At 48.8% G+C, this 820,698-nt stretch overlaps 1 protein-coding gene and 1 long non-coding RNA gene across 5 annotated transcripts; one reads left to right on the top strand and one right to left on the bottom strand.

Annotated features, from left to right (window-relative positions):
* Positions 1-175,479: 175,479 nt before the first annotated feature.
* On the bottom strand, positions 175,480-177,147 carry LOC146808617 (uncharacterized). The gene is made up of 5 exons (XR_014967580.1): positions 177,066-177,147; positions 176,746-176,883; positions 176,413-176,535; positions 176,165-176,268; positions 175,480-175,747 (listed from the first exon to the last, which is right to left on the bottom strand). It is a non-coding gene; the product is annotated as an uncharacterized LOC146808617 (long non-coding RNA).
* Positions 177,148-274,171: 97,024 nt separating this feature from the next.
* Positions 274,172-767,657, top strand: LOC146808616 (NACHT, LRR and PYD domains-containing protein 12-like). 4 transcript variants are annotated; one of them, XM_085623628.1, is made up of 15 exons: positions 274,172-274,685; positions 308,971-309,284; positions 332,099-332,140; positions 379,951-380,049; positions 390,902-390,970; positions 424,671-426,393; positions 457,919-458,089; positions 468,590-468,760; positions 477,535-477,708; positions 522,763-522,933; positions 643,427-643,597; positions 691,732-691,905; positions 714,635-714,805; positions 716,022-716,161; positions 763,832-767,657. In XM_085623628.1, the coding sequence occupies exons 2-14, from the start codon at positions 308,993-308,995 to the stop codon at positions 716,119-716,121; spliced, it is 3,528 nt and encodes a 1,175-aa protein (XP_085479754.1). In that variant the 5' UTR covers positions 274,172-274,685; positions 308,971-308,992; the 3' UTR covers positions 716,122-716,161; positions 763,832-767,657. The 4 variants fall into 4 exon arrangements, with proteins under 4 accessions (XP_085479754.1, XP_085479756.1, XP_085479757.1 ...); XM_085623630.1 differs by lacking the exon at positions 643,427-643,597; XM_085623629.1 differs by lacking the exon at positions 332,099-332,140 and having other exon boundaries at positions 274,319-274,685.
* Positions 767,658-820,698: the final 53,041 nt, after the last annotated feature.

Here is an 820,698-nt window from a genome sequence, read left to right as displayed (position 1 = left end):
TCGTGTCTTGGTGGCATGAAGTCTCGTGCCTTGGTGACATGAAGTCTCGTGCCTTGGTGGCATGAAGTCTTGTGCCTTGGTGACATGAAGTCTCGTGCCTTGGTGACATGAAGTCTCGTGTCTTGGTGACATGAAGTCTCGTGTCTTGGTGACATGAAGTCTCGTGTCTTGGTGACATGAAGTCTCGTGTCTTGGTGACATGAAGTCTCGTGTCTTGGTGACATGAAGTCTCGTGTTTGGTGACATGAAGTCTCGTGCCTTGGTGGCATGGAGTCTCGTGCCTTGGTGACATGGAGTCTCGCGTCTTGGTGGCATGGAGTCTCGTGCCTTGGTGACATGAAGTCTCGTGTCTTGGTGACATGAAGTCTCGTGTCTTGGTGACATGAAGTCTCGTGTCTTGGTGACATGGAGTCTCGTGTCTTGGTGAGATGAAGTCTCGTGTCTTGGTGACATGAAGTCTCGTGCCTTGGTGACATGAAGTCTCGTGTCTTGGTGACAGGAAGTCTCGTGTCTTGGTGACATGGAGTCTCGTGTCTTGGTGACATGGAGTCTCGTGTCTTGGTGACATGAAGTCTCGTGTCTTGGTGACATGAAGTCTCGTGCCTTGGTGACATGAAGTCTCGTGCCTTGGTGACATGGAGTCTCATGCCTTGGTGACATGGAGTCTCGTGTCTTGGTGGCATGGAGTCTCGTGCCTTGGTGACATGAAGTCTCGTGTCTTGGTGACATGAAGTCTCGTGTCTTGGTGACATGAAGTCTCGTGTCTTGGTGACATGAAGTCACGTGTCTTGGTGACATGAAGTCTCGTGTCTTGGTGACATGAAGTCTCGTGCCTTGGTGACATGGAGTCTCGTGCCTTGGTGACATGGAGTCTCGTGTCTTGGTGGCATGGAGTCTCGTGTCTTGGTGACATGAAGTCTCGTGTCTTGGTGGCATGGTGTCTCGTGTCTTGGTGACATAGAGTCTCGTGTCTTGGTGACATGGAGTCTCGTGTCTTGGTGAGATGAAGTCTCGTGTCTTGGTGGCATGGAGTCTCGTGTCTTGGTGGCATGGAGTCTCGTGTCTTGGTGACATGAAGTCTCGTGTCTTGGTGACATGAAGTCTCGTGTCTTGGTGGCATGGAGTCTCGTGTCTTGGTGGCATGGAGTCTCGTGTCTTGGTGACATGGAGTCTCGTGTCTTGGTGACACGAAGTCTCGTGTCTTGGTGACATGAAGTCTCGTGTCTTGGTGACATGAAGTCTCGTGTCTTGGTGACATGGAGTCTCGTGTCTTGGTGACATGGAGTCTCGTGTCTTGGTGACATGAAGTCTCGTGTCTTGGTGACATGAAGTCTCGTGCCTTGGTGACATTAAGTCTCGTGTCTTGGTGACATGGAGTCTCGTGCCTTGGTGACATGGAGTCTCGTGTCTTGGTGACATGAAGTCTCGTGTCTTGGTGGCATGGAGTCTCGTGTCTTGGTGACATGGAGTCTTGTGTCTTGGTGACATGAAGTCTCGTGCCTTGGTGACATGGAGTCTCGTGTCTTGGTGGCATGGAGTCTCGTGCCTTGGTGACATGGAGTCTCGTGTCTTGGTGGCATGGAGTCTCGTGCCTTGGTGACATGAAGTCTCGTGTCTTGGTGACATGAAGTCTCGTGTCTTGGTGACATGAAGTCAGGTGTCTTGGTGACATGAAGTCTCGTGTCTTGGTGACATGAAGTCTCGTGTCTTGGTGACATGGAGTCTCGTGCCTTGGTGACATGGAGTCTCGTGTCTTGGTGGCATGGAGTCTCGTGTCTTGGTGACATGAAGTCTCGTGTCTTGGTGGCATGGAGTCTCGTGTCTTGGTGACATGGAGTCTTGTGTCTTGGTGACATGAAGTCTCGTGTCTTGGTGACATGAAGTCTCATGTCTTGGTGACATGAAGTCTCGGGTCTTGCTGACATGAAGTCTCGGGTCTTGGTGACATGAAGTCTCGTGTCTTGGTGACATGGAGTCTCGTGTCTTGGTAACATGAAGTCTCGTGTCTTGGTGACATGAAGTCTCGTGCCTTGGTGACATGAAGTCTCGTGTCTTGGTGACATGAAGTCTCAGGTCTTGGTGACATGAAGTCTCGTGTCTTGGTGACATGAAGTCTCGTGTCTTGGTGACATGAAGTCTCGGGTCTTGGTGACATGAAGTCTCGTGTCTTGGTGACATGGAGTCTCGTGTCTTGGTGACATGGAGTCTCGTGTCTTGGTAACATGAAGTCTTGTGTCTTGGTGACATGAAGTCTCGTGCCTTGGTGACATGAAGTCTCGTGTCTTGGTGACATGAAGTCTCGGGTCTTGGTGATATGAAGTCTCGTGTCTTGGTGACATGAAGTCTCGTGTCTTGGTGACATGAAGTCTCGGGTCTTGGTGACATGAAGTCTCGTGTCTTGGTGACTTGGAGTCTCGTGCCTTGGTGACATGGAGTCTCGTGTCTTGGTGACTTGGAGTCTCGTGCCTTGGTGACATGGAGTCTCGTGTCTTGGTGGCATGGAGTCTCGTGCCTTGGTGACATGAAGTCTCGTGTCTTGGTGACATGAAGTCTTGTGTCTTGGTGACATGGAGTCTCGTGTCTTGGTGGCATGGAGTCTCGTGCCTTGGTGACATGAAGTCTCGTGTCTTGGTGGCATGGAGTCTCGTGCCTTGGTGACATGAAGTCTCGTGTCTTGGTGACATGAAGTCTCGTGTCTTGGTGACATGAAGTCTCGTGTCTTGGTGACATGAAGTCTCGTGTCTTGGTGACTTGAAGTCTCGTGTCTTGGTGACATGAAGTCTCGTGTCTTGGTGACATGAAGTCACGTGTCTTGGTGACATGAAGTCTCGTGTCTTGGTGACATGGAGTCTCGTGCCTTGGTGACATGGAGTCTCGTGTCTTGGTGGCATGGAGTCTCGTGTCTTGGTGACATGAAGTCTCGTGTCTTGGTGCCATGGAGTCTCGTGTCTTGGTGACATAGAGTCTCGTGTCTTGGTGACATGGAGTCTCGTGTCTTGGTGACATGAAGTCTCGTGTCTTGGTGGCATGGAGTCTCGTGTCTTGGTGGCATGGAATCTCGTGTCTTGGTGACATGAAGTCTCGTGTCTTGGTGACATGAAGTCTCGTGTCTTGGTGGCATGGAGTCTCGTGTCTTGGTGGCATGGAGTCTCGTGTCTTGGTGACATGGAGTCTCGTGTCTTGGTGACATGAAGTCTCGTGTCTTGGTGACATGAAGTCTCGTGTCTTGGTGACATGAAGTCTCGTTTCTTGGTGACATGAAGTCTCGTGTCTTGGTGACATGGAGTCTCGTGTCTTGGTGACATGGAGTCTCGTGTCTTGGTGACATGAAGTCTCGTGTCTTGGTGACTTAAAGTCTCGTGCCTTGGTGACATGAAGTCTCGTGTCTTGGTGACATGGAGTCTCGTGCCTTGGTGACATGGAGTCTCGTGTCTTGGTGGCATGAAGTCTCGTGCCTTGGTGACATGAAGTCTCGTGCCTTGGTGGCATGAAGTCTTGTGCCTTGGTGACATGAAGTCTCGTGTCTTGGTGACATGAAGTCTCGTGTCTTGGTGACATGAAGTCTCGTGTCTTGGTGACATGAAGTCTCGTGCCTTGGTGACATGAAGTCTCGTGTCTTGGTGGCATGAAGTCTCGTGCCTTGGTGACATGAAGTCTCGTGTCTTGGTGACATGAAGTCTCGTGTCTTGGTGACATGAAGTCTCGTGCCTTGGTGGCATGGAGTCTCGTGCCTTGGTGGCATGGAGTCTCGTGTCTTGGTGGCATGGAGTCTCGTGCCTTGGTGACATGAAGTCTCGTGCCTTGGTGACATGAAGTCTCGTGTCTTGGTGACATGAAGTCTCGTGTCTTGGTGACATGGAGTCTCGTGTCTCGTGTCTTGGTGACATGAAGTCTCGTGTCTTGGTGACATGAAGTCTCGTGTCTTGGTGACATGGAGTCTCGTGTCTTGGTAACATGGAGTCTCGTGTCTTGGTGACATGAAGTCTCGTGTCTTGGTGACATGAAGTCTCGTGCCTTGGTGACATGAAGTCTCGTGCCTTGGTGACATGGAGTCTCGTGCCTTGGTGACATGGAGTCTCGTGTCTTGGTGGCATGGAGTCTCGTGCCTTGGTGACATGAAGTCTCGTGTCTTGGTGACATGAAGTCTCGTGTCTTGGTGACATGAAGTCTCGTGTCTTGGTGACATGAAGTCTCGTGTCTTGGTGACATGAAGTCTCGTGTCTTGGTGACATGAAGTCTCGTGTCTTGGTGACATGAAGTCTCGTGTCTTGGTGACATGGAGTCTCATGCCTTGGTGACATGGAGTCTCGTGTCTTGGTGGCATGGAGTCTCGTGTCTTGGTGACATGAAGTCTCGTGTCTTGGTGGCATGGAGTCTCGTGTCTTGGTGACATGGAGTCTCGTGTCTTGGTGACATGGAGTCCCGTGTCTTGGTGACATGGAGTCTCGTGTCTTGGTAACATGAAGTCTCCTGCCTTGGTGACATGAAGTCTCGTGTCTTGGTGACATGAAGTCTCGGGTCTTGGTGACATGAAGTCTCGTGTCTTGGTGACATGAAGTCTCGTGTCTTGGTGACATGAAGTCTCGGGTCTTGGTGACATGAAGTCTCGGGTCTTGGTGACATGAAGTCTCGTGTCTTGGTGACATGGAGTCTCGTGCCTTGGTGACATGGAGTCTCGTGTCTTGGTGGAATGGAGTCTCGTGCCTTGGTGACATGAAGTCTCGTGTCTTGGTGGCATGGAGTCTCGTGCCTTGGTGACATGAAGTCTCGTGTCTTGGTGACATGAAGTCTCGTGTCTTGGTGACATGAAGTCTCGTGTCTTGGTGACATGAAGTCTCGTGTCTTGGTGACATGAAGTCTCGTGCCTTGGTGACATGAAGTCTCGTGCCTTGGTGGCATGGAGTCTCGTGCCTTGGTGACATGGAGTCTCGTGTCTTGGTGGCATGGAGTCTCGTGCCTTGGTGACATGAAGTCTCGTGTCTTGGTGACATGAAGTCTCGTGTCTTGGTGACATGAAGTCTCGTGTCTTGGTGACATGAAGTCTCGTGTCTTGGTGACATGGAGTCTCGTGTCTTGGTGACATGGAGTCTCGTGTCTTGGTGACATGAAGTCTCGTGTCTTGGTGACATGAAGTCTCGTGCCTTGGTGACATGAAGTCTCGTGCCTTGGTGACATGGAGTCTCGTGCCTTGGTGACATGGAGTCTCGTGTCTTGGTGGCATGGAGTCTCGTGCCTTGGTGACATGAAGTCTCGTGTCTTGGTGACATGAAGTCTCGTGTCTTGGTGACATGAAGTCTCGCGTCTTGGTGACATGAAGTCAGGTGTCTTTGTGACATGAAGTCTCGTGTCTTGGTGACATGAAGTCTCGTGTCTTGGTGACATGGAGTCTCGTGCCTTGGTGACATGAAGTCTCGTGTCTTGGTGGCATGAAGTCTCGGGTCTTGGTGACATGAAGTCTCGTGTCTTGGTGGCATGGAGTCTCGTGTCTTGGTGACATGGAGTCTTGTGTCTTGGTGACATGAAGTCTCGTGTCTTGGTGACATGAAGTCTCATGTCTTGGTGACATGAAGTCTCGGGTCTTGGTGACATGAAGTCTCGTGTCTTGGTGACATGGAGTCTCGTGTCTTGGTGACATGGAGTCTCGTGTCTTGGTAACATGAAGTCTCGGGTCTTGGTGACATGAAGTCTCGTGTCTTGGTGACATGAAGTCTCGTTTCTTGGTGACATGAAGTCTCGTGTCTTGGTGACATGGAGTCTCGTGTCTTGGTGACATGGAGTCTCGTGTCTTGGTGGCATGGAGTCTCGTGTCTTGGTGACATGAAGTCTCGTGTCTTGGTGACATGAAGTCTCGTGTCTTGGTGACATGAAGTCTCGTGCCTTGGTGGCATGGAGTCTCGTGCCTTGGTGACATGGAGTCTCGTGTCTTGGTGGCATGGACTCTCGTGCCTTGGTGACATGAAGTCTCGTGTCTTGGTGACATGAAGTCTCGTGTCTTGGTGACTTGAAGTCTCGTGTCTTGGTGACATGAAGTCTCGTGTCTTGGTGACATGGAGTCTCGTGTCTTGTTGACATGGAGTCTCGTGTCTTGGTGACATGAAGTCTCGTGTCTTGGTGACATGAAGTCTCGTGCCTTGGTGACATGAAGTCTCGTGCCTTGGTGACATGGAGTCTCGTGCCTTGGTGACATGGAGTCTCGTGTCTTGGTGGCATGGAGTCTCGTGCCTTGGTGACATGAAGTCTCGTGTCTTGGTGACATGAAGTCTCGTGTCTTGGTGACATGAAGTCTCGTGTCTTGGTGACATGGCGTCTCGTGCCTTGGTGACATGGCGTCTTGTGTCTTGGTGGCATGGAGTCTCGTGTCTTGGTGACATGAAGTCTCGTGTCTTGGTGGCATGGAGTCTCGTGTCTTGGTGACATGGAGTCTCGTGCCTTGGTGACATGGAGTCTCGTGTCTTGGTGGCATGAAGTCTCGTGCCTTGGTGACATGAAGTCTCGTGCCTTGGTGGCATGAAGTCTTGTGCCTTGGTGACATGAAGTCTCGTGCCTTGGTGACATGAAGTCTCGTGTCTTGGTGACATGAAGTCTCGTGTCTTGGTGACATGAAGTCTCGTGTCTTGGTGACATGAAGTCTCGTGTCTTGGTGACATGAAGTCTCGTGTTTGGTGACATGAAGTCTCGTGCCTTGGTGGCATGGAGTCTCGTGCCTTGGTGACATGGAGTCTCGCGTCTTGGTGGCATGGAGTCTCGTGCCTTGGTGACATGAAGTCTCGTGTCTTGGTGACATGAAGTCTCGTGTCTTGGTGACATGGAGTCTCGTGTCTTGGTGAGATGAAGTCTCGTGTCTTGGTGACATGAAGTCTCGTGCCTTGGTGACATGAAGTCTCGTGTCTTGGTGACAGGAAGTCTCGTGTCTTGGTGACATGGAGTCTCGTGTCTTGGTGACATGGAGTCTCGTGTCTTGGTGACATGAAGTCTCATGTCTTGGTGACATGAAGTCTCGTGCCTTGGTGACATGAAGTCTCGTGCCTTGGTGACATGGAGTCTCGTGTCTTGGTGGCATGGAGTCTCGTGCCTTGGTGACATGAAGTCTCGTGTCTTGGTGACATGAAGTCTCGTGTCTTGGTGACATGAAGTCTCGTGTCTTGGTGACATGAAGTCACGTGTCTTGGTGACATGAAGTCTCGTGTCTTGGTGACATGAAGTCTCGTGTCTTGGTGACATGGAGTCTCGTGCCTTGGTGACATGGAGTCTCGTGTCTTGGTGGCATGGAGTCTCGTGTCTTGGTGACATGAAGTCTCGTGTCTTGGTGGCATGGAGTCTCGTGTCTTGGTGACATAGAGTCTCGTGTCTTGGTGACATGGAGTCTCGTGTCTTGGTGAGATGAAGTCTCGTGTCTTGGTGGCATGGAGTCTCGTGTCTTGGTGGCATGGAGTCTCGTGTCTTGGTGACATGAAGTCTCGTGTCTTGGTGACATGAAGTCTCGTGTCTTGGTGGCATGGAGTCTCGTGTCTTGGTGGCATGGAGTCTCGTGTCTTGGTGACATGGAGTCTCGTGTCTTGGTGACACGAAGTCTCGTGTCTTGGTGACATGAAGTCTCGTGTCTTGGTGACATGAAGTCTCGTGTCTTGGTGGCATGGAGTCTCGTGTCTTGGTGGCATGGAGTCACGTGTCTTGGTGACATGAAGTCTCGTGTCTTGGTGACATGAAGTCTCGTGTCTTGGTGGCATGGGGTCTCGTGTCTTGGTGGCATGGAGTCTCGTGTCTTGGTGACATGGAGTCTCGTGTCTTGGTGACATGAAGTCTCGTGTCTTGGTGACATGAAGTCTCGTGTCTTGGTGGCATGGAGTCTCGTGTCTTGGTGGCATGGAGTCTCGTGTCTTGGTGACATGGAGTCTCGTGTCTTGGTGACACGAAGTCTCGTGTCTTGGTGACATGAAGTCTCGTGTCTTGGTGACATGAAGTCTCGTGTCTTGGTGGCATGGAGTCTCGTGTCTTGGTGGCATGGAGTCTCGTGTCTTGGTGACATGAAGTCTCGTGTCTTGGTGGCATGGGGTCTCGTGTCTTGGTGGCATGGAGTCTCGTGTCTTGGTGACATGGAGTCTCGTGTCTTGGTGACATGAAGTCTCGTGTCTTGGTGACATGAAGTCTCGTGTCTTGGTGACATGAAGTCTCGTTTCTTGGTGACATGAAGTCTCGTGTCTTGGTGACATGGAGTCTCGTGTCTTGGTGACATGAAGTCTCGTGTCTTGGTGATATGAAGTCTCGTGTCTTGGTGACATGAAGTCTCGTGTCTTGGTGACATGAAGTCTCGTGTCTTGGTGACATGGAGTCTCGTGTCTTGGTGACATGAAGTCTCGTGTCTTGGTGACATGAAGTCTCGTGTCTTGGTGACATGAAGTCTCGTTTCTTGGTGACATGAAGTCTCGTGTCTTGGTGACATGGAGTCTCGTGTCTTGGTGACATGAAGTCTCGTGTCTTGGTGACTTAAAGTCTCGTGCCTTGGTGACATGAAGTCTCGTGTCTTGGTGACATGGAGTCTCGTGCCTTGGTGACATGGAGTCTCGTGTCTTGGTGGCATGAAGTCTCGTGCCTTGGTGACATGAAGTCTCGTGCCTTGGTGGCATGAAGTCTTGTGCCTTGGTGACATGAAGTCTCGTGTCTTGGTGACATGAAGTCTCGTGTCTTGGTGACATGAAGTCTCGTGTCTTGGTGACATGAAGTCTCGTGTCTTGGTGACATGAAGTCTCGTGCCTTGGTGACATGAAGTCTCGTGTCTTGGTGGCATGAAGTCTCGTGCCTTGGTGACATGAAGTCTCGTGTCTTGGTGACATGAAGTCTCGTGTCTTGGTGACATGAAGTCTCGTGCCTTGGTGGCATGGAGTCTCGTGCCTTGGTGGCATGGAGTCTCGTGTCTTGGTGGCATGGAGTCTCGTGCCTTGGTGATATGAAGTCTCGTGCCTTGGTGACATGAAGTCTCGTGTCTTGGTGACATGAAGTCTCGTGTCTTGGTGACATGGAGTCTCGTGTCTCGTGTCTTGGTGACATGAAGTCTCGTGTCTTGGTGACATGAAGTCTCGTGTCTTGGTGACATGGAGTCTCGTGTCTTGGTAACATGGAGTCTCGTGTCTTGGTGACATGAAGTCTCGTGTCTTGGTGACATGAAGTCTCGTGCCTTGGTGACATGAAGTCTCGTGCCTTGGTGACATGGAGTCTCGTGCCTTGGTGACATGGAGTCTCGTGTCTTGGTGGCATGGAGTCTCGTGCCTTGGTGACATGAAGTCTCGTGTCTTGGTGACATGAAGTCTCGTGTCTTGGTGACATGAAGTCTCGTGTCTTGGTGACATGAAGTCTCGTGTCTTGGTGACATGAAGTCTCGTGTCTTGGTGACATGAAGTCTCGTGTCTTGGTGACATGGAGTCTCGTGCCTTGGTGACATGGAGTCTCGTGTCTTGGTGGCATGGAGTCTCGTGTCTTGGTGACATGAAGTCTCGTGTCTTGGTGGCATGGAGTCTCGTGTCTTGGTGACATGGAGTCTCGTGTCTTGGTGACATGGAGTCCCGTGTCTTGGTGACATGGAGTCTCGTGTCTTGGTAACATGAAGTCTCCTGCCTTGGTGACATGAAGTCTCGTGTCTTGGTGACATGAAGTCTCGTGTCTTGGTGACATGAAGTCTCGTGTCTTGGTGACATGAAGTCTCGTGTCTTAGTGACATGAAGTCTCGGGTCTTTGTGACATGAAGTCTCGGGTCTTGGTGACATGAAGTCTCGTGTCTTGGTGACATGGAGTCTCGTGCCTTGGTGACATGGAGTCTCGTGTCTTGGTGGCATGGAGTCTCGTGCCTTGGTGACATGAAGTCTCGTGTCTTGGTGGCATGGAGTCTCGTGCCTTGGTGACATGAAGTCTCGTGTCTTGGTGACATGAAGTCTCGTGTCTTGGTGACATGAAGTCTCGTGTCTTGGTGACATGAAGTCTCGTGTCTTGGTGACATGAAGTCTCGTGCCTTGGTGACATGAAGTCTCGTGCCTTGGTGGCATGGAGTCTCGTGCCTTGGTGACATGGAGTCTCGTGTCTTGGTGGCATGGAGTCTCGTGCCTTGGTGACATGAAGTCTCGTGTCTTGGTGACATGAAGTCTCGTGTCTTGGTGACATGAAGTCTCGTATCTTGGTGACATGAAGTCTCGTGTCTTGGTGACATGGAGTCTCGTGTCTTGGTGACATGGAGTCTCGTGTCTTGGTGACATGAAGTCTCGTGTCTTGGTGACATGAAGTCTCGTGCCTTGGTGACATGAAGTCTCGTGCCTTGGTGACATGGAGTCTCGTGCCTTGGTGACATGGAGTCTCGTGTCTTGGTGGCATGGAGTCTCGTGCCTTGGTGACATGAAGTCTCGTGTCTTGGTGACATGAAGTCTCGTGTCTTGGTGACATGAAGTCTCGTGTCTTGGTGACATGAAGTCAGGTGTCTTTGTGACATGAAGTCTCGTGTCTTGGTGACATGAAGTCTCGTGTCTTGGTGACATGGAGTCTCGTGCCTTGGTGACATGAAGTCTCGTGTCTTGGTGGCATGAAGTCTCGGGTCTTGGTGACATGAAGTCTCGTGTCTTGGTGGCATGGAGTCTCGTGTCTTGGTGACATGGAGTCTTGTGTCTTGGTGACATGAAGTCTCGTGTCTTGGTGACATGGAGTCTCGTGTCTTGGTGACATGGAGTCTCGTGTCTTGGTAACATGAAGTCTCGGGTCTTGGTGACATGAAGTCTCGTGTCTTGGTGACATGAAGTCTCGTTTCTTGGTGACATGAAGTCTCGTGTCTTGGTGACATGGAGTCTCGTGTCTTGGTGACATGGAGTCTCGTGTCTTGGTGGCATGGAGTCTCGTGTCTTGGTGACATGAAGTCTCGTGTCTTGGTGACATGAAGTCTCGTGTCTTGGTGACATGAAGTCTCGTGCCTTGGTGGCATGGAGTCTCGTGCCTTGGTGACATGGAGTCTCGTGTCTTGGTGGCATGGAGTCTCGTGCCTTGGTGACATGAAGTCTCGTGTCTTGGTGACATGAAGTCTCGTGTCTTGGTGACTTGAAGTCTCGTGTCTTGGTGACATGAAGTCTCGTGTCTTGGTGACATGGAGTCTCGTGTCTTGTTGACATGGAGTCTCGTGTCTTGGTGACATGAAGTCTCGTGTCTTGGTGACATGAAGTCTCGTGCCTTGGTGACATGAAGTCTCGTGCCTTGGTGACATGGAGTCTCGTGCCTTGGTGACATGGAGTCTCGTGTCTTGGTGGCATGGAGTCTCGTGCCTTGGTGACATGAAGTCTCGTGTCTTGGTGACATGAAGTCTCATGTCTTGGTGACATGAAGTCTCGTGTCTTGGTGACATGGCATCTCGTGCCTTGGTGACATGGCGTCTTGTGTCTTGGTGGCATGGAGTCTCGTGTCTTGGTGACATGAAGACTCGTGTCTTGGTGGCATGGAGTCTCGTGTCTTGGTGACATGGAGTCTCGTGCCTTGGTGACATGGAGTCTCGTGTCTTGGTGGCATGAAGTCTCGTGCCTTGGTGACATGAAGTCTCGTGCCTTGGTGGCATGAAGTCTTGTGCCTTGGTGACATGAAGTCTCGTGCCTTGGTGACATGAAGTCTCGTGTCTTGGTGACATGAAGTCTCGTGTCTTGGTGACATGAAGTCTCGTGTCTTGGTGACATGAAGTCTCGTGTCTTGGTGACATGAAGTCTTGTGTTTGGTGACATGAAGTCTCGTGCCTTGGTGGCATGGAGTCTCGTGCCTTGGTGACATGGAGTCTCGCGTCTTGGTGGCATGGAGTCTCGTGCCTTGGTGACATGAAGTCTCGTGTCTTGGTGACATGAAGTCTCGTGTCTTGGTGACATGAAGTCTCGTGTCTTGGTGACATGGAGTCTCGTGTCTTGGTGAGATGAAGTCTCGTGTCTTGGTGACATGAAGTCTCGTGCCTTGGTGACATGAAGTCTCGTGTCTTGGTGACAGGAAGTCTCGTGTCTTGGTGACATGGAGTCTCGTGTCTTGGTGACATGGAGTCTCGTGTCTTGGTGACATGAAGTCTCGTGTCTTGGTGACATGAAGTCTCGTGCCTTGGTGACATGAAGTCTCGTGCCTTGGTGACATGGAGTCTCGTGCCTTGGTGACATGGAGTCTCGTGTCTTGGTGGCATGGAGTCTCGTGCCTTGGTGACATGAAGTCTCGTGTCTTGGTGACATGAAGTCTCGTGTCTTGGTGACATGAAGTCTTGTGTCTTGGTGACATGAAGTCACGTGTCTTGGTGACATGAAGTCTCGTGTCTTGGTGACATGAAGTCTCGTGTCTTGGTGACATGGAGTCTCGTGCCTTGGTGACATGGAGTCTCGTGTCTTGGTGGCATGGAGTCTCGTGTCTTGGTGACATGAAGTCTCGTGTCTTGGTGGCATGGAGTCTTGTGTCTTGGTGACATAGAGTCTCGTGTCTTGGTGACATGGAGTCTCGTGTCTTGGTGAGATGAAGTCTCGTGTCTTGGTGGCATGGAGTCTCGTGTCTTGGTGGCATGGAGTCTCGTGTCTTGGTGACATGAAGTCTCGTGTCTTGGTGACATGAAGTCTCGTGTCTTGGTGGCATGGAGTCTCGTGTCTTGGTGGCATGGAGTCTCGTGTCTTGGTGACATGGAGTCTCGTGTCTTGGTGACACGAAGTCTCGTGTCTTGGTGACATGAAGTCTCGTGTCTTGGTGACATGAAGTCTCGTTTCTTGGTGACATGAAGTCTCGTGTCTTGGTGACATGGAGTCTCGTGTCTTGGTGACATGGAGTCTCGTGTCTTGGTGACATGAAGTCTCGTGTCTTGGTGACATGAAGTCTCGTGCCTTGGTGACATGAAGTCTCGTGTCTTGGTGACATGGAGTCTCGTGCCTTGGTGACATGGAGTCTCGTGTCTTGGTGACATGAAGTCTCGTGTCTTGGTGGCATGGAGTCTCGTGTCTTGGTGACATGGAGTCTTGTGTCTTGGTGACATGAAGTCTCGTGCCTTGGTGACATGGAGTCTCGTGTCTTGGTGGCATGGAGTCTCGTGCCTTGGTGACATGGAGTCTCGTGTCTTGGTGGCATGGAGTCTCGTGCCTTGGTGACATGAAGTCTCGTGTCTTGGTGACATGAAGTCTCGTGTCTTGGTGACATGAAGTCAGGTGTCTTGGTGACATGAAGTCTCGTGTCTTGGTGACATGAAGTCTCGTGTCTTGGTGACATGGAGTCTCGTGCCTTGGTGACATGGAGTCTCGTGTCTTGGTGGCATGGAGTCTCGTGTCTTGGTGACATGAAGTCTCGTGTCTTGGTGGCATGGAGTCTCGTGTCTTGGTGACATGGAGTCTTGTGTCTTGGTGACATGAAGTCTCGTGTCTTGGTGACATGAAGTCTCATGTCTTGGTGACATGAAGTCTCGGGTCTTGGTGACATGAAGTCTCGGGTCTTGGTGACATGAAGTCTCGTGTCTTGGTGACATGGAGTCTCGTGTCTTGGTAACATGAAGTCTCGTGTCTTGGTGACATGAAGTCTCGTGCCTTGGTGACATGAAGTCTCGTGTCTTGGTGACATGAAGTCTCAGGTCTTGGTGACATGAAGTCTCGTGTCTTGGTGACATGAAGTCTCGTGTCTTGGTGACATGAAGTCTCGGGTCTTGGTGACATGAAGTCTCGTGTCTTGGTGACATGGAGTCTCGTGTCTTGGTGACATGGAGTCTCGTGTCTTGGTAACATGAAGTCTTGTGTCTTGGTGACATGAAGTCTCGTGCCTTGGTGACATGAAGTCTCGTGTCTTGGTGACATGAAGTCTCGGGTCTTGGTGATATGAAGTCTCGTGTCTTGGTGACATGAAGTCTCGTGTCTTGGTGACATGAAGTCTCGGGTCTTGGTGACATGAAGTCTCGTGTCTTGGTGACTTGGAGTCTCGTGCCTTGGTGACATGGAGTCTCGTGTCTTGGTGACTTGGAGTCTCGTGCCTTGGTGACATGGAGTCTCGTGTCTTGGTGGCATGGAGTCTCGTGCCTTGGTGACATGAAGTCTCGTGTCTTGGTGACATGAAGTCTCGTGTCTTGGTGACATGGAGTCTCGTGTCTTGGTGGCATGGAGTCTCGTGCCTTGGTGACATGAAGTCTCGTGTCTTGGTGGCATGGAGTCTCGTGCCTTGGTGACATGAAGTCTCGTGTCTTGGTGACATGAAGTCTCGTGTCTTGGTGACATGAAGTCTCGTGTCTTGGTGACATGAAGTCTCGTGTCTTGGTGACATGAAGTCTCGTGTCTTGGTGACATGAAGTCTCGTGTCTTGGTGACATGAAGTCACGTGTCTTGGTGACATGAAGTCTCGTGTCTTGGTGACATGGAGTCTCGTGCCTTGGTGACATGGAGTCTCGTGTCTTGGTGGCATGGAGTCTCGTGTCTTGGTGACATGAAGTCTCGTGTCTTGGTGCCATGGAGTCTCGTGTCTTGGTGACATAGAGTCTCGTGTCTTGGTGACATGGAGTCTCGTGTCTTGGTGACATGAAGTCTCGTGTCTTGGTGGCATGGAGTCTCGTGTCTTGGTGGCATGGAATCTCGTGTCTTGGTGACATGAAGTCTCGTGTCTTGGTGACATGAAGTCTCGTGTCTTGGTGGCATGGAGTCTCGTGTCTTGGTGGCATGGAGTCTCGTGTCTTGGTGACATGGAGTCTCGTGTCTTGGTGACATGAAGTCTCGTGTCTTGGTGACATGAAGTCTCGTGTCTTGGTGACATGAAGTCTCTGTGAGAAGTTGGCCTGGTATATGATGCTCACTAGTTAAAGTGATCACCTTGTACCATGCCAAGCAACCCTTATGGTGTGGTTGTAAGTCAACCTTTTCGGACTAGCTGCCCTAGTGGTAGCGTAGGCTAAGCAGTCTTTGAGGCTAAACTCGTGAAGCGTGTTAAGCCAGCTGTTTTACCAAATGCAACCCCCTTTTATACCAATGAAAGGACACCACACAGATATATATTCAAAATATATATGTATTTATTTCTCAAAGTAACCCCTAGTCTCTTTATGAGCACAGGAGCACAAATCGTCAAACAAGATTATCACAGAATACACAGAAGTTGCACTTTATATGGATAGGCCCTGGTGGCCACTCGAACCATATACTAAAATAGTGGTATAAGTACCACGAACAGAAAAGGGAAAAGGCCTAGGGCCTCTAGAATCGCTGGGCCTACAAGGAGCTAACGTCAGTTAGTGACCAGGAGGTCCACGGGTGGCGTGTGCAGAGCAAATAGTCACACGCGTGCTCCCATAGGTTTCAATGGGTGCGTAAAAAGTACAAAGTTACTGCAAAGGAGATCTTCCGGGTTGACTAGGAACTTAAGATTTGGAACACAGGCACTAGAGATGTATTACTACACATGGGCACCGGAGTACCAGCTTTACCTCACCCACAGGAAGCGGGTGCATAGGCCTCAAAGTGCGTCGGGTTTCTTCTATCTGTTCCGTTGAGCTTGAAGACAAAGATGCTGCAGGCGGTCGGTCCGGGAGAGATGCAGTGGATCCAAGAGTGGATCGGAGATGTTGAAGACCTGTAAGCAGAGGGGACAGTGTTCACAGTCACTAGCCAGTGACCAGCGTGGCACCAGGTGGGTACCAGGCGATGTCGGGTGCAAACAGGTGATGAGGGGTAGCTTGTCTCCGCAGCCACGTGGTCCCTGAAGGTCGACGACGTCCAGGAGTCGGTTCACGAGCTGTCCCACGCAGGCTCTCGCTGTCGGCGGTGTCGGCGACTTGATCGAAGCAAACAAGCCTTGGCAAAAGCAATTGTAGGAGGATTCGGAAATCAGCTGTTGGTTCTGACCAGCAAGGTCAGAGGGATCGCTCCTTTGGAGGGGAGCAAGGGCCAGTCTGGAGCAACCAGACCAGCGGTGTTTGTCGTAGATTTCGTCGCCAAGATGGCCACTAGCCAGCGGGCCAGCAACCGGTTAGGCGCGTCGAGTGGCAAAATGCAGAAGGGCCCCACGCAGATCGTGGAGATGCTGGAGGGCTCACCTTTGGTGCAGATGCTGCTCGAGGGTTGGGCTTCTCAGGACCCAAAGCACAACTTGGAGGGAGCCTCGGTTGTTGCACTGGTCAGCTTGTCGTAGTCGTTTCAAGATGGCTGGCTCCACGTGTCTCGGTGCCTCCACGGGTCTCCTCTTTGCAGGGACTGTGGATCGGGCGGTGAGAGGTCTGGAGGTCCAGGTCTTGTCAGTCTCTGGGCTCGGGCTCCGGCGGGAGGCGGCGGCAAAGCAGACGTTGATTCGCTGGATGGTGCTTGCGTTAGCAAGGTGGTCACTCCCTGACCACAGGGGAGATTGGCTTCAGTCCTCTGTGCGGCAGAGCGTCGAAGTTCCCGTCTTCTTCTTAGTTTCAAGTTGATTCCAGGATGTCTGGTTTCTTTCAAGCCCTACCTGACCAATACACAAAATCCTGTCTGGGGTGGTGCATGCACCTCCCCTGGCAGGAAACCCTTTGTCCACACCTCCCAAGCTGGAAGGACTCCCAGCAGCAGGAGGGCAGACTTGTGTCTGTGGTGGCAGCATCCATTTTGTGGAGCTGAGGCTATGTCTGATTTTACCCGGGTTTCAGGCACTGTACATGTCGTGTCCCTCTAGAAGGGTGGAATGCTAACCCCGTCGCCAGAATTGGCGAGGGGTTAGTATTCCAATTCGTATGACACCTTACTCGACATGTTTTGATAAAGCCAAACCAAAGATAGCATTTAACCGCGAGGTTCATAATGCACTTAAGAGTATATGGTATGACGATATCTGGAAACAGTAGAAGGAAGTTGTTCCGACCACTGCAGACAGGCTCAGCTCATGCCAGAGCACCATCTCACATGGAACCAAGCACTCTGCCTTCAGGATTGTTAAGGCCTGCCATAGGAGTGACTTATAGGTTACCAGGTGTCCCATTTAAGTTTAGGTATAGGTATACTACACCTAAGTAAGAGGTGATTACACCAACTTACCCCAGCTGAGTGATCAGCCAGTTGTGTCAGATTGTTAGGCCAAGCCTGGGGTGGCATAATACATGCTTCAGCCCCTGGCAGGCCTTGGATACACCAATGCCCTGGGTACCTAGTGTACACTGGTACAGGGGCTGACAGGGTGATCCAACCAATTGGGTATGTACCTAGGGTACATGGAGTCCATTTTACAGAGAGAGCAGATAGCCTGAGAGCCTGAATGGCAGGATCTCAGGCCAACTAAGTCGAAAAACCAGCTAGACACTAGGCAAAAATTTGGGGGTAACCATAGTCAGATATCCACCTTCCTACACAACCCCCCCCCAAACGAAGGGAGATAAGGCTGACCTTGACCAGGTAAGCCTATATTGCCCAAGTGGCCATATAAGGAGGAACCAGCACTGGCATGGTTACCCCCTGTCTCATGGTCCACTAAGCAATCCCTCACCCTAAGGGTATCAGAGGGTCTCCACCATAGGGAATCTCTACCTGTGGTGTGTCTTGGCAAAGTAAAAGGCTGGTGTTGAGATGGAGTACTGAAGTGAGTGTCCTCAAAGTGAGGCCTCAGCTTCCTCCAATCATCCTCCACCATGGATGCCTTTCTTTCTTTAACTGCGTTGCACTGTGCTCTCAGGGTCAGCCTCTGGCTACCTAAAGCTGGAGGCTGGGTCCCTTTTGTGGGCTTACTGGAGGGACAGGTCAGGTTTGGGGCCCTAAGGTCCCATGTTTGCCTGTGCCCAACAGAATCCCCCTGGGGGAGGTCCCTAACTACCTGTAAAGGAGATCCCTCAGGAATGTTTTTACCCATCACCTGACTAGGGCTACTAGCCAGGCAATCCTCATTCTTTTGATGGGGGGGTTCTTGTGGACAGGGGCCCTCTGGGGGTCCACTGGCCTCCCTGACCTCTGCAGCCCTGGGCTGACTGAGGCAGGGTAGAGAGAGGCAGGCTACCTGCACCAGACTGGATCCCACCTTGGAAGGGGCCACTGACATCAGAGGCTCTGCCAGGCCAGGCCTGGCTACCTCTGGGGCAGTTCCTTCACAAGGGGTGAGGTCAGATCCCTGAGGAGGCTGACCTTTTCCTAATGTCTGGGGAGAGGGAGACTTTTCTTCCTCCCCACTACTCTCAGTTTGTGTGGAGTGATCCATTGTTTCAGGCTTCACTACACCTATGTCAGTCTGAGTATAGGCTGAGACCATTACAGCCTTGCCAACCTTTTCAGGGGGGCACTCAGTTTGTGTTTGAGCTGTGACTGTCACAGCTCTGCCAGTCCCTACAGGGAAGTCTGTCTGTGCCTGGGCTGTGGCTACCACTGCCCTTCCAACCTTTTCAGGGAGGAAATCTATTTGGACAGGGGTTGTGAATGGCACAACCCCCCTACCCTTTTGTGAAAGGCCTACCATTTTAGAATGGGTGTCTTGTTCAACTCCAGCCCAAGCTGAGAGTTCTAAGTCATTCCCCAGTAAGCAGTCTACAGGCAAGGTTGGGGACACTGCTACCCTTTTAGGGCCAGTGACCCCTCCCCAGCTGAGACATACCTCTGCCATGGGATGACTGTTCTGTTTGCCATCAATGTTAGTCACCTGGTAGGAGAAACCGGGCAAAAGCTGCTCAGAGGGAACTAGCCAATGGGCCACCATTGTGATGCTAGCCCCAGTGTCTCTGTAGGCCTCAGCTTTTGTACCATTGATGTAGGGCTCCTGTCTGTACCTACCCAAAGTGTTGGGACAGGCAGTGAAGTTGGCAAACCCCATGCCACCATCACAGACAAGAGTGGTTGCTGTAGGGGAATTGGCTAAGCCAGGGTCCCCCTGTGTTCCCCAAGTAAACCCACCCAAATTTTTGGGGGCACTCCCACCACCTGGGGGATTACTGCTGACAGTAATAGGTGGTGTGACAGGAGTAATTGGAGGAACAGTTTTGTTTTTAGCCCTTGGGCAACCGCTGTCAGTTTTCCAATGCCCAGGAGTTTTACACTCATGGCAGTAGGGCTTTTTAGCTGTGGTAGAGGAGGGAGCTTGGGACCCACCACCCTGTGTGGAGTTTTGGGGCCCTGAGGAAGGTTTCTCTTTTTCTTTATCCCCACCCTTCTCTTGAGGCTTGGTGGTATCTTTCTTTTGGTCACCACCCTGGTTTTTAGGCCTGATCCTGGTCCTGACCCATTTATCTGCCCTCTTTCCCAATTCTTGGGGAGAGGTCAAATCTGAGTCTACCAGGTGTTGATGGAGAAGCTGGTTTTGACAATTACTTAAAATCTGCTCTCTCATCATCAAATTGTACAATCCTGTATAATCAGACACCTTACTTCCCAGCAACCAACCCTCCAAAGCCTTAGTGGCACATTCCACATATTCAGACCAGTCCTGAGTCTGTGTCTTCTGGGTGTCTCTGAACATTAACCTGTACTGTTCAGTGGTTAAGCCTAACCCATCAACTAGGACACTCTTCAGGACTCTGTAATTTCTGACATCCTCTTCTCTAACAGTGAGGAGTCTATCTCTGCCTCTCCCCTCAAAGGAGAGCCATAAGATTGCTGCCCACTGGTCTTCAGGAACCTGCTGCACTTTGCAGGCTCTCTCAAGAGCAGTCATCCATTTGTGGATGTCATCCCCACTTTTGTAGGGGGGCACAATCTTGGACAGGTTCCTATTGTCAAAGACCCTATCTTTGTCCCTAGGGACATTGCTGCCACCAGTGGGTATAGACCCACTCTCTCTATGCTGCCTAGCCTTGCTCAGTTTTTCTTCCATCAGGGCTACTTCTAGCTCCTGCTTCCTGATCCTCAGCTGGGCTTCCTGCATTCTGGCCTCATGTTCCCTCCTCTGAGGGGTGGTCAGTCTCCTTCTGGAGTGACCTTGAGAGCCTCTAGAGCCATGGGAAGCATTGGAGTCACCTGAGCGATTCCTTTGCCTTCCAAGCCCTGTGTTAAGTCCACTGGGGAGATCCAATGGGGTGAACCCACTGTCAGTCCCCAATAGCCTTAGTTTAGCTGGGCCAAGTATAACACTTGGCACTGGGCTAGTTCTCCCTTCATCCCCACTCACATCTGTATCCCCATCACTTTCTTCCTCTGTGGTAGGCATCCCATCTAAGGGGTGACTATTGGGAAGGGGTACTTCAGTGGCATCTTCAGAAGGGGGGCCTCCTGTTCCTGTCCCTAAGGGGGCTAACTGGGAAGCTTTCTTGAGTGCTCTCTGATTCTCATCATTCTGTAAGAGCTCTCTGAGCTCAGCAGAGTTTGGGTTCTTGGGCTGTTTAAGGCCTCTAAGAGTTGCCAAATGCCTGAGCTCATTCTGATTAAGGGTAGCAAAGCTGGTTGGTGCCCTCTGGGGGTCACTCTCGACAGAGATGGGTACAGTGGACCCCTCTGCCCCGGCCATTGCTCTTAAGTGTGGGTGGATGTGTTGCAATCTACCTACACTTGGGTTTACCTACTAAACCTATCTAGTAGTTGTAGTCAGGGTGTGCTACTCCCTTTGCTCTACAACAACTAAGTTCAGTAGAACTTATGCATATCTAATCTTGTTTTATATGTACCTACAGGTAACTATGTGATCTTTCAATTGGTAACCAAGAGATTACAATGGTAAAACACAGCAAGCTCAAATCCAACCGCTGTTCACCAATGTGAGAAGTTGGCCTGGTATATGATGCTCACTAGTTAAAGTGATCACCTTGTACCATGCCAAGCAACCCTTATGGTGTGGTTGTAAGTCAACCTTTTCGGACTAGCTGCCCTAGTGGTAGCGTAGGCTAAGCAGTCTTTGAGGCTAAACTCGTGAAGCGTGTTAAGCCAGCTGTTTTACCAAATGCAACCCCCTTTTATACCAATGAAAGGACACCACACAGATATATATTCAAAATATATATGTATTTATTTCTCAAAGTAACCCCTAGTCTCTTTATGAGCACAGGAGCACAAATCGTCAAACAAGATTATCACAGAATACACAGAAGTTGCACTTTATATGGATAGGCCCTGGTGGCCACTCGAACCATATACTAAAATAGTGGTATAAGTACCACGAACAGAAAAGGGAAAAGGCCTAGGGCCTCTAGAATCGCTGGGCCTACAAGGAGCTAACGTCAGTTAGTGACCAGGAGGTCCACGGGTGGCGTGTGCAGAGCAAATAGTCACACGCGTGCTCCCATAGGTTTCAATGGGTGCGTAAAAAGTACAAAGTTACTGCAAAGGAGATCTTCCGGGTTGACTAGGAACTTAAGATTTGGAACACAGGCACTAGAGATGTATTACTACACATGGGCACCGGAGTACCAGCTTTACCTCACCCACAGGAAGCGGGTGCATAGGCCTCAAAGTGCGTCGGGTTTCTTCTATCTGTTCCGTTGAGCTTGAAGACAAAGATGCTGCAGGCGGTCGGTCCGGGAGAGATGCAGTGGATCCAAGAGTGGATCGGAGATGTTGAAGACCTGTAAGCAGAGGGGACAGTGTTCACAGTCACTAGCCAGTGACCAGCGTGGCACCAGGTGGGTACCAGGCGATGTCGGGTGCAAACAGGTGATGAGGGGTAGCTTGTCTCCGCAGCCACGTGGTCCCTGAAGGTCGACGACGTCCAGGAGTCGGTTCACGAGCTGTCCCACGCAGGCTCTCGCTGTCGGCGGTGTCGGCGACTTGATCGAAGCAAACAAGCCTTGGCAAAAGCAATTGTAGGAGGATTCGGAAATCAGCTGTTGGTTCTGACCAGCAAGGTCAGAGGGATCGCTCCTTTGGAGGGGAGCAAGGGCCAGTCTGGAGCAACCAGACCAGCGGTGTTTGTCGTAGATTTCGTCGCCAAGATGGCCACTAGCCAGCGGGCCAGCAACCGGTTAGGCGCGTCGAGTGGCAAAATGCAGAAGGGCCCCACGCAGATCGTGGAGATGCTGGAGGGCTCACCTTTGGTGCAGATGCTGCTCGAGGGTTGGGCTTCTCAGGACCCAAAGCACAACTTGGAGGGAGCCTCGGTTGTTGCACTGGTCAGCTTGTCGTAGTCGTTTCAAGATGGCTGGCTCCACGTGTCTCGGTGCCTCCACGGGTCTCCTCTTTGCAGGGACTGTGGATCGGGCGGTGAGAGGTCTGGAGGTCCAGGTCTTGTCAGTCTCTGGGCTCGGGCTCCGGCGGGAGGCGGCGGCAAAGCAGACGTTGATTCGCTGGATGGTGCTTGCGTTAGCAAGGTGGTCACTCCCTGACCACAGGGGAGATTGGCTTCAGTCCTCTGTGCGGCAGAGCGTCGAAGTTCCCGTCTTCTTCTTAGTTTCAAGTTGATTCCAGGATGTCTGGTTTCTTTCAAGCCCTACCTGACCAATACACAAAATCCTGTCTGGGGTGGTGCATGCACCTCCCCTGGCAGGAAACCCTTTGTCCACACCTCCCAAGCTGGAAGGACTCCCAGCAGCAGGAGGGCAGACTTGTGTCTGTGGTGGCAGCATCCATTTTGTGGAGCTGAGGCTATGTCTGATTTTACCCGGGTTTCAGGCACTGTACATGTCGTGTCCCTCTAGAAGGGTGGAATGCTAACCCCGTCGCCAGAATTGGCGAGGGGTTAGTATTCCAATTCGTATGACACCTTACTCGACATGTTTTGATAAAGCCAAACCAAAGATAGCATTTAACCGCGAGGTTCATAATGCACTTAAGAGTATATGGTATGACGATATCTGGAAACAGTAGAAGGAAGTTGTTCCGACCACTGCAGACAGGCTCAGCTCATGCCAGAGCACCATCTCACATGGAACCAAGCACTCTGCCTTCAGGATTGTTAAGGCCTGCCATAGGAGTGACTTATAGGTTACCAGGTGTCCCATTTAAGTTTAGGTATAGGTATACTACACCTAAGTAAGAGGTGATTACACCAACTTACCCCAGCTGAGTGATCAGCCAGTTGTGTCAGATTGTTAGGCCAAGCCTGGGGTGGCATAATACATGCTTCAGCCCCTGGCAGGCCTTGGATACACCAATGCCCTGGGTACCTAGTGTACACTGGTACAGGGGCTGACAGGGTGATCCAACCAATTGGGTATGTACCTAGGGTACATGGAGTCCATTTTACAGAGAGAGCAGATAGCCTGAGAGCCTGAATGGCAGGATCTCAGGCCAACTAAGTCGAAAAACCAGCTAGACACTAGGCAAAAATTTGGGGGTAACCATAGTCAGATATCCACCTTCCTACAGTCTCGTTTCTTGGTGACATGAAGTCTCGTGTCTTGGTGACATGGAGTCTCGTGTCTTGGTGACATGGAGTCTCGTGTCTTGGTGACATGAAGTCTCGTGTCTTGGTGACTTAAAGTCTCGTGCCTTGGTGACATGAAGTCTCGTGTCTTGGTGACATGGAGTCTCGTGCCTTGGTGACATGGAGTCTCGTGTCTTGGTGGCATGAAGTCTCGTGCCTTGGTGACATGAAGTCTCGTGCCTTGGTGGCATGAAGTCTTGTGCCTTGGTGACATGAAGTCTCGTGTCTTGGTGACATGAAGTCTCGTGTCTTGGTGACATGAAGTCTCGTGTCTTGGTGACATGAAGTCTCGTGTCTTGGTGACATGAAGTCTCGTGCCTTGGTGACATGAAGTCTCGTGTCTTGGTGGCATGAAGTCTCGTGCCTTGGTGACATGAAGTCTCGTGTCTTGGTAACATGAAGTCTCGTGTCTTGGTGACATGAAGTCTCGTGCCTTGGTGGCATGGAGTCTCGTGCCTTGGTGGCATGGAGTCTCGTGTCTTGGTGGCATGGAGTCTCGTGCCTTGGTGACATGAAGTCTCGTGCCTTGGTGACATGAAGTCTCGTGTCTTGGTGACATGAAGTCTCGTGTCTTGGTGACATGGAGTCTCGTGTCTCGTGTCTTGGTGACATGAAGTCTCGTGTCTTGGTGACATGAAGTCTCGTGTCTTGGTGACATGGAGTCTCGTGTCTTGGTAACATGGAGTCTCGTGTCTTGGTGACATGAAGTCTCGTGTCTTGGTGACATGAAGTCTCGTGCCTTGGTGACATGAAGTCTCGTGCCTTGGTGACATGGAGTCTCGTGCCTTGGTGACATGGAGTCTCGTGTCTTGGTGGCATGGAGTCTCGTGCCTTGGTGACATGAAGTCTCGTGTCTTGGTGACATGAAGTCTCGTGTCTTGGTGACATGAAGTCTCGTGTCTTGGTGACATGAAGTCTCGTGTCTTGGTGACATGAAGTCTCGTGTCTTGGTGACATGAAGTCTCGTGTCTTGGTGACATGGAGTCTCGTGCCTTGGTGACATGGAGTCTCGTGTCTTGGTGGCATGGAGTCTCGTGTCTTGGTGACATGAAGTCTCGTGTCTTGGTGGCATGGAGTCTCGTGTCTTGGTGACATGGAGTCTCGTGTCTTGGTGACATGGAGTCCCGTGTCTTGGTGACATGGAGTCTCGTGTCTTGGTAACATGAAGTCTCCTGCCTTGGTGACATGAAGTCTCGTGTCTTGGTGACATGAAGTCTCGGGTCTTGGTGACATGAAGTCTCGTGTCTTGGTGACATGAAGTCTCGTGTCTTGGTGACATGAAGTCTCGGGTCTTGGTGACATGAAGTCTCGGGTCTTGGTGACATGAAGTCTCGTGTCTTGGTGACATGGAGTCTCGTGCCTTGGTGACATGGAGTCTCGTGTCTTGGTGGCATGGAGTCTCGTGCCTTGGTGACATGAAGTCTCGTGTCTTGGTGGCATGGAGTCTCGTGCCTTGGTGACATGAAGTCTCGTGTCTTGGTGACATGAAGTCTCGTGTCTTGGTGACATGAAGTCTCGTGTCTTGGTGACATGAAGTCTCGTGTCTTGGTGACATGAAGTCTCGTGCCTTGGTGACATGAAGTCTCGTGCCTTGGTGGCATGGAGTCTCGTGCCTTGGTGACATGGAGTCTCGTGTCTTGGTGGCATGGAGTCTCGTGCCTTGGTGACATGAAGTCTCGTGTCTTGGTGACATGAAGTCTCGTGTCTTGGTGACATGAAGTCTCGTGTCTTGGTGACATGAAGTCTCGTGTCTTGGTGACATGGAGTCTCGTGTCTTGGTGACATGGAGTCTCGTGTCTTGGTGACATGAAGTCTCGTGTCTTGGTGACATGAAGTCTCGTGCCTTGGTGACATGAAGTCTCGTGCCTTGGTGACATGGAGTCTCGTGCCTTGGTGACATGGAGTCTCGTGTCTTGGTGGCATGGAGTCTCGTGCCTTGGTGACATGAAGTCTCGTGTCTTGGTGACATGAAGTCTCGTGTCTTGGTGACATGAAGTCTCGCGTCTTGGTGACATGAAGTCAGGTGTCTTTGTGACATGAAGTCTCGTGTCTTGGTGACATGAAGTCTCGTGTCTTGGTGACATGGAGTCTCGTGCCTTGGTGACATGAAGTCTCGTGTCTTGGTGGCATGAAGTCTCGGGTCTTGGTGACATGAAGTCTCGTGTCTTGGTGGCATGGAGTCTCGTGTCTTGGTGACATGGAGTCTTGTGTCTTGGTGACATGAAGTCTCGTGTCTTGGTGACATGAAGTCTCATGTCTTGGTGACATGAAGTCTCGGGTCTTGGTGACATGAAGTCTCATGTCTTGGTGACATGGAGTCTCGTGTCTTGGTGACATGGAGTCTCGTGTCTTGGTAACATGAAGTCTCGGGTCTTGGTGACATGAAGTCTCGTGTCTTGGTGACATGAAGTCTCGTTTCTTGGTGACATGAAGTCTCGTGTCTTGGTGACATGGAGTCTCGTGTCTTGGTGACATGGAGTCTCGTGTCTTGGTGGCATGGAGTCTCGTGTCTTGGTGACATGAAGTCTCGTGTCTTGGTGACATGAAGTCTCGTGTCTTGGTAACATGAAGTCTCGTGCCTTGGTGGCATGGAGTCTCGTGCCTTGGTGACATGGAGTCTCGTGTCTTGGTGGCATGGACTCTCGTGCCTTGGTGACATGAAGTCTCGTGTCTTGGTGACATGAAGTCTCGTGTCTTGGTGACTTGAAGTCTCGTGTCTTGGTGACATGAAGTCTCGTGTCTTGGTGACATGGAGTCTCGTGTCTTGTTGACATGGAGTCTCGTGTCTTGGTGACATGAAGTCTCGTGTCTTGGTGACATGAAGTCTCGTGCCTTGGTGACATGAAGTCTCGTGCCTTGGTGACATGGAGTCTCGTGCCTTGGTGACATGGAGTCTCGTGTCTTGGTGGCATGGAGTCTCGTGCCTTGGTGACATGAAGTCTCGTGTCTTGGTGACATGAAGTCTCGTGTCTTGGTGACATGAAGTCTCGTGTCTTGGTGACATGGCGTCTCGTGCCTTGGTGACATGGCGTCTTGTGTCTTGGTGGCATGGAGTCTCGTGTCTTGGTGACATGAAGTCTCGTGTCTTGGTGGCATGGAGTCTCGTGTCTTGGTGACAAGGAGTCTCGTGCCTTGGTGACATGGAGTCTCGTGTCTTGGTGGCATGAAGTCTCGTGCCTTGGTGACATGAAGTCTCGTGCCTTGGTGGCATGAAGTCTTGTGCCTTGGTGACATGAAGTCTCGTGCCTTGGTGACATGAAGTCTCGTGCCTTGGTGACATGAAGTCTCGTGCCTTGGTGACATGAAGTCTCGTGTCTTGGTGACATGAAGTCTCGTGTCTTGGTGACATGAAGTCTCGTGTCTTGGTGACATGAAGTCTCGTGTCTTGGTGACATGGAGTCTCGTGTTTGGTGACATGAAGTCTCGTGCCTTGGTGGCATGGAGTCTCGTGCCTTGGTGACATGGAGTCTCGCGTCTTGGTGGCATGGAGTCTCGTGCCTTGGTGACATGAAGTCTCGTGTCTTGGTGACATGAAGTCTCGTGTCTTGGTGACATGGAGTCTCGTGTCTTGGTGAGATGAAGTCTCGTGTCTTGGTGACATGAAGTCTCGTGCCTTGGTGACATGAAGTCTCGTGTCTTGGTGACAGGAAGTCTCGTGTCTTGGTGACATGGAGTCTCGTGTCTTGGTGACATGGAGTCTCGTGTCTTGGTGACATGAAGTCTCGTGTCTTGGTGACATGAAGTCTCGTGCCTTGGTGACATGAAGTCTCGTGCCTTGGTGACATGGAGTCTCGTGCCTTGGTGACATGGAGTCTCGTGTCTTGGTGGCATGGAGTCTCGTGCCTTGGTGACATGAAGTCTCGTGTCTTGGTGACATGAAGTCTCGTGTCTTGGTAACATGAAGTCTCGTGTCTTGGTGACATGAAGTCACGTGTCTTGGTGACATGAAGTCTCGTGTCTTGGTGACATGAAGTCTCGTGTCTTGGTGACATGGAGTCTCGTGCCTTGGTGACATGGAGTCTCGTGTCTTGGTGGCATGGAGTCTCGTGTCTTGGTGACATGAAGTCTCGTGTCTTGGTGGCATGGAGTCTCGTGTCTTGGTGACATAGAGTCTCGTGTCTTGGTGACATGGAGTCTCGTGTCTTGGTGAGATGAAGTCTCGTGTCTTGGTGGCATGGAGTCTCGTGTCTTGGTGGCATGGAGTCTCGTGTCTTGGTGACATGAAGTCTCGTGTCTTGGTGACATGAAGTCTCGTGTCTTGGTGGCATGGAGTCTCGTGTCTTGGTGGCATGGAGTCTCGTGTCTTGGTGACATGGAGTCTCGTGTCTTGGTGACACGAAGTCTCGTGTCTTGGTGACATGAAGTCTCGTGTCTTGGTGACATGAAGTCTCGTGTCTTGGTGGCATGGAGTCTCGTGTCTTGGTGGCATGGAGTCTCGTGTCTTGGTGACATGAAGTCTCGTGTCTTGGTGACATGAAGTCTCGTGTCTTGGTGGCATGGGGTCTCGTGTCTTGGTGGCATGGAGTCTCGTGTCTTGGTGACATGGAGTCTCGTGTCTTGGTGACATGAAGTCTCGTGTCTTGGTGACATGAAGTCTCGTGTCTTGGTGGCATGGAGTCTCGTGTCTTGGTGGCATGGAGTCTCGTGTCTTGGTGACATGGAGTCTCATGTCTTGGTGACACGAAGTCTCGTGTCTTGGTGACATGAAGTCTCGTGTCTTGGTGGCATGGAGTCTCGTGTCTTGGTGGCATGGAGTCTCGTGTCTTGGTGACATGAAGTCTCGTGTCTTGGTGACATGAAGTCTCGTGTCTTGGTGGCATGGGGTCTCGTGTCTTGGTGGCATGGAGTCTCGTGTCTTGGTGACATGTAGTCTCGTGACTTGGTGACATGAAGTCTCGTGTCTTGGTGACATGAAGTCTCGTGTCTTGGTGACATGAAGTCTCGTTTCTTGGTGACATGAAGTCTCGTGTCTTGGTGACATGGAGTCTCGTGTCTTGGTGACATGAAGTCTCGTGTCTTGGTGATATGAAGTCTCGTGTCTTGGTGACATGAAGTCTCGTGTCTTGGTGACATGAAGTCTCGTGTCTTGGTGACATGGAGTCTCGTGTCTTGGTGACATGGAGTCTCGTGTCTTGGTGACATGAAGTCTCGTGTCTTGGTGACATGGAGTCTCGTGTCTTGGTGACATGGAGTCCCGTGTCTTGGTGACATGGAGTCTCGTGTCTTGGTAACATGAAGTCTCCTGCCTTGGTGACATGAAGTCTCGTGTCTTGGTGACATGAAGTCTCGGGTCTTGGTGACATGAAGTCTCGTGTCTTGGTGACATGAAGTCTCGTGTCTTGGTGACATGAAGTCTCGGGTCTTGGTGACATGAAGTCTCGGGTCTTGGTGACATGAAGTCTCGTGTCTTGGTGACATGGAGTCTCGTGCCTTGGTGACATGGAGTCTCGTGTCTTGGTGGCATGGAGTCTCGTGCCTTGGTGACATGAAGTCTCGTGTCTTGGTGGCATGGAGTCTCGTGCCTTGGTGACATGAAGTCTCGTGTCTTGGTGACATGAAGTCTCGTGTCTTGGTGACATGAAGTCTCGTGTCTTGGTGACATGAAGTCTCGTGTCTTGGTGACATGAAGTCTCGTGCCTTGGTGACATGAAGTCTCGTGCCTTGGTGGCATGGAGTCTCGTGCCTTGGTGACATGGAGTCTCGTGTCTTGGTGGCATGGAGTCTCGTGCCTTGGTGACATGAAGTCTCGTGTCTTGGTGACATGAAGTCTCGTGTCTTGGTGACATGAAGTCTCGTGTCTTGGTGACATGAAGTCTCGTGTCTTGGTGACATGGAGTCTCGTGTCTTGGTGACATGGAGTCTCGTGTCTTGGTGACATGAAGTCTCGTGTCTTGGTGACATGAAGTCTCGTGCCTTGGTGACATGAAGTCTCGTGCCTTGGTGACATGGAGTCTCGTGCCTTGGTGACATGGAGTCTCGTGTCTTGGTGGCATGGAGTCTCGTGCCTTGGTGACATGAAGTCTCGTGTCTTGGTGACATGAAGTCTCGTGTCTTGGTGACATGAAGTCTCGCGTCTTGGTGACATGAAGTCAGGTGTCTTTGTGACATGAAGTCTCGTGTCTTGGTGACATGAAGTCTCGTGTCTTGGTGACATGGAGTCTCGTGCCTTGGTGACATGAAGTCTCGTGTCTTGGTGGCATGAAGTCTCGGGTCTTGGTGACATGAAGTCTCGTGTCTTGGTGGCATGGAGTCTCGTGTCTTGGTGACATGGAGTCTTGTGTCTTGGTGACATGAAGTCTCGTGTCTTGGTGACATGAAGTCTCATGTCTTGGTGACATGAAGTCTCGGGTCTTGGTGACATGAAGTCTCATGTCTTGGTGACATGGAGTCTCGTGTCTTGGTGACATGGAGTCTCGTGTCTTGGTAACATGAAGTCTCGGGTCTTGGTGACATGAAGTCTCGTGTCTTGGTGACATGAAGTCTCGTTTCTTGGTGACATGAAGTCTCGTGTCTTGGTGACATGGAGTCTCGTGTCTTGGTGACATGGAGTCTCGTGTCTTGGTGGCATGGAGTCTCGTGTCTTGGTGACATGAAGTCTCGTGTCTTGGTGACATGAAGTCTCGTGTCTTGGTAACATGAAGTCTCGTGCCTTGGTGGCATGGAGTCTCGTGCCTTGGTGACATGGAGTCTCGTGTCTTGGTGGCATGGACTCTCGTGCCTTGGTGACATGAAGTCTCGTGTCTTGGTGACATGAAGTCTCGTGTCTTGGTGACTTGAAGTCTCGTGTCTTGGTGACATGAAGTCTCGTGTCTTGGTGACATGGAGTCTCGTGTCTTGTTGACATGGAGTCTCGTGTCTTGGTGACATGAAGTCTCGTGTCTTGGTGACATGAAGTCTCGTGCCTTGGTGACATGAAGTCTCGTGCCTTGGTGACATGGAGTCTCGTGCCTTGGTGACATGGAGTCTCGTGTCTTGGTGGCATGGAGTCTCGTGCCTTGGTGACATGAAGTCTCGTGTCTTGGTGACATGAAGTCTCGTGTCTTGGTGACATGAAGTCTCGTGTCTTGGTGACATGGCGTCTCGTGCCTTGGTGACATGGCGTCTTGTGTCTTGGTGGCATGGAGTCTCGTGTCTTGGTGACATGAAGTCTCGTGTCTTGGTGGCATGGAGTCTCGTGTCTTGGTGACAAGGAGTCTCGTGCCTTGGTGACATGGAGTCTCGTGTCTTGGTGGCATGAAGTCTCGTGCCTTGGTGACATGAAGTCTCGTGCCTTGGTGGCATGAAGTCTTGTGCCTTGGTGACATGAAGTCTCGTGCCTTGGTGACATGAAGTCTCGTGCCTTGGTGACATGAAGTCTCGTGCCTTGGTGACATGAAGTCTCGTGTCTTGGTGACATGAAGTCTCGTGTCTTGGTGACATGAAGTCTCGTGTCTTGGTGACATGAAGTCTCGTGTCTTGGTGACATGGAGTCTCGTGTTTGGTGACATGAAGTCTCGTGCCTTGGTGGCATGGAGTCTCGTGCCTTGGTGACATGGAGTCTCGCGTCTTGGTGGCATGGAGTCTCGTGCCTTGGTGACATGAAGTCTCGTGTCTTGGTGACATGAAGTCTCGTGTCTTGGTGACATGGAGTCTCGTGTCTTGGTGAGATGAAGTCTCGTGTCTTGGTGACATGAAGTCTCGTGCCTTGGTGACATGAAGTCTCGTGTCTTGGTGACAGGAAGTCTCGTGTCTTGGTGACATGGAGTCTCGTGTCTTGGTGACATGGAGTCTCGTGTCTTGGTGACATGAAGTCTCGTGTCTTGGTGACATGAAGTCTCGTGCCTTGGTGACATGAAGTCTCGTGCCTTGGTGACATGGAGTCTCGTGCCTTGGTGACATGGAGTCTCGTGTCTTGGTGGCATGGAGTCTCGTGCCTTGGTGACATGAAGTCTCGTGTCTTGGTGACATGAAGTCTCGTGTCTTGGTAACATGAAGTCTCGTGTCTTGGTGACATGAAGTCACGTGTCTTGGTGACATGAAGTCTCGTGTCTTGGTGACATGAAGTCTCGTGTCTTGGTGACATGGAGTCTCGTGCCTTGGTGACATGGAGTCTCGTGTCTTGGTGGCATGGAGTCTCGTGTCTTGGTGACATGAAGTCTCGTGTCTTGGTGGCATGGAGTCTCGTGTCTTGGTGACATAGAGTCTCGTGTCTTGGTGACATGGAGTCTCGTGTCTTGGTGAGATGAAGTCTCGTGTCTTGGTGGCATGGAGTCTCGTGTCTTGGTGGCATGGAGTCTCGTGTCTTGGTGACATGAAGTCTCGTGTCTTGGTGACATGAAGTCTCGTGTCTTGGTGGCATGGAGTCTCGTGTCTTGGTGGCATGGAGTCTCGTGTCTTGGTGACATGGAGTCTCGTGTCTTGGTGACACGAAGTCTCGTGTCTTGGTGACATGAAGTCTCGTGTCTTGGTGACATGAAGTCTCGTGTCTTGGTGGCATGGAGTCTCGTGTCTTGGTGGCATGGAGTCTCGTGTCTTGGTGACATGAAGTCTCGTGTCTTGGTGACATGAAGTCTCGTGTCTTGGTGGCATGGGGTCTCGTGTCTTGGTGGCATGGAGTCTCGTGTCTTGGTGACATGGAGTCTCGTGTCTTGGTGACATGAAGTCTCGTGTCTTGGTGACATGAAGTCTCGTGTCTTGGTGGCATGGAGTCTCGTGTCTTGGTGGCATGGAGTCTCGTGTCTTGGTGACATGGAGTCTCGTGTCTTGGTGACACGAAGTCTCGTGTCTTGGTGACATGAAGTCTCGTGTCTTGGTGGCATGGAGTCTCGTGTCTTGGTGGCATGGAGTCTCGTGTCTTGGTGACATGAAGTCTCGTGTCTTGGTGACATGAAGTCTCGTGTCTTGGTGGCATGGGGTCTCGTGTCTTGGTGGCATGGAGTCTCGTGTCTTGGTGACATGTAGTCTCGTGACTTGGTGACATGAAGTCTCGTGTCTTGGTGACATGAAGTCTCGTGTCTTGGTGACATGAAGTCTCGTTTCTTGGTGACATGAAGTCTCGTGTCTTGGTGACATGGAGTCTCGTGTCTTGGTGACATGAAGTCTCGTGTCTTGGTGATATGAAGTCTCGTGTCTTGGTGACATGAAGTCTCGTGTCTTGGTGACATGAAGTCTCGTGTCTTGGTGACATGGAGTCTCGTGTCTTGGTGACATGGAGTCTCGTGTCTTGGTGACATGAAGTCTCGTGTCTTGGTGACATGAAGTCTCGTGCCTTGGTGACATGAAGTCTCGTGCCTTGGTGACATGAAGTCTCGTGCCTTGGTGACAAGGAGTCTCATGCCTTGGTGACATGAAGTCTCGTGTCTTGGTGACATGAAGTCTCGTGTCTTGGTGACATGAAGTCTCGTGTCTTGGTGACATGAAGTCTCGTGTCTTGGTGACATGGCGTCTCGTGCCTTGGTGGCATGGAGTCTCGTGTCTTGGTGACATGAAGTCTCGTGTCTTGGTGGCATGGAGTCTCGTGTCTTGGTGACATGGAGTCTCGTGCCTTGGTGACATGGAGTCTCGTGCCTTGGTGACATGGAGTCTCGTGTCTTGGTGGCATGAAGTCTCGTGCCTTGGTGACATGAAGTCTCGTGCCTTGGTGGCATGAAGTCTTGTGCCTTGGTGACATGAAGTCTCGTGCCTTGGTGACATGAAGTCTCGTGTCTTGGTGACATGAAGTCTCGTGTCTTGGTGACATGAAGTCTCGTGTCTTGGTGACATGAAGTCTCGTGTCTTGGTGACATGAAGTCTCGTGTCTTGGTGACATGAAGTCTCGTGTTTGGTGACATGAAGTCTCGTGCCTTGGTGGCATGGAGTCTCGTGCCTTGGTGACATGGAGTCTCGCGTCTTGGTGGCATGGAGTCTCGTGCCTTGGTGACATGAAGTCTCGTGTCTTGGTGACATGAAGTCTCGTGTCTTGGTGACATGAAGTCTTGTGTCTTGGTGACATGGAGTCTCGTGTCTTGGTGAGATGAAGTCTCGTGTCTTGGTGACATGAAGTCTCGTGCCTTGGTGACATGAAGTCTCGTGTCTTGGTGACAGGAAGTCTCGTGTCTTGGTGACATGGAGTCTCGTGTCTTGGTGACATGGAGTCTCGTGTCTTGGTGACATGAAGTCTCGTGTCTTGGTGACATGAAGTCTCGTGCCTTGGTGACATGAAGTCTCGTGCCTTGGTGACATGGAGTCTCGTGCCTTGGTGACATGGAGTCTCGTGTCTTGGTGGCATGGAGTCTCGTGCCTTGGTGACATGAAGTCTCGTGTCTTGGTGACATGAAGTCTCGTGTCTTGGTGACATGAAGTCTCGTGTCTTGGTGACATGAAGTCACGTGTCTTGGTGACATGAAGTCTCGTGTCTTGGTGACATGAAGTCTCGTGTCTTGGTGACATGGAGTCTCGTGCCTTGGTGACATGGAGTCTCGTGTCTTGGTGGCATGGAGTCTCGTGTCTTGGTGACATGAAGTCTCATGTCTTGGTGGCATGGAGTCTCGTGTCTTGGTGACATAGAGTCTCGTGTCTTGGTGACATGGAGTCTCGTGTCTTGGTGAGATGAAGTCTCGTGTCTTGGTGGCATGGAGTCTCGTGTCTTGGTGGCATGGAGTCTCGTGTCTTGGTGACATGAAGTCTCGTGTCTTGGTGACATGAAGTCTCATGTCTTGGTGGCATGGAGTCTCGTGTCTTGGTGGCATGGAGTCTCGTGTCTTGGTGACATGGAGTCTCGTGTCTTGGTGACACGAAGTCTCGTGTCTTGGTGACATGAAGTCTCGTGTCTTGGTGACATGAAGTCTCGTTTCTTGGTGACATGAAGTCTCGTGTCTTGGTGACATGGAGTCTCGTGTCTTGGTGACATGGAGTCTCGTGTCTTGGTGACATGAAGTCTCGTGTCTTGGTGACATGAAGTCTCGTGCCTTGGTGACATGAAGTCTCGTGTCTTGGTGACATGGAGTCTCGTGCCTTGGTGACATGAAGTCTCGTGTCTTGGTGACATGAAGTCTCGTGTCTTGGTGGCATGGAGTCTCGTGTCTTGGTGACATGGAGTCTTGTGTCTTGGTGACATGAAGTCTCGTGCCTTGGTGACATGGAGTCTCGTGTCTTGGTGGCATGGAGTCTCGTGCCTTGGTGACATGGAGTCTCGTGTCTTGGTGGCATGGAGTCTCGTGCCTTGGTGACATGAAGTCTCGTGTCTTGGTGACATGAAGTCTCGTGTCTTGGTGACATGAAGTCCGGTGTCTTGGTGACATGAAGTCTCGTGTCTTGGTGACATGAAGTCTCGTGTCTTGGTGACATGGAGTCTCGTGCCTTGGTGACATGGAGTCTCGTGTCTTGGTGGCATGGAGTCTCGTGTCTTGGTGACATGAAGTCTCGTGTCTTGGTGGCATGGAGTCTCGTGTCTTGGTGACATGGAGTCTTGTGTCTTGGTGACATGAAGTCTCGTGTCTTGGTGACATGAAGTCTCATGTCTTGGTGACATGAAGTCTCGGGTCTTGGTGACATGAAGTCTCGGGTCTTGGTGACATGAAGTCTCGTGTCTTGGTGACATGGAGTCTCGTGTCTTGGTAACATGAAGTCTCGTGTCTTGGTGACATGAAGTCTCGTGCCTTGGTGACATGAAGTCTCGTGTCTTGGTGACATGAAGTCTCAGGTCTTGGTGACATGAAGTCTCGTGTCTTGGTGACATGAAGTCTCGTGTCTTGGTGACATGAAGTCTCGGGTCTTGGTGACATGAAGTCTCGTGTCTTGGTGACATGGAGTCTCGTGTCTTGGTGACATGAAGTCTCGTGTCTTGGTGACATGAAGTCTCGTGCCTTGGTGACATGAAGTCTCGTGCCTTGGTGACATGAAGTCTCGTGTCTTGGTGACATGAAGTCTCGTGTCTTGGTGACATGAAGTCTCGTGTCTTGGTAACATGAAGTCTCGTGTCTTGGTGACATGAAGTCTCGTGTCTTGGTGACATGGCGTCTCGTGCCTTGGTGACATGGAGTCTCGTGTCTTGGTGGCATGGAGTCTCGTGTCTTGGTGACATGAAGTCTCGTGTCTTGGTGGCATGGAGTCTCGTGTCTTGGTGGCATGGGGTCTCGTGTCTTGGTGGCATGGAGTCTCGTGTCTTGGTGACATGGAGTCTCGTGTCTTGGTGACATGAAGTCTCGTGCCTTGGTGGCATGAAGTCTAGTGCCTTGGTGACATGAAGTCTCGTGTCTTGGTGACATGAAGTCTCGTGTCTTGGTGACATGAAGTCTCGTGTCTTGGTAACATGAAGTCTCGTGTCTTGGTGACATGAAGTCTCGTGTCTTGGTGACATGAAGTCTCGTGCCTTGGTGACATGAAGTCTCGTGTCTTGGTGGCATGAAGTCTCGAGCCTTGGTGACATGAAGTCTCGTGTCTTGGTGACATGAAGTCTCGTGTCTTGGTGACATGAAGTCTCGTGCCTTGGTGACATGAAGTCTCGTGTCTTGGTGACATGAAGTCTCGTGTCTTGGTGACATGAAGTCTCGTGTCTTGGTGACATGAAGTCTCGTGCCTTGGTGACATGAAGTCTCGTGTCTTGGTGACATGAAGTCTCGTGTCTTGGTGACATGAAGTCTCGTGTCTTGGTGACATGAAGTCTCGTGTCTTGGTGACATGGAGTCTCGTGTCTTGGTGATATGGAGTCTCGTGTCTTGGTGACATGAAGTCTCGTGTCTTGGTGACATGAAGTCTCGTGCCTTGGTGACATGAAGTCTCGTGCCTTGGTGACATGGAGTCTCGTGCCTTGGTGACATGGAGTCTCGTGTCTTGGTGGCATGGAGTCTCGTGCCTTGGTGACATGAAGTCTCGTGTCTTGGTGACATGAAGTCTCGTGCCTTGGTGACATGAAGTCTCGTGTCTTGGTGACATGAAGTCTCGTGTCTTGGTGACATGAAGTCTCGCGTCTTGGTGACATGAAGTCTCGTGTCTTGGTGACATGAAGTCTCGTGTCTTGGTGGCATGGAGTCTCGTGTCTTGGTGACATGAAGTCTCGTGTCTTGGTGGCATGGAGTCTCGTGTCTTGGTGACATGGAGTCTCGTGTCTTGGTGACATGGAGTCTCGTGGTTTGGTGACATGAAGTCTCGTGCCTTGGTGACATGAAGTCTCGTGTCTTGGTGACATGAAGTCTCAGGTCTTGGTGACATGAAGTCTCGTGTCTTGGTGACATGAAGTCTCGTGTCTTGGTGGCATGAAGTCTCGGGTCTTGGTGACATGAAGTCTCGTGTCTTGGTGGCATGGAGTCTCGTGTCTTGGTGACATGGAGTCTTGTGTCTTGGTGACATGAAGTCTCGTGTCTTGGTGACATGGAGTCTCGTGTCTTGGTGACATGGAGTCTCGTGTCTTGGTAACATGAAGTCTCGGGTCTTGGTGACATGAAGTCTCGTGTCTTGGTGACATGAAGTCTCGTTTCTTGGTGACATGAAGTCTCGTGTCTTGGTGACATGGAGTCTCGTGTCTTGGTGACATGGAGTCTCGTGTCTTGGTGGCATGGAGTCTCGTGTCTTGGTGACATGAAGTCTCGTGTCTTGGTGACATGAAGTCTCGTGTCTTGGTGACATGAAGTCTCGTGCCTTGGTGGCATGGAGTCTCGTGCCTTGGTGACATGGAGTCTCGTGTCTTGGTGGCATGGAGTCTCGTGCCTTGGTGACATGAAGTCTCGTGTCTTGGTGACATGAAGTCTCGTGTCTTGGTGACTTGAAGTCTCGTGTCTTGGTGACATGAAGTCTCGTGTCTTGGTGACATGGAGTCTCGTGTCTTGTTGACATGGAGTCTCGTGTCTTGGTGACATGAAGTCTCGTGTCTTGGTGACATGAAGTCTCGTGCCTTGGTGACATGAAGTCTCGTGCCTTGGTGACATGGAGTCTCGTGCCTTGGTGACATGGAGTCTCGTGTCTTGGTGGCATGGAGTCTCGTGCCTTGGTGACATGAAGTCTCTTGTCTTGGTGACATGAAGTCTCGTGTCTTGGTGACATGAAGTCTCGTGTCTTGGTGACATGGCATCTCGTGCCTTGGTGACATGGCGTCTTGTGTCTTGGTGGCATGGAGTCTCGTGTCTTGGTGACATGAAGTCTCGTGTCTTGGTGGCATGGAGTCTCGTGTCTTGGTGACATGGAGTCTCGTGCCTTGGTGACATGGAGTCTCGTGTCTTGGTGGCATGAAGTCTCGTGCCTTGGTGACATGAAGTCTCGTGCCTTGGTGGCATGAAGTCTTGTGCCTTGGTGACATGAAGTCTCGTGCCTTGGTGACATGAAGTCTCGTGTCTTGGTGACATGAAGTCTCGTGTCTTGGTGACATGAAGTCTCGTGTCTGAAGTCTCGTGTCTTGGTGACATGAAGTCTCGTGTCTTGGTGACATGAAGTCTCGTGTTTGGTGACATGAAGTCTCGTGCCTTGGTGGCATGGAGTCTCGTGCCTTGGTGACATGGAGTCTCGCGTCTTGGTGGCATGGAGTCTCGTGCCTTGGTGACATGAAGTCTCGTGTCTTGGTGACATGAAGTCTCGTGTCTTGGTGACATGAAGTCTCGTGTCTTGGTGACATGGAGTCTCGTGTCTTGGTGAGATGAAGTCTCGTGTCTTGGTGACATGAAGTCTCGTGCCTTGGTGACATGAAGTCTCGTGTCTTGGTGACAGGAAGTCTCGTGTCTTGGTGACATGGAGTCTCGTGTCTTGGTGACATGGAGTCTCGTGTCTTGGTGACATGAAGTCTCGTGTCTTGGTGACATGAAGTCTCGTGCCTTGGTGACATGAAGTCTCGTGCCTTGGTGACATGGAGTCTCGTGCCTTGGTGACATGGAGTCTTGTGTCTTGGTGGCATGGAGTCTCGTGCCTTGGTGACATGAAGTCTCGTGTCTTGGTGACATGAAGTCTCGTGTCTTGGTGACATGAAGTCTCGTGTCTTGGTGACATGAAGTCACGTGTCTTGGTGACATGAAGTCTCGTGTCTTGGTGACATGAAGTCTCGTGTCTTGGTGACATGGAGTCTCGTGCCTTGGTGACATGGAGTCTCGTGTCTTGGTGGCATGGAGTCTCGTGTCTTGGTGACATGAAGTCTCGTTTCTTGGTGGCATGGAGTCTCGTGTCTTGGTGACATAGAGTCTCGTGTCTTGGTGACATGGAGTCTCGTGTCTTGGTGAGATGAAGTCTCGTGTCTTGGTGGCATGGAGTCTCGTGTCTTGGTGGCATGGAGTCTCGTGTCTTGGTGACATGAAGTCTCGTGTCTTGGTGACATGAAGTCTCGTGTCTTGGTGGCATGGAGTCTCGTGTCTTGGTGGCATGGAGTCTCGTGTCTTGGTGACATGGAGTCTCGTGTCTTGGTGACACGAAGTCTCGTGTCTTGGTGACATGAAGTCTCGTGTCTTGGTGACATGAAGTCTCGTTTCTTGGTGACATGAAGTCTCGTGTCTTGGTGACATGGAGTCTCGTGTCTTGGTGACATGGAGTCTCGTGTCTTGGTGACATGAAGTCTCGTGTCTTGGTGACATGAAGTCTCGTGCCTTGGTGACATGAAGTCTCGTGTCTTGGTGACATGGAGTCTCGTGCCTTGGTGACATGGAGTCTCGTGTCTTGGTGACATGAAGTCTCGTGTCTTGGTGTCATGGAGTCTCGTGTCTTGGTGACATGGAGTCTTGTGTCTTGGTGACATGAAGTCTCGTGCCTTGGTGACATGGAGTCTCGTGTCTTGGTGGCATGAAGTCTTGTGCCTTGGTGACATGAAGTCTCGTGCCTTGGTGACATGAAGTCTCGTGTCTTGGTGACATGAAGTCTCGTGTCTTGGTGACATGAAGTCTCGTGTCTTGGTGACATGAAGTCTCGTGTCTTGGTGACATGAAGTCTCGTGTCTTGGTGACATGAAGTCTCGTGTTTGGTGACATGAAGTCTCGTGCCTTGGTGGCATGGAGTCTCGTGCCTTGGTGACATGGAGTCTCGCGTCTTGGTGGCATGGAGTCTCGTGCCTTGGTGACATGAAGTCTCGTGTCTTGGTGACATGAAGTCTCGTGTCTTGGTGACATGAAGTCTCGTGTCTTGGTGACATGGAGTCTCGTGTCTTGGTGAGATGAAGTCTCGTGTCTTGGTGACATGAAGTCTCGTGCCTTGGTGACATGAAGTCTCGTGTCTTGGTGACAGGAAGTCTCGTGTCTTGGTGACATGGAGTCTCGTGTCTTGGTGACATGGAGTCTCGTGTCTTGGTGACATGAAGTCTCGTGTCTTGGTGACATGAAGTCTCGTGCCTTGGTGACATGAAGTCTCGTGCCTTGGTGACATGGAGTCTCGTGCCTTGGTGACATGGAGTCTTGTGTCTTGGTGGCATGGAGTCTCGTGCCTTGGTGACATGAAGTCTCGTGTCTTGGTGACATGAAGTCTCGTGTCTTGGTGACATGAAGTCTCGTGTCTTGGTGACATGAAGTCACGTGTCTTGGTGACATGAAGTCTCGTGTCTTGGTGACATGAAGTCTCGTGTCTTGGTGACATGGAGTCTCGTGCCTTGGTGACATGGAGTCTCGTGTCTTGGTGGCATGGAGTCTCGTGTCTTGGTGACATGAAGTCTCGTGTCTTGGTGGCATGGAGTCTCGTGTCTTGGTGACATAGAGTCTCGTGTCTTGGTGACATGGAGTCTCGTGTCTTGGTGAGATGAAGTCTCGTGTCTTGGTGGCATGGAGTCTCGTGTCTTGGTGGCATGGAGTCTCGTGTCTTGGTGACATGAAGTCTCGTGTCTTGGTGACATGAAGTCTCGTGTCTTGGTGGCATGGAGTTTTGTGTCTTGGTGGCATGGAGTCTCGTGTCTTGGTGACATGGAGTCTCGTGTCTTGGTGACACGAAGTCTCGTGTCTTGGTGACATGAAGTCTCGTGTCTTGGTGACATGAAGTCTCGTTTCTTGGTGACATGAAGTCTCGTGTCTTGGTGACATGGAGTCTCGTGTCTTGGTGACATGAAGTCTCGTGTCTTGGTGACATGAAGTCTCGTGTCTTGGTGACATGGAGTCTCGTGCCTTGGTGACATGGAGTCTCGTGTCTTGGTGACATGAAGTCTCGTGTCTTGGTGGCATGGAGTCTCGTGTCTTGGTGACATGGAGTCTCGTGTCTTGGTGACATGAAGTCTCGTGCCTTGGTGACATGGAGTCTCGTGTCTTGGTGGCATGGAGTCTCGTGCCTTGGTGACATGGAGTCTCGTGTCTTGGTGGCATGGAGTCTCGTGCCTTGGTGACATGAAGTCTCGTGTCTTGGTGACATGAAGTCTCGTGTCTTGGTGACATGAAGTCAGGTGTCTTGGTGACATGAAGTCTCGTGTCTTGGTGACATGAAGTCTCGTGTCTTGGTGACATGGAGTCTCGTGCCTTGGTGACATGGAGTCTCGTGTCTTGGTGGCATGGAGTCTCGTGTCTTGGTGACATGAAGTCTCGTGTCTTGGTGGCATGGAGTCTCGTGTCTTGGTGACATGGAGTCTTGTGTCTTGGTGACATGAAGTCTCGTGTCTTGGTGACATGAAGTCTCATGTCTTGGTGACATGAAGTCTCGGGTCTTGGTGACATGAAGTCTCGGGTCTTGGTGACATGAAGTCTCGTGTCTTGGTGACATGGAGTCTCGTGTCTTGGTAACATGAAGTCTCGTGTCTTGGTGACATGAAGTCTCGTGCCTTGGTGACATGAAGTCTCGTGTCTTGGTGACATGAAGTCTCAGGTCTTGGTGACATGAAGTCTCGTGTCTTGGTGACATGAAGTCTCGTGTCTTGGTGACATGAAGTCTCGGGTCTTGGTGACATGAAGTCTCGTGTCTTGGTGACATGGAGTCTCGTGTCTTGGTGACATGGAGTCTCGTGTCTTGGTAACATGAAGTCTTGTGTCTTGGTGACATGAAGTCTCGTGCCTTGGTGACATGAAGTCTCGTGTCTTGGTGACATGAAGTCTCGGGTCTTGGTGATATGAAGTCTCGTGTCTTGGTGACATGAAGTCTCGTGTCTTGGTGACATGAAGTCTCGGGTCTTGGTGACATGAAGTCTCGTGTCTTGGTGACTTGGAGTCTCGTGCCTTGGTGACATGGAGTCTCGTGTCTTGGTGACTTGGAGTCTCGTGCCTTGGTGACATGGAGTCTCGTGTCTTGGTGGCATGGAGTCTCGTGCCTTGGTGACATGAAGTCTCGTGTCTTGGTGACATGAAGTCTTGTGTCTTGGTGACATGGAGTCTCGTGTCTTGGTGGCATGGAGTCTCGTGCCTTGGTGACATGAAGTCTCGTGTCTTGGTGGCATGGAGTCTCGTGCCTTGGTGACATGAAGTATCGTGTCTTGGTGACATGAAGTCTCGTGTCTTGGTGACATGAAGTCTCGTGTCTTGGTGACATGAAGTCTCGTGTCTTGGTGACATGAAGTCTCGTGTCTTGGTGACATGAAGTCTCGTGTCTTGGTGACATGAAGTCTCGTGTCTTGGTAACATGAAGTCTCGTGTCTTGGTGACATGGAGTCTCGTGCCTTGGTGACATGGAGTCTCGTGTCTTGGTGGCATGGAGTCTCGTGTCTTGGTGACATGAAGTCTCGTGTCTTGGTGCCATGGAGTCTCGTGTCTTGGTGACATAGAGTCTCGTGTCTTGGTGACATGGAGTCTCGTGTCTTGGTGACATGAAGTCTCGTGTCTTGGTGGCATGGAGTCTCGTGTCTTGGTGGCATGGAATCTCGTGTCTTGGTGACATGAAGTCTCGTGTCTTGGTGACATGAAGTCTCGTGTCTTGGTGGCATGGAGTCTCGTGTCTTGGTGGCATGGAGTCTCGTGTCTTGGTGACATGGAGTCTCGTGTCTTGGTGACATGAAGTCTCGTGTCTTGGTGACATGAAGTCTCGTGTCTTGGTGACATGAAGTCTCGTTTCTTGGTGACATGAAGTCTCGTGTCTTGGTGACATGGAGTCTCGTGTCTTGGTGACATGGAGTCTCGTGTCTTGGTGACATGAAGTCTCGTGTCTTGGTGACTTAAAGTCTCGTGCCTTGGTGACATGAAGTCTCGTGTCTTGGTGACATGGAGTCTCGTGCCTTGGTGGCATGAAGTCTCGTGTCTTGGTGACATGGAGTCTCGTGTCTTGGTGACATGGAGTCTCGTGTCTTGGTGACATGAAGTCACGTGTCTTGGTGACATGAAGTCTCGTGTCTTGGTGACATGAAGTCTCGTGTCTTGGTGACATGGAGTCTCGTGCCTTGGTGACATGGAGTCTCGTGTCTTGGTGGCATGGAGTCTCGTGTCTTGGTGACATGAAGTCTCGTGTCTTGGTGGCATGGAGTCTCGTGTCTTGGTGACATAGAGTCTCGTGTCTTGGTGACATGGAGTCTCGTGTCTTGGTGAGATGAAGTCTCGTGTCTTGGTGGCATGGAGTCTCGTGTCTTGGTGGCATGGAGTCTCGTGTCTTGGTGACATGAAGTCTCGTGTCTTGGTGACATGAAGTCTCGTGTCTTGGTGGCATGGAGTCTCGTGTCTTGGTGGCATGGAGTCTCGTGTCTTGGTGACATGGAGTCTCGTGTCTTGGTGACACGAAGTCTCGTGTCTTGGTGACATGGTGTAGGAGAGTAGGGTCTGCTATCCTATGGTCACCCCAAATTTTTGCTTTTTGCTTCACTGGTTTTTGACATATTGAGGCTGTGGGCCTGCCAATCAGACCCCCAGCCTGCTGTTCTCTCTACTAAACTAAAACTATGCACCCTAGGTGCATAACCAATTGGAAGTGGATCACCCTGTCAGCCCCTGTACCAGTGTACACTAGGTACCCAGGGCATTGGTGTACCCAAGGCCTGCCAAGGGCTGCAGCATGTATTATGCCACCCCAGGCTTGGCCTAACGATTTGACACAACTGGCTGATCACTCAGCTGGGGTAAGTTGGTGTAATCACCTCTTACTTAGGTGTAGTATACCTATACCTAACCTTAAATGGGACACCTGGTAACCTATAAGTCACTCCTATAGCAGGCCTTAACAATCCTGAAGGCAGAGTGCTTGGTTCCATGTGAGATGGTGCTCTGGCATGAGCTGAGCCTGTCTACAGTGGTCGGAACAACTTCCTTCTACTGTTTCCAGATATCGTCATACCATATACTCTTAAGTGCATTATGAACCTCGCGGTTAAATGCTATCTTTGGTTTGGCTTTATCAAAACATGTCGAGTAAGGTGTCATACGAATTGGAATACTAACCCCTCGCCAATTCTGGCGACGGGGTTAGCATTCCACCCTTCTAGAGGGACACGACATGTACAGTACCTGAAACCCGGGTAAAATCAGACATAGCCTCAGCTCCACAAAATGGATGCTGCCACCACAGACACAAGTCTGCCCTCCTGCTGCTGGGAGTCCTTCCAGCTTGGGAGGTGTGGACAAAGGGTTTCCTGCCAGGGGAGGTGCGTGCACCACCCCAGACAGGATTTTGTGTATTGGTCAGGTAGGGCTTGAAAGAAACCAGACATGCCTGTGGCTCACAAGGAGCCTCGGTGCATATGCCAGTTCAAACCGGTCCTGGGGCACACCAGTCCCGGGCCTGGGGCGAGCTGGACAAAGGATTGGGGGTGTAACCACCCCCCTTCCTGGTCCCACCCTTAGGGAGGGACCTAGCAGGTAGTCCGGCCCCTAGAATCCGCTTAAAGGTAGGAGCTGTGTCCTAAGACTTCAGACATCCTGGAATCAACTTGAAACTAAGAAGAAGACGGGAACTTCGACATTCTGCTGCACAGAAGACTGAAGAAAATCTCCCCTGTGGTCAGGGAGTGACCACCTTGCTAACGCAAGCACCATCCAGCGAATCACCGTCTGCTTTGCCGCCGCCTCCCGCCGGAGCCCGAGCCCAGAGACTGACGAGACCTGGACCTCCAGACCTCTCACCGCCCGATCCACAGTCCCTGCAAAGAGGAGACCCGTGGAGGCACCGAGACACGTGGAGCCAGCCATCTTGGAACGACTACGACAAGCTGACCAGTGCAACAACCGAGGCTCCCTCCAAGTTGTGCTTTGGGTCCTGAGAAGCCCAACCCTCGAGCAGCATCTGCACCAAAGGTGAGCCCTCCAGCATCTCCACGATCTGCGTGGGGCCCTTCTGCATTTTGCCACTCGACGCGCCTAACCGGTTGCTGGCCCGCTGGCTAGTGGCCCTCTTGGCGACGAAATCTACGACAAACACCGCTGGTCTGGTTGCTCCAGACTGGCCCTTGCTCCCCTCCAAAGGAGCAATCCCTCTGACCTTGCTGGTCAGAACCAACAGCTGATTTCCGAATCCTCCTGCAATTGCTTTTGCCAAGGCTTGTTTGCTTCGATCAAGTCGCCGACACCGCCGACAGCGAGAGCCTGCGTGGGACAGCTCGTGAGCCGACTCCTGGACGTCGTCGACCTTCAGGGACCACGTGGCTGCGGAGACAAGCTACCCCTCATCACCTGTTTGCACCCGACATCGCCTGGTACCCACCTGGTGCCACGCTGGTCACTGGCTAGTGACTGTGAACACTGTCCCCTCTGCTTACAGGTCTTCAACATCTCCGATCCACTCTTGGATCCACTGCATCTCTTCCCGACCGACCGCCTGCAGCACTTTTGTCTACAGGCCCCACGGAACAGATAGAAGAAACCCGACGCACTTCGAGGCCTATGCACCCGCTTCCTGTGGGTGAGGTAAAGCTGGCACACCTGTGCCCAAGTGTAGTATTACATCTCTAGTGCCTGTGTTCCAAATCTTAAGTTCCTAGGTCATCCGGAAGATTCCTTTTGCAGTAACTTTGTACTTTTTACGCACCCATTGAAACCTATGGGAGCACGCGTGTGACTATTTGCTCTGCACACGCAACCCGTGGACCTCCTGGTCACTAACTGAAGTTAGCTCCGTGTAGGCCCAGCGATTCTAGAGGCCCTAGGCCTTTTCCCTTTTCTGTTCGTGGTACTTATACCACTATTTTAGTATATGGTTCGAGTGGCCACCAGGGCCTATCCATATAAAGTGCAACTTCTGTGTATTCTGTGATAATCTTGTTTGACGATTTGTGCTCCTGTGCTCATAAAGAGACTAGGGGTTACTTTGATAAATAAATACATATATATTTTGAATATATATCTGTGTGGTGTCCTTTCATTGGTATAAAAGGGGGTTGCATTTGGTAAAACAGCTGGCTTAACACGCATCACGAGTTTAGCCTCAAAGACTGCTTAGCCTACGCTACCACTAGGGCAGCTAGTCCGAAAAGGTTGACTTACAACCACACCATAAGGGTTGCTTGGCATGGTACAAGGTGGTCACTAGAACTAGTGAACAGCATATACCAGGCCAACTTCTCACATTGGTGAGCAGCGGTTGGATTTGAGCTTGCTGTGTTTTACCATTGTAATCTCTTGGTTACCAATTGAAAGATCACATAGGTACCTGTAGGTACATATAAAACAAGATTAGATATACATAAGTTCTACTGAACTTAGTTGTGGTAGAGCAAAGGGAGTAGCACACCCTGACTACAACTACTAGATAGGTTTAGTAGGTAAACCCAAGTGTAGGTAGATTGCAACACATCCACCCACACTTAAGAGCAATGGCTGGGGCAGAGGGGTCCACTGTACCCATCTCTGTTGAGAGTGACCCCCCGAGGGCACCATCCAGCTATGCTACCCTTAATCAGAATGAGCTCAGGCATTTGGCAACTCTTAGAGGCCTTAAACAGCCCAAGAACCCAAACTCTGCTGAGCTCAGAGAGCTCTTACAGAATGATGAGAATCAGAGAGCACTCAAGAAAGCTTCCCAGTTAGCCCCCTTAGGGACAGGAACAGGAGGCCCCCCTTCTAAAGATGCCACTGAAGTACCCCTTCCCAATAGTCACCCCTTAGATGGGATGCCTACCACAGAGGATGAGAGTGAAAAGGATACTGACAGTAGTGAGGATGAAGGGAGAACTAGCCCAGTGCCAAGTATTATACTTGGCCCAGCTAAACCAAGGCTATTGGGGACTGACAGTGGGTTCAACCCACTGGATCTCCCCAGTGGACTTAACACAGGGCTTGGAAGGCAAAGGAATCGCTCAGGTGACTCCAATGCTTCCCATGGCTCTAGAGGCTCTCAAGGTCACTCCAGGAGAAGGATGACCACCCCTCAGAGGAGGGAACATGAGGCCAAGATGCAAGAGGCCCAGCTGAGGATCAGGAAGCAGGAGCTAGAAGTAGCCCTGATGGAAGAGAAACTTAGCAAGGCTAGACAGCATAAAGAGAGTGGGTCTATACCCACTGGTGGCAGCATTGTCCCTAAGGACAAAGATAGGGTTTTCGACAATAGAAACCTGTCTAAGGTTGTGCCCCCCTACAAAAGTGGGGATGACATCCACAAGTGGATAACTGCTCTTGAGAGAGCCTGCAAAGTACAGCAGGTTCCTGAAGATCAGTGGGCAGCAATCCTCTGGCTCTCCTTTGAAGGAAGAGGCAGAGACAGACTCCTCACTGTTAGAGAAGAGGATGTCAGAAACTACAGAGTCCTGAAGAGTGTTCTAGTTGATGGGTTAGGCTTAACCACTGAGCAGTACAGGTTAATGTTCAGAGACACCCAAAAGACACAGACTCAGGACTGGTCTGAATACATTGAATGTGCCACTAAGGCTTTGGAGGGTTGGTTGCTGGGAAGTAAGGTATCTGATTTTACAGGATTGTATAATTTGATGATGAGAGAACAGATTTTAAATAACTGTCAAAACCAGCAACTGCATCAACACTTGGTTGACTCTGATCTGACCTCTCCCCAAGAATTGGGAAAGAAGGCAGACAAATGGGTCAGAACCAGGGTTAAGCAAAAGAACCAGAACCAGGGCCAAGGGGGTGATCAGAAGAAAACAGACCAAAAGGGTGGAGATCAGAAACCTAAAGACCAGAAGTCTTCAACAGGGCCCCAAACTACTGCTAAGGAGGGTGGGTCCCAACAGTCCAAGAAGAAGAAAGAAGGTCAGAAGAAACCCTGGTGCAATCATTGTAAAAATACAACTCACTGGACTAGTGATTGCAAAAAGGGTGGAGCCCCCAACACTGTTGCCCCTAAGGCACCTGCTCCCAGTACTACTGTTAGCAGTGTTGGTCCCCAGACAAAGGGTGTAGTGGGAATCACTATGGGAACTGAAGGAGATTCTGACTTAGACAGAACCCTGACACAGGCAGTCTTGATCTGTGATGGGGACATTGATTTGTCCCTGACTGTGAGCCCCAGTAACCTGGGCAAGTACAGACAGACTCCTTTAATTAATGACAAAGTGGCTCAAGCCTACAGGGACACATGTGCCAGTGTCACTATGGTGACACCAGGCTTTGTGGATCCTGGACAGTACATACCAGGTGAGAACTACCTGGTGACCAATGCCAGCAATGCCACTACTTCACATAGTGTGGCAGTTGTTAACTTCTCATGGGGAGGGGTAACTGGCCTCAAAAGGGTTGTGGTTAGTGCAGACCTCCCAGTAGAATGTTTGTTGGGCAATGACCTAGAGAGTTCTCTATGGTCAGAAGTGGAGTACAGGACTCATGCAGAGATGTTAGGTATATCATCACATGTCCTTGCTGTGACCAGGTCACAGGCCAAAAAGTGCCTCACTGAACCTCAGGTCTTGGATCCTGGAACAATGGACCAAGCACCTACCAAGAAGAAGAACAGGAGGGTCAAGGCTGTGCCTTCCCCCCTGCCTCAGAGTGATGATCAGCCTTCCCAGGAAGCTGATCTAGAGGACCCTGAAGGAACTGTCCCTGAAGAGCTTGAACCTGATCAGGTTGAGTTTCTGGGGACAGGGGGACCTTCAAGGGCTGACTTGAGGCAGGCTCAGTTATCCTGTCCCTCTCTTGAACCCCTCAGACAGCTGGCTGCTGCTGAGGCTGCTGGGAATGCTCAAGGTACCCATAAAGTGTATTGGGATGAAGGGCTCCTTTATTCAGAGGCTAGAGACCCCAAGCCTGGTGCAACCAGGAGGTTGGTTATACCTCTGCAATTTAGGGGCTTCCTTCTTACCTTGGCCCATGATATTCCTTTAGCAGGACACCTAGGCCAGAACAAGACCTGGGACAGACTTGTCCCTCACTTTCACTGGCCTCATATGAATGAAGATACAAAGGAGTTTTGTCGCTCCTGTGTTACCTGCCAAGCCAGTGGCAAATCAGGTGGCACAACAAAGGCCCCCCTGATACCACTACCTGTGGTGGGGGTTCCCTTTGAAAGAGTGGGAATAGACATAGTGGGTCCCATGGATCCTCCCACTGCATCTGGGCACAGATTTATACTGGTGGTAGTGGATCATGCCACCAGGTATCCAGAGGCAATTCCCCTTAGGACCACTACAGCACCTGTTGTGGCCAGGGCCCTGCTGGGAGTATTCTCCAGAGTGGGGTTTCCTAAGGAGGTAGTATCTGACAGAGGTACCAACTTTATGTCAGGATACTTGACAGCTATGTGGAAGGAATGTGGTGTCAACTACAAGTTCACCACCCCTTATCACCCACAATGCAATGGGCTTGTTGAGAGATTCAACAAGACCCTAAAGGGTATGATCAAAGGATTACCTGAAAAGCTCAGGCGAAGATGGGATATCCTTCTACCCTGCCTTCTGTTTGCTTACAGAGAGGTCCCACAAAAAGGAGTTGGCTACAGCCCCTTTGAATTGTTGTTTGGGCACCCTGTGAGAGGCCCACTGTGTTTGGTGAAGGAAGGCTGGGAGTTACCTCTCAAAAAGCCTAAGCTAGACATAGTGGACTATGTACTTGGTCTCCGCTCCAGGATGGCTGAGTATATGGAGAAGGCATCTAAAAACCTTGAGGCAAGCCAGGCCTTACAGAAAGCTTGGCATGACCAAAAGGCTGTCTTGGTTGAGTATCAGCCAGGACAGAAGGTATGGGTGTTGGAGCCAGTGGCCCCAGCAGCACTCCAAGACAAATGGTCTGGACCCCATACAATCCTGGAAAAGAAGGGAGAGGTCACCTACTTGGTGGACCTAGGAACTCCCAGGAGTCCCCACAGGGTACTCCATGTTAACAGGCTTAAAGCATATGTTGACAGGGCAGACATGGGCTTGCTCATGGCTACAGATGAGGGACAGGAGGAAGAGAGTGACCCTCTCCCAGACCTGTTGTCTCAGAACCCTGAAGATGGCTCAGTTGAAGGAGTGACCCTTGGAGGCAACCTCACTGCCCATCAGCAGACTGAATGTAGACAGGTTCTACAATCATTTTCACATATGTTTTCCTTGATACCTAGTCAAACTGACTGGTGTACCCATGTTGTGGACACTGGTGACAGTCTGCCTGTAAAGAACAAACTTTACAGACAACCTGACCACGTCAGGGACTGTATAAAGGCTGAGGTACATAAAATGCTGGAATTAGGTGTCATTGAACCCTCAGAGAGCCCCTGGGCTAGCCCAGTGGTTCTGGTCCCCAAACCTCACACCAAAGATGGCAAGAGAGAGATGAGGTTCTGTGTGGACTACAGAGGACTCAATGCTGTCACCAGGACAGATGCACACCCTATTCCAAGGGCAGATGAGCTCATAGACAAACTAGCTTCTGCAAAGTTTTTGAGCACATTTGACTTGACAGCTGGCTATTGGCAAATCAGATTAGCTGAGGAGTCTAAGGCCAAAACAGCATTCTCAACCCCAGGCGGGCATTATCAGTTTGTGGTGATGCCCTTTGGTCTGAAGAATGCACCTGCCACCTTCCAAAGGCTGGTGAACCAAGTCCTTACTGGGTTGGATGACTTTTGCGCAGCATATCTTGATGACATTGCTGTCTTTAGTTCCACCTGGGAGGATCACCTGATCCACCTGAAGAAGGCTCTTGAGGCTCTGCAAAGGGCAGGCCTCACTATCAAGGCTACTAAGTGCCAGATAGGGCAGAGTAAGGTTGTATATTTGGGCCACCTTGTAGGTGGAGGCCAAGTTCAACCACTGGAGAGTAAGATACAATCCATCAAGGACTGGTCCCCTCCAACCACCCAGACTCAAGTTCGAGCTTTCTTGGGCTTGACTGGGTATTACAGGAAGTTTGTTAAGAACTATGGGTCCATTGTGACTCCTCTTAATGATCTGACATCCAAGAAGATGCCCAAAAAGGTTCAGTGGACAGTAAGCTGTCAAAAGGCATTTGATGACCTGAAGGAGGCCATGTGCTCTGCACCTATCCTGAAAAGTCCTGACTACTCCAAAGAGTTTATTGTCCAAACAGATGCTTCTGAGTTGGGTGTGGGAGCTGTGCTGTCACAACTTAATGTAGATGGTCAAGACCAACCCATTGCTTTTATTAGCAGAAGGTTGACCCCCAGAGAGAAGAATTGGTCAGCTATTGAGAGGGAGGCCTTTGCTGTGGTGTGGGCCCTGAAGAAGCTGAGGCCATACTTGTTTGGCACTCACTTCAAGATTCAGACCGACCATAAGCCCCTCTTGTGGCTAAATCAGATGAAGGGTGAAAACCCCAAACTGCTTAGGTGGTCCATTTCCCTACAGGGGATGGACTTTACAGTGGAGCACCGGCCAGGTACTGACCATGGGAATGCAGATGGTCTCTCCAGGTACTTCCACTTAGGACATGAAGACGAGACTGGTCAAGGCTAGTTTAATGTCCCAGCGTTTGGGGGGGGGTTGTGTAGGAGAGTAGGGTCTGCTATCCTATGGTCACCCCAAATTTTTGCTTTTTGCTTCACTGGTTTTTGACATATTGAGGCTGTGGGCCTGCCAATCAGACCCCCAGCCTGCTGTTCTCTCTACTAAACTAAAACTATGCACCCTAGGTGCATAACCAATTGGAAGTGGATCACCCTGTCAGCCCCTGTACCAGTGTACACTAGGTACCCAGGGCATTGGTGTACCCAAGGCCTGCCAAGGGCTGCAGCATGTATTATGCCACCCCAGGCTTGGCCTAACGATTTGACACAACTGGCTGATCACTCAGCTGGGGTAAGTTGGTGTAATCACCTCTTACTTAGGTGTAGTATACCTATACCTAACCTTAAATGGGACACCTGGTAACCTATAAGTCACTCCTATAGCAGGCCTTAACAATCCTGAAGGCAGAGTGCTTGGTTCCATGTGAGATGGTGCTCTGGCATGAGCTGAGCCTGTCTACAGTGGTCGGAACAACTTCCTTCTACTGTTTCCAGATATCGTCATACCATATACTCTTAAGTGCATTATGAACCTCGCGGTTAAATGCTATCTTTGGTTTGGCTTTATCAAAACATGTCGAGTAAGGTGTCATACGAATTGGAATACTAACCCCTCGCCAATTCTGGCGACGGGGTTAGCATTCCACCCTTCTAGAGGGACACGACATGTACAGTACCTGAAACCCGGGTAAAATCAGACATAGCCTCAGCTCCACAAAATGGATGCTGCCACCACAGACACAAGTCTGCCCTCCTGCTGCTGGGAGTCCTTCCAGCTTGGGAGGTGTGGACAAAGGGTTTCCTGCCAGGGGAGGTGCGTGCACCACCCCAGACAGGATTTTGTGTATTGGTCAGGTAGGGCTTGAAAGAAACCAGACATGCCTGTGGCTCACAAGGAGCCTCGGTGCATATGCCAGTTCAAACCGGTCCTGGGGCACACCAGTCCCGGGCCTGGGGCGAGCTGGACAAAGGATTGGGGGTGTAACCACCCCCCTTCCTGGTCCCACCCTTAGGGAGGGACCTAGCAGGTAGTCCGGCCCCTAGAATCCGCTTAAAGGTAGGAGCTGTGTCCTAAGACTTCAGACATCCTGGAATCAACTTGAAACTAAGAAGAAGACGGGAACTTCGACATTCTGCTGCACAGAAGACTGAAGAAAATCTCCCCTGTGGTCAGGGAGTGACCACCTTGCTAACGCAAGCACCATCCAGCGAATCACCGTCTGCTTTGCCGCCGCCTCCCGCCGGAGCCCGAGCCCAGAGACTGACGAGACCTGGACCTCCAGACCTCTCACCGCCCGATCCACAGTCCCTGCAAAGAGGAGACCCGTGGAGGCACCGAGACACGTGGAGCCAGCCATCTTGGAACGACTACGACAAGCTGACCAGTGCAACAACCGAGGCTCCCTCCAAGTTGTGCTTTGGGTCCTGAGAAGCCCAACCCTCGAGCAGCATCTGCACCAAAGGTGAGCCCTCCAGCATCTCCACGATCTGCGTGGGGCCCTTCTGCATTTTGCCACTCGACGCGCCTAACCGGTTGCTGGCCCGCTGGCTAGTGGCCCTCTTGGCGACGAAATCTACGACAAACACCGCTGGTCTGGTTGCTCCAGACTGGCCCTTGCTCCCCTCCAAAGGAGCAATCCCTCTGACCTTGCTGGTCAGAACCAACAGCTGATTTCCGAATCCTCCTGCAATTGCTTTTGCCAAGGCTTGTTTGCTTCGATCAAGTCGCCGACACCGCCGACAGCGAGAGCCTGCGTGGGACAGCTCGTGAGCCGACTCCTGGACGTCGTCGACCTTCAGGGACCACGTGGCTGCGGAGACAAGCTACCCCTCATCACCTGTTTGCACCCGACATCGCCTGGTACCCACCTGGTGCCACGCTGGTCACTGGCTAGTGACTGTGAACACTGTCCCCTCTGCTTACAGGTCTTCAACATCTCCGATCCACTCTTGGATCCACTGCATCTCTTCCCGACCGACCGCCTGCAGCACTTTTGTCTACAGGCCCCACGGAACAGATAGAAGAAACCCGACGCACTTCGAGGCCTATGCACCCGCTTCCTGTGGGTGAGGTAAAGCTGGCACACCTGTGCCCAAGTGTAGTATTACATCTCTAGTGCCTGTGTTCCAAATCTTAAGTTCCTAGGTCATCCGGAAGATTCCTTTTGCAGTAACTTTGTACTTTTTACGCACCCATTGAAACCTATGGGAGCACGCGTGTGACTATTTGCTCTGCACACGCAACCCGTGGACCTCCTGGTCACTAACTGAAGTTAGCTCCGTGTAGGCCCAGCGATTCTAGAGGCCCTAGGCCTTTTCCCTTTTCTGTTCGTGGTACTTATACCACTATTTTAGTATATGGTTCGAGTGGCCACCAGGGCCTATCCATATAAAGTGCAACTTCTGTGTATTCTGTGATAATCTTGTTTGACGATTTGTGCTCCTGTGCTCATAAAGAGACTAGGGGTTACTTTGATAAATAAATACATATATATTTTGAATATATATCTGTGTGGTGTCCTTTCATTGGTATAAAAGGGGGTTGCATTTGGTAAAACAGCTGGCTTAACACGCATCACGAGTTTAGCCTCAAAGACTGCTTAGCCTACGCTACCACTAGGGCAGCTAGTCCGAAAAGGTTGACTTACAACCACACCATAAGGGTTGCTTGGCATGGTACAAGGTGGTCACTAGAACTAGTGAACAGCATATACCAGGCCAACTTCTCACACATGGAGTCTCGTGTCTTGGTGGCATGAAGTCTCGTGCCTTGGTGACATGAAGTCTCGGGTCTTGGTGACATGAAGTCTCGTGTCTTGGTGACATGAAGTCTCGTTTCTTGGTGACATGAAGTCTCGTGTCTTGGTGACATGGAGTCTCGTGTCTTGGTGACATGGAGTCTCGTGTCTTGGTGGCATGGAGTCTCGTGTCTTGGTGACATGAAGTCTCGTGTCTTGGTGACATGAAGTCTCGTGTCTTGGTAACATGAAGTCTCGTGCCTTGGTGGCATGGAGTCTCGTGCCTTGGTGACATGGAGTCTCGTGTCTTGGTGGCATGGACTCTCGTGCCTTGGTGACATGAAGTCTCGTGTCTTGGTGACATGAAGTCTCGTGTCTTGGTGACTTGAAGTCTCGTGTCTTGGTGACATGAAGTCTCGTGTCTTGGTGACATGGAGTCTCGTGTCTTGTTGACATGGAGTCTCGTGTCTTGGTGACATGAAGTCTCGTGTCTTGGTGACATGAAGTCTCGTGCCTTGGTGACATGAAGTCTCGTGCCTTGGTGACATGGAGTCTCGTGCCTTGGTGACATGGAGTCTCGTGTCTTGGTGGCATGGAGTCTCGTGCCTTGGTGACATGAAGTCTCGTGTCTTGGTGACATGAAGTCTCGTGTCTTGGTGACATGAAGTCTCGTGTCTTGGTGACATGGCGTCTCGTGCCTTGGTGACATGGCGTCTTGTGTCTTGGTGGCATGGAGTCTCGTGTCTTGGTGACATGAAGTCTCGTGTCTTGGTGGCATGGAGTCTCGTGTCTTGGTGACAAGGAGTCTCGTGCCTTGGTGACATGGAGTCTCGTGTCTTGGTGGCATGAAGTCTCGTGCCTTGGTGACATGAAGTCTCGTGCCTTGGTGGCATGAAGTCTTGTGCCTTGGTGACATGAAGTCTCGTGCCTTGGTGACATGAAGTCTCGTGCCTTGGTGACATGAAGTCTCGTGCCTTGGTGACATGAAGTCTCGTGTCTTGGTGACATGAAGTCTCGTGTCTTGGTGACATGAAGTCTCGTGTCTTGGTGACATGAAGTCTCGTGTCTTGGTGACATGGAGTCTCGTGTTTGGTGACATGAAGTCTCGTGCCTTGGTGGCATGGAGTCTCGTGCCTTGGTGACATGGAGTCTCGCGTCTTGGTGGCATGGAGTCTCGTGCCTTGGTGACATGAAGTCTCGTGTCTTGGTGACATGAAGTCTCGTGTCTTGGTGACATGGAGTCTCGTGTCTTGGTGAGATGAAGTCTCGTGTCTTGGTGACATGAAGTCTCGTGCCTTGGTGACATGAAGTCTCGTGTCTTGGTGACAGGAAGTCTCGTGTCTTGGTGACATGGAGTCTCGTGTCTTGGTGACATGGAGTCTCGTGTCTTGGTGACATGAAGTCTCGTGTCTTGGTGACATGAAGTCTCGTGCCTTGGTGACATGAAGTCTCGTGCCTTGGTGACATGGAGTCTCGTGCCTTGGTGACATGGAGTCTCGTGTCTTGGTGGCATGGAGTCTCGTGCCTTGGTGACATGAAGTCTCGTGTCTTGGTGACATGAAGTCTCGTGTCTTGGTAACATGAAGTCTCGTGTCTTGGTGACATGAAGTCACGTGTCTTGGTGACATGAAGTCTCGTGTCTTGGTGACATGAAGTCTCGTGTCTTGGTGACATGGAGTCTCGTGCCTTGGTGACATGGAGTCTCGTGTCTTGGTGGCATGGAGTCTCGTGTCTTGGTGACATGAAGTCTCGTGTCTTGGTGGCATGGAGTCTCGTGTCTTGGTGACATAGAGTCTCGTGTCTTGGTGACATGGAGTCTCGTGTCTTGGTGAGATGAAGTCTCGTGTCTTGGTGGCATGGAGTCTCGTGTCTTGGTGGCATGGAGTCTCGTGTCTTGGTGACATGAAGTCTCGTGTCTTGGTGACATGAAGTCTCGTGTCTTGGTGGCATGGAGTCTCGTGTCTTGGTGGCATGGAGTCTCGTGTCTTGGTGACATGGAGTCTCGTGTCTTGGTGACACGAAGTCTCGTGTCTTGGTGACATGAAGTCTCGTGTCTTGGTGACATGAAGTCTCGTGTCTTGGTGGCATGGAGTCTCGTGTCTTGGTGGCATGGAGTCTCGTGTCTTGGTGACATGAAGTCTCGTGTCTTGGTGACATGAAGTCTCGTGTCTTGGTGGCATGGGGTCTCGTGTCTTGGTGGCATGGAGTCTCGTGTCTTGGTGACATGGAGTCTCGTGTCTTGGTGACATGAAGTCTCGTGTCTTGGTGACATGAAGTCTCGTGTCTTGGTGGCATGGAGTCTCGTGTCTTGGTGGCATGGAGTCTCGTGTCTTGGTGACATGGAGTCTCGTGTCTTGGTGACACGAAGTCTCGTGTCTTGGTGACATGAAGTCTCGTGTCTTGGTGGCATGGAGTCTCGTGTCTTGGTGGCATGGAGTCTCGTGTCTTGGTGACATGAAGTCTCGTGTCTTGGTGACATGAAGTCTCGTGTCTTGGTGGCATGGGGTCTCGTGTCTTGGTGGCATGGAGTCTCGTGTCTTGGTGACATGTAGTCTCGTGACTTGGTGACATGAAGTCTCGTGTCTTGGTGACATGAAGTCTCGTGTCTTGGTGACATGAAGTCTCGTTTCTTGGTGACATGAAGTCTCGTGTCTTGGTGACATGGAGTCTCGTGTCTTGGTGACATGAAGTCTCGTGTCTTGGTGATATGAAGTCTCGTGTCTTGGTGACATGAAGTCTCGTGTCTTGGTGACATGAAGTCTCGTGTCTTGGTGACATGGAGTCTCGTGTCTTGGTGACATGGAGTCTCGTGTCTTGGTGACATGAAGTCTCGTGTCTTGGTGACATGAAGTCTCGTGCCTTGGTGACATGAAGTCTCGTGCCTTGGTGACATGAAGTCTCGTGCCTTGGTGACAAGGAGTCTCATGCCTTGGTGACATGAAGTCTCGTGTCTTGGTGACATGAAGTCTCGTGTCTTGGTGACATGAAGTCTCGTGTCTTGGTGACATGAAGTCTCGTGTCTTGGTGACATGGCGTCTCGTGCCTTGGTGGCATGGAGTCTCGTGTCTTGGTGACATGAAGTCTCGTGTCTTGGTGGCATGGAGTCTCGTGTCTTGGTGACATGGAGTCTCGTGCCTTGGTGACATGGAGTCTCGTGCCTTGGTGACATGGAGTCTCGTGTCTTGGTGGCATGAAGTCTCGTGCCTTGGTGACATGAAGTCTCGTGCCTTGGTGGCATGAAGTCTTGTGCCTTGGTGACATGAAGTCTCGTGCCTTGGTGACATGAAGTCTCGTGTCTTGGTGACATGAAGTCTCGTGTCTTGGTGACATGAAGTCTCGTGTCTTGGTGACATGAAGTCTCGTGTCTTGGTGACATGAAGTCTCGTGTCTTGGTGACATGAAGTCTCGTGTTTGGTGACATGAAGTCTCGTGCCTTGGTGGCATGGAGTCTCGTGCCTTGGTGACATGGAGTCTCGCGTCTTGGTGGCATGGAGTCTCGTGCCTTGGTGACATGAAGTCTCGTGTCTTGGTGACATGAAGTCTCGTGTCTTGGTGACATGAAGTCTTGTGTCTTGGTGACATGGAGTCTCGTGTCTTGGTGAGATGAAGTCTCGTGTCTTGGTGACATGAAGTCTCGTGCCTTGGTGACATGAAGTCTCGTGTCTTGGTGACAGGAAGTCTCGTGTCTTGGTGACATGGAGTCTCGTGTCTTGGTGACATGGAGTCTCGTGTCTTGGTGACATGAAGTCTCGTGTCTTGGTGACATGAAGTCTCGTGCCTTGGTGACATGAAGTCTCGTGCCTTGGTGACATGGAGTCTCGTGCCTTGGTGACATGGAGTCTCGTGTCTTGGTGGCATGGAGTCTCGTGCCTTGGTGACATGAAGTCTCGTGTCTTGGTGACATGAAGTCTCGTGTCTTGGTGACATGAAGTCTCGTGTCTTGGTGACATGAAGTCACGTGTCTTGGTGACATGAAGTCTCGTGTCTTGGTGACATGAAGTCTCGTGTCTTGGTGACATGGAGTCTCGTGCCTTGGTGACATGGAGTCTCGTGTCTTGGTGGCATGGAGTCTCGTGTCTTGGTGACATGAAGTCTCATGTCTTGGTGGCATGGAGTCTCGTGTCTTGGTGACATAGAGTCTCGTGTCTTGGTGACATGGAGTCTCGTGTCTTGGTGAGATGAAGTCTCGTGTCTTGGTGGCATGGAGTCTCGTGTCTTGGTGGCATGGAGTCTCGTGTCTTGGTGACATGAAGTCTCGTGTCTTGGTGACATGAAGTCTCATGTCTTGGTGGCATGGAGTCTCGTGTCTTGGTGGCATGGAGTCTCGTGTCTTGGTGACATGGAGTCTCGTGTCTTGGTGACACGAAGTCTCGTGTCTTGGTGACATGAAGTCTCGTGTCTTGGTGACATGAAGTCTCGTTTCTTGGTGACATGAAGTCTCGTGTCTTGGTGACATGGAGTCTCGTGTCTTGGTGACATGGAGTCTCGTGTCTTGGTGACATGAAGTCTCGTGTCTTGGTGACATGAAGTCTCGTGCCTTGGTGACATGAAGTCTCGTGTCTTGGTGACATGGAGTCTCGTGCCTTGGTGACATGAAGTCTCGTGTCTTGGTGACATGAAGTCTCGTGTCTTGGTGGCATGGAGTCTCGTGTCTTGGTGACATGGAGTCTTGTGTCTTGGTGACATGAAGTCTCGTGCCTTGGTGACATGGAGTCTCGTGTCTTGGTGGCATGGAGTCTCGTGCCTTGGTGACATGGAGTCTCGTGTCTTGGTGGCATGGAGTCTCGTGCCTTGGTGACATGAAGTCTCGTGTCTTGGTGACATGAAGTCTCGTGTCTTGGTGACATGAAGTCCGGTGTCTTGGTGACATGAAGTCTCGTGTCTTGGTGACATGAAGTCTCGTGTCTTGGTGACATGGAGTCTCGTGCCTTGGTGACATGGAGTCTCGTGTCTTGGTGGCATGGAGTCTCGTGTCTTGGTGACATGAAGTCTCGTGTCTTGGTGGCATGGAGTCTCGTGTCTTGGTGACATGGAGTCTTGTGTCTTGGTGACATGAAGTCTCGTGTCTTGGTGACATGAAGTCTCATGTCTTGGTGACATGAAGTCTCGGGTCTTGGTGACATGAAGTCTCGGGTCTTGGTGACATGAAGTCTCGTGTCTTGGTGACATGGAGTCTCGTGTCTTGGTAACATGAAGTCTCGTGTCTTGGTGACATGAAGTCTCGTGCCTTGGTGACATGAAGTCTCGTGTCTTGGTGACATGAAGTCTCAGGTCTTGGTGACATGAAGTCTCGTGTCTTGGTGACATGAAGTCTCGTGTCTTGGTGACATGAAGTCTCGGGTCTTGGTGACATGAAGTCTTGTGTCTTGGTGACATGGAGTCTCGTGTCTTGGTGACATGAAGTCTCGTGTCTTGGTGACATGAAGTCTCGTGCCTTGGTGACATGAAGTCTCGTGCCTTGGTGACATGAAGTCTCGTGTCTTGGTGACATGAAGTCTCGTGTCTTGGTGACATGAAGTCTCGTGTCTTGGTAACATGAAGTCTCGTGTCTTGGTGACATGAAGTCTCGTGTCTTGGTGACATGGCGTCTCGTGCCTTGGTGACATGGAGTCTCGTGTCTTGGTGGCATGGAGTCTCGTGTCTTGGTGACATGAAGTCTCGTGTCTTGGTGGCATGGAGTCTCGTGTCTTGGTGGCATGGGGTCTCGTGTCTTGGTGGCATGGAGTCTCGTGTCTTGGTGACATGGAGTCTCGTGTCTTGGTGACATGAAGTCTCGTGCCTTGGTGGCATGAAGTCTAGTGCCTTGGTGACATGAAGTCTCGTGTCTTGGTGACATGAAGTCTCGTGTCTTGGTGACATGAAGTCTCGTGTCTTGGTAACATGAAGTCTCGTGTCTTGGTGACATGAAGTCTCGTGTCTTGGTGACATGAAGTCTCGTGCCTTGGTGACATGAAGTCTCGTGTCTTGGTGGCATGAAGTCTCGAGCCTTGGTGACATGAAGTCTCGTGTCTTGGTGACATGAAGTCTCGTGTCTTGGTGACATGAAGTCTCGTGCCTTGGTGACATGAAGTCTCGTGTCTTGGTGACATGAAGTCTCGTGTCTTGGTGACATGAAGTCTCGTGTCTTGGTGACATGAAGTCTCGTGCCTTGGTGACATGAAGTCTCGTGTCTTGGTGACATGAAGTCTCGTGTCTTGGTGACATGAAGTCTCGTGTCTTGGTGACATGAAGTCTCGTGTCTTGGTGACATGGAGTCTCGTGTCTTGGTGATATGGAGTCTCGTGTCTTGGTGACATGAAGTCTCGTGTCTTGGTGACATGAAGTCTCGTGCCTTGGTGACATGAAGTCTCGTGCCTTGGTGACATGGAGTCTCGTGCCTTGGTGACATGGAGTCTCGTGTCTTGGTGGCATGGAGTCTCGTGCCTTGGTGACATGAAGTCTCGTGTCTTGGTGACATGAAGTCTCGTGCCTTGGTGACATGAAGTCTCGTGTCTTGGTGACATGAAGTCTCGTGTCTTGGTGACATGAAGTCTCGCGTCTTGGTGACATGAAGTCTCGTGTCTTGGTGACATGAAGTCTCGTGTCTTGGTGGCATGGAGTCTCGTGTCTTGGTGACATGAAGTCTCGTGTCTTGGTGGCATGGAGTCTCGTGTCTTGGTGACATGGAGTCTCGTGTCTTGGTGACATGGAGTCTCGTGGTTTGGTGACATGAAGTCTCGTGCCTTGGTGACATGAAGTCTCGTGTCTTGGTGACATGAAGTCTCAGGTCTTGGTGACATGAAGTCTCGTGTCTTGGTGACATGAAGTCTCGTGTCTTGGTGGCATGAAGTCTCGGGTCTTGGTGACATGAAGTCTCGTGTCTTGGTGGCATGGAGTCTCGTGTCTTGGTGACATGGAGTCTTGTGTCTTGGTGACATGAAGTCTCGTGTCTTGGTGACATGGAGTCTCGTGTCTTGGTGACATGGAGTCTCGTGTCTTGGTAACATGAAGTCTCGGGTCTTGGTGACATGAAGTCTCGTGTCTTGGTGACATGAAGTCTCGTTTCTTGGTGACATGAAGTCTCGTGTCTTGGTGACATGGAGTCTCGTGTCTTGGTGACATGGAGTCTCGTGTCTTGGTGGCATGGAGTCTCGTGTCTTGGTGACATGAAGTCTCGTGTCTTGGTGACATGAAGTCTCGTGTCTTGGTGACATGAAGTCTCGTGCCTTGGTGGCATGGAGTCTCGTGCCTTGGTGACATGGAGTCTCGTGTCTTGGTGGCATGGAGTCTCGTGCCTTGGTGACATGAAGTCTCGTGTCTTGGTGACATGAAGTCTCGTGTCTTGGTGACTTGAAGTCTCGTGTCTTGGTGACATGAAGTCTCGTGTCTTGGTGACATGGAGTCTCGTGTCTTGTTGACATGGAGTCTCGTGTCTTGGTGACATGAAGTCTCGTGTCTTGGTGACATGAAGTCTCGTGCCTTGGTGACATGAAGTCTCGTGCCTTGGTGACATGGAGTCTCGTGCCTTGGTGACATGGAGTCTCGTGTCTTGGTGGCATGGAGTCTCGTGCCTTGGTGACATGAAGTCTCTTGTCTTGGTGACATGAAGTCTCGTGTCTTGGTGACATGAAGTCTCGTGTCTTGGTGACATGGCATCTCGTGCCTTGGTGACATGGCGTCTTGTGTCTTGGTGGCATGGAGTCTCGTGTCTTGGTGACATGAAGTCTCGTGTCTTGGTGGCATGGAGTCTCGTGTCTTGGTGACATGGAGTCTCGTGCCTTGGTGACATGGAGTCTCGTGTCTTGGTGGCATGAAGTCTCGTGCCTTGGTGACATGAAGTCTCGTGCCTTGGTGGCATGAAGTCTTGTGCCTTGGTGACATGAAGTCTCGTGCCTTGGTGACATGAAGTCTCGTGTCTTGGTGACATGAAGTCTCGTGTCTTGGTGACATGAAGTCTCGTGTCTGAAGTCTCGTGTCTTGGTGACATGAAGTCTCGTGTCTTGGTGACATGAAGTCTCGTGTTTGGTGACATGAAGTCTCGTGCCTTGGTGGCATGGAGTCTCGTGCCTTGGTGACATGGAGTCTCGCGTCTTGGTGGCATGGAGTCTCGTGCCTTGGTGACATGAAGTCTCGTGTCTTGGTGACATGAAGTCTCGTGTCTTGGTGACATGAAGTCTCGTGTCTTGGTGACATGGAGTCTCGTGTCTTGGTGAGATGAAGTCTCGTGTCTTGGTGACATGAAGTCTCGTGCCTTGGTGACATGAAGTCTCGTGTCTTGGTGACAGGAAGTCTCGTGTCTTGGTGACATGGAGTCTCGTGTCTTGGTGACATGGAGTCTCGTGTCTTGGTGACATGAAGTCTCGTGTCTTGGTGACATGAAGTCTCGTGCCTTGGTGACATGAAGTCTCGTGCCTTGGTGACATGGAGTCTCGTGCCTTGGTGACATGGAGTCTTGTGTCTTGGTGGCATGGAGTCTCGTGCCTTGGTGACATGAAGTCTCGTGTCTTGGTGACATGAAGTCTCGTGTCTTGGTGACATGAAGTCTCGTGTCTTGGTGACATGAAGTCACGTGTCTTGGTGACATGAAGTCTCGTGTCTTGGTGACATGAAGTCTCGTGTCTTGGTGACATGGAGTCTCGTGCCTTGGTGACATGGAGTCTCGTGTCTTGGTGGCATGGAGTCTCGTGTCTTGGTGACATGAAGTCTCGTTTCTTGGTGGCATGGAGTCTCGTGTCTTGGTGACATAGAGTCTCGTGTCTTGGTGACATGGAGTCTCGTGTCTTGGTGAGATGAAGTCTCGTGTCTTGGTGGCATGGAGTCTCGTGTCTTGGTGGCATGGAGTCTCGTGTCTTGGTGACATGAAGTCTCGTGTCTTGGTGACATGAAGTCTCGTGTCTTGGTGGCATGGAGTCTCGTGTCTTGGTGGCATGGAGTCTCGTGTCTTGGTGACATGGAGTCTCGTGTCTTGGTGACACGAAGTCTCGTGTCTTGGTGACATGAAGTCTCGTGTCTTGGTGACATGAAGTCTCGTTTCTTGGTGACATGAAGTCTCGTGTCTTGGTGACATGGAGTCTCGTGTCTTGGTGACATGGAGTCTCGTGTCTTGGTGACATGAAGTCTCGTGTCTTGGTGACATGAAGTCTCGTGCCTTGGTGACATGAAGTCTCGTGTCTTGGTGACATGGAGTCTCGTGCCTTGGTGACATGGAGTCTCGTGTCTTGGTGACATGAAGTCTCGTGTCTTGGTGTCATGGAGTCTCGTGTCTTGGTGACATGGAGTCTTGTGTCTTGGTGACATGAAGTCTCGTGCCTTGGTGACATGGAGTCTCGTGTCTTGGTGGCATGAAGTCTTGTGCCTTGGTGACATGAAGTCTCGTGCCTTGGTGACATGAAGTCTCGTGTCTTGGTGACATGAAGTCTCGTGTCTTGGTGACATGAAGTCTCGTGTCTTGGTGACATGAAGTCTCGTGTCTTGGTGACATGAAGTCTCGTGTCTTGGTGACATGAAGTCTCGTGTTTGGTGACATGAAGTCTCGTGCCTTGGTGGCATGGAGTCTCGTGCCTTGGTGACATGGAGTCTCGCGTCTTGGTGGCATGGAGTCTCGTGCCTTGGTGACATGAAGTCTCGTGTCTTGGTGACATGAAGTCTCGTGTCTTGGTGACATGAAGTCTCGTGTCTTGGTGACATGGAGTCTCGTGTCTTGGTGAGATGAAGTCTCGTGTCTTGGTGACATGAAGTCTCGTGCCTTGGTGACATGAAGTCTCGTGTCTTGGTGACAGGAAGTCTCGTGTCTTGGTGACATGGAGTCTCGTGTCTTGGTGACATGGAGTCTCGTGTCTTGGTGACATGAAGTCTCGTGTCTTGGTGACATGAAGTCTCGTGCCTTGGTGACATGAAGTCTCGTGCCTTGGTGACATGGAGTCTCGTGCCTTGGTGACATGGAGTCTTGTGTCTTGGTGGCATGGAGTCTCGTGCCTTGGTGACATGAAGTCTCGTGTCTTGGTGACATGAAGTCTCGTGTCTTGGTGACATGAAGTCTCGTGTCTTGGTGACATGAAGTCACGTGTCTTGGTGACATGAAGTCTCGTGTCTTGGTGACATGAAGTCTCGTGTCTTGGTGACATGGAGTCTCGTGCCTTGGTGACATGGAGTCTCGTGTCTTGGTGGCATGGAGTCTCGTGTCTTGGTGACATGAAGTCTCGTGTCTTGGTGGCATGGAGTCTCGTGTCTTGGTGACATAGAGTCTCGTGTCTTGGTGACATGGAGTCTCGTGTCTTGGTGAGATGAAGTCTCGTGTCTTGGTGGCATGGAGTCTCGTGTCTTGGTGGCATGGAGTCTCGTGTCTTGGTGACATGAAGTCTCGTGTCTTGGTGACATGAAGTCTCGTGTCTTGGTGGCATGGAGTTTTGTGTCTTGGTGGCATGGAGTCTCGTGTCTTGGTGACATGGAGTCTCGTGTCTTGGTGACACGAAGTCTCGTGTCTTGGTGACATGAAGTCTCGTGTCTTGGTGACATGAAGTCTCGTTTCTTGGTGACATGAAGTCTCGTGTCTTGGTGACATGGAGTCTCGTGTCTTGGTGACATGAAGTCTCGTGTCTTGGTGACATGAAGTCTCGTGTCTTGGTGACATGGAGTCTCGTGCCTTGGTGACATGGAGTCTCGTGTCTTGGTGACATGAAGTCTCGTGTCTTGGTGGCATGGAGTCTCGTGTCTTGGTGACATGGAGTCTCGTGTCTTGGTGACATGAAGTCTCGTGCCTTGGTGACATGGAGTCTCGTGTCTTGGTGGCATGGAGTCTCGTGCCTTGGTGACATGGAGTCTCGTGTCTTGGTGGCATGGAGTCTCGTGCCTTGGTGACATGAAGTCTCGTGTCTTGGTGACATGAAGTCTCGTGTCTTGGTGACATGAAGTCAGGTGTCTTGGTGACATGAAGTCTCGTGTCTTGGTGACATGAAGTCTCGTGTCTTGGTGACATGGAGTCTCGTGCCTTGGTGACATGGAGTCTCGTGTCTTGGTGGCATGGAGTCTCGTGTCTTGGTGACATGAAGTCTCGTGTCTTGGTGGCATGGAGTCTCGTGTCTTGGTGACATGGAGTCTTGTGTCTTGGTGACATGAAGTCTCGTGTCTTGGTGACATGAAGTCTCATGTCTTGGTGACATGAAGTCTCGGGTCTTGGTGACATGAAGTCTCGGGTCTTGGTGACATGAAGTCTCGTGTCTTGGTGACATGGAGTCTCGTGTCTTGGTAACATGAAGTCTCGTGTCTTGGTGACATGAAGTCTCGTGCCTTGGTGACATGAAGTCTCGTGTCTTGGTGACATGAAGTCTCAGGTCTTGGTGACATGAAGTCTCGTGTCTTGGTGACATGAAGTCTCGTGTCTTGGTGACATGAAGTCTCGGGTCTTGGTGACATGAAGTCTCGTGTCTTGGTGACATGGAGTCTCGTGTCTTGGTGACATGGAGTCTCGTGTCTTGGTAACATGAAGTCTTGTGTCTTGGTGACATGAAGTCTCGTGCCTTGGTGACATGAAGTCTCGTGTCTTGGTGACATGAAGTCTCGGGTCTTGGTGATATGAAGTCTCGTGTCTTGGTGACATGAAGTCTCGTGTCTTGGTGACATGAAGTCTCGGGTCTTGGTGACATGAAGTCTCGTGTCTTGGTGACTTGGAGTCTCGTGCCTTGGTGACATGGAGTCTCGTGTCTTGGTGACTTGGAGTCTCGTGCCTTGGTGACATGGAGTCTCGTGTCTTGGTGGCATGGAGTCTCGTGCCTTGGTGACATGAAGTCTCGTGTCTTGGTGACATGAAGTCTTGTGTCTTGGTGACATGGAGTCTCGTGTCTTGGTGGCATGGAGTCTCGTGCCTTGGTGACATGAAGTCTCGTGTCTTGGTGGCATGGAGTCTCGTGCCTTGGTGACATGAAGTATCGTGTCTTGGTGACATGAAGTCTCGTGTCTTGGTGACATGAAGTCTCGTGTCTTGGTGACATGAAGTCTCGTGTCTTGGTGACATGAAGTCTCGTGTCTTGGTGACATGAAGTCTCGTGTCTTGGTGACATGAAGTCTCGTGTCTTGGTAACATGAAGTCTCGTGTCTTGGTGACATGGAGTCTCGTGCCTTGGTGACATGGAGTCTCGTGTCTTGGTGGCATGGAGTCTCGTGTCTTGGTGACATGAAGTCTCGTGTCTTGGTGCCATGGAGTCTCGTGTCTTGGTGACATAGAGTCTCGTGTCTTGGTGACATGGAGTCTCGTGTCTTGGTGACATGAAGTCTCGTGTCTTGGTGGCATGGAGTCTCGTGTCTTGGTGGCATGGAATCTCGTGTCTTGGTGACATGAAGTCTCGTGTCTTGGTGACATGAAGTCTCGTGTCTTGGTGGCATGGAGTCTCGTGTCTTGGTGGCATGGAGTCTCGTGTCTTGGTGACATGGAGTCTCGTGTCTTGGTGACATGAAGTCTCGTGTCTTGGTGACATGAAGTCTCGTGTCTTGGTGACATGAAGTCTCGTTTCTTGGTGACATGAAGTCTCGTGTCTTGGTGACATGGAGTCTCGTGTCTTGGTGACATGGAGTCTCGTGTCTTGGTGACATGAAGTCTCGTGTCTTGGTGACTTAAAGTCTCGTGCCTTGGTGACATGAAGTCTCGTGTCTTGGTGACATGGAGTCTCGTGCCTTGGTGGCATGAAGTCTCGTGTCTTGGTGACATGGAGTCTCGTGTCTTGGTGACATGGAGTCTCGTGTCTTGGTGACATGAAGTCACGTGTCTTGGTGACATGAAGTCTCGTGTCTTGGTGACATGAAGTCTCGTGTCTTGGTGACATGGAGTCTCGTGCCTTGGTGACATGGAGTCTCGTGTCTTGGTGGCATGGAGTCTCGTGTCTTGGTGACATGAAGTCTCGTGTCTTGGTGGCATGGAGTCTCGTGTCTTGGTGACATAGAGTCTCGTGTCTTGGTGACATGGAGTCTCGTGTCTTGGTGAGATGAAGTCTCGTGTCTTGGTGGCATGGAGTCTCGTGTCTTGGTGGCATGGAGTCTCGTGTCTTGGTGACATGAAGTCTCGTGTCTTGGTGACATGAAGTCTCGTGTCTTGGTGGCATGGAGTCTCGTGTCTTGGTGGCATGGAGTCTCGTGTCTTGGTGACATGGAGTCTCGTGTCTTGGTGACACGAAGTCTCGTGTCTTGGTGACATGGAGTCTCGTGTCTTGGTGGCATGAAGTCTCGTGCCTTGGTGACATGAAGTCTCGTGCCTTGGTGGCATGAAGTCTTGTGCCTTGGTGACATGAAGTCTCGTGCCTTGGTGACATGAAGTCTCGTGTCTTGGTGACATGAAGTCTCGTGTCTTGGTGACATGAAGTCTCGTGTCTTGGTGACATGAAGTCTCGTGTCTTGGTGACATGAAGTCTCGTGTCTTGGTGACATGAAGTCTCGTGTTTGGTGACATGAAGTCTCGTGCCTTGGTGGCATGGAGTCTCGTGCCTTGGTGACATGGAGTCTCGCGTCTTGGTGGCATGGAGTCTCGTGCCTTGGTGACATGAAGTCTCGTGTCTTGGTGACATGAAGTCTCGTGTCTTGGTGACATGAAGTCTCGTGTCTTGGTGACATGGAGTCTCGTGTCTTGGTGAGATTGTGAGAAGTTGGCCTGGTATATGCTGTTCACTAGTTCTAGTGACCACCTTGTACCATGCCAAGCAACCCTTATGGTGTGGTTGTAAGTCAACCTTTTTGGACTAGCTGCCCTAGTGGTAGCGTAGGCTAAGCAGTCTTTGAGGCTAAACTCGTGAAGCGTGTTAAGCAAGCTGTTTTACCAATAGTAACCCCCTTTTATACCAATGAAAGGACACCACACAGATATATATTCAAAATATATATGTATTTATTTCTCAAAGTAACCCCTAGTCTCTTTATGAGCACAGGAGCACAAATCGTCAAACAAGATTATCACAGAATACACAGAAGTTGCACTTTATATGGATAGGCCCTGGTGGCCACTCAAACCATATACTAAAATAGTGGTATAAGTACCACGAACAGAAAAGGGAAAAGGCCTAGGGCCTCTAGAATCGCTGGGCCTACAAGGAGCTAACGTCAGTTAGTGACCAGGAGGTCCACGGGTGGCGTGTGCAGAGCAAATAGTCACACGCGGGCTCCCATAGGTTTCAATGGGTGCGTAAAAAGTACAAAGTTACTGCAAAAGGAATCTTCCGGATGACCTAGGAACTTAAGATTTGGAACACAGGCACTAGAGATGTATTACTACACATGGGCACCGGAGTACCAGCTTTACCTCACCCACAGGAAGCGGGTGCATAGGCCTCAAAGTGCGTCGGGTTTCTTCTATCTGTTCCGTTGAGCCTGGGACAAAGATGCTGTAGGCGGTCGGTCGGGAAGAGATGCAGTGGATCCAAGAGTGGATCGGAGATGTTGAAGACCTGTAAGCAGAGGGGACAGTGTTCACAGTCACTAGCCAGTGACCAGCGTGGCACCAGGTGGGTACCAGGCGATGTCGGGTGCAAACAGGTGATGAGGGGTAGCTTGTCTCCGCAGCCACGTGGTCCCTGAAGGTCGACGACGTCCAGGAGTCGGCTCACGAGCTGTCCCACGCAGGCTCTCGCTGTCGGCGGTGTCGGCGACTTGATCGAAGCAAACAAGCCTTGGCAAAAGCAATTGCAGGAGGATTCGGAAATCAGCTGTTGGTTCTGACCAGCAAGGTCAGAGGGATTGCTCCTTTGGAGGGGAGCAAGGGCCAGTCTGGAGCAACCAGACCAGCGGTGTTTGTCGTAGATTTCGTCGCCAAGATGGCCACTAGCCAGCGGGCCAGCAACCGGTTAGGCGCGTCGAGTGGCAAAATGCAGAAGGGCCCCACGCAGATCGTGGAGATGCTGGAGGGCTCACCTTTGGTGCAGATGCTGCTCGAGGGTTGGGCTTCTCAGGACCCAAAGCACAACTTGGAGGGAGCCTCGGTTGTTGCACTGGTCAGCTTGTCGTAGTCGTTCCAAGATGGCTGGCTCCACGGGTCTCGGTGCCTCCACGGGTCTCTTCTTTGCAGGGACTGTGGATCGGGCGGTGAGAGGTCTGGAGGTCCAGGTCTTGTCAGTCTCTGGGCTCGGGCTCCGGCGGGAGGCGGCGGCAAAGCAGACGGTGATTCGCTGGATGGTGCTTGCGTTAGCAAGGTGGTCACTCCCTGACCACAGGGGAGATTTTCTTCAGTCTTCTGTGCAGCAGAATGTCGAAGTTCCCGTCTTCTTCTTAGTTTCAAGTTGATTCCAGGATGTCTGAAGTCTTAGGACACAGCTCCTACCTTTATTCGGATTCTAGGGGCCGGACTACCTGCTAGGTCCCTCCCTATGGGTGGGACCAGGAAGGGGGGTGGTTACACCCCCAATCCTTTGTCCAGCTCGCCCCAGGCCCGGGACTGGTGTGCCCCAGGACCGGTTTGAACTGGCATATGCACCGAGGCTCCTTGTGAGCCACAGGCATGTCTGGTTTCTTTCAAGCCCTACCTGACCAATACACAAAATCCTGTCTGGGGTGGTGCACGCACCTCCTCTGGCAGGAAACCCTTTGTCCACACCTCCCAAGCTGGAAGGACTCCCAGCAGCAGGAGGGCAGACTTGTGTCTGTGGTGGCAGCATCCATTTTGTGGAGCTGAGGCTATGTCTGATTTTACCCGGGTTTCAGGTACTGTACATGTCGTGTCCCTCTAGAAGGGTGGAATGCTAACCCCGTCGCCAGAATTGGCGAGGGGTTAGTATTCCAATTCGTATGACACCTTACTCGACATGTTTTGATAAAGCCAAACCAAAGATAGCATTTAACCGCGAGGTTCATAATGCACTTAAGAGTATATGGTATGACGATATCTGGAAACAGTAGAAGGAAGTTGTTCCGACCACTGCAGACAGGCTCAGCTCATGCCAGAGCACCATCTCACATGGAACCAAGCACTCTGCCTTCAGGATTGTTAAGGCCTGCCATAGGAGTGACTTATAGGTTACCAGGTGTCCCATTTAAGTTTAGGTATAGGTATACTACACCTAAGTAAGAGGTGATTACACCAACTTACCCCAGCTGAGTGATCAGCCAGTTGTGTCAGATTGTTAGGCCAAGCCTGGGGTGGCATAATACATGCTGCAGCCCTTGGCAGGCCTGGGGTACACCAATGCCCTGGGTACCTAGTGTACACTGGTACAGGGGCTGACAGGGTGATCCAACCAATTGGGTATGTACCTAGGGTACATGGAGTCCATTTTAAAGAGAGAGCAGATAGCCTGAGAGCCTGAATGGCAGGATCTCAGGCCAACTAAGTCGAAAAACCAGCTAGACACTAGGCAAAAATTTGGGGGTAACCATAGTCAGATATCCACCTTCCTACACAACCCCCCCCCAAACGAAGGGAGATAAGGCTGACCTTGACCAGGTAAGCCTATATTGCCCAAGTGGCCATATAAGGAGGAACCAGCACTGGCATGGTTACCCCCTGTCTCATGGTCCACTAAGCAATCCCTCACCCTAAGGGTATCAGAGGGTCTCCACCATAGGGAATCTCTACCTGTGGTGTGTCTTGGCAAAGTAAAAGGCTGGTGTTGAGATGGAGTACTGAAGTGAGTGTCCTCAAAGTGAGGCCTCAGCTTCCTCCAATCATCCTCCACCATGGATGCCTTTCTTTCTTTAACTGAGTTGCACTGTGCTCTCAGGGTCAGCCTCTGGCTACCTAAAGCTGGAGGCTGGGTCCCTTTTGTGGGCTTACTGGAGGGACGGGTCAGGTTTGGGGCCCTAAGGTCCCATGTTTGCCTGTGCCCAACAGAATCCCCCTGGGGGAGGTCCCTAACTACCTGTAAAGGAGATCCCTCAGGAATGTTTTTACCCATCACCTGACTAGGGCTACTAGCCAGGCAATCCTCATTCTTTTGATGGGGGGGTTCTTGTGGACAGGGGCCCTCTGGGGGTCCACTGGCCTCCCTGACCTCTGCAGCCCTGGGCTGACTGAGGCAGGGTAGAGAGAGGCAGGCTACCTGCACCAGACTGGATCCCACCTTGGAAGGGGCCACTGACATCAGAGGCTCTGCCAGGCCAGGCCTGGCTACCTCTGGGGCAGTTCCTTCACAAGGGGTGAGGTCAGATCCCTGAGGAGGCTGACCTTTTCCTAATGTCTGGGGAGAGGGAGACTTTTCTTCCTCCCCACTACTCTCAGTTTGTGTGGAGTGATCCATTGTTTCAGGCTTCACTACACCTATGTCAGTCTGAGTATAGGCTGAGACCATTACAGCCTTGCCAACCTTTTCAGGGGGGCACTCAGTTTGTGTTTGAGCTGTGACTGTCACAGCTCTGCCAGTCCCTACAGGGAAGTCTGTCTGTGCCTGGGCTGTGGCTACCACTGCCCTTCCAACCTTTTCAGGGAGGAAATCTATTTGGACAGGGGTTGTGAATGGCACAACCCCCCTACCCTTTTGTGAAAGGCCTACCATTTTAGAATGGGTGTCTTGTTCAACTCCAGCCCAAGCTGAGAGTTCTAAGTCATTCCCCAGTAAGCAGTCTACAGGCAAGGTTGGGGACACTGCTACCCTTTTAGGGCCAGTGACCCCTCCCCAGCTGAGACATACCTCTGCCATGGGATGACTGTTCTGTTTGCCATCAATGTTAGTCACCTGGTAGGAGAAACCGGGCAAAAGCTGCTCAGAGGGAACTAGCCAATGGGCCACCATTGTGATGCTAGCCCCAGTGTCTCTGTAGGCCTCAGCTTTTGTACCATTGATGTAGGGCTCCTGTCTGTACCTACCCAAAGTGTTGGGACAGGCAGTGAAGTTGGCAAACCCCATGCCACCATCACAGACAAGAGTGGTTGCTGTAGGGGAATTGGCTAAGCCAGGGTCCCCCTGTGTTCCCCAAGTAAACCCACCCAGATTTCTGGGGGCACTCCCACCACCTGGGGGATTACTGCTGACAGTAATAGGTGGTGTGACAGGAGTAATTGGAGGAACAGTTTTGTTTTTAGCCCTTGGGCAACCGCTGTCAGTTTTCCAATGCCCAGGAGTTTTACACTCATGGCAGTAGGGCTTTTTAGCTGTGGTAGAGGAGGGAGCTTGGGACCCACCACCCTGTGTGGAGTTTTGGGGCCCTGAGGAAGGTTTCTCTTTTTCTTTATCCCCACCCTTCTCTTGAGGCTTGGTGGTATCTTTCTTTTGGTCACCACCCTGGTTTTTAGGCCTGATCCTGGTCCTGACCCATTTATCTGCCCTCTTTCCCAATTCTTGGGGAGAGGTCAAATCTGAGTCTACCAGGTGTTGATGGAGAAGCTGGTTTTGACAATTACTTAAAATCTGCTCTCTCATCATCAAATTGTACAATCCTGTATAATCAGACACCTTACTTCCCAGCAACCAACCCTCCAAAGCCTTAGTGGCACATTCCACATATTCAGACCAGTCCTGAGTCTGTGTCTTCTGGGTGTCTCTGAACATTAACCTGTACTGTTCAGTGGTTAAGCCTAACCCATCAACTAGGACACTCTTCAGGACTCTGTAATTTCTGACATCCTCTTCTCTAACAGTGAGGAGTCTATCTCTGCCTCTCCCCTCAAAGGAGAGCCATAAGATTGCTGCCCACTGGTCTTCAGGAACCTGCTGCACTTTGCAGGCTCTCTCAAGAGCAGTCATCCATTTGTGGATGTCATCCCCACTTTTGTAGGGGGGCACAATCTTGGACAGGTTCCTATTGTCAAAGACCCTATCTTTGTCCCTAGGGACATTGCTGCCACCAGTGGGTATAGACCCACTCTCTCTATGCTGCCTAGCCTTGCTCAGTTTTTCTTCCATCAGGGCTACTTCTAGCTCCTGCTTCCTGATCCTCAGCTGGGCTTCCTGCATTCTGGCCTCATGTTCCCTCCTCTGAGGGGTGGTCATCCTTTTCCTGGAATGACCTTGAGAGCCTCTAGAGCCATGAGAAGCATTGGAGTCACCTGAGCGATTCCTTTGCCTCCCAAGCCCTGTGTTAAGTCCACTGGGGAGATCCAATGGGGGGAACCCATTGTCAGTCCCCAATAGCCTTAGTTTAGCTGGGCCAAGTATAATACTTGGCACTGGGCTAGTTCTCCCTTCATCATCACTACTTTCTGTATCCTCACCACTTTCCTCCCCTGTAGTATGGTTCTCATCTAAGGGATGGCTATTGGAACTGGGTACCTCTGTAGTATCTTCAGAAGGGGGGCCTCCTGTTCCTGACCCTAAGGGGGCTAACTGGGAAGCTTTCTTGAGTGCTCTCTGATTCTCATCATTCTGTAAGAGCTCTCTGAGCTCAGCAGAGTTTGGGTTCTTGGGCTGTTTAAGGCCTCTAAGAGTTGCCAAATGCCTGAGCTCATTCTGATTAAGGGTAGCAAAGCTGGATGGTGCCCTCTGGGGGTCACTCTCAACAGAGATGGGTACAGTGGACCCCTCTGCCCCGGCCATTGCTCTTAAGTGTGGGTGGATGTGTTGCAATCTACCTACACTTGGGTTTACCTACTAAACCTATCTAGTAGTTGTAGTCAGGGTGTGCTACTCCCTTTGCTCTACAACAACTAAGTTCAGTAGAACTTATGTATATCTAATCTTGTTTTATATGTACCTACAGGTACCTATGTGATCTTTCAATTGGTAACCAAGAGATTACAATGGTAAAACACAGCAAGCTCAAATCCAACCGCTGCTCACCAATGTGAGAAGTTGGCCTGGTATATGCTGTTCACTAGTTCTAGTGACCACCTTGTACCATGCCAAGCAACCCTTATGGTGTGGTTGTAAGTCAACCTTTTTGGACTAGCTGCCCTAGTGGTAGCGTAGGCTAAGCAGTCTTTGAGGCTAAACTCGTGAAGCGTGTTAAGCAAGCTGTTTTACCAATAGTAACCCCCTTTTATACCAATGAAAGGACACCACACAGATATATATTCAAAATATATATGTATTTATTTCTCAAAGTAACCCCTAGTCTCTTTATGAGCACAGGAGCACAAATCGTCAAACAAGATTATCACAGAATACACAGAAGTTGCACTTTATATGGATAGGCCCTGGTGGCCACTCAAACCATATACTAAAATAGTGGTATAAGTACCACGAACAGAAAAGGGAAAAGGCCTAGGGCCTCTAGAATCGCTGGGCCTACAAGGAGCTAACGTCAGTTAGTGACCAGGAGGTCCACGGGTGGCGTGTGCAGAGCAAATAGTCACACGCGGGCTCCCATAGGTTTCAATGGGTGCGTAAAAAGTACAAAGTTACTGCAAAAGGAATCTTCCGGATGACCTAGGAACTTAAGATTTGGAACACAGGCACTAGAGATGTATTACTACACATGGGCACCGGAGTACCAGCTTTACCTCACCCACAGGAAGCGGGTGCATAGGCCTCAAAGTGCGTCGGGTTTCTTCTATCTGTTCCGTTGAGCCTGGGACAAAGATGCTGTAGGCGGTCGGTCGGGAAGAGATGCAGTGGATCCAAGAGTGGATCGGAGATGTTGAAGACCTGTAAGCAGAGGGGACAGTGTTCACAGTCACTAGCCAGTGACCAGCGTGGCACCAGGTGGGTACCAGGCGATGTCGGGTGCAAACAGGTGATGAGGGGTAGCTTGTCTCCGCAGCCACGTGGTCCCTGAAGGTCGACGACGTCCAGGAGTCGGCTCACGAGCTGTCCCACGCAGGCTCTCGCTGTCGGCGGTGTCGGCGACTTGATCGAAGCAAACAAGCCTTGGCAAAAGCAATTGCAGGAGGATTCGGAAATCAGCTGTTGGTTCTGACCAGCAAGGTCAGAGGGATTGCTCCTTTGGAGGGGAGCAAGGGCCAGTCTGGAGCAACCAGACCAGCGGTGTTTGTCGTAGATTTCGTCGCCAAGATGGCCACTAGCCAGCGGGCCAGCAACCGGTTAGGCGCGTCGAGTGGCAAAATGCAGAAGGGCCCCACGCAGATCGTGGAGATGCTGGAGGGCTCACCTTTGGTGCAGATGCTGCTCGAGGGTTGGGCTTCTCAGGACCCAAAGCACAACTTGGAGGGAGCCTCGGTTGTTGCACTGGTCAGCTTGTCGTAGTCGTTCCAAGATGGCTGGCTCCACGGGTCTCGGTGCCTCCACGGGTCTCTTCTTTGCAGGGACTGTGGATCGGGCGGTGAGAGGTCTGGAGGTCCAGGTCTTGTCAGTCTCTGGGCTCGGGCTCCGGCGGGAGGCGGCGGCAAAGCAGACGGTGATTCGCTGGATGGTGCTTGCGTTAGCAAGGTGGTCACTCCCTGACCACAGGGGAGATTTTCTTCAGTCTTCTGTGCAGCAGAATGTCGAAGTTCCCGTCTTCTTCTTAGTTTCAAGTTGATTCCAGGATGTCTGAAGTCTTAGGACACAGCTCCTACCTTTATTCGGATTCTAGGGGCCGGACTACCTGCTAGGTCCCTCCCTATGGGTGGGACCAGGAAGGGGGGTGGTTACACCCCCAATCCTTTGTCCAGCTCGCCCCAGGCCCGGGACTGGTGTGCCCCAGGACCGGTTTGAACTGGCATATGCACCGAGGCTCCTTGTGAGCCACAGGCATGTCTGGTTTCTTTCAAGCCCTACCTGACCAATACACAAAATCCTGTCTGGGGTGGTGCACGCACCTCCTCTGGCAGGAAACCCTTTGTCCACACCTCCCAAGCTGGAAGGACTCCCAGCAGCAGGAGGGCAGACTTGTGTCTGTGGTGGCAGCATCCATTTTGTGGAGCTGAGGCTATGTCTGATTTTACCCGGGTTTCAGGTACTGTACATGTCGTGTCCCTCTAGAAGGGTGGAATGCTAACCCCGTCGCCAGAATTGGCGAGGGGTTAGTATTCCAATTCGTATGACACCTTACTCGACATGTTTTGATAAAGCCAAACCAAAGATAGCATTTAACCGCGAGGTTCATAATGCACTTAAGAGTATATGGTATGACGATATCTGGAAACAGTAGAAGGAAGTTGTTCCGACCACTGCAGACAGGCTCAGCTCATGCCAGAGCACCATCTCACATGGAACCAAGCACTCTGCCTTCAGGATTGTTAAGGCCTGCCATAGGAGTGACTTATAGGTTACCAGGTGTCCCATTTAAGTTTAGGTATAGGTATACTACACCTAAGTAAGAGGTGATTACACCAACTTACCCCAGCTGAGTGATCAGCCAGTTGTGTCAGATTGTTAGGCCAAGCCTGGGGTGGCATAATACATGCTGCAGCCCTTGGCAGGCCTGGGGTACACCAATGCCCTGGGTACCTAGTGTACACTGGTACAGGGGCTGACAGGGTGATCCAACCAATTGGGTATGTACCTAGGGTACATGGAGTCCATTTTAAAGAGAGAGCAGATAGCCTGAGAGCCTGAATGGCAGGATCTCAGGCCAACTAAGTCGAAAAACCAGCTAGACACTAGGCAAAAATTTGGGGGTAACCATAGTCAGATATCCACCTTCCTACAGAGATGAAGTCTCGTGTCTTGGTGACATGAAGTCTCGTGCCTTGGTGACATGAAGTCTCGTGTCTTGGTGACAGGAAGTCTCGTGTCTTGGTGACATGGAGTCTCGTGTCTTGGTGACATGGAGTCTCGTGTCTTGGTGACATGAAGTCTCGTGTCTTGGTGACATGAAGTCTCGTGCCTTGGTGACATGAAGTCTCGTGCCTTGGTGACATGGAGTCTCGTGCCTTGGTGACATGGAGTCTTGTGTCTTGGTGGCATGGAGTCTCGTGCCTTGGTGACATGAAGTCTCGTGTCTTGGTGACATGAAGTCTCGTGTCTTGGTGACATGAAGTCTCGTGTCTTGGTGACATGAAGTCACGTGTCTTGGTGACATGAAGTCTCGTGTCTTGGTGACATGAAGTCTCGTGTCTTGGTGACATGGAGTCTCGTGCCTTGGTGACATGGAGTCTCGTGTCTTGGTGGCATGGAGTCTCGTGTCTTGGTGACATGAAGTCTCGTTTCTTGGTGGCATGGAGTCTCGTGTCTTGGTGACATAGAGTCTCGTGTCTTGGTGACATGGAGTCTCGTGTCTTGGTGAGATGAAGTCTCGTGTCTTGGTGTCATGGAGTCTCGTGTCTTGGTGACATGGAGTCTTGTGTCTTGGTGACATGAAGTCTCGTGCCTTGGTGACATGGAGTCTCGTGTCTTGGTGGCATGAAGTCTTGTGCCTTGGTGACATGAAGTCTCGTGCCTTGGTGACATGAAGTCTCGTGTCTTGGTGACACGAAGTCTCGTGTCTTGGTGACATGAAGTCTCGTGTCTTGGTGACATGAAGTCTCGTGTCTTGGTGACATGAAGTCTCGTGTCTTGGTGACATGAAGTCTCGTGTCTTGGTGACATGAAGTCTCGTGTTTGGTGACATGAAGTCTCGTGCCTTGGTGGCATGGAGTCTCGTGCCTTGGTGACATGGAGTCTCGCGTCTTGGTGGCATGGAGTCTCGTGCCTTGGTGACATGAAGTCTCGTGTCTTGGTGACATGAAGTCTCGTGTCTTGGTGACATGAAGTCTCGTGTCTTGGTGACATGGAGTCTCGTGTCTTGGTGAGATGAAGTCTCGTGTCTTGGTGACATGAAGTCTCGTGCCTTGGTGACATGAAGTCTCGTGTCTTGGTGACAGGAAGTCTCGTGTCTTGGTGACATGGAGTCTCGTGTCTTGGTGACATGGAGTCTCGTGTCTTGGTGACATGAAGTCTCGTGTCTTGGTGACATGAAGTCTCGTGCCTTGGTGACATGAAGTCTCGTGCCTTGGTGACATGGAGTCTCGTGCCTTGGTGACATGGAGTCTTGTGTCTTGGTGGCATGGAGTCTCGTGCCTTGGTGACATGAAGTCTCGTGTCTTGGTGACATGAAGTCTCGTGTCTTGGTGACATGAAGTCTCGTGTCTTGGTGACATGAAGTCACGTGTCTTGGTGACATGAAGTCTCGTGTCTTGGTGACATGAAGTCTCGTGTCTTGGTGACATGGAGTCTCGTGCCTTGGTGACATGGAGTCTCGTGTCTTGGTGGCATGGAGTCTCGTGTCTTGGTGACATGAAGTCTCGTGTCTTGGTGGCATGGAGTCTCGTGTCTTGGTGACATAGAGTCTCGTGTCTTGGTGACATGGAGTCTCGTGTCTTGGTGAGATGAAGTCTCGTGTCTTGGTGGCATGGAGTCTCGTGTCTTGGTGGCATGGAGTCTCGTGTCTTGGTGACATGAAGTCTCGTGTCTTGGTGACATGAAGTCTCGTGTCTTGGTGGCATGGAGTTTTGTGTCTTGGTGGCATGGAGTCTCGTGTCTTGGTGACATGGAGTCTCGTGTCTTGGTGACACGAAGTCTCGTGTCTTGGTGACATGAAGTCTCGTGTCTTGGTGACATGAAGTCTCGTTTCTTGGTGACATGAAGTCTCGTGTCTTGGTGACATGGAGTCTCGTGTCTTGGTGACATGAAGTCTCGTGTCTTGGTGACATGAAGTCTCGTGTCTTGGTGACATGGAGTCTCGTGCCTTGGTGACATGGAGTCTCGTGTCTTGGTGACATGAAGTCTCGTGTCTTGGTGGCATGGAGTCTCGTGTCTTGGTGACATGGAGTCTCGTGTCTTGGTGACATGAAGTCTCGTGCCTTGGTGACATGGAGTCTCGTGTCTTGGTGGCATGGAGTCTCGTGCCTTGGTGACATGGAGTCTCGTGTCTTGGTGGCATGGAGTCTCGTGCCTTGGTGACATGAAGTCTCGTGTCTTGGTGACATGAAGTCTCGTGTCTTGGTGACATGAAGTCAGGTGTCTTGGTGACATGAAGTCTCGTGTCTTGGTGACATGAAGTCTCGTGTCTTGGTGACATGGAGTCTCGTGCCTTGGTGACATGGAGTCTCGTGTCTTGGTGGCATGGAGTCTCGTGTCTTGGTGACATGAAGTCTCGTGTCTTGGTGGCATGGAGTCTCGTGTCTTGGTGACATGGAGTCTTGTGTCTTGGTGACATGAAGTCTCGTGTCTTGGTGACATGAAGTCTCATGTCTTGGTGACATGAAGTCTCGGGTCTTGGTGACATGAAGTCTCGGGTCTTGGTGACATGAAGTCTCGTGTCTTGGTGACATGGAGTCTCGTGTCTTGGTAACATGAAGTCTCGTGTCTTGGTGACATGAAGTCTCGTGCCTTGGTGACATGAAGTCTCGTGTCTTGGTGACATGAAGTCTCAGGTCTTGGTGACATGAAGTCTCGTGTCTTGGTGACATGAAGTCTCGTGTCTTGGTGACATGAAGTCTCGGGTCTTGGTGACATGAAGTCTCGTGTCTTGGTGACATGGAGTCTCGTGTCTTGGTGACATGGAGTCTCGTGTCTTGGTAACATGAAGTCTTGTGTCTTGGTGACATGAAGTCTCGTGCCTTGGTGACATGAAGTCTCGTGTCTTGGTGACATGAAGTCTCGGGTCTTGGTGATATGAAGTCTCGTGTCTTGGTGACATGAAGTCTCGTGTCTTGGTGACATGAAGTCTCGGGTCTTGGTGACATGAAGTCTCGTGTCTTGGTGACTTGGAGTCTCGTGCCTTGGTGACATGGAGTCTCGTGTCTTGGTGACTTGGAGTCTCGTGCCTTGGTGACATGGAGTCTCGTGTCTTGGTGGCATGGAGTCTCGTGCCTTGGTGACATGAAGTCTCGTGTCTTGGTGACATGAAGTCTTGTGTCTTGGTGACATGGAGTCTCGTGTCTTGGTGGCATGGAGTCTCGTGCCTTGGTGACATGAAGTCTCGTGTCTTGGTGGCATGGAGTCTCGTGCCTTGGTGACATGAAGTATCGTGTCTTGGTGACATGAAGTCTCGTGTCTTGGTGACATGAAGTCTCGTGTCTTGGTGACATGAAGTCTCGTGTCTTGGTGACATGAAGTCTCGTGTCTTGGTGACATGAAGTCTCGTGTCTTGGTGACATGAAGTCTCGTGTCTTGGTAACATGAAGTCTCGTGTCTTGGTGACATGGAGTCTCGTGCCTTGGTGACATGGAGTCTCGTGTCTTGGTGGCATGGAGTCTCGTGTCTTGGTGACATGAAGTCTCGTGTCTTGGTGCCATGGAGTCTCGTGTCTTGGTGACATAGAGTCTCGTGTCTTGGTGACATGGAGTCTCGTGTCTTGGTGACATGAAGTCTCGTGTCTTGGTGGCATGGAGTCTCGTGTCTTGGTGGCATGGAATCTCGTGTCTTGGTGACATGAAGTCTCGTGTCTTGGTGACATGAAGTCTCGTGTCTTGGTGGCATGGAGTCTCGTGTCTTGGTGGCATGGAGTCTCGTGTCTTGGTGACATGGAGTCTCGTGTCTTGGTGACATGAAGTCTCGTGTCTTGGTGACATGAAGTCTCGTGTCTTGGTGACATGAAGTCTCGTTTCTTGGTGACATGAAGTCTCGTGTCTTGGTGACATGGAGTCTCGTGTCTTGGTGACATGGAGTCTCGTGTCTTGGTGACATGAAGTCTCGTGTCTTGGTGACTTAAAGTCTCGTGCCTTGGTGACATGAAGTCTCGTGTCTTGGTGACATGGAGTCTCGTGCCTTGGTGGCATGAAGTCTCGTGTCTTGGTGACATGGAGTCTCGTGTCTTGGTGACATGGAGTCTCGTGTCTTGGTGACATGAAGTCACGTGTCTTGGTGACATGAAGTCTCGTGTCTTGGTGACATGAAGTCTCGTGTCTTGGTGACATGGAGTCTCGTGCCTTGGTGACATGGAGTCTCGTGTCTTGGTGGCATGGAGTCTCGTGTCTTGGTGACATGAAGTCTCGTGTCTTGGTGGCATGGAGTCTCGTGTCTTGGTGACATAGAGTCTCGTGTCTTGGTGACATGGAGTCTCGTGTCTTGGTGAGATGAAGTCTCGTGTCTTGGTGGCATGGAGTCTCGTGTCTTGGTGGCATGGAGTCTCGTGTCTTGGTGACATGAAGTCTCGTGTCTTGGTGACATGAAGTCTCGTGTCTTGGTGGCATGGAGTCTCGTGTCTTGGTGGCATGGAGTCTCGTGTCTTGGTGACATGGAGTCTCGTGTCTTGGTGACACGAAGTCTCGTGTCTTGGTGACATGAAGTCTCGTGTCTTGGTGACATGAAGTCTCGTTTCTTGGTGACATGAAGTCTCGTGTCTTGGTGACATGGAGTCTCGTGTCTTGGTGACATGGAGTCTCGTGTCTTGGTGACATGAAGTCTCGTGTCTTGGTGACATGAAGTCTCGTGCCTTGGTGACATGAAGTCTCGTGTCTTGGTGACATGGAGTCTCGTGCCTTGGTGACATGGAGTCTCGTGTCTTGGTGACATGAAGTCTCGTGTCTTGGTGTCATGGAGTCTCGTGTCTTGGTGACATGGAGTCTTGTGTCTTGGTGACATGAAGTCTCGTGCCTTGGTGACATGGAGTCTCGTGTCTTGGTGGCATGAAGTCTTGTGCCTTGGTGACATGAAGTCTCGTGCCTTGGTGACATGAAGTCTCGTGTCTTGGTGACATGAAGTCTCGTGTCTTGGTGACATGAAGTCTCGTGTCTTGGTGACATGAAGTCTCGTGTCTTGGTGACATGAAGTCTCGTGTCTTGGTGACATGAAGTCTCGTGTTTGGTGACATGAAGTCTCGTGCCTTGGTGGCATGGAGTCTCGTGCCTTGGTGACATGGAGTCTCGCGTCTTGGTGGCATGGAGTCTCGTGCCTTGGTGACATGAAGTCTCGTGTCTTGGTGACATGAAGTCTCGTGTCTTGGTGACATGAAGTCTCGTGTCTTGGTGACATGGAGTCTCGTGTCTTGGTGAGATGAAGTCTCGTGTCTTGGTGACATGAAGTCTCGTGCCTTGGTGACATGAAGTCTCGTGTCTTGGTGACAGGAAGTCTCGTGTCTTGGTGACATGGAGTCTCGTGTCTTGGTGACATGGAGTCTCGTGTCTTGGTGACATGAAGTCTCGTGTCTTGGTGACATGAAGTCTCGTGCCTTGGTGACATGAAGTCTCGTGCCTTGGTGACATGGAGTCTCGTGCCTTGGTGACATGGAGTCTTGTGTCTTGGTGGCATGGAGTCTCGTGCCTTGGTGACATGAAGTCTCGTGTCTTGGTGACATGAAGTCTCGTGTCTTGGTGACATGAAGTCTCGTGTCTTGGTGACATGAAGTCACGTGTCTTGGTGACATGAAGTCTCGTGTCTTGGTGACATGAAGTCTCGTGTCTTGGTGACATGGAGTCTCGTGCCTTGGTGACATGGAGTCTCGTGTCTTGGTGGCATGGAGTCTCGTGTCTTGGTGACATGAAGTCTCGTGTCTTGGTGGCATGGAGTCTCGTGTCTTGGTGACATAGAGTCTCGTGTCTTGGTGACATGGAGTCTCGTGTCTTGGTGAGATGAAGTCTCGTGTCTTGGTGGCATGGAGTCTCGTGTCTTGGTGGCATGGAGTCTCGTGTCTTGGTGACATGAAGTCTCGTGTCTTGGTGACATGAAGTCTCGTGTCTTGGTGGCATGGAGTCTCGTGTCTTGGTGGCATGGAGTCTCGTGTCTTGGTGACATGGAGTCTCGTGTCTTGGTGACACGAAGTCTCGTGTCTTGGTGACATGAAGTCTCGTGTCTTGGTGACATGAAGTCTCGTTTCTTGGTGACATGAAGTCTCGTGTCTTGGTGACATGGAGTCTCGTGTCTTGGTGACATGGAGTCTCGTGTCTTGGTGACATGAAGTCTCGTGTCTTGGTGACATGAAGTCTCGTGTCTTGGTGACATGGAGTCTCGTGCCTTGGTGACATGGAGTCTCGTGTCTTGGTGACATGAAGTCTCGTGTCTTGGTGGCATGGAGTCTCGTGTCTTGGTGACATGGAGTCTTGTGTCTTGGTGACATGAAGTCTCGTGCCTTGGTGACATGGAGTCTCGTGTCTTGGTGGCATGGAGTCTCGTGCCTTGGTGACATGGAGTCTCGTGTCTTGGTGGCATGGAGTCTCGTGCCTTGGTGACATGAAGTCTCGTGTCTTGGTGACATGAAGTCTCGTGTCTTGGTGACATGAAGTCAGGTGTCTTGGTGACATGAAGTCTCGTGTCTTGGTGACATGAAGTCTCGTGTCTTGGTGACATGGAGTCTCGTGCCTTGGTGACATGGAGTCTCGTGTCTTGGTGGCATGGAGTCTCGTGTCTTGGTGACATGAAGTCTCGTGTCTTGGTGGCATGGAGTCTCGTGTCTTGGTGACATGGAGTCTTGTGTCTTGGTGACATGAAGTCTCGTGTCTTGGTGACATGAAGTCTCATGTCTTGGTGACATGAAGTCTCGGGTCTTGGTGACATGAAGTCTCGGGTCTTGGTGACATGAAGTCTCGTGTCTTGGTGACATGGAGTCTCGTGTCTTGGTAACATGAAGTCTCGTGTCTTGGTGACATGAAGTCTCGTGCCTTGGTGACATGAAGTCTCGTGTCTTGGTGACATGAAGTCTCAGGTCTTGGTGACATGAAGTCTCGTGTCTTGGTGACATGAAGTCTCGTGTCTTGGTGACATGAAGTCTCGGGTCTTGGTGACATGAAGTCTCGTGTCTTGGTGACATGGAGTCTCGTGTCTTGGTGACATGGAGTCTCGTGTCTTGGTAACATGAAGTCTTGTGTCTTGGTGACATGAAGTCTCGTGCCTTGGTGACATGAAGTCTCGTGTCTTGGTGACATGAAGTCTCGGGTCTTGGTGATATGAAGTCTCGTGTCTTGGTGACATGAAGTCTCGTGTCTTGGTGACATGAAGTCTCGGGTCTTGGTGACATGAAGTCTCGTGTCTTGGTGACTTGGAGTCTCGTGCCTTGGTGACATGGAGTCTCGTGTCTTGGTGACTTGGAGTCTCGTGCCTTGGTGAAATGGAGTCTCGTGTCTTGGTGGCATGGAGTCTCGTGCCTTGGTGACATGAAGTCTCGTGTCTTGGTGACATGAAGTCTTGTGTCTTGGTGACATGGAGTCTCGTGTCTTGGTGGCATGGAGTCTCGTGCCTTGGTGACATGAAGTCTCGTGTCTTGGTGGCATGGAGTCTCGTGCCTTGGTGACATGAAGTATCGTGTCTTGGTGACATGAAGTCTCGTGTCTTGGTGACATGAAGTCTCGTGTCTTGGTGACATGAAGTCTCGTGTCTTGGTGACATGAAGTCTCGTGTCTTGGTGACATGAAGTCTCGTGTCTTGGTGACATGAAGTCTCGTGTCTTGGTAACATGAAGTCTCGTGTCTTGGTGACATGGAGTCTCGTGCCTTGGTGACATGGAGTCTCGTGTCTTGGTGGCATGGAGTCTCGTGTCTTGGTGACATGAAGTCTCGTGTCTTGGTGCCATGGAGTCTCGTGTCTTGGTGACATAGAGTCTCGTGTCTTGGTGACATGGAGTCTCGTGTCTTGGTGACATGGAGTCTCGTGTCTTGGTGGCATGGAGTCTCGTGTCTTGGTGGCATGGAATCTCGTGTCTTGGTGACATGAAGTCTCGTGTCTTGGTGACATGAAGTCTCGTGTCTTGGTGGCATGGAGTCTCGTGTCTTGGTGGCATGGAGTCTCGTGTCTTGGTGACATGGAGTCTCGTGTCTTGGTGACATGAAGTCTCGTGTCTTGGTGACATGAAGTCTCGTGTCTTGGTGACATGAAGTCTCGTTTCTTGGTGACATGAAGTCTCGTGTCTTGGTGACATGGAGTCTCGTGTCTTGGTGACATGGAGTCTCGTGTCTTGGTGACATGAAGTCTCTTGTCTTGGTGACTTAAAGTCTCGTGCCTTGGTGACATGAAGTCTCGTGTCTTGGTGACATGGAGTCTCGTGCCTTGGTGACATGGAGTCTCGTGTCTTGGTGGCATGAAGTCTCGTGCCTTGGTGACATGAAGTCTCGTGCCTTGGTGGCATGAAGTCTTGTGCCTTGGTGACATGAAGTCTCGTGTCTTGGTGACATGAGGTCTCGTGTCTTGGTGACATGAAGTCTCGTGTCTTGGTGACATGAAGTCTCGTGTCTTGGTGACATGAAGTCTCGTGCCTTGGTGACATGAAGTCTCGTGTCTTGGTGGCATGAAGTCTCGTGCCTTGGTGACATGAAGTCTCGTGTCTTGGTGACATGAAGTCTCGTGTCTTGGTGACATGAAGTCTCGTGCCTTGGTGGCATGGAGTCTCGTGCCTTGGTGGCATGGAGTCTCGTGTCTTGGTGGCATGGAGTCTCGTGCCTTGGTGACATGAAGTCTCGTGCCTTGGTGACATGAAGTCTCGTGTCTTGGTGACATGAAGTCTCGTGTCTTGGTGACATGGAGTCTCGTGTCTCGTGTCTTGGTGACATGAAGTCTCGTGTCTTGGTGACATGAAGTCTCGTGTCTTGGTGACATGGAGTCTCGTGTCTTGGTAACATGGAGTCTCGTGTCTTGGTGACATGAAGTCTCGTGTCTTGGTGACATGAAGTCTCGTGCCTTGGTGACATGAAGTCTCGTGCCTTGGTGACATGGAGTCTCGTGCCTTGGTGACATGGAGTCTCGTGTCTTGGTGGCATGGAGTCTCGTGCCTTGGTGACATGAAGTCTCGTGTCTTGGTGACATGAAGTCTCGTGTCTTGGTGACATGAAGTCTCGTGTCTTGGTGACATGAAGTCTCGTGTCTTGGTGACATGAAGTCTCGTGTCTTGGTGACATGAAGTCTCGTGTCTTGGTGACATGGAGTCTCGTGCCTTGGTGACATGGAGTCTCGTGTCTTGGTGGCATGGAGTCTCGTGTCTTGGTGACATGAAGTCTCGTGTCTTGGTGGCATGGAGTCTCGTGTCTTGGTGACATGGAGTCTCGTGTCTTGGTGACATGGAGTCCCGTGTCTTGGTGACATGGAGTCTCGTGTCTTGGTAACATGAAGTCTCCTGCCTTGGTGACATGAAGTCTCGTGTCTTGGTGACATGAAGTCTCGGGTCTTGGTGACATGAAGTCTCGTGTCTTGGTGACATGAAGTCTCGTGTCTTGGTGACATGAAGTCTCGGGTCTTGGTGACATGAAGTCTCGGGTCTTGGTGACATGAAGTCTCGTGTCTTGGTGACATGGAGTCTCGTGCCTTGGTGACATGGAGTCTCGTGTCTTGGTGGCATGGAGTCTCGTGCCTTGGTGACATGAAGTCTCGTGTCTTGGTGGCATGGAGTCTCGTGCCTTGGTGACATGAAGTCTCGTGTCTTGGTGACATGAAGTCTCGTGTCTTGGTGACATGAAGTCTCGTGTCTTGGTGACATGAAGTCTCGTGTCTTGGTGACATGAAGTCTCGTGTCTTGGTGACATGAAGTCTCGTGCCTTGGTGGCATGGAGTCTCGTGCCTTGGTGACATGGAGTCTCGTGTCTTGGTGGCATGGAGTCTCGTGCCTTGGTGACATGAAGTCTCGTGTCTTGGTGACATGAAGTCTCGTGTCTTGGTGACATGAAGTCTCGTGTCTTGGTGACATGAAGTCTCGTGTCTTGGTGACATGGAGTCTCGTGTCTTGGTGACATGGAGTCTCGTGTCTTGGTGACATGAAGTCTCGTGTCTTGGTGACATGAAGTCTCGTGCCTTGGTGACATGAAGTCTCGTGCCTTGGTGACATGGAGTCTCGTTGTAGGAGAGTAGGGTCTGCTATCCTATGGTCACCCCAAATTTTTGCTTTTTGCTTCACTGGTTTTTGACATATTGAGGCTGTGGGCCTGCCAATCAGACCCCCAGCCTGCTGTTCTCTCTACTAAATTAAAACTATGCACCCTAGGTGCATAACCAATTGGAAGTGGATCACCCTGTCAGCCCCTGTACCAGTGTACACTAGGTACCCAGGGCATTGGTGTACCCAAGGCCTGCCAGGGGCTGCAGCATGTATTATGCCACCCCAGGCTTGGCCTAACAATCTGACACAACTGGCTGATCACTCAGCTGGGGTAAGTTGGTGTAATCACCTCTTACTTAGGTGTAGTATACCTATACCTAACCTTAAATGGGACACCTGGTAACCTATGAGTCACTCCTATGGCAGGCCTTAACAATCCTGAAGGCAGAGTGCTTGGTTCCATGTGAGATGGTGCTCTGGCATGAGCTGAGCCTGTCTGCAGTGGTCGGAACAACTTCCTTCTACTGTTTCCAGATATCGTCATACCATATACTCTTAAGTGCATTATGAACCTCGCGGTTAAATGCTATCTTTGGTTTGGCTTTATCAAAACATGTCGAGTAAGGTGTCATACGAATTGGAATACTAACCCCTCGCCAATTCTGGCGACGGGGTTAGCATTCCACCCTTCTAGAGGGACACGACATGTACAGTACCTGAAACCCGGGTAAAATCAGACATAGCCTCAGCTCCACAAAATGGATGCTGCCACCACAGACACAAGTCTGCCCTCCTGCTGCTGGGAGTCCTTCCAGCTTGGGAGGTGTGGACAAAGGGTTTCCTGCCAGGGGAGGTGCGTGCACCACCCCAGACAGGATTTTGTGTATTGGTCAGGTAGGGCTTGAAAGAAACCAGACATGCCTGTGGCTCACAAGGAGCCTCGGTGCATATGCCAGTTCAAACCGGTCCTGGGGCACACCAGTCCCGGGCCTGGGGCGAGCTGGACAAAGGATTGGGGGTGTAACCACCCCCCTTCCTGGTCCCACCCATAGGGAGGGACCTAGCAGGTAGTCCGGCCCCTAGAATCCGCTTAAAGGTAGGAGCTGTGTCCTAAGACTTCAGACATCCTGGAATCAACTTGAAACTACGAAGAAGACGGGAACTTCGACATTCTGCTGCACAGAAGACTGAAGAAAATCTCCCCTGTGGTCAGGGAGTGACCACCTTGCTAACGCAAGCACCATCCAGCAAATCAACGTCCGCTTTGCCGCCGCCTCCCGCCGGAGCCCGAGCCCAGAGACTGACAAGACCTGGACCTCCAGACCTCTCACCGCCCGATCCACAGTCCCTGCAAAGAGGAGACCCGTGGAGGCACCGAGACACGTGGAGCCAGCCATCTTGAAACGACTACGACAAGCTGACCAGTGCAACAACCGAGGCTCCCTCCAAGTTGTGCTTCGGGTCCTGAGAAGCCCAACCCTCGAGCAGCATCTGCACCAAAGGTGAGCCCTCCAGCATCTCCACGATCTGCGTGGGGCCCTTCTGCATTTTGCCACTCGACGCGCCTAACCGGTTGCTGGCCCGCTGGCTAGTGGCCATCTTGGCGACGAAATCTACGACAAACACCGCTGGTCTGGTTGCTCCAGACTGGCCCTTGCTCCCCTCCAAAGGAGCGATCCCTCTGACCTTGCTGGTCAGAACCAACAGCTGATTTCCGAATCCTCCTACAATTGCTTTTGCCAAGGCTTGTTTGCTTCGATCAAGTCGCCGACACCGCCGACAGCGAGAGCCTGCGTGGGACAGCTCGTGAACCGACTCCTGGACGTCGTCGACCTTCAGGGACCACGTGGCTGCGGAGACAAGCTACCCCTCATCACCTGTTTGCACCCGACATCGCCTGGTACCCACCTGGTGCCACGCTGGTCACTGGCTAGTGACTGTGAACACTGTCCCCTCTGCTTACAGGTCTTCAACATCTCCGATCCACTCTTGGATCCACTGCATCTCTCCCGGACCGACCGCCTGCAGCATCTTTGTCTTCAAGCTCAACGGAACAGATAGAAGAAACCCGACGCACTTTGAGGCCTATGCACCCGCTTCCTGTGGGTGAGGTAAAGCTGGTACTCTGGTGCCCATGTGTAGTAATACATCTCTAGTGCCTGTGTTCCAAATCTTAAGTTCCTAGTCAACCCGGAAGATCTCCTTTGCAGTAACTTTGTACTTTTTACGCACCCATTGAAACCTATGGGAGCACGCGTGTGACTATTTGCTCTGCACACGCCACCCGTGGACCTCCTGGTCACTAACTGACGTTAGCTCCTTGTAGGCCCAGCGGTTCTAGAGGCCCTAGGCCTTTTCCCTTTTCTGTTCGTGGTACTTATCCCACTATTTTAGTATATGGTTCGAGTGGCCACCAGGGCCTATCCATATAAAGTGCAACTTCTGTGTATTCTGTGATAATCTTGTTTGACGATTTGTGCTCCTGTGCTCATAAAGAGACTAGGGGTTACTTTGAGAAATAAATACATATATATTTTGAATATATATCTGTGTGGTGTCCTTTCATTGGTATAAAAGGGGGTTACTATTGGTAAAACAGCTTGCTTAACACGCATCACGAGTTTAGCCTCAAAGACTGCTTAGCCTACGCTACCACTAGGGCAGCTAGTCCGAAAAGGTTGACTTACAACCACACCATAAGGGTTGCTTGGCATGGTACAAGGTGATCACTTTAACTAGTGAGCATCATATACCAGGCCAACTTCTCACATTGGTGGCAGCGGTGGGATTTGAGCTTGCTGTGTTTTACCATTGTAATCTCTTGGTTACCAATTGAAAGATCACATAGGTACCTGTAGGTACATATAAAACAAGATTAGATATACATAAGTTCTACTGAACTTAGTTGTTGTAGAGCAAAGGGAGTAGCACACCCTGACTACAACTACTAGATAGGTTTAGTAGGTAAACCCAAGTGTAGGTAGATTGCAACACATCCACCCACACTTAAGAGCAATGGCCGGGGCAGAGGGGTCCACTGTACCCATCTCTGTTGAGAGTGACCCCCAGAGGGCACCATCCAGCTTTGCTACCCTTAATCAGAATGAGCTCAGGCATTTGGCAACTCTTAGAGGCCTTAAACAGCCCAAGAACCCAAACTCTGCTGAGCTCAGAGAGCTCTTACAGAATGATGAGAATCAGAGAGCACTCAAGAAAGCTTCCCAGTTAGCCCCCTTAGGGTCAGGAACAGGAGGCCCCCCTTCTAAAGATGCCACTGAAGTACCCCTTCCCAATAGTCACCCCTTAGATGGGATGCCTACCACAGAGGATGAGAGTGAAAAGGATACTGACAGTAGTGAGGATGAAGGGAGAACTAGCCCAGTGCCAAGTGTTATACTTGGCCCAGCTAAACCAAGGCTATTGGGGACTGACAGTGGGTTCAACCCACTGGATCTCCCCAGTGGACTTAACACAGGGCTGGGAAGGCAAAGGAATCGCTCAGGTGACTCCAATGCTTCCCATGGCTCTAGAGGCTCTCAAGGTCACTCCAGGAGAAGGATGACCACCCCTCAGAGGAGGGAACATGAGGCCAAGATGCAAGAGGCCCAGCTGAGGATCAGGAAGCAGGAGCTAGAAGTAGCCCTGATGGAAGAGAAACTTAGCAAGGCTAGACAGCATAAAGAGAGTGGGTCTATACCCACTGGTGGCAGCATTGTCCCTAAGGACAAAGATAGGGTTTTCGATAATAGAAACCTGTCTAAGGTTGTGCCCCCCTACAAAAGTGGGGATGACATCCACAAGTGGATAACTGCTCTTGAGAGAGCCTGCAAAGTACAGCAGGTTCCTGAAGACCAGTGGGCAGCAATCCTCTGGCTCTCCTTTGAAGGAAGAGGCAGAGACAGACTCCTCACTGTTAGAGAAGAGGATGTCAGAAACTACAGAGTCCTGAAGAGTGTTCTAGTTGATGGGTTAGGCTTAACCACTGAGCAGTACAGGTTAATGTTCAGAGACACCCAAAAGACACAGACTCAGGACTGGTCTGAATACATTGAATGTGCCACTAAGGCTTTGGAGGGTTGGTTGCTGGGAAGTAAGGTATCTGATTTTACAGGATTGTATAATTTGATGATGAGAGAACAGATTTTAAATAACTGTCAAAACCAGCAACTGCATCAACACTTGGTTGACTCTGATCTGACCTCTCCCCAAGAATTGGGAAAGAAGGCAGACAAATGGGTCAGAACCAGGGTTAAGCAAAAGAACCAGAACCAGGGCCAAGGGGGTGATCAGAAGAAAACAGACCAAAAGGGTGGAGATCAGAAACCTAAAGACCAGAAGTCTTCAACAGGGCCCCAAACTACTACTAAGGAGGGTGGGTCCCAACAGTCCAAAAAGAAGAAAGAAGGTCAAAAGAAACCCTGGTGCAATCATTGTAAAAATACAACTCACTGGACTAGTGATTGCAAAAAGGGTGGAGCCCCCAACACTGTTGCCCCTAAGGCACCTGCTCCCAGTACTACTGTTAGCAGTGTTGGTCCCCAGACAAAGGGTGTAGTGGGAATCACTATGGGAACTGAAGGAGATTCTGACTTAGACAGAACCCTTACACAGGCAGTCTTGATCTGTGATGGGGACATTGATTTGTCCCTGACTGTGAGCCCCAGTAACCTGGGCAAGTACAGACAGACTCCTTTAATTAATGACAAAGTGGCTCAAGCCTACAGGGACACATGTGCCAGTGTCACTATGGTGACACCAGGCTTTGTGGATCCTGGACAGTACATACCAGGTGAGAACTACCTGGTGACCAATGCCAGCAATGCCACTACTTCACATAGTGTGGCAGTTGTTAACTTCTCATGGGGAGGGGTAACTGGCCTCAAAAGGGTTGTGGTTAGTGCAGACCTCCCAGTAGAATGTTTGTTGGGCAATGACCTAGAGAGTTCTCTATGGTCAGAAGTGGAGTACAGGACTCATGCAGAGATGTTAGGTATATCATCACATGTCCTTGCTGTGACCAGGTCACAGGCCAAAAAGTGCCTCACTGAACCACAGGTCTTGGATCCTGGAACAATGGACCAAGCACCTACCAAGAAGAAGAACAGGAGGGTCAAGGCTGTGCCTTCCCCCCTGCCTCAGAGTGATGATCAGCCTTCCCAGGAAGCTGATCTAGAGGACCCTGAAGGAACTGTCCCTGAAGAGCTTGAACCTGACCAGGTTGAGTTTCTGGGGACAGGGGGACCTTCAAGGGCTGACTTGAGGCAGGCTCAGTTATCCTGTCCCTCTCTTGAACCCCTCAGACAGCTGGCTGCTGCTGAGGCTGCTGGGAATGCTCAAGGTACCCATAAAGTGTATTGGGATGAAGGGCTCCTTTATTCAGAGGCTAGAGACCCCAAGCCTGGTGCAACCAGGAGGTTGGTTATACCTCTGCAATTTAGGGGCTTCCTTCTTACCTTGGCCCATGATATTCCTTTAGCAGGACACTTAGGCCAGAACAAGACTTGGGACAGGCTTGTCCCTCACTTTCACTGGCCTCATATGAATGAAGATACAAAGGAGTTTTGTCGCTCCTGTGTTACCTGCCAAGCCAGTGGCAAATCAGGTGGCACAACAAAGGCCCCCCTGATACCACTACCTGTGGTGGGGGTTCCCTTTGAAAGAGTGGGAATAGACATAGTGGGTCCCATGGATCCTCCCACTGCATCTGGGCACAGATTTATACTGGTGGTAGTGGATCATGCCACCAGGTATCCAGAGGCAATTCCCCTTAGGACCACTACAGCTCCTGTTGTGGCCAGGGCCCTGCTGGGAGTATTCTCCAGAGTGGGGTTTCCTAAGGAGGTAGTATCTGACAGAGGTACCAACTTTATGTCAGGATACTTGACAGCTATGTGGAAGGAATGTGGTGTCAACTACAAGTTCACCACCCCTTATCACCCACAATGCAATGGGCTTGTTGAGAGATTCAACAAGACCCTAAAGGGTATGATCAAAGGATTACCTGAAAAGCTCAGGCGAAGATGGGATATCCTTCTACCCTGCCTTCTGTTTGCTTACAGAGAGGTCCCACAAAAAGGAGTTGGCTACAGCCCCTTTGAATTGTTGTTTGGGCACCCTGTGAGAGGCCCACTGTGTTTGGTGAAGGAAGGATGGGAGTTACCTCTCAAAAAGCCTAAGCTAGACATAGTGGACTATGTACTTGGTCTCCGCTCCAGGATGGCTGAGTATATGGAGAAGGCATCCAAAAACCTTGAGGCAAGCCAGGCCTTACAGAAAGCTTGGCATGACCAAAAGGCTGTCTTGGTTGAGTATCAGCCAGGACAGAAGGTATGGGTGTTGGAGCCAGTGGCCCCAGCAGCACTCCAAGACAAATGGTCTGGACCCCATACAATCCTGGAAAAGAAGGGAGAGGTCACCTACTTGGTGGACCTAGGAACTCCCAGGAGTCCCCACAGGGTACTCCATGTTAACAGGCTTAAAGCATATGTTGACAGGGCAGACATGGGCTTGCTCATGGCTACAGATGAGGGACAGGAGGAAGAGAGTGACCCTCTCCCAGACCTGTTGTCTCAGAACCCTGAAGATGGCTCAGTTGAAGGAGTGACCCTTGGAGGCAACCTCACTGCCCATCAGCAGACTGAATGTAGACAGGTTCTACAATCATTTTCACATATGTTTTCCTTGATACCTAGTCAAACTGACTGGTGTACCCATATTGTGGACACTGGTGACAGTCTGCCTGTAAAGAACAAACTTTACAGACAACCTGACCACGTCAGGGACTGTATAAAGGCTGAGGTACATAAAATGCTGGAATTAGGTGTCATTGAACCCTCAGAGAGCCCCTGGGCTAGCCCAGTGGTTCTGGTCCCCAAACCTCACACCAAAGATGGCAAGAGAGAGATGAGGTTCTGTGTGGATTACAGAGGACTCAATGCTGTCACCAGGACAGATGCACACCCTATTCCAAGGGCAGATGAGCTCATAGACAAACTAGCTTCTGCAAAGTTTTTGAGCACATTTGACTTAACAGCTGGCTATTGGCAAATCAGATTAGCTGAGGAGTCTAAGGCCAAAACAGCATTCTCAACCCCAGGTGGGCATTATCAGTTTGTGGTGATGCCCTTTGGTCTGAAGAATGCACCTGCCACCTTCCAAAGGCTGGTGAACCAAGTCCTTACTGGGTTGGATGACTTTTGCGCAGCATATCTTGATGACATTGCTGTCTTTAGTTCCACCTGGGAGGATCACCTGATCCACCTGAAGAAGGCTCTTGAGGCTCTGCAAAGGGCAGGCCTCACTATCAAGGCTACTAAGTGCCAGATAGGGCAGAGTAAGGTTGTGTATTTGGGCCACCTTGTAGGTGGGGGCCAAGTTCAACCACTGGAGAGTAAGATACAGTCCATCAAGGATTGGTCCCCTCCAACCACCCAGACTCAAGTTCGAGCTTTCTTGGGCTTGACTGGGTATTACAGGAAGTTTGTTAAGAACTATGGGTCCATTGTGACTCCTCTTAATGATCTGACATCCAAGAAGATGCCCAAAAAGGTTCAGTGGACAGTAAGCTGTCAAAAGGCATTTGATGACCTGAAGGAGGCCATGTGCTCTGCACCTATCCTGAAAAGTCCTGACTACTCCAAAGAGTTCATTGTCCAAACAGATGCTTCTGAGTTGGGTGTGGGAGCTGTGCTGTCACAACTTAATGTAGATGGTCAAGACCAACCCATTGCTTTTATTAGCAGAAGGTTGACCCCCAGAGAGAAGAATTGGTCAGCTATTGAGAGGGAGGCCTTTGCTGTGGTGTGGGCCCTGAAGAAGCTGAGGCCATACTTGTTTGGCACTCACTTCAAGATTCAGACCGACCATAAGCCCCTCTTGTGGCTAAATCAGATGAAGGGTGAAAACCCCAAACTGCTTAGGTGGTCCATTTCCCTACAGGGGATGGACTTTACAGTGGAGCACCGGCCAGGTACTGACCATGGGAATGCAGATGGTCTCTCCAGGTACTTCCACTTAGGACATGAAGACGAGACTGGTCAAGGCTAGTTTAATGTCCCAGCGTTTGGGGGGGGGTTGTGTAGGAGAGTAGGGTCTGCTATCCTATGGTCACCCCAAATTTTTGCTTTTTGCTTCACTGGTTTTTGACATATTGAGGCTGTGGGCCTGCCAATCAGACCCCCAGCCTGCTGTTCTCTCTACTAAATTAAAACTATGCACCCTAGGTGCATAACCAATTGGAAGTGGATCACCCTGTCAGCCCCTGTACCAGTGTACACTAGGTACCCAGGGCATTGGTGTACCCAAGGCCTGCCAGGGGCTGCAGCATGTATTATGCCACCCCAGGCTTGGCCTAACAATCTGACACAACTGGCTGATCACTCAGCTGGGGTAAGTTGGTGTAATCACCTCTTACTTAGGTGTAGTATACCTATACCTAACCTTAAATGGGACACCTGGTAACCTATGAGTCACTCCTATGGCAGGCCTTAACAATCCTGAAGGCAGAGTGCTTGGTTCCATGTGAGATGGTGCTCTGGCATGAGCTGAGCCTGTCTGCAGTGGTCGGAACAACTTCCTTCTACTGTTTCCAGATATCGTCATACCATATACTCTTAAGTGCATTATGAACCTCGCGGTTAAATGCTATCTTTGGTTTGGCTTTATCAAAACATGTCGAGTAAGGTGTCATACGAATTGGAATACTAACCCCTCGCCAATTCTGGCGACGGGGTTAGCATTCCACCCTTCTAGAGGGACACGACATGTACAGTACCTGAAACCCGGGTAAAATCAGACATAGCCTCAGCTCCACAAAATGGATGCTGCCACCACAGACACAAGTCTGCCCTCCTGCTGCTGGGAGTCCTTCCAGCTTGGGAGGTGTGGACAAAGGGTTTCCTGCCAGGGGAGGTGCATGCACCACCCCAGACAGGATTTTGTGTATTGGTCAGGTAGGGCTTGAAAGAAACCAGACATGCCTGTGGCTCACAAGGAGCCTCGGTGCATATGCCAGTTCAAACCGGTCCTGGGGCACACCAGTCCCGGGCCTGGGGCGAGCTGGACAAAGGATTGGGGGTGTAACCACCCCCCTTCCTGGTCCCACCCATAGGGAGGGACCTAGCAGGTAGTCCGGCCCCTAGAATCCGCTTAAAGGTAGGAGCTGTGTCCTAAGACTTCAGACATCCTGGAATCAACTTGAAACTACGAAGAAGACGGGAACTTCGACATTCTGCTGCACAGAAGACTGAAGAAAATCTCCCCTGTGGTCAGGGAGTGACCACCTTGCTAACGCAAGCACCATCCAGCAAATCAACGTCCGCTTTGCCGCCGCCTCCCGCCGGAGCCCGAGCCCAGAGACTGACAAGACCTGGACCTCCAGACCTCTCACCGCCCGATCCACAGTCCCTGCAAAGAGGAGACCCGTGGAGGCACCGAGACACGTGGAGCCAGCCATCTTGAAACGACTACGACAAGCTGACCAGTGCAACAACCGAGGCTCCCTCCAAGTTGTGCTTCGGGTCCTGAGAAGCCCAACCCTCGAGCAGCATCTGCACCAAAGGTGAGCCCTCCAGCATCTCCACGATCTGCGTGGGGCCCTTCTGCATTTTGCCACTCGACGCGCCTAACCGGTTGCTGGCCCGCTGGCTAGTGGCCATCTTGGCGACGAAATCTACGACAAACACCGCTGGTCTGGTTGCTCCAGACTGGCCCTTGCTCCCCTCCAAAGGAGCGATCCCTCTGACCTTGCTGGTCAGAACCAACAGCTGATTTCCGAATCCTCCTACAATTGCTTTTGCCAAGGCTTGTTTGCTTCGATCAAGTCGCCGACACCGCCGACAGCGAGAGCCTGCGTGGGACAGCTCGTGAACCGACTCCTGGACGTCGTCGACCTTCAGGGACCACGTGGCTGCGGAGACAAGCTACCCCTCATCACCTGTTTGCACCCGACATCGCCTGGTACCCACCTGGTGCCACGCTGGTCACTGGCTAGTGACTGTGAACACTGTCCCCTCTGCTTACAGGTCTTCAACATCTCCGATCCACTCTTGGATCCACTGCATCTCTCCCGGACCGACCGCCTGCAGCATCTTTGTCTTCAAGCTCAACGGAACAGATAGAAGAAACCCGACGCACTTTGAGGCCTATGCACCCGCTTCCTGTGGGTGAGGTAAAGCTGGTACTCTGGTGCCCATGTGTAGTAATACATCTCTAGTGCCTGTGTTCCAAATCTTAAGTTCCTAGTCAACCCGGAAGATCTCCTTTGCAGTAACTTTGTACTTTTTACGCACCCATTGAAACCTATGGGAGCACGCGTGTGACTATTTGCTCTGCACACGCCACCCGTGGACCTCCTGGTCACTAACTGACGTTAGCTCCTTGTAGGCCCAGCGGTTCTAGAGGCCCTAGGCCTTTTCCCTTTTCTGTTCGTGGTACTTATACCACTATTTTAGTATATGGTTCGAGTGGCCACCAGGGCCTATCCATATAAAGTGCAACTTCTGTGTATTCTGTGATAATCTTGTTTGACGATTTGTGCTCCTGTGCTCATAAAGAGACTAGGGGTTACTTTGAGAAATAAATACATATATATTTTGAATATATATCTGTGTGGTGTCCTTTCATTGGTATAAAAGGGGGTTACTATTGGTAAAACAGCTTGCTTAACACGCATCACGAGTTTAGCCTCAAAGACTGCTTAGCCTACGCTACCACTAGGGCAGCTAGTCCGAAAAGGTTGACTTACAACCACACCATAAGGGTTGCTTGGCATGGTACAAGGTGATCACTTTAACTAGTGAGCATCATATACCAGGCCAACTTCTCACACTCGTGCCTTGGTGACATGGAGTCTCGTGTCTTGGTGGCATGGAGTCTCGTGCCTTGGTGACATGAAGTCTCGTGTCTTGGTGACATGAAGTCTCGTGTCTTGGTGACATGAAGTCTCGCGTCTTGGTGACATGAAGTCAGGTGTCTTTGTGACATGAAGTCTCGTGTCTTGGTGACATGAAGTCTCGTGTCTTGGTGACATGGAGTCTCGTGCCTTGGTGACATGAAGTCTCGTGTCTTGGTGGCATGAAGTCTCGGGTCTTGGTGACATGAAGTCTCGTGTCTTGGTGGCATGGAGTCTCGTGTCTTGGTGACATGGAGTCTTGTGTCTTGGTGACATGAAGTCTCGTGTCTTGGTGACATGAAGTCTCATGTCTTGGTGACATGAAGTCTCGGGTCTTGGTGACATGAAGTCTCATGTCTTGGTGACATGGAGTCTCGTGTCTTGGTGACATGGAGTCTCGTGTCTTGGTAACATGAAGTCTCGGGTCTTGGTGACATGAAGTCTCGTGTCTTGGTGACATGAAGTCTCGTTTCTTGGTGACATGAAGTCTCGTGTCTTGGTGACATGGAGTCTCGTGTCTTGGTGACATGGAGTCTCGTGTCTTGGTGGCATGGAGTCTCGTGTCTTGGTGACATGAAGTCTCGTGTCTTGGTGACATGAAGTCTCGTGTCTTGGTGACATGAAGTCTCGTGCCTTGGTGGCATGGAGTCTCGTGCCTTGGTGACATGGAGTCTCGTGTCTTGGTGGCATGGACTCTCGTGCCTTGGTGACATGAAGTCTCGTGTCTTGGTGACATGAAGTCTCGTGTCTTGGTGACTTGAAGTCTCGTGTCTTGGTGACATGAAGTCTCGTGTCTTGGTGACATGGAGTCTCGTGTCTTGTTGACATGGAGTCTCGTGTCTTGGTGACATGAAGTCTCGTGTCTTGGTGACATGAAGTCTCGTGCCTTGGTGACATGAAGTCTCGTGCCTTGGTGACATGGAGTCTCGTGCCTTGGTGACATGGAGTCTCGTGTCTTGGTGGCATGGAGTCTCGTGCCTTGGTGACATGAAGTCTCGTGTCTTGGTGACATGAAGTCTCGTGTCTTGGTGACATGAAGTCTCGTGTCTTGGTGACATGGCGTCTCGTGCCTTGGTGACATGGCGTCTTGTGTCTTGGTGGCATGGAGTCTCGTGTCTTGGTGACATGAAGTCTCGTGTCTTGGTGGCATGGAGTCTCGTGTCTTGGTGACAAGGAGTCTCGTGCCTTGGTGACATGGAGTCTCGTGTCTTGGTGGCATGAAGTCTCGTGCCTTGGTGACATGAAGTCTCGTGCCTTGGTGGCATGAAGTCTTGTGCCTTGGTGACATGAAGTCTCGTGCCTTGGTGACATGAAGTCTCGTGTCTTGGTGACATGAAGTCTCGTGTCTTGGTGACATGAAGTCTCGTGTCTTGGTGACATGAAGTCTCGTGTCTTGGTGACATGAAGTCTCGTGTCTTGGTGACATGAAGTCTCGTGTTTGGTGACATGAAGTCTCGTGCCTTGGTGGCATGGAGTCTCGTGCCTTGGTGACATGGAGTCTCGCGTCTTGGTGGCATGGAGTCTCGTGCCTTGGTGACATGAAGTCTCGTGTCTTGGTGACATGAAGTCTCGTGTCTTGGTGACATGGAGTCTCGTGTCTTGGTGAGATGAAGTCTCGTGTCTTGGTGACATGAAGTCTCGTGCCTTGGTGACATGAAGTCTCGTGTCTTGGTGACAGGAAGTCTCGTGTCTTGGTGACATGGAGTCTCGTGTCTTGGTGACATGGAGTCTCGTGTCTTGGTGACATGAAGTCTCGTGTCTTGGTGACATGAAGTCTCGTGCCTTGGTGACATGAAGTCTCGTGCCTTGGTGACATGGAGTCTCGTGCCTTGGTGACATGGAGTCTCGTGTCTTGGTGGCATGGAGTCTCGTGCCTTGGTGACATGAAGTCTCGTGTCTTGGTGACATGAAGTCTCGTGTCTTGGTGACATGAAGTCTCGTGTCTTGGTGACATGAAGTCACGTGTCTTGGTGACATGAAGTCTCGTGTCTTGGTGACATGAAGTCTCGTGTCTTGCTGACATGGAGTCTCGTGCCTTGGTGACATGGAGTCTCGTGTCTTGGTGGCATGGAGTCTCGTGTCTTGGTGACATGGAGTCTCGTGTCTTGGTGGCATGGAGTCTCGTGTCTTGGTGACATAGAGTCTCGTGTCTTGGTGACATGGAGTCTCGTGTCTTGGTGAGATGAAGTCTCGTGTCTTGGTGGCATGGAGTCTCGTGTCTTGGTGGCATGGAGTCTCGTGTCTTGGTGACATGAAGTCTCGTGTCTTGGTGACATGAAGTCTCGTGTCTTGGTGGCATGGAGTCTCGTGTCTTGGTGGCATGGAGTCTCGTGTCTTGGTGACATGGAGTCTCGTGTCTTGGTGACACGAAGTCTCGTGTCTTGGTGACATGAAGTCTCGTGTCTTGGTGACATGAAGTCTCGTGTCTTGGTGGCATGGAGTCTCGTGTCTTGGTGGCATGGAGTCTCATGTCTTGGTGACATGAAGTCTCGTGTCTTGGTGACATGAAGTCTCGTGTCTTGGTGGCATGGGGTCTCGTGTCTTGGTGGCATGGAGTCTCGTGTCTTGGTGACATGGAGTCTCGTGTCTTGGTGACATGAAGTCTCGTGTCTTGGTGACATGAAGTCTCGTGTCTTGGTGGCATGGAGTCTCGTGTCTTGGTGGCATGGAGTCTCGTGTCTTGGTGACATGGAGTCTCGTGTCTTGGTGACACGAAGTCTCGTGTCTTGGTGACATGAAGTCTCGTGTCTTGGTGACATGAAGTCTCGTGTCTTGGTGGCATGGAGTCTCGTGTCTTGGTGGCATGGAGTCTCGTGTCTTGGTGACATGAAGTCTCGTGTCTTGGTGACATGAAGTCTCGTGTCTTGGTGGCATGGGGTCTCGTGTCTTGGTGGCATGGAGTCTCGTGTCTTGGTGACATGGAGTCTCGTGACTTGGTGACATGAAGTCTCGTGTCTTGGTGACATGAAGTCTCGTGTCTTGGTGACATGAAGTCTCGTTTCTTGGTGACATGAAGTCTCGTGTCTTGGTGACATGGAGTCTCGTGTCTTGGTGACATGAAGTCTCGTGTCTTGGTGATATGAAGTCTCGTGTCTTGGTGACATGAAGTCTCGTGTCTTGGTGACATGAAGTCTCGTGTCTTGGTGACATGGAGTCTCGTGTCTTGGTGACATGGAGTCTCGTGTCTTGGTGACATGAAGTCTCGTGTCTTGGTGACATGAAGTCTCGTGCCTTGGTGACATGAAGTCTCGTGCCTTGGTGACATGAAGTCTCGTGCCTTGGTGACATGGAGTCTCGTGTCTTGGTGGCATGGAGTCTCGTGCCTTGGTGACATGAAGTCTCGTGTCTTGGTGACATGAAGTCTCGTGTCTTGGTGACATGAAGTCTCGTGTCTTGGTGACATGGCGTCTCGTGCCTTGGTGACATGGCGTCTTGTGTCTTGGTGGCATGGAGTCTCGTGTCTTGGTGACATGAAGTCTCGTGTCTTGGTGGCATGGAGTCTCGTGTCTTGGTGACATGGAGTCTCGTGCCTTGGTGACATGGAGTCTCGTGTCTTGGTGGCATGAAGTCTCGTGCCTTGGTGACATGAAGTCTTGTGCCTTGGTGACATGAAGTCTCGTGCCTTGGTGACATGAAGTCTCGTGTCTTGGTGACATGAAGTCTCGTGTCTTGGTGACATGAAGTCTCGTGTCTTGGTGACATGAAGTCTCGTGTCTTGGTGACATGAAGTCTCGTGTCTTGGTGACATGAAGTCTCGTGTTTGGTGACATGAAGTCTCGTGCCTTGGTGGCATGGAGTCTCGTGCCTTGGTGACATGGAGTCTCGCGTCTTGGTGGCATGGAGTCTCGTGCCTTGGTGACATGAAGTCTCGTGTCTTGGTGACATGAAGTCTCGTGTCTTGGTGACATGAAGTCTCGTGTCTTGGTGACATGGAGTCTCGTGTCTTGGTGAGATGAAGTCTCGTGTCTTGGTGACATAAAGTCTCGTGCCTTGGTGACATGAAGTCTCGTGTCTTGGTGACAGGAAGTCTTGTGTCTTGGTGACATGGAGTCTCGTGTCTTGGTGACATGGAGTCTCGTGTCTTGGTGACATGAAGTCTCGTGTCTTGGTGACATGAAGTCTCGTGCCTTGGTGACATGAAGTCTCGTGCCTTGGTGACATGGAGTCTCGTGCCTTGGTGACAAGGAGTCTCGTGTCTTGGTGGCATGGAGTCTCGTGCCTTGGTGACATGAAGTCTCGTGTCTTGGTGACATGAAGTCTCGTGTCTTGGTGACATGAAGTCTCGTGTCTTGGTGACATGAAGTCACGTGTCTTGGTGACATGAAGTCTCGTGTCTTGGTGACATGAAGTCTCGTGTCTTGGTGACATGGAGTCTCGTGCCTTGGTGACATGGAGTCTCGTGTCTTGGTGGCATGGAGTCTCGTGTCTTGGTGACATGAAGTCTCGTGTCTTGGTGGCATGGAGTCTCGTGTCTTGGTGACATAGAGTCTCGTGTCTTGGTGACATGGAGTCTCGTGTCTTGGTGAGATGAAGTCTCGTGTCTTGGTGGCATGGAGTCTCGTGTCTTGGTGGCATGGAGTCTCGTGTCTTGGTGACATGAAGTCTCGTGTCTTGGTGACATGAAGTCTCGTGTCTTGGTGGCATGGAGTCTCGTGTCTTGGTGGCATGGAGTCTCGTGTCTTGGTGACATGGAGTCTCGTGTCTTGGTGACACGAAGTCTCGTGTCTTGGTGACATGAAGTCTCGTGTCTTGGTGACATGAAGTCTCGTTTCTTGGTGACATGAAGTCTCGTGTCTTGGTGACATGGAGTCTCGTGTCTTGGTGACATGGAGTCTCGTGTCTTGGTGACATGAAGTCTCGTGTCTTGGTGACATGAAGTCTCGTGCCTTGGTGACATGAAGTCTCGTGTCTTGGTGACATGGAGTCTCGTGCCTTGGTGACATGGAGTCTCGTGTCTTGGTGACATGAAGTCTCGTGTCTTGGTGGCATGGAGTCTCGTGTCTTGGTGACATGGAGTCTTGTGTCTTGGTGACATGAAGTCTCGTGCCTTGGTGACATGGAGTCTCGTGTCTTGGTGGCATGGAGTCTCGTGCCTTGGTGACATGGAGTCTCGTGTCTTGGTGGCATGGAGTCTCGTGCCTTGGTGACATGAAGTCTCGTGTCTTGGTGACATGAAGTCCGGTGTCTTGGTGACATGAAGTCCGGTGTCTTGGTGACATGAAGTCTCGTGTCTTGGTGACATGAAGTCTCGTGCCTTGGTGACATGGAGTCTCGTGTCTTGGTGGCATGGAGTCTCGTGTCTTGGTGACATGAAGTCTCGTGTCTTGGTGGCATGGAGTCTCGTGTCTTGGTGACATGGAGTCTTGTGTCTTGGTGACATGAAGTCTCGTGTCTTGGTGACATGAAGTCTCATGTCTTGGTGACATGAAGTCTCGGGTCTTGGTGACATGAAGTCTCGGGTCTTGGTGACATGAAGTCTCGTGTCTTGGTGACATGGAGTCTCGTGTCTTGGTAACATGAAGTCTCGTGTCTTGGTGACATGAAGTCTCGTGCCTTGGTGACATGAAGTCTCGTGTCTTGGTGACATGAAGTCTCAGGTCTTGGTGACATGAAGTCTCGTGTCTTGGTGACATGTAGTCTCGTGTCTTGGTGACATGAAGTCTCGGGTCTTGGTGACATGAAGTATCGTGTCTTGGTGACATGGAGTCTCGTGTCTTGGTGACATGAAGTCTCGTGTCTTGGTGACATGAAGTCTCGTGCCTTGGTGACATGAAGTCTCGTGCCTTGGTGACATGAAGTCTCGTGTCTTGGTGACATGAAGTCTCGTGTCTTGGTGACATGAAGTCTCGTGTCTTGGTAACATGAAGTCTCGTGTCTTGGTGACATGAAGTCTCGTGTCTTGGTGACATGGCGTCTCGTGCCTTGGTGACATGGAGTCTCGTGTCTTGGTGGCATGGAGTCTCGTGTCTTGGTGACATGAAGTCTCGTGTCTTGGTGGCATGGAGTCTCGTGTCTTGGTGGCATGGGGTCTCGTGTCTTGGTGGCATGGAGTCTCGTGTCTTGGTGACATGGAGTCTCGTGTCTTGGTGACATGAAGTCTCGTGCCTTGGTGGCATGAAGTCTAGTGCCTTGGTGACATGAAGTCTCGTGTCTTGGTGACATGAAGTCTCGTGTCTTGGTGACATGAAGTCTCGTGTCTTGGTGACATGAAGTCTCGTGTCTTGGTGACATGAAGTCTCGTGTCTTGGTGACATGAAGTCTCGTGCCTTGGTGACATGAAGTCTCGTGTCTTGGTGGCATGAAGTCTCGAGCCTTGGTGACATGAAGTCTCGTGTCTTGGTGACATGAAGTCTCGTGTCTTGGTGACATGAAGTCTCGTGCCTTGGTGACATGAAGTCTCGTGTCTTGGTGGCATGGAGTCTCGTGTCTTGGTGGCATGGAGTCTCGTGTCTTGGTGACATGAAGTCTCGTGTCTTGGTGACATGAAGTCTCGTGTCTTGGTGGCATGGGGTCTCGTGTCTTGGTGGCATGGAGTCTCGTGTCTTGGTGACATGGAGTCTCGTGTCTTGGTGACATGAAGTCTCGTGTCTTGGTGACATGAAGTCTCGTGTCTTGGTGGCATGGAGTCTCGTGTCTTGGTGGCATGGAGTCTCGTGTCTTGGTGACATGGAGTCTCGTGTCTTGGTGACACGAAGTCTCGTGTCTTGGTGACATGAAGTCTCGTGTCTTGGTGACATGAAGTCTCGTGTCTTGGTGGCATGGAGTCTCGTGTCTTGGTGGCATGGAGTCTCGTGTCTTGGTGACATGAAGTCTCGTGTCTTGGTGACATGAAGTCTCGTGTCTTGGTGGCATGGGGTCTCGTGTCTTGGTGGCATGGAGTCTCGTGTCTTGGTGACATGGAGTCTCGTGACTTGGTGACATGAAGTCTCGTGTCTTGGTGACATGAAGTCTCGTGTCTTGGTGACATGAAGTCTCGTTTCTTGGTGACATGAAGTCTCGTGTCTTGGTGACATGGAGTCTCGTGTCTTGGTGACATGAAGTCTCGTGTCTTGGTGATATGAAGTCTCGTGTCTTGGTGACATGAAGTCTCGTGTCTTGGTGACATGAAGTCTCGTGTCTTGGTGACATGGAGTCTCGTGTCTTGGTGACATGGAGTCTCGTGTCTTGGTGACATGAAGTCTCGTGTCTTGGTGACATGAAGTCTCGTGCCTTGGTGACATGAAGTCTCGTGCCTTGGTGACATGAAGTCTCGTGCCTTGGTGACATGGAGTCTCGTGTCTTGGTGGCATGGAGTCTCGTGCCTTGGTGACATGAAGTCTCGTGTCTTGGTGACATGAAGTCTCGTGTCTTGGTGACATGAAGTCTCGTGTCTTGGTGACATGGCGTCTCGTGCCTTGGTGACATGGCGTCTTGTGTCTTGGTGGCATGGAGTCTCGTGTCTTGGTGACATGAAGTCTCGTGTCTTGGTGGCATGGAGTCTCGTGTCTTGGTGACATGGAGTCTCGTGCCTTGGTGACATGGAGTCTCGTGTCTTGGTGGCATGAAGTCTCGTGCCTTGGTGACATGAAGTCTCGTGCCTTGGTGGCATGAAGTCTTGTGCCTTGGTGACATGAAGTCTCGTGCCTTGGTGACATGAAGTCTCGTGTCTTGGTGACATGAAGTCTCGTGTCTTGGTGACATGAAGTCTCGTGTCTTGGTGACATGAAGTCTCGTGTCTTGGTGACATGAAGTCTCGTGTCTTGGTGACATGAAGTCTCGTGTTTGGTGACATGAAGTCTCGTGCCTTGGTGGCATGGAGTCTCGTGCCTTGGTGACATGGAGTCTCGCGTCTTGGTGGCATGGAGTCTCGTGCCTTGGTGACATGAAGTCTCGTGTCTTGGTGACATGAAGTCTCGTGTCTTGGTGACATGAAGTCTCGTGTCTTGGTGACATGGAGTCTCGTGTCTTGGTGAGATGAAGTCTCGTGTCTTGGTGACATAAAGTCTCGTGCCTTGGTGACATGAAGTCTCGTGTCTTGGTGACAGGAAGTCTTGTGTCTTGGTGACATGGAGTCTCGTGTCTTGGTGACATGGAGTCTCGTGTCTTGGTGACATGAAGTCTCGTGTCTTGGTGACATGAAGTCTCGTGCCTTGGTGACATGAAGTCTCGTGCCTTGGTGACATGGAGTCTCGTGCCTTGGTGACATGGAGTCTCGTGTCTTGGTGGCATGGAGTCTCGTGCCTTGGTGACATGAAGTCTCGTGTCTTGGTGACATGAAGTCTCGTGTCTTGGTGACATGAAGTCTCGTGTCTTGGTGACATGAAGTCACGTGTCTTGGTGATATGAAGTCTCGTGTCTTGGTGACATGAAGTCTCGTGTCTTGGTGACATGGAGTCTCGTGCCTTGGTGACATGGAGTCTCGTGTCTTGGTGGCATGGAGTCTCGTGTCTTGGTGACATGAAGTCTCGTGTCTTGGTGGCATGGAGTCTCGTGTCTTGGTGACATAGAGTCTCGTGTCTTGGTGACATGGAGTCTCGTGTCTTGGTGAGATGAAGTCTCGTGTCTTGGTGGCATGGAGTCTCGTGTCTTGGTGGCATGGAGTCTCGTGTCTTGGTGACATGAAGTCTCGTGTCTTGGTGACATGAAGTCTCGTGTCTTGGTGGCATGGAGTCTCGTGTCTTGGTGGCATGGAGTCTCGTGTCTTGGTGACATGGAGTCTCGTGTCTTGGTGACACGAAGTCTCGTGTCTTGGTGACATGAAGTCTCGTGTCTTGGTGACATGAAGTCTCGTTTCTTGGTGACATGAAGTCTCGTGTCTTGGTGACATGGAGTCTCGTGTCTTGGTGACATGGAGTCTCGTGTCTTGGTGACATGAAGTCTCGTGTCTTGGTGACATGAAGTCTCGTGCCTTGGTGACATGAAGTCTCGTGTCTTGGTGACATGGAGTCTCGTGCCTTGGTGACATGGAGTCTCGTGTCTTGGTGACATGAAGTCTCGTGTCTTGGTGGCATGGAGTCTCGTGTCTTGGTGACATGGAGTCTTGTGTCTTGGTGACATGAAGTCTCGTGCCTTGGTGACATGGAGTCTCGTGTCTTGGTGGCATGGAGTCTCGTGCCTTGGTGACATGGAGTCTCGTGTCTTGGTGGCATGGAGTCTCGTGCCTTGGTGACATGAAGTCTCGTGTCTTGGTGACATGAAGTCTCGTGTCTTGGTGACATGAAGTCCGGTGTCTTGGTGACATGAAGTCCGGTGTCTTGGTGACATGAAGTCTCGTGTCTTGGTGACATGAAGTCTCGTGCCTTGGTGACATGGAGTCTCGTGCCTTGGTGACATGGAGTCTCGTGTCTTGGTGGCATGGAGTCTCGTGTCTTGGTGACATGAAGTCTCGTGTCTTGGTGGCATGGAGTCTCGTGTCTTGGTGACATGGAGTCTTGTGTCTTGGTGACATGAAGTCTCGTGTCTTGGTGACATGAAGTCTCATGTCTTGGTGACATGAAGTCTCGGGTCTTGGTGACATGAAGTCTCGGGTCTTGGTGACATGAAGTCTCGTGTCTTGGTGACATGGAGTCTCGTGTCTTGGTAACATGAAGTCTCGTGTCTTGGTGACATGAAGTCTCGTGCCTTGGTGACATGAAGTCTCGTGTCTTGGTGACATGAAGTCTCAGGTCTTGGTGACATGAAGTCTCGTGTCTTGGTGACATGAAGTCTCGTGTCTTGGTGACATGAAGTCTCGTGTCTTGGTGGCATGGAGTCTCGTGTCTTGGTGACATGGAGTCTTGTGTCTTGGTGACATGAAGTCTCGTGTCTTGGTGACATGAAGTCTCATGTCTTGGTGACATGAAGTCTCGGGTCTTGGTGACATGAAGTCTCGGGTCTTGGTGACATGAAGTCTCGTGTCTTGGTGACATGGAGTCTCGTGTCTTGGTAACATGAAGTCTCGTGTCTTGGTGACATGAAGTCTCGTGCCTTGGTGACATGAAGTCTCGTGTCTTGGTGACATGAAGTCTCAGGTCTTGGTGACATGAAGTCTCGTGTCTTGGTGACATGAAGTCTCGTGTCTTGGTGACATGAAGTCTCGGGTCTTGGTGACATGAAGTCTCGTGTCTTGGTGACATGGAGTCTCGTGTCTTGGTGACATGAAGTCTCGTGTCTTGGTGACATGAAGTCTCGTGCCTTGGTGACATGAAGTCTCGTGCCTTGGTGACATGAAGTCTCGTGTCTTGGTGACATGAAGTCTCGTGTCTTGGTGACATGAAGTCTCGTGTCTTGGTAACATGAAGTCTCGTGTCTTGGTGACATGAAGTCTCGTGTCTTGGTGACATGGCGTCTCGTGCCTTGGTGACATGGAGTCTCGTGTCTTGGTGGCATGGAGTCTCGTGTCTTGGTGACATGAAGTCTCGTGTCTTGGTGGCATGGAGTCTCGTGTCTTGGTGGCATGGGGTCTCGTGTCTTGGTGGCATGGAGTCTCGTGTCTTGGTGACATGGAGTCTCGTGTCTTGGTGACATGAAGTCTCGTGCCTTGGTGGCATGAAGTCTAGTGCCTTGGTGACATGAAGTCTCGTGTCTTGGTGACATGAAGTCTCGTGTCTTGGTGACATGAAGTCTCGTGTCTTGGTGACATGAAGTCTCGTGTCTTGGTGACATGAAGTCTCGTGTCTTGGTGACATGAAGTCTCGTGCCTTGGTGACATGAAGTCTCGTGTCTTGGTGGCATGAAGTCTCGAGCCTTGGTGACATGAAGTCTCGTGTCTTGGTGACATGAAGTCTCGTGTCTTGGTGACATGAAGTCTCGTGCCTTGGTGACATGAAGTCTCGTGTCTTGGTGACATGAAGTCTCGTGTCTTGGTGACATGAAGTCTCGTGTCTTGGTGACATGAAGTCTCGTGCCTTGGTGACATGAAGTCTCGTGTCTTGGTGACATGAAGTCTCGTGTCTTGGTGACATGGAGTCTCGTGTCTTGGTGACATGGAGTCTCGTGTCTTGGTGATATGGAGTCTCGTGTCTTGGTGACATGAAGTCTCGTGTCTTGGTGACATGAAGTCTCGTGCCTTGGTGACATGAAGTCTCGTGCCTTGGTGACATGGAGTCTCGTGTCTTGGTGGCATGGAGTCTCGTGCCTTGGTGACATGAAGTCTCGTGTCTTGGTGACATGAAGTCTCGTGCCTTGGTGACATGAAGTCTCGTGTCTTGGTGACATGAAGTCTCGTGTCTTGGTGACATGAAGTCTCGTGTCTTGGTGACATGAAGTCTCGTGTCTTGGTGACATGGAGTCTCGTGCCTTGGTGACATGGAGTCTCGTGTCTTGGTGGCATGGAGTCTCGTGTCTTGGTGACATGAAGTCTCGTGTCTTGGTGGCATGGAGTCTCGTGTCTTGGTGACATGGAGTCTCGTGTCTTGGTGACATGGAGTCTCGTGGTTTGGTGACATGAAGTCTCGTGCCTTGGTGACATGAAGTCTCGTGTCTTGGTGACATGAAGTCTCAGGTCTTGGTGACATGAAGTCTCGTGTCTTGGTGACATGAAGTCTCGTGTCTTGGTGACATGAAGTCTCGGGTCTTGGTGACATGAAGTCTCGTGTCTTGGTGACATGGAGTCTCGTGTCTTGGTGACATGAAGTCTCGTGTCTTGGTGACATGAAGTCTCGTGCCTTGGTGACATGAAGTCTCGTGCCTTGGTGACATGAAGTCTCGGGTCTTGGTGACATGAAGTCTCGTGTCTTGGTGACATGAAGTCTCGTGTCTTGGTGGCATGGAGTCTCGTGTCTTGGTGGCATGGAGTCTCGTGTCTTGGTGACATGAAGTCTCGTGTCTTGGTGACATGGAGTCTTGTGTCTTGGTGACATGAAGTCTCGTGTCTTGGTGACATGAAGTCTCATGTCTTGGTGACATGAAGTCTCGGGTCTTGGTGACATGAAGTCTCATGTCTTGGTGACATGGAGTCTCGTGTCTTGGTGACATGGAGTCTCGTGTCTTGGTAACATGAAGTCTCGGGTCTTGGTGACATGAAGTCTCGTGTCTTGGTGACATGAAGTCTCGTTTCTTGGTGACATGAAGTCTCGTGTCTTGGTGACATGGAGTCTCGTGTCTTGGTGACATGGAGTCTCGTGTCTTGGTGGCATGGAGTCTCGTGTCTTGGTGACATGAAGTCTCGTGTCTTGGTGACATGAAGTCTCGTGTCTTGGTGACATGAAGTCTCGTGCCTTGGTGGCATGGAGTCTCGTGCCTTGGTGACATGGAGTCTCGTGTCTTGGTGGCATGGACTCTCGTGCCTTGGTGACATGAAGTCTCGTGTCTTGGTGACATGAAGTCTCGTGTCTTGGTGACTTGAAGTCTCGTGTCTTGGTGACATGAAGTCTCGTGTCTTGGTGACATGGAGTCTCATGTCTTGTTGACATGGAGTCTCGTGTCTTGGTGACATGAAGTCTCGTGTCTTGGTGACATGAAGTCTCGTGCCTTGGTGACATGAAGTCTCGTGCCTTGGTGACATGGAGTCTCGTGCCTTGGTGACATGGAGTCTCGTGTCTTGGTGGCATGGAGTCTCGTGCCTTGGTGACATGAAGTCTCGTGTCTTGGTGACATGAAGTCTCGTGTCTTGGTGACATGAAGTCTCGTGTCTTGGTGACATGGCGTCTCGTGCCTTGGTGACATGGCGTCTTGTGTCTTGGTGGCATGGAGTCTCGTGTCTTGGTGACATGAAGTCTCGTGTCTTGGTGGCATGGAGTCTCGTGTCTTGGTGACAAGGAGTCTCGTGCCTTGGTGACATGGAGTCTCGTGTCTTGGTGGCATGAAGTCTCGTGCCTTGGTGACATGAAGTCTCGTGCCTTGGTGGCATGAAGTCTTGTGCCTTGGTGACATGAAGTCTCGTGCCTTGGTGACATGAAGTCTCGTGTCTTGGTGACATGAAGTCTCGTGTCTTGGTGACATGAAGTCTCGTGTCTTGGTGACATGAAGTCTCGTGTCTTGGTGACATGAAGTCTCGTGTCTTGGTGACATGAAGTCTCGTGTTTGGTGACATGAAGTCTCGTGCCTTGGTGGCATGGAGTCTCGTGCCTTGGTGACATGGAGTCTCGCGTCTTGGTGGCATGGAGTCTCGTGCCTTGGTGACATGAAGTCTCGTGTCTTGGTGACATGAAGTCTCGTGTCTTGGTGACATGGAGTCTCGTGTCTTGGTGAGATGAAGTCTCGTGTCTTGGTGACATGAAGTCTCATGCCTTGGTGACATGAAGTCTCGTGTCTTGGTGACAGGAAGTCTCGTGTCTTGGTGACATGGAGTCTCGTGTCTTGGTGACATGGAGTCTCGTGTCTTGGTGACATGAAGTCTCGTGTCTTGGTGACATGAAGTCTCGTGCCTTGGTGACATGAAGTCTCGTGCCTTGGTGACATGGAGTCTCGTGCCTTGGTGACATGGAGTCTCGTGTCTTGGTGGCATGGAGTCTCGTGCCTTGGTGACATGAAGTCTCGTGTCTTGGTGACATGAAGTCTCGTGTCTTGGTGACATGAAGTCTCGTGTCTTGGTGACATGAAGTCACGTGTCTTGGTGACATGAAGTCTCGTGTCTTGGTGACATGAAGTCTCGTGTCTTGGTGACATGGAGTCTCGTGCCTTGGTGGCATGGAGTCTCGTGTCTTGGTGACATGAAGTCTCGTGTCTTGGTGACATGAAGTCTCGTGTCTTGGTGGCATGGAGTCTCGTGTCTTGGTGACATAGAGTCTCGTGTCTTGGTGACATGGAGTCTCGTGTCTTGGTGAGATGAAGTCTCGTGTCTTGGTGGCATGGAGTCTCGTGTCTTGGTGGCATGGAGTCTCGTGTCTTGGTGACATGAAGTCTCGTGTCTTGGTGACATGAAGTCTCGTGTCTTGGTGGCATGGAGTCTCGTGTCTTGGTGGCATGGAGTCTCGTGTCTTGGTGACATGGAGTCTCGTGTCTTGGTGACACGAAGTCTCGTGTCTTGGTGACATGAAGTCTCGTGTCTTGGTGACATGAAGTCTCGTGTCTTGGTGGCATGGAGTCTCGTGTCTTGGTGGCATGGAGTCTCGTGTCTTGGTGACATGAAGTCTCGTGTCTTGGTGACATGAAGTCTCGTGTCTTGGTGGCATGGGGTCTCGTGTCTTGGTGGCATGGAGTCTCGTGTCTTGGTGACATGGAGTCTCGTGTCTTGGTGACATGAAGTCTCGTGTCTTGGTGACATGAAGTCTCGTGTCTTGGTGGCATGGAGTCTCGTGTCTTGGTGGCATGGAGTCTCGTGTCTTGGTGACATGGAGTCTCGTGTCTTGGTGACACGAAGTCTCGTGTCTTGGTGACATGAAGTCTCGTGTCTTGGTGACATGAAGTCTCGTGTCTTGGTGGCATGGAGTCTCGTGTCTTGGTGGCATGGAGTCTCGTGTCTTGGTGACATGAAGTCTCGTGTCTTGGTGACATGAAGTCTCGTGTCTTGGTGGCATGGGGTCTCGTGTCTTGGTGGCATGGAGTCTCGTGTCTTGGTGACATGGAGTCTCGTGACTTGGTGACATGAAGTCTCGTGTCTTGGTGACATGAAGTCTCGTGTCTTGGTGACATGAAGTCTCGTTTCTTGGTGACATGAAGTCTCGTGTCTTGGTGACATGGAGTCTCGTGTCTTGGTGACATGAAGTCTCGTGTCTTGGTGATATGAAGTCTCGTGTCTTGGTGACATGAAGTCTCGTGTCTTGGTGACATGAAGTCTCGTGTCTTGGTGACATGGAGTCTCGTGTCTTGGTGACATGGAGTCTCGTGTCTTGGTGACATGAAGTCTCGTGTCTTGGTGACATGAAGTCTCGTGCCTTGGTGACATGAAGTCTCGTGCCTTGGTGACATGAAGTCTCGTGCCTTGGTGACATGGAGTCTCGTGTCTTGGTGGCATGGAGTCTCGTGCCTTGGTGACATGAAGTCTCGTGTCTTGGTGACATGAAGTCTCGTGTCTTGGTGACATGAAGTCTCGTGTCTTGGTGACATGGCGTCTCGTGCCTTGGTGACATGGCGTCTTGTGTCTTGGTGGCATGGAGTCTCGTGTCTTGGTGACATGAAGTCTCGTGTCTTGGTGGCATGGAGTCTCGTGTCTTGGTGACATGGAGTCTCGTGCCTTGGTGACATGGAGTCTCGTGTCTTGGTGGCATGAAGTCTCGTGCCTTGGTGACATGAAGTCTCGTGCCTTGGTGGCATGAAGTCTTGTGCCTTGGTGACATGAAGTCTCGTGCCTTGGTGACATGAAGTCTCGTGTCTTGGTGACATGAAGTCTCGTGTCTTGGTGACATGAAGTCTCGTGTCTTGGTGACATGAAGTCTCGTGTCTTGGTGACATGAAGTCTCGTGTTTGGTGACATGAAGTCTCGTGCCTTGGTGGCATGGAGTCTCGTGCCTTGGTGACATGGAGTCTCGCGTCTTGGTGGCATGGAGTCTCGTGCCTTGGTGACATGAAGTCTCGTGTCTTGGTGACATGAAGTCTCGTGTCTTGGTGACATGAAGTCTCGTGTCTTGGTGACATGGAGTCTCGTGTCTTGGTGAGATGAAGTCTCGTGTCTTGGTGACATAAAGTCTCGTGCCTTGGTGACATGAAGTCTCGTGTCTTGGTGACAGGAAGTCTCGTGTCTTGGTGACATGGAGTCTCGTGTCTTGGTGACATGGAGTCTCGTGTCTTGGTGACATGAAGTCTCGTGTCTTGGTGACATGAAGTCTCGTGCCTTGGTGACATGAAGTCTCGTGCCTTGGTGACATGGAGTCTCGTGCCTTGGTGACATGGAGTCTCGTGTCTTGGTGGCATGGAGTCTCGTGCCTTGGTGACATGAAGTCTCGTGTCTTGGTGACATGAAGTCTCGTGCCTTGGTGGCATGGAGTCTCGTGCCTTGGTGACATGGAGTCTCGCGTCTTGGTGGCATGGAGTCTCGTGTCTTGGTGGCATGGAGTCTCGTGTCTTGGTGACATAGAGTCTCGTGTCTTGGTGACATGGAGTCTCGTGTCTTGGTGAGATGAAGTCTCGTGTCTTGGTGGCATGGAGTCTCGTGTCTTGGTGGCATGGAGTCTCGTGTCTTGGTGACATGAAGTCTCGTGTCTTGGTGACATGAAGTCTCGTGTCTTGGTGGCATGGAGTCTCGTGTCTTGGTGGCATGGAGTCTCGTGTCTTGGTGACATGGAGTCTCGTGTCTTGGTGACACGAAGTCTCGTGTCTTGGTGACATGAAGTCTCGTGTCTTGGTGACATGAAGTCTCGTTTCTTGGTGACATGAAGTCTCGTGTCTTGGTGACATGGAGTCTCGTGTCTTGGTGACATGGAGTCTCGTGTCTTGGTGACATGAAGTCTCGTGTCTTGGTGACATGAAGTCTCGTGCCTTGGTGACATGAAGTCTCGTGTCTTGGTGACATGGAGTCTCGTGCCTTGGTGACATGGAGTCTCGTGTCTTGGTGACATGAAGTCTCGTGTCTTGGTGGCATGGAGTCTCGTGTCTTGGTGACATGGAGTCTTGTGTCTTGGTGACATGAAGTCTCGTGCCTTGGTGACATGGAGTCTCGTGTCTTGGTGGCATGGAGTCTCGTGCCTTGGTGACATGGAGTCTCGTGTCTTGGTGGCATGGAGTCTCGTGCCTTGGTGACATGAAGTCTCGTGTCTTGGTGACATGAAGTCTCGTGTCTTGGTGACATGAAGTCCGGTGTCTTGGTGACATGAAGTCTCGTGTCTTGGTGACATGAAGTCTCGTGTCTTGGTGACATGGAGTCTCGTGCCTTGGTGACATGGAGTCTCGTGTCTTGGTGGCATGGAGTCTCGTGTCTTGGTGACATGAAGTCTCGTGTCTTGGTGGCATGGAGTCTCGTGTCTTGGTGACATGGAGTCTTGTGTCTTGGTGACATGAAGTCTCGTGTCTTGGTGACATGAAGTCTCATGTCTTGGTGACATGAAGTCTCGGGTCTTGGTGACATGAAGTCTCGGGTCTTGGTGACATGAAGTCTCGTGTCTTGGTGACATGGAGTCTCGTGTCTTGGTAACATGAAGTCTCGTGTCTTGGTGACATGAAGTCTCGTGCCTTGGTGACATGAAGTCTCGTGTCTTGGTGACATGAAGTCTCAGGTCTTGGTGACATGAAGTCTCGTGTCTTGGTGACATGAAGTCTCGTGTCTTGGTGACATGAAGTCTCGGGTCTTGGTGACATGAAGTCTCGTGTCTTGGTGACATGGAGTCTCGTGTCTTGGTGACATGAAGTCTCGTGTCTTGGTGACATGAAGTCTCGTGCCTTGGTGACATGAAGTCTCGTGCCTTGGTGACATGAAGTCTCGTGTCTTGGTGACATGAAGTCTCGTGTCTTGGTGACATGAAGTCTCGTGTCTTGGTAACATGAAGTCTCGTGTCTTGGTGACATGAAGTCTCGTGTCTTGGTGACATGGCGTCTCGTGCCTTGGTGACATGGAGTCTCGTGTCTTGGTGGCATGGAGTCTCGTGTCTTGGTGACATGAAGACTCGTGTCTTGGTGGCATGGAGTCTCGTGTCTTGGTGGCATGGGGTCTCGTGTCTTGGTGGCATGGAGTCTCGTGTCTTGGTGACATGGAGTCTCGTGTCTTGGTGACATGAAGTCTCGTGCCTTGGTGGCATGAAGTCTAGTGCCTTGGTGACATGAAGTCTCGTGTCTTGGTGACATGAAGTGTCGTGTCTTGGTGACATGAAGTCTCGTGTCTTGGTGACATGAAGTCTCGTGTCTTGGTGACATGAAGTCTCGTGTCTTGGTGACATGAAGTCTCGTGCCTTGGTGACATGAAGTCTCGTGTCTTGGTGGCATGAAGTCTCGAGCCTTGGTGACATGAAGTCTCGTGTCTTGGTGACATGAAGTCTCGTGTCTTGGTGACATGAAGTCTCGTGCCTTGGTGACATGAAGTCTCGTGTCTTGGTGACATGAAGTCTCGTGTCTTGGTGACATGAAGTCTCGTGTCTTGGTGACATGAAGTCTCGTGCCTTGGTGACATGAAGTCTCGTGTCTTGGTGACATGAAGTCTCGTGTCTTGGTGACATGGAGTCTCGTGTCTTGGTGACATGGAGTCTCGTGTCTTGGTGATATGGAGTCTCGTGTCTTGGTGACATGAAGTCTCGTGTCTTGGTGACATGAAGTCTCGTGCCTTGGTGACATGAAGTCTCGTGCCTTGGTGACATGGAGTCTCGTGTCTTGGTGGCATGGAGTCTCGTGCCTTGGTGACATGAAGTCTCGTGTCTTGGTGACATGAAGTCTCGTGCCTTGGTGACATGAAGTCTCGTGTCTTGGTGACATGAAGTCTCGTGCCTTGGTGGCATGGAGTCTCGTGCCTTGGTGACATGGAGTCTCGTGTCTTGGTGGCATGGAGTCTCGTGCCTTGGTGACATGAAGTCTCGTGTCTTGGTGACATGAAGTCTCGTGTCTTGGTGACATGAAGTCTTGTGTCTTGGTGACATGAAGTCTCGTGTCTTGGTGACATGGAGTCTCGTGCCTTGGTGATATGGAGTCTCGTGTCTTGGTGACATGAAGTCTCGTGTCTTGGTGACATGAAGTCTCGTGCCTTGGTGACATGAAGTCTCGTGCCTTGGTGACATGGAGTCTCGTGCCTTGGTGACATGGAGTCTCGTGTCTTGGTGGCATGGAGTCTCGTGCCTTGGTGACATGAAGTCTCGTGTCTTGGTGACATGAAGTCTCGTGTCTTGGTGACATGAAGTCTCGTGTCTTGGTGACATGAAGTCTCGTGTCTTGGTGACATGGCGTCTCGTGCCTTGGTGACATGGAGTCTCGTGTCTTGGTGGCATGGAGTCTCGTGTCTTGGTGACATGAAGTCTCGTGTCTTGGTGGCATGGAGTCTCGTGTCTTGGTGACATGGAGTCTCGTGCCTTGGTGACATGGAGTCTCGTGTCTTGGTGGCATGAAGTCTCGTGCCTTGGTGACATGAAGTCTCGTGCCTTGGTGGCATGAAGTCTAGTGCCTTGGTGACATGAAGTCTCGTGTCTTGGTGACATGAAGTCTCGTGTCTTGGTGACATGAAGTCTCGTGTCTTGGTAACATGAAGTCTCGTGTCTTGGTGACATGAAGTCTCGTGTCTTGGTGACATGAAGTCTCGTGCCTTGGTGACATGAAGTTTCGTGTCTTGGTGGCATGAAGTCTCGAGCCTTGGTGACATGAAGTCTCGTGTCTTGGTGACATGAAGTCTCGTGTCTTGGTGACATGAAGTCTCGTGCCTTGGTGACATGAAGTCTCGTGCCTTGGTGGCATGGAGTCTCGTGCCTTGGTGACATGGAGTCTCGTGTCTTGGTGGCATGGAGTCTCGTGCCTTGGTGACATGAAGTCTCGTGTCTTGGTGACATGAAGTCTCGTGTCTTGGTGACATGAAGTCTCGTGTCTTGGTGACATGAAGTCTCGTGTCTTGGTGACATGGAGTCTCGTGTCTTGGTGATATGGAGTCTCGTGTCTTGGTGACATGAAGTCTCGTGTCTTGGTGACATGAAGTCTCGTGCCTTGGTGACATGAAGTCTCGTGCCTTGGTGACATGGAGTCTCGTGCCTTGGTGACATGGAGTCTCGTGTCTTGGTGGCATGGAGTCTCGTGCCTTGGTGACATGAAGTCTCGTGTCTTGGTGACATGAAGTCTCGTGCCTTGGTGACATGAAGTCTCGTGTCTTGGTGACATGAAGTCTCGTGTCTTGGTGACATGAAGTCTCGTGTCTTGGTGACATGAAGTCTCGTGTCTTGGTGACATGGAGTCTCGTGCCTTGGTGACATGGAGTCTCGTGTCTTGGTGGCATGGAGTCTCGTGTCTTGGTGACATGAAGTCTCGTGTCTTGGTGGCATGGAGTCTCGTGTCTTGGTGACATGGAGTCTCGTGTCTTGGTGACATGGAGTCTCGTGGTTTGGTGACATGGAGTCTCGTGTCTTGGTAACATGAAGTCTCGTGTCTTGGTGACATGAAGTCTCGTGCCTTGGTGACATGAAGTCTCGTGTCTTGGTGACATGAAGTCTCGGGTCTTGGTGACATGAAGTCTCGTGTCTTGGTGACATGAAGTCTCGTGTCTTGGTGACATGAAGTCTCGGGTCTTGGTGACATGAAGACTCGTGTCTTGGTGACATGAAGTCTCGTGTCTTGGTGACGTGAAGTCTCGTGTCTTGGTGACATGAAGTCTCGTGTCTTGGTGACGTGAAGTCTCGTGTCTTGGTGACATGAAGTCTCGTGCCTTGGTGACATGAAGTCTCGTGCCTTGGTGGCATGGAGTCTCGTGCCTTGGTGACATGGAGTCTCGTGTCTTGGTGGCATGGAGTCTCGTGTCTTGGTGACATGAAGTCTCGTGTCTTGGTGACATGATGTCTCGTGTCTTGGTGACATGGAGTCTCGTGTCTTGGTGGCATGGAGTCTCGTGCCTTGGTGACATGGAGTCTCGTGCCTTGGTGACATGAAGTCTCGTGTCTTGGTGACATGAAGTCTCGTGTCTTGGTGACATGAAGTCAGGTGTCTTGGTGACATGAAGTCTCGTGTCTTGGTGACATGAAGTCTCGTGTCTTGGTGACATGGAGTCTCGTGCCTTGGTGACATGGAGTCTCGTGCCTTGGTGACATGAAGTCTCGTGTCTTGGTGACATGAAGTCTCGTGTCTTGGTGGCATGGAGTCTCGTGTCTTGGTGGCATGGAGTCTCGTGTCTTGGTGACATGGAGTCTCGTGTCTTGGTGACATGGAGTCTCGTGTCTTGGTGACATGAAGTCTCGTGTCTTGGTGACATGAAGTCTCATGTCTTGGTGACATGAAGTCTCGTGTCTTGGTGGCATGGAGTCTCGTGTCTTGGTGACATGGAGTCTCGTGCCTTGGTGACATGGAGTCTCGTGTCTTGGTGGCATGAAGTCTCGTGCCTTGGTGACATGAAGTCTCGTGCCTTGGTGGCATGAAGTCTAGTGCCTTGGTGACATGAAGTCTCGTGTCTTGGTGACATGAAGTCTCGTGTCTTGGTGACATGAAGTCTCGTGTCTTGGTAACATGAAGTCTCGTGTCTTGGTGACATGAAGTCTCGTGTCTTGGTGACATGAAGTCTCGTGCCTTGGTGACATGAAGTCTCGTGTCTTGGTGGCATGAAGTCTCGAGCCTTGGTGACATGAAGTCTCGTGTCTTGGTGACATGAAGTCTCGTGTCTTGGTGACATGAAGTCTCGTGCCTTGGTGACATGAAGTCTCGTGCCTTGGTGGCATGGAGTCTCGTGCCTTGGTGACATAGAGTCTTGTGTCTTGGTGATATGGAGTCTCGTGTCTTGGTGACATGAAGTCTCGTGTCTTGGTGACATGAAGTCTCGTGCCTTGGTGACATGAAGTCTCGTGCCTTGGTGACATGGAGTCTCGTGCCTTGGTGACATGGAGTCTCGTGTCTTGGTGGCATGGAGTCTCGTGCCTTGGTGACATGAAGTCTCGTGTCTTGGTGACATGAAGTCTCGTGTCTTGGTGACATGGAGTCTCGTGTCTTGGTGATATGGAGTCTCGTGTCTTGGTGACATGAAGTCTCGTGTCTTGGTGACATGAAGTCTCGTGCCTTGGTGACATGAAGTCTCGTGCCTTGGTGACATGGAGTCTCGTGCCTTGGTGACATGGAGTCTCGTGTCTTGGTGGCATGGAGTCTCGTGCCTTGGTGACATGAAGTCTCGTGTCTTGGTGACATGAAGTCTCGTGCCTTTTTGACATGAAGTCTCATGTCTTGGTGACATGAAGTCTCGTGTCTTGGTGACATGAAGTCTCGTGTCTTGGTGACATGAAGTCTCGTGTCTTGGTGACATGGAGTCTCGTGCCTTGGTGACATGGAGTCTCGTGTCTTGGTGGCATGGAGTCTCGTGTCTTGGTGACATGAAGTCTCGTGTCTTGGTGGCATGGAGTCTCGTGTCTTGGTGACATGGAGTCTCGTGTCTTGGTGACATGGAGTCTCGTGGTTTGGTGACATGGAGTCTCGTGTCTTGGTAACATGAAGTCTCGTGTCTTGGTGACATGAAGTCTCGTGCCTTGGTGACATGAAGTCTCGTGTCTTGGTGACATGAAGTCTCGGGTCTTGGTGACATGAAGTCTCGTGTCTTGGTGACATGAAGTCTCGTGTCTTGGTGACATGAAGTCTCGTGTCTTGGTGACGTGAAGTCTCGTGTCTTGGTGACATGAAGTCTCGTGCCTTGGTGACATGAAGTCTCGTGCCTTGGTGGCATGGAGTCTCGTGCCTTGGTGACATGGAGTCTCGTGTCTTGGTGGCATGGAGTCTCGTGTCTTGGTGACATGAAGTCTCGTGTCTTGGTGACATGATGTCTCGTGTCTTGGTGACATGGAGTCTCGTGTCTTGGTGGCATGGAGTCTCGTGCCTTGGTGACATGGAGTCTCGTGCCTTGGTGACATGAAGTCTTGTGTCTTGGTGACATGAAGTCTCGTGTCTTGGTGACATGAAGTCAGGTGTCTTGGTGACATGAAGTCTCGTGTCTTGGTGACATGAAGACTCGTGTCTTGGTGACATGGAGTCTCGTGCCTTGGTGACATGGAGTCTCGTGCCTTGGTGACATGAAGTCTCGTGTCTTGGTGGCATGGAGTCTCGTGTCTTGGTGGCATGGAGTCTCGTGTCTTGGTGACATGGAGTCTCGTGTCTTGGTGACATGGAGTCTCGTGTCTTGGTGACATGAAGTCTCGTGTCTTGGTGACATGAAGTCTCATGTCTTGGTGACATGAAGTCTCGGGTCTTGGTGACATGAAGTCTCGGGTCTTGGTGACATGAAGTCTCATGTCTTGGTGACATGAAGTCTCGGGTCTTGGTGACATGAAGTCTCGGGTCTTGGTGACATGAAGTCTCGTGTCTTGGTGACATGGAGTCTCGTGTCTTGGTGACATGAAGTCTCGTGTCTTGGTGACATGAAGTCTCGTGTCTTGGTGACATGAAGTCTCGGGTCTTGGTGACATGAAGTCTCGGGTCTTGGTGACATGAAGTCTCGTGTCTTGGTGACATGAAGTCTCGGGTCTTGGTGACATGAAGTCTCGTGTCTTGGTGACATGAAGTCTCGTGTCTTGGTGACATGGAGTCTCGTGTCTTGGTGACATGAAGTCTCGTGTCTTGGTGACATGAAGTCTCGTGCCTTGGTGACATGAAGTCTCGTGCCTTGGTGACATGAAGTCTCGGGTCTTGGTGACATGAAGTCTCGTGTCTTGGTGACATGAAGTCTCGTGTCTTGGTGACATGAAGTCTCGTGTCTTGGTGACATGGAGTCTCGTGTCTTGGTGACATGGAGTCTCGTGTCTTGGTGGCATGGAGTCTCGTGTCTTGGTGACATGAAGTCTCGTGTCTTGGTGACATGAAGTCTCGTGTCTTGGTGACATGAAGTCTCGTGTCTTGGTGACATGAAGTCTCGTGCCTTGGTGACATGGAGTCTCGTGTCTTGGTGACATGGAGTCTCGTGTCTTGGTGGCATGGAGTCTCGTGTCTTGGTGGCATGGAGTCTCGTGTCTTGGTGACATGAAGTCTCGTGTCTTGGTGACATGAAGTCTCGTGCCTTGGTGGCATGGAGTCTCGTGCCTTGGTGACATGGAGTCTCGTGCCTTGGTGGCATGGAGTCTCGTGCCTTGGTGACATGAAGTCTCGTGTCTTGGTGACATGAAGTCTCGTGTCTTGGTGACTTGAAGTCTCGTGTCTTGGTGACATGAAGTCTCGTGTCTTGGTGACATGGAGTCTCGTGTCTTGGTGACATGAAGTCTCGTGTCTTGGTGACATGAAGTCTCGTGCCTTGGTGACATGAAGTCTCGTGCCTTGGTGACATGGAGTCTCGTGCCTTGGTGAAATGGAGTCTCGTGCCTTGGTGACATGAAGTCTCGTGTCTTGGTGACATGAAGTCTCATGTCTTGGTGACATGGCGTCTCGTGCCTTGGTGACATGGAGTCTCGTGTCTTGGTGGCATGGAGTCTCGTGTCTTGGTGGCATGGAGTCTCGTGTCTTGGTGACATGAAGTCTCGTGTCTTGGTGGCATGGAGTCTCGTGTCTTGGTGACATGGAGTCTCGTGCCTTGGTGACATGGAGTCTCGTGTCTTGGTGGCATGAAGTCTCGTGCCTTGGTGACATGAAGTCTCGTGCCTTGGTGGCATGAAGTCTTGTGCCTTGGTGACATGAAGTCTCGTGTCTTGGTGACATGAAGTCTCGTGTCTTGGTGACATGAAGTCTCGTGTCTTGGTGACATGAAGTCTCGTGTCTTGGTGACATGAAGTCTCGTGTCTTGGTGACATGAAGTCTCGTGTCTTGGTGGCATGAAGTCTCGTGCCTTGGTGACATGAAGTCTCGTGCCTTGGTGACATGAAGTCTCGTGTCTTGGTGGCATGGAGTCTCATGTCTTGGTGGCATGGAGTCTCGTGTCTTGGTGGCATGGAGTCTCGTGCCTTGGTGACATGAAGTCTCGTGTCTTGGTGACATGAAGTCTCGTGTCTTGGTGACATGAAGTCTCGTGTCTTGGTGACATGAAGTCTCGTGTCTTGGTGACATGGAGTCTCGTGTCTTGGTGACATGAAGTCTCATGTCTTGGTGACATGAAGGCTCGTGCCTTGGTGACATGAAGTCTCGTGTCTTGGTGACAGGAAGTCTCGTGTCTTGGTGACATGGAGTCTCGTGTCTTGGTGACATGGAGTCTCGTGTCTTGGTGACATGAAGTCTCGTGTCTTGGTGACATGAAGTCTCGTGCCTTGGTGACATGAAGTCTCGTGCCTTGGTGACATGGAGTCTCGTGCCTTGGTGACATGGAGTCTCGTGTCTTGGTGGCATGGAGTCTCGTGCCTTGGTGACATGAAGTCTCGTGTCTTGGTGACATGAAGTCTCGTGTCTTGGTGACATGAAGTCTCATGTCTTGGTGACATGAAGTCACGTGTCTTGGTGACATGAAGTCTTGTGTCTTGGTGACATGAAGTCTCGTGTCTTGGTGACATGGAGTCTCGTGCCTTGGTGACATGGAGTCTCGTGTCTTGGTGGCATGGAGTCTCGTGTCTTGGTGACATGAAGTCTCGTGTCTTGGTGGCATGGAGTCTCGTGTCTTGGTGACATAGAGTCTCGTGTCTTGGTGACATGGAGTCTCGTGTCTTGGTGAGATGAAGTCTCGTGTCTTGGTGGCATGGAGTCTCGTGTCTTGGTGGCATGGAGTCTCGTGTCTTGGTGACATGAAGTCTCGTGTCTTGGTGACATGGAGTCTAGTGTCTTGGTGGCATGGAGTCTCGTGTCTTGGTGGCATGGAGTCTCGTGTCTTGGTGACATGGAGTCTCGTGTCTTGGTGACATGAAGTCTCGTGTCTTGGTGACATGAAGTCTCGTGTCTTGGTGACATGAAGTCTCGTTTCTTGGTGACATGAAGTCTCGTGTCTTGGTGACATGGAGTCTCGTGTCTTGGTGACATGGAGTCTCGTGTCTTGGTGACATGAAGTCTCGTGTCTTGGTGACATGAAGTCTCGTGCCTTGGTGACATGAAGTCTCGTGTCTTGGTGACATGGAGTCTCGTGCCTTGGTGACATGGAGTCTCGTGTCTTGGTGGCATGAAGTCTCGTGCCTTGGTGACATGAAGTCTCGTGCCTTGGTGGCATGAAGTCTTGTGCCTTGGTGACATGAAGTCTCGTGTCTTGGTGACATGAAGTCTCGTGTCTTGGTGACATGAAGTCTCGTGTCTTGGTGGCATGAAGTCTCGTGCCTTGGTGACATGAAGTCTCGTGTCTTGGTGACATGAAGTCTCGTGTCTTGGTGACATGAAGTCTCGTGCCTTGGTGGCATGGAGTCTCGTGCCTTGGTGGCATGGAGTCTCGTGTCTTGGTGGCATGGAGTCTCGTGCCTTGGTGACATGGAGTCTCGTGTCTTGGTGACATGAAGTCTCGTGTCTTGGTGACATGAACTCTCGTGACTTGGTGACATGAAGTCTCGTGTCTTGGTGACATGGAGTCTCGTGTCTTGGTAACATGGAGTCTCGTGTCTTGGTGACATGAAGTCTCGTGTCTTGGTGACATGAAGTCTCGTGCCTTGGTGACCTGAAGTCTCGTGCCTTGGTGACATGGAGTCTCGTGCCTTGGTGACATGGAGTCTCGTGTCTTGGTGGCATGGAGTCTCGTGCCTTGGTGACATGAAGTCTCGTGTCTTGGTGACATGAAGTCTCGTGTCTTGGTGACATGAAGTCTCGTGTCTTGGTGACATGAAGTCTCGTGTCTTGGTGACATGAAGTCTCGTGTCTTGGTGACATGGAGTCTCGTGCCTTGGTGACATGGAGTCTCGTGTCTTGGTGGCATGGAGTCTCGTGTCTTGGTGACATGAAGTCTCGTGTCTTGGTGGCATGGAGTCTCGTGTCTTGGTGACATGGAGTCTCGTGTCTTGGTGACATGGAGTCTCGTGTCTTGGTGACATGGAGTCTCGTGCCTTGGTGACATGGAGTCTCGTGTCTTGGTGGCATGGAGTCTCGTGCCTTGGTGACATGGAGTCTCGTGTCTTGGTGGCATGGAGTCTCGTGCCTTGGTGACTCGTGCCTTGGTGACATGGAGTCTCGTGTCTTGGTGGCATGGAGTCTCGTGCCTTGGTGACATGGAGTCTCGTGTCTTGGTGGCATGGAGTCTCGTGCCTTGGTGACATAGAGTCTCGTGTCTTGGTGACATGAAGTCTCGTGTCTTGGTGACATGAAGTCTCGTGTCTTGGTGACATGAAGTCTCGTGTCTTGGTGACATGAAGTCTCGTGCCTTGGTGACATGAAGTCTCGTGCCTTGGTGGCATGGAGTCTCGTGCCTTGGTGACATGGAGTCTCGTGTCTTGGTGGCATGGAGTCTCGTGCCTTGGTGACATGAAGTCTCGTGTCTTGGTGACATGAAGTCTCGTGTCTTGGTGACATGAAGTCTCGTGTCTTGGTGACATGAAGTTTCGTGTCTTGGTGACATGGAGTCTCGTGTCTTGGTGACATGGAGTCTCGTGTCTTGGTGACATGAAGTCTCGTGCCTTGGTGACATGAAGTCTCGTGCCTTGGTGACATGGAGTCTCGTGCCTTGGTGACATGGAGTCTCGTGTCTTGGTGGCATGGAGTCTCGTGCCTTGGTGACATGAAGTCTCGTGTCTTGGTGACATGAAGTCTCGGGTCTTGGTGACATGAAGTCTCGTGTCTTGGTGACATGAAGTCAGGTGTCTTGGTGACATGAAGTCTAGTGTCTTGGTGACATGAAGTCAGGTGTCTTGGTGACATGAAGTCTAGTGTCTTGGTGACATGAAGTCTCGTGTCTTGGTGACATGAAGTCTCGTGTCTTGGTGACATGGAGTCTCGTGCCTTGGTGACATGGAGTCTCGTGTCTTGGTGGCATGGAGTCTCGTGTCTTGGTGACATGAAGTCTCGTGTCTTGGTGGCATGGAGTCTCGTGTCTTGGTGACATGGAGTCTTGTGTCTTGGTGACATGAAGTCTCGTGTCTTGGTGACATGAAGTCTCATGTCTTGGTGACATGAAGTCTCGGGTCTTGGTGACATGAAGTCTCGGGTCTTGGTGACATGAAGTCTCGTGTCTTGGTGACATGGAGTCTCGTGTCTTGGTAACATGAAGTCTCGTGTCTTGGTGACATGAAGTCTCGTGCCTTGGTGACATGAAGTCTCGTGTCTTGGTGACATGAAGTCTCAGGTCTTGGTGACATGAAGTCTCGTGTCTTGGTGACATGAAGTCTCGTGTCTTGGTGACATGAAGTCTCGGGTCTTGGTGACATGAAGTCTCGTGTCTTGGTGACATGGAGTCTCGTGTCTTGGTGACATGAAGTCTCGTGTCTTGGTGACATGAAGTCTCGTGCCTTGGTGACATGAAGTCTCGTGCCTTGGTGACATGAAGTCTCGTGTCTTGGTGACATGAAGTCTCATGTCTTGGTGACATGAAGTCTCGTGTCTTGGTAACATGAAGTCTCGTGTCTTGGTGACATGAAGTCTCGTGTCTTGGTGACATGGCGTCTCGTGCCTTGGTGACATGGAGTCTCGTGTCTTGGTGGCATGGAGTCTCGTGTCTTGGTGACATGAAGTCTCGTGTCTTGGTGGCATGGAGTCTCGTGTCTTGGTGGCATGGGGTCTCGTGTCTTGGTGGCATGGAGTCTCGTGTCTTGGTGACATGGAGTCTCGTGTCTTGGTGACATGAAGTCTCGTGCCTTGGTGGCATGAAGTCTAGTGCCTTGGTGACATGAAGTCTCGTGTCTTGGTGACATGAAGTGTCGTGTCTTGGTGACATGAAGTCTCGTGTCTTGGTGACATGAAGTCTCGTGTCTTGGTGACATGAAGTCTCGTGTCTTGGTGACATGAAGTCTCGTGCCTTGGTGACATGAAGTCTCGTGTCTTGGTGGCATGAAGTCTCGAGCCTTGGTGACATGAAGTCTCGTGTCTTGGTGACATGAAGTCTCGTGTCTTGGTGACATGAAGTCTCGTGCCTTGGTGACATGAAGTCTCGTGTCTTGGTGACATGAAGTCTCGTGTCTTGGTGACATGAAGTCTCGTGTCTTGGTGACATGAAGTCTCGTGCCTTGGTGACATGAAGTCTCGTGTCTTGGTGACATGAAGTCTCGTGTCTTGGTGACATGGAGTCTCGTGTCTTGGTGACATGGAGTCTCGTGTCTTGGTGATATGGAGTCTCGTGTCTTGGTGACATGAAGTCTCGTGTCTTGGTGACATGAAGTCTCGTGCCTTGGTGACATGAAGTCTCGTGCCTTGGTGACATGGAGTCTCGTGTCTTGGTGGCATGGAGTCTCGTGCCTTGGTGACATGAAGTCTCGTGTCTTGGTGACATGAAGTCTCGTGCCTTGGTGACATGAAGTCTCGTGTCTTGGTGACATGAAGTCTCGTGCCTTGGTGGCATGGAGTCTCGTGCCTTGGTGACATGGAGTCTCGTGTCTTGGTGGCATGGAGTCTCGTGCCTTGGTGACATGAAGTCTCGTGTCTTGGTGACATGAAGTCTCGTGTCTTGGTGACATGAAGTCTTGTGTCTTGGTGACATGAAGTCTCGTGTCTTGGTGACATGGAGTCTCGTGCCTTGGTGACATGGAGTCTCGTGTCTTGGTGACATGAAGTCTCGTGTCTTGGTGACATGAAGTCTCGTGCCTTGGTGACATGAAGTCTCGTGCCTTGGTGACATGGAGTCTCGTGCCTTGGTGACATGGAGTCTCGTGTCTTGGTGGCATGGAGTCTCGTGCCTTGGTGACATGAAGTCTCGTGTCTTGGTGACATGAAGTCTCGTGTCTTGGTGACATGAAGTCTCGTGTCTTGGTGACATGAAGTCTCGTGTCTTGGTGACATGGCGTCTCGTGCCTTGGTGACATGGAGTCTCGTGTCTTGGTGGCATGGAGTCTCGTGTCTTGGTGACATGAAGTCTCGTGTCTTGGTGGCATGGAGTCTCGTGTCTTGGTGACATGGAGTCTCGTGCCTTGGTGACATGGAGTCTCGTGTCTTGGTGGCATGAAGTCTCGTGCCTTGGTGACATGAAGTCTCGTGCCTTGGTGGCATGAAGTCTAGTGCCTTGGTGACATGAAGTCTCGTGTCTTGGTGACATGAAGTCTCGTGTCTTGGTGACATGAAGTCTCGTGTCTTGGTAACATGAAGTCTCGTGTCTTGGTGACATGAAGTCTCGTGTCTTGGTGACATGAAGTCTCGTGCCTTGGTGACATGAAGTTTCGTGTCTTGGTGGCATGAAGTCTCGAGCCTTGGTGACATGAAGTCTCGTGTCTTGGTGACATGAAGTCTCGTGTCTTGGTGACATGAAGTCTCGTGCCTTGGTGACATGAAGTCTCGTGCCTTGGTGGCATGGAGTCTCGTGCCTTGGTGACATGGAGTCTCGTGTCTTGGTGGCATGGAGTCTCGTGCCTTGGTGACATGAAGTCTCGTGTCTTGGTGACATGAAGTCTCGTGTCTTGGTGACATGAAGTCTCGTGTCTTGGTGACATGAAGTCTCGTGTCTTGGTGACATGGAGTCTCGTGTCTTGGTGATATGGAGTCTCGTGTCTTGGTGACATGAAGTCTCGTGTCTTGGTGACATGAAGTCTCGTGCCTTGGTGACATGAAGTCTCGTGCCTTGGTGACATGGAGTCTCGTGCCTTGGTGACATGGAGTCTCGTGTCTTGGTGGCATGGAGTCTCGTGCCTTGGTGACATGAAGTCTCGTGTCTTGGTGACATGAAGTCTCGTGCCTTGGTGACATGAAGTCTCGTGTCTTGGTGACATGAAGTCTCGTGTCTTGGTGACATGAAGTCTCGTGTCTTGGTGACATGAAGTCTCGTGTCTTGGTGACATGGAGTCTCGTGCCTTGGTGACATGGAGTCTCGTGTCTTGGTGGCATGGAGTCTCGTGTCTTGGTGACATGAAGTCTCGTGTCTTGGTGGCATGGAGTCTCGTGTCTTGGTGACATGGAGTCTCGTGTCTTGGTGACATGGAGTCTCGTGGTTTGGTGACATGGAGTCTCGTGTCTTGGTAACATGAAGTCTCGTGTCTTGGTGACATGAAGTCTCGTGCCTTGGTGACATGAAGTCTCGTGTCTTGGTGACATGAAGTCTCGGGTCTTGGTGACATGAAGTCTCGTGTCTTGGTGACATGAAGTCTCGTGTCTTGGTGACATGAAGTCTCGGGTCTTGGTGACATGAAGACTCGTGTCTTGGTGACATGAAGTCTCGTGTCTTGGTGACGTGAAGTCTCGTGTCTTGGTGACATGAAGTCTCGTGTCTTGGTGACGTGAAGTCTCGTGTCTTGGTGACATGAAGTCTCGTGCCTTGGTGACATGAAGTCTCGTGCCTTGGTGGCATGGAGTCTCGTGCCTTGGTGACATGGAGTCTCGTGTCTTGGTGGCATGGAGTCTCGTGTCTTGGTGACATGAAGTCTCGTGTCTTGGTGACATGATGTCTCGTGTCTTGGTGACATGGAGTCTCGTGTCTTGGTGGCATGGAGTCTCGTGCCTTGGTGACATGGAGTCTCGTGCCTTGGTGACATGAAGTCTCGTGTCTTGGTGACATGAAGTCTCGTGTCTTGGTGACATGAAGTCAGGTGTCTTGGTGACATGAAGTCTCGTGTCTTGGTGACATGAAGTCTCGTGTCTTGGTGACATGGAGTCTCGTGCCTTGGTGACATGGAGTCTCGTGCCTTGGTGACATGAAGTCTCGTGTCTTGGTGACATGAAGTCTCGTGTCTTGGTGGCATGGAGTCTCGTGTCTTGGTGGCATGGAGTCTCGTGTCTTGGTGACATGGAGTCTCGTGTCTTGGTGACATGGAGTCTCGTGTCTTGGTGACATGAAGTCTCGTGTCTTGGTGACATGAAGTCTCATGTCTTGGTGACATGAAGTCTCGTGTCTTGGTGGCATGGAGTCTCGTGTCTTGGTGACATGGAGTCTCGTGCCTTGGTGACATGGAGTCTCGTGTCTTGGTGGCATGAAGTCTCGTGCCTTGGTGACATGAAGTCTCGTGCCTTGGTGGCATGAAGTCTAGTGCCTTGGTGACATGAAGTCTCGTGTCTTGGTGACATGAAGTCTCGTGTCTTGGTGACATGAAGTCTCGTGTCTTGGTAACATGAAGTCTCGTGTCTTGGTGACATGAAGTCTCGTGTCTTGGTGACATGAAGTCTCGTGCCTTGGTGACATGAAGTCTCGTGTCTTGGTGGCATGAAGTCTCGAGCCTTGGTGACATGAAGTCTCGTGTCTTGGTGACATGAAGTCTCGTGTCTTGGTGACATGAAGTCTCGTGCCTTGGTGACATGAAGTCTCGTGCCTTGGTGGCATGGAGTCTCGTGCCTTGGTGACATAGAGTCTTGTGTCTTGGTGGCATGGAGTCTCGTGCCTTGGTGACATGAAGTCTCGTGTCTTGGTGACATGAAGTCTCGTGTCTTGGTGACATGAAGTCTCGTGTCTTGGTGACATGAAGTCTCGTGTCTTGGTGACATGGAGTCTCGTGTCTTGGTGATATGGAGTCTCGTGTCTTGGTGACATGAAGTCTCGTGTCTTGGTGACATGAAGTCTCGTGCCTTGGTGACATGAAGTCTCGTGCCTTGGTGACATGGAGTCTCGTGCCTTGGTGACATGGAGTCTCGTGTCTTGGTGGCATGGAGTCTCGTGCCTTGGTGACATGAAGTCTCGTGTCTTGGTGACATGAAGTCTCGTGCCTTTTTGACATGAAGTCTCATGTCTTGGTGACATGAAGTCTCGTGTCTTGGTGACATGAAGTCTCGTGTCTTGGTGACATGAAGTCTCGTGTCTTGGTGACATGGAGTCTCGTGCCTTGGTGACATGGAGTCTCGTGTCTTGGTGGCATGGAGTCTCGTGTCTTGGTGACATGAAGTCTCGTGTCTTGGTGGCATGGAGTCTCGTGTCTTGGTGACATGGAGTCTCGTGTCTTGGTGACATGGAGTCTCGTGGTTTGGTGACATGGAGTCTCGTGTCTTGGTAACATGAAGTCTCGTGTCTTGGTGACATGAAGTCTCGTGCCTTGGTGACATGAAGTCTCGTGTCTTGGTGACATGAAGTCTCGGGTCTTGGTGACATGAAGTCTCGTGTCTTGGTGACATGAAGTCTCGTGTCTTGGTGACATGAAGTCTCGTGTCTTGGTGACGTGAAGTCTCGTGTCTTGGTGACATGAAGTCTCGTGCCTTGGTGACATGAAGTCTCGTGCCTTGGTGGCATGGAGTCTCGTGCCTTGGTGACATGGAGTCTCGTGTCTTGGTGGCATGGAGTCTCGTGTCTTGGTGACATGAAGTCTCGTGTCTTGGTGACATGATGTCTCGTGTCTTGGTGACATGGAGTCTCGTGTCTTGGTGGCATGGAGTCTCGTGCCTTGGTGACATGGAGTCTCGTGCCTTGGTGACATGAAGTCTTGTGTCTTGGTGACATGAAGTCTCGTGTCTTGGTGACATGAAGTCAGGTGTCTTGGTGACATGAAGTCTCGTGTCTTGGTGACATGAAGACTCGTGTCTTGGTGACATGGAGTCTCGTGCCTTGGTGACATGGAGTCTCGTGCCTTGGTGACATGAAGTCTCGTGTCTTGGTGGCATGGAGTCTCGTGTCTTGGTGGCATGGAGTCTCGTGTCTTGGTGACATGGAGTCTCGTGTCTTGGTGACATGGAGTCTCGTGTCTTGGTGACATGAAGTCTCGTGTCTTGGTGACATGAAGTCTCATGTCTTGGTGACATGAAGTCTCGGGTCTTGGTGACATGAAGTCTCGGGTCTTGGTGACATGAAGTCTCATGTCTTGGTGACATGAAGTCTCGGGTCTTGGTGACATGAAGTCTCGGGTCTTGGTGACATGAAGTCTCGTGTCTTGGTGACATGGAGTCTCGTGTCTTGGTGACATGAAGTCTCGTGTCTTGGTGACATGAAGTCTCGTGTCTTGGTGACATGAAGTCTCGGGTCTTGGTGACATGAAGTCTCGGGTCTTGGTGACATGAAGTCTCGTGTCTTGGTGACATGAAGTCTCGGGTCTTGGTGACATGAAGTCTCGTGTCTTGGTGACATGAAGTCTCGTGTCTTGGTGACATGGAGTCTCGTGTCTTGGTGACATGAAGTCTCGTGTCTTGGTGACATGAAGTCTCGTGCCTTGGTGACATGAAGTCTCGTGCCTTGGTGACATGAAGTCTCGGGTCTTGGTGACATGAAGTCTCGTGTCTTGGTGACATGAAGTCTCGTGTCTTGGTGACATGAAGTCTCGTGTCTTGGTGACATGGAGTCTCGTGTCTTGGTGACATGGAGTCTCGTGTCTTGGTGGCATGGAGTCTCGTGTCTTGGTGACATGAAGTCTCGTGTCTTGGTGACATGAAGTCTCGTGTCTTGGTGACATGAAGTCTCGTGTCTTGGTGACATGAAGTCTCGTGCCTTGGTGACATGGAGTCTCGTGTCTTGGTGACATGGAGTCTCGTGTCTTGGTGGCATGGAGTCTCGTGTCTTGGTGGCATGGAGTCTCGTGTCTTGGTGACATGAAGTCTCGTGTCTTGGTGACATGAAGTCTCGTGCCTTGGTGGCATGGAGTCTCGTGCCTTGGTGACATGGAGTCTCGTGCCTTGGTGGCATGGAGTCTCGTGCCTTGGTGACATGAAGTCTCGTGTCTTGGTGACATGAAGTCTCGTGTCTTGGTGACTTGAAGTCTCGTGTCTTGGTGACATGAAGTCTCGTGTCTTGGTGACATGGAGTCTCGTGTCTTGGTGACATGAAGTCTCGTGTCTTGGTGACATGAAGTCTCGTGCCTTGGTGACATGAAGTCTCGTGCCTTGGTGACATGGAGTCTCGTGCCTTGGTGAAATGGAGTCTCGTGCCTTGGTGACATGAAGTCTCGTGTCTTGGTGACATGAAGTCTCATGTCTTGGTGACATGGCGTCTCGTGCCTTGGTGACATGGAGTCTCGTGTCTTGGTGGCATGGAGTCTCGTGTCTTGGTGGCATGGAGTCTCGTGTCTTGGTGACATGAAGTCTCGTGTCTTGGTGGCATGGAGTCTCGTGTCTTGGTGACATGGAGTCTCGTGCCTTGGTGACATGGAGTCTCGTGTCTTGGTGGCATGAAGTCTCGTGCCTTGGTGACATGAAGTCTCGTGCCTTGGTGGCATGAAGTCTTGTGCCTTGGTGACATGAAGTCTCGTGTCTTGGTGACATGAAGTCTCGTGTCTTGGTGACATGAAGTCTCGTGTCTTGGTGACATGAAGTCTCGTGTCTTGGTGACATGAAGTCTCGTGTCTTGGTGACATGAAGTCTCGTGTCTTGGTGGCATGAAGTCTCGTGCCTTGGTGACATGAAGTCTCGTGCCTTGGTGACATGAAGTCTCGTGTCTTGGTGGCATGGAGTCTCATGTCTTGGTGGCATGGAGTCTCGTGTCTTGGTGGCATGGAGTCTCGTGCCTTGGTGACATGAAGTCTCGTGTCTTGGTGACATGAAGTCTCGTGTCTTGGTGACATGAAGTCTCGTGTCTTGGTGACATGAAGTCTCGTGTCTTGGTGACATGGAGTCTCGTGTCTTGGTGACATGAAGTCTCATGTCTTGGTGACATGAAGGCTCGTGCCTTGGTGACATGAAGTCTCGTGTCTTGGTGACAGGAAGTCTCGTGTCTTGGTGACATGGAGTCTCGTGTCTTGGTGACATGGAGTCTCGTGTCTTGGTGACATGAAGTCTCGTGTCTTGGTGACATGAAGTCTCGTGCCTTGGTGACATGAAGTCTCGTGCCTTGGTGACATGGAGTCTCGTGCCTTGGTGACATGGAGTCTCGTGTCTTGGTGGCATGGAGTCTCGTGCCTTGGTGACATGAAGTCTCGTGTCTTGGTGACATGAAGTCTCGTGTCTTGGTGACATGAAGTCTCGTGTCTTGGTGACATGAAGTCACGTGTCTTGGTGACATGAAGTCTTGTGTCTTGGTGACATGAAGTCTCGTGTCTTGGTGACATGGAGTCTCGTGCCTTGGTGACATGGAGTCTCGTGTCTTGGTGGCATGGAGTCTCGTGTCTTGGTGACATGAAGTCTCGTGTCTTGGTGGCATGGAGTCTCGTGTCTTGGTGACATAGAGTCTCGTGTCTTGGTGACATGGAGTCTCGTGTCTTGGTGAGATGAAGTCTCGTGTCTTGGTGGCATGGAGTCTCGTGTCTTGGTGGCATGGAGTCTCGTGTCTTGGTGACATGAAGTCTCGTGTCTTGGTGACATGGAGTCTAGTGTCTTGGTGGCATGGAGTCTCGTGTCTTGGTGGCATGGAGTCTCGTGTCTTGGTGACATGGAGTCTCGTGTCTTGGTGACATGAAGTCTCGTGTCTTGGTGACATGAAGTCTCGTGTCTTGGTGACATGAAGTCTCGTTTCTTGGTGACATGAAGTCTCGTGTCTTGGTGACATGGAGTCTCGTGTCTTGGTGACATGGAGTCTCGTGTCTTGGTGACATGAAGTCTCGTGTCTTGGTGACATGAAGTCTCGTGCCTTGGTGACATGAAGTCTCGTGTCTTGGTGACATGGAGTCTCGTGCCTTGGTGACATGGAGTCTCGTGTCTTGGTGGCATGAAGTCTCGTGCCTTGGTGACATGAAGTCTCGTGCCTTGGTGGCATGAAGTCTTGTGCCTTGGTGACATGAAGTCTCGTGTCTTGGTGACATGAAGTCTCGTGTCTTGGTGACATGAAGTCTCGTGTCTTGGTGGCATGAAGTCTCGTGCCTTGGTGACATGAAGTCTCGTGTCTTGGTGACATGAAGTCTCGTGTCTTGGTGACATGAAGTCTCGTGCCTTGGTGGCATGGAGTCTCGTGCCTTGGTGGCATGGAGTCTCGTGTCTTGGTGGCATGGAGTCTCGTGCCTTGGTGACATGGAGTCTCGTGTCTTGGTGACATGAAGTCTCGTGTCTTGGTGACATGAACTCTCGTGACTTGGTGACATGAAGTCTCGTGTCTTGGTGACATGGAGTCTCGTGTCTTGGTAACATGGAGTCTCGTGTCTTGGTGACATGAAGTCTCGTGTCTTGGTGACATGAAGTCTCGTGCCTTGGTGACCTGAAGTCTCGTGCCTTGGTGACATGGAGTCTCGTGCCTTGGTGACATGGAGTCTCGTGTCTTGGTGGCATGGAGTCTCGTGCCTTGGTGACATGAAGTCTCGTGTCTTGGTGACATGAAGTCTCGTGTCTTGGTGACATGAAGTCTCGTGTCTTGGTGACATGAAGTCTCGTGTCTTGGTGACATGAAGTCTCGTGTCTTGGTGACATGGAGTCTCGTGCCTTGGTGACATGGAGTCTCGTGTCTTGGTGGCATGGAGTCTCGTGTCTTGGTGACATGAAGTCTCGTGTCTTGGTGGCATGGAGTCTCGTGTCTTGGTGACATGGAGTCTCGTGTCTTGGTGACATGGAGTCTCGTGTCTTGGTGACATGGAGTCTCGTGCCTTGGTGACATGGAGTCTCGTGTCTTGGTGGCATGGAGTCTCGTGCCTTGGTGACATGGAGTCTCGTGTCTTGGTGGCATGGAGTCTCGTGCCTTGGTGACTCGTGCCTTGGTGACATGGAGTCTCGTGTCTTGGTGGCATGGAGTCTCGTGCCTTGGTGACATGGAGTCTCGTGTCTTGGTGGCATGGAGTCTCGTGCCTTGGTGACATAGAGTCTCGTGTCTTGGTGACATGAAGTCTCGTGTCTTGGTGACATGAAGTCTCGTGTCTTGGTGACATGAAGTCTCGTGTCTTGGTGACATGAAGTCTCGTGCCTTGGTGACATGAAGTCTCGTGCCTTGGTGGCATGGAGTCTCGTGCCTTGGTGACATGGAGTCTCGTGTCTTGGTGGCATGGAGTCTCGTGCCTTGGTGACATGAAGTCTCGTGTCTTGGTGACATGAAGTCTCGTGTCTTGGTGACATGAAGTCTCGTGTCTTGGTGACATGAAGTTTCGTGTCTTGGTGACATGGAGTCTCGTGTCTTGGTGACATGGAGTCTCGTGTCTTGGTGACATGAAGTCTCGTGCCTTGGTGACATGAAGTCTCGTGCCTTGGTGACATGGAGTCTCGTGCCTTGGTGACATGGAGTCTCGTGTCTTGGTGGCATGGAGTCTCGTGCCTTGGTGACATGAAGTCTCGTGTCTTGGTGACATGAAGTCTCGGGTCTTGGTGACATGAAGTCTCGTGTCTTGGTGACATGAAGTCAGGTGTCTTGGTGACATGAAGTCTAGTGTCTTGGTGACATGAAGTCTCGTGTCTTGGTGACATGGAGTCTCGTGCCTTGGTGACATGAAGTCTCGTGTCTTGGTGGCATGGAGTCTCGTGTCTTGGTGACATGAAGTCTCGTGTCTTGGTGGCATGGAGTCTCGTGTCTTGGTGACATGGAGTCTTGTGTCTTGGTGACATGAAGTCTCGTGTCTTGGTGACATGAAGTCTCATGTCTTGGTGACATGAAGTCTCGTGTCTTGGTGACATGAAGTCTCGTGTCTTGGTGACATGAAGTCTGGTGTCTTGGTGACAAGAAGTCTCGTGTCTTGGTGACATGGAGTCTCGTGTCTTGGTAACATGGAGTCTCGTGTCTTGGTGACATGAAGTCTCGTGTCTTGGTGACATGAAGTCTCGTGCCTTGGTGACATGAAGTCTCGTGCCTTGGTGACATGGAGTCTCGTGCCTTGGTGACATGGAGTCTCGTGCCTTGGTGACATGAAGTCTCGTGTCTTGGTGACATGAAGTCTCGTGTCTTGGTGACATGAAGTCTCGTGTCTTGGTGACATGAAGTCTCGTGTCTTGGTGACATGGAGTCTCGTGCCTTGGTGACATGGAGTCTCGTGTCTTGGTGGCATGGAGTCTCGTGTCTTGGTGACATGAAGTCTCGTGTCTTGGTGACATGAAGTCAGGTGTCTTGGTGACATGAAGTCTCGTGTCTTGGTGACATGAAGTCTCGTGTCTTGGTGACATGGAGTCTCGTGCCTTGGTGACATGAAGTCTCGTGTCTTGGTGGCATGGAGTCTCGTGTCTTGGTGACATGAAGTCTCGTGTCTTGGTGGCATGGAGTCTCGTGTCTTGGTGACATGGAGTCTCGTGTCTTGGTGACATGAAGTCTCGTGTCTTGGTGACATGAAGTCTCATGTCTTGGTGACATGAAGTCTCGGGTCTTGGTGACATGAAGTCTCGGGTCTTGGTGACATGAAGTCTCGTGTCTTGGTGACATGGAGTCTCGTGTCTTGGTAACATGAAGTCTCGTGTCTTGGTGACATGAAGTCTCGTGCCTTGGTGACATGAAGTCTCGTGTCTTGGTGACATGAAGACTCGGGTCTTGGTGACATGAAGTCTCGTGTCTTGGTGACATGAAGTCTCGGGTCTTGGTGACATGAAGTCTCGTGTCTTGGTGACATGGAGTCTCGTGTCTTGGTGACATGAAGTCTCGTGTCTTGGTGACATGAAGTCTCGTGCCTTGGTGACATGAAGTCTCGTGCCTTGGTGACATGAAGTCTCGTGTCTTGGGGACATGAAGTCTCGTGTCTTGGTGACATGAAGTCTCGTGTCTTGGTGACATGGAGTCTCGTGTCTTGGTGACATGGAGTCTCGTGTCTTGGTGGCATGGAGTCTCGTGTCTTGGTGACATGAAGTCTCGTGTCTTGGTGACATGAAGTCTCGTGTCTTGGTGACATGAAGTCTCGTGCCTTGGTGACATGAAGTCTCGTCTCTTGGTGACATGAAGTCTCGTGTCTTGGTGACATGAAGTCTCGTGTCTTGGTGACATGAAGTCTCGTGTCTTGGTGACATGGAGTCTCGTGTCTTGGTGACATGAAGTCTCATGTCTTGGTGACATGAAGTCTCGTGCCTTGGTGACATGAAGTCTCGTGCCTTGGTGACATGGAGTCTCGTGCCTTGGTGACATGGAGTCTCGTGTCTTGGTGGCATGGAGTCTCGTGCCTTGGTGACATGAAGTCTCGTGTCTTGGTGACATGAAGTCTCGTGTCTTGGTGACATGAAGTCTCGTGTCTTGGTGACATGAAGTCTCGTGTCTTGGTGACATGGTGTCTCATGCCTTGGTGACATGGAGTCTCATGTCTTGGTGGCATGGAGTCTCGTGTCTTGGTGACATGAAGTCTCGTGTCTTGGTGGCATGGAGTCTCGTGTCTTGGTGACATGGCGTCTCGTGCCTTGGTGACATGGAGTCTCGTGTCTTGGTGGCATGAAGTCTCGTGCCTTGGTGACATGAAGTCTCGTGCCTTTGTGGCATGAAGTCTTGTGCCTTGGTGACATGAAGTCTCGTGTCTTGGTGACATGAAGTCTCGTGTCTTGGTGACATGAAGTCTCGTGTCTTGGTGACATGAAGTCTCGTGTCTTGGTGACATGAAGTCTCGTGCCTTGGTGACATGAAGTCTCGTGTCTTGGTGGCATGAAGTCTCGTGCCTTGGTGACATGAAGTCTCGTGTCTTGGTGACATGAAGTCTCGTGTCTTGGTGACATGAAGTCTCGTGCCTTGGTGACATGAAGTCTCGTGCCTTGGTGGCATGGAGTCTCGTGCCTTGGTGACATGGAGTCTCGTGTCTTGGTGGCATGGAGTCTCGTGCCTTGGTGACATGAAGTCTCGTGTCTTGGTGACATGAAGTCTCGTGTCTTGGTGACATGAAGTCTCGTGTCTTGGTGACATGGAGTCTCGTGTCTTGGTGATATGGAGTCTCGTGTCTTGGTGACATGAAGTCTCGTGTCTTGGTGACATGAAGTCTCGTGTCTTGGTGACATGAAGTCTCGTGCCTTGGTGACATGAAGTCTCGTGCCTTGGTGACATGGAGTCTCGTGCCTTGGTGACATGGAGTCTCGTGTCTTGGTGGCATGGAGTCTCGTGCCTTGGTGACATGAAGTCTCGTGTCTTGGTGACATGAAGTCTCGTGTCTTGGTGACATGAAGTCTCGTGTCTTGGTGACATGGAGTCTCGTGCCTTGGTGACATGGAGTCTCGTGTCTTGGTGGCATGGAGTCTCGTGTCTTGGTGACATGAAGTCTCGTGTCTTGGTGGCATGGAGTCTCGTGTCTTGTTGACATGGAGTCTCGTGTCTTGGTGACATGGAGTCTCATGTCTTGGTGACATGGAGTCTCATGTCTTGGTGACATGAAGTCTCGTGTCTTGGTGACATGAAGTCTCGGGTCTTGGTGACATGAAGTCTCGTGTCTTGGTGACATGAAGTCTCGTGTCTTGGTGACATGAAGTCTCGTGTCTTGGTGACATGAAGTCTCGTGTCTTGGTGACATGAAGTCTCGTGTCTTGGTGACGTGAAGTCTCGTGTCTTGGTGACGTGAAGTCTCGTGCCTTGGTGACATGAAGTCTCGTGCCTTGGTGGCATGGAGTCTCGTGCCTTGGTGACATGGAGTCTCGTGTCTTGGTGGCATGGAGTCTCGTGTCTTGGTGACATGAAGTCTCGTGTCTTGGTGACATGAAGTCTCGTGTCTTGGTGACATGAAGTCTCGTGTCTTGGTGACATGGAGTCTCGTGTCTTGGTGACATGGAGTCTCGTGTCTTGGTGACATGAAGTCTCATGTCTTGGTGACATGAAGTCTCGTGCCTTGGTGACATGAAGTCTCGTGCCTTGGTGACATGGAGTCTCGTGCCTTGGTGACATGGAGTCTCGTGCCTTGGTGGCATGGAGTCTCGTGCCTTGGTGACATGAAGTCTCGTGTCTTGGTGACATGAAGTCTCGTGTCTTGGTGACATGAAGTCTCGTGTCTTGGTGACATGAAGTCTCGTGTCTTGGTGACATGGAGTCTCGTGCCTTGGTGACATGAAGTCTCGTGTCTTGGTGGCATGGAGTCTCGTGTCTTGGTGACATGAAGTCTCGTGTCTTGGTGGCATGGAGTCTCGTGTCTTGGTGACATGGAGTCTCGTGTCTTGGTGACATGAAGTGTCGTGTCTTGGTGACATGAAGTCTCATGTCTTGGTGACATGAAGTGTCGTGTCTTGGTGACATGAAGTCTCGGGTCTTGGTGACATGAAGTCTCGTGTCTTGGTGACATGGAGTCTCGTGTCTTGGTGACATGAAGTCTCGTGTCTTGGTGACATGAAGTCTCGTGCCTTGGTGACATGAAGTCTCGTGTCTTTGTGACATGAAGTCTCGGGTCTTGGTGACATGAAGTCTCGTGTCTTGGTGACATGAAGTCTCGGGTCTTGGTGACATGAAGTCTCGTGTCTTGGTGACATGGAGTCTCGTGTCTTGGTGACATGAAGTCTCGTGCCTTGGTGACATGAAGTCTCGTGCCTTGGTGACATGAAGTCTCGGGTCTTGGTGACATGAAGTCTCGTGTCTTGGTGACATGAAGTCTCGTGTCTTGGTGACATGAAGTCTCGTGTCTTGGTGACATGAAGTCTCGTGTCTTGGTGACATGGAGTCTCGTGTCTTGGTGACATGGAGTCTCGTGTCTTGGTGACATGAAGTCTCGTGCCTTGGTGACATGAAGTCTCGTGCCTTGGTGACATGGAGTCTCGTGTCTTGGTGACATGGAGTCTCGTGCCTTGGTGACATGGAGTCTCGTGCCTTGGTGACATGAAGTCTCGTGCCTTGGTGACATGAAGTCTCGTGTCTTGGTGACATGGAGTCTCGTGTCTTGGTGACATGAAGTCTCGTGTCTTGGTGGCATGAAGTCTCGTGTCTTGGTGGCATGGAGTCTCGTGTCTTGGTGGCATGGAGTCTCGTGTCTTGGTGACATGAAGTCTGGTGTCTTGGTGGCATGGAGTCTCGTGTCTTGGTGGCATGGAGTCTCGTGTCTTGGTGACATGGAGTCTTGTGTCTTGGTGACATGAAGTCTCGGGTCTTGGTGACATGGAGTCTCGTGTCTTGGTGACATGAAGTCTCGGGTCTTGGTGACATGAAGTCTCGTGTCTTGGTGACATAAAGTCTCGGGTCTTGGTGACATGAAGTCTCGTGTCTTGGTGACATAAAGTCTCGTGTCTTGGTGACATGAAGTCTCGTGTCTTGGTGACATGAAGTCTCGTGTCTTGGTGACATGGAGTCACGTGTCTTGGTGACATGAAGTCTCGTGTCTTAGTGACATGAAGTCTCGTGTCTTGGTGACATGAAGTCTCGTGTCTTGGTGACATGAAGTCTCGTGTCTTGGTGACATGAAGTCTCGTGTCTTGGTGACATGAAGTCTCGTGTCTTGGTGACATGAAGTCTCGTGCCTTGGTGACATGAAGTCTCGTGCCTTGGTGACATGGAGTCTCGTGCCTTGGTGACATGGAGTCTCGTGTCTTGGTGGCATGGAGTCTCGTGCCTTGGTGACATGAAGTCTCGTGTCTTGGTGACATGAAGTCTCGGGTCTTGGTGACATGAAGTCTCGTGTCTTGGTGACATGAAGTCAGATGTCTTGGTGACATGAAGTCTAGTGTCTTGGTGACATGAAGTCTCGTGTCTTGGTGACATGGAGTCTCGTGCCTTGGTGACATGAAGTCTCGTGTCTTGGTGGCATGGAGTCTCGTGTCTTGGTGACATGAAGTCTCGTGTCTTGGTGGCATGGAGTCTCGTGTCTTGGTGACATGGAGTCTTGTGTCTTGGTGACATGAAGTCTCGTGTCTTGGTGACATGAAGTCTCATGTCTTGGTGACATGAAGTCTCGTGTCTTGGTGACATGAAGTCTGGTGTCTTGGTGACAAGAAGTCTCGTGTCTTGGTGACATGGAGTCTCGTGTCTTGGTAACATGGAGTCTCGTGTCTTGGTGACATGAAGTCTCGTGTCTTGGTGACATGAAGTCTCGTGCCTTGGTGACATGAAGTCTCGTGCCTTGGTGACATGGAGTCTCGTGCCTTGGTGACATGGAGTCTCGTGCCTTGGTGGCATGGAGTCTCGTGCCTTGGTGACATGAAGTCTCGTGTCTTGGTGACATGAAGTCTCGTGTCTTGGTGACATGAAGTCTCGTGCCTTGGTGACATGGAGTCTCGTGCCTTGGTGACATGGAGTCTCGTGTCTTGGTGGCATGGAGTCTCGTGTCTTGGTGACATGAAGTCTCGTGTCTTGGTGACATGAAGTCAGGTGTCTTGGTGACATGAAGTCTCGTGTCTTGGTGACATGAAGTCTCGTGTCTTGGTGACATGGAGTCTCGTGTCTTGGTGACATGAAGTCTCGTGCCTTGGTGACATGAAGTCTCGTGTCTTGGTGACATGAAGACTCGGGTCTTGGTGACATGAAGTCTCGTGTCTTGGTGACATGAAGTCTCGGGTCTTGGTGACATGAAGTCTCGTGTCTTGGTGACATGGAGTCTCGTGTCTTGGTGACATGAAGTCTCGTGTCTTGGTGACATGAAGTCTCGTGCCTTGGTGACATGAAGTCTCGTGCCTTGGTGACATGAAGTCTCGTGTCTTGGGGACATGAAGTCTCGTGTCTTGGTGACATGAAGTCTCGTGTCTTGGTGACATGGAGTCTCGTGTCTTGGTGACATGGAGTCTCGTGTCTTGGTGGCATGGAGTCTCGTGTCTTGGTGACATGAAGTCTCGTGTCTTGGTGACATGAAGTCTCGTGTCTTGGTGACATGAAGTCTCGTGCCTTGGTGACATGAAGTCTCGTGTCTTGGTGACATGAAGTCTCGTGTCTTGGTGACATGAAGTCTCGTGTCTTGGTGACATGGAGTCTCGTGTCTTGGTGACATGAAGTCTCATGTCTTGGTGACATGAAGTCTCGTGCCTTGGTGACATGAAGTCTCGTGCCTTGGTGACATGGAGTCTCGTGCCTTGGTGACATGGAGTCTCGTGTCTTGGTGGCATGGAGTCTCGTGCCTTGGTGACATGAAGTCTCGTGTCTTGGTGACATGAAGTCTCGTGTCTTGGTGACATGAAGTCTCGTGTCTTGGTGACATGAAGTCTCGTGTCTTGGTGACATGGTGTCTCATGCCTTGGTGACATGGAGTCTCATGTCTTGGTGGCATGGAGTCTCGTGTCTTGGTGACATGAAGTCTCGTGTCTTGGTGGCATGGAGTCTCGTGTCTTGGTGACATGGCGTCTCGTGCCTTGGTGACATGGAGTCTCGTGTCTTGGTGGCATGAAGTCTCGTGCCTTGGTGACATGAAGTCTCGTGCCTTTGTGGCATGAAGTCTTGTGCCTTGGTGACATGAAGTCTCGTGTCTTGGTGACATGAAGTCTCGTGTCTTGGTGACATGAAGTCTCGTGTCTTGGTGACATGAAGTCTCGTGTCTTGGTGACATGAAGTCTCGTGCCTTGGTGACATGAAGTCTCGTGTCTTGGTGGCATGAAGTCTCGTGCCTTGGTGACATGAAGTCTCGTGTCTTGGTGACATGAAGTCTCGTGTCTTGGTGACATGAAGTCTCGTGCCTTGGTGACATGAAGTCTCGTGCCTTGGTGGCATGGAGTCTCGTGCCTTGGTGACATGAAGTCTCGTGTCTTGGTGGCATGGAGTCTCGTGCCTTGGTGACATGAAGTCTCGTGTCTTGGTGACATGAAGTCTCGTGTCTTGGTGACATGAAGTCTCGTGTCTTGGTGACATGGAGTCTCGTGTCTTGGTGATATGGAGTCTCGTGTCTTGGTGACATGAAGTCTCGTGTCTTGGTGACATGAAGTCTCGTGTCTTGGTGACATGAAGTCTCGTGCCTTGGTGACATGAAGTCTCGTGCCTTGGTGACATGGAGTCTCGTGCCCTGGTGACATGGAGTCTCGTGTCTTGGTGGCATGGAGTCTCGTGCCTTGGTGACATGAAGTCTCGTGTCTTGGTGACATGAAGTCTCGTGTCTTGGTGACATGAAGTCTCGTGTCTTGGTGACATGGAGTCTCGTGCCTTGGTGACATGGAGTCTCGTGTCTTGGTGGCATGGAGTCTCGTGTCTTGGTGACATGAAGTCTCGTGTCTTGGTGGCATGGAGTCTCGTGTCTTGTTGACATGGAGTCTTGTGTCTTGGTGACATGGAGTCTCATGTCTTGGTGACATGGAGTCTCGTGTCTTGGTGACATGAAGTCTCGTGTCTTGGTGACATGAAGTCTCGGGTCTTGGTGACATGAAGTCTCGTGTCTTGGTGACATGAAGTCTCGTGTCTTGGTGACATGAAGTCTCGTGTCTTGGTGACATGAAGTCTCGTGTCTTGGTGACATGAAGTCTCGTGTCTTGGTGACATGAAGTCTCGTGTCTTGGTGACGTGAAGTCTCGTGTCTTGGTGACGTGAAGTCTCGTGCCTTGGTGACATGAAGTCTCGTGCCTTGGTGGCATGGAGTCTCGTGCCTTGGTGACATGGAGTCTCGTGTCTTGGTGGCATGGAGTCTCGTGTCTTGGTGACATGAAGTCTCGTGTCTTGGTGACATGAAGTCTCGTGTCTTGGTGACATGAAGTCTCGTGTCTTGGTGACATGGAGTCTCGTGTCTTGGTGACATGGAGTCTCGTGTCTTGGTGACATGAAGTCTCATGTCTTGGTGACATGAAGTCTCGTGCCTTGGTGACATGAAGTCTCGTGCCTTGGTGACATGGAGTCTCGTGCCTTGGTGACATGGAGTCTCGTGCCTTGGTGGCATGGAGTCTCGTGCCTTGGTGACATGAAGTCTCGTGTCTTGGTGACATGAAGTCTCGTGTCTTGGTGACATGAAGTCTCGTGTCTTGGTGACATGAAGTCTCGTGTCTTGGTGACATGAAGTCTCGTGTCTTGGTGACATGGAGTCTCGTGCCTTGGTGACATGAAGTCTCGTGTCTTGGTGGCATGGAGTCTCGTGTCTTGGTGACATGAAGTCTCGTGTCTTGGTGGCATGGAGTCTCGTGTCTTGGTGACATGGAGTCTCGTGTCTTGGTGACATGAAGTCTCGTGTCTTGGTGACATGAAGTCTCATGTCTTGGTGACATGAAGTCTCGTGTCTTGGTGACATGAAGTCTCGTGCCTTGGTGACATGAAGTCTCGTGTCTTTGTGACATGAAGTCTCGGGTCTTGGTGACATGAAGTCTCGTGTCTTGGTGACATGAAGTCTCGGGTCTTGGTGACATGAAGTCTCGTGTCTTGGTGACATGGAGTCTCGTGTCTTGGTGACATGAAGTCTCGTGCCTTGGTGACATGAAGTCTCGTGCCTTGGTGACATGAAGTCTCGGGTCTTGGTGACATGAAGTCTCGTGTCTTGGTGACATGAAGTCTCGTGTCTTGGTGACATGAAGTCTCGTGTCTTGGTGACATGAAGTCTCGTGTCTTGGTGACATGGAGTCTCGTGTCTTGGTGACATGGAGTCTCGTGTCTTGGTGACATGAAGTCTCGTGCCTTGGTGACATGAAGTCTCGTGCCTTGGTGACATGTTGTCTCGTGTCTTGGTGACATGGAGTCTCGTGCCTTGGTGACATGGAGTCTCGTGCCTTGGTGACATGAAGTCTCGTGTCTTGGTGACATGGAGTCTCGTGTCTTGGTGACATGAAGTCTCGTGTCTTGGTGGCATGAAGTCTCGTGTCTTGGTGGCATGGAGTCTCGTGTCTTGGTGGCATGGAGTCTCGTGTCTTGGTGACATGAAGTCTGGTGTCTTGGTGGCATGGAGTCTCGTGTCTTGGTGGCATGGAGTCTCGTGTCTTGGTGACATGGAGTCTTGTGTCTTGGTGACATGAAGTCTCGGGTCTTGGTGACATGGAGTCTTGTGTCTTGGTGACATGAAGTCTCGGGTCTTGGTGACATGAAGTCTCGTGTCTTGGTGACATAAAGTCTCGGGTCTTGGTGACATGAAGTCTCGTGTCTTGGTGACATAAAGTCTCGTGTCTTGGTGACATGAAGTCTCGTGTCTTGGTGACATGGAGTCTCGTGTCTTGGTGACATGAAGTCTCGTGTCTTGGTGACATGGAGTCACGTGTCTTGGTGACATGAAGTCTCGTGTCTTGGTGACATGAAGTCTCGTGTCTTGGTGACATGAAGTCTCGTGTCTTGGTGACATGAAGTCTCGTGTCTTGGTGACATGAAGTCTCGTGTCTTGGTGACATGGAGTCTCGTGTCTTGGTGACATGGAGTCTCGTGTCTTGGTGACATGAAGTCTCGTGTCTTGGTGACATGGAGTCTCGGGTCTTGGTGACATGAAGTCTCGTGTCTTGGTGACATGAAGTCTCGTGTCTTGGTGACATGGAGTCTCGTGTCTTGGTGACATGAAGTCTCGTGTCTTGGTGACATGAAGTCTCGTGTCTTGGTGACATGAAGTCTCGTGTCTTGGTGACATGGAGTCTCGTGTCTTGGTGACATGAAGTCTCGTGTCTTGGTGACATGGAGTCTCGTGTCTTGGTGACATGAAGTCTCGTGTCTTGGTGACATGAAGTCTCGTGTCTTGATGACATGAAGTCTCGTGTCTTGGTGACATGAAGTCTCGTGTCTTGGTGACATGGAGTCTCGTGTCTTGGTGACATGGAGTCTCGTGTCTTGGTGACATGAAGTCTCGTGTCTTGGTGACATGAAGTCTCGTGTCTTGGTGACATGGAGTCTCGTGTCTTGGTGACATGAAGTCTCGTGTCTTGGTGACATGAAGTCTCGTGCCTTGGTGACATGAAGTCTCGTGTCTTGGTGACATGGAGTCTCGTGCCTTGGTGACATGAAGTCTTGTGTCTTGGTGGCATGGAGTCTCGTGTCTTGGTGACATGAAGTCTCGTGTCTTGGTGACATGAAGTCTCGTGTCTTGGTGACATGAAGTCTCGTGTGTTGGTGACATGAAGTCTCGTGTGTTGGTGACATGAAGTCTCGTGCCTTGGTGACATGGAGTCTCGTGTCTTGGTGACATGGAGTCTCGTGTCTTGGTGACATGGAGTCTCGTGTCTTGGTGACATGGAGTCTCGTGCCTTGGTGACATGGAGTCTCGTGTCTTGGTGGCATGGAGTCTCGTGCCTTGGTGACATGGAGTCTCGTGTCTTGGTGACATGAAGTCTCGTGTCTTGGTGACATGAAGTCTCGTGTCTTGGTGACATGGAGTCTCGGGTCTTGGTGACATGAAGTCTCGTGTCTTGGTGGCATGGAGTCTCGTGTCTTGGTGACATGGAGTCTCGTGTCTTGGTGACATGAAGTCTGGTGTCTTGGTGACATGGAGTCTCGTGTCTTGGTGACATGAAGTCTCGTGTCTTGGTGACATGGAGTCTCGTGTCTTGGTGACATGAAGTCTCGTGTCTTGGTGACATGGAGTCTCGTGCCTTGGTGACATGGAGTCTCATGTCTTGGTGGCATGGAGTCTCGTGCCTTGGTGACATGAAGTCTCGTGTCTTGGTGGCATGGAGTCTCGTGCCTTGGTGACATGAAGTCTCGTGTCTTGGTGACATGAAGTCTCGTGTCTTGGTGACATGAAGTCTCGTGTCTTGGTGACATGAAGTCTCGTGCCTTGGTGACATGAAGTCTCGTGTCTTGGTGGCATAAAGTCTCGTGCCTTGGTGACATGAAGTCTCGTGTCTTGGTGAAATGAAGTCTCGTGTCTTGGTGACATGAAGTCTCGTGCCTTGGTGACATGAAGTCTCGTGCCTTGGTGGCATGGAGTCTCGTGCCTTGGTGACATGGAGTCTCGTGTCTTGGTGGCATGGAGTCTCGTGCCTTGGTGACATGAAGTCTCGTGTCTTGGTGACATGAAGTCTCGTGTCTTGGTGACATGAAGTCTCGTGTCTTGGTGACATGAAGTCTCGTGTCTTGGTGACATGGAGTCTCGTGTCTTGGTGATATGGAGTCTCGTGTCTTGGTGACATGAAGTCTCGTGTCTTGGTGACATGAAGTCTCGTGTCTTGGTGACATGGAGTCTCGTGTCTTGGTGACATGAAGTCTCGTGTCTTGGTGACATGAAGTCTCGTGTCTTGGTGGCATGGAGTCTCGTGTCTTGGTGGCATGGAGTCTCGTGTCTTGGTGACATGGAGTCTCGTGTCTTGGTGACATGAAGTCTCGTGTCTTGGTGACATGAAGTCTCGTGTCTTGGTGACATGAAGTCTCGTGTCTTGGTGACATGGAGTCTCGTGTCTTGGTGACATGGAGTCTCGTGTCTTGGTGACATGAAGTCTCGTGTCTTGGTGACATGAAGTCTCGTGCCTTGGTGACATGAAGTCTCGTGTCTTGGTGACATGGAGTCTCGTGCCTTGGTGACATGGAGTCTCGTGTCTTGGTGGAATGAAGTCTCGTGCCTTGGTGACATGAAGTCTCGTGCCTTGGTGGCATGAAGTCTTGTGCCTTGGTGACATGAAGTCTCGTGTCTTGGTGACATGAAGTCTCGTGTCTTGGTGACATGAAGTCTCGTGTCTTGGTGACATGGAGTCTCGTGTCTTGGTGGCATGGAGTCTCGTGCCTTGGTGACATGAAGTCTCGTGTCTTGGTGACTTGAAGTCTCGTGTCTTGGTGACATGAAGTCTCGTGTCTTGGTGACATCAAGTCTCGTGTCTCGGTGACATGAAGTCTCGTGTCTTGGTGACATGAAGTCTCGTGTCTTGGTGACATGGAGTCTCGTGCCTTGGTGACATGAAGTCTCGTGTCTTGGTGGCATGAAGTCTCGTGTCTTGGTGGCATGGAGTCTCGTGTCTTGGTGGCATGGAGTCTCGTGTCTTGGTGACATGAAGTCTGGTGTCTTGGTGGCATGGAGTCTCGTGTCTTGGTGGCATGGAGTCTCGTGTCTTGGTGACATGGAGTCTTGTGTCTTGGTGACATGAAGTCTCGGGTCTTGGTGACATGGAGTCTCGTGTCTTGGTGACATGAAGTCTCGGGTCTTGGTGACATGAAGTCTCGTGTCTTGGTGACATAAAGTCTCGTGTCTTGGTGACATGAAGTCTCGTGTCTTGGTGACATGAAGTCTCGGGTCTTGGTGACATGAAGTCTCGTGTCTTGGTGACATGAAGTCTCGTGTCTTGGTGACATGAAGTCTCGTGTCTTGGTGACATGAAGTCTCGTGTCTTGGTGACATGAAGTCTCGTGTCTTGGTGACATGAAGTCTCGTGCCTTGGTGACATGAAGTCTCGTGCCTTGGTGGCATGGAGTCTCGAAGTCTCGTGTCTTGGTGACATGAAGTCTCGGGTCTTGGTGACATGAAGTCTCGGGTCTTGGTGACATGAAGTCTCGGGTCTTGGTGACATGAAGTCTCGTGTCTTGGTGACATGAAGTCTCGTGTCTTGGTGACATGAAGTCTCGTGTCTTGGTGACATGAAGTCTCGTGCCTTGGTGACATGAAGTCTCGTGCCTTGGTGGCATGGAGTCTCGTGCCTTGGTGACATGGAGTCTCGTGTCTTGGTGGCATGGAGTCTCGTGCCTTGGTGACATGAAGTCTCGTGTCTTGGTGACATGAAGTCTCGTGTCTTGGTGACATGAAGTCTCGTGTCTTGGTGACATGAAGTCTCGTGCCTTGGTGACATGGAGTCTCGTGTCTTGGTGACATGAAGTCTCGTGTCTTGGTGACATGGAGTCTCGTGTCTTGGTGACATGAAGTCTCGTGTCTTGGTGGCATGGAGTCTCGTGTCTTGGTGACATGGAGTCTCGTGTCTTGGTGACATGGAGTCTCGTGTCTTGGTGACATGAAGTCTCGTGGCTTGGTGACATGAAGTCTCGTGTCTTGTTGACATGAAGTCTCGTGTCTTGGTGACATGAAGTCTCGGGTCTTGGTGACATGAAGTCTCGTGTCTTGGTGACATGGAGTCTCGTGTCTTGGTAACATGAAGTCTCGTGTCTTGGTGACATGAAGTCTCGTGTCTTGGTGACATGAAGTCTCGTGCCTTGGTGACCTTACATAAATGCCAACTGAATGACACAGGTTCACATGCGCACCTGGTAACTCAGTCTTAAAATCCTCTGAGGCCCGGAGGACAGGTACCTTGTAACTGATTGACATTAAGGAAATATTGCCTACCCGTAGGGCGAGTTCTCCAGTGAGGGGTTCGACCCCCGCTTCATCAACTCTGAATCATTTTACAGCTGTTTGCCTGGATTCTGGAAGGTGATTTATTAAAATGATTTTGCGTTTTGTCACATATGTGTATGGAGAGAATATATCCTTACTGGAGAACTTCTGATACATGTAAACAACTTTTCCTCCTCGGACAGGGATCCCCCCCAGATTCATAAGCTTATAATAGACTAGTGAACTCTACCCAGAAAGAAGCGAGGCAGCAAGCCCATGTAAGGGGCGCACCCATCTTTTTAACCACTTCATCCCCGCCTGCGATCCAAGCCATGGTGCCTTGAAGACAGTCCTGAGGAGGCCTCTCGTCTACAGAGCTCTGCTAAAGACACATCCCCAGGAAGGAGGCCAGGGACACCTCACCCAGAGCAGAAGGAGCGCCAGGGACCTCTGACATGTATTATCTGGCGCCTTATAGCTCTGCCTCACTGCTGCCACCACGCGGCCTGGACCTGGAAACCCCTCCATGGAACTCATGGGACTCCAGTGACTCTCTGGACTCACTGCAATCCCTTGTCAAGTCCAGTTCTTGAATATCTTGCACGTGCTGAAGTGTTGTTTTGCAGAAGAAGATATTTTGTATGGAAAAAAAATACTTTTTGTTTGCTTCAGTGGAAAATAAAATGAGAATTTGCCTTCAGTAGAAATAAAGGATGCCCTCAGTACAACTGTGGACTGTGAGTAGCCGGGAGTGGTCCTACAGGTGAACAGGCCTGGACAGCTCTGTCAGGCGGACCATGGCCCACGGCTCAGAGGCGCTTCCCATACGGAAGACAGAACCGGCCAGAGATCCGCCAGGAATCCTCGAGTCAGGCCTCCCAGGAAACTTTGAAGAGTCCTGAACTTCTGAAAGAAAGAAAGGAAACTGCGAAGGATATTTCACTGAGAAGTAATCGCAGATGACGGAAGGAAGTGCTGTACCCTAATTTCACTTGGAATCGCTAGTGAGATGTTCCCGACTCCAGTATCTCCTGCAGCTTTGGATGTTACTCACTTTTGGTGAGTCGGTCATTTCACCTAAGGAGGAGTAGACTGGCTGAGCTCTTATGGTTTCCTTCAGGTAGGACCGCTATCGCTCATCTGGGAAGGAGGCAGTCCACCCAGACTAGGATAAACCCTATTCTCTTCCAGAACTTGAGGTTAAATGAGCCTCATTTGAACACAATGCCTCTGTAGTCTCCACCTCATTGTTTCCACGTATTGTTTGAATGTGTCGGACAGGTTAACGCAGAAAGGGGTCTCTGCTTGACTTGCTGTTACATTTGGGGTTATGGTTTCTACAAGCGGCTAGACCAGCAGATACACATGCATGCGGAAACGGAACCAGCCCCCATTGCACACTGTGCGCATGTGGCTAATTATCAGCAATGGTTGCAGACTCCCATTGCGGTGCCCTTCCACCGCATCCAAGTATATGATTGGCCAGAGAAGAGAAGCGGAGTGTTAAGTAATAGGTATGTAATCAGTGACATATTGAGCAAAACATTCCTTAGAAGCGATCTGCCAATAAGAGAACACATGCACATGTAAATGGCCTCAAACTAGGAGGCACAGTGGCCTTCACCCCTGCATTTCTCACGGTCTTCGATGGAGTTACTGGCGTGACCCTCATAGAGGTGCTTGTCGCTGTCACCAAGCACATAAACAGACACTCATGTAATATGTAATACTACTATGTAATACTACTAGAAGCAGGAATGTGGGTGCCTCATTAGGACACATAAATACAACATGAAAATGATTCATGACTTTATTGGAGCTAGGTTAAAAAACAAGCATTGGCAATGTAAATAGGTCTGGCTTATGAATAAACATGCCTTTTGTGCCACTGATGAATTCAGGCATTCAAGTCACCATTCATGCACTTTGAGTCATCTTTGCACTCAGGCATCAACTCACCCATCCACGACTCATTCTTGCATTCATCCTGTGACACAACCATGATCAAACCTGCACAAACTCAACAACATATGAAAGATAAATTAAAAGATTACAAGTTAAAAAAAGAACATGCTACAGTCTAAACATGGTGCAAATATGATTGTAATCACAAAACAATTATATTGTACATCATCTATAACTGTTTTAAAGTTTTAACTTGGTTGCTACATTTAGAACCAATGTGTTGGCCATCTTGGAATGGTAAAACAATGATACACTATGGACAGCAGCATTCCATAATGCTTTAGAGGAAGTGGCGACATGGAATGAAATGAGCTGCAAGTAAGCAGCCCATTAGTACTGTCTTGGTAATAACAGTATCCCCTTAAGAAAAATTAAATTATAAAGACAAGAAGCAAAGAAATGAAAGGGGAACTTTAAATGAGGAAAATAAAAACTGAAGGACTGGTCAACGGGCCCTGACACTGAAGTGTAGTCATTTTCAGTTGTATGTTCACATGTGAGCAACAAATGCCGGTACTCGCAGGGTAAGAAAGCAAATCACTGCTGTAAACTGAACCATTACCTCATGCAGTACTCGGATATGGATGCGAGGAGAGTGTAAGGGAGACAGATAGAAGCAGAGTGCAAATGACACTCAGATATAAGCAGAGTGTAAATGACTCTGAGATAGAAGCAGAGTGCAAATGACACTCAGATAGAAGCAGAGTCAAATGACACTCAGATAGAAGCAGAGTGTAAATGACACTCAGATAGAAGCAGAGTGTAAATGACACTCAGATAGAAGCAGAGTGCAAATGACACTCAGATAGAAGCAGAGTGTAAATGACACTCAGATAGAAGCAGAGTGTAAATGACACTGAGAAGGAAGCAGAGTGTAAATGACACTCAGATAGAAGCAGAGTGTAAATGACTCTGAGATAGCAGCAGAGTGTAAATGACACTCAGATAGAAGCAGAGTGTAAATGACACTCAGATAGAAGCAGAGTCAAATGACACTCAGATAGAAGCAGAGTGTAAATGACACTCAGATAGAAGCAGAGTGTAAATGACACTCAGATAGAAGCAGAGTGTAAATGACACTCAGATAGAAGCAGAGTGTAAATGACACTCAGATAGAAGCAGAGTGTAAATGACACTCAGATAGAAGCAGAGTGTAAATGACACTCAGATAGAAGCAGAGTGTAAATGACACTCAGATAGAAGCAGAGTGTAAATGACACTCAGATAGAAGCAGAGTGTAAATGACACTCAGATAGAAGCAGAGTGTAAATGACACTCAGATATAAGCAGAGTGTAAATGACTCTGAGATAGAAGCAGAGTGCAAATGACACTCAGATAGAAGCAGAGTCAAATGACACTCAGATAGAAGCAGAGTGTAAATGACACTCAGATAGAAGCAGAGTGTAAATGACACTCAGATAGAAGCAGAGTGTAAATGACACTCAGATAGAAGCAGAGTGTAAATGACACTCAGATAGAAGCAGAGTGTAAATGACACTCAGATAGAAGCAGAGTGTAAATGACACTCAGATAGAAGCAGAGTGTAAATGACACTCAGATAGAAGCAGAGTGTAAATGACACTCAGAAGGAAGCAGAGTGTAAATGACTCTGAGATAGAAGCAGAGTGTAAATGACACTCAGATAGAAGCAGAGTGTAAATGACACTCAGATAGAAGCAGAGTGTAAATGACACTGAGATAGAAGCAGAGTGTAAATGACACTCAGATAGAAGCAGAGTGTAAATGACACTCAGATAGAAGCAGAGTGTAAAGGACACTCAGATAGAAGCAGAGTGTAAATGACTCTGAGATAGAAGCAGAGTGTAAATGACACTCAGATAGAAGCAGAGTGTAAATGACACTCAGATAGAAGCAGAGTGTAAATGACTCTGAGATAGAAGCAGAGTGTAAATGACACTCAGATAGAAGCAGAGTGTAAATGACACTCAGATAGAAGCAGAGTGTAAATGACTCTGAGATAGAAGCAGAGTGTAAATGACTCTGAGATAGAAGCAGAGTGTAAATGACACTCAGATAGAAGCAGAGTGTAAATGACAATCAGATAGTCCAGTGGCAGAGAATGGCCGACTCAAAGGCCTCTCGGTTGGTATATGGATATATATTTAATATTTATGGAAGTATGTAATAGTTAATGTTTTTATTAAAAGAACCTGACAGACAGCTAAACCTGTCAGGCCTTCCGAGGAGATTCCATTGAGAATTATTACATCGCAAATCTTATATGCATAGGTTATGTCAAAGAGGGTAACCTTTAACGCAATACAATTAAAATCCTCCTTTAAAGGCCTATTGGCTTGAACATATGAATTACATATTAAATAAATCAGGCCTTTTCGCCTTTTTCATAAATTTTCATAACAAACAGACCAGACCTATGGCATCTGGCATTTCTTTTCCCAATACACCCATCAGGCTTATGTCTGTTACCGTTGGCTTTTCACCAACGCCAGACAACGATCAGACATACATTCATAACATTACAAATATATACAAAACTGCAGTTCACAAAGTAAAACACGATCTCTCGGTAGAAGGTGCAGCAATGACTCTCACACTCCAGATCTTCCACACTCGTGGTTTGTCAGAGGTGGTCACCAACATGAAAACCCCGGCCTTCTAGGGTGATCTATAAGATTATATGTAACAAAATACTTTTTCACAGGCTTTCATACACTTTAACAATACACACGTAAATGGATTGGTGCTAACATATGCTTTTCAAAATAAATATTTCAGGCCTAATACCTTTATCATGACCTTTCATAATTAACAGAAAAGGGCCACAGCCATCATCAGTGACTTGCCACCGTAACCAACTCAGAATACAGAAAACAGCAGCAGGGAAGGGTTTGGTGTTGTTGCCCCTGTGACAAATCAAGACTATAGAAGAGCTGCTCTGTGAGAATCCTTTTTCGGCCGTCCTAGGGGAGATATGATTTTGTAATTCTGTTTACCTTTGCAATTGAATGAGCGTGTGCTTAGTGGTTGCCCTGTGAGAAAGCTGACATTCATAACAGCAGACCTGAATTAGTTCTGGTTACCGGCCGGATTAGCCTACTGGGAAACGTTATGTCCAATGCTGCACGTCTGATCTGCTTATTAGGAACATTTATGACAAAGGCAGTAGGGCTAGTTTATTCATTGTAAAAACATATGTTAAAGTCAGTAGGCCTTTAATTGTGGGTTGTAATCACATTGTATTAGAGGCTATAGACAGGTATTTTCTTACATGTAAACTTACAGGTTACCATAGTAGCCAAGGGTTTTGATGTTGGTTGCCTACTCAGACAAACCCTGGGGGTTTTCACTCTGACGATTCTTGTTAGGCCATACTGAGAGGGACTGCATATTATATTTTCACTGCATTTATCTACATACTTGTAATTTTATGACAGTATGCATGATGGTTGCCAGTTTATGTCCACTTGAATATGTTTATCCAATGGTAAGGTCTATAGGCCTTTATGGTTCAATTGGAAAAAGTTATGCTAGATTCCATAGAAGTGATTTGTTTAATATGAAACGTTATAAGAAAGACAGTGGGCGTGGTGAATCCTGTCCTGAGCCTTGGTCGCCTGATCTGTCGCAGGGGACCCTTCCCAATTCCTTGACCAAGGGGTTGGTTTCCACACCATACTAAGGTAAATATAATTCTGTGTAGCATGTCAATGTACTGCTCTCTCTTTCCTCCCTACTCAGTTTCTGTCATCGAAACAATTTTGGTTAACGATTATTCTGACTGAATTATTTTCTCTTCATCTCCTTATCGAAGACGGTGTTCTAACTGTATTATGGTTCTTGACTCACATGAATTTACTAGATAAACGACACAGTAACGAGGCAAGATGGCGGCCCCGTAACCGAGGCCGACGCAGCAGTGTAGTGAGGGCAATGAGTTAAGCCCCTGAGGAGCGTCTGCCCGCAGTCACGGACTCATCAATACAATCGGAATAACGGATCACTGAAACCGAAATATGCCGTCAGCACTTACCGGGTGTCAGCAGCTGAAGCAGTGGAACCTGGCTCTCCGTCTCGCCTTGGCCGCGTTTGCAGCCGTTCTCTCTGCTTGCAGAACTCGCGAACTTCGCGGAAGTGAGGGGAGGCGGAGCCTCGTCTCGAGGCACCGGAGAGCGACGACGTGCTGCTCCCAGCTTGGAAACAGAGGCAATCGAGGAATTCAATCACTGGGGCTGAGAGTACAGAGAGCGGAGAGCAGAGTGCAGAGAGCACAGAGGGCTGTTATGGCTCCTAAGGTGGCTGCGGGGGGTAAACCAATACCGTACAGGAAAAAATCTCAAAAAGATGGGATAGAGCCAGAAGGAGTGGAGGTCTCACAAGGATCCCAAATTTTACCTGCACAATCTAAGAGGAAGCAGCAGGTGGCAGGTAGAACCCGGCTGGCGGCAGCATCAATTGCAGATATTTTCCCCAAGGCGGGGAGGGAAAAGGAAAAGGAAAAGGAGAAGGGCTCCGAGTTACTGGGGGTCGGCGCAAATTCCTTGGTGGATAGTATGTTTAGTAATCCCTGTACGATCTCGGAGGAATGCACTGCCCCCACCTCTTCAGTTTTTATAGCTGCCCTCGATGAGCCGACCCCTGTGGATATTATTGAAGCCTCCCTAGTTACTGGAAAGGAGAGCAGTAGTACATTGGAAAATAAGTCAGGGTCAGGAGCAGAGGCAAATACAGAATTACAGAAAACTGTCCTGTTGCTAACTGGCGTAAATGCTGATAAGGAAAAAGTGCCAAGTGAATATTACTTTTCAGTTTCCGATGGTGCGGAGTGGTCCGAAGAAGAAGAACATAGCTCCTACCTAGGCTCCGATTCAGAATCAGAGGAGGGTCTTACTTCAACTACTGTGCGGCCCCCGGTGGCTAAAAGTCAGACTTTGAAAATGGGTCACTCTTCCCGAGAATTGAGATGGGATCACACTCCCGACTTAGCATTGCAGGGAGGACCTGTAGCGGATAGTTCTGATCGTCCCCTCCTGGAAGCCATTCATCAGGAGATCCTGGCTCACAGAGAAGAAACGCGCCAGGATAATCGCAAAGTCCAGGCTGCCATGAGGAAGATGCAGGGAGTGGTTAGGAAACTCTCGAAAGCCTGCACTAATACGGCTGATAGAGTCTCAAATTTGGAGGAGAGGGTGGTGTCTACGGAGGCCGAGGTAGCCGAGGCTACTAGCAAAGTGAACGCCCATTGCTCTCAGGTTACAGACTTACACTGGAAAATGGAAGAGATGGAGAACAGGCTCCGGAGAAACAACCTGAGGGTCTTGGTGATCCCGGAGGGGATGGAAGGGCCGGACATAAAGGCATTTATAATCAAGCTTTTTAATCAAGCATTTCCTGAGCTTTCAAGCTGGAATTGGGCCAACGAGATTCAACGAGTTCATCGTACTCCCTTTAAGATCCGGTCCAACGCTAAGGAAGATGATAAACCCCGAGCAGTGCTAATATTTTTTGGAAACTTCATTTTGAGACAGTCTATCGCAGAAAAGGCTAGGCCAAATGCTAGGAGGAATGGTGACGGGTTTTCCTTTTTTGTCCGTCCGGACTACTGTCATACGACTGTGGAAAGGAGGTGGCGCTTGAGGGAAATGATCAAACCATTCCAGGAGAAGAGAATCCAGGCCTTTCTTGTTAACCCGGCTCAGTTAAAAGTGGTTAATGAAGGGAGGACCTTTTTTTTTTCGTCTGAAATAAAAGCAAAGGAGTACTTGGCTTCTCTGGAGAAGAAGGCCGACTAACCGGTAGACTGGACTTCGGGTGTCAATCTCTCTTTCATTGGGGTGATGGGGTTGTTGTTTGCTCTGCTGAGTAAAAATAGATGTAAGGAGATATTGTTAAATTAAGGGGCATTTAGGGGTCTCTTAACTATTTGGTTTTTTCTGGCATTGCCCTCACTCATGTACTGCGTTACCATCATATGCACAGACTTAGTCTGAGCGCCTCACTTAGGGGGGTCCTGGTGAGGGATAGCCTCAGGGGTGGGGACCTCACGGGTAGGGAGGGAGTTCAGGGTGGCGGGGGGGGAGGTGGAGGTTTGGGGTTCGATGGGGGAAAAATTGGGATAAAAAAAGCAGTTTGTTTCACCTTGTTTATCTTTTTCTTTTTCTTTTTTGTTTTCTGTCAGATACTAGCGTTAGTGCTTCAGAAGCAGTTTAAAAAGCAGGTTTATAGGGCCGTTGTTTTTTCATGTCAAGATGGTCTGCATTAGGGTTTGCTCTCTGAATATAGGTGGGTTGAATGATTGGAAGAAACGTTTAAGGTTGGGATATTTTACCAAGAATAACAGAATTGATATACTCTGCCTTCAGGAGACCCACCTTCCATGGTCTAAAAGGAAATTGTTGTTCCTTACTGGCTTTGAGTTGGTAGCATGTTCTACTCAATCCTCTGCAGCTAGGGGGGTTGCGATCTTAGTAAAAAAAACTCTGGGTGGGGTTAGAAGGACTAAATCAGATAGCAATGGTAGATGGGTTCTGGTCGAACTCGCAAGCGGCCAGACACTCTGTGTGGTGTATGGCGCAAATGAAGACGATCCGGAGCTATTTAATTTTCTAGAATTAGAACTTGCGTCCTGGCCAGCCCCCATCATTATGTGTGGCGATTTCAATATCTCTGCTGATTGGAGTAACTCCGTGTTGTATCTGGGTAGAAAACCAAGAGTGTTTAGGGCAATAAAGGCCCTCATTAATTCACATGGGCTTAAGGACGTCTGGGATGCAAAAGAGCCATTAAATCAGGGTTATACTTACTTCTCAAATCCTTATCAGAAATTCTCCAAATTGGACTATTTCTTCATCTCTACCAATGAATTAAATAAGGTTGGAATAACTAAACCCCCGAAGATACTGTCCGACCATAATCCGCTTATATTGTCCTATGAAATATCTGGTCCTGTTAGGGTCAGGTCTAGGTGGACATTTGAGAGGCAACTATTGGGAGATCCCAGATTTTCCGGGCATATTCTGAAATGGGCAGATGCGTTTTTTGCCGCCAATCGCTATAGTGCCTCCAGGATCATTGTTTGGGACTCTTTTAAGGCGGCTTTAAGGGGGGAATCTATAGGCTTCGGGGCTAGATTAAGAAAGGAGGACAAGAGGGAAGGTGAGAGGTTAGTAGGTATTCTGGCCACAGCTGAAGAACAGCATATGAGAGATATAATCAGGGGCAGGGACAGTAGGGGGAGTCAGAGTGATCTGTTAAAAATCAGAGCTGAACTTCAGAAGTCTTTGACTCATAAAGCCTCGGCAGAGTATCAGACATCCAGGGCTAAACGATACGAAACGGGGGAGCAGGCAGGTAGAGTATTGGCCCTGCAAATAAGACAGGGGAGAGCCAGGAATATTATTTCCTTGATCGAGGAAAATGGCAAGATATTTACACAGCCAAACGAGATTCTTCAGGCTTTTAAAGATTTCTATCAGCGCCTGTATGACGAAGAAGCTCAGGACGATGAACAAGGCCTCGATGTGGATGATAACGGCCCCCGTCTTAACACCTCGGAGAAGGCTGAACTGGATAGGGATATTAGTGAGGGGGAAATCTTAGAAGCTTTGCACAAACTAGCCTCTGGTAAGGCCGCCGGCCCGGACGGGATCCCCCTGGAAGTATATAAAAGTCTTGAACCGGTAGTCATTCCATTATTAGTGGATTTGTTCAACGGAATAATGTTCACGGGGGTGGTTCCAGCCTCCTGGCGAGAAACTAACATCGTGGTTTTTCATAAGAAGGGGAAACCCTCTGAGAAACTCGGCTCTTATCGCCCGATTTCGCTCATAAATGCTGACACGAAGTTATACTCTAAGGTATGGGCTAAGAGGTTGGGCAGGATCATTGGCGGTCTTGTCTCCCCCTGGTAACATGGTTTTATTCCGGGCCGCGGTACAACTGATCATGTTAGAAGAGCTATAGCACTGTTTGACGCCCAGGGGGCAGGGGGAGGGGAGATCGCCATGATTCTGCTCGACGCAGAAAAGGGCTTCGACAGGGTTGTCTGGGACTTCCTTTGGGGTGTATTGGTGGGCAGAGGATTTGGTGAAAAGGTTATCAGAGCTCTCAAAGCAATGTATGTAGATCCTGTTGCTAGGGTGGTGGTTATGGGTGAGAGCTCCGAGAAATTAGTTATTAAGAGGGGCACCCGTCAAGGCTGCCCATGCTCCCCAATCCTCTTTGCGCTTTATATAGACCCTCTTATTCAGAAAATCTTGGGGTCTTCTAGGATTAGTCCGGTGGTATGCAATGGCCATACTAGTAAAATCCTCGCCTATGCCGACGACCTGGCAATAATTACAGATAATCCCCAGCAGGCGCTTACGGCCTTGGTTGAAATAGCAGAGGAATTTGGTAAGAGGTCTGGTTGCCTTCTTAACGAGACCAAAACTCAAATAATTTGCTCTCCGAATATAGTTAAAAGCGACTCGAGGTATGTGGAGTCAGCAACCTATTTAGGGATTAAGATCAACGCCTCAGTCGGGGAAATAATTGCTGAGAACTATCCCCCAATCATAAAATCCATTGAAAAAGAGCTAAAGAGGATAGACGTGTTACATCTTTCTTTGATTGGGCGGGTAAACGTTTTAAAAATGTCTATCTTCCCTAGAGTTCTCTATTTGTTTAGGGCCATACCTTTATTTTTGGATGAGAAGATTATTAAAAGGCTGGAGTCTATCTTTATTAAATTTGTCTGGCAGTATGGCAGGATTAGGCGATCAACAAATTATATGTCCCTCCCCAGGGAAAGGGGTGGTCTGGCCTTACCAACTCTAAGATTGTATCATTGGTCATGCCTTTTGACACAAATGTCCATCCTGTTTCAACAGGAGGTTAACTCTGATGGTGTTAATTTGTTAACCTCGGATCTACCTTCTATCTTTGAGCTGTTAATCGGGGAACAGGCCGTTGGGTTGTTGTGGCGAGAGGTGGACCGTAGGTATTATAAGAGGCCTCGTTTGAAGATCTTGGAAGGGGTATGGGAGGTTTGGAGGTCTATCTCGAAGCTATGTGAAATCCCTAAGGTAAATCGTTACCTCCAGCTCTGTAACTCTAGTTTACTTCCCTTTGTCGGGTCTCATAGGAATTTACAGACTTGGAGAAATTTTGGTATCAGGTTTCTAGGCGATATTTGGGGGAACCATGCTCCGCTTGGTTTTGATACTATCCAACATTTGTATGGTATTCCGACCAATCAGTGGTTCCTCTATGGTCAAGTCGCCCGGGCATTAAAGGCAGTGAGACCAAAACCCCTGTCAATGGAGGTTGTCTCAGTTATTGAACTGTTAATGGCAGGGCCTAAAAAGATTAAATTGGTATATAAGCAGCTTATCTTGGAAATACCAGATGGAAAAAACTGAAGTATCTCTAGCCCGGAAATTAGATGACCCCGATGCTGACCTAGACCTGGCCATTTCCTTGAATAAAAAAGTTTTCAGATCCACCAACCTGAGGGCCCAGCATTACAAATCGGTATTTAATCTATATCATTCTCCAGACAAATTATATGCCTGGGGGGGTCAGGGGGGATGATAGATGTCCTAGATGTAATTCTGGGCAAGCAGATCTCCTGCATATGTTTTTCCATTGCAGCTCACTTGCTCCAGTTCAGAAGGAAGTCTGTAAGTTTTGGGAGGGGCTGCTAGGTCATAAGATCGATTTATCCCCTACCCTGATGCTGCTGGGTTGTGATAATAAGCAAAAACTATCTCAAGCTGAAGAAGCGTTGGTTTTTATGTCGGTTGCGGTATTGAGGATTTTAATCTCCTCAGGCTGGAAAGATACTACGGCCCCTTCTTTTCAAATGTGGCTTTCTAGGTTGTTGAGTATTCATAACATTGAGACCGGTTTGTATAAACAGAAGGGTAAAAAAATGCGTGATTTTGGCCAAAAATTTTGGGCGCCGGTCTCAATCTGGAGGGAGATGACCAGTAATCAGTCGAGCTAGACTTAAAATTTTTTAAAATCTGCCTTCATAAATTTTCTTACTGTATCTCATGTATCGCACTTTGCATTCTCCTGTTATGTATCTATGCTGATGTGTTTTCATTCTTTTTTTATGAGGTGTACTAACTGCAAATAAAAAAAAGGAAAAAAAAAAAAAGAATTTACTAGATAAACATTTTAAACTCTCCCGAGTCTGTGGTTATTTAATAAAGGTTTATTATATGTAATCTTTCACCTATTTAGTTAACTAAAAGGTCCATTGACCAGAGGAAAATACATTGGATCAAGAGGTTTGGTAAGATATAAACCTCGTTTGGCCTGAACAGAGAGTGCCAGTGGATACTGCAGTTGCCCCCTCATCTGTGTCCTACCCTAACAGGCCTGAAGCAGCGGGCCCAGAAGAGACTGGGAGCTGCGACTAGACACCGGGGTAGAGGACACGCCTCGATCTACACGCCTACAGACTCCAGGACTGCAAACAGGACGGGATGGCTGGGGCAAGGTCAAAGAAGGACCGATCCCTCAGAGAAATGTTTAGGAAGACAGCCATCTTAGGATCAGAGGGTATGCCCACATCTCAAAGAGTGGAATCCTGACTGGAGATCGACGAGGGGAAGGGCCTGATCACCAAAGCATACTTGGAATCACTGTTCTCCTCTCTCCGTATGGATCTGCAGGCGATGAAAACAGAAATTGCCTCCGACACCTGAGAAATTCCTCGAGATGTGGACGAGTGGGAGGGAGAGTGGCCGGGCTCGAAGACAGGGAGTCGAGTCAGGTGGAGGAAGTAGCTTGGCTCCAGCAAGAAGTGTTACGGCTAAAAGACCAACAACTAGACCTTGAAGCGCATAATGAGGATCTCGAGAACAGGTCTAGGAGGAACAATATCAGAATTAGAAGTGTGCCAGCCAAAGCAGAGGGCTCCAGTCTTTGTGAGTACGTTACAGACCTCCTTCGACATGTATCGGGCCTCCCCAAGACCTCTCGGCTACAACTGGACTGAGTACACAGGGTGGGTCCTGAAAGACCAGGAAAGGGTCCCCCAGCCGACATCCTGGTGTGTGTCCACGATTTTCAGATTAAAGAAAACATCCTCAAGGCAGCCAGAGACTCGCACCCAGTTCACTTCAAGGGTCACTCCCTGACCTTCTTCCAAGATGTCTCTAGGATTACCCCTCAGAAGCGCAGAGACATCCGCCCGTCACACAACATCTGCAGAAGGCCAAGATCACCGAAGCATGGAGGCAACCTTTCCGTATCATCTTTAGATACAAGGGGGTACTGCACCAGATTAGATCCCTCAAGAGGCTTGTGCTCTCCTGCATCTTGATGTCCAAGAGGATTCAGCAGACCAACCCTCGTCTCCTAAGCATCAATGGCCACCCTGGCAGAAGGTGACAAACAACCACAGCGGGCCTCGACCAGACTACGAAACCATTAACAAAGATCGGCAAGCAGTGTTGCAGACCCTCTCCTCTGATTCTACTACCCCAACAACTCCGTGATCTGGTAACGTTCCTGCCCCTGGCGGTAGGGATGGGTCTGTTGTGGTCACAATTGAGTTGGCGGAGAAGTGGAGAAACCTCTGATTGACTCGACGACCCGCCCTCCTCATGCCCGGCAGACCCACACAGGGTTTCTTTGGAAGTACTTCTCCGGAGCAGTTCCATCTTGGCCAAGCATGCCTCACCCTGATTCGTAGGATATGATGGACTATGACTTCCAGTTATCCTCTCCCCTTCTGTTTAAAGTTTCCTTAATGTTCATTATTGGATTCTTTCTGTCTTCTTTTTCTTCTCCTCCTCCACACCAATCTAGGCCCTTATGGGGTGACAAGTTATCTGAAATCCTCACATCAGAACACACTAGGCGGGTCGGCAATTGCGACAAGAGCTTAGCGTCCCTGGGACAAGAGCGTAAATTAAACCACAAGGAAGCGTGAAATTCATCTAGTGAGCCTCAATGTCCGGGGCCTCAATAGCCCAGTTAAGCGCAAAGCGATCCTATTCTACTTAGAGCACTCTGGGGGGGACATATTCTTACTACAAGAAACCCACTTGCTTGCTAGAGACACCCACCGCACGCATTCCCCAAAGTTCCCCAGGCAATGCTGGTTCTCAGACTCCTCTAAGAAGTGTGGGGTAGCCATATTAATTGCTCAGCGCTTCCAAGTAAAATTAATTGATGTCATCGCTGAACAAAAGAGCAGAGCACTAGGGCTTAGAATACAGTGGGGTAGGACACAGTTCACAGTAGCGTCCGTATACGTCCCGAACAAGCATCAGGAGCGTTTTCTACTTAACTGCCTCGCTCAGGTATTAGCCACTCCTGACCGGGAGGTGATGATTGGGGGAGACCTGAACCTAGTAATGGACTCAGACTTAGACTGCTCTGGACAACGTACAACACACACCGGGACACTCTCACAGACCGGACACCACTGGTTCACGACTTGCACGCTCAATGACGTATGAAGGGAGACACACACGGCTAACAGAGCCTACACGTACTACTCGGCAGCCCACAAGACTTATGCCCAAATTGGCCATTTCCTAATCACAGATGCCCTGGCTGGATGCATAGCTGAAGCAACGATAGAGCCGCGCTCTATTTCCGACCACGCCCTGATCACGCTATTGATGAACCTGTGGGCCACCCAGCCCCGCCAGCCTCGTTGCCGTCTTCGAGAAGACCTACTCCATTCAGTCCAGACGGAGGGGGCAGTCCTTAAGACACTTAGAGACTATCTCACCGATAACGACTATGAGGGGGTGCGCCCAGCTTCACTATGGGAAGCATTATAGCTAGTCATCCGGGGGGAACTAATAGTGATCCCTGCAGGGGACAATAAGCTAAGAAAGGAACATTGAAAGGAGATAGAGGCAACTGTAGGGGAATTAGAATCCATACACAAACGCACTGGTACCTATCGGGTGTGGAGGGAATTAGAGCGGAAAAGGCTTATTCTTCGCAGGCTGGACCTCGATAGAGCGGAATACGCCCTGTTACGTCTAAGACACAAATTCTTTCTTTGTGGCAACCGCTCAGGCCGTATGCTTGCCCATAAATTGCGCCAGAGAGAATACACAGGTTCGATCCCAGCAGTTAAAGCACCATCTGGAACAGTAGTCCATACGGATGCCGAGATCGCAGAGGCCTTCAGTGCCTTCTACTCCAAGCTCTATTCGGCGGAAGACACGCCCTGTGGAAATCCAGCTACCTACTTCCAAGGAGTGCAACTGACAACGTTACCGGTGGATGCTGCTTCATATATTGATCGCCCTATTCAGGTGGACGAGGTAATCGCAACGATTGTCCGTCTCAAAATAGCCAAGTCCCTGGGCCCAGACGGCTTCACATCATTATTCTATAAGACATATTACCAGGTTCTCGCTCCCATACTAACTCGGCTTTTTAATTCTTTTCTTGTTACTGGGGTATTACCCGACTCCTTCACAGAAGCTTCAATATCGGTAATCTTAAAACCCACGAAAGACCCCCTGGAATGCGCGTCCTACTGCCCGATCTCGCTGCTCAATGTGGATGCAAAACTTTTCACTTGTGTACTGGCAGCACGCATTAACCCATACATGGCGGGGCTCATCGACCCAGACCAAGCCGGGTTTATTCCGACTAGGCAATGTGGGGACAACACAAAGCACCTCATACATCTCACAGATCTCATTGCCTGTTCCAGATGAGAGTCCCTCCTGCTGTTTGTGGACGCAGAGAAGGCCTTCAATAGGGTCCATTGGCCATTCTTGATGGAGACGCTCCGTTGTTTTGGTTTTGGGGAGCGGTTTCTTGGTTAGATGGGATGCATATATAACACGTCTAGAGCATCGGTCAGGGTTAACGGATACTCCTCTGGGTTTTTTCCAGTGTGCAGGGGAACACGACAGGGGTGCTCGCTCTCCCCCCTGCTGTTTGCCCTGTACATGGAGCCGGTGGCCAAAAGGCTCAGACACAATCCAGAGATAACCGGGATCCGTCTTGGGGCAGACACACACACTATCAGCTTATACGCTGATGATGTAATCCTATCTCTGACGAATCCGGCGGCCTCCCTAGCGGCTCTATTCAGTGAGTTCTCCTGCTTTAGTGAGGTATCCGGATTTAAGGTGAATCTCCACAAATCCCAAATACTGAATCTATCCACATCCACCGGCCACTGAGGAAGCACTGGTCAGATAATTTCCATTCTCCTGGGCTAGCCATCATATACCGTATCTAGGGATTCGCCTGGCACGTACACCGGTCAAGACTGAAATCCAATTATGGTCGACTCGTGGAACAGACAAATGAAACTCTAGCAACGTGGGCGCAGTCAGGTCTCTCGTGGGAAGGCCGCATCACTGCAGTGAAGATGACGATTATGCCACGCATTCTCTACATCTTTCAAACTATTCCTCTTGCCGCACCTCCGACCCCTCTGCAGAGCCTTCAACGTGCCATAAATCACTTTATCTGGGGTGGGAGACAACCACGACTCGGTTTCTCCCAAATCGCAAGGACTAAACTAGAGGGAGGTGGTGTCACAGTATTTTCAAGCTTCCCAGCGACACTTCATTCTAGAGTGGAATCATCCTTTCTCAGAGAAACACTGGACATTCATTGATCAAACTATAGCAGGAATAAATCTCTGGCCTGAATTTTGGCTCCCACGTAAACATAGGGCCTGGGGACTGTACTCCTCTCCTGTTACGGCAATGACCCTAAGGGTTTGGGATACAACGGAGATCCGTCATGGGCTTACATCCATTCCCTCCCCTATGAGTCCACTGGTTGACAACCCGGACTTTCCGCCTGGTGTAAGTCAGAGCCTTTTCAGCTGTGGCACGAGAAGGGCTGTAAAAAGGTACACTCCCTCTTCGATCAGAAAGGGATTATTCCTTTCGACCAGCTTCAGGCAGACTAAGCAATCCCCGCTTAGGACTACTGCTCATATAATCAAGCATGTCACTGGGTCACCTCTCTTGAGGTAAGACTAGGGGCCTCACGATGGTTAACACAGTTCAAAAAGTGACTCATCACCAATGAGGACGACAAACGCCTCATATCAGAACTATATGCTTTCCTCTCTACAGACACCTCGCCTGCGAAGACCAAAGGACAGATCAGATGGGAGGAAGAAATAGGCAGGCATCTTACAAACAAAGAATGGCAGGACATTTTTTACAGAGCACACCACACAGTTCACGTCATTTCAGGCGCAGAAGCTGCTTACAATGTAGCTGCATACTGGTATCTAATCCGGCCCGACTCAATCTCTGGAACAAAGACCATCCGGCCTATTGCTGGCGGGGATGCAGACAGACTGGCTCACGAGTGCACCTGCTCTGGAATTGCCCCAAGTTAGAGAGATACTGGGACCTAATATTACAAGACATAAATGAAGCCTTCGACACGGACATCACACGCTTCCCTGCATGCACTCTACTTGGCCTCCCCAATCGCGTGACCTTTCCCTTGCGCTCCATGAGAGGGAGACAGATAGCAATAGTCCTGAATGCCGCGTGACTAGAGTTGCTGGCCCACTGGGTTTCCGAGAAAGTCCCAGACCACTCCGCTTGGCTAAGGCGGCTGTGGGTAGTGCTGGGAATGGAGCGACCATCTCTAGCAGCAGATGGCAAAGCAGATGTATATCTGGGACTTTGGGCCCCTTTTATAACTATCCTCAGTAAGGAGCTCAGAGAAGTGACTAGCCCCAAGCTATTGCAAGTCTTACGACTCACCGATGCAGACCAACACTGGAAACCATACTAGACTGGACGAGGAACGAGCAGGAGCCCCCACGGGAACTTCAACACAAGGATAATACGGGGTGAGGAGGAGACGGGAGGGGTTAGAGGGGGACTACTTACCAACGAGCTCTCTCTGTATCCTTTTCGCCCTACTTCTTTTTTCTTTATTTCACTACATCTCTGTTGGACCCGGCCTCGTGGCGTGGCCCATTCCGACCCATAGCAACATCACACCTGATCCCCCACCCCGTAGTAACACCACACCTGACCCCCCCACAGAACCCGGGTCTACCCCCGTCCTTCCCTCCATCTTCCCGACACCGGGCCCCCTCCCTACTCCATCGGCCTCGCGTCCTCCAGTGGCCAGGCCCCGCACCCCAGATGGCCGCCCCCGACCCCAGCACAACCCCGGCCTAGTCACGCCATGCCGGCTGGGGGGAGAAAGAGCTCCCGGTGAGCAGGAGAGGGAGGAGCAGTTTCACTCACACCTTTGGCCTCCTCTCAAGAGATGGTTTCGATCGCCCTCCGGCCATCCTGAGGGCTGGCTCCACGCCTGCTGCGTGTCTGGGATCCCTCCCGACACCGCCTTGAAAGGATCAAAGGACCGCGTGGCAGGAACCCCCCAACAAACGACCCCCAGGGCTAAGACCCCTGTCCGTGAGGACTCCGGACATCAAAGGGGAGTCGACCTATAACAAGGGGCGCTCTGGGACGATCGGCAGATGGAACCTGGAACGAAGAGAGCCCAGCTGACGTGGTTGCGGCTAAAGGAACATCATCACAAGATCCGACGGAACTCTTGGAACCTCGGTGAGCCCTGCAGACAGCGTCGCGGCTCCACCTGGCAGAGACGGACTTCTGCCTAAAAGTCAGCTGAGCCCTGCAGACAGCGTCGCGGCTCCCCCTGGCAGAGACGGACTTCTGCCTGAACCAACTGAGCCCTGCAGACAGCGTCGCGGCTCCTCCTGGCAGAGACGGACTTCTGCCTGAATCAACAGAGCCCTGCTGACGCCGTCGCGGCTCCCCTCGCAACCTTGAGAATTCGAGCCCGGCAGACTTGGTCGCCCTCAAGTACTATCCTGGTCCGGCTGGACCCCAAAGACCGTCCCGTATCCCCCGGCTCGAGGATTGAGAGCCGTGCACCGGATACACACCCGCATTGACCCTAATCCTAAGACTGTCCCGCTACCCCTACCCCCACCGAGACTCTATGAGCCCTGGCTCTACTTGTACATACGAATCTGCGGATCATAAAGGTCCCGATATTCTAGATAAAGAATACGTGTTTCAGAATCTATGGTGTGGTGTCTCTGTGTTGCATGATATTAAGTCAGCGTTACGATCCTAGATACGAGACCCAGCCCTGAGGGGGTCTCCTGCCAGTGCTCAACTACATCTCCCGGGGAGGGTGAGTCGCAGGGCGGTCAGGTACACACTCTGTCCTTTCCTGAGGCTGGCCCTTCTAACATTGGTGGCAGGCGACGGGATCCGAGCCCGCAATCTAGAGTTCGTACAGTGAACGGCTGACGCACTACTGAACAAAAACGGCAGAAGAAACCACCATGAGCACCACTGAAACCGATGCGCGTGCTACGTTTTGTGTAAAGCGGTTAGGTGAATACACACACAAGGAGCTGAAACAATTTTGCAGACAACGGAAGATCGCTACCACTGGTCTAAACACCAAGGACGACATGCAACAAGCCCTGGAAGCCTGGGTAGAGTCCGGAGTCCCCCTTCCCCGACTGGACGAAGTCGGTGAGGAGATAGAGCAGCCGGACGAGCTCAGGAACTTCCCGAGAACAAGCAATAAACCCCAGGCACAAAGCAACGCCGCGCACGGGGGGACGGTCCCCGGAAGACGTCACAGACAGGGAAAGGGACCGAAAGGACGGTGCAAGCCAAAGAGTTTCTACAATCCTTGTGAAAGCAAAGTAGTTGTTTTGGCTATTGATATTCGGGTTACGCTTATCATGTTTCAATCCGTACTACTCTTTTTAGGATGTGTAAGCTTCTATGGGTCTAGGTCTTTCTTCCTGGTCAGTGTGTGGGTTGGTCTCCTTTTTTTTTGCTCTATGGCATCCTATGAGCGATCTTTTTCTTCTTTATCATATGCATAAAAGTACATTACTGCATTTGCATTGTTGGTATGGTGTATTGGGATGTTTCGTATATTATTGTTGCAGCTGTCGCATTTTTTCGTACATAGGGTGGTGTATAGGTGTGGGGGGGACATCCGGGTGGTGGGAGCTCGTGTGATCTTGTGTTCAGAACTATAAAGGTAGGAAACCTAGGGTGTTTAAGGCTTTATATCACTTGTTGGCTGATCATGGCCTGATGGATGTTTGGGGCAGTGTCCATATGCAAGACCCGGGGTTTACGTTTTATTCTCACCGGCATAGTAAGTTAGTACGGCTTGATTATTTTTTTATATCCCCTTTATTGTTTACAGGAATTAAGACACAAGTCTGCCCAGGAATCCCTTCTGACCATGCGCCAGTAGTACCGGATATTCCTGCTCCAAGGGGCTTCACTTTTGATAGGAAACACCTTCTGGACAATGTTTTTATTGACCAGATTAAGGTTTGGATAAAGGACTTCCTTCAAATCAATCGGTACTCAATGTCACGTGGGGTTGTTTGGGATACCTTCAAAGCTTGTTTCAGAGGGGAAGCCCTGAGCTATGGACTACATAAACAAAAGCAAGCCAAATTGGCAGTTCAGGAGTTATATAATAAACTTAAAACAGCGGAAGAGAATCTGGCAGGGGGGATATCGGCTGGTAATAATATTACAGATCTCCAGATCAGTTTGGCTCGATGTAAAGCTGACATGAATCTGGTATGGAGTAAAGAAATTGCGCTAAAATATCAAATATACAAAAATAATTGCTATGAATATGGGTAGGCCACTAGGCGCTGCCTAGCTCAGAAGTTCCTCACAAAGGAGGCTGTGCAGAGAATTAATGGCATGAAGAATGCTTTGGGTAATATAGTACACAAACCACAAGAGATCCTTAAGGTATTTTACAACTTTTACACAGAACAAGCTATGGGGTGACATCCTAAGGATCTAGGGCTCCCAGGTTTACTATGGGAACTGTTGGATTGGGAGGAAGTCGAGATGCTGGACAGCCCCATTACTATTGATGAACTAGAGCAGGCTGTCAATAGTATGGCGATCGGAAAAGCCGCAAGCCCGGATAAGCTTCCTTTGGAGGTTTATAAGACCTTTTTTAAAGATCTCAAAACTGATATGCTTGCGGTTTTCCAAGCAGCACGAATGGGGGACGCACCGCGATCTTGGGATGAGGCTAATATCATTATATTAAAAAAGAAGGATAAACCATCTGATCTGCCGGGTGCCTATCATCCGATTTCTCTCGTCAACTGTGACAGGAAAATTTACGCTAAGATTCTTGCGAATCGGTAGGCAAAAGTCATTTCCCCCCTGGTTTCTTTAAGACAACATGGTTTTATACCCGGAAGGGGGACAGTGAACCATATTAGTAGAGTAGTGACTCTATTTGATATCGCACAGGTAGACTCCAGGGACCTAGAATTGATCTTGCTCGACGCCGAAAAGGCGTTCGATCGCGTTGCGTTGGACTTCCTTTTGGGGGTCCTACAGCAAATGGAGTTTGGCCAGGGTTATATTCAGGCTCTTTGGGCATTATATCGATCTCCTGTGGCCAAGATATGCTCAATGGGGTGTACTTCTGAGGCAATTTAGATTTCCAGAGGCACACAACAGGGGTCTCCCTGTTCCCCGCTCCTGTTAGCGTTGTACGTTAACCCTTTTTAGGTCTCGCCTAGGCAGCACGCATGCGCTGCTCTAGGAGGGCCTTTAGCCATCGGTCTGCTCATTTTCAAGCACACACTCGTACTTGTGGCGGCATCCACCTTGTGGGAGCGAGCAGCGGCGCACCACAAGCACGAGTGCAGTGCTAGAAAATGAGCAGACTGCTCTCCCAAGCGCATACGCGCAACTCGCGGGCTCACCTCCTGCTCCCCCTCTCTCTCACGCGCGGACCACTCGCGGGCTGTGTATTTCCACTGCACTCTTACTTAGCGCCAGGCATGTTCCTCGGAAATTGGCACAACCGACAAACCCAGCAACCGTTGCTTTAAACTTGCAACCGGCGCCATCCACTAACACACTGAACTTTCTTCTAACAGCAATCACGTTTTCCTAAGAAGCGGAGCTTTACCTAGCAATTGCCATGCAACTAGTATCCTCTGCTATCAGCCAGCAATGTAACCAAACGCTAGCTCCTCCCCTAGCAACAGAAGCTTTTCTCAGAAACCACCGCTTTCCATTTCAGATAATAACTTCCTGACAAAAACAGCACTTTTACTACCAAACACTTTAGCAACCAGGATGAACGCTGTAATCGTCTATAAATTATAATTCTGGATAAATATAGCACTGAGCAGCTACGAACACTGGTGGGTCTTGGGCATGCGCAAACGAAAAGTCCCCAACCCTCAATATTCTGGGAGGTTGCATCCTTCCCGCCTTTCACTCTCATAGCAGGAGCGCTCACCAGCAGCAGATTTCCACCTTGACAGCAGCGAGTCCCCAAACGTCAGGCCAGCTTCCCATAAGCAACTTGGAATCCTGAGCCAAACTGCAGGCGCTTCTGTTACTGCGCAGACAAAAGCCATCATTCAGCCGCACCTCCAAAACAGATGAATGCAAGTGGGAGGTTCTGCAGACTAAAAGAAGGACAAACAGTGCCTGAGTTGATGGAAGACTAAGGGCACATTTGGAAGCCATCTTGGAATACGAGACATTCCCTTAACGAAGGCAGGCATTTTTACACTAAAAATGCAAGGAATGTTGTGAAAAGTAATTTCTTCGTCAGCCTCTGGGAACTTAGTCTATTACAATGTATACATGGTCAACGATATATAGAAACTTAAACTAGATCATTTCTTTTGGTTTAGTGGTGCCTCCGCAAACGCACAGAACAGTTTTGAAATAAAATAATTTTGAAAAGGTATTTATGGTTTGACTGACTGACTGCCTCTGGATTGCCCTTTTAATCGTTTAAGAAAGTAACCCGGCATTACGATAATGTCGGTTACTGGATTAAATTGAGAAACAATGAAAACCACGCCCGTACGACAGCCAGTCTGTGTCAAGTTGACGTCTGTTCCCACTGGGCTGGCATAATATGAACAGTTGACTGTAAACCTTCCTGTACCTCGTTGTCCTGCTTGCTCTCGGCATTAGCATGCCCACAGCTGGGTGAGCGCCAGCTGTTCCTCCTGCTGTGCTCTGAAGCCTGTAGCGTTGCCCTTTCCTCCAGTACTGGTCGTGTCAGCCAGCGATGGCCACCGGCCCCGTGGTGCTGCCTCTCCTCCTCGGCCGCAGCATGCGTTGCACTTCTGCTTGGGGTTCTCCAGGGCCGGACTGGCCGTAGCGGGCACCGGGCAATCCCCCGGTGCACCGCACGGGTGGGGGCCGGTTTTGGGCCCCTAGGGGCCGTTTTTGTTACAGGGCCGTTTTTGCAGCATAGCCCTAGCAAAGAGCTCGGCGGTACCCCCAAGCACTGGGGGGGGGGGGGGCGGCCGAGCACTTTGCCAGGGCCGGTTTTGGTTCCCAGTCCGGCCCTGGGGTTCTCCCAATCTGTGGTCAGTGACTTCACCCTCACGCTTCCCCCGGGACACAAGGAGTGCTTTTATCACCCATGAGAATGCCATGGGCCTGCGGGTTGCTGCGTAGAGCTTGTTCCTCCCTTCAGAATCCCAGGTTAGCCTCTGGATTTCACAAGAAATCTCTTCTCCTCCAGTGCCCAGCTTAGAGCTCCTATATGTTTATATATTTTTTTCTCCCTTCTGGGTGGAAAAATGAGCTTCGGAATATATTTAGTTACAGAAATCCTACTTGTCAGACTCCACGAGAGTCCTCCCTCCCTCTGTTTCATCCTGGTCATAGAGTGGCCAGTCATTTGTAGTGGTAGCCGGGAAGGAGGGTTATCACCGGGCTTGAAGCAAGCACAATTCCAAGTAAAAATTATCCTTTCATTGTAATATCGTACAACTGATATCAGACAGAATATCTTTCATATCACATGTCGACTGTTTAGGTAAGAGTTACAGGAACATATTCTCAAGGAACTATCGCCGAGGTATCGGCACTTTTGTGCAGCCACATTCGTGATAAATTCATCACCCCATTCACAAGCTGGTGCTAACAGCCCATATCACTAGTTTACCTGCGATAGCAGTCGCAAAAAACATCGCCACAGAGGGAGAGAGAGGGAGATAGAAAGAGAGAGAAAGAGAGGGAGAGGGATAGAGAGTGCCGACACTGCGGGCCCAGGCCTCACTGCTCACCTGCTGCCACCGGTGTGTCTCCAACCACGTGCCGGTTTACACTGCAGTCCCCCAGGTCCCTTATCTGAAACAATTTCCAGAGACATGAATGGCAGAGTCCATACAGTTGCACACGCCATCATCACTTACCCGCCCCTGTGCACACAGGCTGCCGAACCCCAGCCCCTCCCGCTGCCCAGCAGTGATTGCCCGCCCCTGCTCAACCAGGCCTCACTGCTCACCTTCCGACACCACTGTGTCTCCAAGAGGGCACACCACGTGCCGGTAGGAGCACCAAGCCCGGGGCCTTCGACCATGGCACCCTCCACATCATGCAGCTCCGCACGGCGTGCCACCAGGTCACACACTTGATTCTGGGTCTTGATTACGCAATGGCAGAGACCATATCAGTGCACACGGCATAATTGCAGGCTGCACACCCCCAGCCCTATAGGTGCCACTAACTCTGTGAACCGCGAAGCAACGCCACGTGGCGGGAGGCCGGCACTGCCCACTGGCTCAGGCCTACACTGCGGTCCAGCAGGGCGCACACTAATCCTCACCAGTCCGGATCGCCCGGACGGCGCATCATCGCAGGCTACACACCCGCTCAGCAGTTCAGGTGCCCCTATCTCACTGCACTGCAAGACACTGTCCCGTGGCGGTGTGCCTGTGCCTGCCGCAGTGTATCCAGTGTCACCAAGTCTGTGCACTGCTAGCCATGGACCCTTAATGATTGAGTCCCGTGGTGTAGACGCCATCATGTCACCCCCGTCCATGGTCAATGTGAGGTAGCAGGGCCCTAGGCCCTCATGCATAAATGAGAACCACACGGAGACACCCAGTTAGAGAGTGGAAATGGCGTCCAGCACGTGTGCCCGGCCCTTTTTATTGGCAGGGTCACATGTCCTGTGACGGCTGTGCTAGATGGGTGTGGTGTGGGTGTAAACCAGCCATGAGGGAGTGGCTGTGGCATGTTGACAACTAGACCTTTGAGCAGCAGATCCCTACAGGGAGGACCTGGACATGTAGCGTTGTCGTCCCCCCCTGTGAGTGTAAGCGGAGTGGGCTGGCCTGGCGTATGCCAGTGCAGCATAAGGGTGTGAACAATGAACCTGGGGCTCTGGGCATGGTTCCGTCCTGGGCTGGACAAAAAAGTTACTAATGGATGTGCCACTGTTGTAGTGTCAGTGCCACCCGGACCGCAAACAGCAATGTGTCACCCTGTGACCCAAGTCACACAACATGGACGCAAGGGGGAATCACAGACCTGACATTCATCCATACTTCCACACTTGAAGGATCATGGACGGGGAACAACCTTTACAACGCAACTGTTACAACGCACTACACTTACAACTCATTTTTTACAACGCATAATCCATTACAACGCACTACACTTTTAACGCATGACACTACAACGCATTTTTAAAAACTACCTTTACAACGCATACCATTACAACGCCTACCATTACAACGCATAATATTACACTACACTATCCAACACTTACCCTACTGTTGCACCCCCTGGTGTTAGAATAGTAATTTTTACCCCTATACTATCCAACACTTACCCTACTGTTGCACCCCCTGGAGTTAGAATAGTAATTTTTACCCCTATACTATCCAACACTTACCCTACTGTTGCACCCCCTGGAGTTAGAATAGTAATTTTTACCCCTATACTATCCAACACTTACCCTACTGTTGCACCCCCTGGAGTTAGAATAGTAATTTTTACCCCTATACTATCCAACACTTACCCTACTGTTGCACCCCCTGGAGTTAGAATAGTAATTTTTACCCCTATACTATCCAACACTTACCCTACTGTTGCACCCCCTGGAGTTAGAATAGTAATTTTTACCCCTATACTATCCAACACTTACCCTACTGTTGCACCCCCTGGAGTTAGAATAGCAATTTTTACCCCTATACTATCCAACACTTACCCTACTGTTGCACCCCCTGGAGTTAGATTAGTAATTTTTACCCCTATACTATCCAACACTTACCCTACTGTTGCACCCCCTGGAGTTAGAATAGTAATTTTTACCCCTATACTATCCAACATTTACCCTACTGTTGCACCCCCTGGAGTTAGAAAAGTAATTTTTACCCCTATACTATCTAATACTTACCTTAAATGCAATGTAATATTATGCGTTGTAATGGTATGCGTTGTAAAGGTAGTTTTTAAAAATGCGTTGTAGTGTCATGCGTTGTAAGTGTAGTGCGTTGTAATGGATTATGCGTTGTAAAAAATGCGTTGTAAGTGCATGCGTTGTAAAAGTGTGCGTTGTAACGTCATACATCCATCATGGACATGACACATCTGTGTTAACATGAATGTTTATTGCACATTCAGTGGAGTGTTGCAGCTGGAGCAGTACAGGGCCATGCAAAGCCCACTTTACATTCTTGGCCCGTGGAGGGCCAGCCAGAGTCCTTCAGGGATTGACAAGTACATCAGAAGAGGAGGAGTTCAGCCTGCAGTCTGATTGCTGTGTCATTGGTGACCAAACAGAATATGGTAGTCCATGTTGAGGTCCAAGGTGAGTGTTGCAGAGTGCTTCGGGGGACAGTGGAAGGTGAGGATGCAGAAGGCAGAACCAAGCAGAAACAGGACATATGGCGGAGATGAATGCTACCACTTCCTTCTGACCATGAGGGCAGATTCATCCGCATCTTCGTCCTCTGCTGTTTCATGTGCCTCACATGTGGGTTATGGTGTTCTGTCTCCAGCACTGTGTGGCAGTGTCACTGCAGGGGCCGGAGGTGGAATGTCTGCCACACTGTGTGGCACTGACACATCAGGGGCCGGAGATGTAGATGGAGTGGTAGCAGCAGCATGCATCAGCGCCAGGCCTTGTGGCAGCAATGCCATGAGGAGGGTCTTTATAGCATTGAGTGACCCAGCTAACTCTCGCTAGTGTGCAGCCGTGGCAGCCACTGTTTCCGCCCACGTCCGCTCCATGTTCTCCATGAGCCTCCACATGAGTCCCAACTCCTGGGCGACATCTCTGGAGCCACTCTGACTAGACAGTCGTTCTTGTCTCAGAGTCAGGACTACAGCGTTGTTAGCCATGGTTCGTTGGAGAGCATGGAGCGGACTGTGGGTGTCTGTTAGGGACTGTGAGTGGTCCCTGATGGGACTTAATAAGAAATAAGCGACAACACCCACCCCTTTACGTATATACAGACGGGCCTAAGGCATAGGTCCCTATATCAAAACGCACTCAATTTGGGCTGAAGGCATTTACAAAAAGACACTAAGTGTAAGACAATACAATATGTCACATAATAGAGTGATGAACAAAAAATATATGTATATTTCTGGTTTATTTAATTCTTTTTTTACTTTTTTTCATAGAAGATGATACAAAATTTGAACAATTGAATACTTTTTGTATAATTTTTTTAAAATAAAATTGGATGCAGAAATCCAATAGATAAAAGACAAACAATACACAAGATTGATCAATTCAGAAAAGTGACATGTCCCACTCCACATTCAACACACACATACCAGCAATCATTCAGGACAAATCGATTAATATAAAACCATCACATTTGGCACAATTCCTTCACAAGGGTCATATGGAGGATTAACAAATATATCATCCAGGTTGGAAGACACACGGTTGGATGGGGTACAGGAGTGCCAGAAATATGGGCGCCAACGCACGTTTCGGAGTAAGACCCCAATCGGGGTCACACCTTCATCAGGGCGCAGGGTGGATAAATCGAGGGGGACATGGACGATACCTAAATTTAATCCAAAGGAAGACGTGTGAGATTTATAGATTTCTAGTGAATAACAAAAACATATTTGTGCAGATAATTACAGAGTTGAAGATCAAACATATAATTTTTCTTAGTTGCAATCAGCTCAAAACAGAGTGCATACATGGATATCAAGATACAAAATAGGGTCCAATCGGTACCCAGGGAGAACAATAGAAACGGGTGCATCTCAAGGATACACAAATAAGGTATACCAACAATATAACAAAATAGAGGTTCCTATATGAAAACAGATGATAGAAAAAAGAAAGGAATACATGAAAGAACACAGGATAAACAAAGTATAAAATATATATGCTCGTCAATAGATAATAAACAATGCATGAATAGGACTGCTTTTGGACACAGAGAAGGCACAAAGGTAGAGCAGAATCTTACGTGTATGGGTTGGGACATATGTCCTGATAGAGCGAATTAAAAATGGCGTCAATCAGGTGGATGAGTAACTTTAAGTTAGTATTTCATCTCCGGACTGGGGAGGTCTGTAAAGGTGAGAAAAATCATGGGGCATTAAGACTCATATCTAGTCAGGGATGTGGTAGCACCAGGGGAGGGGAAAGGGCGGTCGGGAGGGAAAGGAAAGGGGAAAGGGTGGGGGTTTTTTAAAGGGGAGGAGGGGAACCCACCAGGACTCAGGTGTCCGGAAACAAGGTCAAACAAACGTGGGACATGTGGTGGTAAATTATTGTCAGTTGAAGAAGCAGGCGTAAGTTTCAACCAGCAGCGGCTTGTAATGGGTATTGATAAGTCTGTAAAGAAAACATACAAAAAGGTATTTAAGTTAGAGCCTGGAGAAAGAGAGAGGGGGGAAGGGGGGGGGGGAAAGGACACGGGGGGGGTTTTGTTAAAGAGAAGGAGGGGGAATGGTAGGGGGGGAGAAAGAATGAGACAGGATGATCATGTTAAAAAAACGCAAGATAAACAATCACGTGTTTAAAGAGAGGTGGGTAACCACCCACCTGTTTAACCAATACAGCGGCAAATCATGATGATTGAAAATAAATTGGAGGCTTGCGTCATCAGGATATGTTTATCAAGCAACCGAGGGTACAAAGGACACTGTGTCAGCGCGAACGTTTCTGATGATAGATAGTTTCCTACAGGTAAGGGAACAGAGGATGTAAGGGTTAGCAGCCAGATGGAAATACTTGTAAGTACGATCTAATTCTATTTTAGAAACTTGTAAACTAGTAAGACTGCCTCGTTATAGGTGGCTGTTATATGGCTCATAGAGGGGGGCCTAGGTAAACGCGGCGGAAGAACAGGACAGAATACTCACAGTGCTACCCGAGCAACATCCTACGTTCGTCGGACTCCAAGCAGGCAGGCGTCTGCAATCAGTTTTGTCCGTGAAGAATTTTTCAGGTTTTAAACATTCAAGGGTGAATCTCCCGCCAATAGGGAGATACGTGACGTATGGTAGCAGAGTAATAGAAAGTGGACTGGGCCGATCTGCAATCAAGGTCGTCCGTAAAGGATTTTTCACGTTTTTTAAAAAAATCAAGTGTATATCTCCCGCCGATAGGGAGATGCATGACGTATGCTAGTAAAGTAATAGAAAGTAGACTGAGCCAGTCCAAATATCATGTCAAAGGATAGAGTATACCAAAGGCAAGCAGCGTAATAGAAAAGGGACTAAGCCACAAATGTGCAAGGTTCCAGTGAGTAAAACGTGGCCATATTGGAATTGAGTCAGATAAGGCGAAAGATAAATACAAAATAGTGAAGTGCCATCAAAGAAAGTATAGAGGATGATACGCGGAAGTATATAAACAATCATATTAGGTAGGTAAAATGAAGTACATCAGTTAGGAGAGACTGTTTACATTCATATATACAAGGGAGAGTTTCCAACGCATATAGAAGGACGCATGAAAAGCGAGCTAAGGGCATGATGCCAGATTAGGTGATAGCATTTTCCCATTGGATAATCTCGTTAAGGCCGTGGTTGACAGCGTCAAGATAAAAGATCCAAAAAGTCTCTCTTTTCTTTCTGACGCAGTTGGGATCTCTGCCAGGGGTGGAGCGAATTCTTTCAAGAATGGACCATTTAAGGTCCATGTCACAATGATTGGCCGACAGCCAATGTTTGACTAATGGGGCAGCTGATTTCTTCAATCTGATATTGGATTTATGCTCACACATCCTAGTCCTAATCTCACGAGATGTCTCCCCAATATATATGAGGCCACAAGGACATGTGATAATATATATCACATTGGATGTTGGACAATTGGTCATCTCGGGAAGTGTGATAATCCGATCGTTGATGGTGATAGTGTCTCCCACTAGGGCATTAGGGCATGCCTGGCAGTTGCCGCAGCGATGGTTCCCCTTGATGGGTTTTAGTCCAGTGATAGCAGTCTGGAGAACGTTCTTTTTCTCAATGATTTTCCCTCTAACAAGAAAGTTTTTAAGATTCTTGTTGCGACGGAACGCAAACAAGGGTTTGGGAATTTTGACTTCATCATTTCCCATATTTAGAAGAAACCATGATGAATTTATGGCTTGTCGAATACGATGATTGATATTGGAATGTTTGGTGACGCAGACAAGTTTGTCAAGGGAGTTGGTCATCTTAGGTTCGAACATTGATTCTCTGTTATAGTATCTTGCCCTTTTGAATGAATCCTTGATAAGCTTGTTAGGGTAGCCTCGATTGAGTAATTTTTCCTTGAGTATTTCTGCCTGGAAAAGAAAGTCCTGTATTTGAGAACAGTTTCTCCGAATCCGGAGAAACTGGCTAAAGGGAATGCTGTCCCTTTGACTTCTGGGATGGTAGCTATCGTATTCTAACAAGGTGTTCTTGGCAGTGGGTTTGACATATAGTGATACACAAATGGTGTTCTGGTTGTGTTGTACCCATACATCTAGAAATTCCACCTTTTGATTGCTACGATGTTCCGTGAATCTCAAATTGATGTTAGCGGCATTCAGCCAGGCAATGAATTCATCAAGGAGAATATTATCGCCGTCCCATATGAAAAAAATGTCGTCAATGAAACGTGACCATACTCGAACATTTTCATAGAAGGGTGCGAGCTCGTTGTAGATGTTAATTTGTTCGAAGTATCCCATGTATAGACTTGGGACTTAGACACCCACGGATGGCGACTAGTTTGTGTGCCATGCAGTCAAACCCCACCTGCACCTGTTCAGCCAGCTTCTCCTGGCACCCCAACACACGGCGTTGGAAGGCCATGTGTTCGTTGTGGGGGTCCTGGGAGGCAGCCGTGATGGTGGGTGCTGCGTGCTGTGTGGTCTGTGCACGGGGTGGGGTCTCCTCGTAGCAGCTGGGCGGCCCTGTTCCTGGAAGTGGGCTGCGGAGGCTCTCCACAAGCTGTTGGAGGGCATTGGAGTCGAAGGTGTGGTGGTCCTCTTCATCATCAGAGAAGAGAGGTTCGGTCTGCTCTGCAGGAGTTGTTGGTTTTCCACCTGCAATGTGAAGGGGAGATGCAGTTTAACATTGTGTTCACATGTACGTTGGAGCATTGTACATGTTTACATTCAGACTGCATGACCGTGTACATTGTGACTGTTTGGGAGGAGCTGCCTATATGATGCAGGACAGTGGACATTTCGACAACAGCACGGATGTGTGTTTGTACTTGTACAATGTGTACTCACAGTTACCTGCAATGCCAAATGTGATTGGCCAGTTTCTCCGCACACGCGGCACTAGTTGTGTCCTGTGTTCTGTTGTGGACGTGTTGCGGTTTGTACCACGACGTTCTCAATGTGGAAGTGCTCTGCGTGTAATGTGTGTGTGCCGCATTTTGGGGGAGTCACCCCTGCAGCTCTGATTTGGCTGTCCCTTGGCCCTTACATGAGGTGTACCTCTGGCGTCTGTGCTTCTGCACTTTTGGAATGTTGCATTATTGGATGCATTGGCTTCTTGGTGGGATTTGGGGGTCTGGGGCATGGTTTGTCCGCAGTTGTACTATGCTTAATTGTGCATGTGTGCCATTGTGGCCATCTCCCCTGTCCCCCCAGTCCCTGGTCGTTACTCACCCTGTTGCTGTTGTGTCCAGTCATGTTGAGCAGTGTCCAGTCCCCCAACTCCTGCCACCATCTCCCCACTAATGGCTGTGGACACCATTTCCTCCATCTCGTCCAGCTCCTACTGTGACGCTGGACTGCCACCTCCAGTCTGCATTGCTGCCTTGCGGTTGTTTGCGAGTTTCTGCTTGGTTTTGCGCTTGACATCATTCCAGCTCCTCTTGACCTCTTCCATTGTCCTCTTCAGCACTCCGACTGCATTCACCTTGTCCACGATGGTCTGCCATATTCCATTTTCTAGTTGCCAGTGACACAGTGGAGGTGACGAACAGTAGTTGATGGTTTCTATCACCTCCGTTATCAAGATCCCGTTTTCCTGTGGACTGAACATTTTCTTCCTACTCTTCTTGTCCTTGCCCTTCCCTGACCCCGAAGTCCCAGGCTGGTCCTCCGGGGGGCTTGTGGGGTTCTGGTTGTCCTCTGCACTTGCTCCGCCTACCTCCATTGTGCTTCGCATTTGTATGGCTTTTGTTTGTGTTTTTTTTTGTTTTACTTTTATGGTGCATTTTCCCGCATGATGCGTGGGATTTGCAGGCCTGTGGCTGGTTTTCACAGATTTTTGTATCGCGATTGGCGTAATCGCAACTATTTTCGAGTTCATGTTTCGTATTTTTGCGGCGTTGTGTTGATTTTAGCGTTGATTTTATTGCGTTCAGTTGACGCGTTGTCGTAGGTCTATCGCATGGTACCGCCATGTTGGGAATACCACGTTAACACGGAGTTATTATCCGCGATAGACTGCAATGTGAAGAGTTGCGTTAAGCTAAATTTAGGATGGTTGTCACATGTTCTTGAGAATATCCCTCACAGTATTTACTGGTCTTTTATACCCTTTCTCCACTTAATCTGCAAATTTTGTTTTCATCAAATGTTACACGTGGTGCCATATTGCACTTTATACAATAAAACATAAATTCTGCACCAAAGGGCTCATGGAAAAACATACAATGTCAGATCAGATGCTAGATGCGAGGCGCAAGTGGGAAACATATATTCTTCGCTCCACCTTCCTGTGTAGGAGATGTTGCGCGGGAGAACCACACACAGAAATTTGCCTCACAAGAGTTACATTCAGAAACCTCTATGTCTTAGACACTGCACATGTGGCTCGGCATTATTTGCAGGCTGTGGACAAGGCATAGGTCAAGAGGAAAGGTATTCAAAGCACGACAAAAACAATGGATTTCCTTGCAGTGGCACACACTATACATTAGGTTTAGGTTAATGTACTAAGCTAACATCGTCAAGTGTAACGCTGCTCTCACTCCACCGACACACTCCTTGCTGAAACTCCTATGTCTCCCTGCGTTATCCGTTTCGTCAGGAATAACCCCCATTTATGATGCAGCAATAACTGTTCCTCTAGTAGTCAGAAGAGTGTTTGCTTTCTCCTGGTCCATAGAAACACAGTGACTGTGAAGCAGAATGTGAACTCCCAAGCTTGGATTGCTATTCTGACCACTAGCTCTTTTCTGGGCTTGTTGTCCAGGTCTGAAAAGATACATATTTCTTCACTGCACAATGGAGCAGTGTTAGGCGCATAGAGAAGGAACAGGGTCTAGTGCTGGTAATTCCCAGTCTGTGCCACTTCCACACTGGTGCGAGCATCTTATAGATCTAAAATTATCTCTCTGCGGGAAGAGGGCCTTCAATTCTCACAGTCTGGGGAACAGATGTAACTTTATCAGAATTCGTGAGATTAGCCATGATATCTGGTTGATAACTTAGGTTAGACTATCAGGTTTGAGATACTGTTCACTGGAGAGGGGCATCTTCAGCTGTATCTGAAGTGTAGGAGGAGTCGGTGCAGATCTAATGTGGATAGCGAGGCTGCTCCAGATCATTTGGGGCTGAGAAAGGAAAAGACACACTGATGATGGACGGAATGCAGAACAAATCAAAACATTCTCCCCCACTCAAGAGATCTGGGTTAAATCCATCATTCTTTTGCTCACCATGCCATTCCAGTTTGAACCCATCCATATGCAAATCAGTCTTGACCCTGTGCCTCATGGGAACAGTCCAGCCCGAACTGCCAAGCCATGTCCTCCCTGGACTGGAAACAAGCATCCTAGGACCGGTTTCTGGCATTTCAGCCGTTTTCAGCTAGGCTTGCTTGAATCCAGTGGCAAAGTGAGCAAGGGACTCAACGTCTGAGCATACCCTGCCAACTTACGGCGAACAAAGCAGTACAAAAGGGGGTGGTGATGGACGGAGCATCAGAACCAATCAAACACTCACACCCAGTCAACAGATCTGGGTTTGATCCATCACCGTTCTTTAGCCCACTCTGCTACCCCAGTTCAGACATGGCCAAATGCAAATCAGTCTGACCCTGTGCCTCATGGGAACAGTCCAGCCCGAACTGCCAAGCCACGCCTTCCCTGGACCGGAAACAAGCATCCTAGGACCGGTTTCGGGCTTTCATCCCTCTTCAGCCAGGTACCCGGGGTACCGACGGATAGTGCGAGGCCACAATTTCCTGAGCCGTTGCCAGGTGAGGTGAGGTGCTTTCCCTAATAAACACGGATACCCACAGTATTCATTGCATAATTGGGGACTCGAATACCTACGATTCCAGATGGCATGGTTGAGTATGTTCCAACTATGTTTCAGACAGTGACTACATGCACTGTATAAAACAATAATTATCTTTTTCACTTTTTGCACTTGTTTTGGGCACTTTTTTACGCGGTCGTACTCCACACAGTGTTTTGGTCCTGAAGAAAGCCGTGGGCGTAGTTAGTCCTGTAGGCAGAAACATGTCGACCTATTAGACACAGGCAGTTATTTTGTTAAAACTGTCACTACTTTGTTTTTAACCTGACCCTCTAGGGATACCAAATAAAATAGTTTCTCCCACAGGGGTCATTTTATATTTACACTTTCACATTATTCACACACTGCGCCCCTCACTCCCTTTATAAATAGCTACATCTATTCCCCTCTAGTGGATCTGATTACTCCATAAAGCATCTGTGAGCTCCCCCTCATAGGTGAGGGGTTGTAGCCCTCGGCGTCACTAGCGTGGCGCTAGGAGGAGACCCAGATGATGAAGCATGTCACTTCGGTGGGTGATGGGAATCCGTCCTTCCAATAGGTATGCCCAGACTAGTATGCTGGCCACTCTATATCCTGTGTTGTGTGAATCAAAAAGCCTGATTATATTACAGACCCACGGATATTACTGCTGTTGAGATTATTGTACTTAGGGGAATGTATCCATGCCTGGTCTTTAAAAGCTCCCTTAGACCCTCCTTTCTTCCTGGTTTGTGTTTCTTGCCTGATGTTGTTGGAACGAGGCCATATTTATCAAGGTTTTGTGTTGCGCCATGCAAATTGGCACCAGGGCAATGCAAAACCTAAGTGTGATTTATCAAGCCATGCACGCCACCTTGAATATCCCTGCATGGCTTGATACATCTAGAGTAATGCGAGACGAGACAAATTGCTGCCTTGCATTACTTTGCCCCAGAGAAGTATTCCATGGGTGGAGCGTGGATGTGCCCACGCATTCACCCATGGATTTTGGTACAGTCCCAGATTTACCATTAGTGGTAGATCCGGGAATGCGTCAAAATGCTACGCCTCCACAAGTGAGGTGTAATGAGGAGAAATATCTTTACTTCTCCCCGTTTTTTCCTCTTTCTATCTGTGCTGCACATATAGGAAGTGGAAAATGCCTCTCAGGATTGTTTGTGTACAGGAGGCATCACTTTCTGCACAAACATAATGCTGCCTACAACACAGGCACCCTTGCAACATGATGCAAAGATACTTGCATTAGGGCTAGGCAGCCGACAACGCCAGCGCTAGGAAAGGACAGACATGTGTCATATAATGTCAAATAGGCCCCATTCCTGCCCTCTCTCGTGGCTTGCTGCGTTGCGTGAAAGATTGATAAATCTGCCCCTGAATCTTTATGGGCGTCAGCTTTAGGAAGTTAGTTGACATCTAAGATTACATGAGTTTGGGGCAAGAGCTAAATCTCTGTACATTACTAGGTAGGATATTTTTAGGTATAGTTGGGTCTTTCCTTGAACCCATTTGGTAATGGAAGAAGGAAGAGTAACATCTTCACAGTGTGCTGCTTTGAATGAATCCATGAACAACCCTAGATTTAAGGAGGTCCATTCTAGGGCGAGGCAATGGGGAGGGGGCTGGAAGTGACTGGGACATGTAAGGGGTAACTGTAACATCCTACTCAGCCCCTGGAGCATGCAAAGGAATGCGCCACACAGGGAGCTCTGGATTGTACATCTTTACTCCTCAGCATAGAATCAAACACTGAACTCTCACTGTTAATAACCACACCTTAACACCCCCCCAGCAAGATACGTATTTCATTGTTCAGTCCGCCCAGAACCACAATGGTTCTAGCACACATGCTCTCACGAGACTACACTTCCCCCCTTGGTAAATAAAAAGTACAAACAATATTTCACATCATATTCCTTCAATAAGGCGTCGAGGCGCTCAGACTAGTTGACCTGACAGAGAGGTATAAGATGGTTGAGGTGCACTCTGATTATGCACCAATGGCGCAGGCTCTGACGGTTGACCTGACAGAGAGGTATAAGATGGTTGAGGTGCACTCTGATTATGCACCAATGGCGCAGGCTCTGACGGTTGACCTGACAGAGAGGTATAAGATGGTTGAGGTGCACTCTGATTATGCACCAATGGCGCAGGCTCTGACGGTTGACCTGACAGAGAGGTATAAGATGGTTGAGGTGCACTCTGATTATGCACCAATGGCGCAGTCTCTGACGGTTCATCTGACAGAGAGGTATAAGATGGTTGAGGTGCACTCTGATTATGCACCAATGGCGCAGGCTCTGACGGTTCATCTGACAGAGAGGTATAAGATGGTTGAGGTGCACTCTGATTATGCACCAATGGCGCAGGCTCTGACGGTTCATCTGACAGAGAGGTATAAGATGGTTGAGGTGCACTCTGATTATGCACCAATGGCGCAGGCTCTGATGGTTCATCTGACAGAGAGGTATAAGATGGTCGAGGTGCACTCTGATTATGCACCAGTGGCGCAGGCTCTGACGGTTCATCTGACAGAGAGGTATAAGATGGTTGAGGTGCACTCTGATTATGCACCAATGGCGCAGGCTCTGACGGTTCATCTGACAGAGAGGTATAAGATGGTTGAGGTGCACTCTGATTATGCACCAGTGGCGCAGGCTCTGACGGTTGACCTGACAGAGAGGTATAAGATGGTTGAGGTGCACTCTGATTATGCACCAATGGCGCAGTCTCTGACGGTTCATCTGACAGAGAGGTATAAGATGGTTGAGGTGCACTCTGATTATGCACCAATGGCGCAGGCTCTGACGGTTGACCTGACAGAGAGGTATAAGATGGTCGAGGTGCACTCTGATTATGCACCAGTGGCGCAGGCTCTGAGGGTTCATCTGACAGAGAGGTATAAGATGGTCGAGGTGCACTCTGATTATGCACCAGTGGCGCAGGCTCTGACGGTTCATCTGACAGAGAGGTATAAGATGGTTGAGGTGCACTCTGATTATGCACCAATGGCGCAGGCTCTGACGGTTCATCTGACAGAGAGGTATAAGATGGTTGAGGTGCACTCTGATTATGCACCAATGGCGCAGGCTCTGACGGTTGACCTGACAGAGAGGTATAAGATGGTTGAGGTGCACTCTGATTATGCACCAATGGCGCAGGCTCTGATGGTTCATCTGACAGAGAGGTATAAGATGGTTGAGGTGCACTCTGATTATGCACCAATGGCACAGGCTCTGACGGTTCATCTGACAGAGAGGTGTAAGATGGTTGAGGTGCACTCTGATTATGCACCAGTGGCGCAGGCTCTGACGGTTGACCTGACAGAGAGGTATAAGATGGTCGAGGTGCACTCTGATTATGCACCAATGGCGCAGGCTCTGACGGTTGATCTGACAGAGAGGTATAAGATGGTTGAGGTGCACTCTGATTATGCACCAATGGCGCAGGCTCTGACGGTTGACCTGACAGAGAGGTATAAGATGGTCGAGGTGCACTCTGATTATGCACCAGTGGCGCAGGCTCTGACGGTTCATCTGACAGAGAGGTATAAGATGGTTGAGGTGCACTCTGATTATGCACCAATGGCGCAGGCTCTGACGGTTGACCTGACAGAGAGGTATAAGATGGTCGAGGTGCACGACCTATTGTCACACAGTCTTCAAGGTTAGAAGCCCGCCTTCGTACCTACTTCAGCCACAACGGAACTCATGGGGCATTTTTCTGATAATTTCTGAGAATGCGCCGTTAGAGGAATGGCTGAAACATGTTGATCAGCAAGGATATCGGAGCTACTAAAAACCTTCGATGATATCCGTCTCTCGTTTTTAACCACTGCCAAGGGCCCAGTCATTAAAATAACCTCTTTTGTGTCACTCGGTGAGTGAGGGTCTTCTAAAATCACAAATGTGTTTCCCCTGTACAAGCATACATTAGAAGCACCGATATTATAGCTAGTTCTCCTTGATTTACACATTTATATGCGGGGAAGTGAACTGGCTCCAGTACCTTTCCTCTCTCTCCCACTTGATACTTGAGGACACTACAATACCCATGAATAGTTCCACGACGCCATTAGCGCGGGGCCGCAGAGGTGCGCTCTTATGGTGCTTGACATTTAGTCTGACAAGCAATTTCCTGAACTTTTTGCTCTTGAACGGCAGACCATTGTCAGATTTGAGAATGGCGGGGATGCCTCACGATGCAAAGATGTCACCCAGCCGCTTAATAAACTTGTCTTGGGTAGTTGATGATGACTCCTCCACTAAAGGAAAACACGAATATTCATTAATAACTACAATGAGATGATGTCTGTTTTCTATGGGACCAAAGAAATCACCTGCAAATCTTCCCCACGCGTGTGCAAGAAGGTCTGACATTGTCAATGGGTGCTGCGTCACTTTGGGAGAAAGGCGTTTGGGAAGATGGCTCTCCCTTAGTTCCCTATCCACTCGCTCATCTCGGCTCTTAGGGCTCTTTTGGTGGCTACGATGCCGCAATGTCCTTCATGAGCTCATTCAATGACTTGCTGTTTTAGGATTCAGGTATGATAATTCGTGAACCTCTCAATACAACACCTTTCTTGGTAACGGACTGTTTATCCTGTATATTTTTCAATTTCTGAAATTCAACTTCGGCAGCAAAAGGTCAAGTACGCTTCTTCCACTATTGAGTTGAAATGATGTCTTTGAGGATAAGCATGTTCTGATCAGCATTAGTCGCAGCAGTTATCTGTTTAATGGATCGGGCTGCTGGACCTCACCATGAAGTTAATGTAATCCGCAGCTGTTTTGGATGTTAAACTGCGCCACCGTAATGGTACTTATGAAAAGTAATCAGCAGGGTTCGGATCTCTACCGCTCTTGTGTACAATTGCGTAGTCACACTCTGGCAATTGCAACCTCCCCTTTTCAATGCGAGGGGGCATCTTCGCTTTCGGGTTTCCAATAATAGTGAGCAGCGCTTGCTCGTCTGTAATGATGGTGAAACGTTTTCCGTATAGAAACACATGAAAATGTTTGCAGGCCCACACTACAGCCAGACTCTCCTTCTCCGGCTGAGAATAGGCATGTTCTATGTCAGACAGGCTTCGACTGGTATAGGCCACAATGTGTCTCTGAGCATTCGGATGACCATTATGCTGAGCAAGAATTGCTCCCAACCCCACTGGGTTGGCATTGACTGTGATCTCAGTATGTAACTTAGGAACAAAATAGGCCATCTCAGCTGCATTTTCAATCGCATGTTTTATTCTTTATTCTCAGGACATCGCCATTCCCTACAGATACAAGGATCGTACCGACCGACCGAGAGAAGGCATCGCCATCGTCCACAAGGACTCCCTCCACCTGACCATCCACTTGGACGACTCCACAGCAACCATGGAACATCTCCCCTTCCAGGTCCAGACCAACCCCAACATCACCCTCCTGCCCGCGCCTACGCCATAATCTACTTCATCGCACCCCAGGCTCTCTCATCCACCGAGTGCATCCTACTCGGCTATATCAACTTCCACATGGACAACTGCAATGACATGAATACCACATCCCTTCTGGGAACCCTCACCAACAATGGACTCAAGCAGCTAGTCATCTCTCCGACCCACGCAGCTGGACACATGCTCGACCCGGTCTTCTCCACCAGAGAAAATATCACCTGCAGCAACACCTCCTAACTCCTTTGGAATGACCACCACTGCATCCACTTCCCCTTCACCAAACCCTCCGCACATCAATGCACCCATCCCCGCGCTGCAACGGGATCACCGAAGAACATCTCACCGCCTCCCTCAGCACGACCATACCACTGACATCCAAAGATGCCAATACCTCAGCACGCAACCTCCACCGGCGGATCACTAACTGCTCTGACACTCTGGCGCCCCTCAAGATGGCACTGACAAGCAACAATCCAAGAAAGCCAGCTGGTTCACTCCGGCATGCCACGATTCCAGATGCACCTGTAGATGGTTCGAGAAGAGATGGAGGAACAACAAAACCCCAGAAATCCATGCAGCCTTCAAAGCCACAACCTCCGCACACCACACTCTCCTCAAAACCGCAAAGAAAACGGCCTTTCAAGTCAGAATCAACCCCAACGTACACAACAGCAAAGAACTCTTCGCCATCGTCAAGGAGTTCACCAAACCCACAGCGAGACCCCAGAAATCCCACCCTTCTAAGACCTCTGCAAAAAACTCAGCACCTACTTCCACCACAAGATCAACTAGCTTTGACCCCCAAGACCCACCCATCACTCCTGCCACTACCTCTCGAGACGATGACGCCCATCAACAGACTCTGCTCAACTGGACCCCGCTCACCACAGACAACACTCTCAAGACCCTGAAAAGCATTCACTCTGGAGCCCCCTTGGACCTCTGCTCACACCACATCTTCCACAGAGCCGCCACCACCATCGCCCCCAAACTATGCCACACCATCACCTGCTCCATCGAGACCGCCACCGTCCAAGATGACTGGAAACATACCAAGATCAACCCCTGCTGACCCAACAGACCTAAAGAACTTCAGACCAAACTCCCTGCTCCCCTTCCCAGCCAAGGTCATTGAGAAGGCCATCAATGCCAAACTCTCCGAGTTCATCGAAGCTAACCACGTCCTGGACTCCTCCCAATCCAGATTCCCAAGCAACCACAGCACCGAGACCACCCTCCTCTCTCCCACCGACAACATCCACTCCCTCCTCAACCGTAGAGAAACTGCAGCACTCATCTCTCGGCCGCCTTCAACGCCGTCTCTCACCGTATCCTAATCACGAGACTCCACGACGCCGGCAACCACGACAACGCTCTGGACTGAATCCATTCCTACCTCACTGGTAGAACACAGCGAGCCAGACTTCCCCCATTCCTCTCAGAACCCACAGAGATCAGTTGCAGAGTTCACAAGGCTCCTCCCTGAGCCCCACACTTTTCAACATCTGCATGGCCCCGCTCAGAGCCGTCATCAGGAGCCATGGACTCAACATCATCTTCTATGCCGATGACACCCAGCTGATTCTCTCCCTCCCCAGCAAGCCCACCACCACCAGAAGAAACTTTTGCAATGGGATAACGGCCATCACCACCTGGATGAGAGACAGCTGCCTCAAGCTCAACTCAGACAAAAACAAAGTCCTCATCCTTGGCCCCAACACCTCTACCTGGAATGACTCCTGGTGGCCCACTGAGCTATGAACCCCCCACACCCACTGACCACGCACAAAACCTCAGCATCATACTGGACTCATCACTCACCATGAACCACCAGATCACCTCATCATGCTTCCACACTCTTCGCATGCTTCGGAAAACCTTCAGATGGATCCCCACTGAGGCCAGGAAGATGGTCACCAACACACTCATAAGCAGCAGGCTCAAAATCGGCAATGCACTCTATGTAGGCATCACCCAGAAACTCCTCCGAAAACTCCAGAACATGCAGAAAGCCGCAGCCAGATTGGTCCACAATCTCCCCCTCCACAGCCACATCTTCGAACACCTATGAGAACTCCACTGACTCCCAGTCAACAAAAGAGTCACCTTCAAGGTCCTCACACACACCTACAAAGCCCTCCAAGAGATTGGACCAGCATAACTAAACCACCGCCTCTCATTTCACACATCCACCAGACACCTCCTCTCTGACCAACTGGCCCTTGCCACTGTCCCTCGGATCCGTAAGACCGGGACTGTAGGAAGATCCTTCTCCTACCTCGCTGCCCAAATCCTGTAACGCCATGCCTCTTCACCTCAGACTCTCCCCATCCCTGACACAATTCAGGAAGGATCTCAAGACCTGGCTCTTCGACTGAACCACAGCGCCCAGTCGGACCTGCTTCCACCCTCCTCCCAATGCCTTGAGACACTCATGGGTGAGTAGCCATGCTTAACAAGCACTGATGGATTCTTTTGAATCTTTGATCACATTCAGCAGACCACTGGGAAGGGACATCTCATTTTGTCAAGTCTCTAAATGGGACACTCACAGTACCAAAGTCACAAATGTACCTTGAGCAATAATTGGTCATGCCTAAGAATGATTGCAGGATGGTGACAGCTTGTGGGGAGCTGTTAACTGACAGTGCTTGCACTTTATCTGGGTCAGGAGTCATTCCCCCATCAGAGAATATGTGCCCAAAGAATTTGAGTTTGGCCTTGTGAAACTCATACTTTGCCACATTTAGAGTGAGACTTGCATTAGCAAGTAACTGGCACACTTGTGTAAGAGCTTTGTCATGCTCCTTTTTCGTAGCCCCAAATACCAGTATGTCATCACTGTAATTAAAAGCATGCGTGACCGGTTGAATTATTAGATGTATCACATCCTGAAATATTTCTGCAGCTGATGACACTCCAAAAGTCAACCTTTTGTATCTAAAGAAACCAACATGAGTCAAAAATGTAGTGATGTTCCTGCAGTTTTGTTCCAACTCGAGTTGATGGTATCCCTTGGCCAGGTCAAGTTCAGTTACATGATCGTGTTCATTTTATGTAGACCAGGATGTCTTTCTCGCTCTATTGCTTTTTTCGGCCTGGTGCATATCAACACAGATGCGCACTGCAGCTCCACTGTCATTTTTGACACCACCACTTTGGATGAAATCCATGGCGCAGGAATGGAGGCGTGCTCAATTATTTCATGCTTCAATTATTTTGTTCTTTCTCAACAGCTTCTTGCAAGTGAAAAGTGACTCTGCGATGCTGCTGGGCAACAGTGCCAATGTCCTCATTGATGTGAAGTCATACTCTCATTGTCTTGAGCCTGCCTAGGCCATGAAAGAACAACGGGAACTGACTCGCAACTTCAGATTGAGTGTGGAGGTTGCAATTGAGAGATATCAGTACCATGTCAGCAGTGATGGCAAAACGGAGTAGGCATGCACTGGACGAGGCTCCTTGAAGAACATGAATAGCCATTTGCACTGACGCTGTTTTTGTGTCCCATTGTCGCTGTGAATGATGCTTGACTCTGCAACGATTTAGAAGCAGCCCAAGTGTATACATTTGTGTATGCCGGATTGAGGCCAGGCACGGAGATAGGCTGTTGAATTTTCCGACAGGAATGATGTTAATCGATGCACCACTTTCTATGATAAAGGTTATAGGGCAGCCGTTCACCTTTATTGTAATCTTGGGGCAACGTCCAAATGAATTCCGTTGTTTTGTGTGCTGGTTTGTCTTCTTCTGTTCTTCTTTGCATGCAGCCAAACCTTCATGTGCCTGTTGCTCCTTGGTTGATACCATCATCGACATCTATCTTCTTCACTGGCGCTCGACAATGACGTTGACGAACCTTTGTAGGATGAACTTGACAATGATCGACTTTGTCTGGTTTCTCCTTGTCATAGCTGATGTTGCTTTTTGGCTTTATCGGCATGGTCAGAATGCTTCTGGAACCTTCTGCCATCCGCTTTCTCTTCTTGCTGTGGCATATTAGGTTCTCTTTCGCTTTGCAAACCATTATGAAGTGGTTTTCTTTACTGCAACCTTTGCATTGCCTGTCTGTCCCAAGGCTGGTTTTTTGCCTCAATGACGAAATGAAAACACAGATTGGAAACAGAACTTTTTCTTCTTTGTGGATGTCGATGTGCATGTATCTACCTTGTACTTGTGCTTGTTCTTTATGACCAACTCTGATCCATTGTTATCTGTTCCAGCTTCCACGTTGGCGGCTTGTCGATCTGATCTCTTCATGGCCCTTGTAGGCATTAGTACTTTCTCCAAACTGAGTGCTCTCTCAACATGCGTCTTCTGAAAGAGTCTGAAAGACAGCCATCGGTGACTCGAAGACGTATGGCTTTTTCATCATTAAATTCATTAAACTTGCAGTGTTTGATAAGCACATCAAGTCTTTTAACAAACTTATCCATTGTTTCACCAGGTTGCTGACTCACTTGATTGAAAATGTACCTTTCATAGTCAACATTCAGCATCAGATTGAACTTGGCTCCTAATGCTTCTTTGATCTGATAGTACGATAATGCGTCACCTTGTGATATTTTCTTTATCACTTTTTTCACTCCATCACCAGCGAGTTTCTTTAAATATTTAATGATTGTCTTATTATTTACTTCTTCTAGGGCAACTATGAAATCATTGAATGTCCCAATCCAGGCAGCCTCTGGCACCAATATTCTGCTTGTTGGCTGAGTCGAGTGGCGGCTGTGGTTTTAGCAATGCGGATACACCATCCTTTGCACTTCGTTCGGGAGCCATTGAAAACAATCACTATTCCGAAGGCCTTTCGGTGCACTGGATACCACTTGCCACTCTGCATGCATCAGTTGCTCAACCGGGCCTGGTTGTTACACCCGATTTGAGGTTGTGTGCCACTTTCCTCGCTCTTGCTGGTAAGTATGTTTGAACTTTCAGACCTGGATATCACTGTCTTCAGCGTCGTACCTGGTTGTGGCTGCCTTTAGCGTTTCGCTTTGCATTGATGATGGCTCTATGTTATGATATGGGTGCAGTATCTCTTCTTTTGGCCATATCAGGGGTTTTCTGACAGGCTTTTCAAATGCGCTCCTCCACAGGGCCTTCAACTTCTCCAAGGGCCTACATGGGCTGGAGCTGGGCTTCGATTCCACACACCCAATGACACGCTGCTTCTCATTGACTTGAGCACATGTGGTACACACAAGCACTTTGCTGTAGAGGTGTAAACTCTCAGGGGGAGCAGTGTCTTTTCTTTGGGATGCAGATCACCTACACGTGGCCAGTTGAATCATCACCCCTGCCCCGGGAGCAGGCAAAGGAATACACCACACACAAAGCTCTAAATTGTACGTCTTTATACATCATAACAGTTAATAACCACACTTTAACACCTCCCAACAAGTTGCGTAATTCCTTGTTGAATCCACCCGGATCCACAAGGGTCCTAGCGCACATAGTCTCGACACTATAGTAACAATGTTAGATATGATTTTGGTGAAGAGGCTGATGGTGTTGTAAGCACCTTTCCAGCGTGGAACCCATAAAAGTTTATCTTCCTCACTTTGATCAAGACCTACACTAATTTTTACACCAGTCTGTGATTTTGTTGAGGACCATTCCAATTCCTTTGAGTTGTCACACTTAAACTAGTACCATTCTGCAACACTATCACTGTACCTTTAATTATCATTATTTAAGCCTTGAAAAGGTTCCACGAAGATTGAAACATGTCAGCGGTGTGTTTTCCTTATCTCAAGCTACACCACAAGATTCAACTCCCATCTATCTCAAAGCATGAATCATAAAAATAGCCTCTTGCCTAAGGACTCATCATATTAGAACTGACTAAAACCTACTAGTCGACCAACTCAATATCCTTGTTCTCGACATTAGGACTGATCATCGTGAACAACTTACTTTTCAGTAAAGACTTATTTTGACAAGACATATGATTTAAAATGCAATTTGCTCAATGTTATGCTCCAAAATATACACAAATAGCATACAATTCCAGAACTTGGTTCAGACATATTTTACAGTTTGAATGGAATGCTACCTTACTTCCTATTTGTCACAGTTTCGAAGATGGCTTTGCTTTTATTAGTTGCCTCACTGACAGTGGTCATGTAGCAAGTGAGTTAGCTGTGATGATGAGTGATCATGCATTTAAGTAGTGATTTGAAAAGAGTGAGGTAATCCTGAATTATTTATCTTCTCCACTTCTCCTATTTTGTAGTGTGCAGTTACATTTATAAAGCTCTTGAGTGTACCAGTGTGTCAAGTCCTGCGGCTTGGAGGATCAGGTTTTCAGTGGAGCATAGCATTTGACAGGAGTTCTCATGGTGGTGCTGTAGATGTTGAAGCAGGTGTTAACACCTGTGAAAGGCTGAAGTGTCTTGGCAGGTGGTGTAGATCTTCTTAATTTCTTTCCAGATGGATCTCTTTGATGGAATGGAAGGTTATTTGTTCTCTTTTCTGATGCTGAGGTGTAGTGCATGTGATGGGGATGCTGCTTATGCTGATGTCTACAAACGTGCCACATCGTGTCAAATTCATAGTAAAACTTCAAAGTTGGGGTGCGCCCTCTGTAACAGGGTCCATTGCAGACCTTTCTAAAAATATGACATCTCTTGGTTCCAATAAATCTTTCTTACATCAGACTCCCTCTTATGATGTATCACCAGCTCAGCACAAGTGCTGAATTACTCACTAAAAATCCATGATTTTACACAGAACACCATTTTGAGTGTAGTGTATCTGTATTGCTTCACCCTCCCAAATAATAGAAAATACCGTCCTCCCACAAGGAGGCTCAAACACAGCCAAGCAATAAAAACAAACACCAAAGGGATTTCATTCTCATAAAATGAAACACATCAAAAGACTGTTCTCAGAATAAGGCATGGGATCAAATACATGAAATGAATTACAAGCAGATAATAATAATAATATGATGGACGTCCACTCCAAGAAATCAGAAAGATATATTCACTAAATACATCAGATGATTACAACCACTGAATACTTGAATGTGCACACAGACACTCACACATCACAATGATGATTATAGCCACTGGAGACTTGAATGTGCACAGACACACTCACACATCATAAAGTCAATAATCAAAAATGTAACACATTACCGGCTGTAAACTTCATCTTGGCCCACTCCAGAGGTCAAGAGACTCAGAAAACTGGGAACTGCTGTACTGAAGTAGGTGCATCTATCTCCATTCAGATTTCCAAATTTCCAGTTGCCAAGTCAACAAACCCAAGCTTTATAATCTCAAAGCACACTGGAAGTCCCGAGAGGCCCTATTCTGCGCTAAGGAAACTTACTGGAGTCGGCCGCTCTACATGCAAGCATTCCAACAGCAAGAGAGTTCTCACGTTCCTTCTGCACTTTCACATGTTCCAGCCCTTATCTAAAGGAAGCTTCTAAAAGTCTCCAGAAGTACATAAAGCAATCCCCAAAAACAAAGCAAACTTGAACATGAGTAACCTAAACAGCTTGAGTAATCTGGGGGCCTGCCTGTGCGCAAAAGCGCAAGCTAGACAGAATCAGAATTCAAGATGGCATGAGGGCATGTCAATGCCAATCGTAGGAAATTCATAATATTTCCAAATGTACAACATAATGCACATTTGAGCACCACTGCATATAACACTGCAGTCCAAGACCAAGAAGTACATTCCACACCTCTCTCTCTCTCTCTCTCTCTCTCTCTCTCATGCTTTCAAATGCACATCCCACACATTCTGTTCCTGGCAAGACTGTTCTACTCTGTGAAAGTGCTCCCACTCTAAAACTACAAAGAGACACAAAAGAAATCTTCAAGGAAAAAAAGCACATGCAGGAAACATGATGTCGTACATTCATGCTAGGATAAAGTAAAACACCAAATGTCAATTAAAATAATGGTAGTCAAAGGTCATCATGTGGTCCCAATATATGGGAGTGCCTCTGGCACTACAGATCGTTGGGGTCAGCGGTGACTCTCTTTAGGAGGGATCTGACATCTGCATGTTTCTATCTGTCCGGGAAGGTTGCTATGGAGATGGAGGTGTTGAGAATGCTGGTGAGTTGTGTGCTGATTGGGTTCTCTGTGAGGTTGTAGAGGTGGTGGGGGCAGTGGTTAGTGGACACCCCAGAGTGGATTTAAAACATGACGGCAGAAGTGGTCAGGGCAGTGAGCGGTGACCTGTTCTCAAGACACCCCCGCGCCGCACGGCCACCAGCTGTGTGAGTGCCCCTCGCCCCTGCTCGCAGCCTCGTTGTGCCTCGTTGTGCTGTTTTGCCGCCCTAGCTGCCTGCCTCGCTGCTACCTGCCCCTCCGCCGTGTGTTCGGAATTTATTGTAATTTATTGTGATTCTGCTGTTGTTCTCATTGCCTTCTGTTTTGTCTCTGCTGTTGTCCCCCTGTGCCTGTGTGCGTTTATATTGCCTTGTTTAAACTTTAGTGTCGTCCCCCTGTGCCTTGCCCACCCCGCTCCCCGCTTCCCGCCGCCGTTCACGCGGCCACGCCCCCTTTCGTTTTGTGTCCTCCCCGCTCCCGCCTCCCAGCTGCTCCTCCCTCCCACTTCTCCATAAATGGTGACCACGCGGCGCAGGTGAGTGTGACCTGTTCTCAGGACACCCCCGCGCCGCACGGCCACCAGCTGTGTGAGTGCCCCTCGCCCCTGCTCGCAGCCTCGTTGTGCCTCGTTGTGCTGTTTTGCCGCCCTAGCTGCCTGCCTCGCTGCTCCCTGCCCCTCCGCCGTGTGTTCGTAATTTATTGTAATTTATTGTGATTCTGCTGTTGTTCTCATTGCCTTCTGTTTTGTCTCTGCTGTTGTCCCCCTGTGCCTGTGTGCGTTTATATTGCCTTGTTTAAACTTTAGTGTCGTCCCCCTGTGCCTTGCCCAGCCCGCTCCCCGCTTCCCGCCGCCATTCACGCGGCCACGCCCCCTTTCGTTTTGTGTCCTCCCCGCTCCCGCCTCCCAGCTGCTCCTCCCTCCCACTTGTCCATAAATGGCGACCGCGCGGCGCAGGTGAGTGTGACCTGTTCTCAGGACACCCCCGCGCCGCACGGCCACCAGCTGTGTGAGTGCCCCTTGCCCCTGCTCGCAGCCTCGTTGTGCCTCGTTGTGCTGTTTTGCCGCCCTAGCTGCCTGCCTCGCTGCTCCCTGCCCCTCCGCCGTGTGTTCGTAATTTATTGTAATTTATTGTGATTCTGCTGTTGTTCTCATTGCCTTCTGTTTTGTCTCTGCTGTTGTCCTCCTGTGCCTGTGTGCGTTTATATTGCCTTGTTTAAACTTTAGTGTCGTCCCCCTGTGCCTTGCCCGCCGCCGTTCACGTGGCCACGCCCCCTTTCGTTTTGTGTCCTCCCCGCTCCCGCCTCCCAGCTGCTCCTCCCTCCCACTTAGCCATAAATGGCGACCGCGCGTACGCGCAGCGGTCAAGCGCAGAGGGCGCGCTGATTGTGCGCCGAAGGCGCGCCAAAGGCAAGCCCATCTGCGCCCGTCCGCGCCTGGCCCGCGCCCAGCGCCAGAACCCCTGGCCCCCGCCATTGCCAGCCCACCCGACGGACCTACGACGCCACGGCCCTCAACGCACTCAACGCCGGCCGGAACCCCACCTGCTGCCGGGCCGCCCCGAGACGCATTCACGGACCCTTCACCTGCACAACCTGCAAGTTCACCTGCCTCCGAACCTGCACCGCGCCCGCCAAGCCAAACTCCAGCAGCGACCTCAAGTGCATCCTGCTCAACAACCGCTCCGTCCACAGACATGCCGTGGAACTCTGGAACCTCCTCGACACAACATCACCAGACATCGCCTTCCTCACTGAAACATGGATGAACGCCTCGTCAGCCCCCGACATCGCCATCGCCATCCCGGATGGATACAAGATCATCAGGAGGGACCGCATCAACCAGACTGGAGGAGGCATCGCCATCGTCCACAAGAACACCATCCGCATCACGACCGACGCCGACGACACCTTCGCCACCGCCGAACACCTCCACTTCCAGATTCACACCGACCCAAACACGACCCTCAGAGGCACCCTCATATACAGACCCCCGGGACCACGCACGCAATTCAGCGAAGACATCACAGACTTCATCAGCCCACACGCCCTCCCCTCCGCTGACTACATCCTCCTGGGGGACCTCAACTTCTACCTGGAGAACAACAAAGACCGCAACACCGTCACCCTGCTGGACAACCTCGCCAACCTCGGACTCAAGCAACTGGTCAACACCCCCACCCACTACGCCGGCCACACGCTTGATCCCGTCTTCTCATCCAGCAAGCACATCACCTTCAGCCACTCCACCGGACTCCACTGGACCGACCACAGCTGGGTCCACTTCGGCTTCAGAAAAACCACAACCCACCACCACCCGCATCAGGTTCCTCACAGGAGCTGGAGCAAGATCACCGCCAACCAGCTCACCAACTCCCTCAGCCAGAACCCACCTGCCAGCACATCGGACCCCAACGAAGCAGCCCGCAACTTCACGCAGTGGCTGACCGCCTGCGCCGACGACCTCGCACCACTGAAGAACCCTCCCAGCAGACCCAGAAGCAAGAAAGCCCCCTGGTTCACCGACGAACTCAAGGACTCCAAGAAGACCTGCCGCACCCTCGAGAAAGCCTGGCTCCTCGACCAGACCACTGACAACATGACCGCCCTCAAACACGCCACCCGCAAGCACCACCAGCTCATCCGCACCACCAAGAAGAAATCACTGAAGGAGCGACTGGACAACAACGCCCACGACAGCAAGGAACTCTTCAGCATCGTCAAGGAGTTCTCCAACCCCAGCACCGGCAACAACGACATCACCCCGTCACAAGATCTCTGCGACTCCCTCGCCTCGTTCTTCCACCGCAAGATTGCCGACATCCACAACAGTTTTGGCGCACCATCCGCGCACCCAACCACCGAACCAACGCACCCCACCGCCACCCTCCGCACCTGGACCACGGTGACCACCGAAGACACAGCCCGCACGATGAACACCATCCACTCTGGTTCTCCAACCGACCCCTGCCCCCACCACGTCTTCAACAAGGCCGACTCCACCATCGCACCCCAACTCCGGGATGTCATCAACACCTCCTTCAACACTGCCACCTTCCCGGAGAGCTGGAAGCATGCCGAGCTCAGCGCCCTACTGAAGAAACCAACAGCGGACCCCACCGACCTCAAAAACTTCTGCCCCATCTCGCTCCTCCCTTTTCCTGCCAAAGTCATCGAGAAGATCGCCAACAGACAGCTTGCCGACTTCCTCGAGACGAACGGATCCCTCGACCCCTCGCAGTCCGGTTTCAGAGCCAACCACAGCACCGAGACCGCCCTCATCGCGGCCACCGATGACATCCGAGCCCTGCTCGACAACGGGGAAACAGCAGCACTCATCCTCCTGGACCTCTCCGCAGCATTCGACACTTTCTGCCACCGCACCCTAGTCCAACGCCTCAGCAACACCGGCATCCAAGAGAAGGCACTGAAGTGGATCACCTCGTTCCTCGCCGGAAGAACACAGAGAGTCCGCCTCCCCCCGTTTCGATCCGAGGCCACCGAAGTCATCTGCGGCGTCCCGCAAGGATCATCACTCAGTCCCACCCTCTTCAACGTCTACATGAGACCTCTTGCAGCCATCGCACGCCAGCACAACCTCAACATCATCTCCTACGCCGACGACACCCAACTGATCCTCTCCCTCACCAGAGACCCCGCCACCACCAGAACAAGCCTACACGAAGGGATTAAAGACGTCGCCGAGTGGATGAAGAACAGCCGCCTGAAACTGAACTCAGACAAGACGGAAGTCCTCATCCTGCGACCATCACCCTCCGCTGGGACGACTCCTGGTGGCCCCCAGCCCTGGGCACCGCCCCCAAGCCAACAGACCACGCACGCAACCTGGGCTTCATCCTGGACTCCTCCCTCTCGATGACCAGACAAGTCAACGCCGTCTCCTCATCATGCTTTCACACCCTTCGCATGCTTCGCAAGATCTTCCGATGGATCCCGACCGAAACCAGGAAGACGGTCACCCAGGCCCTCGTCACCAGCCGCCTGGACTACGGAAACACCCTCTACGCCGGAACCACAGCCAAGCTACAGAAAAGACTCCAACGCATCCAGAACGCCTCCGCCCGACTCATCCTGGACATCCCCCGACGCAACCACATCTCCGGCCACCTGAGGGACCTGCACTGGCTCCCCGTCAACAAGAGGATCACGTTCAGGCTCCTCACCCACGCACACAAGTCTCTCCACGACCTGGTCCCCAAGTACCTCAACGACCGCCTGACCTTCTACACGCCCACCCGCCAGCTACGGTCTACCAGCCTCGCCCTCGCCACCGTACCACGCATCCGAAGAGCCACCGCCGGAGGCAGATCCTTCTCCTACCTGGCGGCCAAGACATGGAACTCCCTCCCCATCCACCTCGCCTTCAGGAGACAACTCAAGACCTGGCTGTTCGAGCAGTAGCGGACCCCTTCCCCCAAGCGCCTTGAGACCCTTCCGGGTGAGTAGCGCGCTATACAAGTGTTATGATTGATTGATTGATTGATTGACCAGGTGGTGATCGTTTGGCTGGTGTTTGCTGGTTGGTTGAGGTCGTCGGGTCGAGGGGGACAGGTTGGATGTTGAAATTGTTTTAGATGTTGTTGATCTTGCTGCGGAAGTAGCCTGAGAGGGTATCGCAGAGTTCTTGGGAGTGGTGGATGGTGTTCTCTATGGCCGTCGGGTTGGAGAATTCCTTTCACTATTTTGAAGAGTTGCTTTGTGTAATTGGCTGTGGAGTCGATGCAGGTGGTGATGGCAGTTCCTTGGATTGTTTGATGTGCCGGTGATAGATGCTGAGGGCTGTTTTGTGAGGGGCTCTGTCGGTGGGGTTCCTGGTGGTGCACCATTATTTCTCCAGTTGGTGGCAGTTGCGCTTGGTGGTCCTGGGTTCTGAGGTGTACCAACTGGCATGTTTGGGGATCTTTTTTGGATTTTGTAGGTTTGAGTGAGACGACTCTGTCGGCGATCCAGGTGGCAAAGTTCTGGACAGCCTGGTTGGACTCTGTTGATGCCTCAGGTTGGGAGGTGGTGAGGGGCTTGAACACTGAGTTTCGGTGACCGTGCACCAGCTGCGGTGGGAGCAGATCTGATGCTTAGAGAAGTGTACAATGGTGTGGTCAGTCCAGGTGAGTTCTGTGGTGTTGCTGAATTTTATTCTGTTGCTGGAGGTGAAAATGAGGTTGAGTGTGTGTCTGGCTTTGTGCGTGGGTTTGGTGACTAGTTGAGTGAGGCCGATTTTGCTCGTGTTCTCCAGGAGGGGGAAGGAGTTGGCATTGTTAGGGTCATCGATGTGGAAGTTTAGGTCACCAAGTAGGATGTTGTGGTGAGAGTCGATTGCTAGGGGTGCGATGAGGTTGAGGATGGCTTAGCAGAATGTTGCTCGGGTCCCAGGGGTCCATAGACGAGGGTACCTCTTATGGTGGTCTTCCCGTCCGTTTGTAGTAAGAAGTTGAGTTGTTCCATGAGAGATGTGGGGGTCGTCGTCGGTGATGGTGTATCTGATGGTTTCCTTGAGGATGATGGCAATGCCTCCACCTTGTTTGTTGGAGCGGTTATGGTCTTTCATCCTGTACCCTTCGGGAGAGGCAGTGCTAACGTTTGGGTTCGAGGAGGGGTTGAGCCATGTCTGTGTAGAGGGTAGTGATGTTGTCCCAGATTTCTGTGGCATGTGAGTGAGAGGTCATTGAGCATGATACAATGGAGTAGCTGCAGGGTGTTCTTGATCTTGTGGGCAGAAGTGGGGTTTGGGCATCTGGGGTCCAGGTCCATGAGTTCGTTTGCGGTGTACTGTTGGGTGGCGGGAGGGCCTGGGGCCCTGCACTGGGCGTTGTCCAGCCGGCATTGCATTGGCAGCACGTCCGTTGTGCGCATCCGCTGCATGGTCGTGCGGTGGCCTCCGTTAGTGGTTCTCGTAGGTGTCCAAGTGCAGGTAGCGCAGGGACAGCAGGCAGCACAGGGGCAGGGACATCAGGCAGCGCAAGGGCAGGGACAGCACAGGTGCAACAGACAGCGCAGAGACAGCAGACGATGCAGGGACAGCAGGCAGTGCAAGGGCACAGAGAGCAGGTGGCGCAGGGGCAGCAGGCAGCACAGGGACAGCAAGCGGCGCAGAGACAGCAGGCAGTGCAGGGGCAGCAGGCAGTGCAGGGGCAGCGTTGGGACAGCAGGTGACGCAGGGGCAGCAGAAAGCACAGGGTCAGGGACAGAAGGCGGCGCTGGGGCAGGGACAGCAGGCGGTGTGGGACAAGCACAGGGAGGTACAGTACCTTCAGCTGGAGAACTGGCGAAAGAGGGGTGGCCCAGCCCAACCTCCTCCGGGCTCTGACGGGCCGCAGGCGACCTTTAACCTGCGCTGGGAGAGGTGGTTCAATATGGCAAAGCAGAAAGTTTTGAGTTAAAAAGGGAGGAAAATAGGGGATTACGAAAAAAAACTATTTCGATGGAATGGAATGTGATGCTAGAGGAATTTATAGCACAAGATGTGCAAGCCTCTCTTTGTAATGTGTTCTGCTCAATATAAGTAACAAAATATATTGGAAAAATGATCCGTATGTTGTATTGCTATAACATGTAAGAATTATTTAGTGGATCTGTATCTCAAATTATAATTGTACTATATATTGATCGGCTGACTGACAAAAGCACGTGCAAAGGGAGCTGAATCTAAAGGGAGGGTGTGGAGGGTAAGAATATAGTTGTGTTAGTTTTAACATAGAAGGGGGTGGATTGATTCGTTCTATATTGTAAATATAGCACGATTTAGGGGCAAGAACAATGAATGTGAATGGACAATGCAACACATCGGAAGATGTGTGTCAAATATTGAGACAATGTCACCGGTTATCACAGATAATTGCTACGATGTATGTTATATTATTTTTGTCTCCTTGCTTGGACAATTGATATGGTTTAATATACTGCCATGTACCGATTGTAGAACCTGTACTATCAATAAAATGTGTTTAAAAAAAACAAGCATTGGCATAGCCAATAGGTCTCGCTTTTGGGACCTTATAAGTGTTTAGTTATCCAGCACAATATCCTTGGTGCAACAACATCGACTGTTGCATGGCTGAACACTTATAAGGTGCCAAAGGCGAGACCTAATGGCTATGCCAATGCTTGTTGCAACTTGTTATAGCATTGTGTAGTGTGTACTGTATTTGTTACACTAAGGCCTGACAAAGGATGTTTATGCTGTTTAGTAAAGCTCATTTTGCAGTACGTCGGTGTTGTGTTACTTTTTTTTGTTTAATGTATTACCGACAGCTTGCACCATATTGTGGACAAACATTGATCACCCTTACAATAGTGTCTAAAAGACTATACATAAAAATAGTTGTCTGCCCATTAGGCGTTGTGTAAATAATCAAAGAGACACCGCTTGAACCAATAATTGTGTGCCATCATTGAGCTGAACCCATACAGCTCCGCTGCGCAGCTGTAAGAACATTTTGAAAACTAGTCTTTTTCCACTTCTGCAATCTGTGCATTATAATAAAAGGAGTGAAATGGAACCATGCATAATAATTATCATGCTTTTTGATTCTATGCTTTAGCAGAACATGCATCAGAGCCTCAGGAGGCAGATCCAGGAAAATAATTATTTACATTTAGCAAAACAGCATCCAAGTAAAGAGCACTCTCGCCGGAATTAGGTTGTGATTTTGTACCCACACTAGTCACAAGCAAAAATTCCCCTTCTTGGCACACTAAATTTCTGAGGACACACACGCACATTCTGTCACCAGAACAAGACACCCAAATTAGAACCTAATCCAATATTCATATACTGAAATACAATGTATTTTATTAAAAACAAATCATATAGCTTATTACAGTAACAAATTCATATATCACAAAGGTAAAAAATTTAAAAACATACTTCAATGTACGTAATTATTGGTACTCGACAAACAAAGACATGGGGAAAAATAGTAAGAAACAATCAGGCACATGCATCAAACCTTTTTGCGATCGCAAACGGTGCGAATCGCAAAAATAGGCCGTTTGCGATCGCAAAAGTCAGTGTTGAAATGCATCAACTGTATATTTGCGAAAATCCATTTTTTCGCAAATATAAGGAATCGCAAAACATTCTGCGAATCAAATAGCGAATCGGTATTAGCGTGTCCCAATTAGCGAATCGCAAACAACGATTCGCTAAATGTATGCATGACAAATCGCAAATAGCGATTTCCATGAAAATCGCAAATTAGCGATCGCTAAATAAGAAGGATCACAACCAGGTGGTAATCATGAGTGCAAATCACAGACAGGTGAAAACCAACTGAAACCCATTTAAACACAGCCAGAATGAGCCAGCACTGTTCACAATGGCAGGGATTTACCTGATGGCGAGGAGGATGAGGCTGCAGGCTGCCGCACAGAGACGGAGGCAAATGAATGAGCGCATCTTCAGAGTCCGCATAACTTTGCTAGGCCAGCAAGAGGATGAGATATACGACAAGTATAGGCTCAATGCAGCAATGATCCATGACCTAATCAATGAATTGGACCCCATAATGCAACGACAGACACGTAGGACCAATGCCATCCCAACGCATGTGCAGGTCCTATGTTGCCTACACCTTCTGGCGTCAGGCAGTTTTCAGGGGGTCATTGCTGTTGCGGGAGGTGTGTCACAAAGCGCACTTTCAAGAATATTGAAAGCATTCCTTGATGCCATGATGGCCGTGATCGGGTCTCATATCAAGTTCCCTACCACCGCGCTTGACCTTGCAAAAACCAAACAGGAGTTCTACCAGATAGCTCGTTTCCCACATGTTTTGGGTTGTATTGATTGCACCCACGTTGCAATATGTCCCCCTGCAACACAGGAATATATATATAGAAATAGGAAATGTTACCATTCCCTCAATATTCAGGTCGTTTGCAATGCCAAAAACATTATCACGGACATTGTTGCGCAATTTCCAGGGAGTGCACATGACTCTTATATCTTCAGGCAAAGTGGCATACACACCCGTCTTGTCAGGGGAGAATTTGGAGAGGGACATCTGCTTGGTAAATATGTGTTATAGTTTATCACTGTCATTGTACGTATGTCAATGTGAAGCTGCCACTGACTCTTTGCTCCATTACATGTAGGTGACAGCGCATACGCCTTGCGTAATTACCTAATGACGCCTTACCTCAATCCCACAACTGCCAATCAACAGAGGTACAATGCAGCACATATTTCGACAAGGAACATCATAGAGCGCACATTTGGGCTGTTGAAGAGCCGATTCAGATGTCTACATAAGACCGGTGGAGCACTGAAGTACAACCCTGAACAATGCTGCAAGATAGTAGCGGCATGTGCCATGCTGCACAACATAGCGACAAGGGGAGGAATGGACATCGAGGTGTCTGACAGCGATTCGGAGGATGGGAACCAGCAAGTGCCACAACACCATGCAGCACAAGGGGCAGGCGCAGCAGAAGGGCGTAGGAGAAGATTTGACATCACACAAAATTATTTCTGAGGTGAGTAATGATGACACAGAAACTGACTATTGCTATCAAAGTATTCTTTAATTAAATAAAATTGCCATGAGTGTTCAAGCACACTTGTAATCTGACCAGTGCAATGGACATAAGTGGTTTGCAAATGTCAATTCACTTGTCAGTCTGTGAAAAGTCAAATCCAAATAAATGGTTACGTCACCATAGTGGAATGCACTTGTACATGCCAGTCTAGCGCTTTTTCCCACGAACACCCAGACGCCTGTCAGACCCAGCATTGTCATCCGTTATGTTGGAAGCGGCGGGGGTACTGCTGCGTGTGTTGCGTCTTCCTGCAGTGCGGACTGGAACTGCCACACTACTTAGGCTTGAGCCACCCTCACTACCCTCTTCGGGCGTCGAATTGTTGGCCGCAATTGTGGAAGCATTTAGCAAATCAACTGCATTGGTGACCTGGTCCAGTGCTTTAGCCACATCGCCGCTCCAATGGCACATTTCAGTTTGCATGGTCACAGACCTACGTGCCAGCAGTGCAGTTGTCGTGGCCAATCTATTGTTTGATTTAGCAAACATTTTCAATTGCAGCATTAGTTGACGATGCTGTCTCTTCTGGGATACATTTCCCTCATGCATCACCTTGCTCAGTTGCTGCACACTTTCTGACAGTACTGCTATGTTGCTAGCCATCTTGCCAACTTGCAATTGTACTAATCGTGTGTTTTTTGTCTGCAGGCGCTGCATACGGAGCATCTGTCCCTCAAGACCACCCCAGACATCACTTGGTTGCTCCTCCTGCTGTGTCCTGAGTGCTCTTCCTCTCCTACGCCGGGCTCTGTGATTAGTTCTGGGGACCTGTGGTTGTGTTTGTGTGATGGGAGTTGTCTGGCCATGGCTGCCACCTGGTGTTGCATCAGCCTCATCATCTTCACACTCCATGGTGACTAGGGATGGAACAGTAGCCCTGCGTGACTTTGTTGGACGTGAGGGATTTATTTGCACCACAGGTGTGTCCATCTGTTCACCTGCGCTGGTGTCCTGCATGTCTGGGGAATCGCTATCCACATCTTCTACACGTTGCGCATCTGTGAGGTGAAACAGTGCAACACTGTATTATTTCATGTCTGTGATATTAATTGCACAGTAATAAATTTCTGCCTTTGTAAATGATTTTATACTCTATTAAGCTTTTTTGGGTTGTTACTCTGAGATTTGACATTTTAACTGCTTGACCTGACTACATCTCCCATAATGCCCCTCACCTACTGAATGCATTGTGTACTGGATGTTCAGGGTCTGCACTTGGGCTGTACTGTGGTCGAGTTCTACCTTTACATTTTGTAACACTAAGAAAACATACATTCATCTTACCTTCAGATGTGTTTGCTGCTCCGGACGTGTCCAGCTGGGTCACACCAACAACAGCTTCTGGCTGGATGGTGGATTCAACCAAGTCCTCCATGGGAGTGTTCCCAGTGTCTGTTGGTGTTCCCCCTCCTGTCTTCTTTGCCTCCTTGAGCCGGTCAGCTATGCGCACCTTAGCCCGACTGCGCAAGTCGTACCATCGTTTTTTGAGTTCTTCAATGGTGCAGTGTGTCACCCCAATGGCATTGACCCTGTTTTGGATCCGGAGCCAGATTTTCCTTTTCTCCTGCTCTGCCACTTTCAATGATGCCTTTCCAAACAGCTTGTCATGGCTGTGGACCACTCCCTCAATGAGGGTGTCAATTTCTTTTTCTGCAAATTTAATTTTGCGTTTCCTGCCTGTTTGGCTCTCCTCTGCTGTTTGTGAGGCTTCCATTTGATATCACAAGTTTCTCTTCTGTCTCTGTCACACTCCTGTTCTGCTCCCAGAGCCAGCTCCCTCCTCTCCCTGACACTGTGCACTGGAAATGAGGCTGGTGCTGCTCACTTCCTGGTTGTGATGTCATCAGGATGCATCAAAAAGCGACTTCGGTATTAGCGATTTCGCTAATTGCGAAATCGCTAATAGCGAGTTCGCAAATGCCGAAATCGCAATTTATTTAGCGATTTTTAGCGATTCGCAATATTCTCGCAATGTTTTTGTTGCATCGTGTTTTGCGAGTCTTTATTTGCGATTCCTTAAAATTCGCAAATAAGGACTCGCAAACTCTCTTTTTGATGCATGTGCCTGATAGTTTTCTTATCAGCAAAGCTGGAAGACATATGATCAAGATCAACTCCTTTCCTAGGTAGTAGCGCCACTTAATAGTTCGGAAAGCAGATGTCGATAAAATCTATAGTCTTCCTTCTATATTTGCGTCGACGCGTTTCGGTGGGACTCTACACATAAAAGACCACCTTCTTCAGGACAAATATAATATTCTCCCATGGAGTATACGTGCAATCTAAATCAAATAACAGAATATCCACATTACACATATGTCCAACAGTTTACACATTAACAAATATTAGATAAAACACTGTTCTTTTATACATGGGCATCTCTGTCCAATTACATTGATTAAATTCAAAGAAACAAAACTCTACTACATACTGACAAAAGTGTTGTTCCCCTGGTGACTCCATACAGCTCATTCAATTAGACCCAATAAGATCAAAAAACACTGCAAACACTGACATCCTATTTACATTCTATTGCAACATAACAGGTTAATAATAAATCCTGTATATATGTACCTTATAGTATTGGATAATACACTAGGGTATGGTGACTACTTAGGGGTCCTTGCCTCCTTGACTTGCACCACAAACGATATTAGAAGAAGTTGCACGGGTATTGACGTGTCAATCTAAAAGAATTGAGAGACTAGTGCTTTAAAATAGAGTCTCATTTCTTCCACAAGTAAAGACTATGGAGTACCCACCATAATCATCTATTTACCTGTCATCCTGTGCTCGTGTGGTCACCTGATTCAGATATTTAAAAGCCACAACCACACCTGCAAAAGAAGTCCAGGAGTGTATATTGTTCATTTTGGACAGCTCTGAGTTATTAAATGTTGTCAGGCATACCAAAGCGCTTTTGATTAGAAACATAAATTTACCTTAATTAATACGTGGAGACTGAATGTTCGTTATTTAAAAAGAGGACAAACTTCTGGGGAGGCCTTATTAAGTGCACTCACTCACTCTTGCTATCTCGATCACAGCTTGATTTCGAGGTTCCTTTATTTGGCTGAAAGGACAAGAGCACCGTGTTCAGTCGTTATTTATTCATGATCATGTTAATGGAACCTTTCCATCATTAGAATAATTCCCACGATTAACTATTTCTAGGGAAAGAGCCCATTGCTCCTGCGCACAACCACTAGTTGTGGAAACAAAGCCTTAACCTTCTCTACCAATGCAAAGTACTTATTCCACCCTCTTAAGTCAAAGTACAACTGAAACCTTATCGGTAAAGATAGTGCGATCTAATATCTCAATCACGAGTAAGGAACAGCTACTGGCATAGGGCTATAGGGAAGACTTCCTATATTAGATGGAAGTGCGACCTAATGTCTCATAGTGCAACCCTCGTTGTGCCTTAGAGGAGAACAACCTCCAGGTACAAACAATCCCTTCATGGGCGGTAAATTTAGAACAGATCCCTATTAGGACCTATAGCGAATCCACCTCCGTACCGCTATCATGGATTCACAATGCAATTCTCTCGGGCCAGAGAGTACACCCCCTCCAATCTACAAAATGCCGACCAAAAGTTTAGCCTTAACTCACCTCATTCGCCCGGCGTCGGAGCTTCGTAATGATATACGGGTCCACACGTCTCGACAAGTGCACCTCAAAACGGTCCCCTTTATACACCCCGTGCATTTTGTACCCACAACCAGCCTCGACTTGGAAAGACTGATATAAATAAAGTTTTAAAAAACAAAATCAATCTCACCAATGAACAGGAAATTAAACTATGTCCCTTAAGATTTTGAGCATCACAGAGAAGCACCACCTACAAAGTTAAACTCTAAACACTGCCATCTTTGTTTACATTTAGTGACCAACACAAATGCAACGCACTAGCAGGGCGGGCTGCACATGTATCGAATGATACCCTTGCAGAATAATTTGTATAACAAGGAAAACATCTTTCCTTCTCATGCAATCACCCCAGACAGTAGATAAAAGATCTTAACCATTCCATGACCGATTTAGAGGAAGTTCGGACGATATTTTAGGAAGAAATGTATACAAATCTTGACCGCCAGACAGCGTGGATCTCACCCTATATGCCTTTTTTAAATTTATTTTTAAATAAAACTTTTAATGTCATTAACAAATACAACGAATCGAGCAGTACATCATCATGATTGATGCGGTCATTTGCCGACACAACATACCAAGCGTTTTCACTGTACATTCAGAGTTATACATTTAAATACGGTCACGCCCAGATACCGCTTAATACAATTCCCAAACTCAGCCTTCCCCATTGTACGGACCCCAAGGGGTGACCACACTTTTAACGTATTAGTCGCTCAAGTCCGGCTCTGAGTCCTCAGGTGGAGGGGCACATATGTTTCCCCGAAACGTGTTCCAATTCCCCCAAACTCGTGTCAATTTTCGGGGACATCCTCTCTTAATAAAAACTGCCTTTTCTGCCACCGTGGTGCTATCGAGGTCGCGGTACCATTGCTGATGGGAGGGGACCGTTGGGGCTCCCCAGTGTTGTGCGATGTTTCATTTGGCTAGTGCGATGCTCATTGTTGCCCAGGCCTGTGCTGTATGGTCGAGATCCGTGGGCTCCCACACATTAAGTAGGCATCTCCATGGTTCAGGGGGGACATCAACCCTACAGAACTGGGTTATCGTGGCCATCACCGCCCTCCAATATTGTTGAACGAGGGGACATTCCCAGATAGTGTGGTAGAATGTACCTGTAAACCCACAGCCCCTAAGGCAAAGTGGCGTGTCTGCTTTCCCTATTTTGTGAAGTGTCGATTTTGTGAAGTATGTTCTATGCAGTATTTTAAGCTGCACAAGCTTTAGTCTGGAGGGAGTTGCCACCTCTCGTGTGGACGCTAGCGCCTCCTGCCAGTCCTGCTCGTCCATCTCTCCCACCTCCGCCTGCCAGCTCTCCTTAAGGGTCTGTGTAGGGTCTTTCTGATTATTAACCAACTTTCGGTATGTTAATGAGATTGCTTTTTTGGTTAGGGAGTCAGTCAGCAAACGATCCTCCAGAGGTGAGGACTCGGATAGATCGGTTCCCGGAGGTATGGCCTTCATAAGGGCGTGTTTTATTTGCATGCATCTGTATTGCTCTTTTCCTGCCATTTGATACGTTGCCTGGAGTTACACAAAAGGAACCACCTCGCCCTTTTTCCAAAGGTCGCCAACCCTGGAAATGCCTATGAGGTCCTATTGTGTAAAACCTTTGCTCTTACGCAGCTGGCCAAACCTGGGAGAGTCCCACAATGCTGTGTGTTGAGTTATCACCCCCTCCCAGCCCAGTGCCCACTGAGCCTTAAACCAGACCTGCACGGTGTGGGCCGTAGGGCTGCTCAGTGTGTTTTTCTTGGATTTATCATATAGGGCGCCCAGGATTCCATTCGTACCCAACATGTGCCTGTCCATGCCCAGAGCCGGTTTGTGCTGGGGGGCATGCAGCCATTGATTGATCACTATAAGCTGGGAGTCCCAATAATATAGGTTAATGTTTGGTAGAGCAATGCCGCCGTCTTACCAGCTCCGTATTAATTTACACGTAGCTATACGGTGAGGCTTCCCCTCCCATAGTAGGTGACCCACCTCCGCCTCAATGGCTTTAAAATACGAGCTGGGAACTGGCATGAGTGTATTTTGTAGCGCGTAAAGGAACCGGGTGAGAGTCATCATTTTAAACAACGCTGCCCTCCCCAACAGTGTCAGCGGGAGGGAGTGCCAACTTTTAACTTCACTCTTTAGCCTCTTCAAAGGTGGAAGTAAGTTACGTTCCGTGAATTGCGCATGATGAGGCGTGATGTGGATACCGAGATATTTAAAACCGTCAGATGCTATCTGTATTTTAGCCCCTCTGGGCAAGCGTGGGGGTGGGCCTTTGAGTATGTATAGCTCAGATTTGTTCCAGTTGATGGAATAGCCGGAGACTCTGCCATATGATGCGCAAATGTCTAACAGGCAATTAAGGGACCGCGCTGGGTGTGTCAAGTATAGTAAAATATCATCTGCGTACAGGGAGATACGGTCCTTCCAGTCCTCTGTCCATTTCAATCCTTTTACTACTGGGTCTTTCCGAATCCACGCAGCGAGCGGCTCCAATACTAGCGCGAACAGTAATGGGGAGAGGGGGCAGCCTTGTCTAGTCCCTCGCCCCAGCGGAAAGTCTTCCGACAATTGCCCATTAGCCACTACCTGCGCCAGTGGCTGTGAGTATAGTAACTTTATCCATGCACAGAATTTGGGTCCAACCCCAAAACGCTGCAGGACCGCAAAAAGAAATGGCCATTCCACTTGATCGAAGGCCATACTGGCATCTAGCGAGATGATGACCGTCTCCTCCTGTATATCGGGTTCCCTAGCTAGTATACTGTGCAGACGTCTAAGGTTCATCACTGTGTTTCTTCCCGGCATGAATCCGGATTGGTCCAGGTGTATGAGTGTCGCTAGATAGGGTTGCAGTCTGGCCGCCAGCCATCGGCCGGTAGGAGGAACACTCCTGAGGAGGTTTACAGGGCTTGAGTATCGCTATGAGTGTAGCCACCCTCTGATCTCGTGGGAGCGTCCCCTCTGCCAAACTGGCTCGGTACATTCTCAACGAGTGTGGTACCAGTGTGTCTGTTTCTCTGTTGTACAATTCCACTGGGATCCCGTTGGGTCCCAGTGCCTTCCCAGGCTGGAGTCCCTTAATGGCTGCAGCGATTTCCTCAGTAGTGAGGTCCGCTTCTAGTAGTTATACGTCTTGTGGTGTCAGTCTTGGGAGCTGTATGTCTCGTAAGAATTCTAAATTCTCCTCGATTGTTGCCGTTGCTATGGGAGTTTATACTGTTTCGTAATGATGTGCAAATGCCATTGCGATATCATTCGGGTCTGTTATCAACTCTCCGGTAGGTAACCTAAGTTGTGCCACCCAGCGACTGGCCTTCTCCTTTTTGTCTAGCCATGCCAGTAATTTGCCCGCCTTGTCCCCCACTTGTAGATCGTGTGTTGTGTTTTCATAATCCTTGCCCTGGCCACCTCCCATACATGGTCCCTGTAAGCCTGCTTAGCTAAGTTAAGGGCATGGGTGTTGGTGTCGCTGGGATCTGCTGCATGGTCACCCTCCATGAGGTCAACCGCTCGTTCCAACTCCAATACCTGTTGCTTAGTGCGTGTTTATGTGCAGTGATCGTTGAGATGGCTTGTCCGCGCATTACCGTCTTGTAGGCCTCCCAGAGAACAATTGGAGAGGCAACTGTATGCGTGTTTTCGTGAAAGTAGTGCTTCGAGGTCTTATACATGGCTTTCCTAATATGTGGAACCTTGAGGTATCCTGGGTGAATGGGGAAAATACGTCTCCGACCCAAGAGGCGTGATGTATATATTAATAGTAGTGGTGAATGATCAGAGATGCCTCTTGGGAGTTGTTTGATCTCCTGTATTTTGTCTCAACCCGTTTGGGCAGTGAAAAAATAGTCTATCCATGAGAGACTGTTATGCGCGTCTGAGTGATGCGTATATTGGTGTTCTGAAGGGTGACGCATGTGCCAAATATCCACCAAACCGAGTGCGTCGGTGAAGTCCTGCAGGGGTGATGAACCTGTCCCATGTGGCGTCCATTGTGGTATTGAAATCGCCCTTATCACGAGTTCCCCAGGGGCAGATCGAGCAGGAACTTACCCAGGGCCTGGAACGCCAGCGTGTGTAGTGCTGGGGGAATGTACACCGAGACAAAATTAAAAACTCGCCCCTCCCACTGACAGGAGGCCACTGCAAATCGCCCCTGATCATCAGTCCAGGTTGCGGTCAATACCAGAGGGCAGCACTTGCGGAGCAGGATACCGACCCCCCCTTGAGCCAGAGGTGAATTCAGAGTGGGTCACCCTTTTAAAGCCCCATCTGTCCAATGCTTTGATGGCTGTACCGACCAGTTGTGTTTCTTGTATCAGAGTGACTGATGGGGCATGTCAAGGGCGACCCCAGTGTATGCGCGTTATTTACCTGTGAGCTAGAGGCCATGTCTGCCATAATCTTGTGGGTCTGGTGACATAGGCATGAAGGCGGGTCTCAGCCAGTGGTGTACCAAGCATGTTTAGTGACATTTGTATGACTAACTCCATCAGATGTGTATGTGCTCATAGGTGTAATGTAAAATAAACAACTAGGAACAAGAATCAAACCCCCTCCATAAAAAGAAACAAACCCCCCCCACCTCCCTGCTCCCCTGCCAGACGGATTCCCAACTACCCGCCTCCCCAACAATGCAGAGTGCTTCGATCCCATTAAACAGTACTTGCGTGCGGGGGGAGGAAGTCCGAGATGCGCCTCAGGCGTCCCCCTGCTCAAAGATGATTATCCGGTTGTGAGTCTTAGCGTGCAAGTGCATCGTTAGAGTTTTGATGTGATGTGCCATTCCTCGTCTGGTTGTGCCGGGCCGGTCTCGCAATGCGATATCAGCTCAATGGTCACTTTGTGGTTTGCTGCCGATTTCAGGCTGGTCCATGTGGCAGGATATTGCTCAACTGTTTTAAGGACACTGGTCATCACTGCCCGGCCTCCGATTGTGGGGGGTCCTCCTCTCTGTTTTCAGTTGTGCGATCCCTTGACTCGTCCCCCTTTCGGAGTCGTTAGTGGTGTCTTCCTGCTCGTCGGGATCCTCCTACCCGTCGCCAGCTCTCTAGCCAGTCCTGGGCCTCCTCGGGTGTTTAAAAAAAAACAAGTTTTTCCATCTGCCATCACTCGTAGCTTGGCCGGGAACAGCATAGAGCATGCTAGCTCTCTGCTTCTGAGTTCTTTCTTTACCTCCAGGAAGCTTCTCCTTCGCTCTGTGACTGCCGCGGTGTAATCAGGGAAGAATGAGACCACTGAGTTCTGTATACGCAGTGGAGAAGCCACCCATGCTGTCTGTAATATGACGTCCCGGTTTCGAAAAATTGAAAATACGGGCCAGGATGGGTCTGGGGGGCCCCCGGCTTGGGCTTGCCCCCTGGGACTCTGTGCGCCCTTTCCACTGAAAAGAAGGTAGAGAGCCCCCTGGGCTGGAGCCGGGTTTTAATAAGGTCTTCTACGTAGAGATCCATTGCTTGGCCTCCTTCGCTCTCCGGGACTCCCGTGACTCTAACATTGTTGCGTCGAGAGCGCCCTTCCTGGTCGTCCAGCTTGGCCGCCATGATCTTATTGTCGGTTTCCAACTGACTGACCTTCCGTTGTAAGGCGTTGGTGTCGTTAGTGAGGGTTGTCGCCACCTTTTCCACCTCCGAGACTATGGTGGCTATTTTCTGAAAGTCCGCTCTCAGGAAGGAGACATCTGAGGAGATCTATTCCACTGTCGTTTGCACGTTGTTGAGGGCAGACATTATATCCTCAAGCGTTACCTTGGGAGACCCTTCAGGTGTGGGGGCCGTTTCCGCTGGGGCCGGTCGTTCAGGCAATGCTGGAGAGTCCTTGGAATATGCATATTTACCCAGCTTGAGCTGCAGAGTCGTGCGTAGCCCCCTGCCCCCCATCTACGGCTGGTGACTTGGGTCTCTATGTGCCTTTATCCAATCACTGGACGTAAGTCGCCGCCGCCTGCCGCGTGGCTACGTGTCACGCGCGGCCTGTCGGTTTTCCCGGGCACTCAGTAAGATAGGGGTTGGCAGGGCAGTAGACACCGCAGCCGATGCAGGCCGGGGCTCCTCTGTGTGTGTCGCAGCAGAGTGGGCCCATTGCAGCTCGAGATTGGAGATGGCACCTGAGGCCTATGCCTTCAAGTCTGTTGGTCTCTGCACCTTTTAGCGTGCAACACCGTATGTCTTCTGCCCCTGAGTTTGGTGTCTTTGGAGGAGCTGGATATCAGGTCCGAGTGGCCCTTGTGTCACCCCCCTCACTGCTGTAATATAAAAACAATGCATTTATTAACCTCACATGAGGGAGACTGCGTCATACGGTACCCTCAGGCCCCTGTAGGAGCCAGTCTAAGGAGTACAGAGAACAGGGGCCTTATATATGCATAGGTTACATAGTCAGCATAAAACCAAGGGGAGGTCCTGGCACATACAAGCATGCTTATTAACTAATATGGGTATACAAAATTTGCTTGCTCAACAAGGAGGGAGGGGAGACATTTCTCCTTACATCAGGAAGAATAGCCTGGCAGTTCTATACCAGGAGCAGGTGCATTCTAATAGCTAGGCCTTTCTGAGCATGTGCAGGGCTCTGGAAGAGGGAGAAAGCACATGGAGAGCACATGGCTAACTAAGATGGCTGCCAAGAATAAAATGGCTTTCAGCTCATGCTAACAGATCCCTGCAATCTTTAACAGATGGTCCTTTTAGCATGAGCTAAAGACATTCCTATGATCTAGTAGGAACATAGAAAATATTTTGCACATTTATTCTCATAAATTCATCAATATCCTAATCCATTGCTAGGTGGGCATTTTTCATTCTAAACATTTCGGAAAAGGCGTGGCTTGCTTGGCCAAGATGGTGGACGCACTTTAAGAGTGCTCCGGGACCCCTCCGCCATCCGCCCGTAATCCTTACCTGACTCGCCTTATCCGGTGCTGTGCTTTTCTGTGTAGGTTGCCGGCTAGCTCTGGCTGCAGCTCTGGGACCTTTGGAGCTTTGCGGAGTCGTCCTGCTGCTGAGCTCCGGAGTATCGCCCCTCGTCCGCAAAATGGCGGCCCCTCCCTGATGACTGCGGCGCTGGATACCCCCGAGGTGCCATTCCCGGATCCGTGTGAGCTGCCACGGGTGGGGGGAGTGCCTTGGCCGTGCGTTCTGGGAGGAGCGGCTGGCGGCCCGACGGCCTCTCCCCCTCGGTGCTGGAGAGGACGGACCTAAGTGTGCGGAGCTCCAGCGGCCCAGATGCGGCTCGCGGCTGGACGACCTCCCACCGACGCTGTGGCGGCCTCGGCTGCCACATCGGGCAGCGCGGGTGAAAGATAAGGGCTGCATTCATACGGCGACGGGGAGACCCACGGAGGGCTCAGAGGCCGCTGTTCCGGTGCCGGTGCAGCGGGTGAATCCTGGTGGGGTCCGGGACGGCTGTTGGGCCCCCCCCACGGTGTCTCTTCCCCCTGCCTCCTGGGCTCTTGGTCTTCGTTCCTCCCTCGCGCTGGCACAGGGCTGCGTGTGTGGCACCGGGCCGGCTGGGCCCTGCATCGTCCTTCTGCGATCCTTCAGGGTGGACGGCTCCGGTGTCGGCGGCCGGGTACGGCGCCGTCGGGGGTCACAACTGCACTATCGGCTGCTGACTCGGGCAGCGGGGGAGACCGTGGTGCTTTGACACCGGAAGGCCCGGGGACTGTGCCGGAGTCGCCGAGCAGGCGGGGGCGGTGAGAGTGAGTCCGGGCAGCAGCGGTGGGGATCTGGGCTGGTGGCTCCTCTCCTAGTGTCTCTACCCACCCTCAGAGCTGTCTTTTGGGAGAATTGGACCTCCGAAGGGGCGACAGATAAGTTGGAGCAAACATCCGCCCTACCTCTGCTGTGACCGTCCTGGGAGTGCCCCGATGACCGCCGAGTGTGGAGGAGCTGCTGCCCTGCCCCCGGTGTGACCTGTGGCGGATTTGAGGCAGCTGGGGACGAAGGCCGCGTGACTGCTAACGGCTGGCCACAGACCGGGGGCCCTTCGAAGCGGTGCTTGAGCTGTTACTGGACCTCTAGGTGAGCTGGGGGGGGGCGGCGGAGGGTGAGCACCCCCCGAAGGTGGCAAAGGACCGATTTGGCAGGCAGATCGGCCCGCGCTGAGCAGCTAGGTCCGGTTGCGCCGCTGCTGGGGCCTGCTGTCTCCTGGGGCTGGGTCGTCGCTGCCTGAGGGGGCCCCCGGCCCGGCTGTCCTGGTGGACTCCTGCGGCGGCGCCAAGCCTCTCCCTCCTTGCACTTCTACCCCCCGGCCGCGCCTTGACTGTCTTCCCCGGCGCTGTGCCTGGTGCTCGGGGCGGGTGTTGCTGTTGGGACCGAACCTGAGGTGGCTGGGGAGTTCCCTGGGACTTGGTTGAGCCAGTGAGTTGCGGCGATAGACGGGGCCTCGCCGGCCCGTCCACTGAGCATCGCCGGAGGACTACCGCGGGCGCCAACGGTACCGTGAGGCCCGCGACGTGGTGAGGGCGGCCAGACCCGGACCCGTCTGAGGGGGTGCGTGTTGACTACGCTCTGGACCCTTCATCACTGGGGATAGGACGCGCCCTCGCCTTTTGCCTTCTCATCGGGCCCCCCTCACTTTGGACCTTGGGCAGGGGGCTGCTCCGCTTGGCGGGTGGGGGCCGCCTGCTGGTCCACTGCGTCCACCCCTGGGCCCGGCACGTGCTCCCTGGATTCCTCATGGGCAAGGAGAGGGGCTCCAAGCAGCCGGCAGCGTCCCACCAGACGCGGATTGACCAATTAGCGAGTTCGGACCCCACGGGTGCGGGTGGAGGGGGGGCGCCGGCCCCGAACAAGGACTTGGCCGTCATCCTTCAGGCCATTGATGCCTCACGCACATCCTTGGAGGGGATGGTCGGGGAGGTGAAGGTTGACGTGGTGCTCCTGCGGCAGGACCTCCGCAACGCCACGGCTCGCATCACGGAAACGGAGTCCCGGATCTCCACTGCGGAGGATGACATTCGCCTGCTACAGGACCAGGTCCGGGAGCTCACAACCCACTCCAAGGAGCTCCACAGGCGGGCAGAAGATGCCGAAAATCGCGCCCGTCGCAACAACCTTCGCCTGGTGGGCTTTCCGGAGGGGGTCGAGTCTGGCCGAGCGGATGATTTCCCCTAAAAGTGGTTCAAGTCCTAGATGCCGGCGGCTGGTCTGTCGACCTGGTTCGTGGTGGAAAGGGCGCACCGGTCGCTGGCAGCCAAACCTCCGGTGGGAGCCCCCCGCGCCCCTTTATTCTTAGGATCCTCAACTTTCGGGACAGAGACGCTATCCTGCGGGAGGCGCGGGTGAGCGGCCCCTTGTCTTTCAATAACCACACCATTATGGTCTTCCCGGACTACACCCGGGAGGTTCAGGAGCAGCGCCGCTCCTACACGGAGGTCAAGCAAAAGCTGCGCTCCCTGGGCCTCCAATACCAGCTCCAATTCCCGGCCCGCCTTCGGGTCGTTTTCCAGAGTAAGACACTGTTCTTTGACACTCCCAGGGCGGCCTGGACCTGGCTTACTGAGGAGAGACCTTTGCGCCAATCCGGCGGGATGTCGTCCACTGCTGTGCCCCGGGGACACGGTGCTGCTGGATCCTCACGACCACGGCGCAGGAAGCGCACCCATTCGCGACAGCGCCACTGTGCGGTGACGGCGCGGCCCCGGTCTGCGAGTACTTCTGGGAGGCAGGTGCGGGACTCCTCGGTCTCCTCCGGCGCCTCCTCTCATGCGGCTGGGGGGTCCCGGCGCCGCCTGTCGCCTCGAACGGATGGGTCTCCAACCCCCCTCAACGTACAGATTGACCTATCAGACCTTTCCCGCAGTCCTGCTATATGACCCACGGCTGTTTCATGCATCCACAAGGGGAGGTGGCGATCCTGCCGGGTGGCGGGGACGGGGGGCTTTGCGACCTCACGCTTTCCCACAGCAACCTAGGACGAGACACTGAAATCCGTGCTTCAGGAGGGGTCCACCACGCTCTTTACACCCGGGCGCTTAGGCTTGGGGTTTTGTAGTTATTGGTTTTAGTTCGGGCGACAGATGCTTCCGTTTTCGAAGTGTAGGGTGGGGGGTGGGGGGTTGGGGTTGGAGGCTTGTTGGTTGTTCCTCCTCGGGGGACTGTTTTGTTTGGTTTGGGTATGCTTTTCTTTGAGTCTCTTTTGCAGCACCACACTTTGCGTATCGCCGCGCTTCTCCATGCAGCCATCCGCACGGGCTTTGCCGCCGATTGCTTTCCCGCGCTGCCCGCTGGCTTCCCCTAGCGGGGGACCCGTGGCCCTGCCTCCCCCTGGCCGCTCCGCTCCAAGCGCGCTTTGCTCCCATCACTGTTATGGCTGACCTACCCTCTAAGGCTCAGGTGCGCGTCCTGTCCTGGAACGTGAACGGCCTCCTAGATAGACTCAAGCGCACTGCCGTCCTTCGGTATGCCCAGCGCGCGGAGGCTGACGTGCTTCTGCTTCAAGAAACCCACCTGCTTGGCGAGAAATGCCCCTTTCTGGCGCGCTACGGGTATGACCGGGTATGGCACTCGGGGTTCTCACGCGCGTCGCGGGGCGTCGCTGTCCTATTGCGCCGCTCCCTTCCTTTTGTGTTTACCCGGGTGATTCATGACTCCCACGGGATGGGGATTGCCGTGTGCGGCACGCTTGAAGGGCGGCCGCTCAGTCTTCTGTCGCTCTACGCGCCGCCTACCGGGCTACCTCAGGCTTTATCTCACGCCGCATCTTTGTTGGCGACTCTCCCGCCGGGCACTATTGTCTTGGGGGGGGACTTCAATGCTGTCTCGGCACCACAGCTTGACTCCTCGGGTCCGGTTTCGGCACCCCGCGCTGCGCGAGCGAAGCGGCTGGCGAATTGGGCGGAGGCTCAGGGCCTATGCGATGCGTGGCGGACTTGGCACCCACGCGCACGGCAGTACACTCACACCTCGGCCGCCCATCACACTCATGCGCGTATTGATGCGATCTTTGTCCCCCCCGCTGACTGTGTCGGTATCCAGGACGTCCGCATCCTTCCTAGGGGGATATCCGACCATTCTCCGGTCCTCCTGGGACTGGGCCCCCCGCCTCAGGGGGCCCGCCAAGTGTGGCGCTTCAACGCCTGGTTTCTCCAGGACAAGAAGCTCCGTAGGGAGGTGGGGTCCGTGTTGACGCGGTACTTTGGCGATAACGACGGGTCGGTCTCCTCGGCGGGTACCCTTTGGGAGGCCTGCAAGGCCACCATCCGAGGGGCGGCCAAAACACAGGTGGTGCGGCATCGCCAGTCGCAACTCCAGCGGCTCACTGCATGTGAGGCCCGGGCACTACGCCTGGAGCTATCTCTCTCAGGGACCGATGATCCGGCCGGGACTCGGCAGCTGCGACTTCTGCGGGAGGAGATCCGTCAGCGGTCGCTGGATGCGGCTAAGCTCCTATGGCAATCCTCTGTGGCGAGGGTGTACGGGTGGGGCGACAAGAACGGTGCGCTTTTGCACCGGCTGGCTACTTACCCCAGGGCGTCGCGAATTATCCCGGCAGTGACTGACTCTGACGGCCGGCTCCAATCTTCCTCCGTGGCCATCGCGGAAGCCTTCGCTCAGTATTACTCGCAGTTATATCGGGCCCGGGAGTCGGACCTCTCCTTGGCCTCACTGCTTGCCGCCAGTAATCTACGGCTTCCCCGTCTTCGGTCCAGTGACTGGGAGAGTCTGGAGGACCCCATTTCTCATGAGGAGATTGGGGACGCGATAGGGCGCATGTCCGCGGGGAAAACCCCGGGTCCGGACGGCTTCCCCCAAGAGTTTTATGCCGCCTACAAGGACCATCTGATCCCCCGGTTGGGTGCCCTCTACGCCGAAGCGGTCAAGAAGGGCTCCTTCCCTCCGGAAGCCGACATAGCCACGATTGTGGTCTTGCCCAAGTCTACACCGCCTTCTTGCGACAGGTCGGCATACCGGCCGATCTCTCTTATAAATACGGATATCAAACTTTATACGGCGGTCTTGGCCCAGAGGCTCCGGCCCTTTTTACCAGGCTTGGTGCACCCAGACCAATGCGGCTTTATGCCGGACTGGGGCACTCGACACTGCCTTCGTCGCCTTCACGTGGCCCTGGCTCACCGCCATCGCATCTCTCCATATCTCACCCTCCTACTTGCCGATTTCGAGAAGGCCTTCGACTCGGTTGGGTGGCCCTACCTCTTTGAGGTCCTGTCCCACATGGGTTTCGGCCCCAAGTTTGTTGGAATGGTGCGGGTCCTCTACGCGCACCCCCGCGCCAGAGTGCTGGTTAACGGGGCACTGTCCAGACCACTACAGATCGGCCGGGGCACGCGGCAGGGGTGCCCGCTGTCGCCCCTCCTGTTTGCTCTTGCAATGGAGCCCCTTGCGGCCCTGATCAGAGCGGACCCTCTCCTTCGAGGCTGGGAGTGGCCGGGCTGTGAGTCGGACAGAATAGCCCTCTATGTGGACGACGTTCTGCTGTATCTTAGTGACCCGGCGCGCTCTGGTCCCCGCGCACTCCAAATCCTGCGCCGCTTTGGCCGTGCGTCTGGCCTCTATTTAAACCCGCACAAATCGGTTCTTGTGCCTCTACACCCCTCTCGGGAGTGTTTTGACTGGCAGGATAATATTCCCCTTCGTCGGTTGTCCTTCAAATATCTGGGCATCTGGGTCTCCCTTCTCCTGGAACTGAGTTGGGCTCTTAATGTGACCCCCTTGGTCAAGAAGGCTAAGGCGGACCTGCAACGCTGGCAGTCGCTCCCGCTCAACCCGCTGGGGAGGGTGGCACTCTACAAAATGATGATTCTCCCCCGGTTTCTTTATATACTGCAGAATACTCCCGTGTCCTTCCCGCGGCCCTGGTTTCGCGAGCTGGACGGGTTGGCGACTAGATTCCTCTGGGGTGGTGGGAGACCGAGGCTGGCCCTGTCGACATGTCGCCTGCCCACCTTTGACGGCGGGCTTGGTATGTCCAATCTTTACCTCTACTATTTAGCCACCCGCCTCCTGGTTATCCATGACTGGTTTGGAGGGGGATGGTCCGACCCGGCGTTCAGGGTGGAATTAACGGACCTGGGTTTCTCCTGCATCTTGGACCGCCTGTACGGCGCCCCCATCCCGGTCTCCTGCCCAGACATCACCAAAGCGATTTTCCTGGCCTGGCGAGCGGCGCTTCGCTATACCCAGTGGACCGGGAGGCTGACACGCGCCACTCCCCTCTGGCATGGGACGTGGCTGCGGGGCGTTGCGGACCTGGAGGGATTTAGGTCATGGGACCTGCTCGGCATCTCCCAACTGGGGGATGTCTGGCGGGGGGGGGGCGCATGTGTTCCTACTCGGAACTGCGTGGGCGCTTCTCCCTCCACTCATCTCAATTTTACAGGTACCTCCAGCTGCGACACGCCATACGCACCTACACCCCGTTGGACATTAGGCTACCGGACCACAGCCCCCCAGAGGCTCAGGTCCTGCTGGGCAACCTGGGGAGGGGGGGCATCTCCCGAATACATCGTTCTCTCATTAACAATACCCCCATGGCCAGGGAGGGCCTGAAGGAACGGTGGGAGGGGTGGGTGGGTCCCCTGGACGAGGCTGACTGGCGGGATGCCCTTATGGCCCCCAGACTGGTGACGGCCTCCGCCAAACTGAGGCTCATTCAAATTTACTATCTTCACGCTGCCTACCTCACACTAGCTCGTCTACATCGTGCGGGCCTCTCTGCCGGCGCGGCCTGCCCCCGCTGTGGTTTTGACCCGGCCGACTTTATCCATATGGTGTGGTCGTGCCCGGAACTGGGGGACTACTGGAGGGGCATAGAAGACGATCTTACGGAGGTCTTGGGCTGGGTGGTGCCACATGACCCTAGGCACACCCTTCTGAGCATCACTGACGGTCTAGATGGCACACGCGCTGAAAAGCTGTTCCTTATGACGCCATTAATGGTGGCAAAGAGAGACATTGCAGCGGCCTGGAAGCACCCACGGCCGCCTAGCTTGACCAAATGGAGTACTGGAGTGGACTGGTGTGCGGCACAGGAGCGGACTCTTTATCAGGCGAGGGGATGTCTTAAGAAATATCGTAGGATATGGGGGAAATGGTTGGGCAATGTGCTTTGAAGAGGTGGTGTGGGGGGGAGGGGGGGGCCTTGGGTGGGGGTGGGGGGGCGGGGCGATCTTGTGCTGTACGATTCTAAATTGGTGGCTCGAAAGGCTCATTGTTTCTTCCGTTGCATCACTAAAACAATAAAAATTTGTTTATCAAAAAAAAACATTTCATTAAGCGGGTATATATAAGGTATAGGCAGGAGTACAAAGGGAACAGAGCATTGGGTCATACAGATAGCAGGAGAGAGTAATGACTATTATCACAAACAGAATTATCAATATCTTTCCAACCCTAAGCAAAAAGCAAATCCTAGAACCATCTAGTCCAATTCTATGTCAAAAAAAAATTTTCAATAGACTTTTCCAGTGTTCTTTTTATGAGGGCTAGAGTATCAATCCTTATAGTCAAGGAAAGGGTAAAGTAACATTTGTCAGCTACTCAGAAGAACGTTTCTCTCGCAGAAAAAACATTATTCCTAATGCAAATATTAAAGCAGTCAGACATATTATTGCAAAAACAATACTGGCTCCAGGGGACCAGGAGGACCACACAGGGCCATGAGAATTAGGACGAGGAGCCACAATGGGCTGCTCCTCCTCAAAAATGGGACGACTGAAAGGGGTACATTACTAACAAAAAGAAGTCCTTGGGGAAATTGAAGCCGCTGTACAACCAGCCAGAGGGGAGTCTTCTCCCTGTGTCCGTTTGAGCCTCACAGGAAGGCTCTTGTTGTTCCCACGGTGGAGCTGCACAACTCGCAACTCAATCACGGCCCAGTTTGAGAAGAAAACGTCTTTCTTTCAGGATAGGGCAATCACCTTCCGTGGCAAATACCCTTAGCGATCCTGTCCAGTGTCTCAGACAGTGCACCAGTTTTCTTCACTTTCATCTAGCAGGCACCAAGGGCACAGCGCCTGTACCCTGAACTCAAGTCCTTCCCTAACTCCTGTATTGCTCCGCTGGCGCACTGCTCTTTTGTTGGGGCCACTAATTGTATCCAGTGTGCCCAGGCACCTCTTGATCAACAAACAAAGTTGCAAACTTTTCATTCACTTTGGGACCAGGATTCAGAGACCTTATGCTAGGATCTCTGAAGCAACCCTTGTCTCAAAAGGGGTCACCTCAAGAAAAAGTCTCCTTGCCGCTCGGGTCGGTCTGTGACTCTCAGCTGGGCATCAAAAACTTGATCCACGATTTCTCCTTTCTGATTTGTGACCCCGTCTTTCGCCCAAGACAGTGGCAGGGATACACACTTCACATCCCAGTGCTTCCGGCCTTCTACCTTCACTGAGTTCCTAGTTGCCAGCAACGCCTGTGCTGGTTACCTTCACTTTGACTTCAAGCTGGACTGGTGCTGACTCCCCAGGCTGGATCTGATGTTCGGGCCCCTCTGGCAATGGTTGTAAGGCAGCAAATATCTATTGGTGGACAGAACAAAAGGTCTTTAGACAAGGCACAGAAATAATCTATCAACAGAGAGGATAGTCTCAGAACACTTCCTAGTCTAGGGACGCCCCATATATTAGCAAGGCACCCAAGAACCACTTCATCTATGTGAGAGTAAAAAACCCTGGACCTATTACACTATTTGAAGCAGCTAAGGAAGTCTGTGTTCATTTACTAAATTCCGAGGAAAAGAGAGAAACAATACAGACATACTCTAAATCCTTACATTTGTGTATTCCTATACTATTCATCTGAAAACCCTCAAGAAAAAAGGAAATGTTCTACACTTTTACTCATAGACTTTGTATTACATGTACAGGACTGCAGACACTTCTAAAATGATTTTTCCTTCATAAAGACACCTACATTGTACGCTTAGGCCCATGCTCTCATGTTAAAGGCGCAGCAGGAAAATCTAAAACTGCTAATTTAACAGGGATTCTTATTACATAAAGAACTAAAAAAAACTTCAACATAGTGGGTACATAAATTTCTCCAGCAGAACATGTTGTGACAAACAAACTCCTATAAAACAATATTTCCTTTTCAAAAATGTTTGCTGAGTATCAAATGGGCGTCTTTCTTGCATTCTACTTTTCACAATCCAAACTATGCAACATCAGCTCTAATAAGGGCTGTCAGCTTATTTACATAGACTAGCTAATAAAAGACTAGCAATGTCCTTGCAAAACTGTATGGAGCATGAGAATAACATAAACAATAATGGTGTTATCACCTGAGAATTTTAGAACAAAAACTACCCACATCTAGTTCCCCTTATAGGTCAAATAAGGGAACAGCAACCTAGATTACTCACAATTTCATCAGACAGGATGGGCAGTAACATAGCATTTGTATTTATTCATTTTATTAATGCTAAACACTTTTTAAAACAATATTACTGAATAGCCAATTAAATGTCACATGACTGTTTCCCAGACAGCTTAGACAGGCTCAAAAGAGAGTGAGAAAAAGAGAGAGAAAACATAAATTTGGCTGCCATTAATTTGCAGAAGAGCTAACCTCCTTCCGCCATTTCGACGGTAGGAAACCTGAAACAGGTTTTACTTCTTTCGACACTATCAACCCCTATTTGTGGCAGTTGGGCACAAATAAATTTGTAGGAGGTAAATAGCACATTGAGCTAACTAGAAAAAATTAATAAGCAACCACCAATTCCTTCAGCAATTGTACTAGTTGTAACATTAGGGTGAATGAATGCAAACTAAATCCCATTGCCTCCTTATCTCAGCCCTTGCACAGTAATCTTTAAACTAAAACCATTATTTTTATATACATGGCAGAACTATGCTCTAATCAGGGCCCACATATACCTCTATATTTCCTTCTGTTCATAGAGAACATTTACTCCTGAGGCGGAAGCCGGGAGCGGTACTGTACTATATTGTTTTAACCTTTGAGTGTCACTTTACTTGTCTGATTTTAAATCCCACCTTACCTTGGGCACCTCCTAGGACTAGCACCCTACTCGACATCCCGCACAGCGGATCCCTTCGCTGATCGCGGTCTCTGTCCACAAAACTATTCCGACGGACGCCATTGACGGCGTGCACTGAGGCCACGCCCCTTCGAGGCCACGCCCCCCTACGTCGTTTAAAGGCGCTGAGACTCAGCGCGTCTTTAGAACATTTACTCCTGAGGCGGAAGCCGGGAGCGGTACTGTACTATATTGTTTTAACCTTTGAGTGTCACTTTACTTGTCTGATTTTAAATCCCACCTTACCTTGGGCACCTCCTAGGACTAGCACCCTACTCGACATCCCGCACAGCGGATCCCTTCGCTGATCGCGGTCTCTGTCCACAAAACTATTCCGACGGACGCCATTGACGGCGTGCACTGAGGCCACGCCCCTTCGAGGCCACGCCCCCCTACGTCGTTTAAAGGCGCTGAGACTCAGCGCGTCTTTAGAACATTTACTCCTGAGGCGGAAGCCGGGAGCGGTACTGTACTATATTGTTTTAACCTTTGAGTGTCACTTTACTTGTCTGATTTTAAATCCCACCTTACCATGGGCACCTCCTAGGACTAGCACCCTACTCGACATCCCGCTCAGCGGATCCCTTCGCTGATCGCGGTCTCTGTCCACAAAACTATTCCGACGGACGCCATTGACGGCGTGCACTGAGGCCACGCCCCTTCGAGGCCACATCCCCCCCAATAGTGCCCTCCCCCTACTGATAGATATGTGCCTTTGGCGGAAGCGCAGCGGACGAGCGCAGCGGGCGCGCCGTCAGCGCGCCGAAGGCGCGCCTAAGGTGAGCCCGTCTGCGCCCGTCCGCGCCAGAACGAGCCAAGGGCCAGGGACTTTAGACCCCACCACTCAGATGAGGTTGTCATATCCCAGAGACATCTTGCTCCAACTCTATCAAGCCCCACAGCCTGCCTGTACTAATGTTCTGAAAGGCGAAAACTTGTCTGCCCAATGCCCTCACTGTCAATTTAAATTTACTTCTGCACTGAAGAACCAAGCACCTCCGAAAACCATTACGATGGCTTTGCTAAATTGCCGTTCTCTGCCTAAACATGTGCATGAAATTCATATGCTACTAGAAGAGGAGCAATTTGAGATTCTGTTTCTCACTGAAACCTGGCTCACCCCAGACTCAGACTTCGACATTGCTCAGGCGTTTCCACAGGGCTACCTCCTACAACACAAGGACCGGGCGAAGGGAAAGGGAGGAGGGATTGCTATTATCTACAAAGACCAATTCACATGTAGATTTCTCGACTATCCCCTATTGGACTGAGAAAATGTCCATTTTAGCATTCAACTGTCCTCATGCAACTCCCTCGCAGGAGTCCTCATTTACCGCCCACCAGGGCCTCTTGGTCAATTTTGCAGCTCCCTTCTGGAATTCTCAACGGCCATGTCTAGCACTTCATCCAACATGTTAATTTTAGGGGATCTTAATATCCATTTTGACAACAACGAGGATAAAACTGCATCAGAAATACTTATAGATTTGGCTGCTCTTCATCTCCATCGTCAGAGCGACCAACCTACGCATTCGTTGGGTCATTTACTTGATCCAATCATATGCAATATTGATGATCTGAAAATTAACGCTCCGATCCCCCTGCCATGGTCGGACCATCGGCTTATTCCCTTTAGGTGGGAGATTCCTGACATCTCTCCTCCTAAGAATCCCCCCTGCAAACTGACGCGTCCTTGGGCCAAATTGGACACTGATAAATGGAAGCAGGCCTTGGAACTCTGTAAACCTAACCATGAAATAGATCCTACTATAGCAGATATGGAGTTTTCTTCTTGGATTGAAAACTCTCTTAACTCGATCCTTCCAAAAAAAAAAAAACTAGATTTCCCGTAAAAAAACCTCCTCCCCATGGTTCACCCAGGAAACTCGCCATTTGAAGAAACTCTGTAAAAGGGCTGAAAGAGTGTGGCGAAAAAACTACGATCCTAATAGCAAGAAGGACTACAGATTGTCCATTCTTAATTATAAAAAAGCCCTTAAAACTGCTCAAACCATTTTTTTCCAAGAGAAAATTAGTGCGGCATCTTGCTCATCTAGGGAGACTTTTACTATCGTAAAACAACTTCTAAAATCACCTGAACCCACAGGTCCAACTGATCCTTCGGACAACTACTGTGATAAGTTGGCCACGTTTTTTGATCAAAAGATACAAATTATTCTGCAGCAACTCCCGCCCCTCTCCCCAATGGACCCTTCACCGCAGAATGTAATGCAGGTTAACAACCTCAACACGAGATTTGACATATTCGCCCCCATTAGTCCGGACACCCTGTCTTCCATTCTTCTCGCACTCAAAAGTGGATCACCAGCGGACCCTGCCCCAGTTAAAATTTTAAAGCAGGTAGCACCTACCGTCCTTGCGCCAATGGTTAATATGATCAACGCCTCTCTGACTAACGGACTGGTACCCCTCAGCTGGAAAAAGGCAAAAGTTAGGGCCCTACTCAAAAAACCGAACCTAGATCCCCTTAACCTTTCCAACTTCAGGCCGATTTCCCTTCTCCCTTGCATCAGCAAGATAGCAGAAAAATTCATTAATTCCCAACTGCCCAAATACCTCGAAACTAACGAACTTCTTAAATCATCACAGACAGGTTTCCGCCCGGGCCAGGGCACCGAAACTGCCATGGTTACGGTGGTCGAGGAGGCCAGGAAGATCATGGATGCAGGAGGATCAGTGGCAGTGATCCTCCTGGACCTAAGTGCGGCCTTTGACACGGTCAACCATCAGATCCTAGTACAGCGACTTAACGATCTTGGAATCTCAGGTATAGCCCTATCCTGGCTGAAATCGTTCCTTCAGGATCGCTCATTCCAGGTGATTGAGGGCAATTATACATCTAAAGAGACCCCAATACGCTGCGGAGTGCCACAGGGCTCTTCTTTGAGCCCCACGCTCTTCAACGTATATATGTCCCCCTTGGAAAAGATAGTCACCCCTCATGGGATTAAACTCCTGACGTATGCAGATGACACGCAGCTGGTTGTCTCTCTTACTCAGCAGGAAAATCCCACCATCGATCTTCACTCCTGCCTGAGACACATAGCCAGCTGGATGGACAGATCTCACTTGAAGCTCAACGGCGACAAGACGGAGATTCTGGTGATGGGAAATCAGGCCCACTTTCATCCAGACTCTTTATGGCCCCCATGCATGGGCAAGCCTCCAACTCCCAAAACCGAAATTAAAAGCCTCGGTTTATGGCTAGACCAAAACCTTACCATGCATACCCAAGCCAGGAAAACGGCTGGAGTCTGCTTTGGCCTCCTGCGATCCATCAGGAAAATCCTACCACTGCTCCCTTTTCATTCAAGGAAACTTTTGGTCCAGGGCCTTATCTTGTCAAGGTTGGATTATGGAAACGCATTATATTTGGGTGCACCGCGGAAAGTTACAACTAAACTACAGGTAGTGCAGAATGCAGCAGCCAGGATTCTGACCAACACTAAGAGCCGCTCTTCGGCCAAACCGGCCATGAGAGCTCTACACTGGCTTCCCGTCGTGGAAAGGGTGCAGTTTAAAGCACTCTGTATATCGCACAAAATTCTCAACGGAAAAGCACCCCCCATCTTCAAAGACCTTGTGACTCCATACTCCACCTCCAGATCCCTTCGATCTTCTAATGCCCACCTTATGCGTCCGCCAAAAATCAAGAGAGCGCGCTCAGGAGGTCGACGATTTTCATTCCATGCTTCCAAGCTGTGGAACTCCCTCCCTTCCGACCTCCGTGCACAACCCAACCTTCTGACATTTCGGAAATCTCTAAAGACCTGGCTGTTCCCATAAGCTTCCTTGACTCCTCCTGTACTTGTTCAGCGCTGGGACGCTCACGGGCAGCTACGCGCTTTAGAAATCTGGTAACATAACATAACATAACATAACATAACATATAACTGCGTAAAAACTTGCTTTTGCCAAAAGTAGTAAGCAAAACTTCTCTCTCTCTCTCCCTGCGCTGTCATCTCGTCTTTCAAACATTTTCAGAGGTCAAAGTGACAAAGCAAACCTTGCCTTCAGCCGTCATCATCATTTGTTTGTTGTAACGCTTTTCGCCCTAAGTGGGATGGGTATTCCCAGACGTGGGACCCGTGCTCACTACGCCACTGGAGTCAAGCTATCCTGGCTGATGACGGCTGATAGCCAGAAACCGGTCCTAGGATGCTTGATTCCGGTCCAGGGAAGACATGGCTTGGCAGTTCGGGCTGGACTGTTCCCATGAGGCACAGGGTCAAGACTGATTTGCATATGGCCATGTCTAAACTGGGGTGGTGTAGTCGGCAAAAGAACGATGGATTTAACCCAGATCTCTTGGCTGGGGGAGAATACTTCACCAGCTTCATCTTCCACTTTCACCAATTCATAGTCCTCTCCCATCTCAGCGCCTTATTTCAGTGCGTGCCCACCAATCACCCAAATTGCTCACCATTATCCTGCTTTCCCAGACTCGTCTTTCATTCCTCTTTGTCCACCTCTAACACCATCTTCATCTTATTTAAATCAACACCCTCCTACGTTTCTCTAATCATCATCTTTTATAGTTCTCTTGCGCCTTCCACTCACTCTGTTACTCTTATTTTATCTACATCTTTCTTTACCATGTCTTATCCTTCTTTTTCTTTTCATTTACCATCCTCTTTTCTATCCTGACGCTCTCCTCAAATCACCCTCCCCCGTTTCTCATGTTTGCACTGCATCTCCATTTCCTCTTGCCAGGATTCTAAAGTCGTTGATCATGTTCACTACACTACAGAGTCACAGGTGTAAAAACTACTGCTGAAAGGACACCGCCCCAGCTGCTAGTTACTCAATAGCTAATAATAATAGTTATGTGTTCTGTCTTTCGAAATGCCCCCAAAGACCACATGTATCTGAACCTGTTACAGTGCTGTTTATCCAGATCTGTGACTGAGCAGCTCTGATTTTTTATATTGATGGTCGGACGTACAAGGTGTCCCACTCTTGAATCAGAAATGAGCGTTTGGCAAGGTTTGTACTTTCCAAGTCGAAGATTATAGGAATTGATTGGCGGCAAGTGCATTAGCTCACTGGATTATCTTATCCCTATAGGATCTGAGGGGCTACAACAGCACTATATTCCTTTTTAGGTCTCGCCTACGCAGCGCGCATGGTTTGCATAGGATAGGAGGAGACCTCTTGGAATTGATCCGCTTTTTAGGCCAAAAACGTGCACGCATTGCATTGCTTTCAATGGCAACGCGTGCACGTTTGGCGATTCCCTTGCGGGAGTGAGCTTTGGCGACATCTGTTTGTAATTAACTTGCAAACAGATGGTGCCCGTGCTCGCTCCCCCAAGGGAAACGCTGTGTGTGCTCTCGGCCGCACTCCCCCCACCCCTCCCACTTATTAACACAGTGTAATTTTGTCTGCTTTGTGCAGTTCATCCTGTTGGTATTAACATTGAGGAAAGTGTTTACAAGGCGCCATCGAGCAATAGTGAAAGTGTTTACAAGGCGCCATCGAGCAATAGTGAAAGTGTTTACAAGGTGCCATCGAGCAATAGTGAAAGTGTTTACAAGGCGCCATCGAGCAATAGTGAAAGTGTTCACAAGGCGCCATCGAGCAATAGTGAAAGTGTTTACAAGGCGCCATCGAGCAATAGTGAAAGTGTTTACAAGGCGCCATCGAGCAATAGTGAAAGTGTTTACAAGGCGCTATCGAGCAATAGTGAAAGTGTTTACAAGGCGCCATCGAGCAATAGTGAAAGTGTTTACAAGGTGCCATCGAGCAATAGTGAAAGTGTTCACAAGGCGCCATCGAGCAATAGTGAAAGTGTTCACAAGGCGCCATCGAGCAATAGTGAAAGTGTTTACAAGGTGCCATCGAGCAATAGTGAAAGTGTTTACAAGGCGCCATCGAGCAATAGTGAAAGTGTTCAGAAGGCGCCATCGAGCAATAGTGAAAGTGTTTACAAGGCGCCATCGAGCAATAGTGAAAGTGTTCAGAAGGCGCCATCGAGCAATAGTGAAAGTGTTTACAAGGCGCCATCGAGCAATAGTGAAAGTGTTCAGAAGGCGCCATCGAGCAATAGTGAAAGTGTTTACAAGGCGCCATCGAGCAATAGTGAAAGTGTTCAGAAGGCGCCATCGAGCAATAGTGAAAGTGTTTACAAGGCGCCATCGAGCAATAGTGAAAGTGTTCACAAGGCGCCATCGAGCAATAGTGAAAGTGTTTACAATGCAAGGGTCCGTCCCCGGGACACCAAATGCCGGCGTGAAATTGGATTTGGTCGCTTTCCTCTGTCTCACCCTCTAAAATTCGAAGACGGAACAGATTTCATTTACCAGCTCTTCCTCTGCTCCGAGTTAAGCTCATTCAGCAACACACTACTACTGTCTCTCTGAAGAGCTCACGCGGCTTTAGTAGACATCAATTACCTCCTACCTGGAGCTAATCTGGCGTGGAACAAAAAAAAGGGGGGAACATTAGCATCTGATTAGGCAATGGCCTTCAAGAAACAGAAAGCAAAAGGCCGAAGAGCTGGCGCAGGCAGCATTGGTCGGCAGCACAAAGGCTCATACGCTGCATTTGTTGCGGGCAGTCCGGTGTGCCTTGTAAATCCCGTCACGTAATCCCATATGCTACTTTATCTCATTTCTTTCCTGCTTGCTGTTCTACTTCATAAAACAATGGCTTCTTAAAACCAATCGGCAGTATTACGCGCTCACGGGGAGTTTCACCAACGGCCCCCCTCAGAGCCACCGATGACAGCCTGTAGACATACTGGCTGACAGGAGGGGGTGGTCAGTCCTTTTTTTTCAGCAAGCATCCAGTCTCAACAGTGAAAACAGCATGTGCTCACTGTTGCCATGCTGCTCTGCAGTTGTTTGGCGATGCTCGGAAACAAGTGAGGAACTGATCACTAACTAGTCTGTGGCCATAGTTCCGTTCCGACAGAAAACGTCTTTTTCCTGCTGAATGCCATTACAAGTTTTGTGTTTATCGTATATATTTTTATATCCAATTTATCTTTCCTTTTGAGATTACTGCGAGGCGCATCGTTACTATATTGGAATATATGTAGGGTGACCAGATCTGGAGAACCAACAAGCATTGGCATAGCCAATAGGTCTCGCCTTTGGGAGCTTACAAGTGCTGAGCCATGCAATGGTTGATGTTGTTGCACCAAGGATATTGTGCTGGATAACTAAACACTTATAAGGTCCCAAAGGCGAGACCTATTGGCTATGCCAATGCTTGTTAGTATTGCAATTGGTGTGGCGTTTCTGATTCCAAGGTCTGGCCAGACCTAGGTCAGTCTGTTTGGATGTTGCTGTCAGGGGACACACGGAGTACAACCCGCAGGGGTAGTGTCCCTCTACGGGTGGTAGAGCCCATAAGGTCGGTTGTTTGGAGATGGTTGGGTTTGGACGTGTGTGGACCAAGATGTCTTTAAAGTTCTGAGTGCGTTTAAACGCAAGAGAGGGGGTGGGCCAGGAGTAAGACTCTGTGTTTCGAGGATACTCGAGTGTTGTTCACAGCTTTTTGAATCCTGTTGGAGTTGGGAGTGAACGTTGTTACGCATGTTAGTGACGCTGTCTCTGACCTCTCCCTAACCTCCAAAAGGGCCTCCCTATGATTGTTTTTTGCCCTTTTATGTGCCGGCCGTATGATCTTCTTGGGTAAAGTCATTCTGACAAGTTGTTAGACAGGATTCTGGGCTGTTCTGCAGTTTGAGAAGACTGGCCCAGCGGGAGATTGTCCCTTAGTGCTGTCGGGTGGTGGCTCTCATCGGGATGTCTCCAGCCCCCTGCCGAAACACTCCCTCCCCTCCATACAACCTGTAGCCAGCCTGACCAAGCTTAGGTGGCTCAGGGGAGATGAGGGGAGGTGTGGAGATGTGTGCTCAGAGGCCAGTCACTGCTGTGATGTAGCCAGCTTCAAACTGGCCTGTGAAAAGGCTGCGGCTGCTGTTTCATTTTTTTTCTCCAGCAGTAGCAAGGGAGGGAAATTTCTATCCACCCAGAGGCTATTGGAGCAAGGTGAGGAGCCAGTAACCAGGGCTCTCTGGCCATGGCACACTATTACGTAGAGACAGCCACTCAAAAATCAGCATTTACCGGGCGCGGATGACTGCACCACCTATATTTGTAAGAGTCATTATTTAAATTAGTCTAGCTGTTCAGTTTGTGGTGTTAGGGAAGGAAAAGGCTTTTTTTAGAAGGTTGTGGGATCACTATCTTTTATTAAGAGGTTTGTATTGTGCTGCACATCAGCTAATTCACTTCAAAGTACTGGAACAGAAAGGTAACAAGCATTTGCAATGCAATAGGTTTTGCATTTGCGAGAGTTTGAGCTCTTGGCATTGTAAATGATAATGCCTTTTATTAATGTTTTGGTTTTTAAAACAGAAAAATAAAAGGCATTGTCACTTACAATGCCAATAGCTCAAACTCTCGCAAATGCGAGACCGATTGCATTGCAAATGCTTGTTCATTTATGGGGAGTGCTTAAGAGGACAACATGTTGCTTTCCTCGACATATGAAAATGCTCCCCCACTCCTCCCCTCCCTCCAGTGGGGGGGTCTGGATTTGAAACATGTTTATTGTGACGTGTGCTGGGGGGCAATGGCCCCTGTGGGGTCCTCAGAGGGAATGCACGCGGCTTCAATGACGCCGCAGTATTTATGTGTTGGCGCTGCACCTTCTTACAGATCTGTTTAATGCTATCCCTCAAACTTGCATATAGCGCCTCAAAACAGCACGAGCTATAATATTGTACTGCACAGTTCTTTGATGGTGCAATTTTAGCAGCATCTCCTGTGTTTTTGGAGAATGAAATGTATAAGGTGCACAACAGTAAACCCATTCCTTGACCCTGCTAGGCACTAACCATTTAAACAAGCATTTGCAATGCAATAGGTCTCGCATTTGAGAGTTTGAGCTATTGGCATTGTAAATGGCAATGCCTTTTATTCATGTTTTAAAAACCAAAACATAAGTAAAAGACATTGTAAATGCGAGACCTATTGCATTGCAAATGCTTGTTTCCTCTTCCTAAAAGCCCTCGTCTCACCTATCCGTTTGCCGTGAGAAAGCCTCATTTTGTGGGTGTTAATGGGGTGACGCCCGCGCATTGAAAGGTTTCCAAAATGTTCAGTTCTCTTACACACCGTAACTTACCCGGTTGTAGAGTGTCCTAATATGATGGGGCTCTCCTGCTACTACCTGCACAGGCTCTCTCTGTGCCCTCCTCTTCCTCCTCTGCCAGGGTCCGCCCATGGCTCCCCCCCACACACACTGGCCGAGTGTGCCAACGAGGCGTCGCGCTCCCTGAAGCCAGGCCTCACTCAGCGCCTTAAGACTCGAATATGTCTTTGTTGTTGCGTCATTGTGGTGCCAGGGCTCCGTTACCAGCTGCTGAGGGTCTGCTGGCAACAGGGCAAGGGGTACCAAGAGTCTGAATATAGGGGTACTAGCGGCTGAAGGTCGACTTATGTAGGGTGTCTTAATTCTTAATATGCCAGGGCTCTGCAGCATCCCAGCATGGGGTCCCCTTATGCCAGGGCTCGCCTGCTACACCCTTGCACAGACTCTCCTTATGTCTGGGCTCTGCTGATGCATCCCTTCACTGGCTCTCCTTATGCCAAGACCCTGCTGCTACCTCCTTGGATGGGCTCCCCTTATGCCATGGCTTTGATTCTACCTCTCTGGATGGGCACTCCTTGTGCCATGGCTCTGCTGCTACATCCCTGCATGACCTCTCCTAATGACAGGTCTTGGCTGCTACATCTCTTCATGTGCTCTCCATATGCCAAGCATCTATTGGCACATCCCAGCTTGGACTCTCCTTATGGCAGGGCAGGGCTCTATTGGTGCATTCCAGAATGGGTTATGCCAGGGCCCTGCTGCTACATCCCTGCACAGGCTCTCCTTATGCCAGGGCTCAGCTGTTACATTGCTGCATTGACTCTCCATATTCCAGAGCTTTGTTGCTACATCCATGCATAGGCTCTCCTTATGCCAGGGCTATAGTGCTACATCCCTTTATGTGCTCTCCTTATGGCAGCGCTCTATTGCTACATCCCTGCACAGACTCTCCTTATGCCAGAATTCCATTGCTACATCCTTGCTCGGGCCCTCCTTATGCCATGGCTTTGCTGCTACATCCCTGCATGGGCTCTCATTATGCCACGGCTCTCCTGCACACTGCACATGCTCTCTTTTTGCCAGAACTCTGTTGCTACATCAGTGCATGGGCTCTCCTTTTGCCAGGGTTCTGCTGCTACATTCCTCCATGGGGTCTCCTTATGCCAGGGCTCTGCTGCTACATCTCTGCATGGGCTCTCCTTATGCCAGGGCTCGCTGCTACATCTCTGCACCGGCTCTCCTTATGCCAGAGGTCTATTGCTACATCCTTGCTCGGGCTCTCCTTGTGCCAGGGCTCTGTTGCTACACCCCTGCACAGGCTCTCCTTATGCCAGGCCTCTGGTGCTACATCCCTGCATGGGCTCTCATTGTGCCAGGGTTCTCCTGCTATATCCCTGCACAGGATCTCTTTATGCCAGGACTGTGCTGTTACATCCTTGCTCGGGCTCTCTTTATGCCAGGACTCTGCTGTTACATCCTTGCATAGGCTCTCCTTTTGCCGGGGCTCTGCTGCTACATCTCTGCACAGGCTCTTCTTATGCCAGGGATCGGCTGTAACATCCCTGCACTGGCTCTCCTTATGCCAGAGCTCTATTGCTACATCCTGCAAGGCTCTCCTTCTGACAGGGCTCTGCTGCTACATCTGTGCATGGGCTCTCCTTATGCCACGGATCTGCTGCTATATCCTTTCACAGGCTCTCTTTATGCCAGGACTCTGTTGCTACATCCCTGCATGGGCTCTCCTTATGCCAGGGATCAGCTGCTACATCTCTGCATGGGTTCCCCTTATGCCAGGGCTCACCATTTATATAGCACTAAACTACTCCCGACGAGGCATTGAAGCACTTTTTTGGCGAGTAGCACGCTACTCCAGAACCCAAAAAGGATTAGAGTTGAATTAGTATAGTGAAAATGAAATACATTTGAGCGATGGATATGTTAGTTTGTTATCTGGATTGAGAAGGATAGTGGAGGGATAGAAGAGTAAAAGATTTGCATTTATATAGCGCTTGCTACCCCTGATGAGGTGTTGAAGCGCTTTTCGGTGAGTAACACGCCACTCTGGAACCAGAAAAGGATTGATGGTAAATTAGTTTAGAGAAATATGAAATTAATTTGAGCGGTGGATATGTTAGGGTGTCATTTGTGTTGAAAAGGCTAGTGGAGGGAAGGAAGAGGGAAGGGTTTGCATTTATATAGCGCTTGCTACTCCTGATGAGGTGTTGTAGCACTTTTCGGCAAGTAGCAAGCTACTCCGGAACCAGAAAAGAATTAGTGGTGAATTAGTGTTGGGGAATATGAAATTAATTTGATTTGAGCGGTGGACGTTAGTCTGTTATTTGGATTGTGAAAGGAATAGTGGAGGATAGAAGGAGGAAGGGTCTATAACGTTGTTTTTAGTTCATAGCAGTAGGAGGAGGTTTTGGATGAGTAAAGGGGAGGTGAACGGGGAAGAGTCAGGGCAAGGGTTTAAAAAGGCTTGTTTGAGGGATCTGAATAGTAAAAAAAGTACGAGATGACGCAAGGAGGGGTAGTAGAGAGAAGAGTCTAGAAAGGGTTATTTGGGGGATCATAGTAGAGGTATGGGGTTTGGGATGAATGAGAGAGTGGAGGTAGAGGATATATTGTGAGCAGTTAGGGTGAGAATAGGGTCGTGCATTGGATATGCTGAATTAGAAGAAGAAGAATAAATATAAAGATACATAAGTACATGGAAGGGATATATGTATAAGGAAGGTAATACATGTAGATTAAAGTTGCGTTTAATGAACTCACACTTTCACGTTTTGTAGTACTTTAAATTAATGTTTTGTGTATTTTTTTGTATCTCGATAGTGAAGCAATTGTAGATCAATAGTTATGATAAAACGTTTACTTATTTATGCAATCACTTATACCCATGTTAAACCTTGAATAATGTAACTATAAGTAATATGTACATTTGTTAAGCAGATCGAACTGATATCTAGAGCTTTAAAACACATTATGATTCATGTACAAAGCAATACCCATATATAGGTGCATATCTATACTACGAATAAATGCTTCTGTCCAGAGGGATCTGCTGTATATTTCTGTTTGCTTAGGGTGTTTAGGTGGCTGGAAGAGCCAACTTTTGAGTAGTTTTCTGAAGATACAGTGGTGTCCTTGGATCTTATGTTGGGGGGTACAGAGTTCCATAGTTTGGCTCCTTGAACAGAGAAGCATGTGCCACCCATGGTTTTTCCTCCCGTATGGTGGGGTTTTGAGGCGAGGTGCCCGTCTGGAGCGGAGGTTCCTTTGTTGAATGTTTTTGGGGATTTAATTCCTGATGAAGAGCGGTCCCGGTCCGTGCATCGCTCTTGTACTCTGCGTCCTCCCTGGTGCTCTGGTCTGGTCGTTGCTGCTCAGCCGGTGTGAATGTGCTGTGTGGGAGGATGGAGTGCGTGGTGATGGAATGGAATGCGAGGACGCCTGTGAGGTGGAGAGGGTCAGCTGGAGTCCTGGCTGAGCAGCAAGGAGGCTGCGCCAGGTGCGGCTGTCCTAAGATCCAAGCTAAGAACCTATAAATATGCAAACCTGCACCTAAGATCAATAATCATCTCACATAGCTTAAGGACTTCATTAGTGCAGAATCCTTTTCTGGGGTCACACACTGTGCATTTGAATATGCAGCAGTGTTCGGCTTCTTGGGCAGGATGGGTTGAAATGTGGATGAGTCGGCCAACAGGTTTTGTAGCGCCCTGGCCCACCCGTGCTTCCCCGTTTATCTGGATGTCCACACTGTCGTGTTTCGTGAAGGTGTGGGGGGATGATCAAGTCCTGGCCATGCAGATGCCGTCAATGGGCACATCTGATAGCACTTATGCCAGGGCTCTGCTGCTACATCCCTGCACGGGCTCTCCTTATGCCAGGGCTCTGCTGCTACATTCCTGCACGGGCTCTCCTTAAGCCAGATCTCTATTGCTACATCCCTGCTAGGGCTCGCCTTATGCCAGGGCTCTTTAAACACATCTCATCACGTGCTCTCCCTATGCCAGAGCTCAGTTGCTACATCCCTGCTTGGGCTCTCCTTATGCCAAGGCCACTACGGCTGCTACCGGACCCGGGGGTGGCGGAGAAGGGCTGAAAAAGCAAAACAAAACCCCACTTACCTGTGATGGCCGGCCGCCGCCTCTCCTCCGTCCTCTTCCTCCTGTCTCCAGTCTGGCAGCAGGAAGGAGCAGGAAGCACCCGGCTCCCAGGCATCGCTGAGGTCTCAGCTACTACATCCCTGCACAGGCTCTCCTTATGCCAGGGCTCTCCTGCTGCATCCCTGCACGGGCTCTCCTTATGCAAGTGCTCGGCTGCTACAGCCCTGCACAGGCTCTCCTTATGCCAGGGCTCTATTGCTACATCCCTGCACAGGCTCTCCTTATGCAAGTGCTCGGCTGCTACATCCCTGCACAGGCACTCCTTATGCCAGGGCTCTGCTACTACATCCCTGCACAGGCTCTCCTTACGCCAGGGCTCTGCTGCTACATCCCTGCACAGGCTCTCCTTACGCCAGGGCTCTGCTGCTACATCCCTGCACAGGCTCTCCTTATGCCAGGGCTCTGCTGCTACATCCCTGCACAGGCTCTCCTTACCCAGGGCTCTGCTGCTACATCCCTGCACAGGCTCTCCTTATGCCAGGGCTCTATTGCTACATCCCTGCACAGGCTCTCCTTATGCCAGGGCTCTGCTGCTACATCCCTACACAGGCTCTCCTTATGCCAGGGCTCTATTGTTACATCCCTGCACAGGCTCTCCTTATGCCAGGGCTCTATTGCTACATCCCTGCACAGGCTCTCCTTATGCCAGGACTCTGCTGCTACATCCTTGAACGGGCTCTCCTTACGCCAGGGCTCTGCTGCTACATCCCTGCACGGGCTCTCCTTATGCCAGGGCTCTGCTGCTACATCCCTGCACGGGCTCTCCTTATGCCAGGGCTCTGCTGCTACATCCCTGCACAGGCTCTCCTTATGCCAGGGCTCTATTGCTACATCCCTGCACATGCTCTACTTATGCCAGGGCTCTGCTGCTGCATCCCTGCACGGGCTCTCCTTATGCCAGGGCTCTGCTGCTTCATCCCTGCACAGGCTCTCCTTATGCCAGGGCTCTATTGCTAAATCCCTGCACAGGCTCTCCTTACGCCAGGGCTCTGATGCTACATCCCTGCACAGGCTCTCCTTATGCCAGGGCTCTGTTTCTACATCCTTGCACGGGCTCTCCTTATGCCAGGGCTCTGCTACTACTTCCCTGCATGTACTCTTCTTATACCAGAGCTGGAAATTGGCTGGAGGTTTGTATAGTCTGCCATAGAATGCAGGGTCCACGTTCCTTTATCCCACAGGCCCAGTTATCAGTGGTGCAGCCGGTGCAGTGGCACCGAGGCCTAGGCTGACCTCCACCCGCTTCAGTTTAATTTGATGTTCTTTGGCAGGTGCGCGATATAGGGCACCCCTAACCCATTATTGGTGGGTGTCACATGTCTGGATGTTGGTGTGGCTCGGGGTGGTCCTGGCGTCACTGGGGGAATGGTGACGTGCTGAGGGGCAGCGGGTGCCCAGGTCTGAGGTCAGATTGTGTCACTTTGGGTCCCACAAGCCCATGCAAAAGCAGCTGATGGCGGAGTCAAGCGCCAACTGGCCTACACCTTGGTACTTGGCGCTGGAAGCAGGGGTGCTGTAGGAACTTCAGCCACCCTCCTCCCCTCCCCCACCCCCAGATGAACTGGAGAGATTCAGCAGGTGAAAGGTCATCGTGCCTTTCATACTGCTTCCTGATGCAGGTTGGGGCGTGTTCAGAGGTCAAAGGTTGTCAGTAATTAAGCCAGAGGGACACACCGCTTTTAAAGAATTCTAATGCATCTTTTCATGCTCCCCAGCTTTAGATGCTTCTGGCTGCAGAGTGGAGACGTTTTATATCATGAATTTAAGATACTCTTGATTGTAGCCGGGACCTGGAGAATAAAACCCGCGACAAATGTTTCCTGACTTCACAGATTTATAAACTGCTTGCAGCGACCGCTGCTAAAACGTTCAAATATTTCAGAATATGTATGTTTATAAATCGAGTACAGAGCTGACAAACAGCCTTTTAAGACTGGAGTGAAATGGGAATATATGTTTTTTGAGGAGGATAAAATACAAATTTGACAAGTTAATTACACTACGTGTGAAGTACCCAGGAGTCCGACCTGATGGTGAGGACCCCCTGGGGGTGTGATGACGTAGACTACATTCATTTCTAGAGTGTCTTCTGCTCACAGAGGGGTATATTTACAAGAGCTGCAGCTCACTAGCGCTAGCGTTAGTTAGCAGCACTTTTCTTAACACGGCCTATCACCGAAAACTATCGCCCTGTTAGCGATACGGGCCATTGGGGCGTTGGGGCGTTGCCCCACATGTACGTCATGCTAAAATTGAATTTACCTGGCTGGTGGTATAACTAAGTTAACAAACACGTCAAGAGTCAAGACTCATTAATAAAGTAATCTCGCAGCCGCTGCTATCGGACGACGCTGGCTGAAGGGGTGGGGAAGCGGGGCTGCGGCAGCTTGAGGGAGTGCGGCAGCGCAGCAGCAGACAGTGCAGCAGCAGTGCGCATGTCAGTTTTTGGGCTGGTTATTTTTATGACCAGCCCGAACATGCGCACACGCCGCACAGTAATACCTTCCCGGAGCCTTCCCGTAGCGAGGACCCGAGGCCTTATGGGGCGAGGAGTAACCATGCTGCTTAGCCAATCCTGGTGCAGTGGCACTGCATTAAAAGCACCAGGATTGGCTGAGAGACCGCGCAGCCTGAGCCTGAGGCCGGGCAAGCAATGGCATATGCTTGCCGCGCGTGGGTGGTGGCACTGCCGCACTTTGACCAATCACTGTGGCTTACGTGAAGCCATGAAGTAGTGGTTGGCCATTTCCTACGCTGGCGGCGCAGTATCCATTTCCGGCACCGCGCCACGGAGTCACGAGTCGCACTCGCACCACCACACAGACGGACCTCGTGCCGGTCTCGTGTCTCATACTCTGTCTCTACGCTTAGCACAGTTACGGTAGTCTACTGCAGTGCTGTTCGCTCGTGGTCATGGGCTGCCAGGGCTGGCTAATTTGCTAATTATCAATATTCTTCTTCTGATTCATCTGTTCGTCGTGAAAATCGGTAAGAGTTGGGCGGGGGCCCCTGACTGTGACCCACTGCACTAATTGGCCTAGCGCTGCGATATCGCTCATTGCAGTAGCCTAGCTTCGCGATATTTTGTTGCATCGGCTTATGGCCGCTTACCGCTGACGTTAAGCCATTGTACTTGTATAGGGTGCGATATGTCATACTATTGACCTAACGCTGCGATATTTGTTTCATTGCACTGGCCTGCCGCTAAGTTATTGTACTACTGGCCTAGGCTGCGATATCATATTTCATTCTACTGAAGTGGCCTAGCTGTGCGATATTTCATTGCACTGGCCTGCCGCTAAGTCATTGTACTGCTAGGCAGCGATATTTACTGGTCTAGTGCTGAGATCTCTCATTCCACTGGCCTAGCACGGCAAATGCACTGGCCTGCCCCTAATTCATTGCACTGGCCTAGCGCTGCTTAAAGAGCTGCGATATCTAATAGTACTGGCCTAGCGCGCTGAGATAGCTTGTTCCAATGGCCTAGGCTAGCGCTCAGATATTTCACTGCACTGGCCTAGCTGAGATCTCTCATTCCACTGGGATAGCACTGCGTCTCTCATTCCACTGGACTAGTGCAGAGATATCTCATTGTACTGGCCTAGCGCTGCGATATCTCATTCCACTGGACTAGCACTGCGTCTCTCATTCCACTGGACTAGCGCTGAGATCTCTCATTCCACTGGGCTAGCACTGCACCTCTCATTCCACTGGACTAGCGCTGAGATCTCTCATTCCACTGGGATAGCACTGCGTCTCTCATTCCACTGGACTAGTGCTGATATCTCTCATTCCACTGGGCTAGCACTGCGTCTCTCATTCCACTGGACTAGCGCTGCGATATCTCATTCCACTGGGATAGCACTGCGTCTCTCATTCCACTGGACTAGTGCTGATATCTCTCATTCCACTGGGCTAGCACTGCACCTCTCATTCCACTGGGCTAGCACTGCGTCTCTCATTCCACTGGGCTAGCACTGCGTCTCTCATTCCACTGGACTAGCGCTGAGATCTCTCATTCCACTGGGATAGCACTGCGTCTCTCATTCCACTGGCCTAGCTGAGATCTCTCATTCCACTGGGATAGCACTGCACCTCTCATTCCACTGGGCTAGCGCTGAGATCTCTCATTCCACTGGGCTAGCACTGCACCTCTCATTCCACTGGCCTAGCTGAGATCTCTCATTCCACTGGGATAGCACTGCGTCTCTCATTCCACTGGACTAGTGCTGATATCTCTCATTCCACTGGGCTAGCACTGCGTCTCTCATTCCACTGGACTAGCGCTGAGATCTCTCATTCCACTGGGCTAGCACTGCACCTCTCATTCCACTGGGCTAGCGCTGCGATATCTCATTCCACTGGGATAGCACTGCGTCTCTCATTCCACTGGGCTAGCGCTGAGATCTCTCATTCCACTGGGCTAGCACTGCGTCTCTCATTCCACTGGACTAGCGCTGAGATCTCTCATTCCACTGGGATAGCACTGCGTCTCTCATTCCACTGGGCTAGCGCTGAGATCTCTCATTCCACTGGGATAGCACTGCGTCTCTCATTCCACTGGACTAGCGCTGAGATCTCTCATTCCACTGGGATAGCACTGCGTCTCTCATTCCACTGGGCTAGCGCTGAGATCTCTCATTCCACTGGGCTAGCACTGCGTCTCTCATTCCACTGGACTAGCGCTGAGATCTCTCATTCCACTGGGATAGCACTGCGTCTCTCATTCCACTGGGCTAGCGCTGAGATCTCTCATTCCACTGGGCTAGCACTGCGTCTCTCATTCCACTGGACTAGCGCTGAGATCTCTCATTCCACTGGGATAGCACTGCGTCTCTCATTCCACTGGACTAGTGCTGATATCTCTCATTCCACTGAACTAGCACTGCGTCTCTCATTCCACTGGACTAGCGCTGCGATATCTCATTCCACTGGGATAGCACTGCGTCTCTCATTCCACTGGGCTAGCGCTGAGATCTCTCATTCCACTGGGCTAGCACTGCGTCTCTCATTCCACTGGACTAGCGCTGAGATCTCTCATTCCACTGGGATAGCACTGCGTCTCTCATTCCACTGGGCTAGCGCTGAGATCTCTCATTCCACTGGGCTAGCACTGCGTCTCTCATTCCACTGGACTAGCGCTGAGATCTCTCATTCCACTGGGATAGCACTGCGTCTCTCATTCCACTGGACTAGCGCTGAGATCTCTCATTCCACTGGGATAGCACTGCGTCTCTCATTCCACTGGGCTAGCGCTGAGATCTCTCATTCCACTGGGCTAGCACTGCGTCTCTCATTGCACTGGACTAGCGCTGAGATCTCTCATTCCACTGGGATAGCACTGCGTCTCTCATTCCACTGGGCTAGCGCGGAGATCTGTCATTCCACTGGGCTAGCACTGCGTCTCTCATTCCACTGGACTAGCGCTGAGATCTCTCATTCCACTGGGATAGCACTGCGTCTCTCATTCCACTGGACTAGTGCTGATATCTCTCATTCCACTGAACTAGCACTGCGTCTCTCATTCCACTGGACTAGCGCTGCGATATCTCATTCCACTGGGATAGCACTGCGTCTCTCATTCCACTGGGCTAGCGCTGAGATCTCTCATTCCACTGGGCTAGCACTGCGTCTCTCATTCCACTGGACTAGCGCTGAGATCTCTCATTCCACTGGGATAGCACTGCGTCTCTCATTCCACTGGGCTAGCGCTGAGATCTCTCATTCCACTGGGCTAGCACTGCGTCTCTCATTCCACTGGACTAGCGCTGAGATCTCTCATTCCACTGGGATAGCACTGCGTCTCTCATTCCACTGGGCTAGCGCTGAGATCTCTCATTCCACTGGGCTAGCACTGTGTCTCTCATTCCACTGGGCTAGCGCTGAGATCTCTCATTCCACTGGGATAGCACTGCGTCTCTCATTCCACTGGACTAGCGCTGAGATCTCCCATTCCACTGGGATAGCACTGCGTCTCTCATTCCACTGGGCTAGCGCTGAGATCTCTCATTCCACTGGGCTAGCACTGCGTCTCTCATTCCACTGGACTAGCGCTGAGATCTCTCATTCCACTGGGATAGCACTGCGTCTCTCATTCCACTGGGCTAGCGCTGAGATCTCTCATTCCACTGGGCTAGCACTGCGTCTCTCATTCCACTGGACTAGCGCTGAGATCTCTCATTCCACTGGGATAGCACTGCGTCTCTCATTCCACTGGGCTAGCGCTGATATCTCTCATTCCACTGAACTAGCACTGCGTCTCTCATTCCACTGGACTAGCGCTGCGATATCTCATTCCACTGGGATAGCACTGCGTCTCTCATTCCACTGGGCTAGCGCTGAGATCTCTCATTCCACTGGGATAGCACTGCGTCTCTCATTCCACTGGACTAGCGCTGAGATCTCTCATTCCACTGGGATAGCACTGCGTCTCTCATTCCACTGGGCTAGCGCTGAGATCTCTCATTCCACTGGGCTAGCACTGCGTCTCTCATTCCACTGGACTAGCGCTGAGATCTCTCATTCCACTGGGATAGCACTGCGTCTCTCATTCCACTGGGCTAGCGCTGAGATCTCTCATTCCACTGGGCTAGCACTGCGTCTCTCATTCCACTGGACTAGCGCTGAGATCTCTCATTCCACTGGGATAGCACTGCGTCTCTCATTCCACTGGGCTAGCGCTGAGATCTCTCATTCCACTGGGCTAGCACTGCGTCTCTCATTCCACTGGACTAGCGCTGAGATCTCTCATTCCACTGGGATAGCACTGCGTCTCTCATTCCACTGGGCTAGCGCTGAGATCTCTCATTCCACTGGGCTAGCACTGCGTCTCTCATTCCACTGGACTAGCGCTGAGATCTCTCATTCCACTGGGATAGCACTGCGTCTCTCATTCCACTGGACTAGCGCTGAGATCTCTCATTCCACTGGGATAGCACTGCGTCTCTCATTCCACTGGGCTAGCGCTGAGATCTCTCATTCCACTGGGCTAGCACTGCGTCTCTCATTCCACTGGACTAGCGCTGAGATCTCTCATTCCACTGGGATAGCACTGCGTCTCTCATTCCACTGGGCTAGCCCTGAGATCTCTCATTCCACTGGGCTAGCACTGCGTCTCTTATTCCACCGGCCTAGTGCTGATATCTCTCATTCCACTGAACTAGCACTGCGTCTCTCATTCCACTGGACTAGCGCTGCGATATCTCATTCCACCGGCCTAGCGCTGCGATATTTCAGTGACGCCGTTGCTGCAGCTTAGGCCTGTTCCAGGGTCACTGTTCAATAAGGACGAGGTAGTGAGGGATGGGGCGTGCGAGGATGAGACCTTTCTTGTAGTGAATAAACTACATTCATCTTGACTCTGCTGACCGAGACTTTATCAATTAATTCACATTGAAACACTGGCGATGAGGATGGGATGGGCAGGAAAGGTCTCAACACCGTGAGATTTGATGGTATTTGTGCTCGCGCGGGGACTTTACCTAGGTTCATTTCAACATTATAGCCTGGTAGCGGTAGGAGTAACTCTGTTTTATGATACCTGGATGTGCTCAACTAATGCTGGTCGCAAAGTTGATTTGTATTATATGTATAGTTTTTTTTTTTTTAAAACAGCAGGCCACTGCGGTAAGCCACAGTTAACTGCCACGATACTGGTGGGGTAGAACGTTAAGTTTTTTTGTCAAGAGAATTAACTTTGAACAAGCTCTTTAAGTCCTGGAATTATTATTATTTTGTTTAGTAAAAGCTGCCGAGGGGGACTAGTTTCCCTGTCGCCATGGTGACACTAGCCCCCGTGTCCCTGAAGGCCACAGCTTTCTGACCATTGATCAGTGGCTCCAATCTGTACCTGCCCAATGCATTGGGGCCTCTGGTAAAAGTGGCAAATCCCATGCCACCATCAGAGTCACAGGAGTCAGGTGAGGAGGCCCTCCCTAAATTGTGGCCTACCTCTGTTCCACTTGCAAAAGCACCTAACTTTTTGGGCGCAATACTACCACCTGGGGGATTACTACTGGTAGTACCAGGAGGGGTGGTAGTGGTAGTTGGTGGAACATTTTCTTTAATGCCAGCCCAGGGGCAACTGGGATCTGTTTTCTAGTGTCCAGGCTTTTTACAGACATGGCACTAGGGTTTCTTTTCAGAAGAGGAAGGAGTTTGGGACCCACCCCCCGAAGAAGACTTTTGGGGCCCTGTAGTGGACTTATCCTTAGATGTATCCCTACCATTCTCTTGGGACTTGGTAAAATCTTTCTTCTGGTCACCCCCCTGATTCTTAGGCCTTACCCTGGTTCTGACCCATTTGTCTGCCTTTTTTCCCCAATTCCCATTGGGCTGTGCTACGGATTGGTGAAACTGCGTGGTCGGTGTGAGAAGGTGGCCTGATATATGCTGTCCACTAGTTATAGTGGCCACCTTGCACCAGTCCAAACGACCCTTATTGGTTATAGGTAAAAGACAACCTTTATTGAATGCTTTCCTAGTAGTAGCTATGGAGAGCAGCCTTCAGGCTAAGTCTTGAAGGAATGTAAAGCAGCTTGTTTTACCAGTCTATAATCTCTTGAATGGCTAAATGAAAGACAATTACACCAGGAATATATGTAAAATATATGTATTTATTTCTAAACACACCCTCCTAGTCTCTTTATGAGGCTAGAGGTCAAAACACATAAGTTACACTTCAAATATGACAGTAATAAGCACAAATACACGTCAGGTCCTAGGGGCGAGCCAAACCATATACTAAAATAGTGGTATAAGAACCACGACTTAACTAGACACAAGGCCTAGAGCCTGTAGAATCACTGGGACCCCAAGTAACCACCCAAGGTAGTGACACAGGGGACCCATGGGGGCCGTGTGCAGTGTGAAAACCCATCCGCGAGCTCCCGTTAGCTTCTATGGGGAAAGTCGCGGTTAGATTTTTAAAGATTAGGGACACTTAGAATTGAGTAAGGACAAAACCCTTTGGGACTTAGGAAGTTCTAGGGCCAACACCCACCGGAGTACTCGTGTTACCTCACCCAGGGAAGCCGGGTGCATAGGTGTCAAATGGTGTCGGGTCGCGTTGTCGATTTCAATGGGAGCTGGCAAAGAAGTGCTGCTGCCGGGAAGATGCAAAGTGTCCAAAGAGATCCAAGCCTGGATCGAAGATGAGATGAGCCTGGAAGCAGAGGGGACAGAGTTTGGGTCACTAGCCAGTGACCAGGAAGGCGATAGGCAGATGCCCACCGATGTCAGGTGATTTCAGGTGAAGAAGGTGAAGCTTGACTCTTCAGCCACGAGGATCAGGAGGCATCGAGGACAACCGGGAGCTGGATTCGAGCTGTCCCACAAAGGATGTAGAGTGCTGCAGCATCGGTGCCCGGATTGGACACAACAAGCCTTGGCAACAGCAACCCATGCAGAAACGAGAAAGGTGCTTCGGTGCAGACCAGCAAGGTCCGGGGATCTCACCACTTGGTGTGGAGTCAGGGCACATCTGGAGCAACCAGGGAAGCCCAAGGAAAAGCAAAGTTACCCCCTCAGGGACCCACCAGTCGACGGACCAGGGATCGCGAAGGGACCTCGAGAAAAAACATAAAATGGCGGCCCATGGGTCTCTTCAGCTGCAGAGTTTCGTCCTGGGATATCTAAAGTTCTGGTTACAGAGGTTCCTTACTTATACCTAAGGAAGGGGTTGGACTAGCTATAGGGACCCACCTATGGGAGGGTTTGGAAAGAGGGGTGGCTACACCCATTTCCTTTGTCCAGTTTCGTGCCAGAGCAGGGGCTGGAAGCTGGACTATGCACAGGGACACCAAATGCGCCCCCAGTGCAGGACTTCAAAGCACTCTGAGAGTGCTCCCACCTAGCCCCAATACACATCAGCCTGTCTGGGAAGTGGTTACACCTCTGACAGGAAACCTATGGTCCAGGCCTCCCCTGCCGAAGTTTCGGTCAGCAGCAGGAGGCCAGACTTGTGCCTGTGGCTACAGCATCCCTTTTGTGATGCCAGGGCTCTATTCGATTTCTACCGGGTATACCAGTGCTGCCATGTCTCTCCCTCTAGAAGGGTGGGATCATACTCCCACACCAGTTACTGGTGTGGGGGTATGATTCCAAGGTGTTTGACACCAAACACGACATGTTTCCGTGCAGCCAGTCCAAAGTTAGCATTTACCGTTTGGTTATAATGCACTTAAGAGAATATGGTCAGGCTGCACCACTGACAACCCAGGAGAAGAGATTCCGAAGGCTGCAGAGGGGCTCAGCTCATGCCTGGGCACCCTCTCACATATAACCAAGCACTCTGCCATCAGGATGGTTAAGGCCTGCCATAGGAGTGACTGGTAGGTTTGTATGTGCAGTGATAGGTGAGGTATAGTGAACCTATACCTCAGTAAGGGGTGAATGCACCAACCACCTTACCCAGGCTGCAGTAGCAGACCTGTGGTGTCATTTTGGGTGGCTTTCCAGGGGTGGCATAATACATGCTTCAGCCCCTGGTAGGCCTCTGGGGTACCTATGCCCTGGGTACATAGTATACCATATACTAGGGACTTACAAGGGTACCTCAAGATCCAATCTGTGGTGTACCTAAAGTACAGGGAATCTATTTATAAGAGAAAGCAGATAGGCTCGGGACCTGAATAGCAGAGTCCCAGCCAAACTAAGTAAAAAACCATCAAAACACCAGGAAAAAAGTGGGGGCAACCATGCAGTCAGATTACACCTTCCTACATAACCCCCCCCCCAAACGAAAGGAGATAAGGCTAACCTTGGCCAGTTGAGCCTTTATTGACTAAGTGGCCATATAAGAAAGCACCTGCACTAGCATGGTTACCCCTTGCATTATGGTCCACTAGGTTATCCCTCACCCTAAGGGTAAGAGAGGGTCTTCACCATTGGGAATCACTACCTGTGGTGTGTTTTTGTACAGGAAAAGGCTGGTGAGCTGTCTGAGTAGGGAAGTGAGGCCCTAATAAAGTTGGTCTCAGCTTCCTCAGATCACTGGTCACCATGTATGCCTCTCTTTCCATGACTGAGTTACACTTTGCTCTAAGGGTCAACCTTTGGCTGCCTACAGCTGAGGGTTGGGTCCCTTTGGGTGGAACACTGGAGGGACATGGCAGGTTTGGAACGTTTGGTCCCATGTTTGCCCTTGCCCAACAGAGTCCTGCTGGGGGAGGTAGCTACACAATGGTAATGGGGATCCCTCAGTGCGTTGAGGAATTGTCACCTGTCCAGGGCTACTAGACTGGGTGCCCCTAATCTGCTGATGGGGGTGTTTCTGGACAGGGGGGCCTGTGGGGTCCATTGACCTCCCTGACCTCTGCAGCCCTGGACTGACTGAGGCAGGGTAGAGAGGGGCAGGTTACCTGCTCCAGACTGGGTTCCACCTTGGAAGGTTCCCCTGCCATCAGAGATGTGGCCAGGACAGGCCTGACCACCTCTGGGACAGTTACTTCCAAGGGGCAGGATCAGTCCCCTTGGAAAGCTGACCTTACCTTTAGTTGCACAAACCGGCGGCTGTAATATTTTTTTAAATCAAGATACTTCTTCTTAAAGAATTGTGCGTGCAAGGTCTTGCAGGCTTGAGGAAAGCGTCGTGAAGTGTGCAAACCGGAAGCTGCGTGCGAGCATTTGTGCGCACGTGGAAGCAGTGTGCCCTGCGCTTCTACCCAAAGCTTATCGCTGAAAATGTTACCTGGTACGGTGCTTCTTCTGCAACAGCAACAGTTTTACTTTACTTTGGCATGGAAACGCCGAAACGGTCTTCCCAGGGTCTTGTCCGAGGCACTCCTTGTTGGGCATTGAGGGAACTTTGGCACTTTATTGAAGTGTAGAAACAGCATCATTTTTTTGAGGGGGGTTTACTGAAGAACCTTCTTTATTACAAATCTGCACCGACCAAGTTGGAACTACATGTTCACTTTATTTTATTCCAGTAGTTGGTTGGTTTACTTTATTTTGTTAGCCGAGTGTATAAGTAAAATGTTGAATGCTGCTACTTTGCGACCAGTTTAGTTGTTTGTTAAATAAAAAACATCTGTGAGTGAGGTTATACTAAATAAGCAGCTACCGATGTTATATGACATCTCTTTATTAATGTAATAACTGCACTTTCACAATTGCTTTATTAACCTTTCTGCTATCTCAAATTTGCTTGAAAATGTACAATTTTTCCTCTCTTTTTTCAAAAATGTTTGGGGGGAGAATCCCCCCGAACCCTCCTTAGGTTGTCCGGGCTCGCTCGCTACGGTGCAGTATGCAAATCATTTTACGCCCACCACTTTCAAATGTCACCAGCCGCCCCTGCTACATGGCGATAGTATCAGCTAGCCGCCATGAAAACCAATTTCAAAAATAGTCCCTTTTCCCTTTCAATGACTACCAGGAATACAAACGAACCGTAACCGGCCCCCGCGTCACTCGGAGCACCGTGGTGAGAGCCAGCACAAGTGAATCACTGTACAGAAACTGGTGAGAGATACGAACGAACCTCTGAGCAGATTTCCCTGCCGTCACCCAAGTCTCAAGTAAGATACTGTAACATTTACTTCTCTCCCCAGAAATGAGTCGGTATCCAGAGGCCCACCGGTAACTCCATGAAGCTTTTCAATTAAACGCTTTTAAGGTAAAGGCCGCCGTTAACTTGTATGTTTGTTGCGCGTTTCAACAGCGAGTAATTTCCCTGCCAACAATGTATTTTTGTCAATAACGCACAGAGTTCTCGATTCCGCATTCTCGTTCGGCATGAATCTTGCTAATTCTAGCCGCTCAGACTAATTGAGTCCGCCAGAGAAACCACCTCTCCCCTAAAGATTAGGGTCCATTTAGCTTATCATTTTGGTCTGTACGACCAGTTTTACAAGAGCTTCCTGTAATTAAGACACTTAGGGCCTCATGTAGGAAGCCAAACACCGGTCGGTAACGGCCGAAAATCAGTAAATATCCCGTTACCGACCGGTATTTAGGCATTTGCGATGTAGGGGGCTGATTTTCTGGATTCGGTATTTACCAAATCGGAAATTAAGAAATCAGTAAAATACCGATTCGGTAAATACCGAATCCAGAAATCATATGTAGGGAGCACTCTAAAGAGTGAAAATTAGTATTAAGAATTCGTTATTTACCACCAAATACAGGTTGGTGATAAATAACGAATACCTTGCAAAAAGTAATATTTTGCAGATTTAAGAGTGCCATGTGGCAGACATACATGCCCTTAGGGCATGTATGTGCGCCACATGGGCACACATGCAAGATTCAGGGGTGCAAAAGGGTGTCAATGTGACACCCTGCCACCCTTGAATATGCTCCCCCCATTACCGAATCGGTATTTCCCGAATCGGTAATGAGGCATACCTTCCCATTGATTCCTATGGGCCTCCAGGCCCATAGGAATCAATGGGAAGGTATGCCTCATTACCGAATCGGTAAATACCGATTCATAATTACCGAATTTTTCCGATTCGGTAAAATTTACCGAATTATTACCTACATCACATTTACCGATTCATAAATACCGAATTGGTAAAATTCGGTATTTATGAATCGGTAAATATGATGCTACCTACATATGGCCCTAAGAATCAACTAAAAACTCGCTAAACTGGGACAGCGTATTCACCAATTTAAAGTATGTAAACTGTATACTAATGCATGACATTTTGAATTCGGGCACAAGTACGCTGAATGGAACAGCATAATCCCCCCCCCTTTTTTGAGAATCTTTTGACCTTTACGATAACAAGAAATTCTCCTCACAATCCTCAGACGCTTATACCATCATAGCGCGATACGCACTTCTGCAACCTTGAATCTACCCGCTCTGTTTACCTACCTTTTTGTAATTAATTCCTTTTAGACGCACAATTGATGCGATACACTCACTCCCAATGTGGAATACTGAAACATACTGTTCCTGCAGTCTTCTTTTGAAACTATTAAATGTATTAGATTTCATGTACAACTGCACCATCTTTTTCCTTTTTCTTTGTAGGTACAGATACTATTGGTCTGACCTTATGAACCCAGAGTGGTGAGTACACCACTCCATGCAGAGCCAAAGGGGCTCCGCACACTTAACTTCGGTCCTGACGAAAGCCCCGAGAATACACAGAGGGCTGAAACATGTTGACCCTAAATAGTGCGTAAGATAAGTAACTCGTTCTAAGAAACGCACGACACCCCTTTTTAACCTCCCATTTCACTGCCTCCCCAATAAATTATTGAGGTTATAAGTGACATAGGGATTTTAATAATTTCACAATAGCACAAGCACATTTTCACCTTTATTTCTGACCACTACTGATAGAACCAGCGGGTCTTCCTCCAGGCGGAGGTCAGCACTTTACAAAGAAAGAAAACCCAATGATTACGCTGAAATAGTACACAAAAGGCGGAGAATGAAAATATACCGCCATCGACCTGTGTACATGTATGAGGGTTTTTTATGACAGACACTACCGAAAAGACCCTGGCAACACAGGACAAGTGGTCCATTCTCTCTCTCCCCCCTTGATTTATAATTACAAGCCATGCATACCAGAGTCTAGGCTGATGGGGTGAAGACCCCCCACGTCATTATCTACTAGGAACTGTTGGCGCTGATCACCCCCCTTCAGTATGTGCTGCTTTTACTGTCTTGTTTAACCCCTTCCCCGCTCATGACGGAACCACTCCGTCATGAGCCACGGTTGCACTGTGCTCGTGCGGAGCCTTGGACATGGGCAATGACCTCCCGCGATGACTCTCCTGGGGCGAGACTTCAACATGTTTTAAGTTGATTCCTTTCATGCGACCTTGGTGGATCTGTTTCTCGTCCAGGTATCTGCTCGGTGGACTGTTCTTGTGCTAGGTTCTAATGGACCCTCCCCCCGCTTCCCCACCCCCACGCAGACTGTTTCCCTGTCTTGAAGCCTAAACAGAATTCTGTTAACTGCACTGGCTATTTTTTGGGCGCAGCCTTACCCCTTTGGTGCGTTTGTTGGCCAACGGCCGTCGTGAGCAGTACCTCCAGCGCCGGTTTTTAATTTTTCAAAGCATGTCCTAAGACTGAGCGGACGTTCAAGCGCCTCAGTTTCACGAGTGAAGAACCCACAAGTGATGGTGGCGCGATGGTAGGCTGCGCCTGCTCCTTTGAAAGATGAGTCCCACTGACAGGCCGAGCACATGGGGCTCTACGCACCGCGGCACGTCACGATTATGAAGTACCTTTTAATGTGCCTTTCATTTCCACAAACCTCTAGGATGCTCATCGACCGTTCAAACAAACGGGAGGGGTGCGCACTAGCGCCACCTTTACTAACAGGTCACCCCCTGTAGTGCTACCTCACATGCCCCTCAGTGCCCCCTGCTGTGACTGGCATGACCAGTCTGGGTGTAAAGATCCCCCCCGCGGAGGGACAGTACTCGCAGCCCTGACATTGGGATTTCTTATTAATGCTGCTCGCCGGATTCTGAGAGCGTCCCATGATGTAGGCGCGTTGTGTCTCCATAACCCTAACAACTCTTGTCTTGGAATGGCCACACATACTCCTACTCGGTGACAATAGTGCCCCAAAAGAGACCGCGCTCGTCAGTGCCAGACCAATGAGAAACTCGGTCAAGCCATCACCTGCCACTCAAGGCAGAACTGGTCACACAATGTAGGAGCTGCTTTAATCGGGGGGTGTTCATTCAGGTAATGGGGGGCTAACATTTTGTTCCCTAAAGTTGACCACCTCCAATGATTGTTTCCCCAATATTTATTTATTTATTTATTTTTAAGTTTTATATAGCGCTAGCTTGACCCATAGGTATCGGGGCGCTTTACATACACACTGTAAAAACAGAAGGAATTTGCATTACATAATAGAAAGGCGGTAAGGAAGCAAAACAGAGATAAAAAACCTACAACATGAAAAATCAGTAAACAGGGCAGGGGAGGGAGAGAAAACAAACGAAGGTGGTTAACACGGTCCGGTCACCAACTACCCTTGAGTGTCAAGAGAGAGGAGTCAGTTCGGATAATGAAGTCTAGGTCAGCTGACGTCAGTCACCAAAGTATTTGCTAAGGAGATGGAGTTTCAGGTCCCTTTTGGAACAGGAGGAGGAGGGGCCGCCTCTGAGGACTCTCTGGAGAGCGTTCCTCCTCCTGGGAGCGTCGCCAGAGAACGACCGGTGCGGAGAGGCTTTCTTTTTCAGTTTCGGAGGAATAACTTGTGCCACAAGCAGATAAACATGCTCTTCATCTGCCCGCACCCCCCGCCCCACCCCCTGTGTTTGTTGTTTTCCAGTCTACTCGGCTCTGGTCCTCCCCCCCCCCCCTCCGGTCTGTGCCCCCCCCCCCCCATCTCTTTCTCTGCTTTGCTGTGTTACCAGTTATCGGTATTGCTTCCTGGCCGTCTCCATGGCGCCCTGTCTTCTCGTGTGTCTGCTGTGCTTACTGAGTCCATGTTGCACTCACTGTGTCCATGTTGCTCTCACTGAGTCCATGTTGCTCTCACTGTGTCCATGTTACTCTCACTGAGTCCATGTTGCTCTCACTGAGTCCATGTTGCTCTCACTGTGTCCATGTTGCTCTCACTGAGTCCATGTTGCTCTCACTGTGTCCATGTTGCGCTCACTGTGTCCATGTTGCTCTCACTGAGTCCATGTTGCTCTCACTGAGTCCATGTTGCTCTCACTGTGCCCATGTTGCTCTCACTGTGCCCATGTTGCTCTCACTGAGTCCATGTTGCTCTCACTGAGTCCATGTTGCTCTCACTGTGTCCATGTTGCTCTCACTGTGCCCATGTTGCTCTCACTGTGCCCATGTTGCTCTCACTGAGTCCATGTTGCTCTCACTGAGTCCATGTTGCTCTCACTTTGTCCATGTTGCTCTCACTGTGTCCATGTTGCTCTCGCTGAGTCCATGTTGCTCTCTCGCTGTGCTTCTCTGCCCTTTACATGTTTCCGTCCAGTGTTGATCATGTGGCCCCCATATGTCCCTGCTTTCCTTTTGCCCCCCTCCTGGGATTATTTTCCTTTTTAGTTACTGATCCATCTCTGAGCGGGAAGAAAGATAAGACATGCATGCCCACAGGTTTGGTGCTGTGAAGCATGACTAACACCACTGGGAATCGGTCCCTAAAGTGAGATCTATTGGCTTTGGCAATGCTTCCGAAAACTACTGTCCAGCAGTGACTGCTTCATTGCTGCCCGTTGCATACAGGATACAAGCTGTGCACCCCTCTGTATAACAAAAAGTGTTCGCCGCAAGGATGAATTAAAACCTTACTTAGTCAACAAAATCATTTTATTGGACAAGCTGCAATATTTGGCACATCTGATGTTCACTTACTGTGCACCCCGCCCGCCCCCCCAAAATGTGACCTGTCTACTACTGTTTTATTTTTTTTGTAATTCTCTCACCTGTGTCGCTTCTGTGCTTTGTTGTCTCTCGGGCATCTTTTACTCCCCGGTCCATCGCAGCAATCCCATGCTGTTTGTGTGGAGGGAGCTTTCTAACCAATCAACAGTACGGGGATAATTCCTACTTCCTGGGTAGGTCTTCCAGAGCGGCCATTGTGGCAGGGTGACGCTCTAGTGTTTCGCCCTCATTTGTCTATTTCTTGTGATCATGGCGCTGATGCGCAGCAGATGCGCGCAGCGGGTGCGCTGCGGGCACACCGAAGGCGTGCCTAAGGCAGGCCCATCTGCGCCCGTCCGCGGCCGGACGGCGGCCATGGCCAGAGATGCTGCCCGTTTCACCTTCTCCCGTAGCCTTATATATAGCCACTCAGATCTGATCTCTCTCAGGCCCCCGTTTTGACACCGGGAGAGCCCACGGTTGATTACCCTTGCATGCACTGAGGGTTTTCCCTAAACACGGCTAGTCCTACCAGTTGCACCACTAACCGTATTTTAAATCCACTCCATCTCCTTTGACAGTCAAATTAAAAGCTGGGCTGATAAATTGCCGATCATTGCCCAAACGTGCCTTAGATATTTTTCAGTCCATTGAAGGCAACAACTGGGATCTTTTGTTTTTGACTCAGACCTGGCTTCGTGAGGACACCAATCCCGCTTTGACCGTAGCTATCCCGGAAAACGATGGCATAGTTTCTGCAAACAGGCCGAAGGGTAAACTCGGAGGTGGAGTGGCTATCATTTATAATACGCGGTGGGAGATTGTAGCTTCCAGCTATGTGCAGGTGGCCTCCATCGAGGGTCTGTCCTTCTGCATCAGGCTCTCGGCGTCTTCCTCCTGCTCTGGTCTTCTGCTCTACAGGCCTCCGAATCTAGTTTTAACCACATTTCGACTCTTGCTGATTGCATCTCCCAAGCTAGCATACGCTACTCTAATTTTACTATGTTAGGTGATTTGAATCTCCATGTGGATGAGATCTCCTGCCCGCACAGTTCTTTATTTCCACATTAGCCGGCTACAACCTAACACAATACGTTACCCATCCGACTCACAAGGCAGGCCACACTCTGGACCTGATATGTTCCAACCTCCCCGATATTACAGTCCTTGCCCCACTCCCAGTGATGGTCAGATCACTTCTTGATCCCTTTTCAACTCCAGTTGACTAGCGCAGAGAAAGCCACTTCTATCCCTGAAGAGTTTAGTAGGAATTGGAGGAAAGTTACTGCAGAATCTCTTACGCAATATCTGAAAGAGTCCAAGCCCATCCCCTCCAACGAGCTTGAGGTCAGCATCTCCGATCAGAATAGATGGATAGGCGGCGTGCTTGATTCTCTGGCTCCATTGAAAGCAGTAAAGTCTCCTAGATCATCCCCTTCTGCATCCTGGTATTCGGAGGAGCTTAGACAAAAAAAATCAGATTGTAAAAAACTTGAATGTAGCTGGAGACTTACCTACTCTGTGGAAAGTAAGCTAGGCTATCGTTCGGCTCTCAAAGAATACCACAGACTCCTCATTAAAAATAAAAGAGATTTTCTTGCCAACAGAATTGATAATGCAAAAAACTCTTCTAGGGAGATTTTCAAACTTGTTAAGTCTTTCACCAACCCACTGGCACTTACTCACACCCACCCGCCCTCACAGATTCCATGCCATAAACTTTCTGAGTTCTTTGAGGACAAATTTGCATCGATCTATGCCTCCTTCCCTGAGCCTCTTGAAGTATCCCTGACCTCAGAGGACCACTATTCGAAGCTGCCTCCTAGCACTGTGCTCTCAGAGTTTGCAGAAATCTCAGAAGACGCCTCACTCCTCGAATTGCAGAAATATAAATCCGGTTCCCCAAGTGACCCATGGCCAGCCAAACAATATAACACCCTGGCTGATCCCCTCAATCCTCATTTAAATTCCATCTGGAATCTTTCGCTTAGACTGGGCCTTTACCCGACTACGTGGAAACACGCCTTTCTTTTGCCCATTCTAAAAAAAGCCACTGCAGAACGAGAATCCCCTCGCACTTATAGACCCATTTCTCTTTTACCCGCTCCTGCAAAGATCCTAGAGAAATTGGTCAATCAGCAACTGGCCGGTTTCATTGAGAATAACAGACTCCTCCATGATTCTCAATCCGGCTTTCGTCCCAGTTATAGGACGGAATCAGCCCTAATTGAAATGGCGGACTCAATACGCTGGGCGGTCGATGGAGGTTCTAAGGCTGTGTTAGTGCTGTTAGATTTGTCTGCAGCATTTGACACCGTCGCCCATCCCATCCTGTTAAATCGTCTTAAGACCATTGGCGTTCAGGGTACTCTGCTGAACTGGATATCATCTTTCCTAGCTGACCGCAAACAACAGGTCCGGACCCATCCGTTCACATCCGCAGCTAAACCACTTAAATGGGGTGTGCTGCCGGGCTCTGCCCTGAGCCCGCTTGTAGGAGAGTAGGGTCTGCTATCCTATGGTCACCCCAAATTTTTGCTTTTTGCTTCACTGGTTTTTGACATATTGAGGCTGTGGGCCTGCTAATCAAACCCCCAGCCTGCTGTTCTCTCTGATAAATTGACACTATGCACTCTAGGTGCATAACCCATTGGAACTGGATCACCCTGTGAGCCCCTGTACCAGTGTACACTAGGTACCCAGGGCATTGGTGTATCTAAGGCCTACCAGGGGCTGAAGCATGTATTGTGCCACCCCTGGCCTGGCCTAGCAATTTGACACAACTGGCTGATCACTCAGCTGAGGTAAGTTGGTGTATCCACCTCTTACTTAGGTGTAGTATACCTATACCTAACCTTAAATGGGACACAGGTTAACCTATAAGTCACTCCTATGGCAGGCCTTAACAATCCTGAAGGCAGAGTGCTTGGTTTCATGTGAGATGGTGCTCTGGCATGAGCTGAGCCTGTCTGCAGTAGTCGGAACAACTTCCTTCTACCGTTTTCAGATATCGCCATACCATATACTCTTAAGTGCATTATGAACCTTGCGGTTAAATGCTATCTTTGGTTTGGCTTTATCAAAACATGTCGAGTAAGGTGTCATACGAATTGGAATACTAACCCCTCGCCAATTCTGGCAACGGGGTTAGCATTCCACCCTCCTAGAGGGACACGACATGTACAGAACCTGAAACCCGGGTAAAATCAGACATAGCCTCAGCTCCACAAAATGGACGCTGCCACCACAGACACAAGTCTGCCCTCCTGCTGCTGGGAGTCCTTCCAGCTTGGGAGACGTGGACAAAGGGTTTCCTGCCAGGGGAGGTGCAAGCACCACCCCAGACAGGATTTTGTGTATTGGTCAGGTAGGGCTTGAAAAGAATCAGACATGCCTGAGGCTCACAAGGAGCCTCGGTGCATATGCCAGTTCAAACCGGTCCTGGGGCACACCAGCCCCGGACCTGGGGCGAGCTGGACAAAGGATTGGGGGTGTAACCACCCCCCTTCCTGGTCCCACCCTTAGGGAGGGACCTAGCAGGTAGTCCGGCCCCTAGAATCCGCTTAAAGGTAGGAGCTGTGTCCTAAGACTTTAGACATCCTGGAATCAAGTTGAAACTAAGAAGAAGACGGGAACTTCGACGCTCTGCCGCACAGAGGACTGAAGCCAATCTCCCCTATGGTCAGGGAGTGACCATCTTGCTAACGCAAGCACCAACCAGCGAATCTACATCTGCTTTGCCGCCGCCTCCCGCCGGAGCCCGAGCCCAGAGACCAACAAGAACTGGACCTCCAGACCTCGCACAGCCCGATCCACAGTCCCTGCAAAGAAGGAACCCGTGGAGGCACCGAGACACGTGGAGCCAGCCATCTTGGAAGACACTCGACAAGCTGCAAGCGCGACAACAGAGGCTCCCTCCGAGTTGTGCTTTGGGTCCTGAGAAGCCCAACATCCGAGCAGCATCTGCACCAAAGGTGAGCCCTCCTGCGTCTCCACGATCTGCGTGGGGCCCCTCTGCACTTTGCGACTCGATGCGCCTACCCGGTCCCTGGCCCGTTGGCTAGTGGCCATCTTGGCGAACCTTTTTGAAAACTACAATGCTGGTCTGGTTGCTCCAGACTGGCCCCTGCTTCCCTCCAAAGGAGCAGCCCCTCTGACCTTGCTGGTCAGAGTAATCAGCTTCCTTCGATTCCTGCGACTCCTGCTTTTGCCAAGGCTTGTTTGCTTCCTCTGAGTCGCCGACACCGCCGACAGCGAGAGCCTGCGTGGAACAGCTCTTGAACCTACTCCTGGACGTCGTCGACCTTCAAGGACCACGTGGCGGCAGAGACAAGCTACACCTCTTCACCTGTTTGCACCCGACATCGCCTGGTACCTACCTGGTGCCACGCCGGTCACTGGCTAGTGACTGTGAACACTGTCCCCTCTGCTTACAGGTCTTCTACACTTCCGATCCATCCTTGGATCCACCGCATCTCTTCTGGACCGACCGCCTGCAGCATCTTTGTCATCAGGCTCCATTGAACAGATAGACGAAACCCGACGCACTTCGAGACCTATGCACCCGCTTCCTGTGGGTGAGGTAAAGCTGGCACTCCGGTGCACAAGTGTAGAGTAACATCTCTAATATCTAGGTTTGAAGTCTTGAATTCGTAGTCCAACCAGAAGACCCTTCTAGCAGTAACATTTGAACATTTACGCACCCATTGAAAACCTATGGGAGCCCGCGTGTAACTTTCCTCACTGCACACGCGACCCGTGGACCTCCTGGTCACTAACTAAAGTTAGCTCCTTGTAGGCCCAGCGATTCTAGAGGCCCTAGGCCTTCTCCCTTTCCTGTTCGTGGTACTTATACCACTATTTTAGTATATGGTTTGAGCGGCCACCAGGGCCTATCCATATAAAGTGCAACTTTCGTATATTGTGATACTTTCTTGTTTAACGATTTGTGCTCCTGTGCTTATAAAGAGTGTAGGGGATACTTTGATTAATAAATACATATATATTTTGAATATATATCTGTGTGGTGTCCTTTCATTGGTATAAAGGGGGGTTACATATGGTAAAACAGCTTGCTTTACATGCCTAAACGATTTTAGCCTCAAAGACTGCTTAGCCTACGCTACCACTAGGGCAGCTGGTCCGAAAAGGTTGACTTACAACCACACCATAAGGGTTGCTTGGCATGGTACACGGTGGTCACTTTAACTAGTGAACATCATATACCAGGCCAACTTCTCACACCGCTGCTTTTCAATGTCTATTTAACCCCGTTGGCTGAATGGATCTCTACATCTGGGATCAAAATTATATCATACGCTGATGATACTCAGCTTAAGTTCACCTTTAAAGCTGTATCTGCCGCCACGTTTGATCCACTTAAAGAGTGTCTCAAGAATATTGCGGCCTGGATGGACCGCAATTTCTTGAAACTCAATGCAGATAAGACTGAGATCTTATTCTTCAACCCCTTGCTTCTAATCTGTGGTGGCCGGAGGATCTAGGCATCGCTCCGATACCCAAGGACTCGGTTAGGAATCTGGGCCTCAGATGGGACAAACATCTGTCCCTTGCCACGCAGGTTCAAACGGTGGCTGCCGCCTGCTTTGACAAAATTAAAATCATCAGGAAATTTATTAATTACCTGCCCAATGCAACCCGTAAAACTGTGGTCCACGCTCTGATAACTTCCCACCTAGATTACTCGAACGGTTTATACATGGGTCTTTCATTATGCTTGCTCCGCAGACTACAGACCGTACAAAACGCAGCGGCCCGTTTAGTCTGCGGTGTCCCATTACGACACCATATCTCCCGCATTTATGACTACTGCACTGGCTACCTATTGCTAAGCGAATAGAATTCAAGGCTCTGACATTCGCTTTTCGGGCAAGCAAAGAAAGAGGGCCGGTCTACCTTAGGAGGAGACTCCGTCCTTATTGTCCATCCAGATCTTTACGATCCAATAATAAACTTCTGCTTGTCACCCCTCGATTCTCAAAAGCCAGATCAGGAGGTAAAACCTTCGAGGTAGGAACCACTCAATGTTGGAACAAGCTACTCCTTCATTTATGCTTGATCCAGTCAGAACGTGAGTTCCGCAAATCCCTCAAAACCTGGCAATTTAGCTGACATGAGTAGCTGTTGTACAGGTATCTGCCCCGCTTTCTGTCTACTATAGCGCCAGGACACCCCGTTGGGGTAGCTGTGTGCTTAATAAATGCCTTAATATTATTATTATTAAGGTCTATAAAAGTCAAAAAGATGCCATACCCGTAAGGTTTAAGATCCATCAAGGTGAATTGTCCACCAACTCACTAAAATTAAGTTCATGGTTATTCACACTCTTTGGAAACATTTTCATAATACGCTGTAAACATTCACGCCATTAGTTGTGTAAGTACATCTTTAGTACATTTCACATGACTTGGTTACAGCACTAGTCTCTAAAAGGGCCGCGGCCAGTGTAATTAAGGGCATCACTTAAACGCGTACAGTACATTTCTTTCATCCCCACCCAACAAGTATATTGGGGCGTGCTACCAACTGGCCTAGCAAGGTAAAACCAGGCTCTTTTTTTTCAGAAGAAGTTAATTATTGAACAAAAGTTACCACAGTGACTGCCCCATCAGTTTTTTAGGTCTCGTGCCTAGCGTTGCAGTGCGCAGCCCTGCTCGCGCAGCGCGAGACCTCTTGAAAGGGGTTTAGAAAGCTACCCACACGCTCGTGCGTGTAGTTTTGCTTTCTCCGTCTGGCATTGGCTTGCGCGTGCTTTTTTTACAAAAAAAACGGCACGCGATTGGGCAAAGGCAGGACATTTTCCCGCCTTTGAAACGCCCATTCCCGACGTTGGCCAGCGCGCGCAGCAGCGCGCGTTCGCCTCGCTGCGGCGCTCCCTCCTCCGGCTCCTCTGTGGTGCGCACGCACAACTACTTTCGATTCCCGGCCCTGCTCCTCTGTGGTGCGCGCACACCACTGGTTTACGAATGTGGGTGCTAGTTTTCATCGTCTGCACAATTTTGCCAATATGTGATGTTTTCGTGTCTGCCTACGGTGCTTCGCATGGGGGTGAGGTGTTTGGGAAACCCCCAAAACGGTGCAAACACTGCAACATTCCACTACATCTACACAGCTCAATACCTTTGTGGAAAATGAGCAAAATACCTTTGCAACGGAAATTTCCCAAGCGGGCTTTATTTCACATTCCTGGGTCATGTTTTTCCCTTCACAAGTTCCATAGTTAAAGGTGCCTGTCCGCAGTAAGGCATTTCTTCAGTATTTTTCATCTGTGTGTGACCTACCAATGACGAGTCTGAATACTGCCAAGACCTACTCAGGAATCATCATTCAAAGGTCGATCAGTAGAGCACCTTTGGAATTGCTATTGCAGCTGTGTATGGCTTCGTATCCCTGGTCAGCTGATGGAGCATTTCGGTGTCTGGACAGCTACTGGGAGTGTGAAATCACAAGTATCAATGTGGACTTTGATTCCCTGCGCCAGCTGACACCACCTTTCTGCAGTGCTTTGAAACCGCGGCAATGAGGTCTGCATAAAGGGTGCCCAGCCTTGCCCTCCATAGGAAGGGGAGTGGCGAAGACCTACAAGATGGAGATCGGGCCAAGAGAACCGCTCAGCCGCGCACATCTTTTGCGATTTCAGGAGAGAGTGAGGATAGGGTACATGAAAGCTCATATATCCCAGTTGTCCCGTAGCGGGTTCGCCAGGTTTGAGCACCATCCACTTATCTGTGACATGTTGGGGAAGTCTACATGTCTGATGTGTGTGATCAGCAGTGTTGCGTCTTCCGTGGGTATCCTTACTGGTGTGTATGCAGTACCGAAGGGCTACCAGCTGCTCTGCATTCATGGGTTGACTCCGTATAGCATTTTGAGGGTGCAGCACGTCTTGTATTTCTATTGAGTCTGCGCTTAAAACAATGCACTGCAGCAGTTAACCTGAAGCAGCAGATTCGAGTGTCTACGTGGAAATAGGATAATCAGAAATCCCGTCACCAGCTCCCAGTGGCGCTGCGCGAAGCAGGTCCATGCCCGTCACTGTTCCGATCTTTACTGGCACGTTTGCACGACACTCTGCAAGGCAGGTAGCCAGTGGGGCACACTGGGGTCTTCAGGCTTTCTGCAAACTCCAGGATGGCATCGTAGAGTCACTGCAGGCTAGGATATATGTCGGATGAAGGCTCAGGGAGTCAGAGCTTCAAGCTGAAGCGTCCGCCATCTTAACCCATTGGCCACGCCCCCCAACTCCCATTCCGCTATACTGCAGAGTATTAGTAGAATCAATATCTCGACTAATGGCAACCAGATAAACAAAACATAAAGTAAATATGCTAGGAGCACAGCAATGTCACAATGCCCTCCATATTTCAGGGACTGTGCCTGTCAAAATGTGGCTTCATTGACGTCTGTCCCACTGTTCAATAAATGAGAACCAGGACACATGAATCTTTCTTCATACGACGTCTAATCTCCATAAACAAGGGTTGTGTGATACAGAAGTGTTCATCTAGAGTGTTCTCCCTACTTATGTTCTCTCAGATGTAATTGCAGAATGTTTATGTTTATGTTTATGTTTTTAAGATTTTTATTGCGCACGAATACCCTTGGGTGTCTCGGCGCATTTAGAACTTCCCAGAAACAAAGACATCACAGAAGATTACTGGTTAAATAACCAAGTCTTTAGGAGTTTGCGAAACATCAAAAGGGTGGGGGCGATTTTTATGGTCAATGGAAGGGAATTCCACAGCCTGGGAGTTGCCACCAGAAAGCGTCTATCACCCCATGTGGAGGTTCTGGTGCGTGGCACCGGGAGCACGTGCATGGATGCTGAACGTAGAGTTCTTTTGGGAACATAGATTCGGAAAGCGTCCTTCAGGAACTTAGGTCCTGAATCATGAATAGCTTTGTAGGCGATACATAAAGCCTTGAACTTTATCCGACTCTTTACTTTCAGCCAGTGCAGTTGGTGTATGGCCGCGGAGGTAGGATGACAGTGTAAACAATCATTCAATTTACTAGGACTCCTACTTAAGATCATTCACTGATATATGTGATACTCTGGCTGTTACTAGAATTTACTGTTTTCCCAAACCCTTGTGTGCTTCCTCCCCACTTCCCTCCGTGATGTGCTCACCCTTGTGTGCTTCCTCCCCACTTCCCTCCGTGATGTGCTCACCCTGTGTGCTTCTTACCCACTTCCCTCCGTGATGTGCTCACCCTTGTGCGCTTCCTCCCACTTCCCTCTGTGATGTGCTCACCCATGTGTGCTTCCTCCCCACTTCTCTCTGTGATGTGCTCACCCTTGTGTGCTTCCTATCCCCTTCCCTCCGTGATGTGCTCACCCTGTGTGCTTCCTACCCACTTCCCTCCGTGATGTGCTCACCCTGTGTGCTTCCTACCCACTTCCCTCCGTGATGTGCTCACCCTGTGTGCTTCCTACCCACTTCCCTCCGTGATGTGTTCACCCTTGTGTGCTTCCTTTTTTTTTGTTTAAAAAATTTTTTTTCAGGCAGTCAGGACAAAGATCGAGAGATATCGATAAATTAACACAAAAAAAAAAAAAAAAAAAACATCACTTGTAAGAAAACATGTCCCAAAAATACATACATGAGAATACTACATCACTTCATAGCCAATTAATAAGTGGAGACCAAAGTTTCAGACCATCTGCTCTCCTTTTCTTGCCCTTAGTTTTATAAACAGCCATTTCCAGGTGATACACAGAGAGCAGTCTTGCTTGCCAATTATTAAAGACAGGTGGTTCAATATCTAGCCATTGAATAGTAATACACCATCGAAAGATTGACATACATATAAATATAAATCTATCCTCCACATCTGTTCTTATACTATTACTGCTAGTTTGTACCCCCAGAATCACCAACTCAGCAGTAATTTGTGTTGAGACCCCTAGATAAATCGATAAGAAATTCTCGATATCTTTGATAAATTGACTGAGTTTTGGGCACAGAAAGAACATATGTATAGTATCTGCTGCTATTAAATCGTATCGATTACATTTATTCACTCTGACCTGTGCCCATCTAGCAATTTTAGCCGGTGTATAATATAAGTCGTAAATGGACATGAAATGTTGACTTATTAGTGAAGCATTATACAACGTTTTACTAGATATTTCAATGACTCTGTTCATGTCAATTCCGTCTACATCAAATTTCTTTTGCCATTTGTCGGCTACTATTAATAAGTCATCCTGATAATTGGCAAGCATTAATTGATAAATAGTACCAATTCTCGACCTTTTCCGAAGTACTTCGATAATTTTAATTTTTTGAAGCACAATTTGATTCTCAAGACGTTTTTTATCGAGAAAGCTACGAATCTGTAAAAACTTGTAAAATTCTACATGAGGAAGACCATATTGCTGTTGTAAAGACAAAAAAGAGGCCATCTGTTGGCCAACGAATAAATCCCCCAGTTGACTAATTCCGGACCGGTGCCATCTGTGCATGATTGGATCTTTGAATATATCCTGTAACAAAGGGCAATTAATTAGAGGTGTGTAATAATTTAAGTTAGAGCTGAAACCTAGTCTTTTCTTTATTTTTTTCCAAATCACAAACACAGTTGATATAATTTTAAATTTGGTTTTTTGATAGTAGCTCGGCTCGATAATACGAACTAGACATTGGCGTGCTTCCTGTCCTAAAACCATCTCATATATAGATGGCCTAACTGACTCATCCAAATATGTTTCATTGACCAATAGGACACCCATATTCTGTAGAAAAATAGACCAAAAGTATAATTGAAAATTAGGAATTGCCAGGCCTCCTCTCTCTCTTGATAGGGTAAGTTTTTTAAGGCTCTTCTAGACCTGTGATATCTCCATAGAAACCTGGACGACATTCTCTCAATTCGGTTAAAAATTGATATCGAAAAAAGCAGAGGTATAGTTCGAAATAAATACAAAAACTTAGGAAAAATGAGCATTTTTAAAACATTGCTGCGGCCATATAACGACAGGCGAAGATTATCAAGCCTCTCCAGAGTTTTATTGGCAGAAGCAATTACCGCATCAGTATTTAGACAAACAATTTTATCTAGGTCAGCAGATATTTTTATTCCCAAGTATGTAGCCTCTGCCTCAAAATGCATATCTTGTGGACGTCCAGCTTCAGAGTGGAGTAGTTGAGTCTTAGCGACATTAAGCTTATATCCAGAGTATTGACCAAATTTTCCCGCCGCTTCTATTATTTTGGGGAGGGCAGTCCTAATATCTGTTGTGACTATCGCAATGTCGTCTGCGTATGCAAACACCTTGTAAGCTATGTCATGTATCATAACCGGATTAATTCCAGCATTATTGTCCAAGCTATTTAAAAAGGGCTCAATATACAGAGCGAACAGCAGGGGCGATGTAGGGCAGCCCTGCCTTGTACCCCTCGTGATCATTATCTTACCAGAGAACCGACCTGCAATACGCAGGGTTGCTTTTGGATCTTTATAAAGAGCCTGAATAGCTATAATAAATTCAGCAGGAAAGCCTTTCCAGGTTAGAATTGACCATAAAAACTTCCAGCTGACCCGGTCAAACGCTTTTTCAGCGTCCAACAGAGCCACTGCAACCGGAGAGTTAGAGGCCTGTGCCCAATCCAATATGGAGATAATTCTTTTAACGTGGTCCGTTGTATCGCGCTGTAGGATAAATCCATGCTGTCGCTTAGATACCAACAACGGCATAAAATTATTTAACCTATTTGCTATAATTTTCGAATAGATTTTGCTATCTACGTTAAGAAGAGATATGGGTCTATAAGATCCCATATCTACTTCTGGTTTTCCTTTTTTTAGGAAAATTACTATGATGGCCTCCGACCATGAATCCGGGGGTCTACCCAAAAAGGAATGTTGGAACACCTCCAGTAATTCATTTTTCAACATATTTCTAAAGGTACGATAAAACTCCAAAGGAATCTGATCCGGACCCATTGCTTTACCCATAGCTAATGCTAAAATAGCTTCTTCAACTTCATCCCACGTTATAGGGGCCGATAGAAAAGTTTTCTGTAATTCAGAGAGTTCTGTTGTCGGGTCCCCCAACATATACCCCCCCCGTCATGACCATAAGTCTCGGTACCCGGGGCACTGTAGAGTGATTGATAAAAGTTCTGAAAAGCCTCCAAGACCCCCTCTCTTGTTTCTTGAATAACACCATTGACATCCATAATTTTAATAATATCATTATATGCCGCTTTTTGCCTTAATCTTTGAGCCAAAATTTTCCCAGTTTTTTCGCCAAATTCATACGCTTGCTCTTTATGTTGTTTATATTTTACGGCTATTTTATCCGCGATACTAGAATATACTCTTGCCCTATTAACGGTGAGTTCTCTTTGAGCCAATCCTGGGTCCCCACCAGACCTAATTACCTCGGCTAATTTATGTTCAGCTAACATAACCAGCTGAAAATCTTTTTTATATTTCATCAACATTCTTTTGTGACGAGATAATGAGAAGCTGAGGGTCTCCCCGCGAACTGTGGCTTTAAATGCATCCCACGTAGTTTGAATAGATGCTGTCCCTTTATTAAAAGAGAAGAACTCCTGTATAACTTTAAGCATAAATTCACGATATTCAGTTTCTAAGAGGAGGCTCCGCTCAAAAGACCATGATTGATTCCCTGCTTTTATTTGTGATTCAATTGAGAACTCGAGAACTAAAGGATTATGGTCAGATATGAGTTTTGGCAAAATCTCTAGTTCCACTTTTCCTAAATATTGTAAAGACATAAAAAAATAGTCTAATCTCACAAATTTCTTGTGCGGAGCAGAGTAAAAAGTATATCCTAGGTCATCCCCATGAATTGCGTTCCAGGTGTCAAATAGCCCATGATCTATAATCAGATTTCTTAATGCTGTATGTAAACGGGGTTTTCTACCCTTATATGAGATAGACATCCTAACGTCTAAATTAGCATCCAGATGAATGTTCAAATCGCCACATAAAACTAGGGGTTGTGGCCATTGAGCTAACTCAACATTGAGGAAATGAATGAGCTCTGTATCATCCAGATTAGGTCCATATACATTACAAACCGTGAATCTAAATAGTCCAATCTGAAATAAACTAATCGTCCATCGCCCCCATTTATCTACAGCTGACTTGATACATGCACCTAAGCCTCGTTTCATTAAAATTGCGACCCCTCTCTTCACCCCTGTCTGTTTGGAGCAGGCGACCAGTTCTAATCCAAGTTTCCTCAAGCAACCCCTTCTGGCCCAAGCAACATGAGTTTCTTGTAGGCAGAGTAGATCAACATTTATGATCTGTATAAACTTCGCAAAAACTTCCCTTTTTTTCACATCATTTAGCCCACAGATATTAAGCGTGCAGATTTTTAATTTCCTGGCCATAATATATAGCAGAAAAAGAAAACATAACGGACCACCATCTTGATAGAGACAACAAATATTATCGAAATGACATTTTGAGTACACATTAATATGGTTTTGTCATAAAATTCAATACTTTTCAAATCAGTACAATCAAATAACCTCTTAAGTCCAGACTGCCGATGTTTTTTATTCCCCCCCACACAACCCGACACCCCCCACACTCCCCTTACCCCACACCCAAAAACCCCCTGCAAACCACCCAAACCCACCCAAACCACCCAACCCACCCAAACCACCAAATGAGGCATAGGGACAAACAGGCCCTAATAGAGATGGTCAGCCGCGCTCCCCCCTTCCCCCAACTGCAGACACGGTTAAGCTATAAAGAAAGACATCCCCTATAATTCTAATCACATACTATAAGAATCTATAAGAGATCTTTAAGGAGTCTAGAAATCCTCTGGCTAGAATCTCAGAAGAAAAAAATCTAGTTTGACCTTTAAACATGACTTTGAGCTTGGCGGGATTCTGCAAATATACAACAGCACCTTTCTCTTGGAAACCAGATATTAATTGTCGTAAGTGCCATCTTCTAGAGACTGTTTCCTTACAAAAATCAGGTCTAACAAAAAAGTTACAACCTTTTGCAGCTCTCTTCTTATCGGATCGTGCCAAACCAAACACGGCTTCTCTAGCCAGAAAATTATTAAATCGAACCAAAATGGCACGAGGTTTCTCCTCTTCTCCCAATCTAGTTTTCCTAACATTAAAAGGAATCCTGTGGGCCCTTTGAATCTCAACAGACCAGTCCCATAAAGTCAGTTCCGGAAAAGCTTCAGCGAATAAATCACAAATAAATTTGCGAACATCAGTTCCTTCTACTTTTTCCGGAATATCAATGATACGAAGGTTCTTTCTCCTGGCCTGATTTTCCAATTCCGCCAATTTAGACACAACATCATCCCTATGTTCCCGAATAGAACTTATTTCCGTCTTTTGGGCTGCTACGGTATCTTCTAATGTAGAGATTCTAGACTCTGCTTCAGTCATTCTGATTGCCGTATCAGAACAGATTTTTATAACCCGACGCACAGAATTTTGAACTTTCCGACATGTAGCTTGCATACGAACATTTTCTAGTTTGATCTCGGCTCTGTGCTCCATCATAGTATTATAGATTGTGGATAATGTAATTTCATGATCTGATAATTGTATAGCAGGATCATTTACTGTGTCACACTGTTTTTCCGATATTGGCCCTGTCTTCAGAGGCCCTGTTGACGCGTCCCCATTAGCAAGACGTTCTTTTCCTTTTTTGGTCTTTTTCACTGTTGTCATCGGGGAAACCTTGCTTAAATCGGCTTCATTTTCAGTGTAATTTTCTGCTTCATTGTCGGACCAATCCTTGCTACTTTCGTCTGACGAGAAATCAGACAAGGAATAAAAATTATCTGTAGTTTCTTGAGACCCTGCACTTGCCTGTGGCAAAGCTCCTTTGTCGAGCCCCGGTACCTCGAGCCCCGGTACCTCTGTTTGTGAAATTACACCTTCAGACACAGGAGTTTCTTGTACTACATCTCCCAGAATTCCCTCTCCAGGCTTGGGAAGCAGCTGGTTTCTGTCTATTAGCTGTTCTTCTGTTATAATACTTTTTAGAGAATTGGATAAAGACAGATTAGCGCTTTCATCAAAGGTTAAAAGATTGCCAGCTACAATGTCACTGTTGCACGATAAAATTGAGCAGGGCTCCCCCTCCCTTTCGAGTTGCAACAGAGTATCTCTTTTTGTTACCTGCTTTCCAAACAACTCTGGGAGAGTTACCGCTCCGTGCTTTCCTGCGCGAAGTTTCTCCTTTCCACCTCGATCCCCTTTCTTTTGGAGCGCGCTGCTGGAGTGCTGGATGAGGCCGGTATTGGCGTTGGCGTTGGACGCTCCTTCTGATGATTCGTTGGTCGCAGCCGTAGCGTTCTCCAGAGGAGCTGCATGGGTCTTAGTGCTGCGCGTTACTGCTTTCGGCGGCATCATGCACTGAATGTTCCTGCGCTTGACCACCGCGTTCTGAAGGACACGCCGAACGCCGATAAGAGGTAAGCGAGTCTGAGCCGCCCCCCAGCTCCGGTTCTGGCTCCGACTCTGTCCGGTTACCGCCCTCCAGCCGTTAAGTATCCTGGCGATAAGTCGGGGAATGAGGACCCCACCAAACATTCAGGGTTCCAATTGCGGGTTATTTACCGATCGAAATCACCAAATAGCCATATCGGTCAGAACGTACACCAGCAGTCGGCGGAGGACTGGGAGTCGAGCTGTTACACAGCCTTCACCACGGCGGCCATCTTGTGTGCTTCCTACCCACTTCACTCCGTGATGTGCTCACCTTTGTGTGCTTCCTACCCACTTCTCTCTGTGATGTGCTCACTCTTATGTGCTTCCTCCCCACTTCTCTCCATGTGTGCTTCCTCCCCACTTCCCTCCGTGATGTGCTCACCCTGTGTGCTTCCTCCCCACTTCTCTCCGTCATGTGGTCCCCCTGTGTGCTTCCTCCTCACTTCCCTCCGTGATGTGCTCACCCATGTGTACTCCTCCCCACTTCCCTCCGTGATGTGCTCACCCTGTCTGCTTCCTCCCACTTTCCTCCGACATGTGCTCACCCATGTGTGCTTCCTCCCCACTTCCCTCCGTCATGTGCTCACCCTGTGTGCTTCCTCCCCACTTCCCTCCGTGATGTGCTCACCCTGTGTACTCCTCCCCACTTCTCTCCGTGATGTGCTCACCCATGTGTACTCCTCCCCTCTTCCCTCCGTGATGTGCTCACCTTACACAACTATTACCGTACACAATACGTATCACCTTCATATTCTTAAAAATATTTGCATACCTCTTACATTATTCAAATTCGCAAATAACTACATTTTATTCCATATATTTCTTATCATCTGCATAACCTGCTCTATCTCGAATTATTCAACTTTGAGCTATTGGTGTTGCATTATTTAGCAATGCCAATAGGCCAAACTTTAATAATGCGAGACCTATTGCATTGCAAAGGCTTGTTTTTTGCAGTTGTTAGGGCTGGGTTAGGGATTGCATGTCTTCACCACTCACCGGCCTGTGTTTATTAGGGTGCCATCCTTTAAGGTGACATCATATCTCCATCCAGACAAAAGGCAACAAATCTCACTCAAGCTGCATTACTCTGCACACGGCTGTCTACCATCCCGCTGCCGACATACATCCTTAATATATGTGCACATTCCTGAAATGATTGCACGCACACCCAGCCTGGTAAACATATTCATGCTAATGAATGCATGCAGACCTTTGCACATGACGGAGTGATGATACAACAAGCGTGGCATGCATTGCTATTCAAATATGTGCACATGTTCTGCTATGTGCAGTTGCCTAGCGCCTACTTCTCATGTATAAGGCCTCGAAGGGCATTTGGATTTTTAGCGCTCCTCGGCGTTCTGATAATCGTTATTGTGAAACAGAAGTAACAAGCATTGGCATAGCCAATAGGTCTCGCCTTTGGGACCTTATGAGCGTTGATCCATGCAACAGGTGATGTTATTGCACCAAGGATATTGTGCTGCATAACTAAATACTTATAAGGTCCCAAAAGCGAGACCTATTGGCTATGCCAATGCTTGTTTAGGACTTATGACCTGCACATACATACATATGAACACAGCAGTCCACCAAAGAAGTACGTCAAAGCCTGACTCCAGGATTCAAAGCGCTTTATTAGACAGCTCTTGGCAGCCGTCTCTAGCGCCAATGCCGATGCATTCCAGCTGCGCTTGGAGCCTTGATCGCGGGAGGAATGAAACGAGTGTGGAGTCAAGAAAGGTCGTGAACTGAAACCTTTTACAGTTAGAATTTATTTATGCGTTTTTATATAGCGCGGACTTTGGTCCGGACACAATTGTCCATTCACCACCTGCTTGAGGCTGTCTCGACCCTCCCTCCGCAGCAACAAGAGTGGGCACTTCGGAGACGTGGCTGTGGGCTCGGGAATGATGAAACACATCTGGCAGCACTGGTGGGACCGGAAGCTGAGGGGGGGGGAGCTGAGATCTGCGGCCTGGTTGCCCCCGCCCCTCCAGCAGGTCGTAACTTCTTGCCCCCCCCCCCCCCCCCCCCGGTTGCCCCCCGCACCCCCCGGTTCGTGCCTGGTCGCGCGCCTGCACTCCCCTGAACTCTGGAAAGAGCTCTTCAAAGTAACACTGACCGCAGTCGAATGTAAATGGCTCTCCCCTCCCCAGTGCCAGGGCTGTGGGTCCAGGGGGGCGCCTGCGCTCTCGGCCGGTCTAGCCCCACCCTCCGCCCCCGTCCTGCACTGCGGGGGCCGGGGGGGTCCGGGGCGGGGATCAGGAGCCGAGGGTGGGATACTAATTTTAGAGGCCTCGCTTTCAACGCAGGCCCTGGCGGGGATAAAGAAGAGATAAAGGACCCTCTGCGGCCTGAGCTGCGGCCTGAGCTCCGGGCCTGAGCTCCGGGCCTCCTCTGTACGCGCCGCGGACACTGCCTGTGAGCAGCGGCGCCGCTGGGACCCTCCTGGACTTGCAGTCTCGGTTAGTGCAGTGTATGTGTTTTGTGCCTCCCCCTCTGGCAGACCTGCCCTACCGCCACCTATATGTGGGGATTTACTCTCGAGTTTTAGCAGAGTTTAAAGTCGCCTCCTCATTCACCATGTTCTATCTGTGCTGAGAATCATCCGGTGCTCTTTTTAATGCACCCCTTTGCTCTCACTGGCTTTGCGCTCACTGGCTTTGCTCTCACTGGCTTTGCTCTCACTGGCTTTGCTCTCACTGGCTTTGCTCTCACTGGCTTTGCGCTCACTGGCTTTGCGCTCACCGGCTTTCCTCCCACTGGCTTTGCGCTCACTGGCTTTGCTCTCACTGGCTTTCCTCCCACTGGCTTTCCTCTCACCGGCTTTTCTCTCACCGGCTTTGCTCTCACTGGCTTTGCTCTCACTGGCTTTGCTCTCACTGGCTTTGCGCTCACTGGCTTTGCTCTCACTGGCTTTGCTCTTTGCGCTCACTGGCTTTGCTCTCTCTGGCTTTCCTCTCACTGGCTTTGCGCTCACTGGCTTTGCTCTCTCTGGCTTTCCTCTCACTGGCTTTGCGCTCACTGGCTTTGCGCTCACTGGCTTTGCGCTCACTGGCTTTGCTCTCTCTGGCTTTCCTCTCACTGGCTTTGCGCTCACTGGCTTTGCGCTCACTGGCTTTGCGCTCACTGGCTTTGCTCTCTCTGGCTTTCCTCTCACTGGCTTTGCGCTCACTGGCTTTGCGCTCACTGGCTTTGCTCTCTCTGGCTTTCCTCTCACTGGCTTTGCGCTCACTGGCTTTGCTCTCTCTGGCTTTCCTCTCACTGGCTTTGCGCTCACTGGCTTTGCGCTCACTGGCTTTGCGCTCACTGGCTTTGCTCTCTCTGGCTTTCCTCTCACTGGCTTTGCGCTCACTGGCTTTGCGCTCACTGGCTTTGCTCTCACTGGCTTTGCTCTCTCTGGCTTTCCTCTCACTGGCTTTGCGCTCACTGGCTTTGCGCTCACTGGCTTTGCGCTCACTGGCTTTGCGCTCACTGGCTTTGCTCTCACTGACTTTGCGCTCACCGGCTTTGCGCTCACTGGCTTTGCGCTCACTGGCTTTGCGCTCACTGGCTGTGCGCTCACTGGCTTTGCTCTCACCGGCTTTGCTCTCACTGGCTTTCCTCTCACTGGCTTTGCTCTCTCTGGCTTTCCTCTCACTGGCTTTCCTCTCACTGGCTTTGCTCTCTCTGGCTTTCCTCTCACTGGCTTTGCGCTCACTGGCTTTGCGCTCACTGGCTTTGCGCTCACTGGCTTTGCGCTCACCGGCTTTCCTCCCACTGGCTTTGCTCTCACCGGCTTTGCTCTCACCGGCTTTGCGCTCACCGGCTTTCCTCTCACTGGCTTTCCTCTCACTGGCTTTGCGCTCACTGGCTTTGCGCTCACTGGCTTTGCGCTCACTGGCTTTGCGCTCACCGGCTTTCCTCCCACTGGCTTTGCGCTCACCGGCTTTCCTCTCACTGGCTTTGCGCTCACTGGCTTTGCGCTCACTTGCTTTGCGCTCACCGGCTTTGCTCTCACTGGCTTTGCGCTCACCGGCTTTCCTCTCACTGGCTTTGCGCTCACCGGCTTTCCTCTCACTGGCTTTGCGCTCACTGGCTTTGCGCTCACCGGCTTTCCTCTCACTGGCTTTGCGCTCACCGGCTTTGCGCTCACCGGCTTTCCTCTCACTGGCTTTGCGCTCACCGGCTTTCCTCTCACTGGCTTTGCGCTCACCGGCTTTGCGCTCACCGGCTTTGCTCTCACTGGCTTTGCGCTCACCGGCTTTCCTCTCACTGGCTTTGCGCTCACCGGCTTTCCTCTCACTGGCTTTGCGCTCACTGGCTTTGCGCTCACCGGCTTTCCTCTCACTGGCTTTGCGCTCACCGGCTTTCCTCTCACTGGCTTTGCGCTCACCGGCTTTGCGCTCACCGGCTTTGCGCTCACCGGCTTTGCGCTCACTGGCTTTGCTCTCACCGGCTTTGCTCTCACTGGCTTCGCTCTCACTGGCTTTGCTCTTTGCGCTCACTGGCTTTGCTCTCACCGGCTTTGCGCTCACTGGCTTTGCTCTCGCCGGCTTTGCTCTCACTGGCTTTGCTCTCACTGGCTTTGCTCTCACTGGCTTTGCTCTTTGCGCTCACTGGCTTTGCTCTCACTGGCTTTGCTCTCGCCGGCTTTGCTCTCACTGGCTTTGCTCTCACCGGCTTTGCGCTCACTGGCTTTGCTCTCGCCGGCTTTGCTCTCGCCGGCTTTGCTCTCACTGGCTTTGCTCTCACTGGCTTTGCTCTCACTGGCTTTGCTCTTTGCGCTCACTGGCTTTGCTCTCACTGGCTTTGCTCTCGCCGGCTTTGCTCTCACTGGCTTTGCTCTCACTGGCTTTGCTCTCACTGGCTTTGCTCTTTGCGCTCACTGGCTTTGCTCTCACTGGCTTTGCTCTCACTGGCTTTGCTCTCACTGGCTTTGCTCTCACTGGCTTTGCTCTTTGCGCTCACTGGCTTTGCTCTCACTGGCTTTGCTCTCACTGGCTTTTCTCTCACCGGCTTTGCTCTCACAGGCCGCTGTCTGCGATAGTTCTTCATACTTCTCTCACTTCCTGTCCCTCCTCGCCAGGACTCTGATGTTTTCTTCTCATCTCACGCCCCTATTGGCAGTTGTATGCAAATGAACGTTCCTTTAGTTGCTGCTCGGAGCCCCCTGCTGTGTGTGCGTGAATCACGCACACACAGCCGGGGTACACAGGGAATGAGGCCAGAGGTTGCAAAGCCCTCGAGGCACTGCAGGCAATGCACCACCATGGTTGCTTTAGCATGTGTTCTGTACATTAGGCGCCGCCATGATTGCTTTAGCATGTGTTCTGTACATGAGGCGTGGCCATGATTGCTTTAGCATGTGTTCTGTACATGAGTCGCAACCATGATTGCTTTAGCATGTGTTCTGTACATGAGGCGCGGCCATGGTTGCTTTAGCATGTGTTCTGTACATGAGGCGCGGCCATGATTGCTTTAGGATGTGTTCTGTACATGAGGCGCGGCCATGATTGCTTTAGCATGTGTTCTGTACATGAGGCGCAGCCATGTTTTTTTTAGCATGTGTTGTGTACATTAGGTGCGGCCATGATTGCTTTAGCATGTGTTGTGTACATTAGGTGCGGCCATGATTGCTTTAGCATGTGTTGTGTACATTAGGCGCGGCCATGGTTGCTTTAGCATGTGTTGTGTACATGAGGCGCCGCCATGATTGCTTTAGCACGTGTTCTGTACATGAGGCGCGGCCATGATTGCTTTAGCATGTGTTCTGTCTATGAGGCGCAGCCATGTTTTTTTAGCATGTGTTGTGTACATTAGGTGCGGCCATGATTGCTTTAGCATGTGTTGTGTACATTAGGTGCGGCCATGATTGCTTTAGCATGTGTTCTGTACATGAGGCAGGGCCATGATTGCTTTAGCATGTGTTCTGTACATGAGGCGCGGCCATGATTGCTTTAGCATGTGTTCTGTACATGAGGCGCAGCCATGTTTTTTTTAGCATGTGTTGTGTACATTAGGCGCGGCCATGATTGCTTTAGCATGTGTTGTGTACATTAGGCGCGGCCATGGTTGCTTTAGCATGTGTTGTGTACATGAGGCGCCACCATGATTGCTTTAGCATGTGTTCTGTACATGAGGCGCGGCCATGATTGCTTTAGCATGTGTTCTGTACATGAGGCGCGGCCATGGTTGCTTTAGCATGTGTTGTGTACATGACACGTCGCCATGATTGCTTTAGCATGTGTTCTGTACATGAGGCGCGGCCATGGTTGCTTTAGCATGTGTTCTGTACTTGAGGCGCGTCCATGGTTGCTTTAGCATGTGTTCTGTACATGAGTCGCGGCCATGGTTGCTTTAGCATGTTGTGAGAAGTTGGCCTGGCATATGCTGGTCACTAGTTAAAGTGGCCACCTTGCACCAGTCCAATTCCACTCTTATGGTATTAGGTTTAAGACAACCTTTTAAAGAAAGCTATCCTAGTGGTAGCTGTGGAGAGCAGCCTTCAGGCTAAGTCTCTGAGGAATGTAAAGCAGCTTGTTTTACCTTATAATCTCTTGAATTACCAAATGAAAGGACACCACACAGCTATATATATAAAATATATATGTATTTATTTCTAACACACTCTACTAATCTCTTTATGAGATTAGAAGTCAGGAACATATGCGTAAATCAACATTTCACAATAAGTTAAGCACAAATATGGCTGGGGCCCTAGGGGCGTACCAGACCATATACTAAAAAAGACGTATAAAAAGAACGACTTGCAAGGGGACAAGGCCTAGGGCCTTCAGAAGTGCTGGGGACTCACTAATCCACCCAAGGCAGGTAAGTAAAGGACCCACGGGGGACACATGCAGTGTGAGAACACAGCTGCGGGTTCCCTATTGATTTCAATGAAGCAAGTTGCGGTTGGAATTTTAGAGTTTTACGATACTTCGGGAGAGTCTACAAGCAAGTCACTTACAGGGTAAGTAGTTCTAGAGCCAACACACACAGGAGCAAAGTAGTGCTGGAGTTACCTCACCCAGGGAAGCCGGGTGCATAGGTGTCTTTTGGTGTCGGGTCGCGGCGTCGTTTTCAATGGGAGCCAAAGAAGACTTGCTGCTTGTGAAGACAGGAGAAGTGTCCGGTGGAATCCAAGGCTGGATTCAGAAGAAAGAAGACCTGAAAGCAGAGGGGACAGTGTTCAAAGTCACTTGCCAGTGACCCGGGCCCAGGAAGATGGATGCCCACAGTCGTCGGGTGATTTCAGGTGAATCATGGGTGTCTTGACTCTTCAGCCACGAGGTCCAGGAGGCTTCGATGATGACCAGTAGCTGGATTCGGCGTGTCCCACGAAGTCTGCAGCTTACTGTGGTGTCGGCAACCGTATTGGAGCCAACAAGCCTTGGCAACAGCAAGTCTCGTGGAAAGTGAAGAAAGTCAGCGGTGCTGACCAGCAAGGTCTGAGGGACGCACCCAGCAAGGGTAAGTCAGGGCAGGCCTGGAGCAACCAGGGGAGCCCTTTGGTTTGGTAGAAAAGTCGCGTATAATCAAAGTGGGGGACGAAAGAGCTGGTTATTTAAAGAGGTCCTGTTCCTGTGCTCCCTAGAGTATACTTGGTTCATCAAAAAAGGAAACAGTTCCTAACTAGAGGCCGAGGTGATAAATATCACTAACTGCCTGTAATTTTGTTGTCTGGGGCGAGATCTGTATTACAGATCGTAGTGTCACTCTATCACGGAGCAAGAAAGACACGAAACATGTTGACCCCAATCAACTATAGGCTACTCTAATACCTTGACTCATTGCAGTAACCCCACTGTTTTTACTTAGTCCCAGCCCCGACACCCTAATAAAAGAATCACCAGGGCTAGGGCCTATTTTAATCACCTGCCTACATATACTAGGAGTCAGTGAATTCCCCTACTTACACACACCCTTCACATACGGCGTTCTCAGATCAGAAGATCTCCGCTAAAGATGCCACCAGGCCCGTAGTACATTGCAGCGCCGGTCCGACGAGGAGCGCCCAATGATGAAGCATGACACCCTTACAGGTGTGTGAGGGCATTACGATCTGAAATACAGATCTCCCCCCAGACAACAAAATTACAGGCAGTTAGTGATATTTATCACCTCGGCCTCTAGTTAGGAACTGTTTCCTTTTTTGATGAACTTGGTAGAAAAGTCTTCTGGGGACCCACAAGCCAACGGGCAAGGGATCGCGAAGACGCCTCTAGAGGATTCACTTCACAGGAGCCCACGGTCACTCGGGATGAGGTAGGCCTCTGATCTACGGTGGAAATCCTGCTGGAGGCTTGGACCACACGTGGTCCAATGCACAAGTTCGTAGAACGTCGTGAAGGGATTGCACTCAACAATAGTGCACGGTACGTGGGTATTACTGTTCCTCGTCACTCGTGGGGTCCACTTGCCTCAGCTCCGCTTCCAAAGGTAGTGGAACGTCGAAGGTCCAGGATTCTTCTTCAGAGCGTCGTCCAGGGATATCTAACGTGCAATGGCAAGGGTTCCCTAACTTATACTACAAGGAAGGGAGGGACTAGCTCTATGACCCCTCCTATGGGAGGGTCAGGGGAGTGGGTGGTTACACCCACTTCCATTTGTCCAGTTTCACGCCAGAGCAGGGGCAGATAGCCCCTGACCCAGTTTGAGCTGGCATATGCACAGAGGAGCCTACTGCTCCCCCAGTGCAGGACTTCAAAGCACTCTAGGAGGGCACCCACCCAGCCCCAATACACTAAATCCTGTCTGGAAGGTGGTGACACTACCTTTGGAAGACTGAAGAATCTCCCTTGGAGTCAAGGAGTGACTCTCCTGCTTGGCAGGCACCAAAACTTTGAATCAAGGGTTGCAAACTTTCCCGCTTCTGCCGGAGTCCGAAGTCACTGCAGCCCTGGAAGTGGATTTCCTGACTTCTCCAAAGCCATTGTGAGTCCCCAGTGAAGCTTAGGCAAGTTGACCCCACGAGTGACGAGGAACAGCAATACCCGGGTACCGTGCACTATTGTCGAGTGCAATCCCTTCACGACGTTCTACGAAATTGTGCATTGGACCACGTATGGTCCAAGCCTCCAGCAGGATTTCCACCGGAGATCAGAGGCCTACCTCATCCCGAGTGACCCTGGGCTCCTGGTGAGTGAATCCTCATGAGGCGTCTTCGCTATCCTTTGCCCATTGGCTTGTGGGTCCCCTGAAGACTTTTCTACTGAACCAAAGGGCTCCCCTGGTTGCTCCAGGCCTGACCTGACTTACCCTTGCTGGGTGAGTCACTCAGACCTTGCTGGTCTGCACCGCTGACTTTCTTCACTTTCCACAAAACATGCTGTTGCCAAGGCTTGTTATCTCCAATCCGGTTGCCGACATATCAGTAAGCTGCAGACTTCGTGGGACACGCCGAATCCAGCTCCTGGTCATCGTCAACGCCTCCTGGACCTCGTGGCTGAAGAGTCAAGACACCCGTGATCACCTAAAATCAACCGATGACTGTGGGCATCCATCTTCCTTGCCCCGGGTCACTGCCAAGTGACTTTGAACACTGTCCCTTCTGCTTTCAGGTCTTCTTTCTTCTGAATCCAGCCTTGGATTCCACTGGACACTTCTTCAGTCGCCGCAAGCAGCAAGTCTTCTTTGGCTCCCATTGAAAACGACGCCGCGACCCAACACCAAAAGACACCTATGCACCTGGCTTCCCTAGGTGAGGTAACTCGTCCACTCCAGTGCTCCTGTGTGTGTTGGCTCTAGACCTACTTACCCTGTAAGTGACTTGCTTGTAGACTGTCCCGAAGTATCCTAAAACTTTAAAATTCCAACCGCGACTTGCTCCATTAAAGTCTATTGGGATCCGCGGCTGTGTTCTCACACTGCATGCGTCTCCCGTGGGTCCTTTACTTACCTGCCTTGGGTGGATTAGTGAGGCCCCAGCACTTCTGAAGACCATAAGCCTTCTCCCTTCTCAAGTCGTTCTTTCTTATACCTCTTTTTTAGTATATGGTCTGGTACGCCCCTAGGGCCCCAGCCATATTTGTGCTTAATTTATTGTGAAACGTTGACATTTGAATGTGTTCCTGACTACTAATCTCATAAAGAGATTAGTAGAGTGTGTCTAGAAATAAATACATATATATTTTATTTATATACCTGTGTGGTGTCCTTTCATTTTGTAATTCAAGAAATTATAAGGTAAAACAAGCTGCTTTACATTCCTCAGAGACTTAGCCTGATGGCTGCTCTCCACAGCTACCACTAGGATAGCTTTCTTTAAAAGGTTGTCTTAAACCTATCTACCATAAGAGTCAAATTGGACTGGTGCAAGGTGGCCACTATAACTAGTGACCAGCATATGCCAGGCCAACTTCTCACAATCAGACTCTATCACTATAGCATCAGGGCTCTGTTACTGTATGATCCGACTCTGTCACTATAGCATCGGGGCTCTGTTACTCTATGATCAGACTCTGTAACTATAGCATCAGGGCTCTGTTACTGTATGATCAGACTCTGTCACTATAGCATCGGGGCTCTGTTACTGTACGATCAGACTCTGTCACTATAGCATCAGGGCTCTGTTACTCTATGATCAGACTCTGTCACTATAGCATCAGGGCTCTGTTACTGTATGATCAGACTCTGTCACTATAGCATCGGGGCTCTGTTACTGTACGATCAGACTCTGTCACTATAGCATCAGGGCTCTGTAACGTATGATCAAACTCTGTCTCTATGGCATCAGGGCTCTGTTACTGTATTATCAGACTGTCACTATAGCATCGGGGCTCTGTTACTGTATGATCAGACTCTGTCGCTATAGCATCAGGGCTCTGTTACTGTATGATCAGACTCTGTCGTTATAGCATCGGGGCTCTGTTACTCTATGATCAGACTCTGTCACTATAGCATCAGGGCTCTGTTACTGTATGATCAGACTCTGTCACTATAGCATCGGGGCTCTGTTACTGTACGATCAGACTCTGTCACTATAGCATCAGGGCTCTGTTACTCTATGATCAGACTCTGTCACTATAGCATCAGGGCTCTGTTACTGTATGATCAGACTCTGTCACTATAGCATCGGGGCTCTGTTACTGTACGATCAGACTCTGTCACTATAGCATCAGGGCTCTGTAACGTATGATCAAACTCTGTCTCTATGGCATCAGGGCTCTGTTAATGTATGATCAGACTCTGTCGCTATAGCATCGGGGCTCTGTTACTGTACGATCAGACTCTGTCTCTATAGCATCGGGGCTCTGTTACTGTATGATCAGACTCTGTCGCTATAGCATCAGGGCTCTGTTACTGTATGATCAGACTCTGTCGTTATAGCATCGGGGCTCTGTTACTCTATGATCAGACTCTGTCTCTATGGCATCAGGGCTCTGTTACTGTATTATCAGACTGTCACTATAGCATCGGGGCTCTGTTACTGTATGATCAGACTCTGTCGCTATAGCATCAGGGCTCTGTTACTGTACGATCAGACTCTGTCACTATAGCATCAGGGCTCTGTTACTCTATGATCAGACTCTGTCGCAATGGCAACAGGGCTCTGCTACTGTACGATCAGACTCTGTCACTATAGCATCTGGGCTCTGTTACTGTACGATCAGACTCTGTCCCTATGGCATCAGGGCTCTGTTACTGTATGATCAGACTCTGTCGTTATAGCATCGGGGCTCTGTTACTCTATGATCAGACTCTGTCACTATAGCATCAGGGCTCTGTTACTGTACGATCAGACTCTGTCTCTATGGCATCAGGGCTCTGTTACTGTATTATCAGACTGTCACTATAGCATCGGGGCTCTGTTACTGTCTGATCAGACTCTGTCACTATAGCATCAGGGCTCTGTTACTGTCTGATCAGACTCTGTCACTATAGCATCAGGGCTCTGTTACTGTATTATCAGACTGTCACTATAGCATCAGGGCTCCGTTACTGTACAATCAGACTCTGTCCCTATGGCATCAGGGCTCTGTTACTGTATGATCTGACTCTGTCACTATAGCATCAGGGCTCTGTTACTGTACGATCAGACTCTGTCTCTATGGCATCAGGGCTCTGTTACTGTATTATCAGACTGTCACTATAGCATCGGGGCTCTGTTACTGTATGATCAGACTCTGTCGCTATAGCATCAGGGCTCTGTTACTGTACGATCAGACTCTGTCACTATAGCATCAGGGCTCTGTTACTGTACGATCAGACTCTGTCACTATAGCATCAGGCTCTGTTACTGTATTATCAGACTCTGTCACTATAGCATCAGGGCTCTCTTACTGTACGAACAGGCTCTGTCGCTATAGCATCAGGGCTCTGTTACTGTCTGATCAGACTCTGTCACTATAGCATCAGAGCTCTGTTACTGTATGATCAGACTCTGTCGCTATAGCATCAGGGCTCTGTTACTGTATGATCTGACTCTGTCACTATGGCATCGGGGCTCTGTTACTGTACAATCAGACTCTGTCCCTATGGCATCAGGGCTCTGTTACTGTATGATCTGACTCTGTCACTATAGCATCAGGGCTCTGTTACTGTACGATCAGACTCTGTCTCTATGGCATCAGGGCTCTGTTACTGTATTATCAGACTGTCACTATAGCATCGGGGCTCTGTTACTGTATGATCAGACTCTGTCACTATAGCATCGGGGCTCTGTTACTGTACGATCAGACTCTGTCACTATAGCATCAGGGCTCTGTTACTGTACGATCTGACTCTGTCACTATAGCATCGGGGCTCTGTTACTGTATGATCAGACTCTGTCGCTATAGCATCAGGGCTCTGTTACTGTATGATCAGACTCTGTCCCTATAGCATCGGGGCTCTGTTACTGTATGATCAGACTCTGTCGCTATAGCATCAGGGCTCTGTTACTGTATGATCAGACTCTGTCCCTATAGCATCAGGGCTCTGTTACTGCATGATCTGACTCTGTCACTATAGCATCAGGGCTCTGTTACTGTACGATCAGACTCTGTCACTATAGCATCAGGGCTCTGTTACTGCATGATCTGACTCTGTCACTATAGCATCAGGGCTCTGTTACTGTACGATCAGAATCTGTCACTATAGCATCGGGGCTCTGTTACTGTACGATCAGACTCTGTCGCTATAGCATCAGGGCTCTGTTACTGTACGATCAGACTGTCACTATAGCATCAGGGCTCTGCTACTGTACGATCAGACTCTGTCACTATAGCATAAGGGCTCTGTTACTGTACGATCAGACTCTGTGACTATTGCATCAGGGCTCTGTTACTGTACGATCAGACTCTGTCTCTATGGCATCAGGGCTCTGTTACTGTATGATCTGACTCTGTCACTATAGCATCAGGGCTCTGTTACTGTATGGTGAGACTGACACTATAGCATCAGGGCTCTGTTACTGTATGATCCGACTCTGTCACTATAGCATCAGGGCTCTGTTACTGTATGATCTGACTCTGTCACTATAGCATCAGGGCTCTGTTACTGTATTATCAGACTCAGTCACTATAGCATCAGGGCTCTGTTACTGTACGATCAGACTCAGTCACTATAGCATCAGGGCTCTGTTACTGTACGATCCGACTCTGTCACTATAGCATCAGGGCTCTGTTACTGTATGATCTGACTCTGTCACTATAGCATCAGGGCTCTGTTACTGTACGATCTGACTCTGTCACTATAGCATCAGGGCTCTGTTACTGTACGATCTGACTCTGTCACTATAGCATCAGGGCTCTGTTACTGTACGATCTGACTCTGTCACTATAGCATCAGGGCTCTGTTACTGTATGATCAGACTCTGTCTCTATAGCATCAGGGCTCTGTTACTGTATGATCTGACTCTGTCACTATAGCATCAGGGCTCTGTTACTATATGATCCGACTCTGTCACTATAGCATCAGGGCTCTGTTACTGTATTATCAGACTGTCACTATAGCATCGGGGCTCTGTTACTGTATGATCAGACTCTGTCACTATAGCATCAGGGCTCTGTTACTGTACGATCAGACTCTGTCACTATAGCATCGGGGCTCTGTTACTGTACGATCAGACTCTGTCGCTATAGCATCAGGGCTCTGTTACTGTACGATCAGACTCTGTCACTATAGCATCAGGGCTCTGCTACTGTACGATCAGACTCTGTCACTATAGCATCAGGGCTCTGTTACTGTACGATCAGACTCTGTGACTATTGCATCAGGGCTCCGTTACTGTATGATCAGACTCTGTCACTATAGCATCGGGGCTCTGTTACTGTACGATCAGACTCTGTCACTATAGCATCAGGGCTCTGTTACTGCACGATCAGACTCTGTGACTATTGCATCAGGGCTCTGTTACTGTACGATCTGACTCTGTCACTATAGCATCAGGGCTCTGTTACTGTACGATCAGACTCTGTCACTATAGCATCGGGGCTCTGTTACTGTACGATCAGACTCTGTCGCTATAGCATCAGGGCTCTGTTACTGTACGATCAGACTCTGTCACTATAGCATCAGGGCTCTGCTACTGTACGATCAGACTCTGTCACTATAGCATCAGGGCTCTGTTACTGTACGATCAGACTCTGTGACTATTGCATCAGGGCTCTGTTACTGTACGATCAGACTCTGTCTCTATGGCATCAGGGCTCTGTTACTGTACGATCTGACTCTGTCACTATAGCATCAGGGCTCTGTTACTGTATGATCCGACTCTGTCACTATAGCATCAGGGCTCTGTTACTGTATGATCTGACTCTGTCACTATAGCATCAGGGCTCTGTTACTGTATGGTGAGACTCTGACACTATAGCATCAGGGCTCTGTTACTGTATTATCAGACTCTGTCACTATAGCATCAGGGCTCTGTTACTGTACGATCTGACTCTGTCACTATAGCATCAGGGCTCTGTTACTGTATTATCAGACTCAGTCACTATAGCATCAGGGCTCTGTTACTGTATGATCTGACTCTGTCACTATAGCATCAGGGCTCTGTTACTGTATGATCTGACTCTGTCACTATAGCATCAGGGCTCTGTTACTGTACGATCAGACTCTGTCACTATAGCATCAGGGCTCTGTTACTGTACGATCAGACTCTGTGACTATTGCATCAGGGCTCTGTTACTGTATGATCAGACTCTGTCTCTATGGCATCAGGGCTCTGTTACTGTATTATCAGACTGTCACTATAGCATCGGGGCTCTGTTACTGTATGATCAGACTCTGTCGCTATAGCATCAGGGCTCTGTTACTGTACGATCAGACTCTGTCACTATAGCATCAGGGCTCTGTTACTGTACGATCAGACTCTGTCACTATAGCATCAGGCTCTGTTACTGTATTATCAGACTCTGTCACTATAGCATCAGGGCTCTCTTACTGTACGAACAGGCTCTGTCGCTATAGCATCAGGGCTCTGTTACTGTCTGATCAGACTCTGTCACTATAGCATCAGAGCTCTGTTACTGTATGATCAGACTCTGTCGCTATAGCATCAGGGCTCTGTTACTGTATGATCTGACTCTGTCACTATGGCATCGGGGCTCTGTTACTGTACAATCAGACTCTGTCCCTATGGCATCAGGGCTCTGTTACTGTATGATCTGACTCTGTCACTATAGCATCAGGGCTCTGTTACTGTACGATCAGACTCTGTCTCTATGGCATCAGGGCTCTGTTACTGTATTATCAGACTGTCACTATAGCATCGGGGCTCTGTTACTGTATGATCAGACTCTGTCACTATAGCATCGGGGCTCTGTTACTGTACGATCAGACTCTGTCACTATAGCATCAGGGCTCTGTTACTGTACGATCTGACTCTGTCACTATAGCATCGGGGCTCTGTTACTGTATGATCAGACTCTGTCGCTATAGCATCAGGGCTCTGTTACTGTATGATCAGACTCTGTCCCTATAGCATCGGGGCTCTGTTACTGTATGATCAGACTCTGTCGCTATAGCATCAGGGCTCTGTTACTGTATGATCAGACTCTGTCCCTATAGCATCAGGGCTCTGTTACTGCATGATCTGACTCTGTCACTATAGCATCAGGGCTCTGTTACTGTACGATCAGACTCTGTCACTATAGCATCAGGGCTCTGTTACTGCATGATCTGACTCTGTCACTATAGCATCAGGGCTCTGTTACTGTACGATCAGAATCTGTCACTATAGCATCGGGGCTCTGTTACTGTACGATCAGACTCTGTCGCTATAGCATCAGGGCTCTGTTACTGTACGATCAGACTGTCACTATAGCATCAGGGCTCTGCTACTGTACGATCAGACTCTGTCACTATAGCATAAGGGTCTGTTACTGTACGATCAGACTCTGTGACTATTGCATCAGGGCTCTGTTACTGTACGATCAGACTCTGTCTCTATGGCATCAGGGCTCTGTTACTGTATGATCTGACTCTGTCACTATAGCATCAGGGCTCTGTTACTGTATGGTGAGACTGACACTATAGCATCAGGGCTCTGTTACTGTATGATCCGACTCTGTCACTATAGCATCAGGGCTCTGTTACTGTATGATCTGACTCTGTCACTATAGCATCAGGGCTCTGTTACTGTATTATCAGACTCAGTCACTATAGCATCAGGGCTCTGTTACTGTACGATCAGACTCAGTCACTATAGCATCAGGGCTCTGTTACTGTACGATCCGACTCTGTCACTATAGCATCAGGGCTCTGTTACTGTATGATCTGACTCTGTCACTATAGCATCAGGGCTCTGTTACTGTACGATCTGACTCTGTCACTATAGCATCAGGGCTCTGTTACTGTACGATCTGACTCTGTCACTATAGCATCAGGGCTCTGTTACTGTACGATCTGACTCTGTCACTATAGCATCAGGGCTCTGTTACTGTATGATCAGACTCTGTCTCTATAGCATCAGGGCTCTGTTACTGTATGATCTGACTCTGTCACTATAGCATCAGGGCTCTGTTACTATATGATCCGACTCTGTCACTATAGCATCAGGGCTCTGTTACTGTATTATCAGACTGTCACTATAGCATCGGGGCTCTGTTACTGTATGATCAGACTCTGTCACTATAGCATCAGGGCTCTGTTACTGTACGATCAGACTCTGTCACTATAGCATCGGGGCTCTGTTACTGTACGATCAGACTCTGTCGCTATAGCATCAGGGCTCTGTTACTGTACGATCAGACTCTGTCACTATAGCATCAGGGCTCTGCTACTGTACGATCAGACTCTGTCACTATAGCATCAGGGCTCTGTTACTGTACGATCAGACTCTGTGACTATTGCATCAGGGCTCCGTTACTGTATGATCAGACTCTGTCACTATAGCATCGGGGCTCTGTTACTGTACGATCAGACTCTGTCACTATAGCATCAGGGCTCTGTTACTGCACGATCAGACTCTGTGACTATTGCATCAGGGCTCTGTTACTGTACGATCTGACTCTGTCACTATAGCATCAGGGCTCTGTTACTGTACGATCAGACTCTGTCACTATAGCATCGGGGCTCTGTTACTGTACGATCAGACTCTGTCGCTATAGCATCAGGGCTCTGTTACTGTACGATCAGACTCTGTCACTATAGCATCAGGGCTCTGCTACTGTACGATCAGACTCTGTCACTATAGCATCAGGGCTCTGTTACTGTACGATCAGACTCTGTGACTATTGCATCAGGGCTCTGTTACTGTACGATCAGACTCTGTCTCTATGGCATCAGGGCTCTGTTACTGTACGATCTGACTCTGTCACTATAGCATCAGGGCTCTGTTACTGTATGATCCGACTCTGTCACTATAGCATCAGGGCTCTGTTACTGTATGATCTGACTCTGTCACTATAGCATCAGGGCTCTGTTACTGTATGGTGAGACTCTGACACTATAGCATCAGGGCTCTGTTACTGTATTATCAGACTCTGTCACTATAGCATCAGGGCTCTGTTACTGTACGATCTGACTCTGTCACTATAGCATCAGGGCTCTGTTACTGTATTATCAGACTCAGTCACTATAGCATCAGGGCTCTGTTACTGTATGATCCGACTCTGTCACTATAGCATCAGGGCTCTGTTACTGTATGATCTGACTCTGTCACTATAGCATCAGGGCTCTGTTACTGTATGGTGAGACTCTGACACTATAGCATCAGGGCTCTGTTACTGTATTATCAGACTCTGTCACTATAGCATCAGGGCTCTGTTACTGTACGATCTGACTCTGTCACTATAGCATCAGGGCTCTGTTACTGTATTATCAGACTCAGTCACTATAGCATCAGGGCTCTGTTACTGTATGATCCGACTCTGTCACTATAGCATCAGGGCTCTGTTACTGTATGATCTGACTCTGACACTATAGCATCAGGGCTCTGTTACTGTATTATCAGACTCTGTCTCTATGGCATCAGGGCTCTGTTACTGTATGATCCGACTCTGTCACTATAGCATCAGGGCTCTGTTACTGTATGATCAGACTCTGTCTCTATGGCATCGGGGCTCTGTTACTGTATGATCTGACTCTGTCACTATAGCATCAGGGCTCTGTTACTGTATGATCCGACTCTGTCACTATAGCATCAGGGCTCTGTTACTGTACGATCAGACTCTGTCACTATTGCATCAGGGCTCTGTTACTGTACGATCAGACTCTGTCTCTATGGCATCAGGGCTCTGTTACTGTACGATCTGACTCTGTCACTATAGCATCAGGGCTCTGTTACTGTACGATCTGACTCTGTCACTATAGCATCAGGGCTCTGTTACTGTACGATCTGACTCTGTCACTATAGCATCAGGGCTCTGTTACTCTATGATCTGACTCTGTCACTATAGCATCAGGGCAACGTTTCACAATAAGTTAAGCACAAATATGGCTGGGGCCCTAGGAGCGTACCAGACCATATACTAAAAAAAATGGGTTAGGAAAGTCGACTTGCAAAATGACAAGGCCTAGGGCCTGTAGAATCGCTTGGGCTTTAAGACTGCAGTGTTAGCAGGTAAGTAACAGGCCCACGGGAGACGCGTGCAGTGTGTGAACACAGATGCGGGTTCCCTATTAATTACAATGGGGCAAGTCGCGGTTTGATTTTTAAGGTTTTAGGGTACTTCGAGGAAGTCTACAAGCAAGCCACTTCACGGTAAGTAATTTGAGGGCCAACACACGTTAGGGCACTGGAGTGCACGAGTTACCTCACCCAGGGAAGCCGGGTGCATAGGTGTCTTTTGGTGTCGGGTCGCGTCGCTGTTTTCTATGGAGACCAAAGAAGACTTGCTGCTTACGTCGACTGAAGAAGTGTCCGGTGGAATCCAAGGGTGGATTCAAGATGCAGAAGACCTGAAAATTGAAGGGGCAGTATTCAAAGTCACTTGCCAGTGACCGGTGGCCAGGAAGATGGATGATCACAGATGTCGCGTGATTTCAGGTCGTCGATGGTGTTTTGACTCTTCGCTTACGAGGTCCAGGAAAGATCGACGATGACCAGCAGCTGGATTCGGAGTGTCCCACAACGTCTGCAGCTGGCTGCGGTGTCGGCAACCGGATTGGAGCCAACAAGCCTTGGCAACTGCAAGTCTCGTGTAGACTGAAGAAAGTCAATGGTGCAGACCAGCAAGGTCTGGGTGACTCACCCAGCGAGGGTAAGTGAGGGTAGGCCTGGAGCAACCAGGGGAGCCCTTTTAGTCGATAATAATGTCTTCGGGGACCCACTAGCCAACGGGACAATTATCGCGGAGACGCCTCTTCAGGAAATGCTTCACAGGAGCCCACGGTCACTCGGGATGGGGTAGGCCTCTGATTTCCGCTGCAAAACCTGCTGGAGGCTTGGGCCACAAATGGTCCAAAGCACAAGTTCGTAGAAAGTGAAGGGATTGCACTCGACAAAAGTGCACGGTCCCCGGGTATTGCTGTTCCTCGTCACTCGTGGGGTCCACTCGCCACAGCTTCGCAGGGAACTCACAATGGCCGTCGTGAAGTCAGGAAATCCACTTCCGGGGCAGCAGGGACTTCGAACTCCGGCGGTAGCGGGAAAGTTTGCAACCATTGATTAAGGTTTTTGTTGCCTGCCAAGCAGGGGAGTCACTCCTTGATTCCAAGGGAGATTTTTCTGTCTTCCAAAGGTAGTGGAACGTCGAAGGGCCAGGATTCTTCTTTGTAGAGCGTCGTCCAGGGTTATCTGCTTTGCAATGGCAATGCTTGCTATCTTACACTGTAGATAGGGGAGGGACTAGCTCTATGACCACTCCTCTAGAAGGGTCAGGGTAGGGGGTGGTTACACCCACTTCCCTTTGTCCAGTTTTGCGCCAGAGCAGGGACAGGTAGCCCCTGAACTGGTTTGAGCTGGCATATGCACAGACGATCCTACTGCTCCCCCAGTGCAGGACTTCAAAGCACTCTAGGAGTGCACCCACCCAGCTCCAATACACTAAATCCTGTATGGAAGGTGGTGACACCTCCCTGTGACAGGATGCCTATTGTTGGGCCTCCTCCACTGCGAGTTTCAGTCAGCAGCAGGAAGGCAGCCCAGTGTCTATGCTGGTGGCATCCATTTTGTGATGCCAGGGCTCTTTCAGATTTCTGTCATTTTAGTACAGTGAGTACATGTCGTCCCCTCTAGAAGGGTGGGATCATACTCCCACACCAGTTACTGGTGTGGGGGTATGATTCCAAGTTGTTTGACGCCAAACACAACATGTTTTGATCCAGTCATTCCAAAGTTAGCATTTACAATTGGGTTATAATGCACTTAAGAGTATATGGTTTAACCGCATCCACAAACAGCCACAGAGAATAGACTCTGCCAGCTGCAGAGGGGTCCTGCTCAGGCAGAGGCACCCCCTCACATAGTAAACCAAGCACCCTGCCCTCAGGATTGATAGGGCCTGCCTTAGGGGTGGCTGATAGGTTTATATGTGTGTGTATGTTGAGATATAGAACCTATACCTCAGTGAGGAGTGCTAACACTACCTCACACAGGCTGCAGTAGCAGGCCTGCGGTGTCAGATTGAGTCTGCTTCCCAGGGGTGGCATAATACATGCTTCAGCCCCTGGTAGGCATGTGAAGTGCCTATGCCCTAGGTGCCTAAGGTACCATATACTAGGGGCTCATAAGGTACCACAGTATCCAATCACTAGTGCATCTAATATGCACACCAAGGCGTTTAGAGAGAACAGAGAGGCTGGGGCCCTGATTAGCAGGGTCCCAGCCAGACTATAGCCAGAAACCAGTGTATACGTGTATACATCAGAAAAAAAGTGGGGGCAACCTAAGTGCAGATCCTACTCTCCTACAGTCACGGCTCAATCAATAAATGTAAGGCTCTCAATATGGCGGCCTCTGCTGCTATATGTACGGTTATCAGTACGTCATGGCTCAATCAATAAATGTAAGGCTCTGAAAATGTCAGGGCTCTGTTGCTTTACCTAAGGCTCTCAATATGGCGGACTCTGCTGCTATAAGTAAGGTTATCAGTACGTCATGGCTCAATCAATAAATGTAAGGCTCTCAATATGGCAGACTCTGCTGCGATATGTAAGGTAATCTGTACTTCATGGCTCAATCAATAAATGTAAGGCTCCAATATGGTGGACTCTGCTGCTATATGTAAGGTTATCAGTACGTCGTGGCTCAATCAATAAATGTAAGGCTCCAATATGGTGGACTCTGCTGCTATATGTAAGGTTATCAGTACGTCATGGCTCAATCAATAAATGTAAGGCTCCAATATGGTGGACTCTGCTGCTATATGTAAGGTTATTGGATTGGATTGGATGTGCATTTGTAGAGCGCGAATTGCTGCCCGGAGGCGTCCAAGCGCTGGGAATACCATGGATCCGCACAGTGGCCCAGGAGGGGAGAGAATGGAGGTTAATTAGACTGGATGAAATAAAAAGGCTTTCAGCTGTTTGCGGAAGGCCGTGAGATTGGGGTTGGCTCTGAGATGCAGCGGGAGGGCGTTCCAGGCCTTGGCAGCATTATAAGAAAATGTCCTACCTCCGGATCTGGATCTTTTAATTCTGGGAGCCATTGCAAGGAAAGTCTGACTAGAGCGTAGGCTTCAGTGCGTCACGGCTCAATCAATAAATGTAAGGCTCCAATATGGCGGACTCTGCTGCTATATGTAAGGTTATCAGTATCTATGATTCAATCAATAAATGTAAGGCTCTCAATATGGTGGACTCTGCTGCTATATGTAAGGTTATCAGTACGTCATGGCTCAATCAATAAATGTAAGGGTCCAATATGGCGGACTCTGCTGCTATATGTAAGGTTATCAGTACGTCACGGCTCAATCAATAAATGTAAGGCTCCAATATGGTGGACTCCGCTGCTATATGTAAGGTTATCAGTACGTCATGGCTCAATCAATAAATGTAAGGCTCCAATATGGCGGACTCTGCTGCTATATGTAAGGTTATCAGTATCTATGGCTTAATCACTAAATGTAAGGCTCCAATATAGCAGACTGCTGCGATATGTAAGGTTATCAGTACGTCATGGCTCAATCAATAAATGTAAGGCTCTGAAAATGTCAGGGCTCTGTCGCTTTACCTATGGCTCTCAATATGGCCGAATCTGCTGCTATATGTAAGGTTATCAGTACGTCACAGCTCAATCAATAAATGTAAGGCTCCAATATGGCGGACTCTGCTGCCATGTGTTAGGTTATCAGAACGTCAGGGACCAATCAAATGTAAGGCTCTCAATATGGCGGACTCTGCTGCTATGTGTAAGGTTATCAGTACGTCAGGGCTCAATCAATAAATGTAAGGCTTCAATATGGCGGAGTCTGCTGCTATATGTAAGTTTATCCGTACGTCAGGGCTCAATCAATAAATGTAAGGCTCCAATATGGTGGACTCTGCTGCTATATGTAAGGTTATCAGTACGTCATGGCTCAATCAATAAATGTAAGGCTATGAAAATGTCAGGGCTCTGTCGCTTTACCTAAGGCTCCAATATGGCGGACTCTGCTGCTATATGTAAGGTTATGTGTATCTAAGGGCTCAATCAATAAATGTAAGGCTCCAATATGGCGGACTCTGCTGCTATATGTAAGGTTATGTGTATCTAAGGGCTCAATCAATAAATGTAAGGCTCCAATATGGCGGACTCTGCTGCTATATGTGAGGTTATCACTACGTCAGGGCTCAATCAATAAATGTAAGGCTCCAATATGGCGGACTATGCTGCTATATGTAAGGTTATCAGTACGTCATGGCTCAAACAATAAATGTAAGGCTCCAATATGGCGGACTCTGCTGCTTTAAGTAAAGTTATCAGTACATCACGGCTCAATCAATAAATGTAAGGCTCTCAATATGGTGGACTCTGTTGCTATATGTAAGGTTATCAGTACGTCACTGTCCGAAGTTGGCCTGGCATATGCTGGTCACTAGTTATAGTGGCCACCTTGCACCAGTCCAATTCAACTCTTGGTAGATAGGTTTAAAGACAACCTTTTAAAGAAAGCTATCCTAGTGGTAGCTGTGGAGAGCAGCCTTCAGGCTAAGTCTCAGAGGAATGTAAAGCAGCTTGTTTTAGCTTATAATCTCTTGAATTACCAAATGAAAGGGCACCACACAGGTATATATATCAAATATATATGTATTTATTACTAGACACACTCTACTAATCTCTTTATGAGATTAGAAGTCAGGAACACATTCAAATGTCAACGTTTCACAAATGAAGCACAAATATGGAGCTCTAGGGGCGTACCAGATCATATACTAAAAAAATGGTATAAGAATGTCGACTTGCAAAATGACAAGGTCTAGGGCCTGGGGAATCGCTGTGGCTTCACTACTGCAGTGTTAGCAGGTAAGTAACAAGCCCACAGGAGACCCGTGCAGTGCGTGAACACAGCCGCGGGTTCCCTATTGATTACAATGGCGCAAGTCGTGGTTTGATTTTTAAAGTTTTAGGGTACTTCGAGGAAGTCTACAAGCAAGCCACTTACACGGTAAGTACTTCGAGGGCCAACACACACTAGGGCACCGGAGTGCACGAGTTACCTCACCCAGGGAAACCGGGTGCATAGGTGTCTTTTGGTGTCGGGTCGCGTCGCTGTTTTCTATGGAGACCAAAGAAGACTTGCTGCTCGCGTCGCTGTTTTCTATGGAGACCAAAGAAGACTTGCTGCTTACGTCGACTGAAGAAGTGTCCGGTGGAATCCAAGGGTGGATTCAAGATGCAGAAGACCTGAAAATTGAAGGGGCAGTATTCAAAGTCACTTGCCAGTGACCGGTGGCCAGGAAGATGGATGATCACAGATGTCGCGTGATTTCAGGTCGTCGATGGTGTTTTGACTCTTCGCTCACGAGGTCCAGGAAAGATCGACGATGACCAGCAGCTGGATTCGGAGTGTCCCACAACGTCTGCAGCTGGCTGCGGTGTCGGCAACCGGATTGGAGCCAACAAGCCTTGGCAACTGCAAGTCTCGTGTAGACTGAAGAAAGTCAATGGTGCAGACCAGCAAGGTCTGGGTGACTCACCCAGCGAGGGTAAGTGAGGGTAGGCCTGGAGCAACCAGGGGAGCCCTTTTAGTCGATAATAATGTCTTCGGGGACCCACTAGCCAACGGGACAATTATCGCGGAGACGCCTCTTCAGGAAATGCTTCACAGGAGCCCACGGTCACTCGGGATGGGGTAGGCCTCTGATTTCCGCTGCAAAACCTGCTGGAGGCTTGGGCCACAAATGGTCCAAAGCACAAGTTCGTAGAAAGTGAAGGGATTGCACTCGACAAAAGTGCACGGTCCCCGGGTATTGCTGTTCCTCGTCACTCGTGGGGTCCACTCGCCACAGCTTCGCAGGGAACTCACAATGGCCGTCGTGAAGTCAGGAAATCCACTTCCGGGGCAGCAGGGACTTCGAACTCCGGCGGTAGCGGGAAAGTTTGCAACCATTGATTAAGGTTTTTGTTGCCTGCCAAGCAGGGGAGTCACTCCTTGATTCCAAGGGAGATTTTTCTGTCTTCCAAAGGTAGTGGAACGTCGAAGGGCCAGGATTCTTCTTTGTAGAGCGTCGTCCAGGGTTATCTGCTTTGCAATGGCAATGCTTGCTATCTTACACTGTAGATAGGGGAGGGACTAGCTCTATGACCACTCCTCTAGAAGGGTCAGGGTAGGGGGTGGTTACACCCACTTCCCTTTGTCCAGTTTTGCGCCAGAGCAGGGACAGGTAGCCCCTGAACTGGTTTGAGCTGGCATATGCACAGACGATCCTACTGCTCCCCCAGTGCAGGACTTCAAAGCACTCTAGGAGTGCACCCACCCAGCTCCAATACACTAAATCCTGTATGGAAGGTGGTGACACCTCCCTGTGACAGGATGCCTATTGTTGGGCCTCCTCCACTGCGAGTTTCAGTCAGCAGCAGGAAGGCAGCCCAGTGTCTATGCTGGTGGCATCCATTTTGTGATGCCAGGGCTCTTTCAGATTTCTGTCATTTTAGTACAGTGAGTACATGTCGTCCCCTCTAGAAGGGTGGGATCATACTCCCACACCAGTTACTGGTGTGGGGGTATGATTCCAAGTTGTTTGACGCCAAACACAACATGTTTTGATCCAGTCATTCCAAAGTTAGCATTTACAATTGGGTTATAATGCACTTAAGAGTATATGGTTTAACCGCATCCACAAACAGCCACAGAGAATAGACTCTGCCAGCTGCAGAGGGGTCCTGCTCAGGCAGAGGCACCCCCTCACATAGTAAACCAAGCACCCTGCCCTCAGGATTGATAGGGCCTGCCTTAGGGGTGGCTGATAGGTTTATATGTGTGTGTATGTTGAGATATAGAACCTATACCTCAGTGAGGAGTGCTAACACTACCTCACACAGGCTGCAGTAGCAGGCCTGCGGTGTCAGATTGAGTCTGCTTCCCAGGGGTGGCATAATACATGCTTCAGCCCCTGGTAGGCATGTGAAGTGCCTATGCCCTAGGTGCCTAAGGTACCATATACTAGGGGCTCATAAGGTACCACAGTATCCAATCACTAGTGCATCTAATATGCACACCAAGGCGTTTAGAGAGAACAGAGAGGCTGGGGCCCTGATTAGCAGGGTCCCAGCCAGACTATAGCCAGAAACCAGTGTATACGTGTATACATCAGAAAAAAAGTGGGGGCAACCTAAGTGCAGATCCTACTCTCCTACAGTCACGGCTCAATCAATAAATGTAAGGCTCTCAATATGGCGGCCTCTGCTGCTATATGTACGGTTATCAGTACGTCATGGCTCAATCAATAAATGTAAGGCTCTGAAAATGTCAGGGCTCTGTTGCTTTACCTAAGGCTCTCAATATGGCGGACTCTGCTGCTATAAGTAAGGTTATCAGTACGTCATGGCTCAATCAATAAATGTAAGGCTCTCAATATGGCAGACTCTGCTGCGATATGTAAGGTAATCTGTACTTCATGGCTCAATCAATAAATGTAAGGCTCCAATATGGTGGACTCTGCTGCTATATGTAAGGTTATCAGTACGTCGTGGCTCAATCAATAAATGTAAGGCTCCAATATGGTGGACTCTGCTGCTATATGTAAGGTTATCAGTACGTCATGGCTCAATCAATAAATGTAAGGCTCCAATATGGTGGACTCTGCTGCTATATGTAAGGTTATTGGATTGGATTGGATGTGCATTTGTAGAGCGCGAATTGCTGCCCGGAGGCGTCCAAGCGCTGGGAATACCATGGATCCGCACAGTGGCCCAGGAGGGGAGAGAATGGAGGTTAATTAGACTGGATGAAATAAAAAGGCTTTCAGCTGTTTGCGGAAGGCCGTGAGATTGGGGTTGGCTCTGAGATGCAGCGGGAGGGCGTTCCAGGCCTTGGCAGCATTATAAGAAAATGTCCTACCTCCGGATCTGGATCTTTTAATTCTGGGAGCCATTGCAAGGAAAGTCTGACTAGAGCGTAGGCTTCAGTGCGTCACGGCTCAATCAATAAATGTAAGGCTCCAATATGGCGGACTCTGCTGCTATATGTAAGGTTATCAGTATCTATGATTCAATCAATAAATGTAAGGCTCTCAATATGGTGGACTCTGCTGCTATATGTAAGGTTATCAGTACGTCATGGCTCAATCAATAAATGTAAGGGTCCAATATGGCGGACTCTGCTGCTATATGTAAGGTTATCAGTACGTCACGGCTCAATCAATAAATGTAAGGCTCCAATATGGTGGACTCCGCTGCTATATGTAAGGTTATCAGTACGTCATGGCTCAATCAATAAATGTAAGGCTCCAATATGGCGGACTCTGCTGCTATATGTAAGGTTATCAGTATCTATGGCTTAATCACTAAATGTAAGGCTCTAAATATGGCGGACTCTGCTGCGATATGTAAGGTAATCTGTTCGTCATGACTCAATCAATAAATGTAAGGCTCCAATATGGTGGACTCTGCTGCTATATGTAAGGTTATCAGTACGTCATGGCTCAATCAATAAATGTAAGGCTCTCAATATGGCGGATTCTGCTGCTATATGTAAGGTTATCAGTACGTCATGGCTCAATCAATAAATGTAAGGCTCCAATATGGTGGACTCTGCTGCTATATGTAAGGTTATCAGTACGTCATGGCTCAATCAATAAATGTAAGGCTCCAATATGGCGGACTCTGCTGCTATATGTAAGGTTATCAGTATCTATGGCTTAATCACTAAATGTAAGGCTCTAAATATGGCGGACTCTGCTGCGATATGTAAGGTAATCTGTACGTCATGGCTCAATCAATAAATGTAAGGCTCTCAATATGGCGGATTCTGCTGCTATATGTAAGGTTATCAGTACGTCATGGCTCAATCAATAAATGTAAGGCTCTGAAAATGTCAGCGCTCTGTCGCTTTACCTAAGGCTCTCAATATGGCGGACTCTGCTGCTATATGTAAGGTATTCAGTACGTCATGGCTCAATCAATAAAGTAAGCTCCGATATGTCGGATTTCGCTGCTATATGTAAGGTTATCTGTACGTCATGGCTCAATCAATAAATGTAAGGCTCCAATATGGCGGACTCTCCTGCTATATGTAAGGTTATCAGTACGTCATGGCTCAATCAATAAATGTAAGGCTCCAATATGTCGGACTCCGCTGCTATATGTAAGGTAATCTGTACGTCATGACTCAATCAATAAATGTAAGGCTCCAATATGGTGGACTCTGCTGCTATGTGTAAGGTTATCAGTACGTCATGGCTCAATCAATAAATGTAAGGCTCTCAATATTGCGGATTCTGCTGCTATATGTAAGGTTATCAGTACCTCATGGCTCAATCAATAAATGTAAGGCTCCAATATGGTGGACTCTGCTGCTATATGTAAAGTTATCAGTACGTCATGGCTCAATCAATAAATGTAAGGATCTCAATATGGTGGACTCTGCTGCTATATGTAAGGTTATAAGTACGTCAGGGCTTAATCAATAAATGTAAGGCTCCAATATGGCGGACTCTGCTGCGATATGTAAGGTTATCAGTACGTCATGGCTCAATCAATAAATGTAAGGCTCTGAAAATGTCAGGGCTCTGTCGCTTTACCTAAGGCTCTCAATATGGCGGACTTTGCTGCTATATGTAAGGTAGTAAGTACTTCATGGCTCAATCAATAAATGTAAGGCTCTCAATATGGCGGATTCTGCTGCTATATGTAAGTGTTCGAGGCATATGAGCTGCAGATTAAACACTCTGCATAGATCGCCATCTGGTGTTGGGCCCGGATGTTTGCAGTTTGTTTTTCTTCTTGGACAGTCTTTGGAAGTCACGAGTTCGGTGACTCCTCCTTCGGTCCGTACTGCGCATGGGCTTCGGCTCCATCCTCAGATTGTTTTTTTCCGCCATCGGGCTCGGATGTAATACTTCGTGCTCCGGCTTCGAACCTTTCCAGTTCGACCTTCGACGAAAAATCCTCGTCCATCGAGATTCTTAGACGAAATCGACTTCTTCATCTCTCTCTTCGGCACTTCTTCGATTCCAGACATCGGCAGCGGCCTTCGGGCCTATCTCGACTCTGGTCTCGGCCGATGGAAAGGACTCCCTTCAAGAAGTGCCCAAAATGTGGGTCTAAATGTCCCCACACCGACCTCCATCAGGTGTGCAACCTCTGCCTCTCTCCCGAACACGAGGCCCGAGACTGCCCCGCCTGCAAGTCTTTTCGTTCGAAAAAGACTATTCGGGATCGACGAGCTCGACGCACCATGGCGCACTCATCGACTCGGCTCCACCTGACATCTTCGGAGAAGACACCGGAGCTTCGGGACAGCAGCACACTGAGCTGGAGGACGACGTCGTCAGCGCTTCCGAGGCCGACGACTCCGACGTGGAGGAGATCACACCGGCGCAGAGGGTCGTGAGTACTCTACCCCCTCCCACTCCCGCGCCCATGCCGAAAGAGACTCCGGTTACCCCTTTGCCTCCGGGCCGAGGGAAAACCAAGCATACTGCTACCATCACCCCACCTTCGGGCCCGGTGAAAAAGCATCACAAGTCTCCTGGCGGCTCGGGCCCGAGCCAGCCTACTAGCGGCGCCGAAAAACATTCTTCGGCACCGAAGAAAACAAGCTCCGTTCCGAAGCCATCGGTGTCGAAACCTGGCCTCTCGGTGCCGACCAAACACAAATCCCTCGGCGCCGACGCTTCCGTGTCGAAGCCTGCCTCGGCGCCGACGAAGCCTTCGGTTCCGAAAACATCGGCACCGATGGAGAAATCGGTGCCGGAGGAGCTTTTCACACCAGATCCTCTTCAAAAGACTTTAACAAAGGATCCAAGGACTGGACATTTAATTTTTTCTTCCAAGTAAAGACTTTTGGACAAGCCAACTCCTCCTCCACCACCAGAACGGAAGGACTCTGCCACATCCCCGTTCAGAGTACCCTCCCCACCACCTCCACCTCCTCCTCTTCCTCCTCCACCTCCTCCCCCTCCTCCACCCCCTCCATCTCCACCCCCACCTTCTCCACCCTTGCCTCATCGGTCTCCAACCCCGTCTCCAGACCCTGATGACCACGGAGATCCATTCTATGATCCCACAGATGCCCCGCAGGACCCCACTCCTCCGGGAACACCTGACCCATGGGAGGATTATCACAATCCCGATGTCCCAGATGTGCCTCAGGATGATCTCTATCCATCCAGGCCGTCTCCACCAGAGGACTCCCTGGGGTTCCACCACCTCTTACAACAGGCGGCACATTATCATGGGGTGGAGTTACACAGTGATCCAGTTGAGGAAGACTTCTACTTGACACATTTGACATAGCAGATAAATCCACCGCTATATTACCAATGCTAAAAGGGGTGACCAAGCATGCCACAGAGGTTTTCAAAGACCCCGTCAGAGCTAGGGTCTTAAACCCCAGAATAGAAAGGAGTACAAGGCAGCCCCCACGGATCCTGCCTATATTAAAGGACCTGCGCCCCTAGACTCATTAGTGGTTTCCACAGCTAGGAAGCGCTCCAACTCTCAGTCATCTGGTGAGGCTCCACCACCCGATAAGGAGTCCAAGCTCTTAGATGCGTCAGGCAAACGCACTGCCTCGCAAGCTGCCAATATGTGGCGCATCGCCAACACGCAGGCGCTGCTGGCGCGGTACGATAGAGCGCACTATGATGAGCTGGAGGCTCTCATGCAGCATCTCCCAGAGAAATATAAGAATAAGGCTCATGAACTGATACAAGAGGGAAAGATTATTACCAACACCTCTATTAAATGTGCACTTGACGCAGCAGACACGGCGTCCAGGGCTAAAAACACCAGTGTTCTGCTTCGCTGTCACGCCTGGCTCAGAATCTCAGGCTTTAAACCAGAGGTCCAAGCGTCGATATTAAATCACCCTTTTGACCAACAATACTTATTTGGCCCAAAAGTAGACGAAGCCCTGGAAAAAATGAAGAAGGATACAGATACGGCGAAGTCTATGGGAGCCCTGCAATCACAAACCCCTAGACGCTCCTTTCGCCGTTCCTCCTTTCGAGGCTCTGGCAGAGGTTACTCTTCCGACAACGCCTCCATGTCATACAAGTCCCCTCCTCAGAATACCTTCTCAAAGGGCTACCAAAGCGGTGGATATCGAGGAAACAATAATAAAGGCAGGGGCAAAACCAACACCGCCCGTTCTGCCACACCGCCCTCACAATGACTTTCCCCCGCTCCCCCCAGACCATTCCACTCCGGTCGGGGGGAGACTACAAGACTTCCTTCAAACCTGGGAGGCCATAACATCAGACAAATGGGTGACCCAAATTATTCGGTCAGGGTACTGTCTCGAACTAACTTCTACCCCCCCAAATATCCCACCCAGACACCGTGCGATGTCACAAGAACAACCCACACTTCTGAAACAAGAGCTACTCTCCCTCCTGCAAAAACACGCGATAGAGCAGGTACCCGTCGATCAGCAAGATCTAGGGGTCTACTCTCTGTACTTTCTAATACCGAAGAAAGACGAGACCCTACGGCCCATTCTAGACCTCCGGCCTCTAAATGCATACATCCATTCAGACCATTTTCATATGGTAACTCTTCAGCAAGTTCTCCCACTCCTCCGTCAGGGCGACTTTCTCACTACACTGGACCTGAAAGACGCATACTTTCATATTCCAATACACCCTGCTCACAGAAAGTACCTCCGATATGTGTGGGACGGCCAACATTATCAGTTCAAGGTTCTCCCCTTCGGGGTCACAACCGCACCACGGGTGTTTACCAAATGCCTGGCAGTAGTGGCAGCACACCTCAGAAGACAAAACATTCACGTCTTCCCCTACCTGGACGACTGGCTCATAAAAGCCGCGTTCTACCACCAGTGTGTGCAGAATACAAACACTACCATACACCTACTCCACCAGCTAGGCTTTACGGTGAATCACCAAAAGTCCCACTTAATACCGTCTCACACAAAGCAATATCTCGGTGCCACTATAGACACCTCAAAAGCTATAGCCTATCCCAACTTAGCCAGAATCGCAGGCATGCAAGCCCTGCGCCAAAAATTCCTTCTTCAGCACTCTCTCCCAGCAAGAGTGTTCATGAAACTAATAGGGATGATGGCGTCTTGCATTTTCATAGTGCCCCATGCAAGACTTCACATGCGTCCACTCCAAGAGTGCCTAGCACGCCAGTGGAACCAGGCCCAGGGACAGCTGACGGATCTGGTGTTGGTGGACGGCCGCACCCATCGATCTCTGCAGTGGTGGAACACCACAAACCTTTCCAAAGGGCGACCGTTCCTGGACCCGGTTCCTCAGGTGATTCTAACGACGGACGCATCACTCTCTGGCTGGGGAGCGCATCTATCACACCTCACAGTCCAAGGTCTATGGACGCCACAACAGAGGTTACTCCACATCAACCATCTGGAGTTATTGGCAATCTTTCAAGCCCTGAAATCGTTTCAGAAACAAATTTCAGCCAAGGCAGTCCTCATTCGCACAGACAATATGACTGCAATGTATTATATTCAAAAACATGGGGGGACACACTCTCCCCAGCTCTCCCGCTTAGCGCAGAGCATATGGAGATGGGTAATTCCACAAAAAATCTTTCTCCTGGCACAACACGTCCCAGGCATACAAAACACCATCGCAGATCTGCTCAGCAGACAAACGCAGCAAATGCACGAATGGGAACTGCATCCACAAGTTCTTCACCCATTCTTTCACAAGTGGGGGCATCCTCAAATAGACCTCTTCGCCACCCACGAAAACAAAAAATGCCCAAGCTTCGCCGCCAGATACCCACACCCATTGTCCAAAGGCAATGCGATATGGATGAACTGGTCAGGCAGATTTGCATACGCCTTTCCACCTTTCCCACTAATTCCGTTAGTGGTAAGGAAGCTACAGCAGCACTCCCTCACACTCATTCTGGTAGCCCCAACATGGGCCAGACAGCCGTGGTACACCACACTACTACAGCTATCGGTGGTACCACATCAAAAACTGCACCTGTCCCCATGCCTCCTAACCCAGAACCATGGAGAAATCAGACACCTGGACCCAGCTCAGCTCAACCTTGCGATCTGGCTCCTGAAATCTTAGAATTTGGATACCTTAATCTTCCACCTGATTGCATGAACATTATCAAGGAAGCCAGACGTCCTACCACTCAAGCATGCTATGCCGCAAAGTGGAAGAGATTTGTTGTTTACTGCCGTAATAATACAATCAACCCTTTAGATGTCTCCATACAGCACATCATATGCTATCTGCTCCATCTTCAAAGGTGTAACCTGGCGTACTCATCCATCCGTCTACACCTAGCAGCAATTGCTGCTTACCTACAAAATAGACAGCATTTATCACTGTTCAGAGTGCCTTCTATTAAAGCCTTTATGGAAGGCCTTAAAAGAGTAATTCCACCCAGGGCACCACCTTCACCTGTATGGAATCTAAACGTGGTTCTTACAAGGCTAATGGGTCCGCCTTTTGAACCAATGCATAAATGTGAGCTACAGTTCCTCACTTGGAAAACAGCTTTCCTCGTAGCTATCACTTCCCTTAGAAGGGTTAGCGAGATACAAGCGTTCACTATACAAGAACCCTTTTTACAAGTACATCACAGCAAGGTGATTCTTCGCACAAATCCAAAATTTCTGCCCAAGGTCATTTCCCCCTTCCATCTTAATCAATCGGTGGAGTTACCGGTTTTTTTCTCGCAACCTCAATCTGTTGCGGAAAGGGCTCTACATACACTTGATGTTAAAAGGGCCTTACTGTACTACATACAAAGAACGCAACCTTTCAGAAAGACTAAACAGTTGTTCGTCTCCTTCTCTCCACCGCATAAAGGCAACCCCATCTCAAAATCAGGGATCGCTAGGTGGATTGTAAAGTGTATACAAATTTGCTATCACAAAGCAAAACGAACATTATCTGTTCCACCTAAAGCCCACTCTACAAGAAAGATAGGGGCTTCTATGGCTTTTCTAGGGAACATTCCCTTAGATGACATCTGCAAGGCAGCCACATGGTCAACACCGCACACCTTCACAAAACATTACTGTGTAGATGTGCAAACCAAGCAATAAGCTAGTGTGGGCCAAGCTGTACTAAAGACACTGTTTCAAACTACTGCAACGGATACCGGTGGTCGCCGCTAGGGTTGGGTACTGCTATATAATCTATGCACAGTGTATAATCTGCAGCTCATATGCCTCAAACGGAATATGCTACTTACCAGTATGCATCTGTTCTTGGCATGTAGAGCTGCAGATCTATACATGCCCACCCTCCTCCCCGGCTACCTGTATCCGTTCCAGGCTATCTTATTTAGATACAACACACATGGGTTTCCTCACTATTATCACTACGCTCCATCTTTTCCCTGCTGGCGAAAAACAATCTGAGGATGGAGCCGAAGCCCATGCGCAGTACGGACCGAAGGAGGAGTCACCGAACTCGTGACTTCCAAAGACTGTCCAAGAAGAAAAACAAACTGCAAACATCCGGGCCCAACACCAGATTGTGATCTATGCAGAGTGTATAGATCTGCAGCTCTACATGCCAAGAACAGATGCATACTGGTAAGTAGCATATTCCTTATCAGTACGTCATGGCTCAATCAATAAATGTAAGGTTCTCAATATGGCGGACTCTGTTGCTATATGTAAGGTTATCAGTACGTCATGGATCAATCAATAAATGTAAGGCTCCAATATGGCGGACTCTCCTGCTATATGTAAGGTTATCAGTACGTCATGGCTCAATCAATAAATGTAAGGCTCTCAATATATCGGACTCTGCTGCTATATGTAAGGTTATCAGTACGTCATGGCTCAATCAATAAATGTAAGGCTCCAATATGGCAGACTCTGCTGCTTTAAGTAAGGTTATCAGTACGTCAGGGACCAATCAATAAATGTAAGGCTCTCAATATTTCGGATTCTGCTGCTATATGTAAGGTTATCAGTACGTCATGGCTCAATCAATAAATGTAAGGCTTCAATATGGCGGATTGTGCTGCTATATGTAAGTTTATCGGTACGTCAGGGCTCAATCAATAAATGTAAGGCTCCAATATGGCAGACTCTGCTGCGATATGTAAGGTTATCAGTACATCATGGCTCAATCAATAAATGTAAGGCTCTGAAAATGTCAGGGCTCTGTCGCTTTCCCTAAGGCTCTTAATATGGCAGACTTTGCTGCAATATGTAAGGTAGTCTGTACATCATGGCTCAATCAATAAATGTAAGGCTCCAATAAGGTGGACTCTGCTGCTTTAAGTAAAGTTATTAGTACGTCATGGCTCAATCAATAAATGTAAGGCTTCAATATGGCACACTCTGCTGCTATATGTAAGGATATCAGTACGTCAGATCTCAATCAATAAATGTAAGGCTCTCAATATGGCGGACTCTGCTGCTATATGTAAGGTTATCAGTACGTCACGGCTCAATCAATAAATGTAAGGCTCTAAATATGGCAGACTCTGCTGTTATATGTAAGGTTATCAGTACATCATGGCTCAATCAATAAATGTAAGGCTCTCAATATGGCGGCCTCTGCTGCTATATGTAAGGTTATCAGGACGTCATGGCTCAATCAATAAATGTAAGGCTCGCAATATGGCGGACTCTGCTGCTATATGTAAGGTTATCAGTACGTCATGGCTCAATCAATAAATGTAAGGCTCTCAATATTGCGGATTCTGCTGCTATATGTAAGGTTATCAGTACGTCATGGCTCAATCAATAAATGTAAGGCTCCAATATGGTGGACTCTGTTGCTATATGTAAGGTTATCAGTACGTCATGGCTCAATCAATAAATGTAAGGCTCCAATATGGTGGACTGTGCTGCTATATGTAAGGTTATCGGTACGTCAGGGCTCAATCAATAATTGTAAGGCTAAAATATGGCAGACTCTGCTGCTATGTGTAAGGTTATCAGTACGTCACGGCTCAATCAATAAATGTAAGGCTCTCAATATGGTGGACTCTTTTGCTATATGTAAGGTTATCAGTACGTCATGGATCAATCAATAAATGTAAGGCTCCAACATGGCGGTCTCTGCTGCTATATGTAAGGTTATCAGTACGTCATGGCTCAATCAATAAATGTAAGGCTCTCAATATGGCGGACTCTGTTGCTTTAAGTAAGGTTATCAGTATCTACGGCTCAATCAATAAATGTAAGGCTCTCAATATGTTGGACTCTGCTGCTATTTGTAAGGTTATCAGTACGTCATGGCTCAATCAATAAATGTAAGGCTCCAATATGTCGGACTCCGCTGCTATATGTAAGGCTCAATCAGTACGTCATGGCTCAATCAATAAATGTAAGGCTCCAATATGTCGGACTCCGCTGCTATATGTAAGGCTCAATCAGTACGTCATGGCTCAATCAATAAATGTAAGGCTCTCAATATGGCGGACTCTTTTGCTTTAAGTAAGGCTATCGGTATCTATGGCTCAATCAATAAATGTAAGGCTCCAATATAGCAGACTGCTGCGATATGTAAGGTTATCAGTACGTCATGGCTCAATCAATAAATGTAAGTCTCTGAAAATGTCAGGGCTCTGTTGCTTTACCTAAGGCTCTCAATATGGCGGACTCTGCTGCTATATGTAAGGTAGTCATTAAGTCATGGCTCAATCAATAAATGTAAGGCTCCAACATGGCGGACTCTGCTGCTATGTGTAAGGTTATCAGTACGTCACGGCTCAATCAATAAATGTAAGGCTCTCAATATGACTAGGCTCCGTCGTCCATAATATTGAGTATGTGTGAGAAATCTCACGTAAATTGTCCTGAAAGATGCATTCATTTTTCATTCCAGCCGCTGAGGTTGATGCTTTATAATGGCTCATAGAAGAAGTCCCGATACAGCCAGAGATGTGATCCATCATTTTTTAGAAGAACTAACTGGCAAAGAGTTCAAGGAATTCAAAATTCGTCTCGAAGACATCGCTGTCACACCTGGACAATCAAAGATCCCAAGATCACGACTTGAAAGCGCCGACGGGATGGATACCGCAGACGCTATGATTCAATGTTACTGTGATCGAAGGGCCCTCGAGATCACACAGGAATTACTGAAGAGAGCTCCCAGACTCGACCTATTGGACGAATTTGAAACTTCAGTGCAGAGATGTAAGTACTCTGGGACTTGTACTGTGAACTTGGAGCTGAGCAGTGCGTTCTTGTTGAACTTAGAATAAAAAAGTGTGACTTGGAATGGCAGGGATTGTTGGGTTCAGGGTGGCTTTGAGGCTGTGGTCTCATTAGAGCATCTTACTGGCAGTTCTTTTATGTGTGCTACATACAAACTACAGCTGCAGAAAGAAACAAAAAGGTCTTCTCTGGTGGAGCACAACTGTTGTGTATTATTAGGTTGTCTCGTGTTGTGTTTAGTGTGTTTGTAACTCCTCCCCTAAGCAGTGGTGACCCGGGGTAAAGTTCACTTCACAAGTGCACAACATTGCAAGGGGAGGAGAAGATGAAGGGGTCGTGGACACGGGGCGGCGATTTATCTGCTGCCGGGTAAGTAGTTTTCCTGTTCATTGGCCAACGGCCGGATCAATAGCAGAGAAATAATATTTACACTGAAGGTGGATAAAAAGCAGAGATTGGCTAAGACAGAGAATAAACACAACATTAAACCTATAGTATCTACACCAATGCCTGTGTGTCCCTCCATGCTGCCCTAGAATGGGACATGTATGTTACATGTGCCTGGTATTCATAAGTGTCTTAGTGCCAGGTATGTTTGATGTGACTGTACAGGTAAGGCCTCCCAGGTGACAAAATTAAATAAGCAAAACAAATAGATAAGCAAAGCCTTTATATATTCAAAACCAAAAACTGATGTAACAGCATTCAGTAAAACAGAAAGGATTTATTTGATATCAAATATAACAGTACTGTTAGTTTATCCCTCTTCAATCGAGGAGGCTTGAGCAGGTCGTTGTTTTCTTAACAGTCCATGAACTAATGTGGAAACCCTCAGCTTCTTGTTATTGCTGTTAGTAGATGTACTTTCCACAAGTGGAACCTTCTGGACTGCGCCCAGCCCACACGTGTTTCGCCCCTATATCCCTGTATGCCTGAGCCTTCCTCAGGGCTCTCAGAGTCATGAAGAGAGGAGGAGGTCCAGTCGTTACGTGAAGTGAACTGGGAACCAGAGCCCAATCTGTATGAGACGATGAGGGTCTAGAGTCTGGGGTAGGAGGACACACCTTTGTTACCCCCAGGAGCACAGGGAGTTGGACCCTGCGGAGGAGCAATTGTTTCTCAGGACAGCAGGGATAAGGTGAGCAGGCTGAACTGGAAGATTGGCACTAGTTGGAGAGGACGTAGCAGGGTGATAGGAGAGATGAGATGATTGGGAGGGGTTGGAATGTGTTAAAGTCTCTTGGTGAAGGTTGAATGGGGCAGACGCCCTCAGGGGGCAGGTATCTTGAAACTCTGGCAACTGGTCTCAAGGCAAGCAGAGTTACAGGAGTAGTCATATCAGCCCCTGCGGTAGATAAACCTGGCCATAATCCTTTGGAGATTCTTCCTGGTGTGAAGCCCATTACCCAGCTCCCGCGTGTAAAGGCACAATGCTTGCGTGGAACAGATTGGTACGGCGCCCGCCCGTACATTACAGCAGCCGCCATGAAGCGGGCAAACCTCAGTGCTGGTTAAGTCAGGGGAGAGGGGTTAGGATGGGACACCAGAGAACAGATCCTGTGGGGGCAGTAGAAGCCATCACTGTGCGTTCCTCCATTGGCGCATCTTAACTCATAGCTACATTCACATAAACCAAGTGAAAATGTCCCACCTGCAGGTTGCAGTGCGTTGACCCACGGCTGAGAACCTGCCTTCAGGATTCAATCAGCTTTTGGATTTGTGAGGAGGATAAATGCTACTGAGAAACAGAGAAAAGCATCTATTGGTGTTAAACTTATTTACTGATCACCACATCCATTCATTACTGCTCCACACATTTCTACTTGACTCACAATTAGTTTCTCTTAAATGCAGTCCCTTTTCCTTAGACAAAAATGTGATGCATTCAAATAGCAAAAAATGAAACTTTTTTTTGGGGGGGGAGGGGGGTAGTTTTATACAGAGCAAACTCGTCCCGAAGGTATCAGAGCGCTACGTGACAGACGGACGCATTCATTTTTGTTAGGCACTGGGAGCTCAAGTGATATGCCCCAAATCACAGGATGTTGGGCGCAGGGAAGCAAATGAGTATATACGCCTCCTCAATTAATGTTACATTTCTTTTAATCAAGAAATTGCGAAGTCCCAGTTAGTGTATATTATTTTTTTATTTCTTTATATTTTTTTTTCCTTTTGAGCTTCCTCCTCATTCTCCAGAGTGCTACAAAGATACATTTTTGGTGTTGCAGCAGGATATTGAGCATCCCTTCTGAGATTCGTACCCGGTTCCTCAGCTTCGAGGTCGACTGCTCTAGCTGTTAGGCCACATCCTCTCCCCTTCAAGTTTAATAAAAAAAACAGAAATTAAACTTTAAAAAAAATATTATTATTTTCATTCCCAAAGGAGAAGAGGTCCCTTGGGGACCCTTCCCCTTTGTAAATGGGTTACCAACAGTTTCAAACTGGTGGTAAAGTATTACTGTTTGCGACCAGAATTTAGTACATACCATACCGATTCGGTAATTGGAAGGGACACCCTAAACACGACACTTCCAAATACCAGACCGCTAATGCAAAATGCGATTCACATTTTGTACACTTGAAAAATCATTTTTCCAGTCGCAAACAGCCCGATTCTGCGAATCGAGAAATTAGTGACTAGAAAAATGCTTTGTACATCTTTCCCAAAGTCACAATTTCAAGCCAACCGCGATGGAGTGCAGACTGGCCACAGAGACCTCGGTAGGGCCGCTGAACAGAGTACCTTAAATCTTGGTCTGCTGAGCATTGGGTGGATCCGTGTCGACGATGCATTACGCAGTTGAAGCGATGCATCGATTCCGAGATGCGGTGAAGCTGCGGTGCGGGGTCCTGTTGCGTGGACATCGAGGATCCCATTGACAAGTGCTTGTGATGCAAAGTCTGGAGTCTGGGATGCGTTACACAGTCAAGGCGATTCATCAGTTCCGAGGAGCTGCAAGGCTGCGATGCGGAGTCCATAATTGACATTGAGGCTGCCATCGATGAGAGATTTGAGGGCCTGTGCCGAGGATCTGTTGTGTAGCTGCAGTTCTGTAGGCAGTGTGGGCTGCCATGTGAGTTTTGAAATAAGTCTAATCCATGCATCAATGGAGATTCATCTGTTCTGCTCTAGATTGCGCTGCGCAGCAGTGGAGATGCGTCGGTTCCGCTGGATCCACATAAGCCTGCAAGCACCTTAAGCCCACTTCCAGGGGTCCAGGACTGAGGTGGCACCTCTTGGCTGGGTGGGCTTACAGATGTCAGAGTGCAGGTGCAGATGCATGGTTGTTGGATGCCGGTTATGTTCCTGAGGCTTCAGATCAGGAGGCCAGCCTGCAAGCCCTGGGAGTAACTCTGGGTTCTGGGTTCAAGAGATGGAGGTCCACTCCTTCTCGCCCAGGCAAGAGTGCAGCAGGCAGCAGGTCAGCACAGCAAAGCAGGAGCCCAGCAGAGTGCAGTCCAGCAGAGTGACAATCCTTCAGCAGCACAGCAGTCCTTTTTCCTAGTAGTGAATCCACAGGTCCAGACGACCTACTGAAGTGGTGGTGTCCGAGCTCCCGTATTTACACCCAGTAGTGCCTTTGAAATGGGGGAGAGACTTCTAGAGGTTTCAAGTCCCTAGCCGTCCTGCCTTCGCTGCCCTGGCTCCAGTCTAACTACAGGGGTTATTCAACCCTTTCTGTGGAGGCAGGAGGCAACCTATTGAGGTGTGAATGGGTCTGTGCCTAGCTCCTCCCTCCCATCCTGACAGTGATGGCTCATCTGGGAACACAATAGCTCCCTATTTTGTGTGGCTGTTTAGGAGGAATACATAAAGCTCAACTGTCAGCTGCACTGGGTCATGTGGCCAGAGACAGGCTACAGGGAATAAATGGTTAAGACAAGAAAATGCCAACTTTCCAAAAGACTTTCCAGAATTCCAATTTAAAATCCGACATCATAATTTAGGATTTCAAATTGTTATTCCAGAGACCTCAAACATGGACTGGTCATCTCTTCCCATATTGAAATTACACTTATAAATTGTAATAAGACAACTCCAATGGTATCCTATGAGAGAGATAGGCCATGCAATAGTGAAAAACTAATTCGAGAGAATTTCACTCCCAGGACATGTAAAACTTAAAAGCACATTTCCTACCTTCTAAATACCTTGCATCCTGCGCTATCCAGGGCCTACCCTATAGGTGGCTTTTATCTATTAAAAAGGAAAGTGTGGGCATGAAAAAATGTTTAATTTGCCAAAAAAAGCACCAAGGAACAATTACCTTCTAGAAAAAGTGGTAGCATAACTGCTCACCCGTCTCAAGGCGCTGGGAGGTGGGGGGGGGGGGGGTCACGTAGCAGTTCCGATGAGTGCTGGGTTCTCCCCAAAGCCAGACCTTGAGGTCCTTCCTTAACTTGGGCAATCTGGGAGATTGCCGGAGGTGGAGGTTGTTCCAGGCTTTGGCTGCGAGGTAGCACAAGGACTTTCCTCCTGTTCCAGTCTTGCTGATACATGGGATAGTGGCCAGGGAGAGCTTGGCTGATCGGAGGTGTCTATTGCGTGCCTGGAAGGAGAGGCGGCTGTTCAGGTATGCAAGTCCGGTGTTGTGAAGGGCCTTGTATGCGTGGGTGAGGAGTTTGAGGGTTATTCTTCTTTCGATGGGGAGCCAGTGGAGATTGTGGAGGTGTTGGGTGATGTGACTGCGATGGGGGATGTCGAGGATCAGTCTGGCTGCGGCGTTCTGGACATTCTGGAGTTTGCAAAGGAGTTTCTTGTTGATTCCGGCATAGAGAGAGAGTTGCCATAGTCCAGTCTGCTGCTGATGAGCACGTGCATTACAGTTTTTCTGGATTTGGTTCGGATACATCTGAAGGTCTTTTGAAGCATGCGGAGGGTGTTGAAGCAGGTCAAGGAGACGACGTTGTTCTGGCGGTTCATGGTGAGCAATGAGTCTAGTATAATGCTGAGGTTTTGTGCATGGTCCGTCGGGGTGGGGGGATTTCCGAGGGCGGAGCGCCACCAGAAGTCGTTCCATGAGGAGGGGGAGGAGCCAAGGATGAGGACTTCCGTCTTTTCCGAGTTGAGTTTCAGGCAGCTGTTCTTAATTCAATTGGCGACAGCTTTCATCCCTTCTTGGTAGGTGTGTCTGGTGATGTTGGGTTTGTTAGTGAGGGAGAGGAGCAGCTGGCTATCATCGGCATATGAGACGATGTCGAACTCATGGTTCCTGATGATGGATGTGAGGGGTGACAAATGAAAAAACAACAATTGATGGACAGAATGCAGAACAATCTCATACATTCACCCCAGTACAGAGATCTGGGCCTAAATCCATTGTTTTTTTGCTCACCATGCCATTCCAGTTTGAACCCAGCCATATGCAAATCAGTCTTGACCCTGTGCCTCATGGGGACAGTCCAGCCCGAACTGCCAAGCCTGGTCCTCCCTGGACTGGACACAAACATCCTAGGACCGGTTTCGGGGTTTCACCCCTCTTCAGCCAGGATAGCTTGATTCCAGTGGCATGGAGAGCACGGGACTCACGTCTGAGCATACCCGTCCCACTCGGGGTGACAAATGAAAAAACAACAATTGATGGACAGAATGCAGAACAATGTCATACATTCACCCCAGTACAGAGATCGGGGCCTAAATCCATCGTTTTTTTGCTCACCATGCCATTCCAGTTTGAACCCAGCCATATGCAAATCAGTCTTGACCCTGTGCCTCATGGGAACAGTCCAGCCCGAACTGCCAAGCCTGGTCCTCCCTGGACTGGAAACAAGCATCCTAGGACCGGTTTCGGGGTTTCACCCCTCTTCAGCCAGGATAGCTTGATTCCAGTGGCATGGAGAACTGGGGTGGTGTGGTGAGCAAAATAACGCTGGATTAAACCCAGATCTGTGACTGGGGGTGAATGTTTTGCCATTGTGCAACATTCCGTCCATCATCTTGTGTGTTTTGCTGTTCACCCTATGTGGGAAGGGTATGCCCAGACGTGGGTCCCGTGCTCACTACGCCACTGGAGTCAAGCTATCCTGGCTGATGACGGCTGATAGCCAGAAACCGGCCCTAGGATGCTTGATTCCGGTCCAGGGAAGGCATGGCTTGGCAGTTCGGGCTGGACTGTTCCCATGAGGCACAGGATCAAGACTGATTTGCATATGGCCATGTCTGAACTGGGGTGGTGTGGTGAGCAAAATAACGATGGATTAAACCCAGATCTGTGACTGGGGGTGAATGTTTTGCCATTGTGCAACATTCCGTCCATCATCTTGTGTGTTTTGCTGTTCACCCTATGTGGGAAGGGTATGCCCAGACGTGGGTCCCGTGCTCACTACGCCACTGGAGTCAAGCTATCCTGGCTGATGACGGCTGATAGCCAGAAACCGGTCCTAGAATGCTTGATTCCGGTCCAGGGAAGACATGGCTTGGCAGTTCGGGCTGGACTGTTCCCATGAGGCACAGGATCAAGACTGATTTGCATATGGCCATGTCTGAACTGGGGTGGTGTGGTGAGCAAAATAACGATGGATTAAACCCAGATCTGTGACTGGGGGTGAATGTTTTGCCATTGTGCAACATTCCGTCCATCATCTTGTGTGTTTTGCTGTTCACCCTATGTGGGAAGGGTATGCCCAGACGTGGGTCCCGTGCTTACTACGCCACTGGAGTCAAGCTATCCTGGCTGATGACGGCTGATAGCCAGAAACTGGTCCTAAGATGCTTGATTCCGGTCCAGGGAAGACATGGCTTGGCAGTTCGTGCTGGACTGTTCCCATGAGGCACAGGATCAAGACTGATTTGCATATGGCCATGTCTGAACTGGTGTGGTGAGCAAAATAACGATGGATTAAACCCAGATCTGTGACTGGGGGTGAATGTTTTGCCATTGTGCAACATTCCGTCCATCATCTTGTGTGTTTTGCTGTTCACCCTATGTGGGAAGGGTATGCCCAGACGTGGGTCCCGTGCTCACTACGCCACTGGAGTCAAGCTATCCTAGCTGATGACGGCTGATAGCCAGAAACCGGTCCTAGGATGCTTGATTCCGGTCCAGGGAAGACATGGCTTGGCAGTTCGGGCTGGACTGTTCCCATGAGGCACAGGATCAAGACTGATTTGCATATGGCCATGTCTGAACTGGGGTGGTGTGGTGAGCAAAATAACGATGGATTAAACCCAGATCTGTGACTGGGGGTGAATGTTTTGCCATTGTGCAACATTCCGTCCATCATCTTGTGTGTTTTGCTGTTCACCCTATGTGGGAAGGGTATGCCCAGATGTGGGTCCCGTGCTCACTACGCCACTGGAGTCAAGCTATCCTGGCTGATGACGGCTGATAGCCAGAAACCGGTCCTAGGATGCTTGATTCCGGTCCAGGGAAGACATGGCTTGGCAGTTCGGGCTGGACTGTTCCCATGAGGCACAGGATCAAGACTGATTTGCCTATGGCCATGTCTGAACTGGGGTGGTGTGGTGAGTAAAATAACGATGGATTAAACCCAGATCTGTGACTGGGGGTGAATGTTTTGCCATTGTGCAACATTCCGTCCATCATCTTGTGTGTTTTGATGGATGTGAGGGGGCCCATGTAGACTTTGAAGAGGGTTGAGGGAGAAGCCCTGGGGCACTCCACAGCCAGTCTCTGTCGGTTCCGAGAGGTAGGGAGGAGTCTGACCTGCTGAGTTCTGCTGGTGAGTAAGGTGCGGATCCAGTTGAGGGCCTTGCCGCAGATGCTGACGTCGCAGAGCCTGGTGGCTAGGGTGCAGTGGGAAATGGTGTTGAATTCAATGGAGTGGTCCTGATGCAAGGCATGTAGGAGGAGGAAGATGTTCAAGGATGCTGCAGTTGTCGGCCCAGTGACAGGGGGCCCTCAAGAGGTCGATATCCCTCAAAGTCCTGAGGGAGCCAAGCTAATGGTCTCTGGTGGCAATTAAGCCAAAGGTTCCCTTCTTCTGGCAATAACTTTCCATTTGGGAGGCCAAATTGCTCTCCAACAGGCTCCCGGGTCCAGCAGACTCAGCTGTAACTTTTGAGCACTGCGGCTCAGTCTCCAAGGCTGCACTTCAGTGTTGAGCAATGATCCAGTGCTCCGGGCTACCAACTCCCCAAGAAAGGCTCCTCTATCGTTTGTGGCCTTGGTGCTGGAAGTCAGCTGTTAGACCTGTCAGCCTTTGGCTGGTCCCCCCCAAACATTTTACCCTCACCCCTCCTATCTCTGCTGAATTTGTTTTGTGGGCCTTAGGACTCTGCACTTTGACAAAATATTTTTGGACTCTCCATTAAACATGTTAAAATGGCTTATACCTGGTTGGCAAATTTAATTTACCCTTAAGCTCTAATAGAATGGTATAACATATACCCAGGGTGGGTACATTAAATGCTACTAGTGGGCCTGCAGTGCTGGTTGTGCCACCCACTTAAGTAACACCTTAGAACATTTTGCAGGCCTGCCATTGCAGCATGTTGGCAGCCTTTGGGCTGCCTTTTCAACTTGGAAATTGGCCCCCATTGCCAAGCCTTAAAATCACCTTTTATTAGATATAGGTCACGCCAAAGGCAGGCCCTATGGAAGCCCAGAGGGCAGGGTGCATTGTAATTAAGGATGGACATATACATTTAGGGGCATATTTAAAAAGAATTGGAGTAGGGCAGCGCTGCAAGTCATTTTGCTGCGCTGCCTTATGCCAATTCAAAAGGACCGAAATGCATCATATTTACAAGATACCCTGCATTCCTGTCCTTTCAGCCAGCATCGGCACAAATATTGCAGCCGTGGCCCCAAAGCAGGCTCCCTTTGCAACATGGGGAAAGGGTGTTCGTGTTGTTGGCATGGTTGTTTTTGTGAGGAAGGGGCACCTTCCTGCAAAAAACAATAACAAGAGGTGTTTTCCTTGCTCTATATGTGCTGCAGAATGCAGTGTATGTGGAAAGAGAAAAAATGAGGAGAAATGTAAACACTTCTCATTACACCTGCTCTGGGTATTGGTTCTCAATGGACATCTGGGTCCACCCCCTCCCGATCCCCACCCCCTCTCTGTGTTGGACCCCCACCGCCACCCACCCGTCACTCTTGGTTTCCTAACATACCAGTCGCGGGCTCGATTTCCATTAACGCGCGCGCACCTACCTGCATTCTTTATCGCTCAGTCTTTTATCGCCATCTCTTTCGCTCCGTCCCCCACTCTCATCTGTCCGTCCCTTCTCCCTCTCTCTTCTCCTGTCTCCATCTTTCTCCTGTCTCACGCTCTCTCTCTCTGGGTCTCTTGGTCTTTCTCGTTCACTTGCTCTCTTTCACTCTGTGCTCTTCCTGAGCTGTATCGAGACATCATCTTCCGCCACAGAACTGTCATTGAGACAGTCTGCCAAACCCCGACCAAGATGCAGGATTCACTGATAAAATTTTATAACACAAGTTACGCTGCTGCATCTCGCTAGCAACACTTTGTTGCACAACCAACTCAACCCTTCACTTTTAGAATACCAATCAAGAGCGAGCTGCAGCACACACACAGCAGTTATTCAGGCTGTGGAAGGAACCGGCCTTAATACAGGCTACCGTGACCACCGACTCCTGACAGCAACGTGTGATGTGTCTTTTGTTCGGCGATCATTCACCCCCAAGGTTTCCTTTCCACCAGTGCTGTAGAAAGCGACCAAACTCAAGACAACCAACGCATCAAAAATAATAGGCATAACATGATTCTAAATGTCATGTCAGAAGGGGCAAAAGAGATGACTGCCACAAAACAAAAACAAGCACTGGCATAGCCAATAGGTCTCGCTCTTGGGACCTTCTAAGTATTTAGGTATGCAGCACAATATTCTTGGTGCAACAACAACTGTTGCATGGCTAAACACTTAAAAGGTCTCAACGGCGAGACCTCTTGGATGAATGGGTGTACTTGTCAGTTGAACTTTGTTTGTTCCTGCCAGACAGCCACACACATTAGAGAGCTTAGATGTTATTGGATGGGTCATCAGCTTGCAGGATGGCGGTGGACCTGGGTTCAGCCCCACTTGTAACTGAATAGGCTCTGTCCTATCTTTACACAAAGGGCTGCATACCCCCTGCAGTTACTCAGGAACCAGAGCAATGGAGGCACATCAAAGGGAATCTCTAGAAACTCTCCACTTCAAACTAGATATAAAGATTGGACCCAGACACCAGCATTTCAGTAGACTTCTGGACCTGTGGAAACTCTGCAAGGAAGAAGAACTGCTGTGCTGCAGAGAGGACTGCTGCCCTGTTGGACTGCTTCCTTTCAGGATTGCTGCCCCACTGCCATTCTGCCCGAATCATAGGGATTTCGACCTGCATCTGATCAATACCTTTCACTCCTCCAGCTGAGTTTTGCCAACTCCATGTTAAGCTTGTAATGCGGAGTTACGGCAAAACTCCAACTGCCGTGTTTTTTCTCGCGTGCCGGTTCACCAGCGTTACGTTGGCATGCCTTAGTGTGATTTGCAGGTGCTAGGATGGCACCCGCCAAGATTTTCTCAATGTGAGTGGGCGCGGGCAGCTCCTAATGAGAAAGCTGCTGCTGGAGTAGAAAATCTGCCGAAGCCACAGCAAAGAAGCAGCGCCCTCTGGCGCTGAACACGCTCCTGGCGTAAGAAATCAGCGCCACGTGCCGATTTCGTCCATTCGTGGAACTTTGCAGAACTGCGCAGAGTTTTTATATAACTCCGCTGAATTCCACAGAGCGAAAACTACGCCTGTTCCACCCACCCCTACAAAGGACTCCCAGAGTCACTCCATGGGCCAGTCTGCTGGCCTCCTTTTCTGAGCCACAGGGACATAAGAGGCTCCCCAACCACCAGAACCTGCACCCATTTGCAGCTGGAGTGAGCACCTGACCCCCAGGTGGTGCCCCTCAGGTCCTAGACCCTTGATGTGGCCTCAGTGAAGCATAATTGAAGTTTCTGGGCTCTTCTTGACCGTGAGCAAGTCTATTGGTGCCAAAACCTTGCCGCACGCAAAGCCCGCCACCATGAATTCTGTCAAATCCCACCCTTCACACTACAGCATCAACTGGTCGAGGGGAGCACCATTGCGAAGCTCCGGCCCAGACCATCCACAATGACAACAGGATCTTCGTGCTATAGCAATGACTGTCTGTGATGCTCTCCCTGCTCCTTGCAGCGCCCTCCATGGTGAACGAGACTCTTTGCACTGGACTGAGAAGGTAACTTTTCATAGCGGGACTAACCTGGACCCTGTATCGGGCCAGCACTTATGACTTTCTCCCAGTCTAGGGAGACGAGATGGCCACTCTCTGCTTTTTTGCACTATTTTCAGTTAAATAATAAAAAATTCGTAACTCAGGTTTTCCTGATTGGATTTGTTGTCAATTTAGTATCAAATAATGTATGAGAATTATCTCTAATTTTCTAAATGGGTCTGGGTTTTTTGTGTTGTGTTTTTACTTTATTAATTTTGTATTGATCAAGGCCTAGAAGTAAATGTAGCTAAAACAAAACTCATGACATTTAATCCCCATTCCAGCTTTAGAGGGAACTTCCTCATGGATGGCCAAAAGGTAGAAATGGTTTCGGATTTTGTCTATCTGGGTATCCACATAGCCAAGGGCGCAAAGTGGGGGAAACACATAGAAATGGCAGCTCTTAAATTTCGCCAAAACACTGGTGCTATAGGTGCTGAACATAAAAGGTCTTTGACCAAACCTATTGCGCTAGCACTTCAAGTATATGAGGCCAAAGCCATTAGCTCGGCGCTCTATGGCTCAGAGCTTTGGGGCAATGGCAATTTAGCACCACTAACGCTCGCCGAGAACAAATTTCTTCGAAACCTCATCGGCCTCCCCAAAAGTACACCCATGAGGCCTCTGCATTGTGAGTTAGGCAGGAAAGCCATTTCAGATATGGCTAGACTAAGACCCATTTTTTACTGGCGCCGCATCTGGGTCACCCCTGAACTCGCTCACTACGCAAGGGGCTTCCTGGATTTAATTAACTGCGATAAGTTCCATGAGATAGGTTGGTTAGGGGATTTGCGTAGAATGCTGGGGATTCTAGGCATGAATGAGCTATGGGAGAATCCAGAGGAGGCCCAGTTCCCGACTAAAGCAACTATAAAAGCAAAGTATTGGGAAATGGTAGAACATCGGGACTGGAGCGAAGCCGATCCTTCTACCATGGAGGGACTATTTCTTGAAGTAAAAGCTTCCCCTTTCCTTGAGCCCTATTGGGACACTATAACCAAACCCCTGGACAGGAAGCTATATTTCCAGCTTAGAGTGGGGTCTCTCCCAATTAGATCACTAACTGGAAGATGGGCAGAGGGTAGTTCCCAAGCCTGCCCAGTCTGTAAAACAAGTACTGAGACCATTGCTCACTTACTCTTTGTGTGTGGGGCTTATTCAGTCCCCCGACGTGTCTGGCTGAGGGCTATGTGCAGACAGCTAGGCACGAGAGAGAGTGACATGGCTCTAAGGATTATCTGCACCAGTCCTTCAACATTCATTGCTGTGGCAGTTGCTAAATTTCTGGGTTGGGCTTGGGCCATTAGAAGGAAATCTCTTGCCCAATAGCAGGCTAGGTGAAAAGAATTTAGACCATTGCCCGCTCTCCCAGTCAATGAGAATTTAGTTTCTTCGTGTTTATACTGGCTAAACAACTCATGAACTTTAGTTTTTATTGATGAATTTTAATATCATTGATGTCATGATGTTTTATTATTTTAAAGATTTTTATAAGAGATTGTAAATATGTTATAAATGTTTCATGCTTTTATGAGTTTTTACCTCGAATAAAGCAATAAACGACGACTTTATTACTGTTTTTGTACTGCATAAATACTTTACACATAGCCTATAAGTTAATTCTGACTGCTTTTGTTCCAAGCTACCAGAGGGTTAAGCACAGGTTAATTTGGGGTTATTATGACTTAACCCTAACAGAGAATTGTGGTTGCTGCTTCAGTAGGGCTTCACCCTCCCTCAACCAGTAACCCAATTTCTTGCAGCCAACTGACTCTTGGAATTTCTTCTTCTGTGTGGGGCTCAGGGGCAACCTTTCTTCGAGCAGAGTATCACAGGCACAGTCCTCTCTCTGATAGCCCGGGGGCAGCTGGCGCAGTCCATCTCTGGTGTATGTGTAGTTGTACTGCTTGGATGTGGTATGCAAGGATGGTATGGTAGCTAGGTATGTCGTATGCATGAATGGTGCACGATGGGGGTTCTAAGTATCATCTGGTTGTTGTACATGTTGATGTAATGATATGACAAATATTGTAAACTCAAAGAATACGTGAGAGTAATAAATTTACTGATGACACAAAGTTGAACTAAAAAAGATGTTTAAGAAATGTTAAATAAAATTTTTCCCTACAATGTACGTATATTGCTTAGTGCTTTTCCAGGTCAGAGCACACAGTACTATTCAGACATAGTAGAAGAAATACAGGCCAAGTGGGAGTTATTGATTTTGCTTCACTGTGGGCAGGTGTGCCTTGTTTATGCCCAGAAAGTTCCTTCAGTGGGTGAGGTGGCCGCTAGCCAATGGGCACTCCTGCCTGATGACAACTTCCTGTGGAGTGTCACATCTAGCGAACCAATAATACCATGTTCTGCCCACTCACATAATCTGAGTATCATCTGCATACGACGCTTCCAAAAATGGTAAGGATCGAATGAGCTTGACTAATGGCGTGACATACACACTAAACAAGGTGGGGCTGAGAGAAGATCCCCGCGGGACACCACGCAGGAGAGAACACACTAAACAAGGTGGGGCTGAGGGAAGATCCCTGTGGGACACCACGCAGGAGAGAGAACATTAAACAAGGTGGGGCTGAGGGAAGATCCCTGTGGGACACCACGCAGGAGAGAACACACTAAACAAGGTGGGGCTGAGGGAAGATCCCTGCGGGACACAACGCAGGAGAGAACACACTAAACAAGGTGGGGCTGAGGGAAGATCCCTGTGGGACACCACGCAAGAGAGAACACACTAAAGGTGGGGCTGAGGGAAGATCCCTGTGGGACACCACGCAGGAGAGAACACACTAAACAAGGTGGGGCTGAGGGAAGATCCCCGCGGGACACCACGCAGGAGAGAACACACTAAACAAGGTGGGGCTGAGGGAAGATCCCTGCGGGACACCACACAGGAGAGAGCACACTAAACAAGGTGGGGCTGAGGGAAGATCCCTGTGGGACACCACGCAGGAGAGAGCACACTAAACAAGGTGGGGCTGAGGGAAGATCCCTGCGGGACACCACGCAGGAGAGAACACACTAAACAAGGTGGGGCTGAGGGAAGATCCCCGTGGGACACCACGCAGGAGAGAACACACTAAAGGTGGGGCTGAGGGAAGATCCCTGTGGGACACCACGCAGGAGAGAACACACTAAACAAGGTGGGGCTGAGGGAAGATCCCTGCGGGACACCACGCAGGAGAGAACACACTAAACAAGGTGGGGCTGAGGGAAGATCCCTGCGGGACACCACGCAGGAGAGAACACACTAAACAAGGTGGGGCTGAGGGAAGATCCCTGCGGGACACCACGCAGGAGAGAGCACACTAAACAAGATGGGGCTGAGGGAAGATCCCTGTGGGACACCACGCAGGAGAGAACACACTAAAGGTGGGGCTGAGGGAAGATCCCTGTGGGACACCACGCAGGAGAGAACACACTAAACAAGGTGGGGCTGAGGGAAGATCCCTGCGGGACACCACGCAGGAGAGAACACACTAAACAAGGTGGGGCTGAGGGAAGATCCCTGCGGGACACCACGCAGGAGAGAACACACTAAACAAGGTGGGGCTGAGGGAAGATCCCTGCGGGACACCACGCAGGAGAGAACACACTAAACAAGGTGGGGCTGAGGGAAGATCCCTGTGGGACACCACGCAGGAGAGAACACACTAAAGGTGGGGCTGAGGGAAGATCCCTGTGGGACACCACGCAGTAGAGAACACACTAAACAAGGTGGGGCTGAGGGAAGATCCCTGCGGGACACCACGCAGGAGAGAACACACTAAACAAGGTGGGGCTGAGGGAAGATCCCTGCGGGACACCACGCAGGAAAGAACACACTAAACAAGGTACGAGACACCACGCAGGAGAGAACACACTAAACAAGGTGGGGCTGAGGGAAGATCCCTGCGGGACACCACGCAGGAGAGAACACACTAAACAAGGTGGGGCTGAGGGAAGATCCCAGCGGGACACCATGCAGGAGAGAACCCACTAAAGGTGGGGCTGAGGGAAGATCCCTGCGGGACACCACGCAGGAGAGAACACACTAAACAAGGTGGGGCTGAGGGAAGATACCTGCGGGACACCACGCAGGAGAGAACACACTAAACAAGGTGGGGCTGAGGGAAGATCCCTGCGGGACACCACGCAGGAGAGAACACACTAAACAAGGTGCGGGACACCATGCAGGAGAGAACACACTAAACAAGGTGGGGCTGAGGGAAGATCCCTGCGGGACACCACGCAGGAGAGAACACACTAAACAAGGTGGGGCTGAGGGAAGATCCCTGCGGGACACCACGCAGGCGAGAACACACTAAACAAGGTGGGGCTGAGGGAAGATCCCTATGGGACACCACGCAGGAGAGAACACACTAAACAAGGTGGGGCTGAGGGAAGATCCCTGCGGGACACCACGCAGGAGAGAACACACTAAACAAGGTGGGGCTGAGGGAAGATCCCTGTGGGACACCACGCAGGAGAGAACACACTAAACAAGGTGGGGCTGAGGGAAGATCCCTGTGGGACACCACGCAGGAGAGAACACACTAAAGGTGGGGCTGAGGGAAGATCCCTGTGGGACACCACGCAGGAGAGAACACACTAAACAAGGTGGGGCTGAGGGAAGATCCCTGTGGGACACCACGCAGGAGAGAACACACTACACAAGGTGGGGCTGAGGGAAGATCCCTGTGGGACACCACGCAGGAAAGAACACACTAAACAAGGTATGAGACACCACGCAGGAGAGAACACACTAAACAAGGTGGGGCTGAGGGAAGATCCCTGCGGGACACCACGCAGGAGAGAACACACTAAACAAGGTGGGGCTGAGGGAAGATCCCAGCGGGACACCATGCAGGAGAGAACACACTAAAGGTGGGGCTGAGGGAAGATCCCTGCGGGACACCACGCAGGAGAGAACACACTAAACAAGGTGGGGCTGAGGGAAGATCCCTGCGGGACACCACGCAGGAGAGAACACACTAAACAAGGTGCGGGACACCACGCAGGAGAGAACACACTAAACAAGGTGGGGCTGAGGGAAGATCCCTGCGGGACACCACGCAGGAGAGAACACACTAAACAAGGTGGGGCTGAGGGAAGATCCCTGTGGGACACCACGCAGGAGAGAACACACTAAACAAGGTGGGGCTGAGGGGAGATCCCTGCGGGACACCACGCAGGAGAGAACACACTAAACAAGGTGGGGCTGAGGGAAGATCCCTGCGGGACACCACGCAGGAGAGAACACACTAAACAAGGTGGGGCTGAGGGAAGATCCCTGTGGGACACCACGCAGGAGAGAACACACTAAAGGTGGGGCTGAGGGAAGATCCCTGTGGGACACCACGCAGGAGAGAACACACTAAAGGTGGGGCTGAGGGAAGATCCCTGTGGGACACCACGCAGTAGAGAACACACTAAACAAGGTGGGGCTGAGGGAAGATCCCTGCAGGACACCACGCAGGAGAGAACACACTAAACAAGGTGGGGCTGAGGGAAGATCCCTGCGGGACACCACGCAGGAAAGAACACACTAAACAAGGTACGAGACACCATGCAGGAGAGAACACACTAAACAAGGTGGGGCTGAGGGAAGATCCCTGCGGGACACCACGCAGGAGAGAACACACTAAACAAGGTGGGGCTGAGGGAAGATCCCAGCGGGACACCATGCAGGAGAGAACCCACTAAAGGTGGGGCTGAGGGAAGATCCCTGCGGGACACCACGCAGGAGAGAACACACTAAACAAGGTGGGGCTGAGGGAAGATCCCTGCGGGACACCACGCAGGAGAGAACACACTAAACAAGGTGGGGCTGAGGGAAGATCCCTGCGGGACACCACGCAGGAGAGAACACACTAAACAAGGTGCGGGACACCATGCAGGAGAGAACACACTAAACAAGGTGGGGCTGAGGGAAGATCCCTGCGGGACACCACGCAGGAGAGAACACACTAAACAAGGTGGGGCTGAGGGAAGATCCCTGCGGGACACCACGCAGGCGAGAACACACTAAACAAGGTGGGGCTGAGGGAAGATCCCTATGGGACACCACGCAGGAGAGAACACACTAAACAAGGTGGGGCTGAGGGAAGATCCCTGCGGGACACCACGCAGGAGAGAACACACTAAACAAGGTGGGGCTGAGGGAAGATCCCTGTGGGACACCACGCAGGAGAGAACACACTAAACAAGGTGGGGCTGAGGGAAGATCCCTGCGGGACACCACGCAGGAGAGAACACACTAAACAAGGTGGGGCTGAGGGAAGATCCCTGTGGGACACCACGCAGGAGAGAACACACTAAAGGTGGGGCTGAGGGAAGATCCCTGTGGGACACCACGCAGGAGAGAACACACTAAACAAGGTGGGGCTGAGGGAAGATCCCTGTGGGACACCACGCAGGAGAGAACACACTACACAAGGTGGGGCTGAGGGAAGATCCCTGTGGGACACCACGCAGGAAAGAACACACTAAACAAGGTATGAGACACCACGCAGGAGAGAACACACTAAACAAGGTGGGGCTGAGGGAAGATCCCTGCGGGACACCACGCAGGAGAGAACACACTAAACAAGGTGGGGCTGAGGGAAGATCCCAGCGGGACACCATGCAGGAGAGAACACACTAAAGGTGGGGCTGAGGGAAGATCCCTGCGGGACACCACGCAGGAGAGAACACACTAAACAAGGTGGGGCTGAGGGAAGATCCCTGCGGGACACCACGCAGGAGAGAACACACTAAACAAGGTGGGGCTGAAGGAAGATCCCTGCGCGACACCACGCAGGAAAGAACACACTAAATAAGGTGCGGGACACCACGAAGGAGAGAACACACTAAACAAGGTGGGGCTGAGGGAAGATCCCTGCGGGACACCACGCAGGAGAGAACTAAACAAGGTGGGGCTGAGGGAAGATCCCTGCGGGGCACCACGCAGGAGAGAACACACTAAACAAGGTGGGGCTGAGGGAAGATCCCTGCGGGACACCACGCAGGAGAGAACACACTAAAGGTGGGGCTGAGGGAAGATCCCTGCGGGACACCACGCAGGAGAGAACACACTAAACAAGGTGGGGCTGAGGGAAGATCCCTGCGGGACACCAAGCAGGATAGAACACACTAAACAAGGTGGGGCTGAGGGAAGATCCCTGCGGGACACCACGCTGAAAAGAACACACTAAACAAGGTGCGGGACACCACGCAGGAGAGAACACACTAAACAAGGTGGGGCTGAGGGAAGATCCCTGCGGGACACCACTCAGGAAAGAACACACTAAACAAGGTGTGGGACACCAGGCATGAGAGAACACACTAAACAAGGCGGGCTGAGGGAAGATCCCTGCGGGACACCACGCAGGAGAGAACACACTAAACAAGGTGGGGCTGAGGGAAGATCCCTGCGGGACACCACGCAGGAGAGAACACACTAAAGGTGAGGCTGAGGGAAGATCCCTGTGGGACACCATGCAGAAGAGAACACACTAAACAAGGTGGGACTGAGGGAAGATCCCTGCGGGACACCACGCAGGAGAGAACACACTAAACAAGGTGGGGCTGAGGGAAGATCCCTGCGGGACACCACGCAGGAAAGAACACACTAAACAAGGTGGGGCTGAGGGAAGATCCCTGCGGGACACCACGCAGGAAAGAACACACTAAACAAGGTACAGGACACCACGCAGGAGAGAACACACTAAACAAGGTGGGGCTGAGGGAAGATCCCTGCGGGACACCACGCAGGAGAGAACACACTAAACAAGGTGCGGGACACCACGCAGGAGAGAACACACTAAACAAGGTGGGGCTGAGGGAAGATCCCTGCGGGACACCACGCAGGAAAGAACACACTAAACAAGGTGGGGCTGAGGGAAGATCCCTGCAGGACACCACGCAGGAGAGAACACACTAAACAAGGCGGGCTGAGGGAAGATCCCTGCGGGACACCACGCAGGAGAGAACACACTAAACAAGGTGGGGCTGAGGGAAGATCCCTGCGGGACACCACGCAGGAGAGAACACACTAAAGGTGGGGCTGAGGGAAGATTACTGCGGGACACCACGCAGGAGAGAACACACTAAACAAGGTGGGGCTGAGGGAAGATCCCTGCGGGACATCACGCAGGAGAGAACACACTAAACAAGGTGGGGCTGAGGGAAGATCCCTGCGGGACACCACGCAGGAGAGAACACACTAAAGGTGAGGCTGAGGGAAGATCCCTGTGGGACACCATGCAGAAGAGAACACACTAAACAAGGTGGGACTGAGGGAAGATCCCTGCGGGACACCACGCAGGAGAGAACACACTAAACAAGGTGGGGCTGAGGGAAGATCCCTGCGGGACACCACGCAGGAAAGAACACACTAAACAAGGTGGGGCTGAGGGAAGATCCCCGCGGGACACCACGCAGGAAAGAACACACTAAACAAGGTGGGGCTGAGGGAAGATCCCTGCGCGACACCACACAGGAAAGAACACACTAAACAAGGTGCGGGACACCACGCAGGAGAGAACACACTAAACAAGGTGGGGCTGAGGGAAGATCCCTGCGGGACACCACGCAGGAGAGAACACACTAAACAAGGTGCGGCTGAGGGAAGATCCCTGCGGGACACCACGCAGGAGAGAACTAAACAAGGTGGGGTTCAGGGAAGAACCCTGCGGGGCACCACGCAGGAGAGAACACACTAAACAAGGTGGGGCTGAGGGAAGATCCCTGCGGGACATCACGCAGGAGAGAACACACTAAACAAGGTGGGGCTGAGGGAAGATCCCTGCGGGACACCACGCAGGAGAGAACACACTAAAGGTGAGGCTGAGGGAAGATCCCTGTGGGACACCATGCAGAAGAGAACACACTAAACAAGGTGGGACTGAGGGAAGATCCCTGCGGGACACCACGCAGGAGAGAACACACTAAACAAGGTGGGGCTGAGGGAAGATCCCTGCGGGACACCACGCAGGAAAGAACACACTAAACAAGGTGGGGCTGAGGGAAGATCCCTGCGGGACACCACGCAGGAAAGAACACACTAAACAAGGTACAGGACACCACGCAGGAGAGAACACACTAAACAAGGTGGGGATGAGGGAAGATCCCTGCGGGACACCACGCAGGAGAGAACACACTAAACAAGGTGCGGGACACCACGCAGGAGAGAACACACTAAACAAGGTGGGGCTGAGGGAAGATCCCTGCGGGACACCACGCAGGAGAGAACACACTAAACAAGGTGGGGCTGAGGGAAGATCCCTGCAGGACACCACGCAGGAGAGAACACACTAAACAAGGCGGGCTGAGGGAAGATCCCTGCGGGACACCACGCAGGAGAGAACACACTAAACAAGGTGGGGCTGAGGGAAGATCCCTGCGGGACACCACGCAAGAGAGAACACACTAAAGGTGGGGCTGAGGGAAGATCCCTGTGGGACACCACGCAGGAGAGAACACACTAAACAAGGTGGGGCTGAGGGAAGATCCCTGCGGGACACCACGCAGGAGAGAACACACTAAACAAGGTGGGGCTGAGGGAAGATTCCTGCGGGACACCACGCAGGAGAGAAGAGGTGTTAGAAGTAAAATCATTCAAGGTGACGAAATGTTCTGTGTCTGAAAGAAAAGAGCTCAAAAAGGCCAGTGCTGTGGCTTTATCCCTAGTTTCTCGAGACGGCCAATCAGTGGTCTAACAAAGATAAGTGCTCTAATCTCATCAGTTGCACAGTGGTGCAACATAGACCCCCACGGCTCCCACAGTGTGGGGGGCACCGACCCCCAGGGGGTCCACTTGGCATTGTACCTTAGCCAGGCACTCCTGAGTGCGTCCAGAAGTCTCTCCTTTCATGGGGTTTGAAAGGGTTTGAAGGGGTCCCTGTTGTAGTGACATCCATCCAAAGAAAATGATGACAGCAGGAACATTCAGTTCTTAGCTTTAATGAAATACAGGAACCCCATGCAAGGGGCACAGCACCAACCGACCAGCTTCATCAACTGATCATAATCCCCAACCACGTCACCGTCCCCACATTCCACTCTAGACAAGACACAAGTGGCAAAGGGAGAAGAGAGACCCAAGACCCAGTATAACACATCCCCCTTCTTTCAAAGACACAACAAGGACCACACACAAGGAACCCCTGACACGACACCACCCACTCCCACAAACAGCAAAGAAACAGATATAATCAACGAGTAACAAAAGCATTGAGCCACCTCCTGCCTCTATCTGACCTCGCATGAGGCAACAGAACACATTTCTGAGCACATTTGTCAATCGCTGTGGAGTTCTTGCGTTTTACATCCCATAAAGGCAAGTCAGAAACAACCGGTCTTGGTGGAGGAGTGCCATCACCCTTTGAAAGAGAGCTCCCTTCTCATGGTCCAAACTTGCATATTGTCCAACTTCACCCAATTGAGACCCACCTGAATGACTTCGAAAGGACCTCGACATTTTGAAAGAGGAGCTCTGACACCTCCCGGTTTAACTTTACCTAAATCTCCTGCTCTACAAAACCATCTCTGGGAGGTAAACATTACCCTTTGATTCAACCAGATCCCCACTCTTCCACATCCAAGGAGGGCACAACTTAGAAGAGGGTTTCCTACCCCTCATCATTTCGAAGGGAGTCTTGTCAGTGGCCGCATTGGGTGTGGTGTGATATGCCCTCAACATGTCTTTAACAGCGCTTTGTACATTCTGTACAGCCCTCTTGGCTAATTCCATTGTGCCTTTCACTAACCTGTGTATCCTTTCGACTTGACCATTACTTTTTGAGTTGTACAAGGAGGTACAGACATGTTTCACCCCTACCTGAGTCAAAAAGGACTCAATTTCAGAAGAAGTAAGCTTTGTGCCATTGTCTGAGACCAGTTTAAGTGGAACACCCTCTCTTCTGAAAATGTCCTCTAACAAAGCAATGGTGATTTTAGTGCTAATGTTCTTAACAAAAACAACCTCAAACCAGCGTGACTTGGCATCCACCCAGAGGGCCGCAAAACGTTCATGCTCAGCCAGAAAAGTGAATGGACCAATGAAATCTGCAAGAAGAAGTTCCATTTCATTGGGATAAAGAACAAGAAGAATGAATTGAAACTGCGTAAGAAAAGCCTTTATGAATGCGCCTATCTTACGGCTTCCAGAGTGAGGCAAGAAGCGTCATCTTTTGCTATTGATCTATTCTGCCCTAAGAAGACCCCCCAACAGATGAGATTGATCCTGTGGCTACTGTTCCTGAACTCTGACATCACTGCAAGTTAACTACACCAGCTACTACAGGGAGCTGTGGGTGATAAAAGAATCTTTGTCGCTCTGGAGGTATTATCTTGAAAGAGTTCAGCGCAGAACATACAGTCGGTCAAATTACCCAATATTAGGCTACCTTAAGCTGATGCCATGTGTGATCCTCGACATGCCAGGTGCTCCTTCCTCTTTATCAGGTTTGACTTCGACATGAGCGACCGGCCAGGCGATAGAATGTTAGAATGTTACCAAGACTCACCTCAGACATATTGGTCACTTGTATGTTATCTGTTGTATACTAAGTTGATAACGGATTTTCACTTTTCTTTTTCAGTCTTCAATAATAAAGGTGAACTGCGTGAAACAAATGTGGAAGGTAAGGTATATCAATTATTTAAATTCCACCTTCTTGCATTCTTAAGGATGCCAGAAAAAGAATGTAGTATTTTTAATGATTGACTGATCTACACCATTCTGTTAGGTGCCTGGTCATTGTAAGTACCTGGTGGGGAAGATTCCACCTAAATGACCCTCCTTTCACACTATGTACTCATATACTCGTTTTTTATTCAACTGATTTTAAGAGATATGATTAGCCTACATCTGTAAAACATTTTTTTTAAACATAGTTTATTAGGTTTTGAAAGTACCACGTGGCGAGGGCCTGACATAATCCACAGGAAGACAAATTAATAAAAGGTTACCAGATGTGGAAATATCAATGGGTGCAATTTGTATACATAACAAAAGAAAAACAACTGAAAACTGAGCGCAGACTTTCCCTCCCCACCCACATTGGCAAGCAAATGTCAATACCGTCTTCTACCCAAAAAGATAAATCAATACATTGTAGATTGGGGTCTGCAAACCTCCCACAGGGCTACTGTTACGGGTATTGTGAAGGAAGAGGAGGAACATCAATGCCCCGGTATGCGGCCCATCGAGACCATATTCTTTTATGTTTTTGGGGGCACCCGCTCGCTTTAAAAACCGCCATCTCTGCACCCATGCTTTTGTCTAGCTCTCTTCGCCACTTTCCTATTGTCGGTGGAAAAGAACCCTTTCATAATTGAGAAATATCACATTTGGCGATTGTGAGGGCAAGAAAGAGTAGGTGCTGCTTATATCGGTTCCCACCTATGTCTTCTGTACTATGAAGTAAAAACAGCCAGGGATCGTGCAGGAGGACCCAGGACAGCAACTCTTTAAGGCAGGTTTATTCCCTTCGCCAGACGGGGCTGCAAAGCCGCACAGCTCCACACTGTGTGAAAAAATGACCCCTCCTCCTTGTCGCATCGTAAGCACTGGGGGGAAACCACCACTTCCATCTTCCAAAGACGAAGACTCGTGTATTACATGCGGTGCACATACTTAAACTGAATAAGACGGTATCTGGCAGCGCGAGTACGAGCTATCGCCTCCACCCAGTCATCATCCGTCAGGTCTGGACTGTCATCCTGCACGCCTTCCTTGTCTTGTGCAGGGTTGTTGTATTTTGTTTTAGATTTCGTATGAAGTTTCCTGATTCACGCCCTTATTTAGGTACATTTCACATTGCCCTTATTTGGACATAGAAATCCAGTCCTTATTTAGGCATAGCCCATGCTGCCCAAATACAGGCATGGCTACTTCCATCCGTTCATCTACGTCACAACGAGTTCTTGGAAAACCAGACTCTTAAGCAGTTAGGGACTTCCCCTTGCCTGGATATTGATTTCTCCAAGAACTCATTATTATGCATGAACAACTATTCCTTAGGAGTTCATTCATGACGTTCATATGCCCGACTTTACGTCAAAGCTGGCATTCCTAAACACCTTCAAGGTATAAATATACCTTCACTTGATATGGCTAAGCACGGTGTGGTTCGGTGCAGTTCGATTACCTACTTACACGACGCAGCTCGCTACAGCAAGTGCCGAAGGAAGCCGACTCTCCAGCTGACACACTGACTAGACGCTGTCATCCTCCTCTGCTGAGATTCCAGCTTCAGTGTTTCTGACTCCCCTTGCGGGGTGTTGGGAAATCGAGTCTGTGCAAGAGATACCAACCTCTCTCATTCTAAGGTATGGAGCTGATTAGAACCTAGAGAAACCTTTGGCAATTTCTTGGCAAAAACTAAACCTATGCTAAAGACAGCACCTACTTCTTCTCTTGTACTAGACCTAGGTTAGGTACACTGGGGTAGGCGTATTTTAGAAGCACCATTTGAGTATTTTAGCTTGTGTTATTTATGTATGTATTTTTATATGTCATAAGCACCAGAGCTATTACAGTATTATTTTATATTCCTGTTTACGCTGTACGCATTATACTTTGCAGTCTGTCTAATGATTATAGCAGTTCTCCTCTCTTGCATGAGAAAGAAGACTGTTCAATAAACCCCTTTTATTGAAACGCCCGTCTCTCTATTTCTCTGCAACTCTGTAGAAACGAAGCATGCACGATTGACTGAGTAAAATAGTTATCTATTGTTTCCACGACTCTGAAGATACGTTTTTATTCTTGGGGAAACAAAGTTGTCATGTTTATGCGGTTGTCAGAAACGAATCCCTTCTTGTGTATTCAAGAAAGTTTGTAGTGACCTCTGAGCTATCTGGCACACACAATTAAGTTTAATGTACTCGATAGAGACATACTGACCCCAGTCCTATGTCAAATAGTTTATATTATTCCAATGCGCAGAGCCTATTGGGAATATAGGAACTACACTACAGGGTCGTTCTGGAGTGCGTCGTCAGCATCTGGTATATCTGTCTTATTTTGTGTGCACCTGGATCACCCATATGAAGGTGGCCTTCTAGCGGATGGAATTCAGGGTGGTCGGTTATGTTTGCAAGCAAGGGAGTCAAGGCATGACGTAGTTGGAGGTACCTATGGAACTGGGTTTTATGGAGATGGAACTCCTCCTGCAGTCGCTGAAATGATTTGAGGACGGGGCCCTGCATAATGTCCCCCAAAGTGGAGATACCAATCAGGTCCCATTGGCGGAACCCTTTCAGTGCGACTACCTGACGTAAATGATTACCATACCATAAGGGCGTCGCCTGCGTCAGCCGCATGTGCCATGCCATTTGTCGAACCGTATACCGCCACAACCTGATCATTGTACGGCTGGCGTGTGGTAAAAAGTCGAGACCCTGCGCACTGTAGATTAACTGCAGGAGGGGAGTCCTATGTGGATTGCGTACAGGTCTGAAGTACCACTCGAATCGCCCCTCCCCCCTTATAAAAATATATTGCGTATGGCATTAATTTGCGCAAACCATGCCCGCGGTATATGGTAAGGTAAATTATGATGACGGTAAAGAATCCTAGGGAAAGAGACCATTTTACATATGGCAGACCTTCTGTATAACGAGAGAGGTAGGGAAAACCAGATAGCTGTCTCATCGCGGTGGTTGGTGAGCAGCAGATTTATATTGCGTGTCCATGAAGTCTGTGGACAGGGGTACACAAATGCTCCCAAATATTGAAACCCTCCCGTTCCCTGTTTTAACTGGGATGCCAAAGTGCTTCTGCCCTGTTGGCCACATCCTGGGAACAGCACTGATTTAGCAGGGTTGGTGTGGAGCCCAGAGTTCTGGCCGAAGAACCGGAGGATCTGCAGAATGTGTGGGCCCGAAATCCAAGGGTCGGTCATAAAAAACAGGACATCTTCTGCGTAAAGCGCAATATGGTCCGGCTGTTGGCGTGGCCAGTTAAAACCTCTGAGCACTGGATCCCCACGGACCCACGCTGCCAGGGGCTCCACCGCTAAGGCAAACAGGAGAGGGGATAGGAGGCAGCCCTGTGCCTCAACCAATAGCGAAGAAGGGAGAATGATGGCCAGCTATACGCACAGAGGCCATATGTTCCGTGTAGGGTAGGCACACGTAAGCTAGGAAACGATTAAAAAGGCTACAATGGTCTTCATAAGCTTTGTGGAAGAATTGTTGTAAAAAAGGGTCAACATGTTTTTCGCCTGTGTATGTCAGCCAGTGATCATGTGGCGACTCTTCAGGACCGCAATAAAGAACCTACTCTACAATTGACAAGTTCCGACTAAAAGCTTTTTTTTTGGGAAAGCCTGAACAAGAAACAACAGATTCCGGCCTACGAAATCCTTCTACATTCATTCCCAACTCCAATGAATTCTTAAAATTCGAACAAGCAGTTCTCAAGGAGGTTGACAAGAGTTGCAGAATCAGCACTTTTCATAATCTATCCAATAGAGAGTCAAAAGCCATTCAATCCCTATCAAAAGGCACGACCATCACAAGAAGGCAGGCAGACAAAGACTGCTGCCATTGTGATCATGTCATCCATCCACTATTAAAGAGAATGCCTTCGCCAGCTGTCAGATCGACGGTACTCTACACCTATGGCCGAAAACCCAACCAACCGCCTTCAGACTCGTATCACGAGAGTTTTGTAGCTCAGATGAAAGCCAGGGTGGCTGTTTAAGAATAAGGCTGAGTTCCTAGTGAACATAAAACCAAAAATCCCTCATTTTTAAACCCTTCCCAAAATTCATAATTGAGTTCTGCCCCCTCCTGGGAGCCCATCGTGTCTGGGAAAGGTTCTTTGTTAGAACCTCTAGCTAAGTTCTGTGACCACTTCCTAAAACCGCTGGTTCAAAAGACACCCTCCTTTGTCCAAGACACAAGGGTCAATCTGAACCTAATGGAATTGACTAAGACCTCACATCGCTCTTCAAGTCACTCTTGATGTGGAAGCATTTGATACAAGACTGTCCTAGAGGTGGCTGAAAATATCTTGCATTCTACAGACTGGACCTCGCCCACATCAATAAGCTTCATCATAGAGAGGGCGTCCCTGGCCCTCACAGAAAATGTATTTCAGTACGAGGACAAACTTGTCTTTCAAACTCAGGGGACTTCGATGGGCAGAACCTTTGCCCCAAGTCTGGCCTCTTTATACATGTCTGTGAGAAGTTGGCCTGGCATATGCTGGTCACTAGTTATAGTGGCCACCTTGCACCAGTACAATTCGACTCTTATGGTAAATAGGTTTAAGACAACCTTTAAAGAAAGCTATCCTAGTGGTAGCTGTGGAGAGCAGCCTTCAGGCTAAGTCTCTGAGGAATGTAAAGCAGCTTGTTTTACCTCATAATCTCCTGAATTACTAAATGAAAGGACACCACACAGGTATATACATGAAATATATTTGCATTTATTACTAACAACTCTCTGCTAATCTCTTTATGAGATTAGAAGTCAGGAACATATGCGTAAATCAACATTTCACAATAAGTTAAGCACAAATATGGCTGGGGCCCTAGGGGCGTACCTGACCATATACTAAAAAAGAGACTTAGAGATAATGACTTGCGAGGGGACAAGGCCTAGGGCCTTCAGAAGCGCTGGGGCCTCACGAAACCACCCAAGGCAGGTAAGTAAAGGACCCACGGGAGAAGCATGCAGCGTGAGAACACAGCCGCGGATCCCTATTGACTTCAATGGAGCAAGTCGCGTTTGGAAATTAAGATTTTAATGATACTTCGGGAGAGTCTACAAGCAAGTCACTTACAGGGTAAGTCGTTCTACAGCCAACACCCACAGTAGCACCGTAGTGCAGGAGTTACCTCACCCAGGGAAGCCGGGTGCATAGGTGTCTTTTGGTGTTGGGTCGCGGCGTTGTTTCAATGGGAGCCAAAGAAGACTTGCTGCTTGTGAAGACAGAAGAAGTGTCCGGTGGAATCCAAGGCTGTATTCAGAAGAAGGAAGACCTGAAAGCAGAGGGGACAGTGTTCAAAGTCACTTGGCAGTGACCTGGGGCAAGGAAGATGGATGCCCACAGTCGTCGGGTGATTTCAGGTGATCCACGGGTGTCTTGACTCTCCAGCCACGAGGTCCAGGAGGTGTCGATGATTACCAGGAGCTGGATTCGGCGTGTCCCACGAAGTCTGCAGCTTACTGCGTTGTCGGTGACCAGTTTGGAGCCAACAAGCCTTGGTAACAGCAAGTCTTGTGGAAAGGATAAAAAGTCAGCAGTGCAGAGCAGCAAGGTCTGAGGGACTCACCCAGCAAAGGTAAGTCAGGGCAGGCCTGGAGCAACCAGGGGAGCCCTTTGGAACTGTAGAAAAGTCTTCTGGGGACCCACAAGCCAACTGGCAGGGGATCACGAAGACGCCTCTGGAAGATTCACTCAACAGGGGCCCACGGTCACTCGGGACGGGTGATGAATACAGGCCCCAGCTAGGCCCGCGAGTACAAAGGGTTCGCCCTTCTGCGTACAAATACTAGAAGGAAGTTGGCACGGAAACTGCAAATACAAAGACAAAGTTTATTAACCTTCAAAGGTGGTCCTACAATCTACGCAACACTCTTCAGTATTGCACAGAGTAGCACAAAGAACTTGTGCGCATGGTCCCCTTTTATACACAGTAGAGGGGTTCATGAGTAGGTAGATACAACATGAAGCAAGATTTATGACCTTATATGGACATGTTCAGTGCATGATCAATATGTGGGCGGAGTTGACAGTTACTTGAAACCCGTAAAAACATATTGGAGCAAGGCCTAATTAGAGGCAGATGTGATCAGTTCTGGACATGCGCCAAACGCACAAAGGGGTTATTTATAGACTGTTGCTAGGCAGATCTCAGGAGTGACTGGCGAAGAGGTAGGACTCTTCTCGTGCAAAGCACATGGCTTCATGGCCATACAAGATGGCGGACAGCTAAGCAAAATGGAGTCCGAACATTAGTCAATATAAGCACAAAACGTAACTTCAGACATGAAGAGCACATGTCTTCAGTAAATGCTTAATCATATCGCTGTTTTATTTACAACAGACGACCCTTTCAGCATTTGCTGAAGACATTCGGCTTGCTAGGATAATCGAGATAATCATCATTTATATCGATTCTCATCATTTCAGTAATTTCTTTGTTTATATTCTTTTGATAGGTGACATCAGCAACAGCTTTCTTATTGGGGATACAGAATGAAACACATAAAGAACATATCATAGGACCACATTGAATACACATACAACATGTGAACAAAATTTCTCAATAACACATGAACCAGTAAGGATTTTCCATCCCCATGTAGTAATTAAGGTCCAAAACCATCCAGAAAAGGTCCAAGTACCATTTTCTGTATGAATGTCAGCAGCAATTGTATGCAGTTTATTAATGGCTTGATAAACTGATGGCGTGTGATCAGGGATGAACACACAACAACTACTTCCTATAATTCTACATGCTCCACCTCTATCTGCTAACATAACATCTAATACCATACGATTCTGTAATGTAACAATTCTATTGATCTGCAATTCTTCCGTAATATTCCCAAGAGCAGCAGCAGTTTGATCTGTCACAGCCTCTACAACCCTAGTTAATCGTCGAATCTTCCTACTATTCAGCGCAGCTCCAACTAAGAAAAACAACCCTAGATTAAAATCAATATACTGTTGCAAACTAGTATCCATCTGGTCAACATCATCAACAGATAGAGTGCGTTTATACCTATTTACAGTCACATTGTTTAATAACTTCAAGTCTTTGTGGTAAGACGCAGGTGCTAAGAATACAGGGGGTAATAAAAATGCCACATAGCATACCCCGGACCATCCGGCTGGCAAACGATAGTAACCTTTATTGCCGCACACAAAATAAGTATTGTGGGAGGCCAGAAAGGTACTGTTATTTAATCCGTCTATATTTAGCACAACAATGCAGTCACTAACACCAACAGGAATATAACCAACACTTTGGATACACAGGTCTGCTTGGGCTTGTGCCACTGAAATTACAAATTTCTCATTTCCATGAATATCTCTAGTATTCGTAAAGATGTAGGGAATTGATTCATTGTCTGGTCGATATTCTTCCCATTCCCATATTGTTCCATTGGCTTGTGGATAGCCTTCTTTATCTTGATGACACTCTTTGTTTAGTCTGAAAAGTAATCGTCCCACTGTAGGTTTTCGTGTGGCAAAAAGCAAAGTATACCATGCCCTACAAGAGCCATTGTGCGAGAAAGGGAGAGGTATAAATGGTGTTCCCCCTTTCTTCTGATGGGCTGGCATCATGCCACATATCCAACAGTTCGTAGCGTTTGTAGCAACGTGGGTATGATGCAGCATCTGGATAAAAGTATTATTCAAATAGGACTGTCGATGCTTCAATTCCTGGTATGGAAGAGTGTAGAAATAGTGCTCCTTGGGCACTGGAGTAGACACAACAAACAACTCACGGGCAGGAATTGCATCCTCTATAAACCACGTGGTTATGGCAGTAATCACTATAGCAACAATGAACTCTATTGCACAAAAATTTTTCTTCTTCTCCATTTTCAAACAAGTGTCCATATCTTCCTGAACCTAAAGGGTTGTCAGAACTCTTCCCCCTAGGCAGCGTTTGATTTCTTCACCATCGGGCCAAGATGGGTGTCACTACACTAATGCAGGGCTGATCCCCCTCCCCTTGCCTCATTGGCTCTCCGTTTCACTAACCCAGGGGCTGTTCTGACAACATATTTAAATACTTCAGAAATTCACTTCCTCGGTCTGAGGTTATATCTTCTTACTCCAGGAGTCGATTGGTCCGGGAAGAGCTCCTCAGCGTCGTCCGGGTCCACAGCATGGCCTTTCTTCGCAGTCAGGATTTCTCGATGGTCGGTCAATACAGCAGGCTCCACCAATCCGGGTGGCACTCTACGACAATGTATGGAGTGAATCCAATTTTTCCGGTTAGAGACCCGGACAGCCGTTCTCGTCGCAAGCAAAACCTGCTCAGGACTGCACCATCTTGGTTCTAAACTGCTCGTCCTTTCAAAGGCTTTGATCAAAACAAAATCGCCGGGCCGAAGATCGTGGCCCTCACCTGTGGACCGGTCAGGGAGCGCTTCTCGAACCTGTTGATGAATAGAGACCAACTTGTCAGTTAACTGTGCCAAATAATCACTCATCATTACACAAGGTACATCATACACTGACTTCGGTTTTGGTGGGCCCCAAATGTTCATCGGACGTCCAAACACGATCTCATATGGCGTGAGACCGGTTCGAGAGTGTGGCACTGACCTGATTGACAATAATGCCAGGGGTAAAGCATCCGGCCAAGTCAGGGAAGTGGAAGCTTGTATCTTCGCTAATTTAAGTTTTAAAGTCCCATTATACTTCTCAACCAATCCCGCAGACTGAGGGTGAAACACTGCGTGGAATTTTTGAGTAATTCCCAATCCTTTCAGGACATACTTGATAACGTCCGCTATAAAATGAGGTCCGTTATCACTCCACAACAATCTACAAACACCATACCGAGGGAAAAACTCCTTCAATAACACCTTAGCTGTAGTAATTGCAGTATTGTCTTTCGTAGGGTATGCCTCAATCCATTTACTGAAGGCACAAACCACTACTAGAACATACTTCAGATTATTACAGCGTTCAAGCTGAATATAATCCAAAAGGTGCAGTGGGTGTTGCAAATCCTCCTGCTGGAGTTCGTGTCCCTTTTCCTGGATTGTACTTTAGGTAAATCATACAAGTTTGCACCACTCTCTTTGCCGTACTAGCAATCTCTGGATGCTCCCAAACTTGGGTAAGCAATTTTACAATTGCGGAAGCTCCAACATGTGCTAGCCCATGTGCCATCTGAACCATAGGTTGTACAAAAGCTATGGGTAACTTCCATTTATCCATTTGCTTATTTCTCCAACAACCTTCATCGTCCAATTCTCCATCAGTAGACCATTGCTCCCGTTCTTTGTCGGAAGCTGTCCTCTGTATCTCTAACACTTCTCTCCTAGCATCGTGCCATCTTTCTGCCTGCGACTTCACAACATACATTGCAGTGGAGTCGGGCTGCATCGCAGTGTCTCGTGCTACTCGATCTGCCAGAGCATTCCCTTCTCCCACTCTATCTATCACCTTCTTATGTGCACTGCATTTAACTATGGCAATCTTCTTAGGATATGTTAATGCAGTCAAGAGATTGTGAACTAACTCTCCGTTCATTATCTGTGCTCCATGTGACGTTAGAAACCCCCTCTCCTTCCAAAGCAACCCGAAGTCATGCGCTACCCCGAAGGCATAGCGGCTATCCGTATAGACGTTTACACACAGTCCTGAACTAAGCTCACATGCTCGTGTTAAAGCTATCAGTTCCGCTGCTTGAGCTGATTTCTGCGGTATGCGTGCTGTCTCCACTATTGTTTGTAGCGTGGTGATTGCATACGCTGCTGAAGTCGTACCATCTGGTAGCTTCAGGCACGACCCATCCACCCACAATTCTCCATCTACATCTGTAAAGGGCGTATCCTGGAGATCAATACACTCTTTGTCTGTTCCTCAGTTACAAAAATGCAATCATGTGTTTCCTGTGCCTCAGACTGAGTCTCCGGAAACGGCAATAATGTGGCCGGATTTAGTGTTGCGCATCTCTTCAATGTGATATGAGGAGCCAACAACGTCAGCTCATATCCTGTTAGACGAGCACTAGTTAAGTGCTGCGTCTTTGTCTGATTCAACAGGGCGTCAACAGCATGGGGGACCAGCACTAATAGCTTATGAGATAACACAATTCCTTCGCTTTGGCGTATTGACACAGCTGTCGCCGCGACCGAGCGAAGACAACCAGGCAACGCTCGGGCAACAGGATCAAGTACTGCCGAGAAATATGCACAAGGGCGCTGCTTGTCACCGTGCATCTGCACTAAAACTGACAACGCACATCCATCTCTTTCATGTACATACAATGTAAAGGGCTTCGTATAATCAGGGGTGCCTAACACTGGTGCTGAACAAAGGGCTTGTCGTAATTGTTGAAAAGCATTTCCACACTCGTCCGACCAGGGAAGGGGAGTTGGAGTGTCTTTCGTCAAAAGTGCCAACAGTGGTTTAGCTATGTGTGAAAAACCCAGTATCCATTGCCTACAGAAAGAAGTGAGTCCCAAAAATGCACACACGTCCTTCTGTGTGGAAGGTACTGGCGTGTCCAAAATCGCTTGAATGCGGTCTAATGTGAGTGCACGCCCCTCCTTAGACAAAAGGTGACCTAGGTAGGTTACCTTTGGTCTACAGAATTGTAATTTTTTCCTCGATACTTTGTGATTGTGCGATGCCAAAAAGGAAAGCAAGGATAATGTCCACGTCTCACATTGCTCAGGAGTATCGGCCGCTAACAAGATGTCATCTACATATTGTATGAGGGCCACCCCTTCAGGTAAAACAAAGGTATCTAACTGTCTCTTCAATGCTTGACTATAAATGCTAGGACTTTCTGTGTAACCTTGAGGAACTCTACAAAATCGATATGAACGATTATTCAAAGTGAAACCGAAAAGATATCGGCTATCAGGATGAATGGGAATCAAAAAGAAAGCATTTTTCAAATCGATAACAGAGAACGTGGTGGCCGTTGGCGGGACCATAGTAAGCAATGTCGTAATGTCAGAAACCACTGGGTATTGAGGTATCACTATCTTATTCACCTCCCTCAAATCAATAATGAAACGATAAATCCTAGTATCAGTGTCTTTTTTCAAAATCGGAAGGATAGGACTATTGCAAACATTATATGGAACCTCCTCCACTACCCCCACCTTAATGAGATCCTGCACTATCTGTGTGAGTGCCTCCTCCCCCTCCTGCGAAATACGATATTGGGGTAGGCGTGGTAACACAGCTCCCTCCTTTACCCTAATGTGTACCGGGGGAATAACCATCTGTCCCACATCTGTATCCGAGGTGGCCCACAGAGTGTGGGGTAGAGAAGCCAATACGGTATCCTCTGCAACCACACACATCCTTCCAGCCCGTGAATAATTATCGTTTAGAATCACACGCACTCCTTCAGGGGAGCAACGGATTGTGGCTCTAAAATGTTTGAGCATATCCAGACCCACAATGTTATCAGGTGTATTCGGGGAAAGCAAAAACGGACAGGGTGCAGAAAACTTATTAACATGAAATGCAAGGGGTTGCGATAATGGGCTAAGTGAAGGTGTACCATCGAACCCTATCGATGTGACCGTTAAGCCAGACAGAGGAGCCCTCGGAACCAATTGTTTGGAGAAAGCGCTACGAGTAGCACCTGTATCAACCAGAAACCGATCAGTAGAACCCATCACACGTGCTGTAACATAAGGACCCCTCTGATCTACTGGCACTTCAACTGATTCCTCCCCCCATCCTACGCACTCCTATGCATGCTGTGAATAGTGATACCCAGGGCGTTCACAATCGGACATTTGATACTGGTTTTGTCAATCAAACACATTCGGCCCATCACGGGGCCGCATATTAGAATCAAATCGAGCACGATCAGTTAAATGTCCTCTAGGTCCCAAGAAACCTCCTCTACCTCTCATCGGCCCCTGGCCACGCCCCTGGCGTTGTGCCTGCAATACCGGACAATTCCGGGCCCAATGACCCAACTGTTTGCAATACACACATTGATCCTTAGTTACATCTGGGCGACCAAAAGAGGGACCATAAGACCCTCTTCCACCTCTCTCAGCACCCCGGCGAGGCGGTCCATACACTTGCGCTAACATCACCTTCGTTTTTAAGTCTTTCGACTTCTTTTCTTCGTTACTCTTCGCTTCTTGTTCCTGACGCTCATAATACTGAGCCATCGTCAGGAGGGATGCCGGAGACGATGTGGTCCAAGAGCTTTCACTCGCTTTTAATCGAGCTGCTACTCCTGGTAATAAATTCGACACATATTTATCAACAAAAAGATGTCGACCCGTATCATCCGTAAGTGACTGACCGCTAAAATCATGAAACGTGTCTTCAAATCGCGTAAAGAAATCAGAAACGGATTCGTCAACCTTCTGTTTGCATGAGGCTAACATGTTCCAATCAATCTTTTTAGGCGGGATAATCGTTTTCAACTTAGTCAAAATAGCAGCTGGGAGGTCTAAAATAAGCTGAGGTGGCTTTTGCGCGGGTTTTCTTTCCCTATCCTCATCTTCTATATCAGACAATTTCGCCTTAAAGGCTACTTGATCATATACTTTCCGTACGGATCTCCACATATCCGGTGGTAAAATAAGCCCAAAGAACAAATCTATGTCTGCTAAGGTCATGGTACAAGAATTTAAGGCCCCCTCAACTTCCTCATAAAAGGCGGCAGGATTCTTTCGGGGATCGGGTAGTGCTTTCTTTAATGCCATAACATCAGCTCTATGCCAAGGAGTGTAAACCCAATTGTACACAAAATATCCTCTAGCATCGGGGGAAGACATATCCAAACTAGTTCCCGCTCCCTTAGGAGGAACGTACAGAGGCGCTGCCTCTCGCATCGGCTTAGCATGCACTGATTCAATCTTATCTGAGTGAATGATAGACGACTGCTTTCCGCCTGCATTCGGATTCGATTGCTCCTCCTCCTCTCTCTTTTGGCGCGCTTTCTCTTTGAGTTCAAACATCGCGTCCCGTAACGCAAACAGCCGTCAAACTGCATCGGGTACCTTAGAGGGAGAAAGGACACCGTTACGTAATGCTTTAGAATCTAACACTACATCATCAGGCTCAAAAACATCGGAATATTTCCGAAAAGCAGTAACCACTTCGTCTGAAAAAACTTCAGCGAAATATAACTTTTCCCTATCCTGCCATCCTTCCATAGACGACAATAATTCAACGAGAGATAGTTTATCTCTGAGCGCACGAAAAGAAACTTTCCTAAGCTCACCCATACGATCAGTTGATAACATGGACCGCGTGTCTACCTTCTCCTTGAGCAGTCCAGAATCCTTGACTCCCGGAGCGGACGGGCCAACATAAGGTGGCGGAGAACGATCTAATAGAGAAAAATCATCCTCAAGATTATTAACCCCTTCAGTGCCCATGACGAGCTGGACTCGTCATGGGCCGCGGTTGCGCTGTGCCCATGACGAGTCCAGCTCGTCATAGACCCCGCCCGCTAATGCAACGGCCGGCACAGGGCGGGGAAAGGGGCGGGCACTGAAGGGGTTAAGGATAGGATAAAGAGGCTGCCGAACAGCATATTGACCCGATATTTGCAACCTATGCTCTTTCTCCTGTTTTTCCGCCAGTTCTTTTTCCTCACGCTGTCTCGCTTCCTGTGCTATCACATGATCCCTTTTCCGTCGTTCTTTGTCACTCAGCGCTTTTTCACGTTTCTCGCGCTCACGTACTTCTTTCACCCATAATCGTATACATTCAAACATGTCTTGTCTCGCACGCCGCTTACATATACACTGCTCCACATACTCAATCTTACGCATATCAAACGATCCATACAAAGGCCATCGCAACTCAGGATCCTTCTTGGTATATTTCCTCCACAATGAGCTGTACATTATAGGGGAAAGACCATATTTCACATACATGTCCCTATTAGGAGTCCCCTCTGGGGGGGCTGGTTCAGATTCCTCAAGACTTAACCGGTTTCCAAAACAGCAGCACCACTTACGGAGTGCGCTCAAAGCAGGCATGTTCAAGAATAGTGCAAAATATGCAATATTATCAAAAAGTGACATGTAAACGTTGCGCCGTTCAAATTCACACAACCCCGGAGAAATATCTCCACATTACCTGCCTATATGTGTTGCAACGCATATATTTTCACATTATTCATTTTCAAAATATGACCGGTCATCACAAATCAAACCAAATAGCCTTGCCGACCCAGGCTTCAAAAGCTCGCAGCAAGTACCGTACAACGGTTCTTACCAATCAAGAGCGTCCAGGTTCCAACTGCCAAGTTCCAAATTCGCCCAAACGGCTATTGCACGGCAAAAACCGACAGAAGAGGTCTCAGTCGAGGACCGGCACCACCCAGATGGTCAGCTCGGAAGGGAAGGAAGAAAGCCTCAGGATGCCAGGACTAAAGACGCCGCTGGCAGTGATCACATCCCCGGCAAGGTTCCACTCCTTCGTCACGACCAATCCTTCGAGTATCCGAGTCGCCGATGAGCCCCACGTGACGGGCGCCAATTGATGAATACAGGCCCCAGCTAGGCCCGCGAGTACAAAGGGTTCGCCCTTCTGCGTACAAATACTAGAAGGAAGTTGGCACGGAAACTGCAAATACAAAGACAAAGTTTATTAACCTTCAAAGGTGGTCCTACAATCTACGCAACACTCTTCAGTATTGCACAGAGTAGCACAAAGAACTTGTGCGCATGGTCCCCTTTTATACACAGTAGAGGGGTTCATGAGTAAGTGGATACAACATGAAGCAAGATTTATGACCTTATATGGACATGTTCAGTGCATGATCAATATGTGGGCGGAGTTAACAGTTACTTGAAACCCGTAAAAACATATTGGAGCAAGGCCTAATTAGTGGCAGATGTGATCAGTTCTGGACATGCGCCAAACGCACAAAGGGGTTATTTATAGACTGTTGCTAGGCAGATCTCAGGAGTGACTGGCGAAGAGGTTGGACTCTTCTCGTGCAAAGCACATGGCTTCATGGCCATACAAGATGGCGGACAGCTAAGCAAAATGGAGTCCGAACATTAGTCAATATAAGCAGAAAACGTAACTTCAGACATGAAGAGCACATGTCTTCAGTAAATGCTTAATCATATCGCTGTTTTATTTACAACACGGGGTAGGCCTCTGATCTTAGGAGGGATTCCTGCTTGAGGCTTGGACCACACGTGGTCCAATGCACAGGTTCGTAGAACGTCGTGAAGGGGTTGCACTCGAAAATAGTGCACAGTACCCAGGGATTGCGGTTTCTCGTCACTCGTGGGGTCCACTTGCCTCAGCAGCACTGGGGACTCACGATGGCCTTGGAGAAGTCAGGAAATCCTCTTCCTGGGCTGCAGGGACTTCGGACTCCGGCGGGAGCGAGAAAGTTTGCGACCGTTGATTGCAAGATTTGGTGCCTGCCAAGCAGGGGAGTCACTCCTAGACCAGAGGTAATGGAACGTCGAAGGTCCAGGATTCGTTTTCAGAGCGTCGTCCAGGGGTATCTAGTTTACAATGGCAAGGGTTCCCTAACTTATATTGGAAGGAAAAGAGGGACTAGCTCTATGACCCCACCTATGGGAGGGTCAGGGGAGTGGGTGGCTACACCCACTTCCCTTTGTCCAGTTTCATGCCAGAGCAGGGGCAGGTAGCCCCTGAGCCGGTTTGAACTGGTGTATGCACAGAGTAGCCTACTGCTCCCCCAGTGCAGGACTTCAAAGCACTCTAGGAGTGCACCCATCCAGCCCCAATACACTAAACCCTGTCTGGGAGGTGGTCACACCTCCCTGTGACAGGATACCTATTGTTGGGCCTCCTCCACTGCGAGTTTCGGTCATCAGCAGGAGGGCAGCCCAGTGTCTGTGACTGGTGGCATCCATTTTGTGATGCCAGGGCTCTTCAGGATTCTACCACATTTCCACAGTAGGTACATGTCTATCCCTCTAGAAGGATGGGATCGTACTCCCACACCAGTTACTGGTGTGGGGATATGATTCCAAAGCGTTTGACACCAAACACGACATGTTTTGATGCAGCCATTCCAAAGTTAGCATTAACCGCGAGGTTATAATGCACTTAAGAGTATATGGTTTGACCACATTCACAAACAGCCCCAGAGAATGGACTCTGAGAGCTGCAGAGGGGCCCTGCTCAGGCAGAGTCACCCCCTCACATGAAAACCAAGCACCCTGCCCTCAGGATTGATAGGGCCTGCCTTAGGGGTGACTGATAGGTTTAAACGTGTGTGCAGGTAGAGATATAAGGAACCTATATCTCAGTGAGGAGTGCTAACACCACCTCACCCAGGCTGCAGTAGCAGGCCTGTGGTGTCAGATTTAGCCTGCTTCCCAGGGGTGGCATAATACATGCTTCAGCCCCTGGTAGGCCTGTGAAGTACCTATGCCCTTGGTACCTAAGGTACCATATAGTAGGGGCTCATAAGGTACCACAGTATCCAATCACTAGTGCACCTAATATGCACTCCATTTTGTTTAGAGAGAACAGAGAGGCTGGGGCCCTGATTAGCAGGGTCCCAGCCAGACTATAGCCAGAAAACAATGTAAACATCAGAAAAAAGTGGGGGCAACATAAGAGGCAGATCCAACTCTCCTACAATGTCTCATTTTGAAAAGGAGCATATACTATGCACCTCTAACCCTTACTTTGAAAATATTCAGCTTTGATACATCGATGAAATTTAGATTTTTTGGGAACAGGTTAAGACTAGGGGTGGGCGGAATTTGCGGAATTAACCTTCGCAAATTATCGCGAGAATGTTTAAAATTATCGCAAACAAGCAGAAATATCGCGAAGATGCGGACGTTTTTTTCCGGCATGTTCGCGAGATTTTCTGCATGGTTGCGGGTCGCCAACTTACCCATGTGGTTGCTTGCGGGCGCGGCCATCTTGTTTTGAGTTGTTCTCGCGGTGCATGATCGCGAGAAGAAAGACGTGATCGCGCGACGCATGACGTCACTGCGGGCGCGAACTGTCGCGAGACAGCGCAAATGGCTAAAAACAATACAACATCTCATGGAGAACGCGACCGGATCAAGAAAACTTGTCGGCGAACGCAGGGATTCAGGTAAGGCGATCGCGCGCGCGCGAGAATGTATCATTTTACAGCGCGAGCAAGAAACAAATTATCGCCAAGCTGCGGAAACCGGAATTTTTGACATTTTCGCGCTCTCCGCGGAACGCAAAAATGTCAAATTATCGCAATTTCCGCGAACGGAACGAAATTTTTGCCCAGGCCTAGTTAAGACATCTGTACTCTCTTTATCGAGTGGATTAATACACTGAACCCATTAATGCACTTTACAGCCGATATTTTAGCCACAGGACAACCTTTTTTGGACTCGATGATCCAATTGACGGATGGTAGGCTATACACCAAAACACTGATGGTCATAGCTTGCTCCTCTATAGAAGCAACCACCCTAAGGCCCTGCAGGATAATTTACCTTACTGCCAGTTTCTGAGATTCCGCCATAACAGAGGTTGCAGATCGTTTGGAGAAATGTGATTACCTAGTAAAGTGCACAAAACATGCACGCAACAACACCTGGCGCTACTTGACCCACGAAGGAGACCCCAATTAGACATACTGACCTGCATCATGATTTTCACACCAGAATCCAACACGGTGCAGAAAATTATCAGAAAACACTGGATTGTACTGCAAATAGGAAACCTCACTGTACCCCCTCCAAGGTTTGCGTACAAAAGAACAGCGAACATGAAAGACACACTCATCCATGCAATACCCCAAATATCTACAGCCACATCACAAAAACCACTGTGGAATCTGCCCCCACTTGTTGGACACTTCCCTTGTGGCCAATGTAATGATGCGTCTCAACGGAGGCCGCAGACTATTAGACTCATTTACACCCTGACGTGGACACAAGGAAAGCACACACATGCACGTCTAGGAATTGTATTTATATGACCACCTGCCCCTGTCAGTTACAATGCACAGGGATGACCACCAGAGCAATAAAAGTGAGAATCATCGGAGCAATGTACGGTGTTAAAATTCCAACACCAAAATGAGCACACATTTGTGTAATGCCTGCTGTCGGGTGTGTCACTGACCTGGAGAAGAATCCGAACCACAGGAACGAAGAGAAGCTCCCCACACTCCCAGAGGCAGCCTATCTATGAAGCTTTTATATCTGCATACAAAAGGCTAACTGAAGGAGATGTGGGGAATACACTCAGGACCAACGAACACCTCTTGATTCCCTCAACGAATTCAGGACTTCACGTCAGAAGGGAAACCATAAGTCATAACCTGAGAAAAGGAAGAGAAAAATATCCCTTAAAAGTATTCCACTCAGATATGCTAACTCTGACTTAAGTGAGTATTAAACGCATTTTCTGTAGACATGAAAATTCCACTTACCAGCTGTATGTTTCCAGGAGTATAGTACAAAGTATCCAACTGCGTACAAGCAGCTTCTGTGCTCCTTCGCACTTTACTTTAGTAGATAACAAAAATATTCAAGGCAATCCAAGTCCAGATAGCCAATAGCAAAAAATAGTTAACTTCAATCAAGTTCCAAATAAAACTATTCTCCACCCAAGAGAGGTCGACGCTTGTCGCGTATTTTGTAAATAGGGACAAACAGCTGAAGCGGCATTGGTATGTTCGTTATTTGCAGAGGATGGAGGCAGACTGAAAAATAGTTAGAGGCGGCTAAACGTCAGCAGGTACTAGACGTAGAGGTTCAAGTGCTTTTTATGCAGTCTCTAAGATAACAAGCATTTGCAATGCAATAGGTCTCGCAATTACGGAGTTTGAGCTATTGGCACTGTAAATGACAATGCCTTTTTTTGTTTTGCTTATTAAAACATAAATAAAAGGCATTGTCATTTACAATGCAACAGCTTAAACTCGCGTAACTGCGCGACCTATTGCATTGCAATGCAAATGCTTGTTCTTCTACTTGCCCACTGTGTAGACACTAAGTGATATTAATGGTTTATCTACGGAATTGATTTGGGGACCCCAAAGACCATATGGGCTGCAGGAGATGGATGGAAAGGCGCCTGCCCATTTAGCAGCACTAGGAATTTGAATATCGTTTGATAGTGTTGCACCAAGGCTGGGAAGTGTAATGATTCTATAAACTTTTTTCGTCTTACATGCTCACGATTTCGGGTACATTATTATAATGTACACAAGTCTCATATAGAAACCTGTTTTGTAACGGCGGTTGCCCTAGCTGCTAGACTGCCTTCGAAATTGATAAAAACAGCACAGGTGATGCAAGGCAAGAACGCATCCGGTGGGCATTTTGTTTTTGTGCCCAGGAATACGCCCAAAAGTGTAAACAAAAGAAGGGAAGCGCCATGACAGTGCATCTTGACCACTTGTGTGTAAAGCTGCATTTATTGTGTAAAGTTGCTAAATGATGAAAACACAGGCAATTGTTTTTTCTTACAAATTACCCACTTAAAAAGCAACTGTAGCTACGTGCTTAAAGCTACACACAAATAAAAGTAGTACCGTTAAAAATAAATAATGGTTTTCTTTGTAATACGCTTTAAACTTTCTTTTAAAATATATTTGCTTACACGTTGGTTTCGTAAGTGTATTCATATATTGTAATGTACTGGCATTTGTTTAGGAAAAAAAGGAGACTGCAAGTCTGCTATGGTGTGAAACATTAGCACGTTTCGCCACTTGCGAAAGGAAACCAGGACAAGCTAATTCAGTTCCAATAAGCCTTGTAGTAAAGATCGTAATCTTTTGTTCTGCAGCATCTGTGAGATGCAAATCAGCACACAGCAGGATACTAAGCTTGTAAAACAAACTGTAGGTCACTGCTGAAGTAAGGGGTAAAAGGAAAATAAATAAATAGTTAAGGATAACTAAACAAAAGTCTCGTAAGTTTAACATATATCCTGTCATCGAAGTTGGGTCATTGTCAACCAAAAGATAATAACGTGAATCATTTTAGTTCTGTTAAATAATTCAAAAATATTATCTTGTGTTTAATGATGACGCCATACACATTCACATAGCTCTTGTGAGCTTATCCCTCACCATGATGCAGGTTCGCGCCAGGCACAAACATCTGTTTTGCATTAGGAGAATGTCCTGTAATCTCCTCGACTATACAGATAAAGACCCCTTTACATTCTATATAGTATGCCTGTCTTGAAGGCCTTACAATGTTTTGTGGAATAAAAGGAGCGCATCTTTTATTTGTTTCCTGACGTTTGACTGACTCTGCCATGTGGTGGACTATCATTACAGCCTGTGCTGACAATTAAGTGCTGGCGCTGAACAACAGAAACCACCTACTCAAATTAAGCACTGGATCAAAGCTGACCAAGCTCTGCAGCTTCCATATGCATACTATATAACGACTGAGGCGTCCGAATGTCAGCAGACTCCTTCCCAGGGCGCCCGTTTTCATTGGCCTCGAAGCCCGGAGCCCGAATTTCCAGTTTTACCCCCGTGTGATGCTTTCCCAGGCACTTGATACAAGTGCCTGCCCTGTTTACGCTCTGTGTGCCTGGCGGACCTGCTATTACAAAAACCTGCACAGAAAAAGGCAGACCTTTTCGTTTGGTTGTTTTCGTTTCGGCCTTGTTTTTGAAGAGAGGCGCTTTAGCTTCCTGGGTGAGACTAAGCTTAGCGTCCTTGTTCTAAATATATTCTGAGACCCCCCGCGCTGGTCTAAACACGTGCACCAACCACCCCAGCTGCTTAAAGGGACAGCTCGTATATTTATTTCCCAGCTTTGTTCTGAGGACCCACGCTCTCTCTTGTTTATGTTTTCCACACGCGTAGCACCCCCGCGGGCTCCAAAAGGCTGCTCGTTTCGTTCCCAATGTGTTCTGAGGCCCCCACAGGCCCTTGTTTATGTTTTCCACACTTGCAGCGCCCCTGTTGTTCCCAACAGGCAGAAACTGGGCGTTCACAGACTCTATTCTGAGACAGGCCAGCGATGCGAGGCGGGAGACTGACTGTTAGGGAGACGGAGTTGGTGTGAGGGGGGAGGGTGGGTGCGAACATGACTTTTCCAACCCTTAAATGCGCTGTACCCAACTACACGTGCGATGCGAAGATTGGTCAGGTGTGGGGTCGGGCAGGGGTGGCAGTGATATTAATAAGATAAAAATAATATTGTTTTTCACACAGCGCTTGATACCGCATTCCTGTGGTTTCGAAACGCTGTAAATAGCAGATACTAATGTTACCCAAATGAAAGGCACTCAGTCTGATGGTAGTCAGTTTACGTACCTGGGAAGGAGGATGGTTGAATCAGTCTTCCTTGAATTCATACTCATGAACAGCAGAGCGCCTCATACCTCTGTGGCGAGGGACTACGTCTAGGAGCTATCATGCTCGTTATATTCTGAATAATAAAAAATTGCATAACATTGTGAACCGCAGCGAGATCATGCATTTGTAAAGTGCACTATAATAAAATCCAACAATAGTTTTGTCTGTAATTTTAAAAGAATCAATATTCAAATGTAGAATGTTAAGCTATATATCGACAAGTATCACAAGTTAAATCCATTCGATAGATATACAAGGCCCCTCCCTTCTAATTAGCTATGCCCCATGTACATATCCCACTTATTAGACATTCACAGGCCATTTTGCTGCAGTTTTATACAGCGCAAAACTCAGCCTGAAGGCATTGGACCGCTTCACATGAGCACTAGTTACATTACTGAAGTTCAGAATCATTTTCCTTTCAGCACAGGGACATTAAGTGGTTTGCCCAGAATCACAAGATGTTGTGGGGACGCCGGGACTCGAACCTGGTTCCCCAGTTCCAGGGTCGGTACCGTTGGCTGTAAGTAGACATCCTCGCTTCACTCTCCAACTTTCCTGGTCCTCCTCTGCCCTGCCATTAACTCGGATGTACCATTTTGTTTTCTTGCTGCCTCGCAGAAACGTGACATTTCGAGTCCCACAGCAGTGCATTCGCCGGTCAGAATAATTTACCGTAGTTAAATGAAAGGAATTCGCATTGTGTCATGTATTCCATTTTCAAGTGTTCCCGATGTTTTTTGCAATAACAGCGCTGCAAATGAACCTCAGATGTTCGCGGTTTGTAGGATTCGAGTTACATGGAGGGCAGGAGCACGTGTGGAATGGTAAGACCCAAGTTAGCTTGCATTTGGAACGGAGCAACGCGACCAGAAGTTGCAGTGCCAAGTAAACAAGCATTGGCCGCACGCGCGCCTCGAGCTTAAAGTTAAAAAAACCCAAACTGAAGCTGACGGAGTGGGAGGGGGAGTGGGGGCGGGCACGCAGGCTGCCAAATGGTGCGATGAATCACGGCTAAAGTGAAAGCAAACAAGTGGTTGCAGGCCTCCAAATGGTGCGCGCGCCCGGACGGGTCACATGCACTGTAGTTGGAGGCCTGCAAAGCCACTGTTTGCACTTCCAAAACGCGCTTACTATAAGTCTCGCCAGAGCCAGCGCTAAAGCGCTGGTCAGGCGAGACCTAAAAAGGAAAAGGCAGGACAAAAGCGGCCGCAAGCCAAATTCATTAACAGCCGCCAAAGGGGGACAGCCGCGTCTTACGAGCAAAGGTGCGTATGCAGGGTAAACAAATGAAACGCGTTCGCGAGTCAAAGGAGACGGACGCGGTCGAGGTTACAAACAAAACAAATGGACACGACCGCGAGTTAAAAAATAATAAAAATAACCGCGGTCGCGAGTCAGCTATTAACAAAAAAATAAACTGTTTGCACAGAGTTCACAAATAAAACAAGCATTTGCAATGCAATAGGTCTCGCATTTATAAGAGTTTGAGCTATTGGCACTGTAAAATTACAATGAGTTTTATTTTTGTTTTGGTTTTAAAACAAATATAAGGCATTGAAATTTATAATGTCAGTAGCATAAAGTCGCATAAAAGCAGTGTGTGGAGTGCAGCAGTGTGAGGCGTGCATCAGTGTGTGACATGCAGCAGTGTGCGGCGTGTAGCAGTGTGCGGCGTGCAGCAGTGGTGCGGCGTGCAGCAGTGTTTCGTGTAGCAGTGTGCGGCATGCAGCAGTGTGACCTGCAGCGGCGTGCAGCAGTTTGCGGCGTGCAGCAGTGTTTCGTGTAGCAGTGTGGCATGCAGCACTGCGGCGTGCAGTGGCATGCAGCAGTGTGTGGCGTGCAGCATTGTCGTGCAGCATGTAGCAGTGAGTAATGCAGCAGTGTGCAGCAGTGTGTGGCGTGCAGTAGTGTGCCGGTTGCATCAGTGTGTGCCGTGCAGCATTGTGTGGTGTGCAGCAATGTTTCGTGTAGCAGTGTGTGGCGTGCAGCATTGTGCGGCGGGCAGCAGTGTGCTGCGTGCAGCAGTGTGCGGCGTGCAGCAGTATGTTGCAGTGTGTGGCGTGCAGCAGTGTGAGGCGTGCAGCAGTGTGTGGCGTGCAGCAGCATGCATCAGTGTGAGGCGTGCAGCAGTGTGAGGCGTGCAGCAGTGTGAGGCGTGCAGCAGTGTGTAGCATGCAGCAGTGTGAGGCGTGCAGCAGAGACACGTGGAGGGTGAGGAGAGACACGTGGAGGGTGAGGAGAGACACGTGTGGAGGGTGAGGAGAGACACGTGTGGAGGGTGAGGAGAGAGAGATGTGGAGCGTGAGGAGGAGACATCTGTGGAGGGTGAGGAGGAGACATATGTGGAGGGTGAGGAGGAGACACATGTGGAGGGTGATGCGGAGGGTGAGGAGACATGTGTGGAGGGTGAGGAGAGACATGTGTGGAGGGTGATGAGAGACACGTGTGGAGGGTGAGGAGAGACGTGTGGAGGGTGAGGAGAGATACGTGGAGGGTGAGGAGAGACACGTGGAGGGTGAGGAGAGACACGTGGAGGGTGAGGAGAGATACGGAGGGTGAGGAGAGACATGTGTGGAGCGTGAGGTGGAGGGTGAGGAGAGAGCCGTGTTGAGGGTGAGGAGAGACGTGTGGAGGCTGAGGAGAGACGTGTTGAGGGTGAGGAGAGACGTGTGTAGGGTGAGGAGATACGTGTGGAGGGTGAGGAGAGACACATGGAGGGTGAGCAGAGACACATGTGGAGGGTGAGTAGAGACACGTGGAGGGTGACTAGAGACACGTGTGGAGGGTGAGGAGAGACACGTGGAGGGTGAGGAGGGTGAGGTGGAGGGTGAGGAGAGACACGTGGAGGGTGAGGTGGAGGTTGAGGAGTGCAGCATTGTACTGCGTGCAGCAGTGTGCGGCATGCAGCAGTATGATGCGTGCAGCAGTGTGAGGCATGCAGCATTGTGAGGCGTGCAGCAGTGTGAGGCGTGCAGCAGTGTGTGGCATGCAGCAGTGATTCGCGTGCATCATTGTGCTGTGTGCACCAGTGTTATGCAGCATGCAGCAGTGAGTAATGCAGCAGTGTGTGGTGTGCCGCATTGTTTGTCGTGCACTACCTGAACTATGGTATTCTGCTACTTGGCATGAGCCATAAACACACTTACGTAAACATTCGCTGTATTGGAAGTAAACTTTGTGAAATACTATTTTAGCCCCCCGCTTCAAGCTTCTCCTGTGCAAATTAATGAGACCTTTGTCCAGCATTCATAATTGAAAACCACAGAATACATGCACACCACACAGACTCTAAATGAGCACTCGCCCAAAGGGATTATGACAGTTGTTTTGTGACCCAGCCAAGCTAAGGCTAGGACACGTTGGTCGAGGATTTCTGACACCTGGGTGGAATGCTCTTTAAGCTTCCTCCTATTCAAGTTTCCAGCACACTTTGTCACCTGTGTACTTAGCGATTAAAAAGGACTACTGTTCTGCTGAAAGGACTGCCAAGTTCCTGTGCTGCTGCTCTGAAGGACAGCTGCCATGCTGTGCTGACTTGCTTTCTGCTGCAGTTTTGCATGCGTGAGAAGGACGGATTGGGCCTACTTCTCTTGAATCTCTGATTATTGATGTTGTGCTCAAATTCGCAACCTACCACAAGATACCAGATGTGTTAAAGAAAATATTAGCCTTGGACGCTCCAAAAATGTATAACAAACTTTAATGTTTTCAGTGTAATATATTCTTTTGGTTGACATTTATTAAACATTTACAACTTGAAAATGCGTTCTTCATGAAAGAGACTATCTTTCCATAGCAATTTAGGCATGGCTAAAGCTAATCATTTCCGCAGTAGTAATATCTTTTAATATTTCAATAATCTTCCCATTGCAAAAAATTGCCTCACATGTTTGCGGCAAATGGTGTATAAGAGCATCTGATAAGTCTTCTATATCCTCATGAAGCATAAACCAATCACTGAGAAGAGTATTGCTTATCTCCATTGATTGGAATGTGTCCGTGTTAGTTATTTGGGTAGTAATCGTACTTATATTTCCTTCTGTTTTTTCTATGCCATAGATTGTAATTTGGATGTTTTCCGGTGGTGGTTCTGTTACCTGTGAAAAGAAAATAAGCAATTATTATGAATTTTGGAAATGCTAATATTTGTACATAAGGTTTGTCAAATAGTTGACTAGGGGTATCATAGTGTGATAGGGGTAGTAGAGTGGTAGCAGGGGTGTAATAAAGTGTCATTTGAGTGATAGTGGGGCAGTAGAGTCTTTGAGGTGTGTTTTATATGTGTGAAAGTGTTGTATGTTTGTACTAGAAATACAATCTAAGTATAGGCTTGTACTGATTGTGGAGTGTACTAAAGTGTCAGAAGAGTTGGCGAATATAAAAATCCTGTACTACTGTTAATGTTGTAAATTATAGACAGAGATGTTGTAATTATTAGAGGTATTAGGTTGTCATGGACGTCGATGTGTGTATGCAAGTTATTGTAGTGTGAAAAGGATATATGATAGTTTGAGGACTGGTGGGTAGAGTGTAAGTGTTGTAAAAGATAGCAATAAGTTTGTTATTAGAGGGTATTTGAGTTGCATAGTCCGATATTATGAAAACATAACAGACGTCGGTATAAGAAGTGTCGAAAACTTCTTGTTTTTCTGTAGAGTGATAGTAGAGGGTTTTAAAAGTGCGTGAAAGTGGTAATGGTGTGTTATAGGTGTTGCGATGGTGTTATTTGCGTGTCAAACTGTGACTAAAAATGTGATGGGTTCTAATAGTGTTTATGCTTTATAACGTATTGGATGTGTAGAGGGCTAAACGGTTAGAAGAGGCGTATTAAATACTTTCTGTGATGGAGGGTTGTAATAGTTAAAAGTGGCTGTAGGACTAAAAGTGTTATATTTAAAGTTTCCAAAACAGTCTTGTATTTGGTTTTCGTTGTAACTGATGTGTGGAAGCGGTGTATATGTTCTTAAGAGTAGGCTAAGATGTTTAGTAGTTGTTTATTGCCGGTGTAGTACTGTTTAATTTTATTAGTGGTGTGTAGTGTTATCCGAGTGATATAGTGTTGAGGGTTTACTAGAGTTGTGGAGGGGTATTTAAAGTGAAGTGACTTGTAAACATTCTCAAAAAATCTTTCGATGCCCCTTATCACTAGAGATTTTTTTTAAAGCACTGCTTTATTTTTATTTGCCATCCCCCATAAGTTCTAGTTATTGAAGTACTCCTGGAAAAATGTTTGCAACAGTTTCAAACGGTTGTACTCACTTGTAATTTGCTGTGCCTTGTTGTATTTAATATTTTCTCTCCATTAAATTCATGTACAGTCACATGCGTTAATGTAACGTATTCCCCGATGTTTGTTTCAAAAGTTGATGCCTCTCGCCATAATGTTACTTTCACGTAATCCGTGGAGTCTTTAATGGTGATTGATTTCAGGTTAGCTTTTTGCCCGTTTATGAAGACAGTCTTAATTTCTTCTTCCTTTGGCGAAAAAATACAGAATTACAACTTTCTTTGGATTTATGCTGAGTGTTATTGAGAGAATCTGCGAGGTATGAACATTAATAGTTAGTTATTGACGCAATTTCTGAATTTGTTAGTGTTTCTTTCTAATGATAGATTTCATGCTAGAGTGTTAGCTGTTGCGAACTTTCTGATTGATAGAGTTAGTAATGTTTCTTCATGGACAGTCTTTTTGAAAGATATATAGCATGTAAACAGAATCTGGTCTATACTGATCATGATAGAGGAAATTTCTAATTTAGATGTATTTGTATTAAGTGAATCGAATCTTTTTACATAGTTAGTGTTATAGTCTAACTTGTGAAGGGATAGACTTCTGGCTATGGATGATGCTGATCTAATGCTTGAGGTTTGTGGGTTAATTGTTAGTATAGGAATATCAAGTTAGAGGCATAGTAATGGCAAGTGTGTTGTATACTTACTTCTGCAATAGTTCCGCAAACAGTCAGAAGGCTTTTTAAGCGTGCTTCTTTTACCGCCTTTATAGGTGATGGTGGTGGTGCTGCTGGTTGCAAGATTTGTTCTGCTTGTTTGACAATAAACTCAGATATAGGCATTGCATTAAATCTTGTTAGTTTTGTTTGTTTGGTTATGAGTATTGAATTGTTCCTTATTAAGAAATTGCGGATTAGTAGCCCATTGTTTTCTTTAATCTGAGTGTGCATTTCCCCTTGATAACATGTAGCTTTGATCTGCCCAGTTGCATCAGCTAATGCCAAATGAAACAGGACTTTGTTTTCCTGTTTAGCATTTTTGTAAAAAGTTTTTTCTGAGCACTTTATAACGTTGACTCGGATTGGTTTCTGATAAGGTTTGTTGTCTTCTGCTGGCTTATTAATAATGTCTTGAATAGTCAGCATCTGAAATGATAGGAAGTTAGTAGCATATCAAATTGATACCCATAAAGCCTTATGATCGCTGTAATAAGATTCTAATGTTCCATAGTTTGGTAGTATATCACTTGTGTATATATGGTCTAATAAACTTTGGTAGTCCGTTGTGTAACTGTCTATAACTTGTATGCATCCTAATTCTTTGTTAAAGAACTGAATAATTTCCTTTGTGGCAGTATTGTTGTTTTTTAAATCAATGTTAAAATCACCCATAATGATGTATTTGTAGTTTTGGTACAAGTTTGTTATGTTTAAAATAGCGTGCAATAGCGCTTGTATTAATACATGTGGTGGTTTGTATATGATTACCAGTAGGTAATTGTAATTATTTATATGCAATGTGAAATGTAGAATGTCAATCCCTTGTTGTGTTTCAAAAATAGGCTGAATAAAATGATTTTGTTTGTAGTAAAGTATCATACCATGGTTTGTATTTTGTCTATGGAACTTATCAAATATAATACGTTGATAATGTTCTATTACAAAATCTAGTTCGGTTGCCTTTCTTGTAGTGTTTATTTCCGTTAAACAAATGATGTCTGCTTTTAACATGTTAGTATCGGATAACATAGACCGAAAAATTTTCTGAAGTGACCGTATATTGTGGGTTATAATATTCATATATGCATTGTAGTTTTGTAATAGTGGCACCGAAATTTCTAGTGCCATCTGTGTTCTTAATCTTTCCATTTCCAAATTTACCTTTGGATGCACTATAATTTTTTCCGCATGAAAATTACGAATATATATGTTTTCTATAGATTTTGCCCTGCTTAAAGCTACATAATGGAGATGATGAATTTTACTGTTATTAAAATGTATATACAGTGGTTCTATAGTTTCTCCTTGTGTCCTATGGATAGTTCTTGCAGATGCTTGTCGTAATGGAAATTGTTTGCGTATAATAGTGATAAATTTTTTAGTATATTGGAAATTCCTTGCTATAGGATGTACTGGTGTCCATGTATGCAATGTTAGTGAATGATATAAGTGTTTATTCGCTTCGCGTGTCATTTTTCCAACACTGTTATTATCAAATGCTACCCATACAAGGAATGGAGTTTTATTAATGACTTCCACTAGCTCTACTATACCTGAGGCTCCATTTGTTAAGCCATCATTAACATCAACATTACAAGTTAAATCATAGCGTAGTTTTAAAGCGATGTGTAACGTGTGTGCAAGTCCCATTGTTTTTGTAGGATCTTTTGGTAATTGTTTAAGTATAGTTTCTTTCACTTTTTCTGCTAGATCTGAACTGACGGTATCTTTAGCTATAGTTGTGAATACAGGATATAGCTGGCTATGTTGCTGTAAAACGTTATTGTTGATCTCATTCACTTCTCGATTAGTCGACATTATATATGGTATTATTTTGCTAAGGCTTGGATTTGGTTGTATTTCTCTCTGCCTTATATCTGAAATATCTTTTTCGGTATGTTTCCCCTCTCTTAATCTGTTTAATAATTCTGCAAATTGAATGTCATCCTTCTGACGCATTATTTTAGTAAGCTCAAATAATTTAAAATGTTCTACCCATAAGTTAGTACTTAAAGGACCATATGAATGTTTCCCTTCCTCAAAAATGTAGCTGTCGAACACTGGTTTCAGTTGATAAAAGTCCCCAATAGCTAAAATGGAAATACCTCCAAATGGCTGATTAGACGATTTTATTTCTTGTAGCCTGTTATGGATGAAATTGAACATATTTCTCCCAACCATAGAAATTTCATCTATAATTAGCACTTTAACATGCATCATTTGATTTTGCAGAGCAGATCTATGTTCATGAGTTAGTGGTTTATAGCGCATACTTTGTGAGACAGGTATTTTGAAAGTGCTATGCAGTGTTTTCCCATTAATATTATGTGCTGCTTTGCCTGTTGGAGCTGTAAGTAATATATAAATATTGTCTGGATTCTCACCGGCTTTCGTATTATAATAACGTACCAATGTTTGATATAATGCAGTGATTACAAAGCTTTTCCCAACTCCTGCCCCTCCTGTGCAAAAAGTATAGCATGGAGTGTCACTATTTTTGAACAAGTGCAAATGATGGTAAATAAATTGTAATTGTTCCTCGCTTAACTTATGCATAAGATTATTGTAATTTTCATCTGATAAAATACAATTTGTCATGCTTTCTTCTTCGATAACGCTTCTAATCCCTAAATCTAATGATATGTCATATATATTTTCCTGTTCGGCAAGGTTAGCATTATTGTAATCTTCTGGCGATGGATTTGTAACTGGTGAGACAGGAGGTGTTACTATTATTTCATTCCTGCTTTCAGCATTAAGGTTTGTAATCTCCCCATGATTAGTACTATAATTTTTAAGGTGCATATCTACAATGTCTTTTACTTGTACATACCTTTCATAGTATGTGTTGCTATTTAATAATATTTTACTTTCGTCCCTCCATGGATAGTGAAGCATTAATATTTCTCTATAATAATTTTCGGGGTCATTGTTTTTGTTAAATCTGCAGTAACGTATAATTTTACTCCGTGTGCGCTTCTTCAAGGTATATTTGGTGCCTATGTGTATATTTTGTGCCTCATCTTTCCTGCTTTCAATTTCTATTTCTTCTTCATCTGAACTGTAAAAATTTGTCTCCATGAGCAAATTTTCACTGTCATTTTTCTGACTTTTAAATTTTCTTGTAGGAGTATAATTATAATGTGAAGCATAGTCTGCTAATGTACATTCTTCTAAAATGTTAGGCCGTTTGCAGTATTTAACTATAATATTCTCACATTGGATGTTAATAGATGTATCTGGCAAAGCATTGATAGTGTCGATATCTCTCATTAAATAAGTTCTTTTCTCTGGAGGGCTAGTATTAATAAAGACAAATGATCGTGAACATTTCCTTAATGGTATTTGAAGAATGAGATAAGCGGCTTCCTGAGCACTTATTTCAGTACAGTTGAGAAATTTGTTCCCTATGTGTTTAAGTTGTTCCTTTACATTAGTATTGCAAGTCACTTCTTTTGCAGCTTGTGCAATGAGTTTGCTTATTCCTCTTTGTGATTTACTGATATATGAAATAATGTATACAGCACAAGCATAAGCATCTAATACAAACTGCAAGTCAATGTTTGCTCTCCAAGACTCTAAAATGGTAGAGTTATAGTTATTTATAAAACATTCTCCTGGTGTTCTCTTTAGAAAAATAGTTGTCTTTTGTAGTATAGACCTTATACTAGCAATATATTGCTTATTATCCATTTGTATCACGTCTAAGAAATCATCAAAAGTTAATGTTCTAAAATTTGGACTAATCATAGCTTCGTGGATTACTTTGATGTTTTTTTTCCATTGTTCATCTGTTTCGTTTGGGGGCAAAGATTCTAGTACTATTGTGTCTGACATAGGATATTTCGGATATTGATATTTGCATGTTCTTTTGTTTTTCCTTCTACAGTTTTTGGTGTGACCATGCATTTGTAGTGAAACCAAATCCTGTAATTGTGGATCTTGTGACTTACTACATGTGACATGCTGATCAATGAAGCTAATTACTTCCTCTACGGTTGCCACACCGTATATTGGAGCCTTTTCAATCCATAGTAATGCATGTATATGTGGTGAACCTCTTTGTTGAAATTCGACTCTGTAGAAGAAGTCCACTACTTTCCCAATGGGATTACTCCTATGCATTAAAACACAATTAAATAATGTACGAACTTGATAGTCGAACTGTCGTGCACATGTAATTGGATCTTGTTGTATTAATTTACACTTTGTTTCCCAAGGCATCTTTCTAAACTCTTCTTCAGTGCATTCTGGGAGTTTTGCAACTCTTAATAGTATATTAATTAAATGGTGCCATTTTGTTTCTGCTGCAGATAACGTTAGAAAAAAAGTTGGTATCCCAAGTTGCCTGATCATAGCAAAGAGATCCTTTTTGCAACTTTCCCAATACGGTGGAGAACTTCGTATAGTTTTTAAAATTTTGTAACCTTCATTATACTGTATGATGCCCCCCAAATTATATTTAATGTCTTTAGCAGTAATCCTTTTCCCATCGGTAAAATGTTTACGTAATGAAATGTTAATTTTACCTTGGATTTGTTTAATATGTAATTTTTTTAATTTAAAGAAAACATTTGTTATCGATTTAGCTACTCTTCGATCACAACTCCGTAATTCCCATTGACAAATCGTACTATAATGTACAGGTACATGTCTATCTTTATTGCTGGGTCTTCGTTCTCCACAAAAAATTGTTGGGAAAGCTAAAAATTCAGAATCTTTGTCTTCGTATAAACCTCTTGGTGTGTTATATTCTGCTGGTGCTAAACTTAAAATATTAACATGATCGTCGGTAATAGCTTCATTTTCTAACATAGTATCTAGATTTCCCGCTTCTTTGTTGTCTGAAGTATCGGAACAATTATCTGTTTCAGATGTTTCACTACCCACGTTTGTTTCTGGCGGTATATACTCCCAATCTGGATTAATAATGATTCCATATTCATTAAACATGGCACTATTGTTTGCTAGCCACATAGCCGCTTGTTTTACAACATTTGGCCTAATATTTTCAAAATGTGTGTATGATTTGTAAGCTAATTTCCTTTTTAATTTAACTGGAATTGTCATGGTGTCATTAATTTGCCTTGGCAAAACCGTAATAGTTGTCATAACATCGGCAGGGACATTTACTACTGCACCTGATAATGATTTTTGGAATCCCCTTGCTAAAGAGCGAATTTGAAGAAAAGGAATTCTAGGAGAAACTAATCTTTCTTCCAAATTATGTAAGTGTAATAGCGGTGGTACATTTGGGAACTTCATACCGTTTAAAAAAGAACTTGGCGGTATTTGATCTTTAAGAATGTAAGCATAGCAAGTTCGACAAATATAGTTTGTTTTGTTGGTAGTAACATTACACCGTACAAATATATCCCGTGTGCAAATAGTGTGTGTATTTAATAAAGACTGTTTATGCCATAATTGATTGCAAATTGTACAAATGTACTCTGGCCCATCGACTATAACTTTATGGAAATTATCAATTATTTGCCTAACAGTTTTGGTCTTTCCCACCCTTGTTTTGTCATTTTGGACGACATTGTGTATGTTAGGTTCCACACACCTTCTTTTGCTTGCCCCTAAATCTTTACCAGAATTAATAGGCCCTCTTTCTCTTTTATTGTTGTACACTAATTGCACCTCCATATTTGTAACATGCTCTTTTATTTTTTCCGCTAGTACTGTGCAACGTAAACTTCCTGAGAAATCCGAATTACCAATTGAATTTGAAATTTTTGGATTTGGCATGCTTGCTATATTAGGAGAAGAAATTTGTTTATTTTTTCTACTCTGTTGTAATTGTTCTCCTGTTGTATGTACCAAAAATCTTACTTCTGCTTCTGTCCCGCCTTTTTTTGTGTTTTTCCTAACTGCCTTTTGTAGTGACCTCTTCATAATGGGACATATATCTATTGGAGTTAATTCAAATGCCACAAATTCCTCAGATGGAACTTTTATACAGTGTGCAAGTTTTATAATGTAGTTAATTACTCCTTCCAAGCTTTGTATTTCAATAGTAATGCACGTTCCATTAGATTGAGGCATGCCTTGGTTGTTTCTGCTATGTGAATCAAATACAAAGTATGTTTGCATATATTTAAAAATTGCTACAACATATACACTCATACAAAGTAGTATGCCACAATGCCTATTGATTGTTAATTCTAATGCTGTTCTAAAATCAGGATATAAACTATCAAAGCGTTGTAGAATGTTACCATAGTATGGTTGCTTTAGTGTGATTGAATAAATGTTGTTATTGTGTTCTATATATTTAGGTAAATCGTCAGGATGCATAAGTGTTTCGTTGTTAATGGAATGCATTTCCCTATATAAAGCATCTCCATGGTCCATAATGTAGTGTAAATCATTTGAATTCCATGTAACAACCGGTTTACAAAAACTATGTAAAATAGCAAAAGTACTATTTGCTAGACATTGTTTGCCTTGTGACTTGCTATCAAATTTTTCATTTCCTTGATGATAATCAGCCTGCAAAATTTTATGCATATTCTATATATTGGGGTTATGTAGTAAGTAGTGTTTCTCAATTCTGGCTATTACCCCTGTGGGTAAGTATTTCCCGACGCAAATACAACAACTAATCCAAAGCGTTTTGTAAGTTGTAATGTTTCTACCAACCTTTGTGTTTGCTTGCGTGCTTTCTCCGCCAACACCCTATAAAGAAATGTCAAGAAAAACATAGTTTAGATGAATATGTGGTGTTAATGCCAAAGAAAAAATCTTTAATTATAAAATGTACTTGTTTTGGGGTGGGGTGGGGGGTTGTTTGGACTTATACGTGTTTTTGATCCCAACAAATGTACTTTTTGTGTTAACTGTTCATGGTATTGAGTGATGCTGTGTTGGCAGTTCGTTATGTTGTGGCGTTGCTGGGTTATGTTGTGGTATCCCTTAGTGATGCTCTGTTAGTGCTGAGTAATGCTGTTGTGGGTTAAACTGATGCTGTGGTGCTGCAGATTGAAGTAACATTCTTTGTTTGTTACTTTTAGTGCCACAGGGGTATAAGAGGGGTAATGGGGTAGAAGAGTGTTATAGCATTGTCAATAGTTTTTTCTTTTGGGGCCTTTAAAGTAATTAGCAATGCGAGCGTTTTTTTGGCGACAAGGATATTGAACTGCCTTACTAAATACTGAGAAGGTCCCAAAGGCAAGACCTATTGCCGACGCCAAGGCTTTCCATTTGAAGTGTGCGACTGGTAGTTTTGTGTATTACATAATATAATTCCCTGGATTGAAATCCAAAGACTTGGACTGGACCTTGGAGACTTTGCATCTATGCGTTGTATGTCCTCAACTTATAGACCTATAGCAAAGTCCAGGAGTGTTTTGCATTTGCAATGCAATACGTTTCGCAGTTACGGCAGTTCCAGCTATTGGCATCGGACCTAACAATGCCTTGTATTTTTGTTTTTAAAACAAAAGGAAAAGGCTTTAATCTTTGCAATGTCAATATCTAAAACAAGTGTAAATGCGAGACCTATTGCATTGCAAATTGTTTGTTTCAGTAAGCCCCCTAAAAAGAAAATGCGTTATACAAGGACGGGAGAGAATGCAGCCAATAAGTTTATGCTGGTTATCGAAACCGTTACGATGGTGAACAGAAAACCTTTTTTGTACTAAAACAGCTATTACCCATGTAGCCTAATAATAAGTGTATTTTGCGTCTTAACAGGTCCACTTTTGCCTGACTTCTCCTCCTAATAAAGTGCCTTGTAATGAACTGAGAGGCAAACAGGTAGTATGTAGTTCAGGTAGTGTTGTGTGCAGTGCAGACCAGGGGCTGGCACACAGCCTGAGCGGGCGGCGCAGTAAGTCTGTAAAGCCAGTTTTGTCTGAGCAGGCACTTGTGGCTTGTGAATGGCAGCTACATAAGAACTCTCAAGTTTTCCAGGTCCACAGGACATTTCATCCCCTTTCCATTCTGGGAATTAAGTGTAAGTTATTGGCATTTTAACTAAAAATTTTTTTTTTTTTTTGTTTAAACGGAAACCAAAAATTAAATGCATTGTGTTTTGCAATGTTAGTAGCTCGAACTTATGTACAAGCGAGAGCTATTGCATTTCAACCAAACAAGGTGTATGGCCAGCTGTGAAAACAAGGCAGGGGTGCGAAGGAAGATGGAGGTGCGCGATGGGGGAACATTGTAAGACTAGAACATCCCCGTTTTTATCTTTGGAAACCGGCGAGTGATGTGGGGGAGGTCTAAATAATGAAAGCGATCGCGTTTGGAGTGATTTTCCAGCATTCTAAATGGCAAGAAACGAAATGGAGAAACGAAATGAAAGCACACTAGTAATGCCTGCGCCTGTGCCTATGAAAGTGATTGCGGCGTAAGTTGAAAACCTACCAGAGTGAGGGCAAGATATTGTGTAGCGTTGAATTAAATGAGGTAAGGGAGGTGTGGACGGAGGTGCACTGACGGAGCGTGTGTGGTAACAGTGATAGATTTGGAAGACCACATCTGGACGGAAGTGCACTGATGGACCGTGTGTGTTAACAGTGAGAGATTCGCACGATTAGATGTGGATGGAGGCGCACTGACGGAGCGTGTGTGGTAACATTGATAGATTAGCCACAACTGATCTTGACTGAGGTGCACTGACATATCGTGTGTGGTAACAATGATAGATTTGCAATAATAGATGTGGTTGGAGGCGCACTGATGGATCGTGTGAGGTAATAGTGATAGACTAGCACTAACCGATCTTGAAGGAGGTGCATTGATGGCGCGTGTGTGCTAACAGTGATAGATGCGTAATTATATATCTGGAAGGAGGTGCACTGACGGAGCGTGTGAGGTAACAGCGATAGATTAGCCACAACCGATCTGCACTGAGGTGCTCTGACGGATTGTGTGTGGTAACAGTGATAGATCCGCAAGCCCAGATGTGTAAGGAGGTGCACTGACGGAGTGTGCGAGGTAATAGCGATAGATTAGCCACCCCAGATCTGGATTGAGGTGTAGTGACGGAGCGTTTGTTGTTACACTGATAGATTGGCAAGAACAGATCTGGAATTACGTGCACTGACGGTGCATGTGTGGTAACCCTGTTAGATTTGCCAGAACAGATCTGCAAGGAGTTTCATTGACGGAGCGTGTGTGGTAACACTGATAGATTCGCAAGAATATAAGTGGAAGGAGGTGCACTGATGGAGTGTGTGTGATAACAGTGATAGATTATCTAGAACAGATGTTGAAGGAGGTGCACTGACGTAGCGTGTGTGGTAACAATGATAGATTAGCAAGAACAGATCTGGAAGGAGGTGCACTGATGGAGCGTGTGAGTTAACAGCGATAGATTTGCAAGAACAGATGTGGAATGAGGTGCACTGACGGATCGTGTGTGGTAACAGTGATAGATTTGCAAGAACAGATTTAGAAGGAGGTGCACTGACGGCTATTGTGTGGTAATAGTGATGTATTAGCAAGAACAGATGTGGAAGGAGGCGCACTGACGGAGCGTGTGAGGCAACAGTGATAGCTTTGCACGAACAGATGTGGAAGGAGTAGCAGTGACGGAGCGTGTGTGTTAGCAATAATAGATTATCTAGAAGTGTTATGGAAGGAGGTGCACTGACAGAGCGTGTTAGGCAACAGTGATAGATTTGCACGAGCAGATGTGGAAGGAGTTGCAGTGACGGAGCGTGTGTGTTAGCAATAATAGATTAGTTAGAACTGATTTGGAAGGAGGTGCCCTGACGGAGTGTGTGAGGTAAGCTTGATAAATTTGGACGAACAGATCTGGACGGAGGTGCACTGACGGATTGTGTGTGGTAACAGTGATCGATTAGCCAGAGCAGATCTGGGAGGAGGTGCACTGAAGGAGTGTGTGTGGTAACAATGAGCGATGAGCAATCACAGATCTGGAAGGAAGTGCACTGACGGAGCGTGTGAGTTAATATTGATGGAATAGTAAGAACCGATCTGGAAGGAGGTGCACTGACGGAGCGTGTGTGGTAACAGTGTTAGATTGTGATGAACAGCTGTGGCAGGAGGTCCCCTGACGGAGCGTGTGATTTACCAGTGATAGATTACCACCCACAGCTCTGGAAGGTGCTGCATTGACGGAGCGTGTGAGCTAACAGTGATAGATTACCCACAACAGATCTGGACTGAGGTGTACTGACGGCTGGTGTGTGTTAACAGTGACAGATTAGCAAGAACAGATCTGGAAGGAGGTGCACTGACGGAGCGTGTAAGGTAACAGTGATAGATTAGCACGAACAGCTCTGGAAGGAGGTGCAGTGACGGGGCGTGTGTGTTAACACTGATAGCTCCGTACAAGCAGATCTGGATGCAGGTGCACAGACGGAGCGTCTGTGGTAAGACTGATTAGATTAGAACGAGCAAATCTTGAAAGCTTCTCTCGTTTTGCAATGCCAATACCTTCGACTCATGTTAAATCGTGAGCTATTGCATTCCAAGCACACGAGGTGTCTGTGCGGCTGTGAAAAGAAGGCGGGGCTGCGAAGGAAGACGGAGGGGCGCGCTGGGGGAACCTTGTAAGACTAGAACATGCCTTTTCTCTGCTTGCGAACCCGGCTAGTGATGTGTGGGAGGTGTAAATAATGAAAGCGATCTCACTTGCAGGGAGTTCCCCGCACTGTAAATGGAAACCAACGAACTGAAAGTACACTGGTAATGTTTGCTTGTGTGCCTGCGAAAATGATAGCGCTGTAAGTTTGAAATCGACCAGAGTGCGGCCCAGCTCTTGCGGAGCTCCGAATTGAATGAGGTAAGTGATGTCTGGACGGAGGCGCACTGATGGTGCGTGTGTGTTAACAGTGATCGATTAGGAAGAACAGAATCTGACCGTGGTTTACTGATGGATGGTGTGTGGTAACAGTGATAGATGACTAAGAACAGATTTGGAAGGAGGTGCACTGGTGCTAACAGTGCTAGATTTGCCTGAACAGATGTGGAAGGAGGTGCACTGACGGAGCGTGTGTGGTACCACTGATAGCTCCGTACGAACAGATCTGGAAGGAGGGGCACTGCCGGAGCGTGTGTGTTAACAGTGATAGCTCCGTACGAACAGATGTGGAAGGAGGTGCACTGAAGGAGCGTGTGTGTCAACACTGATAGCTCGGTACGAACAGATCTGAAAGGAGGTGCACTGAAGGAGCGTGTGTGCTAACACTGATAGCTCCGTACGAACAGATGTGGAAGGAGGTGCACTGACGGATCGTGTGTGTTAACACTGAGAGCTCCGTACGAAGAGATCTGGAAGGAGGTGCACTGACGGAGCGTGTGTGTTAACACTGATAGGTGTGTACGAAGAGATCTGGAAGGAGGTGCACTGAAGGAGCGTGTGTGGTAACCTTGATAGCTCCGTACGAACAGATGTGGAAGGAGGTGCACTGACGGATCGTGTGTGTTAACACTGAGAGCTCCGTACGAAGAGATCTGGAAGGAGGTGCACTGACGGAGCGTGTGTGTTAACACTGATCGCTCCGTACGAACAGATGTGGAAGGAGGTGCACTGACGGAGCGTGTGTGTTAACACTGATCGCTCCGTACGAACAGATCTGGAAGGAGGTGCACTGAAGGAGCGTGTGTGGTAACCCTGATACCTCCGTACGAACAGATGTGGAAGGAGGTGCACTGACGGAGCGTGTGTGTTAACACTGATCGCTCCGTACGAACAGATGTGGAAGGAGGTGCACTGACGGAGCGTGTCTGTTAACAGTGATAGCTTTGTAGGAACAGATTTGGAAGGAGGTGCACTGTCGGAGCGTGTGTGCTAACACTGATAGCTCCGTACGAACAGCTGTGGATGCAGGTGCACTGACGGAGCGTGTGTGCTAACACTGATAGCTCTGTACGAACAGCTCTGGAAGGAGGTGCACTGACGGAGCGTGTGTGGTAAGACTGATAGATTTGAAAGAGCAGACCTTGAAAGTTTCTGTTGCTTTGCAATGCCAAGAGCGTGAACTGCTGTAAAATCGTGAGCTATTGCATCTCAAGCAAACGAGGTGTCTGTGCGGCTGTGAAAAGAAGGCGGGGCTGCGAAGGAAGACGGAGGGGCGCGCTGGGGGAACCTTGCCACACGAGAACATACCCGTGTTCAGCCTTCGAAACTGGCCAGTGCTGTGGGGGAGGTGTAAATACTGAAACCGAGCGCGTTTTGAGGGACTTCCCATCACTGTACATGGAAACCTGGGAAAAAAAATGAAAGCACCCTACTAAATCCTGCGTGTGTTCCTGTGAAATAGCTTTCGCTCTAACTTGAAACCCGACCAGACTGCGCCCCAGCTCCTGCGCCTTTAATTAGATGAGGTAAGGGAGTGTTTTTTTTGTGCGGTGGGCAAGCACGGCGGAAGACTAATGTCCGATGTCTGTGTACTTTTTTCCGCACCAAGTCCTTTACGACGCGTGGCCTCGCCTTCAACAGTGCATCTTTTTTATTTTTTTTGTGGGAGGGCACTTGTTGTATAACTCCTTGCCTACAGTGCTTGAAAGTTTAAATCCGTGGAAGTGGCTTAGCTTAAGGTAATGTGTCGTTCTGTGTAACTTTGCGCTGCAGTACAATCCACCCAGTTATGCGTGTGCAGCATTGCCAATCAATTAATGCATTATTGCAATCTCGTCATGTGTTGTGTGTTAAAGGTGCGTGAGGCACAGTCTGCGAACATTCCTCACATTGTATCCAAATGTATACTACCAACGTAACTTACCAGATGTGTTCTTTTGTTCTTCTTTCCCCCTTGTATCGATTTCCTCCTTGTGAAAGCTCTTATCTGGCAATCTGTTTAGTGTAAAGGATAAACAAAGCATTATTAATGGTTGCGTAGTGTTAGTATTGCGTATGTCTAGAAGCTACCTCCGGTGATACTAAATGTCATAATTACGCTTACTTAAGTACCCGTACATACTGCCTAAGTAAATAGTTGCATTGTCCCTGCGAATAACTACCGTGTACTACAATTTGTCCGAGTCGGCCTACAAAGTATGGTGTTTCTTATGAAGATACCGTGAGTAAAGTATCCCTGCTTGTGTGGCTGGCAACTGCATGACTAGCGTTTTAAATGTGTTTGCTGATGGGCCCTGAAGTAAAAACAGAATGTGTTGGCCTATATTTAGGGAAGGTGTTCAATGCCTCCACCCACCGCGTAACTAACCAATTCCCTTTGTAATTGCTGCCAATAACCTTTTGTGCTGTCTAGCTGCAAAATTTAAAAAACCTTGAAATAGAAAACTTGCATGCTTTTCTTTAATGTCCGATATTGTGTCCCTAAACTTGCCCTCCACGAACCCACCCCGTAGTGCACTATCAAAGAACGGTTACTTTGGCAAATAGCATGCAGCTTGTTTAATTTAGAGTGGCAGAGAAGATGCACTTACGTCTAATCTAGTTGTCCGCTGGATCTCCTGCGTCTGTTGTCTTCTCAGTACTGAAGTAACGTTTCGAAGTCTATGCGCATGGAGTTTAAATAGAACGAAAGGTAATAAAAAAGGACTGAAGGTGCTTGCCATCGAACAAAGAATCAAAGTAAAAGTGGTGTTGGGTGTACAGATAAGATGGAGCCTGGTCTAGTGTGAATTTTCCTGAAGTGTGAAACCTTGCTTTGGGATGCAAAGGTCCTTCCCCTTTCACATGTAAGTGCAGGCCTTTGTGTTTGTAGAGTTAGTTCAAGTTGGTATGTTGCTTTGCGTCGATTTTAAAACATCTCCCCCCCCCCCTTTTTTTTGCTAATAATGTTTGGCAGTGTTTTTGTGTTGTATTTGTCTTTTTTACTTTCACAGTTATACAGAGAATGTCGTCCGCTAACCTCCATGCAAATTTACGGACTTTGTGAAAGCGTAATTAGTACAGGGCATATGCGTGAATGGTTACCTATCATTGTGTTGTAGAAAAAGAGAACACGCCCCTATATTTCCCTATTCTTTCTAACTTACTTTTCATTGTGTGTACGCAATTTTTTGGGGAGGTATACATTTTGTGGGGGGGAGTTTAGTGCAGCCTTGGTCGAGAGCAGAGTCAAATGTTGTTTATTTTGTGGATCAGAGTCCTTCAGACTTGTCCACGTGCGTACCTTCCATTGGTTCAGCATGAGCATTTTCAACAGAGTCCGGATACATAAATCTCCTACCGAACTTTTTTTTTTTCGGACACATTAAAAAGTTACGCAGCAGGCACGGTGTACGTCCTTATATTAAACATTTTCGTTGGCCTTTTTTTTCCCTCTAAATAAAGAGGGCACCCCTAAAAGCGCCTTTACGGCGAGCGTGCGCCCCACGGTGTTTCAAGCTGGTGCCCCCCTTTTGTGAGGTGTGAGTGAGTGAGTAGAGGACAGCAGGGTTTACGGGGTGTACTCGGGGTCTTGGGCACAGCCTTAGTCCCCGTGCACTCCATATAATTGTGTGTCTAATGTTCCCTGCATAATAGTCAAAGATCACAGCATAGGATACATTTATTTGATGACCCCACGAGCCTTCAATGTTGGTGTCGCGTGTTTTCTACAGACACATAACTGCACGCAATGTTAAACGTTTTTTTGTCTTTTCAGGGGCACATGATCCTGTGCTACTAATAAACCCGCCGATCCTTAATAGCACTTTTAAAAAGAACACTCGTGTGTAAAGTAAGGGATGGTCGTATAAACTCTTGCCTTACTAGTTCAACGAACTGTCCCTTTTTGTTAAATAAAGTTACTACAATAAAAAGTGCTTGAGTATGGAGCTTGTAAATGGCAAACAGTGAGCCCTCTATGTAGTGCCCCTTGAAAAATGTCCAGTGATCTAGTGTCATTTTATGCAATGAAAGTCTCCAATCTTCCCACTTTACCCTGTGTTATAAGCAGAACAGGACAGGCTTAGCACCTACAAATGGTAAGGATGTGTGGTATTGTTTTTCCCTGGCGCCCGCGTAGTCTCTAATAGTAACGCTTGCGACTGTGCTCTTAGCTAAGGCAGAAGGCTTTGTCTGGTTTAGATGTTATGCTCGGCTGTTGTCTGTTGTGTGATACAGCTTTCCCATCCTGTAAGCGAGGGTTAGGATCGTCTGAGAGAGCGGGGGGAGGCAATCCTGCCATGCGATGCCAGCTTTCAAACCCGAACACAAACCTTACAACTTTGCGCGTCAATGGCCTTCATACGTTAAATGTGTAAGTAGTAACTGGTAAAAAACTAACGTCAAAAGAACTGCTACTGTTTTCTAGCAATGTGTGTGTGGCATTCCGTGTTTATTGTAAGAATATTTTTCTTTCGCAATGTAGCCCCAAAAAATGCAAAGATGGCTTATATGGAATTGGCTTGCGGGCGACTGTCGCTGACCATTTTGTCTTTTGTGTGTCTGATAGCGTCGAGGCCTCCAGGGTGGAAGGGGTGCACGGGGGATATTCCCCATACATCAATAAATTTGTGTGTAACTCAAATAGCCCTATTGCATTTTCTATTTTTCCCACCCAAGTGGATATGTTGTTTCTTATAAAATGTCCCACATGGCCAATACGTACATGAGGAAACTCGAGTAGAGCTACATAAATGTAAAAGGGAGACATAAAAGGTTCAACTCCCCAACTGTCCATAGCAAGGAATGGAATAGTACACCACCACCACTCAACAATTATGTACCTAAAAAGCATGTCTTCCTCTTCCAGATGTGATCAAATTATAGAGGTTTCACATATGTTGCTTGCATTCCCCTACACACAAACTGCATAGGCGTAGAACTGCGTCTCATTAGGTGAGGCCCATCTCCACACCCTCACTTCTGTTTGTGAACTACTCTGGCTTTCACATCTGCAGAATCCCATGCATGGCCCAAAAACATACTCTTGTTTCGCTCCAGCCCATGACAGCAAAATTCCATGGTAAGCATCCCAAGCGAAACAAAGAGCAAAATGGGTGTAAAATCCAAACTCTTCACCTCAGGTAGGTGTGTGCCAACAAACAATCCTCAACCCCCCAAAAACAGGTCTAAAGCAAACTAAGAGCAAAATTAACAACTAAAGACTGCTCTCAGTTATAATAAAAATACAACTCTGCTTTAAATTGACCGAGTGCGTTCGGTTGATTAGCATGTCCGCAAACCTAAGGTCGCTCTTGGCTACATGTAAACGGGGGCAGCAAGGGTCCTACTTTGTTATCTATAGAGGCCTGAGTGCATAAAGGCTCGTTGTATTTCCTCGGACATTAATGTAGCCTCACATCCAATAAGGGTACCCCACATAGTGCCTCGAACAGCACAGCAAGCCTAGAAGCAGCTGAACTATCCCTGTAGAAATCGAAGGGCGTTGTTAAATTTCTGACCTTGCATCCTGTGTAATGGAATGAAATGCCTGATTTGCTAAAGAGTGCCTAACAATTAATAAAAAGGTAGTTTTAATGCCTGCAAAATGGATTTGCTGTAGATTTTCATACAACCAACTTGTCTGTAGTAATGAACTTCTAAACGGCAAACATTGAGCCCTTTTTGGATTGCTCCACGAAAAATCTCGTAAGTGTTATAAAACATTTTATCTGAGCCGGCATCTACTTTTGTAAAGACTTCTATCTGGCCTCTGTATCCTGTATTGTCATCAGAACAGGATACTGCAATTGGAAGGCTGTGTTTTTTTTTTTTTTTTTTTTCTCCAGGCGCCCCTTTTGTCTGTAATCCCGACACTTGCGAATGGGCCATTAACCAAGCCTAAAGGCTCGGTCTGGTTTCGATATCTGTGGCGCCTGATGTCTGTTGTGTGATCGTGCTTTCGCCTGCAGGATGGGAGGGGTCGGAGCATCTGAGAGAGGGGGGGGGGCGGGGAAGACTGCCATGCGAGGGCCGCTGTAAGCGTGGCAGCAGGCACGGTGTACGTCCTTGTATTAAACATTTTCGTTGGCCTTTTTTTCACCTCTAAATAAAGAGGGCGCACATAAAAGCGCCTTTACGGCGAGCGTGCGCCCCACGGTGTTTCAAGCTGGTGCCCCCCTTTTGTGAGGTGTGAGTGAGTGAGTAGAGGCCAGCAGGGTTTACGGGGTGTACGCGGGGTCTTGGGCACAGCCTTAGTCCCCGTGCACTCCACATAATTGTGTGGCTAATGTTTCCTGCATAATAGTCAAAGATCACAGCATAGGATACATTTATTTGATGACCCCACGAGCCTTCAATGTTGGTGTCGCGTGTTTTCTACAGACACATAACTGCACGCAATGTTAAACGAACTGTCCCTTTTTGTTAAATAAAGTTACTACAATAAAAAATGCTTAAGTATGGAGCTTGTAAATGGCAAACAGTGAGCCCTCAATGTAGTGCCCCTTGAAAAATGTCCAGTGATCTAGTGTCATTTTATGCAATGAAAGTCTCCAATCTTCCCACTTTACCCTGTGTTATAAGCAGAACAGGACAGGCTTAGCACCTACAAATGGTAAGGATGTGTGGTATTGTTTTTCCCTGGCGCCCGCGTAGTCTCTAATAGTAACGCTTGCGACTGTGCTCTTAGCTAAGGCAGAAGGCTTTGTCTGGTTTAGATGTTATGCTCGGCTGTTGTCTGTTGTGTGATACAGCTTTCCCATCCTGTAAGCGAGGGTTAGGATCGTCTGAGAGAGCGGGGGGAGGCAATCCTGCCATGCGATGCCAGCTTTCAAACCCGAACACAAACCTTACAACTTTGCGCGTCAATGGCCTTCATACGTTAAATGTATAAGTAGTAACTGGTAAAAAACTAACGTCAAAAGAACTGCTACTGTTTTCTAGCAATGTGTGTGTGGCATTCCGTGTTTATTGTAAGAATATTTTTCTTTCGCAAAGTAGCCCCAAAAAATGCAAAGATGGCTTATATGGAATTGGCTTGCGGGCGACTGTCGCTGACCATTTTGTCTTTTGTGTGTCTGATAGCGTCGAGGCCTCCAGGGTGGAAGGGGTGCACGGGGATCTTTCACACACGTCTATAAATCTGTTTGTAACTCAAATAGCCCTATTGCATTTTCTATTTTTGCCACCTAAGTGGATATGTTGTTTATTAAAAAATGTTGCACATGGCCAATACGTACATGAGGAAACTCGAGGAGAGCTACATAGATTAGCAAAAACAAATCTTGAAGGAGGTGCCCTGACGGAGCGTGTTCGGGTGATTAGCAAGGTCAGATCTGGAAGGAGGTGCACGGGGTGCTCTGAAGCTGAGGAAGAGGGAGTGGGAGGGGGGAGTGGAGTCGGGCACGCAGGCTGCCAAATGGATCTGGAAGGAGGTGCACGGGGTGCTCTGAAGCTGACGAAGAGGGAGTGGGAGGGGGGAGTGGAGTCGGGCACGCAGGCTGCCAAATGGATCTGGAAGGAGGTGCACGGGGGATGTTTGGCAGGGCTTGGAGAAGGGTTTCCATCACGGCGAAAGTGAAAGCAAACAAGTGGTTGCAGGCCTCCAAATGGTGCGCGCGCCCGGACGGGTCACATGCACTGTAGTTGGAGGCCTGCAAAGCCACTGTTTGCACTTCCAAAACGCGCTTACTATAAGTCTCGCCTGACCAGCGCTTTAGGGTTTCCATCACGGCGAAAGTGAAAGCAAACAAGTGGTTGCAGGCCTCCAAATGGTGCGCGCGCCCGGACGGGTCACATGCACTGTAGTTGGAGGCCTGCAAAGCCACTGTTTGCACTTCCAAAACGCGCTTACTATAAGTCTCGCCAGAGCCAGCGCTAAAGCGCTGGTCAGGCGAGACCTAAAAAAGGGTACCGCTTGATCTCGGAGCTTGGAACAGGAACTCCACAAGGAATCTTCTGGGAGAAGGCGAAGACACCGGTCAGGATCTGAAAGCCAAGCAAGGGCTCACACAGCTGACTCGCATTTAACAGTTAAGGGAGCGTGTGTAAACTCTCTCCCGTCCTCCCGGAAGCATGACAAGGGAATCTCTATAAAGAATTGTTCATGTCTACAGAACATGCCCTCCCTCTTCACCTGCTATACAGTATTGGGGCCATTTGATTATGCAAGAAGCGTGGGCTCTGACACCTGCCATACTCCTGACGATTTGAAATGGACGGTACTCGAATCACTCCCATTCATGGACAGAACCGGGTCCTCAGGGTGTCCATTCACAAAGAGGGCCTTAATGATGACATCCCGTGGGGGAATTAAACACACAACTATCCTAAGGGATGATGGCTTATGTGTCCTTTTTAAATACGTCTCTTTTCCCATCTACCAGTTCTGAGCACCGGCCTGCATTTGGACTTGGGGCCATACTGCGACGATTAAGGACACGAATGTGTGAGTTCGGAATGGACCTGTTCTTTGTACCTTTAGCATCAATTGCCAAGGGAATCAGATGGGTCACATCAGAAGATGCAGACTGTGGCTCTGCAGACACGATGTGGACCCGGACCCTCGTGCTCTGCCTTTGTTACTCGTGAGTGGCCAACTCGAGTAGGAGGACTGCTCGGCGCTAGGGAAGAGGGTCTTGTCTGTAGTGCTCTTCTGAATCCCTCAATGAGCTGCTGTTGAACCTTAAAGGCTGTGATATTCCTCACTTCCTTCCTAAGCTTTATCTCGCGATTGTCTACCTGTGGTCTGCTTGCTCGTGTGTGTGGGGTGGCGCTCGTGTGTGTGGGGCGGCGCTCGTGTGTGTGGGGTGGCGCTGGCGAAGGGTCTGCTGAAGACGTCAGGAGATCCTCACTGAGCCTTCTAAGGGTTTGACTTTACAGACTGATCTACAAAACAACCATCATTTCATTACATTTAGTTGGAACAGATTTAGGGGCAGATTTATGAGGGACTTGCGCCCCTTTTACGCCGCCGTTGCGTCACTTTTGTGATGCAGCGGCGGCGTAAACCCTGCGCCATGTTGCGCCCCATTTACATCGTGACGCATCTATGGAGATGCGTCACAGTGTAAAGCCCTGCGCCACGTGAAACCTGCGTCAAGTTTCACGTGGGCGTTTCGACACAGGGGGGGGCGGTCCGTCGCAAGAACGCCCCTGAAAAGTGACTCAGTGAAATCTATAAGATTTCACTGAGTCACTTTCCCAACGCTGATGCGTCAAAACCCTGCGCCTGCTTGAAGGAGGCGTAAGGCGTGACGCACCATGTTAGGGATAGGGCAGGTTGGAACAGTGCTGGAGTTGCGTCGCGCTTGCGACACAACTTCAGCACTGCGCCAACCTTACGCTGGCAGATACATCACGCATCTGCTTGTCCTTGCGCCACGATGCACCGCATTGTAAATGTGGCGCATCTGCGGTGGCGCAAGGGCAAACTTGCGTGACGCATCTTCCCTGGCGCATCCATGCTGATTTGCAGGGATGCGCCAGGGAACGTAAATCTGCCCCTTAGTCTACATGATGAATGGCTACACGTGTTCATTCATCAACTTACTCAATGTGGAGTGTATTTTGTAGCTTTCCATCTTTCTCTCCGGTGTTTCTTGCACACCGAAGAGTCTGTAAGAATTTATTGTCTCTCAGCTCTTAGCTGCCAGAGGTTTCGTGAAGATGTCTTTTTCGATGACTGATTTTGTACTCCGGCTTTCTGGATTTTCCATTGAAGACAAGCGTGCCTCCCCTCTTCCTTTTCTTTGCAGGGTCTCCTGATGTTGGCCAGAAGACACTGGACCGGAGACTGGAACCGAGGAATGAGTCTTGCTGCCTAACAAGGTGGTGCTGTTGCTGGGTGAAGTCAGGTGAGTGAGTGATGACGAGGAGACCCTCCTGCTCTGAAGCCCTCGAGGGAGAGCCCCTGAGCCTGGGATCAGTCCTTACTAAGCCTTATAATTTGATTAAAAAACGGTGAGCCTGCATCTAAAAGCTTTAAGGAAACGGTGCTGGTTTGTTTTCTTAAGAAAGACAAGATAAGGATAAGAAAAGGGTCCCAGTGAAACTTGCTAAACTGTCCTGAGTACTTTATTTGGCGAGCGCTGCTGCTTTGCCTTCGGGCTTTTTAAAGAAAAGATTGCGCTGGTTTTCCTTTCTTCGTTTTCCTCTGTGTTGGGGCTCATCTGTTTTCCATGCTGTCACGGCCAGGCTGAGCTCTGATTGGCTTCCTTTACCCAATCAGAAGCTCGACCGGGAGGAGCCACTTGTGCCCTCCCGGCCATTTAATGCCTGCTGTGGCGTGGACGCGAGGCTGGTGCGCCGAAGGCACGCTAAAGGCAAGCCCGTCTGCGCCCGTCCGCGCCGGTCCGCGCCCGTCCGCGCCTGGATGATGCCAGACGCCAGTCATGCTGCCGGTTTGATCTGCTCTAAATGTACATACTCTCAGACGATTTACTCACCATCAGTAAGGGCGTCAGTCCATGTGCTTCCCAACTTTGTGTCTGGCCGGAGGGTCTATTTTGCTGCATACGGTGCGGTTTCCACACTTCGGCATCTGCGGCCCCACCATCTCCCCTTCCGCACTCTGCCAAACTCTTCACCTTGAGCTGCCGCTTCTTAGTAAACCATTGTGCTAAAGTATTCGATCTACTTCCTGATGAGTCCCCAGATATTCTCTTTCTTACATAGACATGGCTCACTGACAATATGGAGGCGGAGCCTGGTGTGCACATGCCTCAAGGCTATAACATTGTGACAATCAACAGAGGGGCCCGGGGTGGCGGTGTCGCGGTTATCTTTAAAGCTGGTTACACTTGCACCCTGACCAAAGAGGCCCTGGTGGGTGAGCACGTTTTGTGATTTCTTTCAATGCCAATTTTACACTATCTGGGCTTTTAATCTATCGCCCTCCGGGGCCGTCTAAAGAGTTCGGAGATGAGCTTATTGAGGCATCGGGCATACTTGCCAATAGATCGGCAAATTTCAGTATCATCGGAGATCCTAATCTACACTTAGGTGCCACAAGACTGTGAGATCGGCAATTTGTTTAGCTGATCTTGCTGCCCTTCAGCTCACCCAGCGCGTCCCAGGCTGCGCACACTCAGCTGGACATCTATTGGACCCTGTTATCTCCAATCTGCCCGCTCTCATAGTCAATACACCTATTCCTATGAGTTGCTCCGACCATTACCTGGTTACCATGGCATTACCGGGAGTTTGCCCCCTCCAGGTCACAACTCACAAATCTCTTTTAAAGCGCCCCTGGCATAAACTTGATACTGAGCAGTTTTGCGCCCTCCTCTCGAGTCACACGCCCAGTCTTCCCGACAACCGTGATGGTGCTGAGAGTATTCTCTCTGACTGCCTCACGCACTCCCTCGATACTCTCATTGCAGCCAGGTGGTCCCAGAGCCGCAATATCCAGTCTAGCCCTTGGTACAATGGCAAGTTGGTCTCAGTCCGGAAAATCTGCAAAAGGCTGGAACGGGCGTGGAGGCGGGATTATGACCCAGTTTTGCAAATACAATACCGTTTAGCCATTAAGAACTACCATAGAGTCATCCAGAAGGAAAGAGCTGCTTACTTTGCGGATGAGATTACAAATAGCAGTAACCCTGCTAAATGTGTCTTCTCCCTGCCTAAAGACCCCAAATCCTTGAGGCAACCTGAAGCTACCCCTCTCTCCCCTAATCAGCAATGTGAGACCCTCGCCGCCTTCTTTATTAGGATGGTTGAGAACATCTACAGGCCCTTCCCCCACTTTGAGATCAGGACAGGCCCCTTCCTGTGGCCCCGTGACACCCCTGTACTCTCCGCCTTCCCGGCGCTCTCGCAAGAAGAGATGCACACGATTTGCAACAAACTTAAATGTGGATCCCCTGCTGACCCTCTTAAATCGGATTTATTTCAGCAATTCCTACCCCAACTTCTCTCTCCTTTCTGCAAACTCATCAATCTATCTATGTCTTCTGCGGTAGTCCCCACTGCTTGGAAACATGCCAAGGTGGTTCCTTTGCTAAAAAAACTGACACTGGATGCCTCGAAACCAGAGAATTTTCACCCTATTTCTCTTCTTCCTTTGGTATCCAAGATCACTGAAGATTACCTCAACTCTATTCTTACGAGGTTTGTTGAAGACAACAATCTGCTTGACCCTTCCCAAAATGGATTCCACTCACATCACAGCACGGAGACCACCCTTTTGGCTGTAACAGAACACCTAAGGGGCGTGTTAGATGCCAGTCACACTTCAGCCTTAATCTTGTTGGACCTAAGTGCTGCATTCGACAGTGTCTCATCAGATTCTGTTGCAGTGCTTGGAGGAGATCGGTGTCCGTGGCCCTGTCCTTCTCCTCCTTTTTAGCGGAGCATACCTTCCAAATGTCCGTCCCCCCCTTCTGCTCCCAAATACAAGCTGTCCACCAAGGGGTTCCGCAGGGCTCGGCACTGAGTCCAACACTTTTTAACATCTACATCCAACCCTTGGCGGCCGTAGCCAGAGGTTTTATCGGCCTCCATACTCTATGCCCTCTTTTCCTCAGTTAGCTGGTGATCTTATCTCTCAATTTATAATAAATAATCCTAGATTAATGATAATTGGCGACTTTAACTTCTGGCCTTCTGATCCCAATGAATCTCCTCTCTCCCGTGAATTTACAGATCTTCTTTTGGGTCTCAATTGTACCCAACATGTTTGCACTGCTACTCATATTAAATGACACATCCTTGATCAGTTATGGACAGCTAATCTGTCCATCTCCTCCTTATCTATTTCCCCCTGCTCCTGGTCTGACCACTACTCTATCCAATTCTCCTTGGATCTACCTCGACCAGTTAAACTCCCAATCTTGGAAAAACTGTTAACCAGAAACTGGAGCCGAGCAAGTAAAGAGGAGTTTTGCTCCTTACTCTCCGCCTCCTTGCCCATGGATACTAGTTGCCTTAACACTCAAGAAACGGCTATCCATAACTGGCTATGTGCGGCCAGTAATACCGTTGCCCCCTGCAAATTCTCCATCGTTAGGCGGCCTCACGACGCCCAGAGGTGGTTTACAGAGGATCTTAAACAAAAAAAGCTTCTCCTCAGACAAGCAGAGCGTAGGTGGAGACGTAGTTACTCTACTAACACAAAAGATACCTTCACTAAACTGCTAACTGCCTACAAAAAAGCCATTCTAACAGCCAAATCCTCGTACTTTTCACAAAAAATCACTAATTCATCTACTACGACCAAAGATATTTTTTCCATTGTTAACGAATTATCTCTTCCTGATAGAGTCACTATTAAATCAGCACCGACCCAGGATTTCTGTGATGCTCTTAATAACTTTTTCATCCAGAAAATCTCTACTATCAAGAAGAGTATCCCTCCGTCCATCCCCCAATCAGTTCTGGGGACCTCACCCAAAAACATTCAGTTCCTTGATTCTATTCCCCTGATCTCCAAAGAAGAGTTCTTTACACTTCTTAAAAAGGTCAGCTCGGGCTCCCCTTCAGATCCTTGCCCTCCCCCCTTCCTCCAAGATGCCTTTCTCTCTTATCCCGATCCCCCGCTTGCGTTTCTTAACAACTCATTACAAACAGGAGTTGTCCCCACTTCCTTTAAAGCTGCTGAAATTATTCCCATCCTGAAGAAACCCCAAGCTGATCCTACCAATCTCACTAACTACCGCCCCATCTCTCTCCTTCCCTACCTGAGCAAAATCTTGGAAGCCCATGTGACACAATGCCTCAGTTCTTTTATTGAATATTCCTCTTTTCTTGACCCTCACCAGGCCGGTTTTAGGCCTGCGCACTCTACAGAGTTGGTCATCCTCGCTGTGATGGATGAACTTCGCAGGGGAGCTGATAACAATCTCTCCCAGGCCCTCGTCCTTTTGGACCTCTCGGCAGCCTTTGACACGGTCGATCACAAACTTTTGATCGACCGTGTCAGAGATGCTGGCATTCAGGGCACTGCTCTAAAATGGATCTCCTCATTTTTGGGGGACCGCTCGCAGGCCGTTCGCCTTGCTACCTTCTCAGCCAAAAAAACCACTCTTACCTGTGGCGTCCCACAGGGCTCTTCTTTATCTCCTTTATTATTTAATCTATATATGGCTCCCTTAATCTACTCACTTCGTAATTTTGAAGTAGTCTGCTTCAATTATGCAGACGACCTTCAACTCGTGTTTAACATCAACCCTACCACTGCGTCTGTTTCCAGCTGCCAGGCCACTTTGTGTTTTATCAGGGATTGGATGAACACCAGCCAACTAAAACTCAACCCTGATAAGACCGAGCTGGTGTTGACCGGCCCCTCGAATCCCTGGAATGACAACTTTTGGCCCCCTTCGTTAGGAACCTCTCCTACACCCTCCAAATCGGTTAAGAGCCTTGGGGTAGTGATCAGTAATGATCTGTCTTTGAAGCCCCAGATTGGTGCAGTTACTTCCTCTTGTTTTTTCCATCTGCGTAGAATCCGGAAGATTGCTAGATTTTTTACCACCGAGGCCCTTACTGTGATACTTATGGCCTTAGTCATCTCCCGGATTGACTATGCCAACTCTCTTTATGTTGGCATTCCTATCTATCAACTTCACCGTCTTCAGTTAGTCCAGAATCAGGCTGCACGTCTTATTACTCACCAATCTCGCACTCAACACGTCCGCCCCTTGTTGAAACTTCTTCATTGGCTCCCAGTTGCCAAACGCTGCTTGTTCAAATTGGGCTGTACCATCTTTAAAGCCCTAACTGGTAGCGGGCCTGTTTTCATTTCTTCTCTAATCACTCGCTACCTCCCCTCGCGTGCTCTCCGCTCGTCACAGGCCAACCTCCTCACCCCCTCCCGCTTTAACCGGAAAAAACACGGCGGGCTTAGTTTCTCTTACTTAGCACCACACACATGGAATTCCCTTCCTACTGAACTCAGACTTGAAATATCCTATCCTCACTTTAGATCCCTCCTCAAAACTCTCTTATTCGTTCAAGCCTACCAGTAACCTCTCGATCTAGTACGATATTGCAATAGCGCCATGAAACCTTTGGGTGTACGTGCGCTCTAGAAGTTCATTTAACATAACATTTAACATAACATCCGTGGTATCCTATGCGGACGACACGCAGCTGGTGGTAGCATTATCTGATGACTGTGCAGGATGCACTTAAGTTTAAGGAAGATCTCACAGCCATTGCCGACTGGATGACTGCCAATTGCCTGCAACTTAATGCAAGCAAATCTGAGATCTTGGTGGTGGGTAAAGACATTCATCTGTAAAGTGAGCATTGGTGGCCATCCACTCCGGGTCTCCCGCCTGCCCCAAAATAGACAGTCAAAAATCTGGGAGTTTGGGTGGATTCCGCTCTCACTTTCTAGGCCCAAACTAAAGCGGTAGCCAGGATATGCTTTGGGCTCCTACGGGGCTCAAACCATTGTTGGGCTTCTACAACCCCCACATTCTAAGTGGGGAAGTGAGCCCTGTGTGCAGCTAGTGTGGAGGCATTCTAAGTGGGGAAGTGAACCCTGCGTGCAGCTAGTGTGAAGGCATTCAAAGTGGGGAAGTGAACCCTGCGTGCAGATAGTGTGGAGGAATTCTAAAAGGGGAAGTGAACCCTGCGTGCAGCTCGTGTGGAGGCATTCTAAGTGGGGAAGTGAACCCCGCATGCAGCTCGTGTGGAGGCATTCTAAGTGGGGAAGTGAGCCCTGCGTGCAGCTAGCGTGGAGGCATTCTAATTGGGGAAGTGAACCCTGTGTGCAGAAAGTGTGGAGGAATTCTAAGTGGGGAAGTGAACCCTGCGTGCAGCTCGCGTGGAGGCATTCTAATTGGGGAAGTGAACCCTGCGTGCAGCTTGTGTGGAGGCATTCTAAGTGGGGAAGTGAGCCCTGCGTGCAGCTCGCTTGGAGGCATTTTAAGTGGGGAAGTGAACCCTGTGTGCAGCTGGTGTGGAGGCATTATAAGTGAGGACGTGAACCCTGCGTGCAGCTGGTGTGGAGACATTCTAAGTGAGGAAGTGGGCCCTGCGTGCAGCTAGCGTGGAGTCATTCTAAGTGGGGAAGTGGGCCCTGCGTGCACCTCTTGTGGAGGCATTCTAAGTGGGGAAGTGAACCCTGTGTGCAGCTCGTGTGGAGGCATTCTAAGTGGGGAAGTGAGCCCTGTGTGCTGCTGGTGTGGAGGCACTCTAAGTGGGGAAGTGAGCCCTGCGTGCAGCACGTGTGGAGGCCTTCTAAGTGGGGAAGTGAACTGTGCGTGCAGCTCGTGTGGAGGCATTTTAAGTGGGGAAGTGAACCCTGCGTGCAGCTAGTGTGGAGGCATTCTAAGTGGGGAAGTGAGCCCTGCGTGCAGCTAGCGTGGAGGCATTCTAAGTGGGGAAGTGAACCCTGCGTGCAGCTTGTGTGGAGGCATTCTAAGTTGGGAAGTGAACCCTGCGTGCACCTCTTGTGGAGGCATTCTAAGTGGGGAAGTGAACCCTGCGTGCAGCTCGTGTGGAGGCATTCTAAGTTGGGAAGTGAACCCTGCGTGCACCTCTTGTGGAGGCATTCTAAGTTGGGAAGTGAACCCTGCGTGCACCTCTTGTGGAGGCATTCTAAGTGGGGAAGTGAACCATGCGTACAGCTTGTGTGGAGGCATTTTAAGTGGGGAAGTGAACCCTGGGTGCAGCTAGCGTGGAGGCATTCTAAGTAGGGAAGTGAATCCTGCGTGCTGCTCGTGTGGAGGCATTCTAAGTGGGTAAGTGAACCCTGCGTGCACCTCTTGTGGAGGCATTCTAAAAGGGGAAGTGAACCCTGTGTGCAGCTCGTGTGGAGGCATTCTAAGTGGGTAAGTGAACCCTGCGTGCAGCTTGCGTGGAGGCATTCTAAGTGGGGAAGTGAGCCCTGCGTGCAGCTCGTGTGGAGGCATTCTAAGTTGGTAAGTGAACCATGCGTGCACCTCTTGTGGAGGCATTCTAAGTGGGGAAGTGAACCCTGTGTGCAGCTCATGTGGAGGCATTCTAAGTGGGGAAGTGAACCCTGTGTGCAGCTGGTGTGGAGGCACTCTAAGTGGGGAAGTGAGCCCTGCGTGTAGCACGTGTGGAGGCCTTCTAAGTGGGGAAGTGAACTGTGCGTGCAGCTCGTGTGGAGGCATTTTAAGTGGGGAAGTGAGCCCTGCGTGCAGCTAGCGTGGAGGCATTCTAAGTGGGGAAGTGAACCCTGCGTGCAGCTTGTGTGGAGGCATTCTAAGTGGGGAAGTGAACCCTGCGTGCAGCTCGTGTGGAGGCATTCTAAGTTGGGAAGTGAACCCTGCGTGCACCTCTTGTGGAGGCATTCTAAGTTGGGAAGTGAACCCTGCGTGCACCTCTTGTGGAGGCATTCTAGGTGGGGAAGTGAACCCTGCGTGCAGCTAGCGTGGAGGCATTCTAAGTGGGGAAGTGAACCCTGCGTGCAGCTAGCGTGGAGGCATTCTAAGTGGGGAAGTGAACACTGCGTGCAACTCGCGTGGAGGCATTCTAAGTGGGTAAGTGAGCTCTGCGTGCAGCTAGTGTAGAGGCATTCTAAGTGGGTAAGTGAACCCTGCGTGCAGCTAGTGTAGACGCATTCTAAGTGGGGAAGTGAGCCCTGTGTGCAGCTCGTGTGGAGACATTCTAAGTGGGTAAGTGAACCCCGCGTGCAGCTCGTGTGGAGGCATTCTAAGTGGGGAAGTGAACCCTGCGTGCAGCTCGTGTGGAGGCATTCTAAGTTGGGAAGTGAGCCCTGTGTGCAGCTAGTGTGGAGGCATTCTAAGTGGGTAAGTGAACCCTGCGTGCAGCTAGTGTAGAGGCATTCTAAGTGGGGAAGTGAGCCCTCCGTGCAGCTAGGGTGGAGGCATTCTAAGTGGGGAAGTGAACCCTGCATGCAGCTAGTGTGGATGCATTCTAAGTGGGGAAGTGAGCCCTGCGTGCAGCTAGTGTGGAGGCATTCTAAGTGGGGAAGTGAGCCCTGCGTGCAGCTCGTGTGGAGGCATTCTAAGTGGGGAAGTGAGCCCTGCGTGCAGCTCGTGTGGAGGCATTCTAAGTGGGGAAGTGAACCCTGCATGCAGCTAGTGTGGAGGCATTCTAAGTGGGGAAGTGAGCTCTGCGTGCAGCTAGTGTGGAGGCATTCTAAGTGGGGAAGTGAACCCTGCATGCAGCTAGTGTGGAGGCATTCTAAGTGGGGAAGTGAACCCTGCATGCAGCTAGTGTGGAGGCATTCTAAGTGGGGAAGTGAGCCCTGCGTGAAGCTAGTTGAGAGGCATTCTAAGTGGGGAAGTGAGCCCTGCGTGCAGCTCGTGTGGAGGCATTCTAAGTGGGGAAGTGAGCTCTGCGTGCAGCTAGTGTGGAGGCATTCTAAGTGGGGAAGTGAACCCTGCATGCAGCTAGTGTGGAGGCATTCTAAGTGGGGAAGTGAACCCTGCATGCAGCTAGTGTGGAGGCATTCTAAGTGGGGAAGTGAACCCTGCATGCAGCTAGTGTGGAGGCATTCTAAGTGAGGAAGTGAACCCTGCATGCAGCTAGTGTGGAGGCATTCTAAGTGGGGAAGTGAACCCTGCATGCAGCTAGTGTGGAGGCATTCTAAGTGGGGAAGTGAGCCCTGCGTGAAGCTAGTGTAGAGGCATTCTAAGTGGGGAAGTGAGCTAGACGGGTTAGCAGGTGCAAGTTTGGTGGATGCAGCAAGGTCCTTGTGCAAGCACTGGTGAGCTTGTTGTTCAATTACGTATTGAAGGATTGGCACTGTTGGGGTTGTGAAACGTGGCCAGGATCTGGGAAGGCCGGGTTTACACCTTCATTTTTATTGCACTTACACCACACTTAGCCCAGCCTCCTACAGGAAAAGGACTGCAGAGCTCGTAGGTTTGTTAAAGGGGGGCTGAAAAAAACATTGTGTGGCAAGTTGGTAATAACTACGGGTACATCAGTGTGTGAATCTCGTCCTCACGAAAGTCTCGATGGAGTATGGGCAATTCAGGTGCTAGTAGGTCCGCAGCACTACAACAGTCCGAAGCACAGCACTGGCAGTAAGTTAACTCATTTTCAGTAATAGGAGATGGAGTTGTACAATTTAGCAGCGACACAGGGTCAACAATCTTACAATGCGTCGCAGTTATCTGATGCCCGAGCCCTGTTACCTTTAGAGGCTACATGGTTTCATCCTTTAAAGTAGAAATTTCTTATAGCTCCAATATGTGAGTACAAACACAGTGCTCAGTGTAAGAGTGCCGAAGTTAATAATCCCTTTTCCCGTACAGGCAAAAGGACTGCAGAGTTGGATAGTAAAAGTGGAGCCAAACCATCAGTTGAAGTGTCAACGTGGTTAAATCCTAGCGGGTACTAAGAAGTGAGGGAAACTGGTGCATAGGAATCCCTGATTGAGCATGGGAAGATTACTTGGCAGTAGGTCCACAGCACTACCTCAGTGCGCCCCTAGCAGTGGTTTTAATTTACCCCATTTTATCTCTAGGATGAACAACTTATTAGCTCAATAGGTCCGAGTGCAGAAAGAGGAACAAAGCCAAGCGCAGCCATGTGCGAGCCATGGCTACTTATAACCAATCAGGGCTGCCATTGATGGCACGTGGCTCTAGACTCCTGCACGCCATGGGAGCAACAGAGAAGAAGGTCTGTACAGGAATGTGAAATGTGCACGGAGACCCGTGACTCCAGAACAAGCTTTGGCAACAGCAAGGCACACAAGAAATCAAGCATTGGCAACACCAGGAGAGTATACTAAGAAGCAGTGCTTACACCCAATAAGTGCTAAATAGTAATGACTGTAGCAACATTGCACAGAGAGCAACATAATGCTAAATCTATATCACGGTGTTATGCGCATATGATTGAGCCATGATCCCAGAGGGTGTTGACAAAACAAGCAGAACTGGGACAGGAGCCGGTGAGACCTGACACAAACGAGCCCTTGGCGTGACTTCTGGTAGACCTGGGTGCAGATGTATATGTATTGCTCAACAGCAGGGCTGGCATCTGGGGGTTCAACGCAGCAAAGCAGTCCTTCGAGGTACAGTAGCAGTCTGGCAGGTCTGCACAGCAGGTCACTGCAGTAGGCATTCTTCTGAGAGTCCTTCTGCAGGATTAATAGTAAACTGAAGAGTGGGTTTGAAGGTACACTTATTATACCCCGGTGCAGTGCTACTATAAGGTTTAAGACGTTTCTGGAAAGGTTCTTTGAAGCTCTTGGAGTTTCCTGACTCCCCTTCCCTGGCTCCAAGCTAGCTGCAGTGACAATACAGGGTTTTTAGGTCTATTGTGAGGAGACAGGACACAGCTTATTCCGGTGTATGTGGGGCTGTGCTCAGCTCCACCCCCCCGCCCATCCTGCCAGTTGATGGCCTATTGAGGCTCAGCTAATCCTACTATTGTGTGACCGTCGGGGAGAAATTCACAATGACCGTCTAATTGTTGGATACACTCAGTCACGTGACCCCAGACAAGCTGAAGGCACAAAGGGCTAAGGGCAGGAAAATGCCAACTTTCTATAAATGGCATTTTCCAAATTGCAATGAAAAATCTGACTTTACCATTAAAGAGGGTTTATCATTACAATTCCATAGGTACCAAACATGGCATATCTACCTGTCACCTAGGTGGTGGTGTATTCTATCGATGTGCCAGTGGTGTTTAGCGGGACATAAGAAACCTAATACATTTTTCTTTACATGATGTTCTTTATTCACAAGTATTGGTCACAATTCATTATATATTTCTCTCTCTCTCTTTCTCTTTCTCTCTTCTTAGGTCAGGATCAAGAACACCAGGACCACTATGAAGAAAGATGCCCCTTGAATGAAGCGGAAGGAGCCACAGGTACTTTTCAAACCATCTCTTCTCTAAATCATGGGTCTGGGTATGTGAGGGAAGACACCACTTTCCTATGCCGTCAGCAGGTAAAGGTTTTAATGACCTCTCTTCTAAGTATAGTGCTCTCACTAAGTCTTTGTATGGGGAATTTACTCAAAGCACTCGCTATTCTGTAAAGATTTGTCCAACAAGTTCAGACTTGATACTCTGGACGTTTTAAAGTGGAGAACCCTTACTTTTGTGGCACTGCGTCTTCACTTTTAACCTGTTGTGTGTCGATTTAGATACCGTATATAGGTTTCCCGATTTATGCCCTTATATAGGCACAATTCGCATTGCCCTTATTTAGGCATAGAAATCCAACCATTATTTAGGCATTATCCATGCTAACCGAATACAGGCATGGTCACCTACATCCGTCCATTCACGTCACAACGAGTTCTTGGAAAACCAGACTCTTAAGCCTTTAGGACTTCTCCTCGCTTGGATTATTGATTTCTCAAAGAACTCATTTATTATGCATGAACATCTATTTCTTAGGGGTTCATTCATGACGTGACTCTGCCCGACTTTTATGTCCATACTGGCATTCCTAAACACCTTCAAGGTATAAATATACCTTCACTTGCCATGGCAAGTCACGGCTGCATACTTGCACGGCTCGGCTACACAGCTCGCCACGGCAAGTTCGGAAGGAATTCGAGTCCCCGCCAGACTGACCAGACGCTGTCATCTTCCTCGCAGAGAATCCAGCTCCAGTGTCTCTGACTCCCCTTGTGGGGCGTTAGAGATCGAGACCCGGAAAGAGATTCAAAACTCTCTCATTCTAAGGTATAGAACAGACTAGAACCTAGAGTGACTCTTGGCAACTCTTGGCAAAACTAAACTATAGCTAGCTATGCTTCAGAAAACAGCACCTACTTCTTACCTCGTACTACACTTAGGTTAGGTACACTGGGGTGGAACTATTTAGAAGCACCAGATGAGTATTTTCATTTTAGCCTGTGTTATTTATCTATGTATTTTTATGAATATATGTCATAGCCACTGTTCCCAATAAGTTGCGCGCGAGTGCGCACCATGGCCACCCGGAGTGCGCAGTGTCCTGGATTTGCCGCGCACACTGCTGAGAGATCATTCGCGCCGCCGCTTTTAAAACGCGAGCGGTGCGAAATACGGTAATTTCCTGCTTGCGGGAGGCATGAAGAGACAATGGAGACACGAAGGAGCTGAGCGGCAGGTAAGTGTCTCCCTTACCGCCTGTGGGGTTAGGGAGAGCTGGCATTCACTTGCTGCATTAATCTTCCTAATGGTGCGCAGCTGAGGGGCTAATGTGGGCCTTTGAGTATTCGTGTTAATTGCAGCGCCCGTGTACTCTGCAATTAACATGAATACTATCTCAAAGGCCCACATCAGCCCCACAGCCGCGCACCATTAGGAAAATTAATGCAGAAAGTTAACCTACACGACGTGTGTTTTCAGAATCCTGAAAGCACACGTCGTGCTTGTTGACTTTCTGCATTTGTTTCTTAAGAGTGCGCTGTTGCGGGGCTGATGTGGGCCTTTGAGATAGTATTCATGTTAATTGCAGAGCACACGGGTACTGCAATTAACACGAATACTATTTTAAAGGCCCACATCAGCCCCGGAGCCGTGCACTATTAGGAAAAGGAATGCAGAAAGTCAACAAGCACGACTTGTGCGTTCAGGATTCTGAAAACACACGTCGTGGTGGCGGTGAGGGTCTGTTGGCAGTGGAGGCCGAAGAACTGGCCGTAGGTTGTGTTCGGTGAGGCCTGTTGGCATTCCCTGTGTCTTCCGGAGTTGAGTGCGAGGAGGGTGGTGGCGTCATAGCGGTGGGTGGTCAGAGAACTTGGGTTCCTGGTGCTGGCCACGGTTGGGTCGCGGATAGGTGCAGATGGGCTTGCCTTTAGCATGCCAGTGGCGTGCCCCCTGCGTGGCCACGTAGAGGCCGTCATTAAATAGGGGAGGTGGGAGGGAGGCACAGCTGGGAGGCGGGAGCGGGAAAACAGCAAAGGGGAGGGGTTGTGGGGGAGCAACGGTGGGTGGGTGTGCGTGAAGCAGGAAAACGGGTGAAAAACGGCACAATAAGCAGTGGGCACAGTAAATTAAAAAGACAGGTACAACAGGAAACAAACAGACAAGAACAAATTGAGGCCATACTGTTGATAAAGCGCCAAGGCACATAACCAGCGAGCAATGATTGCAGCGCCCAGCTTAATAACATAATAGAACATTGCTGTGGTTGTCCGTGCTGTAGAATGGACAAGTCCTGTTCTAGTATATCAATAGTAGAAGATACAATGTTGCCCAGTGAATAAATCCTGGATGTTAATATAGTCAGACCATTGTCAACTACAGCTATTGCCTTTTCTAGGTTAATTTTATCTATTTCACGGAGTCTCTCCGCTGCTTCTTGTTGAGAGATTTTCCAGATTTCATTATAGACAGTGTAATAGAAACGTTTCTGATGTGGCTTTCTGAGACCTGATAAAAAATCCCTTAGATCCACCTCATCTGAGAGTAAGGATAAGTGCTGTTTCACCTGGGACAGTGTCGAGGATTTTAGCCAATCGAGGCACAACTTCCCAACACTGTACAACGTCACTACCCCCGGATGTTCTCTTTGTACATATCATGGGTCTGGCCTATGGATACTAACCCCTTCGGTTGTACCCCTGAAACTTGATTGATATCTATTTGTGTCTGTGGGCCAAACTAACCATTCCTTCCAAAAGGGGTCTGATGTATTGTACTGCATGATGTCATCTATTGTATCCGCTCCACGTGATGTAAAATTGATGTGTGAAGGTGCGGGAAACCGTGGTTTGTTCAAATCCTTGTTTTTGCCAATCCAAAACAGGAAGTCTGTTGCACTGTGCCATTTAAAAAGATGATCTGCTGTGGGATGAGGCACGCTCTAAATAGTGCTTCTGTTCCCTGAACCTGCCATTCCTTAGAACCCCAGACTGATGTTGTCTCTATTGTCTCCTTCCATAAGTCGAAACCCTATGCAGACAGTTGGGCAATAAAGGATGCAGAATATATCTGTTTGGTGTTAGTCAGCATATTTTTCTGTGCGGGTGCAACCTTATAGTAATATGAGGTCGAGTCTGAAGTGTTAAACCCTGAAAAATAGGAAAACTTCTGTGCAAATGTTTTTGAACTACCTTTTTGTGGTGTCGGGCAATGTTCCAATTGGTGGTTTGAAGAAACATTTCTTGGGATACTGGATTTGAGTAAGAAGTGATGGCCATAATGTTGGTAACAGTACATGCTATCAAAGTCATATGTCTCCTCTAACTTTTCATTGTTTGAAAATGCAGCCGATTGTTTCAAATCAGGCAACATATTATGTACAGGTTCAAAATCCCAATCATCAGTAAATGTACTGGAGGTAATGATATCATTTAGAGAAATTTTACATAAATGTGGTATTTTCAAAAGTTCAGTAGCTCCAATTACATCCTAATCAACCTTCTCCCAAACTATACTATCAGGAATTGGAACAGCTGTAATGTTCACGGAAATCAAGTCTCTTTGTTCATGATGAGATGATGTATGAGGTTTCAGGACCAAGATCACATTGGATACTGCAGAGCATTCTGGGCGATACCAGGCCAATCCAGAACAGAAAAAACAATATTGCAGATATTTTCCATTCACAAGTAAGCAAAAGACAGTTACTAGACCAATCCAGAACAGAAAAAAACCAATATTCCACTTATTATCCAGAGCTGGAGCCAAGTTGATACTAGGCAAGTATTTTTCAGAAAAGTGTAGAAATCACACTTTTGTTGCTTACGGGAAACTGGAGCTAGCGTTGTTTCAGGTTCACTGGGATCCAGAGAAAATATATCAGATTCGATGAAGTAGCCAGATGCAGTTTGATCTATTTTTGGTAGCTTAGCAGGTTTTGTTGAACTGACAGGTGTCTCTTGTCGAGGTGTATTGATGTAGACATCGGTGTTAGGCCGAATTGAAATTTGTCTTTCATTTGTAGTTTGAAGTTGTGTTTCAAGAGGAACGAGTTCCATTTCATTATTGGAAATTCCATTACTTTGTATTGGTGACTCTTCGAAAGTTATGAGTCTTTCTGTCTGAACCTCTTGTATGGTAGTGAGAGGACAGTGTTGGCTACCCAGGAGCCCACGAGGCCTACTATTCAGTATCGGCCACATAGTGTGGTTTGATCAGATCAATGGAGACAATTATCTTTTCTTTTTTACCGGCAAGAGGCTTAAGACGTACTGTCCTTGTTCCTTTGACCGCCATGACAGGTACAGGTTTTTTGTATGATGGCCCAAATTCTTTCTTGTCCTCGATCTTTTCTCTGACCAGATCCCCGACTTTTGGGATCCAGGCAGGTCTTGCCGTGACTGATTTGACTTCCCCTGTGGCGGTGTGTTTTACTTGCACGTTGCTTAGTAGTGCTCGGGATTCGTTCAGATCCTGTAAAACAGCCAAACGTTTATTGATGTCCAATTGTTTTTCATCCGCCACTGTGCTTTCACAATCGAGATCAGGTACCCACATTCTCGTCCCAAATAGGACCTTGTAAGGAGTGACACCCCCTAGAGAACTTCTTGGCATATTATTGAGGGCTCGTTGTACCCGATATAAGTGTAAAGTCAAAAGTACTTTATTCGGCAGTCAAGAGCCATAAAAGCAAACAGTTTAAAAAAAAAAAAAAATCATCAAAATACATTATATGATAAAAGGCGTCCAACATTACTGTTTCAATGGTCACATAAGAAACCTACAAAGGGTATATCTTAAAAAGTGCGGCAGTGCTAAACGGTGAACCAATAATTATGCAGACCCCCTCAACGTTTTTCCTATTCCCATGGCCAATCCAGCCCATTCTTCTGGCCATGATGATGTCAGGAGATATATTAGAATCATTGATCACATTAATAGAACACCAGTGAGTGGTCTTGTGGATAAGGTCCAAGGAAGTTTCCTTAATGCCCAATGTGAGTGGAGGAACCCCCAATAGAACAGCAACTCAAGGCGCTGATTGGGGAGGGAGATCAAGTGCACATTTGTTTTCAATCGTGACCATTTTATGGTGGGAGGGGTGTGTGTAAGCAGTGGATCCTCATTGGCAGTTTCCTGCCCTTCCCTATGGGCCGCCTGACATACCTGCCCTTCCCGATAGGCCACCTGAGATACAATGACCGCCACCCATGGAATGTGGTTAGTATCAATATTGCTAGGATGAGACACACCCACTGGGGCCTGAGTACTGCTTGTCCGGTGGACTTGGGTACTGCTCGCCTGGGGGACATGGGCCGAGCCGCCAGATGCCTGACAAGAGCCCCCCCTCCCTCTGACTGCTATATCATGCCCTAAAAGACAGTTATTATGTATGGAGGCAAGGTAATTAAGTTTTAACTCAATCCCTTCCAGCTTAGAAATTACAGGTGCTAACAAATCTTTGGTCATTGTCTCTAGCCTTACAAAGAGGCTATCCAGCAGCAGTTCCAGATTAAATTCAACTGGTGGCATGGCTATTTTTGTCCGCGGAGACTTTCTCAGGGCTCTGCTACCACCGTTTTTTTTTCTCTTGGTGGGGGGCCAGTCCAGATCATCACCAGAATGTAATGTGCCAACTACATATGTTTGTCCCTATAAAGACTCGCAAATCTTTTATAACAGTTCGAGCGTCAGCCGAGCGCTGAGGCCAAACCCATAGGAACGTTGAGCATGAATCCACTGCCACCAAGATATACTTGTAAGCCCCATCTGAGTGTAAGGGGCCGCAGTGGTCCAAATAGACACATGCGAGTGGTCTGTCTGATATTAGTAATGGTGTCTGCACTGGACATGCCACGGTGGAACCCCTCATCTGCTGGCAGATGTCGCAATTAAGGACAAAATTCTTTGTCTGTTTAGTTAACCTGGGCCACCAATAGTGCTGTTTTAATAATGAAACTGTCACGGTAATTCCTGCGTGTGCAAAACCTAGATCCTCGTGTGATCCATGTTTGGTATTACTCTATCCCCCACTCCTGGAATTTGAGAATACAGAATGGTGTTTGCATCTAACTTGTAGGAGTATTTGAGTTGAAAACCTTTCGGTAAGGCTGTGCTGTTCTTGCGTGAAGCAATGACAGCTACCATTATCTGTCCGCCTATTCTCGTTTTTGAACGAGTGATTGCAGCTACGGCAGCAGTTCGTACTGCCCCCTTTCGCAGCTTCATCAGCCAAGGAATTCCCTTCAACGTGAACGCCATCACGTTGATGCTCTTGGTAGTTCGTTTTTCAACTCAGCTACCTGTTCCCATAGCATTTTATGCTTAATTGTGCCAACTTTTGAGTCCTTAAACCCATTTTGACCCCAGTAGTGAAGATATTCGTTGTATGACAGGACACAATAAAAAGAATCACACACAAACAGTGTGGGGAATTCTCGATCCGTATTTATTAGCACCAGTAATAGGGCTTTTAGTTCTGCCAGCTGAGCCATGCAGTCTCCTATAGACTGTGTCTTCGTATCGCTGGGATAGAACTTGCCATCCGGCATATGTCCCTTTACAATCGCACATGCTGCGCTGTATTGCTGTTTACTTCCTATGGCCGGCTGTGTAGATCCGTCAGTGTAAATAATGTATTCATACTGATCTAGAGGCATTATTTCATTTGGTAGAGGATATTTTTGTTCATATTACAGGAATTCTTGTGTTTTTAGACTAGGGTCATATCTGTATTCTACATCTGTTGCAGTGAGAGAATTAGCCCATGGTATCCATCTTGCATGTAAGGTTTTAGCATTAGGAACGCTTGCCTTTGTAGCAGCCTCTAAGGCTGGTACTGGACTTATGACAATTATTTGTTTCCTCTGAGCCAATGCTCTTTCTCTTACTACAGCAGTCTGTACTGCTGTCAGTATTTTTTCTGTAGAAGCAAAGCGCATTTCAGCGTTTATGTACAAGTGTGATTTGAATGCAATGAGTACTCTTTTGCCTTTATTGAATGTTAGGTAAGTAAACCCAGATTGACCCACTACAACATGGATCACCAAGTTGCGGACATTTACACGTGTCTGTAGGTGTTTTGAAGCTATCATGTCAGCTTGTAGGGAACAAAGGATATCTGTGTGTTCCTGTGTCCAATGCCTAACTAAAAAATCAGGTCTAAAACAGTAAATTCGTAGAAATGTTTTACTTTTTCTGCGTAATCCAAAATGTATGTTCTGCCAAAGTTTAAAAATCCCAATATGAATTGTAAGTTTTTCAAAGGTTTAGTAGGTTGGAGCAGTGCGCACTTTTCTAAAAAGTTAGCTGCCAGGCTTTTACCTTCACTCGATAGATTGTGTCCAAAAAATAGGACATTGAGGTGGGCTATATTTGATTTTTTAAAGTTGAATTTCTAGCCCTCAGAGGTGAACCCCAAAATGATGTTGCTCACCCTGGTCCAGTGTTCCTTTAAATCATCCTCCATCAGATAAATATCATCTACATAGGACAATTCCTCCTCCATCTAAATTCTGAAGTAACTCTGTTACCCTAGCGGAAAACAACCCAGGGTTATTCCTATACCCTTGGTGGAGTCGACAAAATTGATTCTGTGAACCTAGCGCGGAACATGCTGTTAAATACCTGCTCTCAGGTGCTATATTTTGGCAGAAAAATCCATTGGAGATATCTATGTTGTTTTGTATTTTTTCCGCACAATGTTATTCATTAATGCGGCGCTGTGTGCATTCTGTACTGCAGATGTTTTAGTGCAAGTGTTCAGATGTCTACAGTCTAAAACTAGACGATATGAATTATCAGGTTTCATTACGGGAAACAAAGGATTATTCATTGACGAGGTGCAAGTTTCTATTGCACCCTGGTATTCAAGTTGATCTAAGATCTCCCTGACCTGTTTTTGCGCTTCTTGTTTTATTGGGTACTGTCTCTGTGGAGTTGGAGTAGTTTTTACTGGGATTATATGGTGAGGTGACTCGGCATCCCACCCAACATGGTTGCGATAAAGTGCTGGAGCAAGGGATACCGCCAACTCCTGCGCGTATGTATGTTTTAAGTAAATTGGAAATAGGTCGGAAAAGGCTGGTAAAATTACCGTTTCTCCCTTTGGGCAATCCATAACAATTGCAGGTGGCCAATCTTTTTCAGCTAAAAGGATGTCATAGCCGTAAATCAGGTTCTGTATGTTATGTTAAAAAATATTTGTAACGCGCACTTTCACCAACGGTTTCTTGGCGCTCAATGACAAGTGAACGATGAGCCAGGATGAGAGAGTTAGTCATATGCAGAGTGGAAAAGCAGGGTTTTTAAAAGTCTGCGGAAGCAGTCATACTTTGGGCAGAGACGGAGTGAAGGTGGCAAAGAGTTCCAGGTGGAAGGAGCCAGGACAGAAAAGGACAGGCCACCGTGCTTTTTCCTTTTATACTTAGGGGTCTCAAGGAGATTAAGAGATGCGGATCGGAGAGCTCTAGAAGGGATGTGACGGGACAGGCTCGAAGAAATAAAGGCGGGGGCTGCATCCGAAAGGGTCTTAAAGGTAGAACATGCCAGTTTGAAAATGCAGCGTTTGGGAATAGGGAGCCAATGCAGACTGTGAAGGAGGGGAGTGACATGCCGATATTTGGACTGGTGGAAAATCAGGCGGGCAGCTTGATTCTGCACCAGCTGTAATTGATGAAGGTGGCAGGCAGGAATGCCCGCGTACAACATGTTGGCGTAGTCGAGCCAGGAGGTGATGAGTGCAATGACCACTAGGGTCAGGGCTTCTTTAGTAAGAAACCTACTGATCTTGCGAATCCGCCTGAGATGGAAAAAACAGGCTGAGGTGACCGAGTTGATTTGCGGTTTCATCGAAAGGTCATCAGAAATGATCACCCCCAGGCTTTTGACTGAGCGCACAGGAGTGGGTACAGACCCTAAAGATGTAGGCCAGAAGGTGGAGTTCCATGGGTGATTGGGGCCACCTACCAAGACAAGCTCAGTTTTTGTAGGGTTAAGCTTTAGGTGGCTGTGATACATCCATTCCGCAATGGACAACATGATGGACTGGAAATTAAAACGGGAGGAAGGGAAGGAGTCTAAGGAAAAAATTAACTGAAGGTCGTCCGCATAATTAAAAATTGTGACCGGGGAGTTGCGGAGGGAGGCTAGGAGGGGTTGGAGATACAAATTAAAAAGAAGAGGGGATAATGCCGAGCCCTGTGGGACGCCGCAGGGAAGGGATGTGTAGGGTGCGGACAAAGTGGAGAGATGGACGGACTGTGATCGCTGGTGAAGGAAGGATCGGAGCCAGTCAAGGGCCACTCCCTGGATACCGGCATTGTGGACACGGTCGATCAAGATGGTATGATCGACCGTGTCGAAAGCCGCCGAGAGATCTAAAAGGACAAGGGCCTGAGAGATGTTATTGTCAGCGCCCTTCCTGAGGGTGTCCATGACTGCTACTATGACCGCCTCGGTGGAGTGGAGGGGTCTGAATCCCGCTTGTTGAGAGTCCAAGAAGGAAGATTCCTCTATGAAAGAGCTCAGGCAGCGGGTGACGTAGGTCTCCAGAATTTTTCCTAGGTAAGGGAGGAGGGAAATGGGTCTGTAGTTACTGAGTGTTAAGGGATCGGTGTTGGGTTTCTTTAAGATAGGCACAATGGCTGCTTGCTTGAAGGAGAGAGGGACCTCCCCCGTGGCAAGAGAGTTGTTGAGTAATGCAAGGGGGGGCCTGGACATGCGAGGAAAGCTTCTCTCAGGATCTGCGGGGGGCAGCAGTCATTTGGGGAACCCGACCTGACTTTGTGAAGGAGTGAGGCGAATTCTTGTAGAGAGATGGGAGGAAACTCCGACAAGGTGCTGGTGTTTTTAGGGGGGAGAGGAGGGGGAATAGGAGATGCCGGGGTCGGGATGTTGTTTTTTATTGTAGTGATTTTCTCTATGAAATAGGAGTTGAGTGAATCACAGAGGGATTGAGTCGGCTGGGGCTGGGGGGTAACCCTATCCGGCAGGGAGAGCTCATTTACAATAGAAAAGATGGCTTTCGAATTGTTATTAGAGTCCAAGATTATTTTGGAGAAATATGACGTTTTAGCTGCCAGGATCGATTGTTTGTAGAATTTCTGAGCCTCAGTGTAAACTAGTTTGAGCTGAGGGTCGTAGTGGCGACGCCAGCGGCGTTCAGTTTGCCGCAAGGCAAGTTTGTCCGCTTTAAGTTGGTCCGTGAACCAGCGTTGTGCGTCGTGAGGGCGCTTAGCTTTAATCTTTTTAAAAGGGGCTACTTTGTCACTAGCTTGGCGTAACCATTTATCAAGATTGTCAGCCTGAACCTCAAGTGGGGTCAGAGAGGTGGGTACAGTAGAAGCTAGTGAGGCATGGAATTCAGACAGATTGGCTCTTTTCCAGTTGCGAGCCATAAGATTCTTAAGACGGGGGGGAGGACTCAGAGTGTGCAAGTGAAGGTAAAAAGAGATGAAATAATGGTCAGACCAGGAACAAGGGCAAACTGAAGGAGGTGAGATGTCGAGGTCGGACGTCCAAACTTGGTCGAGGATGTGACCTTTCTGGTGGGTGGGAATGTGAATGTGTTGGGAGAGATTCATGCCTTTTAAAAGGTCTGTGAATTCCAGTGACAGTTGGCTTTCGTGGATATCAGAAGGCCAATAGTTAAAATCGCCAATTACCATGATATTAGCATGGTTAATTGCTAATTGGGCGATAGAGTCGCTGAAAAGTTTAGGAAAGAGGGGCATATAGTCGGGAGGTCTATAGACAAGAATGCAGATGAAAGACGACTTAGGGGAGGTAAATTTTAGAACTAGGTAGTCAGTTTTGGGGATCGGGGTCGCCGTAACCTCGGAGAAAATGTGAACCGAACGGATAATCGCCGCCACTCCGCCACCGGTCTTCCCCGCAGGCCGGTTGGCGTGTATAATGTAGTATCCCGTAGGGATTGCTGCAAGAATGTCAGGGGCCGAGTCTTCCGAGATCCAGGTTTCTGCTAGGAGAAGGATATCAATAGAGCTCTGATGCAGTAACTGGAAGATCCCGAGCTGATTGCGAATAAGATACCGGGTGTTAAGGTAGTAAATCAGTAAAGAGGCGGTGATCTGCTGTATTGGGAGTGAAGGGTCGTGGGGGGAATCATGTGCCGAGCAACCAGATGGAACAAATATGTCACATGCCTGAGCCGCTCTTGTAGCACGTGCGGGAATAGGTCCTGAGGATTTGAGTCTCAGGAGATCAGAGGAGGAATAAGAGTAAAATTGGGCATTACGACAGGGCCCTGGGCCTGGTCGGCCGCGGAAGGGCGCAGACGGGCTTGACTTGTGCGCGACTTCGGCGCGAAGTCGGCGCTCCCGCTGCGCTCGTCCGCTGCGCTTCCTCCAAACTGCCATTTTATACTAGGGGGTGAGGGAGCACTAGACCGCTAACCTGTGAAGGTTTCGTGCAGGGCGGAAGTGGTGTCACGAGCAGGAAGTGACGCTCCTCGAGCTGACCCTCCGCACAAACAGCACAAGCCGGGGCGGAACGGGGTCACGAGGTGGCGGAAATACAGGTCAGTGCAATTTGTAATTTTTAAAATGCTTTTAAGCGTGCTCATTAAAAACAGCAGCAAAAAACAATGAGAGACAGCATCCACAACAACACACGAACACGCAGCCTAGCTCGCCGCGTTTGTCAATGGGCCTGGGAGCTGGAATCGCACTCTATATACTCTGCGAGCTCAGCAGCACTAGACCGCTAACCTGCGAAGGTTTCGTGCAGGGCGGAAGTGGTGTCACGAGCAGGAAGTGACGCTCCTCGAGCTGACCCTCCGCACAAACGGCACAAGCCGGGGCGGAACGGGGTCACGAGGTGGCGGAAATACAGGTCAGTGCAATTTGTAATTTTTAAAATGCTTTTAAGCGTGCTCATTAAAAACAGCAGCAAAAAACAATGAGAGACAGCATCCACAACAACACACGAACACGCAGCCTAGCTCGCCGCGTTTGTCAATGGGCCTGGGAGCTGGAATCGCACTCTATATACTCTGCGAGCTCAGCAGCACTAGACCGCTAACCTGCGAAGGTTTCGTGCAGGGCGGAAGTGGTGTCACGAGCAGGAAGTGACGCTCCTCGAGCTGACCCTCCGCACAAACGGCACAAGCCGGGGCGGAACGGGGTCACGAGGTGACGGAAATACAGGTCAGTGCAATTTGTAATTTTTAAAATGCTTTTAAGCGTGCTCATTAAAAACAGCAGCAAAAAACAATGAGAGACAGCATCCACAACAACACACGAACACGCAGCCTAGCTCGCCGCGTTTGTCAAAAAGAGACCTTTAATTTGTCTAGGTATGTCCCCCTCCATTTGGAGTGTTATTTCATGTAACCTTTGTGGGACACTTACCCTTGTATCAGGTGTCTCCACAGTGATATGCTCATTCAACTCTGCTGTCACCAGAAATTCCATCAGGTTCTGGCGAGCTATTGTTACTTCTGCTGCACTGTCTAGCCTAGTCTGAGCCCATTCCCCATTCAGAAGTTGAGTCCTCAGGATTCTGGACATGTATAACTTTAAGACCTGCTACCTTCATCTTTTTAAATTGAGGTTTTGATTTTGGCTTGTCTTCTTTTTTAGAAGTGTAGTCTGAAGCGCGTTGCGTGTCTCTGAACTTTGTACGCTCTTCTTGTCTGTGTTCAGACCATCCTTCCCTCTCGGAGTTTCTTGGTGAACCCTGAAAGGAACAAGAGGAATGTGTATCAGTGTCCTGATACCTGTCAGTTTTTTTATGTTATCTCTATTCCCAAGGTTGCACCTCCTTTCGAAGGGCTCCAGTTGAGGAGACCCACTCCTGGATTGAGATCTATTCTTTTGTTTTTTATTGTTATCCAACTACTTCTTGAAAGAATCAGGTGCTTGCTTGGTGCTATTCTTTTCAGGACTACCCATGAGTTGAGGATTTTTATTGCTCAAGCTCTCAAACTATCTCTACCTAATTCAGCATAGATGTCTTCAATAATTTTAGGCAATTCACGTTCCTGTTGTAAAGGAGTGAAATCCCTCACACGTTGGCGTATTGCCACTGCTGCTGCCTCCCCTTTTATATTTGCTAATTTGATAGCTGATATCTGGGCAAAATTACCTAATAATTTCATACCTAAGTTCAGAGCAGGTTCTGCTCCATATTCAGTCTGTATTTGTCTTAATACGTCCAGTATTACTGCTAATGACGGGATACCATGAGTTCTAGTATATATGGCAGTGAAAACTGTACCCCAAGAGGTACAATCCTCTATCTGGGGAGCTATCCCCATTGGCAAGCAGATTGTTAGCATTCTGTGTTTTCCTTGTGGACTTGTGTGTGTGAATGCTACCTCTAGCTGTGTTATTTTTTGAGCTATCCAGAATGGCATTTGCTCACGTTTAGTGGGCATTTTACCCATAACTGCGTTTAGCGTTTGTGGTGTAATTTTTGTTGTAGATCCCCGAGCTTGTCCTGTTTGTGTAGCCTTTGTTGACTGAAGTGTGAGTGTTTTCATCACAAACTGTGTCAGGTTTCTGTAAAGTTTTATGACTTCTTTATTTATTTATTTAAATATCTTTATTGCATTTTATCTTTTCTGGTACATTAGTCCATAGGCAGCTGTACACATCAATATGTCAACAATATCACTTGTTCCTGAACACTTTGCATATAAATCAAAATATTTTCATCATTTTACTTCATTGTCAGCCATGCCTGGGGTGTGGGAGTTACATTTACGTATACAAGTCCCCTCGGGCTCCTACAGCCCGCACATTCTGTCATCTCCAATGGAGGGCCAGGATGAAGTACGCCTCTCCATGGCAGCGAGGGCAATTCGTAAGAGCATCAGTGCACACTGATAAGTACATTTCGCAATGAGATCCAACTCTGGAATTACATCATAGAACTTGTCATAAGTAAATAGACCAATGGGCGTTCCCGCGTCAAGTCTGTGCATTAGGTTTTTTTTTTTTCCTTTTTGTGTAACAACAATTGAACCTCATCCAACAACAGTAAATAATAATGTAAAACAAAAAAAAGAGACATCGGTAAACCAGTGTCTAGAGTATCTTTCGGGTGCAGCCGAGACCGGACCGGCATGCAAGTATGGTGTGTGGGCTGCTATGTTAATGTTGTGTATGATGGTGTGATTGTAGAAGTGATGAGCTACAGGAGCTGCTTTCGCATGGTGTTTTTTGGGGGAATGTGAGGTTCCTGCCTAGTATAGCGATTACAATTGGGGTGGCATGTAAAGACAGCACGGTGTCGGCGACCAGGAGGCTCTTTAGGCGTCAGGTCCTGCTTGGTGCACTGGAGGCATCTGCGGCGTGGCCTGAGGGCGTGTGAGATTTCTTAGCATTTCGCCCCAAGTCTGTGCAATGGGATACTTTCGCAACCCTGCCGTTTCTTCCCTGTGGAGGGTGGTACCCTCCGCCCACGCCCAGACTTCAAGTGATTTCACCCAATGTGACACCTCTGGTGGATCCTTGTGTTTCCACCTCTTTGTTATGAGGCGCTTCGCTGTTATGAGGCCCAGGTCCCGAAACCTGGAGCCTACCTTATTGGCCTTGGTTCTCTTATAAAGCCCCAGAATGCAAACCTCCCACATGGAAGGTATCTCAGTGCTTGTGCAGTTGGCTAGTTTTTCCAATATCGCGTGCCAGTAGGGTAGCAGCAGGGGACAGGACCACAACATATGTAATAGATCAGCGCCTAGGAGACGACACCTCGGGCATTCGGATGTGTTGACGTTGAAATATTTATTAATTTTGTCTGGTGAAAGGTACGCCCGATGTAAAATGTAAGTTTGTATTAGTTTGAATCGTGAGTTTCGCGGTATGTGCGTGGCACTAGCTATGACACGCTCCCACTCTTTATCCGTCCAAGGAAGGCCCCTGTCTTTTGTCCAATATGTGCGGAGTCTCTGCAATGGTTTCAATACATGGATAAGCAGGGCTTTCACCTGCCAATGTATCACATGCGAGCCCTCCCCCATTTCATGCAGGTACTGTATTAACTGGTGTGTCGGCGGCTCGTCGGTCATGTCACCCCATTGTTGTGTGAATGTTCGCATAATGGCTGCGTGCAAGAGAAACTGACCCGCTGGTAATCCATTTTCTACCATCAGTGTGGCGAAAGGTAGTAGGACACCGTCCACGTACAGGTCTCCAATTGTCTCCACACCCACTGCAACCCAGGGCGTCAATGTTGTGTCTGTTATAGGGTCTCTGCCCCTGGGCGTCCCAAGAAGCGGTAGTACCGGGGCGTATGGGAGCGTGTCTTTTGTGAGGTGAAGGCTTCTCCTGTTTTATGACTCCTTTATGAAGTGGGCGTAAGTCTGCTACTGGCATTGTGTCAATCTCTGGATGCGGTGTATAAGCCGCTAAGACTTGCCTAGTGGCTTCATCTCTTCCGAGTGGATCTAGTCTTACTTTGTCTTTTGTGTGGGGGAGGGTGCTTTTAAACCAGTTTATGTGCTCCTGGTAGGTGAGCGGAACTTCAAAGTCCTCAAACGAACCGTGTTCAAGTGGTGTTTCATCTTCAGTGTAAGAATGAAATGTACTTGATTGTGCATCTGCTGGTAGGAATTTAACCCATAAATGGAAAACCTCGCTTCTATATGACTCGTGAGCCTCAATCACAAATGTTACTGCCCCACCCCTAGTTGTGACTCCATAGTCTGCTAGTCTTAAGGTAAGGGCAGTTCTAACATTTTCTGAAATGTTAATTTTCCCTTCTAGTTCTTCCTCAACTACTGCATGTTGTGCTCGCACAGCGGCGTCCTCTTCAGTCATTCAGTTTCTCAAGAAAGAGTTTCAAGGAAACTAAGATAAGGTTTTATACACAAATAGGAACTGTTTGTCCTTCAAGCTTGATAAACCTAAAGCCAATAAATAGGAATTTTGTCTACCCAGCTGTGGTGCATAGTTCCCTTCCCACTCCAGACGTCTCTGGGTAAAATGTGAGTCGGGGTCTCTGAGGGAAGCACGACTGAACTACTCAGATTTGACTGTTAAATAAGTACCAAACCAACGTTGGGCACCAGGTTGTGTAGTTCCTATAAACCGATATAGGATCTGCGTGTTTAGACAACATACACTGTAGGATTGGTGTCCGGAATGATTCTAGACACCCCTACCGAGTATGTTCGCCTGTTACCAGCGAACTCACAGTGCCACGAGAAACCCTCTTACCAAGGAGAGAGTAGTTCCTGGCAACTATCGAACTTGACAACCCTGACCCCTGAGGGATCGTGGAAACAGTGCGATACTTTTCGCTCAGTCACTCGTGCTCACTTTGTCTGAGAGAGATACACAGAATAAACCATGGGAATGTTTTTCAATAAGCATTTATTGAACCAGCGTCATTCTAATGTAAAATAGGTCTGCTGGAACGACCATTAGACAGTAACAGATATAAAGGATTATAAGCACTAACAGCGTAAAAGGATGGTAGATTTCTACCATCGGGCTAAAACAATGAATACAGGCAAGTATATAAAATACATGACAGTAATAAATGCATACTCCTACGAAGTCACCCTAACTAGATGTACCTAAGTGTACCTAGCATGTTTGTGGGTGTAAAGCCAAGAATCCCTCTAGGATAAAGTCAACCCCATTACCTGAAGTGAGAGACTGTGGGACCCCGTCTTGGTCTCGAGATTGACACCCCGCAAGGGATGTCAGACCACTGCGAGCTGGAGTGTCTGCATGCAGGAGCCTCAGCGTCTCTTGTCAGTGTGTCGGCATGGAAGCCCTTTTCTCCTCTGACGGAAGGAATGACCCTTATACATAGTTATTATGCAGGAGATGGTAGGCCTGCTGTCCTGCTGTGATTCCAAGAATCCTCATGCATAATGAATTAGGCTTAAGCTTTTCGGAGAAAACCTCATGTCCTCTTTAGGCATTACAGTAACTAGGTAAAAGGTCAGTACTAAGAACCGTTATGCAGTGTAATATCAGGGGATGTAGGTGAAAGGTGCATTCATTACCTGAGCCGATATTGGGGAACCTATATGGAACATGATCTTAGAGTTCATTGAGGCAAATAGTGGCAGAACCGGTCATTGAGGTATTTTTGGCTAAAACGACTGAAGGCTCTATAAACAAGCAAAAGTAATTTGAAAAGGGCCCTCTTATGGATTGGAAGTCAGTGCAGTTTGAGTGCAGTTAATGCAGAACGTCTCCTGGACAGTTTTAGAACCAGTCTAGTGGCTGAGTTCTGTACCGTTGGACGGTTGTGGATGATATGTTTGTGCAGCTGGCATACTGACTGTTGCAATAGTCCAATCTTGACGAGATTAGCGCAAAGGCAATGGTTTTCCTGGAAGCCAGGGGCAGGAGATTGAAGAAGGATTTCAGTGATTTCATGAGATTAAAGCACATGCCGGCAACGGCCGATGCTTGCGGAAGAAAGGATAGATCAGTGACAAATTTTACCCCACTATTTTTGCGATCTTGGCTGTGGTAGTAATTGAGGGACAGAATTTGGCCACAATGTCATAGGGGAAAAACTTGGATTTTCCAAAGAGGTGTATTTCCGTCTTAAAAGAATTGCATTTGAGGTGGTTATCTTGCATCCACTGAACGGTGTCAGTCAAGCAGTTCTGTAAATTGGTTTCTGACTTGAATGAGTTTCTGTCCAACGACAGGATCAGTTGGGTATCATCTGCATAGGATGTAGTAGCAATCCCATGTGAAGAAATTAAGGAGACCAGGGGAGTCATATAGATATTAAAAAGTGCCGGGCTCAACAAAGAGCCCTGTGGTACTCCCATAGCGACTTTTCTTTCTGGTGACTCAAATTGTCCAAGGGCGACCCCTTGCCTTCTGTTGGTCGGAAAGAGTTTCGCCAAACAAGGGCAGTGTGTGAGATTCCGATGTTCTGAATCCGCTGCATTAGAATGGCGCGCGAGATGGTATCAAATGCAGCGGATAGGTCCAATAGAGTCAGCACCGCACTATTCACTGAGTCTAGGGTCATTTTAATTATTTCACTTCAACTAGTGCAGATTCTGTGGAATGTTTGGAACTAAAACCTGACTGCCGGGTGTGGAGTAGATCGGAATTCTCAAGAAAGGTCATCAGTTATTGGTTTCCTAAGGGATTTTTAGGGTTTAATCACTCTCACATGTTGGCGTCGATATCGTCCGTACGGGACTTACAACAGAGCCAATTGCTCAGACACGACCTGGAAATTTAATAGTATACCGGGAAAGTTAAGGTTGAGCATCGGGACGGGAGACAGAGCTGGGGTAGGTGCATAGGCATGTGTTTAATAGGGACTGTGCACTTTGTTTTTTGGCCAAGAGGAGAGTAAAGTTTTATACAAACACGATTGTCAGAGAACAAGTTAGGCCCTTACCTGCAGAAGTCAAAAGTTTGGATTGAGCCTGTCTGTCTCCTAGGAGATTTTAAACAAGAGAAGCCGCTCCCAACTCCCTGGCCAGCAAACCTTGTCAGAGGTCGCTGGGACCTTATATAGTCTGCTAGTGGTTGGTACATGTGTACACTGAAAGGTGGTTGTATCTGATGTTTCTACTGGATTAGGGTTAGTGTCCTCATTGGTTGGGTATTTGAGGGTTCTGATTGGTTTCTGGGTCTGTGATTCAATCAATGAATGGTTGGGACTAGGGCTAGTGTTAGGATTTCAATTGGAAGTAGGGACTAGGGCTTCCTGTGTTATTGGTTGTTGGGACTAGGGTGGGACTAGGGCTAGGGTTAGGCCTTTAATTGGAAGTAGCAATTAGGGCTTCTGGTGTGATTGTTTGCTGGACTAGGTGTGGGACTAAGAGTAGGGTTAGGTTTTCTATTGGAAGTAGGGACTAGGGCTTCCTGTGCCATTGGTTGCTTGGACTTGGGTTGGGACTACTGGTAGAGCTAGGGCCTCTATTGGACGGACAGATCAGGGTTTTTGAAAGTTATTGGGTGCTTGGTCTTGGGCTGAGATTGGCTGTAAATTCCTGGTCTCCTATTGGTTCTAGATTTTAGGGCTAGGATAGGGTTAGGGCTAGGATTCCCATTGGCTGAAGGGTGAAGGGGTCACCTGATTACTAGGACTATAAAAGACCGAGGCTTAGGGCATCTCAGCCCAGGCGACGAGGCTAAGGGGGGGGAGAGGGCAAGGGCCATTACCTGTTTGAGCCTGTTCAAGACTGGTCAGAACTAGGGCCAGAAATGCTGCCCATGTTCGCATCAGTAATAGCCACCCCACACCATCCACAAACATAGTAAGACATTCACACCAAATGTACACCACACACAACCCTATGCACGGACCAATGTACCAGAATGCACTACAAACCCAACCAAACCACATCTATACACCCTTCTATCCCAACTACCACACATACCCACCATCACCTACAAACAGTACACAACTCTATCCTATACCACTAACCAATCCACTCATCACTAACACAACCCCATTCAACACCATACATAACTACATCCCATCCAGACACACGCCCCCTGCTCTAATTAGACCTAACAAACCACCTTTCATCACTAACAAACATATATTCAGCCTTCCATAATTTGTCCAACCAACATCCTCCTCTCCCTACTACAATAATAACACTAACGCACAACACACACACTGCACACCACCATACTTTTTAACTCTTCCAACAAACCAGTCTAAGACAAACACTCTTACCTCTACTTCATTCCCTCCTACACACAACATACACTCTACTCATAAACACATCACCACCCCCTCTACCTTACAACCTCCTCTCACAAACAATACTAGACAACAAAATCCATTGCATGAAACAAATACACCAGCACCCCTTTTCACTACTCCTCAAAAACAAAACATACCACACACACCAGAATAACATGATCTTCAGAGCGCAGCACCACAAAATACTTACCATCACAAAATACAAACATACACCCACCTTTCAAACCACACAAAGGAGAAAACTCCAATGCCAAGCGTTCTCTCTTCCACCACACCTAACACAGATACATCCATTGGACAATTTAGAACCTTACTACATGACCCACATCCTGCACCACCACCCCTGACTCGTACACCTTCCGCCATAAACACACGCAAACAACATAAGCGGCGTGCCACATCTCACAACTTTGCTTCCCCATGTCTACTGCACAACAATGTTACACCACGAAAACAACACAGCACACCAACTCTCAAACACCATCTCCACCACATACACACGCACACCCATCAAAATGCCTTCTTAGCATGCTGGATGAGGAACATGATACAGAACAGGTACACAATTGCTATCCTAATACAGCTAATGCCAGCACTAAAAACACACCTGCTACAAACCCACACAATACTGATCACTCTTCTACAAAACAAAGTCTCACTATCACAAAAGGCCATTCTCTAAACTGTCTACTAATAAATGCTCGATCCCTCTCTAAAAACAAACATCACATCTACGACCTTCTCACAGATGCAAAACCAGACATACTATTCATAGCTGAATCATGGTTGGGAGATGATACGACGCCAGTCCTGCATGAAGCCATTCCTCTAGGCTATCAAATGATCACCCAAAATCGTATAGGCAAAAAAGGAGGTGGTCTAGCTGTTGTGTTCAGGCAAACATTACAAATCACTAAAGTTGATGACATCTCCATAAAGAATTGTGAGGCTATTCTAACAAGATGCTATACTACACCGTCTTCATCCTGTAACTTCCTGCTCCTTTACAGACCTCCACCTAGCAAGGCGACATTCCCAGAAGCACTTCTAGACACAGTTTCAAACCTGATAACAATACACTTCCACTTATGCATTCTGGGTGACCACAACATTTGGTTTGGCAAACCCAATATGACCCATCCAAAAACAATAATCACTGGCCTAGATGCACTGAACCTGCATCAGATCGTCCACAAACCCACACATATCGCTGGGCATATCCTAGATGTCAATTTTGCTAATACTGAACTAGTTACCTTTCAAACTATAACTCCAGTCACATGGTCAGACCACCACTTGCTTGCTTTCCAGCATACAACAACACTAAGGGACTCACCTAAAACTAGCTTACATCCATCCACCTATCGGCCGTGGAACAAACTCAATTTGGAACACTTAGAAACACAACTAACATCCAGTACAAATCTGGAAACAATAAATTCTGTTAAAAAACTATATGAGTGGCTACAGGAAGCTTTTGACATCCTAATACCACTCAAAACCACACAACAGAACAAAAGAAAAAAAGCGCCTTGGAGAAACACAGAAATAAAAGACAGAAAACAACAAATTAGATAGCTGCAACGCACCTGGCTCAAAACAAACGCCAAACAAGACAAACTTCACCTGCAAAAAATTAGCTGATTATACAAGTCAGATATCAAAAAAGCTAAGAAAAAGTACTATTCATACAGAATTCAAAATGCTAAATGTGCAAAAAAAGAATTCTATAAAATGCTCAATGAATTTTGCAAACCAAATTGCCTAGAAGGAACTCATCCTGTTACTCAAGATTTCATAGGCAAACTGGCAAATCATTACACGGACAAAGCAAACACGTTGGGATCCTACTTTAATCAGAAACAAAGCACCAGCACTAACCCCTGTACAAAACAACAATCCAAGAATACTCTAACCTAGCTTCTCTGTTGCTTCCAACACATCTCACACAATGAATTTATGGACCTGGTAAAAGCAAGCAGGCCAGCTGGCAGCCCTTCTGACTCCTGTCCACCACAAACTTTCAAGACAATTCTTTTAGCAACCTCTGCACCTACTCCAGTAAGAAGAATCATCAACGATTCCTTAACTCCTGGAATATTTCCAGAAGAACTCCAAAAATCACACATACGCCCTTTACTGAAGAAAACAACCTTGGACCCGCTGAACCCTGACAACTACAGACCCATTACAAATGGACCTTTCCTGGGCAAACTGATAGCAAGAGCTCTCAGACTTCCAAACAGGATTCCGTCCGGGAATTGGCACTGAATCTGTCTTCTTGCCATTTGGGATGACCTAAAGAATACAGTTGACCGCAGTGGGGTTGCTGCGCTACTCCTCTTGGACCTCTCGGCTGCCTTTGACACGGTTGACCATGACACTCTGAAACAAAGACTCTATGAAGCTGGCAAAGAGGGAACTGCTCTAGACTGGATCACGTCCTACCTTCAAAACAGAACTAATGTCATCCATACCCTACCTTTCTCGTGCAAACCATACTACACAAAAGCAGGGGTTCCTCAAGGTTCTATCATCTCGCCCATGCTTTTCAACATCTCCGGTCATTATTGGTACTGATCAATCAATTTCACCTCACGTGCTATAACTAGGCAGATGACACACAAATACTTCTTCAACTCGAATTTATTTATTTATTTATGTGATTTATATAGCGCCTGGCTACCCGGAGCCTTCCCCGCGCTGACGATAAGAACTGTAGTGAGAGAGTGGCCCATTAGTGGCTAGATGGGAATAGCCAGGTTTTTCCTGAATGTTAGTTCGATGTTCTGCCCTCTGAGGTCCAACATAAGAACATTCCACAGTTTTGGGACCAAGTGGGAGGAAGAGCTACCTCCCCATCTGGATCTTTTGATTCTGGTGAGGAGGTAAGCTTGGGAGGATCTTAAAGATCTCGAGGGGGTATAGCACGAGATCAAGGATCTAAGTTTCGGTTGGCCTTTGTTATTTATAGGTCTGTGAGCAATACAGAGGGCTTTAACTGTTATTCTTGATGCTATAGGAAGCCAGTGGAGTAGTTTCAAGGATTCTCTAAATAATGCTTGTCTAGGGAGTTTAAGCAGGAGCCTTGCAGCAGCAATGCCCCAAAGACATTGAAAAATCCCCAATTTTCAGTTGTCTCAGAGCTGTGGATCAGTGGATGACTTGGAGCCATCACAACTTGAACGCGAGGATTCGTCGACCGGCGCCAAAGTTATTCCAAATAGAATGTTGCGGATTTCCTATGGAAACAGGGTCCTAACTATAACTACCTACTGGCGACCGCCAGTAGGTAATATATATATATATATATATTCACTAAAAAAACCATAGGTTTCAGGCACGTTATAGCTAGGAATTAGCATTTAAAAAACCTCAGAAATTCACTGAAAAAACCATAGGTTTCAGGGGTGTTATAGTTAGCTGGACTTTTCACTCTTACAAAACCATTGAAATTACCCCGTTATAGTTAGTTCAGCTAACTATAACTCGCGCGCCCGCAATGCACTGCTGATGACGTCACATATTACATCACTCATGACATGGTCAGTGACATCACTCATGACATCACTGATGACATCTCAAATGACATCACTGATGACATCATCCAGTGAATGTGTGTTATTCTGAAAATTAAATATGTTTTATATATGTATATCTCAAAGTCGATGGAAGAATAAATGGGTATATAAGTGTCTAAATGGATGATTTGTTTTTGAAAAATTGATTGTGTAACTGACTGATTAAGTGTATCATAGTGAATACATGGCTTAGTGAGTAATGTTTAAATATGTAAATATCTGTATCAGTCTCTCACTTTGTGTATAAGTGGCTGCATGGGTTGGTGAGTAGCTACATGGGTGTCTATATAGGTTATTAGTTGGTTTTTTGAGTATCAGTATGAGTGTCTGAGTGTCTGCATGGTTCGGTGGGGGGTATTACGTAGTGCATAGGTGCATGAATGAGTGACTCACTGTTTGTATGTGTTGAACACAGCATGTGTGCAGGACTGTATGGGTGGATGAGTGTGTGTATGGGTGTGTTAGTGAGTGAATGACTGTCTCAATAGTGTCTTTATGAGTAACTACATATGTTGTAAACTAGTATATGTGACTATTGGTGTATATATGTGAGTATATGTGAGAGTGAGAGATTGAAAGAGTTCCTGTATGAATAAGTATGTGTTTCTATAAGTGATTGTTTAAAAGACTAAGTATGTGTAAGTTTCCGTAGAAGTAAGTATGGTGGTGTGTGTATAACTGTATATGCAAGTAAATGTATGTTTGATTCTTTATTAGCATGAGTGACTGTGTGTGAGTAACTCTATGGATGAGTGGCATTGTGTAACAGGATGTATAGGTGTATGAGTACATATGATGAGTGAGTACATGTATGAGTGACTGTATAGGACTGTTGGTGAATGACTGGATGTGTATGTGGATCTTAGAATTACTGAAGAGGTTGTTGTAACTGGTATTGGTATGTCCATTGTTTTGAAAATTTTAGTCTCTATTTTTGAATGTGTGTATCAAAGGTTATATTAGGGTGAGAGGAGGTCTGCCACTCTATCACAAGGATGATGTCATCAGTGATGTCATCAGTGATGTCATTTGAGATGTCATCAGTGATGTCATGAGTGATGTCACTGACCATGTCATGAGTGATGTAATATGTGACGTCATCAGTAGTGCATTGCGGGCGCGCGAGTTATAGTTAGCTGAACTAACTATAACGGGGGAATTTCAATGGTTTTGTACAAGTGAAAAGTCCAGCTAACTATAACACCCCTGAAACCTATGGTTTTTTCAGTGAATTTCTGAGGTTTTTTAAATGCTAATTCCTAACTATAACGTGCCTGAAACCTATGGTTTTTTCTGTGAATTTCAAAGGTTTTTTAAATGCTAATTTCTAACTATGCCTACAGAGATAGGACATGTGAAGAAAGAAGAAAAAATGCACAGAAAGAAACAAAAGAAGTGCAGAAAGAAGCAACAGAAGTCCTCAAATACGAAGATAAGTGCAGGAAGAAGGATAACGTGCAGAAAGAACAAAAAGAAGAGCAGAAAGAAGCCTTGTTGCAAAATCATCCTGTACCCTCAACTTTTTCAGACGGATACTGGTGGTAACTGAGTCTGACTAACCAGTCCTAGAGCCAGTGCTATGTTAAAAGACACTTAGAATACAGTGAAAACACCTACATACACTAGGGAACATTATGCGTTGGGGTCCCCCTGTGATTAGCATGACCTCCTCTGTAAGCCCCTAGTGTATAATAGGGCATGGGGATTAAAACTACCTCTTAAAACAGGCCACAGGGCGTTTTTGCACACGTTAACTCAGGCCCCGTCCCCTCCCTTCACCACTGTGTAAACACGCCCTGTGTCCATTTTTAGTTGGGAGATTAAGTTCATTTGAATCCTGAGGGTCCCTAGGGTCCAACTAGCCCACTAGGTACCTCCAGTAAGTGCCACAGAGCTGCGTTGCAGAGAGGTGTAAAAAGTGGCACGGCCTGGACCACCTCTCTGCAATGCAGCTCAGTGGCGCTTACTGGAAGCACTTGGTGGGCTAGTTAGCCCCCAGGGGCCCTCAGTATTGAAGGGAAATTATATCCCCAATTTAAAACGTGCCATAGTGCGTGTTTGCACACGTCACCTCAGGCCCCGTCCCCTCCCTTCACCACTGTGTAAACGCGCCCTGTGGCTGTTCTAAGTTGAGAGATTAAGTCCCCCTGAATCCTAACGGTCCCTAGGGTCAAACTAGACCACTAGGTACCTCCAGTAAGCGCCACAGAGCTGCGTTGCAGAGAGGTGTAAAAAGGGGCTTGGCCTCAGAACACCTGGTTGCAGCGCAGCTCCCTGGAGCATACTGGAGATGCCTGTTGGGGGCGCGTTTGCAGAGTGCTGCACGGAGGGGGCATGGCCTCCGGCATGATGCCAGTCTTTTATTTATTTTAGTTTTTTAAGAAGGGGGGCTGTTTGGTTCCCCTTCTTATTCTAATTTATTGGCCCTGATGACCCCATCCCCCAGGGCCAGTCTCCTAATTATATTTTTTTGACCCCAATCCCCAGGGCCGGCCACTGTTTTTTATTATTTTTAAAAAATATATATTTATAGACACACCTAGGACATGCTGGACAAACCGTACGTACCTATCACCATGACGATTTGCGTGATATTCATTAAAAGGCGACTATGCATGCAATGAATCCACGTGGAATGTATTTACACCACTAGTGAAGCTCTGACATGTCTGATGCCCTACCGTGCCTAATCCTGGTAGACACCCTTGTCGTTTATTTATACAAACATGGGTAGCTATTGACGGGCACATTTAATACACATGCACACCAAGCCATTCAAAGGGGATTCAACAAAAATTCGACCAAAACTATGCAAGAAACCCCCCTCACGGTTAATAAAACACACATCCACTGCCGGATGTGTAATACTTTTTATTTTACTCTCTGGAAAGGGGACGAACATCACTTGAGAGTCACAGCGTGCTCCTGACAGAGCCCAATGCTGTGTTACACCCACCATTGCCTGCCGAGTGCCACACACCTCTGTGTTGTATTCCACTAGCTAGTGCATATGCTATGACACTCTCTAGCCCATGTGCACTGTAACACCACCCCGTGAATATGTCATGCCACACTTGTCTTCGCACGGGTTATATTGCCCCATCTAACGTGCCTTTCTCGATGCCTATGTTATAACGCACAGTGCTATGCCATACATATTACAATCTGGGATCCATATCTTTGTCACAGTGCATATGCAACGTTACACTCCCCAGCACATATTTTATATTACAACTTTAGAGACTAGTTAGGTTACACAACACTGCCCTGTGCATATTACACTCCAAGGCGCATATCGCATAGCACGCGCTAGTGCCTGTGCTATCTCGCGCTCTCCAATGAATCTGTCATTGCGCACAATGTATTGCATATTATTTTTCACGCCCGGTTCATCTTATATCACACTTTTTGGTGCATAGTTTATACCATACACTATATCTAGTTTTCATTTTCAATCGTGCTCTCAGGACTATGTTCTATATAACACTGTGTTCACCTACCCTTTTCACGGGCATTACATTTTGCGATAGGGGGTGGAGGGTCAGGGGGTGTTTCTGCCAAGTGAGCCCGGAGTCACAGTCACAAACGTCCTCTTCTTCCTGAATAAAAGTGAGATTATGCTGCATACTTGTTCATATTTTAAGTAGTTCGCACAGACACAATGTTTTAAAAACAATAAAGTTCCTAATACCCGCCTTCTCTGAACAGTTAGCTTGCTGCCCCATCCCCTTCCTCCCTATCCTCTGTTGTGTGAATCCATGGACTAGCCTCCTCCCTCCTGCCATGCATGGTCTGATGTGCTGCCACTGCCCTCAATTTAGTATGATGTACCAGTCCACTCCTCCTGCCCTCCATTGCCCAATTCTATGCCCCATCATTGACCTCCTGCTTAAACTCTGTGCTTAGCTTGCTGCCCCTATTCTCCTTCCCCCTGCCCTCCGATGTCTTTGTGCATGCCCCTGCTCCATCCTTTTTGCCCACCATGTCCCATGGACCTGCCACTCCTATCTACTCTGAGTGTTCTGTTGAGCTGCCACTCCCCTCCCACCTGCCTAGCATTGTCAGATGACTGTAACCTGTCCCTGCCACCTCCACCCTGCCTGTCCACATGCCATGCCCCTATCCTCTTCCTCCTGTCCTACATGGTCCATTGTACTGCCACACCCTTCTGCCCTCCCTGGTCTGTTGTGCTGCAACTGCTCCTCCTGCCTGCCCCGTGTGGTCTGTTGTGAGGTCCCTTCCCCTGAACTTTCTTGTCTGTGCACAGGTCCTGACCCTTCCTTCTATCCTCCATCGTCCTTTGTGCATGCCCCTCCACCCTCCTTCTTGCCCATCATAGCCATTGTGCTGCCACTAACCCTCCCACTTGCCATGCATGGTCTTCTGTGCTGCCATGGCCCCTCCCACCTTCCCTGTGTGGTCAGTTAGCTGCCCCTGACCCCCTCCCACCTTCCCTCCATGGTCTGTGTGTATGCCATCACAGTCTCACTGTTGCTCTTCATGGTGTGTCTTGCTTCTAGTGCCCATCCTGCCTGACCTCCATGGCTATCTTGCTGCTCCTGCCCTGCCCCCTTGCCCCCAGCCCTACTCCCTCACTCCTGGCTTGTCTGTTCCATTGTAATGCCCCTGATCCGTCCCTCCTGCCCTTTATGGTCTGTTATACTGCAGCTTTCTCTCCTGTCTGTCCATTATGGTCAGCTAGCTACCATTGCCTCTTGCCCCTCTTTTCTCTGTTGTCCATGTGCATGGTCCTGTCCCCTCCCTCTTGCTTTCTATGGATTGTTGTGCTGCACTCCCGTCCTGCATGCCCTGTGTGGTGTATTGTGCTGCTGCAAACCCTGATGCCTGCCCTGCAGGGTCAGTTTGGTACACCTCTCCATGTCCCTCCTGTCCTCTGTTATCCAAGTCCATGACCCTATCCCATTTCCTTCCATGATCCAATGTACCATACTTGCGAACATTTTGAACTTGGTAAGAGGGAGATTTTGAAAAAAAACTGGGGTATTGATTTTCCCCTTTGAGTTACATTGAAAAAGAGGATATTGTAGACAGGAGACAGATCAAATAAAGCCCATTTGAGCTTAAAAACATTGGACGTTTCCTGGCTGAATCGGGTCTGTTGGCATGTATGGTTGTACTACCATTGCCTCTTCCTTCTGCCCACAATGGTCTATTACATTGCCACAGCCTTGAAGGAGGGTAGATTTTGTATCACAGGGGCCCCCTGGCCCGTTCTGTCCACACCTGAAGTATGAGACCCTTGTCCTTGCCCTGCCAGCTGCATTTGTAGGCCGTATTAAATTGACCAGCGGGTCCTGTGTTGCTATATAATTATCCTGAGACATCCTTACCACTCAGCCAGCATAAAACCCCTGTGTAGGCCCTTCTGTTCAATATGTAGGCCTCTTTGTTAAATTGACCATAGCTCTGCAATTTTAGTGTATAGCAGTCTGAAGGCAGGTCTGCGAGGCCTTCTGATCCAAACTAGTAGCCCCCACCCTACCCGAGTGCTCCGTGCTCGGTATCAAAGTTCAACATCCCGCTGAAGCTGTCGACATACAGTAGGCTGCATCCTGGACTGGTACTTGCTTCCTGGGCAGGTTTCCCGCTTTTAAGGAAGTGGCAACCGCAGAGCGTCAAGTTAGGAGAACTGAGGAGATTTTATACATGAATATATTGAATTCCCGTACAATACCCATTATTTTCTGCTTGCTCTATGGAACTTACGATAAGCGATTGGCCTGAGAGACTGACCTTTTCACCCAGTCCATTGTCAGCATTAAGTGGGTAAATGACGAAATGTCTGGTAAAATCTGCAGACGAAGCTTTTGGGTAGCATACGTAAGTAGATGTAGCGTGCAAAGGAGCCCACAAAATGATATAAAAAGGGAGCACCCACAGATATCGACGGACTACCTCGCCGTCTGTATGTAGGTTAACAGGCAGTGCAGGTTTTCCCCAAGAGCTGGGAGCTCTTGTCTTCCTTTGCTTAAAATGTCTTGCTCTGCTTTGCTTGAAGTATCTTATTCTATTTTACCTATGTGAAATGTCATGTTATGTTTAACCATTGTTCTCTTTACTTTTGCATTTAAAAGATTTTGTATTGTAATTGCAGGAATGCTTGCTCTAAGAGTAAACGTGAGTGTTCCTAGGTAACATTTTCCTTGGTGTAACTTGTTTCTCATGATGCATTTATAGATGTGTTTTCTCTCTCTCTCTCTGTCAGTACATTAATTGAGATACAGAGAATATTATGACAGCTGTATGATTATCTGGATTCTGTATTTTGTACTTTATGTCTCTATTCTGCGGTTTCTTTGAAGTTGCATCTTCTCATTAAACTGCCATTGTATTCTGCCTCCAATTCCATGTCTCATATGTCTGTTTTCTTCATTTTTGGAGCAAGCGTTCCTAGGCACCCCGGCTCAAATTAAGGTGCCCCTTTTGTCCCTGACTCACTCTCCTGCTCAGTTCTGTGGTGGCTCCCGGGGATCTGGGGACCGCCCCTAGCTTCCTTGACCCGTAATAGATCTTCCCTCCAACAGCCTCTCTTGCAAGTCCTGTATTGTTGGTTTGTTGCCCCTGCCCCCCTTTCCACTGCCCTCCATAGTCTGTTGTGCTTCCACGGCCCTTCCTGCCTGCTCAGTGTGGTTAAATTGTTGCCTTTGCACCCTCCTACCTGCCTTCAATTTTCAGAGTCCGTGCCCCTGGCCTCTGCCTCTCAACAGTATCCTAATGAACAACTAGATTGCTAACATTCTATATTTATTACAAAAGTGTGGAACGCCTGACATCATCTTGATGTCATCAAAACTGTAATACCTAGAGCATTTCCTTTAGAAATTACATATATGAGAGGGTCTTATTGGCATCAAAATTATGGTTAGTGCTCTAAAAGACTAAAATAAGGACATATTTTCTGAGTTTTCAAATAGCGACAAAGCACTTTTAAATTATTTGTTATCTTTATGTTTTTTTATCCAGTTGACCACTTGATTAAATGTTGCACTTAGGGGAGAGGATGTGGTGTTACTTCCAGAACTGCAGACTTTGCAACTGGGGAACCAGGTTGAAGTTTCTGCTTCAGCTCGACATTCTGTGATTCTGGTCAAATCACTTAGTCTCCCCATGTCTACAACCAAAATGAATTTGTTCTTGTGTGATGTAACCAATGCTCATGTAAAGCACTCCAATACCTGACAAGTCTGCACTATATAACACTGCAAAAACACAAAATAATAAGTGTTTTGCACACTTCTGTCATTGGGCTATATTTGGGCTACATCTGGGTGATTTTGGGCTACATTTGGGCTCTTTTGTCTCCGGTGGCCATCTTGGGAGATTTATTTGTTATGAAGTAATTTCCTCATGTACTGCAGTCTCCTCAGTAGGAAATGCTTTCAGTTTTTTACTTTGATTCCATCATGAAGGTATTCAGATATGTCACACATTTGCCATAAATTCTGAATGTTAGCACTCTAGTTGCTCATTAGATCACTGTAGTAAAACTACTGTTCACCATGGAAGTCTGCTCCTGGTATTAAAAGTGCATGTTTCAGTCTGCATGTCAGAATTTTTTAATGAAATAGAAGAGGATTTGAGAAGTCACTCAAAATGTGCCCTCATTTTCTTTCTTCAGCATTAATCATAATTTCTATGGCAAAATGAACCTCCTCATTGTGTTCCTTTTTAAATTAAATGTTTTAAGTGTTACCAGTTTATTCCAATCAAGATGGCTTCAGGTGTGCCTTACTTTTGTCATAATGAAGACAGTAAGCGCTCTAGTTGTTTTTAAGAACATTCTGGGACATTCTGTCATTGGGCTATACTTGGGCTACATCTGGGTGATATTTGGGCTACATTTGGGCTCTTTTGTCTCTGGTGGCCATCTTGGGAGACTTATTTGTTATGAAGTTTCCTAATTTCCTCATTTACTGCAGTCTCCTCAGTAGGAAATACTTTCAGTTTTTTACTTTGATTCCATCAAGAAGGCATTCAGATGTGTCACACATTTGCCATAAATTCAGAATGTTAGCACTCTTTTTGCTCATTAGATCACTGTAGTAAAGCTGCTGGTATTGAAAGTGCATGTTTCAGTCTGCATGTCAGAATTTTTTAATGAAATAGAAGAGGATTTGAGAAGTCACTCAAAATGTGCCCTAATTTTTCTTTCTGCAGCACTAATCATACTTTTTATGGAAAAATGAACCCCCTCATTTTGTTCCTTTTTAAATTAAATGTTTTAAGAGTTACCACTTTAATCCAAGCAAGATGACTTCAGGTGTGCCATACGTTTATCATAAGTAGGACTGTTAGCGCTCTAGTAGTTCTTTGGAACACTCTGGGAAGCTGCAGTAGAACACAAAGGAATCAACTGACAGTCTCTGCCCTTGTTGGATGTACATGTTTTACTGAGAATGTCAGACTTCATTCTCACATGACTGAGAAAGATAATGTGAATTTACAGAAAATAAGCTCTCAGTTTAGCCTATAGATCACCTTCCAAACCTCTGTGGTAAAAGCATGAGAAAATATTTTTCTCTCAATCATGATATCCCAGCAGAAGGCTTTTTCACATGGTGAAATCACCTTAGAACATACCACAATTCCTAAAATGAGTATGGTACCATCAACAAATGATTTATAATGTAACGAAAGTCTTAAAACCTTCTATTAACTGCAATGCTTTTTAATGAGGTGCTATCATGTATATTGGTCCCAAGATGGCTGCCAACACTTCTTGGATGAAGTGCTGACAGCCAATCAGATCTCAGGATGAGATGTGTGGTTAGGCTCCGCCCACATATATATATGCTTTTAAATGCTATTTTCTCAGGAAATACTGAACAGATTTACACCAGACCTGCAAAAGGCACTTCCTTGACCTTATGGCAACCTCTCTGCCAAATTTCAAGTAATTCTGTTCAGCCGTTCGGGCTGTAGCTGTGTCTAAAGGTCCTATGGAAAAATGCATGGGGAAAACGCGTTTTGGGACCCCCCTTTTTTCTCGGCCCCTGCTTGACGAATCCCCCCGAGACTTTCAGGGTAGGAGCGGAGCGTAGCGCCCCACCTATTTTGAAAATTTCGCGAGGATTCGTCGACCGGCGCCAAAGTTATTCCAAATAGAATGTTGCGGATTTCCTATGGAAACAGGGTCCTAACTATAACTACCTACTGGCGACCGCCAGTAGGTAATATATATATATATATATATATATACATATATATATTCACTAAAAAAACCATAGGTTTCCCACACGTTATAGTTAGGAATTAGCATTTAAAAAACCTTGCAAATTCACTTAAAAAAACATAGGTTTCACACATGTTATAGTTAGCTGGACATTTCACTTGTGAAAAACCATTGAAATTCCCCCGTTATAGTTAGTGCAGGCAACTATAACTCACGCGACCGCAATCCTCTGCTGATGCTAATACTGTATTTAGACACTTATTTACCCATGTCTTCTTCCATTAATTTTTAGCTATACATATATTACAAATATTTTTTTTTTCAGAAAGACACATATGTCATCAGTGATGTAATATCTGACGTCATCAGCAGAGGATTGCGGTCGCGTGATAATCCTGTCAAAAGTTATCAGGGAATAATGAGTGGAAAAAATGCCGGACATGTTGAAAGAGGCGATTCTGCATGTAATTCCCCATTTTCACACGGAAACTCAGATTAGCAGTGTGTACAGTTTCTGATGAATGCTCAGCCTGGGGTAACTGTAGTTACCGGGATCAGCACACACCTCACTCATTACCAGGACACGTGTAATTGGGCATTTACCTTGAAATTGGTAGTGTGTGGAGATCCAATCCCGGACTGTGGCAACCAACGGCTCCTCGTGTGATCTTCACTCGCCATCAGCGATGTTGACTCTCTTTGATGAATGTAGAGTCTCTCACACGACTGTTTCAGGGGTGTAGATTCCATTACAGACATTGTAGTGAAGGACACGGCATTTAAAGGGCGGCATGCTTGTGGACTGACGGGTGTGGGGACATCTGTGGAAGGGCAAAAAAGAACTGCTAACTGTGTTGTATTTCTTAAGTATTTTGGCTTCCTTGTTTGATGAACCGGTGATGTTTTTCTTTTTGGCTAATAGATGTTTTCAAGAATAAATGTAGTTATAATTAAGCCTCCATTTCCTATAATAGTCTTCTTTCCTGGGAATTATGTCCTTCATGCTCCTGCCCTTGTTATTTCAAAGTCTGTCAATTCAGGACAGCAAAGATTCCCCGATGTTAAGATCTCACAGAGTAATGTCTTATTCTCTCCGATATCACAAACAAGAACCAACCGTAGCGGCGACTATAAATACATCTGCAGTGTTTCATGTTCATTGTGACTGCGCAGTTAAATTAAACTGTATCGCTGTTAACTCGCATTATAGTCCTAAGCAAATTTTTCATATGTTGTCTCTTTTTTTCAACAGATCCCAAGAGGAAGTACAAGGAACATATTAAAGATAAGTACAGAGGGATGAAAGATAATGACGGTAGAATCGGTGAAACTGTGACTTTAAAAGAAAGGTATACAAAGCTCCTCATTTTAAAGCACCACCGTAATAAGAAGGATAAAGAACATGAAATAATGTCATGTGGAGAGAGACATCTACGGCTTATGGAAGAAAGAGCTGCAGATTCATACTATAGCATCCAAGATTTATTTTCCCCTGAGAAGGATGGACACGTCCCCAGAACTGTGGTGCTCCAGGGAGTGGCTGGGATCGGAAAGACGATGACTGCCCGAAAGATCATGTTCGACTGGGCATCGGGCAACCTCTTCCAGGACAGATTTGAGTATGTGTTTTACATCCACTGCAGAGAATATGACCAGCTGAGTGCAGAGAGGCCGATCGCTGACCTCATCATTCCCAGCATTGAAGGGGAGCCGCTTCTGTCAATGAGTGACATCGAAGCCAACCCCGAAAGGAGGCTCTTCATCATCGACGGCTTCGATGAACTTAAACTCAATGAAGATTGGCTGTCCGATGATCCTGATAAAAAATCTCGAGAGGGTAAAACAATCTTCAGTTTAATCAGGGAAGGGTATCTAAAGGATTCATATAAAATAATCACCACCAGGCCAACATCTTTGGATGCCCTCGAAAAGTGCGTGAAGGATGAACGCCTCGCAGAGATACTTGGGTTTTCTGAAGATGGCAGGAAAGAATATTTTACAAGGTTCTTTGGAGATGAAATACAAGCTGCAGACGCTATCGAAATTGTAAAAGAAAATGAAATCCTCTACACCATGTGTTTTGTGCCCATCGTGTGCTGGATTGTTTGCACTGTCATCAAGGGGCAGATGGAAGATAAGGAGGATTCTTTCTATGATTTGAGAACAATTACTTCCGTCTACTTGCTTTTTCTTTTCAATTTATTAAAGCAGCAGAGTAAAGACTCTGTGAAGCAAGACATTACCAGTAACTTGAAGAGTCTGTGTGCCTTGGCTGAGGAAGGCGTCTATCAGCAGAAAATCCTATTTGATGAAAATGACATAGTTTATCATGGTGTAGACATACCGGCCCTACAATCCCTCTTCCTGAACAATATTATTTTTAAAGAATTTACCTATACGGTCAGCGTCTACAGCTTTATCCACTTGAGTGTTCAAGAGTTTTTTGCTGCGCTCTTTTACAAACTAGAAGGTAAGGATGCAGCCGCACAGACCACAGAGTCTCAGCAGCGAGGCGTGACCCGCTTACTGAAGGAATACACAGAGTTAGAAAACAATCACTTGATGCTGACCGTGCGCTTTCTGTTCGGCCTTCTCAACACAGAGAGACTGGATAAGTTAAACAGGAAATACCAGTGGAAGGTTTCACCAGAAATCAAACTTGCTCTAAAGGCGTGGATAACAGAAAAACTAAAACTAAAACAAGGAGAGGAACTCACTAGTCACACCATGGACTTATTCCACTGTTTGTACGAGACTCAGGATGAAGAGTTTGTGAAAACAGAACCTGTATGTGTGAAACACATACAGTTAACACCCAGGGAGATGAGGCGCAAGATGAGTTCCATGGATTTCAGAGCCCTCGCATTCTCTTTAAAGTATTCAGGAGTCGAGAGCATTGATCTACAGGCCATTACAGTGAGGCCTGAGGATGTCAGAGAGTTGAAGCCGCTTTTAATTAAATGTTCCACCCTTTGGTAAGTCTCTCAATGCGTATATTTCACAACGCCTGTGTTTTAGAGTAAAAATAAAAATTGATAACATGTTACTTCCTGTCAGGGATGCACAGCATAAAACACAGGAAATCACATTGTACCCTTGGTGGAGCATTGAGTTTGTGGGTGTGTTTATCGTTATCTTGTATTGCGCATCGCTGCACCACGCTCGGCACTTTGTTTCATGGCACTTCTGTGGCTGCAGTGACTGTATAAGCCCCTGTGCTGCTGTGAGTAAGAAGCACAGCTCACCTTCTGAGGAGCAAATTCATATTTCACACACTGCCTTGTCGAGGCCCCGTACTCCAAATAGGATTCTAGAGGAATTCCATAAAGACAGGTGCAGTGTCCAGATGTATTGCTCGTGTGTGCCATTCCCTCGTGGAATTCCTGCTATCATAAATCAATCCCCATGGAATAGAGAATTACAGTGTGGACTGGAATTACACGTGGCATTCCCAATTCTGTCTGACATAATGCACACACTTACCATTTCCTCTTAGCGTGTGTTAAATGTTTGTGGTAAGTGTAATGTCCGGCGCGCGTGAGGCGTTCTAGCCTTCCGCGCTGCCGGGGTGCGCTGGCGCTGACGCGTGACGTCAGACGCTAGCGTGTATAAATAAAGAGGCGTGGCCTCGGCGCGGCAGTCGGGAGACGCGTGTAAAACCCAAAGTACCGGCTCCTGTGTTCTTTTAGCGCGACCGCGCAAGCATGCTAATTAGCGCGTTAGACACGCTACACTGGCGACGAAGGGTGTATTGAGCCCTGCATTGCTGTGCATTTGCCCCACCGTGTGGTATATCTGCCACACAAGTATCCTGGGCCTGTGGCCGGTGTCCTGTCCTTGAGGTGTCCCGGCTGAGCATGCTGGGAGACGCTGAGAGCGCCCTGGAGGCCCATCCTGCAGCCTGTGGAGACACTGTGAGAGCCTTGGAGCCCCATCCTGCAGCCTGTGAGGGGTATGTCTCGCCTGGGTGGTGACAAGCCTGATGCCACGAGGAGCCCGACGACGGCCGCACTCTACCCCAGAGCAGGCCCAAGCCTGGTGGGATCGCCTAAGCCCCTGAACACCCTGAGAGCCCCGCTGCTGACTCCTGGAGGTACTCGCGCCCACTGGATGGTGTAGAGGGTCGGTGAGGGAACACGCGCGACGCCCAAAAGGGGGTGCCCACCGATCGTTTTCGGCAAAGAGGAGAGGTAGCCGGCTTCCACCACGTGGTGCGCACGTGCCTAGATGGCGTCGATTCCCGCCATTGAGCGGTTTGTCGTTGACGGTGCCCCGTCGTCCCTTGCCCGCGCTGTAGGGATTGGACAGACCTCCTACAAATTTATTTCGAAGGGGCAGGCATCTCGAGAGAAAGACGAAGAGCACTGCTACTCCACCTAGGAGGCAAAGACATCCACCGCATCTACAAAACCCTCGTGGAGGCAACGGCGAAGACTTACCACACGCTGCTGAACGCTCTCAACGCCCATTTCGAACCCATGGTGAATAGAGACTATGAAAGATTCATCTTTCGTCAAGCCAAACAGGAGGCAGAAGAGTCCCTTGATGCGTTCCATGGCAGACTGAAGGAGTTAGCCAGCACGTGTGGGTTCCGAGATGAGCAAGAGGAGATTTGAGGGCAGATCATACAAGGGTGCTACTCGTCCAAGCTCCGAGTCACGGTCCTCCAGGAAGACGGAAAGCCCCTCGCGGACATCCTCACCCTCGGACGGTCAAAGGAGCTCTCGCAGGCGAGGGCCTCGCACATGGAAGCAGCCCTACATCGCCCCATGAAGACGGAACAAGTGCAGGTGGCGGAAGCGGTGAATGTGGTACGGCCCAAAGGGAGACCGGCCGGAGGGAAAAGACAACCGGAGATGAAGAAGAAAGACTGCGGATACTGTGGCGGCCAGCCCCACCGCATACAAGATTGTCCCGCCAGAGGGAAAAAGTGCAGCACCTGCGGGTGGATGAACCACTTTGCGGCGATGTGCCGGTCCACCAGAGTCAAGAAAGAGGCGGCCCATGCGGTGCAGGAGGGGGCGGACAGCGAAGACATGGACGATGACACCGAAGGGTACCCAGTCCATTATGTGTTTGCGATCAACCAGCCACACAAGAAGAAGCGCAGACTTCCAAAATGTCGCATCTTGGTCCAACAACAGGAGGTAAAGGCGACAATTGATACAGGGGCATCCATTGAGCTGATGGCCGCCAATGTCTATCACCAACTGCGCACCAAGCCTCCGTTGCGAGAGGCGAAGATCCGAGTGTTTGCGTATGGCCAGAAGACACCCATCCCTCTCATCGGGTGCTTAAAGACAGAGCTGCAACATGGAGAGAGGAAGATCAGCACCACCATCTATGTCACAGAAGAGGGCAGTGGGATGCTGCTGAGCGGGCAATTGGCCGAAGAACTGAGACTGATCTCGTTTGCCATGGCCGTGCTGGAGGAAGAACTGGACACCATCATGGAAGAGTTCGGGGAAGTTTTCAAAGGCATCGGATGCCTGAAAGGGAAGGAAGTGTCCTTACACATCGATCCGTCGGTCCAACCAGTGGCGCTGAGGCATAGGCGAATCGCGTTCCATCTGAGGCAAAAGGTCGAGGAGGAGCTGGAGGCCCTGGAGAGACAAGGCATCATTGAGAAGGTCAGCGGGCCAACCCCGTGGGTATCCCCGATCGTCATCGCCAGGAAGCCGAAACAGCCGGGACAAGTCCGCATCTGTGTGGACATGCGCCTCCCCAATGCCGCAGTAAAGAGAGAACGACACCTGACGCCCACCATTGATGACATCTTGGGAGAGCTGAACGGGGCCAGGTGGTTTTCGAAGATGGACCTACGATCAGGTTATCACCAGCTGCCACTCCATCCGGACTCGAGGTACATAACCACGTTCTCCACACATGTGGGCCTCAGACGGTATCGGCGTCTCAACTTCGGCATTTCGAGTGCCGCCGAGGTATTCCAAAATACCATCAGAGAAGTCCTCAGCGGGCTCCCCGGAGTGCTCAATGTGAGCGACGACCTGCTGATATACGCGTCAACCATAGAGGAACACCACCAGCGGTTGAGAGGGGTCCTCAAAAGGATTCAGGAGTCAGGCCTGACCCTGCACCGAGAGAATTGTCATTTCCTGCAGAACAAGATTAGCTTTTTCGGATACACCTTCTCGGATCAAGGAGTTGCCCCAGACCCGGACAAGGTGAAGGACGTCCAAGAAGCCCCAGCCCCAACAAACATCTCAGAGGCCAGGAGCTTCCTGGGCATGGTCAACTTCTGCGGCCGCTTCATTCCGGATCTCTCCAACTTCACCAAACCTCTCAGGGAGTTGACCAAGTCGTCGACCACATGGCAGTGGGGCCCAGAACAAGAGCAAGCATTCCAAGCGACGAAGGCGGCTCTCTCGGCGGACACTACACTCTCGTACTTCGACCCTGCGAAGCCCACCAACGTGGCGGTGGACGCCAGCCCTTTTGGTCTGGGAGCGGTGTTGACTCAACTCCAGAGCAACGGAGAGTGGGCCCCCATCGCCTACGCAAGCAGGTCTCTGACCGAGACAGAGCAGCGCTACTCGCAAATCGAGCGAGAGGCCATCGCCATTCACTGGGCCTGCAGACACTTTCATGTATACGTGTATGGCCACCACTTCACGGTGGCAACCGACCACAAGCCCCTCATACCTCTCTTCCAAGGGTCAGCCTCGAAGCCGCCACCCCGGATCGAAAAGTCGATACTCCAACTACAAGGGTACGACTACAGGGTGGAGTACAAACCGGGGGCCACGAACCCGGCGGATTATCTGTCAAGGCACCCGCGGAAAGCCACAACGGAAGAAAAGGAAGAGGCAGAGGACACAGAGGAGTACGTCCGGTATGTGACAGAGCGGTCACGACCCCTCCCGATGAGCCTAGCCGCAATCATAGAAGCGTCGAGAGGCGATGATTGCTTGAGGGCAGCGGCGGAGACCGTCCTGTCGGGGGATTGGAGAACAATCCAAGAATCGCTAAGTCGGAGGACCCCCCAAGCCAAGCTGACGCTGGAATCCATCTTGAGAGTGAAGGGTGAACTGTCCGTCGACGCCCAAGGATGTCTTCTACGTGGTCCGAGGCTGGTCATGCCGGCCAGCCTTGCCCAACAGGCAGTAGACCTCGCCCACCGGGGGCATCAAGGGATGGTGAAAACGAAGGGCCTGCTCAGAGCCAAGGTATGGTTCCCTGGCATGGATGCGATGGTTGAGCAGGCGGTGAGAACCTGCACGTGGTGCCAAGCGGCAGGACAGCCGGATCGCCCTCACCCGGTGGCAACCGAAGACAACCCCTAGAGGCCGTGGGAGTGCGTGAGCGCTGACTTCGGACACCTCCCAGATGGACGGTACGCATTGGTCATCATCGATGATTTCACCAAATACCCAGAGGTCGAAATCGTGGGGAGCCAGACAGCCACCGAAGTAATAGCGAAGTTTGAGAAAACCATCGCCACCCATGGCATATTCGGGGTAGTCAAGACTGACAATGGACCCCCCTTCCAGGGGCAGGAGTTTGCAGAATACCTCAAGAGTTGGGGTATCCATCATCGCAAGGTGACACCACGATGGCCCCAAGCCAATGGAGAGGTGGAGAGGTTTATGAGGACACTCAACAAAACCATACGCATAGCCATGGCCGACGGATCTCCACTGGAGAGGGCGGTCTACAGTTTTCTGAGGGAATATCGGATGACCCCCCATGTCACAACAGAGGCAGCGCCCGGAACAGCCACCATGGGAAGAATAGTGAGTGACACAATCCCTCACCACCCGACTTGGATTCCGGCACAAGCCACTAATGAAAAGACTCTCGCCAATCGGACGCGCTTGAATGACCAAGCCAGCCGACGAAGGGGAGCTAAGGAGTCCACGATACAATGGCAGGATCAAGTGTATGTGAAGGACCGCTACCCAGGCAGCAAATTCAGACTTCCTTTCGAACCACAACCATGGATCGTCACCCGCCGGACAGGCACGATGGTGACCGCCCAAAGGGGAGCTGAAACGGTCACCCGAGATGTGTCCTTCTTCAAAAAAGTCCATCCAGGGACACCCTCACGTCCCGGGGCCCAACCAGAGGGACCCGGCCCCGACCAGCTGAGCGGAGACCAGGAGGGGGAGGACGGCCGGGTGGAAGATTGTGACTCCCAGTCTAGACCAGCCACACCTGGGGGTAACCTGCCTGGCTGCTCCCCGTCCCGGGAGGAGTATAACACCCCAAGGCGCAGAACCCCCGAGGTGGACCTACCCAGAGGCGGCCAATCCCGCTACAACCTGCGGAAAAACCCGGCCCCGTCGTCCCAGTTGGCGGACTATATGGTGTAACCTGAAAGGACTGGCAGACTGGTAACAGACTCATCGTTGGTTTTGATTCTTGTTTTGATTTAATGTTTTATAAAGGTTGGAAGGAGTGTAATGTCCGGCGCGCGCGAGGCGTTCTAGCCTTCCGCGCTACCGGGGTGCGCTAGCGCTGACGCCAGACGCTAGCGTGTATAAATAAAGAGGCGTGGCCTCGGCGCGGCAGTCGGGAGCCGCGTGTAAAACTCAAAGTACCGGGTCCTGCGATCTTTTAGCGCGACCGCGCAAGCATGCTAATTAGCGCGTTAGACACGCTACAGTAGGGGTAGGAAGGACAGTTGAAAGGGACGTGGAAGGAAATGAAAGGCAAGTTATGGTATTTGTGAATATCCAAACAGTTGTAAACTTGTAGATTGCTCAAAAGTGTGAGTTACCTTTTTTTTCTGGAGTTTTATATAGTGTGAACTCGACCCGAAAGTATCAGAGCGCTTTACATGAGCACCGGTTACGATACAGACGGACACATTCATTTTATTTGTTTGGCAGGGGGCAGATTAAGTGATTTGCCCAGAATCACAGGATGTTGAGCGTCCCTGCCGACACTCAAACCCAAGTCCCTAGCTTCAAGTTCGACCGCTGTAGCCGTTAGGTCACATCCTCCCTTTGCGAATCTGGACCTTGCTTTTTTATTCCACGGATCAGGAAAGCCATGTTAGGTGGCCGGGCGTTTGGCTACTTCACAACGTCTGTTTGAATGCCTTACCCAGCGGCCACGTGATACTGTCTGTAGGAGGCTGGCTCTCTATATAGTGCACTAAAATGAAGTACATTGTGCAGAGAGTCCAGGCATCTCTTATTGGTTTACAGAGACAAACAAGAAAGCACTAAATGCTCTCTTTTGCGGCAGTGCGGGCGAGCAGTTTAGGCTTATCAGAGGGTAGCGCTGAGCATTTGTGGTACTCACAGAGGCAATAAATGAGGCATACACTCAAAGAATAAATCTGAGACCAATTTATGAAAATAAGGTGGATATATCTATATAAATTTTAATACCGAGAACTTTGTAAACAAGTAAGTACTTTTTGAGATATTAAATTTCACAGGTAAGTAAAATGTTCTCTTACATGCGTTTTTGCACGTAATGCTTTCCTATGGGCGAAAAAGACATATACGGTATACAGGTACTTGCAGTAGGTTTTGGGGGTCCCCTTCAGGACTTAAGGTGGAAGGGGGTAAGGCCCAAAGTACTACATGCAGTTAGAGTGTGCCAGCCCTGGGGAGTTGGGGTGTAGAGGTGCTGTTCGGGTTGGTAGTCTTATGGGCTACACCGAAGGAGAGAGGGGGGAAGGCACCGAAAAGCAGGCAGCAGAGGGGTACTTGAGGACATGTCCGGGAGCTTCCAATGGGGGGTCTCAGTTCACCAGGGTCCTGGGAGCAAGGCAGCACAGTTGGGTCTTGCGAAGCCAGAGGGGTTAGATCGGCTGGGCTGGTGCATTGTAGGTCCTTGCTGTTGTCGGTCTCGCCAGTTGAGAGTGCAAAAATCAGGATAGCTGGGCCCCTCTGAAAGTCGGTCTCTGCGATGCTGATGTCCCTTGATGACTGCTCAGTCGCTGTGTCATTGGAGTCCTAATTGGACTCAAACTGTTTTATTGAATTACCCTCCATGGTGTAATTGTCTTGGAATAGGTGATTAATCTTGTTTTTTGTCTTCTTTACCCCTACTTGATGACTATTGTGTATTTATGTCCTTCCTTCCATCCTATTGGAAAGCGCTCTGATATCCCTCGGGATATTGTTTGCACTATATAAAACTTTATAAATAAATAAATAATAAATGAACAGGCTTTGGCTACTGCAAGGGGTCCGGTACTCCTGATATTGGTACTGCGCGGCTCTGAATTGATTCTGGCATCTTCTCACTTGGTGAAGAGAGGGATCTGACCTCCTGGAACATAGTGACCTCTTCCTGGGGGGCTGCTACGTTGGTGCAACTGGGGAGCGGCAGCACGGTAAACCTGACTCTGCTGTTTGGTGCCTGTGGACTACAGGGGAGTAGCTGCTCTACTCCGGGGGAGATTGCTGGCAATTTGCGAAGGGCTGGCAGTCTATCAGGGTACTTGGTAGAGGCTCAGCTGCAGGACGAGTCGGTTTCTTCACGATTGTTGAGACTGGTGCAGGCACGCAGGGTTTTGGTGCCAAAAAGTCTACAGCTAGTTTTCAGTTCTAATTTTGGCGGCTCTTCTTTGTCCTCTTCTTCTGGGTCTGTCGAATCTGAGTTCCCTGAGTCAGGGGTGCCTTCTTAATACTCAATTTCGGGGAGTGACAGGGGAGTGACAGGTAGTAGTCAATGGGCTAGTCACCTTTGGGTTGACTACACCCCCTATATGACCACTTCCTCTGGGAAATGGTCATAACCCTAACCCAGAGAACCTGATTCCACCAAAAACCAGGATGGTGGAATTCTCGGTTCGAGGCATATGAGCTGCAGATAGTACACTTGTGCATAGATCGCCATCTGGTGTTGGGCTCGGATGCTTGCACCTTGTTGTTGTCTTCGAAGAAGTCTTTTGTAGTCGCGAGATAGGTGACTCCTCCCTTGGACGATAGTGCGCATGGGCATCGACTCACCCTCAGAATGTTTTTTTCCACCATCGGGTTCGGTTGTAAACTCTGCGCTCCGGTTTGGCACCATATTCTCCAAACCTTTTCAACGCGCAAACCATCATAAACTCGACGGTATTGTTCTTGATTGCATCATCTTCGACGCGCTCCTCAAATATTCCATTCCGGTTGTTGATGCGGGCCGCTAGGCCTATCGACACCGTTCGGGACTACGGATCATGGAAAAGACTCCATTTAAAAAATGCCCCCAGTGTGGAGCCAAATTCCAACACAGTGACCACCACAAGGTCTGTAACCTGGGTCTCTCGCCCGAGCACAACGAGAATAATTGCCAGGCCTGCTCCTCATTTCGATCCAAAAAGACCATCCGTTTTCGCCGGACCCGACGACACATCATGGCCCAACAAGCAGCTCCGGTACCGGTGGGCATCTTCGATGAAGGCCCGATGTCCCGGAAGAGGATTCTGAGGATCTGGAAATCGTGTCCGAAGCAGACAACTCCGACTCAGACGACCACATCACTCCAGGTCAACGAGTGAGTACAACTGCCACCTGTAAAAAATAAGGCCCTGGTCAAGAATTCGCCTGCTGGCCCCAGTCGCGACTGAAAACAAGCTTCTGAAGCCCCCCCCACCCCGGGCCCAGCTCCGAAGATAAAGAACAAGCCTTCCGGCGGTTCGGGACCCAGCAAGCCGCATATCAGTGTCCCACAAGCGTCATTGGCACCGAAGCTGTTGCACAGCCTACTCCCAAAAAGACGTCGGCACCGTCCAGCTCCGCGTCGAAGAAAAAGGCATCGGATCCGAAACCGAAACATTCGGAAGCAAAAAAGATTTCCGCCACCACATCGAAGCTGAAGGATTCAAAACCACCTTCCAACGATCCGGAGCAGAAATCCAAACCTCACTTGGACCCAAAAAAATCGGCGCCGAAAGCGTCTACCGAAGAGGAAGAACTTTTTCGACCGGATCCTATCGATCCGAAACAAAAAACACTCCACATAGACCCTAAAGACACAAGAAGAGGAAATTGGACGCCCCAGGCATTCCTGCAGTGCCCGTAAAGAGGAAGGACTGTGCTACTTCACCTTTACAACCCTTTTCTCCTGTTCTTCCTACTAAGCCTGTCTCTCCTCCACACTCTCCTATACTTCCACCAAACTCACCACTACCACAGGTTGATGAAGATTTAGGGGATGGGGGAGGCAACAAGGACCCTTTTACTGACCCCGATGACGATACAGACGTACCACATGACAATTGGGACGATTATGATGACCCAGTAGATCCTCCAGACCTCCCTGATCCCAATGCATACCCAACAAAGCCATCTGCCCCAGATGACAATATTGGTTTTAGTCAGTTTGTAAATAGGGGGGCTCAGTACCATGGTGTCCTAATGCATTCGGAACCCACGGAGGAGGATTTTCTTATAGACACCTTTGAACAGTCACTAAAGACTGTACAAACCCTGCCAATGTTAAAAGGTGTCATTAAACATGCCCACGACATACTCAAAGACCCTGTTAGGGGAGGAGGAGCCTAGCGCGCATCCAAGATGGTCGCGTGAGCACAGGGCTCCCCGGACCCTCGCTGCTCCTCGGAATTTATCCTGACAATATCCTGACGTGGTTTGTGGAATCTGGGAGATGACGACCGGCTGAGCACGTATCTCTTTTCAGAAATTTAATCGGACCTGGGAATCCAGAGTTATCGTTGTTTGAACTTTTGGGACCCACCCGACGGAGGTGCCCGGGGCGAAGGTGGACCGTGGAGCCGTGTCGCAATTGAACAACAGCGGCTGCGGCTCGGTGCCAGGGGCCGCTTGAACACTTTCGGTTTCACTTTCAGACCTCAGGGGGCTGGCCGATGGAGCGCTTGAGGTGGCGGGGTGTTTCCTCGACCTCTGCACAAGGCTTTTTCCCCACCTGCCACTAGAGTGCCTATCGCATTGGGCCCCCCCGCACCGCCATATTGTTGCCTCGGGTGAGGCGCTGGTTTCCAGGGCCTGTACCTCAGCTACTTTGATCGGCGGTCCCCCTCGGAGTCCGCGACCACATGGGGGGCAAGGGGGGCCCCGAGGGGCGTAAGACTAAGGCCTCCCTCCGTGGGGGATCGGTCCAGACCAACAACATGGACCGCTACACTCAGGGCAGAGGCTCCCCTGGAACGGCCGGTCCCTCCTCAGACGCCGCCGGTGGTGGCGCATCTGTCTCTTCGGAACTTTCCCTACAGGACATCATGGGCGCCATTGATGGCATCAGGGAGACCATCGCCACGCAATATGAGGCCCTGGCCCGCAAGATCGATACGGTGGCGATTGATGTCACCTTAATACGGGCGGATCTCTCCAAAACAAACGAGAGGGTTCAAACTCTTGATGCGCGGACCTCCACCCTTGGTGCGGATGTGTCGGGCCTGCAGGCCGCGCTTGGTGACATCAAGGTGGTCAATGATCAGATGGCCCGGCGGCTGGAGGATTTCGAGGGACGGGCCCGACGCAACAACATTCGTGTCGTCGGCGTACCGGAGTCCTCCGACGACCGCCCGGTAGACCTCCTGGTCGAGGAACTCATCCTCCAGCGGCTGACCCCCGCGGGATTGAGTAAATTCTTTGCCGTTGAGCGGGCTCATCGAGTTCCGGGCGGGCGGCCACGGCCGGGTGCCCCCCCGAGGCCTATCGTGGCCAAACTGTTTTACTACAGAGACCGGGATGCGATTCTACAGGCCTCACGTGTCCATGGCCCGGTTCGACATGAGAACTCATCCATTAACTTTTATCCGGACTTTACTCAACTTGTCCAGAAACAGCGGATGGGATTCCAGGGGGTGAAACGTCGTCTTCGTGAGTTGGGCCTAAAGTACTCTATGCTCTACCCTGCCAAACTCCGAGTGGAACATGAGGATCGGACTGCCTTCTTTGACTCTCCTGTGGCCGTGAGTGACTGGTTGGACTCTCTACCGGACAGGGTTGGCCGTCCCGGGCCCTCTGCAGGTGCCAACGGTGACGGGTCCCTTTTGGAGTGACTCTTGGTCCTTGATTTTGCCATTTTGCACTGCTCAGCTGGGTTGTACTTCTTTGGTTCAGTGTGTTTTGTTAGGACCAGTATGGGGGGCGGGCGGGGACGGGTCCCTTTCCTCCTCCAGGGTCTTTTTGTAGACTGGGGTTAGTTGGGCGACAGGCACACTGCAAGTTGGGGGGGTTTTTTGGCCCGCAGGGGTGCAGGGTGGGGGGAGTTGGGTGTTGGGGGGAGTGGGGGGGAAGGAGGGGTTGTTTTGTCGTGTGTTTTTTGTTTGCAGGGCGAGGTATTGATTTTCTTCCACTTTTGGGACTTGTGCTACTTGCGGGGGGACCTTTGATCTATTGGAAGGGATGGGGGGGACGGGTTGAAGCTGATGTCATGGAACGTCAATGGGTTGGGGGACCGTATCAAACGGGGCGTAGTGCTGCAGTATCTGCGTCGTCTGACTCCCGACGTGGTGTTTCTCCAGGAGACGCATCTGGTTGGTAATGTCTGTCATGCAATGAACAGGGGGGGATACCGCCTCGTGGCTCACTCTGGTTTCACAACTGGCTCCAGGGGGGTGGGCATTCTCCTGAGATCCTCACTTCCGTTGGAGATCACCAGGGTAATCTCAGATGACAGAGGGCGTTATGTTTGTCTGACTGGGAGGTGGGAGGGACATCCCCTTGCCCTGGTTTCAGTTTACGTCCCCCCGGGCCTCCAGAACTCCACCTTTGCGGACTTGGGTCGAATGCTGCTTGAACTTCCGGACAGTCTTCTGCTTATGGGCGGGGACTTTAACTCGGTGGTCTCAGGTGACCTGGATCGTCACCCACCCAGGGCCCTCCCCGCTGCCCAGGCTTGGCTAGGTGGTCTGTTGGAGACCTTCGGTCTGGTGGATAGCTGGCGATTAATGCATCCGACCCAATGTCAATACACCTTTCACTCTGGGGCACATGGGAGTCTTTCTAGGTTAGACTATTTTCTTATGCCCGCGGCGCAGACGGGTCGAATTCGAGAGGTCAGGCACTTGGCGAGGGGCATCTCTGATCATTCCCCGCTGTGGCTTCTCTTTGACACCGAGTCGCGGTCCGCAGGGCGGATCGCTCCTATTAACCCGTGGTACCTGCGAGACCCTACGACTCGCGACAGTCTGGTTAAGGCGATGGACCAATATTTTCTTGAGAACGAGGGGTCGGTGTTGTCTGCAATGTCCCTGTGGGAGGCCTTTAAAACAGTCATCCGCGGACACGCCCTCTCCCAGATAGTGGTGGCTAAGAAGCTTAGGAGTGAGGCGGTGGTGAAGCTGGAGACTGACATCTCGGGGCTGGAGTCGGCCTTGGAGGCGGGTGTCACTCCGGACGGGCTCCACGCCCTCAGCCTGAAACAGTTTGAATATAGGTCTCTTGTCACTGACGCTGCCAAAACCATGTATAGGGAGCAACAGGGTCGATTGTATGATGCCGGGGACAAGGCGGGAAAGCTGATTGCGTGGCTGGACAAGAAGGAGAGAGTGAATCGTGTGGTCCCGGAGTTGCGTGGCGCGGATGGAGTGTGTCTGACTGAGCCTGGTGAGATTGTGGAATGTTTTGCCGACCACCTCCGGACCGTGTACTCCCCGGTGACTGATAGGGATGAGGAGGACTCTCGCCTTCTACTGAGGGACATTGCTCTGCCCGGCCTGTCCGCCGAGGACCGTGAGCAGCTAGACGCTCCCTTGTCGGTAGATGAAATAGCGACTGCGATTCGATCCCTTCGCTCGGGCAAGGCCATGGGTCCCAACGGTCTACCTATCGAATTATATAAATTGCGCCCGGATAAGCTAGCGCCCTTCCTCCGTCGTATGTTTCAGGAGTCCCTTGAGGCCGGTTCCCTTCCGGCCGACCAGCGACTGGCCACGATAGTCGTTATCCCCAAGGAAGGTAAGCCGCGGGACCGCTGTGCCTCCTACAGGCCTATTTCACTGCTAAATGCAGAGCCTAAAATCCTGGCTAAAGTCCTTGCCAATCGTTTGCTGAGCGTCATCTGCGATCTGATTCATCCAGATCAATGCGGCTTCATCCCGCATCGCAACACCGCCCTCAACTTGCAGCGTCTCCATGGCGCCCTCGCCAGGGCAGAGTACCTCTCCGAACCGGCCGTGCTGGTCTCTTTAGATGCCACGATGGCCTTCGACACCATCGAGTGGCCATTCCTCTGGGCTGTCTTGACCAAATTCGGCTTTGGGGAGGGATTTCTTGGCTGGGTGAAGCTTCTCTATGCGGGACCCATGGCTCAAGTGGTGGTTAATGGGCGGGTCTCTCGGCCCTTCGCTCTCGGTAGGGGTACGAGGCAGGGGTGCCCTTTGTCCCCTCTGCTCTTTGCCCTCGCCCTGGAGCCACTTGCTGCTTGGCTCCGCTGGGAGCCCTCGATCAGGGGGATCCGGTGGGCCCCGGGCTTTGAAGATCGGGTCTCGTTATATGCTGACGATATTCTCCTGTATCTCACCTCGCCGCGGCAGTCGCTTAATGTTCTCTTTGATGTTCTGACTTCCTACGGGAGAAATTCGGGTCTCACGATTAACTGGTCTAAATCCTGTGTCTATCCTATCTCCGGCGGCCCCCCTCTCCTGCCGCCTCGGCTTCCGATTCAAATATCTCAGTCCGGCTTTAAATACCTGGGGATACACGTCTCGTTGGACCCGGTGGCTCGATATGAGCACAATCTCCTGCTTCCACTTCGGCGTTTGAGGGAGGACACGGCTCGATGGTGTAGGCTGCCCTTGTCCCCACTGGGTCGGGCAGCATTGTTTAAAATGATGTCCCTTCCCAGATTCCTCTATGCACTTCAGAACTCCTTCGACATCATTCCAGTGGCCTACTTTCGGGAGGTGGAGGGCCTGCAGAGGAGACTGGTGTGGGACGGACGGGCGCGTATCGCTCTGGCCAAGCTTACTCTCCCCTGGTACGACGGGGGCATCGCGCTCCCCGACATTCGCAGGTATTATTGGGCCTCGCAGCTATCGGCCATTAACCATGCCACGTATGCGCCTGGCTTGAATCCGGCGTATGAGATGGATAAATTCTTGCTCCCCGGTGGGAACTATAACAGGGCGCTTTACTCCCGCTCGGCTGGACGGACCCTGACGGGCCCTACTAAGATCGCGGTACGGATCTGGAAGGCGGCCAATGCAGCCATGGGCTGGAGTGAGCGACTAACATGTGCTACTCCATTATTTGCCTCCGACCGACTGGGAAGCCTCTGGACAACGAAGGGGTTTGACCGTTGGGACACGATTGGCATCAGTAGAGTGGGAGACTTATGGAAGAAGGGCGCGGTTAAGACCTTCGCGGCGCTCCAGAGCGAATACGAACTCACGGAAAAGGAATTCTTCCGATACGCCCAGGTTCGGCATGCCCTGCTCGCTGTCTTTGGGGAGGGGACCAAGATCCCCGCCTCTTCGCCCCTCGAGGACCGCATCCTCGATGGTCATGTCCCCGACAGTACTATCTCTTTAATCTATAAAAAACTTATTAATAATCGGGCTGACCTCTTGGTGCGCCTTCGGGAGACGTGGACGGGGGACGGGGTGGAATTAGACGACGAGGACTGGCAGTCCGCACTATCGTCCCCCAAGGAAGTAGCCATTCCAGCCCGTCTCCGCCTGGTCCAGCTAAAGATTCTCCACCGGGTGTATGTAACGGGCCCCCGTCTGATCTCGATGGGATTCTCGGACGACGGGCTCTGTAAGCGGGGGTGTGGGCTCAGTGCCACCTTTCTCCATATCCTTTGGGAGTGCCGGGAGGTGGCGGAGTACTGGCGTCGGGTACATGGAGTCATGGGCCGGGTCACCGGGGTTGCGCTGCTGCCGGAGGTGCGTCGCTGTGTCTTGAATGTGTGGGAGCCCACTGATTATAACGCGGCTCAGACTCGGTGGGCGGCCCTGGGATACATGATCGCCAAGAGGGATATTGCGCAGCTTTGGGGCTCCCAGCGGCCGCCCACCGTGTCAGTATGGAAGGAGAACATGGACTGGTGTATGTTCAGGGAGAAGACTGTGTATGTGGCCCGTGGTAAACCCGGGGCATGGGGTAGAATCTGGGGGCAATGGAACGCGTATCGTGGAAGTATCTGTACGCCCCCCCTAGTGGACATCGATATTGCCTTGTCCCCCTGACCCTTGATGGTTCCTTGTAACTGGTTGTAATAAATATATAGGTTCCTCTCCCGTTACCCCCCCCTGATCTTTCGGTACTCCCTCCTGCTGGATAGCTAATTGACGGTTTAGAATAGGGTCCCCCGGGTGTAGCCTGACCCACGCTTTTTGCCCTTATGCCTCGCCCTTTGTTTTGAGTTGTTATTTATGTTAAATGTATGTCTCCTGCTTCTATCGCGCTATCCTGAGCCATTTACGGGGCTGTGCCCCAGGAGTCGCCTACTGCTTTAACTAATGTACGTCACTTTCTGCATCTAGCGGCCGGCCCTGGTGGTTGTAGGCCCATACTTGTAACTGATTTATTGTTTCAATAAAACTTTAATAAAAAAAAAAAAAAAAAAAAAAAAAAAAAGACCCTGTTAGGGCCAGAATTCTCAATCCGAGAATTGACAAAAAATATAAACCCGTTCCCAATGATCCCGCCTACATCAAAGGTCAACTCCCTTTAGATTCTCTAGTGGTAACGAACGCTAGAAAACGTGCCTACTCTCAGACCTCCAGTGATGCGCCATCTCCGGACAAAGAGTCTAAATTATTAGATGCTTCTGGCAAACGAGTTGCTGCCCAAGCAGCTAATCACTGGCGGATAGCCAGCACACAAGCATTACTTGCTAGGTACGATAGGGCTCACTATGACCAACTGGAAACCCTATTGCAATATTTACCTTATCAATATAAGACCTAGGCCAATGATTTGATTCAAGAGGGGAAATTAATAACCAATGCATCAATCAAGTGTGCCCTTGATGCAGCTGACACCGCCTCTAGGGCCATTAATCACTAGCGTGTTACTCAGACGACATGCCTGGTTGCGCATCTCTGGCTTCAAACATGAGGAACAAACAACTATCACCGATCAATCAGCAACAATCACTGTTCAATCAGCAACAACTTTTTGGACCGGCTGTAGCCACCACTGTAGAAAAAATAAAAAAGAACACAGAGACTGCTAAATCCATAGGAGTATTGCAGTCTCCATCCACACGTGGTTCCTTTCAACGCTCCTTCTATAGAGGAGCATCCAAGAACATCAGTGCAGATACTGCTTCCTCTTCCTACAAAAACACCACACAAACATCCCCAAACAGGGAATATTTTAGAGGTGGATACAGGGGAAATAACAACAAAGGAAGAGGCCGAGGTAACAACAACACTCGCACCTCCTCCACTAATAAGCAGTGACTTCTCTTCCAGGAGATCTTCATCAATAGTCATAAGCACTGAATATTCCCGCCCATGTGCGGGGACCCTGGAAATAATATAAAAATGTTATATGAAAATCATATATATACAGCTCTACGTATATATTACCTACTGGCGGTCGCCAGTAGGTAGTTATAGTTAGGACCTATTTTCCGTAGGAAATCCGCAACATTCTATTCCCAATAACTTTGGCGCCGGTTGACGAATCTTCGCGAAATTTTCAAAACTTTTGGCCTGCTCCGGTCCGCTCCTATTCTGAAAGTCTCGGGATGATTCGTGTAGCGGGGGCTGAGAAAAAAGGGGGGTCCCAAAATGTGTTTTCCCCATGTAATTTCCCATAGGACCTTTAATTGCAGCTACAGCCCGAACTGCTGAACGGAATTACACCAAATTTGGCAAAGAGGTAGCCCTCGGTTCAGACTCATGCCTTTTGCATAAATGGTGTGAATCCGTTCAGCAGTTCCTGAGAAAATGAAAAGTAAAATCGCATATATATCCATGGCCTCGGAGGATCCATGTACCCTCCGGATCACGAGCTGTATGCTAATTGGCAGTCAACACTCCATACCAGGAAGTGTTGGCAGCCATCTTGTGCCTCAGTAGAACCGAGGCACAAGAAACCTAAGAGAAAAACATGCAAAACGCAAAAAGGGGGCAGGGTAGAAACACCCTGACCCCCTAGGCCTGCTCAGGGGGCCTCACAAGGACCCCCAAGGCCCAAAAAAGAATTTAAAAAAATTAAAAATCGGCGAGATTCGCGCACCAAGCGCGAATTTCTGCCGAAATTAAAAAAAAAAAGAAAGATTTTTTTTTAAAACGAAGCGCGGACTCCCACGCTTCGTTGCATTGATACCCCCGGGTGGGCCAGGTCCCGGGGGCAATGCTGAAATTGCAGCCCATGGGACCGCCACCTCCCCTGGGCTATGATAATTATATGGCTTGTATTATGCCCCTGTTTTATACTCAGCAATGGCAGTCTTGGGTTCACTGCGCTCATCCCATGCCATGTGACACTGGATTGTAGTCCATGCGAGCGGAGCTGCATGTGCAGCAGGCAGCCCATTTTAGGGAAACCGTGGCTCGTGAACACAGCGCAAGCGCTGCTGGAAAGCTCCTCTCTGCTCTAGAGGGCAGTCCAGAGGCGCATTTTTAGTGTAACCGCAAGTGACAATTGTTCATAGACATCTCTCACAAAATAGTGACCCGTCCATGCCACTCTCGCTAGGCCTCTCACCTTCCCTTGCTTTCTCGTGCCATCTTTATACATTCTCTCCACATTGCTTTAGTTTTAATCTCTTTGCCTCAGCATGCTCTTCCTGTCTTAACATCTTCATTTCGCTGCGGAGCTTGTACTCCCTAGGCCTGGGCCAAAATTCCGTTCCGTTCGCAGAAATTGCAATAATTTGGCATTTTCGCGTTCCGCGGAAAGCGCGAAAATGTCAAAATTTCGACATTCCGCAGCTTAGCGATAATTAGTTTCTTGCTCGCGCTGTAAAATAATACATTCTCGCATGCGCGCGACCGCCTTACCTGAATCCCCGCGTTCGCCGACAAGTTTTCCCGATCCGGTCGCGTTCTCCACGAGATGTTGGATTGTTGGTAGCCATTTGCGCTGTCTCACGACAGTTCGCGCCCGCAGTAACGTCATGCATCGCGCGATCACGTCTTTCTTCTCGCGATCATGCACCGCAAGACAAGTGAAAACAAGATGGGCGCGCCCGTGAGCAACCGCATGGGTAAGTTGGCGAGCCGCGACCACGCAGAAAATACCGCGAACGGGCGGGAAAAAAACTTCCGCATCTTCGCGATATTTCCGCGTGTTTGCGGAGATTTTTAACATTTTCGCGATAATTTGCGAAAGTGAATTTCGCAAATTCCGCCCACCCCTAGTACTCCCTCTGCCCGTTCATTTCTTTGTTCACCCCCACTGGCTCTCTCCATGTGCTCGCCAATCTTTTTCCCTCGTTCATCTCCGTCTTCTGTGGACGCTCTCTTTCCAGCACTGCGTCCACTCTTTGGGGCATATTATCAAGCCAGGCGATAAAATTATTGCCGCTTTAGCGGCAGAAAACTGCTGCTAAAAAGGCGATAATGGGCTTGATAATATGCTCTATGGAATTCCAATTGAAGCCCATGTTAGATGTGAAGGACATCTAATAACTTATGTAAAGCAACAAACAGCAATGCCAGTGAAGACAATCTATGTGAAACAGTCTGCGTAAAGTGGAAAATAGCTTATGCAAGAACCTAGGAAATGAAACAAAACATCAGTGAATAGCAAAATGTTAAGTTATGAATGACGAAGAAGAAGCAGTAGAATCCATGTTAGTTGGCCCACAGGAATTGATGAAACTCTGAAGTCTCGTCGGGTCTTCATATGTAGTTGTTCTATTGTTGTAAGTGACCTTGAAGAGACAAGGATGAAAGAGTCCATAGCGAGCTCCCAGTGAGCGAAGATCCGATCTCATACTTAGGAAGGCTTTGCGTCTGTTAGCGGTGGCTTTTGCATAATCTTGGGCAAAGAATAGAGTTGAGCCAGACCATGTAATTTTTGGAATGGATTTGGTCGCTGACAAAACTTTTAGCAAGTCTGTGTACTCCAAAAAAATAGGATTACACCTCTAGGTCGTTGCGATGGTGAAGAATTGGAGGGGACACGACCCAATCTGTGCACTCGTTGGATATTAAGAGCAGTACCGTCAGGTAAGTGAAGTAACTTAGGAAGGAAGGATTTAAAAAAGGTGAGAGCGTCTGATCCTTCGAGTCCTTCCACCAGGCCATAAATGCGAAGGTTATTTCTCCGATTACGATTTTCAAGGTCCTAGACCTGGCATTGGAGCATCGAAACTTGAGAGTGAAGATGTGAGACGCTAGCACAGGATTCCTTGAGTGAGGTAACACTTTGCTCAACCACCGAGACTCTGGTGTCCATCTTGGACCAATTTTCCGTAAGGACTTGTAGCTTAGCATTAGTGTCTTCCATAAAAGGTCGAAGCGCTCTAATTTCCTCCAGCAAGAGCTCCATGGAAACCGACGAGGCTGACTTAGGAGGGGAAGGAGGATCCTTTTTCAAACGTTTCGTAATAGACTTCCCCGGAGTGAAAGAAGTGGGATCCATGTTAGGTTGCAGAGATTGTGGCAAAAACAGTAGAGAATCTTCAAGTTTAGAGAATTCTGTAAAAAGTTTTGAATTTTTAATAAAAGTTTGCCGCACTTTTCAGGAAGTCTTGGTTCTGCCCATCCACAAGCCAAAACAGGAGACAGTGGTGAAATTATGAGAAAAAGAACGACCAAACAACTGCATATTCGTCAAGCAGTCAAAGAAAAGGTAATGGTGGTTTAAAACAGGAGGAAGATGATATTCAGTTGGGCCAGAGTAACAATTGGGGTCAAACTGCAGGCAGCCAGAAGCGCGGTGTCAGTAGTATTCCTCACATAACCTCACATAACCTCACCTTGAAATGGCCGCCAGGAAAGTCCCCTCATTTTTGACGAAAATACACATGAAGAAAGAGGCATCCAATTTCATGCAGAGAGAGCAGGTGGTGAAGGGTTAAAAAAAATTGATGTAAAGCAATGCCTGCTAAGCAAGGAGACATTAACGAGCTATTGCTGTGAAAAACAACAAACGCGGCGAAAAAAGAAAATGGCAGCCGCTATGGAGAACTGCTCTGTGAGGACACATAATGCGTCCAAAATGCTCGTTTCAACGAGCGTTCGCAGTCGGCATCGGATGCATTGTTGGCAGCGTACCTTCCGACGGCGCTGGATGCAGACAGATTTAAAGTGGGTGACAGGAGACGCGGTAGCACAGAGGCAGACCCGGGAGCCTCACACGGAAGCCGCCATGCTCCGTGGGCATCAAGCCACGCCCCCCCTTTGAAGTCAGTTTTGAAGGACCGGGAAGAGGGGGTGGTCCGCAGCTGAGGCGGAAGTGAGTTCATCATCGTAAAGCTCGTGCACTAACATATCTTCCAATCACATCTGTTTCTTGCGCAGCATCATATTGACACAGCAAAGAGTTCTGCTCTCGTTCTGAGGATGTGAAGGACATCTAACATGGGCTTCAATTGGAATTCCATAAAGCATATTATCAAGCCCATTATCGCCTGGCTTGTTAATATGCCCCTTAGTCTGAGAGCAGCAACTCATCCATGAGATCATTCCAGAGAGCGTGCAATGGTGGGGATTCGTTTTTGGCACATCGCTCAGAGGTAAGAGGGATTTTATCAGAGGATCCTCGGTTTGGATTGAAAACGCGCTGGCCGTTTTGTGATTCGTCAGACTGTGCAGAGCCAAGGTCTAACGCGCGCAACAAGTTGACAGTTGCAAATTAACTGCTAATAGAAGCAGTCTGAGCACAGGATCATTTGAGGACAAAAACCTGCCAGAGGATGAAACTTCTGAACTCTCTCATGAATCCATATGGTACAGCCTCTGACCCAAATGACGCTGTTGATATCGGCAGATTGACGTCTGCTAGACTAGCCATCAGTTTAACCTAGAACTGAGCAGGGATGTTGTCAGATTCACCTCACATGGACCGAGGTGAGTGATCTTAGCTAGTGCCTCAGTTATCCGGCTTCAGGGCTCAGTGCAGTGGCAACCATGGGTTCCTTCTGCTGTAGAAAAGAGCAACCAAACAGTGCAGTATCAGTTGCAGAGTTCATAACAATCCGACTGGACCAAGGCCACTCAGTCACTTTGATGTTGCTTCACCTTCTAGCGGTGTTTAGCAGTGAGTCGCATGCCATTTTGTTACAATGCATAGGAGACCTTGACATCTCGGGCTTGGCTCTGAGTTGGCTGAAATCTTTTCTTTTAGATAGAATCAAGTCAGTCTATCTGCCTCCATTTTCTTCATCTCTAAAACATCTGAAATATCTGAAAGAGCGGGGACAGCCCCCTAACCCTTCAATCTCTGCCAAAACACTAGGGGTCATAATTATTATGGACCTCACAATGAAGGCTCAAATAGGGTCTGTAATCTCAACATGCTTTTTACAGTTGAGAAAAATAAGGAAAATTAGTCGGTTCCTTACAGAGGAAGCTAAAATACAGGCAGTCCTTGCTATGGTGATCACGCCAATTCTCTATACTTTGGCATTCCTGCTTATCTCGCCCACCGCCTTCAACTGGTACAGAATCAGGCAGCAAGACTGATTCTTCAGGAATATAGGTGTCAACATGTCACTCCCCTTTGAAGGAAGCTGCATCGGCTCCCCATAACTCAGAGATGCGCCTTTAAGGTGGGATGCATTATCTTTAAGTCCCTGAATGGTAGAAGCCCCAAATTTGTTGACAGTCTTATTGAAAGATACACTCTGACCCGCAATCTGCGATCTGCCCATATGCATTGCCTGACTCTACCTTCCTTCAAACTGAAGCGTGTCAGGGGAACAAGATTCGCCATACTAGGCCCCAGATACTGGAATTCCCTGCCTCAAGAAATCAGATCCAGGACAGACCTCATGAGTTTTCTGACGTTCTTTTGAGCACCTGGTTCAGGCCCAACACAGGGGCTCCTGTGGACAGGAACGTGGCCCGATGCCATCGCCTGGCTCTGGGTGATCCCCTCTTCCTCTCTCAACACCCTACTCCTGAGAGCTTGGTTGTCCAGGCCTCTGTGTCCCAAAGCGCTTTCCCTTCCGCACCTCCAGATAGGGAATCCAAGAAGCTGAAGCAGCTTGGCAAGAAGCTGTTTTCATCTGCCAGCTCAGGGCTGCAGTTGGTGAACACTGTATGCCTCTTGGGCCATTATTCCCACTTTGTGTGGGACACGGTTGCACAGGTGCTGTCTAGCTGTCCGGAGGAGGTCCAGACAGTCCTCACCCAAGCTGTTGCTGCTGGGAGAGACGCAGCTAAGTTCATCATTTGTTGTGGGCTTGACACCGCCATCTCGCTGGGCAGGGCGATTTCCACGATGGCGGCGCTTAGGCACCACGCCTGGCTGAGAACAACTGGCTATTCGGGGGATGTCCAGAATACCCTGATGGACAAGCCCTTTGATGGCATTTGCTTTTTTGGCAATAAGGCAGAGAGTGCGCTGGAGCGCTTTAAGGACTCACGAGCTACGGCCAAGTCCTTGGGCCTGTCGGCCACTCAGTCTCCTCCGCCTTTCGCTCCTTTCGTAGCCGCGGAAGGGACACCGCACTCCGTTCACAGAGCCACAGGCCAGCACAGCAACAACCTCAGTGTGGCCGCGGACGTGTGAGCTGCCGAGGCAGTTCAGGGGGCCAGCGGGTGGGTCAGTACACCTCCACCCCTGCTGCATCCACTGCTAAACCTTCCTAGTCCGTCCTTTCTGGTCCATCAGACGCCAGTGGGTGGATGGATTCGCCATTATCTCCCCCAGTAGCGCACCATCACATCGGACCAATGGGTGCTGCAAATTGTTCGAAGGGGCTACTCCCTCCCCTTCGAGACTACCCCTCCAGCTATGCCACCTCAGTACCACCGCATGTCGGGGGATCACTTGGCACTTCTCCAGCAGGAAGTTGCAGCCCTCTTGGACAAGGGAGCCATCGAGCTCGTTCCGACACCCGAAGTTGGTCGTGGTTGTTATTCCTACTACTTTGTGGTTCCAAAGAAGGACAAGGGCCTGCATCCTATCTTAGACCTTCAGAACGTCAACGGCTTCCTCCGGAAGAAGTTCAAGATGCTCACATTGGCTCAGGTCTTGTCTGCCCTAGACCCGCAAGACTGAATGGTAGAGTTAGACTTGCAGGACGCCTACTTTCATATTCCCGTCCTGCCGACCCACTGGCGTTACCTATGGTTCAAGGTTGACCACGAGCACTTTCAGTTCACCGTGCTCCCTTTTGGCCTTACCAGCGCCCCTCTGGTGTTCAGACTACAGCCGACCTCCTGCATTTGCTGGGGTTCTCCATCAACGTGCCGAAGACGCACCTGGTACCCTCTCAGAAACTCCTTTTCATCAGAGCAATTCTGGACACGGTGCAGTTTCGGGGTTATCCTCCCGAACAGCGAGTCCGGGACATTCGGGCTATGATTCAGATCTTTCAGTACTTGTCCTGGGTTTCGGTCAGGATGACCCTGAGGCTGCTGGGCCTCATGGCCTCCTGCATCCTGCTAATCAACCAGCCATATCGTATATGCGGGCTCTGCAGTGGGACCTGAAGTTCCAGTAGGGGCCTCATCAGGGGGACCTGTCCGGTTGCAGTGGTGGCTCATGAACCTGCATTGGGTCAGCGGCAGATCCCTCTCCCTTCCCCAACCAGAGCACATGGTAGTGACGGATGCGTCCTTCCTAGGATGGGGTGGCCACATGGGAGAGGCAGAGATAAGATGCCTCTGGTCTCTGGCGGAGTCCAAGCTCCACATCAACCTTCTGGAGCTTCGGGTGATCCGTCTTGCACTGAAGGCATTTCTTCTCTCTGTCAAGGGGAGAGTAGTGCAAGTGTTCACAGACAACACCACCGCCATGTGGTATTGCAACAAGTAGGGCGGGGTGGGGTCGTGGACCCTATGTCAGGAGGCTCTGTGTCTCTTGACATGGCTGGAACATCAGGGCATTTCCCTGGTGGTTCAACACCTGGCAGGTGCATGATGGATCATGAATGGTATCTTCACTCAAAGGTGGTGCAAGGTCTCTTTCAACAGTTGGGAGAGCCTTGGTTAGATCTATTTGCTACCAAAGAGAATGGGCAATGTCATCAGTTCTGTGCGTTGGAATTTCCAAGGTACGCTCGGAGACGCTTTTCATCACGATTGGAGTTGAGGTCTATTGTACGCCTTTCCGCCTATACCACCTCTACCCAGAGTGCTGAAGAAGATCTGACACGACTGGGCCCAAGTTATTTTTGTGGCGCCGGACTGGGCTCGAAGAGTTTGTTATCTCGAGCTACTCAGTATGAGCTTGGATCTACAGATTCGTCTGCCTCTTTGGGAGGATCATCTGTCACAGCAACAGGGGATGGTCCTGCACCCGAACCTGTCCACTCTCCACCTCCTTGCGTGGAGATTGAGCAGTGAGAGTTGATTCCCTTTGACTTGCCTCCTATAGTCTGTGATGTGATTCCGGCAGCCAGGCTTCCCTTTCTGCCCCTCTTTCCGAGGTCCTTTTGTTCCTTCTTTCTTTGGCCTGGCTCCCGGATCAGCCCTCTTTTTTCAAGCCCCCTGTTGTAAATAGATTTCTCAAAGGCATTACACACCTTTTCCCTCCTATTCTGTTTGTGATGCCACAGTGGGACTTGAATCTAGTTTTGACCTATCTGATGTGCTCTCCTTTCGAGCCTCTTCACAACTGTCCTCTTCGTCTTTTGACTCTGAAGACTGCCTTCCTGGTTGCCATCACCACCGCTAGCAGAGTGAGTGAGCTCCAGTCTCTTTCTAGTAAACCTCCTTGCCTTTCCATTCGTCCGGACAAGGTTGTGCTCAGGCCCCGGCCTTCCTTTTTGCCAAAAGTTGTCACAACCTTTCATATTGGGCAGACTGTTACCTTGCCCACTTTCTTCCCTCCTTCACATCCTTCCAGAGAGGAACAAAGTCTCCACTGTTTGGACCCAAAACGTGGGCTTTCGTTTTACCTCCACCGCACACAACAGTTCTGGGTGGATGACCAACTCTTTGTTGGCTACGTTGGCACCAAGAAAGGTCGGGCGGTGCACAAGAGGACTATCTCCCGCTGGGTTGTCATGTGCATCAAAGCCTGTTAGTCTTTGGCTAAAAAAGAGCCTCCGGTGGGGCTGTGTGCTCATTCCACCCGAGCAACTGCAGCCACTACTGCTTTGGGACGGGGTGTCCCCCTGCAAGACATCGGTCAGGCAGCAACGTGGGCATCATTGCACACGTTTACAAAACATTATTGCCTGGACAGCCAAGTCCGGAGAGACGGATTTTTTGGCTGTTCTGTTTTCTAGGAATTCCTGGTCTGATCTTGGTTCGCAGACCCACCACCGGGGTTGGTACTGCTGGGGCCATCGACTCCAGTTCGTCAGCCGACGACAGCGCTTCAGCAACGACAACGTCGCTGCTTGCATCGCGACCTGCCAGCACTGCGACGAGCACCGCATTCACTTCGCACCACTACCTTGGTCTCACCGACGATGCCATCTGACGCCGCGCCGAGTCGCTGCTCTCACTGCGACCTGAGGGTACCACACGCCGAACCGCTGCACTTTGCACCGCAGCACCCGCCGCCTGCCGACGCCAGCGCTCCTGACTTCAAAAGAGAGTTCGACCTGCAACGCGTGTGACTTCAAGGGCCCTGGTGACTCCTGCACTGACCTCCGGAACCGACGCCTGCGGACGCCGTGATTTCAGAAGCTCAACGAGAGGTCGCCGACGCCCTGCATTTCTAAAAGGTACAGTTTACAAGTCTTCCCGACACCGTAGCTGGCCTGCGATGCCACGGTCAGCCAGAACTGTTTGGATTTGTTTGCTCTTGACTACATAAAGGACTATTTTTCAGGCGTAATTTGATAATCGAAGATTTTTAAGTACTGTATTGTGCATGTTTATCGTTTTTGGTCTTGTCTTAAATATATAAAAATATTGGATATTTTTCCAAACCGGTGTTGTGTCTCTTTGTAGTGCGTACATTGTATTACTGTTGGTTATGTGCAAATGCTTTACACACTGCCTCTAAGATAAGCCTGACTGCTCGTGCCAAGCTACCAAGGGGTTGAGCAGGGGCTATTTTAGGAGTGTAACTCCCTTATCCTGACTAGAGGGGATTGTTTTTGCCCAACTTTGGCACACGTCCTAGCCGACCAAAATTCCCATTTCTAACAGATGCCCTCAGTGGGGCCAGGCTCTTTACCCCCCACCCGCCCCACACAATCAAGAGCCTGCAGTACTCTTTCCATTACAGGTCTGGACCTGTGAGCCTTGTAGTATCAATCAATCAGGGGTTTGTAAAGCACAGCTACTCATCCGGAAGGGTCTCAAGGTGCTGAGGGGGTCTCCCAGCTCCTGAATATTTACGATGATTCGTCGAAGAACCAGGTCTTGAGGTCCTTCAAGAATTTAGAGAGTGTTGGTGTCTGTCGGAGGTGGAGATGGAGAGTGTTCCATGCCTTGGCCGTGAGGAGGGAGAAGGAGTGCCCTGTTTTGGTCTTCTTGATGTGTAGTACCATCGCAATTGGCAGCTGGGCTGAGCGGAGGGATCTTTGGGGTGCGTGGAATGAGAGGCAGTGATTCATGTAGGCGGGTCTGATGTGGTGGAGGGGCTTGTGGGCGTGGATGAGAAGCTATAAGGTGATTCTCTTCTTGATAGAGTGCCAGTGTAGTGTCAGTAGGTGTTGGCTGATGTGGCAATGGCGTGGTAGGTTGAGGACTAGTCTGGCAGCAGCATTCTGGACGTTCTGGAGTTTGCGGGTGAGGTTCTTGCTGATGCTGGCATAGAGTGCGTTGCTGTAGTCCAGTATGCTGCTGATGTGGTTGTGGTCAACAGTTTTCCTGTGTTCGAGGGGAATCTAGTTGAAGGTCTTTTGGAGTAGGCGAAGGGTGTGGTAGCAGTAAGAGGTGACAGTGTTGATCTGGCAGTCCATTTTGAGTTCGGAGTCCAGGATGATTCTGAGGTTGTTTGCGTGGTCTGTGGGGGAGTGAGGGTTCCCAAAGGCAGGGGGCCACCAGGTATCTTCCCAGGTGTCGGAGTTTGGGCCCATTATGTGTACTTCGGTTTTGTCCATGTTGAGTTGTAGGCAGTTGTTCTTCATCCACCTGGCGACTGCTTCCATTCCTTCTTGAAAGTTGTGTTTGGAGATGTTTGGTTCATTGGATAGGGAGAGGATGAGTTGGGTATCGTCTGCGTACATGTAGACTTTGAGCAGGGTGGGGCTGATGGAGGATCCTTGGGGGACTCCGCAGGTGGTCGGTGTGCGTTCCAAGAGAAAAGGAGGGAGTCTGACCTGCTGCGTTCTGCCAGAGAAGAATGAGCGTTGTGGAGTCTGCGGGCTAGGTTGCGGTGTGAGACTGTGTCGAAGCCAGCGGAAAGGTCCTGGAGTTTGAGGGCCACAGTTTCTCCTCTGTCGAGGAGGGAGTGGATGTCGTCTGTCACGGCGAGAAGGGCGGTTTTGGTGCTGTGATTATTCCTGAAGCCTGCTTGAGAGGAGTCGACGATGTTGTCTTCTATGAAGGAGGCGAGATCACTGTTGACAGCTTTTTCAATTACTTTAGCCGGATACCGGAGTAAGTAGATCGGTCTGAAGTTCTTGAGGTCAGTAGGGTCCGCAGAGGGTTTTTTCAGGAGAGGATTGATCTCGGCATGTTTCCAGTCATCGGGGAAGGAAGCGGTCTCGAAGGAGCGGTTGATGATTCGTTGAAGCTCGCGGGCGATGATGTCTGCGACTCAGTGGTAGATGAGGTGGGGGCAGGGGTCTGTGGGAGCCCCGGAGTGGGTTGTCTTCATAGTCTTTAGGGTGTCTTTGATGCTGAGGGCAGTCCAGCTGTCCAGGGTCAGCTGCGTGGTGTAGGGAGCGGTGGGTGTGGGTTCCTCATGGAGGTTGTAGTCATCAAAGTTGTCATAGAAGGTCTTGCTTTTGTGAGGGAAGATGGCGCGGAGTCTGTCGTAGAGGTCCTGGGAGGGTGGGATGTAGGTAATCTCGCTGTTGGGTTGGGCAAACTCTTTGATGATGCCGAAGAGTTCATTGCTGCTGTGTGCATTGGTGGAGATTCTGTCCTTGAGTGCTTTCTTCATTGAGTGCCTGATGAGTTTGTGGTGGGCGATGATGGCTGCTTTGAAGTTGTTGAGGTCGGCTGGAGTTTGGGAGTTCCTTCATAGCTTTTCGAGGCGTCTGTCAGGATTCCTTGAGTTGGACCAGCAAAAACCAGTATCCATGGGAGCGAAGAGATTGTCTAACCACTCCTGGAGGATATATCTACCTCTAGTCTCTAATTTACATAGGGTAGTATCAGAGCCTCATGGAGCGGAGAGACCAAGAAGAACCACCAGGAAGTCAGGCAGCAAGAGTGACCAACGATAGGGAAAACCTGCATGAAATAAACAAAAGAAACTTAAGTATCAGGAAAAATCAGGAATAGAAATAGAGATTAAGAACACGTAGGTATAAGGCTGTGTATGCTTTCCCAAACTCACCAAAACAATGTTAGCAAAGGGTAGGGAAATGGTCTCTCTGAAGGTATAGGAAGGCAATGAGGGGATGTGGCTAATTCCTTTCTCTTTTGCTCGCGTTCACCACCAGGCAATCCAAAGAAGTTGATGTGGATTAACTCCTCCTCAATGTGTCACATGTCCTTGAGATAGGAAAGCCAACGAAAGTATTCCGTGAAAGGTTAGCTCCTTCTGTCAGCAGGCAAAGCGTGAGTCTCAATAAGGCAAGCCAAAGAAACCAAATAAGGAAAATAAAAAGTCTTTGTTCAATGGCCAGTCAGTGGCACGTTGCTTTCTCAAGGCAGTTGAGAGCACACTGCTCAGAAAGTCGTAGATACGCACCAGGAGTTCTTCTCAACTCAAAATAACAATTATACGACTCCGCGCGTCCAGACTTTTAAAGCGCTACTAGCGCGACCTCTGACAGAAGAGACATACAGATAATGAGCGGCTTCTCGCTCATTACACACGAGTGCCGCTTAGCGCGCTTCCATAAGATTAGCGCGTTTTCAGCGCGGCAAGTCAAAATAAATCAATTCCAGGTACAGCGCTGCCTCGCGCTTTATGTTGAAATACCGGAACTCGCTGGACGTCCGTAGTTTGGCACCGGGGAAGAGGGAAGGGCTTCTATAGCTGAACCTCGGCAAACTGAGAGGAGGAAGGGAGACAGATCCTCAACCAGCAGCGAGGAAACAGGAGTTTGTAGATTAAGGGAAGGGCGAAGGATGTCAAAATGTTCTCACAGGGAAGCTCGCGTTTCAAAGGTTCCGGCAGGGTGCTTCACGATCCAAACTCGAGCAGGCAGCTAAAGGGGCGTGGTTCTACAGATGAGGAAAGCCAAGCACCTGATAACGGGCGTGGGTGTGTTTTATCGTATGAGGAGTCAGCTGACATGTATTCAGGGCAGCAAGGGAAAGCATACAGGGTGGGAACCATTGTAATGCATTGTGGGAGAGGTAGTTCTTGGAGTATTGATAGTACAGCGTGAAAGGATACAGGAAGCCTGGAGGTTGACAGCGTCTGCAGGTTTGTCTGGATTCTCAGAGTTCGGTGGAGAACCAGCTGGCTTTCTTGGAATGTGGGTTGGAAGTTTTCCTGAGGGGGGCGATGGTGTTGGCGCAGTAGGTGATCCAGTTGTGTAGGGTATGGGCAGCAGTGGTGGGGTCGTTGTCAGTGGTGGGAGCGCAGCTGCTGAGGGAGGCGGCGAGCTGGTCATCAGAGATCTTGTTCCAATTCCTGCACTGGAGCTGGTGTGGACATCTGTGGGAGATGTTTGTTTTGAAGGTAAGGAAGGCGACATCAGGGGTGGTGCTGTCTAGTAGATCCCAGATTTCCGCGGCATGTCTGTGGTGGGAGAAGACACTGAGGAGGCTGCATTGCAGGTTTTGGGGTGCAATTGAGTTGTTGCTGGAGGGTGGAGGTCGGTCTTGGGTCTCTGTGAAGATGAAGGAGTGTCGGCAGTGTCGGCAGCTGAAGGGTCCGTGGGTGTCGAGAGGTGAGGAGAGCCTGCAGTTGTTGTTCTTGCCAATTTTGAGTGCGTAGAGAGCCGATGAGCTGTAGCGTTGGAGGTTCGGAAGACCAGGGTTCCTGGCGCTGGTTGTGGGAGGGTCACAGACGGGCTTGCCTTTGACACGCCTTCAGTGCGCCAGCAGCACACTCGCTGCGCGGCCGCCATTGAGTAGGGGTCGGGGGAGGGCGGAACACGCTGAGAGGCGGAAGAGCGATGGGCCGCGGGGGAAACGGCGGTGGGAAAATGGCAGAAGGAGGCTGAAAGCTGGGGAAGAAAGTAAAAAAAAAGTAAAGAAATAATGAAAGTTAATAAGAATAAATGACAGGCAAGAGTAGATCCGAGAGAAACCGGCGGGAAAGTTTAGCAGTCCGAGGACGAAGCACTGGGCCTCGAACCGTGGTCAGCTGCGGTGAAAGGCAGAGGCTCTGCCTAGGTGCACTATCGGTGGAGCTGCGGATAGCAGAAACCCAAGGGGCCTTGCTCGTCTCAGCGCCCAGTGGCTGCCATTAAGTAGGGGTCGGGGGAGGGCGGGACAGCTGGGAGGCTGGAGCGGGAGGGGCTTCCTGGGCAGCAGCAGCAGGAAAACGACAGAAGGAGGCTGAAAGTGGGTGAATAAAGTATAGAAAAATAAAGTAAAGAAAAAAAGTAAAGGAATAGAGTAAAGAAATAGAATAAAGAAATAAAGAAAATCAATAAGAATAAATGACAGGCAAGAGTAGAGCTGAGAGAAACCGGCTTGAAAAGTGGAGCAGTCCGATGGCGAGGCACAGGGTCTCGAACCATGGTCAGCGGCGGTGAAAGGCAGAGGCTCTGCCTAGGTGCACTGTAGGTGGAGCTGTGCGCTGGGAGAGCAGAAATCCGAGGGGTCTTGCTTGATTAGATACCAGAGCTGGGTGCGGTTGACACACATGACATGAGGCATCTTTGTGAATGGTATCATTAGGCAGCCTGTGATCGATCACGGTTCTGCTGCTTAAGAGGAGTAAAACCGGGCAGGCACATGTATGTCCATGTACCACCAAGAGTGCAGGGGGTCCAGAGGTGCCCTGCATGGGCGGTCCTTCACAGACTCTGCCAGACCCTTCTTTCCCAACTCCACAACACACTCTTGCCCAGTGTCGATCTCCTGATAGGACTAGGAAAGGAAGGATCTCCAGGTGGGCGGAACCAAAACATTTGAACCGACCAATGGATGAAGACCTCTTCCCAAACCTGATCTATGTGTGGAGAATAGACCCGTGTATTAATAGACCCGTGTATTAAAAGACCCGTGTATTAATAGACCGGTCTCAGCAGCAACTGCTTCAGATATCAGTGGACTATTCACACCGCAGCCGAGGGTCTCCAGCATGAAATATGTATTACAATATCTATTAATATGTAAATTTAGTTCTGACTTTTCTATTCTGATATTTGCCCTCATGTGATTCCTTTATAAATAGGGTCTGGTGGATGTTTGACAAGGGGATGTGTCATCAGAATGGAGTAAGTCAAGGACGGGAAGGAAATGAAGATAAAACTGAAGTTGTGACGCCCCTGTCTGTGCTCTGCTTTATTCCTCTCCATGTCTCTTCTGTCCTAAAGGTTGCGAGGCTGCGACCTCACAGGTTCATGCTGCGAAGACCTCGCCTCTGTCCTGCAAACAAACACATCTCTCACAGCACTCGACATGTTAGCCAATCATCTGGAAGACGCTGGAGTGAAGAAGTTGTGTGAAGGCCTAAAACATCCCAGCTGCAAACTACAGAAACTGTGGTATGGATCTGTGTGTTTCCTAATCACATTATAAATTACTGTATTTTTTCTGTTTATGTTTTGTGGAAGGTACATCCTTTCTCGTGCATGAGTGAGGCTTGTGAAGTGCGGGTGCCAGAGTCCAAATACGTAGTCAAATACCGCGCCCCTCTAATGAAGCTGAATGGTACATTCCAAGCACTATTTCTCAAGTACTTGGGGTAAAATGTAATCGGCCTTAACAAGAGATAGAAACCACAGTACCTGCCAATCCTATCTAAAGATTAATTAATCTTAATGCCCTTATGATTACAGGAAATGCCTTTGATTAAGAGGACTTTACCAAGAGCGTCCTGAATTGACTGCTACAGTTATTGTATCAAGCTACAGAATTCAAAGTGAGATGTACATTCAGTCTCAAAGACCTGAGCAAGATTTATGCAAAAACTCAACCTAAAGGCTGAAGATAGTGACGTGGCCGCACATCCCGCACCTGTCTAGCCCTGCAGGGCAGCTGAAGGATCCAAGGGGCGGAATTAGTGAACAGGTGGGGGACGGGGGCCTGGGGCTACAGTACTTTGGGGAGTCATGCATGTAAATTCACTGCCTCCCTGACCTCCAGGTGTGTACCCCTAGGATCCACTGTACTTTACCTATCTTTTCTCTGTACCCACACAGACCAAACACCAAACTCCAGAATAAAAACCCAGACACCCCAGGCAGCCTAATGAGAAGGCTTGTGATTGCCTTTGAGACTCTACGCCGAGAAACTGCTCAGTAAAATCAAGGGAATGGAATCTGCAAAATCCTTAACAACTCGCTTTAGCTTCACAGACCCCTTTTCTGATTCTGTTCAATGGAGGGTCCTGCGGAGAGAGCTGAGAGTTAGAGCAGGAAGTGTAACTCGTCTTTGGGACCTGTAAGATGTCACCACTTCTTACCGATGCTGCACGGCACCCACAGTGTGGTGCTACCTCTTACCGATGCTGCACACCGTCCACAGTGCGGTGCTACCTCTTACCGATGCTGCACACCGTCCACAGTGCGGTGCTACCTCTTACAGATGTTGCACAACACCCACCGTGCAGTGCTACCTCTTACCGATGCTGCACACCATCCACAGTGCGGTGCTACCTCTTACCGATGCTGCACACCGTCCACAGTGCGGTGCTACCTCTTACAGATGTTGCACAGCATCCACAGTGCGGTGCTACCTCTTACCGATGCTGCACACCGTCCACAGTGCGGTGCTACCTCTTACAGATGTTGCACAACACCCATCGTGCAGTGCTACCTCTTACCGATGCTGCACACCATCCCCAGTGTGGTGCTACCTCTTACCAATGCTGCACACCATCCACAGTGAGGTGCTACCTCTTACAGATGTTGCACAACACCCACCGTGCAGTGCTTCCTCTTACCGATGCTGCACACTGTCCACAGTGCGGTGCTACCTCTTACCCATGCTGCACAGCATCCATTGCTGTGCTACCTCTTACCGATACTGTAGTGTAGTTCCCATATTCCCAATAGGCTCTGCGCATTGGAATAACATACACTAAAGATTTGACATAGGAGTGAGGTCAGTATGTCTCTATCGAGTATATTAAACTTAATTAAGTGTGCCGACTAACTCAGAGGTCACTAGAAACTTTCTTGAATACACAAGAAGGGATTCGTTTCTGACAACCGCATAAACATGACAGCTTTGTTTCCTTAGGACTGGAACAAATATGTTCAGAGTCGTGGAAACAATAGATAACTATTTCACTCAGTCAATCGTGCAAGCTTCTTTTCTACAGAGTTGCATAAAATAGAGAGACGGGCGTTTTCAATAAAAGGGGTTTATTGAACAGTCTTATTTCTCATGCAAGAGATATGAACTGCTACAATCGTTAGACAGAATGCAAAGTATAATGCGTACAGCGTAAACAGTAATATAAAATAGTACTGTAATAGCATTGTCTGTTGCTTTGACATATATAAAAATACATACATAAATAACACAGGCTAACATACTCAACCGGTGCTTCTAAAATACGCCTACCCCAGTGTTCCTAACCTAGGGCTAGTACGAGGAAGAAGTAGGTGCTGTCTTTAGCATAGGTTTAGTTTTGCCAAGAAATTGCCAAAGGTTTCTCTAGGTTCTAATCAGCTCCATACCTTAGAATGAGAGATGTTGATATCTCTGTCTCGGGACTCGATTTCCCAACACCCCGCAAGGGGAGTCAGAAACACTGGAGCTGGATTCTCGTCAGGAGGAGGACATCTTCTAGTCAGTCCATCAGCTGGAGAGTCGGCTTCCTTCGGCACTTGCTGTAGCGAGCTGCATCGTGCAAGTAAGTAGTCGAACTGCACCGAACCACACTGTGCTTTGCCATAGCAAGTGAAAGTATATTTATACCTTGAAGGTGTTTAGGAATGCCAGCTTTGGCGTAAAGTCGGGCATATGAACGTCATGACTGAACCCCTGAGGAATAGTTGTTCATGCATAATAACTGATTTCTTGGAGAAATCAATATTTTAGCAAGGGGAAGTCCCTAACGGCTTAAGAGTCTGGTTTTCCAAGAAATCGTTGTGACGTAGATGAACGGATGGAAGTAGCCATGCCTGTATTTGGGCAGCATTGGCTATGCCTAAATAAGGACTGGATATCCATGCCTATATATGGGCAATGCAAATTGTACCTATATATGGACATGAATTGGGAAAATCCATACGGAATCTAAAACGACATACAACAATACTGCACAGCATCCACTGTGCAGTGCTATCTCTTACCGATGCTGCACAGCATCCACCGTGCAGTGCTATCTCTTATCGAAGCTACACGGTATCCATGGTGCGGTGCCACCTCTTAGTGATGTTGCACAACATGCCCTAAAACATTACAATCACAATATCAGGCTCTGGCCACTAGGTAGACCAGGAGCCACGTGGCCGGTCTTAGCCAGCTATACACCACATCCTGACATTAACAACATGACAGATGTGGCATTACTAGCTCAACTTAAAGAGTTCATCAAAATCTATAGACAATTGGTTCAAGATGTCATGCGGACTCTTACAGTCCAGCCTGCAATAATGATTACACAACATCCCTCTCACCAGGGGAATACACTAAAAATTACACCACAGACTTTACACTCAGTCATTGGTAAGTTACCTGCAAAACGTGAACAAATTCCATTCTGGATAGCTCAAAACATTGCTCAGATCGAAGCAGTATTTCCTAATACTAGCTGTCATGAGAAACACATAATTTTAACAATCTGTCTACCAATGGGGATCACACCACATCTGGAGGACTGCACTACTTGGGGAACAGTCTTCGCTGCAATCTACACTAAAACACATGGTGTTCCGCCTATGGCGGTAATATCTGACGTCCTGAAACAGATTCAAAACGAATACGGGGCAGAGCCTGTTCTAAATTTAGGTATGAAGTTACTGAAAGATTTCAAACAGGTCTCTACAATAATATTATCTAATATTAAAGGAGAAGCAGCATCAGTGGCAATCCGCCAAAAATTAAGGGAATTTGATGTTACAGAACAACCACAAGAACTAGCCAGAATAATTGAAAAATCCTATGAAGAATTAGGCAGAGACAGTCGTGGTGGGAAACTAGTGAAACCCCAACTGTCTGAAAGTCCTGAAAAGGTCTTTACTAAAAACACTCTTACTCCTTCTAAAAGAAGTGGGAAAATAGCAAACAAACTTCTAAAGAGAAGCGTTCTCATTCCAGGGGTAGGTCTCCTCAAAAGGAGCCCTCTGAACGGAGGTACATCCTCAGGAATAGGGATAATTTGAAAAAACCTGATAGATATCAAGACACTGATACACATTCCTCTCGTACCTTTCAGACTTCATCACAGAAATCCGAAAGAAGAGGACGGTCAGACAACAAGGAAGAACGTGTGAAGTCCAAAGACGATCAACACGTTCAGAAGAATAAACAAGCATTGGCATAGCCAATAGGTCTCACCTTTGGGACCTTATAAGTTGTTGTTGCACCAAGGATATTGTGCTGCATAACTAAATACTTATAAGGTCCCTAAAGCGAGACCTATTGGCTATGCCAATGCTTGTTTAGAAGAAAGCGGCCTTCCAAATAGAAATTAATGGCACCACCCACTTCATGCCGCTTTCTTAGGCTGCAAAAACAACAATTGATGGACAGAATGCAGAACAATGTCATACATTCACCCCAGTACAGAGATCTGGGCCTAAATCCATCGTTTTTTTGCTCACCATGCCATTCCAGTTTGAACCCAGCCATATGCAAATCATTCTTGACCCTGTGCCCCATGGGAACAGTCCAGCCCGAACTGCCAAGCCAGGTCCTCCCTGGACTGGAAACAAGCATCCTAGGACCGGTTTCGGGCTTTCAGCCCTCGTCAGCCAGGAAAGCTTGATTCCAGTGGCATGGAGAGCAAGGGACTCACGTCTGAGCATACCCTTCCCACTCGGGGTGACAAATGCAAAAACAACAATTGATGGACAGAATGCAGAACAATGTCATACATTCACCCCAGTACAGAGATCTGGGCCTAAATCCATCGTTTTTTTGCTCACCATGCCATTCCAGTTTGAACCCAGCCATATGCAAATCAGTCTTGACCCTGTGCCCCATGGGAACAGTCCAGCCCGAACTGCCAAGCCAGGTCCTCCCTGGACTGGAAACAAGCATCCTAGGACCGGTTTCGGGCTTTCAGCCCTCGTCAGCCAGGATAGCTTGATTCCAGTGGCATGGAGAGCAAGGGACTCACGTCTGAGCATACCCTTCCCACTCGGGGTGACAAATGCAAAAACAACAATTGATGGACAGAATGCAGAACAATGTCATACATTCACCCCAGTACAGAGATCTGGGCCTAAATCCATCGTTTTTTTGCTCACCATGCCATTCCAGTTTGAACCCAGCCATATGCAAATCAGTCTTGACCCTGTGCCCCATGGGAACAGTCCAGCCCGAACTGCCAAGCCAGGTCCTCCCTGGACTGGAAACAAGCATCCTAGGACCGGTTTCGGGCTTTCAGCCCTCGTCAGCCAGGATAGCTTGATTCCAGTGGCATGGAGAGCAAGGGACTCACGTCTGAGCATACTCTTCCCACTCGGGGTGACAAATGCAAAAACAACAATTGATGGACAGAATGCAGAACAATGTCATACATTCACCCCAGTACAGAGATCTGGCCAGCCTCTGTTATGCTTATATTTGCAGATTGTGAGCTTGTCGGGGTATTCTTCAGGGCCCACCCCCAAACCTCTTGCTTGGTCCTTTGTGAACAGTTAAATATGTGCTTCGTTAATCAATCACATACTCAGGGAGCGTTGTCTAGGTAGTAAAACAGAAAAGAGATTAAAATAGATCAAGGTTTTTGTGGAAAGATAAAGAAAATATAAAGAAAATGTACTATTGCTCTCTTTGACCTTATTGGGAACGTTGGTGTGCAGTGATTTGATATGTGAAACTGAGATTGCTGCAGCCAAATGCAGACATAAAAATGGGTGAAAAATGCATTTGGCGCTATGTAGTATATTTAGACATAACTTTTCATGCGGTAACCATCAGCCAATCTAAGGCAAAGCAGCAACTGCTTGTTCTGCACTTTCCTCTGCAAACTCTCAAGGTATTGTGGTCCCAATTTTGCCCATAATTTAGTTGGCTGGCATGAGTAACGTGTGTCAAGAACTGTTGGGGGGGGAGGAGGTGGGTAGTAGGCAAACGAGTAATTTGTAATGGTGTCCAGTGCTTTATTCAGAATTCTGAAAGGGGCTTTCACCAGTTGCTCCTGACGAATAATTATCTGATGTAATGTTTGACAATTGTGTATTGTGGTAAATCTCGTGTACTCTGCTTACCAAATGGTTGTGCACTTTGCAGCACAACCTATATGCTAATGGGTCACATTACGAATTGTCCACTCTAGGGGCCCTAGCAAGGTATCGACTGAATGAGGTACTAATACAAACAATCTATGTGACAAGACTATTCCCTCACTCTGACGTATAGACACAGCTGCTGCCGTCACCACTCGAAAACAACCAGGACAACTGAGAAATATGCACAAGGACGTTGTTTATCACTGTGTCTCTGTGTTAAAACCAAGAGGGCACAACCTTCCCTCTCGTGTACATAGAGTGTGAAAGTCTTAGTGTAGTCTGGAGTTCCTAATACTGGTGCAGAACAAAGAGCTTGACGTAACTGTTGGAAGGCATTCTGGCATTTAGTGGTCCATGGAAGAGGCTTCGGAGTGACTTTAGTCAAAAGGGCCAACAAGGGTTTAATAATGTACGGGAAACTAGGGATCCACTGTCTACAAAAGGAAGTAAGGCCAATTAATGCACGGACGTCCTTCTGAGTACGGGGCACAGGTGTGCCTAAAATGGTCTGAATGTGATCTGGTGTGAGTGCACGTCCCTCCTTAGACAGGAGGTGACCTAAATAGGAAACCTGCTGTCTACAAAATTGCAACTTCTTCCTGGAGACTTTGTGATGATGAGAGGCAAGGAATGATAACAAGGACAGTGTTCCTTCTTTACACTGTTCAGGGGTATTGGCAGCTAACAAGATGTCGCCGACATGTTGAATAAGAGCCACCCCTTTCAGTACAGGAAAAGAACCCAGCTGCCTTTTCAATGCCTGGCTATAAATGCTAGGACTCTCTGTATACCCTTGTGGAGCTCTATAGAATAGGTCTGGGGGTCCGCACCGTACATACACAGGTAGGGGTACGCTCCGTACATACACGGGTGGGGGTACGCTCCGTACATACACGGGTGGGGGTATGCTCCGTACATACACGGGTGGGGGTACGGCGCGTCCATCCGTGGGGGGGCTGGGGGTACGGCGTATCCATCCGTGGGGGGGCTGGGGGCACGGCGCGTCCATCCGTGGGGGGGCTGGGGGTACAGCGCATCCATCCGTGGGGGGGCTGGGGGTACAGCGCATACATACGGGGGGGCTGGGGGTACAGCGCGTACATACAGGGGGGCTGGGGGTACGGTGCGAACATACGGGGAGGGCTGGGGGGGGTGTTCGGCGCGTACCGGGCCCCCTTTTCCTCACGCTTCGCGGCGTCCTTAGCTTTTCCGGCACTTTTTGGGTGCCGTAAAAATATTGCCGTCCGGAGTGCTGTCGGTACGAATCGTACTTGCTGGTACGTAAAAAGCTGCCTAACTCCGTACGAATGTCGCGTATGCGCTGTCCCGGATCACATTCATATGTATTTTTCAGTCGGTCGGTGTTTCTTCCGATTCGTACGGAAATGGTGTTTCCGTACGAATCATACTTGCATGTTTTTACGGTCTTTTTCCCGGGTACGAGTCGGACGGAGAAAACGCTCCGTCCGACTATTCGTACAGGGTTTTTCCAGGATCGGAATCGGCACCATAGTGTCATGTTTAAGTGGAAATATCTGAGTGTCAGTGCCCTCCACCAATGTACGCACTAGTGCAGTGGAATAAGATACAAGCGTTTTAACCCTCAATGAGTACTGCTCTCTCGCAAGCCTAATCAGGCTGCCTAGATCCTGAAGCTATGTTAATATGGTTCCAATAGAGATCTCAGGTAAATCTACCTAGGCCTGCTTGTAGGCCCCAGAGTTTATAGAGCTAAAGGCGGAGGTTGTTCGCCTATCTCACTCCGAAACTCTGGAACTCATTACCCACCAGCCTAAGACTAGATGAAAACTTAATGAGCTTCAGAAAACAATTGAAAACTTATCGTTATGCCTAAACATCTATCACTCCAGCTAGGACAGGTAGTGCTGGGAAGCCTGCGTTGGGTAGCCATGCGCTTTACAAGACATGAGAATTTAATTGAACTCCCATAGGTGTAGCAAGTATGTGTTATATGCAGCATTGACCCTACAACATACACTGCACGGGCACCCTACGTCAGATTTACAACCAACCACATACATATGGGAAATCCTCATCGCACACGCCGTTCAATATGTATACTACTGTTCAGAGAAAGCCAAGTTCTTCAAGATGCTCAACGTCTGTTCCAAAATTAATGCCCTTCTACGGACAACTTTTATCTGCATCAAACCCCTCACAGTCACCGTTGTATATTAAGAAATGAGGTTGATATGAGTAGAAAAGTGCTCACAAGAGTCCTGCGCTGCCATTGGCGGCCTTGGCCGCCTCTCCTCATTTCACCTGGGCCCCCTCCTGGGACCCAGGAGATCGATGTGGAGGCCGTGAGGCTCCAGACTTCCGGTTTACGGCCGCAGGCTCTGCCTCAGGCCAGGCAGACGTGCCTGACTTCCTGGTTGCCTTGCTGCAGCCGGGAGAAGATTTCTTAGGCGGCCCGGGCCGTAGCGGTGGAAAGTGGGGTGGGAACCCGCCATCAATCAAAGCACATGAGCGGGGTGGGCACCCGCAAAGGCACAAAATGCGGGGTGGGCACCTGCAATTTTAAATACTCATCAAGTAGGCTCCCGCTAGGCAGGCAAAATGCGGGGTGGGCACCCGCTCCTCTTGACATCATGGGTGAATCCATACGATGGGGATTCCCCCTCAAAGGGGCTGCAGCTCTGCGCAGCACAGCCCACACTCTCCTCCTTCTGGGCAAAAGAAAGAAAATAAAGCACAGCGCTCACGAGGCACTAGAAGCAGGAGTTCTACATCAAAAAGCATCAGTCCAAGCAAAAATGTTCTTCTAGGTCCAGGGGGCACAGCTGGGCCCAGCGAGGCCAGCACACAGGGCCCTCCAGCCGGGAGGTAAGCCCCCATGGCAGTTTCTCCTGGGCCCCAGCAGCAGCACGCCCCCAAGTCAGGTACAGCACACCAGCATAGAAGCACCTCATGGGGTCACAGCCCCTATACTTATACCACTTCCCTCCTTTGTCTGCAGCGCAGGGCTTGTGGAACCAGATGCAACTGGTTCAGGGGGGAAGTGGAGCACTTTGTTTTGCAAGTTCCTCTTCCCCTTTGTCAGGTGGCGGCTAGGTGATCAGCCTCACCACAGGGGGCGGAGCCAGCATTGTCCAGGCTGGGCACAGTCCTATTCAGGGGATTACCCCTCCCACTACTCCCAGCACAGATGTCCCATTCAGCCCAGCGCTGACTCACCCTGCCCCTCCTGGAGCCACACACACCTCCCAGCCCCTGTCACTCACAAGCCAGACATGCACATCGGCAGGCAGACACATAGCACACAGAAATGCCAACTTCCAAAAATGGCATTTCTAAAATAGTTATAATAAATCTGCGCACACCATAGCGCATCATTTATTAATACAATTCCATCCATACTAAACTCGACCACTCTGCTCCTCCCATCCCAGGAATTTCCACTGACACACGCTGATCAGGGAATCCCCAATGCATTCCTAAGGGAGGGCAGGCCAATCTCACCAAAGGCACACAGAGAGCGCACGCACTTTACACTGGACCACAGTGCTAAAGTGCCCAGAGTCCTAAAACCACCAACACCAGGTCACAGAAAAAGGCTAGGAGAATGCAAAAAGTTTAGGGGTGAACCTGCCGAGAGGGCCAAGTCCAACACTTCAAATACAATAAAACGAGCACTGACAAATCCAATAGGTCTGGCCTTGGCAGGTTGTGTGAATGTTAATTAGCTTTTTATTAAGACATAAGTCCTTACAAACTTAACATTATTTAAATCATCCTTGATGTGGTATTTTACTAATTATGGTTTTAAAAAACAAGCCTTTCATTGATGCCAGTAGAATTTATTATTATTGTTGGTGAAGGAGACGAGAATGCATGTTTATCTAACAGAGAATTGAATCTAAATCAGCTGCAATGTTACTTAAACACTTAGGAACTTTAAAATAAATCAGCGTCTAATGGGCACCTAAAGTTTAGCCCGTGTTTAACCCCTTGCGTGCGCACGACGTCTCCCGGCCGTCGTGCATTACGGTGGGCGTGTGCGCACGACGGCTGGGAGACGTTGTGTTCCCGAACGCCGTTTATTTCTCCCGCACAGCGGGAGAAATAAACCCACACGCAAGGGGTTAATATTAATACAACAATAAATACCACATTTTGAATCAGCCTTGTCACTGAAGATGAAGGAACTATTTTAGGCGGATGTGAACAATGTGCACAGGGTGGTGATTGCCCTGCTGTCTGCTGTGGTGGGTGGAGCAAAAAGTGAAGGACGTTTGAACAAACCAATGGGTGAAGATTTCTGACCAGCAACCCCTCTATGTCTACATAAGAACCAGTGTATTAATAGACAGGTCACTGCAACAAGTGCTGAAGTTGAGTGTTCACCGTTCACACCACAGCAGAGTGTCGTTTGCATAAAACATGTATTAATATATTTCTTAATAAGTACATTTAGCTCCGTCTCTGCCAGTCTGAGAACTCCCCTCATGAGACTCCTATATAAACAGGGCGTGGTCGGATGTGTGAGGTGGGATGTGTCTCTAGAGGGGAGTAAGTCAAGGATGGGAAGGAAATGAAGATAAAACTGAACTTGCGACGCCCGTGTCTGGGCTCTGCTTTACTCCTCTCCATGTCTCTTCTGTCCTGCAGGTTGCGAGGCTGCGCCCTCACCGAATCATGCTGCGAAGACCTCGTCTCTGCCCTGAAAACAAACACATCCCTCACAGAGCTCGACCTGGGAGACAATAATCTGGGAGACACTGGAGTGAAGAAGTTGTGTGAAGGCCTAAAACATCCAAACTGCAAACTACAGAAGCTGAGGTACAGAGCTGTGCAGTTCTTATCACGTCATTGATTTCTAAAATATACATCGTAGGTGGGGCTCACACATATATTTTAAAAAATGCATTTAAATGTTTACATGATAGTCTCTTTTCTGTTAATGTTGTGAGAAAGGCACCCATTAATAACATATGTGAACTAAGTCAGGTTTGTGAAGTGGGGGTACCCAAGCACAAATCCATGGTCATGAAAGAAGCCCCTGTCATGGTGCAGAGAGGCACTTTTTAGAGTCTGTTTCTCCGGTATTTGGGCTCAAATGGAATAGGTCTTAACCAGAGGGCAGGTCTGTCCCTTCCAGTGAGAGCGCCTCCCCCACCAGTCTCCCTGCTGTTACCAGACCGGCTGCTGGATACAAGGCCAAGGAATGTCAGTGAGACATGGGGGGCTCCGAGGCCCTCTTCATTCTCTGCAGGGGGCTCCGAGGCCCTCTTCATTCTCTGCGGGGAGGGGCTCCGAGGCCCTCTTCATTTTCTGCGGGGGGGCTCCGAGGCCCTCTTCATTCTCTGCGGGGGGCTCTGAGGCCCTCTTCACATTCTGCAGGAGGGAGCTGTAAGATGAAAGGCAGAGCAGGCTGCAGAGAGGGGCAGCTGTAAAATGAAAGCTAGAGCAGGCTGCAGAGAAGGGCAGCTGTAAGATGAAAGCTAGAGCAGGCTGCAGAGAAGGGCAGCTGTAAGATGAAAGCTAGAGCAGGCTGCAGAGAAGGGCAGCTGTAAAATGAAGGCTAGAGCATGCTACGAAGAGGATCATCTGTGAGATGAAAGGCGGATCAGGCTGCAGAAAAGGGGCAGCTGTGGTTCACAGTGTGCTTAGACAGCAGTGCTGCTGAGGTTTACAGTGTGCTTAGACAGCAGAGCTGCTGAGGTTCACAGTGTGCTTACATAGTAGGGTTGCTGAGGTTCACAGTGTGCTTTGACAGCAGAGCTGCTGAGGATCACGGTGTGCTTACATAGAATAGCTGCTGAGGTTCACGGTGGGCTTAGATAACAGAGCTGCTGAGGTTCCCAGTGTGCTTAGACATCAGAGCTGCTGAGGTTCACGGTATGCTTAGACAGCAGAGCTGCTGAGCTTCACGGTGTGCTTACATAGAATAGCTGCTGAGGTTCACGGTGGGCTTAGATAACAGAGCTGCTAAGGTTCCCAGTGTGCTTAGACATCAGAGCTGCTGAGGTTCACGGTATGCTTAGACAGCAGAGCTGCTGAGGTTCACGGTGTGCTTAGACAGCAAAGCTGCTGAGGTTCGAGTGTGCTTACGTAGTAGACCTGCTGAGGTTCACTGAGCTTAGACAGAGCTACTAAGGTTAATGTGTGCTTAGACAGCAGTGCTGCTGAGGTTCACGGTGTGCTTAGACTGCAGAGCTGCTGAGGTTCACAGTGGGCTTACATAGTATAGCTGCTGAGGTTCACGGTGGGCTTAGATAACAGAGCTGCTGAGGTTCCCAGTGTGCTTAGACATCAGAGCTGCTGAGGTTCACGGTATGCTTAGACAGCAGAGATGCTGAGGTTCACGGTGTGCTTATATAGTAGGGCTGCTGAGGTTTGCAGTGTGTGCTTAGACAGCAGCGCTGCTTAGATTCGCGGTGTGCTTAGAAAGCAGCGCTGCTGAAGTTCATGGTGTGCTTACATAGTAGGGCTGCTGAGGTTCACAGTGTGCTTAGACAGCAGCGTTGCCGAGGTTCACAGTATGCTAAGACAGCAACGATGCTGAGGTTCACAGTGTGCTTAGACAGCAGCGCTACTGAGGTTCACGGTGTGCTTAGAAAGCAGAGCTGCTGAGGTTCACAGTGTGCTTAGACAGCAGAGCTGCTGAGGTTCACGGTGTGCTTACATAGTAGGGTTGCTGAGGTTCATGGTGTGTGCTTAGACAGCAGCGCTGCCTAGATTCACAGTGTGCTTGGAAAGCAGCGCTGCTGAGGCTCTTGCTGTGCTTAGACAGCAGAGTTGCTGAGGTTCGCAAGTGGTTACGTAGTAGAGCTGCTGAGGTTCACTGTGTGCTTAGACAGCATAGCTGCTGAGCCTCCCTCTGTGCTTAGACAGCAGCGCTGCCGAGGTTCACAGTGTGCTTACACAGTAGGGCTGCTGAGGTTCACAGTGTGCTTAGACAGCAGCGTTGCCAAGGTTCACAGTATGCTAAGACAGCAATGATGCTGAGGTTCACGGTGTGCTTAGACAGCAGCGCTGCTGAGGTTCACAGTGTGTTTAGAAAGCAGAGCTGCTGAGGTTCAGGGTGTACTTAGTCAGCAGAGCTGCTGAGGTTCACAGTGTGCTTAGACAGCAGAGCTGCTGAGGTTCACGGTGTGCTTACATAGTAGGGTTGCTGAGGTCCATGGTGTCTGCTTAGATAGCCGCGCTGCTGTGGATCATGGTATGCTTAGACAGCAGTGCTGCTGAGGGTCACAGTGTGCTAAGACAGCAACGCTGCTGATGTTCACAGTGTGCTTAGAAAGCAGTGCTGCTGAGGTTCACGGTGTGCTTACATAGAATAGCTGCTGAGGTTCACGGTGTGTGGTTAGACAGCAGTGCTGCTTAGATTCACGGTGTGCTTGGAAAGAGGCGCTGCTGAGGCTCTTGCTGTGCCTGGACAGCAGAGCTGCTGAGGTTCACGCGTGCTTACGTAGTAGAGCTGTTAAGGTTCACTGGGTGCTTAGACAGCATAGCTGCTGAGGCTCCCTCTGTGCTTAGACAGCAGAGCTGCTGAGGTTCACTGTAAGCTTAGACAGAGCTGCTAAGACTCATGTGTGCTTAGATAGCAGAGTTGCTGAGGTTCATGGTGCTATGACAGCACAGCTGCTGAGGTTCACAGTGTGCTTAAACAGCAGAGCTGCTGAGGTTCACAGTGTGCTTGGACAGCAGCGCTGCTGAGGTTCACAGTGTGCTAAGACAACAGAGCTGCTGTGGTTCACAGTGTGACTAGACAGCAGAGCTGCTGAGGTTCATCGTGTGCTTACATATCAGCGCTTCTGAGGTTCACGTTGTGCTAAGACAGCAATGCTGCTGAGGTTCACAGTGTGCTTAGACAGCAGAGTTGCTGAGGTTCACGGTGTGCTTTGAAAGCAGCGCTGCTGAGGTTCACGGTATGCTTACATAGTAGGGCTGCTGAGGTTCACGGTGTGTGCTTAGACAGCAGAGCTGCTGAGGTTCACGGTGTGCTTAGACAGCAGAACTGCTGAGGTTCACGGTGTGCTTAGACAGCAGAGCTGCTACAGTTCATGGTGTGCTTAGACAGCAGAGCTGCTGTGGTTCACAGTGTGCGTAGACAGCAGAGCTGCTCAGGTTCACGGTGTGCTTAGACAGCAGAGCTGCTACGGTTCATGGTGTGCTTAACAGCAGAGCTGCTGAGGTTCACAGTGTGCTTAGACAGCAGAGCTGCTGAGGTTCACGGCGTGCTTAGACAGCAGAGCTGCTGAGATTCACAGTGTACTTAGAGAGCAGAGCTGCTGAGATTCAGGGTGTGCTTAGATAGCAGAGCTGCTGAGGTTCACGGTGTGCTTAGACAGCAGAGCTGCTACAGTTCATGGTGTGCTTAGACAGCAGAGCTGCTGTGGTTCACAGTGTGCTTAGATAGCAGAGTTGCTGAGGTTCATGGTGCTATGACAGCACAGCTGCTGAGGTTCACAGTGTGCTTAAACAGCAGAGCTGCTGAGGTTCACAGTGTGCTTAGAGAGCAGAGCTGCTGAGGTTCACGGTGTGCTTAGAGAGCAGAGCTGCTGAGGTCCACAGTGTGCTTAGAGAGCAGAGCTGCTGAGATTCAGGGTGTGCTTAGATAGCAGAGCTGCTGACGTTCACGGTGTGCTTAGAGAGCAGAGCTGCTGAGGTCCACAGTGTGCTTAGACAGCAGAGCTGCTGAGGATCACGGTTTGATTAGCACATATGACAAGAGGCATCTTTGTAAATTGTCTCGTTAGGTGACCTATAATCACTCACGGTAATTCCTTTAAAGAGAAACAAGAACCCTAGCCAATTGCTGCCCTTCACCTGAAGGCCACAAAGATAAACACAGACGAAAGGCCACTCAACCAATTCCTGGTAGAGCAGGCTGCTTCATATCATGCTTGGAGTTTAATGTATTAGGACAAGACCCGGGCACTCACCAGAAATAGGACTGTTTGGAATGATTTGCCCTCCCATGCAGTGCTTAGAAGAAAATGGAAAGGCACAAGCAGGGTCAATAGGTCGGGCCTCGGCTGGAATTGCAATCAATCAATCAAGTAATTTGTAAAGCGCACTACATACCCGTAAGGGTTTCAAGGCACTGGGGGGATGCGGAGAGGGGGGGTGGGTGCTGCTGCTACTGGTCGAAGAGCCAGGTCTTGAGTTGCCTCCTGAAGGTCAGCAGGTCTTCGGTATGTCGTAGGTAGAGGGGGAGAGTGTTCGAGGTCTTGGCGGCGCGGTGGGAGAAGGACCTGCCTCCGGAAGTGGTTCTCTGGATGCGCGGGACCGTGGCCAGGGCGTGGTCAGCGGAGCAAAGTTTCCTGTTGGGTACGTAGAAGGAGAGTCGGTTGTTGAGATAGGCTGGTCCAGTCTTGTGGAGTGCCTTGTGTGCGTGGATCAGGAGCTTGAAGGAGATTCTTCTGTCGACGGGGAGCCAGTGCAGGTTCCTCAGGTGGGGGGTGATGTGGTCGTGGCGCGGGACATCGAGGATCAGGTGTGCAGAGGCGTTCTGAATTCTCTGCAGTCTGTTGATGAGCTTGGACGAGGCTCCGGCGTACAGGGCGTTTCCATAGTCGAGTCTGCTGCTGACTAGGGCCTGGGTGACTGTTTTCCTCATGTTTGTCGGGATCCATCTGTAGATCTTGTGGAGCATGCAGAGGGTGTTGAAGCAGGTGGAGGAGACTGCGTTGACTTGTTTGGTCTTGGTGAGTTTCGAGTCGAGGATGATTCCCAGGTTGCGTGCGTGGTTGGTGGGGGCCGGGGGGGTCCCCAGTGCTGCGGGCCACCATATGTCATCCCATGCTGAGGGGTTGGACCCGAGGATGAGGATCTCCATCTTGTCTGAGTTCAGCTTAAGTCAGCTTTCCTTCATCCAGTCGGCGACGGCCTTCATCCCCTGGTGAAGGCTGGATTTGGTGGTGAAAGGGTCCTTGGTGAGGGAGAGGATCAGCTGCGTGTCGTCGGCGTAGGAGATTATGTTGAGGTCGTGCTGTCGGGCGATGCGTGCTAGTGGTGCCATGTAGACGTTGAACAGCGTCGGGCTGAGGGAGGATCCTTGAGGGACGCCGCAGATGATCTCGGAGGCCTCGGACCAGAACGGGGGGAGGCGGACTCTCTGAGTTCTGCCTGAGAGGAAGGAGGTGGTCCAGTCCAGGGCTTTCTCCCGGATCCCTGCGTTTTGGAGTCACGTGCGTAGTGTGTGGTGGCAGACGGTGTCGAAGGCGGCGGAGAGATCCAGGAGGATGAGGGCCGCCGTCCTGCCGTTGTCTAGAAGGATCCTGATGTCGTCTGTGGAGGCGATGAGGGCGGTCTCGGTGCTGTGGTTGCTGCGGAATCCAGATTGGGAGGGGTCCAGGATGTTGTTGTCTTTGAGGTGACGGGTGAGCTGGATGTTAACTATCTTCTCGATGACCTTTGCTTGGAACGGAAGCAGGGAGATGGGCCGGAAGTTCTTGAGGTCGCTCGGATCCGCCTTGGGTTTCTTCAGTAGGGCGTTGATCTCTGCGTGCTTCCACTTCTCAGGGAAGGTAGCAGTCTCAAAGGAGAGGTTGATGATGTTGCACAGGTGGGGTGCGATGGAATTGCCGGTTTTGTTGAAGATGTGGTGCGGGAGAGGGTCGGACGGGGATCCGGAGTGGATTGTTCCCACGGTCCTGATTGTGTCCTCGATGCTCATGTTAGCCCAGGTTGTCAGGGTGTCGTGGGTGGTGGGGTGCGGTGGGTTTGGTTCGGCGCAGTCGGCAGGGGTCGTCCGGGGTCTGAAGCTGTTATGGATGTTGGTGATTTTCTGGTGAAAGAAGGTGGCGAGGCAGTCGCACAGGGCTTGTGATGGTGGGATGTCGTTGGCACTGGAGCTGGGGTTGGAGAGTTCCTTCACAATTGTGAAGAGCTCCTTGCTGTTGTGTGCATTGTTGTCAAGGCGGTCTGTGAAGGAGGTCTTTATGGTGGTCCTGATGAGGTGGTGGTGGTTGCGGATGGCGTCTTTGTGGGCAGCACGGCTGTCTGGCGTCTTGTCGTTGTGCCATATGTTCTCCAATTTCCTGCAGGTGCGTTTAGAGTCGAGGAGTTCCGGGGTGAACTAGCTGACTCTTTTGCTGGTGTCTCTGTTGGTGGGTTTTTTCAGCGGGGCTACGGTGTTGGCGCAGTCGTACATCCAGCGTTCGAGGGTGAGTGCACCCTCTTCGGGGTTGTTGGGGTGAGGGTTGAGTGCAAGGCTTGTCTGTAGTTGTTCTTCAGTGACTTTGCCCCAGCAATGGCGGGGGGTCTGTAGGGTGCGGTGGTGTGTGGGGGGTTTTCGGAAGGAGAAGTGGATGCATAGGTGGTCTATCCAGGTGAGTTCGGAGGCGTGGCTGAAGGTGACGTGGGGGCTAGAAGAGAAGATGGCATCTAGCGTGTGACCGTCGATGTGGGTCGGCGTCGTGACGAGCTGTTTCAGTCAGAGGTTGGCGAGGTTGGCGATCAGGGTGGTGGAGTTGTTGTCGTTATTGTTCTCCAGGTGATAGTTCAGGTCTCCGAGGAGGATGTAGTCGGTGGAGGTCAGCGCGTGCGTGCTGATGAGTTCGGCGATGGAGGTGCAGAATTGAGGCCAGGGTCCTGGCGGTCTGTAGATGAGAGTGCCTCTTAGGGTGGTGTTGGGGTCCGTGTGGATCTGGAAGTGCATGTGTTCGGCGGTGCTGAGGGTTTCGTTGGAGTTTGTTGAGATCCTGATGGTGTTTTGGTGGACAATGGAGATTCCTCCTCCGGCCCTGTTGGTGCGGTCTCTGCGGGTGATCTTGTACCCGTCTGGGATGGCTATGGCGATGTTTGGCGAGGAGGCTTCGTTCATCCAGCTCTCGGTGAGGAAGGCGATGTCCGGTGAAGCGGTGTCGAGTAGGTCCCAGAGTTCGACGGCGTGTTTGTGTGCGGAACGGGTGTTGATCAGGATGCATCTAAGCTTGGTTGGGTTCCGTCGTGGCAGGCATCTTGGCGCTTTCGAGGCAGGAGAAGCTGCAGTTCCGGCAGGTGAAGGGACCGTGGGTGCGCTTCGGGGCAGCCTTGCAGCAGGTGTGGGTCCTTCCTGGGTTGAGAGCGGTGAGGGTGTTGGCGTTGTAGCGGAGGCGGCTGTCCTGGTGGCTGCTGCGGGGGCCAGGAGTTCTGGCGCTGGACGCGGTCCAGGCACGGACGGGCGCAGACGGGCTTGCCTTAGGCGTGCCTTCGGCGCGCCCGCTGCGCGCGGACGCCATATATGGGGAGGTGGGGAGGGAGGAGCAGCTGGGAGGCAGGAGGCGAGGGACGGGTGGAGCGAATGGGCGCGGAGGGGGTGGGGCCGCAGGGGAGGCAGCGGCGGGGAAGGGGGAAGGAGACCGGCACGGGGCACGGACTCGAGAAGGGGGCACAGAAAAGAGCACAAGGGGAACAAAATCAAAGGGGCACAGAAGGCACAGAAGTCAGCACAGGGGTACAATATAAACGGAGGCACAGAAGTTGGCGAGGGGTACAGAATAAAAGGTGGCACAGGAGCAAAGCGGCGAGCGGGGGGCAGGGGGCACAGACAGTTTCAGGCACACACAATAGGCGGGTACAAACCTGAGGCCACCACTGGCCACCAGGGATGAGGCGCAGGTGGAAGCCTGCGGATGGTGGAGGGCCTTGATATCATCAATGGCAACTTGTTTCTTTTGCCATAATTTTTTTTAATTATTCAGTGATGTAGCTGTTTTAATAATGATGTTTTTAAATAGCAAGCATTTAATTTAGGAAACAGCCTTTACACCGCAATTGTTACAACGCATGCATTTACCCCGCAGGCAACGAAAAAGGTGTGAAGCAGTGGGTAGCAGGTGTTGGATTTAACTCCAACACCTTCCCTACTGCTGCACTTCCCGGACAACAAGTCGGGGTAAAGTTTGGTGTTGCAAAAGCATGCGGGTTAATGGCATGGGTTGTAACGTCACATAGCCATTTAATTTATTTAATGAATTTTATTATTATTGGTGAATGAGACAAGATTACATCACCATCTAACAAAGCGCTCAAAGAAAAATCAGCTGAAATGTCATTTAAACACATTTTAACTTGAAAATAAATCATCATCTAACTGGGCAACAATGGTCCAGGAAAAAATAAATAACCAGTCTTTAAAATTAATATAAAAATAAATAACACATTTTAAATCCGTTTTGCCATTGAAGACGAAGGAACTATTTTTAGGCGGATGTGAACGATGTGCACAGGCCTTTGAGTGCCCATGCTGTAGGCTGTGGAGGGCGGAAGCAAAGTGTGAACGACGTTTTAACAGACCAATAGTTGAAGATTTCTTATCAGAAGCCTGTCTATGCTACATAACAAGCAGTTAAAGTTGTGACTTTACCATTTACACCACAGCAGAGTTTACAGCATAAAACATATATTAATATATTTGTGTACATCTAGCTCCGCCTCTGCTAGTCTGAGAACGCCTCTCATGAGGTTCCTATATAAACAGGGCGTGGTCGGATGTGTAAGGTCGGATGTGTCACTAGAGGAGGGTAAGTCAAGGACGGGAAGGAAATGAAGATAAAACTCAAGATGTGACGCCCGTGTCTGTGCTCTGCTTTACTCCTCCCCATATCTCTTCTGTCCTGCAGGTTGCGAGGCTGCGCCGTCACCGATTCATGCTGCGAAGGCCTCGTATCTGTCCTGGAAACAAACACAGAGCTCACAGAGCTTGAACTGAGCGAAAATGAGCAACTGGGAGACACTGCCGTGAAGAAGTTGTGTGAAGGCCTAAAACATCCAAACTGCAAACTACAGAAACTGGGGTACAGAGCTGTGCAATTCTTATCACGTCATTGATTTTTAAAATATACATCGTAGGTGGGGCTCACACGTATATTTTAAAAATGCATTTAACTGTTTACATGATTGTCTGTTTTCTGTTAATGTTGTGAGAAAGTCACACCCATTAATAACATTTGTGAATTAAGTCAGCTTTGTGAAGTGGGGGTACCCAAGCCCCAATCCATGGTCATAAAAGAAGCCCCTGTCATGGTGCAGAGGGGCACTTTTTAAAGCCTGTTTCTCAGGTTTTTGGGCTCAAATGGAATAAGTCTTAACTAGAGGGCTGGTCTGTTCCTCACCTACCCCAACCAGTCTCCCTGCTGTTAACAGACCGGCTTCTGGATACAAGGCCGAGGAATGTCAGTGAGACATGGGGGGCTCCGAGGCCCTCTTCATTCTCTGCGGGGGGAACACATCATTTTGTGTTACACCACAGAGGGGACACGTACAGCTTATGCAGGGCCTGATTCAGGCCCGCAGCCGGGAGTGCATTGTTAGACGAGCTCCGGACCCTTAGAAATGACAGTATAAAGGAGTGGACATTTGTTTTTCACGGTGACAATCTCTCTCCCTGACCCTCTCCCCTTAATGAACTCCCAATTTGCTTGTCTCTTGCCTAGCCTTTCCTCGCAGTCCGCCTTCAGGGTCTCATTTATGAGTTTTTTCCGTAGGGCAGCCCTGCAGGCCTTCCTGCTGCGCTGCCCTACGGCAAAAGAAAAGGGCAGGAATGGGCCGTATCTATCGGATACGGAGCACTCCTGCCCTTTTCTCCTGCGCTGGTGCACAATGAGCTGCTGTGCGCCAACACAGGCACAAAAACAATCACAAGAGGCTTTTTCCTCTTTCTATGTGCACCACAGAACGCTGCACACATACTAAAAGGAAACATTAGGAGAAATTAAGATATTTCTCCTCGTTGCGCCTCCCTTACGCCACCACAGCCCCTCCTATGCATCAGCTTCTGCCTCTCGCATCGGAATTCCTGGTACTGAGGACACACTCACTTTTGCTTATTCCACTCACATCTTGTCTTCAGTGCATCACCTCTCACTCTGCTGGAGGACCGATTTCAGGTACAGAGGATCACAAGTGTGTATTGCACTCAGTTCTTGTCTTCAGTACATCTTCTCTCTCTGCTGTTGGACAGATCTCCTCAGGTGCAGAGGATCACAGGTGTGTATTGCACTCAATTCTTGTCTTCAGTACATCTTCTCTCACTGCTGTTGGACAGATCACCTCAGGTGCAGAGGATCACAGGTGTGTATTGCACTCAGTCTTGTCTTCAGTGCATCTTCTCTACCGGATGTATGTCGTTACAACGCACACTTTTACAACGCATGCACTTACAACGCATTTTTTACAACGCAACATCCATTACAACGCATTCCATTACATAGCATGACACAACGCATTTTTAAAAACTACCTTTACAACGCATTCCATTACATCGCATACTACCTTTACAACGCATACCATTACAACGCATAATATTAAATTGCATTTAAGGTAAGTATTAGATAGTATAGGGGTAAAAATTACTTTTCTAACTCCAGGGGGTGCAACAGTAGGGTAAGTGTTGGATAGTATAGGGGTAAAAATTACTATTCTAACTCCAGGGGGTGCAACAGTAGGGAAAGTGTTGGATAGTATAGGGGTAAAAATTACTATTCTAACTCCAGGGGGTGCAACAGTAGGGTAAGTGTTGGATAGTATAGGGGTAAAAATTACTATTCTATCTCCAGGGGGTGCAACAGTAGGGTAAGTGTTGGATAGTATAGGGGTAAAAATTGCTATTCTAACTCCAGGGGGTGCAACAGTAGGGTAAGTGTTGGATAGTATAGGGGTAAAAATTACTATTCTAACTCCAGGGGGTGCAACAGTAGGGTAAGTGTTGGATAGTATAGGGGTAAAAATTACTATTCTAACTCCAGGGGGTGCAACAGTAGGGAAAGTGTTGGATAGTATAGGGGTAAAAATTACTATTCTAACTCCAGGGGGTGCAACAGTAGGGTAAGTGTTGGATAGTATAGGGGTAAAAATTACTATTCTAACTCCAGGGGGTGCAACAGTATGGTAAGTGTTGGATAGTATAGGGGTAAAAATTACTATTCTAACTCCAGGGGGTGCAACAGTAGGGTAAGTGTTGGATAGTGTAGTGTAATATTATGCGTTGTAATGGTATGCGTTGTAAAGGTAGTATGCGATGTAATGGAATGCGTTGTAAAGGTAGTTTTTAAAAATGCGTTGTAGTGTCATGCTATGTAATGGAATGCGTTGTAATGGATGTTGCGTTGTAAAAAATGCGTTGTAACTGTAGTGCGTTGTAAAAGTTGCGTTGTAAATGTTGTTCCCCTCTCTACCTCTGCTGTTGGACAGATCTCCTCAGGTGCAGAGGATCACAGGTGTGTATTGCCCCCAGTTCTTGTCTTCAGTGCATCTTCTCTCACTCTGCTGTTGGACCGATCTCCTCAGGTGCAGAGGATCACAGGTGAGTATTGCACTCAGTTCTTGTCTTCAGCGCATATTCTCTCTTCTGCTTTTAGACAGATCTCCTCAGGTGCAGAGGATCACAGGTGTGTATTGCCCCCAGTTCTTGTCTTCAGTGCATCTTCTCTCCCTCTGCTGTTGGACGGATCTCCTCAGGTGCAGAGGATCACAGGTGTGTATCTCACTCAGTTCTTGTCTTCAGCGCATCTTCTCTCTTCTGCTTTTGGACAGATCTCCTCAGGTGCAGAGGATCACAGGTGTGTATTGCCCCCAGTTCTTGTCTTCAGCGCATCTTCTCTCTTCTGCTTTTGGACAGATCTCCTCAGGTGCAGAGGATCACAGGTGTGTATTGCCCCCAGTTCTTGTCTTCAATGCATCTTCTCTCTTCTGCTGTTGGACAGATCTCCTCAGGTGCAGAGGATCACAGGTGTGTATTGCACTCAGTTCTTGTCTTCAGTACATCTTCTCTCACTGCTGTTGGACGGATCTCCTCAGGTGCAGAGGATCACAGGTGTGTATCTCACTCAGTTCTTGTCTTCAGCGCATCTTCTCTCACTCCTGTTGGACAGATCTCCTCGGGTGCAGAGGGTCACAGGTGTGTATTGCACTCACTTCTTGTCTTCAGTGTATCTTCTCTCACTCCTGTTGGACAGATCTCCTCAGGTGCAGAGGGTCACAGGTGTGTATTGCACTCAGTTCTTGTCTTCAGTGCATCTTCTCTCTTCTGCTTTTGGACAAATCCTCTGGTGCAGAGGATCACAGGTGAGTATTGCATTCAGTCTTGTCTTCAGTGCATCTTCTCTCACTCTGCTGTCAGACAGATCTCCTCGGGTGCAGAGGGTCACAGGTGTGTATTGCATTCAGTTATTGTCTTCAGTACATCTTCTCTCACTCTGCTGTTGGACAAATCTCCTCAGGTGCAGAGGATCACAGATGTGTATTGCACTCAGTTCTTGTCTTCGGTGCATCTTCTCTCACTCTGCTGTCAGACAGATCTCCTCGGGTGCAGAGGGTCACAGGTGTGTATTGCACTCAGTTCTTGTCTTCAGTGCATCTTCTCTCTTCTGCTGTTGGACAGATCTCCTTGGGTGCAGAGGATCACAGGTATGTATTGCACTCAGTTCTTGTCTTCAGTACATCTTCTCTCACTCTGCTGTCAGACAGATCTCCTCGGGTGCAGAGGATCACAGGTGTGTATTGCACTCAGTTCTTGTCTTCAGTGCATCTTCTCTCACTCTGCTGTCAGACAGATCTCCTCGGGTGCAGAGGGTCACAGGTGTGTATTGCACTCAGTTCTTGTCTTCAGTGCATCTTCTCTCTTCTGCTGTTGGACAGATCTCCTTGGGTGCAGAGGATCACAGGTATGTATTGCACTCAGTTCTTGTCTTCAGTACATCTTCTCTCACTCTGCTGTCAGACAGATCTCCTCGGGTGCAGAGGATCACAGGTGTGTATTGCACTCAGTTCTTGTCTTCAGTGCATCTTCTCTCACTCTGCTGTCAGACAGATCTCCTCGGGTGCAGAGGGTCACAGGTGTGTATTGCACTCAGTTCTTGTCTTCAGTGCATCTTCTCTCTTCTGCTGTTGGACAGATCACCTCAGGTGCAGAGGATCACAGGTGTGTATTGCATTCAGTTATTGTCTTCAGTACATCTTCTCTCTCTGCTGTTGGACAGATCTCCTCAGGTGCAGAGGATCACAGGTGTGTATTGCACTCAGTTCTTGTCTTCAGTGCATCTCCTCTAGCTCTGCTGTTGGACAGATCTCCTCAGGTGCAGAGGATCACAGATGTGTATCTCACTCAGTTCTTGTCTTCAGTGCATCTTCTCTCACTCTGCTGTTGGGCGGATCTCCTCAGGTGCAGAGGATCACAGGTGAGTATTGCCCCCAGTTCTTGTCTTCAGCGCATCTTCTCTCTTCTGCTTTTGGACAGATCTCCTCAGGTGCAGAGGATCACCGGTGTGTATTGCCCCCAGTTCTTGTCTTCAGTGCATCTTCTCTCTTCTGCTGTTGGACAGATCTCCTCAGGTGCAGAGGATCACAGGTGTGTATTGCACTCAGTTCTTGTCTTCAGTACATCTTCTCTCACTGCTGTTGGACAGATCACCTCAGGTGCAGAGGATCACAGGTGTGTATTGCACTCAGTTCTTGTCTTCAGCGCATCTTCTCTCTTCTGCTTTTGGACAAATCCTCTGGTGCAGAGGATCACAGGTGTGTATTGCACTCAGTTCTTGTCTTCAGTGTATCTTCTCTCACTCTGCTGTTGGACAGATCTCCTCAGGTGCAGAGGATCACAGGTGTGTACTGCACTCAGTTCTTGTTTTCAGCGCATCTTCTCTCTTCTGCTTTTGGACAAATCCTCTGGTGCAGAGGATCACAGATGTGTATTGCACTCAGTTCTTGTCTTCGGTGCATCTTCTCTCACTGCTGTTGGACAGATCTCCTCAGGTGCAGAGGATCACAGGTGTGTATTGCACTCAGTTCTTGTCTTCAGTACATCTTCTCTCACTGCTGTTGGACAGATCACCTCAGGTGCAGAGGATCACAGGTGTGTATTGCACTCAGTTCTTGTCTTCAGTACATCTTCTCTCACTGCTGTTGGACAGATCACCTCAGGTGCAGAGGATCACAGGTGTGTATTGCACTCAGTTCTTGTCTTCAGCGCATCTTCTCTCTTCTGCTTTTGGGCAAATCCTCTGGTGCAGAGGATCACAGGTGAGTATTGAACTCAGTCTTGTCTTCAGTGCATCTTCTCTCACTCTGCTGTTGGACAGATATCCTCAGGTGCAGAGGATCACAGGTGTGTATTGCACTCAGTTCTTGTCTTCAGTGCATCTTCTCTCTCTGCTGTTGGACAGATCTCCTCAGGTGCAGGGGATCACAGATGTGTATTGCAGTCAGTTCTTGTCTTCAGTGCATCTTCTCTCTCTGCTGTTGGACAGATCTCCTCAGGTGCAGGGGATCACAGATGTGTATTGCACTCAGTTCTTGACTTCAGTACATCTTCTCTCTCTGCTGTTGGTCTGATCTCCTCAGGTGCAGAGGATCACAGGTGTGTATTGCACTCAGTTCTTGTCTTCAGCGCATCTTCTCTAGCTCTGCTGTTGGACAGATCTCCTCAGGTGCAGAGGGTCACAGGTGTGTATTGCACTCAGTTCTTGTCTTCAGTGCATCTTCTCTAGCTCTGCTGTCAGACAGATCTCCTTGGGTGCAGAGGATCACAAGTGTGTATTGCACTCTGTTGGAAAGGCGTTCGCCGGAAGGGGGTTCGATACACGTCCTGCCCACCCCTTTGACCCACCTCTCCCAAATAAGCCGAACCAGGCGCGCACACCCTGAACTGCACTGTGAACAGAGGGACACCACACGTATTCTCTGTAGGACGATAAGTTCTTTTATCGATGATTTCAAGGGATCTTTATGACCCAAAAGGCAAATAGTACAGCAGTGGCACAACGTACCACAAGTCAGGCGTGGGGAATGGGGGTAGCGGGACAGTCTTTTAAGATAGTGTCTCTGCGAAATACCCTGCGGAAGCTCACAATCCTCGAGCCGGAGGGTGTCGTGTCTCTGGGCGATCTCTTCCCGAGTCGTCCTCAAGGGGAGCGCCGCGAGTCTCTCAGCAGGCACAGGTGGTCGGAGTTCAGGAGCCGCGATTCCGTCAGCAGGGCTCAGATGGTTCAATAGCTGGGGGCCGCGAGTCACTCAGCAGGCCTAGGTGGTTCAGTGTTCGGGAGCCGCGACCTAGTCCGCAGGGCTCAGATGGTTCAATAGCAAGAGGCCGCGAGTCACTCAGCAGGCCCAGGTGACTTCAGCGTTCAGGAGCCGCGACAGCGTCTGCAGGCTCAGATGGTTCCCGTTCTTCTCTGTCCTTGTTTCTCCGGCACCCCTTGTTATACTCCGCTGGTTCTTTGAAGTCCGGAGTGCTCGCAGAGGGGGGACTGGGGTGATGGAGGGGGTTCGGCGGGATTTCCTGCCGCTCACTTCTTTGGTCTTTTCAGGTGGGCCTGGGAGGGACCCCAGACGCTCGGTAGGGGAGGCGCCTGCTCCCCAGGGGCCTGGTGGCCGATTGAGTCCTCCCGGGGAAGGCGACCCGAGGTGTGACTGGGCTGGCGCCTCTGGGTCTGTGTTGAGGCTCCCGCTTCCTTGGTTGGACATGCGTGGTAGGGTGGTGAGTTGGTCAGGCCTCTGGCCGGCCCGCGGATCGGGGGTGGCTGGGGCGGCCGGAGTCGGGGATGTCGTGTCTTGAGGGTGGTTGCAGGTTGGCTGGATGATGGAGAGGGCCACGCCGTGAGGCCGGTCTCACACGCGTCCCCCCCAGCTGAAAGGCGTGGAGAACTACCCATCCACTGGGGGGTTCTCCTCGCCGAAGCGGAAGAACTGGGACAGGCCGTCGGCGTTGGCATGATCCGTCCCGGGGCGATGTTCGACAGTGAAATCCATCCCTTGGAGGGAGATGGACCATCGTAGTAGCTTGGGGTTCTCCCCCCTCATCCGCATTAGCCATTGCAAGGGCCGGTGGTCCGTCTGTACTCGAAAATGGGTTCCGAACAAGTAGGGCCGCAGTTTCTTGAGGGCCCAGACTACGGCAAAGGCCTCTCGCTCTATAGTACTCCAACGCTGCTCTCTCGGCAGCAGCCTTCGGCTGATGAAAGCTATGGGCTGATCAATGCCCTTGTCGTCGAACTGCGAGAGCATGGCCCCGATGCCATGTTCGGATGCGTCGGTCTGGACCACGAACTCTTGGGAGTAGTCGGGGGCCTTGAGTACGGGAGCGGTGCACATGGTGGTTTTCAAGGCGTCGAACGCCTGCTGGCACTGGGGGGTCCACTGCACCTTCTGCGGAAGCTTCTTGGAGGTCAATTCTGTGAGGGGCCCTGCGATACTACCATAATTTTTAATGAACCTCCGGTAGTACCCCGTAAGGCCCAGGAAGGCCCGAACCTCTGTCTGCGTGGTGGGGGGCTCCCAGGACTTGATGGCATCGATCTTCGGCTGGAGAGGGGCGACCTGGCCGCTGCCCACCTGATGCCCCAGGTAGACCACGGAGCCTTGTCCGAGCTGGCATTTGCTGGCTTTCACTGTCAGGCCTGCTCGGCGAGGGCCATTAGTACTTGTCGGAGGTGCTGGAGATGCTCGTGCCATTGAGAGCTGAATACGGCGATGTCGTCAAGGTACGCTGCGCTGAACTCCTCGAGTCCGGCCAGGACCTTGTTCACCAACCGCTGGAACGTGGCTGGGGCGTTTTTCATTCCGAACGGCATGACCCTGAAGCGGTAGTGGCCATCTGGCGTGGAGAAGGCAGAGCGCTCTTTCGCCCCTTCCGTGAGAGCGATCTGCCAGTACCCGCAGGTCAGGTCGAAAGTGCTGAGGAACTGGGCGGCCCCCAGGCGGTCGATGAGCTCGTCGGCTCGGGGAATAGGGTGAGCGTCTGCCCGCGTGACCGCGTTGAGCCCCCGATAGTCTACACAGAATCTTAGTTCGGGGGCGACCCCTGGGGAGGCCGCCTTCGGGACCAGAACCACCGGGCTGGCCCAGGGGCTGTCGGAGGGCTCGATGACCCCTAGGTTGAGCATTTTCTGTACCTCGGTCTTGATGCAGGTGCGGATCCGGTCAGGCACCCGGTAGGCTCGGTGTCTCACAGGCGGGCAGTCGCCGGTGTCCACGTCGTGGACACACCAGTCGGTCACCCTTGGAATGAGGGAGAAGAGGTCTGCGAATTGTCCGAGCAGCTGGCGGCAGTCGTCGGCCTGCTGGGGAGTGAGGGTGGCCGACAGTGTCACACCCTCCACGGAACCGTCCAGTTCTTTCGTGCATAGGAGGTCGGGCAGGGGTTCAGTGTCTTCTTCTGCCCCCTCATCGGTGGCCAGTAGCAAACTCAATTCTGTCCTTACGAAGTGGGGCTTGAGACGGTTTACGTGGAGGACCCGGAGGGGGTTCCGTGGGGACTGTACGTCGACCAGATACGTGACCTGGCTCTTCCGTTCGACCACCTTGAATGGGCCAGTCCATTTGTCTTGTAGGGCGCAGGGTTTCACCGGAGCCATGACCCAAACCCGCTGGCCCGGCTGGAACTCGACCAGGGTTGCGTTCTGGTCATACCAGCGCTTCATTTCTTCTTGGCTGGCCTCGAGGTTAGCCTCTGCAAGTTCTCTAAACTTCCTTGTCTGGTTGCGGAGCGCCAGGATGTAGCGGAACACATCCGGGGGTGTCCCCCGGGGGCTTGTCTCCCAGCCCTCTTTGACCAGGCTCAGGGGCCCTCGAACGGGATGTCCGTACAGCAGTTCGAAGGGGCTGAACCCCAGATACTTTTGGGGAACCTCCCGGTACGCGAATAGGAGGCAAGGGAGGAGGACGTCCCATTTCCGGCGCAGGGGCTCTTCGAGGCCCAGGATCATTCCCTTCAGGGTTCGGTTGAAGCGTTCCACCAGGCCGTTGCCCTGGGGGTGGTAGGGGGTCGTGAACTTATACGTGACTCCGCACTGCTGCCACAGGGACTTCATGTAGCGGGATATAAAGTTCGTGCCGCGATCACTCACAACCTCGCGGGGAAATCCGACACGGGAGAAGATCCCCATGAGAGCCCGGCCCACCACGGGAGCCGTCACGGTGCGGAGGGGGATGGCCTCGGGGTAGCGGGTGGCATGGTCCACCAGGACAAGGATGAATCTGTGGCCCTGGGCGGTCTTCGGATCCAGGGGTCCCACGATGTCGATGCCGACCCGCTCGAACGGGGTACTCACAACGGGGAACGGTTGTAAGGGAGCTTTGCGTTTTCCGCCACTCTTCCCACTGCCCTGGCACGTGAGGCATGATTTGCAGTGTGCTTCTACATTCGCTCGCATCTTGGGCCAATAGAAGTGGGTAACCAATCGCTGATATGTCTTGTCTTGGCCTAAGTGGCCTGCCAAGGGTACATCGTGGGCCAGGCCCAGGAGGAGGCTCCGGAACCGCAGGGGTACCACCAGTACTCGTGCTGCGCCGAGCTCGGCGGATTTTTGCTCGCTGTAGAGGAGGCCATTGTCCCAATAGACCCAATGGGTTCCGGTTTGGTCACCGGCGACCTGGGCTTCGGCTTGTTGTCTAAGTCCCTCGAGGGAGGGGCAAGTGGTCTGTTCCTGGCAGAACTCTTCGCGGGAGGGCCCCCCTTCGCAGTGCCACTGGGCCAACTCGGGCAGTTCTTCGAGTTCCATCGGGGCCTCTGGGGCGGAAGGTTCCGGTCCTTCCCCTGGGTTAGTGTCTCCTTCTTCCTCGGAAGGAGGGTTGTCTGCTTCTGGTAGGGGGTCCCTGCTCTCGGGGAAAGTGTTCGGTAAGAGGGCTTCACCGCCCTTGGAGGGGGCCACTCGTGCGGTCATGGAGCGCGTGGTGGCGCAGACCCATTCTGGTAGGCCCATCATCTCCAGGTGGGCTCTTCGTTCTACCTGCCCCCACGGGGAACTCTCCAGGTCGTTGCCCAGGAGGCAGTCTACGGGCTGCGAGGTCCGGACCGCTACCTTCAGTTCTCCGGAGACCCCTCCCCACTCGAAGGGCACCAGGGCCATCTGGCAGAGGCTCTCAGAATTGTCGGAGGATACGACCGGACAGAGGGCTCCGGCTAGGATCTGGTCTTCGGAAATTAGGCTGCGGTGGACCGCGGTGACACTCGCCCCGGTGTCGCGAAGGCCCTCGACTCGGTGGCCGTTGATGGTCACCCGCTGTCGGTACTTTTCTGTGTTGGCGGGCAAGGGTGTCCCGGGGACCATTTCTCGATCACCAAGGGAGACCAGGGCCATGGCTGCCGGTTCCCATTCCTCGGAGTCTTCCATTTCTTCCCCCAGAGCCACGGAGGCCATCTGCCGGGTCGGGGGGTTGGTTGTGGTGGTTCGCTGATACTGGGGACACTGGGGGTCATTGGCGTAGTGTCCGGGCTGCTGGCAGCGGAAGCAGGTGATCCTAGCTCGTGGACCTGGTCGTCCTGGGGCTCCGGTGCTGGCTGGAGACTGGGCCGAACCCGCCGCTGGTGGGCTGCTGGGGGGGCTGGTGGAGGACCCCCCGGCAAAGTCTCTTGGTCGGCCGTGGTTCCCTTCGCCCCTCTGGCGGGGGGACCCTGACTGTGGCGGCCGTAGTCCCCCACGGGGCCCCGGGTGGCCCGGGTGTTCACCCAACGATCAGCCTCAGCGGCCAGCTTCCGAGGGTCGGTGAGTTTACTGTCTAGGAGATGCTGGCGCAGTTCTATAAAGCAATTGGCCGCTAAATGTTCCCAGGCGATCAGGTCGAACAGTTCTTCGAAGGTGGAGACCTTGCTGCCCTTGATCCACCCGTCCAAGGCTCGGCTGTAAAAGTTCACGTATTCGACCCACGTGGTGCCCGGTATCTTTTTGCAATCTCGGAACCGTTGTCGGTACATTTCGGGGGTGAGTCCGTACCGGCCCACGAGGGCTTCCTTCATGTGGCTGTAGGAGTTCATGACCGCGGAGGGCAGATCGATCAGAGTGTCCCTTCCTTCGCTTAAGAACCGGCCCCATAGGCCAGCCCCCCAATCCTTCTGCGGGACTCGGTGAGAGGTCATGGCGACTTCGTAGGCCTTAAACCACTGCTGGATATCATCGTTCTTATAATACTCCTTGACCACATCCTTGGGGATGTGAACTTTGGTTTCCCCGGCGGGAGTGGGCTGTGGATTCCCGGGCGGCTGTGACTTTTCGTGTCTAGCCCGCCACTCAATCTCCTTCAGGCCGCGTTCATGTTCTAGCTGGAGTTTCTTTTCGTCGTGCTCCCTTTGGAGTCTCTTCTCTTCGAGTTCCCCTTGTAGCCGTAACTGCTCGACGGCTAACTTCTTCTCTGCCAGTTTTATCTCTCCCTCGATTTTTAGTTTTGCCAGTTCCAGTTCGTGGTTGCGGCTTCTCTCTCGGTCCGCTAGTTCCTCGGAGGACAGGTTCCTCTCTGGCCCGTTGTTTCTCGCCGGGGTGCTTGTTTGTTCATGGGTAGAGTCTTCTTCCGTTTGGGTCGGGGGCGCCCCCGTCTCGACCCAGGCTTTCAGGACTTTCTGGAAGTCTTCCTTTGTGCTTAGTCCGGTGGTAGCGATGCCAAGGTCTTTGCAAAACTGTTTGAGTTCTCTATGCGTGTAATAGTCCAATTGATCCTCTCGGAACGGTGAGCTTATTTCGGTACCTGCGGCACCCAGGGGGGTTTCTCCTTCCATCTCTGTTTGGTAGTGCGTCAGTCGTTCACTGCACGCTCTCTTTCGGTGACGGCTCGGATCCCGTCGTCTGCCACCAAATGTTGGAAAGGCGTTCGCCGGAAGGGGGTTCGATACACGTCCTGCCCACCCCTTTGACCCACCTCTCCCAAATAAGCCGAACCAGGCGCGCACACCCTGAACTGCACTGTGAACAGAGGGACACCACACGTATTCTCTGTAGGACGATAAGTTCTTTTATCAATGATTTCAAGGGATCTTTATGACCCAAAAGGCAAATAGTACAGCAGTGGCACAACGTACCACAAGTCAGTCGTGGGGAATGGGGGTAGCGGGACAGTCTTTCAAGATAGTGTCTCTGCGAAATACCCTGCGGAAGCTCACAATCCTCGAGCCGGAGGGTGTCGTGTCTCTGGGCGATCTCTTCCTGAGTCGTCCTCAAGGGGAGCGCCGCGAGTCTCCCAGCAGGCACAGGTGGTCGGAGTTCAGGAGCCGCGATTCCGTCAGCAGGGCTCAGATAGTTCAATAGCTGGGGGCCGCGAGTCACTCAGCAGGCCTAGGTGGTTCAGTGTTCGGGAGCTGCGACCTAGTCCGCAGGGCTCAGATGGTTTAATAGCAAGAGGCCGCGAGTCACTCAGCAGGCCCAGGTGACTTCAGCGTTCAGGAGCTGCGACAGCGTCTGCAGGCTCAGATGGTTCCCGTTCTTCTCTGTCCTTGTTTCTCCGGCACCCCTTGTTATACTCCGCTGGTTCTTTGAAGTCCGGAGTGCTCGCAGAGGGGGGACTGGGGTGACGGAGGGGGTTCGGCGGGATTTCCTGCCGCTCACTTCTTTGGTCTTTTCAGGTGGGCCTGGGAGGGAACCCAGACGCTCGGTAGGGGAGGCGCCTGCTCCCCAGGGGCCTGGTGGCCGATTGAGTCCTCCCGGGGAAGGCGACCCGAGGTGTGACTGGGCTGGCGCCTCTGGGTCTGTGTTGAGGCTCCCGCTTCCTTGGTTGGACATGCGTGGTAGGGTGGTGAGTTGGTCAGGCCTCTGGCCGGCCCGCGGATCGGGGGTGGCTGGGGCGGCCGGAGTCGGGGATGTCGTGTCTTGAGGGTGGTTGCAGGTTGGCTGGATGATGGAGAGGGCCACGCCGTGAGGCCGGTCTCACACACTCAGTTCTTGACTTCAGTGCATCTTCTCTCTTCTGCTGTTGCACAGATCTCCTCGGGTGCAGAGGATCACAGGTGTGTATTGCCCCCAGTTCTTGCCTTCAGTGCATCTTCTCTAGCTCTGCTGTTGGACAGATCTCCTCTGGTGCAGAGGATCACAGGTGTGTATTGCACTCAGTTCTTATCTTCAGTGCTTCTTCTCACTCTGCTGTTGGATAGATCTTGCCAGGTGTAGATAACTAATGTGTTTCACTACAATCTGCCAACTATTCACTCTCGCCCTTTCACAAGGCTTGTTGTACCTTGCACCGGTCACCGTTACTGGACTGTGACTGTCCCCCAAAGCTTAGACTTGCTTAAAGAGGTCAAAGAGAAGTGAGGATCTCATGCACCATAGTTCGTGTTCTGAGCTCTGTTCAAACGGCTGATCGTCCAGAGTTAAAGGAGCTTTTCCTGGTTCAGCAAAAGCCTCCACTGAAGATCAGGAGGAGGCAATGAAAAGTAGAGCAGGCTGCATAGAGGGGCAGCTGAAAGATGAAAGGTAGAGCAGGCTGCAGAGAGGGGCAGCTGCAAGATGAAAGTCTGAGAAGGCTGCGGAGAGGGCCCACTGTAAGATGAAAGGAAGAGTAGCCTGAGGCGAGGGCCAACTGTAAGATGAAAGGTAGAGCAGGCTGCAGAGAGGGGTAGCTATAAGATGAAAGAAAGAGCAGGCTGCAGAGAGGGGCAGCTGCAACATGAAAGAAAGAGCAGGCTGCAGAGAGGGACAGCTGCAACATGAAAGTCAGAGCAGGCTGCGGAGAGGGCCAGCTGTAAGATGAAAGGTAGAGCAGGCTGTAAGATGAAAGGTAGAGCAGTCTACAGAGGGGGCAGCTGCAAGATGAAGTCAGAGCAGGCTGCAGAGAGGGACAATTGTAAGATGAAAGGTAGAGCAGGCTGCAGAGGGGCTGCTGTAAGAAGAAAGGCAGAGCAGGCAGCGTAGAGGAACACTGTTAGATGAAAAGCAGAGCAGGGTGCAGAGAGGGACAACTGTAAGATAAAATGTGGAACAGACTGCAGATAAAGGAAGAAGAGGATATAGAGAGGGGCAGCTGTAAGTTGAAAGGCAGAGCAGGCTGCAGCTTCGAGATGAATGTCAGAGCAGGTTGCAGAGAGGGGCAGCTGTAAGATGAAAGACAGAAAAGACTGCAGAAAGGAGTAGCTGTAAGATGAAAGGAAGAGTAGCCTGCAGAGAGGGCCAGCTGCAAGATAAAAGGCAGAGCAGGCAGCAGAGAGGGGCAGCTATAAGATGAAAGGCAGAGCAGGCTGCAGAGAGGGGCAGCTTCAAGATGGATGTGAGAGCAGGCTGAGGCCAACTGTAAGATGAAAGGAAGAGTAGCCTGCGGAGAGGGCCAACTGTAAGATGAAAAGAAGTGTAGCCTGCGGAGAGGGCCAGCTGTAAGTTGAAAGGTAGAGCAGACTGGAGAGAGGGGCAGCTGCAGGATGACAGGTGGAGCAGGCTGCAGAGAGGGGAAGCTGCAAAATGGAAGTCAGAGCAGGCTGCGGAGAGGGCCAGCTGTAAGATGAAAGGCAGAGAGGGCTGCGGACAGGGGCAGCTATAAAATGAAAGGCAGAGCAGGCTGCAGAAGGGCCACTGTAAGATGAAAGGCAGAGCTGGCAGCGTAGAGGAACAGCTGTTAGCTGAAAAGCAGAGCAGGGTTCTGAGAGGGCAGCTGTAAGATGAAAGGTACATCATGCTGCAGAGAGGGGCAACTATAAGATCAAAGGTTGAACAGACTGCAGATAAGGGCAACTGTAAGATGAAAGGCAGAAAAGGCTTCAGAGAGGGGCAGCTGTAAGATGTAAGGCAGAGCAAACAGCGGAGAGGAGCAGCTGTAAGATGAAAGGCAGAGCAGGCTGCGGAGAGGGGCAACTGCGAGATGAAAAGCAGAACAAGCAGCGGAGAGGAGCAGCTGTAAGATGAAAGGCAGGACAGGCTGCAGAGAGGGCAGCTCTAAGATGAAAGGTAGAGCAGGCAGCAGAGATGGACAGATGTTGCAGGCTGTAGAGAGGGGCAGCTGTAAGATGAAAGGTATAGCAGGCTGTGGAAATGGTCAGCTGTAAGATGAAAGGCAGAGCAGGCTGCAAAGAGGGGCAGATGGAAGGTAGAGCAAGCTGTAAGATGAAAGGTAGAGCAGGCTGGAGAGAGGGGCAGCTGTGGCATGCTGCGGAGAGGGCCAGCTGTAAGATAAAAGGTAGAGCAGGCTGCAGAGAAGGGCAGCTGTAGGATGAAAGGTAGAGCATCCATCAGGGAATGGTCGGAGGAGACAGGATCCATCAGGGAATGGGCGGGGGTAGAGATAGGGCTGTGGTCACCTGGGCTGGGCTTCAGATGAGGTTCCAGAGTTCCCTGTGGACTCTCAGCACAATTCTGCATCGCTGACCTGATCTGTGCTGTTTTAACCTCCCTGCAGTAGGAGCCGTGCTGCAGGAACAAGCCTCTGGGATACACATCCTGCCTCTGGCCTGGGCTTGGGAGCATTAAACACTGAAGGAGAATCCACGTAGGCTAAGAGATAGCTCTGCTGTCGGAGCTCTGCACCTCTCTATTCTATGCAGGCCGAGAGATAGCTCTGCTGTTGGAGCTCTGCACCTCTATTCTACGTAGGCTGAGAGATAGCTCTGCACCTCTCTACGTAGGCTGAGAGATAGCTCTGCTCTGAGAGTTCTGCATCTCTCTGTTCTATGCAGGCTGAGAGATAGCTCTGTTCTCAGAGCTCTGCACCCCTCTACTCTACTTAGGCTGAGGATAGCTCTGCTCTCAGAGCTCTGCACCTCTCTATTCTACGTAGGCTGAGAGATAGCTCTGCTGTCAAAGCTCTGTACCTCTCTACTCTACATAGGCTGAGAGATAGCTCTGCTGTCCGAGCTCTGCACCTCTCTGTTCTACGTAGGCTGAGAGATAGCTCTGTTCTCAGAGCTATGCACCTCTTTACTCTACGTAGGCTGAAAGATAGCTCTGCTCTCAGAGCTCTGCACCTCTCTGTTCTATTTAGGCTGAGAGATAGCTCTGCTGTACCTTGTCAATGCTCTATGTCCTGTGTCCTCTGAGGAATGACTTTCCTCTGGGTCACCACAAAGAGGTCACTGCCATCTTCAGTTACAACCTGGAGCTTCAGCCTCATTCAGGGAATGCTCTGCTGTGCAAGGCTTCTCCCTGTGCAGCTTGGGGAACTTGATACAGCACTTCCGTCAAACAAGTAATGCCTTTAAGACCCTCGTAGATTGGAGGATAGGTCTGCTGTATGAAGGGTCAGTAACTTCTGGGAGACCTGTGGGATGGCAGTGCAGAGTGATGCCAAAGCCTGCCTGTCTCCTGAGAGACAGCCCTGCTGTTTAACATCCCAGCCTGTTGATGTCACCAGGGGAGCCATCTGCCGAGGAGCCTGGGGCGTCTGAGGAAAGCCTGAGAACCTGTCTTCCAAACAGAGCCCACATCTGGGGTGGCTGCACCCGGAGGGAAGCAGAGGGTGCCACCGCTGTCCTGCAATCCACTCAGCAAGGACCCCCCTGCCCCCGGCTCCACTTCTGCAAGATCCACACCACGAGGCAACCTGTGCTCTGACAGATGACCCAGAGCCTTTGAAACTGACGATGTGTAGATGGCGGGTAAGGATGAAACACTGCGGCCAATGTCTGCAGTAATAGCAGAGTCTTACTGGATGATGTCAAACCCTGCAGAGATGCATGGATCCCCCTTGGATGAGCCAGAGAAAGATCAGGTCGAACGGACTGTAGATTCTGAGGCGCCACAGAGCACAAGACCCTTCTCCTGGTCATCTGTAGCATTAGTGGGGCCGGGTAGCTGCAAGGCGGTGGACCGCACTCTGCTGGTCAGTGCCTGCAGGCTGCAAGGAAGTCGCTCCTCTTTCGAAGTGCTGTCAAGCTACCCAAGGCTTTGGTGGTTCTTCAGCTTGCAAGGTGAGCCACTCTGTCGCAAATGTTGAGAGAGATGCGAGCAGGCAGCGTTTCGCTCCAAAAGATCACAGGCCTTCTGCAGTTCTCACCGGGCAGTGACTCTTCTTCATCCTTCTTCTCTTGAGCCATTGAATCTGAGTTCTTGGTTTCAGGGGTGCCACCTAAATACTCAATATACTAGGTTACTTACACCAGGGAAGCCAGGTGCAGGGGGTTGAAGAGATGTGGGATACCTTCGTAGACAACAACGGAAGACTTGGAAGAAAATGCATCTGGAGAAGAAGGTGAAGAATTCTGAGGGAATCCAAGTGTGGATTCTGGAAGTGAGGAACCTGCAAGCAGAGGGTACAGAGTCTATGCCATTCAGGATTGACCAGACACACAAAGAAACAACGCCCACCGATTTCTTGAGGTTCAGAATAGTCGACGGTGACCTTGTCACAGCAACTGTGAGGACCAGTCGACACAGAGGAAGAACAGGAGCCGTGCACATGCTGTCCCAAGTAGGATGTAAGTGACGGGAACACCAACAAGCCTCGGAAGACGACCTAGGATAGAGAACGAAGACGGAGCAATATTAGGACGAGCAAGGTACAATGGATTCACCATCAGCAGGAGAGTAGGAGCAGGCCCCAAGCAAGCAGGGGAGCCCACTGAAGAAGAAGAAGACCCTCAAGAGGACCCAGAGACCAATGGCACAGTACTCGCAAGAGGACCTCAAGCAGCTCACCAAGAACAAAAGCCCAAGGTGCAGTGAGGACGCTGAGCTTGGAGGGAAGAGATCCTGGAGGCTGGAGCTTCTTGTAGCCTGAAGATCTCTGGAGTACAGAGCCAACACGCCTTGGCAACGGCAAGTCGATGCATTGCACAGGGGCTCGGTTCCAGAGGTTCCGACGAGGGATACTGGCCTCAAACTTGTAGAGAGGACAGGTCAGGCCTCGAGCTAGTTGCAGACCCATCACCTGTGTTGCTGAACCTCAGGATGTCCGAACGACAAAGCAGGCAGTGCGGGCTGTCAGGTAAGCACCGCTTTGTCGAAATCTGACAGTAAATCAAATAATATTGGGCAGTCCGGATAGGGAAATAAAGAAAGGATAGATAGGCATGGATGGAGACAGGCACAAATTTGTCTCTCCAATGTCCTTGAGGGAAATGTGTTGGGGGAGGCTTCTTCACTGCACACTAGTGGAACTCCAATCCGGCAATAAAATGTGTCACAAATGATGGGGCTGCATTAGTCAGTCAGACACAAACAAACAAAATAAAATATTGTTCCCCTAGCTATATTTGTCGTCAATGAAGTTTGGCGATAAAGTTCTATGGTTAGTTACCCAGGCCTACAAGTCAGGCAAGTACAGTTTGTCCTCAAATTCAGGTGGTTTGCCCAGAAGTAAATCATCTAACACACTACTACCATGACTTGAGTCTGATCAATCACCCTCATCCTCCTCCTGTCGTACTTCAGGTATGGTGTAATTCAGTGGTATAAAGTGCTAATTCAATTTGATCATATTTAACCTCTCCTTGATTTGGGGCAAGAGATTTGTCCTTCTCACTGTGACAACTGCACCAGCTGCACTGAACACACTCTCAGCAGGCACACTGGCTACCTGAAAACCTAGATGGTTTTTTGCCATCGTGCTGAGCACTGGCCATTGACCCCTCTTCCCATACCAATACACCAATGGGTTTTGATCAAGATAGGCCTTTTTTGGATCATCCAGATAGTAGAAACTAATCATATGCAGATTTTGGGGCTGATGCTACTGTTCCTGTGGTTGCTGGTGTTCTTGTTGTTGGTTTAGGGTGCTGTGATCCAACAGCCCTGTCCTCAGGCTCTGAAGTTGAAGGCTGCACTACAGAACTGAAAAAGGAATTAAAGTGGCCAGTAATGGTTTGTAACGTGTGTCAAGAATTGTGGCTAGGATGTAATGTTGGATGATGCAAAGGGACTAATTACGATGTTGGAGGATGTTGTGGTCTCGGGAAGACTGACATCCAGTCAGCGGTCCCGACACTGTGATTACAATGCGACCACACATGGTGCAGTCACATACTCCCATTTGTCTATGGGAGCTTGTGCTGTGGCCGTAAACCGCCCGTAACATAATCTTCCATGGAGAAATGGGAGATTCTGTTAATCCCTGCATCGCATGACAGACATCTCAAGGTGCCTGCCACACTGCCACATGGTGCAGGGATTAACAGGGGGGCACCATGGGTGCCCCCAACTGGAGGCTGTGGAAGAATGGGTGCCCTGCTAGGGGCCGCTAAAGTAGCTTTCCGACAGGCTTTCCATGTCAAAAAGTCAGACATGGAAAGCTTTAAAGTGACACCAAAATGAAAAAATCCAATTTAGGGAACCATAGATATGAATTTTTAAAGATTTAGCATCATATGGCACATAGAAACCTCTGACACCTATTGGGAAATCTGGTTGTGCTAGACCGGGACAAAGTCAAAGTTTCAGATCGACCGCGATGGATCCATGCACTGCTACCTCTTGCGGTAGGCCTCAGTCAAAGTTTTTACCTTCTGACTTAGAAACATTTCTGATGATTTTCTTCACAGGGTCCCTCGAAGCACTCAGCCAGTCCAGATTCAGTGAGGGCAGGGCAGCTTGCCTTGCGATGAGTTCTCGGTCAAACTTATGGCAGTCAGACTTATGGAGCTTTCCAGCTGGACCAACTAGAGATCCAGGCCGGCTCGCGGTTGTAGCATGGTGGCTTGACTCTTCTGGTTGGTTCCGGTCACCTCTCCTATGTTCTGACTAGAAACATTTATGAAGCTTTTTCTCCAGGGGTCCCTCACTGCTCTTCACCAGGCCGACTTTGGTGAGGGTTCACCAGCTTGGGTTTCGATGAGCTCCTGGTCAAACTCTGAAAGTCAGACCTCAGGAGCTTTTCAGCGGGACGAACCTGGACGGCAGGCTGGCTTGCGGTTGAAGGTCGCCGGCTTGGCTGGCTAGGCCGAGTTGGTCCACTTCTGGAGGTTCTTTTCAAAGTTGCTTGTAGGAAGGTGGAATCTGACTATATGGTTGCCCCCACTTTTTTTCTGGTGTTTTTTTACTAGTCTGGCTCAGATCCTGCTATCCAGGACCCCAGCCTATCTGCTTTCTCCCTTAAATGACATGGAGTGCATATTAGAGGCACTAGTGATTGGATACTGTGGTACCTTATGAGCCCCTAGTATATGGTACCCTAGGTACCAAGGGCATAGGTACTTCACAGGCTTACCAGGGGCTGAAGCATGTATTATGCCACCCCTGGGAAGCAGACTAAATCTGACACCACAGGTCTGCTACTGCAGCCTGGGTGAGGTAGTGTTAGCACTCCTCAAAGAGGTATAGGTTCCTATATCTCACCATATACACACATATAAACCTTGGTTTCAAGGGTGCCACCTAAATACTCAATATAGGGGAGATAAGGGGAGTGAAAGGTAGTAGCCAAAGGGCTGCCTACCTTTAGGGTATCTACTCCCTCCATATGAATACTTCCTGTGGGAAGTGGGCATAACCCTGGCCCTAGAATACTAATTCCATCCAAAACAAGATGGAGGAATCTGAAATGTGGGGTCCACTTCAGCTAGTCCATCTTAGGGTTGGTTGTGGCTGGATGTGGGCCTGCCTCCTCATCTTGCTAATTTTCCCACCAGTCTTGATGCCAAAAAGAGGGGTCAATACAGGAGGTGGGTATCTCTGCTATCTGGAGAAGCCTGGGTGACATAACAAAGGAATAAAATGTGTTTTATTGGGGTCAATCTCCTCGGTCCTGTTTGTGGTGTGACTACCTGTCTGTGGTATATTCAGGGTTTTCTCTTGGTGTGCATTTGTCTTTGGGCTAAGTGTAACCACACCTGTGACCTGTCAATCAGTAGGCTTGGGTTTGGGGTGCGGGGCCTGTCTGACCACATATCTCTGACTCGGAGTTGATGGGGAGGTCACCTTGGATGAATCCGACAGCAATGATATGAGTAGGCCCGGGCGGAGTTCATGTAGCTATGCTACATGGAACTATGCGAAGTAAAAGAAAAAACCCTGCAGCTCAACGATAAGTTCCGCAAGCGGGCACAGTTGCGCGTCACTTTCACGCCTGCCCGGCCAATGCTTGTTACTCCACTTATCTTTGCTTCTATCACTACTACATTTTTCAGGGTGGTCAGTCCACCCTCCCTTTCTCTTTATTAGTTGCTCCTTTCATTTCCTCCCTTCTTGGACTCCCCTTTCTATCTCCTCCTCTCCCCCTATAGACATTCGCTCCTCCCTTTAAGTCCTGTCCCCCATTTCCCTCCCTCCAACTCAGCCTTGCCCATTCCCCTCTTCCGTCTCGCCTTCCGAATTTTCAGTCTCTCATTGTATCACAACTCTCTCTCCCCTCGTTTAATCCCTCCCATTATTTTTCCTCCGTCCTTCTTTCTTAACATTCTGCCTTCTTTCTAAAGATCCTTCCACCTCTACTCTGTTTCTCTCTCTCTCTCTCACAAAATCATTTGCTATTTTATCACAGAGTATAACCTCTTTTTCACTCTTCCTTGGTCTATTTCACTCCTTCTCTCCCTCTCTCCTTTTTCCCGTCCTCAATCCTTTTACCGCAAGTTATCTGCTAGCAGTTTCGCCCATCTTTGTCCTAAGTATCTTTTCATTCTAGCCCCTTCCCCAATCCCTCCTCCGTTCCTTCTCCTCCTCTCTCTCTCATGCTCTCTGGCTCACTCATACGCACTTTCCTAAATCTGTCCTTCTCTCAGTATATCTATTGCCGCTGTCTAGTTTTCACTCAGGTGTTTTCTGTCTGATCCTCTTTCAATCTATACCCTTTTCCTACCTTCCTTTTATCCCAGTCACTCCTGCTATGCCTTTTCCTGCTCTCCGTCCAGCTGCTGTGTCAGCTCCCTCCCCGAGGCCCCTGCTCCCGCGCTTTCTTCATTTCCCAAGCTTCCCTGCAGAGACCATTTATTTCAGCTTTTTGCCGATGGCTCCCAACACACTCCCATTGTAGTTAATCTTAGTTGTTAGATTTCATATATTTCCGTATGCCATTCGAGGGTTGTCATCGTGCTATGAGGTCATCTGGAGGAAGAAGGTAAATAGGCCATTTAGAAGAGGTAGTTTGTGTCATTGGAGGATTGCTAGTAGCGGATCATGCATGCCAATATTTTATGTGAGGAACGTGGTAGATTTAAACAAGCATTGGAATAGCCAATAGGTCTCACATTTGGGACCTTATAAGTGTTTAGCCATGCAACAGTTATTGTTGCACCAAGGATATTGTGCTGCATAACTAAATACATATAAGGTCCCAAAAGCGAGACCTATTGGCTATGCCAGTGCTTGTTAACTTTTGTTGTCGTGGGTGGGGAGGGTGGGCATGTGGGAGTTGGAATCACAGTTTATACAGTTTGGGCTTGGTAGGCTTAGTATATGGTGCACACCTATTTGACCTGAAGGCCATGTGTGTTGCAAGACACCTGAAGCTAGGACAGAGTCCCTCCACACTACACCTGATAGATCTGTTGACCACAGATGATCTTAGATTAGCTCTAGGAGCTAATAGGTCTGAATCAGGGGGTGGGTCAGCTATAGTCTCTGGGTCAGATGATGAAAATCATGATGACCAGGACTCTGTGGTTGAAGGGCCAGATACACAAGGATCTGAACAGGACAGAGGAATTCTCCCTAAGAGAACTGACAGAGTGGAGGAGAGGCCTAGGTCCCTTTCTAGGGAATCTGACCACTCATATCACTCTGGCAGGGAATCTGTCCAGCAGAGGAACTCATACCTTCCTAGAAGGGAGACCTCTTCTGAAAGAAGGTACACACTGCTCCAGTATGAGGAAGCAAGACTTGCCCTCAGAACCAAGCAGTTAGCCTTAGATAAAGAAGCCTTTGAGCTCCAGAGAGCTTCTAGAAAAGAGGGGTTAGAACCCCCTGGTGGCAGCAACAGTGTCCCTAGAGGCAGAGATTACATTCCAGACCATAGGAACCTGTCCAAGGTTGTTCCTCCCTACCTGAGTGGGGATGATATCCACAAATGGATAACTGCTATGGAAAGGGCCTGTGGAGTACAACAGGTCCCCCAAAAGCAGTGGCCAGCAATTTTGTGGCTCTCCTTTTCTGATAAAGGTAGAGACAAGCTCCTCACTGTTAGAGAAGAGGATGCTGATGATTATGAAGTCCTGAAGAGTGCATCAATAGATGGGTTTGGCTTAACCACTGAACAGTACAGGTTGAAGTTCAGAGATACCCAGAAGGCACAGACACAGGACTGGGTGGACTTTGTAGATTGTGCTACCAATGCTCTGGAGGGTTGGATAATTGGCAGTAGAGCAACTGACTTTAAGGGATTGTATAATCTAATAATGATAGAGCAGATCCTTAACAATTGTCAAAACCAGCTTTTACACCAGTACCTGGTGGACTCTGATCTGACCTCTCCCCAAGAATTGGGAAAGAAGGCAGACAAATGGGTCAGAACCAGGGTGAAGTCCAAGAACCAAGGTGGTGACCAGAAGAAAGATTCCACTAAGCCCAAAGAGAAAGGCGGGGATAATAAAACAGAAAAGTCCTCTGAAGGGCCCCAAAAATCCAGTTCTGGGGGTGAGTCCCAAAATCCTTCCTCTACCACTAAGAAACCATATTGCCATGTGTGCAAGCCACCTGGCCACTGGAAAATTGACTCCAGCTATCCAAAGAATGGCAATAACCAAAATGTTCCTCCCACTGCAGCTCCAACACCTCCTGTTGCTATCAGTAGTAATCCCCCAGGTGGTGGGAGTGCACCCAAAAACTTAGTTGGGTTTTCTTGGGGAACTCAGGTGGACTCTGGCCTAACCAGGTACCCTACACAAGGCACTCTAGTCTGTGATGGTGGCATGGGGTTTGTCAACGTTACCATGAGTCCCAATATTTTGGGCAGGTACAGACAAGAGCCAATGATCAATGGTCAGAAGGCTGTGGCCTACAGGGACACAGGGGCTAGTGTCACCATGGTGACAAGGAGAATAGTGCCCCTAGATCAGCTTTTACCTGAGTTTAGATACCAGGTGACCAATATTGATGGAATTAGGACAGACCATCCCATGGCAGTGGTAAATCTCAGCTGGGGAGGGGTCACTGGCCCAACGAGAGTGGCAGTGTCCCCAACCTTGCCTGTAGATTGTCTACTGGGGAATGATCTGGAAATCTCAGCCTGGGCTGAGGTGGATCACAATGCCCATTTAAGAATGTTAGGCATCCCTGAGAGAGTGGATGAGACCCTGAGGGCCTCACCTCCACCCCAGGAGAAATTAAGGGGAGTGAAGCCTGAAATAATGGATCACTCCACACAAACAGAGAGCATGGGGGATACCTCTTTTTTAGTATATGGTCTGGTACACCCCTAGGGCCCCAGCCATATTTGTGCTTAACTTATTATGAAATGTTGATATTTGAATGTGTTCCTGACTTCTAATCTCATAAAGTGATTAGTAGAGTGTGTCTAGAAATAAATACATATATATTTCCTGAGCCCTGGCATCACAAAATGGATGCCACTGCCCCAGACACGGGTCCAGCCTCCTGCTGCTGAGGGAATCTCCGGCAGGGGAGGCCAGGACAATAGGTTTCCCGTCACAGGGAGGTGTAACCACCTCCCCAGACAGGCAGATGTGTATTGGGGCAGGGTGGGTGCATTCAGATGCTTTTGAGACACAGCCTGAGGCACACAAGGTGTCCCCTTGCGTAGCCAAGTTCAAACCGGTTGCAGGGGCACTCAGCCCCTTCTCTGGTGCGAAACTGGACAAAGGGGAAGGGGTGTAACCACCCCCACCCCAGGCCCACCCATAGGTGGGGCCTTAGAGTTAGTCCATCCCCTAAACTTAGTATAGGTATAGGAATCCAGTCCCTAGGACTTTAGATTACCCTGGACAAACCTCTGAAACATATATCCTGGACCTTTGACTTTCTATCTCGACTAGAAGACGGAAGAAATCTCCCTGGGGGTCAAGGAGTGACTCCCCTGCTTGGCAGGCACCAAAGAAGCAACTGACTGGTCTGCATTGCTGAAGCTCCCACCGGACGCCGAAGTCTTTGCATCACCAGATGTGGATTTCCAAACTTCCCAAAGGCTACCCTGAGTTCACAGCAAAGCTGAGGCCCGTGGCTATCGTGGGTAATGTGGAACCGTGACCCCTGGACACCGTGAACTTTTGCAGCAACAACACCTTCCTGGTCATCCTCAAAATTTTGCTTTGGGCTCCGAGTAGCCCCAGCCTTGAGCACCTCCTGCACCAAAGATTGTTGGCCTCCACTCCACGAGTGACCCGTGGGCCAGCTCCAAGTGCGACCGCTTGAGGCTCCTTCGCGATCACTAGCCCGTTGACTATCCTGTCACAGGGAGGTGTCACTACCTTCCAGACAGGATTTAGTGTATTGGGGCTGGGTGGGTGCACTTCTAGAGTGCTTTGAAGTCCTGCACTGGGGGAGCAGTAGGCTCCTCTGTGCATGTGCCAGCTCAAACCGGTTCAGGGTCTACCTACCCTGCTCTGGCGTGATACTGGACAAAGGGAAGTGGGAGTAACCACCCCCTACCCTGACCCTCCCAGAGGAGTGGTCATAGAGCTAGTCCCTCCCCTGTCTTCAGTATAAGATAGGGAAACCTTGCCATTGCAAATCAGATATCCCTGGGCGACGCTCTACAAGAAGAATCCTGGCCCTTCGACGTTCCACTACCTTTGGAAGACAGAAGAATCTCCCTTGGAGTCAAGGAGTGACTCCCCTGCTTGGCAGGCACCAAAAACCTTAATCAACAGTCGCAAACTTTCCCACTCCCGCTGGAGTTTGAAGTCCCTACAGCCCCAGAAGTAGATTTCCTGACTTCTCGACGGCCATTGTGAGTCCTCAGCAAAGCTGTGGTGAGTGGACCCCATGAGTGATGAGGAACAGCAATACCCGGGTACCGTGCACTATTGTCGAGTGCAACCCCTTCACGACGTTCTAAGAACTTGTGCATTGAACCATTTGTGGCCAAAGCCTCCAGCAGGTTTTGCAGCGAAAATCAGAGGCCTACCCCATCCCGAGTGACCGTGGGCTCCTGTGAAGCATTTCCTCATGAGGCGTCTTCGCGATCCCTTGCCCGTTGGCTTGTGGGTCCTCTGAAGACTATTTCTTTGAACCAAAGGGCTCCCCTGGTTGATCCAGGCCTGCCCTCACTCACCCTTGCTAGGTGAGTCCCTCAGACCTTGGTGGTCTACACCGCTGACTTTATTCACTTTCCACAATACTGGCTGTTGCCAAGGCTTGTTGGCTCCAATCTGGTTGCCGACACCTCAGTAAGCTGCAGACGTTGTGGGACACTCCGAATCCAGCTGCTGGTCATCATCGATCTCTCCTGGACCTCGTGAGCGAAGAGTCAAAACACCCTTGATCACCTGAAATCACTCGATGACTGTGGGCATCCATCTCCCTGGGTCACTGGCAAGTGACTGTGAACACTGTCCCTTCTGCTTTCAGGTCATCTTCATCTCGAATCCACCCTTGGATTCTACCGGACACTTCTTCAGTCTTTGCAAGCAGCAAATCTTCTTTGATCTCCATAGAATACAGCGACGCGACCCGACACCAAAAGACACCTATGCACCCGGCTTCCCTGGGTGAGGTAACTCGTGCACTCCGGTGCCCTAGTGTGTGTTGGCCCTCGAATTACTTACCTTGTAAGTGGCTTGCTTGTAGACTTCCTCGTAGTACCCTTAAACTTTAAAAATCCAACCGTGACTTGCTCCATTGTAATCAATAGGGAACCCGCTGCTGTGTTCTCACACTGTACACGTCTCCCGTGGGTCTTTTACTTACCTGCCTTGGGTGGATTAATGAAGCCCCAGTGATTCTACAGGCCCTAGGCCTTGTCCCTCTGCAAGTCGACTTTCCAAAACCTCTTTTTTAGTATATGGTCTGGTACACCCCTAGGGCCCCAGCCATATTTGTGCTTAACTTATTATGAAATGTTGATATTTGAATGTGTTCCTGACTTCTAATCTCAAAAAGTGATTAGTAGAGTGTGTCTAGAAATAAATACATATATATTTCCTGAGCCCTGGCATCACAAAATGGATGCCACTGCCCCAGACACGGGTCCAGCCTCCTGCTGCTGAGGGAATCTCCGGCAGGGGAGGCCAGGACAATAGGTTTCCCGTCACAGGGAGGTGTAACCACCTCCCCAGACAGGCAGATGTGTATTGGGGCAGGGTGGGTGCATTCAGATGCTTTTGAGACACAGCCTGAGGCACACAAGGTGTCCCCTTGCGTAGCCAAGTTCAAACCGGTTGCAGGGGCACTCAGCCCCTTCTCTGGTGCGAAACTGGACAAAGGGGAAGGGGTGTAACCACCCCCACCCCAGGCCCACCCATAGGTGGGGCCTTAGAGTTAGTCCATCCCCTAAACTTAGTATAGGTATAGGAATCCAGTCCCTAGGACTTTAGATTACCCTGGACAAACCTCTGAAACATATATCCTGGACCTTTGACTTTCTATCTCGACTAGAAGACGGAAGAAATCTCCCTGGGGGTCAAGGAGGGACTCCCCTGCTTGGCAGGCACCAAAGAAGCAACTGACTGGTCTGCATTGCTGAAGCTCCCACCGGACGCCGAAGTCTTTGCATCACCAGATGTGGATTTCCAAACTTCCCAAAGGCTACCCTGAGTTCACAGCAAAGCTGAGGCCCGTGGCTATCGTGGGTAATGTGGAACCGTGACCCCTGGACACCGTGAACTTTTGCAGCAACAACACCTTCCTGGTCATCCTCAAAATTTTGCTTTGGGCTCCGAGTAGCCCCAGCCTTGAGCACCTCCTGCACCAAAGATTGTTGGCCTCCACTCCACGAGTGACCCGTGGGCCAGCTCCAAGTGCGACCGCTTGAGGCTCCTTCGCGATCACTAGCCCGTTGACTAGCAGGTCCCCACGAAGGCAACTCCACTTCTACTTGTGCTTTTCTGGTTGCTCCAGACTTGCTCTTACTTACCTGTGCTGGGTGAGTCCATCAGACCTTGCTGGTCTGCACCGCAGTCCTTTCTCGGATTTCCTGAGACTTGCCGTTGCCAAGGCTTGTTGGGTCCTTTCTGGTCGCTGATACCGCAGCACTCAACAGACTTCATGGGACAGCTCGAATCCGGCTCATGGACTTTGTCGATGCCTCCTGGACCTCGTTGCTGAAGAGTCAAGGCACCCGTCAACTCACCTGAAGCACCCGACATCTGTGGGCATTGGTCCATCCTGCCCTAGGTCACTGGCAAGTGACCCAGACTCTGTCCCCTCTGCTTTCAGGTTCCTTACATCCTAGATCCAGGCTTAGATCTCTCCGGACACTTCTCCTCTTAACGGCAGCAGCAGTTCTTTGCAGGCTTCCATTGGAATCGACGACGCAACCCGACACCAAAAGACACCTATGCACCCGGCTTCCCTGGGTGAGGTAACTCAAGTACTCCAGTACTCTTGAGGGTGCTAGCCCTAGAACTGTCTAAGTCCAAAAGAGTTTGGTCCTAGTTCGATTTGAAGTGTCCCTAATCTTTAAAATTCCAACCGCGTCATTCCCCATAGAAAGTAATAGGAACCCGTGGTTGTGTTTCCACACTGCATACAGTTCCAGTGGGTCTCCTGTGTCACTACCTTGGGTGGTTCCTTGGGGTCCCAGCGATTCTAGAGGCAATAGGCACACTACTTATTACAGTTGTGGTTCTTATACCATTTTTTAAGTATATGGTTTGGTACACCCCTAGGGCCCAAACGTGTATTTGTGCTTTTACTGATGCTTAAATACTTGTAACTGAAGTACTTCGAACTCCAGTCTCATAAAGAGAGTAGAGGGGTGTGATTTATCATTAATACATATATTTTGAATACATACCAGGTGTGGTTGTCTTTTCATTTGATCATTCAAGAGATTATAGACTGGTAAAACAAGCTGCTTTATATTCCTTCAAAACTTAGCCTGAAGGCTGCTCTCCATAGCTCCCACTAGGATAGCTTTCATATAAGGTTGTCTTTAACCATTCACCATAAGGGGCTGTTTGGACTGAAACAAGGTGCCCACTAGAACTAGTGGACAGCATATATCAGGCCACCTTCTCACATTGGTGTGCAGTGTGTGGGATTCCAGCTTGCTATTGTTTTACCAGATAATCTCAATTTAATTGATCAACTGAAAACCACTAAAGGTACCTGAGGTACATATAATATCAAGTTTAGCTACAGTAAGTTCTACTGAACTTAGAGTTGTGTGTTAAGGAATAGCACACCCTTTCTACAACTCAAGAGAGTTTAGTAAGCCACACTAGTGTAGGTATTGCAATACACCACACTACATTGGTAATGTCTAACCAGCCAGGATCCACTGATTCCCTACCAGGGACCAGTGGGCTCCTTCCCTACAAGTATGAGGATCTCTCCTTTGCTAGACTTATGGTCTTATGCACCATTAGGAAGCTGAAGACAGGCAAAAGTCCAGCCACCCAACATCTTATACAGATACTGAAACTGGATGACATCACAAGTCCTAGTGGGCCTGTAGATGGAGACAGTGTGGGTGGGGCAGCACTTGAGACTGGGTCCAGCGGTGGAAACTCCCCTGACCCTAACTCTGATGCTGACCAGACTGTGACAATGACCAGACTCTGGTGGACACAGGCCATCAGGATGAGGATGAGGAGGATGACAATAATGCCACTTCCTTCATTCCTCCTGGTAGGCCTGACAACAGGGCTAGAAGGGATAGATCTCTGCCAAGGGGATCTATCCAGTCTAACTCCTCTATTGGGACCTCTATTTCTTCTCATAGAGGGAGGGAGGGACTGCTGAAGTATGAGCAAGACAAGTTCAACCTCAGAAAGCAGCAGATGGCCTTAGATAGGGAAGCCCTAGAGCTCTACAAAGCTAGTAAAAAGGAAGGACTAGAGTCCCTTGGTGGCAGCAATTTACCTAGAGATAGGGAGAGGTCTTATGACCATAGAATCCTAAGTAAGATTGTCCCTCCCTACCAGAGTGGGGATGACATCCACAAATGGATAACTGCCTTGGAGAGGGCCTGTAAAGTACAGAAGGTCCCTCAAGGTCAGTGGGCAGCAATCTTATGGCTCTCCTTTGCAGACAAAGGTAGAGATAAGCTCCTCACTGTAAGAGAAGAGGATGCTGATGATTACAAAGTCTTGAAAAGTGCTCTGATAGATGGGTTTGGTCTAACCACAGAACAATACAGGTTAAAGTTCAGAGATACCCAAAAGGCACAGAATCAGGACTGGGTTGACTTTGTTGACTGTGCTGCTAAGGCTCTGGAAGTTGGTTATTGGGCAGTAAAGTGTGTGACTTCAAAGGATTGTACAATCTGATAATGAGGGAGCAGATTCTTAGTAACTGTCAAAATCAGCTGTTGCACCAGTACCTGGTAGACTCTGATCTGACCTCTCCCCAAGAATTGGGAAAGAAGGCAGACAAATGGGTCAGAACCAGGGTGAGACAGAAAGTACAGAACCAAGGTGGTGACCCCAAGAAGCAAGATTCTAAAAACTCTGATAAGGGTGGGGACGAGGGTAAAGACCAGAAGTCTTCACAAGAACTAGTGGACAGCATATATCAGGCCACCTTCTCACAGTCCCTAATATCATAAATGATATGGGGTGCTACGCCACCAAAGCACTGTTCCCACAATCCAATCAATGTCGCTGACGTGTTTAAGGGCATGCTTTTGCACGAACAGCTCATAATCTTTCAGCACACTCCACACATCCTCCATGCTGTAAATTGGGTTACGAGCCCACTGGGCGGCCTGATTGGCTACCATCCTCTTCCCTTCATCTCCCACATCAGATCATATCATCATCCGTCCCAATCGCTCCTTAACAGCCACCCAGTCACCACTTTCAAATCCGCGCACTGTCGTTCCAATGCACAATGGTGTTGGGGTATTGGAGAGCGGAGCGGCAGTAGCAACGGAAGCGTCTGTCAATAATGTTTTCATAGGCTGTGAAGTAGGTGCGAGAACTGGGGAAAGAGATGAGGAAGCGACAGGTGTAGTAGGAAGACTAGCAGTCATGGTAACTGCAGGGATCAAAGTTGAAAGAGAGGTCGGGGAGGCGATGACCAAAACAGCCTGGTCACTAGCAGAAGAAACAGGAGCCGCAGAAACAGGTGGAGCAGATGGCTGGGGCAGGGGAACAGCAGGATATATTCTCTGCGGAGCATATGGAGGTGGAGGTTGAGTCTCCAATAGTTCCTCCACAAACGGATTATCTTTCGCCCTATAAACATAGGACATGTTACATTGCAATCTGAACCTCCTATCCGCACATTCCATCCTTTTATCTATTTTCTGTCGGTCATACATTACAGCTTTCTAAATTACTGTCTGCGTCCTCTCTTTCCGGGCCTCCTTCTCCGCTCTCATTCTCCTCTGATTAGCTTCCTTTTGCCACATCTGAAGATAATCAAACATTGACAGTCTACTACTTTTTGCAAACAGTTTTTTCTGCAAGTAATTCCATTTTTTTGTCATCAAAGGTACCTGTTAATGGCCACTGCAACCCGGCATTGTCCCTTGTATATTTGTGCCATAACGTACTAAATATAATAGGTCCAAGGCCGTGTTTAACGTACATATCATAATTCGGAGTGCCCGCTGCCGGCGCAGGCTGTTTCTCTTCCAACCGAGCATCAGCAGAACAACAACAACGCCCCACACAGCACAGCCTCCTGAGACAGAAAACACGCTCACTACTTGTTCAAACAGATATTTCACAGACACTATTACGAAAGTCGGTCCACAGACCCCATCAAAAAGCAATAAAAAAAAATTGGTACCATGTTCATAAAGAACTCAATACAAATTCAAGCACTTGTTCCACAATGATCTTCAGACTGTGACAATCACAAAGAACCAAAGCAAACTCAGCTGGTGCACACAGGTCAAATGAATATATTCCCCACTGCCGACTCTCCGTACCAAATGGTCATATCCAAGGGTTTTGCCTTTCAGGACCTCAGCCAGGATGACCACTGGGTGATGCACCGCCCGGTCATACAGGCGGGGCAGCTGCAAATACTAGGCTTTCTCGTGCAGGGCTCCCTGGTCCGCCCATCCGACCCAACGTGGCCCGTCCTCCTCACCCGGTCACTTGCCCGATGGGGTACCTGTTCGGGCACCAACTGAATTAAGTGACCCGATTAGGGCCACCCAGGCCACTCGCAACCACCTCTCAGCCTTCCATACAAATGAAGAGTCGGTCAGATAGTAGAGAATACAAACCAAGTTATTTGTTAGTATTGCACTCAAGCGGAGTCCAATCTGACCAGCCTCCTCAGATAGCTGCCGAGGGACTGACCACGCCAATATGACATTTGAGGTTATACATTTCCAATACCCAACAAGACCCGCCCATAACTGGAAATTTCCAGTTGGAGCAGGTTAACAAAGGAGGCACAGAAGATGAGCTACACTCCTGGGATCAGACACTTGCTATCTCAGCTTTAAGGCCACCCCAGCCGTGCCCACCACTGTAAGTATGAGAACGCGATATCTGCCCTTAGGAGACACCTGTGCATGCAGGGGGGTGGGGAACTGTGCAAACCTTCACCAATCGAGCGCAATATCTGCCCTTAGGAGTCACCTGTGCATGCAGGGGGATGGGAACTGTGCAAACTTTCACCAAGCAAGCGCGATATCTGCCCTTAGGAGTCACCTGTGCATGCAGGGGGATAGGAACTGTGCAAACTTTCACCAATCGAGCGCGATATCTGCTCTTAGGAGTCACCAGTGCATGCAGGGGGTGGGGAACTGTGCAAACCTTCACCAATCGAGCGCGATATCTGCCCTTAGGAGTCACCTGTGCATGCAGGGGGATGGGAACTGTGCAAACTTTCACCAATCGAGCGCGATATCTTCCCTTAGGAGACACCTGTGCATGCAGGGGGGTGGGGAACTGTGCAAACCTTCACCAATCGAGCACGATATCTGCCCTTAGGAGTCACCTGTGCATGCAGGGGGATGGGAACTGTGCAAACTTTCACCAAGCGAGCGCGATATCTGCCCTTAGGAGTCACCTGTGCATGCAGGGGGATGGGAACTGTGCAAACTTTCACCAATCGAGCACGATATCTGCCCTTAGGAGTCACCTGTGCATGCAGGGAGATGGGAACTGTGCAAACTTTCACCAATCAAGCGCGATATCTGCCCTTAGGAGTCACCTGTGCATGCAGGGAGATGGGAACTGTGCAAACTTTCACCAATCGAGCGCGATATCTGCCCTTAGGAGTCATCTGTGCATGCAGGGGGGTGGGAACTGTGCAAACTTTCACCAATCGAGCGCAATATCTGCCCTTAGGAGACACCTGTGCATGCAGGGGGATGGGAACTGTGCAAACTTTCACCAATCGAGCGCGATATCTGCCCTTAGGAGATACCTGTGCATGCAGGGGGATGGGAACTGTGCAAACTTTCACCAATCGAGCGCGATATCTGCCCTTAGGAGATACCTGTGCATGCAGGGGGATGGGAACTGTGCAAACTTTCACCAATCGAGTGCGATATCTGCCCTTAGGAGACACCTGTGCATGCAGGGGGGTGGGAACTGTGCAAACTTTCACCAATCGAGCGCAATATCTGCCCTTAGGAGACACCTGTGCATGCAGGGGGATGGGAACTGTGCAAACTTTCACCAATCGAGCGCGATATCTGCTCTTAGGAGTCACCAGTGCATGCAGGGGGTGGGGAACTGTGCAAACCTTCACCAATCGAGCGCGATATCTGCCCTTAGGAGTCACCTGTGCATGCAGGGGGATGGGAACTGTGCAAACTTTCACCAATCGAGCGCGATATCTTCCCTTAGGAGACACCTGTGCATGCAGGGGGGTGGGGAACTGTGCAAACCTTCACCAATCGAGTGCGATATCTGCCCTTAGGAGACACCTGTGCATGCAGGGGGGTGGGGAACTGTGCAAACTTTCACCAATCGAGCGCGATATCTGCCCTTAGGAGTCACCTGTGCATGCAGGGGGATGGGAACTGTGCAAACTTTCACCAATCGAGCGCGATATCTGCCCTTAGGAGTCACCTATGCATGCAGGGGGATGGGAACTGTGCAAACTTTCACCAATCAAGCGCGATATCTGCCCTTAGGAGACACCTGTGCATGAAGGGGGGTGGGCGAACTGTGCAAACTTTCACCAATCGAGCGCGATATCTGCTCTTAGGAGTCACCTGTGCATGCAGGGGGGTGGGGAACTGTGCAAACCTTCACCAATCGAGCGCGATATCTGCTCTTAGGAGACACCTGTGCATGCAGGGGGATGGGAACTGTGAAAACCTTCACCAATCGAGCGCGATATCTGCTCTTAGGAGACACCTGTGCATGCAGGAGGATGGGAACTGTGCAAACCTTCACCAATCGAGCGCGATATCTGCTCTTAGGAGACACCTGTGCATGAAGGGGGTGGGGAACTGTGCAGACTTTCACCGATCGAGCGCGATATCTGCTCTTAGGAGTCACCTGTGCATGCAGGAGGATGGGAACTGTGCAAACTTTCATCAATCGAGCGCCATATCTGCCCTTAGGAGTCACCTGTGCATGCAGGGGGATGGGAACTGTGCAATCTTTCACCGATTGAGCGCGATATCTGCTCCTAGGAGTCACCTGTGCATGCAGGGGGATGGGAACTGTGCAAACTTTCACCAATCGAGCGTGATATCTGCCCTTAGGAGTCACCTGTGCATGCAGGGGGTGGGGAACTGTGCAAACTTTCATCAATCGAGTGCGATATCTGCCCTTAGGAGTCACCTGTGCATGCAGGGGGATGGGGAACTGTGCAAACTTTCACCAATCGAGCGCGATATCTGCCCTTAGGAGTCACCTGTGCATGCAGGGGGATGGGGAACTGTGCAAACTTTCACCAATCGAGCGCGATATCTGCTCTTAGGAGTCACCTGTGCATGCAGGGGGATGGGGAACTGTGCAAACTTTCACCAATCGAGTGCGATATCTGCCCTTAGGAGTCACCTGTGCATGCAGGGGGATGGGGAACTGTGCAAACATTCACCAATCGAGCGCGATATCTGCCCTTAGGAGTCACCTGTGCATGCAGGGGGGGATGGGAACTGTGCAAACTTTCACCAATCGAGCGCGATATCTGCCCTTAGGAGTCACCTGTGCATGCAGGGGGGTGGGAACTGTGCAAACTCTCACCAATTGAGCGCGATATCTGCCCTTAGGAGTCACCTATGCATGCAGGGGGATGGGAACTGTGCAAACTTTCACCAATCGAGCGCGATATCTGCCCTTAGGAGACACCTGTGCATGCAGGGGGCGGGAACTGTGCAAACTTTCACCAATCAAGCGCGATATCTGCCCTTTGGAGACACCTGTGCATGCAGGGGGCGGGAACTGTGCAAACTTTCACCAATCAAGCGCAATATCTGCTCTCAGGAGTCACCTGTGCATGCAGGGGGATGGGAACTGTGCAGACTTTCACCGATCGAGCGCGATATCTGCCCTTAGGAGTCACCTGTGCATGCAGGGGGATGGGAACTGTGCAAACTTTCACCAATCGAGCGCGAGATCTGCCCTTAGGAGACACCTGTGCATGCAGGGGGGTGGGGAACTGTGCAAACTTTCACCAATCGAGCGCGATATCTGCCCTTAGGAGTCACCTGTGCATGCAGGGGGTGGGGAACTGTGCAAACTTTCACCAATCGAGCGCGATATCTGCTCTTAGGAGTCACCTGTGCATGCAGGGGGATGGGAACTGTGCAAACCTTCACCAATCGAGCGCGATATCTGCCCTTAGGAGACACCTGTGCATGCAGGGGGGATGGGAGCTGTGCAAACTTTCACCAATCGAGCGCGATATCTGCCCTTAGGAGTCACCTGTGCATGCAGGGGGGTGGGGAACTGTGCAAACTTTCACCAATCGAGCGCGATATCTGCCCTTAGGAGTCACCAGTGTATGCAGGGGGATGGGAACTGTGCAAACTTTCACCAATCGAGCGCGATATCTGCCCTTAGGAGTCACCTGTGCATGCAGGGGGATGGGAACTGTGCAAACTTTCACCGATTGAGCACGATATCTGCCCTTAGGAGACACCTGTGCATGCAGGGGGATGGGAACTGTGCATACTTTCACCGATTGAGCACGATATCTGTCCACTGTCACATTCTATGCCATTTCAAAGCTCCTCAGAGAGCAAGATGGCCTCCAGAGGCACGATTAGTTCATGCTACCATTCACTGGGCAGCCAGCACTGCCCGTCCCCCACGTGAGCCACTGCTCCCCTGCACCCGCAGCACAGCGCCAGCACTGTTCCCCTGCCAACACTGCAGCCACAGTCTCCCCCAGCACCCTGTCAGCACAGTTGCCCTACATCTGTGAGTGCCCTTCTGCACACTACAACCTCAGCGGTCTGCCACCACTGCTCCCCTGCATCCGCAGCACACCGCTGGCACTGCTCTCCTGCCACCACCACATCAATACTATCCCTCATCACCATGCCAGCACAGCTGCTGTAAATCTGCTGGTGCGTCCCCTGCACAATACTCCCCTACATCCTCAGCATGCCACCAGCACTGTCCTCCTGCCACCACTGCATCCACAGACTCACTCAACACCCTGTCAGCACAGCTGCCCTACATCTGTGGGTGCCCCCTGCACACTACAACTTCTGCTTGTAGGAAGCTAGATCTTTATTTTAAACCCAGAGCAGGCGCAAGCGTAGCCTCTGCCTATGGGTGCTCACCCAGCTTCTCCTTCTCTGAAATGGAGGCACAGCTGGGAGTCACCGCCCTAGGACTGAGCCTGCTGAGTAGCATTGATCTTACCACTACTTTGAATAACTGGGGAGTAGATTCAAGTTAGGACTGTCTGGCACTGTACCCCTACAGCTCCCTTGTGATAAATTTGTATACCATGTTTGCCTCAACATTTCATTAGTTGTATTTAGAAGTTGCCTGTGATTCATGTAGGAAGCTGGCTCAGTAAATACTATACCACAGTAAGGTATAGTGTGCACAGAGTCCAGTGGATCGCCAAAGGTAGGCAGAGGTAAAAGTAGATAATACTTCACTCAAAGACTGAACTCAGACAAATTTGTTTATATAAAAATATTAGTTAGTTATATTCATTTTCTAGAATCAAGCCAGGCCTTGTACAGGTAAGTATCAGAATTACTTTGCAATTACTTTTCTTACCCAGGCAGGTATCTCTAGATACTAGGCTGGGACATTTCCTGAGGGAAAGAAAGATGGATAATACGTTGTAGAATATCATTATTATACGATACACATTTAGTCTTGGTTGAACAAAACAAGGGTTACGGGTCGTAAGTAGATTTCGGAAAGATGGGCACTCGATTTGTACCACCAGTGGCAAGGAGGCGGCCGGGTACAGAGTGCCGGAACCACACGTTAGCCAATGAGCTAAGCATGGTTGTGGGCTTGGGGACTGCGGGCAAGCATGCCACCAGGTTAGGAAACATAAAGCTCCTGGGGTTGAGGTCAGCACTTTAGGGCCCAATGGCCAACAAAAACTACACCAACAACTGCCCTGAGGCGACCAGGTGTGGGATGCGGTCTTGGCTGATGCTGCAGATTTGGTCGCAGTTCCCTCGGAGTCAGTCAGCTGCTGTTGAGGCGAATGGAGTCATCGTCCTGTGACCACAATTATTCGGTGACGGAGTCGGTCGGACGGTCATGGTTGCTCTTTCTGGACTGCTTCAGTTTCAGAGTCGGTTAGGGTGTCGCCTTCTGTCGCGGTTGAGGGCACCGTTTAGCTGTTGGCTGCAGCATTGGTTTGGGAGCTTGTTAAGGTTCAGGGGTCACTGAGATCCATGCTAGGATCGCTAGGAAGTCCTCCTGATGGTGTTGGGTCTCTCGGGCTCGGTTTGCCTGGAGCGGAGTGTTGGCGACTCAAGTACTCGGTTGAAGTCAGAGTGATTTACCTTTGAGCAAGTCCGGTGCTCATGGGAGACAAAGTCCTTTTTAGTCGCAGAGACCGGTTCTCCTGGTTTTTGAGGACTGTTGGCTGCAGGGCACACTGAGGTTCTGTTGGAGGAGTTTGAGGTCAGGACAGGCCAGTAGGATTGAGGACAAGTCAGTTGGGGTCCTCCTCTTCTCTCCACCCGGCTGTTCGGTCCTTCTTCTTGCTTCTTCTTTTTGGCTCTGACCTTAGGAGGCAAGGTTCAGAGTTGCCCCATAATACTAATTATAAGGAGGTTACAGGTAGGTACAGGACGGGACCAATGGGTCCCTTCCTTAGGGTGGGTAAAACCTCCTATTATGCCACCCTCCAGTGGGAGGGAGGCATAAGCCTCACTCTGGTTGGTTGGGTCCCTCCATCTTCAAGATGGCAGGGACTGAGAGTTGAGCTTTACTTCACCTCCCCCACTTGAGAGGTGGGGTTGGTAAAGGTGGGCACACCCCCTTCCAAACTTGGTTTTCCTGCCAATTCTTCCGATGAAAATTGGATGTCAGCACCAGTAGGGGACAGTTGCCGGGAGAAGCAAATGGCTGGGGTAGCTCACAAAGGTGGCAGGCTTTTGAAGCTTCTCCTTCGTAGACCCTGCCAATCCTGGGGAAGGAGGCTTGGCACCTCGCCCCAGGATGTGCTTTGTTTCAGGACCGGCAGGCTCTCAACCCAGGGGTCCAGAATCAGCCGGCGAGCAGCCACTGAGCCAGGACACTAGAGTTAGTTTGGTTTCCAGGGAGCATCTCTAAGATGCCCTCTGTGTGCATTTATCATTAAATCCCACACTGGCATCAGTGTGGGTTAAATGTGCTTGGAAGTTTGGCACCAAACTTCCCAGTGTTCATTAAAGCCATTATGGTACTGTGGAGTTCGTAATGACAAACTCCCAGTACCATATACTCTTAATGGCAGCACTGCACTTACAATGTCTAAGAATGCACTTAGACACTGTAGGGGTACAGGGCTCACGCACCTGTACCCTCACCACTGGTATAGTGCACCCAGCTATTGGGGTGGCTTACCTATGCAAGGGCAGTGGATTGCAGGCATGGCACACAGGGAGGTGTGCCATGTCGACTCTTCACTTTGTTCGGCACCAAAACACGCAGCCTGCAAAGGCAGTGTGTGTGTGAAGAGGTACAGGACCTCTAAGGGTGGCACAATAAGTGCTGCAGACCTTAGAGACCTTCCCTGGTCACAGTGCCCCGGGTACCTGGGGTACCATTTACCAGGGGCTGGCCTGTGGCCAGAGATGCCAATTGGGTTTTGTTTTCAATGCAGTTTTAAGGAAACAACATAGGCCCTGGGTATCTATTTGTCAGTAGCCCAGGTCACACTCAGTCAAAGTACATCAGCAGTTTAGCAAAATGTGGGGACAACCATGCAGAAAGAGGGTACTTTCCTAACCACCCCAGCCCACCACGCCCCCCCCCAAACGAAAGAGGATGAGACTAACCTTTCCCTAGAGAGTCTTCATTGTTTAAGTGGAAGTACCTGGATGGGCAGTCCCAGGTCTGTGTTCTGCTACAAAGTCCTTTCCCAGTAGGGAGCTGGACCACCTCAACAGTTTAGGATTTTCCCCTTTCATCTGCATTAGCCATCTGAGAGGTCTGTGGTCAGTTTGAACCTGGAAGTGAGTACCAAACAAATATGGTCTCAGCTTCTTCAGCAAAGGCCTCCCACAGCAAAGGCCTCCCTCTCAATGGCACTCCAACACTGCTCCCTGGGGAGAAGCCTTTTGCTTATAAAAGCAACAGGTTGGTCTTGGCCGTCATCATTGGTCTGGGATAGCACCGCTCCTGTCCCTAGCCCAGACGCATCAGTCTGCACTATGAACTGCTTGGCATAATCTCGCGCTTTTAGAATTGGTGCTGAGCACATTGCCTCTTTCAGGGTGTCAAAATCCTTTTGGCAAACTAACTGTCCAGTTGACCTTTTTGGGCATTTTTGGGGAGGTGAGTTCTGTGAGGGGAGTCACAATGGACCCATATCCCTTCACAAACCTCCTGTAGTACCCAGTCAATTCCAGGAATGCCCTGACTTGGGTTTGGGTTGATGGAGTTTCCCAGTCCAGGATGGCCTGGATCTTGGGCTGTAGGGGCTGTACCTGGCCTCCACCAACAAGGTGGTCCAAGTACACCACAGTGCCCTGCCCTATTTGGCATTTGGATGCCTTGATAGTGAGACCTGCAGTTTGCAGAGCCTCTAAAACCTTCCCAAGGCGGATCAGGTGATCCTGCCAGGTGGAGCTAAAGACAGCAATATCATCAAGATAAGCTGCACTAAAGGACTCCAACCCAGCCAGGACATGGTTCACCAACCTCTGGAAGGTGGCAGGGGCATTCTTTAGCCCAAAGGGGCATCACAGTTAACTGGTAATGCCCATCAGGTGTGGAGAATGCTGTTTTCTCTTTTGCTCCTGGGGCCATGCCAATCTGCCAGTACCCTGCAGTTAAGTCAAAGGTACTCAGGAATTCGGCTGCACCCAATTTATCTATCAGCTCATCTGCTCTTGGAATAGGGTGAGCATCTGTCTTGGTGACAGAGTTGAGCCCTCTATAGTCCACACAGAACCTCATCTCTCTATTTTCACCCTGTTGATGAGGTTTGGGGACCAGAGCCACTGGGTTGGCCCAGGGGCTCTCAGGGGGTTCAATAACCCCTAACTCCAGCATCTTGCTGACTTCAGCTCTGATGCTTTCCTTGATCAGACTGTCGATGGATGTTTTTGACAGGTGAACTGTCACCAGTGTCCACATCATGGGTACAACAATCGGTCTGACCAGGGGTCAAGGAAAAGAGCTTAGCATACTATTGTGTGATTTGCCAGCGTTGTTCTCCTATCACCACTGCATGCACAGTCTTCCTCACCAAACTGTCAGCACAGCTGCCCTACATCTGCGGGCGCCCCCCCTCTGCACACTACGGGGCCGATTCACAGAACTAATCTGAGATGAAATCCTAAACTTACTATTTTTGGTATTCACAGAAGGCCTTTAGTAGTTGTAAAGCTAGCTACCCTACAAGTGTGGGTGCCCTGCTGCACACTACAACATCTGTTTCTGCCACCGCTGCTCCCCTGCATCCACAGGACACTGCCAGCACTGATCACCTGCCCCCACTGCATCCGCAGGCTCCCTCAGCACCCTGTCAGCACAGCTGCCCTACATCTGAGGTGGCCCACCTTGCACAGTACAACTTCTGCTTTCGGCCACCACTGCTCCCCTGCATCCTCAGCACACTGCCAGCACTGTCCTCCTGTCACCACTGCATCTGAAGTCTCCCTCACCACCCTGTCAGCACAGCTGCCCTACATCTGGGCCCCCTCCCTTCTAAACACTACAGCTTCTGCTGTCGGCCACTACTGCTTCCCTGTATCCACAGCACACCGCCAGCACTGCTCTCCTGCCCTCCATCCTTCTAACTGAAGCCTCCCTGCACCACTGCACACTGCAGTCACACTGCACTTCACCCAGCCTGCACTGCACTGTAAACAAACAAGCCCCTCAGGCAGTTCTGTGCATCTCTGGTGGCCGTGTGCAGGGTGACTGGGGAGTCCCCTTCCCTGGACAGGGCCCTGGGCTGCTTGTGGCCCCTCGCTGCTGAGGAGCTGATGCAGAGCATCGCAGAGCCCGTAGGAGGGACAGATGTGCGCAAGAGCACCCAGCCGTCGGGAGAAGCGCTGGGAATAATTCTGTGTTCACACTCCTCTGCCTTTTCGGCCCCTCCCACGGCTGCATGGCCGCTGAACACACACAGCATTCAAATGGATGACTGTAGGTTACCTAAAGAATTCCGACACATGCATTAACCAACTGAGCTACCTCGCATGCTTTCTGTCCTGAATGTTGCACTTGGATCTCAGCAGCAGGTGGGGAACAGTTTGCACCCGCACTTCCTGGAAGTGTCACAGGTGACCATGAGCCAGGGTCACACTGAAGGGTTGTCTGCATGTCCGTGACACCCCCAGAGGTGGATATGAGTGTAAGGCCTTGTCAAGGATTGTCACTTCATAAACATGACAACAGAGGCCTCTTTCACCACACCCGCTGTATAACACCGTAAGGTTTTGGAGGTAAGGAAATGACAACTTCCGGGACACAGGGGGCACTGCTGGGCACAACTTGTGACTTCAAGCTCAATGAGCTACATCTTGGCCGTGAAAAGATAATGTGTAAATGAGAAACGTAATGGCTGTAAAATGGAAAGCCGTCGAAGGCTCAAGGCTGCCATCTAGTGTTCAGAGAACTGCAGGACAAAACATAACATCCTTGGAGGGTGCAGTGCTCTTCTGTATGAAAACCGCAGAGTAAACACCTCGTCCCACAGGGACCTCTGAGGAAAAGATCTCTGTGTGTGCATCACAACCTGTGTAAATGTACAACTAGCTGCAACAACTGCTAAAGTTGTGAGTTCACCATTCACACCACAGCAGAGGGTCTCCAGCATGAAACACGTACTCATAAATATATTAATATGCACATTTAGCTCTGCCTCTGCTAGACTGAGAACTCCCCTCGTGAGATTCATATATAAACAGGGTGTGGTTGGATGTGTAAGGTGGGATGTGTCACTAGAGGGGTGTAGGAAGGTGGAATCTGACTGCATGGTTGCCCCCACTTTTTTCCTGGTGCATTGATGGTTTTTGACTAGTCTGGCTGGGATCCTGCTATCCAGGACCCCAGCCTATCTAATTTCTCCTTTAAATGACTTGGTGTGCATATTAGATGCACTAGTGATTGGATACTGTGGTACCTTATGAGCCCCCAGTATATGGTACCTTAGGTACCAAGGGCATAGGTACTTCACAGACCTACCAGGGGCTGAAGCATGTATTATGCCACCCCTGGGAAGCAGACTAAATCTGACACCACAGGCTTGCTACTGCAGCCTGGGTGAGGTAGAATTAGCACTCCTCACTGAGGTATAGGTTCCCTATATCTCACCATACACACACATATAAACCTCTCAGTCACCCCTAAGGCAGGCCCTATCAATCCTGAGGGCAGGGTGCTTGGTTTACAATGCGAGGGGTGCCTCTGCATGAGCAGAGCCCCTCTGCAACTGGCAGAGTCTATTCTCTGTGGCTATTTGTGGATGCGGTTAAACCATATACTCTTAAGTGCATTATAACCTACCAGTAAATGCTAAATTTGGAATGACTGCATCAAAACATGTCGTGTTTGGTGTCAAACAACTTGGAATCATACCCCCACATCAGCAACTGGTGTGGGAGTATGATCCCACCCTTCTAGAGGGGAAGACATGTACCTACTGTGGAAACACTGTAGAAATCTGAATGAGCCCTGGCATCACAAAATGGATGCCACCAGCACAGACACTGGACTGCCCTCCTGCTGATGACCGAAACTCGCAGTGGAGGAGGCCCAACAATAGGCAACCTGTCACAGGGAGGTGTCACCACCTTCCAGACAGGATTTAGTGTATTGGGGCTGGGTGGGTGCGCTCCTAGAGTGCTTTGAAGTCCTGCACTGGGGGAGCAGTAGGCTCCTCTGTGCATATGCCAGCTCAAACCGGTTCAGGGGCTACCTGTCCCTGCTCTGGCGCGAAACTGGACAAAGGGAAGTGGGTGTAACCACCCACTCCACTGACCCTCCCATAGGAGTGGTCATAGAGCTAGTTGCTCCCCTACCTTCAGTATAAGATAGGGAAACCTTGCCATTGCAAATCAGATATCCCTGGACGACGCTCTACAAGAAGAATCCTGGACCTTCGACGTTCCACTACCTTTGGAAGACTGAAGAATCTCCCTTGGAGTCAAGGAGTGATTCCTCTGCTTGGCAGGCACCAAAAACATGAATCAACGGTCACAAACTTTCCCGCTCCCGCTAGAGTCCAAAGTCCCTGCAGCCCTGGAAGTGGATTTCCTGACTTCTCGACAGCCATTGTGAGTCCCCAGCAGAGCTGAGGCGAGTGGACCCCACGAGTGACGAGGAACAGCAATACCCGGGTACCGTGCACTATTTTTGAGTGCATTCCCTTCGTAACACTCTACGAACTTGTGCATTGGACCAAGTGTGGTCCAAGCCTCCAGCAGGATTTCCATTGAAGATCAGAGGCCTACTTCGTCCCGAGTGACCGTGGGCTCCTGTTAAGTAAATCCTCACAAGGCGTCTTCGCGATCCCTTGCCTGTTGGCTTGTGGGTCCCCTGAAGACTTTCTCATCGAGCCAAAGGGCTCCCCTGGTTGCTCCGGGCCTGCCCTCACTTACCTTTGCTGGGTGAGTCCCTCAGACCTTGCTGGTCTGCACCGCTGACTTTCTTCACTTTCCACGAGACTTGCTGTTGCCAAGGCTTGTTGGCTCCAATCCGGTTGCCAGCACCTCAGTCAACTGCAGACTTTATGGGACACTCCGAATCCAGCTCCTGGTCATCATCAACGCCTCCTGAACCTCGTGGTTGAAGAGTCAAGACACCTGTGAAGCACCTGAAGTCACCCGACTACCGTGGACATCCATCTTCCTGGCCCCGGGTCACTGGCAAGTGACTATGAACACTGTCCCTTCTGCTTTCAGGCCTTCTTTCTTCTGACTCCAGCCTTGGATTCCACCGGACACTTCCCCAGTCTTCACAAGCAGCAAATCTTCTTTGGCTTCCATTGAAAATTACGACGCGACCCGACACCAAAAGACAACTTTGCACCCGGCTTCCCTGGGTGAGGTAACTCGTGCACTCCGGTGTTCCTGTGTGTGTTGGCCCTCGAATTACTTACCTTGTAAGTGGCTTGCTTGTAGACTCTCCCGAAGTACCCTAAAACTTTAAAATTCCAATCGCGACTTGCTCCATTGAAATCAATAGGGAACCTGCGGCTGTGTTCTCACACTGCACGCGTCTCCCGTGGGTCCTTTACTCACTTGCCTTGGGTGGATTAGTGAAGCCCCAGCGATTCTACAGGCCCTAGGATTTGTCCCCTTGCAAGTCGACATTCCTAAACCTCTTTTTTAGTATATGGTCTGGTACGCCCATAGGGTCCCAGCCATATTTGTGCTTAACTTATTGTGAAACATTGATATTTGCATATGTTCCTGACTTCTAATCTGCTCTCCACAGCTACCACTAGGATAGCTTTCTTTAAAAGGTTGTCTTAAACCTATCTACCATAAGAGTCGAATTGGACTGGTGCAAGGTGGCCACTATAACTAGTGACCAGCATATGCCAGGCCAACTTCTCACAAGAGGAGTAAGTCAAGGACGGGAAGGAAATGAAGATAAAACTGAACTTGTGACGCGCCTGTCTGTGCTCTGCTTTACTCCTCTCCATATCTCTTCTGTCCTGCAGGTTGGGTAGCTGCTCCCTCAGAGGTTCCGGCTGTGAAGACCTCGCCTCTGTCCTGGAAACAAACACATCTCTCACAGAGCTCGACCTGAGCCACAATAAGCTGGGAGACACTGGAGTGAAGAAGTTGTGTGAAGGCCTAAAACTTCCTGGCTGCAAAGTACACACACTGAGGTACAGAGCTGTGCAGTTCTCGTCACGTCATTGATTTCTAAATATACATCGAAGGAGGGGCTCACACATATATTTTATAATGTTGTGGGAAAGGCACATCCAATCCATTGCAATAAAATGTGAGCAATAAGTGTGGTTTGTGAAGTGGGGGAATCCGAATCCGATAGCTGATTTTGGAACAAGAAGAGCACACTTTAAAGCTTGTTTTTCAGGTGTTTGGACTAAAATGTCAACAACAGCGCAGATCTGTCCATAGCTGCCTCGGCACCTTCTCCAACTATATGCCCCGTCAATCAACAGACCAGCTGCTGGCCTTAAACTTCCATGTTAAAGATGGACATGGACAAAACAATTAGGAAAGTACATCTGACCGTAGATAGTCAGGGGCGTAACTTGAAGGGGGTGTAGGAGGTGGAACAACCCCTTAATCATTCCTTAAAGTCCCGTCTCAGCCTCTTGACAGCCCAATGACAGCTGCTTGTCACTGTCATATAACATCACTGCTGGAAGCAGGAGTGTGTGTTTCTCTGAGGCTGTGTGTTTGTGTCTGTGTGTTTGTGAGTGGGTGGCATGTCGCCAGCAAGCACAGCAGTCGGGGCCATTTAATTTGTCTGCTGGGGTAACAGGCCCCTGACAGTCATTCACGATGGTTGCCTGGATAACCCCAGTAAACCCACAAACAAATGAAGATATTTGGGGTTCACACCCCAAAGATAAATGTTCCAAGGGGTGTTCTAGAGCCATTTGGCAACCTTCACCCAAACATCTGCCCTCTGCATTCAAAAGCAGATGTCGGTGTAGAATACGTTTTCTGTAGTGAGAGCTACTTCTGATCTTGGAAAATCATTGTGAGCTACTAAAGGCGAAGCAACTCTCGCATTGTTACCAGACACCCCCACGCTGACTCTAAGCCTAAAGTCCATAGAGCCTGATACTACGGTTTGAACAAAATACATGAGGCTACTCCTCCGACAGCGCCTCCACTTCCTATAAAGCCCCTACCCAATCCACCTTCACTAGGGGTTACCAGAGAGGCGGCTACAGGGGTAACAACAATAAAGGCAGAGGCAAAACTAACACCTCCCGCTCTGGCTCCACCCCTGCCCAATGACTTCCCTCCACTCCCCCCAGACCATCCCACTCTGGTCGGGGACAGACTCCACAATTTCCTTCCTGTCTGGACTACCATCACCTCAGACAAATAGGTAACGCAGATAATTCGGTCAGGCTACTGCCTCGAACTAACAACTACCCCCCAAACATTCCACCCAAACAGCGCCCAATGTCACAGGAACATTTGTCACTTCTAAAGAAGGAGGTAATCTCCCTCCTACTAAAAAGTGCGATAGAACCAGTTCCTGCCCACCAACAAAATATAGGAGTTTACTCCCTATATTTTCTCATGCCAAAAAGGGACGACACTCTAAGGCCCATCCTGGACCTCAGACCCCTAAATCACTACATACACTCAGACCATTTTGTGAGACCGGCCTCGTGGCATGGGCCCTACCGACCAGCAAGCCACCCTGCAACCGCACCGATCCTCGATGTCACAGACTTCCGGCCACCATGGCCCAACATCCCGATGGCCGGCCAGACCCCCAACACGCATGCCCGGCCGAGGGAGAGTGAAACCCCCCAAGCCAGACCGAGAGGCGCCGACCCTGTCACACCTCTGGTCTCTTCCCCAAGGGAGGTTTCGATCAAAGGGCCGAGCGACAGGAAGCCCGACACACCGCCCCCCAGGCACCAAGACCCCTCTCGGCGAGGACTCCGGACTTCAAAGAGGAGGGGAAGTATAACAAGGGGTGCGGACGGGACGGGAGGCAGAGAAGACCTCGACTGACAAGAGCCTGCTGACCTGGTCGCGGCTCGATCGCTCCCCGAACCGAAGAACGCTCCCCGAACTCTGAAACATCTGAGCCCTGCTGACGCTGTCGCGGCTCCCCGAACTCTGAACCATCTGAGCCCTGCTGACGCTGTCGCGGCTCCCCGAACTCTGAACCATCTGAGCCCTGCTGACGCCGTCGCGGCTCCCCAAACTCTGAACCATCTGAGCCCTGCTGACGCCGTCGCGGCTCCTCGAACTACGAACCTCCTGTGCCTGCTGAGTGACTCGCGGCCCCCTCCTCCAAGAGAAGCGGCAGAGATTGCCGAGAGAAACAACATCCCCTCAGCTCGAGGGTTGAGAGCTGTGCGCCAGATACTCCGCAGAGACACTGACTCAAAGACTGTCCCGCTACCCCCATACCCCCATCACGAGATCGCCACCGCTTGTGGCACTAATTCTGTACCTGCCTTCCGGATCATAAAGATCCCTTACAACTAACGATAAAGTATATTGTCTTACGAAGAACTACTGTGTGGTGTCCCTCTATCAGAAGAGAGTAAGAGCAGCGTGTGCGATCCTAGGTACGAGACCCTTCCAGGAAGGGCCTCCCCGCTCTTGCTCGGCCTAACTCTGGGAAAGGTGGGTCTCCGGGTGGGCAGGAACGCATTCCGCAGCCTCCCCGGTGAACGCCTTCCAACATTTGGTGGCAGGCGACGGGATCCGAGCCAACACCTAGAGATCGTACAGTAAACGGCTGACGCACTACCAAGAAGAAATGGAAGGAGAAACCTCCCTAGGTGCCGCAGGTACCAACACGAGCACGACATTCCGAGAGGACCAGTTGGAATCTTATACGCACCGAGAACTGAAACAATTTTGCAAAGACCTTGGAATCGCTACCACCGGACTAAGCACGAAAGAGGACTTCCAGGGAGCATTAAAAACCTGGGTCGAGGCAGGAGCTCCCCGGACACAAACAGAAGGAGAGCCGCCAAACGAACCACGAAGCACCCCGGGGAGGAACGGCGCCCCCGAGGGGGGCCTATCCCCAGAGGAGCTAGCGGACCGAGAAAGAGGTCGCAACCACGAACTAGAACTAGCAAAATTAAAAATCGAGGGAGAGCTAAAACTGGCCGAAAAGAAGCTGGCGGTAGAACAGTTACGCCTACAAGGAGAACTCGAGGAAAAGAAACGACAGAGAGAACACGAAGAAAGAAAACTCCAACTGGAGCACGAACGTAGCCTGAAAGAAATCGAGTTCAAGGCTAAGAATGCGGAGGCCAGACCCTCGGAAACTCAACCCCTCTCCTCCGTCGTGGAACCAAAGGGCCACATCCCCAAGGATGTGGTGAAGGAATACTATAAGAACGACGACATCCAGCAATGGTTCAAGGCCTACGAAGTCGCCATGACCTCCCACCGAGTCCCGCAGAAAGACTGGGGGGCTGGGCTGTGGAGCCGGTTCCTGAGCGAGGGGAGAAATACCCTGCTGGACCTGCCCTCCACGGTGCTGAACTCCTACAGTCACATGAAAGAGGCCCTAGTAGCCAGATATGGGCTCACCCCTGAAATGTACCGGCAACGATTTAGAGACTGCAAGAAGATACCCGGTACCACCTGGGTGGAGTACGTGAACTTTTACAGCCGGGCCTTGGACGGGTGGATCAAGGGCAGCAAGGTCTCCACCTTTGAGGAGCTGTTCGACCTAATCGCATGGGAACACTTGTCCGCCAATTGCTTTGTGGAGTTGCGCCAGCACCTCCTGGACAGCAAACTCACGGACCCTCGAAAACTGGCCGTCGAGGCTGACCGATGGGTAAACACCCGGGCCTCCCGGGGTCCCGTGGGAGACTACGGTCGCCACAGTCAGGGACCCCCCCGCCAGAGGGGCGGAGGGAATCAAGGCCGGCCAAGAGAACTCCCGGGGGGATCCCAGCTCAGTCCCCCCAGAGGACAACCTCCACCCTTTCCAGCTCCATCTCCGGCCAGCACCGGGCCACAGGGGAGGTCGGGCCCCGAGTGAGGATCACCTGTTTTCCCTACCAACAGACCGGACACTATGCCAGCGACCCTCAATGTCCCATGTACCAACGACCCGCCACGACAACCCCGCCGGCTCGACAAATGGCCTCCGTAGCCCTGGGGGAAGAGATGGAAGACTCCGAAGAATGGGAACCAGCCGCCATGGCCTTGGTCTCCCTAGGGGACCGAGAGATGGTCCCCGGAACGTCCCTGCCCGCCAACACGAAGAAGTACTGACAGCAGGTGACGGTCAATGGTCACCGCGTCGAGGGCCTCTGGGACACGGGGGCGAGTGTCGCGGCGGTTCACTGTCACCTGGTCTCCGAAGATCAGATCCTGCCCGACGCCTTTTGTCCAGTCATATCGTCAGACAATTCCGAGAGCCTCTGCCAGATGGCCCTTGTTCCCTTCGAATGGGGGGGGAGTCACCGGCAAGTTGAAGGTGGCAGTCCGAACCTCCCAGCCCGTAGACTGCCTCCTGGGCAACGACCTTGAGAATTCCCCGTGGGGACAAGTGGAACAAAGAGCCCATCTCAAGATGATGGGCCTACCCGAGTGGGTATGCGCCACCACGTGCTCGATGACTCTCAGATTGCCTTCCTCCGAGGGAGGGGAGGCCCTGCCGCTGAACACCGCCACCATCCCCGAGGTCCGGGATGCACCACCCGAGCCCGACGACCCCCTTCCGGACAAAGCGACCGTTCCCGACGAGGGGTCCGTGCTTCCAGACCCCGAACCCCTGACCGAGCTCGGGGACCTGCCAGAAATGGCCCAGTGGCACTGCGAGGGAGGCCCCTCCCGAGAAGAATTCTGCTAAGAACAATCCACCTGCCCTGCTCTCATTGGACCCCGACAGCAGGCCGAGGCCCAAGCAGCAGGCGACCGGACCGGCACCCACTGGGTATACTGGGAAAATGGCCTCCTGTACAGCGAACAGAAGTCGGCCGAGTTGGGCTCGGCCCGAGTACTGGTGGTACCCCTGCGCTTCCGAAATCTCCTCCTGGGCCTGGCCCATGATGTACCCCTGGCCGGACACTTAGGCCAAGATAAGACCTACCCGCGACTCGTCACCCACTTCTATTGGCCCAAGATGCGAGCAAATGTGGAGGCCCACTGCAAGTCCTGCCTCACGTGCCAGGCCAGCGGAAAGAGTGGGGGGAAGCGCAAGGCTCCGCTACAACCCTTCCCCGTCGTCAGTACCCCTTTTGAGCGGGTAGGAATCGACATCGTGGGACCGCTGGACCCCAAGACCACCCAGGGCCACCGGTTCATCCTCGTCCTGGTGGACCATGCCACACGCTACCCCGAAGCCATCCCCCTCCGCACCGTGATGGCCCCCGTGGTAGGCCGGGCCTTGATGGGGATCTTCTCCCGCGTGGGATTCCCCCGCGAAGTCGTGAGTGATCGGGGCACGAACTTTATCTCCAAATACATGAGGTCCCTATGGCAGCAGTGCGGAGTATCGTACAAGTTCACCACCCCATACCACCCCAAAGGGAATGGCCTAGTCGAGCGATTTAACAGGACACTGAAAGGAATGATCATGGGCCTCGAAGAACCTCTACGCCGGAGATGGGACGTCCTCCTCCCATGCCTCCTGTTCGCCTACCGAGAGGTCCCACAAAAATCCCTGGGGTTCAGCCCATTCGAACTGCTATACGGACACCCCGTCCGGGGACCCCTGAGCCTGGTCAAGGAGGGTTGGGAGACGACTCTCCGGGGGACCCCTCCGGATGTGTTACGATACATCTTGGCGCTCCACAACCAGACCCGGAAATTCCGAGAACTCGCAGAGGCGAACCTCGAGGCTAGCCAGGAAGAGATGAAGCGCTGGTATGACCAGAATGCTACGCTGGTCAAGTTTCAGCCGGGCCAACAAGTCTGGGTCATGGCCCCGGTGAAACCCTGCGCCCTCCAAGATAAATGGACTGGACCCTTCAAGGTGGTCGAGCGGAAGAGCAAAGTCACCTATCTCGTCGATGTGCAGTCCCCACGGAACCCCCTCCGGGTCCTCCACGTGAACCGCCTCCAACCCCACTTTGTGAGGACGGAGTTGAGTTTACTCCTGGCCACCGACGATGGGGCCGAAGAAGACACCGAGCCCCTTCCAGACCCCCTGGGGGCGAAAGAGACCGATGGTTCCGTGGAGGGGGTGAGACTGTCAACCGCCCTCACAGCCCAACAGTCCGACGACTGCTGCCAGCTACTAAGGCAGTTCGCGGACCTCTTCTCCCTAACCCCTGGGGTCACCGACTGGTGTGTCCACGGCGTGAACACCGGCGACATCCCGCCAGTGAGACACCGGGCCTACCGGGTCCCTGATCGGGTCCGAACCTGCATCCAGACCGAGGTAGCGAAGATGTTGGCCCTCGGGGTGATTGAACCCTCCGACAGCCCCTGGGCCAGCCCGGTAGTCCTGGTTCCGAAAGCGGCTGCCCCTGGTGTCGCCCCCGAGCTGAGGTTTTGTGTGGACTACCGAGGACTCAACGCGGTCACCCGAGCGGACGCTCACCCTATCCCCCGCGCAGACGAGCTCATTGACCGCCTCGGGCCGCTCGCTACCTCAGCACCTTCGACCTAACTTGTGGATATGGCAGATTGCCCTCACCGAGGGAGCCAAGGAGCGCTCCGCCTTCTCCACCCCGGATGGGCACTACCGCTTTAGGGTGATGCCGTTTGGAATGAAGAATGCCCCGGCCACCTTCCAGCGGCTGGTGAACAGGGTCCTGTCCGGACTCGAGGGGTTCCGCGCAGCGTACCTTGACGATATAGCGGTATTCAGCTCCCAATGGACCGAGCACCTCCAGCACCTCCGACGAGTCCTGCTGGCTCTGCGCCAGGCCGGCCTCACCATCAAAGCCAGCAAATGTCAAATTGGGCAAGGCTCCGTAACCTATCTGGGGCACCAAGTGGGAAGCGGACAGGTCGCCCCCCTCCAGCCAAAGATCGATGCCATCTTGTCCTGGGAACCCCCAACGACCCAAACGGAAGTCCGGGCCTTCCTGGGCCTCACCGGTTACTACCGGAGGTTTATTAAGAACTATGGCAGCATCGCAGGCCCCCTCACAGAGCTAACCTCCAAAAAACACCCCAAGAGAGTACAATGGACTCCCCCATGCCAGAAAGCGTTCGACACCCTAAAAACCGCTATATGTACTGCTCCGGTGCTTAAAGCCCCCGACTACACCCAGGAGTTTGTGGTCCAGACGGACGCCTTGGAACACGGCATCGGGGCAGTCTTCTCACAGTTCAACGACAAAGGTATAGATCAGCCCATAGCCTTCATCAGCCGAAGGTTGCTGCCCCGAGAACAGCGGTGGAGCACAATTGAAAGAGAGACCTTCGCAGTAGTCTGGGCCCTCAAAAAGCTACGGCCCTACCAGTTCGGAACACACTTCCGAGTGCAAACCGATCACCGACCCTTGCGGTGGTTGATGCAGATGCGAGGGGAAAACCCCAAACTGCTACGCTGGTCCATCTCCCTCCAGGGGATGGATTTCACTGTGGAACATCGCCCCGGGACGGACCACGCCAACGCGGACGGCCTGTCCCGATTCTTCCGCTTCAGCGAGGAGAACCCCCAAGTGGATGGGTAGTTCTCCCCGCCTTTCAGCTGGGGGGGGGCGCATGTGAGACCGGCCTCGTGGCGTGGGCCCTCCTGACCAGCAAGCCACCCTGCAACCGCACCGATCCTCGATGTCACAGACTTCCGGCCACCATGGCCCAACATCCCGATGGCCGGCCAGACCCCCAACACGCATGCCCGGCCGAGGGAGAGTGAAACCCCCCAAGCCAGACCGAGAGGCGCCGACCCTGTCACACCTCTGGTCTCTTCCCCAAGGGAGGTTTTGATCGACCACCAGGCCCCCGGTGGGTGGCCGCCTCGCCTGCTGGGTGTCTGGAGTCCCTCCCGGACCCACCTGAACAGATCAAAGGGCCGAGCGACAGGAAGCCCGACACACCGCCCCCCAGGCACCAAGACCCCTCTCGGCGAGGACTCCGGACTTCAAAGAGGAGGGGAAGTATAACAAGGGGTGCGGACGGGACGGGAGGCAGAGAAGACCTGGACTGACGAGAGCCTGCTGACCTGGTCGCGGCTCGATCGCTCCCCGAACCGAAGAACGCTACCCGAACTTTGAACCATCTGAGCCCTGCTGACGCTGTCGCGGCTCCCCGAACCCTGAACCATCTGAGCCCTGCTGACGCTGTCGCGGCTTCCCGAACTCTGAACCACCTGAGCCCTGCTGACGCGGCCGCGGCTCCCCGAACTCTGAACCATTTGAGCCCTGCTGACGCTGTCGCGGCTCCCCGAACTCTGAACCATCTGAGCCCTGCTGACGCTGTCGCGGCTCCCCGAACTCTGAACCATCTGAGCCCTGCTGACGCCGTCGCGGCTCCCTGAACTACGAACCTCCTGTGCCTGCTGAGTGACTCGCGGCCCCCTCCTCCAAGAGAAGCGGCAGAGATTGCCGAGAGAAACAACATCCCCTCAGCTCGAGGATTGAGAGCTGTGCGCCGGATACTCCGCAGAGACACTGACTCAAAGACTGTCCCGCTACCCCCATACCCCCCATCACGAGATCGCCACCGCTTGTGGCACTAATTCTGTACCTGCCTTACGGATCATAAAGATCCCTTACAACTAACGATAAAGTATATTGTCTTACGAAGAACTACTGTGTGGTGTCCCTCTATCAGAAGAGAGTAAGCGCAGCGTGTGCGATCCTAGGTACGAGACCCTTCCAGGAAGGGCCTCCCCGCTCTTGCTCGGCCTAACTCTGGGAAAGGTGGGTCTCCGGGTGGGCAGGAACGCATTCCGCAGCCTCCCCGGTGAACGCCTTCCAACACATTTCCATATCGTCACACTCCAGCACTTACTTCCCCTACTCTCCCAGAACGACTTCCTTGCCACCCTAGACCTCAAGGATGCCTAGTTCCACATTCCCGTTCACAAGGCTCACAGAAAGTTTCTCCGATTTGTAGTGGACGGTCAACACTATCAATTCAAAGTGCTCCCATTCGGAGTCACCACAGCACCACGGGTATTTATCAAGTGCCTAACGGTAGTGGCAGCACACCTGCGAAGACAACACATCCACGTCTTCCCATACCTAGACGACTGGCTCATAAGAGCCAACTCACACAACCAGTGTGTACAACACACTCACACCACTATCCAACTACTTCACCAACTGGGCTTCACAGTAAACCACACAAAGTCCCATCTGCAACCGTCCCACGTAAAACAATACCTCGGTGCCACCATAGAGACCTCAAAAGCGCTAGCCTATCCCAGTCCTGCCAGGATAGCAAGCATTCAGGCTCTACGTGCCACATTTCAACCGGAACACTCTCTTCCAGCTCGAGTGTTCATGCAACTTATAGGAATGATGGCCTCTTGCATATTCATAGTACCTCACGCAAGACTCCAGATGCGTCCTCTCCAACAGTGCTTAGTGCGCCAATGGAACTAGGCCCAGGGTCAATTGACAGATCTGGTGTTGGCAGACGGTCGTGCCCATCGCTCTCTGCAGTGTTGGACCACCAAAAACCTTTCCAAGGACGACCGTTCCTGGAACCGGTTCCTCAGATAGTACTGACAGCGGACGCATCGCTCTCCGGATGGGAAGCTCACCTACTACATCACACCATGCAGGGCAGGTGGACACCTCAACAAAAGCTACTCCACATCAACCATCTGGAGTTACTAGCCATATTCTTAGCCCTAAAGGCTTTTCAAACCCATGTCTCAGGCAAGGCCGTCCTAATCCGCACAAACAACATGTCAGCCATGAACTATATACAAAAACAAGGCAGCACACACTCTCTGCAGCTCTCTCAGCTAGCACAGAACATATGGAGATGGGCCATACCCCAAAAAATCTTTCTCCTAGCCCAACATGTCCCAGGAGTCCAAAACACTATGGCTGATCTGCTGAGCAGACAAACACAACAGATCCACGAGTGGGCACTCCATCCACAAGTTCTACACCCGTACTTTCAAATGTGGGGGCATCCACAGATAGACCTCTTCGCCACCCACGAATAAGCCAAATGCCCAAGCTTCGCCGCCAGGTATCCACACCCATTGTCCAAAGGCAATGCGATATGGATGAACTGGTCAGGCAGATTTGCGTACGCCTTTCCCACTCATTTCATTAGTGGTGCGCAAACTACAGCAACACTCCCTCACTCTCATCCTAGTAGCTCCAACTTGGGCCAGACAGCCGTGGTACACCACACTCCTGGAACTATCTGTAGTACCGCACCAAAAGTTACACCTCTCTCCACGCCTCTTAACCCAGAACCATGGAGAGATCAGGCACCCGGACCCAGCTCAGCTCAACCGTGCGATCTGGCTCCTGAAATCCTAGAATTCGGTTATCTAAATCTTCCCCCTGACTGTATGAACGTCATTAGAGAAGCTAGACGATCTACCACTAGAGCTTGCTATGCAGCCAAGTGGAAACAGTTTGTGATCTATTGTCACAACAATAACTTCAATCCCCTAGATGTGTCCATTCAACACATCATAGGCTATTTACTACACCTACAAAGATCTAACCTAGCCTACACGTCTATTAGACTGCACCTTGCAGCCATAGCAGCTTATTTACAAAACAGGCAACATCTATCTCTCTTTAGAGTACCTGCCATTAAAGCCTTCATGGAAGGCCTCAAAAGGTTGATTCCCCCCAGCGTACCACCCTCACCTGTGTGGAACCTAAACATCGTTCTCACCAGACTAATGGGACCTCCCTTTGAACCTCTACACAGATGTGAACTTCAATTCCTAACATGAAAAACTGCTTTTCTTGTAGCTATTACTTCCCTCAGAAGGGTCAGTGAGATACAATCACTCACCATTCAAGAACCCTTTCTGCAAATGCACCAGAACAAGGTGGTTCTCCGCACTAATCCTAAATTCCTCCCAAAAGTAATTTCTCCCTTTCACCTAAACCAATCTGTGGAACTGGCCGTATTCTTCTCGCAGCCTCAAACCATTGCAGAAAGAGCTCTCCACACACTAGATGTCAAACGAGCCTTAGTCTACTACATCGAGAGAACACAACCCTTTCGTAAGACCAAACAACTGTTTGTGTCTTTCTCACCAACACACAAAGGCAACCCCATCTCCAAATCTGGGATAGCTAGGTGGATTGTTAAATGCATACAGATTTGCTACCACAAAGCAAAACGCATGCTATCTGTTCCCCCTAAAGCCCACTCTACACGTAAGATAGGGGCTTCCATGGCATTTTTAGGGAACATCTCCTTAGATGATATCTGCAAAGCAGCTACATGGTCTACACCGCACACTTTCACTAAACACTATTGTGTAGATGTGCAAACTAAGCAACAAGCTAGTGTGGGCCAGGCTGTCCTCAAAACACTGTTTCAAACAACTGCAACAGATACTGGTGGTCGCTGCTAGGAGCGAGTACTGCTATATAATCTATGCACAGTATGTAATCTGCAGCTCATATGCCTCGAACAGAATATGCTACTTACCAGTATGCATCTGTTCTTGGCATGTAGAGCTGCAGATCTACACACGCCCACCCGCCTCCCCGGCTACCTTTATCTGTTTCCAGTTTATCTTATTTAGATACAGCGCACATGGACATCTTCACTGCTTATTACTACGCTCCATCATTTCCCCGCTGGCGAAAAACAATCTGAGGATGGAGCCGAAGCCCATGCGCAATATGATCCAAATGAGGAGTCACATACCTCGTGACTTCCAAAGACTTTCCAAGAGGAAAAACAACTGCAAACATCCGGGCCCAACACCAGATGGCGATCTATGCACAGTGTGTATATCTGCAGCTCTACATGCCAAGAACAGATGCATACTGGTAAGTAGCATATTCCTTACTATTCCCACTCCAGTCAGTATTTAATTGGAGTAGGTGTTGGACACTAAACATAATTAATTTACTACTCCCACTCCAGTCCTGATTACATTGAGGTAGGTACTGGACACTAAATAAAATTAATTTACTATTCCCACTCCAGTCAATATTTAATTGGGGTAGGTGCTTGTGAGAAGTTGGCCTGGTATATGCTGGTCACTAGTTAAAGTGGGCACCTTGCACCAGTACAATTCGACTCCTATGGTAGTAGGTTTAAGACAACCTTTTAAAGAAAGCTATCCTAGTGGTAGCTATGGAGAGCAGCCTTCAGGCTAAGTCTTTAGAGGAATGTAAAGCAGCTTGTTTTACCTTATAATCTCTTGAATTACTAAATGAAAGGACACCACACAGGTATATATATATAAAATATATATGTATTTATTACTAACAACTCTCTGCTAATCTCTTTATGAGATTAGAAGCCAGGAACATATGAATAAATCAACATTTCACAACAAGTTAAGCACAAATATGGCTGGGGCCCTAGGGGCGTACCAGACGATATACTAAAAAAGAGACTTAAGAATAACGACTTGCAAAGGGACAAGGCGTAGGGCCTTCAGAAGCGCTGGGGTCTCACTAATCCACCCAAGGCAGGTAAGTAAAGGACCCACGGGAGATGCATGCAGTGTGAGAACACAGCTGCGGATCCCAATTGACTTCAATGGAGCAAGTCGCGATTGGAAATTTAGAGTTTAAGGATACTTTGGGAGAGTCTAAAAGCAAGTCACTTACAGGGTAAGTAGTTCTAGAGCCAACACCCACAGGAGCACTGTAGTGCTGGAGTTACCTCACCCAGGGAAGCCGGGTGCATAGGTGTCTTTTGGTGTCGGGTCGCGGCGCTGTTTTCAATGGGAGCCAAAGAAGACTTGCTGCTTGTGAAGACAGGAGAAGTGTCCAGTGGAATCCAAAGCTGGATTCAGAAGAAGAAAGACCTGAAAGCAGAGGGGACAGTGTTCAAAGTCACTTGGCAGTGACCCGGGGCAAGGAAATGGATGCCCACAGTCGTCGGGTGATTTCAGGTGATCATACGTGTCTTGATTCTTCAGCCACAAGGTCCAGGATGCACACATGGTCCAATGCACCAGTTCGTAGAACATCGTGAAGGGGTTGCACACGAAAATAGGGCATGGTACACAGGTATTGCGGTTCCTCGTCACTCGTTGGGTCCACTTTCCTCAGCGTCGCTGGAGACTCACGATGGCCTTGGAGAAGTCAGGAAATCCTCTTCCTGGGCTGCAGGAACTTCGGACTCCGGCAGGAGCGGGAAAGTTTGCGACCGTTGATTGCAAGATTGGATGCCTGCCAAGCAGGGGAGTCACTCCTTGACTCCAAGGGAGATTGTTCTGTCTTCCAGAGGTAATGGAACGTCGAAGGTCCAGGATTCTTCTTCAGAGCGTCGTCCAGGGATATCTAATTTGCAATGGCAAGGGTTCCCTAACTTATACTGAAAGGAAGGGAGGGACTAGCTCTATGACCCCACCTATGGGAGGGTCAGGGGAGTGGGTGCCTCCACCCACTTCCCTTTGTCCAGTTTCGTGCCAGAGCAGGGGCAGGTAGCCCCTGAGCTGGTTTGAACTGGTGTATGCACAGAGAAGCCTACTGCTCCCTCAGTGCAGGACTTCAAAGCACTCTAGGAGTGCACCCACCCAGCCTCAATACACTAAACCCTGTGTGGGAGGTGGTTACACCTCCCTGTGACAGGATGCCTATTGTTGGGCCTCCTCCACTGCGAGTTTCGGTCAGCAGCAGGAGGGCAGCCCAGTGTCTGTGACTGGTGGCATCCATTTTGTGATGCCAGGGATCTTCAGGATTCTACAGTGTTTCCACAGTGGGTACATGTCTATCCCTCTAGAAGGGTGGGATCATACTCCCACACCAGCTACTGGTATGGGGGTATGATTCCAAAGTGTTTGACACCAAACACGACATGTTTTAATGCAGCCATCCCAGAGTTAGTATTTACCGCGAGGTTATAATGCATTTAAGAGTATATGGTTTGACCGCATTAACAAACAGCCCCAGAGAATGGACTCTGAGAGCTGCAGAGGGGCTCTGTTCAGGCAGAGGCACCCCTCACATGGGAACCAAGCACCCTGCCCTCAGGGTTGATAGGGCCTGCCTTAGGGGTGACTGATAGGTTTATATGTGTGTGCAGGGTGAGATATAGTGAACCTATATCTCAGTGAGGAGTGCTAACACTACCTCACCCAGGCTGCAGTAGCAGGCCTGTGGTGTCAGATTTAGACTGCTTCCCAGGGGTGGCATGATACATGCTTAAGCCTCTGGTAGGCCTGTGAAGTACCTATGCCCTTGGTACCTAAGGTACCATATACTAGGGGCTCACAAGGCCCCACAGTATCCAATCACTAGTGCACCTAATATGCACTCCAAGTTGTTTAGAGAGAACAGAGAGGCTGGGGACCTGATTAGCAGGGTCCCAGCCAGACTATAGCCAGAAACGAGTGTTAACATCAGAAAAAAAGTGGGGGCAACATACGAGGCAGATCCTACTCTCCTACAGTGCTGGACTCTAAACTTAAATAATTTACTATTCCCACTCCAGTCACTATTTAATTGGGGTAGATGCTGGACACTAAACTAAATTAATTTACTATTCACACTCCAGTCACTATTTAATTGGGGTAGGTGCTGGACAGTAAACCTAATTAATTTTCTATTCCCACTCCAGTCAGCATTTAATTGGGGTAGGTGCTGGATGCTGGCCACTAAACGTAATTAATTAAAAAAAGTAACGCCTCTGCGTGACTGATCCTCGCCATCCCTCGCCGCAGCCACATCACACCACACCTAAGAGACCTGCACTAGCTGCCCGTCAACAAGAGGATCACCTTCAAGCTCCTCACCCAGGCTCACAAAGCACTCCACAACACCGGACCAGCTTACCTCAACAGACGACTCAGCTTCTACACCCCCAACCCCAGCTCCGCTCCACCAACCTCACACTCGCCAAAGTCCCCCGCATCCGAAGAGCGACCTCTGGCAGCAGATCATTCTCCCACCTCGCCGCCAAGACCTGTAACACCCTCCCCCTCCCCCTCCGGCAAACCCAGGACCTGCTGACCTTCAGAAGACTCCTCAAGACCTGGCTATTCGAGCAGTAGCAGCATTCCCCCCCACCCCGCAGCGCCTTGAGATCCTCACGGTAAGTAGTGCACTTTACAAATGTGGTGATTGATTGATTGTTTCCCACTCCAGTCAATATTTAATTGGGATAGATGCTGGATACTAAACTTAATTAATTTACTATTCCCACGCCAGCCAATATTTAATTGGAGTAGGTGCTGGACACTAAACTTAATTTATTTACTATTCCCACTCCAGTCAATATTTAAATGGGGTAGATTCTGGACACTAAAAGTAATTAATTTACTAACTCCACTCCAGTTAATATTTAATTGGGATAGGTGCTGGATTCTAAACTTAATTAATTTACAATTCCCACTCCAGTCAATATTTAATTTGGGTAGTTGCTGGACACTAAACTGATTTAATTTACTATTACCACTCCAGTCAATATTTAATTGGGGTAGATGCTGGGCACTAAACCTAATTAATTTACTATTCCCACTCCAGTCAGCATTTAATTGGAGTAGGTGCTGGACACTAAACTTAATTAATTTACTATTCACACTCCAGTCAGTATTTAATTGGAGTAGGTGCTGGACACTAAACTTAATTAATTTACTATTCCCGCTCCAGTCAATATTTAATTCGGCTAGGTGCTGGACACTAAACTTAATTAATTTACTATTCACACTCCAGTCAGTATTTAATTGGGGAAGGTGCTGGACACTAAACTTAATTAATTTACTATTCACACTCCAGTCAGTATTTAATTGGAGTAGGTGCTGGACACTAAACTTAATTTATTTACTATTCCCACTCCAGTCAATATTTAAATGGGGTAGATTCTGGACACTAAAAGTAATTAATTTACTAATCCCACTCCAGTTAATATTTAATTGGGATAGGTGCTGGATTCTAAACTTAATTAATTTACAATTCCCACTCCAGTCAATATTTAATTTGGGTAGTTGCTGGACACTAAACTTATTTAATTTACTATTACCACTCCAGTCAATATTTAATTGGGGTAGATGCTGGGCACTAAACCTAATTAATTTACTATTCACACTCCAGTCAATATTTAATTGGAGTAGGTGCTGGACACTAAACTTAATTAATTTACTATTCCCACTCCAGTCAATATTTAATTCGGCTAGGTGCTGGAGACTAAACTTAATTAATTTACTATTCACACTCCAATCAGTATTTCATTGGGGAAGGTGCTGGACACTAAGCTTAATTAATTTACTATTCACACTCCAGTCAGTATTTAATTGGGGAAGGTGCTGGACACTAAACTTAATTAATTTACTATTCCCCCTCCAGTCAGTATTTAATTGGGGTAGGAGCTGGGCACCAAACTTAATTAATTTACTACTCCCACTCCAGTCCTGATTACATTGGGGTAGGTACTGGACACTAAATAAAATGTATTTACTATTCCCACTCTAGTCAATATTAAATTGGGGTAGGAGCTGGACACTAAAGTTGATTAATTTATTATACCCACTCCAGTCATGATTAAATTGTGCAGGTGCTGGACACTAAACTAAATTAATTTACTATTCCCACTCCATTTATTATTTAATTGGGGTAGGTGCTGGACAGTAAGCTTAATTAATTTATTGTTCCCACTCCAGACATGAATAAATTGGGGTACATGCTGGACACTAAACTTAATTAATTTACTATTCCCACTCCATTTATTATTTAATTGGGGTAGGTGCTGGACACCAAACAATTAATATACTATTCCCACTCCATTTATTATTTAATTGGGGTAGGTGCTGGACACTAAACTTAATTAATGTACTATTCCCACACCAGTCATGATTAAATTGGAGTTGGTTCTGGACACTACACTTAATTAATTTACTATTCCCACTCCATGTATTATTTAATTGATGGAGGTGCTGAACACTAAGCTTAATTAATTTACTATTCCCACTCCAGTCATGATTAAATTGGGGTCAGTGCTGGACAATAAACGTAATTAATTTACTATTCTCACTCCAGTCAATATTTAATTGGGGTAGATGCTGGATACTAAATTTAATTAATTTACTATTCCCACTCCAGTCAATATTTAATTGGGGTAGGTGCTGGACTTTATACTTAATTAACTTACTATTCCCACTCCAGTCATGATTAAATTGGGGTAGGTGCTGGACACTAAACTTAATTAATTTACTATTCCCACTCCATTTATTATTTAATTGGGGGAGGTGCTGAACACTAAGCTTAATTAATTTACTATTCCCACTCCAGTCATGATTAAATAGGGGTCAGTGCTGGACACTAAACGTAATTAATTTACTATTCCCACTCCAGTCAATATTTAATTGGGGTAGATGCTGGATACTAAATTTAATTAATTTACTATTCCCACTCCAGTCAATATTTAATTGGGGTAGGTGCTGGACTTTATACTTAATTAATTTACTATTCCTACCCCAGTCATGATTAAATTGGGGTAGGTGCTGGAGTTTATACTTAATTAATTTACTATTCCCACTCCACTCATGATTAAATTGGGGTAGGTGCTGGACACTAAACGTAATTAATTTACTATTCCCACTCCAGTCATGATTAAATTGGGGTAGGTGCTGGACACTAAATTTAATTAATTTACTATTCCCACTCCAGTCAGTATTTAATTGGGGTAGATGCTGGACACTCAACTTAATTAATTTACTATTCCCACTCCAGTCATGATTAAATTTGGTTAAGTGCTGGACACTAAACTTAATTAATTTACTAGTCCCACTCTACTCAGTATTAAATTGGGGTAGGCGCTGGACACTAAGGTGCCGATTCCGATCCGTTAATAAAACTTTGCGTACGACTCGTATCCGTATATTTTTACGTACGATTCGTGCCCTACAACCGGCGAAGTACGATTCGTACGTTAAAAATACATACGAATAGCGTCGGGAAAAGTGTACGAGAGGGAGCCGGACATTTTTACATGCAAATCGTAAAACAGAAGTCCAAGCGCGCAAGTACGATCCGTACCGCCCGTCCGAATACACAACCGCATGTAAAAAGGACCCGTACGGAGCGAACGCTGTAGCACACATGTACACGGGTAAACTTGTGCCCGGGTTACGAGTCGCACAGCCCCCCTCCACCCGCATATGTCAGCACCGTACCCCCGTATGTCAGCACCGTACCCCCCCCTCCGCACCGTACCCCAGGACCGTACCCCAGCCCGGCACCTGTACGCGCCGCACCCCAGGTGCGTACCCCAGCCCCGTACCTGTACGCACGGTACCCCAGGACCGTACCCCAGCCCCGCACCTGTACGTGCCGCACCCCAGGCCCGTCTCTCAGCCCCGTACCTGTACGCACCGTACCCCAACACCGTACCCCAGCCCCCCACCTGTACGCGCCGCTCCCCAGGCCCGTATCCCAGCCCCGTACCTGTACGCACCGTACCCCAGGACCGTAGTGCCTGTACGCACCGCACCCCAGGCCCGTCTCCCAGCCCCGCATCTGTACGCACCGTACCCCAGGCCCGCACCCCAGCCCCCCACCTGTACGCGCCACACCCCAGGCGCGTACCCCAGCCCCGTACCTGTACGCACCGTATCCCAGGACCGTACCCCAGCCCTGCACCTGTACGCGCCGCACCCCAGGCCCGTCTCCCAGCCCCGTACCTGTACGCACCGTACCCCAGGACCGTAGTGCCTGTAAGCGCCGCACCCCAGGCCCGTGCCTCAGCCCCGCACCTGTACGCACCATACCCCAACACCATACCCCAGCCCCGCACCTGTATGCACCGTACCCCAGCCCCGCACTTGTACACACCGTACCCCAACACCATACCCCAGCCCCCCACCTGTACGCGCTGCACCCCAGGCCCGTACCCCAGCCTCGTACCTGTACGCACCGTACCCCAACACCGTACCCCAGCACCCTCACCCAGCATCACGTATGTACGGACCTTACCTACGAGAAAAAGACTCGGACAGAACCAGGACACTGTAAAACAGCACAAGGAGGGTCAATTCGACTCGCACAACACCACAAAACACGTCTACATGACAAAATACATCTCAATGACTGACCTGGCACATCCAAACAGGCAAACAGAGGCCCTAAATCACAACCACCTCTTATAACACACCCACCACAAATTCAAACCCAGCCACACCCACAAATGGACCAATAAAAAGGGCCCACACACACAACCCATGAGCCTTTGCAACAGACCCACTGCTGCCAGACCCCACAGACAAACAACTGCACCTTACTTACACCTGAACTACACCTTAACTTACACACCTTCACACAACCTCCTTCACAAACACCCCCTCTTCACATTCACACACACACCATCACATTCACACCCACACACCCACAACCATCCACACCCACACCCCTTATCATGCCCACAGACAAGAATCCAAAGTTCACAAGGGTGGAGCTGGACCTCCTTGTCAACAAAGTCATCAGAGTCGAGCCACAGCTGTTTGGAACATTGGTTAGACAGACCAGCATAGCCCAAAAAACTAGCCTGTGGCAGAGGATCGTCAATAAGGTGAATGCTGTTGCGCCCATCCGAAGGACCAGGCATGAATGCCAAGCCAGGTGGTACGATCTGCGGAGGGCAGTCAAGCGGAAAATGAACGAGGAATACGGCCAGAGCAACATCACTGGAGGTGGGCTGCTCCGCAGACCCGTACATTACCATCCCTGGAAGGAGAAGGTGATGGCCCTGCTTCCGCCGGTGGGAGTACACGGAGTCAAAGGAGTCGCAGAGCCTGGTGAGTACACAAACTACTTACCTAACATGGGGGCAATGGCATCCACACCCCAAATACACCAAATGCACGCAACTAGCCCCAAGCCCTCACCGGACACAACAACACTCAAAAACCACGCTCATGCCACTAACATGTCCATGCCCCATTCACTAAGCAAGGCCATGCCATGTCCCAGGCTACACAAAACACAAACCCAAGACTGGATGTCCGGGATGCTGGGAGGGTGGGCCTCACAAAACACATTGTTCAACTCTGAATCAGACACCAATGCCCTCAGCCCATATGGCCTAGGTACATACACATGCACCATGCCCAAGGCACAGGGACTGGCTAAGTACTGACAAGGTAGCTGACACTTGGCCTTGCTGTAGGCAGCACAAGGCCCTCCTGTGACCACTGTACACTCAAACACCAACTCCACAAGCTCAGATATCTGGCACAGGAAATCACACTCACGTTCATGCCAGCATGCACCATGAGGGGACAGACACATCACCTGGGAGACCCAATGCCAACTCACACTACACACAACAGCAGGCCCTGTCACACACACACCCCCTTACACAAGCACACACCCCAGGGGAAGGGAACGGATTTAGCCACTCTCACAATGGACATGTGACACAACAAGATCAATCCATACCCAAATAAGCATCCTAGCCAAAAATCTACAGGTCAAATACTCAGGAGAACATATCAATCTGTCCCCTGCAACATACCCATCCACAAGTGGACATTGAGAGGATTGCTAGGCACATCCAACTACCTGGAGGAACTGTGCCAACTTGAATATCTCTGAAACATGGATGTCGCATGAAACAGCATTGACATTGTCTCTCTCTCACACACAGGGCAACGTCATGGATCTCCCCCCAACAATGGGGGGGAACAATCACTGTCCCAGGCTCGGCGTGAAGATGATCCCACCAGCAGCGACGACTCTCACCACTCCGTGGATGACCACGACCAACCTGGACCCTCTGGTGCCCAAGCCCCTGCAGCACCTGCTTCAGGTACATCTGTGCCAACCACCACCCCCATTCCTGCCACATCCCAGGAGACACCCAGGAGCCCTGCTCGCACTGAACAACACAGCCAGTCTGACCAGGAGGGACAATGTTCTCCGGGCACCCAGGAGGAGGCAGGCAACCCTGCAAATGCCATCCCTCAGGGGTCCCGTAGACACGATGTGCCCACAACGGCAGGCCAGGCTTGTTTGGGCAGGGGTGATGGGAGTGGAGGCAGGCGGAGGCGCGAACCTGACCAGCCAGCTGAGGGAACCGGTATGTCACACATACGCCACATCCTGGACACATACCGGCGTGACACCAGGGGCATCAGCCAGGTAGTGGGGAGCCTCACAGAGATGAAGGGGACCCTCGACGAGATGAAGAACCTGCAGGCCGAGCAATATGCCAGTCAACAACAACACCAAGGATGGATGGAGGCAAGACTGGGTGAGCTCCTGGCGGTGCAAAGGGACATAAGCCATTCACTCCATCGGATCGCCAACAACATGGGCAACCCTCCCTGTGACACCAGGCGCAGACCAGCACCAGCCACAGGGAGGGAGGAGGAGGAGGAGGATTCGTCCGACGGAGCGTCCCAAACATCGTCAAGGCCTGCATCTGAGGGTCCCCGGAGGAAGGTGGGTTGTCCACGGAAAAGACCGTGAGAGGCAGCGGACCATCCACATCTCCCAGGTCACCTGGCTTGGCACCTGGCCCTCTGGCGCAACAGCAGCACCACATCCAATGACCTTCTCTGCCACATGAACTTGCTGGTCACAGTCTGACCAATGATGACCAACACTGTGGTCTGGACTCTGAGGACTTCTAATGCCAAGGATACCATCTCCCCCTGTGAACTTTGGATTCCATGCACCCGGTAGAGCACCTCATTTCATCTACCAAAACACGTACCCCACCGCAAATAAAAATATTTATTTTGTATCATGAGATGTTGCAGTCATTTTGCATTAGTCCACAACATATGTGTGTGTAAATGTCAAACTATGCCTGAGTCTTGAACTAACTCCACCCATCCATACTCTAGGATCTGAGTCTGGTACAGGACACACATGGGTCACAATGTATCATTCAATGCAGACATGGAGCACAATACTCACCTGTGATGGCCTCTGGCTGCTGAGGGGGGCTTGCAATACTGTGCGGACAGACCTATTTGGAAGAGTATCATTAAGGCGTAGAGGTCATGGCTCATGTGGAGGTTCCCGGGGAGGGAGTCCCAGGTATGTTTTCCCAGGTGGGATAACTATGTCCTGCATGCTGGAGTACGGTGGATGTGAAGAATGGTGGCCAGGGCAAGGTTGGATGCACGGAGATGGCCCAACGGGGTCTCGGATGACAGTGGTACAAGGTTGGTTTTGGGTCGGGGTTGTGGCCTGCCTCCTGAGTGTGGGTGGGGAGTCTGAAGGTCATCCTGCATCACACAGTTATCCATTGCAGCTATCTCTGCTGGACGGTGATGTGGCTGGGGTGCCGGATGTTGAAGCTGAGGTGTGCAGATGCACCCTGGATGTGTACTAGTTTTCCGGGAGTTTGGATGTACTTGCTCCGTAGAGGGCAGGGCAGTATTTGACACGGATGTCGTTGTGAACCTGGGGGATGGTCTGTCTTTCCTTGGAGTGGATCTATCTGTGGATCATGTGCATAATGCAGAGGGTGTTCCAGCCTGAGGTACAGATGCTGGTGATTACCATGGCAAATGTGAGCGAGCAATACATGATGCACACCATCTTGTGTGCGTGCCCACTGGGTGCCTGTGCAGGGCTCTTGCGGGTGGGACACGAGCAGTTGACCCAGCTGTAAGGGGACAATCCGCAGATAATTACCTCAGTCCTTTACAAGTCCAGCCTCAGGTGGCTGATGTTCAGCCATCCATCAATGGATCTCATGCATTCTTGATTATTTGAACTGGCAATGTCGGCGTCTTTGGTGAGAGTGAGGAGCACCTGGCTGTCAATGGCATACGAGCTGATGATGAGGTGCTGTGCGCATGTGATGGTGGTGAGGGGGGTCCTGGACACATTGTAGATTGACACGCTGAGAGATGATGCCTGTGCCATGTGCCAGATGACAACACCATACTACATGCAGAAGCCTTGAGTCCCACGCACATGGCCTTGCTGGAGTACAGAGCCGGTGGGGAGTAGGAGGGACATGACCTGGTTGGTGTGACAGGGCCTGGAAGGCGTGGCAGCGCTGTGTAGGCAGTCGGAGTTGCACACTCATCATGCAAAGGTGTTGTGTGTGCGCTTAGTGTATGCCTGAGAGCAGCCGGTATATATGCGGATGGACATTGCATGGAGGGTGGCTGCAACATCAGACTGTAATGTGATGTGGGTCATGCAAGGACATGAGGGTCGTGCAATGTGCACGTTGCATGTGCAGACGGTCCAGCCTTTGGCACCGTGTGGCCGCAACAGTGGCACAGACAAGCTGATACCAGCCAAATGAATGGGTGGAGGGAGGAAGGGAGGAGCATCTTTGAGGCGTGTGTGCTGCCAAATCCGGAAACTCTGTGTGCCCCTGCTACAGGGGCTGCAGCAGCAGGCGGCATGTCCTGGAAAATATGCCACAAGTTGCACACAAAGACAAGGATGTCAGAAAGGACAACTGCAACAGGCGTATGTAAAGGAAGGAGTGTTCGGTTTTCCATGGCACACACAGAGACAATGGATGCACAATCACCAAAGATGACTAACACCGGATCAGGAAACTGAAGGCCGAGCTGCGCCCAGGAAACACACCCTCAGCAGGTGTTGAGGGCCCGTTGTGGGGACCAACATGCCCAAATACATACACAACCATGGACTTCATGCACAATAGAGATTCTAATCCATGAAGAACACCATGCATGTTGCTCATCTACACATAGACTCATATGCACAATCTTTGACAACTATGCCAGAGATGCCGCATGCACAGTGGCAAGATACCTGCATTGACAGAGATGAGGCACCTTGGAGGGTGAGGAACACCTTTATTACTCAGGCCAACAGTAACGGAAATGCATCAATATGAACAGACTCACAGGTCATTTGGCTGAACATGTGGGACCTACACTGGACACCCCCTTCACACCACAGATGCTGTAAATCCATTGAACTGGCACACAAGTGAAGGGGGTGAGCCAAACAACCCCTGCTGCACAAGGAGAGGCTGCAATTCCCCATTGAGCCTCTTATGGGGATGTCCCACACTATGTCCACCCGTAGCCTCCCTGTTCTGCGGTCTTCTGCCCGGCGAGGGGCACATCATGCGCCAGATTGAGGAGGAAGTCCCGGAATCTGAGGGGGACCACCAGCACGCGGCTGGCCCCCAATTCTGCGGTCTTCTGCTCGCTGTAGAGGAGGTCGTTGTCCCAATAGACCCAGTGGGTCCCCGCCTGGTCTCCGGTGGCCTGGGCGGCTGCTTGCTGTTGGGTTCCTTCGAGGGAGGGGCAGGTCTTTTGTTCTTGGCGGAACTGCTCCCGCGTGGGGCCACCTTCTTGGCGCCATTGAGCGAGTTCGGGGAGGTCGCCGAGCGCGGTGACCTCGTCCGGGGCGAGTTCTGGCGGCCCGGCCTCGGTGTCGGCTTCTTCTTCGTCGGAGGGGGCTGGCGGTTCGGGCCATTCCTGCTCTTCGGGGGGAGCCTCGACGCTCGGTTGGATGGCCCAGGCGGTCATGGACCGGGTGGTTGCGCAGACCCATTCGGGCAGTCCCAGCATCCCCAGATGCTCTCGGCGCTCAACTTGGGCCCAGGGGGAACTTTCCAGGTCGTTCCCGAGGAGGCAGTCCACGGGGGCGTCGTCGCGGACGGTGACCTTCAGCATGCCCGACACTCCCCCCCACTCGAAGGGAATCCGGGCCATCTGGCACAAGCTCTCAGTGTTGTCTGCCGACCGGACGGGGCACAGTACGTTAGGCAAGATCTGTTCGGGGGTCACCAAGTGGACGCGGACGGCTGTCATGCTGGCTCCGGTGTCTCGGAGGGCTTCGGCCCGACGTCCATTAATGGTGACCCACTGTTGGTACTTCTGGGTGTTGCGGTGCACACGGACATGAGCCGTTCACTCCGTCGGATTGCCGAAAACATGGGCAACCCTCCCTGTGCCCCCAGGCGAAGACCACCACCAGCCACAGGGAGGGAGGAGGAGGAGGAATCGTCCGACGGAGCGTCCCCAGCATCGTCAAGGCCTGCATCTGAGGGTCCCCCGAGGAAGGTGGGTCGTCCACGGAAAAGACCGTGAGAGGCAGCGGACCATCCACATCTCCCAGGTCACCTGGTCTGGCACCTGGCCCTCTGGCGCAACAGCAGCACCTCATCCAATGACATTCTCTGCCACATGGACTTGCTGGTCACAGTCTGACCAATGATGACCAACACTGTGGTCTGGACTCTGATGACTTCCAATGCAAAGGATCCCATCTCCCCCTGTGAACTTTGGATTCTATGCACACTGTATAGCACCTGTTTGTCCACACTAAACCATCACCCCTGGAATAAATCTTAATTTATTTACTTATATGTTGCAGTCATTTTGCATGAGTACCCAACCTACGTGTGGGGAAATGTCAAACTATGCCTGAGTGTTGAAGTAACTCCAGCCATCCATACCCTGGGATCTGAGTCTGGTACAGGACACACATGGGTCACAATGTATCATCCAATACAGACATGGAGCACAATACTCACCCGTGATGGCTTCAAGCTGCTGAGGGGGGGGATTGCAATACTGTGCGGACAGGCCAATTTGGAAGAGTATCATTAATGCGTAGAGGTCATGGCTCATGTGGATGTTCACGGGGAGGGAGTACCAGGTATGTTTTGCCAGGTGGGAGAACCATGTCCAGCATGCTGTAGTACGGTGGATGTGAAGAATGGTGGCCAGGGCAAGGTTGGATGCACGGAGATGGCCCAACAGGTTCTCGGATGACAGACGTACAAGGTTGGTTTGGGGTCTGGGGTTGTGGACTGCCTCCTGAGTGTGGGTGGGAGTCTGAAGGTCATCCTGCAGCAGACAGTGATCCATTGCAGCTATCTCTGGTGGACGGTGAGGTTGCTGGGGCGCCGGATGTTGAAGCTGAGGTGTGCAGATGCACCCTGGATGTGGACAAGTTTCCCTGGAGTTTGGATGTACTCGCTCCGTAGAGGGCAGGGCAGTAGTTGACACGGCTGTTGTCGTGGACCTGGGGGATGGTCTGTCTTTCCTTGGAGTGGATCTATCTGTGGATCATGTGCATCATGCAGAGGGTGTTGCAGCCTGAGCTACAGGTGCTGGTGATTAGCATGGCAAATGTGAGCGACGAATCCATGATGCACACCATCTTGTGTGAGTGGCCACAGGGTGCTTGTGAAGGGCTCTTGCGGGTGGGACACAAGCAGTTGACCCAGCTGTAAGTGGACAATCCTCAGATGATTACCTCAGTCCTGTACAAGTCCAGCCTCAGGTGGCTGATGTTCAGCCATTCATCAATGGATCTCATGCATTCTTGAATGTTGGAACTGGCAATGTCTGCGTCTTTGGTGAGGGTGAGGAGCACCTTGCTGTCAATGGCATACGAGCTGATGATGAGGTGCTGTGCGCATGTGATGGTGGAGAGGGGGGTCCTGGACACATTGAAGATTGATATGCTGAGAGATGATACCTGGGCCATGTGCCAGATGATGCCACTATACTACATGCTGAAGGCTTGAGTCCCACTCCCATGGCCTTGCTGGGGTACGGAGCCGGTGGGGAGTAGGAGGGACATGACCTGGTTGGTGTGACAGGGCCTGGAAGGCGGGGCAGCACTGTGTAGGCAGTTGGAGTTGTACACTCATCATGCAAAAGTGTTGTGTGTGCGCTTAGGGTATGCCTGAAAGCAGGGGGTAGATTTTCGGATGGACATTGCTTGGAGGGTGGCTGCAACATCAGACTGTAATGTGATGTGGGTCATGCAAGGACATGAGGGTTGTGCAATGTGCACGTTGCATGCTGTTAGAAGGGCGCCCTCCGGGTGCCCGATGGTATCGGACGGGCAACCCCGAGGATCACCGTTCCGTAGGCGAGTAGCCGAGCGCCGCTGAGAAGCCTCCTGAGTGAGGTCCTTCTCTTAGGTTCGTAACAGCCCAGCAACCCCACCACCACAAATGGACACCACCAGGGTAGCAATTCTTATACGTTTTTATCGGTAAGCAAGGCAGAATTCGGTGGCAATATTTACAGGTGGATCGAGAGATCCCAAAGAGTCTCAAAGTCTGGTTGGGAGGGGGTAGCGGGACAGTCTCAGTCTTAGCCTGGTACTGGACACCCTGCGCCTAGCTCTCAATCCTCGAGCCGGGGGGTTGCGTACGGTTCAGGGGGATTGCTGCGGTGAGGTCGAGCCGCGACGAAGTCAGCAGGGCTCCGAGGGTTTCTCTCTGCGAGGTCGAGCCGCGACGAGGTCAGCCGGGCTCCGATGGTCCGGGAGGGTCTTCTTCTCAGCAAGAGGGGGGAGCCGCGACGCAGTCAGTAGGGCTCAGAGGTCCAAGTTCCAAGTAATGAGTCTTTCTCCGTAGGGTCAGCCGCGATCCAATCAGCAGGGCTCTTGACTCCAGGATACAACTGCCGTCCTGGCGGGAGGCTGCCCCAGATATAGGTCTGGACCCCTTTGATGTCCGGACCCTTGCGCCTGGGGGGCGGAGGAGCCGAGAGGGGAGAGGCCAGACACCCAGCGGGAGAGGTGCCCGCGCCCAGGAGGGCCGGAGGACGATTGAACCCAGGCGTTGAGGGACGGTTGGGGGTCCCATCGAAACTCCCCTACTCCGGAATCGGTGGAGTGGCCACTTGGTACCCCCTGGCTGGATGTTGGTGCCTCGATGTCGGGGCTTCGCTGGGGCTGATGTCGGGGCGAGCCGGGTCGAGTAGGCTGGCGCGGGCGGCAAAGTACAATCCGGCGGGACCCCGAAGAGTGGGGGTTGCCCCCGTCGGGTCGGGTAGGAGGGTTCGGGACCACGCCACGAGGCCGGGTCCAACAGGCGTCCCCCCCAGCTGAAGGCAGGGAGAGTCACCCATCGTCTTGGGGGGTTCTCCTCGCCGAGGCGGAAGAAGCGGGACAGGCCGTCTGCGTTGGCGTGGTCGTTGCCGGGCCGATGATCTACAGTGAAGTCCATCCCCTGCAGAGAGAAAGACCATCTTAACAATTTCGGGTTCTCGCCTCTCATCTGCATCAACCACCGCAAGGGTCGGTGGTCGGTTTGGACCCGAAAGTGGGTGCCAAAGAGGTAGGGCCGGAGCTTCTTGAGGGCCCACACCACGACGAAGGCCTCCCGTTCGATGGTGCTCCATCTCTGCTCCCTGGGCAGCAGGCGCCGGCTGATGAAGGCCACTGGTTGGTCAACCCCCTCAGGGTTTACCTGGGACAAGACGGCCCCCATTCCGTACTCTGAGGCATCCGTCTGCACTCCAAACTCCTTGCTGTAGTCGGGGGCCTGCAGCACGGGAGCGGTACACATTGCTGTCTTGAGGGTCTCGAAGGCCGCCTGACAGCGGGGTGTCCAGTGCACCTTCTTGGGCTACTTCTTTGATGTGAGCTCCGTGAGGGGGCCCACAATGCTTCCATAGTTCTGGATGAACCGCCGGTAATAGCCCGTGAGTCCCAGGAAGGCCCTCACAGCTGTTTGAGTGGTTGGGGGCTCCCAGGCCACTATGGCGTCGATCTTTGGCTGGGAGGGAGCCACCTGGCCGCTCCCCACTTGATGTCCCAGATAGGTTACGGAACCTTGGCCTATCTGACACTTGCTGGCTTTTATGGTAAGTCCAGCCCTTTGGAGGGCGGTCAGGACCTCCTCGAGGTGCCTCAGGTGCTCGGCCCAGTGGCTGCTGAACACCGCAATATCGTCCAGGTAGGCGGCGCTGAACGCTTCTAGGCCGGCCAGTACCTTATTTACTAGCCTCTGGAAGGTCGCTGGGGCATTTTTCATGCTGAAGGGCATCACGCAGAAGTGGTAATGGCCATCGGGTGTGGAGAAAGCGAAACGCTCCTGGGCGCTGGGGGTGAGCCCGATCTGCCAGTATCCGGCGGTGAGGTCGAATGTGCTAAGGTAGCGGGCTGCCCCTAGGCGGTCGATCAGTTCGTCTGCCCGAGGAATGGGATGGGCATCGGTTTTGGTGACGGCATTCAATCCCAGATAGTCCACACAAAACCGGAGCTCTGGGGTGGCGCCGGGGGCGGCAGCTTTCGGCACCAGGACCACCGGGCTGGCCCAGGGGCTGTCGGAGGGCTCGATGACCCCCAGGGCCAACATCTTGGTGACCTCGGCGTGGATGAAGGCCCGCACTCGCTCGGGGACCCGGTAGGCTCGGTGTCGCACAGGGGGGCTGTCCCCGGTGTCGACGTCGTGGACACACCATCGGGTGACTCCGGGAGTGAGGGAGAAGAGAGCAGCGAAGCGGTGCAGCAGTCCTTGACAGTCTCGGCGCTGATCGGGAGTCAGGGTAGCAGAGAGGATGACTCCTTCCACGGAGCCGTCCTTTTTGGAGGTTTTCAGGAGGTCGGGTAGGGGCTCGGAGTCGTCCTCGGCCCCATCGTCCGTAGCCATCAACAGACTAAGTTCGGTGCGGGCAAAGTGGGGTTTGAGTCTGTTGGCGTGGAGGACCCGGAGAGGGTTCCTGGGGGATTCCAGGTCGACCAGGTAAGTGACGGGGCTTTTCTTCCCGACCACCTTGAAGGGCCCAGTCCACTTGTCTTGGAGGGCACAGGGGTCGACAGGCGACATGACCCAGACCTGCTGGCCGGGCTCGAACTCGATGGAGGAGGCGTTCTGGTCATACCAGCGTTTCATCTCCTCCTGGCTGGCCTCGAGGTTGGCTTTGGCCAGCTCCCTGAATTTCCGGGTCTGGTTTCGCAGGGTCAGGAGGTACCGGTAGACGTCCGGGGGAGCATCTTGGATGGTGGTCTACCAGCCTTCTTTGACCAGGCTGAGAGGGCCTCGGACAGGGTGTGCGTACAAGAGTTCGAAGGGGCTGAACCCCAGAGATTTTTGCGGGACCTCCCGATAGGCAAACAGGAGGCAGGGTAGCAGGACGTCCCACTTGCGTCTCAGGGGCTCCTCCAGGCCTTTGATCATCCCTTTCAATGTTCGGTTGAATCGTTCCACTAGACCGTTCCCCTGGGGGTGGTATGGGGTGGTGAATTTATAGGTGACCCTACATTGTTGCCACAGGGACCGCATATACTTCGAGATAAAGTTGGTGCCCCGGTCGCTCCCGGGGGAATCCGACTCGGGAGAACATTCCCATCAAGGCCCGGCCCACCACGGGGGCCGTCACTGTCCGGAGAGGGATGGCCTCGGGGTATCGGGTGGCATGGTCGACAAGGACGAGGATGAAGCGATGCCCCTGGGAGGTTCGGGGGTCCAGGGGCCCCACGATGTCGATCCCCACTCGCTCGAACGGGGTGTTGACTACGGGTAGGGCTGGTGAGGGGCTTTGACCCTTCCCCCGCTCTTCCCGCTGGCTTGGCAGGTCGGGCAGGTCCGGCAATGATTGTCCACGTCCTTCCGCATTCGGGGCCAGTAGAAGTGGGTCACCAGGCGGCTGTATGTTTTGTCCTGCCCCAGGTGCCCGGCGAGGGGCACATCATGCGCCAGATTGAGGAGGAAGTCCCGGAATCTGAGGGGGACCACCAGCACGCGGCTGGCCCCCAATTCTGCGGTCTTCTGCTCGCTGTAGAGGAGGTCGTTGTCCCAATAGACCCAGTGGGTCCCCGCCTGGTCTCCGGTGGCCTGGGCGGCTGCTTGCTGTCGGGTTCCTTCGAGGGAGGGGCAGGTCTTTTGTTCTTGGCGGAACTGCTCCCGCGTGGGGCCACCTTCTTGGCGCCATTGAGCGAGTTCGGGGAGGTCGCCGAGCGCGGTGACCTCGTCCGGGGCGAGTTCTGGCGGCCCGGCCTCGGTGTCGGCTTCTTCTTCGTCGGAGGGGGCTGGCGGTTCGGGCCATTCCTGCTCTTCGGGGGGAGCCTCGACGCTCGGTTGGATGGCCCGGGCGGTCATGGACCGGGTGGTTGCGCAGACCCATTCGGGCAGTCCCAGCATCCCCAGATTCTCTCGGCGCTCAACTTGGGCCCAGGGGGAACTTTCCAGGTCGTTCCCAAGGAGGCAGTCCACGGGAGCGTCGTCGCGGACGGTGACCTTCAGCATGCCCGACACTCCCCCCCACTCGAAGGGAATCCGGGCCATCTGGCACAAGCTCTCAGTGTTGTCTGCCGCACGGACGGGGCACAGTACGTTAGGCAAGATCTGTTCGGGGGTCACCAAGTGGCTGCGGACGGCTGTCACGCTGGCTCCGGTGTCTCGGAGGGCTTCGGCCCGACGTCTATTAATGGTGACCCACTGTTGGTACTTCTGGGTGTTGCTCGGGATGGGAGCCCGGGGTACCATCTCCCGACTGCCCAGGCAGACTAATGTCATGGCGGCGGGTTCCCACTCGGTTGGTCCGGCGTCGTAGTTTTCTTCCTCTTCTCCCCCTTCCCCCAGGACAGCGGCCGCCAACTGGCGAGGGGGTGGCCCGGTGGTCCCCGCCCGTCGGTTCATGGGGCAGGTAGGGTCACTGGCATAGTGCCCGGGTTGTTGGCAGTTGTAGCACGTTACCGTTGGTCGAGGCCCTGGTCGGGCTGGAGGTGCCCCTCTTTGTGCGAGGGACGGGGACGTGCGGTTGGAGGGCGGTCCCCGGGGAGGACTCCGGGGTGGCCCCGCTGGAAAGTCTCTGTTCCTGTTCGATCCTCCTCCTCCTCCACCCCGCTGGCGGGGGGGCCCCGTGGGGTTCCGTTGGTACTCCCCCATCGAGTTTCTGGGGACCCGGGTGTTTACCCATCGATCGGCCTCGGCGGTGAGCTTCCGCGGCTCGGTCAGCTTGCTGTCGAGGAGGTGCTGTCTCAGCTCGATGAAGCAGTTGTTAGAGAGGTGCTCCCATACAATGAGGTCGAACAGTTGTTCGTAGGAGGTGACCTTGCTGCCCTTGATCCAGCCTTCCAGGGCTCTGCTAAAAAAGTCTACGTATTCCACCCAGGTGGTACCGGGGAGCTTCTTGCAGTCCCGGAAGCGTTGGCGGTACATCTCTGGGGTGAGCCCATAGCGGGTGAGCAGGGCCTCCTTCATATGGTCATAGGAGGTCATCACTGCGTCGGGGAGCTGTAGCAGGGTGTCTCTGCCTTCGCTGAGGAACCGTCCCCATAGGCCGGCACCTCAATCCTTCCGGGGCACCCGATGGGCGGTCATGGCTACCTCGTAGGCCTTGAACCATTGTTGGATGTCGTCGTTTTTGTAGTACTCTTTGACGACATCTTTGGGGATATGCACCTTCGCCTCGACCGGCGGGGGGGTGTCTCGGTTTCCGGGGGTGCCGGTCTCTCCATTTCTGGACTTGATTTCGAGTTCCTTAAGCCCCCGCTCATGCTCGAGGGTTAGCCTCCTCTCCTCCAGTTCTCGGTGCCGCTTTTTCTCCTCTATTTCTTCTTGCAACCGCAGTTGTTCTAGGGCCATCTTCTTTTCGGCTAGTAGGAGTTCGCCGTCCAGGCGGAGCCGGGCGAGCTCTAACTCGTGGGTCCTGGCCCTCTCCCGTTCTCGTATCTCCTCCGGGGAGAGGCCGGTCTCAGTGCTGGTTGTTCTCCCCTCTGCCGGGGCTGCGGTTGGTTGCCGGGGTACGTTTGGCACCGAGTTTTCTTCGGTTTGGGGGGAGGCCGCTTCGGACTCTACCCAGGTCTTTAGGGCTTTCTGCAGGTCCTCTTTTGTGTTTAATCCGGTGGTCGCGATGCCTTTGTCTTTACAAAACTGTTTTAGTTCCTTATGTGTATATTCCTCCAACCGTTCTTGTCGGAACTCCGCGGTTGGGGTGGTCTGCTGGTCGTTCATGGTTACCCTGTGTCTAGGTAGGTAGTGGGTGAGTTACTCGCTGTACGAACTGCGTCGGGCTCGGATCGCACTGCTGGCCACCAATGTTAGAAGGGCGCCCTCCGGGTGCCCGATGGTATCGGACGGGCAACCCCGAGGATCACCGTTCCGTAGGCGAGTAGCCGAGCACCGCTGAGAAGCCTCCTGGGTGAGGTCCTTCTCCTAGGTTCGTAACAGCCCAGCAACCCCACCACCACAAATGGACACCACCAGGGTAGCAATTCTTATACGTTTTTATCGGTAAGCAAGGCAGAATTCGGTGGCAATATTTACAGGTGGATCGAGAGATCCCAAAGAGTCTCAAAGTCTGGTTGGGAGGGGGTAGCGGGACAGTCTCAGTCTTAGCCTGGTACTGGACACCCTGCGCCTAGCTCTCAATCCTCGAGCCGGGGGGTTCCGTACGGTTCAGGGGGATTGCTGCGGTGAGGTCGAGCCGCGACGAAGTCAGCAGGGCTCCGAGGGTTTCTCTCTGCGAGGTCGAGCCGCGACGAGGTCAGCCGGGCTCCGATGGTCCGGGAGGGTCTTCTTCTCAGCAAGAGGGGGGAGCCGCGACGCAGTCAGCAGGGCTCAGAGGTCCAAGTTCCAAGTAATGAGTCTTTCTCCGTAGGGTCAGCCGCGATCCGATCAGCAGGGCTCTTGACTCCAGGATACAACTGCCGTCCTGGCGGGAGGCTGCCCCAGATATAGGTCTGGACCCCTTTGATGTCCGGACCCTTGCGCCTGGGGGGCGGAGGAGCCGAGAGGGGAGAGGCCAGACACCCAGCGGGAGAGGCGCCCGCGCCCAGGAGGGCCGGAGGGCGATTGAACCCAGGCGTTGAGGGACAGTTGGGGGTCCCATCGAAACTCCCCTCCTCCGGAATCGGTGGAGAAGCCACTTGGTACCCCCTGGCCGGATCTTGGTGCCTCGATGTCGGGGCTTCGCTGGGGCTGATGTCGGGGCGAGCCGGGTCACGTAGGCTGGCGCGGGTGGCAAAGTACAATCCGGCGGGACCCCGAAGGGTGGGGTTTGCCCCCGTCGGGTCGGGTGGGAGGGTTCGGGACCACGCCACGTGGCCGGGTCCAACACATGCGCTGACTGTCCAGCCTTTGGCACCGCATGGCCGCAACAGTGCCACAGACAAGCTGATGACAGCCAAATGAATGGGTGGAGGGAGGAAGGGAGGAGCATCTTTGAGGCATGTTTGTTCCCGAATCCGGCAACTTTGTGGGCCTTTGCTGCAAGGGCCGCATCAGCAGGCGGCATGTCCTGGAAACTATGCCACAAGTTGCACACAAAGACAAGGATGTCAGAAAGGACAACTGCAACAGGCGTATGTAAAGGAAGGAGGGTCCGGTTTCCCATGGCACACCCAGAGTCAATGGATGCACAATCACCAAAGATGACTGACACCGGATCAGGAAACTGAAGGCCGAGCTGCGCACAGGAGACACACCCTCAGCAGGTGTTGAGGGCCCGTTGTGGGGACCAACATGCCCAAATACATACACAACCATGTACTTCATGCACAATAGAGATTCTAATCCATGAAGAACAGCATGCATGTTGCTCATCTACACATAAACTCATATGCACAATCTTTGACAACTATGCCAGAGATGCTGCATGCAAAGTGGCAAGAGACCTGCATTGACAGAGATGAGGTACCTTGGAGGGTGAGGAACACCTTTATTACTCAGGCTCACACCTAGGGAAATGCATCAATATGAACAGACTCACAGGTCATTTGGCTGAACATGTGGGACCTACACTGGACACCCCCTTCACACCACAGATGCTGTAAATCCATTGAACTGGCATACAAGTGAAGAGGGTGAGCCAAACACCCCCTGCTGCACACGGAGAGGCTGCAATTTCCCATTGATCCTCTTATGGGGATGTCCCACACTATGTCCACCCGTAGCATCCTGTATGTTTCAGAGGGAAGTTTTACACACATTGATGCCTTCATCAGAATCCACAATCCCATTAAAGATGACTGTCACGAAGGGTGACTATCAATTCATGGGAGTCATGCTACATGTCATGTGCCCCATGGTGACTCGACATGTATGCATAGTAACACAACCTGCACAGGAGCAATGCCCACACATTCCAAACACCTACCACCCCCAAAATGCCTTGCTGCAATCCTTACCCAAAAAGACTTTTCACCATGTCCGTGCATGTAACGCTGATTCAGCACACGTTGCAATACTCATGAGGAATAGCAGGAGGCCAACGATGACACGAGCAGACAGCATGCGCAACTACCTGGGGATGACGGACACACAAGAAGTCAGCGAGAAGATTGTCATCCGCATGCATGGTCATTTACTCTACAGGAATAAGGTTGTCACCATGCTAGTTTTAAATTTAGTGTCTCAGCTAAAATGTGTGGAATGACATCATCACTCGAGTGACACATCAGAACACACCTCAAAGTCACTTAGCATACAGTCAGCTGGACACATATTGCAACACATGCCACACAAGGCTCCAAGCGTGCACACTCAGACCCAGGGACTCACCATTATGAGAAGAAGTTGCGTATGAGCTGACTCCGGATGTCCTCCTCCTCCTCCTCCTCACTTACCTCGTGACCAAGCCCTTCATCCTCCACGGGGGGATGTTCCTGCTCATCCGGATCCAGGATGAGTGGCACAGCTTTCTCCACTGCCATGTTGTGCAGCATGCAGCACACGAGGAAGATTTTGCAGACCTTCACCGGTGCATATGGGAGGGACCCGCCTGTCTTGTGAAGGCACCGGAATCGGCTCTTCAGGAGGCCAAACGTCCTCTCAATCACTCGCCTGGTCTGCCCATGGGCGTTGTTGTAACGGTGATCTGCAGCTGTTCTGGGGTTGCGGAGAGGCGTCATCAGCCATGGCATGTTGGGATAGCCAGAGTCCCCTACATGGAAACATCATGTAAAGAAGTGGGTCAGGAGATGCCGGAAAATACAAAGATAGCGCTAAACACAGGACAAACAGAGTATACCCACCGACAAGACATGCTCGTTCGTTGTGCAGCCGCAGCATCATTTGTGGCACCCTGCTACGCCTCATGATGTAGGCATCGTGTGCTGACCCTGGAAAACGTGCACAGACATGGGAAATCAGCATGTTAGGTAGACACACCACAAGGGCATTAATAGAGTGATAATGTTTATGGTTGCGATAGGCTACCTCCTGTGCCTGTGGTGGTACCAAAGCCACATGTGTCCTATCAATGGACCCAGTTACATGGGGCATCCCTCCCAGGGCATAGAACTCACCCTTGACACCTGTCAACTGCTCACGAGTCGGAAAATGGATGAATTCATCCAGGTGCTCCAACATGGCTTCTAAAACATCATGCAGGACACGGCTGAACATGGTCTGTGACATGCCACCAACATCAGCTATGGTGAATTGAAACGTACCTGTGGCAAAAAAATGTAGGGCTGCCATCACATTCATCTTGGGGGTCAGCGCAGTATGATACCTGTGTTGCGGTTGGAGGTGTGGTTCCAGCCGGGCGGTCAAGTGCTCAATCAACTCTTGCGAGAAGCGGTAACGTCTTATGCAGTCACGTTCCCTCATGGCACCCAAGTCTGGCATTGGTCGGGGGACAGGCGGTGCCCTGCAGAAATTTGGAAGGAATAACGAAGAGTGAGTACATAACAACATCAATGTCAATGAACTGAGCACATGCTCAACTGCTAATACACATCTGCTAAATACAGAGTCTGGTCTGTGCAATACATCCAGGACACGTATGCCAGCCAGGTGCTACTCCTACGAAGAGCCAGCTACACCCGTTGATTGTCAAGTTCTACATTACATGCCCTGAAACTAGCTGTGGGCCAGTGTAAGTGAACAGCCAGAGACATCACAGGAGTGACATACATCCACATATCTGCTTTTTTAGGATGTCATCTCATACAGACAGCTGGCGGCAAGCTAGTGGCACAGGGCACATGTCATTAAAAATTTGCAGCTCACACACATTGCGATGAAGGGGTACACATGAAAAACAAAAACACAGACATGGAGACGACGCAGATATGTCCTCATGTAAAAAAAACATGTTCAAAGCATCCAGACACACGTAACGTGTGAATCCACATGTGGCATGGTGTGCGTATATGTGTGCCATGCCCATCTACACACAGACACATGTTGGATGCAGCAACAGCAGATGCAGTTGATGGAACACCAACAGCAAGCTCATGGGAACACATGACGCACACATGACATAGTCACATCGGGGCACGCTGGTAGATGCCAGGTGTAAGTGTCCCTGTCCCTGGCATCAGCGGACAGTTGCGGGTGTTGGTGACTGTGCCATACCAGTGATGCAGTGCTTGACACGTTTCTACTACATGCACACATGTGCAAAGTGTGAAGGGGAAGTGTGCCACATAGTGCTCCATCACACATGGCATGTGTACACAGGTCATCACACATCTATTGTGCTAAAACATGAGGAGACATGTGCCATATCACTGCCTGACACACATAGGCCCTGCTCATGAAGGACTGCACTGACAATGACTTAATGTACAGCCTTGTGCGAGTCTGAGATCTCCATTTATTTTGTGTGCGCCTCCTATCACCAGTGTAAGCTGTGAAACGCACCGTACACACGCTCCGAGGGCGTGTGTACGGTCCGTATCACTATATTGGTGTTGGCGTAGGAGTACGCGTGTGTGTATGGACCATACACACGTGCGTGTACTACCAGTGTGTACACATACGTGTACACACTGGTCGTACATGTACGTGTACTATGGTAGTACACGTACGTGTACACACTGGTCGTACACGTACATGTACACACTGGTCGTACACGTACCAGTGTGTACGTGTACACACTGGTAGTACACGTACGTGTACTACCAGTGTGTACACGTACGTGTACACACTGGTCATACATTTACGTGTACACACTGGTCTTACACATACGTGTACACACTGGAAATACACGTACGTGTACACACTGGTCTTACACATACGTGTACACACTAGACGTACACGTACGTGTACTACCGTAGTACACATACGTGTACTACCAGTGGTACACGTACGTGTACTACCAGTGTGTACACGTACGTGTACACACTGGTCGTACACGTATGTGTACATACTGGTCGTACACGTACATATACTATGGTAGTACACGTACGTGTACTACCAGTGTGTACACGTACGTGTACACACTGGTCATACACGTACGTGTACACACTGGTCGTACACGTACGTGTACTACGGTAGTACACGTAAGTGTGTACACGTACGTGTACACACTGGTCGTACATGTACGTGTACACACTGGTCGTACACGTACGTGTCAAACGCCCTGTGCAACTGGAGCCGTAGGGGTACATGTGAAACACACCGTACCTGTGTGTGGATTTTAAAATTACATAGGGGACACATGAGGGACAAGTATTAGGGCCTAAATGCATGCTGGTTGTCATGGATACCGATTTTCCAGTTCAAATTTTTCCATCAGGTGGCCAGCAAAAGTCGGTTGGAGACAAAATACAATGTTGCAAAGTGGTTGTTGACTTGACATGATGCTCAAATTCCATGCAAAGGCACTCACTGGTGTATGTTTAAAGGGATTGGAGGAAACGTAGGATGCAAATGAGTCTGACCAATCACTCTGTACTCCTGTAATTGAAACAGCCCAGCAAGGCAGATATAAGTCAGCCAGAAGCCATGAGAGGGCACTTGCTTGCACAACCTTTCATTCGACACTGCTGCTGCTGTCTTTGCTTCCTCTGGCACCATGTCAAGGTCTGTGGAGGGGGCCCATCCATTCACCCAGGAGGAGAATGAGGCCTTGCTGGACGTCATCCTCCCACAGTACCCCAGCCTGTATGGGAGACCAGGGGAGCAGGTGAGTGCTGACTCCACTACCTTTGACTGTGCACCTTTTTTGTGACTGTCACTTCTGGCATTGTGTACAGGTGTAACAGACATGCAATGTTGTTTAGAGTGGGTCCCAGGGGGGGAATGGCTTATGTCTTTCATGCAGAGCATGATGTAGTTCATGTGTGCACTCCTCACTTGCATTGTGCTTAATGTGACATTCACTGCATGGTGCATGGCACATTCAGCCTGGCTAATCCTTTTGGGCATTTTTGTTCTAAAGTCCTGAGGTGATTTAGTTGTCCCCCCCGGTGTGACAGGTGACTGTACCCACAGATGTTTGTGAGTTGAGTGGAGCTGTGGAGGAGTGTCCAAATGATGTGTATGCCCCCTGGACATTGATGTGTGTGAATGTTCCTTGTCGTGTGGGTGAGTGTCTATGTGGAGTGTTGCACCGCAGCTGCATGGAGGAGGCAACTGCTCTACCCATTTGATGTGAGAAGGAAGACGTGCTGTGTGTCTGACTTGCTGAGCTAGCCCCACACCTGTAACACCCCACAGGCAAGTGGCACATGTGCAGAGTGAGGTTTGTATCCGCTGTTGCCAATGGCAGGTGATTGATCCGGGCCTGTGTGTGTCTGTGTACTCTGCTGAGGTTGCGTCAGTGGTCTGGGGCATGTGACTGCTTTGAGGTGCTGTCCATCAGCCTTGTGTTGCTTGTGATGCACAGTGTGTGCCATGATCAGGGAGTGTGTGGCACCCCTCATGCCACCTGTGTACTTTCAATTCCATGTAGTGCATTGGGGCTTCCACAGAGGCTAATGTCCCTATGACAAAGGTGCTATTAGTTGGCAGCATACTATGCCCTGTTCAACAAATCAAAGATGTTCAAATGTGTGTCTCTGTGACATGGAGCAGGTGTAGTGATGTTGACTCACTTTGTCATCCTCACAGGTAACCGCCTACGAGAAGGGGAAGATATGGAAGCAGGCCGTCAGGGCCGTGATATCGGTGGAGGGTCGCAGTCGGCGCCTAGCCCAAGTGAGGAAACGCTGGCAGGACATCCGGTGCTGGACCAGGAGGATCGCCCGGGTCCTGCTGGGGGACTCACCTCCACGCCACCACAGCGGGCGTCGACGCCTGACCCACCAGATGAAGCGTGTCCTGGCGGTGGTCTTCCCTGAGATGGATAGGCGGTTACAGGAGGGACAGCAGCAAGGAGGAGGTAGGTACATGTGTGTTTGTTGTGTGTAACCAGCTTTTGGAAGTGCTCAGTCGCCTGGATACACTGCCTGGGTCTATATGTGCAGTGGATATCCTGCATAACCGGGGCTGTTCTTCCTCCCTTCCCCTCCTTGACATGTGTTCCCTGGTCTGTGTGTAATCACTGTTGCACATGGTCATCTAGGCTGCCAGTTAATCCAAGTGCACAATGCTTGCTGTATCATGTGTGAGGGTGGTCTGTGACATGTGTTGGTACCTTGCCTGTGCCCTGTCCTGTTCAGTCATTTGGGGGTCCATAATTCTTGGCACTGATGCTGAGTCTCAACATAGGAGTGTGAGGTTTCAAATGAACAGACTTGCAGCATGCATGACCAATGTTGTGGCCTCAGACATGATGTGTATGAGTGGGAGATATGCATAGTGCCGGGACGGTTGCTCCTGTTACAGTCAGATCATTCCAGGACCATGGAGCAGTGTGCCCACTACAGTCCCCTGAGACACCCTTTCCTCGGAATCATGTGTGTCATCCAACACTGTGCCCATTCTCTGTGTGTTCAGCATAGGTTGGCCTCTGTGGCATTGTTCCCTGGTCTCATTTGTATTTATGTAAAGTGTGCTACATGTGTCCACTGTACAGGGTGACCCCATTTGGCTTGTGCATACTCACACTGGCCAGTGCCTGTGTGTCTATGTACAACTATCTGTTGATGGTTGTTTGTCACAAATATGTGTGGTCAGCCTCACGAGGTGATGTTGAGTACATTTAGGAGTTCTTGATGCACATTTTAGTAAACCCAGATTAAGAGGTGTAACTACTTGCTCTGTCTCAATCACATTGTCTCAGGTAGGGGGGGTTTGTGCGGGCAAGGCCTACATGTCCAAATCTTATGTCTCCTTGCAAGGTCTGACCTGTGTGTGATAATTGTCTGGACAGACACTCAACATGCAGTGACCCAGTCATGTTGTGCAGGGTTTAATGTTTGTGCTTTGCAGCATGTGTCAAAAGTTAAAAGACATGGTTCTTGCTCATCCCTTTTTGGCACCAGTGTGTGGTCCAGATGCTACGTAGTTTGGTCTGTGTGTGCTGACATCTGTGTGGACATTCTTGGTTCCCATGAGGGTGTCTCCTCAGTGCAGGTGCTCCTTATTCCGACACAATTGCAGGCCCATTAGCTAATGCATTGTCCTATGTTTGGATATGTGTGCCATTCCACGTGACAGGCAGTGGGTCAGATGTGTTGCCAACTGTGTCATCATGGTACGGATGGCCATGTGACAGGTGGCATGATTCAAGTTGTTAGTCAAGAAGTGTTGTACCTTGGCACTCACTACACTAGTCAACATGTCTCAATTTTTCATATGCTTGACTTTGATGTTTTGTTGTGAAGGACAATAATGTGCCTGCATGACAGATGTCTCCCAAGGAAGTGCACAAGAAACCACCTTTACACTTTCCGGGGACACGCTGGCACATTTAAAAGAAAGGCACAGTTCGAAAAAAACTTGTTTTGAGATTATACATATACATGTTCCCACAGTGTGGTTGCATTTGGGTAAGTCCTTGGTTGTTGCTGATACCAACTTACGAGTGTCAAGTCATCCAGACCACCGTGGTGCCATGTATATGTACTTACTGATACCCCATTTCTTCTTAACAGTGGCTTATTTGAATTAGGCTGGCAGCTCATACAATGACTGTGTAGATGTAGATTTGTGTGCACCTCCTTGTGTGACTTCTTTTGTACAGGCACATGTGTGTTCTGTTCACAAAGTGGCACATTCACACATTCTAAACATGTCAATTATGTAAAGTGTTGTGATTCCCAAGGGATCACAATGTATTTCTTTTGGGTTTCCAAAGTACTCACAGGTCTCTGAGTGTGGGGACACATTCAGCATTGGCGTCTGTTGTTTGGCCTTAGGGGCACCAATACTGTTTCTTTCACAGTGAACAAGAGGTGGCATGCCTTCATAGTCTTGCTGTGCTCAACTGTTCCCAGACACTAGCTTCTCAGTATAATTGGATATCGAGTTATTTGCTGTTGTGTCCTAATTTTCATTATTTGCAGGTGGCATGGTGGGTCAACCAACTGGGGAGTGCAAGGCTTACATATGTGCGGAGTATTCTAGATGTTACTCATGATGCTTTTCATGATATGCACTGTGACCTATTTTGTTTGGACTCATGTGTCAGATGTATACAGGTGACTTATTATTTTCTGTATCTTCACCTTGCCCACAGCATCATCGGGGGACACCGAGGGAGACACCTGCACGGATCTGGAGGAGGGATCCAGCACCGGTGCCATCAGTGCTGTTGAGTCTGCCGAAGCAAGTGGCACGGAGGGCGAGGAGAGTCAGGCGGAGGACCTGTCTAGTAGCAACACCGACTACGACGCTGACGGGCCCGAGGCTGAACTCCCAGAGGGGGCGGAGGCTGCTCCAACAGCTGGCAGCAGACCTACATCTGTCACCACCCCCTCCATTCCCATCACCGCCCTCCTAGTTGCTCCGGTTCCTTCTGTCCGTGCAGGGCACCACCATGTCTCCTTTGTGCCAGGCACCGCACCCCCTACCCCTGTCCCCCCTGCTGCCCTCACTGCAGAGTCTGTGGACAATCAGCAGCAGTTGCAGGTTGGCCAGACATCGATGCTGAATGTCCTCCATGGCCACACCAGACTGCTGACACAGATGGTGTCGTTCATGGAGGGCATGTCATCAGCGATGCCTGACCAACGGATGTTGCTGAGGTCCATGGACTCTTCACTGATGGCAGCAGTGAGTCTCCTGCAGTGCTTCATCCCCCCCTACCCCTGCACCATCCACACTTCCCACTCTCATGCCTGTCCCAAGCACACCCAGACATTCCCAAGCACGCACCCCACCAGACACAGGCAGCACACCAACACAGAAGGGCAAGCGCACACCTCCTGTCACGCACACTCAGGGGGATGAAGGCACACTCAGTGGGTCTGGGGCACACAGGCATACACGCAGCCACAGTCCGAGTCCGCATGCCTTACTACCCAGTCCCTCCAATGTCACTCCCCTCGGCTCCCCTGCCCCACAATCTGAGAAGGAGACCTACTTGGCTGTGCTGGGCCTCAGCCCCACTGGGTCACCAGCCTGCAAACGGGCAAGGCACTCCACGGGTAGGGGAGTTGAGTCCCCCCCCTGTTCACCACCTCCCCCAGTAGCGCTGCAACCCATCCCTCTGACCCCCCCACCCCCCCTTGTGGCCTGTGGTTTCTTCGGGTGCAGGGGAGACGCTGGACGAGCTTGCAGAAGTGTGTAGCGCCGTGCTAACCTCCACCTTTGGCGCTGCCCCACCCCCTGTGGTGGAGTCGTCTATCCCTGCACCCACCACACCTACCCTTCCCCCTCCTGTCCCTGCGGTGCCTGGTCCTTCCCCACATGATGCCCCCCCCCCCCCAGTCGATGAACCTGAGGGTTCTAATGTGCAGACAAGCTAGGGGAAACGCGTGGCCATGTGTCCCCCCCCAAGGACTTCTCATCTGGACTAGCCTATGGCCTTTGTAAATAGTGTCCTTTAATATTTTTTCATTTAATGCTGAATAAAGCATTTTCTTTTTCCTTTGAACACTATTGCATTTCAGGTATTGATGTTGGTGCTGATGCTCCAAGAGTTGGGGTGGTGGTAATGTGTTAGGTGTCTGGGAAATGTTGTAGTCTGCTGCTCATGGGGTGGACTTTGGTATCTGCGCGCCATCACAAGGTCTCTGCAAAGAATCTTTGGTCGTGTATGCTCTTTGTGTTTGGAGACATTGTCCCAAAGAGTGTTCCTTCCTCTGTGCCACCTGACATCTTCCCTGCAGGGAGTTGCACAATTGTTGTGCTGACCTGTGTCTACATTTCCTTTGTAGGTGACGGATCCCTTCAACTATGGGCATGCCTGCTCAGCAATGTCTCAGACTGCATCGTATGTGCCATCCTTGGTAGTCACTGTACTTGTGCATTGAGTATGTTGCCATGACTTCATGGAGGAATTGTCCCTTTTCCGCACTATGCATGTGTGTAATCCCAGTCTAGCACACATATGGTACTTGTTCAGCAGGGTATTTGGGCACCTGACTCACAATTGTGGGCATTGTATCTGTGGGAACTCCACCCTATTCCTTCCATGGGAGACAACAACTTGGTGGCTGTCCCAGCACCTGTACATTCCTATCAGTCCTGGGATGTGCATGACAGTGTGTGTTCCCTTTGGCTCTCTTAGTTTAGTAGGCATTAACATGACTATACAGTTTTGTGGCATGATCTCTATGTCTGTATTGTGCTGCATCCGCCAGGGGTGGGTATGCGTGTGTCATTTGTCCTCACACCCACATGTGGTGTGTCATGCAGTGGGGGAAAGACATCCATCCTCATGGGAGTGGGACACTGCTGTCAGTGAAGTGTTGTTATGGCACTATCAACATAGTCGCAAATTGGGGATGTGTTCATACACCCATGGAGTTGTGGTCATCTGAGGATGATGTACACACCCCCATGTCTCTGTCCACTGCTGGGAGTCCTCTGCACCCACCCCCATATGTCTATCCACTGCTGGGAGTCCTCTGCACCCACCCCCATGTCTCTGTCCACTGCTGGTATTCCTCTGCTCCCACCCCCATGTCTGTGTCCACTGTTGGGCGTGATAGGCACCCACCCCCATGTCTGTGTCCACTGCTGGGAGTGATAGGCACCCACCCCTCACATGTCTGTGTCCACTGCTGGGAATCCTAGGCAGCCACCCACCCGCCTGCACTCTTGGTGCAGTACACTGCTGTCCTGAGCATACATACACCCCAATATACTGGTTCTATGCTGCACCAGGCCCTATGACAACATTCGTGGCGTGTGTATGCCTTGTATCAGAAATGTACTGGTGCCCTAGGGGTACGGGCGATGCGGTCCGTACCCACGCCCTCAGAGCGTGGGTACGGTCCGTACCACCATTGTTGTGGTGACGTAGGGGTACGAGTGGTGTACCACCATTATTGTGGTGACATAGGGGTACGCGTGGTATGGCCCGTACCCACACCCTCAGAGCGTGGGTACGGGCCGTACCACACGTACCCCTACGTCACAACAATGGTGGTACGGACCGTACCCTCGCTCTGAGGGCGTGGGTACGGTCCGTACCACCATTGTTCTGGTGACGTAGGGGTACGCGTGGTACGGCCCGTACCTACGCTCTGAGGGCATGGGTACGGGCCGTACCACCATTGTTGTGGTGACGGTACACGTCCACGTCCACTTCCGTTGTGGCGGTATGCAGGGATTGGTGGACACGCCCCCCGAAGTGACCACACCCTGGAGGTGATGTATGTACAGGATATATGTGGCCAAAATTGGGTGGGGGTTAAGTTTCCTGCCCCTCGCCCCCCCTTTGCCCCTGGGTGTTGTTCTGACCTTCTGCGGCGTCTGCGTCGGTTTCTGTGCACCAGGTCGTAGGCTAGGAGGGCCGGGATGACACGTAAGATGGGGTCCATGGCTGTCCGTCGAGTACCGGTGCTCCTTCTTCGCGTCGTCCTCAATTTCCCGGGAGTTTTTGGCTGCCGTAAAAAATGAGCCGTGCAGAGTGACGTAGGCACGAATCGTACTTGCTAGTCCGTAAAACGCTGCCTGACTCCATCCGAACGTCACGTACGCGATGTCCCGGATCGGAATTGTGGAATTTTTTCGCCGCACGTAGTTTTTTACGATTCGTACGGAAATTGTATTTCTGTACGAATCGTACTTGCGGGTTTGTAAGGTGGTTTTCCCGGGTACGAGTCGGATGGAGAATACGCTCCGTACGACCATTCGTACCCGGGTTTTACAGGATCAGAATTGGCACCAAGTTGTCCAAAGTGCACTTTCTGCTCGATTGGATGTTGTAAAATATTCAGAAGACAAAATTTGGAGTTACTTAACTACTCCTCACTCTACCACAGGTGTTTCTCCCTTCAGTTGTCTGAGAGGTAGAGAAGCAAAAAACAAACTTAGCCCAGGTTGGCTACAACTAGCCTCAGGTCGTGAGTCAGCTGGGGATGAAGGTAATTCACATGATCTAAGTGTAAGAGATAGAGTGTTGTAAGGCAGAAGTTTGATTTCCTCTTCTGAACTTCAAGCTGCCATTTACAATCAAACTTGCAAATCACCTGAGGATAATGATTCCATGTTATCCACTGATGTTACCATGATTGACTAGAATATTGCCACCGACTTCAATGTGCCTTGTCCCCAGAACATAGCCAATCCTGCCACTTCTGAACGGCTGGTCACAGAAGCAAATTTTCCGGTCAATCAAGGTGCTGTGTCATCCGTTCTTCAAGAATAGTTAAAGTGCCAGCAAAACTCAAGGAATATGAGTTGTATTACGCTTACAATGAATATGAGTTGTATTACGCTTACAATGAATATGAGTTGTATTAAGCTTACAATGAATATGAGTTGTATTAAACTTACAAAGAATAGGAGTTGTATTACGCTTACAAAGAATATGAGTTGTATTAAGCTTACAAAGAATATGACTTGTATTAAGCTTACAAAGAATATGACTTGTATTACGCTTACAAAGAATATGAGTTGTATTAAGCTTACAAAGAATATGACTTGTATTAAGCTTACAAATAATATGACTTGTATTACGCTTACAAAGAATATGAGTTGTATTAAGCTTACAAAGAATATGACTTGTATTAAGCTTACAAAGAATATGACTTGTATTACGCTTACAAAGAATATGAGTTGTATTACGCTTACAAAGAATATGACTTGTATTAAGCTTACAAAGAATATGACTTGTATTACGCTTACAAAGAATATGAGCTGTGTTATACTTACCTATGTTTTTTTTATGGGGGTGGGGTGATGTAGCATGTGTGCTTCCTTGCTTTCTATTGTATTATTTTGATTGTTATTCCATGTTCTGCTGAATGTGCAGGATGGTTCTTGGAACTCTAGGGTCATTCCTGGTGAGTCCCTTGAAGCATCTGGACGCGTCCTCTGTCGTGAGTTGTTCACTTGGAATAAAAGTATCTTTGAACTTCTACAACTTCCTGTTTCTCTTGCGGATCTTTCCAGCGCTCCCTTCCTACAGGCATCAAAGAAGACTGTACTTTAAGTATTTCCTTCATTTCATTTTGTGTATGGCGTTTCAGCTTACCAGTCCATATTAATCTGCACTTAGTTGAGTTATATGTTGTTGTTGGAACCTTTTGCCACTGATCTCTTAATCGAACCTCCCTTTGCAGTGTAAGAATTATAGATTTATGATACCTGCTAGTTAAACCGCCTACTACTAGGTCCTTGACCAAACCATACCATTCGGTGGAGATCATACTATAATCTATTAATGTCGATATTCTTCATTATCGAAGGTACACTGACTCGGCCGGTCCCCTACATATCTGCCATTCAGAAGAGGTAAAGTTAAGCTATTAAGCAACAGATCCAGTTTCCTCCCTCTCCCGTCACCCGGTGAAACTACAAATACTGGTGCAGGATACCCAGGATATTTTCTTTCTCTGTTTGAAACTCATCCTTTACTGAATTAGATGGGATTTTGGAATTAAAATCTCCCATCAACATGATAGCGACCTTTGGGAAATATAAACTCACCCTATCTATCAGGGCTACAAGCTCCTTCAACTGGTTATCCAGTGTTTCACTTGGAGGGAAGTTATAGTTAATTAATAGGAAATCTGGACATCCTTTTAAATCCCTCTTGCCCTGCTAATCGCTCACTGAAACTGTCAGGAAATTAGCACATTCCTGAAACAATACCCTCCCCTCAATCATTAATTCAAGCCCTCCAGTGGGCTGACCAAACTTGCTCTTAACTGCACTACTTCTAAAAATCTTTATATTCACCCCCACTTGCACTTCCCAGGTCTCCTGTAATACAATAATCATAGCGTTTCTATCCTCAATTCCCATGCTCAGTGATTCTAGATTCCTCTTCCCTGCTGGTGAGACTCTTTAGTGTCCGCCTCCTCTTAGATTATCATGAACGGAAGTTCAGGGCCTGGGGAGGCCACCGAAATAATAGATTTAAGGATGTTATATGGGAGTGACAGGTAGTGGCCAATGGGCCCTTTACCTGGGTGTCTACGCCCTCTATAATGCCTACCTCATGTCGATAAGTCCCTCCCACCATCTTCAAGATGGTGAGTACTAAAAAGTGTACTTCACCTCACTTCCAGCACCTGAGGAGTGGAGTTGGCAGAGGGGGGGCACACTTATTCTTTCTACGTTTTATCGTCCATCCTCCTGCCAAAAAAGCGGTGAGGACAGGAAGGGGGCCTGCTCCCTCTAAAGGAGAGACTGGGCTCGCGTTTCAAAGGCGGCAAGGCCTTTGACGCTCCCTGCCACTGATGACTTTTCCCGACAAGGGGGGATGTGAGTACCTCCACCCAGGAAAGGCATTGTTCACAGCCTCAGAACACACAGACACTCTCCCCATGACATCAGAACACTGTCTGGTGGCAGCAAGCTGGCTCAGGCAAGTCGGTGACCACACTAAGGGCTGGTAGGTTTTAGGGGACCCTCTAAGGGGTCCTCTGTGTGCACTTTTGAATACATCTGCTACTGTAATCAGTGCAGGGTTATTATGCTAAGATGTTTGGAACTAACCATCCCGTACTTCAGTGAAGCCACCATGTAGATAGGGAACTCGTAATGAGGAGAGTCCAGCCCATTAACTTACTATGGCTTTCCTGGACACTTAAAATATCCAGTTATTGACAAGGATATTGAAGGGGAACATCTGCTCATGTAGATATGCTCTCAAAGGAGATATAGTGCACCCTACATTAGGGCTAAGGCCTGCTAGAGGGGTGTCTTACCTATATCCCATGCAGTGTTTGTGGGCATGGCACACATGGATGTGTGCCATGCCGACTCTTCAGTTTTGTCTTCAGCAAGTCACGCAGGCTGCTGTGTTAGGGTGTGTGTGCTTGGTGAGGGGTCCCTTAGGGTAGCACAATTCATGCTGCATTCCTTAGGGACCATCTTTAACCACAAGGCCCTAGGTACCAGGGGTACCTTTTACGAGGGGCTTATATGTGAGCTAAAGGGTTGCCAATCGTGGAAACAAAAAGGTACAGTTTAGCGAAGGAGATCTGGCAAAGGGTACCTGGTAGGCAGGAACCCTGTACACTTACAGTCAAAATTACACCATTTTCTAGGCAAAAAGTGGGGGCTAACCATGTCCATAAGAAGCATTTTCCTACAACAATAGATTAAACCCAGATCTCTTGATTGGGGCTGAGGATTTGAAAGGTTTCAGCACTCCGTCCATCATCTTGTTGTGCTTGCTATTTTTGCCCAAGTGGCCAAGGATATGCCCAGATGTGGGTACCGGACTCGCTGTGCCACTGGATTAAAGCTATCCTGGCTGATGAGGGGTGAAACCCTGAAACCGGTTCTAGGATGCTTGTTTCCTGTCCAGGGAGGACCTGGTCGGGCAGTTCGGGCTGGATTGTTTGCATCAGGAGCAGGGTCAAGACTGATTTGCATATGGCTGGGTCCAAACGGGGGTGGCGAAGTGAGCTACAGAACAATGGATCAAACCAATATCTCTTGACTGGGGGTGAGTGGTTGAAAGGTTGCTGCACTCTGGCCATAATCTTGTTATGTTTGCACATTTAGAAAGTTGCCATTTTGTTGCCTGAACCATTTTGTGCCTGCGACTTGTTCCGGGGTCACATGTCTAGGTGTAGCTGGCAGTTGGTGTTTGTGTGTTGCTCCCAGACATGAGACAAAGGTAAGATACGTGCTGGCAGGATTGACCACTCTTGCACATTGCAGCTCTGCCTGAGCACGCTTACAAAGGGCTTGTCACTAGTCTATTGTGACCCCAGATAAGCTTGAGCCAGGAGAGGGAGGAAAGGGATGCCTGACACTAAGCCTGGGCGGATTACTCTGAGTTTTACTCCGCAGAACTCTGCAAAGTGCCAGAAAAACTCTGCCGCGATACACAGAGTTCTGCCAGCGGCGCAGTCTGTTAAGTCGTGCTAATCGCGCTGATTTTTAGAGCCAAGATTTTGTCCCATGTTGTTAAAATCAGCGCAAACAGCACTATGTGTCGTGCCAGAGGGCGCTGCTGCTTTCTACTGCGCGAGTAGACTTTCTACTCAAGTGGAAGTTTCCTCAACTTGAACAGCAGATTTTTCAACATGAGCGGTCACAACCTGCATCAACCACCCGAGATGAGAAATCTCGCTGGGAGGAAGTCTAGCACAGGATTTCTTCCTGCGAGCACTCTGCAACTTACTGTTGGTGAGCCGCACAAGAGAAAAAAAACCCTGCTTTGCATCACTTCGTGGTGTTTTTCAGAACTCCGCACTCTTCGCAGAGTGGGCAAAACTCTGCGAACTCCGCCGGCTGATCAGAATTCTTCGCCCACCCCTACATGACACCTCAGTGAAGCTTCTCCCCTCTTAAAAGGGTTTGTTGCTTGGGTATGAATTTACCTTGAGAAACTGAAAAGACAAGCGGTGTTTGGCAAAATAGGATCTGCAAGGCTGCAATGTGGTGTTTGGCATTGTCCTCGAGGCTGCCACTGACAAGGGTTGCGAGGGCCTGCACTGACATGCATCACACACTGGCAGTTCCGAAGAGATTGCCAGCTGTGGAGGCTATGTGGGTCTTTGCGAGGGGTCCAATTCACATAGCAGCAGAGATGAATCGGTTGTGCTTGTGGTTTCACCGGCCAGCAGAGGAGATGCGTCTGTTCCGCTGGATCCACAGAAGCTAACAGAGCTACCTCAGGCCCACTTACAAGGGTCCAGGGCTGGTGGGGGGCTGGCACCCCTTGGCAGGATAGACTCACAGATGGCAGAGCCCAGGTGCTGGGTTCAAGGATGTTGGAGCCTTCTGTCCCTGAGTCTTAAGTCAGGAGCCCAGCCAAGTAGCCCTTGGAGTCACTTTGGGGTCCTGGGTTCAACAGTTACAGGGGCAGTCCTTCTCACCCACGCAAAAGGGCAGCAGGCCAGCACAGAGGCGCAGCAGTTACTTCGGAGCAGCTTATCAGTAGAGTGGCCGTCCCCACCCATTATTTTTTGAAGCCCTGGTGGGTGGCGGTCCCCGGGGTTGGGGGGCCTGAGAGCCCCCCGCACATAATTGAAAGAAGCCCCGGGGGTGGCGGTCCCTGGGGCTGGGGGGTCTGAGAGCCCCCCGCACGTCATTTAAAGAAGCCCCGGGGGGTGGCAGTCCCCGGTCTGTGGGGGCCTGAGAGCCCCCCGCACATAGTTTAAAGAAGCCCCGGGGTGGCGGTCCCTGGGGTTGGGGGGCCTGAGAGCACCCGCACTTAATTTAAAGAAGCCCTGGGGGGTGGCGGTCCTCAGGGCGGCAGGGGGGCCGTGAGCTGCCCACCATTCTTTTCCTAAAGTCCCGGGTGTTGGCGGTCCCCGGGGCTTGGGGGGAGCCTTTGTGCCCCCCACCCATTATTTTTCAACGCCCCAGGGGGTGGCGGTCCCCGGGGCTGGGGTGCCTGAGAGCCCCCCGCATATAATTGAAAGAAGCCCTGGGGGTGCGGTCCCAGGGGCTGGGGGGCCTGAGATCCCCCCCGCACATAATTTAAAGAAGCCCGGGGTGACTGTAAATATATTTAAATATATGCCTCTGAACATTGTTTGGCATAATTTTGTCCAAGATCACACTATTTTACCTAAGCAACACTGGCTCTTAGCTAAGGTTTCAGATCAAAGTATATTTCTTTCTAAGTGGTATAAGTTTGGGGTCTGCAACACTAATGGGCCACCGAACAGCAAATATCACAATCGGGGTGGCGGTCCCCAGGGCTGGGGGGCCCTCATGGGCCCCCCTTTACATAAACAGTATTACCCGTGCTTCATTTTTTTTTTATCGGCAGGATCCACGCACCCTGCACGGAATTTGCCGATATTTAAAAAATAAAAAAGAAATTGGGGGCCCTGGGGGTCCTTGTTTCTACCATACCCCTTTTTGCGTTTTTTGCGTTTTTTTTCTGCTTTCTTGTGCCTCGGTTCTACCGATATATATATATATATATATATATATATATATATATATATATATATATATATATATATATATATATATATATATATATATATATTCACTGAAAAAACCATAGGTTTCAGGCACGTTATAGTTAGGAATTAGCATTTAAAAAACCTTAGAAATTCACTGAAAAAACCATAGGTTTCAGGGGCGTTATAGTTAGCTGGACTTTTCACTCTTACAAAACCATTGAAATTCCCCCGTTATAGTTAGTTCAGCTAACTATAACTCGCACGCCCGCAATGCACTGCTGATGACGTCACATATTACATCACTCATGACATGGTCAGTGACATCACTCATGACATCACTGATGACATCTCAAATGACATCACTGATGACATCATCTTTGTGATAGAGTGGCAGACCTCCTCTCCCCCTAATATAACCTTTGATACACACATTCAAAAATAGAAACTAAAATTTTCAAAATAATGGACATACCAATATCAGTTACAACAACCTTTTCAGTAATTCTAAGATCCACATACACATCCACTCATTCACCAATAGTCCTATACAGTCACTCATACATGTACTCACTCATCATATGTACTCATACACCTATACATCCTGTTACACAACACCATTCATCCATAGAGTTACTCACACACATAGTCACTCATGCTAATAAAGAATCAAACATCCATTTACTTGCATATACAGTTATACACACACCACCACACTTACTTCTACAGAAACTTACACATACTCAGTCTTTTAAACAATCACTTATAGAAACACATACTTATTTATACAGGAACTCTTTCAATCTCTCACTCTCACATATACTCACTTATATACACCAATAGTCACATATACTAGTTTAAAACATATGTAGTTACTCATAAAGACACTACTGAGACAGTCATTCACTCACTAACACCCCCATGCACACACTCATCCACCCATACAGTCCTGCACACATGCTGTCTTCAACACATAGAAACAGTGAGTCACTCATTCATGCACTTATGCACTACGTAATACCCCCCACCGAACCATACAGACACTCAGACACTCATACTGATACTCAAAAAACCAACTAATAACCTATATAGACATTCATGTAGCTACTCACCAACCCAAGCAGCCACTTATACACAAAGTGAGAGACTGATACAGATATTTACATATTTAAACATTACTCACTAAGCCATGTATTCACTAAGATACACTTAATCAGTCAGTTATACAATCTATTTTTCAAAAAACAAATCATCCATTTAGACACTTATATACCCATTTATTCTTCCATCGACCTTGAGATATACATATATAAAACATATGTAATTTTCAGAAAAACACACATTAACTGGATGATGTCATCAGTGATGTCATCAGTGATGTCATTTGAGATGTCATCAGGGATGTCATGAGTGATGTCACTGACCATGTCATGAGTGATGTAATATGTGACGTCATCAGCAGTGCATTGCGGGCGCGCGAGTTATAGTTAGCTGAACTAACTATAACGGGGGAATTTCAATGGTTTTGTAAGAGTGAAAAGTCCAGCCAACTATAACGCCCCTGAAACCTATGGTTTTTTCAGTGAATTTCTAAGGTTTTTAAAATGCTAATTCCTAACTATAACGTGCCTGAAACCTATGGTTTTTTCAGTGAATTTCAAAGGTTTTTTATATGCTAATTTCTAACTATGGCTACAGAGATAGGACATGTGAAGAAAGAAGAAAAACGCACAGAAAGAAAAAAAAGAAATGCAGAAAGAAGCAACAGAAGTCCTCAAAGACGAAGAAAAGTGCAGGAAGAAGGACAACGTGCAGAAAGAACAAACAGAAGAACAGAAAGAAGCCTTGTTGCAAAATCATCCTGTACCCTCAACTTTTTCAGACGGATACTGGTGTTTACTGAGTCTGACTAACCAGTCCTAGAGCCAGTGCTATGTTAAAAGACACTCAGAATACAGTGAAAACACCTACATACACTAGGGAACACTATGCGTTGGGGTCCCCCTGTGATCAGCATGACCTCCTCTGTAAGCCCCTAGTATATAATAGGGCAGGTGATTAAAACTACCTCTTAAAACGTGCCACAGGGCTTGTTTGCACACGTTAACTCAGGCCCCGTCCCCTCCCTTCACCACTGTGTAAACACACCCTGTGGCCGTTTTTAGTTGGGAGATTAAGTTCATTTGAATCCTGAGTGTCCCTAGGGTCCAACTAGCCCACTAGGTACCTCCAGTAAGCGCCACAGAACTGCATTGCAGAGAGGTGTAAAAAGAGGCACGGCCTGGACCACCTCTCTGCAACGCAGCTCAGTGGCGCTTACTGGAAGCACCTGGTGGGCTAGTTAGCCCCCAGGGGCCCTCAGGATTGAAGGGGAATTATTTCCCCAACTTAAAACGCGCCATAGGGCGTGTTTGCACACGTCACCTCAGGCCCCGTCCCCTCCCTTCCCCACTGTGTAAACACGCCCTGTGGCCGTTTTTTAAGTTGGGAGATTAAGTCCCCTTGAATCCTGAGGATCCCTAGGGGCAAAATAGCCCACTAGGTACCTCCAGTAAGCGCCACAGAGCTGCGTTGCATAGAGGTGTAAAAAGGGGCGTGGCCTCAGAACACCCGTCTTCAACGCAGATCCCTGGCGCATACTGGAGATACCTGTTGGGCTAGTTGGCCCTCAGGGACCCTCAGTGTTGAAGGGGAATTAATTCCCCAACTTACAACTGGCCAGGGGGTGCGTTTGCAGAGTGCTGCTAGGAGGGGGCGTGGCCTCCGGCGCGATGCCAGTCTTTTATTTATTTTATTTTTTTAAGAAGGAAGGCTGTGTTGCCCCCTTCTTTTTCTAATTTACTGGCCCTGGGGACCCCATCCCCCAGGGACTGCACCCTAATTTTTTTGTTTAAAAAAAAAAATGTGGCCCTCCCAAGGCCTTAATCGGCCCAGGGGACCCCAACCCCCGGGTCATGGCCTTTTTAAAAAAAATTCTTTAGGAGGGGGCTGCGTTGCCCCCCTCCTCAGGCCACTTATGGCCCCGGGGACCCCATCACCCGGGGCCGGCCTTTGTTTTTTATTATTTTAAAAAATATATATATTTATAGAAACACTTAGGACATGCTGGACAAACCGTATGTACCTATCACCATGACGATTTGCGTGATAATCATTAAAAGGCAACTATGCATAGAATGAATCCACATGGAATGTATTTACACCGCTAGTGAAGCTCTAACGTGTCTGACGCCCTACCGTGCCGAATCCCGGCGCCCCCGCCGGTGGGTACTCTCCAAGTAGACACCCTTGTCGTTTATTTATACAAACATGGGTAGCTATTGACGGGCACATTTAATATACACACACACCAAGCCATTCAAAGGGGATTCAACAAAAATTCAACCAAACTATGCAAGAAACCCCCCTCACGGTTAATAAAACACACATCCACCGCCGGATGTGTAATACTTTTTATTTTACTCTCTGGAAAGGAGACGAACCTCACTTGAGAGTCACAGCGTGCTCCTGGCTGAGCCCAATGCTGTGTTACACCCACCAGTGCCCGCCGAGTGCCTCACACCTCTGTGTTGTATTCCACCAGCTAGTGCGTATGCTATGACACTCTCTAGCCCATGTGCACTGTAACACCACCCCGTGAATATGTCGTGCCACACTTGCCTTCGCACTGGTTATATTGCCCCATCTAACGTGCCTTCCTCGATGCCTATGTTATAACGCACAGCGCTATGCCATACATATTACAATCTGGGATCCATATCGTTGTCACAGTGCATATGCAACGTTACACTCCCCAGCACATATTTTATATTGCAACTTTAGAGACTAGTTAGGTTACACAACACTGCCCTGTGCATATTACACTCCAAGGCGCATATCGCATAGCACGAGCTAGTGCCTGTGCTATCTCGCGCTCTCCAATGAATCTATCATTGCGCACAATGTATTGCATATTATATTTCACGCCCCGGTTCATCTTAGATCACACTTTTTGGTGCATAGTTTATACCATATACTACATCTAGTTTTCATTTTCAATTGTGCTCTCAGGACTATGTTCTATATAACACTGCGTCCACCTACCCTTTTCACGGACATTACATTTTGCGATGGGGGTGGAGGGTCAGGGGGTGTTTCTGCCAAGTGAGCCCGGAGTCACAGTCACAAACGTCCTCTTCTTCCTGAATAAAAGTGAGATTATGCTGCATACTTGTTCATATTTTAAGTAGTTCGCACAGACACACATTTTAAAAACAATAAAGTTCCTAATACCCACCTTCTCTGAACAGTTAGCTTGCTGCCCCATCCACCTCCTCCCTATCCTCTGTTGTCTGAATCCATGGACTAGCCTCCTCCCTCCTGCCATGCATGGTCTGATGTGCTGTCACTGCCCTCCATTTAGCATGATGTACCAGTCCACTCCTCCTGCCCTCCATTGCCCAATTCTATGGCCTATCATTGACCTCCTACTTAGTCTCTGTGCTTAGCTTGCTGCCCCTATTCTCCTTCCCCCTGCCCTCCGATGTCTTTGTGCATGCCCCTGCTCCATCTTTTTTGCCCACCATGTTTCATGGACCTGCCACTCCTATCTACTCTGAGTGTTCTGTTGAGCTGCCACTTCCCTCCCACCTGCCTAGCATTGTCAGATGACTGTAACCTGTCCCTGCCACCTCCACCCTGCCTGTCCACATGCCATGCCCCTATCCCCTTCCTCCTGTCCTCCATGGTCCATTTTACTGCCACACCCTTCTGCCCTCCCTGGTCTGTTGTGCTGCAACTGCTCCTCCTGTCTGCCCCGTGTGGTCTGTTGTGAGGCCCCTTCCCCTGAACTCTCTTGTCTGTGCCCGGGTCCTGACCCTCCCTTCTATCCTCCATGGTCCTTTATGCATGCCCCTGCACCCTCCTTCTTGCCCATCATAGCCATTGTGCTGCCACTAACCCTCCTGCTTGCCATGCATGGTCTTCTGTGCTGCCATGGCCCTTCCCACCTTCCCTGTGTGGTCAGCTAGCTGCCCCTGACCCCCTCCCACCTTCCCTCCATGGTCTGTGTGTATGACATCATAGTCTCATTGTTGCTCTCCATGGTGTGTCTTGTTTCTAATGCCCATCCTGCCTGACCTCCAAGGTCATCTTGCTACTCCTGCCCTGCCCCCTTGCCCCCAGCCCTGTTTCCATGTGCAGACCCCTATTCCATCCCTCCTGGCTTGCCTGTTCCATTGTAATGCCTCTGTTCCGTCCCTCCTGCCCTTTATGGTCTGTTATGCTGCAGCTTTCTCTCCTGTCTGTCCATTATGGTCAGCTAGCTACCATTGCCTCTTTCCCCTCTGTTCTCTGTTGTCCATGTGCATGGTCCTGTCCCCTCCCTATTGCTTTCCATGGATTGTTGTGCTGCACTCCCTGATGCCTGCCCTGTAGGGTCAGTTTGGTGCACCTCTCAATGTCCCTCCTGTCGTCTGTTATCCAAGTCCATGTCCCTACCCCAATTCCTCCTGCCTACCATGATCCAATGTACCATACTTGCAAACATTTTGAACTTGGTAAGAGGGAGATTTTGAAAAAAAACTGGGGTATTGATTTTCCCCTTTGAGTTACATTAAAAAAGAGGAGTTTGTAGACAGGAGACAGATCAAGTAAAGCCCATTTGAGCTTAAAAACATTGGACGTTTCCTGGCTGAAACGGGTCTGTTGGCATGTATGGTTGTACTACCACTGCCTCTTCCTTCTGCCCACAATGGTCTATTATATTGCCACAGCCTCTCTTGCCAGTCCTGTATTGTTGGTTTGTTGCCCCTGCCCCCCTTTCCACTGCCCTCCATAGTCTGTTGTGCTGCCACTGCCCTTCCTGCCTGCCCAGTGTGGTCAAATTGTTGCCTCTGCACTCTCCTACCTGCCTTCAATTTTCAGAGTCCGTGCCCCTGGCCTCTGCCTCTCAACAGTATCCCAATGAACAACTAGATTGCTAACATTCTATATTTATTACAAAAGTGTGGAACGCCTGACGTCATCTTGATGTAATCAAAACTGTAATACCTAGAGTATTTCCTTTAGAAATTACATATATGAGAGGGTCTTATTTGCATCAAAATTATGGTTAGTGCTCTAAAAAACTAAAATGAGGACATATTTTCTGAGTTTTCAAATAGTGACAAAGAACTTTTAAATTATTTGTAATCTTTATGTTTTTTTATCCAGTCGACCACTTGATTAAATGTTGCACCTAGGGGAGAGGATGTGGTGTTACTTCCAGAGCTGCAGTCTCTGCAAATGGGGAACCAGGTTGGAGTTTCTGCTTCAGCTCAACATTCTGTGATTCTGGTCAAATCACTTAATCTCCCCATGTCTACAACCAAAATTAATTTGATCTTGTGTGATGTAACCAATGCTCATGTAAAGCACTCCAATACCTGACAAGTCTGCACTATATAAAACTGCAAATACACAAAACATAAGTGTTTTGCACACTTCTGTCATTGGGCTACACGTGGGCTACATCTGGGTGATATTTGTGCTGCATTTGGGCTCTTTTGTCTCTGGTGGCCATCTTGGGAGATTTATTTGTAATGAAGTTTCCTAATTTCCTCATTTACTGCAGTCTCCTCAGTAGGAAATGCTTTGTTTTTTACTTTCATTCCATCAAGAAGGTATTCAGATATGTCACACATTTGCCATAAATTCTGAATGTTAGCACTCCAGTTGCTCATTAGATCACTGTAGTAAAGCTACTGCTCACCACGGAAGTCTGCTGCTGGTATTAAAAGTGTATGTTTCAGTCTGCATGTCAGAATATTTTTATGAAATAGAAGAGAATTTGAGAAGTCAAAATGTGCCCTAATTTTTCTTTCTGCAGCACTAATCATAATTGCTATGGCAAAATGAACCCCCTCATTTTGTTCCATTGTAAATTAAATGTTTTAAGTGTTACCACTTTATTCCAATCAAGATGGCTTCAGGTGTGCCATACTTTTGTCATAAGTAAGACTGTTAGCACTCTAGTTGTTTGTTAGAACACTCTGGGACATTCTGTCATTGGGCTATACTTGGGCTACATCTGGGTGATATTTGGGCTATATTTGTGTTCTTTTGTCTCTGATGGCCATTTTGGGAGATTTATTTGTTATGAAGTTTCCTAATTTCCTCATTTACTGCAGTCTCCTCAGTAGAAAAAACTTTGTTTTTTACTTTGATTCCATCAAGAAGGCATTCAGATGTGTCACACATTTGACATAAATTCAGAATGTTAGCACTCTAGTTGCTTATTAGATCACTGTAGTAAAGCTACTGCTCACCAGGGAAGTCTGCTGCTGGTATTCAAAGTGCATGTTTCAGTCTGCATGTCAGAATATTTTTATGAAATAGAAGAGGATTTGAGAAGTCAAAATGTGCCCTAATTTTTCTTTCTGCAGCACTAATCATAATTGCTATGGCAAAATGACCCCCTCAGTTTGTCCTTTGTAAATTAAATGTTTTAAGTGTTACCACTTTATTCCAATCAAGATGGCTTCAGGTGTGCCATACTTTTGTGAGACGTAGGACTGTTAGCACTCTAGTTGTTCTTTAGAACACTCTGGGAAGCTGCAGTAGAACACAAAGGAATCAACTGACAGTCTCTGCCCTTGTTGGATGTACATGTTTTACTGAGAATTTCAGACTTAATTCTCCCATGACTGAGAAAGATTGTGAATTTACAGAAAATATGCTCTCAGTTTAGCTTATAGATCACCTTCCAAACCTCTGTGGGAAAAGCATGATAAAATAGTTTTCTCTCAAACATGATTCATGATATCACAGCAGAAGGCTTTTTCACATGGTAAAATCACCTTAGAACACACCACAATTCCTAAAATGAGTATGGTACCATCAACAAATGATTTATAATGTAACTAAAGTCTTAAAACCTTCTATTAACTGCAAGGCTTTTTAATGAGGTGCTATCATGTATATTGGTCCCAAGATGGCTGCCAACACTTCTTGGATGAAGTGCTGACAGCCAATCAGATCTCACGATGAGATGTGTGGTTAGGCTCCGCCCAGATATGTATTTGATTTTACTTTTGATTTTCTCAGGAACTACTGAACAGATTGACTCCAGATATGCAAAAGGCACATCCCTGACCTGAGGACTACCTCTTTGCCAAATTTAAAGTAATTCTGTTCAGCCGTTTGGGCTGTACCTTGGACTAAAGGTCCTTATGGAAAATTGCATGGGAAAAACACGTTTTGGGACCCCCCCTTTTTTCTCAGCCCCCACTTGACGAATCCCCCCCGAGCCTCTCAGGGTACGAGCGGAGCGGAGCCCCCCACCTATTTTGAAAATTTCGCGAGGATTCATCAATCGGCGCCAAAGTTATTCCAAATAGAATGTTGCGGATTTCCTATGGAAACACGGTCCTAACTATAACTATCTACTGGCGACCGCCAGTAGATAATATCTATATATTACCTACTGGCGGTCGCCAGTAGGTAGATATAGTTAGGATCTATTTTCCATAGGATATCCGCAACATTTTATTTGGAATAACGTTGGCGCCGATTGACGAATCTTTGCGAAATTTTCAAACTTTTGGCCAGCTCCGGTTCGCTCCTATCCTGAAAATTGCACGGTGATTCGTCAAGCGAGGGCCAAGAAAAAAGGGGGGTCCCAAAACGCGTTTTCCCCATGCATTTTTCCATAGGACCTTTAGCCGCAGCTACAGCCCGAACTGCTGAACGGAATTACACCAAATTTGGCAAAGAGGTAGTCCTCAGTTCAGACTCGTGCCTTTTGCTTAAATGGTGTAAATCCGTTCAGTAGTTCCTGAGAAAATTAGAGTTAAAAGTACATATATATCTATGGCCTTGGAGGATCCGCGCACCCTATGCGCACACAGCGCGCACCCTGCCGTGCATGAGCTGTATTCTAATTGGCTGTCAACACTCCAGATCAGAAAGTGTTGGCAGAACATCTTGTGCCTCGGTAGAACCGAGGCACAAGAAACCTAAAAAACAAATGCGAAAAACGCAAAAGGGGGGCAGGGTAGAAACACCCTGACCCCCTAGGCCTGCTCAGGGGGTCCCACAAGGACCCCCAGGGCCAAAAAACTAATAAAAAAAATCAAAAATCGGTGAGATTCGCACACCCAGCGCGAATTTCGTCCGGAAAAAAAGGAGGCATCATTTTAAAAAAAAGTGTGGGGGGTCCCAATCCCTCCCACACTGCCCCAGGGACCGCCACCCCCGGGGCTCGAAGATGGTATATGCGGGGGGCTCACGACCCCCTGCAGCCCCGGACACTGCCACCCCCCAGGGCTTCTTCAACATGGGTGGGAGGCTCTCAGCCCTCCCAGACCCGGGGACCACCACCCCCCGGGGCTTGAAATAATTTGGGGTAGGGGGCTCTCAGGTTCCCCCAGGGCAACTTGTCAATGTGAGAGGGGGGCCACGCGGCCCCCCTCCTGGAGCCTTGTATAGGCCCTGGGGACCACCTGCAGTGTCTCGAGGTGCCCACCCCGGGACACTGTAGTTTGCAATGACAGGGCGGGAGCCTCGTGGCTCCCGCCCTGTCATTGCTAACTGCTCTGCTTCATTGAAGCGAGAGCAGGGAAACCTGCTCTCGCTTCAATGAAGCAAAGCTGATTGCTTTTCCACATGGGGAGCAGCATGTCAGCTGCTTGCAATGTGGGAAAGCAATGCTGGCTCCCACAGGACGCGGGGAGCCTGCTGGGACCATGGGGGGAACAATGGGGGGGAACAATGGCCAGCCCCGGTGGATGGGGTCCCCGGGGCCTTAAAGTGGCCAGAGGAGGGGGGCTACGCAGCCCCCCTCCATAAAAGATTCAAAAATTTTTTTAAAAAAGGCCCATGCCCCGGGGGATTATTATGGCCTCAGGAGGGGAGCCACGCGGCCCCCTTCCTGATGTTTTTTTTTTTAATAAATAAAAATTGGGGGCTGGCCCTGGGGTATGGGGTCCCCAGGGTTAAAAAAAAATAGAAAAATTAGGGGGACTACACAGCCCCCTTCTAAAAAAAAAAGAAGAAAAAAAAACCAGGATCGGGCCGGAGGCCACATCCCCTCCTTACACCACTCTGGCGCGTTTGCAGAGGGGGAACTAATTCCCCTTGAATACTGGGGGTCCCTGGGGGCCAACTAGCCCACCAGGAACCTCCAGTATGCGCCAGGGGGCTGTGCTGCAGAGAGGTATAATGAGGCCACGCCCCTTTTTACACCTCTGCAACGCAGCTCCATGGCGCTTACTGGAGGCACCTGGTGGCCTAGTTGGCCGCCAGGGGACCTGAGGATTCAAGGGGACTTAATCCCCCAACTTAAAACGTGCCACGGGACACATTTGCACAGTGGTGAAGGTAGGGGGTGGGCCATGAGGTGATACTGTGTAAACACGCCCTGTGGTGCGTTTTAAGCTGGGGAATTCATCCCTCTTCAATCCAGAGGTCCCCTAGCGGCCAACTAGCCCACCAGGTACCTCCAGTAAGTGCCACAGAGCTGCATTGCAGAGTGTTGTAAAAAGGGGCGTGGCCTCTGAACACCTCTCTGCAACGCAGCTCCCTTGCGCGTACTGGAGGTACCTGGTGGGCTAGTTGGCCGCCAGGGCACCGCAGGATTGAATAGGAATTAATTCCCCAACTTAAACCGCGCCACAGGGCATGTTTGCACACGTCACCTCAGGCCCCGCCCCTTCCTTCATCATTGTACAAATATTTCTCTAAAATCAGCTGAACTACGAATTATGATTTTCTCACCTGTTATCAGAAGAGAACCCAGTGCTGCATCTTTTAGAGCAGTACTGACCCTGAAAAGTAATTCTAAGCGTACTTACCAGTAACTTGTATTTCCTTCCATAGGACTCCATTGTGTGGTTTTCTCCAGAAAAGTTTCTAAGTGTCCAATTTTGAAACGTACAAATATTCCTCTAAAATTAGCCGAACTACGAATTCCGATTTACTCACCTGTTATCAGGAGAGAACCCAGGGCTGCATCTTTTAGCCTAGCACTGACCCTGAAAAGTAATTCTAAGCTTACTTACCAGTAACTTGTATTTCATTCCCTAGGAATCCATTGTGTGGTTTTCACCAGAAAAGCTTCAAAGTGTCCAATTTTGAAACATACAAATATTCCTCTAAAATCAGCCGAACTACGAATTCCGATTTACTCACCTGTTATCAGGAGAGAACCCAGTGCTGCATCTTTTAGCCCAGCACTGACCCTGTAAAGTAATTCTAAGCGTACTTACCAGTAACTTGTATTTCCTTCCTTAGGAATCCAAGTGTCTATTTTCACAAACTAAAAATATTCCTAAAAAATCGTCTGTATGACTAACACATTCTTTCAACTGTTTACAAGAGATTGGCCAGTGCTGGATCCAGGATCCACCACTGAGTAAGAAAAAGTAACGATAACACTACTTACCTGCTAAGTGAATTTTCTGCCATAGGATAAGATTGGTGATTCTATGTGAATTTTTTTCGAAGTGTCAACTTTTAAAATACAATAATAATCCTTGAAAATCACTACTGTAACCAAAACGCTTTTACTCAACTGTTTACAGGAGATGTCCAAGGACTGAATCTAGGATCCAGTCCTGTGGTTAGAAAAGTAATCCATAAAGTAACTAATTGCATTGGACTAGAAATTCACATTGAGCTCAACTACTGTACTTAAAAGTCTTTTGCCTATTTGCAAAGTATGTAAACTAAAGTAATTCATTCTGAGAAAGTATATTTTGTATTGTAATGTATAATGTACTTAAAAAAAATATATATCTAAAAATAAACAGTTTAAACAATGTAGTAAATCAGTATAAAAAAAAATCAGTATAACATTTAATAAATTAAAAGTTGTCATTTACAAAACCTTTGAAATTTACTGAAAAAACCATAGGTTTCAGGCCTGATATAGTTAGGTTTCAGACCCGATATAGTTAGGAATTAGCATTTAAAAAACCTTTGAAATTCACTGAAAAAACCATAGGTTTCAGGCCTGATATAGTTAGGAATTAGCAGTTAAAAAACGTTAGAAATTCACTGAAAAAGCAATAGGTTTTAGGGGTGTTATAGTTAGCTGGACATTTCACTCGAACAAAATTATTGAAATTCCTCCGATATAGTTAGTTGTACTAACTACTTCTCGCGCGCCCGCAATCCACTGCTGATGATGTCACATATTACATCATTCATGACATGGTCAGTGACAACACTGATGACATCACTGATGACATCATCCACGTGACAATCAGGTACACCTCATCATACACTAGTATAACCTTTCATCACTCACTGTAAAATACAGAGTGCCAGATTTAAAACCATTGACACACCAATACAAGATTCTAATCACCCACTAAGTGATTCCTAGATCTATACACACATCTACACTTACCTATAGATTCACTCGTGCATGCTGTCAATGATCAATAGAACACTATCAAATATACTTATACACCTATATCGACATTACACACCAGCACACATCCTAATTACTTATGAAGTCATCCTACTCACTTATGCAAACAATGGATCATACTTACTTTTACTTGCTATACACTTATAAAAACACCACTTCATCTATTCAAATAGATAATAGCTCATACTTAGTGTGTTATAAAATCACTATTACAACTATACAGTTATCCATACAGTCACTCATACAATCACTGAGTCTTATGTATACTTATTTATATACAACAACTGACACATACACTCGCTTTTATTTTTCTAGTTTGTTGGACATGTACCATTGAGACATATATTTGCTCATCACCACACCCATAAAGATATTCACTCACACAAACAACTGTTATAACATGTAGTTTTAACTTCATATACCTACTGAATCAACTATTCCCACATCTTTGGGCAGTCACACACCCCCCACCGAACCACACACACATTCACTCTCCCATACAAATACTCAGTTAACTAATCAATAAATAATATAGACTTTCACATAGCTAGTAACCAACTAATGCAGCAGTTTACACAACAACTGACAAAGTGATACAGATATTCACACAGTTTAGTCAATATCCGATATATTTAGTGAGACACTATAAATTAGTCAAGTAAACAGTCAATCACACTGCTACTAAATCCTCCATCCAGATATTTATATTTATAAATCCACTCATTCTTCAATGCAAATTGATTATATATATAATACATATTTAAATAACGAACCAAACCACATTCACTGGATGAGGTCATCAGTGATGTCATTTGAGATGTCATCAGTGATGTCACTGACCATGTCATGAATGATGTAATATGTGACATCATCAGCAGTGGATTGCGGGCACACGAGATGTAGTTAGTACAACTAACTATATCGGAGGAATTTAAATGGTTTTGTTCGAGTGAAATGTCCAGCTAACTATAACACCCCTAAAACCTATTGTTTTTTCAGTGAATTTCTAAGGTTTTTAAAATGCTAATTCCTAGTTATATCAGGCCTGAAACCTATGTTTTTTTCAGTGAATATATATATATGTATGACCCGGACAAAGGTCTGTATGCATGAGCACTTTGCTATTGAAATGAAAAAAAAAGAATAAAAGAAAAAATTTACGAACCTCAGATTGTGTGTTTATGTGTTTTCCTTCCATACTGGTGAAGTGGAATGTGGAGGGAAAGTGTATCATATATATATAGTTCACAAAAAGATGGGGATCAAAGCATATATGCCCACACCAGTCTTAACAACTTTATAGTTTAACCACAAGCCAAGGTGCCATAGAGCATTGGACACAATCCCCTTAGGTCCCAGTAGAGAACCCAGAGGAAACCTAACTGGATCTACTAATACCATGAAACAAAAAAGCTCAGCACACTTGTAAAGGTTGCATATGGATAATCCACAATAAAGGTGTCAACAGCACAATTCTTGTTTCAGAAAGAAGTCGATATGTTCTGTTGATATGATGTTTAGTCTTTTATTCACAAACAAGCAATTTTTTGCAACCGCCAACGCGTTTCGTCCACAATCGGACTTCTTCAGGGCTACAAAAATATATAGAAAAACACACTATTTACAACACTGAGGTGCCGATTCCGATCCTGTAAAACCCGGGTACGAACCGTCGTACGGAGCGTTTTCTCCGTCCGACTCGTACCCGGGAAAACCACCTTACAAACCCGCAAGTACGATTCGTACAGAAATATCATCTCCGTACGATTCGTACAAAACACCGACCGGCGAAAATATACCCACAATTCCGATCCGGTACACCGCGTACGTGACGTCCGGACAGAGTCAGGCAGCGTTTTATGAACCAGCAAGTACGATTCGTGCCTACGTCACTCCACACGTAGCATTTTTTACGGGAGCCAAAAACTGCCGGGAAATTGAGGAGGACGCGAGGAAGGAGCACCTGTACGCGACGGACAGCCATGGACCCCATCCTACGTGTCATCCCGGCCCTCATAGCCTACGACCTTGTGTACAGAAACCGACGCAGACGCCGCAGAAGGTCAGAACATCCCCCAGTGGCAAAGGGGGGGGTGGGGGCAAGGGGCAGGAAACATAACTCACACCCCACAAAAAACATATATATCTTGCACATTAATTACCTCCATGGTCTGGTCACTTCGGGGGGCATGTCCACCAATCCCACGTCCTGCCACAACGGAAGTGGACGTGGACGCGTACCCATCACCACCATAATGGTGGTATGGGACGTACCCACGCCCCCCAGAGCGTGGGTACGGTTCGTACACGCGTATCCCTACATCATCACTACAATGGTGGTACGGACGGTACCCATGCCCCCCAGAGCGTTGGTACAGTCCATACACGCGTACCCCTACATCACCACTACAATGGTGGTACGGGACGTACCCACGCACCTCAGAGCGTGGGTACGGGCCGTACCACCATTGTAGAGGTGATGTAGGGGTACACGTGGTACGGCCCGTACACACCCAATGAATGCAGGGGTACGGGCCGTACCACCCGTACCCCTACAGCCCCATTACATGATGGATACAAGGCGTACACATGCCACGAATGTTGGTTTACGGCTTGGTGCAGCACATCAGCTGTAAATTGGGGTGGTGTATGCCAAGGACAGCAGTGTACCACAGCAAGGGGGCAAGTGGGTGGGTGCAGAGGAATACCAGCAGTGGACACAGACATGGGGGTGGGTGCCTATCACTCCCAGCAGTGGACACAGACATGTGAGGGGTGGGTGCCTATCACTCCCAGCAGTGGACACAGACATGGGGGTTGGTGCCTATCACTCCCAGCAGTGGACACAGCCATGTGAGGGGTGGGTGCCTATCACTCCCAGCAGTGGACACAGACATGTGAGGGGTGGGTGCCTATCACTCCCAGCAGTGGACACAGACATGGGGGTTGGTGCCTATCACTCCCAGCAGTGGACACAGACATGTGAGGGGTGGGTGCCTATCACTCCCAGCAGTGGACACATACATGTGAGGGGTGGGTGCCTATCACTCCCAGCAGTGGACACAGACATGTGAGGGGTGGGTGCCTATCACTCCCAGCAGTGGACACAGACATGGGGGTGGGTGCCTATCACTCCCAGCAGTGGACATAGACATGTGAGGGGGGGTGCCTATCACTCCCAGCAGTGGACACAGACATGCGAGGGGTGGGTGCCTATCACTCCCAGCAGTGGACACAGACATGGGGGTGGGTGCCTATCACGCCCAACAGTGGACACAGACATGGGGGTGGGTGCAGAGGAATACCAGCAGTGGACACAGACATGGGGGTGGGTGCCTATCACTCCCAGCAGTGGACACAGACATGTGAGGGGTGGGTGCCTATCACTCCCAGCAGTGGACACAGACATGTGAGGGGTGGGTGCCTATCACTCCCAGCAGTGGACACAGACATGGGGGTGGGTGCCTATCACTCCCAGCAGTGGACACAGACATGGGGGTGGGTGCAGAGGAATACCAGCAGTGGACACAGACATGGGGTGGGTACCTATCACTCCCAGCAGTGGACACAGACGTGTGAGGGGTGGGTGCCCATCACTCCCAGCTGTGGACACAGACATGTGAGGGGTGGGTGCCTATCACTCCCAGCAGTGGACACAGACATGGGGATGGTTGCCTATCACTCCCAGCAGTGGACACAGACATGGGGGTGGGAGCAGAGGAATACCAGCAGTGGACACAGACATGGGGGTGGGTACCTATCACTCCCAGCAGTGGACACAGACATGTGAGGGGTGGGTGCCTATCACTCCCAGCAGTGGACACAGACTTGGGGGTGGGTGCAGAGGAATACCAGCAGTGGACACAGACATGGGGGTGGGTGCCTATCACTCCCAGCAGTGGACACAGACATGTGAGGGGTGGGTGCCTATCACTCCCAGCAGTGGACACAGACATGTGAGGGGTGGGTGCCTATCACTCCCAGCAGTGGACACAGACATGTGAGGGGTGGGTGCCTATCACTCCCAGCAGTGGACACAGACATGTGAGGGGTGGGTGCCTATCACTCCCAGCAGTGGACACAGACATGGGGGTGGGTGCAGAGGAATACCAGCAGTGGACACAGACATGGGGGTGTGTACATCCTTATCAGATGATCCCAAGTCCATGGGTGTATGTACTCATCCCGATATTTGGACTATGTTGATAGTGCCATAACAACACATCACTGACAGCAGTGTCCCACTCCCATGAGGATGGATGTCTTTCCCCCACTGCATGACACACCACATGTGGGTGTGAGGACAAATCACACATGCATACCCACCCCTGGCAGGTGCAGCACAATACACACACAGAGATCATGCCACAAGACTGTATGGTCATGTCAATGCCTACTAAACTAAGAGAGACAAAGGGAACACACACTGTCACGCACATCCCAGGACTGAGAGGAATGTACAGGTGCTGGGACAGCCACCAAGATGTTGTCTGTCATAAAAGGAATAGGGTGGAGTTCCCACAGATACAATGCCCACATTTGTGAGTCAGGTGTTCAAATACCCTGCAGAACAAGTACCATATGTGTGCTAGACTGGGATTACACACATGCATTGTGCGGAAAAGGGACAATTTCTCCATGAAGGCATGGCAAAATACTCTATTCACAAGTACAGTGAGTACCAAGGATGGCACAGACGATGCAACCGGAGACATTGCTGAGCAGGCATGACCAGAGTTGAAGGGATCCATCACCAACAAAGGAAATGTAGACACAGGGCAACACAACAATTGTGCAACCCTCTGCAGGGGAGATGTCAGGTGCCACAGAGGAAGGAACACTCCTAGGGACAATGTCTCTGTTGGAGCCGGCCTCGTGGCGTGGTCCTGTTCCCCCTCGCTAAGCCGCACGAGGTCCCATGCACCTCGGGGCTCCTCCATTTTGGATTGTATGTGACTCTACGTAACCACCTACGTGACCCCACTCCACCCGGCCTCGGTCCCAGCGAGGCCCGACATCGAGGCGCCAACCCCTGGCCCGGGGGATACCACGTGAGCCCTTCCCACTCCCGGCGGAGGGCAGTATCGATGGGACCCCCAACCGTCCTTCCACACCTAGGTGCGATCACCCCACAGCTCTCTGGGTCCTGGCGCCTCTCCTGCTGGGCGTCTGGCCGCGCCCTACCCGGCCTCTCCGCCCTCCTGGGCGCAAGGGTCCGGACATCAAAGGGCTCCAGACCTATATCTGGGGCGACCCGGCAACAAGACGACAGTTGTATCCCGGAGTCAAGAGCCCTGCTGATCGGATCGCGGCTGACCCTACGGAGAAAGACTCATCCTGAAACTACCCTCTGAGCCATGCTGACGACGTCGCGGCTCCACCGTGCTTAAAGACCTTCACGAACCTTTGGGGCCCTGCTGACGCTGTCGCGGCCCGACCTTGTTGAAACGTACCATCAGAGCCCAGCTGACCTCGTCGCGGCTCGACCGAAGCGGACCTACCACCGGAGCCCTGCTGACTGTGTCGCGGCTCGACCCAAGCGGAACTACCACCCGAGCCCTGCTGACGCCGTCGCGGCTCTCCACGTCCGAGCCGCTCTGAGACCAGCACTCAAGGTCTGGCGCAGAGCCTTCCCGTACCTGGCTGGTACTAAGACTGTCCCGCTAGCCTATCCCCCCCAAGGACATTGAGACTCTTACTGGATCACTCGATCCCCCTGTAAATATTGAACGTGCTACTTTTGATAAAGAACCAAGATAAGCAACTGATACGGAGTCCTGTGTGGTGGTGTTACTGGGCCTAGTACGATCATAGGAGAAGGACCTCTCCTAGGAGGCTTCTCAGCGGCGCTCGGCTATAACTTTGCGGTAGGAAGGTGCCCCGGAGTAGTCCCCCCGACTCCCCGGTGGTCCTCCCTCCAACATTTGGTGGCCAGCGACGGGATCCGAGCCAGACGCAATCGTACAGGCAAGTAACGCACCCACTACCTAACCAGACGGAAAAAGAAAGAGGGAACCATGGACGGCCAAGAAGCAACCGTGGCCGCAACCTTCCAGCTGGAAAAACTGGAAGAATACACCCACAAAGAACTAAAACAATTCTGCAAGGACAAAGGGATCCCAACCACAGGATTGGGCACCAAGGAAGAAATGCAGAAAGCCCTGAAAGCCTGGGCAGAAGCCGAGGCCACTCCACCCCGAACCGAAGGGACCTCGGCCCGGGACGAAAACCTGCCGACCACAACCCTGACAGATGGGGGGCGAGGCATCCCCGAAGCCAGCCTATCCCACGAAGAAATGCGAGAACGGGAGAGGGTCCGGACACACGAAATGGACCTCGCACGACTCCGGCTGGACGGTGAACTCCTACTGGCGGAGAAGAAAATAGCCTTGGAGCAACTACGGCTGCAAGAGGAAATCGAAGAAAAGAAACGGCATCGGGAACTAAAAGAGAGACGGCTAACCCTCGAGCACGAGAGGAGCCTCAAGGAACTCGAACTGAAATCCAAAACGGGGGAGACCAGCACCCCCGGGGCCCGGGACGCTCTGCCACTGACCGAGCCAAAGGTTCATATCCCCAAGGATGTTGTCAAGGAATACTACAAAAATGAGGACATCCAGCAGTGGTTCCGAGCCTACGAGGTAGCCATGACCTCCCATCGGGTACCCCGGAAGGATTGGGGTGCTGGCCTATGGGGGAGGTTCCTCAGCGAAGGCCGTGATACCCTGCTGCAACTCCCCGACGCAGTAATGACCTCATACGACCACATGAAAGAAGCCCTACTCACCCGCTACGGACTATCAGCCGAGATGTACCGGCAGCGCTTCCGGGACTGCAAGAAGCTCCCCGGTACCACATGGGTCGAATACGTGGACTTCTTCAGCCGGGCCTTTGAAGGGTGGATAAAAGGGAGCAAGGTCACCTCGTACAATGAACTGTTCGACCTCATTGTCTGGGAGCACCTCGCCAACAACTGCTTTGTTGAACTAAGGCAACACCTCCTGGACAGTAAGCTGACCGAGCCCCAGAAGCTCGCCGCCGAAGCCGACCGATGGGTCAACACCCGGGTCCCCCGAAACCCCGTGGGGGAATACCAATGGAGTACCACGGGACCTCCTCGCCAGCGGGGCGGAGGAGGGGGGTCCCACCGCAGTCGAGAATTCCCGGCCGGGCCGCCCAGAAGCCCGCCACGAGGCCAAGCCGCCAACCACACATCCCCGACCCTGGGCCGAAGGGGGACCCCCATCGCCCGGCCTGGACCCCGACCAACAGTGACCTGCTTCGGCTGCCAGCAGACCGGTCACTATGCGAGCGACCCGGCCTGCCCCGTGAACCGACGGAACGGGACCGCTGGGCCCCCTCCCTGACAAATAGCCGCCGCAGCCCTGGGGGAAGGAGAGGACGAGGAGGAAAACCGCGACGACGGGTCCCCCGAGTGGGAACCAGCTGCCATGTCGCTCGTATGCCTGGGCTCCCGAGAAATGGTGCCCCGAGCTGCCATCCCAAGCAACACCCAGAAGTACCAGCAGTGGGTCACCATCAATGGACGACGGGCCGAAGCCCTCCGGGACACTGGGGCCAGCGTGATCGCTGTCCGCTACCACCTAGTGACCCCCGAACAAATCCTGCCACATGTCCTATGCCCTGTCCGGACCGCGGACAACACCGAAAGCATGTGCCGGATGGCCAGGATCCCCTTCAAGTGGGGAGGAGTGTCCGGCACCCTAAAAGTGACTGTCCGCGACGACGCCCCAGTGGACTGCCTCCTGGGGAATGACCTAGAGAGCTCCCCCTGGGCCCAGGTGGAGCGCCGAGAGCATCTGGGGATGCTAGGGCTGCCCGAGTGGGCCTGCGCCACCACCCGGTCCATGACTGCCCAACCAGCCGCTGCCGCGGCCCCCGACAAGCCTACGGGCCCAGAACTACCATCCTCCTCCGGCACGGAGGAACCAGACGATGAGGCCGGGCCATCCGAACTTTCTCCCGACGAGGCCGCCTCCCTCAGCGAGATCCCCGAGCTGGCCCAGTGGCACCACGACGGGGGCCCCACCCGCGAACAATTCCAGCAAGAGCAGAAGGCCTGCCCGTCCCTCGAGGGGACCCGACAGCAAGCGGCCGCCCAGGCCTCGGGGGACCCCACGGGAACCCACTGGGTCTATTGGGACAATGACTTATTATATAGCGAGCAGAAAGTCACCGAACTGGGAGCCGGCCGGGTGTTGGTGGTTCCCCTCCGATTCCGAGACTTCCTCCTGAACCTGGCGCATGACGTGCCCCTCGCCGAACACCTTGGGCGGGACAAAACTTACAGCCGCCTAGTGACCCATTTCTATTGGCCCCGAATGCGGAGAGACGTGGACCATTACTGCCGGTCCTGCCCGACCTGCCAGGCTAGCGGAAAGACTGGGGGTCGAGTTAAAGCCCCCCTCCAACCATTTCCAGCCGTCCACACCCCGTTCGAACGAGTGGGGATCGACATCGTGGGGCCCCTCAACCCCCGAACCGCCCTGGGACACCGCTTCATCCTGGTACTGGTCGACCACGCCACCCGATACCCCGAGGCCATCCCACTCCGCACTGTGACAGCTCCAGTGGTGGGCCGGGCCCTGATGGGCATCTTCTCCAGGGTGGGGTTCCCCCGAGAAGTGGTGAGCAGCAGGGGTACGAACTTTATTTCAAAGTACATGAGATCCCTCTGGCAACAATGTGGGGTCACCTACAAATTCACCACCCCTTACCACCCCCAGGGGAACGGACTGGTCGAGCGGTTCAACAGAACCCTGAAGGGGATGATCAAGGGCCTGGAAGAGCCCCTGAGGAGGAGGTGGGATGTCCTGCTGCCCTGCCTCCTGTTTGCCTATCGAGAGGTACCACAGAAATCCCTGGGCTTCAGCCCCTTCGAACTATTGTATGGGCACCCCGTCCGAGGGCCCCTCAGCCTGGTCAAGGAGGGCTGGGAGGCGAACGTCCAAGATGCCCCCCCGACGTCTACCGGTACCTCCTGACCCTGCGGAACCAGACTCGGAAGTTCCGGGCCCTGGCAGAAGCCAACCTCGAAGCCAGCCAAGAAGACATGAAGCGCTGGTATGACGAAAATGCCTCGACCATCGAGTTCGAGCCGGGCCAGCAAGTCTGGGTCATGTCACCCGTGGACCCCTGCGCCCTGCAGGACAAGTGGACCGGGCCCTTCAAGGTGGTTGAGAGGAAGAGCCCCGTTGTTGGACCCGGCCTCGTAGGATGGCCCTCCGTGCCCCCGCACCACCGAAACCTGGTGCCTGCAGCCCTAGCACGCGGCCCAGCCGACCTTTCCCACCAGGACACCTGCGCCAACTCCGGACATCCCCGTCCATGGCCTCTCTCCTTTCGGCCACCCCGGGCCCGCGTGCCCACTCCCTGCAACAAGATGGCCGCCCGGCCCCAGCGCGACCCGGGCCTAGAGGCGCCACTCCGGCTGGAGGACATCACGCTTCCAGGGGATGAGAGAGGGAGGAGCAGTTTCTATCGCACCTCTGAACTCCCCTGGGACGATGGGTTTCGATCGGCCCTCCGGCCTCCCTGCGGGCTGGCTCCGTGCCTGCTGGGTGTCTGGGACTCCTCCCGACCCGGCCCTGAAAGGATCAAAAGACAATAGCAGGAAACCCCGACAAGCGGCCCCCAGGTGACAAGACCCCTGCCTGCGCGGACTCCGGACATCAAAGCAGGGTCGACCTATAACAAGGGGTGCTCTGAGACTGTCCGGCAGATTCGACGCTGGAACAACGAGAGCCTGCTGACGTGGTCGCGGCTCCTGGAACAGGAACTCACCTGAGCCCTGCTGAGTGACTCGCGGCTCCCTGAAGATCGTAAGACCTCCGAACTTGTACCTGAGCCCTGCTGAGTGACTCGCGGCTCCCTGAAGATCGTAAGACCTCCGAACTTGTACCTGAGCCCTGCTGAGTGACTCGCGGCTCCCTGAAGATCGTAAGACCTCCGAACTTGTACCTGAGCCCTGCTGAGTGACTCGCGGCTCCCTGAAGATCGTAAGACCTCCGAACTTGTACCTGAGCCCTGCTGAGTGACTCGCGGCTCCCTGAAGATCGTAAGACCTCCGAACTTGTACCTGAGCCCGCTGAGTGACTCGCGGCTCCGACAGACTCTCACGGTCCCGCCGGGCCCCGACTACGACAACGTATCCCCCAGCTCGAGGATTGTGAGCTGTGCGCCGGATACGTCCCTGCTTTGAACCGTTACCACAGACAGTCCCGCTACCCCCTACCTTTCCGAGACTCTTGAGCCCGTGCTCGCCTTGTACATATTTGCAGTGATACCTATTTGATAAAGCTTGTTCTGAGAATACCCAGTGTGGTCTCTCTGTGTCGTGTGGTGCCAGAAGTACGATCCTAGTTGCGAGATTCCTCCCCCTGGGGAATCTCCCGCCAGTGCCCGGCTACAATACTACACGGGTGGGGACTCAGGGAAGTCAGGACCCCTTTCCGGGCTCCTCTGAGGTCGCCGTCTAACACCCGTCACCTACCTGGTCGACATGGAGTCCCCGAGGAACCCCCTCCGGGTCCTACACGCCAACCGGCTCAAGCCCCACTTTGCCCGAACCGAACTAAGCCTGCTGCTGGCTACTGACGATGGGGGCGAAAGCGACTTCGAGCCCCTACCAGACCTCCTGGGGTCCTCGGGCCAAGACGGCTCCTTGGAGGGCGTCCACCTCTCCGCCACCCTGACCCCAGAACAGCGCCATGACTGCCGGAAGCTGCTGCAACCCTTCGCTGCCCTCTTCTCTCTCATGCCCGGGGTGACCCCCTGGTGCGTCCACGACGTGGATACCGGGGACAGCCCCCCTGTGCGACACCGCGCCTACAGAGTACCTGACCGAGTCCGAGCCTGCATACCAACCGAGGTCGCCAAGATGCTCGCCCTCGGAGTCATTGAGCCCTCCGACAGCCCGTGGGCCAGCCCGGTGGTCTTGGTGCCGAAGGCCGCCGCCCCCGGCACTTCCCCGGAACTCAGATTTTGTGTAGACTACCGGGGCCTGAACGCAGTCACCAAGACCGACGCCCACCCCCTGCCACGGGCAGACGAGCTGATCGATCGCTTAGGGGCCGCCCGCTACCTAAGCACCTTTGATCTCACCGCTGGGTACTGGCAGATCAAGCTCACTCCCGGCGCCCAGGAACGATCCGCCTTTTCCACCCCGATGGGCACTACCACTTTCGAGTGATGCCCTTCGGTATGAAGAACGCCCCAGCGACCTTTCAGAGGCTGGTGAACAAGGTCCTGGCCGGGCTAGAAGCCTTCAGCGCGGCCTACCTCGACGACATTGCAGTCTTCAGCGACCATTGGGCCGCGCACCTAGGACACCTCGGAGAAGTCCTGGCCGCTCTCCAAAGGGCCGGGCTCACAATTAAGGCCAGCAAGTGCCAGATCGGTCAAGGATCTGTGACCTATCTGGGCCACCAGGTGGGGAGTGGCCAGGTGGCACCCCTCCAGTTAAAGGTCGATGCCATCCAGGCGTGGGAGCCCCCCGCAACCCAAACGGCTGTCCAGGCCTTCTTAGGCCTCACAGGCTACTACCGGCGATTTATTAAAGATTATGGCAGCATTGTGGGCCCCCTTACGGAGCTCACTTCCAAGAAACAGCCCAAGGCGGTGCACTGGACGCCCCGCTGTCAGACCGCTTTTGAAGCCCTCAAGGCGGCCATGTGTGCTGCCCCTGTGCTACAGGCCCCTGACTACAGCAAGGAATTTGTGGTTCAGACCGATGCCTCGGAGTACGGGGTCGGGGCGGTCCTCTCCCAGATGGACGCCGAGGGCCTCGACCTCCCTGTGGCCTTTATCTGCCACGAGAACAGAGGTGGAGCACCATCGAGCGGGAGGCCTTCGCTGTGGTATGGGCTCTCAAGAAGCTCCGGCCCTACCTTTTCAGCACCCACTTCAGGGTCCAGACTGACCACCGGCCCTTGCGGTGGCTCATGCAAATGCGGGGCGAGAACCCCAAGTTGTTGCGATGGTCCATCTAGCTGCAAGGGATGGACTTCACCGTGGAACACCGGCCCGGCAACGACCACGCCAATGCTGACGGCCTGTCCAGATTCTTCCGCCTCGGCGAGGAGAACCCCCAAGGAGATGGGTGACTCTCCCTGCCTTCAGCTGGGGGGGACGCGTGTTGGAGCCGGCCTCGTGGCGTGGTCCTGTTCCCCCTCGCTAAGCCGCACGAGGTCCCATGCACCTCGGGGCTCCTCCATTTTGGATTGTACGTGACTCTACGTAACCACCTACGTGACCCTGCTCCACCCGGCCTCGGTCCCAGCGAGGCCCGACATCGAGGCGCCAACCCCTGGCCCGGGGGATACCACGTGAGCCCTTCCCACTCCCGGCGGAGGGCAGTATCGATGGGACCCCCAACCGTCCTTCCACACCTAGGTGCGATCGCCCCACAGCTCTCTGGGGCCTGGCACCTCTCCTGCTGGGCGTCTGGCCGCGCCCTACCCGGCCTCTCCGCCCTCCTGGGCGCAAGGGTCCGGACATCAAAGGGCTCCAGACCTATATCTGGGGCGACCCGGCAACAAGACGACAGTTGTATCCCGGAGTCAAGAGCCCTGCTGACGCTGTCGCGGCCCGACCTTGTTGAAACGTACCATCAGAGCCCAGCTGACCTCGTCGCGGCTCGACCGAAGCGGACCTACCACCGGAGCCCTGCTGACTGTGTCGCGGCTCGACCCAAGCGGAACTACCACCCGAGCCCTGCTGACGCCGTCGCGGCTCTCCACATCCGAGCCGCTCTGAGACCAGCACTCAAGGTCTGGCGCAGAGCCTTCCCGTACCTGGCTGGTACTAAGACTGTCCCGCTACCCTATCCCCCCAAGGACATTGAGACTCTTACTGGATCACTAGATCCCCCTGTAAATATTGAACGTGCTACTTTTGATAAAGAACCAAGATAAGCAACTGATACGGAGTCCTGTGTGGTGGTGTTACTGGGCCTAGTACGATCTCAGGAGAAGGACCTCCCCGAGGGGGCTTCTCAGCGGCGCTCGGCTATAACTTTGCGGTAGGAAGGTGCCCCGGAGTAGTCCCCCCCCCCGACTCCCCGGTGGTCCTCCCTCCAACAGTCTCCAAACACAAAGAGCAGACACGACCAAAGATTCTTTGCAGAGACCTTGTGAGGGCACGCAGATACCAGGTTCCACCCCATGAGATGCAGACTACAACATTTCCATGAAACATAACATTCCCACAACCCCAACTCCTGGAGCCTCAGCATCAACATCAATACATGAAATGCAAGACTTTTCAAAACGGAAAAGAAAATGCTTTATTCAGCATGAAAAAATAAGATGTAGTAAAGAACACTATGTACAAAGGTCAATGGCCAGTCCAGATATGAAGTCGTTGGGGGGGACACATGGCCACGTGTCTCCCCTAGCTTGCCTGCACATCAGAATCCTCTGGTTCGTCGACTGGGGGGGGCATCATGTGTTGAAGGACCAGGCACCGCAGGGACAGGAGGGGGTAGGGTAGGTGTGGTGGGTGCAGGAACGACGACTCCACCACAGGGGGTGGGGCAGCGCCAAAGGTGGAGGCGAGCTCGGCGCTGCACACTTCTGCCAGATCTTCAAGCATCTCCCCTGCACCCGGAGAAACAACAGGCCCCAAGGGGGGGGGGGGGTCGGAGGGATGGGCTGCAGCGCTAATGGGGGAGGTGGTGGACAGGCTGGGGGACTTAACTCCCCTATCCGTGGAGTGCCTTGACCGTTTGCGCCCAGGTGAACTAGTGGGGCTGAGGCCCAGCCCAGCGAAGTAGGCCTCCTTCTCCGATTCTGGGGCAGGGGAGCCAAGGGGAGTGACATCGGAGGGACTGGGGAGGTAGTCATGTGGACGAGGACTGTGGCTGCGTGCCTGCCTGTGTGCCCCAGACCCAGTGGGTGTGCCTGCTTCCCCCTGAGTGTGAGTGTCAGGAGGTGTGCGCTTGCCCTTACGTGGTGGTGTGCTGCTTCTGTCTGGTGGGGTGTGTGATAGTGGATGTCTTGGTGTGCTTGGGACAGGCATGGGTGTGGGACTTGTGGATGGTGCAGGGGTAGGGGGGAGATGCAGCACTGCAGGTGACTCGCTTCTGCCGTCAGTGACGAGTCCAGGGACCTCAGCAACATCCATTGGTCAGACGTCACTAATGACATGCCCTCCATGTACGACACCATCTGGGTCAGCAGTCTGGTGTGGCCATGGAGGACAGTCAGGATCGATGTCTGCCCAACTTGCAACTGCCGCAGAATGTCCACAGACTCGGCAGTGAGGGCAGCAGGGGGGACAGGGGCAGGGGGTGCGGTGCCAGGCACGAAGGAGATACGGTGTTGCCTAGCACGGACAGAAGGGACCTGAGCAAGTGGGAGGGCGGTGATGGGAATGGAGGGGGTGGTGACGGATGGAGTGCTGCTGCCAGCTGTTGGAGCAGCCTCCGCACCCTCGGGGAGTTCAGCCTCGGACCCGTCAGCCTCGTAGTCAGTGTTGGTACTGGGCAGGTCCTCCGCCTCACTCCCCTCGCCCTCTGTGCCACTTGATTCCACCGACTCCTTAGCAGTGGTGGCACCAGTGCTCGATCCCTCCTCCACGTCCATGCCGGTGTCTCCCTCGGTGTCCTCCGATGATGCTGTGGGCAAGGTGAAGAGACAGGAAAAAATCAGCCACCTGTATACATCTGACACATGAGTCCAAACAAAATAGGCAACAGTGCATATCAGGAAAGGCATCATGAGTAACATCTAGAATAGTTCCCACATATGTAAGCCCTGCACTCCCCAGTTGGTTGACCCACCATGCCACTTGGAAAAAATGAAAATTAGGACACAACAGCAAATAACTTGAAATCCCATGATCCTGAGAAGCTAGTGTCTGGGATCAGTTGAGCACAGCAAGACTATGAAGGCATGCCACCTCTTGTTCACGGTGAACCCAACAGTAATGTCGCACCCAAGGCCAAATACCACATGCCAATGCAGAAGGTGTCCCCACACTCAGAGACCTGTGAGTACTTAGGAAACCCCAAAGAAATACATTGTGATTCCAGGAGAATCACAACCCTTTACACAATGGACATGTCTAGAATGTGTGAATGTGCCACTTTGTGAACAGAACACACATGTGTCTGTATAACAGAAGTCCCACAAGGAGGTGCACACCAAACTACATGTACACAGTCATTGTCTGAGCTGCCAGACTCATTCAAATAAGCCACTGTTAGGCAGAAATGGGGTATCAGTAAGTACATATACATGGCACCACGGTGGTCTGGATGACTTGACACTCGTAAGTTGGTATCAGCAACAACCAAGGACTAACCCAAATGCAACCACACTGTGGGAACATGTATATGTATGAACTCTAAACAAGTTTTGTTCAAACTGTGCCTTACTTTAAAATGTGCCAGCGGGTCCCTGGAAAGTGTAAAGGTGGTGTCTTGTGCACTTCCTTGGGAGACATCTGTCATGCAGGCACATTACTGTCCTCCACAACAAAACAACAAGGTCAAGCATATGAAACATTGAGACATGTTGACAGGTGTAGTGATTGGCAAGGGACAATTTCTCTGAGTAACAACTTAAATAATGTCATTTGTCACATGGCTATCCGTCACCTGATTACGCAGTTGGCTACACATATGACCTACTGACTGTCATCTGGAGTGGCACACATGTCCACACCCAGGACAATGAATAAGCTAATGGGCATGCAATTGTTTTGTAAAAAAGCCTAGCTGTACTGTGGGGACACCCTCATGGCAAGCTAGAATGTACCCACAGATGTCAACACACAAAGTCACAACTGTGTAGCATCTGAACCACACACAGGTGCAAAAAATGTACAAGCAGGATACATGATTGTCAAAAATTGACACAGGCTACGAAGCACAAACATTAAGCACTGGCCAACATCACGGGGGCACTGCACGGTGACTTTCTGTACTGCGAATTATCACACAAGTCAGAACTGGCAATGAAAAATCAGGGTTGAACATGTACGCCCCTCCCGCACACACCCACCCATACCTGAGTCAATGTGACTGATACCGATCAAGAAGTGACACCTCTTATTCATGGTTACAATAACTGTGCTTGAAAACTAGCTTCATTAACACAACATCACCTTGTAGGGCTGGCAAAACATATTTGTCACAAACAACCATCAACAGATTGTTGTGAATAGCCACACAGGTACTGCCCAGTGTGAGTATGCACAAGCAAACTGGTATATCCCTGTCCAGTGGACACATGTAGCACACATGTGAAAAATACCACCTAGGCCAGGGAACAATGCCACAGAGGCAGGGCCATGCTGAACCCACAGTGAATGTGCACAGTGTTGGATGACACACATGATTAGGAGGGCAGGCTGTGTCAGGGGACTGTAGTGGGCACACTGCTCCATGGTCCTGGAATGAGCTGACTGTAACAGGAGCAACCATCCCGGCACTATGCATATCTCCCACTCATGCACATCATGTCTGAGGCCACAACATTGGTCATGCATGCTGCAAGTCTGTTCATTTGAAACCTCACACTCCTATGTTGGGACTCAGCATCAGTGCCAACAATTATGCACCCCAAATGACTGAACAGGACAGGGCACAGGCAGACCACCCCCACACATGATGCTGAAAGCAGTGTGCACCTTGATAAACTGGCAGCGTAGATGACCATGTGCAATAGTGATAACACACAGACCAGGGAACACATGTGTTAGACCTGGCACCATTGGCGTGAGTCTCCCTTCCATTTTTTCGCTGTGTCTCCTCTGTTTTTGCTGGTTATAGATGCTCTGGGCGCTGTGCCACTGCCATTCAGTGCCACAGCGCGAATGCTCCCTTTGTAAAGATGACATATGAATTGGTACATCCATGATTGGCTTATTTGGTTTACCTGTTAGTCCCTAGTAGCGTGGCCTGTGTGTGCCCAGGGCTGGTAAACCGAATGCTGCTGGTGGGCCTGCAGCACTGGTTTGTGCCACCCACAGAAGCAGCTTGTAAAGTGTGTCTCAGACCTGCCACTGCAGTGTCTGCGTGCAGTCCAGAACTGCCATCTTGGCTGTGAAGTGCACCCACTTCCCAGCCCCTAAACCTTCCCTTGGCATCCTGTAAGCCCCCCTTATGATAGGGTGCATTGTATGTGTAAGGTAGGACATGCCCTGATGTATGTAGCATGTCCTAGTAGTGAATTACACGCCATTTCGTTTTTCACTACTGTAAGGCTACCTGTTCTCCATAGGCCAGAATGGGAGGTCTGGGCTATTACATTCTATAGTCCTAACTGAGCCACAGAACATGGTAGAAAAACGAATCTAGTATGCCTGAGCTCAGAATATTAAAATACATCTTTTAGTGAAGGTTATTTTTATATTCTGTGTTTGAAACTACCACTTTTAGAGTATAGGTACTTTCTTGCCTAAGCCTTCCAGTTTGCTCTGCTATGATGTGTATTGGCTGTCTGGTTTTGGAGGGACAGGGCAGGCTGAGTCAGACCTGGGTTGAATAGAGCGACCTGCCTTGGTGTGAGGGGAGGGGTAGCTCCTGCACTTGAATAGGACTGTGCCTGGCAAGGTGAATGCTGGCTCCACCTCCCACTGTGCGTCTGAGGCAGACCCCCTCTTTCTGAAAGGAAGGATGCAGCCTGATCAACAAAGTGCTCCAGGGCTGGGCCGAACTGGTTCTGGCTGGGTTCAGAGACTTGGGACCCCTAAGAACAAAGACTTTGGGGGTATAAATATTTGTGCACAAACCCCTACAATTTGTATTGCTCCTGGATAACAAGATGAACCTCTGTCCGTGGGACTACAAGAATCTGCAGGAGAAGGACTGTCCTTGTGCTTGTGTGCTGTTCATGGGACTGGCCTGCAGCTGTTACTACTGGACTTCAAGAAGAGGAAAAGAACTTTGATTGGACTTTTATTTTTGTGCTACAGCAATCACCCAAGGGCTAGGAGAGAGCTGCTAGCCTCCTGCTGGAGTCTCAGGCACATCAGACTCCACCATCAGCCTCCTGTTTCCTCCCAGCGAGGATTACTATCTGCAGGTGAGGCTCCTGTGTGTTCCAGGGCCTCTAGTTCTACTGCTGAGAAGAGAGCGCTGAAAATCGTCGCTAACCTCCGTTAGCGAGCCGCTACAGCTGGTGAGCGTGAGAAAAATTGCCGCTCCGCTGTCGGCGAGTGCTCGCTAACCCCGAAGATCGTCGCAGCACCTGTCTGCGGGCCTGAAAACGCCCGCTATCTGGAAATCATCGCAACAGGATCATCGCAGCGCGGACGCCGAGCGTTCGCCATTTTCCCCGCATCGAATCCGGATCGTCGCTTCCTCGCGGAGAGCCATCTTTGTCAACGCAGCAAGATTGCACACGCAACAGGCTCGGTGCATCATCCTCCCTTCGCGGCAAGGATTTCATCGCATCACCGACTTAGCGTGGAGAAGTTTGTCGCTTTGTCCTGCCTGCAACCCAGCGCATCATCCTCCCTTGCGGTAAGGATTCAACGCATCGCTGGTTAGCGCGAGGAAATTTATCGCTACACCGCCTTAGCGCCATTTTTGTTGCTTTGCTCCAGGAACCAGATACTTTGTGAGTAAAAGGGTCGCAGAGACCCCTGCCTTGAACTAAACATCATTTTGTGCATCCTGAACTATTTTTCCTTGCAGCATTTCTAAAGTAATTATATTTTTATAGTATTGTGGATTTTTACTGTTATTGGTCTTGTGATTAAGTCTATATAAAAATACCTATTTTTCATAACTACTTGAGTGGTGTCCATTTGTAGTGTTCCTCATTATATTACTGTGTATGGTCATAAATGCTTCACACACTGCCTCTGAGAGAAGCCTAGCTGCTCGTGCTACGTTACCACAGGGTTGAGCAGGGGTTGTCAAAGGGTGTAGGCTGCTTACTCTGACTTAGGAAGAAGGGTCCCTACTTGGACAGTGGCCAGCCATTGCCAACTAGAGACCCCCATTTCTAACATTGGTGGTCAGCGGTGAGGATCTGGACTTGCATTTATGATTGCATACAGTAATTATAGTGTACGCTACTAGTGAGTGCAGACCATAACATAACCACGTACGTTGTTGAGATTTTTTTATTCTATTTTTGATCGTTATTGCCAGTTATTGCTACAATGGGCAAGCCCAGATCCAATGCCTCTGAGGATCTCTCCTGGGAAGAAGAGAAATTAGACACCTACAATGCCAAGCAGCTCAAATATTTTTGCAAACGCTTCACAGTCCCTATCACAGGTCTCACTAGAAGGGAAGAGTATTACAAGGCATTGAAGGCCTGGCTAGAAGCCAGGGATGCCCCTAGGAATGAGGAAGGGCCTGTGGAGGGGGGAGAGAATGCAGCAGAGCAGCAGGAAGAAATTGTAGATTTGGTAGGGGATAAAGGAGTTTCCAGCCCGGGCACTAGTGTGTCCTCAAGGGGTCTGTCTCCAGAAGAGATGGAGGACAGGGAGAGAGATAGGCGGCATAATATGGAGATGGCTAAGCTCAAATTGGATGGTCAGAGAGACCTAGAGAATAAGAAGTTAGAAGTTGAGATAATGAAGATGAAATTTGAACATGAGAGAATTTTGAGGGAGTTGGAGATTAAGGCCAAGAGTATTGAGATCTCCCCCTCTGGTGGCAGCATACCAGTAGTGCATACTGAGAGTAGAGTGTATATACCTAAAGAGGTTATTAAGGATTTTCATAAAAGTGAGGATATTGGGCAATGGTTTGCCGCTTATGAATTAGCTATGGTGTCCCACCGGGTCCCTGAGAAGGATTGGGGAGCGGGGTTGTGGGGACGCTTTGTGAGTGAGGGGAGGGATACCTTGTTGGACCTACCCCCAGAAAGTAGGATGATTTATGCCCACATGAAGAAAGCTTTGATTACCCGCTATGGTTTGACCCCTGAAATGTACAGGCAGAGATTTAGAACCTGCAAGAAGATAGAGGGTTCCACGTGGGTATAATATGTTTCTTTTTTTGGCAGAGCAATGGAGCGCTGGGTAAAAGGCAGCAAAGTAGAAACCTTTGAGCAACTGTATGACTTGATTGCATGGGAGCATTTTTCTAGTAACTGTTTTCCTGAGCTACGCCAGCATCTGATAGATTGCAAGCTGACTAACCCTAGGAAGCTTGCTGAGGAGGCGGACCGCTGGGTGAGCACCCGGGTTCGCAAGGGTCCAGTGGGAGACTTCGCCAAAGGTGGGCAGGGTCCCCAGCAGAGAGGTGGGGGGGGGACAGGGGTAAACCAAGGGAGTTCCACCGAGGGCCCCAAAATAATTCCCAAGGGAACCAGGCAGTGGTATCTGTTGTAAGGCGGACCCCGAGGAGTCGGTGAGACCACCAAGGGGGGGCCCTCTCACTGCACGAAGTAGCCGAGCGCTGCCGAGAAGTCTCCTGAGAGATCCTTCTCCTATCACGTACTAGCACAGTAACACCACCACACAGGACTCAAGGAGGTTGTCTGGTGACAAGCAATTCTTTATCAGCAATAAAAAGGTTACGAGGTCAATATTTACACGAAGGGATCGAGGGATCCACCAAAAGTCTCAATGTCTCTTTGGAAGGGTCGGGGTAGCGGGACAGTCTTTGGCCGGAATGCGGTACGAGGGTACCTGGGGCCCAGTTCTTATCCTCAAGCTGGAGGACCTCCGGATCTCGGATGGGTCGAGCCGCGACGGCGTCAGCAGGGCCCTGGCGTACAGTTCGTGGAGAGCCGCGATTCAATCAGCAGGGCTCTCAAGATGGTTTCTGCTCAGCTCGAGCCGCGACGTCGTCAGCACGGCTCCGAGGAAGGTTTCAGCGAGGTTGGGCCGCGACAGCGTCAGCAGGGCTCCGATGTTCCAAGTGGTTCAGAAAGGGTTCACAAGAAGGAGCCGCGACGCAGTCAGCAGGGCTCGTGATGGTTCCGACAAGAGTTCTTCTCCGTAGGGTCAGCCGCGATTCAATCAGCAGGGCTCTCGCCTCCGGGATACAACTGCCGAGCTGTGGTGGGGTCGCCCCAGATATAGGTCTGGAGCCCTTTGATGTCCGGACCTATGCGCCCGAGGGGGCGGAGTGGCCGGGTGGAGGTGGCCAGACGCCCAGCAGGAGAGGCGCCAGGCCCATGGGAGTTGCAGGGCGATCACACCTCGAGAGGGGAGGACAGTTGGGGGTCCCATCGATACTGTCCTCCGCCGGGGGCGATGAATGGTTCCTGCGGCACCCCCTGGCTAGTTCGTGGTGCCTCGATGTCGGGGCTTCGCTGGGGTCGAGGCCGGGTTGAGCGGGGTCGCGCCGGCTGGTGCATGGTGTGACGTGGATGCCAACAAGATGGCGGAGCCACGAGGAGTATGCGACCACGTGCAGCTCCGGGTGAAGGGCCTTGGTGCAGTTCAGACGGGTGGCCCGTGACGGCCGGGGCGGGGAACGGGCACAATCCAGGGGGTTAAGGACCACGCCACGAGGCCGGGTCCAACAGTATCCCAGCCTCCCCCAGATAAGAAGCCAGTGCCTCCAACAGGTAATCCTGTTCCAAGGAGGCCCCCTACTTGTTTTAAGTGTGGCCAGGTGGGCCACAGATACTTTGACCCCCAGTGTCCCCAAAAGGATACTCCTGCACCACCCCGTGCACCGCCCCGCCAGCTTGCTAGTGTAGCCCTGGGGGAGGAGGAGATGGGTGCCCCAGGTGGGTGGGACCCCGTAGAGTTGACCCTTGTCTCACTAGGAGACTTTGAAATGGTTCCTAAGCCTGCACTGCCTGATAACACTAAAAAATACAGGCAGTGGGTAACCATCAATGGCCATAGAGTGGAGGCTCTGAGGGACACAGGAGCCAGTGTAACTGCTGTCAGCTCCCGGTTGGTGTCCAAAGAGCAGGTTGTGCCCCATGCATTCTACCCAGTAGTGTCTGCAGACAACACAGAGAGCCAATGTGAGGTGGCTCAGGTTCCCTTTGAGTGGGGGGGGGGGGTCTCAGGAACTCTTCAGGTGGCTGTGAGGCCCGCCATGCCTGTGGACTGTCTGTTGGGCAATGATTTAGAGAACTCACCGTGGGCTACAGTGGAGAGGAGAGCTCACTTGCAAATGTTGGGACTGCCTGAGTGGGCATGTGCTACCACTCGGTCCATGGCAGCCAAAGAGAGTGTTGAGAAAGACCTGGAGCCTGAGAATATGGCCCAGGTCCCTGCCTTAGAGGGAGGGGGCAGGGGGCACGGGAAACCGGCCCCCTTGGTTCCCACGGCCCAGGAGGGAGCAGACCCTGAGGGGGATGCCCTGGAGCCTACCGGGGAGCAGAGTACCGACCTGGGGGACCTGCCTGAGCTGACCCAGTGGCAACAGGAAGGGGGGCCCACCAGGGAGGAGTTTTGTGAACAGCAGAGAACTTGCCCCTCTCTTGAGGGTATGCGGCAACAGGCTGCAGCCCAGTCAGCAGGTGATATGTCCGGTTCACATCTGATTTATTGGAAGAACAGTCTCCTGTATAGCGAGCCTAAGGTTGCTGAGCCGGGGTCAGCCCGTGTGCTGGTGGTACCCGAGTGCTTCAGAACCTTCCTACTGGGGTTGGCTCATGACATTCCATTGGCAGGACATCTGGGGCAGACCAAGACCTTTGAAAGGCTGGTCACCCACTTTTATTGGCCCCAGATGCGCAAGAGTTCAGATACGTATTGTAGGACCTGTGAGACTTGCCAGGCAAGTGGGAAGAGTGGGAGGAAGATCAAAGCCCCACTCCAACCCTTCCCAGTTGTTAGCACCCCATTCGAGCGAGTGGGCATTGACATTGTGGGGCCTCTGGACCCCAAGACAGCCATGGACAACAGGTACATCGTGGTCTTGGTGGACCATGCCACCCGGTACCCTGAAGCCATCCCGCTCAGGACAGTGACGGCCCCCGTGGTGGGACGTGCACTGATGGGGATCTTCTCCCGTGTGGGGTTCCCCAGAGAGGTGGTGAGCGACAGGGGGACCAACTTCATCTCCCAGTATATGAAGTCTCTGTGGAAGGAGTGTGGGGTGACTTACAAGTTCACCACTCCTTACCACCCCCAGGGTAACGGTCTGGTTGAGAGATTCAACCGGACCTTGAAGGGCATGATCATGGGCCTAGAGGAGCCCCTGAGGCATAAGTGGGACGTCCTCTTGCCATGCCTGTTCTTTGCATACCGTGAAGTGCCACAGAAGTCCTTAGGGTTCAGCCCCTTTGAACTGCTCTATGGCCATCCGGTAAGAGGGCCTCTGAGTTTGGTCAAGGAAGGCTGGGAGCAATCTCCCAGGAAACCTCCCCAGGATGTGTTTAGCTACATCCTGGCCTTCAGGAACCAAACTCGGCGTTTCAGAAGCATTGCTGAGGCAAATCTGGAAGCCAGCCAGGAGGAGATGAAACGTTGGCACAACCAGAATGCCACTCTGGTCGAGTTTCAACCTGGTCAAAAGGTTTGGGTACTGGCCCCAGTGGAGCCCTGTGCGCTCCAAGATAAGTGGACCGGTCCATTTGAGGTGGTGGAGCGAAAAAGTCAAGTTACCTATTTGGTGGACTTTAAATCTCCCAGGAACCCCCTGCGGGTCCTGCATGTGAATTGCCTAAAGCCCCACTTTGCGAGGTCTGAGGTGGGCATGCTTCTTGCCACAGATGCAGGGATGGAGGAGGAGAGTGAGCCTCTTCCTGACCTCCTGTGTGCAGGAGAGATGGATGGGTCAGTGGAGGGTGTGGTCCTCTCCACCACACTGACCCCAGAACAGCAGAGAGATTGCCACCAGCTGTTGGGGCAATTCCCAGATTTATTTTCCCTGGTACCTGGTGTCACTGACTGGTGCGTCCATGAGGTAGACACCGGGGACAGTCCTCCTGTCAAGCACAAGGCTTACAGGGTGACCGACAGGGTAAGGGCCTGCATTAAGGAGGAGGTCTCCAAAATGTTTGCCCTGGTGGTGATTGAGTCCTCTAGCAGCACTTAGTCCAGCCCCGTGGTCTTGGTACCAAAGGCTGCTGCGCCTGGTGACACTCCAGAACTTAGGTTCTGTGTGGACTACCGAGGTCTCAATTCGGTCACGAGGACCGACGCGCACCCCATCCCCAGAGCTGATGAGCTCATAGATCGGTTGGGGGCTGCCCGGTACCTCAGCACGTTTGATCTAACGTCTGGGTACTGGCAGATCGCCTTAACTGATGGGGCAAAGGAGAGGTCCGCATTCTCCACCCCAGATGGGCACTACCAGTTCCGTGTGATGCCCTTTGAGATGAAGAATGCCCCTGCCACCTTTCAGAGGTTGGTCAACCAGGTGTTGGCTGGGCTGGAGGATTTCAGTGCCGCCTACCTGGACGACATTGCTGTATTTAGTTCCTCATGGGAGGACCACTTACGCCACCTCTGGGAAGTGTTGATGGCGCTGCGCAGAGCAGGCCTCACAATCAAGGCCAGTAAGTGCCAGATTGGGCAGGGTTCGGTGGTGTACTTAGAACACCAGGTAGGGAGTGGCCAGGTGGCCCCTCTACAGCCCAAGATTGAGACCATCCTGGCTTGGGAGCCCCCAAGGACCCAGACCCAGGTGAGGGCCTTCTTAGGACTCACGGGTTATTACAGGAGGTTTGTCAAGGGGTATGGCAGCATTGTTGCCCCCTTGACTGAGCTGACTTCCAAGAAGCAGCCCAAGATTGTGAACTGGACTGACACCTGTCAGAAAGCTTTTGATGCTCTCAAGACTGCCATGTGTACAGCACCCGTACAACAGGCGCCCAACTTTGCAAAGGAATTTATTGTCCAGGCAGACGCTTCAGAGCATGGGGTGGGGGCTGTTCTGTCACAGATGAATGAGGAGGGACTAGACCAACCTGTAGCCTTCATCAGTAGGAGGCTACTTCCACGGTAACAGAGGTGGAGTGCGATCGAGCGAGAGGCATTTGCTGTGGTCTGGGCGCTGAAGAAGCTGAGACCATACCTGTTTGGGACTCACTTCCGGGTTCAGACCGACCGCAGGCCCCTCAGGTGGTTAATGCAGATGAGGGGTGAGAATCCCAAGTTGTTAAGGTGGTCCATTTTCCTACAGGGTATGAACTTTACGGTGGAACACCGCCCTGGTAAAGAACACGCCAATGCTGATGGTCTGTCCAGATTTTTCCGCCTTAGTGATGAGAACCTTCCAGGGGATGGGTAGTTCTCCCCACATTTCAGCTGGAGGGGACGTGTGTTAGACCTGGCACCATTGGCGTGAGTCTCCCTTCCATTTTTTCGCTGTGTCTCCTCTGTTTTTGCTGGTTATAGATGCTCTGGGCGCTGTGCCACTGCCATTCAGTGCCACAGCGCGAATGCTCCCTTTGTAAAGATGACATATGAATTGGTACATCCATGATTGGCTTATTTGGTTTACCTGTTAGTCCCTAGTAGCGTGGCCTGTGTGTGCCCAGGGCTGGTAAACCGAATGCTGCTGGTGGGCCTGTAGCACTGGTTTGTGCCACCCACAGAAGCAGCTTGTAAAGTGTGTCTCAGACCTGCCACTGCGGTGTCTGCGTGCAGTCCAGAACTGCCAACTTGGCTGTGAAGTGCACCCACTTCCCAGCCCCTAAACCTTCCCTTGGCATCCTGTAAGCCCCCCTTATGATAGGGTGCATTGTATGTGTAAGGTAGGACATGCCCTGATGTATGTAGCATGTCCTAGTAGTGAATTACACCCCATTTCGTTTTTCACTACTGTAAGGCTACCTGTTCTCCATAGGCCAGAATGGGAGGTCTGGGCTATTACATTCTATAGTCCTAACTGAGCCACAGAACATGGTAGAAAAACGAATCTAGTATGCCTGAGCTCAGAATATTAAAATACATCTTTTAGTGAAGGTTATTTTTATATTCTGTGTTTGAAACTACCACTTTTAGAGTATAGGTACTTTCTTGCCTAAGCCTTCCAGTTTGCTCTGCTATGATGTGTATTGGCTGTCTGGTTTTGGAGGGACAGGGCAGGCTGAGTCAGACCTGGGTTGAATAGAGCGACCTGCCTTGGTGTGAGGGGAGGGGTAGCTCCTGCACTTGAATAAGACTGTGCCTGGCAAGGTGAATGCTGGCTCCACCTCCCACTGTGCATCTGAGGCAGACCCCCTCTTTCTGAAAGGAAGGATGCAGCCTGATCAACAAAGTGCTCCAGGGCTGGGCAGAACTGGTTCTGGCTGGGTTCAGAGACTTGGGACCCCTAAGAACAAAGACTTTGGGGGTATAAATATTTGTGCACAAACCCCTACAATTTGTATTGCTCCTGGATAACAAGAAGAACCTCTGTCCGTGGGACTACAAGAATCTGCAGGAGAAGGACTGTCCTTGTGCTTGTGTGCTGTTCCTGGGACTGGCCTGCAGCTGTTATTACTGGACTTAACAGTAAAAATCCACAATACTATAAAAAAATAATTACTTTAGAAATGCTGCATGGACGCACCAGTCAGTGACACCAGGTACCAGGAAAAATAAATCTGGGAATTGCCCCAACAGCTGGTGGCAATCTCTCTGCTGTTCTGGGGTCAGTGTGGTGGAGAGGACCACACTCTCCACTGACCCATCCTTCTCTCCTGCACACAGGAGGTCAGGAAGAGGCTCACTCTCCTCCTCCATCCCTGCATCTGTGGCAAGAAGCATGCCCACCTCAGACCTCGCAAAGTGGGGCTTTAGGCGATTCACATGCAGGACCCGCAGGGGGTTCCTGGGAGATTTAAAGTCCACCAAATAGGTAACTTGACTTTTTCGCTCCACCACCTCAAATGGACCGGTCCACTTATCTTGGAGCGCACAGGGCTCCACTGGGGCCAGTACCCAAACCTTTTGACCAGGTTGAAACTCGACCAGAGTGGCATTCTGGTCGTGCCAACGTTTCATCTCCTCCTGGCTGGCTTCCAGATTTGCCTCAGCAATGCTTCTGAAACGCCGAGTTTGGTTCCTGAAGGCCAGGATGTAGCTAAACACATCCTGGGGAGGTTTCCTGGGAGATTGCTCCCAGCCTTCCTTGACCAAACTCAGAGGCCCTCTTACCGGATGGCCATAGAGCAGTTCAAAGGGGCTGAACCCTAAGGACTTCTGTGGCACTTCACGGTATGCAAAGAACAGGCATGGCAAGAGGACGTCCCACTTACGCCTCAGGGGCTCCTCTAGGCCCATGATCATGCCCTTCAAGGTCCGGTTGAATCTCTCAACCAGACCGTTACCCTGGGGGTGGTAAGGAGTGGTGAACTTGTAAGTCACCCCACACTCCTTCCACAGAGACTTCATATACTGGGAGATGAAGTTGGTCCCCCTGTCGCTCACCACCTCTCTGGGGAACCCCATACTGGGAGATGAAGTTGGTCCCCCTGTCGCTCACCACCTCTCTGGGGAACCCCACACGGGAGAAGATCCCCATCAGTGCACGTCCCACCACGGGGGCCGTCACTGTCCTGAGCGGGATGGCTTCAGGGTACCGGGTGGCATGGTCCACCAAGATCAGGATGTACCTGTTGTCCATGGCTGTCTTGGGGTCCAGAGGCCCCACAATGTCAATGCCCACTCGCTCGAATGGGGTGCTAACAACTGGGAAGGGTTGGAGTGGGGCTTTGATCTTCCTCCCACTCTTCCCACTTGCCTGGCAAGTCTCACAGGTCCTACAATACGTATCTGAACTCTTGCGCATCTGGGGCCAATAAAAGTGGGTGACCAGCCTTTCAAAGGTCTTGGTCTGCCCCAGATGTCCTGCCAATGGAATGTCATGAGCCAACCCCAGTAGGAAGGTTCTGAAGCACTCGGGTACCACCAGCACACGGGCTGACCCCGGCTCAGCAACCTTAGGCTCGCTATACAGGAGACTGTTCTTCCAATAAATCAGATGTGAACCGGACATATCACCTGCTGACTGGGCTGCAGTCTGTTGCCGCATACCCTCAAGAGAGGAGCAAGTTCTCTGCTGTTCACAAAACTCCTCCCTGGTGGGCCCCCCTTCCTGTTGCCACTGGGTCAGCTCAGGCAGGTCCCCCAGGTCGGTACTCTGCTCCCCGGTAGGCTCCAGGGCATCCCCCTCAGGGTCTGCTCCCTCCTGGGCCGTGGGAACCAAGGGGGCCGGTTTCCCGCGCCCCCTCCCTCTAAGGCAGGGACCTGGGCCATATTCTCAGGCTCCAGGTCTTTCTCAACACTCTCTTTGGCTGCCATGGACCGAGTGGTAGCACATGCCCACTCAGGCAGTCCCAACATTTGCAAGTGAGCTCTCCTCTCCACTGTAGCCCACGGTGAGTTCTCTAAATCATTGCCCAACAGACAGTCCACAGGCATGGCGGGCCTCACAGCCACCTGAAGAGTTCCTGAGACCCCCCACCCCCACTCAAAGGGAACCTGAGCCACCTCACATTGGCTCTCTGTGTTGTCTGCAGACACTACTGGGTAGAATGCATGGGGCACAACCTGCTCTTTGGACACCAACCGGGAACTGACAGCAGTTACACTGGCTCCTGTGTCCCTCAGAGCCTCCACTCTATGGCCATTGATGGTTACCCACTGCCTGTATTTTTTAGTGTTATCAGGCAGTGCAGGCTTAGGAACCATTTCAAAGTCTCCTAGTGAGACAAGGGTCAACTCTACGGGGTCCCACCCACCTGGGGCACCCATCTCCTCCTCCCCCAGGGCTACACTAGCAAGCTGGCGGGGCGGTGCACGGGGTGGTGCAGGAGTATCCTTTTGGGGACACTGGGGGTCAAAGTATCTGTGGCCCACCTGGCCACACTTAAAACAAGTAGGGGGCCTCCTTGGAACAGGATTACCTGTTGGAGGCACTGGCTTCTTATCTGGGGGAGGCTGGGTGCTCACCCAGCGGTCCGCCTCCTCAGCAAGCTTCCTAGGGTTAGTCAGCTTGCAATCTATCAGATGCTGGCGTAGCTCAGGAAAACAGTTACTAGAAAAATGCTCCCATGCAATCAAAACATACAGTTGCTCAAAAGTTTCTACTTTGCTGCCTTATACCCAGCGCTCCATTGCTCTGCCAAAAAAAGACACATATTCTACCCACGTGGTACCCTCTATCTTCTTGCAGGTTCTAAATCTCTGCCTGTACATTTCAGGGGTCAAACCATAGCGGGTAATCAAAGCTTCCTTCATGTGGGCATAAATCATCCTACTTTCTGGGGGTAGGTCCAACAAGGTATCCCTCCCCTCACTCACAAAGCGTCCCCACAACCCCGCTCCCCAATCCTTCTCAGGGACCCGGTGGGTCACCATAGCTAATTCATAAGCGGCAAACCATTGCCCAATATCCTCACTTTTATGAAAATCCTTAATAACCTCTTTAGGTATATACACTCTACTCTCAGTATGCACTACTGGTATGCTGCCACCAGAGGGGGAGATCTCAATACTCTTGGCCTTAATCTCCAACTCCCTCAAAATTCTCTCATGTTCAAATTTCATCTTCATTATCTCAACTTCTAACTTCTTATTTTCTAGGTCTCTCTGACCATCCAATTTGAGCTTAGCCATCTCCATATTATGCCGCCTATCTCTCTCCCTGTCCTCCATCTCTTCTGGAGACAGACCCCTTGAGGACACACTAGTGCCCGGGCTGGAAACTGCTTTATCCCCTACCAAATCTACAATTTCTTCCTGCTGCTCTCCTGCATTCTCTCCCCCCTCCACAGGCGCTTCCTCATTCCTAGGGGCATCCCTGGCTTCTAGCCAGGCCTTCAATGCCTTGTAATACTCTTCCCTTCTAGTGAGACCTGTGATAGGGACTGTGAAGCGTTTGCAAAAATATTTGAGCTGCTTGGCATTGTAGGTGTCTAATTTCTCTTCTTCCCAGGAGAGATCCTCAGAGGCATTGGATCTGGGCTTGCCCATTGTAGCAATAACTGGCAATAACGATCAAAAATAGAATAAAAAAATCTCAACAACGTACGTGGTTATGTTATGGTCTGCACTCACTAGTAGCGTACACTATAATTACTGTATGCAATCATAAATGCAAGTCCAGATCCTCACCGCTGACCACCAATGTTAGAAATGGGGGTCTCTAGTTGGCAATGGCTGGCCACTGTCCAAGTAGGGACCCTTCTTCCTAAGTCAGAGTAAGCAGCCTACACCCTTTGACAACCCCTGCTCAACCCTGTGGTAACGTAGCACGAGCAGCTAGGCTTATCTCAGAGGCAGTGTGTGAAGCATTTATGACCATACACAGTAATATGAGGAACACTACAAATGGACACCACTCAAGTAGTTATGAAAAATAGGTATTTTTATATAGACTTAATCACAAGACCAATAACTTGTCAAGGAGGAGAAGGGAGGAAGAACAGCACAGGTTGACTTGGGGGAACAGGATATGCACTGCATATATATACCCTGGCAGTGTATCCAGGTGACTGAGCAGCTACAAAAGCTGGCGACACACAACAACTACCCCCTTCCTGTTGCTGTAACACCTGTATCCGCCGATCCAGGTCAGGAAAGACCACCGCCAGGACAGGCTTCATTTGGTGGGTCAGGCGCCGGCGCCCGCCATGCTTGCGGGGAGCCTCCTCCTTCAGCATGACCCGGGCGATCCTCCGGGTCCAGCACCGGATGTCCTGCCATCTCTTTCTCACTTGTGGCAGGCGCCGACTGCGACCCTCCACCGATTGAACGGCCTTGACGGCCTCCTTCCAGATCTTCCCCTTCTGGTAGGCGGTTACCTGTGAGGATGACAAAGTGGGACAACATCACTACACCTGCACCATGTCACAGAGACACACATTTGAACATCTTTGATTTGTAGAACACGGCATAGTATGCTGGCAAGTAATAGCACCTTAGTCATAGGGACATTTGCCACTGTGGACACACCAATGCACTACATGGCATAGTAAGTACACAGGTGGCATGAGGGGTGCGAACCAATCCCCGATCATGGCACACACTGTGCATCCCAAGCAACACAAGGCTGATAGACAGCAACGCAAAGCAGTCACATGCCCCAGGCCACTGACGAAACCTCAGCAGAGTACACAGACACACACAGGCACAGATCAATCACCTGCCCTTGTCAACAGCGGATACAAAGCTCACTCTGCACATTTGCCACTTGCCAGGGGGGTGACACAGGTGTGGGGCTAGCTCAGCAAGTCAGACACACAGCACGGCTTCCTTCTCACATCAGATGGGTCGAGCAGTTGCCTCCTCCATGCAGCTCTGGTGCAACACTCCACATAGACACTCACCCACATGACAAGGAACATTCACACACATCAATGTCCAGGGGGCGTACACATCATTTGGATACTCTCACCACTCTCACCACAGCTCCACTCAACTCACACACATCTGTGGATGCAGTCACCTGTCACACCGGGGTGACCACTGAATCACCGCAGGACAATAGAACAAGAATGCCCAAGAGGATTAGCCAGGCTGAATGTGCCATGCACTATGCAGTGAATGTCACAGTAAGCACAATGCAGGTGAGGAGTGCACACATGAACTACATCAAACCCTGCATGAGAGACATAAGCCATCCACCCCCCCCCCCCCCCCGGGACCCACTCTAAACAACATTGCATGTCTGTCACACCTGGACACAATGCCAGAAGTGACAGACACAAAAAAGGTGCACAGGCAAAGGTAGTGGAGTCAGCACTCACCTGCTCCCCTGGTCGACCATACAGCATGGGGTACCGTGGGAGGATCACATCCAGCAGGGCCTCGTTCTCCTCCTGGGTGAAAGGCTGGGCCCTCTCCACGGTCCTCGACATGGGGCCAGAGGGAGACAATACAGCAGCAGTGGTATCGACTGACATGTTGTGCAGGCAAGTGCCCTCTCATGGGTTCTGCCTGCCTTATATCTGCATTGCTGGCCTATTTCATTTACAGGAGTACAGAGTGATTGGTCAGACTCATTTACAGCCTACGTTTCCTCCAATCCCTTTAAACATACACCAGTGACAGCCTTAGCTTCTTTCGAATTTGCAGCATCATGTCAAGTCAACCACCACTTTGCAACCATGTATAATGTGGCCAACTGCTTTTTCCAGACCACATGATGTAAAGTTTTGAACTTGCAACTCGGTATCCATGACAACCAGCATTCATTTATGCCCGAATACTTGTCCCTCATGTGTCCCCATTGTAATGTTTAAATCCCCACACAGGTACGGCGCGTTTCACACGTACCCCTAGGGCACCTTCACTATAGTGATACGGCCCGTACTCATGCGTGTACGGGCCGTACACGCGTGAGTACGGCCCCTATCACTATAGTTGTGTTACCGTAGGCCATAGTGATAGGGGCCGTACTCGCGTGTACAGCCCGTACGCACGCGAGTACGGGCCGTACTCAAGCGTGTACGGGCCGTACACGCGTGAGTACGGCCCCTATCACTATAGTTGTGTTACCATGTTACCATAGGCCATTGTGATAGGGGCCGTACTCACGCGTGTACGGTCTGTACACGCATGTGTACGGCCCGTACTCACGCATGTACGGGACGTACACGTGTGAGTACGGCCCCTATCACTATAGTTGTGTTACCGTAGGCCATAGTGATAGGGGCCGTACTCTCGCATGTACGGCCCATAAACGCGTGAGTACGGCCCCTATCACTATGGCCTACGGTAACACAACTACAGTGATGGGGGCCATACTCACGCGTGTACGGCCCGCACACGCGTGAGTACGGGCCGTACTCACGCGTGTACGGGTCGTACACACGGCCTCAGAGCGTGTGTACTGCGTTTCACAGCTTACACTGGTGATAGGAGGCGCACACGAAAGGAATGGAGGTGTCAGACTCGCACAAGGCTGTACATCAAGTCATTGTCAGTGCAGTCCTTCATGTGCAGGGCCTAGGTGTGTCAGGCAGTGATGTGGCACAGGTCTCCTCATGTTGTGGCATAATAGGATGTGTGAGGAGCTGTTTACTCATGTCATGTATGATGGGGCTCTACATGGCACACTTCCCCTTCACACTTTGCACATGTGTGCATGTAGTACAAATGTGTGAAGCACTGCATCACTGGGATGGCACAGTCACCAACACCCGCAACTGTCCCCTGATGCCAGGTACACGGATAATTACACCAGACATGTGACTACCATCGTGCCACGATGTGACTATGTCATGTGTTTCCATGAGCTTGCAGTTGGTGTTCCGTCAACTCCATCTGCTGTTGCAGCATCCAACATGTGTCTGTGTGCATATGTGCATGGCACACAATTACGTACACCATGCCACATGTGGAATCCCACGTGACATGTGTCTGCATGCATCGAACATGGTATTGCGACCTGAGGACATATCTGCGTTGTCTCAATGTCTGGGTTATCAGCATTTGACATGTACGCCTTCATGGAAAGGTGTGTGATCTGCCCTTATTAAATGACATGTGACCTGTGCATCTAGCTTCCCGCCAGCTGTCTGTATGAGATTACATCCTTCAAAAGCAGATATATGAATGTCTGTCACTCCTGTAATGTGTCTGGCTGTTCACTTACACTGGCACACAGCTCGTTTCATGGCATGTCACGTCGACTTTGCAAATAAACTATTGTAGCTGGCTCTTCGTAGGAGTATCACCTTGCTGGCATACGTGTGCTGGTTGTATTGCAGACCAGACTCTGTATTTAGCAGATGTGTATTAGCTGTTGAACGTGTGCTCATTTAATTGACATTGGGGGTTGTGATGTACTCACTCTTCGTTATTCCTTCCAAATCTCTGCAGGGCACCGCCTCTCCCCCGACCAATGCCAGACCTGGGTGCCATGCGTGAACATGACTGCATCCGAAGATGCCGCTTCGCGCAAGAGTTGATTGAGCACATGTCAGGGTTCACGGGAGGTTTCCTCCGCGTAATTCAGAACCCACCACTGTGAATACCATCTCCTCGGTTAAACCGAGTAATGGCATCCATGGGGCTCTCAGTTGGCGCATTTGTTGGCGCCGCTGGATTTCCAATATGGCCGCTGACGCATTCATGGGTCGGCGTTCTAGTCTTTACTGAATTCTAACGCAGCAGGTGAGGCGCGCCTGCCAACGTTCTTGAGCGCACTTCACCAGAGAAATTATCGAAGCAACACGTACCTCACCGTCGTGGAAGTTAGGGTAGGTCGCGTCGAGGAATTTCGTCGTGCTATCCTTCGACGGTCACCTTACATACTCAGGTTAGTGTATTTCGTTGAAACTTGAATAATATGTAAAACCTTTTCCTGACAAGTAGGAAGTACGAATTCTAGTCATGAGTGACTAAGAGTAGTTCGGAGTCTGGTAACAATACTGAGTTTATTCCGCAGAAGGAATAAGACTCTCTCAGAGCATTTAATAAGACCCCCTCAGAGTATTCATTAAAACTCACTTAGAGTATTCATAGTTTAAACCTGAACAACGCGAAATCCTCCTCGCACTGTTCAAGTTTAATTCTTTTTGGGACAAGACAGTGCATTCGTCTTAGAGTTTCCGAGTAAATCAACCATAGTACCTAAGCAGCAAAAGAACCTCAGATATTATAGATAACTAGGAAGTCTATTACTCCCAGCTTACCTGTTCCAAGACGGTAGCTCAACGAAAAGTACAATATGCTCACGGCTAGAAGATGAAGTAAGTTAACAGTCACACTCAGCAGTGTAGTAATACTCGACAGAGAAAATTCACGTTACTCACCTGTTAAATTCTATTCCCAAGACCCGACACCACCTTCACTCCAGTAAGAAAAGAAGAAGAAGAAAGGGTTAACAAGAGCCAGAGCAAGTCAGTTGTTACACACTCAAGCAACTGAGAAATAGAAGAGAGGTTTGGCCCTGAATACCTCCTGGTAAGACAAGCTAATTCATTACCTCATATACAGTAAGTTTATGCTTAATGAATTGTGTAGTGAACAAATGCTAAATGTTGCAGAAATCGTTTCTCTACAACGACGAAGAAATCCAGGGCTGTCTCTTCTCTGTCCAATTCCCCTTTCCCCTGTCGACACTTGCCCGTAGAGAGTTATACTCATTCTCGCGGAAACGTTCCGATGGGGGCATTGGGAAATTAGCATCATTCTGCTCCCGTGTTAGTTGAAGACCGTAAACGCCTCTGACAGAGTGAAGTGCCCACGTTGTCATCAACACCTGAGCAGAATGGCGGAAGGGTTAGATCTAAAAAATTTGAGCGAAATACTTGGAAATATACAAAGGGATCTAGGAGCTGTTAGAGAGGAGAATCAAATCTTAAGACAGGAGATACTGGTTATCAAGGGAAGGGAGACTATTTCTGGAACAAATGTAAAATCCACAGCCTTTGAAACTCTAGGACAAAACATAAGTTCAAGCTCTGTACCCTTGGGTACCACTCAGGTGGTGCACTCCTTGTCCCCAGTAATTCCCCTTGCTCCTCCGGAACGATTTAATGGAGACACCCAAAAGGCCCAGATTTTTCTGACTCAATGCTCCCTACACTTTATGTGCCGTCCTGCGATTTTCCCTGATGCTCAATCTCGGGTAGCGTTCATTTTATCTTATCTTAGTGGGGATGCTGCCTCCTGGTCGATGCCCTTAGTAACACAAGATGATCCAATCCTTTACAATCTTGAAGATTTTAAGAAAGAATTTCTTCGTATATTCGATAGGAGGAAAGCTTCACAGGCCACGGATAATGAATTGCTAGAGCTTCGTCAGGGTAATAGAGAGTTGGTAGCTTATTTGGCTCAATTTAATAAGTTGGTAGTGGAGACAAATTGGCCAATGAACAAAAGAGCAGCAGTGTTTTACAGGGGATTGAAAGATGAACTAAAAGATGCCCTGTCTCAGGTTCCGAATCGACCCTCTGAAATCTCAGCCTTAATAGACCTGGTGTTAGAGATTGATTACCGCCTAAATGAAAGAAAGGGAGAAAGAAGAAGGGATTTTAGATCAAGTGTCCCTCGGTTTGATCGAATCAAGTCAGAATCAACACGAACTGTAGAGCAAACCACTCGAGAAGAACCTATGCAGATAGGTGCCATTAGAGGCCCATTGTCGCAGGAAGAAAAAGAAAAAAGACGTCAGAACAAGCTTTGTATGTACTGTGGAGGAAGTGGTCACTTTGTTAAGGCCTGTCTGAAGAGACCTAAGTTACAAAACAAGGAGAAGGAAAACTCTCAGCACCACCAGTAGGCGGAGTTGGACTGGTGGATGCAAGTAAAGACACAACTCCAGTGTTTCATCAACTGGCGAACACCCAGCAAGTCTCCACACCTCACCTGACCTTAGCTGTTACTTTGAAATTTCGAACTGTGATCTTGCAGGAAATCGCAATCATGATAGACTCCGGGGCAACTGGTAATTTTTGCGATCAAAAATTTGCAGTTCAGATAGGTTTACTGGCAATCAAAAAGGAGAAGAGCGAAAAGGTTAAGGCAGTTGATGGGTCAGATTTAACTTCAGGACCAATAACCAGCCACACTGAATCCGTACAGATAATTACCAAGGAGGGTCATCAAGAACTAATGCAGTTTGATCTAATAGATGCCCCTCAATTTCAATTCATTTTAGGAATTCCATGGCTCACAGAACACAATCCGTCAATTGATTGGGAGGCCAGAACCATAGCCTTAGATTCAAAATATTGTGCCCAACATTGTTTCTCTGAACCAGACACACTAGCTGAAAAAAGCGTGGCTGCGCAACTTTGTGACAATGGACAGACAGTATGCTTAATTCAAACTACTGAAATTCCTAAAAACCTTCAGGATTTCAAGGATGTTTTTGACGAAGCTGAAGCAGAAAGATTACCTCCACATCGGTCTTATGACTGCAAGATAGACCTGGAACCGGGGGCGAATTTACCATGCAGCCGAGTTTACGCCCTCACTGAAAAGGAGAATCTTCATCTAAAGGAATACTTAACGAAAAATCTGGATAACGGTTTCATTAGACCTTCCCAGTCACCAGTATCCTCCCCTCTCTTCTTTGTGCCCAAGAAAGGAGGGGACCTTCGAACCTGTATAGACTTTCGAGCAATCAATAGAATAACAACAAAGAATCGTTATCCTTTGCCTCTGATCTCTGTGTTGATTGACCAAGTTAAAGAAGCCAAGATTTACACCCGACTTGATCTTCGGGGAGCCTATCACCTAATCAGAGTGCGAGAAGGTGACGAATGGAAGACAGCCTTCAGGACTAAATACGGTCTTTACGAATATCAGGTGATGCCGTACGGCCTATGCAATGCGCCAGCAGCTTTTCAGTACTTCATAAACGATGTTCTGAAGGACTTCATTGATCTATGTGTGATAGTATACATAGATGACATCTTGATTTATTCTAAGTCTGAAGAGGAACATCACAGACAGGTCCGAGCTGTTTTACAACGTCTCAGAGAGAATTCCCTATATGTGAAGCTAGAAAAATGTTTGTTCAACACCACCACAGTAGAGTTCCTGGGATTTGTGTTGTCACCTTCTGGAATCACCATGGATGAACACAAGGTAAAGGCAGTTGCGGACTGGCAATCTCCAACCACCATAAAGGAAGTCCAGAGTTTTATAGGCTTTGCTAACTTCTATAGAAGATTTATCCATGGTTTTTCTCAAAAGATTCTACCCTTAACCAGATTATTGAGGAAAGGAGTTCCTTTTAATTGGTCAGAGGAAGCTGAGCAAGCATTCACCTTATTAAAGAAAAGTTTCACTTCGGCACCTATTCTTCTACATGCAGACCCCGCAGAGCCATTTTATCTAGAGACTGATGCCTCCGACTTTGCTATAGGAGGCATTTTATCTCAAAGGCACAAAAACACCGGCCAACTGCATCCTGTGGCGTATCGCTCTCGTAAACTCAACCCAGCGGAATGCAACTACACCATCACAGAGAAGGAGCTTTTAGCCATTAAGGATGCCTTTAAAGAATGGAGGCATTACCTCATGGGTGCTAAGCATACGGTGACGATATTCACTGACCACAGAAATCTGAAATTTTTACGTTCTGCAAGAACTCTTACACCACGCCAGCTTCGATGGTCCCTCTATTTTGCGGAATTCGACTTCGTCATCACATACAGGCCTGGTTCCCAAAATGGGAAGGCGGACGCCTTGTCCAGATTGGATACTGACCATCAGAGTATCAAGGTCGAAAATCAGCAAATAATTCCGGCTGACAGAATCATTGGAACCATTTCCTTGGAACCTTTTGAGGATCAAATTCGAGAACACATGACCACTGCTCTTATCCACGACTGGGCTGCTGAAGACCCTTTACGAACTGTCCAGAATGGATTACCCTATCACGGACAAGCACTATTCCTACCTACCACAGACCTTCAAACTAAAGCCTTACGTGAATGTCACGATCACCCTCTAGCAGGTCATAAGGGTGTCCACAAGACAGATGAATTAGTTAAACGAAGTTTCTGGTGGCCACACATGACAAGTGACATTCGGCAATATGTCTTGGGATGTGAGATTTGCACTCGGGGAAAATCGGACAGGCAAGCACCAAAAGGCCTTTTACAACCTTTACCAACTCCCCCATATCCCTGGCATACAGTATCTTTAGACCTAATTGTCGATCTCCCATCCTCTCATGGTTTTGACACTATCCTAGTCTGTGTGGACACTTTTAGTAAAATGACGCATTTTGTACCTATTAAAGGCACACCAACATCACTACAATTATCACAGTTCTTTAACCAACATGTCATTCGCCTTCATGGCATTCCTAAGGTGTTAATCACTGACAGGGGGTCCCAATTCCTATCTCGATTCTGGAAAGCTTACATAAAAGGGTTAGGTATCGACCACCGCTATTCCACTAGTTTCCATCCAGAAACGGATGGACAAACTGAACGCACAAACCAAGAGTTAGAACAATACCTACGGCTTTATTTGCTTGATGAGGAAGCAGATTGGCCTGATTACTTGTGGTCTGCTGAATTTGCTCACAATAATGCTCAAAATGTTTCCACTGGGTACTCCCCCTTTTTCATAACTTCTGGCAGGCATCCTAATGCACATATTCATTTGTCTAACATCGAAGTCCCTGTAGTTCAGGATTTTGCCCAACGCCTAGTCAACATCCACCAATCGGCTACACGAAATTTGGCCGCTGCTAAGGCGTCTTATAAACGTGGTGCTGATCGGAAAAGACGACCTACGCCCATCCTTAATGTAGGAGACCTCGTTTGGTTGTCTACAAAGAATTTACGCCTGAAGGGCACCCGTAAATTCCAACCACGTTTTATGGGTCCTTTCCCTATTGAAAAAATCATAAATTCTGTCACCTATCGTTTGTCATTGCCAGCTACTACTAAAATTCACCCGGTTTTTCATGTTTCCCTACTAAAAAAGGTGCAATCCACTTTACGTCAAACATCTCCTCCTGCTCCCATTATTGTTGAGGGAGACCCTGAATATGAAGTAAAGAGAATTTTGGACTCAAAATGGAGTCGCAATCACCTTTTTTATCTCATTGATTGGAAAGGTTTTGGACCTGAAGAGCGATCCTGGGAGAAATGCTCGGATGTCCACGCACCACATTTGATCCAAGCCTTTCATGCCAAGTATCCTAATAAACCTCGTTTGGAGGAAACCCCGTTGAGAGGGGGTACTGTCAGGGTTCACGGGAGGTTTCCTCCGCGTAATTCAGAACCCACCACTGTGAATACCATCTCCTCGGTTAAACCGAGTAATGGCATCCATGGGGCTCTCAGTTAGCGCATTTGTTGGCGCCGCTGGATTTCCAATATGGCCGCTGACGCATTCATGGGTCGGCGTTCTAGTCTTTACTGAATTCTAACGCAGCAGGTGAGGCGCGCCTGCCAACGTTCTTGAGCGCACTTCACCAGAGAAATTATCGAAGCAACACGTACCTCACCGTCGTGGAAGTTAGGGTAGGTCGCGTCGAGGAATTTCGTCGTGCTATCCTTCGACGGTCACCTTACATACTCAGGTTAGTGTATTTCGTTGAAACTTGAATAATATGTAAAACCTTTTCCTGACAAGTAGGAAGTCCGAATTCTAGTCATGAGTGACTAAGAGTAGTTCGGAGTCTGGTAACAATACTGAGTTTATTCCGCAGAAGGAATAAGACTCTCTCAGAGCATTTAATAAGACCCCCTCAGAGTATTCATTAAAACTCACTTAGAGTATTCATAGTTTAAACCTGAACAACGCGAAATCCTCCTCGCACTGTTCAAGTTTAATTCTTTTTGGGACAAGACAGTGCATTCGTCTTAGAGTTTCCGAGTAAATCAACCATAGTACCTAAGCAGCAAAAGAACCTCAGATATTATAGATAACTAGGAAGTCTATTACTCCCAGCTTACCTGTTCCAAGACGGTAGCTCAACGAAAAGTACAATATGCTCACGGCTAGAAGATGAAGTAAGTTAACAGTCACACTCAGCAGTGTAGTAATACTCGACAGAGAAAATTCACGTTACTCACCTGTTAAATTCTATTCCCAAGACCCGACACCACCTTCACTCCAGTAAGAAAAGAAGAAGAAGAAAGGGTTAACAAGAGCCAGAGCAAGTCAGTTGTTACACACTCAAGCAACTGAGAAATAGAAGAGAGGTTTGGCCCTGAATACCTCCTGGTAAGACAAGCTAATTCATTACCTCATATACAGTAAGTTTATGCTTAATGAATTGTGTAGTGAACAAATGCTAAATGTTGCAGAAATCGTTTCTCTACAACGACGAAGAAATCCAGGGCTGTCTCTTCTCTGTCCAATTCCCCTTTCCCCCGTCGACACTTGCCCGTAGAGAGTTATACTCATTCTCGCGGAAACGTTCCGATGGGGGCATTGGGAAATTAGCATCATTCTGCTCCCGTGTTAGTTGAAGACCGTAAACGCCTCTGACAGCACATGACCACCCGGCTGGAACCACAACTCCAACCGCGACACAGGTATCCTACTGCTCTGACCCCCAAGATGAAGGTGATGGCAGCCCTACATTTTTTTTGCCACCGGTACCTTTCAATTCACCATAGCTGATGTCGGTGGCATGTCCCAGACAATGTTCAGCCGTGTCCTGCATAATGTTTTAGAAGCCATGTTGGTGCACCTGGATGAATTCATCCATTTTCCCACTCGTGAGCAGTTGACAGGTGTCAAGGGTGAGTTCTATGCCCTGGGAGGGATGCCTCATGTAATTGGGGCCATTGATTGGACACATGTGGCTTTGGTACCACCACAGGCACAGGAGGTAGCCTTTCGGGAACCGCAAACATTATCACTATTAATGCCCTTGTGGTGTGTCTACCTAACATGTGGAGATCCCATGTCTGTGCCCGTTTTCAAGGGTCAGCACACGATGCCTGCATCATGATGCGTAGAAGGGTGCCAGAAATGATGCTGCGGCTGCACGACGAACGAGCATGTCTTGTTGGTGGGTATACTCTGTTTGTCCTCTGTTTAGCGGTATCTTTGTATCTTACGGCATCTCCTGACCCACTTCTTCACATGATGTTTCCATGTAGGGGACTCTGGCTATCCCAACATGCCATGGCTGATGATGCCTCTCCGCAATCCCAGAACAGCCGCAGAACACTGTTACAATGACGCCCATGTGCAGACCAGGCGCGTGATAGAGAGGACGTTTGGCCTCCTGAAGAGCCGATTCCGGTGCCTGCACAAGAGCGGCGGGTCCCTCCCATATGCCCCAATGAAGGTCTGCAAAATCTTCCTTGTGTGCTGCATGCTGCACAGCATGGCAGTGGAGAAGGCAGTGCCACTCATCCTGGATCCCGATGAGCAGGAACATCCACCCGTGGAGGATGAAGGGCTTGGGCACGAGGAAAGTGAGGAGGAGGAGGACATCCGGAGTCAGCTCATCCGCAACTTCTTCTCATAATGGTGAGTCCCTGTGTCTGAGTGTGCACGCTTTGAGCCTTGTGTGGCATGTGTTGCAATGTGTGTGTCCAGCTGACTGTGTGCTAAGTGACTTGGAGGTGTGTTCTGATATGTAATTCAAGTGATGATGCCATTCCACACATTTTAGCTGGGACACTAATTTGTTAAATTAGCATGGTGACAACATCATTCCTGTAGAGTACATGTCCATGTCTGCCGATAACTAGCTCTTTGCTGACTTGTGATGTGTCTGTCATCCACAGTGTTTTGCGCCTGTCGTCTGCTCGTATCATCGTTGGCCTCCAGCTATTCCTCATGAGTATTGCAACGTGTGCTGAATCAGCGTTCCATGCACGGACATGGTGAGAAGTCATTTTGGGTAAGGAGTGCAGCAAGGCATTTTGTGGGGGGTACGTGTTTGGTTTATGTTGGGACTGCTCCTGTGCATGTTGTGTTACCATGCATACCTGTCGACTCACCATGGGGCACATGACATGTGGCATGGCTCCCATGACTTGATATTCACCCTACCTGACAGTCATCTGTAATGTTTTGTGGAATGTGATGAAGGCATCAATGTGTGTAAAACGTCCCTCAGGAACATACGGGATGCTAACGGTGGACATAGTGTGGGACAACCCCATAAGAGGCTCAATGGTGAATTGCAGACTCTCCGTGTGGAGCAAGGGGTATTTGGCTCACCCCCTTCACTTGTGTGCCAGTTCAATGGATTTACAGCATCTGTGGTGTGAAGGGGGTGTCCAGTGTAGGTCCCACATGGTCAGAGGAATGACCTGTGAGTCTGTTCAAAAGGATGCATTTCCCTTAGTGTGAGCCTGAGTAATAAAGGTGTTCCTCACACTCCAAGGTGCCTCATCTCTGTCAATGCTGGTCTCTTGCCACTTTGCATGCGGCATCTCTGGCATAGTTGTGAAAGATTGTGCATAGGAGTCCATGTGTAGTTTAGCAACATGCATGCAGTTCCTCATGGATAATGATCCCTATTGCGCATGAAGTCCATGGTTGTGTATGTATTTTGGCATGTTGGTCCACACAATGGGCCATCAACACCTGCTGAGGATGTGTCTCCTGTGCGCAGCTCGGCCTTCAGTTGCCTGATCCGGTGTCATTCATCTTTGGTGTTTGTGCATGCATTGTCTCTGGGTGTGCCATGTAAAACCTGACACTCCTTCCTTTACACACGCCTGTTGCAGTTGTCCTTCTGACATCCTAGTCTTTGTGTGCAAATAGTGGAATATTTTCAAGGACATGCCGCCTGCTGCTGCAGACCCTGCAGCAAGAGCCCACAGAGTATCCTGATTTGGCAACACACACGCCTCAAAGATGCTCCTCACTTCCTCCCTCCACCCATTCATTTGGCTGTCCTCAGCTTGTCTATGCCACAGTTGGCGCCACGCGGTGGCAAAGGCTGGACCATCAGCACATTTATTTATATTTATTTAGCGATTTGTAAAGCGCCTGGTGACCCAAGGGCATCCCCGTGCACATTGCATGACCCTCATATCCTTGCATAACCCACATCACACTACAGTCTGATGTAGCAGCCACACTCCAAGCAATGTCCATCCGCAAATCTACCGCCTGCTGTCAGACATACCCTAAGCGCACACACAACAGGTTTGCATGCTGAGTGTGCAACTCCAACTGCCTACACAGCGCTGCCACGCCTTCCAGGCCCCTGTCACACCAACCAGGTCATGTCCTTCCTACTCCCCACTGGCTCTGTACCCACGCAAGGCCATGGGAGTGGGACTCAAGGCTTCTGCATGTAGTATGGTGTCGTCGTCTGGCACATGGCACAGGTATCATCTCTCAGCGTGTCAATCTACAATGTGTTCAGGACCCCCCCTCTCCACCATCACATGCGCACATCACCTCATCAGCTCAAATGCCATTGACAGCCAGGTGCTCCTCACCCTCACCAAAGACGCAGACATTGCCAGTTCCATTATTCCTGAATGCATGAGATCCATTGATGAATGGCTGTACATGAGCCACCTGAGGCTGGACTTGTACAGGACTGAGGTGATCATCTGAGGATTGTCCCCTTACAGCTGGGTCAAGTGCTTGTGTCCCACCCGCAAGCGCCCTGCACATGCACCCAGTGCCCACGCACACAAGATGGTGTGCATCATGGTTTGCTCGCACACATTTGCCATGTCAGTCCACAGCATCTGTACCTCATGCTGCAACGCCCTCTGCATTATGCACATGATCCACAGATAGATCCACACCAAGGAAAGACCGACCATCCCCCATGTCCACGACAACATCCGTGTCAAATACTGCCCTGCCCTCTACGGAGCACGTACATGCAAACTCCCGGGAAACTTCTCCACATCCAGGGTGCATCTGCACACCTCAGCTTCAACATCCTGCGTCCCAGCCACATCACCGTCCACCATAGATAGCTGCAATGGATCACTGTCTGCTGCAGGATGACCTCAACACTCCCCACCCACACTCAGGAGGCAGTCCACAACCCCGACACAAAACCAACCTTGTACGTCTTGTCATACGAGACCCCGTTGGGCCATCTCCGTGCATCTGACCTTGCCTTGGCCACCATTCTTCACATCCACCGTACTCCAACATGCGGGACATAGTTCTCCCACCTGCCCACACATACCTGGGACTCCCTCCCTGGGAACCTCCACATGAGCCATGACCTCTACGCCTTAATGATAATCTTCCAAATAGGTCTGTCCGCACAGTATTGCAAGCCCCCCCTCAGCAGCTTGTGGCCATCACAGGTGAGGGTTCTGCTCCACGCCTGCTTTGAATGATACCTTGTGACCCATGTGTGTACCAGACTCAGATCCCAGGGTATGGCTGGCTGGAGTTAGTTCAACACTCAGGCATAGTTTGACATTTACACACACACACATGTTGTGGAATTAAGCTACATGACAGCAACGTCTCATGAACAAAATTATATTTTTATTTGCGGTGGGGTATGTGTTTTGGTAGGTGAAATTAGGTGCTCTACCGGGGGAATAGAATCCAAAGTTCACAGGGGGAGATGGTATCCTTGGCAATGGAGTCCAGAGCACAGTGTTGGTCATCATTGGTCAGACTGTGACCAGCAAGTCCATGTGGCAGAGAATGTCATTGGATGAGGTGCTGCTGTTGCACCAGAGGGCCAGGTGCCAGGCCAGGTGACCTGGGAGAGGTTGATGGTCCGCTGACTCTCACGGTCTTTTCCGTGGACGATCCACCTTCCTCCGGGGACCCTCAGATGCAGGCCTTGACGATGTTTGGGACGCTCCGTCGGATGAATCCTCCTCCTCCTCCTCCTCCTCCTCCCTCCCTGTGGCTGGTGCTGGTCTGTGCCTGCTGTCACAGGGAGGGTTGCCCATGTTGTCGGCAATCTGACGGAGTGAAAGGCTCATGTCCCTTTGCACCACCAGGAGCTCAGCCTGTCTTGCCTCCATCCGTCCTTGGTGTGGTTGTTGACTGGCATGTTGCTCGGCCTGCATGCTCTTGATTTCGTTGAGGGTCCCCTGCATCTCTGTGAGTCTTGACACTACCTGGCTGATGCCCCTGGTGTCACGCCGGTATGTGTCCAGGATGTGGCGTATGTGGGACATACCTGTTCCCTCAGCTGGCTGGTCAGGTTCACGCCTCCGCCTGCCTCCACTCCCACCACCCCTGCCCACTTGAGCCTGGCCTGCCGTTGTGGGCACATCGGGTCTACGGGACCCCTGAGGGATGGCATTTGCAGGGTTGCCTGCCTCCTCCTGGGTGCCCGGAGAACCTTGTCCCTCCTGGTCAGACTGGCTCTGTTGTTCAGTGCGAGCAGGGCTCCTGGGTGTCTCCTGGGATGTGGCAGCAATGGGGGGGGTGGTTGGCACAGATGTACCTGACGCAGGTGCTGCAGGGGCTTGGGCACCAGAGGGGCCAGGTTGGTCGGGGTCATCCACGGAGTGGTTAGAGTCGTCGCTGCCGGTGGAGTCATCTTCACGCCGAGCCGGGGATTGTGATTGTTCCCCCCCAGTGTTGGGGGGAGATCCACGACGTTGCCCTGTGTGTGAGAGAGAGACAATGTTAATGTTGTTTCATGCGACATCCGTGTTTCATACATATTCATGTTGTCACAGTTCCTCCAGGTAGTTGGATGTGGCTAGCATTCCTCTCAATGTCCACTTGGGGATGGGTATGTTGCGGGGGACAGATTGAGATGTTCTCCTGAGTGTTTGATCTGTAGAATTTTGGCTAGGATGCTTATTTGGCTATGGATTGGTCACATGTCCATTGTGAGAGTGTATAAATCCGTTGCCTGCCCCTGGGGTGTGTGCTTGTGTAAGGGGGGTGTGTGTGACTGGGCCTGCTGTTGGGTGTAGTGTGATTTGTCATTGGGTCTCCCAGGTGATGTGTCTGTCCCCTCATGGTAAATGCTGGCATGACAGTGAGTGCGAGTTCCTGTGCTAGTTACCTGTGCTTGTGGAGTTGGTGTTTGAGTGTACAGTGGTCCCAGGAGGGCCTTGTGCTGCATACAGCAGGGCCAAGTGTCAGCTACCTTGTCAGTACTTTGCCAGTCCCTGTACATTGTGCATGGGTATGTACCTATGCCATATGGGCTGAGGGCATTGGTGTCTGCTTCTCATTTTCACAATGTGTTGTGTGAGGCCCACCCTCCCAGCCTCCCGGACATCCAGTCTTGGGTTTGTGGTTGGTGTAGCCTAGGACATGGCATTGGCTTGATTTGTGAGTGGTGCATGGAGACGTTGGTGGCATGAGCGTGGTTTTTGAGTGTGGTTGTGTGCGGTGAGGGCTGGGGGAAGTTGCATGCATTTTGTGTATTTGTGGTGTGGATGGCATTCCCCCCATGTTACGTCAGTTGTTTGTGTACTCACCAGGCTCTGCCACTCCTTGGACTCCGTGTACTCCCACCGGCGGAAGCGTGGCCATCACCTTCTCCTCCCAGGGATGGTAGTGTACGGGTCTGCGGGGCAGCCCGCCTCCAGTGATGTTACTCTGGGGGTATTCCTCATTCATCTTCCTCTTGACTGCCCAGCGCAGATCATACCACCTGGCTTGGCATTCATGCCTGGTCCTTCGGATGGGCGCAACAGCATTCACCTTATCGATGATCCTCTGCCATAGGCTGGTTTTTTGGGCTACGCTGGTCTGTCTGACCAATGTTCCAAACAGCTGTGGCTCGACGCTGATGACTTCGTTGACAAGGAGCTCCAGCTCCGCCCTTGTGAACTTTGGATTCTTGTCTGTGGGCATGGTGTGGGGTGTGGGTGTGGATGGTTGTGGGTGTGAATGTGAGTGGGGGTGTTTGTGAAGGAGGTTGTGTGAAGGTGTGTGAGTTAAGGTGTAGTTAAGGGGTCAGTAAGGTGCAGTTGTTTGTGTGTGGGGTCTGGCAGCAGTGGGTCTGTTGCAAAGGCTCATGGGTTGTGTGTGGGCCCTTTTTATTGGTCCATTTTTGGGTGTGGCTGTGTTTGAATTTTGGTGGGTGTGTTATAAGAGGTGCTTGTGAGTTTGGGCCTCTGTTTGCCTGTTTGGATGTGCCAGGTCAGTCTTTGAGATGTATTTTGTCATGTAGACTTGTTTTGTGGTGTTGTGCGAGTCGAATTGACCCTCCTTGTGCTGTTTTACAGTGTCCTAGTTCTGTACGAGTATTTTTCGCGTAGGTACGGTCCGTAAATACGCGATGCTGGGTGAGGGGGTTGGGGTGCTGCGCGTACATGCGGTGGGGGTACGGCGTGTACAGGTGCGGGCCAGAGGTGGTGGGGGGTATGGCGCGTACAGGTGCGAGCCTGAGGCGGTGGGGGTACGGCACGTACAGGTGCGGGCCTGGGGTACCCGCGTACATGGGGGTACGGCGCGCACATGTGGGGGTACGGCACGTACAGGTGCGGGCCTGGAGTACCCGCGTACATGGGGGGGTACAGCGCGTACATGCGGAGGTACGGCGCATACTGGGGGTATGGCACGTACAGGTGCGGGCCTGGGGTACCCGCGTACATGGGGGGTATGGCGCGTACATGCGGGGGTATGGCGTGTACTGGGGGGGTACGGCACGTACAGGTGTGGGCCTGGAGTATCCGCGTACATGGGGGGGGTACGACGCGTACTGGGGGGGTACGACGTGTACAGGTGCAGGCCTGGGGTACCCGCATACATGGGGGGGTATTGCGCATACATGCGGGGGTACGGCGCGTACAGGTGCGGGCCTGGAGTACCCGCGTACATGGGGGTGTACGGCGCATACATGCAGGGGTACGGCACGTACTGGGGGTACGGCGCCTACAGGTGCGGGCCTGGGGTACCCACATACATGGGGGTACAGCACATACATGTGGGGGTACGGCACGTACTGGGGGTACGGCGCATACAGGTGCAGGCCTGGGGTACCCGTGTACATGGGGGTACGGAACGTACATGCAGGGGTACGGCACATACAGGTGCAGGCCTGGAGTACCCGCGTACATGGGGGGACGGCGCATACATGCAGTGGTACGGCGCGTACTGGGGGGGGGGTACGGCGCGTACAGGTGTGGGCCTGAGGTACAGTGCGGACAGGGGGGTGTACGGTGCTGACATATTGGGGGTGGGGGGGCTGTACGGCTCGTACACGGGCACAAGTGTACCCGTGTACATGTGTGCTACTGCGTTGGCTCCGTACGGGGCCTTTTACATGCGTTGTGTATTCGGACGGGCGGCACGAATCGTACTTGCGCGCTCGGACTTTTGTTTTGTGATTTGCACGTAAAAATTTCCGGCTCCCTCTCGTACACTTTTCACGAGGCCATTCGGACGTAAAAAAATTCCGACTCCCTCTCGTAGACATTTCCCGACGCTATTCGTAGGTATTTTTCACGTTCGAATCGTTCTTGGCCGTTTGTACGGTACTTGTACGAGTTGTACGCAAAATATTTTTACAGGATCGGAATTGGCACCAGAATATACAAACATTTTTAAAACATTAGAACCTAGTTAATTCTCTGTAAAATACCAAAATCATTGAATAAGTGGTATATAAGCAAAAAGGACTTGTATTAAATCAGAAAAACCATACACAAATGTACAGTCCCTATATTATTTTACATTTATTGAGGAAATGGGAGGAACAGGTAGAGATGTATAAAAAGGAACATAACCTAAGATACATCATTAGGGTTGATTCTCATTTTTAATGTAAAATATCATTGAAAAATATCGGACCAATCCTTTATCTATAGCAAATTGCTAGTAATTACAACAAATATCGAAATACACATACCTCACAGTATAATTTTCATTCCTTTAGTAACCAAGTATCTATTTCTAAGTATTTTAGACCACTTTATTTAAGAACGAGTTGTCCAGACATAGTGCATCTATAGTTTCCAAAAGATTAGTCGTGTGTCCTAAAAAGAAATACATGCGTAAGTAACATGTCAAGGACCACTATTTGTCACAGTAAATTTATGTATAAGGTATTTATGTTTATCATTATGGGTAGTCTATTACAGAAATATACCTTACATAGTATTTTTCATTTGTGTAAGTATGCCAAATAATATTAATTGCCTGCAAGAGTTTCGATTCTCTTTATAAGTGACTACCACGTTATGGTCGTATCTTGACTAGTTACCATTCTAACCGTATGTCTCAAAGCCAATCTTTCTAAGGTGTTTTATTTGTAAAAGGCAAGAGCGCATACACAAACATTAAACCAGTGATTATAATATAATTGTGGCACCTATCTTCCCTGTATAGACAGCCTTCATGCATAAGAATTAAAATTAATTCAGTCTATTTAGATATTAAAGGTCGTAACCATAAATACGTATTATGGATGCTTCAGTCCAAAGTACTGAGAAAATCAACAACAAGCATTTGCAATGCAATAGGTCTCGCATTTATAAGAGTTTGAGCTATTGGCATTGTAATTTTACAATGCCTTTTATTTATGTTTTGGTTTTAAAACAAATAAAAGGCATTGTCATTTACAATGTCAGTAGCATAAACTCGCATAAAAGCAGTGTGTGGAGTGCAGCAGTGTGTGGCGTGCAGCAGTGTGCGGCGTGCAGCAGTGTGCGGCGTGCAGCAGTGTGCGGCGTGCAGCAGTGTGCGGCGCGCAGCAGTGTGCGGCACGCAGCAGTGTTTCGTGTAGCAGTGTGCGGCACGCAGCAGTGTTTCGTGTAGCAGTGTGAGGCATGCAGCACTGTGCGGCGTGCAGCGGCGTGCAGCAGAGTGCGGCGTGCAGCAGTGTGCGGCGTGCAGCAGTGTGCGGCGTGCAGCAGTGTGCGGCGTGCAGCAGTGTTTCGTGTAGCAGTGTGAGGCATGCAGCACTGTGCGGCGTGCAGCAGTGTGCGGCGTGCAGCAGTGTGCGGCGTGCAGCAGTGTGAGGCGTGCAGCAGTGTGAGGCGTGCAGCAGTGTGAGGCGTGCAGCAGTGTGAGGCGTGCAGCAGCGTGTGGCGTGCAGGAGTGTGTGGCGTGCAGGAGTGTGTGGCGTGCAGCAGTGTGTGGCGTGGTTTGTAAACAACAAGAAAAGCGGACATCAAAGGAAGGGTGGGAGGGAACGAGCATATGGGGTGTGAGTTATAACGAAAGTTAATTGTTGTAAGAGGGGATGCAGGAAGTGAGGCCGAGCGCGCTTTCAAGTCCGATGCCAGATGCCAGCTTCGCGCTTGAATGCCTCACATGCACTGGCCATAAACCGCATTCCTAAGGTCTTGTGCCCCTTACTAAATCTCTCTGAATGCGTGAGGCGGCGCACGCGCAGGAAGTAGCTGGTGGCAAATGGAATGCGCGTGGTTGTGCGCGTAACCGCCACCCGATCCACCTGGGAAGCCTTTGGGAGCATTTTCTGAAGCCCCTACATAAGTCTCGCTGAGCGATCGCTTATGTGATGGCCAGGCGAGACCTAAAAAAGGTAGGTATGGAGCAGTCACCGGTAGACTATGCCTTGGAGTTACTCTTGAAACCCCATTCCTAAATTGTTCTATGGGAAAAAACAGCTTTCCAACTTAGCATCTAGGGCCTCATGTAGGTAGCATACCAGTTACCACTTCTTAAATACCGAGCCGTACCGAATCGGTATTTAAGAAGTGGTAACTCGTATGTAGGTAATGAGTCGGTAATTTTTACCGATTCGTTACAATTCGGTAATTACCGAATCGGTATTTACCGATTCGGTAATGAGGCATACTTTCCCATTGAGGGGGAGATATGCCTCATTACCGAATCGGTAAATACCGAATCGGTAATTGTGGAGGACATGCAAGGGTGGCAGGGTGTCACATTGACACCCTGTTGCACCCCTGATTCGGCCATGTGTGCACATGTGGCATACATACATGCCCTTAGGGCATGTATGTATGCCACATTGCACACTGCTACGCGCTCCAAAATGCATACACACATACATTAATTATTTACCACCAACTATAAGTTGGTGGTAAATACCGACTCATAAACACACCCACACACTCCCCCTACATATCATTTCTGGAATCGGAATTTACCGATTCGGTAAAATTACCGAATCGGTAAAATTACCACATCGGTAACGTTACCGATTCGGTAATTTTACCGATTCGGTAGTTTTACTGAATCGGTAAATTCCGATTCCAGAAATTGACCCCCTACATACCAATAGCCAAAATACCGGTCGGTAACGGTATAATTACCGAAAATCGGCCGTTACCGACCGGTATTTGGCTACCTACATGAGGCCCCTAGTATGAACATGATACAGTGAGACTATAACCACAAAAGAATACTAATATAGTATCAAACAGCAGGCATGGTTTCGTTTTGAGTGACAATAGAACATACGCCAATTTCTGAAGAAATTCTTTAAAATGCATAGGTGGAATTTTCTTCACAGTTTTATCCTAAGGAGATAAATTCCTGGTTTTGTATATCCTGCAGATTTAGGACTTCTCCTAGAAATTAGAGGATTTTCTGTTTAAACTCAACACTAAACCAAGTCCACAGTCCCCAAAACCTACAACATCAAACACCTAACCAAAAGGAATATTGAATAAATTGGGAATAATACCACAATTGCAAATCCCCTGGGACGCAAAATGAGTAAGTAAAACTCGTTTGAATGACTACAGCCACATAGAAAAGTAAAAACCGTGACTGTCTTACCTTAGAAAAACAAAAACAACAAATTACTCATTTGCAGAACCACAATTTGAGAGGCACAACTGAAAAATTCTACAGGCACGAAAATACCTTTTACAACCTCACCAACAGCCGCGGCCCGTGGAGGGAGTTCCGTGGGGCGGTAAGGCGGGGCGGGGGAGGGACAGGGTGGGGGGTTCTAAAAACCGGAATATGGATAATTGCAGGTAAGTAAACAATTAAATAAATAAAACGAATTTCCTAGTGCGCGCTGCATCGCAAAATGCACACTTGAGGCAACAGTGGCGACTCAGAGCCTATACTACTCCTTTAGTGCATAATTATCAAGTCCCCGTTCCCACAGCAATGGATGTAAACAACAATAAACCAACATTGTCTACAGGTCATTTACCCAGTTCAATCATAGCCCCAGTAAAGACACCACAGAGGGGCCAGTCAAGAAGGTTTTTTACTACAACCCTGAAAAAGTGCTAATCTTCTTGCAGACCACCTTTGAATCAAATACTTGCATGTTATGTAGCCAATTCTATACATATGAATGCTAGATTTGGGTGCATTCTTTTCTTTTTTTTTTCTTTTTTTAAGACCTGCTTCTCCCTGCTCTTGACCTCCCACCCATTTTTTTTTTTTGGGTGCATTCATCAGCCAAGCATTGCAATTAAGTACATCTTTTAAAAAAAATGCATTTCATCTTCATTGCACTATAACGAGGTTTTGGACACTGCCATACCGTATCTATTAATATTGGCATATATGTTAAATGAAAAGGTATAAAACACATGCAACCGTTTATGAAGTTTTCAATTCTTTGCTTGAAGACTCGACTTTCAAGTGGCAACGAATGTATAATTCAGCGGCCGAAAGCACAGAGAAATCTAAATATATCTAAATCTTTCATCCGAGAAATATGGTGATTATCGTCAGAACATCTTTATCCATATCATGTGCGGAGGCAGAGGCATAATCGGAACACCGAGTTAGAGGAAATTACATCACGCTCCCTTCGATAACAATGACAACTGAGGAAATGACTTCACACCTTTAATTCTGATGACGGACATCGTTTTTTTTTTTTTTTAGACAATATTACAAACTCAGGGCGTTGGTGCTTTGATACATAGTGACTTTATTATAACATGCACAGTTTTGTATTTCTGTGCAAAAAAAGCAAGGTGAAGGGGATAAATACAACCAGAGATGGAAGGGCGAGAAACAGCTACGAGGACATCTGAGTTTCGAGCTCACAGGGGAATGTTTTAATCTCCCTGTAGAAGCAGGAAAAGGTGGGAGTAAGTTGTCTTGCAGGGGGAGGGTGTGGTGAAGCGAAGGGTTGAAGGCTTCAGGAAAAAGTCGAGAATGGCAGCAAAGATAATATATATATATATAGTATATATATATATATATATATATATATATTACAACACTGGCCAAGTCAAATTTGTGCGACAGGGAGACAGACAAATAGATGTGTGTGAATAATCAGTCTGTTGGTGTTAGCGGCTCAGATCTCGCTAGTGTTCACCAGTGTCATCTAAATACTCCGTTATAAGTAGGCAAGGAAAACTAAAATAACCACTCTTAAACATTTTAATAGCAATCAGTGTGGCACTAAATGCTCCCTGACACGGCCTTCTTCCCTCCTTGAAACGTTAATCAATGTAACGATGTGTGGGAAGCAGGGGGTTTGGAGACGACAGCCTGCCTTACCAAAAGCCATTTGAGTAAAACGAAAGGGTGAACAAGCTGTCGTCATTGTGAGGGAAGTGGGATAAGGGAGGGGGTGGCAAATGGTGAGCACTTTCCGGCCGCTTTGATGTTCTCATCAAAGCGGCTGCGAAATGAGCTTTTGTAAACGGGGGATTTGAAAGTGCGAACTAGTGCTTTCAGGCTGCCAAATGGTGCGCGCGCCCGGCACACATGCACTGTATTTGGAGGCCTGAAAAGCACTAGTTTGCACTTCCAGATCCCCCTTTTACAAAAGCTCTCGCGAGAGCAGCGCTAAAGCGCTGTCTCAAGCGAGACCTAAAAAGCCGGTTTTATCGCGGACAGTTGGTCCCGATCGATTAAATGGAATGTTACTAAAGTGCAGAGTGTTTGAACACTATAAGTCAAACGATATATCATTTTACAATCGGTCATATCGGCGGCCATATTAAGATGGTCTAAGGAAGCACCAAAATACACAGTATACTTTTACCAGGTTCCCCTAACGAGTGTTATAATGTAGTAGACACGGTTTTAGACCCCTTATCTAAATAAGCCAAGTAGACGCTCAGACGACCAGTTATGAAAAAGCCCGTAACACACTTACGTAAGTAGTCTGCACTCGTCTTTATGCGGTCATCCGGATCAGAAAAGAGTTCCAAGGGTGTTTGTATTGTAACGTCAATTTATACTGAATATAATTGATACATTGACCAGTAAATTGAGATGTTAATTGAATTAGTGTCTCTAATTCGCGCCTAAAAAGACAAACCAGTAAACATACATGTTTTTTTGTAATATCAAAAGAACATAATATATTATATCATAAAGCTAAAGTATTTAAAAGCCATCTTGTAATGACAAAGTAGTCAGCATAGAGGTAGAGTCTCACAGTATAAATCAAATATATCATATATATATAGGCATATTTAAGTTTGTTTAAATCAGTTTAATGTTATATTTGTTTAAATATGTTATTTTGATTATATTACTGTTATATATTATATTTAATATTTACTATTTAAATCCACATATATTTAAAAAACGATATTTTATACAGTGATATAAGTGACAACAATATTATTTCCGATATTTTGATAGTTATAAGTGTAGAATAATTTTGACATCGATATTTAATTTTGTATCACAATATTTCCAGAGCTGATATTTGGTCTGCGAACCATCAGGAAATCAAATTAAATAATTATTTCAACGTTGAGGGACTCTAGTGTGTTGCTTTTATTTGAGGGAGACGGCACATATCACTAACAGACATATTGTAGCTCTTAGGAGACACCTTTGCATGCAGGGGGGATGGGGAACTGTGCAAACTTTCATGGATCAAGCGCAATATTTGTCCGCGGTCACATCCTGCGCCATTTCCCAGCTCCTTGGAGAGCAGGGTGTCCTACAGAGGCACTACTAGTTCAAGCTACCATTCACCGGGCAGCCAACAATGCCCCCCCGCACGTGAGCCACTGCTCCCCTGGATCCACAGCACACCACCAGCACTGTCTTCCTTCCAACACTGCATCCGCAGTCTCCCTCAATACCCTGTCCGCACAGCTGCCCTACATCTGCGGGCGCCCCCCCCCCCCCCGCACACTACATCTTCTGCTGTCTGACACCACTGCTCCAATTCATCCGCCAGCACTCCTGTCACCACAGCAGCCCTTCATCCTTATAGCCGAAGCCTCCCTGCACACTGCAGTCACACTGCACCCTGCCTGCACTGCACTGTAAACAAACAGCCCCCCCAGGCAGTTCTGTGCATCTCTGGTGGCCGTGTTCAGGGTGACAGGGTGTTCCCCTCCCCGGGACAAGGACTTGGCTGCTCGTGGCCCCCCGTCGCTGCTGAGGAGCTGATGCAGAGCATCGCAGAGCCCGTAGGACGGAAGAACATGCGCAAGAGCACCCAGGCATCGGGGGAAGCGCTGGGAATAATTCCGTGTTCAAACTCCTCTGCCTTTTGGGCCCCTCCCACGGCTGCAGGGCCACTGAAAACACACAGCATTCAAATGAATGGCTGCAGGTTACCCAAAGAACTTGGACACGTGCATTAACCAGCTGAGCTACCTCGCATGGTTTCTGTCCTGAATGTTGCACTTGGATCTCAGCAGCAGGTGGGGAACAGTTTGCACCCGCACTTCCTGGAAGTGTCACAGGTGACCATGAGCCAGGGTCACACTGAAGGGTTGTCTGCATGTCTGTGACACCCCCAGAGGCGGATCTGTGTGTGAGGCCTTGTCCAGGATTGTCACTTCATAAACTCAGGACAGCAGAGGCCTCTTTCACCACAGCCCCTGTTGAACACCATCACGGCTTGTAGGAAGGAAGTAAACAACCACTTCCGGGACACAGGGGGCACTGCTGGGCACAACTTGTGACTTCAAGATTAATGAGCTGTATCTTGGCCACTAAAAGATAATGTGTAAATTAGAAATGTAATAGCTGTGGATGGCTCAAGGCTGTCATCTTGTGTTCAGAGAAGAACTGCAGGACAAACGCCTCCAGCCTTGCAGGGCACATTGCTCTTCTGTATGAACACCGCAGAGTAAACACCTCGTCCCACTGGGACCTCTGACAAAAAGATCGCTCTGTGCATCACAACCCGTGTAAATATACAATTAGATGCAACAACTGCTAAAGTTGTGAGTTGACCATACACACCACAGCAGAGGGTCTCCAGCATACAACACTCATTATCATATTTTTTAATATGTCCATTTAGCTCTTCCCCTGCCAGTCTGAGTACTCCCCTCATGAGATTCCTAAATAAACAGGGTGTGGTCGGATGTGTAAGGTGGGATGTGTCACTAGAGTGGAGCAAGGACGGGAAGGAAATGAAATGAAGATAAAACTGAAGTTGTGACGCCCCTGTCTGTGATCTGCTTTACTCCTCTCCATATCTCTTCTGTCCTGAAGGTTGGATTACTGCGCCCTCACCGGTTCATGCTGCGAAGACCTCGTCTCTGTCCTGGTAACAAACACATCTCTCACAGAGCTCTTCCTGGTCGGCAATGAGCTGCGAGACAGTGGAGTGAAGAAGTTGTGTGAAGGCCTAAAACATCCTGACTGCAAACTACAGACACTGAGGTACAGAGCTGTGCAGTTCTTATCACGTCATTGATTTCTAAAATATACATTGTAGGTTGGGCTCACACATATATTTTATAATGTTTTGGAAAAGGCACATCCGTTCCATAACTATACAATATGTGCAATAAGTGAGGTTTGTGAAGTGGGTTATCCAACTCCGAGAACTGAGTTTGGAACAAGCCCCCCTCTAATGGCGCAGAAGGTTGCACTTCAAAGCTTGTTTTTCAGATATTTGGAGTAAAATGTCAACAACAGCGCAGATCTGCCCATAACTGCCCGGGCACCTTCTCCAACTAGACGCTCGGCCCATTAACAGATCCACTGCTGGCCTTAAACTTCCATAGCCATACAGGGCCAGGCAAGCGGGCCTTGCGCGACTTGGTAAATTTCATTCTAGGTTTTGGTTCACCCTGCGTCTTCTTGCGAGGCACAAAGGCGATGCGAAGCCTTAATAAATTTGGGCCTAAGGGTTGAACGCTACAAAGGTCCCCCGAGGACTCTATGAAAGATCTTAAAGCTCTCCACTCTCATCTAAAGGTGGCTGTTGCAAGCTTCTTTTCAAACCATCCTGTAAAAATAACAATATGTCTGGAGCTGATGCTATTGCTGCAGAAATGGATCTTGAGGGGCAACAAGAACTAAAGCACGACCGCTGGCGATTGTACGCTTTGTTTATGGAGGTCCTTCTGGTTCTTCTGGGAGCCTGTAAGGACTCCGTTACTAAGAACCAGATGCTGTTCCTAAGAGAGCTTTAGCCTCAAGAGGGACTTGTGTGTCATAGGGGAATGATGCTCACAGGCCATGTAGTGCACAGGGCATGTACCCCAGCTGCCTGAGGCTCCTACACTTGTGAGGAGTTTCTGATGGTGAGCGTTGTTGAGGCTCAGAAATAGATCCTCCTGAGAGGCCCCCCACCTTTGAGAGATCTCCTGGAATACTGCTGGGCTTGATACAGAACACGGAAATACCCCGCGCATGTAATCTGCCTGAAGGTGGATGACTCCCCTGATAACGACTGCCCTCAGGGGCAATAGATGGTGCTGAGATTGGAGTCAAATCCTGATTTAGAGAAGAAGAGGAAGAAGAGACCGAGACACAGCTGCATTCCACACTGTTGTCATCGGTTGAAAGGACTACAGGGTTGGTATACGGGGGTTGAACCCATTTCTAGGGAGTCCACCCACCATGCCAAGAGCTCCGGAATTGCATTTGTCACAGGAATCATATACCTGTAACTTTTCTGCTGAGGCATCCAACGATTCAGGGTATGAAGGATGACATCCCTTGGCGGCGGCGAGGCCATGGAACAATATTTAGAGTTACTGCTTACGGGAAAGAAAGAAACCAAGAAACTGTACTTAGTTATTGAAAAAGAATATGAATCTGAAGAACTTACGGCTCTAGCGAAGCAAAAGAGATTCTTACTGTATCCCTCCTGAACCTGCTGCCATTGCCTTGCTGGCGCTTTCAATCCTACTGATAGGTCTCTTAGGTGACTCCGAAGACTCTTTCTCCTCGTCTCTGGGAAGAAGACACAGCCTGTAGTGGTGTCAAAAACCTCTCCAAAATACTCCAGATTCTGGGATGGCGCCAGGTGGAAATTTGGCCAATTGATAGTAAATCTTACGCTCTGTAAAGTCTGAATTGTGATCTGAGTCCTTCTGAGAACCTGTTCCTTGGTTAAGGCCTGGGTCAACAAATTGTCCAGATAAGGATGGACGGTAATTGTCTGAGATTTTAGTAATTTCAGAACTGGAGCAAGAACCTTCGTAAACACCCTGAAATCTTGAGGCCGAAAGGTCATACTTGGACCTGTCAGTGCTGTCTGTCCATGGCAAAACCAAGGCATTTCTGATGGGACGGTGCTCCGGGAACATGCAGGCATGCATTCTATTTTGGTCAGGAGAGCTCCCTACCCAATTAATGAAATCACCTGCTGAAGAAGGTTCATTTTTAAAAGTACCTTCCAGATAAAGGTATTGAGAAAACAGAGATCGATGATCATTCTGTAGTCTCTCAAGTTCTTTCTCACTATGAATACAGGGGAATAACATCCTCTCCTCCTTTCTCGAGAAGGGACAGGAATTATGACTCTCATCTTGATGAGGAAGAAGATGGAGTCATGAAGAGCTTCCCTTCTCTCTGGAACCGATGGCCATGGAGTAGGGACGAAATGAGGTTCCTGGAAGTGAGGAGAAACCTCTATTGCTTACCCTTCTGAAACGATGTGGAGATCCCGAGTGTCTGTAAGCGATTCTCTCCATCTCTGCTGGATTAATAAGTGAGGTTTGTGAAGTGGGGGTACCCAAGCCTGAGAACTGAGTTTGGAACAAGCCCCCCTAATGGTGCAGAAGGGCACAGTTTAGAGCTTGTTTTTCAGGTATTTGGAGTAAATTGTTAACAACGGCGCAGATCTGCCCATAACTGCCCTGGCACCTTCTCCCACTAGAAGCTTCGCCCATTAACAGATCTGCTGCTGGCCTTAAACTTCCATATTAGTGATGGACATGGACAGAACAGTGAGGAAAGAACATCTGACCGTATATAGTCAGGAGCGTAACTTGAAGGGGGTGTAGGAGGTGGAACACGTCGTTAATCATCCCTTAAAGTCCCGTCTCAGCCTCTTGACAGCCCAATGACAGCTGGTCATAACTGTCATATGACAACACTGCTGGAAGTGTGATGTATCCATGTGTGAGTGTGTCTGTGCAGCTGTGTGTGTCGGTGTGTACCTGTGAGACAGATTGTGTGCAGGTCTGTGAGACAGAATATGTGTAGGTCTGTGAGACAGAATATGTATAGGTCTGTGAGACAGAATGTGTGTAGGTCTGTGAGACAGAATATGTATAGGTCTGTGAGACAGAATGTGTGTAGGTCTGTGAGACAGAATGTGTGTAAGTCTGTGAGACAGAGTGTATAGGTCTGTGAGACAGAATATGTGTAGGTCTGTGAGACAGAATATGTATAGGTCTGTGAGACAGAATGTATGTAGGTTTGTGAGACAGAATGTGTGTAAGTCTGTGAGACAGTGTGTATAGGTCTGTGAGACAGAATGTGTGCATGCCTGTGAGACAGAATGTGGGTAGGTCTGTGGGACAGAATGAGTGTATGTCTGTGAGACGTGTGTAGGTCAGTGAAACAGAGTGTGTGTATGTCTGTGAGACTGAATGTGGGTAGGTCTGTGAGTGTGTGCACGCATGTCTGTATATATATATATTTAGACATTTGCCACCATCCTGGATTAAAAGGCATTAAAAGTGCTTTAGACAGTTCTTTTTAAGTAGCCTCCTGCTGAGAGAGCTGGGTGTGTCCCTTTGAAAGGTCTCTTTGCAGTTTTGTGAAATATCACAATATCTCCAAGTGAGGAAGTGCCCTACATGTATCCCGGCTTCTGGAACTATTTTACACAGCTCTGGCTGGATAAAGATCTTTTGTGTGTAGAATGGATTTGTATCGATGAAAGTAGCAATCTGCAGGAAAATACAAAGAATATAAACTACAATCCCAGCTTTCCTGTGAGCAGATTGTGTGATCCTAAGTGATGCTTTCATTGCACTGATGGATGGGAGAGGGGTGTTTCTTTGATGTCTTTATTGACAGTTTGAATATTTTCTCTTTACAAATCTGGTTTTGTTTTGAGAAGCAGTAAAAAACCAGGTCAGAGAAAGATTAGAGAGCATTATATTTGCATCATCTACAAAGTATACAAATCATAGATAGACAGGCAAATAATACTGCCAACCCTACATTCATATTATTTGTAATACACAGATAACGAAATTAGTTAAAGTGTGCGTGCAATATGTACAGCCCAAGATCTAGTCCTGCTTATACCTTATTCTCTTTGAGAATGCATCCACTGGTCAAGGGGGCTCAGATCCTTCCCCCCTTACGTTTATAAAGTGCAGTCTTTGAACTATAGAGAAAACCTCCCTTGCCACTGTTGAAAGGACGGTGCCTACGTGTCCAACCAAACTGAGGCAATGCAAGTCCACAGCACTGCCATAGCGATGAACATCAAGGCCCCCCTCCCCTCAATTCAAGATCAGGGTCCACACCCACCCACCCAATACCACCCAATATCCACCCAATACCATCAATCAACGGGTGAGATCCAGAGTGTTATTAACTATCTTCCCTAAAAATGCAACCTCAATAAATGTAATGCAGGGCATGTACCAAACATGTGGACTAAATCTGCTGCATAACATTGACACCGTGGCCAGTTGACCCACTCCGCGCCCCTCCCCTTTGGCAATCTTTGCCGGGGTAAAATATAAGTCAAAGACTGTCTTCTAGTGCTGTGGTTGCAGCCCGAAGAGCATAGCACAGCACAGCCTAGCTCTAGGGAGTCATGAAAGCTATCTTCATCTAACCCAAGCTTTGCCTGCCACTTGACATTACACTACTCAAGATCATCTGGTGCCCGTTTGCTGATCATATATTACATTGATCGAAAGTCTTCCCAACCCCCGATGAAGATCTTTAAGTGGTATCCTCTTGAACCTAGCCGGTCCCCCTGTTTTTTTGGTTAAGAAGCTGCAAATTTCAGATGTTTAAAAAACTCATTTTAATTCAGGTCAAACTTAATCCTGAGTTCAATCAATGAAACAAACCTCTGATCTTGAAAAAAGTCTCCCAATCTGCATAGTGCCAGCTTCTCCCATCTAGTAAAACAAGTGTCCTGGAGCGATTGAGGAACTGAGGGATTCTTTTGGAGCTGGGTGTGCCAGTTGCATCTCCCAATGCCAATCTTCTTTCTTGGTTCGGTCCACTTTTTGTAGGCAGCTCCCAAGACCTTAACCCTGACATTCTTGTAGTAGCTGGGCTCTAGCGGTCTTAGCAGGAATCCTTGGCTTATGATCCCATTGACTATAAATGGCACGCCCCATGTGGACTCTGGTGTTTAATCCCTATTACTCAGAAGGACCCACATATTTTGCAGAGCTGCAGCTAGATGGTAATTTGTAAAGTTCGGGAGGCCCCTCTTTCTCTAGATAAGGTTCAAAATGTAGTTGCCCTCCTGGTGTTACCAAAGGACCATATGAATCTAGACACAAGAGTATTGTCAAACTCAAGCATGCTAGATCTGAAGAGGTATAAAATCTTTGGTAAGAGCAGCATTTTTACGATGTTACAGTGGCCGACTATAGACGAATGATGGTTATGCCAACGCGCAACATCCAGTTATGCTTGACTAAAATAGGATTCATATTATTCATAACCACCTGATCAAGTTTTGCCCCTATCTTTATCCCCAAGTAAAACACCTGCTCTGCCACCCTTGGGTCTTGGGTAACTACAAGATGCTTCACTACCAACTGCGCTGTTTGTCGGTTCAGGGAATAGCCGGAGATCTTTCCGCTGCTTGCTCCACTATCTGCGTAGTGACCATTGGATCCGCCAATGCAACTAAGATATCGGCTGCGTAGGCTGGAGTTTTAGTCACAAAGCCCTGAGACCCTTGACCCTGCTCCAGGCAGGTCGCTCCCCACGCCACAACAGCACCACCTGTTGTGCCTGTTTTCCTTGCTCACTGCTGCTGCCGCAAGTTCGAGGTCCTCCTCCACCCGCAGGCTACCACCTGCGCCTCATCCCTGGTGGCCAGTGGTTGGTCGTAGGTTTGCTTGTACTGTATTGCTTCTGTTTTTTATTGTTTAATTGTTTCGTTTTTCCTCCTTTCCGCTTTTTATTCTGTGCTCGGTGCCTTTTTTTGCCTTCTGTTCTCTCGCCGTTCCTGCCCCCATTTTTCCCGCCGCTGGGTGCCCTGTGGCCCCCCCGCTTTGTACTGTATTGCTTCTGTTTTTATATTGTTTAATTGTTTCGTTTTCCTCCTTCCCCTTGTATTCTGCGCCCTGCGCCCCTTTTGCCTTCTGTTCCCTCGCTGTTCCTGCCCCTGTTGTTTCCACCGCTGCGTCCCCTGTGGCCTCGACCCCCCGCTCAACCATTTGTCCACTCCCTCCTCGCTGCTGCTCCTCCCTCCCCTTCTTATGGCAGCCACTGCGCGATGAGGAGAGCGACCCTTGACCCTGCTCCAGGCAGGTCGCTCCCCACGCCGCAAGAGCATCACCTGTTGTGCCCGTGTTCCTTGCTTGCTGCCACTGCCACTGCAGTGAGTTTGAGGCCCTCCTCCACCCGCAGGCTACCACCTTTGCCTCATCCCTAGTGGCCCCTTTTTGTCTTCTGTTCCCTCGCCGTTCCTGCCCCCGTTTTTCCCGCCACTGTGTCCCCTGTGGCCCGCCCCCCTGCTTTGTACTGTATTGCTTCTGTTTTTATATTGTCTAATTGTTTTGTTTTTCCTCCTTCCCCTTGTAATCTGCGCTCTGTGCCCCTTTTGCCTTCTGTTCCCTCGCAGTTCCTCGCCCCCCGTTCTTCCTGCCGCTGCGTCCTCTGCAGCCCCGCCCCACGCTCGCCCATTCATCCACTCCCTCCTCCCAGCTGCTCCTCCCTCCCACCTCCCCTTCTTATGGCGGCCGCTGCGCGGTGAGGAGAGCGACCCTTGACCCTGCTCCAGGCAGGTCGCTCCCAACGCCGCAACAGCACCACCTGTTGTGCCCGTGTTCCTTGCTCGCTGCGGCTACCACCTGCACCTCATCCCTGGTGGCCAGTGGTCGGCCGTAGTGTTGTATGGCGTTTTAGTTTCCGAATGAATTTTCCCAATTCATGCCCTTATATAGGTACAATTCGTGTTGCCCTTATATAGGCATAGAAATCAAGCCCTTATTTAGGCATAGCCCATGCTACCCAAATACAGGCATGGCTACTTCCATCCGTTCACCAAAACGTCACAACGATTTCTTCGAAAACCAGACTCTTAAGCAGAAGGGACTTCCCCTAGCCTGGATGTTGATTTCTCCAAAAACTCATTTATTATGCATGAACACCTTCAATGTATAAATATACCTTCACTTGCTATTGCAAAGCACGGTGTGGTTCGGTGCAGATCGACTGCCTACTTGCCCGATGCACCTCGCTACAGCAAGTGCCGAAGGAAGCCGACTCTCCAGCTGACGCACTGATCGGAAGCTGTCCTCCTCTGCTGAGATTCCAGCTCCAGTGTTTCTGACTCCCCTTGCGGGGTGTTGGGAAATCGAGTCCGAGACAGAGACACCAAACCTCCTTCATTCTAAGGTATGGTACTGATTAGAACCTAGAGAAACCTTTGGCAATCCTTGGCAAAAACTAAACCTATGCTAAAGACCATACTTACCTCTTCCCTCGTACTAGACTTAGGTTAGGAACACTGGGGTAGGCGTATTTTAGAAGCACCAGTTGAGTATTTTAGCCCGTGTTATTTATGTATGTATTTTTATATGTCATAGCACTAGACAATGCTAATATAGTATTATTTTATATTACTGTTTACGCTGTACGCATTATACTTTGCATTCTGTTTAACATTTGTAGCAGTTCACCTCTCTTGCATGATAAAGAAGACTGTTCAATAAACCCTTTTATTGAAACAGCCGTCTCTCTCTATTTTCTCTGCAAACTCTGTAGAAACGAAGCATGCACGATTGACTGAGTAAAATAGTTATCTATTGTTTCCACGACTCAGAAGATGCTTGTTCCAGTCCTAGGGAAACAAAGTTGTCATGTTTATGCGGTTGTCAGAAACTAATCCCTTCTTGTGTATTCGAGAAGGTTTCTAGTGACCTCTGAGCTAGCTGGCACTCACAATTAAGTTTAGTATACTCAATAGAGGCATACTGAGCTCAGTCCTATGTCAAATATATAGTGTATATTATTCCAATGCGCACAGCCTATTGGGAATATAGGAACTACACTACAGTAGGTTTGCTTGTACTGTATTGCTTCTGTTTTTTATTGTTTATTTGTTTTGTTTTTCCTCCTTTCCCCTTTGTATTCTATGCCCTGTGCCCCTTTTTGCCTTCTGTTCCCTCGCCGTTCCTGCCCCTGTTTTTCCCGCCGCTTCATCCCCTGCGACCTCACCCCCTGCTTTGTACTGTACTGCTTCTGTTTTTATATTGTTTAATTGTTTCCTTTTTCCTCCTTCCCCTTGTATTTTGTGGCCTGTGCCCCTTTTGCCATCTGTTCCCTCACCGTTCCTGCCCCCGTTCTTCCCGCCACTGCGTCCCCTGTGACCCCACCCCCACGCGCCCATTCGTCCACTCCCTCCTCCCAGCTGCCCCTCCCTCCCACCTCCCCTTCTTATGGTAGGCGCTGCGAGGTGAGGAGAGCGACCCTTGACCCTGCTCCAGGCAGGTCGCTCCCCACGCCGCAACAGTACCACCTGTTGTGCCCGTGTTCCTTGCTCGCTGCTGCTGCCACTGCTGCGAGTTCGAGGCCCTCCTCCACCCGCAGACTACCACCTGCGCCTCATCCCTGGTGGCCAGTGGTTGGCCGTAGGTTTGCTTGTACTGTATTGCTTCTGTTTTTATTGTTTAATTGGACCATTTTTCCTCCTTTCCCCTTTGTATTCTGTGCCCTGTACCACTTTTGCCTTCTGTTCCCTCGCTGTTCCTGCCCCCGTTATTCCCGCTGCTGTGTCCCCAGTGGCCCCGCCACCTGCTTTGTACTGTACTGTGTCTGTTGTTATATTGTTTAATTGTTTCTCCTCCTTCCCCCTTGTATTCTGCGCCCTGTGCCCCTTTTGTCTTCTGTTCCCTCACCGCTCCTGACCCCGTTCTTCCCGTCGCTGCATCCCCTGTGGCCCCGCTTCCCACTCGTCCATTCATCCACTCCCTCCTCCCAGCTGCTCCTACCTCCCACCTCCCCTTCATATGGCGGCCGCTGCTCAGCCACGCCGCTGGCGCGCCGAAGGCCCGCCTATGGCAAGCTTGTCTGCGCCTGGACTGCGCCCAGCGCCAGAACCCCTGTCTCCGCGAACACCACAACACCCGACGCCGCTATGATGCCAGCACCCTCCACGCACTCAACACCGGACAATCACACACCTGCTTCCTGGCCACCCCGAAGTGCACCCAAGGACCCTTCTCCTGTCGGAACTGCAGCTTCACCAGCATCCGATCCACCAAGCCACCCACCGTGAAAGAATGCAACCACCTCAGATGCATCCTTCTCAACACCCGCTCTGCCCGCAAACACACCATGGAACTCTGGGACCTACTCGACTCCACCTCCCCAGACATCACCTTCCTGATGGAGACCTGGATGAACCCCTCCTCGGCATCCGACATCGCCTTAGCCATCCCGGGCGGCTACAAGATTGCCCGCAGGGACCGCACCAACGGAACAGGAGGAGGAATCGCCATCGTCCACAGGAACACTCTCAGAGTCTTGACCAACACCGACGACACCCTCAGCACCGCCGAACACCTGCACTTCCAGATCCACACTAATCCCAACACCACCCTCAGAGGAACTCTCATCTACAGATCCCCCCGGACCCCGGCCACAGTTCAGCGACTCCATCGCCGACTTCATCAGTACACACGCCCTCACCTCCACAGACTACATCCTCCTCGGGGACCTGAACTTTCACCTCGAGAACAACAACGACACCAACTCCACCACCTTGATCGACAACCTCGGACTCAGACAGATCGTCACAACACCCACCTACTCTGACGGCCACACACTTGACCCCATCTTCTCCGCAAGCTCCCATGTCTCGTTCAGCCACTCCACCGAACTCCATGGGGCCGACCATGGCAGCATCCACTTCACCTTCCGGAAACCCACCACGCACAACGCACCCAACAGATTCCTCGCCGCTGTTGGAGCAAAGTCACCGAAGACCACTGACCACAACACTGCCGCCTGCAACCTCAGACAGTGGATCGACAACTGCGCCAATACCCTCACCCCAATCAAGAAAACCTCCAACAGACTCACCACAAAGAAAGCCAGCTGGTTCACCGAGGACCTCCAGGCCTCCAATCAAACTTGCAGAAAACTAGAGAAGACATTGCACTGTGAACAGACACCGGACAACTACACAGTCCACAAGAACACCATGCGCCAACACCTTCACCTCATCAGATCCGCCAAAAGGGCCTCCTTCAAAGACCGCCTAGATGACAACGCACACAAGAGCAAATAGCTCTTCAACATCGTGAAGGAACTCTCCAACCCCAGCTCCAACACCAACGACATCCCACCTTCGCAAGACTTGTGCGACTCCCTTGTCACCTTCTTCCATCGCAAGATCGCAGACATCCACGACAGCTTCAACATCATGACCTCCCCGATAGCCACTGAGACCCCCATCCCCACGGCCACCATCCACACCGATCCCCATGCTCTCCTGGACCAACATATCCACTCCGGATCTCCGTCAGACCCATGCCCACACCACATCTTCAACAAAGCCAGCACCACCATCGCACCTCACCTCCGGAAAGCCATCAACATCTCTTTCGAGACAGCAACCTTACCGGAGAGCTGGAAGCACGCCGAGATCAACGCCCTACTCAAAAAACCCAAGGCTCACCCTAAGGACCTCAAGAACTTCAGGCCCATCTCCCTGCTCCCGTTCCCAGCGAAGGTCATCGAGAAGACCGTCAACAGACAACTGACCCGCTACCTCGAGGAGAACAGCATCCTGGACCCGTCCCAGTATGGGTTCCACAGCAACCACAGCACCGAAACTGCCCTCATCGCCGCCACTGACGACATCAGGGCCCCGCTGGACAACGGTAAAACCGCGGCCCTCATCCTCCTGGACCTCTCAGCCGCCTTCGACACTGTCTGCCACCGCACCCTATGCACACGCCTCCAAGACGCAGGGATCCAAGACAAGGCTCTGGACTGGACCACATCCTTCCTCTCCGGCAGAACCCAGAGCATCCGCCTCCCCCTTTCTGCTCCGAAGCCACCGAGATCATCTGCGGTGTACCCCAGGGCTCATCCCTCAGCCTGACATTGTTCAACATCTACATGGCACTGCTCGCCCACGTCGCCCGACTGCATGACCTCAACATCATCTCCTACATCGACGACACCCAGCTGATCCTATCCCTCACCAAGGACCCCCTCACTGCCAAAACCAACTTCCACGAAGGAATGAAAGTCGTGGCCGAGTGGATGAAGAACAGCCGCCTGAAGCTAAACTCGGAAAAGACAGAAGTCCTGATCCTCGGCTCTACCCCCTAGGCCTGGGACAACTCCTGGTGGCCGACCATACTGGGAACAGCACCGACACTCAACGACCATGCACGCAACCTTGGGTTCATCCTTGACTCTACTCTGTCCATGACAAAGCAGGTCAACGCTGTCTCGTCCTCCTGCTTCAACACCCTCCACATGCTCCGCAAGATCTACAGGTGGATCTCCACCGAAACAAGAAGAACGGTCACCCAGGCCCTCGTAAGCAGCAGGTTGGACTACGGAAATGCCCTCTACGCAGGAGCCTGGGCCAAACTCCTGAAACAACTACAACGTATTAAGAACACCTCTACACGCCTGGTCCTCGACATCCCCCGCTGCAGCCACATCACACTCCACCTGAAAGACCTTCACTGGCTCCCCGTCAACAAGAGTATCACCTTCAAGCTCCTCACCCACGCACACAAGGCACTCCACGACACCGGACCGGCATACCTCAACAGACGTCTCACCTTCTACACACCCAACCGCCAGCTCCGCTCCGCCGACCCCTGCATCCGAAGAGCGACCTCCGGCGGCAGATCGTTCTCCCACCTCGCCGCCAAGACCTGGAACACCCTCCCCATCCTTCTACAGCAGACCCAGGACCTGCTAACCTTCAGAAGACTACTCAAGACCTGGCTATTCGAGCAGTAGCAGCATCCCCCCCTCCAGTGCCTTTAGACCCCCACGGGTGAGTAGCACGCTTTACAAATGTTCTGATTGATTGATTGAGACGGAACAGGAACTACGGCTGTGTTGGCTTCAAGCTTACGGATAAAAGGATCTCTATAGATAACAAATAACAGGGGTGAGCAGGGACACCCTTGCCCTTTTTCCTCTCTCAATGTCTATTAGCTCTGACTGGTTTCCCGTAGTTTGGAACCTAGCCACTGGGCGTCTATATAGTGCTTGTTTTGCTTTTATGAAGCCCATTCCAAATCCAATCGATTCATACATTCCCACAAATTATCCATCATTGCAGAGGAGTCTGTTCATAGAGAAGAGTCAGTCTGTCCATTGAGAGGGGTCTGTCCATAGAGATTACTCTGTTCATAGAGAGGAATCTGTCCAGAGAGAGTAGATTGTCAGTAAAGAGGAGTCTGTCCTTAGACAAGAGTTTGTCCGCAGAGAGGAATCTGTATATAGAGAGCAGAGTGTCCACAGAAAGGAGTCTGTCCATAGAGAGGAGTCTGCCCATAGAGAGGAGTCTGCTCATAGAGCGGAGTCTATTTATAGAGAGGAGTCTGTCTATAGAGAGAAGTCTGTCTATAAAGAGGAGTCTATCCATAGAGAGAAGTCTGCCCATTGAGAGGGGTCTTTTCATAGAGGGGGAGTCTGTCCACAGAGAGGAGTCTGCTATAGAGATGAGTTAGTCTATCCATAAAGAGGAGTCTCTCTGTAGAGAGAAGTCTGTCGGTAGAGAGGAGTCTATCCATAGAGGGGAGTCTGTCCGTAGAGAAGAATCTGTCCAGAGAGAGTTGTCTGTGCATAGAGAGGGTTCTGTTCATAGAGAGGAGCCACTCCATAGAGCTAAGTCTGGCCATAGAGAGGAGCCTGTTCAGAGAGAGAAGTCTGTTCTTAACGAGGAGTCGGACCGTAGTGAGAAGTCTGCCCAAAGAGAGGGGTCTGTTCTTAGAGACAAGTCAGTCTGCCAATAGAGAGGAGTCTGTCCATAGAAAGATGTTCTCTTCGTAGAGAAGAGTCTGTCCATAGGGAGGAGAGTGTCCATAGAGAGAAGTCTGTTTATATAGAGAAGTCTGTCCACAGAGAGGAGTCAGTTTATAGAGAGAAAACTGTTCTTAGAGAGAAGTCTGTTCATAGAGAGAAGTGTTTTTGTAGCGGCGAGTCTGTCGTAGCGAGAGGTTTGTCCACAGAGAGTGGTCTGTCCAAAGAGAGACATCTGTAAGTCTGTCCACTGAGGGGTGTCTGTCAACAGAGAGGAGTCAGCTCATAGAGAGGAGTCTGTCTATAGAGAGAAGTCTGTCCATAGAAAAAAGTCTGTTCATAGTGTGGAGTCTGTCCGTATTGAGAAATCTGTCCTAAGAGAAGGGTATGTCCATAGAACAGAGTCTGTTGAAAGAGAGCAGTTTGTTCCTAGAGAGGAGTCAGTCTGCCATAGAAAGGAGTCTGTCCATAGAAAGGAGTCTGTCCATAGAAAGGAGTCTTTCCATAGAGAGGAGTCGGTTCATAGAGAGAAGATTGTTTGTAGAGAGGAACCTGTCCGTAGACAAGAGTCTGTCCACAGAGAGGGATCTGTGCTTAGAGACGAGATTGTCACACAGAGAGGAGTCTGTCCCCAGCAAGGAGCCTGTACATAAGAGAGGAGTCTGTTCATAGAAAGGAGTCTGTTCATAGAAAGGAGTCAGTCCATATAGAGATGTCTGTCCACAGAGAGGGGTCTGGTCATAGAGAGAAGTCTGTTCATAGAGAGGAGCCTGTCTGTCCATAAAGAGGGTTCTGACCAAATAAAGGGGTCTCATTATAGAGCGGTGGCTGCCTGTAGTGAGAGGTTTGTACATAGAGAGGGGTCTGTCCATATATCAGAGTTGGTTCATAGAAAGGAGTCTGTTCCTAGAGACGAGTCAGTCTGTCTATAAAGAGGAGTTTGTCTGTAGAGAGAAGTTTGTTCGTAGAGAGGAGTCTGTTCATAGCGAGAGGTTTGTAAACAGAGAGTGGCCTGTCCATAGAGAGACGTCTGTAAGTCTGTCCATTGAGAGGTGTCTATAAACAGAGAGGAGTCAGTTCATAGAGAGGAGTCTGTCTATAGAAAGAGGTCTTTCCATAGAAAAAAAGTCTGTTCATAGTGAGGAGTCTGTCCGTACTGAGAAATTTGTCCTAAGAGAAGGGTATGTCCATAGAACAGAGTCTGTTGATAGAGAGCAGTCTGTTCATAGAGACGAGTCAGTCTGTCCATAGAAAGGAGTCTGTCCATAGAAAGGAGTCTGTTCATAGAGATGAGTCAGTCTGTCAATAGAAAGGAGTCTGTCCATAGAGAGGAGTCTGTCCATAGAGAGGAGTCTGTCCATAGAGAAAAGATTGTTTGTAGAGAGGAGTCTGTTCATAGACAAGAGTCTGTCCACAGAGAGGAGTCTGTACATAGACAGGAGAGTGTCCACAGAGAGGAGTCTGTCCATAGCAAGGAGCCTATTTATAAGAGAGGAGTCTATTCATAGAGAGGAGTCTATTCATAGAGAGGTGTCTGCCTGTTGTGAGAACTTTGTACATTGAGAGGGGTCTGTCCATATATCAAAGTCTGTTCATAGACAGGAGTCTGTTCCTAGAGGCAAGTCAGTCTGTCCATAAAGAGGAGTCTGTCTGTAGAGAGAAGTCTGTTCATAGAGAAAGCTGATGTGAGTAGCAAGGACCCCATGACAAATTGCTAGTACAATTCCTAGGACAGGGTAATACACAATGAAAAATAAATTTCTAGGCAACTTAATTATATCACTATGATTTCTGTATGTAATATTAATAAACTCAGTGTAACAACCAGGGTATAAGAAATCAAAGATTTAATGTCAGTTAATCAATGCCCTATTAATAGCAATTCTAAGTAAAAAATTCAAATTCATTTGCATTTTAAAAGCATCACGATCTTGGTTGTTTTATACATGGTTGACATAAATGGAATCACAGTTAAAAACCAAAAAGTGGTAGAATAATGAATCTTCGACGTGCGTTTCGGAGCAAAGTACACCTTCGTCAGGAAATGCCACAATAACCTGAAAATAATAAAAAATAAACTTAGATACAATTCATATTGATAAATTACATGGTTTAGTGTTCATCATTCCTTACTCGAGGTTACACTGAGAAGAACACTCTATTTAACTCTCTTCGTTTACAATGATGACTGCCGTCACTTAAACCAACTAACTCAAGGAAAATGAAAAGAGAGAAAGAATGGATACGTGGAGTACGAGATGAAATATAGAAGTAGATAAAAGCTAAACATACCACTTCTATCTGTTTGCCACCAAAGTGTTTACCATTCCTATTCAAGGATTTACTTTATATGTATAAGCAACTGGCATGGGGCTCGCTGAAAGTGGGGTTCCCCGTGTTTTCTATTCTGTGGATAAAAACTCTAACAATACATTAGCGAATTGTCATGGCATGTCATGGCAGTCAAACTAGATGCCATACATGGGTGTCTAAGTCCCATCAGGGACCACTTCCAGTCCCTAACGGACACCCACTGTCCGCTCCATGTTCTCCAACAATCCATGGCTGACATCGCTGGAGTCATGACTCTGAGCCAAGAACAACTGTCTAGTCAGAGTGGCTCCAGCGATGTCAGCCGGGAGTTGGGACACATAAGCATAAGGAGAATGATGGAGAGCTTGGAGCGGATACAGGCGGAAAGAATGTTTGCCACGGCTGCACACCAGCGAGAGGTAGCTGTGTCCTACCATCCCTTGCAGACCCTCATCATGGCATTACCACCACAAGGCCTGGCACGGATGAATGCTGCTGCTACCACTCCATCCACATCTCCGCTGCCTGAAGTGTCAGTGCCACACAGTGTGGCAGACATTCCACCTCCGGCCCCTGATGTGTCACTGCCACACTGTGATGCAGACAGAACACCACCACCATCATGTGTGGCACCTGACACATCAGAGGACGATGATAATGACAAATCCGGCTTTGTGCTCAGAATGAAGTGGCAGCATTCATCTCCGCCATATGGCCAGTTTCAGCTTGGTTCCTCACTCTGCATCATGCCTTGGAATAACACCTCCCACTGTCCCCCGATACACCCAGTGACACTCACCTTGGACCTCGACATGGACTGCCATATTTTGTCTGGTTACCAATGACACAGCAATCACACTGCAGACTGAAGTCTTGCACTTCCGCTGAACTTGTCAATCCCTAAAGGACTCTGGCTGACCCTCCAAGGGGCAACAATGTGAAGTGGGGTTTGCATGGCCCTGTAATGCTCCAGCTTCAACACAACCACTGAATGTGAATTACCATTCTAATTCACACAGATGTGTCATGGCTATGATCAATCAAGTATGTAAGTATGGATGAATGTAGGGACGGTGATTCAACAAAAAGGTACTCCCTGGGTAATGCTATCAATGCGCATGTATGGCAGTGACCCAGATAGGCAGTGAGACACATATTGAATACAAGTGAAGGTGCGTAGACTTTATTAGCATATTCGTGTCAGTACGGGCAAGATATGTGCCACAACATGCAGACTAATGCAGCAGTATGTCAGAATGAGGAATGTTGCCAATTACCGCTGTCTACTCCGGGGAAGTGCCTCACCTTTCACAGGTGTGTGTTATGCCGCGTTGTTGTCAGCTCATGTAGTCGGAGTCCAGGCGAATGAAGCCATGTCCACTGTGTCATGGGATATGGGACCAGATCTCCAAGATGCAACAAGGTGTCGGGACATGTGCAATGGTTTCAAATCAGTTGTGGCTGCAGGTACCTAGTTATTCTTCCAGGAAAGCGATTGCAGCTTCATAGGCCATCATTTACAACATGAGGTCGTTGTCGACTTCATCAAACAGGACGGCGAGTCCATCCATTAGCAGGTCCGGACAGATGTGCTGCGTCCACCCCCTTTCACCAATTAGCACTACAGCCCAAAAGAGGAGCAGTTCAATGAGGTCACTGCACAGGAGATTTGTACAATCTCCCAGGTCCATTTGCCAGCATGTATGCCAATTAGCAAGGCATCCCATAAAAAGGTATCACGGTGACACTACTGGTCGTGTGCCAACAGGGGGCACACACACATGTCAAAATCCAGTTCATCTACCATCATGTTGGATAGGCAGACATCCATGCACCCCTCGAATATGCACAATCGACAATGCAACACAGGCTGAACGCAGGTGACGTTGGCAAGGCGGAAGCTTAGCCGGTAACTGATCCGCAGCACTGCCAATGGCAGTGCCCCCAGTAAATGCAGCATTCGTGCATGGCACAGTTCCACGTGACAGAGGTTGTGCATGTGTCCAAGATGTTCTGCCATTGCGTTAGTGGCTCTTGTTAAAGCGGCACTGTTCTGACCTGTGCCAGTTCTGTGGATGACATGCCACGTCTCAGCTCAAGTTATAGATATTCCTTTCTTAGCTGTAGTGAACCAAATCAGCAACACTTACTCAATGGGCAACAGATTCCCCAGTTTTGAACACATGATCAAGCTAAAAAAGTATTTAACATCGGTTATTCGCAAAGTCCGCCCTGTACCCCTAAGTATAAGGGATGATTTGAAAGTTTTGCTAGAATCCCTTAATTCTGAAGGCATTATTGCTAAAACGGATTCTTCTTAGTGGGTTTCTCCGGTCGTTTTGACCAGAAAACGCTCAGGAGATCTGAGATTATGTGTGGATTTGAAGTCACTAAATCAGACCATACTTGTGGACTGTCACCCCCTTCCACGCTTATAAGAAATGATGGTCAACATTGGAGGGGCTAAGTTTTTCTCCACAATAGATCTCCATTCTGCTTATCACCAAATACCACTAAATCCAGAATCTCAATCCTTAACTATTTTTGCTACTCCTTTTGGAGCGTGCATGTTTGTATTTGTTAAAAGCATGTTTCCTATTGGTTAACAAAAACTATTTGAAAGGCACATTGCATAAGATAAGCTGATATTTTGAAAAGTCAAGCGCACTTGCTTTTTGGAGTAGCAACAGTGTGTGCTGAACTTGTGACCTGTGTGCTCAGTTGACTGTTCCATGAACTGTTACTATGGTAACAGGCAGTAAGCCTGTTGGGGGTAGGGTTCAAACTTATGTCAATTTGAAAGAGTTGAAATGTGTAACCAATAGAAATGTGTGTTATCTTTTTAATTAATGTGGGAAGCAATGTGATTTGATATTTACATGTATATGTGTGCAGAATGAGAGGGAAAGTTTGCCATTTGTTGGTTTTGCTAAGAGTATTGCAGTACAGACATTCTGTATAAGAAAATCTGGTGTGTGACTGACATACTTCTTAGTCTACACATCAATTTGAAAGGTGAGTTATTAATTTGTGAGGGGTTGTATGTGGTGCCTTTGTTTTTAATAAGAGTAATGTGTTTCTCCTGCTAAAAGTCCAGGGAGTAGTGTTGCTTGTCTAGAATCACATTGTGAGTCTGTGTGCATTTGGTAACCATTGTGACAGAAGCATTTGGGTACTTCATGTCTTTGTATACACATAACTGCTTAAAAACCTATCCTGTTCTCAAGTTTTGATAGAATTAGAAGCCAGTCATGGCTTATGCATTTGGAAAATGAGTCAGGCTTTGACACTAAAGTGCAGTACTGAAATATGTAGAATGTGTGCAGTTACTTTACCTCTTCCAGAGTAGTTAATGTGTTTTGGTAAAGTACAGGGGATAGTGTTACTTGTCTAGAATCACACTGTGAGTCTGTGTGCATTTGGGCAACCATTGTGAGAGAAGCATTTGGTTACATCGTGTATTTGCTGACAGATAACTGTTTTAAAACCTGTCATGTTGTCAAGTTTTAGTAGCATTAGAATCCAGTCATTGCTTATGCATTCATAAAATGAGTCGGGTTTTGACGCTAAAGTGCAGTACTGAAATATGTAGATTGTGTGTAGTCTCCTTACCCTTCCAGAGTAGTGACTGTGTTTCGGTAAAGTCCAAGGGATAGTGTTGCTTGTCTAGAATCACCCTGTGAATCTGTGTGCATTTGGGCAACCATTGTGAGAGAAGCATTTGGTAACATCATGTATTTGCTGACAGATAACTGCTTTAAAACCTGTCATGTTGTCAAGTTTTTGTAGCATTAGAAGCCAGTCATTGCTTATGTATTCACAAAATGAGTCAGGCTTTCACAGTAGTGTGCAGTACTTAAATATGTAGAATGTGTGCAGTTACCTTACCCCTTCCAGACAACTAAATGTGTCTTGGTAAAGTACAAGGGATAGTGTTGCTTGTCTAGAATCACACTGTGAGTCTGTGTGCATTTGGGAACCACTGTGAGAGAAGCATTTAGGTACTTCATGTCTTTGCATAGACATAACTGCTTAAAAAACATTCCTGTTCTCAAGTGTTGGTACAATCAGAAGGCAATCATTGCTTATGCATTTGGAAAGTGCAGTACTGAAATATGTAGAATGTGTGCAGTTACCTTATCCCTTCCAGACTAGTGAATGTGTTTTGGTAAAGTACAAGGGATAGTTGGTTGTCTAGAATCACACTGTGAGTCTGTGTGTATTTGGGCAACTATTGTGAGAAAAGCATTTGGTAAAATCATGTATTTGCTGACAGATAACTGTTTAAAAATCTGTCATGTAGTGAAGTTTTAGTAGCATTAGAATCCAGTCATTGCTTATGCAATTGCAAAATGAGTCAGGCTTTCACAGTAGTGTGCAGTATTGAAATATGTAGAAGGTGTGCAGTCACCATACTCCTTCCAGACTAATGAATGTGTCTTTGTAAAGTACAAGGGATAGTTTTGCTTGTCTAGAATCACACTGTGAGTCTGTGTGCATTTGGGCAACCATTGTGAAAGAAGCATTTGGTTACTTCATGTCTTTGCTGAGACATAACGGCTTAAAAACTTAACCTGTTGTCAAGTTTCAGTAGTATTAGAACCCAGTCATTGCTTATGCATTCGCAGAATGAGTCAGGCATTCACACTAGAGTGCAGTAGTGAAATATGTAGAATGTATGCAGTCATCTTACCCCTTCCAGTCTAGTGAGTTTCTCCTGCTAAAGTCCAGGGAATAGTCTTGCTTATCTAGAATCACACTGTTAGTCTCTGTGCACTTGTGCAAGAATTCTAACAGAACCATGTGGTTACTTCATCTGTTTCCTGACACATAACTGCTTAAAAACCTACTCCCCTTGCACTCTTCTTGTGACCAATTCAGCACCATGAAATAATCCATTCACTGCGTCAAAACCCAATCACTTATATTCACCCTGGCACTCTCCTTGCAGTACTCTAATCATTCAGTCAGTACCCAAGTACTCATGCAGTGAGCCAGGCCTTAGCACATGGACTGCTTCAAACCCCTATTCACTATGCATGCAGTCCTCTAAGCATCTACAGAGTTGTATTTCACACCTTCATTCCCCCAGTCAGTATTCATGCACTTCCAGCAAACACCCTGTCACTCCCCTTGCACTCCTCCAGTGACCCATCCAGCACCATGAACTACTCCCTTCACTGCGCCAAAACCCAACCACTTATAAATTCACCCAGGCACTCTCCTTGCAGTAGTCTAATCATTCAGTCAGTACCCAAGTACGCATGCACTGACCCAGGCCTTAGCACATGGACTGCTTCAAATGCCTATCCACTATGCATGCAGTCCTCTAACCACCTACACATTTGTCTTTCACACCTTCAATTCCCCAGTCAGTATCTATAAATTCCAACAAACACCCTGTCACTCCCCTTGCACTCTTCTAGTGACTCATTTAGCACCATGTACTAATCCATTCAATGCACCAAAACCCAAACACTTATAAATAAACCCAGGCACTCTGCTTGCAGTACTCTAATCATTCAGTCAGTACCGAAGTACTCATGCACTGACCCAGGCCTTAGCACATGGACTGCTTCAAACACATATACACTATGCATGAAGTCCTCTAACCACCTACACACTTCTCTTTCACACCTTCAATTCCCCAGTCAATATCCATACACATTCCAGCAGACACACTGTCACTCCCCTTGCACTCCTCTAGTGACCCATTCAGCACCATCTACTAATCCATTCACTGAGCAAAAACCCAAACACTTATAAATTCACAAAGGCACTTACCTTGCAGTACTCTAATCATACCATCAGTGCGTAAGTACTCATATAATGTCTTAGGGCTTAACACAAACACTGGTAGGAACCTTTGTCTATTACACATGCAGATCTGTAATCACCTATACAGTTATGTATACACCTTGAATTAAAATTTCAATTAGTAATGAGAAAAGAAAGTGGTTAAATGGTTTTTATATAGAATGTGTTTGTATAATAATTGAAAAGTATAATTTATAAATGTATTACAATACCTTTATTTATGTTTATTTTTTACAGATATTGTTTATCATCATTACAATAAAGTTATCATGCCTGAAAAATCAAGAAAGAGAAAAGAAATGTTAAAGGACACTTATGCGAAGAAAATTCAACAACAAGTATTGGATGACCAATATCATGTGGCTAAAAAGAAAAAGTGAATCTGGTAAGACAACAAAAACATTCGTTAACCCGTTCTGTGCCCATTACGAGCTGGACTCGTCATGGAGCACAGTCGCGATGTGCCCATGACGAGTCCAGCTCGTCATGAGGCATTCCCTGGGGAATCCCTCTGGTGCGGGCACCAGAGGGATTCCCTTTAATTGAAAATAGCCTCAGGCGCTGGGGAAGAGCTTCCCCAGCTCCCGAGGCCCCCCCCTGCTTTCCGTGTAATGACGATCGGCGCGCACGTCGCGTCGACGTCATTACACTGAAACTGAAACTAAAATGAGCCAAGAGGCTCATTTCAGTTTCACTTTCTACGTGCTCAGGGGGCTATCTCAGCCCCCTGAGCACGTAGAAAGACGGGAGAGGTATCGTTGGAAAGGGGAGAATCTCCCCTTTCCAATGGTACCCCTCCACAGTGGATCCCTGCTTGGGGATCAACAAAGGAGGGCGAGACCCAAGCAGTGATCCACCCACTAGATATCAGGGAGGGGGGAGCGGGCCCCTTGGGCAAGGGCCTTTGCTCCCCCCTAATTATTTTGGCTCAATGGAGTATTTTTGCCCCCCCTGGGGGGAAGATGGGGGCATTAGCCCCCATATGCCCCCCCGGGGGGGCAAAAAGCCCACTAGACACCAGGGAATTTTTACAAAAATAAAAATAGGGGTGGGGGCTGCCCAAAACGGGCAGGCCCATGCCCCTAATTTGCCCCTTCGGGGGGGCAGAAAGCCCACTATACACCAGGGATTTGTTTTGAGGTTTTTTTTAGGGTGTGGGCTGCCTGAAACGGGCATGCCAATGCCCCCACCCACCTGCCACCATTACAGCCTTTCTGCCCCCCCTGGGGGGCAGATGGGGCATTGGCCCCCAATCTGCCACCCCGGGGGGGGGGCAAAAAGCCCACTAGACACCAGGGATTTGTTTTTAGTTTTTTTTTAGGGTAAGGGCTGCCCGAAATGGGCACGCCAATGCCCCACCCACCCGCCATCATTACAGCCCGGGGGGGCAGATGGGGCATTGGCCCCTAATCTGCCCCTTCGGGGGGGGGCGGAAAGCCCACTTGACGCCAGGGATTTTTTTCGCGCACTTTTATTTAGGGTGATTGATTTTGTTTAGGGCGGAGGCTGCCCGAAACCGGCACGCCAATGCCCCCACCCCCAACAACCATTACAGCCTTTCTGCCCCCCCCCGGGGGGCAGATGGGGCAGTAGCCCCCAATCTGCCCCCCCCCAGAGGGGCAGAAAGCCCACTATCCACCAGGGATTTTTTCTGCGCAATTGTTTTTAGGGTGTGGGCTGCCAGAAACGGGCATGCCAATGCCTCCACCCCCCCCCCTAGGAGGCAGATGGGAGCTGTAGCCCTCAATCTGACCCCCCCTGGGGGGCACAGAATGCCCACTAGAAACAATGGATGTTTTTGTTTTATTAGTGTAGAGGTAGGGGCTCCCCAAAATGGGCATGACAATACCCCCACCCCACCCCCAGAGAAATTCCAGTCTTTCTGCCCCCCCGGGAGGGCAGATGGTGGCAGTAGCCCCTGATCTGCCCCCTGTGGGGGCAAAAAGCCCACTAGGCACCAGCGAGTACGCAGGCTTTTTTAATGCGTGGGGGTGGGGCTGCCCAAAATGGTCATACCAATGCCCCCACCCCCAAAAAAAATAGCTACAGTCTTTCTGCCCCTTTAGGGGCATATCGGGATGAAACCCCCTTCCCCGATTACCCACCAGGGCAGCAGAAAGCCCACTGGGCTCCGAATTTCTTTTAGCAATGTGCATACCTGTGGATTTTGGGCCCTAGCGCAGTTGGCACGTAGGCAAACCTAGCAAACCTGTACATTTTTGAAAGCTAGACACCGAGGGGAATCCAGGATGGGGTGACTTGACTGGCTCTCACCAGGTTCTGTTACCCAGAATCCATTGCAAACCTAAAAATGTGTCCAAAATAACAAATTTTCCTCACATTTCTGTGGTGGAAAGTTCTGGAATCTGCGTGGGTCCACAAAATTCCACCCTCCCCGTATTCCCCAAAGTCTTCCGAGAAAAATGGTACCTCACTTGCGTGGGTAGGCCTAGTGCGCACGTCAGGCAAGGGCCCAAAGCCTATTGAGGAGACATCAAAATTACCTATCACAAAACAACCTGGTTTTGCAAAGGGGGTCCAATGAATTTTTGGCCCCGGGCTTGGCGGCCATCTAGGGAAACCTACCAAACCCACACATTTCTGAAAACTAGACACCCGGGGGAATCCAGGGAGGTATGGCTTGCGTGGATCCCCCAACGTTTCCTTACCCAGAATGCCCTGCAAACCTCAAATTTAGCTGAAAAAATCACCTTTTTCACACATTTTTGTGTGGGAAAGTTGTGGCATCACCGGGCTGACACAAATTTCCTACCACCCAGCTTTTCCCCGAGTCTCCCGATAAAAACGGTGCCTCACTCGGGTGGGAGGCCCAAGTACCCGCGACAGGCAAGGGCCCACAACGTAGTGAGGCAACATGAAAATTGCCTATCTCAAAATGACCTGGTTTTGCAAGGGGGGTCACTTGGGTTTTTGGCCCGGTGCTCGGCGGCCACCTAGGGAAACCTACCAAACCCACACATTTCTGAAAACTAGACACCCGGGGATTCCAGGGAGGTATGGCTTGCGTGGATCCCCCAACGTTTCCTTACCCAGAATTCCCTGCAAACCTCAAATGAGCTGAAAAAATCAAATTTTTCACACATTTTTGTGTGGGAAAGTTGTGGCATCACTGGTCTGACACAAATTTCCTACCACCCAGCGTTCCCCCGGATCTCCCGATAAAAACGGTGCCTCACTCGTGTGGGAGGCCCAAGTACCCACGACAGGCAAGGGTCCAAAACGTAGTGCACCTCAACAGGCAAGGGTCCTAAACATAGTGCCCCTCACTACGTTTTGGACCCATGCCGTGGCGGGTCCTTAGGCCTCCCACACGAGTGAGGCACTGTTTTTATCGGGAGACCCGGGGGAACGCTGGGTGGTAGGAAATTTGTGTCAGCCCAGTGATGCCACAACTTTCCCACACAAAAATGTGTAAAAAAGGTGATTGTTTCAGCTAAATTTGAGGTTTGCAGGGCATACTAGGTAAGGAAACGTTGGGGGATCCACGCAAGCCATACCTCCCTGGAATCCCCTGGGTGTCTAGTTTTCAGAAATATGTGGGTTTGGTAGGTTTCCCTAGGTGTCGGCCGAGCACCGGGCCAAAAACCCAAGTGACCCCACTTGCAAAACCAGGTCATTTTGAGATAGGGAATTTTCATGTCGCCTCACTACGTTTTGGGCCCTTGCCTGTCGCGGGTACTTGGGACTCCCACACGAGTGAGGCACCGTTTTTATCGGGAGACACGGGATAACGCTGGGTGGTAGGAAATTTGTGTCAGCCCAGTGATGCCACAACTTTCCCACACAAAAATGTGTGAAAAAGGTGATTTTTTTAAAGCTAAATTTGAGGTATGCAGGGCATTCTGGGTAAGGATACGTTGGGGGATCCACCCAAGCCATACCTCCCTGGAATCCCCCGGGTGTCTAGTTTTCAGAAATGTGTGGGTTTGGTAGGTTTCCCTAGGTGGCCGCCGTGCACCGGGTCAAAAACCCAAGTGACCCCCCTTCCAAAACCAGGTCGTTTGGAGATAGGGAATTTTCATGTTGCCTCACCACGTTGTGTGCCCTTGCCTGTCACAGGTACTTGGGCCTCCCACACGAGTGAGGCACCGTTTTTATCGGGAGACACGGGGGAATGCTGGGTGGTAGGAAATTTGTAAAACCAAAGGAAATGATGGACGGAGTGTTGAACATTGCAAGCACTCACCCCCAGTCAACTGATCTGGGTTTAATCTATCACCGTTCTTTAGCCCACTCTGCCACCCCAGTTCAGACATGGCCATATGCAAATCAGTCTGACCCTGTGCCTCATTGGAACAGTCCAGCCCGAACTGACAAGCCATGTCTTCCCTGGACCGGAAACAAGCTTCCTAGGACCGGTTTCTGGCATTTCAGCCGTCTTCAGCCAGGCTTGCTTGAATCCAGTGGCAAAGTGAGCAAGGGACTCACGTCTGAGCATACCCTGCCAACTTATGGCGAACAAAGCAAAACCAAAGGAAATGATGGACGGAGTGTTGAACATTGCAAGCACTCACCCCCAGTCAACTGATCTGGGTTTAATCCATCACCGTTCTTTAGCCCACTCTGCCACCCCAGTTCAGACATGGCCATATGCAAATCAGTCTGACCCTGTGCCTCATGGGAACAGTCTAGCCCGAACTGACAAGCCATGTCTTCCCTGGACCGGAAACAAGCTTCCTAGGACCGGTTTCTGGCATTTCAGCCGTCTTCAGCCAGGCTTGCTTGAATCCAGTGGCAAAGTGAGCAAGGGACTCACGTCTGAGCATACCTTGCAAACTTATGGCGAACAAAGCAAAACCAAAGGAAATGATGGACGGAGTGTTGAACATTGCAAGCCCTCACCCCCAGTCAACTGATCTGGGTTTAATCCATCACCGTTGAGGCACAGGGTCAAGACTGATTTGCATATGACTGGGTTCAAACTTGAACGGCATGGTGAGCAAAAAAATGATGGATTTAGGCCCAGATCTCTGTATTGGGGTGAATGTATGACATAGTTCTGCATTCTGTCCATCAACTGTTGTTTTTGCACCTTACTTAGAGGCACGAACCTTCAACTAGGCACGCCGTACTTTGTCCCAGACTACATTCCCCATAAGGCTCTGCGTCAGGAGGAGCCAGCAGGAAGGGGAGGCGCCCGGAGGCACACAAAAACATTTGAGGGCTCCCGCAGTGCAGGACGTGCACGGGCTGCACTGGGCAAAGCCCGGGCCAAGGGCAGGCCCGTCTGCACCCGTCAGAGGCCATTTTCAACTCCTATCCTGGAGGTCATATAGACAAACACAGCGCTTAAGAAAAGGTACTGTTTGGCTGGCTGGGGATAGGGAATTTTCATGTCGCCTCACTACGTTTTGGGCCCTTGCCTGTCGCGGGTACTTGGGACTCCCACACGAGTGAGGCACCGTTTTTATCGGGAGATACTGGAGAACGCTGGGTGGTAGGAAATTTGGGTCAGCCCAGTGATGCCACAACTTTTCCACACAAAAATGGGTGAAAAAGGTGATTTTTTTAAAGCTAAATTTGAGGTTTGATGGGCATTCTGGGTAAGGAAACGTTGGGGGATCCACACAAGCCATACCTCCCTGGAATCCCCCGGGTGTCTAGTTTTCAGAAATGTGTGGGTTTGGTAGGTTTCCCTATGTGGCCGCCGAGCACCGGGCCAAAAACCCAAGTGACCCCCCTTCCAAAACCAGGTCGTTTTGAGATAGGGAATTTTCATGTTGCCTCACTACGTTTTGGGCCCTTGCCTGTCACGGGTACTTGGGCCTCCCACACGAGTGAGGCACCGTTTTTATCGGGAGACACGGGGGAATGCTGGGTGGTAGGAAATTTGTGAAACCAAAGGAAATGATGGACGGAGTGTTGAACATTGCAAGCACTCACCCCCAGTCAACTGATCTGGGTTTAATCCATCACCGTTCTTTAGCCCACTCTGCCACCCCAGTTCAGACATGGCCATATGCAAATCAGTCTGACCCTGTGCCTCATGGGAACAGTACAGCCCGAACTGACAAGCCATGTCTTCCCTGGACCGGAAACAAGCTTCCTAGGACCGGTTTCTGGCATTTCAGCCGTCTTCAGCCAGGCTTGCTTGAATCCAGTGGCAACGTGAGCAAGGGACTCACGTCTGAGCATACCCTGCCAACTTATGGCGAACAAAGCAAAACCAAAGGAAATGATGGACGGAGTGTTGAACATTGCAAGCACTCACCCCCGGTCAACTGAGCTGGGTTTAATCCATCACCGTTCTTTAGCCCACTCTGCCACCCCAGTTCAGACATGGCCATATGCAAATCAGTCTGACCCTGTGCCTCATGGGAACAGTCCAGCCCGAACTGACAAGCCATGTCTTCCCTGGACCGGAAACAAGCTTCCTAGGACTGGTTTCTGGCATTTCATCCATCTTCAGCCAGGCTTGCTTGAATCCAGTGGCAAAGTGAGCAAGGGACTCACGTCTGAGCATACCCTGCCAACTTATGGCGAACAAAGCAAAACCAAAGGAAATGATGGACGGAGTGTTGACCATTGCAAGCACTCACCCCCAGTCAACTGATCTGGGTTTAGTCCATCACCGTTCTTTAGCCCACTCTGCCACCCCAGTTCAGACATGGCCATATGCAAATCAGTCTGACCCTGTGCCTCATGGGAACAGTCAAGCCGGAACTGACAAGCCATGTCTTCCCTGGACCGGAAACAAGCTTCCTAGGACCGGTTTCTGGCATTTCAGCCGTCTTCAGCCAGGCTTGCTTGAATCCAGTGGCAAAGTGAGCAAGGGACTCACGTCTGAGCATACCCTGCCAACTTATGGCGAACAAAGCAAAACCAAAGGAAATGATGGACGGAGTGTTGAACATTGCAAGCACTCACCCCCAGTCAACTGATCTGGATTTAATCCATCACCGATCTTTAGCCCACTCTGCCACCCCAGTTCAGACATGGCCATATGCAAATCAGTCTGACCCTGTGCCTCATGGGAACAGTCCAGCCCGAACTGACAAGCCATGTCTTCCCTGGACCGGAAACAAGCTTCCTAGGACTGGTTTCTGGCATTTCATCCGTCTTCAGCCAGGCTTGCTTGAATCCAGTGGCAAAGTGAGCAAGGGACTCACGTCTGAGCATACCCTGCCAACTTATGGCGAACAAAGCAAAACCAAAGGAAATGATGGACTGAGTGTTGAACATTGCAAGCACTCACCCCCAGTCAACTGATCTGGGTTTAATCCATCACCGTTCTTTAGCCCACTCTGCCACCCCAGTTCAGACATGGCCATATGCAAATCAGTCCGACCATGTGCCTCATGGGAACAGTCCAGCCCGAACTGACAAGCCATGTCTTCCCTGGACCGGAAACAAGCTTCCTAGGACCGGTTTCTGGCATTTCAGCCGTCTTCAGCCAGGCTTGCTTGAATCCAGTGGCAAAGTGAGCAAGGGACTCACGTCTGAGCATACCCTGACAACTTATGGCGAACAAAGCAAAACCAAAGGAAATGATGGACGGAGTGTTGAACATTGCAAGCCCTCACCCCCAGTCAACTGATCTGGGTTTAATCCATCACCGTTGAGGCACAGGGTCAAGACTGATTTGCATATGGCTGGGTTTAAACTTGAACGGCATTGTGAGCAAAAAAATTATGGATTTAGGCCCAGATCTCTGTATTGGGGTGAATGTATGACATTGTTCTGCATTCTGTCCATTAACTGTTGCTTTTGCTCCCTACTTAGAGGCACGGACCTTCAACTAGGCACGCCGTACTTTGTCCCAGACTACATTCCCCATAAGGCTCTGCGTCAGGAGGAGCCAGCAGGAAGGGGAGGCGCCCGGAGGCACACAAAAACATTCGAGGGCTCCCGCAGTGCAGGACGTGCACGGGCTGCACTGGGCAAAGCCCGGGCCAAGGGCAGGCCCATCTGCACCCGTCAGAGGCCATTTTCAACTCCTATCCCGGAGGTCATATAGACAAACACCGCGCTTAAGAAAAGGTACTGTTTGGCTGGCTGGGGATAGGGAATTTTCATGTCGCCTCACTACGTTTTGGGCCCTTGCCTGTCGCGGGTACTTGGGACTCCCACACGAGTGAGGCACCATTTTTATCGGGAGACACGGGAGAACGCTGGGTGGTAGGAAATTTGTGTCAGCCCAGAGATGCCACAACTTTCCCACACAAAAATGTGTGAAAAAGGTGATTTTTTTAAAGCTAAATTTGAGGTTTGCAGGGCATTCTGGGTAAGGAAACGTTGGGGGACCCACACAAGCCATACCTCCCTGGAATCCCCCGTGTGTCTAGTTTTCAGAAATGTGTGGGTTTGGTAGGTTTCCCTAGGTGGCCGCCGAGCACCGGGCCAAAAACCCAAGTGACCCCCCTTCCAAAACCAGGTCGTTTTGAAATAGGGAATTTTCATGTTGCCTCACTACGTTGTGGGCCCTTGCCTGTCACGGGTACTTGGGCCTCCCACACGAGTGAGGCACCATTTTTATCGGGAGACACGGGGGAATGCTGGGTGGTAGGAAATTTGTGTCAGCCCGGTGATGCCACAACTTTCCCACACAAAAATGAGTGAAAAAGGTGATTTTTTTCAGCTAAATTTGAGGTTTGCAGGGCATTCTGGGTAAGGAAACGTTGGGGGAGCCACGCAAGCCATACCTCCCTGGAATCCCCCGGGTGTCTAGTTTTCAGAAATGTGTGGGTTTGGTATGTTTCCCTAGGTGCCGGCAGAGCTAGGGTTCAAAAACTACAGCTAGGCACTTTGCCAAAAAAGGTTCATTTTTCACTGCGAAATTGAGGTGTGTCCACGATGCGTTTTCCACCATTTCCTGTCGCGAGCACTAGGCCGACCCACACAAGTGAGGTACCATTTTTCTCGGAAGACTTTGAGGAGTGCGGGGTGGAAATTTGTGGATCCACGCAGATTCCAGAACTTTCCACTAGAGAAATGTGGGAAAAATGTGTTTTTTTAAACAATTTTTTAGGTTTGCAAGGTATTCTGGGTAACAGAACCTGGTGGGAGGCAGTCAAGTCACCCCATCCTGGATTCCCCTGGGTGACTAGTTTTCAAAAATGTATAGGTTTGCTAGGTTTCCCTAGGTGCCGGCGGAGCTATGGTTCAAAAACTACAGCTAGGCACTTTGCCAAAAAAGGGTCATTTTTCACTGCGAAATTGAGGTGTGTCCACGTTACGTTTTGTGCCGTTTCCTGTCGCGGGCACTAGGCCGACCCACACAAGTGAGGTACCTTTTTTCTTAGAAGACTTTGGGGAATGCGGGGTGGGTGGAAATTTGTGGATCCATGCAGATTCCAGAACTTTCCACCACAGAAATGTGGGGAAAATTTGTTTTTTTTGGCAATTTTTTAGGTTTGCAAGGGATTCTGGGTAACAGAACCTGGTGGGAGGCAGTCAAGTTACCCCATCCTGGATTCCCCTAGGTGTCTAGTTTTCAAAAATGTATAGGGTTGCTAGGTTTCCCTAGGTGCCGGCAGAGCTATGGTTCAAAAACTACAGCTAGGCACTTTGCCAAAAAAGGGTCATTTTTCGCTACGAAATTGAGGTGTGTCCATGTTACGTTTTGCGCCGTTTCCTGTCGTGGGACTAGGCCGACCCACACAAGTGAGGTACCATTTTTCTCAGAAGACTTTGGGGAACGCGGTGTGGGTGGAAATTTGTGGATCCACGCAGATTCCAGAACTTTCCACCACAGAAATGTGGGGAAAATGTGTTTGTTTTGGCAATTTCTTAGCTTTGCAAGGGATTCTGGGTAACAGAACCTGGTGGGAGGCAGTCAAGTTACCCCATCCTGGATTCCCCTAGGTGTCTTGTTTTCAAAAATGTATAGGTTTGCTAGGTTTCCCTAGGTGCCGGCAGAGCTATGGTTCAAAAACTACAGCTAGGCACTTTGCCAAAAAAGGGTCATTTTTCGCTACGAAATTGAGGTGTGTCCATGTTACGTTTTGCGCCGTTTCCTGTCGTGGGCACTAGGCCGACCCACACAAGTGGGGTACCATTTTTCTCAGAAGACATTGGTGAACACGGGGTGGGTGGAAATTTGTGGATCCAAGCAGATTCCAGAACTATCCACCAGAGAAATGTGGGGAAAATGTGTTTTTTTTGGCAATTTTTAGGTTTGCAAGGGATTCTGGGTAACAGAACCTGGTGGGAGGCAGTCAAGTCACCCCATCCTGGATTCCCCTGGGTGTCTAGTTTTCAAAAATGTATAGGTTTGCTAGGTTTCCCTAGGTGCCGGCAGAGCTAGGGTTAAAAAACTACAGCTAGGCACTTTGCTAAAAAAGGGTAATTTTGCATTGTGAAAATGTGGTGTGTTCACGTTGGGTTTTGAGCCATTTCTTGTCGTGGGAACTATGCCTACCCATACAAGTGAGGTACCATTTTTATCGGGAGACTTAGGGTAATTTAGATTCGTAAAGGAACTGTTATTACCTATTGACTTTCGATGCATTTCGGCCTTCCAAATGAAAGACATTGTGTAAAAAAGAAGTCATTCTAAAAAATGACTGATAATTCTCATGCTAGGATGAGTATTTCCAATTTCGGAAATGTGCAAATATCTACTGTTTCTAAACTCTATATTTTGTTCCCATTTCAGAAATACATAGGTGTCTTTCATACCGATTTTTCCATGTACACATTTTTACAGAATAATTACTATAAACCCGGTACATAATAAAAAACCATTGCAAGTTGCTGCTCAGTTTTTGGCTCTTGGTTCGTCGGGTTCTTGGTGAACCTACAAGTCCTATATATCCCCACAACCAGTTATGTCCAACGGATGTAACGGTATATTGCTTTCAAAGAGCTGTTATAATTAGAAGAAGTTACAGGTGAAAACGTTGACACAAAAGGCTTTTTTTTCAACAAATTTTCAATTTATCCTATATTTAACTGTTAGTTTCTATAAAGAAACCTTGATGGATCTACACAAATGACCCCTTTCTGAATTCAGAATTTTATCTAATTCTCTAAAATGTATAGCTTTCCAGGATCCATTATTGCTTTTGTAACCATTTCTACCATTAACTGGAAGGAGGTCGAAAGCACAAAAAATAGCAAAAATAGGCTATGTCCCAGAAAAATGCCAAAACTGTGTAAAAAATGTTGGGTTTCTGACAAAAGTCTGGTATCCCCTAAAAGCTGGGAAAATGGTGATTTCAGCCCCACAAACCCTTTTTTGATAACATTTGCAGGGAAAAAGCCAGATGCTTTAATTTGCAGCCCGTTTTTCCCATTTTTCCCAAACAAAACTAAATTTTGCTGTATTTTGGCTCATTTCTGTGACCCCTCCAGGGGAATCCACAAACCCTGAGTACCTTTAGAATCCCAATGATGTTGGAAGAAAAGGACGCATATTTGGCGCGGATACCTTATGTGGTCAAAAAGTTACAGGGGCCTCAGCGTGCACTACCCCAAATAGCCAAAAAAGGGCGTGGCACAGGAGGGGGAAAAGGCCTGGCAGCGAAGGGGTTAAAAAACTTACAAAGCCTAGAAGCAGTGTGCAGACTGTGCAAACTACTGAGAATGGTTCGACCACAAAAAAGAGTATGAATTACAGGAAAGGAAAATAAGAAAATTTAAATTCAAAAGATTCGATGTATGGTAAAAGAAGGCAAAATCAGTAAAAAGAAATGTGTTAAAAAATAATTACAATAGAGAGAAGAAGCATATTGAATCCATTGTTCAAAAGGCTTTTGAACTAAAAGAGAAACTATTCATTTTAGTTTTAAACAGAATTCGATCATTGGATAAACCAATCCATTTAATGAAGGCCAAAAGCAAGAGGAAAAGAGTAATTAACAGAAATAATTTTGTGATCTTTTTTGGGTGAATGGAAACACAGTTCAAGTTCAGAGCCTTTCTTTAATGAAGAGAGTTATTTTTAGACCAATAATTTATTGCATGCAGTTGATACCAGTGGTCGAGCTTATGAGGTTAGAAATGGTTGTCCAATTGATAAAGAGAAGATGGTTCCCAGAAATGTAGAAGAAGTGTTAGCTGATGAAGTTCTAGGGAGACGTCCTAAAGCCCCAGTGTACACTTGGGATTGTAGTAGTTTTTGTAGTGTACGACAAAAATCTATTGATATTTTATGCAATTTCTTATGAGAATATAGTAGAAAAAGTGTTAAACAAAAGATTAAGATGTTGCAAGGACTATACCCTTGTAGAGTGAGAAAAAATACTGGTCTGCAAGGTCATTCTCTGGCTTGTCTTTCTAGGAAAGTATGTCAAAGTGTTTTTCACCATTTCAGGATGTTAGCAGTACATCATTCTCAGATGCGGAAGTTAGTCAGAAGATTGTATTATGCAAAAAGTCCAGCACTAATGTTAAATGAGTTGAATATTGCTCTTTTGCGTGGATCAGTATCAGATGTGAAGAAGGTTTGTGATGAAATTGAGTTTTGTTACTTTGGACCTGAACAAGAGAGTGCAGAAACTGACACAATAATTGAAGAAAATGTTGAAGAGAATGTGCAACATAGTACTTCAAAAAATTCGAAGAACAAATTACAAAGTTTAAGGTGATATCAGGTGAAAGGCCAAATTATTCTTGTATTTGTTGTCATCAAACTCACTATAAAAATCAGACTAGGAGTGTTGATCTATATTTAAAAAGTGAAACAGAAAATAATAAGTGGAAGGAATTTGCAACTTATTTGTTGGTAGAGAATTGTTTTGATTTGGGTTCTGATCAGCGTATTTGTAAATATTGTTATAATAAATTGGATGAGAATAAAATGCCCGCTAGAGCTGTGCATAATAATCTAGAGTCGTTAACTATTCCTCAAGAACTGATAGATTTAAATACCTATGAGTCTATTCTCATTCAATGTGTGCACCCGTTTCAGGCTATTGTTCATATGGAGCCTAAAACAGGTAAATTGCCTCCTTCAGATTTACAGAGAGGATTAAAAGGAAGAGTTGTATATTTACCTCTAGATTTAAAGAAAAATATTGAAACAATTGGTGTAGAGAATGTAGAAAATGAACCACTAGTTATTCTAATTATTTGTGTTCCTACTAAGAGCAAGAACATCTGGCAAGAGTTAGTGGATGTTAGGAAAGTGCAGAAGGCAACATTGTATCTGATTAAAAACAATGTGTATGTGGGAGAAAAATAATTACTTTCAACAGAAGATACTGAAATGTCAAGTGAACAAATTGAAAAAGTGGACATGTCCAGAAGTGAAGAAATCTATGAACATTACAGTGTACATCCACTTCATTCCAAAGAAGTGATGGGGAATACGATTGAGTTGTTCCAAATGAAAAAAGCAACAGGAAGTCCCATGAGTGTTTGGGAAAAAAGCTTGAAAGCTCGTTGTTTTCCACAGTTGTTCCCAACAGGAAAAGTTGGACAATATGATGAACGACCTGTGCAGATTCCTGCATCTGAATATCGCACAACAAGATTGTATGCAGAAGATCCAAAATTTCGACAATGTATCCCATATATATTTCATCTTTTGTTTGAGAGTGACTTGTCTGGACTTTCATTTGCAGTGAATCACATATTGAAAACAGGAGTACATCTTCAAAATGTTTCTGAAAAGGAATTTATTGATAAAGTACATCAAAGAGATGATCATTTAGAATCTCAGTTGATTAATCTGATAGCATGTCATCGTGGGACTAAAGAATATTGGTACCGTCGTCATGGAGAACTTAAATGTATGCTAAGGAACTTAGGAACTCCTACGTGGTTCCTTACCCTAAGCTGTGCTGAATACACTTGGGATGATTTACTTGAATTTCTTCGAGAGGCAAATTCGAATATAAAAAATATTGAATACAAGACACTTGGAGAATTGTGCTCTTTGGATCCTGTTAATGTATGCAGGTATTTCAATCATAGATTTGAAGCTATGATGTCTTTTATCTACAATAAAAAGAATCCTCCTCTTGCAGAAGTTGTGGATTTCTTTTGGAGAAAGGAGTATCAAGCTCGAGGTGCTCCTCACATACATGTGCTCATATGGATCAAAGATGCCCCCAAATTCGGAACTGATTCTGTTGATACTGTTTTGTCGTTCATTGAAGAATATGCCACATGTGCCATACTCAAAAGCACAGAAGAAAACAACTTAAGGCAACTAGTCTTACGATTCCAAAGCCATTGATGTGGAAAATACTGTCTACGAAAGTACAAGTCTAAGGAAAAGTTTTTTACCAAATGTCGTTTTGGATTTCCACGTCCTGTAATATCAAAAGGAAGAGTAAACAGTTTTATGTCAGCAGTGAGACATACTATCACTAGAAAGTCTCCAAAAAATTCCTACAATTTGAGAAATTGTGAAGAATCAAAATACATAAATGATTACAATCCGGTTATTCTCTCTATGTGGAATGCTAACATGGATATTCAGTACATAGCGGAAAATTCCATTGCTGTTGCTCGGTATGTAACATCCTACATTACAAAATCAGAAAAGACGGAATTAAAAGAAATGTGGGAAGAGATTTCTCACGAGAAGAGTCTAAGTAAGAAATTACACAGTTTCAGTTTGAAGATGTTATCCAATCGAGAAAATTGGAGCGTTTGAATGCTCGGATCGGTTATCATCTGCAAGTTTATACTCCAAATCTTGAAGAATCATTTGGTTGAGTCTAGGTCTTGCTGCAACACGAAATCGAGTACTTAAATCTGTACAAGAAATTGAATATTTAGCATTAAATGAACCAGAATGTACAGATATTCTTAAACCCAATATGTTGAACACATATTATCCAAATAGAAGTCATCATCTTGAGAACATATATCTCTATGAAATGCTTCAAAACTACACTTTTAAACAGAATACTACAGAAAACATCAATGATGGAAAATATGCAGTGATTGGTTCAGAAGGATGTTTGGTGAAACACAGGAAAGGCAATTTAATTAATCACAGGAAACTGAGTTGCGACACTCCTGATAAAAGGGAATTTTACTATTTAGCACTTTTGCAACTGTTCAAAACACAACCACTCCTTCAAACCGTGGCGTTCAGAATTGGAATTACTTGGAGATTTGCACAGTTATGAAGATTCCTTCAATGCTTGTAAAGATACCATAGAATGTACTGTTTTTGCAAACTATGTGAAAATGTTGAACAATGAAATTGATCAAGAAGCTACTATTGCAGCTGAGATTGCTAGGGACAGTTCCAAATCGACCATGGATTTCTTCATGAAAAGAAAGAATGCACACGCACCTCATTTCAACCTATACGAATGTATGTGAGTGGACAAGCTGGAACAGGAAAAAGTTTCTTAATTAAAGTAATCACCAGTTATCTACAGAAAACAACATACTCACATTTGTCTTGTGTTGTAACTGCTCCAACTGGGTTGGCAGCACACAACATTAAAGGAATTACATTGCATTGTTTACTTATGCTACCGATGGAGCATGAAAACAAATTGGAATATCACAAGCTCCCTGGAGAAGCTGGTTATGAAGTTTCAAGAGTGCTAAAGAAAATGAAACTTCTGATTATTGATGACGTACGCATGGTCTCAAACTTAATGCTTGCTTTTGTGCATTTAAGAATGCAGCAAATTCTTAAAACAGAGTACGATGTGTTATTTGGAGGAAAACATCTCATCGTTTTGAGAGATCTACTGCAACTTAAACCCGTAAAAGGACAACCAGTATTTAAAACACTTACACATGAAGACACCAAAAAGTCCTTGGGAAGTGTTGGAAACGTTAACATTTGGTCATATTTTGAGTACAAAGAACTCACTAAAAATATGTGACAGGCAAATGATGCTGAATATGGAACTATTCTTAAAGATATAAGAATTGGAGTACTGACAGAACATGGCAAACAAGCTTTGCAAAGTCGACTACTTACTAACTTGTTTCCAAATGAATATATACTTCCTGAAAAAATATATGAAAAAGTTGGAGAAAATAATTCTATAATCTGCTTAATGCCAACAGTGCGCGAGAGCTCTATTTTCAATGAAGAACTTTTGAAGCTAGAAAATGAAGAAATAATAAAAATGGAAGCCATTGATAAAATAGAGCATGAAGGAATTACTATTATTTTGACTGAAAAATTTAAAACAAAATTGGATTCTTTAGAAAAATCTATTTCTAAAACTGCAGGTTTAGAAAATAATTTTTATGTATGTGTAAACTGTCGGGTTATTTCGCAGCGTAATTTGGATGTGGAAAAAGGGTTAGTGAATGGAGCAATGGGAAAAGTTGTTGATTTTGTGAATCATCAAAAAAAAGATGGAATTGAATGTTTAAAAATCAAATTTGATCAGATTGAAGAAGTGAAACAAATTGCTCGTTGTTCTGCTCGTTTTTTGCTTGTTAAAGATTTGTATGTATGTAGAAAACAGTTTCCTCTTTCTTTGGCATATGCAGTGACTATTCATAAATCTCAAGGATTCAGGTGCCGATTCCGATCCGTTAAAAATTTTACCCGTACGAATCGTATCCGGTTTTTTTTCCATACAAATCGTACAAGCGCCGTACAAACTGCCAAGTACGATTCGTATGGGAAAAAGTCCATACGAATCGCATTCGGAAAATTCCCCCACACGTCCTCGGGTCGGAAATTGTGTCCGACACACCCCCGGACGATTTTACGTACGAGTCGGAAAAATGAAGTCCGACCGCGCAAGTACGATCCGTGCCCGCCGTCCGATTGTACAACCGTATGGAAAAAACACTGTCCGGAGCGAACTCCAATAGCAACCATGGAGACATGTGCCCGCATACGCACCGAACACCCCCCCAGCCCCCGTATGTACGCAGCGAACACCCCCCCAGCCCCCGTATGTACGCTCCGAACACCCCCCAGCCCCATATGTACGGAGCGCACCCCCACCCGTGTATGTATGGAGCGTACCCACACCCAACCCTAGGCCAAGTTAATTTCTTTATATACTTTGCAAAAAGATCTGCAAAAAGGATTAAAGTATTAATACAGTCTTCAAAACAGCAAGTTTATACCTATGTAGGTTTGAATCGCCCTGTCATAGGATATCATGTGACCTTAAAAAAAAAGATTTGACTGGTTCATAATATTTCCCATTGTATCTATTGAAGGACCGCTATCTTTTCAATCATTCTTCTTTGAGCATCTTTGGAGACAATAGTCTGTGCTTACCGCCTATCATTCTCGTGCAATTTTTCAAACCATGTACTACCAAAATGTTCTTATTGTAATAGTCTGCCAATCCCTAACCACTTATAGGGCAATTTTAGAAGCATCCTGTGCCAAAAATATGTCACTTTTTGTAACATACTTATAGCGCAAGACACTCTTTCATATTTACAAAGAGAGGAAAAGGCACTCTGTGTACCTTTTCTTCTCCATGTAAATTCGACGTCATCATACACACCACTTTGTGTTGAAAGGGCGTTCTGTAGGTGTTGCTGTGCGTGATTGCACAGAACACTCATAGAACAAGACATATCTCCAGATTTATCAGAAATCATAAATCTGGACATGTGTATGAATGCTGCACCATCCTCCAATTGGTGTAACAAGGCACAACAAGAAGAATTGTTTTCATTTCTCCTTATTTTTTCTCTTTCAATATATGCTACAATGCTCAGCATACATTGAAGGAGAAAAATGCCTTTACTGATTGTTTTTCTGCAGGAAGGTGTGTCTTCCTGCACAAAAAAACTCCACATGAAACATATATCCTTGCACCATGGTGCAGTTTAAGCAGCAGTGCAGAGGGAAGCATAGACTTGCAACATATTTATTTACATATGTTGCATCCCTGTGCTTCGGAAGAACCACAGCACACTGCAGCTAAAGAGCTTACAGTGTCATGCTGCAGCACTTCCTCATAGTTCTGCACTTATACATTCACCATACGCTACTAATACATTCTTTCAATCAATTATGCACTACACATAAATTCATCTAAACTTTCACACACTATCATACAAATATAGCTCTTTTTTAACCAGAGAAGTGTGTTGTGAAAAGAACAATTTTTTTGTTTTTTTTGTTTTATATTTGTGTTTTTTTTCAAAAGGGAAAAAAAGAGAACTGGATTAACAAAACAATGAACTTCAGGGAAAAAAAAACCTCTAACACCGATGGTTTTCTTGCCACCGGCAAATTAAATCGATGGACTGCTCTCCACAACACAGTAATTTGTTGCACTTCATGCAGTGCACCTTTAGGGTGGCAAATTGTGGACGTATGTCCAGATCTTCAGTAGAAGCAGACGTCCTGGAAGTACTCGGTACTGCAGGTGGTGGAATAACTCGCATTCTTTGACACTTCTCACGTGCCAGGTTGACAGGATGCAGTCTTTAGATGTTTCATCATGCTTGCAGTCCCGCAAGAGTACTTTTTCGTGGGATCACCGCGTGACAGGACTCTTTGGCAGATTTTGCTTGTCACTTTGGTGGCATTTGTTTTATTTTGTCCCTCTGGAAATTAATTTTTTTTCCAAACAATAGAGGTGTACCTCTCAGGGCGTGGAGGTTCAGCCACAAATTCATCATCAGATGAATGCTCAGATTGAGGTGATGGCTGCTGTCCTGAAGCCATTGTTTTAGAAAACAAATCAATACTAAGTGTCCACTTAGCAAAAAAAAGATTCTTCAAAGAACAGAGATGCTCCTCCAAAGAAGGTCTAAGAAGGATGATTGAAATGGGTGGGGTCCTTCAATAGTTAGAATAGGAAGTCTAATGAACCTATCAAATCTCTTTTTTTCAGGTCACATGGGGTCCGCGCACCCTGCGCATAGGCAGCACACACCCAGCACGACTTCGCGAAATCGCATTAAAAAGTAATATAGGTTTATCAAAAATAAAAATATATTATTTTTATGATTAGCTCAGATTATGTCTTGCCTTAATATTTATATTAAATACATACATATATCTTTTTTGACATTAAAAAATTTAGCAGGATTCGCGCACCCACCACGTCAAATACCTATATGACGTCACGTGGAAGAGCGAGAGCGTTGTGTAACGTACAACGTATGTGTCGCGTAGGCGCCTGAAGTCACGTACGGGTCACATAGCAATCGCGCAGGAAAATACACACCCATCGCACACCCTATGCGGATCCTGAACAACAATCGTAAAGTGGCGGCTAGGTTCCACGCATTGTTCGAGAACGGTATGCATTGGGTGCGCGACTTCCAAAAAAGAATAAAAAAAAAAAGAATAAAAAAATATTAAAAATATATTTTTAAAAATATATAAAAAAAAGAGTTTAAATATATATTTTTTAATTTTACATTAAAAACATGTTATGTGATTTAAAAAAAAGAAATTATGTAAAAAAAAAGAAGCTTAAAAAAATTAAATATAACAATTAATACATTTAAAAATTATGATTTTAAAAACCTTTGAAATTCAGTCAAAAACCATAGGTTAGAGATATGTTATAGATAGGCATTACCTTTTAAAAAACCTTTGAAATTCACTGAAAAAAACATAGGTTTCAGGGGCGTTATAGTTAGGAATTAGCATTTAAAAAACCTTAGAAATTCACTGAAAAAACCATAGGTTTCAGTGGTGTTATAGTTAGCTGGATATTTCATAACCATAGAAATTCCTCCGTTATAGTTAGTTCTACTAACTATAACTCGCGCGCCCGCAATCCACTGCTGATGATGTCACATATTACATCATTCATGACATGGTCAGTGACATCACTGATGACATATCAAATGACATCACTGATGACATCATCCACGTGAAAATCTGATGCACCTCCTCACACCTAAATATAACCTTTGATACACCCACTCTAAAATACAGAGTACCATATTTGAATCCATTGACACACCAATATAAGTTTCTAAAAACCCACTCAGTGATTCCTAGATCTACACACACATCTAAACACTTACCTATAAATTCATTCATACATGCTGACAAAGATTAATAGAACACTATCAAATATACTTAAACACCTATATCGACATTACACACCCGCACACATCCTATTCACTTATGCAGTTATCCTACTCACTTATGCAAACAATGGATCATACTTACATTTAGTCAGCTACACACTTAAAAACGCCACCCATACAGTCACTCATAAAATCTTTGAGTGTTATGTATACTTATTTATATACAACAACTGTTACATACACTGCCTTTTATTTTTCTACTTTGTTGGACATGTACCATTGAGAGATATATTTGCTCAACACCACACCCATAAAGATATTCACTCACCCAAACAATAGTTATAACATGCAGTCTTAACCTCATATACCTACTGAATCAACTATTCACACATCTTTGGGCAGTCACACACCCCCCACCGAACCACAGACACATTCACTCTTTCATACAAATACTCAGTTAACTAATCAATAACTAATATAGACTTTCACGTAGCTAGTAACCAACTGGTGCAGCAGTTTACACAACAACTGACAAAGATGTAGTATTCTCATTATAGAATGTTATGAGTCTTGTGGGGTTCCAGGTTCCACTCGCGACGGGCGGTTAGACTCGGCTATGTACTACTTGGTTGTGGTTGTCTAAGCTGTTCTCTCTCACATGGAATAAACATATGTGGAAACCCGATTTGGCTTCACCTCTACTTACATCATATTGGCGACAAGCGGGATCAAGAGAGAACAGCGTTCACTTGAAGGAAAAACTTAAGGTATCAAGAATTTATTTACTTTTAAGTGCGTGAATGTGTGAATGCACACGCACCGGTGGCTGGATCAAGAAGTTGTGCTGTGATTGCACCTGCGGCTGTGTTTGCGGCTGAGTTCGGTGAGCCCAGTTTGCCGTGCGAGTGGCGGACGAGAAGATCGTCGGCTGTGCCTAGCGCCGGAGTCCAGTTGGGCGAGGCAGTAGTGGAGCCTGAGAGCGACTGCGGATTACGAGCGCATTTGTGGCCAGTGACAAACATTTTTGTGGCGTGTTTGCTCCAGGATTGGCAGTGTTTTGAACATGTTTTTGTTTTGAGCTGGATCGCGCATTTCTGTAAAGAAATTCAAAAGTATACAACTTACTTTTACCAGACTTTGGAAGTTCACACCAAGATTCGGTCTCTCCGTACTTCCACGCTCACCATTGAATGACGCTGAATCGCGCTGAAAACGCACGGAGCATGTCGGGAACGCGATGACATCACACGTTGTCGGCGGCCATATTTAGTGGGGAACTCAACCACTAGCGCGGTTACTGTACTATTTTAAGGACTATTTTAAAGCGCATTTTCACGCTACTCAAGAAGAAAGGAAAGGCGAGCATTTCGGTGAGTCGCACACCGCTCATGTAAAGACAGTTTTTTTTTTTGGTTCCTTTTTTGTTTTTTTGGTTGTTTTCTCATTACTGTGCCTCTCCAGGGTATATTTCATGTTTGCCAAATGAGTAGAAGAAAAATATTTGCGTGGGTGCAATAATAAGTTTGCACAAAATTTCTTTTCAACATTTTAAAGTTCAACTGCATGTATACAACTATATAGTTTTATAACTCAATTATTGTAAGGGAATTGTTCTCATTTTACCATGTCAAATATTTCAGCACCCCCACATTTTTTACCCTCTGCTGGCGAGCCTAAAATGGAATGAGATCTATGGTACCCCCATGTTTATAGCCTATGTAAAAGTTTTAGAAGAGGATGGCTGTACCCCCAAAAGTAAATTAGACCTTTTGAGACATTGTTTAGGGGGCCAGGGGGTTAAAGAGTTTGATAATTTACCTCCCTTAGAGAGTACAGAAGGCGTAAATGTTTTCGAAGTTGCAGTTAAAAAAATGAGTATCAGGTTTGGGAAGAAAACGAATGTTGTAATGGAAAGATTTAAATTTTACTCCCGCGCACAAAAAGAGGATGAGTCAATTGAAGGTTATGTATCTGCTTTACGTTCATTAGCAGGCTCATGTGCGTTTGATACCATTAATTATGAGCAAGTGTAAAGAGATCAAATAATGATGAAGACAAAAAGCAAGAAAATACAAGAACGATTGTGGTTAGGTACTGAATCGTCTTTAAGTGCTGTAGTGAATATTGCCAAAGGCATTGAACAATCTGAAAAATTTGTCAATGAAATCAGAGGCCAACCTCAAATATGTAATACTAAGGTACAAGATCCTGTAGTTGAGGTATCACTTGTTAAAAACCAATTTACAACAAAAAGACCACAATTTGCAAATAGAAAGGATTTTAGTCTTAAGGATAATAAATTCAACAATAGAAGAAATCCTGTTATATGTTACAGATGTGGCAGTTTCGACCACGTAGGTAACTACAAAGGATGTCCTGCTTGGAGTAAAATGTGTGTCAAGTGCAAGAAAGCAGGCCATTTTGGGAAAATGTGCAGGTCTACGCAGAAGGTTAATTGTGTAACATATGATGAAGAAGATATTTCCACGGAATTCAATGAATTCCATTGTATCTCTTGTGTGACTGGGAGTAATTGCAAAGGTTTTCCATCTGGTACAATATTAATTGATGGGAAAGAGGTATTAATGATGATTGATTCTTGTGCATGGTACTCTATTATTGGCAAGGATCTGTTTAAAAAATTGTGGGACAGAAAACAATTGTTACCTCCAGATATCAAACCGGGCAGTTATTCAGGACACAAAATTGAACTGGAAGGTTTCATTTGTGTGGATTTAGCATTTAAAGGGAAAAAAGCAAAGGTAAATTGTATATTGCAACCAAGGGTGTATCCATATTAGGATGGCCACATCAACAAGAGTTGGGGATCAAATTGGATCCTTATGCCTCGCCACCTGTGTATAGTATTTCTGCAGATGATGAGGCATTTGTTCAAACCATAAAAAATCATATCCTAAAGTATTTCAAGATACTCTTGGAGAATACATAAATTTCAAACATAAGATTATCCTTAAAGACTCCGCATTACCTGTAAGACACAGGGTCCGCAATGTACCTTTGGCATACCGCACAAAATTGAAAGATATATTAGCTGATCTTGTGTCTAGGAGCGTGATTGAACCAATAGAATATTCCCCATGGGTTTCTCCAGTGGTTCTTTCTCTCAAAAGTAATGGGGATCTGCGTTTGTGTGTCGATTTACGCAGCTTAAATAAAGAGATTTGGATCGACAGACATCCTTTGCCCAACATACATGAGTTGATCTCAACTCTCTCAGGTGCATGTGTGTTTTCTACGGTGGATTTGGCTAGTGCGTATCACCAAATTGTGTTACACGAGGAGTCCAAATCGCTTACAGCATTTATCACACCCGAAGGCATGTTCCAATTCCTAAGAATGCCATTTGGGTTAGCTAGTGCAGCGTCAGTCTTTCAGAGGATCATGAAAGAGGTGTTGGAGGATTGTCCTGGCGCGATTCCGTTTCAAGATGATATCTTAATTTTTGGGAGAGATTACGAGGAACTTGACTTAAATTTAAAAAAGGTCTTAGATGCTATACAAAAGAAAGGTCTAACACTAAAATTCTCCAAATGTAAGTTCAGGAAAAGTAGTGTTGAATATTTAGGACATGAAATATCAAGTGAAGGAATCAAACCTAAATTAGACCATGTAAGAAGTGTTCAGAAAGCACTGGCACCTACCACAAAAGAGCAGTTGTTATCCTTTCTAGGTTTAACTGAGTTCTATAGTAAATTCGTGAAGAACTATTCTTCGAAAGTATTCCCTTTACGTGAATTATTGAAGAAAAATGCGAAATTCATCTGGGGTGAGCAACAGAACCTAGCCTTTAGAATTCTAAAAAATGATATCAGTTCTGCTCCTTTCTTGAGACCGTTTGAGATTGGTGGAGAATGTATAGTGGCTGTGGATGCTAGCAGCACATGTTTAGGGGCGGTATTGATGCAAAAGAACTTTGGAGAAGAGTTCGTAGTATCTTATGCCTCTAGGTCACTGCGTGGGGCAGAATTCAACTACTTCACGATCAAAAGGGAGTTGCTTGCTTGTACTTGGGCTGCCCAACATTTTAGACAATTTTTGTGGGGAACAAAATTTCAATTGAGGACAGACCATAAACCCCTAATTAACATGTTAGCGGCTGGAGGTGGCAGAACACTTACAGCGCGGTTAGCAAGACTAGCTGCTAAATTGCAAGAATATCAATGTTCTGTCGTGTATATTCCTGGCCGAATGAATGTACATGCTGATTGTATGTCACAGCTTTCTTTGCCTTTGTCTGATGTTCCAGAATTAGGTAGGGACAAAGAAGAATGTGACGTAGCTTACACTATGGAGGATATTAATCCTAGTATGGGTTTGGATAGTATTTCTGAATAATTGTGGGAAAAATAAATGTCAAAGGATGTGACACTGAACAGTGTGATAAATTACCTGCTTGTTGGTTGGCCGGAAGAGAGGAAGTTGAATGGAGATATCAGTTCATTTAAAAAAATTAAGGATGAACTTATGTTCTCACATGGCTTTGTTACTAGGGGTGATAAAATAGTTCCCCCACAAGGAATCAGAAATAATTTAATCAATTTATCTCATGAAGGACATATGGGCATGTCCTGCACCAAAAGACGTTTAAGGGAATTTTATTGGTGGCCTTGTATTGACAACATGGTAGACAAATGGGTTAGAGATTGTGCCCACTGCTCTAAAAGTGACAAGACAGTTAAACCCCTATCGGTGGGTGTTTCTCCGATTGAATATTCACAAGGACCATGGAAAAAACTGGGTATTGACATAATTGGCCCTTTGTCTCTTACGCCTCTGAAAAATGTCTTTGCTTTAGTTTTGGTAGATTATTTATCGAAATGGCCAGAAGTCAAAATTGTAGACAAAATTACATCAACTCAAGTCATAGAGTTTTTGGACAGCATTTTTAGTAGGGAAGGCTTGCCTGCTGAACTTGTTTCTGATAATGGCCCACAATTCATTAGTAAAGAGCTAGAATTGTTTTTAAATAAATGTGGTATTGTCCATAAAAGAGTGTCTAATTACAATCCTATGGCCAATGGTCAAGTTGAACGGTTTAACAGAGTAGTAAAAGAATTCATACAATTAGCTATTAAAAGTAACATAGACTGGAGGAAAGCCTTGAGAGCCACTTTGCTCACATATCGAACTTCTCCTCACTCTGTAACTGGTTGTTCTCCGTTTGAAATGTTGAGGGGGAGGAAAGCTAGTTCGAAGCTCAGGCCTTGATGGTTAAAATCTAATGATGGTAATGATCCTTTTTTAGATCTTAAAGCTGTCCGGGAACGTGTACTAAAATATCAAGACAAAATGCAAAGAGAAAATTGTAAGAATCGTTTTTCTAACTATAAAATTAAAGTGGGTGATTTGGTACGTGTCAAGTTTGGATTTTTGACATCAATATTTATGTCACAATAATTTTGTATCACAATATTTCCTGAGCCGATATTTGATCAGCGAACCCCAGGAAAACAAATGGAATAATTATTTCAAAGTCCAGTAACTTGAGCGTGTTGCTTGTATTTGAGGGACACGGCACATATCACTAACAGATATATTTTAGCACTTTGGAGACACCTTTGCATGCAGGAGGGATAGGGAACTGTGCAAACTCTCACAGATTGAGCGCAATATCTGTCCGCTGTCACATGCTATGCCATTTCACAGCTCCTTAGAGAGCAAGATGTCCTGCAGAGGCACTATTTGTTCCTGCCCCATTCACTGTGCAGCCAGCAAGCCCCCCCACGTGAGCCATTGCTCCTGTACATTCACAGCAAACTGCCAGCACTGTCCTCCTGCCACCACTGCATCAACAGTCTCTCCCAACACCCTGTTTGTACAGCTGCCCTACATCTGTGGCTTACCCCTGCACACTACAACTTCTGCAGTCTGCCTCCCCAGCTCCCCTGCACCCACAGCACACCGCTAGCACTCATCTCCTGCGACCACTGCATCCGCATCCTCTCTCAACACTCTGTCAGCACAGCTGCCCTACATCTGCTGGTGCCTCTCTGCACACTACAACTTCTGCTGCCTGCCACCACTGCTCCCATTCATCTGCAGCACACCGCCAGCACTGCTGTCCACAGCAGCCCTTCATCCTTATAACTGAAGCCTCTCTGCCCTACTGCACACTGCAGTCACACTGCACCCTGCCTCACTGCACTGTAAACAAATTCCCCCCTCAAGCAGTTCTGTGCACCTCTTATGGTCGTGTGAAGGGTGACGGGGGAGTCCCCCTCCCCTGGACAGGGCCCTGGGCTGCTCGTGGCCCCGCGTCGCTGCTGAGGAGCTGATGCTTCTTTTCTGTAGCAGAGCATTGCAGAGCCCCGCAGGAGGGACATATGTGCACAAGAGCACCCAGCTGTCGGGGGAAGCGCTGGGAATAAATCCGTGTCCATACTCCTCTTCCTTTTGGGCCACTCCCACGGCGGCATGGCCTCTGAAAACACACAACATTCAAATGAATGGCTGCAGCTTGCCCAAAGGACTCTGACACGTGCATTAACCAACTGAGCTACCTCACATGGTTTCTGTCCTGAATGTTGCACTTGGATCTCAGCAGCAGATGGAGAACAGTTTGCACCCGCACTTCCTGGAAATGTCACAGGTGACCATGAGCCAGGGTCACACTGAAGGGTTGTGTGCATGTCTGCATCACACTCAGAGGCGGATCTGTGTGGGAGGCCTTCTCAAGGATTGTCACTTCATAGACTCATGACAAGAGGCCTCTTTCACCACCACACCCCGTTTAACACAATCACGGCTTGTAGGGGGGAAGCAAATGACAACTTCTGGGACACAGGGGGCACTGCTGGGCACAACTTGTGACTTCAAGATTAATGAGCTATATCTTGGCCACTAAAAGATAATGTGTAAATTTGGAATTTAATGGCTGTAAGATGAAAAGCTGTGGAAGGCCCAAGGCTGCCATCTTGTGTTCAGAGAACTACTGCGGGACAAACCGACACCATCCTTGGAGGGCACAGTGCTCTTCTGTATGAACACCGCAGAGTAAACACCTCGTCCCACAGGGACCTCGGACGAAAAGATCTCTCTCTGTGTATCACTCCCAGTGTAAATTACAACTAGATGCAACTACTGCTACATTTGTGAGTTGACTATTCACAGCAGGGCAAAGGGTCTCCAGCACAAAACGTGTATTAATATATGTATTAATATGTAAATTTATTTCCGCCTCTGCCAGTCTGAGAACTTCTCCCATGAGATTCCTACATAAACAGGGCGTGGTTGGATGTGTACGGTGGGGATGTGTCACTAGAGAGGAGTAAGTCATGGACGGGAAGAAATGAAGATAAAACTGAATTTATGACGCCCCTGTCCCTGCTCTGCTCTGCTTTACTCCTCTCCATATCTTTTCTGTCCTCTAGGTTGCATGGCTGCTCCCTCACCAGTTCATGCTGCGAAGACCTCGCCTCTGTCCTGGAAACAAACACATCTCTCACAGAGCTCAACCTGGACTACAATAATGATCTGAGAGACACTGGAGTGAAGAAGTTGTGTGAAGGCCTAAAACATCCTGGCTGCAAACTACAGAAGCTGAGGTACAGAGCTGAGCAGTTCTTATCACATCATTGGTTTCTACAATGTACATTGTAGCTGAATGAATGAATGAAAGAATGAATGACTACGCACTTATATAGGGCATGGCTACCTGAGGGCATCCCAGCGCTTAATGTGGTGCCTCAGTCAGCAAGCACAACTCAAGAGAAAAGGAAGTTTTCAGCTGTTTCCTGAAACTAAAGTAGTTAGGTTCCAGGCGAATATGCTCAGAAATTCGGTTCCATAGCTTGGCTGCATTGTATGAGAACCGCCGACCTTCTGTTTGAACTCGCTTAATCATAGGCACTATGAGTAAGCGTTTATGATTGGATCTCAGCATCCTATTAGGGTGATAAAGTTGAACCATAGACTGGATCGATGGGGAGCCTTTTGCAGAGATGGCTTTGTGAACAATGCACATCGCCTTAAAGCTAATTCTGGCCTGAATTGGAAGCCAGTGCAGACTGGTAAAGGCTGGTTTGGCTGAACTGCGTTTAGGGATGTTCATTAATAGGTGGGCAGCACAGTTCTAAACAATTTGTAATCTGTTGGTAGTTCCCTGGGGTGCACCGAGGTACACTGTGTTTGCATAGTTCAGTCGCGAGAGTATCAGCACCTGGACTAACACACGTCTAGCATCAAAAGGAAGAAGAGGAAGGATCTTCCTTATCTTCTTGATAAGTCCATAGCAACTAGCTGCAACTTTACAAGCCTGTTCTTTTAAATTTAACTTACAGTCGAGCCATATTCCCAGACTCTTAATCTTAGTTTTTGGTACAGGTGGAGGGCCCAGACAGCTGGGCCATGATGCATCAATACTGGCAGGGACAGTATGCCCAAGAAGCATAAGTTCTGTTTTGGCTCCGTTTAGTTTCAGAAATGACTTATCCATCCATTCGGAGATCTTTCCCAAGCATGATGTGAGACCAGGCTCAGATTTGTCCTTCTGACTAAGGGAAACCACTAATTGCGTGTCGTCGGCGTAAGTGACGATCTGGATCCCCCAAGGATACACCAATTCAGCTAAAGAACTCATGTAATTATTGAACATGGTGGGACTTAGTGATGATCCTTGGGGAACTCCACACTGCAAAGGGATATGCTCTGATGCAACTTCGCCTTCATAGACGCAGAAGCAGCAATTTTCAAGGAAGGACTGGAGCCAGTTCAACGCAACTCCTGCCACACACGCCTCCTTAAGTCTTTGAATCATAAGTTGATGATTGACAGTGTCGAAGGCTGTGCTAAGATCTAACGTCTATCTATGTCTCGTCTATCACAACAATAAGGGCATTTAAAGCCTGTCTGAGAGGAATGCAGACACTTATTGTCTTCCAAAAATGTTGACAGGACCAAATTGACATATTTTTCAGCTAACTTGCTGATTCCAGACAGCAAGGAAATGGGCCGATAGTTCTCCCAATCCTCCGGGTCAAGATTTGTCTTTTTTAAGAGTGCCTTGACCCTAGCCTATTTCCAATGAGGGGGCACCACTCTGCTAAGGAGGGAGGAATTTATCACATCCCGTATGACTGGAGAAACTATTTCGGGGATTAGATTTAGAATATACGGGAGGCAGTGTCTGTGGGAGAGCCCGATTTCAGTTGTCTGAGGAGTTCCTGTAGAGATGACAAAGAAAGAGGGGGAAACTCTTCCAACAGGGTAAGCTGTTTCGAGATAACACCGTCATTAATGGGGTTACAATGTGAAAAAGTCTTATAGATCTTTTGGACTTTGGCCGAGAAATATTCCGCGATTTCATCACACCACTGCTGGGAGTTATCAGGGGCAGAGATAGGGCTGGGAAGTGTGAGAAGGGATTTTGTGATTTTAAAAATTTCACGGGGGGAGTTGGCTGCGGAGACAATCTTATCATGGTAATAGCTCGATTGAGCAGTCTTTATTTCTTTTTTGTACAATTTAATTGCCTCTCTGTATTTGGCTTTTTTATTTGCAGAATAATCCGTTCTCCATTTCCTTTCAAATTTTTTGCACAATTGTTTGAGTTGCCTCAGTTTCTGAGAATACCAGGCTTTTTTGTTAATTCCCACTTGATTAAAGGATTCTTTCCTGGGAGCACTGTATCTAGAGAACATTCAAGCCAGTTATTATAATTATTATTGGCAATAATGGGGTTAGCCTGAGGTGAGGGGACTGAATTATTTAACTCGGTGATCCACTTTTCTACCGGTAATTTGGACTAAGTGCGACTGCATTTTCTTATTTTTGCAAGTGGCAACAGGGGGTCAGATAGTGTCCATGTGATTGAGAGTAAGAAATGATCTGACCAGGGGACCGGGATAGGATCAGCCACCGTAAGGTTCTGTATATTGGTAAAAATAGGGTCAAGGAAATGGCCATGATCATGGGTATGGCCAATCACTTTTTGCCTAAGCTGAAATGTGTCCAAGCCTTCAATAAGATCAAGAGTGGCATTAGAAGACAGTTCATTGAAGTGTATATTAAAATCGCCCAGCATAGAAAAATTAGGTAAGGGGCTCCCCAAATTGGCAACAATATCTGGGAGATCCTTGCAAAAATGAGTAGATACACCAGGGGGACGATATATCAAAATTCCTGGAAAGGTATTAGTGGGAGAAAAGCTCATTGAGAAAGCTAAACTCTCACAGTCCGGTAAGGGGTTGTTAGTAGACCAACATCTAAAAATATTTTTGTAGATGATAGCAATGCCCCCGCCTTGGCCGCTATCTCGGGCTTGCCCCATAATGACATAATTTGGGGGCAGAGCTCGGACAATGACATGATAAGACTCCTTATTTAACCAAGTTTCGGTGAGAAACAGAACATCTGGGCAATTCAGAAGTAACATTTTAATTTTATTATTATCGTCCGTAATTCCATGGGGTATAAGAATGGGGCAGAATTTGAAATCAGAGTGAGTGCAAGGAGGGCTCATCTTATCTGGCAGCATAACATGATAGCACTCACTTTTGGTCTTAACTCTAAGTTTGGTGAGCTGGTATACATACATATGGCTGACTGAGGGGAGTTCAACAGGGGTTCTGGCCCTTGGGCCCGGTCTGGCATGGACGGGCACAGACGGGCTTGCCCTTGGCGCGCCTTTGGGCGGCGGCGGCGCACCCACTGCGCGGAAGCGTCATCGGCGGTTTTTAACGCCGATTGATTGTGTCAGCGTCTAGAACTAGACCGCTGACCTAGACTAATGCGCAATGAGAATTCCCCCATCGAGCATTGAACACAGCTCGTGATCCCCCCAAACAAGTTTATAACACACACAGTTGCAGCAATGAATTAAAATATACTTTTTAAAAACTAAGTGCGATAAAATCAGACCTTCACTTAGGAGTAGTGGTCTAACTAATGGCAGGCTCACACATATATTTTATAATGTTGTGGGAAAGGCACATTCATTCCATGACAATAAAATGTGTGCAATAAGTGAAGGTTGTGAAGTGGGGTACCCAAGTCCGAGAACTGAGTTTGGAACAAGCCCCCCTAATGGTGCAGAAGAGCACTCTTTAAAGCTTGTTTTCGGGTATTTGGACTAAAATGTTGACAACGGGGGAGATCTGCCCATAACTGCCCGAGCACCTTCTCCAACTAGACTCTCCGCCCATTGAGAGATCCGCTGTTGGCCTTAAACTACCATATTAAAGATGGACAGAACAATGAGGAAAGTACATTTGACCGTAGATAGTCAGAGGCGTGACTTGAAGGGGGTGTATTAGGTGGAACAACCCCCTAATCATTCCTTAAAGTCAGGTTTCAGTCTCTTGACAGCCCAATGACAGCTGGTCGTCACTCTAATATGACATCACTGCTGGAAGTGTGAAATATCTCCTAGTGTGTGTGTGGCTGTGTGTTCCACTATCTATGTGGCTGTGTATGTGTGTGTGTGTGTGTTAGTGTGTATGTGTCAGTCTGTGTGGTTGTGTGTACCTTTGTGTGTCTGAGTGTCTGTGTGTTTTTGTGTGTTTGTCTGTGTGGCTGTGGATACCTGTGTGTGTGTATGTGCGTCGTTTGTGTGTGTGTGTCTGTGTGGCTCTGTGTACCTGTGTGTCTGTGTTTCTATGTGTGTCTCTGGGGCTGTGTGTGTCGTTATGTGTGTCTGTGCATGTGTGCCTGTGTGTGTGTCTGTGTGTGTGTGTCTAGATGTGTGTCTGTGTGTCAGTGGGTGGCATGTAGACAGCAAGCACAGCGGTCGGACATTTTAGTTGCCTGCTGGTGCCGAGGGCCCCTGAAAGTCATTCACAATGCTTGCCTGGATGACACCAGTGAACCCATAAGCAAATGAAGATATTTGGGGTTCACACCCCCAAAGATCAATGCTCCAAGTGAGTTCTGAACCCAGATATCAACTTTCACAGAAATATCCGCCCTCCTCTCATGCAAAACAGATGTCGGTGTTGTAAGCTTTTAGTTTCAGTCAGACCGGGGGCCTCCAACCTTTTCTGTAGTGAGAGCTACTTCTGATCTGGAAATCATCGTGAGCTACTAATGGCGAAGCAACTCATGCCTTGTTACCAGACTCCCCCACGCCCGGCTCCACTGACTTTAAGCCTAACGTCCATAGAGCCAGACACTACGGTTTGAACAAAATACTTGAACTACTATTTTATTTCATTTGGAGAAATTTAAAGTGCAGAAAAGTCTTTCATAATATGGAACTTTTTTTGCCTTTTACATTTATCCCAAATTGCTATATATTTCAGATATAAATATGTCATGTCCACCAGCCACTGAGAGCAAGATGCCTGCTGTGTGTAAACGCAACACTTTGAAATGGGGGAACATTAAAATGAAGAGAAAACTCAATCATTAAGTTAACAGTTTTAATTTTCTCCCATTTAACATCATTCAGACACATTTTGTTCTCTCGCTCCGTTACGTTACGAATTAACATGAACTTTTTTTTAAGAGTTAAATCCATCAGTCCTTCAGCTCTTTGCCCCATCCTGGGTCATAAATCATAGTTGAGCACTGATCGTTACCAGGTCTTGCTGTCTGCAGCTGAAGAGGCCTGACTGAAAAAAGCACAGGCTTCATTCAGTGTTATGTTATGTTATGTCTGACTTATATAGCGCACGTACACCGGATTGGTTTCTTGGCGCTGCTTGGGTAGGTGATGTGTAATGAGATCAATCAAGTGAACGACTGTTTCAAGAGCCATGTTTTTTGCCGTTTGCGGAAAGTCGTGAGATCTGTACAGGATTTGATCTCTAGGGGCATAGAGTTCCAGTACCTAGGACCCAATGTGGCGAACCTGGAACCGCCAAATAGTTTCTGTTTAAAAGAGGGTGCTGCCAGGAGGTGCATGTGGGTGGATATCAGGTTCCGGTTTGGAATATATCTGTTAATCAAGCTGTTGATAAATTTGGTGTTTTTGCCATTCAGAGATTTAAAGATGATGCAGCCCATCTTAAAGGCGCATCTTTGTGATATAGGGAGCCAGTGTAGTCTCCTCAGAAGGGGGGAGACGTGTTGGCGTTTGTTTTCCTGCAGGATCAGCCTGGCCGCCTGGTTCTGTATCAGTTGGAGACGGTGGATAAGATTGGCCGGTATGCCAAAGTATAAGGAGTTAGCATAATCAATGTGCGAGATCACCATGGCGAGGATTGCCTGCAATTTTGCTTCCTGAGTCAGGAACCGGCTGATTTTCTTTATTTTTCTTATTTGGAAAAAACATGTAGAAGACACCGATCCCATTTGGGTTTTCATGGAGAGGTTGTTACTGACTGTGACTCCCAAAGTTTTGGCATGCTTGGATGGAATCGGTGGTTGTCTCCAGGGGTCAAGTGAGCCTCCCGTGAGGATCAGTTCTGTTTTATCCGGGTTTAATTTCAGTTGGATGCTGTTTATCCAGTTGCAAATGAACAGCATTGTAGACTGACATTCGAGGATGGAGGCCGGAGATTTTGATAGGGAGTATCAGTTGGAAATCGTCTGCGTAGTTGAAGGTTTGAATATTCCTTTCTTTTAATGCATGAATCAGGGGAAGAAGGTATAAGTTGAATAGATGAGGGGATAGAGAGGATCCCTGGGGGACTCCACAGGTATTTTTAATCATGGGGGTTGAGAAACCACCAAGATGTACAGCCTGTGATCGATTTGTTAAGAAGGATCTGGTCCACTCAAGGGCTGTTCCTTCAATGCCCGCATCTCTGACATGGTCGATCAAGATGTTATGGTCGACCGTGTCAAAGGCAGCAGAGAGATCCAACAGTACCAGGGCTTGGGGGAGACCTTTGTCCGCCTTTTCTCTCAGGGTGTCCAATACAGATAATATCACTGATTCTGTGGAGTGAGTTGGGCGGAAGCCTGCTTGATGTGCATCCAGGTATTCAGATTGCTCCAAAAAGGAAGACCGACGTTTGGCTACATGTGCTTCGAGCAGTTTGGCTAGCTGAGGGAGCAGTGAGATCGGTCGGTAATTAGTTAAGGTTTTTGGGTCAGCTCCTGACTTTTTTAGGAGGGGGATGATAATGGCCTCCTTAAAGGTCTCCGGTACCTGACCCTGAAGTAATGACTCATTTAGGAGAGTCATGGCTGGACTAGGGCAAGCAATAAATGCTTCCCTTAGGATCCAGGGGGTACAGCAGTCCCTTGGAGATCCAGACTTAACTTTTGCCAGTAGGTCATTGAAGGTTTCTTGATTTATTATTGGAAATTGTTCCAACCTGTGCGGGTTCTGAGGTTTTATGGGAAATGCAGGGCTCGGACAACTGGGAATACCTGATTTAATGATTTTGATTTTTTCAATGAAGAAATTGTTTAAGGAATCGCATAAGGATTGAGAGGGAGTGGGTTCTAGTGTTACTCTGTCTGGGTTGGATAATTCATTAATAATTGAGAAGATGTCTTCGGAACGATTTGTGGAGTTGATGATTTTGGACGAGAAGCATTCGGCCTTGGTAGCCAATATAGCCTTTTTATAAATTCCACGTGCATCTAGGTAGATGCTTTTGTCATCAGGTGAGTATTTATTTCTCCACTTCCTTTCTGCGTGTCGCAGAGCAAGTTTTAAGTTCTTAAACTCAGGGGAAAACCATATCTGGGCTTCATGACAACGTGTACGACATGGTTTTTTGAGGGGGCATGTTTATTACTGGCTGTCATCAACCAGTAATAAACATGTAAATGGAAGATGCAACACTTCATTGACCCAGCCTTATTTACAAATGGACGCAAGGCTGTAAGCTACTCTGGATGTGTCAGCAAGATGCCAGTAGTTTGCGATCGACTGGTTAGAGACACCTGAGTCAGATATGACTTTTTTCTCTATTTTATTTTTATTAGATAGTACACATCTTTTGGGTGTTTTCCTTACTTTTTCATATTTTTCTTTAGCTTTACGAGAAGTTTCTCTCTGATCTAGGTCACAATTCTGATGACCTGTGTTATTTAAGTCAATTGTTTTCTGAAACCTGTGGGACCGGCCTTGTGGCGTGGCCCTCCCCGACCAGTAAACGACCCCTGCAAACACCCCTGAATCCCCGGCATCACAGACTTCCGGCCGCCATGGCCTGATATCCCGATGGCCGGCCGGGGATCCAGCAAAACCTAGACACTACCGCGCATGCCCGGCCAAGGGAGAGAGAAACCCCCCAAGCAAGACCGGGAGGAGCAGTCTCGGTCACACCTCTGACCTCCTCTCCAAGGAGGGTTTTGATCGCCCACCAGGCCCCTGGTGAGCGGGCGCCTCGCATGCTGGCTGTCTGGAGTCCCTCCAAGACCAACCTGAACAGATCAAAGAGCCGAGCGGCAGGAAATCCCAACACACCGCCCCCAGGCACCAAGACCCCTCTCTGCGAGGACTCCGGACTTCAAAGAGGAGAGGGAGTATAACAAGGGGTGCTGATGGGACAGGCGGCAGAGAAGACCTGGACCTACGAGAGCCTGCTGACCTCGTCGCGGCTCGTCCAAACTCTGAAACCAAGAACGCTACCTGAGCCCTGCTGACGTCGTCACAGCTCCCCGACCTCTGAACCATCTGAGCCCTGCTGACGTCGTCGCGGCTCCCCGACCTCTGAACCATCTGAGCCCTGCTGACCTCGTCACGGCTACCTGAACCATCTGAGCCCTGCTGACGCCGTCGCGGCTCCCCAGAACACTGAGAAACATCTGAGCTCTGCTGACGCCGTCGCGGCTCCCCGGAACACTGAGAACCACCTGAGCTCTGCTGAGAAACTCGCGGCTCCCCTGATCCAAAGGACCAGCAGAACCTGCCGGGTGAACCCTGTTTTCCCCGGCTCGAGGATTGAGAGCTGTGCGTAGGATATCCTGCAGAGACCCTGAACTTAACAGACTGTCCCGCTACCCAAATTCCCCCGTATCACGAAACTATTGCCGCTGGTTGTATTGACTCAAGAGTTGTACCACGGATCATAAAGATCCCTCCGAATCCTTAGATAAAGAACTCTATACTATCGAAAACTACTGTGTGGTGTCCCCTTTGTCGAATAGTACAAGCTCAGCGTGTGCGATCCTAGGTACGAGACCCTTCCTGAAGGGCCTTCCCGCCAGTGCTCGGCCTAGTTCTGGGGGAGGCGGGTCCCGGGGTGGTCAGGAACGTATTCCGTAGCCTCCCTGAGACCGCTCCTTCTAACATTTGGTGGCAGACGACGGGATCCGAGCCGATACCTAGAGATCGTACAGTAAACGGCTGACGCACTACGGAACAGAGATGGAAGGAGAAACCGCCATGAGGGCTGCAGGAACCAACACAAGTCCGACGTTCCGAGAGGATCGGTTGGAAGATTATACGCATCGAAAACTAAAACAGTTTTTCAAAGACCTTGGAATCGCTACCACCGGATTAAGCACCAAAGAAGACTTCCAGGAAGCGTTGAAGACCTGGGTCGAGGCAGGAGCCTCCCGGCCCCAAACCGAAAGAGACACTCGAGAAGGAGAGCTGCCAAACGAACCACGAAGCATCCCAGTAAGGAGCAACGCCCCAGAGGGAGGCCTATCTCCGGAAGAGTTAGCGGACCGAGAGAGGGGCCGCAACCAAGAACTAGAACTAGCCAAACTAAAAATAGAGGGAGAGCTGAAATTGGCCGAATAAAAGTTAGCCGTAGAACAGTTACGCCTACAAGGGGAACTCGAGGAAAAGAAATGCCAGCGGGAGCACGAACAAAGAAAACTTCAACTAGAACATGAACGCAGCCTCAAGGAGATCGAGCTCAAGGCCAAAAGTGAGGAGTCCAGAACCACGGGAAACCAACCGACCCACCCCACAGTGGAGCCAAAGGTCCACATCCCCAAGGATGTGGTGAAAGAATACTACAAGAACGACGACATCCAGCAGTGGTTCAAGGCCTACGAAGTCGCCATGACCTCCCACCGAGTCCCGCAGAAGGATTGGGGCGCTGGCTTATGGGGCCGGTTCCTGAGCGAGGGGAGAGATACCCTGCTGGACCTGCCCTCCACGGTGCTGAACTCCTACAGCCACATGAAAGAAGCCCTATTAGCCAGATATGGACTCACCCCCGAGATGTACCGGCAACGGTTTCGAGACTGCAAAAAGATACCCGGTACTACGTGGGTGGAATACGTGAACTTTTATAGCAGGGCCTTGGACGGGTGGATCAAGGGCAGCAAGGTCTCCACCTTTGAGGAACTGTTCGACCTGATAGCATGGGAACACTTGTCCGCAAACTGCTTTGTGGAGTTACGTCAGCACCTCCTCGACAGCAAGCTCACCGATCCTCGGAAACTGGCAGTCGAGGCTGACCGATGGGTGAACACCCGGGCCTCCCGGGGCCCCGTGGGAGACTACGGCCGCCACAGTCAGGGACCCCCCCGCCACAGGGGTGGAGGGAACCAAGGCAGACAGAGGGAACCCCAGGTAGGCCCCCAGCATAGTCCTCCCAGAAGCCAGCCCCCGCACTTTCCAGCCCCCCCTCCAGCCAGCGCAGGGCCCCCAGGGAGGCAGAGACCCTGAGTCAGGATCACTTGTTACCGCTGCCAACAGACCGGACACTACGCCAGTGACCCCCAGTGTCCCATGTACCAAAGGCCCGCAGCGACAGCCCCAGCAGCCCGACAAATGGCCTCCGTGGCCCTAGGAGAGGAGATGGAGGACTCAGAGAAGTGGGAACCGGCCGCCATGGCCCTGGTCTCCCTAGGAGACCGAGAGAATGTTCCCGGAACTCCCCTACCCGCCAACACAAAAAAATACCGACAACAGGTGACGATCAACGGGCATCGAATCGAGGCCCTCCGCGACACCGTGGCGAGTGTCACGGCGGTCCACTGCCACCTGGTCTCCAAAGACCAGATCCTGCCCGACGTCTTCTGTCCCGTCATTTCCTCGGACAATTCCGAGAGCCTCTGCCGGATGGCCCTTGTACCCTTCGAATGGGGGGGAGTCACCGGTAAATTGAGAGTGGCCGTCCGAACCTCCCAACCAGTAGACTGCCTCCTGGGCAACGACCTCAAGAGCTCCCTGTGGGGGCAAGTGGAACGAAGAGCCTATCTAGAGATGATGGGCCTACCCAAATGGGTATGCACCACCACGCGCTCCATGTCTGCCCGATCGCCTCCCCCCGAGGGAGTTGAGGCCTTACCCCGGAACCCAGTCACCGTCCCCAAGGTCCGGGATGCGCTACCCAAGCCTGCCGACCCTCTCCCAGAGGGAGAGCCCGTTCCCAATGATGGATCAGTGCATCCAGGCCCTGAGCGACTAACCGAACTAGGAGACCTACCCGAGATGGCCCACTGGCACTTCGAGGGGGGTCCCTCCCGAGAGGAATTCTGCAAAGAACAAGCCACCTGCCCTTTCCTCATTGGACTCCGGCAGCAGGCCGAGGCCCAGGCAGCAGGCGACCAGTCCAGAACCCACTGGATATATTGGGAGAACGGCCTCCTGTAAAGCGAACAGAAGTCGGCCGAGCTGGGGTCGGCCCGGGTACTGGTGGTACCCCTGCGCTTCCGAGGCTTCCTCCTAGGCCTAGCCCATGATGTGCCCCTGGCGGGACATTTAGGCCAAGACAAAACCTATCATCGCCTGGTCACCCACTTCTATTGGCCCAAAATGCGAGCTGATGTAGAGGCCCACTGTAAGTCCTGTCCCACGTGCCAGGCCAGCGGAAAAAGTGGTGGGAAGCGCAAGGCTCCACTACAACCCTTCCCCGTCGTTAGTACCCCCTTTGAGCGGGTGGGGATAGACATCATGGGACCCTTGGATCCCAGAACCGCCCAGGGCCACCGGTTCATCCTCGTCCTGGTGGACCATGCCACCCGCTACCCAGAGGCCATTCCCCTCCGAACCGTGACGGCCCCCGTGGTGGGCCGGGCCTTGATGGGGATCTTCTCCCGCGTAGGGTTCCCTCGCGAAGTCGTGAGTGATCGGGGCACGAACTTTATCTCCAAGTACATGAAGTCCTTATGGCAACAATGCGGGGTATCGTACAAATTCACCACCCCATACCACCCCCAAGGCAATGGCCTAGTCGAACGATTTAACCGGACCCTGAAGGGGATGATCATGGGCCTCGAAGAACCCCTTCGCCGGGAATGGGACGTCCTCCTCCCTTGCCTCCTGTTCGCCTACCGGGAAGTCCCCCAAAAATCCCTGGGGTTCAGCCCATTCAAATTGCTCTACGGGCACCCCGTCCGGGGACCCCTGAGCCTAGTCAAAGAGGGTTGGGAAACGAGTCCCCGAGGAGCACCTCCCGATGTATTCCGCTATATCCTGGCGCTCCGCAACCACACCCGGAAGTTCCGGGAGCTCGCCGAGGCAAACCTCGAGGCTAGCCAGGAAGAGATGATGCGCTGGTATGACCAGAATGCCACGCTGGTCGAGTTTCAGCCGGGCCAACAGGTCTGGGTAATGGCCCCGGTGAAACCCTGCGCCCTCCAAGACAAATGGACTGGGCCCTTCAAAGTGGTCGAGCGGAAGAGTCAAGTCACGTATCTAGTCGATGTTCAGTCCCCTCGGAACCCCCTCCGGGTCCTCCACGTGAACCGCCTCAAACCCCACTTCGTGAGGACGGAGTTGAGTTTGCTCCTGGCCACCGACGATGGCACCGAGGAGGACACAGAGCCCCTCCCGGACCCCCTGTGTGCTAAGGAGAAAGATGGCTCCATAGAGGGGGTGAGACTTTCGTCTTCCCTCACCCCCCAGCAGTCCGACGACTGCCGCCAGCTATTGGGACAATTCGCAGACCTCTTCTCCCTCACCCCTAGGGTCACCGACTGGTGTGTCCACGACGTAGACACCGGAGACAGCCCGCCAGTAAGACACCGAGCCTACCGAGTCCCTGACCGGGTCCGGACCTGCATCCAGACCGAAGTAGCCAAGATGTTAGCCCTAGGGGTGGTTGAGCCCTCCGACAGTCCATGGGCCAGCCCTGTAGTACTGGTACCGAAAGCGGCGGCCCCTGGTGTCGCCCCCGAGCTGAGATTCTGTGTGGACTAGAGGGGACTCAATGCGGTCACCCAAGCTGACGCTCACCCTATCCCCAGCGCAGACGAGCTCATCGACCGCCTCGGGGTTGCTCGCTACCTCAGCACCTTCGACTTGACCTGCGGATACTGGCAAATTGCGCTCACTGAGGGAGCCAAGGAGCGGTCTGCCTTCTCCACCCCGGATGGGCACTACCGCTTCCGAGTCATGCCTTTTGGAATGAAAAATGCCCCGGCCACCTTCCAGCGGCTGGTGAACCGGGTCCTGGCCGGGCTAGAAGGGTTCAGCGCAGCGTACCTAGATGACATTGCAGTATTCAGCTCCCAATGGACCGAACACCTCCAGCACCTCCGACAAGTACTGATGGCCCTACGCCAAGCAGGCCTAACCATCAAAGCCAGCAAGTGTCAAATTGGACAAGGCTCCGTGATCTATCTGGGACACCAGGTGGGAAGCGGGCAGGTCGCCCCCCTCCAGCCGAAAATCGACGCCATCTTGTCCTGGGAACCCCCATGACCCAAACAGAAGTCCGGGCCTTCCTAGGCCTCACCGGCTACTACCGGAGGTTCATTAAAAACTATGGCAGCCTCGTAGGCCTCCTCACAGAGTTAACCTCCAAAAGGCTACCGAAGAAAGTACAGTGGACCCCCCCGTGTCAAGAAGCGTTCGACGCCTTGAAAACAGCTATGTGTACCGCCCCGGTACTCAAAGCCCCCGACTACTCCCAGGAATTTGTGGTCCAGACGGACGCTTCGGAGCACGGCATTGGGAAAGTCCTCTCACAGTTCAACGACAAAGGCATAGACCAGCCCGTAGCCTTCATCAGCCGAAGGTTACTACCCTGGGAACGACGGTGGAGCACCATTGAAAGGGAGACCTTCGCAGTAGTCTGGGCCCTAAAGAAGCTACGGCCCTACTTGTTCGGAACCCACTTCTGAGTTCAAATGGATCATCGACCCTTACGGTGGTTGATGCAAATGAGAGGAGAAAACCCCAAACTGCTGCGATGGTCAATCTCCCTCCAGGGGATGGACTTCACTGTGGAGCATCGCCCCGGGACTGACCACGCCAACGCTGATGACCTGTCCAGATTCTTCCGCCTCAGCGAGGAGAACCCCCAAGAGGATGGGTAGTTCTCCCCGACTTTCAGCTGGGGGGGACACGTGTGGGACTGGCCTTGTGGCGTGGCCCTCCCCGACCAGTAAACGACCCCTGCAAACACCCCTGATTCCCCGGCATCACAGACTTCCGGCCGCCATGGCCCGATATCCCCGATGGCCAGCCGGGGCTCCAGCAAAACCTAGAAACTACTGCGCATGCCCGGCCAAAGGAGAGAGAAACCCCCCAAGCAAGACCGGGAGGAGCAGTCTCGGTCACACCTCTGACCTCCTCTTCAAGGAGGGTTTCGATCTCCCACCAGGCCCCCGGTGAGCGGGCGCCTCGCATGCTGGGTGTCTGGATTCCCTCCCAGACCAACCTGAACAGATCAAAGAGCCGAGCGGCAGGAAATCCCAACACACCGCCCCCAGGCACCAAGACCCCTCTCTGCGAGGACTCCGGACTTCAAAGAGGAGAGGGAGTATAACAAGGGGTGCTGAAGGGACAGGCGGCAGAGAAGACCTGGACCTACGAGAGCCTGCTGACCTCGTCGCGGCTCGACCAAACTCTGAAACCAAGAACGCTACCTGAGCCCTGCTGACGTTGTCGCGGCTCCCCGACCTCTGAACCATCTGAGCCCTGCTGACGTCGTCGCGGCTCCCCGACCTCTGAACCATCTGAGCCCTGCTGACCTCGTCCAGGCTACCTGAAGCCTGAACCATCTGAGCCCTGCTGACGCCGGCGCGGCTCCCCAGAACACTGAGAAACATCTGAGCTCTGCTGACGCCGTCGCAGCTCCCCGGAACACTGAGAACCACCGGAGCCCTGCTGAGAAACTCGCGGCTCCCCTGATCCGAAGGACCGGCAGAACCTGCCGAGTGAACCCCGTATCCCCCGGCTCGAGGATTGAGAGCTGTGCGTAGGATATCCTGCAGAGACCCTGAACTTAACAGACTGTCCCGCTACCCAAATTCCCCCCTATCATGAAACTATTGACGCTGGTTGTATTGACTCAAGAGTTGTACCACGGATCATAAAGATCCCTCCGAGTCCTTAGATAAAAAACTCTATACTATCGAAAACTACTGTGTGGTGTCCCCTTTGTCGAATAGTACAAGCTCAGCGTGTGCGATCCTAGGTACGAGACCCTTCCTGAAGGGCCTTCCCGCCAGTGCTCGGCCTAGTTCTGGGGGAGGCGGGTCCCGGGGTGGTCAGGAACGTATTCCGTAGCCTCCCTGAGACCGCTCCTTCTAACATTTGGTGGCAGACGACGGGATCGTAGAGATCGTACAGTAAACGGCTGACGCACTACAGAACAGAGATGGAAGGAGAAACCGCCATGAGGGCTGCAGGAACCAACACAAGTCCGACGTTCCGAGAGGATCGGTTGGAAGATTATACGCATCGAAAACTAAAACAGTTTTTCAAAGACCTTGGAATCGCTACCACCGGATTAAGCACCAAAGAAGGCTTCCAGGAAGCGTTGAAGACCTGGGTCGAGGCAGGAGCCTCCCGGCCCCAAACCGAAAGAGACGCTCGAGAAGGAGAGCTGCCAAACGAACCACGAAGCATCCCGGTAAGGAGCAACGCCCCAGAGGGAGGCCTATCTCCGGAAGAGTTAGCGGACCGAGAGAGGGGCCGCAACCAAGAACTAGAACTAGCCAAACTAAAAATAGAGGGAGAGCTGAAATTGGCCGAATAAAAGTTAGCCGTAGAACAGTTACGCCTACAAGGGGAACTCGAGGAAAAGAAACGCCCGGGGTGGTCAGGAACGTATTCCGTAGCCTCCCTGAGACTGCTCCTTCTAACAAAACCCATGTACATATATTCCATTTCAGTCGACGCTCCTACATCTGCCGTTTTGTCCTGATGATGACCCTCCATTTATCTATGGGTTGAAACGCCGTTGACGCCAAAGATGTGGCTCTAATTAATGAGGACACAATTGTTTCGTTGAGTATTTCTGTTTTGTTTTGAAACCTGAATTTGTATTTTTCCCTCAGCCACAACTTGAATATTTACACCTTTTTTGATAATATTAAAAAATTCATTTTTGAAAACTAAGACAAATAATTTGTACATGGGTATTGGGTGTTCTAATTGTTGGGAAGCACTCTTCTTTCTTATACTTTTTTTCTTTCACTTGGGGAGGTCTCTTTCCCTAATTTAATTGTCCAAAACTCGCCTCTATTCCAAGAGGTGTACCTCAACCATTGTTTGGATTACAGTCTTTTTTTTGTAAGAGAGCATCACAGAGCCGGTTGGGGGGAAGGACGGACGTGCGCAAGAGCACCCCGCCGTCGGGGGAAGCGCTGGGAACAATTCCGTGTCCATGCTCCTCTGCCTTTGGGGCCCCTCCCACGGCTGCAGGGCCACTGAAAACACACAGCATTCAAATGAATGGCTGCAGGTTACCAAAAGAACTCGGACACGTGCATTAACCCACTGAGATTTCTCACATGGTTTCTGTCCTGAATGTTGCACTTGGATCTCAGCAGCAGGTGGGGAACAGTTTGCACCCGCGCTTCCCGGAAATGTCACAAGTGACCATGAGCCAGGGTCACACTTGCATTCTGAGGATCACTGCCAAAGGAGGAAGGATATTATGTTTACGACCTTTCAACCTCGAGCCTCCCAGCCTCACTTGCTTGTATTTAACTGTAACGAGATATCAGAAACTAGTCCCAAATAGGTCTTCCATTAAAAGCCTCCATTTGGTAGAACAAACCTCGCTCGCATCTTCTGAAAGGGAAAATAAAGCTGAGTACGTGAGGGTCTATCTCAAATGTAGCGCCTTGAAATGCGGAGCAGCTGGAAGTGAAGAGGGGCAGGACAAATGACCTCAATAGATGGCGACAACACACTCGCCACCCTGGCTAACACTTGAAGATAGAACTTGTTGTTTCTCAAAACTGATCAGATCTCGTTCTTTATAATCTGAACCTTTTGTCTCTGGAGAAACGTTCGGCCCTTGCTGAATGTACCACAGACCTAGAAACTGAATTATCGGAGTCAGAACTCACAAAGACTTGTGGCCCGAGTTAAATGTTGGCGGAAGCATACTCTGTTGTGATGGAGTTTTCTTACCGCCAACATTATGGTCGCCCGCCGAATTTAAAAGAAGGCTGACCATAGTTTGACCACGGCGGAGACTTGTCTGTCTCCACCATGGACAAATACACTTCTCTGACAGCCCAACAGATTAAGGGCCGTAGGGAGAGTTGCGTATATGTCTGCCTGCCCAATTAGGATCGGTAGACACATAGCCGTTTTTTTATTGCTTGTCACCGTCAGGGAAACCCTGGTGGTAAAGGACAGTAAAAAACAAAAAATGCACTCCTCACCATGGAAGATGACTCTTATGGTAACCCGGTATTTTTGTAAAGCGTGAGCTAATCGCCCCTAAGGGTCTCAAGGCGCTGGGGGCAGTCGGGAAGATTAAGTGAGCTATTGCCCAAAGTCGCATGCTGCTGGGGATCAAACCGCGAACCCCGCGCTCTGGAGTCAGCCACCCTGACCGCTGCACCACACCCCTACCCCATAGTGAAGGGGCATTGTTTTTTTTTTATTTTCAAACATAAAACCCCACTTTGGAAACTTTGAAAACTTTGTCGTATGGCTCCGTCTTCTTTGAGCGAGTTCCCATGCATTCCCAGGAACCGCCTTGACAACGGTTCCTGTAAATGCTAGAACTGTCTGTGGGCCCAAAGGACATTTCTAAATTTGATAGTCAGGACATCAACCAGGGCGATGGAGTATTTCACTCCATCGCCCTGGTGGAGGATGGCCTGACCGACAACAAGTAAATAGGGCACTTCATCTACTACAACATCAGAATTTGAATCATCTCAGTCAGAACTAACATGTACTTTTGATTTATCACAAGTCCCAAAGGGGTATATTATCAAAGTTTTGCTTCGTGCTTGCTCCATTCAAGATAATGCAAGGGTGATGCAAAACGTAGCTGAGATTTGTCAAGTCACACGTGGCCCCCTTGCGTGACCCTGCGGTGCTTGGTAAATCTGGAGTGATGCGAGGCAGCATGAGCTTATGCCCTATTAATGCAGCTCCTCCCTACCCTACGGTCACTCCCAGTCCCCTGCTGCTGTTAATGCAGCTCCTCCCCACCTGAGGGTCACTCCTAGTCCCATGCTACTATTACTGCAGCTCCTCCCCTACCGAGGGTCACTCCCGGTCTCCTGCTGCTATTAATGCAGATCCTCCCCAACCAAGGGTAACTCCTAGTCCCATGCTACTATTACTGCAGCTCCTCCCCTACCGAGGGTCACTCCCGGTCTCCTGCTGCTATTAATGTAGCTCCTCCCCACCTGAGGGTCACTCCTAGTCCCATGCTACTATTACTGCAGATCCTCCCCAACCAAGGGTAACTCCGGTCCCCTGCTGCTATTAATGCAGCTCCTCCCCACCTGAGGGTCACTCCCAGGTAGTCACTCCTGGTCCCCTGCTGCTATTAATGCAGCCCCTCCCCACCCGAGGGTCACTCCCGGTCCCCTGCTGCTGTTAATGCAGCTCCCCCCACCCCAGGGTTGCTCCCGGTCCCCTTCTGCTATTAATGCAGCTCCTCCCCACCCGCGGGTCACTCCCGGTCCCCTGCTGCTATTAAAACAGCTCCTCCCCACCCGAGGGTCACTCCATGCTCCTGCTGCTATTACTGCAGCTCCTCCCCACCCGAGGGTCGCTCACGGTCCCCTGCTGCTGTTAATGCAGCTCTTCTCCACCCGAGGGTCACACCGGTCCCTTGGTGCTGTTAATGCAGCTCCTCTGCACCCAAGGGTCACACCGGTCCCTTGCTGCTATTAATGCAGCTACTTCACACCCGTGGGTCACTCCCGGTCCCTTGCTGCTGTTAATGCAGCTTCTCCCCACCCGAGGGTCACACCCGGTCCCCTCCTGCTGGCAGTGCAGCTCCTCCCCACCCTATGATCACTCCCGGTCCCCTGCTGCTGTTAGTGCAGCTCCTCCCCACCCTGCGGTCACTCCCGGTCCCCTGCTACTATTACTGCTGCTCCTCCCCACCCGAGGGTCGCTCCCTTGGCCCCTGCTGCTATTGATGCAGCTCCCCCCCACCCTAGGGTCACTCCCGGTCCCCTGCTGCTATTAATGCAGCTCTCCCCCACCTGAGGGTCACTCCCGGTCCCCTGCTGCTATTAATGCAGCTCCTCCCCACCCGAGGGTCACTCCCGGTCCCCTGCTGCTATTAATGCAGTCGCCCCCACCTAAGGGTCACACCCGGTCCCCTGCTGCTGTTAATGCATCTCCTCCCCACCCGAGAGTCACTCCCGGTCCCCTGCTGCTGTTTATGCATCTCCTCGCCACCCTACAGTCACTCCTGTCCCCTCCTGCTGGTAATGCAGCTTCTCCACACCCGTGGGTCACTTTCGGTCCCATACTGTTCTTAATGCAGCTCCTCCCCACCCTACGGTCACTCCCGGTCCCCTCCTGCTGTTAATGCAGCTCCTCCCCACCCTACAGTCACTCCTGGTCTCCTGCTGCTGTTAATGCAGCTCCTCCCTACCCTATGGTCACTCCCGGTCCTCTGCTGCTATTAATGAAGCTCCTCCCCAACCGAGGGTCACACCCGGTCCCCTGCTTCTGTTAATGCATCTCCTCCCCACCCGAGAGTCACTCCCGGGCCCCTGCTGCTGTTTATGCATCTCCCCGCCACCCTACAGTCACTCCCGGTTCCCTCCTGCTGGTAATGCAGCTCCTTCCCACCCTACAGTCACTCCCAGTCCCCTGCTGCTGTTAATGCAGCTCCTTCCCACCCTATGGTCACTCCTGGTCTCCTGCTGCTGTTAATGCAGCTCCTCCCCACCCTATGGTCACTCCCGGTCCCCTGCTGCTATTAATGAAGCTCCTCCCCACTCCAGGGTCTCTCCCGGTCCCCTGCTGCTGTTAAGGCAGCTCCTCCCCACCCCAGGGTCACGCCCGGTCCCCTTCTGCTATTAATGCAGCTCCCCCCACCCCAAGGTCACTCCTGGTCCCCTTCTGCTATTAATGCAGCTCCCCCCACCCCAAGGTCACTCCCGGTCCCCTTCTGCTATTAAAGCAGCTCCTCCCCACCGAGGGTCGCTCCTGGTCCCCTGCTGCTATTAATGCAGCTCCCCCCACCCCAGGGTCACTCCTGGTCTCCTGCTGCTGTTAATGCCGCCCCTCCCCACCCGAGGGTCACTCCCGGTCCCCAGCTGCTATTAATGCAGCTACTAAAGCATAATAAACTATAGCATAATATCCTATGGGAATACCGCACCTATTTTTCATCCTACACTTAGGTTAGGTACATTTGGGTAGATTCAGTTAGGGACGCATTCCATGAGTACTCGTTCTTTTAGTCATATGTTTTTATGTATACGAATGTATTCATAAGTATTGAACAATGCTAGAGCGATACTAGTTCTTTATGCTGATAACGCTGCGCATTTTATATCTCACATACTGTTTTATGATTGTTACAGCTCATATCTCTTACACGAGAAAAAAGACTGTTCAATAAACACTTATTGAAACGCAAGTCTATTATTCCTGTATAACTTTGAGAACCTAAGCAGGCACGATTAGCTGAGCGAAACGTTATCTAGTGTTTCCACGATTCTGAGGGATCAGGGTTGTCATGTTATGTGGTTGCCAGAAACTATTCCCTTCTTGTCTCCAAGAAGTTGCTAGTGGCCTTGTGAGCTAGCTGGTACACGGTAAACAAGGTTAGTGTACGCGATAGGGGCATACTGACTCAGTCTTATGCCAAACCTATAGTGTAATTATCCAAAAGCGCAAAACCTATTTAGGGAAATAGGAACTACACTATTTCTCCCGGTCCCCTGCTCATATTAATGCAGCTCCTCCCCCTGAGAGTCACTCCCAGTCCCCTGCTGCTATTAATGCAGCTCCTCCCCCCTGAGAGTCGGTCCCTCCCACCCGAGGGTCACTCCCGGTCCCCTGCTGCTGATAGTGCAGCTCCTCCCCACCCCAGGGTCACTCCCGGTCCCCTGCTGCTGTTAATGCAGCTCCTCCCCACCCCAGGGTCACTCCCGGTCCCCTGCTGCTGTTAATGCAGCTTCCCCCCACCCGAGGGTCACTCCTGGTCCCCTCCTGCTGTTAATGCAGCTTCCCCCCACCCGAGGGTCACTCCCGGTCCCCTGCTGCTGTTAGTGCAGCTCTCCCCCCCGAGGGTCACTCCCGGTCCCCTGTTGCTATTAATGCAGCTCCTCCCCACCCGAAGGTCACTCCTAGCTTGTGCCTAGCAGCATGCTGGATGGTGTCAAAGCACTCATAATGCGTGACTATGCATTAGAGTGCGGTGATGTGGTCCACCACACTAAAGCGCATCAGTCTAGCCCCTAAGGGTGGTATCTGTCAGGGCTGCACACTGCTTATCGGACAACATCCCGATATTAAAAGAACAACTTCGAAATAAAGGCGGCTGAATGAGTACATATGTCCCACTAGAGCAGCAAAAAGAAAGAGGAAGTGTGCTCTCAGCCAGGGCTATTTATAAAGGGGCGATGATGTCACCAAACCTCTAAGAGGCAATATGTCACTGAATGACTAGTGCGCTAACCTGATAAACCTTTGGACACATAAGCTTCCATGTTTATTCATGGTGCAGGCATGTTTATATGTATTGCTTCATTGACTGTGCAGCAGGAGATGGCTGGCATCTGTGAGGGGGTGCTCATGAAAATAATATTAAAAAAAAGTTAACACCTGAAGACAAACATGACGTCCTCCGCTCCGGACCTCTATTTCCAGGAACTGGATGCTGCAACTTCCTTGACCAATCCTGGTGCTGCTTTCAGCACTATGAGAGCAGCGCCCTGATTGGAGGGAGCAGCCTCACTCGGCGCTCCACAGCGCCCTGATTGGAGGGAGCGGCCTCACTCGGCGCTCCACAGCGCCCTGATTGGAGGGAGCGGCCTCACTCGGCGCTCCACAGCGCCCTGATTGGAGGGAGCGGCCTCACTCGGCGCTCCACAGCGCCCTGATTGGAGGGAGCGGCCTCACTCGGCGCTCCACAGCGCCCTGATTGGAGGGAGCGGCCTCACTCGGCGCTCCACAGCGCCCTGATTGGAGGGAGCGGCCTCACTCGGCGCTCCACAGCGCCCTGATTGGAGGGAGCGGCCTCACTCGGCGCTCCACAGCGCCCTGATTGGAGGGAGCGGCCTCACTCGGCGCTCCACAGCGCCCTGATTGGAGGGAGCGGCCTCACTCGGCGCTCCACAGCGCCCTGATTGGAGGGAGCGGCCTCACTCGGCGCTCCACAGCGCCCTGATTGGAGGGAGCAGCCTCACTCGGCGCTCCACAGCGCCCTGATTGGAGGGAGCGGCCTCACTCGGCGCTCCACAGCGCCCTGATTGGAGGGAGCGGCCTCACTCGGCGCTCCACAGCGCTTTGGAGGCTTTGGCTTTGGAATTCACATAGAGGTAAGTTCTTCATAACACTTGCTCAAAGTAACTTAATCCCCTCAATACTGACTTGCAAGGGATTGTTCATCATTGATATTTTTAATCTGGAAAATATTGTTCTGGAGCTTTTTAAAAACAGAACGCTTTCTACATCTTACGGATCCGCAGTCTTTGAGCAGACCACTACTGCGCACGTGAAAGGCTTCGTATCATGGGGCATTTACTAACTTTAAAAATGAGCCCGGAAATAAAGCAGTATATAGCGTGGCACCCAAAGTATAGGCAAAAAAATGCTGTTTCAAGTGAACATAAAAATAAATAAAATGTTTTGAAAAACACCTTAAATCAGCATTGCCAATGAGAAGAAAGGAATGGTTTTTAGGAGGAAGCTTTGTGCTGTCACTCAGAATGAAGGGAGCCAATGGGAAGAGAGGGCTGGCACTTTGCCCCAAAATGTGAATGATAATATAGCAGACCAATGGCTGAAGATCTCGGACCCAAAGCTGCTCTGTTTAAATATACAACTAGCAGCAACAACTGCTAAAGTTGTGAGTTGACCTTTCACACCACAGAAGAGGGTCTGCAGCATAAAACATATATTAATATATTTATGAATATATCCATTTAGCTCGGCCTCTGCTAGTCTGAGAACTCCCCCCATGAGATTCCTATATATACAGGGCGTGGTCGGATGTGCAAGGTCGGATGTGTCACTAGAGGGGAGTAAGTCAAGGACGGGAAGGAAATGAAGATAAAACTGAAGTTGTGACGCCCCTGTCTGTGCTCTGCTTTACTCCTCTCCATGTCTCTTCTGTCCTGCAGGTTGCGAGAGTGCTCGCTCACCAATGCATGCTGCGGAGACCTCGCCTCTGTCCTGGAAACAAACTCATCTCTCACAGAGCTCGAGCTGGGCAACATAAAGCTGGGAGACACTGGAGTGAAGAAGTTGTGTGAAGGCCTAAAACATCCAAACTGCAAACTACAGAAACTAAGGTACAGAGCTGTGAAGTTCTTATCACGTCATTGATTTCTAAAATGTATATCGTAGATGGGGCTCACACATATATTTTACAATGATGTGGAAAAGGCACATCCCATTCCATGACAATAAAATGTGTGCAATAAGTGAGGTTTGTGAATTGGGGGTACCCAAGTCCGAGAAGTGAGTTTGGAAAAGCCCCTCTAAGGGTGCAGATCTGCCCATAACTGCCCTGGCACCTTCTCCAACTAGGCGCTCCGCCCATTGAGAGATCCGCTGTTGGCCTTAAACTCCCATATTAAAGATGGACATGGACAGAACAATGAGGAAAGTACATTTGACCGTATCTAGTCAGGGGCGTAACTTGAAGGGGGGTGTAGGAGGTGCAACACCCCTGCAACACCCCCCTAATCATTTCCTAAAGTCCAGTCTCAGTCTCTTGACAGCCCAATGCCAGCTGATTGTTACTGTCATATGACATCACTGCTGGAAGTGTGATGTATCCCTGTGCGTGTGTTGCCGTGTATGGCTGTGTGTGTGTGTGTCTGTGTGTTTGTGTGACAGGATGTCTGTGTGCGTCTGTGTGGCAGTGTATACCTGTGCATGTGTCTGTGTGGCTCTGTGTACCTGTGTGTGTGTGTGTGTGTGTGTGTCTGTGAGGCTGTGTTTGTTTGTGGCTGGATCTGTGTGTGTGTCTGTGTGTTTGTGAGTTGGTGGCATGTAGGCAGCACGCACAGCGGTTGGGCCATTAATTTGCCAGCTGGTGCAGCAGGCCCCTGACAGTCAGTGTGTAGGTCTGTGAAATAGAATGTGGCTAGGTCTGTGAGAGAATGTGTGTAGGTTTGTGAGACAGAACAAACAATACAACATGCAATCCCAGCTTTCCTGCATGAGCAGATTGTGTGATAATAAGCAATGTCTTTATTGCACTGTTCTCTCCTTTTCTTTCATCATCACATCTACGAGCGCCTTGAAGCCCATCAGTTCAGGGTGTGCGCTGCACCAAGGGTCCTGCCTGTTGTTTGATAGGCTCTGGTGCTGCTCCAGACATGGGTTTGATTGGGCGGCGCGTCCTAGGTTGGGTCTGGACATGACAGACGGACACAGGGGCTCCTCTGCAGGGCGTGTGCCCAGAGGCGGTCCTCAGGGAGGGCGGGACTTGGAGTTTGTATGAAATCCCATGGGTGAGTTACCCCGGGCCTGACTGATGCACCTGCTTCTACTCCACAGCCTGGGTGGTGTTCACCTCTCATGTGAGTGCTCTGCAGACCTGGGAGAAGCTCTTCTGGAGAAGCTGTCACAGGGGAAACTCAAACTCTACTCAGATTGAGAAGATTCAGTGACTGAGGTCTCTCCAACTGAACACCCAGGTGAGATTCCTGTGTCTGTCCTGGGAAGGAGTTCGCATGTGTTTACTGACAGTTCAATTCAGAGCCAGAGAGAAATCAACAATAATGAAATTAATAAAATACAGGTAGAAGGCATTCCTATGTTCTACTCACCCCTCAAAATAATTGTTTTTAAATTATACTTACATATATTAAATTACAGAGATTGTGAGTAGCTTGTGTTCAAAACTGTGGACATACAGGCACATGCATCAAAGCTTTTTGCGATCGCAAACGGTGCGAATCGCAAAAATCGGCCGTTTGCGATCGCAAAAATAGCTTTTGCGATGCATGAAACAACTTGCCACTCGCAATTTAAGAAATCGCTAATTTTTGTGATTTCTTAAATTGCGATTGCATTTAAGGAATCGCAAATTGCAATTACTTAACTGCAATGCAAGATGCCTTTAAAAACAGCGATTTCGCTATTTGGGCCCGCTATTTACCGTGGAATCATATCACATAGTAAATAGCGAAAACTTTGAAAAATGCACTAAAGTGCATTTTTCAAAGTCGTAGGTTACACACACACATGTCCTTTGGACATGTGTGTGCGCAACATTTGTGCACAGATCGATTTCAGGGGTGCAACGGTGTGTCGTCTTGACACCCTTGCACCCTTGAACATGCATTCTCAATTTGCGATTCTCTAATTGAGAATCGCAAATTGAGAATGTCATCCCATTGATTCCTATGGGCCTCTTGGCCCATAGGAATGAATGGGGAGGTATTCCTTAATTGCGACTCGCAATTTGGGAGTCGCAATTAAGGAATGTTTAGAAATCGCTATTTTTTCAGCGATTTCTACATGCATAGGCTTTTGCGATTCCTTAATTGCGATTCCTTAAAAATCGCAATTAAGGAATCGCAACAGCCAATATTGATGCATGTGCCTGTTTGTCCATAGAGAGCAGTCTGTCCGTAGAGAGCAGTCTATCCTTAGAGAGGAGTCTTCTCATAAAGAGGAGTCTGTCCATGGAAAAGAGTGTGTCCATAGCGAGAAGTCTGTCCATACAAAGGGGTCTGTTCATAAAGAGGGGTCTGATCGTAGAGAGGAGTCTGTCAGAAGAGAGGGGTCTGTCCATAGAGAGGAGTCTGGCAATAGAGAGGAGTCTGTCCGTAGAGATGAGTCTGTCCATAGAGAGGGGTCTTTCAGTAGAGAGGTGACTATTCCTAGAGAGGAGTCTGTCCGTAGAAAGGAGTGTGTTTATAAAGTGGAGTTTTCCATAGAGAGGAGAATGTCCATAGAGAGGATTCTGTTCATAGAGAGGATTCTGTCCATAGAGAGGGGTCTGTACATAAAGAGGAGTCTGGCCATAGAATGGAGTCTGGCATAGAGAGGAGTCTATCCAGAGAGAGGAGTTTTCCGAGAGAGGTGTCTGTCCATAGTGAGGAGTCTGTCCATTAAGAGAAGTATGTCCATTGAGAGGAGTCTATCAATACAGAGGCGTCTGTCCGTAGTGAGGTGTCTGTCCGTAGTGAGGAGTCTGTCTGTAGTGAGAAGTCTGTCCATAGAGAGGTGTCTGTCCATAGAGAGGGGTCAGTCCATAGAGAGAAGTCTATTAATAGAAAGGAGTTTGTCCATAGAGATGAGAGTGTTGGTAGAGAGGAGTCCGTCCATAGAGAGGAGTCCGTCCATAGAGAGGAGTCCGTCCATAGAGAGGAGTCTGTCCAGAGAGAGGAGTCTGTCCAGAGAGAGGAGTCTGTCCATAGGGAGCAGTCTGTCCATAGGGAGGATTCTGTTCATAGAGAGGAGTCTGTCTATAGAGAGGAGTCTGTCCAGAGAGATGTGTCTGTCCATAGAGAGGAGTCTGGCAATAGAGAGATGCATGTCCATAGATAAAAGTCAATTCATAGAGCGGAGTCTGCTCACAGAAAGGTGTCTGTTCACACCCAGAAGTCTGTTCAAGGAGAGAAGTCTGGTCATTGAGAGGAGTCTATCCCTAGAGAGGAGTCTGTAGCGAGGAGTCTGTTCCTAGAGGAGTCTGTTCATAGAGAGGGGTCAGTTAATAAAGAGAAGTCTGTTCATACAGAGTTGTCTGTCCACAGAGAGAAGTCTGTCCATAGGAAGGAGTCTATTTATAGAGAAGAGTTTGTAGAGAGGAGATTGTCCTTTGAGGGGAGTCTGTCCATAGAGTGGAGTCTATCCGTAGAGAGGTGTCTGTTCCTAGAGAAGATAGTGCTATAGAGAGGAGTCTGTCCATAGGGAGGAGTCTTTTTGTAGAGAGGAGTCTGTCTGTATAAAGGAGTCTGTCCATATGGAGGTGTCTATCCATAGAGAGGGGTCTTTCAATAGAAAAGAGTTTGTCCAAACAGAGGAGTCTGTTTACAGAGAGGAGTCTGTCTGTAGAGAGGAGTATGTCCGTGGAGCAAAGTCTGTCTGTAGAGTGAAGTTTGTCTGTAGACAGAAGTCTGTCCATAGAGAGGAGTCTGTCCATGGAGAATGGTCTGTCCGAGGAGAACTGAATGTTCATAGAGAAGAGAGTGTCCATAGAGAGGAATCTGTCCATAGTCAGGAGTCTGTTTGTAGAGAGGAGTCTGTTAACAGAGAAGAGTCTTTTCAGAGTGGTGTCTGTCCATAGAGAGGAGTCTGTCCATACAGAGGAGTCTGTTCATAGAGAAGAGTCTGTCTGTAGTGAGGAGTCTTTCCATAGCGGGGAGTCTGTCCAGAGAGAGGAGTCTATCAACAGAGAGGAGTCTGTTCACAGAGAAGAGTCTTTTCACAGAGGTGTCTGTCCATACAGAGGTGTCTGTCCATAGAGAGGGGTCAGTCCATAGAGAGAAGTCTATCCATAGAGAAGAGTCTATTAATAGAAAGGAGTCTGTCCATAGAGATGAGAATTTCCATTGGGAGGAGTCTGTCCATATAGAGGTGTCTGTTCATAGAGAGGAGAGTGTCCATAGAGAAAGCCTGTCCATAGAGAGGAGTCTATCCATGGGGAGGAGTCTGTTCATAGAGAGGATTCTGTCTAAAGAGAGGAGTTTGTCCATATAGAGGAGTCTATCCATAGAGAGGAGTCTGTCTCTAGAGAGGTCTCTGTTCAAAGAGAGGAGAGTGTCCATAGAGTGGAGTCTATCCATGGGGAGGAGTCTGTTCATAGAGAGGATTCTGTCTATAGAGAGGAGTTTGTCCATATAGAGGAGTCTATCCATAGAGTGGAGTCTGTCTCTAGAGAGGTCTCTGTTCAAAGAGAGGAGAGTGTCCATAGAGAGGAGTCTGTTTGGAGAAAGGAGTCTGACCTTAGAAAGGTTCCTGTTCATTGAGCGGAGTCTGCCCGTAGAGAGGAGCCTGTTCTTAGAGAGGTGTGTGTCCATAGAGGGAAGTCTGTGCATAGAGATGAGTCTGTCCATAGATATGTGTCTACTCAATAGAGAGGGGTCTGTCCGTGGAGAGGAGTCTGTCCATATGAAGGAATCTCTCCATAGAGAGGAGTCTGTCCACAGAAAGGGGTCTTTCCATAGGGAGGAGTCTGTCGATAGAGCGTATTCTGTCCATGGAGAGGAGTCTGTCCATGGAGAGGAGTCTGTCCATAGAGAGAGGCCTGCCCATAGAGAGGAGTCTGTGCATAAAGAGGGGTCTGTCCGTAGGGATGAGTCTGTCACTAGAGTGAATTCTGTCTGCAGAGGGAAGTTTGCCCATAGAGAGGAGTCTGTCCATAGAGAGTGGTCTGTCCTTAGAGAGGAATCTGTCCGTAAAGTGAATTCTGTCTGTAGAGTGAAGTCTGTCAATAGAGTGGAGTCTGTCCTTAGAAAGGAGTCTGTCCATAGAGAGGAGTCTGTCCATGAAGATGGGTTTGTCCGTACGGAGGAGTCTGTCTGTAGGGAGGTGTCTGTCCATTGAGAGGCGTATGTCCATAGACAGGGGTCTGTCAATAGGGAGGAGTCTGTCCATAGAGAGGGGTCTGTCCATAGAGAGGAGTCTGTCCGTAGAGTGAATTCTGTCTGTAGAGAGCAGTCTGTCGGTAGAGAGGAGTCTGTTCTTATGAATGAGTCTGTCCATAGAGATGAGTCTATCCATAGAAAGGGGTCTTTCCATAGAGAGGAGTCTGTCCATAGAGAGGAATCTGTCCATAGAGCAGATTTTGTCCTTAGGGAGGAGTCTGTCCATTGAGAGACAAATGACCATAGAGAGGAGTCAGTCCATAGAGAAGAGTCTGTCCATAGATAGGAGTCTATTCCATAGAGCGGAGTCTATTCAGTAGAGAGGAGTCTCTCCATGGAGTGGAGGCTGTCCGCAGGGAGGAGTCTTTCCATAGGGAGGAGTCTGTCCATAGAGAGGGGTCAGTCCATAGAGTGGAGTCTGTCTGTAGAGTAGAGTCTGTCTGTAGAGAGGGGTCTGTCCTTAGGTAGGAGTCTGTCCGTAGAAAGGGATATGTCCGTAGAGAGGAGTCTGTCGATAGAAAGGGGTCTGTTCATAGAGAGGAGTCTGTTAATAGCACGTATTCTGTCCGTAGAGAGGAGTCTGTCCTTATGAAGGAGTCTGTCCATAGAGAGTAGTCTGTCCATAGAGAATGGTCTGTCCTTGGAGAGGAGTCTGTCCGTTAGGAAGGAGTCTATTGTTAGAGTAGGGTCTGGTCATAGAGAGGAGTCTATTCCTTAGAGGGGAGTCTGTCCATAGAGCAGATTCTGTCCTTAGGGAGGAGTCTGTCCATTGAGAGACGAATGACCATAGAGAGGAGTCAGTCCATAGAGAAGAGTCTGTCCATAGATAGGAGTCTATTCCATAGAGCGGAGTCTATTCAGTAGAGTGGAGTCTCTCCATGGAGCGGAGGCTGTCCGTAGGGAGGAGTCTGTCCATAGGGAGGAGTCTGTCCATAGAGAGGGGTCTGTCCATAGAGTGGAGTCTCTCTGTAGAGAGGGTCTGTCCTTAGGTAGGAGTCTGTCCGTAGAAAGGGATCTGTCCGTAGAGAGGAGTCTGTCAATGGGGCGGAGTCTGTCAATAGAGAGGATTCTGTCCAAAGAGAGATGACTCACCAAAGAGAGGAGTCTGTCTATAGAGAGGGATCTGTCCTTAGGGAGGAGTCTGTCCGTAGAGAGGGATCTGTCCTTAGGGAGGAGTCTGTCCGTAGAGTGAAGTCTGTCTGTAGAGTGAAATTGTCTGTAGACAATTGTATAGATGGGAGTCTGTCCATAGAGGGGAGTCTGTCCGTATAGAGGAGTCTCTTGATAGAACAGTATCCGTAGAAAGAAGTCTATTGACAGAGGTTCATGTTCGTAGATTCAGATTCAGAAACAATTTATTGAGATCTTGAGTCTTTCAAACACACTAAACAAACAGTTATAATCACTACCTGAACAAGGCACATGACTACAATACAAAGACACATTTATAAAAATAAAAAGTTTAACCGGTTAATACTACATTTCCCTCCCATGACTCTGCATCAGTTTCCATTAGTTTCATGTAATATTCCCGCTGTTTTGCTTATTGAATGAAAAGGGTTCACCCATATCTGTAATGTCAAGGTGTCACCCAACTGTAAATGCTTCGTTCCAACCCCGTCAATAAAGCTCCCACATTGCCCTCATAAACCTCAATGAGGTTGGTGCTCAGATAACTTCCCAAATACTTACATGCATTGGGCGGGAGTTGTATATCAAGAGGGGCCTCATTTTCCAGGCCAGCCGCATTTATGGGAAAAAGGATAGATCTGTTAACCTTCAGCCTAAACCCGGAATTCACCCTCCCCGATCATGTCATCCATCCTGTCCCAGGGGGCCACCTAGTCTCTAAAGGTCAGTAATACGTCATCAGCATATAGGGATATGAACTCTCACGCGTCTCTCACCAGAAAACTATCATCACCGCGCTGAACCCATAGCAACTGTGCCACTGGTTCAATGACCAGTGCAAATATCAAGCCCCCCCCCCCGGCTCGCTCCCTCTATACTGCCACCCTACATCCGTGCCAGGATATCCGTATAGAGTGGGCACCCTTGTCTCGTTCCCCTCTATACTGGCCAGTGGCCACCGTCCTGATAATCTGCTGCCCACCTTCACCCATGCCAGGCTATCCGTATAGAGCGGGCACCCTTGTCTCGTTCCCCTCTATACTGGGTAGTGGCCACTGTCCTGATAATCTACTGCCCACCTTCACCTGTGCCAGGCTATCTGTATAGAGGGGGCACCCTTGTCTCGATCCCCTCTATACTGGCCGGTGGTCACCGTCCTGATAATCTGCTGCCCATCTTCACCTGTGCCAGGATATCCATATAGAGTGGACACCCTTGTTTTGATCCCCTCTATACTGGCCGGTGACCACCGTCCTGATAATCTGCTGCCCACTTTCAGCCGGTCCAGGCTATCCATATAGAGTGGGCACCCCTGGCTCGCTCCCCTCTATACTCGCCAGTGGCCACCGTCCTGAGAATCAACTTCCCACCTTCACCCGTGCCAGGCTATCTGTATAGAGGGGGCACCCTTTCTCGTTCCCCTCTATACTGGCCAGTGGTCACCATCCTGATAATCTGCTGCCCACCTTCACCTGTGCCAGAATATCCGTATAGAGTGGGCACCCTTGTCTCGTTCCCCTCCATACTCGCCAGTGGTCACCATCCTGATAATCTACTGCCCACCTTCACCTGTGCAAGGATTTCCATGTAGAGCGGGCACCTCAGGCTCATTCCCCTCTATACTGGCCAGTGGCCACCTTCCTGATAATCTACTGCCCACCTTCATGAGTGCTAGGCTATCCATTTAAAGGGGGCACCCCTGGCTCATTCCCCTCTATACTGGCAGTGGCCACCTTCCTGATAATCTACTGCCCACCTTCATGAGTGCCAATCTATCCATATAGAGGGGGCACCCCTGGCTCATTCCCTGCTATACTTGCCAGTGGACACCTTCCTGATAATCTGCTGCCCACCTTCACCCATGCCAGGCTATCCGTATAGAGTGGGCACCCTTGTCTCCTTCCCTTCTATGCTGGCCAGTGGCCACCTTCCTGATAATCTGCTGCCCACCTTCACCCATGCCAGGCTATCCGTATGGAGCGGGCACCCTTGTCTCGTTCCCCTCTATACTGGCCAGTGGCCACCTACATGATAATCTGCTGCCCACCATGCCAGGCTATCCGTATAGAGTTGGCACCCTTATCTCATTCCCCTCTATACTGGCCAGAGGCCACCTTCCTGATAATCTGCTGCCCACCTTCACCCATGCCAGGCTATCTGTATAGAGTGGGCACCCTTGTTTTGTTCCCCTCTATAATGGCCAGTGGCCACCGTCCTGATAATCTGCTGGCCACCTTCATCTACGCCAGGCTATCCGTATTGAGAGGACACCCTTGTCTCACTCCCCTCTATTCTAGCCAGTGGTCACCGTCCAGATAATCTGCTGCCCACCTTCATCCATGCCAGGCTATCCGTATTGAGAGGGCACCCCTTGCTCGTTCCCCACTATACTTGCCAGTGGTAACCTTCCTGTTAATCTGCTGCCCACCTTCAGCCGTGCCAGGCTATCCGTATAGAGTAGGCAACCCAGACTTGTTTCCCTCTATACTGGCCAGTGGCCACCTTCCTGATAATCTGCTGCCCACCTTCCTCCTTGCCGGGCTATCCATATAAGTTGTGTGTCTTTTGCTTTCTCGCCCTAAGTGCGCCAGGTATGCCCAGACGTGGGTCCTTGGGTCACTGTGCCCCTGGAATCAAGCTTTCCTGGCTGAAGAGGGGTGAAACCCTGAAACCGGTCCTAGGAGGCTTGTCTCCGGTCCAGGGACGACCTGGCTTGGCAATTCGGGCTGGACTGTTCCCATGAGGCACAGGGTCAAGATGGATTTGCATATGGTCAGATCTTAACTGGGGTGGCATGGTGAGCAAAAGAATGGTGGATTTAACCCAGATCTCTTGACTGGGGGTGAATGTTTTGATTTGTTCTGCATTCCGTCCATCAATTGTGTGTCTTTTGCTTTCTCGCCCTAAGTGCACCAGGTATGCCCAGACGTGGGTCCTGGGCTCACTGTGCCACTGGAATCAAGCTATCCTGGCTGAAGAGGGGTGAAACTGTGGTAAATAATTTTCCTTTACCTGGACTTAATTTGATACAGAAACATAATTAAATAGCTCAGTAAAATGAGAGGCAGAATCCGTGGTATTAGAGGTTCGGAATGGGCTTTATTCCAATGATCGATTATAATCGGTTGCTCCAAGTTCCATCACCACGGAGGTTCAGGAAGTGAAGTACATACTTTATTGACATGAAGTAACCTTTATAGTACATACATTACAATGAAGCGAATGCAATAGGCGTAACAATTGATAAGGAAAATGACGATTTGTCTGCGTAACCGAAAAATGGGTGTAATAAGGAGTAAAAAGGAACATAATTGGTTATGATGTCACCTATAGGTGGATCTATAAGATAATACTTGGCATAGATGCGCGCGCAGCAGTATGACGTGTGATTGACGTGCAACTAGGGGGTGAAGGGGACTTGACATTTAGCTCTACATGTGGAGACAAAAAGTCTGGGGGGTCAAGTCAACCTAATCCCAAATCATATCTAACATCCTATGTTTAAAGAACTATGTTATCCACAAAAGAAGGACTCTCGGACAGAATCTATTCTATACTGACTGTGCGTGCGTGTACAAGCGTCTAAATGTCTACACTGAAAGCGAGGGGGTAGGAATATTCCATGGTAACAGGGCTATGAATTACTTGCATGAGGACAGGGAAGTCGAGCCTTTTGCTCGGTAGCTGGAAGAATGTTTACTTAAACTACTAGACAGGAATGCATCGGCTGAGGGGGAAGCAGATAACTCGAAGGCGAAATACAGTTCTTGGCAGAGAATAGGCTGATGTCAGGCTTCGTGAGCCGCGCAGAGAATGAGACAAAGTTCATGGTCACAGATGCAGGCTCGAACTGGAGTTTTCAGAGGCAGAAAGCAAGAGGAGTTTGATGACAGAATCCGGGCCTACTTGCTTGGACTGAAAAATGGCATAAGTGAACCATATAAAGCCGGTGGCCTTTCATATTTAGGAATGGAATATCCGGCCTATTCATGGCGGATCTGACAGAGGGCATGTTGACGGTGGACGCACATGTATTTGCGTCTTCATAACTGGAACTGGAGGGAACATACATGTACTTGTGACATGCACATAGAACCGTTGGGGTCCAAGATAGGGGACATAACTGATCGGGAAAATCCATATTTCCACATTCCCTCCTTGTCCCCTACTTGCCCGTTAAGAGATATCAATCTTCATCAATCCATTGATCTGTTAATATAACATCATTTGTTCTTCTTTCTTCTTCCGGGACAAACGAAATCTTGGTGGTGGAATACACGATGTGGTACACAGACCACAAATCGCTGGTCCACATTGCAGACATAGACAGCAACTGAATAGTATGAGAAGGCCAATACCTAGGAAGGATAAAACTCTCCATCCCCAGGCCGATATCACACTCCAAAACCAACTGGACCAAGTCCAAGTGCCTGGGTTCTGGTGTATCTGGTTTACAATCTTATGAAGGCGAGTGATGGCTTTATATACAGATGGCGAATTTTCTGGTATGAATACGCAGCAGCTTGATCCGATGACCCTACAAGCTCCGCCCCTATCAGCCAGGATGACGTCAAGAACAAGACGATTTTGAAGCACAACAATCCGCATAGCAGACTGCTCTTCCGTTAAATTGCCTAAGGCGGAAATAGTCTCATTCACTACTGCTTCAAGGGTTCTAGTTAGTCTACGTATCAGTTTACTATTAGTAACAGTACCTATATAAGGAAAGATGCCTTTATTGAAATCTGTGTATTTTTCCCATGCTGTTTCAGTGTAATCGACAATTGGGAGATCTCTCCGCTCTCTGTTGTGTACTAAATGAATATTTCTGTAATAATCAGGAGGAGCTAGGAAAACAGGTGGCAAAAGGAATGCAATGTAGCAGGTACCATCCCAGTCTAGAGGTAGACGTATATATGCAGTCTGACCACATATAAAGTAGGAGTGGCGATAAGCTCTAAATGAAGATTTGCCTTGATCACTGAATTCTACTGTAGTGGTGCATTTACTATGGCCCATATGTATGGAACCAACCTTTCTTACACATAATTCACCCTTCGCTGGGAATACTGACATGGTGGGCAAGACTAGTTCAACTTCGGATACGACATTTAGAATCATGAGATTAGGTGTAAAATTACCTAATCCATATACTTCATTTTCTAGATCAGTTCCTGTTCTCTTGGGGCGACCCTCCTTGTCAGGGTAGCAAACCTTGAGTAAAACTAGGTTCAGATTTCCCCATACCCAATGATCTTGGTAAACTGCTGTGTCTGAGTCTATGGAATTGATTAAACTAAACCATGCTCCACAGGATCCATTATGTGTAAACGGATGTGGAAAGAAAGGCAGGACTCCTTCATAATTCTGATAGGGAGGGAGTCGGCCACACACCCAACAATTAGTGGCATTACTAGTCTGATGGGAATGATGTAACATACTAATGAAAGTGTTATTGCGCAGCGCAAGTCTATAAGACAATTCATGCGGAGGTAAGTCACTAAAAGAATGTTCAGCAGTAACATTATAAACATGTCTAGAAATAGGGTAATATATGTGCAACAATATGCTTGCAGTAATTATTAAAAGACTCAAGAAAAACAAGATTATTAATGTCACTATGCAATGGCTACGCAGTGATTTACAATACGCCTGTCGTTTCATCATTTTTCGCGACTGTCCATGATTCAGGTCTAGAGGATACATGTCAGAGACAGATTCAACCGCTTCACCTAGGAGAGGACTTAAACAATCAAATCGTCTGACGTTCTAGGCCTCAATTTAACTTTATAGAGTTCAGTTTCAGTCTTTTCAACCAAAGGAAGTTTTGAATCAGTCTGTGAGGGAGTGCAGGGCACAATGTCTATATCCGAGAATTGTCCATGAAATTTCTTGATATGACTTGAATGAATCCAGCCCTTGCGGCCCTCGATCTTCACGGCTGTTCTTGTGGTCAGCAGAACCAACTTGGGTGTCTTCCACCTGGGCTCCAGCTGAGTCTTTCGGTCGAAATTTTTCACAAACACGAAATCACCCGGAACTACGTCATGGGGTTTCACCTCAGTGTTGTCGGGAAATGCTGCAGCAACCTGTGAACGACAAGATTGTAGTGCAGACATCAAGGAAGCCAAGTAATCTGTCAGCATATTACAGTCAATATCAGTTATTTTGCGTGGTATGGGCGTCCCCCACATATTTGGTGGTCTGCCGAAGATCACCTCATACGGGGATAGCCCTGTTCGAGAGTGTGCTACCATTCTCATGTAAAAGAGTGCAACTGGTAATGCTACTATCCAGTCGACACCTTTCTCTCTGCATATTTTGGACAGTCTGATTTTCAGTATCTGATTATGTCTTTCTACTAGACCTGCTGCCTCGGGGTGTCGAACACAGTGGAATTTCCACTGATATCCTAGCAGAAGTGAAACATGTTTCATTAATTCGGATGAGAACGGCTGGCCGTTATCTGAGTAGACAACACGTGGTAAACCGTATCGTGGGAAGAATTCTCGAACCAACTGTTTGGCAGTAGTCGGGGCAGTGTAATCTGAAACCGGGTATGCCTCCGTCCAACGGGACAGAGCGCAGACAACTACGAGAACATATTTGAATCCTCGACATCGTTCCATCTGGATATAATCCATCTGGAGGACTTCAAAAGGGTGGTCAGGAGGATGAAATCCACCCTGTTCTACGGGAACGCTTTTTCCTGGGTTGAACTGGCAACAGATCATACAGGTACGGACCTTTTGTTTGGCTGCTGCTCGTAAATGTTTATTGAACCAAATGTGTTGAATGCTGTCTAGCATAGCTTTTTCTCCTAGATGCGCTGGACTATGTATAGTGTTAATTATAACTTGGACCATTGAATCAGGAAGGAACCATACAGACTTTTCCTTCATCATCCATCCTTGGTCCGTTTGGATCCCTCCCAATTCAGTCCATTTCTTTATTTCGTCTGGTGTAGCATGTGTCTGTATGTCAATTACGTCAAGGGTAGGATCTTTAACTGTCATACAATGTGTCGGTGTCGGGACTATTGTCTTTGTCATGTCGGGGGTTTGAGTTTGAGCAGTCTGTTTAGCTGTTCTGTCGGCTAGATCATTGCCTTGGGAAATGATATCAGTAACCTTCGTATGAGCCTTACATTTCATAATTGATATTGCAGTGGGTAGATGTATTGCATCTAATAAGGCATGAATGAGGGGTCCGTGCTGAATGTGGGCACCGTGGGAAGTTAAATAACCTCTCTCTCGCCACAGCACGCCGAAGTCATGTACAACTCCGAATGCATAACGTGAATCAGTGTATATGTTGACTTTTTTATTTGTGGCTTGAATACAGGCTTGTGTCAGAGCGATGAGCTCTGCGGCTTGAGCTGACAAAGTATTTATACGATTAGTTTCAATGACTTCAGTATCTGTGGTGACTGCGTAAGCAGCCACTAACTCTCCTGTACTTGTTCTCATACATGAACCATCTACATACAACGTCAGGTCTGGATCTGACAATGGGACATCTGTCAAGTCTTGTCTGGGTTTTGTCGTTATAGTAATAACTTCAATACAGTCATGAGCTAGTGGGTCTGTTCCGGTTACTGGCAAAAGTGTGGCAGGATTCAATGTGTTACAGCGTCTGATTTCTATATGTGGCTGAAACAATGTAAGTTCATACCCTGTAAGTCGCGCTATAGTCAAGTGTTGTGTTTGCGTTCTATTTACAAGGACCTCTACTGTGTGTGGTACTTGAACTGTCAATGGATGTCCTAACACTATGGCATCGCTTTGTCTGATTGCTAAAGCTGTCGCTGCTACTGATTTCAGGCATGCAGGCAAAGCCTGAGCTACTGGATCTAATGTACTAGAAAAATAAGCACATGGTTTGTGTGCTCCTGCTTGTTCCTGTGTAAGTACTGACAAGGCAGTACCTTCGCGTTCTGTAACAAAAAGTGTAAACTGTTTTCTGTAACATGGTGTTGCTAAAACAGGTGCTTGACATAAAGCTTTCTTTAGGCTTTCAAAAGCTTGTGTATGTTCTTGAGTCCAAGGGAGAACAGTCGATGTGGCTGCCTCCTGTGTTGTCAACTGAATGAGTGGTTTTGCTAGAAATGCATACTGAGGGATCCACTGCCTACAATATGAAGTGAGGCCTATGAAAGCCCGTACCTCCTTTTGTGTCTTGGGTATTGGCATGTTAGCTATTAACTGAATGCGGTCGGGTGTAAGCTGCCTTCCCTCCTTGGACAGCGAGTGTCCAAGATAAACAACTCGCTGGACACAGAATTGCAGCTTAGAAGGGGACACCTTGTGTCCCTTTTCGGCTAGAAATTGTAAAACTGTCAGTGATGCTTTTTCACATTCCGGTTCGCTTCTCGCGGTGATCAGCAGATCATCGACATATTGAAGCAGAGCAGTGTTAACTGGCATGTGGATACTATCGAGTTCTCGTTTCAGTGCTTGGCTATAGATGCTGGGGCTTTCTGTAAATCCTTGAGGTGCGCGTGAGAATTTAAAGCTACGTCCATTTAAACTAAATCCGAACAAATATTGGCTTTCCGGATCTATTGGGACGCTGAAAAAGGCATTCTTGAGATCGATTACAGTAAAGAATGTTGCTTCGGAATCAATAGCTGTCAGTAATGACGAGATATCTGGGACCACAGGAAATTGTGGCACAATGCATTTGTTTAACTCGCGCAGATCAATAACCAATCGATATACTGGCGGGGCCTTAGGATCTGTTCGTTTAAGAATCGGAATTATCGGTGAATTACATACATTGGAGTCTGTTTCTACAACTACTCCTTGGGCAATAAGCTCGTCAATGATTTGTAGTAAAGCCACTACAGCATCTGGTGGTAACTTGTATTGTCGCATTCGTGGTAGCACCACTCCTGCCCTTAACGTGACTCTATATGGTGTAATATTCATGCAACCAACATCAGTAGGGCCTTGTGCCCATAGACGTGTAGGTAAAGTCTGCAGTCGGGGATCCATGTCTCTAGACACATAGTGACCTTTAAAATCTCGTAAAAACAACCTTACTCCTTCCGGAGAACAACATATTATGGCTCCTAGAGCTTTTAATGTTTTTATTCCTAGCAAGTTTTCTGGACATGATTTAGTAAGCAATAAATCTGTAGTTCGGGTCAGAGGTCCTATCGTGAGTGGCAGAGGTTGTGACACTTCATTAACAATAGGTTTTCCTGAAAAACCAAGGGAAATATTCTGTGAGCCTGAGAGGGGTGCCCCTGGAACTTCACTACGTTTTATAGTTGTTCGACTTGCCCCTGTATCGAGTAAAAATTTCCTATCTTGGCCTAATAATTCACTATGTACATAAGGTCCTTCTTGATCTACAGGAATCTCGATAAGGGGTAAATCAACTTCCCTCTCTAGGCTAGTTCATGCGTAACGCTGATACTCAGGATATTCATACTGTGCGGTCTGATACATTTGTCGTGTTGTTGTCTGTGTGGCAGCAACAGGCAACGGTGGTGCAGCTGGCACAAACTGTATTGGCTGTTGTGCGGCTGGCATGGCCTGGGCATGCTGCAGAGCTCCTTGTTCATTCTGCTCTTGTCTAAATGGCCGTGGTCTTTCTTGTGTTTTACCTATGGCGATATTATGTTTTAAAACTGGACAATCGTGTACATAATGACCTGGCTTTTTACAATAATTGCATGTCCCTTTTACAGGTCCTGCTGAATCGGAATGTGTCATACCCTTTTTATGTCCTTCAGCTGGAACTGTCTGGGAAACTAACATTTTCATTTTCGTGTCTTTCATGCGTCTGTGTTCATGTTCTTGTTCCTCTCTAATTCTATTATGATGGTACTGTAACATTTGTAACATTTGTGATGGAGTGTTACCTTGCCAGGTACTCTCGAATTTTAATACTCTATTCTTTACTGGTGGCAGGGCATTTTCTACTAATTTTGTTACAAACAGATGTGGGTATGATTCGCTACTTGCTTTTATGCCACTATTTATACCAAAACATTTTTCAAATCGGGCATAGTAATCACTAGTGTCTTCATCTTGCTTCTGTTTACAGGCTGAAATTGTACCCCAATCTTCCTTTTTCGTAGTTAATAAACGTGGCAGTACCTGTACTAATAAACCTGGCAGTGCTTTAGTTTTATCCCCAAGTCCTGCTCCTGCAGTTCGGGCCTTTTCTTCCGCTTCTAACACTGACCATTCTATCTTTTGGTCTCCTACCTCCCACTCTTTTTCCTTGAGTTTCTCATAAATACCAGCAGGCATCAATACCTTTAATATTGTCATAATGTCGGGATAGGTATACTCTCCCATGAGTAACATGTCTTTAATTTCTCGGTGAAAACCCGCTGGATCTTTGTCATGACTGGGTACCACTTTCTTCATTTGTAACAATTCTATTTTCGATATGGGCGTATATACAAATACGCGCTTGAACTCGTTGTCCTCGCCTTTTATTGGGTGCACTTCTCGTAAGGGATTCTGTCTATCCATGTGATACGTGGTTCTTTCCTTGACGGGCAATGAGACATGCTCTGCGCATACAAAAAGAATATACTGCTTTCTTGATTCTAGAATTTCTTTAATTAATTTAGTACCTGCACCTCTCCATTTATTCATAAGCAATTCAGTCAGTATGTCAGGTAAGGGACCAGGGTCCGAATGCTGACTTCGATATAGTATAATGAGTTGTTGAATCATATAAATCCCAGCTAACCTCTGTTCATCTGGGGTAAGATTCAAAAATGTGCGTACTACTGTATCATCACTATATTTTCCGGGACTGTCCACCCAATGGACAGCTGCCCTGGCTAAATCTTGTTCATCCATAGAATCGAGAAAATGATAACCCCTTCGTTCTCGGAGTAGTTTGTCGGCGGTTTGGAACGAATGCTCGTTAGACCTTATATTAATTATAGGTATTTGGAAATTCCTGTTATTATCTGGACATATCGGACGTATCGAGTCAGTAAGACGTCTATTATTATTACAAGATCTTCCTCTACCTACATAGGCTATGGTGTCTGACTGTCCTGTGGGCAGTCCTGACCCTTCTTCCTCGCTTTGTTCGAACTCGTCTACCTCTAATCTCTCCTCGTGTAGGCGTTCTATTTCTTTACGGATCTTTCGGCACATGGCTATTATACAATTTTGTTTATCATGTCTCCCTTCTGATATATTCTGGCTCCATCTTGTAAGAATTTTCATTGCTTCCGGGTCTACCCCCGGTCGGTCTTGATTTCTGATCACACAGTTTATGAGGAAACGTAACAGTTCCCCCTGTATCTCTACTTTCTGGTATTCCATAGCTCTGTTAATACATTCTGGATCTCGCCCTGTTTGGACAAAATGATATATTTTATCTAGATGCTCAGTCATTCCTGGTAACTTTCCTAAATACACTGCGGCTCATCTGATACGCAATGATGCCAGGGTCATTTCGTCCTCTTTACCGGGCACAGGGTCATATCTGCAATCTATAAGAAGTTCCTTCAGCGTACGGGCACTTATGAGTTTGGGTGTACGTGAATGTGCTGACTCTTGAAAAGTAAGTTTATTTATTCTGGGTGGCGTAGAAAAGATATTGGTAGCACCTCCCGTGGCCCCATCTGTGGTGTCGGGTGTGAAAGGATTCGTCGAACGTGACACAGCAACTACAGGTGTGGACACAGCTATAGAAGTAGCTGTAGGAGCGGATGCAGAAACAGATGTGCTTGCCGGAACTTGTGACTCGATTTGTTGCTGTAGGGATACGGGTGCTGGATCTTGGCGTTGGACCTCCCTGGTATGCGGTCTATGCGGGGCGGAATTAGCATATTCGGGAGCTGCGTCATCTAAATATGAGGAAAGAAAAACATCTTCTGCGGTTCTAGGATGCCCCTTAGGATGTACCTTTATTGGGAACAATGGGGGTGGCAAGTCTTTCGGTATTTCTGGAGTAGCCTTAGGTAATCCTTCGGCCAGAAGGGGATACATACCATTCATAAGGGTGTTTCTTTGTCTGTCTACTTGTTCTGATTTCACTCGGATACCTTCCTCAATTAATAGATTTTCTCGAACTTTATTTGAACTTTCTTTATTCTTTTCTTCCTGTCTACGTGCTTTTTCTGTGCGTCTATGAGATTCTTTACGCCATAACTCAACGGCGTCTTTCTGTGACTGTCTGACTTTCCTTTTCCATAACTCTTCCTCGACTTTCATGATGCACTCTGCATCCCAGGTTCCCGCTGCGGGCCACCTCTGACTTTCTGGTAATCCCTTGGTGTAGTCTACCCATAAATCAAGAAATAATATAGCGTCTAAGCCATGTTTGTGATACATGAAGTGCCCTGGAGTGTCCCTAGGAGGAATAGGGACGGCTTCTTCGAGAACCCCTTTTCTAGTAGTGATCTGTCTTAATTTCGAAAAGAGCGGCATATTGACAACTGATCCGATACTTAATCTTGAACACACTTAATACAAAAGCACAATAATGAACAACCATTCATACCACAATATGCAGGACGTTTAACACATTAAACATTAAACATTAAAACATTTTTAACCTTTAAAATAACCAACAATGATGATCGTCTGCATAACTAATCACCAAGCTTAATTCTTGACAATAACTAGATACTTCGGAATACTTGATATACTGCTAAACAGTACAGATACACTGCTAAAACAGTGCAGACCGGATTTGTGTACCCAAACCCGTCTTGACCGGCACAACCTATGTGCACGTCAGAAATGCCTCCCCAGCAATGGTACTCACCGGGTAGCTTCGGAAACGGAAGGCCTCGGTAACTTGAACTTGAACCGGACTGGACTCGACTCGACTCGTCGGACACTGGGCTTGACTTCGAACTGGTGGGTCTCTGTATACCTCGGATCTTGCTCTCTCAGCTAGGCTCTGGTCGGGATACTTCGCACTTCTCACCGCCTCGTCTGGGTGTTGATCGCAGTCTCAGTCGCCCCCGCTTGACCGGAGGGAGATACAGGAAATCCTGCTGGTACGCGTTATTGTCCGTCCAGCTGTGGCAGGAGACCGGGCCTGCAACTCACCGCCGGCGCGTGAGATGAGAAAGTGTCCCTGTTCGGGCGCCATTCATGTGGTAAATAATTTTCCTTTACCTGGACTTAATTTGATACAGAAACATAATTAAATAGCTCAGTAAAATGAGAGGCAGAATCCGTGGTATTAGAGGTTCGGAATGGGCTTTATTCCAATGATCGATTATAATCGGTTGCTCCAAGTTCCATCACCACGGAGGTTCAGGAAGTGAAGTACATACTTTATTGACATGAAGTAACCTTTATAGTACATACATTACAATGAAGCGAATGCAATAGGCGTAACAATTGATAAGGAAAATGACGATTTGTCTGCGTAACCGAAAAATGGGTGTAATAAGGAGTAAAAAGGAACATAATTGGTTATGATGTCACCTATAGGTGGATCTATAAGATAATACTTGGCATAGATGCGCGCGCAGCAGTATGACGTGTGATTGACGTGCAACTAGGGGGTGAAGGGGACTTGACATTTAGCTCTACATGTGGAGACAAAAAGTCTGGGGGGTCAAGTCAACCTAATCCCAAATCATATCTAACATCCTATGTTTAAAGAACTATGTTATCCACAAAAGAAGGACTCTCGGACAGAATCTATTCTATACTGACTGTGCGTGCGTGTACAAGCGTCTAAATGTCTACACTGAAAGCGAGGGGGTAGGAATATTCCATGGTAACAGGGCTATGAATTACTTGCATGAGGACAGGGAAGTCGAGCCTTTTGCTCGGTAGCTGGAAGAATGTTTACTTAAACTACTAGTTAAACGGAAAGGGTATACAGTTCCTCTGTTCGTAAAGGAGAGAGTGGAGGAAACTCTCCTTGGAATTAGACTAAGTGGGGGTTAGTGTTCAATAAACCTTAAGGGTATAGGATTTTACGGGGTGGGGGAACCCACATTGGTGGAACTAAAACCCTCACACACCCAGCAAGCTAGGTGTCATGCTTCATCATCTGGGTTTTGCTCCTCGTCGGGTCGGCGCTGCAATTCCCGACGGGCACCCAGGGAAGGGGCTCTTTAGCGGAGATCTTTTGTTCCTTGCCGAGGGTGAGTGCAGGTGAGGGCCAGGGAGGTGTAGATGTTTGTGAGTGTGGTTAAAAAGGGTCGGTTAGTCTGGAATATGGATTTTATTTGGTCAGTAAACCACCCTATTAAAATGAAAAGAGAGGCGGTAGTTTTGACTAGATGGGTCAGAGACTACTCTACTCTGCTCTGGTGGTCGACATGTTTCATGCCTACAAGGTCAGGGGGATCCAGCGGCAATTCATCAGGACCAGTGATTAAAACTATCTACAAAAATGTGAGGGTGTGATACTAATTATTTACAGTGATGTAAAAACTACCCTAAGTAAGTGTCGGAATAACTAGACTCTTACATGCTGGACCGGCCTAACGTATTAGAAAGTGCCACTCCAGTCGGTACTTGGCGAGCATCTTGGGGATGCGAACTTGCCTAAGTTTAGTCGCCCAAGGGTGGTTGATAGACCTACCCCGCTCCGCCGAAACCGGGAAGACTTAGGGTAGTTTTTACATCACTGTAAAGAGCCCCTTCCCTGGGTGCCCGTCGGGAATTGCAGCGCCGACCCGACGAGGAGCAAAACCCAGATGATGAAGCATGACACCTAGCTTGCTGGGTGTGTGAGGGTTTTAGTTCCACCAATGTGGGTTCCCCCACCCCGTAAAATCCTATACCCTTAAGGTTTATTGAACACTAACCCCCACTTAGTCTAATTCCAAGGAGAGTTTCCTCCACTCTCTCCTTTACGAACAGAGGAACTGTATACCCTTTCCGTTTAACCAATTCAGGGCCTGTATACTGGACCTCATTAAATATAGCCCATCCATCTTCAACATTTTTATTCTTCCTTCATTTGATTGCGTACTTAAACTACTAGACAGGAATGCATCGGCTGAGGGGGAAGCAGATAACTCGAAGGCGAAATACAGTTCTTGGCAGAGAATAGGCTGATGTCAGGCTTCGTGAGCCGCGCAGAGAATGAGACAAAGTTCATGGTCACAGATGCAGGCTCGAACTGGAGTTTTCAGAGGCAGAAAGCAAGAGGAGTTTGATGACAGAATCCGGGCCTACTTGCTTGGACTGAAAAATGGCATAAGTGAACCATATAAAGCCGGTGGCCTTTCATATTTAGGAATGGAATATCCGGCCTATTCATGGCGGATCTGACAGAGGGCATGTTGACGGTGGACGCACATGTATTTGCGTCTTCATAACTGGAACTGGAGGGAACATACATGTACTTGTGACATGCACATAGAACCGTTGGGGTCCAAGATAGGGGACATAACTGATCGGGAAAATCCATATTTCCACAAAACCCCGAAACTGGTCCTAGGAGGCTTGTCTCCGGTCCAGGGTCGACCTGGCTTGGCAGTTCGGGTTGGACTGTTCCCATGAGGCGCAGGGTCAAGACTGATTTGCATATAGCCAGGTCTAAACTGGGGTGGCATGGTGAGCAAAAGAACAATGGATTTAACCCAGATCTCTAGACTGGGGGAGAATGTTTTGATTTGTTCTGCATTTTGTCCATCAATTGTGTGTCTTTTGCATCCATATAGAGTGGGCACACTTTCAGGAATTCCTGACCCAGGTCATATTTCACCAATAAATGCCCAGTCAACAGTGTCAAAGGCCTTTTGGGCATCCAGGCTCACCACGGAACATAGGTCACCTTTCTGCCTGTTCCTCCCCAGTATTTTGGCATCCACGTTGATCATCGACGGCAGTCTATATGACTCACACTCCAATGGGTCCTTCCCAGGGTTAGGCAACACCCCTGAGAGAGCTTCATGGAGTGACTTCGGAAGGTCACCATTCTCCAGTACTTTCCTGCACATGGCTAAAAGCTGTGGATCAGCTGGCCTCCATACTCCTGGTAAAATGCAGCTGTCAGACCATAATTTCCCTGATGCGCTATCAGTTTTCATATCTATAACTCCCCATCTACCATCTGCTTCCTCTGCCAGGCTTTTTATTGTCTCGCCTATCTCTGCAGTCACCTTAGGTAATCTCGTCTCATCTGAGACGGTTGACTTGCCAGCCTCCTCCGCTGTCATGTGGTTTGTGTACAATGTGGCACAGAATTCCTCAATCCTCCGGAGGATGTCACTCTGGTTTGGGAGTTTGCCTCACTCCTTGCTTTTAATTGACACCACAGCATTACTTTCCTTTTCTGTACTCACTAACCACACCAATAAGTGTTCAGCTTTGTCCCTCTGCTTATGCAATAACTCTGGTATGTCCCCATACTGTCCCTTTCCTGCTCTAGTTCTTCCATTATCGCTTTTCCAGCCTTGTTATCCTGTCACCCAGGCACTTCCGGAATCCATAAGTCGTGCTCCTTTTACAGTCACCTTGTATGTCTTCCGTATTGTTACCGCCGATTCTACCAACCCTCTATTAACTGCTAAGTAATCCCTGATTGGGTCCCTGAGGTCTTCCCCGAACACCTGGTCTTGTAGTGCACGGGTCTATAGGCGACATTGTGGGATTGTAGCTACATACCTACGGCTCAGGAGTTCAGCCGTCAGCGGTGCATGGTCTGAGAGTGTGTGGTCCAGATATTGTACCTCTCCGAAATCAGCTATCTGTTCTGGGTGTGTGAATGCAAAATCTATCCTGGAAAAGGTGGTGGTGGTGGGGAACAGAAAGTGGAACCTCTCTGGTGCCCATGTTGCGTTCTCCAAAGATCTAGATCATTTAGGACATATTATCAAGGGTTTTGTGTCACCCTTGCTCCAAGCCAGGGGGCACAACGGTGACACAAACCCTAAATCAGATTTATCAAGCCCCCCTGCTTGTCCCTGAGCTGATTGATAAATCCAGAGTCATGCAAGGTAGTGCAATTCGCTGCCTTGCGTTACTCTGCTCCAGGGAGGCATTCCTTGGGCGGAGTTTGGGTGCTCCCACGCATTCACCCATGGATTTTGACGCATTCCCAGATTTACCAATACTAGTAAACCTGGGAATTCGTCAAAACCCTACGCGTTCCCAGAGGAGGTTCAACGAGGAGAAGCATCTATATTTCTCCTCGTTGTTTCCTCTTTCTATGCGTGATGCATTTTGTAGCACACATAGACCGAGGAAAACATCTCTGGGGATTGTTTTTGTGCAGGAAGGTGCCCCTTCCTACAGATAAACAATCCTGCCTACAACGCAGGCACCCTTGCACTCTGGCGCAAGGGTGCCTGCATTGGCGGTAGGCAGCCTGTGGTAAATAATTTTCCTTTACCGGGACTGAATTTGATACAGAAACATTATAAAATAGCTCAGTAAAATGAGAGGCAGAATCCGTGATATTAGAGTTTCGGAATGGGCTTTATTCCAGTAATCGATTATAATCGGATGCTCCAAGTTCCATCACCACGGGGGTTCAGGAAGTGAAGTACATACTTTATTGACAAGAAGTAACTTTTATAGTACATACATTATAATGAAGTGAATACAGTAGGCGTAACAATTGATAAGGACATTGACGTTTGGTCTGCGTAACCGAAAATGGGTGTAATAATGAGTAAAAAGGAACATGATTGGTTATGATGTAATACATAGGTGGATCTATAAGATAATACTTGGCCTAAATGCGCGCGCAGCAGTATGACGTGTAATTGACGTGTAACTAGGGGGTGAAGGGGACTTGACATTTAGCTCTACATGTGGAGACGAAAAGTCTGGGGGGTCAAGTCAACCTAATCCCAAATCATATCTAACATCCTATGTTTAAAGAACTATGTTATCCACAAAAGAAGGACTCTCGGACAGAATCTATTCTATACTGACTGTGCGTGCATGTACAAGCGTCTAAGTGTCTACACTGAATGCGAGGGGGTAGGAATATTCCATGGTAACAGGGCTATGAATTACTTGCATGAGGACAGAGAAGCCGGGCCTTTTTGCTCGGTAACTGGAAGAATGTTTACTTAAGCTACTAGGTAGGAATGCATCGGCTGAGGGGGAAGCAGATAATTCGAAGGTGAAATACAGTACTTGGCAGAGAATAGGCTGATGTCAGGCTTCGTGAGCCGCGCAGAGAATGAGACAAAGTTCATGGTCACAGATGCAGGCTCAGACTGGAGCTTTCAGAGGCAGAAGACAAAAGGAGTTTTGATGACAGAATCAGGGCCTACTTGCCTGGACTGTAAAATGGCATAAGTGAGCCATACAAAGCCGGTGGCCTTTCATATTTAGGAATGGAATATCCGGCCTGTTCATGGCGGATCTGACAGAGGACATGTTGACGGTGGACGCATATGTATTTGCGTCTTCATAACTGGAACTGGAGGGAACATACATGTACTTGTGACACGCACATAGAACCGTTGGGGTCCAAGATAGGGGACATAACTGACCAGAAAAATCCATATTTCCACAAGCCGAGAGAGCCCAGTGCAAGGAAAGGACAGGAGTGCGCCGTATGATGTTAAATACAACACATTCCAGCCCCTTCCCCTTCACACAGAGCAGCAAACTAACGTGGCTTGCTGCACTATGTGAAAGTTTGATAAAAGTGGCCCTGAATATTTCCAGTCTATCAAGTAATGCAGTGTGAACACTGGGATCCTTGATCTTGATCCAGATCTACCTTTACCTTTACCACCCGAAGCACTACGATCGCAATCATCTAGTGGTTCACCTACACCTAAAAGGAAAAGGAGCTGCAGGAAAAGTCAAGCGTAAAAGTAAAAAAGGCCCAGTATCGAATATTACTGTCAAGGCATTGGAGAAACCCCCTGACACAGGACCCCTGTCCAATGAGCGAGTTAACCATATTGTAACCCTTTTAACACAAAAACTGGAAGTATCTATTAAACCACTACATGACAAACTTAATGGAGAAGTCACCAAACTTAGTAACATATTAAAACATATTAGCGAATATCCAAGGGAGAATGCGAATGGGCCACAGGGGGATTGTACGAGAGCCCTAAACTAGGTACAACTACTGCTGCTGTTAACACAATTACTAGTACCCTAAGCACCACCAATAGGAATAATAGGGACTCTGAGGGCCAAGGTATTAACCTTCAAGCGCCCAAAACCGGTGCTAACACGACCCCAACAGGCCCCAGACAGAAAGCGACAAAGAGTAACTATCCCTGCCTTAATAAAGGGGACAGGATTGTAAGTGTAGAGTCAACCCAGGCCCCTAACAAACCTAAGGAGAGGGAGAAATCAGAGGGAAGAACAGGTTTGCCGATTAACCTACTCCCAGAATGCTGTCCATTTGTGGCAGTTTTGGGAATGTACCCCAACTAGAGTCTGGCCAAAAGGAAATGCATGATACTTTAAACAATAAAGTGGTGCACTGGCTAAATCAAAATGGTGCTTTCCCTGTGGATGGGGCTGACCAGATACTCTTGACTAGAAGAGCAAACTAGATCGGACCCCTAAGAAAATAATTGCATGGTGCCTGCGTAATCATTAACTTCAGGAACCCCAATTGGGCCAGGACCTCCCTCTTACTTTTGCCTTTAGGCTTCTTCTATAGACATCTAAGGTCCTCACCCAGTATGGGAGGGGACCAGGAGCTACGCAGACTTAAGCCAGCAGTGCTACCTCAGCCGTATTATGGATTACCCACATTTAATCGATTTTCACCACTTAGCACACTTGATGTAAATGATTGACAGGGCACTGCCCATCTACCCGTGGGGGGAGGGATCTGAAGGAACTGGGCTGACGGGCGTAGGGCTATCTGAAGATAGCGTGCTTAACATGGATGTGCCTAATCTAATTATGCCCAAGTATCCATCTAGGGATATAAATCTGCCTGTCTCGCATTCATTAAATAAGAAGATAGTTGTCAGTGTAGGGGTTCACCCAGATGAAAACAAAGGGCAATTAACGGAAAAGGTTAGAAACTCGCCCATATTGCTCCCCTGTACTAGGAAGCGAGAAGCCAGCAGTAGAATAAATGGCTAACCCATTGGAAGTACAGGAAACCCCTCAGCCAGCGGCTATACCATCGTCACCTGGAATATAGCCAGATTGGCAAGTAAAAAGGATATGTTAGGCTGGGTGGATTTACTCAATAAACACGACATAATTTGTTTACAAGAAACTTGGAGAATCGATCATGTTTATTTTGAGGGGTTTACCTCTTATGATTTACCAGAAGCTCCCTCTTTGTCTGGGAGAGCGAAGGGCGGGCTGCTAATCCTTCTGAAAAATAATTTGCCCTTGAGAGTCAAAAGGGCTACCAATGTAGGGTACCATTCGCAGTTACTGTGGCTACATCATAAAGATGGCTGGGATGTTTTATTGATTAACTTTTATAATAATATATTTGATTGAACTCGTCATAATGTAGTCACCAAATTAGAGATGGAGGTCGATAACCTGGTCACAGCAGAAAATAATAATGCTGCTATTGTATGGGTCGGAGATTTTAACATCCCAATTTGTACTCTATGACTAAAGTTTGTGGGTTTAGTAGCGATGTAGGGCATGAATGTATACATTTCCCACATAACATCTATGGAGATACCTTAAACACCGTCTTGGCGAAATATGACCTTGATAATATGCGATGTGCACAGGATGGGCATGGGAGGGAGATACCCACCTCTACTGGAAGAAATGCAAGTAGCGCTATTGATCATGTAATAGTATCTGCTAATGTTAATTTATGTTCTATCCCATGGATTGACGAATTGTTCCGGAGTGATCACAATCGTATTATCATGCCAATGCTTGTGTGGGGGAATAAATCCGTAGCACAACAAACTATTATTGGTAATATCGCCCCGTGTAGACCAAACGGCACTAGAACCAGGTGGAAAGGTGCTAATTCAGTTACAATTTAAAAAAATATTGTTCTAGAATGTGGTAATGAGATTTATGATAGTCTAGAAACTGAGGTTGAACCAGCGAAGATACTAACCAATTTTTGTAAAATCAATGGTATCATTTATAAATTATGAACTGCACCACCATGCAGCTAACACACGCAGATCAGGGGTTGGTTCAATCACTCCTGTACCGACTCACTGAATCAGTAGAAACAAGCACTCTCTAGTAGACACAGGGATAAGGCATTAGTCCAAAAACTAAGATTAGAATATAAATTAAACTTCAAAGGGAGGAAGAGGGAACTCCAAGAGGAGGCATGGGATAATCTTGCGTTGGCCGCAGACTAATCTAATAATAAGTTGTTCTGGGAAACTGTGAATTTGTCAATTCTTAAAAAGTAATCTTTCCCAGAACTCCTGTGCCACGTTAGTTGTGAGGAAAGGGTGGCACATTTCTCTAGCATTTTTAACCCATGTGATAACGTTACTGATGTTCTTACAAACCCAAGTAAATGTCCCACCATTCCTCTAAATATCACCCTCGATGAGGTCGAGCTAGGCATTAGAAGCAGCAAAGGGGGAATAGCACCAGGCCCGGATGGTGTACCTATCGATGTTTATAAAACTGTGCCGGAACTGTGGGGCCCGATACTCACTAGAGTTTTTAATGCTGCAGTAACAGAGGGAGCTCCCACTACTTGGGGCGAACCCGTTATTAACCCCATTAATAAAAAGGGGAATAAATCGGAAGCCAAGAATTACCGTCCGATTTCCCTATTAGACTCATGAGCAGGGTTTTATTAGTAAGACTGGAAGAGTGGGTCGTGGCTATTGTCACAGGCACAATACGGTTTTAGAAACGGACTGGGCACAATTGAACAGTATATTAACTTAGAGCTTTTAACTGGAATATATACATGTGCTAAACAAGCACAGCTTTTTTAATGCTTTGCTGATCTTAGCATCGCCTTCGATTTAGTGGACCACGCTATACTTTGGCCAGTTTTACGCAATCTCGGTGCCCCGGAGCCCATTATTTACTTTTTAGCTAGGCTATACGAGAAATTATCGAACAGAGTACGGTATGGCCAAAGGGGCGAATGCACCCCTAATTTTAACGTAAAACGTGGTATCCGCCAAGGCTGCGTTTAAGCACCATTGCTTTTTACCCTATTTATTAATGAGGTAGGCGCAGTTCTTAAACTGATACAGGCGGACGCCCCCCAAGCTGAGGGCCAGGATGTCCCGGTTCTGCTTTAGACGGACAACGCTGTGCTTTTATCTAGAACACTGGTAGGCCTACAGCAGTTAATTGATGGCTTCGCAGATTGTATCAATGGGAGGAAGCTGCTGATTAACAAGGCCAAAACATACACAATGGTCTGTGGTTTGAAACCCAGGAAGATGAAATACTTTTTTATAGATGGGAAAAAAGTGCAAAATGGAGACAATTTTTGCTATTTAGGGCTATCTTTCGCCGGTGACAGTAAATGGATGCGTGAAACGTCTAATGTCCGGGCCAAGATGACTAAAAGTGTGCATGGCGTCTTTAGGTTCGCATCTAAACTGGGGGATCACTGCATCAAAGACATGACTTATATTTATAAAGCTAGATGCGTCTCTGTTTACTATGTGGCGCAGGGGTTTGGGGTCACCATTCCAGCCAAGAATTGCAAATAGAGGAAAATTCCTTCTTAAAAAAGCTTCTATGTCTGCCTGCCTCAGCATCCTCTGAACAAATCCATTTCGAAGTGGGGCTCTTGCACTGAGACCCCTACTGTTGTGGAGATCAATATGGTCAAAAGAGGAGACTATATTTACTAAATATATTATTGAGGATTGTCTGCGAATGTACAATTGTTTTAAGATACCCTGGCTTAAATATATAGCTAATGCTTATAGAGATCTATTCAATCTGATGACCCTGGAAAATCCAAATGACGTAACAGGGTTGCCTAAGCAGGAGATAAAGAATACTTTCTTGTACCATAAGAAGGAGTGCAGGTTGAGAACAGTAGGGAAGCAAACCACGTATCAGCTTTACATCTTGTATATAGATATTGATGGCTTCCAAAGCTATCTAGCACTAGTCACGAGAGACCCTCACTCCGTTTTGTTTTAACAAGAATGAGACTAGGCCTTGTTCACCACTTAGTAGCGTTCCCAATAATGAAACAGCGACCATTCTCCCCGTGTCCATGTGATGTGCATACTAAGCACTTTCTACTTTTATGCGACTTGTACTTGAATTTTTAGAATCAGCTATTTAAAACCATTGTTTAAGTAATATAACGCCAAAACCACCAATGCTGCTATGCGTCTGTTGTTTACACTAAGAGAGCCTGAGATTTGTTTTTATGCTGCAACATTTATTTTAAGATAAATTCATGCTAGAAAAAGTATGTTTTAATTTAATTATGAACTGTGATTGAACTGTTGTTGCCTTTAATGAAATTGGATTTTAGAATCTGTGTATGTACATTTTCTTTTATGGTTGCTACACTTTAACCGAATAAAGCTTATTGAATTGAAAATTGAATTGAGTGTGGGGAGTTCCCGATCTGTATTGTATTAGTGCCAGTATCATGGCTTTTAGTTTTGCCAGCTGTGCCATGCAATCTCCTAGACACCGTGTCTGTGTAATGCTAGGACGGAACTTGCCATCCTGCATATGTCCCTTTACAATTGCGAATGCTGCACTGTATTGCTGTTTACTTCCTACTGCAGGCTGGGCAGATCCGTCAGTGCAAATGATTTATTCATTCTGATCTAGAGGCATTATTTCATTCGGGAGAGGATATTCTTGTTCGTACAGCAGGAATGATTGTGTTTTTAATGTGGAATAAAATTTGTAGTCTACATCTGTTGCAGTGAGAGATTTAGCCCGTTGTATAAATCGCAGATGCAGCCTTTTGCATTTGGAACGCTTGTTTTTCTATCAGTCTCTACGGTTGGTGCTGGACGCACAACAATTATGTGTTTCCCCTGCGCTAGTGCTCTTTCTCTCACTACAGCAGTGTGTTACTGGCGTCAGTATTTTTTCTGTGGATGCAAAACGCAGTTCAGTGTTGTTTTGTATTTTTTTCCGCACAATGTTATTGATTAATGCATCACTGTGAGCATTTTGTACTGCAAATGTTCGTGTGCGTGTGTTCAAATGACTGTAGTCTAAAACAAGACAGTAAGAATTGTTGGGTTTCATTATGGGAATAAATGGATTAGGGGAGAGGACTTGGCCTAATGGCTAGGGCGGTTAACCTCGAATCTGGGGAACTGGGTTAGAGTCTCTGCAATGACGCTGAACATCCTGTGATTCTGGGCAAATCACTTTATCTCCCCGTGCCTAACAAAAAGAAATGAATGTGTCCTCATGTAATGCAACTGGTGCTATGTAAAGTGCTCAGATACCCGATACCTTTGGGTCAAGTTCGCACGATATAAAACTCCGTAAAATAAAAAATTATTTATGGAAGAGGTGCAATTTTCAATCATACCTTAATACTCAAGTTGATCTAAGATTTCCCTGAATCTTTGCGTCATGTTTTATTGGGTACTGCCTCTGTGGAGTAAGAGTAGATTTTAATGGGGTTTCTTGGTGAGGTGACTCAGAATCCCACCCTACATGATTGCGGTAAAGTGCGGGAGCTAGTGCTAACGCCCACTCATGCACGTATGTATGTTTTAGTGACTCTTGAACGAGGTTGGAGAAGGCTGGTATTGTTACGTCTTCCCCTTCCAGGCATTCAATAACAAATTCAGGCGGCCAATCTCTTTCAGCCAAAAGTATATTGGACCCATAAGTCAGGTTCTTTCCTGGGTATGTCCCCCTCCATTTTGTTAGGTGTTATTTTGTGTAAAAGGTGTGGGACGCTTACCCTAGTATCAGGTGTATCCACCGTGATATGTTCATTCAATGCTGCTGTCACCAGAAATTCCATCAGTTTCTGGTGAGCTATTTTTACTTCTGCTGCGCTGTCTAGCACCGTCAGAGCCCATTCCCGGTGCAATAGTAGAGTCCTCAGTAGCCTGGGCATTTCTTATTTTAAGGCCAGCTACTTTCTTCTTTTTAAATTGAGGTTTAGATTTGGTTTTATCTTCTTGTTTGATAATGTTGTCTGAAGTGCGATGTGTGTCTCTTGGCTTGACTCGCTCTTCTGATCTGTGTTCTGACCGTCCTTCCCTCTCCACGTTTTTTTACGCACTCTGAATGGAACGAGAGGAACGTGTATCAATATCCTGATACCTGTCAGGTTTTTTAATATTATCACGGTTCCTAAGATTATATTTTCTGCCTGAGGGCACCTCTTGAGGAGACCCACCCCGTGATTGTGATGTATTCTGCACATTATTTTTTGATTGTTTGTTATCCCATTTCTTTATAGAAGAATTGGGTGCCTGCTTTGAGTTATCCTTTTCAGGATAACCCGTTACTTGTGGTTTCACAGGTCTAGCTCCCAGGTTATCTCTACCCAGCGAAGTGTAGGTTTCTCCGATAATCTTAGGTAGTTCTCAATCCTGTTGTGCAGGAGCGAATTCTCTCAGGCGTTGGCATATAGCCACCGCTGCTGCCTCTTCTTTGATGTAACCTAACAACATTGCTGATACCTGGGCAAAACTGCCTATCAATTTCATCCCCAAGTCCAGGGCAGGGTCTGCCCCATACTCATTCGGTATCTCTTTCAATACCTCTGGTATAACTGCTATTGAGGGGGTATCACGAGTTCTGGTATGAATGGCAGCGAAAACTCTACCCCAAGTGGTACAATCCTCTATCGGGGGAGCTACCCCCATTGGCAAGCAAATTGTTAGAATTCTGTGTTTTTCCTGCAGGCCCGTATGGGGAAATACTGCTTCAAGCTGTGCTATTTTCTCTGCTATCCAGAAAGGCATTTGCTCACCTTTAGTGGGCATTTTTCTCATAATCGCATTCAGCGTTTGTGGGCTGAACTTTGTCATAGACATTTTGAAGTTGACCAGCTTGAATAGCCCTCGCAGGTTGAATTGTAAGTGTTTGCATTATGAACTGTGTAAGATTTCTGTATAGTTTTGCTACCTTTCTGTAAAGGTTATGCAAGTCTTTTGCTGGCAATGTATCCATTTCTGGATATGGTGTGTAAGCAGCTAGGAACGGCCAAGTCGCTCCGTCTCTGCTGAGCGGACCGAGTCTCACATTTTCTGTGGTGTAGGAGAGGGCACCTTTAAACAATTAATATGTTCTTGGTAAGTTAATGGGATGTCTATGTCCTCGTATGGAGAGTATTCTTCAGGTGTCTCATCTGGAATGTAAGTATGAAACAACGGTGTTTGTGCATCTGCAGGTTGGAATTTAACTCAAGGATAAAATACCTCTGTGGTGAATGCCTCGTTTGCCTCAACCACAATGGTAACATTACCACCCATTGCTGGGAGGCCGTGTCCTACTAATATCCTAGTAACTGCATGTCTGCAATTTCCATGATGTTAAGAGCTCCTTCAAGCTCTCCTTTCCCTACATTTGCAAAGCCGTCCTGGACAGACATTGTGTAAGGAAGTATTGGAAGTAAAAGAGATAATGTTTGCACAATGTAGGGAACTATAATCCTTCAAGTGTGAACAAACCTACAGCCAATACATTGGATATACCTACTCAGCTCCGGCGGATTTTCCCTTCCCACTCCAGATGTCTCTGGGTAAATGTGAGTAGGGGTCTCTGAGAAAGCACGACTGAACGACTCAGAGTTGACCGTTAAATAAGAACCAAACCATCGTAGGAGATGCCACATAGGATCTGCACGTTTGTAGGTTGCATAAACTAAGGGCTTGGTGCCAAGACTGGTCCCGCACACCCCCAAAGGATATATCAACCTATAGACTAGCTAGCTCACAGTGCCACTATAAGCCCAATAACCTTACCAAGGAGTGAATAGTCTCTGGCAACCATCGACCATGACAACCCTTGATCCATCAGGGATCATGGAAACAGTGCAGTACTTTTCGCTCAGTCACTCATGCTCACTTGGTCTCAGAGAGACACACAGAATAAACGTTTTCAATAAGCATTTATTGAACCAGCGTCATTCTAGTACAAAACATGTTTGCTGTGACAATCATTAGACAGAAGCAAATATATAAGATTACAAGCACCAACAGAATAAATAGTAGGTAGAATTCTACCATTATGTTAAAACAGTGAATATATAAACGTGACAGTAATCAAGCGTACTCATATTATGCAGACCCTATCTAAGTGTACCTAAATGTACCTAGCATGTATGTGGGTGTAAAGCCAAGAATCCCCTAGGAAAGAGCCAACCCCATTACCTGATGGGAGAGAATGAAGGACCCCCGTCTTGGTCTCGAGTTGTGCGTGCTGGAGCTTCTGCAGGCCGGAACCTCAGTGTCAGCGTGGAAGTGTCTCCTCTGTCTATCTAGTGAAGGTATGGTGCTTTCATACCATAAATATAGCCTCAGGGTTCCTAACACAATTGATATGCTGTGAGTAGGATTATGTAAATTAGCCTAAATCAATACCTACAATTATGCAAAGTAGTTCTTTCACCGTAGGATGAAGATGACCACGACTTTTATACAGTTGGTATGTACATCGTGTGCAGGGGAATTTTTAAAGAATCCTCATGCATAATGAATGAGGCTAGTTTCATGAAAACCAATCGAAATTTATTAAACACATAACTGGGTAAAAGGTCAATGCTTAGAGCCGTTGTGCAGAGCAAGGTAGGACAAATGTAGGTGAAAGGTCGTTTGCTACCGAGGCCTAGGTTGAGGTACATAACACCAGTAGGGCCAGAATGCGGTCGTTATTATCCCAGGACCCGTCTTCTAGGTCCGCTCGCTTTTCTCCTGCCTCTTCAAGCATCTATCCTGGTTCACAAGAGTAAACCTGAGGGTGTCTTCTGTGTTATCTGCCCTAGTTCACAGTCTCTTCACGTTCTTGCACTTCATCCATGTCCTATTATTGCTCTGTTGCCGTCCAGTATCTGTTGTTTCAGTTCTAGTGTGGAGAGTGGCTCTGTGTCTCCGGGCATCAGTATATCCTATACTCCTGTGCTCTGTTTCCCTCTGGTATCAGTTGTTTCAGTTCTAGTGTGGAGAGAGGCTCTGTGTCTCCGGACATCAGTATATCCTTTACTCCTGTGCTCTGTGCCATCTTATCCAGACCCTTTTCGATGGTGTGTTTAAATTTAGCGTGCGCCCGTGAGCAACTCTGAGATTTGGACGGCATTTGGTTCAGGCCCCCCGTCATGGGGGTTTCTCCATGTATGCCCCCACCCTGTACAATCGCTCACCAGTATCTATACCTCGATGTTCCACACTGCGCAATGTGGTTTGTCACAAGTTATTACATCATCAGTGGTCAGCTGGTGTCATGTGTTCCGTGAATGGCCTATTGTGGTTTTTTCCTATGTTAGCCTAACTATGCACGGCACAGGCTGCGTTAGCTTTGCACATACGTTACTATATATACACGTTTGTGCCACATTGGATTTTCACACAGAACCGCCTGTTGTTTTTACATTCTGTTCTTGCCTGCAATTTAGTCTAAACACAGCAGACAAGGTCAAGCAACAATGTCCCTTGTTATTGTGCTCTGGTCAGTCACTCGCACCTAGACACCACACAGAAATGCAGCTGTTCTTTAGGAACATGTGCACCTTTTCATGTAGGTATGCACAGTAATGTAACAGACAACCAGAGATTTTATCTGAGAGAAGATCAAGGCTGTATCTGAGATGTAGAGCTTCCATCTGTCTAGGCTAAGGTACGGGGTCTGCTACTAATCCCAGAGATCTTTGCTGCATAATCAGTTTGCTTCCGTAGAAGGGAAGGTGGATTAGGCTAATAAGTCTTATAAGATGACAGGGCTTTTCATAATATATGGTTTGCTGACTATGTTGATGGAATTTTTGCTATGTAGTTTTTTTCTTATTGTGGCATGTATACTGCATTCTAGAGCACAGTAGTTTAAACATTTAAACTTCCTTTGTGACTCTGTTATTTCTTATTTTGGACGAGTGTGTGAGCAAAAAGGTGTATCCTGTTCCCGCTATCCCTGAGAGGGTCGAGAGTGTTGTGTTCTGGGGTGTCAATTCACTATAGATAGTCAGACTCGAGCTTGTGGTACTGAGATGGTATGATGGCTCAGTCCCTACCTGTAGATGTTCCATGGTCCCGAGCATAGTTCTGTTCCTGAGCAGAATCCCTGCGATACTGGACGAATCACCCGTAGGCCCGCATTTCATATCCCATTCTAAAATAGTTCCATTGAAAGAGTAAATCACACCTCTCAGCACTCAGTCTTCCAGTGCATCTCATCATTGGGGGCTGCCAATACCTCTTCCCCTGCTGACAAGCCTTTCAGCCCTAACATGAGAGCCGCTAGCCTCACACCGCTTCATCGCCACAGCCTTGTGGCACGTCACCCCTGATCCTCAGCAGTAAGGCGCAGGGCCGTCCGTGGTCTGGTCGTGATCCTAGCCCGACCTGGCCCATGCTCACCACTCTGGGCTCGGCTGACCATCTCTCTGTTGACAGGGGGCGGGGGAATTCAGTCAAGGGGGGAATCTGTTGTGGCCGCTCTACTCTTGCACTGTTTATGTTTGTTTATGTTTATGAAATTTGTAACACACACAGTTACTCAAAGAGTGTCCTAGTGCAAACCTGGTGGGGGAAAGGTGGAAAGGGCTACTAGATAAAAAGAAACGTCTTTAGTCTTTTCCTGAAGAGCTTGGGGTCCTGAATGCTGCGGAGGTCCAAGGGAAGCAGATTCCAGGCAGAAGCCGCCCAAAAAGCAAGAGAGCTCCCTCCGACTCTCTTAAGGCGAAATCGCGGGACGTGGACAAGAAGCTGCGTTGCTGAAGGCAGCTTTCCGAAAGGAACATAAATCCTGAAGCGCTTTCTCAGGTAGACAGGACCGTGTCTGTATAGTGCAGCGGGTGCCAGGACAAGGGATTTAAATGTAACTCTTTCTGTCACAGGTAGCCAGTGGAGATCGCGCAAGTGTTTCCTTACACTGGACTTTATAGGGATATTGAGAAGGGTCCTGGCAGCAGCAATCTGGACTTCCTGCAGTCTGTTCAAGAGACAGGCCAGGAGGCCCACGTACAGGGCATTAGCATAGTCAATGTGTGATAATATCAAAGCACGGGTAACCGTTTCCCTTGCTGACCTCGGGAGAAAAGGTAGAAACTTTCTAAGGACTTTTACTGTACCAAAGCACTGACCTGTAAGATTCTTGATCTAAATAGAGAAGTTCAACTTCTCGTCAAATCATATCCCTAGGTTTTTGGTGGGTGGACCCTCAGAAGTTGGCATGGGATATTGATCTGACCAAAGTGATTTCAGGAAATGAGGGGGGGGGGAGCTCCCAAAAAGAAGGATCACAGTTTTCACCTTGTTGCATTTTAACTGTGCCGAGGAGAGCCATTGAAAGATGGTCGTCAGACAAGATTTAGCTAGAGAGGTAGAGGAATCATTTAAATTGCAAGAGAAGAGGAGCTGGGTGTCATCTGCATAAGCGATGATCTTGGCACCAAGCTCCTCAGCCAACTGCGTCAGGGGAGTAACATATATATTAAAAAAAGGGGGGCTCGGAGTAGACCCCTGAGGTACTCCTGTGTTCACGGTCTTGGGGGAGGAAGAGAAAGGGGGAACCAAACTTGTTGCAGTCTACCTTCCAGAAAGGAATTCAACCATCTCCAGGCGCACCCTGAAATTCCAATTTCCAGGAGACTGTCCAGAAGCAAGGAATGTGGCACAGTGTTGAATGCCGCAGAAAGGTCCAGCAGAATCAAGGCTGCCCTCCCGCCCGAGTCCAGAGTTTCCTGAATGGCTTCAGCAACTTCTACAAGAGCCGACTCAGTACTGGATGACGCTCCGAAACCCGATTGAGCCAGGTGGAGCAGGCCGTGAAGTTCGACATAGGTGGACAGTTGTTTGTTTACCACTTTTTCACATACTTCCGCCACACCAGGAAAGAGAGAAATAGGGCGATAGTTGCAAAGGTTAGAGGAATCCAGTAGGTTTTTTCAATAGCAGCACAATTTTGGCCTGTTTACAGGCTATCAGCACTGTGGCTGCCGAGAGGGACAGGTTGATTAGTCTATTTACCATGGGATTGACCATCTCTGCGACCGCGGACAACAATCTAGCCAGACAAGGGTCAGTCGGTGATCCTGATTTAACAGACTTGAGGACCCTCAATGAGTCTGACAGAGTGATAGGTGTAAAAGCCACCAAAGCAGGTGACGAGGCAAAGCTGGAGACAGCCCGATTAGGGGTGTGTTCCCTACAAAGGGGGGTTATCTCTGATGTTGAAATTAGCTTGCTGAGCTTGGATCTTATCAATGAAGAAACTAGAAAGTTCTTCACACCAAGTAGACGACGCGGGATGAGTAATAGCCTCTGCTCTAGGAGATGGGAAGCTTTGAACAATGTTAAAAATGTCCCTAGTATTGTTCCTGGAGACACTGCACAGCCTCGTGTTCTTCTCTCTCTCACCCTCTACTGCAGATCATGTGGGCAGCTACCCAGCCCTGGTCTTTGCTGCGATCTGAGCCGGTCTCTGGCTACTGCTCTGTGCTCGACCAATGGGGGGCAGTAAATGATGCACAGAGGGTCTATAACTGTGGCTTTGTCAGAGCAGTGAGAGGGTGCGTCTGCTCAGGCAGCCACCTGGGCTCCTCCCCTGCTTATCACGTCTTGTGAGAATGTTGAGGACCTTCAGAAGAACAGATCATGGACTGTTATAAAGTGATAACAGTTCTTCCGGTTGCATATCCTCTCTTCGTGGATTGAGACAAAGATTAAAATCTCCAAAAATGATAGTCATATTGTTTGTGAAATAGGCATGGAGCTTCGATCTTCTAATTTCCCCGACTGACTCTCATTACATCTTTTGTGTGATAACATATCAGACACATCGATCACACTCACCTCTTCAATATTTACTGACATAGGATACAATGTCACCTTACAAGCCAATAGCCATTCACGTTTTGTAGTTATAGGTCTCGCATCTATTTCAAGTTTTGTCGAAGTCTGATTTAACACACCACTGGATGTCCGACTCGTGAAATACAATCTTGGTTGTGTAGGTATTTGGATGAAGCGTTCCAAGGTTGGACCTTCCTCTTCACGCAATCACTTGCCCTGTAAGCAAACGATATCAGTCTGCTACAACATTTCTTTACGTCCATAGAGCAGTGCCTGTCTTTTAGAGAGGTCTCTTCTATTGGAGTCAGTCCTGTGGAATCTATCCTGTAGAATGCCAGTATCGGGTCAGTTCTCCAGGGCAAAGAGGTCTCTTCCATTGGAGTCAGCCCTGTAGAATCTATCCTGTAGAGGGCCAGTATCGGGCCAGTTCTCCAGGGCAAAGAGGTCTCTTCCATTGAAGTCAGTCCTGTAGAATCTATCCTGTAGAGGGCCAGTATCGGGCCAGTTCTCCAGGGCAAAGAGGTCTCTTCCATTGGAGTCAGTCCTGTAGAATATTTCCTTTAGAGGTTAAGTATCGGGCCAGTTCTCGAGGGCAGAGAGGGTTCTTCTTTTATTGGAGTCATTCCTGTAGAATCTGTCCTGCAGACGACAAGTTTCAGGCAAGTTCTCGAGGGCACAGAGGTCTCTTCCATTGGAGTCAGTCCTGTAGAATCTGTCCTGTAGAGGACATGTATCAGACCAGTTCTCGAGTGCAGAGAGGTCTCTTTTACATTGGAGTCAGTCCTGTAGACTCTATCCTGTAGAGGGCCAGTATCAGGCCCGTTCTCGAGGGCAGAGATGTCTCTTCCATTTGAGTCAGTCCTGTAGAATCTATCCTGTAGATGACAAGTATCAGGCCAGTTCTCAAGGGAAGAGAGGTCTCTTCTATTTGAACCAGTCCTGTCAAATCTATCCTGTAGGGGACAAGTATCAGGCCAGTTCTCAAGGGAAGAGAGGTCTCTTCTATTTGAACCAGTCCTGTAAAATCTATCCTGTAGGGGACAAGTATCAGGCCAGTTCTCAATGTTTGCAGGTTTCACTTCACGCTCTCTCCAATACCGAGTGCCTCCTTTTATGCTTCTATTTTCCGGGCATAGGAAGGGTGAGAAGTATGTATTCATGAGTGGTGTGGGTGAAATGACTAGTTTAGGCAGCACACATATCACACATAATGAGCAAATTGTCAAAGCACTATCCCTTTTAAACAGGTACTGACAAAGCTAATTAGTCTTGCTTTGCTAGTGCTTGTTTCATAGCTGTTTTAGCTTTACAAGGCAAAATCATTGACAAAACCAATAGATGTGTGCAGCCATCATGGATTGCTATTTTGTATACTTCCAAGATGGCCGTCACATTGAGGGTAGACGTAACATGTGGGTCAACTTAGGACAGTGTAGCAATAAGTACACTGAATAATATCATGCCTATCCAAGATGGCTTCCATGCAAACTCAATGAGGCAGCCATCAGCAAACTCAATGAGGCAGCCATCTTGGACGCATAGAAAGAATTGTTCCAAAAAGGCTGTTCGCCACAATTGGCTTTGCCAATTCCTGCAACACAATTCTGCAAGCATTTGGTAAAGACAATAGTGCAGACTGCCATCATGTAATTCTATTTTTTAGACTTCCAAGATGGCCACCACCATGCATCTTGATGCAATGTGGCGGCCATCTTGAAATAAGAAAATAATGTTCTAAAATGTTGTTAGAAATTGGGTTATTAGTTGTTCCTGATGTGTGGCTTCTGCGAGTAATAGGTCCCCAATCTGCCCCTACTGGGAGCCACATGCCTCATTGTAGTGCTTGACTGTCAGGGTAGTGAAGCAGAGCAGTCCAAGGCCTACCACATTAAAAGGAAAACAAACCACGTTACCAGTAATCACCATTTCACTATAGTCATTAATCTTGTGTAAATGCATTGCTTAAAGCCAGCAAAGCATTATAACTGTGATAAAAAATGACTGTGAATATAAAAGATTAAGAAAACTTTGAAAACAACCATAACTTGTCTCTGCGTCTTTTTTATACATGTTCAGGCTGCATAACATGCGACCGTAGAGCCAACCCCTGGAGACTGCTGGACTCCCACGTGGAGCCCAAAAGCTCCATCCTTGGGGCTGCTCATAAATGGATGAAAATCCTCAGGGGGGATCGTTGAGGGGTTCATAAAATGTAGGACCCCAGAAACACAGAGAGCCCGATTCACAAAAGTAAACATAGACCAAAAGTCTAACTTTACTAGTAGTAAAGTTAGACTTTAGGTCTCAACTTAGACTTCAGGGGCCGTATTACATATGGTGCCCCGGGGGTGCAACAGGCGTTTGCACCTGCTTTGCATGCCCCCGGGGCACTTCGGTATTACAGAAGGGGCCACAGACGCCTGTGCGGTCCCTTCTGTAATACTGAAAGCGCTGGGGCACATACAGGGAGAGTGCTTTTTCAAGAGGTGTTCTCTCATTTGCATGGGGGCAGTAGGACCCCAGAAACACAGAGGGCTCGATTCATAAGAGTAAACTTAGACCAAAGTCTAACTTTGTTACCAGTAAAGTTAGACTTTTGGTCTAAACTGGGACTTTACGACTAAACTTAGACTTCAGGTCTAAGTTTAGGTGTGTGAATCGGGCCCTTAGACTTCAAGTCTAAGTTTAGCTGTGTGAATCGGGCCCTTAGACTCCAAGTCTAAGTTTACCTGTGTGAATCGGGCCCTTAGACTTCAGGTCTAAACTTAGACTTTTGGTCTAAGTTGACCTGTGTGAATCGGGCCCTTAGACTTCAGGTCTAAGTTTACCTGTGTGAATCAGGCCCTTAGACTTTAGGTCTAAACTTAGACTTTTGGTCTAAGTTGACCTGTGTGAATCAGGCCCTTAGACTTCAGGTCTAAACTTAGACTTTTGGTCTAAGTTTACCTTTATGAATCGGGCCCTTGGACTTCAGATCTAAGTTTACCTGTTTGAATCGGGCCCTTAGAGACTTCAGGTCTAAGTTTACCTTTATGAATCGGGCCCTAAGTTTAGACCTAATAGCTAGCTTTACTAGTAGTAAAGTTAGACTTTAGGTCTAAGTTAGCCAGCAGCTGTGAATATTGTAGTTGCGGCTCTCCAGCTGAGTTGTGATGAGCTGTGTAGCTTTTATGTTTTTTGGGCTACCCGCACCCCGCAACTTGCCTCTTCTCAGGGAGCTCACCCCTGCTGTCCCTGCCGGCTCCTTGCCCGTCCTGCCTCCTGCACTGCCAGCGTGGGAGCCGACAGGGTGCTGCTCCGCTACCCACTCAATGCAGGCAGGGTGTCTTTTTGTGATGGCCGCCCCACTCATCCCGGACACGGGTACAGAGAGCAGGGGTGAGGGAATTACTGTTGGGGAGGTGTGCGATGGTGCTCTAGTTGGGAGCCCGGAAATGGAGTCTTTAGGCCCTTACTTTCGAGATGGGATCCCAGGCTCCCTTTGATATTACCTGGCTCAGGTTTGATCCCTGGGCCTCCAGAGCTTAGGAACCCCTTGGGAGGGGGGCCCATGCATGCTCCCGTGCCTGGGGCCCCATGCATGGAGGAAATATTTAATTTGCTCTTCCCCTGTGCCCTGGGGTAATTTAAGTAAGATGCAGTGGAGCCCCACACACTCCATTTCTTGAAGAGGGACAAAGGTCACAGACCTTTAAAAGGCTACAACCCAGACCCTTCAGGCCAGTTTGAATGATCTTGGGGTCATGTGTCTCCTGGTGGCGAGCTCTTACCTCCAAGAGCAGTTTCAGCGGACCTCCACACTCACCTCCACACTCACCTCCAAGGTGGCGCATTCTGCAGGATCTGGTTTTACTGGCTCCCTGCACCAGCTCTCCTTCCTTTGTCTCTGGTACTCCTCTCCTCCTTCTGGGGCACAGAAGTCCAGATGTTTCCCAAACAGGATCTCAGGGTGTGGAGGGGGGCCAGCCTCTCTGGCCCAAACTGGGCTTGGGGTCAACTGTGGGCAAAGTACGTAGTCCTTTAGAGCATCAGGGGGCTTGTCCTTCGAGTTGGCCATAACTGCGGCCCCAGTCCAGTTCCACTTAAAAGTACCCCTCTCCATGGGCAAGAGTTTAAATGGGGTGGAAGGTTCTAGAAAACAGGCACCCCTGGCCAATCCTAGGGTGCCACATTTCCTATCCACCTCGGCCCCAACCCTCTTGCACAGCATGCTGGGAATGTTCAAGATGACGCCATCCAGAAGTCACTGGTCCCATCTTATCCAGGAGCCTCAGCTCCGCTCTTAGCCGACATCCCTGCCAGGGCCTTTTCCACCAAAATATCAAAGAGGAGCCCCTTCCTTTGCTGGCTTCAGTTGTCTGGGCTTCCTCCTTTGTTCAGGGGGCCTGGGCGGTCCCAACCCTGAGTGACAGGTAATTAACAGGTGCAGAATTTCTTCCCCACCCTTTCACTCCTTAGGAGCTGAGGGAAGCACTGTTAATTATTCCTTGTGTGTGGCGAAGCCTTTGTTCCTCTGCCTAGCAGGGTGACAAAAGGCCTGGACTCTGATCCTGAGCTGAGCCAAAGCAATATGAAAATTCTGGAAGACTCATGAGATGCATAAGTTATAAACCGCTTTGGGAGCGAGGCAAAGGGCTTTAAATGAGATTCTCTGGCCTAAAGGAAGCCAGTGCAGCTTGCAAATGGATGCCGAGACTGGGTGAAATTTAGGAAGATCCATCACCGGCCTGGCCGCTGCGTTCTGTACAAGATGCAGTTTGTGAATGGATTCCTTATTGATGTTCAGAAAGAAGGCATTAGAATAATCCAATCTGGACAGGACCAGGGCGACAACTGCCTACGTTCGGGAGGAAAAAGAAAGAAATTGAGAGATCGTCCTCAGGACCCTAATGATTCCAAAACAGGTGGAAACCGTTCTCTTGATCTGGGGTCGAAAGAAAGGGAGCTGTCTATGCAGGCATATACAAACAGGAGTATTTGCGTCCTCCTACTTAGGTGCTCCATATCTAAGTGTGCCTAGATGTACCTAGCATACATGTGTATGTAAAGCCAGATGCGTGTATGTAGAGCCAAGAATCCCCTACGGATGAGCCAACCCCATTACCTGGTGGGAGAGAATGAAGGTCTCCGTCTCAGCTCCGAGATGGACACCCCACTAGGGATGTCAGACTGCTGCGTGTCAGAGGGGAAGATTCCTCCTCCTCCTCTATAGTATAAGGAGAACAGGGGAGTTTTAAACTAGGAATGGTCACTCTGGGGGTTCTCCTATAATCAACAAGTGTTTGTGTTTATAAAACAAATACGATTGTGCACAGCGGTCCTGTTATCCGAGGATGATTAAATGAAGATGCAAGCGATGACCCATGTGCAGAATAATTCTACAGTGTATGAAACATTGTCATGAACGTCATGTGTGAGGATTAAGATATGATACTAAGAATCCTCATGCATCATACATGAGCCTGGATTCAGAGAAGCCGAGCGACATGTGTTCTGGCACATGACTAGGTAAAAGGTCAGCGCTAAGAAACATTATGTTTGTGTAAAGCGGGACGAATGTAGGTAAAAGGAGACCATGCATGTCAGGCCTAACTTATGAAATATAACATGCAAAGGCCTTGCACATGAGACTTCGGTATCAAACATTTCACATGAAGAGTTTTACATCGAGGTGGTCCCTTCCACATTCCTCTAATCAGACCTCCCAGGATATAGCGGCATGGATTTGCAAATTTAGCGGCACAAATACGGAAATTTAGAGGCACAAATATGGAAATTTAGCTGCATTTTTGCGGCACTTTATTTTACTCATAATCATTCATTTTCAGCCTTAAATCAATGGAAACTCTTTTAGCAGAGTATTCCGCTTTGAATAGGCAACCTGGGATATGGAACAGAGGAAGCAGCCCACAGGTGAAGGCTGTTATCCTTTGGAAATGCAATTCTCCATTTGCTTTAGTATAGGTTGGTTATCACACCTTTTGACACATTGCGGGACCGGTGTTTGGCACATCCTTAACCCTTTTCTCCCCTGAAAGTCTGAGGGCGGCTGGACACCGCTTTCGTGGACAGGCCATGGCCCGTTGAGCAGGTCCGAGAAGGTCCACTGTGAGAAAAATAACTGACTTTATTAGTATGCAAACCTTGTGAAATCCTACCACTGCCCATTTATTTTAAAGCTCGAAATGATTCTGGTTTCTTCTTCCCACATCCTAAAGCTCACTTCCTGATTTGCAGAAGGGAAGAATATTTGTAAAAAATCCTCTCACGTTTGCCTCAATTTGTAACAAGCTAATATACAGAATTTAGCACACAATCCCTGGTAACCCCTGGTTTTACTGCAGAATAATTATAGACACGTTATCTCTGCCCAGGAACGATATTTCTATTAAGCAGAGGTGAGTGAGCCAACAAATTAACCACAAGCCGAGCTAAGGGTCAGTCTTGGCTCGAAGAGTCCATGCATGAGCCAAGCCTTGAAAATGTTTGGCACGTAAAAATATATTCTCAATCAATCAAATATAGTTCATTTTGGGACAAAACCTATAAAACCATATCAGTAAAATAAAAAAATAAAAAACACACACATGCTAGCCCTAAACAAATATGGCACTTAAAAGTCAACCTCTAAATTAATGTTATATAAATAAATTAAGATTATAAATTTTAACATCATGTCAAGGAAACGGGAAATGAGTAGGTACGGGGGCACTCCTAATATTTTAAATGGGATTAATCAGGGTCTCCGCGATAGGTCAGAGGCGCTGGCGATAGCCCACAGGTCTGCACCACACAGAGTTGCTGTTTGCCCTTGTGCCTTTGGATCAGGTCCTTTATTTATATTGGATCAGGATCCTGCAGAGTAGACGCGCTCCCGGTTTGCTGGGCCCTCAGATGTCTTGAGTAGATCAGATGCTGCCTCCACCTCACAGAACTGTATGGGCAGCAGTTGACCTGATTGAGGGGAGAAGAGTGTAATGGGGAGTTGTTTTCGATGCCCCTGTGGGGGCGGAACATCAACTACGAGATTAGGTCCAGGGGTTGTACATTGCCGATTTCGCCGGCACTTTTGTAAAAATTGCGGCATTTTTACAAAAGTGCCGATTTCGCGGCAAACCGGGAAATCGCGAAATCCTGGAGGGTCTGTCTAATATACATTTTCCATTTTGTAATCGCCTGACAATTGAAAATATAGAACATTTACTTTTTTCCCTGCATTTTAAACAGTGAGGGGGACGTGGGTTTTTCCCATTTGCCTTCATCTGGGATCCCGCCAGTATCTGCCCACTTTAGGGATTTTACAAAACAATCCTTCCCAGCCAGTGTGTTTGTTGTGAGCAGATACCTCTACTGTGCGTGGTTAACCAGAAGGCGTAAGGCCAGCTGCTATAGGGATCTTAAAATGCTTCTTAGATTACATTTCAGTATCCGTAGGACCCACTGAGGCCGACATTCATTCATTTCAGTATCCGTGGGATCCACTGAGGCCGACATTCATTCATTTCAGTATCCGTAGGACCCACTGAGGCCATCATTCATTCATTTCAGTATCCGTGGGACCCACTGAGGCCGACATTCATTCATTTCAGTATCTGTAGGACCCACTGAGGCAGACATTCATTCATTTCAGTATCCGTAGGACCCACTGAGGCAGACATTCATTCATTTCAGTATCCGTAGGACCCACTGAGGCCGACATTCATTCATTTCAGTATCCGTAGGACCCACTGAGGCCGACATTCATTCATTTCAGTATCCGTAGGACCCACTGAGGCCGACATTCATTCATTTCAGTATCCGTAGGACCCACTGAGGCCGACATTCATTCATTTCAGTATCCGTGGGACCCACTGAGGCCGACATTCATTCATTTCAGTATCCGGAGGACCCACTGAAGCCGAAATGCATTCCTTTCCCTTCACATCGAGAACACTAAGGTTGCTGCATGTTTTTTATAGTAAAACGAGTTTTAATCTAGCAAAGAGTATTAATGGTATGGATAGTTTTAGAGGTTCCTAACATTTGTATCTAGTTGAATGATGCATTTTATAACTTTATTCCATTTTGCATGTGTTTAGGCTGCTTTGATTGATTTGCTGGGCAACAAGAGATAATGGTAGAATATCTAAGACTGCAGATATACAATTACTTGAAATAAATTGTATTCATATATCTTGATGGGCAATATGTTGGGTTAGGAGAGGGATACAAACATCCCTGTGAACGGAGCGGACCCACACTTAGGATTTTGTTGTCAGGTACAAGTTGTGTAATCTCCTGAGATAGCAACTTTCCTTGTTGTTCCTGTATTAGCTGCTTACATTACATTTTGTGTTATAATCTTTGTTTTGCACACTGCCCTTTACTTGGCTTTTATAGATATGTTATGAATTTTAACAATGTTTACATGCACTTTGAGTTTAAGATTGGCCAAAAAAAGATTTGATGATGATGAATTACAAATGATCAAAATCAGCCAAAGCTATAGAATGTGGAGACTTTTTGGGTGCATTTAGAGAGATACATATTTATAAAATGGTAAAAAATAAAATGTATAATGCTATGGACATCAGATGTTTCTTACACTCTTGCTCTTCCACCATGTAATTGTAACTTGTTTCTTACACTCTCTCTCTCCCAACGTGTAATTGTAACTTGTTTCTTACACTCTTCCTCTCCCTCCGTGTAATTGTAACTTGTTTCTTACACTCTTGCTCTCCCTCCATGTAATTGTTTCTTGTTTCTTACACTCTTCCTCTCCCTCCTTGTAATTGTAACTTGTTTCTTACACTCTTCCTCTCCCTCCGTGTAATTGTAACTTGTTTCTTACACTCTTGCTCTCCCTCCATGTAATTGTTTCTTGTTTCTTACACTCTTGTTCTCCCTCCGTAACTTGTTTCTTACACTCTTCCTCTCCCTCCTTGTAATTGTAACTTGTTTCTTATACTCTTGCTCTCCCTCCTTGTAATTGTAACTTGTTTCTTACACTCTTCCTCTCCCTCCGTGTAATTGTAACTTGTTTCTTACACTCTTCCTCATCCACCATGTAATTGTAACTTGTTTCTTACACTCTTTCTCTCCCAACGTGTAATTGTAACTTGTTTCTTACACTCTTCCTCTCCCTCCGTGTAATTGTAACTCGTTTCTTACACTCTTCCTCTTCCACCATGTAATTGTAACTTGTTTCTTACACTCTCTCTCTCCCAACGTGTAATTGTAACTTGTTTCTTACACTTTTCCTCTCCCTCCGTGTAATTGTAACTTGTTTCTTACACTCTTGCTCTCCCTCCATGTAATTGTTTCTTGTTTCTTACACTCTTGCTCTCCCTCCTTGTAATTGTAACTTGTTTCTTACACTCTTTCTCTCCCAACGTGTAATTGTAACTTGTTTCTTACACTCTTCCTCTCCCTCCGTGTAATTGTAACTTGTTTCTTACACTCTTCCTCTTCCACCATGTAATTGTAACTTGTTTCATACACTCTTTCTCTCCCAACGTGTAATTGTAACTTGTTTCTTACACTCTTCCTCTCCCTCCGTGTAATTGTAACTTGTTTCTTACACTCTTCCTCTTCCACCGTGTAATTGTAACTTGTTTCTTACACTCTTCCTCTCCCTCCGTGTAATTGTAACTTGTTTCTTACACTCTCTCTCTCCCAACGTGTAATTGTAACTTGTTTCTTACACTCTTCCTCTCCCTCCGTGTAATTGTAACTTGTTTCTTACACTCTTGCTCTCCCTCCATGTAATTGTAACTTGTTTCTTACACTCTTGCTCTCCCTCCTTGTAATTGTACCTTGTTTCTTACACTCTTTCTCTCCCAACGTGTAATTGTAACTTGTTTCTTACACTCTTGTTCTCACTCCGTGTAATTGTAACTTGTTTCTTACGCTCTTGCTCTCCCTCCGTGTAATTGTAACTTGTTTCTTACACTCTTCCTCTCCCTCCGTAACTTGTTTCTTACACTCTTGCTCTCCCTCCGTGTAATTGTAACTTGTTTCTTACACTCTTGCTCTCCCTCCGTGTAATTGTAAATTGTTTCTTACGCTCTTGCTCTCCCTCCGTAACTTGTTTCTTACACTCTTGCTCTCCCTCCGTGTAATTGTGACTTGTTTCTTACGCTCTTGCTCTCCCTCCGTGTAATTGTAACTTGTTTCTTACGCTCTTGCTCTCCCTCCGTAACTTGTTTCTTACACTCTTGCTCTCCCTCCGTGTAATTGTAACTTGTTTCTTACACTCTTGCTCTCCCTCCGTGTAATTGTAACTTGTTTCTTACGCTCTTGCTCTCCCTCCGTGTAATTGTAACTTGTTTCTTACGCTCTTGCTCTCCCTCCGTAACTTGTTTCTTACACTCTTGCTCTCCCTCCGTGTAATTGTAACTTGTTTCTTACACTCTTGCTCTCCCTCCGTGTAATTGTAACTTGTTTCTTACACTCTTACTCTCCCTCCGTGTAATTGCAAATTGTTTCTCACACTCTTCCTCTCCCTCCTTGTAATTGTAACTTGTTTCTCACACTCTTCCTCTCCCTCCGTGTAATTGTAACTTGTTTCTTACACTCTTCCTCTCCCTCCGTGTAATTGTAACTTGTTTCTTACACTCTTCCTCTCCCTCCATGTAATTGTAACTTGTTTCTTACACTCTTGCTCTCCCTCCATGTAATTGTAACTTGTTTCTTACACTCTTCCTCTCCCTCCGTGTAATTGTAACTTGTTTCTTACACTCTTCCTCTCCCTCCATGTAATTGTAACTTGTTTCTTACACTCTTCCTCTCCCTCCATGTAATTGTAACTTGTTTCTTACACTCTTCCTCTCCCTCCTTGTAATTGTAACTTGTTTCTCTTTCAGACTCGAGTGACGAATCAGAGGAGCTGCAAACTCACAGATATCAACTCAACGTTTAAACACATTTATTTTGCTTTGCTGGTGGTTTGGGTGATTTCTCTTAATCAATCTATTAGATGGATATTGTGATGCTGATATTGATGTCAGGGGCATATTTAACAAAAACGTCATGCAGCACAATGCAATGAGGCAGTTTACTGCGCTGCACGTCAGGGACAGGGCAGACATGCGCTGTATCTACCAAGATACGACACATTCCTGCTCTCGCCCTGCGCTGGTGCACTGAGTGCTGCTGGGCCATCGCAGGCGCCCTCGTGCCACGGTGCAGGGGTGCCTGCGTTAGAGGAGGGATTCCTGCAGAAAACCAATGCTTTGAGTCAGTTTCCTCTTTCTATGTGTGCCACAGAAGGCATTACACCAAGAAAGGGGAAAAAATAAAGATATTTCTCCTTGTTACACCTCTGTCAGGTAGGCCCACCATTTTGACACATTGCCAGGTTTATAAGTCTTTTTAAATCTGGGAATGCACCAAAATCCACAGGTGGATGCACAGGAACGTCCATGCTCCACCCATGGAATGCCTTCCCAATGGAGAGAAACACAAGGCAGCGATCTGTGATACGTTGCGTCACTCTGGATTTACTAATCCACGCAGAGCCAGGCACAGTGGCTTTCCGTGGCTGGGTAAATCTCACTTAAGCCCTTGCGTTGCTTTGCGTCACCTTGCCGGATGCACGGGGATGTCAAGGGTTTAGTAAATCTGTCCTTTATTTGTTAGTGAAAGGATATTTGTGTTTCATTCATTTTAGAATTTTTTTGTACGTAAATGACTATCTTACGTGTTATTGATTTCTCTGGAGTTTTTGTAAAGTGCGTACACAGGCCAAGAGTATCAAAGCATTTCACAGAGGAGTCTATACAAAGCACAGTAAGTTTGATTGTTACATAATCACTGACTTTAGTCGCTTAGTTATATTCCGGGCATGGAAACTGACAGAGACTTGTGGCCCTGTGCAGCAAAACACTTGTTGATGATTGAATTCACCAATAAAGGATGTACATTTAAGATGTAGACATTCAAATATGGCAACTGTTTGATCATTTAAATAACAACAAATTGAAAAGGAATGGAAGCCGGGTGACGCCTCTCCTCACCTTGGAATCTTTTATTATTTTCAAAAGGACTATCGCTCGCTGGAATACTCCAGTGGCATGCGTCATCATCGAGCCCTCACTCAGAACACCGAGGGCCTGATTCCCAAAGGTGTAAGTTTACCCTTGTTTGCTATTCACACTGGAATTACGAGTAGTATCTTGTGAGAGAGGAGCCTCTTCAGTGTCATGCGTCATCATAGAGCCCTCACTCAGAACACCGAGGGCCTGATTACAGGTACAAGCTTACCCTTGTTTGCTATTCACACTGTGATTTACGAGTAGTATCTTGTGAGTGCGGAGCCTCTACAGTGGCATGCGTCATCATCGAGCCCTCACTCAGAACACCGAGGGCCTGGTTCACAAAGATGTAAGTTTACCCTTGTTTGCTATTCACACTGTGATTTACGAGTAGTATCTTTTGAGTGCGGAGCCTCTTCCGTGTCATGCGTCATCATAGAGCCCTCACTCAGAACACCGAGGGCCTGATTACAGGTACAAGCTTACCCTTGTTTGCTATTCACACTGTGATTTACGAGTAGTATCTTGTGAGTGCGGAGCCTCTACAGTGGCATGCGTCATCATCGAGCCCTCACTCAGAACACCGAGGGCCTGGTTCACAAAGGTGTAAGTTTACCCTTGTTTCTTATTCACACAGGGATTTACGAGTAGTATCTTGTGAGTACGGAGCCTCTTCAGTGGCTTCATCATCGAGCCCTCACTCAGAACACCGAGGGCCTGGTTCACAAAGGTGTAAGTTTACCCTTGTTTGTCCTTCACACAGGGATTTACGAGGATTATCTTGTGAGTGCGGAGCCTCTTCAGCGGCTTCATCTTCGAGCCCTCAGTCAGAACACCGAGAGCCTGATATACAAAGGGGTAAGTTTACCCTTGTTTGCTATTCACACAGGGATTTACGAGTAGTATCTTGTGAGTGCAGAGTCTCTTCGGTGGCTTCATCATCGAACCTCACTCAGAACACTGGGGGCCTGATTCACACAGGTGTAAGTTTACCCTTGTTTGCTATTCACACAGGGATTGACGAGTAGTATCTTGTGAGTGCGAGGCCTCTTCAGTGGCATGATTCATCATCGAACCTCACTCAGAACACTGGGGGCCTGATTCACACAGGTGTAAGTTTACCCCTTGTTTGCTAGTATCTTGTAAGTGTGGAGCCTCTCCAGTGGCATGCGTCAACATGGATCCCTCACTCAGAACACCGAGGGCCTGGTTACAGGTGTAAGTTTACCCTTGTTTGCTATTCACACAGGGATTCACGAGTAGTATCTTGTGAGTGCGGAGCCTCTTCAGTGGTATGCGTCAACATCGATCCCTCACTCAAGACACCAAGGCCTGAGTCACAAAGGTGTAAGTTTACCCTTGTTTGCTATTCACACAGGGATTTATGAGTTGTATCTTTGTGAGTGCGGAGAGCTAGTCCCTCCCTTTCCTTTAGTATAAGTTATGGAACCCTTGCCATTGCAAATCAGATATCCCTGGACGACGCTCTACAAGAAAAATCCTGGCCCTTCGACGTTCCACTACCTTTTGAAGACAGAAGAATCTCCCTTGGAGTCAAGGAGGGACTCCCCTGCTTGGCAGGCACCCAAAACTTGAATCTGCGGTCGCAAACTTTCCCGCTCCTGTCAGAGTTCGAAGTCTCTGCAGCACCGGAAGTGGATTTCCTGACTTCTCGACGGCCATTGTGAGTCCCCAGCAGAGCTCAGGCGAGTGGACCCCATGAGTGACGAGGAACAGCAATAACCGGGTACAGTGCACTATTGTTGAGTGCAACCCCTTCACGACGTTCTATGAACTTGTGCATTGGACCCTTTATGGCCCAAGCCTTCAGCAAGTTTTGCAGTGAAAATCAGAGGCCTACCCCATCCCGAGTGACTGTGGGCTCCTGTGAAGCATTTCCTCACAAGGCATCTTTGCGATCCCTTGCCCATTGGCTTGTGGGTCCCCCGAAGACTTTCTTATCAAACCAAAGGGCTCTTCTGGCTGCTCCTGGCCTGCCCTCACTCGCCCTCGCTGGGTGAGTCTCTCAGACCTTGTTGGTCTGCACCGCTGACTTTATTCACTTTCCACAAGACTTGCTGTTGCCAAGGCTTGTTGGCTTCAATCCGGTTACCGACACCTAGGTAAGCTGCAGACGTCATGTGACACTCCGAATCCAGCTGCTGGTTATCGTTGATGCCTCCTGGTCCTCGTGAGCGAAGAGTCAAAACACCCTTGATCACCTGAAGTCGGGGTGGACATGGATGGACAGACTCCCCCCCAAGGGAGGATGGACAATGCATCTTTTATTGTAAGATAACGGCTCCTGGGGTCTCCGTGCTTGGGGTCACCGGCTTGCCTGGTTCCTGCCCCTGCGTGTGTTTACAAAGTGGTGTCCTTGTTGCTTCGAACCCTTCGGACAGTAGCCTCCTCGGCCCTAAGAACAGCCGGTGAGGAGGGTATGCTGGTAGAGGGGGCTTCACCCTTGAAAGATCTAAAACTGTGACTCCTTTCCTAAATGTAGGTTTATGGAATAAAGGGAAGGCTGGCTGGGGGAGGGGGGGCAAGGGTAAAATAGAAGAGGTTCTGCTTGTGAATCGACTGCACTAAAGGCTCTGTAATGCTCTGTTAACTGCACTTACTGGAAAATTCAATAAACAAACCTGTAAAAACAAAATGTGGCCTCATGTGTTCAAAAATACTAACATTTTGTTTACAGACTGCACATAAACATGAATTATTTGTATTGTATTGGAATTTCTATAGCGCTTTCCACTGCCCTGCAAGGCTAAAAGCGCTTTCTGGATGGTCCAAATGTATTTAAATAGCACTTCATGCGTCTGACGAGGTCATGAAGTGCTATAATTATCTTGAAGTTCCTAGAAGCCCTTCGGAGCTCATTGTTGTGAGGTCGCTGTTTGTGATTTGTCAATCATGGGACATGATGTACATGATGTTTGACTGTAGTGGAAGCGTGGCACATTGAGCGATTGATATGTTCCTGATCATCCACAACATGGACCCAGAAAAGGGTAGACCCCCTGGCACTGGGGACTGTGTCACTGTGTCAACACGAGACAGAAACCCAGCTGGACTGCAACCGCTCTGCAACCCACTGAGCAGCACCGGGGTGAGATGTGTTTCAAGTAACTATCAATTTGATAAGAAATCACACAGAGAATCGGAGGAATCCAAACCCCTAGATACCTAGAAGGGAAGGAATATGATAATTAAATCATGTTGCCGCAAAGAGGTATTATACATACAATGGGTGAACCCAGTAACCCTCAGAACCTGGGCTTATGGTATATATATATTGCATAATGATTTTGTCAGGGAACAATTGAATACAATTAATTATTACTGGACAAGAGGCTAAACGTAGTCCTCTTAGGGCCCAATTAATGAAAAAATGAAAAGTTATGGACATATAGGAGGGGAATCCTCGGAATCTGGGCTTAAATGATATATATATATATATTAGAGCCATTAACAACAAGGATCAGAATTATCCCGTAGCCAGGCATTTTGAAAAGGTACACAATAGTAACCCCAAATGTCTTAGGTATTTTGCCATTGAATCAGTACCATAGAAGAAAAGAGGTGGCAACAGGGAGGCAATACTCCGCCGTTTGGAAACTCAATATATTTTGGAGTTTAATTCCAAATGGCCGGGAGGCCTGAATGCCACGGAGGATCTCTATACCTTTCTTTGATTCACGGTACTTGATAGGTAACCAGTCTTACTCTGTCATAATTACCCTTTTTTTGCAAAGTAATACAGGCATATTTTATTCTGGGACTTTTTACTGTTATTTTTAATGATTGGTTTTAAAGATACTGTAGGGTAGTAATTTTTATATAACTAGTGTCTTTTTATTGATCATTTTAAAAAATGTCACAAGTCTTTTACATTTGCTCATTTTCCTGTGTTTCATTGCCTATTTATCTCTGATGAATTTGACTTGAACTTGCTTAGATTGTGGTATCGGATTATTCTCTATTTGTATTCCGCCATATTTGAACTGCTTGTACCATTTATCTTTTGTCTCAACCAATGATTGCCTTTTTTTGCATCAGTAGCACCAGTCACTTTATGTCCATTAAGTACTGTCGCATTAATGCACTTTAATAGACTATGTATTTTGAACGGAGAGTTCGACTACTGTTGCAGTATGATTGCCTTCTTTGCACCAAGAAGCACCAGTCACTTTATGTCGATTTAGTACTGTGGCATTTATGCACTTTATTAGATTATTTATTTGAACATAGAGTTGGACTATTGTGGGAGCATGTAATTTATTTACATGATGTTTTTTATTATAGCATGGTGAGCACTTTAACAATTTAAAATAATATGACATACGACATACTGTTAATTGACACCTAGGAAAGAGATATATGTGAAACAAATATTTTTTCTGTATAACTACTGGCATTTGGGCTTTGAATCCCTAGTTACAATGTAACACATGCTATGCATTTGCTAAAATGGTTCTGTGACCAGCGCAATGTATTTACATTGTATTTTCTGTCACTTAGTATGTCTATTGTAAATTTAGGAGCACTTGCACCTTAAAAATGGGTCTGCCTAAGCGCGTGGTCAGGTGATCAAGGCCGCTTGGACGGCCGAAACGCGTCCTGACATCAATGGGGAAATAAATAAATAAAACTGTTTGGTACTTCAAGAGGTCTGCGCCCGTGATTCCTTTAAAGGAGTTATATTGCGAGTTGTTTGGAATATATATATATATATATTATTCATAAAGGATAACGACGCCATGTGCTATTTTTACATTTTATTTTCTGCCGCCACCAAACGCGTTTCGACTGTAAACAGTCTTGCTCACTGGTAATAAAGTTACAAATGCAGCCATTTTTTAAAGTGCATTATGTGCATAACATAAATCTACTAACGTGACTGAAGTGATAAACAGACTCGTAGTTTCAACATGGCATTAACTTAGCATTTCAATTCATCAATTCATAATATTAACATTGGCCTTGAAATAGCATTTTTAAAGAAAATCAGCATCATTAAAATCACTGTTTTCCGCAGTGGTCATATATGACATAGCACTCGTAGCGCGATGGTCACGTGAAGAAACATTGATTTGCTCACTTGAGCTGAATTATAAGAATGTTTGTGTCGAAATGTCATTAAAGCCCAGTAGGGTTTGACAAGGACCAATAGTAACATTGTAACAATGTTAGTGTTGAAGAGTCAATAAAGCTCACTAGAGTTTGACAAGAAAGCGCGTAGGGAATAACTGCGGAAAACAGTGATTTTAATGATGCTGATTTTCTTTAAATATGCTGAAAGTCTCGGGGGGGATTCGTCAAGCGGAGGCTGAGGAAAAAGGGGGGTCCCAAAACGCGTTTTTCCCATGCAATTTTCCATAGGGACCTTTAGTCCAAGGTACAGCCCGAACGGCTGAACAGAATTACTTGAAATTTGGCAGCGAGGTAGTCCTCAGCTCAGGGAAGTGCCTTTTGCAGGTCTGGTGTCAATCTGTTCTGTAGTTCCTGAGAAAATCAAAAGTAAAATCATATATATATGTGGGCCTAACCACACATCTCATCCTGAGATCTGATTGGCTGTCAGCACTTCATCCAAGAAGTGTTGGCAGCCATCTTGGGACCAATATACATGATAGCACCTCATTAAAAAGCATTGCAGTTAACAGAAGGTTTTAAGACTTTAGTTACATTATAAATCATTTGTTGATGGTACCATACTCATTTTAGGAATTGTGGTATGTTCTAAGGTGATTTCACCATGTGAAAAAGCCTTCTGCTGGGATATCATGATTGAGAGAAAAATATTTTCTCATGCTTTTCCCACAGAGGTTTGGAAGGTGATCTATAAGCTAAACTGAGAGCTTATTTTCTGTAAATTCACATTATCTTTCTCAGTCATGTGAGAATGAAGTCTGAAATTCTCAGTAAAACATGTACATCCAACAAGGGCAGAGACTGTCTGTTGATTCCTTTGTGTTCTACTGCAGCTTCCCAGAGTGTTCCAAAGAACAACTAGAGCGCTAACAGTCCTACTTATGATAAACGTATGGCACACCTGAAGCCATCTTGCTTGGATTAAAGTGGTAACTCTTAAAACATTTAATTTAAAAAGGAACAAAATGAGGGGGTTCATTTTTCCATAACAAGTATGATTAGTGCTGCAGAAAGAAAAACTAGGGCACATTTTGACTTCTGAAATCCTCTTTTATTTCATTAAAAGATTCTGACATGCAGACTGAAACATAATAATAATAATACTGGATTTTATAAAGCGCGAACAGCTACCTCGCGAGGAGGTGTCCCGGCGCTAGAAGAACCATAGAAGACCTGGGGCGGAGATGGAAGACCTAGCGTGGCTGTGAGAAGAGCCAGGTCTTTAGCATCTTCTTAAAGCAGTGTTCAGATGGAGCCTGCTGGATTGCTTGAGGTAGAGAGTTCCACAGAACAGTGGCGTTTGCTGAAAAGGTGCGTCCGCCAAGGCGGGCCTTTTTTGCTCGTGGGACAGCCAGTAAGACACGGTCATTTGACCGTAGTGTCCGGCTTTGGGAATATCTTGGGAGGCGTTTTTTTAGGTAAAGTGGGCAGGAGCCATGCAGGGATCTGAACGCAAGCGTCAGAGCTTTGAATTTTATCCGGTTGACCACAGGGAGCCAATGCAGGGTTCGAAGATGCGGAGAGACTGACTGCTTGAAAGGAATTCGCAGTAACAGCCTCGCAGCCGCATTTTGAACTACCTGCAGTTTATGTGTTAGGAATTTTGGGAGGCCCAGGTAGAGGCCATTAGCATAGTCAAGCCGTGAGGTGACTGTTGCATGGACTACCAGTTTCCTACAACTCTCTGGTAGAAGTTTAAGAAATTTTCGGAGGTTTCTTAGTTTACTCAAACAGCAGCCAACCACTTGTTGAATATGGGAAGTAAAAGACATTCTATTATCCCATCTCACTCCAAGGTTTTTTGCCGAGAGACTGGGCGAGGGGGGGGGGCCCATCTCCGTCGGCCACCATAACTCTGGGGCGGGGGTGGGACCTTTACCGAAAAAGATAACTTCGGTTTTATTGGCATTTAGTTTTAACTTGTTGATATTCATCCAGTGAGCAATGTCCTGGAGACAGCCTTTAAAGTTTGCGAAGGATCCCTGTGTCATCTCAGAGTAAGGAAATACCAACTGGGTGTCGTCGGCGTAGGAAATTGCCTTAACACCCCAGTTGGCAATTAGCGTAAAAAGGGGGGCCAGATAAACATTAAACAAGAGAGGGCTCAGGGCCGAACCCTGCGGGACTCCACAGTTGAGGGTTTTGGGTGTGGAAGAAAACGTCCCAAGTGCCACCTTCTGCGTTCTCTGAGATAGGTAAGAGTTTATCCACTTCAGCGCATTGTCTTGAATGCCTATCTCTGCCAGTCGACTAAGTAGTCTAGCGTGGTCCACCGTATCGAAGGCGGCCGACAGATCCAGGAGTACCAGCATAGCTGAACGTCCCGCATCCATCGACCACCTCACTGACTCGGCTACCTCTAGGAGCGCTGTTTCTGTGCTGAAGCCGGGTCGAAAGCCAGATTGAGTTTCATGGAGAATGTTATTAGTCTCCACGAATTTACTCAATTGGCGTTGTATCACTTTTTCCAGCATTTTACCCGGGGCGGCTAGCAGGGATATTGGGCGGAGATTCGTGAGGTCATCTGGGTCCCCGTTAGGTTTTTTCTTTAGGGGAAGAAGAGTGGCATGCTTCCAAACGTCGGGGAAGATTCCTGACGTAATGGAAGAATTCCAGATACTCTGAAGTGTGGGCGCTACAGAGTCCGCTAAGGTGCTCCACAGTTTAGCAGGGCAGGGATCATCAGGGGAGCCGGATTTACAGCGGCTGAGTTCTTGCCTCACCTCGTTCAGAGAGATCTGCGCGAACTGGGTGAGGGTTCCTCCTGACTCGCCATTATTCGCTGTATCCTGTTTCACCGTACTTATTACTGGGCCAAAGGAGTCATATACTTTTTTAATTTTAAGATCGAAGTATTCTGAAATTTGCTCACAGAGTAATGGTGTGGGAACAACCTCTCTTTCAATGCATTGAGGTTTGAAGAAGGACTGCACTACTTTGAACACTTGTTTGCTGGACTGTTCTGCCTGTCTGATTGAGTCCGCATAGAAGCGCTTTTTATTTTTCCTAATGGCTTTGCGGAATTTTTTTAATGCTTCCTTATATCTTGTTTTTTCTTCTAAGCCATAGTTTACTCTCCAGAGTCTTTCCAGTTGTTTACAGGCCGCTTTCTCCTCTCTAAGTTCCTGCGTAAACCAGGGGGCTGAGGGGGATTCTCTTTTTGATAGGGCCCGAGAGGCTGGGGCAATAAGAGAGACCATCCCTCCTATCCACTCGTTGAGTAGTACGGCATCCAAATTGGGATTATTTGTCAAGAGGGGAGTGGATTGTGCCAAGACCGGGGACATAGACTCAGGGGTCAGTTTTTTCCAATGTCTTTTCATAAAGTGGCATTTGCTAGGTGCCTTGGTTTCACTACGAATGTTCAAAGTGAATGGGACAAGTGAATGATCTGACCATATCAAAGGGAGAGGTTTTTCGGGCCGCACATCTTTGATGTTCGCAAAGATGAGATCAATAGTATGGCCCCCCGTGTGTGTGGGGCCTTTATTGATCAGTCTAAGGCCGGCAGCGTCTAGCGTTGTGCGGAGCATCTCTGCAGTAGCGCAGTCTACTTTATCCATGTGGATATTAAAATCACCTACCACTAAGAAAAGAGGGTGGAAGAGCGAGCTCTGCACTATAGTGTCCAGTAGGGTAGTAAGGATAGGGTCTGCACTAGCCGGGGGGTGATATATCACAAGTCCTGCTAGTGAGAGCTGAGGGCTCACTTGGAAGCAAAAGTGAAGACCTTCAATTCCTTGAATAGTCATGGCAGCCGAAGATGTCAGTACTTGAAACATGCACTTTCAATACCAGCAGCAGTTTTCCCTGGTGAGCAGTAGCTTTACTACAGTGATCTAATGAGCAAAAAGAGTGCTAACATTCTGAATTTATGGCAAATGTGTGACACATCTGAATGCCTTCTTGATGGAATCAAAGTAAAAAACTGAAAGTATTTCCTACTGAGGAGACTGCAGTAATGAGGAAATTAGGAAACTTCATAACAAATAAGTCTCCCAAGATGGCCACCAGAGACAAAAGAGCCCAAATGTAGCCCAAATATCACCCAGATGTAGCCCAAGTATAGCCCAATGACAGAATGTCCCAGAGTGTTCTTAAAAACAACTAGAGTGCTTACTGTCTTCATTATGACAAAAGTATGGCACACCTGAAGCCATCTTGATTGGAATAAACTGGTAACACTTAAAACATTTAATTTAAAAAGGAACACAATGAGGGGGTTCATTTTGTCATAGAAATTATGATTAATGCTGAAGAAAGAAAATGAGGGCACATTTTGAGTGACTTCTCAAATCCTCTTCTATTTCATTAAAAAATTCTGACATGCAGACTGAAACATGCACTTTTAATACCAGGAGCAGACTTCCATGGTGAACAGTAGTTTTACTACAGTGATCTAATGAGCAACTAGAGTGCTAACTTTCAGAATTTATGGCAAATGTGTGACATATCTGAATACCTTCATGATGGAATCAAAGTAAAAAACTGAAAGCATTTCCTACTGAGGAGACTGCAGTACATGAGGAAATTAGGAAACTTCATGACAAATAAATCTCCCAAGATGGCCACCGGAGACAAAAGAGCCCAAATGTAGCCCAAAATCACCCAGATGTAGCCCAAATATAGCCCAATGACAGAAGTGTGCAAAACACTTATTATTTTGTGTTTTTGCAGTGTTATATAGTGCAGACTTGTCAGGCATTGGAGTGCTTTACATGAGCATTGGTTACATCACACAAGAACAAATTCATTTTGGTTGTAGACATGGGGAGACTAAGTGATTTGACCAGAATCCCAGAATGTCGAGCTGAAGCAGAAACTCCAACCTGGTTCCCCAGTTGCAAAGTCTGCAGTTCTGGAAGTAACACCACATCCTCTCCCCTAAGTGCAACATTTAATCAAGTGGTCAACTGGATAAAAAAACATAAAGATAACAAATAATTTAAAAGTGCTTTGTCGCTATTTGAAAACTCAGAAAATATGTCCTTATTTTAGTCTTTTAGAGCACTAACCATAATTTTGATGCCAATAAGACCCTCTCATTTATGTAATTTCTAAAGGAAATGCTCTAGGTATTACAGTTTTGATTACATCAAGATGACGTCAGGCGTTCCACACTTTTGTAATAAATATAGAATGTTAGCAATCTAGTTGTTCATTAGGATACTGTTGAGAGGCAGAGGCCAGGGGCACGGACTCTGAAAATTGAAGGCAGGTAGGAGGGTGCAAAGGCAACAATTTAACCAGACTGAGCAGGCAGGAAGGGCCGTGGCAGCACAACAGACTATGGAGGGCAGTGGAAAGGGGGGCAGGGGCAACAAACCAACAATACAGGACTTGCAAGAGAGGCTGTGGCAATGTAATAGACCATTGTGGGCAGAAGGAAGAGGCAATGGTAGTACAACCATACATGCCAACAGACCCGATTCAGCCAGGAAACGTCCAATGTTTTTAAGCTCAAATGGGCTTTATTTGATCTGTCTCCTGTCTACAATCTCCTCTTTTTCAATGTAACTCAAAGGGGAAAATCAATACCCCAGTTTTTTTTCAAAATCTCCCTCTTACCAAGTTCAAAATGTTCGCAAGTATGGTACATTGGATCATGGAAGGAAATGGGGTAGGGACATGGACTTGGATAACAGAGGACAGGAGGGACATGGAGAGGTGCACCAAACTGACTCTGCAGGGCAGGCATCAGGGTTTGCAGCAGCACAATACACCACACATGGCATGCGGGACAGGAGTACAGCACAACAATCCATAGAAAGCAAGAGGGAGGGGACATGACCATGCACATCGACAACAGAGAACAGAGGGGCAAGAGGCAATGGTAGCTAGCTGACCATAATGGACAGACAGGAGAGAAAGCTGCAGCATAACAGACCATAAAGGGCAGGAGGGACGGATCAGGGGCATTACAATGGAACAGACCAGCCAGGAGGGAGGGAGTAGGGGTCTGCACATGTACACAGAGGGTTGGGGGCAAGGGGGCAGGGCAGGAGCAGCAAGATAGCCATGGAGGTCAGGCAGGATAGGCACTAGAAGCAAGACACACCATGAAGAGTAACAGTGAGACTGTGATGGCATATACACAGACCATGAAGGGAAGGTGGGAGGGGGTCAGGGGCAGCTAACTGACCACACAGGGAAGGTGGGAGGGGCCATGGCAGCACAGAAGACCATGCATGGCAAGTGGGAGGGTTAGTGGCAGCACAATGGCTATGATGGGCAAGAAGGAGGGTGCAGGGGCATGCACAAAGGACGATGGAGGATAGAAGGGAGGGTCAGGACCTGTGCACAGACAAGAAAGTTCAGGGGAAGGGGCCTCACAACAGACCGCACGGGGCAGGCAGGAGGAGCAGTTGCAGCACAACAGACCAGGGAGGGCAGAAGGGTGTGGCAGTACAATGGACCATGTAGGACAGGAGGAAGAGGATAGAGGCATGGCATGTGGACAGGCAGGGTGGAGGTGGCAGGGACAGGTTACAGTCATCTGACAATGCTAGGCAGGTGGGAGGGGAGTGGCAGCTCAACAGAACACTCAGAGTAGATAGGAGTGGCAGGTCCATGGAACATGGTGGGCAAAAAGGATGGAGCAGGGGCATGCACAAAAACATCAGAGGGCAGGGGGAAGGAGAATAGGGGCAGCAAGCTAAGCACAGAGTTTAAGCAGGAGGTCAATGATGGGGCATAGAATTGGGCAATCGAGGGCAGGAGGAGGGGACTGGTACATCATACTAAATTGAGGCCAGTGGCAGCACATCAGACCATGCATGGCAGGAGGGAGGAGGCTAGTCCATGGATTCACACAACAGAGGATAGGGAGGAGGGGGATGGGGCAGCAAGCTAACTGTTCAGAGAAGGCGGGTATTAGGAACTTTATTGTTTTTAAAACGTGTGTCTGTGCGAACTACTTAAAATATGCAGCATAATCTCACTTTTATTCAGGAAGAAGAGGACGTTTGTGACTGTGACTCCGGGCTCACTTGGCAGAAACACCCCCTGACCCTCCACCCCCTATCGCAAAATGTAATGCCCGTGAAAAGGGTAGGTGAACACAGTGTTATATAGAACATAGTCCTGAGAGCACGATTGAAAATGAAAACTAGATATAGTGTATGGTATAAACTATGCACCAAAAAGTGTGATATAAGATGAACCGGGCGTGAAATATAATATGCAATACATTGTGCGCAATGACAGATTCATTGGAGAGCGCGAGATAGCACAGGCACTAGCACGTGCTATGCGATGTGCGCCTTGGAGTGTAATATGCACAGGGCAGTGTTGTGTAATGATCACCATTTGCCTTGTAAATCACGAGCGGAGACTTCCTGGACATACCTCCTTGCCGCTACTCCTGTGTTGTGTAATGATCACCATTTGCCTTGTAAATCACGAGCGGAGACTTCCTGGACATACCTCCTTGCGGCTACTCCTCGCCGGACCCGCTTCGCGGGTCCCGCTTCGCTGCCTCTGCCTCCTGGACTCCTGCTGGGCTTCTCAAATTGCTGCTGGGCGTGCCTGCCTCCTGTGCCTCCCGGGAACTAACAGCGGTGCAGCTGGTGTGTTTGCGTGCGCACGAACGGGACCACAGGGCTGCGAGCTGACCCGCAGGGACTCAGTGTACCAGGAGTCCCTGCGTGAGGTCCAGTCCCGCAACACCTGGGTCGCTCTCCCTGCCTGCCCCGCCCACGCTACAGCTTATTGCGGGCCACTGTTCCCGCTGCGCGGGAGCGCGCTGGAGCGCCCGGGGCTAAGCCCGGGCAAAGGGCGGGCCGTCAGGGGCCAAAGGAGGCCGGGCTGGGCCATACCCCTTACTTTCCAATCTGACTAAGGGTGATGCCATCACCAGGACCACGTGAAACTCCATCAAGGGAGGGGGGTAGCAACATAGGGACACTGGACAACTACTTTAAATCTGCTAAAGGTGACGCAGACAAAGAAAATTCCCTGGAGAGACGTAGGGCGGTGCGGCGACGCTCCATTGAATCTATGAGGAGCAGACCCTTGACAGAGATTATCCCGCATCCTATGCCCCAAGAGGAAGGTACGCCCCTCAATAGCTTAAATCCTCTGACACTTGAGGATCTCCCCCTCTTATTTCGGGAAATGTCTAGTTCCCCTGGGTTGGGCCCTGGAAAGATCACAGACACAACTCCCCCCAAGACATGTGCCACCCCCGTTAACTTGGTTACCCAAACTCCCCCTGTGCATGCAACCAAGAAAAGTAAGCCAAAACAAGGTGTTGTGCGGGAACTGCACAGGCCTCCACCAAGTAAACGTAGTAGGAAGTCAATGGGGGGGGGGGGAGGGGGAAAGCCAAACTATTCCATCTAGATTTTGGCAAAAAATATACAAACTCACCTCAATCTGGGAGGGACAATGAGATTGTGCCTATTGCTTCTCCCTCCAAGTCCCCCGGCTGCAATATAGCTGTCACTAATAACGGCCCAGTGGACAATACTCCTAACATAAATCCCCCCCTCTTATCTATAGGGAGTATAGAATTCCTACTTTGTTCCCTTCTGCAGCCCATCAGCGATAGCCTGAAAAAAGTGGAGATTAGGCTCACTCTACTAGAGACATCTCTTACTACCTTGAACACCTTAGTTAGTAAGCAATCCAAAAATATGGGACCTCATCTCCCTGCAGGAGACCCTCCTAGAATAGGAGTCCCACAGGGTGTTAATAAGGTCCCCTCTCAGAGTGTCCCCTCTGTCCCCCCCCTGCAGCCATTAATGGCTATTCCAGTCCAGGCACCGCGCAGTAACTTAAATTATAGGCCTTTACAACCAATAGACTCTGTCCCTCAAAGTTTCCAGTTAGGGATTAACGGCGGCTATCAAGAAGCCGGTAGCGCCCCTCTAAATTCCCCGGGCCAGCAACCCCCAAGACCACGGAGACCAGATCTGCCGCCAGAGGCTAATAGTCTAACGGTGGTCCTAGCATGTGCCCCCCAGTTAAGATCAGGGGAAAATGAAGACTACCAATCCCTAAAGAAAAAGGTCATTAAATGGCTAAATTTGAACCGACCCCTACCATCTCGTTTTAACAATGAGATTATTATGGTCAGAAGGGTCCCTTGGCTAGGGAAGACCAGAAAAACAATAATAGGGGATTGCATCCTGGTAAGCTTCAAGGATCCGGGCACTGTCTTGCACATCTGTGAAGGAACAAATAGATCACTGGATTCCACTATTCAGACCCTCCCAGTATCCTTTTTTTTCCCCCCTATCCGCATGTACCGTGTTCCATCGCAGGATGAGTGGATAAGGGTGGAGCATAGACGCAGACACAAGGACTATGTACAACGTCCAAATATCCAATTGCAGGATCCACCCTATTTTCACTTCAACCGCTTCAATTGTTTGACTGGTTTGGATGGGGTTGATTGACTTTCCGCTCACACGCCAATGACCCAAGATTGCGGCTCCTGTAGTCTTTCCAAGCCACTCACCCCGATTATTGGTAAAAATCTTGGGCCACCAAACAACCTAGTGTCCATGGATGATCTATCTGTCCACAATGTTGCCAATGCCTCTGGAATATTGAATGAGCCAACACTTGTGGAGAATGGCTCCAGTGGACTTTTCGAATCTTTGGTCCCTACTGTTGGTAATGCGCCAGAATTTCCGATTGCATTAGAGTCTGGAACCATCTCTTCTAACCCCCCTGGCACGGCATCTATTATTCCTGATCATCTGAGGCTGATTTGCTGGAATGTTGCTGGATTGGCTAATAAACTGGGTGACCCGGACTGGGCAAATTATATTGAGTCTGGAGACATATGTATGTTCCAGGAAACCTGGGCCAGAGAGGACTATGGTCACCAAGGCTACATGTCATTCTTCATTCCAGCGAGGTGGGAAGGCAATGGCCGTCCGTCAGGAGGGCTTACGACTTGGGTCGCATCTCATCTGGGCTGTGTGGCAATGCGGTTGCCGGTTAACTCTGAAGATATCCTTGCGATTTCATTATTATGGCCCAACCAAGCCAAACTTGTGTTTATTAACACTTACTCTAGGCCAATGGGAATTGCTAAGGAATCACCAACCATAGATGAACTCTCCAACTTTATATCTGACCTACCGAGTGATTCATTCTATATAGTGGGAGGGGACTTTAATTCTCCTTTTGAGCCACTCCCTGGCCTTCTAGACGGGTTATCATCAGAAGAAGAGGCCAGATGGGCAGTGCCCTTAGTGGAAGCTCCACCTCCGAAGGCTTGGACCCCACTAGCACTAAAAATTACAGCCCTCACCCTTAAGTTCGGAATCAGAGCTTGTAATGGCCGAATGAAATCCGACATACCAAGTAAAACCACCTACAACAGACCGGGAAGAGAGTCCCGTCTGGATTATGTCTTGGCCCAAATAGTGAAGTGGCCGAAAATCCAGGATTTCAGGGTAACGGAAAGGACCGATAGTGATCATAACGCGCTTGAGCTTGACCTTGTTCACCCTGGCCCCCAACCTCTCGCGACTAACGCGGAAGGGAACAACCCCGCGCTTCTCCTTGACAACAACAGGAGAAGGATCAGGTGGGAGCACCTGGCTACAAGCAAGAATAAACTCCCCATGCTTTATGATGGGATAACCCCCATCTTGGAAACTGTGGGGTGCCTGGACACCGAGGCAAACAATAAAGATTCCCAGGGCAAATTGTTTAAGGCCCATGAGGACCTCATAAAAGCTGCGGCACCTCATTTCAACTGCAGCTCACGAAAATCAAAAGGGAGGCGACAAGGCAAATCATTGTGGTATAACCTAGCTTGCAGAAGGGCAAAAACAGAACTCCTTAGACTAATCAAGGAGGGTCTAGGGGGGGACAGCATTAAACAAAGTAGGCAAGCTTACAAGAAACTCATTGCCCACGCAAAGGTAGAATGGGAGGAAAACCAGTGGGAAGAACTCACCAAGGCTCTAGCGATCCAAAACCAACGTTTGTTCTGGAGGATTGTGAACGGGGGGTCGGGGAACTTACAATCGGCATTAGAGCCCAATATTGCCCCAGGGGTGTGGCAGGCTCACTTCCAGACCCTATACAGTTCTGAGCCGGGAGAATCTCCAGCTGCTGATGAGGTGGGCTGGCCGGACTATGCAGGGGAGCCTATAACGCTGGGCGAGGTCACCGCTGCCATCTCAGGACTGGCTTCTGGAAAGGCGCCGGGACTGGATGGATTACCAGGGGATATGTTTAAACAGGAGCCTACTGTTTGGGCCCATTACCTTACCGCCCTTTTTAATGGAGTTCTTGGAGGCATGGAAATCCCTAGTACTTGGCTGGGGGCAGAGGTGGTCCCCATCTTTAAAAAGGGCTCGCCTCTCCTCCCAGCCAACTACAGACCAATCAGCTTGATAGATGTGGCACAGAAACTGTTTGGTAGGGTGTTGCTGAATAGGCTCCAGGACTGGATGGAGGAGGTGGGTGCCCTTAGTCCCTACCAGGCGGGATTTAGGAAGGGGGTATCCACAGTGGACCAGGTTTTTAGATTGAACCTGATCTACTGGAGGGCTGCAAAATTCGAGGGCGGTAGTCTGTACACAATTTTTGTGGACCTACGGGCCGCCTTCGATCTGGTACCCAGGGGGAAACTTTGGAGCGTCCTGGCAGAGATGGGTCTTCCCCCAGACATCCTATTGACCTTACAGAGGCTGCATCATAATAATTACTCCCGAGTGAGGTGCGGGAGGTCGGGGGAACTGACCGACAGATTCCCCGTTGGCCGGGGGGTAAGACAGGGTTGTGTGTTGGCACCGACCCTGTTTTGCCTCTTCATCAACGGGGTAATCGCCCACCTGAATGCCACTGAATATACTGACGCCCCGAAATTAAATGGCAGCAGGGTGCCCGCAATTATGTTTGCGGACGACACCCTGCTGCTATCCAAAACCCCTATGGGTATACAGAGGATTCTGGACTCCTTTGTGGCCTTCTGTACCGACAGGGGGTGGAAATTAATGCGGCAAAAACCAAATTCATGGTTTTGAACCCGAGACAAAAATTGCGGCTAAATCCGCAACTGGGAGCTGTACGGCTCGAGAGAGTGGCCACCTTCGAATATCTTGGTGTGACTCTCAACGAAACCATGACTTGGGGATCTCACCAGAGTAGGGCTAACCTTAAACTCACGCAAACCACTGGGGGTATTGCCCGGATGATGACTGGTTCATCATACCGTCCATTGGGGGCACTAATTCAGATATATAAGGCCCAGGCCAGGGGAGCGATAATGTATGGGGCGGAACTATGGGGCCATACGCCTTGCAGGAGTCTGTCCCTAACGGAAAATAAGTTTATAAGACAGATAGCCGCACTCCCGCCCAGCACCCCGCTCCTCCCCCTGAGGCTTGATTTGGGCCTACGACCGTTAGCTGATGAAATAAGCCTGAGACCCATAGCATTCTGGCGTACGCTGTGGAGTAGCAATGATCTTGCAGAATATCGGGCGGAACTGGTCGAACTTCTGAACCACTCAAAAGTGCTCAATATCCCCTGGGTTAAAAACATCCAACCCACTTGCATGGAAATAGGGCTCCCCGATTTATGGACTGAGCCAGCGAATGCCGCATTAAATATCTCCAAAAAGTCCCTGGCTAACGTATATTACGAACACAAAATAGCCAGGACCCAAGCCACTCAGGCACAGGGGTCCTTATCCTCTGTGTTCCTGCAAACCAAGGATTTCTATAGGTTTGAGAAGGTACTGGATCCTATTTCCCCTGTACTGGCCCGGAAGCTGTTTCTCCAATGGAGATACGGCACACTGCCTTTCCGGTCTTTTACATGCACATGGCCATCGGCTCCCACCACAAAGCAGTGTCCGGCTTGCGATGCTACGGAGGAAACTGATTTGCATGTGGCTTTCTTTTGCCCAGCCTACAAGGCAGCACGAAAATACTGGCTCCTTCCGCTGATAAGGAATATGGGCTGCAGGGAATATGCACCAATGTACAGGATTTTAAAATCTGATGTCTCCGGCCCAACTGTCTTCGCGTTAACAAAATTTCTTACCAACGTTTGGCATACACGCAACCGTATTCTAAAGGCGTTGGGTCCCTCTTAGTGATTGAACATGTTTACTGTTTATTGTTGCTACTTTGATAACTGTTGTTTAATAACTTTTTATCCTAAATGCTGATTATTTATGTATTTTATGTCTATGTATATATTTTATCTGTGCTTTTATGGTCATCGACCGAAATAAAGCTATCAAAGTGAAGTAACCTAACTAGTCTCTAAAGTTGTAATATAAAATATGTGCTGGGGAGTGTAACGTTGCATATGCACTGTGACAAAGATATGGATCCCAGATTGTAATATGTATGGCATAGCACTGTGTGTTATAACATAGGCATCGAGGAAGGCACGTTAGATGATGGCAATATAACCCGTGCGAAGACAAGTGTGGCATGACATATTCACGGGGTGGTGTTACAGTGCACATGGGCTAGAGAGTGTCATAGCATATGCACTAGCTGGTGGAATACAACACAGAGGTGTGTGGCACTCGGCAGGCAATGGTGGGTGTAACACAGCATTGGGCTCTGCCAGGAGCGCGCTGTGACTCTCAAGTGATGTTCGTCCCCTTTCCAGAGAGTAAAATAAAAAGTATTACACATCCGGCAGTGGATGTGTGTTTTATTAGGGGGGTTTCTTACATAGTTTTGGTCGAATTTTTGTCGAATCCCCTTTGAATGGCTTGGTGTGCATGTGTATTAAATGTGCCCGTCAATAGCTACCCATGTTTGTATAAATAAACGACAAGGGTGTCTACCGGGATTAGGCACGGTAGGGCATCAGACATGTCAGAGCTTCACTAGTGGTGTAAATACATTCCACGTGGATTCATTGTATGCATAGTCGCCTTTTAATGAATATCACTCAAATCGTCATGGTGATAGGTACGTACGGTTTGTCCAGCATGTCCTAGGTGTGTCTATAAATATATATTGTTTAAAAATAATAAAAAACAGTGGCCGGCCCTGGGGATTGGGGTAAAAAAATATATAATTAGGAGACAGGCCCTGGGGGATGGGGTCATCAGGGCCAATAAATTAGAATAAGAAGGGGAACCACACAGCCCCACTTCTTAAAAAATTAAAATAAATAAAAGACTGGCATCGTGCCGGAGGCCACGCCCCCTCCTTGCAGCACTCTGCAAACGCGCCCCCTGGCGAGTTGTAAGTTGGGGAATTAATTCCTCTTCAATAATGAGGGTCCCTGAGGGCCAACTAGCCCAACAGGCATCTCCAGTATGCACCAGGGAGCTGCGCTGCAGACAGGTGTTCTGAGGCCAAGCCCCTTTTTACACCTCTCTGCAACGCAGCTCTGTGGCGCTTACTGGAGGTACCTAGTGGTCTAGTTTTGTAGTGAGGACTCCCTTAATACGTACATACATTGTTAAGTTAGCATAACCACGTTAGATGTTAGAAAACCATCTTGCTGCTTTTGCGCACGACACTGCGTTTACATGTTATTCCTTAAACAAACTGCTGACTCGAGCCTTGCCTCACACGAGAGCAATCTGTTGTTACCATCCCGAGCTCTGCGCAGCGACCTTGGTCTGTACATGGTGTGACAAACAGTCTGGGTTATTACACAATGCATGTTTTCCACTTTAGGTTGATCGACCCACTATTTAGCCATAACACACGAGCAGCTGCAAATACCTGAAAGTTGGTGCTTTTAATATCACAGACATCATGTTTATTATTCAGACCGAAGACGAGCCTTCCTGCGAGAAGACTCCTGATGCTCCTGTGATGTGATTTCACTCAGCTGATCTTTGAGGTATGGGGTCCCCTATTCAAGCCTAAGAGACCTTCTACTAGACTAATAATAATATTAGCTTCTTAATAAAGGGAAGGTGGTAATATCCACTGTCATTATAACATGATCACCCCTTTTATATTCTATGGTATTGTAACGATGCTGATGGTTTTGATTTTAATCATTTGTCTGCTTGTATTAGCCAAAGTACTGCATCTTAGGACACGTGGTCTATAAAAATAAACTCTTTTTATTTACACCGTGTCTCTGTTGATTCTTGTTGTGGACTGATGTGAGAATAATATACGAACAGGTATTTCCGATTCCCACCATTCCTGAGAGTACACTAAGTAGCTTGTTCTGGGTTGTCTTTTCATTGGGATCTCTGAGCCGAATCTCGGATAACGAATGGGACACTTATGCTAGCCGGATACTGGGTTCTGGGTTCTGAGGTGAGTTTCTGGTACACCACAATTCACTGAGGTCCTGGGGTTCTACGCATAGTTCTGTGTATAAGCAGAATCCCTGCAACATGGCGCCCCTAACGTTTGGTCTATGAGTTGAAACGCCTTAGTAGTGCTTATATTAGTCCACAACACCCTCATTCTTGTTTCCGGATAACAAGTCTGACGGATTTAAACCTACCTAGTTCTATTGATATAGGTTCCTTCAAGCTTGATCATTAAAAAGGTTATTGAACCCTTGTGCTACTGATAGCTTCGAGTGTAGTTTGTCCTAATGTCGGTGGAAATAGCGGCGCATAGCCGTGCAGCTCTGAAACGTCATTTGACGCAGTATGGGGTGCCGGACACTGGCATGAACGTCATCTTTGTGGTAGGAGCCGATGCGGCTCATCCTTTTGAATTATTCTACTCTTGGGTGACGATTCCGGCAGTAAGTGAGGACGATAATACATTTCATTCTTACACTGCCACTGCCGTGCCAGCGACCTATACGCCGTATAGGACACAGGAAATACCAATATCTGCTTGGCAACATCAGATTTGGTTTAATGGCGCCCTTCCCCATGTGGTTATACCGCCGAGAATGGGCCCTTTATCAATTGCGGGGGCCACTTGGCCGGTACTAGCCGGATTTACGCCTCATCCCCGTTACCTCACGGTGGCGGTGGCTGAGTTGCGTGTACTACACACTGCCCTTATAACAGTTTATAGGGCGTTAGTGCAGTATGTGTCGCGCACTGTGCAGGTGGGGGCACCTGCTGTTGCGGGACAACCTAATGATCATCACGTGGTGGTCATTAGTCCTGTTATGGTTAATTCTGTTATGGGCAAGCGCCCCCAAACAAGGGATGATTTTCCCTTTTGGCTTGCTGAAAAATTTGACCAAATAGAAGCGGTTTACCCGAATACAACTCCTGTGGAGAAACACAGGATCCTTACCATTAGTTTGCCTAAAGACTTGGTCCCCAACATAGATGATTGTGTTAACTGGGGTAAGGTCTTTGCAGCGACGTACGCGCAGTGCTTTGGTACTCCGTCTATGTTAATGCTGCCCTCCGTAATTAAACGTGTTCAAGAAAACCACGGTGCGGAGTCTGCAATAGAGTTAGGGATGCGGCCCCTCGGACAGTTTGACCTGGTGGCTACCATGATAATGGGAAACCTTAAGGGTGATGCTTTGCAGTTCCAGGTTCGTAATGAACTGAAGAGAGTTGCTGAAGAGGACAAGCCGCAGGAATTTGCGAAGATAATCTCAGGTGCATACAGAGATTTGGGTCGTAGCTCTTTAGGAGTTAAGCCTGTGATCAAAATTCCCGATCTAAAGCAGCAGGGTAAGGCGGAAGCCTCTGGTAAGGACGACCGACCAAGTTTTCCAAAACAAAGTTGGCGGTCAAAACAACAGGGAAAGCAGCAGCAGAAACAGGGCTCTCAGCCTGCCTCTCCCGTACAGTCAAGTAGTGAACGCACTTATGATCTGCGAGATCGTGCTACTATTAAGTCTCCTGATAGATTTCAGGTTTCTGAACAACGTTCTCCTCGTTCTTCACAGGAAACATCGGCTTCACAGTCCGGTGGCGGAGGCGGTGGCAAAGGTCGGGGTGTTCCACAACAACGTGACCAACCCCGACAGACTGAGGGTAAAGGCAAGCAGGACGAATTTGCACGACAAAGACCCCCGTTTCAGAAGAAGAAAGTGGCGGCTCTGACGGCAAGGTATGCCTCAGATAGTGCGGACACAGCTTCGGAACCGGACATGGGCGCTGACGCTACTGGACAGCGCAGCGGAAATTACCATAGTCCGTCAAGCTCTGCGTCCATTTCTGGCGGTGACAGCAACTGATATATTGGTTACTGTTGAAACAGCTGACACCAGAGTGGCTCCCCCTGACAGACTTTATGAAATAGTCTTATTAATTGAGGGTGACATACAACGTACTATAAAGGGGATCTTTTGGGATAATCTGACCACCACCTATGATATCCTCCTAGCGGAGGCAGATTGGCCCCCAGCCTTCATTTTGGAAGCTCCTAGAGGGGAGGAGGTAATCCTCCCGTCCTTTGCGCACACAGTGCCTAAGGACCAGGCTGAAGTGTATGCTGGGGAGTGGGCGCTGGCGCTTGCGCCGGCGGTGTATCGTACTCAAGTGGGATGGGACCGGTTGTCCCCCTGCCATGAGATTCCGTTGCGGTCTATGCCCCAGCCTCAACCCCAATATCCCATGCGTCGTGAAGCTATGCCACACGTCGCGGCAATCCTTGAACAATTGGAATATCAGGGTGTTATCGAAACTTGTGTGTCCCCTATGAATAACCCTTTATTCACTGTAACGAAGCCTGACGGCTCGTACCGTTTAGTTTTGGATTACCGGCACCTAAACTCCCATTGCCGGACCTGCGCGGTACAGAACACACACAGCTCGGCACTAGTCGACAGTCTCGTGCGTAAAAGATTTAAAACGACACTTGACATTTCCAATGGCTTTTTTAGCCACAACCTGTCCACACTGAGTAGCCAGTGGACGGCGTTTACTTCGGGCGGCAAACAAAAACAGTTTACGAGATTAGCCATGGGTTACAAAAATAGCCCTCGCGTCTTTTCCGCTCGCGTGGTTTCTCTCTTGGAAAGAATTGACTCCGACGCATACTCCTATGTTGACGATATCTATCTTACGGATGATGAGCTGATGCCACATCTGTCACGAGTCGACAATATTATAGTGAGTTTTGCTGACTATGGCTACAAATTCAATTTTGCGAAGTCTCACATCGCGGAATATACAGTGTTGTTTTTGGGCTACGAGCTCAACAATGAAGGTAAGGGGTTAGCTCCCCACTTTCTGGAGAAATGCGCATGCTTACGTGCTCCCACAACACTGAAGAAATTACAATCTCTGCTGGGCTTTCTGAATTTCGGACGTACGTACATTCCTGATTATGCCCAGCGTATCAAGCCGCTTTACGCCTTGGTACAACCTTCGTTTTTGAAGTCTAGCTGGCAGCTAGAACACTCTGCTATTTTACAGTCTTTACAGGCTGATCTTCTTGCTTCTCAATACTTGCTGACACGTGATAACCGCACTAACCTGGTAATAAGAATAGTGCCAGGCGCCGTGGGTTTCACGTATTTGACGTTTAATGAGGGCGATACAGTCCCCATTGCGTATAAATCTTACTTGTACACCTCTGCTGAATTACGTTTTTCCACGGTCGAAAAAGTTCTGACTGCTGTGCAGATGGCGATCCTTAAGGAACGCGCACTGTCACATGGGAAACAGATTCTGGTTGTAACACCGTATCCTGCCTTAGAGGCAGTGACTAAAGCAAGTGTACCAAATTCTAAAGCTTTGCATCCACGGTGGATACAATGGGCCACAACACTGACGTCGCCAGATGTCACTTATATCTTTGACGCCTCATTACAGACTCAAGAGTACTTGCAGTATGAATTCGTTCATCCTGCTCCTCTGTCTTTGCGCCCGCTCGAAGAATACCATTGTGTCATATACACTGACGGCTCGGCGCAGCCCGCAATTGGATCAAAGCACGCTTATTCAGCGGCTTGCGCAATTGTCGTAGGTACATTCGTAAATGGTGAATTCCAATCTGATGCAGTGCATACGCAGTCATTGGGTGATTGTACCGCGCAATTGGCGGAGCTTCGGGCTCTGGTGCTTGCACTGGAGTTTGCTGATCCCCGGGTCACTACTCTTATAGTGAGTGACTCCTTCTATTGTGTCCAGTCCTACAATGACAACTTGCACTTCTGGTCTCAGAATGATTATCGAGACACGAAAGGTAGCACAATTAAGCATAAAACGCTTTGGGTTCGAGTGGCAGACTTTAAAGAACGTCTCCCTCTCGTGAATGTTATTCACACTCTTGGTCACCAACGACTTGGTGTCCATGCTGTCGGCAACAGCTTGGCTGACGAGGCAGCAAAAACAGCAGTGGCTACATACTTAGTGGCAGCAGTTACAAGATTCAAAAGTAAGATTGATGATGATATCTTGGCAGCTATTGCTGCTACAGAGAAAGGAAGTGATTACCCGAAGGGTTTTCCTTCTCGTTATTTTTATCATTTAAGTCCTGATAACGTCCCATTAGTGAGGATTAATGACGTTGGTGACAGAATTATTCCCAACGCGGACTGCAGACCAGCATTGATCCTAGCTGCGCACGAGGGGTTGGCGTCAGCCCACGCCGGTGTGTCTGCTACTATATCTCTGTTACAACAACGTTACTGGTGGTTTGGTTTATATAAACAAGCGCGCGCTTATGTTCTCGATTGTGACATTTGCCAACAGATTAAACCTTCTACTGTTGCGCGCCCACCACAGACACAGTTGTACATATCTAATATGCCATTTGGTTGTGTTTATTTAGATCACTGCGGTCCTTTTTCTTCTGATACTGCGTACAAGTACATCTTGGTTGCAGTGGATTCGTGCACACGTTTTCTATGGGTGTGGCCACAAAGGAGTGCTGACTCGCGGACTGTCATCAGGGATTTGCGTGTCTTTGTGGGAACTTTTGCGTGTGGTACCTTCCATTCTGATCAGGGCCCTGCGTTCACCTCTAAGGCTTACAAGGAGGCTATGAGAAATTTGGGGGTCCAAGTCAAATTTTCGTCCCCCTACCGACCTGAGGGTAATAGTGTGGTGGAGCGAATGAACCGTGACTTAAAGCAATCATTGACAGCACGTGTTTTAGGCACAGGCCGGAACTGGCTAGCCCATTTGTATAACGTCCAACGTGCACTTAATAATCTCCCAAGAAGGTCTCTGGGTGGGCGGACCCCATTCATGATGCTCTTCGGAATCAGAATGTTTGTTCCGGACCTTGATGGTCTAGACATGGCGGCGTCGACCGCACCCTTTGACGTAGATGATCACTGTGCTGTTTTGCAGACTCTACAAGAAGCCAGAGACACTCTTTCGAAGGAACACTTGCCCTCCACATCTGAAGCTGAGGTTCAGATACCGGTAGTCGGCTGGCTACCCCGAGTTGGAGACCTGGTCCGTGAAAAGGTGGAGAACAAGAAGGAGTTCGGCCCCTCTTATCGTGCACCGGTTCCAGTGCTTGGAGTGCAGGGTACAAGAACAGTCATTTTACCTCCACTTCCTGGTCGAAAAGAAAACAGGTACATCTCTATTGACAATGTCAAACTTCAGCGAGTGGCCAATACTTCTTAGTCTGACTCCAGCAGTTTCATGCCAGACGATGCAAAGAAATTCAGTGTTGGTTCCTGCTCCTAACACCTTGTCTGATGTTGCCATCGAGATGCAATCAGTTACTGATCCCTTGTTACTACCACCGGCTGGTGGTTTGCCCGAAGAGACTGAGTATGCTTATCCTACACATGGTCACTCACCTGTTTTACAATCTACGGCGCTTGGCCAGTCCCGTTTCTCCTTTGACACTAACTCACTGCCCTCAACTCCCCCATCGAACATTGCTGTTTTTGTAAGCTGGTTTAAAAGACATTTTTTGATAACCCCTTGGACATACATCTGGTTGTTGCTTTTCAGTATTTTTTTGTTTATGTCCATTGGATTTGTAATAGTTTTTTTCCGTTTGGTGGATGGCCACTTTCTCAAAGAGAGATCGACAATTAGATTTATCAATGGAACTTTGGCCCCCCACTCCTCGTCACACATCATGAAAAGGGACCAGACTTTTGTGAATATTACTGCCTGGCCCGTCTTGGATGGAATCGCGTGGGATGCTGTTAAATTCCAAATTCATGGGCCTACAGAGGTCATTAATGTACCTAATGTATTTCGTGTTTCTATGGGTGATGTGGTTAAGCAGAACATACGTTCTGATGATTGGGATGTACACGCCATTGAAGCACTGTTTTCAGATTTGAAATATTATGCCGCTTTTGATGCTGAAGATTTATATGAGAATGCGGCTAATTATGCGGAACAGTATTGTTTTCAGCATTATGGCAATCACTTCCTGCATAAAGCGAATACATTTAGAAATTTTGTAAATTTTACCCAATGGGAACACTGTCCCGCTCCCTCTTTCGGCAGTTCACCTACATTGGTTGATAAGTATACTTATTTTACCGGTTTCAGTGTTTCCGACCCGGCATCCTTTTATTTTAAGGTTATGCCTGAGTCTACCTCAAAGGTTAGACTAACTCACACCAAGTTACTTTATTCTAAGTCCTTTATGGACGAGTTGTCAATCAAAGGTTATGATCTATGGAAGGCTACTATTGATCTTAAGTCGGTTTGGGGTTCCAAACCATGGCAGGTTCAGGGAACTGAGGCTTTAAATCGTGCCTGTCTTGTCCCGAATCATATGTTGTTTTTAAATTCAACCATCTTCCAAACCACCTGTTTCGGATTGGCCACTTCTAAACAACTAAAGTCCCCTTCTGTGCCGGATCTGGGCGCTTACCCCAATTGGGATAACCACACAGATCTGTCCCTTCCTGCTTTGCAGTCATTGGTTTCAAATACATCTTTCAATATTTCAAAATTTAATAGTGAGGGTTGGTTAATTTGGCAAAGCAGTTCTGATACCTGTCAACGTCGTTTTTTAGGGCTGAAACCAGGGTATACTCAGGAACGCGTAGACCCTAGGTTTGAGTCGTCACATACAGTAACTACATACTCTGTAGGAAAGTTATGTCAATCCTGGCTGCGTCATTCCACCTTGGCGTCTGTCAAAGTTCATTTATCAAGATTACATGACAAAATAGATTTGAATGATTTTGTTAAAGGTCCTGTGGGTGGCAGAACCAAAAGGTGGGCGTATGCTATTTACAACGAAGTCTGGAAATTGTCGCAAGTTGAGGCGGCTTCCAGATTGAGAGCTATTGACCAAGCAAACATGGAAAAGGTATTAGCCATTATAGATAACAGCATTAACACTCTCTCTTCACGAATTTATACATTAGACAATATTGTTTCTTCAGTTGTTGATATTGTGCATGATGATATGTCTGTGTTATATCATGGTCAAAACCAGTTGCGTTCTGTTATGCAGTTTGCATGGACATTGCAGACGTTAAAGGCAGGGAGGGTCCCTTGGGACTATTTGAATACTACATCTTTATTCCTTCCCTTTAACCTTACTGAGAAGCAGCGGTTCATGTCCATGAAGGATGCTACATATTCATTGTTACCTTTCTCTGTGGCGGAACTAAATTCGGCCACGTGGTTAGTCCACGGGTTGATCACTCTCCCGTTCGCGCTTTTTAAGTTTACGTCCTGTATGAAACATTATGCTCTAGGTAGATATGAACAGCTGGGCACCGCTTTCATACATGAGGTTTGGTCCCTCCCCTTTACGTATAGATGTACTAGAGACGATACTGAGGTTTATCTGAAGGGTGAGGAATGTACCACGACACCAGATCATTCCTTGGTATGTAGGCACATTCAGTTACACGGTGCATGCAATGTACAAGCCCCGAATTTGGCCTGCGTCCTGAGAGGTGTCCCAGTGCCTGTGATTACGCCTTCTTTCACGCTGCTTGCAAACGGTAGTTATTTAATTTTGAATAATGAAGCTTGCTGCGGGATGTTAGTGGGAATCCCATATATAGCAACTGTATCGCAGAGGGTTGTCTGCTGCAATAATGTTCTCTTTCCACCCCCGCATGGGCGGCTGGATGTTTCCATCTGGCCTTCGATTCCGACCTTGAAGCAGAGTTCAACAAGATGAGCCGAATAAGAGCTCTATTGTCCCAAAAAGAGGTGCCATTGACTTCCTCTCGTGAAACATTTGTCCTTCACGTTGCAAATACGCGCACTGAGGTGCAGGCGCTTTTGAATACTGACCTCCCCCTGCATTTTGGAGCTTTGATCCAAACAATTTTCAATGCCTCGTCCACGACCGGCCTGGCTCATTTTTTTAAACTTGTGGGCTCAGGCCTCATGACCTCTTTCCAAACTATTTTTGGTGTGATTCCGGCATTTTTTCATTCTATTTTCTCGAGCATCTTTGGAGGTGTTCCGCTGATTCTGGCGCTGGTGGCAGGTGTGCTGCTTTTACTTTTCATACTACGGAATGGCTGCTCTTTCTGTGCCACACGAGCTCCTGTCCCGTCTGCATCTTCTTCGTGACAGGATGCTTGACTATTATGGTACTCTGCCATTGGCGACTTTGAGCCTGGCATATGGATTATCCTTCAGGTATTCCTACTTCACCTGCGTGCAACCTGTCTTTCACTGCCTGGATTGTCCCTTTGAATGGCCTCTGGATTTGTTCTTGACCAACACAGTGTCTCCGGTGCCGGATTTCGATCGACTGATGAGGCCCTTAGTGTCTCACGAGTTTGCCTGTTCTGGTGTCCGGATTATGGCCTGTGGTGCGGCGCATGGTATCCTGGGTAATTGGGACATCGCAAAGGCTGCCTACGACTTCTTAGCTATGAGCTATCTGGAGGAACAGTTCGGTTGCCCTCTGATAGTGCTAGAGGCTCCGTTTATTGAAGAACACGTATGTTCCTTTTCTTTACTTAATTGGATGGCTGAGACTTTTAGTGGCCCTGCAAACGATTTCTTGTTGGAAGCAGTTGCCACGTATGCTGCATATACGTTCATGGATTGACTGTACTGTCGTCCATTTTAACTGTGCCTTTGGACGGCTACCCGGCGCAGCATTTCTTTTTATTTTTTCTCTTCCCGTTATTCGTTTGAGGTTTTTTGATTTTTTTTCCCCTTTTCATTTTTCGTTTTTTCAGACTTTTGTACGATCTGAAAGTTTAAATTGGATACACCTTGTTCTGCTCTGTCGAAACTGAACTCTGCGTTCTTGGTTTTTCTTGCCTATTAAATAGTGCTTCGATCAAGGGGGCATGTAGTGAGGACTCCCTTAATACGTACATACATTGTTAAGTTAGCATAACCACGTTAGATGTTAGAAAACCATCTTGCTGCTTTTGCGCACGACACTGCGTTTACATGTTATTCCTTAAACAAACTGCTGACTCGAGCCTTGCCTCACACGAGAGCAATCTGTTGTTACCATCCCGAGCTCTGCGCAGCGACCTTGGTCTGTACATGGTGTGACAAACAGTCTGGGTTATTACACAATGCATGTTTTCCACTTTAGGTTGATCGACCCACTATTTAGCCATAACACACGAGCAGCTGCAAATACCTGAAAGTTGGTGCTTTTAATATCACAGACATCATGTTTATTATTCAGACCGAAGACGAGCCTTCCTGCGAGAAGACTCCTGATGCTCCTGTGATGTGATTTCACTCAGCTGATCTTTGAGGTATGGGGTCCCCTATTCAAGCCTAAGAGACCTTCTACTAGACTAATAATAATATTAGCTTCTTAATAAAGGGAAGGTGGTAATATCCACTGTCATTATAACATGATCACCCCTTTTATATTCTATGGTATTGTAACGATGCTGATGGTTTTGATTTTAATCATTTGTCTGCTTGTATTAGCCAAAGTACTGCATCTTAGGACACCTGGTCTATAAAAATAAACTCTTTTTATTTACACCGTGTCTCTGTTGATTCTTGTTGTGGACTGATGTGAGAATAATATACGAACAGGTATTTCCGATTCCCACCATTCCTGAGAGTACACTAAGTAGCTTGTTCTGGGTTGTCTTTTCATTGGGATCTCTGAGCCGAATCTCGGATAACGAATGGGACACTTATGCTAGCCGGATACTGGGTTCTGGGTTCTGAGGTGAGTTTCTGGTACACCACAATTCACTGAGGTCCTGGGGTTCTACGCATAGTTCTGTGTATAAGCAGAATCCCTGCAACAGTTTGACCCTAGGGACCCTTAGGATTCAAGGGGACTTAATCTCTCAACTTAGAACAGCCACAGGGCGCGTTTACACAGTGGTGAAGGGAGGGGACGGGGCCTGAGGTTACGTGTGCAAACACGCACTATGGCACGTTTTAAATTGGGGATATAATTTCCCTTCAATACTGAGGGCCGCTGGGGGCTAACTAGCCCACCAAGTGCTTCCAGTAAGCGCCACTGAGCTGCATTGCAGAGAGGTGGTCCAGGCTGTGCCACTTTTTACACCTCTCTGCAACGCAGCTCTGTGGCACTTACTGGAGGTACCTAGTGGGCTAGTTGGACCCTAGGGACCCTCAGGATTCAAATGAACTTAACCCCTTCCATGCTGGACGGATTCCCCTGCTGTGCTGATCTTTTCCTGCGCGGGCGTGGTCATGACGGAACGGTTCCGTCATGAGCACAGCTCAACCGTGGCTCATGACGGAACCGTTCCGTCATGAGCACCGAAGGGGTTAATCTCCCAACTAAAAACGGACACAGGGCGTGTTTACACAGTGGTGAAGGGAGGGGACGGGGCCTGAGTTAACGTGTGCAAAAACGACCTGTTGTAAGAGGTAGTTTTAATCCCCCTGCCCTATTATATACTAGGGGCTTACAGAGGAGGTCATGCTAATCACAGGGGGACCCCAACGCATAATGTTCCCTAGTTTATGTAGGTGTTTTCACTGTATTCTAAGTGTCTTTTAACATAGCACTGGCTCTAGGACTGGTTAGTCAGACTCAGTTACCACCAGTATCCGTCTGAAAAAGTTGAGGGTACAGGATGATTTTGCAACAAGGATTCTTTCTGCTCTTCATTTTGTTCTTTCTGCACGTTATCCTTCTTCCTGCACTTTTCTTCGTCTTTGAGGACTTCTGTTGCTTCTTTCTGCACTTCTTTTTTTTCTTTCTGTGCATTTTTTCTTCTTTCTTCACATGTCCTATCTCTGTAGGCATAGTTAGAAATTAGCATTTAAAAAACCGTTGAAATTCACAGAAAAAACCATAGGTTTCAGGCACGTTATAGTTAGGAATTAGCATTTAAAAAACCTCAGAAATTCACTGAAAAAAACATAGGTTTCAGGGGTGTTATAGTTAGCTGGACTTTTCACTTGTACAAAACCATTGAAATTCCCCCGTTATAGTTAGTTCAGCTAACTATAACTTGCGCGCCCGCAATGCACTGCTGATGACGTCACATATTACATCAATCATGACATGGTCAGTGACATCACTCATGACATCACTGATGACATCTCAAATGTCATCACTGATGACATCACTGATGACATCATCCTTGTGATAGAGTGGCAGACCTCCTCTCACCCTAATATAACCTTTGATACACACATTCAAAAATAGAGACTAAAATTTTCAAAACAATGGACATACCAATACCAGTTACAACAACCTCTTCAGTAATTCTAAGATCCACATACACATCCACTCATTCACCAACAGTCCTATATAGTCACTCATACATGTACTCACTCATCATATGTACTCATACACCTATACATCCTGTTACACAATGCCACTCATCCATAGAGTTACTCACACACATAGTCACTCATGCTAATAAAGAATCAAACATACATTTACTTGCATATACAGTTATACACACACCACCACACTTACGTCTACGGAAACTTACACATACTTAGTCTTTTAAACAATCACTTATAGAAACACATACTTATTCATACAGGACCTCTTTCAATCTCTCACTCTCACATATTCTCACTTATATACACCAATAGTCACATATACTAGTTTAAAGCATATGTAGTTACTCATAAAGACACTATTGAGACAGTCATTCACTCACTAACACACCCATACACACACTCATCCACCCATACAGTCCTGCACACATGCTGTCTTCAACACATACAAACAGTGAGTCACTCATTCATGCACCTATGCACTACGTAATATCCCCCCACCGAACCATGCAGACACTCAGACTGATACTCAAAAAAACAACTAATAACCTATATAGACACCCATGTAGCTACTCACTAACCCATGCAGCCACTTATACACAAAGTGAGAGACTGATACAGCTATTTACATATTTAAACATTACTCACTAAGCCATGTATTCACTATGATACACTTAATCAGTCAGTTACACTGTGGTAAATAATTTAATTACCGGGACTTAATTTGATACAGAAACATAATAAAATAGCTCAGTAAATAAGAGGCAGAATCCGTGGTATTAGAGGTTCGGAATGGGCTTTATTCCAATGATCGATTATAATCGGTTGCTCCAAGTTCCATCACCACGGAGGTTCAGGAAGTGAAGTACATACATTATTGACAAGAAATGACTTTTATAGAACATACATTACAATGAAGCAAATGCGGTAGGCGTAACAATTGATAAGGAAGATGACGATTCACATGCGTAACCGAAAATGGGCGTAATGAGGAGTAAAAAGGAACATAATTGGTTATGATGTCATATATAGGTGGATCTATAAGATTATACTTGGCATAGATGCGCGCGCAGCAGCATGACGTGTGACCGACGTGCAACTAGGGGGTGAAGGGGACCTGACATTCAGCTCTACATGTGGAGACAAGAAGTCTGGAGGGTCAAGTCAACCCAATCCCAAATCATATCTAACATCCTATGTTTAAAGAACTATGTTATCCAAAAAGGAAGGACTCCTGGACAAAATCTATTCTATACTGACTGTGTGTGCGTGCACAAGCGTCTAAGTGTCTACACTAAATGCGAGGGGGTAGGAATATTCCATGGTAACAGGGCTATGAATTACTTGCATAAAGACAGAGAAGCCGGGCCCTTTGCTCGGTAGCTGGAAGAATGTTTACTTAAACTACTAGACAGGAATGCATTGGATAGGGACGGAGGAGATAATCTTGAAGGTGAAATACAGTTTTTGGCAGGCAGCGGGCTGATGTCAGACTTCGTGAGCCGCGCAGGGAATGAGACAAAGTTCATGGTTCATGGTCACAGATGCAGGCTCAGACTGGAGCTTTCAGAGGCAGAAGGCAAGAAGAGTTTGATGACAGAATCAGGGCCTATTTGCCTGGACTGAAAAATGGCATAAGTGAACTATATAAAGCCGGTGGCCTTTCATACTTAGGAATGGAATATCCGGCCTATTCATGGCGGATCTGACAGAGGACATGTTGACGGTGGACGCACATGTGTTTGCGTCTTCATAACTGGAACTGGAGGGAACATACATGTATTTGTGGTTCATACATGAAACCGTTGGGGTCCAAGATAGGGGACATAACTGATCAGAAAAATCCATATTTCCACATTCCCTCCTTGTCCCCTACTTGCCCGTTTAAGAGATATCAATCTTCATCAATCCATTGATCTGTTCATATAGCATCATTTGTTCTTCTTTCTTCTTCCGTGATGAATGAAATCCTGGTGGTGGAATACACGATGTGGCACACAGACCACAGATCGCTGGTCCACATTGTAGACATAGACAGCAACTAAATAGTATGAGAAGGCCAATACCTAGGAAAGATAGGACCTTCCATCCAAAGGTAGATAATACACTCCAAAACCAACCGGACCAAGTCCAGGTGCCTGGGTTCTGGTGTATCTGGCTTACAATCTTATGAAGGCGAGTTATGGCTTTATATACAGATGGCGAATTTTCTGGTATGAAAATGCAACAGCTTGATCCGATGACCCTACAAGCTCCGCCCCTATCAGCCAGGATGACGTCAAGGACAAGACGATTTTGAAGCACAACAATCCGCATAGCAGACTGCTCTTCTGTTAAATTGCCTAAAGCGGAAATAGTTTCATTCACTACTGCTTCAAGGGTTCTAGTTAATCTACGTATCAGCTTACTATTAGTAACAGTACCTATATAGGGAAAGAGACCTTTATTGAAATCTGTGTATTTTTCCCACGCTGTTTCAGTGTAATCGACTATTGGGAGATCTCTCCTTACTCTATTATTTACTAAATGAGTGTTTCTGTGATAATCAGGGGGAGCTAGAAAAATAGGTGGCAAAAGGAATCCAATGTAGCAAGTACCATCCCAGTCTAAAGGCAAACGTACATATGCCGTCTGACCACATATGAAATAGGAATGGCGGGAAGCTCTAAATGTGGACTTGCCTTGATCACTAAATTCTACTACAGTCGTGCATTTACTATGGCCCATATGTATGGAACCATTTTTCCTTACACATAGTTCACCCTTTACTGGAAATATTGACATAGCGGGCAAAATTGGAGTAGCTTCGGATTCGACATTTAGGATCATAAGATTAAGCGTGAAATTACCTAATCCATACACTTCATTTTCTAGATCAGTTCCTGTTCTCTGGGGAAGTCCCTCCTTGTTGGGGTAGCAGACCTTAAGCAAAACTAAGTTCAAATTTCCCCATACCCAGTTATCTTGATAAACTACAGAATTCGAATCTAGAGAATTAATTAAACTAAACCATGCTCCACAGGAGCCGTTGTGTGTGAACGGGTATGGAAAGAGAGGTAAAATTCCTTTATAATTCTGGTAGGGAGGGAGTCGGCCACATATCCAACAATTTGTAGCATTGCTAACCTGATGGGAATGATGTAACATACTGATAAACGTGTTATTGCGCAGCGCAAATCTATAAGACAACTCAAGCGGAGGTAATTCACTAAAAGAATGTTCAGCAGTAACATTGTAAACATGTCTGGAAATAGGATAATATATGTGCAACAATATACTTGCAGTAATTATTAAAAGACTCAAGAAAAACAAAATTAATAACGTCACTATGCAATGACTACGCAGTGATTTACAGTACGCCTGTCGTTTCAACATTTTTCGGGTGCTTTCTCTATTCAGGTCCAAGGGATACATGTCAGAGACAATTCAACCGCTTCACCTTGGAGAGGACTTAAACAATCAAATTGCTTGACTGGTTGGACCTAAGCTTTAGTTTATAAAGTTCAGAACTACTCTTTTCAACAAAAGGAAGCTTTGAGTCAATGGGTGAAGACACACGAGGTGTGATATTCACATCGGCTGGTAGTCCATGAAATTTCTTGATATGACTTGAATGAATCCAACCTTTTCTGCCCTCGATCTTCACGGCTGTTCTTGTGGTGAGCAACACCAGCTGAGGTGACCTCCACCTAGGTTCCAGCTGAGTCTTTCGATCAAAGTTCCTCACGAGGACCAAGTCTCCCGGAACCACGTCATGGGGTTTCACCTCAGTGTTGTCAGGAAAAGCTGCAGCTACCTGTGAACGACAAGATTGTAGTGCAGACATCAAGGAAGCCAAGTAATCTGTCAGCATATTACAGTCAATATCAGTTATTTTGCGTGGCATAGGCGTCCCCCACATATTTGGTGGTCTGCCGAAGATCACTTCATACGGGGATAGCCCTGTTCGAGAGTGTGCTACCATTCTCGTGTAAAAGAGTGCAACTGGTAGTGCTACTACCCAGTCGACACCTTTCTCCCTGCATATTTTGGACAATCTAATTTTCAGGGTCTGGTTATGTCTTTCTACGAGACCTGCTGCCTCAGGGTGTCGGACACAGTGGAATTTCCACTGATAACCTAACAAAAGTAAAACATGTTTCATTAATTCGGATGAGAACGGCTGGCCGTTATCTGAGTGAACAACACGTGGTAAACCGTATCGTGGGAAGAATTCTCGAACCAACTGTTTGGCAGTAGTCGGGGCAGTGTAATCTGAAACCGGGTATGCCTCTGTCCAACGGGAAAGAGCACAGACAACTACGAGAACATATTTGAATCCTCGACATCGTTCCATCTGGATATAATCCATCTGGAGGACTTCAAAAGGGTGATCAGGAGGATGAAATCCACCCTGTTCTACGGGAACGCTTTTTCCTGGGTTGAACTGGCAACAGATCATACAGGTACGAACCTTTTGTTTGGCTGCTGCTCGTAAATGCTTATTGAACCAAATGTGTTGAATGCTATCTAGCATAGCTTTTTCTCCTAGATGTGCTGGACTATGTATAGTGTTAATTATAACTTGGACCATTGAATCAGGAAGGAACCACACAGACTTTTCCTTCATCATCCATCCTTGATCCGTTTGGATCCCTCCTAATTCGGTCCATTTCTTTATTTCATCTGGTGTAGCATGTGTCTGGATGTCAATTACGTCAAAAGTAGGATCTTTAACTGTCATACAATGTGTCGGCGTCGGGACTATTGTCTTTGTCATGTCGGATGTTTGTGTTTGAGCAGTCTGTTTAGCTGTTCTGTCGGCTAGATCATTGCCTTGAGAAATGATATCAGTGACTTTCGTATGAGCTTTACATTTCATAATTGATATTGCAGTCGGTAGATGTATCGCATCTAATAAGGCATGAATGAGGGGTCCGTGCTGAATGTGGGCACCGTGGGAAGTTAAATAACCTCTCTCTCGCCACAGCACGCCGAAGTCATGTACAACTCCGAATGCATAACGTGAATCAGTGTATATGTTGACTTTTTTATTTGTGGCTTGAATACAGGCTTGTGTCAGAGCGATGAGCTCTGCGGCTTGAGCTGACAAAGTATTTATACGATTTGTTTCAATGACTTCAGTATCTGTTGTGACTGCGTAAGCAGCCACTAACTCTCCTGTATTTGTTCTCATACATGAACCATCTACATACAATGTCAGGTCTGGATCTGACAATGGGACATCGGTTAAGTCTTGTCTGGGTTTCGTCGTTATTGTAATAACTTCAATACAGTCATGGGCTAATGGGTCTGTTCCGATTACTGGCAAAAGTGTGGCAGGATTCAATGTGTTACAGCGTCTGATTTCTATGTGTGGCTGGAACAATGTAAGTTCGTACCCTGTAAGTCGCGCTATAGTCAAGTGTTGTGTTTGCGTTCTATTTACAAGAACCTCTACTGCGTGTGGTACTTGAACTGTCAATGGATGTCCTAACACTATGGCATCGCTTTGTCTGATTGCTAAAGCTGTCGCTGCTACTGATTTTAGGCATGCAGGCAAAGCCTGAGCTACGGGATCTAATGTACTAGAAAAATAAGCACATGGTTTGTGTGCTCCTGCTTGTTCCTGTGTGAGTACTGACAAGGCAGTACCTTCGCGTTCTGTAACAAAGAGTGTAAACTGTTTTCTGTAACATGGCGTTGCTAAAACAGGTGCTTGACATAAAGCTTTCTTTAGGCTTTCAAAAGCTTGTGTATGTTCCTGAGTCCAAGGGAGGACAGTCGATGTGGCTGCCTCCTGTGTTGTCAACTGAATGAGTGATTTTGCTAGAAATGCATACTGAGGGATCCACTGCCTACAGTATGAAGTGAGGCCTATGAAAGCTCGTACTTCCTTTTGTGTCTTGGGTATTGGCATGTTAGCTATTAACTGAATGCGGTCGGGTGTAAGCTGCCTTCCCTCCTTGGACAGCGAGTGTCCATATAAACAACTCGCTGGACACAGAATTGCAGCTTAGAAGGGGACACCTTGTGACCCTTGTCAGCTAGAAATTGTAAAACTGTCAGTGATGCTTTCTCACATTCGGGTTCGCTTCTAGCGGTGATCAACAGATCATCGACATATTGAAGCAAGGCAGTGTTAACTGGCATGTGGATACTGTCAAGTTCTCGTTTCAGTGCTTGGCTATAGATGCTGGGGCTTTCTGTAAATCCTTGAGGTGCGCGTGAGAATTTAAAGCTACGTCCATTTAAACTAAATCCGAACAAATATTGGCTTTCCGGATCTATTGGGACGCTGAAAAAGGCATTCTTGAGATCAATTACAGTAAAGAATGTTGCTTCGGAATCAATAGCTGTCAGTAATGACGAGATATCTGGGACCACAGGGAATTGTGGCACAATGCACTTGTTTAATTCGCGCAGATCAATAACCAATCGATATACTGGCGGGGCCTTCGGATCTGTTCGTTTAAGAATCGGAATTATCGGCGAATTACATACATTGGAGTCTGTTTCCACAACTACTCCTTGGGCAATGAGCTCGTCAATGATTTGCAGCAAAGCCACTACAGCATCTGGTGGTAACTTGTATTGCCGCATTCGTGGTAATACCACTCCTGCCTTTAGTGTGACTCGATATGGTGTAATATTCATGCAACCAACATCAGTAGGGCCTTGTGCCCATAGATGTGTAGGTAAAGTCTGCAGTCGGGGATCCATGTCTCTAGATACATAGTGACCTTTAAAATCACGCAAAAACAATCTTACTCCTTCCGGAGAACAACATATTATAGCTCCTAGAGCTTTCAGTGTTTTTATTCCTAACAGATTTTCTGGACATGATTTAGTAAGCAATAAATCTGTAGTTCGGGTCAAAGGTCCTATCGTAAGTGGAAGAGGTTGTGACACTTCATTAACAATAGGTTTTCCTGAAAAACCAAGGGAAATATTCTGTGAGCCTGAGAGGGGTGCCCCTGGAACTTCACTACGTTTTATGGTTGTTCGACTTGCCCCGGTATCGAGTAAAAACTTTCTGTCTTGGCCTAATAATTCACTATGTACATAAGGTCCTTCTTGGTCTACTGGAATCTCGATAAGGGGTAAGTCAACTTCCCTCTCTAGGCTGGTTCATGCGTATCGTTGATAATCAGGATAGTCATACTGTGCGGTCTAGTACAGTTGTCGTGTCGTGGTTTGGGTGGCAGCAACAGGCAGCGCTGGTGCAGCTGGCACAAACTGTATAGACTGTGGTGGAGCTGGCATGGACTGTGCATGCTGCGGGGCTCCTTGTTCGTTCTGATCCTGTCTAGGTGGCCGTGGTCTTTCTTTTGTATTACCTATGGCGATATTATGTTTCAAAACTGGACAATCGTGTACGTAATGACCTGGCTTTTTACAATAATTGCATGTCCCTTTTACAGGTCCTGCTGAATCACCGGAATGTGTCATACCCTTTTTATGTCCTTCAGCTGGAACTGTCTGGGAAACTAGCATTTTCATTTTCGTGTCTTTCATGCGTCTGTGTTCATGTTCTTGTTCCTCTCTAATTCTATTGTGGTGGTACTGTAACATTTGTAACATTTGTGATGGAGTGTTACCCTGCCAGGTACTCTCGAATTTTAATACTCTGTTCTTCACTTGAGGCAAGGCATTTTCTACTAATTTTGTCACAAACAGATGTGGGTATGATTCGCTACTTGCTTTTATGCCACTATTTATACCAAAACATTTTTCAAATCGGGCATAGTAATCACTAGTGTCTTCATCTTGCTTCTGTTTACAGGCTGAAATTGTACCCCAATCTTCCTTTTTCGTAGTTAATAAACGTGGCAGTACCTGTACTAGTAAACCTGGTAGTGCTTTAGTTTTATCCCCAAGCCCTGCTCCTGCAGTTCGGGCCTTTTCTTCTGCTTCTAGTGCTGACCATTCTATCTTTTGGTCTCCTACCTCCCACTCTTTTTCCCTGAGTTTTTCGTAAATGCCAGCAGGCATCAATACCTTTAATATTGTCATAATGTCGGGATAGGTATACTCTCCCATGAGTAACATGTCTTTAATTTCTCGGTGGAAACCCGCTGGGTCTTTGTCATGACTGGGTACCACTTTCTTCATTTCTAACAATTCTATTTTCGATATGGGCGTGTATACAAATACGCGTTTAAACTCATTGTCCTCGCCCTTTATTGGGTGTACTTCTCGTAAAGGATTCTGTCTGTCCATGTAATACGTGGTTCTTTCCTTAATGGGTAGTGAGACATGTTCTGAACATACAAAAAGAATGTACTGCTTTCTTGATTCTAGTATTTCTTTAATTAATTTAGTACCTGAACCTCTCCATCTATTCATGAGTAATTCAGTCAATATATCAGGCAAGGGACCAGGGTCCGAATGTTGACTCTGATATAGTATAAGAAGTTGTTGAATCATATAAATCCCAGCTAAACGCTGTTCATCTGGGGTGAGATTCAAAAATGTGCGTGCTACGGTATCATCGCTGTACTTTCCGGGACTGTCAACCCAATGGACAGCTGACCTGGCTAATTCTTGTTCATCCATAGAATCGAGAAAATGATAACCCCTTCGTTCTCGGAGTAATTTGTCAGCGGCTTGGAACGAATGCTCGTTAGACCTTATATGGACTATGGGTGTTGGGAAATTCCTGTTATTATCTGGACATATCGGACGTATCGGGTCAATAAGACATCTATTACTATTACAAGATCTTCCTCTACCTACATAGGCTATGGTGTCTGACTGTCCTGTGGGCAGTCCTGATCCTTCTTCTTCGTTTTGTTCGAACTGGTCTACCGCTAATCTTTCTTCGTGTAGGCGTTCTATTTCTTTACGGATCTTTCGGCACATGGCTATTATACAATTCTGCTTATCATGTCTTCCTTCTGATATATTCTGGCTCCATCTGGTAAGAATTTGCATTGCTTCCGGGTCTACCCCCGGTCGGTCTTGATTTCTGATCACACAATTTATGAGGAAACGTAACAGTTCCCCCTGTATCTCCACTTTCTGATATTCCATAGCTCTGCTAATACATTCAGAATCTCGCCCTGTTTGAACAAAATGGTATATATTATCTAGATGCGCAGTCATTCCTGGTAACTTCCCTAAATACACCGCGGCTCGTCTGATGCGTAATGATGCCATGATCATTTCGTCCTCTTTGCCGGGCACAGGGTCATATCTACAATCTACAAGAAGTTCCTTAAGCGTACGGGCGTTTATGAGTTTGGGGGTACGTGAATGTGCTGACTCTTGAAAGGTAAGTTTATTTATTCTGGGTGGCGTAGAGAAAATGTTGGTAGCACCTCCCGTAGCCCCGTCTGGGGTATCGGGCGTGAAAGGATTCGTTGAACGCGATACAGCAACTATAGGTGTTGACACAGCTATAGAAGTAGCTGTAGGAACGGATGCAGAAACAGATGTGCTTGCCGGAACTTGTGTCAGGACTTGTTGCTGTAGAGATACGGGTACTGGATCTTGGCGTTGAACCTCCCTGGCAGGCGGTCTATGTGGGGCGGAATTAGCATACTCGGGAGCTGCGTCATCTAAATATGAGGAAAGAAAAACATCTTCTGCGGTTCTAGGATGCCCCTTAGGATGTACCTTTATTGGGAATAATGGGGGTGGCAAGTCTTTTGGTATCTCTGGAGTAGCCTTAGGTAATCCTTCGGCCAGAAGGGGATACATACCATTCATAAGGGCATGTCTTTGTCTGTCTACTTGTTCTGATTTCACTCTTGTACCTTCTTCAATTAATAGGTTTTCTCGTACTTTATTTGAATTCTCTCTATTTCTCTCTTCCTGTCGGAGGGCTTTTTCGGTACGTCTATGAGATTCTTTACGCCATAACTCAACGGCATCTTTCTGTGACTGTCTGACTTTCCTTTTCCATAACTCTTCCTCTACTTTCATGATGCACTCTGCATCCCAGGTTCCCGCTGTGGGCCACCTCTGACTTTCTGGTAATTCCTTGGTGTAGTCTACCCATAAATCAAGAAATAATATAGCATCTAAGCCATGTTTATGATACATGAAGTACCCTGGAGTGTCCCTAGGAGGAATAGGAACGGCTTCTTCGAGTACCCCTTTTCTTGTTGTGATCTGTCTTAGTTTCGAAAAGAGCGGCATATTGAGAACTGATCTGATACTTGATTTTGAACAAACTTAATACAGTAAACACGATAATGAACAGTCATTCATACCACAATATGCAGAACGTACTTAAAACATTTAACATTTAACATTTACCTGAACAGTCAATAATGATGACGGTCTAAAGAAAACTTAATCACTAAAACATAATACTCGACTTTAACTGAATTATTCTGAATTTATATACTTGATATACTAGATATACTGCTAAACAGTACAGATACACTGCTGAAACAGTGCAGACCGGATTTGTGTACCCAAACCCGTCTTGACCGGCACAACCTATGTGCACGTCAGAATGCCTCCCCAGTAATGGTACTCACCGGGTAGCTCGGAAACGGAAGGCCTCGGAAACTGAACTGAACTTGAACTTGAACCGGACTGGACTCGACTCGACTCGTCGGAAACTGGACTCGACTTTGGACTTCGGGAACTGGTGGGCCTCTGTATACCTCGGATCTTGCTCTCTCAGCTAGGCTCTGGTCGGGATACTTCGCACTTCTCACCGCCTCGTCTGGGTGTTGATCGCAGCCTCAGTCGCCCCCGCTTGACCGGAGGGAGATACAGGAAATCCTGCTGGTACGCGTAATTGTCCGTCCAGCTGTGGCAGGAGACCGGGCCTGCAACTCACCGCCGGCGCGTGAGATGAGAAAGTGTCCCTATTCGGGCGCCATTCATGTGGTAAATAATTTAATTACCGGGACTTAATTTGATACAGAAACATAATAAAATAGCTCAGTAAATAAGAGGCAGAATCCGTGGTATTAGAGGTTCGGAATGGGCTTTATTCCAATGATCGATTATAATCGGTTGCTCCAAGTTCCATCACCACGGAGGTTCAGGAAGTGAAGTACATACATTATTGACAAGAAATGACTTTTATAGAACATACATTACAATGAAGCAAATGCGGTAGGCGTAACAATTGATAAGGAAGATGACGATTCACATGCGTAACCGAAAATGGGCGTAATGAGGAGTAAAAAGGAACATAATTGGTTATGATGTCATATATAGGTGGATCTATAAGATTATACTTGGCATAGATGCGCGCGCAGCAGCATGACGTGTGACCGACGTGCAACTAGGGGGTGAAGGGGACCTGACATTCAGCTCTACATGTGGAGACAAGAAGTCTGGAGGGTCAAGTCAACCCAATCCCAAATCATATCTAACATCCTATGTTTAAAGAACTATGTTATCCAAAAAGGAAGAACTCCTGGACAAAATCTATTCTATACTGACTGTGTGTGCGTGCACAAGCGTCTAAGTGTCTACACTAAATGCGAGGGGGTAGGAATATTCCATGGTAACAGGGCTATGAATTACTTGCATAAAGACAGAGAAGCCGGGCCCTTTGCTCGGTAGCTGGAAGAATGTTTACTTAAACTACTAGACAGGAATGCATTGGATAGGGACGGAGGAGATAATCTTGAAGGTGAAATACAGTTTTTGGCAGGCAGCGGGCTGATGTCAGACTTCGTGAGCCGCGCAGGGAATGAGACAAAGTTCATGGTTCATGGTCACAGATGCAGGCTCAGACTGGAGCTTTCAGAGGCAGAAGGCAAGAAGAGTTTGATGACAGAATCAGGGCCTATTTGCCTGGACTGAAAAATGGCATAAGTGAACTATATAAAGCCGGTGGCCTTTCATACTTAGGAATGGAATATCTGGCCTATTCATGGCGGATCTGACAGAGGACATGTTGACGGTGGACGCACATGTGTTTGCGTCTTCATAACTGGAACTGGAGGGAACATACATGTATTTGTGGTTCATACATGAAACCGTTGGGGTCCAAGATAGGGGACATAACTGATCAGAAAAATCCATATTTCCACAACACAATCAATTTTTCAAAAACAAATCATCCATTTAGACACCTATATACCCATTTATTCTTCCATCGACCTTGAGATATACATATATAAAACATATTTAATTTTCAGAAAAACAGACATTCACTGGATGATGTCATCAGTGATGTCATCAGTGATGTCATTTGAGATGTCATGAGTGATGTCATGAGTGATGTCACTTACCATGTCATGAGTGATGTAATATGTGACGTCATCAGCAGTGCATTGCGGGCGCGCGAGTTATAGTTAGCTGAACTAACTATAACGGGGGAATTTCAATGGTTTTGTACATGTGAAAAGTCCAGCTAACTATAACACCCCTGAAACCTATGGTTTTTTCAGTGAATATATATATATATATATATTCACTGAAAAAACCATAGGTTTCAGGGCTGTTATAGTTAGCTGGATATTTCACTCGTACAAAACCATTGAAATTCCTCCGTTATAGTTAGTTCTACTAACTATAACTCGCGCGCCCGCAATCCACTGCTGATGATGTCACATATTACATCATTCAAACAATCAATCAATCAAGAAATTTGTATAGTGCGCTACTCACCCGGAGGGTCTCAAGGCGCTTGGGGGAGGGGGGTCCGCTACTGCTCGAACAGCCAGGTCTTGAGTTGCTTCCTGAAGGAGAGGTGGTCTTGGGTCAGACAGATGTGGATGGGGAGGGAGTTCCAAGTCTTGGCTGCCAGGTAGGAGAAGTATCTTCCTCCCGTGGTGGCTCTTCGGATGCGTGGAATGGCGGCGAGGGCATGGCTGGTCGATCGTAGCTGGCGGGTGGGAGTGTAGAAGGTCAGGCGGTCGTTGAGGTACCTGGGGCCCAGGTCGTGGAGGGCCTTGTGTGCGTGGGTGAGGAGTCGGAACGTGATTCTCTTGCTGACGGGGAGCCAGTGCAGGTCTCTCAGGTGTCCGGAGATGTGGCTGTGACGGGGGATGTCCAGGATGAGTCGTGCGGAGGCGTTCTGGATGCGTTGGAGTCTTTTCTGTAGTTTGGCTGTGGTTCCGGTGTAGAGGGTGTTTCCGTAGTCCAGTCAGCTGGTGACGAGTGCCTGGGTGACCGTCTTCCGGGTTTCGGTGGGGATCCATCGGAAGATCTTTCGGAGCATGCGTAGGTTGTTGAAACATGACGATGAGACGGCGTTGACTTGTCTGGTCATCGAGAGGGAGGAGTCCAGGATGAAGCCCAGGTTGCGTGCGTGGTCCGTTGGTTTGGGTGCGCTGCCCAGGGCAGGGGGCCACCAGGAGTCATCCCAGGCAGAGGGTGATGATCCAAGGATGAGGACTTCCGTCTTGTCTGAATTCAGTTTCAGGCGGCTGTTCATCATCCACTCGGCTACGTCTTTCATCCCTTTGTGTAGGTTGGTTCTGGCGGTGTTGGGGTCGTTGGTGAGGGAGAGGATCAGCTGGGTGTCGTCGGCGTAGGAGATGATGTTGAGGTTGTGTTGGCGTGCGATGGCCGCGAGGGGGCTCATGTAGATGTTGAAGAGGGTGGGGCTGAGTGATGATCCTTGTGGTACGCCGCAGATGACCTTGGTGGCCTCGGATCTGAACGGGGGGAGGCGGACTCTCTGGGTTCTTCCGGCGAGGAACGAGATGATCCACTCCAGTGCCTTCTCTTGGATTCCGATGTTGCTGAGGCGCTGCACTAGGGTGCGGTGGCAGACAGTATCGAACGCTGCGGAGAGGTCCAGGAGGATGAGGGCCGCTGTTTCCCCGTTGTCGAGCAGGGCTCGGATGTCGTCAGTGGCTGTGATGAGGGCGGTCTCGGTGCTGTGGTTGGCTCGGAAACCGGACTGCGAGTGGTCGAGGGATCCGTTCATCTCGAGGAAGGCGGCAAGCTGTCTGTTGACGGTCTTCTCGATGACTTTGGCAGGAAAAGGGAGGAGCGAGATGGGGCGGTAGTTCTTGAGGTCGGTGGGGTCCGCTGATGGTTCCTTCAGGAGGGCGCTGAGTTCGGCATGCTTCCAGCTCTACGGGAAGGTGGCGGTGTTGAAGGAGCAGTTGATGATGTCCCGGAGTTGGGGTGCGATGACGGAGTCGGCTTTGTTGAAGACGTGGTGGGGGCATGGGTCGGTTGGTGATCCGGAGTGGATGGTGTTCATCGTGTGGATGGTGTCTTCGGTGCTGACCGGGGTCCAGGCGTGGAGGGTGGTAGTGGGGGGCATTGGTTCGGTGGTTGGGTGCGTGGTCTGTGCGCCGAAGCTGTTGTGTATGTCGGCGATCTTGCTGTGGAAGAACGAGGCGAGTGAGTCGCAGAGGTCTTGCGAGGGAGTGATGTCGTTGTTTCCGGCGCTGGGGTTGGAGAGCTCTTTGACGATGCTGAAGAGTTCCTTGCTGTTGTGGGCGTTGTTGTCTAGTCGTTCCATGAATGCTGTCTTCTTGGTGGTGCGGATCAGCTGGTGGTGTTTGCGGGTGGCGTGCTTGAGGGCGGTCATGTTGTCTGTAGTCGGGTCTTTGCGCCAGGCTTTCTCGAGGGTGCGGCAGTTCTTCTTGGAGTTCTTCAGATTGTCGTTGAACCAAGGGGCTTTCTTGCTGCCGGGCCTGCTGGGATGGTTTTTCAGTGGTGCGAGGTCGTCCGTGCAGTTGGCGATCCACTGTTTGAGGTTGTTGGCTGCTTGGTTGGGGTCCGTTGGGCTGGCGGGAGGGTTCTGGCTCAGGGATGTGGTGAGCTGACATGGTCAATGACATCACTGATGACATCACTGATGACATCTCAAATGACATCACTGATGACATCACTGATGACATCATCCACGTGACAATCTGATACACCTTATCACACAGTAGTATAACGTTTAATCACTCAGTATAAAATACAAAGTACCATTTTTGAAACCATTGACACACCAATACAAGTTTCTAAAAGCCCACTCAGTGATTCCTATGTCTACACACACATCTAAACACTAATCTATAAATTGACTCATACACGATGTTACAAATCAATAGAATAAGGGTGGGCGTAGTGGGGCTACGTGAAGCAGCGTGTAGTGTGCCCAAATCTACGCACACTACGTGCTCCGCGTAGCCCCACTACGCGCCACCCGCCTCCCGCCTCCCGCCGGCTCTCCTTTTAAAACATACCCTGAATTTATAATAAATAAAAGTAAAGACACTTACCTGAAGCGCGGCGTCTCCGGGGCTCCCTCTTCCTGGTTTCCAACTTCTTGCGAGAAATGCGCATGCGCGGACGCATATCTACTTCGTACATCCGACCTTTCTTCCGACCTTTTTTCACCAGTGTGCAAACACAGCCCATAATGCATTTTAATACTTAGTTAATCTTACCTTCAAAGTAATAGATATAAAAAAATGCTAAACATTTTTTTCAGTTGTTTTTTATGATTTAAATTTCTGAAAAATTCATATTTTAGAATTAGGATCTGTGAAAGAGAAGAAAAATACAGTTATAAAATGTAATATTATATTTTTTACAACACAACATAATTTTAACAATATATAAATTATTTTCTTTGCCTTTTTTGCTGTTCTCAGAATTTATTGAATTTCACTACAAACAGTGATTTCAATGTTGCTCATCACATAACAGCGGGCAAAAAAAAAAGATCAATAAGATTGTTTAAAAAAAAACAAAAGTGTATCTAAAATATTTAAAATATACTCACTATTTCTGAACATTCCATAAAAACTACATCCTCTATAACATACCATATAATACAAATGACAAATATATAAAATACTTCCTTCTAAGAGAATTTTCTTACTTGAATATGAAAGAACTCAAATAATAATTCAATGAACAAATATTTTTAATTTGTATACACTTTAAATGATATTCTTTAAAAATATATGCTGTGAGAATGTGCAAGAAAAAGTCCTTAATTGAAAAGTATACCTTTCCTCAAGGCCAAATAGTATTCCTGAAATCCTTTATACTGAAATTGTCCAATAGTAATTGTATTAATACTTTTTAATATATTCCTCATAAGCTGAATTATCTTCTTAAAACTTTGGCTTTAAAAATATTAGATATGAATTTGGTAATTCGCTAGACAAACGTTGTTTAAAAATCAATTGAGCATCATTACAATATGTCCATCCTTTACTGCATTTTATATAGACAGTGTAATGTCCAGATGTTGTTGAAGGACCATCATGGAAAATAATTGCTACTGCTACAAAAGTTCTTCCTGATATTGATACTTGACTTGCTACAAAATGTTTAATTAAAGTTTCCAATTTTCTTCCATCAGATGTACAACGTTGTATCATTAAAATTATATATTGTCCACATCTTCGTATAAATAATGTTGATAACAGTTCTGATTTGCATTGGCTACACTCCATGTTTTGATGTGCTTCTTTAACTAATTTGTTGAAAGATACTGTTTTACAGTCTGGTAAAGTCAAATATATAAATCTTTCACTATCTATGTTAGTGCTACATGTAAACATACAATTTTCACATTGATGTTCCCATTTATAACAAAGGCCAAAAAGATTTTAAATTTCTATTCCTTCATTTTCCAATACGGCAAGCATATATATTAGAAATTCCTAAGTATCTTGTTGGACATTCTGTGTAAATTGTGTAGAACTAGAACATATATCCAAAAGATTGCGAATATCAGAAACGCTTTGCATTTTACTTTTATCAGTTCTCCATTTTTCCTAAACACAATGCAACAAGGAACAAAACCTTTTTTCACGAGTCTCCATAATTTGCTGTTGCAAACTTTCTAGAAAAAAAACATTGACCACTACATTCGCATAGCAGTTGATACCTGAACTATTTTCAAACTGATAATCAACAATCTCTTCAATAGTTTCCTTTTTCTTTTGCTTGCAATCTCAACATTATCTTGATTTTTTGACTTCCCTAGAACTTCACTACAGATATTCTCATTGCTTCATTTTCGACCTACTACACACTTTTCAAATACAGGATATTGACCTAAATTGGGAGCACACGCTCTTCTTAACCTATTATACTCTTTTACACAGTTTACATCTGCAGTAATCTTTGTCTCATTAAAATCAATCAAAAACAAACCAGATAAAGTTCTGACTCGGGACAAAGCAACATATGCCATACCCTCTTTAAACACGGTACTTCCAATATTCACCAATGACCAATTTGTTTTACTTCTTCAATTTGATTTAAAAAAATTCAATTCCATCTCTATTTTGATAATTAACTAAATCAACAACTTTACCCATTGATCCATTTACTAAACCTTTTTCTTCATCCAAATTACACCTTAAAATTACCCGACAGTTTACACATACATATAGATTCTTTTCTAAACCAGCAGTTTTAGATATCGATTTTTCTAAAGAATCCAATTTTGTTTTCAATTTTTCCGTCAAAATAATAGTGATTCCTTCATGCTCTATTTTATCAATGGCTTCCATTCTTATTATTTTTTCATTTTCTAGGTTTAAAAGTTGTTCATTGAATACAGAACACTCGCGCAGTGTTGGCATTAAGCAGATTATAGATTTATTTTTGGCAATTTTCATATATATTTTCTCAGGAACTATATTTTCATTTGGAAACAAATTCGAAAGTAGTCGACTTTGCAAAGCTTGTTTGCCATGTTCTGTAAGTACTCAAATTCTTATATCTTGAAGAATAGTTCCATAATCAACATCATTTACCTGTTGCATATTTGTAATGAGTTCTTTGTATTCAAGATATGACCAAATATTAACGTTCCCAACACTTTCCAAAGACTTTCTGGTTTCTTCATGCACAAGTGTTTTAAATACTGGTTGTCCTTTTACGGGAGTAAGATGCAGTAGATCTCCAAAAACTATGACATGTTTTCCTCGAAATAAGACATCGTACTCTGTTTTAGGAATTTGCTGCATTCTTAAATGAGCAAAAGAAAGCATTAAGTTTGAGACCATGCTTACCTCATCAATAATTAGAAGTTTCATTTTCTTTAGTACTCTTGACACTTCATAACAAGCTTCTCAAGATAGCTTGTGATATTCCAATTTGTTTTCATGCTCTACAGGTAGTATAAGTAAATGATGCAATGTAATTCCTTTAATGTTGTGTGCTGCCAACCCAGTTGGGGCAGTTACAACTCAAGATAAATGTGAGTCAGTTGTTTTCTATAGATAACTGGTCAATACTTTAATTAAGAAACGTTTTCCTGTTCCAGCTTGACCACTGACATACATTCGGATAGGTTGAAATTATGTACATGTGCATTCTTTCTTTTCATGAAGTAATCCATGCTCAATCTGTTGTCTCACTTGCTGATACATTTCTTTCTGTTCAACATTTAGTTGTTCTTCCAAGTTTCCTAAGTCCATAATATCTTCTTGAGCTTGATGTTTTGCTGTTTCCACTTCATTCATTGCGATTGCTGCTTTATTTTCAAGAATTGGTTGTCCTAGTGGATCTTGACTCAGTGGAGCAGAACTTTGACTGTCTTGAGAACTGTCTCTAGCAATTTCAGCTGCAATAGTAGCTTCTTGATCAATTTCATCGTTCAACATTTTGAGATAATTTGGAAAAACACTACATTCTATGGTATCTTTACAAGCATTGAAGGAATCTTCATAGCTCTGAAAATCTCCAAGTAATTCCAATTCTGTACGCCAGGGTTTGAAGAGTTGCAAAAGTGCTAAATAGTAAAATTCCCTTTTATCAGGAGTGTCGCAACTCAGTTTTCTGTGATTAATCAAATTTCCTTTCCTTTGTTTCAACAAACATCCTTCAGAACAATCACTGCATATTTTCCATCATTGATGTTTTCTGTAATATTCCGTTTAAAAGTGTAGTTTTGCAGCACTTCATAGAGACATATGTTCTCAAGATGATGACTTCTATTTGGATAATATGTATCCAACATGTTTGTTTTGACAATATTTGTACTTTCCGGATCTTTTTCTGCTAAATATTCTATTTCTTGTACATATTTAAGTACTTGATTTCGCGTAGCAGCAAGACCTAGACTCACCCAAATGATTCTTCTAGATTTTGAGTATAAACTTGCAGATGATAACCGATCTGAGCATTCATACGCTACAATTTCTCGATGGGATTACATCTTCAAACTGAAACTGTATAATTTCTTACTAAGACTCTTCTCGTGAGAAATTTCTTCCCACATTTCCTTCAATTCCGTCTTTTCTGATTTTGTAATGTAGTATGTCACATACCGGGCAACAACAATGGAATTATCCGCAACATACTGAATATCCATATTAGCATTCCACACTGAGAGAATAACTGGATTATAATCATTTATGTATTTTGATTCTTCTCTTCTTCTCAAATTGTACGTATTTTGGGGAGATTTTCTAGTGATGGTATGTCTCATAGCTAACATAAAACTGTTTACTCTTCTTTTGGATATTACAGGACGTGGAAATCCAAAATGACATTTGGTATAAAACTTTTCCTTAGACTCGTACTTTCGCCGACAGTATTTTCCACATCGATGACTTTGGAATCGTAAGACTTGTTGTCTTAAGTTGTTTCCTTCTGTTCTTTTTGGTATAGCACATGTGGCATATTCTTCAATAAATGACAAAACAGTATCATCCGAATCAGTTCCGAATTTGGGTGCATCCTTGATCCATATCAGCATATGTATATGAGGAGCCCCTCTAGCTTGATACTCCTTTCTCCAAAAGAAATCCAAAACTTCTCCAAGAGGAGGATTCTTTTTATTGCAGATAAAAGACATCATAGCTTCAAATCTATGATTGAAATATCTGCATACATTAACAGGAAGATGTACTCCTGTTTTCAATATGTGGTTGACTGCATATGAAAGTCTAGACAAGTCACTCTCAAACAAAAGATGAAATATATATGGGATACATTGTCGAAATCTTGGATCTTCTGCATACAATCTTGTTGTCCGATATTCAGATGCAGGAATCTGCACTGATCGTTCATCATTTCGTCCACCTTTTCCTGTTGGGAACAACTGTGGAAAACAACAAGCTTCCAAACTTTTTTCCCAAACACTCATGGGACTTCCCTTTGCTTTTTTCATTTGGAATAATTCAATAGTATTCCCCATCAGTTCTTTCGAATGAAGTGGATGTACACTATAATGTTCATAGATTTCTTCACTTTTGGACATGTCCACTCTTTCAATTTGACCACTTGACGTTTCAGTATCATCTCCTAAAATTATTTCTTCTTCTCCCACATACACATTTTTATAGTAGTCATTGTTTTTTTATCAGATACAATGTTGCCTTTTGCACTTTCCTAATTCTTGCCAGATTTTCTTACTCTTAGTAGGAACACCATTAACTAGAAAAACTAGTGGTTCATTTTCTACATTCTCTACACCAATAGTTTCAATATTTTTCTTTAAATCTAGAGGTAAATATACAACTCTTCCTTTTAATCCTCTCGGTAAATCTGTAGGAGGCAACTTACCTGTTTTAGGCTCCATACGAACAATAGCCTGAAATGGGTGCACACATTGAATGAGAATAGACTCATTATGTATTTAAATCTATCAGTTCTGGAGGAATAGTTACCAACTCTAGATTATTATGGACAGCTCTAGCGGGCATTTTGTACTCATCTAATTTGTTATAACAATATTTACAAATACGCTGATCAGAACCCAAATAAAAACAATTCTCTACCAACAAATAAATTGCAAATTCCTTCCACTTATCATTATTTTCTTTTTCACTTTTTAAATACAGATCAACACTCCTAGTCTGATTTTTATAGTGAGTTCGCCGACAACAAATACAAGAATAATTTGGCCATTCACCTGAAATCACCTCAAACCTTGTAATTTGTTCTTCAAAATTTTTTATAGTAGTATGTTGCACATTCTCCTCAACATTTTCTTCCGTTAATGTGTCAGTTTCTGCACTCTCTTGTCCAGGAGCAAAGTAACAAAACTCAATTTCATCACAAACCTTCTTCACATCTGATACTGACCCACGCAAAAGAGCACTGTTCATCTCATTTAACATTAGTGCTGGACTTTTTGCGTAATACAATCTTCTGACTAACTTCCGCATTTGAGAATGATGTGCTGGCAACATCCTGAAATGATGAAAAGCACTTTGACACACTTTCCTAGAAAGACAAGCCAGAAAATGACCTTGCAAAACAGTATTTTTTCTCACTCTGCAAGGATCTAGTCCTTGCAACATCTTAATCTTTTGTTTAACACTTTTTTTGCTATATTGGGGCCGATTCCGATCCTGGTCAAAAAGCACTCCGACTGAGTCGGATCCGGAGTGTTTTCCGACCGAGCCGGACCCCTACAGTCTGACCGAGCGAGTACGATGCGCACGTATGCTGTCGGACTCGGTTCGGTCGGACTCCCATAGGAGTCAATAGGAGTCAGTTGTACGACGCGTACATGCGCTCCCATTGACTGAAAGGGTATGTCTCAAACAAGTGCGTCCCCTACAGAGGGTACGCGTCAGTGCCATCCGCACCATACATGCCTGTGTTGGGGAGACCCATAGGTCTCCCCCTGTGTCCGAGTCGTAGGGCTCTGACGCGGAACCCCGAAGTCCGACTCCGGGAGCTTTTCGGAGCCGAACACTCCGGCTCTCACAGGCTGTCCGACGCATGCATCGAACTGGCTCAGTTGTAAATCGGATCCATTGCACGCCACGGTTAGCTTCCGACCGAGACGTACGGAGCAGTTCGGACCCGGAAACGACTCGGTCAGTGAATCTCACGTGGCTCACATCGTACTTGCTCGTTCGTACAGCTGTATGAGTCGGCCGGAAAACACGCGTTCGGCTCGTAGTTTTTCCGGCCGGATCGCGTTCTGTGCTCTTCTGACCCGGATCGGAATCGGCCCCTAGGTTGTAAGAAGTTGCGTAAAATATCAATAGATTCCTGTCGTACACTACAAATACTACTGCAATCCCAAGTGTACACTGGGGCTTTAGGACGTCTCCCTAGAACTTCATCAGCTAACACTTCTTCTACATTTCTGGAAACCATCTTCTCTTTCTCAGTTGGACAACCATTTCTAACCTCATAAGCTCGACCACTGGTATCAACTGCATGCAATAAATTATTGGTCTGAAAATAACTCTCTTCATTAAAGAAAGGCTTTGAACTTGAACTGTGATTCCGTTCACCCAAAAAAAATCACAAACATTTGTTCTGTTAATTACTCTTTTCCTCTTACTTTTGGCCTTCATTAAATGGATTGGTTTATCTAGTGATCGAATTCTGTTTAGAACTAAAATGAATAATTTCCTTTTTAATTCAAAAGCCTTTTGAACAATGGATTCAATATACTTCTTCTTTTTATAAAATAGTGCTCTTTTTTATATTTTTTCACATCTTTCAGCAAGTTAAAAACAACTCTATTATAAAAAATCTTTTTTCTGATTTCTTTATAATGATTTTACCATACATTGTGTGTTTTAAATATAATTTTCCATTTTTTCCTTTGTTTTTATTCATATTCTTTTTTCTGGTCGAAGCATTCTTTGTACTTTGCACAATCTGCACACTGTTTCTAGGCTTTGAAAGTTTTTTAATGAATTCTTTTGTTGTCTTACTGGAAGACTTTTTCTTTTTACCCACATGATGTTGGTCATCCAATATTTGTTGTGGAATTTTCTTCAAATAATTGTCCTTTTTCTGTCCTTTTCTCTTTCTTGATTTTTCAGGCATGATAAGTTTATTTTAATGATGATAAACAATATCTGTAAAAAATGAATTTATTTTAATAAATTTATAAATTATACTTTTCTATTGCTATTCAAACACATATATAAAAACCATTTAATCACTTTCTTTTGTAATCACTAATTGAAATTGTAATTGAAGTTGTAAAGATAACTGTGTATGTGATTAGAGTTCTGCATGTGTAATGGACAAGGATTTGTACCAATGTTTGTGTTAAGCCCTGGGACATTATATGAGTACTTAGGCACTGACTGAATGATTAGAGTCCTGCAAGGAGAGTGCCTGAGTGAATGTATAAGTGTTTGAGTTTTGGTGCAGTGTTTTGATTAGTACATGATGCTGGGTGGCTAACTGGAGCAGTGCATAGGGAGTGACAGGGTGTTTGCTGGAATGTATAGGTACTGCCTGAGTAATTAAAGATGTGAAACACAAGTGTGTAGGTGGTTAGACGACTACATGCGTAATGGACAGACGTTTGTACAAGTGCATGTGTTAAGGCCTAGCTCACTGTATGAGTACTTGGGTACCAAAACAATGATTAGAGTACTACAAGGAGAGTGCCTGGGTGAATTTGTAAGTGGTTCAGTTTTGGTGCAGTGAATGGATTGTACATGGTACTGAATGGGTCACTGCAGGAGTGCACGGGCAGTGACACGTTGTTTGCTGGAGTGTATGGATACTGCCTGGGGAAATGAAGGTGTGTAAAATAAATGTATAGGTGATTAAAGGACTGCATACATAGTGGATATAGGTTTGTAGCACTCCATGTTGTAAGGCCTGGATTACTGCATGAATAATTGGGTAGTAACTGAATGATTAGAGAGTGCCTGGGTAAATTTATAATCGGTTGGGTTTTGGCACAGTGAAGGGATTAGTACATGGTGCTGAATGGATCACTAGAGGGGTGCAAGGGGAGTGACAAGCTGTTTGCTGGAGTGTATGGATACTGAATTGGCAAATGAAGGTGTGAAAAATAAGTGTGTACGTGCTTTGAGGACTGCATTCATATTGGATAGAGGTTTGAGCACTCCATGTTGTAAGGCATGGATTACTGCATGAATACTTGGGTACTGACTGAATGATTAGAGTACTGCAAGGAGAGTGCCTGGGTGAATTTATAAGTGGTTCAGTTTTGGTGCAGTGAATGGATTAGTACATGGTACTGAATGGGTCACTACAGGAGTGCAAGGGGAGTGACAGGGTGTTTGCTGGAGTGTATGGATACTGCCTGGGGAAATGAAGGTGTGAAAGATAAGTGTGTACATGGTTAAAGGACTACATGTATATTGAACAGAGATTTGTAGGAGTCGTTGTGCTAAGGCCTGGATCACTGCATGAGTACTGACTGAATGATTAGAGTACTGCAAGGAGAATGCCTGGGTGAATTTATAAGTGGTTCAGTGTTGGTGCAGTGAATGGATTAGTACATGGT

This window comes from Triturus cristatus, chromosome 8 (genome assembly GCF_964204655.1).
Source record: "Triturus cristatus chromosome 8, aTriCri1.1, whole genome shotgun sequence".
Taxonomy (NCBI): Eukaryota; Metazoa; Chordata; class Amphibia; order Caudata; family Salamandridae; genus Triturus; species Triturus cristatus.
The sequence above is the reverse complement of the archived record's forward strand: the minus strand, read 5'-3'. Positions and strand labels throughout refer to the sequence as shown.

Bases quoted from the DNA above. Each gene is read 5' to 3' on its own strand.
- LOC146808616 (XM_085623628.1), top strand. From the start codon at position 308,993: ATGGCTCATAGAAGAAGTCCCGATACAGCCAGAGATGTGATCCATCAT. The intron at 390,971-424,670 runs GTACTTTTCAAA...TTTTTTCAACAG, and splicing joins TGAAGCGGAAGGAGCCACAG to ATCCCAAGAGGAAGTACAAG. The intron at 458,090-468,589 runs GTATGGATCTGT...TCTGTCCTGCAG, and splicing joins TGCAAACTACAGAAACTGTG to GTTGCGAGGCTGCGCCCTCA.